Source organism: Myotis nattereri (assembly GCF_964212035.1).
Source record: "Myotis nattereri genome assembly, chromosome: 2".
Lineage (NCBI taxonomy): Eukaryota > Metazoa > Chordata > Mammalia > Chiroptera > Vespertilionidae > Myotis > Myotis nattereri.
Window position 1 is genome coordinate 67,457,444 of NC_138076.1, and position 1,153,433 is coordinate 68,610,876.

The following is a 1,153,433-nucleotide window of genomic DNA, read 5'->3' on the forward strand; positions in this document are numbered from 1 at the left end:
TGATACATTTGCTAGGGGCCAGGACAACTTCAACTATGTTTTAACAGCTTTTCTGAAAGGGTCCCTTGGTCTTTCCAGTGGGTTGACAGGAAGAGACTACTCAGGTTGAAAATAGGGAAATAGAGTTCATTTTCAGATTGAAATGGGAAAGTTAACAGATTGCAGCCCTGCTATTTTGAAGACCTTCAGTTCTGTCAACACTCTTACCATGCTAGGACCTTGTTATTTTATCTTTTTCTAAGGAGTCATGGAAAGAAATATTTGGAATAAGGACAGTGGTTAATTATGGTTTTTGAGGAGAGGTTGGAAATGTTTGAGACTATTAACAAGAGCAGAGGTCAGAAAAATAACATACAAGCATGATCACAGCTCATTTCCCTTAGCTTTGAAAAATTGTTCTATTGGGTCAGAGAAAATGAGAATCATGTATTGATACATATGCATAGAGGGCATTCAGTGAACTAGATGACAGAATGAGAAGAGCACATGACAAAGAAACTGGTGGGGCTAGTGGTACAGGGGAAAAGGGAATCTTACTCAGGGAGGGCTGAAGGCTTTCTGGATAAATAGATACCTTAGTTGAACAAAGGGAGGAGGGGGATCTTAGGGTGGGAGAGAAACAGCACTGATAGAGAGTAGAACTTTGAACTGATTAATTAAATACCTAAAATATACATTCTTAAATAAGAAAATACTGAGATACTTTTAATTAGCAAACTGGAATCCTATCTGTCCTCCAATGATGTTTTTATCCATCACTATTCTGACTATAGAACAGTGGGTACTAGAAGACTAAGGTTGGATCAAGCACAACTAATTTGCTCAATTGAAAGCATTGGGTGAACTGTGCCATCACTTTATGGCACAGGAACACGCGTTGGGCTCTGTACCTTTCACACCTCTCTGTCCTTTCTGGTAGACAGAGTAGTTTTATCAACCTTCTGCATTATTGAAAAGAGAAGGTTTTCTGGATGGGGTAGTTCAGATAAGGTGAGTAAACATTCAAAAGGCATCACTTCCACTCTACTTTTAGGGGAAAATAGTCTAATATGAAAGAAAAACCACTGTAGGCCAGAGGTGAGGAGGACAAACAACATAGTTCTTTGGCCATGTGGTTTTAAGTAGTGTCCATTCACATAACAAAAGAGCCTGTACTCCCAGGCGCTGGCACTGGGGAGAGGCAGGGCTTGACCACTTGAAGGTGGCATAGAATTTTTAATTACAGTTGACATTCAATTTTTTATATTAATTTCAGATGTACAGCATAGTAGTTAGACAATTATATAATTTACAACATGATGCCCCCAATAAACCAAGTGGTCACTTGGGACCATACATAGTTATTACAATACTAGGGGCCCCGTGCACGAATTAGTGCACCTTGAAAGGAACTGTGGGCCACAAGGCTAAGGTGGGCACAGGGGCAGGTCTTGGCCCATCCTCCAACCCCCCTGCCTGGCCCCTTCTGCTGTGGCCCCAGGTCTCCTGTCTGCCAGCAGCCCTGCTCCTGCCACCGCAGCTCCCATGCACTGACGGCGCCGGCCCTGCTCAATTGGGACCGGCATCAGCAGCGGCTACAAGCGGGGCCAGCTCTGTCAGCAGGTGTGAGTGGCAGTTGCTGCCCTGATAGCCCCTCAGGAGCAGAGGGAGGTGGAGAAGCCCTGAGGGGCGATCAGGGCCAGCTGACACTGCTCACACCTGCTGACAGCGCCAAGAGATCGGGGCTTGCACTGGGCGCCAGCAGCAGGTATGAACAGTAGCTCCAGCACCGGCAGTGGGTGTAAGCATCTGGAAGGACCATGTGCAAAGGAGCAAAGAATTTTCAGTAACTACCAGAGGCTTGCCCCAATGACAGTGACCAGCGCCACACCTTGATCTGGTGCCCCCACTCACCTACTCCACCATCCCGCCATGGCCAACGCCCATCATGTTCTGTGCTCTGCCACCTGCCACCGATGCCCACCATGTTCCACACATGCCCCCTGGTGGTCAGTGCGCATCATAGCGACCAGTTGTCCAGTTGTTCGGTTGTTCGATTGTTCTGCCATTCAGTCTATTTGAAAATTAGGATTTTATATATGTAGACTAGAGGCCTGGTGCACGGATGTATAGATATAGCTATATATGTGTTTGTAAGTTTATCTATATATACATATGAATACATACATAGCAAATGTGTTTGTAATATATAGCATTTATATCATAAATAATATGTTATAGCTATTATTTTTTTTTGAAACACCATTTCTAATTGCTTTTCCTTTATAAAAAGTGTTCCATTAAGAAATACATTTGGGAAACAAAGGTGCTTTGTGTTTTTTTTTGTAAGTGATAATATATTACCATATTAAATGTTATTTAGAGCTGTGAAATATATGTTTTTAAAAGTTTATTCATTGATTTAGGGAGAGAGAGAAAGAGAGAGAGAAAGAGAGAGAGAGAGAGAGAGAGAGAGAGAGAGAGAGAGAAACATTGATTTGTTGTTCCACTTATTTATGCATAAATTGGTTGATTCTTGTATGTGCCCTGACTGGGGATGGAACCCACAACCTTGGTTTATTGGGTTGATATCCTAATCAACTGAGCTACTTGGCCAGGGCCTACAGCCCTGAAATATATATATATATTTTTATTTTTTTAAATACATTTTATTGATTTTTTACAGAGAGGAAGGGAGAGAGATAGAGAGTCAGAAACATCGATGAGAGAGAAACATCGATCAGCTGCCTCCTGCACATCTCCCACTGGGGATGTGCCCGCAACCCAGGCACACGCCCTTGACCAGAATCGAACCTGGGACCTTTCAGTCCGCAGGCTGACACTCTATCCACTGAGCCAAACCAGTTTCAGCAACTGAAATATATTTTTTAATAGATTATATTTTTAAATACCAATTTTGCTTAAATTTTCTTCATGAATTAGGGTTTTTTGGGTAAAAAATGTGTCAACAACATTTATTCCTTGCTAAAACATTGTACATGTTTAAAAGTTCTATTTTATTGTTATTGCTATAGTTTTCAATAAAGATGGAGGACAGTTAAATAAAATATGTTTAAATGCCTGTGACTACCTAATTAGTAAACATTTTTTATCATCTTAGGATGAGGAGGACTCGTGTAGCTATAATATAAAAATTAAAACTATAAAAAACATATTTGTAATATTTAGATTTAAAATGTCTTTATTAAAAATATGCCATAAAGTTGAAAGTCAAATGACAAAAATAGTTGCATTATCTGACTATCTTATTTTTCAAAATACATTACTAGCTTCCATATTTCAGTAAGAAATACATAAATTTGTTTAAAAACAAAATGGTATGACCAGGCATCTACCAAAAGAAACACAAACAACAATGCACATCATTTAAAAATCTCAAATTAGCTAATGGCCAAATAAATGAAAAGTTAAAAATAATTTATTATTTTTGCCTATCAGATTGATACAAATTTGAAAGATTGGTCATATTCAATGTTAGAAAGGATTGGAGTATATACTATTGATAAACCAAATTGGTATATCTATCTGGAAGACAATTTGGTAATATACATGTAAACATATCATATGCATTTCCTTTCACCCAACAGTCTTGGTTCTATAAATTTGTCTATATTGATACAAAAGAAACAAACATAGCATAAATCTTTATAAAAAATCAAGCATATGAGAATGGTTAACTTTCTGGAATATGCCCACAAATATTGATAAAGTTGATTACTAAGTATTTCCATACTTATATATAATACATATTTATTGCTGTGCAGAGTGAGGTGGGAATTAGAGTGGTGAGAGAACCTAGTGTCATTGGACACCCATCTATTTGCAGCTGAAGTGAGATAATATGGAAAAGACTGTGAGAGGAGACATTCACTCTATGTTATGCTGTTGTGGGTTTGTTGATTTGTTTGTTTTCCTTTTCCCTAAGGAGTTTGTATAACTTTATAGTTCAAGAAGCAAATGCAACCCTAAAAAACACTTTCATATACAAAAAGCACATTTGGGTGGAGAAAGAAAAGTACAAGCATACCTCATTTTATTGCACTTTGCTGATGTTGTGTTTCTTACAAATGGAAGGTTTATGACAACCCTGTTCAAGCAAGTCTATCAGCACCATATTTTCTAGCTGCATTTACTCAGTTGTGTCTCTGAATTTTCAAGTCACATTTTGGTTTTCTTGCAATATTTCAAACTTTTTCATTATTATATTTGTTACGGTGATCTGTGATTGATCATCTTTGCAGTTACTATTGTAATGCATACTATTTGTAAAAGTTCTATGTGTTCTGACTGCTCCACCAACCAGCCCTTCTTCCATCTCTCCCTCTCCTCAGGACTCCCCATTCCCTGAGACAAAACAGAATTGAATGTAGGCCGATTAATAACTCAACAATGGCCTCTAAGTGTTCATGTGAAAGGATCACAAGTCTCCCACTTTAAATCTAAAGGACACAGACAATAGTGTGGTGAAGGCCTTGGGGAGAGGGATGAAGGTGGGGTAGAGAGGGTCAATGGGGGGAAAAAAGGTACATCTGTGTGTGTGTGTATATATATATATATATATATATATATATCAAAGGAGAAATTCTTGAAGGAAATTCAAAGTGCTACTCTACCAAACACACAACTGACAAAACAAACAACCAACCTCATTGCTGATATGGAGAAAGTTTTCATATGTTTAATTAAGGTATGTACATTGTTGTTTTCAGACAAAATTGTGTTGCACATTTAATAAATTAGAGTTTAGCATAAACATAACTTTTATAAGTACCAGAAAACCAAAATATTGTATGATTCTCTTTATCACAGTATTTACTTTATTGTGGTGGTCTGGAATTGAGCATGCAATGTCTCTGAGGTATTCCTGTATTAAAAGTAAGATTAAATTGAAAGTGGGGTTACTCACTAATGAGAATAGGTAATAATTCATTTTGTATAATACTAAATTAATAATCATATTACTAACCTGGATACGTTAAAATGATTATGATGTACTTGTTTAAGTTATATGAAAAAATACAATTTCTTAGCCATTGAAAGTTGTCTATTAGCGTTTTTTTAAATATATTTTTTATTGATTAAGATATTACATATGTGTACCCTCTACCCCCCCCCCCCCCGCTCATGCCCTCACTCCCCCGTTGTCCGTGTCCATTGGTTAGGCCTATATGCTTGCATATAAGTCCTTTGGTTGATCTTTCCCCCTTGCCCCCACCCTCCCCTACCTTCCCTCCAAGGCCCGACAGTCCAATCAATGCCTCTCCGTCTCTGGATCAGTCCTTGTTCATCAGTTTATGTTGTTCATTATATTTCACAAATGAGTGAGATCCTGTGGTATTTATCCGCTCTCCAGTTCCATCCATGCTGTGGCAAATGGTAAGAGTTCCTTTTTCTTCTTCCTCTTCTTAAAGGATACCTTTCAGCATTTCATATAATGCTGGTTTGGTGGTGATGAACTCCTTTAGCTTTTTCTTATCCGTGAAGCTCTTTATCTGACCTTCCATTCTGAATGATAGCTTTGCTGGATAAAGTAATCTTGGTTGCAGGTTCTTGCTATTCATCTCTTTGAATATTTCTTGCCACTCTCTTCTGGCCTGCATGGTTTCTGTTGAGAAATCAGCTGACAGTTGGATGGGTACTCCCTTGTAGGTAACTGACTGTCTTTCTCTTGCTGCTTTTAAGATTCTCTCTTTATCTTTTGCTCTTGGCATTTTAATTATGATGTGTCTTGGTGTGGTCCTCTTTGGATTCCTTTTTTTGGGGGTTCTCTGCGCTTCCTGGACTTGTAAGTCCATTTCTTTCACCAGGTAGGGGAAGTTTTCTGTCATTATTTCTTCAAAAAGGTTTTCAATATCTTGCCCTCTCTCTCCTTCTGGTACCCCTATAATTCTGATGTTGGTACCCTTGAAGTTGTCCCAGAGGTTCCTTACACTAGCTTCATATTTTTTGAATCTCTTTTCTTTTTTCTTTTTCGGTTGGGTATTTTTTGTTTCTTTGTATTTCAAATCTTTGACTTGATTCTTGGGATCCTCTTGTCTGCTGTTGGATCTCTGTAAATTATTCTTTATTTCAGTCAGTGTATGCTTAATTTCTAGTCGGTCATTTTTCATGTCCTCCATGGTCTCACTATACTCATTGAGGGATTCATTAAATTTATCGGCGGTTTCCATAAAATTCTTGAAAAACCTTATAAACGTGGCCTTGAACTCTATATCCAGTCGTTTGCTTTCCTCCATGTCTGCCATTTGTGACCTGTTTCTTTGTCTCCGCATTTTGGCTGCTTCCCTGTGTTGATAGAGTGGCCCTGCGCGCCAGGTGTCCTGTAGGGCCCAGTGACTCAGCCTCCCCAGTTACCTGGGGTGGACACTCTTGGTGCACTCTTAGTGCCTTGGTTGTTGTAGGATCACTGGGAGGAATTGACCTCCAGGCCAATTGGCTGTGGGAAGCAGCTGTGTCTGAAGCGGGAGAATGGTCCCCCTCTGACCACTGGGTACAGTGGCTCCTGGATCTAAGGAGGTGCTAATTCAGCCTCTGCCTGAGGCCACACAGCAGGAACCACGAAGAGGCTCAGCTGTGAAGCAATGCAAGCCGCTGCGGGGCCTTGGGCCTTCTCTTGGAAGTTCCGGGTCTGGCTGGCCCGGCTGCAGTTAGGTAATTATCAGGTTGCAAAGGGCCGGGGCATTCACATGCAAAAGCCTCTGCCGCAGCCTGGGTGGGGCGGGGTCTCAGGGACTCAAAGGGCGGAGAAAGAAGCAATGGCTGATTCTCTGCCTGGAGTCGAGCGTCTCAGTGTCCCGGTAACGGCTGCAAGCACCTCTGAGGGAACGCCGCCCTCAAGTTCGCCCGCTGCCGCCTGACCGACCAGCTTCTGAGTCCTGGGTCCCCAGCGACTTGCTGGAACCGGAGTTCAGAGCAGTTGGGAGCTTGTGATTCAAAAAGACAGCCGCGTCCTCAGGTGCCACCCCCTTTCCGCGCGCGCGAGCCGCCACCGTACCTCTGCACTCAGCCTCCGCAGCTCCTCTGGCTCTCAGCGTGCTTTTCTTTTCTTCTAGTTGTAGAAATTACACTCAGCCAGCCTTCCTGTTGTTTTGGATGATGTTTGCTCTGTCCTTCGCGGTATTTTTCAATTGTTGTGGGAGGCCACAATTTCCGGGTGTTTATCTATGCTGCCATCTTAGTTTCCTCCCTCTATTAGCGTTTTAATTTAAAAAGGTTACATAAACTAAGATACAAAATAGGAAATGAAGACAGTGCACCCTATCAGATTATCAGAATTGCAAATAGTGAGCACGTTATACTGATAACATTTTAAAATATAAAAGAATTAAAACACTCTTGAAACAAAATCAATAAAAAATGCCCCAAATTGGAAAACAGAAAAACTGTGTAATTAAACACTCAATATATTCATTTTTTTAAAAAAGAATCAATTATTTGAAATTTGGCAATAGCTCTGTGAATCTTATAAAATGTAAAAGTTAGTGATAAAGCATATTTTAAATAAAAATTACATATTTTTTTCAAGTATATGCAATTTCCTGGAATCTTTTTACAAGCCTTTAAAAAGATTTTCAGAGGAAAATAAACCATTTTGATGCTGGGTGATTTAGACCTCATAAAAGGTTAACAGAATGCTAGAAACCTGATCAGTGCATGCATTTGTTTCCCTGTAGGAAGCTGAGCTTTATTAAGTATATGATTCTAAGTTGCTGGAGAAATGCACGGGGCACGCAGACCTGCTGGCTGCTCTATGGCATGTCCCATGTGTTTTGATTTTGTGCTCAATCCTGAAGCCCCAGGAAAATAACAACAGAGCTGATACCAGCTCCTTACATTGTGTGTAATCTGTCTATAATGCACTATGGTCTTTATGGTGTGTTTGTTTAAAGTACAGAAAATTAAGTTTTTTAAGTGATAAAATTAAGGGGAAAATAACTGAATTAAAAAGCAAACATTCTGAGAAGCATTGGTGCAGTACATTTAAAAGTCAAATGAGAAAACCCTCAGATTAATTTGAAAATCACGATAGCCCCAATAGTTTTTATTTTTTAATATTTGTGAAGGGAGGGAGAGAAAAAGTAAAGAGGAAGAAGAATGGGAGGAGGCAGAGGGTGTGCAGGCAAACAGCGGGCCCAGCAAGAAGCTGCCGGAGGGGAGGGGTTTTTAGGGGCCTGCGTGAAAAAGGTGAAGGAATTAAGATGTACAAATTGGTAGTTTCAAAATAGTCGTGGAGCTATAAAGCACAGCATAGAAAATATGATCAATAATATTGTAATACTTATGTATGGTGTCCGATTGGTACTGGAAATATCAGCGGGAGCACTTTGTAAAGTATATGTCTAACCACTACATCTGAAAATTAATACAAAATAATATTGAATGTAAACTGTAACTTAAAAATTAAAAAAAATAAAATTAATTAAAATCTTAAAAAAGAAGCTGATCCTTTCAGTACCCGAGGTGTAATTTGGCTGGAGGAGTATTCCCCAGGAAGAGCAGAAGGGGGCCTGGGGAAGGGGAGGGGAGGGAGAAGGCAAGCACTGCACATGTTAACATCCAAGTTACATTGATAAAGCCAAGCCCAAGTCAAAGGCAAGGACAGAATCCAGCAGGTCTACGGCTGATGCTTGTAGTCCCTGCACCACAATGGGGCTCAGAGTCAGGCCAGTGACAGTGTTTGGCTCCTCTGTTGCCAAATACTGTGGGGCAGGGGCAAGAAGAGACTCCAGCACATCAGAAGGCAGGGGGTTCAGGATGCCTTCCAGGCTGGCTGGGATTCGGCGGGGGTGTCAGAACCTGAAGGACACTGAAGGGGAAGCTGGAAGGATGACAGGATGGGGAGGCAGAAGTGGAAACACTGAGGGCGTCAGTGGCTCCAGCGAGGTCACGCTCAGACCTCACCATCATGGGTCAGTGAGCGCTTCTGGTGATTTCTCAGGGTGGTTGCATGCCCCACCTATCCGTGGACTGGGCTCCCGGTCTACTCCAGATAATGTTATCCGTTGAGGGCTGGGAAGCTGCCTGCAGCAGGCCGGGCTCAGGTAGGAAGGAAACCACAACCGCCCTTCAGGGGAAAACCAGAGAGCGCTCACTTGTACTTCGCAGCCTCGGGTGGTACTTCTGTTTAGTTTGTTTCGTCCTATTTTTGTCGCTCTGTTTTATTTGTATTGTTTTCCCACAGCCATTGCATACAGTCCTTTTAACACCAGACAAAAGCCCTAAAATGGCAGAACAGAAATTCTCTTGCAAGTGGCTGTGCAAACATAGGAAGTTACCGAGCATTGAATTCATTTGTTCAATTACAAGGTGACCGTCTTTCTTTCAATGTTTCATTTCTGATGAACCAATATTGGGACTGAGGACACTTTTCCTCTTCTAAACAGCAGGTGGATGTCACTCTATTCTGGGGAACTGGTATGATAGCTAGGGGGGTGAGCAAGGAGTCACCACAGAGCCATGTGAGGTGACGTTTTGAAAGTGTTTTCTCTGAACCTTGCGTTCTACATGCAAAGTGATAGAGAAAATGAGATGTTTGCTAAGTTTATCCTCGTAAGGCAGAAATAATCAGACGACTGGAGACTGTTCTATGTGCAGCCAGCACAGGTGATGCTATATTATACGATGTAAATTAAACAACTCCTTTCTAGGATATATTTTTAAATCTACTATGTTCAGGTAGTGTATGTGTGTATGTGTATATATTTCCTTTTTTCCAGATAGAATTGCAATTTGTTTTAGTTCCTTCAAAAACCCACCTCACGCACTAGCCCAGCCGTGGGCAAACTACGGCCCGCGGGCCGGATCCAGCACGTTTGAAATGAATAAAACTGAAAAAAAAAAAAAAGACCGTACCCTTTTATGTAATGATGTTTACTTTGAATTTATATTAGTTCACACAAACACTCCATCCATGCTTTTGTTCCGGCCCTCCGGTCCAGTTTAAGAACCCATTGTGGGCCTCGAGTCAAAAAGTTTGCCCCCCCCTGCCTAGCCGGTTTGGCTCAGTGGATATAGTGTCGGCCTGTGGACTGAAGGGTCCTAGGTTCGATTCTGGTCAAGAGTACATGCCCAGGTTGCTAGCTTGATCCCCAGTGGGGGGTGTACAGGAGGTAGCTAATCAATGATTCTCTCTCATCATTGATGTTTCTATCTCTCTCTCCCTCTTCCTTCCTCTCTGAAATCAATAAAAATATTTTTTAAACATAAAAAAACCCCACTTCACATTGGCTATAAAGAAATGGAACAAGAACCATGAGAGTGAAGAGCAGAGAAGAAGCTCATAAACAGATGTGAAGTTTCAATAAACCTATGGAAGGTCAAAAAACAAGGAGGCATATGTTCAGACAAAGAGAAGAAAGCTCTCCTTTAGGATAGAGGAAGTTTAGGGTTGAGTCTAGAACAGTGATGGCGAACCTATGACACGCGTATCAGAGGTGACACGTGAACTCAATTTTTGGTTGATTTTTCTTTGTTAAATGGCATTTAAATATATAAAATAAATATCAAAAATATGAGTCTTTGTTTTACTATGGTTGAAAATATCAAAAAATTTCTATATGTGACATGGCACCAGAGTTAAGTTAGGGTTTTTCAAAATGCTGACACACCAAGCTCAAAAGGTTCGCCATCACTGGTTGAGAAGAGTCCTGGACTCACATCAATTTTAGGAATAAGACAGACCATATGTAACTGAAAGACCATATGTAATTGCTAGCTAATGTGTGAGAGAACCCTGAAATCTCAGTATTACTTTTCAGGTTCATTTGTTATGGGATACTCCTGGTCAGGGTTTGTAACACTAACAGGGTACTATGAAAAAGGAACCCTCGTAGAAAGTGAAAAAGCATTAGAATTTAAAAGTGTGATTGTTTAAGAATGTTTTTTAATGATAGTAAATAAAAAAAGAGAAGGAGGAAGGGAAGTGATTCTCTACTGGAAAATGAGATCTAAAAAAGAAGGATAATAGTGTTAGGAAATCCCTGTTTAGCAGCATATGATATAATTATTGACTCAGGTCAAAGATCATCAATGGCTATCAGAATCCTTTGGTACCATTGTGTCAAGTAACTAAGGATTAAAATAGAGCCAGTGTATCTCCCCACAGATCATTCACTAATTGAAAGGAGGAAATCCCTCTGCAAAGGAAAGGATGACAATTACCTCCCACATAAGATGACTGTAAGTCACACCCCCTTGAATAGTGAAATAATCCGACATTGTGGTTCTCCCAATCAAATTGAGTATGAAAACCACACCTCACCTGTGAGATATTATTGCCCAGAATGTTTAGCTTTAATCAAGGCTCTAGCCCTGTGTTGTACAGTGTTAGATGCTAGACACATGTGACTATTCAACATGAATCGTCACTAGTCCAAATGAAGACATGCTGTAAGTATAAAAACAAGATTTTATTTCCTACTAGAGGCTCCGTGCACGAAAATTTATGCACTCGGGGAGAGGGGGTTCCCTTAGCCCAGCCTGCACCCTCTCACAGTCCAGGACCCCTCAGGGGATGTCCACCTGCTGGCTTAGGCCTGCTCCCCAGGGGATCAGGCCTAAGCTGGCAGTCAGACATACCTCTGGCAGCCTAGGAACCCTTGGGGGATGTCCACCTGCCAGTTTAGTCCCACTCCCTGGGGGATCGGGCCTAGGCTGGCAGTTGGACATCCTTAGCACTGCTGAGGAGGTGGGAGAGGCTCCCACCACCACCGCTGTGCATGCAGCCTTCAGCCCAGCTTGTGGCTGAGTGGAGCGCCCCCTGTGGGAGCGCACTGACCACCAGGGGGCAGCTCCTGCATTGAGCATCTGCCCCCTGGTGGTCAGTGTGCATCATAGCAACCAGTCATTCCTGGTAGTTCTACTATTAGGGTCAATTTGCATATTACCTTTTTATTATATAGGATAGTACTTTAAATTTTAAAAAAAGTAAAATATATTAACACCTTTTAAAATATTGGTTACATGATGAAATTATGTATTTTGGATATATTGGGTTTAATAAAATACCTTATTAGAATAATTTCATCTTATTTTCTACTTTTTTAAAAGTGGCTATTGGAATATTTAAAGTTACATATATGGCCCAAATTATATTTTGGTTGAACAGCACTGTTTTAGATCTCAGTTTACAAAAATACAGGTCACAGAGAAGCAAGATAATGACCCAAAATGAAGCAATTAAGCAAATCCAGAGTGTGGAATAGTCTACCCTACAACTGTCCTAAACTAATCAGAAATAAAACGTCAAGGGGAAAAAATAAGAGAACTCTTTTAAAGTAAGAGAGTGAAGAAACATAATAGGAAAAGCAGTGTGGACATAAATTAGATTGGATTGAGTTTGAAGAGGGGAAAAAAATCCAGACAAATGGCTAGAAACCTTTTCCTGGGTGCGGACAGAAAAACTTGAATGTAAAATAGGCATTACATGATGTACAGAATAATTACTACTTAAGCATGATATTGTGTGGTTATGTAGGAGATTGTCCTTATTCTTAGGGGATGCATACTGAATGATTTTGCAATGACAGGTCTATAACTTACTTTCAAATGGTTGAGCAGAAATGTGAGATAGGGGTCAAGGAAATTGCAAAATATTAAACATTGCTGAATCTAGAATAAAGGATTGTACTATTTTTTTACACATAAATATTTCTCACATTCTTTCCCTTTGGCTTGCCACTGCAGATGCTGGTGTCGCTTGCCTTCACCCTGCCCCGTGTTACCGGTATTGTAAGAACAAGCCATACCCACAGGCTCGCTTCTGCAGGGTGTCCTGGTGCCAAGATCTGCATCTTTGACCTGGGGTGGAAGAAGGCAAAAATGGACAAGCTCTTCACTGTGCCAACAAGTAAATACACGGTCTAAAGCTGTGCCAAAGATGGCTTTCACTGTGGCTCCACCCCTTCTATGCTATCCGCATCAACAAGATGTTGTCCTGAGGGGGCTGACAGGCTCCAGGCAGGTATGCGGGGCGGTGCCTTAGGAAAAACCCCAGGGCACAGCGTCCAGGGTCCACATTGGCCAAGTCATCGTGTCCATGGCACCAAACTGCAGAACAAGGAGCCTGTGACTGAGGCCCTAAGCAGAGCCAAGTTCAATTCCCTGAACACCACAAGAGCCACATCTCCAAGCAATGGGGCCTTAAGTTTAATGCGGAAGAATTTGAAGACCTGGCGCTGAAAAGCGACTCATCCTAGATGGCTGTGAAGTCATATACATCCCTAATCACGGTCCCCTGGGCAAATGGTAGGTCCTGAATTCATGAGTGTCTGAGTGCTGTCCCCACCTTACACTCACCAATAAATTCTACTTCCTGTCAAAAAAGTTTTCTTATTAAAAAGGCAAAGATTTTCACGTAGCATAATATCTCCAGGTCCCTCCATGTTATCTTAAAGAGTAAGAGGCCCTTCTTTTTTACAGCTGCATAGTATTCCATTGTGTAAATGTACCACGGCCTTTTAGTCACTCATCACGCGAGATGTGAGCTTTAAAATGTATAGATGACGCTAAAGCAGAATTCTTTGGAAGGACCAATCAGGAGCTAGAGAAGCATATAGCTACCCCTAGATAAAGAAGCTTCACTGGCCACCCACTTTGGGTCTCCTCTCTGCTACTGGAAGTCCATATCTCTCTCTCAATAAACTTTACTTCTGCTAACCATCTTTGTCCATGAACTCATTCTTCAATTTTGCAAGACAATGAACCCTGATTTGATCACAGCACTTTGATTTCATCAGCATTTCACCAGTATTATTAACCCTGTAATTATTACGCACTTAAATTTTAAAAAAAATAACCAAATAAGATTGTTTCAAATTCTGACACTGATATTCATTATAATTATAACATCAAATTATGAAAATAAAAATTACTTGTATCCCCAGTTATAGATTTCTCCTTCAGCTAGACTTCTCTACAGCATTTTAGCATCTTTGCAGTACTAAGTTTAATGTTACATACTTTTTTTACTTGATTTGAAATTTATACTTTCCTTTGTCTTCATAGTGATAGAATTAAATGAATAATCCAGCACTTTAAGTGCAGATCTAACATTAATGAAGATACTAATATAGAATCCTAGATCTCAGAAAATTGCAAATATGTGTAACATTGGTTACAAGTGATATAAAGTAGACTTTCACAAATTTTATTAGTAATGAAGTTGGAATTCAGGAAGCATATAAAAATAAATTTCAGTAGGCAACATTTGCATAATTTTAACTATATAAGTGAAAATACCAGATAGCCCCTTAACTTTTAAAAATTAGTACTGTTGTTATGTGGAGAAAGTGTTATAGAACATACATGTTTTTCTTGGTTCCTATTCATCAGTTCTGACAATGGAAACGTCATAGGTGTTAAGGTGCTTGTATTTCTATTTAAATAGGCAACATAGTAATCTACCCTTATTTTATCCCTTTTTAGGCTCTGAGTTTCTGCAGTCTTAGTTACCACTGATTAGTGAAGAATTAAAAAAAGCAGAACTTACAAATTAGCACATGGAGTAAACTAATGAAACTGAACTGAAAAATGGTCACCTTAAAACGAACACAAAAGAGGGGAAAAGGCAACAAATAATAAGAATAGTACAGGCAATTTTGTCGTTTTCTAAAAAGAGGCATTTGTTTTAAAGTGTGTGCCTTATATAGTGATATCATTGCATTGCAGGGTTTTCTAGGTATTGATTCTAATATACTTTTTGCAAGAATCTGATTATAATTCTGATATTGTAATTAGTTTGTTAAATACAAAAGTTAAATTACTACCTGACAACTGTGAGGAAACATCTTGACAACATGGTTAATAAAAATGATTTCATTCAAATAACTACTTTGACAATGTATTGATATTTGAAAATCACAGCAATAGTATTAGGTAAGAGCTCAGTTTTACAATTACATTTATTTAATTTGATGTAAAATATTTTTTTCACATTTATGAAATTTATAAAATAAAAATTGTGGCATAAATCCATACATATAACACTTTTAGGCATTTTAGTTTTGATATGCATTACCAGAAAATTCCTCAAGATGGCAGTGTTTACCACAGTTAAAAATTATTTTAGCAATCCTTTAACTTTTAAAATGATTCCCAGATGAGCCAGTGTATAGTTAAAAATTCACTTTCTAGTACTCAATATTTCTTCAGAATTTTTTCTTTGAATATTTATCCTAATTTAGAAAGTTTTTGTTTATTTATTAGATTGCTATTGCATTAGAATTTGTGGATTTCTGGGAATCATTAAGTTGACCCAAAAACTTTAGAATAAACCTATATGCGATTTATACCCTTTGTAGGAAATAAAATGTTATTGAGACTATGGTAACAAGAATGAAAAAAAAAATCTTAGCAACAAACCAAATAAATTATATTACTTCTTTTGTTTGAGTGTGTATGTGATCATAATGGAGTTATAGATGCTTTGTTGATTTATAACCAAGGGAGGTTTACATCTTCTATTGCAAATAATTGTAGTTTTATTTTTATTATTTTCACCTGATTAAAAAAATCCAAATAAGTCACAAATATATAACAGAATCTAGGGAATTCATATTTTATCAGAGAAACTGGAGGTAGGATAGATGTTTTTATAAATATGAAATAAAAGAAATAATAATATAGGAATTATATAAAATCAACTTCTATAATGGATATATTACACATTAGTATAAACCTAATAAAATGCCTCATATATTCATTGGAGAATCTTACAGTTTCTGAAGGATGGACAGAAATGACCACGATTAGGCCCAATGATTGGTTTATAGATTTGCTGTGCCTTCTACAAAAATAGAACATTTGTCACGAAGGGTTAGAAGAGATATTTATTTCTTGATATTTCAGCAGCATAATTTGTAACATATTTTGTCTGTTTTCCTATAGGTCATCAAATGAACTTGAATGATATATTAACTTTTGATTTTGCTATTTACAAACAATAGATATAAATTTGCTTAAATAAATCACACAAAATACAAATGCTGTTCCTCTAAATCAGGGTTTCACAACTTTGGCACTACCGCCACTTTGAGCCATACTGTGTGTGTGTGTGTGTGTACATGTGTGTTTATGTATGTGTTCATGTGTGCTTGTGTGTGTGTGAGTGTGTTGGGGAGAGAGGAGTGGGGAGGGGCAGCACTGCACATTTTGCAATGGTTAGCATCATCCCTGGCCTCCACCCACTACCTGTCAGTAGCAGTAACAGCCTATCCACCCACGTCAGAGTTGTGAAGATCAAAATGTCTCCAGACATTGCCAAGTGTCACCTAAGGGGAAATATTACTCTATGCTTAAAACCACTCGCATAAAAATTTGATTATTTTCACTCTTCTTATTCTCTCCCACAATTATACAATCCCAGTCATGTTATTACAGTCCATATTTTAGCCTTTCAGTGTGTTAATTACTCAGGAATAGATGGGGTCAAGCAAAATTACTAGTTCCTTTGATTACCTCATATTAATTAGGACTCTTTCTTGCAAACTATAGCTATTATAAAGGCTCTTAGATTAGCTCTTAAGAAACAGTGGCTGGTATATAACTGGGCACCAACAATGAACTGGAACCAGATCATTAACTGCCATAAGGGGTTCTCTGTCTCTGATTCTTTATGTGTATCACCTTCATTTTTCTTATTCTCTCTCCCTCTACTTTTCTTTGTTTTCCTGGTTTACGCAATGAAAAACTGCTTCTAATTACTCCTGAGAATACATCACTTCCTGTTTACAGAACAATTAGATGGATCTTGATTACAGAATCTAGGTTCTTTGGTGAAGGGGTTCATTGGTCCACTTGGGTGTAGCAGAATGGGGTGGATCCATTCATTTCTGGCCGAGTGGGAGAATCTATGCCGTGTGAAGATGGCTGCTTTGCTGACCATGGGGATGGAATTTAGGAGAAACATTGCCCAAAAAGGAGGAACTCATGTGAGCCTGGAGAGGACACGGAGGTGTTCAGGCATGTATTCTGTGCCATCCTGGTTGACACCTTCTGTATGCATCAGCACCCTGTACCCTCACATTGCCCAGCAGGTGCCCTGGGTCCTCCTGTTCTGTTCCATGCAGTTCTGTCCTTCCCCGAAAAGGTGCCAGCCTCCAAATGGCTGCCTTCCTCATTTTCAGTCCAAAGTAAAACTAAAATGTAGCTCAAGATATTTAATTTCTGTGAGGAAGAAAACAAGCTAAACCAAGTTAGTAATATATGAGTGGTATGCACATTCCTTGAGTGTCTGATCTGTACTTGCGTCAGAAGAGTGCTTGGCGACAGAATTAATCCATGCATGGGGGAAAGTAGGTATAACCCTTCTCCAGTGTTCACTTTTGCATGTTGTCCTGTGTGTCATGCACTTTGCATCTAAGAGGCCTTTTAGATACCTGCTACTTCCAGTGGGCCCCACAGATCAACAGCATCAGGATCCCCTGAGAACTTGGTAGAAATGCAAGACTTCAGCAAATATATCAACCTGCATTTTAATTTAACAAAGTATCTGGGTAATGTGTGTTCTAATTAAAGTTTGAGGTAGACAGAATCAGTTTAAGTTAATTGTCATGTAAATCACAAAAAGTCAACTTTAGTATATTGTTAGGCTTGCAATAATAAGCGGTAAACATTAACTTGCTATTGAGTATTTGAAATATTACAATGAATGTAATAAGCAACATATTTAAAATCTAAAATATAAAGGAGATATATGATGATGAGAATTAGCAAAGTAGGAAGTACTGTCAGGATCGTATGCCTCTATGTAAAAAATAACAACGAAAGGAAAAAACAGCAAGAGGCCTCAGCTGACTTATGCTTAAGATATACAGGGTGGGGCAAAAGTAGGTTTACAGTTGTTTGTATAGAAAATACAATAATTAATAAATGAGAATAAACTCTTTGTTTAGAGTACTCACAACTACAAACCTACTTTTTCCCTGCCTTGTGGATATTAAATATCTCTGTGCCTGAGAATACAGAAGGCTTTAAAAAATATGGTAGGTATTTTTTACATGGTATGTTTTTTATTAGATTTTTGAGTGAAGTAATAAATACATTTATGACACTAAATCTTTCACTTTTGTGTTTTATAGTCATTTCATATAATTCTCTCTTTCCACTTTTTCCTACTAATCCTGGAGTGTACCTGAAATGTCACCCGGTCTTTAGGATCGCCTTACTGTTCTAATATACCAAAATGTCAGCCTACTTGCACAGTGAGGGACTAATACAGGGAAATAATCCCATTGTTTCAGCATATGGCTTTTAAAGACACCTCCATTGGTATGATTGTTTCTTCTAGAAATTACATAGATCATAGTCATAGACATACTGATTCTGCACTCAAACGGAGATGCTTATTCACTCTCCAAATTAATAGACTGCATGACTGTGTTGGTGACATTAAAAAATGTTTCACATCTTTTGAAATATAAGAAATATTTATTGGGTTATTTCACTTTACAAGTGACATTTTTCCAAGGATAGATTTTTCTAATTAAACTTATGCTTTAAACTCTCAACATATGATGTTCCTTATAACTTCTATTTTTAAAAATGCATTGCTCTGATGATGTGTCCTGGCTTACTGTAAAGCAGACAGACTCCATTCCATCCAGCCAAGAAGGTTCTTTGAGGTGCTTTTAATCCTTTATGAGAATTTCACCAATCCGTGTGTAGCGAGAGCTCAGTAAATTCACAGGGGTAGGACTGAAATGATGATGTGCATTTTTAAAGATTGTACAGTAATACACTACAAAATACGATTTTCATTTAAGAAAAATATATTAAAGGATTATGTGTATACATATATAATTTTTGAAAGTGAAGTGGTATTGACTTAAATCCCAGGCAAAGCATACCAGTGTATTTTAAAGGCTGAGCAATCCCTCTCTCTATTACTTGGGTGTTATCAGTGATCTGGAATTAAGCCAGGGCTGCAGGAGTCAATGGAATATGCATAGTCTCCCTGACTCATCTTAATTCAATTACAGGGGGACTGTGGGTTGAATTTGGTTCCTGAGAGGAGACTATAAGAGAAAAATGAGGCTTATCCATTCTGCCCTATATTAGTAAGTCTATTTATGTGCACATTATGTAACAAGTTGGGCTCTTAGAAGAATGTCACGTGAGTTTATTCTTAAAAAAAGAAAAGAAAAAGGACAGAAAAAATATAGGCATGCAGAAGTGGGAGAGAAGAATAGGAATGGAAGTTATTAGGATCATGTTTCAGGTACTATGAAGTTCTGTTTTCAACAATATACTCTTATTAATGAGAATGTATTCAAGAGAATAAAGAAAAAAAAACTTGTACAATATTTATTTTAAATTGAGGAAGTTCTAATATCTAAGAAAATCACTTTCCCAATTACCTTTGGACAAATGCTATTGTGCATTAAATGAGTTCTTGTCTCAACATTTCTCTATATCTATTTTTAAGAGTAAATAGTGGTGCTTCTGAGTAGTGTGCATGTAATTTCTGAATTTGGGGGCATTTTATTTTATGTAAATATGAATAAAATAGATCATACTTGATATTCTAACAGTTCTTACCTACAGAAAATAAATGTTCTACAGACAAGAAATAGAAAGTTTTCTGTTACATTTCGCATGAAATTATGTGACTTAAAAGTGAAGAAAGAGAGAACAAATATATATATATTCGAAGGAAAGACCTAATAGTGCAGCAGAAGAAATAATCAAGGACCTTACTGCACTTTGCCAGTTTGTACAGTCTTAAAAGGTGTTAATTTTTTGTGCTGTTAACATTCTGCATTGTCATTTTCTAAGTAGTGATAATATAAATAACCCTCAGCATTTTCACACAATTTCCCCCCAGAAGTACACTACAATAGTCTAGACTCTTTTGTGAAATGAGGACAATTATACCTGCTGTGACCCAAGATCCCTGTGATTGATTTATTAATGTTTGTTAGGCACACTGAGACATCTGGATTAAAGGCACTTTAGAAGTACAAGGCTCGCTAGTATTTATTTTATTTTACTTTTCACTTTGATTGGAATGCAGAAATAGTATGTTAAAGTTGAACATTTTAGTCTTGAAATCCTTGAGGAGGTCATTTGATCATCGCAAATACCACAGTCTTTTATACAAACTGTAGCTTAATGCAAAAAGCCTTTACAATCTCTGTGTGAAATAGAATTTTAAAATGCTGACTGGAAACTAAAAAAATCATAGATGAAAATTCAATTAACAAACCAAACTGCTTGATAATTGAAGTTATTAAATGCCATCACATGAAAATTGTTTAAATATATAACTAGAACAACATTAAATGTTGGAATGTAAAATGATGTTATCTCAACATCTGTTTCTATATTCATCTGAAATAGTATTTAAGTCTTTGGGTAACTGGTCTAAGGTGACTCAGCTTCACAATATCCCATGACCTATATAGCAGCAGGAAACACTAAAGCAGTTTTACTATAGTCCAGATGGCATAATTCCTAAATCATATACTAATCAGGTACAACACATGTGAGAATATAACAATTCCTTGCTGTAGAAAGCGTGCAATGACAAAAATGAATAAGGGTAAATTAATGAGATCTAATTGGAAGCCTAATACATATACTGGAAGATCTATATTGGAAGTCATATAATTGGAAATTAGATATTTTATTAAATTCACTGAAGAAAAAAAGTGATTAAAATGCATCAAAACCAATAGATAGCCTCCTGCAAAAACTAAAATTTATGTACAATATAATTTCCTTAATACATAATAATGTAGATATCACTTTAAAAAAATAAGGTAGAAGAGGTGAATTGTGAGCAGCTCTCATTATGGAAATGTTTTATATAGATTTCTGGGCAGAAGCCTCAAGTTATGATAGCAGAGGGTTAGAAATATGACCCTTTAGATTTAATTTTCTTCCTGAATATGAATAAGATCTTTAATAATAGTTCTCATTCTGGAGTTTAGCAGTTTGGAATATAATAGGGCAAACAATAAGCTTCAACCATTCTAGCTTTAAGAGATAAAACTAGTATAATCAGTTAAAGAATTCCAATAATTTAGATATTCCAAATAAACACCTGAATGAGAGAATGCACTGAAGTCAGTAGCTCTGTTTCTATATTATAGTCAACATCCTTTGAAGAGTCGAGAGATGGACCTCATCCGGGGGCTTTGACCTTTGGTTTCTGTAATTGAAGTCTCATGGTCATAAATGTAATCATATGATTTTTTTTCCTCCTTAACCTTCATCTGTGTTCATACTAAGATTTCATTTATGAGCATAAGATAGTAATGAGTCCTGACTACTCACAAAGCTACCCCTCAGCAAACAGAAATAATTCTGCTTAGTAACAATATTAATTATTGCTAAGTTATGTGCTGTGACTGCAACATGAATTTGAAATGGCTATAGTATGATTAGCATAAGAATTGAGATGACTGTGATGTGTAAGAAGTGAACTGGAAAGTGGCTGTGCTGCTGTTTATTGTAAATGTATCAAAATGATGGTTCACTTATTCTTTTAAACAAGTTCAGAGCATAAAATAGGTGACAACGGGAACAATGCACTAGTTCTAATTGTAGATTTTGTGAATGGCAAAATGATCATTCAGAGTTAAAATAAAAGAATCTTCCTTTGATTCACTCGTATTGTTGTATGAGGTAATATTTTTCTTTATAATTTTAAATACTTAAGCAGTCCTTTTTATTCTTAACTTTTGTATACTCTAATCATACAAAATACTATTATGAGAGGACTTTTGGCTATTTAGAAAGCATTATCAATCTACTGCCTTGAGGAATCCCCTTTTATATTTTTCATTAAGAGATTAACTATTTTAGTGCAGATTAGGCACTGAATTTTGGCATGAATATTGACCTCAGAAAAAGTTTATTTTTTTAAAAAAATATTTGTCATTGATGTGGGGACATTGTAATGTTAAAAGAGTTGGTTAAATAGTGAAATTATTTATACAATACCTAATTTTGGTGGGTTTGCTTGGTGATAATATTTTTACATTTTAACTTAAGTATCTAAAAATAAGTGTTCATATTGAAAAAGAAAACCATTCTATTCAAAAACTAAGAGGTATCTTTGTACATGCCATCATAGTGCAGAACTGTGTGAAGAGCATCAATGCATCCATCCACAGCTCAGTACAGAATGGAGAACACGGATGTGTGAAATAAGTGCCCTTTATTCTCCCTGTAAGTTAGAACCAGTTATTCAATTACACATTAAGACCTTCTCAGACAACCTTTATAGGTCATTCAAAAAAAATAAAATTTTTGTTCCAAGTGAACTGTTATTATGAAAGCCTCAAACTTTGCTCATGCAATATATCCTTCTGGTAACAACCCATTACACAAACCTGGTGGCTTACTGATTTTAAAAGATCAGTCATATATAGAGATAGTCTAGTTTTCGGGGCCCATATTTCAGAAACCAGGCTAATCCTTTCGGGAGTCATTCCATCCTGCACTTGCAGGAAAAGGAGAAACGTGTGAGCACACGCTACAAAACCAGTCAGAGAGACATGAATCGCACAGGGAAAGACAAGTATTACGTGTACAGTTGGAATCAGCAGCAAGTGCCAGGGGAAAGGAAATGGCCCACAGCCTGGGGAAACAGCTGGACGGGACTCCTTCCAGCCTCTCGCAGGCAAAGTTTGCAGTTAAGTGAGCTGGGAGCGGGCTGTGCAGCAGCCGCGCGCTGGGCTCGCCGGGCTCGCAGGCTCCCGCGCGGCGGAGCAGAAGCGCAGAGGCAGCCGCCCGTGCGCCGCAGCGCGGGGAGAGGAGACTTCGCGCCGCAGCCGGCTGGCCGGGGCTGACCGGGGACCCCGAGGCTGCCGCTCTCCCCCTCTCTCCCCGCCAGCTCCCGTCACCCAGCAGGCCAGAAAGGCCCTAGTGAATTTTCTTTCCGGTCTTGACTGAGGTTCAAAGATTAAGATTCTCAGCCCGGACCTTGCGCTATCCGCCCCCTCCGCTCCGCCCTTCTTGCCAAGTCCCTGCCAGCATCGCCGGCCGTGCTGTCTGCTTAACGCGCTCCGGGGATCGGCTGGCCCGTCCTCCCGTCCGAGGGGTGACCACACATCTCCGGCCTCGGACTCCGGGTGCCCTCCCATCTCTTTGCATTGGGGTCCCTCCATGTAGTAGAAAAGGCAAGTGCGACACGTGCGCCCAGATAGGAGCGCCCTCGGCGTCCCCCATCTCCGCCCGCCGCGGGGCCCGAGGCTCCCTGGACCGGCGCCCGCTCACCCGCCGGCCCCCCCGGCAGCCGCCCGTACCCGCCAGGCCGCCGGATCCGCGATCGCTGCCCGGTCGCTGCCCGGAGCGCGCGGAGCCGCCGCCAGCACCGCCCGCGACCGCCCCAGGAGCGCCGGCTCTCCCCTCCCGGCGGCCCCCGCTGGGCATGCTCCGTGCGCCTCCGGGAGCCCGGCTCTCTCGGGGCCGGGATCGCTTCTCCGTGTTTTCGCGGCGGCCGAGGGGGCGCCGGGGAGGGGGGGCGGGGAGATAGTCGGCGCCCTGTTCTGCGCCCCCCTCCTTCGCGTGCGGCTGCCGCACCGCAGGATGCGGGCCAATCAGGTGCCGGGGGCGGGTCCGCGGCCGTCACGCCCTCCCTCTGGGCTTATTGAGAGTTATATCAAGAAATTCAGTTCAGAGCGAGGAGAGGGAGAAGCAGAGAGGGGCAGAGGAGAAGCGGGAGAGGAAAGCGAGCCCGACGGGAAGAAGCGCCCCGGGGTCTCTCCAACCAGCAAGAGATGAGCAACCCATTAGGAATTTTTCGGGCCGCTGTCACCCCGGAGAGCAGCCCGAGAAGCACCATCACCCCAACTCTGACGTTTCCTACAAGAAGTTAGAGACTCCAGCGGCGCTGGCATCGGAGGGGAATGGTATGCTGGATGCTGTGGAAAATAGCCCTGAGCTGGAGAAGTGCGACTGGATGCTGTGCGTGCTAAATACCAGAAGAGCCCAGACCCCCTGGGTAATAGAGACGGAATGTGGAGAGAATAAGGACCGATCTGCGAATTTGTTCTCCGGAGTTGCTAATTTGCCAGCCCGAAGCAACACATTTCACCGGGAGGAAACGCTGTGCTGCTCCTGATTTTCTCCCCAAACTGGTGCTACCAGATGCATGGCTTTCTATGTGTGGGAACAAATCGTTCCTAACTGCAGCATACCGGGAAAGGGGAAAGGTTGAGGCAACTCACGTAAGTGTAAAGTTTCGCATGCACCATTGTAAATGCCGTGTTTAGATATGTCCTCGGGTGTAGACGGGGGATGTTTGTAATTGGGTAGACGGTTGGGGCAGAACTCACCTACCAGACTGTATCTGCATCCCTACCTGCATCACCCTGCCGGAACTAATCACGGGCATCAGCTAGCGTGCAGCTAATGCAGATGAGATCAGAGCCTGGGAACTGACCAGTTTTACTCAAGTGGGTGGCTGTCTGGAGCCTTGCACCCGTTTACATTGCAGTTAGGGGGGCATCTAAACAGGAGCCTTTTAACCTGCATGATTGGGTTGCAGTATTTATGTGTGGCAGATGTTACTAATATTATAACAGAGACCAGGGTTAAGAAACTGCATTTCCCCCCTCTTTTAGGCTCTGTAGAAAATATCGTGCTGTTACATGGAAATATTGCTGTGTTTCACATACACCTTGACACTCTCTTTCACCTCTAGGATATGGGAATCTTATATTATTATTTTGTAAAGTTTTAACGTGCTGATTAATGCTGATGGGGTCAATTTGGCAACCTGGAGAAATGAGAGCAAGGTCTGGATAAGACATTTGAAGTCTCGGTGTTGTGCTTTCAGGCAATACGGATCTGTAGTGGCCGGCGACTATCGCTGCTGATGCTGCAGCATGTCCGATGCTTGTTTCCCAGGAAGATTGTGTTAGAAAGCAGTTGAAGAACTGGAGGGAAAGAAAGACATAGTCCTTTTAGAAGAAAAAAAGAAAAAGAGAGAGAGAGATGTGACTCAGTGTGGCAGGGAAGAAAACTCATCACAGTTGACATGTGACAAAGCAGTTAGCAGGAAGCACAGCTAAATACTGTTTTTCACTTCCACCTTAAAAAAAAAAAAAAAAACCTAAGGGAGGTGGGTTAGAAACCAGGAGGCAGGTAAGCCAGGGGGAGGGGAGGAGGAGAACAAGAATGCATGTTGTGAATTAAATGGTGTCCTGAAAAACAGTGTGGGTGAACACAGGTAAAAATAGCAGCTGTCCTGAATTCAAAAGTAGATGATTTTATTTCCTCTGGCCGAATGCAACAAGCAGGGGATGTTGAGTGTTTTTAGCCACAGAGTTAACTTGCAAACAGTGGCAGCGCAAACTGCCATGTTTACTAATATGCAGTGGAAAATGTGCTGTAATGTTTCGTGACTGTGTGTGTCTGTTTACTGAAGAATAATATTGTCTATACAATTGTGTTGACAGTGGCTGTCTCCAAATAAGCGATGAGATGTAATGCATCCTCCCGTCCATGCACGCTTCCTCTTGCAATTCGTGCATCCTTCCTCAGTGGGAACCTTTAAACCCTAAAATTCGGGAAAAGAAAATAAATACATTATCATGGACCTGAGGGATTTTTACCTGTTGGCTGCTCTGATTGCCTGTTTAAGGCTGGATTCCGCAATAGCTCAAGAACTTATTTACACTATTAGAGAGGAATTGCCTGAAAATGTGCCCATAGGAAACATACCAAAGGATCTGAACATTTCTCACATCAATGCTGCCACAGGGACCAGTGCCAGCCTCGTCTACAGACTGGTTTCTAAAGCTGGGGATGCCCCTTTGGTGAAAGTGTCCAGTAGCACTGGGGAGATTTTCACCACCTCCAATAGAATAGACAGAGAGAAACTCTGTGCTGGAGCCTCTTATGCTGAGGAGAACGAGTGTTTCTTTGAACTTGAGGTGGTGATCCTCCCCAATGACTTTTTCAGGCTGATCAAAATAAAGATAATTGTTAAGGATACCAATGACAATGCCCCCATGTTTCCATCTCCTGTCATCAATATTTCAATTCCAGAAAACACTTTGATCAACAGCCGCTTTCCAATCCCATCAGCAACAGATCCTGACACAGGCTTCAATGGTGTTCAGCATTATGAGTTGTTAAATGGCCAGAGTGTGTTTGGACTGGATATTGTGGAAACTCCGGAGGGAGAGAAGTGGCCGCAATTGATTGTTCAGCAAAACTTGGACCGAGAACAGAAAGATACCTATGTGATGAAAATCAAAGTAGAGGATGGAGGCACTCCACAGAAATCCAGCACGGCCATCCTGCAGGTCACAGTAAGTGATGTCAATGACAACAGGCCGGTGTTTAAGGAGGGGCAAGTGGAGGTCCATATCCCGGAGAATGCTCCGGTGGGCACCTCTGTCATTCAGCTCCATGCCACTGACGCAGACATAGGCAGTAATGCTGAGATCCGGTACATTTTTGGTGCCCAGGTTGCCCCTGCTACCAAAAGACTCTTTGCTTTAAATAATACTACTGGGCTGATCACTGTCCAGAGGTCCCTAGATCGAGAGGAGACGGCCATTCACAAAGTGACAGTGCTGGCTAGTGATGGCAGCTCCACTCCGGCTCGAGCCACCGTCACCATCAATGTGACTGATGTGAATGATAACCCTCCTAACATAGACCTCAGGTACATCATAAGTCCCATCAATGGCACGGTGTATTTATCCGAGAAAGATCCCGTCAACACCAAGATTGCCCTAATTACAGTTTCTGATAAGGACACAGATGTGAATGGCAAAGTGATCTGTTTTATTGAAAGAGAGGTCCCATTTCACCTGAAGGCAGTGTACGACAACCAGTATTTGTTAGAGACCTCCTCTTTGTTGGACTACGAGGGCACCAAAGAATTCAGCTTTAAAATTGTTGCCTCTGATTCTGGGAAGCCCAGTTTAAATCAGACTGCCCTGGTAAGGGTTAAGCTTGAGGACGAAAATGACAACCCACCCATTTTCAACCAGCCTGTAATTGAGCTGTCAGTTTCTGAAAACAACCGACGTGGGTTATACTTAACAACTATTAGTGCCACAGATGAGGACAGTGGGAAAAACGCAGACATTGTTTACCAGCTTGGACCGAATGCCTCCTTCTTTGATCTGGACCGAAAGACAGGGGTTTTGACAGCCTCCAGAGTCTTTGACAGAGAGGAACAAGAGCGGTTCATTTTTACAGTAACTGCCAGGGACAATGGGACCCCTCCCCTCCAAAGCCAAGCGGCGGTGATTGTTACTGTTCTGGATGAGAATGACAACAGCCCCAAGTTTACTCATAATCACTTTCAGTTTTTTGTGTCTGAGAATCTGCCAAAGTATAGTACTGTGGGGGTGATCACAGTCACAGATGCAGATGCTGGCGAGAATAAAGCTGTGACTCTTTCCATTCTGAACGACAATGATAATTTTGTGTTGGATCCCTATTCCGGAGTCATCAAGTCGAATGTCTCATTCGACAGAGAGCAGCAGAGTTCCTACACTTTTGATGTCAAAGCCACCGATGGAGGACAGCCACCCCGGTCCTCTACGGCGAAGGTCACCATCAACGTCATGGACGTCAATGACAACAGCCCCGTGGTCATCTCCCCACCGTCTAACACTTCTTTCAAGTTGGTGCCCCTCTCGGCCATCCCTGGCTCGGTGGTAGCAGAAGTGTTTGCCGTGGATATCGACACCGGGATGAACGCTGAACTGAAGTACACGATTGTGAGTGGCAACAGCAAAGGCTTGTTTCGGATTGACCCGGTCACCGGCAACATCACCCTGGAAGAGAAACCGGCGCCCACCGACGTGGGCTTGCACCGTCTGGTGGTCAACATAAGCGACCTGGGCTACCCCAAGTCCTTGCACACACTTGTGCTTGTCTTTCTGTATGTGAACGACACGGCTGGGAATGCCTCCTATATCTACGACTTGATTCGCAGGACTATGGAGACCCCCCTGGACAGGAACATAGGGGACAGCAGCCAGCCCTACCAAAACGAGGACTATCTCACCATCATGATCGCCATCGTGGCCGGTGCCATGGTGGTCATCGTCGTGATCTTCGTCACCGTGCTGGTGCGCTGTCGCCACGCGTCCCGGTTCAAAGCAGCTCAGAGGAGCAAGCAAGGGGCCGAATGGATGTCCCCCAACCAGGAGAACAAGCAAAACAAGAAAAAGAAGAGAAAGAAAAGGAAGTCTCCCAAGAGCTCGCTGTTGAACTTTGTGACCATCGAAGAGTCCAAACCCGATGACGCGGTGCACGAACCCATCAATGGGACCATCAGCCTGCCGGCTGAGCTGGAGGAGCAGAGCATAGGAAGATTTGACTGGGGCCCCGCACCCCCGACCACCTTCAAGCCTAACAGCCCTGACCTGGCCAAGCACTACAAATCCGCTTCTCCACAGCCTGCTTTCCACCTGAAACCAGACACTCCAGTGTCTGTGAAAAAGCATCACGTGATTCAGGAACTCCCTTTGGACAACACCTTTGTCGGGGGTTGTGACACCCTGTCCAAACGCTCCTCCACTAGTTCAGATCACTTCAGTGCCTCAGAGTGCAGTTCCCAAGGAGGCTTCAAGACAAAGGGCCCCTTACACACCAGACAGGTAAACGAGCACTTCTACTGGTCTATAAGTACTGCATACAAGTGCCCAGCCAACCAGTACTAACGTGCCAGTGTGTCTGTTGTTTTGGTCGAACTTTAGCTTAGTTATAAAGAGGGGGGGGGAACCCAAAAAAAACTTGACCCCTTTTTCTCTTCCTCTGAGGCTCAGTCAAGATTTTTTTTTAGAACAGCTTTGAAATTTCTGAGTTCTGAGAATTATTTAACTTCCCAGTTTGCTTCAAAAGGCAAAAGATGAAAAGAGGAAATGATTCCAAAATGTCCCAAGATAATGTTGGCTGAAGAAGAAAACCTGTCTTGATATGCCAAATTCTGCTCCTGGGGTTCCCAAATTCAAGATTTTCATATTACCTTTTCATCTGAAAAGTCACCTTCAAATCTCAAGTGTTAAATGATGTTTGAAGGGCTGACTGTAATTCTATTGGAGCTGTGGTTGCTAAAGGGGTTAACTTTTTTTTTTAAAACAAGATGGTAGAATAGTAAATGTACATCAGCTGTGAAGCACATGGTTGTGGAGAGATTGCAACTAAGCCATATAGGTCCTCTTTTTGTTTTCAGATGATTTTATTGTAATATAGTAAGTTGGGTATTGCATAGAAAGGCTTGCAGATTGTCCACAATGGCCAAAGTACTCTTGCAAAGAAAAAAAAAAAAGAAGGAATGTTGTCTCCCTGATTTAACTCATTTATACAGAAAAGAATGAATCCATTGTAAATATTCTCTCATTTTAGTAATGCATAAGTGATCTGTCATAACTCATTTTAAACTGTGAAATATGGCATATGAAGAGGGATTAAGAGGCTGAGAAACTCATATTTCAACCAAATCCAGAATTAGTTTTTCTTAGGTCTAATAATTCCTTGTTAATAAAGATTTAAGTGCAGCGCTGTCTAATTTATTTCACTGGTGCTTGTCTGTTGCCACGAAATTTGAGTGTCAGTAATAGCCTGTAGATGGCACTAGGGTATCATGTGCTTGCGCTGGCCAGGTGCCAATCCCGCAGTAGCAAGGAAAGGGGGGAGGGAGATATCAAGCTGGTACCACAGCCAAAGATACCTTTTATTTAATGATAGTTGCTCTGGAGCAACTGGCATTTCAGTTCGTTTGCTTGCTCTTTTGTGATTAGCTCTCACCACACCACCTTTCTAGCATTTCGCAATCCACGTTCGATCTTTGTTGGTACTGAGTCCATCTATGGTGCTGGCCCATCTGAATTTGTTAAAAATAAGGAACATATAGATTTCAGAAAGTACAGTAAAGCAAAATAAATGTGCATGTAGTATTTATTGACAGTCATTGGTTAGTGATTGGAAATTCAAGAGTCTTCCCCCCCCAACACACACATACACACTGTGTGTGTGTGTGTGTGTGTGTGTGTATGTGTGTGTGGGAGTGAGGTGGGGTAGAAGGTCTTATTGAAACTCCATTTCCTTCTCATCTTCTAGTGTTTATTGCTCTGGAGGGACTTTAAGATTTTGTGGTTATTTATAAAAATAATTTTGACAATGAATCACATAGATACTCCCAAATCATTAAATGGGTTGACTATAATTATACAACTAAAATCTCCATTTCTTAAAGAAAAAAAAAACATAGAGCAATTTAAAAGTATACTTAGAGCTTAAATACATAGGATGAAAAGAATTAAAGAGTCAGTATAGATGTCCTAGTGAGAATGTGAAGTTGAAAGATAGAACTGGAAGTTGGAATGACTTAGTTTCATGTTAAATTTATCATCTTTTTAAAAGAAGCTGAAGTTTTAAAATTTAGAATATTTCTGAGATTACTAAAGGTTTATAAAAGTTGATAAGTAGTTAATCATGGTAAGAAAAAGTAATTTATGAAACTACATGAGTTTAAGTATAAAATAACTATTTTAATGAAATGAAAGAAAACGGCTTTTTATTATTGACTTTTAATGTGACGGCCACTCACAATATACTGATGATATTATATGATTTGCATAATACATTGAAAAAAACTAACATGATTTAAACTTTAAATATGAAACAGAAATTTGTTTTTCAAAGAAACATATTGATATTCTTCCCACATCACCTTTCTTTCATTTTATTGTAGCATTAATATACAGACCCACTTTTTCTGACTTTACCCCAAAAGTTGAAACTATAGTACAGTGACATAAATGTTAAGTGCATTTTAGCAAAGTATGGCAACGATCTTTTGTCGAGACAAAGTTAGCCATAACAATATGTGTTTGTATGATGTCATCTTTGAAATAGGATGCTGAGTAATTCGCTAACTGGAACTGAAGTGCAATTTAGACATTTCTTGAAACCAAGTGTCACTGTTCAATTCTCATTGTAGGCATTTTGATGTTCATATATAGCTATAATTCACTATTATGATAAAAGCTATTGTAATGGCTGTGCTTATACCTTTCAGAAGTTTTCATGATGAGAAAGAAAAATTGTGACGTTGGAGAAAAGGAATAGTGGGAGAAAGGTGATAGCAACATGTACAATTTTTGTATGAAAAGGCATATTTTCTATGAATGAGAACATAAATCATATACTACTCTTAATTTTTCCCACTGAACTCTATAATTATAATCTGAAGACTCTCTATTTAAAACTAAAAGGTAAACATTCTTTTTTCTTAGTTTGTTTACTTCAACTAGTGGCTTTCATACTAACTGTTCTTCTGAAGCTACACAATTTTGAAAAGTAAGATTTATCACCGCAAATGCTTTCAAAGAAATTTGTAAAGTTACACAAAATCTATGAAGATTTTTAGTTACGTAGGCTCAGATTGCTGTTAACAGGAACACCTTTCACTAATGGCGCTCACTGATGCCTGGGTAAAATGCCAGATTCTTGAGTAAGGGTTACCAAACTCAAATACTATTAATTTGTATTGTATGTACAGTGGAAACATAATGTCTGACTTTTACACCATGAGTTTGCTTGTAGCACTGATTGTTACCCGCCGCCCCCCCCCACCCCCAGGACACACACACCAAACCCCCTTGTTTTCCCTTGTATGACCCTGCAAAGATCGTGTGAAACAACTGTAAGCCACATTCCTCATCCACTCTATTTTACTAAGCTTTTCTTTTCCTTGTGTTTAACTGATCTGTCCCTGAATTATCCACAGATTATTTTTTATGAGTTTTTGGAGGTACCCTTAGCATTCACAGATTGAGTGAAATTTCTTTTTTAGATTGTATCTTGATATGTATTCATAAATAAGCAAAGTTCATTGCTATAGAGTTAAGAGAAGAATTCCAGTAGGGCTTTAAATAATAGCAAGAATTGTTGTATTTTCTCTAAAATAAAAAGATGTTTTTAATGGATATGCCTTTTAAAATATGATAGTATCAAATTTTAGGCTTTCTCAGAATCAACTGTAGGGTTTCTTCAATTGGGTTATTGGGCCCTTCTCCCAGAGGTCCTGCTTTGGTACCTCTGGGGTCCAGCCTGAACATTTACATCGCTGACAAGACCCTAGGTGATGCTGATGCTGCTAGTCCAGGGACCACACTTTGAGAACCACTGCGTCAGCATATTGGAAGGAGAAACGGCAGCCTGTTTCCCTCTCAGATGACCCTTTCCAGAGGACCTGTTTTTCCACAGCCCAACTCTCAGCTCACTATTGACAGCCGTTTATTGTCGCTGGAGGCTTTACAGTAAGCTGTTTCCCAACCCAGTTGACAGCTTTAGGGAATTAATTTTCTTGGCCCCAGTGTGCTTTTTATGGGGGTGTAAATGAAAATGTTAAAGGGAAAAAAAGTGACCTGTTTACATTTGACAACTTCTTCCAGTCATGAAATAATCTGTGATAGTTGCACTAGAGTTTGGTCCTGGGTGAACAGTCATGTTTCATTTTCTAAATGAAATGCTCATTTTAGAGCGTAAACATCCTTATTTTACTTTTCATAATCTAGAGTAAGTATTTGCTAGCATATATTTTTGTGTGCATATTGAAGAAATTATACATTGAAAATGTGTATGCATGCTGTTCTCAAGTGTATACATGTACTTTTGCAGTATAAAGGGAATTGCTTCTATTCCCAATCATTTAGAGATACTATATTACATTTATGATTACTTTTCATTTTTGAGTAATCCCACTACAACTACTGCCGAAATGCTGTTATGTCATGTAAAGTGCGCGCAAGACAGTCATAGAATTGCTATTTAGAAGTGTGAGAAAGAAAAATGCAATTGAAACTGAAGGAGGAAAATGTTAACTAATGTGAGGCTAGCAAAAACTTGAAGGTATTTTAAACTACTAAATTTTGCAATATATTGTGATGGTTGAACACAGGTGGCATTTGGAGAAAAATGACTCCCCAAATTGCAAATTATATTTAAACTGTTGCCAGTTGTTGGTTTTTCTTTCTACTCCTTCCTTTTGGCTAAGTGCTCTTATGATCATGGGATCTGTTTATGAGATAGAGGATACCCAGATCCCTTAGATAATGATTCAGGAATCTGAAACATGGATGGGCCACTATTTCAAACTGGCTACCTTTCCTCTTGGGTTTGTGAGACAAATATTTGATATTTTTCACAGCTTGCTACACCTAAGCTGTAACATTTAAGATAACTTTTAGTATGTCTTGCTAATAACCTTAAGGAGGGTCAAATAAAAAACTGCCACTCTATTAAGCATAACCGTGCCTACAGATTCCTGAACATTTATTCATATAGAGAAAATAAATTTCTGTAGTCAAAATATTCTATTATCTTGTTTTCTAAATTCTGTTGCAATTAATTCTATATATAGAAACACTGTCAATTGATGTTCCCTCAGTTTCAGATGAGTCATCCTTATGGTGTCGCAGAACAGGCTTTGGCATCATTATCATTACCTTGTAAAATATTGTACTTGAAATAATGTTATATTCTTATGGCATATGCATAGTGCTATTAGTTAAATATTCAGCCTCTCATAATAGCACAAATTAAGTTAAAGTATGTGAAATAGTAAAAAAGAGAGAACTACATTTAATGAAAAATGTCACATCTCAAATCAGGTTTCTTCATAACCAATTGGAGATTATTTTGACTCTTGGAGTTTCATTTTCATATTGAATTTCTATAGATTACACTCAAAATATTACAAATGGCATCTTAATTCTTTCACAGTACATTATTTTTCATGGTAGTACTAAGGTATGAAAGTGATACCTTTAAGTCATTTTTTTTCTGATAAGCTCTGTGTCCACTGTTTTTATTTAGACTTTTTGACCTCTAATTTTGTTGTTGTTGTTGTTGGAATGCAGAAATCTACTATGTGCTGGACGTTACAGTGGTTGTATTGGTAGCAGTACCAAACTGGGTGTTTACAGGAAAGGGGCTGTGTCAACTGCATTGTTCTTTTTTAGTAAAATTTCTCAGTTTGACTTTGTCAGAGTTGAACTCTTAGCTTGCGTATAGTTAAAAGGAACAACAACAACAAAAAAACAACAGCGGAGTCATGAATTGTTTACCATTTTTCTTAAAATCTTGGAGTAAGCTTTCTCTGAATTTAGTCTGGTGTTTTCTGGAATGGGATCCTTTATTAAGGCTATAAATTAGTCTTTTGGCAATATTAACAAATAAGTTAATATCTTACAAATTTAACATTGTTGGAAACTAAGTAAGGATTATTTAATGTGGATTTTTAAGGTTTGGATTTCTTGATAGCGGATTTTATGTTTATTATACTTTCCAGAATTTGTTACATATCAGGGTCTCAAAATGTATATCAGGTTTTTTGAAATATGACTCTAATCACAGGCCAGATATACTAGTAGTGAGAATTTGCAAATGTAAGTCAGCAAGGGGCTTACTCTAAAGTTTTCTGTGTCTGGAGGCAAGTGGGAGTCAGCCACTCAATAAGTAGTTGTGCTAATGTGCTATGGCCCTTGTAATAATTAGTGTCCCCAAATCTGCATCAGATCACAGAAGCAAATCCAAATGTAGAAGTATAATCCCTCATGTATATAAGGAGATATACTCTTCTGTTTAATATTTCCTCAGTTGTTTCAGAAAACTATTAACTCTGTCAAACATTTCATTTGGAAAGGAACACATGCTTCTTACCTTTGTTTGATACAAACCTACTGGGCTGTCAGTCATCAGAAACATAGAACATATATTTCCATGATTGACATTTTGGTTTTGATTTCTATTCTTTTTTTCCCTAAACCAAGATTCATTAAAATGTGAAATTCCTAAATTTGTTAAACAGCTACCCTTCCTTAGCAGTAAGGAGTGATCGGAGGAAGAAATTTGGAAAACACCCCATATGCAATCTCTCCCACTCGTGTTTTCCTCTTATAGACAGATGTCTCCTATAGACAAGAATAGTGGCAGAACCTCTGGAATTTTCTGAGCTATAATATAACTTTAGGACATTCACTAGGGATCTGTATTTGCATGCTTATTCATCATTTAAATGGCATTTGGAAATATTTTCCCGCAATTTTTAAAACTTTGATTGATTGCAGTGCTACGAACACATATCGCATTTAATCTGATGGACTTGGCACCACCTGTACAGCTGGGAATGGTGGGATATACAGGGTGTCCCAGAAAGTGTATACATACTTTAAATAATTATAAAGGCAGTGCTTATTAAAATACATTTCGTTTTCAAAATTGAGCTATCAGCAGTTAAACTGTGTATACATTTTTTTGGGGGACACCCTGTGAGCACAGGCAAGATCTTTGAGGCACATTTGAATGATTCTAGTCATATTACATTAATTATTCTTAAGGAAATATCTGAAATTAACCTATCTTTTATTGAAAGTCTTCTACAGCCTTACCACTCATGAATTTATATAGATTTGTAATTATGTAGGCCGCAGGAAAGAACAGAAATATGGTCCGTTTTAGCGTGTTTGCATATCTTATATTTTAACATTCATCCACAGTTTGTCTTCCTATCTGGACCATCTCTGCGTTTCTGTATTACACTGCTTTGTTAACATCCAGTCTGTGGCCTTTTTCAGTCTGTTAGCAGTTGATTAAGAAATACTCTAATCCCTTCCAGGATATTGAGAAACTAATGGATTGCATAGTATTTGGGTCTTTAAGCTTCAATTGTAAATGGTATGAAGAATTGTCATTGAGCTGATATTTGCATATATCTCTCCCAGTGCTAGTTACTTTGCCTCTTTTTTTTGTCCGCCTAATCTTCAGTTTTCATTCTAAGGATATTTTAGTTGGAAATAAGCATGCCTGTGATAGAAATTTGGGATTCACCTCTAAATGAATGCCATCACAGACAGCAAAGTTCTGGCACATTCTGCATAGATCTGTAAGAACACAGTGAACCCTTCATAAGCCCTTAGATTGCAGGAAATTGGTGCTGAAAATTAAGTGAGGTTTTAAAGATTTGCAAAGTAGAGAGCTTTGTATAAAGCTGGTATTGCAGGTGCCTATTAAATATGAAGTAAAAGCTTTGTAATACAACTAGCTAACACATTTCCCTCCACATTAGAGGGATTTATAGCCTGGGGAATTAGTCTTGCCTATTTTCTCCAAATACAGAAACACTGGATATGTCTGAAAGAATAAAAATCTAAATGCCTGTATCATGAACAGATTTGCTCCGTGATGACTAGGCATTCAAGGTAGACAATGCATACTTACCTTCTTACCTGTGGCACCGTGATGCCCATAATCTGGTCTTCACCTCTCCTGAGAAGAGACTCTCAATCACATGTAGACACTCCTCTAAACATAAATCAGATTAAAACCTTTGGTGGCTATAAAACTATAGCATTACCATAATGAAGAGGGCTGGCTACTACGTGAGTGCTTTGATCCTCAAAGGAATTGCTTTGAATCATTTCTCACTGTATTTTTAGAATTCCTCTTTGCTCCGTTTGTAAATAGTGTGTATTTGTAGCACAGCATTTCATTACAGACTTACATGGATTTCAATATATTTACCTTTATGACAGTGTAGTAAAATGCCTCTCATTTCTTAAATGCTTAATGTTTTTGGCCCTGTTAGATATAAATGGGTGGAAATAGCCATGCATATTTTTAAATGACTTTACAATCCATGGATTTTTGCTTATGGAAAAAGTATATAATCCCCATGCAGTCCACAGTGGATACAGTGGGCTTGCTGAGAATCATCAGAGATGATTGATTTTGAAAACAAAACAGTTTTTGTGAAGGACAATGGCTACCACAAGTCGGTAAGTGAGGTTTTTTGTGTTTATTTTTCTCTCTCATTAAACAAACCTCAATGAGGAGAGCAATGGAAACACAGAAGGATATATAAAATGAAGCTGTATCTTTTATATAAAGAAAATGCCTTCTGCTGACAGTAGTTCTACAGCAGATCTTTTCTTGAGAGAAAAAAATGCTGGTGCTTTTTCGGATTCTGAGAATGCAACCAATCTGTGCCTCTGTGTGATAGCAGCTGCATGCTGAGGACTTTCAAATACACAGCTACACAGGATTCTGCAGGAAACTTTTTGTAGAAGGTGCAAGTGACAAATGGAGACAAACTGAAGTGAGTTCTGAGTTGTGAGTTGATGTCCTCCTGTGTCACATATTCATGTCATCGAACCAATTTTCACATTGGAAGCCTAGAAGCACAATAGCCTTTTCTCAGTTTGTCAGCTGTGAACACACCTGGATTGGCAACTTTTCTCAGCTCCATTTCTTGTCATTCACTAGGTGGACTGTATTCACGTGTGTTTCTTAATACACAGCTGCTTTCTCAGTTTATGGATAAATCAAAAACTTTATTGATTTTAGAAAGAGAGAGAGAGAGAGAGAGAGAGAGAGAGAGAGAGAGAGAGAGAGAGATTTGTTGTTCCACTTATTTATGCATTCATTGGTATGGACCCTGACCAGGGATCAAACCTGCAACCTTGGTATATGGAGATGACACTTTAATCAACTGAGCCACCTGACCAGGTGTCTTGATGGATTTTTAAATGACACAAACTTGTTTCTGCATATATTTTCTCAAAATTTTTGCTCAAGAATATCTATAAAGTTTCAAATAAAATGCTAACAATGTGTTCTTTCTTCCTATAAATAGCAAGTCTCTATATTTTTCCTTTGCAACTTTAAAATTTGGTTTTACTTACTGGTATCATTTTCAAAGTTAAGAAATAATGTTAAGTTTAACTATATAGATTGATAATATTTCAATGTATTCCCAATCCATTCAAATTTCCAACATAGACATTAGACTTTTATGAAAATACTTTTTTTTGCTGCAAAATTGAAATGAGTATCAAATTACACTGACCTGTAGTAAAAAAAACAGGCACAGTCTTTAAGGATATTTGAGTTTGACATGAACTCATTTTCATTTTTGGTCTTGACAGAAAAATCTTCTGCCAAGAAGAGACAGCAAAACCCACATTGAATTCACTGATGATTTTTTTCCAAAATGGTAATAATTAAGCAAAATCATTTTGACACCTAAAGTCTCAGTTTTAGACAATTAAATTCTGCTTCCGATAAGGGTTATTGCCTTCTGAAGAAACACTAGAAGCAACATTCCTCAGGGATTGAACTATTCCTGCAGCACCATCCTCTCCAGCCCATGCACTGTCATCCCCTCACCCCCACCCCAGAATATATTCAGGATTTTTCAAAGACTCTGCCCCAGTTCCTCATGATCTTTCAGTTTCAAATGGCAGCCCAGTCCAATCAAATACTGGCATATCATAACATAAAGCTTATAATTCAGGAGAATATTAGAAAGTCCCTCAAAGTAAGAGCCTACGTCTGTCTTACTTATTTTCACATTTCCAAGACCAACCCTACAACACTGCCCAGGGGGCCTCCACTAATCTGAGAGGTCAGCTAACACTGGAACCACACTGTATGTGTGTGTAGTATTTCCGTTTGCTTAACCTCTAAAATAACCATCGAAGACTAAATTACCGTTCTTATCCAACTTATGCAGAAACTGGGAATCAGTTTCTATGGTTTTCCAAGTCACATGACTAAAGCCAGTGGCTTTAATTTTCAGTCTAGAGCCCTATCTCTACACTGGTATTTCTTACCCATAGGTTGCCCCTGTTTTTATTTGTAAGACACTCTTCTTAGACCAGATATAAGTTTGAAACGTGTTCTTTATCAGGTACATTATTTGTGTTGGAAAGGACTGCAGCCCATTTATTAAAAACCCATATTACAAAGTAACTCAGTACACCCAAAACTGTTCTCCACAGGTAACCCCCCAGTAAACTAACTCCGGAGCATTCGATTACATGAAAGTGTGGTGAGCATGTGACACACAACAGCTGTTCTGGATGTGTTTCTGTGACAGAGGCCAAATATATAAAGTATATATGGAGAGAGTTCTGAATGTTTGATTTCAGTTGTTGTCCCTATCATTCTGTACAGCAGCTGAAAACAGGTCTAATTGGATTTAAGTGTGTGTGTGTGTGTGTGTGTGTGTGTGTGTGTGCTCTCCAGTATAAGAAATTATGTTCTCCCTGGCACCCCTCCATTCATATTTCTGGAGGTCCAGTGAAGGCCATCTAATCCTGTTCCTATAGATGAGCAAGTATAGGCATTCTTAGACTTGATATTTTGTCATTTTGATCTTTTAAACAGTAAAGTATAATTAACATTTTTTGTAATTTATCTGTGTCTTGGCCAATCATTCCTGAATATAGGTCAGAGAGAGAGGAGCAAAGAATCAGAGAGAGAGAGAGAGTAGCAGGAGTTAGAAAACTGCTAATTCTAACGTACATAAATACACTCTTCTTTCACTTAATTTGAGATATTTGTGGTTTCCATGTTCTCCCTCATTTTTTGCACACCACTGTGTCTGCTCAGCCTAACATCTTTCTTCATATCAGGATACAATGGGAAGGGAAACGGCGACTAAATAAACAGGATCAGATTCCTTCTCTTCCAAGCCTCCTCATCCAAAAATTTTACTTAAACTTTTGATACTTATATTATGGAGTAATTAATTTTAAACATAATGATCAATGCATTTACTTTGATATCTGCTTAATAAAAATAGTGTTTTGGAGAAAAAAGCCATCACATTAAAGTTCCCTTAATAGACTTTTGAGCCATCCAGACACCCTAGAATCACATATGAATTCTATAAAAAGAAGCAAAATAATAATTGAGTGGTGACTAAAGCAGTGTCTAGCTACTATATTAATTTTAGAAAGATACGTTTGGTGTCTAATGGAACTCATAGTAATAGTTTCTCAAGACTCAAATAGACCTTTGAGATTATTTGGCCTATTTAATTCATTTTCTAGATTAAAAAAAAGACTTCAAAAAATAGTTTGATATTTGCAGTAAAAAATATGACTTAATGGACTGCTCCTTAAAAACCATGTGACATTAGGTGCATCATTTAAATGCACTGGTCCTTGCTCTTTGAAGTGAGCAGGTACTGGGGTACATGTAAATGCCTGGCCCACAGTAGGCAGATCCTAAAAGACAACAACATGTTTTTCCACCTCCTTGCTAAGGATGCCACCTCACCTACTGACAGAGGTGCCCTATTTCACTTAAAGCATGCTCTCTTAGTTTGGTGTTTGGTGGTTTTCTAGAATCTGCGTTTTTTGCTTTTTTAAAATTAATTATTATTATTATTATTATTATTATTATTATTATTATTTTAGTATTATTATTATTTGTGGTTACTCCTCACCCAAGGCTATTTTTCCATTGATTTTTAGGGAGAGTGGAAGAGAGAGGAAAAGACAGAGAGAAATATCCATGTGAGAGAAACACATCAGTTGGTTGCCTCCTGCACGATCCCTGATCAGGGTCTGAGCCAGAGAGGAGCCTACAACCAAGGTACATGCATTGACTGGAATGGAACCCGGGACCCTTTGGTCCATAGGCCGATATTCTATCCACTGAGCAAAACTGGCTAGGGCATATCATGTCTTTTTTTAATAAGCAAGATATCTCTGTTAATATGCTTTAGGTTTAAAATACTGTTTATTGATTATATAGAATTTCTGAAAAGTTGATCTTAGTAACAGCATCAGTATATAGCAGATAGTGTGTGTGTGTGTGTGTGTGTGTGTGTGTGTGTAATCTTAGTCCCTATTCTTTCACTTTTGTATAATTGCCTCATCTTTTATGTTGGGTTTTCACAATATTTATTAGCATATTTAAATTATTCTGCTTCTTTTGGTATTTGTTATTAATTTACTTCCTTATTGGTTCCCATAGGGACGCCACCCGTCTGGGGATTCTCACCTTATACACCACTCCTATTACAAAACAACATATAAAAGAGTGAATCTGTTTCACAGTCATAGTTAACACAGCTGGAGCCATTTGAAACCTGCTGGCTTTTGCTTCCAATTATTCTATAGACTAGAAAGCATCTCAGCTGAAGGAATGGCATCCATGGTGTAATCAAACTAGTTAAAATGTCTCGGGGTATTTGGATCATATTTCTGGGGACTCATCAAATTTTTGCCAGAATCATAATACCCAATGTTTTTATGAACTTTTTTCATATTTTAAACTATGTTCATTTATAAGTTTTAATGTTTGAATATGCAAGTTTATAATGTTTGGGTATGTGGGTCGCATAACATAAATTAGATCCAAAATATAAAAATAAAACACAATATTATAGCACCTGGAAAAATTCTTTTTCTTTAAGTCCTGAGACTAAAATCATTGCCTTATAGCTGAAATCATCAAGATAAAGTTAATGATCTGGATTAGGAGTAAAATATAGTGGGGATTTGTTATTAACTTTATCAACTAAAGAAATAGGTGTAGTCACATTTCAGTTGGTCTCATTGTGACTGAGATGGTAGAAATTAAATTTTAAATTTCTTATTAACCATTGCTACGCTCTCAGTGTGAATCAATTGTTTTTTGGATTGGCCTTTTCGTTTAGTTCTAATATCATATATACACAGTGACTCAATAAGAAGGACTTTAAAATAAAACAAACAATGACAAGAAAACTCTTTGTGCTTGGAAAGACTTAAACAGATAAAACATGGCAGAGTAATGTGATTTCCTTTAGACTACTGCTTGTTTTATGCTAAGTTATGATATTTATTTTACAGCATTAGGATGCTGAGCAGAGTGGAGACATAGTATGGGCGTGCCTTGGGTATCAGACCTCATGGAGTTGTAAGGATTATAGCATGACATATAGTATATGTTCAATAAATTCTGCTTAAGCCCACCACAGGGGCAAGCATGGAGATGGTCAGGCAAAATGAGATTGTTAAACACATTTTAAATGGCAAGAATTAGGTTTTAAGGATTTGGATTTATTGTTTTATTTGAAATACTTTGCATTCTCATGGAATCATATATATATGTATATATGTATATACACATATATACATATATATCTAAATATATATATATATATATATATATATACACATATATACATATATATCTAAATTAAAATGGCCACCATTTTATGTTGTCCATATCAACCATATCTTCTATTAACTCTTAGACTGCAGAGGTAATTACGCATCCTAGGAAGTCTATGTAAATTCCAGTTCACATAATGACCAAACACTTATTATATGAAGAGAATTATATTTCTTGTACTGTACCTTTAAAATCTTGATTTTTCTCATTTAGCAATGTAAAAGACTTTTGCTGTCTGCTGAACTTTTATCTTATTTGGACTCTTATCTTACTTGGGCTGTAGCCTGACATCTAGCTAGACAATATCCATTCAGTCTTATCACTAGACTACTGAACCATATTATATTATCCTTAATGGATACTAAAACTTACTCCAGAATTATATCCTATAGTTTTAAATGCGTATTCTTTTAAAAAATTCTCTGACATATAACTATGAATTTTTTCTGCTGCCAAAGAACTGATCCACTGATATATGCAAATTAGTCTCTTTTCTTATTCTCTTATTCAATAGACATCTATTGAGTAACTGCTATGATCTAGGAATGGTGTTAGAAAATGGAAATTAAAAAAAAAAATGAATACGACATCCTTGCTTTAAAAGATCCCAGTGGATGTTAAACACAATACTTTTTTTCTTCTTGGAATTCATATATATATATATATATATATATATATATATATATATATAATCTTGGTTTTAAATTGATGTCATCATTTTTCTGAAATACATTTTTTAAAGTCTCTCCTTTTTTTAACTAGTACTGGAGACTTGTCTTTTCATTAGGGTAATAAAATTCTAAGATCTATTACTCTAATTATAAGAATGCCAAGTTTAAATTTATCCTTTGGTTAATTTAGAAGGAAATATACTTTTTTCATCCTTAAAATCACACTTCTTCTGCAGGCAAAGGTGTTAATAAAATATAGTTGCAAGTAAAACTTCATTTTTTTTAACTATATGAGATTAGAATATTTGATATCTTAAAAATAATTTTAAAAACATGGCACACATTGATAATGTTGAATAATAATCCAAGGTAAAAGACAGTGTTCTATTAAAATGAAGTTCAACTTATTTAAGGATCCTTTAAAAAGGGCATTCTGAGCCAGGGTAGTCTGCAAAAGAATGTTCAGCCTTCACCCTTTGAAAAGACATAACCTTAACATAGACTTGGAACATGGATGTTAAACTCTGGCTAGAATAAATGTTTGATTTAATTGGCTTTTACCTCCAGATGGTGCTGATTTGGGCAAGTCCATTTTCTTATGAATATTCATCACATTAGTTCAATGACATAAACATTGAAAGTAGAGATCTTTGTCATATATAATTTTTTTTTAAATTGAAAAATTTTCATATCCTGAACATTTTGTTTCTTTTAATTATAACAGGAAAAGTTATAATTGGGCTTTACATTTCAGGCAAGACAATGTTATTTTTAACTTAATAATTTCTAAACACTAATAATTTACATTCGTACGAGTGTTTATATGAGTAGGTCATTTCAAAATTTCAACATAATATTGAAGTGAAAAAAATCTTTGTATTTTTGAAAAATAATGCCTTTAATACTTCACCTGCACATGTTTGTGCAAATTTATTTTTAAGATACATTTTTACTGCCGGAAAATGTAGTACTTTAATTGCATTTAGGCTTCAGTGATAATCATCAAGCCAGTGCCAAAAAATTTTTCCAACTTTTCTGTGGCAACTTAGGCAACTATTTCCCACGTAATTACTATAATGTAAATGAATTACAAAATTGAAACCTGGCAAAGTGTGTAGATCTCCAGAATAAAATGTATAATAGCACTTGCTAAATATATTGATGAAAATATAAGCAGGCCTTTGGAAATAATAAATTTATTTATATGACTAATCATTAACTAAGTATAATCTACTGTCCAATAATGTGAAAATATGGACATTTGGAAAGCTCATATAGACCTAAGCAGCAGGATATATTAAGCATAGTAAAATCAATACATTTAAATAAAAGTTGGTGTAAAAATCACATGAGTGTTACACTTACTAATCAATTGCTACATAAAATTAGAACTGCGGAAGTATCACAATTACCATAGTAACAATTAACTTGATGTTTTTACATAGTTTAAATTCGTTGCTTAATATGATTTCTATAAGTGACTATTGCATTACTTTATTAAAAAATAAACTAGTTGGAGTTATTAAAATAAGAACTTGGATTTTCTTATTTTCAAAACTTTTATACACTTGCTTTCTAATTTGTTTGCAACAATAATATCTATTCAAAACCATACTTTGCTAAAATTTCACTTAGCATCTTGAGATTTAACTTTTCTCATTGGAAATTGGATTTTGGATTTAGCTATTTTTAAATACTTATTATTAGAAATAGAACTACAAGCTTTTGTTAATCACTTAGGGAAACATCAATCTTTGTCAGGATTCCTCTTTCCACATAACATCCCTGGACCTACTTCTTTGTATCAACAGTTGATATATGTTCAAACAGTAGCAATTAATGTTAACATTGGCTCAAGAAAAACAATTACAAAGTGAATCATACAGTTCAGGCTCTCTTGACAATGAGCGATTTGCAATATTTTCATTGTTTGTATGATCTCTGTTATCACACTCTTGCATTAGTGTTGATAACACAGTGTTGCCTTTATCTTCTTTGCGGTCTCGGCCTGATTAATTTTTCCCTTCTGAACTAGAAAATTAATTATTCTTCTTCAAAATCAGAAATCACAAAGCAGAAAAATTACAAAACCTCAAGCAGATTATTGGTGTTTATAGTTTGATTGAAAAACTGTCAACTTAAAATAGTATGTAGTTACCATATTTTTATCAGTAATATTACATTAGTTATATTTGATTTTTTTTTTCATAGTAAGGCATTACAGTGAATTTAGTATTTCAACTTTTCTGAATATTGGAGAATTCCACATAGTATGAGGATGATGTGTAAATATAGTTTTTAAAATGTCAAACAGTGGTAATTTTGATTGATGATTCATTTGTTATCAGGATAAGTCTTAGAAAAGCTAATTAAATCTAATAATGCTCATTGAGTTTATTGGCAGCCTGCTCATTCAAAGACAAAATCAAATTAATTTGAAGAAATAATGTAAATAATCAGAACTGTCAATCTATTGCTGAAGGAAAAATCAAGTTTGTGATTAAAGGGATTGAATTGAAAATTAGCTAAAGTAGCCCCCAAATATACCAACTGAAGGTCAAACAAATGCTAGCTGCTTATTGGAACATAAATAAAGTTAGAACTATGTTCTGCCAAAGCAGAGCCCACCACATTTTCTCCAGAGCGCTGCAGAAACAGGGCCCTGCAGGGTGGTTCTGAGCTGGACAGTAGCCTAGAATACTTACTCCTCTAATATCTTGTGATATCAGAACCTTAAAATTTGTTTGCATTTAGTACTACTTACTGTATTGTGCTATTTCATCTTGTAAAAATCTTTGAAAACCCAACTCTATTGGTCTTTTGGTGGAAGATTACAAAAAGACTATTTTACACTGTAAGTGGATGGGTTTAGGAGTAAGCTTGCAACTTTGGCAAGCTAATATAGATGGAGGAGGTGTAATTTCAAAAATGGCACATGTTGGCCACAAGACACTTTTTTCCCCTGTATTAATCAGCCTCATCTTATGCACTTATCCTAAATGTGCAGCAACAAAGATGCCTTCCTTAACCATATGGTTATGTGCACATGATACATTTTCTAAATATTCATTCCATGGAAATAAGGTCACTTGGAATTTTGTAAGTGAAGAGTATTTCAGGACGAGAGCCTCAGGATCCTTATATCAGAAGCTTTGCTTGTAGTTGCTAAGCAATACTGCCTTTACGATTGAACTTGTATTTAAAAATATAAAATTGTGGCACATCACTGAGCCTCAGTGGTGCCAAAAATAAATTATTTGTTTAAAGTAAGAAAGGATAGCTGAAGTCTAATATAATGTGTGTTTTTTCGATTCCCTTAATGTGCAGTTTTTACCACTGAGCACGTGGCACGATGATAAAACCATACCTGAGGCACGCGTGTTCTTTCCAGTTTACAACGAACCTTCACAGACAGTACATACTAAGGAAAGTTATAGCATTTGTACTTTTATACAATAGTGATTTTAGTAGTGAATTTCAAACATTCTGCTCATCTCCAAATATATCAAACATGTTGTGATAGTCCTTTAAAAAAGAACCCAACACAAAACAAAACAAAAAACTATCCCCTCCTTATATCAGACTAGAGGCCCGGTGCACAAAATTCATGCACTGGGACGGGGGTGGGGGAGGTCTCGCAGCCTGGCCTGTGCCCTCTCACAGTCTGTGACCCCTCGAGTGATGTCCAGCTGCCAGCCTAGGCCTGGTTGGGCCTAAGCCAGCAGTCAAACATCCCTCTCGCAATTCGGGATCCCTCGCTCCTTATCACCTGCTTGCTGCTCCTTAGTGCTGCTGTGGAGGCGGGACAGGCTCCCACCACCACCACTGTGCTCGCCAGCTGTGAGCCTGGCTTCTGGCTGAGTGGCACTCCCCCTGTGGGAGTGCAGTGACCAACAGGGGGTAGCTCCTGCATTGAGCACCTGCCTCCTGGTGGTCAATGCACATCATAGCGACTGGTAATTCTGGTTGTACTGCCATAACAGTCACTTAGGCTTTTATTATATAGATAGGAAGGGATCTAGAAGAGGGGGTGGTCAAACTCTGATAATGAAAAGATCTCTCCTCCCCACTAGAGTACTTTTTCTTTTTATCTTTTTCTTTTTTTCCAAATTTTTACTTCAGCCCCTATTCCTGAGTTGGGAGAAGCAGCAACCACCTCTGCACAAACTTGCCATTTAAGATCAGCATGGGCCTTCCCCCAACCTATTTGTATTGCACTGGGAGAACACATCTTCACATCAAGTTAGATGCATGTATAATAAGTTATTTTATAGTTTTTTTTTGTTTTTTTTTATAATACTTTAGCCCTAGAGCAGGTTTTCCAGGTTTTTTTTTTTTGTTTGTTTGTTTTTGTTTTTTTTGTTTTTTTTTGTTTTTTTTACCTACAGCCACAAAACGTATCCAGTAATTTTATCCAGTTCTATAAATACACCTTATTTTATTATTTCTTAATGCCCCCTTGCTTAATACTCTAATAGGTGGTAAACACTTGTCAACCACATGTTGGACTTTGAATATCTCCCTTAAATCAGTCACATAGTCAAAAATAATTTGTTTATCATGGATTATGTTAATGGATGCACTTTGTTAAAACTTCTAGGTGAGAAAAGTGCAGCTTTAATTTGAGGCTTAAAATGAAATAGATGAGCATTATGGATGCACAGCTTTTCCTATTTCATTTGGAAAAAGAAATTGATTCTTTAAAACGACATGCTAACCTTTTTGTCCATTGTGTGTCATGAATGCTATTTTTATTTAGAACACAAATTCTATCACTGTTCTAGAGAATAATAATAATAAAAAAAAGATCTGCTCTTCTAAAAAAGTTTCTTGATATGAGACAAGCAGATTGACATAATTCCAAAAGCCTATGATTTTGAAGCTTGCATTGCTTATGTTTTGATTGTGTGGACTCAGTTATTATTTAGGAGCAGCAGTTTTTTTGTTTTGTTTTGTTTTGTTTTTTGATGACCCTTAGCTGATAAGCTTTAATAAGCAGAAACATTTCAATTATTCTGATTACAGAGCTGTATTGAACATGCTGACCAAATGTAGATTTTATATTGTTTATTAGACATCAAGAATTTGGTAAGAACATACTTTTATTTAGATCAATGATTGATATAAGAAAGCTAAGTTCACCGGTTAGTTAATGAACTACAGTGACAGGATTTTCTTCATTTAAATTATTAAGGTAAGATCTTAGAAAAGCATAATTTTTAAATATTAATTTATAGATATACAGGCAAGTTTACTTTGAACTCAATAAGTTGCAAGGATATAATAATTTTGCCAGTTTATTTGTTAAGTGTCGTTTTTACAGAAATGTTTTTTAAATGATACTTTTTGATGAAATTCATGTTTAACAAAACCAAGCATAAAAGCTAACACTTTTAGTAATTTCCTTTTATTAGATTCAGGTAGAAAAGTGCCAAACTGTTTTGGTTCCACAGTAGGTTGCAGTCTTGTCATAGAGTTCTCATTTGGTGTTCAGAACCTAAAACCCTGGCATGCAGATGTGAGTGGTCTGACATGTATGATTTAGCTATTTAGCTGACTTCAGATGTAGCTGGAGCTCTCTTCTATCTAGGAAACTAAACAGACTAGGCTTTGTGAAGCACTAAATTAATTTTGTATCGACATTCTGGGTGTTGGTGATAATTTGCTGTGACATTCTGCCGATTGGTTATGATCGTGACAGGCAGGCTCTATCCAAATGGACAACACAAGAGCCAAATGTAATAGTCTTAGCGTTGGAAATCTCTGCCTTGAGGAGAGCAGAAGCCTTCTGCACTTGTTTTCTCCCGCCACAATTATGGATTAATACATATCAATTCTAGGCAGTTGAGAGGATTATTGGAACAGGACAACATTCATTGCACTAGTGAAGTTAAAATGCTGTGATGGTTTTTCTGCTGTGAAGCCGTAGAAAAGGCAAATGGACACCGATTCCTAGCCTTTGCACACTCAGACTTTCAAGAAAGTGGATAAGAAGGGAAGTAGAAAATATGTAATTCAAGTTGGTATAAGATTTTTTTATAAATAATTTTTCAAAAACATCAACAATAGCCCAATATTGTTTATAGTATATTATTTTGTCCATTAAGTCACAAGCACTGTGACCACAGTAAGAAAATTAGACTCCATGACTATACACAACAAATCATATACATATTGCTGTATGAAATGTATTTAAAGTGAAAAGACTTTTCCATACCTTACCAAAGGTTTCAGTAAAAAAATTTAACTACAAAATATTGACGTCTCCCCTACCTCCAGCTTTTTGTTTTTCCTGCTTACAAAACGTATCTATCATAGCAGTGGAATTAGGGCAATATTTTCTAGTACTAAGGCTGTGTATTTATTTTTTCAAGTTATCTGGGAACTTTTAAAACTATCTTTATTGCAATATTTTACCATAGTGGCACTCTAATAAAATTACTATATGTAAATTTTAATTTCACAAACTCTTGAACATATTTTTATATAGGTTTCTGATGGGAGCACTAATCTTTAGATTTTTAAAATGTGATTTGATTTTTTTTAGGTACTTATTCAGTATAATGTGATTTTTTTCCTTAATTGCACATATTTTTTAACCACAAAATCTGCTTGAATGCTGTGCGAGGATTGGCAAAAGCAAACTATAACAATATGAAAATGAGTTACTCAGTGTCACTTTTACAGATCTGCTCACTGAGGTAATGGATTCTGGTAATTCACAGTATTTTTTAAAACTTTTTTCCCCCTTTGAAAATAGTAATATTAAGGCCAAAAAGATCAGTAGTATGCCAAATTTAGGGAGATTATTTGGTAAAGAGAAATTACAAACATATTATTCAAGCTATATAATTGAGGTAAATGTAGATAAGTCTGATATACAGAATGGCATTACAATTATAAAGTCTATTAACCATAATGATGGAATTCTAGATGTAGATGAAATGAGATGAATGTCTTTAAGCTTTCAGTATATTTGTAAATTTAGGAATGTTTGTAGTTTAAGAAACCTTGTTTGTATTCATTTGCCTTCAAAAAATTAAGGATGCTTTAGTTAAAGAATATTTGAAGTCCTACTATTTAGTTTCTAACATTCTGAGAGAGTGATGAAGAGACTGAAAGTGTTTGAACTCGGTGAATGTGTACACACTTTAGAGTTAAACGACTCATTGCTTTGCTCCTGTCAATGTTTTAAAGCACAGATGCTGAAGACATAGCAATTTACTTCATTAACCCCTGCTCCCTTTACAGGGGAAGAAATAAGATTACTCTGGCCATCACATGTTACTTGAATTATATTTAATCTTTTATTACTCTGAACACACACACACACACACACACACAGAGAGAGAGATAAGGACAGCAGACATATCCCCCTTGTGAGTGCATTTCTTCCTAACATAAACCGAAAGTTAATAGCTGTGATGGTATTTCTCTCTAATGGAAAAAAAAAGTGCCGTAGTTAGAAAGGAAGCTTATGCGTTACAGGTTTATGGCCTGCAGTAAAAGTAGATTAAGACTGCATTTGTGAGGGTTCTCTCCATAGCCTTCCTAATATGAGCTGACTAATTGGAGAAAATGTATGTGCTTTCATTCTGACCAATAAAAGGCAACTTGCTGAGTTATAGAGATTGACTGGGTGCTTGACATGTGGTGCTAGTCCGTTAAAACGGTGGGCAACTGGTACTGGGGGGGTTGAGGAGAAGTTAACCTGTCTTGCTTGTTTTCAGATATACTTTTAGATATGTTGATATCCTAATATTCTTAAAATATAAAAATGCAACATCAGTTCACATATAATAGGTTTCCTGCTATTGCTTTTATAGTACCAATGTACAAAAAGAACGATAATGTGCTCCTGGTCATGTTATAATCATGTCCTGATATTAGCCATGCCATTTTTGTAGACATAAACACATTATTCATTATTTAATTGCAAAATGCATCTCTTCACTCATTATTGCCTAAAAATTTTAGAGATTAGTCATTGCATGGTCCCTCCTCACACTTCAACACTCTATCCTAGGTGGATAAAGTTACATTCCTTTTCCGTTCTTCCTTTTATTAAAAGAAGCCTATAGATCATAAAACATTTGTTTTCAGTTAAAAATCAAGAATCTTGCTAATTTATATTTGGTCCTACTTCTGCAAAATAGCCACATTTTTATATACTCCAAACAAATTGTCAAGTGTAGCTATATGCAAAAATGATGAAATGTGGCAGAAAATAATCTCCTTTATTTGTGCTACAGTGTATAAATAATAATAAATGTAAACACTTGACATCACATATCCCCATGTCATTATTCTGTAGATAGCATTTACAGTACAGTATATTATATTGATAATTTATGAAATGAATTCTTGAGATTTCATCATAAGGCACTATACAAAGAATTATTATTAAAGCATTATTGGAAAAATGTTCCCAATTGAAAACTAATAAGTAAAAATATTATTTAAAATAAGTGTATTGCAGAGTAGATAAGTTCAATGTAGCAATATCTTTTTATTCTGATTTTGAATTTTTTACAGAGAAAATATTTGGCTCAAGTATTAGGTGATACATTTTAGAAGATTTAAAATAGCCAAAATAATATTGCAGTGTATTATATTGACAATATATCAATAAAATTTATTACTGTTAATAATTGATAGAATTTTTTCCTTCCCATGTTAGTGATTTAAGAATTTTTTCCTTCCCATGTTAGTGATTTAAGTTGAATGAAATTTTAGTAACATGTATAGGGATGCATCTTAATATCTATATTTGCTGAACAGTGTTAACACAAAATTTGTCCTCATTAAAATGGGCTTTTGTACACTATAATTTGAATTAAGTCATGAATATATAAAGTATTTAAAAAGTTGTATATCAAAATGTATAACGTTCCATTTTGGCTATATTTTGTAAACATTTTGGTGTAATCAGTATGACTCTCACATGTGTCAAATCAAGTATTCTACTATTTATTTAAACAGATATATAACTACTGTATTTCAAAGTTTATTGCACTCATATAATTGTATATATTGTGGCTTCAAAAGTCTGTACTTATCCTTGCTTTAAAGAAGTAGTATGTGCATTTCTTTCCAATTTATTTTAATTAATTATATTAAGGAAAACATCCTTTACTAAATGTACCTTAAAATTCACAATAAAGTTTCAGAAATTGTTTTGTACAGTGTTGAGATTTTGTGTTGAATTTGTTTGTGAATATTTTTTTAAATTTTTCTCTGGCTTTCTAATAAGTATCCCCTGAACTTAATCTTACTGATAGAATGATGAATTGAAACATGTGGTGTGGTGAAGAGCTAGCCCCTGTGTAATTCAGAGGCTGCTCTACGTGATGAATTGCTCACACCTGTGGAACCTTGGCTAAGAGACACCAATGGGCTTCCCCTCAAATCCCTAGTCACTCATTATGTCCACTTTTCAGCACTGGAATGTCAAGCAATTTGCACTTTAACTGAGTGTCCTAGGCTGCAGAGAAGCAGTTTCATGGAGGTAATGTGGAGAAAATATATGCAGGTCTGTTAATGGAATTTTTATGCTGTATTTACAGAAGTTAAATGGACAGTTAAGAGTAAAATTTTGGCTTACTTTACTTCTGACATCCCATTAAAATATAAGGCTAGACTCTCAAATATGGCAAATATAAATATCCACATTTGGTTCAGGTTAGCTTACTAAGGAACAGGCTCATCTATTTTGCTAAGAATCTTCAAATATCTGGGCTGAGGAAAAGCCCTGTATTGTCACGAGTTCATCACAATATTTAATGTCACCCTGGAAGCTTTGGGGTACAATCTCTAGGCTATTTCGTCAGAGAAACAGATGTACTCCGTATCGCTGGACAGAAATAAATAGGCTTTTGCTATGTGCTTAAATTCCCTATGATAATGAATGGGAAGTTGAATTAAATTTTCATAGCAAATAATCTTTTCAATTGCAGATTGATTATTTTATTTATATATTTGTTTAAAACAAACAAAGAAAAAAATATTGATGTCATTAAAAGGTCCAAACATTTTTCATATGAAAAGGTTCTATTTTATAATGATACTTATTTGAAATAGCAGAGATGAAAATTTACTAATTATAAATGTGGAATGAATGTCAGAAAATTGCTGTTGGGCCTTAAAGTCACCTTTATGTTAGCCCAGGGAGATTTAGCCTACTCTGTCCTAGTAGCTAAATTTTGTTTTGTTTGTTTTTGCAGATCTCTCCCCCTCTCCCTACCCCCCCTTAAAAACAGTAAGTTGGTGAGGTCCATTTAACAAATGTAGTTGAATAAAAACATTTTTAGCTTTCACTTACATTTTACTACTGCACACAAAACAGAACACTTTTTTTTTCTTTCTTTTCATTCATGTAATGAAAAGTATTTTGAATATTGAAGTTGTCAAATCTGAGGACTATCAGGAGCTGGTCCAATGGCTTATTGGTATCTTAGTTAAATATTAAACAGCCAGGGCAAGGAGGTACTTTTCCCATAGGAGAAGAGACAATTAATTTCAAATATGTATCTTCTCTTGTGACTATTTCTTGAAATTGTTTCCTATTTTAAAGCTATTTAGCAGTTCTTCTATCCATTCTTTTACTTTTTCATATTTTTTCATGAGATGTAATTCTTCACAGATATTTTTTCCATATTTTTATTCATAAAGAGTGTATATGTTGTTACTATATTAAGACACCTTAACACAATACATTATCTAATAACTGTCACCACTTAATTTAACTTCAAAAATGTATTCTGACATTAACCTGAAGGGTTAAATAAGTAGTACTAGTCACATTTTGAAAAAAGCAAGTGACTTTTGACTGAGTAGGGTCAGGGGGAACAAAGGAATAAATGTTCTGCCTGGCAACAAGATACGTTGGTAGACAAAACCAGCTAATGTAGCTTAGACTTTCAATTTTATTATTTAGTGACAAGAAATAACGTGCTTAGTATCAGAGATGTATATGTATGTCAGTATATGTTCACATCTTTTCATAAAGGTAAAGATATATTTTAATCTTTATGAATGTGTGTATAGAATACATTTATATGAATTATGTTTATATAGATTGAGAATTGTTGAAACATTAATTCTACACTATAAAAACTTAATTTCCTGACTGGGAGTCAAACCATGACCTCCTGATTCATAGGTTGACACTCAACCACTGAACCATACCAGCCAGGCTAGGAGTTTATTCTTTTTTTTTTCTAATATATTTTTATGGATTTCAGAAAGGAAGAGAGCGATATAGAAACATCAATGATAAAAGAGAATCATTGATCAGCTGCCTCTGCACAGCCCCTACTGGGGATCACAACCTGGGCGCATGCCCTTGACCAGAATCGAACCTGGGACCCTTCAGTCCACAGGCCGACAATCTATCCACTGAGCCAAACTTGGCTAGGGTTAGGAGTCTACTGTGTCTTTTGGCAATTACTTATTTTAATTATTTCAAAATGTGCAATAGCCTTAAGCATATAAAGAATTATTAGTATAGTAAATACATTTGTTACTTTAAGTGTGTCATTTTAAAACCAGCAATGCTTAAACTTTTGTATTCTGGACTCCTCTGAGTATCATTTAAAAGCTTTAGGCCCACTATCTAGAAAAATTCATTTGTGTGTATATATATATATATATATATATATATATATATATATATATGAAGATATGTATTTATATCTTTTAAATTACAAATTATTTAAATTTTCCTCAGACCCTAGGAAACCCATCTATGAAATTTTGAAGTGGCCTGTGGCCCTCGGTAATATCCAAATATATTGAAGTTATTAAGCTATTTATTGAACTCTTACTGGCTATTCTTTGAAAATAGTTTGAAATATTTCAAATTAAAAAAGAAGTTAATCTTCTTTTCTCAGAACTAGCTATTTTGTTTTAGAAAATAAATTCTTCGAACCAGTTCCTCCTATAATAATGGCTAAAACCTAGAATCATTTTTGCTTCATTATGTTGAGCAATACAAAAATGAGAAACATTAAAACATACATTTTGCCATAGAATGCATACATTGATCACATGAATGAATTGCTCTCCATTGAATATATAATTGATGCTGTTAGCAGACATGCATACAAGCAGCCAGACAGAGCCAGTCAAACACAATAAGCAGGTTTAAATTAAAACTCTTTGATTTATGCAGTTCTCATATTTTGCTAAATTGGAGTTATTTTTTTAATATTTAGCCCATTGTCCTCTTGCTTCTGTAAGATTCATCAACCATCCCTATGGAGGGACAAAACACAGGTGTATTTTCCTGTTCACTCTCACATTTCCACCTCAGACTTGCTCTTACATTTTCTTCTCTCACAGAGAATAATAAAGATAATATTTTTTGCCTATAACCATATATATATATATATGTATATATATATATATATATATATATCAATTTCACATAAAATAGTGTGTTTGAATCCCACAAATTTTTTTTAAATTTGGTTTCTATCCCCATTTCTGAGAAAATTAAAGCTCAGTATTTATGTCTTTTTCAAGGACATACAGCTCCTAGGTGGCTCATATATTTTCTTAATCTTTTAATACTCATCCCAGGAATCAGGATTGATTTGAAAAAGAGACAAAAGTATTTTAAAGACAATGAAGTGAAACATTACATAAGCATGCATCAAAATATACTTTCCCAGAATTCATTTTTGAAAATGTGTTCAAAATTTTAAATGTTATTTATTTAAAGTATTTTAATAATACTTGCCATGTATGTGAGATATTTTTCACAGTACATTTTAACTATGTGTAGTTATCTTTAACCCAAGATCATTCCAATTTTGATGAATTAGTAAAACTGCCTTCCTTCTTTTTTTCCTTCCTTCTTTCCTTCTTTTTCTGCCAGAATTGAGAGGTGAGGGTAGTTTCTCTCTTCATTGAGGGTTAAGACATCCTGGCAGAATTCTAATAATTACAAACTTTTACTTGTCCTGACTACTGTTTTCTACCAGCCCATTTCTTAAAGACAGGCTTCTTTTTTGCTCCCATAGCTGAAATTCTTTTTTAACTTTGGTGAATTATATCAGTACCCAGGGCTACTGCTAAACTAGTACCTAGTAGTTGTTATGCATTAATAGGTTCCACATATTCTTTTATTTGTGGATTTTTGAACCCTCAGAATAGCCCTATGAAGTATGTTTCCTTATCCTCATGTCATTAATGAGGCAACTGAGTTTCATAGACATTAAGTAACGTACCAAAAAGTTTGTTTCAACTTCACAGCAAACTATTACAGATTAAGTAGTAAAACACTTTGGTTCCACTTCTCCTTACAAATTAATGATCCATTTTTTACAACTTTATTGAGGCATATTTTAGATCTCATATAACTCACTCATTTAGAGTGCAATTCTACAACTTTTAGTGAATTTGGCTTATTGTGCAACCATCACTATAAATCATTCTTGGAACATTTTCCTCACTCTAGTGAGACTCCTTGTGACAGACAGTTCACTGTTGATCTCTATTTCCCTCATCCTCAGGCTTCAGATGACCACTAGTTTATTCTCTGTCTTTATAGATTTGACTTCTCTGGGCATTTCCTATATGTGGAATTATACCACAAGTAGTGTTTTGTATTTTGCTTCTAAGTGGCCATTTTTATGCTATTTTAAATGAATATATATTTACATATTATTATAATTATTAATTCTGTGAAAATATAATAACACCTATTTATAGCCTCACAAGCATGAATCATTTTCCCTACAGCTTTTCTAATTGGTAAAGATCCTTATTTTTCTCAAAAAGTTCTGATAAATCAAATACTCTTGAATTAGTAGGTTAACAAATTACTTTTAAGTATCTCACAAATAAATAAAACCTAACAATATTCAAGACATTATTAATGTACACAATGACACTGTATTTACTGCAATTTGGGTGGGGCTCTGGTAACTTCCTGTTATGGGGATTTCCCAGTTGACACAAATGATTAAGGTTTCCAATCTCAATTAAATCAGAATTTCTTCCTTAATAAATATCACACCCATTGTTATAGTTGGCTTGCTTGGTAGACACTTGCTTCTTTATGATGGTGTCTCTTCATTATGCTTTTAAACATTTTTTTTTTTTACTATATTTCAACATGTACTCTATCCAATGAGAGGTTTCAACTGCGCCACTCTTGTCAAAAATTTACAGAACCATAAAACTTATCAATCTTCCAACAGTATTTTAAATGAGTAGTAACAAATTCCATTTCCTTGCAATTATTTATAAAGATCACCAGAAAACAAACTTAAAGTTTTATAATCCATCTAATAAAATAATACATTTGAATATTATTACTTTGAAAAGAAATGATAATATTATATTGTAAAATAGTAAATGATCCAAATGGTATTTGTTTTTATTGTAAGATGCCATTTCTGGGTTTGAGGTAGCAAATTAAATTCCTTGATTGTAATTTTGAGCAAATGTTTAAATGATTTATTCTCTGAGCAAATATCAAACAGGTAATATGAGGAGATGAGCATATTTTTCTGGTCAATAACAGAGAAATAATTCACTGGAGATACACCATACTTATGAAGAATGAAGTACATAGAGATAAAAGAGATGGAATTGGAGTTTCAAAGCTTATTTTAGTCTTCAGAGGTCATCACTGAATTTTCGTCTTTGTCCCACATGTCTTAATTTGAAGCCAATGATTTTGTGAGTATCTCAACATTTGTGAAAAAGAGAACATTTCAATAGCGCTTATATGAGTGCAATAATCAATAAATTAACATACAAAAAAGCTTAGAATAGTGCTCAAAACATAATGAACATTTATAAAATGTCTTATAAGTAACATTGCTAAGACTCTCCAAAGATTCCTCTCAATTTAACTTTAACAACAAATTTTGTTTTAACATTATTGGGTCCAATCAGCTATTTAAAAAATATCCTGTTTCACATGGGAGAAAAAAACTAAAATAATCTAACTGTACAAAATTTGAAATGGAACTTCCAAATTTTGTTTCTATGTAGGTATGTGTAACAAATATTAGTGGCACTGAAGTTAAATGTTAGCCCTATTTGTGTAATAAAATCTTATTTAATTAAAATATTTAAAACTGGTTTCACTTCCATAGAAATATGGGCAGAATGAGTAAAGGGTTCTTGCCATGGGAATTACAAGAGACAATCAAATTAGAATATCCTATTTTTTTTGAAACTTCTATAAAATTGTAACTGCAGGCTTTCTTTTTAATCATTATTTATAATTGATTTTTCCCCCACTTTTAAGGAAGTGAACTAAAAATGTATATTCAAGGTAATCTACAGTAATAGGGGCTTTGCATGAGAGGTTATTTATTTTTATGATTTTTTTTTTCTTTTGGAAAAACTCATGTTTTAGAGTTTAACTGATAGGTAATATAGTTTGAAGTCATGTCAATTTCTTAACTTCATTCAACATCAGAACAGATCTGAGGTAGCACGCTTAATTTTCTGCATTGATTTTAATGAAACCCGAATAGAGGAAAAGTAGATGTGACCATGCAAAAAGAATTATGTGAATGGAAGGGGTGAAGTTATAAGGGATGTGTGCCAGAGGCTTTCTTTTTGCTTTTCTTTTGTGTGGATGTGTTTTTAAATCTCCTACAGTATACAGCATGCTTTCTTATATGTAGTTGACTAAGGACTAAAGCCTCAAGGAAAGGGAAGATCTTATGATACTAACCAATTCGGTATGGAATTAACTTATTAGATATTTTTATTTCACTAGGCTGAAAAATTTTATCCTACATGTGGTCTGAACCTGGCATGCCGTTGGATGCATTACAGACAAATATGACTTTAGTCAGGCATGTATGGGCACAGTCATAATGCCTGGAACTGTTCTTGGGTTTCCATGTGCACATGTACAGTTTATCTCTCTAGCTTTTACAAAAACAAATTGGTTGTTGATGAATTGAGAAAAGTAGGAGGGCGCTAGCAACAGAATTGGGCAGAGAGGATGGTTCTTTTTAAACAATCTTCCCTTCTAGCTACTTGATGAAAGATATTCGAATCTTACAAAAATGTTCCTCACAAACACATGGAAGTTATGTTTGCTTCTAGCAACAATTCAATGAACAAGGTATTTAAATTGAGTGAATATAAAGTTGCAGTTTTGTACACAAAAATAAGGAAATGAGTTCTGCCATTTTTAATGATATCTGATGAGTCTGCTTCACGGTGGATTTTCCTGAGTTTAGCCACCAATGCTTAGTTATTCAGCTTTCTTTCTGATGCTAAAGTTTCCAGTCACTGAGTTCGTTGTCTCACAAAATCAAAGAATGGTAAGCAGAAGCAAAGTTTATTGAGAGATAGATGGACTCCCTGCAGCAGGGATCATCAGGGAGGGGGCCCAAGAGGGTTGCTGGCTATGATTATTTGTCTAGGGGTACCTATATCTTTTGCTGGCTTTTGATTGGTTCTTTCAAAGAATTCTGCCTTAGCAACATCCATACATTTTTTTTTAATATATTTTATTGATTTTTTACAGAGAGGAAGGGAGAGAGATAGAGAGTTAGAAACATCGATCAGCTGCCTCGAAACCGAGGTACATGCCCTTGACCGGAATCGAACCTGGGACCTTTCAGTCCGCAGGCCGATGCTCTATCCACTGAGCCAAACCGGTTTCGGCCATCCATACATTTTATAGCTCAAGTTCCCACCCGCCAGCAGGCCAGACCTGATTGAGGCCTGCCACTTCAGATTGGAGGTGATGTCACTCTTCCCACCTAGCAACTCTTACCTGGCTGGGTCTAGTCTTCCCCAACCAGCTGGGTTGCCATAGCAACTCCCGCCAAGCTGGGTGCAATTCTAGGTCCTCTTGTTTGTCTCTGTGGTTTTTCTTCGAACAGGACACAGTCAGCAGGCTGCATCCTGTTATTCTTGGACTTCCCTGTTCTACTTCCCTCCCATGGACTTGTTCCTGACTGCCTCACCCTCTTCTATCTCCTTACTTCCATTCCTAAGATAGTGTAGGAAAGTAAGCACCATGATATCTCAGGTCTGGTCTGATGTTGAATGAAGTTAAGAAATGAACATGAATCCCAACTCTATTACCTCTGAGAAATTTGTAACCCCACCTCTTTAGTTTTGAATTCATTTTCATTATGTCAGATGGTATATGTTGTCTTTTGGAATCTAAGAATCCTAAAAATATATATATTTTTTAAATATATTTTATTGATTTTTTTGCAGAGAGGAAGGGAGAGAGATAGAGAGTTAGAAACATCGATGAGAGAGAAACATCGATCAGCTGCCTCCTGCACATCTCCTACTGGAGATGTGCCCGCAACCCAGGTACATGCCCTTGACCGGAATCGAACCTGGGACCTTTCAGTCCGCAGGCCAACGCTCTATCCACTGAGCCAAACCGGTTTCGGCCCTAAAAATATTTTATAAAAGCACAGGTCCTGGGTTTGATTTCAGGTCACGGGCACCCACCTGTGTTGAAGGTTTGCTCCCTGCCTCCATTCCGGGCACATACAGAAGGCAACCAGTAGGCAACAATGTGTCTCTCACACACCGATGTTTCTTCTCTTTGTCTCTCTTTCTTGCTCTCTCTCTCTCTCTCTCTCTCTCTCTCTCTCCATCCTTTTCTACTTTCCACTCTCTCTGAAAAGCAATGGGAAAAAATATCCTCAGGTGAGGATTAAAAAAAATTAAGTATTTTATATTTATAATATATATATATATATATATATATATATATATATATATATATATATATATTACATACACACACACACACACACACACACACACATAGCTAGCAGGTTTTATAGAAAAATAAACTAGTATTTATGACTGGAATGGTCAGAAAAACTTCACAGAAGAGATAAAAACTTAACAATTGTATAAAAATTTAAGTCAAAAGTAACATTTGTTTGTTTTTTAGGTTTTTTTATATCACTTTAAATTTTCTTTCACTTATTCACAAAAACATTATGTTTTTTTTCTCTTTTTAAATTTTAAATTCATCTTTACTGTTGAAGGTATTACAGATGCTCCCGCAGGCCTTTACTACATTATTGTCTGTGTCCATGAGTTATGCAAATATGCACATAAATTTTTTGGTTACTTTCTTCCCACCCCCCACCCACCTTCCCACTGAGATCTGTCAATTCCATGCTTCCATGCCTCTGGACCTATTTTGTTTGTCATTTTATTTTGTTCATTAGATTCCACGTATACGTGAGATCATGTGATACTTATCTTTCTCTGACTGGCTAATTTAGCTTAGCATACACTCTCCAGGTCCATCCATGCTGTCTCAAACATCAAGGTTGAATGATGGAATGCATGGTGGAAGAAGGACATATATTCTCAAATGTGCTAAGAACTGCATTAATCTCTTGTAAGTCTTCTAGCAATTCTTTTAATTATAGATTTATTTGTCCCGATTTTTATAGGAAATCAAAGTAGTAAGCCGACTAGGGTCACATAGGAAGCAGGTCTTTCAATTCCTGTAAGACTCCTTTTTTTTCCTGATTCCTTTCTAATGGTTTCTTGAAGGAGAAGTGGCAGAAAAAGGGAGGGAGAACACAGCTGGAGATGCCAGAGGCAGAGCAGGTAAAAGAAAGATGACAGCATGCCGAAGAAACTATTGGGCAGGACCAAGTACGGATGCTGCCAGTTCGATCAGGCAGAAATTTGTGCAGAAAAGTGGTTAGAGGTTAGAGATGTGTCGAAAGTGGCAGGATGTTGTTAAATTACAGTGAGCACAAAAGAACTGTCTCATTGTGTCCGCTGTTTCCAGTGTTTTCAAACTGGAGTATGGGTATATCTCCCTAACATTTTGTAAGGTTACATATTGTTTTCTTTAAACATCCTGGCAAGAGCTTTGGCCAGTAGGAAACAATTCAAGATGATGAGCAGTAGAGGGCATGAAAAAAGTAGTAGATTGTAGAAATACATTTTTTTTAATTTTATTCAAATACTTATGAAGAATTTTTTTGAGTCTGTGGCATGCTAGCATCTGGAACAACAAAATAATCAAGACATCCTACCTGTTTTCAAGACATTTATATTTTTCAAGGATTATAGATTTTCCAAGAATTTATATTCTAGACAGAGAAATGTAATAGTTAAAAAATGTGTTGAGTATATATATTATTTATGGATTTAGGATTTAGCTTATACTACCGATCAGATTAAAAGCTCAAAAAAATGAATCATTTTTCTAAAAGGGTGTATTTTTCAGAGCATTTACCAAAGTAGCGCTGGGTAGTAAAGTATCAAAAACATATTTTATTGCTTTAAGAGATTTAATCTAAGATACCACATATGAGTGAAATGGAGGCCAAGGCCTTTAGAATTTCCTGGGTAATCATTGCCCAGCATTTTTAAGTAGGATAGAAAATAATAATTATCAGTTTTACTGTTTTCCCCTATTTTCTACCAATCTATAAGAAGGTCAAATAAAAATTTAGCCTTTATTTGACATTTTATATTATTACTGGGAAAGACCAAGAATTTAAGGGACATAGAACACTAATAAAGCAATGTGTATTCCAACTAAAAGACAGAAAAAAAAGTTGTGCTATATTCTATAATATATCACTTAAAATTACAGAAGAGTTGCCCTGGCCAGAGTAGCTCAGTAGGTCAGAGCTTAGTTCCCTGGACCAAAAGGTGGCAGGTTCCATTCCTGGTCAGGGCACATACCGTGTTTTGAGTTCAGTCCCCAGCTGGGGCTGGTGTTGAAGGCAACTGATTGATGTTTCTCTCTCACATGGATGTTTTTCTCTCTCTCATAATAAATTTTAAAAAAATAAATTACAGAAAAGTTTTATATAAAGAAAAATACTTGTTGACATATTTCTATTCTTTAATGCATTTGAGCACTTCTTCTACCTATAAGTTAAGTACTCATTTTATGTTACCAGTTTTTTACTGGATTCTGACCATCCAGTATGCTGGATTCAACATTTTAAAAGTAAAAATCCAAAGTTCTATCTTGGAAACTACGTTGTTCAATTCTATAGTTCATCTTTCAAAAAGGCATCTATTGATTGCTCAATTTGCTCTCTATGTTAAATGCTATTGGCACAATAAAACGTTTCTTCTTAGCTGAAGGTATCAAACTCTAAGTAAATTGACATAAAGAAGTCTGGTAGTTTCAAATTGGGAAATAAAGATCAGTACTACTACCATTCGTTCATTAACTCATTAACTTAACAAACACGGATAGTGTGTTCACACTTAGTGTCTTTACCTGCCTTATTTTCTGTCTACCTAATGTTTTCTGGAGAATTTTAATCTATTAGAGATACCAGGCACAGCACCAACCATCACCATAGTAAGTAGTGGAACTGAATGTCAAAGTACCTAGTCATAGGAATTGAATGGTAAGTCAATGTATGCCTCAGATTACGTATCTGTATAATAAAGAACTTTGAGTAGAATTTCCAAGATTATTTGCGTATTAATATTCAATGAAGATATTCCCAAAACTTTTTGAATATTGTAAGCCTTACAAAATGAGATTGGTAAATAAGCTTTTAGAGGATAAATGCTTCTGACAAGAGTGGCATAAATGTTTGGTGTACCTTTGTGACAGTATCTGAAATTGCATTACTTTTCATTACCTTATTTTAAGAATATTTGTTTTAGTGGATTAGTTGAAAACCACTAATTGTATTTACATAAAAAAATTAAAACATCATGCTTTTCTCTTAAAGCTAAGTTACTTTTCCTTTGAAGTATTAGCTTAGTAACTTCTTTTTCTTTTGCAAAGTTATTTATCTTTACCTGAAATTTTTTTTCTAGATTGTCATGTGACTTTCTCCTTCATTCACATCTCTGTTCAGTACTCATCTGTTGCCATATGTCCTTTTAAATTATTGTCTGACATTACACTTATCACAACCTGACCGTCCATATATTAATAAGTTTGTTTTTTATTTATTTATTATTATTTATGTTTGCATTGTGAAAAGCCAATATACTAAAGCAATTAAAGCATGCACCTTTATTTAAAAAGCGAAGCAAGCAAATCTAAACATCTGGCTTATGAAGCGCAGTCTGAGGTGTTATATACTCTCCTATCTATAGGTCTCAAAATTCCTCCGCTGACTGTCCTCAAGGTCCCTTTTTTGACTGTGTTGTGGCCTTCCCAGAATTCATGAGAAGCACCTGGCAACTTTATCTTGCCAAGCCTTGAGACTGCTGGCTTCTCTGCTTAGGGAGTAAATCTGCCCCTTTTCCTTTCCCTTTCCCCCTTCCCTTACAGCACTTTTTTAAATGGATGTATTTTTAAGGCTAATGAGAAATAATATTTTTGAGACTGGTTTCTTTATTTATAGCAAAACTATATACCAGTTCCTTAGATTTACTATGCTGTCCAATAAAGTAGAGCCTAGATGTGACAATTTAAATTAACTAAAGTAAATAATGTAAAAAAAGTATTTCCTCAGTCACAATAGTCACATTTCAGCTACTCAATGTTCACTTACCAGAGGCCCAGTGCACAAAATTCGTTCATGGGTAGGGTCCCTAGCAGCTGCAGGCTGCCGGCCGGGCCCTTGCTTTGTTACGTGCTGCCCCCGGTGGTCAGCACACATCATAGCGAGCGATCGAACTCCTGGTCAAATTACGGAGGGGACACTTTGCATATTAGGCTTTTATATATAGAGATGGCTAGTAGTTACTCTATTGGACAGTGTAGACATATCCATTATCAGAGGAAATTCTATGGTTAGTACTGTAGTGATTGACAAATAAAAGATGCAAAATAAAAAGTGAGTGATCAAATCCAAAACTTAAACAAAACTTAATATTTTCAATTGAGGCATATTTTTGTTTTTTTGTTTTTTAATGGAATGATATTCATGCAGTGAAAGATACTGTAAAAGTTAAGAAGTAAAACCTGTTTCCCAGACTCTTGTTCACCAATAAAATCAAAGATTTCCAGGGCAAATCACACGTTTTTGTTTTTCTTTCTCTTTCTTTCTTCCTTCCTTTCTTTCTTTCTTTCTTTCTTTCTTTCTTTCTTTCTTTCTTTCTTTCTTTCTTTCTTCTTTCTTTCTTTCTTTTGTTCTTTCTTTGATTTCAAGTATTTTATTGAAAGAAAAATTTTGTTTGTGATAGATAAAAAAACTTACAGCAATTACAAGAAAATTAATTTATGTCAGGAAAGTAGTATTAGTGTTATCATACTCCCTTGCCAATAAAAAAAAAAATCTCCCCCCCCCCCAAGATTGCTATTAAGGGCACTTTTCCCAATCTTCTTTTAAGTAAATCTTCCAGATTTCATTTTACTAAAACTTAACTTTTATCTTTAATATAGCTTTAATTTCAGTGTGCCTTTCACATTTACTCAGTCCCAAATAGGAAAAGTCAGCTTTAAGTAATATCAAACTATTGTATACATTTTCAATTTTCCCTAGGTCAAGTAAGATAGTTAGTTATTTAATGTATATTTCAGATAAGGTTAGATCTAAAATAGTTATAATTTGTGGAAATACAATATAAAACAAACATAAAGTCTAGTGTATAAGTAATCTGCTATTTTGTAATCATATAAGGTGACTTTTTAAGATAAATTGTTTATGCCCATGTTTCAATTTACAGATATTTTCTGTAAAGCCCCAATGTTCATATAAGATGTCTGTTTGTTGTGAATTTTAGTGTATGTGGATTATGAAAATAGATTAAAAGTATATTTCTGTTTTTCTTACTCAATCACTAATATTTGGGTTTATAAACTCTATGATATGTTCAATAGAAGTTTTTAATAAAAATGTTTTGGTTATTATTTTTTAAATCAATAAATCAGTGTTGCAGTAAAAAAATACCTTTAATACATTTTTTAAGATTTCATAGATAACAGCATTATCAAAATAAAAGTCATAAAACCTTTATTTAAAAAAAACCCTATATTTTATTTACATTTGGAGGTTCAAGAAAGATTTAGACAAAATTAAGAACATAGGAATAGAAGGGCTGAGTATTTTTGACAGAAAATGATCTCTTTAATAATAATACCAGTGTAGTTTGATGACATAACAAAGTGATTAAAGTTTATAAATTATTATCAACAAAATTATTATCAGTAAAGTCAGAAATCTTAAATAGATGCATAGGCATTGGTAGGGTAAACATAAGACACAATGTTTTTCCACTTCTGTTTAAAATTAAACTTTATTAGGAAGTCACATATAAATTACCTCATTGGTTTTAATACCATAATTTCTTATGAGATTCTTAAAAGTACATTTTACTCCTGAACCTGACTTATGTGAAGACATAGGCCTTGAAATCATTCTATTGTGGATATAGCTGCATTTTTTTCCCTTAGCCTATATCACTAAAATAAAAATAGATTTTTATTCTAAATTTCATTACAATCAATAAGCATATGCATCGATAACATTTATGACTATATGTACTTAAATATAAAGTTGTCTACAATCTATGCTGAAGTATAATAAAAGCATTTCTTCATCAGTTGCACTTTAGAAAAGCAGAATTTTATAGGTATACCATTTAAAGATGTTAGAATGTCTTCTGCTAGAAACTATACCTTAGAAAACCCATTATCTGTTCTTCACAGGTTACAGCAGATCATACTGTGTAAATCCAATCCGCCCGTGGATGTTTTGGTGCACATTTCTATACTCTGCCTTTCCTCTATCCCCAGAGGTTCAACAAGAGTAGAGGAAAGACAGTTATGATTGTTTTCAGTTACTGAAGAAAGTGTTTTTTCTATGTATTGGGAGGATCAGAGCGGCGCCGTGAAGGCCAGGGGGAGCTCCCTAGGCTCCAGGTTTGAGGTCGTTGGGGTATGTTTGTTCTTTTGTTTGTGTTTCAGAGCTACATGGAACAGCATGGCCATCATGTTCAACCCTGGCGCTCATGGGGGATAGTTATATATAAAACACAGTACAGGGAAGGATGTTAGCTGCATTTGTAGTGAAAAGTTAAGGAAAAATGTTAAAAATGCTTGTTTCCACCTAAATTGAAACAAACAAATGAACAACAAAAATGCTTATAAATTCATAGTGAAATTATTCGTAGTTCTTTTTAAATCTGGGTGAGCTTTTTGTTGTTGTTGTTGGTGGTGTGTGTGTGTGTGGTGGTGGTGGTGGGGGGGGGGGGGCTTTAACACCTGACACTTATAAAGTCCAAGAATTTTCCATGCAGAAACTTAATGGGAATGTTATGTGTATGTTCATTTTGGGTTTGTAGCAAACCCAGATGTTAAAAATAAACATTAATATATCAAACTATTATTACACAGTAGAGCTATTATCCAGTTGATCTTTCAGCAGAAAATAACTTCCCTTTTTCTTTTCCCTTTATTTATTCTAATCTTTTCACCATGTGGTAGATCATTAAAATTTACCTAATTATATTTAAGGTCTTATGACTAAAAATGCAGGCCACCCATGAACCAGAAACATCCAATTTACCTGGGAGCTTGTTAGAAATGCAGAATCTCATACTTACTGAACCTGCATTTCATCAAGATTTCCAGGTGATTTGAATGCATATTAAAGTTCAGAAGCAATATTTGGATGTATGCATTAGGTAGCAGTTGATATTTCCTAATCATAGATAAATTTTTGAACACTGAAATAAATGTATGCTTTTCTATTATATTAACCATTAGGTCATAATAACTTCATTGTCACCATATCCAAAGGAGAGTCAACATAAATTATTTTAACATTACACTTATCTGTCAGAATCCAATGTGTTAACTTGAGTATATACTCTTAGAATTCAGAGAGACTGAAAAGTATAATTCTAACAGCAGAGTGTATCATATTTATTGGTACCTTAATTACATTTCTGTACAACAGAATAAATTTTACCTTTGGAAAGTCTTAAGTGTTTATTAAAAATATTTACAACTAGTTGAAGAATATAAATGGTAGAGTGTCCCCATGAAACTAAGGGCTTTTTTTTTTTTTTACAGCATTTTTGAGATCTATGGTATCAGTATTATGCTGAAAACCCTTAACAATAGTTGATTAAATACCTGAGCAAATTAAATCTTTCAAATGATTGCTCATGGATTATTAACACCAGATTATGTTGGGTTCACATGTAGTGATTTCTTGGTTCATGATGAAGCATGTTGTTTAACGTATATTTATTTTATCTATTGTGATCACTTACACCATGTAATATATTTATATACTAGTGGCCCGGTGCATGAAATTCATGCACATTAAAGGGGAATTAATTAGAGGAAATATTTTAATACTGCTATTTGCCCTTTCTCTATAATATAAGCAACAGAGATGAAAGAAAATTAGTAAAATGTATATGAAAATCTTCCTCCTGTCAGAGTCTGGGGCATGCCCGGGGACCCAGAGTCAAGTCCCTGCTCACCGCGTGCACCTTGAAATTGCGCAAGACCCAGACCTGGCAGGCCCCACCCCCATTTGGCGAGATCCAGACCCGGCAAGCCCAACCCCCGTCAAGCCCCACCAGGCGGGGGCACAGCCTCAGGTCCCCCGGTGCATGCTGGGTGGGGGGCACAGCCTCAGGTCCTGGCAAGCCCTGCTGGGTGAGGGGAATAGCCTCAGGTCCCCCGGTGCATGCTGGGTGAGGGGGCACAGCCTCAGGTCCCCCCGTGCACCTTAGGTCCCCAGGCCCAGTGGTGGGGTTTGAGGTGCGGCCTGATGTCCCCCTTAAGCCCCGCTGAGCAGGGAGCACAGCCTCAGGTCCCCTGGCCCAGCCTGGTTCCACGCAGCCCCAGATCCTTGATGATTGCTCCTTAAGGCTTGTTGCAGGAACTCAGCCAGCACTGGGGTGCAGCCATCTTTGTGATGGTGTGGTGGTCAATTTGCATATTCCCTCTTTATTAGATAGGATTAAAATATTTTCACACAAACAACTATAAGCTGATTCATGATATCAGGTCTCTCACATCACACCCAAGATATTATCTTTAACCTATATTCATTCTCTTCTCCTAGTTCTAATTTTAGCCATCTCATATAATATAATTGATAAATACTCTCTCTGTCATTTTTAGCTATTTTTTTTTTTTTTACTTTGAAACCAGCTATATATCTAACTATTTTTAATTCAGGAAAATAACTTGGAAAGGAATACCATTTCAACTTGTTTATTAGAGGCCTCATTATTAATTATGAGGCCTAATGTGTTTAATAAACATTTTTTCAACATAACCAATTTGCTTCTTTTTGGGCTATACATTTTCAACAACATATCAGAAATGCTTTGGATTCTCAGAATAAAATATAAGGTTGTATAGAAATTTTCAGATTTATAAAGCTTTTCATAAGAATTTATTATATAATACACAAAGTAATACATACCCTATATTTTGAGAACCTTAATTATAAATAGTAACTAACTATGACACTAGCTTAATATTAATGTATTTTTTTCTGTGCAAAAAATTAGAGAATTTAGTTTTTAAATTGTTATTTTATATTGTTCATATAAAGTTGGTGATGAGTTTTCACTATTCCCCATTGAACAAATGAAATAAAGGACTACCCAAATATATATATATCCTATCTGATAAAAGAGAAACATGGTAATTAGCATAAGACCGCTACCCTTCCCATTGGCTAATCAGGGAGATATGCAAATTAACTGCCAGCCAAGATGGCGGCCGGCAGCCAGGCAGCTGATGTGAACAGGGAGGCTTGCTTGCTTCAGTAACGGAGGGAGTCAAGCTTCCCCGCCTGCCTTGCCGGCCTCTCAGCTGCACTCTAAGCAACACTGTAACAAATATAGAAGCTAAACAATACCCCGGGCTTCAGCCAGCAGGACTGCAACATTGTTTCAAATACAGAAGGGTAAACAAAGGCCAGAAACCTGCTTTCAGCAGCAGAGGTCTCATAACTGGAGCCGAGCCTCAGAGCTAAAGCTGGTCCAGAATAAAAAAAAAAAAGGAAAAAAGGACAGGTTGGGAGCTTCAGTCACCTGCCAGCCTGAAAATGGCCCTCAACCCCTCACCCAGGCTGGCCAGGCACCCCAGTGGGGACCCCCACCCTGAACGGTGTGTGACCAGCTGCAAACAGCCATCATCCCCTCACCCAGGCTGGCCAGGCACCCAAGCGGGACCCCGACCCTGATCCAGGACACCCTTCAGGGCAAACCAGCCAGCCCCCACCCGTGCACCAGGCTTCCATCCTATATAGTAAAAGGGTAATATGCCTCCCAGCACCGGGATCACTGGAGCCACGAGGCCTCCCAGAACCGGGATCAGCGTGAAAGGGGACAGCACCCAAACCCCTTGATCGCCCTGTGGCTCTGTGTGTGACAGGGTACGGCGACCCCCCCCCCCCCATTGGCCCTGCCCTGAGTGTGACAGTGGCGGCACCCCAACCTCCTGATCCACCCTGCTCTCTGTGTGACAGGGGGCGGTGCTCCAACTCCCCTATTGGCCCTGCTCTGTTCCTGACAGGGGGGAGCTCCTCAACCCCTTGATCGGCCCTGCTCTGTGTGTGACAGGGGTGAGCTCCCCAACCCCCGATGGGCCCTGCTCTGTGTGTGACAGTGGGGAGCTCCTCAACCCACTGATCGGCCCTGCTCTGTGTGTGACAGGGTATGGAGCCCCAACCCCCCTGATGGGCCCTGCTCTGTGCGTGATAGGGGGCAGCGCCCCAAGCCCCTGATCTGCCCTGCTCTGTGCATGACAGGGGGCGGCGCCCCAACTCCCCAATTGGCCCTGCTCTGAGCCCGACCAGGGGCTGCACCTAGGGATTGGGCCTGCCCTCTGCCACCCAGGAGCAGGCCTAAGCCAACAGGTCGTTATCTCCCGAGGGGTCCCAGACTGCAAGAGGGCACAGGCCGCACTGAGGGACCTCCTCTCTCCCCCTCCCCCGAGTGCACAAATTGTTGTGCACCAGGCCTCTAATATATATATATATATATGTATATATATTTCAGAGAGGAAGGGAGAGGGAGAGAGAGATAGAAACATCAAGAATCACCAAGAATCACCAATTGGCTGTCTCCTGCATGTCCCACACTGGGAATTGAGTCTGCAACCTGGGCATGTTCCCTTAACTGGAATCAAGCCTGGGACCCTTTAGTCCACAGGCCGACGCACTATCCACTGAGCCAGACAAGTCAGGGCAAAGGAATACCCAAATTTAAGCAATGAGAGTAGAATTTATATTGGATAAATATTGTATTGTTTGTGTGTTTTTGAGATCACATAAGTTGTCCTTGGTGGTGGTGTTTCTGTGTGTGTGCGTGTTCATGGTTTGTGGTAAGAACACTTAACGTGATGTCTACTCTCTCACTATGCACTTTTAAGAGTTCGGGATCTTGAGTTGTGTGGGTGTGTTTTTTAAATGAATACAAGCAATAAGTTTATTTTAATTTTCAGTCTCTCTGGATCCAATGCCTCAAGAAATTAATGCAACTTTTATTCACTGTCCTCAGAGACATTGCTAGGTAAAAGAAACAGAGGAGCTGAGTGAACAAGTAATTTTCATAGAAGGTATGACAATGCCATAGGAAAGTCTTGTCTATGTAGTATAGTCAATCTGTGGGAGCAGTTAATACAGTTAGCTGAGAAGATTAAATAGAAATGCATTAGGATGAGGTTTGAGGATGAATCATCTTTTGACAGATCAGAAAAGTTCATACTATATGAATGGAAAATAGTAAAAAATATACTATTTCTAGAACTCAGGGTTTTATTTTCCAAGATAATACCATTACTTTGCCCAATAACATGAGAGGTGAATTTTTCAAGATTGAATTATCATTTGCCACTTATCAACATCCCTCACTCTGACGATGCCTTAGTTTTAAAACCCTGTACCTCCACAAATTCACAGAGACCTAAATGGAGATCAATTAAAATTATCAGATGGACAAACAGCATAATTTGTTCAGAATTAGCATAGAATCCATGGCGGGATAAAGACCTTACCCCCCCCCCCCCTTTTTAAATTATAAACTTCATTTCACAATTTTTACTGTTATAAAAGCTGTGTTATTTTCATTGCCAGTGTGGTCCCTGTGTTGTCTGATAAGATGCTCAGCCATCAACAACCTAAAGGAAGCTTTGTCTTACATTTCCAATTATGGGGTGGTTGTGAAATAACAGCTAAGAGAAGAATCTCTGTTCCCTTTCTTCAGTGGGCATAAGACATAAAAAAAGTAGATAACAACGCAAATTAGTAGATGGTTTAGAAAGAGGCAGATATAGCATTAGGGCACTAGCTTTCTCATGAACACCATGCATTTGAACAAGAAGGGAACTGTCAATGCATCACAGAATGAATTGCAAATATATGTGACACAATACTGTAAATTGATATCCTAAATCTTAATCTTAAATATTTTTATTTTTACTTAAGTTATTGTCTTAAAATATAACTAAGCTTTTATTACAAAAGTTAAAATGTGTCAAACTGCTTAAACCATTTCTTTTTTATCTTAAATTTCAGTCATGTTTTCTTTTTCTTTTCTTTTGAATAAAGTATATAATGCATAGAAAGTTTTGTAATTAAAAGCGATTGCCTTTATCCTCTGAGGCACTCCTCTTTAGCAATATCTCAAAGGCCCAAGAGAGGCATACTAAAAATAGCAACTGAGATATTTGGGATGATATTTGAATTCAGAAGAAAAGGAAGGAAACAGATTGTGGATGCTGGAACTTGTAGTTCATAGCAGGCTTTTTAAAATATATGTTTACCTACACTGCCCAAAGTTCTATCTGACATGCTAACTTTGTGTTGTTTTTTTCTTAATAGTTATGAGTTAAGAATTAGAATCAGCAGAACTTGATTTATTCCTGCTGATTGCTTGCTCTCTGGTTTGGGGCACAGTTTTTGCACCTTGGATCCTTATTTTTCTGAACTATATTGCAATGAGATTCAAGTGTACATGAAGGGCTATGATAATAATTTTATTATAATTTATATAGGTTATATAACAGAAGTAACAGTAGTTGTAGCCATTATTCAAATCTGCAGATAAGTTAATTAAATACAATTAATTTCTCCCATTATCTGGCTAAGAAAGCTGCACTGAGGAAATAGAGACATTCTTTCATGTTCATTTTCCTTTTTCAAGACATTTAAAGGAGATTAATTTTAGAATTTAAATCCTTCCTGCCATGGCACCTTCCAAACACTCTATGAAAGTTAAGGGTATTAGTGAGAAGCTTAGTGACAGAGACAAGTAAAGTGAGAGTGCCCAGAATAAATGTTATTTATTTCCTAACTTCTCCAGGAAAGACTTTATTCAACTTCTTTCAATTTATGGTTCCTTAATCTGGGTGGTAAAAATTTACTCTTGACATACTGAGAGATGTTGATGTGATGCAGAATTGGCATAGATCAGTTTATCTAAATTATAAACAGCAACAATTTGGGTTGTATTCTAAGTGGGAAGCAGAGTGAATCAAAATTTTCAACAGAAGGATAGCATAATCTGACTTATACTATAAAAAAAAATATTCCAATTAGTATATGGTGATCTGACTTTGTAGGTAAATGATGGAAACAAAGATAGTGATAATGGTAGTTTGGACCATAGTATATAGCCAAGGAGGTGCTAAAGAATGATGACTTTGGGATATTTACTACATATAAAGTAGAGCTGAGATGACATGGCCACTCATGAGATGTGGGGTTGTGGAGCAAAGAGACAATTTGTTTCTAACCTCCTTGCATTTTGGCTTGAATGAAAGGGGGAATGGGAAACCTGGGGCTGGAGTTGACTTAGAAGGGAAACTAATAGTTCTGTTTTAGGCAGGAGAAGTTTAAGATGCTCATTTGACATCTAAATAGAAATGTCAGGGAGGTGGTTTAATTTATGAGTCCTGAGAGGCAGGGAAGCTGTATCTGAAGACATATATTTGGGATCCATCTTTGTACAACTCAACGCCCTGAAACTAGATGACGAGGTATCAGTCTAGGTAGCATGTGAGAGAGAGATCCAAGGATCACCCTCTGAGAAAAGCTCACATTCAGTGACAGAGGAGGAGAGCCAGAAAAGTAGTCAATCCAGTGAGGGGCAAATTGGAGCCAGTAGTGTCCTAGAAACCAAGTGAAACAGTTTCTGGAAGAGGAAGTCATTATCTAGTAAAATTCCAATGAGGGTGCATGATGGCATTAAAAGACAGAGAACTGCCCTGGCTGGTTTGGCTTAGTGAATAGGGCAATTGATCGGCCTATGGACTGAAGGGTCTCAGGTTCGATTCCGGTCAGGGGCACATGCCCGGGTTGCGAGTTCGGTCGCCAGTTGAGGTCTGCAGAAGGCAGCCTAACAATGATTCTCTCTTGTCATTGATGTTTCTATCTCTCTTGCCCACTCTCTTTCTGTCAGAAATAATAAAAGTATAAAAAAAAGAAAACTCACTGTGTTTCAACACCAAACTATAATAAATAAATAAATAACAGAGAAATGAACATTGGAATATATGGTTTGTGGCCTGGATGAGAAAAGATCAACCAAAGAATTTATATGCATAGAAGGCCTGGGGAGGGGCAAGAGCAGGTGGAGCAGGTTAATGGGGAAACAAAAGGGACATTTGTCATACTTTCAGTAATCTATACTAATAATAGCCTAGGGCTGTCACGACCAGGACAGATGACTGAACAGTGGGCCCCTGGCCACCGAGGCACGCAGGCTGGAAGGGTCTGTGGGCTCTGGGACTCTGGGGTGTGGCAGCAGGAGCGATCTGTGGGCCTGGGCTGCCAAGGCACAGCAGCAAGAAGGGTCTGTGGGCTTTGGGCCACTGGGGCATGGTGGCAAGAAGGGTGTGTGGTGGCCATCAGGGGAGGGCAGTTGGGGGCAACCAGGCCTGCAGGAGAGGGAGGCCAGTTGCGGGGAGCGGAGGTGGGGGGGACCAAGCCAGCAGGGGAAGGCAGTTAGGGGCAACTGGGCTGGCAGGGGAGGGCAGTTCAGGGGAATTGGGCCAGCAGGAAAACAGTTAGGCGTCAATCAGGCTGGTAGGAGAGTGGTTAGGGGGTGATCAGCCTGGCAGGCAGAAGCGGTTAGGGCAATCAGGCAGGCAGGTGTGCGGTTGGGAGCCAACAGTCCCGGATTGTGAGAGGGATGTCCGACTGCGGATTTGGGCCCAAATCCGCAGTCGGACATCTCCTGAGGTGTCCCAGATTGTAGAGGGTGCAGGCTGGGCTGAGGAACCCCCAGCCCCGCAGTTCACTAATTTTGTGCACTGGACCTCTAGTAATGATAACTAAAAAACAATCCAATTTGTTGTAGTTTTTCATGTCCTGCATTTTCAGTCACTTCTATCTGTGTTCCTTTGGTGACTTTAAAAGATACAGCTCAATTTTAGTGTCCCTTCATCTTTCCAAAATGAACCCACATTTCTCTGATTTTACACCCACTTACAGCGCTGACACCCAGTGTTATTCTCACTCTTTGTAAGATATTTTTATGGAATTTTCACTTTACTTTGCCATGATTATAATATTACTATAGAGTTCCAAATGCTATTCTATCTTAACAACTTAAAAATTACTTTTTTTAAGTTGTTGCAGTTGTCTTCACATTCATTTCACAAACATTTTTTTTAATGACACATCCTTTTTCTACCTGTTTTTCTGTTTTCTCTCTCTCAAACTTCTTTGCAATATGACTTTTCTCTGCAACTCTCCTGAAATTACTCTGCTTAATGACACCAAATGTTTTCCTAAACACTGGAACCAGTGGCTTTTTATGATTATTCTCTCTATGCAGCTACTTTAAGTAGGAAGTTGAAAAAAATTTATTTGCACTATTTGCAAGTTTGATTTACCATGACTTAAATTTCAATAATAAATCCCCAGGAGCTGCTCTTTTGACTTAAGCTTTTCAGAGACGCTAGTTTGAAAGCCACTGATATAGAAAACAAGCATTATGTTAATGTCTTTTACAGAGGACAACACCCAAAGTAAAGGCCAAGCTGACTGTCTCTGGCTTCCGACACATCTCCCACTGTTAAATTCTCCATTAATTTGAAATTGATTTTTAGTAATTAAAATCACAGTTATATTAGCCTCTTGACACAAATTTGAAATGAAGAGCTTTAACTTTATAAACGGTAATGCTTATTTCAATTGATGGTGCTAAAAGGTAACAATACAACTCCATAAACACATTTGAGTTGCTATCCCTGAACATGAGCCAGCATCATAATCTACTTATCAGTGAGAAATGTTCAGGGAGTGTGAAATTCAACAAGACAAGCCAAAGAAAATTAATTCAGACCTGCTTCAGAAATGCCAATTGACCTAATCTTCCCAATCTATTAATTCTGAAGGTAAAAAGAGCAATAGGTAGAAAAGCCTAGGGGTAATCATAATAATACGAGACTTAGGAGCATTTCAGAGTCAGCTCAGCTCCTAAAGACCAACCCGGGAATTTCGAATAGTTATTTTAAATGTGTATAGGCCATGCAGAGCCTTATAGGTCAAAAGCAAAAAATCTAGAAATCAATACCAAAAAGTGAATTAGGGAACTTAAAGACGTAAATGATGTGATGGGTTGATTTAATAGAAGAGACTCTTGAAGTTGGAGGAATCCTGTAATAATAGCAGAACCATGCTTTCAGTCAGTCATACCAGAACCCAACAGTGAGCTTCACCAGCAGATTTGGAGATAATAAAAGCTTTGGATCATAATACTTATAAAACGGTGTAACTGTAAATAATATTCCTGAAAACTAGTGCCAGTTACATAGCATACAGATTGTGTTTGTGAATTAAAGTTTACAGGCAGTAAACCTATCCATTCTTTCATACTCCAATTTAAAAGAATAAAGCAGAAAACATCTGTCAGTAAGAGATGAAGCTGAACCTAGGAAGTATTATAGATTGTGAAAGTGCCTTTCAATATGTCATACTTAAATCAAATATTCATTTAATCTTCCAAATAATCATGTTTATAGAAATAACCTAAGCGATAATATCAACTGGTAGTTTAGAGATTTAAAAGATTTTATTTTTGGAAACTGACCATAAATACATGCAATGTTTAGAGTTTTCTTGGGTATGCAAAATACAGACTAAAATATTTTGATAAACCATACTTTCAAGTAAGCATTGCAATTAATATTTGCTTTTCTATTCTACTTCCCCCCTTCCCCTTAATCTTAACTTTGAAATAGGTTTTTTAAAAGATAAATGATAGAAACAGATTCCCAAGACAAGTAATGGGGACATACCCACGAAACTGGGCAGAAATGTTTTAACCTGGCTTAATTTTTTTTAACAAGTTTCTCTAAAAGATATCAACTGTTGGTTAAAACCTATCAGTGAAATATATACTTTATCTGCAACGACCACAAAATGTCTTCTGATGATTTTAGCTTTAATTCTAATAGAGTATTAAAGGCCAAAAACAAACAAACAACTAGGTTTAATATCAGTAATTATTGCAATTAATGCAAAGTAAAAAACAAACAAACAGCAGTTAGCCCTAGAAATCTGTTTTTGCTTAAACTGGTTTGTTAGGATATAGTTCCTGTAGTCTTTATTTAAGGTACAATCTAGTTACTATTATAACTGACTGCACAGTCATTGAGCAGCTGAATAGTAAACAAGCTTTAGTTGATGGCCCAGGCATAGATTGCTACGGACCAATCATAGACACTGACTCTTGTGGCAAGCACTTTTAGCACTTTTACCTACTTAAACTCCAATAATCCTATTATAAGTACCATGTATGCAGATGCTTAAATAAAGAAAAGAAAGTTTCTACATGGACATGTTTGTTTGACAGTGCTGACAATTAATACTGCCTCTGACAGTGACTATGGGCATCGGAAAAGAGCTGGCTGCTCTCAACCTCCGTTTTCTCGTCTGCAAGATAAGCATTCACTACCTGACTCATAGGAGCTGACGGAGACAGACTCACTACAGTGCCTGGGACAGAGTAACATATTCGCTTAGGACTTCATGGCTCAGAAGTTCATTGTGTGATGACTATGCACCACAGCTGTGTTAAATTGGGTACAAGGGTATAAAGGCGCAATTATGTTTAAAACGTCCTGTATGTCACAGTAGAGGTGGAAATAAAATTAAGCAAGCCTTGAATTGTGTGTTTCTGGTAAGGATAGAATACCAAAATGTTTTATGCCAGGGTATCTATTTTCACTCTATTGAAAAGTTTTTCTCCCTCATGAAGTTGATTTGAGGAATTTAAGAATGAAATTATATCTGTAAATCTTTACTCAGTGTCTGGTACAAAATAATCATATAATAAATGTTGCCTATTATTAACATACTTAAGAGGAGGTTTAAACATCTAAATCCAATAGGATTTAACTGGGAAAGATGGAGGAGAGATGATTCAGGAAACTGTAGCAGTGTGTGCAAAGACCTGGGTGAGTGAGAATGGCACTTAGAGCAGCTAAAAAGATTGGGTATGCTATTGCATCAAGTAATAAGTTAAGCGCAAAAGGGATAGAGTTCAATGCTCAAGCTATATGAAGGCTAAGTTTAAAAGCATAGACATTATTCTAAATTGTAATAGAAACTCACCATAGTTTTTAATGTGAAGAGTTGACATAATCAAATGTAGAAGAAACAGTGGTAAGAAACAGGTACCGTATATTAGAATGAAAAGTATTGGCTTGCAATATCTCATCTAATCCTTCCAACTTAAGATATTAATTGCCCTTATTTTACAACTGAAGAAATTGAGGCATAAATAAATAATTTGCCTAAGATCATACAACCATGCTAATGAAAAAAAAAAATTCTAAGTTAATTTAGCTTGAACTTTAACTTCTATGACACATTTCTTTCCCATCTTAGTGATCTTAGATCTCTCTCAGTGTACAGAGAGAGAAAATTGGAGTTGGCAGCAGTAGGAATTCAAGAAAAATATCATGTGGACTAAGACAGTGGTAGTGAGATAAAAAGAAAAGAGCAGCAGATTTGAGATATTTAGAGTCAATAGTGTTTGCTATCTATACTATATTGTGTTTGAATGGAAAGGATGATTCAGAGATGGCTTCTAGATGTGGTTTGGGAAATTGGGAGGGTATTGCTTCCCTTTATTGAGCTAGGGGACTCCAGAAGAGGATGGATTTTAGGTGTGGAGGTTAGACATCATGGGTTCGATTTTGGACATATTGAGGTAAGACATCTGGGACATATCCAAGTTGAGAGGTTTAGCATAGTAGAGTATGTCTTCCTGTTTGAAAGCAGAGATTTGAAGAGAATCAGTGGTAAATGATAACAAGTGGTAACTTAAGCCTTGCCCTTCCAGAGGTTATAAGAGAAAAGAGAACAAAGCAGGAGAACGCCAAACATAGGGGAATAAACACCAAGATGTAAGGATTACACACAGAGGCAAGATCACAGAGTTTTGTATTAAAAGATGAACAGAGGAATGGGGTGGGTGTGAAACTGACAGAGGTCAACTAAAATAAAGCAGGTCAAGATGTCAAAGGTTGCCAAGATACTAAGGTAAGGGCTGGAAAGTCACCTGGATTTGGTGAAGAGAGAAATTTCACCAAATCCAGGTGAGAGAAATTTGAGTGTAGTGGTGGAATTTATATAGTGTTTGGGCAATTGATCAGCAAGTGGTCATAAAGAAATGAAGAGCGAATGAAGATAATTTTTTCAAGAAGATGGATTCTGACAGGGAAAGATACAGAATCTTAGAGGGATAACAGCTGGCAAAGGATTTCATTTAAAGAAAGTATTACATAATAACTCAAATGATAGGTACTCTTCTCAATTTTAATTTAAAAAACAAGTCTAAGTTCTGAAAGTAGTAGTTCAATAATATGAAGCTTAGTATGACTTATGAGTATTCATAGAAATAATAAAGGCACTTAATTGAATGCTTACTATGGACTGGACACAATATTCCTATTAACAATAGATACTTTAATTATTATAACAACCTGTGAAAAAAGTGTGATTGTTATTACCATTTTTAGAGGTGAAGTAACTGTGACTATGAGAGATTATACAATACTTATGGTAACTCAATTGCCTTTCATCTCTGACAACAAATCAGTGTCACATTTTTTCTTTAATTTTTTTGGTAATAAGATCACAGTAGTATCTTGTGAGGGTTGGCAAAAGTATCTTCACACACTCTTTAGAAAAGGGATTGCTTATACTAGTACGATTGAGAAGTTCCACAAAAGAACCAGGTGTGTAATGGGATAGACAAGAATAGATAAAGGGGGAACTAATCTATTCTTAGATAATGTTGCATTATATATAATTAAAAATATTTCTATTTGCTTGGCCTAGAAATATTAGAATTTCGGGAATAAATGAAGCTAAGTAGTGCTTGCTGTCAGTTGAAGCATGTCTAAATATGTTTTTCAGTCCGAATAGAGATTCTCCTTTATTTTTGCTTTTTGGTTTTATTTCTGGAAAACATTCAAAGGATGCTTTTACAATAATGCTTTGATTTTGATAGTAGAATGATTTTAGTTAAAAACTTTAGCATTGAACTGAAAATACCTTTTGTTGAAGAGAAAATAAATGAAGAGAGTGGGCAAGAGGCATGTGCAGAGATCCGGGCAGATCATCTGGTTAAGCATGGGGGATTGGACCTGAAAAGATTTATGGGACCCTGAGCAATTTGCTTTATGCTGGTAATAATTCCCTACTTCCTTTATTAACTTTCTCTGCATCACCACTCTTTGTGAGTTTATCTGTTTTAATGAAATATCCATCTTCTGTCTTTCTTTCCTCCTTTACATTTTAGACCTTGGAAGGGATTGAAACTAGTTTTCTCAGCTGGACCCACTTACTAGCTAGAGGCCAACTTTGTTTCCAAGTAAGATTCCATGTAATTTCCCCCATTAGGCATTTGTTTCATTGTCTTCATGAGAGCAATAAAACGTATCAGCTAGCTCAATCAAACACATCAGCTGGAAACATCTTCCTGCTGTGCAGGAAAGAAACAAACAAACAAATAAAACAGTTTCCCTGAATTTTGTTGTTAGAACAGTCTAAGTCTGTTGTTTAAACATTAGCCATGGCTTCTAAGTCTGCATAATTGTGTATTTCTAAAATCTAAGATCTAGTGCCGGCATTTTATTGATGTACTACCATAATTATTTTTAATTAGTTTAAGGCATGGGATTGGAGGTGGGAGTTTTAGTAGAGTTTGAGACCTGTAGAAGTAAGTACTTTATCTGTAACTGATTTGAATAAATACTCTCTTTCCAGCAACAGTTAAGTTTCCAATCTTATTCTTAGACTAAGGAAAGTGTTTATGAGATCTTTTTCACTCATTTAGGACACTCCCTGAACCTTGGTTGGGAGGATCATTGGTATCAGTGGTACCCTGACCAATGTGAAGTGAGGGTTTAGGTGGCACCAGATGTGAAAGTAGGAAGCTGATCTCACCCCAAATAACCCAAATAACCATCTAGACACATGCACACACGCACACACACACATGCACATGCACACACACGAACACACACTGGGTACTTATCTGTATGTATGTCAATATATGTAATATATATATATATATATATATATATATAATCGATGTATGTACATATATGGAAATAGCTATCTAGATAGATAGATAAATTTTTTTTTCATTTTATAGCATGTTTGTTTTAGGCTCTGTATTGTGGTGCTCTCATGAGTAGTTAGGGTGATTTATGTGTGAGAGTTCAGATAGCTTGCCATCAGATAGGATGATTTACTTATACTGAATCTTGGTTTGTGGTAGGTAAAAGCCAATCAAGACCCCTTTATTTCTGGTGTTTTGAAAAATACTTTTTAAAAAAATATCTTTATTGATTTCAGAGAGCAAGGGAGAGGGAAAGAGAGATAGAAACATCAATGATGAGAGAGAATCATTGATTGGCTGCCTCCTGCACATCTCCCAATGGGGATCAAGCCCACAACCCAGGCATGTGCCCTTGACCAGAATCGAACCCGGGACCCCTCAGTCCATAGGCTAACCCTCTATCCACTGAGCCACACCAGCTAGAGTAAAAAATTCTTTTTAAATAGTAAGAATTACTTTGAATCATTAAAAGGCTAGTTTCTCTGAACAATATTGTTAATTTCTCAGGCAGAAGCACCATATTGTCTAATCTTAGAGGATCATTAAAGACGTATTGAGTCCAATAGCGGAGGGTGCTGGCGTGCACCCATATCTGGATACAGCATGCAAAATCAAGTTTCCCTGCAACTCTTCAAATGATGGAAAAGCCTCTTTATCAAAAGCACTTAGTTTTGTTTAGATCAAATCAATGAACAAGTAGTTTTTTGACATAAAAGATGCTTAATTTGTTTTCAAAATTACAGTGAGTTTTTAAACATAAATTTTACATTAATAAATAAGTGGACCTTGCCTGGGTCACTCAGTTGGTTAGAGCATAGTCCCCTGTGTCCAGGTTGAGGGCTTGATCCCCCAGTCAAGGCAGACAAAAATCAAGTAATGAAGGCATTAAATGGAACATCGTCTGTCTCTCTCTCTCTCTCTCTCTCTCTCTCTCTCTCTCTCTCTCTCTCTCAGCCCATTCCCCCACCTCTCTAAAATCAATAATAATTTTAAAATAAAATAAAAAATAAATGAAGGACCAGTTTACCAGCTTGGTGTTTAATTATATGGGGCATGCCCCCATACACACACACGCCACTGCATGTGTTTACCCAAAGAATGTAGCTTTAGTTATTGTTTCAATGAACAGTACCTTTATTTTTATTTTTTAAAATATATTTTATTGATTTTTTACAGAGAGGAGGGTGAGGGATAGAGAGTTAGAAACATTGATGAGAGAGAAACATTGATCAGCTGCCTCCTGCACACCCAGCACTGGAAATGTGCCCGCAACCAAGGCACATGCCCTTGACTGGAATCGAACCCGGGACCCTTCAATCCGCAGGCCGACGCTCTAGCCACTGAGCCAACCGGTCAGGGCAACAGTACATTTATTATAAGGAATGTTTATAGTCAGGGCTTTCTGTAGACAGGACCAGTGTAATGAACAAATAAATTTAGTTCCTCCCTCCCTACCCCCTATGTATGTATGTATGTATGTATGTACGAATGTATCTATTATCTAGATATCTGCTTCCAGTAGTATATTTGAAAATTAATATTTTATATACAAGTGTATGGGTATAAAAGAGATTTAATTTTCCCATTAATTATTATTTTTAATATAATCAATGTTTTAATGCAGGCCATATGGTCTGTGGGATGTTAAAGATGTTTTTAATTTGTCTTCCATCTAAAAAATAAAATATTATGAATAAATTAATTATAAAGTATAATATCTATAAATTATGTGGATTGCTCATTTTTTTTGCCTGCTTTAATGGAGCGCTACATTTGACAAGAAAAACCCATCATTTAAGTTGTTGAAAGAGTTAGTTTTTGGTTTTGTACAAAAAAGTTTTTTAAAAAGTACAAAAAATTCATGCATGCAACTCTACAGATATGTCTCTTGGAGGAATTTTATGGCTTGATAGGAGGGTGGTGGGGTAATTTTATTTTTGTCTTATAGCTAGAGGCACAAAACAGCATTTTCTGCCTATAAAGAGTACTTAGAATTCGAAATTCAAAACATATCAGGCACACAGTTCCTGCTGCCTTGCTAACAGATTTTCCAGGGTCATTTTCTTCCAAGTACAGTTAACATTTTTCTCTGTTGAACTGAAGTATGTACCAGAGGCTCTTGGGATTTAAGTTCATCATTCTAGACTTTTATCTAGAGCAGGTAGCTTAAGTGAATTTTCCATCTTGTGAAACTTCAGCAGTGAGGCCCCAGCGGGGAAAATGAGCTAAGTCCTGAGCGATGCTCCAGGAGTCCCTACGTTGTGAATCAGGGTTACATCTGGACAAAATATATATAATTTGCTGATCGTAAAGGATAGATCCTTCAAGGGGCTAAGCTGCTCACCCCTACATTTTCTGCTTTACTCCTTTGCACAGAAAGGTGGATTCAATATCTATACTTGTTAGGTGATATAATTTTCTACCCTGCACACTTGCTCCCAGGTATTTTTATAAAACAAATTGCAAATTCTATTTATTCAAGATCACTATGGAAAGAAAGCCTGAAAGTGGATAGTTTTCAATCCCCCCCTTCCTGCTTCAATTTTTCGGTCTATCTGTATAAGGTAAGCATGATGGTCTAAATTTCCCTCCCTTTGATTTATTCTTAATCAGAGATTTATTATTATTATTATTATTTTGAGTTTCCTGTGCTGTGAGGACCAGAGTTGCAAAGAACTTGAAGGACGTTTTGCTTTTTAGATTTTAGCTGCTTATGGCTGCAAAAGGTATGCATTTCTTCCTGGATCTATTTTATTTGGTCTTTCAGTGTTTTAAATTTTAATTAGCTGCCAATATTTAACAATGAAGAAATGTCTACTTCCCTAGACTATTTGAATGAGCCCGCAACACCACCCCATTTTTTTTTAATATATTTTATTGATTTTTTACAGAGAGGAAGGGAAAGGGATAGAAAGTTAGAAATATCGACGAGAGAGAAACATCCATCAGCTGCCTCCTGCACACCTCCCACCGGGGATGTGCCCACAACCAAGGTACATGCCTTTGACCCAAATCGAACCTGGGACCCTTCAGTCTGCAGGCCAATGCTCTATCCACTGAGGCAAACCGGCTAGGGCGACCCCATTCTTGAAAGTCCAAAAAAATCCTCTAGAATCGAGCCCCAGCTACCACTTTACAGATAGCAGGCTCCCTTCAATTTGATGGTTTTCACCACTGCCTATTATTCCCATCACTTGAGGCCAAGTCTCTATTGCCATTTTTCATCTTACTCCCTATTTAGCTTCACTTATTTACTCTAACTGCCTGTTCATTGTAGTCATTTCAGTTTTCTGCTCATTTTATAGGAAGGGGATAGATGTTACACATTTCCTGTCAAGTCTTATGAATGAGTATGAGCTGCCTGGAGAGATGTATTAAGAATGATGCTAGGGCTCCGTCTGTCCTCAGCAGGAAAGCAGGCCTTCCAGAATTGCACTGTCTGCCGGGGGTGGGGCGTGAGAGCAATCATACAGACATAGTTGACATACACTTGGGATGAAGGACAACCAGGTTGCCAGAAATGGTCCCATTACAGCAATGTTTAAGAGAAGCTGATGTTTACTTAACACCCCCACCTCCCCCCAGACAGATTAACACACTCCGTTCAGGCTGTGTAGTAATCTATTTAGCCTTTCTTTAGAGATAAGAAACTGAGATTCAATGTCTCATCTGATGTGGAAATAAGCAGCAAAGTTGCCTGGAATAGTACTATTACAGCAATTGGAAGCGAAGCTGAGGTTTACGGGACAGTTTTGTTTTTCTCAAACAGATTAACACACACGATTGTGGGTTTTGGCTTTGTAGTTAGCCCTAGTTCACAGATATAAAATTGAGGTTCAAGATCTCATCTAATGTGCTAAAACTACTCAGTAGTGATCTTACATTTTTAATGTTCATCTTTGTCTGTTTATATGGTGCTGCCTTAGTGTTTTGAAAACATTCGTGTTTTCTTAGAGCAGCCAATGAAATCCAGATACCTGTAGCAGATAACCGGGTGCTAAGAGTACAGGCCTGTTACGGAAATCAGTTCTGCTGCTCTCACTTATTGAAGACGGATGATGTGTCCCTCATGCTTCTAGTTACATTATAAAGGTAATCCCACTTACCACTACAATTTCCTCATTTGTAAGGAAGCAATATAATCATCACTTTATAGAAGAGGAAATCCAGGTTCAGTGGCCTCAGGCAATACAGCCAAAGTCACAAAAGTAATAAGTCATTGAGGCAGGATTTAAATCCTGAGGAATAATTACTCCAATGTCTTGTTTCCACATTCTATCTAGACCATTAAAGGTCTTGGTTAAGATATGCAATAAAGCGGGGATGAAACCATATTACCAAAGATAAATCACCGCCATTAGGATTTCTCCTAGGTTTAGGCGCTGAGATTTGGGATGAGATCATAGGCAGCTCAATGATTTGGCTCAGAGCTCTCAGTTTCAGTTCTGACACATATGGGCGAAGTATAACAACTTCAAACAACATTGAATGGATGAGATTGACAGTTTTAATGATTGGTGACAACCTAACACCCACAAAGTCTTCTGCTGCTAATAGGAATAGAACACCAAGATCCACTCTGAGCTAGAAAAATCAACTGTTACCCTCATTTTAGGTTTGACCCCAATTTGTAAATACTTACACTTGCTTTTGCTTAATGTAGATATCCTATTTTCATTTTGTCTTTTACATATGGTTTGGGTTGGAGTGCACACAGCTAATAGAAAGATCATTCCCTAGGAAAATTGACTTGAAAAAATGAAAATAAAAGTGACAAAAATCACTCAGTTAGAATATTGAACCAGTTTATGGTAAGTGGATTTTGGTATGCTATATTTAACATCGGAGAGATAAGTTAGCTATATTTACTATAGGAGAAATAAGTTCCTTGGGACTGGAAATGTCAAACTTCATGCCATCACCCTTAAATAGTTTGAAGACTGTGGGGACGATATTTCTACCTTAGTCATGATTACATGTGGCTTTTACAATATCCCATAGTTCTCATTCCTTCCTTTGATAAATATATTTCAATGTGGACATTATTATTTTTAGAACATTTTGACAATATATTGCAGAAGTTTGATTCTTAAAAGAGGACTTCTCCTAGAGAATCATTTGCTTTTTCATATCAACTGGTATTTCTCACTTTAGACTTCTCTTGTCATTCTTTCCAGACAGTCCCTCTCCATATCTGGCATAGAAATAATCCTTTTACCATGGATTTTACCCAATTTTAAGTAATGTTTAGCAAATATATTTTGAAACCTTATGTGAAATGCAGTTCTTCATGTTAGGAAAACAATCATTATCTCCACTCACAAGCAAACAGTCATGGATTGTCTACAGCAGTGTTATGTGTTACTATTTCTTTATCATGGGCATTGAAATACATGACTATGTAAGTTTTAAACTTTCTTAATAAAGCATTCAATTAAAAAAAAAAAACACTGAAAAGAACTTTGTAAAGGAATGTGAATAAATGTAAACTGGTGTTTTCACAATGCTTTAGCACCAATACCTCTGAAAAACATAAAACAGCTATTCTCCTCAAAGAGTGTATCATCTATATAAACAGGAAGATGCTGATCACATAATAAATAATATAAAAGAGGAACAGAATTATAACAGATACTCTGGGAGTATGTAGGGGTACACTTAATCTAGTCATGAGATTTGGGGAGTTGGGTGTGTTGTCAACATTATCATTCAACAAAGTGAAATACAGCAGAAAAAATAATCAAATTCATATTTTCAGCAATGAGTTAATTGGACAAAAATATATAGAAGAGGAAAATAAGAGCTATGATTAGTTCACTTGTTCAAGATCTCTTAAGTGGTTAGTAAAAGGAGCTTTTATTAATGAATCATAGAAAGTGTCATTTAAAAATAACTTGTTATGAGGACACATAGGTACTTGTTAAATTTTTTTTCAATAGCACAGAGTTGCTAAGATTCTATATAATTTCATAGTTCTTGCTTCATATTTGCATTCTTGGTTTTCATGTCAAATAAAATCATCTGTGTGACAAAATAACTGTCGTTTCCACTCATAAACAATCATTGCTTTTCTGCAATGGCGCTGATGACTGCCAGTGTGTCGATGTGAATAGGATAATCTTCTCTACCTCAAGAGCTTACAATGTTTTGTAAGAGTGTGAGGAGTAGGGAAGAGTGGATAAGACATATATTAATAACTATTTGTTCAGCACACATTTATTAAACATCTATTGGAACTGTTGCTTATCTTTAGGGATGCTAAAATGATCCAGATTTACTCATGAAAGGTGCCCTAAAAGTCATTTTTGAAAGCATTGTAGAAATTCAGAGGAATTTGAGCTCATTCAGGTTAGAGATGACAAAGGTTTCAAGATTAAGATAGAATTTTAAAAGAATCTCGAGCAATGCTTGACAATTTTTAGCTTTTCTTGTGTATTATTCTTGTGCATTCTCAATACCTCCTTTTAGAGTCACTGAAGTCCTTTTTAGTATTCTTGCTATAAACCTATTTCTCTCCCCATTTTTTCCTCTTCTTCCTTGCTTATTTCCCATGGTTATGAACATCCTGTATCAGCCTTTAGAATCAATGTTCTTGAACTATAGTAATATAAGATAGTGATAAGATGCAGAGGCTCAGCAAGGAGATTATATATTGAAATCATTTCCAAATCAGATATTTTACATTAGAAGAAGGCTGCAAGAATAAAGGTTTTGTCACAACTTGTCATCAATGTGAATACAGATTGCCACTTGCGTTGGTAACAAGTGATTTTTCTAGCGAAGTTGTCTGCAACATGGTTGCCTTTATCGGTATTTTCTCTTCTCTCTTGGCATTGTATTTGTCATTTTTAATATGAGCTTTTGTTATCTATTGCGTGAAGCAAGCAATTTATTTCTGCATGAAATAGCAGGGATGTGACCTCAGCTTTTGCAGACAGCTCTGGCTCCTCTTCATTTTTCCGTGGGTATATTGTGTTGCTTTTCAACTATTTCATATGAATCTAAATTCCTCTATACATCTATGTTAATACTTTAGCTAATAAATTGGATTATAAATATAACTCCAGACAGCTGATCTGTTCTAAGCCTGATCTGTTCAGTAGCACAATAATACTGTTATGCCATAATCATGAAGAGAAAAAAAACACACACATTTAGATGAAATGGGGCTGAGAAACTTCAGCCTATTTGAAAGACTGTTGAAAATAAATTGAAAATGGATAGATGTCAAAACTGGGCCTCAGTCTGTTATTTAAAGCAAGTAACTTAAGATGTTGATTTTCCTGCCACAGGGGAATGTCAACACTTGTAAAGAAAAAGATATTGACTTAAAGCAAATGAGTTAGAAGGTACATCAAAAGCTTTTCTATGGTTAAGTGAAAGCTTGATGAAGAGTGGCTTTTCTCCTTATGAAACTGTAAGTTTGACTTTATGTACTAGAGAGTTATAAATGCAGTCCTTATGAAAGTCAGATATTGTTCTTATTGTATTTATCACATCTTAAATCCTCAAAACCACACTAAAGTAACCTAGTTATTACCTTCCTCATTTTAAATAAGGGGAAATAGAACCCCAAAAGTCTTAAGTAATTTGACAACAGCTATGCAGTTATTAAGTAGTAAAAGCAGATTGAAACCTGTATAGTCTGGCTCTATATTCTCTCTGCTCTTAGCCATTTTATTAAACATGTATATCCCCATTTGAGGTCAAATAATGTAATCTAAATATTTTATACTTGGACTGGACAAAGGATTACAAAATTACAATGAATTCTTCTGAATGTATTACTTTAAGATAGAATAAGAAAGAGTAAGTATTGGTCCAAGGCGGTGGTTCTCAACCTTCCTAATGCCGCGACCCTTTAATACAGTTTCTCATGTTGTGGTGACCCCCAACCAAAAAATTTTTGTTGTTGTTACTTCATAACTGTAATTTTGCTACTGTTATGAATCGTAATGCAAATATCTGATATGCAGGATGTATTTTCATTGTTAAAAATTGAACATAATTAAAGCATAGTGATTAATCACAAAATAATATGTAATTATATATCTATTTTCCGATGGTCTTAGGTGACCCCTGTGAAAGGGTCGTTCGACCCCCAAAGGGGTCACGACCCACAGGTTGAGAACCATTGGTCTAAGGCAAGAAACTGGAATTAATTAACTTAATTTCTAATGGCACAGTGTGAAGAAACCTTACTTTTCAGTGATCATTTTTCTAAATTTATGTAAATATTAATGTAATGCAAAGACCTTTTCCAATGTTAATTTACCAAAGAAAAAATATTTTCCAGATTATAGAAATAATAGTAAAGTTGTAGTCTATTAAGCAGAAATGCAATCAGAGTGACATGAACTTTGCCCTCTCATTATAGGTTATTCTATTTCAACATCATACATTGTTTAATCCTGATATAGAAAAGAAACTTTATTTTTACTATTGCCACTATCAAATATAGCTTAGGAAGAGCAAGCAGTACAACAAAACAAACAAAACAAAACAAAAGACAAAAATCCTTAAAAATTCTTATTGATCATGCTGCATAGATGAGTCTAATAAAATAGACATTTACATTTGACAGAAAATATCAATTATGTTGTGTTACCAAACTAAAACAAGTAATTTAGATAAACTCATTACACTCATAGTATAGGCACATACTCAAATATATATATTTTTATAATATGAACCTGAGTTTTCAAAGAGATTAAGTGACTGTTCATGGTTACACAGTGTAGAGAGAGTAGACTCCTGTTCAAAAGGATGCCACAAATTCTGTGACTCTGTCCATTTGTTATGAGTGGGATGCCCTCTGCATCCCCACCAGTGAGAACAGGAATTTCCTAAAGGCCCCACGAGAGGTGTCATGGAAAGTGTTATTGAAGATGTAAAATTAAGGGAGCTTTCTTCCAAGGTCCCATCTCCCTCTGTCCGGCAGAGAAAAAAGTCCAGTTACATCCTCAGCAGGGCTAGGATCAAAGCCACTGCCCAGAGCCTTAGCTCCATAAAAAAGTCCAGTTCAGTCCAGCTTCGGGTTAGCTTAGCTTGTGTTCTCAGCTGCAGTCCATTGCGTGTGGGGTTGCATGACCATGGGCCATGGGGCTGCTAAGGCCACTTGGCTATGGAGGTGCACAGATACATGCAGGTCATGGATAAAACAAGAGATAGGAGCACAAGAGCAAACAAGAGCAAGCAAGAGAGCCCACCAGCATGGCTCAGTGGTTGAGCTTTGACTTATGAACCAGTTCAATTCCCTGTTGGGACACATGCTGGGTTGGGAGCTCGCTCAATCCCCAGTGTGGGGCATCAGGGGGCAGCCGATCAATAATTCTCTCTCATTATTGATGTTTCTATCTCTCTATCCCTCTCCCTTCCTCTCTGAAATCAATAAATTTTATTTTTTAAAGAGCAAGCAAGGGAGAGGGAATTCTTTGTCTGGGTATTATGTATTTCCAAATTTTCACAGACTTGCATTGGGGTCGACCCTTCTAGCCAATGATCTTTGTTCCCAGGTTAGACAGACACTTGTAAAGAAAAAGATATTGACTTAAAGCAAATGACTTAGAAGACTACATCAAAAGCTCCCCTATATCAGCCTGAATTCACTGGGCATGTGTTTATCTTTTCCTTTGTTGGACCCCATTCCCCTCTGATCTGCAGGGAATGGACTAGTAGTTCCCTGGGGAGTGTAAAATTGCAGCTTCCTGTTGAAGCTGCCTAGATGGCCATGCTTATAATGTCTGGCTTCCTTTTGCTCTCTTCTATCCTTAATATTAGCTAGCTAATTATTATAGTAACACATTCACAATTATCTTTGGGATGTCTGATCTACAAGTATCAGAGTTTGGGGATACAGCACTAAGCTAAATCCAGACTCTGCCCTCATGTCACTTATCCATAGCTAATAGAAGAGGAAACATTTGACATCATATTGTATGCAGTTGCTCATGAAGGTATCAAAGAGGAATAAAGAAGAATAAGGAGCCAGGGAGTTACAGTGGATGTGAAAATTATGGTATATGGTGTGGTCAGCAGATGCCAAGCTGATAGGAAAACCCAAAGGAGGCCATTGCAAAGCCCCTGGCCTTAACCATTTAGGCCAACTGACCCCATACTACAGCACTTCCTACTCAAGAAGAAAGAGATTCAGAAAGCCAAATTAATTATACTGGTTTAAATATGGCTAAATCATTACTTGCAACACATATATTGTCTGCAAAGTGGGTACAGTTATGTAGCCTTTAATTAACAGAGCATAATAAACTATTAAGAAGTAATCATAAATCAACAGTCATTCAAATATGATTTATTACTCTAGTGAAAAAATACAAATACTTCTTGAAAAATTACTCAAATTCACAAGGAAACAGTTATATTAAAAAAGATGAGTTGATAATGCCTACCTACCTCTCAAAAATAAATTTAAAAAGTATTCAAAGACAACTTAGGTTCCAAAAAAAAGGCATTCTTGTAAGCAGCCAAAGACAATATAAATTGGAATAACTCTTTCCCCTCCTCCTCACTGTAGGTAAAGGGGATGTGGGGGGTGGGGGTGGAGAGAGAGAAAGAGAGAGAATAGATAAGTGATAGATAGATAGATAGATGATAGATAAATAGATAGATAGGTAGATAGATAGATAGAATTAAAATGTTGTCTTGGATTTATTCTGTCATTTTACCATAAGGTAGCAACAATAGAGTGATTGAGGACATAAATGAGGTAATTAATGTGAAGTTTTTAGCATAGAACATAGTAAAGTGGGCACACACAAAATATTAACTATTGCTATTGTAAAATATATAATGGTACATTCTGCAGTCATAAAATTCAGCTTCAGAATTCTGAAATATTTAAAATATTTATTGTATTATTTCACTTTGTAAAGGCAATCATATATATTTTATCAAGTATAACTATCTATATACTAGAGTCCTGGTGCACAAATTCGTGCATGGGTGGGGTCTGGCTGGCCTGCTCTGATCAGGGTTGGGAGGGCTGATCAGGGGTGGGGCCAACCAGGAGGAGGAGCCTGGAGAAGACCCACTGAGCTGGAGCTGAGAATGGGCACCAGGCTTCCCAGGGAGGACAGCTTCAGCAAAGAAACAGAAACCACCAGAAGGTTCTGCAAGCAGGCCCTGAGCTCCCTTTGGCCAGGCGGACTCAGAGCTGGGGTCTCTGTGTGTACATTAGACACAGCCTGGCACTCTCCTTTGTCTGTTGATCAAATCCATTGCATCAAAAAACTTGTTCCTCTTCGTTTCTTTGGGCCCTTACAACAAATACAGGCCAATTGGAAGACGTGGCCCCAGTGGCAGAGCCAGGCCCCACAATCACCTGGAATTTAGGCCTAAGACAACTGGGTAGCAATCTCCAAGGCACAGAACACACTCTTTCAGAGTCTTAATTCTTCCCTAATATGTGTCCAGCTGCTCCTTTTTAGCTGAGATAGACTGAACTAAGGAACCAAGGACCGAGTTTCCTTTGATGTGGGATCCACTGGGAGCTGGCTGGTGGCAAGGCCCCTCACAGATGGCTGCCTTCCCTCCAAGCTCAGTGTGCTCTGAGCTGGTCCGTTTCTGGTGGTGTTGGGTCATGGGCTGCTGATAGGGTGGATGGTCCACAGGCTTACTCTCTGCTGCCTTCCTGGCCTCCTGAGCAGTACCCTCTGGCCCAGCACACCAGGCGCTGTCACTAGAGCCAGGACTCAGAGAGCCAAGCAGCTGGACCTGCAGGCGGCCAGGCTGCACCCCCCACCCCGCTTCTCAGTCTTGCTCATGTGGATCAGGCCAAAGCCCGCTGCCTGAGACTGGAACCATGAGGGGAGGGTCGCAGCAGGGAGAGGGGCTCCCTGACCTGCCAGCCGTGGTAACGATCATCTCAGTGCCCAGCTGTTTGAATTAGTCCCACAGAGCCTTCATCTCAAGCTGCACACTCACGCTGGCCACCTTCGCATTCTTCTTTACCAGCACCTTAGCAGCAGCCATGCAACTGGCCCCGGGACCTTGGGGCTTGGCAGTGGCCCTGGTGGCGGCCCCTGCAGCTGGTGGGTCATAGTGACCAGTCATTTTGGTCATTCTGCCGTGAAGGTAGCTGGGCTTTTATTATCCATATAAATGAAAAGCCAGGGGCTGTCATGACCAAAACAAACAGACAGACAACCGAACAGGTGGCATGGGGCAACCAGGCCAGTGGAGGGTTAGTGAGGGATGACAAACAACTGAAGAGCAGCCTGTGCGGGGTGACCAGGCCAGCAGAGGGGGCAGTTAGGAATGACGTTGCAGGCAGGTGGGGCAGTGAGGGGTGACCAGGATGGTAAGGGAGGCAATTAGGGGCAATCAGGCCAGCAGGCAGGTGAGTGGTTAGGAGCCAGCAGTCCAGGATTGTGAGAGGGATGTACAACTGCTGGTTTAAGCCAGATCCCCAGGATTGGGCCTAAATTGGCAGTCGGACTTCCCTTGAGGGTTCCTGATTGGAAAGGGTGCAGGCTGGGCTGAGGGGACCTCCACCCATGCCTGAATTTCATGGACTAGGCCTCTAATCCTATCTAATAAAATAGTAATATGCAAATTAACCATCACTCTGTCACTCCGTCACAAAGATGCCACGGCCACAGAGGTGAAGAGAGCAGAAGGCTTCGGTTGCCCCCAGCAATGGAGGAAGCCAAACTTCCCGTGTGCCCTGGCTGGCACTGGCCTCTGCTCAAGGCTACAAAGTTTCAATTATAGAAGATAAATAAATCCCAGATACCTGTTGAAAAAAGAAAAAAAGGAGAGGCTGGGAACTTGGGTCACCGGGGGGGCCATGGCCAGCCTGAAAATGGCCCTGAGTCTCTCACCCAGGCTGGCCAGGCACCCCAGTGGGGACCCCCACCCTGATCCGGGACACCCTTCAGGGCAAACCAGCCGGCTCCCACCTGTGCACCAGGCCTCTATCCTATATAATAAAAGGGTAATATGCAAATTGACCCTAACAGCAGAACCACTGGGAATGACTGGTCACTATGACACACACTGACCACCAGGGGGCAGATGCTCAATGCAGGAGCTCCCCCCTGGTGGTCAGTGTGCTCCCACAGGGGGAGCTCTGCTCAGCCACAAGCCAGGCTGATGGCTACCAGCACAGAGGTTGTGGCGGGAGCTTCTCCTGCCTCCTCAGCAGCGCTAAGGATGTCTAATTGCAGCTTAGGTCTGCTCCCCATTGGCAAGTGGACATCCCCCGAGGGCTCCCGGGCTGACAGAGGGATGTCTGATTGCCAGCTTAGGCCCAATGCCCCGGGGAGCAAGCCTAAGCCAGCAGGTGGACATCCCTTGAGGGGTCCCAGACTGAAAAGGGGCACAGGCAGGGCTGAGAGAGCCCCCCCCACAAGTGCACACATTTTTGTGCACCCAGCCTCTAGTCCTATCTAATAAAAGAGAAACATGGTAATTAGTGTACGACCGCTACCCTTCCCATTTGCTAATCAGGGCAATATGCAAATTAACTGCCAGCCAAGATGGCGGCCAGCAGCCAGGCAGCTTGAAACTAACATGAGGCTTGCTTGCTTCAGTGACGGAGGACTCCAACGTTCCACGCCTGCCGCTGCAGGCCTCTGAGCTGCAACTCTAAGCAACTATGTAACAAACATAGAAGCTAAACAAAAACCCAGAAACCTGCTTTAGTCTGCTGGGCTTCAGCCAGCAGGATCACAACATTATAAGCAAAGGCCAGAAACCTACTTTCAGCAGCAGAGGCCTAAGAGCTGGAGTGAAGCCTCAAAGCTAAAGCTGGCCCAGAATAAAAAAAGAAAAAAGAAAAAAAGGAGCTTCAGTCACCCTCAGCCTGAAAACAGCCCTCAGCCCCTCACCCAGACTGGCCAGGCACCCCAGTGGGGACCCCCACCCTGAAGGGTGTGTGACCAGCTGCAAACACCCATCATCCCCTCACCCAGGCTGGCCAGGCACCCCAGTGGGGACCCCCACCCTGATCCAGGACACCCTTAAGGGCAAACCAGCCGGCACCCACCCATGCACCAGGCCTCTACCCTATATAGTAAAAGGGTAATATGCCTCCCTGCACCGGGATCAGCGTGACAGGGTGCAGCACCCAAGCCCCCTGATCGGCCCTGCCCTGAGTGTGACAATGGCGGCGCCCCACCCCCTGATCAGCCCTGCTCTGTGCATGACACGGTACAGAGCCCCAACCCCCCTGATGGGCCCTGCTCTGTGAATGACAGAGGGAAGTGCCCCAACCCTCCTGATTGGCCCTGCTCTGTGCGTGACAGGGGGTGGCACCGCAACCTCCCCATCGACCCTGCCTTGAGTGTGACAGGGGACGGTGCCCCAACCCCCCAATCGGCCCTACCCTGATCGTGACTGAGGGTGGCATCACAACCTCCCAATCGCCCTGCTCTGTGCATGACAGGGGGCAGAGCCCCAACTCCCCAATCGGCTCTGCTCTGAACCTGACCAGGGGCTGCACCTAGGGATTGGGCCTGCCCTCTGCCACCTGGGAGCAGGCCTAAGCCAGCAGGTTGTTATCTCCCGAGGGGTCCCAGACTGCGAGAGGGCACAGGCTGGGCCGAGGGACCCCCTCCCACCCGAGTGCACAAATTTTTGTGCACCGGGACTCTAGTATAGATATAAAAGCCTAAGCAACCATTACAACTAGTTGATCGAACAACTGGTCAACAGGTTGCAATGATATGCGCTGACCACCAGGGGGCAGACACTCAACACAGGAGCTGCCCCCTGGTGGTCAGTGCACTCCCTCAACCAATCTCCCATGGCCTAACCTCCCTTGGTCCCTTCCCCTGGCTGGCTGGCCCCAATTGGCCCCAATCGTGGCCAGGCCGAGGGACCCCACCTGTGCATGAATTCATGCACTGGACCTCTAGTACTTGTATAATGTTTAGCTTAGTATTTAGCCCAAACTTTTTCTTATTCATTACCACAATTTACTAATGAAAAAATAAAGTGAGCCCTAGCTTCTTTGACCTAGTGGATAGAACGTCGGCCTGGGGACTGAAGGATCCTGAGTTCCATTCTGGTCAAAGGCACATACCTAGGTTGTTAGCTTGATCACCAGTAGGGGTTGTGCAGGAGGCAGCTAATTAAGGATTCTCTCTCATCATTGATGTTTCTATCTCTCTGTCATTCTCCCTTCCTCTCTGAAACCAATAAAATATATATTAGAAAAAAGAAAATGAGAGAAATAAATACCAAAAGAATTAACAGAATTTATTTACTTCTCAGTGATAGGATTATAACTAATTTCATTTTAAAATGCATTTATGGGGGGTATAAAACACAGTGTTACCTTATCAAGTACCTACCTTTTGCTAGGGCCCTCTTTTAGGTTCCATATGGCTGCTATCAACAAGATGGTTAAGGTCTCTGCCTATTGGGGTTTTCAATGAGATATATAGTCAACAGGTAAATACATTCATTTGTAAGATAATTTCCACAGGGATAGTGTCATAGAAACACAAAACAAAATGATGAGTTAGAAAGTGACGGTATAGGGAGAGGGAGGCAAAAGTGCCTATGTGTAAAGTGTGACCAGAGAATATATCTGAGGAGTAAAGAAATAAACAGACCAGAATAACAAGAGGAAGCCAGATACTTACAGAGCAATCTAGTCAAAGGCCTAAGGGAAAGCACAAACCTCACCCATGCAACAATGGAGAAGGGCCAGAGTGGAGGGCAGGCTATCTGCAAGCATCCTGGGAGTTTGAAAGCCAGAGTTCCATATTTTAATAACTTCTGTTGATTATTGAATTTTTCAATACTAAACTTGTTATATATTTTCAAATAATTTAACTGACATATAGATCTACCTTATTTAAAAGGGGCAAAAATAACAAAAGTAAAAATGTTTATGGATGAAATGAGAATAACAGAAAATGAACTTGGAGATGCATTATGACTGCTTTCTGTGCAAACGCACATGCATTTGGACAATGACTAGAAGATATCAAAACACACAATTAAGTTTTAGTTGACTAACTTTTTTTTAAAAAAAACAAAACAAAACTAAGTCCTTTCAACTTTCAGCTTATGAGTTTTATACTAAGGTATGGAAAAAATGTGCCATTTATTTTCTTCACACAATTCAGGAACCCCTTTTAACCTTTTACTTAAAAATCCTGTAAGTTGTCATTATGCTTCTCTTTATTGTAATGGTCTTGTTTCAGATCATAACAAACAAGTCTGGACCTATTTTTTTTTATAGTTTTCCTATTTATAATAAAAATAATAATGTAAATTCCTCATTATGATTTAAAGAATGGAATATTTAAAGTGAAGATATATATTTGCAAAATATTACCCAGTGTTTAAATTCAGCTACTGACACAAGAAGTTTGAGAGTAAAAATAATTTTTTTGGTCTGCTTGGCATATTACTAACTAAAACCAGAAATTATAATTACTATTTGAATGTCTTTCTACAAGATAAAATAAATTGTTACAATGATTTGAAGTTAGGAAGTTTAATGGTTTTGATATGACCTTGTTACAGAAAAGCTGCACTGGAATTTTACATGCTTGGAATATGACACAGAAACAAATTTAATATGGAAAAGTTAGAGTACATAGAAAGGATAATTTTAATAACTGTGTTTGACAAATGAGATTAAAGTATCTCCTGAAAGCACTGTTCAAGGTTCTGTATTATGTACATATTTAAATATGGCTTTTAGTTCCTTTCACTACATATTATACTTTGAGCATAGCTTGATTCCTCTCCCCTGAGGACTGATAAATTAATGAACCAATGCAGTGTAGCTGATCTCTATAAATTTTGCCCAACGATAACAATACTGTATTGTATCCTCAAAAAGCTGTCAAGAGGGTAGATGCGTCCTTACACAATACAATGTTTAAAAAGAATATTTTTATAATACCATGATATTAAATGATAAAATAGATTGATTTCAAAAAAATGATGAACAATTTTCAAAAGTGATAGTCTTGACTTCAACATTTTTATTCTTTATTTTTGGGGGCTGAGTTAGATCTGTGTGAACTTCTTAATATTTGATTCCTTCTGATTCTCATTCAGGCACATTGAGTTGCTGCTGCTTTAATCATATATTTGAAAGCCCAGACAGAGTTGGTTACTTCTCTGATTTTATATGCCAAAGTTAAAAGGGTTACTATTTCAATATGGTAAAAGATTCATTGTCTTGGCTACTCTGCACCATGAGCCTAAGTGAGAAAACTGGAGAGCAATCAAGGATCGCAAAAGTGCATGCACAGTTTTGCCTGTATTTTCTTGTTAACTTTTCTAAACATCACTACTGAAGTTATTGACACACGTAAGGAATCTTTTCCGTTTCAGTGGCCTGGAACCCAGGGCTGTTTCCTCAGTTCAGAATAGTGTGGGTACTTGTATATTCAACAGTTCTCTTTTTCTGAATACATTATTACTTAAACAGTAATCTCTAGGGGGTGCTCCATCAGTTTCCCTTTCTCTCTGATGTGAAGAAAGATGTTAAAGACTCTGAAGCACCCTCTCTTCTCCGCTCACCAGGGAGTTTTAGAAGCGGGCATTGAAGTACAGCCAATTTTATTTCTGATGCAGACTCCTGCAGGCCAGGAACTAGGTCAAACACTGCTGACCTTCTTCTGTGAACATTTCTTCTGGTGATCTGATAGGTAAGGCTTTTGAAGGTTGTTCTGTGAGTTAGAAGTTCAGCAATTGGAAGTCAACACTGCTTGTGGTATTCGTTAGGTGAACTTTAATAAAAATATTTCACACCAAAATTTCTCAGGGAATATACCTAGTCCACTTGAACCAACCAACATTTTGAAACTGAAGTTTTCGAGAGAAGCCTTCAAGAGTTGGATGCCTTCAAATTTAACATGTATTCTGAGATACCTCGATTTTAACTTTTTAAATTTATCTTTATTGTTGAAAGTATTACAGATGTCCCCTTTTCTCCCCATTAAACCCCTCTACCCTGCTCTCACTACTCCCTAGGCCTTCACTGCACTGTGGTCTGTGTCATGGGTTATAAAATTTGAACTGCAATTCAATTCGACAAAGATACTGATATGCGTTTCTATTTTATCAAATGTTATAATCTACAAATGTTAGTTTTGTGCAAATGTGCATCATTTAGGATAGTTATGTAGGCCAGTAAGTATGAATAAATAGAAGGAATAAAGCCAAGGAAAATTTAGCCTGAATATGAAAAATTAATAACACTAAAAATTATTGGCTTTCTAATTGCTTCCCAGAAGATATGGCAAAATCTCTATTTCTAGGGTCATTTAAGTAGGCTGACTTGAACGAAATGCTTAGACTAGGCCAGCTAATAAGTTTTGGCCCTCACCAATTTCCAAGCACTGTTGACTGCACATAAAATACTACAGTTATCACTTTCCCCAGTCCAGAGAAGGGCAGAGCCCTTTGTATTTCTTGGAGAAATTGTGTTGTTGCTATTATTACAAAAGGTCTCTAATTGTGAAACTAATGGAAAGAGTCATAAATTACAGACATTTGGCAAGATGAAAGAGTTTTATTTTCTATTATTCTCCCTTATAAACTACGAATTCCCTCTCCCAACTCACATTAGCCCTGCTTGACAGTCCCTAGAAATTAAAGTGTTTATTATTAGGTCCTGGTCTTCTACACACTGTCGGTGGTACTTTCTATAGCCAACAGTTCCCACCATAAATGATAGCTCTGCGTGTGGGTCTGTGAGCTGCAGAGAGTGACCCACTTCTCGCGTTGTTCAGTGGGTGTCTTTGGAGCTTACTCTCAGATGACCGGCAAGAGTCTTGGGCTCCATAGAGGCATAACGTTTAGAATGAGAAGGAAGAAAGGGATTTAGCTATTGGGAGGAGACTGAAGTAGGTGGGTGTTGAGCCAGGTGTTTCTGTCACTAAAGCGCTTTAAGCCTGGAAGCAGCAGAATGGCAGCAAAGCAGACCTCCTGAATAATTCATCACCGCCCTGCACTCTTCTGAGGCTGTATTCTTATTTATGAACATAGATTACACTGTTATTGATTGCAATCCTCACAGAGGCATTTCATTAACTGGGAGGTTTGTCTGTTTGCTTATGCTTTGTTTCCCTGTTTCCCTGTATTCGGACAGAATTTATAGCTAAAGTAGAATTACAGAGAATTGTCTAACAATTCTGGCTCCCTCTGCAATCAGGAAGGGAATGGGGAATGGTTTCCTCTGGATACCCAGATTATTCAGTCATTTTACTCCATTAACTGCACTGTGATCTGAAGGTGTGATGAAAAACACCCAGGACAAGTACTCGTCCCAAGAATCTCCCTGCCTACCTCGTTTACTGCTGTTGTTCCACTTAGATTATCTGAAATTTCAGATAAATTTCCCCATGGTACCAAGGTTTCAGAGATGCTTAAAGTATATGTGACTAGGAAAAGTGTTCAACTGTTCCACAAACTGGCTCTTAACCATATAACTCGAAGGGTGTGAGGATTCAGTTGAACTTGGAGTTGCATGAATGTTAAGAGGGAATCTAGATTCTGACTCAGGAGGACAAATGGTTTTCTTAGGTGCCTGTGAGCTAATTACCCTTTCTTTACTGAAATCCTGAATGATGTTCATGGCCCATGATATTGCAGTAACAGATTCACATAAAATGCTAGAGGTAGCCCCTTGCTTTTGGAAAATTCCTGTTATACCACTTAGCTTTTATGAAAGGCCTCCATTACTGCCTCTTTTGGCTAAACAAAAGAAATCTAAAGAGGATTTTTGCTTTTAATAACAAAAAGGAAAAAGCAAAAATAGTACTAGGCGTTGGTTTAGCAGCCAGTCATTATAGAGGCAGCACTCAACCTGAGCAGTGAGAGTGGCACTGTTTTCTATATTTTAGGTTTTATTTTAGGGTTTATGTATCATTTGGTTTGATTTGGTAGGTTATCTTGGGGGTCTGGGAGCACTCAAAGATGCCTTTCCACACAAATAAATGGTAATTGCTTCTTTACTTTATGCCGATACGGCTTATGAAAGCTTTCACAAGAATGTTCTACTTTTAGATGGCAAGGGAAACCTGTATTTTTAATTTTATTATTTTAGTTTTGCTCATATTGTTGCTGCTGTGGTGGATGATTTGTTTGTTTGAAGTCTTGAAGGTTGAAGATAAATGAATCTCAAGTCTCAGTGAAGTCAGGATTTTCAAGATGGCAGTGATGTTCCTCCAAGGAAACCCTTCTGAATGTATTGGAGATGGAGTATTTCAACAGGAGAAACAGGAAAAGAAGTTCAAATCGGGAGATGATTCATTTGTACAGTTGCAAAGAAGCCCTTAGAGTTCTAGCAACTGTACAATAATAATAGAAAAAAGGGAAAAAGGAAGCTGACAAAGCATACTTCCTGACAAAAGGAATATATTTTTTGCTACAAAGCTGGCTTATTTATTACAATATGTGTTTTCTTTGCACTAAGTGTTACATTACTTCAATGTAGGTTTATTTTCTTCTTCCTGAATGAACTTTTTTCTAAAGTCAATTGCTTAATGAATCAATTATTGCCTGTGTCCATCGGCTATGCATATCCTATATAATAAAAGGCTAATATGCAAATCAACTGAACTGTGGAGCCACCAGTCCCTATTACACACACTGACTATTAGATGCTCAATGCAGGAGCTGCCCTCTGGTGGTCAGTGCACTCCACAGGGGGAGCGCCGCTCAGCCAGAAGCTGGGCTTACGGCTGGTGAGCTCAGCGGTGGTGGCAGGAGAGCTAAGGATGTCTGACTGATGGATATCCCCTGAGGGCTCCCAGACTGCGAGAGGGTGCAGGGCGGGCTGAGGGACCCCCCCTCCTGAGTGCACAAATTTTGTGCACTGGGCCTCTAGTAAGTATATAAGTTCTTTGGTTTATCTCTCCTCATTCCCCCACCCCACATTGGGTATGTCAGTCTGTTCCATGCTGCCATGCTTCAGTTCTTATTTTGTTGGTCAATTCATTTTGTTCATTAGATCATGTGATATTTGTCTTTCTCAGATTGGCTTACTTTAATTAGCATAATATTTTCCAGGTCCATCTTGCTGTCCCAAAGGGTAAGAGGTCCTTCTTTTTTATAGCTCCAGAGTATCCCATAGTTTAAATGTCCCACAGCTTTTTTATCCAAGTGCCCATCAGTAAAATAATACATTTTTAATTTTTTTAATTTTCAATTCTGTAAGAAATATGTTGTAGAGTCTGTTTTCTCTGACTGTTAGTTCCTATTTGAGGTCCAAGAACTCATCCTCTTACTTTTCCTTTTGTAAAATCCATTTGATTTTTAGAAGCATTGTGAAAAGCCAAGTAAGTCAATAGTATGCCAGATGTAACATACCACACTGGCTTTGAGTCAGGTCATGTCATTCCTGCATCTGCATTAAAACATTTCAACAGCAAACTTTCCTTTAAAATAAATTCTGCATTCTTTGCCATGGTTTATATACCTCTGCATAGGGGATCCCACCCTTACCCTTTGCCAAGATTGACCCGGTAGGGCCAAAAGTCCCATGTCTCAGCCAGTCTGGGCCGTTGATCACTCTACGGAAGCCTTCTTTCTCTCCCTTCCTTCCAATAATTCCCAGATTTGTGATCTTGAAGAAATCTTCTCATTTTGCCCACTTTCAATTTCTTCATTTGTAAGATAGTAATGATAACATTTCCTTTCATGGATCTTTTAAAGATTAAAGATAGTGTCACTGGGCCAGTGTCTGTCCTGCTGTCCATGAATAGAGAGACACCTTTGCTCCTTTGGAATTTGATATTATTTTTTACTCCAGGGAGATGTTGTTGCCTCTTGCTGATAGGAAACACATTAGTGTAATTTCAACGTGGTAGCTTGTGTAACTTTTGGCTAGGCCATTCATTCAGTGTCTCTAAGATTAGATAAATATAGTAAGAACACCATAGAAGGAAAATCCCACTTACCACAGATCATAAAGGGTGAGCCTATAACAAAAAGTATTTATTTTGTATCTGTGCATTAGGGTTTTCGCCCACTGGGATCAAAAACAGTGTAGAAGAATGTCAACACTTCTAATTTCTGCTCTCAGTTTGTGAGCTACATAAACATTCAAGCAAAGATATATGGAAACAAACTGACATTTTATTAGCTTATATTGTATGAAGCAAAATGAAGAAGCAGACATATTTACTTTCTTTGGGCCTAAAATAAGCACTAATACTTATACCCTTACAACATCTCTTGGGAACAGTAAAAGGTCTAATGATAACAATTATGTCAATTATAAGAGTGTGGCCACTGATGTGGCTCAGTGATTGAACCTGGACCTATGAACCAGGAGGTCACGGTTCAATTCCTGGTCAGGGCACAAGCCTGAGTTGCAGGTTAGATCCCCAGTGCGGAGCATGCAGGAGGCAGATGATCAATGATTCTTGCTCATCATTGATGTTTCTCTCTCTCTTCCTCTCCAAAATCAATAAAAATATATTAAAAATTATAAGACTGTGTATATGCTGTGTTAGAGAAAGATCTTGTAATTCTTTTTATTTTAGAAAACAAGATTCTAACATTCAGTTACCTTTGTAATAAGTTTACTTTTAAAATCGCTTCATCTCATTTGGCATGTAAACTCACCACAGATGCTTTATGATTTCATGTTTTTAATTAATGTCAACCCCCAGGTTGTCTGATTTTCCTGCCAGAGCCCAGAGTGAAAGAATTATGCTGGCAATGAAGAAACTTTGATGCCCATTAAGGTTTCAGACTCAAGTTTTCAACTTTCCAAAAATCTGGGTCTGTTTCTGCATTAGTTTTAAGGTTACCTTCTGCTAAAGTCCCTTCTGATCATCAGAGAAATATATTTTAGTAAATATTATGGCTAAAAATTGACCACATTCATAATTATATTACTATTCCATTATCTCACATGGCACGTTTTATTTCCTACCCATTAAAAAATGTTTTATTGATTTCAGAGAGAGGAGAGGGAGAGAGGGATGGAAACATCAATGATGAGAGAGAATCATTGACCAGCTGCCTCCTGCGTAGTCCCTGCTGGGGACCAAGCCCAAATCCGGGCATGTGCCCTGACCGGGAATCGCACCGTGACCTTCTGATTCATGGTTCACGATCAAGCACTGAGCCAATAATGGCCAGGCTACCCAGTTTTTATTGAATAAAATAAGTTATTTGGAATTATTTTTGCAGGTTATTGCATTGGGTTGAGAGTAGTAGAGTTTATCCACAGAGTAGGCCAGGACTATAATCATATAGATGCCATTTCAGAGACTTTTAGAAAACTGAAAATTTTTTAAGCACCTGTGCAAAATAGAGATAATCACTCTTAAGCTTACCATTAATATAATGTACATCTATTCATTCAAATAGTACTATCTGAGCACTTAGTATATGCATGTCTTAAGACATATTTCAAAAATGAATGAAAGAAAACCCAGCTGTCAATAAATTTTTAGTTTCATGGAGAAAATTTTAAATTAAAGAAATACTGAGAGTGATAAGTGGCCTCGGTGAGGTGTATACAAAATGTTGGGTTAAGGACAGATATAAAGACAATAGATATGATGTAGTTAAAATATATTAATAGTCAGAAAGAAGTGTGTTTCTTCATTCATTTAGTCAAATAATATGTATTCAATATATGCCAGGCATTGATCTAAGTACCAAGGATACAGGGGATAGCATGGAAGATAAACAACTTATTTTATAAAGAAAAAAAAAAAAACAGAAATAAACAGAGAAAATAAAACACCATCAGAAAATGTTAAATACTCTGAAGGGGGAAGGGGCATTATTAAATAGGCTAGCTGCATCTCACAGTGTTTGAGGTGAGGCTTGAAGGGTGAAATTGGCCAGCCATATGAAAATCAGGGAGGTGCACATGCCAGGCAGGAAGAAGAGCAAGCCAAACAGCCCTGAAGCAAGTGCAGGCCTACTAGGTGTGCTAGTATTGCAGTGAGGGTTAAGGTGGGGATAGAAATTGGACACCTATGGTAAGCAAAAGCCGGATGAGATTGCTATTGCTATTTTCATTCCCACAAAACGGCCTCCTTGTTGGTTATTTTAGAGTGAGGCCCATGTTTTACTTCTCTTTGTACAGTTCTTATTGTTCTGGATATCTCCTCTAGGGTATCTAGCGTCTGTCAACAGTGAGTAATTCCTTAGTAAATACAGAGGGAAAGAGGAGACTGCCCCTGGGACTGAGAGAGAAAATGACTTAAAAATGAAATGACCTGATGGAACACACCATACATCTAAGATAGCCTCCGCTGTTATAAGAATACAAGGACATCTGTTTTCCATATGTTTGGAAATTACTACTTAGCCTGATGAGCCAATTCAACATAAGCAGATTCTGTCTTCTGCACCCCTCTTTCCCATTTGAAACCTTCCCATGCTCGTGTAGTGTTCTTGCCTCTAATATAGTAACATCAAGTATTTATGAAACCGACGCCTTATAACAGATTTTAAAATATTAGAAAAGCTAGAAGCACTGTTGAACTATCTCTGAAAAACCTGTAAGATTTAGAAATGATACTGGAATTACTTGAGCTTTCTGGCCTATTGCATTCAGTTCCAGGCAGAGTTTGCTCCTGAAAAATAACTGATATGAGTTAAAAAAACAACGTGTGAGAAATTGTGAAATATCTGAAAAGCTGGCATGGGATAACAATATACAAAATTAAAAATCATATATATGTATATATATACATATACATATATATATATATACATATACATATATATATATATATATATTCAAACCCCTTTGTCAAAAGACAAATATTAAAAGAATGTAATGAAAATTAGGCAAAAAGAAATAATTATAGGATAATGGTTCCTTACACAGCATAAGTTGCCCAAACAAGGTAGTAACTCTTTCTGCATATTTTCTAAACAGGTGGTGGATTATTTTAAACATTTATTTTTATGTCTTATGTAAGCAGGACTTTTGTCATTTGAAGTGTCTATTAATATTTGTCCTCTTCTTCCTTAAATTTGTTTCAATTCAATTTTTTTAATTAGTTGCATAAAACAATCTATATCTTGGGCAAGATGCCAAAGTGTATATGTGCATTGTCTTTTAATTCTAAGGTCACAACCAGGCCAAATGAGACTGGTATTACTTTTGTCAGCCATGCAAAATAATTCCCTTTGATGATTCAGTTATCTCAGGATAAAATAACTTTTACAGCAGTGCCTATTATACTGCAAATATATATTTTTTTTTCAGAAAATGGTAAGTCTTCAGTCACTGCAGATAAAAGCATCAGAGAAAAACCCTTTGGGTAAGCAAAAGGAGTAGATATTAAAGGGTTTATATATCTCTCCCCCCAAGTAACCTACTTAATTGTATGACTTCCATCAACATATATGGAATGCCCTAAATGTGCAAGATATTTCAAAGTATGCAAGGATGAAAATGACACAGCTTTTAAAGGCGGAAAGCTCACAATTTTACAAACAGGAAGTGTGTTTAAACAAGTTGTTAAGTGTGTTGTGAGATGTGCCAAAATATATATATATATATATATATATTTTAAAATATGTGGAAGGGGTAACTAATTATGTTAGTGAAGGGAGGTTTAAAAAAGAAGATTGTTTTATGTTGTAGGGCTATGCAGGTCCTTCAGGGGAGAGACAGCATGGCCAACAAGCCAAGAGATGAGACAGCAGGGCAGGTCTGGGTGGCAGTGACTGGGGCCAGTTGGGGAAGTATCTGGAATGCTGCACTGGGGTGTAGACGGTGGAACAGGGCTGACTGAATCACTTACATACACGCATTTACAAAGAAGGCACTGCTTCCTTGAGATCTGAGCCTCTGTCCTCTAATATCCGAGATTTATTCCTCCTAAGTATTTAAAATGTAAAACTTTTTCATCTTTCTCATTCTCATTTTTTTGAGTATTATTTTGAAAGTGGTTCCCCCAAATATAGTGAGCTTGAAAGCAATGTTAATTATTTTTTTTTTCGCATTGATCAATGGAAAGCTTTTTTTTGGGGGGGGGTAAGGGGGAGGTGCTACTTTTGTTTTAAGACTATAAAACAGGACAACATAGCTTTGAACAGAGCTGGTATTCCTTCCTTTCCAAAAGGATGTCAATCATTTTGAGGTGGCAGGTTTTTATTTATTTATTTATTTATTTATTTATTTTTTTTGCTTAACTCTGTCATGTCTAAGGGGATTTCATTTCCTCAGAGTTTTAAAAATATTTGGTTATCTGCCCAAAGAGATGCTGATTTCAGCTGATTTACTGTTGTCATTGCAATACTGAAGAAATGTTCAGAGATTTATGGTGGAAAAAATATGTTGTTCATAATTTCTTCTTCATCGATGAGATAAAACCAGAAGTCCAGCAATGCCATGCTTTTTACTCCGGAAGGAACAGAGAGGCCTTAGGCACAAGTAGATTTCTGGAAGCAGTGGATTTCATAAATTTGAACTAAATTGTATCAGGCATGGAGTGCTGCCAAAGTCTAATTCATTAGTTCACGGCTTGGCAGAGTTCTGTTTCCTATCAACAGTAAAACATAGAGGCTTCTTCTGGGGGTATAGAATGTTCTCACTTCCCAAAGGCAGCTTGTGCTTTTATTCAATGTAAAAACAAGTCTAACACAAAAATGTCTTCTGCGTTCTTTATTTATAAGAAGATGCAATTTTGGGGAATTTGTGGAATATTACAATTTCTCTCATGTCATTTTGGATGAGTGTTTAAGAAATGAGAAATATCCTTAAAAATCTGCTAATTCATTCACATCGCCTTGTAACAAAAGAATTATCGTTTCACGCACAATGATGATACAGAAACCCTTAGAGCATCTGGGGCATGGTGCCTTAAAAATGAGCCTGGTCCCGAATTGAGTGGATCTGGCCCCTGCAGCTTTACCATCGTTTTACTTCCTGAGGCCTTTACAAGACATTAAAAGCCTAAAGTCCCTGAGCTTAACATTATTTTCTTCCTTTTTTATTTATGACATTTTTATCCTCCTTATTTGCCTCACTTTCGGTCGATTGAAAATATAAATGTTTTTCTTCCTCTAAGTATTGAGCAAAAAGCTTTCCCTGCTTCTAGAAGAGACATATTCCCTATTGTTAGTCGCTGTGTGAAATGAGGTCATTGGACCAGATGGGGTCTTCTAGTTCTAACATTATAGGATTTTAGAATGCAGTGCTCCCTCCTACCTCTCCACTTAAGTTCGAATCATGCCCATTTCTTTCAAGCAAGTCATCAAAGAAGTTGCAGTTCTTGGTTCCCCACTAGAACCTGACCCTGCTCCCTTTGTATTGCTCAGCCGCCTACACCCACACCCAACAACCTGCAAAGAGAAATGGCAAGGAGGGGAGGCAATAAGGTCATGTTCTCTTACTACATTAAACATTAATATCTCTAAAGGGGAAGAAATATTATTTTTTTCTTCCAGTCTTTTCTTGGTCATCTGCTATATGCAAAGTATTGCATTAAGCTGCAATGGGGAAACATCCAAGTAAAAAAACTTGCTTATTGGAAGTTTGTCTTTGGTAGCAGAAAAGACACAGCACTAAATGGCCCTATTTCAAGATAACACAAAGGTAAAACCCACAAATGTGATAACAATAAACAGAAAAAAAGAGCTCTGTCTAGCTCTTCATGAAAGGGGTTGTTTTGAGTAGAATGTCCTAAGGGACCCTCATGAAGAAGATGGTTTCTTTACTGAACTTTTCTGAATTAAAATAGGTAAATAGGTGAGGGCAGAAGACTAGGCAGTGCGAGGCAGAAGCCACACATGATCAGTGTCCAACTCAGCTTCTTCATGGATTAGGTGGACAGTGAGGAGCAAATGGAAGGTCTTGGGAAGGGAAAAGTAACACTTAACTTTGGTGAAATAGAAAGGTTAATCTGGTTGTAGCCAGTAGGTCGGATTAAAGGAGATTCACTCCTCTGCTTGCAAATAGTTGTGCAGTGGAAGCAAGCAGTCTTCCAGGGGTGCTACTAGTGAGCAGGCAGCACTGCATGCCTGTGGTTCAAAGGGCATTTTAGTTGCTCTGTTTTCCAGTGTTGTGTGTGTGTGTGTGTGTGTGTGTGTGTGTGTGTGTGTGTGTGTAATTAAAACAGTCCTGCATTAGTCATAGTCCTCTACTTATTTATAAATCATTATTCTCACTCTTTGATATAATTACAGGTACTCATTTAGATGGATTGTGGTTAAGAATCACATGACTTAAATAAATTATACTTATTGATTTAGCAAAACCAAGTGTGGGGGAGCAACATGGGGCCATTGGAATCAATAAGAATCCAACGACTATATTTCTAATGAACATTGTTCAAGATATCTTAGTTATACCTCCTTTTTACTTTCTAATATAGTCAAAATATGGTTAACTACCTGCAACAATCTCTGTTAGTTATAATTTTTTGACTTATTATGGATAGCAATTCATTGGAGATTTGGTTCTGATTAAAATTAAAGTTGCTTTATCATTAAAGTATGGATAAAAATATAATGATAAATTGTTTTATCATTAAAACGTGGACTAAAGATATTCTTGCCTACATATGATCCTTATTAGACATTGAATATCAGATATTCCTGTCACTAAGAAGGTCTGTAACCTTAATTCTTAGTTTCCTCTCTGTACCACAGAGATAAACATTATGCAGGTCCTTTGTACAGATTAATATGTTATTTTGTATGAAAGTATTTAGTTAAAAGCAGAGTTTTTAAAATTCAAGCAATATACCAATGCATTTTTATTACAACTGCCATTACCTAGTTTTAGAGTTAATACTCTTAGATTTCTTTATAGAAGTGAAAGCTTTTAAAGTAATTTTTTCTTCATGGAAGTAGAAATTGCAATTTTTTTGTGATCTTAGGGTAACAACTAATCATAAGAATATCAAAAATGTGTGGCCATTAGTATTTATAATTTGGTTTTCCATTTAGTGTTACTTTGTTTTGTATGAAAGTAGATGTTTGGTCCAGGTTTGTTTCTTTCCTTTCTTGTAAAAAACTATGATGATGATAATTATAATCACACACATTTATCAGGTCCCAACAGTGTGCTGGGCGCTGTGATTAAAATATCTCATTGAATTCTCATCCTACCTGTAGAGTGGCCACTCTTACTCTATACATTTCACGAATATAATGAGTCATAGAAATATTAAAAATAACATGTCAGGTATGACAGCACGATTCCTACTGAGGCAGTCAGCATCAGGAGCCCATATTCTTGCTCAGTCACACCTGCTGTTTTTGCACTGATAGGTACATTTTTAAGGAACGCAAACTCTGGGAGTTCCTTCAAAAGACCTTTAGGTTCCTTCAAAAGACCTAGCAACATGGTTGGCACATAGTCCCTCCATAAATACAGTGGAGAGTTATCAGAGCCGGATTGCATTAGGATGGGGTCCTGGGTGCTCAGGTTCCAGCACCAACTTGAGGGTGAAAACCCCCTAAAGTACCTCAGAAGTAGCTCACTTGCCCTATGCTAGCTGCAGCTTTGTAGTACATGCTCAATAAGAATGTGTTTCATTGGATGACTCTATTCTTGATTAGAACTAACAAGGTTTACAGTAGTTTTACATCACAGGAATAATAATAAAAAAATAAACTTTGTACAATACATTTTTTAAAGATCAGAGGAACTTTTCTATTTATTGCATTCAACCTTGGACAGGTTTCAGTGGCTGTGTTTTTGCAATTTAACACGTAGACCCAGATCTTTAGAACATGAAACCTCCGGACCTTGATCAGTATTTTTTAGGCTTTTAATGGTAAATAAAAGTGTCTTGTGACAGGTGTGAAGAGTGTACAAAAGGACTTCAAAGCACACAGAAGAGCACTGTGACTGAAGCAAGAAATGCTAAGTTTTAAATGCAAATGCCTATGTTGATTGATTCAGAAAAGTGGTTATTTTAAAGAGAATGTTGGCTTATTTTGCCCATAATCTTTTCATTTAAGATTAAAACTCATGGAGGCATTCTAAAGAGAATGCTGGTTATTGCATGTAGCAAGAAGCACCATAATTACTTTTTCCCTGTCTCATTGCCCATGTGCCTGCTGCTGTTTACCTAGGAAAGGAGGGAGTGCAAGTCAGCTTTTAAAATCCAAAGACTATAGGAAATTCCTATAATTGGTCTCTCACTGCCTGGGGAGAGCTGCTTCACACAAAGAAATGGTCTTGAGCAAATCTTATTCTGTATGTTTCTTTCACATCACAAAGGGGTAGAAAAAAATACAAATTCCAATCCATGTAATTTAGAAAAAAAAGTAAAAAGACATGGGCAGTATTTTTAACATCCTAGATATGCTTATAAATTCTCAAAGCCACTGAGACAGACTGACTTCTGAGGACTTCAAGTATGTTAAAAAGATAGACCCGCATTTAAATGCTGATCTCAGCTTTTCACTGGGGACCACTAAAAAGCCTTTCAGAAGAAAAGACCAGGATCAGCAGAACATGAAATCATTGCAGCAGCAGACTTACTAGGTCTGCTTTATATTATATTTTTGAGAAGGACATTTGTTTAAGGATATGATAGTTTTATCCTTTGTGTATTGTGTGCTCATTTCCCGGGGGCGGGGCCGGGGGAGAGGATGAAAGGGTTTGCAGGGGGAGGATGGAGTCTTTTACAAATCAAAAACACAAGAGAACTGGCCCAGGCCCCAGCTATTTCTACGTAATTCATCTGCAAAAGCTTCTTCTGATACCTAATGAGGGCAAAAAAATAAATAGTGGATGCTCTCTGCTTTTAAATGTGTTTCATAAATAGGAGAAAATACTTTTGTCTATTGAAAAGGTGGCATTTGTGAAATAGCCCCAAAATGAATGTCATTGCATTCTTTCAAAAACACTATGTCTTAGTTATTGTTCCTTGAGAGAGAGAGAGAGAGAGAGAGAGAGAGAGAGAGAGAGAAGGAAGGAAGGAAGGAAGGAAGGAAGGAAGGAAGGAAGGAAGGAAGGAAGGAAGGAAGGAAAAAGAAAAGAAGAAAGATGTAGCACTCCTTCAAGTTCATTAACAGATCTGTGAGCATTGGCCAAACAGGTCACTTTAAAATGAGACAGACTCTCCCTCCAGGAGCAGCGCAGACCACGTGGTTGGATGTGGCCAACAGCATGTTATTGTCATTCTAGTACATACACATCGCGGTTTTATATTTATGATGTAGACTTCCTCCCCCTCTTTCCTCTTGCCCGACTCCCATCTCTGCTGTTAGAGAAAATACCATAAGTAGATTTGAATAATTGCAAAGATAAAACCATTTTATTTTCCCAAAAGTGATCATTTCCTGTGCAAAGAATGAAAGACTGATAGAAAGTTTAAGCATCCTATTTTCAAATGTTGAAAAAAAATAAAGAATAATGCTAAGTCTAAAAACGGTTCATTGGAGCATCTTTCTACATTGCTTATCTACTTTGTATGTATACAAATGCTTCCTCTTGCCTCTGGGCATCTATATAACAAATTCAGAGCCATGAAAGGATACACTTAAAAAAGAAAGCCAGCCATAACTGGTTTGGCTCAGTGGATAGAGCGTCGGCCTGTGGACTCAAGGGTCCCAGGTTCGATTCCGGTCAAGGGCATGTACCTTGGTTGTGGGCACATCCCCAGTGGGGGGTGTGCAGGAGGCAGCTGATCCATGTTTCTCTCTCATTGATGTTTCTAACTTTCTAACTCTCTAACTCTCTAACTCTCTAACCTTCTTCCTTCCTCTCTGTAAAAAATCAATAAAATATATTTTAAAAAAAAGAAAGCCAAAATAAGTTTTTTTTTTCCTTGCCAAACTAGACTCTCACTTCCTATCAGAAAAGAGGATGAAACAAACAAACAAGCAAAGCTTTACTATTTACTTTATGAAAATGATTTGGAAAAAAATACCTGCTCTTGAGTGGAAGTTTGTTTTGACTGAAATAGGCTTTTCTGGAAGAGTACTTTTAATAAAAGAGGAAGAAGTTGCCAGTTACCCACAAGCATTGAAAGCTTTTCAGAATTGGAACCCTTTCATAAGCCCTTAATGTAACCACTGCTGTTTCTAAATGTGAGCGGTCTCAGAGATTCCTGGAAGGATCTATTTTGGATAGGGGCCTTTGCCGGTCTCTGATGTTCCATGCTTATTTTTTTTGGCTCTTTACAAAATGTACTGAGCAGCTGATTTTTCAAGATTTCCATTGACATAGACAATGGCAGAAAGCCTGAATCAAGATGCCCATCGGAGCAAATCAATGACAATCATTTTGTTTTGTTTGTTTGTTTCAGGTTGGTTGGTTTTTCTTAGGAATTTGGCTTCAAAATGACACTGAGAAATTTTATTTGGAGGAAAGAACATATGGCATGTGTGATATTCTCTAGTGTATAAATGATCATTTATCCTCGTATTAATTTATATGCATTTTACATGTGCTTCATTTTGTAACATCTTCATTAGCTAAGTGAGTTATCATGAGCATGTAGCTTCATTACATAGAATCTTAGGAAACACTATTAAATACAGGGATTTCTGCCATTATTCAGTATCAAATAAAACAGAGACTGATTTGCATGAATTTCCTGGAAACATTTGAAGACATTTCAATGTCATTTTATGTTGACTGAAATGGAACGTGGACTATTTCCTCAATTACCTGCCTAAAACAGTCAGCAAAAAGAGACCTATTAAATCTGAAGATTAAAGGCAAGCCAGCTTTATAGCAGGCAAAATTAATTCTTAAACTTATTGCCTTGCAAGTTGAGCAAAAGACTTTCTGATTATAGATATTAAGATCCTCTAATGTCATCCTTCAAAAGCACGTGTTAATATAAAATCCTTATAAAATACGATATTGGTGTCATTTTATTGGCAGATATATCATCTCTTCTGAAATTTGAGGAATGTCATTGAAGTGACTTTCCACACACTTTATGAAGACTTTTCATTCATTGTACTAGTATATTTTATATCCTATAAAAATAATATAGTAACCATCAAGTAGTAATTTCACTTGGAACTGCACTAGTTTGCATTAATGCTTCCCTTAGTCTTTATCCATAAAAGATTCCTGTTACTTATTCCTGGATTTTAAAATTATAAGATGCATATCTGAATATATGACTGAAACTTCAAAAGGTTTTCTTTATATAGCCCACTACTTTACATTCTAAAACCGATAGTATAAACTGTAGTGTGGATGATAATTTAATAGAGTAAGGTATCCTTTTTTATTAGGCATAGACAGCCTCCTCTTGTTATTAGAAATCATATTTTTTCTTAATTAAGACTCCTGAGCTTCTGTGATACTAAATGAGGTGCCAAAAACCCCTCAACATCCCAATCATGTATGAGAAAGGAAGAACAAAACATTCTGACAAGGTAGAAATAACTAATTCATAAAACTTGGAGGAACACTAAAAATTTTACTAGAGAAATACTTCATTTATAGCTATCTCATTCAGATCAAATCATAAGTTCCTAAAGAAATCTATTTCTTTGGTGTTTGCTGCTAACATTTAGACAGCCATCCAATGAGAGTTTTGGGCAGTCCATGCAATGCTGGCGTGGAGATATATATATATATATATATATATATATATATATATATATATATGGCCCGGTGCACGAAATTCATGCACTGGGTGTGTGTGGGGGGGTGGGGGTGGGGGGGAGAGTGTCCCTCAGCCCAGCCTGCCCCCTCTCACATACTGAGAGCCCTCAGGCATTGACCCCCACCACCCTCCGATCGCCTGATCGGCCCCTTGCCCAGGCCTGACGCCTCCGCCAGAGGTGTCAGGCCTGGGCAATGGGACCATCATATCCCCCCAATCCCCGGCTCAGCCCCCCACCCAGGCCTGATGCCTCGGCCAGAGGAGTTGACCCTCATCCCTCTCCGATCACCAATCACCAGATCGGCCCCTTGACCCGGCCTGAGGCCTCTGGCAGAGGTGTCAGGCCTGGGCAGGGGACCCCCAGCTCCCCGCGGTTTCAGGCTCCGCCCCTGCCCAGGCCTAACGCCTCTGGCCTAGGCGTCTGGCCCGGGCAGCGGGGACCTGCAGTGGCAGCGGGGGGCGCAGCGATCGTGGGCTTCACTTTAGGCCCAGGCAAGGGACCCCTAGCTCCTGGGACTGCCAGCTTTGACCGTGCCCAGCTCCCATTGCTGGCTCCACCCCTACTTCCTGCTATCACTGGCCAGGGCGGCAAAGGTGCCTGATTCTCCGATCATGGCCCCAGGGCCGCTTTTGCCCTGCCCCCCAGCTCTTAGCTCCCCCCTGGGTTTCAGATCACTGTCAGTGGCAGGGGGCTTCTTCCTGCTTTCCTTTTCGCCTCCCTGCATTGTGCCTACATATGCAAATTAGCTGCCATCTTGTTGGCAGTTAACTGCCAATCTTAGTTGGCAGTTAATTTGCATATAGCCCTGATTAGCCAATGAAAACGGTATCGCCGAACGCCAATTACCATTTTTCTCTTTTATTAGTGTAGATATAACTATCATCATTGCATTTTACTGTGGTGTGCAATAGATTTTCCCCTTAAAACAAGTAAGGGAGACTAATGAATGTCTAATTTAACAAAACTTTAATTTTCCCTGTTGTTTTGTGTCCAACATCAAAGATGATGGGAAATCTGAAATCTGTGAACACTCCTACTATCATTGGTAGAAGTAGACATCCCTTTCTCCACTGGTGCTGGGGATGGTGTTCTTATGGTATCTTGAGAAAAAGAATGTTTTGAGACTTGCATGAGAGAATGAGTGATTTTTATTTGCATGGAATTACCGCCTTGGGGTTCCAGTGTCTCATTTCCCTATAACAGTTCTGGAAGAAGTATAGTTGGGACTTCAGTAGAGCTAGAAGCAAATCCAGTGTCCAGAATTTCTGGTACATGTAACAGTTGGGTCCTGTTCAGCACCAGGCTAATTACTGTCCATTAGTCCATTGTGTGGGGGGTCCACAAGGCCATAGGCCATGTGGGCAAATGCAGGGGAGCAGGAGCCTGAGAGCCCCGGGAGCTAAGTGTCAACCAACAGAGACCAAGAGATCAACCAAGGCAGCAAATACCTTTGTTTAGGGAATTAAATATCTCAAATCTCAGTACCCATTCTGCCCAGAGGCCTGTACCCAGGTGTGACTGATCTGCAAGTAGCCTCTCAAAGTCACCCCAGCTTTCCTGGGCATGATTCTGTCCCCTCACTTCCCAGTCTCTTCCCCCAGCGATCTTCAGGGGAATGGGCCGTGGCTTTCTGGAGAATGTAAAACTTTAGCTTCCTGATGAAGGTGTCCAAATGACATACTTATAATATTTGGTCTTCCCTTTGCTCCTTTCCTCATATATATATATATATATATATATTTTCTTTCCTGATATTAAAATCTAGGTTAATTGCACTACTTCCCGATTCAATCTATGGATCTACTTTACTTGTAAAACAGAAACATGTATGTGATTTAGGGTCTAGAGAGTTGTTTTTTGTGTTTTTTTTTTTTTTTTTTTTTTTTAGAAATTAAGGGGTGAAATTGACAGGTGGGATTTAAATAATTGACACATATGAGAGGCTTTTAATACGAAAGAATGTGACTACTGAGGCAGCATTTCCCATTTCATCCTACTTTGGATAAAGAAAGTGCACAGTGAATTACAGAACATCTCTGTGTGTTCTTGGTGTGCTTGTCTTCCTAACGCATACCTATTCACCTTCTATCAACACTTGAAAAATATGTGAAATGACTCATAAGGAACATTGAATCTGATATGCAAATGTATTCTCTGGATACTGCGTTACCATTCTTTTTTAGTGAATGATTAAAGGTGTTCATACAGGGATTTATGGTCCTTGACATTTTTACTTTTTCAGTGTCAGTTTGGTATATACCAAATGCCTAATGTTTTACACATTTAATATGTGTACTTATTCCCACAACTATAGATATTACCTACTATGAATATTTTATAAAATGCATGAATGTTTTACTAATTAACTAAGGTGGTACAAGACTCATAACCACTGTTTTTCATTTGTACTGTATCTTCTTTAGTTTAGTATTAATAACACAATAATAAGATCTTATATATAGCAAGGCTCTTCTCACATGAATGCTATTAATTAAGATGAAAAACAAGTATGGCCAACAAGACTATTGTTCCTAGGAGACAGTTACTTACAAATTCTATAAAGTTGCAACACCCTCTTTGTCATTCATTTTAAAACATTTTCTTTTTAAAATTGTTTCCTGGCAAATAAGCCCACTTAAAGCAAATTAAAAGTCCCTTTTGGAAATTGTGTGCCAAAACCAGGAATGGGAATTGTTGCTCTAATGAGCTCTACTTGCATTTCTTCTTCACAGATTTTTATGTTAGGAAGCTCCTCAAATGCAGCCTTTCTTACCTTTCCTATGTTAAAGGAGCTCCCCTCTGTTAGTTACTATTGCCCTGTAGGGAGATTTAGGGCCTATTTCCCCATGGGATGAAATGCAAAGTGTGCTCTCTGACAGTGTTTATTCTCCCAAAATATGCAGGCATAATGCTGTGTCTCATCTAATTTTCTGTAGGGATGCACTTTTTCTTCAGTTTCCCTTTCAGAGTCTACCTGAAGCATGTAACAGCCACCTAGTTACATGAGTTTGAATTCAATATGACTTCGGTTGGAAAGGGCTGTCATTGAAAGAGGCTGTATGTACATGATGTGTCTCACCCTTTCCATCACTCCCTCACCTTTGGTTTATTGTACTGTCTGGCCAGCAGGGTCCCCTTTCTTCCTTTCTTACTGGGTCTTTGAAGACTTTCCTAAAACTAATCCAAACAGAGAAGGAACACCTCAGAAGGCTTTCCTCCTTTTCTCCAATTAAAATATTACAGATGTGTTTTATTTTATGCTATAGAAGTTATATTAGATGTATTTCTATTTTACACTAGATGTATTTATACTGTATATTATAAACATCTCCATTATGAAGTCAGTGTGACCAGAACCATTTTTCCAGTAACCAGAATAAAGAATACTATACAAAACCCCAAACCTAGAGCAGACCAAAGATAACTATAAGGTTTCTTAATTCTAGACCTCAGATTCCTTAATATTAAATTATATGTCTATCTCATAGGATTGTTGTAAAGCTCAGTTGGGGATATTCATGGGAAGTAAAAAGTATAAATTGTGTAAAAGTGAGTTATTAAAACAATTATAACCCAGTCCTGATATTGTGAAAGATCATAATGATGTATTTGATGAAACATTTTGTTTTGATATATTATATATTTTATGAAGAATTAGTCCAATTGTTAATGCTTCTGTTTTCTCATTTCACTTGATTTTAGGAAATTTGTCATTTCTTTTAAAATTTTTCAAAACTTTTAATTTCAGAAGCCAAATACAAACATCCTAGTAATTACTTGTATTTATTTTTTAAAATTAATTTTACCTTTTTAAGTATCACTTTGCTCCTTCAAAGCTTACCTTTGTTCATTCTGTAACATTTTCATGAGCATATAGCAATGTGCCAAACACCCTTTGTTGCCAGGTGGAGAGTACTGAACTAGGCCATCACTTTTATTTTCATTTAAAATTCAAACATCATGTATAATGGGACCATTGAAACCATTGCTGGTTTAAAATCACAAAATCAGTATAAATGTGAGCCATAATTTTTAAAATACCAGTATTAGTTTTATTTTAATATAGAATCAGTTTGAAACCTTTTTCTAGGTCTTTGATGCGGAACAATTTTATTTCCATGTTGAATCAATGTAAGGCTTTCACTGAGACTGTTAATGTTGATAAATTGAATCATATGAAAGTTTATTAAAATGTATATATTTACTAGACTACACAAGAATTTAATTCTGTTTGATTTTCCTAAAATCTACAGTAGCAAAACAATGGGATGAAATAGGATGAATTGTCCACATTCTGGATTCAAGGAAACATATTCTGATTATTTACATACTAGTTGCCTGGTGCATGGATTCATGCACATTGAAAGAAAATTAATTAGAAGAAATATTTTAATATCACTATTCTCCCTTTCTCTATAATAGAAGTGTCAGAGATGAAAGAAAATTAGTAAAATGTATACGAAAATAATATATAAATTGATTAATAAATAAACAATAACAACATGATATAACAACAAAGACCTGATATAGCAAAAATGAAGACATGATATAAATAATATTGATAAAAACAATGACTGATAAAGTGATTAAACTTATTCTAATATCTCCCTGTATACCACATTAAGAGTAAAAACACTTGCAGAGTGCTTGACTAATTTCCCTTATGCTGAAGTATTTACAACTTTAACTTTAACGTCACATGCAGTTCGAACTCAAGAGAAAGCAACATATAACTGACCATGCCCGAAAACGGGTTCAGGTAGGAATATTCCTACTCTGTCTAGAGTTTGTCCTTGTGATTTATTAATAGTCATCACAAATGTTGGCATCATGGGAAACTGTCTTTGAATTAATTTAAATGGAAGGCCAGTGTCAGACAGGGACAAATCAATTCTTGGAATCAGAACAACCTCTTCTTCCACAGATCCTGTTAATACTTCAGCTTTGATTATGTTAGGTAGCAATCTTTTGATAATAAATCTAGTACCATTACATAGACCTCATTTACTATTAAGATTTCTCAGTACCATGATGATTGCACCTACTTTCAATTTTAATTTATGACATGGCATTCCCGAAAGGAGTAATACTATTAAGAAATTCAATTCATTCGAAAATTTTCATTTTCGGCATCATCCATTGAATCAATAGAATCATCATTCAGATAGGTGTGAAAATCCCCATTGAGTGTATCCAAAATTTCTTCATTTTAGTTATGAACGTGCTCATTTTTTGGACAAAGAATCACACGTTTAGATATATTTTTAATATTATCTACTAGAGGTGCCCAGTGCATGAAATTCATGCACTCAGGAGGATCCCTCACCCAGGCCTGCACCCTCTCACAGTCTGGGAGCCTTTGGGGGATGTCCAACTGATGTCTTAGGCCTGCTCCCCTTTGGGTTCCTGCCACCACCGCTGCACTCACCAGCCGTAAGCCCTGCTCAGGGTTTCTGGCTGAGCAGCACTCCCTGTGGGAGTGCAGTGACCACCAGGGGGAAGCTCCTGTATTGAGTGTCTGCCCCCGTGGTGGTCAGTGTGTGTCATAGTGACCGGTCGTTCCGCCGTTTGGTCAATTTGAATATTAGCCTTTTATTATATAGGATAGATATACTATTTCCAAAGGGAGCTTCAATAATATCCATTCCAAACCATTTCACAGGGAAGTTCAATAATATCCATTCTAAGAGCTTTATATGTATTGCGCATGCACAAATCAACGTTTATTTTAAAATTGCCAGTGCTCGTCATATGTACCAGCTGGTCGGTCGGATGGTCGATGGACGGTCAGTCACTTAGCCTTTTCTATATATAGATAGATGTTACCAGAGAACAAATTCCCTGTCGCTCGTGCGAGGGAGGTTTTGGGGTACCACTGAAATAAGAATTTTCAGAAGCTCCCGCTGGAGAATGAGGTGTGGAGAAAGGCTGTATTTGCATGGATTTACAATCCTCTGGTTCCACAGTCCCCTGCTCTTTAAGCCAGTCCTGAAAGAGGTGCACCTGGGGTTGCAGCAGAGCCAAAAGCAAGGCAGTGTCCAGAGCTTTCCTTCCATGTTGCAGTCGGGTGTAGTTCGGTATCCAAGCTCAGTAAAGTCCATTAGTCCACGTGGAGTCCCACATGGATGAGAGGCATGTGGGTGCAGGGGAGTGTGCTCCTGCCACGGGAGTCACAGGAGCCCAGGCAAACAGGCAAGAGAAGGAGTCCATTGGGTGGGCGCATGAGAGAGTGCTCTTTTGTTTAGAAGTTTAAATATTGAGATTTCATGCCCCTGTAGTGGCCACACCCATCCTGGCCACTGACTGGCTCCCAGCTGTGATTGACTGACAAGCACCTTTCCAGGTTACTCAGACCTTACTGGACATGTGTCTAAGCTAGTTCCTTCCCTCCTTGATCAGTGGAAACAGACTTGGAGAATGTTAAAGTAACAGAGCTGTATAAAAGGCATGCTATATTATCCAGCCTTCGCTTTACTCCTGATAACCATGTTACTACAATGACATCACGTATATCTCTCCAGATTTTCATATCAGGAACATTGTTCTATTGATGGTAACATAAAATAGCAGTCACCAAAACCAACACAATATTTACTAACCCAAAGTGCATTTAGGCAGTCATCTAAAATTTTCATGTAAAATTTTAAACCCCACAATTATAAATGGTACAGAGACAGGTCTTACAGCCACTGAAAGTACTGGCATTTTGTAGATTAGAATTACTGATGTGGAATGGACTCCATATGAGGTTGCCAGGAAATAAGACAGATCAAGTTGGTGCAATCACTTTGTTGAGATGCAGGATTGTGATTACCTGGAATAATCCAAAACTCACACAACATTCTCTTTTTCTACCTTTCTTCTTGTTGTTACTAAACTTTCATACCTCTGCTTTCTAATTCTTTTTTTTAAAATATGTTTTCTTTTTTATTTAGAGAGAGGAAGCTAGAGAGAGAGAGAAACATCAATGATAAGAGAGAATCATTGATACACTGCCTCCAGGATGCTCCCTCCTTCCCACGTCCCCCCCACCCCCCAACACACACACACACACACACACACATACACACACACACACACTGGGAATGGTGCCAGCAACCCAGGCATGTACCCTGACCAGGAATGGAACTGGGACCTCCTGGTTCATAGGTCAATGCTCAACCACTGGGCCACACCGGCTGGGCTGCTTTCCAATTCTTGTTTCTTCTTTTCCCACTGACTTATAATACTTAGCTCAGCATTCCTATTGCATATGTGCTCTTGTCTCTCTTTTTATTTTTGTCTATTATAGGGCTTGCAGAATTCCAAAAAAAAATCTATAGAGACATTCTAAATGTCTTTCTTATGAACTCTAAACCTTTTACTTCTATGTTTTCTTCTCCATTGTTAGGTATCTATTTCCTGATTTTTTGTGATATCCCAAGTTCTTCAAATTTACCTCCAAAGAAATCATGAAACAGTAAAATAATAAATAATGTAAATGAATGTGAAAAAAGTGTGAAAGGAAGAAAAGGTAGTGCCACATGAATGAATAAGAAGGGATGGATGTCCTGGAGGACCAATGCCGGTACAGTGTAGTCCCCACACACCCGACTTTAAGACCTCTAGCGGCCAAGACGAAAAGAGAAATGTGTTACTCGTGACCCACATGCCCAGAGCATGCATATCTCAAAATAAGAACAAGCTGTTTCTCATCCGAAGAGAAGAGAAACATTTCTCCTGGTGGTACAAATAAAAATACCAGTGGAGAAGCTACCATGGAATTCACTGGGGCCTTTTAAGAAACACCAGGTATAGGCTCCGCCTGAGATAAAAATTAAATCAGAATTTTTGTGGGAATAAAACAAGAATTATTATTTTTAAAAAACACTGAAGGTCACTCTAATGTGCCCCCAGGGCTGAGAACACCTGACCTAGAGTAGAGAGGACTGGTTCCTAGACTTGAGGCTGGAATATGCCAGATGTGTGTGCTTGTTGGTATCACTCCCCTGAGTTTTCTTATTTCAAACCAAAGAGTTTGAAGTAGATACTTTAAAGGGTCATTCAGGTTGGCAGTATTTTTCTTCTTATTCTCCCAACAGTGGACTTCTACCTCTAATAGTTCTCATGTTGCACATTTTTTTCCAGGAAAAGCTAAGATATACATGGATTGCCACCTGTGGTCATCATAATTAATGGCCAATTCTGACAATATGAGCCAGACACTTTGTATGACTGAATGCCGAACCCCAGGGGGTACGTTCAGTCTTTCAGACAATAATTGACTAAAAGTGCTCTGGTCATAAATCAGTAGCCATTAATGCTAGCAAGCATGTTCTTTTATGATTTAACCCTTCCTTAACTCCAAGAGTATTGTTTTTTACAAAGAAGGTGATGGGGAATGAGCAGAAAACGGCATTCCCTGGAACAGAGGGGTAATCAGCTGATGGGATTACCTTAAGATAGGTGTATTTCAGATACAGAAAAATATTCAATCCAGTCACAAAATAGCCCAACACACCAAAACATACTACATGCAAGGAACTCAGATGGCTCACATATTAACTATTTGTTACTTGTGACTGAATATCAGCTGATGGGAACTGTTTTGTAGTTAATGAAAGCAAAATTACTTTATTGCAAGGGTTCCTACCTAGACTCTACTTGGGCACTGCAGAGCAGATGTTGTGTGCTGGTGCAACCTGAACTATTATAATGGTTGCCGCTTTCCTGGGTTGGGTAACCAGATGTATATGTCACACACTTTGAATAGCAAACGTGCTGATTGTCTGGATGCTTTTAATTTTAAAGTAATAGTAACATATTTGGGATATGTTAAAATCCTCGGTGAAACAGGATATGAATAACCACTGCAAGTTGAATAAATAGCAGCTTACACAAATAAGCCCCTTTGTGGTTTTAATTTTATTCACCAAGAATGAGATGGCAGTAAAGGAGATGAAGTTAGAGAATTTTGAATTACCACTCTGTCACTTTCATTGGTAACTTCTGTGCTGGAATCAAATGGGAAATTTGCTCTGATTGCAATATCCAACTGTGCCGAATATCTGAGCGATTAAAACTTGTTAATAGTGGTGAGGAGTCAATAAGATTGCTCACAGGTTCCATGGCAACGTTGAGAAGTCAGAACAAAAACCAAATTATTTTAATGGAGCAGGTTTGATGCACACATAGTGTGACAGCTGATGTCAGAAGAAAGTCTTCTGTTCATGTTTCAGATAGGGATGTCATTACCTGGGTGATTTGACAGAGCCTGCCGTGGTGTATGCAACATTGGACATGGCAGACGTCAAGGCAGAAGAAGGTGCACAGGTGATCACATCCACTAGGATTTCTGCCCTTGAGAACTAGGGGGTTGCATTTCCTTCCTGATACAGGTATCATCTTACTGCTTTGGATTCTCTACTCTGGGAGATCACACAGATACACATATGTTTATTGCTATTGTTCCATATTATTCTACATTTAACGATACTGTTCCATTTTGTTTCCTAGAGGAATTTTGTGTGATTTGATCAAAGTATTCAGTTACTCTGATTAGTACAGGCTACTTTTAGTGATTATATTAACAGACTATTATTAAGTTCAGTACTTCAGATCAACAGATGGCACAGACTGTAAATAAAGCTTCAACATACAAAAACCATCAAAATCATTTTTAAACAGTTTATGCCACTTACATAACTCACATGAATAATGGACAATGTGTTTTGAGTGCCCATGATGTGCCAGGCAATGTGCTAAACAGTCTAAATATTCCAGATCATTTGGTCCTCACCGTAACTCAATGAAAAGGTCCAGTGTGATTTTTGACATTTTAGGGAGGAGGATACGAAGGCTCAATGAAATAGAGTACTTTGCTCAGAATTTCTCACGTAAATAGTAAAGATGAGACTCAAAGACACTTTATATGATGAAGAAGTTCATGCATTTTTCATTGAGCTAAAATGGACTTCTACCCAAAATCTCCCCCCAACTCTCTCTCTCTCAGAAAATTTATTGTCCTTTATTGTATGAAGTGTGCATCGCTACTGAAAATAAGACGGGAGTAAGATTGTTCATGAGCATTCCTTTCAGCTTCAAAAATGTTTAGAAATTTTGACATGGAAGGGAACAGATTTTCTCTCCTTTAAGGGCATTTTTTCAGTTTTCTTTTTTTAGTAAAAGCCAAGTAATCGATTATGGACAAAGAAATCAAGTAACCCTTGTGGTTGATGACATTTTCAGGCCAAGCAGCTTTTTGAGTAGCCTGAAGAGACCACCAGTGAAGAAAGAATTCCCTTTTATTTCTGTATATTAATAGCACATAAGTAGCTTTAGCAGAATCTGTAACAATAGCACTACCTCTCACTGTTGCAGACAGAGCTGAAAAATGTGGATAGGTTCAATGTTCTAAAACGTATTATAAAAGTGTATGTCACAGCAGCTGAAAGCCAATTTCCATTACAACATAGTTTCAATGTGCAGAAGCTGAGTCACCTCTATTTTGGTCACTGTTCTTTTTCACCAAAGATAATTCATGCTATATTTTCATCCTCATGACGGAAGCAAGAGGATCACCCAAAGTTTTGACCTACACAGTTGCATTTGATACAACAGACTTAGGGAATAGTGACAGATAGTCCAATGCTTTCCTTGAGCTTATGATTAGAGATGTCAGTAGACCAAGTTTCATTTCAATAAAATACCAACCAAACTTCATCCTTACATTATTACCTAAGGAAGACTTGATTTACATACATCAGCCCCTGGCTTATCATAGGCTTTATAAAATATTTATTGAATAAAATGAATGAGTGAGATGTTCTTGTGTCTTACATTGATACATGATAACCCTGGGAGGTAAAGCAACAGAAATAATCTCCATAAGTCATTTTATAGAACCGTTTATTCATAAACACATTGCGTAACATTTGGAGATGAAGAAAATAGGTCACAGGTATTGTTCTGTTCTTCCTTATTATTATTATTATTATTATTATTATTATTATTACCTAATTTGTAAAATGTAAGTTAAGGTCCGAGTGATCAGTTTCAGTTGCAACATTAGTCTCCATTTCAAGAGAGTAGGCAGTGCTATCTTTTGAAACTATAGCATTTAGTAGATAGCTTAGCTACCTTCCTTTCTAGTAGGTACAATTCAATACAGCCTATCGAATTCTCAAAGTATATATTCTGCTCCTCCCACAACCTTCTGGACATTAGCTTCATAGAGTGCAGCAAACTCAAAGCACCAACCCCAGGTACAGAATCTGATGTCATCTGGAACACGGGCCCTCCTGAGGAGGCGCTGCAGTGGAGGGCTGACTCATTCTCCACCTTGCGGCTGTCCTGAGAGGTTAAGAGTATCCAGCGTGAGCGGAGAGGAAGTAACAGCAGCTGAGGCACCAGCGCAGACATGTCAGATAAGCCCGCTCTTGCTTTCTAGGAGCAGGAAATGTTATTGTAAATATAACATGTTTACGAATGTTAGAATAGCATAACATCACTGCAGTCACAGCTACCAGATCTCCAAGTCTCCCTCTGCCCAAGGAAGTATTACCCGAGAGAAAAGATGACGGGAAAATATGCCAACAGCTCTCTGCACTTTGCAAATGTACTACAATTTCTCCCACTTGTATTTTTCTACAAGTTTTTTTTTTTTTAACAACTCCTGACAAATTTACTGCATGATTTTTTTTTAATTTTCTTGACTATTCTCATTGTACATTTTCCCCTCAGAACAACACTTTATAAATCATTAATTGTCCATATCTCTTAAATACTGCCCACCACTGTTCTTATTATGAAATTACCTAGGTAGTGAAATAATGGCTTTTGGTCCAATGTTCCATCTTACAACTTTTTATTTTATTTTATTTTTTATTGTCTAAAGTTTTACATAAGTCTCTCTTTTCCCCAATTGACACCGCCCCCAGCCATCCCCACCCCGGGCAAGCCCTCACAGCCCCAGTGTCTGTGTCCATTGGTTATGCTTACATACATGTGTACAAATCCTTTGGTTGCTCTCTAACCCCCCTCTCTCCCCTGCCATTTGTCTCTGGATATATTCTTGTCCATCAAATTATGTTGATCATTATATCCCACATATGAGTGAGATCATGTGATGTGTATCTTTCTTCGGCTGGCTTATTTCATTTAGCATAATGTTCTCCAGTTCCATCCATGCTGTTGCAAATAGTAAAAGTTTCTTTTTTTATGGCGGCATAAAATTCCATTGTGTAGATGTACCAAAGTTTTTAATCCACTTGTCTGCTGATGGGCACTGAGGCTGTTTCCAAATCTTAGCTATGGTGAATTGTGCTGCTATCACCTTATAACTTTAGAAAACCTTAGGCTTTCTGTAAATCAAAGGAAACAGATTTTTAAAAAGAAAAAAAAATGAAGACGGAAAATGCCTTTACAAAATGATATCTGTGGGGAGAAGATGGAGGGAGATGTAGAAAATATAAATTGGATACACACAGCTGGACTTTAGATTATTTTTCCCCAGGCTGAGCTTTGAAACCAAATGTTTAGTTTTAGCTGACTATGATCGCCTCCAACTATCTTCACAACCCCTTGAGCCATAGCATCATAAACCAGTTATCAGAATAAAAACTAGAAAATATTATTCATTTATTGTAACAGTTAAGCATGGACATTTTCATATTTCTGGAATTGTGTGGTATCTTGCAACCAATGGCAATTTAAAACTAATTGATAACATTTTAATGGCACGTGAAATCATAATGCATTGCACAATTGATGGCATCTTAAAACCAATGAAATGCATTATTATTAACAATAATAGTTAGTAGTAATCTTCCCTACCCAGAAATGATTTTCATAAAACTATGCATATTATACAGATGGACTGGAAAAAATCTCATTCCTCACATGACATTACCACCTTGTAACTTCAACTTCTTTCCAGTTTTTATGGAAGAAAAATCAACCAACACAACATTTTTTTTTTCTTTAATCAGTTGTTTGAAAGAGTTTTCGGAAGAAATTTGAATGAAGACTCAAGGAGGTTACATTGTCATCTCACCTGTGTCAGATGCCACTCTTCTGTTGTTTTAGAAGCCCCTGGAGTGTATAATAGATTCTTGTTTGCTCTTATACATGTTAGTAGGTTCATATATGCTGCTGTTCAGAGGTATTTTTAGATGTACTGTAGAAGCAGGCTGCCCTGAAATTCAGCCTTGTATTCTTTAAGAATGTGCTTTTGAAAAAAATTTAAAAAGAAAGGAAAAAAGGGCTTTAAAAGAAGAAGCACACATATATTAGAGGAAAATGCAACAAGAGAGAATTGGGCATGGGACCAAAATTTCAGTGCCTCTGAGTCTCCAGGGTCATCTTAATGCTGCTTGAGCAGCAGGGCTAGTGATCCCAGGTCTGCGTGGGTGGGCATGTGTATGAACCATGGTGAATTAGAGTGCCAGAAAGAATGGCTTATTCTGGACTATTAAAACAGCTAATTCTGTGATAAAGGGTGATTTATATCACTTATTACAAGTTTGTGTTTTTATCTAAATGAAATGACCTATATCTAAGAACCTCAGGGAGTGTTTTGAATTTTAAATTCTCCTGAATACTGATATCTTGGCCATATTAAAAATGGGAAAAGAAGATGATACAACCATTAGGATATATATATATATATATATATATATTGGTTTCGTAGTTATTTTGGAAACATTTGGAGGCTGTCATAGAAAATTTTATGAAAGAGTAACTTTTGCTTGAATTTAAATTGCTCAACAGGAAAATATAATTATTGGATATAAATATGTAAAGTCATCAAAATGCTATTGATGCAAATTTTCAAGAATGAGAGTCTTCTTGACCTACTTTAATAGATTTTAATTTCTATTTTATTTTAAGAGACCTATGCGACTGAATATTCACAGATTTTTTTTGGTGGAAGTCTTTTCCATACAACCTTCATTGTGGACTTTTTAAAAGAACCCATGAGACTTCCATTTTCCAATCCTAAATTAGTCCATGGAACAGTCACTCTTTCTTGCATTGCTTTTGATTAATTTACTGCATGAAGGGTCTAACCTTGACTATCAAGGTATTTTCTTAGGGATGTCTTTTTATAACCTTTCATTTCTAGATGAACAACACAAGAAGAGGTAATGCAGTCATTTAGATGAAACACAAACTGCCTGCCAGAGAATCTGGGTTTGTTCCAATTCTCCTCTTAAGCAAATCTTTTATCTCCCTTTGATACAGGCCAGAGTTCGGTAGAACACTGCACTAATGAAAAGGACTTGTCTTTTTCTCTAATGTTATGACATAGAATTTAGATTTGAAGTTTTAGAATAAGTAGAGTTGAAGAAGACCCAGTCATAAAATCCAACTTTTCAAGCAATATAACAATTTTGAATCAGAATTCCTTAGAGTCACATTCAGCCTCTATGCAAATGTATCCATCATTAGTTTTTTTCTTTATTGATTAAGATATTACATATGTGCAAGAATATATCCCAAGAAACTAGAAACACCAACCAGAAAGGATATATGCATCCATCATTTTTTAAGGGTAGCTTATTTCACTGTGGAGCTTCAGTTACAATTCAAAGTAAAATCTCCCTCTTTGTTATTTTTATCTGTTGTTCCTGTTTCTACCCTCTGAAATAAAAATGGACAGATTCATGTCTTTTTAAAACTTAAGTCCCACCAAAATTTGAAACAGCTTCAAAAGCTCCTTTTGTATTATAGATTGATCCAGAAGTTGTGCTGCAAATTTATTCTTTCCTTGTTAAAAAATCTGATATGTAGATTTTATATGGACAAGGCAGAGCTTATATGCTGATGATGGAGAAATCAGGAAAATTTTCTTGAAAGGTGTAATCTTTTAATTGTGGATTAGATGAGAGGAGAGAGGAATGGGGAGAATATTTCAATTCAGATATATTCCTGGTGATCTGAAGGTACTAGGTAATATAGTTAAATAGGGCATTGGTTGCAATAGGGAAGAAATGAAAATTAAATCTGAAAATATTTATTATTTTGTTGTTTCCCCTGATTAAAAAAAATCAGCTTTAATTTTCTAACTCTCTGGTTCCTTATACTTGCATAAAATTTACCAATTGAAATTTAATTCACATCTATATTTAAATAACAATTTGGTAGATAATTTAATTGAACTTGTGTTTGTCATCCCTGTGAAAATTGAGACCTATGCTAATGGAAGCAGAAATCCCAGGTAGAAATTTGACTGAGTTGGTATGGGATCATAGAGTCAAATGCACAGGTAGATGGGTAGGTAGGGGTTGAGTTCGCATTGAAAGATGTCCTTCTATTGTCAGAACAAGGATCGGTATGCAGGCCATTACAAAGTCTACTGTACTGGAATCATCTGTTTATCATATCAGTAATTTTGTAATCTGTGTCAAAGGTACTTGTCCCAGGCAAAATGCAAAGCTGATGAGAAAACTCCATACTCCTCATTTAAAAATTAGAACATTCATCTACATAGTCACAGTACTATTATATCTTTAAAAATTGACATAAATGTAGTGTCATCTAATATAGAGTCCACAGTTAAATGTTCCCAACGAGGGATTCTCCCAGCACCAGCCTCCAGGGCCCTTTCCTGTTCTGACTGGACTCAACTGGGAGGAAGAGGGCAGTGCAAGGCAAGCGACTGATGGTGTGATGACGCCCCCAGAAACTGGAGCCCATTTTTGCTGATTCTTAAAGTATTCCTTTCCTAATAAGTAATATTATTAAATGGTTAAGAATAATAAAAAAAGAAAGTTGTGTGAAACATAAGATAAAAATATATATATATGGTTTCTTTGAATTTTATTTCTCAAACTTTTTCTAAACTTATTCATTTTCCTATTACATTTCCCCATAAATGTTATTAATGCTTTCTAATGAGTGATATTAAAATAAAATTATGTTGCTGAGATTTTTGTGAATGTAATATTTTCAATCCTGGTTTAATCTTAGAGGCAATAAATTGTAGGGCTAGCAGTCAAAATGTCAACAAGTTCAGAAATGCACACCCAAAATTTGTAAGAATTTGCCGTATTAAATTACACATATTAACCCTTTAAACTCAGGAATGGTGTTTGTAAAGTATGTTTTCTTTTCTTTCAAATAAATAATATTTCCAAGGAATTATAGAGAGCCAAAATATCTCTGATGATCAATAGAGATGAATTCATCACAGGTGGTACACCTATAATGGCCACTTCTTTGACCCTTTCTGCAATCCCTGCTTTGTGGTAAATAATACACTGGAGACCAAAGGTCCAAATGGTAATTTAAAACAGAACTAAAAATTTCATATCTATATTATAAAATGGTTTAAACTATATGCGACGTAAATAGGCACTAATTTGAAATAAACATCTAAATATTTAAATTAAACATCCTTTTTTTCATTTTTTTTCTATTGTTATGTCTGCATTTTAATCTGGTAGCAATTTATTATTTTTAATTAATACCTTCAGTTTTCTCACTGGAGAAAGCATCATTGAATATGAAAACTATTGTAATGTTCTTTAAGCAATATATATCATTTGGAGTGTTAGATCTATAAATATTAGATAATTCATAGATTAGAAATACAATAATACTTTATTTACTATATTTAGAATTGAGGATTTATATTACATACAGTACACGTAGTTTTCATTTTTTTATATTTTAAACCTTTATTCACTGTTGGTGTGTTTTGTTTCTAGTAGCAAGATGGTAAAGGAGATATATTGAAATAATCCTTTCCTAGGGCTAAGTGACTACATATATCTCCTGTTTCTTTCTTTGTGTGTGCAGAAAGTGAAAATGCTCATTCATAATAAGAAAATGTAAGTCTGCTAGGCACCAAGGTTTTAATATTTAATTTTCTACATTATAAAGCAGACTCTTCTCTGCCTTCCCATAAATGCAGAAATGGATAAGATTAATTAAACATTAAACCATTATTCTTTGTAAAAGAAAAGTCCATTGCTAGTCATGTTTGATATACTTTCTTTCCAAGGTGATCTTTGTAAAGTCTAACTCTTATCCCATTTTTAAATTTTAAAATAATTAATAATAAGGGACGTAGCCACTTTACTGTCATTTTTCACTTTTATTTTATTCTCTTATTATAGTGAAAGACTTTAATATGAATTGTGGATTGATTCCAGAATAGATAATTTATTTGATATCATCATTCCTTGCACTTATTTTGTAGCAGAACTGTCTGGAAGCATAAAAAAATCAAATTTTCTTTCTAGATGTTTTTTTTAGTGATAGAGAATATATATGATTCTAGGGAAGAGCAGATATTTAAACACTTAATAGCCAATTGTTGAGGTTTGTGATTATACTATTTTAACCAGTTACTCATTCCCAATAGATTCCTAAGGAAATAAAAAAAGAAAAAAAAATATGGGACCCAAATGTAGAGTTTAAATGAAGCCAGAATACTGGATTGATTCATACACACACACACACACACACACACACACACACACACTTTCATGCATATAATTTCTATCATGCATTGTTACCTCAAACAAGTATAAACATAACTTATAATTGCTTGAGCTTTTAAAACCATGGACATAATTACCATGAACATAATTATAGCATTTGTGATATTCTGTTCATCTCAGAGAGGTTTTTTTTTTTTCCCCTCTCTCTCTTTCTTTTGTTAGGCAAGGTTATTAACTATTTTCACTGTCTGATGGTGATATCCCCTCCTTATTTTACAACAACATTGAAGAACTGAAGAGAAGCATTCAGCATAAAACATAAATATTAAAGAATTGCTGGTAACTATTACTCATGGTTACATTACAAGTGTTCTCAGTTGATTGACTTCTTGTCTGGCATAGCATCTAATTTAAAAAACACACACACAGAGTTGTGTTTGCCACTGGGAAGAGATGAAATAATTAGGTAGACCAAGATCAAACTCACTTCTACTCCTCGACCTTTTCTGACCCTTTTTGAGAGTAGACAGGGTTTCAGTGAATCATTAAACTCACATACTAGTGAAAATTCTTTGAACAGGACTGTAGACTAGCTGCCCCATCCACCTGTCCTAGGAGGTGCCTCATATGGAACATGATTGAAGAAGCTCATGATCTCCTAGGGGAACTCAAACAGTTGATAGAGATGTAACATCAGCATTTATCTTCAGAAGCCTCGTTAAGGTCTTCTTCCTTTCTAAACCACAACCAAAGCAAACGTTTACAACCAATAACACAAACTAGGGGTTAAATGCCAAAGGGAGAGAGGACAGGGCGTGGTGATAAACCCACCGAGTGATATGAATTAAATAAAATAAATAAACCTAAGGAAGACCTCTGTGGTACCCAACTGCCATAACTTTGATTAACACCGCTGTGTTTCAGCACCGGGTCATGCAACCCCTTTGACACTGTTTCTTTGAGGTGTCAGTCACATTTCAATAACTTTTCAGCATAGGCTTGTAAATCCTGTCTCTTCATTGACTTTGAATGAGGCAGGTTGCTTATGAATGCAGCTCGAAGTGTCAGTCAGAGATACTTGCATTATGTTATCTTTGATTGGCATGTCTGGGGGTTGTGGAAAAATTTCAGCATATCCAAATGTGCTTCTCTAAACACTGAATATCTTTACACAAGTGTTTTCTCCAAGAGAATCAGCCCATCCCCTTAAGATGACAATGTGTTACTGCAGTGTTCCCTCTCACTACAGATGAAGCATATCCTAAAGGGGTAGGCTCATGGGACTTGGGAACTCAGATTGCATTTGGAATTCTGATCCCATAAGCCTTTGGGGCTATAATTTACCTAATGTGTCACATTAACTGCCTCATGCAGAGCCTATCTAACAACCTAATTACTTTGATGAGAATACCTGTGTAATGCCCTCCTACTTGGCAAAAATAAGTGGTGCTAAAATATTCCAAAGCATCTACTTCATCTGAAATAAATAAATAAATAAATAAAAGCATTCTCTTAAAAAAAATGCCAGACATATAAACAACTGATTTTCAATAGGCCCTTATGTAAGAAGAAGTGTTCTTTTCCCCAATATTGACTCCCTTACAACAAGATGACACGAGCTATTGGTATACACGCTAGCACCATCAGAAAAATGATGGCTTGATATGTTATATAAATATATACATACTAGTGACCCAGCGTGCAAAATTGTGGGAGACCCATGGGAAATTGCGCAAGACCTGAGACCCCAGACCCCATTGCGCCGTGGGACTCTCCCGAGTCCCGCCATGCCACAAGACCAAGAGTCAAGTCCCCGCCCACCCAAGGGCGCCCCACCATGCACGCAGCCTGCCCACCCCGCACCCCTCACTGCTCACGCAGCCTCCTGGTTACCGGTCTTTGGTCCTTATAGAGTTATGGCATTGTGGCCAAGGGGTTTTTATAATAGAGATATATAAAACAGAAAACAATGCATTGCATAGGACACCTGACCCCAGAGACAGCTGGATTAAGGACATACTCAAAATGCCCTTCCCTACAGCATGAGCCTTTTATCAGTTGTGATATAAAGAAGGTGTACACACACACACACACACACACACACACACACACACACACACCCCACTAGCACCCTGCAGTGCATTGTGTTATCAGAGAAAGAGTCAGTACTAAGATCTCCCAAACATTCATCAACCCACAGAGAAGGATGCTTGGATGCTTACGTTGGGCTTAGCTAGGTTGATCACAGCAGGGAAAAAGCTGTAGGAGGAGTCCCTGCCCCACCAAGCAATGCTTTGCTAAATGTTAGGGCCGATGGGACAGAAACATGTGGACAACTATGTACAGCTAGGATTTCTGGTCAACAAAGTGGCCTTGGAAGACGACTTCCTCAGAGAACATTGTGTCAGCATGCTCTTCTATTGAGCTCCTGGCTCTGCTAGAAACTACCCAAAAAAGGAAGACAATTGGCCTCCAGGGACATCTGGATTTGTCTCTCCCCATTTAGAGACCAAATTCAACTAATTTGCTATTAATCTGGGTAAGGAGTATCTTCTTTATAATGCAAATATCTCTAGGCCCATCATGAAGCAATTGTGATTTATATTACTACTCAAATTCCACGTGCCCCACCTATAGTGTAGCAAAGATCAATGGACTTAGGAAATGAGAATATTGATCGCCATGGAATGAAATATTGTGGCCTAAAATAGTTTAAGAACAGTAGGGATATTGGGGAAGTACCAAAGCCAAACTTCAACTATTTCAAAGTTTTGCCTGGAATCAGCCCTACTGCTCTGAGGCAAGGGAGGAAGCTTGTTTATTCTCTTCTTCGCTGTGCTTTCCTCCCTGCGGCCAGGATGAAGAACATGTATGCCTTAACTAACGATTAGCTAGTTAATAATAGATTAAAAAGGCCTTTGCAACTATCCTGATATCTAAGCACATTTATAAAATTATCTTCACATTTAAGCATCTCATCTACAAATTAAACATTTTAAAAAGTATTTATAAACTGATACCTTGGCTACATCAGTCTAGGGAATGGTGACTTAAAGGAGGTAAAGAGTACAGCAGGATGTCAAATAACGTTGTTTTTTAAAGTCATTTTGTTATAATATCGATGAGATGCTGTAGGAATTTGACTCTCGTTAAATTTATTGCAGTGACTTTGGTTAATAACATTATATAAATTTTAGGTGTACAAACTTTACAATACCTGTATACGCCACTGTTTTCTCATTACCTGGTCTGGTCTCCTTCGGTCATTGTATATTTGACTCCTCTGCAGTCTTTGTCTTCCGGCCCCTCCCTCTGAGAACCACCATTCTGTTGTCTGTAACTGAGCTTGTTTGTTGTGTTTTTTTTTTTGGTTTTGTTTTATGTCTCACATATGAGAAAAATTTTTTTTCTTTTTCATCTGACATTTCACTTAGCATGAAACCCTCAAAACCTACCCATATTGTTGCAAATTTTTATCTTTTTTATGGTTGAGTATTATTCCATTGTGTATTTATGTAATATTTTTTTATCCAATATTCCATCAAAGGAAATTTAGATTGTTTCCATGTCTTGGCTATTGTGAACAATGCTACCAGGAACTTAACTCTGTTTATATCAATTAGCCAATACTAAAATTGATTTCATTTTAAATGTCATTTCATTTAAAATGATAGAATCTATCGACAACATTACATGAGGACTTATTACATGCTAGAGCTTACTAGAGAACCCTTTTATTGGTTGATTAAGATAGTTAAATAAAAATTTAAATAGGTTCAGTAAAGCAATTAATTTACTCCAGTTTAGTGGCTAAGAACGCAGTACTTACCTTCCTTCTTCATGTCTACAATTATGTGTAATGCTTCTGTAGCTTAATATCTCAGTAACAAAGAGGAGAAGAGAGATTTTCTTTACATCGCATATATTTGTTCCCTCCTACTTCTGGCAGGTAAAGTCACAGAGCCCTTCTTTTAAAATGTACCCTCTACACATTATCTAAACACAGGTGTGGGTAAGGGAAGTAATGATTAATAATACAGAATAAATAGAAGCATTTAATTGTTCTCTAACAACGTTCTTCTTCTATGGGTAACACTAGTTCACATGCACTGTGTTCAGGCTACTGAGTCACAAAAGAGCTGCAAAATATGACACCAAAAGGCCAAATCCGTCTCTGTACTAGAACCAGTGGCACACCTTGGGGAGTTACAATCTAGGAGCTAGGAAGAAAAAAATGGGTAAACATTTTATTAGTGTCTGCTCTTTGTCAAACAGACACTTTACATCCATTTTCCACTAAAATTGCATACATCTCTGAACATTCCCAATTTTGCAGACAGACAAGGAAACTAAGGCTCCAAGCTTGCCCCACATCACAAGTTCCATGAGTTGCTGAACCAGGATATACACTGCACTGACTCCAAGCCAGGGCTGTTCTACTTCCACAAGACCTGATTTTTAGTTAAGGCTACGTTGACATAAACAAATCACTTTCCTGATGTGTTAACTTAGGGAGTTGCACCAGGACCCATCTGGATCTTGGGAATATCTAAATTAGTAAAACCCAATGAAGTGAATCTAAATAACTTCATGTCATCAACACAAATGCATCACACAGAAGATACAAAGAAACATCAGGACAATGGTTCTAATCCTACAGAGATAAAACTTCTTGAATAATTTATTACTCTGCCCAATCAGCTAAAATCTACTCTACACAATGATGGCCGTGGGTGTGGGGGTTATAAATTCAAAGAGAATCTAAAATCTGTCTTCTATTTTTACTTCTTATTTACTATGTATTCAAAAGAATATTCCATTTGCTTCTTTCACCCCTTCTCTGTAAGTTTTTCTTTTAAGACAATGTATATAGAGTATATTCATCTAATCAAAACAAGAGAGAATTACTGCAAGTGAGGTCATAATCTACATCAACAAACAAAAAATACTAGAAGAAAGGTAGAGTTGATATGCTAGTAGATGTTAGGTTATTAAATTTAATAAAGAATGATATAGCTTGGCAAATACTTTGGATTAGTCATAAATTAATAAGGGGTAGCCAACAATATATTTATTGTTTTATAGCTGAGAACTGATTAAGAAGCCCTGAAGGATCTTTTACCTTGTTACAACCTTAATTTTAATATCTTTTTCTTCTTCACAAGATTGAAAGATGCTTGAAGAGATCAGGTTCTGATAACCCTTATTTTTCATTACACTTACAATATTCCTGTACATATATTGGGTGTTCAGTAAGTGTATGTTAATGTATATGGCTACTGCATCTTTTACCCTTACTAGTCATTTCTCCAATTGAGTTTAGGGTATACATTTATTGTATTTATTTGTCATGAACATCAAAGACCTGAGCTTACTTACAATTCTGCTTGATCTTCATTGTCTCCAGTGGGTAGCATTATGGCTACTACAGGTGCCATTGCTTTGACAATACTTAGTAGTTATGGACTGTATGAATTTGACTCAGAGGCTAGATTCATCATTTTGTGTTTAAAAAACAACCGAGTTATCATTCAGAATAATTGTGTAAGTTATAATGAAAAAAAGACTTACATTTGGTCATGCTAGGCATAATAACAAGCATTTTTTTTGTTAACTTTTTTCTTTAACTCTTCAGATGAAGCATTTTTTGAGAATTAAGATACTGTTTAGGAAGTTTTTAGTACTATCTGCCTAATTAATCTGAACTAATTTTGAGCACTAGAATATATATGAATAACATTTTATAATCTTCTGTGACTAGGTGTCTTATGAAGGAAAAGTATAAAAATCAACTAAGTTGGGTATTTTTATCACTTCTTAGAAACCTACATTTTTTTCCCTTCATATCAGAACAAGTTGGTTCTTTAATAGCTTTTATTTTCTTTAGACTGAACAAGAATGAGATGACAGATATTAAGTTTAACTGCAGACACAAACTCTCTCCTAATCATACTTTAATAATTTAATCATCATACTAATCCAAGATGGGTGTCATAAAATTGCTTCAGAAAGACATATATCTGAATAAAGAAAATCAATGTAGGGCTTCAGCTAGTGCTAAAAATGAAAGAAATAGAGAATAGATAAAGAAAGCTTTTTCTCTCCTACCAAGTGTGTATTTATAAAGGATGGGGAGTATCCTTGTTGCCTTAAACATATGAATAGACGTGGTATGGTGGAGCACAGCCATGCCTTCATTTGCTTTAGTTTTATTTGGGGACAGTCTAGAAGAGGAAAGGGAGTTTTGGGTAGTTACATCTCATGGCATTTCTTACCAGAAATATGCTGCTATATTTATATATTTGAAAATAGCAAAACATTGTCTTTGCTTTCTGCTCTTGGGAACTTATCTTTTGTGGATAATTAAGAATATAAAGATGGGTAGCAAGAGGTTCTTTATTACAACATGTTTATAAAGGTGAGTAGATTTTGTCCTTCCAAGTTTGAGGGAAGAACTCAAGAAATTTTAAAAGCAGTTATATTACTGCCTAAAGAAATGAATGAATGTAAAAGCCTTAAACAAAATTAGGGAATTTGTATACTAACTTTGTTTAGTTCTGTTTTAATATTTGTGTCACTAACAAAATAGTAACAGAATTGTTTTTAAAGTGGAATAGAATGCATTTCATGGATGAACTAATGTACACATTTTAAATATATATATTTGTCTAATTTCCCTGGAATATGTTCTTGTGTGGTGAAGTTACATTGAGCTGAGTAGGATCTGTGCTTTCTAACCATTAATTTCATGCTGTGCCTCAACTTTCCTATTTGTAAAATGGTAATAATATATTCTTCATAAAATTATTATTAGGAAGAACCAAGTAAGTATGTATAACATGTCAAGGAGGTGAAGTTATTTAAAATATAATGACTCCTTTTCTCTGGCATCTCTACCATGTAAGAAAAGTGCTTGGTGCTTACAGTTATATGCCATATTTATTCATGTAGGTATGAGTTTCTTTTTATTTCAGTTGGAATGATCACATCTGTAATTCAGTTATTTATAAATAAAAAAAATACACTCAAGAATCTGGACCAAATAATAGATGTTGAAAGATGCCTCGTCAATAAATTCAACTTGCCATCTTAAGATAGATGTAACTTATTCTTTAAGACACTGTGCATAGAGTGTACTCATCATGATCAACTATTCATTTTTAAAAAATGAACAATACAAACAAAGGAACTAGAGCTAGGTGAGGAAATTGAGGCCCAGCACAATCACACGGGTTTTGTAACATTACATACATTTATTTAATGGCGGAGACCAGAGAGTGAAAAGTCTCTTGTACTTTCAAGTCCAGACCACTTGCCCATTTATAACAAGAGATTTTCTTACAGACACAGCAATAATCATGTGATCCTGCCTCAAGAAGATCCTATCACTGCCTTTACCCAAGTACTTTTTCTAACTAAAAATTCTGAAAGGGGTTTATGTTTAAGCAGCCTTCTCTTGAGATGGCTGGTAATATGTAAAAAAAGGTTAGAGAGTGCTATACAAAGTAATGTAGAAAGGGGCAGAGAAAAATAATTATTTTATGTGATGAAAGAAAAAAAAGCCTAAGATACCACAATAAAGGCATTAAAAGTTAAAATTGCTCCGGGCAGCAATATGCAGTAATTCACTGGCAGAACATGGAGCAGATTTCCTCATTCCCAATACAGTAACTCATAGGACCTGCAGGTTTAACACATTTTAAAATGACAGCTCGTGCTCATTGTCTGCTTGTGGGATAAATAGAGCTTTTAGGAACAGCAAAGTAAGAGTCTGTATGTTCCAGAATATACTTAAGGTCAAAATAAATTATATTTGCAAATCTTAAAATGCACATTGATTCCTGTGTGTATAACAATTCCCAAATTTTAAAAATAAATCTCTCTATATAAAATCCTAATATGCAAATAGACTGAATGGTGGAACTGTACCGAACAACTGGTCGCTATGACATGCACTGACCATGAGGGGCATGCTCAGAACATGGTGGGCATCAGCAGCAGGCAGCAGAACAGCTGTGGCAGGATGGTGAAGCAGGTGAGCAGGGGCGTCAGACGAAGGCAGGGCACCAGTCACTGTCATTGGGGCAAGCCTCTGGTGGTTAGTGAAAATCCTTTGCTCCCATGCACCACAGTCCCAACCGGCACTCGCACCCACTGCTCATACCCACTGCCAGCGCCCGGTGCCGGCCCTGATCACCCCTGAGGGCTTCTCCACCTCCCCCTGCTCCTGAGGGGCAATCAGGACTGGCAGCTGCTGCTGGCACCCGCTGCTGGCACCGACCCCAATCGCTCCATGCTGTCAGCGGGTGTGAGCGGAGCTGGCACTGTCAGCATGTGGGAGTGGCTGCTGGAGCGTGGCTGCCGGCAGACAGGGGACCAGGGGGCCATGGTGGGAAGAACCGTGCAGGGGTGCGGAGGATGATCCAAGATCCACCCCTGTTCCCAAGGCAGCCTTGCGGCTCACAGTTCCTTTCAAGGTGCAAGAACTCATGCACTGAGCCCCTAGTACTTATATAAAGGAATGCCTAGTAAGAGATGACGATTATTTTATGATAGCTTTGCATGCACATCCGCCCCACCACTCAACTCTGTCTTCAGGAGCTTGCAGAGTATATAGTAGGAAGTCTACTTGCTAAACAGATTAATAAGTAAACATATTTTGTTAACAATAGAATGTTTCTTCTCAATGAAATAGTGCTTCTAAACCCATTTCCTCTGCAGTGGTTCAAGTAATTTCCTCAAACTAAGATGTTTTTCTTCTCCTTAAAAACATGCTGGCTCCTTATTGCAAAATCTATATTTTTTTGTGCCATAATATATGAGAAAGTGACTTGAAAACTGAAAAGTATTACATAAATGGAAAATATAAATTTATTTTAGCCAGTTTTTTACAGAAGGCCTAATATGTGGCACTGTTGATTCAATTATTAATGAGAACCAATTTTTGTTTTATTGGACCAAATATCCCTGTGATTAAACACTAATACAATGTAATTGAACTGTGTGTAAAGTACTATGTGAGCAATAATGAGAAAAAATTTGAGTTTTTTGTGCTGGTAAAGAGTTGATACTATCACAAAAAAGTCATACTTTAAACTAAATCTTTAAGATTGGGTAGTGTAAAGATTAAAGGAGAAAAAGAATGAGAAGGGTTGGGAAGGAAAAGACAAGTGTTTGGGTTGTAGCAATTATTTAAACACTCATTTATAACTCCTAATTCCAGGCATTTGCCACGAATAAGGTCAAGTGAAGATTCATATTCTTAATGGATAGTATCTGCATCCACAGAGGGGTGGCCTGTATTCAAAGAAAACTCTATAGTGCACATTTCATTATGTAGTTGCATGTAGACCCAGACTAATGACAATGCCATAAATATAAATGCCTTTCCTAGGTTTACAATCAGCCTCTTCAGGGCTTTCATACAGACCCACATTATCTCTTAATGCATGGGCATGATATACAGCAGAGTTTAGATTTGCTTTTAATTCACACATTACATACATATAGGCTTGGGGGGGAAAGAAAATCCTAAATTCCTCATTTATTTAAATACATTTTCTGTTGTTAGGGAAACACTATGAAATTATTAAATAATTAGAATAAAAATATATCAAGTTAGAGTAAGATAAATACATAGCTATAGTTGTTTTCTGCATATATTTTTTTATGAAAAAAAATCATAAACAGACAATGGAAGATCTGACTATATAAAACAGAAGTCACTAAGATGCTGGAAACACAGTATTCACAGTCCAACCTACTCATTCCTACCGGGCCCAGTATCTCTGGCCCGACTTGCACCATTTGTGGAGGTTGTGACAACATTTATGTGGCTCACTCCTCCATACCCTATTCTAGCTTTGTAAGAGTCATTGCAAATAAGTAATTGCTTAACCATTTCTAAAGCACGCAGTTTTCCACCTCTCAGGGTAGATTCCATCCTTTGGCCAACCAATGCCTGGGTCTAAGTTCTACTCCTGAATCCTGAGAAAACAAGTGAATTTGTGTCATTTCCCTATGTAAGTTGTCACACTTACAGATTGCAAACATTTTAAAATCAAATTGACTCTAAATTTTGCTCCATGACTCTTTTCTGTGCTAGTTTATTCATGAGTAGCATATTCAGCACTTACCTGTCTTCATTGGACAGCATATTCTAAGAAATGGTGTGAAAGATGTTTTTAGTGGTCATTTAATTTTTTAAAAAGAAATAGTATACAAATGAATAATATGTCCTTATGTACTAAGTAAATAATTTTCCTTACTTATGCAAAGTGTTCAGGAGGAGGTGGAGGGTGATGTGTTGATCCTAATAATTATTAGCTCTCCTGGAGAGCTTATAGAGAGTATAAGGGTTCATCATGCATCTTATTCCAGGTTAAGGTCCATGAGATCCAAGACCAGTTGGTTAAGTGATGATGATCAACAATAATAACAACAACAAAATTAATAAGCAAACCCAAAAGAAAAATAACTTCTAAATCTCCTAAAGCTTAGGTCCTTAATTGATTTTCAGATGTAAGCCTTTTATTTATTTCATCCACGATATCCTTGCCGAAAGGACATTCTGTTCTTACCTGTTATATTCTAAACATGATCTTAACTGTTCGTGCTTTAATTCACTGTTATAAACCACCTGCTTTGGCAAAGAAGATATTTTAAATTCCAAGCACAATTTAATTAATAATAATAGGATTCATGGCAGATCATATAACATTTCTTTCTGACCAAATACACTAAGTTAAATATGTTACCTGTTCTACATTTGGATGCTGGTCCTGGTAAATTGTGGTGACATCAGAAAATTACTTGTTAGGAAAAAGTATTTAGGGTAAATAGTTGTAGTGTGAAGGTGCCTGCAATGCCATCAATATAAATGTTCAGAAGCTTTATTAAATTTTAATCCCAAGTTTAGGACAATCTTCAGTTGAATACTATTGTACTCTATGGCTTCTTCCTTTTCAAAATGCTATAGCCACTAGGAAAGTTAATTTGAGGTGTATGTGAGTTTCACCTTGCTTGGCTTGTAGGAAGTCATGTTTGTAATAGATTTTTCACAGACTAAGGAGAAATGTTGGGAGCTCACTTTAATGAAGCACATATAAACAAACAAAATCCACTGGGCCATATGGCAATTATGCCATACAATTGAATTTATTTCCAAATAAAGCTGTTGGCTTATGCATTTCACAGTTTTTACTATACATATCCAGTGTTCTTTTTTTTTTTCTTTAAAGGTTGTCTGTAGGGTTATTTGCCCAGACGTCTACAAACATAAATAACAATGTGTCCTTGTTGCAGGAAGTGTAAGAAAATGAAATCCAACTAGAACAGAGAAGAAAATTAGACTAATTCCCTCCCAGTTCTGCTCTTGTGCCAAGAAGTAAGATGACATTTAACCTAATGAATATAATATTCAATCTGTTGGTTATGGATGGGTGTGTTCTTGTATCCAACATCTACGCAAAAGTTTCTGCAGCATATAATATTTTGTTCCTATGGAGAAAGTAGATATTACTTACCTTAAAGTTATTTAACATTGCCCCTATGAACTATCACCTGCCAAATATATTGCTAAAGTTATTGAGTTCAGACAAAGTGTTGAAAATTTAATATCATTTTTTATTTATGTAGAGGTGTTATATTTTTCTTAATTTTTTAAAAATATTCCAGCCCTGATCATCCAGTCAATTTACCCACTTTCCTCATGGCAAGTGTACTTGCACGTTCTTCTCTTGGGGAGTCACTATATAGTTATTGCATTTCATGTGGGTAATCTTCAAATCCTCAAATAAGTTATATTTGAGATCTGACATTTTTATGTGTAAAATATCCTTTTTAATTTATACCCTTAATTAGGTCACATTAAGGGAATTGCTTCTTTTAAAAAAAAATCCAATATATCTGTTCATCTGTGAAAGTGGGCATTTATATTATTACTTCAGATAAGATTGTTCTCTGTGCTTCAGAGGCTCTTACACACTTAACAAGTGCAGTTTCATAGCACTCTTTCATAGACAACATTATCAATTCAGTGTAACTTTTATTCAGGCTATAAATTTACGCTTTATTCTTTTTTACTTCTCAATCTTTCTTCTGTGTTTCTCTTTTTATATTAAGCCACTTTCCAAATAAACTTAAAACGTGATACTCAGTGAGGCTAATGTTTACAACCCATCACAACCCCCTTCCCCAAGAGCAAAGCTGGATGTGAACACCCCTTACTTCCACTTGGATATGCAGCTTGACTTTCTCAGCGAAGTTGGCAGTGATCCTTAGGCTGAAAGGATTCTTCAAGGAGGACAATAGTGCTTTTCTTTGGCTGCAGGGAAAGATGCAAGAGAACACAAATAATTTTCTACTCTCGCCTTCAATGGCTCAATTCAGTTGGGCCCCTTCTTCAGAATTGTCAGTGATTGGCATGGAAAGAAATACAGAAAAATTGATCTATAGAATTGCTCCTCAACTGGGACAACTCACTTATCTATAACCCATCAGATTTGCCACCAATTAGTGTCAGTATTGTAAATTCTTTATGAGTTTGTCAAGACACTTTTTTTCCTGTTTGTTTATTGAAGGCTGGTTTTGTTATAGGAGCTGATTCTTAAAGTTTACCCTTCTCCATTCTATAGATTTCTTTTTTTTGAAAGTGGGATAATGCAAAATATGATCATATAAAATTGTGAATAATATTTGGCCCAGTTTATGTGGAAATAGAAATTCTGAGAGGCGACATTAATAATGGGTTGGCGCAGTAAGTTTGCTAGAATGGGTTTGATGCCTTGCCTGCATTTCTGAGGTGCATTTGTTGTTGCTTTGGGGAATAGAGCATAGAATTTTATGTAACCTCTTATTTTCCTTACCTTTAACATAGTAATTTTAATAGTGTATTTTGCCTATTGAAGGTAGGTGGAATAAAGGAGTAATGTGTGTGCTTGTATCAATATTGCTAGCCTTATTTCAGTCAGTTCTGCTGAATGAGAAAATATCAGCTGCTGCTTTGTAGGCCACTTGATTAAGCCTTATTCCCAAAAGGATATTTTATTTTTATCAAGTTGAATCCAACACTAATTTACCCTTTTCATGTCCCAAGAGTGGAAATGATTAGTACTTTATATTTCAACTAATCTCCCTAATCTTTTCTCCTCCTCCACCTCCTCCCCACTGCTGGATAACGTTTTGAAGCAGTTGGATAAATTGGGAGTTGATTTTTTGGAAGTTATATCAGCCTTTATCAGGATATCCTTTTGTGGTAAAGAACACATTTTTAAAATAAAGGAATATGATTAAAAGTAAATTATAAGAATGAAAATAAAGTAAGAATTTCATTTGATTCCCTCTGATTCTGTGTCTCTACTTCCTACATTCTCTGGTTGATGTTGTTATCTATATTAAATTATCCAGGTTTGGGGGGTTCTATCTAGGTTTGGGAAATTTTCACATACCAAAAGAAATAAGACAATGTTTGAGTATCAAATATCTAAAAGAAAGGGGTGAGCAAAAAAAGTTATGTGATTGACAGATTGTTTTATTCCAGGAGGTCATACCTGGGAGGAATGATACAATGATTTTATTATGAGATAAGAGCTGGTGGCATTCTCTGGTAGAAAACACATTTTTAAATGATTTTTAAAAATTATTAAAAAGTTATATAATCCCTTTCTCTTCGCTGAAATAGACACTTGGGGGATTAAACTAACATCCAAATTCACATGGCAGGCAGCATTTGGATGCTAACCCAGACAGTATGACTAGTGCCTTTGATTCTAATGACTATTCTATACTGCCACTCCTTATTTAAATCAATAAAAGATAATATTTAAAATCTCTATATATAAAAAGCCAGCGACCGGAACACCATAACAACTGGAAAAACTGGTCACTATGATGCCCACTGCGGCCAGCGAACCTCCCAGATCTGGGGTGGGGCCGGCTGGCCAATCTCTCTCGGCCCCTCCCCCGAGCCTGCCCCACCCCTAATTGGCCTCTCCCACCCTGATTGAGGGTGGGGCAGTTGGTGAACCCCCACCCTGTAGCCCCTCCCCCTGGTTGGCCCTGCCCTGATTGCCCCCCCACACCAATAGGGGTCGAGTTGGCTGGCCAACCTTCTGAAGCCCCTACACCCTGCTGGCCCCAACTCTGATGGGCCCCCTCACCCCAATCAGCCCATGGCCCCTCCCCCCAGCCAGCGCAGCCCTGATTGGGCCCTGATCGGGGCAGGCTGGCTGGCCAACCTCCCACCATCTCCTCCTCCCAACAGGCCCGGCCCAATCTGCCCCAATAGGGGCCAGGCCAACTGGACCCCACCTGTACATGAATTTGTGCACTGGGCCTCTAGTAGGATATAATTATTACTTTCAACCAGACCAAGTCAGGGCACCAGTCACTGTCATGGGGGTGAGCCTCTGGAGGCTACTGAAAATTCTTTGCTCCTATGAGCCACAGTCCCACCTGGCGCTTGCACCCGCTGCCAGCACTGGAGCCACTGCTCACACCCACTGCCAGTGCCCAGCACCAGCCCCAATCGCCTCTGAGGGCTTCTCCACCTCCCCCTGCTCCTGAGGGGTGATCAGGACAGTAGCCATCGCTCACTCCCGCTGACAGGCCCTGCTCTTACCCACTTCTGGCACCAGCCCCAATCACTCCACGCCATCAGCAGGTGCGACCAGGGTGGGCCCGTGCTGTCAGCTCCTGGGAGCAGCTGTGGCAGGAGCAGGGCTACTGGCAGACAGGGGACCAGAGGAAGTGGCTGGAGGGGCTGGGCTGGGGCATGGAGGATGGGCTGAGATCCGCCCGCGTGCCCACTGCAGACTCATGGCGCCCAATTCATTCCAAGGTGTACAGATTCGAGCATTGGGCCCCTAGTTGCAACATAATTAGTAAATTATTTTGGTCACTTTATATTTTACATTGAACGGACTGGTTGCTTTCACTTTAAGCAGATTGAACTCAGACGTTTTGCTAAGTTATAGTTATGCTATGTATGTTCCCTAATTTTATTCAAAGAGTAAATAAATAAAACTCGGGTTGCCTTGTATAGAGCATTATGCTCTGTGATGTACCAAACTGAACACCTTGACTTTTAATTAGCTCTATCCAGCAAAACAAGTGCCTTTTATTGCCTGGCTCAGTGATTGCATTTCTCAGTGTGATCCAGGTGTTTGATGGGAGAAGTTTGGCAGTTACTGTATCAGAAGGAAACATGATTTGGCAATGCAGACACTAATGTGAGGTGTTCTTCCCGTTACCATATGGAACAAAAGTAATTATTAATGATGGAAAGGAGAGCAATTCAATTTAATCACTTGCAGTTTGTTGAGGATTATTCCTTATAGTTGATAGTGCTTTAGTTGAAGTTATATGACATGGAACATTGGAAGTCACCTGTATTGGGAATGTAAAAAAAGGTTTTCCTTTGTTTTCTTCTAGGGATAAAGGCAGAATAAATATAGTCACAGATATTTGTATAGTTTTTGTTTAGATGAAGTAATATTTACCAAAATAAAATTATAGGCTGATTTGATCTTCAGTATATCTGAATATACTATATGCTTATTTAGCATTATATTGTGAACTTAAAATTAATTTTAATAAAGTTTCCACTTGAAGACAAAATATTAATAAGGGACCAGAATCTAAGAGTAGAAAATAAGATCAAAACAAGGTCAAAAATAAAACTCTAACTGAAAAATTAAATAGTCTAGTGAGATTGGGCAGCCACAAGGCAAAGGAGGCCCAAAGAGATTACAAGACATTATCTTGCAGAAGCCTCAAGCATTTTTTGCATTTTAGTTGAATAATAAGAAAATGCTATTCAGTTGTTCTTTCCCAAAATTTAGAAAATGTGTAGCTTCACTTATTTTTTTTTTATTTCTTTGATAGTATTTTATTGATTTACTAAAGGCCTGGTGCATGAAATTCGTGCACAGGTAGGGCCCCTAGGCCTGGCCGGTGATCAGGGCCAATCAGGGCCTTCTGGCCGGGGCCATCCTTCATTCTGCACTGCCCCCTGGTGGTCGGCACATTTCATAGCGAGTAATTGAGCCCCCAGTCGAACTCTTGAGCGGACACTTTGCACATTAGCCTTTTATATATATAGATATGCTCTGTTAGAAACAGCAGAGTAGGGCAAATGAGAATCCCTTTCCTGGAAGAGTTGTGATGCTGAGGGTGGGAGAGCAATGTTCACCAAGGGTTAGGATGTGTCTGCTGTGGATAGGAGTTCTGTTGCTGAATGCAGCAACACATGATTTAAATATGACTCTTCCACACATTAAAGTGTTGCCTCTCTTATTGAATGACAACCATAATAACTGTGCTATAAACTGGCTTTGAAGATTAAGATATACAATGTCCCAAACATGCTACCAAGCACAAAGTAAGTGTTCAGAGTAAATTTAATATTAGGGATGAAGAAAATAATGATGGGAACAGAATTAATAATTACATAAAATGGAGTACTTAGCAGGGCCACACATGAAAGTTGAAGCCGGGCTCTACTCTAAGTCAGCTTTGCTCTATGATTTCCATGCAGAGAATAACCTGGGAACAATCTAACTAACGTTATTCTGATGTGAGATTTCACTGTTAAAAATGTATACAAAACTAATGCACTTACTGATATGGCGAGAGTGACAGTGGCATGACATAGCTAATGTGTATGGATAGACTAAATGCAACTAAAATGATGTGTGAATTTCCTACAATTTAGTTCCAGGCTAAGGCAATAACACCACTAGCTTTATAAAATTAATAGCTGCATTATAAACAAATAAGAGACAACAGTGGCATGATAGACTTAATTAGCTTAAAGAGGTATATATTACATATAATCCTACATTTTTTTTGCATCTATTGTATTTAGCTTTTATTCCACTGGTCTTACCAAAGCCACTCAAAAATAAGACTTGAGAAACTAATTTCCAGGGACTGATCCCACCTCCATTGGCATAACTAAAAATTATACCATTACAAGAGTTAGTGGCAAAAAGATCATATTAATTTTGCAATGAATAATTAAAAGTAAGTAACATGACAGTAAATTTTAAATTTTTTTCATCTTCCCTAAAAAACAACAACAAAAACTCGACTGTTTGGTAGTGGCAGTAAGAACTTACCATTTTCATGATGGATCATTGTTGGCTGATTTTTATTTAGCTCTTTTGTCTGGGAGCTTACAGTTTATGTAAAACTTTACATAGCCTGTGGGATTGTTTGCCTAAAATCATAATATGGAAATATTGTGATGTGTTTGTATCTCAAAATGATAGCAACTATACCTAAATTTTACATATAACTAGACTCATTCCTTGTCTTATTGGCTATCCCAGGTTTATATAGTTATCTATTATGCCTTTATGCCTGCCTTACAAAAAGGGAAATGAAAACATTTCATATATATATATTCAGAATTAGAATTTTACCTAACTTTGGTTAAAGAAATGAAAAAAATGTATTCCAGAAGCCATCTGAAAAATATTGCAGGACACATAATGAAATAGGAAGTTGATGAGTTTATTTAGACAGCCAGTCAACCAGTATGAGCTGAGTAGTCATCATGTTCTAAATGATAACCATGCAAAAGGTACTGACCTCATGAAATTTGCATCCCAGTGAATAAGACTATAAACCTGTGAATTAATAAATTGTATAATTTTAGATAGTGACCATTACTATTTTTAAAATGAAGCAGGGTAATAGAAAAAAAATGGACTTGGTGGGACAACACAGGTTTGAACCGCATGGGTCCACTTACATTTGGATTGTATTTTTCAATAAATATTGTAAATGTATTTCCTATCACTGGTGAATTTCTTAATAACAATTTATTTCATCTAGATTACTTTATCATAAAAATACAGTATATAATACATATAATATATAAAATATGTGTTGATCAACTTTTCATGCTGTTGGCAAGACTCTCTGTCAACCATAGGTTACTAGTAATTATGTTTTTGGGGAGTCAAAGATATGTGTGGCTTTTTCAGCTGTATGGATTAGTGCCGCTAACCCCCATGTTGTCCAGGAATCAACTGTATATTAATCAAAGATCAAACAGTTCCTCACTGTGTATGCTACTTATGTCCAGTGGATTTCCGTTTCCTTATCTATAAAAGAAGGATTACACCAACCTTGCAAAATTGATGTGAGGTTACAGATATTATCTGTATAATGTCTGCCATATAAGAGGCCTTCAATAATTGTCAGTCATTAAGAACCATACAATAAAAGCTACAGATATGTTGTTTTTTTCCCCTTCTCTACATGTCCCTTTCTCTTAGAATTGCTTTCTCAAAGACTTCATAAGCTAAACACATAGTCTGGTAATTGTATTTAATTTTTAATTCTCACTGTAAGTGGAGTAATAATTTTGTGGTCAGGAGTTGCTGCCTTGCTAAAGGGGTGAAGAGATGATGGTCATATGTTCACTGAATATTTTGGGAAATCACTTACCCCATTGAACCTAGTTCAAACGCATCACTACCAGCTGGCATTTCAGGGGCCACCTGGCTATCATCTGCACAACAACATGCTTTGTGACTTAAAAGGATCATTTCCAAACTTTACTTTTCTGCAAATGAACATTTTTGCATAGTGGTTTTCCATATGAGGAGCCTTAAAAAACCTAGATTACAAAGACTCATAAAATGTGCACATGTTTAGATGTTGCTCTGTCAGTCTACTTATTAAATTACTAGTGGCCCGGTGCACAAAATTCGTGCACATTAAAAGGGAATTAATTAGAGGAAATATTTTAATATTGCTATTTGCCCTTTCTCTATAATAGAAATGTCATAGATAAAAGAAAATTAGTAAAGTGTATATGAAAATCTCCCTCCTGTCAGAGTCTGGGGCATGCTGCAGGACCCAGAGTCAAGTCCCTGCCTACCCACGTGTGCCTTGAAATCCCAAGACCCAGGCACAGCCAGCCCCACCCCCTTTAAGTCCCATGGGGCATGGCCTCAGGTCTCCCGACCACTGCGCGAGGGCGCAAGGGCGTCACGACCATTTGCATATTAGCTCTTCATTATATAGGATTTCATGTGTGTGTAAAACCTCCTCAGCTCAATTGCTAAACCCTTGAGATCAAGGACTCATTTACTTCTTTAAAATATTATGAAGTGTTATGTACATAGTAAGGGTCACTTGATATGGTTGAGTATAATTATGTTAAATGATGCACTTCAAAAGACACATTGTCATTTCACTAGGGAGTCATCGCGAAAGCTTTGATTTTTCATTTTATAAATAAGAAATCAAAGCTCAAGATGATAAATAGCCTGTCTCAATACCAGAGAAATATAATATATATTAGAACTAGCGTTTTTTTTTTTATTAGCCCAAAGAACTATTTTGAGCTAAAATAAAAGATTTCACTATTTCTAAAATAGCATGAAAATCAATTTAGCCTTACTGGAGATGATTTTTGAAACAATTCTATGTCATGATACTAAATATTAGAATTTTCTAGGAACTTTTATTCAAATAAGTAGTATAAGTATTGATTGTGGGTTAGAAAGCATTAGACAAAAATTTTAGAGAAACCCTTTAAAAATCAGTAATGAAGGTTTATGTGTGCTCAAAAAGGGAAGATTCTAGACCTGAGCTGGATTTCAATAAGCATATCAATTGAAGACATATACATTTAAAAAATAAAATATGCTGAACTATGTGATTAGGCTACATTATTGGCTTACTTAGGAAAATGAATTTGATCCTTTTCATAAACATAGAATTACCTAAATCTCATTCGCAAAAAAGAATTTCAAAATAAATCAAGATCATAGCTGGTAAAACACTATTAGGTTATGGATCTGAAGGAGACAGAGTGAGATGTATTGAAGGAGTCAAAGCGGCAGAATCAGAGAAACCTCTTCCTAGAGGTTAAAGATCACTTTTGTTTTGTTCTTGTGAGACATAATTGATCTCCACTACCTCTTCAGAATTTCAGATATGTGGAAGTTTGAAGTGGGTTAGATATTATTGAAATAAAGTTTTACAAAATGTATGTATTTTTAAAATTTGCACAGACGTTTTGCAGACATGGGACTGAGACCATTTATTTAATTTTGAATGGCCCACATGATTTTGATGAAAATTGACTATATATGATGTGGCAATGGTATTGAGCCAAATTATTAAAATTATGCTAAAATAGTTTGGTGGCCTGATTAATAGTTTTGCTTTGTAGGTCCATACTGCAATATTACTCTTTATAACATTATTAACTGGAGGAAAATTGATGTATTCCAATTTATTAAAATATTCACCTTGTCTCCACCCAGTTATTTAATATAATACCCAGTTTAATTAGAATGTGGATTTATTTCGTGAAGGAATAGTAATTTTCATGGTTATATGTGTGAATTTAATCAGTCCCTTTTATGTCCTTGTAGATCAGTCTTCATTTTTATAATAAATGTTGTATCAGAAAATATGCTATACAATGGAAATGGTACAAATGAAGATTAGCTCCTCCTTTAAAAATATATTTTATTTTCATTCTGAAGTGGCATTTCCTACCTTGAAATTGACAAAAACAAATTCTTTATCACTTTGGCACTAGTGTCTTTTTTTATCATATCTGTCTCATTACCATTACCTGTCAAAATTGAAAACATTATATATTGATTATATTATGAACAAGCCTCACTTCCATATAATTATGTTATCAGCTTAGAAATAAGATCTATGTGTATCATTTAATTATTTTAAAAGCCAATACCTTGAATCAGAATTGCATTATCTTTAAGGTACCATATTAAAATTAGAATCGTAGTATGGCCAAATTAACTCTAACCATAAAATACTTATCATGAAATACTTACAACTGATGATTAACCCATTGCTTTTAACTAAAAGGTGATATAATCTTTTGTTAAATTTAATACAGAACAAGTCTAGAAATATAGTTAATGTTTAATAGGAGCTTGATGCTTACATTTATCTTATATTTAAAATACTATTTTAATATAGAACACTTACTATATCTAGCACACAATAGATATTTAACATGTCCATGTTGGATGAATGAGTAAAAACATAAACAGCAATCACAAGTAAAGCAAGGTCCAAAAACTTTTCATAAATTATCCAACTTAATCCTCACAACAACTCTGAAACAAGCTGGGTTTCATTTATTGACTGCCTTCCACGTGTGAGGCACTTCAAGAGGCATATTGTCATTTCACGGGATTCACAAAACATTTTTGTGATGAAATTACAGAAATAAATGTATTTGAACTTTTTTGTTCCTCCTTTCATCTTCCTTAATTCTGACAGCATGATCTTCACTTTACTAATGAAGAAACAGATTTGAAAAGTTTGTAACTTAGTCAATGACATGAGTACTTGAGTGGTCAAGTGAGTATTGATAGAAGTTCTAGCTGACACAGAAGTCACTAAAATTTCTGTCCCTAACCACAAACTATTATATATATTAAATGTATTATATTTGAGATTATTAACTTTAATTATATGAATATTTAAATAGGTATCTGATATATTAAATGCATTTATCTTGGCCTATTATTACAGTCAGTGTACATTTAAGCAATTGTGAAAATGTAAGCTTTGGGACTTAATAAATATTATTTTCAGATACATATAAATTTTATTTTTAATCCTCATCCAAGGATCTGTTTTTATTGATTTGAGAGAGAGAGAGGAAGGAAAGGGAGAGGGAGGGAGAAAAAGAGAGAAACATCAATGTGAGAGAAAAACATTGATTGGTTGCCTTCCTTATGCACCTCTTCCAGGGATCAAATCCACAATCTAGGTATGTCCCTGGCCAGAATCAAACCTGCATTCTTTTGGTGTATGCTTCCAACCAACTGAGCTACCCAGCCAGGACAGATATTTGTAAATTTAATTGTGAGGAAAACATGAACAGCTGCCTTTTTTTTTTTTAAGAAAGTAGAAAATAAAAGACTAATAAATGTATTTTCTTAGTTTTAAAAGATGCTGCATCATTCCTCTTCTCGATCATCATCTAAGAGGCTGCTTTTAATCAATAAAATTAGATCATTTCTGAAATGCATCATCAAAAATTATGATGACTTTCACATTTTAATAAAAAATGCACATATTTAATTCCCAAATAGGCAAGTATTATAGTTAATTCATTTGCTCACTTCATATCTGAGTACACCAAGAATTTGCAGTTAGAATTATTTATTTCAGACTTTCCTATTAATAGTCCATTCTTCTTCAGTAATCTGGAATACAATTCTCAAAACCCTGTAGCAAAGAATGTGGTGTATTATAGTCTAAAATATGATGTTTTGCTTCTTGTGTTTTATTTCCAAAGTTTAGAGTTTCTTTGCCCAATAGTATTATTTTGATTTGCTAAATTACTCACAGATGAAAAAAAAAACACAACTTTCCATTGTTCTAATATTTTTTCTTAGAACAACAACCAAATAGTACAATCTTGTATATTTTTGGTCTTTTGTCCAAAAGTGTAGGCAATTTCACATCATCTTCTTTCCAAATCAGTTTGTGATTCAAATATAGAAGAGACACATGGGCACAGACAACAGTATGGTGATTGCCAGAGGGAATGGGGTGGGGAGGTAGAAGAAAGTAAGGGATAAAAGGTGATAGAAGGAGACTTGATTTGGAAAGGTAAACACACTATACTATATAGAGATGATGTATTGTAGAATTATATAACTGAAGCCGCCATAATTTTGTTTACCGATGTCACCCCAATAAATGTAATACAAATAAATTAAAAAATAAAACTTAAATTAAAAAAGAAAAGAGTCATAAAATAGTGAATGCATGAAATGGGAACTCCAAGGCCAGGAGGTTTCAAATTTGAAAGAGTGTCAGTGGCAAGGCATGTGACTGTAGACACTGCAGTTGAGTCACGGAGAGGGTCTGAGTTCAAGAGAAAGATAATCTTGTAAAGGAAAAGTTTCCAAAGAACATTCTAGGGAGGAGGCGTTGATTTTTATTTCAGTGAAGTTGGACTGATTTAAAAATCATAGAAAGAGAGGGATCCTAAAGGTTAAAACCATTTAATTGTGTAACCAGATATAATTTGTATGTTTAGTAATCCAAAGCCATTACTTGTAAAGTATGAGCAAAATTGCAATCAGTTTAAAACCTATATTGTAACTGGTAAGGACGTGGCTTAAAAGGGGGAGGGGGTGTTACATAATATCCTCTAGCCCCTATCATTAGGAGAACTAGTCTGAGAATATTCTATTGAGGGCCCTTTAAAAATTCTCTGTGAATTTATTATTTTGCCATAGAATTCTGCTATATCTGAGTTTCCAGCAGTTCAATTCATAAACAAGATCGTTAGAAGCAACAGAGATGATGCCTTTCTTTTATCCTCACGGTGAAATCTAGCCTAAATTCAACACGATATGTTGAAAACCCTAGGACCCAGATTTTAGGTGTGGTGCTTGCAGTGGGTTTTCCCCATGAATCACGTGAACTTCATGCCATTCTTTTCAAGTGATAACCTTGAGCGGAACACAAAGCTGCACATGTTGCTGCATCTTACATGGCTGTTGACAGCAAGGCCTTACTTTGAATATCTCAGGTACAAACTATGGATCAGCCAGGTGATCTTATTGTCTTGAAAAATCTGCTGTCACATTCTTAAGATCACTAAACTCCAACCACACCATAACTACTGCAATTTGATCGCAATTGGCCTCTTTGCAGCTAGATTCAAAGCAGTCCGCTTAGCCCCGCACATAACCATCAAATTGACTGTGTGAATTCCCTGTTCAAAGAACTTCAGTGGCTCCCCACTGCCTTCTCAATGGCAGAAATTCCTGAGTCAGGCATTCAAGTCCCTACGCAATCTCACTCTCCTAAGTATTCCATGAGTGCAAGCTAAATCATCCCTTTCCTTGTCCACCAGACATCACTTCCATTTCAACATAATTTAAAATACTTATCTGATTATATAAGTAATACAGATTTATTACAGATTAGGACAATATAGGAAAAGGAAAAGAAAAAGAGAAAATCATTTGTTTTTCTGCCACTTGAAGGAAGTCAATATTAATTGCTAATATTGTTGGCAAGTTTGAAATTTTATTGAATTTAGAGGTTTATCATTTTCTCTCAATTCTGTGTATTTAAGTTGTCACATTTTGTGATACCATATAATATGTACATTTTTGTGGACACCTCTGATAATTACTTGTATTAAATTCTTGATAATGAAATTATTGAAGTACAATGTAGGAAGATTTAAAAGTTTTTCAATTTTATCAATATCTACCCCAGCAGAGGAGCCTTACCAATTTTAACCTCTGAAAAGACAAGTGAGAGGTGTCCATTTCCAAGTCCCTCCTCACGTATGTGCTGGTATTTGATGCTATAAATTTATGAGTAGCCTGACTCATGTTGCTCATTGGTTGACCACTGAGCCAGGAACCAAGAAGTCACGAGTTCAATTTCCCGGCAGGGCACATGCCTGGTTTTGGGCTTGATTCCCAGTAGGGGGTGTGCAAGAGGCAGCTGATCAGTGATGTTTCTCTCTCATGGATGTTTCTATTTCTCTACCTCCTCTCTTCCTCTCTCTGTAAAAAGCAATTAAGACATATTAAAATAAATTTATGAATATTTTAATGAATTTTATTATTTTCCCAGTACTGCTATTACTTCCTAATACCCCAATATATAATATATATAATACTCTGCCATATATGTGATCTTTTCCCCATGCTTTTACTTAAATTTTGCTACATTTTGTAGACATTTACAAATACTTGTGTAGTGGAGCTCTTTTCTTTTATTGTTATTTCCTTGGCCAGATGTTTAGAAAATATTTTAGGTCAATATTTGCCTATATATTTCCAATATATTTTAAGAACTATTAAAGTGTCATTGCCCTACTCTATAGAGACTTTGTTTTTATATGTAAGAGGTAGAAATATATTATTGTCTTTCAAACAAATTTATCAGTTGCCCAGGTGCTATCTATTCCATTTAATAAACTAAGAGGGTTTTGGGTTTTTTTTGTCAATTGAATTGTAAACTAAATTCATGTGTATACTAATTTCTGTTCCTATTCTTTCCATCATTTTTATCTTTCAATTATTTTTTCAGTATTATAGTGAATTTAAATGTTTTATACCCAATCGCTCAGTCTAATAAATATATCTCTTTCCCAGAATACCTGTTATTCTTCATTAATTAGCCTTATAGATTAAATTTAGTACCTTTTTGTTATGTCCCCTCAAACCTGTCTCCTAACTAGGAAAAAAACAGGCTTAGTTGTGTTTTTTGCTTACTTTGTGAGGTATGAAGGATAAACAAAAATGATAATTTGGGCATTCGGTATTATTTTCTACTTCAATTTGTTTCCTTTCATCTTATAGGATTTTTGATTTTTTAAAATATATTTATTGATTTTTTACAGAGAGGAAGGGAGAGGGATAGATAGTTAGAAACATCGATGAGAGAGAAGCATTGATCAGCTGCCTCCTGCATACCCCCTACTGGGGATGTGCCTGCAACCAAGGTACATACCCTTGGCCATAATCAAACCTGGGACCCTTCAGTCTCCCGGCCGATGCTCTATCCAGTGAGCCAAATCAGTGAGGGCTGATTTTGTTGTTTTATATGTACAAACCTATTAGAGAAGGCCAGCCTGTGTAGCTTAGTGTGTTGGGTGACATCCCAGGAACAGAACGGTTGCTGGGCACATGGCTGGGTTGTGGGCTTGATCCCCAGTAGAGGGCGTGTAGGAGGTAGCTGAACTATGTTTCTCATCAGTGTTTTTCTCTCTCTCCCTTCCTCTCTCTCCAAAAAAATCAATAAAAACATATTTTAAAAAAACATTTTCACATTTGATGCAGACACTCAGCAACACTCATGTTTTTAAATGTCAGTGCTTTATACTTGTGTTTTACTCCATGTTCAGAATGCACTGAGTTATAGGTGCAGTTTGCCTACTTTACACATGAGAGCATTGAGGGTCAGAAAGATCTCAAGTTAGCAAAATGCAAAAAACAAACAAACAAAAAAACAAACAAAGGGCCCTTGTTCTGCTTGTTTACACAGTCTATAGTTACTTTGGTTCATAACTGCTAAGAAATGAACGGACCTGAAGTCTAGTTCTAGCAGTTTCACTATTGCACTGTCCCTATGTCCTTCACATTTGCTGCATTTTAACTGAAACTCTGGAAGATGTGTGATTGTTTGATCTTTGAGTGTAGGATAATTAGTTTTGAAAAAGGAAATCTCTGCCCTTTTATGATAAAGAAGGTTTATTAAAATTGACATAAATATTACAGCTACTCTAGAGAGAAATATTCTCACAAAACTCTGTATTGGAACTGAGATATTGTGAATATTTATAAATTTTTCAATTATTTAACAGCATTTGTATTCCATTGATGATTCCATCAAGGCATTCCATTCCGTAACAGCGTTGATAATGCTTTTAACAGTATTGGTATCTATTGTTTGTTTTTATCCTTTTTTGTTACTCCCTTATTTTGCTTCAGTTCCACTCATTGATATTCACATGCTCTGAAAGAAAACTTTTGCCATAACTGAAGATATTATAATATACACCTAGAGTTAAAAATCAATAGATTTTTCACCCTTGGGTTTTTTAAGTGCTCTCTGAGCCTTGGCCAGTGTGGATCAGTTGGTTAGAGGCTGGTCTTGTGCACTGAAGGGACACTGGTTCATTTCCTGGTCAGGGCAGGTTGTGGGTTTGTGCCCCATTGGGCATGTTCCAAAGGCAACTGATCAATGTTTCTCTCCCACATTGATGTTTCTCTCTCTCTCTCTCTCTCTCTCTCTCTCTCTCTCTCTCTCTCTCTCTCTCTCTCTCTCTCTCTCCCTCTTCTTTCCTCTCTCAAATCAATGAAAAACATATCCTTGGGCAAGGATTTTAAAAAATTCTCATTGAGTGATACATACAAAGATATTATCTAGATGTGCACATTAAGATTTTTTTAAAAAGGTTATTAACATATTTCAGAGTTAAATTTCTTTACATTTGTCTACAATTTTAGTTCTGTGAATATATTTATACATATATACACTCACGTATACACACACAGATATACGCACACAAGAGTGTGTGTCTGTGTGTGTGTGTATAAATACACATATATTTAGAGGATCCTAAATAGGTGAAGCAAACATATACCACTTCATTGGCAACCCACTTTTCAATTTTTAAAGGAAAACCTATTTTTAAGACATTGTTATTACTTTGGATCTGAGAAGAAAAACTGAAACATAAAATCTTGATGTATTTGCTATTCACACATGTACTTCTTTAGCTTCCCTTTTCCCAGATGTACAGAAACCGATTCAGTGGATGATGAGTAAGTGGTAGTACACATTACAACTACAGTTTTTTTTAATAGCATTTCCTTGCTTATAATCACATTGAATCTAAAAGTAATTTTTATTTTTCTGAAAGCATGGATAAAAAGGTAAAAGCTGATTTTACCTTTTTTTGCTATTTTGCTTTATATGAAAAAAAAAAATTTCTGGATGGCAGTGGCAAAGGATAGCAGTAAAGAAAAGAGAGCACTGTTGTAGAGGCTCCTTGCTGCCAGGGGTTCTTGCCTCCAATCTGATAACCCTGGTTAGGCTTCTCCTCACACCCTGCAGGGGGAAATGAGGATTTCATTTGGGAGGCACTTTTCACTCGAGAAATGTATCCATAGTTGAGTGACTACATTTCTCTTCTAGCAGTTTTTCCTCTTCTCTTTCTGTACCTCTGATGGTACTATTTCTTTAGTACACTTTTTAAAAATATGTTTATTGATGTTAGAGAGAGAGGAAGGGTGAGGGATAGAGAGATCGAAATAGTGATGAGAGAGAAATATTGATTGGCTGCCTCCTGCACAGCCCTTGTTGGGGATGGTGCCTGCATCCGGGCATGTGGTGTGACTGGGAATTGAACCAGTGACCTCTGGGTTCATGAGTCAACACTCAACCACTGAGCCACACTGAGTGGGCTAGAGCACTTTTTATGTAAATATCCTCTGGGCAGCCCAAGGGACAGATGTTCCACCTCAACTAAAAGGGATGAGAAGGGATGAATAGTTTAGAGCAATATGTAGGCAACCAAGCAAAGAATGCAATTCTCAAAGTATGCGCCAATATTAGAAAATGACAAGCAAAAGTTTGAGAAAGTAAAAAGAATAAAAAATACCTCTGAGGAAGAAAAGGAGATTTGCAGGCTTTTCTGGAGTTTTTGGTAAGGCTGAGTGAGGTAAAAGACAGAAACTGTAGTGATTACCTTTTTGGTACTTATTTCTGCAGTTGCTTAGTATTAATCCTTACATTAAATTAATATTATTATTTAAATACATACATGTAATTCAAGATAGAAATATTTCCTGCATTTTAGCAGACTTTAATTAAGTTATTTTGGTTCAAGATATATTTTCTATGTGTTGGTAGGCTATGCTGTATGTACTAGTATAAATTCAAAGGCAAATTATTTTGTGTTGTTCAAACATTTTTGCATTTCAAGAAAAAATTCTAAATAATTCACATAAAGCAGCCTTTAGCATATACTAATCAGTCAGTAAAGTAGCTCATTATTATTATGATTATCATTATGATACTATGATTTCCTATTCAATATTATAATGAGGATTAAATGAAGCCAATGATGTTATTATTTAATTAATTAATATATGTTAGGTCAGCTGACATAAACTATCCATTAAAGTCTTCAACAATGTCAGGTCCCTTAGGAGCATTAACTAAGATGTCAACCACTTCAGAGGCAAGGGCAAAAAGCCATAGACTTAGTGGCATGTCTACTCTAATGTTTTCTTTTATTTTCTTTTAAATATAGATCAATGATTTAAAATCACTAGGAAGCGTGTGTTTGAACTTCTGGAGAGGTGCAATAGATGTTATACAGTGCCATGGAGCACAGGGACCCATTATTATATTTCATTGTCTCTTTTATTACCTGAGGGTAAGTGCAGGCAATAGAACAAGGTGTCAAACTTACTTTTAACCTCTGCTAGAGGAAGAAGTTAGATGAAGAGTTGAAAGGTATTTCTAAGTTATTATCCTCAGAGACACCTCACTCGCTAGCCCTTTACAGCTACAGAGCATGAATGTTATCCAGTCTGTAGTGTCAGCCCCTCATATCAAGTTCTACTTAGTCCTGTTGAGTTCTCCACGGGGCCCTTCACCTGAGCGCCTCTGCTTTATCTAATGCATTGTAGATGAGTTAGCTTTTCCCACTGTGCAGTCTAGTCAGATGAATTGTGCTAAAAAACACAATAAACTCCATTTCTGAATATGTAGAAGTTATTTCTTTCCATTATTTCATTTACAACATTCCAGTTCAAATGGAAAATTTACTGACTGGAGCACAATCCCTTAAGATATATGTGGTCAGATAAAAAAAAATTGGAAATCATTGATATTTATATCACTTGTTTGAATTTTTCATAAATTTAATGGCAGATTTTTATAAAATCCATTGATTTTTTAAATTTAAATTGAAGGTTTCAAATGTATCATGTTGGTTATTTGACATGTAGTATACCTACAATAGATTATGGTTATGTAGGCCTGTCAGCCATCTCTATTCAGCGAGTTCTCCATTAATCTTTCCTATGACCAAAAGAAGGACAACAGGAGCATCATGCTAATGTCAACTGCAGTGTTCACAGCCTTTCTAGGTTTATGTAAATTGATTCAACCCTTTGATGACTTTGTTGTTGCTTAGTTGACTAGGATGACTGGGATGTGAGAATAATGACAATATGAATCCATGAATTTCAGTGTAAAATTCCAGATTCAAAGTGTCCAACTTCAAATTCTTATTTTTCCCTTTCAACTTCAAATTCTTTACAAAGGATTACCTGACATGACATTTATTTAGTGCATAAGTTTTGTGATTTATTGAATATCTATCTCACTTCCAGAAAGAACTGGAACAACTAATTTATCCACCACCTCTCATTCTCATGAGTTCTTTTGTTGTTCTTATTGCTGTTTATTTTTTTTTCACTTTATCACTTACATTTATTTATTTTATTTTAATGCAATATTTGAGCCTTTTTATTTGCATTTTCTAGCAAAGATGTTTTAACCATCCTTCCCTATTACCTAAAAATAATAAACCGACTTCTTCAGGTAAAAGGAGCAAGTTGTGGGAATACAAATGTTCTCTATCTCATTTTCACTCTTATTTATATTATTCCCTATAAATAGTTTTATTCTAATACTTCTGGCACAAGGTAGTCATACAAACTCTGAAGCTTGAAAAAAAATTACTGTTGGGGGCCAGATGTAAGCTGGCAAGGTCCTTGCACCTGCAAGGGCTAGCAAGGCTGGGACCTTTACCCACACAGTTTTCCCAGACTTGTTTGGATGGCGATTATCAATAGAATGGGAGTAACCTTTGTAGAATGAGAACAGCCTTTCATAGCTTACCAAGAAGTCTGTAACTATTTACTGAGATATGCTGTACTGAGAACTTGTCCTTCTGCTGTGTCTCTCCCTTAGAGATTAAGAGGAACAAAGCATACATTCCTCTTGACAGACCTCCTATTCAGTGTGTTGTGTATAAATAAGATTGTGTGGCTAATAAACTCTCTTCAGTTCATCAAGAGAACTGGGGTCCTCCCGACCCCGCTTTCCTGTCTTTCTTTTCTCAATTCCCACCTCCCTGCCTCAGCCCGGCTCAACCCAGTCAGGCTGGCCCTGACAAATTACTTTAAATTTAATCAGAAACAAGATTTCGATAAAGAACTTAAGATATTTGTGAACAATAAAATTCACTATTTATATTTAGAAGAAGTAAGAAAAAATAATACTACATTTAGAAAACTGTCAAAGATCATCTTTAATAAAATAATACTCTGATTAAAAAATTGATTTGATTTTCAGAGGCATTTTTTCTAAGCATTTAAACATTTTTTTTAAAATATATTTTATTGATTTTTTACAGAGAGGAAGGGAGAGGGATAGATAGTTAGAAACATCGATGAGAAAGAAACATCGATGAGCTGCCTCCTGCAAACCCCGCACTGGGGATGTGCCCACAACCCAGGTAACATGTCCTTGACCGGAATCGAACCCAGAACCTTTCAGTCCGCAGGGTGACGCTCTATCCACTGAGCCAAACCAGTTAGGGCTAAACATTCTTTAAATTATATTATTTAATCCTGAATATAGTGAATTACAGACCCAGACAATGCTTCTAAGATCATTTAGTCCCGATACTTAACAGATATGAATGCTCACACAATGTCATAATTCAGAGATGATGTATTTTGACATTTTTCAGGTTAATATTTATTTATTGAATAATTCTATAGCTTTATTTAATTTTTTAGAATCATTTCTTCCTCCTGTATCTTTTGCTGTTGTTGCTGCTATTTATTTTTAACCTTGGCGATGATACTATTTTTAGCACTTCAGTGATATACTCAGAATCAAAAATTAATTGTTGTATGAGTATTTTGTGTGTATATAATTATGTGTGTGTGTGTGTGTGTGTGTGTGTGCCCTAACCAAATCCACAAGAGTGAAGTACTGCTTTACCTTCTGCAATTTTAAGAAATATTTTTTATTCATAAATGTGGATAACATCAACTTCACCAGGATTTTGATTGGGATTAGCTAATTAAAAAGTACTCAGCACATTTACCTAGTACTCTGAAGTCCTTACCTTACAACGTTTCACCATGAGAGTAAACTTTTAGCTGTTCATTGGCTGCGGTCTTTGTTTTTATCAGTTTTAGCGTGCAGTGTGTGTTTTTTTATATCACAAATTTAAAATGCTTTTTACTCCACAAATTGCTTTAGTGTGGGTTCCAGTGAGTTAAAATTAAAATAAATATAAAATTGCTATTTCCTTTACAGAAAAGAGTAATTATAGAGCAAATGGTTATGAGAGCAGAGACTTCACTTAATGATAGATGGTAACACTTTTCACATAACACCTGTCCTAAAAGGCTGAGCTACTCTTTTAGTCACAATGAGTCCTTCTTTTCTAATATTAAATAGCTTAGAAATTAAAGTAATCTTTCCATTTACAAAATATTCTGTTGTGATCTATTTTCAAATTGCTTGAACCTAAGAATGTAGACAATTTATTTTGTAATTCAGGAAAATGTTTTCAATAAAATTAAATGGAATGAAAAGAGAAATTAACAGGATAACTTTATTTAAACCTGCATTTATATTTTGAAAATATTTTAATATAAAAAAATTATAAAATATTTAAAAATCTGTGTCAGTTACACATTTGATAACAGAAGCAAAGTACATAAACATTTTATTTTAGTTTTAAATAGGTTGAAAATATAGACTATCTTTTTGAGCAGTTTTAGATTCATAGCAAAATTGAGCAGAAAGTACCGAGTTCCCATATACTTCTCATTCCCACACAAATACAACCTCCCTATCACCATCCTGCACTGGATTTTGACATATTTTTTATATTTTCTGTGAAAAAAAAGAAAGCAAAGAGAGACAAGTAATGCGGTAACACAAGATCTATAGCAATACTCTCTCAAATATGGTTCTTCTATTATATACTACTAGAGGCCCGGTGCACAAAAATTTGTGCACTCGGGGGGAAGGGGGGGTCCCTCAGCCCAACCTGTGCCCTCTCTAGTCTGGGACCCCTCGGGAGATAACGACCTGCTGGCTTAGGCCTGCTCCCTCCTGGGTGGAAGAGGGCAGGCCCAATCCCTAGGTGCAGCCCCTGGTCGGGCTCAGAGCAGGGCTGATTGGGGGTTGGGGCACCACCCCCGGTCACACTAAAGGCAGGGTTGATGGGGAGGTTGCGGCGCCACCCCCTGTCACGCACAGAGCAGGGTCAATCAGGGGGTTGGGGCGCTGCCCCCTGTCACGCACAGAGCCACAGGGTGATCAGGAGGTTGGGGAGCTCCCCCATATCAAGCACAGAGCAGGGCTGATAAGGGGGTTGGGGCGTCTTCCCCTGTCAGGAACAGATCAGGGTGGATAGGGAGGTTGTGGCCCTGCCCCCTGTCACACACAGAGCCGCAGGGCGATCAGGGGATTTGGGTGCTGCCCTCTGTCATGCTGATCCTGGTGCTGGGAGGCCTCGCAGCTCCTCTGATCCCGGTGCTGGGAGGCATATTACCCTTTCACTATATAGGGTAGAGGCCTGGTGCATGGGTGGGGGCCAGCTGGTTTGCCCTGAAGGGTGTCCGGATCAGGGTGGGGGTCCCCACTGGGGTGCCTGGCCAGTCTGGGTGAGGGCCTGAGGGCTGTTTTCAGGCTGAGGGTGACTGAAGCTCCTTTTTTTCTTTTTTCTTTTTTTTATTCTGGGCCAGCTTTAGCTTTGAGGCTTCGCTCCAGCTCTTAGGCCTCCGCTGCTGAAAGTAGGTTTCTGGCCTTTGCTTATAATGTTGCGATCCTGCTGGTTGAAGCCCGGCGTCCTAAAGCAGGTTTCTGGGGTTTTGTTTAGCTTCTATATTTGTTACATAGTTGCTTAGAGTTGCAGCTCAGAGGCCGGCAGCAGCAGGCGGGGAACGTTGGAGTCTTCTGTCACTGAAGCAAGCAAGCCTCATGTTCGCTTTAAGCTGCCTGGCTGCCAGCCGCCATCTTGGCTGGCAGTTAATTTGCATATTGCCCTGATTAGCCAATGGGAAGGGTAGCGGTCGTACACCAATTACCATGTTTCTATTTTATTAGATAGGATGGTTATTCTTAACCAGAGAACCTGTGACAAAAGCAGTTCAAGAGATGTGAACAGTATCTAAAAGTTGTCTTTTAGCCAATCTGGTATAATTAATTAGGATCCTAGTTCTTGAATTACTGAGGATTCTTGTGGTGTTGCTATATCCATCTCAGAGGAAAATTATCTACAGAAAAATAAATTTAGTTTTCCATCTCTGAGTGCAATGAGAATATATTCTAAGGAGACAAGATTTAAATAAAATGAATATTTTTAATAAATTCTGAAATATTTTTGGGCCTAGAAAGTATAATGTGTTTCAAACGATTTAGTAGAATTTTACGGGTTGTTGCTTTATTGTGCTGCTATATGATAATCTAAAAACTGTTACAGTAATCTAGTTATAGCAATACTGTAAATTTAAGGAAAATGCAATATCAGAAACACGACTCCCAACACATCCACACATACCTTCCCCTACACACAATTTATTTTGAATTCTTTCAATTTATGGCTACTCTATGTAGATGTTAACTACATGTCTTTCCCAAAATAGGTCAAAATCTAATTTTTAAAGAAAAAAACCCTTGTATATTTTGCCAACGAGGAAACATTGACTATGATGTGCTTGCTTGTTTTTACCAGTACTACAGCATGCATAGTTATGAAAGTTAGCATTCTGTTCTTCACTTGCCTTCAGTAACTACAACTTCAGCTTTGGCACGGGGGAATCAGAGTTTCCTTTTAGTAAAAGGTTTCTAGTTTCTGTTTAGTTATTACATTTTTGTGTAAGTATCATGATTACAAGTGCAATTATTTGGACCATGTGTTATTTTATAGCAAATTGAACAGTTCATGCTAAGCAAGGTACTGTCTGAGACCTTGTTTTAGATTCATTTCGCCAGGAAAAGGGACTGGCCATTTGTTGGTGACAAAGACTCAGGAGGTGACAAGCACTAGGTTGGGCACTTTAGATACATTAACTCATTTAATCTTCCCTTCAAGGAGCCCATTAATGTGAACTGAAGAGCAAAAAGCCAATAATGCTTCTAAAGTCACATAGCTACACATGGTAGAGGAAGAATTTACTAAAATGCATTGGTCTGCTGATTAATTTAATAGTGTCCTATGCTGTTCAAATATGCATCCTATTTTCTGTATTAACAGAGACTGCCATCGTGAACTGTGTTATCTGATGTTGTTCATCTTTTGTCTAATTTACTCTACATATTCATATAGACTGACTCTGAGGATCTTGGATACATAACCTATTTTAAATATAATTCTTAAAATCTTTTCTGAATTTGGTAATAATTTTAAATAATCCATGATTTTGAAGTAATAATAAAAAAAACACCTCGAGTCCAAATCGAAACTATAGCAGTTCACATACAATCCAAGGGAATTCTATACCACAGTAGTTAGAGGTTTTTAAGAATCTCTAAAACACTTCTTGGACACAGCTGTATTCTATGCTGTCTGAGTAATTGGAATGCAAGTAACACTTGGTTGAATCACCCACAAGCAAAAGACTAATGCCTACTTCTGTGCTGTTCATGCTTCAGTGAAGGTGGTAAAAATGAACAAAACAATTTGAAGGAATATTAGTCTTTTGGAAAAAAAAAAAACACTCTTAGCTGTTAAATCAAAATATATATGTCATAAGGAGAACCAAATGTGTCACAATTTTTCCATCAGCTGCAAGAGACAACTTGATTTTCAACTAAGGTTTGCTTTTCAGCACTTAAAAGTATTATTGTTTCCTGATTTTAGTCCAAGACGTGGCCAGACTGTGGGCTAAAAGGACAAATTGCTAAGACACCTGAAAGGAGTGGGCCACGTTTAGTCGGAAGGCAGTGATGGTGACATGGTTGCATTTTCTAAAAAATGGAAAAAGATTTGGAAATTGGCCAGAAGAGATTCACGATTCAAAAAACAACCTTAATGTTATTTTTAAAAAGAAGAGAAGGAAATTTGTGCTAGTTTTATTAATGTACTTACGCAAGAAAAAAGAAAACAACAACAAAAAACAAGCTAAAAATGTCTAAGGTATTTCTTTTTAAGCAACTCAGCAATGCTGGACATAGGTGTGTATCTGGACATTCTTGTGTCACCTCTCTTATCTTGCACAAATTACTTAATCTTATTTCTGTCATGTATAAAGTAAACACACACACACAATTTCTTAGATTAGGATTCATGGTTAAATGCCACAATATACCAACAGTATTAAATGCATTGAATGCCTTCCATAAATGTCAGCTTTATTCCTTTCCTCTCCTAATTAAGCCATGACTATTAGGTTGTTAGCAGAGCCATTTAGATAGTGTTAAGCTACTTCCAGTTTGGGGGTTGGAATGATGACACCAACAAGAATAATTTTGCGGAAAAATTTTCTCAGTTACCAGCTTGGGAAATTAGAATATGAGAAGTAAATCGTGAAATTATTGAAATAGTTTTCACTAAGTGTTCTCACTAATCCATGATTTTAATTCATTCTCATGATTACTGCAGATACTACTTAAGCATGTCCTGTTCTTCTGAATACTCAGGAGAAGTTCTGACTGCTTGCCTTGGAGTATATTTCCTAAAATTTAATATCACAGCCATAGACTGAGAGGATATAAAGATTTTCAATTATATAAGCAAATATATTGTTTGTTGGTGAGAGAAGCCTGTAGAGTCCAAGAACAAAATATTATTATTTCACTTTCTTTTTCTTACCAAACCTACCTATTCCGAATCTGATACCTTTTCTACCACCTGATCTTCCAAATTTCCTAAGTTACAAAGTAAATTTGTCAAGATAAATTCCATAAATAATATTGGAACTAGGTAGTAATGTCACCTAGCTGCTGACAGCCCAACTGTTAAGTCCCGCTGTAATTGTGTAGCACCTTTCAGGCAGGTATTGACTGCAGTGGCTAGATTTTCTACAAATCTGTTTCAACAGGTGCATTTGTTTCCTAATAAGAAAACAGAAGCAGGATACAGCAATTTTCATAGAAAATGATTAGCATACATTTTTTTCCCCTGAAATCTGGTATTCTGGGGTGTTTTTGTGTGGTTCAGAGACAAGATTATAGTTGACAATCTTAATGTTGCTCATTTAAAGACAACTTAAGATAATCAAATTTTATTTTTTATTAACTAATAAAATTAAACTTTTTTTAAGAATTTTTTTGTGGATTTGAGCCAAACTGTCAACAATTGCTAGGAAGCAAAATCTCAATGGATTGAGATAATGATCCAGAGAATGGTAGTTTTGCACCTTACTTTACACATTCCATTCAAAAGAGGTCTCATAAGTGGGTTACATGAAATTCACTGGTGATAGATTAGGGAGGCAGGAGAAAGCAAAGCAAGGAAACCTCTGGAATTGGATAAAAATAAAATGATAGACACATACTTCTTTTACATAGGTGGGCAGAGCATAGTTAACAGTCAACAATTAACTCAATAATAATGAGGGGATTTGTGGTCTCCACAGAGTGGTGCCTGTGCTTTGCGGGGTCCAGAAAAAGCAGAAAAAGGAAAAAAAAAAGATTACTTTGACATTCCAAAGATATGTTATGGTAGGTGCAAAAAGACAATAAAAAGACTCAGTTAAGGTAAAGATTGCCCTTTGTTATGGAAGATGCCGGCCTCAGACATGACAACACACAATAAACTGTGTTTAGTTAAAAATTTTAATTAAAAATAATTTCAATAACTTATAAGCATATGTTCATAGCCCATGGACAGACAATAATGCAGTGAAGGCCTGGGAAGGGGGTGGGAGTGGGTTGGAGGGGGTCAGTGAGGAGAAAAAAAGGGACATCTATAATACTTTCAATAATAAAGATAAAATTAAACTCTCTCTCTCTCTCTCTCTCTCTCTCTCTCTATATATATATATATATATATATATATATATATGAGAGTGTGTGTGTGTGTGTGTGTGTGTGTATTTGGGTTTCAAATGTATAGCAAGTGACATTTTTCTTTTGGGGGTCAAAATATTCTTAGCTCATATCTTATTAGTTTGAAACTGATTTTGTGCAATTACTTAGTTTTGAAGTTACTATGGATCCCCCCCCCCTTTTTATCTGCGTCCTAGTAGTTTGCATCACTAATTGGCTGAAATTTCAGTCATTAAATGAATCTGATGGCTGGTGGGCCTCAGAAATGCTGAAGCCAAGAGTAGAAACTGATTCACTTTCCCCACATTATTATTTTTCTGTGAAAATTCTAACGATGTTGTAAAAGTGAACATTACAGTTGGAGAGTAAAAGCTTTGTCTCCTAGGATATTTCTCATTGTGCTTTTTATGGGAAATAAAATGAAATAACATAGGGAGAAATCATGTGGTTTAGTGCTACTGAGAAGACAACTTTAGCAAACTAGTCATGCTACCATCAAGAAAGGCCTGGGTGGCATTCGGCACTGAAACTGCCTAATTGGTTAGGGGGAATAAACTTCGGAAAAGAGTTATGATGAGAGTGGCAGCAGTTCACATCTCTATGGGCTCTTAAAAATGAGGTTTTTGCTTTTCTCTCAAGTTTTTGCCTGCATAGTAATAGCTATACATATATCCAGGCACATTAATTTTGTCATTTTCTTTATGATTCAATATAGGTTGAATAAAGAAATTAATAAGAAACTATGTTATTGAAGTTTTGACTTTGCCACAAATTGGGTACTATTAATTTGTAGAGTCAAAAACAAAATATTTAAAATCAAAATCTGATCATGATGGCAGACTAGGATCCCTTTCCATATGTGTATTTCAAGCAAATGATATAAAAGACCTTTAATGTGGATATTAAGACACTATAAATCTCATAAAAATAGAGTAATTCAAGTAAATGGACAGAGCGTTTTTGTTGTCTTGAGGGTAAGATTAGAATGACAGTTAGTTTATGTAAAATTGATAATTTCATCATAGACCCTCAAGTCATATCAGTGTGGAAACTATAGATCTGTCCTTCACATATGTCCCAAATCTTAAATCTTTTTTCTGTATTTTAGGTATAAGTAAAACATATTTCCTTTAAAGGATTACATTCTGTGTCAGAAAAAACAAACAAACAAACAAAAAAACCTATTTGAAAAAACAGGGGTTTCATAATTTAAACGTATTACTTAAAACAAAGCCATTTTATTGGGAATGCAAGTACATGATTATATTTATTTCTCCTGAGTCTCTTGAAGATTGACACTACAAATGATATCAGAAAAAAATATAAGGTGTACATGTCATAATTGAGGCAATTTTAACCATAAATTGATACCAATTTGAACCACTCCAGAATGTTAAATACTCTGTTGATTTTGACATGTATGTTGTAAGTTTAAGGCTTATATATATATACTAGTGGCCCAGTGCATGAAATTCATGCACATCAAAAGGGAATTAATTAGAGGAAATATTTTAATATTGCTATTTGCCCTTTCACTATAATAAAAGTGTCAGAGATGAAAGAAACTTAGTAAAATGTATATGAAAATCTTCCTCCTGTTAGAGTCTGGGGCACACCATGGGACCCAGAGTCAAGTCACCGCCCATCCAAGCGCTCCTCGAAATCACACGAGACCCAGACCCAGCCGGCCCCACCCCCATTGGGCAAGATCCAGACCCAGCTGGCCCCACCGGGCAAGGGGCACAGCCTCAGCTCCCCCGTCAAGCCCTGCTGGGTGGGGGATGCAGCTTCAGGACCCCCATCAAACCCTGCTGGGTGAGGGGCACAGCCTCAAGTCCCCTGGCCTGGTGCCAGGTGTGGGGGGGTGAAGTCTCAGGTCCCCCGGCACACCCTCAGTCCCCTGGTCAGGCGCCAGGGTGGGGGCGTGGCCTGAGGTCCCCCGTCAAGCCCTGCTGGGCTGGGGGCATGGCTTCAGGACCCCTGTCAAGCCCCACTGGGCAGGGGGCACAGCCTCAGGTCCCCAGCCCTCGCCCGGCACTATGCAGCCTCAGGTCCCTGCTGATCACTCATTGCGGCTCATTACAGGAACCCCACCTCCACTGTGGACACAGCTATCTTGTGTTACAGGAACCCTGCCTCTATTGTGGGCACAGCCATCTTGTGATGGTGTGATGGAGTGATGGTCAATTTGCATATTACCTTTTTATTATATAGGATTAGTATCTTCAGTTTTCAAATGAGTCAACTAATAAAGGGTAGAGTGTGTGACTTCAAAGGCAATGATCTCACAACAACAATATAGTGTGTACTTGTAGGAGATTCTGAAATCACACATTGTATTGGTTATAAAAGTGAAAAATTGATGCTTGAGTACCTGTTTGTATCTGTATAAGCAGAACATCTGATGTGCAAAAAAAGGTAACCATGGTGCAATAAAGAGGGATGGGATTTTGATTAATTGCTCATGAGTTCATCCTACCATTTGCAACAGCATGGATGGAGCTGGAGAGCATTATGCTAAGCGAAATAAGTCAGTCAGAGAAAGGTAAATAGCACATGATCTCACTCATTTGTGGATTATAATGAACAACATAAACTGATGAACAAAAACAGATCCAGAGCCAGAGAAGCATCGATCAGATGCTCAAACCTCAGAGGGAAGGCAGGGGAGGGTGGGGGTTAGGGGGCGAGATCAACCAAAAAACTTGTATGCATGCATATAAGCCTAACCAATGGACACAGACACCAGGGGGGTGAGGGCATGAACAGGAGTGGGGAAGGGGGGGAAATGAAGTGATAAGGACACATATATAATACCTTAATCAATAAAAAAAAAATAGCTCCTGAATTCAGAATACCAGTATGTCTCTTCAGGCTAGTGAGCCTCAGGTTTTTTGTTTGTTTGTTTGTTTTTGTTTTTTATCTGTAAGGATAAATGTTGTTAATATCACCTTCTGGTTGATAGACAATAGTCATATAAGATGAAGCATATATTTGTCAATTACAGATATTGATATTTGTTTGTTATTATACGTATTAATTGCCCCAGGGAAGCACAAGTCAGGAAGCCATTTTCAAAAGCATTCCAACCGTGCTGCCTAAATTCAGGCCTATAGTCATTCTATTTCTAAAATTATATCTTAGGATGATTGAAGTGAAAGACATTTGTCCCTAATAATCGGGCTAATGCTAGAGAGTTTAAAATATGACAAACTAAAGTGAATATGGAACAAATTAAAAGGTTGTGGCTGCATCATGGATTCTTAGCATGTAAGCTAAAATCTGTATATAACAGTAAAAGAACAACATTGGCAGCAAGTCCTGCAAGTCAAGGCAATCTACACATTCAACAAAATGTGGTAATATTTGTAGTTGGAGTTTTATAAACTTTAGCTTTTGTAATTTCTACCAATGTAGATTTAAATTTGCAAAATCTACACTATATTAGCTTCTTCTCTTGAATTTTTATGAAGATTTTTGTGTAAATGAAACGGATTTTATTTCAATGTCAGAATTTTAGTTTTATGTTCATTTATAATATCTAAGTCATTTAAATAAGGAATGAATGTTATTTTAAATTGTATTGCACTAAAGGAATGTAGAATTTATTTAAATTAATACTGGAGTTCAAACATCTTATGGATTTACAAATTCATTGGCAAAGGAACAAAATGAAACATTTCATGAAGTAGTGGAGAAGAAACTTGAACTTGACCCAGCATCATCAACATCACCTAGAAGCCCTTTAGAATTGAGATAGATGGAAGGAGATTTGACTTGGATGATAAACGCACAATGCAATTTATAGATAATGTATTACAGAATTGAATATTTGAAACATGTAATTTTATCAACCAATGTCACCTCAATAAATTTAATAAAATAAATAAATAAATACATAATTTTTAAAAATGCAATCAGGTCACACCCCAGAAGTAATGAATCAGAATGTGCATGTTCACAAGTTCCCCCAAATGATTCACATGCATATTAAAATTTGAGAAAGATTACCCTAAAATATTTTTGACTAACTGTAGTCTTCATTAGCAATCATTCATTCATTCATTCATTCATTCAACAGATATTTAGTAAATACCTAGTTTGGTTTCTTGAAATTCTTCCATTCTAATGGTTTGGGGTTATGGTCAATACAAAGGGGCAAAAGTTAATTTGAAATGACCAATTAAGATCTCAGCAGATTAATTACCAATTCCCTTTGGCTAGGGAAGGATTACAGATGCCATGAAAAATAAGGAAGAGCAAGTCTATATATGTTTGGGCACTATTAACTGGTTCATGGCTTGTGTGACTCATTGTAGTTGTAGGTACTTCAAAAGCTACAGGAACAGGTAGGGTAAAAAAATGACACCAAATCTGAGCTTTATACATTTTCCTATGCATAGCTCTATGGACATCTGAAAATGGACAAAAAAATAGTATTGAAATGTAGGTAAATGAAGGGGCCAATATTCATGTCCTAGAGGATTTAGTATTTGGCCAAACAGTTTTGTGGTGTGTGTGTGTGTGTGTGTGTGTGTGTGTGTGTGTGTGTGTGTGTGTTCCCTGTTTATTTAGAGTGATTTAATTTATAACTGTGTTAGTAGGGGTTATTTGTCACACTATGATAACTTTTTATAAGAATAAATTGATATATTTCACAAGAGTTTATATTGCTTGAAGACAGAATGCCAATTGTTTAACCTTCTTATATTTGTGCCTAATACAATACATGGGTACAGTATATACTCACAAAAATGGTACATGATTAATAAAATCATATTAAATGGCACTTGACTAAAGCCATTGGGTCTATTCACCTAAGGCATAAAGATTTACAGATAACTCAGAGATGTTATCTCATCACTGATGAAAGAACAGTTGAGGTTATGTGCCTTGGACTTTGGAAATAACTCTCAAGCATATAAAAATACAATCCTATATAAACAGGCAATTATATTTCTGTACTTGTGTATAATTAAAGTGGATAAAAAAGACAAGTGATATTTGAATATCTAATTATACATCCTCCACACACACTACTTCTTTTTGTTATTATAATATTCTGCCTCTGAGTGTGAAATTGGATATTAGGAAATAATGCACACATATTAATGATCTTTACTCTTCCTGCTTTTGGCATATGTAGTCTGAAACAACCTTAAAACTCCACTAAGTGAAAAAAATTTTAATCGAAGAAATGAATACACAAGAAAATTATAAGAGAAAATAGAGTGTGCATGTTTAGATGCCTTTATATAGAGTAAATTCTGTCATTTCTCTAGTTATAGTTTCTAATCTTATAATTGCTAATCTTAGCCTTCTTCCATGTCAGGAATCGAATATGATGCTGTTAACTCAAGTGTCAGACTGCAATCATTGACTTCCTTGCAGTGTTCTTTTCATTGAAATTAAATTGGAATTGTGTTTTTAAACGGCTCAGTACTATTTTTAAAATATACATGATGGGTCCATCTGGTGTTGCTTTGCGGTTGAGTGTCGACCCATGAACCAGGAGGTCATGGTTTGATTCCCACTCAGAGCACATGCCAGGGTTGCGGGCTCCATTACTGGTAGCGGGTGTGCAGGAGGCAGCTGATCAATGGTTCTCTCCCATAACTAGTGTTTCTATCTCTCTCCCCCTCTCCCTTTCTCTCTCTGAAATCAATAAAAACATATATTTTAAAAAAACATACAGGATAAAAATAGGTTTAGAGTTGTGAATATGCAAAACAGCATATATTATTGTATTATTATTTATTAATTATTGTATTATTTTCCATAGGAACAACTGTAAACCTGCGTTTGTCCTACCCAGTATAATTGATTATGTAGCAGATCTCAGTCTCTAGAGCACCTAGTTCTCATCTCAAGCACTCTGAACCCTGATATCCTATATAATAAAACCCTAATATGCAAATTGATCAAATGGTGGAACAACCAGCAAAATGACCAGTCACAAGAAGCCAGGCTCATGACTGGCGAGTGCAGTGGCAGTGGCAGGAGCCTCTCCCACCTCTGCTGTAGGTGGGCAGTAAGGAGCAAGAAGGCCCGGACTGTGAGAGCTCTGGACTGCAAGAGGAATGTCTGACTGCCAGGGAGAATGGGCCCAAGCCGGCAGGCAGACATCCCCTGAGGGGTCCCGGACTGCAAGGGGGTTCAGGCCAGAATCCCCCTGCAGTGCACGGATTTCATACACTGGTCCTCTAATTGTTAATAAACACCTCTTCTGCTAGATACAGTGACAACTACACTATTTGCCCAAGTCTTCTTTTTTTTTTAAATCCTCACCAGAGGATATTTTGTCCATTGATTTTTAGAGAGAGTGAAAGGGAAGAAAGTGGGGAAGGAGAGAGAGAAACATTGATGTGAGAGAGACACGTCAACTGGTTGCCCCCTACATGTGCCCCAACTGGGGCTGAGAATCAAACCTGCAATTGAGGTACATGCCCTTGACTGGGAATCAAACCCCAAAATCCTTCAATCTGTGGGCCAAAGCTCTAACCACTGAGCAACTGCCCAGGGTGCCCAAGTCTTCTTAAGACCTCCTAAGGAATCTAAGGAATAGTGAATGACAGCTCTCCCTCTTTGGGGGAGACCAAGTTGGCCAGCCTATCAAATCTTAAAAATCATTATTTGAAATACTTACCTCATGGTGAGGATTCTCTTATGATGTACCAAAATTCTAAGTTATTTTATATCAACCTTTTAAGAAAAAAATCTGGGAGAAGATATAAGAAAATAAAAAAAAAAAACCCTCTTTGTCTCCATTGAATTCTTCATGTAAGATGTATCACTGGCACAGATTAGATGCTTGATAAAATTTGGTAAATGAATAAGATGGCCTATGGATTCATCTGAATTTATAAAACATTTGAGCTTGTTTGCATACCCACTCCTAGCAACTGGGTAAAACTGAATGGCAGTCTAAAATGATGTGAGATCCAAGAGACATGGGTTAATGTAGTGCATTAAACAACTCTGACCTCATTCACAAAACTAGGGATAAATGTCACATCAAGCCACTCAAGCAGAAATTCTTGTTCTCTAGGAAGTAACTCTGGGAGGAAAGGAACCCGAATGATTAAATGGACCGCGTCCCCTATCTTTCACATTGCAGAGGAGCTATGGTTCCTAATAGTGAGGCTCAGCAGCTTTGGGGCTGATCAGCTATTTTGGTGCTGCATCAAGAGAAAATGTTGACAGTCTTGGCTCACAACTTAACCTCCTTCAGAACTGTTACAATCTGGTGGGGAAATATCCATGGAATACTAAACATCCATCTTGCTTTAAAACCAGCCATTCTCTCATAAATAATAGCTGTATTTCGTGCATGATCCTCTTTTTGTTCTGTTGCTGCAGAAGCAGCCAACTAGGCAACAGAGGAAGCGAAAGTAAACTAACATATTCCCAGTTCTCTTGGCATCACTGATGAAAATGTCTATGATGCTTATTATGATCCAAAAGACATCAGATGAAAAAAAAAAAAAAAAAAAACAAACGTGTTGGCTGTGTTGTATAAGTAAAGTGTGTGTAACAGGAGGACGGAGCGTGGCCTGCCAATGTTTGTCAATTGAGAAGAACAAAGCTTGGAGGGAGACAGGGCTACAGATCTGAAGTGTACAGCAGTTCATGGAGACTGAGAGATGAGCATGTTACATACTTTTAACACTCAGAACCTGCATTTACCACTTACGTTCTAGTAATGGTTGAATTCCTTACTACATTAAAACTTAGTTGTTGTTTTTTTTTATATATCTGTACTAGAGGCCTGGTGCACAAAAATTTGTGCACTCGGGGGGAAGGGGGGGTCCCTCAGCCCGGCCTGTGCCCTCTCACAGTCTGGGACCCCTCGGGAGATAACGACCTGCTGGCTTAGGCCTGCTCCCTCCTGGGTGGCAGAGGGCAGGCCCAATCCCTAGGTGCAGCCCCTGGTCGGGCTCAGAGCAGGGCTGATTGGGGGTTGGGGCACCACCCCCTGTCACGCACAGAGCAGGGCCAATCTGGGGGTTGGGGCACTGCCCCCTGTCACACACAGAGCAGGGCCCATCAGGGGGTTGAGGAGCTCCCCCCTGTCACTCACAGAGTAGGTCTGATAGAGGAGTTGGGGCACCGTCCCCTGTCACACACAGAGCAGGGCGGATCAGTGGGTTGGGGCCCCGCCTTCTATCACCCACAGAGCAGGGCCAATCAGGGGATTGAGGCGCCGCCACTGTCACACTCAGGGCAGGGCCGATGGGGAGGTTATGGCTCTACCCCATCACACACAGAGCAGGGCCCGTGGGGGGGCAGGAGGGGTTGGGGCACCGCCCTCTATCACCCACAGAGCAGGGCCGATCAGGGGGTTGGGGCACCGCCACTGTCACACTCAGGGCAGGGCCGATGGGGAGGTTATGGCTCTACCCCGTCACACACAGAGCAGGGCCCATGGGGGGGTGGGGTGGTTGGGGCACTGCACCCTGTCACACACAGACCAGGGCTGATCAGGGGGTTGGGGCGCCGCACCCTGTCACACACAGAGTCGCAGGGCATTCAGAGGTTGGGGAGCTTCCCCGTATCAGGCACAGAGCAGGGCTGATCAGGAGGTTGGGGCGCCTTCCCCTGTCACACACAGAGCAGGGCCGATCAGGGTGCTTGGGCGCTGCCCCCTGTCATGCTGATCCCGGTGCCAGGAGGCCTTGCGGCTCCACTGATCCCGGTGCTGGGAGGCATATTACCCTTTTACTATATAGGGTAGAGGCCTGGTGCACGGGTGGGGGCCAGCTCATTTGCCCTGAAGGGTGTCCTGGATCAGGTTGGGGGTCCCCACTGGGATGCCTGGCCAGCCTGGATGAGGGGATGATGGCTGTTTACAGCTGGTCACACACCCTTCAGGGTGGGGGTCCCCACTGGGGTGCCTGGCCAGTCTGGGTGAGGGGCTGAGGGCTGTTTTCAGACTGGGGGTGACTGAACTCCCAAACGCTCCTTTTTTCCTTTTTTTTTTTTTTTTTATTCTGGGCCAGCTTTAGCTTGAGGCTTGGCTCCAGCTCTTAGGCCTCCGCTCCTGAAAGTAGGTTTCTGGCCTTTGCATACAATGTTGCGAATCTGCTGGCTGAAGTCCGGGGGTATTTGTTACAGAGTTTCTTAAACTGCCGGCTCAGAGGCCTGCAGCCTCAGGCGGGGAACGTTGGTTTCCTCCGTCACTGAGGCAAGCAAGCCTCATGTTAGTTTCAAGCTGCCTGGCTGCCGGCCACCATCTTGGCTGACAGTTAATTTGCATATCTCGCTGATTAGCCAATGAAAAGGGTAGCGGTCGTACTCCAATTACCATGTTTCTCTTTTATTAGTGTAGATTGTTGAAAGTTTACCTACCCTCTTCTCCCCTATTCACCCCTGCTAGGCCACCACTACTCCCCACCATTTCAGAAGGAAGATTAGAGAGTATAAACTTTTCTTTCTATAAGCTGGAATAAAATAAGGTTTGCCACATATATGTGAAATTGGTACTAAGATTTATTTCTGTGTCCTTTAATCTTTGCTCTTGTGTTGCATATCAAATGCCTTTTTAAGGTCTAAAACTCAGAAGCCTAGCAGAAGGCTTTAGGGACCACTCAAGTCCCTTCTTTCAAATTCACGCAGTTCTGGTGTTGCACAGAAGGGAAGAACCTTAAAAATGATGGTGCCAGCTGAAACCTTGCAAAGAGATGTTAATAATTGATGGGGGAAATGTAATTGTTCTGTCACCTTTTCAACAATTTTCAAAACTTTGAAAACTCTTTCTCTTATGGTTAAACGCATTTAGGCAAATGAACAAGTTGTAAAACTAATATCTATTTAGTATGCTGTAATTTAAATTCTTGGAAACATTAAGGATTAAAGTTTTTATTTCTTTGTAAAAAGTGTATCAAATGTAGTTTAGAAGAGTGCTTGCCTTTTCTTCTGGCCATGTACCAGGATGGCGCAAGCATCTTTCCTATGTCTTGGTGAATTTACATACTCCTCCTTTTGGATCAGCTAGCAACATTTTACCCTTTGCCATGTCAATGTTTTGCAATATCTCTGAGAGTTCCATTATTATGAAGTATTTTGCTGGTGTCACTTCTTCTGAGGCATCCTCATCTTTTCATCACAGCCACTTTGCTCCTGTATGTCAATAACTTTGCCTTCACTAAATTTCTCAGATTCCAGATCCAGAGTCTCTTGAACAGTAGTGGGGACACATTCCCATGCTCAGCTATTTCTTCTATAACATTTATATTCTATGCACATTTTATTTGTGATGCTATCAATTTTTTTTTTTTTTTGCTGCATCTTCATCTTTGTTGGCCAATTACTTTTTTAATTATCCATTTTTGTAAAATGTCACATGGGTTTATCACTGGGAGACAGAAGCAAACAGAACTATATGCTTTGCTGTCTCTGCACTTTGAAAGAAATGCCAAGATCAGTCACTGATAAATGCATAGTAATTTGTGGACTGAACAGCTAGCAGCAAAATTTGTAATGTGCACTTCGACAAAGTGTGTATCAGCCACTATTAATAGACTGTTATTTAACTAAACCATGGCAACTGCAATTCACACATATAGGAAATGTACAAATGAGCCTGCCTATATAAATAACTTGTTAATAAGTGAAATAATTTAAGTGCTTTGTACCTAAAGAATAAAATCTTTGACATTTTAATACAGTTCTTATGTTTAGGTAAAATTTGCAAGAGCTAGAAATTAAAATAGAGTAAAAATCTCTTTTAAATTTTCAAATTTAAACTAATTGTTAAACTAAATTTCTAAATGAGTGTTCCTAAGACATGCTAATAAATGGAGTTATGACACATTGATAGTTATAATCTCATAAAGGCAGGACCCAAAACAGCCCTCTCTTGCCCTGAAAGGTGGCAAGATTCATGAATGCAGCTCTCAGAGTATCTTGAACTGACGTAATGTAGACTCTGACATATTCCATTTAAGGTGTCCTTTGTGCTCTGTGCTCATTTTTCTGCTGACCATTCCCTTATTTGCTTTTTCTTATTAGTAGAATAAAAAAAGAAAAAGAGCATATTGGGCTATGAATTCTCATAAGGATGCTTAGTAATGAAAAGCTGCAGAACTGATTATTTTCCTGTAATTCTTTGTGTATACATTAGTTTAAACGATCATATTTTCTTTTCCCAGCTGCTCACTGATATTTTAAATTAATATATAGACCCCTTTTTCTTAATAATGCTAGTGACACACATTCTGTTGCTCTCTCTAATTACTTATTTAAAGCTAATATAAGAATGCTTCCCACTGGACATCACTAAGTGTATCTAACCCAGTTCTGTTTTCAAACTGACTGTTGTTAGTGTAACATGATTAAAACACCACATTAATTATGCAACACTCTATAAAATAGAATTCAGCAAAGATAATGAATGCATATTAATAATACATAAGTTATTAATCTGTATATTCAGTTGAATAGATGCAGAATATATTTTCAATTCATATAGATGAACTGTACTCTTTATACAGTTGTTTTCTTTAATCTTATCCAGCTAAAAACTGAAAACCTTTTTCAGCGTTAACCACGATTCAAGAAATTTATCATTAATTTTTAGTTTGATAATTTAATTTTGTCAACCGATCATCTCTGGTGCCAATTCAACACCAACAGGAAATCCCGATATAGGGTGTAGTGAAGAAGGAAACTTTATTCAGTGTAAAACAGCTCAACTGTGACACAGCACAGCTGTGAAAACAGTAAGCGTGTAGAGCAGTTCTCAGGCCAGGTGGCCCTGAGGCCAGGCCTTTCTCTGGCTTTTGTTAATCCTCACTGGAGGATATTTTTTACATTGAATTTTAGAGAGAATGGAAGGGACAAAAGGAAGGTGGGGCGGGGGCGGGAGGAGAGACAGACAGAGAGACAGAGATAGAGAAATAGGGATGTGTCCTGCACTTGCCTTGACTACCGAGGCTAAGGATCGAACCTGCAACCCAGGTAGATGGCCTTGACAGGGATCGAACCCGCTACCCTTTGATGCATGGCCCGAAGCTGTAACCACTTAACCACACCTTTCAGGACAAGAGAAATAATTTTTTAACAACTCCAGAACATTTTGCAGAACTGAACGATATGAGTTGTCTGCCTGAAATGATCCACTGAGTACCCAACACAAGGGATAAAACTGACCCTAAGTGAAAATCGTCAAAATTTCAGAACACGGGGCAGATGACCTCACAAACTTTCAGAGAATAAAGTATATCACATGCTAAGGATCAGAAACCTGAATGGCTTCAGATTTCTCAATGATAACAATGGAAGCTATAACAGCTAAATAATCAATCAAAAAAAGAAAAGAAATTCTTGATTCCAAGCCCCTTTAAGCTGATCCTTAGTGTTAGACATATTTTACTACCTACATGTGGACATTGTTAACTATCCATAAGCTTTGAACACGATCCAGTATTGCAAAGTGACATCTTCTGAGTTTCTTATTTGTCGACCAGATCCAGACTAACCAATGCAGAACTGTAATAGAGAATTACTCTCTGATTTACTGGAATGTTATGGAAGATTTAGATATAAATGTGAACATGGGCTGTAGGTCATAAATAGTACTTTATTTTGATATCCCAGCTTATGCTCTTCTAATAAAGGACACTCAGCAATCTAATTCATCAAATGGGTATTGAATTTCTAGAACACCAAAGGTTCTGTGTTTACACTTTAGGAAGATACATAAGACATAGTTTCTGCCATTAAGTGGCTTGAAGTCTAATAGGAGGATGAGATATTGTACAGGAGGAGTTAAAATAAAATACATTTTTATAAAAGTTTACAAGTTGGAAAGATTATGGAAAGATATATACACACTAGAGGCCCAGTGCATGAAATTCATGCATGGGTAGGGTCCCTAGAGGCTGCTGTCTTCCTTAGTTATGTGCCACCCCCTCGTGGTTGGTGCACGTCATAGAAAATGATAGAACTCCTGGTGGGTCAAACTCCTGAGGGGACATTTTGCATATTAGGCTTTTATATATATATATATATATATATATATATATATATATATATATATAGATAGATAGATAGATGGAAAGTTTGAGCTTTCAGTTTGTCTCTTTAGAGTAGAAAGAGGAGGGCATTACAGGAAGAGCAGAGTTGAAAAACACAAAATTTTTTGAGAAGCAGTGTATAGGTTCAAATCCTCTAAGAGATGATGGCAGTAAGATGAAAAAAAAAAAAGATCTATAAGTGATTTATTGAAGGATACAAGAGAGAGAGCTGAAGAAGACAGGGAGACCCTTGAGACCAACACCTGTCTCACACCCGTGAAAGAAAAGGTGGAAAAGGGAGTATTGGGCAAGAGAGGCTCAAGACTCCATGCAGGTGAGAAGAACTTGGCCAGGCTGGTGGGGTAGCTGGGAGCCATGGCACTGGCAGAAGTTTCTGATGCCATGCTTAACTCTGGATGGGAAGCAGCCCAGGGAGTCATGGCTTCAGTATTGGTAGGTCACAGCTGTAGGCTAAACCCACCTATGGTTTCTGCACAAGGTTTGAAAGAGATCTGAGTGGCTGATGTCCACCGACATCACAGCCATCTGCAGGAATGCCTGGCAGCTGCGTTGGTTGGAACATACAGAATGCAATGCAAGAAAGAGCTGAGACTGTATCCAGGAGGGCCTGACAGGCCATGCTTTGGAATGTGTACTTTTCTAATGGAAATACTTTTATAAGCTTTAGACTTTTATATAGAAATATAATTTATAAAGAATTAGAATTGAGAGCTAAATTAATATCCATGCCAGATTGGCCGCACAAACCCACACAGCACCTACTGTAAAGTAGTCCCCTTACCCACAGTTTCGTTTTCTGTGGTTTCAGTTACTCACGGTCAACCACACTCCAAATTTTGTAACAAATTCCAGAAAAAAATCATAAATTTTAAATTGTGCTGTTCTGGATAGCATTACAAAATCTTGCGAGTCCCACTCTTTCGCACTCATTCCTTTATCCAGAGTTTACACCTTGTATATGATCCTCACCTGTTAGTTACTTAGTAGCCAACTTGATTATCAGATCCACTGTCTTGGTATCACAATACTTTGTTCAAGTAACACTTATTTTACTTACAAATGGCTCCAAGCCACCGGAACAGTGATGCTGGCAGCTCAGATATGCCAAGAGAAGCCGTAGATGCTTCCTTTAAGGGAAAAGGTGAAAGTTCTGAGCTTAAGGGGGGAAAAAAGTACCATATGCTGAGCTTGTTAAGATCTACAGTAAGAATGAAACTTCTCTCCATGAAATTGTAAGAAAAAAATAAATTTGTGCTACTTTTGCTGTCGCATCTCAAATTAAGAAGGTAAGTGCTTAGTTAAGATGGAAAAGGCATTAAATACGTGGGTGGAAAACATGGATGGAAAATATTCTGATTTACGGCAACTTGTGGTACCAGAAAGCAGTGAGACTAAGTGAAGTCTTCAGCAAGGGATACCCCAGGAATAAGTGACATGAGCCATTCACAGAGATTCAAGAATAGGTTTGGCATTTTAGCACCTCACATCATGACAAGAAGAAAATTAACGAATATAGTACAAAAATATACTCTGGTGGAGACACACGAATTCACATAACTTTTATTGCAGTATATTACTATAATTCTATTTCATTATTAGCTATCACTGTTAATCTCTCATTGTGCCTCATTTATAAGCGAAAACTTACTATATGTATGTATATATAAGAAAAAAATAGTATAAACTAGTATAGGGCTTGGTACTATTCTCCATTTCAGGCATTCACTATAAGTCTTAGAACGTAGTCCCTGTGTATAAAGGGTGAGTGCTGTGCAGGTTCAACTGAAAAAATGATGCCTTAAATCAGCGGTTCTCAACCTGTGGGTCGCGACCCCTTTGGCGGTCGAACGACACTTTCACAGGGGTCGCCTAAGACCATCCTGCATATCAGATGTTTACATTATGATTCATAACAGTAGCAACATTACAGTTATGAAGTAGCAACGAAAATAATTTTATGGTTGGGTCACAACATGAGGAACTATATTTAAAGGGCCAGAAGGTTGAGAACCACTGCTAAATGTTAATATTAAACTCTAAAAGCAGTGACTGGAATGCAGTATCGGAGAAACATGTTGACAAATGAATAAAAAACTTGGGGGAGGAGAGAACAAGTGGGATGAAAGAAAGGGAGGAAAGTTAGATAATTCTAAGTTGAAAACTGGATTTCTCAAAGAATGTTAATATTGTCTGTTCATTCATTCATTCAAAAGTTATTGAGCATCTACTACATGTGCCAAATACTATTTTAGAGATCAGAGATCGGTCAGAGAACAAAAGGAACAAAAAGTCCTTTCTAAATGGAGTTTGTATTTGAGTAGCATGTGACTGAAAAAAAAGATTGTATCATGTGATGATAAATGTTATGAGAAAATGAAACAGAGAATGCAGAAGATTAAGGAGTTATCAGGGAGGGGAAGTGAGCAGTTGCTTTTTTAAAAAGATTGATCAGAGACGCCTCATCAAAATGATGATTACAACCAGACAAAACACAAATATCCGAGGAAGCAGGCAAATAGGCATAAGGGGGAGAGAGAGTAGGGGTCAGAGAAGAAGCAACAAGGGCAAAGGTGATGAGGTAGGAGGTTTCTTAACAGGCTCAACGAACAGCAGGGAGGCCAAGGAGATTGAAGAAGAGAGAGCCACAGAGCCAGAATGATAATGATTATGGGAAGCTGCAGGTATCTTATAGGTAGGACATTACATAAAATTAAAGGTCAATGGTACTTTTGAGCAGAGGAGTGATGTAATCGCACTGTGTTCTTCATCTGCATATACTTTTGAGACTAGACTGAAGGAAAGCCAGTTCAGAAACAAGATAAGCTCACGAGAGTCTCTTCCAATATCAAGCAAGAGAGGTGAGCAATGACTGTGGTGGGAAGCATTCAGATTCTGGATACATTAATCAGACATAATCAGACACTAAACAGCTACCCTGTCATTACACTGCATATTTACTTCTCAAAGTTTGAAGCAATGATAATAAACATATGTCTTATGTTACTTTGAATAAGAAAATCAAACTCTCTCTTGTACGTAAATCGAATGTAGCTAGCGATCTGTCTTGCATGTACTATCATTCCTTTTCCAGTGTGCAGAAAAACAGCTTTGTTTCACAAAATTTTATGATCGCTTCTATTAATAGTTTTCATAGAAACTAGAGGTTTTGGGTGTGGTTTTTTTTTGCAGATGCTGAGTCATCTGCCAGAAATGCTGTTTCCCTTCCTTGCAGTTTAGCTCCTGGTTCAAATCCCACTTCATCTGTGCAGTGTTCCCTGCAGAGCGGTGGTGCCACAGGTTTCAGGAGAACGCTCCGTGCTCCCGTGGCCCTCTCTGTTTTGCCTGGGTGGCATCTATGCTTCGTAGTGCTCATTTCTCCCCTCTCTCCCTTATGTGATCCAGACGTTAAAAACAACATTTTTCCTTTAAAACAATTAATTGAATTAACTCAATTTTATATTATACAGGAAATGTAGAAATTTAAAAGTATAAAAAGGAGTGTAGAAGGCAATATACTAGAATCCTCTTATACCTTACATAACAAGCAGTAATAAAAACTACATATGTTTGTTTTCTTTAACTTTATGTAAAATCAAAATAATACCAGTTTTTTTCCCCTCTTCTCTCTTTCCCTTTTAGCACTGACTTCAATAACCTTACTTTCGATGCATACATAAGAAGCACAATAGTTTTGTTCCTCGAAGAAAAACAAATGCTCTAAATTTAGGATAGCTGAGAAGTTTTGAGCAAAATGAACTTGTTCAAAAGTGAATATTTAATGTTGAAAATGATACACATAGGTGGATTATACTCCTTGGTGTCATGAAATATTTTTATCATTTGGCTAAGCATTTTATTGGAACACAGAAGTCGCATTGCTTTTTCTTGTCTACATCACACTAACACACTAAGGAATTGAAAATAGAACTATACATGACAACGGATCCATTCCCCATCGGGATGATGCATAGCACCTAAGAGATGTCTACACTTAGGACAAGCAAGTCCTGGCTGCAGCTCAGGTTTACAGAGTGTCTGATCAGGTACCAGGGGATTCTCCTGTTCACAAGTGTCAGAATAAACTAATACATGTGGAGAGCCATAGTCCCCATAAGGTTCCTTTCTTCTTATTTTCTTGTGTTTAAAATGATCCATTGCATATTAATACTAATAACTCTATGCTCTTACTTAATTCCCTTTTACTCAGAGGTTATACATCACACATTAGGTTATATTACATTCCTCAAAGATTGTCTGGGTTTCAAGGCAAAAATATTTTGTATTAAATTTTATCTATAGATAGATAGATGGTAGGTAGATAGATAATACGGAGATAATTTCCCTTCAATGAATGAAGTAAAATATACCAACCAAGTTTTGCATTAGGAAGGCTATAGTGCAAAGCTTTAACTGGTCCCCAGGTTAAAGTCTCAAGCTTTACCACTAGAAATTAAAAACTCATAAAGCAATTCAAGAGGTGTACTTTTAGTAGAAGTACTTTATTATACTGGAAATGAAAACATATTTTTATATTCAAAACCAGGTATCTCATGGGTCTAAAGTAAACAGTATACATATATTAATATTATAGTATTAAAATGGAAGTAATGCACATCTAATTAATGCAAGAAAACTGTGAATCTTAAAGTATACACATTTAGAAAATATTTTATTACATATGAAATAGTTTTGCATAAGATATAGCTGTTGCAGAATAGTTATATTATTATAACTGCTAAATTACAAAGCTATTAAATTACAAAGGTTTAGAATGAGAGCATTACTGGCTGATTTTTTTTAACCAAATTTTCTTACTTTTAAATATCTCTTGCATTTCTTATGTTTCAACTTCATTTGATAACCTTATTTGCATATTATCCCACTTTCCATTAAATAAATTTCTAGTTATATCTAATAGCTTTCATCTTTTCACTCCTATTCTCATAATATGCAATGTCATGTTTTTCTGCAACATATCTTGTCTTTCTTCTTAACCTATAAACCCTTTGGTGGTCATGAGGAGTATTTTAATTAACCATATAGTAATCTCTAGTAAAATAAAATAGAACACTGGTTTAGTTCTTCCTTGCAACTTCTCTGTAGTTAAATTAATTGGATACCTGTGTTTCTGTAATAGCAAATATAGTTACTGACAGCAGGAACCGAAGATAGCTTCTATTGAAATGGGTCTTGATATCTACTGTCAGATCATATTACTCAACATTCATCTGGTAAAAAATAAAATGATCTTTGGCAGATATTTGCCAAAATGCAATTAGTACATTTTAAACAGCCTCATGTACAAAACGAACTATTTTAATTACTTCCAGGGGCATTCTAATGACCATCAATTTCTGCTGGATTTTGGAACACTTTTGCTGCATGATATATGAAGTTTCATCCAAATATAGCTGAAGATTAACTATGTTTAAAGGAGGTCATCAGTAATACCTACTAGGATAAGTTTCCAGACCCATCAGGTTCAACTTTGTTCTGGAGTACCCTTTCTCAAATCGTGATTCCCAGTCAACTTGCATGAGAATAACATTGGATACTTTGAAATCCTTAAGTCTCACCACAGGTCATTTGGGCATGTGTGTACAGGAATCTGCAATTTTAACAAGCTCCTGTGTAATTATTGGGTGCCTAAAGCCTGAGAATGGCTGCTCAATGATGTGAATCTTAGAGAATCAACTGACCATTTTTAAGTGCAGTTGTGTGGCTGCGTTACCGATCATAGCTACCTCTGGGACCTCGGTCCGTCTCGCCAAGGCAGAAAAGGTTTTAAGGTCAAGGAAAATGAAAGTAAAACAAAGTGGGGCTTATTGAAGATACACCCCAAGCGAGCAGCGGGCCAGTTGAGAGAGACAATGGCTCCAAACTCCTGGGTTATATGGTTTAAATGAGGGATCTTCTGGGTGGAGCCTTTCATTTGCTTTCAGGGATGACTGACAGAAAAGGGTTCTGTAACTAGTGGCCTGGTGCATGGATTCGTGCACATTGAAAGGAAATCAGGAGCCCGTGCCCGGGGAGTTTCCATGTCCCTGTGAGCTGCCAGGAAGTTATGTGGAGAGTCTGTCCTCCTCCCCACAGCTTCCTGAAATAGTATTTCCAAATGTCCCTTTTGTGGACAGGGTCACGTCTTGCTGGCCAGGAGGGCCCTGGTGGACACTTTGGGCCATGCTGGACACTTTCCACCACTCAGAGCCAGATAAGAGATGCTTGGAGGTGAACAATACAAAGTTGGGGATCTTGGAGGGTGGGGGTGCTCTCTCACCCACACCCCCACCCTTCAGATCCATCTCTCTGACTTTTACCCTAATTGTCTGTTGCCACCTTGTGGCCATTTTTATTTATTTATTTTTTATTTATTTATTTAAATATATTTCTTTATTGATTTCAGAGAGGAAGGGAGAAGGAGAGAGATAGAAACATCAATGTGAGATAGAATCATTGATTGGCTGCCTCCTGCACACCCCACACTGGGGATGGAGCCCACAACCCAGGCATGTGCCCTTGGCGGCAATCAAACCTGGGACCCTTCAGTCCGCAGGCCAACGTTCCATCCACTGAGCCAAGCCGGCTAGGGCGCCTTGTGGCCATTTTTATATTGCTGCCTTCCTCTGTAGCTCTGGGGCAATTGGTAAGGGATGAGATTTGATCTCGGAGCCCGAGGCAGAATTTCAGGAGCCTGGCGGCCATATCATGCTCATCCTGGTTACTCCGAGTGTCTGTGCTTCATCCATTCCCTGGAGGTTGTACCTGTAGGTTTATGGGGTATGTGCCTCATGGCCAGTTCTGGCTGAGCTGTGGGCGTCCTCGGTCTGGGTACCAGCACTGCTGGGGGTCCATCTGTGGGAGCCATAGTCCATGGGCCTGCCCACCCGCAGGAGCCCCCGGGGAAGCCGCAGGGAACTTGGGAGCCTGGATGCCAGCCAGGCCCACGAAGGGTGCGACGGGCTTGGCCGCAGACACACATGCAAGACCCGCTCCTCGGATTGGGATTTTCTCACTTTTTCTAGGACTCTCTGGAGGTGGGGACCAGTCCGCTTGGAAGTGGCAGCTGGGGTGGTAGGAAGGAAGGAGGGGGAGGCCATCACAGTCCTGGGTAAGGTGCAGTCTTAATATTTCAGTTCCACATCTGAAGGAATGCGGCAATAGCTAAGGGGTGGAACATGGCCCTGATGCCTGAGGGGTGGTTCCAGGGGGCCGGCATCAGTATCAAGGTCGTCCTGGTCAAGTGTGAACATTCCACACTGCATTTGTTCGCAGTAGATTGTACCTGCAGGGTATAGGGGGTGATTTTCCCATGAACTCCTGGCCCAAGTGTGGGGCTGCCTGAACCGAACAGGTCAGGCCAGCATCTGCTGGTGCTCCTCCACCCACTGGAGACAACCAGCGCTCTGCAGGGATCCAGGAGTGGTTATTCAGTGCCAGGATGCTGACCTTTCCGGGATATTGGGTCAGGGCTGGGTGGTAGGTGGAAGTTGTGAAGGGCTTGCCGGCGGACATGCGTGGGTGTTGGTCATTGGGCTGGACTTCACCAAGCCCGCATCCGAAGACCCAGAGGGAAATAGATGAGGTGCGGTGCAGCTGCAGGGTAGGAAGGGAGAGTTCCAGGGGCCAACTGTGGCTGATTTGTGGTCATTCCGGTTACACCCCCACCACCCGGACATAGGGACTGCAGTCTGTGTGCTGGAGATTGCACCTGCCGGAGGCAGTAGGGGCTGGCAAGCCAAAGCTGCACTCACCAGCCATGAGTCCAGCTTCTGTCTAAGAGGTGCTCCCGCTGTGGGAGCACACTGACCACCAGGGGGCAGCTCCTGTATTAAGCGTCGGCCCCCTGGTGGTCAGTGCGCATCATAGCAACCAGTCATTCTAGTCATTCTACACTGGCAATGATGGCGAACCTTTTGAACTCAGCGTGTCAGCATTGTGAAAAACCCTAGCTTAACTCTGGTGCTGTGTCACATAAAGAAATTTTTTGATATTTGCAGCCATAGTAAAACAAAGAATTATATTTTTGATATTTATTTTATATATTTAAATGCCTTTTAACAAAGAAAAATCAACCAAAAAAATGAGTTTGTGTGTCATAGGTTCGCCATCACTGTTCTACAGTAAAGGTCACTGGGGCTTTTATATAGATAGATAGATAGATAGATAGATAGATAGATAGATAGATAGATGACAGATAGATAGATAGATATTGCTTCTGAGCATGCCTTTACCCATAATGCATGTAGAAAAGCCCAAGTGGGAAGGGGGTCAAAGCCGCAATGCAAATTGTATTACAATTAATCCAGAACCCTTGTAAGGTCACATTGAGCTCATGTCATTTTCCTCTGAGCTTGTGCCAAGAACTGCCTGGCTCCGAACCTGCCTGCTGGTGGTCTGTGGCTGCTGGGCCGCCCATGGAGAGGCGATCTGAAAACTATGTTGGGTTGTTCAGAACTCCAGGGCAGGCCCCACCCAGCCACTGATGTCTAACTTCCTTCCTTCCTAAAACAAGTCATTTTCCTCAAAAAAATTTACAATTTATTTTGCAAGTGGTCTACCGTGTTTTCAAAAGTTGTTTTTTTTTTTTTGTTGTTGTTAGAAGAACAAAAATGAACCAAAACTATTGGCTTCTGAGAATTACCTATTATGCATTGCTTCAAACTTTCCAACACTTAACAGATATTTCTATTGCAATGCAATATTTAGATTTATTTTTAATTTTAGTTTTTACTTATTATTACATAACAGAACACATGCCACTTTTGAGAAATTTTGAAGTACTTACCATGATGTCACTACTACTTTTGGAAGTATGTAACATAGTCTTATGACTTCCTTGCTCCTTGGATTTCAACAGGCAGAACCTCACCTACTGTCTACTCTACAACATGGAATTGATATCTTGATGAGGATAAAAACTTACAGGCAGGCAGTCACTCCTCGATTGCTCAGAGGAACTCCCTCAATGGTCTGAAATAAGTTTTATGCAAAACACTACATCTTTCACTAGGAATTCAATTACATAAATCATATCATAACTTTGGCCATTTTATTAAGATTTAGGTGGAAACAGGTCTTTGAACCTATGTTGTTAAGCATTCTCTTACTATTGAATAGTTTGTCTTAATTTTTCTTGATATGTAACTGGACAACCAAGGGGTCCAGACTGCCTGTCCCTACTTCAGTCAATTAAGCAGAGACAGGGTTGAATCATATACGAGCGTTTATTCCAATAATGCCGGCAGTATGGGAGAGCAGCAGGCCAGCCACAGAAATCTGCTCTGCCTCTCCCATAAGCCAGCTGCTTATATTGGCTAGAAGGACAAAGATTATGTGGGAAAGTAGGAATTACAGGCCTGAGAAAGTAGGCATGGGATAATCATTACAGATTACAGGTCTTGTGGGCTGGGAGGGTTGCAGAGGGCGGGCACCCCTGTTCCAGGTTACAAACAAAGAGGCTGGGGTTGTAAAGAGCAGGTGCCTTCAAGACTAGATTTTCTCAGCCATAAGGTTGCATATCTTTCCATAACGACAGGCAGTTCTTGGGACCAGAGGATGGACCGCATTCTGATGGTAGTTCCCATGTCCCAGGGCATACAACTCCCAGCCAGGTTAGACTGTGCTTTCTTTACCAGTGCAAAACAAGCATGGTTAACAGAGCATGATTAATATTCCTTATTTCTTATAACTAATAGCTAGTTCCAAATATTATATTTCTTTTAATAAATTTGTTTTATTTTTGTAGGAATGTTATTAATAGTAAATTTACTGGATAAAATATTATTATGATTTTATATTTGATAGCTATTATCAAATCACTCTTTTGTCATTGTGTGAATTTGAAGCCCTACCAAGGTTTTGCCAAGAGCAGAAATGATGAGTTTTAAATTTTTTATATCTTGACAATCCAAAAGTAAAACATTGTATCACACAGTGATATCCATTGATTTTTTATAATATTTAGTGAGTTTAGCCTTTTATATTTCACATTTTATGATTTGGAAAGTTGTGGTTTTTCATTTTGTTTAAAAAAATTACTGCCAGTGGTTTGGCAGGAGTTAGGAAAATTGGTTTATTAATTAATTAAATCTGATCATTCTATCATTATTAAATAATTTGGTTATTCCTATTTTCTCCATTATGCCCCTATATAGGGCTCTAGGCAGGGAGAGTAGAAAAATCTCTAAAGAGAAAGGGCCTTTTGTTTGAGAAATTAGCAGAAAGAGATATGCAGATCTGAGTGTTCAGATTTTGTCAAAATATATGGCAAACTACCTAGAGTTTAAAAGCTTGATAAAAGTATAGATGGTTGCTCCAGTCCTTTTGAACAAGAATCTCTGGAAAGTAGAGGCAAGAAATCTGCATTTTAACATTGACAATATGCAAAATAGAATTTGAGTACCAAGGTAAAGACAATTTATGTTCAAGTACTTGATTTTGCAGTCAAGAGTTAAATTAAACAAATAATTAGAATTATCTACTTTAGACCACAGTGGGTTTTCGTTTTTTGTTTTTTGGGGTTTTTTTTTTGTAAAATGGAGAGTTATTAAGATGCATAATTTAAAGAGGAAATATACATTAATGCTGAACATAATGAGTTTTTCAAGCCCTCTGCATAATTTAATCAGTGGCAATTGCCATGCTTAGACGAGACAGGAAAGTCTCAACATAAAACAATTGTTTTGCTTGTTCTATGTAATCACTATAAACAAGCACAGCAGGTAGATTGCTGAAACAATTGTGAGTCTGGAGAGAAGTTTAAAAATAGTAAAGGTGTTAATACTTCTCACACTTGACAATAAAAGGCTGTCTGCTTTTCTTTACATTCAGTGTTACTGATTTCAGAAACCCCATATCTGCTGGCAGATTTAATTACACCCCCCCTTTTGTATTTTGAACCTGTGAAGGTAAAATGAGCCTTTCTTTTTTCACAAGTTACTAGGTGTACCAGTTGATAATGCAGATTTTTTTTCAATAGATGGAGTTATACATAACGTTGATATATATGCAATTTGATATGGATGCTATTTTATTGTATTGACAACAAGCTTCAAAACTTTATATGTCAAATTTGCTGAAGGTGTTAACATCATAGATATTTTTACTTAAAATTGTCGAATTTCATGCCAAAAAAGAGCATTTGCAGGAAGTTATAATTCATCACTTTATTTTGAAGAAAAGTGCTGCTGAATACTTCGGGAAGCTAATGGTGAACATGCTCCATCTCAAGATAGTTGTGAATGCTGGTTTAAATGCTTTATAAGTGATGATTTTGACGTGAAGACAAAGAATGTCCAGGTCAACCGAAAAAGTCTGAAGACAAACAATTACAAGCATTATTGGATGGAGATGCTTGTCAAACTCAAAAACAAACTCAAAAACTCAAGTTGCAGAAAGATTAAACATTGTTCAGCAAACAATTTCCGATCATTTACAAGCAATGGGAAAGATGTTAAAGGAAGGAAAATGGGTGCCACATCAACTGAATGAAAGACAATGGAAAACTGAGCAGTCATTAGTAAAATGTTGCTTCAACGCCAGGAAAGAAAGTCTTTTCTGCATTGAATTGTGACTGGCGATGAAATGTGGATTTATTTTGAGAATCACAAATGCACAAAATCATGGTTGAACCAGGTCAACCATCAACATCGACTGCAAGGCCAAATCGCTTCAGAAAGAAGACAATGCTCTGTGTTTGGTGGGATCAGGAAGGTGTGGTGTATTATGAGCTTCTAAAACCAGATGAAACCGTTAATACTGATCGCTACCGACAACAAATAATCAATTTGAACCATGCTTTGATCGTAAAACGACCAGAATGGGCCAGAAGACACAGCAAAGTAATTTTGCTTCATGATGATGCACCATCACACACTTCAAAACCAGTTAAAGACACGTTAAAAGATCTTGCCTGGGAAGGGCTAACCTACCCACCATATTCACCAGACCTTGCTCATTCAGATTCCCACTTGTTCTGATCGATGGCACACGCACTTTCTGAGCAGCACTTCAAACCTATGAAGAAGTGGAAAACTGGGTCTCTGAATGGTTTGCCTCAAAACAAGAAAAGCTCTATTGGGATGTTATTCACAAATTACCTGAAAGATCGGGGAAATGTGTAGCTAGCGATGGACATTACTTTGGATAAATCACTTTTGACGTTTCTCTTGAAATTATCATATTTTCTTTGATTGCAAAATCCACTATTATTAACCAGTACACCTAGTATGCTTGGCAACATTTAGCATCAGATGGAGGTTAAGTATTGTGATTGTTGCCTTTAAACTTATCTTTGTAGATACACAAAATCAAGAGGCAAATGTATCTTAATTTCGTCCATAATAAAGCAAAGTACAAATATATAGCCATTAAAAACCTCTAAATGAAAAACAATAATATTTTATTTAAAATGCACATTTTTGTATTTATAATTCATTCCATCTTTTTTAATCTTCATATAGTGAGAGGCAGGGCTGATAAAAATCAAGAACCTACCAATTACACAGAATTTACTTGAAGCATTCTGGATCTCAGAATGTCAAAGATGGCTCAGCCAGTGTGGCTCAGTGGTTGAGTGTCAACCTATGAACCAGCAGTATACGATTTGATTCCAGGGTCAGGGCACATGCCCAGGTTTAGGACTCAATCCCCTGTAGGAGGCATGCAAGAGGAAGCTGATCAATGATTCTCATCAATGGTGTTTCTATCCCTCTCTCTTCCTCTCTGAATTAAAAATATATATATTTAAAGAAAATAATGTCAAAGATAGAAGGAAGTTTAATGATATCTGTCAGAAGAGGTTCTCAGTCTTTTACTTGATGTAACAATAAGGATAAAAGATATTCACATGCCCAATATATTCTTCTGAATATGCCCTTCTTTTGACAATTCCAGGATTTTTCAGAGCAGCAGACCAGGTAGCATCATGGATTCTCTATCAGTTAATCTGCTTAACTCTGTTCCCCACTGGTACTATTTATACTAGCTTTCATAAGGATAAAAGGGCAACAATTTAATCAGATGAAATTTCCTCAGAGTAAATTATTGTAATGATTTCTTTACCGTAAAAAGTTCTGTGGTCTGAAAAAAGCAAATTCAGAAAGAAAGGAGAAGGTCTATTATAGGGTGTGAAAATCACTAGCATGGGATCAAGCTGCTCACTCTCAGCGTGGACTGACTGGGAAGTGAGAGAGAGCTAAGCAGGCTTGGAACTGGCCTGATCTTCTTAGGAGGAGTGTAATTCTGTTACCCTATGATTTTGATTGAAGTTTGTTTTGAATTAGTAGATCATTAATGATAACATGTTAATATAATTTAATAACAATCGCAAACTGAATGGTATTTGACATTTATTTTCTGTTAGGTTGGTATTTCTCTACCAGCAAACACCAATGCAAAATAAAAGGGTTGCCCCTATATTTAACTCACTTTTGTTTATTGGGGATTTTGGAGTAATTTGGGGGCTGGAGAAAGATACTACTATCATATATGATATTCTTTCCATTAAATGATATCTTTTGAAAGATATTTGCAGTCATTTGAGAAATTTATTAGAAAATGATTACTAATACGATTTAAAGTTTTATAAAAATGTAAGGTAAATGTATTTTGTGGCATGCCTTAAAATGTGAGCATTAAAATGTGAGCATCAAGTGATTTTATTTAGCTTTCATTTTTACAAAAGCATTACTATAAAAATGTCCCCAACTTTCAGGCCCATCCCATCCAGGTCTTCACCACACCATTGTCTGTGTCCATAGGTAATGCATATATGCATATAAAATCTTTTATTTAATCTCTGCCACTCCCCTTCCCCCTTTCCTCTGAAATTCCTGTTTGTTCTGTGTATCCATGCCTCTGGTTCTATTCTATTCATCAATTTATTTTGTTCATTAGATTCCTTGTTCATTTATTTTGATTTTTAGATTCAATTATTGATATATATTTTTTATCATTTTATTGTTCATATTTTTTATCATTTCTTCTTGTTCTTATTTTTGTTCTTCTTCCTCTTCCTTTTCTTAAAGAATACCTTTTAAAAAATCTTTGTTTAAAGCATTACATATGTCCACTTTTTCCCCCATTGACATCTTCTAACTTGCTTCCACCCCCACCCTAGACCTTCACCACCCTATTGTCTGTGTTCATGGTTTATGCATATATGCAAATAACTTCTTTGGTTGATCTCTTCCCACCCATCCAATCCTACCCTGCCTTCCCTCCCCCCAAAAAATTTCATGTAATACTGGTTTGGTGGTAATGAACTCCTTTAGATTTTTTGTCTGTGAAGCTCTTTATCTGACCCTCAATTCTAAATTATAGCTTTGCTGGGTAGAGTAATCTTGGTTTTAGGCTCTTGCTAGTCATCACTTTGAATGTTTCTTGCCACTCCTGTCTGTCATGCAAAGTTTCTGTTGGGAAATCAGCTGTCATATGGACATACCCTTGTAGGTAACTAACTGCTTTCCTCTTGCTGCTGTTAAGATTCTCTCTTTGTCTTTAACCCTTGACATTTTAATTATGATGTGTCTTAAAATAGTCCTCTTTGGGTTTCTCTTGTTTGGGACTCTCAGTGCTTCCTGGTCTTGTATGTCTATTTCTTTCACCAGGTAGGGGCAGTTTTCTGTCATTATTTCTTCAAATAGGGTTTCAATATCTTGCTCTGTCTCTTCTCCTTCTGGAACTCCCATATGTGAATGTTGGTACGCTTGAAGTTGTTCCTGAGGCTCCTTACACTATCTCCATATGTTTGGATTCCTTTTATTTTTCTTTTTGCTCTTTTGATTGGGTATTTTTTGTTCCTTCATATTCCAAATAATTAATTTGATTCTCAGTGTCCTCTACTCTATTGTTGAATCTCTGTGAAATATTCTTTATTTCAGTTAGTGTATGCTTCATTTCTGACTGGTCCTTTTTCATGTCTTTGAAATTCTCACTAAGATCCTTAAAAGTCTCTATAGCCATTGTTTTGCACTCTGTATCTAGTAGTTAGCTTGCTTCCATTTCATTTAGATCTTTTTTCTGTTCTTTCATTTGTGCCATATTTCTTTATCTCCACATTTTGACTGCCTCCCTGTGTTTGTTTCTATGTGTTAGGTAGAGCTGCTATGTCTCCTAGATTTGGTAGGCTCAGCAATTGGGCCTTATAGGACACCTATTACACAAGACTATCCCCAACTTTAAAATGTTAAGAAAAGTTTAGAATTTAAGGAAGGAAGCTTTGTGTAGTTTAAAGATAAACATTATTTTATTTTTGCTTAGTGGAAAAGGCCTTTAAAATTTTCTATCAATCTTTGAATACCAGCTGCTATTTTGGTCGACTTCTGACCATAGAGCTTCTTAAAATAATACTAGTAATACTCTTTTCAAATATTTTGTCAGGTTTCAGCTGAGACAAGCAGTAAATATTTCTAGCAGTATTGAACAGCTATTTGGAAGCCAGAGGCTTTCCCCAAAAGGGTGCATAGAATACTAATCTCCCAATATCCAGAGACACTCTCTGATAAGCAAAAGGAAAAGTTAGAAAAGTTCCCTGAGAGCTGGCAACAATCAGTAGGACCCTAGCTTCAAATGGGATGCAACCCACTTTTATGTCCAGATATATTTTAGAAACTCCCAACCTGACTGTTGCTAAGCCAACTTCTCAGGACACAAAATTATTCAAACAAGAGGCGATAGCGGCTCTGCGAGAAAAGAATCAATAACCAATGGGTACCTGAAAGCAAATTCACAAGTCACAATTCAAATATCTAAATATTTCAGATGTATTTTCTTGCCAATCTGAATTGGGAAAGGAAGGGGCACCACAGATCTGGAAGAGTGGACTTTGATAAGAATCCTCATCCTTTGCTGGTTTCAGCAGTTTTCCCAGGATCCCATCTGTGGGCTCTAAGACAAGTGGTGTGTCCCAGTGGGTCTCATCTTAGTCACCAGACAATACAGAGAAACAAATATAATTTTTCCTACCCTTTATGGTGAGTGCTTGCCTGAGACCCCTTATTCTGTAGGGCACTTAGTAAATGGATAAGCTTATTAAAAGTTCTCTACTGTAGCCACTGTAATTCAAGATACGATAGTTCTTGGGAAAGTTAAACTGATTATTTAGCCTTAAAAAAATAATTTTACTCACCTGAGAACTCACACTGGACCCAACCCAGTTTCTAAGTTGGGACCAGTCTTACCCTGGACCAGTCTTATCTCATCCAGTTCTAAATTGGATTCAGTCCTACTCTAGAGCCTGTTATGCTTATAACTCAGAAGTAAGATCCAGTTTAAAAAAAAAAAAGAAAGAAAGAAAAGAAAAGAAATGCTCAAAGGCTGAAAGCTCATAAGCAAAAGCTGCAGTGCTAGGATCAGAAGGGATGTACTCACAACCTCCAGAGGCATCTAGAAAGCAGCAAGCTGTGGGCTCAACAGGTTCCTATGCCTGTTTGCTCACTGCTCCTGGGGGCTATTGGACTCTCCTTCTCGTCCCTCTTCTGACCAGAAATGTTAAAAGGTAAACAGGTATATTAAAAATTTTTATGCAAGTAAAAATTGATTCAAATTTGGCAGCATCCTGTGTAACAGATAGAAAGAAGTTCTGAAATGCTGTACAAAAGGGAAGACTTTTATAGGTGGAAAGGAGTAAGAGAAAGGGAGTTATATTAGGTAAAAAAAAGAAAACAAAACAAAAAGCAGGTTGGTTATTGCAAAATTAATTTTCTTTAGGGTGTGGGGATGGTCTATCAAGAATTTCCTACCTATTGCTGATCAGGAGATTCCTGCTTATCCCACTTCTGGGAGAGCTGAAACTATAATTGAGTCATGGTTTGGTGACATAGGGCTTAGCATAAGCTACTTCATTTTGGCCCTATTGTTTTGTTTTTGAACCAGCAACTAAATGTTGTTTAGAGACCTTTACATAGAATGAAAGTTTTAAATTCAATGACTTACTATTATGGGTTCAATTATTTTAAGAAGATGACTAGAAAGTAAGATATGAACATATTTCGATAGGATTAGTCCTTCATATGTTTCCAGGTTGGGGTAGTTTAAATTAGTTGTAGTTGGTGTTTTCACATTTATAGTTATTAATGAGTAAAATGTGTCACTTGGACAATATCTGAAAGATCATTTTTCTGCTTTACATTTTTTTGTTAGATGATTCTACACTGTAATCAACATGCTGTTTAGAAATGAGTTTGAGGCTTGGGATCAAACACACCTTTTCTAATGTTGATGTTGCCACTTATCTTTAGACACAGGGACAGGCTATTAATTTTTCTGAATTTCAGTTTCCTCACATGTGGAATGGAGATAATATCAAAAGCTTGTAGGCATTGTGGTTAAATGTAATAAATATGTAGCTCTTAATTTTCTACACAATCAATTTTAGTTCTTTTTTTATATACCTTACTAGAGAACACATATCAGGCATCTTTGTATACCCAGCTTTAGCATAATACATATTCCAGGTGGCATGCTAAGCTAGCTTTTTTGGATATCTGCTTTTTGGAAAAATAAATGTCCAATGAATAAGGCCTACCTAAAAATCATGTTTTAGAATATCCTCTTTCCTAGCACTTGAAGAATTAAAAAAATTAAGCGAGGTAATATTTATTATAATTATAATATATTATAATGTAATATATATTATTACATATATATTTATTTTATTAATACTACTGTTTGCGACAGTGCTGAATAAAACTGGAAAATAATTAGCATTGTTATGTACTCAGTATGCTTGTTTTACACTGCTTTCTTGGGTTACTCTATTGTGCAATTAATATGTGCTGCTTGCAGAGGCATTTGCCTAGGAGCTATCAAAACTGAATGTTAGGTCACCACAACTGGTTCTAACCAAATGAAACCAGGTAATGAGCTATGACCTTTGAGTGAACTAAGGATGCCTGAATTTTACTGGAAGTCACTGATAGCTTTCAGACTATTCTAACCAAGGGATTATTGCATTTAAATAATACAGAGACTTAAGGTACTTAATCCTATCCAAGGACATAGCTTTCCATTTTTATTTAGCATAATTTGCATGAAACTGCTCCTCCCCAGCCTCCCATAGGCCTGTCAGTTAAAACATTGAGCTTCTTTTCCTAAATCAGTGACCTGCACACCAACACTTCTTCACTGCCAGGCATTCTCTTGCCTGAGACATTAAGAAACTCAGATATGTTTTTTTTGTGTGTGTGTGTGTGTGTTATTGCTGTTTAGTTCGGTTTAGCTCCGGTGATCTTTGTTTTATTCTTTAATTTTTTTTTTTTATTTCAGAAAACAAAATAATGTTAAAAGAAAAAAAAAATCACATGACTACTTTGGTAAGAGAGATGACACTTTTTATATTAGTAAAGAATGAAGTCCATAGGGTAGCTATCAACTTCCTCTGGCAACTGAGCACTGGACATGTGGCTAGTCCAAAATGAGATGTGCTCCAAGTGTAAAATACAGTAATGCTAAGACAGTACACATGCACACACAAATTATAAAGATGTCATTAAACATATTTTATATTGATTACTTGTTGAAGTAATAATATTTTAATGCATTGTGTAAAACGGAGTACATCATTTAAATTAATTTTACCTATTCTTTTTAATTTATCATAAGACTGCTAAAATACGTAAAATTACATCTGTGGCTCACATACCTCTACCAGACAGTCCCGGTTTAGAACGGAAGTTGTCAATTTTGCTTCTCTGCTCATTAACAAAGACATATTCCCCCACAATTAAATTGAAGGACAATATAAAATAGAATGGCTAGAAATGTGAATGAAAATATGTTGGTGGGGATCCTTTAAAAAGAAGAAGAGGAAAAGTAGCAGATAAGCCTGGCAGGCACGACAGTTCTACGTGGTTTCCAAGCCTCGGCCATTTATCACTCTCAGAAGCTGAGTCCAGCACCATTAATAGACAACAATGCTATTGAGGGTATAGATTCATGTAGTTAATATGGATATGTTGTGTTTGTTCTGAAAATAATGGTGAAGTTGTAGGGGATGAAAATGTTTTCCTCCCCCCACTCTTAGGGTCTCCGGCTGGATCTGAAAATTAAACTGACAAAGACACATTAGTAGGATAAATGCACACATATTTATTTAATACGTTTCACATGACATGGGAGCTTTCATAAGGAAATGAAGAACTGAAAAAACAGTTAGACCTGAGTGTTTTTACGCTAGGTTAAATAAGAGTGGGCAGTTTGAAGATATAAGCTGGGCCAAGGAGTGTGAGTGTAAATGAGAAACGTAGTAAGGCCTGTCTGTTCTGATTCTTGTTGACATCCATTTCTTCTTGGAGGTAAGGATGCTCCTTTCACAGGGGAGTTTTCTGACCTACTTCAGGGAGAGGGTGGAGGAAGGTCAGAGTAAATTTTCTCCTTCTGCTGTTTTTCTCAAACTTCTTCTGCTTAAAGTATTGTGTGCCAACATGCTATATTTTGGGGATAGTGTGTCCCGAATCCCATCAAGGAACATCATAAGAACACATCGTTATAATCGGATTAGGTAAATGTTGTATGACCTCAAACTGCAGCAAAATCAGACATATTGAAATTGGTCATCTAGGAAAAAAATTACTAGGAGTATACTAATATGGAAAATTAAGAAGTGACCTATTTTATTTCATATTAACTGTATCTGTTATTCCTTCAGCAAGAAAAACACTAATAAAATCTCCAGAATTTTAAAGTAATATGATAAACAGCAATGATTTTTCTGTATGACAGGCTTCATCTATGATTAAGTATTCATCCCACTCAGTTAAGTCTCACTAAAAAGAAAGAGAGAAGAGCCTTCTGCAGACTTGTATGCATGTGTTTCAGCATAACCAATGGACACAGACAATAGGGGGTGAGGACCTGTGTTGGGTGGTGGGAGTGGGCTGGGAGAGGTCAATGGAGGAGAAAGAAGACATATGTAATACTTTCAACAATACAGAGTTAAAACAAAGGAAGCCTTCTGCATATGTGGTTTAAGTTGAAGCATCTTTTCTCTTTGGGTTTTAAAACTGAACCCAATTTATAATAACTGCTTTTTAATGACTGCCAAGTATTCTACTGAATTGATAAGCTAAAAATGCACAAACATATCATTTTGACTTTTTAAATTCTGCAAGGAAAAACCCTTAACCTTCACATCATTGAGCACACATCTTATATTATTAAAAGAAATAAATTTCTTAAGGTAGAGGTGCTCCATGAAGGGAAACGTGCTGCAATAGATCATTCTTAGAGCCATAATGTCCTTCAGAAAGTTTGTGTTCGTTGGTACTTTTACCAGCCACATAGGAGACTGATGCTTTTTTTCTAACCATGACTTCTTATCAGTGGAATTTTAGACTTTCAAAACATGTACTGATTTTTATTTCCCAACTTGATGCCTAAATATTCAAATTAACATAGGCTTTAATAATTATTTTTACTTTTTAAGCATAAAATTAAAGTACCATGAAAGGAATGATAAGAGCAAAATTATTTTTATAGCATGTGAAAGAATATTAGGCATGTGTGTTAAAACCTGTGCTGCCCCTCAAAACCATAGGCTTTATAATTTTCATATCAGTTATTTGAGTCAGGATTTCCTAATTGCTAAAGCAGCAGTGGTGGTTGGTAACATTTGTCAGTGAAATTTTTGATGTTTAAAACTAAAATTTTGTTTTAAAGTTGTGTCGTCTAAACCATGGGTAATTTAGTGGAATTTTTAGCCCTCACAGATAACTATTATATACTTAGGCAGCTTCCAAACTCAATTCTATCTCACTCTGTTATATTGGAGTTGAAGTTCAGTTAATATCTAAAACAAGAGTCTAATTTTAGACAACTAAACATAAGTTGTGAATTATTACTTGTTTTCCAGTATTACTTTAAAATTAGACAAATAAAAAACGTTTTTAGTGAACATAGCTAAACTCTTGTCCTCCTTTGAAAAAGCTTGGTTGTGTGGCAAGAACATGTTCATATTTTTCTTTTCTTTGTATCTGTCATAAGCTAGTGGGCTTGCAATAAAAGAATGATTAATACATGATTAACATCATGTAAGCATGCTCCACTCCAGTTTTCTGACAAGATACCAAATCCTCTGATTTTTATGTGAGAAGTAATCCCATGATCTACTGTCAGCATAATTCCTCCAATACAGCTTAAATATTTATCATTCCCTCTTAAGTTAAGAAACCCCTTACTGATATACATATTAATTATCTATGTGATCTACCTATTAGGTATTTACATAGACATATGCACACATACACACACATATATATATATATTTTTTTCCTTCAAATACCCTAAGAAATTATTGTAATGTGTGCTGTTTGTTTACCTTCAAAATAATGAAACAAAATACAGTGAAAAAGATCAACAAATTATATCTTTGGGAAAGTCTAACCCTGGGAAAAAATATGAGTGGGAGAGACATTTATCGTGATTACTAGACCAGAGTCTCAGTAAGCTAAGATTATTGTAAGTAAAATTGATTTTGCTCATGATTTGATTTTAATCTAGTGTAGCAGAATCACATTCTATAAGGAACAGATATTTAATTTAGTGCATTATGATGAAAAGACTTCACTTCAAAGAAATTTAATGCATTTGATGTGATAAAAGCACTAAGTGATTATTAGGTTTTTAAAAATAGTTATTCCTTGTTATTTTATTACTTGAATAGTTTCCTCTGTTCATAATACTTATATTAAATCTGGAAAATATTTGAGGCTCTTGTAGTGGTACTCAGGCTGATTGTTAAACGCAGCCCTTTAGGAAGGAATACATAGGATTTAAATTTTGCTGCACAGGTTTTGTTTTTCTGATCCAGAGATTTTTTTTTTTTTAGAGAAACCACTTGCCATAGAATGAGTTGGTCTGTTTAGTTACCAGCTACAGTTGTAAACAAGGGTCTATGGAAACCAATCTTCTGTAATTTTCCAGTCTACTGTTTTCCAATACTAAGCACACTTGGTAATTTTGAAGATGCTGCTCAACAGAGGTCTCTAGCACTTTAACAGTTGGGACCAGATGGGACTATTTTCTGAGGTTAACACCAAGGCCTGGAGAACTAGCCAAGCAAAGAAAAGAGACAAAGGAGGAGATTGTAAGGGCGGACTGTTCTGTTTCTTTTTCTGTTGAATAATTTATGCCAAAATGTTTTCCCTCTCCATTTTTCCTATAGACTCTCGATGCTTTATAAACATCATGTCAATCCATCATATTCCCTGTCGTTCTGCCACCTAATTGTAGTGTTGCAATGAGCACAAAGATCATCCATATTTTTCAAAGGCTGCTCTTTGCGTTCCTGTAAATACATGATTAAAACTGTATTTTAGCTCTATACCATTAATTTGCTTCACAAACATGTTGGTATATAAAAGTACCGAGACACCTCAAAGTGGCTGTATGCATGCAGCATGCATTTTGTTGTTGCTTTGAATGTGAGGAATTAAATAGTACCCGAGCCCTTAATGGGACAATCAGCAGTACCCGTACAGCGTAGAGGCAAGGAAGGTGACCATTGTCAGACCGTAATGGCTTTTTGCTTTAAAAAGCGTCTTAAAGTATATGAGCCTCAGATTCATTTAGTAAGCTAAATGGAACCTTAACAACACCTACTGTATGTATTAAAATTATGCAACGAGGGGAAAGCACCTGCCCAGCTTAGCTGGACCTTAATAAATGGTGGCTACTTCTGATATTTACGCTTCCTGACTCCCTTGTGGTGAGAAGGTCTGTTGTGAATAGTACACAATAAATTGTGGGCAGAAGTGAGGTTTCTTCCTGCCGAGTTGGAGATGTAATCGCTTGTGTGAGCTTGTCCAAAACTCTTTATTTGCCTCTACCATGGCAACCAGCACTGTTACAGGTAGTAGTTGCTCCATCAACTAAGATTCCAAAGTAAGTACAGCAGAGAGCAGAGCCTCTAGCTGACCTGTGATCGACTTGTAATATAAGAGAGGAATACACTATAGTTTGCTTTAAATTACTAAGCATTCAAGGCTATTTTCTGCATCCTACTCTAGCCTATCCTGATTTACATAACCTTTAAATAAGGGGAGAGTATAATACCAAAGTTATGCTAATTCTTTGAAACTACTTCCACTTAACAGCAAATTCTGACCTTGATTAGCAAACTTTAATGCATGTTTCATAGATTGCTTCTCTTACCTTTTAAGAGAAAAGTAATGAATGCATCCTCTTGTTCTCCAACACATTAAAAAAGACTGAATCTACATGAATTTAATTAAGCAGAAGCATATTTAGTTAATTTCTCCACAATTGTTTTAGGACACCGATTTCGTCCCAATGCTTCCGATTTCAGAATAATTGCATAATTCACTAGATTGCTGTATGAAATTTATCTGTATACAGTTTTGCAAGTTTTTTTTTTTTTTTAAAAATAGAACAGGTTTTTAAGACCAGAGCTCCAGATGTTGTACAGAACACACAATTGTTTATAGTTCCTGTTGATTATCTTCTTCTTTGTTCTCAACCTATATCAGCCTCTGCAAATGTGAGCTAGCAATACACAATGTGCCATGTGCAGCCATATAGTGAAATGGCAGAAGGTATGCTTGCCTTTTATATTATCCGAGATGGTTAACATTGGGAGAGAAATCTTGCCTCCTCTGCAGTTTCTCCCTTACCATCCTTAGGAACTGCAGAGGAGGCTTTTCTTTTGTCAGATGACTATAGCATGCTTGTATCCACCCTGATAAACACTGGAATTTTTCCTGCAACATGTTGATAGATTTGGAATGCAGGCCACAAGCTTAAATGGGTTATGTTTTTTCTGTGTGTGTGTGTGTGTGTATTTTTTAAATCTATCTATCTAATCGCTCCAATTTCTTGTCTGTGTTTCACTATTTGTTTGGGGCAAATAAGATTGATAGTGGTACCTTGGGCTCCTGTCATTGGGGCCTGGTGAGACAGTGTAAGATGCATCACCCAAGCTGAAGCAAGGGAGCACTTCTCCGGCCTCTGTCTTATCAGTAATCTTTGACTTCCACCAGCTGGCACTGGCGGAGTGCTTCACTCCCTCTCCTTCTGGCTCCCAGAGATTCAGGAGTAATGAGAATTCCCCCTCTGTTCCAGCCTGCCAGTCCCGCGCTGAGATTGCATCAGTTCATTTAGCTGGAGCTTTTCAGGCACTTGTTGGCAGGAATTGATTTCCTTATTTTGGTCCCTTTGCTTTTGGATTCTGCCCAAAAGCCAGATTCCAGGAAGTGGATTCTGCCCTTACAAGGTCTGTTTCAGATAATTACCTGAAAACGTTAGAAAATGTAAGGCAGTAGGGAGCTTGTTTTTCTTCATCTGTAAACCCACTATGATCATGTCTATAAGGCACTTTCAGAAAAGTGGGTTTCTTCTTAGGAGTTTATTGAGAGTTAAGAGGCATGAAGGGAAATGAAAAAAGTTAACTGATTTTCCTTTCAAATTGTGTCATTAGAAATTTTGTAAAAGACAAAGACTCAGAAATAACAAAAATTCAATTGAAAAAATATAGCATTTTTACACCAATCTTTTCTTTATCAGTCACCCTGTCATTTCAAATACCTTCTATGCCAGTTTTCTAACCACAGTTTCTTTGCATAGGAATATAGCAACTACACATACAGAGATAGGACTGATACATCACGCCTGCTCTCAGGCCTTGCAGTTCAACAAACATTAGTTTCTCTGCTCATTTGATTGTCTTTATAGCAGACTGGCAAGGCCTTTGTGGAGGCAGTGGGATGAATAGAAAAACTAACATCTGTTGATAACTGCTGTGAGGAAGGAAGCACCACTGGGTTGCCTGACATTGGGAATGGTAGGAGAAAACAGTTGCTGTCTGAAAGGAGATGTTTAACCTATTGTTTCTGTTTTTACTGCTACTCTACCATACAATAGATACTTTTTTTTTTCATATTTTATCTGACAATCTATTTAACTGCATAGGAGTACAAAAAGAGTAATCACATTTTATAAAGTTATTTGACTTGTCAGCTATGCAAAATGTAGCTTCATTTGGTTTGTTGATGATGATGATGATACTAGTAGTAATAACAACAGGACAAACCAGAACTTACTTGCCAACAAGGTGCTCTAACTTCCTTCCCAAACAATTAATTCAGGAGCATTTTAAAGTAAAGGGCCTTAAAGAAAACCTTTACAGAAGAGACGACAGAGAAAGTTCATATACGGAGGAAAATCCAATCCAACTCATCCGGGAATTGATTTGGGGTGAATGGAATTAGTCTATATTATTTTTGATGTTGTACTTGGTTTTGAGTCAGTGAATATTGCTCTCAAAGTGATGTAGAGAAACTGATTTGGGGATAGAGAAGGAAATGAAAACAAAAGAGGCTTACTTGAATGTCATTCTATTTCTAATATACGGTGATGTCAGAATTGTGATGCTGGTGGGATTGATAAGAGAGCCATTTTAAAGCAAAACAAAAGTAATACCCTGGACTTAGAGTGATTAGGTATGGCAAACAAATGATAAAAAAAAATAATCAAAAGCATTTATTGTTTTTGAAATGATATAGGTAACACAAAACAAACAGAAATGCCGATTGCTTCAAAGTTAATGTCTATAACTTTAAAAAACATGTTGATTAGGAAATCAGTGCAACACTAGAAATAAATGTATTCCCGCATTCAAAATGATTTCCTCTGTTTGATTAGGCAAATGTTGAATAGCTTCATTATTGCCTTGAAAGGACATTTAGACCCACATGTGCTTGGATTCTCTTCCCAAGATAGACCCATGTCTTGCATTCATTCCTGCCATTCCAGTGTCAACTCAGAGGCCTTCCACTTTATCTGTAACTACTCTCCACAACATGTTGCATGCACACCCTGGCTGCATTTTTTTAAATATAACATTTGCCATTACTTGATGGTATATTACAGTTTTGTTTTTACTTTTTTTCCCTATCTCCCCATTGGAATGGAAGATTCAGGAGGTGCTAAACTTAGTTTTACTTGTTCTTCATCTTCAGTACCTAGCAGGAAGCTATCCCACAGTAGGCAGCAGATATTTATTACATAAATGAATGGAAGAGTTTCTAGGTAGCAGGCGGTTACACTTGGACAACAGTACAACCATGCTTGCTGTCTTAGAATAATAAAGGAGGGCAGAACAGAAAGGAGAAAGCAGCCTTGTGCCCGGAAGTCTAGTTCGGGGTGATCCTGTGAGAGCTCAGATTCTCCTGGGGAGGAGTTTGGTGAGAAGAGTTAGAAGAAAACTGTGAAGTTAGTGTACTTGGAATGCCCTCACTTAATCTGTGTTTATCTGCTAAAATGCCCTTTAGACACTTTGTATTCAGTACATGTTGAACGATCCTTACTTAAAAAAAATTACACCTAAAAATGAGTACATGTGTTTACAGTTATTAGAAAGCAGCCATATATTTGTAGGTTAGCTGCATCCAGTTAGTTTCAGGATGTGGGCTTCCCTGTGCTCGATGATGCCTTCACCTCTAGCTAAAAGCTCTTTTCAAAGGTGTGCTAATGTGCAGAGAATGATTAATACAATTATTTATCACTCTCTGAAGGTCAGAGGTTGAGCCAGTTGCACAGTGCTACGATTTGACATCGATCATAGGCATGCTGGCCCTGCTATTTAAGAGTAGCCACTACTTCAAAGCATGGAAGTCTGTTCTCATTTATAGCAACACGCCTGTGGTTGGAGTTAAAGTATATGCAATTATAGGTTCAATTACAGCTCCTGGTTTATCAGTAGCAGTGTCCTAGGCTGGACCATGGCCCTGATGAGGGCAGCGCAGTGAAAAATGAGGATCATGCTGAGTACAAAGGGAACGTAAAGTGAGATTGGGTTTAAATTCACTGCTGGGATTTGCACACTTGGCACAGGAGAACATGGGGTCACTATAATAAGATAAGAAGTGTTCAGTCATATCCTTTTATATCCTCTAGGGAAGCCAAGATACTAGTTTTGTAGCTCTTGTTTAAATGCCTAGAACTTTCTCTCAGATGATATATATGTTTGTATGTGTGTGTGTGTGTGTATGTATCCTATCTAATAAAAGGGCAATATGCTAATTAACCTTCACTGCCACAAAGATGGTGGCGCCCATAGCCACAAGATGGTGGCGCCCAGTCCTCTCAACCCTGCCGGAGTCCCCCAGTCCCGGGGGGGCGGCCACTGAGAATGGGCAGCATGAGCAGCCTGGAAGAATGCTTGCTTCATCACTGTGGCAACAAGGCAAGCATTCCACCCTGGCCAGAGGAGAGCATCCAGGCAGCGGTCATGGAGCAGCCAGGAGAGGGTGCAGAATGCTTGCATCGCCGCCTCAGTGATAAGGCAAGCATTCCACTCTGGGCTGCAGATGGGCCTCTGGCCAGGCTGGGTAGTGGATAGGACTCTGGGCCTCAGAGAGCATCTGGGCAGTGGGTGCGGAGTGGTCAGGCCTTGCAGAGAGCTACTGGCACACGGATTTGTATGCAGGGCTACTAGTATATATATCTACACTAATAAAAGAGAAAGATGCAAATTGACCATACCTTCATGATGCCCACCAGCCAATCGGGAGTGAGTATGAAAATCAACCCAACAAAGATGGTGGATTAATTTGCATACACAGGCACCAAGCATCTAGGGGTGGGATGCTTGCGTCATCACCATGGCAGCGACACAGGTGTTCCGCACTGCCCCAGCTGCTCTGGGCCTCTGGGCAGTGTGGGAAGGCAGAAAGGCGGCTCCGGGCCAGAGCGAAGGTGGTGCCAGCAGCCAGAGGAAGGAAGGCCCATTCTTGGATGAATCTTTGTGCATCAGGCCTCTAGTATATATATACTTAGACACACAAACACATAAATATATGTGTATGTTAAACAAATATATTTTTATATACAGAGAGATAAAAATTGTAAGGTAAAAAGTCCTTTTTCAGTATTATGCTATTCTCTTACAATGTTTTGATAAAAAGAGAATATGCCAGATTATGTAAAATACAAGGATTTCAAGAGAATGTTACATTATTCTTTTAAAAGCTATTGTGTAGGCATGCTACTATTTTAAATCAGATATAAATTGAGACTATGTAAATAAAATTCAACTTTGGATTTTATTTGCACATGCATGATTGCAGAGTGTGAGAGTATAATGCTGAGCCAGAAAACAAAACAAAACAAGAGCATCCATAAAATCATAAGCAAGGAAGAGGAAAGGAAAAGAAGAAAAGCACATTTTATTCCTGGGCATATAATGTGTCAAGTATATTGATTGCCTATTTTTTTTTTTTTTTTGGTGATAATACAATTTATACAATTTATGCTCACATTTAATATAAATGCTAAGTATCATCTCTTTTTTTAAAGGAAAGAAAACAAAATTTCCAAGACATTCAATAATTTGTCCATTGTTAATTGGTCATTGATTTAGATTTAGGTCTTTCTGAATCCATCTTCATTATTGCTTTTTCCTCCTCTTTCTACAAAAATAGTTATCTTGTTTTCTGTTTCTTTATTTTTTCTGTTTTTCTTAAACCATAATTTAAGAAAGGGCATCAAAATGTAAGCATAATTTAGTGCTGGGAATGCATGAAAATCCTTCAAGCTCAGCAAGTTCAAGGTTAATAGGTCTGGATTAAGTACATTTCTGCTTTTGATGACCAACTATGGCGTTGAAGATCTATGGCCCATAAGATGCATGTTTTGATTATTCCCAAGTGTTTTCATGCTGGGAATTTCATATTCACTCAGTCATTTCCTTAGATCAGTTGCCAATAGATAAAACATTTATTTGAATCTAAGAAATAGTGGTTAATTTTTAAAAAACAAACTGTGCTTCCCTAGAGATTTCTGTCATTTATTTACTAATTCATTCAATAAAAACATAGTATATACTTACCTGGGTAGACATTGTGCCAGACCTTGCCTGACTCCTGTAGGACTGAAAGGCTTTTACAAGGGTTGAGAACACAAATTTCTAGGCAGGTAGTATAAAGAGGAGAAGGAGGTCCCCTATAATTACCCGAAAGACGCCTGACACATGTAAAAGAGTGTAGCTGTTACTCAGCACTTGCCAATTGTTGCCATGTGGAGATACAGCTCAGCATTGCCTGAAATATAATTTTTCAGAAAAAAATCTGTTGTTTTTTTTTTATATGAAATCATTTATTTTTAAGTATTGGCACAGTTTTTGTTGTTGTTCAACTATGTGTAGAATAAATCTATTCAGCCCTTAGCCCAACTACTTTAAACTGCGTTGCCCATGAGATCAGATTCTTTAATATGTTGTCTATCCTAGATAGTACGTTCCCAGAGAATTGAGATTATCTTTTCATTTTCAGAGTTTAGGAGACAACATAGGCTAATAATTATTTGTTTAATACGGTAGAGAAACTTGTTCACTTAGGAAGCAACTGGTGACTTAGTAAGTGGGAAGTATACCTCTGACCAAGCTGCAGAGAATATCTAGCCTATAATGGGTACCATGCATTGGTAATGCAATTTAATGATCTAAGTCTATGTGTTATCCATTCTGAAAATTAAGAAAAAAATAGCATACTTAAATAAGGTGCATGAAGTTACATCTTTCAATAAATACATATTCAAAATAACTAGAATCTTTAGTCTAATACATCTGACTTCAAATTATCGCGGTTTCCAATCATATTATTGTAAAATGTTGTGCAAGATATTTAACCTTGCACAATTCTCTGATACAGACATGGAACATAATAATAAAAATGTTATGGAGCTTTTGTGATATTTGAGATAATATAGATGATGTTCTTTGAAGAGTGTGTGACACAAAGTTAGTTTTTAATAAACAATAGATAACATCATGGCTATTGGTTTGTGCTTAAAGCCTGTATTCTGTTTGCTAGACCTCTTGAAAGCATATCAATGTATGGAATTCTAGGAAAACAGGTACAGTGGCTAGCTATACTTCTACACATTTGGTTATTTTTAAGTAGCAAACATGCCAGTGTGCCCAAAGGCTACCACAACTGAAGGCCATGTTTCTCTGTAGATTTAGGGTCAACTTCAGCACCTCTCTCTCAAGCTTCAATCAAGGAAGGATGCCCTGTTAATCCCATTCAGCAATGAAGCAGCCCCTATTCTAAGGAAAATATGTATTGAATCATGGATTGCAACCTGGAGAACACATATCAAAATTTACAGGATAACAGCAATTTTTTCCTAACCTTAAGGTGGCTCATCCGATAAATAGCTGTACCCTGAGTTGAGAAGCACTGGTTTTCAGAGAAGCTGATATTCAACCATAAATGTTAAAAAAAATACTCATTTGCGGTATGATTTATATCTTTTTTAAATTAATTTTCTATATGGCCATGAATCTGAGAATGTATGACCAAGGGTAGTATGGTTACAGGATACAGAGATTCGTTCATCTTTGTGTCCTGAACCCCTTACGTGATGTAAGTTGATCCTTGCACACTGTTGGGGTTAGGTGCGCTGACCCCTGTGCAGTAAAAAACCAGCATATAACTTTTGACTCACCCAAGCTTAACTACATGAATCTTCCTCAGTGTTCATGGGGATCGGTTCTAGGACCCACCCGACCCCCATGGACACCAGAATTCGTAATGCTCAAGTTTCCTCTATGAAATGGTATATTTTAATACCCACAGCCATCCCATTACCTCCAAGGACTCCCAACCTCAGAGAAAACAGTACAGGTTGTTTAAAAAATATATCTGGGTTTAAGTGGACCTGTGTAGTTCAAACCATGTTGTTCAAAGGTCAGCTGTACTAGTATGTAAAATAGTGCGTACATCACCAGTGCTGGCTTAAAAGTTCGGGTGTAATCCATCCTTCCCCTTTTTGTGATAGTGTGGTGGATGATGATGACAAAACATCCTCCAACACTCACGGAGCATCAGGCTCTCCATGAAGTGCTTTACAAATGGTATCCCATGTGATTCTCATAGTACCCCCGTTACTAAGTGCCACTGTCATTCTTGCCGGGGTTCTTGTCCCAGTATCAAGAAGGGTTCAGGAATCTGGAGAAGGGGCTGTGCGTAGATGACACAGGAATCCAGAGACTAATAAAGAGTCTGGAGATGAAATATAATTTTGAAAGGCATTGGGGGTCAGGGGAGCTTAGCTAAAGGAGCTAAATTCTAAGATCTTAAGTCTAAGGCCTTAGGGTCTCCTTGTCCCTAGGACCCCATGCTTTTTATTAACACAACTTGTCCTGAGGCAAGGCAGAGATATACACTTCAAAGGGTCAGGGTTTGGTACAGAGTCCATTGTCAGAATGGGGGAGTTAGCCTACAGCTGTTCAGGTGTTTGACCAGTAGGAGGAAATAACATGTAGATTAAGATGCCCTTTAACTGTCTGGCAGCCACAATCAGTGGCTATTTGGGTTTGGGGAAATGCCTTTAGCCATTCCCAACAGGTGACTGCATGTGTGACTCAACCCTGTTGAGTCCCCAAGTCTCATCAACCTTTTGATGAAACTCTTGAAATTATGACATGCTGGAATTAGTCCCCAGCAATTCTCAGTTCACAGAGGAGGAAGTGAATGGGCACAGAGGTTAACTCCTCAAGGCTTACATTATTTCAGAGCCATGATTTGACTCCAGAACACAGGCTCCTACTTTTACACTTTGCTGTTTCTCGTGAAAAGCAAGGAACTCTAGGGAGGCGAGGCGTCCTCCTTAAATAACTCCTTGAGACACATTTCGATCAAGAAAGCTTCATTATCATTCCACTATTGAACCTTCAGCCCTTTCTTTAGTGAAAATAATTAATAATTGACTGTGTATCCTTTGGAGAGCAGGAAATCAAATAAACACAGAGATACAAAAATAGACATGGAGGGACATAGGTAGATAGTATCTGGTCAGCTGGCAAACTAGAAGAGATGCAGCTATCAGATCCAGAAATAATTACGTTTTTGTTAATTAGGCCCTTAGTGCTGTTTATTAAGTGTCATCCATCCTTCTAAACAAATAAGCACTTGCCTCTTAAATAAGTAAATTGCAGCTCTGGCCTCATTTAGCACGTTAACCACCTTATGAGAACTGATAAGACCACTTTAAATATTCTAATATCCTGTAGCTTCTCCTTTTAAAATAATAGCACTCAATTTTACAGATTCCATAGCTCTGTTTCTATTTAAACCAGCAGTTCTCAACCTGTGGGTCGCGACCCCTTTGGGGGTCGAACGACCATTTCACAGGGGTCGCCTAAGACCATCGGAAAACACATATATAATTGCATATTGTTTTTGTGATTAATCATTATGCTTTAATTATGTTCAATTTGTAACAATGAAATTAGAGAGTCGCCACAACATGAGGAACTGCATTAAAGGGCTGCGGCATTAGGAAGGTGGAGAACCACTGTTTTAGACATTATTATTCTTAGAATATAACCCTTCCTAACCCCCCGCTCCCAGGTCTAGGATACATAATTCCATTTGAATCTAATCAAAATTCCTAGAGGGATTACTGTGCATTTAAGGACATTTAGTGAATGTGGATTGGGTGATTCCTGATTCTGCTCACAGGACCTGTCCACATGCGTATGTATTAATCTTAAAATCTCAACAAATGTACCAGAATTTTCAAAGAAAACTGTTTGACATTTATAAAATGTTTAGTACTTTCTAGAGTACATTTTGAACAATGATTTCTATAGCAACTATTACTCTTATATTTGATGACTCGACAAATATACTGTAATATCAAAAATATCAGAGCAATGAAGAATAATTTTTAGTAAGTGAAATATTTTGCTCAAAGGGGGGAAAAAAACTGAGATAGGATGAAAAGAGTTCAATGGCATTTAAGAGGAAATAATAAAATGTATTTTACCAAAGTGAAATTAAGTTTCATAATAGAACCAATGCAATGGTGACAAATTTTAGCAAAATTCAGCATGTTAAGATTCTTTTGAAATCATATAGTTCGCTGACAGTTTCAAGAATAGAATATGGTAATTCCATAGTTGCCCAAGCCAACAGATTCACTAATTTATCTATGCCAAAAATGTTTATTTTTTTGATAATCTACTGAATACAAGTTCCAATGCTGGATAATATGACATTATCTGGGATGTAAACATTTCTGACATTAAAGAATTGTGATTTGTTTAGAGTAAATTTAGTCCTGTTATTTATATTTTTTAATTCTGCGAGCTCTTTTAATTTTAACAAGTTTTTTTAACATTAAAGAATCAAAATGTTGTATTTCTTTTCTGAGGTGTTGAATGATAACATAATAACTCTGTCAAAAACTTACGTAATATATCATATGTGCATTAGAAAACGATGCTAAAAAACTCTACGTGTTATTAATACTCATCCAACCTTTAAGACTGCTAGTTAGGTCTTTTAGAGTTCTTAGCTGAATTGCTTTCAGATAAAAGCAAGACATGTTGCAGAATCAACAGTAACAAATTCATTATTATTTATTACTAGAGGCCTGGTGCACAAATTTGTGCATGAGTGGGGTCTGATGGGGACCATTGGTGGCAGGGCCAGCCAGGAGGAGGGGCCACCGGAGGTTGAGGGGAGCTCTGATCAGGCCGGTTAGCAGCCGCAGTGAGCGTCATAGCGACCAGTCATTCCGGTTGTTCTGGTCCCTTGGCTTTAATATATATATATATATTATTTTTAAAAATGTATCTTTATTGTTGAAAGTATTGCAAATATTCCTTTTTTTTTCCCAATTGACCACCTCCATCCTGCACCCATCCCTCCCAGGCCTTCACCACACTATTGTCTGTGTCCATGGGCTTTGCATATATGCGTATAAGTACCCCTGTTCTTGTCTTCCCACCCACCATCTACCAACCCTACTTTCCCTCTGATATTTGTCAGTCTGTTCCATGCTTCTGTGTCTCTGGATCTATTTTTTTCATCAATTTATTTTGTTCATTAGATTCCACATATGAGTGAGATCATGTGACAGTTATCTTTCTCTGGATGGCTTATTTGGCTTTGAATACTCTTCATGTCCCTCCATGTTGTCCCAAAGGGTAAGAGATCCTTCTTTTTACAGCTGCATAGTATTCTACGGTGCAAATGTACCATAGCATTTTTAGCCACTGATGGGCACTTGGGCTGTTTCCAGATCTTAGCTGTTATACATTTTACTGCTATGAATATAGGGATGCATCTATTTTTTCAGATTAGTGCCCAATATCTTTTGAACCATTATGTCCAAAAGCTCAAGTACTGGTAAGCTTAAGTGAAGGTCTTTGTCGGCTTCTCTGTGGGTATGTATGTGCATACAACAGGATATATTCTTGTTCTTATTTACAAATTAAAGTATCTGGAAATGGAAATGATATAATTTCAAAATGGCAGACTTTTCTTCTTAATTTATTATTCTATTAACTAAGCTATGTGTCCTTAGTTTAAAGCAAATTATTATTAACATTTTGAAGAGATTTATGGAAGTGATTCTAAATATATGGCCAGAAAGAAAAGAACAACTTTGTTTTTATCTGTTGCCTACATTCTCACCCTTTATTTATCACTTTATCTGTTACAACTAGTTTTTCTTTTTTTTCTTCAAGGTAAGTGGGTGGGTGAGTGGGGGGAATCAACAGTTTACATCTTCAATTGATGATGGTTCAGAGGTATCATAATTTTAGAGTATCTAGTGTAGTTTCTTCCATCGAAAGGAACATAATAATATAGCCCATTGGGTTTTTATGAGGATTCAGTGAGTTAATAATTGTGATCATGGAGCTACCTCTCCCTTTTAAAATGGGGATAAAATTGACATACATTATATTAGTTTCAAGTAGACAACATAATGATTTGATATTTATATTTGTTTTGAAATGATCACAGTAAGTCTTTCCAATGTTTAGTAAATGGTTTTGATAAATGTTAGAATTATGAACTTAAATGTGTCATCTGTATCATCAAGATAGTCATATAAATGACAAATTGGTCTAAAAGGAAAATCATTATTTCAACAGTAAATCACAGAAGTATTTTTTGTTATTTTGTTTGTTTATCTTGGTGGGACATGTATGGAAGGAGAATTCAGCATAAATTCACCTTTTTTCAGGTAGTGTATGGTATATAGGACATAAATAAATGAGAACATATCTATATATGTATATCTCTCTATCAAAAACCTTAATCTTCTTATGTATATTTTAGTCTCTGATCCCTTCCAGTATTTTTATCTTATTTTATGTTGTTAACTGAAGTTTCCTAAAGCAATACACTTTGTTCCCTTCATTCTATACCACTTTGCTATTTCTTGCCCTATGTCCTCTTTCCTCTGTGCTATTTGTGCCTTCATTATCTTTTTATTCTGGGGTTCCTGGAGGATAGAGCAAACTTAAAATTATATACATATATGTGGAACTTATATGACACTTCTTTTTGGACAAAGCTCTACAAAAAATTATCTTTTCCCTCCATTTTTTTTTATAGGATGAGGTGGACCACCTAGGTTAAAAATTAAATTCCCATTTTCTTTCACTTACAAATTGTGCCTTAATGTAAGTTTTATCCTGGCGATCTTTATTTCCTCTAACTTGGGATCTCTCCTGCTCCCACTGGCTTCTTTGAAACAAGGCACTTCTTTGTACCTTCATTTGTGACCATTAATACAATTCAAAAATCAAGTGAAGAATTATGATTTCCAATCCCCCACAGATACATATCTGTTGCTTGTTGGGATTTCAGTTGTATTTTTTATTACTAAGTCTTGACATGTTAGTATATGCTGAAGATTTCAATTAAAATAGACAGCAGGGTGATATTGAATCACGACTTGTTGTTCTGTATCTAGGGAAAAAGAAACGATATGAAATATGGAAATCTGAGAGGATGTAAATGCTCGAGGATCTGCTGTGAGACATAACCTCCAGCTTGTCAGACAGACATGATTTTTTAGAGCAGAGAAGTTTCTGGCTTAAAGAATGACAACTTGCCTGTGTTATGAATTTCGTATTTTACTCTAGACAGAGTCACTGTTCCGATCATTATAGTACCAATCCTAAGCTACCATTAAGTTTGAGCCAAATGACAGCCTATTTTAGAAGTGCTTTGTGCAATAACAACAGGTAGCTGAGCACTGCTTATAGGTGAGTAAGCTTGTGATAACTTCCCTGTGAACTGGGTTCTGCTCCCCTTTCCATTCTTGCTTAGGTTTACCTTTCGTGAGCTTGCCACAAGATAATTATTAACGCTGATTATAAGTACTCAGTGGGGACCACACTGAGATTCTTTCTTAGGAGAATGGAAAATTTGCAAATATAAAGTACCAATGTGGTGGAACTGAGTGCATAGAATCACTGATTCTCTTTATGGCAAAGTTGTGGATTTTTTTGTTTTGTTTTCTCTACATGATTAGAGTTCAAATAGATTACATCTAAAGAACAAGGAATTACTTAAACATACTTAAGTAACCCTTTAAAATGAATGCTATCTCATCATGCGGTATCTCCAGCAACCAAAATTAAGATGGGAAATCTGCCTGCAAAAGGGAAATCTCTAGTGAAGAAAATGATATGTTTTCATTTTTGAAACCGAAGTGTTTCATTATGTTGTGCCATACGGTGCACCCCACACAGGATCAGCTTGGGATTCAGAAGAACCTGCAGGAAATCGTGACAAACATTTAAGGTCAACCAGATAACATTTTCATTCTCTGATTCCCTCTGAATTTACTATTGTTCATTCTGAATTCATTGTTCTCTGAAGGCAAGAAGCAGAGCACACACTAACTGTTGGATATCTTGTCTTGCTGTCTATCTGCAGAATATTTTGGCTACATGCAGTTCTTCAAATCTGGTACAAAATAATATTTATGTTTATACATTTTCTGCTTTTCCTGAACATGTCGTTTTCCTGCAGACACATTGAATTTCTTAAAATGCTAATGTTTGTTTCTCAAATTGGCAGTTATGTCAATAGATTGGCAAGGTGAATACCTCCCTTGTTTGAAAAATTAACCCTGAGGAAAAGATGGGGATATTGAGCTGTCTAATGGTAAGTGCTTAGTCACGTAGTGGTTCTCAACCTTCTGACCCTTTCAATACAGTTCCTCATGTTGTGACCCAACCAGAAAATTATTTTCGTTGCTACTTCATAACTGTAATGTTGCTACTGTTCTGAATCATAATGTAAATATCTGATATGCAGGATGGTCTTAGGCGACCCCTGTGAAAGATCATTCGACCGCCAAAGGGGTCGCGACCCACAGGTTGAGAACCGCTGGCTTAGTGCTTTCCAGGCAGAGAAAGACAAGTATCACGTGATCTCACTCAGATGTGGGATCTAATGAACACAATAAACTAATGAACAAAACAGATCCAGAGACTCAGAAGTATGTAACGGACTGATGAATCTCAGAGGGAAGGTGGGGTGGGTGGGTGGATGGATGGGAAGAGATTAACAGAGGAATTTAAATGCATAATGCGTAGCCCATGGCCACAGAGGGTAGTGTGGTGAAGGCCTGGGGTGGGGGGAGTCGGCAGGCTCGAAGGGGTCACCGGGACAAAAAGGGTACATCTGTATTACTTTCAACAATCAAGATAAGTTTTTTAAAAAGTGCATGGCTTTTTATAGTCATCCACAGGCAAAGCTTCCTACAAAAGGTGTTAATAAGTTCTTGATATATATATATATATATATATATATATATATATATATATATATACACACATATGCCTCTTGGGGTTCTGCTCCAACAGTGAGGAGAGAACTATAATAATCTGCCCCTTGAGAAAACTCTGTTCATTGCTAGGAAGAATAATCTGATTGCTTCTCCATGCTTGCAATATGCTTTATTCCTCTTGTTATTAATTGTCCAAGTATGAAGCATAGTATAGTAGCTGATTTTCCACAATTTATAGATTCCTACTATAACCAACATCATCCCTCAGTACATGTGTATGACAGACAGTTCACCGGGACTATATAAATGATACATTCAAGATCCTTTATAAAGCAATGTGCTGGGCCAATGAAATAATTAGTTCTATATCATTCACATATTATTGTTTTTACATTCACACACATGTTTTAGTAAAGACAGAGTATTTAAGAATGCCCCTTTACATTTAAATAAAAAGTACCATTTAGGGAAAGCTAAAAGTTAAGAGAGCAGACCACCCTTAATTTTAGACTCTTGAAATATCTGGTTACAATGCACTCACATTCAGAAAGCAATTGATCTTTCAAAGGTGACTGGAATTTTTGGCATCCTATGGCTTTAAGCTCCTGCGGCCACTGCAAACCCTGCAGGCATGCTGGCCTTGGAGTGTCTTCCAGTGGCTTTGCTTTTAATTCACGCTGTAACAGACCTCCTCATTTCCCTGGCAGTATAAGACAACGATCCCAGCAGCAGATTCAGTTCTGGCGACATGATATAAATGCCCACTGTGTTCAAAATCTCTGCAATTCCCTGAACAGAACACACCTGTGAGCAAGGCAGAGGCCCTGCCTGTAAACGGCCCACAGTCATTCTAGGGGGAGCGGTACAGGCTTTCCTGAGTTTTAATTGAAGACAAAGAGCTTCAGCATTAGCAGGTCCAGGGAAACTCAGCTCAGCACACATTTTGTTCTCTCCCCCACCCACCCATATACTATCTTTGTTTGAACACGCCACCTGATTTCCTTCATTTGACCCCTTTCCTCTGAGACTGCGAATATACCTCTCTGTGGGAGTAAATGCCCTCAGTCACAGAACAAGCTCATGAAAACAAACAGAAGAGACAGGCAGCGTGCGATGCTCTTAGAAGCATGGCCTTACTCCCCTTCGCAGCCCCTGACGGTGTCACTTCAGGCTCTGAACATATGGGCAAGGGCTTGTCTTCAGAGCCACTTAGGGCACATCTAGAAAATTTACTGTACCTTCCTGGGAATATGCAGTGTTTGTGAACCACTTGGGAGCGGGATGGATTTATGGAAGGGGGAAAATACACCCAGTCAAGCTATTAAACACTGGTTTCCATGGCATTTTCAGTCACTAGGATGTGAATGAGACACTTTCATGTTAGGCTATAAGATGAGCAAGTGCTTAGATCTTTTTTTAAAGAAATTACTTGTCAAGATCTCTTTTAGGGATCAATTTCACTACTTATCTCTTCAGAATCACAGGTTTTTGAGGTCAATGGTCAAGGATAAGGGATGGGCAACACATCAGAAGTAGCATGAAAGTTGTTTTTCTATTACTGAAAAGTAGGCAATATGAAAAACAGCCATTCCTCAAGTAATTGATGCCTCTGAATTGATTTTTTCAAAGAAATATTATTTATAAATTATACTGTACTTTTGTCGATAGAGAAACTGGTAATATATTCTACAGTGCTTTTGGATGAATAATCTTATTAATACATGTAGGTCCTTCAATAAACCTTCTGATTTGGCATTAGCATTTTTATTTCACTATGCATGAAATTTTTAAAATCAAGAGAGTTGACTTTTGCTGTAAGTAGGCATATATTAGAACATGAGCTTGGTGGCATGCTGTTAGGCTTGTTTTACTTGGAATGGCATTGTACATTTTCACTAATATGTTTAATTTTACTTAAAAACATTACAACCTTTCTTTTCTTTGCCTATTTGTGAAGTCATATCAAGAACTTCTTATGGTGAAATTGTGATCCAAATTGATAAGCAGCAAGGGTGGGAAAGAAATAGTATGCCCATAGAGAAGACCTTCTGGATGTTGGTTTCCAATGAACAGAAAGAGGGAGCATCCTTTGTATGTAACTGTATATTTTGCATAATTTAACCTTTAAAGTATTGTGATATATATATATATATATATATATATATATATATATATATTATGCAAAATAAAAAGAAAATGGCATTCTTTTCTATTGCACATGTCATTTTGCTTAGACATAATTAGAAGTACATAACTTGAATATTTAGTAAGTGTTTGTTTTTTTGGGTGTGGTTCAAGGAAGGAAGAGAATGGCAAATGTACTTCAACAGGTGCTGTTGACTATTCAACCCAAAGATTTCATCCCAGTGGAGCCTGTGAGCACCATGGCCTTTTGGAAAAGACATTAGAGTGGGTGTTGAGAAATCTGGCCCCTAGCTGGTTTTAGCACTAGTTATGTAACTAAGAGGACGTCACTCTCCTGGTCCAAGTGCCTCTCTTCCATTTCCTATTCACACTTTATATGCTATATACATACTAGAGGTCTGGTGCACAGGTAGGGTCCCTAGGCCTGGCGGGCGATCAGGGCCAATCCGGGCATTCTGGCTGCTGGCCTGGGCCTTCCTGAATTCCATGCAGCCCCCTGGTGGTCAGTGCATGTCATAGCAAGCAATCAAACTCCCTGTTGAACTCCCGAGGGAACACTTTGTTGTTGTTGTTTCATTTGTTTGTTTGAATATATTTTATTGATTTTTTTACAGAGAGAAAGGGAGACGGAGAGGGATAGAGAGTTAAAAATATCGATGAGAGAGAAATATCGAATCAGATGCTTCTTGCACACCCCCTACTGGGGATGTGCCCGCAACCAAGGTACATGCCCTTGACCAGAATCGAACCTGGGACCCTTCGGTCTGCAGGCTGATGCTCTATCCACTGAGCCAAACTGGTTAGAGCCCAAGGGAACACTTTGCATATTAGGCTTTTATATATATATAGATTATAGCCCACATGTATCATGTGCTTACTATGCAGGAGTGATGGTATGTTCTTTATATGCATTGCTCTGTTTGAAATTTCCTATCAGAGTATTTACTAGATTATATTGAAATGATCTGTTCATGAGTATAACTCAGCTATGTGAGAGACACTGTGTTTTATTGACATATTAGATGCTTAGTAAGGTTTGTTAAGCTAAACTGAACTTTTATGTGTCCCATTTATCAATTGTTTATTTTTTATTCTGTCAAATAAAGATAAGATCACATTTTCTCATGAGAATAAGGAGGGTTTCTTTAGTGTTTTCTCCATTTTTATAACATGTTACGGTAGCAATAACCTTTTTCATCTCATGGCACACATAAACTAATTACTAAAATTCTGTGACACATGAAAAAAATATATTCTTGCAGATTTTCCAAAAAATAAGTATAATTTTGATTCATTCATATCAATGGATAATGTTGTGTTAGCTGTTGTCATTTTTTTATTTGATAATCTAAGGGAAAAGAGGTCAGTGACCCTGACTATGCATGTTTTAAAAATTGCAGCACCAGTGTACCACAGCATGCCAGTTAAAAATCATAGTGTTATGGTATATAATATATATAATATATATAATATATATAATATATATAATATATATATATAGTATACCACTCCTGTGTTATAGTCCATTGCTATTTTAATTTTATGTTTTAACTAAAATAATTCACTCAGACACAGCAAAACATTCCCTCAATAGATTGTCCTTAGTGATAAAATAAGTGAAAACATCATAGAATCTCAGTTTCATGAGACATTAAAAACATATAGTGAATCCACAGTATTTGCCAAAATACTGGTCTTAATATTGATTATTGTAAATTGGACCTTAGGTCTTTTTAAAAAGCTATGTGGTTTTTTTTTTTTATGTTTTTGTGACAACTATTAATATGCTAGAGATCCAGTGCACGAATTCGTGCATGGTTGGGTCTGGCTGGTCTGGCCTGAATTGGGGTGGATCAGGGATGGGCCTGTCAGGAGGAGGAGGTGGTGGGAAATTGGCTCGCTGGCCCAGCCCTGATCGGGGCCTGATCAGGGCTGGGCCAGCTGGGGAGAGGGGCTGCAGGTGATTGCCTGGCCAGCCCTGCCCCCAAATGAGGTGGGGGGTGATCGGGGGCTGGGCCATCCAGGGGGAGGGGCTGCAGGAGGTTGACCAGTCAGCCCCTTCCCCCCCCAATCAGGACAGTTTGCTGGCCGCAGTGGGCATCATAGTGACCAGTCATTCCAGTCATTACGGTGTTCCCGTTGCTATATATATATATTATATAGATTATATAGATCTATATATATATATAGATTATTAAGAAATTTTATCAACCAGACAGTTTATTTGATTGACAAAATTTGTTAGTCTGTCCCTGTTAACCTAAAAACATCTATTGAGTTGTTTCTAAAATGGTCTTAAAGTCTATATTTTAAAGCATTAAGATATTAGCAGCCCACACTGAAGGCTAATTGTTAGAGTGTAATCTTGGCAACTTTTTTTAATAGCTGTGAGTGAAGCCCACATAGCTAAGAGGGTACATTATCTTATAATAATTATATCCTCAGGGGATTTTGTTCTTAACATATTATAATAGCATGACTAATAGGTTGGGCCACTGGCCAAGGATGTAATTGTAATCTGCTGAGATGAAAATTTCCTAATAGTATAAACTATGTTTGAAGTATTTTGAGTCTAAATTTGGGGTAGATGGGATGAGTTACATTCAGTTAAATACTCTTCCTTTTATTCCTCTCTTTGACCATTAACACACTTAAAACCATTCAGGAGAAAAAGAGAGAATAAAAAAAATAATAAAACATAAGAAAAAAAATCAAGTCAAAACAAAAACAAAACACACAACAAAAAGAATTATCAGACAACAATTACCAGAGTTTGATGAAAAGTTTCCACAATGCTCTGGACCAGCCATGGGCAAACTACAGCCCTAGGGCCGGATCTGGCCTGTTTGAAATGAATAAAACTAAAAAAAAATAAAAAAAAAATAAAAAGACCGTACCCTTTTATTTAATGATGTTTACTTTGAATTTATATTAGTTCACACAAACACTCCATCCATTTTTTTTGTTCTGGCCCTCTGGTCCAGTTTAAGAACCCACTGTGGCCCTCGAGTCAAAAAGTTTGCCCACCCCTGCTCTGGACAGTCCAAATGAAGCTAAGAGTTTATTCCTTTAGAAAAGAAACACTACAGCATCTCAATATATTTAATTAAATTTTAGTAGTACTCATGATAAAGACATTAAAACATTTAATTATTGATGCTACAGCATGATGAGTTTTCTAATTCCATGGATAAATAGCATATTTAAAAAAATTAGAGATAAGTGGCCTTTGAGGTCATTTAAAACATTGTTTTTAGTCTCAGTACAGTCTTTTCTGCTAATGTTCTTGCTAGTCAGTGCCATTGCATTATCAAACAAGAACGTAAATGTTGTAAAGCAGAGATGGGAAGTGGAAAGAGACACAAGGTTTTTGAGTGTTTGGAAAGGACCAGGTGTAGTTGGCTAGGAACATTGAGATGGGGAGAGATAAGCATCTAAAGTATTAAAACTGTGAAAGGAAAGGAAAAAAGCTTGGGAAGTAATTGCACAATACACTATCTAGTTTATGACTGAACATAGCATTTCTGTAAGGAGTGGTAAGGAATAAAATAGGAAAGTTTGAGTCACGCAGTGGAACAACCCAAGCTCAGCTGAGAACAGTTACCACATCAGCATCAAAGTTGGCTATTGGACACTGAAATGATAGGGATGCTAGTAAAGGCTCTGTTTCTAAATATTATTTTACCTAATTTCTGCTGAGGCCACCCCGTGCCTCCTGGGGATCTGAATAAAGTTGTCCTGTCTCCCTAGTTCTTTATACCCTGTGAATGTCTCAGTCTTTCCCCACAATTTGTGAATCCCAGATGCTGGTATTTCCATTGTCTGCTTCACTTCTGCTGTCTGTGTATAGATAATTTTTATTTCACCATATACCTGAAAGGCTATCAGTTTCAGCATCCTAATCTTTTCATTAAAAAATTCATCTGCACCATATGCTTCACATTTTTTGAAATTTTGCTGAAGAGTTGATAGCCCATACTTCTAAGTTACTCCTCCCTCACTCCCTCCCATTTCATTAAGAGTAATTTTCCCCCTTCTCTGATGCCCTGGTACAAATTGACATCCACGCCCTTAAGGGACACCCCCACTACCTCCATGAATTTGCTCATTTTCTTGAATTATTAATGTTTACTAAGAATTAGTCACAGCCTTTTCATCCCTCTGAAACTGTAGTGTAGTCAGCAGCAGCCTTGGGAAGAGCTGAAGATGGACTATAACATCTGCCATTCCACTTATGATACTCCATTGAAAGAATAAGATTTGTTTTGAAAGGGATGGCCTGGAGCAAGCTTAAGGCCCAATTCTTTTGGGGTTAAATAAATGAGTGAGTTATTGCACTTTGGACATGTGTGTGCATATATTGTGCACAAACAGAAGCTTCCATTCATGTATATATCACAATGAATACTTTTGAGAAGCACTAAGAATTCCATTTGGAATTGGCATTTTGGGTATCATTTTGGTAGCCATATAAAATGTGATGTGAATTTTGATCTCTTTCTTCTAGCCACACTGATGATGGCATGTTGTTATAAGATTATATTTCTTACTGTTTTCTGAAGCAAATGGTATTTTGAATCTTTCTTTTTGAAATGATCTTGCCATCTTTTATCCCCTTCCCTTTGAGTACAACTTCAGGATAAAGGAATTTCATAAATTAGCTCAATTTCTTTCTTGAAATTTGTGGACATTTTTGGTTGCCTGCCTAATATTTGTGATTCCACCCCTCATTCCCAGTAGAAGCCTGATTGTATTTGGGTCTGTTCCTTGGTGTTAACCTCCACTCCAGAGATGGAACTTTGTTCAAATGAGTTAATTCTATTAATACCCATTTCTCTTTCCCTAGATTAGGGATGGATTAGCCTAAACCAGTTTATTCTAATTTGATGAGGGGTTTTCAGTGTGCTGTTTAATGTTTCCATGCATTTAAAACAAAGCCAGTACTACTCTCTTACAAGATATCACTAAAATATATATATATATTTATATATATAATCATGATTATAACTCGGAGCCATCCATGGCCATGGATGATAATGAACTCATGTTAAAGCAATTCCAGGGCACGGAATTATGTGGAGACTGGTAATTGATGGTCTTTAAAGCACTGTAGCAATCAGCCCTGACAACTTATCTAACTTCATATATTTATTAGACAAGCTAATAATTTTTATGTACACTAAGCCATTTCTTCACTCTTATTAAACCAGCTCAGACATTTTCTATTATTTGAATCTACATTTTCAGCTATTGTATATTTTTATCTGTGTCCCACAGGCTTTGTAATTTTATCACATTATTGTCAATGTTTTACTTCCTATATGTTTTTCCCCTGTATCTGGTACCACCATCCACTTTGTCACAGAAAAGAAATCTTAGATTATTTCCTTCCTCTTCCCCTCACTTCCCATACCCAACTTTTCACTATGTGTTATTTATGTAAACTTCTATAATCTCTTTAATTCATGCAGTCCTCCTGTATCTACTTCATCTGGCTCACTTCAATCCATAATTATTCTTTATGTGGATTGTTGTAAGAGATGCCAACCATTCTCTCAGCCTTCCATCTCTTCCCCCCAACAATTCAATCTCCAAAATTACTTCCAGGAAGAACATTCTAAAATACAAATTGGCATGTCATCTTTCTGCTTAAAATTTGTAAGCAATTTCCTATCCCTTGAGGATAAAGTCCCAAGTCTTTTGCATATTTAAAATGTATTTTTCTTTTCCTTTTTGTATATTTCCTAGCTTATTACTGTATGAATTTCATGTTCCAATTATACTGAATTTCCTAAGTTCTCTAAATATCACTATTTTCTCATAACGTGATGGTTTTTTAAATTTACCTCTTTGCATGTACTCCCTCTAATTCATAATTTTGTATATGATAAGTTCTATGTAACCCTCAAGGATCAACAGAGGTTACATTTATGTAATTTTTACGCTAGCCCTCTTTAGGCAGCATTGGGCTGTTCATTACAGGGCTTCCACACTGTCATTGCGTACCTCTACTAGAAGACAAGGCACTTTCTAGTATTTATTGTCTGGTCTGTTTTTCTACTAAACCCTACACTCTTAGAGCTTAGCACCATTGGTCATTGTACTTCTTGTATTTGCAATGTGCCTGGCACACAGTAGACAACCAATGTTTGTTTTCAAATGAATAGTGACAGAAGACTCGCTAATGTAAAGACTATGCACTATCTGTATATGACATCAGCCCCGCTCCAGAATTTCAGAGAGTTAATGGTTTTGTTTGCAACTATCCTTACAAAAACACATGCCCTGTTTTATATTTGTTTGGGTTATTTTGTTTTGTATTTTACTTAGATACTTGAGATTGCTTTGTTGTTTCCTATTGTTTTTATGCTTGAAATGTGTTTAGTATCTGAAGAGAAAGTGGATCTGTCTTAAGTAGGACTTTAATCAGAAAAACATAATGAAAATCATATTTTAACCAAAATTATGTTATTTTTTTTATATTAAGTGAATGCACATCTGTTTGACTTAAGGGGAGACTGTAGGACTTAGAGTAAACTCAGGTGATGATCTTCTATAGCTTATTTTGGCCAAAAGTGTTGTAATTATTAGGATAGGTTATGTTATGTTATGTTATAGTAAAGCAAAACAAAACAACGCTACCCCTCCCCGAGCCCTAATATCTCTTCTTAGGTTCAACGCCACACATTTTACTTCTCGCTTTTTTTATAAGCCCATGCATGAGAGAATACATCCATCCACACAGTCACTCAAGGATCCAGAGTGATGCCATAAAAATAAGAATAGACAACTGTGTATGAGTCTAGTGTCAGGGGAAACCCAGAAGTGACACCACTTATTTTGAACACAATTCAGTAGCCAAAACTAGTCACATGACCTTGCCTAATGTCAGGGGACTGAAAACATAAGGGAGCAAATGTGATCTTATTGAGCATTTCTTTCTGCCACAGTCGTATGGCACCTGTTTCATAGTTGGGTTATAATGATGCAGTCTTGAAAAAATTAAAATTTGTGAAGAGTCGGGAAAGAGAGCAAATAAATGCTTTTCTTTTCAGTAAGCGACACTGTTTTTTACTTTTTAAAATCAGGACTTTCTCACTCTAAGGTATAGTATTCAACTATGACTTTAAACACAAGGGGATATATTGGCTGATAGTATTGAAAAGTTTAGACATAGCACAGCCTACTTTGAATTCAGGCTCAACTATGCCCTGTTGCTCTACTAGAGTCTAATGTGTTGTCAGGACCTGGGCTCTGCTTTAATTTTCCACCTGTAGATCATCTCTCCTCCATTTGGGTTTTATTTCTAGGAAGGGTCTTGTCACTTAGTGTTTCTTGGCCAGCTCTGCACTCTTCCTGTTCATGAAAAGTAAAGTTATTAGGGGCATGATATTAATGACTATAGGTAGTGTATAGGAGAGGGCTGTGCACGTGATAAACATTGCATAGGCTTTAGTTATTGTATCTTTGCCCACTGCCTCAGGATGTGGGACAAAATAAAATTTTATTACCCTGGCTCATATCAAACGCTTACATCTTAACTAATCACTATGATTAGTAGGTCAAATATTGTGAATGGGTAGACTGTGTCATTTGCCCAAATGTTGATGATCATACCTATCTGACATTCTTGGAATGATTGCTGAGGAGGGAGAATATACTGGAAAGAATGGATGCTGGGAAGGCCAACTAACCAACCAACCAAATATACAAATTGCCTACTGTGCTTGTCCATATGCATATATAAGGTGCAGTGATGAATTCTCATCCTCACTTAAAATATAGTATTTTTCAATGTTTTTATACATTCTTCAAAATGATCAGTTATAATGGAAGAAAATATTCCAGAGTGAATATGGCATTTTTAAATTAAAATTTTAAGTCTTATCCAGCTGGTGTGGCTTAGTGGTTCAGCATCAACCCATGAACCAGGAGATCAGGGTTCAATTCCCTGTCAGGGCACATGCCCACATTGTGGGCTGGATCCCTAATAGGAAGCATGAGGGAGGCAGCAGATGAATGATTTTCTCCCTTCATTGATGTTTCTATCCCTCTCTCCCCCTCCCTTCCTCTTTATGAAATCTTTAAAAACATACTTTTGAAAAATTTAAGTTTTGAGGAGTAGAAGTTTTTCTTCTGATGTAAAATCATTTTTATGACATTACAGTTAATTATTTAATCAAACTCTAACTTGCTTTATTTGTAAAGATGATTTTTTTTTTTAGTTTCCCCAAATATTAACCTTTACCAGCAAAAGTTATCAGGTAGTTCTTACCTCTAACACTCCTCCATGCCCCCATTGTGTGCTGCTGTTTTTCACCTAAAAATTCTATAAGCAATTGGTTTTTGAAAAAAATATTTCTAGTTTTTAAGTATGATCTCAATCTTTATGTTTATAAGTAAGTCATATCAATGTGTTCATTACTGTTTAAGTTGTTTATTATTGATATACTATCATAAAGAAAAGTGGATTTGACTAGTTTTTTTTTTTTTTTAATTCTCACCTGGGGACACGCTTAGAGAGAGAAAGGGGGGAGGGAGAAAAGGAGAGAGAGAGAGAGAGAGAGAGAGAGAGAGAGAGAGAGAGCGCAACATTGGTTGGTGCCCTCTATATGTGCCCCAGCTGGGGATCTGGCCTGCAACCTTATGGTGCACAGGACAACACTCAACCAACTGAGCCACTCTGCCTGGGGCTTGTCTAGGTATTTTTAAGTATTTGTTTTGTAATTCCAGCAGGAAATGGGGTACACTTTGGTTCAAATCTAATTAAATCAATTGGGGCACATGTTTGTTAAGGCAACCTGCTATGTTATTACCTTATGAGCAATTGCATAAAATAATTAATACTTTAAACATCATACCAATTGTATTTTCCTAAAACCCCTAAACATATGTATGTGCATTTAAATTACTACTCTTATTTACACTAATTATGCTTATGATCACTTTATTCTTATACTCTCAGGTCTATGGTGATCTTAATAAAACTCTAAAAACTATTTAAAATATGTGGCTTTTTATAATGCAATCAATTCTATAGTATTTTTACGCTAAAAACATTAATCTTAAATTACAATTTAATTCATTTTTTTATATAAAGCCCAAAACGATTTGTTATTCCTGTAGCTAATACCAAAGATTATTTCCTTAGATTCTAGGTGAGTTTTTGGTTTCAAGTAGAATCCTGTGCAATTTTATTTTAAAACAGTTGTGATTTCTGTTCCTGGTTTAAAAGCTGTTTCATCATTTCCATATGAACTGTTATTTATATCTTAATGTTAAATTTCTATGAATTCTTTTCTTTATAGGAAGATCTCACCAGCATATTCTAATATTTATAAGTTTCTTTTCAACTTCCTCACCACTACCATCTTTCCATTCCATTGCAATGGCTATTTCACTATTTTTATTACAAAAAGAATGTGTTGTATCTCCAATATGTTAAATATTGGCCAAGAGTACAAGTTTAGGGGATAAACTACTCCACATTTCAAGTTCATGTTGTTTATCAGAAGTTCCCATTAATTTCATCTTTCCTAGATACTAAGTATAGCAGTCATATATTTTCATTTATGAAATGGAACAATCCTGAACCCTGACCTATCTCATCATTATGCTTTATGACACTATGCTTGGTGCCAGAGAGGAACTTTCAAATATTTCTATCATGTAAGAGCTACAATGTAGTTCTCACAGAAATAACTCTCCTAGTAGCAGTCAGATTTATACAACATGAGAATAGCATGGTGTATTCAACATAAACCTGAAAATTTCTGTAAGATGGCACTTGTAGATTCAGAATCAAGACCTCTGAATTTTGTGTTTTTACTTTGAATTTTAGAGTTCACAAAAAATGGCCGCATTTATGAAAAACAACAACCACACAAACCCCCGCATTTATGAAAAACAACAACCACACAAATTAGAATTGAAAATTTATAATGGATTTTTATATCTGTTTATAGAATACTTATAGTAAAGCTGCAGAAAGTGTAAATATCCCCAGGCTCAGGGCCAAGGGTTTGTATGTGAGTCAAGAAGGCACGCACAAAAATCATTTCTGTATAAGCCAGGCAAGTAGCATAACTTCATGATTTAATATTGATAGAGGGGGCATTCCCTCGCCCACACTGCCACCCAGTTTCCATGCTACTTAACCTGGAATTGTATGTTAAACAAAAATCCAAAACCTCTCTTGAATTGACTTAGATTTTCCAACGATGAAACTATAACAACCAGGAAACAGGGTAGGATTTTGTGGAAAGTGGTAAGGGATGTAAATCAGAGATTGAAGGTACGCTCCAGCTGCTTTTCGCTAAGTCTGTGGGGTAATCTGAAAAAAAGCTAGATCCTCCAGCCTTGTGTCCGGTATATGTTAAACCCCAGGTTTAATTTACATCCGGTAATATAGTTTCCTTGGCAGTGATTCATAAATCCCCATTTCATCCGACCACTGCTGCACGATAATGGTGCTGTCTCTGGAACAGCTCCTATTCCACTACGCCTGCCTCTCAGGCCACCAAGGCTTCCGTTTAGAGAATACCCCTCAATGCCAGTCTTAACAAATGCATAGTCCTATTGAAAATGTGCTGGTGACTCACATTATTATTCAGGTCTAGGGTCATTAATATTTTATCATATAAGCCCGGCTGCATAGAAGAGGAATTGGAAATGTTGGCAAGGGGTGATCACATGTTTGATCAGAACTTGCTAAAAAGGAAAATCAACCTGTTTAGAGCAGGAAGGAATCAAAATAACATCACTTTTCATTTAAATCCTGGCGCAAAAATAAATACATAAATATAACCAAATGTCAAGAACCCTGAAATTGACATTAATTCTACTGCAATTCATTTTCCCAAATCCCTTGAATGTCTCAGTTTTCCAAAGTTGCCTGACAGTTTGATCCAGCTGCATATGATACGATTTTCATGTTTCTCTTGAAGGCTGATATTAATCAAAGTATATCACTGAGAACTAAAGGCAGCATGCTATTATTGATTGCAGTGTTGACTTATCAAAGAGCTGAGAGATTAGTGGGTTTAGAGCTTTATGTAGGCAGAGAAATTTGAATGGCTGAAAACCAGCTTTGGCAATGACTTCATAAGTGCAAAGAAAATAGGAAACAGTGGAACAAAACCAATTCCAACAGTACCCACCACACTTTTGTCAAATGCCCAGGCCTCGCCCCTAAAACTATTTCTATTATAGCTGTGTCTGTATACAGATTGTTTATAGTTAAAGGTGGCATTTTATGTTTTTCCTTTTTAGATATCTAACAGACTGTGACTCTACTAAAATGCTCATGTGCTATTCCAATGTCCATTAATGGCATGAGTAGTCATTTTGAAAAGAGAAAACCTATCAGAGCTTTGAAAATGTATAGAAGTTGTTCTTTCTTGTCATATTTTAACATTTTATTGTTTGGAACAGTTTTAACAATTTATGTCTATAAGTTTTGAAGGTTAAAATCAGAGTATGGTCAGACAGCCTTTTAGCAGATAAGAAAATCAACCAAACAAAGTTTGGTTATATGCTAAACTTTAAAATATTGTATTAGTCTGTGTATAGGTAAGGCAAGAGTTCTCATAATTGGTAAGAGAGCTGTTCTACAAGTAGGGATGAATTTGTTCTCACTTTCTTTTCCTCTTCAGCCTTTTGAGATTGCTGTGAAATTTGATGGAGAGATTTCTTGATCTCAAGCAATGTTAATTAATCTATGTTTAAGTTGACCTTTGGTGCCTGTTATAATTACCATACATCTTTTCCCTAACAAGTAAAGTTAATATGTAATTGAATTTTAGTAATATATGGTTTTAATTAATGTATAATTATATATTTATTTCTTTGAAGCATTCTGTGGTTTCTTTTTTTTTTTTTTTTTTTTTGAAGTGTAATTTTTGACTTTAGGAGACAAAATCTGCCAACGTGTTACTTGATAACATGCATGAGGCAGGAATCCTGTTATATAGCAAGAACTACCTTCTTAAATTTTGTACCCTTTATATAATACTAGAGACCTGGTGCTTGAAATTCTGCACTCAGGGGGGTCCCTCAGCTCGGCTTGCACCCTCTCGCAGTCTGGAATCTCTCAGGGGATGTCCGCCTGCTAGCTTAGGTCCGATTCCCTCCAGGAATCGGACCTAAGCTGGCAGTCAGACATCCCTCTCACAGTCCAGATCTCTCACAGTCCAGGACCCCTCGCTCTTTACCACCCACCTGCAGTAGAGGCAGGAGAGGCTCCCACTATTACCTCTGCACTAGCCAGCTGTGAGCCCGGCTTCTGGCTGAGTAGCACTCCCCCTGTGTGAGTGCACTGACCACCAGGGAGCAGCTCCTTCTTTGAGTGTCTGCCCCCTGGTGGTCAGTGCGCATCATAGCGACTGGTCATTCCACCGGTTGTTCTACTGTTCTGTCTATTTGCATATTAGGGTTTTATTATATAGAGTAGAGGCCCAGTGCATGAAATTTGTGCATGGGTAGGGCCCCTAGCAGCTGCTGGCTGCCAGCTGGGGCCTCCCGTCATTCCACGCTGCCCCCTGGTGATCAGCGCATGTCATAGCGAGCAATTGAACTCCTGGTTGGTCAAACTCCTGAGGGGACACTTTGCATATTAGGCTTTTATATATAAAGATAGCTGCACAGTTTTAATTCAAACTAAGAAATGATATGGTATTTACCCAAATAGTCTTCTAATAAATCTTATTCAAATTGTGCTAATATTACATAATACCTTCCTGTTTATTCATTTAAATCTTAGGACAGGGAAGACCTATTTTTTTTTTTCTGTATTCAGCTAGATTTTTACACAAATACAAATAATACTATACTTTACTAAATTTAAAATATTTGCTTATTAAGTGTTTCTTATTAAAACTGTAGTTTTAATTCCCAAAGCCATTTAATGTTTGCCTTCACAACTGTAACCTATGACTGGTGGCTTTTCTAGCAACATACACTGGAAACTCTGTGGCTGATTACAGCATTCTTGTTGGTACAAGCACACCCGTGCTCTCTAAAGAACTACCCCTTCAAAAGTCTTTTGAACATTTGTTTTGAAATTATTTTCCCTCTACTTATCATTGGCAAGTTTCTTCAAAATTTTATAATGATTAAGTAAAAGACAGGAGAGCTGCCTCTTTGATAGGCATAATTTCCAAAGGTAGCTTCTCTTAACTCTAGTATTAAACAGAAACAATACAGATTATTTTTTTCTCCAAAAAGTTTACTAGCAAGCCAATGTATCAGGCACAGATAATGGGAAAAGAAATCAAAATTCCTACACATTGAAAAATCCAGTATTTCATAGAATTATACTTTAAACATAGACTAATAGGCATTTTGGAGGGATGCATGTATTAATTCAATTGGATTGTACAAGTAGAAAAGGAGTCAAGAATTCTGAAATAAATTATTACTGTAAATTGTAGAAAATATGGATAATTTTAAACTTTATTATATATACATATACTTTTTTTGAAATAACTTTGTAACAAATCTGTTTGCTCATTACAAAAATTAAGGATGCTTCCAACTTTAGATGAGACTGTGGTTTCATTATTGGTTATTTTCAACACCTGCTTTCAAAATAGTTTATGGTTAGAAGAAAAATGAACCAACATTACAGCTCTCTCAAAGCTTTCTATAAATGGTTTACTGTTGTTTTTTCTCATTTATGCTTTGAATGCAAAGTTAGTTTAAAACAATAGTTCTTTTTTTGTTGTTATTTTACTCTCAAAATGCCATTATAATTATAGGGTTAGTTGTGTTTTTATTAGTAGGAATTTGAATAAATTACTTTGAATGACTTGTTTAAAATACTAAATAAAAAAAAACTTACTTTAGAAGTTGTGGATATTTTAATCTTATAATTGCTACTTTTTAATTTTGTTGTCTGAATTTAAAAATTTTATTTTAAAATTGAAAGGCTGCATCTTTAATCATCAATGGTAGAAGAGTGAAGGCTAACTTTAAATTTGTAGAGTGAGACACCCTCAACTTTCAGGCTAAAGGCTCTAAGAAGGTATGGAGAGTAAACTGTTCTTTCCATTAGAGTATGTTAGGCGAAAGGCATAGGATTCTGGCAGAAGTATGCTCAATCTCAGCTGAAGCTACCTGCTCCAGAAAAGAGTGCTGGGTCTTAAAGACTCTTTGAAGCATTCTGGTTTATTTTAATAATTTATTGTCTTCCACTTTACCCATTTGTGCCCATGGATAATGTTTTACTGTTTATCTAAATTTATAGATTCAGAGCAGAATGCCTGGAACATTTTCTCTTCTACTCATACATGATAAAATGTGCTCTCTTTTTGCAATGGTGTGACTAAGACATCAAGAAAAGTATCTGACTCAAAAATGGCAAATTTGTAAATGTCCTAAGACCTCTGCTAAATTTTACAATGGTTTTGATAGAAAGATAGAGGATTCTGACTTATTTCCATATCTTATTTATTAAGATAAGAGATTTACCTAGAAAGATTGAAAAAATAATAATAGGAAAACCAATGAAAACACTTTGAGTTTGGGAGGTTGGAAAATGAAGAGTAATGAAGGGTTGCATTAGGTGAGTAGCATTATTTATGTTTAAATGTGCTCTCCAGAATTTTGATGTGTTTTCCTGGTTGGAAAACTGATGAATAAGCATAGATCCATAATGCATATTGATCATTCAAAAGCACATTGCAAACTAAAAGGCAAAACATTTTAGTCAAGGCTCTTAAAACACATGCAGGGAGTTATGCCAGTAAAAGAAGCTGCTTTCTAGGGAAGATAGGGATGTATTAGCTCTTGAATGAAGAGGTTAACCACTGAAGAGCCATTATAGGAGGAATGTAAAAACAGCAGGTATTGCAAAAAGATTGATAGTTCTCCAAGATGGGGAGAGAGACTCCATGAGAGTCCAAACAGGATATTTTCAAGAACTAGATAATTAGAAAGAGTGAAAACTTGTGAGATATTACATTAACAATATTTTTAGGAAGCCATTATATTTTTTCCCATGCTTCTTTGTGCAGGCTTTTCACATATAAATCCCATCTAAGGGCATATTGGAGGAAGATGTCATCTTCTCTTTTTGCTCTATCCTTTGATAAAAAAAATTCCAACAGCTTTTTAAGTATTTTATCAAAGTTATTATTTCATCTGTCTTGCCTTGATATTGTGAGTTCCATGACAGAAGACCTTTTCTTTTTCTCATTCAATTTTGTATAATCAGTATTTAAGTCAAAATATTTATTGAATACATTAAGAAATTGATAGGAATATATTAAGAGATTTATTTAAAATTAGAATTCACATAAGGTATTTTTAGAAGCTAATTTGATTTCAGGCCAACATGATTCTGCCAGAATTATCTTGCTGATATAATTGAACTGTAGTAGTCTGCCTTAAGTTAGGAAAGGATAAAGCTCTTTGAAGATGCCAAATATTTCTAACCTTCATTTAAACTTTTAGGTAATCCATAATAATTGTCATTTATTCTAAGGTGTTAGTGTGGGTGTATTGTAAATAGTTATTTAAATAATATTTTTAATGTAGAAAAGTAAAAAATGATAAAATATTTAGAAAAATCATATTTAGAATGAAAGTACTACAAGAAAGGAAAGATTAAAAATTGCAGTTTCATAGGCCTTGGTTTAACTAACTTTTTATAGTTAAATATTTTAATGTTTTTATTTAAATTGTACACTTCAAAAATGAATTCATTCTATGTATATATGATTTTTTCTGCTTTAAATTATAGAATAACTGTTTATCATAATGTTTTACTTTCTTTTTAAAAAGAACATAACACAAAAGATAAAAATGTAGGCACAATATCAGCTAAGCAGCTAAACAGTTATAACCTTAATATTATATGTTATAACACAATATAATATATATTACATTACATTGTATTCAACCATATTATACACTAGACTATTTTATATATACTAGAGGCCTGGTACACAAAAATTTGTGCACTGGGTTGGGGTCCCTCAGCTGAGCCTGTACCCTCTCACAGTCTGGGAGTCCTCAGAGGATGTCCTACAGGGACTAGGCCTAAGCTGCAGTCTGGCCTCCCTCTGCAGGAGGCAACAGGGCTGGCTGATCAGGGGATGGCACACCCCCATTACCCCACTGCCGCCGCCCAGCCTCCCTCTGTAGGAGGCAACCAGACGGGCTTATCAGAGGACAGTGCTGCCCTCAACCCCATTGCCCCTCTGCCGCCACTGGTCACTGCCCCCCCCACCCATCGCCATTCCCTCCCTCTTCCCTCTGGCATGCACCTTGGCTGGCCTGGCACTGCCTGCTTGCCAGGACCACCCCCCACTAACTGGTTGTTCTGCCCTTTGGTCAATTTGCATATTACGCTTTTATTATATAGGATGGATATATATATATATATATATATATATATATATATATATATATATGCCTTAACCTATCTTTTTTTTATTCTGGAAACTTTTAAAATGGATTTATTGTAGTAAAATTGAAGGAAGGAAAATACACATAATTAAAATGCCATGAGTTTTGTGAAATCATCACTACAATCAAAATAGTAGATACCTCCAACAAACCCACAGAAATCCCCTTAAGCCTGTATTCACTCCCTTCCATCTTTCTAGTAACTTAATCTCCTGTTTCAGAAATGAATTTATTTTAATTTAGGACATAGTGGACATTCAAATATGGAAATTAGGTAAATCAACATAAAGTTCATGCTCCAAAGCAGTTCTTTTCAAAGAAGATAATTTATTTAAATTTTGATACCAATATCAAAGTTATATACTTTTGAATGTGCTCCTGAAGTCTGAAAAGAAAGTGATAAAACCCCTTCCCTCAATAGCAATGGAGATTTCTGAATACTTAAGGAAGAGTGAGGAAACATTTATATTATTTTTTCTTGGACATTCTATGAATTATATTTGAACTATCTTGGTATTAATTTTTCATTACATTTGTCCAGTATTAAAATAAGGGCATGATAACAGAGGGCTTGACTTTTCATAGGAGAATTAAGATAAACATACTAAACCCTATTCATCTGTCCATTTAGAAGAAAAAATTAGAATGCAGCACCATGGTAATTGCTAGCTTCTTCTTAGCTGACATATGTGTACATACACACACTCACATAGACACAAACACATCTATTGTACATTTTACTGATATAAAGAATGTGTAGCCTCCAATCCTAATATATAAAAATCCAGGGCCCATAACAATCGACTGAAGGCTCCACTGAACACTGGAAGTCAGTCCTGCAGTCAGTGCTGGGTTGCCAGGGCAACCCAGCACTGACTGCCACAGTTGTGGGTGCAGCAACCCAGCACTGACTGCCAAGGGAGCTGGGATCAGGCCCAGAGAGAGGCCTGGAGAGAGAAGCAGGGTCTGATCTGCAGCCTCCGTGGCATCTGTTGATCAGCCCTTGCCTCTGTCTTTCTCTCTGGGCTTCACCAGCAGCCACATCTCTGTTTCTCTCGGGCCTCCCCAGGGGCTGCTGATCAGCCCCAACTCTCTAATCAGGCCCAGAGATATAGGCCTGGAGATGCTGGCGGGCACAGAAACCAACCAATCAGAACTAAATCTGGGTGAACTGTGAGGAACCAATGGCTGCCTAGGAGGCAGAGCTTTTGACGCTGACTGGCATAGAACCTGACCAATCATTACTAAATCTGGGTAAACTGTGAGGAGCCAATATCTGCCTAGGAGGCGGAGCTTGTGATGCTGATTGGCATTGAAACCTACCAATCAGAACCAAATTGGCTGGCAGGGGCGGGCAGTTGGGTGTGATCAGGCAGGCAGAGGCAGCTAGGGGCAATCAGACTAGCAGGGGAGAGCAGTTGGGGGCGAGATCAAGCCAGCAGGGGAGGGCAGTTAGCATCAATCAGGCAGGCAGGGAGGTGAGCAGTTAGGAACCAGCAGTCCCAGATTGAGAGAGGATTGTCTGACTGCTGGTTTAGGCCCACAGGGATCGAGCCTAAACTGGCAGTCGGATATCCCCCGTGGGGTCCCCGATTGGAGAGGGTGCAGGCTGGGCTGAGGGAACCCCCCCTCCATGCACTAATTTCGTGTACTGGGCCACTAGTATATAAATAATTGCATTAAACTTCATGAATAATTCTATATAATCAACTGATTCTTACAGAATAGTTTCATTAATTTGTGGAAAATAACAAATGAGTTTGCTTTTGATATATTATTGGTGGATATTTTCATTTATATTAGTAGTAAAACAGAGTTAAAACAAACAAATAAGATATTTCAGAACTTCACTTGTTCATCAACAATGTAAGCACTTATTTGTTTAGTCAATAATAGTTTTCAAATATAGTTGGCCCTCCATATTCCAAATTTAACCAACCCTAGATAAGAATATTCAGAAAAAAAGTTATGTTGTTGTATCATGTAGTTAGGCTTATGATGGTGGTTTTGTACTGAACAAGTGCACACATTTTATTCTTGCAATATGACACTATTTGCATACCATTGACATTGTACCAGGTAATCTAGAGATGATTTAAAGTATATAGGAGAATACACGTGGGTTATGTGAAATACTATGTGATTTTATGTCATGGACCTGAGCATATAAGGATCCCGGTATCTATGTGTGTGAGTGTGTATGGGGACAGGGTTACTGAAATCTATCTCCCGAGATACTGATGGATGACTGTGTCAAAGAGTATTTCCTATTTTTTTTTCCTGTTTAAAATGTAACAGCTAAGGATAGGATGAGTTTTTAAGTTTATTCTGTATTAACATTGTTCCGTCACAGTCTTAAGTATAAATAATCAACAGAGCAGTAAGTTAAGCTTGATATGTAATGTTTGTTAATTCCTATGATGTAAGTTCTTCCAATTTCAAGCTGCCAACATGACATTGCTGAACATGAGTTGAGAAGAGATGCACATGGCACACCATTATATACTATTCCCACCATGCAGTTACAGTAGATATAAAACTTCGACTATACATGATAGTTAAAATTAGTAAAATAATTATTTTAATGTGATTTATTAAATTATAAGTTCATATATATTAATTTTAAGAAGTGATTATGTTTAATAACTGACTCAAAAACTTCCTGAAAATTGTACAGGTGTTCACAGCTTCCGTACACCACTGCTTATAGAGTGCTGCATTCCTAAGTATAGGAAGTATGAGCACTGGCCAGTGAATATTGTGGTAGTTAGCCTATTCTGATACAACATTTGCTCTATAATAATTAGTCACCCACTTTTGGTCAATCTTTACTAAAGTGAACTTAAGTTCCCACCAGATTGTAAAGGTCTATGTCCCCTTATCCAAATGACTCAATATTTTCCCATCATGTCTTTACATTAAAACACCCTGACTTAAAGGTAAATACAAAAAAATGAGATTCTGTTGGCTTCCTGATAAAGAATTTAAAGTAATATATAGGCTAACAATTGCATGAAGGCTTCACTTTTCTAAAGTCCCAGGGCCTGGAAAACAATGATGGAGACCAGAGCTACTCCTATTCCTAACACTTCTCTTCCTCCTCATCTTCCTCTTGCTTTTTCTCCTCTAGATAGAATGCCTTATATCATGGAACATCATTTAATGCAATCTGGTTTGTAATTGATATAATTTATTTCCTTTGTTTATATTCTTTCTGATAGACTCTGTCTCTGCCTAAAAATTGCATTTAAATACGCATTCTTTCCAGTTCAACTTGTTTTTCTCTTAAGTGTTTCCCAATTGCTTTTCTTAAGTTAGTTATCCCCCACCCTCACTTTGTTGGCTGCTTGAGGCCATGGCAACAAGTTATGGTTCGCCATTGTGAGGGTCTCCATTGAGGAGCTCTGAAAAGGCTGGCCAAATGCCAGGGATATGTGCTGCTTCAGAATCTTTTTTTTTTTTAATATGTTTTATTGATTTTTTACAGAGAGGAAAGGAGAGGGATAGAGAGTTAGAAACATCGACGAGAGAGAAACATTGATCAGCTGCCTCCTGCACACCCCCTACTGGGGACGTGCCCGCAACCAAGGTACATGCCCCTGACTGGAATTGAACCTGGGACCCTTCAGTCCACAGGCCTACGCTCTATCCACTGAGCCAAACTGGTCAGGGCAGAATCTTGAGAGGATCCACTAAGATGTCCAGTCTTTGATCCAAATTCATACTTCTTTGCTCTGTTTCCTTCCACTCAGGCAAATTGTCTTTTATTTACTTGTTTCAAATTCTTGACTTGGCTATTAAGTGTTGCTTCAAGGAACTGTTTAAATGAAAAGGTTCACCTCAAATATGTCTTTGCTTTGTGTACTTTCCTGTTTCTTGGAAGTTGATTCTGTTGGCATATAGAAGGTGCAGTTTCACTATAGAATCTCTGGTATGCCTTCGGAGTTTTTAAATTGTGTTACAAAGGATGCTAGTGTGTTTTGCTTTTTTATGGGCAAAGAAAGACACATGACAGTTGGTGGAGAAGAGAAAAAGGAGTGAGGGCTGGGGTACTAATTTGGAACTAATGTTGATCATTTTTGCCTAGATTAAGTGTGACTATAAACAAATTATCTTCTAAAATAAAGGCTCAAAGTTATAAAAGGCTAAAGGAAAGACTTTCTACGAGAGCTTCCCCAAGCCTCATCCTGAAACAGAAAAGATAGTAAAACAGAAGTTTGGGTGCTTAAGAGTGGTTGGTTGGAAATAAAAGCCAAAAGAGAAAACTGCATTGCAGTGATTGGTTTGATTTGGTGAAAACATTGCTATTTTCAAATTCAATTTGTGCCAATAGGCAAAGCTCTGCAAACCCCGTGTCAGTCAGCATCAAGGCGCTGAAGTAGCCAACCTTAAACAATCGGTTTCCCTTTCGACAATAATCGCACCCCATTTCTGAAGCCTCAGCCAAGGAAAGGGGCCTTTGATGTCTGATCAGCAAGCCATACTCTCTCTGTCTCTAAGGGAAATAACACTATGGCTTATACACTTAGAGGATATTTCAGAAAACCCTCCTCCTTACGTTTACAAGAGCCGAGGAAGTTGAACTGCTAGAAAAAAAAAAATATCTTTATTAAATGTGCCTGAACACTGGAAGAATAAGGTACTTTTTTTGAAAGAAAATTACAGACTCACGTTTTGGTTACAGGCACACCTTGGAGATAATGTGAATTCAGTTCCAGACCACCCTAATAAAGTGAGTATTGCAATAAAGCGAGTAGTAAATTGTTTTGCTTGTGGAAGTTCTTGCCTTTAGTTTGTAAAAGAGAGGTAACACTTGTGAATTACATCAAAGTGAAATACAATAAAACAGGATATGCTTATGGTTTACAATATGCAGATTGAGTTAAACAGGCATTCATGGATGTCTTGCCTAGTTTCTGATTCAAAAGAAAAGCAGCAAATAATTTTGCACACATGTCACCATTGCATGGTAGGGGTTTGGGTAACGTCTTAGGCTCTGATTCGGGTCCTTAATAAGAGACTATCTCCTTGTTCGTTCTAGCACTTGGTGGCTAGAGTATTTTTTTTATGAAATGAAAATAAATCTTCCCTTTTGAGACTCTAATGTATACAAATTAATTGATTCACAAATATTATTTTCTAACATAAATGCAAGATATATATATATGTATATGTATATATATATACATATATATATACAAAAATAACAAATAACTTACATTTAAAATGATATCATAATTATAATTTAAAAATGTTACCTCCACTCTCATTAGTACACTCACAGTAGTAGATAAACTTTGAAACCCAAAGGTATAAGAGGAAAACTATGTAATTTATTTCAATGATACTTCTCTAGGATCAAAAACTTTGATGGGTACTTGAATAAAATAAAGCATTGCTACTTGTCATGTAAGTGTGCATTCAGGTGTTTAATTATTCTTTTTTCCTGTTATATTCATTTATTAACACTTATTGAGTGTCTGATATTCAGGCACTGAGATGAGAGAGATTCAACTATGCGTGGTGCCTGCAAAATTCCACTTAAACTTGTAGAGAGGGCTTGTAGGTGTGGCGAAATATTCTTCCTAATCTGTCAGGAGTTATATAGTACAGCAAGTCCTCAAATAATGTTTCATTCAATCTTGCTATAACATTGATGGAATGCCAGAGGAACTTAACTCTTGTTCATATCCATTAGCCTGTGGTGAGAATGGTTTTGTTATAAGTCGTTTGCACATAAAGTCACAGAACCTGTTGATGAGTTTAAGTGAGAACTTACTGTATAACAATGTAAGGGAAGAAGTTGTCACTTTGTTTCATAAGTTCGACTTGGTTGTGTTACCACAGGAATGACAAGAAACTAAAAGGAGTCTGAAACTTTGAAATAAGAGCATTTATTTATTTCACATATACAAAGAAAAATAGAGGATAGAAATGCCAAGTCATAATATGTAGATATTTATATAATGAAGACATTTACATTTAATTGTATAATTTGTTTGGACTGTCTTTAATTTTACCTGTTTTCTTATACTTAATTTCACTGGCATTTTAACTACTGATAGGGATCTCATATATTCAGATTTTGTCATCTCAAAGGCATTTTATACAATGAATAAAATATTCATTGTCCCATATGATTTAGGTTAACAGATGACAGATACATAATCTAGTTAAAACTAAACATATTACTGATGTTATTATGATGATTCTATCCCCATAACTGCATCTTATAACAGTCTGGATTGGTGTATGTGATCTCTTGACAGATACTTGTTTTATTGACTGAAATCCACATGGTGTTTTTCCCTGTGGGGATTTGGCTAGTATATAAGAGCAACATGGTAACTACATAGTTTACTGTTTTGATTTTTCCAGCTGCTTTCTTGATGGACAGACTGTTTCTGTTTTTTTCTTTTTCGCTTTGCTGTTTGGGAAGGAGGAAGTATCTGTGTTTCATCTCCTAATGTCGGTATGCTTTTTCAGGGTTTCAACCCTTCTGACAGATATTGTGCCTGCTTGGTAATCCAGACAGATATGGATGTAGCTTGGGTTGCTATGGATTCAATAAAGCTTTAGTTTAGTAGTGAATCCAAAAATAATTTTGCCTGTCAATGTACTTCAGCTTCTATTTCACTGCAGCTCAGTGGCTGGTGGGGGAAGGCAGGAGGTTGGATGCACTGGCTTTAGTTACACATGACATAGCTCAGTCAAACTGGGGTAAGTGAGGGTCGCCCAACCAAAGAAGCTTCTCGTTGTTGTTTTCCTGCGTGCTCTTTCCCACAGGTGCATTCTTCCTGTAAGCAGTACTTGACTCCTAGAAAAAAGAAACATACACCACACACAGACTAAAAAAGGAAAATGTGACAATCCCTGTGCATGCTGAAAAAATAAAATATAACAGAAAAATCAAAGGCTATTTTGCACAAAATTTATAGAGACTTAAGTCACTCAAACATAGACAATTTATTTACAGCGAAAGAATTCTATGAAGTTTGTAAATGATGAATAGTGTGTGTCCAATAAAACAAATCTATAATAATAAAAGGGTGATATGCTAATTAGACCAGACATCTTCCTGACGTCATTCCCGATGTCCTTCCTGACGAAGCTGGGGCCTGAGGGAAGCCAGCAGCCTTGGTCCCAGGTACAAGAGGGAAGCCGGTGCTGGCAGCCGGGGGAAGGAAGACCTACTCTTGCATGAATTTTCATGCATTGGGCCTCTAGTTATTCAATAAAAGGCCACCCTATCCAGCTATGACACCCTATCCAGATTCTTCTCTCCCAATAAACTGTCATATGAGCTCATTGTCCCTGGACTATGCCTGGTGCTCTCCTCTCCTGCCCCTGACACTTTGCAGCATTCCCTCTAGGAATCTCTTGCAGCTTCCTCTCTGCCTTCCAGACAATCCGCATCCCTGGCTTCTCTGACATTCCCCTGTCTACCTAAGTTTTAGCCTGGCTGTTCTACCTCTCTTTCCGCATTTATTGAATATTTACTGTGGCCAGGGTGATGTTCAGGCCCTGGGACCACATGAGTGAAAGAATTAAGTATCTTCCCTCAAGAACTTCTATTCTTGTGGGAGATCTGGAAAAAGTAAATGTTGCAATGGAAATATATAGATAGAAGAAAAAAAGAAAGAAAGAAAGGAAAGAGCTATTGTCTGAAGATGTTGAGGAAGGCCTCACAGGCTACTGTTTGAACTGACATTTTCAAAAGGAGAAGATTCGCATATGAACTTTCTGAGGGAGGGAGTTTCAAAATGAGAAAAATATATGAGAAAAAATATGACATGAATAATGGGGCTGTTCAATGAGCTGTAATTACTACTTAAGGGAAAAGTGAGAAACCAGCAGGGTAGGTGAGGATGGTTGTTATGAGACTAGATATTTATAAAATTACCAGATCAGGAATGTTCTTATTTGCCAAAAAAATTAATTCCAAACTTAATTTATGATTTTGATTTGAGGTGGGGTAACATGGTCATGTTTAAATTTTAAGAAATAAAATTTAATTATCAGTATACATTATTAAGTTTAGAGGCAGAGAGACTAGAATGAATACTTAAGTGAGGGATGAGAGAAAGCTGAGGTATCTAGGAGAGAAGACTTAGTGCATGGAGCTTGACTACATATAGAGAATGAGAAAGAAGGGGGAGGGTCTAGGAGAGGGAAGGCAAAATAGAGCTGAGTGCCATCTCTCCCATCCTTGTATTTGTGGACACAGTACTAACCAAACCGGTAATTATTTGTAGCTAAAGTTGGGTCTGACTCAAGAACACAACACTTCTAAAACCCACCCCAATCAAAGAGAGGGCCACAGAGACATATATTTGCCATTATTGAGATGAGATGACTCCTAGTTTATTTTTTTCTTTTTGGGAATCTTATGGGAGAATATATTCAACTTATTTAGTCACTCATTAATAGGCCATCCCATTCATTGTCATCTTACATCATTTATTTTGTTTATTTATGTTTCTTTTGAAATGCAATATGCATCTCATTTCTAATTAATTTTATCCATTTAGGACTCTTTTTCTAACTAAATTGCAAGTTCATTGAGGACCTGATGATGCTATTTACCTAACATTACTTTTCTTATTCCAGAGATAATTTGCACATAATTAGCAATTAGTCAATATTTGCTGAATGGGTTCGCAAGCCATTTTGGTTACCACAAGGCAATGTTCAAAGAGTGGTAATACACAAGAACACATTGCATATTGGTGATAGATGAATTGCTTAAAATCAAACAAAATTTGTAAAACTAAAAAGAGCAGAGTAACCACATAGAGATGAATTACAAGTAAACAAAGATAGACATATATATCTATCTGTATGCAAATATTGGCTCTTAAATCCATCTGAGTTGTATGTCTATGGGTCTTTAAAGTTGATATTTTCTGTCAAGTATGGCATTAGTTCTAAATTAACATGTGCTTTCTGTAGTATCAATCTGAGATTATTGAATTTGTAATTTTCCTCCGTGCATGGCAAATACCTTTACCATTTTTGTTTTTAACACACAAATAAACATAAGTGCACTATATATTTTATTACTCATAGACTGATCACAGCGATAATTTTCTAAAATTCCTGAATATTTTATAATTTTGGAGAAAGTTGTCAAAAACAATCATTATTTTATATTGGGGATATATTTACATTTTAAAAGTACTAAAATAGTAAAAACTGTTTTAACTATAATTTATCCTATTTTCTCATCATAATTGAAACAAATGTAAAAATAGAACCATCTCCTCAGTAAACCTGGGATCATGGGCACATACACCGTAACAGGTGGGCACCCCTCCTTTTCCCCCTCATGGTGCCCATCTGCTGGTACCCATCTGCCTTATCTTTGTAAACAGGGATATTTTTTAAACTGTAAGGGAATATCAATGTCTGTAAATTGCTTAGAGAGCAAGATTTATTTAGATTCCCAAAAGTGACAGTATAATTCACTTAAAGTAAAACTTCATTTATAGTAAAACCGAATGAACGTTCGTTCAGATATCTAAAATGTATTGTGTTGTTTAAATTGCATTTTTGGTTTATACAGAGTCACTTTTCTTGGAGCGGGGTTTACTTATGAAATCAAATTGAGTCCTATTCTATTTCTGTTCAGCAGATCGCAGTTCTCCCCTAAATGAAATCATTCTATTTTTCTAAACAGTGGAAGACAAGACATGGCCCACTTTGTCTGGCCTGCATATGAGTCATATTTGCCCATGTATCAGCAGCTTCTTCATACACTATGGCTATTTTAATAGTATTCACGTTGTGAAATTCAGACTATTGGAGGTTGCATTGATTGCATTGCCCTTCTGAGAGTGCTAGAAATGCTCTCAGAGGACAAAAAGATGTCTTGTCGAAAATATCATTGAGCGCTTAATGGGTGCCCTTGGGTCCTATGTAGTAGGTGCTATTACTGAAAAAAGACTGCAGTGCGAGAAGTACACTCCTGAAGGCTTAAGTAGTAAATTCTCATGTAGAACCTATAGATAAATGCAATAATATGAAGGAGAAAATGCTTTTATATCAAGTGGATATTGTTATAGGAGGCTATTGTTAAAATATTAGCCATGAAACAAGTCAAATGTGCTTGTATTCTGATTTCGATAAGAAGCAACTTTGGTGATGTAATGGGTCAGTGAACTATTGGAAAGAATATGGGGAAAGTACAAATAAAATTTACTGGGTTGAGACCAAAACTCATTTTCAGGAAGTTCACTTGCTGAGCTCTGTAGAAGACTTGCCTGACTGTAAAGCTTGAGGTAAATTGGCAAGACGATTGGGAAAATGACACAATAACTTCCTCTCTCTAGAGGCTCTGAGCCAATTCAGTTATTTGTGAATTCAATTGATCAAATTCATCTTTTAAATTATATAGCTGCTTTTCCTGAGTAGCTCAAATTGTCTTACAGACATTATCTCATTTGTCCTCATATAAAGATGGGAAGTTACTATTGAACGAATGCTTCATGGAGTGAATATGTTAATGAGTGGAAATTCAAAGTAAGTGTTTTTAATTCCTACTGTCTCACCTACTGGCTTTGTGACAGTGATGAGTAATTTAACTTCCATTAGTCTTATTTTCTTTATCTATATATACCACGAAGAAATATTCATACTTTTAACTTAAGATCATGTGGAGTATTATACAACGAAATCATGATGTTGATCAAGAAAATTTTTGGAGTTCTCCTGAAAACAGAACATGAACTAAATTTTCATAAATTTAAGCTACATAAATGAAAACATGTTTTCTTATAGAATTAACCTAATCTAGCAGCAACTTATTCTTACAGATATCAGAAGGATGTTAGTTACTGAAATTAGTTTTAAAAATATTTATCTAGCCCAAAATATTTGCCAGGAACTGTGCTGGTTTGGGAGTCACGGGGATGAATAAAATGGTTGCTGCCTTTTAGGAACTTATAACTTAACAGGAGGACAGACTTGCTAAGAAGTTAGTAAAACAGAGGAAGTTCAGAGCTCTAACTATTGGCATGAACAGTGAGCCATGGGAGCATAGATGAAATAGAAATTCATGCTGCCTGGGTGGAATAAAGAGAACAATTGATTATACAGGAACAGAGATTAGAAAAGGGGTTTGGGGCCAAAAGGACTTGAATAGTAGATGTAGATGGAATCCTGTTAACAGAAATCATTAAAGTTTTTGAATCTGATCAATGCATTTAACCTGTCCTATGTGTTTAAAAAAGTAATTGTGATGGTGATGAGAAAAAGCAGATTAGAAATGAGTTGTGGAGAAATAGAGCAATAGAAAAGGATAAATCAAATAGGATTTGATGATTTCCAAGTTGAGTAACTGGGTTAGTAATGGGTAGTAATACTATTAACCAAATATCAGAAATAAAGAAATAAAGAAGGGAAGGAAAATTTAAAGAAAAGAGTAACAAAAAATACTTTTTGTAAATTAAGTTTGGTATTTGTCCATATCCCATGTTCTGATCTTCATATAAAATTCAGGCTATGTTTTTAATATTCACTCAAATATCATCAGTTTTGATAGTTACGTGTGTTTAGATGACAGCAGACCAGGGAGGTCAGTGTGCCCGTCTAAGAAGTAAACAGGCAGAGAGAGAATACAAGCAAGTGTGGGCCAAATCTAAGGAACATTGATGGGGTTACTCATAGGAGAGGTGCTGTTGTAGACAGCAGAAAAAAAGTTGTAAAAGAACAACCAGAAGTGAATAATGCCACGGAAGCTGTAAAAGGAAATCTCAACAAATAAGGAATGTCCTATTGTTAAATGCTTTAGTGATATCAAGGAAGCCTGAGATCAAAGCTTGTTTTGTAAGACTAAGAATTTATTTTAATAATTGACAATTGCAAATTCTCTGTGGGGTAGAAGGCAATGGTTATATTATAGTAAAAAGAAGCTAAAGCTAGAAAAGTAATTCAGTAAGTTTGGTAGTTAAGGAAAGGGGATTTGGGGCCGCTTCTTGAAGAGGAAGTAGGCTGGACAGAGATCTTTGAAGATGGAGAATATTTTAACACATTTTCAAGCAAGAAATGTTGGATGAAGGCGATGGAAATTTAGAAGGGGGGATGTATCTTTCTCAGAGTAAAGCTGCAAGAAGTAGAGAGTTATAAGATCAAAAACACAGTTCAAAACTAATTGAGCTTCTTCTTCCCAAGATACTGTAAAGAGTCAGCTAGTAGTGGCACAGAAATAGGTCACCTGCCGAAGGGTTGGCGTGTGAGGGGTGGGGTGAGGGGAGGGAGGTAAGGGTATTTTGAGTAGGGTGGTGATAACTCAGAACTTTGTGAAAGGAAATGGGAAAAGAAATGGAGCAGATGTGATTAAATGTGCCTGGTAGCACCAAGATAAAAGCAGTGTTATTATCAAAGGCAATCCAGACTTGGCGTAAGTGGAGCAATAGAGAGAATGCTCTGGGGGAAAGACTGAGGATATCCACTCTTTGTTAGCAAGTGAATAAAAGTTCTAGAGGACACAGTCAACCTAGAAAGAGCACAGTTTTACAAGGAAAGAGACATGAAAAGGTCCAGCATAGGACCACATGAACTTCCTGTGGCAGTTTTTATGTCTTCTTAATCTTCACCCAAGGATATGCTTATTGGTTTGGCTCCTTTGTCGTAAATTATTTGTCCATATATAAGAAGGTTTATTCCTGTGCCTTCAGTTCTGTTATGTTGATCTGTGTGTCTGATTTTGTAACAATATCTTACTTTTTTAATTACTATAACTTTGTAGTAACATTTGAAGTCAGGGAGCATGATACCTTCAGTTCTACTTTCTCATGATTGCTATGGCCAGTCAGGATGTTTTGTAGTTCCATACACATTTTTGAATCGTTTGTTCTAGTTCTATGAAATAGGCCATTGGAATTTTGATGGAGATTATGTTAAATCTGTAGATTGCTTTAGGTTATATAGCTATTTTAGCAGTATTAATTCTTCCCATTTATAAGCTGCATCACTAGTCTAATCATAGATATGTTATTAATAAAAATGAATAGTTATGTTATCACAGCCATAATTTTGTTATGTCACAATTTTTATCGCGCACATGCACAATCACACATATACTCACACATACACATGCTTTGACATATTGTCTGGGTTTTAAGTGAATTGAGTTACTTCACCTAGTAATTGGGACTAATTATCTCCTTGCAGGAGCGTGTTCTTTTTGCCACAATTTCTAATGCCAACCAATTTACACGTAGGCCCTTTACTATTAATCATCTAGGCCTTTCATGATATAATAACACTTTAGAATTTTCTCAACAGTGTGACTCTTTAATCTTTTTACATAAGAAAGGAAATATTTGTCTATTATTGAGTGTTTCAATGTTAACCATTTGGGTTAGTTGGAGGAAGGGAGTGTAGGACCCATTACAATTATGGGAGTAAGAGCTGGATGAATCAGAGGCTGTCTCTGCTCTGCATGGGATGGAAAACAATGTGATTCACTAACCATTCAGTTTATTTGTAGTCTTCCTGTTCATTAGTCCATGAATAGTACAAGCTAGGTAAAACAATGATTCAGAATTTTCTTATCAGTGCTCATTCAGCAGGAGAAATCTTAAGGTCCCATGATTTGTTTTCCTTTTTCTTTCCTTCTTGCATCAATGATAAATTAGAAAAAGTAATTAAATGCTGTCGGTAATAACTTGCTTGTTGTACCTTGAAAAAGAATGTAACTCATTATGGAGACCTGATTGCTAGCTTTAGTCTCATCCTTTCTCTCCTTTTCTCTCAAATGCACACCTGCACATGCACACAGACATAATACTGCATACTTAACATTGTTTTGCTGATGTGACTACAGACAAAATTTCACAAAATCTCATCGTCATCAATAATGCAATTATTATTGAAAATACTATTAGAGAGATGAGTTATAGAGCTACAAATATGGGCCAGGTGCTGTATGACATGCTATACATAATTACTCCTTGTTGATGACTATAACTATTCACTTGCTAATATTTATACTTAGTAATATTTTATTTCACAACTTTATAAAAGGAGTAGACTTACTTAATTTTTATAGCTTAATACTCTTCAAAAATGAACAACAGAACCTCAATTCAAAAATCTGCTAAATCAGTTGTTTCAAGATTTAGTACATAAACATTTCTAAGCAATAGAGTTATTTTAAAATTGCAAAAGGATTGAGACAGAAAGAGAGAAGAGATGAGAAGAGAAGACAGGAGGGGAGGGGAGGGGGGAGGGAGGAATGTAATTCTCTGCAAAGAATGCTCTATTTAAACCAAGGTCTGGCAATTATTTTTAGTTTCATGCTTTAACTGATAATTGAACTGAAAATTGTTCTCTATATCTACATATATAAAACACTAATATGCAAATAGACCAAATGGCGGAACAACCAAACAACCGAACAACTGGTTGCTATGATGTGCGCTGACCACAAGGGGATATGTACGGAACATGGTGGGCGTCGGCTATAGCAGGATGATAGAGCAGATGAGCATGGGTGCCAGACCAAGGCAGGGCACTGGTCGCTGTCATCAGGGTGTGCCTCTGGTGATTACTGAAAATCTTTTGGTCCCGCATGCCGTGGTCCCACCCAGCATCACACCAGCTGCCAGCGCCCGCCCTGCTTGCACCAGCTGCTGGCGCCCAGCACCAGTCCCAATTGCTCAGCGCTGGCCCAAACACTTGGCACCATCAGCAGGAGTGAGTGGTGGCTGCTGGCCCTGATTTCCCCTCAGGGCTTTTCCACCATCCCCTGCTCCTGATGGGGCAGCAGCTGCCACTCACACCTGATGACAGCGCTGGCCCCGCTCGTACCCGCTGCTGGTGCTGGCCCCAATCTCTTCATGCCATCAGCGGGTGCAAGCGGGGCCAGAGCTGTCAGTGCATGGGAATGATGGTGGCAGGAGCAGGCTGCTGACAGACAGGGGACTGGGCCTGCGACTAGAGGGGCTGGGCAGGGGTGCAGAGAATGGGCTGAGAACTGCCCCTGTGACCACAGCAGCATCACAGCCAAATATTTCCTTTCAAGGTGCACAAATTCGTGCACTGGGCCCCTAGTAAATATATAAAGAAGAGTTGCTATGCTGCTTTTGCTGACTACCAGATACATTTGAAAACAGGTGCATCATTATTGTGGTGTACAGTGTTGCTGATATTAGTAGCAACCATATATATTTTTAAGGAATTTTTAAGGAATCTGAATGTAAATAGCTTTATCAAGAGCAAAGAGCATCTAACATTCAGCTCTCCAATCATTATACATGACTCTAAGTAAGTTTTTTGATCTATTGGCACTGGTGTTTTTCTATATATGTTTAATTTGTAAGTATTAGGTCTATTCTTATTGAAAATGAAATGCCTGAGGTCTTATTGCAAATGTCTAATGATGATTCTTATGGACACAATCTCTTATGTAACTATGATAGGGATGTACACAAGGCATTTAATTATTGGCACACAAAAGATACTCACCACCCTTAAGGTATTGATTTAACAGATATCTAGTGAAAAGCATTTTAGCAAAACTTCCATCTCTTTCATATTCCATCATCTTTGTTTTAAAAACTAGTAATTATTTTAATAACATCATTCTTTGAAGCATTTAATAAGTGATGAACTTCTGGATTAAGTCTTTTAATAATATTCTGGTTTATTTGACTTTTGACTATAAATGTAGGATATGAATGCAGATTTTTCTGTTTCTTCTTAATTATATTGTGTCTATTAAGCATTGTGGATGACAGCTCTGTAAATAAACATTTGATATCATTTCATCATAGAGTTGATGCTAATAACATCATGATTAAAAGAAGCAATAAAGTGATATATGGGCCTAGCTGGTTTAGCTCAGTGGATAGAGCATCAGTCGGCAGAACAAAGGGTCCAGGCTTTGAGTCCAGTCAAGAGCATGTTCCTTGGTTGCAGGCTCTTCCCTGGCCTGGGAACCTAGTCGAGATGCATGCAGGAGCAACCAATTGATGTGTTTTTGTCTTTTCCTCTCTCTTCCACCCTCCCTAAAAATCAATGGGAAAATATCCTTGTGTGAGGATTAACAGCAACAACAAAAATATATATGAAGAAAAAATGTGGCAATGTATTAGAGTCAGAAGTTGCTTTTACCCACCTGTCTTACCTTCCTTTTTTTTTGGTTTTATATTGATACTAGAGGCCCAGTGCATGAAATCCATGCATTTGGAGGGTCCCTCGGGCTGGCTGCACCCTCTCACAGTCCAGGAGCCCTCAGGGGGTGTCTGCCTGATGACTTAGGCCCACTCGGTCCTAAGCTGTCAGGCAGACATCCTCAGTGCTGCCACAGAGGCAGGAGAGGCTCCCGCCACCCCCACTGCGCTCACCAGTCATGAACCTGGCTTCTGGCTGAGCAGTGCTCCCCCTGTGGGAGCTCACTGACTACCAGGGGGCAGCTCCTGCATTGAGTGTCTGCCTGCTGGTGGTCAGTGTGCATCGTAGTGATCGGTCATTCCACTGTTTGGTCGATTTGCATATTAACCTTTTATTATATAAGATAAGGAATTGTATTAGTCACTTTCTCTCTAGGCCATATTAAATTATAGTGGATATCACAATGTGTATTATTTTTTAATACATAAAATAAAGGAAAAGCAGTAAGAACTAGTACTCAATATTTCTGGCTCAGAAAAATGGAAGTCAAATAGCCCCACATTTGAGTTTACATACTAGTTTCTACCTCATGCAAGGGTGACTGACTTGCACTTGAATTGTTTTTCTTTAAATTGTTAAAGTCCAGTAAAAATGTTAATATTCCCTGAGGTGTATCTCTAGGTTAAGAAATCATTGCATGAGTCAAGAGTTGTCACAACTTGAGCAATGGTTACTCAAGTATGTAAGGGAGATAATATTGCAAATAACCAGGATATCCTATATAATAAAAGGGTAATATGCAAATAGACCAAACTGCAGAACAACTGAACAACCAATCAAAGTGTAATATGCTAATGATATGCTAAGGCTGCTCAACTGCTTGCTATGACATGCACTGACCACTAGGGGGCAGATGCTCCAATCGGTAGTTTAGCTTGCTGCTGGGGTCCAGCTGATCGGGACTGAGCGAGATGGGCTGGACATGCCCTGGAGCCCTCCCGCAGTCCCTCCTGGCACAATCGTGCATTGGTGGGGTCCTTCAGCCTGGCCTGCACCCTCTCGCAATCCGAGACCCCTCGGGGGAAGCCAGAGAGCCAGTTTCAGGTCGATCCCATAGGCCACTCCCCTTGGGAGGGTGCCAGATGCAGAGCTCATGGCTGGTGAAGGCTGCTGTGGCAGCATGAGCCTCTCCTGATAGGGACTGATTGGGTGCAAGCCCGTGGCAGGCACAGTAATGCCAGGATGAGTGGGAGTTGCAGGTAGGAGCTACAGGCAGCATTGGACTGCAGGTTTTGCCCCCATCCCTGCAGGCCACCCATAGGGACCCCTCCCGTACAGAAATTCATGCACTGGGACTCTAGTTCTATTAATAACAGAATTATAATAGGTCACTCATCACAATAATAACCATCACAACCTATTTACTAGTATTTTATCAGTCTAGAAGCTATAAAAATGACATCTCTGATATTCTTCTTTTTTTTTTCTTTTTCTTTCACTTTCATGCTCTGTTTGGAGTTGATGCACAGTGCTATCCTAAGTGAGGATAGCATCTTGTCTTGCAGATTTTGTAGTCAATAGAGAGAAGAAAAAAATGATTAAAAGAACCTCAAGATAATGGATTACAGCTTCTGGTTTAGCTGATTATGAGTGAAAGTTTCTGATTCCTATAGTTTGGAGATTGAATTCATACTCTATAATACTAAGGAACTTTGAGGAAGTTATTTAACCTTTCTGTGCCTCAGTTTCACCTTAAAACAACAATCATTGCAACTAAAATGGTAGCTTATTTGGGGGAAAAATCTGACCCTGTATTGAAATAATATGTGTAAAGCTCTCAGTACAATGCCTGTTAATTAGCAAGTCTTCCATTAAAATCCACTGCTATTGCCTGGCTCAGTAGTTGAGTATCGACATATTGAACTAGGAGGTCACGGTTCAATTCCTGGTCAGGGCACATGCCCAGTCGCAGCTCCATCCTCAGTGAGGGCCATGCAGGAGGCAGCCAATCAATGATTCTCTCTTATCATTGATGTTTCTATCTCTTGCTTCTTCTCCCTTCCTCTCTGAAATCAATACAAATATATTTAAAAAAAAAATCCACAGCTATTGTAAGTTACTTTAATTAACCTGATTAAACTTCACATTTTCTTAACATCATTAGTTAATTGATAGATATATAATTTGGCAAAGTAACATCCAAAAAGATTTTACATCCATTCTCTTTAGGGAAAAACACATATAAAGAACTAACAGAAATACAAAGCAGGTGAGAGTTGATAAAATAAAAAAACAAAAAAGAGCTGTATTAGTCTAGTAAATAGAGAAACAGTCTTGAAAGTTAAGGAGGGGAAGAATTTGCTGTGGGAGAGAAGCAAGGGCAGAGTGAGGGGTAAAGGAGCTACTAAGTAGGGGGAACAGATCAGACAGAATATATACATAAAAAGAAGTTTAGCATGTTCATAATTCAATGAGAAACCCTAGATTCCCAGCAGCAGGGTAGGGTCCAGGCTTTGTGTGCCTTAAATATTGTTAGGGTTCTCTTTAATGAAAATAATACAAATTGATTATAAGGCCTTCATGGAGGCCTTTGCAAATGAGGTGCCTTAAAGCTGATGTGTTAACTTCACCATAAACCCGCATCTAACTAGCAAGAGAAGCATTTTCTAAGCTTATTGAAATGAATAAGGTGGTCTCAAATTACGGACAGCTCTGAAATCCCCGGAGAGGAGTTTCAAACTGTATTAGAACTGTGTTTCTCAATGTATAGTTCCAGGATCAGCAGTGTCATCCTCATGTAGGAACTTGTTAGAAAGGCAAATTATAGGACCTAACCCCCAACCTGGTTCAGAAAATCAGAGACCAGCAGCCTGTGTCTTGACAAGCCCTCTTGGTGATTATGATGGGCACTGAAGTTTGAGTCCCTGTGTTGAGAGATGGGCTCTGAGCAGCCTACAATAAAGGTAAAGGCACACTTGAACGAACGTGGTTTAGGTACATTGTAATTATTCAGCATTGGCTGGATTAGAGGCAGAGAGGCAAGACATGACGCTAGCACACTGGGTAGGTAAAGGTTCACATAAGAAGATACAGAAGCATCAGGAAATTGACTGCATCTGATTGCTTCATGTCCAGTGTGAAGGAGGTTTACCTTCAGGATGAGTCCAGGTGGCCAGGTTGCTTTGCCTGGCAACGATGGAAGTAAGGGAGGTGGTTTGATGGAAGGAGAAGATGGGGGTTGATGGATGGGGAAAGGGATAGATTTTGTTTTGAATGTAGTTAGATACTCAGACTAAAACAAGTTCAGTGCACAGGGTAAATTCTTTTCAGTTCTGTCCTGGAGGTGTCCCCTGAAGGCCCAATTTGACTGCAGGACTTGCTCAGGACTGACATCCTCCCCACTTCAGTGTCCCTGGGAGGGGACAGGGAAGGCTCTCAGGTCATGGGCTGCAGTATGTGACATGAAGATGTAAGACTAGATGCATGTGGGGGCTTGGCCTTAAGATGCCTAGGGTGTCCTCAACCTCTCTCACTGGAGGTGAGTGTGGTGTTCTTAAGAAAATGGGGAGGCAGAGGCAAACCTGAAGATGAGCAAGCCATAGAACTGCTTGCAGAGGTTCTCAACCTGTGGGTCGCGACCTCTTTGGCGGTCTAACGACCCTTTCACAGGGGTCGCCTAAGACCATCCTGCATATCAGATATTTACATTACGATTCATAACAGTAGCAACATTACAGTTATGAAGTAGCAACGAAAATAATTTTATGGTTGGATCACAACATGAGGAACTGTATTTAAAGGGCCATAAGGTTGAGAACCACTGACTTAGAGGCATCAGAAATGAAGTTTGAGAATTTACAATAGCACAGGGTTTTTTGTTTGTTTATTTGTTTGTTTTGTATTTTCTTGTTCCCTTTTACCATTTTTAAGCAAAATGCAGAATAAGAGAAGGAGAATGAGAGCTACACTACCCAGAGTTCTGAAACATTTTTATTTTTTCCCCAATTTTCATTTTTAGAAATACATATTTTATTCTTTGGGGCATCCTGTGATACACACAGGGCCAGTTTTACTCTCCTTATTTTTGAAATTAGAAGAGAGAGGCCCAGAAATGGAAAATGACCTCCATTGGGTTAAAATATATATATATATATATATATATATATATATATATATATATATATATATATATATATCTGTTTTGAACATGCTGGTTCTCAGATATCAGTGAGATATCTAAGTAAGAAAGTACCTAGTAGCCAAGGGACTAAAAGGACCACCAGAGTTCATTACAAGCACTGGAAGTATAGAGTTAGCATATTTCCTGGAGAACAGTATAATACAAAACAATATGTAATTACACACCCTCCTCACCCAACAAAAATAAACTAACAATCTTGTAGATTGTGCACTAGCTGATTTTTTTCTTGCTCAGATTGTTTACATAGAAAAGAAATGTGATACAGCTCTTTTCCCAGTGGGTAGGTGGTACTTAAAGAAATCCCACTATTGGTTATAGTACGTTTTACTTTCCAGTAACTTTGAATAGGCTCTAGCAATTTTAACTGCAATGAAGAGTGTAAATAGAAACAAATGATTTGTTGAGAACTTTTCATTATTTTGTTCCATATTATTATGGTCTTGTTTAATTCTCTCATTACAAAATCTACATATTATATCCAATAGCGATTGAGAATTATTCTAACTTTAATAAAATCTGCCTATTTTATTTGTACTTTTGCAGCATATACTTAATGAATATATTAGCATTTTATAATGAGTGCTAATACGAATGGTGAAATAAGCTCCAATTAGAAGCCTTCTTTTAGTGTATAATAACTCAAGATCAGAAGCATTTTTCATATGTATGTTTTCAGAGCTTTAATATAATGGCATTCTATGTCTTTAATTGTTTAAAGTTGACATACTCAAGACTACCCCACCACTCTTAAATTGGCTATTACACATATTAGGAAAGACACCTGAATAAAAATGTTAGCCATAGGCACAAGGACTCAGAGTTGGGTGGATTCTGGGGCATTGATCAGGACTAGCCAAAATGAGGAACAAAAGCAGACATTGCCTGCATGCACACATGAGGATGCTTATTCAAATTCCATGGCATAGCCTGGACATAATATAATTTCTTTTTGCTGAATGAGTGAATGGAAGTTATTTATTCCTGCTTCTTTGTATTCCATGCTCCCAATTGCTCAGAAAAGTCAGAGAGAGAATAGTGAGTGTTTTCAATTATGCCCCAAATGATAATAGACAAAAAATAATTTCTAAGCCAAATAAATATTTCTCTCTATTCATATTTTTTATTATTAATTCTTTTTTATCTTTATTATTGAGATTACTACAGAGCTCCCTCTTTTTCCCCCCCATTGCTTCCCTCACCCGGTTCCCACTCTGCCCCAGGCTTTTACCACCTTATTGTCTATGTCCATAAGTAATGCATATATGCATATAAGATCTTTGTTTAATCTTTTCCCATTCCACCCCCCTTCTCTCTGAGAATTGTCAATCTGTTCCATTTCCATGCCTCTGATTCTATTTAATTCACTTAGATTTCTTATTTGTTTATTTTGATTTTTAGATTCAATTGTTGATAGGTATGTATTTGTTGCAATTTTATTGTTCATATTTTTGATCTTTTTCTTCTTCCTCTTCTTAAAGAATACCCTTCAACATTTCATATAATGCTAGTTTGGTGGTGATGAACTTCTTTAACTTTTTCTTGTCCTTGAAGCTCTGTATCTGACCTTCAATTCTAAATGATAGCTTTGCTGGGTAGAGTAATCTTGATTATAGGTTCTTGCTATTCATCACTTTGATTATTTCTTGCCGTTCCCTTCTGGCCTGCATAGTTTCTGTTGAGAAATCAGTTGTCAGTCATATGGGCATTCCCTTATAGGCAACTAACTGCTTTTCTTATGCTACTTTTAAAAGTCTCTCTTTGTCTTTAGCCCTTGGCATTTAATTATGATGTGTCTTGGTGTGGTCCTCTTTCGGTTCCTCTTCTTTGAGGTTCTCTGTGCTTCCTGGACTTGTAAGTCTATTTCTTTTACCAGGTAGGGAAAGTTTTCTGTCATTATTTATTCAAATAGGTTCTCAATATCATGCTCTCTCACTTCTTCTGGCACCACCATAATGCAAATGTTGGTATGCTTGAAGTCATCCCATAGGTCCTTACACTCTTTTCATATTTTTGGAGTCTTATTTCTTTTTTGCTCTTCTGCTTGGGTGTTTTTTGCTTCCTCATATTTCAAATATTTGATTTGACTCTCAGAATCATCTACTCTACTGTTGAATCCTTGTATATCATTTATATCAGTCAGTGTATGCAGAATTTCTGACTAGTCCTTTTCCATGTGTTTGGCGTTCTCACTAAGATCCTTGCAAGTCTCACTAAGTACCTTGGAGGTCCTGAGAAGATTCTTCATTAACCTTATAACTGTGGTTTTGAATTCTATATCCAGTAGTTTTCTTTCTTCTATTTCTTTCATTTGTGATATGTTTCTTTGACTCTGTATTTTGGCTGCTTCCCTGTGTTTGTTTCTATGTATTGGATAGAGCTGCTATGCCTCCTTGACTTGGTAGAGTGGCCTTATGCAGTAGGTGTCCTATAGGACCCAGTGGCTCAGCCTCCCCAGTCACCTGAGCTGGGAACTCTAATTGCACCCCTCTGTGAGCTGTGAGCACAGTCTTGTTGTAGTTGAGACTTTATTAATGTTGTTGTCACTGGGAGGAATTGACCTCCAGGCCAATTGGCTGTGAGTACCAGTTGCAAGTATAGTGGCAAATCTGCTCTGCAGGAGACACCCTAATGGAGCAGGATTTACTTCAGTGGGGCTTTGTTGCTCACTGAGTCTGCCCCCATGAGTGTGTCACTTATGGATGTGTAGAGTTGTAATCTGGTGTGGTCTAACACTAGCCACTGGATACACTGGCTCTTGCGTCTCCAGGGAGGCGTAGTCAGCCACTGCCTGGGGCCATCCAGCAGGAGCTACAGAGAGATCTGCAGATTCCTCCTCTTTATATCAGGTTTAGAAGTGCCCAGACGAGGCCCAGCTATGAAGCAAGGCAGGCTGGTGCTGGTGCCGGGTCTTGGGCTTTTTATTGATAGGTTTGGGGCTCCCTGACCCAGATGCATCTTGTTTGAGATTTTCAAGGACAGGCCATTCATATGCAAAAGTCACTACAGGCAGCTTGGGTGGATTTGTAAATTGGATGAGGCAGGGTCTTAGGGAATCACCAGGGTGGAGCTAACAGAAATGGCTGCCAGTTAACAATGCAAACAAGGAGGTTCCAGCACAGGAACAATGATACTTGCAAGTACTTTTGTCTCGGAGAAAGCCACCCCCAAGTTCCTGCCTGATGCCAGAGAAATGTGTCTGGGGAGTCTCTTCCTGGAACTGGAGCTCAGAAGAACCAGGACCTTGTAAGTTTAGCCTTTTAGGAGGAAAAGCTGGGTCTCCAGCAGTTTCGGTATCACTAAGCCTCAATCCACATTTGTTTTTATAGCCCGTAGTTATGGGGACTTCTTTCCCAGCTCTTGGACCCTGGGTTGGGATCTGGTATGGGGCTGGGTCCCCTTGGTCCTCTTGGGGGCCTCTGCAGAGACTCTCTCCTTCCCGATTAAAAAAGTAGCCCATGTAGGTGCTGGGCCAGCTCCTTCCACACCTCTGCACTCCTACCAGTCTCAGTGTGCTTTCTTCTTTACTTCTCTAGTTGTAGGACTTCCATTCATCCAGTTTCCTAGTGGTTCTGGATGATGGTTATTCTGTATTTTAATTTTAATTTTGATGTGGTTTTGGGAGGTGGTGAGTTTAGGCATTTACCTACACCACCATCTTAAAACTCTATTTCTATTCATAAATTTAAAAAAAATCTCTTAGTAACGCATGTTTAAGTTGATAAATTAAATACAAATATAGTAAAAATTAAATTTTTAAAAATCCCTCATAATCCCACTATTGTGGTCTTTGTACTCATACATAATGTATTTACAGATTTATTATCTTGATATGTAGAAACTGTTATTTTTAACTCAAAATCATACCTTAAAGATTTTCTAAAGTTTTCACATTTACTATTTTTATATCTGAACATTATTCAAGTAATCACATTGAATTGATATTCTAAAGTATTCTAACTCTTGCCATAGATATTGCTGCTATAACAAGTTTTGTAGAATAGCTCTTTTTACTATTATAATTTTAGAAAAAATTTCCAGTAAAGAGATTTTAGAATAAGGTTTGATGCTCTTTGGCATATTTCAAAGTAATATATTCACCTATTGGCAGTAATTTTGAAGCTTGAATGTATATAAATAGTTTTGCTCTTGACTTTGAGGCCAAACTAAGCTTGGATGGATTTATTCCTTTAAAGAATATTTTTTCCTTGGAAATTAAATAATTTCCTTTTTTATTGAATTATGTATTTACAAAATAATATGTAGTGATTTTCCCTTTAAAGCTACTAATATTGTTATTTATAACTTGTTAAAATGTATAACATATTGCTCTGTTATATTAATCAAATAAATATAATGCAGATGTATTATATATAATCAAATATAATAATATATATAGTAACATTTACCACATAATAGGAGCTAAATAAATAAAAATGATATCCAAATTAATGGTTCCAAAGAGACAATCCTATATAATAAAAACCTAATATGCTAAGTGTCTGGTCATCTGCTGGCCGTTCAACCAATCAAAGAGTTATATGCTAATGATATGCTAAGGCCACTCAACCGCTCATTATGATTTGCACTGACAACCAGGGGACAGGCAGTCAATTGGTTGACCAGTTGTTATGACATGCACTGCCCACCAGGGGGGTAGATGCTCTAACCAGTAGGTTAGCTTGCCGCTGGGGTCTGGCCTATCCGGACTGAGCAAGATGGGCCAGATGCACCCTGGAGCCCTCCCGTGGTCCCTCCCTGACCCCAATCATGCACCAGTAAGGTCCCTAGGCCTGGCTTGTGCCCTCTCGCAGTCCGGGGCCCCTCTGGGGATGTTGGAGAGCTGGTTTCAGCCTGATCCTGCAGGCCAGGCCAAGGGACCCCACTGGTGCACGAATTTGTGCACCGGCCCTCTAGTTTCAGAATAAATTACTTTAATCTAATTTATAAAGCTAAAAGAACAAAAAAATCCTGTTTTTAAATATTTCTCTTCACTGATCTTTCTTCTTCTAAGTTATTGTGTTCCAAATGATGGTCCAAGGACCACTGTGGAAGGAACTGTGTAAATCACCAGGGATATAGATAAAAATACTTATTTCCAGATCTTGTCAACCAAATCTTTAGGGATTGGAACTTGGGAATCAATATTTTTAATATGTTTTTCAGTGAATTTGGATAATTTCAGATAAGATTCAGAATCAATGACCTAGATTACCAGAGATACCCATTCTCTTTCTATTCCTGTTTTATATTTCTCACATCCCTCCTCAGTCCATTCTTCATGCTTCATATAGACTCTACAATTTTAGGGCCTGGACTTAAGGTATTATAGTTCTTATAAGATCCAATTTTAGTCTCATTATGTAATGATGCCTACTGCTTCTTTTTAGAATTATCATCTAACCCTTATCTAAAGTTATTGTGGATATAGGGCAGAACTAAATATTTGTGAAATAAGCAGAAACATATTATTTAAAAGATATTGAAACACCTTGTTCATTCTTCCCTTTCACTGATAACATGAGAGCTATACCTACCTAAATTTATTGTTTGGTTTGAAAATTAGACATGGGAATATTATGTCTGGAAGACATTTTGAAGTGCACATATTGATATTATCATGATTTAATTTGCTATGAGTGCCACTGTAGGAACCACAAGGGTCTAAAAAGGAATTTGATGGCAAGGAAACAGAATGGTCCAATGAATATGGGATGCCAACCACAGGGGGCACACATGGAATGTTTGAGGAAAATGAAAGTGCACTTGAAGTATTAAAGCAGGCAAGTGAGGAAGGTGGATGGAGGGGTCTGATACCTGATAAGTAGTACAGACAGAGTTGCACAGAAAGCTCATCCAGCTTTGTTTTGCCTAGATTCACTGCTACCCGGGCACTTACCCAAACCCTCTAAATGGAAATCAAATGGTTTAAGGTGAACTCAAATTATAAAAGAAAGCCTCCCCACTTCCCAAATTAATTTCCTCTTCTGACTCCTCTTTCTACCAGTTTTTCATAGAGATCTCAGTTTCAAGGACATAAATCTGCGTAATCAGAAGGGAAAGCGAATGGATGTTCCTACAAGCTTAAATGCCTGTGACTGTGCTTGCCTTAGTTTTTCAGATTTCCTCCAATGTCCCTTGTGAAATTTTTAAACAGGAAACATTGGCTGCACAATCTCTTCTTTCTTTGTCACCCTTTCACAAAGAGGACCTTCTTTAATGTCTGCTAAATTACAGAGAAGAGGAAAAAGATCCCACAAATAATTTGGAAAATAATACCTATTGTTAGGTGAACCAGTTCAAAATACACTTATTTTGCCTTCAATGTTGATACAGTGGGGCCTTTACTTATGAGTGTCCCGACTAACGAGTTTTTCGAGATATGAGCTGTCTCTTGGCCGATTTTTTGCTTTGAGTTGTGAGCTAAAATTCGGGTTACGAGCCAGCTTCAGATACCCCACCGCTAGTTGGCGCATCGAACCTCACAGTGAATGTCACAGTGAACGAGTGAGTCAGCCCAGCATCATGTGTCTCACTCGTTCACTTTAAGATTTGACATACTAGTAATTTGAGTTACGAGCTCCATCACGGAACGAATTAAACTCGTAAGTCAAGGCTCCACTGTATTCAGTTAGGGAGAACTGATTTAAATATAGGTTGGACAGCTTAACAGTTAAGTAACAACAGAGCAATAACAAAATCATCAATAATAGTAAAGTATTTATCTATTATTATTTGTCAGGAATAAAATATTTCATTTCATTATTTCTCAAATCCCATAAATCAATAGTATCCTCCCTCCCCCACTTTATGCTAAAGAAATTGAAGCACAAATAATTCAAGAAACATCTCCAAAATCATGCATTTACCAAGTAAGATAACTTAGATTCTAACCTGGACTCCATATTTGTTTTAAAATATTTTCTGTTTAATGAAATGCTTTTAACAAAATGCAAGGTTATAAATTTCTTCTTTAATTTAAGAAACTAAGCCCTGGCCAATGTATCTCAGCTGATTGAATGTTGTCCCAAGCACCAAACGCTCCCAATTCGATACCAATCTGGGCACATGCCTGGGTATCAGGTTCAATCCATGGTAAGGGTGTACTAGTATATGGGAGGCAGCTGATCAATGTTTCTCTCTCATAATCTCTCTCTCTTTCTCTCTCTCTCTCTCTCTCTCTCTCTCTCTCTCTCTCTCTCTCTCTCCCTCTCTTTCTGTCTCCCCCATCTCTCTTCCCCTCTGTCTAAAAATCAATAAAAACAAATTAAAAAAAGAAACTCATAGTTTCTATGAATATTTAAAAATAATCTAATTAAGTAGACTTGCGAAAAGTTTTCAACCTACAGTGATGTTTTTACCAATATATTTATACTCAGCAAATAAATATATTAAAGAACAAAAAGTTAATTTTTACCTCTGTGACCTACTCCCTTCCATGGAATAAATCAGGGCTCTGATAACACTACACTGCAGAATAGGGGCATTTTTCAAAGGCATTTTTCTCTTCTCAGTTTCTGAAAGAACTTCATCAAAACTAATGGGACTATCGAGAAGATTTATCAGAGTCTCGGTCAGGTCTGCTAGATCGCCCCTGCACGTGGGAACAGGAACATCCATCTGCCTTCCCTAGAGACTAGTAGAACTGAGAACTCATGACAGATATTATGCCTTTTAAAGAGACTATTTTTTAAGAAAATAAAGGCTCTTCCTTCCTATGCTATTCTCTAATAATGAGAAGCAATCATTAAAATGGTTCCTGTAAAGTGTTATTTAATTTTGTAGTTATAATGGATAGGCTAGAGAGTGAAATATCTTGAGTGCATCATGACTAATTTTGCAATTGGGACAGACTCTTTGGAAGTATAAGAAGTAATTAATGTTTCTGCTTCATACTATATTGGTTCTCTTTTAATATTTATTTAAATAATTGAATGCGATGTTCCTAAGTATATTCTAAGTCCAGTAATGTTAAGTCTATCTAATAATCTGTGCCTCCATCCAAAGCTGCTTATGGTGAAGAAAAATATCTTATGTAGTTACTGTCACATAGAATAAAAGCTTAAAATGTAAGAATAAATATTTGTCATAATAGTTCCTTAAAATAATGTGGTGATAATAAGTTAATAATAAATATATTATAGAATTAGGAGATGAATAGATTAAATCTGTTTCCCACACCCTCATTTCTTGAACTTAAATTGTTGTTAAAATCCCAGTGTAAGAGCTGCTGTTGGGAATGTAAATTGTTGCAGCCTCTATGGAAAACAGTATAAAGGGTCCTAAAAAAATTAAAATTAGAACTCCCATATGACCAAGCAATCCCTCTTCTGGGTATATACCTGAAAAATCTGAAAAACACTTATTTATAAAACTATATGTACCCCCATGCTTATTGCAGCATTATTCACAAGAGCCAAGACTTGGAAACAACCTGTCTGATGGATGATTGAATAAAGAAGATACGTACATATAGACAATGGACTACTAGTCAGCCATAAGAAAGGATGAAATACTGTCATTTGAGACAACATGGGTGGATCTTGAGAATATATTAAGTGAAATAGGTCAGACAGAATAGGACAAAAAAAGTATGATTTTTCATATGTGGGTTATAAAGCAGAAAGCAGCAAATAAATATGCGAAACAAAGAGCCTCATAGACATAGGCAACAATACGGCGGTTAGCAAAGGAAAGGGGGCTTGGAGGAGAATGAAGAGAATAAAAGGGGGTCAAATATTGGTGACCGAAGAAGACTAGACTCTGGGTGAGGAGCACACAATTCTATCTACAGATGACATATTGTAGAATTGCACACTTAATAACGTTATTAACCAGTGCTACCCCAGTAAATTCAATTAAATAGTTAAAAGGAACAGAAAATGAAGCCCAGTGGAAGGGGCCTGAAATGTATGGAATAAATGACTTTTTGGAAGTCAGATGATATCTTTATTGCAAGAAAGTTATTTGTAAAGTTACTTTAAAATATGACAACGCTTTCAAAACTAGATTTACTTTATATAATGGATTTCTAAATCATGTACACTTACCTTTTATGTGTATATGTATACACTTATAATTGTGAGAAAACTCCATAGATGAATGAGTTTGACAGGAAAATTGTGGAAATCAAGTCTGGTAAAGGCCAATATGATGCAGCATGTAGCTATATAAACTAGAATGCGGCTCCACTAAAAGCATCTTTGTCTAAATTTGGTTGCCATATGTAATTTAAACAATAAACAAAAAATAAAACTAAACAAACAAATGAACAAACAAACAAAAACTGGCTCCTTTTCCACACAGAAACTACAGAAAGGCCCAGATGTAGATGTTTGACAATGAAGGAACTGAATCGACTGATAATTACTGGACTGATCAATAAGTCACTTTCCAACATCATACATAATATTTTCCATTAGATAAAAAAATAGCATAATAAACTTGATAATTAAAAGTATAGTCAGATGGTAAATGAATTAAAAGAGGAAGTTCATAGAAGATTAAACTCTCTCTGTAGAAGGCTAACTTTGTTTCAGTGAAAGTTGTTATGAGTAATTAGATTTAGCACATCATTAGTCCTATTTGGGAACCAAACAGGGATAATCAATGGTCTCTAAAAATTGATAGTTATCCTCTTAAAAAGAGAAAAACATAAGGAATGAAAACATTGGCTATCTTAGACTCCTTACTAATCATTAAATCATTGCAAAAACAGAATCGTCATTTTTATAACTGACTCAATAAATGAAAAGACTCAGTCTTGAACATATTTGATTATTATTCTAATTAAATAAAAAAGATGATTTATGCACATACCTAGGTGATATGCATTTTGACATAAATTTGAGAATTTATTATCTTTTTTCATTTGAGATGAATTAGGAAGATATTGAACAACTTATGACTAGTAAAATCTTTTAGTGTAAGTTTATTGACAGAAAATTAGATTTTTTAATAATAAACATTTTTCTTAATGATTGTGATGTTGTCCATATTTCAGTGATTGATTGAATGTAGCTGTACATAAAACTAAATGTTTTGAATGTTTTTCAAGAATTTACCCCAAGGAATGTTGAAAATGAAGATATTCTATAGGAATTCTAACTTGTTTACTTTTTGTATTAGTTTGATTGTAGCTATTTCTAGGAGCAAGGGGAACAATTTCCTAGAATTATTTCAAATAATAAGCATTTATTTTACAAATGTTATAATATAGGAGAAACCTACATTAATTTTGTACAGGACATTTGAAGCAAAACAAATAAGCTGAAAAGTCTTCCTGACAATAACTAAGTTCTTAAAAGCTTCCTCATGAAGCAGGTCAATAAGCTTGATTGGAAGATTGTGGAAAACAAGTCTAGGTGAAGGCCAATATGATGCAGCAGGTAGTTATATAAACTGGAGTGTGGCTCTCCTAAAAGCATCTTTGTCTAAATTTGGTTGTCATATTTAATTTAAACAACAAGCAAAAAGAAAAAAGTAGTCACTTGTACCAATAGAAATTGAAACAAGGAGAATAAGAAGTAAACTCTTAAATTAAAAGCTTAATATATCAAATTATTCCATTGATTTTGGAATGGCTCTTAGTTGTCCTTGGAAGATTCTCTTTTGAGCCAGAGACTTGGGATTCACTCCTACCACAAGACACTCTCCTGCCTCCTCCATCCCACTAGGAGTACACAGCCTGTATGTTCCTCTTATTTCTTAGATCCCATGTTGATCTCTCTCTGTCTTTCAGTCACAGCCAAACAACTTTGGTCCTAATTAAACCAAGGGGATTGACATTCTCTCCTAGGTACTTAGGATGCTGTACCAAGAGCATTTCAGACCATGACAGCCAGGGAACAAGCCACGGTTTTTCCCATTTTGGGATTTCTTGTTTTGTTAGCAGTAAGCAAATAAAACCAAACACACACACACACACACACAGTACTTGGATTCCCAGCAGCACAGCTAGCTCCTATTCTTGACCCTTTATGTCTTGTGAAATAATTTTCAGGAACATAATTCTTAAAATTTTATGGCACAATTTCTCAACATTTTCAACAGTTTAAACATTATTTTGCTATTTTTATTCTAACCAATGTGATTAATAGGAGCACAATGAGTGTACATTTGAATCATAGTTCAAACATCAAATCTCTTACTTTTAAGTATAATGATTCTAAAACTTATAAATTTTTGATTGAGACAGACTTAGTTGTGTGTGAAACCTATGTGATGTTGGGGAAGTATTTTGCCTTTTTAATTCTTAGTTTAATCTTTTTTAAAATGTGGTATTTGTAAAAGCTATTCTTTTTTAAAATATATTTTTATATTTCATAGAGAAAGGGAGTGGGAAAGAGAGATAGAAACATCAATGATAAGAGGTAATTATTGACTGGCTGCCTCTTGCATGCCCCACACTGGGGATTGAGCCTGCAACTTGGGCTTGTGCCCTGACAGGGAATCAATCTGTGATCTGGTTCATAGGTCAATGCTCAACCACCGAGCCACGCCGACCAGGCCAAAAGCTATTTTTCATTTATCATTTTGTAAATGAGTAAAAAATGTTAAGTATCTAGAAAAATGATAGGGTTTTATAAGTATTCATTAAATGCAAATAATAATAACAATAATGATTATTTTATATACATGTTTTTAACCAATTTAAAAGTACCAGAAAATAATGTTCAGCTTTAAGAAAATTTTTGGTATGTGTTTCCAAGCTTAAAGATATATAAACTTATTTTGAATAAAATCAATTAGTCATGAATTAAATCTAAAATCCACTTTTTAACATGAATAAAAATTAAGAATATTATTAGAATAATTCTTATTCTTAGTTTTCTTCTGTACAAAGATAATTTGATTCTATTCCTTGTGAAATTTATTTTTCCAGAAATATGACTAAATGCTGGAAATAAAGTCAAGTTACTTACTCCTTTATCTGTAAGTTTACTTAGTTTAAAAGTTAAAAGGAACTTTTAAAAGAAACTTGCAAGGATAGAATATACTTTAGAAGTATAAATGAGTTTCCTCAACTTCCTTCAGATCTTTTATATGTTCTTCCTTTGTGTCTTTCCTCCATTATCAGCATTTCTACAATTTGCTGCTGACTCTGAAATAATTTCTACAATTTGCTTGACATCTCAGGCCCTGTTATGAACTGGGCCTAGAAGCATAGGTAGGAGTTTGCCAGACTGAGTACACAAGAATGAACGTACATAGCCTGAGCAGAAAGGTGAAAAAGTATGGTTCATTTGGGAAGTATGACATTCTAAAGGGGAATTGGCTGGAGAAATGGCTCCAGTTAAAGGATGAAGAGGAGGCTGGTCTATAGATTGTAAGGGATTCTGAGTCCTATGAAGGTGTTGGTAGTTTATCTTGGTTCATAATGTAACTAGTAATGATTGTTCAAAGTCTTTTATTTTTGTTTTATTTTGAACTGAGCTTTATTATGACTTTTTTTTGTCTCCAATAAATAAATGGGTTTCTTTTGAATATGGCCCAATTTTCAAGTTCCAATATTGTAATCCAAGATTCAGGCTGTATGACCTCTCGCAAAGAATATTGAAGGGCCTAGTCATCTTCTCCCATATCTCCAGTTCTTCCAAATCTAGTCTAATCCAGTCACCACTGCAAAGCACAGCTCTATTCCTGTTAGGACTCTTTCTTTCCCTTCGCCCCTCCACATCGACTCTAGTTAAAATTAAAAGTGTTGTCCTGACAGGTTTGGCTCAGTGGATAGAGTGTCAGCCTGTGGACTCAAGGGTTCCAGGTTTGATTCCAGTCAAGGGCATGTACCTGGGTTGAGGGCACATCCCCAGTAGGGGGTGTGCAGGAGGCAGCTGATTGATGTTTCTCTCCCATCGATGTTCCTAACTCTTTATCCCTCTCCCTTCCTCTCTGTAAAAAATCAATAAAATATATTTTTAAAAAATTTAAAGTGTTTTTAATTCTATACTGAATTCCCCATACATTTTTTAAACTTTGAATTTAGAATAATGCCTTCACCTAAATTTTTCGCTTTTACTACCATGATTTTACTGCAGTCACACCACTTTCCAGCTAACTGGCACAATCAACATCTGGGCAAGTGTACTGTGATGATACTATAAGTTTGCACATGCATTTATTTATTCAGTATATTTTTGCGTCTATTTTGTGTCAGTTTAGTAGTAGGCTCTGAAGGTAAATATAAAAATAAATTATAATTTTGATGCTATTTCTTTTCTTAAAATTCTCTTTCCCAGAGCAAATGCTTATTAAAATTCTTCAAGTCATTGTTTGCACATGTCACTTTCTCAATGCAGCCTATCTCACCCGCCCTGATCAAAATTGTGGTCACTCATTCCCAGGATGGACACTCTGAGTCCCGACCAACCTCCTCTGCTTTTTTCTTTTTTCTGATATTCTGTGTTCTATATAATGACATGTAACTTCTTTATTATGCCTATTGTAAATCATTTGCCTCCACTCCCTAGAAGGTAAGATCTGCAAGGACTGGGATCCGTATCCCGACTTCCTGGAAGATAGTAATATTCAATAAAATGTCCAATTCAAAAGGCACTCTCTTAATGAAATTTCCTCTGATGACCCAGATTATATAAATATTAAATCTTACCTTGTACTTCTTAGATAAGATTTAATATTCCCTTTGCTGTATCTTCCTATTAAAGAAAAGGCTTATGAGGCTAGTGAGTATTTGAATATTTATATCTTACATAGCATTTAGCCCATTAGCCCAGTAAATAGCAAATAGGTATTTATTGAAAAAAAAAATGAGTGAAGATGACAAGCTGTGAAGAAATACTCTGTGATGTTCTTTCTTTTTTTTTTCAAATATGGGGGCCCAATACTAATCGGCTAAGAGGTCTCAGCAATAGTCATTTTGTTCATTCGAGCACTTTTAATTCAAATTCAGTACACCAGAGCATTTTTAGGTAGCAATAATATGGATAACCTGTTCTCTCTGCTCTGGTTGAATATGTTTGATATGAACTATTTTCCAATCATTTACAGAATGAGATTGTGCTCTGCCTGTAAGGGGAAGAGTTCAGGGAACTGCAGTGTTTGCTTCTGAAACACACAATGTAACGCTCCTTTCTTCTTTATAGTCACAGAAAACCACCTTCATGTTTCAAAATAAAAGGATAGAACTGGTCCACATATTGAACAATTTTCCTAACTTCTTAACCCAACGCTAAAACGTAGAGGTTTGAAAATCGGTTGCAGCTGTTCCTTTCCGTGTTTTAGGTGCTCCCCTAACCCCACCCCAACCTGAGTGGCGGACACATTTCCACATTTCCGCACCAGCACTCAAGCACAGCCTCTGCCTGCGGGCGCATTTCCCTTTTGGAGAACGTGCTGCCCTTGTGTTGTTAGCCTCCGCATTTTCAAACACCTCGCTTCGCCTGTGGTGCTTGTGAATATATCACTGTCCACCTCTTTTGCCTTTTGTATTTACCGTTGTCTTCTGCTTCAGCGTTTCTGATGCCCTTGAGAAGCCGTAGCCATGCTTTGCATTGGACGGAGCGCCAGCTCATTTAATCAGGCGGGGTTTGAGAGGCACGGATGAATTTATCCTGTCTAACATTTAATAAAAAATAAATTAAAAATGTGACTTATGCCATGACACGCTTAGCATCACCCTTCTAGGTTTAAATTTGAGAGTTGTCAGCACCCTCCCTGGTCTGGAAACTGACATGTTATCAATCTAGCGCGTGGGTGACAAGGCCACTGATGTCTTCCCAAGGCTCTGGTTAATAATTAATTTTTCATTGCAGCCGTGTTCAATAAATAGATGACAAAACTTAAGCCTGTAGAAAAGGTTTCAGAAATTCATTATTAGTTTTAAAAGATGAATGTACAAACTAACTGTGCTATGATAGACGAGGCGTACCAAATATAGCCAGGGCCTAGGTGGTTTTCGTCTATTTATATACTATATAGAGTAGGGAATATCGTTTTGTAGACAATGTCACAGCATCACCGAGGAAGTGATCATTTTCAAGGAAAGTTCAAAAGGGAGATCAGAAGACAAAACTGTGCTCTGAAAGTTTTCATGTTTTCTCTTGCTCTCAGAAGTCCTCAGCCATCCAGCCTCTGGACACACTGAGAACTATTTCTGGTGTCAGTCCCTCAGAGTGATATTATGATTTAAATAAAATAAATCTGATCCGTTATTACCTCTTAATTTTCTTGATTAAACTTCAGTGCCAGCTAGGATGCTGTTATTTTTCAGTGCCGCCCACACCCACATTTTGTGATTCTGGGCAGGGGCTCTGGGACCTGCTTTTCCCCTTGACCTTCTGCTTCCTGTTAGGTTCTGCCAGTAGGGTTCTGCCAGTAGGGTGAGCCTGTTAGGTTCGGCCTGCTGGTGAGGGAGGGAACCTGCTTCCTCCTCTGTTGGTTTTATTGTTGCCCCAGCAATGGCACGGTGGCACTTTTTACCTTGGCAGCAGCCATTTCCTGGATTCAGTGGGGCTTTGTTTGTTTTCTCTCTCTCTCTCTCTCTCTCTCTCTCTCTCTCTCTCTCTCTCTCTCTCTCTCTCTCTCTCTCTCTCTCCTTGGAACTAGTTTGATCACAGCCCCTTGAGTTATCAGGAGTAGGTAGGCAGGGTCCTTACTTCAGAATCTCTTCAGAAGCGAGTCCAATTCTGGGGGCCCCTCCGCTCCGCCAGGCTTCTAGATTCTGAGAACCTCCAGCTCTTCTTTTTGTGCCCTAAGGTGTTTAGGTGTTTGAGCCTTCACAGTTATTCATAACCATGTTACCTCAGTGTCCTTTTCCTTTCTTTTTTTTCAGTGTTTTATTTTCAACTTTAGCACTTCAAAACTTGATTAATAATTTCCTTTGTTAAATTCTCTCTGTTAAAATAGCTAGTATGATTTGTGTTTTCTCAACTGGTCCTTGGCTGTAGACCATGAAAAAATATAAAATAGAACTAATTGTCTCTAGCTTCTAAAAGGACTCCATATAATTAAATGATTAGAAATTCTGATTTCTTAACAATGTTCTACGTGTGAATGTGTGTGTGTGTGTGTGTGTATACACACACACACACACACACATAATTTTTTAAAATTATGAAGTCAGAGTTCCAAGCAGGCTATCTCACAACTTATTTACCTATTGTTTTTTTTTTCCTCCAACTCTTCCAAGCTTTCCAACATCTCCCTTTCATTTCAAGTTAAAGTTTGAGGAATAAGAATGGTAGTATGACAGTGGCTACAACTTTGAAAATCTCTTTTCCGGTTAGCTGTTCTACTAGTGAAGAAGCTGGCTATTCAGTCTCTCTGTTCCCTACAACCTCAGAGTAAATGAGAAACTCCAGGTAAGAAATTAGAGCCGAAGCCGGTTTGGCTCAGTGGATAGAGCGTCGGCCTGCGGACTGAAAGGTCCCAGGTTCGATTCCGGTCAAGGGCATGTACCTGCGTTGCGGGCACATCCCCAGTGGGGGGTGTGCAGGAGGCAGCTGATCGATGTTTCTCTCTCATCAATGTTTCTAACTCTCTATCTCTCTCTCCCTTCCTCTCTGTAAAAAATCAATAAAATATATATTTAAAAAAAAGAAATTAGAGAGAAGCTACTCAACTTCTATTAATTTCTTTCATCATTGTACTAACAATTTGACTTTCTGAAATGGTTACTCTTACTTCACAGCCACACTTCAGGCTATACTGAACAAAGGCTATGTCAGGAATTAGTCTAACTTAAACCTTTCCCCAGATGAAATTAACTTAAAGACATTAGCTTCAAATGATTATAGAAATTATAATTATGATGTAGTTTTCCAGTTTCAGCATACAAAGTAAATATCAGTTAAGTCAGGAAAATAAACCATTTCCTCAGTTAATCATTTTTCTTTGTTATATATTCATTCATTTTTAATAGATGTTTCACAAATGTCTATGTATTCAACTAAGAATGTAAGGGGTCTATGAAGTGAAACAGATACTGGCTTTGAAATTAAAATAGTTGATATTCCCACAGGAGTGCGGTGATACTTTAAAGAATAAATGAATTAATATCACACAGAAAAGCACATTGCCTCGATGCCGTTAAGCAGGTTCATTGGAAAGGAACACGAATAGCGTGTCTGATGGGCTGGCATTAAGTTCAAGTTGCCTTACTGCATTAGAATGGGCGGTTTCCCCGATATCCAGCTAGGTCCCTTGCCTATTTGGAGGCAGTGACAGTATCTTTTCCCGCTTCTAGCATAAGATGTAAAACACAGGAGGCATTCAGAAAACTGAGCATTCATTTGTTGAATGAATATATCAGTAGATGACTGAAGCAGTTGTTTCCCTTTGGGGATATTTATGTTTTTTTTGCTCCTAAATCTCAGGTTATAAACTGCTCATTGATACAGCAAGAGTCATAAAGCATTTAAGTAGTGGTCACTTGTCATAATCTTAACATATTTTTCTAAAAATCTAGAGTTCGTGATACTGTTTGGTTGTACTAGTGAAGGAATTGACTATTTACTCTCGTAGGCAAAAACAAAGCTTATTCTATCAAATGGGGAATTATACTTCCCATAAAATGGGAAAGAAATGACATTAAATTAAAGAAAATGTACTTTAAGTTAACCTTTCTATCGTTTCCTCCAGTCTGGAATATTACAGTTTGAGACTTCTCCTCAGAATCAAGCAGTATGCTGCTTGATTTTTTTGCATTTCTCTTGTTTCCATTTATATTTATGTTAGTGAATCTTATGATGATCCTTCATGAAAACGCTTATTTTCCCCTCAGGAAAATATTGTATTTCTTTCATGAAGGTATGCTTAACTTTGCTTCTGACATAAAGACTTTATTTTAATTTTTGTTTTAGGTTTTTTTGTTCTTTTGTTTAAGAGTTAACCTCATTTTTTTAAAATATATTTTTATTGATTAAGATATTACATATGTGTCCTTGTCCCCACATTACCCTCTACCCCGCCCCCCGCTCATGCCCTTAACCCCCCCACCCCCCCACCCCCCGTTGTCCGTGTCCATTGGTTAGGCCTATGTGCCTGCATGTAAGTCCTTTGGTTGGTCTTTCCCCCTTACCCCCACCCTCCCCTACCCTCCCTCCAAAGCCCGACAGTCCAATCAATGCCTCTCTGTCTCTGGATCAGTCCTTGTTCATCAGTTTATGTTGTTCATTATATTCCACAAATGAGTGAGATCATGTGGTATTTATCCGCTCTCCAGTTCCATCCATGCTGTGGCAAATGGTAAGAGTTCCTTTTTCTTCTTCCTCTTCTTAAAGAATACCTTTCAGCATTTCATATAATGCTGGTTTGGTGGTGATGAACTCCTTTAGCTTTTTCTTATCCATGAAGCTCTTTCTCTGACCTTCTATTCTGAATGATAGCTTTGCTGGATAAAGTAATCTTGGTTGCAGGTTCATGCTATTCATCACTTTGAATATTTCTTGCCACTCCCTTCTGGCCTGCATGGTTTCTGTTGAGAAATCAGCTGACAGTCGTATGGGTACTCCCTTGTAGGTAACTGACTGTCTTTCTCTTGTTGCTTTTAAGATTCTCTCTTTGTCTTTGGCTCTTGGCATTTTAATTATGATGTGTCTTGGTGTGGTCCTCTTTGGATTCCTTTTGTTTGGGGTTCTCTGCGCTTCCTGGACTTGGAAGTCTATTTCTTTCACCAGGTAGGTAAGTTTTCTGTCATTATTTCTTCAAATAGGTTTTCAATATCTTGCCCTCTCTCTTCTTCTGGTACCCCTATAATTCTGATGTTGGTACGCTTGAAGTTGTCCCAGAGGCTCCTTACACTATCTTCATATTTTTGGAATCTCCTTTCTTTTTTCTTTTTCAGTTGGGTATTTTTTGTTTCTTTGTATTTCAAATCTTTGACTTGATTCTTGGGATCCTCTTGTCTGCTGTTGGATCTCCGTAGATTATTCTTTATTTCAGTCAGTGTATGCTTAATTTCTAGTTGGTCCTTTTTCATGTCCTCCATGGTCTCACTATACTTATTGAGGGACTCATTAAATTTATCGGCGGTTTCCATAAAATTCTTGAAAAACCTTATAAATGTGGCCTTGAACTCTATATCCAGTCATTTGCTTTCCTCCATTTCTGCCATTTGTGACCTGTTTCTTTGTCTCCGCATTTTGGCTGCTTCCCTGTGTTGATAGAGTGGCTTTGTGTGCTAGGTGTCCTATAGGGCCCAGTGGCTCAGCCTCCCCAGTTACCTGAGGTGGACACTCTTGGTGCACCCCCTCGTGGGCTTTGTGCACAGTCTTGTTGTAGCTATGCCTTGGTTGTTGTATGATCACTGGGAGGAATTGTCCTCCAGGGCAATTGGCAGTGAGAATCAGCTGTGTCTGCAGTGGGAGAACTTCTGTGCTGGAGAAACCCTTCTGGGGCAAGACTTGCTTCAGTGGGGCTTTGGTGCTCACTGAGACTGCACCCTGAGTGTGTCCCTTATGGATCTGAGGAGTTGTGATCTGGATGGCCCCCCTCTGACCACTGGGCACAGTGGGTCTTGGATCTAAGGAGGTGCTAATTTAGCCTCTGCCTGAGGTTACACAGCAGGAGCTATGAAGAGAACTGCAGATTCCCCTTCCTTTTTTTTTGGAGTTTGGAAGTGCCCTGATGATGCTCAGCTGTGTAGCAATGCAAACCGCTGTGGGGCCTTGGGCCTTCTCTTGGAAGTTCTGGGTCTGTCTGGCCTGGCTGCAGTTAGGTAATTACAGGTTGCAAAGGGCCGGGGCATTCATATGCAAAAGCCTCTGCCACAGCCTGGGCAGTGCGGGGTCTCAAGGAATCAAAGGGCGGAGAAAGCAGCTATGGCGGAGCCTCAGCCCTGCCCTAAGGAGTCCCAGTGTCCTGGCAATGGCTGCAAGCACCTCTGAGGGAAAGCCGCTCTCAAGCTCGCCCGCTGCCAGACAGTACAGTTTCTCCCTGTATGAGACCTGGGTCCCCAGAGACTTCCCGGAACCGGATTTCAGAGCCATTGGGAGCTTGTGTCTCCCTCCGGATTCAAAAAGACAGCCGCGTCCTCAGGTGCCAGACCCTTTCCGTGCGCGCGAGCCCCCGTCCTCTGCACTCCACCTCCGCAGCTCCTCCCGCTCTCAGTGTGCTTTTCTTTCCTTCTAGTTGTAGAATTTACACTCAGCCAGCCCTCCTGTAGTTCTGGATGGTGTCCACCTTGTGTTTTTGATGCATTTATTGATTGTTGTGGGAAGCAGCAATTTCCCGGTGTTTATCTATGCCGCCATCTTAGTTTTCTGTTCGAGTTAACCTCATTTTTAATGTTCACTAAAAATTACTTCCCAGGTGAAAATGTTAATAGAATTGAAAAAACAGTGAAATTGCAATGAATAAATTAACTTTAAGCTAAACTTAAATAATAAAGAATGCTAAATTTATTAAAGAAGAGTAAATTAAAATTATGCTTTAAAATTGTGTGTAACAAGAAAAGTAATTTTATTCTGAGGTCTTTCATGATTATTTATATTTAATATTCTTTATATATATGTAATATTTATTTTCCCTTTTAAAAACGTACTATTATACTTTTTTAGTAATATATACTGAAGACTACAAAAGAAAGCATACATTTTGGTAAGACAGCATTAATCACACACTTCTGGTTGTGACATACATGAAATTGCCTTACCTTTGCCCAGTGCAATGGGAAAAAAATGTGCCTCATCTACTCTTCTATATTAATAGTTTTTAGACAGGAATGAATTAGTCTTGATAAACTGAGTTTACACCTTCTCATGTCTTGGAACTTTTTGATTCATTTGTATATACAAATAAGTTATGAATAATAGATTCAAAACATTGTCACAGAAAAAATATATATATGTATTATGAACTGTGGTCCAGATTATTTATAATAATAATAGTGTAATATGCTAATTAGACCAGACAGCCAAAAGTCCTTCTGGAAATCCTTCCAGACGACCTTACGGACAGAGTCGGGGCTGCGAGGGCCAAGGCAAGCCGCCATGGCTGTGAGGGCCGAACTCCTTGCATGAATTTCGTGCATTGGGTTCTAATATATATATAACTGGAGTCAGGGACATGTAATAAGAGAATACTAACATTGAAGATCTTTTTAGGTGGGTATTCTGAAAAGGAAAATTAACAATTAAACAACAAGAAAACCAAACTTGATGGAGAGATAATGCCAGACGACCCCCCCCTTTTTTTTTGTTTTTTGTTTTGGAATAGGGGATATTCTCAGTAGTTAACTTATTATTGATGAGAAAAGGTAGTTCTCTTTTATAAAAAAAGTATAAAAAAATTAAACATTTTGTCATTGACTTTTTTTTAGAGAGAGAGGGAAACATCAATGTGAGAGCGAAACATTGATCATATGCCTCCTGCATGTCCCCTAAAGTGGATTGAGCCTGCAACCAGGGTATGTGCCCTGATGGGGAATCAAACCAGCAACATTTCTATGCACATGATGATGCCCAACCAACTGAGCCACACTGGCCAATGCAAAAATATAAAAAATTTAATCAGAATTAGCATGAGTAGGAGTTGGAAGATGGAACTTATATCAGTTATCCAATGCATAATGAGAAGACCAAATATAAATATACATAAATCTTAGTATTTTATTTGAAATCTAGTGTGGAGACATCTGTACTCTTCAGAAATGTGAATTCCTTTTAATAAAATGAGAAATTATTATCAGTTTTATTTGCTACTGAAATTTTTTTATTAATTTATTTTGGTTTTTGCATTTGCTTAACAGTAACAAATGCTATTTCCTTTGAGGAAATGGAAAAGGAGAGGTTGTTGATGGACCATTAAGTGCTATCATCAGAGCCAGTGCTTGGGGTTTACTGCTTATAATTGAAATCTTTTGGGTGGTGAAACTTTATCCACTTTACCTCTCAGAATATAAGGGTATACATAAATATTTAAAATCTCATTCCGTTTAGTCTTCAAATTAATAGTCTTATTCACTGAATTATTATCAAAGTTTGTTAAGGAGTTAGAAAATGTGAACAATTAAAGAAAAACCAAAACAAAACAAATTAAAATATTACAGCACCTTTTCTTCTATCAAAATAATCAAAATTTTTTTAGATTAAAAAATGTTGCTGATATATTTATTATATTACTATGGCTTGAAAACTTTTTATTTTTTATCAGTCTTTGAAATGTGCTATTACAGAGTGCTTTATTTGTTTCTTCTAAGGAATCAGCGTAGGCATCAAGCAGGATAGTAATTTTGAATTCTTCTATAATACAGGTGAAAATGCTGCCATTCTGAAGAGGTATGCCTCCTTGTTCAATTTTTTATTTCTTCATTGTGCTAATGGCCCATCCTGTTCTTTAATATTCTGTGAAAGTCTGAGGAAGTGAATGTTATACCAAGCGCATAGTCAATTAGACACTCTGTCACATAAAGTGAGAAATGTAAATTTCAACAATAATTTAGATATCTGAAATATTTCACAAGTACACAGGATTTCTAGTTCATATTTAATGAACAAGTGATTTAGAGCTGAAGCTGAAATGAAAGTGTTTCTGGTAAAAAGGTTAAGTAAGAAAAGACAGGAGCATGGAGTAATTTCATAAAGTGCTATTTCTGCCATCAGAAAGTGGCATTCATTACTTGATAAAAGTAGCTGAGAAATAAAATTTAGTTTGTTTATCAAATAATTGTATTTTTAAGATCACAGGGAGCAAAGCATGGGAAAGATGAAATTGAACTGTAGTCCCTTTAATTCAGCTACAATCTCTACATGAAGAAAAGTGTCTATCCCAGCTGGTGTTGCTCAGTGGTTGATCATCAACCCATGCACCAGGCAGTCACTAATTTGAGTCCCAGTCAGGCCACAAGCTTGGTTTGGGGGCTTGATCCCCAATGAGCGGTGCAGGAGGCAGCCAATCGATGCTTCTTTCTCATCAATGTCTCTCTCTCTCTCCCTTCCCCTCTCTCTAAAATCAATAAAAATGTATTTCTTAAAAAGAAGAAAAAAAATGTGTGTATTCCTAATAGCCATGAGATTCAGTCTTATTTCATAAGGTTATCTGGGAGATTAGTGGATAAAATATGGAAAATATTTCTAGCTGATTTTATGTGATATTTATAAACTATTTAGGATGTGATTTTTAAAATATTCCACATTTTAGTTGCTCCATATTGTTTCAGTCAGAATCACAATCAGCTCATGATTTGCAGCTTATAGAATATTTAGACCGATACTTATTCACAATGAGTGGGTAAGCAAGTAGAGATCTTTAATTTCTGTCTCTCAAAAGTCTCTTTTCTAAAACCCCCGCCTCCGGTCAGTAGTTACACTGTTGCCTAATGTATCGATTGTGCTCCGACCAAGTTTGCTGCATGTGAGGATCTCTTTCATATGTCAGCAACTTTGCACACTAGGTATTTGCCCTGAATGTCTCCCCACAGTCTCTGCAATTGCTATCAGGAGCTACCAGACCTCTCAGGTTTAGATCACCATGGATCTCCTACCTGTACTTAGCTGTGGACAAGTCACCTCACAGTTCTGGCATTCATTTCGTCATCTGGAAAAAGAAGGAGGAACAGACAATTGCTCCTATTGCTTCTAGCTCTGAAATTCTAATTCCAGTTCTTTCTCCATTCTTTCATTTGCATTCTTGCCCAGTTCCTTCATTTACATTCCACAAGGGAAATATTTTATGTATTCTAGTTTCTAAACCATTTTAAAAGCACTCAGAGCTCTATATGGAACAGTACTCTCCAATAATGAAAATTCAATAAATATCCCCAAAGTCTGTGTCATTCTTTCTGTCATGGAATGTAATACCTTGCCATATTTTCTTTTAAAACATAAAACTCACAGACATGCTATTTGGTGCCTAGTAAGGGAAACATGTGTGATGACCTTTTTTAAAAGTTTATTTTTATAGTATTTTGAAAGTGGGATGGGAATAGGGATACTAGCAAGAGTGCTTTATGTGAGATTTTTCTTGTGTAAATATCAGACAATATGTTATAAAGGTTGCTTTTAAGGTACAGAATTGTATTTTCATCTTACATCTTAACCAAATTTCCATGACCTCAATATACTTATATGTATTTCCCAATTGGCTTCATTGCATGGGAAACAAAGGATTTGAATCAGGTTTTAGAAATAACAATTACAATTAAAATATTTTTGAATAGATATATGGGGTCCTGGAGCCACTCAAAATCCATTTCACATTGTAAATAAATTCTCTATTTAAAGTTTCAGTTTTAGAGCCTCTTTTCTTGTTTAAACTGAGTATACTGCCTGGCCCACTTATCTGATAATTGTTATTTAAAAGAAAATTGCATTTAAAAAAATGTGGAGCATCTTTTCTAATCATGAGGCTGTAATATCACAGTTTTGTGATTATGCAGTTCTTTGCGATATAAATCCTGCCTACCAATGATTTAGTTGATTAAAAAAATAATGAGTTGCAAATCATCTGATTCTTTTTTTCATTTTGTAAATTTATTGGTATAATAGACATTATATAGGTTGTTGAATGTGGTGATTCACTAGAAAAGTGCAAAACAAGGTCAAATTGGAATGCAAATGAGGTCATAAACTTTTAAAATAGTCAATAAAACAATTAATGTATCACCAGCATGTGCTATTAAGCAGCAATGTAATGATGCCACTGCTCACATCAGGGTCCTGCGAGTGATTATAAACAGGCAAGGAAGCTGGGCTTTATAGACATTTCACATCCATGCTGCAGAAAAATACCAATATGCAGCCTTAGAGTCGTTAGCAGACTCTATTTCAAATGTTTCCAAGTATCTTAAAAATATACATATTACAAAGCACATTTTGAAGAATAAAACAGAAAATAAAAATATAAGTTACAGTCCCCTTTTTAGTTTATTTAACTTTTAAAATTGCAAAACAATACACATTCATTATAATAAATTTTAGTAAAACCAAAGTGTGAAAACTAAAATCAAAATCTCTGCCCTCTCCCATGCCATTTATAGAGGTGGGCTCTGTTAATAGTTTCAATTATCCTCCAATTTTCCTACCTGTGATATATATTTATATGTTGATATATTAATGCAGACATAGACATATACCATGTAATATATATATATATATATATATATATATATATATATATATATATGTGTGTGTGTGTATGTGTGTGTATATATATCTACTATATACCCATGTATATTTTAATAATAGAATCATGCTCTATTTTTCTGCATAACTAATCTTTCTCTTTCATTCTATTATGTGATTATTTTTATGCTTATTTTGAACACATGAGATGTTATTGAGAATGAAGCACATTTTCCATGAAACAGTATATAGGTTAATATTCTGTGCTATTGGAATATCTTGCTACATATTTTTAGGCATTTCAAGCCATCATGGTTTTAGTACCCCTAAAATCTTATTGGAAAATCACTACAAAGATTTACTATAGAAATTTTAATAAGATGTTAGGTAATTTAAATTCCTATAATAAAACAAGTACCTAAAGGTCATTCTTCTATCAACTGTATAAATGGACTATCTAATATTTGTACTTTATTTATTATAATACTACATCTTAAATGTAGAATCAGGTTATCCTGAATTTCTTTTTCCCTGAATAAAATTATTATTTAGTTTTATTTGTTTTGTCATCATCATTAATTCATAAAGTATCAAAAGAAATGAAGGAAACACTTATGTTTTCTGTTTTGGCTGATGTGATAAAGAAACCTCACCAGTGACAAATAGACAGTATGTAAATTTATGAACTTTCAGTTTATATTAATGGCTAAAGGCATGGATACAGTGGCTACTTGAACGGATGAGAATGTATAGGGAGGATTGACTACCATTTTCTACACATTTCCCCCCTCTCACATTGTATAAAATGGGTGCAGCATTGCATTGGAACAGAAATCATAATACACCCAACTCCAACATACAAATATACACACATACATGACTAAACATTTTATTTTACTAATTTAAATGCTTTTGTAGGAGAGAGATGATAAGCAATTATCAGTCACATTACAGTTATTATTACAGAACTTGAACAGCACAGCAGCTAAGTATCATTCAATGAATAAGTCAATTTTATAAGCAGTCATGCAGATAAGCTATGTTGATGCCTGGTAGAACTCAAAAGAGAACTACAGGCTGTGAACTTTATTGCAGTCCATAGATGAAGGAGAAAACAATGCTGATTTATCAGCACTTAAATTTTCAAATAATTCTATAGATAAAAACATATGTATGAGATTTAACTATACAGTGTGTCCCCCCAAAAATGTATACACATTTTCAAAGATGATAAATCAATTTTGAAAATGAAATGTATTTTAAATAAACACTGCCTTTATAATTATTCAAAATGTGTGTTTACATTTTTGGGATACCATATATATAATGTATTTTACTAGGCATAGCTACTTGTTGATAGGCCACATTATTAAAGTAAATTTAATATATAACATGATCATAACAGTAATTGTGAATGAATTAACTTTGTATTATTTTAATAATCAGGTAGCTTTTTGTTATGTAACAAATTTTGATTTTGTTTACTTAGTATGAATATTAATTTACACAGTATAAATAGAAAGGTTATGTAGATTACAGCAAGATATTTGCAAATATGAGCATTTTTATCTTGTTTATTTAGTTGGTTTCTATTAGAATATGATGTTCATGATGAGAACTTTTGCAAAAAGTACCTTTTCAATAGAATGAAATTCTTAATTATATTAGATTACATCAGCGAAAATAAGAATGAGTATATAAAGTAAAATTTTATGATTTTCTGTTGCCAGAGCACATGCTGAACTCATGTTTTAATTTGAGAATATTTTCAAAGCCATCTGCTGCATCTCTAGTAATTCTGAGAATGCAATCAGTTCCCAATTACCTTTGCAAAAGAAGAATAAACTAAAGCAGTGAATAATTCAAAAACTATATTTGGCTAATTACCTTACTAATCTTTTTTTTTTTTCCCAAATCTCAAAAGTTTCTCACACATACACCTAACTTCTCATATACTCATTTTTTTTCCCACAAATTGGAAATGAACTTTTACACTTTTTAAAAAAATTAGTGACCCAACTCTGTTGGATAGTGAAGGAGAACAAAGCATGCTATTAAAACAGAATTTTTGTACTGGAACCCGGATTCTTTGTTCGCCAGAGTTGAAGAATGAATCCATGGACAGAAGGTGGTATAGCAAAGGTGGAGATTTATTGAAGAACAATTACAGACTCCCACGTGGGGAGAGGGAGAGTCCCACAGAATGGACTCCCACATGGGGAGGGGGAAAGGGTTCCACTGAGTTCCTTTTCCCTATGGCTGATAAAGGCTGCAGATCCTGGTGCCTTGATATCCCCTGATTGGTCACTTTTCCCTTGGACTGGCTACCATAGAACTCCTGGGCTCAAAGGTCAAACCTCACATGGGACTCTACACAAGGAAAACTTGTTACCGGTTCTGATTACTCTTATCCGTTTAGAATTGTTTTCTTCCATAGTAAAAATTGGGAAAATTAGGAGCTTTCTAAGTATGAAACAAACTGTGGTTATCTGTAGTTTAATACCACACACTTAAACGTAAATATGTAACTGTGCAATTGTAATCAACATGAAACAATATACTGTATAGCATGTCATTGGGTCTATGCTTAAAACTAGAAATAAGATTCAATTATTTAGAAAAAGGTAATATATTTTTATCTGTATTCACTTAAAGTCTCTAATTCAATTATTATGACTGTGTTATTTAAACCAACTGCCATATTCTATGGTCTAATTCATGTCAGAAAGTATACGGCTTGCATCAGATGTGGGGTGGTTGAGGGAGATGCCATGATGGTCATTTCTGTCCAGCTACCTTTTCAATGAAGTAATATGTACATTTTGTCTTCAGGGCTGTGATTGCAAACATTAAAGTGATGGTGGGAGGGGAGATGATAGATAGAGAGATAGATATATAGATAAACAGATAGATAGATGACAGATAGATAACCTCTTCCATCATTATGTATACCCATTTTGTGTGAATACATATATGTGTATGTATAATATAGACCTGTGGGTATAGTGTAATAGCAAGATGTTAAATGGCTACCCAAAAAAATCTCTAACTGAATATCAATTTATTTTTTAAAAGAGGAAATTTTTGACGTGTATTTTAACTAAAATTGAAGAAGATATGTTCTTACTTTGAAAGATTATCTTTCTAATCTTCAAAAGTGTGTGCATATGTGCTCAGATAACCTATTAGGTAATTTACATGCTAAGTGGTGAGTAAGGCATTTGGTTTTTCTCACTGATTTTGTTGGGTAATCATTTTCTCTTCTGTTGAGTGTCATGAGCAGAGTTTGGGATTGGATGTTTTTAATAGAAATTGTAAATGTTCAGATTAAAACCAATTTTTTCTACAAATAACTTCTCGCTTATTCATATATATATATATATATATATATATATATATATACATATATATATAATGAATATATAATAAGAATATATACATGTGTGCACACACAAAAATAGCAGTTTGTGTCTATATAGTATAATTGGTCATGTACTTCAAAATTGCAAGCACCCACTGTACGAAAATATGTCTGAAAACAAACTTTTTTTGGAATTGCTTTTTAATGCCAGCTGTGGGGAGGGACTCAAACACTGGTCGAACTCCTGGTAGAGGGGACAATTTGCATATTACCCTTTTAGTACTAGTATATAGGATTAATTGATGAACATAAATATTTTTGTCTCCTTTTCCATTAAATTACATTCTGTTCTCTGATAACTTTTTCAATTTTAAAGATTCAATTATTTTTTTCTCTCCAGTAAATAAAACATAAATCAAGTATATAATACATTTAAATGTAAAACTAGACCAGGGGTTTATATTATTATTATTAATTTAAAAAAGCTTTATAAAATAATGTTACATGAAATTTTTGCTGGAAAAAAATGAAGAAAGCAAATTTTTGCTTCAAGCATACAGACTCACTGCTTATTTATAAGGCAGGGTTTTTGGAAGTGGTACTCAGAGCAGACCAGTTTTGACAAAGGTAGTGACATGATCTAAGATGTCTTAGGAGGGGATAGACAAGGGTGTGAACAGCCTAGTGTAGGTAGTGCTGGAAGACCACTTTAATAAATTCTTGTGCTCAACCAAACAGATAAGAAGACTACTCCCAATCCTACATTTATAACTAAATATTGAATAATACTATAGTTTTTACATGCTAATACTTACTCATGTTTACTTTTATATGCCTTTGTAATTTTGGCTTCTTGATACATATTGGGAACACATTCTCTATAAACATATACTACTATATCTTAGGGAACTTATTTTATTTTTACTGGTAAATAAATTAATTGGACTAATTTATTACCTGTCTCATAAATTTTACTTTAATTTCCATGATAATTTTCAAATTTATCACTTCAGTTTATATTAAATACTTAATAGAGTTTGCAATTAGCATGATGACAAATGAAGAAAGTGGGTGGACATATATTGCATTCAATAAGCAGTGAATTTTAATTTATAGAATAACAAGGATTTTATTCGTGAGATAATAAAAAAGATGTGTTTTTCATAGAAATTGTATAATTAACAGGATCTTTAGAAAAATTTAAGAGTTTGATTAGTTTAAGTTAGATCAAGTTATAAATAAGTAATTATAGTAGTAATTAAAAATAAATCTTTCTGAAGTATATATATTTTAGTATAATTTTTCTCTTTTATTTTTTTTTATGTCTTTGTCTTATTTTAACCATTCCTGAAAATTTCATTAAGGTCAGTACTATATATATTCTATGAGTAGATATAATGCACAGCATATAGCATATGCTTAAAATAGACTCTTAGTAGCAAAACACATGGAACTTACTTTAGTAAGCATGTATAAAGGCTGACTATGATGAAACAAATATAGCTTATAAAAACAGCTTGGAACCAGCATGTGTGCTTTTATGAATTTTTTTTTTATTCTGCGTTTTATTTACATTGAATTTCATCCTAATGGTCTTTACTGCTAGAAGAGTTTTACTGGAATCCTTATTTGATAAATGTTTATTAAGTACCTACTAAGTGTCAAATATTAAGCCAAGGGTTAAATATAAGGTTAAAGAAAGCATACATAAACACAACTTTTATGATTTAAAAAGTTAGTGATTGATACACTTTTAATAAGTGAGCATGCAAAGAAATATATGATTGCAAAGTGTGGTAAAGATTGTAATGAAAGACAGAGAAGATGAGAAGGATAATATGACGTTAGATCAAATCAGAAAAAAATCGTTTTAAAGGAAGTAATATAACTGAAATCTGAAGGATGAATGAAAATTTCTAATATACAGGGTAGTGGTGGAAGTGGTTAGAAACTATTAAGATATGTTGGGCAAGATAATTCAGATTTATCTTATTTTAAGTTATTCTACTTAGAGGAACACACGATTGCATTATACTTTCATAAGATTACCTTAGCTACCTTGTAAGAAGTGGTTTTGGGCTTGGTTTGGCTTGGTCTTGGACTGTGGAGGAGAAGAGGGTGTGTAGGTGTGTGTGAGAATATATGGTGTGATCGAAATCGCCTCTTGATGGATTAGATGGGGCTGGTGAGAGGGATGGAGGTTCCCCCCAATTTGGGAATATGAGCAATTAACTAACCAGCATTGCCATTTCTTGAGATGGAAAAATGAGGTAAAAACTTATTGAAAGTATCCCAAGTTAGGATAGATAGATATATGTAAACTTATAAATGTGTGTTTGTTTGTTTAAAGTGGATGTCATTACACAATAAATAGTATTTAAAGCAATGGAAATAGAAAACATCACTTTTCAGGGGGAAAAAAAGTATTGCTGCAAGCTGAGTTAAGAATTAAGTATTCAGTAGTTAAATACTGAATTAAGAAATTCAGTATTCAGTAGTTAAATAGAAGAGAATGAGAAGAGAAAGAAAAATCAAAGAGAAAGACAGAGGGATGAGAGAGAATAATTAGCAGGTGGTAGGTGAGCAAAGCCCAAGGGAGTGTTAGGGAGAGGTACAGAAAAGGTGAGGAGGGAGGGGTAGGGATTCAAGCATAATACGGTCAGTTGTGTAAAACTAGCACTGAAAAATATACCTATGATTTGACAGACATGGATGTTATTGGCGGTCTTAAAAATATAATTTTTAGAGTTCTAAGGGGAGAAATTTGGGTAGAATAAATGACTCAGGAACTCTGAACATGATTAAGAGAAGCTAAAGTAGATGTTATTTTGATGGAAATCTGGAATAAATAAACTTGGTTGGGTGTTTTAAAGAAACTCACTATAGAATATGTGTATGTTGTTAGAATCATAAGTTGTTAGAGAGGGAAGCTGATGTTTCAGAGGAATGGAAGGGTGAATTAGCTCCAGAACAGGTGCTTATATCAGGTTTTAATTGGAAAAATAGATATTTCCATCATTGTTAATGAGCTAGACTATGAAAAAAATAAATTCAGAATCACGTAGATATATAAATTTTTTGGATAAAATATGAGAAAGTTTCTGTCAATTGGCTTTTATTTTCTCAATGAAATGTGAAGCACGGTCTTACTTTTTTCATTAAAAGCCATATAAGGGCATTTTGTTACAAAAAAATAAGGAAAAGACTTAATTACATGACAGTTTGCCTAGAGTTGATTTATGCATGAGTTGCTAGTCTATCCCAGTCAAAGACAGTGAAAACTCCAAGGTTTGTAGTTTTATATTTTTCGGTGGGCTTTTGCCTCATTGTTCTTATGTATAAGGACATTCAATATTAACTCTACACTTACAACACGTAGTTTAAAACATCAAGTCATTCTTTGCTAAAAAAAATATGATATAGATCACAAGACTAAAATATAAATTTATAAAATTATTTATAAATACAAGTATGTTTGTGTTTTTATAAATTTAAATGTGTATGGTGTATGGGACCTTATAATTTATATTTGTATGTGTATTAATAGCTTAATATAAGAGAAACACAATGTATTCATTGTCTCTTATGTATGACTTACTTCTACTCAAGAAAACTGAATATATATGTTTTGCAGATGATGTGGAAAAATTAAAATAGAAACGTATTAATGTCTTATAATCAATTTCACTTATTTTTAAACAAATATATCTGCACAAAAGATACCTTTCAGAAATTTGTAATATTGCATGCTAGGTAATATTACCTATTTTTCATGTACTCATGTATAAACTAGAGGCCCGGTACACAAATTCATGCACAGGTGGGGTCCCTCGACCTGGCCTGTGGGGATCAATCTGAAACTAGCTCTCCAACATCTCTCAAGGGGTCACAGATTGCGAGAGGGTTGTTCTCAGGTGACTTACCCCAGAATTGGGCTCCCTCCTCTCTGGTTCCAAGTCACCACAGCTCGGCAGGTCCTGCATTGAGCATCTGCCCCCTGGTGGTCATTGTGCATCATAGCTACTGGCTGGATGGTCAAATGGTCAGATGGTCACTTAGGCATATATATATATATATATATATATATATATATATATATATATATAATAGTAGCTTTTATTTTGCAGATGGATAATCCTGAGCAAGAAGAAAATCCATGTTGTATTTTTATTCCACATATTTGGTTAGCAGAACAAGTTTACCTTCAATATGTTATAAGCTCTATCTGAAATTAGCATTTAAATGGACTCTTAAATTTCAGCATCTGAAAATAAGTCTGTTGTTTTCTTGTGGTTAATGGCAACAACTATAACATAACCCCAGACTAATCAAACTAATACAAGACAAAAACATAAATACCTGATTGTATATATCTAAGTCATCATTCCCAGATTTGGTAAATTAATCTGTAATAGGATAGTTTAAGGAAACATTTGGATAGCTTAGGCTTTTTTTCCTGTATGTTATTAAAATGTTTTAGCGTATATTAAGGGTACAACAGATATAAACAGAGGTTAATTTAGTATATTTTCATTTCATCATTGACAACTATCTGGATTATGTGCTCCCTGCAAATACTGAAATTTTGCCTTTAAAATTAGGATTCTTTTAAGTGCACCATAGTTGTTTCTATAGGAAATCTGGTGGCGTGGACAATTGCCAGTGAGGACATCAGATTGCACAAGCGGCACTCTCTCCCAGCACTCCCTTCTGATAGAAGCTGGGTTCCTGATGGAAATGCGGCTGCTATTGGGATGATCTGAAGGACTCTGGAGGGAGACCTTCTGCCCAGTTGCCATTCAGACTGGAACCTGCTATGACAGTTGTCAACAGTGCCCTCTCCGATGTTTCCCAGTTGTGTTCCATTTGGAATAAGTACTTAAAGAGACACCTGCTAGGAAAGCCAGAATATTGAAGCTGCATGATTCTGGCAAACATATGTAGACAATAATATCCCTTTCCTACCCTGGGCAATAACTTACTAAAACCTTTAAGACAACAGAATCTTAAAGAGTCGTCTTTTTTGTTGTTGATGAGAAGATGGGAGATGGGTACCAGCATGGAAACTTTCTTTGTGTGCCTACAGCTGTGATCTGGGCATGGCCACACTTCCCTGCTGCTATGACTCTCTAGCCATATGCTGCCGTTTAAAGTACAGCCTATGATTCAGGCTGCAACCTTGTGAAACTGGCACCTAGGCTGTCTGCCATCACTGTACTCCAGATACTCTGCAAGCCAGATTTTTCTTCTTCCTATGAAAATTAGACAAGATCCTCCAAGTGCCAAGCATATAGACAGTATATAGTTTAAAGACAGAGAGAGAGGTATACAATTAAGAGGAGTGAAATATTATTTATTAGTTATGACCTAATGGGAAGTATAAATATCTCAGAAATGTGTTAGTAGAATGAAAAAGAATATGACACATCCCAAACTTATTATAGGTTTCCAGTGAATAAAGAGAAATGATACTCCCAACAAGTTAATTAAACATGATAGGTTAGGTGTTTGTATCACTGGGTTTGGGGTGGGGGAACATGGTCTAACTTTCAGAATTTGAGAAGTGATTAAATGGAAAACAAAAATGAAAACTTGGGTTCAAATTTCCAAAACCAGAAGTTTTGTTTTGCTTTTGTCTTTGTCCTCAAGAAATATAAGACAAAAATGATAGTGCAGATGGATCTATCAATATAAACAATGGTAAAATAAACTCTCTTCACTCCCCCAAATGTCATATTTGTCCTTTTTCTCTTATTTGATTACAGATAAAATGTAACATCCTGGACAGGATATAGGTCATACAAACAACAAATCAAAGTTTGTATTCTGTTTTCTCATTTTCCCTGACTTCCAGCTCAAGGGACTTGCCCCTAACTTAAGCACTGCCTGCCTTGCCTAAATATTGACTCTTCTCTTCCATATTGGTCTTGGGCTTTGTTGGGTTTACTTAATTTCTATTCCCAGTAAAATATAGTATGCATGAGAATATGGTGTGTCACTTGCCTAGGGGAACCTACACTTTATTCATGAAGTCAAAAATCATTTAAAATCTCAAGAAATTTTATTGGTAAAATATCAGGCACTGAAAGACTCCAGAGAGGAAACGAGTTTTAGCCAAAGGGCCTGTACAGTCCTTTGTCAATGTTCACATATAAGGCCTGCCTAATGGGAACTTTCAGTACATTTCTACTTTATATGTTCCTCAGATTGACTTTTATATATGAGTACCTCATATTCTATACATATTTTTGCTGTTAATTCTTATTTTAAATACATTTTTATTGATTTCAGAGAGGAAGGGAGAGGGAGAGAACAACATCAACTATAAGAGAAAATCATCGGCTGCCTCCTTCATGTCCCCCAGTGGGGATTGAGCCCACAACCCAGGCATGTGCTCTGATGGAGAATCAAACCATGACCTCCTGGTTGATAGGTCAATGCTCAACTACTGAGCCATGCCAGCTGGGCTACTAATTCTTTAAGAGAAATAATCAACATATTTTTTCTAGAATGTTTAAAGCAAAACAAAAGTTGGAAGAATAATTATAACTGAAATACAGTTTGTTAAGTGGGGGGATTATAGGATTGAAAGATATTCACTAGATTGATTGAAGTAGACAATGCACAATAGCCACTTTGCATATTTTTCTTCAAAGGACCAATGGGATATCTCCTGTGTCACTTTGTTTATGCCATGTCTTTTACAGGAAATACTTTTCTCAATGCCTTCTTTCTCTCTCCCAATCTTAATTCCTCATCCTTTTTTAATGTAGCAAAAACTCACCTCTTATAGACTTTCATTTGATTAACTATATCACACTGATTGCTAAATTGCTCTTCCATACAGTTTACTTAGAAATATATTACTTTTCATTCACTGTGAAGTTGCTTTTGGAGGGGGATGATATCATAGCACTTTATATATAAATATATTGCTGCTTACCATATCTTATAGCAATTATTTCTATTTCCTCTACTATACTAAGATCTCCACAAGGTCAAGTACATTATTTTTGTATTCCTGGCACCTAGTTATCTAGTTCCTGGCACATAGTGTGCATTTGATAAAGGTTTGCTGAATGAGAACATTCATGAATATAGAAAGGCCTGTTGAGTGATTCTTTAATTTCTTTGGCCCCTCTTCCACCTATTTTTCTTTGTCACTGCTCTAAGCAAAATGTTCAGCATTGCCTAGACTTTTCTGGATTTCTCAGGAACAGCTTTCAACTTCCTCAACAGTACTTATTCCATATCATCAGGGACGTTAAAAATCATGCTCTCCTATCTGGATGTCCTTGGGAAAGATTCTTAATCTATCTGTGCTTTTGTTTCCCTAGAATGAAAATAATGATACCTATCTACTTACTGAGATAATTTTCAATTAAATAATTCCATATAAATAAAACATTTAGGGCAGTGTCTGGAACTTAGTAAGTGTTGGCTAATGTTAGTAATTATTATTAATTCTTACCCTAACCAAAAGTCCATTGAGATAATTTAATGTTAGGATAGATGGTCTGTTCCTCTCCAAAGGATTTATATTCTATTGACAGCTCTTCATTTGAGAAAACTTCATGGTATCAGAAATATTCCTGATTGTTATAATTCAATAATTTGAGGTAATTTATATTTTTGCTTTCTGCAGCACAGTCTATTTGTGTCTATTCTGATTATTATAACCTTTATTGGGCTGGGCAGAGATGCTTTATAGACATTCATCACGCTACTTCATGGCGAAGAAATGGACATTTTAATGGAAATTGTAAACCCACAATTTTCTTTTATTACTTTAGTACAATAATTAACATTGTCAAAATAAACAAAGGAGTAAAAGCCTAAGCATCTTGCATATCTCTAACAAAACAGGCTTTTATTAGTGTCATATCAAAAGTCATTTAACTACTATGTGGTTAAAACTGTCTTATTTAAAACAGGTTGTATCACAACACTGTTGCAGATAAGGTGAATAGTTCACACTGTACTGCATGTTCAGTCTCTCATGATTAAACTTCACAATATAAAATTTCATCTTAGAGCTGCTTTAGACTCTCAACTGCCATAAAACCTGAAAATTTCTATATGTGCAATTTATCACCTATGAATGGGTTTCATTTCCAAAATGTGTGGCTACAGTCAATTGTTTGAAATTAGAAAGCTGTTTTACTATGGAAGCAACATGTTTTAAGAAGCTAGGTGGACAGGTTAGCCAACAATCAATTTGCTGGTAAACTACATCAAGAAAAAGTCCTGTAGACTGTTACTAATACAATACTGATTGATACCTGGAAAAATGTTCTCAGGAGTTCATAATGGGGTGACAACACTGTCGTTCCCTCAACTCTGGACTACATTTTTTCTGCTTCTTAGACAATCCAACGTCTGTGCATACGGATTCCAGCCTATCTCATCGCAAGCCTATAGGTATAGGGAGTTGAACAAAGTAGGCACTTGAATGGCTCTGAAAAAGGGGTTATATCTAGAGAGGAAGGAAGAGAATGGAGTTGGCTTAGAGAAAACAGAAATAAGTTTCTTTCCTATGTTCCATACAGATGTTCCTTTATATCCGTAGCGTCCAGAGTGGGGAGCAAATTCCCCATGAGGTAGTTGAGATGATACACATAGTGTCGCAACAAATAATGGAATCTCAAATGTGTTTTTCATTAAAGAAAATAAAGTTTAACCTTCTAATATTGAATATATGGATTGAAACTCAACCTAATACTAAGGTTATAGTGGCAATTTATACCTTTGTGAGGTATTCTGAGGGAAGAGTAGGAGAATCATAACATGAAAAGATGAAAAGTAGCATCCTTAGTCACACATTTGCTTTTGGTGTAATGCTTGAAGTAACATGGTCACTCCTGATATGTGAAATAACAATCACATTATTTGCTAGGACTAAACTAATTCTCAGCAAGTGTCCATGTGCCCATTTTCAAGTGGACAAAGCACCACACTGTCAATGGAATCTAATACAGTAGATGCAACTAAACATTAAGAATATTACATGTCTACTTCTAGAACAAGCATTGCATCAAATACATTATATTTTCTGAACTAACTGATGATCTTGTGATAGGAAGCCATACACAATCCTATCTGCTAATAGACAAACATGGTAATTGACCATACCTTCGCTACGCCTCCCATGGGCTAATCGGCGTGAAATGCAAATTACCTGCCAACAAACATGGCGGTAATTTGCATATGTAGGCTCCAAGTGGTGGAGTGAAGCCTGACGGCCCGGGACGGATGGTGGAGCAGCGAGGCCTCATGGCGCCGGGGCCAGCAGAGCAGCAAAGCCTGACATTTCTGGGGCTGGCTCCGGCCAGCACTCGGCCAGAGTGAAGGCCTGGAACCCGGGTGCCAGAGGCAAATCGGTGCCAGCAGCCAGGGGAAAGGAAGGCCTATTGCACGAATCTCTTTGTGCAACAGGCCTCTAGTATTGAAAGTATAAAATACATTTGAAATCCAAAGTTACATCATCTTATTCATAATGAATATTATCCTAGGTTTTATTGTGTCTTGATAGATAAACTAACCTGTAAATACATGGATATACTTGAAAATGAATAGATAGTTACCTATAACAGGTTCATATTATATCTTATTTTTTGAAATCATTGGCCTAGACCAGTGGTCAGCAAACTGTGCAGAAAATTCTCGCTTGTGAAGGGGTCGAGAAGCTATAAAATTCACAATTTTTGTTACAACTGATATTAAATTATTCAATTCTGAGAATCCCAATTTGGCACACAACACCTCCTGGTGGATAATGCAATGAAAAGGTACAAGTAGATGTCTAATAGCTTCCATAAACAATTTCAGGACTCCCACATTTTTTCCCACCATATTTGGTGCCCCATCTGTCGTGACTGACACAATTTTAGAGTTATCAATGTTTAGATCACTGAATGTTTTTATAACAACATTACATATTTTGTTTCCTGATGTACTTATTGGCACTGATTCTAACTTTATCAACTCTTCTCTCATTGTGAGACCATCAGAATATCTAGCAATAATGGCCAACCAAGCATTTGATGTGACATCAGTAGTTTCATCAAGAGAAATCAAAAAAATATTTACAACTATTTAATTCTTTTTTTTAATTGATGTTGTACATTTTTGTTAAGATCTATTATTCTGTCTTTGATAGTATTTCTACTGAGTGGCAACTCAGAAATTCTTTTAATAATATCATCTTTATTTTTCATATCCTGAAATAGAGCTGGTGCACATCTTAGAAATGTTTCCTTAATAAATTCTCCGTCACTGAGGGCTTTTCCATGCTGAGCTATGGAGTGAGCAATACAGTAACTTGCTGATGTTAATTTTGTAGAGCATCTTGCAAATTTAATGATGGAATTTGATTGACTTTTATAGAGTGTAGCTGCCTAGAAATGTATTCCTTCCTTTCATCGATACTTTTTTTCAAGAGCTGACGATGATTAGTTTCAAAACGTCTCTTTACATTACAAGTTCTGCTTACTACCATTTCATTACACAGTATGCACAATGATCTGTTGTTTCTGTGGACAATCCCGTACATCTCGGTCCATATGTCTTGAAAGGGTCGGCTACTGCTACTTCCACTTCCTTTATCATTCAATCTTGCTTTTTCATTTTCTTTTTGATTCTCCATCACAAGGCTGCAAATATAAATAAATATAAATCATGGCGTTTTTTATAAAAGGTTGATAGGTTTCTTACCTATTAACTTTTTGCAGTGTTGTTGCACTGACTCCTGGTGCAAAACAATTCAAAGATAGTATATATAACCAACAAATATATGGTGCTGTAATCAATTACCTGACACGCAGAATGTCTCGTCGAGCACTGTTGCACTGTATATCTTTTTCTTCTAACCCTCCCACTCCTGTCTTTTAACAAACATGGCGATCAAGGGCGTCTGTTTGCCCAATGCACCCGAAAGCACGGGAAGCTTACCCAAGGCACATGTTGACAATAAGAAGGCCGTTTCCAGAATTGGGCATTTTGTCACTCGAGTAAAAATAAAATGTCATGTGTAAAGATTAATCTCTTGCCGAAACCGGTTTGGCTCAGTGGATAGAGCGTCGGCCTGCGGACTGAAGGGTCCCGGGTTCAATTCCGGTCAAGGGCATGTACCTGGGTTGAGGGCACATCCCCAGTGGGAGATGTGCAGGAGGCAGCTGATCGATGTTTCTCTCTCATCGATGTTTCTAACTCTCTATCTCTCTCCCTTCCTCTCTGTAAAAAATCAACAAAATATATTAAAAAAAAGATTAATCTCTTTATAGTGCAATTCTTAACCTTTTTATATTAATGTCAATATGGGAACAATGTATCTTGGATGTTTTCACTATGTATCTTTGCTACGCAACACCGATGTACATGTTTACATCTGGTTTTAGAATTGCATTATTGATCATGAGTAACGTGAGTAATAATATTGCTTGAGTGATGCCCAACTCTGGCCGTTGTGAGAGACAAATATTTGAATTATCCAATTTTTTTGTCTCTGTCGATGCTTGTCACCCAAAATGAGTTCGCATGTCACCTCTGACACGCATGTCATAGGTTCCCCATCACTGACATAAGTGGTTGAAATTAGGAAAAGATGCAAGTTCTAATGGGTTGGATGCAAAAAGTATGCCCTGGGAAGCCACAAGGATAAGCAAAACTCAGAGTTATTCAGAGGGCTAGTTTTCCCAATGATACTACAATTCAGTGAACTAGGATTAGAATCCAAAGGAAGTAAAATAGAAGTTTTAGGGTATGGTTATAGTCAGTATTGTGAGATAGAGTTGATTGGGAAGGAAATGAGCATACTATACAATAGGGAAGTAAAGAAAGTTCCTGAGGCCACTTGTCTGTGTACCAAATACCAAATGAATGTTTATATATAAATCAAGGACAAATAAAACACAATTAAGTCTTTTAAGTTCATTTTATTTTTTGGTCTTATTTTAGTATTTTACAGGAAGGGTGGTAGGCCAAGTAAAAGTCATAAAGCTCATTTCTATTGGAACTATAGATGACTTGAGTTGATCTTTTTGTTTGTCAAAAACCAGGCTTGGAATTTATGCATTAATATAATAGAGATTAGAACTCTGTCAAATCATTCTTGTAAAAAAATAAATGAGAGAGTGAACTAGAATTTCAGATGTACATTTGGAAGCAACCATAGATCTCAACAATTGGGCCAAAAATTAGTGATTTCCGGCCTTATTGTAAACAATAGTCTAGTTTGAGAAAAACTAAGTATTGCACATATACTTGGTGAGCAGAGTAGCAGCAGCCATTTCTTAAGGGGTGCAATGGGTGCATGACTTAAACCATGTATGCTTCAGGGGTCAACACTAGGGTGTAGTGCAAGGTAAGCAAAAAAAAATACAAATTATTTTTTTTCTGTATTTTATGGCCATTGTCTCTCATCCTCCTTCTACCACTATTTGTGTCTGTGTTTACTCTTATGTATTTAGCAGGAGAATATGATCAGCCTGTTTAATGTGTAAGATAATCCAAGATTTGAAATCTTTTGGCAACTGTATGTCTAAGAATCAAAACATTACATTGTTTAAATGATTTGATTTCTTTCATTGTGCTGTGTATGTATATGTGTGTATTAGCTATACATTACAATGGAGTTCTCCATAATCATTGTGCAGTCACATAAGATTAGGAAATACATAGTTGTAATAGCGTAACATAGTTTTCTTCTTTGATATTAAGAATGTTTTCACTCAGTTGAAGTTATATACACCAAAAAATTAATATTACATCAATTATATTAATAGCATATTTAATGATCTAATTTTCTCTTGGTAAATCACATATTATTTAAGCGTGGAGTCTTAACTGCAATGTAATTAGAATGATTTCTTATAAAATGTAAAACCAAGGATATGTTTATTTTTACTCTTTTTAACTAAAATATCTTTTGCATTCTAAGGTCTCTTGAATATAATATTTGAATAGGCTTGTCCCATTTTATTATTTGTTTTGTTTCTACTCTTCATCAGCACAAATAGATATTCAAGGACACATCTGAAGGATAGAATTTATGGGCTGCCTATTCCAGTGTGCATTAGATTTGCAGTCATTGAATAGATTAGTTTAAGCAATTAAAAGAGACACCATATAAACCTTACACAAGCATACAATGATGCCAGGAGGCAACGATGGCCTTGGGAGAATATAAATCAAATAATCAGAATAAGATTATATTGTGGTTCCTTTTCAAAAATGCAGGAGAAAAAGCATAAACTTTTCCATGCATCCATCTTTGATTTATTTAATGTTTTTGAGACGACAGGAAAAATGTGGTTTAAGGAAGGGATATTTAAGGACACATCAGTAAACATTATTCTGGAGGTGGTTGTTTGGTTTTGTTTATATTCATTTGCATATTATGGACTGCTGTTTGCATAATAAGACCACTGTTATTTCTAGTCAGTCCATGGATGAGTACACATATGAATAACACAATTGTGTTTCCTTTGTGATATACATTATTGTAATCTATGAAAATATCCTACAATTATCTGCACTGAAGACCAGTGAATCCTGCTACAAAGTGTTAGATAAATATTCTGCAGTACTATACTGCCATTTAAAGCAGGAAGATTCTGAAAAGATGTAGAATTTGTGCAAATGCACTTTAAATCTTCAATACTGTAATTAGAAAGCTGATCTCATGTATGGCCAAAGATCTGAACAACTTGGCCCTTTTGATCAATATCTATGACTGACACAGTTGGGTAGTGATCTGCATAGATAAGTCGGCCAAACAATTAGACTGAGTAGCTGGCAATTCTGACACTGATCATTATAGGCTAGACAGAAGAATTCAATACAGGCTAGCTTTTACTTATTTCTCTTTCTTTTCTTTTCTTTTCTTTTCTTTTCTTTTCTTTTCTTTTCTTTTCTTTTCTTCCTTCTTCTTTTTTTTCTTAATGAAGTGACACCCTCAGAGATTTATAACCATAATGGAGAAAGGGTAGGATGGAGAATAACATAAACCTCCCTCCTGCTACCAATAGGAAATGTTAGGATCAGTGTTGCAATCCAGAAGGGACCCAGGATGAGACCTCAGGAGAAGAAAACTAGACATCTGTTAGAAATGGGGTGACAACATTTTAAATTCAATTTTTCTTAAGTACTGTCAAAGAAATGCCTCCTGCACTTGTTACTCTTAATATATATATATATATATATATATATATATATATATATATATATATATAAAACTTCATATAATACTACCCATTTCAACAAACAATTTTTAACTTCTTCCTCATTGAAAATTGTGTGAGAGTAATAATTATCACACTGTCTCTAGTTGTTATGCATCTAGCTTTTCTGAAATTCTAATCAGAGTTTCAAGAAATGTCAACTTAGAACAACTTTGATAGGTGTCATATAATCTAGTTTTCCTTTGGAAGAATATATAAGGCAGATTTGATTTTCTATTTCCTCTTTTGTCAAAGAGAATGTACTTACAAGTATAGAAAACAAAAGGGAGAATTGGGTCTAGAATGCTATCTTAAAAGCATACATATATACACATACTTTGGACACATAACCCAGAGCTAAAATGTCATTGTTATCAATATAATTATTTTAAGATCTATGATTTTTTCAAGAAACACTTTTGCAATTTAACTTTACTCTCAAAATATGAAGTAGATCTACTTAGGTCTTTAGAGAATGCACATTCCCCATTTCACAATTAACATAAGTACAAAAATCATATAACTGATATTCAGAATGGATTTAGCTTTTATAATTGACTAGAAGCCTGGTGCATGAAATTCATGTACTCTGGAGGGGAGGGTGGTTCCCTCAGCCTGGCCTGCACCCTTTCACAGTCCGGGAGCCCTCAGGGGATGTCTGACTGATGGCTTAGGCCCGCTCCCCAAGGATATCCTTAGCGCTGCCACGGAGGTGGGAGAAGCTCTCACCACCACTGCTGCACTGGCCAGCCATGAGTCTGGCTTCTGGCTGAGCAGTGCTCCCCCAGTGGGATCAGGACAAAACTGGCTCTCCAACATACCCCAAGGGGTCCCGGATTGCGAAAGGGCACAGGCCAGGCTGAGGGACCCGACCGGTGCACGATTGAGGCCAGGGAGAGATGCGGGTGGTTAGCCAGCCAGGGAAGGACCACGGGAGGGCTCTAGACCATGTCCAGCCCACCTCACTCAGTCCCAATCATCCAGACTCCAGCAGCAAGCTAACCTACCAGTCAGAGCATCTGCCCCCTGGTGGTCAGTGCATGGCATAGCAAGTGGTTGAGTGGTCTTAGCATATCATTAGCATATTATGCTTTGATTGGTTGAACAGCCAGCCAGTCAACCAGACACTTAGTATATTAAGCTTTTATTATATAGGATTCTGTGTAAGTCTAGGAAAATAGAATTTTGATAAAATACCAATTTTGGTCAAAGCACCAATATTTTTGAGATTTTGGTAACAATTTTTAGAAAGTGAGTTAATCAATGCTTATTATTGAAATTTTGTTTAAAATAGGGGGTATTTAATTTTTGTGCATGATAGTGTTTAATGCAAAAAGTGCTGGTCAGGAGTAGTAGGCTTTTCAATTACACTATTGAATTTGAAGAGTACATTATTCTTCCATCTGACAGGATTATGCTATAAACATAATTATAAGCACTAGACTAGTGATTTCAATTTAATATTGCTTTATATGCATCTGCATGAAACAGTGAGCAATAAAATATTGAAATAGGAAGTATCTAAATATATCATTTACTTTGTGGGGTCTCAAATTCAAAAAGGGCTAAATGGTGGATTTTTTAAAATAAAGATTGATTGACTTAACAATCCTCCATAGCAAAGTATGGGATAAAAGATTAGTTATGTGGTAAACATTTAGGAAAAGAAATGGAATCACTAACACATTTTTAAAGTAGCAAAAACACCTAACAAAGTTCATTTTAACTTTTAAAGAAATAGATTGACAGCTTACTGGAATGTTATAGAAATAAATTAGCACTGTTAGCATGGCTTTTGACAGTCTTTATTATACTTACACATGTTATAGATAAAAGATGTACGGGAATCCAGCTATACTTGAAAAGAGACATTATGTCATTGGGCTACAGAAGTATCTGGAAATGGAAGACTTTGGAGTGAGGCTGTCCCACATGGATTTCCAGCTCTGCCAATTTCTAGTTAAGCACTCTTGATAAAATCATTTACATTTTTTTTGCTTCTTTCTGGATAAATTGTTGATAGTGTACTAAAGGGATATTTTAAGAATTAAAGATTATATATGTGTGGTTCTTAAAACATAAGTGAATAAAACATAAAGATATGCGAGTATTATCTTAGAAGTTTCTAGTGGTGTGGTATTGACATTTGCCCTCGGACTATTTGTATCAATGACTTTAATGTAGACCTATAGGCTATGCTTATCATATTTGCACTTAATGCAAAGCTGAATTGACAGCTAATGTATTAGATGATTGGCACAATCAAAGTTTAGAAAATTTTGACTGATGGAGCAGCATGCCCAAGCCATCAGCATGATATAAAGTCTTCTAGTCAAATACAAGAAATAACCAAAAGAACCAAGGACGAAGGAGTCATGATTTGACAACATCTCATCTTAAAGACTTAGGAACTCTTAGTTGATTGTAAGTGGACTATGAGTCATCCTGTGATGAGAATGCCAAGAAAAGCTAATGGAATCTTGGGCATCATTAATAGAAGTATACTATACAGAGCTATGGAGGGAATTCCCACAATTCTCTGCACTGATCAGAACAAGTGGCAGATAATGTAATGTTCTGGCCATTGCATTTCAAGAGACTTAAATTAAGAAGAGGACAAAGAAGTATCTGGAAATGATGCCTTATAGGTGAGTTGGTAGGTTAAATGTTATAGTCACCTGTAAGTATTTCAAAGTCTTTTCCATGGAAAAATAAAAATAAACATCTTATTTCAACTTTTGTCTGATAAAATAAGATTAATGGAAGTTCTACAAGCAAGTAAATTTGGATTTTCTATAATAAACTTCTTTTTGACTGAACTGTTAAAAAGAAATGCCTTCCCTTATAAAGTAGTAAATTCTTTGCCAATGCAAGTGTTTAAGCAGATGCTGAATGATTTCCTGTTAGAACTGGATGAAACTCTACCTCATTGCACAAACATACTGAATACATGCTAGTTACCAGGGTTGCAGAGATGATAAACAGAGATTAGTAAATGGTCCAAGTTTTAAAATATATGTGACAGATTGCAATGAAGGAGCACCCATCCGATCCCAAAAACCTCTCATTATCCTGTAATGTGAAATTCTTTATTAAAGTTTAACAGGAAAAAATAAAATCACAAAGGTAAACTCTGATGTCAAAATATCTAGTTTGATTTTTTTTTACTTTAAACTGCATTTATTATGAGAAAAATTGTTACAATTTTTGTATTATGTTTTTATATTGCTTTTAGCATTATTATAGTTATATGTTGGTTTGATTTATGATTTTAGACAGCCTTGTCACACATAAAATGTACATTTGTGCCTCAATATTTGGAGAAATTATATTACATTAAAGCAGTGCTGTCCAAAAGAACTTTCTGTCATGATGAAAATGTTCTTTATCTACACTGACTGATATAAGGAGCTATATTTGGTTCTGTGCACTTTAAATGTGGCTATTGTGATCAAGGAAACACATTTTAAATTTTATTTAATATTTATCAGTTTATTTTAGTATTTTTTTATTTTTTAAAAACTGACAAAACCATAAAGATTTTTTATTCTGAACTCCTCCTTTCACATGAGAAAAACGGAGGCTATTAAGAGAAAAACAAATTATAGGTCCAGGTCCAGTGAGTTGTGCAAGAGCTCAAAGGACTGGAAACCTGGTCTCTTACTCAGTATCCCTTGTAGCACAACACTCCGCTTCTCAGCGCCCACGGACTGCACGGTCTTATTAGTGGGCAGGGAGAAACCCAATGACAGGTCCAGTCCTGGTCTCTTCTCTAAACCATGAATTCCAATGTCAAAGTTAAGAAAAATGTCCAGTGGATACCACTATCTCTAATGTATATTTGTATGAAGAGTTTTAAATGTGCATTTGTGTGCATCTGTGAATGCATATATGTGAGAGAAAACAGCAGTGCGAACCCTGGAGGTGGAGGAGGGAGAAGACACCTACTAAGGAGGGGTCCTGGTGGCTAACTGGACTCAAATAAAAAAGGCAGCGCCTAGCAGCCGTTTCTGCACAGGGCTCTCTCATGCAAACTGCACTTCTTGGAGAAGGCTCTGCACTCTTCTGCCTGCTTCTACACTAAACTGGCTGCCTTGGTCTTGAACTGCTGACCTGTACACTGAACTGCCTACTGGCACACTTATTTATCAGTTTAAATTTAAATAGCCACATGTAGCTAGTAGCAACAATTTTGGACAATATGCTGTAAACAACTGGATTAATCTGATATCACAAGCTAGTATTTCCTATCTTATATAATAAAAGGTTAATATGCAAATCAACCTAACAGCAAAACGACTGGTCACTATGACATGCACTGACCACTAGGGGGAAGAGGCCCAACTCAGGAGCTTCCCCCTGTGGTCAGTGTGCTCCCACAGAGGGAGTGCTACTCAGCCAGAAGCCCTGAGCTGGGCTCATGGCTAGCGAGCGCAGCAGTGGTGGTTGGAGCCCTTCCCACCTCCACAGTAGTGCTAAGGATGTCCGACTGCTGGCTTAGGGTAGTGGGCTTAAGCCATCAGTCAGCCATCTCCCGAGGGTTCCCAGACTGCTAGAGGGTGCAGGCCAGGCTGAGGGACCCTCCAAGTGCACAGATTTTATGCACCAGGCCTCTAGTCCATTAATAAGCATACATGCATAATTAGACCAATGGAACTCATTATTTCCTTTAGAATTATGAGGATTTAAATTTGTGCTACTATTTGTGGTGATGTTTTTCATCCAACATAACTTGGAATCTGTCTCATCTTTGACAAAGTACAGTATGTATACTTGAATCCTTAAATCTCACTTTTCTAATATAAGATCGAGAGCTATATTAGGCTAGTCCTCCTGCTTTTGTTCCTTTTCTTCCACATTAGCCTGTGAGATAGGCATTAAAGTTTGCATGTTGGGCTATGGGCCATTTGTGGTTTATCCATTTGGCTTCATGCCTTTGGATTTTGTTTGCTGACATTTCCTGGTTCTAAGTTATTAACAACTCTGTACAGCAAATGTTTCCAGTTTTCTTCCCTTTTTTATACTGTCATCTCTCACCTCTCACTATAGAGCTCATTTCTGAACATTCCATTAAGTGTGCCACTACATCTATGGACACTGGCATATTCTCGTAGTTCTACAGCAAAAGATGTAGTGCACCAAAATTATTGGGAATAGTTTTTACCTCATTATGAAGGCAGCTTAAAAACCTTTTATCTAAATATCACAGAATCATGGAAATTTAGAGCAAACCTGAATTTAAGAAATATTTGAATCTCTCTCATGCTTTGAGATGAATCTGCTTTTGTTCTTGCTTCTAGTCTTTGTGAGGAAGATATTTTAATATTTCCTAATGAATAGTTCTCTTTTCCAATGGTTCTCTTTTTATAATCCTCACATTCCCGACTGAGTGTTTAACATTGTAACCATGTGCTTCATGAAAAAGCCATGTATGCAAAGTAGGCCCCAAATGCAGAAGGAGCACTCGGAGGGCCAAAGGTGGAAGTGGACAAGTCCAGCTTGTTGATTCAAAGAGTTTTAATAGACATGCCATCTTGGGTGACAGCAGGACAAAATGGATCTCTACACTGGTTACCCCTTAACACCCACCAACCTACCTATTCAATACCTGCCGAAGAAATGGACCAATATACTCTGAAAGGAGTGCAGAGCTGATGGAGGGGAACAAAGAGACCAGCTACCAGGAGCGCGGTGTCGGGCAAGTTAATGGTAGCTCCTCATTAACCCAGCATCTTTGTGCACCTTCTCTAGTCTTCCAGGGGTACAGGAGGGGGTCAAGGGTTTTTTAGGTGGATTGGTTTTAAAATGAAGTCAGCTGTATGTGTACACCACCAGAGAGAATAGCATCCTATATAATAAAAGCCCAGTGACCCAACGGCGGAACGACCAGAATCACCACCAGCCTGGTGGCAGCCACTAACTCCCTCAGTAGTCCTGCAGGTTCAATCTCCAGAAAATGGGCCAGGCACCGATGGACCCGCGCTGCCGGCAGGGCCCCTACAGCGCTGCCAGCCTCCTGGAACTCGGCCCCCAGCACCTCGGCCGCCTCCCCTCCTTGGAAGCTCCACAAGGAGCTGTGGCTGCTCTGCCCTGCTTCCTCCAGGTCACGTGCGCTGGCCTCCGCCCACCCCGCTCCAGATGAAGTGTGATCACTGCACCCACAGAAGGAATGTAGTAAAAAAACAGAAAACGATGACCAAGAGAATGCCGCAGTTGATGTCCGAAGTCCTGCTCAGGGAACGGGGAGAAGGGAGAATTCCATAAGTGGGCCGATGACAAGATATTTCTGAGTGACTGCCTGGCGTGTGACAGTTGTGTGACCTCTGAGGAAGGAGTCCATGTTTCTCAGCAGAACGCCAAGGACTTCTTCCGTGTTCTGAACCTTAATAAGAAATGTGATGCTTCACAGCACAAGGTGCTGGCAGTGTCCGTGTGTCCTCCGGCTCTGCCTTATTTTGCTGCTAATTTCAGCCTGAGTCACTGATGTATCCAGAAGGCTCTATGGCTTCCTCAAAAGCCTTGGGGTGCACTGTCTTTGACATGAAGATAGCTGCGGACTTCAGCATCCTGCAGAGTCAGAAGGAATTTGTGCGTCAGTAACAACAGCACCGTGAGGAAGAGCCCCCGCTACCCATGCTGACCTCCGCCTGCCCCGGCTGGGACCGATATGCAGAGCGTGTGCTGGGTCACCCCATCACCCCCACCTCTGCATGGCCAAGTCTCCCCAGCAGATCATGGGCTCTCTGGTGAAGGATTACTTCACCAGATGGCAGAACCTGTCCCCAGACAAGATTGTCCATGTCACTGTGGCCCCGGGTTATGACAAGAAACTGGAGGCCCTTTGAAAAGATGTTCCCACGGCTTTACATATTTCCCAGGGTGCTGACTGCATGTTAACCTCAGGTGAAATTGTCCAGATAATGGAGCAAAGTGACCTCACCATGAATGCCGCCACCATGGACACTCTGTTTGGAAACATGAAGGAGGAGGAGGTGAGGCTCCACGGGGGTGCCAGCTCCGATGGGTACCTGGTGCACATCTTCAGGCACACGGCCAAGGAGCTGTTCATTGAGGACTTGGGGGCGCCCACCTACCGCACCCTGAAACAAAGACTTCCAGGAGGTCACCCTTGAATATATAGTGATACATCAAAATCAACCAAAGTTCACAGTTTGCACTGGGATGCACTGGGTGGTATACATTCAGTGGTTTGGACAAATGTATATTCACATGTATCTATCATTATAGTATCATACAGCATATTTCCATGGCCCTAAACATCTTGAGTGCTCTGGCTGTTCGTCTCTCCCAAACCCCACCCCCAACAATCACAGGTCTTTATACTTCTTCATAATTTTGCCTACTCCAGAATGTCATATTGTTGGAATCATACAGTATGCTGCTTTTATAGGTGGGCTTCTTTTACTTAGTAAAATGGATTTACATTTCTTCCATGTATTTTATAACTTGAGAGCTCACTTCTTTTTAGCACTGAATAATATTCCACTTTCTGTGTATACCAGTTTCTTTATTCATTTGTCTAAGGAAGGACATTAGTTACTTTCTATGAGTAAAGCTGACATTAGCGTCCGTGTGCAGGTTTTTGTGTAGACATAAGTTTTCACCTCCTTTGGCCAAATACCAAGGAACATGATAGCTGAATTGCCTTAGAAGAATATGTTTAACTTTGTAAGAAACTTCCAAATTGTCTGTCAAAGTGGCCGTGCCATTTTGCAAACCCACCATCAACGAATGAGAATTTCTGTTGCTCCACATCCTAACCAGCATTCAGTGTCGCCAGTGTTCAATATTTGCCTATTCTAATAGGTGTGTTGTGATATCTCATTGTAGTTTTAATTTATATTCATTTTTATTTAAAATTTTATCTCATTTGATACTTGAAACAACTTTAAAAAACAAGTGGGGTAGGCAGGGCAATCATTACCATCCCTGTTGCTAAATGAGAAAATCTCAGAAACATAAGGGACTTGCCCAAGAGTTTCTGTGTGCTGAGTTGCAGAAATGAGATACAAATTAAATGCTTAATGCCCACAATACCCATGTGAAAAAAAAGGTACCAGGTGACTAAATAAATATTTTTAAAATATGGCATACAATTCAGCTATTTTCTTATTCTTAGCATAATTTGGTAATGAGAACATTTTCAAAAGGATTTGGGTGACCTGAATTTAATTCTTAAATCTGTAAGTACTCTTTGACCTTGAATTTCTAACTTCTTAATTTAAAAGTTAACATTATTTGTGTTTTGAGGAAATATATCTAAAATATGTTTTATATAAGAATTTATAATCTCTCTTCACATGTTATCATCTTTTTAATGAAACAACTATGGCTAACATTAAAAATAATCAGAGATTATTCTATTAATATAATAATTAGTGTTATCACCTTCACTAGGTTATTAGGGCATAATGAGTTGCTGTGATTAAAAATAATCATTCATTCATAAGCATTATAATAAATAAATTATAAAGCTTTCTGCAATCAATTAATAATAAATTTTGATCTAAATTATGATGGCCCTGAGGGAGGAAATAGAACAATGTAATATAAATAAGAAAAATAGAAATTTGAAAAAGGTCACGGTTGGAAGGTTTGTCTGAACAGGTTGCTTTTGGGGGATATATGTAGGAGGCTGCAATAGCTGGATGAGTATAATCTGGAAAGGCTTCCTAAGCATATGGAGTGGTGAGAAAGAGTGGCACAGATATGCTAGTGAGGAAAGATGAAAATTGGAAAAGCTTGGAGGAACAGAATTGCCCGAGGGAAGGAGAAAAGAACAGATGTAGAGATGGTCACTGTATTTTGGACATCATGAGATTATTTTGAATATGCTCTTTAAGAGAATAAGCTATAATATTTCATTAAGAGGCTAAAATCCATATATATATATATATATATATATATATATATTGCCCTAATATGCAAATAGAGTGAATGACGGAACAACCGAACAACTGAACAGCTGGTCACTATGACATGCGCTGAACACCAGGGGTAGAGTGTGGAACATGGCGGGTGTCGGCAGGAAGGTGGAACAGGTGAGTGGGGGCGCCAGACCAAGGTGGGGCAGTGGTCTCTGTCATCAAGGTGAGCCTTTGGTGGTTACTGAAAATTCTTTGCTCCCACACACCACGGTCGGGCCCTGGCAGCAGGTGTGAGCTGCAGCTGCCAGCCCCAATCACCCCTCGGGGTTTCTACACCTCCCCCTGCAACTGAGGAGTGGTCAGGGCTGGCAGCCACCTCTCGTACCCGCTGCTGGCGACAGCCCCGCTCACACCTGCAGCCTGCACTGGGGCTGCTGCTTGTACCCACTGCCGGTCTGCAAGGCCAGCCGGGAGAGAGTGTGCTGCCTGCCTGGCTTCTGTGTGGCACCACAGGACAGCCCAGAGGCCCACACTGCGCCCTGGCCCGCGGTATCTGGCCGCACTCACCGCATCTCCACATGGTGACTCGGGCGCTGTGACTCAGGCAGAGGGGGGTATGCGGGGTCCTGGTAGCCCAGGTGCTGCCCAGGGCCCAGATGTCAGCTGGGCCCTGCCCTTCCATTCTAGACACTTAAGCTTCAATCGCCAGCCAGGCCTAGGGACCACACCTGTGTACAAATTTTGTGCACTGGGCCTCTAGTGTCCAATAATGGGTAAGCTGAGGTTTTTAATTTGTATGCTCTGCATATCATCATTGTAAATGCCTTTATGTTCAGAAGAAAATGTTTGCTATTCTCTTCTAAATGTAAACACATTTACAATGTATGAAGGGTTTTATTTATTTATTTTTATTATTATTATTATTTTTATCCTCACTCAAGGAGGATATTTTTTCCATTGATTTTTAGAGAGTGTAAGGGAGCAGTGAGGGGGAGAGAGAGAAAGAAACATTGATGTAAGAGAGACACACTGATTGGTTACCTTGCACTTAAGCCCCCACTGGGGACAGGGATTGAACCTGCGAAATAGGTACATGCCCTTGACTGGGAATCGAACCCGAGACCCTCCAGTGCCCAGGCTGATGCTTTAACCACTGACGCACGCAGGCCAGGGCTGAATGAAGGATTTTTAAATGCTTTATTCTTTCTTTTTTATTTGTTTTTTTTTGTTTTTGTTTTTGTTTTTGTTTTTGTTTTTTTTCAGGTGATCATCATAGCCGGGTTCTCTTGTCAGGGTCTCCAGCCAGGTTCGGTCGCCAGGTTCTGTAGCCGCGTTCTTCAGCCAGGTTCTGTCTAGGTTCTAGTTAGGTTCTCTTGCCATGTTCTATCCAGGTTCTGTAGCCAGGTTCTGTCTCTAGGTTCTGTGGCCAGTTTCTGTCCAGGATCTTTTGCCATGTTCTCTCCAGTGAAGTTCTTCTGTCTCTAGGTTCTGTGTAGGTTCTTTCTTTTTTAAAAATAACTATTTTAAAATGTTGTTTTTAAAAAAATGCAAAATTATTTGCTTTTTCTAATTATTTAATATTTTATCTCTAGTAAATAAAAACTGCATATTTAATAGTTTTTAAGTTGATGATTGTCAGGGAAATATGCAGTGTATAGTTCTATGATGCCCTTGATTTTGTTTGTGCCCAGATCTCTCACTCAAAAAAATTACTATTAATTAACCTTGAGCATGCACTTTTACTTCAAAGGAATGTTTACATTTATATGCTTGTTCCAATATTTTTGGAATGACAACTTGTTCATCATTCTGAAACTGGACATTTTTTTTTTCAAGAGAGGACATAAAAGATTAATAGAAAAATTCCTTACTTGAAGGTCTGTTAGAATCCTGAAAAGCTTTATTTTAGATGATATTTTCCCCTGAGAAGCACCTCATTGCAATAGAGTGAGCCATAAAAAGTACACAATAGGTCCACATTGTTTTAGGACAATAATTCTTTTTATGATATATTTTATTGATTTTTTATAGAGAGGAAGGGAAAAGGATAGAGAGTTAGAAACATTGATGGATAAGAGAGAAACATCAATCAGCTGCCTCCTGCACACCTCATTCTGGGGATGTGCCCACAACCAAGGTACATGCCCTTGATCTGAATTGAACCTGGGACACTTCAATCCGCAGGCTGACACTCTATCCACTGAGCCAAACCAGTTAGGGCAGGACAATAATTTTTAATCTCAGAGTTGAGATAAACTGAAATTGACCCATTGGCCAAAGCTAGGGGCTACATTAGCTCCAGAAGGATGGATAATATTTATTTGCCAAAGTATGCAATCACCAAAATCCGTTTATCTTTTATTTTTGTTGTTTTCTAATATGATTAGATTATTTTTTGTCTGTCTTTATCTGGTATGCATAGTTTTGTCTTAGAGAAAGCAACATATATAAGTGCCTTCAGAGGTATTTCATTTAAGCCTAATTTTTAAATGCACCAGGTAGCATTGTATTCTATAGAAAGTGATAAAGTATATTTCACTACCTGTTTGTTTTGTACTTATCATATTGCCAATAAATACAAACATATTACCTTTGTTTTTCTGAATATAAGCAACAACTAAGTTTGTACTATTTATACATTTTGTGACTTATAAAACTCATAATTTATCACCCCAAGAGATAAAGTATTATTGTTTTCATTATTAAATGTGGAAAATATTAATAGTATTACTAGTAGTTTTAATATTTATATCACTACAATTTTACCATTACTTAACATACAGCATAAGCACAGACTTTCTGTAAAAGAATGTCTTTTATGGTATAACTGTTTTCAAAAAATGTTGCCTTACTCAGAATTATTACCATGCACAAAATCAGGAATATAGATCTTCTGCTTTTAGATTGATAAAACAAATCTATATGTTCATTATATATTGATTCATTAAATTGTATTTTTTTATTGACTCCCCCCAAAATAAATAATGCATATTTGAAGTTTTCACATGTGGATGCTGCACCCATTTTTTTTATTTTTGACTAACAAATGTGTTTGTAAGATTATTTGAATATTTTTTTATCACATCAGCTCTGCATTATTAGAATAAATGCAAATAAGAAAAGTAGTGTAAAAACAAATTTAATGTACTTAGTATGGAAATTATTGAGTATCTAAGGAGTGAAAATTTTACCATTTCTTGGATTCTCACTGGATTTAAATCCATCTACTCAATATTCAATATACAAAGACATTTAACAGAACAGCAAATATAAAATGATGGAGATATAAGATAGTTCTATACTGCGGGAATTCATATGGCATTTTACTTTTCTGAAATTGAGTCTCCTCAGAGTACAAAAATTAAATGATTTATTTTTGCTGAGATTTTTCTTTGATGGTTTCTCTAGTAGTTAAGTAACTATGCTGACTTATATCCAGTTTTGCAGATTTTCTTGAATACCTAAGGACAACTATTTATGATCCCTATCTACTTTAATGTGGACCTAGGAGAATGATACATGTCTTCATTTAGAATATTAGAACTCTAGGTGTACCCATCACCAAACTTTACAGACCAAAGATCCTTTTCATTATCCCTTTTTCTAACAGAACCAATTTTATGTAATGCATAATAAAACTGTGGTTATATTAGATATGTCTTTATTAAGCAAAGACATCCTATCTAATAATAGACAAATATGCAAATCGACTATACTTTCTCTATGCCCACCATTGGCTAATCAGAGCGATATGCAAATTAACCGCCAACAAAGATGGCAGTTAATTTGCATACGTAAGCAGGAAGCGGTGGAGTGAAGACTGAAGGCGGCTCCGGCCAGAGCAGTGAAGGCTTTGAAGGCGGCTCCGGCCAGAGTGGAGGCCTGGGTCCCGGGTGCCGGAGGAAAACTGGTGCTGGAAGCCAGGGGAAGGGAAGGCCTATTGCACGAATCTTTTCATGCAACAGGCCTCTAGTATCTAATATAACCACAATTTTTGAGCAACATAAAAAATCTAGTGACCTAGTGTTATTTTTCTCAATTGATTCAATTCTATCTAAACAAAAAATACTTGATATTTTAAACTGTGAAGATTTACATTGGATAAACATTTAAATTATATTAATTTAATTTCAATATTTCTTAAATTTTGAAAAGCATTGACTTCTGTTACTCCCTTTGATTTTGTCAGTTTACTCAAGTTATTTAGTATCAGACAATTCATCTTTTGGGAACAATAAGGATGCTGCAGTGACTTGTTTCTTGCCATCATTGTGTTTAAAATCTAGTGGACCTTATTTTAAAGACATAACCCCCATGTTACATAAATAATGAGCTCTTTACTTGCTTTTGTAACCATGTTTGAAATTACACACTAGTGGATTATTTCAACATATGCTTTAAAATATATCCCAGTTCTATTTTAAATTGTATAGCTATAGAAAATAAATAGAAATGGAAAAATTTTTTGTACTACAGTCATGCTAAAGTTGGTACAAATCAGTTGAAAAATAATAGGTAGAAAATATATACAAGTTATGCATATTTATGCATAATCTATCTATCATCTTTCCATTCATTTAAATGGATTTTCCATAGCTGCTACTTTTTAGAGAAGACCAACAAATAAATTGTATAATTATCTTACGAATTGATATTTATACAGTTTAACCTTCCACTGAAACTAAGACAGCCATGGTTAAATAATATATAGTTTTTAATAGTTAAAAAACTATAATATTTATAGAACTTGGTAAGTTTATTGAATATTATTATTTAGAATTGATTTAATGATTCCATATCCCTTTGAAAAATATTTTCTTTGGTGCATTAAAACTGTAATGAATGCTACTATTTTCGATATTTTTATTTGCCCCGATATAAATTCTGTTAAAATAATAATTATAACATCAATGACTAGTATATTATAGCTTCTAAAGAAAATAAAAGTATAAAGTTTAATCTTAACTGTTACTTCATGTAATATCCAAACAAGTAAATGACAAAGTGAGAATGACCTTCATTATTTCTTGGGCAAAATTTAATTAACAGGAAACCATTTCCTTCCAGGAACCCGTTGTGGCCCTTTGAAATTTTGGGGAGTGATTGAATTCTTATCATAAATTCTTTAAAGAGCTTTCAAAAGTACTGGAGAAAAGAAAGTAGATAAAAATAAATCTAGTTGTATAACTTTGATGGTAGTCAACAAAGCACTCTGATTCACATGAGGTCTAAAGTAATGTTTGGAAATATTCAATTATATGTCACTTAGAAAAATTAAAACCATTCTTTTGTGATTATTCTTTTAAATTGCCTCTGAAAGATCTTTATAGAACACTGACACCTAATTTTAGATGGTGACCAAAGCTCTTTTGCAATTACATATATTTTTTAAGTGAACATGAAATCAACAAAAGTGTTTTGATTTCAGTTCAGTTGCAAAAATATAAAGACTGATCTTCATTGTTTGTCAGTGAGTTCATAACAAGACTTTCAGACCCTGGGTCTTTTTGCTTTTTGCTTCTTTGTGTCAAAATCACTCCCCAGTAAGTATTCTGGTGTTAGATGGTGTTTCAGAGTGCTGAGTCACTAAGGAAATATATATATATATATATATATATATATATAATCTCCTCACCTAGTAAATGTGCTCAGAAACCATTAGAAAATTTTGACATAGAGTCTCAATCATTTCAAAAACTCTGGTGATTTATATTTTATTGATTGAGACTTGATGACATAAAAAAGGATAACTTTGTTTGTTCTAGCTCTTAGAATGAAATAATCTTTTCTTAAGTAATTTCTTAATTCAAGTGTATATTTATTATAGATAGTTTATAGTTGGCCAAATACATTAAGAATTTCTTTCTTATTGAGAAAGGACCTTGGGTAGTACAATTATCAGACGCTTTTTTGAAAAAAGAGTGATATAGGATGTCATTTTTTATTTTATAAAAAACATGATCCATGGCACATGCTATAGTATTTATTTAAGACTTTGGGAAGTTCTAAGTGCCAGCTCCTATATGTACTACATGTTATATGAAGAATACTATATTCACATAGGTGTTTTTACCATGCTCTTAACATTTCATTCTGTGGGGTGTATTTAAGGATGCAAATCTGTCATTTAAAATTGCATTAACCAATATACACTCTTACTATAAAATATATCTTAACTTGCCACAAATTGGAACATTTGTAAAGGACCATTTAAAACTCACATCCTAAAAGGAAAGGACAATATAAAGGCTGATTTCAGATAGAAACAACACCAAGTTTCCAAAGAAAAACTTGTCAAGCATCATGATAGGAAATGTAAGTGATTTCATTTCTGAAAAAAAGTCTAAGTATAAAATACAGCATGACGCATCTCTGTCAAGAGAACCACCTCCTTGCCAATGTGGGTGGTCCTCTGAGTGACACTTCAATGGGACTGGGGAGAGCTCCTATTTATGTTTAACTTCTCTTAGAAACACCAGCAAGGCTCTGTGCCTAATATAGAAATGCTCTCAGAAAGACTTAGTACATTTCATGAAAAAGTAAAAGAACGAAAACTTAAAAAAAAATCTGAATAGCATGCCCTATTTGCACTTGTAAGAGAGAAGAAATGAATGGAGGTATTTTTATGTTTAATGTACTATATGAGGAAGCAAATATGAGTTCTTAAATATTAATTGCTAGATAGTGCATGTTTATATAATTGGTCACTTAAATCTGTTACTGAGTCTTCATCTCTCATCACTCTGTTTGTCTCCAACCCCATACAACTGAAGACTTGCCATGAAAAAGTAAACATTAACCCGCCTGCTATCTAAGTGCTACTCCTTGACTATTTTGACATTTGGAGCAAGTCCTACTTCTTTTGATCTTTATATTTGTAATCTGTGAAATTCGTCATAGTATCACATGTTTTCATTCAACTCACCTCATAATTGCAACTTTCTCGACACTCCAGTTCCAATACTCCATCTGCAGGATTGTTCTTTCATTATTAGTGCACATTTCAACCAGTTGGTCTCTTTCAATTATACTGATCCTCTCTATCATGTTCTGTTTTAGTGTTTTTATTCCTACTGCTTTCTAATATGGGGAGATCTTTTAAACTTGAACACACCTTCATTTATAACTCTTTCTCTTCTAAAGATTAATCATATTTCTCCTTGATTTTGGTGCCAAAATTCTCCAGTTAGATGACATACTAGTATAACATATTTCCAGTATCTTTTTTTTTTAATACATTTTATTGATTTTTTACAGAGAGGAAGGGAGAGAGATAGAGAGCCAGAAACATCGATGAGAGAGAAACATCGGTCAGCTGCCTCCTGCACATCTCCTACTGGGGATATGCCAGCAACCCAGGCACATGCCCTTGACCGGAATCGAACCTGGGACCTTTCAGTCCGCAGGCCGAAGCTCTATCCACTGAGCCAAACCGGTTTTGGCTATTTCCAGTATCTTATGCTTACAAGTCTTATCATATTAATCCACCCTCAAAAGTGTGATAACTGCCCTGGCCACCAGGTAGCTCATCTGGTTCGAGAGTCACCCCGATGCACCAAAGTTCAATATCAGTGGGGCACATAAACGACTCAACCAATGAATGCATAAATAAGTGGAACAGCACCCCCCCCCTCTCTCTTTAATTTAAAGAGTGCAATAACTCCTTTCAAGTTTACTACTAACTTCTTTTTCCTTTACTCTGTATTGGTTTGCTTGGGCTGCCATAACAAAATACCAACACTGGATGGATTTAAAAACACAGAATTTACTTACAATGCTGGAGGCTGGAAGTCCATAATCGGTACCAGAATACTGTGGTTTCAGTGAGGGCTCCCTTCCTAGCTTGCAGATGGCTTCCTTCTTGCTTCCTCTTCATGTGGCGGAGAGAGGCAGCAAGCTTTGTGGTGTCCCTTCCTATGAGGCACCATTCCCATCACCAGGGTTTTACCCTCATGACCTCAACTAAACATAACTACCTTCCAAAAGTCCCATCTTCAAATACCATTGCACAGGGGATTAGGGCTTCAACATATAAATGTCCAGGAGACACAATTGGGTCCATAGCAACTCTTTTGACATATTTAACATCTCCGACTATTCTTTCTTTAGGAAAGGATCTGCTTTTAACACCAGAGCAATGCATCTCCATTTCCTTTCCCTATCAAAAGCTTCAGTAAGGTCATAGAATCCTAATAGGCATCACATTTGCAGATGATGTGAAACATGGAGTTGGAGTACTCTGTTAGAAGGATATCTTGAAAGCTGGACAAAAGCAAGGGTGAAACTAGAGGTCAGTGGGGCTAAGGGCCCAAGTGTGGGTGGGGGATTACGAGGCTTATCAGCACATGTCAGAAAGATGTTAGGATTTTAGTTGCGGGAAGTCTCAATATTAGTCAATAGTGCGATGTGACTGCCAAAGTGCAAATGCAATTTTAAGCTGCTTTAGTCAGCATACAGCTTCTAAAATAAGGGAGATAACAAAAAAACTCACTCTGTGCTGTGTCTAACTACATAGCGCTGTTACATTAAATTCTGGATGCTCCATATTCAATAATATATTTTAGGGTGAATCAAATCATGCCTTATGAATATCTCCTGAGGAAACATTTAAAGAGACAGCTTTAAAGAGATCAAGGCTCAAATTCTTCATAAGCTGGAATATAATGCTACCCTGTTAAAAATACCCCCCATTTTCCTGGAAAAAACAAACAAAAAAATGACCTAACTAAATGTATAAGTATGTAGGAATGTAAAAAATAGTCAAGTTTTGCTTGTATGTAAGTTACGGCTATTGTTCTTTTCAATATCACATTGCATCAAATCCATTGTTCAACTCAATTTAAGCCACATCCTGGCAGTAATCACTATCACCTTGGGACCCAACTAACATGTTGTCTCTATTTTCAACTTACTAGAAAAATAGTACTTTTTGAAGTTGATGTTCTTACCAGAAATTTTCATTTCAAGCCACAATTAATAATATAGACATTAGTTCCTTAAGTCAGTAAATGCATTTTGAGCATCTTCTAGCCTTCAGGCCCTATTGTAGGTCCCAGGGGTGACAGCATAGTAACAAAGGCCAGCCTTTATGTCCTTATATTTGTATAACAAGAAAACAATTAAGTTTTCATTTATTGTTTTGGCATATATGTCTCATTGCCACCACAGATACATTTCTCCATTGCATATTTGAAGTGATCCTTAAAATACGTCATTATAAAGTTATAGAACACTTCTAAATTTTAGTTTATCCCAGACTAATTATTAAACTATGTTAAAGTACTCTCTCATTTCTTTTAAAGGTTAACCTCTGTAAGCACGCAAAACAGGAATTGATTCATGTTCTCAAAGACTGATATGTCTTCCTCAAACAGGGCTCATGACGTCGGAGAATCCTAATGTTATGTAGCAAACCATACTTTGCTCTTTTGTCCTGAGGGATAGTGTTTTTGGGAAAAATATCACCTCATGTTCAAACATGCATGGTACTTGATAAACCTTAAAATGGGGGCATTTGGCCCTAGCCAGTTTGGCTCAGTGGATAGAGCACTGGCCCTGGGACTGAAGGGTCTTGGGTTCTATCCCAGTCAAGGCCACATACCTCATTTGTGGGCTTAATCCCCAACCCTGGTCAGGGCATGTGTGGGAGGCAACCAATCAATGTGTTTCTCTCACATTGATGTTTCTCTCACATTGATGAAGGGGGGCATTTGATGGTCAAAAGGTACCAACTTCCAGTTAGAAAATAAGTCCTAGAGATGCAATATACCACATGGTGACTATACTTAATAATAATACTGGTTTGTACACTTGAAAGTTACCAAGAGTAGATTCTAAAAGTTCTTATCACACACACACACACACACACACACACACACACACACACACACAAAATTAACTGTGTGCGGCGATAGATGTTTAGTTATTATGGTGATCATTTTGCAATATATGCATATATTAAATTATTATGTTGTACACCTTAAACTGATATAATGTTATATGTCAGTTATCCTTTATAATAAAAGCCCAGCTACCGAACCGAGGAACTACCTAACAACTGCTTGACCAGTCACTATGATGCGTACTGACCACCAGGGGGCAGACGCTCAATGCAGGAGCTGCCCCCTGGCGGTCAGTGCACTACCACAGTGGGGGAGCTGCTCCGCTGACCGGGAGGAGCGGCTGCTCTTGCTGCGAACCTCGGGCCAATGGGCAGGAACCCAGGCTGCGATCGTGGCCTCCTCACCTCAGGCTGCTCCTCCTCACTCTCTGCCACCTTCTCCGGATGCCCGCAGGCCAAGCGCTGCCAGGCTCGCAGAGCTTACCCCAGAGGCTGGGAGGTGAGTTTGTGGCCGCTGAGGGACTGAGGCCTACTCCGCCCCCTCTCAGTGCTATTTTTCTTGGGCCCAGCCCTGACAGGGTTCCCTGGAGAGGTGAGTGCTCCAGTTCCACAGAAGATGCTGGACCAGGGAGCAGCCGCTCAGAGGGTGGGTTCAAAGCCCCTAAGATGACCTGGATGAGCAGTGCTCCCACAGCTGGCCGGTCCCCACAGGCCATGCCCCCCACTAGTGCATGAATCCTTTGCACCGGGCCTCTAGTGTCTCAATAAAAAAAGGCTGGATGATGAGATATCTCCAGCTTCAAACCAGTGTTTGGGTGAGAGTTCAAAGCAGTCTATTTGAATGATATTTGAAGAACTATTTCTAAAGCAAGTGAGATAACTCATTTGTAGAGCAAGTTCACTATCACTAGAAATCCTAACTTAGAGCTGGATAACCAAATTTCACTTATGTATTCATTTATCTCCCTCTCTCTCCACCTTCTCTTTACTTTCACCCCCCTAACCCCATTATTAGTGAATATTTAATTCCCTCTGAATTCTAATTTATTCTATAATTTTTAATCTGGTTAGGAGCTTTGAAATAGTCAGATCATTGACGATCAATGACATGCTGTTGATCAAGGAAGGACAGTCAGCAATCAGAGTTGTGATTTCAGATATTGGATGTGAGGGACTTTTGGAGGAGGGCTCCTAATCTAAGTGTCCTCGGCTTGTGAGACAGGGGGGTTGCTAGAGTGATGTTACACTTGAACATGAGTGGGGTTCATGAGTTGAGATCTCTATAATCTACAGCTCAGAGATTTCAGCAGAGTCAGTGGGGAGGAGTCCCAGTTCCTTTTGCTGATATGCTCCAGCACTCTTGATGTGTCATAGTGATCATTCAAGCCAATGTTACTCTTTTAACAACCCAGAAACTGCTCTTTGCATCGGCTTCAGCCTATCCAACAGTTAGATTAAACATCTGTAGGAAGGCCTGGTCAGGCACATACCTGGGTTGCAGGTTCAATCCCTGAATGAGGCGCATACAGGAGGCAACCAATTGACATTTCTCTCTCATATTGTTGTTTCTCTCTCTCTCTCTCTCTCTCTCTCTCTCTCTCTCTCTCTCTCTCTCTCAAATCAATTAAAAAATGTAGGAGGAGGCCCTGGCTGGGTAGCTCAGTTGGTTAGAGCCTCATCCATATAGGAAGCAACCAAGGAACACATAAATAAGTGAAACAACAAATCTCTCATCTCTCCCTTCCTTCTCTCTAAAAAAATAATTTTTAGGAGGCAGTGCAGTGAGGACAGAGTAGTTGGCCTAGGTTTGAAGAAGTTTCTCCAATCCCTAGCCTTGCGGTTTTGTATAAAGGATTTAATCTCTCTGAATGCCAATTTTATTGATAAAGTGAAGAAGATAGTTTTTATTTAACACGTTTATTGTTACATCATAAATATATATAGAATATATGCAATCATAATTATGTACACATATACATGTTTAAGCATAATATACACACACAAAGTCATACATGACAGTGTTTTAAGGCATAGACTAGCAGCACTCAGAGATATTAAGTAGCTCTTTCAAAGTCGCTATAGCTCCTGATACTTGGCTGCTGTTACTGCCAACACTATTGTTCTAGTTGTCAGCACAGAGGTTGTTCTGCTCAGCCCAAATTGTGCTATCAAGAGACATATTCTAGTTGTCACGTGTCCCTGAAATTTCAGTTGTTTTGCTGAACTGACAAACTACTATATTTCAGTTGGAAGCAAAGGGGAAAGGTGAAGTAAAGATGACTATTATTCCTTCTAGCATCTCTGCAGGAAATGGAATGTGTTTTACTTGACTTTCTATGATTCAGTTCTCTTATCTCCTATTTAATGGAAGGTCACCCAGTAGAATTCTGAACCCAAGAAGAAAATACATATCCTAGATATACTAGATATACTAGATAAAATTACTGTGAGGAAAACTCTTTCAAAGATTAATTGCACTTTGGGTTTGTTGGCAAAGGCAGTGGAAATGGTGAATGAGGAATCACAGAGACTTGGTAACACCCACGCTCATTATTATTAGTAGGTGCAGGCGAGAGTGTTGGCTTGTGACAAGAGCAGGCAAGAGGAAAGGGTGGAGACATAGATTCAGTTGGAAATAATTTGTGTAATGTTTTTGCAATTATTAGTCTGTACTCCAGGAGAGTTGCCAGTAAATTTTGGGAATAAGTATAGGTATAGATATAGGTATAGGTATAGGTATAGACTAGATAAATATAGATAGATATAGATATAGATAGATATAGATATAGATATAGATATAGATATAGATATAGATATAGATATAGATACAGGTATATAGATATTATATAGAAATATACTAGGGTCCTGATGCACAAAAATCCATGCAAGAGTAGGCCTTCCTTTCCCTGGCTGCCGGCACCAGCTTCCCTCCAGCACCTGGACCCGGGCTGCTTCGCTCTGGCCACCGATGCCACCCACACAGTTCCCCCTGGTTTTCCGTTTGCCATGATGCAATTGGAGCCTGCAGGCCAAGGGGGAGGGGCCGAGAGGTGGTCAATGCACCACATAGTGACTGGTCACGTGGTCCTTCTGGTCATTATGGTCACTGGCCTTTTATTATATAAGATACTATGTATAAAATGCATATATTGCAATGACTAACCTTGTGGTTAAGAGATGCAGTGGGATGTTCAGTCATTGAGTCAGCAAGTGTTTTGAGCATGTATTGTGTTCTAGGCATTGTAGACCCTGGGCTTGCAAGGATGAACAACTTCCGTGAGGTCTTTTACTGGAGAGAGCATGTAGGAAATAATTACAATATTGTGGCATATGGCTTCATTATTTATATTTCTAAGTAAATATTTTTATATAACATTTTTGCATTTATTGGTGATTTTTCTTGCAGCAAAACTTAGTAAGGTCTAGTGCCTATAGCATGTGTTTATATGTATATGTTTATGCTCAGTGGCCAAGATATAATAGAAGTTATAGCATATAATTAGTAGCCTTTAAATCTGTGAACTTATATTTAATACTTTACATTTCTTTGGCTTCACATTACTACATCTCCTCTATGTAAACTATTCACTCTCTTATGAAGAGGTTTTTATTTTGAATGAGTAGAATCAGAAAAAATCCTATATAATAAAACCTCAATATACAAACCAACCGAACTGCGGAATGACCAATCCCTGTGATGTGCACTGACCACCAGGAGGCAGACGCTCAATGCAGGAGCTGCACCCTGGTGGTCAGTGCACTCACACAAGGGGAGCACTGCTCATCCAGAAGTCAGAAGCCAGGCTCATGGCTGGCAAGTGCAGCAGTGGTGGCGGGAGCCTCTCCCACCTTGGTTGCAGGCAGGTGGTAAGGAGTGAGGGGCCCCAGACTGTAAGAGGGATGTCTGATTGCCGGCTTAGGCCCAGGGATTGGGCCTAAGCCAGCAGGCAGATATCCCCTGAGGGGCCCCAAACTGTGAGAGGGCACAAGCCTGTCTGAGGGACCTCCCCTCCAGTGCATGAATTTCATGCATCAGGTCTCTAGTAGGACATAAAAACAAGAACCATATTTCTGGAACATCTATGATACCCTAGGTACTTGTATATACTTAGAACAAACCATTAACTTACACTAATTTTTAAACATGTCTGCAAGGCTGTCAAATAACACCGTAGTGGGAAATATCAACTGAATAATTAGGATAGTGCTATAGATACAGGAGGTTGAACATCATTCATTAAAAGCAGGGAAACAGGATTTGTATGGATTCCTGCCCACAGTGCCTCCCACATCCATTGCGTTTTTGCTGGAGAAGTGTCTGTGACTTACAGTGCTATCATCATCTTGCTAGTTCAGGGAGGAAAAGGCAGCCTGTGCATAACTATGTGAGATGTTCACTTGCAGGGATGGGGAACCTTTTCTCTGCCAAGGGCCCTTTGGATATTTATAACATCATTCGAAGGCCATACACAATCACCAACTTAAAAAGTAGCCTGCTCTATGTGGTCAAACATTTAATGAACTCACCCCTAATGACTTGGCAGGGCCAGACTAAATGATTTATCCTGGTTTGTATGGCCTGAGGGACAGATGTTATCCACCCCTGATAGGACTGCAAGTTTAGAAGATGCAACAAAATTCAGAAAAACAACTTACATTTAATAAAGCCACTTTGCTTACCTTAGCACAGATGCTCACCCCTACTTTAGTTAAAATCATCTCTAGCAACAGATGAAAGAAATAATTACAACACATCCCATGTTTATTTTATAGGGAGAGGATTAACATACAAATTTACCTTCTCCTTTGAAAGTTTCTTTTAAACAGCTAGATCCCTGCAGGCACTTAGAAGATAGAAATTGTATCTACATATAGAAAGGGGATGGGGAAATTAAGGTTGTTATCAGAAAAGTGTAACCTTAAATTCCCCTCTGTATAAGCAAATGCTACAGAAAGTTCAACGCAGAAAATACAGATAGCACCATCATTTCTGATTGTTTTGTTGGGAGCTTTAGCTTTGGTGTTTTGGCATCTATGTCATTAGGGATACTGACTCTATTAGGAATGATGACACAGGGAGAACATGTTGCTTAGACACACTCGTCTTTTCTCTCTTCTTTCCTGTGCACTCCCCCTGCATTTAAAATGAGCACCCAGGTTACTCCTGTGAAAACAGGATCTTTGACGGCAGTTTAATTTGTGACTGCTTCTTATTTCTTGTTTGAAGTTACGACTTCAATTATGTTGACATTCACTCTTTCTAATGTGAAAAAGCTCCCTGTGGCTCAGTGAAATACATTCCATTTTCATCCTCTTCCCAAGACACCTTTCAATCCAGGCTGCTTTGGGAGACTTCCACTCCGTGCACACAGGATACATCCCTATATATCTTTACCTCATTTGTAATTCCATTGGTCATTAGCATGAGCAAGTGGTATATACATCTGGTGCACTGAGAAGTGGGAGGGGGAAAGATAGAGGAATAGCTAAATACTTAAACCCAAATCTTTCATTATTATGAAGCATTTGCAAATACTGTGTGTGTGGTGTTGGACTAGACACTGTGTAAGTTAAATGCTCATTGCACTATGCATTAAGGCAGTGGCTCTCAACCTTCCTAATGCCACGACCCTTTAATATAGTTCCTCATGTTGTGGTGACCCCCAACCATAACATTATTTTCCTTGCTACTTCATAACTGTAATTTTGCTACTGTTATGAATCATAATGTAAATATCTGATATGCAGGATGTATTTTCATTGTTACAAATTGAACATAATTAAAGCATAGTGATTAATCACAAAAACAATATGTAATTATATATGTGTTTTCCGAGGGTCTTAGGCGACCCCTGTGAAAGGGTCGTTCGACCCCCAAAGGGGTCGCGACCCACAGGTTTAGAACCGCTGCATTAAGGCTTTCACAGTCATTGAGTCAGTAAATGTTAAGACAAATTAATTAAATGATAAATTCAACATTTTTCTTGCTTACAAGCCAAGGGTTAAATGTATCTGTTAGAAAATTCACATTCAACCAGCTGTCCTTAATAATGAGAAAAAAAAATACACAATGGGAAAACCTGTCCCATGCCATATGACAGATGGATGGATAGATCGCTTGTGGAAGCAGAGCTGTTTGTTGTTAAGTAGACAATTTTAAGCTCTTTACATGGTTTTAATCATTTTAAAAAGTTCACAGGATCACCTGTCTTGAGTGTTTATGTTCCTTGTCAAGGTCCTGGCAGTGCTGAGTAGATATTTTCTGGGAAGGTATTTTCAGTATATACATACTTATAGTTACCGGTTTTAATTTTAAAACTCTATCATGTATGATTATTAAATTTTAAAAGGACAAATTTTTATTAATCCAAACATATACAATGACTTAATATAAAAAATAAAGCAATATTTTTCCAGAACAAAAATGGATGTTTTCATTTTAGTGATAACATTAGGAGTAAAAAATATCAGAGACAAATACCACTTATTGTAAATCTAACATTCTCCCTAATTTTAGATAATTGACATAAATTATCTCAAATTTATAAAAAATAATACTACAGCCCTAGCTGGTTTGGCTCGGTGGATAGAGCGTTGGACTGCGGACTGAAGAGTCCCAGGTTCGATTCCAGTCTAGGGCAAATGCCCCAGTTGTGGGTTCGATCCCCAGTAGGGAGCATGTAGGAGGCAGCCAATCAATGATTCTCTCTCAGCATCGACTAGAGGTCCAGTGCACGAATTCGTGCATGGGTGGGGTCCCTCTGGGTGGCCTGCAGGGATTGGGCTGAAACCCACAGTCCAACGCCACCTGCAGCTCCTACTTGCCGCTCCCATCATCCCAGCCCCACTGTGCCTGCCACAGGCTCACACCCAATCAGTCCTGATCTGGAGAGGCTCATGCTGCTGCAGGGGCACTTGCCAGCCATGAGCCCTGCGTTTGGCGCCCTCCCAAGGGGAGTGGCCTGTGGGATTGGGCTGAAACTGCCTCTTCAACATCCCCGGAGGGGTCCCGGATTGCGAAAGGGTGCGGGCCAGGCTGAGGGACTCCACCGGTGCACAATCAGGTGGGGAGGGACCACGGGAGGGCTCCAGGGTGTGTCTGGCCCATCTCGCTCAGTCCTGATCAGCTGGACCCCAGCAGCAAGCTAACCTGCCAGTTGGAGCATCTGCCCCTAGTGGTTAGTGCACATCATAGCTAGTGGTTGAGCAGCCTTAGCATATCATTAGCATAACATGGTTTTTTTTGTTTTGTTTTGTTTTTTTCTGGCAAATTCCCCCTTTTTTATTTTTTAAATGATAGCGCATGTAAATCAGCGGCCACCTCTCAGATTGGGTTGTTTAAGACTCGGAAGAAGACTGACAAGCAATGATAGCGAGCATAGCTATAAACATAATGGATGGAGTGCACAAGGAGCCTTGTTCCTGTAGAAGGTTGCTGGTCTCTTCAGTCAAGGGATTTCAGCTGTCTTCAAGTCGGGGGGTTGGTTGTCCTTGTTGATCTGGCTAGCGGGCGGCGTCACTGGTGATGGGCTTCCCGAAGCATCAGCGAGTTGAAGGGCTACATCAAAGAGTCCCTCAGGGCCATGCTTGATGGTGGTGTCAGTGTCCGGGGAGGAGTTAGCTGTGCCCTCTGGGTCGGCCGATATGGATCATACCTGGATGATACCGGGGAGGAAGATGAGGCGGAAATGGAGGGTAGTAGAGAGAAAAAGAAGAGAAAGCAAAAGAACTTCAAGGCATGGAAGTGTTTAGAAAAAAGAGGGAGAAGAAAGGGAAGAAGGCAGCATCCTGACACAGCCCTTTCCTTCAGCTGCCCCTTTCCCTGTGGTCCAAGGTAGAAATGGGAAACAAGTCCTGTTGCAGTGAGAGCTGCTGTCAGCCAGTCTCTGTCTTTACCTGGGTCCCGATCTGAGCTGGGCCAAGTCTCTTTCTGTTATGTGGGTCCCGATCTGAGGTGGGTATGGGAAGTGGGAAGCAGCCATGGGGGCAGGAGACCTCCCTCAGAAGGGGCGATTGTTCAAGCCCCTGCATAGTTGGGGGGGGTGAGGATCTGTGCCCCACCTCTGTTGACCCCCAAGTTCTCTCCTGATGGCCCTTCTTCAACTGTGCCTGTCTTAGGTTTTGTTCCTTCCCTGAGGAATCTTACCCGTCTCTGGCTAACCAGCCATCCTCCGGGGCCAAGCAGGGTGATGTGAGGTTCAGTTCTGTCTCCTTGGTAGCCTATGCCCCCGTGGCCTCCACTCCCAGCACCTGCCTTGGGCTCCCCTCGCCTGCTGGCGGGGCCCCGGCTCTGGTCACATCTATTGGGGAACCCAGGTTTCTTCTCTAGGGAGGGCCCAGCTCATGCCATTGGGTGAGAGACAGATCCATGGCACCGGCCACCACAAGGCCTCAACCTCAGCATGAACAGAAAGCCCAGGCAACAGCTGTGGGCAAATGGACTGTGGGAAGGGGGTGCCTCTTGACACAAGGGCAAGAGGAGCCAATGCACAACAAAGGAGGAACGGCCTGTCAGCATGTAGTCCTGGGGCAGGGCCTTCTCAGCCCAGGATGTCAGGCTCTTGGCAAAAGACAACTCCACGTATGGGGCATATACCAGACACCCCCAGTCACGGCAGAAAAGGGAGGTGCCCTTCCTGGAACAGTAGGGTAGGGAGATTCTAGAAAAGGCTGTGTCAGGAGAGAAGGACCAAAGAACCAGCAAACAAATAGTCAGATTAAAAAAAAGAAAGAAAAAAGAAAAGGAAAGGAGACGTGGGGCAAAGCTGGGACATACGGAGAGACAAAAAGGAGGCACATGTGATCCTCCCAATGACAGGTTGTTCCAGCTCAGGGCTGCACATCTGCTGCAGACGGGCACTGGTCAGGTGTGCTAAGGGTCCCTGTTGGGGGGCCAGACGTTAGGGTCCAGTCCCAGCAGGTCCAGGGGTTCCCAAAGGTGTGGACGCAGTTGGCGAAGAAGGAATGACGTGGAGGTAGAGTTCAGATGATCAGCAGCCTAGCCAGGATCTCCAGCCAAGTTCTGTCTAGGTTCTCTTGCCATGTTCTCTTGCTAGATTCTCCAGCCAGGTTCTATCAGCATATTATGCTTTGATTGGTTGTTCAGTTGTTCTGCCATTTGATCTATTTGCATATTACCCTTTTATTATATAGGATGTTTCTATCTCTCTCTCTTCCTTCCTCTCTGAAATCAATAAAAATATATTAAAAAAAGAGAATACTACATAGCATAGCATGGCCATAGTGATTTTATAGATGAGGAAATGAACATTTCCAAAGAATATACACAGTTCCACAAATCTCACAACTATTAAGTGGCAGAATCTATATTCAAATTTGTTTGATTGTACTCCAGTGCTGTATGCTGTTACAGACACAGTCCTGAGAACCATCAACTTCTGAAGGAATTCTGTGGATTAAATTGGCACATAAAATATTGGTTTTTAGTGATGGGAGAATCTCATTTTATTTTGTGTTGCTATATACATAACCTAACCTAATTTCATATTTATAGAAATCCTATGGTAAGCATTATTACTTTCTATTTAATGTGATACTCTTGTTTACTGGGATTAACTAATGTTTCTATAGTCATTTAAAAAAATTAATAGAACCTTTATTTGTTAAGACTCAGAAACTTTCTAACCACTGTATTCTTTGGTAAAATTGTTGGGAGTTGTTTGAATAGCATTTTTTTAAAAAAAATATTTTTTATTGATTTTCAGAGAGAGAGAGAGAGAGAGAGAGAGAGAGAGAGAGAGAGAGAGAGAGAGGTTGGGAGAGGGGACATCAGTGTGAGAGGGAAACATTGATTGGCTGCCTACTAGGGAACGAACCTACAACCCAGGCATGTGCCGGACTGTGAATTGAGCCAGTAACCTTTTGGTGCACAGGATGATGCCCAACCGCCTAGTCATATCAGCCAGGACTAAATAGAATTTTAATTCTGAGTTTAAGAACCTTTCTGTGTTTTTTTCTTTATTTTCTTTTTTTTGCATGTATATGTTCCCAGCTTACTCAAACTGGTGCCAGGCAAAATTGTGAAATATAGTAGTTCCCATTCCCTGGTCTCCTCTCTCCTGCCTGTATCACTTTCCCCTTTATCTTGTTTCTCTATTCATTTCCCCACAGCTCTATTCTATTTCTTGTTTCACTCCAACTAGTCCACTAAGATGATAGTTGATAAAAGATTAGGCTCTGCATCTCCCAGGAGTATTTACATTTTAATGGGGGTCTCTTGCCGATCAAAAAGCCTCCAAGATGCAGAGGAATACATTCTAAAGGTAAAAGGCAAGAGAGGTATTTTTAGATAGGAGCATCTGGCGTGCCCCTCTAATCACATCCCATAAGCCGCCTACTCCATTTATTTGTAAGACCTTGGCTTTGCTGCTTACAGTTCACTGTAATTGCACATGCTTTTTCAGAGGTTTGAATCCTGTCTCAGAGATAGTGTGATATTGGTACCTCAAAGTTTATTCTCTTTCCTAGTTCTGCATTTTTTGATGACTGGAACAAATTCTAAAAGGCTTTTTAAGGATGATGTAAGGCCTTGAACAACAACAAAAAATCTGTTGTTTTAGCAGATTTGGAGGAGAATAATTCAGCTGCCAACAGGATGAAAGACTAGTCTGGAAATGCCATCTTTCCTTTGCTGTGTTATGATACACACCTAAAAAAGGAAATACTGTTTTTGTATAAATGCTAGAGTTCTCTTAGATATGAAGAGAATACATAATAAATACACAGATAGCTTTTGTCACTTCATCTGCAGAACTTTCTCTTTAAGGCACAGTTAGGTAAACTAGCACGCCTACATGTTTTATCAACTGAAATAATTGAAAAGATTAAGATAATGTTTTTGGGTTTTTTTTTGTTTTTTTTTTCGGCATGTAAACATTGATTTAGCAAATACGGTAGATTACATTGGGTGCTTTCATATAGTAATGTTTTGTTTTGCTTTTTTTTAGTCCTCACTCAAGGATATTTTTCCATTGATTTTTTAGAGAGAGTGGAAGAGAGAGGGAAAGACAGAAATATACAAGTGAGATAAACACATTGATTGGTTGCCTCCTGCAGTAGCCAGACCAGGGAGGAGCTTGCAACCAAGTTACGTGCCCTTAACTGGAATTGAACCTGGGACCCTTTGGTCTGCAGGCCGGTGCTCTATCCACTGAGCCAAACCAGCTGGGGCCACATAGTAATTTTTTTTTAATATTTTTTATTGATTTCAGAGAGGAAGGGAGAGGGAGAGAGAGAGATAGAAACATCAATGATGAGAATCATTGATAGGCTGCCTCCTACATACCCCATAGTGGGGATCAAGCCCGCAACCTGGGCATATGCCCTTGACCGGAATCGAACCTGGGACCCTTCAGTCCATAGGCTGACACTCTATCCACTGAGCCAAACCAGGTAGTAATTTTTTATGCAAAAATAGACACCCTACTTGGGTAGTGTCAAGCCTAAAAGGCTGAATAATTTTCAGAAAGGCTTAGTATTTGTGATAACATATTAAAAATGGAAAACAAAGAAGTCTCTCAAACACACTCTCAAAGTGTAGAAAGTTGGGAAAACATTCTGAAAAACTTGGCCCTCATTTAATCAATTCATTAATATCTTCATATTTAATTGCTGAGTACAGCATTCTTTCGTGACAAATGTTAAATATTTGCCACTCATTTTAATATTGGTTAAAATATTTAGGCATTTACCAATTTTTGTTTTATGTTATTAATTTTTCTAAAGATTCTAGGGGTGCTTTTGTATAATGGATCTTACAATTAAAAATAAGCTGTTCATAGTATACTTTATTTTGTTTTCTACATCACTGTAGATACTCAAGAATGAATCAAAAAGGAAGAGGCATATAAATCTGGGTCCTAACTACAAATTCTGCATTCCAATTTCCTTCCCAAAAGCAGGCATAAGTAACTTAGAAAAGTAAAATGGCAAGTCTATGGCCATGGCCCATGTGGCTCATTTGGTTGGGCATCGTCCTATGCACCAAACTGGTCCAATTCCCAGTTAGGGCACTTGCCCAGTGGCTGGCTCAATCCCCAGTAGGGGGTGTGCAGGAGGTAGCAGATTGATATTCTGCTCTCACCTCAATGTTTCTCTTTCTCTCTCCCTCTCCCTTCCTCTCTCTCTAGGAACTAATATTTTTTAAAAGACATAACTATAATAATTCATATAGCAATTGTTTTTTTTTTTTTCAAAAGTCTTAACTGTTATTTTGGTTTAGTGGTCAATCATTAACCGCCAGCAATTCATTCAATTTCTACTGTATGGTAGGAACTGTACCAGTATGAACGGTATCTATTTCTTGCCAAATAAATATTAACATGTATGCAGTTTGAGGTTTCAAGATAACCTGTTAGCATGTCCAAATGAATATGGTAAACCAACCATTTCTCCAGAATTCCCAATTTATGTCAATGTTACTGCTATTCTCTGAGTCATACAACTTCAACTTATGAAAGTATCTTTGAAAAGTCCATTAGCCTTCATACTCCCAAATTTGTTAAACAAGTCTTGTCCATTCTATTTCTGTAGTCTCTCTCAAATCAATTTTCCCCATTATGTATTTATTCCCCACCATATTCTATTCTCTCTCTGTTAGTTCCAGGAACTACTTGACTTTCCTCTTCATTCAGTGCTTCCTATTCAATTCACCCATCTCATTAAAGGCAGATTCAGCTTGTTAAAAAGTACCTTTAATTATACTAGCCCTGTAACCCTGCTGCTTCCCTCCAAAAAGCATAAACACATTAGCCTAGTTGTGTATGGCCATGTACAATTTCACCCCTGCTCTACCTTTCTAAACTTGTCTCAAATGTTTCCCTTAAACATAACCTAATTTCACTGAATTATTTATTCTTCTCTATAAAATGATCCCATACTTTTCCAACTCCAAACATGTGTTTATAATAATTTCAACCCTCTGGGTCCAATCCTTTAATCTTCATTCAAATCTATTTCCATGAAGTTTTTTTTTTTGTTTTGTTTTTTTTTCCTAACCAATACCTTTGTCTACTGTCAACAACAAGATTAAATAAGTTGTGTCAATACTTTGTCCTTTAAACTCTTCATCTTTCTAATGGCAATTATATCTGCCTTATGCCACAATAATTTTTATTATTGTCAAAACACTTATATTGAGAGTCTATTTTTTTTTTTTTTTTTGGAGGGAGAATATCTTTATTTATTTTTACAGTAAGGTTTCTTTTTTTTTTTTACACTGAAGTTTATACTAACAGATCCTGTCTCTGACTCTTGGTTTCCTCATCTGCAAAATGGAGATAACAGTTTGTTATTATCATGGCTGTTTTGATAGATAAATAAGTCGACATTATGTAAAAGTACTTTAGCATAGGTGTGCTGATTGCACCTCTCAGTATGGAGTATCAGAAATTATTATTTACAGGATGACGATTTCAGGGGACTGTCTGACCTTGAATATTGTGGCCATTGCACACTGCCCTTCTGCTTTGTTTACCAGAGAGATGCTTCCTGGTAGGACAGGCTTGCAGATCAGCACAGGTGAATCATACGACCTAAAAGTAATCTAGGCAATATTACTGGATTAACCTTTTATATCCTTATGCTGAAATGTAACTTCTAGACTATTATTTTCTTTGTTTTAAAGTTCAGGAGACTATTTTTATTAAGTTTGAAAAATTCATGGCCAAAACACAGCACACTTATTGAACATATAGCTTGTTTAAGGCATATGGTGGCTTTATTGTGCAGAAACGTGTCATCTTTTGGAACTATTCTGGAAAGATTCATATTAAATACACATAATCCCCTTTAGGATACTAATATTTCATTAGGAATTATTTCTAAAATATGAATTTTTGGTAAGGCCAGAAACAGAAAAAGAGATATGTTTGCCATAAAACCCATGAAGACTTTATAGTTTTAAGAAGGCCGATGACTCCTGGATATTATAGTTTTCACAAGTGGTTAAAATTTATGATTATATATTTATGACCCTTGCAATGTTTCCTTTTTTCCATTGCTATTAAATACTCAGCATAGTGTGTACTCTTTTCACAAGTGTTATATATGACCTTTCCCAAAATAGTCAATGCTGCAAATTAAATACGATATGCTTTATAAATGTAATAGTAAAATATTCTTTGGATGTTCATGTCTTCAATGTGATTTAATTATACCGATGTTTAGTGAGTATCTGTTATGTGTTCAGCCACTCATCGCTCTGATTATTGTTCATGGTAGAACAAGCTTACTTACTTCGCATTTTATAGTTTTGCTTACTTAAATATAAAATATAAAATGTTTTACGCTTAAATGTGATTTCTAAATTTTCCACATATTTTAAAATTAAAGTGGTAGTTGCATTAAAGGAAGATTCATGAGAGCAATGCAAAATATTTTTAATATGTATTTTGTGTAACAAACATAGTGGCCCAATTGTTGAAAAGTATTACGGCTTTGAGCAGTTCTCAAATTATTCATAAAATTACTATTTGAATATTGTGTATTCATTTTCAAAGTAGTTTAATAATCATTATATTATTAGATTCTCGCAATAGTCATAAGATATAAACATAAATTATTATTATTATTATTCAAATCTGCCAATGAGAAGAATGAATTGCTGAGTTTTCAAGAGATAAGTCGAGGTTCCTGAAATATAAAGGTCCCTTGCCTTTATATTCAGGAAGGCAAATACACAAAACTAGTTCATTAGTCTCTGCAACTCACATTTTTAAATGTCTTAAGCAGATTTTCTGCCCACACTGGGACACTCAAAGCAAGACATTCTTACAATCACCTTCTCTTGTTCTCTCTGCCCACACAGTGAGGTCTTCTCATATCCTTATACTGATAATTAGAAAAATGACACCAAGAATCACTGTTCTTTGAATATAAAGCATAATGATAGAAATGGATAAGTATACAGGTCTTTTGAGAATAGAGATCTATGTCAATCTCGAGGAATTTCCAGAGAAAGCTATAATGTGACTAGTATATATTCAATTTTAAAAGAGTCTCAAAACCTTAGAGTAATTATATTTGACTCAAATGGAGTCAATTTTCATGTCATTTGAAAATTTCTAAGTTAAGTAAACTAAAAATTTCAAGTAACAAGAATCGTCACTAGGGAAATTATTTGCAATAGCTGATAGAGGAATGTCAGTTCTCCATGATGTCTACAGCCCTTGAGTATCTATGTAGAACATTCAAGTAACCTTTATTAATCGTCCATTGTCAGTTGCAAATAGACAAGTGTGCCTCTGACAAGGGCAGTGCAGGCAGCTAATGGAGTTCATGACCTGAAGAGGAGCCAAAGCACAGTATTTTGGAATTACAGAACATTTGTAATTGAAAGGTAACAATCTGAATTATCATGATTCATATGGTTCACAAATGCATTAAAGCATGTTGTGATAACTACCTTTAATATGCATCAGTACTAGAAAATTACGTTTAAACTAGAAAAATGCTAAATGTAAAAGTTGTGATAATGTTCTCAAACTATCAAATAGGATTAGTTAAAACCTCTTAGAGTTGTTTGTTTTTTTTTTTTCCTATTAGTAACTTTGATATATTAATGAGATGGATATATCAAATACCACACAAGGAAGGCTGTGAGATTACAAGCACTTCTCTGTTCTTTAAGATTTTCTGTCTGGGCATTAGTACTCCATTACTGCAAAGGCCAGTTTCTTTAGGGGTATTGAGATACTTGGCTCAAGCTATTTAAGAATTAAACCAAAAAACAACTTCATTATTTAAATTATAAAATTCAAGTCCAAAGGCAGGAAAACGGGAGGTGTCCCAGTTTGAAGAAGAGGCAGTAAAAATTCTCTATTTCTTGGGAGAGAGGAAGGTCAGCTCTTTTGTTTTATTTAGGCCTTTAACTGGTTGGATGAATGTTTGCCCAAGTATCCGGGTACCCTGTGAACTAGTGATATTGGCACATAAAATTAACAGTCACAGTCATGATCTATTATCCTGTTAATGCAATATTGGATTCCATTTGCTGTCATTTTGTGTGAAATTTTGGTTCTATTGTTATAGTGGATATTGGTTTTTGGTTGTCTTTTCTTGTAATGTCTTTTTTATGGTTTTTGTATCAGATCAATTCTTATCTAGCAGATCAACTTAAGAAATATTCCTTTCTTTTAAATTTACTGTAAGAGTTTCTATAAAATTCATTATTTATTTTTTTAAGTTTTGTAAAACTGTTAAATCTAATCCCATAATGTATTTCATAATATTTCCTTATTGTCCATTGTCGAGTAAGACTCCCTCCACATTCTGCGTGGAGTAGGGTTCGGTATCTGAAAGAGGAGCCTCATAGCAAATGAGAGAAAAAGACACGAGATAATTTTGCAATATTGGGGGACCAGGCGGCAAGTCCCGAAGGACTTCCTCCTGTGCTCAGGCCTCACCAAGCTTTTCTTGATCTGGGATGCACCCATAGCATAGACCTTAGGCAGGTGACCCCCTAGTAACAAGCAGACTAGCCCATCAGCAAGGATTTACATAATAATAAATGGGGGAGTAGTTTCAGCTACCACTGTCTGGACAAACAGAGGTGGCGCCTAGCTCAGAGCTTTGCTAGGGCTTCAAAGGCACCCAGCCTTCGGGGTGTTTTGGGGAGTTCTCTGTCTATGCTTATCAGATAGTGAAGGCAATAAACAGTTTCCCATAGTCCATTTGAGATATGTAGAATTTGTAGAGCTGTCACCTCTCATTCCTAATAGTGTGAATTATTTCTTCTTTTTATCTGCTTTTCTTCATCAGTCTGGATAGAAGTTTCTCACATTTACTCTTCTAAATGAATAGATAAATTCATCTATGAATCAAAAAAGTGACTGTCACCTTGATTTTGTCTATGATTTCTTTTAAAATTATCTATTTTCATCTATAGAAATGTTTGGTGAATTTTAGGTTTACTTTCTTATTTTGGGGGGTTTATTAAAGAGGAAACTATGATCCTTGGTTTGAGGCTTTTTAAAAATGTCTAATATAGGGATTTAATGATATAAATGTCCCTCAAAGTACTATGTTTGTGGTATTCTACCAAACTACATCTATGTTCAACCTGAAATAATTTCTAATTTTGCATTTGATTTTTTCCCCCAGGGGTTATATTAAAATGTAGAATTTATATAAATATTTGGAGATTTTCCAGATGTTTATTATTTATTTCTAGTTTAATCTTATTACAGTCATAGAACATCCTTTATTGTGAGTTGAATTATTTTAGATTTGAGACGTATTTATGTCCCAAAGTATCATTTATTTTGTGCATGTTCCAGGTGCAATTGAAAAAATGTTTATTATTATGCTATTTTTAGATAAAGTGTTCCTTCATGTCCATTAGATCAAGTTAGCTTATTAGGTTGTACCCATACTGATTTTCTATTTACTTGCATTTCTATTTGCTTTCATTTCATGTATTTTGGGCAGAAATTTTAGGGTTGTTATGTTCTTTTAATCAAGTTATTATTATGAAATAGCCCTCCTTATTTGGGGGAATACTTTTTGTTCTGAAATCTATTTTATTTATTGTTAGTATATTTAACCTAGGTTTCTTTCTCTTTTTTTAATATATTTTTATTGATTTCAGAGAGGTTAGGAGAGGGAGAGAAATATAGAAACCTCAGTGATGAGAGAGAACCATTGATGGGCTGCCTTCTGCATGCACTCACTGGGGACCAAGTCTGCAGCCCAGGCATGTGCCCTGACTGGGAATTGAACCCTGACCTCCTGGTTCACAGGTCATTGCTCAACCACTGAGCCACAAAGTTGGGCCAGATTTATTTTTAATACTACTAATAATATATACCTTTTCCCTTTTCACATTTAAGTTATCTGTGTGTTTATATTTAAAATGCATGTTAGGTATGATTTTTAGCTTTTATGACAATCTTTGACTTTTATTGGGATGTTGAGTTCATTTACACATATTGTAATTGTTCATAATATTATGTTTGCATATATCATCTTATTATTTGTGATTTATTTCTCCCATTTGTTTATTTTCCTCTTTTTTTTTAGCTTTCTTTTGGATTGAGTATTTTTTATGACATAATTTTAGCCATTGTTATATTATTAGCTATAAAAGTTTGTTTTCTTATTTTTCTTTGTTACTTTATAGTTTACAGTAAACATCTGTAAGTTACTACATTTTACCTTACAGTAATATTCTACCTATTCACATAGAGTAGAGGAACATCATAATAGCATATACTTCCATTTCAAAAATATTTAAAATGACAATTTTATAGCCAGGAATTCTCAAAAGTAAAATTCTGTTTTATTTTGAATTTTTAGGTTGTTTATCCACTGCTAGGTAAATTATAGCACCTATAAAATTTTTCTTCACTATATGCCCTATGGATGAGAAGAATATTTTTCCATAATTTGGGCAGTTTATTCCCAAGAGCTTCTGGAATTCTCAGGGATAAAGAAAATCAATGTGTGAAATTATTTCCCCAGTGTTAATGTAAATATTATGTTTTGATTATAACACAGGAAAAATACATATGGGAAAAATTTATAACTAAGAAAAGTACTCTTTTTTTTGCTATTCATTCTCTTTTATGTTCCTTTTTTTTGCTATGAGTACTTTTGCATAATGTACTATGGAACTATTATTCTCTTGGTAATTATGAATACTGTTTCTTGCAGAAAATAAACTTATTTTAGATATGTTTACTTAGCAGTTTAACATACAGATTTTCCTTTTCATTTATTACATTTCTTAGCTCTCTTTATTATTCAAAAGTTGAACATGAGTTATAAACTACAAAAATCCCCTTGAACACTCTAATGATGGTGATTAATAACATAAGAATAATCAGAAATTTCAGAAAACATTCTTTAACATTTGGTTTTATCATCACTTCAAATTGCTACCATAAACATAGAAAATAGTTGTTGGTTTTCTAAATTACTTATGAGCAATATACTTTTGAACAGAACAATATCAAAATATCAAAGCAATAAAAATTGAGTGCCAGGGTGATTAGGGCTAGAAAATTAGATGTATTTATTAATACATATAATAATATAATATATATATATATATTTGATATGTAGAGATAAAGAGAGAGAGAGAGAGAGAGAGAGAGAGAGAGAGAGAGATCTATGTGACAGTGAAATATCGAATGGCTGCCTCCTGCAGGTCCACTACTGGGAATTGAGCCTGCAACCTGAGCATGTGGCCTGACAGGGAATCAAACTAGCAATCTTCCTGTGTATAAGACAATGCCCAACCAACTCAGTCACACCAGCCAAGGTGAAAATAAGATGCGTTTTAAAACTAGATATTGAGAAATTTTGAATGTGTAGTTTTAAATTAGTCCTATTTGTGAGGACTGGTGAATTGAAAATGCACTTAAATGAAAAAAAGAAAGGAATAAAGCTTTAATACAAAACATTTAAGTTTTGCACAGACTAAAATGTAAGTTGGATTGTAATAATTTGCTATCCTTTTTAGCTCTCCTTGCAAGCATATTTATTATCCATTTTTACCAACTATATGTTATGATTAATAAAAAAATAATAATTAGTTAAAATCCAAAGTATATAATGAAAAGTATTTTTAAAGGATACTAAAAATGTTTTTTAAAAAAATTATGAATCAAATTGAAAAAGTATTATGAAACAATACAGTCTTCTCCCCCTCCTCAAAGATATTGATTCACAGAACTAAAAATAGGTATTATTATCTGACTATATACTAAGTGCCACTTCTATATAGAGCCTCTGTGGTCTTTCATTAACTACTAGAGGCCCAGTGCAGGGATTCATGCACTGGTGGGATCCCTTGGCCTGGCGTGCGGGGATCAGGCAGAAGCCAGCTTTCCGACATCCCCCGAGGGGTCCTGGATACAAGAGGGCAGTTCTAGGGTGATGCACCCTGGAATCAGGCTCCCTCCTCTCTGGTTCTGGATGCATCACCAGAGAACCACAGCTGCCAAGTCACCACAGCTCAGCAGCTCCTACATTGAGTGCCTGCCCCCTGGTGGTCAGTGCATGTCACAGCTACCATTTGGATGGTCAGATTGTCTAATGGTCACTTAGGCTTTTATATATAGAGAGAGTTTATTTATAATTTTGATATTAATGTTTCATTTTTAATTTATTTAAATATGAAAATGTATATTGATCTCACTTTCTTTGAGAATTTATTATAAAAAATTAAAATTATCCTGAAATTGTTACTTTTTTAAGCAAACACATGAACAGGACACATGTACAGTTCATAAACCTCTATTTTTTTTAATAATTATTTAAACTTGGTTTGATCCTTTGATTATGATTCAGAACATTTCTTATTAATAAATGAAATATTTATTTATTAAAAACACAATATCTAAGAAGTATATTTTAAATAGTTATCTTGAATAATTTTTTTTACAATTAATTTTTTACATTATTGCTGTCTCTAACTAAACTTTGAATGACTCAAAGTTAAAATATGCTACAATTTGGGGGAAAAATTGTCCCTTATTCCAAGCAAAATCCATGATCTTATAGTAGCTAACTCATCAATAGCCAGTTGAATACATAAATCCACTCATTTAATATAGTTTTTGATATTATATACCAATATAAAATAAATTAAAATAATTTCCACAATTAACTGAAATAATATATTTATAAATGCTGTATCTATTAGAATTATAAGGTCATAGTTTGCAAGTGCAATTCAAATGATAGTCATTTGCATGTATAAAATTTGTATAGATAGATAAATATATAGACTCAAAATAGACACATGTTCCTCAAAAGTAAAGCATAAATAATTATATTAATCTAAGAAAAATAACTTCCTGGCTTTTTGCACTCCTCCTATGATGTTATGGTGATGCAGTTAAAGTGAAAGAGAAAGGGGAAAGAGTTAAGAACAAGAAAAGGAAATATGTTTATTTTTACTTTATTTAAAAGGATGGCATCAAAAACAGAAGTTTCTGCATAAAATTAGGAATTACTGAAGAGAACATAGCAAATATTAAATAACCATCACATGGAAAGATTGTTGTTTGGTTTGTGGCTGCTGCAGTTCATAAAGTGTTTACTACAGTTTATTCCTCTTACCTGAATTTGGTCAAGATCCTCCACTAAAAAGAGTCATAATTCTAAGCTTCACAGAAGTCCATATCTAAAGCACTACAGCTAAACCAATGGATTATTGCATCTTGTAAACTTCATTATATTCTAACTAGAGGCCTGATGCATGAAATTCTTGCAAGAGTAGGCCTTCCTTCTCCCAGCTGCCGCCACCGGCTTCACTCTGGCCCCAGCTGCATCCATATGGATGTCTGGAATGACATCTGGAAGGATATCCGGTCTAATTAGCATATTGCCCTTTTATTGTTATAGATTCTGTTATTTTAAAATATTAATGCTTTATTTATTTTGGTTTATCAATGTAAAAGAAATTACTTCATTTAAATCTCAATTTTGTAACTATGATCATTTTAAAGAAATCCTACTGATACTTTCATCTGTTATTTTTCCCAATGCTAACTAATTATGCCTTTGGTACTTGAGGAACTCTAGTCTATCTATCAATTATCCCTTAGAGGTAAGGCCAGGACTTCCCAAGTTTGGTAAATTGAAATGTCCACCAGTTATAAAGATTGATAAAAATAACTCTGAACCATAAGAGTGAGCCATAATTTTGGAGCACTGAGGGGATAATCCATGCACAATTCTGTTCCATCTGAAAAATTATTCATTTACATATTTATTCAATAAATACTGAGTTCCTACATATACCAGTTTTATACCAGGGGTGAGGCAGAAAGCAGTGAATAAGCAACATATTTCCTGCCTCATGGAGCTTAGAAACAAGTTGAGGAGGCAGGCAGTGACAAGAATAAATGTGTAACTTCAAGTAGTGATAAATACTGTGGGGGGAAAGCAGGTCGACTTTGATTTTCTATTCTACAGGTAAAAACTTCAGATAAGTTAAGAGCATGCTGTTTAGTCTGGCACTCCTCAATGTGAAACCTGATGTTACTACTCTGCAAATGTCTGCCATTTGAATAACTCTACTGAAGTTGAAATTCCTCATTTATATAATAATACAGCCAACGCATAGTGTTTCTATGGTCACCAAATAGGAAAATGTGTGTAAAATGTATAGCCAGATGTATAGCACAGTATATATACTCTAAAATGATTGTGGCGGTGCCCTGTCTGGGTAGTTCATTGTTTAGAGCATTGTCCCTGATATGCTAAGGTTGCTGGTTTGATCCCTGATCAGGGCATATACAGGAATCAACCAATGAATGCATAAAGAAGTAGAGTAACAATTCCTTTCCTCTCTCTATTCCTCATTCTCTCTCTAAAAAAAAAATCAATAAAAATATCAAAGTGATTGTAACAGCAATACTTATTAAATATATCTGGCAAATAAAGGCCAATGATAAATCTGGAAATATTATATTAAGAACCACAATGACTGCAACAAATATTTATATCCTCAATCTTATCTCTTGAGAAAAAAATTTACATGATCTGAGCAGAAATCATTCTTCCTTTCCAAATTGTGCATTCACGGTTTTATAAAATGTTTTATGCAACTTTATTTATAAGACATTCAATCTTTGATATGATATACAATGAGATTAAAATATGTCAAGTAGTTTCTTATAAATATCTCAGATTTACCTTGGGGAGAATAAATATTATCCCCTTTTTCTAGATGACACAATTAAAATTTAAAAAGATGAAGGAATTTCACTGAGCACTTATTGTTTTTAATTTATAATAAAGAATACTGCAGTTCAAACTCATGTGTCTTTAAAATTCCAAAATATTGTTGCTTATTATTATGTTATTGCTATAACATTCTCATCTATTTAGTGATCAGTTAATGAAAAATCCAAATATTAATTTGGTTATCTTCAGTCTACATAAAGAGATTTCTTCTCCAGGCACTACTTTTTTTTTTTTTTTTTTTTTTTTTTTACTTTAGTTTCACCCATCATTTTTATGTGCCTAGATTTCCTCTTAATTTTAATTTTGTCACCTAAGATGATGTCGTGACTTTCCTAAATTACTTCTTCAGAACTATGGTCCAATATGCCTTTAAAAAAACAAAAATTCTTTAAAATACTATTATTCGCTACATACACCTAGGTGTCGGACCCACAACATTAGTTGGAAAACAGAACAAACACTGAAGCTCAGAAAAATACTATGTTATGCTGTCAAATTGAAAAATGGTTAAGATTAGTATTAATTGATCCCTGATGTTAAAGTGTGGCATGCTTACTCTGTAAAAAAATAAATTCATATGAGATTGAGCTTACTAACACCTCAAAGAATAACCTGCATCAGACATTTAGGTATCATTTTAGACAAAAAGGAATGCCTTTCCATTATTAATTTTACAAAGTCGAAGGTTTCTTAATACTTTAAAGAATTGTTCTGTAACTTTGGGAGCAATAAGATATCTTTTTTTAAAAAAAATCACAATTTAACATTGACTTTGTTTTCTTAATTTATTTCTAATTAAATATTCTTTATTTTTCTGCCATTACTTTGTTAAGGCCCACATTGTAATCAAAACAATGCACCTCACAACTTTTACGTAATGTTATATAATGATTATCCACAATAAAGATTTTGCTTTCCATTATTTCACTGGAGTTAATAATATCTATTCACCTTTCCCCCATTTTATTTGTGGTCTGTCACTATGTTTTTAATTGTACAAGGTATGTCTACTTTATTGCAATACAACTATGGAAGCACAGAGGCCACAAAGTTCATCTCAGTACCAACTTTGCAAGCCTTTTGCAAACGTTAAGCACTCAAATAATAACAAAAATAACCAAACAACTCAGTGAAGTGTAAAAATGCAAACACATGAAAATTAAGCACAAATTTCAAGAAGAAATGTTATCATCATAAAACATTCACTAACATCTCAGCATACAACTACTGCGCTTTTTGCTTTATCTGCATTTTTCTCTTATGCCTCACCAAGCTTTTAAATTTTTTTCTACATGGTTTAGATTAGTGAGGACAATTGTATATCAGTCAACATAGTTAAATATATGCAATGCCATATTGTTGTAATTCAGCTGGGTCAAAGTCAAGTTGAATTATTGGGCAACAATAGCAAGGCAGACAGTGGACAGGCAGGCTTTAGATCCTTTGAGTGATTTATTTGTCAACCATGATTGGTAGTTATATAAGTTCTAACATTTTAAAAGTGTTTACTTTTGGTTAGGGACTTTGCATTGTAAGTGGATCTTCATCTTCCTTCCTTCGTTCAATTGAGACCCAATGTCTTTTCTGCCCCAATATTTTCTGCCTAGCTTGGGTTTGTATAAAATTACTAGATCATGAATATTTCATGTAAAAACCACTGTCATGTTTTGAACTGTTTAATTAGAGCTGGTGCAAATTAATACACATTTTCTAACTAATATTTACAGAATCCGAGACACTTCACAGGATTATAAGATTTGATTGATGATACTTTTTTTTCTGCCTTGTTTGCCTGACATTCTATTGCTGAAGACATAAGCAGGAGAACTGAACATTTTGTCTTGACAGGAAAACAACAACTGCAAATATCTCCTGCCCCGGATTGAGTAAAGTACTTTTATAAATCTAATCTATGAATCAACTAGGGCGTTTTTATTCCCAATTTAGATACTGGGGCCTAATAAATCTACTTTACTATTGTAGCAGTACCAAATCTTGAAAGTGTTTTTCTCAGCGGGTGTCACATTTGCTGTATTATTTGGATTATGAACGAACACCACTTGCAACATGATAATATATACTGTTGACTTGTCATCTTAATCTTTCCTGTTGATTTTTATAAGACAGTTATTTACCTTTTTTGACTGAGAAACTGAGAGGCATACTTTCTTTAAACTGATTCTTTAACAAAATATTTGTTGACAATGTTGAAATTATACTGATGTCATAGATAAAAGGCACTTTAAGTCATAGATTATTAAGAAAAAAGTTCTTTGTAGAAAGAGATCATTTGCTTTCTAACAGGAAGAGACTCACATACAACAAGACACATAGCTCAGGGAAAAAAAGGTAGGACCTGAGCAGACAAAAAATATTGTATTAGTTTACTATGAAATTGAGCAGTATTACAGATCTTTGGATGGTAGAATATAAACCACATTCAACATTTTTAATTTAAATATACTTCTTGCATAGCTTAAAGAATAAACTTCCTAGTAATTCAATAAATTTAATTGTTTTAATAATTTATGTGTTAACATATTATAGAAATACTAGAGGCCTGGTGCGCGACATTCGTGCACTGGGAGGGGGTGTTCCTCTCAGTCTGGGGCCCCTCGGGGGATGTCCGTCTGCCGGCTTAGGCCCAATCCCAGCCTGAAGCGGCGGTGGGAGAGGCTCCTGCCTCTGCTGCTGCACTTGCCAGCCATGAGCCCTGCTCCTGACAGAGCAGTACTCCCCCTGTGGTAGCACATTGACCACCAGGGGGCAGCACCTGCATTGACTATCGGTCCCCTGGTGCTCAGTGCACATCATAGCGACTGGTCATTCTGACGTTCAGTCTATTTGCATATTAGGGTTTTATTATATAGGATATTTATACTAGAGTCCTGGTGCACGAATTAGTGCACCAGTGAGGTCCCTTGGCCTGGCCTACTGGATCAGGCCAAAACTAACTCTCTGACATCCCCTGAGGGGTCCCGGATTGCAAGAGGGTGCAGGCCAGGCCGAAGGACCCCACTGGTGCATGATCAGGGTGGGAAGGGACTCAGGAGGTTGGCCAGTTAGGGAGGGCCCACGGAAGGGCTCCAGGGTGTGTCTGGTCCATCTCACTAAATCCTGATCGGCCGGACCTCCACAGCAAGCTAACCTACTGGTTGGAGTGTCTGCCCCCTGGTGATCAGTGCACATCATAGCAAGTGGTTGAGCAGCCTTAGCATATTATTAGCATATTACACTTTGATTAGTTGAACAGATGACTGGATGACTGGACATTTAGCATATTAGACTCTAATTATATAGGATATCAGTGTAAAAACTATACTAACTTTTTCTAACTTTTTCCTAACCAGTTTGGCTCAGTGGATAGAGCATCAGCCTGCGGACTCAAGGGTCCCAGGTTTGATTCCGGTCAAGGGCATGTACCTTGGTTGCGGGCACATACCCAGTAGGGAGAGTGCAGGAGGCAGCTGATCGATGTTTCTCTCTCATCGATGTTTTTGACTCTCTATCCCTCTCCCTTTCTCTCTGTAAAAAATCAATAGAATATATTTTAAAAAATAAAAATAAAAATAGTGTATTTACACATTTAAGATTGGACAAAAATAGAAGGTTCTTTTTTAACTTTCTGAAATCAATGATGTGGTTTCTCTTCTTATAAGTGGGTATAAATAGAGTATTTTATATATATGCCTAAGCGACTTTCCTACTGTTTGGTAGCTATGATGTGCAATGACCACCCAGAACCAGAGAGGAGGGAGCCCGATTCCAGGGTGCATCACCCGAGAACTTCCTTCTAGTAATCCGGGACCCCTTGGGGGATGTCGGAGAGCTGGTTTCTGCCCAATCCCCGCAGGACTGGCTGAAGGATCCCACTCTTGCACAAATCCATGCACCAGGCCTCTATTAGATTAAAATACTCTAGAAATTATTTATATAGATAAGTTTTTTTCCTCTCTTGTTTTGTTTGCTGATTTGGCTTTCAAATATTCATCTGAGTTTACAGTTATAGCAGAAATGCAGAAATATTTTAGAAATTACTCTGGAATCAAAGGTATTGCTTTCTTTGAAAAGATTTATGACTGAAAGAGAGCTTAAGGGATATTCTTAGCTAACTCAGATATTATATGGAGGCAGAAACTGAGACACAGAAAAGCTAAGTAGGTGTTTAATATTAAAGTATATTACTTACTCAAGGCTTCTACATCCTGTGAATCAAGAGTGCTCTGCTAATCTTTCAAAAGAGATTATGACTTATCCTGTGGGGTATCCATAAAGAGAGATTCTACAATTTCTTTCCTGTTAAGATAGCAAGTACTAATATTTGTGTTCAGTTGACTACTGACTTTCCAACTCATTAATCTCCCATATACTCCATTCTTAGTAATATGTTTCATTTACACAAAAGATAGCAGGCAGATGCAACCAGAGACATCCACATACATACATCAACCATAATATGCATCTATTCTTTGTCATTGCAAATATAAATTATCTCAGTCACTCTGTAGTACTTTGCTACATAGTCAAAAATTTGTGGGGAGAGGGATGATGGTCAGCATAGTCTGTCACTCCTGGACACCTCTTTGTAAAAAGTGGGATTACTAATAGCATTAAATCAGAATATATATATTTGGATATAATCATTGGCTATCAGGCATTAAGGACTTGACGGAAGAAACTTCTCCATATCAGGGATATAGCTACAGAGAGAAAACTAACTCCACTTACTTGGTTCTTCCTAGTCTTGAAAGTACTGGAAATACAATGCATTAGAATTCAATGAGTGACATTTTTCTCTTTGATTTCGTGTGTGTGTGTGTGTGTGTGTGTGTGTAGTTTGCTCGTCCCCATGCTCTAAAACTCGTTAATTTCAGGACAACATTAAATAAATTCCATTTTTCTATATCTGATACATCCATTTATACTTTACTGAAGATACAAAAGGATCCCCCAGATTGACCATAAGAATTTTATTTTTTCTGAAGACTCCTCAGAGATATATTTATAAATCCCTGAGTAGGGTGAGATGTTAAGAGGCTGACTCTTAATATTTCTTAATATTTTGTTTGTTATATAGCCTCCACATATTCTGATAATATTTTATACCTTTTCTTTTTTTTACTATAATGTACAACTTACCTTTGAATAATAAATGAACAAAGAAGAATATAAAATGACAAAGTAACAATCATAATTGAAATTAAATCATATAAAGAAAATTTAAATACATAACATTCTATTTATAACTAATGCAATTTTTACAAAGCTCTAAGCTGTTCTCTTTTTTGAAATAAGTAAGGTAGAATGGGAGTTCAGTGAGCTGCAGTCGACAAAACAGAGCTGGCAAACATTAGTTGATGTGGGCAGAAAAGATAGCTTTCCCTTTTGAAAATTTTAAAACCCTGAGCACATTCAATGTGTGCTGCCACTTAATGCATTGTCCAAGAATTTCCTGCACATCCAATTTTTATGAGAACCTTAAAAGGTTTCTAGTAGACAGTTTAATCACATTTCCTCTCACCACTGTATGTGTGCTTCTTCTATGGAGGTCATTGTCATAAAAAGGAAACTTGTTTGGTCTCTCAGTGTGCCTTCTCATTTTCATTTTGGCAGGAGGGGGCAGGGGAAGCCTGATGAATACATCAAAGCAGAGAACATTTACAAATATATGCTATTGCTTGAGTTTTTCAAATATGTGCTATCATTAATATGTGCAAAACACATCTTTGTATGGCTATAGACTTGGCTCTACCTTCTTCCCTTCCCTCAAAAAAATGAATAACTGTGAACATTAATAGAAGAATGACCAAAAAATTGCTCTAATCTCTATAATATATGTGTAGTCAGATGAAGTAATATTTTTAAAATGTCTTCATAAGATTCTCATGCTTATATTTCCTCAATGATTTTACTCTAGCTAAAGTCAATTCACAGAGCAAAGGCTACAAGGAATACAAACAGCTCTGAAAGAAAAGCCAGGCAGTGTCTTTTCCAAGTCTCATTTCCCACCTGTAAATATTCTTTAGTTGAAGGTTTTGCTGTTCCTGCCACTGGTAGGGCATAGGAAAGTACTAGATCAAAATTATTCTTCTTGAGAGATATTTTATAACAGGAACAATGGAGGAAATAAATTTTGGTTATTCTCTAAAAACTACTCAAAATGATCTTTAAAGTTACAAGTGACATTACACGTTTGAATGTCTGTATCCTTGGAATGAAAGGAGAATGCTAAACAATATGACTTTTAGGGAAAAATAAAAGAGTATATACTAATGTTTTGATGTAGTTCTCTCAATGTCTGTGCAGGATGAGATCATATCATAAGAATATAATTCACATTAAAGAGCCAGGCTTATCTATAATAATAAAAGCATAATATGCTAATTAGACTGGACATCCTTGCAGACATCTTTTGGGATGACCTTCCAGAAGAAGCCGGGGCTGCAAGGGAAGCCCAGGTCCCAGGTGTCAGAGGAAATCCAGTGCCAGAAGTTGGGGGAAGGAAGGCCTACTCTTGCATGAATTTTATGCATTGGACCTCTACTTTTTAATAAGATGAAATTGGTCTCTTATTAACATAGACCTCAGAAAGCAGGGACAAATTTTTAATTTAACCAGATAACTGTCAATTGATGGTGTGAGAATATAAGCCAGACTTTGTCACAGGACCAGGTTATTTGTCACTTAGGAATATGATGAAACACAATACCTCTTACAGTTTTCTATTTATTTCACTCTCTGAAATTCTGAAGATTTTTGCATGATACACTGAATGTAAAAATTCTCTCCCTCATTATATTCCTAAGTATGTCCCAATATTTATCCAATTGTGAAGATTAGTTAATCTAAAAAAAATATAAATATAGCTTAATCTGTGTGGCTCATCCCATCCACCAGGAGGTCACTGGTTCCAGTCCTGGTCAAGGCACATGCCCTGGTTGCTAGCTTGATCCCAGGAGGGAGTTTACGGGAGGAAGCTGATAGATGTTTCTCTCTCATTTCTACCTCTCTTTCCCTTTCCCTTCCTCTCTCTGAAATCAATGAAAATATATTAAAAATAAATATATAATAAAGCAACTGACACATTTTAAAAAGCACATTACTATATGTGAGCACATGAATATGTTTGTGGACAAAATCGTTATGGTATAGAACAAAGTTTAAACTATCTTATATCATAAAAGGCTAATATGCAAATAGATCAATTGGCAAAACAACCGAACAGCTGAACAACCAGTCTCTATGATGTGCACTGACCACCAGGAGGTGTGCGCGGAACATGGCGGGCTTTGGCCATGAAGGGATGGTGGAGCAGGTGAGTGGAGGCGCCAGAACAAGGCAGAGTGCTGGTTGCTGTCATTGGGGTGAGCCTCTGGTGGTTACTGAAAATTCTTTGCTCCCACATGCCACGGTCCCACCTGGTGGCCCCACTCACACCCGCTGTTGGCATCTGACACTGGCCCTGATCACTTGGCACTGTCCGAGGGTGCAAGTGGAAGCTGCCGGCCCCGATCACCCCTCAGGGCCTCTCCACCTCCCCCTGCTCCTGAAGGGTGATCAAGGGCCAGCAGCCACCTCTCATACCCACTGCCAGTGCCAGTCCCGCTTGCACCCACAGGCAGCACCAGAGTCACTGCTCACACCCCCTTCTGGTGCCGGGCACCAGTCCCAATTGCTCGGTGTCATCAACAGATGCCAGCAGCAGCTGCCAGCCCCGATTGCCCCTGAGGGCTTCTCCACCACCCCCTGCTCCTGAGGGGCGAACAAGGCAGCAGCTGCCACTTGCACTCGCTGACAACACCAGCCCTGCTCACACCCACTGCTGGCACCAGCCCCAATTGCTCTGAACCGTCAATGGGTACAAGTGGGGCCGGCATCATCAGTGCTTGGGAGTGGCAGCGGCAGGAGCAGGGCTGCTGGCAGACAGGGGACCAGGGTCCATGGTGGGAGGGGTCGGGCAGGGGTGCGGAGGAAGGCCCAAGACCCACCCCTGTGCCCACCGCAGCCTTGTGGCCCACAGTTCCTTTCAAGGTGCATGAATTCATGCACTTGGCCCCTGGTTAAAATATAAAGTTTCTAAAATTTTACATTTTTACATAAAAAGTAAAGATAAAACATCAAATTAATATGAAATATTTAATTCAATAGTGAAGTAAGACTTATTAGGATATAAAGTTACATGAAAAGTATCAATATATTTAGTAAATATTCTCTTAAATATATCAAGATTTATTCTGTGAAGTTTGACCAATTATTTTGTAAATATAATTTTGATAGCATAACTTTTAATTTTGTGTGTATAATATTAAAGAAGAAAAATAAACCAGTATTGTTCTTTTGATAAATAGTAATCTGCTTAAAAGTAAATACATTTAAAATATCAGAGTCATGTTCTATAATTTATGTATTCATTATGGAAATTATTTTCTGTCCCCAAAATATTTTTAAGCATGAAAGATGGCACTAAGATTTTTTTAACTGTAGCTGATTACGTTATTACTAGAAGCCCGTTGCACGAAGATTCACGCAATAACCCTTCCTTACCCTGGCTGCCGGCACCGGATTTCCTCCGGCACCTGGGACCCAGGCCTTTGGTCCGGCCGCAGCAGAGAAGCCAAGTCTTTTCAGTCTTCAGTCTTCAGTCTTCACTCAGGCCTTCAGTCTTCGCTCCCGTGCCTGCAAATGCAAATTAACCACCATCTTTGTTGGGTTACTTTGCATAGTCACTCTGATTGGCTGGTGGGCATAGTGGAGTCACACCAATTTGTATGTTTCTCTTTTATTAGTATAGTTAAGCATACTTCAACCAGCTATGGAAAGATCAAAAACTGTGAAAACAAAGCCATTTCTTTCCATGTGATATGGCTTTATAAGGTTTGTTAGTATCCTGAGATTCCATTTCCATATAAGAAAAGTGGAAATAATACTATTAACCTTGTGTATTGTGAAAACATGAAATTCTGAACACAAGAGCCAGTGTCTGAGCATTGTACTAAATACATAGCATAAGTTATTATCATGTTCATAACCATTATGATGCCACTTGTTAAAATAGAGGCCAATTAAGACATCTTTAATTTGGAAAAGCTCAGAGTCCTTCTGCTCCAAGTTTTGTATTTTAAAAATGAGATAACTAAGAACTTAGTAGCTGACCTCCAAGGCCATGCAGCAAGTACAGCAAACTGAGAAAAAACCCAGGGCTTGTGACTTCCAGTCTAGTGTGCTTTCCATATGATCATAAGTGGGGAGAATAAATATTATATGCTTTTCCCCCTAAAATTGTTCCACCCTACTTCTACGTGGTAGGAGTATAGGGGGGCATAAGTTCAAATAGGACTTCAAATTAAAAGAATTTTATTGATTTGAATTACATTGGCTTTTTAATGTTATTTTCTAGCTAACAAATGTGCATTTACCAGTTGTTATATGCTGACTTGTGTTCCCCCAAAATGTATCGGTTGAAGTCCTTACCCTTAGTACCTCAGAATGTGAGTGTATTTAGAGTTAAGGTTTTTAAAAAGGTAATTTAGTTTAAATGAGGTCATTAGAGTGAGCCTTAATCTAATATGGTTAGTGCTCTTATAAGAACGAGAGGTTAGGACAGGACACAGATGCACAGAGGGAAGACTATGTGAAGATAGAATTATGATGAACAGCTTTAAGCCAAGGAGAGAGGCCTCAGAAGAAACCAACCCTGCTGGCATCTTGATCTTGAACTTCTAGCCTCCAGAAGTGTGACAAAATAAATTTCTATGTAAGGCACCCAGTTTGTGGTACTTTGTGTACAGCAGGCTTGGCAAAGTAGGCACCAGAAACTAGTTACTCTTCTGAAAAACTTACCTACGTTTTCCCATTCCGAGCAGAAATTCAAAATTAGCCATTCCCACCCCTTGTGGAAATGTCCAGATCATTTCCTCAAATGGAGACTTGATTCTCTTAAAATGAAACACCACAATGAAACAAACAAAAAATCTGACATTCAAGGTAGAATAGAGATACCCAGAACTCTCTCACTGAAAACCATCCTAATGTTACTTGAACATACTTTCCTATGTCCCGTGAATCTACTTTAGTGCCTTCATGTGAGCTTCTCTCAGGAAAATCTTTATATTGTGCTTTACCGATTCTTCATCATCCCTACAAGCTAAAATCCTAGCTCAGATAAAAGAGAGGCTCTATCCCCAAGCACTTAGCACAGCAATTGTAGTGTGCGGCGTGTGTGGATAGGTGGTAAAGGCTTGTGGAAATACAGTGAAACCTCTTCACAATGCTGATCTGAGTACCTTTGCTATATGGTCACTATAGAGCTAATTGACTGCTTTGGTGGTGAATCAGTCTCACAACCTGATGTTTTAAGCCCCTAAATAATTAAACATTCTTGGATGGTCTCCAGGAAAGACTATTACATGCCAATGCTATTATAGTGTAATTCCAGAATGGCAATTCTGGTTCTTGGTTATGGGGATCATCCTTGGTACCTAAAGCTAATTAACACGCAATACAAATCTTAATCCATGCAGTTTACAAGGGAAAAACCCAATTAGAGTGATAGGATATTAATTAGAAGAAAATTAAAAGTTTGGATTGAGAGCCCAATGACATTGTCTGAGTTATCAGTACAGGCTATGCGTGAGAATGGTGGGCATCCTGCCCACACAGGGCATTATAGCTTCACACAATCACTGGAGATATTGTGAGGGTTATTTTGAGGGCATTTCAAACATTTGTTTTTAAATTCACATAAAGAAAATGATACAGCAGAAAGAAGTGGTGTTTTATTTATTTAATTGTTTGTTTGTTTGTTTATTCCAGATACCAGATAGTAGTCAAAAAGGGGGATAGGGAAATTGTATTAGAAGAAATCAGTTAAGGAGGACCTGCTCCCCCATTGCTCAGGCAAGGTGGGGAGCCACTTGCAATGCTGGAGCCAAGCGAGAGAACTGGTTTCCTGGAGGAAATTCATTATGTTGGTTAATGGCATTTATCTGGGAAAATATGATTTGGGAAGTAAAACCATCTTTGGCAACATAACAGTGTAATTTAGGTGTTACCATTGCCGTCCTTGTTTTATTCAGATGACTACGTGTAGATAATCAATAAATGAAAGCCTGCAAAGAATGAATGATTAAATTACTATATCTAGAGGTTAAAATTTCTTTTTTTTTATATTTTTTATTGATTAAGATATTACATATGTGTACACTCTACCCCCCCTCTCCCCGCTCACCCCCTCACCCCCCCGTTGTCCGTGTCCATTGGTTAGGCCTATATGCTTGCATATAAGTCCTTTGGTTGATCTTTCCCCCTTGCCCCCACCCTCCCCTACCTTCCCTCCAAGGCCCGAAAGTCCAATCAAAGCCTCTCCGTCTCTGGATCAGTCCTTGTTCATCAGTTTATGTTGTTCATTATATTCCACAAATAAGTGAGATCTTGTGGTATTTATCCGCTCTCCAGTTCCATCCATGCTGTGGCAAATGGTAAGAGTTCCTTTTTCTTCTTCCTCTTCTTAAAGAATACCTTTCAGCATTTCATATAATGCTGGTTTGGTGGTGATGAACTCCTTTAGCTTTTTCTTATCCGTGAAGTTCTTTATCTGACCTTCCATTCTGAATGATAGCTTTGCTGGATAAAGTAATCTTGGTTGCAGGTTCTTGCTATTCATCTCTTTGAATATTTCTTGCCACTCTCTTCTGGCCTGCATGGTTTCTGTTGAGAAATCAGCTGACAGTCGGATGGGTACTCCCTTGTAGGTAACTGACTGTCTTTCTCTTGCTGCTTTTAAGATTCTCTCTTTATCTTTTGCTCTTGGCATTTTAATTATGATGTGTCTTGGTGTGGTCCTCTTTGGATTCCTTTTGTTTGGGGTTCTCTGCGCTTCCTGGACTTGTAAGTCCATTTCTTTCACCAGGTGGGGGAAGTTTTCTGTCATTATTTCTTCAAAAAGGTTTTCAATATCTTGCCCTCTCTCTCCTTCTGGTACCCCTATAATTCTGATGTTGGTACGCTTGAAGTTGTCCCAGAGGTTCCTTACACTATCTTCATATTTTTTGAATCTCTTTTCTTTTTTCTTTTTCGGTTGGGTATTTTTTGTTTCTTTGCATTTCAAATCTTTGACTTGATTCTTGGGATCCTCTTGTCTGCTGTTGGAGCTCTGTAAAGTATTCTTTATTTCAGTCAGTGTATGCATAATTTCTAATTGGTCCTTTTTCATGACCTCCATGGTCTCACCATACTCCTTGAGGGATTCATTAAATTTATCGGCGGTTTCCATAAAATTCTTGACAAACCTTATAAACGTGGCCTTGAACTCTATATCCAGTCGTCTGGCCTCCTCCGTTTCTGCCAATTGTGACCTGTTTCTTTGTCTCCGCATTTTGGCTGCTTCCCTGTGTTGATAGAGTGGCCTGCGCGCCAGGTGTCCTGTAGGGCCCAGTGGCTCAGCCTCCCCAGTTAACTGGGGTGGACACTCTTGGTGCACTCTTGGTGCCTCGCTTGTTGTAGGATCACTGGGAGGAATTGACCTCCAGGCCAATTGGCTGTGGGAAGCAGCTGTGTCTGAAGTGGGAGAATGGTCCCCCTCTGACCACTGGGTACAGTGGCTCCTGGATCTAAGGAGGTGCTAATTCAGCCCCTGCCTGAGGCCACACAGCCGGGCCACGAAGAGGCTCAGCTGTGAAGCAATGCAAGCCGCTGCGGGGCCTTGGGCCTTCTCTTGGAAGTTCCGGGTCTGGCTGGCCGGGCTGCAGTTAGGTAATTATCAGGTTGCAAAGTTCTGGGGCATTCACATGCAAAAGCCTCTGCCGCAGCCTGGGTGGGGCGGGGTCTCAGGGAGTCAAAAGGCCGGAGAAAGAAGCAATGGCTGATTCTCCGCGCCCGGAGTCGCGCGTCTCAGTGTCCCGTAACGGCTGCAAGCACCTCTGAGGGATAGCGGCCCTCAAGTTCGCCCGCTGCCGCCTGAGAGAGCCGCCTCTCCCAGTATGAGTCCTAAGTCCCCAGAGACTTCCCAGAACCGGAGTTCAGAGCAGTAGGGAGCTTGTGATTCAAAAAGACAGCCGCGTCCTCAGGTGCCACCCCCTTTCCGCGCGCGCGAGCCGCTGCGTACCTCTGCACTCAGCCTCCGCAGCTCCTCTGGCTCTCAGCGTGCTTTTCTTTTCTTCTAGTTGTAGAAATTACACTCAGCCAGCCTTCCTGTTGTTTTGGACGATGTTTGCTCCGTCCTTTGGGCTAATTTTCAATTGTTGTGTGGGGCAACTATTTCCCGGTGTTTATCTATGCCGCCATCTTAGTTTCTCCCTAAAATTTCTTAATGAGGGTTAAGAAAAGTGCCTTATATGTGATACGCTTCCTGTGTGAAGAGATGACTACTTGTTCGTGGACTGGTGACCACAATTGAGGTCTTAACCATAAGAATTTCCAGAAAGGCTTAAAATAATACAAGTTGCATATAAGTTCAAAACAGTATTGAATAAGGGAGTCAGTAGACAGTTGTAAAATATTTTAAGAACAAAATAAGCTTTCTGCTTTAATTCTGTGCCAATATGACTGTGAGCTTTTGGAATCTGATCTATGGTTGAAAGTTCATTGCTGGGACTAGATAAAACAGAAGAATCCTATATCTTTAAACTTCTTTTGAACATGAAATTACTAAATTTTATTGACATGTGAAGTATTATAGTTAAACACAAAACAGGCTACAGCTACTAAAATGGAAATATTTGTGTAGATGCATTAATAAATTGTGTTGCTTATTGGAATCCACTTCATCCTCATTAATAAAGCAACAACAGAGCAGTGCAATTATCAGCATTTGGACCCTCTAGCCATGGCAGAGGATTCACATGTGGGCTTTTTAACCAATTAGCTTTGTTTCATTGAGAAAATTATTTATTCTATACCTCAGTTTCCTTATCTATTAAAATGAGTATGTATACTGTGGACATTCTATTGGATGTTTAGAGACAAAAAGAATAATACTTTTGAATTACTGAGAACTAAATCTGTCATATAGTAATCAATATTTCCTATAAGTATGAACTTTTGATTTTAACTTGAATATTAAAATAATCTAGGTCAAATAGAACTAGATATGTTAATTGTTTTAGTTGTGGTAGAGTCTATTCAATTTACAAAGTAATAATATTTGAATACAAAATATTCAGAAATAACTCAGTCATGAAACAGAGTTTATGTATATTTATGTGCACAACTCAAAGATGTTCCTTGTTGTTTTTCTCATTTCTCTTACTCTTTATAGTCAAGATTTGGTACATATAATTGGCTATCAGACATATGCCAAATATACAACTGCTTATATGTATCAGCCAGGTGTAGCATATCTTAAATTTAATTTCATGAATCTGAAGACATTGTATGAATTATGCCATTTTCTGCTTTTCAGGTAATAGACATACAATAATTCATCTTCTCACTAGTGATTAAAATGTTCATATGTGTGCATAATTTTTTTAATTATCTGAATCATGATAGGCTAATTATGGGATAGCCTCTGTTTCCAACTTAAGCATAAATATTCTAATTTTTTGCATACTGGAGTGATGCAGGAAGAATTTTTGAAAAAATATAACTAAAAAGTTATAAATATACACTTGTAGTCCTATTTATATTGTAACATTTAATAATATAATGAAGGTTTCTTAAGTTGAAAAAAAATGTTAGAAAAACATGACCATTAGCATAATAGCTAGTCTTGGTAGTATTATCCTTTCCTGCAGAGAATGGAAAGGAGATGTTTTTTGATTGGCTATATCACCTGTAAAACTGAGAAGGACTGTCAAGTTCCTAAGATCTAATACAAGAGTGGCAAATTAGAGTTATCTGCAGCACTAGCAATAGGAACAGATTGCATTATAAATCATCGTATCATTGACAGACAATTACATTCAGAACTTTTCAAGCATGAGGTGGTGGCAATGTTTGTCCACCAACAAAGTTATTCAAGCCAAAAGCTCAGGAAGGATATGAAAATAAGGAAGTTACTTCTGGGTGAGTTGCTGGAATTAATTTTTCCTATTACCTTTGTTCCCACACATCTCCTGTAGTATCATGAAAATTAAAGATAGAAAATGCCTGTTAGCACTCACTGAGTCTGCTCTCCTGCACATTCAGAAACAATTCAATCTTTCTTTCTTTTTGAGGTTCAGGGATGGGGGACTCTTTTATAAAAGAAGTCAGAGAAGTAGTTCTCCTGAAGCTGAAGAAGAAATAGCCAATTATTTTATAAAATTCCAAATGTGATACTTGGCATTTATGATATATGTATTTTATATATTCTAAATAATTTGCATAAAATATTAAATAACAACTTTGATATATTATATTTGCATCACATTTTATTTCTGCACAATTATTTCACCAGTGCATAGGCAATCACAAGACTGAGTGTAAAAAATTGAAGAGATAGCATGGTTTCTCTATGTGATAGAAAAAGAAGTATGCCATTACATATGCATGAGACAAAGTTAAGCCAAGTAGCAAGTCATTTCAAAGCTTAGTTGAAAAAGTGTACAATATTTCAAAGTTTACATTTTTCTTCTCTCAATAGTGATGTTTATCTGGCAAAATCTAGGCTTTAATTGTTCTATAAATTAATTGGTTTAATGAAATCTGCTACAAATGACATGAAAAAATTCCAGGACTGTTTAAATCATTGTTAGAACTATTACTATTAGGATAGTATTGTTTATTTCCCCAGAAGTTTTGCTAATCACTCAACTTACCTCTATGGCACTCAAAATAGGAAGCATTCACATAACAACCTAACTTGTGCTAAATTACTCTTTGTACATGTGGTCTGAGATTTTAAAAGATAGTTACTATGCTTTATGTAGTCTTGTCAATTATGCCAGTTGGATTGAGTATGTGTTTTGCTTCTGCTTTATGCAAAGCACACTTTCCTATAATATGTATGCTTATAGTTATGTGGCAAATTTTAACCCTGTTAGGTCTTCCACTGAAATTTGCTTTGCATTTATGTAGTGTTGGTAAAAATCAAGATTACTTAATTAATGTAAGAGAACAAGATGCAACAAATATAATGCTTCACCCTAGTCTTGTCAACTGGATAATCCAACAGAAGTTGTTTAAGATGACTGAGCTGTTTGACTTATAGAGCGCTATTCAGATACTAATTCTGACTTTGCTTTAAAAACATCCTTTTTCTTATGTGAATATAATCTCTGCTTTCAGAGTTACTATAATTAAAGGTAGTTAAGACACTTACCCAATATTCTTAATTTATATAGTTTGAAACTAAGCCAAATATTTGAAGCCTTTTAACTAATGGTTTCCCAGAGAATTCTCTGACATAACTCTATTATCATCTCTAAGATCATACTTTTTCTGGTAGAGAACTTTCCAAGCGGAACTAAGAATTTACACCAGTTGTTTGAGTGTATATATTCGGGTTTGTATGCATAGTGAAATTCAGTACCCATGTGCATTTGTCTTACTCAAGGAGGAAGAAGCCCTATTACTGAACACTGGGATGCAACTTTAGGTAGGTTTATAAAAATGGAAGTCTTGCAGATTCCAAAAAAACCCTATAATCTAGCTTCATCATAACTGTTGAGGCATTCATATGAAGAGGCATTTTTTAAAGACTGATTGAAAATACACAAACATTCAGAAGGTTATTGTTTTAGGATGCCTTTCATTTTGAAAAGGAGTTATTTTTGCTCTGAAAATTATGGCTCACTGGAAATAGGAAGTCACTCAATAGAACTGATTTGGAACACAAGATACTACATACTTTTCAATATATCCATGAAGGCTGCATAATTTTACATTATAATGGGTTGAGGATTGGGGATTTGTGTTTTGTTTTTGCTTTGATAATTGCCTGTAAGAAAAGATGATGAATTATGAGGTGGTTACGGGCTTTAATTTTTTGATTGAATGAAGGGATTGTATTTATAGATGGTCATTCAACTCCTGTGGGGAAGGTTATTAATATAAGAAATTATGTGCTGAGGTAAACCACCTCACACAGACAGTGAAATTCATCATTCAAGACTTGTTTAGGAACATGCAAAATACACAGTAAATTTAGTGTCTCCTTTTCAAAGAAATTAATACTACAGCTCAGGAATTTTCAGAAAGGTGTGAGAAGAATTTTAAGGATTAGTAATGATGAGAAGTCAGTTAATTTTCCCTTTATTTACCTGAAAATCAAATCCATTTTAGGATATCTCCTTTATTCTCTTTTTCATATATATATTTTTAAATAAGTTTTTATTGACTTCAGAGAGGGAGGGAGAGAAGGAAAGAGAGAGAGAGAGAGAGAGAGAGAGAGAGAGAGAGAGAGAGAGAGAGATGAAAGAAAAACATCTATGAGAGAAACATCAGTCAGCTACCTCCTGCATGCCACCCACTGGGGATTGAGCCAACAACCTGGGCATGTGTCCTGACTGGAAATTGAACTAGCAACTTCTTGGTGAATGGGTCCTCCCTGAACCACTGAAGAACACCAGTCGGGCTCCTTTGCATATCTTGTTTAAAAACATAGTGAAGAATGATCTATTCTTATCATTCTTGAGTAAAAGATAAAAGTGCACATATTAAAATGTGTGTGTTTATGAAGTAAAGACTCTTATAAGGCAAGAATGTATAAGTAAATGCAAACAGTGTTTAGATAGCATGAATATGTCCTTCAGAACAATAGCATGCTAAAGCTTTTTTCTGGAACAGTATTGTTAGGGTGGCAGACAGCATGCTATTTAGGTTATTCTCAGGGGCTAACATATTATCAGATATATGAGTATGTTTAAGAAGTGAAAGAATGTTAATACATTGCCTTAATCCAATTATTTTCAATGCCAGGACCAGAAAAAAATTTAAAACTTGCAATACTTGACTATTTAGTTAGGAACACTGATCTTTTCCCCCCTTAGATTGTGAAATTAAAAAAAAAAAAAAGACAATAGCCAATGCAACAATAGCCATCCAGTGTGAATGAATCCAAATCATATGTATTTCTTTGTGTCAGATTGGCAAAATATAATAGATTTTTTTTTAGTGTGCTGCATAAGTTTAGGAATTAGTTTATGTGTGCCCTGGGATGAAAAAGGTTGAAAATCACTGCCTTATTCTGTTATTTTGGGAAATGAAAATTATGCTAGTTTTAAAACTTAAAACATAATAAGAATATGTTCTATATAACTTAAAATTTTAATATTAATTAACAGAACCTGAATGTATGGAGCCCCTTATACTTTTCAAATTCTTCCACATCTAATTATCTCATGGAAGTCTCTTAGCCACCTTCTCCGACAGGCAGGAGAGGGGGTATTATCCCCGCAGGGACATAACTACTTGCTTGTGGTTTTACAGAGAATACAGTGCCTTTCCTCGGGAGCACTCTGAGGACTATGCCTGCATGCAACCTGTCTGAACGAAACGATCCCAAATATTCAATACTTCCAATTAGCTGCGGCAAATCTATGGAGCTCTGTGAATGCCAATGAATTGTGTGGCTCCAAAGCAGAATTTGAAATGGAAAACACTGAATGCTATTATTCAAAACCAGTTTTAAGAATTTTCTGTCGCTAGAAACTGTGCATAGCACTGGGACCTCAAAGCAGAGTACAGACATACAAACGCACATTATTATACAGAGAAATGAAGGTTAAAAATGTGATGTTGCACTCTCACATCCATGCTTCTCTATATATCTCCCTCTCCCTTCCATTCTACCTAAAAATTCAACTTAAACAGTCTTTAAAAAATGTTATATTTGCAATGGATGCACAAGGAAAAGAGTAAGGAGAGGAAAAGCTATGACTTGGGCATTGGACAAGTTGGTTTGAAGATGCATGAAGGAATCTTAAATGGGATATTTAGCAAACATTTAAAAATTCAGAATGAAGCATAGAACAGTTGGTTCTGAAGCCATACATTTGGGTGTCATCACTTACAGTTATACAGCATAGGATTAAAGGAATGACATTACCTTAAGTTTTCCAGAGAAATAAAAAACAGTAAGACAATAAGTTAACCAAGAATGTAGACTTGAGAAGCATCAATATAAAGTATGTTTCCAATGGGAAAGGAAGATGAAAGGATACTGAAACACAGAGAATTATTGAGGGGTGGATAGATTAGCATTAGGAAGAAAAGGGAGAAAGAAGCATAATGGCTTTCTAAGAGTAATTGTTGTCATGTTAAGAAAGCTAAGGAAGCCGTAACCGGTTTGGCTCAGTGGATAGAGCATTGGCCTGTGGACTCAAGGGTCCCGGTCAAGGGCATGTACCTTGGTTGTGGGCACATCCCCAGTAGGGAGTGTGCAGGAGACAGCTGATCAATGTTTCTCTCTCATCGATGTTTCTAACTCTCTATCCCTCTTCCTTCCTCTCTATAAAAAAATAAATAAAATATATTTTTTTTTAAAAAAAAAGAAAGCTAAGGCATAACTGAGAGGTAAGGAAGTTGAAAATACTCTTTCCAAAGTGTATGAGAGAAAAACAGAGGATATTTTACTCTGATCAAAAACAATCTTCATAAATCTTTTAAAAAGAGAATTGACAAAGTTATATAATTATTTATATTTAAATGTATTTGGCATGTTGGAAGTGTTCAGTGATCTTATGATAATACAGAAATTGCAGGGCAATCATCTATTTGACATTTGGGCACATTTTCTACGTCTCTGCTCAATTTTTTTTCAAAAGGGGAAATTGTTGAAAATTATTAGTATAGTGATTATAAAAATTGTTAACCTGGTAAGTTAAGACATCCTTTTTTTCTTACCTTTTCCTGCAAAAAAAAAAAAGTAAATAAAATGGTAAACACAGGCCTAGCCAGTTTGGCTCGGTGGATAGAGCATTGGCCTGCAGACTGAAGGGTCCCAGGTTTGATTCCAGTCAAGGGCACATGCCTGGGTGGCAGGCTCGATCCCCAGCGGGGGGCATGCAGGAGGCAGCTGATCACTGATTCTCTCTCATCATTGATGTTTCTATCTCTCTCTCCCTCTTCCTTCCTCTCTGAAATCAATAAAAATATATTTAAAAAATAAAATTTAAAAAATAAAATAAAATGGTACAGACAGTTTAAGAAGATAGTCTTAATAAAATGTGATGTATACAATTGTAAACGTTGATGTTAAAGATGCACTTGGCTATAGGAAACAGAAAATCTCTTACATCAGCTAGATTAATGTAGAGATCTTCTGGAATCCAAGGAGAGAAAATGAAGATCGCTTGAGTTCTTACCTAAAGTGGAACAGGGAATGATAAATGAGTTAGCGTCTCCCTGTGTCTTTATGTCCCTCATTATCTATTTCTGTCTGTCTTTCTTTTCACTTGGTGCCTATGCATTTCTGGAAACATCTGTTTACTTTCTCTATACCATTTTGTCACACGTATATATGCTTACTGCTGGGCCCTTGTATATTCCAACCCTTCGATTTCAACTGAGTCTTTCTTTTCTCCCTCATTTAAACTTACACAAAAGCATTGGGAAGGAAGAACTACTTCATCTTTGCTTGAACATAGCCATATACAGCTGTGTAACACAAAACCTCGGTCGTCTTAGATTTCGCTTGCTGGGTGGCTGAGGCCTACTGTGCCAGGTGTGCAGGTAAGGGAATGAGACAAGTGATTGTGTCCCATAGGTTATTTGTCTCGTTAGGAGATTTGAGTATAGCAGAGTGTGATGTCTTGAATAGTGTGTGATTTGCATAACATCAAAGTGAAAACCTGACATTTTAAATTTGGAGAGGTGTTCATATAAAGAAAGGAAATTATTACTCTGAAGGCATTTTAGTAAGGAAATATTTATTTATTTGTTTTCACCTTTTAACAGAATTAAAAGGAATTTTCTGGTGGATTCTATCTTACATACTTTCTGTTTGTATTGGATTCTCACACCAAATATATTTGTCACTTCTTTTTCGTGAAATTGTTTCACATTGAATCACAGTGAATGACCGTCATAAAAATAAGTAGCATTTCAACACATTTATTTGGCCAGGGCGCTCTCGGGATAATGTCTGAATTTTTATCAAGACTGTAGTGATTAATGTTTCTGATTATGAAAATCAGATAACTCATTAGTGGTTATGTTTCAAAAGGACATAAAAGTTTAAAAATGTTTATAGGATATTATAAAGTATTTGATTCAGACTGTTGAAAATGGGGAAGGATAAAAGGACAATTTTGGCCCTTAATATTATGTACTATTGAAATATATGTGAGACAATTGTGCCCAGAATTTTCATGCAGCACATATCCAAATAGCTGGTTTCATGGCAGTTCATTGTAAAGTGTATTCTTGTTTATTTATGAAGAATAAGTTGAACAAAATTTCCCTTGTCTAACTTTACATTAACATAAAAACCATCAAGTGAGTGGATAAAGGTTTCAACAAGGAAGTGTAAGTGTTATTAATCGATGTTCAATATATAAAGTAGACAATTGAAGTAAGGGAAAGCTATTTGTGACTTTATATATTTTTCAAAGAAATCTTTATTTATAAGTAGTTTCAGTTTAATGAACAGCAGAAAATAAGGTTTTGTTATCTTTCATGTGTACTTTCCACAGCTTGTTTAAAAGTTTGTAAATATTAACCAAGTGTACCTAGGGGTGTGTGTGTGTGTGTGTGTGTGTGTATGGATTTTCCTTATTAGACAAACTTCCCTTATTGCAGTTAGCTATTTATTTTAATAAGATTGTGGATAAATTACTATACTTCATACTTTAGAGAGCTCACTAGGGAGTAAAATTAGGAAGTATGTTCTGTATTTTGAGAAGATATGTTACCATGTCAATTAGTCAAAAGCATAAAGTACAAGTTGGAAAAGTACAGTCAAGTCCTACAATCAACCATGAACACAAAAATGACTAAGTTATATGGATATATTACATACGCTTAGAATGGGCTATTTCCAGTGGAACTGAGAAAGGTGTTTCTTTTTATGAATTAATTTAGGTATTGAATTAAACAGATGGGTTCTTAAGGTGTGGTTTAAAGTCCCTTCCAGGGAGAATTCCCCCCTGCCCTCCAATTAAATTGAATAGCCATCTGGATCAAATGAACTGGAGGCTTTAAATCCAGTTTGTTGATGGGTCTTTGTTACTAGCCTCTTACATGGCGATGATCTGGGCAATTTGTGAGCTAGGTTCAAAGGTCCTTTTAAACACTGAAAGCCTATAATTTAATATATGGGATTAAGAACATGGCTGAATTTCTCTTTGTTTAAATTATATTAAAAGGAAATAAGAAAATGTCTATCTATATCATCAAAATAAAATAAAATTCATCATTCATTGTCTTCTAAATATTGGAGCTTGGGGTGGTTAGTCTCTGTGACATAATTTCCTCATTGATAATAGAGCTTAAAGACAGAACCTACTAGTAATGTCTCATCAACTCTAATATTCAGCAGGTCTATCAAAGGTTGAAGTCACCAAAGGGAAGGAGATTGCTACAAATGCTTGATTGCAAGGACAATTTTCAAGCCTAGATTCCAAACTTTTAAAATATTTTTTCAGCACCACAGAGGGAGATGAGAAGAGACCTAATATAATTTAAAAAGAAGGAAACAATACATGCACACCTATGTTCATTGCAACATTATTTACAATAGACAATATTTGGAAGCAGCCCAAGTGAACATCTGTAGATTAGTGTGTAAAGTTGTACATTTACAAAACGGAATATTATTCAGTCATAAAAAATCTTAATCTTTGAAACAGCATGGATAGATCTAGAGCAGTGGTTCTCAACCTTGTGGCCCTTTGAATACAGTTCCTCATGTTGTGACCCAACCATAAAATTATTTTCGTTGCTACTTCATAGCTGTAATGTTGCTACTGTTATGAATCGTAATGTAAATATCTGATATGCAGGATGGTCTTAGGCGACCCCTGTGAAAGGGTCGTTCAACTGCCAAAGGGGTCGCAACCCACAGGTTGAGAACCACTGACCTAGAGAGTATTATGCTGAGTGAAATAACTCAGTCAGGGAAAGACAAGTACCACAGGATTTCACATATATGCGGGATTTAATGAGCAAAATAAATGAACAAACAAAATAGAAGCACTCACACACACAAAGAACAGAGGGGCATTTATCACAGCAGGGCTGGATGAAAAAGGAAGGGATTAAGCAGATAAAAAACAACCCTCATATACAGACAACAGCATGGTGATTACCAGAGGGAAGGGGGTGGGGGCGGTAGAAAAGAGTAAAGGCAGGATAAATGGTGATGTAAGGTGACTTGACTTGGGATAATGAGCATACAATAAAATATGTGGCTATTATGTTATAGAACTGTGCACCTGAAACCTATATACTTTTATTAATCAATATAACCCTAATAAATTCACTAAAAATAAAATAAAATAAAAAGAACAAAGGCTGAAACACAGGCAAGAGGGATTCAGAGCTACTGAGCTGAATGTCAGGATTATGAATCATGTTTATGCTGATTTATTATTTATTTTTATGTTGAGTCTTGAAAGAATCCAGCTACCTTATCTGGTTGTTTCCTTCTCCTTCTACACACACACACACACACACACACACACACACACACACACGCACACCTAAGCTCCTGTCTAAGTTCCTACCCCTTAAAGGTGGGGAAAAGTTAAATTTTGCTCTTTAAAGTGCTTTATAATTAAATTATTACAGAATATTTCAGATTATAGGATGAATTTAAAATTTTTTTCTATAATGATGTACAAAAATAAACACAAATTAGTGTTGATGGTTTTATTTTCTGTTTATCGTAGGGCTCTGGGTAATCAAAATAGTAAGAAAAAGATACCATAAGAATAGTCTAGCAGAAATTTTTCCAAATTGAAAAACTTCTACTCATTCTTGTTAGATCCCTGTCCTATATTTTGTAAAAGCTTAAAATTGTAATAGAATACTAATGTAAGATCACAAAGATCCATGCTTTGATTTATTGAATTTTAAGAAGCAATAATTATAATGCGAGTGTGTATTTCTCTAAAATTATTTTCTTTAAATCATTTGTTATCTTGACTAGCAAGTGGATTCCTAGTATCAGTCTTGTGGTTTTACAATATATATTTTTATTGATTTCAGAGAGGAAGGGAAAAGGAGAGAGATAGAAGAAAACAATGATGAGAGAGAATCATTGATCGGCTGCCTCCTGCACGTACCCCACTGGGGATGAAGCCCACAACCCAGACTTGTGCCCTGACCAGGAATCAAACCTTGGCCCCTGATTCATATGTCCACTCTTAACCACTGAGCCATGCTCACCGGGCTATTATCAGTATTGTTAATATGAAGAGTATTGTTTTATAAAATGTTTTCTATATATTATTCTATCAATTTGAAATATTGTCCTCCTCCATTTTATAAAACTACCATGAACTTAAATATTAATCCTTATTTAGTTGGAGTAAATATGCCTATTTTGATATCATTGTATAATAAAATTGTTATTATCTGACAAAGAATTATCATTCTGTATTCTTCTAAAGAACAGAGTGTAGAAAACAAACAAACAAAAAACATTTACTGTTTGGAGAGTCCATCACTACACACCTGAACTCCCTTATATCTTAGGCTCATATAACTTTTGTTTGTATTTTGGTACCAGTAAATTGGACATATGTTGAACTAATATGTTGTTCTCTAGGAAGTTACTTTTAGCACTATGTATTTGGCACTCTTTCATAACTCCCTAAAAATTTCTAACCAACTCAAAAAGTACATTGACTTATCTATTCTTAAGTATTAGTTACCTAGAATGAAAATGAAACTCATCATTTTCCTTTCCTGAAGTCTTTCAATTCAATCTGGAAACATAACAAAAGACTCATCTTTAATCCAAGTGAACACATCTAATGAAGGACCTCTTTCATTATGTTTGCAATTTAAAATATTTTTAGACAATCTATGTTTGTGTATTGAGAAAAATTTAGTTTTTGTTTCTCTTCAAAATATAAATACAACTAAGTGAAAAATATATGAAAAGTCTCAGGGATTTTATAACAACAAATAATATAATGAACTGCAAAACAATTTTCTTAAAAACATAGAATGCATAATTCTGATTAACCATGGCACTGAAAATTTCTGTTATTATATGCCTTGAAAATGTTTGGACAGAAGTTACTATCTCTCTTTAAATGTCTAAGGAGTTGCAAAGGCCTGTATTGCCTGCAACCATTTATTTAAAATGCAAAATTAAGTTGCAATGCACAATGCCTACTGGCATTAATAGAGTTTTGTCCAAGCAATATAGCATATAATCCTTTTGTAATTTAAAACCTTTCAATGTATTATTGCTCTGTGAAATGGCTTTACAGTAAGGTAATAATACAAGGAAGGGAACAATGGAGAAATTGTAAAGTATAGAACATTAGTGTTTGAAGTATATTTTCTGAGGGATTTTATTTCTATGCATGCCTATAGCAACTGGGTCAAAAGAGGTGCATAAAACTAGTATACCATCCACAAACCATTTAAAGAAAATGTAATGTGCACAGAGCAGCTAGGATTTGTGGTCCTCATGAAGACGGTTTTGCATTGCTCTTCCTTGGTGAATAATGACCTAAAATTTTATCCAGTTTACCTATATTAAGTTAGAGAACTTAGTAATAATTTCTTATGAAGGAATTTATGTCTGGTTGTGAGCAAATATATGGGCTTACATATGTAGTTATTTATTTAGCAAGATTCTGTTCTTATGCATCCACCACCCCAGAGCCTCTGCCTTGACAACTCTTCAGCACATTCAGTGTTCAATTCACAGAGGGCGGCTCTCTAATTGCACATTTAGAGGGAACCTATGGAGTAACATGATATAGGGTATTATTGTTAAATCCTTAATGGAATTATTCCAAGTCCTGCATGATTACAAACTTACTTTTTTTTTTCCTTTCTCCCCACTCTAATTAAATATTTTATTGAGAAAATGAGGCAAAATTCAGTCTAATATAAGCATTTTCAAAACTGGAATACTTATTTTTGGAATACTGGTATATCTCTACCTCTATTTTTGACTTGTGAATAGTCCCTTAACAAAAGCCTTGAAAGTCATTGCATAGGAGGAAAAGCAACTGAGCAAGCATTCTCAGGAAATGGACACCATACAGAATTGCTACAACTTTGTAGTAACCAAAGATCTTTATGACAATACATTGCTTTCAAATACCACTTAAGCAATGATACACGGAGAGAAAGCAATTTCTTGGTTATGGTATTGGCATCTATACATTTTATTAAATTGTTACAATTGTTTGAAAAATGTCAGCCAGCCTATAATGGAAAACATTAAATTCTGGAGTAACGCATGCAAGAGGAATTCCTAACCAAAGAAAAAGAAGTAAATGTTTCATCTGGTACTTCAGCTTGAACGACTTACTGGATTTCTTCAGACATTAATTTCACATTTTTAGATATTCTCCCAATTCTTTTTTTTTTTTTACTTAGGTGTGTTAATGTTTTTCCTGATTATAAAGAAGTCCTAATATCTGAACTGTTTTAGAACAAATGTGAAATGTATGTCATGAAACAGTGAATTGAGGTAAATGTTATACTGATGTTTTCAACGTGACCTACTTGCAACAACAAAGTGCACAATAAGAAATACAATTTTGACCCTAACTGGTTTGGCTCGCCTGTGCACTGAAGGGTCCCAGGTTCAATTCCAGTCAAGGGCAATGTCCCTTGGTTGTGTGTACATCCCCAGTAGGGGGTGTGCAGGAGGCAGCTGATCTATGTTTCTCTCTCATTGATGTTTCTAACTCTCTATTCCTCTCCCTTCCTCTCTGTAAAATATCAATTAAAAAGTATATAGATTTTATCTTTTCATAAATCCCACATGGCACAGCCAACTTCTCACTTTCACTGAGCAGTAGTGACTACCTTTATCTGGCTAGTCTCTCTGCAAACCTGGGATTAAAAGGAGAAGTCTTACTGATACAGAGGAGAGAGTGCTGTTGTGGAAGGGAGGAAAGGAGGTATATTTGGGACATGAAAAAGGGGGAAGAAAAGTCTCTGGACTGAAAGGATATCGGGAATGGAGATTATGAGAAGGATGAAGGAGAATTTCCACCATGTGAGAAGGGTTAGCAGTCAGTGCAGGGAATTTTGAAGCATATCTGGGGAAACTTATCTACAAAGGTGTCTGCTGCCCTGGGAAAATCACGAGGGTGGACTTGGCAAAGTCTACAGGTAGGGACACGTGGCAGGTCCCAGGAGTTGAACAGGAGCACATTTTTTTTTTCATATATGCAATAGGTCAATGCACATGGATCCACTTAGGCAACATATCACTGTAAGGAAGTTTCTTCCTGACATGAGTTTCTAAGGGTCCAGTTGGAGAAACAAAGTATGATGGCTAAACCCGCTGCTTTCTCTGACGCTGCTACTACAAACACTCAATCTATGGTACGAATGGCTTTTCTTTCTGTGATAGCGCTTGTGATGACAATGTAGGTCTTGGGAATGCTAATTTTGCAATGATTTTATCTGTTGGAGACAAAATGAAACAAAAAAAGAAAACAGATACAAAGAATTTTTCACCCAGAGAATTAGAAACCAAAACCATCTTGGTGAATATGTCATTGTAAAACTTGTGCATTTATTCATGTATTCTTCCATTTCACTTGAAATGTTTAGAAAATACTCAGTAATGCCCCAGGCACTATATTTTATGCTGTAGATAAATTACCAACGGAGGACCCCTTTTCCTCATGAGGTGAAAGAAAGTGGAACTATAGGTACAGGAAGTAGAGAATGACCTTTAACTTTAGTACTACAAAAGAAAAGCAATCATGTTCCTCACCTGGCTTTAGAAAACCATAATCGACTAGAAGAAGAGGACTTACCTAGAGCCAAGTCAGAAAGAACTTCACACCTATGTAGAATATTTATTTCTGAAGATGCACAATTACGGTTTATAAAGCCCTTTCATAACTATTATCAAAAATCTCCTTCTTGTGGATGAAGGAGATTTGTTAAAATATGTTTTTATTGATATTAGAGAGAGAGGAAGGAAGAGAGATAAATAGAAACATCGATGTGAGAGAAATATCAATCGGCTGCCTTCTGCATGCCCGTTTTGGAATCGAGCCTGCAATCAGGATTTGTGCCCTGACCAGGAAATCAAATCAGTGACCTCTTGGTTCATGGGTAGAGGCTCAGCCACTGATCCACACCAGCCAGGAAATGAAGCAGATTTTTAACAAAATCATGCTAATTTTTCTATGTATTTACTTTTTTTCAGGTATTTAAAAAATTCGGAGGCAGTTAAGAGAAATAAGAAAAATACTTGTCTCTGATACCCTAAATTAACATATGCTAATATTTATGTCTCCAATTTTTTAAAAAAAGTGTATTCTTGTTTTTAGAGAAGAGAGGCAAAACGACTAAAGAAACAAAGACTGCCGAAACCGGTTTGGCTCAGTGGATAGAGCATCGGCCTGCGGACTGAAAGGTCCCAGGTTCTATTCTGGTCAAGGGCATGTACCTGGGTTGCGCGCACATCCCCGGTGGGGGATGTGCAGGAGGCGGCTGATCGATGTTTCTCTCTCATCGATGTTTCTGACTTTCTATCTCTCTCCCTTCCTCTCTGTAAAAAATCAATAAAATATATTTTAAAAAAAAGAAACAATGACTTCTATATACTATAGATACAGTTGATATTTCTTTTAAATCCTTTTGCAGTTCTCTTTTTTGCTCATTCTACTTTAATAATCTCTATCTTAAAATTTATATGCATTCTAGTCCTCTATATTTCTGGTATTTGACTAGCTATTTATATGGAATTTGTTTTAAAATTTATATTGCATCTTTATTTTGAGTCAAAATATGTATTACCTATGCTGAATACCTACATGTTCAACAAAATCTGATGAGAATTTTCACTTTGTTTTGCAAATATATTTAATGATGACAGAAAAATAAACCAATGGAGAAGGATATCTATATAATAAAAACCTAAGTGAACACTAATGTGGAAAGACCAGAACAACCGGTTGCTATGATGCTCACTGACCACCAGGGGGCAGACACTCAGCACAGAAACTGTCCCCTGGTGATCAGTGTGCTCCCACAGGGGGAGTGCCACTCAGACAGAAGCCAGGATCATGACTGGCAAGCGCAGCAGCGGTGGTGGGAGCCTCTCCTGCTTCCGCGACAGTGCTAAGGAGCAGCAAGCCAAGCAGTAAGGAGCAACAAGCAGGCAGGCAGTAGGGAGCTTGGGGTCCTGGACTGGAGGGGGATGTCCACCTGCTGGACATGCCCCAAGGGATCCTGGACTGTGAGAGAGCGCAGGCCAGGCTGAGGGACACCTCCCCTCCCTTCCCCCAGTGCAGAATTTCATGCACTGGGCCTCTAGTAGAAGATATTAGTGAGATGGCTGTAGATACAGACTCAAGGCTTCCTGATTTGAGACAGAGTAAGTTTTAGGACACTAAATTATTGAAACCAATTTTTAGAAATGATAAGAACCTACTAAATGAATCCTGTAAATTATGAGCTTTATCAGTTTCTAGAAGCACTAAAATAATATGCGCTTTAAGATAAACATGTTCAGGAATGTTCTAAGAGTTCTACCCTTCTCTGCTTATAAGTGAGATATTGTCCATGCATCTAATTGATAATACATTTTAAAGTCAGGGACCACTGGAGAACATACTTTCTGAGAAAATACTCAGGCCTCATCTGCTTCGGGCTTCTCGATTTTAACAATAACAATGCAAACAGTTAAACTATTCCATAAAGAGAACACGAGAGGTAAGAAAAAACCCATTAGTTTATGTTGCCCAGGAAAGGTAATGACATAAGTGATCCAGAAGGAAGGAGTTGTCGGGGTATAAAGCAAGATTAGGACTGAGAATTGCCCTTTGATATGCTAATGTGGACATCATTGGTGATCAGGATAGAGCAGCATCAGGGGCATAGAGATGGTGAAAATTTGATACATGTGGGCTCTCTAAAGTGATGTACGGAGAGACCTTACAGACAGCAAGTATAGACAGCTCTTTAAAGTAGCTTCTTTCTGTAAATGTGAATTTCTTATCAATCTCCAGGGCTTTTGTATCAAAAGTTTTACAACTCTTTATAAAAAGGACTTCTTAGCTTCTTAAAATGGGTAGGAAAAATTTTTCAGATGGAGTAGTTAGCAACTAGAATTGTTATTTACTAGAAAATATAGAACAAAAAATGCAAGGTTACTGCTTCTATAATGATTGCACACAATTTATAACAGTGCCATTAATTCTTCACAAACAACATTGATTTGTAAGTAGGTAGAAGGAGTAGAATAACGGCATATCGCTGCTATAGACTTGGGTGGAAAATGTAAAGAACAAACCCCTTTTTAGCAAAGAAAACAGCTGTGCCATTTATTTTTGTGATTATTTTCATAAAACTTTTGTTGCTTTTGCTACTGTTGATATTTTTCTCTTAATATCATGGCTGTGAAATGCTTTCTTAGAATCCTGTGTCAAAAATGAAAGAGCTAATATTCCTGGTAATGAGGCAGGTTTGAGCAGGTATTTCTATAGGTAGTTAAGGACAAGCTCCCACGAACTGCATGGATGTAATGGGAGAGAAAAGACATATCCAAGAATTTAGATAATGACTATCAATTGTAGGTAATGAAAAACTTCAAATTGATTTTAAAATAAAAACAAAGGTATTTACAGTGATTTTCTTTTAAAAAAATCCCCACCAAGAATATGTTTTACTGATTATTTTAGAGAAGGAAAGAGAGAGGGAGATAAAAACTATGTATGAGAGAAACATTCATCACTTGCCTCCTGTAGGAGCCCCCAATCTAAGTATGTGTCCTGATTGGTAATCAATTGGACCGGCAAACTTTTGGTGCACAGGACAACATTCCCAGCAACTGAGCCACACAGAGCAGGGCTATAGTGATTTCCATTTAACATGATTGCTGTTATTGAGTTCTGGACCTTTCAAGTTTGATTTACATATGTTTTCTGCAACATTAAATCTGATTAAACAAATCTAACTGAACTATAATTTATTACATAATTATTCATAGCAAATTTGGCAAACAAATAATTTTCAGTTGGCCAAATATTGTTGAGATGCAGGGATTTACCTGAGTTCCACAGTAGTATTTCAGATGCACTCATTCTGCTTATACTGTAATCCCCTAGGTAGGTTAGGAGAGAAGGAGTGATACTAAAACTCATCCTTGGTACCTCCACTGTTTATAAAGCACCTTTATCTGGTAGCCATTAGTTGGTAGTCATTCCTTATATTAAGTCTAATCCTATAACTTTTTGTCATTGGGTCTACTGTCAAATTTAATGCATTAATAATTTCTGTTCCCATTCTCAAATTTATCATCACATACTTTATGGTTAAAGCATTGTCAAACTCACAGGCCAAATCATGAGAATGCATATCTACTAGTCTTTGCATATGCTGTTCCTTCTGGCATGAATTCATGCTGAGCCCATCTTTCAAGACTCTGCTCATGTGTCACACCCAGTAGTCCAGTCATTCTCTTCTCTGCCCCTTAGCTATCTGTGCATACCTTTTTATAGTTTTACATATTGTAGTGTTGTTTGTTTCTATATTTGGTTTCACTGTTAGAGTGAGGGTATTACAAATGGTAAATGCTGTATCTGGGTGAACCAATACAATTTTGAAACATTGAATGTACTCAGCAAATGACTAATAAAAAATGAATAAACAGAGTGGAATATGTAAATAAATGAACAAATTAATGGGCTCATAAGGGGGATATGGCAGAGTAGTGATTGCCTAAGTCTTGTCACTTAGGGTGCAATTCCCTGGGAAATTCTTGCACAAAGGGCATTAGATACATCTGAACCTGTGTCTTTTCTACCTATTAAAGAAGGATTATATTTTCTACTGCTCTTCAGAGTGTTCTTATAGATAATATAGAAAATCTTGTATTTGCAGGTATAAAGTCTTATTCAAAGATAGTGTGTGTTTTTGTGGGTTTTTTTTTTTTTTTTCAGGCTCAGAGGCATAATGATATGTCCAAAAACAAAAACAAAACAAAACAAAACAAAAAAAAAAACACCTAGCCCATGATGGGTTAAATAAGGAAAAGGAGAAAGTGAGGCCAAAATTTACTACTAATGTCCAGAGGGCGAGACAAAGAAATATTAACCTTAACCCAGGGATCTCGTCTCTGACTGCACATTAGAATTGCCTGGATATTTAAAAACTATTTTTGCCTTAGCTATAAATTTCTCTAGTGTGACTTGGGGTTTAGTCATGAACATTTTTTTGGAACTCCCCAGGTGATTCTAATACAGCCAGGGTGCGAGCCACTGCTGGGCCACAGGAATTGAGAAAATGTTTCTAGGGAGAAAAACTGCATAATACATGAGATGTTTTTAAAAGATTAATCAGCATGAATAGATATGAGGAGAGGCTAGGGACAGGAATTGAATGATTAAAATGTCTAGGAACATCACAGATGAAAATAACTGTTTTAAGATCTAAACTTTTTTTTTTTTTTTTTTTTTTTTTTTTTTTTTTTTTTTTTTTTTTTTTTTAGAAAGCTAAGGAAGCCAGTATTGAGAAATATCAGAAAGGCCTTCATAATTAACAGTGAAGTGGTTTAGACAAGCTTAGTGTCATTCTAAGAATTAATACTGGTAGAGCAGCATTTTATAAACTACATCTAAAAGTTGCTTAGGTTGCAAGCAGAGGTTAAAATGGCAATTGCCATTAGTTTAGTTACCCATAAAGCGTTCCTAGGGGAGGTAAGTTTTAAACAGGATTGATGGATATTGTTTGTGGAGAGGACAGGCATAAAATAATGTTTTTCATGCCAAAAGTTTCTTGGGTTTGAAAGTCATGGCTTCATAGTCTTCCATATTGCTATTTCTCTTAATCAAACAAACAAACAAAAATACATGGTAATTGATATATTCAAAATGTAATGAAGAATGTCCTGGAAATATTTTTAATTTTTTTTTGCCCTTTTTCTATGGCTTTAAAATTGTTTCAAAATAATTACAAATCACTTAAAAATGTAATGCATTTTAAAATGTATGTAAATATATAAAATCGTAGTCTTTAAATAAGAATATACTAAACTCAATGTATTAAAGTCTACAACTTATTTTTCTTTATAAAGTGTTTTTGATATGAAAAATTGTTCTTTGGGATGGGGAAAGTTAAATTTCATTAGTGGACAGAAAATGCGACACACTAGTTTAAAAAAAATATTGTTTTTCCTACTTATGCCATAAAATTCTGTGTGCTTGTTGTAGTCTTATGGGAGAGGAATGGTTATATTTCAATGATGAATCCATTGTGGAAGCACTACAGTATCTTTTATTAACAAAATCTTAGAAATACCAATGTGATGTTTAATAAATGATCAAATAGCAATACTTATAAACACTCCTTGTCTTGAATCTAACAAGAGATTTAAGGAAGAAGGAAATAGGATAATAGACAGTATATATCTTATTTTATATAAAAACTCGTGAGGAATATTGAAAAGAGCCATCTTAGTATTTTAACAGAGAAAGGCCAAGTCATAACTTCATAGCTTATGTTTTATAATTCACATTTATTTCCAAATGAATTATTTTAGTTAACCTGTTTTTAAATATATATTTGGTGCAGGAAAAAGTGAAGTAATATTTTAAGACCTTAAAACTTTTTAGTTTTTCATTTTTATTTATTTCAAATGCATCATTTATAAAGGCCATGCATGTGGTAGATAAGGTATGGAACATGGTCCCAGAAAGCTGGGTAGCAGCCCAACCTTGTTAAAATATTTTTATGCTTTATTTTCCTCTTCTGTAAGTGGAAATAATATTTATGTCACAGGTTAACATGTTATATATATATATATATATATATATATATATATATATATATATATATGGTGAGAGAGAATTACACTCACACATAGTAATGTGTGAGTTATTAATGACTTTAACTATTAAATATAAGTTTTAGCTACTAAAATCATAAGCATAATAAATCAATATTGCTTTTAAAATAGTAAAGCTAAAATTTTGTTTTTGTTCATCCTTGGTTTATTTTTTATCTTTTTTACAAAGGCTCAATATCATCGCATGCACTATGAGTGTAGAGTCAACCTTTGTTAATTCAAATTGTATTCCTTAATTAGTTTCTTAGCAAACAACCATGTCTCTCAATAGACACTCTAAATGTGGAGTAGTTTGTCACAATTATTTGGTGATCTCTTTCAGTGTAACTCACACAGCAAAAGTGACAATATTCCTGTCACTCCTCAGAATTGTCCCAGCTCTGCGGGCTTCCACATGCAGGAGAATGAAGAAAGCCGTTGCGAGGTAGGCCGCACCTCCATGGAGACCATGCTGGTACTGAGGAACTCGCATTTGCATAGTGATTTTAAATCCTATAAGTTAACTATTATAAATATGCTCTTTGCTGACCTTTTCATGTTCATATTTTTATGCTAGTACATTTTTAACAACTTTAAGTAAACAATTTTATGGGGGGGGAAAGCGAACAATAATATTTTGCTTCTTTGGTAATGGCCCAACTATTGAATATAGTATAGTGTTCTTGTCATTGGATGCACAGTGTTGATTCTTACCTGTTTTAGAGACAGTAATAGGAAACTTTTTTCTATTGTATTTTTTAATTAATTCATCTTACTACTTATTTTCCACAGCCATAACATCATGTAGACAGATGGATAGATAGATGATAGATAGATAGGTAGATAGATGACAGATATGTATGTGTGTATGCATATATTAATGTATATTCTAGATTCTCATTGAAGCTAGATTTTTTTCTCATTCCCTTAAAGTTATAGAAAATATTTTGATTATTATTAACAGAAAAGCATTTTTTAAATATATTTTATTGATTTTTTCACAGAGAGGAAGGGAGAGAGATAGAGAGTTAGAAACATCAATGAGAGAGGAACACCGATCAGCTGCCTCCTGCATACCTCCTACTGGGGATGTGCCCGCAACCCAGGTACATGCCCTTGACTGGAATCGAACCTGGGACCTTTCAGTCTGCAGGCTGACGCTCTATCCACTGAGCCAAACCGGTTAGGGCAGAAAAGGGTTGTTTTTTTTGTACTTGTTTTTGCCAAGTATAAGGATCTATCATTTTCAGAAGCATTGATAGTAATATGTCTGACAAACTGTTTTGATTAATACAAATTTTATTGATAAGAAACTTCTTTATGTACAATCCATTAATTGAGGTAGAAAAGGGCAAAGTGATAATTTGTACAGTTTTATCTGCTAATTCACATATTTTTCTTTATGTTTATATGGATCTAAATATTAAAAAAAATTATTCTAAGCTACAACATATATTCATTTTCTTATTTTGGTTTTATTTTTGTCTTTATCTTCCTTTTCCCAAAGTCTTACTCACATGACAGTTGAGAGAAGAAGCATAATTTTTTAGCCCTTTAGGATTTTTCATCATCACCATGTATGTTTTAAGTGTCTAGAAGACAGGAGTTTCTTCCATTAATCACCCTTAATTCATCCAATAATAATGCAATAAGCCTTACTCTGTGTAATAATAAATAAGTTTTATTCATAAATAAATCTTTACAAAGTCTACCCCAAATGATCTGAAAGCCACTGAAATCCAAGTAGTTTTCAATTCCTAAGAATTAGATAAATTTTATATCATATTCATGCCTGTGTATTTTGAGTAAAGAAGCTCTACCAGCCAGACGTCTGATTGCTCAAGGTGGGGTGGCTTTGGGAAAACTTTACTAAAGATTACCTTATTTTTTGTAGAGTTTAAAAGGTTTATAATTAAAATAGTTTTCTAATAACCATGTGTTTTTAGCCCTAGATATTATGTAAAAGCACAAAACACAGATTGTACAAGGTTTATTTAACTAAAGTTCTAAGCAATGTGGACAAGAAAAAAAAAAAAACAACGATACTCAGAGCTATGGTATTAATTTACTAGTATATTATCATTCCAATGATCTAAGAACAGTACAATTAAACCTACAGTGATATATTTCTAAATAAAGTAGACAAAATTGTATTAGAAATCTCTTATCCCACAAATTATAATTTAAGCATAATATTTCAGACCCATTCTAGTCTGAATGATTATAGACTAGGTCATCTATAAAATCTTCTCTCTGTTAAGTGTTCTAAATCAAGATGGTGACAACAACCAATACTTTTGTAGCATGTACCTAGTGTCAGGGTCTATTTCAAACATCTAAAAAATTCTTTTATTTTATTATTTATTTATTTATTTATTTACTGATTTTAGAGAAGGGAGAGGGAGAGAGAAATAGAAACATCAATGATGAGAGAGAATCATTTAATGGTTGCCTTATTCCCACCCCACACTGTGGACTGAGCCTGCATCCCAGGCATGTGCCCTGACTGGGAATCAAACAGTGGCCTCCTGGTTCATTGGTTGACTCTCAACTACTGAACCACACCGACTGGGCTATTTCAAACTTTTAATGTGCATATTAGACCATCATTTACATTTTATTCTTGATCAGTTAAAATTGCTTTTAACCATAATATGACTAGTTTCTGAAGTATATGTTTTTTAAATGCAGAGTGATAATCTCTGATGTTTCTTATAAAATAAAACTTGAGGACAGATGTGATCCAGTTTTGGGGTTATACAAAGCAATCTAGGAGACAGAGTTTAATATAAACGTTTACTATCTGCAGGCCAGTAACAAAGTTTTAATAGCCTGTTTCTTAAAAGTTATTAATATAGTATTAATCATTCTTGAAAATTAATAACAAAAGGTAATTATAACCTATAAATTGGTGCCTGCAGTATGCTCTTATTATTTTTATTTTATTGAATAATGTGCTAAGCTTGCTTAATGAATGTATATTACTATTTTTTTTACTTTCTTACAAATTAGTCTTTTTTCCTTAAACAGTTTAATAAATTAAAGAAAGGAGGATGTTTATTGTTTTTACCATAACAATATTTAATTTTATAAAACTATACTGTTCTTTGAGTAGATCACATTTTGGGTCAATTGATACTGGTTAATCTGAATGAAGTTATAAAATTTGTATTATGACGTTAGATACAAAATAAAACCAAGATCTATATGACTAGCAAGGTTTTAATCACTCTTCATTTATTATTCTTAGCATATCACTCTTAACTTAGATATGACAATTATTGCTTATGGATAAATATTAATATCAGGTATTGGGCAAATTTTGCACCAGACACTATTCTAAGCACTTCATATGTATTATCAACCTTCATCTAACCTAAGATATTATTGAATACTTCACTTAGGGCCGTAAACACACCATTCAATATACAGATGATGTATTGCATACTTGAAAATTATATACTTTTATTAACCAATGTCACCCTAATAAACTCAATTTAGAAAACATGCTTTACTTCATGTACAACTAGGAAAAAATTTCTATTAATTAAGCTCTGATAAGTTATTATTTATGGTTCAATATGTATCCTCTGCTTTAAGATATGTTAGAATGTAGACAAAAATGTATGTTACCATTGTTAAAATATAGCTCATTTAATCCTGACAACAACTTCACTAGGTACTATTATTATTTTTTCCATTTTACAAATGGGAAACTGAGACATGTAAAATTTACATAAATTGCCCAAATTCACACAGATAATAATTAGTGGAGCTGAAATATAGACATGACAACATGGCTTCAGAAACTGCAAGGTTAACTACTCTGTGATAGTTTTTTTAAAAAAAATCACAGGCTCTTTATCAAGAACCATAGAGATTCCATATGCATACAGCTGACATGTAACTTAAAGATGAGAACATTGGGGTAGCTTGCCCTCGGTCACAGAGCTAGATAGTGATAGCCTAGAACCAGTTTCAGGTTTTCTGATTCTGGAGTAACTACCTTGGAAGTGCATTCAATTTTTCTAAACAAGTGTCTAAGAAAGTTGTTCACATTTGAGATTTTTCTGAAGTTTGATTTTAAATTTAAGCTATCATGTTTAACTTTTCTCCTTCAGGCAGGCCTTCTGTCATTGGGCACACAGAGCACCACAATGGTTAAAAAAGAAGCAAAGACATGAATAGGTGCACATTGTTTTCATACCACAGATGCAAATTACCTTCACTACGCACCTTTGAGCTATACATTTTATTGCCATTTATTTCTAATAGATTCAAATCGCTTTACCCATGAAACAGCATAGAAAGTAAGCAGACAGAGCTCTCAGTGCCTGTATTCTGCAGTCTGTAGGAAATGTCTCATAGCTATTGGAATTCACACAAGACTGCATTTTAGTATGAGTAGCTGTTCCCTGACACTGTTTTTGATGCTTGAGGCAGAGTGTTTTTACAAAATGGTCTAATGTTCAGTGTATGAATTTTTGAGATAAGAGTTTTTTGTTTTTTTCTTGGAGCAATGAAATCTGAAAATCAATGTCAGATGGAAATCTTAACTCTAAGAGTTAGGGAGATTGGGGGAAGAGCTTTAAAATAAGTGTGAGTTTCAGCAGCCAGACTTGGAAAAGGTGGCAGTTATCGCAAGTGTGAAATTCATGGGTGCAGATGGTGGATGAAGATAGCCGAGGAGGGACTGCTGCTCTAAGTCTCTAGACCCAAATTGGGAAAGTCCTTTCGATAAAGGAAATATTTCTGACCTTTTACAACAATCTTCAACACAGGTTTTGCTGGATTCAGAAATTCTTAAGAAGTTATAGCTGATTGCACAAACATTCCAATTGTGGCACTTGATAAAAATATTTGATATAAAATATATCAAATGGAGAGTGAGAAGAGTGTGTCACAGAGAAAGGAACTAAATGCACAAAACCATTACTACTTCTGTGTCAATTATTTCACATTTAAAACCTTATTTAGGACAATAGTGTTCAGGTGAGCATTATTTCCCTCAGCTAAAAATGAGATTATGCGTGTATGTTGAGCTTGGTCACACTAAGAGGTATGAATACACCGGGCTCAGTGTTTGTAATGTGACGTAGAACACCTCTGTTTTAATTAACATTACCAAATGTAGTCAGAGCAAAATGGTAACATTGTCTTGGGACTTTCACAAAAAAAGGAGAGAGGTAAAACCAAAACTATTTTGCATATATCTTGATTTTTTTTTCTTCTCTTTTCTGCACTTATCACTGATTAAACTTAAATGTAACTAACTAGTCAAGGACCTAATTAAACAGGATTTGACATATTCATTTTACTATACATACTTGAATTTTTTTGTTCATGATGTATTATATAGTGATATTACCCATTAACTTTTAATAAATAAATGTATTCAGTACTTAGAATAGGTATTATAGTTGATATCACCATTTAAATTAAAATAATAGTTTGCCATTTAGTTATAATGCATGTTATATTTGTGAGTAATAAAGGTTATTAATTTAATAACTTTTCACTAATAATACTAAATTGATTTACAAGCCAGTTTATTTTTGTTTTTTACTTGATAAGAACAAATTTTTCTAAACAAATGGGACTACATCAAACTAAAATATGTCTGCCTAGTGAAGGAAACTATCAACAAAACAAATAGACCACCTACTTACTGGATAGCATATTTGCAAATGATACATCTGGTAAAGGATTAATATCCAAAATATATAAGGAACTCAAATAGCACCAAAAAAATCCCCACAAACAATTCAGTTAAAGAAGGGCTAGAGGACTTAGTTATTTTGTCAACAAAAAATGTAGAAGACAAACTGACATATGAAAAGATGCTCCGCATCACTAATCATCACAGAGATGCACATTAAAACCACAATGAGATATCACCTCCCACCTGTCAGAAAGGCTATCTATCTATCTATCTATCTATCTATCTATCTATCTATCTATAAAGAGTCAGGGCCTGTCACATCTGAAACAACTGAACGGTCAACCGAACAGGCTGAGTGGGGTGACAAGGCCGGCAGGGGGGTCAGTGAGGGACGACCAAATGACTGAGCAGCAGGCTGCGTGGAGTGACCAGGCTAGCAGGGGGGTTAGTGAGGGATGGCCAAACGACTGAACAGCAGGCTGCATGGGCCAACCAGGCCAGCAGGGGAGGCAGTTTGGGGAAACTAAGCTGGCAGGGGTGGCATTCAGGGGCAACTAGGCTAGCAGGGGGGCAGTTAGGAGTGACCAGGCCAGCAGAAGGGGACAGTTAGGGGAGGCCAGGCTGGCAGAGGGGGGCTGTTGGGGGGTGACCACGCCTGCAGGGGGGGCAGTAAGGGGCGACCATGTAGGCAAGGGGGGCAGTTAGGGGAGACCAGGGTAGCGGGACTGCCAGTTCAGGCCTAAACTGGCAGTCAGACATTCCCCAAAGTGTTCCGGATTGGAGAGGGTGCAGGCTGGATTGAGCAGACACGCCCCCCACCCCCCAACCCCATGCACAAATTTCATACACCGGGCCTCTAGTCATCAATAAATCAACAAATAACAAGTATTTGTGAGGATGTGGAGAAAAGGAAACCCTTGTGCACTCTTGGTGGGAAAGCGGATCGATGCAGCTACTCTGGAAAGCAATATGGAGTTGCCTCCGAAATTATAAATAGAGCTGCCATATAATCAGCAATTCCATCCTTAGATATTTATTTAAAGAAAACGAAAACATTAATTCAAAAAGTTATATGAACCCCTATGTTTATTGAAAAATTACTAGTGATAGCTAAGATATAGATGGAACCTAAGTATTCATCAATATATGAAGATAAAGAAGAAATATTATTCCACAATAAAAAGATGATTTTTTTCCATTTGCAACAACATAGATGAGCCTAGAGGGTAATATGTTAAATGCAATGCCAGACAGAAACTTCTTTCCTTCCTTCCTTCCTTCCTTCCTTCCTTCCTTCCTTCCTTCCTTCCTTCCTTCCAAAATATCCCACAAATATGTCAGAGACACTGTTATATTATATGCTAAATTCATCAAGCTGAGCATGTAAGCATGTTTCTTTGTGTCTCAGATGGTATAGTCTAAGGGTCGTGCTCTTATATTCAGTACTGTATAGTGTAAGCAGTGCTAAAGTAAGATATGTTTAAGATTCAAGAAGAACACATAACAGCAGCAATTTAACCTAATAGAGGAAAATGATCATAATATTAACGTGAGACTTGAAGGAGTCCCCTAGGTGAATGATCAGGAGTGGTGTGATATGGTGGTAGGTTCCTCAAGTAGACTGCATGTGTGAAGGCCAGGTGTTAGGAGAATACATCACAGAGTTGAGAAATTTTCACTGGCTGTTTTCTCTTTTCAATCAGAATTCTTTCCTGGTTTCATTATCAAGACCTCATCATACTTCAAAATGAAAGACTTCAAACTTTACATTACTTGTTTAATGTGATATCTACATACATTTCTAATTATTGAGAACAATGACAACATAATATTTCTCAAAGTGTGTTTAATATACTTGACTTTAACATTCATAAAATGTAATTTTAAACTTAGATATGCATATTTATAGATATATTGTTTACAGATTTGGATATATATATATATATATATATATATATATATCAGAGAGGAAGGGAGAGGGAGAGAGAGATAGAAACATCAATTATGAGAGAGAATCATTGATCGGCTGCCTCCTGTTTGCCCCCGACTAGGGATCGAGCCCACAACCCAGGCATGTGCCCTTGACCAGAATCAAATCTGGGACCCTTCAGTCCACAGACTGATGCTCTATCCATTCAGCCAAACCAGCTAGGGCATAGATTTGGATTTTAAAATCAAAGTTCATCTATAACAATTGCACATGTACTATATGTGAATATATAATTATTAGAAAAAAACAAATCTGATGTAGGGTTGCACCTTTATATAGATGTGTAAATCTGATTTTATAAATAATAAGAAATAGCCCCTTATTATTAAAGACAATATACGTTACTGTTTTCCAGAAGCTAAATAAATGTATTTGAATAATGAACTCCACTGGAAATTCATGGAGAACTTTTCAGTTGAATTCCCTGTATTCAAGCAACAGATATAAATGAGCTGTCAAATTTTCCAACAGCTCAATATATTTTTTTTTCAATTAGTTAACCCTATATAAAGGATGGCCATCACCTTCTTCTACTTTTTATTAAACATGTTCTGCCATTTCTTCCTCACCACGAAGCTAGTGGACTTGGTTTTATCCGTAGGAAGAGCTGCATTTGACAGATTTGCTGAGGGTGTCAGCAGTGGTCGCAGGCTTGATGGACCTCACTAAAACTTGTTGTGTCTCAGCTCCTGCTAATTAGTTGTTTGAAGCCATGCTGTGTGCCACAGGCATAAGCTTGTCACCAAAGACATCTTTGCCATTCAGAGTGACAGCTGTGGCGCAGCTGTTTGTGGAGGGAACGGAGTATACAGAGAGAAAGGGAGGAAACTTTTAAATAAGTGACAGCCATAGTGTCTTTCACGGAAGGATCCTGAAGATAATAACAGAACGAGCAAAATGTAGAATATAAAGAGGTGTAAATCAATTACCTGGTGAATCAGCATGGAAACCACACATGAAATGACAATAAATAATACCAGACTGGGAGAATGAGAGAAAAATACAGCTACCTCATAGTTTTTTTGTTTGTTTGGTTGGTTTTTTAACTCAACTAAATAGTATTTTCTTGTGGTTAATACAGGCAGGCATTTGCTTATGGAACTAACATAGAAGTGTGGTTTTCAGTGGATTCTGCACATCTTTGGGTAATAATGAGGAAGCCTGACAGAATGTTTCTTATTTCAACTCCTCTAGAGTACATGGTCACAAAATTTATTGGGATGCTATATATCACAGGATACTGAAGAGAATAAAAGTTGGGAGGAATAAAAGTAATACCAATATATGTGAGAGGATTATAGAAATGGAAAATATAGAAATTTAGTATAGGAAGTGATAACTTCTTTAAAAATGTATTTATATTAAAATAATAATGAATGAATTATTTTATACTTATTGATGCTTGAGAACTAAAAGATCATTTTTAAATTACTATTTTAGGATTTGGAAATCTAAAAAAAATCAAAGTATCTATTGTTAGAAGACCATATTGACTAATTCAATTAAATCAGTATTTTTCACAAAAGCATTTCATATCATAAAATACTCATTCTAATTTCCAAATATTCACTAATAATGTTTTATAGAGAATACCTAATATTTCATATAATAAATTGAGTTGTCTGAATATATTGTAGGATTTGTAAATATGTTCTAAATTATGATGTAAGTTACATAAATTCTGATAAAAGATTTAAATTTGAAATGGATTTTTGGATGTTTTGTATATTTATATAATATAAATATCACTATTTATAGACATACCATGATTTAAAGGAGGACTTATTAGATATTGCTTGGTATATCACCAAATTCTGGAAGGAAAGGTGATAGAATTATAGCTACTCTTCTTATCTGTTCTATAGTACATAAAATCGTAGATAGATACAAGAATGTTTTACCTATTTAAAATGTTTTGAGGCACTTTTTTATGCAAAAGAAAAATAATGCAAATAATATAAAGTACATAATCTCATCTTGGACTGCATTTTAGATTTTGTTCTAACTTTATATAATTTTGAGTTTTAAGATATTAAAACTTTTAAAAATAGAAGCATTATAGAATCTCTCTAATTATTGAGGAGGTGTTGTCTGAACTTATATTTTTTCCTCTAGATAGTTCAAACAATGTCTCTATGTTGTGTTGCATGCATTACATATTGATTAAATACAGAATGAATTAAGTAGACCTCTTTCAATGTCATTTTACTTCTTCAATTTTAGAATTATAGGAAACCTAGAGGAGCATTCAGTGACTACCGCATGTCATGAATGGCATAGATGGATTCTGGGCTAGAACCACCAGGGGAGCCATATCCAGCAGGTCAGGAATGGAATCTGAATCTGAATTTTTGAAAAAAAATTATGAATATCTAATGGGTTTTATGTGTAAGGTGAACAGGATGACTGAAGACAGGTTTTAAATATTGATCAGTAAATTAGGTCATTAGTAAATTAGTGTCTTGCAATTTGAGTATCAGTACCAACTTTTTCTTAATAGATAGGAAAAGAGCAGAATAGAAATAATTGTATAGAATTGAATAAATAGGTTATAACAGAATAGATTGAGAAGACAAAGAAAGGAGATCAAGAAGAAAATAGAAGAGAATAGAAATATTGGAGTGGATGGCATATCAAGTCATTAAGTATTATTGTACATATCACTTATTTCAATTGTGTATGTTTCTGTAAGTTTGAGTGTTTATACTGTGTCTCTATGTAAAATGGATGGCTTATTATCGGTCACTGTCAGAGTTTGAAAGCCACTGTTCATAAGTAGCTGACACATACCACTTTTAATTCATTAACGACTTCAAAAATGTTTTGATTATATTAACTGAATGAACAACTCTTCAAGGTAAAATTTCCTATAACTCTGGTTTATAGTTGAATAAAGGAGAGCAGAGAGAGGCAAATGACTTGCACACTGTTACACAGAAAATAAGAGGCTGTGGCAACATTCACCTCCAGAGAATCTAGTATAGGTTGTGCTCTTAGCCACTGTTCTAACCCTTCTGACAAAGATGGTGGCAGATCCAGTATTTGTGACCAGCTTCCGTACTCACAGTATAATATAGCACTCTTTCACTTCATCAGCTACTGCTCCTGTTAGCCTAAATCCCAATCACAGGTCAAAGTTTATTAGCCTCATGGATCATTTGTCCCATAAAATGTTCCTTGCAAAAAAAAAAAAATACATATATATATATATATATATATATATATATATATATGTTTAAAAAGTTCTTTCCTCAGTAATGCATCTTGGTGATTTATAATAGGATTAATGTATAACTGCACTTAACCAATTTTAAGTGAATAAATCTATTAAAATATATTTTAACCCACTCACTGATAAAATAACTTGACTATAAAGTCATATTCAAAGAATACCTATTAATATATCTCATATAACTAAATTTTAATAAATGCTGGCCTATGTCACCTATAGGCCAATATTAATTTTCTGAAGTTTAAATTAATACTCTTAACATTTAAGTAAGACCTCAATTTTTAAAATATGATACATGTCATAAAATAAAACAAAATGAGAAATGAACATGTGATGACAAACTTTATATATGTGTATATTATCCACACACTTGTTATCAAAGTAAACATATTATTTATGTATGTATGTATGTATATATGTATGTATGTATTTATTATTTAGTTAATCCTCACCCAAGAATATTTTTTTCATTGCTTTTTAGAGAGGGTGGAAGAGAGGGAAGGGGGGAGTAAAAGAGAGAGAGAGACATCAATTGGTTGCCTAGTGCACGCACCCTGACTTGAGCCAGTGATCAAACCTGCAACCCAGGTATGTGCCCTTAACTGGGAATCCAACCCTTTAGGGCTAAACATATTTTTTTTAATTGCTAAATCCACCTTGCTTTTTAGACAAAATATTTGATGATATATGACTATATTTACATATGCCTATTTTTCAAATAATGCACTTTAAAGAACAGAAATTCACAAACTTTCATATTGGTGTTAAATTCCTGCTTCTTTTGTCATTGTTTTTCATTCAATGTGTCTGCTTTCTTTTTGTTTTTTTTTATGTTTGATTTTTAAAACAATGAATGTATCTTATTACATGTATGATATCTTCTTTTTTATTTCTGATAAGATGTTTTAAAATAAAAATGAAGCTAATTTTTTAAGTTTCTATGTACTTTACAAAATAATAAAAGCCAAAGTCAGTGATATGTTGAATAAGCACTACAGTACAGTGAAAGATGACAGAATAGAGTTTAATTTTGGGTGGTAGACAACTCTCACTTCTTGTCATTAAGGCACAAATGTTTGAGTTTTATATATAAGGACATTTTCTGAATTTTAACATATAAAAATTGCTAAAATTTTATATTGGTCAAAAGTATATTCTGTAAAATTTAAGTATTGCATATATATATATATATATATATATGAAATATAATTTCAGGTTGACTACTAATACTAAACACTAGCCCGTTAGATTTTAGATTCGTAGGGTAATATGAAAATAGAAGAAAATTTATTAATTTATTACTTTCTCAATATATTTTACTATTTAATATGCCACACTAAATGTCTACATCTTAATATTTAAATAAAGTAGGGGACTGCCATTACATGCAACCTTTCTTTTATAAGTTTGTTCTCTAACTGCAGAAGGTGGCTGGTTCCTGATGCCCAGGAGTTACACTATCCCAAATAATTTCATTCAGGGTCAGCTAAAGATTAAAAAAGCAGCCCAAAACAACAAACAACGCACAATGCATGTAGTTTTGATACTGCTTTCTAAATTAATGAAATTCATACTTTTAAAATAGGTATTATTGTAGCCCTGGCCTGTTTATTTCAGTGGTTAGAGCATCAGCCTGTGGATCAAAGAGTATTCGGTTCAATTCCTGGTCAAATCAATTGAAAACATATCTTCAGCTGAGGATTTTATATATATATATATATGTAAATCTTTTTTTAATATATTTTATTGGTTTTTTACAGAGAGGAAGGGAGAGGGATAGAGAGTTAGAAACATCGATGAGAGAGAAACATCGATCAGCTGCCTCCTGCACACCCCCTACTGGGGATGTGCCCGCAACCAAGGTACATGCCCTTGACCGGAATCGAACCTGGGACCCTTCAGTCCGCAGGCCGACGCTCTATCCACTGAGCCAAACCGATTAGGGCAAATATATGTAAATCTTTAAATAAACTTTTATGTATGTGAGTTTAGCCCACATCAATAAAAATTTTTAAAGCATTATTAAATGAAAAAGGTTTATATTTTTTTCAAATTGATCCCATAGCCTTCTACTATCTAATAGCTCTATTTTATGGATGTACTGGGCCTTATGCACGAAATTTGTGCAAAGGGCTTGTCCCTTGCAGCCCCGCCCCAGTTTCATCCAGAAGGTTGTCCAGAAGGTCGTCCAGACACTCATTCTGCTGTTTGGTCTAAATAGCATATTAGCTCTTTATTATATAGGATATTTATTTCAATATTTTTGACCAATAGGCCAAACTGCTTTTAATTGCACTTTTTAGCTGAATTAACTCTATTTTGACTTGAATGGGCACTTATGACACAATAGCTACTTAAAACAAATGGATAATATTAAATTTCAGCATATCTCATTGACACGTAATTTTAAACAACTTGTAGACATGCATTTTACCAATGTTTTGAAAAAATTTGTATTATTTTCAAAGTGAGATCTGGTTTGCTTACTCATTTAATGGGGTTATTATTATATAAGACATTTACCAGTTGAGTCTGTGGACGTAAGAAACGTCCAAACCTGTGGAGAATTTTTATGAGTTTATTTGAGCCAAACTGACAGCAATTGCTGGGAAGCAACATCTCAAAGGACTGAGAAAATGCTCTGGAATCTGGCAGTTTTGCACCTTATTTTATACATCAGAATCAAAGGGGAAGACATAAAAGGGCTACATGAAATCCGCTGGTGATAGATTAGGGAAGCTGGAGAAAGCAAAGCAGGGAAATCTCTGAGCCTGGATAGAAAGTTAAACAGACACATCCTTCTTTTACATTGGTAGGTATAGGATAGTTAACAATTAGCATGTACAGCATATAGAGGTGATGTGCAAGGGAACAAGAGAATAAAGAGTGTTTCTTTGGTCTTGCTCTGCTGGGAGATGGTGCCCTGAGAAGTCTCGAAAAGGGGATCACACAGACATTCCAAAGGCATAGTATGTAGGCAATAGATATGCTCAGTTAAGGTAAAGGTTGACCTTTGTCAAGGAAGATACTGGCCTAGGGCATGGCTACCTGTCCCGAATTGCCTTGGTTAGGATGTTTTAACTTTAGACCATCCTATGTGGATACCGGAGGTCTCTGAGTTTGCAAGGCCACCATGCAGGCCTCCCCTGAGCTTATTAGTATGTGTTACCCTTTTTATCCACAAGACCATGGAAAACCTCTGCTTAATATGGGAAAGAAAAGCAAGAACATTTTGAGTGAGTCTAACCCTGATTCAGCATGCATCTACAAAACACATATGGGGAGTTTCATCGTAAGTGAGACAAACGCTGAAATAAGGAGAGGGAAATTTAAATTATGAACGGGGATTAAAAAATAGAAAAATTCTGATAGCATACAGTGTAATGCTATGCAGTAGTGAAAAGAAGAAACCATTGATGCATGTAATAACATGAATGAATCTCCACAGTATTATGCTAAGTGAAAAAAAAGACATAAAAGTCTACATAGTGTATGATATAATTTCTATTACATTCTGGAAATGGCAAAGCTATAGAGGCAGAACTCAGATTAGTGGTTGCCAGGAGCTGTGGCCTAAGGGTGACGTAATAACTACCAATGGTCTCAGAGGAAGCTTTTGAAGTGAAAAAGCGATTCTGTAACATGGTTGTAGTTGTAGTTTGTCAAAGAAAAATTGCACTGGATAGAGTTAAACAGGCAAAGGAGAGTTTATTCAAGAATATCAACCAAATAACTTATATGCATATGCACAGACAATAGTGTGGTGAAGGCCTGGGTGGGGAGTTGGAGGGGAGGTGCAGGCTAGAAGTGGTCAATGGGGGAAAAAAGGGGACATCTGTAATACTTTTAACAATAAAGATACATTTTAAAAAAGAATATTGCAATGGGGGAGAGGGATGGAACTCAACTCCTTTGAAACAGGAGCAGGAGAGTTTTTAAGCATTGGGAAATAAATAAGCCAGTAGGAAAACACTGGGAAATGTTAGGTGGTAGGTTAGTGATAGGCCAATGCTACTCATCAAATTTAGGCTCCTCACCTCTCACAGAGACGAGGAGAGATGAACGGTCTCCATCTTGATGAATACATTTCAGAGGTCTTTGAGAAAGACATTTCTGAGTTGTAAAACTGGCAAGAAAGGAGAGTTTCATCTCAAAAGGGCAGATACAGAATTTACAACTGCAAGGAGCTTTTTGTTTGTTTTTAGCAAATGCACTACGGAAAGGGAAGCTAGTGCCTAGACTCAGAAACAAGACTGTAAAGTTTAGTCAAGCTAAGGAGAATGTTATGGCCACTTAGCCAGGTTCCATGACTTTGTCTGTGTGTAGATTTCATAGAACTCTATTCCTCAATGGGTTAATTTCACTGTATGCAAATTATATCATCATAAGCTCAAAAGATCTGACATTTAAAAATGCAACTATGAAAAAATGTCATCACTGGTGTAGAATGAAAGCAGTAGAATCATGATGTCATAGAGAAAGGAAAAAAATGACATTATAACCTCACAGGAAATACTAGTAAGTCCCTCTCTCTTCCATATATGGAACGTCAAACATCTTTTATGAATGCCATGGTAATTCATACATCTAATATATGCACAAGATAGCAGGCATCAACTCAGAAATACAAAATAGAGACCCTAGTTGCTATAGATAAAATGTTTACTTGCATCTCTTTATGTTTACTGAATTGTTAAGAAAAGCAAGAAGCTCTTACCCCAAAAGCATATTTGCTTAAAATCAACACACTGGTATATACATATGCTATACCACACCTACTATTCCAGCTTCAAAGAATTGGAGCCATTGTCCTCTTCTTTCAACAACAGCTGATGTACACAGTTACGATGAAAAGCATCTCAGCAGGAGAGAACTTTGCTTTTTGTCATGTGCCTCTTTCTCAGAAAGCAACAGTATAGTGTCAGGGAAAAGGAGAGTGTTTCTATATGTTGACGGTTATACTGCTGACAGCTTTATTTTAATTCCAGACCCAGAGAATGTCTACTCTCCTTGTAGTGATGATTGGAGGGCAAAGTTCTCATTTCCACCAGGGAGCAAGTGACAAAGGGCAGGCCTAGATCCACAGCCCTGGGATACCCAGGGCACAGCGTGCTTTCTGCATCTTGCTAACAGGATGCACTCGTTCCCTTCTCCCCTCCCTTTAGTCATTTCATTGAAAATACAAAAGGCTCATTTAGCAGCACTCCTCGGCATAAGCACCGCGAACCAATCAATCAAAACAAATACTTCTTTTCTGAGGCGTCCTGGTGACCTTGAGAAGTGTGACAAATGACTTAAAGGATGGAACGGACAGAAGTTTCGGGATAAACCAGAAAATTATGTCCTGCCGCATGATGAAGAGAAATAAAAATGGAGAGAGCTAGACATACGCTTAGTTTAAATAAGACTCGATAAATTCTGTAACTGCTGTGTACAGCCTTGGCCCTAGATCAGAGGTGCGCAGCCTGCACAGCAATCAGGACTTTCTCAATAAACCTCAGCCTGTTATGGTTCTCACCACATTTACTTTCCCAATACGATAGTGCTTTACAGCTATCTACTCGATTACGGCCAGAGTTCCTAGCAGTTATTGATAACCACACCACAGACCTTATATCTCCACCAGCAGAGGCGGGAGGAGGGCAGTCAGCACAGTGAATTTCCTACCCTGGATATATCTCCCCGAAACAGGAAGCTGATGACTCAGTTCTACAATGGAGCTGTGATTCTCACTGTGGTGAAACTACTTAGGTCATTTTTATTTTTAGCTCCCTGGCACAATTATAGAAAAGTATTGTAGGAAAATCACATCTTCCATGAGGAGGAGTCCTCACAGCTTTTAAGAGGTTCTAAATGTCGGGGGAACTCATAAACACCACCCAGTGCTGTTTTGGGTGGGGAAATGGAAGATAAAAATGTGTTTGTTAAAAGAACAAAGTAAGATTGCAAGACTGTTTCAGTTTATCGGTGCCACGCTCCACCCTCTCTTTCTAAACTCTGCCTTGCATTTCCTTTGCTATGGCTGCTACAAAAACCCGCCCTGTTCCCAGGACCGCCTGCCTCTTCAGAATCCACTCTCCGTGATTCAAGTATCTATTTCCTGCACGTGAGCAGAGCTAAGTTAGGCGAGCGTATAGTTTATGAGAATGACAATTTTGAGTAGCTACTTTCCCACTTCCCTCACTGTGACAGAAGTGAATAAAATGAATTAGTTTTATAGCCAGAGGTATTTGCGAGCTGACTTCAGTAAAAACATGTCACAGTGATTTCATATGTCAGAGTGACTTCAATACCACAAAATATGGGCCAAAGTTTCAGAGCGCTCTCTATATAATAAAAATGTATCGTTATTAGCTACTTTGGGCATGCAATTACTCCTTTATGTAAAAGCAGTATTATGACTTTTAGGTATGTAACCATTGAACATTTAGATATTATTGCATAAAGAAAATAACATCTAGATTCTACTATTAATGTTTTTTAGTAGTTTTAGCAATATGGGTATGCTTTTACTTCTAAGCCAGTGACTAGTTTACTTAAAATACCAGAGACGATGTGAAACAATGATGTGAATACAAGATGTAGGTAATATTTTATAATACAACTGTTACATAATAGTCAATTCTGATACAGTTTTAGTCATTAGTATATTAGTAGTAATACAATTAGTACCAAAGTAAAGCAGTAGCTAGTATTAAGAACACTTTCAATAACTTTTTATTTTTATGAATGCATGTTATTTATGATGGCGCTCTACAGTAGCAAGTCATTACAATCCTTATTTAAAAGTTTTAAAAGCCTTTATTAACATCCCTCTACTTATGCTTTCTTCCCTACTTATGTTTGTTAAAAAGTGTCTGCTGTAGAAAATATAAAGTAGCCTTTCTTTTTCCCATGGCAGAATACACTTCTTCGTTTTTGATGCATGAGCAGGCGGTTTGGTTCATTAAGCTCGGTGGCACCAATAGTAAACTAAAGAGGAATGAAAGGAAGAGGAACTGAAATACCATCAGCCCACTAATGATACTGGAGCTGCTCAGCTTTATTGGGAGACTGCCCAGACATCCACTAATAGAAGTCATGGCCCAGGATGTGAACTTGGTGTTGGAGTGCCAAAACTACAAGCCCAGAGAAAAAGCACTGCCTACAAGGATGTCTGGAATAATTTAAGGAATTATCTAGATTGTGTGTGTGTGTGTGTGTGTGTGTGTGTGTGTGTGTGTGTGTGTGTTACTCTGTTTGTTTGTGGGAGAGAGAACAAAACAAAAATAAAATAAAAAATTGAAGGAAGAAATATTTAATTACTCAACACAATATTGAATGAGGATAGCAAGGATAGCAATTCTATCACAGGGGTATATGTATCTCAAGATGCATGAATTAGAGAATATCTCAGTGTCACTTTTGGATTTAAAGAGTGTAGTTCCTGTTTGTTAAACAATTTCGAATGAATGTGTACATTTTTAAGAAGGGACTTGAATTCATGGCTCTTCAGATGACCATACACTTCCATATCGCAGTGCTACTCAGGTATTTACTAACACTCACTTATAATAATTAACACTATGATTTCTTTTATAAATGAATAGCATTCTTCCCAGCGTGCCCCTGTATATAAGGAAGTGTACAGAAATGTGCCCTTTGAAACGGGGAAAAAAGCAGATTCTCTGTTCAAATTGGGCTCATGCCCAGTGTGAACAGGGAACCACTCAGCTGGGGAAGGCAGCTTCCGTGGCCTCTGGTAACACAACCCCCTCAGTGGCTTTGCCCAGACACTTCCAATCCCGCCCAGCTGCAGGCCCCGGGGAACACCTACGTGGTCCTGAGTGCACCCTCACAGCCCCATCTGACTTCAATTCTGCTTACATTTTGTGCAGAAAAAGTAGAAAGTTAATAAATAATGGATCCCCCTTGCACCAATTTTTCCCTTCCTTCTTTCGTAAGTCCTCAGAGAGAGGTAAACCTTTTGAAAATAGCTCAGGTGTGCTCTGAAAAACACAGACCAGAGTTTGGGCTCAATGACATCTTTGCCCTTTAAAAAACAACACACCTAACACAGAAATCCCTTTTATAAGTTTAATGACCCAACATAGGCAAATGAATCAACAGAGCTGGAAGAGTAAGAAGGGGTGGTTTATAATTGGACTGGAGTATGTGCTGACCATTTAAAGTAGGATGAGAATGGCTCCATGGTGGAGAACTCACTGAGAAGAAAATAGTATAAAGTTTTAGGATACCAAAAGGATACTATAGGGGTAGAATTTGAAAAGTAGAGAAGAAATGGAAAAGTCTGGCAAGGTATTCTTAAATAGAAATGACTTTCTGAGAAAGAAAAGACTTTTATGAGAAGGAAATATAAGCTCTTCCTGGGTTTAAGGTGTTCACAGCCCTGCAGAAATCTCCCTGTACTCTCACAGGTTGTAAGGAATTATGTTATACGATTCCTCCAGTTTATTTCAATTATTATTTCTGTGTACTTCAAGGTGACTATACAAGAGAAATAAACGATGCTTACCAACTAAAGGACTAAAAGGCCTTGATACAAACCAAAACATCTCAGAGTTGAGTGGCTTTGGCTAGTGAATTGGAATACTGGCTGGCTGTCAATACCGTATAAATGCATAATCCCTGTTTTTACTTAAATACTCTTTCCCTTTCTTACCTAATAAAATATTATATTTGGGATTCTTTTCTTATGCTATCCTACTTTTCAGTTTCTCCTGCATTAAATGTTGAGCCCAGGAACTTAATATTTTTCAAAGATATTAACAAAAGAAACACCTTGAACCTTAATGTTGATTAAGCACAATCTTTTAATATTCAATTTAATATATTGCTCATAGACAATGCATATATATTTTCTGAGGCAATCTTGAGATAATGATTTTATCCACTTCTTAACTTCTACATCCAAGTTTTCTAGAACTTGAGACATCCTGCACACACATCACTTTTGCAACCTAGTTTGAAATACATCCTGTGATGGGGCCCATAAGGTGGAAGGAGGGTGGAAGGTGAGATAGATTCAGGCTGACATATCAAAGAATGTCTCATGGAAGAAGCAGGATCTGAGTACAGCATTAGAGAATCGTAGGAGAACTACCAGGTGATTGGAGTGCTAATCAGGAAAGAATTCTGTGGGAGCACTGCAGTCTAGACAAATGAGGGAGCGAAGTGAGGGGTGAAGAATGAGAACATTTAGGGAATTAAGGTACAGGGAATACACTGTAAGGAGACAGAAATTTTTACACTTGATTCTAGCCAAAAAGTCTGAGAAGTGAGAGAGATAAATTGTGATCCATTTTATTGCTGATATGAATTTGTAAGCCAGAAATAATCTGACACTAATAACTTATTGAGATAGGCAGCAATAGAGTGCAAGAAATGTTTTTGAGAGAAACAGCATGTAGCCTGTCATTTTTTCTTAATTCACAAAACTTATAATAAATGAATTTCCTCCTTCCAGGCAGTAATGTTTTGGGAGCTGGGAAGAAAGGAGAAATTGAGAAGAGAAAGCATTTTTTCCATTATGGTGATGTGGCATATCCCCTTTACCCCCCCCCCCCACACACACACACACACACACACTTCTCCTAAGGCATCCCTTCTGTTTGATGAGCTGCAACAGTGTAAACTCGATCAATCCACAGAATCATTTATTTTATAGATGCTCTGGTCAACTATCATTATCATGTTACCTAAGAAAAATATTAGAATGAGAGAAAGTCAGTTTAGCTTTGGGATCCTTTACTTATGCTCTCCTTCCTTTAACCTTCTCCTCATAAATGAGCATAACCACAACCAACCTACCCTGCCAACACACACCCAGAACCAAATCAACCAAATTCACTTGATACTTTTGATATTGATTGCAGACATCTTAGCTCACCTAGTGAGTGCAGGATATTACACTTACATAAATTAAGAATCAGAGACAAGCATACAATAAATAACAGTGATGTGATAGCTACTATATTGCAGGTGCTATGAGAACACAAAGAAAGAAGCAACTAGATTCTGATAGAGGTCAGGTGAAAGAACCAGTAGAAGGTGACATATAAGATCTACCTTAAGCCGTAACCGGTTTGGCTCAGTGGATAGAGCTTCGGTCTGCGGACTGAGAGGTCCTGGGTTCGATTCCGGCCAAGGGCATGTACCTTGATGGCAGGCACATCCCCGGTGAGGGGCGTGCGGGAGGCAGTTGATTGATGTTTCTCTCTCGTCGATGTTTCTAACTATCCCTCTCCTTTCCTCTCTGTAAAAGATCAATAAAATATATATATTTTTTTTTAAAAAAAAAAGATCTACCTTAAGTGATGATTCGGAATTCAGTAGGTGAGCAAGTAGAAGCAAAAGCCCTCAAGGTGGAGAGGGCAGCAGATTAGAGGGGAGGGGATCAAGGTTGATCACGCAGTAGGAACTAGTCATCTGCAGAGCCCTGAACATCACTTCCCAAGAGATGGTGTTCTGGGGAAAGCAGCAACAAACAAACAAACAGGCCCAGCAGGTGTGGCTCAGTGATTGAGAGTTAACCTGTGAATCAGGAGATCATGGTTCATTCCCTGTCAGGACACCTGCCCAGGTTTCAGGCTCAATCTCCAGTAGGGATCCTTCAGGTAGCCAATTGACAATTCTCTCTCATCATTGATGTTCCTATCCCTCTTTCCTTTCCTCAAACAAAACCCTGGTATAATAACAGTAAATATTTAAAGCTCCAGAAGTTCTGGAGGACTTCTTTACCCCTTCCATAAGCTAATATGTTTCATTACTCTGCCATAGACACTGTCATCATTTCAGGAGCCATCTAATGTGACTAGTGTTCCATAGAACACAACTTGGGAAAGGCGGAGTTAGAATACCCTCAGTGAATGAGTAGGACGTGCCTATTATTTAAGATTCATCGGATGCTTGAAATCGGCACAAATTCTTTTAAATAAACAAATATACAAACATACAATCTAGCAATACATCTACGGTATCATAAGCATAACAAATGATCAATAAAATTCAATGTAAATATCTGAATAGCTGACAATGTGTTCAAGTTTTACAAGGGAATGGAAGTTTACTTCTAACTGTTAGAATAGCTGAGCACTCCTGAAGCAGGTGCCATTTGACCAGAGTGCTATTGGTGATTTAGATGTACATGCAGGGCTTTTCTAGGCAAAGAGAACAACACAATCTTGGTTCTGGAGAGCTCAGGGGACACCGAGGAACCCTGGATTGACTGAATGTGTGCAGTATGCTCTGACCAAAAAAAGATGAAAAAAGGTTTAAACTTATCTAGAGACTGAAGGACACCAAATGTCACGAAGAGCTTGAAGGTCAGTCTCTACGTAGTAGGAAGCTGTGAATTTGTAAAGTGTGACAACATAAGAAAGAAGGAATTTTGAGAACTTCTTGAGGTCAGAAGTATTTATCTTTAATTAAAATAGTATGGGCAGATAGAACTTATGCACTTAGATATTTTGTTGAAGACAGTTTTATTTTATGGAATTTACATATTTTAAAATTTTGTCCTCCTATATTTGGACATCTTTCCCATTACTTAACGTTATGGTAAAAGAGTAGTTGCTGATACTTAGTCTTTAAACCAGTGGACAAATTGGCATTAAGTATCTGCTTTTTTGAATATGTTTTGAGGGAATAAGAAACTGAGCAAATATTTGTCAGTCTGATTGAGGGAAGCCATGCCTGTATATAGGATATGTTTAGGGCAATTATATTGTATATTATATAGAATTAAAATGTAAATACAGTAGTTTAGAGCACAAAAAGAGGAATGCAGGTTGTCCTTCTCCAGTAAAAGAAATAAAAACAGGGCCAGTCCTTGATGAGTGGGGACAGTTTGGAATGGGAGAGAGGAAGCACTGAGTTATTTTGCTAGGACAGAGCAGCAGCAAAACTGCCCTCTGAAGCTTTGTTCCAGCGTTCACTCAGTGTTTGAGCGGAACAGACAGGACTCCACATGACAAATAATGGCTGCTTGTGGAGTTGAAGTACACTAAGAAATACATGGCTAATTATGACTGCAAAGAGTTTCAATTTAGAGAAGGGTAGAATAGTTTTACATTTAAAAAAATGTTGACCAGAGTTTCTCCATGGCACATGAGGTAAATGTGAGTTTCAGAAATAATTATATTGTCACCAAGGAAATTTCTGAGAAACCAATGTTTCATGGAGACCAAAAATGACACGTTTTTTAATTTGGCAACTTGGCTTTCTAGTTTAAATAGGACATATAACAGCACACTGTGCTTTAGAGAACTGTACGTCTACACTAATAAAAGAGAAAGATGCAAATTGACCATACCTTCGTGGCACCCCACAGCCAATCAGGAGTGAGTATGCAAATCAACCTGACAAAGATGGCAGGTTAATTTGCATATGCAGGCGCCGAGTGGCTGGGGGCTGGGCGGCCACTTATGTGTGCACCAGTGCCAAGTGGTCTGGGTCCCAGGGTCAGGCGTCCTTGGGAGCCAGGCTGTCTGAGCCTGTAGGCCTGCGCATAGGCCCAGAGCAACTGGGGTCCCAGAATGCCCCCAGCCACTCCAGGCCTATGCACACAGGCACCAAATGGCTGGGGGCGGGGCAGGAACATCCTACTGGACCCAGCAGGGCCCCCACAGAGAGCAGACACCAGGGCCTGCGGTGGCATCAAGCAGGCAGGTCTGCAGAGAACAGAGAACCATGGGGAGCAGGCCTAAGTTGTCAGTAAGACATTCCCTGAGGGCTCCCAGATTGGACAGGGTGCAGATCAGGCTGAGGGGACCTCCCTACCCCATCCTATCCCCCTGTACATGAATTTCATGCACTGGGCCCCTATTTTGCTTATAAAAGTGGATTGTCCTACATATAGATTCAATAAATTAGGCATAAAATACTACAGCCAAATTAAGAATAGGCCATGTGTCTTTTAAGCATTGCTTAAGGTTATCTTAGATAAACCCATAAAGTTATCCTGCTTTACACAACCCTAACACTGGTGATATTTCCTTCTGCATATTCTACATAGGTGCTCCTGCCGCCCCCATTTCTGTGTTTATAAATTCAAAATATGCAATACAACTTAAATATTTATAGAAAGTATTTAAAATAATCCTAGAGTTCTAGCGCTAAAAACAAATTATTTCTTATAAATACCTCTATAAGCTTTATAATATATAAACTTTTAACAGTTATATATTACATTAGTTCTGTAAAAGAGCCCATTTTAGATGTCTATTGTTATTTTCTATCATAAAATACATTCAAGTAACATACTTTGGAATGGTATATTGCTATGTATTTCTTACTAATATAAAATGATTCCCTAATATAAATCAAATTGCAAATTATAATATTATACTAATAGTTCAGTTAGTTGCATTAAAGAGATAAATATTACAAAGAAGGCCTAACTACTACTGGCTCACAAGTATTCTTGTCAGGTATGTCTGAAGAACTGTACATTAGTTATTTCATTTCCACTAAAAATATTACTCTCTCCCATTTCTTCCAGGGGATACCATTGAAGTGTAGAAAGACAGCAATTTGTCCAACATCACACACACACCAGTGTTAGTGTTGATATTTGAATTGTAGCTCCAGAACCTATAACTGTTGCCATAACATCAAACTCAATATTATTAGGAATTTATAAGCAGTGAATGGTTCATTGAACTATTTTTTTTTAATTACTGTGAAATGTTAAGGAAAATAACCAAATGTATTCTATAACCCCACCGCCCATTCCCTGTCCTCTACATATTATGTCAATTAAATAAATAACCTGTCAGTTATTTCTTCTCATGTTGCAGACAGGAATCTTCTTTTTATTCTCTTGTATAGAAAATTCAGCCAGACCTTGAGATAGTTTGATAGAATAATTTTATATCAGGGTTATGAAATATTAAGCACAATAGAACCTGGGAAAGATACCTGGATAAAGTCTATTTTTGCTTTAAATGTAACTTTATGTGACTTTCATGCCCAGTAACATAATTACTTGCCTTGATACTATTTTATTTTATTTTTTTGTCCAGTGAAGGTTCAAAATCTTTCTGCTTATGAACGCCCGCTTTCAATTATTGAGAGTGGACTGTATTCCATTTGAAAGGCACATATCTCATCCCTCATCAGTTTTCCTCTTTTGGGGCAGTGTTGCTGTCACAAGTGATGTTGTCTAATGTTTGAACTTCATAGGATGATTGTACCCTGGGGCTTTCTCAGCAGCTGTGTTTGGTGTTTTGTGGACATTAAAAGGAATGCCCCCGCTATAGCTTCCTAACAAAGTGCTAGTCATATAGTAAGTACTATGAATACAGCTAGTGTTTCATCATTGTTAAACTTGCTTTGATTTGTTCTTTAATACTTCAATACCACAATACAACCGATCTCTTGTTTGTTCTATTCACAGCCACTATACATTGAGTTGAGTGCTTTGCAGCTATTTTTTTCTTCAGTAATAACACCTCCTTATGCATCCTGTGTCCTACAGCATTTGTTGGATGTGTCCTTTGGCTCCAGGACTTGTTTGCATTCATTTGTACTAAATTACATCTTTTTTATTTTGTCTTCAAGCCAAGTCACTTAAATTACCTAAATGTGTTAGTAAGTTCTAAAAGATGTCTTGTTTCATTTCCTATTCTGCTTTTTAATTTCCTAGTATTAGTAATTGTGCAACCTTTGTCAATCTAATTTGAATAATTTTTTATTCAATTAGATGCTTGATGTCTTGTTTTACAAATGCATGGTTGAAAATTTCTTTCATGTTTTCTTCCTGTTTCTAGATCTGAGCAAAATGAGTAGAACCACCTTTTGTCTAAGATAACTTTTAGTTGAGGTTATTTTTTTAAAATGAACAAGGTGGGAAAATGGGCTTCTTACATATTTATGGTATTAATCTTAAATTGCCATTCAAAATTATAAGTGCATTAGCTTTTCCTCTCAAAGCTATTATGTCATCTGTAGGGGGATGAATGTGTTTGTTTTACAAGGAAAAAAAAAGATAATCAGTAGCTCACCCTGGGAGCAAGCATGCTTATTCTGTTGGGCTCCCTCATTTCTAGGCATGTTGCTTTTTAGCCATTTATTTTCAATATAAGAATACATTTTAGAATAAAGGCTGGTCTATGACTGTTGCCAAAGCAATTATGTAGCCAGCTGTAAAATTAGCTTAAGGTTTGTACTTGTTTGTTTCTCTACCCCTCTAGAGAATGTCTGCACTGGTGGTTTTTGATAGTGGAAATTCCTACTATTCAACATGAGAAAATTCAAAGTAGGAGAAACATAATTATTAATTGTGCATGAGATATTTTTTCATCTCTACTCTTTTTAAATTAGCTCGCAGCAAATCTGCTCTTTTCTAAAGCGACTGTCTTCTCTGTGAGAGAGGCATAGCTTTCCACAAAGCGCCTTCCTGTTTCTATAGTGATGCCTCCTCCTCGCTACACTGAATGACAACATATCATAGTCTTAGGGTATCCACACTCACACGCATGCCTTGGTTTAATTGTCTGCTATGTACATGGTGCCCTGTCCTACGTGGAAGTGGGCATCCATTGGAAAAGAGAACAGGGTCACACTGAAGCTACCCTTCCCATGCTCTCGCTTGACTTGTATTCTGTTCTTGACCTTCAGATCTCTTGTTTTGTTTTCTCCTTCTGTTTTTATTCTCTTCCTTTGTAAATGTATTTGTTTACAAATAAATTTTCCTTCATATACTTTCTTTAATTTTAGGTCATAAAATGTATAGTTTTCCAACTATTTATCATTCTACTTTCAGGACCACAGATGCTAAAACCTATGTGTTTATTCTGTCTGCCCACCATGGTACCCAACATCACATTACATGAAGATGCAATTAGGCCTTTAAGGCCAAAATATGAAAAATACTTTAATTAGTGCCACTGCTCTTATATTAATCTTTTTGTGTGAATTGCCCTTACTCATCTCCTCTGTTCACTCGCTGCACCTCCTACATTCTCCTTTAGAACACAGTCTTTATTTTTGTATCTTTTATTATTTGTACAGGTATTTCTGAAAAGATTTAAAAATCTCTTGGATTAAAGATTGGTTTCAAATGATAATTAAAGAAAAGAGTATTGAATTAAAAGTTTGTCTTCTCTATTTTTTGATGTGTGATTAACAAGTTAAAAGTTAATTTAGGCACCCATTAAGGTAAAAGTGATTGTGGAAATCATTGATATATGGAAGTGTTTCCTAGTCTTACTGAAGTTAGAAAAGTTCAGTGACAGATTAAGTTTTTTGAGTTAACAGAAGCCACCCACCCACAAAAAAAGAAAAGAAAGAAAGGGAAATGTAAGGTTCTAAGGAATTGAAGAATACTCTTTTTTTCTCTCTGAACATCAAACATCATGTACTTGAAAGGTACAGTCCAATAAAGATGTTTCGTGACTAAGGCATTGGCTTAAAAATAAAACTAACCACAGGATGTCTAGAGAGAGAAATTGGAGTAAAAGTGATCTGAATGCTGTCACAAATATCTGAAGCTTGGAGTGGGCAGAATGGAGGTTCATGTTCCCAGAGGAAATCCCTAAACACCTGTTGACTGAAGCCAAGGACTCCAAGGCTGATAAGCTTCTATTTTCTAGTTTCTGACCACTTCTGATCTGGGATTCCTCTTGAATTTAAATCCTCTCTGGGAAGATTGCAGAGGTTTAGGTGCAAAACAAAAGCTGCTGGGAGATAAAGTAACCCAATGGCATGTAGATTTACATTCCTTTAAATCTTACTCATTATTTTAATGCCATTATTTATTTATAAAATATAGTATTGTTTTAAAAATTCTAATTTTTATGTTCAAAAATATATATATCTAATTTCCTGTCTTTCTTTTAAAATATATATATTTTTTATTTCATTGAATTTATTGGGATGACATTATTTAATACAATTATATAGCTTTCACCTTAGCCAGTTTGGCTCAGTGGATAGAGCATTGTCCTGAGGACTGAAGGGTCCCAGGTTCAATTCCAGTCAAGGGCACATGCCTGGGTTGTGGGCTAGATCCCTGGTGTGGGGCATGCAGGAGGCGCCGATCAATGATTCTCTCTCATAATTGATGTTTCTATCTCTCTCTCCCTCTCCTTTCCTCTATGAAATCAATAAGAATATATTTAAAAAATTAAAATAAAAAATAGAATTATATTGCTTTCAGGTATATAATTCTACAGTACATCATCTGTATATTGTACTGTGTGTTCAGCACCCCAAGTCAAACCTCCTTCCATCACAATTTATTTCCCCTTCACCCTCTTCTCCCTCTCTCCATGTCCTCTTCGCTTTGGTAATCACCATACCATCGTCTGTGTCTGAATCATTTGTTGTTGTTGTTGTTGTTGTTTTTCTCAATCCCTTCACCTTTTTCACACAGCACCCTAACCCCTACCCCTCTGACAGCTGTCAGTCTCTTCTCTATTTATGAGTCCATTTCTATTTTGTTTGTTTTTTAGATTCCACATATAAGGGAACTCATATAATACTTGTCTTTCTCTGACTGGCTTATTTTACTTAGCATAATACTCTCCAGGCACATCATGCTGTCGCAAAAGGCAAGATTTGCTTCCTTTATGTGGCCGAATAGTACTCCATTTTGTAAATGTATCAACTCATGAACCGAGGGGAACTTGAGCTGCTTCCTGATCTTGGCTATTGTAAAAAGTGCTAGATTATAAAACTATAACAGTACCTAAGAAGATCCAATATCAAGTGACAATTTCAGTCTGAATTGTAGGACACTGTTTCAAATATAAATAACAATAGAATGGGAACACATTGTCATATTAAAAATTAGAATATGTGAAACCATCAAATTTTTCTTTTATATTTGCCTGTGATATTTAAAGCATTTTGATCTTTAGAAGTCTCCTTATCTCTACTGATTTCAAAAATAATTTCTCTAACATGGCTAATAATACCTCTTTTATTATTTATTTTAGTGTGACTACTGATTAGGCCACACACACTTTAACTTAAAATCATTGTTAATGTCCAATTCCACAGAACAAAAACAAAGAATCAAGTAGTATCAAACACTAGAGAAACTGAAATGTCTCCGAATTTACTCCCTGAAAAATGAAATTCATTAGTGCCTCTGTTGACATACTAGAGAGCAGAGAAATGCATTTGCCTTTGAGACAAAAAACAAAACAAAACAGAGTAGCATTAACAATATGAAATGACATTTTGTGATTTTTTTTACTTCCCTGTTTCTAAGGCAAAGTTATTTGTTACGCGTTGTGTTGTTCTTCCATCAGCGGTAACGATATCTGATCTGTAGTCACACTCTGTTCTGGTGTTTATACTGAGGACAGATGCCCAACGATTGAGTGATATATTTTTTATCTTCTTAACTTCCCGATTCTTAGTGACAGTGTTCACTTTACTTCATAGTAAAAAGTCTAATCAGTTCTGTTCTTTGGTTTAAGTAAGTCCTGGCACTATTTTAGTGAGTAACTTTTTGGAGGACTGGACACTCTGGTAATTCACACCAGGCATTAATCAATCCGTTATCATATATATAATGGTAAGACAGAATGAACGAATTTACAATGACAATATATAATGCCTTGTTAAATTACTTTTGTGGTCAGCAATATTATATTTAAAAATGCAAACTCAAGCTTTCATAAGAAATTGGCATAATAAGAGGAAGGGAGGACTTTAGGACCTGCCGTGCTGTCTGACACATACATGACTTGTGTTTACAGTACTTAGGGAGAATGAAGGCATATTTCCCAGGTCCCCAAATTGTTCAGTAAGTGAAATAATCTATAAATTCCCGAATAAACAAATAGGAAAGAGCCCTTTGGCCTCCTTAGAGTTTGTAAACATACCTGTAAATTGTTACCAGTGTATTACAAATAAATTGGGGGCAGGCTGCTTTTTTGAATGTAGATAAACATGGTATTATATAGAATAGACAGGGTAACATGTGATTCTTAGGTTAAGTAAAATATTTTCCTGGTTGACCATTAAAAAATACATAATGTGATTCTTTTCGCTGAGATAGATACTGGACTGGAAACTGCCTACGTTCTCTCATGTAGAAAAGTTGGAGAATGTTTCCAGCAGCCACTCACCCCTGCTTTGTATGCTCTGTGTATCCGGTGTCCTGTGCAGTCAGTGAGGATCCAATGTGTTGATGTTTACTGAACAGCAGGGTGCACAGTTTCCTACCACAGTGCATAAGAAGAAAAGCAGAACATATGCTTGAATATTCCAAATCATTTGTTAGAAGATGCGTGTGGATCTATATCTAATATGAAATTAATTTTCCTCACACACAGAGCTCTGTAACCAGATTTTTACACAGTGGGTTGTGATATTGTAATCCCTCATTCATGAGCCATGTGTTTGAATTGTATCGCTTGAATTATCAAAGTTATCTTGCTGTTTGAATGCCTCTGGCATCATATTTGAAAAAATGTTATAATCAAGTCTAGGCTCCTTTAGGGGAGATGTTGATACTGCCCCTGTAGGTGGTACAATAGATGATAGTTAGTGGCTTAAAGCTAATTTTTTCTATTTCATGTATTTATGAAACATTGTTTCTCCAAAAGATCTCAGAGTTCAGATAGTCTCTCTCTCTCTCTCTCTCTCTCTCTCTCTCTCTCTCTCTCTCTCTCTCCCTCTCTCTCGCTTTTGTACACACATCTCAAAATCACTATTGGGAAAAAATAATTCAATTGAGTTTTTAAAAATTTAAAATATAATACTGTTATAGAGGGTCTGATACTTAAGGAAGTCCTCAAACCTCTAGATGCCCAGTTAAATGAATCTTATCTAGATAAATGAGTCTTAATTAATGTTTAGCCTCAAAAGAATTATACCAAGTATATTTTACTGAACACCTATTGTAAGCCAGATATTTCCCTGGGCATCCTCATTTATCTCATTTACTTCTGCAGCTTTATCAAGTTATAACTATTCTTGTATGATCAGCATGTAAAACTGGAGGAGTTTTATATATTGTTAGACAACATAATGTTCCTGATCCTACTTTAGTCTGGCATTGTTTTATTACTGACTTTGATAAAGGTCCAAAAATACCTAGTAATGTATATCATATCTGCATGTTGTACAAAGTAAAATCTATAAGGAAGATGACATAATCAGGAAAAATACATTTTCTGAGTGGAATAATAAAGATAAAAAGTATAGTTTTATGTGTGATGTTTTATATATGTATTTGACCTAAGGGAAATATCATTAGCAAGTGCACTTGAACTAGCTCTGTAGTGAATCAGACGATAAGGTTTAGAGTACTAAATTGATTATAATCCACTGTAATTTAGTAGGTTCAAATGTTACTGAAAAAAATGATAATATTTTCTTAGGTCAGATTGCTGGGGTCCAACCCCAGCAGGTCCAGGGGTCCCCATAGGTGTGGACGGAGTCGGCGAAGAAGGAAGGACACGGAGACAGAGTTCAGTTGATCATCATAGCCAGGTTCTCTAGGTTCTCCAGCCAGGTTCTGTAGCCATGTTCCCTCGCTAGGTTCTCCAGCCAGGTTCTGTCCAGGTTCTCCAGTCAGGTTCAGTCACCAGGTTCTAGTCAGGTTCTCTTGCCAATTTCTGTAGTCAGGTTCAGTCCAGGATCTTTTGCCATGTTCTCTCGCTAGGTTCTGTCTCTAGGTTCTGAGGCCAGTTTCTGTCCAGGATCTTTTGCCATGTTCTCTCCAGCGAAGTTCTTCTGTCTCTAGAGAACGTTCTGTGTAGGTTCTGTGCCTAGGTTCTGTCTCTCTCTCTCTCTCTCTCTCTCTCTCTCTAGCTGTCTTGTTACATCTGTATTTATACCAGTTGATTCAATCCTATCAATCTCTATTATAAAGGTTAGGGCGTTTCTTATCTCCATTCCAGGGAGTAAAGATTATGTAGCTTAAGCATGATTGTTCGTAGTTAAAGTGATTAATTACCCACCTGGCACTTAGTTGAGGGGTTTTATTCCCTCCCTAACTTCAGGGGAAAATCCCTACCTGGGGAAACAACCTTTCTCAGAGACCTTGGTTAAAACACATAGTGCCAAGAAGGTGAGCAAACATATTAAGAACAGTATGCCATATATGCCAGGTCCTTTGAAACAGCAAGGATGGACCAGCTCCCGGCATCAGATGAAGAAACACTTTGAGTCTATTTTAACAGATTTAATGATTTGACTTTATATTAGGTTGATCAACTCATATTTGAGATTGACATTCAATTCTGGGTATCAAACTTTCAAAGATGCACTGGAGTATCCTAAAAGGAGATAAACTTGGACAGGGATGATCTCGACACCATTTCTCATGTCTGGAGACCAAGAAGACTTGGGCAGTTGGGGGACAGCTGTGTATGTTCTATATATCTTCAAATATTAAAAGAGATTATCTTGGGCAAGTAGAGTGAACCAAACCTATGGTGCTCAATAGGACCAGTGCATGGAGATTAGGAGAAAAGCATGCCACATTCAACAGAAAATTATAGCAAGAAAAAATTCCCCACAATAGAACAAATCTTAATGAGCTTTTTGTCCTTGGAAATGCATTTCTCAGATGAAAAGGTAAATTGGACTCTTTGGCATTTACTATTCCTTCATTTTAAATGTTTAAGATATTATACTTAAGATGCAGAATACAGTAGTGAGAGGAAATAGCTTATGCATATTTTAAGTATATAGGAAAGGCATTACTTCTACTTTTTGAAACTGTTTTCATAGATACTATGGTGACATTTCACTGTAGGTCATAATAACATACAATAACAAAAGTAAACTGACCAAGAAAAAGAAATTGTTTTCACACAGCGGCTGATTTGTCTGTAGTTTATTTAAATTTATTTTGTTATTGGTGTGGCTAGGGGCCCGGTGCACGAAATTTGTGCACTGGGGGGTGGGGGGGTGAGTGTCCCTCAGCCCAGACTGCACCCTCTCACATACTGGGAGCCCTCAGGCGTTGACCCCCATCACCCTCCAATCGCAGGATCGGCCCCTTGCCCAGGCCTGACGCTTCTGCCAGAGGCGTCAGGCCTGGGCTGGGGACCCTCATTTCCCCCCATCACTGGTCCTGCCCCAGCCCAGGCCTGATGCCTCTGGCCCAGGAGTCAGGCCTGGGCAGGGGACTGCCCTCTCCCCCCATCACCGGCTATGCCCTTGCCCAGGCCTGATGCCTCGGCCAGAGGCGTCGACCCCCATCACCCTCCGATCACCTGATCGGCCCCTTGCCCAGGCCTGACGCCTCTGCCAGAGGTGTCAGGCTTGGACAGGGGACCCCCATCTCCCCCTGATCACTGGCTCTGACCCCTGCCCAGGCCTAATGCCTCTGGCCCAGGCATCAGGCCTGGGCAGGGGACCCCCAGCCCCCTCCGATTGATGGCTCCACCCCCCGTCTGAGGCGTTAGGCCTGGGCAGGGCACCCCCAGCTCCCTGCGGTTGCAGGCTCCGCCCCTGCCCAGGCCTAACGCCTCTGGCCGAGACGTCCGGCCAGGGCAGCGGGAACCCGCAGCTGCAGCGGCCCGCGATTGCGGGCTCTGCTTTAGGCCCAGGCAAGGGACCACTAGCTAGCTTCTAGCTTCCTGGGACTGCTAGCTTCACCATGCCCAGCTCCCATCGCTGGCTCCACCCCTACTTCCTGCTATCACTGGCCAGGGCGGCAAAGGCGCCTGATTCTCCGATCATGGCTTGGGGGCAGGGCAAAGGCAGCCCCAGGGCCTCCTTTGCCCTGCCCCCTGGCTCTTAGCTCCCCCCTGGGTTTCCGATCACTGTCAGTGGCAGGAGGCTTCTTCCTGCTTTCCCTTTCGCCTCCCTGCATTGTGCCTACATATGCAAATTAACCTCCATCTTTGTTGGCGGTTAACCGCCATCTTAGTTGGCAGTTAATTTGCATATCACCCTGATTAGCCAATGAAAAGGGTAGTGGTTGTACGCCAATTACCATGTTTCTCTTTTATTAGTGTAGATATTGGTTAATAGAATTATATAGTTTTACGTTATACCATTGTGCAATGCATCACCTGCTTATTGTATTGGGTGTTTACCAGCCCAAGTCAAGTCTCCTTCATTGCCATTTATCCCCCTTTACCCTCCTCTACCTCCTCCCACCATCCTTTCTTCTGACAATTACCATTGTCCATGTCCAGGAGTCTTTCTCTTTTTCCTTTCTTAATCCCTTCACCCTTCTCAGACAGTGCTCACCCCAGTCCTCTTTGATAGCTGCCAGTCTATTCTCTGTATCATGGAGTCTGTTTATTTTGTTCTTTAGATTTCACATATAAGTAAAATCATCTGGTACTTGTCTTTCTATGACTGGCTTATTTTATTTTTTTCTTAACTTTTAAGGTGATGATTTAAGAATAAATGGAAAAAGGATATAATGCATTATATCATTATACATATTGAATGGTATCCATGTACACATTAACATATTAGATTTGAAAACTCAAGTTTTTGACTTACAAATTTGAAAGTTAGAAACTATGTCCTTCCTAAAATCATTCATAAAAAATTAAGTAACATATCTCTAGTTTTAACTAATCTGTTAGTTGTCATCATCTCTTCAACCATTCCATACCAAGGTTTGCAGATGTTTTTGTGAGAGATATTTTTGTCATGACAGAACATTATTTAAGTTGGTTTTAACTAGAGGAGAGTGGAAGAAAATATTGACCAATATATTTGAACATATCTAGTTAAAGACGTGAAAGTTGAACTCCACAGAATTTGATCTATAACTGAGCTAAGATATCATATTGGATTTTATATATGCTTTTAGCTTGGCCTTATGAAGAATCTGTTATAAGAAAATAAGAAATAATATTATTAATAAAAGGAATATAGATAAAATCTTTTATTTAAAAATACATTTTATTTTATTAAATTGTCATACTGTGTGGGCTTTTTAATTTGCCACCCCCATCTTTTTCCTTGGACTATGTGATTTTATAAAGAATTACACATACTTAAAGCTTTTCCAAAGCTTGTATCCATTCTAGATGCATGCTGGAGAGATGAGTGCAGCCAGATATGGTGTCACAATTTCAGCTTTAGTCATCCAAACTGGAATTGAAAAGGGCAAGTCAACATTATTGAAAAAAAAATAGATCTTTGGTGCTGTATGAATTGGTTTACTAAAAAGATAAGCATAATAAATTGTTGATCAAATAATAAAACAGTTGTGACACATAGTAAAAGGCATATTTCACCCTCTTGAAATCAAAGATTTATAGGAGATCAGCAACATCTTTAATTTTGACACTTTTTTCAGAGTTGACTAATAATTTTTCATATGTCCTTTATTGAGAATCTTGTGTATCTGGCACTGTTTAACACAGTTCTACAAGAAGTCAAGCTCTCATATTAGACATGTTAAATATACAAATACTAGGGGCCTGGTGTATGAAATCCGTGCACTGGGTGGTGGGGGGGAGTGTCCCTCAGCCCAGCCTGCCCCCTCTCACATACTGGGAGCCCTCAGACGTTGACCCCCATCACCCTCCAATTGCAGGATCGGCCCCTTGCCCAGGCATCACTGGTTCTTCCCCCAGCCCAGGCCTCATGCCTCTGGCCCAGGCATCAGGCCTGGGCAGGGGACCCCCAGACCCCTCCGATTGCTGGCTCTGCCCCTTGCCCAGGCCTGATGCCTCAGCCAGAGGCGTAGACCCCCATCACCCACTGATCACCTGATCGGCCCCTTGCCCAGGCCTGACGCCTCCGCCAGCGGTGTCAGGCTTGGACAGGGGACCCCCATCTCCCCCCGATCATTGGCTCTGGCCCCCGCCCAGGCCTGAGGCCTCTGGCCCAGGAATCATGCCTGGGCAGGGGACCCCCATCTCCCTCTGATCGCTTGCTCCACCCCCCGCCCAAGCCTGACGCCTCTGACCCAGGCTTCAGGCCTGGGCAAGGGGACCATCATATCCCCCCAATCCCTGGCTCTGCCCCCCGCCCAGGCCTGAGGCCTCGGCCAGAGGAGTTGACCCTCATCACCCTCCGATCACCAATCACCGGATCGGCCCCTTGACCAGGCCTGAGGCCTCCGGCCGAGGTGTCAGGCCTGGGCAGGGGACCCCCAGCTCCCTGCGGCTGCAGGCTCCGCCCCTGCCCAGGCCTAATGCCTCTGGCCTAGGCGTCCGGCCCAGGCAGCGGGGACCTGCAGTGCCAGTGGGGGGCGCCGTGATCGTGGGCTTCGCTTTAGGCCCAGGCAAGGGACCCCTAGCTCCCGGGACTGCCAGCTTAGACCGTGCCCAGCTCCCATCGCTGGCTCACCCCTACTTCCTGCTATCACTGGCCAGGGCGGCAAAGGTGCCTGATTCTCCGATCATGGCTGGGGGCCCTGGGGCCACCTTTGCCCTGCCCCCCAGCTCTTAGCTCCCCCCTGGGTTTCAGATCACTGTCAGTGGCAGGGGGCTTCTTCCTGCTTTCCCTTTCGCCTCCCTGCATTGTGCCTACATATGCAAATTAGCCGCCATCTTGTTGGCAGTTAACTGCCAATTTAGTTGGCAGTTAACTGCCAATCATAGTTGGCAGTTAATTTGCATATAGCCCTGATTAGCCAATGAAAAGGGTATCGTCGTACGCCAAGTACCATTTTTCTCTTTTATTAGTGTAGATACTAGAGATATGTGTAGAAAGAATTACCCATTTTGAGCTTGGAGAAGTTATTACCTAAAAATAAACATTGATTTGTGTCTGGAAGGATGAGAAGTTTGCCATGATGGGAAGGTAGGACAGAATACTTCATACATAGTGAATGAGAAATGTAGGGGAGGCAATGAGAGATGAAATCACATTGAATAGAAAAGCAGTTTGATTTTGTATAAGTTCCAGAAAGTAGGTCTCAAAAGTTGTACTAGGGCAGATCAAGAAATGATCAATATCTACGAGCAATATAAGTAATGTCATCAACACAAATAAGGAAAAGCTTAAGCCGACAGTGACATGGGCACACAGAGACCACTCTGGCAGCAGCATGGGCATAAGGATCAAAGTATATCTCATCCCAAGACTATCACCAAAACCCCTGTTCTGGAACAGCGAGGAAGAGAGAGCAAACAGGAGTAGACCAGAACGACCATTTCATTATTCTTATCCTTAATGCTCACAGAGAAATCAGAGAATTGTTTACAGCTTAGCTCCTCTCAAATAAACCCAATCATCCTTCCCATTCTTCTTCTTTCGATTCAAAAATATTTTTTTTTAGTTCATAGCCTATCTTCAATCTTCTAGTTACTAAAGAAATCGTGGTGAACTAAGTACAGAAAGAGTGACAGGAGTGTCTTTAAGTTTGTGTGCACTATAGAGGGCGTTTAAAACAAGCTTTTACAAATGTAATGGAATGAAAAGTACTTGACCAGGAACAAAATGTCTATCAGATATATAATGGGGCTTGTATAGAAAGTAAATGTGAAAATGTGCAGGAAAAAAAAATCTTCAGCTTTCTGTAATAATATTATCACTGCTCAAAATATTTCTATTAGATCACAGCATGTGGGTAAGAAAAAAACAGATGAGAAAGTAAAGAGAATTGAAAAAGAAAATTCCAGCCTTTATAGTCCACAAAATCTGTGTTCAAATCCCATTTCTATTGCTTTCAAGCAGTAACACACTGGGTAATTTAGTTGACTTCTCCATGCTTTTGTTGTTCTTTTTCTTTGAAAGTTTGAAAAAATTGTGGGTGGTTGGGTTCGAAGAGATCAACCAAAGAACTTGTGTGCATGGAGGCATAACCCTGGACACAGACACTAGGAGCTGAAGGCCTGGACAGGGGTCCATGTGTGGGGTCGGCTAAAAGAGGTGAATGCGGGAGAAGGGGACATATGTAATACTCTCAAAAATAACAGCTTTTTTAAAAGTTTGTGAAAATAAAATAAATAATGTATTCAGCATCTGGCCCATTGTAGGCTTTCCGTAAATGTTAGTATGACAATGGCAATGATTAAGGCAATATTAGGGAAAAGATACTATTAAAACTCCTCATTATTGTTACTGTCATTAGTTGTTAAACTCAGCATTAATTTTGTCATTTACAATCACCTTGTGAAGGTTTTGGCTTCTGTAAGAGAGCCAGAACTGTGATGAAGGGCATGTTATGGGGGGCAGCTTTGGACCATGACTGTCATGTATAGGTCAGATCTAGAAAAAGAATAGAATATATGACTTCTTTAAACAAGTAAACTCATCAATGAAAATCTTGTGTGGTTTGATTGAATTTAAATTTTAGCATGTAGTCAGTTGAGCTAGACCTATTTAATCACACAATTTTATCTCCCCAGAGCATAACATTATAAAGTGGGTGTATAGATATATCTTTAATAAAGACTTTATGTGTATATTTACCATGCTAGCTTACAAGTTCTTCCGAGAGAACCAGTTTTTTATTATGTTTTTAAACACTACAGCCCTTGGCATGGTGCCTGACACATGGTATAAATGCAATAAATACCTGTTCACTAAATCCAATATTAGCTTTGTTTTCCAACTTCTACTCACGTGAACAGAATTTACCAACTGGAGTTAATTTACTCCTGCCATACATACCCTTATACCATATGTCACCTAACCACTGTACATGATGGCAAGTTTATTTCACAAATGGATTTCAAATATTTAGTATCCATCTTTGGTTGGGTATTCACTCTGGATTCATGTCTATGATGTTCCTTGTTCCTTGTTTACACCATGACAGAAAAATAGTATCAAAACTCTAGATTCTAGAACATTCAATAGATTTTTGGTTTATTTATTTATTTATTTATTTATTTATTTATTTATTTAGCACATGGTAAGTATTCCTCGAATATTTTGTTAAAAATCAGCAACAGAAAGGCATGTTGTTATATTTGGGTATATTCTTGTATAAGAGAATATGAAAATCACAGCTGATGCTTTTGAGTGATTATAGTATTCCATATAATTGTATATCTTCTATAAAAATTGATGATGACTCAAAAAAAGAGTTCATATTATCAAAATTCACCATGTAAATAAATGTAATTATAAAACTAATTATACTATTTTTGTCATGGTAAGATTGCCTAATTTGCCCAGTTGCACTGTTATCTTCATAGACTAATATTGAATTTAGCCATGCTAAATTTGTACTGCATATTACTTTTAGCAGCAGTTTCAGGAATCCATTATTAACTGTCAGATGTCATATTATATCAGTGAAATTTGAATCACTCATTACATTTTGGCATTTGCATTATGACAGTAAATCAGTCAAGGAAACCTATTCAGAGAATGGTTTTAACTTTAGCTAATTTATTATTTAAATAATATACATTTTAGCAATCTACCAATTATTTATGTGAATATGCACTATAAAGTAAACTTTTAATTAATCAGAATCCATTACAATCCACATCTATTTATTCAACAATTCATAAAAATAACTGAATACTCTCTCTATCTGATTTTAAGGGGGAAAATGAAAGAATAAAAACTAATATTTGGATTTTTGAAAAAGTTGATAATACTTGGCAGAGTCAGAAAATGTTCATCTCAGTGATTGATCTTTACATGACCTGGAAGATTTATTATAGCAAAATCCAGGTCATAGAAGAAAACTGATAACTTGATGTAAATCCCATGATAACACATTTTGCTTACTTTTTTGAATAGCTTAGCTCAATAAATTACTTTCCCTTCAACTTCCAATAATTCAGTAACTTTTAAAGAATATATATTTTATTGATTTCAGAGAGGAAGAGGGAGAGAGAGAGATAGGAACATCAATGGTGAGAGAGAATCATTGATCAGATATATCCTGCACACCACCACCACCACCCCCCCCCCCGCCCCTACTGGTAATTGAGCATATAACCCCGGCATGTGTCCTGACTTGGAATCCATCCTTGACCACCTGGTTCATGCTTGCCAGGTTATATAGCAACTTTTAATCGTTCAGCACATTCCATGTTTCTGAACTTTTTATAATATTGTAGCTTTTCTCGTCACATATCCATACCTCTGATTTGTCTTTTACATTTTGTGATTCATATAAAAATACTAAGTCATATATTATTCAGTAATTCAGCATAGTACTCTAGACTCTTTAACGGGAGGAAATATTACTTAGAGATAAGCAATTATGTATTTTAAATATTTAGATACCCAAATATCATTCTACAGGCTTAGTCTCTCTTATTGAGACAAATTATTCCCTGGTTCTGCATCCATAAACATCACCAGAGAGAACATTAATAATCATTAGATATCTGCCTCAAAAGAAATTGGAAAATAGTTTAATGGGATTTTAACTTAAATGAAGACCAACCGTGAGTAACACTTACTTTGCGATGGATCCTCAGGGTCTGAGACTTAAGCACTAACAAGAACATGATCACTTATCTCTAGGTTTGCTCTTTTTCCCCCTGTGTTTCAAGAATAAAAGTCTCAAAATGTAAAAACTGGGATAGAATTCAGTACTATTAAAAACTGAATACAAAAAGGCAGCAAAATAAACTGATCTGATCATTACCATAAACAGGTTGAAAACCATACAGATCTAGTTTTTGGATTTCTAATATTAATATTAATGAATTATTTAATTTACTTAATCCTTCATCTTTTTCACCCATTCCCGAACCCGTGTCCCCTCTGACAGCTGTCAGTCTGTTTTCTGCATTTATGAGTTTGTTTATTGTAAGAATAATGATTTTCCCTTGGCTTCCTGGTTTTCAAAAATGTCAGAAATTTAGCATATCTCTCTACTGACAAGTGATGGTATCCATATACACATGAGCATGATTTTCCTTCAAAGAGTATATACTTCTCCTCAAAGTGATATCTGTAGAAATGTTTAAATAGAGACAAATTCTTATTTAACAAATACATTTTCTCCCATCATAGCATATCAAGCTACTCTACATCTTCCACCCTCAATATTTTTTTTTTCCAATTAGGAATGGACAGATATAAGGAATGGACCACATTTAAATAAAAGATTATAGTAAATGAATGAACTTGAAAAACCAATGTTTAGAAATAGCCTTTAATTTTGCCTAAGCTGCATACATGTCTGGCTCAAGTAATTTTTTAAAACTGATAAATATTCCAAAGGATATATCTTCTTAATGCTCAATCACTTAGTATTACTGTATATAAGTTCTGAATACAACTGCCATACTCCAGGAGTTTACTGCAGAAGTCACTTGAATAAAGCATAAGGTGACAACAATCCCTGCCACATGCAGGAAGCTTTATTCCTTCCCTTGTGGCAGCAAAATGCTAACATCTAAAAATGGTGGCATTTTGAGGAAAGAAAAAAAAGATGCTCCCACACATTCCTTGTCCTTCTCTGTAATGTTCACCAGGCTAGGGAGGCTATTTTGTGATGTGTCCTAGCAGAACCCCCTGAAAATCTTCTAATCCATATTGCCTGGTGCTTCTGACCTAGGAAAAGTTAAAGAACTGAAACTGCCTGAGTAAAATAAAACGTCATAAAGATCAAAAGATATCATCTTTTCCAAAGGTTCCAATTACACTCAATTATTTTTTTTTTGAAAAACTTCATGACTCTTTTTTTTTAAAATATATTTTATTGATTTTTTACAGAGAGGAAGGGAGAGAGATAGAGAGCTAGAAACATCGATGGGAGAGAAACATCGATCAGCCGCCTCCTGCACATCTCCTACTGGGGATGTGCCCGCAACCCAGGTACATGCCCTTGACCAGAATCGAACCTGGGACCCCTCAGTCCGCAGTCCGACGCTCTATCCACTGAGCCAAAGCGGTTTTGGCTACACTCAATTATTGAGCCATTTTGATAATAAAAAGTCTTGCAACTTGTAATAACTGTATGTAAACAAATATTTTAAATCATAAAGAAAAAAATGACCACACACAAATATGAGAGAACACATTCAATGGGTTCAACACTCTATTAATATATTATTAGTATTCTTTTGTGAGGGAAATACATGCAGATACCTGAAGTGTCCATTAATGAGCACAGAGGATTTTAATGTGCCTATAACCTGCATAAGGGTAAATAATTTCAACTATATATAAAAATTAATTTTAAAGTCCTTTGCCATTTTCCAAAATTATTTAGACATTTTTAAAGAAAAAAAATAATAAATTTAAGGGAATAAAAATATCTGAAGTTCTGTTTTTGTGGAACATACTTTTATTTTAACATATTTGCAAAACTCGATTAATTGGAAGGATTTGCTTTTAAGATCTTGGCTCATTCGTTTCCCTTGTATTTGTTCTTGTTCTGTCACTCCTGTCCTTCCTCCAACTTCCTAAGCTAACCAAGTGATTGAGAACATGTGTTGGGTTTTCTTCCTTAGCACTTTTGTTAGCAACTGTTCTTTTTCAGTACTTTTCAGGCAATTGGTCAGCTTTCAAGTTTATTTGCATTTTTAAAGTGACACACAAAATAAAACATTGTAGGATCTGATTAATGCTCACAGTTTAATTTCTGAAACACAAACAAACAAGCAGAGCAGGCCAGCCACCTGCAAAATGCTAAAGGAACTGCATGGTTATTGGGAAGGAAAGCATTGTGGGAGGAATTTTTGTGGGCAGGAAAAAATAGGTAGAGTTGGCTCTAGAGAAAATGCCTTTGTTCACAAATTTTGGATATAGTTAATATAAATAAAAATGAATCTAAATTTCCAAATAAATCTTGAATGTGCTTTGGTTGTGCTATGATGAGATGTTGAGAGTAAATAATCCATAATCATATTTTTCCAAATCCATACCAGTTTGTTTGTTTTTATGTCAGCTTCCCCCATTTTCTTAAAATTTATCTTTATTGTTAAAAGTATTACAGATGTCCCCTTTATTTTTATTGTTATTTTTTCCCATTGAGACCTTCTTCCCCACACCTGCCCCTCCCAAGTCTTCACCACACTTATATATGCACATAAATTCTCCAGTTAATCTCTCATCCCCACCCTCAACCCCATCTTCACTCTGAAATTTATCAGTCTGTTCCATGGTTCTATGTGTAGCATATTATGTTAAGTGAAATAAGCCAGTCAGAGAAAGACAAGTATCTCATGATCTCACTCATATGTGGAATCTAATGAACAAAATAAACTGATGAGCAAAATAGATCCATAATAATTTTTTATTAAATACTTCAAGTATGACAACAATGAACAAGAAAACTACACAGATGTAAAATCAAGTTGACCTTGTTTCAAATCATCCAATATCTGCTCTTCTGTCTTTCCACTTCCCTTTTTGATGGGAGGGAGGTGCATGGAGTGAGGGAGCCTCAGAAACTGATGGCTCAATGACTGAAGAACCTCAGAAGTGTTCTCATTGTCATCAAGAAAATGAGAAATAGTATTCAGAATGTTCACACAATAATTCCTATAGTTTTATAAAATATTTTGTGTATTATAATTTTTTATAATGACAAAATTTTCCTAGAAATTTTATCTCTAACATAGATTCTACTGTGTCTTATTATTCTTTGTTGTTATTGATGTAGTTTGGTGTTATCCCAATAAGTCAGTTTCAGAATGTGCTTAACCATGCATTTTATTTTAGAAAACTGAAACTTAATAAGTGAATATTCTAGAATTTGTCTCAGTGATCCTGTATAATTTGCTAAGCAGTACTGTATACAAAGTACTTCTCTCCTCCATTATCTCAATTAATCTTATAAGCCATTTTCTGAGGTGGTTATTATTCTCACTGTTTTTTCTTTTTTACTGATGAGCAAAATGGTATGTTAAAAGATTAAACAACTTTCTAAAGGTTATATGAACAGAGAGGACAGAGGCAGAAGAATCTAATTAGTTCTTTTTTGGACCTTGTTTTAATTTTTTTAACCTTACTCCAGCCCTTTGAGAAAAGTAAATTAACCTCCCAGTAGGAATCTTTACATATTTGAATGGTAGCAACTTGTAAAGAAATAGGGTGTTATGATTTTGAAAATGAAACTTTCAAGTTTCCACTGTTAAAACATATAATCTATTGTATAGATAAGAGCTGCTTGCTTCAGTAGGCTACTATAAACAAACCTCTCAAAAAGTTACGTTTTCCCAAATGTCTGAATATAGATAATAAAGTTTCTTTGATACTTTGTTTTTCATTCATAGTTATTTCTTAAAATGTTCTTGCTTGCCACCATTTTTACTACTGGACTGAGCTATAGGAGAGTGCAAATGCGCATTAATTGAAAACCTGGAACAAGGCCATTATGCGAGTCCTAGGAGATAGTTTCTGATGGAGGTGTGCTCATTTCATGAATCTTGATTGCTCATGTCACATGACATAGTAGCACTTTCTGTTGGCAAATTCTTCTGTCTTTTATGCTAAAGATTACTGACTTTAGGGGTGTACGGAGTAGAACTGAAGAAAAAATATGGGAAGAACATTATAATACAGAGTGACAAATACAGTGAAAGCTATAAAGAGGATACCTTGAATACAAATGAATCAACCTAGTCTGGAGCATCTTAAGAAACTTTTTATGGAGGTAAAGCCTCAACTGAAACTTAATAAGTTATGAAAATACAAAGTAGACATCATTTCCTTAACAGTTTACATTTCAGAAAATTTAAAACGGTTAATGAAAAGAGTAAACAACCAGTTTTCTTCACAGTCTCATAATAAGCCAATAAAAGCTAAAGATACCTCAGTATTAACTTTCAGTAAAATAAAAATAAAAAAGAAAAAGAAATCTACCTTTTACAGCCATTTGCTTACAGGCTCCCTAAAGAGAAGAACATGGGAGTTTCATGATAGGCAACGATATAGTGATTATAAGTCTTTTGTTCTATAACAGAAAAATATATGTTCAGTTAACAGCAAAAGTTTTATTTATTATCAAAATCACTAGACATAGTATATTTTTACAACCCTATACCAACTTGCCATGAATATGTGCTACTAAATAGATTCTTTCCTGACTTAAAATTAAAGTTTTTCAGGGGTCATTCTTTTTGTACAGAGTTCATTTCAAACTAATAGGATACCAAGATATGAAAAAAAATGCTTAGGCATGCACTATCCCTTTCTCTAAAAATGGCTATGTATTAGTAATTGAGGTTTGAGAATATATAATTGAAATGGCTAGAAAGCTAATATAAAGGCAGTAGAGCTATGCTGTTGATACTGCTTAGAGCAATACTGCTATGACTAATAATGGTATATTGCTGTAAAGCTGAATGCAAAACAAACAATAGCTGGAAAGATTTGGTTATAGAATTGTGCTTTTAGACTCACTTTTGCATTTCTTCTATAAAATGAGAAACTGCAAGTGCTAAAGAAAAAACAAACTATTCTATGACACTTGTTAAAGATGGCACAGTGAACTTGATTCAGGAACATAGCTATTGGTATAGGAACCACTGTGATGGGATTCTATGGTGGGGGAGTGAGATCAGGTTCAACTCTAAATACAAGATGGGCAAGTGGGGATCTTTATCCAAGGAACTAGGTGGGGGACCAGTGGATGGAAAATCACTAGGAGGACACATCATGTGTAAAAGGGAATTCTGGGTAAATCCACCTAACAGATTCATGCTGAAGGCAGCTAGAGTGATCAGACCTCCCCTGAAAGACCCTGAGGACAAAGAGCTTGATGAGATATGAAGGGTGGAGAGTTCTTACTAAATAGACTTAGAAGAATTCTTCCTAAAACTGGATTTTATAAGGAGGTCTAGGAATGAGCCTAAAAGAAGGTTCAGGAGCCTAACTAAAGTTTCATCAAGCAAAGTATCTTTGTCACAAGAGAGAAAGAGAAAGATTAAAAAAAATGTTGACAATGATTTTTCTCCATTGTGCTTTAAATCCTTCACATCCCATATAGATTTGAATTTCTTTCCTTTTTCTGTGATTTTGTTAATGAAACTGTATAGAGAATAATGTCAGCACTATTTCATTTATTTAAAATCAATGCCATTTTATTTATTTATAGATAAGTAAAGCTCTGGAAATATTAAAATATTTTTTCTAAGAGTTTAAAATAATGGCTGTATGGTCTGTAATGGAAACAACACAGCTCATTGGAGGCATTTCGTGTCCAGAGCCGAATAGCCTTTGACTGATTAAGTGGGCAGACTTTATTGACTCCATTATTAAATATGAAATCTATTAAACTTAAGTACAACCTTTCCCCTCCTTCAAATGTTAACTCCAGTGCCAATGTGAGAGTAAAACTTGTGACATTTAGAAAGAAGAGAGAAGCAGATGAGATTTACCAGAAAGAGGACATATAAATAATTGAATAGGAATGTCTGTAACAATGCCGCCCTTTTAGATAATGTGTGACACTATATTGCTTTGTTTTTCTGATGGAGAAGTTCCTAATAGAGGGCTCAATCAGTTGCTCCTCAGGCACTGTAATCAGGGAAATTTTGGAGGCCTCCTTCCAAGTGCTGATTTATCACCCCAGTATCCCAAGGGCCCTTCATGTGATTGCCTTGGCACTGATGCTTATGCTGGATGAAGTCAAAGTGCCGCACTTAACTCGGTATTATCCTTCTTGAGGTCAGGAGAGTGCTATCTTTCAAGTGCATTCGGGTGATTTTCACACCACCTCCTATCTCACCCACAGGAGAGGCATCTCTCTTTGGAACATACAGGGAGTCTGCTCGGCCTGTAAATAAAACCCAGCAGGTCTCTGTAAACATCTCTTTTCCCAGCTGCGATGCCAGATCACAGAAGAGGAAAGCCAATGCAATGAAGTTGGGTAAATTAGTTCCTTGGCTGCTAATAATACCAGTTGCATAGCTGTGATAGGATTTCCTTGAGGGGTCTAAGAAATTGTAGCTTTTCATGCCTGCTCCGCGTTCTATGATTGGTATCAATCCTCCTCAGAGGTGTAAAGAAATGACCTTTCCCCTAGAAATGCCAAACTGGTTCTTTCAGAGAAACTTGCTATCGCTTCTACAGAGACAGGCCTCGGTTTCGGGCTTTTGAAGAATCTGCCAGAGCCATCGCAGGTAAAGCACTTAGCAGGAAGGAACAGCGCAGCAGTGTTCCAGGGAGGAGGCTCAGTGCCACATCAGGGCCTGGGGTTTGTCACTGCCTCGCTGTGTTCAAACAGCAAGAGAGCTTCCCGCATGCCCGTATCGTTAGATAGCAAGACCTTCACTGTCCTTGTTTACATTCTTAAAGGCTTTTCCTTCTGTGGAAAGTTTGCAAGCTGACAGCTGTGGAATCTGAATTTTTCTGCGTCTTTTCAGTTCAAGTACAGGAGCACTGACAGGAGCTTCCCGCTGCCTCACGACAGTGTTCTGCAAAACTTGAGCCAGAGACTGGTGGCAGCTCTAATCACCAGCTTGCTCCGCCCAAGGCCAAAGGCAGCAGGCCTTCCCCAGCCCAAGAAGGTGCCGAAGTGGCACTGCAGCATGGGCTGTTGCCAACGCCCGTGACGTTTTGATATTGCGAGGTCTTATGACAGTGGGCTCATTGATGTAGCTCAAGGTTAGGAGTGAAAAGAGTCTCCCTTTTGATCCTTCGCTAAAAATAGATGACACTTAGGACTTATATCATTAGATCGGCATTGCTGGGAAATGGAAATTCTTTACTCTGGGAACCTTGACATTATCACTTTTCTGTCACTTGCCTAAGGTTAAGTGGTTGCCTAACTCTTTTGATTTCCATATACATTTCTTTGTAATCCAATCAACCTTGTGCTGAAATAGACTGAATATCTAAAATACTTCAGGAAATATTAATAAAACTAGGCTGTGAATGGTTGTACTTTTTTAAATTAAAAAAGAACATTACATTCAAATGACCTTGAGCATCATCTTTAAGCCATAGTGAAGCCACATGTTTTGTTTGCAGGGTTGTATTTCCTTAAAGCCAAAGGGAGATAGCCCAATCAGCAGTTATAGTAGTCCCCACTTATCTGTAGTTTTACTTTCTGTGGTTTCAGTTACCCACGGTTAACTGTCCAAAAATATTCAAAATACTTTCAACTATAGAGAATCCCCAACCATTAACATCATCTGCTCCTAACATCCAACCATCAACATTGTCATGGCTTCATAATCCTCCTTCTGATGTATCCTCAGAAGGTCAATAGTAGCCAAACACTACATCTCAATGGCTACAACATTCACTTCACTTTATCTCATCATATAGGCATTTATTATATCACATCATTACAAGAAGAAGGGTGAGTCCAGTAGAATCAAATATGTTTAGAGACCACATTCACATCGTTTTTATTACAATATTAGTGGCCTAGTGTACAATTCGTGCACATTGAAAGGACATTAATTAGAAGAAATATTTTAATATCTCTATTCACCCTTTCTCTATAATAGAAATGTTAACAAAGCAACCAAATTGTGAATTGCCAATTCACAATTGACAACAACAGATCAAAACACACACGTGCGATTGGCTGCAGGTGAGCTTTATATGTATCACGCGTGCACAAGTCAATGTTTATTTTTAAATTGCCAGTGCACGTCATATGTACTGGCCAGTTGGATGGTCGGACAGTTGGACAGACGGATGGTTGGTAACTTAGCCTTTTATATATATAGATAATTGTTTTTTTTATTATTGTTGTTAATCCCTTACTGTGTCTTATTTATACATTAAACTTTATCATAGATATGTAGTATGTATGGAAAAAACATAGTATATATATGGTTCAAAACTATCTGCATTTTCAGACATCCACTGGCATATATACTTGGAAAGTACCCCTTAAGGATAAAAGTATTTCCTACTATATCTGATAATGACACCAGAATGTATCTCTCCGTGTAGCTTTTTCTTGGATCACACATACTTATACTGTATTTTCTGAAAATAATTTTGAAATTTTTGTTTTAGAAATGTCTTAACTATAAGGTTAGTACTAAGCAAGAGAAGAAATTGTTATTTGATTGCGTTATATTATCTCACCACAAACAGTATTACATACCAATTTAATAACAAAATTTCTTCTCTAAACGTGCACTCCAATGATTTTTGTTTGTGCCTGAGAACATACACAAATTTTCTGTTCCTGAGAGCATTTAAAGATTGACTGTAGCCCTAGCCAGTTTGGCTCAGTGGATAGAGCGTTGGCCTGTGGACTGAAGGTTCCCAAGTTTGATTCTGGTCAAGGGCATGTACCTGGGTTGCAGGCACAACCCCAGTAAGGGGTATGCAGGAGGCAGCTGATTGATGTTTCTCTCTCATCGATGTTTCTAACTCTCTATCCCTCTCCCTTCCTCTCTGTAAAACATAAATAAAATATATTAATAAAAAAAGAACATAAAAAAGATTGACAGTAAAAGTTAAAGATAGCTTTTATGCGATACTACAGAAAACTGTCTACCTGACATAAGTTTTACCCTTAAACTGTGTTTTAAGCTAAAATGTTGGTGAAGTATTTGTTGACACTTCAGAGGCTCCTTTCATTCAAAAGCAGACATTAACAGAAATTCGTATAAGGAAATGCCAAACAAAGACATAGTGAATCAGAGTGCCTATTTACTACACCAAAAAGGAAATGTTAATAATGGTGAAATAGAGCTGTGAGCATCCTACAAAAGGAAGTTTTTCCATCAATGAAATGTAGTCAAAATGTGGATATCTAATCAATAATTTTTATAGGGAAGAGTTTTATTTGTGTATTTTTTTTCTGCCATTAAATGCACAAACTAGCAAAACAGTCTTTTTCTGATTTTCTTAAAAAATCATGATTTCTCAAGCTCACATATTCAGGAAGGTGATACTGATAAAACCATGCATAATTAACTTTATTTTGAAAATGTTTTTCCAAGTATCAGATAAATAGAACACTGAGCAGTAGACTCCCAAAAGCTCATTTTCACTGATAACTACTATAAAATATTAACTAAAACTATGCAGTAAGTATGTAGACACAATAAACTGATATGGGAGGAAGCAGGAGAGAGAATGGGAAGGGCTTTCAGAGGCATTAAGTGCCTACTCTGATCCAGACATTCTCCTAAGCACTGAAACAAAAATCAATGCAGGTAGGAGAAGTGGTTACCTAATCAGGGAGGCAGACATGTAAACAAATAATTACAGCATGTGAGAATTATTAACATAGAAGGCAACAGAGAGCTCTGGGAACATCCAGAAAGACTTGGCAAGCTCTGGCTTGTGGTGATTGGGAACTTGAAAGTGGAAGGGCACAAGAAACTTCAAAAGTGTGTTGACATTTCAGCTGATGCTTGAAAAACAGGAGTCAGGCAAAAAAGTCAGAATCCCAGGTAGAGGGGAAAGTATGTGCCTGCCACTGTAGGCTAAATATAAATATAAGCAATATAACGTGGATTGTGTTATGTGCGGACATGACAAAAGATGGATTTGGGAAAACAAGAATACAGCTCAGAGGCAATCTTTGTGTCATACTAAAAGTTTGGACATTTCACCTGTAACAAATAAAGACATTGAAATATTTTAAGCACATATTATAAGAAGCAAATTTGATTTCTAGAAAAACAATCACCATGACGAGTTTTTGAAAGTGACTATTCTTTCATTTGTTCAGGTTTATGGAGCTGGTTAATTAAGGGCATAGCCTCCAAAATATAATCTCCTCTAGGAACAAAAAGAAGAAACAAATCAAATGAACAATGAATATGTCTACCATGGTTAAATTTTACGAAGTGGCAAAGGTGACTTTACTATTTAATTTTGTTATTCATCCTAGTAATGATGTTACTTTCAAGGATTGAAAGGAAGATTCCATACTTCCTAGTCACCCCAGGACTTTGAAGGTGTGATGAGTCCTGGGTTATTAGAGATAAGATAGGGCTATGCAGTTCTTTTATTGAGAGTCTGTTTTTCACTTGTTCACCCAGGCTGAGGTTTGGGGATGATGACTTTGTGGACAAGGCTGCTATTATCAGTCTGTCCATGACTTTAGAGGAGGAGTTGCCTGCGGTGTGTGGGTCATACTTCCAAAGATATGACGTCAGGAGAAAATATTTATGAATTAAAAAAATTTTCTATATTTCTTTTCCCTATCAATAATGTAATCTGAAATCACTGAGCTGGTTGGAATTGGATGGTTATAAATAAAGGAGAAGGAGGAGGAAAAGAGGATAAATGAACATAAAACCAAAATGAAAAAGGAATATGTTTACACTTCCCATGTGTATCTATCTTTTTAATTAGGGTATAATAAATAAAGCTATATAAATAAAGTTCTATATTTGTTCCTTAGTTACCTCCAGAAGTTGCTGCTCTTAACAGCACAATTTGCTTCAGTGTACAAGTAGAGCAGCTGTTTTTCACAGACTGACTTCTGGTTACCTAACTTCCTTACATCATCTCTGAGACTCCCAGCCCCATAGACATCTATTAATAATCAATAAAACAACAGCAACAACAACAACAACAACAAAATTACTGCTTATTTATTTTCTAAGGGATTTTAGTAATTGGAGTGGATGGATAGCTCGGTTGGTTAGAGTTTGGTGCTAATAATAAGGGATTTCAGGAAACACATGTACCAATGAAATGATGCTTACTGTCCCCCAAGGCAAAGGAGTCATTTGAACTTCAAAAGTCAAACACAGATTGTGAACTTTTGGTAAAGAAAACGTCTCAATAGGCTCGGACCTCTTCAGAGACTTTGCTGTAAAATAGTGTCATCACTCTGAGATCTCATGGGTTAAGACAGATGTGGATTTTTAAAATTTTTATTATTTTAGCATCTAAGGCTAGATTAATGTAATTGGTACAATTAAATTCTTGAAAAAACAGAAGCTTAAAGAAAATATTAAAAAGACTAAATTACATCACTTTAAAGTGAAGAGGTTGAGGGTGGCGGGGTGGGATGGAGGGGAGTCAATGGGGAAAAAGGGGGACATCTGTAATACTTTCAACAATAAAGATAAATTTTGAAAATAAAGTGAAGAGGTTCAAAGTTTAATAGATTGAATGTTTATACAGGGACTGCTAAACTGCCGGGAGCCGGTCCATCCTTGCTGTTTCAAAGGACCTGGCATATATGGCATACTGTTCTTAATATGTTTGCTCACCTTCTTGGCACTATGTGTTTTAACCAAGGTCTCTGAGAAAGGTTGTTTCCCCAGGTAGGGATTTTCCCCTGAAGTTAGGGAGGGAATAAAACCTCTTAACTAAGTGCCAGGCGGGTAATTAATCACTTTAACTACGAACAATCATGCTTAAGCTACATAATCTTTACTCCCTGGAATGGAGATAAGAAACGCCCTAACCTTTGTAATAGAGATTGATAGGATTGAATCAACTGGTATAAATACAGTTGTAACAAGACAGAACTTAGGAGACAGAAAGAAGACAGCACCTACACAGAACCTACAGACAGAAGAACTTCGCTGAAGAGAACATGGCAAAAGATCCTGGACTGAACCTGACTACAGAAATTGGCAAGAGAACCTGACTAGAACCTGGTGACTGAACCTGGCTGGAGAACCTGGACAGAACCTGGCTGGAGAACCTAGCGAGGGAACATGGCTACAGAACCTGGCTGGAGAATCTGGAGAACCTGGCTGGAGAACCTAGCAAGAGAACATGGACACAGAACCTGGCTGGAGATCCTAGTCAGAACTTCGCTGGAGATCCAGACCAGAACTTGGCAGGAGACCCTGACAAGAGAACCCGGCTATGATGATCAACTGAACGCTGCCTCCGTGTCATTCCTTCTTCGCCGACTCCGTCCACACCTTTGGGGACCCCTGGACCCCGGCACTAAATTATTTATATTCAATTAAGTTTTATATGAAAAAAAATAAATGCATTTTCTAAGGTGTATGCGCCTCCACCCCATTGTAAATCCCTCCCTCACCATGGTAAGAGTGCACACACCTGGTTTTTAGAAGAAGATATAGTTGTGGCAATACCTTTTTGGTGGCAACACAGATGTATAGAGGAGAGCAATGAGATAGTGTGTATATTATCTTGTCCCTAAAGAAGCACAGGGCACAATGATCCTTTAATCATGGTTGCTATAGGTTTTAGAAAATATTTTTAAGGCATACCTTTATTATTTTTAAAAGAATCAATTTGCTGCGGTTGAAAACTTGTCTTCAGGTGATCAGAGACACTAGTTACTGCTCCGTTTCATATTTATCCGCTAAGACTAAATCTCTTCAATGCATTTGAGTTCCCAGTGCTTTCATAAAGTAAAAAGAGATTACCTTCAACTTTCTCACGTTTCCTGTGATGTGTAGTACATTTTACTCTTTTATAGTCTTTAAATTGCTGATGAAATATTTATGTTAAATTAATCTGTCAACTATCAACCTGTTTCAGTGTGCTAGAAAGCAGCAAAATAGTGTCACTTTTTATGCTTCTATTTTTACTTGTTGCTGAAGTTAGTAAATTATTTATTTGTGTAGAAAATCAAAGGACTGAATAAAAAATCCTGTATTCTAGAACTTGAAAGTATGACAGTATTTTTAAGCCAACACTTCATACCTTATTATGGATTCAAATGCTCCACCTTTTCCAATTTACTTCTCTGAAAGAAGAAACTTGTGAGTCATTGTCATCACGGTTTTTGAGACTTATGATTTGATCTCATTTTATTTTTAGAGAAACTTATAGAATCCCTAATGTTTCATACATTCAATAGATCTTACTCATGATAACATTTTTCACTTTTGCCTGTGTAGATAGGTGCATATATGTTTATTTATACCTATATAAATGCACATAAAATTTTATTTTCTGTAAGGAGAACAGAAAACAAGTACATGAATGAAGTGTTTGAATTCCCTGCTCAACTACTCACTCACTTACTTGCCAAGTTACTTAGCTCTTCTAAGTGTGTGTGTGTGTGTGTGTGTGTGTGTGTAAGTACATTAGAATAATAATAATAATAATAATAATAAAACCTAATTTATAGAGGTGCTTTGAATACAGATCCTATTTAACGTAGTGTCTAGAAGAGTCACTCAATAAATGTTAGCTATTATTTTAGTCCTGTCTCGATTGAGAAGTTGTTTATATTTCTTTCAGGAAGTCTAATGAAACCAGGAACTGAGTGAAGGCTACAAAAGCATAATTGTTCTTTTTAATAACAATGGTCCCATCACAGCAGATTGGAAGATCTGCACTTTGTCAGCACTCAGCACATATTAAGGAAGCAATCAGTCAAGACATTGTTACAAGGCAAGCCCTGATCCATTATTCATTTCTGAAATACTAGTTGTAAGACAAAGGTCTGTATGTTAGAGCTGACTTACCATCTTATCACATATTATCATTTTTTGGTGAATGAGAGGAATGACATTTCTCTCAGGGATCAAGTTCATACTACTACTGCTGGTAAAAATACAATCAGAAGGACATGATTGCAGGTCCCAAACTGGTCATCTTTTCATTAGTATTAGTAGCACAAAGCCAAACCCACTCTTAATTCTTCATAATCACCTAATAATCTGTCACATGTGACGTAGAAGAAAGAGGACTTTAGTGTTTCCTAAATTTTAAAATTCCATGTTCATGTTTACATTAAGAAAAAAATTCATTCAGGTTTTCATTATCTGCAGTAACTATGTTCTATAATGTCTCAAACACTGAATTCATGAATACTGACTGAAGAACTGATTTTAGAGAAAATTTAGGTCCTGTGAGCCCCTGCTAACAATTTTTTTTTTATCAATACATAACTGTTTTATGTGTGTTTCTATTTAAAGACCCCTCATTGAATACATAGCATTGGTTCACTAATATTGAACTCTCGGCCAACAACACTGTAACTCATTCTTAAATAAAGCTTACCTAAAACATATTTTCTCTGTAAATATATCACAGCTTTTTTGGGTGTAGAACACTAGACAGCTCTTCAACACTATACTTGGAGTCCATTTTAAACAGCAAAATTACCAATAACACAACTATGCAAAAAAAACATGGCTCTGAATAGACTGGGGAAAAAAAAAGATGCTTGTTTACAACATCTTTGATGCTGAAACAGGAAGACAGAGAGTCACCCTGTTTGACCTCAGCTGGGAACATGTGTATTGGGCAACTCAGATTTTCTAAAACTCTGAGTACATCCACAAATGACCACAAAAGCACTGTGATTATTAACTTAGAGGTCACAAATAAATGTCAGCATGTAGACAACTTAACAAATATGGAACCCATGGATAATGAGGATTGATTGTATCTGTAAAACAATCTGTATTTTTTAAAAGTTTTTATCTTGAACAGCAATGGTACAGGTATGATTTATAATAATAACAATAATTATTTAGTGAATAAATGTGAGATTAGGCTCTGAACTAAGCACTTTGTATTGGTTTTACAACTATTGCTAGACTATTCTTTTACAGACAAGTAAATAAAGGCTAGGAGAAATAAGGACAAGGTCACACAACTAGAAGTGGCTCCGCCAGTATTCAGACCAGTCTACTTAAGTCCAGAGACTGCAAGCTCTTAACCACTATGCTGTATTCCTCATTCTAAGGAATATAATATCCAGTTCTTCACAATAGAGCAACATTAGTGGCTAAAAGCACAGCATGTTCCATTTTAGTGCTTCTTTGATCTTTGAATTTCATGTTCAAGGCTTTAGTTCTTACCTTTGAACTTGCTATTGAAATGTAAAATAATATTGCTTTATTTGTATGTGTTGTGAAGCCACATACTACTCGAGTTTTGACCATCAAAATAATTTAAGATTTTTCTCTCTATAGATGTTCCCATTAAAATGATTCATGTTCACTGTGAGTCATTCAGGAATTTAGTTATTTAAACATAGTGGGGAATGTTCTGAACTAGCCCCTGCAAGCCTATTCATCAATACTGAAATTGGTCTAGCAAAAGAGCATGGGTAGTGCTTTTGCAAACACCTTTTAAAACAATGTTATCTTGGGAAAACAGTTTCTGGGTGGAATGACAAAAATATATATTCCCAGTATATTTAGTCAGAAACTCACAATCACTTGATGCAACTACCTCGCCTCAAACCATTGTTAATAAAGAAACTATAAGCAACTCCAGAATTTTTGGAGCTGGATTGAGTGAGGGGAAGGAAACAGAGGGTGGTTGGAGGTTTGGGGAGAGAAACATCGATGAGAGTCAGGAATGAGTGGACCAGAAGTATTCCTACGCCTCCTAACAACCTTTCTACCAGGAGACCCTCTTAGGCTAAGGCAGTGGTCGGCAAACGCATTAGTCAACAGAGCCAAATATCAACAGTACAACGATTGAAATTTCTTTTGAGAACCAAATTTTTTAAACTTAAGCTCTATAGGTAGGTACATTGTTATTAACTTAATTAGGGTACTCCTAAGGCTTAGGAAGAGCCACACTCAAGGAGCCACAGTTTGCTGACCACTGGCTAAGGCATCTTCCTACCTAAATAGCATTTCTTTTTACTGCTAATGGCCTCATAGTTTGACTGGTGAGCTAGTTTCTTCACACCCACTATTTGTTACTTTTGACCTGCTTTCTCATTAACTTACTACCCTGATGAAAATTCTATAGATTTCCCTTTATATTCTTCTTCATAAAGTTCTAAATTCACAAATAATGAATGTGTTCTTAGAGATTTACTACTATGAATGAAAATAAAAATCTTTTAAAAGCATTCTCTATCCCCCATCCTTTCCCTGCAATTGCTGTCTTTCATATGTTAGTATAAATAAAAACCATCTAAGGGGTTTTTATCTTTGTTTTTATTTGTGGGTTTGTTTGTTTTTTATCATAGATCCATGGATTTTACCTCCAGATTGACTGATCAAACAGGTCTGTAATTGAGTTCAGGAAACTATATTTCTAACAAGTGTCTCTGTTCTAATAGTAGTTATATAGGATCAACTTGAGTCCTGTGACCTAGTGCTTAAAAGTAAATGAATTTCATACATGAAGGTTATTTGAGGATCTTTATATACAAATATGGAAAAGTAAATAGAATCAGCATTTCCGAGGGCCCAGGAACAAGCTCTACACAACATTTGATTACACAATTAGTACCAGGAGGTTGACAGTAATGGGGCAGCCTCTCAGAAAGGAGTGTTGAGAATTTAGCTTGGGAAAACTTACTCTTCTCAGCCACATGATCAAAAGAAGAAAATGAAAACTTATCTGTAGTAATCTTTCCTGGTCACGCCTTTTCCTTGCCTTTCATCACTTCTAATTTGGTCATCAAATGCCTCCCCTTGATTGGAGATAAGCAGAAAATGAAAAGAGAAATTAAGTTTGGAGGAGGGTAATAGGCAGCGACTATATAAAGAGTTTGAGGATTAAAGAAAAAATAACTACTTTTTGTCACATAGCTGTGTGGTATTTTCTGGAAGGATGTCTCTCTATTAGTGGATGAGCAACATTATCATCATTACATTATAATGGCCCTCATCATACATTGCTACCATTTATCCAGGATTAGTTACTACTATGAACTAAATTGCCCCCCTAACTTTATATATTTACCCTAAACCCTTGATGTGATTATATTTGGAGATGAGGCCTTTATGAAAGTAATTAAGCTTGAATGAGGTTATAAGGGTAGGGTCCTGATCCATCAGAATCATGTCTTTTTAAGAAGAAGAGAGACCATAGCTATCTCTCTTTCTCCCTCTTTCTTTCCACGTCCGTGGACCTTGGGAAAGGCCATGTGATAGACACAGAGAGAAAGTGGCCATTTCCAAGGCAGGAGAATAGCTCTCACTAGAAACTGAATCAGCCAGCATGTGATCTTGGACTTCCCAGGCTCCAAAATTATGAGAAATAAATGTCTGTTGTTAGCTGTCTTAGTCAATGATATTTTCTATGGTGGCTCATGTGCACTAAGACAAGGACATTAATATTTTCTCATTTTGTTGTCCTAGGAATTTGAAGATAATTAGTATGATTCATTTGTAGTCAAAGAGCCCAAGTCTAGAAATGTTAGGTAACTTGTCCAAGGTCCCACAGCCAGTAAAAGGTATATTTGTTTTCAGAGTATTAGATAAAACAAAAAAGTCTAACGCCAAAAACTAAATTTCTAATGATGCAACCATAGATAATTCCCTTAGATGTATGTTATTTGACTTTACTTTTTTTAAAAATTTTAAAAATGTCTCCTTTTACCCTCATTAACCTCTCCCTGGCTGCTCCCACCCCCCCAACACATGCCCTCAGCCCCCTACTGTCTGTGTCCATTGGATATGCTTATAGGCATACATACAAGTCCTTTGGTTGATCTCTTACACCACTCCCCACTTCCCCTGCCTTCCCTTTGAGGTTTGATGGTCTGTTCTTAGGTGCAATGGATAGCACATTGAACTTCTAATGACCTACATTTTTATTAGTGATATAATATTTAAAATTTTACTTTTCTTTTATTTTTTTTTATCTAAAGTAAGTTATTTGTTAGAAAATATAGCAATTCATCATATAAACTTACTGTTACATGTTGAGTAGGTTCTTTGTCATAAATTTATTATTATTTCTGTTTTAAAGGTTATGTGATTCTATATCATCAGAATCACAAATTTTGTGATCTATTCAGAAGTGCATTTTTTTTATAATAGGTTGACATATTTCTAGGCGTTAGTACTTTTGTGGCCGATTTCAAAGGAAAGTTGTCTAAGGGTAGCATGTATTTTAGAAGAGTTTCTCAAATGCTTTTCTGTCCTTTGTTACACTTTGTATTTTTAAGTCTTTTGAAAGTAGGTACAGAGCCTTGCATTCAAAAGATGTTAGAAGAACCTAAACTGGATTCCTATTGGTTTAATTTGACATTTCTTTGAAAACATGCAAGTTGGCAGAGGCAGAATTTCCTCAAGGAGGTCCAAAATTCCAGTTGGGAAAAGATTGTTTTGTCTATCAACACACTGTTTCAAATAATTTATCATAGTGATGTAACTTTACAAGAATATAGGGCCCCATATAAGATATCTGAAAGATTAGTTCTGCATATTTTCAAACGGAAGAATTTCCTATTAAGATTGATCCAGGAATTCCTGTTTGAACTAAAAGTTTCTAATGTTTCTAATCCATAAACAATCACATAAGAATTTGCAATAATTGCAAGTGGAAATGTCTGGGCTAATCATTGGAATATAAGTTCACTTAAGAATAAGGAACATATGTGTTATCTTTAAGCTTCAGTAGATTTTAAAGTAATTTATTTTATTTAAATAACTTCCTGAATGTAGGAAATAATAATCATCCTTTGCTGTTTGTGTCTTCTTCCTTTGCTTTGCTATTTTTGCTTATATTCTAATAGCTGTACCTTACCAAAAAATATTTAACTTTCTCTAGTAGTGTCACTCTAACATTCTTGTGCAATAAGGCACAATTTCTGCACCTCCAGCTCTACTACCTTGTTTAGTGGTGCAAGATTATTGCTTTTCCTTAATCGGTGGTAAAGTGGAAAGAATAGCTATTTTGAGGAAGGAGGAGCCCCAGAATATTAAGTGGCCATTAGGAACTGACCTCCTTGTCCCTGAAGAGAGACTCAATGCTGAGGAAGAACCTGTGCTCCCAGGCATCTAACCAGCCTGGCATGATGTGTATGCTAATGTGCCAGTGCTATGATAAGCAGCAGTCCTCAGAATTCTGTTAGCTTTGTCACGGGTCACTCACGCTTCGGAGACTTCGGAGAGCTAAAAGCAGCCCCACTGGGTGGCTCCTTATGTTCCCACATTTCTTCCAATCTCCTTCTTCTCTCATTGATAGTGATTCCTAGTCATAATTACAAGGCTCTGATTTCTGCTTTTTTGCCTCTTCCCAAAGACTCAACCATATGCTCTTCCCTGATTGCAGACTTGGATTCCTGACTCTCTCAGAATCCATTACCTAAGTAACACAACTGCCCCTTTCATTCATGCCTAAAAGTCATTGCCAGATAAGACTTATGAGACTTGCAGCATCTATCATCTATCTATCTATCATCTATCTATCTATCTATCTATCTATCTATCTATCTATCTATCACTCTATCTCTCTATCTATCTATCTTTCTATCTATCATCTATCATCATCTGATCTCATCTCTCTCTGTCAGAATCTGTCTATATGTAATATCATCCCTAAATACCTTATCATATAGGTTCCCTAGAACAGTTACTTATACAGGTGGGGCAAAAGTAGGTTTACAGTTATTCATATGGAAAATAATATAATAATTAATAAGTAATAATACAATAATAAACTCTGTGTTTTGTGAACCCACAACTGTAAACCTACTTTTGCCCTATCCTGTATATTAACTAAGCAAAGTCATTCATCCAATCTGGTGCACCCCAAGAAGCTGTTTTGCAATCTACATTTTAATAAAACCACTATCACTGCCATACATTGCTATTACTCAATATGCTGTCACACTGAACTGAACAGATGAATGTCAGTGTATTCTTATACCTTATTTACTGGTAGTGGTAGTAGTAATATTGGTTAAATCATAATATATTAACAAAATACTACCATGGGAGAAAAATGAGTAACATAAATCCTTGTATATCCAATCATTGTTATTCAGATAATAAAAGTAGTTACAAATGTATAATATACTAAAAATGCTAATGTATTTGACTTCCAACTTAAAGGCAATCACACATGGAAGAATATTTGCTAGTGAAGTTACTGTAAGCTCTGTATAACAACTGAAAGAAAATTTAATTTTCTTTCCTCTCCTATATTCTAGAAACTATGTCCTCAAAATATGTAGAGTTATCCAAACTGCATACTTATGAAAGGATTTGCGCTATAGGGCACTTTTTATATTTAGTAATTAGTGCCAGAGCATGAACATTTATTAATACTCCCACATTAAACTAATTTAAATTATACAGCCCAATATCTGCCATTATTGCTTTTTAAGGGTAAATGTTTGATTAATGTCTTAGCAAAAATATTAAAATGGCATTATTTTTACTTTGGTTGTATAAGACAGCAATAAAATGTGATTGGCCACTTGAAGATCTCTTGCCAGCTACTGGCAAAAGCAGAGCTGAAAAGTTCAATAATAAAATTTTAAAAATGTGCTAGCTCTTTTTAAATTATAAACATTTCATTACTTTAAATACAGTTTATTTTGTTAAACTTAGTAATTTCATATCAACTTACAATATACCCAAATAGAAGGGGAATCATTTTTTAAAATAAAATTGATACACCTTTTTATTCAAATACAACTAGCTTTTTAGATATGCCAAAATGCTTACAGGAAATTTGAGTAGCAGGCAAATCATGGGCAGTAAGATATCAGTACAAGGAAATATCCAAATTATTTTAGGTAATATTACTGTTTTCTATTTTTAGTACTTTAGGTGGATAATAAAAACAGGTCCAATATGGTAGTGAAAAAAAGCATGCATATATTTTATCATTCAGCATGATTAGAATATGCTTGATAATTTAGTAAAATACGTTTAAGCAACAGTTATCCACATTTGAGATTTCCTAGTATATTTAGCAGGCACCATATTAGATTTTTGTTGTTGAAAGTGTATTTATGTGTTTATTGATACTTTTTTTTCAAGTTATTTACAAATAATTTTCTAAATACATATACCCAGTGCCCTGTACTTTGCTTCCTGAAAGCTTTTGTACACTGTGGTATGCAAGCTGATTTCTGCTCCCCTCCTCCCCTTGTTATCTATATGTGTTTATTCTCTCCACTGTAATGGCCCCCAGAAGAAGAATTATGGTCCATCTCATTGATAATCCATGTCTTAAACTCTCTAAATACTTGGATAGCATTATCAGCTACCATTGCACTGATCTGCATTTTAAGAAGTATCTAAGTACTATTTACCAGCTTAATCTTTGTCTGGAAGAATCCCTAAGTGTGTATTGATATGATAAAGTGTACTGATACAATGCAAACTCAACTTTTATGCATTGTTTTAACTGTTCATTTTTCAAACCAAAATAAATACAATGCTATAGGAGACATTGAAGACACATATTGAGTTGCAGAATTAAACATTTTCCTTTTGGGAAAATTGTTCCAAAAGTCATGGCAAAAGGATGTCCATGGCTTTGGACTTATCTTAACTTTTTATTTTATTTTATAAGTGCTTTACAATCAAAACCTTGAACAAGCTACCTTGTTCAGGAACTTACAAAAACATGAGATATGCTTTGTGTATTCTCTTTTTTCCTTTTATTGTAGACTAAATTTGTTTTTCAAATAAATGGATGTTTGAGGCAGAATAAGATATCTGTTCCCCAATAACAGTAGCAGTCATTGACATAAAATACGATATTTAGATATTCTTTATTCCACAAATAATTCCTACGGAGTGGATATTTTTGATTAGCATGTTACTGATGTTATGTAATCCTTTAGGGAATTTTATTTTGCTTTTGGATTATTTTCTTAAGTTTTATTTCTTAAAAAAATTTCCACTTATTCAACCTAGAAACAAAAACTTCAGTATAATGCTAGATATGAGGAATTTGGAAAACATAATTAAATAGAACTATGTATATGTGTTTTTTCTAAATTAATTAGATTAAAGTCTATCATAAAGGAATCACACATTTTTCATTCTGCCTATCACTCTCTTTGCCAACTGTTTCATGTTAAATGCTCTTGAAAACAACTATTTGAAATTGACTACTATATATACTAGAGGTCTGGTGTACAGATTTGTGCACTCGCGGGGTCCCTCGACCTGACTTATGGGGATCAAGCTGAAACCGGTAGCCCAACATCCCCTGAGGCATCCCGGATTGCGAGAGGGCTCAGGCCAGGCTAAGGGACCCCACCAGTGCATGAATCTGTGCACAGGGCCTCTAGTATGCATATAAGATCTTTTGTTAATCTCTTCCCACCCTCCCGCCTCCTGGCTTCCCTTTGAGATTCATCGGTCTGTTCCATGTTTCCATGCCTGTGCGTTGAGCATCTGCTCCCTGGTGGTCAGTGCACATCCATAGCTACCGCTCGACCAGTTGACCAGTCAAATGGTCAGACACTTAGCATATTAGCCATATATATATATACACATACATATACATTTTAGTCAAGTCTGTTAGTGACACCATGTATTGGGCAGCACTGAAGTAAGTTAGGCTATTTAATCCACAGATGTACATATATAATATATCTCCACAAAAGGGCATTTATAAGGGCATTTATTGACTTGTACTTCAGTTATACTTGCATTTAAAAGTCAAGCAGTGATATCAGCTACCATCTCATAATCCCTTTCCTAGGCTGTCCCACTGACAGCTGCCTTCCTCTTTGTGACCTCTGCTGCAGGTGCAGCTCCTGTGAGTTCAGTGCACTGTCTTGTCTGGGAGTTTCCACATTAGGCCAGGTAGTCATCCCATCGGACCTGGGACAACAGGACACTGAAAAACTACCTGTATCTGGGGAACAGAGGTGTTGTTTGAGTAGTCAGTCCCCGGGCTTCAGACTCTGGGAGTGAAAGTGGGAAAGAAGTCTGTGCAAAGCAAATTTGGGACACTCTTTCCACAACAGATGGAATGGATTCCATCCTGAAAGGTATTACAAATATCCAGTACTTGTGGTCTCTGATATTTTAATATATTCAGACTCTAGTATGTTCATCAGAGAATTTTGGTGTGTGTGTGTGTGCGCGAGTGTGTGCGTGTGTGTGCGTGTATGTGTGTGTGCGCGCGCACACACATTTGTGTGCGGACTCCTGTAATAGATCTGGCCTAAAGAAAATCGAACTAGATTAGGTAGATCTTTTGTTGATGATGTTAAGACGTTTTTGGTATTTGAGTTTCTCTACCTGTAACTGTCTACATTTAAAACACAACCACTTAAAATCCCAAAGCAGTGAATGCAGTAGCACTCCTACTAAAGAAGGCTTAGTCAGAATTATCTTTGCTGAGGGCACACACCTGCCTGTAGCTGGCATCTCAAACCTGAGTCAACCTGAAATTCACTGCTGATAGTAACTGATTTCCTTCCTTCAGTCAACTTTAACAGATCAAGAGTGAAGTGGCACTTGGTTACACACCCAATCTCAGCAGCTGTAATTTTGCTGTTGCCTGTCCGTCCTCCTTTTATGGTTTCCATAGAGGCTGTGCATGTTTCCGAATTCAATTTTGAGGCACTGATTTCCCCTCTGTGCATCTGAGTTAGGAAGACATCCCACACCACCAGATCTGGAAGGAAAATGGTCTCCTTTGCCATTATCAAATTTGTACCTTTCTCTCTTTATTAAGTGCTTATGATAGTGTTATAAAATTTCATTTTCCTTACTCAAACATTGAGAGATAATATTTATTCTTATTCCCCAAGTGTTAAGATTAATAAATGAGTAAAATCATTATCAAAACACGTGTACTGGATGTACAAAACTGACCCTACTTTATTGTTTTATGCTCAGATTGGAAGTAGTTTTATGCCACCCCCAGTTTTAAAAAAATATATAATGTTTCCTTATTCCTATAATTGGAAGAAAATAGCAAACAATCTGGGAGGCAGGTCAAAGCTTCCATGTCCTGTACCGATCATCTGGGAAGTGTCATCCAAAGCTTGAACAGGTTATTGAAGGAAAATGTGGGGAGGGGCTTGGAAACACTCTTCCCTCTTCAATGCAGGTGGCTTTAGAGAAGTGGGATTTGAATTACATTAGAATAAATTCACTATACAGACATTGGGAGAGGAGCAAGAGGAATGATCTTTCTTTTCTAGGATCATGTTTAAAATAAGACCCAGGTCATTGCTAAATTATTTTATGGCAGATGCTCCCCTCAGCCATTAGAATAACTATTTCAGGATTTATTGGTTTTCAAAAACTATCATACAGAAGTGATTAAGATAAAACAGGATTTTGAAGGTCAATGAAGCTATATTTGATGCTAAATATATCGCATTATGTACCTAGAGGAGTCCAAGATAACACCCCTATCTAATATTCTTTCAACCCTTTCCACTGCGCTTTCTCAAGCTAGAAATCTCAGTTCTCCAGCTTCTCCTTTACCTCATGCTCACCTTCCATTATTCTCTAATATTTGCAATTCCACCCTTAAACTGTCATGGTTTTCCCACTGTGCTAATTGAGCCTCTAATAATTTTTATCTAAATTAATAAAATGCTTTTATTCTACCCATGTAAATTTCTAGTGAGAAAAATGAAGCAAAATAAAGAAAGTTATTTTGGGGGGGACTCCAGGTAAGACTTCAGATGTATGTTCAACCCTCGAACTTGGATAACGATCACAGGTATGTGTGAGCTACAGGATAAATCTTGGGATGGCTCCATTAATATTTATTAAAATAATATAATAACAATAATAATAATAATTGCTGGTTTTATCATTGTTTTCTTAAACCCATATATGTGAATTCCCCAAAAAATGGATGGGGTGGATTGTAGATAAAACAATTTATATATAGCATTTTTCTAAAGTTTCTATTATTGTATTAATTATTTTTATGGCATCTGTTATTATGAAAACTACAGAGGAAATGTGTTTTTCTATAGATCTCTAACATTATAACCTGTGGCTAATTCTTAACTATATTGCTAGATTCTGACTATGTTAGAAAAAATAATTTTCAATAGCATGTTATGCTATTTTAATTTACACTACTTATAGATCATTTAATAATACATAAGAGAAATGGGCATATCAGGAAAATACATAATTATCATGCAGTGTACATAGTAGAAGCATCTTTGATTTTTTCCTAAGGCTAAGATGTTTGTCAACAAGACTTTTATATGTGCTTATATTTATGCATTTCTTATTTAGGGAGCTACAAGCTATTGCAGACATGATTCTCTTAAATATACACAGTCTTAAAAAATATTTGGATATGATAAAAATGTCTTAATTTAATCACACTGAATTTTAAAATGTTATCTTAAAAATATATATTTTATGCTACTGTTTATATTTAATCTGCTCATGAGGCAACAATGACATGAGAATTTAGCCTGAGACAAGCCAGTAAGGTACTGTTTCCAGTACCCAATGGTCTCTGTGAAACAGAAAATCTAGGGGTATATTTTCTTTTAACTTGACTTCATTTCTCTCTAATTAGTGGTGTGCAATGTACCATTGTGATGCCTGCCTCCCCCCCTTGGTTCTTGCACCTCCCCTTGGGGATTTCCCAGCTGCTTTGCTCTCCTGTTGTAATTGAAATCTTACTTGTTCCAGCCTGTAATTGATAGTGAACCCAACCATTTTATGTGTGTCATGCAACAGATGTACAAGAGAAACACTCAAAGTGGCATATGGAAAAACTGCCCTACCAGAGTGAAATCAGATCCACCCTTATATCACAATTCCATTCTCTCAACATTGTGTGGTTTTCTACTCCAGGCAAGCACTTTGGGGCTGCACAAGTCAATATAAAATTACAATACTCATCAGTTACAGCGATTCTTCTTTATCCTTGTTACATGATTCTACATCTGTATGAGGGCTTCAGCATATAATGTAGTTTAGTTAACAAATATAATAGGGTTCTCTGTACACTGTTGTGAAATCTGGTCACCAATTTTAAATAAAATAATTAACCTTACATGAATATGTCTATGCCCATGAATAAATCAAGAGAAGTTTGAATTCGTTAACTATTTCCTTAAATTAAAAAAATAAACTTCTTACAAATGCAAAATGAACTTCCAAATCAATTAACTCTAATTATAATTACTTATGTAATTCCAGAGTCAGAGCCTTTGCTTCTAAGGAACGATTATCTTCCTAATATAATATAAAGAACCTTTGAGTGATTCATTCCGTATTATAGGGTATATTAGTTTCAAAAGATAGTGCAGAATTCTTTTTAGATTGTTTGATAGGCTTTTGTGTGGATATGTTAGGCCACAGTGTCTTGTCTAGTGAAAGAAAAAGGCATGACCTAGAGTCTAAGCAGGTGAGAGTCTGGGGAAATTTACTGCATCTTCAGATTGAATAAGATGCCTAATTGCAAGTCCATTGCGCTGAGGCTTTTTAGGTAAGTACCTAATGAATCTGATCCAGAAGGGAAAATATGGAAGTAAAATGTTTGGCCATTGGTGAATGAGAATTATAACAAATACAACTTCATATTCCAAGTATTTTTTCAATATTTTTAACAGAACCTCAGCCAATCTCTGAGAATATAAGGACCAAAAATGGGAGGGAACAGTAATTGAAACGTATTTAGGGATGTGCTAGGGTAACAATCAACAGTCTTAGAATCCAAGTTGGAGCTCCAGTGGAGACCTGAAGGGCTAACTAGCTAACTGGGGCAGAAGACTGACAGTATCAGAGAGGTATTTTTGAAAAATGATTGATAGTATTATACCCAGTGGATTTAATGACAGAGAAGCAGAGGCAGGGAGATGAATTAACAGGCTGTTAAAACATATCAGTAACAGTCTGGCTGGTGTGGCTCAGTGGTTGAGCATCGACCCATGAACCAGGAGGTGATGGTTCAATTATTTTTTTAAAAATATATACTTTATTGATTATTTTACAGAGAGGAAGGGAGAGAGATAGAGAGTTAGAAACATCGATGAGAGAGAAACATCGATCAGCTGCCTCCTGCACACCTCCTACTGGGGATGTGCCCGCAACCAAGGTACATGCCCTTGACTGGAATCTAACCTGGGACTCTTCGGTCCCCAGGCTGATGCTCTATCCACTGAGCCAAATCGGTTACGGCATGGTTTGATTCTCTTTTTTTTAATTGTTTTATTGCTTAAAGTATTACAAAGGGTATTACATATGTGTCCTCTCCCTCCCCCCCGCCCTTGACAATCCCCTGGCCTCCCCTATCCCCCAGTGTCTTATGTCCACTGGTTATGCTTATATGCATGCATACAAGTCCTTCGGTTGATCTCTTACCCCCCTCCCTCCTGCTCCCCAACCCTCCCTGGCCTTCCCGCTGCAGTTTGACAATCAGTTTGAGGCAGCTCTGCCTCTGTATCTATTATTGTTCATAAGTTTATAAGTTTGATTCTTGATCATGGCACGTACCTGTGCCCGCATTGCAGGCTTGATCCTCAGTAGGGGGCGTGAAGGAGGCAGCCAACTCTCAGCAATGTTTCTATCTCTTTCTCCTTCTCTCCTTCTCTCTTTGAAATCAATAAAAACATATTAAAAATAAAATATAAAGTAAAAGCAGGAATCTGAATAGAAAGTTGTTTAGACATAAACATTAAAAAGTGATCCTTGCATATTAACCAGTTACATAATAATTTAAATGTTTCAAATCTTCTACAAAAGGTCATTTTTGAATATACATATACTGAGGAATTATGAATATAATATTTTAAATGTTTTAATGCCATCCTTCCTTTGAAATAAATTATGTGTATAAAATGTACTAGATAGGAAAATTATTAAAATGTTATTATTACATTTTGCAGTTTATAATAGCACAGATTAGACAATCATTAGAGGAGGTTAGTTTCCTTGTACCAGTTCATAATTTATTTGCCATACCATTTTTGTGTTCTGAATTATCCGAATAAGTGACGTTATTTTTAAAATGATCACTTCTCTCTTCTGAATAAACGTCTGTTACAAAAGATTAGTGCATCATATATTATAAGCTCAACAGAGAAATGCTTTGTTCTAATACATTATACTTTCCACTTAAGTGAAAAAAACATAAAACATGGCATTTACATTTAGCTATGTTTGTAATAAGACATGGCTCTATGCTCATGCACTTTATTTCAATAGTAATATTAAAATGCAAACATTCATATGGGTTTATGTACTATAATTTTTTATGCTAGCCTGAAAAATTGTGTTAATATTGGTTCAATTTTAATGAAGTAGAACAAAAGCTTGTAAAATACATCAAACACATTTTAGCTATTAATATCAAAGCAACTTTTCTGTATTGAAAGCCTGAGTAAATTTTACATTACTCTTCCAGTGTACATGAATACATACAAATTATTTTATTTATGATAAATTCAGAATTTACTTTTTTTGAGCATATCAATAATGAGCATTTTTTAAATGTGACTATTTTTGAAGAATAAATTAAGTACAATACTTTCATAAATATAACTTTTAAAGTGCATGGCACTGCTGAGTTTATTTTAGTAGCCTATATATCTCAAGTGGTGAACCTAGGGAAGGCCTTTGAAGGAGAAAATGGAAATGGTTTCCTGGTTAGAATCTAGTGAGTTGTCAAGATTTACAGAAGAGTGAAAGATGAGAAAAAGATAATGTGGAATGAAATATATGTTCTGTAACATGAATATATATTTAGAAACCCGAAAGTAATGGTAATGAGTACAAAACTGGAAAATTTGGCATAGTAGATTAATTTCATTTTTAATTTTTTATGCTTTAATTTTAATTTTTGATGCTTAAATTTTCCTTTATGTTTTAGTGAAAATTTAGTATTCAATTTCATTTATACCATCTTCCTATGGTTATCAGGTATTCTGGCAGTGTTTCATTAAAAGGGGAGAGGAAGAAGCTGGTGGTGTTAACTTTTATGGGTGTGTATTTTGCAGTCTTCTAGTGTAACCACATCTATTGCCTAGGGGTTGTCTTTATCTTCTTGAAGCTTATTTGATGAAATATTAACAAACTTCATAGCTACACAAAGATGGTTTGGAAGATTGCTATTATAGAGAAAATCATTTAAGCATGAAGAATTAAAAAATGCAATACTTTATACATGGTTTTAGTAGGCTGTAGAACAGGACAAATTTGAAGCATGGAGCAGAACAGAGGGAAAGTTTTCTGTCCACTGCATGCTTTTGTTCTCCACAGAGGTCCAGAATCCATACTAGGCACCAATGAAGCAAAAGAGGGGGAAATAAATGATGTTCCAATATCAAACAGCTTAGCTTTGCTTGTATACGACAGAGATATAAGCAAAAATATCCCTTTAATGAAATTAGTGCTGATGTAGGTGCACAGAGAATAGAGTTGAAGACAGGTGAAGGCATATTAAAGGGAAACATATGAATAGAATGACTAAGAAGGTCAAGAAGAAATTTCATAGTCAGATAGGACTAAGTACCAGGATGGTCTTGCAAACAATAGGAACAGTATGTGACATTAAAAAAAATCATATAAAATGATACATAGGTATGAAAAGAATGTGATAAAAAAGAGACAATTTGTAAATTTTCAATAACACAAGTTATTGATACTCTAGTCCTCAAATTTAGCTGGACTATTGGCAGAAGATCTCACATTTTCATTCTCTTTTATTCCTAAGGAATGTAGAGCCAAGAAAGAAGAGACAAGGGTATAAGAGAAATGGCTTTTCATTTTGAACTTCATGTTCACTACTGTGGACAATATCAAATTCAAACAAATACACGTTTCTTTCAACTCTGTTTCCCCATGTGACTAAATGTTCTCTCACTTTTATTCTTATCTATTCTGTACACAGCTGCTGTTTTCTTTGTCTCTAGTGTTTCAACTCACTTAACATTGCCTTTATACCCAAACCTCAGTATTTCTCACACCCGGACAAAGAAATGCTAGTTCTTTTATATTTCAAATGCATATTGCTTTTGATGTTCAACTTTTATCTCAAATTAGATGTCTAGGGTCATATTCAAACTCTTCTCTTCTTGCTTTTCATAATTTGAGTGAATATTTTTGCCCTTAAAAATCTTTTTGAATATGTATGTAGTACAGAAATTGGGAGGAAGGAGGATAATCAAATTAAAAGCAATCTTCCCTTTCAAAATTATAATATATGCCTGTTTCCTAACATGTCCTGTGCAAAAGAAAAAATAAAGCCCATTGACTTTTGACTTTAAATTCATTATTCAAGTGTGGTAGGCATTCTAGTATAAAACATATTTATTGTGATAGCCAGGTGGTTAGGAGAACAAATTTTTTAGCAGCATAACAAAACCCCAAAGAAAAGTTAACCCAGCATATAACTCAGATTCAGTGGGGAAAATGGAACTGCAGATCATCCATCACTTTTCGTCGTGACCTCTGCTGAATCCACTAGCAAATTCTGTGTTATTGAATCACAATGACAGACCCAAATACAAATGTCACGACTTTGCTATGTTCCCTGGGTCTTGCCACATCACCGTCACCAATTTTATATTCCCTTCCTGGGGACACTTTGGGAGATTTAGAGGCTTTTAACCTAATCTGAGTGGCTCCACACAAACAGCTGGAGCTTTTCCAAGAGCAGAGGCCTGATTATGTCAACAAGACGGCCCGTCCACAGGGGAGCTCTGGCCGGGTGTGCAGGCGCTCTTGGAAGCGTCATGAATTAGTTTTATATGCTCCAAGAGGCAATTTCCTATAAAAACAAACTTCAAAAGCTGCCGGAGGAAATCGTTTCCCACTGGAACTCGGCCTAACTGGCTACTGTCTTTCGCTACTGTGTCTCTTTGGTAGTCAGTCCTCAGGACACACCATGCTTAGGCCTTTGGGGTCTAGTTTTAAGACAGAATCAAAGGCCAGGTAACTACTCATGTCACATTTCTGTGTTACTTGTGGAGCTGCTGTTTTGCACCCAATTGTTTTTAACCTTGAATTGAGCTAGGTAGACAGGCATCTTTTGACCTCAACTTAAAGAGTGCTGCGCCTATAACTTGAAAGAGGTCACTCTATTAAATGTAGCATCCAGATTAAGGAAAGAAGCACAAAACAACCTGCAGTTCATTAGCCTGTGGCTGACGTGTGAAATGGAACCACAGGAAACCTCACTTACTGGTATAGTTAAACATTAGTGGCATTTAAATAAGAGTTATGCACGTTGACTAACTCTGTTATATTTCTTTCCAAAATGTTAAGCAGATAGATCATCAGGAAGATTAACTCTTAGATGTCCCAATGTGCCAGGAGTTTAACATCTTATAGCAACCAGTTAATGTATAATAGCTGCATATCTGAGCAGCACAATATAATGACTATTTTGTACTTCTTATAAAGCAATCACCTACCAAGTTTGAGAGGATTGTAGTACTTTTCTGGGCTTTTACAAAATTTAAAATTCTTTAAATTGTAATTAGTGCTATGGCTGTATAATATATATGCATCCAAAAGTGAATAAACACTTAGATCATTAGGTATGTAGAAATTATATTCAGGAGAATGACCTGGCAAATGTATATCAAGAGGGCACCAGAGTATAAATGCTATCCTATATAATAAAGATGAAATATGCAAATTGACCCTCACTCCGTCACATCGTCACAAGATGGCTGCACCCACAGCAGAGGCAGGGTTCCCGTAACACAAGATGGCTGAACCCACCACAGAGGAATGATCAGCAGGGATCTGAGGCTGCATGGTGCTGGGCCGGGGATGAGAACCTGAGGCTGCGCCCCCCACCCAGCGGGGCTTGACAGGGGACCTCAGGCTGTGCCCCTTGACCCGGGCTGGGAGACCTGAGGCCGCGCCCCCTCCCTGGCGCCAGGCTGGGGGAATTCAGGCTGTGCCCCACACCTAACAGAGCTTGTTGGGGGCTATGAAGTTGTGACCCCCACCCAACAGGGCTGATGGCAGACCTGAGGCTGTGCTCCCCGCCGGGATGGGCTTGACGGGAGTGGGGCCAGCAGGGTCTGGGTCTCGTGCGATTTCGAGGTGCATGCTCTGGGTGGGGACTTAACTCTGGGACCTGCGGTGTGCTCCAGACTCTGACAGGAGGAAGATTTTCATATATATTTTACTAATTTTCTTTCATCTCTGACACTTCTATTATAGAGAAAGAGCAAATAGCAATATTAAAATATTTCTTCTAATTAATTCCCTTTTAATGTGCATGAATTTCATGCACCGGGCCACTAGTGTGTACATAAAAATGCCATATTTTGCAAAGGACTGAATTTATGAGTTGAGTTTTTTTTTCACTCTACCAAAAGTGTTATTTTCTCCCATAGAAACCGATATTTTGGCAGCAGTATTAAACTGAAGTATTTGTCAGCTGTCGGCTAGTTAAGCACCACAGAGTGAAACAAGTCATGCTCAAGTCATTTTTATGATTAATCATCTTCTATCCATATTTTCCTACATACACCAAAGAAGAATTTGTTCAAATTTCAAATTTACGGAAAGGTTTTATTTTCTTTTCCTATCTGTAGTTTTAATTTGAAAGCTGGTAGTTATATGTTTGTAAAGACCTACTTTGCAAATACTATTTGACACTACTTCACTCATAAAACTGTGACCACTTTTCTATACGAAATTGATAACTTAAACTTAAATTATAGGGAAAAATGCAAAAATCACCATTTATTAAATCATTCATCTATTAAGAATGCTCAAACATGTACCCTGATTAAAACAGTCTTCCAAGTATTTTGAAGAATACAAAGAAACAGGGCCTACCTTTCATGCAGTGATACTCTGTAAATAGAAAGGGCAGGTACACAATCGGTAAGCGACAATTAATTTAGTGCTGGCCACAAGGAGGAACAGAGTGTGTGAGGAAGATAAGATTTTGATTCTCTCTTCTTTGGGAGGAGAGAGGATCAGATAAGAGGTTATGGAGGAGTTGGCACTTCAGACAATGCCAACACACTGCTTTTACACCCATAGAAAAAAGAGTAAAGGAAGGAGAAAATACATGAATAAAACATGATCTGGGCTCCAGTGAAGAGTTTCAGTTCAGTTTCCTTAGAAGGAAAAAGAAAAAAATAAGATGAGACATGTCACTGTGAGAAGAAAAAAGGAAAGATGGTAGAACAGTGTGGTCAGACTATCACAGCTCTCTTTTGGGTACATTTAACTGGTGTTAATGTGCAGGATTATTGGGAGGGGGAAGGTTGATTGACTGAAAATCTACAGAGTAATTCATTTAAAGTGAGGGCAATGAGAATGAAAAGAAAGGAACACTTTGAGACACAAAAAGACTTGATAACTAATTGTTTTATGGTGTGAAGAGGCAGGGTATAAAGATTCCAAAGCACAGTAGATTTGGGCACGTTGGTTCCAGCAACAATTATAGGAAGCAGAGGCCTGAGAAATAACTTAGTGCTGGACATTAATGTAGTATTGCTATAGCATCCCTGAACTCTAATAATTGAATGTCTCTGAGTTGATATTGATAGGTATTTTAGAAAATTCCAATCATGGAAAAAATATGCATCTTTAATTTTGCTTGATTGATCACTTGGGAAAGGCATTTAGGTGCTTTAACCTAAATTTAACCAAATGGGATCATCATATGTATAGATAAATAGAAAGACAAAGATTAAGAAATGTATAACTAATACTCATATCCACATATCCCCATCTATGTATGATGCATATTCAATAGACACATATATCAATATATGTAAAATATTTATATAAAATACCCAGAGTTTGTATAGATTAGGTTTTGCATAAATGCCAATGAGAAATATTAGTAATTATAATTTATCATCACTAAAGATTAAGTTTAGGAAAAATATGATATTATAGTGAATTAAAGTGTTGAAATTTCTGCCTAGTTGACATGGTTCAGGGGTTGAGTTTCGACCTACGAACCAGGAGGCCATGGTTCAATTACTATTCAGAGCACATGTCCAGGTTGCAGGCTCAATTCTGATCCTCAGTGTGGGGCATGCAGGAGGCAACTGATCAATGATTCTCTCTCATCATTGATGTTTCTATTGCTCTCTCCCTCTCCCTTACTATCTGAAATCAATAACAAAATATATTGAAGTATTGAAATGTCTGCAAGATGTTTTAGATACTGTTGAATGCAAAGACATTCTAATTCTGTTTTAGTTATTAATCACCTTTAAATACACTGACTTAAATTTGATATATAATTGCATATCATCAGTTTATTACAAGTGCTAGTTCTAATTAGTATAATCAAACAATACAATTTTATTTATAATTTTTAGAGAAAATGTTTTGTACCTTGGGGTGGATTGTGTTTTTTTATCCAGCTGTGGTCCTAAACCTTTTGTGTACTATTATTATATCAGAGAGATTTTTACTTTTGAGGTAGCTGATGGTTACTATCATCTTTTAGCTTTGGAAATTGTGGTGGTCCCCTTCACTTTAGTCTGAATCCACTAATATATCTATGTAACTGTGTAAAAAATAATGAACATATTTTAAATATTTCCCATAATTTTGAACCCTAGAAAATGAGACATACAGGAATAATGTTGACTTCTTTGAGCTTTTGTTTTCCTACTGATGTTTTCATTATACTACCCAATTGCCAAGCACCTGATTCTTAGCAATGTTGTCATAGATGCTGGGAGTCCTGTTCTTATAGTAAGGTAAAATAAAATTTGTGCTTAAGTTCCCCTCACAAAATGTAATCTCTGTATACTAACACAGTGACTCACACAAGTCTGAGGCTGGAAGCTAAACACTCATCATGACACCAATTAATTTGGACACATCTTAATATACAGGCCCATTTCTCAGTCTCAGATTTAATTTGGAGCTTCAGATGAAATCCATTTGTGAAAATCAAATAGAGGTTAACTGATATTAGGCTGTTCTTCTGTTTAAATGTCCTCAGCTTTGACATGAGGCCAATGTGACATTGAGGTTTTATTTCTGTCTCCATGTCGGTTCTACCTCTCTGTCTCAGAGATCATTTCCTCATGCCAGTTAACAGACACAAGTGGTGCACAAGAATTGGTATGCTTGTCACAGCTGCTGTCATTTTGGAATTCCCTTGCAACAACTCAGAATACAAAGGCAAGGAAAACCATCCCTGCTTAGTGCAGCTTAATTTCTAGGAAAGATTGGTGTCTGGAAGCCACACTTCATGCTTTACCTTGTCAATTAAAAAAAATATTTTAGCTTGAAAGAAGAAGAGGTCTTAGGTATATTTAAAAAATGAAAATGTTGCACACTAGTTAATACGAATAATAGTACAAATTTTGGGTCAACAATCGAGTATGCACCAAAGATCTGTATCACAGAAAGAGACACCATTGCTCAAGAGTTTACAGCCTCATTTGTAGAGCGCACCCATCCGTAGAGAGCTTGATTCTCTATAACTCATATTTCTCTTTAGCCTAGCAGAATCTGTAGCAAGCTCTGGTATAAACTCATATATCTGTGTATTGACCTACCCTAAGGGCTCTTACTTTTTTAATAGCTGCAGCTGTTTCCATTTTATGTGTTTTCTATTAATGCTTCAACTTTGGTACTTATGCCCCAGGCACAACGTTTGTGAAAGGGACAATTTAAAAAGTTGAAATTTAATAAAAAAATATTATCTAGCTGTAATGTATATATATATATATATATATATATATATATATATACACACACACACACACACACACACACACACACACATATGCTAATCACTTTGAATTCATTCTCTCCTCCTAGAAAAAATGTTTTTTGTAAGTTGTTTATGCAATTGTGGAAAGTAATCAAACCTTTATGTACATTATCCTGAGTTGCTTTATACATGCATTGGCCACGGATATGTGAAAAGTTCTAAAATCCATCCATACATTTTGAATTTCATAGGAATGAGCTAACCATTTCCCTGTACTGACATATTCAACCAGGGCATAGGGCCTTAATTTAAATATCTTTGGCTTGCAACTCATTCATCTTTTGATTTTTTTAAATAATATAATTATGTTTAAAATTAAATATTAAGGGTCCACTGCTCCACTGCTAGTCTCTGAGAAGCAAAGTTCTCCTTGCATATGTTTCTTTTAGGTTCCATGGATTTGCCCTGGCTTCATTTAAATTGAGATTCTATCGATGTGCTTGTAATATGTATAACTTGGTTTGGCCAATTTGTCGTTATTTTGTTTTGTTTTTCTCTCAACAAACTCAAAACCAATGATAATATAAAGTTAAAACAATATCCCTTTTTTATATAATTTGTACATGCTTCAGCCTTAGGGTTGAATGTAAATGAGTTATTTTTTAATATAAGCTTCATAATTCTGATTAATGATTTGATAAGTTAAAATGGGCTACAAACTTTGGACTAACAGAACCCAGAATTTGAGAACAAGATCTAGTTTTTCAGCATTGCCATGGGATATATTTTTCTTTCACTTTTTAAAGCCAGGTTAACCAAGATATAACTTCATACAGTGAAATTCACCCTTTTCAGTGTACAGTTGCTGTGTGTTTGACAAACGGATACATTTGTGTAACTACCATCATATTAAGATGTGGACAATTTCCTTCATCTCCAGTAATTTCCTCCTGCACGTATTGTCAAGCACTCCCCCAACCCCAGCTTATGGTAACATCTAATGTTATCTCTTCTCATATTTTTGCCTTTTCCAGAATGCAGAATGTCATATTAATAATATATTTTATTGCATAGACAATTGAGTGTGACTTTTTGTCTTTCTCTTTTTTTTTAAGATGTTTTTACAGAGAGGAAGGGAGAGGGATAGAGAGTTAGAAATATCGATGAGAGAGAAACATCGATCAGCTGCCTCCTGTACACCCCTTGCTGGGGATGTGCCCGCAACCAAGGGGCATGCCCTTGACTGGAATCGAACCTGCGACCCTTGAGTCCACAGGCTCTATCCACTGAGCCAAAAATGTCAGGGCTTGTCTTTCATTTTTTAATAAGGCCATTGTAACATTTGTATATGTCTGTTTGTATCTAATAGAGACAAACTTCCTTATCAAATTTGGGTGTGGGAAGAATTATACTTTTTAACCCAACTTTCATAGGTGATGAAGGAGAATGTTTTGTTTTGCCCAAATTATTACTGATTTTTTTTTATGTGGGGCTTATAATAAAATTTAAGCACAATCACTATGAAACTCTAAGATACATTTAATAAGTTATTCAATTTTCATTAAAAAAAATGCTTTTGTTACTCTGTATCTTCTCCCTGACTGCCTGAACACTTTGTCACTTTAAAAAACATATACTGTATTAGTATTTAACTAAGATAAGTCAGTGATTTACGGACCTTTAAATTATTTTAGCCTTTCTCTGCTCTTCTATTGGGCACTGTCTGATAGACTTTTAAAAAACAATGATTTTTTTTAGATGATTGATTATATGTAGCATTGTTTATAGATGCCTATGGCTTTAACTTAAAAAAAAATTAAATAACATAATGAAGAGTGATATACATATTAGTGGGGAAACTACTTTTGACAACTAAGGGTAAACTTAGTATTTTAATTGTTTTCAGTAATGTCATTAATATTTTAGAGGTTTAATTTTGGCTTTTCTGTATTTACTTCTGGAATGATTACATCAGAAACATTCAGAAATTTATTTAGCTTTTAGGATAAAATTGGCTATGATGTAGAACTTTGAAGTCCGAATGTGTCATGATTAACTTCCTTGTTCTAAAAGGTCACTGATTTTCACTTATGTTTTCATTTATCCTTACATCACTATCATACATTCATTTTTAGTACTTTCATATTTTAAACATAGAATTCTATTTTTTTTCTTTTATTCTGTCTGCCAGTATATTTTATCAGATGTTAGTTCAGATGTCGGCTTGAACTTAATTTCTAAGTGGGTATGTTTGCCATTTTATCTTAAAGAAATGATAAAGAGAAGAAATAAGATATATTTTTATATTCAGTACTAAAGTAAATTACTACATATTGAGAACTATGCGATGCATAGGGAAGTCTTATTGTTTGTCTTTTATGATGTCCTCTCACTATTCCATGGGGTTTGGGAGTATAAGGGAATGTTCCCCTCATTTGTCCCTGCTCATTCTCTTTAGGTGATTGGCTTTGTTACCCTTAGTTCACATTAAAAACAAAACAAAACAAAACAAAACTCCACTGCTTAAAATTGAATATGAATATAAACTCTAGATTCCCTTTGGAACATTCTTTACCATTTTTGTGTAGATTTAGCTATCTCCCCAAAATGCTGCTCAGTCACCCAGTTGTTTCAGATTTTTGGATCACTCTCTACTTCACTCCATGAGTCCTAAGCATCAGCAAATCCTATGAACACCACCTTCAAAATGTAGCCCATATCTGAGCCTTTTCTGTACCTCAATCCACCACTATCCAAGTCCAGTTCACCACCATGTGATGCTTAGAGTATTGGTGGAAGCTTTTGGCAGTCTTGCTTTCACTATTATCTACCCCAGCCATGGGCAAACTACAACCCGTGGGCCGGATCCGGCCCGTTTAAATGAATAAAACTAAAGAAAAAAAGACTGTACCCTTTTATGTAATGATGTTTACTTTGAATTTATATTAGTTCGCACAAACACTCCATCCATGCTTTTGTTCCGGCCCTCCGGTCCAGTTTAAGAACCCATTGTGGCCCTCGAGCCAAAAAGTTTGCCCACCCTTAATCTACCCTAATAAAAGAGAAAGATGAAAATTGGCTGTACCTTCGTGATACCCACCAGCCAATCAGGAGTGAGTATGCAAATTAGACCAACAAAGATGGCGTGTTAATTTGCATATGTGGACACTAAGCGGCTAGGGGCAGGGCAGGATGCTTGCATCATTGCCATGGTGATGATCCAGTTGTTCCACACTGCCCCAGCCACTCTGGGCCTCTGGGAAGTGTGGGAAGGTGGAAAGGTGGCTCTGGCCAGAGTGAAGGCAGTGCTGGCAGCCAGGGGAAGGAAGGCCCATTCTTGCACGAAACTTCATGCATCAGGCCTCTAGTCTTTGTATAGTACCTCAAATGATCCAGTCCCTGCCTCCCTCTCTGAACCTTTTTTTTTTTTTTTGGTCATTTCCCTCTGACTTGGTTTCCTATTACTGCTGCAACAAATGACCACAAACTTAGTAGCTTAAAACAATACAGAGTTATCTTACTGCTCTGCAAGCCAGAACTCCAAAGTCAGTTCCACTGGCCTAATACCCAGGTGGCAGTAGGGCTTATGTTTGGAGGCTCAAGGAGAGAATCTGCTTGATTGCCTTTTTATTTTTTCCCTGCATTCTCAAATGGTAACCCTTGCTTTGCATCACTCAAACCTCTTGCTTTACATCTCCTCCCACCCTTCTGCAGTAAAATCTCCCTCTGCATCCATTTTGTAAAAGCACATGTGATTGCGTGTATGTTCTATCCTGATAATCCAAGATAATTCTCCCATCTCAAGATGCTTTATTTAATTAAGTCAGTAAAGTCTCTTTCATCATATAAGGTAATATTTGCAGTTTCCAGAGATGAAGACCTGGATATCTTCCAAGTCACACCCCTGAAATGCTTTGCTGAAACCAAAGTTGGTTTCTTAAACAAGTGAACTCCTAATAGCTTCTGAGCTGTTATGCATATTCCATTTGCCTAGAATATGGCCTCTTTTCATCATCTAGGTCTCTGTCCAAATGTCATTTCCTCAAAAAAGACCTTCTCTTACTCTATATTTTAAAAATAATCTTTCCATTTACTCTCCAGCTTTGTATTATTATATTCACAATCAGTATACCTCTGGTATTATTGTATTTACTATCTCATTGACTTCACCACCATAAGGTACACTCTTCATTGGGACATTGATGCAGTCCTTGGATTAATTGTATTGCAAGGACAAGGTAATTTCTTAAGTAAAATATGTATCTCAATTATAAAAGTAAATAAACTGACTCACAGGTATTAAGTTGTTTAAGTTCACAGACATAGTAGTATCAGAACTGTGATTCTGTTTCCAATTTGACTAACTTCAAAACCCACATGCTTTATGTACCTCTCCCTTTTTCATGACATTTAATGCTAACCATGACTTTTATAAGTATGCATCTATATTGGCCACAACAAGAAGAACCAAACCCACATCATTTGCATTTTTAAGGGCATCCTGGAGAGTAATATTCTTATAAGTGCTATTGAACACGCTTTGTTTCTTGCTTCACATTGTGCATTTTGGAATCCATTGCATGGCCATGTGCTGAATTCCAGCTCGGGGAATGATTTATATAAGTCTTTGAATATGTTATACAATATGGCCCTTAACAGGCAAGTTATCTTTCTATCATCCTAAAAATGATTCTGGAATGTGAAATGCATTCATTCTTTATGTAATTTTATTAAAAACTTTAAAGAGTCTTTAGATCTTAATTTAATACTAAAAATGTAATTTTATATATGTAATGTTTTCTTTTTATTTCTTTAAATATAAACATTAATGCCTCACCAAATGCGTTTGTGATCAGTATGCAAAAGCTTACTAGAATATTTGGTTTAATGAGAATGTTTTCTTCTATAGTGCATGCACTTTGTGATTTCTTTTGGCATCATTTAGGTTATCAAGCTGTTTGTCTGTGAGCCAAATTCTTAAAGCACTGTATTTATGTGGAGCTGCTTGGGTATGCTAGAAAAGAAGAATTTTATTATGTTGATTTTCTTTTGAAACGCATAGACTTCTATCACTACATTGGCAAGTTTGATTTAGCCAAACACACAACCTAACAAACTTGCAATAAGTTTTTGAAAAGCTTTTGTAACTCTCTTGGCATTTAGTGTTACTTAGGGTTAGTATAATAAGGTTTAAGACCAGTCCTAAATTCTCCCTCAATATTGTAAGAAAAATATATACAATGAGTCTAAAGGAGGGAAGGTCATTTGCATTTGTTCCATGTGTTGTTCAAACACAGGCCAAGTGGAATGAAAGCATTCTGGAACCACTTTTCTCTCAAATGATTAGAGAATGCTAAGTTTATAGCTAATTAAAATTTAAATGAAAGAATGGCATGTCACTGATTTTAACAACATGAACATAAATACCTTAAACTAATGGTAAATTTTATTCTTGAATAATTTAGACTCTATTCTTAATTTTTTGGCTATGCTGATAATAACTGAGTTTTACAGATTGACATACATGGCACAAAGACAGCAACAAAACCCATCTTCCTACCTGGGTATAAACTTTGGGACAGAATTTAGAATTTCATTTCAGATATTTCTGAATGCTCTGTTCTCTCACCTATATCATTTTATTGAATTGGAAAATTGAATATAATAATCCTCTATCCAATTGGACTTAACATTTTAGAAAATTTAACTGTATGTACTTTATTTCAGACAATTTAAGGTGAACTTAAATATTTATCCCAAGCTATATTTGGCAAGTTGAAAGAAGTAAATTTATAAATCTTGTTGAAAATATATTACCATCTTAAGGGAAGTTTTAAAAAAAATATTTAAAATAGTTAACAGATTTAATAGTTTTAAAAGCTATTCCATTGTTTTGTGTCAATAAGTAGAACCTATTTTTAAATGGTCCAAATTTAATTAATTAGTTTTGACAATTTGATAAGTTACAAAATAAAATTTTTAATGCAAAACAACTAGAACCCTCTAAAAAAGTTGTTCAGGCTTCATTCATCTTTGAAGTCCATATAGTTCTTTTCTATGAAGAATGCTTTATAAATATCACATGTGTTATAAATTTAGGTTGAATGAATAAACACATTAGATTCTATAAATACACAGAAATGAGGAAACGACATTTTTGATAACTGATATAGCATAGTGTTCTTGTTCACCAAAGCAAGCACTTTTTTGCACAAAAATAAAATATACCAAAAAAATCTTGAGCAGTTTTATAGATCTGACTTTTGCTGAGTAAACCAAAATGTGCTTTGTGAGTAGAACAAGATTTTAGGCATACCTCAATAACCAGTCTGTGTTGCTAAAAGATCAATACTTTATTATTTTCAATTAAAATTATATTAAGATGTCTTATGGAAAGCCATTAATTTAAGGAATTTATTGCTTACTCTTGAATATAAAGAAGTAACTTGCAAAATTATCAATTTCATAATATAACATCACACCTTGTAATTATGTAGACTCTTTTTGCCTGTATTTTTCATGAGTTATTTATTAAAGACTGTGTTTAAGTAAATATTTTAAATGGATTATCCTATCTAATAATAGACAAAGATGCAAATTGACCATACCTTCACTACAACCACCAGTGGCTAATCAGAGCAATTGCAAATTAACCGCCAACAAAGATGGCGGCTAATTTGCAAACTGCAGGCGGGGCCGGCAGCATGCGACGCTGCCCGCAGGACCCAGGCCCTGGATCCCTGACCCGGCGAGGGAGCCTCAGTGAGCTTCGCTCCCTTCTCTGCTTTGCTCCGGTCTCAGGAAGCCCTATTCTTGCAGGAATCTTCCTGCAATGGGCCTCTAGTCTTCATACACTATACATTTTATATAGATTTAGAATCATGTGTATATGCTGTTTTTCTTTGATAGGATATGTCTTGATATGCTGCCTATATTAGATACATTATATGAAAATCCTATAATCATCAAAATAGCTTATTTGTTACACTTTAATATTTACAAAAAAATTTGCAAACATATATTGAAAGTAGAACAACATTTTTCTGCTTATCTCATAAAAATAACCTCAAATTTTGTAATATCTATAATTTTAGTAGTGTTAATTTATAATCTATTGTAGAATATGATGTAGAATACATATCTATGTCTCAAAAAATTTATATATTTTTAATTCCACTTTATTAAATGTATAGATAATTACGTATTGCAATTTTTACAAAATTATACACTATTTGAAATAAATGCTAAAATTCCACAATACAGATTTATATACAAATATATCAGAAATATCTATAATAATACACATGTGGGAACTCATATTCATCCAAAATTCAGGGAATTCAATTTCCTTTATGAACTATATTATCTTTTAAAGTAATAATAAAACCAATAGTAAGTTAATGATTTATAAAATGTTTGGTATCATAAATTCAGACATATCACTTGCTCTGAATAACTGTAGCATCACATATGGAAAAATAGTGTCTATAATTTTGATTCTGAAGCATGTCAATAATTTAAGGTAAGATATGTTTGATGTAATGCTGGTCCTATAAGTTTGAATATTGGTAATCCATAAACCATGTATATTTTAACTTTCAACTAATTTAATCAGAGATGTCCATTTCCTAACAATTACATATAAATGTGAGATTACTGAGCAAGCTAAACAATCAAGATCTGCATGCTAATACAAAAGTAAATGCTGTGCATAAAATAAGTTAATCTTATACATATGTATGTATATGTATATATAAATTGAAACTCGTATTGTGTGTGTGTGTGTGTGTGTGTGTGTGTGTGTGTGTGTGTTAAGCAAATCTTGTTATATTGTTAGTAAGTGGAGGGCTTTATGCTGAGGGAAATAAGCCAGAAAGAGAAAGACAAATAATGTATGGCATCACTTACATGCGGAATAAAAAAACAACACCAATTTCATAGAAACAGAGAATAGCTTGATGGTTGCCAGGGGCTGGGGAGATGGAGAAATGGAGATGATATAGGTAAAAGGGTACACATTTTCAGGTATAAGAAGTGAAGATTCTGAGGATCCAATGTACAACATGGTGACATAGTTAAAAATATTGAATTGTATACGTATAGTATGCTTGAAAGTTGGTGTGAGTAAACTTTAAGCATTCTCATCCCTCCCAAAAAAGTTCCCAGTCAACTATTTTGGGAGGAAGCAAATGTGTTAATTATTTTGACCTTGGTAATCATTCTACAATGTATATGTATATCATATCATCACATTGTATATTTTAAGTATATACAATTATATTTTTCAATTATTTCTAAACTAGAGGCCCAATGCATGAAATTCATGCAAGGGCCTCTGCCATGGCCGTGGCTGGGGGCCTCTGCCTCAGCCCCCTACTCCCTGTGGCTTTGTCTGGAAGGAAGGATGTCCAGTCTAATTAGCATATTACACTTTAATTATTATAGATAAAGTTAAAAAGGAAAGAATTAAAAGCCAAGGGACAATTGAGCTGAAACAAGTTGCTTTATACTGACATGTTAAAAATACTGAGATGGTTGAGGCATAAAATTCAATAATAAGGAAACAATTCTAAACATTTTATAAAAGCACTGTTCATATAGACTACAATTATAAGAGTTGTCATAAAATCATACAGACAAACTCAGTAAGAAATCTGCAAAAACAAATGTGCACGAACTATCTCCAGGGCAAATTAACATGTTTCTTAGTGAAATCTTCTAGACATGTTGCTAATTATTTCTGGTTATGGTATTAAGGCACACTGGGAATTGAATGCACCACAAAAAGCCTCACATAAGGATAACAATTTCATACAGGAACAATTAACAGATGTTTTTATTTTTAAGTTGGGGATTCCGGTCACAGAGTTTATAGAGCTCCTATGAAATTAGGATGACTTAATAAAAAAGTTCCTGCATCATTTACCACTCCAAATTTATTTCCTTGAGGAAATAAATAGTCTGGCTTACTCTCTTAAGGATGCCATTTAAAATGCTGCCTTTTCCTATGAAAACTGACTAAGTACTTGGTATAAGATATGTTGTGCCTTTGCTAGTGAAGTATGACTCTTATGAGTTTGGCTTCCAGAAAGTCTCAGAGGGATATAAAATGGTCCGTTTAGCTTATGCTTATATAAACCCTATTACTCTATAAGGTTCAAAAAGGAATAGGCACTATATTTCTGTGATTCAATTTTTCTCTGGTTGCCTATTTCCTCTGAAGTATCTTCATTTTTTTTTCCTATTCCAGAGTCTAAGAAAGATTTGAGTAGGAAAATATGATTGTACTTATTTATCTAGTATAAAATACTGCTTTCAGCTAAACATTAAAATAGAGATGGACATGTTGACCTTTAACTTACAATTGTACAACAGAGAATTCAAGGTCATGAGAGAAACCTCTTTAGGAGTAGAACAAATAATAATGTAAATGTGTTTAAAAATGCTTAAAGAAGACAATTTAGGTGATACATTTATTTAATAGTCCATGAAGGGGACAGTCTTTTTTGGAGAATTGCAAAATGGGGCCGTAAGCACAACTTTTTTATAGGGTAAAGAATAAAGAACAAGGAAGAGAAATATAGAAAATATCTGATTGGCTGGGGCCCAGCGCTGGTTTGTTGTTAAGGCATCAGCTGCCTGGATAGAGTGCTTCTCTGGTAAAGGGGAATATTTGCTGGGACGCTAAAGTGATTTAACTTTTGGTTTATTGACAGGGCACCCCAGGCAGGAGTAGATCCATCCTGGACCTAGAAACTTATTTTGAAATTTCTGAGTCTTCCTTTTATCTTACAATAATATCTAATAGCATGCAAGCACATAATGTGGATTGTATTGTAATTTGTATTTTTATGGCTAAAACTTAGTCATTTAAAAAGCAGATAATCATATTAACCTAAATGTTTATAAAATGATTGGCTTTAATAACATAAACATTAACATTTGCTGATAATTCATAATGTTTTTACTTATCCTAAAATTTACTTATTTTGAATTACTATTTGACTAAAGAGTAACAGGTAAGCATTATTTTTGCCTATTTTTAACTACCCATAATTACCTTTTCTGCTGAATCTTATTTTTGTCCATTCCAATCAATTAGACTGAACAGAAATTTCAAAACATATTTTAGCAAGATATAATAGTTACTCTTCCTAATGTAGTTATTCTAAGGGATTCCATAAAAGCCTAACTGGAGGTGTTGTCCCTTAACTGAATAGATTCCAATAATAAAGGAATCACCATATTTCTTTTCATGCTAAAATTCATTAACATTAACCAATCTGGACTACAGAATAGAATAAAAAGACTTTCTCTACAGTCTATTTAAGGTTTTTCATTTTAATAAATACAAGACTCCAGCAAAAAAAACTCCTTTTGAAATGTTCTCTTTTCATACTCAACTATTTTGGGAGGAAGTAAATGGAAAGTTTTATAATGGGGAACATTAAGTAAGTAAATAAATAAATAAATGCTTAAGGAAGCCCTGTTGAGATTTGAAAACCCAGTAGAATTTGGCCAACCAGTGGTTCAGGTAGTTTTCTCTTTCATTTATTTAAAATATGGACTCCACAACCAAACACTGTAACTTTTTGTACTTAGTTGGAGGAAGTGATGAGCTGGAGCACATTTGTTGGTTTTGGCTGCCTTAAGGAACTCCTTCTTTGTAGGGTTCTTTGTTGTAATCATGCATAATTACACCCATTTGAAGTTTTACTTTAAAACATTGGGCTTGCCATTTTAAATAAATGTGCACACCTTTTTGACAGAGAACACTGATTCCTTGTTCCTTCTGCTTATGTTCCTGGCTTTGTTAGCATTTGCAACATGGGAAGAGAGTACTATGAGTCATTAATTGTTCTATTGATATATTCTGTTTAGTTTTGTGTCCATTTCCTTTGCTATTGGCACTGTGCCACAACATGAAAGGTTAACAGATATTTTCTATGCTTAGGTAGTATACATTAAATTAAAAAGAAATAAATACTGATGAAAATTGTAGTTGAAGTAGATCCTCTTCTGATAAACATTATCAAATATTTTTAATTATTAAAAGAAGCAACAACACCCTGGCTGGTTTTGCTCAGTGGATAGAGCGTCAGCCTGCAGACTGAAAGGTCCCAGGTTTGATTTTGGTCAAGGGCATGTGCCTGGGTTGTGGGCTCAATCCCAGGTGGAGGGCTTGCAGGAGGCAGCCAATCAATGATTCTCTCTCACACTGATGTTTCTATCTCTCCCTCCCTCCTTCCGCTTTCCTCTCTGAAATCAGTAAAAAATATATTTAAAAAATAATAAGCAACAATATAACTTTAAACCCCTGTTACAAGCAGCAATACAACTATATAAGGGAATTTAAGTCTTGCTTATTATTTGACATATGTTAATGAAAATATATTTTGTCACTTGTCTAGTAGCTCATGCCTAATGCTAGGAGAAATGGGTATGCTTCATAAACCTGAATTTATGAAGACTCTGGTCTGCACATGAGTAGTATGCTAAACCCAGTCAATATTTCAAACATTGATAATAGAATTTCTGAAACAAAAATGTCAATTAAGAAGTTAACTGGAGAATCTGCCTTTTAGGAAGGAAAGGTTTGCATATTTTATATTATTTGGATATATTTAGTGTGGTTCCCAATAAAATAATTCTCTGGAGTGTTGGAAATAATTTTTGGGATCAGTTTTTTATCTATATAAAATCAAAAATCTAATTAAATGCGTAATTTCATTAGTATGAGATTTTTTAAGTAATTTTACTCAAACATATAAATAGTATAACAATATTACAAAGACAATCTATTAAAATAAGAATTAAACTAGAAAATGCCACAGTATTTAATATACTCATTTAGCTTCTGTTTGTTAGGTAGTTTTATAAAACACAATGTGAATTATTGCAAATACTTCAATAGTTGGCCTATGTTTGGCAATATGTATCAAGCAGATAGATGTGAATGTCCAAAACTTTCTGATCTCAACATGTTAACAATGTAAATGGTAATTACTAAAGATAACTGAGTTACTGAGTTCATAGTCTTTCTATACAATACCACCGGAAACCAACATTTATAAAATCATGACTTGTTTTACAAAAAAAAATATGTTTCTTTAATAATCCATGGGGATTGAAAATATTTGTGAGGTAAACCTAACCTTCTGAAATACCTAGATGGAAATTGTCCTTTCTACTCTCTCTAGGGCAGTGGTTCTCAACCTTCCTAATGCCGCGACCTTTTAATAGAGTTCCTCATGTTGTGATGACCCCCAACCATAACATTATTTTCGTTGCTACTGCATAACTGTAATTTTGCTACTGTTATGAATCATAATGTAAATATCTGATATGCAGGATGTATTTTCATTGTTACAAATTGAACATAATTAAAGCATAGTGATTAATCACAAAAACAATATGTGATTATATATGTGTTTTCCGATGGTCTTAAGCGACCCCTGTGAAAGGGTCATTCCACCCCAAAGGGGTCGCGACCCACAGGTTGAGAACCACTGCTCTAGGTTGTACACAAACCTAGAAAGGAACATTAATATTAACTTAGGTAAGAAAAGACAATCCGGTTTTAAAATATTGTGCTTGTGTGTGTGTGTGTGTGTGTGTGTGTGTGTGAGAGAGAGAGAGAGAGAGAGAGAGAGAGAGAGAGAGAGAGAGAGAGAGAGATTGTACACACCACACTGCTGAACTTGGATTCTATCTCTACATGTATTATCACTTAATCATAAACCTGCTGATCTAGGACTGGTGTAGCTTGAATTTGCTGGTTTTGTTAATACCTCTGTCATTTTATCTTGGGCCAGAACATAGTGTTCTAGAAAGAGTATGTAGTCTGCGCTCAGGTATGTATGCTCCGTTGCAGATACTTAACATTTATATAAATTTAGAGCAGTTACTTAATTTTTACATCATAAGTTTCTAGTTTGCAAGAAGGAATTATATAATCCTTGACTCATGGACTTGTTTTGGAAAATAAGTTATATTAAAGCACCTGCCATAATAAATATAAATACTTGATAAACTTTTTCCAAAATTTTAAAATGATATCATGGAAAATAATGGCATTTATATTAGAGTCATTTTTAGTTATGAGGAAGACAAATCTAATAAAATATTTTATTTTCAATTAATAGAAATAGTATATATAAAGATGATTGTTTCATTGAGGCTCCAATAACATGCATTTGGATATGTGTAACCAAAAATATGTGATTATTTTCTCCTGTGCATCAAAACATTCTTGCTATAGGCATGGGTGACTAAAAGGCTTACATTATTACCTACTTGTGTAACTATTTATTTATATGGAAATATAACACTTTAAAGTAATTACATAAACATTCAATAAATTGCATGTACATTAATATCTAAGGAGACTTTGGAATTAGAAAGTGTGCATCTTTTCTCATAATGGTTTATTTTTTAACAATTTAATAAAATTCTGCTAGTGAAAATTAAAAGTGGAAATATATTAAGCTACAAAGAAGTTCACTTGTTGGTGCTTAAATTTACATGGTGATTATTTATAATTACTCTTATGTAAGTTATTAAATATGTTCTAAAATGCTTATTTAGTTGGAGGGCACTACATTTTTAATATTGCATCTTTAATTTTATTAGCTAAAAGCCTTAAATTCTTTCATAACATGCTATGTGTTGACTTGTGTCCATTTTTTTCTGTGACCAGTGGATAAGCTAAACCTTAGTGGCATTTGTGTGTTGTATTCTGTGCTACATGTATACATCAATGTGACCTTGTTTTACTAATTAGGACTGAACTGCTGGTAACTTGCTTGCCACTTGATCCATTCCTCTCTGCTGGTATTTTAAAAACCTGTGTTTGATAGTAATATTCACTATTTTTTAACCAGGCCTCTGATTTTTTTATTTAGGCCATTTTTTAAAGAGGCTAGAATTTTTGAACCTGAATCTCACTATATTGTATATAATAAGCACCAATCTATGTTCTTTTTAAAAGAACAATTGAAGGACCATTTGTCAGGTGGTACACAGCGTGGTTAATAACAATATCCTGCTATGTTCTATAAAGAATAGAATAGTAGACTCAATATGTTCAGTACTATTTCAAAAGCAGCATGAAATCAATAAGATATCCAATGATATCTTTGTCTTCCAGGTTTAAATTTATATATGATTGGTAAATACTATTTATCTTTGTTATCTGTTCCTTTCCTTCCTTTCATTCTTCCCTTCTATTCTTTCTCTGAGATGTTAACTTATCCATTGTATTTAAATTTAAACAAAGAGATATACCAAAGTATGATGCTTTTTTATTTTTTAAATATATTTCATTGATTTTTTACAGAGAGGAAGGGAGAGGGATAGAGAGTTAGAAACATCCAAGAGAGAGAAACATTGATCAGCTGCCTCCTTCACACCCCCTACTGGGGATGTGCCCGCAACCAAGGTACACGCCCTTGGCTGGAATCGAACCTGGGACTCTTCAGTCCACAGGCTGATGCTCTAGCCACTGAGACAAACCGGTCAGGGCAGTATGATGATTTTTTAATTTTTCAATTTGAACAAAAGACCCAAGGCTTCCTTCCTTCCTCCCTCCCTCCCTTCCTTCCTTCCTCCCTCCCTCCCTCCCTCCCTCCCTTCCTTCCTTCTTTTTTTTCTCTTTCCTTCTGCACCAATTTTCACCTTCAACAAATACTTTTTGAGTATCAAATATTCAACAAATATGCACCAGGAGTTGTTTGGTCCACATTTCTGTTTTTGAGATCCTGATTAAAAAAATAGGACAAATCTACTTTAACGCAAGTCTCCTTTGCTTAAACTCAAATAAGATGCTGTGTTTATTGCTGTAGGGATTGCTTTAGAAATCCTGAGAGTCAGAATGCCTTGAGGCGGTCATCTCTGTTCTGTTGATCCACATGCATCAGTCCCTGGTAGCCATCTTCTCATTCTTTGACAAGTGTTGATGAAAAATCAATCTCCACAACCATCACTGACTCCATCCATCTGCTCCCGCCAGAAAAGGAGAAAGTGAACAGTTGTATGGGAACCATTTGCACTTAGGATGTGAGAGATTACCTTGATTGTGCATTGATTGTCCCTTCCCATTTAGGCCACTCCTCCAGAGAGGTTAGCACGTGTGGACACAATTCACCAGGAGATTAGGACAGTTTTGGAACAAGCTGGTGTCTGTGATGGTTGCCATTGGAACTATAAAATGCTACCAGCCAGTGGTGTTACTGCTTTGCCTTTATAGGCGACAGTAAGGAGGTTTCAGCCAAAGAAAAAAGTAACAAGACTGATAAATCTTCTCTTAATTATGCAAATATTATTTTTGATTCTGTCAACTAGAGTCACCTAGTCATAAGCTTAGTCCTTTAAGTATTGCTGTTCATGGAAGGGAGAGTTCATAGTTAGATGTAGTGCTCTGTACTTTTCTGTTTTCTGGTATTCAGATGCTCTCTGTCTTCCACACACTACTTCAGATCCCCTCAGGCTCCCTCGGCGCCTTAGGCTGTGAAATCAGAATAGAAAATGAGTTGCTCCTAGACAAATCACATTTTATATGCAAATAATTTCTTCCTCAGTATCATCAGAGTACAGTAATTTGAATGTTTGACATAGTGATTTATCAGTGTCTATAATATGTCACTTAAATGTTAGAGTCCTTCTGACCCCACAGGATTTGGTTGGAGTGGCACCTAAACCTTCCAAGTTTTTATTTTCCTTTGTTCTGTGTTTGCTTAGATGCCAAGTTTAGCATTACCCAATTCTATACTATGTGTTGTAAAGGGATAGTAGAATTCTTTTGTTCTCATATTTTGTATTTTGTCCTTCCTCCAAACTCTTTTTTTATTCCTTATAGGCATTATGCTTTTCCTGAAAGTTCTACTCATAAAATATTGAGAGAATAGGCTCAAGCTATAGGCAATTTTATGAAAAGCTACCTTACGCTTTATTATTTTCTTTAGGCTTTGTGAATATATTTTGAGCTGCAAACTTTGTTGAAAAGAAAAATGAAAGATAGAGGAAGAGAGAGGGAGAAAGAGATGGATGAAGGAAGGAAGGAAGGAAGGAAGGAAGGAAGGAAGGAAGGAAGGAAGGAAGGAAGGAAGGGGGGAGGGGGGAAGGAATATGAAGAATATTGAAAATGACTGCCACTGAGTAAAAATATTTTCAAGTATCAGCAATTAGTTTGGTGAAATATTTTAAGCATAGGAAAAATAGCATTACTATGAAATCTGAATGAGAGCATTCCTTAAAATATCTTTATTAATTATCCCCTCATGATTCCAAAATCTTTGACAATCACACACCTGTTACATAAGAAGGTGCTTAATGCAGGACCATAAGGGCCTCATTAGCAGATTCTTTTATACAGTGGTTTTATTCCCTGTGTCAATTAGATTTTTTTTTTTTTGTAAAACAGCCAGAATACCTCTTTTCACTTGCTTTTCCCTCTTATGAACAAAAGACCCAAGAGGCTTTAAACTTGTAATTGAAATTAGTACCCATTATATCTAGAGATTTACTTTTTTGTTTTGTTTTGTTGTTGTTTTTAAATATACTTTTATTGATTTCAGAGAGGAAGGAAGAGGGAGAGAGAGATAGAAACATCAATGATGAGAGAGAATCACTGATCAACTGCTTTCTGCACACCCCCTACTGGGGATCGAGCCTGCAACCTGGGCATGTGCCCTGACTGGGTACGGAGCCATGACCTCCTAATTCATAGGTCGACACTCAACCACTGAGCAACACCAGCTAGGCTAGAGGTTTACTGTTTTAATGTTTTTGTTTCTTTACTGAATGAAAATAAAATATTGTTAACAAATTTGGGACAACATTTTTGACCCAAAAAGCTTATGCTAAAATATCGTTTATTGGAATTGCAGTTTTTGAAAGTTGCTATTGGAAGGGGTTCCAGTCCTTTATCAGTTGTAGTTAAGATAATTACCTATAAATAGAATGATGAAATATAAACACACACACATATTAGCTAAAATTAATTATGCATTTTTCCAGTTTCCTCATCTATAAAAGAAATAGCAATCCATACCAGGTACTGCTATTGACATTACCATAGAAAGTCCTTGCTTAGCTTCCATAGTAATGCTTATTTTTCTTAAGCTTGAAGTATTTCACCAAAATAATAATTGCTAATTAAAGTGTTTTCCTCTTTGTCAGCTAGGATTCTTCAAATCTCTGTTGGTGTCTTTTAGATATAAAGTTGTAGATTAATAGGTTAACTTAAGTGTGTATCATCATACACCTGTATTTTTATTCATGTTTTATAAAGTGGCGTAAATAATTATAACTACCATTGATTGAGCAAGTATGTGCCCAAGTACTTTCCATTTATTATAGCCCAATAACATTAGACACTATATTATTATCAATTTTTAGCAAATAAAGAAATTTGGACACTGAGATGTTAACTTACCCATTGTATTTAAATTTAAACATAGTTAGACCAGAGTATGATGATTTTTTAATTTTTCAATTTGAAGCATTTGAAAAACACTGTTTGGAGTGTTGCCCAAATCCATGTATAGTTGTTTGGTAATCACTGAAACTTTCAACCAATGCAATATATGCAATTATTAGATTTTTATAAGGCTGGAATAGAGTTTTTATGAATAAAGAGAATAATGGGGGAATGAAAAAATATAACTTTCAAACCTATGATATAAAATAATCCTGGCAGTTACTGTATGTTTGCATTTGTATTTCTCATTATAAGAGAAATATAGTTAAAATAGTCTAATTTCATACTGTTAAAAATACTTCATAAATCTAAGATTCAACTTGAAGAACAAGCATGTAAGTGCAGTTTATATTTACATTATTAAGGGAAAAGTAAAGTGCCAGCTATGGTTCTTTTCTGATTTAGTTTGAGTGTATTTGGCGTAGAAAGGAAGAGGTGTGATGAGAAACAGAATCAATACATTTTTTAAAACTATAAATGGATACAAATGACCTTGTTTCCCTTTTGCAAAATGCCTAGTAATTGCTACTACTGATCATGTACTTACTAGATTCCAATATTTAATTTTAAATAGTTTTATTGATGAATGCTTGTGTGTAGACACTGTGCTAAGAACTGTACTCCTCTGTCTCACTGAATGCAGTACAGCAGGGCACATGGTCCCGAGGTCATGTTATTGTCATCCCACATTTATATACAGAATTTAGAGATGGAGTGCTTCACTTTAGGTTGCATATAGCAAGAAATTATAAACAGCAGAGTCATGCTACAAACCCTTCTATTTCTGATTTTGTCATTTAATTATGCTAATGAATATATGTGGGTTGTAGGAATTGTTTGTAGAATAGATGACTAGCTATTTACTTCCATAACAACTATGAGGGAATCAGAATAGTGTTCAGCTGGTGGGCCTGTAGCTAACAGTGTGATTCAGGTTGGATACTGGCTTGGATACAAGTTTTCAGTAAGAAATGGCTATATATACTTCAAACATCTTCTAAGTTTTGAGTTAGTCAACATCAGATCATACCACCTGGAGCTACTTTGCGTTAGCCGAGCTCCAAACTGCTGCTAGTCTGATAACACTGAGCTACCCACCATAGCATACCTCAAAAAGGAAAAACTGAATTGAGTCATATTTGTGGTTCAAAGTAAGCTTTAGTGTAAATATTTTTATCAGGGATGTTTATACATTAAATGTGTGTGTGTGTGTGTGTGTGTGTGTGTGTGTTTATAGATAGATATACATCTAGTCACATAGTCAAACATAACATGATTCCAAAATTTGCTATTTTATCTCCTGGATTTGAATTATTAAGAAATATATCTTGCATACATAAAAGACATGCTGTCAGCAGCTAGAGCCACATTGGCAACCCATTGTAAAAGTCATGTTTTGTTTTTTTTTTCTAGAATTGATTGATGGTTTGCTGAAGAAAAGAACGTTGGGCTTTGGGAAAAAATGTCATGAAACAGAAAATAAATATGAACTACTGTGGTATTTGGCAACCTTTTTCCAACTCTGCTAAGCCAAAAGGGCAGTCTGCCAAACCTCAAATACGATTGTATTGTGTCCAGAGTGGATAAAAATACTATAGCAAAGTAAATAAGAAAAAAACAAAACAAAATGTAGTATCATCTTAATCTGAAGAAGATATGAGGGAATCAGAATATTAACAACCTTTTATGTTAAAAAAAAACTATTATTTTTTTTTCTTTCATTAGATGTACAATGGAGGGAAGATGAGGTCATAGTCCCAATGGACATGTGCCTGGTTGGGTGACTTTGTGCCTGTTATTTAAGCTCAGTGATCTTGATGTCTTCTCCTGTAACATAAGGGGATTAAATCATATCACCACTCACCTCTTTCCAGAAATAAAAACCCATGGTTCCAATTCTATAGATGAACATAACATTTTATTGATTTTATTTTAAAAGTTGCATCTTTTTTGAAATACTTGTGGGTGGAGAGTTGTCACCCTAAGATTCTCTAAAATGTTCTCAAGTCCCAAATTTTATTATCTGGACCAGTGATATGAAATATCATGAATAAGTTTGACTATAGAATTAGTCCCCTTTTTTGCCAATTAGAATTTAAGAATATTCTCCAGAGATCTGCTATATATCCTATAGGATTTATTTAGTATATCTATGTTAGAAAACACTGCAAACTTGAATTTTTAACAGGCCGTGGCTGGTTGTAGTTCAGTTGGTTGGAGTGTTGTCCCATACACCAAAGGGTCACAGGTTTGATTCCCATTCAGGGCACTTGCCCAGGTTGCTGATTGACCCCCAGTGGGGGAGTGTCTTGAAGGCAACAAATCCAGGTTTCTCTTTCACACTGATGATTCTCTTTCTTTCTCCCCCTCTCTCTTTGCCTCTCTGTAAAAGCAATTATATATATATATATATATATATATATATATATATATATATATAAAATTTTGGAGCTATTTACTTTCTGTAACTGAACAAAATTGATGTTGTATGGTACCATCAAATCAAGCATTCAAAACTTTAAGGAACATAAGTAAATAATAGCTTAAAGTATCATATGTCTACTGAGATAAAGGGGACAGTAAAACATGATACATTCTTACCAAGGTACCCACTTACATGGAACCCCTATGTTCCATTAGCTTAGCCAATGTCCTTAGAAGCTCCAAAAACATTGCTTGGAGGTAAGTTGAGCACATATCCCAACTTAGCCAGGACCATGCTGATTATCTTCGTGTAACTATTAACAGCACTCCCTTTCACTCCCAGATGTGTCTGAAAATGAGCAATTAAATATTTTTCATCTTACCTTTAGGAAGCATAATCCTACCAACTTTCTTGAGTTCGAAACTCTTATGTATCAATTATATTCCCTACTTTCCTGAAAGGAAATAATTTTCATTTAGGAAAAGTATGTAAGCTATACTAAGTAAGAATAATTGCAAGAATAATTCTAAATCGTTAACAACAGAACCTGTGATCAGTATTAGGACAAATAAGCTTTTCATTTATTTATTTTGATGCATTACTTTCTTTGTTAATATTGCTTCTCTTGCAAGTCTGATAGGAAGAGGTAAAAAGTAACTGGCACTTTTCCTGCAATATTTGTGAACCAGGCACCCTTTCAAGTCGTCTTTATCCTAATGAGGAAACATTGCTAAAATAATGTCAATTTCATCTTAAAAGTTAAACAATTTTGGAATCATGTAAAATGTTGTGCAACGTGTCTATAAACTTGTTTTTTGCTGAGCCCCAGTCTCCTCTGCTCTCTCTGTGTATGGTGACTGTGGGAAACATCAGTATGATATAGATATGTAGTGATCTTTAGGAAAAGAAAATACTGAAAAGACTCTTAATCAGAGATCAGTTTTACAGCTGAATTATTTGAGTGTGTTTGCCCAAAACACAGTGTAGCAAACCGTGACATCCGACTGTGAGAGCAGAGGAAGGGAGAAGTAGATGCAGAAAAGTCAATGAGATAGCAAAGCTCTTGATTGATGGCAGTGGAGTTACATCCCCAAATGCTGCTATTACAGCAGGTTTCATTGAGAGCAACCCAGAACACAGCTGCCTGCATCCAAATCCTGTTGTGGTCACTCAGCAGTCTCTGTCAAGCCCCAGGCTCAGTTGTTGAGTAGCCCCTGGCGCTCAGTGAGACAGGGACAGCCGCTGATTACACCAGGCTGATCTCACAGATCGCTCAGCAGCACGTCGGCCTCAGTCAGTTGGAAAGCACCGTCCTATTCCCTGGGTGATTCCACAGGCCAGCACAGTTATGCCACACCTGTCCCCAGATACTGTTTAAAATATTTTATTAAGCAAAGAGATACAGATGATAGCTCCTTCGGATGGGTCAAATCATCTATAACATGATCCAACCTGTGTTACACTGAGCAGTCCCAAAACCCGTTTTCCATGTGCATATGAAATGAATCATTATTGTAATGAGATTCAAAACACCCCAGAGTGATGGAGGGGAAAAAAAGAAAACCTTTTTTGCCTTGGTTCTGAAGATAGCTAGAGAAATGAATTGCTTAGTGCCCAGGTGGTCTTGTGGTTTCAGAGCTTTCCTGCATGAGCTCCACTGCAGTGGGTGGTGAGGGGCAGGTGGCACCTACTGGATGCTCAATATTAGACATTATGTGTGCGCTGAGGGTCATTGAGGTTTTGCTGTCTGGAATAGCATGAAATTGTGTTTAAAATTAGAGGGAGTTGAATGCGGACACTTGTTCCATTTAGCTGTTAAATATTACCTTTGACCGAGTCATTACTGCATCGGTTTCAATGCACTGAGTTTCAGTGCACTGAGTAGCAATGCACTCTTCATCTCTGCATTTCATAGCTTTTTATATTCTGGCTGTTTATTGCATTGGGCATCTCATAGCAAGCAAAAAGAAAAAGAATGCATGTTTTATGGCATAGGGCTAAGAACAACACACATTATTTGTGTATCCCCAGGGACAAGATGTCCCCTCTAAATAGGCTAACCTCATAATGAATTCTCATTTTTTCTAGGAATGAAGTTCAGTCTTCATTCTACTGTGTACCCAAAGTTGATCTTGTTTGGAAAACTATATGCAGCACTTAAATAATTCGATCTCTAGAAGTTTATCATGAAACTAGAGGCCCGGTGCATGAAGTTCGTGCATGGGGGTTCCCCTCAGTCCAGCCTGCACCCTCTTCAATCCGGGACCCATCAGGGAATGTCCAACTGCCATCCCAGGGGTTGGACCTAAACTGGCAGTCGGATATCCCTCTCACAATCCTGGACTGCTGTCTCCTAATCGCTCACCTGCCTGCCTGCCTGGTCACCCCTAACTTCCCCCCCTGCTGGCCTGATTGCCCCTCACTGCCTCTGCATGATGGCCTGATCACCCCTAACTGCCCCTCCTGCTGGCCTGGTCCCCCCTAACTGACCCCCGCTGCCTGCCAGGTTGCCCCCAACTGCCCCCTGCTGGCCTAGTCGCCCCTCACTGCCCCCCCTCCCAGCCTAATTGCCCCCAACTGCCCCCCCTGCTGGCCTAGTTGCCCCTCATGCCCGCCCCCACCAGCCTGGTTGCCCCTCACATCCTGCTGTGCAGTTGTTTGGTCATCCCTCACTAACACCCTTGCCAGCCTGGTCGCCCCACGCAGCCTGCTTGTTCAGTTGTTTGGTGGTCCCTCACTAATCCCCCTGCCGGCCTGGTCGTAGGCAGCCATCTTGTGAGGGTTAATTTGAATATTACCTCTTTATTATATAGTATTAATAATATCTTTTATACTTTATGACTTGACTGTTAAGTTAAAGATGACTCACTCTGTTAGTGCCCCACCCCTGACACACCTGGTTATATTTGGAAGAAAAAGGTCCCTTGTAATAATCTATTGATACTGTTAGAGTCTGGTGGTCTCCCTGTCACTATTTAATTAGCAAATCACCTCTTACTTTGAAATAAGTGAAAAATAATGAAATTTAAAAAGAATGGTAAACAATTGATATGTTACCATATTTTAATTTGCATCAATTGTTTTGTAATGCTACAGAAAGAGAAAACAAAGATTATTAATCATATATTAATAGCTTTTTTATTATTTGGGTAGAATTTTTTAAATTTAATGATGGGTGAAAGAAAAATAAAGTGCTTTAAAACATTACAACAGCCTATAGACATAGACTTTTTTTTTAATATATTTTATTGATTTTTTACAGAGAGGAAGGGAGAGAGATAGAGAGTTAGAAACATCGATGAGAGAGAAACATCAATCAGCTGCCTCCTGCACATCTCCTACTGGGGATGTGCCCGCAACCCAGGTACATGCCCTTGACCGGAATCGAACCTGGGACCTTTTAGTCCGCAGGCCGACGCTCTATCCACTGAGCCAAACCGATTTCAGCGACATAGACATTTTTAATAGCCGATTAAAGGGGTAATACCTCCCATAATTTTCAGTTGAAGAAGGTTCCCCATTATCTTTAAGAAGTAAGTGATACAAAATATGTCATTATAATTATAGTGATTATATCTTTAATTTCATATTCCTAAGGTTAATATATGTGAATAATCTCTTATTTTATTTATTAAAGAAAATACGCCTATCATTTATTAATTAACCTTTATTGTTTTAAATATCCTCTATGAATTAATAACATTGTATATGCCAGACTATTCCCAGGATATTATATTGCAGGGCCAATATATTAAAACAACAACAACAACACACACACACACACAAACACACACACACACAACAAAAAACTCACCCTTCTGAGTCTTGACAAACGTTCTTTGCTTGACCAAACTTCAGTCAGGCTCCTGAACATTTTCCTAGGCTTATCTGTGTCTTCCTTAAAATATTCAGTTTTTGCATGTAGTCAGAACCCTCACTTGATTCCCCTGACTATCTGACCAGGTTCCTCATCCTCCACCATCCCCCAAGAGAGGTCTGATAACTCTGGCCTGTCTTCAGCAAGAATCTAGAAAAGTCAGTTTAACCAGAACCTCCCTCCCCAGCTCTGTTCCTTGGCTAAAAATCCCCACTTGCCCAAGTTGTGTTTTGCATTGGGCCCAAACTCTCTCCCTCACTGAAAACTCCCATTGCAGTGTCCCTATGCCTATCCACATCGTCCTGAATAAAATCTACCTTTTCCTCTTTAACAAGTGTAACTGAGTATTCTCTTCTCAGTCTCTGTGATTTCTTAATATTTAAATCAATTATTAGAACTGTACTTCAGAATTGAAAAATACTGACTGAATTATTTTTAAGAACAGACTAAAACAAATAATAACTAGCTCTAAGAGGAGAAAAAACACCTAATTAATGAATTTTGTGCAAAGTTGTCATTTTGTTATATTTCCTCCCAGAAACTTAACTTTTGTTACAACTATATATATAGCACCTTAATAATTTGAACTCTAGAGGTTTATCATTAAATTATTAGTATCTTCTATACTTTAGGACTTGACTATTAAGTTAAAGGCGAGTTTGTTAGAGCCCCACTCCAATATATCTAGATCCCATGTGATGAAAATTAAGGATTCAGTATATATGTACATATTTTTTATATAAAATCATGCTTTGGGATCTGATGAATTCTTTAGAAACATGCTCTGCTTTAATAAACTTTTCTAAAGTTAATATACTCAGTTTTAATAATTTGTAGATAAATAAGCTAGATGGATGTTATTTTTAAAAAAATATTCAAAAGAATTTCCAAAAACCCACTGACTACTCTCCATTTGCTTAATAATATATCTTCAAATTTCTGAAATTTGAAGAACATATGCATTAAATTAATATTTTTTTAAAAAGTAAGCATAACATTGCAATTTTATAGATTTTGGAACTATATAACATTTTTTAGCTTGAACTCATATATTATTAGTTTGTAGGTATTTCTGCATGATTTTTAAAAGCTTTTTCCCCTTAATCCCAAGCTAAATAAAATGATAAATTCTGACACTCTGGTAATTTGCATAACAATTGGCCACAAAGAGTAATTCATTAATATTCAATGAAGTTCTAATTTGCACAATGCCTGCAGCAATATGTAAACTTCATTTTGCTTTAAGATGGAAATTTGTTATAGTGCAAATATCAGTGTGTAATTTTATTAATCAGTCCCAAAGAGCATTTGATTCTGTGACCTTGACAATGCCTCTATACCTTTGTCCTAGAACACACATGAAAAAGAAAATTAAGGTTACTCTGCTACCCATTCCTAGATATTCTAACACACTGTAGTGTAAAAAGCCTTTATTAATCAAAGGAAAGCAAATGTTACTGGTTAATCTTCACTGAAAACATTCAGGCTTATTTTCAATCATGTTCATTAATTTAGTCAAGTAGCATTTGTTTAATGTCTATTGTTTTCCAGGCAATTAGTAAGGTACATGGTAATACATTGAGACTTGCTTCTGCCTCTTAGAACTTTCAAACTGCACATTTTTACTGAAGAAGGATGCGTTAAAAAGAAAAAAAAGAAGGATGCATTTGCTGTGAACAAAGAATGAAAATGCTACAAATGCATTTTGGATTGAGCAGAACTAAATAATAATAGCGATAATAAGTGGTGACATTTATGGAGTTCTTATGATATTCCAGGCACTATTCTAAGTACTTGACATGTATTGACGCATTTAATTTTCACAACAACCCTAGGAAGTAGCTATCATTATTATCCCCATTTTAGGTTTGAAAAAATGAGGAATAGTGAGGTTGTTAAATATACTTATACAAAGAACAATTTGACCTACATTGCAATTTAAAATCAAAGTTTGAGTTCTACCAAGATTTTCTGGCTAGATTTAATGTACTAACACACTTAACCAAAATTAATATGCAGATGATGCACCTTTCTGATCAAAAATTTGCTCTGAAAATTTTTTGATTAGCAAAGTACTTTTCGTTGATCCCTTTGACATATATGTATATGCTTGAGCATCTATAATATGCCCCATCTAGGCACTGAAAGCTTTATTAGTCAGTAAGACAGACAAGCAAAGCCTTGTAAGTTCTTACATGAGAGTGTTGAACACAAATGACAACTAAGTAAACACATAAATGCATAACATATTTCCAGGTAGTGGTAGGAAGCACCAAGCAGTGCAAGGTGATTGACAGTAGGCATAAGGTAAGGTTGAGTTTTATTTCCAGTGATTAGGAATTGTTTAGTTGAACAAAATCTTGAATAAAATGAGATTTTTTTTCTCAACAATATGGAGGGAAGTACTTCAGGAAGGACTAGACTGAGTTACCACTAGAGCCTATGGCAATAAAAAAAAAAAGGAAATTAGTATTATGGAGGAAAACATAGAGTTAAGTGTTAATGAGGACAGAGAGATTGCAATATTTGGACAACACTGTAACTTTGGTTACCATGTAAAATAATTTAGATTTTATTATATGTACTAGAGGCCTGGTGCAGGAAAATTTGTGCACTCGGGGGTAGGGGGTCCCTCAGCCAGGCCTATGCCCTCTTGCAGTCTGGGACCCCTCAGAGGATGTCCACCTGCTGGCTTAGGCCTGCTCCCTGGCGGATTGGGCCCAAGCTGGCAGTCAGACATCCCTCTGGCAGCCCGGCAGCCCTCGGGGGATGTCCACTTACCAGCAGGGAGCACACCTAAGCTGCAGTCAGACATCGTTAGTGCTGCTGAGGAGGCAGGAGAGGCTCCCACCACCACCGCTATGCTGGCAGTCATCAGCCTGGCTTGTGGCTGAGCAGAGCTCCCACTGTGGGAGTGCACTGACCACCAGGGGACAGCTCCTGCATTGAACATCCTCCCCCTAGTGGTCAGTGTAAGTCATAGTGACCAGTCATTCCCAGTCCTTCTGCTGTTAGGGTCAATTTGCATATTACCCTTTTATTATATAGGATAGAGGCCTGGTGCACGGGTGGGGGCCTGCTGGTTTGACCTGAAGGGTGTCCCGGATCAGGGTGGGGGTCCCGCTGGGGTGCCTGGCCAGCCTGGGTGAGGGGCTTATGGCTGTTTGCAGGCTGGTCAAGCCCCCCACAGTGGGGACCCTCACCCCATGGAGGTTTGGCCAGCCTGGGTGAGGGGCTGATGGCTCTTTTCAGGCTGGCCACACCCCCTTTAGGGTAGGGGTCCCCACTGGGGTGCCTGGCCAGTCTGGGTGAGTGGCTGAGGGCTGTTTTCAAGCTGGCCAAGCCCCCTGGCGATGGAAGCTCCAAGCCTCTCCTTTTTTCTTTTTTTCTTTTTTTCTTTTGGGATTTATTTACCTTCTATAATTGAAACTTTATAGCCTTGAGAGAAGCTCAGAGCCAGCCAGCGCAGGAGGGAAGCTTGGCTCCCTCCATCGCCAGGGGCAACCCAAGCCTCCTGCTTGCTCCAGCTCTGTGGCCACAACTGGCTGAAAGCAGGTATCTGGGGTTTATTTATCTTCTATAATTGAAACTTTGTTGCCTTGAGTGGACCTCAGAGCTGGTTGCGGTAGGCAGGAATCTTGGCTTCTTCCATCAATGGGGCAACCAAGCCTCCTGCTCGCTCCAGCTCTGTGGCTGCTGGCCGCCATCTAGGTTGGGTTAATTTGCATATATTGCTCTGATTGGCTGGTGGGCGTGGCTTAAGGTGTAGCAAAGGTACAGTCCATTTGCATGTTTGTCTTTTATTAGTGTAGATGAGTAAATAATGGAGATTTTGAAGAAGAAAGTCAAGTACTAAGGATTAAAATTTTAATAGATGACTTTGGCTTCTATATAGAAACTATTCTGTAAATTAGCCAAAAGGAAAGCAACAAGACAAATGAGAAGTTCCTGTTCCAATCCAGTTGAGTAAGGCCAGGAAGGTGCAGTGGAATTGATGGAACAAAGTCAGATTGAGGACATATGGAAATGCCTGAGCCACCAAAACTTTCTAATGGCTGGAGTTTTAATGCTGTCACTCAGATGGCTAAGTGTCCAAATTTCAAAAAGACTCCAAAATACTTCATTCTTACCTGTTTTCTGATAGTGAGGATTACAATTTTTAAAATGGTAAGTTTTTTAACAAAAGTTATGAGAAGTGATCATTTAAAATTATTTAACACTTCATATCATAAGTCAGTTGTTGTGTTAATGACAAATAGCTGAACATGTACAGGCATTCTTATTCTATGAGAATAAATTTTGAATGAAATAAAAATCTGTCTTTATATTTCTTATCAGATAATTATTGAGTATTGCTATCTATTAGAAAAAAGTAATTTTTTAAATATATTGAATTCCTTGCTACTAAAGTCAGTTATAAGCTCTTAGGTGACTCATTGGGCTGATAAATTAATGGTGATATGCCTCCACTGCGCCACAATTTTTCCTTCCACTTTTATTGAGGTATAATTGACAAATAAAATTGAAATATATTGAAAGTGAGGATTTGACATGCACATACATTGTGTAAGGACTCCCACATTAAGTTAATTAACACATCTAGTTATTGTACTATTTATTATGAGGATGCTTAAGATCTACACTTATAGCAAAATTTCAATTATACAATAAGTATTATAAATTACAGTTACCATGCTATACGTTAGATCTTCAGAATTTATTAATTTTTTAAGCTAAAGTTTATACCCTTTTACCAAAGCATCTCATCTTCTCCACTCCCAGCTCCTAACAACCACCAATTTACACTCTGTTCCTATGATTTCACCATTTTTTATTCCACATGTGAGATCATATAGTATTTGGTTTTCTCTGTCTTATTCCACTTAGTATAATGTTCTCCATTTTCATCCATGTTGTTTCAAATGGCAAGATTTTTTCTCTTTTAAGGCTGAATAATATATATATATATATCACATTTTTACCCATTTCTCTGTTGTTTCATGTATTGGTCATCGTTTATAATGCTGCAATGAACATGAGGAATACAAATATCTCTTCAAGTTCCTCATCTCAATTCCTTTGGATATACCCACAGTGGGAATGCTGGGTAATAAGGAGTCCTATTTATAATTTTCTGAGCAAACTGTTAGTCACAGTGATTACACTAACTTACATTCCCACCACAATATACAAGCATTCCCTTTTATACACATCCTCACCAGCATTTGCTATCGTTTGTTTTATATTTGTATTGGATATGGTAAGAGATGTGACTTGATATCTCATTTTGGCTTTGATTTAAATATTTTTAAGTGACTTCAATAGTGCACAGTCTCCACTTTGCCAACCATCTGTGCTTGGCATGATGAATGTGATGACAGGCTCTTCACAATAGGCTGACTATCTCTCCTTACTCAGTGAACATGTTTACTTTCTTGACCATTTGTTTGTATAAATGATAACCTATACTTTCCAACTTACAAAAGAACAATAGGGGATATAAATCCAGAGTTTCAAGACAAGGTAGGAGTTCAAAGTAGTAAATGTGCTTGTGAAATGTGTAAGAGAAACCGTGGTAAAATATCTTCTTTTAAAAAAAGAATAAAGATCATAAGGTCAAATAATTTTGAAACATTGTTCATATCAGCATCAGTAATTTTTAATGAAAAGCACCTTCCTCGGAAAGAATATATTATGGGTCTAAGATGATTGTGTTTGATTCTGGGAAGGTGATGACATTAAATGAATGAAGCAGTCTAGAGTTCCGAAGTTTGTGCTGAACAGCTCCTCGGGGTAGGTTTCCATTAGGCAAATCTCTCCAGGAAAACTGACTCTGTTACAAAGAGATCATTTCAAATATGCCTACCTTTACACAATGCAGAAGGAGCCCTCTTCCCTTTCTAATTTTGATGGGGGAACTGGACTCTTGCTTTGGGGACATTAGTCTTTTGTCTAGATTCAACGTGAACTCACAGTTAAGCCTGCTAACAGAAAAAAAAACTTACACTCATCTAAAAAAGAACAGCGAGGAAAAGAGAAGATGGGGTTAGAGACATTCCTAAAAGAGAAAGTGGTTCCAGAGAGTCACTGGTCATGAAAAGACAGTAGTATTAATATTTAAATAAAACCTTTTAGGATATTTAATATTCAACTATTAGTAAAATATATGGTTAAGCCAGATTTTGAACAAATATTTTGAAGAGAGGATGAAGCTTTTCACATGATTGCATGTGTGCTAGAAAAGAATGTAGTGATTAATTTACTATTCATGGAAAAACAAGAAAAAGACATTCAGTTTAACTCCCAAGAATGTCTATCCTCCTTTTCTCTGTTCTTTCCTCCTTCTCCTCCTTTATTTTCTCTCTCACTCCCTTTTTCCCTGTCTCTCCCCCTCCTCCATTTTATTCTATTAAAAGAAATACTGAACCCTTTCTCTGTGCGCGGGATGCGAACACAATGTGTGGCCATACGAGACTGATGGATGAGTCTACAGAGAAAGGTTGCAGCTCAATCTGGAAAGAGCCTTAAAGACCCTACTCACAGTTACAGTCTCCTGCTTCTGATTGTACAATGATGGCCCTTTAAAAAAAAAAAAAATCCAGTTTTCATGTTTATTTTAATGTAAATACTCTTTAAATGTAATTATATTTATGTGGAGAATTGTATTATATACATATAAATACATCTCAAAAGGAATAAATTCAATTATCATATGTATTTTTTAATATATTTTATTGATTTTTTTACAGAGAGGAAGGGAGAGAGATAGAGTTAGAAACATCGATGGGAGAGAAACATCGACCAGCCGCCTCCTGCACATCTCCTACTGGGGATGTGCCCGCAACCCAGGGACATGCCCTTGACCGGAATCGAACCTGGGACCCTTCAGTCTGCAGGCCGACGCTCTATTCACTGAGCCAAACCGGTTTCGGCTATCATATGTATTTTATTCACTAGAACATACATACTGACTTGGTAATGTCTTCAGTTACCATTTGTACCAAATTGTCTTGAAAATTAAGACTTACAAAGGTGGTTTACTTAGAAAGTTCATTACCAGGAGATTAATAATTTACATTGTGCAGTAATATTATCTAATAAACTTGAAGCAGCCAAAGATTAACTTACAATTCAGAGAATAAGGTCACTGTGCAAACTGGTAAATTTTATTTTGGAACTTATGTACATTTGGATTATGGGGTAAAATTTAATTTTAAATAAATATACATCATTATCATATTGCATTTTTAATTAGTCTTTACTCCCATTTTTCTAAAAAATCTGAATGTGTTTAGGTTGAATAAGTCTTTAAATCAATACAACACTAATGGCCTAGAAAAATTAAAGAAGTACTTATTTTAAAAGTTAACTCCCAATCAGCAGAGTCCTGTAACTTATTGGATAGGGTCTTCATTACTATACATGACGATGTAGAACTATCTCTGCATCATATTTCTTAGTTTACATCCTGGACTCTACTTCCATGTATGAATTAGCTATACAAAAATTCTGAAGACCGCTCGTATGAGCAATATTATTTCATTACTTTGTCTTTGCACCACTTATATTCTTTCCACAGAATTTTCATCCGCACTGCCCACCTTTAATATATTCCTTTGTCACACAAACAAATTGTTCCTTCCTCTTCATCATTTTGCCTAGTATTTTCCTACTTCTCTGTTCTGATTATTCTCTTCTTGAAATATCAATGTACTTCCATCAACTTATATTATATCAATAATGCAAATATAGTGCAATTATGTCTGTCTCCCCTAAAATGTTCTTGAAGGCAAGAACTATTTCATTCATCAGTTTTACAGTGTGATAGAAACTCAATAAATATGTGTTGAATGAATTAATTCCCTAGACCAAAATCATATTCTGAATAATACTAAAAATCTTTGTGTGCGTTCAGTTTATTATTTATGTACAGTTCATTTGGGGAGCATTGAATTATGTATGCTTGTCCTCAGTATCATCCCCAACTGTAAAATGGTCATACTTGCCCTAGCTGGTTTGGCTCAGTGGGTAAAGTGTAGGACTGTGGACTGGACAGTCCCAGGTTCGAATCCACTCAAGGGCACATGCTCTGGTTGTGGGCGCAATCCCCAGTCGGGGGCATACAGGAGGCAGCTGATCAATGATACTCTCTTATCATTGATGTTTCCATATCCCTCTCTCTCCCTCTCCCTTGCTCTCTGAAATCAATAAAAAGATTAATAAATAAATAAATATATAGATAGATAAATAATAAATAAATAAATAAATAAATAAATAAATAAATAAATAAATAAATAAATAAAATGGCCATGCTTACTTAACTTTCCAAATAAGAGGAGCAGAGTTGTTTGTGGACGCTGCCACTCTCTGCAGGAGATTTGGGTACTGATGGTCCTAAGTGAAGAAAGGACACTAATGGTTCCAAGCAATACCACTTCAATAATGAAAACTTTACATTCACTTGATTTCCATGGTAGAGTCACATATTTTAGAAACAGGGGCTGCAGTATAATTTTATTCCAGCTTCTGTGCACATTACAAATATGCCATAGTGCTATATCAAAGTGGAGCTGGCTGAGGATTAAGCTTACTCTACACATATTCAAATGAATCAAGATTCATCATGACATATAAGTGCTCGCCAACTGCAGATGGAATCCAGAAGTGCCTCATAGGCCAATGGCTAGGAATAACTGGTAGAAAATGCCCACAAAGGACCATGCTAACTTTTCATGGAAAGATCACATTGAAAATCTAAGCTATTGCTTTTGTTGACTAAATCACTGACTAACCTGCTAATAGTGCCTATAAAAAGGAGAAGAAAGCATACAGACAGCATCCTAGAACATTACTGGGCAATAGTTATTGCTTCCCAGAGGAGAGAATACCCGAAACCTTCCAAACGCAATGAGCAGACACACAAACCAATCAGTGGGCAAAGCAAGAGGATGCAGCAGAATTCACTGTTTGTAGTAACAAAGGGATGCTGTTTTATAGCCACAGTAAAAGTTTTGTTGTAGAACAAAATGTGCACAAACACTTCTCCTGGTAATTAGCTGCTTTAAATTGACAGCATTATCAAGTTTTACCATCTTTGCAAAACATTTTTATTAGTTTGATTGGCAATGAATAAATAGAGCCTGCTTCCTTTTCCTGGCCATTTGAATGTGGAAGAATGCCTTATATAGAAATAATGACAGCCATAAAAATAACTTCATATGACCAGTAAAGAAAGAAAGTTAAGAAAGAACCTCCAGTCACTGACTAGAATTATTTGATTGAAGGTATCTATACATCATTTATCAGGGGGTACCTTTCATGAAAGTGTGAGCAATAAGTATTTGTTAAATAATAATACATATTTATAAATAATATTATTTTACATTATAATTGATATCATATTAAATAATATTTTAAGAAACTTGATTACCATGTATTGACTAGCTTTTAACACAATACCCTCCTTCTTTCTTATTTCAATCTATTTATGTTTGTGTGTGTGTGTGTGTGTGCGCGCGCGCATGTGAGTTCATTCCATTTGTCAAATTATTTGACTAGTGACCCTAGAACTGAAATTTAATTAGGTTTCATTCCATTTAAATTTATTTATTAAAAATACTGTAGATGTAGCCTTGAGTGTTTTAGTGAACTGGAAGCAGAAAAATAGGAACAAAAATGCTAATAAGAGTGCAAAGGCTTTTATATGGTTTCATTGCTTAATCAAGAACTTTACAGCGTAACATAAACACAGGATGAAAACGCAAGTTAGCAGGCTGCAGTGCGGTATTGACAGCAGGAGAGGTAAGGTCAAGCAAAGTTGAATGGCAACATTACTGATAGCCATTCTTCCCTGTAGATCTGAACTTTAATCCACAGAGATTGTTAAAGCCTCAGGTGGAGGCTGGGTGATAATGGTGGCTGTTATCCTGAGGAACAGATGGTAGAGTGAGTGACACCTATAAATGTGCAGGCTGTGTTGCTTCAGTGACAAGATGTTAAACCCTTCTGGCACTGAAGTAAAAAGACAGGTGTCTTGACACACAAAGAAGTATTAAAACTATGCCTCTAGCCATGTGTAACAGTGGAGCCAATTCTTCAAGCCTAAGTAGCTGAAAATCTAAATTGGGGTGTATTAATATGGAAAGATTGCTCTTGGATCTTCCCTATCAATGTTATTTCCCTTCCTCCCTCCCTTCTCCCCTCCCTTTCGCCTCAGCCTCCCTCCCCTCTTCCCCCCTTTCTTCCCTACCTTCTTTCATTTCTTTCTGCCTTATGAGTCTGTTACCCTTCACCTAATAGTAGGTGAGCAAGTGATCATTACAGTCTAAATTTCAGATTTTAATAGATTCAAGCATTTATGTAAAAAATCTCTATTTATTTTTATTTGTAAGACACACAGAATAGCAAAGTTTTTCTTTGCTAGAATTAAACATGGCAGCAGAGTTCTTCAATTACCTTTATATCTGCTTTAAGTATAGTGTGAAGTTAATCACGTATACATTTACCATTTATTATAATTGTAATTAGCAATGTCAGGTTTAGAGATTCATGTGGCCAACAGGGAAACCACAATTGTGTAAAAACCAATTTAATGAATGTACTTACTTTAAATTCCATTATCACTTCAACAGATAACTTGTTTTAAAAGGTATTAAAGCTAATAACATTTAATCTACTTGCTTGAATGTAGCAGCAATTTTTTGGAAGCCAATGAAAATAAAGCTTCGCTAATCAAGTACAACAGATGTTAAAAGTTTTCAGCTCAATTTTTTTGAAAGAAATTAGGTTCTAATAGCCAACTCCTCATGCCCTCTTTCTCTTGGATTCTAAATAATACAGTCATATATTTTTCTACAAAGAGATATAAATGTGATGGAACAATAAATCATTTCATAATACTCAAATTAAGTCTTTTGGCACTAGTGATGAATAAATAAAAACATTAAAATCATATTAAATAAGCTTTTTAATATGATTTTTAACACTTAATTAAAAGTTGAAAGACATCATGAGGGTTACTTAAGTATATTTCAGTTCATGGTAATATAAGTTAGTAGCCCAACCGAAGTCAATGTTACAGTGGTATTTAGAATTAATTACATTTTTGGCCTCACTTCTATTCACCTGTAAAGTCTACGACTCATCTGTAGTACTACTAATTGTTTTCTACCTCTATTACTCAAGACTGCATCTTTGTAATGTAAAAGAAATTTTATCTTTCCAACTATCCATAGCAAACTGAATTCAATCCATGCATTTTTTTTTTTTTTTTTTACTCCACACACTCTTTAAATAAATCTAGTATTTGATTAAAAAAAAATCTTCCCCGGGCAGCATGGCTCAATGGTTGAATGGTTGACCTATGAACCAGGATGTCTCAGTTTGATTCCCAGGTCAGGGTGATGGGTTTGATCCCCGATGAGGGGAGTACTGGAGGCAGCCAATCAATGGTTCTCTCTCATCATTGATGTTTCTATCTCTCTCTCTCCTTTCCTTTCTGAAATCAATAAAATATATATTTAAATATAGTTTATATATTGAACAAAATATAGTAAACTATATTAAAGCCATATTAAAATATATTTTAAAAGTTCATAGTTTGACATTCAGCCACTGAGCCATACTGCCTGGGCAATAAATTATCTTTTTAAAAAATCATAGGTAAATGTATACCACAGTAGACTTAAAACATATACAATCAAGGTTAATTAACAATAAATCTACAGATTATGAGTTCTTGAAAGTGGTAGACATTCATACACTAAATGCAGGCCCAGATTCAATATAATATATGAAATTGTCAATATAATATATTTCATCTCAAATTTTGAGCTGTCATATGACAATACAGTATAAGGTATTATTCCTTCCTAATAGGAAATTATTGATTTCCATTATAAAATTCATAACCTAGGTCTTTAACAGTCTTGGAATAAGTATCTATTGACATTGTCTATTCTTTATATATTACATGTACAATAGAGTTAAATTGATAGCAAAAGCCTATTTTAATCTTTTTTTGTTTATATATTTGTGTTATGTCACAAAGATCCCACCATAAGGGAATCTAATGAAATAAAATTATTATTCATCCTTTGATTCACTGCTAAAATTATTTCCAAATTATTTTAGGAATTCTATTTACCATTTTAGATACCAAGACAGTGTTTGTAACTACTTACATTATTCTAATTTAGTGTTTGATTTACTTTGCCATTCTATCCTTAAGTGCAAAGTCTACAAATATATGTAGGAACAAAAATTTTTATTACAAAATGAAGTCTATATATGCATATGCATGTTATATATAACATGTTTATTTTATCTGTAACTTAACATATAAATATATACAACACATATATATGACCAATATATGCACATGTAGGTATACATATGCATATAAATGCATGAATATATATATATATATATATATGTGTGTGTGTGTATATATATATATATATATATATATATATATATATATATATATAATGCACACACATGTATAGAGTCAATTTAGTGATCAGGAGTTTTCAAAGGTAACCTATAGTTATACAACAAATTACAATAAATGTGGATTTTATAATGAGTGCCATGTATATGCCCTTTTTATCCTAACTTCATAGAATTCGTATAATATATTATATATATATATATATATATAATATTTTATACATTTAATAAAAGCTATGTTCACATAATTTTAATTAGTATGCCCTTGTAATAATTTATCCAGTTGTAGATATTAATACAGTCAGCCTCCTACTACTGAGGAATTCTTCATGTGACCCTGCAATAAATCCTGAAGATGATGATAGATTGACCAACAAGAAAAATATTTTTCAGTGGCTGCATTACATAAAACCACATAAATATGCCTTAATAGACCCTCAGAGTTTTGTGAAGTGAAATTTGCAAAGCACTCTGGTGGAACAAAGCAAGCATTCTAAATAGGAAATTATTGATTTCCATTATAAAATTCATAACCTAGGACTTTAACAGTCTCAGAATAAGTATCTATTGACATTGGGTCAGTGGAACAAAGATTTTAGGGGGGGCATAATTCAATATATTAGGGTGTTAATTGATACACTATAATATTATTTATATTGTAGGAAATCCACATAATAGAGCAGGAGTAAAGACAGTGAAGTATATATATGTTCAGAAAAACTATTGCAACAAAATGTTATTATACATGTGCATGTGAATCTCAAAATCTTTACATTCCTGTAGAGTTGATCATGTTAACATTGCCAGTAGACTAAAATTATTTCACTGAAGTGTTTACCAGAGTAGCTTAGTAATGAGCTCTATTTTTAATTTTTATATATACCAGAGGCCTGGTGCAAGAATTCGTGCACTGGTGGGGTCCTTCAGCGTGGCCTGCAGGGATCGGGCGGAAAACCAGCAGTTCAATACCACCTGCCACTCCTGCCTGCCCCTCCTGCTCATTCCAGCCCTGCTGTACCTGCCGCAGGCTGGCGGCCAGTTAGTCCTGATTAGGATAGGCTTATGCTGCCACAGTGGCACTCACTGCTCACCAGCTGTGAGCCCTGCATCTGGCACCCATCCCGAGGGGCCTGGGGGTTTGGGCTGGGATCTATTCAGCCCTCCAGGCAAGTGGTGGGATGCTCTTGCCAGCCTGGAATCCAGGCAGTCCCGCTGACATTCAAGCTGGTTGTTGGGAGCCACCTGGAGGCTGTTTTTATATATTTTCTTCCTTGTGGAGCATCTAGGGAGGGCAAGCGGTCACGGTGCCTTAAGCTGACTTCTAGGAGGCCAGCAGCCAGCAATGGCCCATGGGTGCCTGGCTGGCTCTTAGAGATTGAACCTGCAGGACTACTGAGGGAGAAAGTGGCTGTCACCGGGCGGCCCAGGGCCGGTGAGCCACTGAGACAGGTCAGTCAGCTGAGCGGCACTCCTGCTGTGGGAGTTCACTGAACACCAGGGGGCAGCTCTTGTGTTGAGAGTCTGCCCCCTGGTGGTCAGTACACATCATAGCGACTGGTTGTTTGGTCTCTTGAGCTTTTTTATATAGAGATGGATAATTAGTATTGTAAATCACTGCCCAAGTCATACTATATTGACTATTTCATCACAAATTCAAAATACAGTATCATTGTCAAACAAATCCTGTGTTTTATGACTCACTAACCTTGATTTTTCTCTACTTATTTAAAATGTATTAATATCTCTATGTATTTATGTGTGAAGGTGTGCTCTCATGTTATTGCAGATTAACAGAGCTACAATAGAAAGCAAAGTCTCTCTACCTACTCTTGCAGTAAATCCAGTGCATGGTGAAAGATGATAGCTAACTTCACACAATAGTATCTGCCTTGCTACAAGCTTAGAACTGGAGAATTTGCATAGTAATAATAAATTGCCTGTTTAGAAATTGCCTTACATTTGAGTATTAACTTTCCTACGTTATGTTTGATTGATTATTTATTGAAATTTAACACCCACAGAGATCCTACATTGACTGGCTAAGATAAAATACACTTTTAAAAACAGCTTAAGTAATTAGGTTTCTGAGTGATTTTGATTTCTTCTTTAATCCTGTATAAAGTTTCACATATTAAATATGCCTAAAGTTTTTTGACCATATATATTGTTAAAAATTACATATGAAATTGGCACATGAAAAATAAACAGTAATATCTGATATTTTAGAGATGTGGCATTTGCATATTATTGGGTGAAGAACAGAAATTTCAATAAATTTTGATGGGAGAGCTGGTTATTCATTTGAATAAACACATTGAATAGATCCCTGCCTCACACCAAATGTAAAAATCAACCCCAGATGCATTGAAGAACCACATATATGAGTAAAAACTAGTAAACATTTAAAAGTCAACATAAGGGTATATCTCTGTTATGGGAATCTCTTTTAAAACAGAAAAAAAACATATATTTATATATATATATATATATATATATATATATATATATATATATAGCAGAAAAAGACTAATAAATTCAACTACAATAAATACTTTACGAGGCTACCAAAATTTTATGAAAAATCAAACCATTACTTAATTTATGAATGATTCCTGTGAAAAGTATACAGTGAACTCTTATGAATCAATAAATAATACCCAATAATTCATTGGGTAAAAATTGGCAAAATAATTTTACAGAAGAGAAAGAATAAAGGTTCATGACTATTTTAAATGATGTTCACTAGGGAAATGCCAGTCAAACCATAGTAAAATACCATTTCACACCTATCAGATTGAAAATAAATAAATAAATAAAGATTGACAATTAGAAGAGGTCTGCATGTGGCTTCAATGAAATTCTTCATTTTGGAAACAAAAATCAGTAGAGACACTTTTAAAACAGTTTAGCATTACTTAGTAAATCTCCTACTGTTCTTCTACTATGAGATAGGTGCCCTGGAAATAAGTGTTGTTGATTACAATATTGCAGACTCAAGCATTACTCAAAATGAACAGAATTTTTTTTACTGAGGAATAAGCACATCTGTTCACTGTACACTTTTGATTATTCATTAATTTAGAAAATATTCGTTAAACATCTATTGTATGATATTGCTCCAGATGTGGAGGAAATAGCAGCAGACAACACTGACAAAAATTCTGTCCTCACGGAGCTTGCTTTTTGTGAGATAGACCAGATAATGAACAGAAGAAGCAAGTAAATTATGTGGTATATTAGAAGATAGCAATTGTTAGTAAGACCAGTAAAGCAGAAAAGAGGAATATAGAGTTCTGGGAGGAAGTTGCAATCTTAATCTTAATTTTTGCTTTACTAATGGAAAATATAGAGCTAGAGAAACATATGAAATCCATTTTGGGGTCTGGATGAAGCTTTACTTGCTCAGCAAGTTGAGGCTAGGTTCTAAGCAAAAGACTCTATATGTAAAAAAAAAAAAAAAAAAAATCACTGTGGATAGATTAGTTCCTTACTGTTCAGGGACTGTTTTGATAAGCCAGGGGTGAAAATTTGTTTGCCCTATTGCAAAGGAAATAATCACTTCAATATGCCCTTGAACAGCATGCACTGGTTGAAATAAAAATTCTTGCAATGTTAAATGTCTTTGCTAATGGGAACTGTAAGCCACCTTGGAGATTGCCTTGAGATAGAAAGTCTGGGCTGTGGAGTCAAATAGACATTTACACACATCTCGGCTTTGCCAGATGTCACCCAGCTGAACTTGAGCAAGTTCCTCAGGGTCTGAATTACCCATAATCCACAGGGACTTTGCGAGGATTAGATGGCACAGATCTAAATGTCTTTGTTTAGATCATGACACATGGAGAGCACCCATACATGGGAGATGCTTGTGATAATTGTTGCCTGGGTGTTTGGAATTCGCTGAATCTTCCTGGTGAAGGCCAGGAAACAAAAAAAGGGCAGAAAGATTTTTAAAGTCCAGCAGATTTGTAGAGAGCTAGAATTCTGGATGTGCTAGTCAAAACGGAAGTCTTATCTCTAAGAAACAAGTCTACAGAGGAAAATGGCAGGAATTAACCATTTATTTCACACAGCAAGGCGCTGTAAAGACAGTAGTAGCATGAGTTTAGTTTGCTGGGATATTTTGCTTTATTTTGTTTTGATTTTTCCCATGAGCCTTTAAGATACTGACTTGAATTCCAGGAAGATAAAAAAATTACTGTTTCATTTTGTATCCTGGGAGATGACATACTGAAATTTCAACCTGAAATTAAGAGTGGAAGTCAGTGAGCTGGCAAGCAACTCTAGGACTTACTATTAGAACAATAGGGAGAGGTTGAATGTACCAGGCATTATTAAATGCCACAGCTTAACAGTCACATCTTTATGGCAAGTATATTATCATTACCATATTGCAGATGAGGAAGGTGATAATCATATAAGTACAGGGGTAAAAAAAGTATCTAAAATTGCCAAATAGTAATATGGTGAACAGAGATTTAAACCCAAGTCTGCGTGGCTTGTGTTTATGATACTGAACTGTTTTAAACATGAGCCAAAATGAAAAAAAAAATATTATATGGATCCAAGTTCTGTATCTATATATTTTGAGGAATACATCTTTACAGAAAAAAAAAGGCAGGTTAAATTTTCTTAACCTACCTTATTATCAAAGACTTTATTATGGTGTATTGGTTGTATAGAAGGCATTCATGCCCCCTGACAGTCAGGAGTTCTAGCACTGGGCCCCTGACTGGTTGTCAGGGTGGAGGTGGGTATCCCCAGGTGATTCTGAAGACTAGCTAGGTTTGAAAAGCACTGGATTTCCGTTCAAAAGAATTATTCAATAATAATTAAAATAAAACAGCAAATTCCATCTTAGTATTTTCTTAACATTTAATCAATGGAAAATGTTCTCAGATATAAACAACTTTACTGTTTGTTTACTCTGTCTTTATACTCAGTGTTGCCAATTTAAGCCATTAAGCTATTTGCTGCATTTAAATTATATTTTACCCAAATAAGATTTCCCCAAAATGAAGCTAGTCCTACCGTCTGGAAGGTTAGGGCAGTTGAAAGAGGATAGTTGTTGCCAATGATAGGCTAGAGAAACAAATTGGATGATTTAAGCTGCAAGTAAAAGAAGTCATGACTCAAACATGCTTTAAAAAATGCACTTTACTTAATTATCAATTTATTTAGATCCATGATTCAATAATCTCACTGAGCAATCTAGAACTTCTAAACTCTGTCATTGAGCATTAGTGTCATTCTAGTTCTCCTCATGGTTATAAGATGAATACAAATGTCAATTTGGACATTTTTTTTTTCATATGTGGGATTCCATAAAAGCCATCCTCTTCTCCAACATGGAGCATGGGTCTTCTCCTCTGAGCCTGTTGGACCAGCTAATATAATGGGTCTGATGCTTGATCAGGAGCAGTCTCCAGAGGAATACCACATGGTGGTTTCTCATGGCGATTTACTTCTGGAGCTTGACATTGTGCCCAGCTGTCCTTGATGTATATGGCGGAAGGTAGCAGAGGTAGACACCTCAAAACCAGGGTTCTCTAAGTAAGAGAGGGAGAAATTAATATTGGCCACTCAACCAACTTACCACTGGGTTAATTAGCAGTGTGACAAGGAAAACATTGATTAGCCTCTCAGGACAATATGAAGGTAGACATTAAAACTTTGTTTCATAAAAAGCTAAGAAATTAAATGTGATAGGTTATCATGAAGTAATAATTTAATACTTATGTGATGTTCTATGGTGAAAATTGTTCCTTAGTTTAATTATAACAGTGTTTTCTTTATGTTGTTATTTCTAAACTGTAACATTGATCATTGCTATCTCTGCTGTGTCACTATGAGCTAGATAAATGACAGTCTCAAGTAGTTAGATTTGTCTTTTCCTTTAGTAGAAACTACAAAACCTCAACACTAATCATTTGAGAGAGTCATGATGCAGGATGTTTCAGACATGGCCTGTTCAATGATGCTCCTCAGTTGAGGAAAATGGTGAAATAGGAATTAATAGTCACATTTTGCCAGGGGCTTTCATTTAGATTTTAGAACAACAGGAAGTAGATCAGAATGAAAGATAGGCAGAAATCTCACCATAATGTGGCTGATATCTATCTGGACACTTTTCAATAGAATGAAATTTTCTGAAGCAGGTTAAAAACAATGATACCATTCTTGTGTTGACAGATATATGCTCTCTGAGGTAAGTGTTTCTAGGAAGACTCTGCCTCTCCATATTAAAAATAAAGAACAAATTTATTAATCAAATAAATACAAGTTAAATCAGAATTATTCTTAGGAAAATATAAAAATAATTAAGTGATCTCTTTGGGCAAAAGTTCAGTGAAAGAGACTAAAATAATATACTCTTCCAAGAGATAAGTTTGAAAAGTTTATCACTAGTATTAAAAATACTAATGTTGTCTTACTCAAAAATCTACTCACCAGTTTTCCAAAGGCATAATTTATGATACAGACATAGATTTATTTATTTGTTATCATGGTGTATTACAGTAGAACATTAGACAAACTTGTGATATCCAATTATAGTTAAATGGATATATAAAACATGACTTAACTTGAGAGGGACTGCTATACCTACTGTTGGAGAATATGTAATGTCATGGCTGATAAAGCTGCTTACATGGTAACTGAAAAAAGCAGGTGTAAAAATAAAGAAAGTGTCATTTTCTCTTAAGAGAAAATTTACAACAAACAGTGTTTTAGGCATACATTTTATAATAGTGGAAATACTAAAGAGACGTTTCAATAATTAAAGAAAAGGAAAGGATAATATGCAGCAGACCCCTTTGATAAGTTTTAAAAATTATTAAAATATATTTTTATTACTTAGAGGCTACATATATTTATAAAAGACTAGGCATTATAATAAGTATGACTTTTTTTCTTGGAAATGATATGCATTAGTACCAGAAATATGCTTTAATTGACCTTTTATATAAATACTAGAGGCCTGGTGCATGAAATTTGTGCACAGGGCAGGGGTTGTCCCTCAGTCCAGCCTGCACCCTCTAAAATCTGGGAACCCTCGATGGATGTCTGACTGCACATTTACTAAACAGGCAGTTGGACATCCCTCTCACAACCCAGAATTGCTGGCTCCCAACCGCTTACCTGCCTGCCTACCTGATTGCCCATAACCACTTCTGCCTGCCAGCCTGATCACCCCCTAACCACTCCTCTGCTAGCCTGATCTATGCCTAACTGTTCCCCTGCCAGCCCGGTTGCTCCCAACTGCCCTCCCCTGGTGGCCTGGTTTTCCCCAACTGCCTCCCCCTGCTGGCCTGGTCACCCACAACTGCCCTCTCCTGCTGGCCATCTTGTGGTTGTGGGTGCCACTATTTTTGAGGGTGTGGTGATCAATTAGCATATTCCCTCTTCATTGGCTGTGGGTGCCACCATCTTTGAGGGAATTATGGTCAATTAGCATATTCCCTCCTTATTAGCTGTGGGCTCTGCCATCTTTGCACCCTGGTTCTCAGTAGTTTGGTTATCCCTCACTAATCCCCCTGCCGACTTGGTCACCTCACGCAGCCTGTTCGGTCGTCCGTTCAATTGTGATGATTGCTTAGGCTTTTATATATATAGATGTTATCTGTTGTGTAAATGTTTTGTATTATAAAGCACCTGCTCTCCTGAATGGAAAGTTATTGCTGTTTTGTTTTTTTAATACAGTATTTATGCAGAGATATCTATGGAGGAGTTTTACATTTACAATCTTAGGAGAAATGCCTGTATGAGATAAAGTAGAAACATGACTTCAACATGAGTAATACTCTATCAGTATTAATTAAATTCAAGTGTATATAATAGAAAATGACAAAATAAGAGTCACTTAAAATATATCAAAGTTTACTTACCTGGACATACATTAGGCCTAGTAATGGGTGGTCCAGGGTTTTTAGATTGCTTCTTGATGTGCTCAGAGACGCTACAACATCTTAGCATATGGATTTTGCTCTCAAGCTCACTGCAGGTCATACACAGAAAGTTGTTAGAATGCTAGATTGCTTTTCTTCATTCCAGGTATACAGAAACTCAAAGGAAGCAAAAGGGGTGATTAATCCCTTTACAGAAGACATCCCATTGGCCCAAATTTAGGTACCTAATCTGAACTTTCTTTGAATTTTTTCTCAATTATATAATCCCATTGTAAGAATTTTGAAATTGGAGATTTGTCCTGTTATACAGAGTGGACCGAATGGTTTACAGTTGTGAGTATACAAAACACGGAGTTTAATCTTTTATTATTACTTATTCTTGCATTATTTTTCATATGAACAACTGTAAAACTATTTTTGCCTCAACCTGTTATTTCAGCTCATAGATGAAATTAATGTTCAATGATACAGCAATCATTAAAATTAAATTCGTAGGCATGTGAAAAGATTCTCAACGTCACTAATCATCACAGAGATGCAAAGTAAAACCACAATGAGGTATCACCTCACACCTGTCAGAATGGCTATCATCAATAAATCAACAAATAGCAAGTGTTGGTGAGGATGTGGAGAAAAGTCAACCCTTTTGCACTGTTGGTGAGACTACAGATTGGTGTAGCCATTGTGGAAAACAGTATGGAGTTTCCTCAAAAAAAAAAAATGTAATTGGTTTATGATCCAACAATGCCACTCCTGGGAATATCCAAACACACCCAAAATGTTAATTCAAAAGAATATATGCACCCCTATTTTCATTGCAGCATTATTTTCAATAGCCAAGATTTGGAAGCAGCACAAGTACCTATCAGTAGATAAGTGGGTAAAAAATCTATGGCAAATTTACACACTGGAATACTACTCAGCAGTTAAAAAAAAAAAAAAGAAGTAAATCTTATCTTTTGCAACAGCATGGATGGATCTGGAAAACATTATACTAAGTGAACTAAGCCACTCAGAGGAAGAAGGGTACCCTATGATTTCATTCATATGTGGAATCTAATGAACAAAATAAATTAATAACCAAATAGAAACAGTCTTTTTGATACTGATAACAGACTGACAGCTGGATAAAAAAAGATGAAGGAATTAAGTAAAGAAAATAAAAACAGAAAGACAACAGTATGATGATTACCAAAGGGGAAGGGGGTGGGGAGAGGTAGAAGAGGGTAAATTAGGTACAAATGAATGGTGACAGAAGGAGACTTGACTTTGAGTGATGAATGCATGATGCAATATACAGATGATGTATTATAGAGTTATATACTTGAGACTTGTATAATTTTATTAACAATTGTCACTTCAATAATAATTTCAAAAATAAGTAAATTTAAAAGAAATAAATATGCAATATCCCATACAGTTTGATCCTACTCAAGATATTTCAATACTGTTGTGTTGTACCTGAAGTCAAAAATATATAGGGGTAAAAGGATGATAACTTTTAGGGGGAATTATATATGTCAAATAAAATACTACCATTGTTAATAATTATATTAGTATGATCATCTCCTTCATTTTGTTTCTTCATTCAATAATGTATTTGGAGTTTTGGGTTGTTTGCTTTCTTCTTCTTAAACTTACTTGGATGAGTTAAATAATATCCATTAAATTCTATGCACGTTCTTGGCAAACATCAAAGACCCTGATTTCCGCAGGAGGCAATAATCATTAGTTTCAATTATGTTTATTTCACTTCTTCTATTGTGCATGAAATTCTTTATGATATACCTGCCTTAGCATGTCACTTTTGAGGGGAACGATTCTGCTCAGAGCCTGGGTTAAGGTATGATCTACGTGTCTGATTTTTTGCCAGGTGGCCTTGTCCTTGTGATGTACAGAGGCTACTCAGTCACCTCTGAGCTCTGGCAGAGCATGGCAAGATAAACAAGGGCAATCAGGTTCTCTAGGGAAAGTGAATTATAAAATGAAAAGGGAATTGACAGAGAACACTGAGAACAAAGCAGAAATATATACATGCAGAGAGAGGCTGGAGGACAACCCTTTAGGGTCATAAACTCGCCAAAGCTTCGAGGGACAAGGAATAAAACAGTACTGGGAGTCATGAAAACATGGGCGAGAGGAGAAAGCCGGAGGCTGCATGCAGAGAGAAGGAGAAATCCATGGAGTGGATAAAACACATGTGTATCCCTTCAGAGAATTAAATGGCCTATGGAGCTGCTTTGATTCTGGTCCTGGACCAGCCCTGCTGCTTTAGAAAAAGTTTGCAATGGGAAGAGCGAAACTTAAACACATAAATGTGAAATTGTTTAGATTAATTTACGTTAAATGAGCCATAGCTGTATAGTGGGTCATTAATTTAGAAATATTAATAATATCCATTACCATTTGACAGAAAAGAAAGCTTATTTATCTGTCTGAAGTTATGTGTAATTACCTCTAGCAGGACACACTCTCCTATTTCAGACATTCTCTCTAAATAAATCCTAGACTAGTGTTGTATAATAGAAATATAATGTGAACCATAAGTGCAAGCCACAAATGTAATTTTAAACTTTCCAGTAGCTCTCTTAACAAAAGTAAAAGGAAATGGGGGAAAATAAATGTTAATCTATTTACTATATAATTAATTTTAACAACATATTTCATTAATCTCATATGTTTCAAACATTATCACTTTAACATGAAAAATAAACACAAATATTAATGAGGTATACTAGACTTATTTTTTAAATATAATGTATATTTTACATTTGAGCACATCTCAGTTGGCACTAATCACATTCCAAGTACTCAACAGCCACTTATGGCAACTGGTCTACCATATTGGTAATCTAGAGATTACCATGATTGCTATCATTATCACACCCCCCTCCCAATAAATAAATCAGCCAGCTGACAGCATCTCCCTCAACTCTCCTTGTTTTTCAGTTCTTTCATTAGGCTAGGAAATAATTTATATTAATTGTACCTATGCCATTAAAAATCTTTCTATTATTAATTTGTAGGATTTAGGAATTTTCCATTTCACAAATAGAATTAATACAAATGCTTAATATTTGCAGTTGTTCGAAGGGAGAAAATAGGGGTGGAAAGGAAAAGGGTAAGGTGTAATGTTAAAAATGTAACACATAATGTGATACAAGATAGTTTTGTTAAGAAAATAGGAAAGAAATTAAAGTAGTAAATTCTGAATCCAGGAAGTTAAATATATTGGGATTTACTTGAACAAAAGCATAGAAACCGCTCATTACTAATTCTTTTCCGTGGAGAAAATAAGCTCATAATAAAGATCCACAGGTGTTTACAGCAAATTTTCAGGTAGTGCCTAGAGGCTGTTGATTGTTGAAGCCATTTCATCCTAAGCTGATTATTATGTGATTTATTTTATTGAAATGGCTTAATATTTAACTGAAATATGTTCATATTTTATGTACCACTTTCATGATTTATGTATTATTTTTGCAATTGTATTTCAGATAGGATGTCATTTAAAAAATTCAACCCCTTGAAACACTTTTAAAATATTTACATTTATATATTCTACCAATTTAGTTTACTTGAGCTACCAAGTCCTTACATGGCCAAAAATATTTCATGTAAAACCTGAGATCATGTAAGCCTAACGTGTACTTCAAATTATTTGTTACAAATATGTTTTCTTTTTCTGCCAAGGACAAAATATAAGTGCTAAGCTAATACACTCTTCAGAGACCAAGCCCCTACTAATTATACTTTCCTATGCTGAATTTTAATTCCTTTGTAATATCAGTAGCAGTTTTAACACCTTGTCAGGCATTCGGGAACTTCCATCTGTGCAGTATATTGTATTTGTGAAATAAACCCATCTGTACAGCTGATTAAAAGTTGGATTAAATCCACATTTTGACTTTGCCCTGAAAGAGGTGAATCCTAGTGCAGTTGTCGCCTATAAGGGCAGAATGTGGAGTGATTTGACATGCACAGAGATAATAAAACAAAAGTCATTCTCAGTTCATTATAATTAAAACTAGAGGCATGGTTCATGACATTCGTGCACTGGGGTTAGAGGTCCTTCAGCCTGGCCTGAGCCCTTTAAGTAGTCCAGGAGCCCTCAGGGGATGTCTGACTGACAGCTTAGGCCTGCTCCCCATGGGTTGACATCCTTAGTACTTCAGTAGAGACAGGAGAGACTCCCGCCACTGCCACTGTGCTTGCCAGCTGTCAGCCCAACTTAGGCTGAGCAGTGCTCCCCTTATGGGAGTGCACTGACCACCAGAGGGCAGCTCCTGTGTTGAGAATCTGCCCCCTGGTGGTCAGTGTATGTCATAGTGGCCAGTTCTTCTGCTGTTCAGTCAATTTGCATATTATCCTTTTATTATATAAGATCCAATTTAAATAAAATAAAACCTAAATAAAATCAGTGTGATCACTTGACCCAATTAGAAATAGGAGTTTTCTTTCTATGATTCCTTTAAAATTTAAGACATATCTATCTACAACAGTGATGGCAAACCTATGACATGCGTGTCAGAGGTGACACACGAACTCATTTTTTTGGTTGAATTTTCTTTGTTAAATGGCATTTAAATATATAAAATAAATATCAAAAATATAAATCTTTGTTTTACTATGGTTGCAAATATCAAAAAATTTCTATATGTGACACGGTGCCAGAGTTAATTTAGGGTTTTTCAAAATGCTGACACGCGAGCTCAAAAGGTTCGCCATCACTGATCTACAACAAGCTCTACCCAGTTTTACATTACTTAATATTGGCTGCTTCATACAATGCTACTTGTGGGGAAGTTAGAATCATCTACTGGGGATAAAGCACTGAACTAAACAAAAATCACCTTTTCCCTCTTGACTTACATTATATTGTGTAGACCTAAGAAACAAATAATTTATTTGAATCTCAGCTTCATTGGCATGTTAAGTATGTGTAGTTTAGACTCATGCAAAGTATGATTTCAGAGCATTCATCATAGCCATTGGCACACAGTCCTAGTAGACAATAACTGGAGTTAGTAATATACCTGTAGTTAGTACTAATTCCCATGAAATTACAAACTTCCTCAAGTACCTCTGCAGTAATCTCTTTAGTCAGCTCAGCAGACACCTTAGAAGCACAATGAGACAAGCACCATGGTGAGTCAAACATAGAAAAAAACATCACCTCTGCAATTGTGGAGGAATGATATGTTAACAATTACCAGCAACATGAAGGGACATACTTTAATTAAAATGAGAGGTAAAATATACCGTCTAAACCTGGAAGCCAAAGGAAATATTTTCACATATGTTACTGGGAATGATAATCATGGAAAAAATAATATGCCATTGTCTGCATGGGCTGCTATAGCAAAACTACCATACACTGGGATACAGTGGGTGGCTTATAAACCACAAGCATTTATTTCTTACAATTCTAGAGGGTTCGAAGTCCAAGATCAAGACACCAGCAGATCCAATGTCTGGTGAGATTCAGTGTCTGGTAAGAGCCCAGGAGAGGGTTTTTAAATACACTTTTGTAAAATATTTCAGAGAATAAGGTAAACAGTAAGATCCTGAGCAATGGTCATGTACCAGAAGACTTGAGATAAACATTGGAGGATTATGGAGTCTCCAACATGGTAGACTAATGAACCCCCTTGAAGCAAGGACAGTTCAGTTCTCACTTCAGGAAAGTTTTGGGTTATTATATTTCCAAGAATTAGTTCCCTAATAAGGGGTTGCTCCAATATAGCTAAGCGTTCTTTTTTTTAATTTTTTATTTATTGCCCAGCCAGTGTGCTCAATAGTTGAGTATTGAGTCATGAACCAGGAGGTCATGGTTTGATTCCCAGTCAGAGCATATGTCCAGCTTACTAACTCGGTCCCCAATGGTGGGCCTGTAGGAGGCAGCTGATCCATGATTCTGTCTCATCATTGATGTTTCTATCTCTCCCTCCCTTTCTCTTCCTCTCTCTGAAATATATAAGAACATATTATTTTTTTAGTGTTTATTTATTTATTAGTTTTAGAGAGAGAGAGGAAGGGAGAGAGCAAGAGAGAGAGATACATGGATTTGTTGTTCCACTTATTTATGCATTCATTGGTTTATTCCTGTATGTGCCCTGACCAGTGATTGAAGCCACAACCTTGGCATATTATTACAACACACTAACCAAATGAGCACCGGACCAGGGCCTATCTTAAGCATTCTTAAATTCTTAAATCTAGGGTCACTGGGTTCTGCTTTGTCTGGGGCAGTTCCCATGCATGCCTATTGTCCCAGTTTAATTATTAAAGTAGTCTTATTTTGCCCTCAAGAGTCCCATTTTAGGAAATAATTATACACACTCTACCCAAACCTGAAAGCATCATGAAGCATATTGAAAATGTAAAGTGATTTAATTTTACCACAGCCATACCCTGCTTTCTGAGACACTGATAAATCTCTTTAGTCAATTGCTTATTCTTCAATAGTCATTCCTTTTACAAAGCAAACAAATTTTTTGTCATTTTTTAAAGCAACACTGAGTTAGTTCATAATCCATAAATCAAAACTGCTCAGGTAAACGAAGTTACCTTTTGTAAAGCATTAGCAGTAATCAGCATAAAAAAAGTAATATCTTCATCATGCAGATAGAATCTGATCATTATAAAGGATGTCAACCTCATATACTTAGAAAATAATATCCAAATTCAATCAAGTGAGGAAAGTAACAAGCTAGTTGATGGTAAATGGAATTTTTTCCCAGGGTACCGACGACCCAAAGTTGAGTACATAAAACAAGCTGTCTGATTGAAGGTGAGTGAATATGAACATTGGCTAAAAGTTAGAAGGGTGTGGTTAATTGTAATTATACACAATAGAATTATTGCCCACTGAGCACTGATTTTACTTGATCATAGGCCACTTTAATGCTTAGGTGATAAAAACAATACGTCACTCAGGGTATTCTGAATCACCTCATGGGATCAATATGAAAACTCTAGGGCTGAACAATGCCCAAGTGTTGGTACCCTGATGAAGCACAATAAATACATAAGCCGCTTTTATAGAACAATTTGGACTAAAATATAAACCTAGGTTATTATGTTTGGCAGGACATCCTCAATCTGTCCTCTTTGTATGCTTCGGAAATATGTAAACATATCTTTTAAAATTTGCTGATGAGGTCCCCTCAGAGTAAAAATCTAGTGGATGAGCAGGAAAAAGAAGTGACTCCATCAACTCCCCCCTGTTTTTTCTCACCTTGATAAACCATCGGTTTGGAGCTGCCTCCTTCCTCTCATCGCAGAAGCAGATGGTGATTCACGCAGGGACAGTGCAAGCACGTTTGGTTAGCAAGGAGGCTTTTTATCCCCCAGGTATAGGTGGGTGAGTCAGACTTTGGTTCTCATAATAGCAAGTCAGTCTTCTGTGATCTTCAGTCCCTTATGAATATAACTAAAGAGTCTCAGGAAGAGTCATATTCTGCAATTTGAAGCAGATTATTATGAATATATTTGGACATATTTGTCTTGTTTCTTGAGGAAAATTTTCATTTAAGAAATTGCAGGAATAGGTGCAGGGGCAATATTCAGATCAGTTTCTGCCATTGATTTTGATTGGCACTCACTATATGTGGCCATTATATTTAAAGTAATTAAAATTGAATGCAAAAAAAATATTGGTCACAGGGCACACATTTTGAGTGCTCAATAGTCACGTGTGTCTAGAGGAGACCACAGAATCTTTCCATCACTGAAGAAAGTCCTGTTGGAGGGCACTGGCTAAACGTGCCACTTACTTTTTCTTTGTATTTGATGTGATGGTAACAGTCATGCAGGAATGACAAACCAGCTCCATGTGGTGGAATGGACATTTCATATTACCATAAGAAGTGAAATTCTACAACTTGCACATTTTGTTTAATTTATTCAGCTCATGTCAAAGTCAAGCCAAACTTAAGATGGTTGCTGGCACCCTCTTCTAATCAACTAAATTTAAATGACTGAAATTATTTTTTTTGAGAGTTTTCCTGCCTTACTTTTCAACAAACAATGTGAATTTGTGCATAGATAGTTGAGGAAGGATAATGACTAATACACAAATATAAATATTGGTAGTCCTATGACATTACTGTGCTTTTCAATGTGCTAAAATGGGATATAATTTGATATTTTAGAATGATAAAAATATAGTATTCTAACTTATTAACTTTAATATTCTCATGGTTTTATTTTTTATTCTTTATTTTATTAAAATTTTCTATTATACCTATGTTAACCCCATTCTTTGTGACATTTAGAAATATTCTGTATAATAAATAGCTAATATGCTAATTCGACTGGAAGAAGCGGGGCGAGGCTCATGGCCACCAGGCAGGTGGGGCTGGGAAGCAGGTGGGGCTGCAAGGGCCGGGCAGCCAGTGCTGCAAAGAATGAGGCAGCCAGGGCTGTGAGGGTAGGGCCCCTTGCACAAATTTCGTGCATTGGGCCTCTAATCATTATATAAATAAAGATTGAAAACCATGTTATAAGTTATTTGTTTATATATGTTTACATGGTACAAAATATGGAAAAATTAAAAGATAATATTTCTAATTGATGTAATTTTCTCAGGGACAATTCAAGGAAAAATTTCAGTAATAGACTCTATAGTATAAAAGAATAATACACAGCTTTAATTTGCTTAGAGTTTACCAAGTATAAAAACTTCTCAAAATAATTTTATAAATGAGGCAACAATAAACTAGAAATTAGAAATTTGCATGTAAGCAAAGTCTGCCACTAATAAAGAGGTATGGCTTAACTCTGGATTGCAAAATTAACAGACAGCAGAGGCCAGAGAGGATGGGAGTTTTCAAATGGCATGGAAACATGACTTCTTTACCTACTGCAGGTGTCTTGAGACACACAGGATGACTACTTGAGCAAATCTGATTAGATTTAGGCATGAAGAATACTATATTAATAAAGCTGCTTTATTGCATTTCTCAGGTGGCTTCTTGTACATAAAGCTATATTTCTAAAGCTGATACAATATATTGTTTTAATTACTTATGCCAGAATGTTGGCTATCTTATGCTCAATGCTTAAAATTAATTATTCCATATTTTTGTGAGGTTTTAATTATTGTTAATTTAAATTGTGATCTCCTAAAATAGAAAAGCTATAAACTATTATTGATTTTGTTGTTCTTCCTTTTCTTACAACTTGATATAGATAGTCCAAGATATCTTTGCCTTTCTGAAAATCTATCATAATGCCAGCTCTATGTGTTTATCAGTTTCTCTTCTCAGTGATTTATGTAACTTTATTCTCATTTCATTCCAAAGGGAAGATTTTTGTAAGTGCTATTTATAATTAGTAAACAGAATTAATAACAAATCAATTTGCCTAGTGTCCATAGGTAGCAAAATTTGAATTCAATTAATACTGACAGTACAAACAATGTTCTTTATGAAACTCTACACTGCCTCCTTACCTTATGGCAGGTCCATTATCTGCCAATTTTTATTGTTGGTTCTGATGTTAATGAAGTGAAGGTGGTATATAACCTTGAATCTTGTCCACCTCGTGCTTGTCATGATTTGTATTGCAATTATGGTTTAATGTATGCCTTTCCTGTCAATGTAATGCCCGGGAGGGCAGGGACCTTGGTGAACACTGTAAATATTTGTGAAGAGAACAAACTAAAAGAAAGACTGAATGATAAAGATAAGAAGGGAGGGAGGGAGGGAAGAAGAGAGGGAGGAGAGAATGAAGGGGAAAGGAAGTCGAGAAAGAAGGAAGGAAGGAAGAGAAGGAGGGAGGAATAGAGGGAGGGAGAGAGAGAAGGAGGGAGGGAGGGAGGGAGAGATATAAAGGAGGAAAGAAACAAAACATTCCATGTTCTGTAAATCAAAAGCTAATTAAACAAATCATTAAAATTCAAATGATTGGTATGAAGAAGTACAGGAACTCAAAGGGGTATGAACATAGATAGCATGTGACATTTAGGTTCCGTCTGGAAGACTAAGGAAGGAGGTAATTTAGGTAAAACTGGGATGATAAGGGAGCAGCCGAGGCCTGCTGTGTTCTGTAGCTCAGGTTATGATTTCAGGATGTCTCAATGCTCATATTTGTACTTTTTTAAAAAGTGTCTTTGTCTTTCGTGTTTAAAATAGAAAGGGAGCCAAGTGTGGATTGGATTTATGCTTGAAGGGCCAACAAAGGAAGAATTTGCCAGGAAGTGGAGAGACAATGTTGTTACAGTAGGAGAAGCTCCCAGGCAGAATCTGTGGTCTTTGTTGGAGGAACACAGTGCCTGCAAGGGCAGCCTATTCTATGTGCCAACCTATTTGCTTACTTACAGGATATGAGTCATACTTTTCTGTCTGTAGTAATATCGTTTCTGCCTTTTTACCTAATGAACTGGAATAACTTTTCACTATTCAAAGTACAAGCCATCCCATTTCCCAGTGCAAATGGAGTGATTCTTATTTTACCACCTCCACATTTCCCTTAAATAGAGATTTGTTTTTAAAATATTATAAGATCACAAGGTGTTTAGATGTATGCAAATGACTTTTGGTTTCTCAGTCACGTGTTTTCAAAAGGAAATACTCTACATCTGCCAAATGAGCCCCCACACCTCCTACTCCCAATAAAGACCTAGTTCTGTTCTAGAATTTTCAACCATTGTTTTCAGACAGACCCTTCAAATGTAAAAATAGGGAGTTTGACCAGATAAGATTCCCTGATGCTCCACAATTCTGTAGTTTTGTTTCCTGGAAGATTGTCTAATTGAAAGGCAGTGTTTATTGCAATAAACTTTTAAAGATACCATCTTCAACAAAAGTAGCCCATTTTAACTTCAATTGCAGAATGATATGATCTTGTTGAATTTCTAATTGCAGTGCAGCTACATGTGGTCTGTAGATCAACTTTTAATAGCTTAAATTTATTTTGGTTGATATGATTATAACCACAATGTTATCAAAGTGGCTCCAAGAAACCTAAAGAATTGTATCTGTGGGGGAAAGAAAAAAGGTTATTAATGATGCCAGAGAACTTCTGGAGACTGCATTCCCAAATATGATTTTTTCTATATCATCTCTATTTTTATTGTAGTGCTACACTCAATTAAAGCATCAAGCACTTACCCTATACTTGTGAAAAAAGCAGTTTATGATGGGTGTAATCATACTCCCATAGGTCCAATTATCTCAGTTAGTTCCCAATTAATCCATGGAGTTGTTAGGTCCTCCTTTTAATTAGATCCCTTCCTTTCAAAGAACAATCTTTTTTTCATATTTCACTTTATTATTTCCTTAACTGGAACCCTGCAGGATGGGAATACCACTTTGAAATGTACTTGTTTATTTGATGGCTAGTTGAGATTTAATAAAGGTGATATTTTTAACCAGAGTCTGCTTCTGAGTAGAGATATAAATGCAAGTCCTTCTCTATGAAAATTAAAAACAAATATGTACAAAGGGAGATGAGGCATACCTTGTATATGTAACATTTTTCTCATTAAATCCCATTGATCTTTTGCATTATCTCCCTGAGTATGAAAATCAGCATAGAATTAACTGAGTGTGTGTGTTCTTTTTTATTTTCCCCATCTGATTTACCTGTTAACTTTATTACCTTTAAGGACATTAATTTATGTTTTAAATTAAGATGTAATCAAACAAGCTCTGGAAGGAAGGCATTTGATGTACAGTGACATTTGCCTGTTAAATTTCCTTTAGGCCGCAGATAATGTCTGAAGTATTAAAGCTTGCTATGTCAGCAAGGGGCTTCTTTTATATTTGCTTTCTGGTAGCAGCTACTCTACTGCATTTCTTTTAAAGTTCATTAAGAAAAGTTTTTGAAATTATAGATTAAAATCTATAATTGTGTCATTCTTTCCAACCAACTTTCTAAGCTGTTAAAAATATTGTCTTACGTAAGAATAAGACTTCTCATTATAGCCAGAATTGGTACAATTTTATAGTAGAATGTCTATTGTCACCTCTTGCATACCTTATTCACTAGCAGAGTTTGCACTTCCCTGGAGAGAGGAAAGTCAACCACTCTATCTCTAAATTTATTGACATTACAGGAATACAGAAAATTAGGTTTCATAAGGACTGAATTACTTCAAAAACTTTGTTATATATACTTAGTCTTATATAAATAAGTATAAATTTAAACTTTGGAAAACCTGGCTAACCTCATGAAATACAAATGTAGCTCAATTTCTTTTATTAGTTGTGCTTTTGATTGTATCTGCTATTGCCATCATAGAAAAAAAATACACTTTATATGGAGAACCATATTTTTCCAGGATGCCAACATACAGTAAAAGTTATAAATACCTTTAAAAAAATAACTATGTTTGTAAGTTTAGTACTAAAATTAGATCTTCCTTGACAGGGATCTTTTCAAATCCAAGGTTGCAAATTGAAACCTTGACTCTAAACCTTTCTCAGTCCTAGTGTTCCCTACTGAAGAGTAGACTTGACAGCCCATATATCCCTTTGCCGTAGCAACTACCACACTTTGTTGCTCTGTTTGCTTTTCAAGTCTGTCCACTCACCTAGACTGAGTAGATGTAGGACTCAGACTTCTGAATCTCTGCAGTTTCAGCTCTTTTTGTATCAACCGGTATATTTACAAGACTTTCAATAAACATTTAGAGAAGGAGGAGAGAAGAAAAGGAAGGAACATTTTTTTTATATATCTATTTGGTGGGATTGCTCCATAGACAAGACTGATTCCTACAGACTTAGTACTTCAGAAAAAAAAGAAAAAGGAAAAAAAAAAAAAAAAAACTATCCTGAGCACTAGTCATTAGAATCTACTTTATCCTGAAATGTACTCTCTCGTGGGTATTAGAAAAAAGTTACAGAGATTCTGACTCTTTGCTGTCAAGCTAGTCAACATAACCAACTCCTTCTGAAAGATACCTACTATGTGCCTTTAGTTGAAGTTCAAAAGGCTCAATGCATATATTGGTTATAAATGGAAGCCAGAGTTTCCAGTAATTGAGCTCAAATAAAAAAAAATACCTGAACAAACATTAAATCAAGCATGCTTTAAATTATCTTGACTTATAATTTTTCTCAGATGGAAAACTGAATGGAAGATAAATTGCCAGAATGTTGCTTAGGGATGGAGAAATTCCAAGAGTGGGATTTGTTTAATGGAATTAGTCTAAGATATTATTTTAAATGTAATGCATCTGTACTTTTCCAATAAAACCTTCCCTTTGGTCTTATGTGGGACTATCTCCCCACTAAAGTGCCTGGCAATCACTGCCAATGTGTGTTTCAGGGACTCCTTTTTTCTTGGCTTCTTTGTCAACTGTACCCCATTCAGACTGTCACAATCTTTCTTGAGATAGGTTTCTACCTCAGTTATCTTTTTAGTCTCTACATCAGTCTTGGGAGTCAGTTTATTTAAAGATATTTTAAACATCTTCATTCAAACCATTAAGTATCAATAATATGGTTTACCTCGTTTGAAAGCTGAATTTCTCTTCTTTTGCATACAGACTCCTACTATAGCTTCAGGTGACAACCGCATTGGATGGCCAAAGCTTATTGAACGAAACCACTATGTGGTGCTCTAACATCGTCTTGCAGAAGCCAATATCAGTTGTGAGACATATTTATTGAGGAAACTAAAATGTAAATTTGTGTTTGCTGTTTAAACAGTAAACGTCAGTTCTCCAGCACCACTGATGATTGATCTACCTAAATAATTGAATTCACCAAATACGTGGTAATTAGAATATTTAATGCTGTGAAGACTGAAATTATTTTAGAATTCTTCACCCTTTTCTCCCTCTTCTTTCACCCCTTTCCCTTCTCTCACCAACTCTATTTTTCTCTTCCCCTCCTCATTCTACCCCCTTCTCTTTCTTACTCTTATTTTTCTTTCTTTTTCTTCTTTTTTAATTATTGTTCTCCTCTTTGAAATATAGTTTCCAATCTTATATCTGTAGACTGCTGTTGTTCTGTCCCTCATTAGATTCATCTGCACTACACAATTGTAATCGTGTTTTGATCTATCTATCGAGGTTGGGATCTTGGGTCATGTTGCTTTGCCTTCTAATGCTCTAACGTTTGGAAATGAGTGGGTAGATCCTGCATCTGTGTGCTGAGTCTTTGAGAGAGCTCTTTGGCACCTGTCTTCAGTGAGCAGTAACCTCTTCTCCCTTGGCAGGGCCGTGGCCTGATGGGTCTCTCCTCATTACTGACTATCTCAATAGCTGTCACAGTGACTGAGGCTATCTGTCCCTGTCACCATCTCCAGTGTCCACCCTCAAATTTGCTGCCACTTATAAACCCCTTCCTACTTTTCCTCTGTCCTCTCATCTTCTGTCTTCTTTCTTCCTCGTCTCCCTTTCCCTCCTCTCTCCTCTTTCTCTGGCAATCACCTATACCTATTATCACAACACAACCTGAAAAGGTATGATCAGTTTATGTCAAGAATGCTGGATTCCTGTTAATAGACTATATTGTGAATGAAAGAACCAATATCAGTACACAGGGTATGGTCATTAGTATCTCAACTTAATTCATCATTGCTACTTAGGGGCTAGGCTTTTTCTGGATCTCACATCTGAGGATTCTAGCAGACTGGTTTCTAAGTAACAGAAAATAAATTGCAATTGTTATTAAAAAATGATAAAAGCAAGAAGTCTGAGTTTGATCTCTTTAGCTTTCTCAGTATAGCACCAATTCGGTGCTTTCTGAGCAAAGAAAGAAGTGATCAATACCAAAAAATAATAATACAGCTTTGCATCATTGTTAGTGGTATGTGTATTGATTAAGAAAATCCCGATTTCTTACCTATTATTACCTCATATTTGTGGGTGGAATACTCTGTACCAGGCACGGTTCTAAACAATTTGCAGCCATGATTTCATTGTTTTCCAAAACCCTGAGAGATAAGTTCTGATATTGAGCTAAATTTTACAGATGAGTGTATAGAGGCTTCAAAAGATTAAATGAACCCGAGATGATTTCTGAGCAATTAAATGAAAACAATTTTTAAAAGTACACAAATAATTATACTTTACATAGAAGATATTGTTATTTTTAGGTAGAGGGACCAAAGTACAAACATTGACATTTGTTTTGTTTCCCAGATAGAACACAATTATTCTGACTGAAAATCTCATTGTCTCTCCATGACTCCATTATAGCCAATACTGTAACTTTAGCACTCTATAATTATGAGTGTGCTATCATTTAAATATCTCTTGAGGATAATTTGAAATACTGTTAAATAATAAGATTTGCTTCATTAATAAAGAATAGAATCAAGTACCCCTAGTGTTACTTTTTAGAAAAAATAAATAATATACTGTGTTTGCAAATTAACAAAGTTGTTGGAAGCTGACAAAGATAGTGCTTCCATGCAAGGAATGTTGTTCTTTCTTTAGTTTTATAGTCATAGTATAACCTTGGTCTATTTCTTCCACTGTGATACATCCAAAAGAATGCACTCAACCTGTGCACGATTTTTTTGCGAGACAGCTCTAACTCCACCTATTTCTTCAGGAAAATACATCTGAGTGAAAGTTGAGAATGATTTCAGTGCTGGAGTACCTTTGAACTTACTCCAAAGTACTTTAAAGTAAGTCATACCTAACCTATGGTGCTTTATTATTCATGACGTCATTTTCACACATTTTCAAATGATTTATGTTATTTGGTAACCCAGATTCTGTGAAATATTGGCTTAGAGCTGATTGCTATGAATATCTGCGAACACATTACATATGAATTAAAAACCTCAACCATGTAACTAAAACAGGTACTGTTCACAAGAAAGCAACTTCAACATGAGATATTCCATTCTATAGCCCATTCCAAAAATATTATCAGGCATGAATAAGATCTCATTTAAGAAGAATACTCCAAGGGCTATAATATAGTGAATATATATTAACTAGAGGCCCGTTGCATGAAGAGATTCGTGCAATAGGCCTTCCTTCCCCTGGCTGCTGGCACTGGTTTTCCTCCGGCACCAGGGACCCAGGCCTTTGGTCCAGCTGCAGCAGAGAAGCCAAGTTTTTTCAATCTTCAGTCTTCAGTCTTCAATCTTCACTCCATGCCTGCATATGCAAATTAACCGCCATCTTTGTTGGGTTAATTTGCATAGTTGCTCTGATTGGCTGGTGGGTGTAGCAGAGTGACACCAATTTACATGTTTCTCTTTTATTAGTGTAGATTGGAGATAATGTGGAAAAGTTACATGGAAAAATCCAATTTATTAAATTATAAAGACATAATTGTTTTGAATATATTTTTAATCTGTACCAATTTATCAGTGAATGGATACACTCTGTATATCTACTAGAAAATATCTTTTATTTCATCCTTTTTTGTATTTTTATGCTATTTCAGAGTTTTAGTAACACACACACACATATGGAAAATATCAAGAAATCAGGATTTTCTTAATCAATGTACATTTCACTAACAATAATGCAAAGTTGTATTATTATTTTTGGTATTCATCACTTCCTTGTGTGCTCAGAAATCACTGAATTTGTGCTACACTGAGAAAGCTAAAGAGATCAAAGTCAGCCTTCTTGCTTTTTTATTATTGAACTTGCCTTGCTCTTGACTTTGAACTCCTTTCCATAGATCTGCTTAAAGAATGTATAATAATTGTATTACTTTTTTCTGTCTTTCATTTCCCCCCTTTGTTTCATTTTAGAAACCAGACTTTTTAAAGCAAAATCAAAATGATATTATGTAATGAGAATTCCTGTCACTTTCTTCAAATTATTTAACCTTTAGCTTAATAGAGGTGTAACTTAATGATCTATGATTGTGTCAAAGTCTGGAATTGGAACATCTCATATAATCTGTATAGAAAGTTTTACATGCAAATGTTAATGGCTATAACCCGAAGAAATTAAAGTGAGTTAAGTCCTGTCTGCACGATACGCTCCTTGTTGCCTGGGTCATATATTTTCATTGACATTGACTTTTTTAAAAAACTTAAATAAAATTTGCTCTAGAATAAGGACAGATGCGATTCAAAGTCTTTTTATTTTTTTCACCTATGAAGAGAGAGAGAGAGAGAGAGAGAGAGAGAGAGAGAGAGAGAGAGAGAGATCGGTTAGTATATATTTACTTTCACTATATAGATCTTGTCCATATTTCATCTCTTTAGAAATTTAATATAGAAAGTCCTACATACAATTGTCCAGCTTTAACTATTGACAAGATTAAATTCCTCAGACCTACCTCTAAACAAACTTGAGATCTAGACCAGACAACCTTGGCCCAAGACTACTTGGAAGTAGGTCTCATGGTTATTTTCCACAAGAGATCCTTGTAATCAGCCTTGATGACACCACTCTTACCAAATGCCACGCTTCTAATAAGCATAACCTCTGATCTCTATTCAATGTGACAGCATAATTTCTTCCTATCTTTGGAATTTTCTTTCAGCATCTCTAGAAAAATGGGGTAGGAGAAGTCACAGGTATAAAGTATTTGACCGTATCAGTCATATTTTAAATCTGGAATTAAAGCCCTAACCGGTTTGGCTCAGTGGATAGAGCGTCAGCCTGTGGACTGAAGGGTCCCGGGTTCGATTCCGGTCAAGGGCATGTACCTTGGTTGCGGGCACATCCCCAATAGGGGGTGTGCAGGAGGCAGCTGATCGATGTTTCTCTCTCATCAATGTTTCTAACTCTCTATCTTCCTCCCTTCCTCTCTGTAAAAAATCAATAAAATATATTTTTTTAAAAAAATCTGGAATTAAAATTCTATTTGCTTTAGTGAAATTTTCTCCATCTTAATCCAACCTCATTTGTGTCGCCTTTGTGCCTTCACACTTCACATCCTTGCCACTAAATATTGATTTTTATTTGGCTCTGTTTTTAGCTTTCAATACAATGTCTATTTAGTTAAATATATGTTGTTTTTGTTTGCACGTTGCCTCGTCTGAATTCTGTTTACTTTCTATTTTTATATGTATTTATTATGCCTTTCTATACTCATGCATATAGATTGTAAATACAATATATTTCTATTTTATGAAATTTATATGTTTACACACACAAAATATATGCATACAAATTAAGTAGTCTTATGATTCTAAAAACATATTTACCATACATTTATTTTAAATGCTGAACTCTGAATTTAAATGCAAGTTGATTTATAGTATATATTTATACAATTTATTTTTAGTTCCTTAGAGTTCTATGCTAATGAATCTGGATATTCATATTAAATTACCTGACCCAATGAATTGAAATAATCTCTTTTGTAATATCAAATAAATAAATTTTAAGACATACACCTTAGAAACAACCTATTTATTTACTTTGGATATTTTTTATCTTTAGTATCATGCCAATATGGGTATTAATGTTGGATGTATTTAAGATATAATTATTGACATTTTAATTTCTAATCCATTAAGAATACATGAAGGAACTCAGACTAAAAAGCCTGTGAGCTATTTATGTTTTTAATAACAGGAAATTGGAAGATCTTACTCTATTCAGAGTTTGGCAAAATACTCTTTTCTCTACTTCTTACTTTTTCATCTAAAACAAAAACCTTTTGGTTTAATTTGAATTGAGACACTTGACAACAGCTGTGCATATGGAGGTACTGAAGATGTTTTCTTTTTACAATAGTCAAGCATTTTCCCTTTTCGGGGGGTAGTGAGTTAATATTTTCCCCATATGTGCTATATAAGTTTGACTGTTTTTTTGTGTCATGTCTAAAATCTAATCCTATATCCTGAAAGATAGACTCTAGTCTATTTTTCATTATTTAAACTTCTAGGAACTTTCATTTTATCAAAGAGGACACAGAAATTGAATGAATAAATGAATGAAACAACTCAATGATGATAATGTAAATAAACCTGGGACTCAATTCTTAGAAATATACACTATAATAATTAATTTAAACTAAGCCTTTTGTAAGAGAACAAAAAAATAAATCAATGACTTAAATAATACAATAATATAAGAATAAAATAAAAAATCTCAGACCAATGAATAACTGTGCTTCATGCTGTCATTCAAAGACTAAGGGAAGGGCAGTTCTGCCATCTTCAACTTTAAATTTATAATGTCACTCTAGAAAAAGTAGCAGGACAGAGTGTTGAGGATTTAATTTGCAAGTTGGTCCAGAAATCAATCACATGACCATACTGAGCTATAGGGAGTGCTGGAAAACATGGTCAGATGGGCAGTATTTACCAGGTACAACTCAATTATTATAAAACTAGAGGCCCAGTGCACAAAAATTTGTGCACTCAGGGTGCGGGGGAGGCGGGGGGGGGGGGGGGAGGGTCCCTCAGCCAGGCCTGTGCTCTCTCACAGTCTGGGACACCACAGGAGATAACAACCTGCTGGCTTAGGCCTGCTCCCAGCTGTCAGAGGGCAGGCTCAATCCCTAGGTGCAGCCCCTGGTCAGGCTCAGAGCAGGGCCAATTGGGGAGTTGGGGCGCTGCCCCCTGTCATGCACAGAGTAGGGCAGATTGGGAGGTTGCAATGCCACCCTCAGTCACACTCAGGGTAGGGCCGTTGGGGGTGGGGGGGGTTGGGGCACAATCCCTTGTCACACTGAAGGCAGGGTCGATGGGGAGGTTGCAGTGCCACCCCCTGTCACGCACAGAGCAGGTCCAATCAGGGGGTTGGGGCTCCATACCCTGTCACGCACAGAGCAGGGTCGATGAGGGGGTTGGGGCACTGCCTCCTGTCATGCACAGAGCAGGGCCGATCAGGGGGTTGAGGAGCTCCCCCCTGTCACTCAGATAGTAGGGCCAATAGGGGAGTTGGGGCACAGCCCCCTGTCACACACAGAGCAGGGCAGATCAGGGGGTTAAGGCACTGCACCCTGTCACACTCAGGGCAGGGCTGATGGGGAGGTTATGGCTCTACCCCATCACACACCAAGCAGGGCCCATGGGGGGCAGTTGGGGCGTCGCCCTCTATCACCCACAGAGCAGGGCCGATCAGGGGGTTGGGGCGCTGCCACTGTCACACCCAGGGCAGGGCCGATGGGGAGGTTATGGCTCTACCCTGTCACACACAGAGCAGGGCCCATGGCGGGGAGGGGTGTTGGGGCGCTGCACCCTGTCACACACAGAGCAGGGCCAATCAGGGTGTTGGGGCACCACAGCCTGTCACACACAGAGCCACAGGGCGATCAGGGGGTAGGGAAGCTCCCCCCTATCAGGCACAGAGCAGGGCTGATCAGGGGGTTGGGGCGCCTTCCCCTGTCACACAAAGAGCTGCAGGGCAATTAGGGGGTTTGGGCGCTGCCCCCTGTCACGCTGATCCTGGTGCTGGGAGGCCTCGCGGTTCCACTGATCCAGGTGCTGGGAGGCATATTACCCTTTTACTATATAGGATAGAGGCCTGGTGCACGGGTGGGGGCCAGCTGGTTTGCCCTGAAGGGTGTCCTGGATCAGGGTGGGGGTCCCCACTGGGGTGCCTGGCCAGCCTGGATGAGGGGATGATGGCTGTTTGCAGCTGGTCACACACCCTTCAGGGTGAGGGTCCCTACTGTGGTGCCTGGCCAGTCTGGGTGAGGGGCTGAGGGCTGTTTTCAGGCTGGCGGGTGACTGAAGCTCCCAACCACTCCTTTTTTCTTTTTTTTTTCTTTTTCATTCTGGGCCAGCTTTAGCTCTGAGGCTTGGCTCCAGCTCTTAGGCCTCCGCTTCTGAAAGCAGGTATCTGGTTTGTTTGGGTTCTACAATCGAAACACTGTTTCAACTCCAGCTCTGAGATCCCGGCTGGCTGAAAGCTGGTTTCTGGGGTTTTGTTTAGCTTCTATATTTGTAACAATGTTTCAAACTGTGAGCTCAGAGGCCTGCAGCGGCAGGCGAGGAATGTTGGAGTCCTCCGTCACTGAAGCAAGCAAACCTCATGTTCGCTTCAAGCTGCCTGGCTGCTGGCCCCCATCTTGACTGGCAGTTAACTTGCATATCGCCCTGATTAGCCAATGGGAAGGGTAGCGGACATACAGCTAATTACCATGTTTCTCTTTTATTAGATAGGATACCCAAAGAATAGAATTTGTATACAATTACCAATATCTACCATACCTCCTTGGCACAGACACAAATATGTGTTTTGCAAGAGTATAAGGTTCATACATGAAACTTAGAAACTTGGAAATTGGAATTGGCATTCCAGTGATATGCAGCCTTAGATTCTACCTGGAATTTCAGCAAAGATTATTCACTAAAAGGTCTTGTCAATCTCACTGTGTCAACATCAGAGGATATGGATCATTTTGCCAATATTTCTTATTTATCTTTAATAATGGACAATGGTATATCATCTTATGCAATTTCTAATTTATATATTCAGATTTTATAGCCTGATATGATTATAATTATCAATTCAATATGTCACCTCATAGTTTATGAAGTATTTATCTTAGTTTTAATAAAAACTCTTTCGTTATTTTATTTTTCTGGTATAGTAGGATTTTGTAAACATTCATATTTATCTTACTTAGTACTCATACTTTTTAAAATATACTAATTATAAACTTATAAGCTTTTGTTTTTGTTTTTAAGCACTAAATACTCTGATTTACCCACAATAGACTTTTAATTATGAGTTTATACATATAAATCTAACTTTAGAGTATTTTAACCAGCAGCCGTATCCTACTCCCTTGCGTAATGTAGCTGTTACTCTGGGCCTTCTGCAGGTCCATGGTATTAATCAAGGTATGATTACATTTATCAAGCACTTGTTATTAATAAGGCACCAAGTTGAGAGCTTTAAGGGATGTGAAGGGTTTTGACATGCACAGAAAGCCACTCAAGTGCAGAGGCCTCCTAGTCCATTGTCGTAAGGACACAAGTTTGTGATTCAAAAGCATGTCCTGGAGAATTTCTATCTATGTGTCTATTTCTTACTTATTGGACTTTTTTTCTTATGCTCTTCTATTGTTTTATTCATTGGTGTTTTCCTGGACAACACTTTCAAACCCAGGGGATATGGTTCTTATTTTCTTGACTGATAGATTTATTGGACCTCCATCCCTCAATATCTTAGACCAGTGGTTCTCAATCTTGGCTGCACATTAGAATCACCTGGGAATCTTTTTAAAATCCTGATTTCTGGGCCTCATCCTCCAGAAATTCTGTTTCTTTCTTATGGGGTGGGGCCACAACATTAGTAACAAAGAAACAGAATTTCCAGAGGATGAGGCCCAGAAATCAGGATTTTAAAAAGATTCCCAGGTGATTCTAATGTGCAGCCAAGGTTGAGAACCACTGTCTTAGACCCACAATTTTAGTTAGTTGTGTATGGGTTTTTTGAATATAGTTAATATACATTTCAAAAAAACAAAATTGCTTTTTCTCATTAAAGAAGATTAAGCAAAAGGGATCTGTGATGTGGTAGACACCTATATTTTGTTGCAGAAAATGTATCTCTTTGCTACAGCATGGATGGGACTGGAGAACATTATGCTAAGTGAAAGAAACCAGTCAGAAAAAGAATACCATAGAATTTCACTCATCTGTGAAATCTAATCAACAAATGAAACCATCAAGCAAAATAAAGACAGATTCATATATAAAGATCGGCAGACACTCTGGTGTGGTAGGAGTTAGGGGAGGGTGAAGAACAAAATAGAAAAAATAAAAGAGAGAATTTATTGACATGGACAATAGTGTGGTGATCCTGGAAAGATGGGGAGATCGAAGAGAGCATGTAGGGGATAAATGGCGATGGAAAAAATGAAATAAAATAAAATGTATCTCTTTATTCAACAGTGTTATACAGTGCAGTGGGAAGATGATGAGTTTTAATGCCAAAAATCTCACTTTTCTTCCCAGCCTCAATACTTCATTTCCATTGAGCAGACATATCCAGTGTACCTATGATATGTCAGTCACACTCCTAACTATGTGCTGTAGGTTCAGAAAAGAAAAAGGCAGCCCTAACTCTCAAAGGTATTTATAGCCTGCTCACTGTGATATGAACAATGTCGGTAATATTAATAGGTACCAGTTTCTTCCTCTGTAGAATGGGGATAAAATATAACTGCCTTTAAGTATCTTGTGAGAAATTTAATGATTTTATTTGCCTCTCATGATCATATTGAATTTTTATGTTTCTACTTTGTGATCAGCACATTTTTTATTATATGGATTAAATTAATTTTATTATCTTCAGGAATAAAGTAATTTTATAATCTTTATTACAATTTTAGAGATTATTTAATCTAGGAAGGACTAAACTTTCCATTTTAGTTTCTAAGATAAATGCTTGGTACATTTCCACTTATATCCATTTCACCTGGCTAATGTATTTCTTACATAATTATAAAAATAGGTGAACAGCTATTATGCTTCTTTATGAAATTTTCAAGGAATCTTAATTTCTAAAGCCTGTGTAGATTAAACATAGCATGTTGTATTTTTTAATCTCTTCATAAAATATTTCATAAAGGTCTGTACTACAAAATTTGCTTCAAAAGTGTGATTAATCTTTCCCCACTCCAGCATATCTCTCTCTCTCTCTCTCTCTCTCTCTCTCTCTCTCTCTCTCTCTCACACACACACACACACACACTCTTCGAACAAAAAGAACGAAGAAAAAGTTAAGAAGCTGTTTAATTAAAATTTACTTCTAAGACTCCTTATGTCATGCAGGAAGAAATAGATGACAACAGCATATTAGCAGCAACTAGAAGAAATAACTAATAATTAATTTTACTTATTGGTGATTTAATTTTTAAAACTAACAAAAAATATAAAGATTTTATATTAACACAAGAGTCCTGGTGCATGAAATTTGTGCATGGGGGGGGGGGCAGTGTTCCTCAGCTCAGCTGCACCCTCTCCAATCTGGGACTCCTTGGGGGATATCCGACTGCCGGTTTCCAGCAATTGGACATCCCTCTCACAATCTGGGACTGCTGGCTCCTAACTGCTCGCCTGCCTGTCTGAGCACCCGTAACCACTTCTGCCTGCCAGCCTGATAGCCCCCTAAATGCTCCCCGCCAGCCTGACTGATGCCTAACTGCTCCCCTGCTGGCCTGGTCACCCCCAAATGCTCTCCCCTACCGGCCCAATAGCCCCCAATTGCCCTTCCCTGCCAGTCATCTTGTGGTGGCCATCCTGTGATGACGTGAGGGAGGCCATCTTGTGGCAGCCATCCTGTGACGAGGTCATGCGGGACGCCACCTAGGCGTTTACTATGTAGGGTTAATACAGGAAACATTTTAATCACAATATTAATTTGCACTAATGTGTGTTTTTGAAAGTTTTGATCATCTAGATGCCTTATGTTTAAATAAATTATTGCATATGTTATGCCTTTTGTCATACTGCTTAAAGCAGGAGTATAGTGTTTTTTACCTAGAATGATAAAAATGTAGAAAGAGTAGAAAAACAGCTTGCTTTGCTTACTGTACCCTCCAATCAGGGTCCTCTGAGTCAGTTTTCTTGATTGAATGACACCTTCCTGTTATTTTTTATTTTAAGTGAAAAACTCCTTTAACAAAAATTGTGTTGAAAAATAGAGATATTAATCTGTAACATTAAAAAATTTAGAAACTAATACAAAAAAAATAGAAATAGAGATATTAATCTGTAATATGCTTTTCTTATCAGTTCTTATTTGAAACTTCTTTGTTTATTTCTTTACACATTTAATGTCACCAGTACTGAACTGTAAGCTTAAGACTGGTTACCCTTTTTACCGCACGCCTACCTAGCGGATCACCAATTTCAGGAGTACAATTGGAACTGTGCTGTCCAATATGGTAACCGATACACATATGTGTTTTCTTAAAATTACATTTGAGTTAATTAAAAATTAAGTGAAATTAAAACCTCAGCTTCTCAGTTGTATCTGCCACATTTCAACTGTTAAGTAGGCACGTGAGGCTAGTGGCTACAGGTTTAGACAGTGCAGGGACTATGTCCATGATTGCATTGAGAAGGGAACAGTGCTGCCTTAAAATGAAGAACATTTCAGTTGCTGGCTTTTGGGAAATCACCATATCGTTCTACTTAGAAATATTAACATAACACAGAATTCTACAAATTATACATTATTGGTTTATCAGCTTAGTGAAAGTTTGTCTTTTATAGTGAGGCAAAGATGTTTTAGTAGTAAGAGGTATTTTTGTTTGTTTTTTTACTTGTTTTTATTTTTGTTGGCTTTTCCCATTAGCTAAAAAAAAAAAAAAAAAAAAAAAAAAAAAGCGTTGCCCTGGCTGGGTGGCTAGTTGGTTGGAGCATCATCCTATATACCAAAGGTTGCGAATTCAATTCTAAGTCAAGGCACATACCTAGGTTGTGGGTTAAATCCTTAGTGGGGGTGCCTACAGGAGGCAACCAAACAATGTTTCTCTCTCTCCCTTCCTCTCTCTCTAAAATTTAATAAAAACTTATCCTTGGGTGAGAATTAACAAAAATGAACCATTGTGGGTTTCTGTCTTGACATTTAAGACTTAAGATTTTTACATTACAAACCTTGCTCACATCTCCAAGAGAAAATTTCTCTTTGAAGTCATGGGGAGATCCAAACAGGAATAAAAGATAAAAGAATTGTGCCAGGGGGCAAAATGTATTCCTTTTTATGTACCTATAATATGAAATAAAATATATTTGATGAATTGCCAGTCTATTTGCTCAGCTTTAGATCTTGCAAAATGTCTATGTTATTATGAAATATAGATTAAAACACACACACACACACACACAACCAAACCTGAGTCCCTTAAGAGGGGGGTAGGGATGCTAGAAGGCATAGGGGAGAAGTTAATAAAAATATAGAGTGAAAGGATTAGAATGTCTGGGCCTATCACTAACTGCTTGTTATAAGACAGTCTTTTATCCAGAATTAAGTGTCCCTTGTGTTTCTGATATTCTATGTCTTGGACATTTATTTCATGAATGTATGCTCACTCAGACTTAAACAAATCCTATACATTATACTCATGACGTATCATCTGTCCTCAAAAGTTTAAAATATCAGTTTGATATTAATGTATCCAATCCCATTTTCCTTTTGAAATATTTTATGGGTCTAACTATGCTCATTTTTATTTTATTCTGAAATTTTACTTCTAAGACTCCTAAGTTATTTAGGCAAAACTTATTTAGATTTTAAAAAATCAATCCAAGATACTTTTAAAATTTTTTTTCTCCCCTACCTTCCCTCTGAGGTTTGATGGTCTGATCAATGCTTCTCTGTCTCTGGACCTGTTTTTGTTCATGAGTTTATGTTGTTCATTATATTCCACAAATGAGTGAGACCATGTGATATTTATCTCTCTCTGACTGGCTTATTTCGCTTAGAGAGGGGGGGGGAGAGAAAGAGAAAAAGAGAGAGAGAGAGAGAGAGAGAGAGAGAGAGAGAGAGAGAGAGAGAGATATTAAAAGATTTTAAAAAAACATTCTCACTTGGCCTGCACTGTATTTGTGCTATTCTGATTCTGATTCTGATTCTGATTCTGATTCTTTCTTTCTTCAGGGTATTTTTGTTGTAGAACTTGCATAGAAATGATGAGTCAGTGTTGGTCTCTGTGATTATCAGGTAGATGTTATCTCCGTGTTCATTCTATTTCTGAAATAGAGCTTAAACCAGAAGAATGTGTTAAAACCCAGAGGTATATAGTTGGTATGGAGTAGGTGTCCACTTGTAGTACAGACATTTGTCCTGATTTTAGGCATTGTGTGCTTTCACTTTAAAATATGTTGAAAGCGCTTTCTAAATGCTGGTTTTGAGCTGCTAGTAAGAATGGGAAAGATAATGTCTTACTATGGTTAAAATAACTAATTTTGGAACTAAACTGAATTTCAGTGGTACCAGCCCTTTTTAATGTGATTATGTCCTTGGCCCCTAAATGATGGTTTTTTCTCATGTAAAAAAATCAAATTATAATGCTTATGACAAAGGGTTTTTCTAGGGATGAAAAGAGAGATTTGTCTGACACGTGGTAAGTGCTTTATAAATGACTGTTGGTTATGATGTAGTATTTGTTGTTATTACTCCTGGGGTGGGTACAGGAGGGTGCAGATGGATTTGATAATCCTACCATCATAGGCATTGATTGTCAAAATACTGGCAGAATGAAAAACAGGCACACCTACTGATATATATTGTGGATGCTGATAGAATGCTCTCCACACCCACAGCATATTATTGTTGGATAATGATGTTTAAGAAGATAAAATTATTTGTGCAGCTAGTCAGTTATCTGAGTGATTCATGTATCTGTGTTTGCATGGGTATCCGTTAGCAATATTATGTTTTAATAATGATGATTTTACATGGGGGTTCATAATAATCACACAAATAATTGTACAGTTTTTACTATTGTTTTATTTTCTTGAGCCACCATGAATGAGCAACTTTCCATGAACCGCATATGGAGTCTGCTGGGCTGACACAGCACACCCCTGTGCGATCCAGGAGAGACAGAGTGGCACACATTTTACTGTAAAGTTATGGAGGATAGAGCAAGTGCACACTGCCATTTGCAAATGCATGGCTACTTCGAGAAAATTAGCTTTATCATATTTGAATGGTCTGGAGAGTTTCAGAAAGAGAGAGCCCTGAACCTACCATTGTGCTCTGTTTAATACTGTTCACTCATCCACTTCAGAAATGAATTTGACTTTTGATAACTATGTAAACCAGGCAAGATATATATAACATAAAATCAATCTCAATAAAGTTGTCCAAAAATAAGGAAACATCATAATTCTAGGAGAATCCACTTTATATCTATCCCTTACTATTGGTTTAAGTCTTTATACTTCCTACCAGCTGTTTGAATCATTACGGTAGCCTTTTCAATGTATAATCAGCACCTGAAAGCTATCCTACCTGGAAAATTTAGAATATGCTTTGGGATATGTTATCAATTCAAGTTATTCTGCTTGAATGTGCATGTTTAGTATCGTTGAACCCAAAATATGAAGGTCTAATAAGTTGGCTTCAGTGGTTTCCTTACCTCCTTAAATGTTTTTAATTGGTTATAACACACTATATCCTGAACTACATCAAAAAGTTCACAGCATTGATGCTAATGGTCTTTTTATAATTACTGCGCAATGAACAAGGTCTGACAGTGCAGTTTTAGAGGTTAGACACTACAATTAGTGATTATCTTCATGATTTTATGCAGAAATCCTAAGGCTTCATTAAAATATGGAAATTGTATATGCAAACATTTGCTTCAATGTATATGTATATGTATGTGTGCGTCAGTCAGATAAATGCCTGGCAAATGTACATCTAGGATATGTTAGGTTTACATTATATATAGGGTGGAGCAAAAGTAGGTTTACAGTTGTGAGTACTTGAAATACAGAGTTTATTCTTGTAATATTTATTTGTTAACTATTGCAGTATTATTATTGACCTACTTTTGCCCAGTCCTGTATGTGTGCATGTATATTTGTATATACACTAGAGGCCCGATGCATGAAATTCTGCAAGGGGCTCGGCCCTCATAGCCCTGGCTTCGTCCAGAAGGTCATCCAGAAGGACATCTGGTCTAATTAGCATATTATGCTTTTATTATTATAGATTGTAAGAAAAAAAACTATATAATGACTACATTCTCAATTTATTTTCCAAGAACTGCATTTCCAGTTTAGTATATATTTTCATAAGTATATATAGTTCTTATGGATCATTTTTATCTCTGGTCTGGAGTTTGAACAAAATATTTCCATATTAGTAATAAAGTACTGTAATAAAAAGATTTAAGGTCATGTCATATGTTTATTTAACAGACTTAGACATCCTGTTTTTCATTATAAATATATCCCTTTGCATGAAATATTTATAAAATTGTCTTAGCAATAATATTTTGGGGGGAAAGGAACAAGAAATCTAACAAATCCTGAAAGTTGGGAGGAGAGACAACTGCATTTAGTAATGTGAAGCACTTATTATAAAATATGATTATGCTTACCACTTGATTGTAACATGCTTACATGTTACAGGAACATATGTTTCCTTTTCCCCCCACACTCTGTGACTTTTCTTTATCCTCTGTGAATGTATGCCTTCTGGTGGCTCCAAGCCCTCACCTATGCATCCCTCCCCCATGGATCCTCTTTATTCCTAGGACTCCATAAACCTGCCTATTTTATCCCTAAAATTCCTTTCAGTATGTACTTATCTTGTTCTCAGTTTTTTCAGGATTTCAACTGAATTTGTGTGCTTATTTGCTTTAGAGATATTTTACCTAGTATTGGCATTAAATCCTATTTTGATTCTAGCTTCATTATCCCTTTTTCTCTTTATTCTATTTATTATTATTTACCCTATTCATCAATATTCTTAAAAAAATTAAAGTTAGTTAAAGCACACTTTTATACCTGAAAATTATTTGTATTCCTTTCAATAGCTTTGCAATATTTTTGGGTATTATAAGCAAAGTACACTACAAAGTAACAGTGATATTATATTGTTTGCACTGTGAAGTTAGAAGAACAGATAGGCTTGCCAGTGTGGTCCAGTGGTTGAGTGTCAACCCATGACCCAGGAGGTCACAGTTTGATTCCTGGTTGGGTCGCATACCTGCCTTGTGGCTTGATCTCCAGTGTGTGTGTGTGTGTGTGTGTGTGTGGAGGGGGGTTGGGTGCAGGAGGCAGCCAATCATTGATTCTCATCATTGATGTTTCTATCTCTCTCTTCCTCTTCCTTCATCTCTGAAATCAATAAAAATATATTAAATTTTTTAAAAGAACAAACAAATGAAAGGTATAGGGCAACACAGACTAGGTCAAATGAATGGAGAGGGAATTAAAGAAAAAAGAATGTTTCAATGTGATGGGGAAATGAACAGAAATCCATCAGTTAGTAGCAATATTTCTGAGAGGAGAAAAGCTCAATACAGATGCAAAGAAAACAGTTAAATTTTAAACAGGAGGCAATTGGAAGCCAGTGAAAGGATCTAAGGGCGAGGTAATGTGTTTGAGCAAAGTAAAAATGTTCTCCATGTTGGCAAATCTTAACCATTTCTTGCTGTGATAATTAATCAAACAGCTAAGCACTAGCCACTCACCTGATTCAAAACATAAATCTTACTTTATGTGCACAACAAATTACCCATTCATGCATACATAAATAAATATAAAAATTCTCCATGGGGTGGAGGAGATGTTTGATATCTGCCTTTAGTGAAAATAATTACTATTAATTTAAGATTAGGGTACTCTTGCCGAATGGATAGCACTCCTGTTTTATCTAAACAGAGCCATGTGAGGGGCACAAGGTTGTCAGTGTATTGGTGGAAGCTCCCCCACTGTTCCCAACAGCTGCTGAAATCACAAACATTTCAATCCTATTAATTCAACATGAAAAAATCATTAACGTTGTACTGAGGTGTTGGAACCAGCTCACTCCAGCCTGGTTGATCTCTCAAGACAAATTAGGGAACCTTTTGCTCAGGAGAAATTGACTATTTGTTGAATAAAGCCTGTTATTCTTGTCACATTTTGAGATGGTGCTCCTTTTGCTTGTCTTATAAACAATGATGAATTTAATGAGGAAATTAAGTATTAAGAATTTGAGAGAAAGGTTTTTTTTTTCTGTCTGGTATGAATCTCTGTAAGTATAATGCTTAGAAAAAAATCAACATAATATTTAAATGAATAAGATATTATCAATACTTATTATTTAATCATCATTAAATATGAAACATTGTTCTAATTGCTGATGATGCTTTACCCTCTTGATCCTCACAACATTCTTATAAGTTAGGTATTATTATTCCCATTTTTCATATGAAGAAACTGAGGCATAGAAAGGACAAATAAATCACTTAAGGTTATATAGCTGATTGGTTATGCATCCTGAATTTGAATCTGCATAGTCTGACATGGGAGTACATGCTCTGTGAACTCAGCTGAATGTAAAAACAAAAGAAGAAGAAGAAGAAAAAGCAGGAAGAGGAGGAGGAGGAGGAGGATAAAGAGAAGGAGGAGAGGAAGGAAGGAAGGAAGGAAGGAAGGAAGGAAGGAAGGAAGGAAGGAAGGAAGGAAGGGAGGTTAAAGAGAAAGCAAACATTTTTTTCTCTTTAAGATATTTGCAGGCGATTTTATTTTATCCCTGGAGTTGAGGCAATAGCTAGTAGATGCCAGAACTAATATAAATTTGAGATGTCAGATTTATGAAAGTCAGTATGTCAGTGGTCCAACTGGGACTGGAAGCCATATTTCCTTCCAGTCTAAAACTCTGTCCATATTTACCTTATAAGAATAATTTATTGAACAGAGCATGATTCTTCATATCTGAATTTCTTTCTGGTGTTTGTGTTGGGCATAACAAGGAGTATGGGAGAATAATACAAAAATATTTGTTCTATTATATAGCATTTGTTTACTATACAAAGTAAAATTATGTCACACAACTTTATATGTAACTAAGAAAGTTTGAGGAATGTATTTTCTGTGTGGACATGTATTGGGTACGGTGAATGTTGAAAAGCTAACACTATTTAATTTAAGAGATTGGTTCTATGCCTTTTATGTAGTATTGGGCTTCTCAAAATACAATGATTCACTGATATTTCTGAGTAACCCTTATTCAAAGTCATGCTTTAGAATTCATGCTTACAGTTTTGGGCATTTAATCCAATAATAGATATTGCCTAACTATTATACAAATAGAATAATAATTATTTTTTATTCTGTCAGGAGTATTTAGGCTTCGTAGAGTAATAAAACAGGAAATATGAATATTATGAAAATGACAAATATATTTCCCAGGAATTGATGACTGTTTAATAATTTTTTATATTTAGGAATTTCAGGCACAAGTGTCAGAATTGCATTACCTGGACTTATAGGGTTTTCTGCTTTCATTCATAGTGCAGAGAGAGGATTTAAAATAATCATAAGTAATTGTCTTGACACCTTTGGGTTGGCTATTAGTGCACTTAGTGACTTCACATTTTCTTTCCATTTGCATCTTTGTTTTTTATTTTCAGTGGATATGTCTCTTTTTCAATTGGACTTTAAGCCACATTTAGGCAGGCATTATATCTTACACATGTTTAAGTTGTAGCATATGCCCTCACTTAGATTTTGTTTCCTTACAAAAAATATATTTAAAAAATTTATATCTATATATAAAAGACTAAATGATCATTCGACCCTTTGACCAGTCACTCTGACATGCCCTGACCACCAGGGGACAGGCGTTCAACACACAGGATCACAGGATCACAGGATCAGGCTCCCTCATGTCTGGATTAGAACGGCAGGGATCGGACCAAAACTGGCTCTCTGACATCCCCTGAGGGGCCCCAGATTCTGAGAGGGTGCAGGCCAGGCTGAGGGACCCCGACGGTGCACAAATCCATGCACTGGGCCTCTACTAATTCAATAAAAGAAAAACAAAATACCTACTGGTTAAAACATTAAAATGCAACATGATAGCTCTGACCAGTGTTGCTCAGTTGTTTTAGCATCATCCCATGCACACCAATAGGTCAACAGTTGGATTCCTGGTCAGGACACATGTCCTGGTTTCAGGCTAGATCCCCAGTAGGGGGCATGTAGGAGGCAGTCGTTGGATGCTTCTCTCTCCTTCTCACTTCCTCTGTCTCTCTAAAATAAAAACATATTAAAATAATTAAATAAAATGTAACATGATAGTAGCTATTTAATAGTAAGAGATGTCCTATAATGACTTCTGCCAAATTCTGGGTGCTCTTTCAAGCTATTTCTGCACCATCATGAAGGTTTGACATGCCTGATGTATACATAGATACTTCTCAGGCAGTTAGTGTATTTTCCTCCAATGGAAACTTGATCATTTTCACTTATCTCTCTCTCAGATTCGACCAGTGATCCCCATGACAGTAGCCTATAAAGGTAAGAGTCTCTAAGAAGATATTCACAGATTTGAGTTTTGGGAGTCTGTGAACTTCTGACATTGATTTCAAAGGTGTTTTGGGGCAGAAATCTTATAGCTTTTAATCAGATATTGAAAGAGATTCCTGATAAGGAAAGTTTCAAGAACCACTGCTCTATGGTAAGGACTGGAGAGCTATGTGCAGGCTAAATTTATCTATTTTGAGTCACTGTGCTAATGGCATGGTAGGAAACCGGATAAAACCAAAATGCAAAAAACATAGAAATAAGGAGAGAAGGAACAAGACTATTTGTTAATTTGTTGTTAATGCAGTATCTACAAACTGTTATTTGATGAATAAAAATATTCGTATCTTTTCACTTCTTAATAGTTTATTAAGCATATTCATTCATTTAATACTAGAGGCCTATCGCACGAAAAGATTCATGCAATTGTCTTTCCCTTCCCCTGGCTGCCAGCACCAGCTTTCCTCTGGCACCCCGGAACCAGACCTTCACTCTGGCCACCGCCTTCCATCTGCTCTCTGGACACAGTCTTAGCTGTGGCTGGAGCCTTCAGTCTTTGCTCCTCGCTCCGGTGGGAGTCTTCAGTCTCCGGCCAGAGCTGCCCCTGTAGCTCCTTCCGCCCCCCACCCTCCCCCTCATAGCTTGATTGTTGCTTCCCCTGCAGACCTCCCCTACGGGCTCCTGGGTTCCAGGGGGCCACCTTGCCTCCGGCCAGGCTTTCTGATCAAGATCTCGGCTGCAGGCAAGGCAGCTCCTGGGTGCCGGGGGTGCTGCCTTGCCTGCAGCCTGGCGATCACCGGCTGGGGGGCGGGCAAAGGCGGCCCCAGTTCTCCGATCCAGGGCCTGAGGCAGGGCAAAGGCGGCTCTTGCCTCTTGCCTGCCGCCTGGGTTTCCGATCACTGTTCTTCCATCCTTCCCCTTTCGCCTCCCATTTTGTTGGCGGTTAACCGTCATCTTTCTTGGCAGTTAATTTGCATATCACCCTGATTAGCCAATGGGAAGCGTAGTGAAGGTACGGACAATTACTCTTTTTGTCTTTTATTAGGTAGGATCATTTTGGTGCTTATTTTTTGCAAGGTGCTATCTGAGCCTTGTGTGAGATACTAAAAATATAAGCTTCAGTGCTTTTTAATCCAGGAAATTACATTTTATATTGCTTTTTAAGTCACAAAAATGACCCTAAAAGTTACTAGATAAAGATGGTAGTAATTGTCAGTTCAGGAGAAAAATCTCTGGGGGGACTGAGCTCTTAGTTATGTCTTTACAGAGAAGGCTGGTTTCTGCACGACAGATTGGATTCAGATAGATGTAAAATGAAAGTGTTTAAGTAATGGGAACTCTGTGAGCATACATTGAAGTGAGACACTAGTAAGCATATTTGAAGTAAACAGAATAGACCCACCTACTTTCATTATGGGATTCATGCTTGGTTGCCCTGAAACTTCTGCAGTGGAGACGAGTGTTCAAGGTCTGAGTAAGCATTTGTAATGGCAATTAGTTGTTACCTTGAAAATGTTTTTGCTTTGTTTTGTTTTGTTTTTGTTTTTTTATTAGAAGGCTGTATTAGTTTTCCAGGGATACCATTAGGTAATACCACCATAAAAATACAAAACAAGTCTGTATGGATTAAATAACAGAAATTTATTTTCTCAGAGTTCCGGAAGTTAGAAGTCTAAGATCAAGGTGTTGGCAAGCAAGGTTTTTCTTCAGGCCTCTCTCCTTAGCTTGTAGATGGCGTCTTCTGGATGTGCCATCACATGGCATTTTCCCTGTATGGACAAATGTCCTCTTCTTATAAGGACACCACACAAATTGGATTAGGACCAACCTTAACTGCCTCATTTTAAATTAATCACTCGCCTATTTAAAGACTATTTCTAAATAGTGGCATTGTGAGGTACTATGCAGTAGGGCTTAAACATATAAATTTCAGGGGAGATACAATTTATCCCATAAAAAAGCCAAAAGTTCAGCTGTGAGAAAATTAATGTTATAAAATTTTTAACTATAACAGCATACGTATTATTATATTTAAACTAGAGGCCTGATGCGCAAACTCCATGCAAGGGGCTCGGCCCTGGCAGCTGTGGCAGCTTGCCTGGGCCCTCGCAGCCCTGGCTTCGTACCAAAGCTCATCCGGAAAAATGTCCAGTCTAATTAGCATATTATACTTTTATTATCATAGATATATAAATATAATATTTAATAATAATGTAAGACATAAGAATCAAAAATTTATTTCTGTTATTTAACTTTTATTGAATGTAATGATTCAGCATATATACAGAATATTTTCAAATGTATTACCTCCCATTTAATCTTTTCAATTATTGCATGAAAAAATAAAAGCAAATTCACACAGTGAGGAGCCTCAGATTCAAATTCATGAAATTCAAACACTTAATATATTGTTTTTTTCCAACCACAGCTTTCCTCACGCCTATATATTTCCCATATGTGCCTATACTAGAAGATTTTATTCTACTCAATCTGTTTGCCTAAGCCCCACATGTTTCTATATGTATGTACCATTTTGTAATGTACGTGGTACTGCATAGCCTTGTGTTTGTGCATAAAATATGCTCAATTTTTAGTTCATGAGACATTTTCTGATATCTCATAAACCTCTCCTCATTTTAGTTGTTTGAAACCTCCGCTGTATTAATAGAATGAGCCTCAGTTACACAAGATTTTGCAAGAGCTTGAGAGTTAAATTTTACATTATATTTTGAAGCCTCTTGGCAGCATGTTTTGTCAAATAAAGGTAGTGGAATCTGCTTGAGATTTCACAGCTGCCCTAATTAGCCGATAGTCTTTTGAAACTTTGAGAAGTCAATAGCACAATCTGTTGTAGATGTAATTTTGCTACTAACAAATATATGGTACATGGGGTTCATAGAAATTGTTCAGAGCTGTATTCATGTGACTAAACAAGTTATTTCTTATACTTTAGCTAATCATGTTAATCAAAATTACATACTGTTTTAGCCTTAAAGTATTTCCGTCTTAATCAACTCAGCCTCAGAATAGGTTGTGGGGCTGTGGTAACATGGGGCGGCTGCATTTGATAGTTGTTCTGAGTGTAGCATTTGAAATGGAGCTGGTTTTGAATTCTGGCTTTACCATACATTAATGGAAATAGGCATAATAGTCTGAATTTCACAGACAGATATGATATACCAAGCTTTTACTACATTCGTAGTACCTAGCATATAGTTAGCACTTAATACACGGAGCAGCTGCTATTTATTTTGCTAATACATAGTTTAAATATATATATATATATATATATATATATATATATATATATATATATATTTAATTTGCAATAGAGAAGAGGTGGATATCAATTAGTATTTATGCTTAGTTCAGAATGCTAGCATGCTAAAAGATTGACAAACGGACAAATTGTGAAGTCTGAGGGCATAGTACCCAAGATTGCCTTCATTTCTGACAGCACTTGCAAATTTGGGGAGTTTACGAAACCACTTTCAATCATTCAGTGAAGTTCTTACAGAACCCCATGTGAACTATGATATCCATGCTCAGAATTTATTATAGGGAAAGGATGCACACTCAAATCTGCCAAAGAAAGAGACTCATCGGGCTTAATCCCGGAAAGTTTCAAATACGAAAATACTACCCACAACCTCAGGATGTTTTATCTTCCTGACATCTATGTGTGACAGTATGCAGAGATTATTGCCAACCAGGAACGCTCTCTCCAAGATCTGGTATACAGGGCTTTTACTGCAGTTTCATTACATAGGCCTCATTGATGATTTATTGCCCATGTTGATTCCATGTGACCGAAAGCTCCCACTCTGAATCACATGATTGGTCTTTTCAGTATGGCCAGGGCACTTCCTGCGACTGTTGGGTATGAACAGTATAACTCTAAGATCTGATACGGACAGCTCCTGCGTTAAAGAAAATAATCCTTTTAAGTATGGCATAGATTACATCCCAGAAACTTAGCACAAAAAGCCTCCTTTCTCATTGGGCATGGCCAAATTAGTTACAAAACAGTATACTGTTCTAATTATACAAATAGGTTGGCTTGTTTTTGTTGCATTGTTGTTGTTGTTTTTTATAAGAACCCAGTAAGGTGATTAGTAAAATAATATAAAATATATTTGTGAAAAAATCCTATATAATAAATGGCTAATATGCAAATTGTCCCCACGGGTGGGAGTTCAACTGACTGGGAGTTAGGTGTGCGCTGACCACTAGGGTGCGGCGTGGAACATAACTGGCATCGGTGATGCAGCGCTTGCAGCAGGCAGCAGTGGAGGCACTGCTGGCCCTGATGAGCCTCGACAAGAGCCGGACCAAGGTGGGATGGTGGAGCAGGTGAGCAGGTGGCACCAGGCCAAGGCGGGTGGGAGCAGGGACCTCGATCGTCCAGCTGGTCACCCCGCAGATCGGCCCTGATCACTGGCAAGGCCTGGGGACCCTACCCATGCATGAATTTCATGCATTGGGCCTCTAGTATAAAATAATTTACATGCTGATATCTATAATAATAAAAGCATAATATGCTAATTAGACCAGATATCCTTCTAGACATCCTTCTGTTATGAAGCCGGTGTGCAGCCACAGGATCAAGGCGGCCCCTGTGGCTGCAAGGCAGGTATCCAGCACCCCCCCCACCCCCGTCTGCCAGGGAGGGATCCAGGCAGCTGCCCCCAGCTGTGAAGGAAGGATCAAGGCAGCTGCCCCCAGGTGTGAGAGAGGGATCCAGGCAGCCGCCCCCAGCTGTGAGGGAGGGATCCAGGCAGCTGCCCCCAGCTGTGAGGGAGGGATCCAGGCAGCTGCCCCCAGATGTGAGGGAGGGATCCAGGCAGCTGCCCCCAGATGTGAGGGAGGGATCCAGGCAGCTGCCCCCAGCTGTGAGGGAGGGATCCAGGCAGCTGCCCCCAGCTGTGAAGGGAGGATCAAGGCAGCTGCTGCTGCTGCGAAGGCCTACTCTTGCATGAATTTCGTGCACCGGGCCTCTAGTACAAAATAATACATAACGTTTCTGTTTTGGAGAAAATGTTCAAAGTATAATCTCTAATAGTCAATATTATAATAATGTTTTTAATGTTATAAAGATACCTGCAAGCTGAAGTGACAGCTATATAGCCTTCAGAGTTGTTAATGCTATAAAATATCATTAATATTGAAATCACTATATACATATAAAGATTAGAACACATACCAATTAGAACATATACCTATAAAAATTATTGAGCTCTGAATAGAGAATTAAAATGTATGCTTGATTGTTACTTTGTAGTATATGAGCATGTACACAATAGTTTATACCTGTCAATTTGGGGAATGAATTTTTGGCATCAGGTTTGTAGTTTGTATGTTCTTAGTAGCAAGATTAATAAATATAGCCATCAAAAATGATTAGTGTACAGGAAGGTGATCTCAACAATTAACTAAATGTGATTGAGTAGCACTTTTTAAATTAAAAAAAAAATGTGGAAAGAATAATTTGTGGTCATACTTGACAGAACTATAAGAAAGAGTTTTAAATGTCTATCCTATTGATATCATAAAGGGACATTGTGAGATCTAGAAATATCCTCCGTAGAATAATTATGTAAACAATAATACTCCCTAGTGATTAAGTTGATAAAATTATATGCAGAAGATTTTCAAGGTTAGATTCAAAGCCACAGAGCCAGGCCTTAAATTTGCATAGTGATTGTGGTCTACATCAAGGCCAATCGGCCTTATTGTTTCCTTGGTGGTGTAACCAGCACCTGTTTCTGCTAAAATAATTAATTTAGTAAAATACATACCTATAGGTCTAAGTTATAAGTTCCCATGTTAGTATTAGGGATAGCAATTATCATACATATCCATGGTGAGGTAAGGTGAGCTATGAGAACTAAGTAGGTAAATGCTAATAATTAGTATTTGTCATAAAGGTTCTCTCATATATACATTTCTTGGAAAATTTTGAAGCTGTGGGTCAATTAAAATCTTAAAAAAATAGTTTTCACCTATTAACCTATATGCAAATAAAAATGACAATTTTCAAGTGAGCCTGTTCTAAATTCAGACTCAATTTTTATTATATTAACATAATTTCTAGATATTAGAAACTTATCAGAAATAAAATATCAGTTCTTAATTAGATATGAAAAGAAAACAAAACATGAAGGTATTTTGTAGATATTTAGTTTTGGAAATTTGACTTTTGTGACTTGGAAAAATAATTTTTAAAATATAAAATCAGTTTTGCTTTGAGGTCATGAAAATTTTTTCTCTTACCTTTGGTTAGCTGCTATCAATTAATAACTTTAAATTATTTTCTAAAGTTGGTCCATATAAATACATCTATATATTATTTAAGCCATATCAAAGTAGACAAAAGGAAGGCAGAGGTGGGTGAGTAGGTGGTGAGAGATTAACCAAAGAACTTATATGCATGTATGCATATTGTCTGGCACAGATAGTTGTGTAGTGAAGGCCTGGGGGGCGGGGTGGAGGGAGTCAAAGGGGAAAAAAAGAGACATCTGTCATACTTTAAAAAAAAAATAATTTCAAAAAAAGAATTTTAAAAAATGTATATTACATCACAAAAGATAGTAGCCGGTTGACTTTTAAAAAATATTATTGCCTAAAACCTAAAGTTATATTTTATTTTCAAGTTAAATATATATCTTAAATGTAAGAAAAAAAATAAACAAGGAAAATATTTTTTAAAATATTTTGACTTTCCTAGACTAGTATACTAGCAGTTACAACTTTTCAGATAAGGTGACATTCTTATGGCTCATAAAAAATAATGAAGTGGCATTAAATGTTTTAAGAAATATAGCAAAGTCTACTTATAATGACATAAAATATGTAATTTTTAATACTGATATAAAATGTTTCAATATTTGTTTTCAATATAGGTGTGAAAGAGAAATCTGTTGGTAAATAGGACATATAATTTTATATTATGACTAGAGGCCCGGTGCACAAATTCATGCATGGGGGGGTCCCCTCAGCCCAGCCTGCACCCTCTCCAATCCAGGAACCCTTGGGGGATGTCCGACTGCTGGTTTAGCCTCCCTCTGCTGGTCTGGTCACTCCTAACTGCCTCCCCTCCAGCCTGATCACCCCTCACTGCATCCCCTGCTGGCCTGGTTGCCCCAGGCAGCCTGATGTTCGGTCGTTTGGTCGTCCCTCACTAACCCCCCTGCCGGCCTGGTCGCCCCACACAGCCTGTTCAGTTGTCCATTCAGTTGTTTCGGATGTGAAGGTTGCTTAGGTGTTTGTTATATAGGATAATACTAGTTTGGGTTTTGGCTATGGCATTTATAATAGATATCCTTTGATTTTCTTTGGGCTTTACTGCGTGTGAATTATTGAAACTTGATTGATTTATGAAGATATGTTTATCTCGATTCAGTTCAAAGTGAATTTCCTTTTCTTTCTTGTGCAAGAACTATACTGAATATTCAGTGGGACCGTAATCCATCATGATGTTGCTTGGAAAACACATTTATAAATTTAGTATTGTACAGATAATTTACATTTCTATTAAATAGGAAACACAAGGTTTTATCTTATTAGGCTAATGAAGCAATAGAGTCTTTTCTGAGCATATGATTCAGGAATTCCATAATGATATAATATGGATTCAAATTTTAAGGCTAAAAATAACCTTAAACAGTCATCTTCTCTGTTTTCACTAGAGTCATATTTAAACACACATTAGATACAAACTGTCTGACTTCAATACTAATCCTACAAATAACTATGACGCTTGTACATAAGAAATTCCATTAACTTCCATAGTAAGCTATTTCAATATCTAAACTTTGTCAATGAAAATAAACTAATCCTCTACTAGGGTTTATTCCTCTGATTGCTATTATTTCCTCTTTCATAAACTTGAAAAATTATGAGTCTTTCTCTTGGAAGGTTATTTTCTAAGCCTAAAAATTTGTATAGAATTATGTTTAACTACACACCTACCTATATGGAGTTACATTTATTCATTATTTGAGAGGTAATATACACATATACCCCTGCCCTCATGGAGTGCAGAGATTAGTAATCATATAACCACACAATTGTGACTGTGATCACTGATGTAAAGAAGAGGTTCATAGTGTCCTAAGAATCCAGCTGAAATTGAAGGCGGGTAATCTACATATATAAAATCCCAGTGACCAAATGGTGGAACGACCAGAATAACAGGTTGACTAGTCGCTATGAAGGGCACTGACTACCAAGGGGCAGATGTTCAATGCAAGAGCTGCCCCCTGATGGTCATTGTGCTCCCACAGTGGGCCAATCCCACAGCAGCTCAGAGGGCAGATCCATAGCCGTTCAGCTGACCAGGATGAGCAGCCCTCCCACAGCAGGCAGATCCCCACAGACCACGCCCCCCACCAGAGCATGAATCTGTGCACTGGGCCTCTAGTATTTCTATAAGGAAAGATGTTTGGGCCCTAGCAGGTGTGGCTCCATGGATAGAGTGTCAGCGGTGCACAGAAAGGTCATGGGTTCGATTCCTGGTCAAGGGCATGTATCTGGGTTGCAGGTTTGCTCCGGCTCCTTGCCCCCAACCCAATCAGGGCACTTGTGGGAGGCAACCAGCCATGTGATTCTCTCATCTCTCTCTCTCTCTCTCTGTCTTTCTCTCTCTCCCTCCCTCCCTCCCTTCCACAATCTCCAAAAATATCCTCAGGTGAGGATTAACAAAAAATAAAAAGAAAAGAGATGCTTGGGTTGAGATATGCCAATAGTTAGTTATTAATTAGATTAATAGGAGAAGCAAACATTTCCTTTTCTTAATATATATTTTTATTGATTCCATAGAGAAAGTGAGAGGGAGAGAGAGATAAAAACATCAATGATGAGAAAGGATCATCAACTGGCTGCCTCTTAAAGGACCCACACTGGGCATTGAGCCTGCAGCCCAGGCATATTCCTAACCAGGAATCAAACCATGACCTCCTGGTTAATATGTTGACTCTCAACCACTGAGGAACCTCAGTTGGGAAGAAGCAAACATTTCTAAGAGTGTTGTCCAAGTGTTTTTGCAGACACTTATGCAGTAGAGGTTTAAAATTAAAAAATGATTTTAATTATAAAATTTACAAATGTGTTATGAAAATGTAGGAATATTAAATATTGTAAATGACAAAAAGTGTTCTTAATATATCCAGTTTTAAAAGTAAAGTAAAAACAAAATAAGAAAAACTCCAGGATGTAAAAAGGAATGCATACATAGGATATTGCCAGGAGAATTAAATAGTTAAATGCATTGAATGTTGTAGAACAGTGGTTCTCAACCTTCCTAATGTTGCGACCCTTTAATACAGTTCCTCATGTTGTGGTGACCCCCAATCATAAAATTATTTTTGTTACTACTTTATAACTGTAATTTTGCTACTGTTATAAATCGTAATGTAAATACCTGATATGCAGGATGTATTTTCATTGTTACAAATTGAACATAATTAAAGCATAGTGATTAATCACAAAAACAATATGTAAATATATATGTGTTTTAAGCGACCCCTGTGAAAGGGTCGTTCGACCCCCAAAGGGGTCGAGACCCACAGGTTGAGAACCGCTGTTATAGAAGCTATAGACTATTGAAGCTCTACAGAAAATATACAATGGAAAAACAAGTCCATTGTAGTTTGTGAAATAGGTTAAAAATAAACACAAATCAATTGTTTGACAATCATTCAAAGAGATTTTCTTAAACATATATAATAATATAGCTTTGAGGTCAAAGGAATAAGATTTGAATAGGTACCATGTTTTATGCCCTCAAGCACTGGATAGTCTATTTAGCAAGTCAGACAAGAAACAGGTCTGGCTTACTGTAGCATATTGTGGTGAGTGCTAAAATCTTGGTTAGCACAGAGGACCATCAGTGCATTGAAAGTCAATAAATTTCCGGGGAGGGTTTCAAGACAGTTTTTCAACTTTAAAAAAGAGGAGTTGGCCAAGAAAAATTGGTCTAGTACAGTGACAGAGAACCTATGACACGCGTGTCAGAGGTGAAACGCGAACTCATTTTTTTGGTTGATTTTTCTTTGTTAAATGGCATTTACATATATAAAATAAATATCAAAAATATAAGTCTTTGTTTTACTATGGTTGCAAATATCAAAAAATTTCTATATGTGACACGGCACCAGAGTTAAGTTAGGGTTTTTCAAAATGCTGACACGCTGAGCTCAAAAGGTTCACCATCACTGGTATAGAGGTTGGAGGTAAGGGATAGGCACCTGAAAATAAAGACTGCAACCATCATCAGGTTCTTTGCCTAATATTCTAAGTTCGGATTTCCTACTGAATTCAAGGGGAAAGTTTGAAAATTGTTAAAGAGAGGAGTAGCACAGATTGACTTGTATTTTATCCAAATGTCTCTGGTAGCAGAAAAATAATTGATTTTTTAAAAATGCATATTTAGTTACATGCAAGCACCTGACTAAAAGCAAGGACTGTAGTTGACTGTCTACTGTACTAACACTGGAGTGAAATAATGAGATCCTGAGACAAGGGGAATTTGTGATGAATTTTGAGTCAGAGGGAAAGGTTGGACAGAAGATGTCTAGTAAGGTTTAAAGTTGGGTAGTGCATGACTGGGAAGGGTGTGACACTGTCTTATTTCACTCATCAAAGGAACATAAGAAGAACAATAGGTCTGGAAATAAGATGTTGAGTCCACTTTGGGGCATGCTGAATGTTAAAGATTGCCAGAACCTTAATTTACATAGATGCCCAAGTCTGTGAATTAGTTAAATGTATATATTGAGAGCTCAGAAGAGATTATCTAGATGATACAATATCATCAACAAATAACTGATCATTGAAAATCTTGTGAAAGGGGATATCCTTGACTTGTACCTCATTTAGTGGGAAAGCTACATGAGTCTCACTATTATGTATAATATTAGTTTTTTTGTTGTAATCTTTATCAAGTTAAAGAAGCTTCCCCCCCATGATACCTTCTTAATTATGAAAACTGTCTAAAGATTAATAATGTCTAGGTTGAACAAAGAATCAGCCTTAAAAGATACCTTAGGAGGATGAATACGAATTACCAAATTTTAAACAAGGAATCAATTGTACAAAGTAAGAGTGAGCAAGACTTAGCTCAAAGAGTATTGAAACAGGGAGCATTGAATAAACTATTATCTCCTAAGCAATAACACTATACTATGACAAGAGAGAAAGACACATACACACACAAAGACACACACACACACACAGAGGAGGGGGGAGAGAGAGAATTTTAAAATGAAAAGCTGCCCTAACCGGTTTGGCTCAGTGGATAGAGCGTCAGCCTGTGGACTGAAGGGTCCCAGGTTCAATTCCGTCAATGGCATGTACCTTGGTTGGGGGCACATCCCCAGTGGAGGGTATGCAGGAGGCAGCTGATCGATGTTTCTCTCTCATCGATGTTTCTAGCTCTCTATCCCTCTCCCTTCCTCTCTGTAAAAAATCAATAAAATATATTTTAAAAAATAAATAAATAAAATTAAAAGTTAAGAAAATATTCCTGATAAAGCTTCTAGGTTTCAATAACTGACTTTCCTTCATATATTAAAGTGTTACACAGATAAGAATATCGCTTAGAGTTATGAAAACAGCAGTACAATTAAAATAGTGAATTGTATATACACTATATAATATAAAGTATTAATATTTTCTGTTGTACTAACATGAGTGAAGTAAGAGATGCTTTAGAAAAGATAACAATTCCATTTAAGTTGAAGGACTTATGTAAAATAGAGAATTATGTTCATTTTTTATTATTCTAGATAACCAAGTAAGATTTATAAGGAGGTATATTTTGAATTAATGTGAACAATTATGGAGAGACATATTTTAGAATAACATGTAAAATATATTTCCAAGACTTATAGTTGTCAGTAAATAAAATCTCTGACTTTAAAAAAAAAAATGAGTTCTTTGCCACCACCAAATTTCTGGAAATGTCTAAAAATCCAACTACTTGCAGTATCATAACCTCTAAGATTATTTAGTTCTTATATTTATTTATATTCAATGATAAAGAAATGTTCCCCCCCAATATTAGTAACCCACTGGGTAAAAGGAACCATACGAATGCTTTTTTATTTTGTACCTCGTTTATATTAATTTCAACAACAAGCATCATCATGGGAAGAAAAGGAAAAAGGTAAAATGAGGAAGAGGAGAGAGAAGAAGATAATTCAGCTTTTCTTGTCATGTCTATGTATCTACATATCTATATTAATATCTATATCTATCTATATCATCTATAGACTTAGTGTGTGCATGCATGTGGGCACACACACACATACATAGTACAGTATCACTTACACAATATATTCCATTATTACTAGACTTTTCTTTTTCCATAGTTAAAACTCAGTATTTCTGAGGATATTCTAGTGGCATTCCCCCCAACCCCCATCTGTGTAAGAGTTTTAGCAAATCTCTTCAGTTTTATTTTTTTAGTAATAGAACCTACTGGGAACGATAAAATAAAGAACAATAGAGGTTTAAATTTAATACTTAGACAAACAAACTATGTTTGTTTATTTTTTTACTGTATTTAAAAGAGGTTGTAAGCTCAGTGTGTACATAACTCAAGAATTTTGTATTTTTAAGAACAATAAAAATATCTTAAAATATGCAAGAAATGAAGCGAGCAAGTGGACTGATAGGAAGATAGAAGCTTCTAATGCTATTAGTGAATATATTGAGATTCTCAAATACTAAAAGCCAGATTGGCTAATCAGATATTTGGCAAAATTTGTTCAAATTAGTTTGTTCTCCAAACATTAATTTAACACATACTACATTACAGAAATTGTGCTAGAAATTGGATACCAACATGAATAGTGCTATATTTAGGGTTTTTGGTATGCAGGGTCAGGGGGGTACTACTTCAACCTACCTCAGTGATGCATAATTATTTTAAAATAATTTTGGGGGAATAGCTGGAGCAAAAATTTTAGCCAAGCCTTGGAACAGCTGGGCCTCAAAGAGATGGGAGTATTTTTTCCTAACCATGGGAGACTTAGCAAGTCAAATGTACCTCTAGGGACTAAAGGAGCAAGCATTAGTGGATCATCATCCTTATGCTATACTTTAAAGAAATTCATTTGCTTCTCCATTTTTCTTACGCTTTGTAATTGTATATTTCTTTTATCACCTAATTGCTTTATCTTTTACTTTGCATCATGGAAGTTTTCACTACCTTAAAGATTTTGTCAAGTCTCTGTTGGCTCAATTCTACTTCCTCAGTCTGTTTTCTGGGTTTTCACAATTTATCTTTTCACCTTCAGGTCTGGTTTCAACTTGTGTATTCTTTTTTTTTTATTTAAATTATTTATTGTGAAAAGTATTACATATGTTTCCTTTTTCCCCCATTGACCTCTCCCTGGCCGCTCCCATCCCCAGCACATGCCCTCACCCCCCTACTGTCTGTGACTATTGGTTATGCTTATATGAATGCATACAAGTCCTTTGGTTGATCTCTTACCCCATCCCTTCTTCCCATACTCCCCTGCCTTCCCTCTGAGGTTTGATGGTTTGCTCGATGTTTCTATGTCTCTTGATCTTTTTCATGTTGATTATTTTAAATTTTACAGAAATAAAAACAACCCCTTTCTATCAGCCTTTCTCCTCTCCTCTCTTTCCCGTCCCTTCTCTCTCTCTATCCCTTTTGCCAGAAAAAGTTTCAAAACATTTTTTTTAATTAAAAAAAGAGAGAGAAAAGATTAGAGATGCCTATCTAGCTCCCTCACCTAAATTATTTATTATTTCTGGATTTCATTGTATCGGGCTATTGAAAGCTTTGGCAGTTGTAGAAAAGTAATAGTGATGGAAATGATCATTATATAAAGGAAATTAATTGTTCCAGTGGAATACCATTGATATTGTCCTGTGGACTGTGAATAGTTCTTTTCTACAACTCTTGTAAATTCATTGCAGAATCCCTTTTGCCTCATACTTACCTCCTTCGAACAAGTCATAACATCTTACTGTTTCCCATGTTAATTAAGGAGCTAAATAAAATGTTTGACAGGTTCATTTTATACTGATAAAAGTCTTGAGTTACACTCTTTTAAAATGTATTATTTAACAGGGGTTACTGCTAACCTTTGGCGGGGGCGGGGGGGGGCGTGTAACTATCACATTCAAAACAGCTATAGCTGGGAGGTAACAGGGAAAGCGGGTGTTGGGGACCAAACCCTGTAGGACCTTGTAGAACATTTTGAAACTTTGACATTCATTCTGAGTGAGAAGGAAAGAGGAGAAGTGCCAAATTGATTGGCACTTTAAAAGCATCACCCTGGATGTGGTTTTGATAGGAAACAGGAGGTGAAGGTTAGAGACAGGGAAATCAATTAAAAGGCTATTACAGTTACCTGGATGAGAGGTGATGATAGCTTGGCCAATCAACCAAGTTGGCAATGGTAAAATCATGAATTTTAATCAGATTCCGGATATCTTTTGAAGGTTGAGCCAACAGAATTTACTGTTGATTTAGGTTAGATGCAAGGCATCTGAGAATGAGAGAAATTGGGCATTATGTCAAGATATTGGACTTAAGAAATCAGAATTGTGGTGCTTTAGGGAGTGTGGGGGATTAGAACTTTTGTATATTTTAAGTTTAGCAAACTCATTAAATTTTTGAGTATAGATCTTGTGGAAGAAGCCAGACAATGTGGAGAGTAATCTGGGCAAGAGATATAGCACTGATACTATTAGCAACTATATAATATTTTAATTCTAGGCATTTATAGAAATACACAAAGACCACCCAAATGAGAACAAAGAAAGGCTATTTATTCAGATCTTATAATATCAAGGGATTCAGTCACTCTCACTTGTGTTTGGCAGACTTCAATGCAATCAGGAATGGAAAAGTAGAGGGCAAACAAAAAAGAAGGAAGACTTCAAATATACTCAGATTGAAGGTCACTGGAATTGGAAAGCTGGATGTGGGCTAACTAGAAGTGGGGCCTCTTATATTAGGAAGGCTTTTTGGCTTTCTCTGATGGTGATTTGGAAGGGAAAGGGGGAAGAGGTAAAAGCACACATTTGTTGACAAAGTCTGACCTTTTTGTAACAATTGCTTCAGAAATTGAGGTTTATCTTATGTGGGTCAGAATTCTATTCTCTTATCTGGCCTGGCCATTGTCTGTTTGCATATTCAATCTCTCACACTAGATAAGATGTCTACGGGAGGAAATGTGGATAGAAAAGATAAGAGTGGAAATGTAAAGATTTACAGTCACGTCATTGTGTATTGAATTATTTTGTTGCTACATTAGAGGCGGCAGGGGAATGGTTTTCATGATTCCTAGTGGCAATTTCAAGCCCTGTGCTTTTATATGTTTGCAAAGGTGCTACTGATCCAAGTTTAACTCCTCTCTGCCAGGAAACAGCTGACTTAGATATTGTTGATTTGTTTAAATAATCAGCAGTAAAAATAATACAACACATTGTGTATAAATCTTAAGTATTAAACCATTTTATGGAGATACCTTAGCTGTGAGTCAAGGCCATTTGGAAAGGATTGGGTGGCTTTTTAAAGGGGAAACAATTTGAGCACTGTCAGTATCAACATTGAGTAGCGCTGCCATTACTACAATTTTGCCCACTCTTTCTTTCACTCTTTTCTTCTCTCATTGCCTTCTGTTGTCAGGTTTTCCTTCCCCAAACCTGTGGCCTTCTTTTAAAGAATAAATATCAATTAAGCAAAGCCAAGTGAAGTTTTACAGGACTCTCTATAGGGGGAGGCTCACTACCAGCCTCTGGCACAAGGCTACATTGAAACTGTCCAACTGTGTGTGGCCTTTCCCCGTCTCTCCTTGGCTCGCCAGTGCTGCAGATTTCATTAGAATTCTGGGCATGAGGCGTCACGTTGGCATCCCTATCCTTCCTTTTATTACCATGCCCTTCCTTTTACCCCCTTCTCTTTTGCTTCTGCTTGGATCTTTTGTTATCCGGCTTCTATCACCCTCCTTGTCCTGCTTCTGTGTCCTTTGTCTCCTTCTGTTATGATTTATGATTATGCCCTGCTCCTTCCTTCTTCAGCCCATCTGTTTCCAAGTGAACTACCAACTTGAAACCACGGTCAATGAGTTGCATAACTACTTGACTTTATTTGCAATTGAATTTTTAAGTAGAGCCCTGAGATAGCATTCATTTATATGTAGTTATATTAAATGCATTCAGATCCTTTAGTATAGTATTCTTACACCATTTCCCTGAATTTGTAAAACCAAAAGCTGTTCCCTTATTGGAAATTTTATTAAAAATCGTTAATTAGAAATGATTGTCCATTTTGTCAAGAATGATTTCTTTTCTATAAGATGTTGCATATGGATCCTAAAATTAAAGGGAAGACCTCATAATACAGGGCAGAGAATCAGGCAGACTTAGAATATTATTTAGAAACTATCTGGTTTCATATAATAAAAAAACAAGGCCAAATTACTTAAGCCAATAATAAGATTGTGAGGGGACTCATTATGAGAATGTATGGGTGCACCTTACAACACTAGAACAGAAATTAGAATATCCATTGGCAAGAGCCAGACATAAGAGTCTTTCATTGCTTCTCATCACATTTGTTTTATTCTTCTTCCACGTGTTTTTCTCCACGAGGAAGAGAACATCTGTCCTATGAATCACACATTCAAAAATTCAGCAGACACTGAGATAAAAATCTCTCCCACAGGAGAATTTCAAAGGGAAGGAACTCTGCTTGGCCTACCTAAGCCAACTGAGTCCAGTTAATATTGTTGGAATGGAGTAAAGGGTGGAACACTACAATTAATTATTGCTTCTAAACAAGTCTGTCTCCAACACTTACTAATTGCTTAACTTGGAACAACATGCTCAATCTCTTTAAGATTTAGTTTTAGCATTTGTAAAATAGGGAAAATAGAACCTACCACATTAAAAAATGAACAATAAATGCTATGTATTATTATTGCCAAAAGCAAAACATTAAATGCATCTTATTCTATGTAGGATACTCAAAGAGCTTATATCATTACTAGAGGCCTGGTGCACAAAAATTTGTGCACTCGGGGGGGGTGGGAGGGGGGCGGAGGTAGGGTCCCTCAGCCCGGCCTGTGCCCTCTCACAGTCTGGGACCCCTCAGGAGATAACAACCTGCTGGCTTAGGCCTGCTCCCGGGTGGCAGAGGGCAGGCCCAATCCCTAGGTGCAGCCCCTGGTCAGGCTCAGAGCAGGGCCAATTAGGGAGTTGGGGCACCTTCCCCTGTCATGCACAAAGCAAGGCATATTCGGAGGTTGTGATGCCACCCTCGGTCATGCTCAGGGTAGGGCCAATTGGGGGTGGGGCACCGCCCCCTGTCACACTAAAGGCAAGGTCAATGGGGAGGTTGCGGCGCCACCCCCTGTCATGCACAGAGCAGGGCCAATCAGAGGGTTGGGGCGCTGCCCCTGTCATGCACAGAGCAGGGCAGATAGGGAGGTTGTGGCCCCGCGCCCTGTCACACAGAGAGCCACAGGACGATCAGGGGGTTTGGGCGCTGCCCCCTGTCACGCTGATCCTGATGCTGGGAAGCCTCGCGGCTCCGGTGATCCTGGTGCTGGGAGGCATATTACCCTTTTACTATATAGGATAGAGGCCTGGTGCATGGGTGGGGCTGGCTGGTTTGCCCTGAAGGGTGTCCTGGATCAGGGTGGGGGTCCCCACTGGGGTGCCTGGCCAGCCTGGGTGAGGGGATGATGGCTATTTGCAGCTGGTCACACACCATTCAGGGTGGGGGTCCCCACTGGGGTGCCTGGTCATTCTGGGTGAGGGGCTGAGGGCTGTTTTCAGGCTGGGACTGAAGCTCCCAACTGCTCCTTTTTTTCTTTTTTTCTTTTTTATTCTGGGCCAGCTTTAGCTCTGAGGCTCCAGCTCTTAGGCCTCCGCTGCTGAAAGAAGGTATCTGGTTTGTTTTGGTTCAATAATCGAAACTCTGTATCAACTCCAGCTCTGAGATCCCAGCTCACTGAAAGCAGGTTTCTGGGGTTTTGTTTAGCTTCTATATTTGTTACAATGTTTCTTAAACTGCAAGCTCAGAAGCCGGCAAGGCAGGCGGGGAACGTTGGAGTCCTCTGTCACTGAAGCAAGCAAGCCTCATGTTAGTTTCAAGCTGCCTGGCTACCGGCCGCCATCTTGGCTGGCAGTTAATTTGCATATCTTGCTGATTAGCCAATGGGAAGGGTAGAGGCCGTACGCCAATTACCATGTTTCTCTTTTATTAGATAGGATTGTGGAACACATAATTTGGTATACTCAGATACACCTGAGTATATATGATATATATACTTAGCTTTAACAATATGCAAGCAGCACTCACCCCTTAATATTATGAGGTTTTTCACACATTGATAAAAATACTAGCAAATGTCTATGATTATCTAGGTTAGAGTACTGCAGAAAGTAAGTTGGAATATGAGGCTCTCTTAGAGCAAGTATATTTGGATAATAGCTAAAGTTAAATGGCTTCCAAATAGGAGGAAACAGACTATGATGTCCCTTTGGGGTCTGTGTTCATAATTAGAAACCACAGCAAGCTTATAAATTGAAAGCTAATATAGGATGCTCAGGGGGATATGAGAATTTTCTAGTACTTGAGGTAAATTGAGAGCAGCACTATATGAGAAGTCTACGAAAGGGCATAATTAAAAATAGAGATGCCAACATTTTTATTTTTTTAAACCTTTTTTAAAATTTTTAATATATTTTATTGATTTTTTACAAAGAGGAAGGGAGAGAGATAGAAAGTTAGAAACATCTGAGAGAGAATGAGAGAGAGAAACATCAATCAGCTGCCTCCTGCACACCCCCTACTGGGGATGTGCCCACAACAAAGGTACATGCCCTTGACCGGAATCAAACCTGGGACCTTCAGTCCGCAGGCCGATGTTCTATCCACTGAGCCAAACCAGTTAGGGTGAGATGTCAACATTTTTAGAAAAATATTAGAGGATTTACTTACAAACTAGGTCTAAATAATATTGGGTGTCAGAAATTTAGCCATGGCATTAGGGTTACTAATTTCAGACTGGGTGAAACACATTGTGAATGATCTAAAAATATAAATTGCCTTATAAAATCTAGGAGTTTTTATCTGAATCAGGATATGGTTTTGGGAACACATCACATTGTAATAAGAAAAATACACTAAAAGACATATGATCTAATATAAATATACTCAAAGAATTTATATAATATAGATCAGCATTTCCCAAAGCATATTTTGCATCCCTTAAATGTTAACAGGTCATGCAAAGCACACCAGATTAAATAAACATAGGTATGATTACTGCAGGACTAAATAGAAACTTTAATATACCAATGTACATTATGAAGTCCAGGAGGGGAATATATGCTGAATTTTCAAGATAGATTAGATCTCAGTGCACTTTTCCACAATACACTTAGTGAGATTTGGTATTCTGAGAACCCTACTTCAGGAAACATAATTTAATTTCATTGTTCCTCCATATTGCAGTATACTTATACCCAAATTATAAAATACTAGAGGCCTGGTGCATGAATTTGTGTATGGGTGGGGTCCCTTGGTCTGGCCGGCGATTGGAGCTGATCAGGAGTACTGACATGATGGGGGGAGGGAATGCAGGAGGTGGGATGGCCAGGAGGAGGAATGATTGGGGCCAACAGGGGCCAGACGGCCAGATGGAGGGACCATGGGAGGTTGGCCCCAGCAGCAATCTAACTAACAGCTGATTCCATGAGGAATTTGGTTCCCTCCTACCTCCTGACTGGGTCCGGGGTGTGGGTGAACCAGATTTGGGGCTGTCAGGGCTCCAGAAGCAAGGTCTGGGTCAGTGCATGTCATAGCTACTGGCTGGTCATCCGGTCGTTCCAGTCATTTGGTTATAAAGGCCACTTAGGATTATATATATATATGTTCATCACAGCCCATATAACATCTGGATTATTCATGCATATTTCATCAAAAGCCCTTGAACTTTCTGTGTACTATGTTTTTGTATTAACACTAATGGTGACAAACCCATACGATTCAGAACATTTTGCATAAGTGGATGGTTTATGTGTATAACAGTAACTCTAACTTTCATATGCAGTTGCAGTCAGTGTTGGTCCACAGATGTTATGAACTCATTTATTGGTATTTATCTTACTCCACCATACCAATTTTTTTCCTATGAATACCCACAATACCATTTGTACTTGTTGGCCCAGAACATACAATGATCAAGTTATTATTATATTCATTATTATAATTTCTCTCTTGTGCTTTATTATGTTCCAGAATTCATCACTATCATAATTTTACTCAATGCTTTGAGGTTTTTGTTGCTATGATTGGCATTTGAAAATTAAAAATCATTGCACAGAATGTATTTAATATTTAGGTCTCCTGCCAGATGTGCTCCCTAAACTCCCTAAACTTTGCATTTTGTTGCAGAAATTTGTGTGGTATATATGGCATTTAATTAGAGATCTAGTGGTTCTTGGGGAAAAATGCTGGTGTTCTCAATTTTTAAAAAAAAAATGCTATTGGTAAAAATAACTAACTACTAGTGCTGCATTGCTAAATACATTTTTATTTCTTTTTCTATTGTCTAATGTAAATACTTTTAATGAAATCTAGAGAATGCTCCTAAATTAAAAATATTTAACAGCATTTAATATTGATCCTTACCATTTTTACTTTAGATCTCCTAGGACAAACATGGTGTCCAGATAATCAGGAACTAAGTTGAAACTTGGGGCCAACCAAGGAGAAGGTGGACTTAATTAGAACTTAGGTCTGCAGATGTTCCCTCATTCAGTTGAACTGCATGCCTGTTTTTTCTTTAAACCACTGGTGCTCCCATCAGCCTTTGTCCCTTTATTTGTTTTTAATTATGTTCTTACTGAACGACTTCACTGCAGTTGCTCAGAAAAATATGTAGAATCATCTTTAAGTTATGTTATTTGCATTCTGATGCCAAATAATTTCACTCTAGCTGTTTAGAGAAAGGTGTAGAATCTTCAAAGTATTTATTTAAACAAAAGTGATGCAAATGTTCATGACTATTACCACCTTATATTGAACATTTATCAAGTTTTATGTTCACTTTAATCCATAATATTAGCATTTGAAGTAAAGGAGGGGTATTAAAGACTTGCCTAAGGCCACTTACCTATACCACAGCAGAGCTGGGATTCCATACCCATGTACAGCGATCTCTAGGACCAATTTGCAGCCTATTAATTACCCTTCCAATTTTTATTATACCTGAAGGAATTATTATTGAAATGAGTTTCTCTTTGAAGATATGAAATTAAAAGTTATGTCATATATACAAAGTTTTATAAATTTAGATAAAAAACACAATCTTCAGACAGGAAATAATTCAACAACCTTCTTTATTACCTACCCATAGGCTGGGAGTTTGTCTTAGCTAATATCTGAGCTGGCACCTGTAATAGTCCCATACCTAAGGTCTAGGGAAGCTGCTGCATGCTTCCAGCCAGGTATCAATAAGGCTTTGGGAAGATAAAAACCTTCTCAAGAAAGTATTAAAACTCTCCACTTACAGGCTAAGCATAAACGCAGACCTCTATCCACATAGGATATGCTTACATCTGCTGTTTACTTTGGAGACCAACACTTTTTGGGTACTTTTGTCTCATTGCAAAGTTTAAATCATCAAAACCATTAATGGTGTTCTCTCTATAACTGTTTATAATGCTCATGAGAAATTAATCATAAGCTTGCTAGAAATTATACTCTGATGATGGCTTTTATAAATCCTCTTGCCTTTCAGCACTGAACAATTTTAAGACAAGTAATAATAGAAAAAAAAAGTTAATTATCTTTTATTCTATTACTCATAGTTGAAGATATACATATAAACATGAGTTATTTTTTAAGCAGCATAGTATAATGGGCAATAGAATTAGATTCAACTGTATCTGAAGTCCTAGGTTAAAGTCCAACCTCAGCAGGCTATATAAAATGAGAATTTTTAAATATGATTTAACCCTTTTTAACCTCAATTTGAACAACCACAAAAATTTGACACAGTAAGATTTTTGTTAAGTATAGATAACACAACAGGTATGAAAGCCCTCTATAAAGTGTTACATACACTATGTATAGATTTGATCCTAGTTTGAATAGATCTAAAGGTAAATAAGTTAAAAATTCTAGCTCACATACTTCTTTTAATTTTGCTAATTATATAACCCCAATTTACCTATATATAAAATGCAGTTAAAATGTTTATTTCTAGAGTGTTTTGACCTTAAACATATTTTAAATAAGTACAATGGTGAGAAGATAATTATTTTTCTTCCTTTTTTCCAGCACTTGCACCATCATTCAAATCTAATTAATGTGTCTTTCTTCAACTGGTGTATTTTTTTTGAGGTCTGAACATCACATTTCTTTGATGACCTGATACAGTTCCACTCTGACTCCCTAATCCCTTTTTTCTAAGAGTTTATAGAACATTGTAAGTGCTTCATGTTTACAAGTTAATAAAAAGCAGAACAGATAGATTTTTAAAGTCTATTTTCTTCCATCTAAAGCAGTGGTTCTCAACTTTCTGGCCCTTTAAATACAGTTCCTCATGTCGTGACCCAACCATAAAATCATTTTCGTTGCTACTTCATAACTGTAATGTTGCTACTGTTATGAATCATAATGTAAATATCTGATTTGCAGGATGGTCTTAGGCGACCCCTGTGAAAGGGTCGTTCGACCGCCAAAGGGGTCGCAACCCACAGGTTGAGAACCGCTGATCTAAAGAAACCCATTTGGTATTCTAGCACTCTGGTTCTGAAACCAAACCATGAAGCTCTCCTGGTGATGACACCAACATTCAGTCCAGATCAAGGCCTGGTGTAGGGCAAACAAGTCAGCATGAGAGAGTTACCTGGATTCTTGGCTCAGGAATCTGGATTTGTTTGGCTAGTTCTTTATGGACAGTGATATCAGGATATCAGTCCTTTTCAAAGACCTTGATAAGAACCTTGTGTTGTTTTCTGTTGAACTTGGTCATCTTGTTCCTCTGGCCTCCTCGGGGCCCATAGGCAGATATATCCTGACTTTGCCCATTGACCAGGGATTTGGGTGAAAACTGACTTTCTCTCCGCTGGAATGCTGTAGGGAAGTCAACTGGGGTGTGTGTGTGTGTGTGTGTGTGTGTGTGTGTGTGTGTTCCTTCATTGACTTTATTGGGGAGACACTACTTAATAAAACTATGCAGGTTTCAGGTGCACAAATCTACAACATGTTCACCACCCCAAGTCTCTCCCCATCATCGTTTATCCCCCTGTCTGCCTTTCTCCACTTTCCCCCTTACAATTAACACATTGTTGTCCTTGTCTGTGAATTTCTCTCTTTTTTCCTTTTTGCTTCATCCCTCCTCCACCCATACCCAGCACACCAAGCCCTCCCACAGCTGTCAGCCTGCTGTCTATCTGAGTCTGTCTCTATTTTGCTCGGTAGTTCATTTTATTCATTAGATTTCGCACATGAGTAAAATCATGATACCTGCCTTTATCTTACTGGCTTATTTCACTTAGCATAATGCTCTCCAGGTCCATTTATCTGAAGAGTAAGATTTCTTTCTTTTTATGGCCAAGTAATATTCAATTGTTTAAATGTACCACTGCTGTTTCACCCGCTCATCTACTGATAGATACTTGGGCTGCTTCCAAATCTTGGCTATTGTAAATAACTCTGCTTGAACGTTAGGTGTGCATATATTCTTTCCAATTAGTGTTTCATTTTTTTTCCAGAAAATTTACAGAAGTAGAATCACTGAGTCATAAGTACGTTCTATTTTTTTTTGAGGTAATGCCACAGTGACTGCACCAATCTGCATCCCCACCAACAGTGCACAAGGGTTCCCTTTTCTCAGCATCATAACCAACACTTGTTTTTTTTATTTATTGTTGACAGGTATGAGGTGATATCTCATTGTGGTTTTAAATTTGCATTTCTCTGATTATTACTGACATTGAGCATGTTTTAATATGTCTATTGGCCATCTGTATGTCTTCTTTGAAAAAGTGTCTTTCAGGTTTTTTGTTCATTGTTTAATTGGATGGTTCGTTTTTGGGTGTTAAGTTTTATAAGTTCTTTGTAAGTGTTGGATATTAACTCCTTATCAGATGTATCACTGGCAAATATTTCCTCCAATTCATGAACAGACAACCTGTTCATTTAGTTGATGGTATCTTTTGCATTGCAAAACCTTTTTAGTTTGATGTAGTCCCATTTGTTTATTTATTTATTTCTTTTGTTTCCCTTGCCCAAGAAGGAATCATGCTACTTGATATCAAGCTATATTACAAGGCCATAGTAATCAAAGCAACATGGTACTCGCATAAAAACAAACATATAGATAAGTGGAACAGAGTACAGAGCCCAGAAATAAATGCATTCCTTTATAGTCAATTAATATTCAACTGGTATGTTTTAAGTGAAAAATAACAGAATTATTAAAGTTGTTAAACTATGAAAAGACAATGTCTATATTATAATTATCCTAATAATTTTGATCATTGTGAAAATACCAAAAGGATCTCTACTTGTTCTATTTGAGAAGCATGGGTGTGTAGAAATAAATAGAAAAATTATTTATAAATTATATTTGACACTTCAATATGCTCAGATGAGTCATTTATGAAGTTTTGTTCTGAGCATCCAATTTAGGTAATTTGATGTTAACATTGGTGTATATATATCTACTTAGAAGATATCACAATAAAGAATATTTAAGGGTTTGAGATGAAAGAATGACACAAAAACTAACCACAAGCTGATTATAAAACTTTGCAGGACTGAAATGTGTCCTGTAAATGTTAGAACCATTTAAATAGCCGATACTATTGTAAATTGAGGACAGTAAACCTCTTAAGCAAAGTTGCATTCATATGCCAAACATACCCTGCACTGCTTAAATTTTAGCTTTTTTAAAATATTTTTAAAGTTGCCATATGGTGTAAGTAACTGGAAAACACCCTGAAGAATTCTTAAGAAATAAAAATAAAGAAGATAAGATAATTTTATGAAACTTAAGCTTTAAGAAAAGACGATCCACATAACATGATATGACAAAATGGTTCCCAGGCTGGGACTATCCCATTTAACCATACCCAGGAGCAGACTCAAGTTGGAAGGGCCTGAAGCTTATATAAGAAGACCTTTTTGAAACAAGTATCTTACTTTTGCAGATTCCTTAAAAATGCATAGCTATGTATGTGGACACTTTGTTTTGACTTTTCTCTGACCTTTGGAAGAGACCTGTCCAAGTGAGAAGCTTAAACTTTTTTAGCTTCAGGATTATTATTATTCTACCACTGAATTTAGCCAATTGAATGAATGTGCATATGTGAAAAAAGAACATGCCATTAAAAAAAAAGTGGGTCAGGCATGAAATGTTATAACCAGAAGAATCCCTGAGATAAATATTGGCATTGCCCATTCAAGCGATGCCAGGGAGAAGTATCATGACTGACAGATTTGAGAATTTGAGTTTTTTCAGCAAAACTGCCTTTATTGTGAGTTGGATCCATCTGGCTATTTTATAATTTAACCAGAATCTGATTCCTGATTTTAAAAGCCAAGACTGGATTATTTCTTACCCAAACCTTTCTATGTCCTCCTTCTCTCCACTCCCATATCCCCATCCTCTGCTTACAGGAAAATGATAAAAAGGTAAAATGAATCCACCTTTCTGGTCTCTTTGGCATTTTAATTTTAAAGTAATAAACAGGCCTACAGATTATAAACGTTGATTTGTCCACGCCTGAATACTATTTAATTATCTCTAAGAAGGTATTTAGTAGACAGCCCACATGTTCAGTAAGTACTCAGACTTCTGCTTTCATCAAAGAAACTCAGCTACTTTTTTGTAATATTCGTTATATTAACAAAGAGTTTTCTAATCGTTCAGACAAAACAAATTCTCAAAGGAAGAGCTCATCATTTAAAATTTGAAAAGTGGTAATTTCACTTTTGAGATACAAACCTGTCCTCAATGCTTTGCAGCTGCCTTCTAGACTCCCCCTGATAGCATCAAATATGTTGTTTATTAATCTCATTTTCTACAATACACATCGTCTCCAATTGTATTGGAGCAGTTTCTATAACTATTGAAGATAGGCATAATCCACTATCTCTATTTTGCTTTATGGAATATTTCAAAACTTTCAAATGCTTCTATGTACTGGTATAACAGCAAAGGCTATTGAAAGAAGGAAGAAAACAAGGCGTGCATGTGAAATGGAGCCTTTCTTTAAGTTAAACAGCCTCTGAAATGCAGACACTAATGCATATTTATATTGATCTATTGGTCCTTATATCTGTTTATTGTTTAATGTATTTGTCTGTGCATTATTTATTGACACATTTATACTCAGAGGAATTGGATTAAGAATAAACTATTATGGGGAAGTGCAAAGTGGTGGAAATAGCATATTACACACAAAGATGTGCACAATGATGAATTGGTGATGTATATCATCTGTACTACAATATCTTATAGTGCCATGCAAAGTATTGAGGTAATGTAGTGAGTTGAAACCCAATTAAAAACTATACATGGCTCAAGCATACTGTAAATACAACACGTAAACTATTAAATTATGCATCCTCTTATTTTCAGGTAAATAAATGTCTCATTATTACATGTTCTAGTTAATCATCTTATCTTTAAGTATTATATATTTGAAAGCCAATTAAACCCATAGTTAGCATTAGTAAAACACAAACAAGACCTATCAATATAAGAAGAAAAATATTGATCACTTTGGTGAGGTTTGAAAGAAAAATATATTCATAATAACAAAAAAATAAATAGTTGGTGCTATTTAATAGGAAATAATTTAGAAGTTTGGCTACATACATATAAAAGGTGGAGCCCAAAGAATCTCTGTCAGTCTGGCTAAACTGAAGGATGCTAAGTATCTGATGATTTGGAGCTGAAGGTAAAAGTGTGCTTACAATCACAAAAGCAATTCAAATATGTGCTTGTTGATTTCTGCTCCAAAGAAACGAATATATTTGTTCTTACACACCCAGGTGATCCTATAAGACTATAAATATCTTATTTTTCTTGCTCTCTCCTATAGAAATGGTATGACCACTGCTTTTGGACTAACTCAATATCAGTTGCTAATATTTGACTTAGCTATGCTTAGCTATCTATACTCAGTAAGTTATCATGCTGGATTGAGAAGAGGTGGTAACAATGAGTTACTAAGAAATTAAACAATTTAAAATATTAAAATATATGATATTTTCTTAGTTCTTAAGAAAAAATAATGCTTTTTAAGTTTCAAAGAAAATTTCCTTAGAAGGAAAATTAGAGTATTTTATAATATCTTAATTAACTGCTAGTAATTCAAGCCATGCAAAATGCAAAATCATACTTTTATTAGAATATTCAGTGCATCTACCTTAATATAATCTCGTTAAGTGGTGATGTGATAAAAACAGAAACAGGCTGCATGAACAATGAGGTAAACCAGATTATGTAGGTGTGTAGGTAGGTAGGTAGATAGTAATGGAATCATATCTTAATTATTCATTGATTACATTAGTATTTTCATTTCTATTACCTTTTGCATTGTTGGACTGCCAAATTGCTCTTTACTCTTATAAAGAAATATGTAATGTTTTTAAAACAATATTTATTAGTAATATCCTCTCACTTTTGCAAGTACTTTCTCAATTGCACTGAATTTAATTATTTAGAATTTGTCATTTGTCATTGAGGACTGAATATGACTATTTGCTCTATGCATATCTATACTAATAAAAGGGTAATATGCTAATTAGACTGGGTAGACTAGACAGCTTCCAGACAAAGCCACAGTAGTGGGGACTGAGGCAGAGGCAGTTAGGGGCAATCAGGTTGGCAGGGGAGAACAGTTAGGGACAATCAGGCAGGCAGGCCAGTGAGTGGTTAGGAGACAGCAGTCCCGGATTGCAAGAGGGATCCCAGATTGGAGAGGGTGCAGGCTGGGCTGAGGGAACACCTCCCCCTCCCCCCCGTGCATGAATTTCATGCACTGGGCCTTTAGTCTATAATAATAAAAGCATAATATGCTAATTAGAACTTCCAGACGAAGCCAGGGCTTGGATGGAAGTCCAGGTCCCGGGTGCCAGAGGGAAGCTAGTGCAGGCAGCTGGGGGAAGGAAGGCCTACTCTTGCACAAATTTTGTGCATCAGGCCTCTAGTATTTAATATAATGTATGAGTTTCTGAATTTTGTAGAAATAAAACAATCCAAAGTATATATTTTGTTACAATGTAGTACAAAATATCTGATGTGTATGCAACATCATTAGCTCTGCAATTTTGCATTCGGAAATAATAGCACTAGGAAAAATTTGGTTAGTAATATGAAGGTAAGACTTCCAGAACAGAATATTTGAGAAGGTTATCCAAATGATTCAGTCTTCAAAACTTGGCAGTGTCCATTTTCCTCTCAATAGGAAGTCTTACTTTAAAATTGTAATATGAAATTATTCTGTGTTCAGAAGTATTAGATTTTTATTTTCTGTGCCCATTATAATATTTACTCTTGTACTTAAATGAATGAGAAGCATTTACTTAGGTATGAACTATTTTATGAAAATTCAAACTCTGAATTTAGATGAGTTTTATACAGAATTATTAAAATTACTTTAGTATAATTAAGATGAGTAGTAAATGAATATGTGCTGAGTTTTTTTTTTTGTTGGTTTTTTTAATATAATTGATTGATTTTTTTACAGAGAGGAAGGGAGAGGGATAGAGAGTTAGAAACATTGATGAGAGAGAAACATCAATCAGCTGCCTCCTGCACATCTCCTACTGGGGATATGCCCGCAACCCAGGTACATGCCCTTGACCGGAATCGAACCTGTGACCTTTCAGTCTGCAGGCCGACGCTCTATCCACTGAGCCAAACCGGTTTCGGCAGAGTTTTTGGTTTTTTGATTGAATCCATTTCTCTTTACTATCACTTTTATGAAAATAATACTCTTATTCAATGCAATTTATCAAATAAATTATATCATATAATTTTAACTATGTGATAAAACAAACCCCGCCCCCAAATTACTCCTAGACATTCTAAAATAAGGAAAATAATACCTTGACTTGTTTTAAAATTAGTTAGAATCTCAATAAAAACAAGTGGAATATTTACATTTTCATTTTCTCAATATCCACCTCTACAACTATTAAAAATTCACATCTATAGGTAAGGATTTTAGTAGTGTTTTTTCTATATAAGTGTGAAGGATGAACATAATGAAAAACTTATAACTTCATGATCTGGAAAGGAATAATGTAATGTCATAAACCTGGGAATTGGGAAACAGATATTAAGTAAAAGTGAAGTTGCTGTTTGTGAGTTTGAATAAAATATCAGCAGTATGTTGCTGTAAAGAGCAGAAGTCAACAAGGTCTAAAAAATCAAGTACAACTGCAGTAGATGTTCCTTGAAACACTGAGCATACAGTAGACTTTAAAAAACTCAAGGCTAAGAATATAAATGATTCAGATAATGTGACCATGAATTATACAAACAATAAGTACTTTGTGGTAAAGAATGAACATATTTTAAAAATAATTTTAACTCCAATTTTGTTGATTTTAAAATCATATAGCACCTACTAGTCATATTTTACAATCATGTGTAAACATGAATATTAAATAAAAATTTTTAAAGTGTGATACCACTACATTTCTTCTTTGTTAATATTAATGGAACTTGATGATGTTCAAAGTTAGGCTGGAAAAATACATTCTCAACATCATAGACTTCATGTGACCTTAATTTGAAATTAGCTTTGATACACTGGTAGTTGTATTTCAGGTTAACTTTTTTGCAATTGCAATTTTCTTCTTTCTCAGTTGATATAGTTATCTTTCTATGACAAGTCAATGTACAGTATTGGATAGGAATATGGTGAATCTGAATCTACAGAGTCAAGGGTCTTAACAAACAGATAGGGGAACATCTTGCTTTTTTATATACTAGATGCCCAGTGCATGAAATGTGTGCACTGGGGGCGGGTGTCCTTCAGCCCAGCCTGCATCCTCTCCAATCTGGGACCCCTTGGGGGATGTCCGACTGCCAGTTTAGGCCCAATCCCTGTGGGGACTGCAGGCTCCCAACCGCTCGCCTGCCTACCTGCCTGATTGCCCCTAACCACTCCCCTGCCAGCCTGATCGATGCCTAACTGCTCCCATGCTGGTCCAATCACCCCCAGCTGCCCTTCCTTGTCAGCCTTGCCACCCCCAACTGCCCTCCCCTGCTGGCCTGATCACCCACAACTGCCCTCCCTTGCCAGCCAACTTGTGGCTGTGGGCACTGCCATCTTTGAGGGCATGACAGTCAATTAGCATGTCCCCTCCTTATTGGCTGTGGGTGCCACCAGCTTTGTGACAGCATGAGGGTCAATTAGCATATTCTCTCTTTATTAGATAGGATACATTATTAACATGTCTCTATGCCATTGATATGTGCCAGCTTAATTCTTTGTAGCATTGTGTAATGTTGCATTGCATGTATCAAAATGTTCTTAATTAGCCCTAGCTGGTTTGGCTCAGTGGACAGAGCATCGGCCTGTGGAATAAAGGTTCCAGGTTCAATTCCAGTCAAGAGCACATACCCGGGCTACAGGTTCAGGCCCCAATAGAGGGCATGAAGGTAGCTGCCAATCAATGATTCTCTCTCATCATTGATGTTTCTATCTCTCTCTCCCCCTCGTCTTTCTTCTCTGAAATCAATAAAAATATATTTTAGTGGCAGCAGAGTGGCTCAGCGGAAGCGTGCTGGGCCCATAAAAATATATTTTAAAAAATGTTCTTATTTAATTTGCTATTGATGAATAGTTTCCAATTTTATGGGAATTAAAATAATATTGTTTATTTTTTGCAGTAGACAAATAATGCCCATTCCCTAAAACTCCTAATACCCAGAACCTGTACTTTGCCATCTTACATGGCAAAATGGACTTTGAAATATGAGTATATTAAGTAATTTGGGATGGGAAGATTATTTGGATTATGTGGTGAGTCACATGCAGTCACATGGTCCTTAAAGTGAAAGGGAGAGGCAGAGTAGGAGAGCTATGGGGCCATGTGACCGTGGAAGAATAGGCAGAGAGATTCAACTCTGCTCACTTTGAAGGTGAAGGGAGAGCCATGAGTCAGGGAGTGCAAGCAGCCTTTTGGAACTGTAAAAGCAAGGCCACGCACTCTCCACTAGAGCTTCAGGAGGGATGTAGTCCCTCACGGCCTTGGTATTAGCGTCGTGAGAAGTGTGTCAGACTGCTGACCTACAGAAATGCATGCAATAAATCTGATTTGTTTTAAGCCACTAGATTTGTAGTAATTTGTTACAGCTGCAATAAAATCTGATATATGCTGCTGGTATGTACATTTCTGTAGACACCCATTTTATGAAGTAGAGTTACTGAAATAAAGAAAACAACATGCTTTAAGTTTTCAGAAGGGGTATAAAGCCTGTCCAGTCAGAAAACATATATCTTCTACAATAAAAACAAGTCTCATGCATAGCAAAGAGCATTGCTGTCTTGCCATCTTATACACTCTTCTCTTTTAAAAGTTTAAAGGTTAGGTGTTATTGTTTATGGTGCCAAGATAATAAATGCATCCTGCTTTCTTCTGGGATGCAAAGTAAAATGAAATCTTGTCATTTTCTGCACCATAGCAGTAAATAATAGAAGACATAAGACATTCTAGTAAAATACAGACAGAAAGCTATATATTAATTTTCAGTAAGAAAAAATATTCTAGTTTCAGTTTTACAGGGGTGGACAAAAGCAGGTTAATAGTTGTACAAACAGATAATTCTAGAGTGAATAAATAATAATATAAGAATAAACTCTGTGTATCCCATACTTACTACTGTAAACCTACTTTTGCAGATGCCTATATGTTAAATGGGATATATTTTTTCCCCCATAAGTCTCATTTCAGACTGAGAGTGAATGTGTACAGTACCAAATCAAGTAACAACTGCTTTTATTAAACTTGTTTTAATGCTGATCACTGGATAATTTTTTACACCCAGCTATTTAAAAACACTGAAAAAATCCATTAATAGTTAAATCAAGGTGATAAATGTATTTATTTTAAATGACTAGGTATTTCCTTTCCTAACAGTATTTAAAGGATTTTACTTGTTTATGTATATAGGTATGCATGTATGTATTAAATAATTGTCTCAGTCCATATCCTTGGTCAGAATTAGCCTGAGAAACCACAACAAAATCACTAATACTTTCCTTTGACATCCTGTCGCCTTGTCCATTTCATCCTTCTCCCAAATGCATGTCTTCTTAGATGAAGGCATATCTCAAATTTGCATCTGCCCTGACTCTGTCAAGTATATATTCCCTCTTCCACATTTTCCATCATCTCATCAAACCATGCAATTTTGCATTGAAGCCCTTAAGCTTTTTGCTAAAAGATAAGTTAAATTAATAACTGGCAATGATTTTTAACATAGTACTCCCATGTTGCAAGCATATTCCTTTTAACGTCAATGTTCAAAGGCCAGTGTCTTAGTTCAAGACAATAGTGAAATTTTCAGGTACCACAAGAGGAAATTAACGTTTCTTTCCTTGTCTATTCATTTTGTGAGCAAAGCAGCCTATTGGTAGCTGGTCAAGCAATCTCCATCACCTTCTTTTTTCTTTTCTTTTTTCTTTATTGATTAAGATATTACATATGTGTCCTGATCCCTCCGTTGCCCCCCACCACTCCCACTCATGCCTTCACCCCCCTGGCGTCTATGTCCATTGGTTAGGCTTATCTGCATGCATACAAGCCCTTTGGTTGACCTCCCCCTCTTACCCCCGCCCTCCTCCATCTTCCAATATCTGTTAACTCAAATTCATTCTTAGAAAATGGGACTTGGGAAAAAATTTGACTTTAGGAAAATATCACAAGATGGTGGCAAAGGGCCACGAAGTACCATGCCACCCGTCCTGGATAAATTGAAACTGGAAGCAGAAGCAAATAAATGTTTCTGAATTCTAAATAATCGTTTTCTTTGATACAATTGTGTTGATGTTGAGACTACGAAACATATTTGAAGGGAACAGTGTAAAATATATTCATGAATATAGTTTATTTTTAGGGTGAAATAATCAGCTTAAATGTGCCATCTCTTGCTGTCCTTCACAGCGCCGTGATTCCCTCAGTCTGTAAATGTTTATAACAGCAGTATAGAAAATGTTATGTTATTTTTCCAGTGAATTGGAAAAACCTCCTTTCAGGAAGTTGTGCAGTAAATCAATTGTCAAGTCGTGTTTTCTACCAGCACATCCAGCTGTATCCTATAAATGAAAAGCCCGAGGACTGTCTTATGGCTAAAGCTTTCAATCTCAATTCTGATCTTGTCTCTTAACCAAGGGCTTACTTAGAAATAGTATGTTTCCCAAAGATATATCAGAGAACACCATAACCACTGTGGCACTTTATGGGAGGTATAATCATCGCCCTAAAACCAAACCTCTGAACATTTGGTTGGGGGCAGAATGAGTGATCTCTATCAAAGCCGCAGCTGGATGTCGTGGACTTTGCTTTTGGGTGTGGTTTTTGAAGCCGGGCATTGTTTTACCGACACTCTACAGCTGCAGGATCTGTGGTTTAATTGCAAATTTGATTTCTCCTATCACTGAAAGCAGTGTCTTTTATTTGAGTCACATACTTATACTGAGGCAGCCATATATTTTGAACATCTCTGCAGGTTTCTGATTTAAAAAAAAAGAAAAGAATCCATGATGATGTGCATTCAGAGTCATTTCTTACAGTCTATAACTGGAATATTGGCGACTTATTGTCATTTATAGGCATCTACATATCTATGTATGGTTTTCCAAAGCTTTACATTATTTTTACTAAATACAATACTATGCCTTTGGAAATGGTGTTTAAAGGAACATCCCCCGGAACTCCAACTGTTGCCTGGATGTTTCAAACTAGAATGAACTAAAATAAAAATATCTTGGAACTAATCACCAAGTGCATTTCTAAGTTCAAAAGGACAATTAAAATAGAGGGTTTTCCCTGTCTTAAATTTGAATATTGCTTTGAAAATAAACACAAGCATACAGAATCAAAGAGATAAGAAAATTCTACTGGGAGTTGGTGTCAAGAAATTAGTGCAAAGGTAAATAAGCAGAATCATTTTGTAGGATAAACAAAAAGTTTATCAGGCAAGCATATTAAATCTCATAAATATTTTAATAGTAAACTGTTAGTACATTGCTTGCCAATTCAATACAGAGTGATATATTGATGCAGCATTCAATAAATATTAATTGATGGTGAGTAGATAAAGTCCTGCCAAACCTCCCCCTTTCATACAACAGATAAGCGAGTGACCTGAGCAATGTATCTTTTTCATTGCTACTACTAATTTGTCATCCTTAAAATCTTGATGATCTCTATGGGCTATTTCCATTGATGAGTTAATTAATTAACATTTATTATCTGAGGTTAGTAAGAGAGTCTATGTAATCTCCTTTATCCCTGTGTTTATCAGCACTAACAACTAGAAGTGATGAGCATTTTTTTTTTCTGTAAGTGTGGAGTGAATTAAGTGCTGCCTAAGAGAAGACAAGTTCATTTTAAAGTGCCAGCTCTTGAGGGTTACTGTAGCTTAATAGCTGACTTCACAGGCTGCTTTTTGAATCTGTCACTTGTTTTCCCTAAGTGGCTCATCATCATTGTATCTCCTCATTCAACACTGTGACATAATTCAACAGCGCACCTATTTATGTTAAGATCCGCAGTCAGAGATGTTCTGTAGTGTTTGAAATGGCAAACGAAGTTAAAATCATCCACCTGAGCCGGTCTTCAGTGGCAACTGCTTAGCTTCCTACACCATGTTATTGCTACATATTTACGTCCATGCTGTACTAAAATTTAAACAGATTGTTATTGCTGTTGAAAGAACTACATTTAAAGGAACCATGGCACATATTGATTTTAAAGATTAGTTATTTGGATTTCTCCTTACTGTTGGCTCAGCGTTGACCTTAGCCCTATGATCCCACATCTATTTCTTATAGGCTTAGGAGGCTGAGCCCACTATCTGGGGACTAGAGCCCAAACAGCACTAAACTATGAGGCTCCATGACTGATGTCTCACCAATAAACACTTTTTATTGGTTCGACGGGCAGTACCCATAAGACTTTTGAAACGGTCTCTTTTTAGCGCTGGCCCTAACAACTAAATCATTGGCTTCCTAACTGTTTCTATCTCAAGTCTGTCTTCCAAAGTTTTCACTGGGTAAGAAATGAAAGCAATGACTGGCCTTTTATAGCCTTCCAGTTTAAGCTTGTCAGTAACACTTCTCATCTCTTGCTTTATGTCTTGGAAATATATATATATATATATATATATATATATATATATATATATAATCTTTCTGCCACTACCACTAATGTTTTGATATCTGTCAAGCATTCAATATTTACCAGATATTTTGCCTATTACTTTACATATATCAATTGATACAATCTTAACAAAAATCCTGGGATCTAAGTGTCTTTACTCTGTATTGTTGAAGAAATGAAATTTCAGAAAGTTTTATGAACTTGTCAAATTTGCATGCCTATTTAGTGGTAGAGCATAAATTTGAATCAAGGTTAGACTGAGTCATGTGAACTTTGAAGAAAGAGACTCTGGATCTAACCTGATATTTTCCCATCCCCAACAGCCAGAATAACCCATTATACATAGGGGTGTTCTTTAAACTGACAGTGATAATGTCACTGGGATGCATGGTCTTGCTTTAACTCCCAGGTTTCTAGGCATTTCTAAGGTAAATTATTCGGAATCAGCGGTTCTCAACCTGTGGGTCACGACCATCGGAAAACACATATAGCATATCATATATTTACATTATGATTCATAACAGTAGCAAAATTACAGTTATGAAGTAGCAACAAAAATAATTTTAGAGTTGGGGGTCACCACAAAATGAGGAACTGTATTAAAGGGTCGCGGCATTAGGAAGGTTGAGAACCACAAGGGTATTTCTTCTGTTCAAATACATACTTTAATCCTCACGCTTTGGCTCATCAATAATTAATGACTCCTCATTTGCATAATGTTAGCTCTCTTCGGCCCCAACTGTGCTTTTGCTTCTTCCTCAATCAAAGCTTTTTTTTTTTTTTTTTAATTACATGCACTTGAGTTGTGATCAATAACTGATGAATAACTTCAAAGGAAATTATCTAAAATCAGATGCCTACAGGGCCAAGAAAAAGTAGCCATAACGTGGAGGACTTTTCAGTAATGAATAATCAAATATATTTATTATTTGTAAAATCAAGTTTTCCATAGTCTTCTTATGTTTGTGGTCATTTAATTATTAAATTAAATACTCAGTTATGTTTTAACTTGCCATCCTGTCATATATTATTTTTCCGTCATTAGAATTTATACATTCTTGTAATTCTATATTTCTGTATGTGGGGAGAAAGGAGTGAAAATTTCATCTTTTTTTATCTCTTTGTATATTTTCAAATACAAAAATAAGTTTGTTTACAGTTTTAATACATACAAAATATAAATGCATTTATGAAAAATGCCATTATACCAACTCACAGGCATTTTCAAGTTTCTTTAAAATAGATGAGGTGAATTTTATTCAGGTGTAATGAAGGATTGGGTGATTTGTTGTTTTCCTCTAGCTAGTTATAATTTAGAAGGAAGTCAACATAAGCAACAAGCATGTTGAATGAACATATAGTTAAGCTTGGAGAAATGCACTAGCATCCAGATTTGATTAACATCTGCATGAAGAATAATCTTTTCCATGTCTCCTATAAACATTTTCACAATTGCAGCAATTTATATGCCATATATTTTGCTTTTATTCTTTAAGGAAATGATGTCCTGATATGTTTATATTAAGTGTAATATTTCTATGATACAAAATTATCCTGAGATCTTATTTATTTTCATGAAGAAACTTAGTTACCACTACCTTAAAAGCTTTATTATATAAGCTATCAATCTAAATTTAACACTTTCTAAAATAACTTCCTTTGAATGGAGAAAAAATATACATTGTATAACCCCAGGTTTAATAGGATAATAAAAGTCACAAAGTAGCCAAAAGCGGTTTGGCTCAGTGGATAGAGCGTCGGCCTGCGGACTGAAAGGTCCCAGGTTCGATTCCGGTCAAGGGCATGTACCAGGGTTGCGGGCATATCCCCAGTAGGAGATGTGCAGGAGGCAGCTGATCGATGTTTCTCTCTCATCAATGTTTCTAACTCTCTATCTCTCTCCCTTCCTCTCTGTAAAAAATCAATAAAATATATTTAAAAAAAAAAGTCACAAAGTAAAATTTGTGAATTTAACTAAACTTTTGTATTTAAGATTAATGAACACAAACTACTACAAACTGTAATGGTAAAGTGTTTAGCATCAGAAATCTGTTTCAGTGTATTAATATTTTAATACCACTATAATATTTACTCAAATAAAAAAAAGTATGTTTGAAAACTCTAAGTAGAGCAAAAATGAGCAAATTAGGTGCTTTGTCACATTTTCTTCATTAAAAAAAATCACACTTTATTGAAATATAATTACCATAAAAATCTGCCTCTAATTAATGTGTACAACTTCATGAGCTTGGATATAAGTATACATCCATGAATCTATCACCACAGTCCATGCTATAAACATCTCCATCACCAAAAAATACTAAATGATACCACTAATATGAGGAATCTAATGTAGTCTAACATATAAGCAGAGAGCAGTGTGATCGGTGCCAGAGGCTGGGAGGAGTGGGAAATGCAGAGGGCAAAACGTTTCATTCCTATAAAATGAATACGTCCTAGAGATTTACCGTACAAGTACAAGTAAAGCCACTTGCATTTTCTAAATCAGCATCTAGAGACTTCTTTCTCTGGAACGTGTTTCCATGCAACGTATCTACCATAATGAAATTATGAGTTTATATTTCTTTGCTGAAAGTTACACTGACCAGTCTCCTTTCCTTTCATGATGTCATTTCCATTGTCATCATTCTGTCTTATGGTATTAAAATACTTTTCTATAATCTGTAAATGAATTGCAAATCTTCTTCTCCCCTCTTCCCAACTGCCTTTTTAATTTGCTTCAGTTTTCTCAAGTGCCAGGGGCTTACCTTCTTGTTATTTTTACATTTTACACTTAGGAAAGAACAAATCTAACTAAATTTGCTTTTATTTAGACTCTTAATAAAACATGAATTATCTATGTAAGGCAGAAATGTTGCAGGAAGAAAACAGTCCTCAGAAATGTCTAGTCTTATGGATCATATCAGCTTCGCCTAAGGCAACTAAACTGCCTGTCACATATAAGACATCAGTTCATGCTTCAACTATAGTGAAGGCATGTTAGAAAATTGAAGCTATTTTTTTTCTAAACATAAGTAATTTTATTTCATTCATAATTGAACATATAAAATTTAATTTCACGAACAAGTGTCTTGTTTTAATCAAGGCTAATCATCTATTCAACATTTTGTTTCTGTATGAGTCTTAGAGGCCTGATTGTTCAAAAATAAATCTTCTGAAAAACTGATTTTTAAAGTGTTCACCATGATACTCTAAGTATAATGAAGCGTTTAGTGTCATTATAAGAAAAATAATCAGGGCAGCTACATTGAGTTTCTATTTTTATTTTTTGTGGTATGAGTCAACATCAATGAATGATACTGTATGGCCAAAAAGATATTACCAAATAAAAAAAATCTGTCTTAATTTCAATTAATATACCTGTCCATCAAATCTATATAGACTATCTTGAGACAATGTAATCCCATCTACTCTTCTGAATCTAGAGGTGGCCAACACCAAGAGAGAGTGGAATACGACTAAGGGCTTTAGCACAAAGCTTGAACTATTCTAGCATACAACTTTTTCATTAGGGCAATTATTAAAACCCTGGCACTCTGCTAAATTAATTATAAGTATAAACAAAGCATTCTAATTTATTTTGTCAATTCATAGTCAGAGTGTTATTTGTGAGATTTTTTGTATGAGAAGAGAGAGGGAAAGGTCAATTCCTAGAAGGAAGTAATTGGGCCAAGTGTAAATGTTGAATAAAATTATAAACATTTAACCAAAACATTAATGATGATATAATGTGATGCGTGTAAATTCACTAAACTGAAACTTTGAATAATAAATGATGAATTTAATGATGAATAATAAATTTTAGTAAACTGAAATTTTTAAATTATGGAAATCTCCATTGGTCTATATTTTAGGATATTTTAATAGCAATAATAATTGCATTGCTTTAAATTGTATTTAATAGGTAATTTCATTGTTTTTTCCAAATTTCTCCTGAAAAAAACTACATACACACACTCACATATATACACTAGAGGCCCGGTGCACAAAAATTTGTGCACTCGGGTGGGAGGGGGGGATCCCTCAGCCCAGCCTGTGCCCTCTCGCAGTCTGGGACCCCTCGGGAGATAATGACCTGCTGGCTTAAGCCTGCTCCCGGGTGGCAGAGGGCAGGCCCAATCCCTAGGAGCAGCCCCTGGTCGGGCTCAGAGCAGGGCCTATTGGGGAGTTGGGGTGCAGACCCATCATGCACAGAGCAGGGCGGATCAGGAAGTTGCGATGCCACCCTCAGTCACGCTCAGGGTAGGGCCGATTGGGGGCTTGGGGCATCATCCCGTCACACTCAAGGCAGGGTCGATGGGGAGGTTGTGGTGCCACCCCCTGTCATGCATAGAGCAGGGCCAATCAGGGGTTTGGGGCACTGCCCCCTGTCACTCACAGAGCAGGGCCTATCAGAGGGGTTGGGGCTCTGTACCCTGTCACCCACAGAGCAGGGCCAATCAGGGGGTTGGGGCACTGCCCCCTGTCACACACAGAGCAGGGCCCATCAGGGGGTTGGGGCGCCGCCCTCTATCACCCACAGAGCAGGGCCGATCAGGGGGTTGGGGTGCCGCCACTCTCACACTCAGGGTAGGGCCGATGGGGAGGTTATAGCTCTACCCCGTCACACACAGAGCAGGGCCCGTGGGGGGGAGGGGGGGCACTGCACCCTGTCACCCACAGAGCAGGGCTGATCAGGGTTTGGGGCCCCGGCCCCTCTCACACACAGAGAAGCAGGGCATCAGGGGGTTTGGGCGCTGCCCCCTGTCACACTTATCCCCGTCCCTGTGAAGGGTGTCCTGGATCAGAGTGGGGATCCCCACTGGGGTGCCTGGCCAGCCTGGGTGAGGGGATGATGGCTGTTTGCAGCTGGTCACACATCCGTCAGGGTGGGGGTCCCCACTGGGGTGCCTGGCCAGCCTGGGTGAGGGGCTGAAAACAGCTGAGGGCTGTTTTCAGGCTGGCGGGTGACGGAAGCTCCCAACCGCTCCTTTTTTTTCTTTTTCTTTTTGTATTCTGGGCCAGCTTTAACTTTGAGGCTTGGCTCCAGCTCTTAGGCCTCCGCTGCTGAAAGTGGTTTCTGGCCTTTGTTTACAATGTTGCGATCCTGCTGGCTGAAGCCGGGCGGCATCTGGGGTTTTGTTTAGCTTCTATATTTGTTACATAGTTGCTTAGAGTTGCAGGTCAGAGGCCTGCAATGGCAGGCAGGGAACGTTGGAGTCCTCCGTCACTGAAGCAAGCGAGCCTGATGTTAGTTTCAAGCTGCCTGGCTGCCGGCTTCCATCTTGGCTGGCAGTTAATTTGCATATTGCTCTGATTAGCCAATGGGAAGGGTAGCGGTCATACACCAATTACCATGTTTCTCTTTTATTAGATAGGATACTAGAGGCCCAGTGCATGAAATTTGTGCATGGGGGTTGTATCCCTCAACTTCTCCAATCTGGGACCCTGCACCCTCTCCAATCTGGGACCCCTCAGGGGATGTCCGACTGCCAGGTTCAGGCCTAAACCAGCAGTCAGACATCCCTCTCACAATCCGGGACCACTGGTACCAAAGCACTTGCTTGCTTGCCTGCCTGATTGCCCTCACTGCTTCTGCCTGCCAGCCTGATTGCCCCCTAACTGCTCCCCTGCTGGCCTGATTGGGCCCAACTGCCCTCCCCTGCCACAACCTATCTCCTCCGCCAGGACCCGCCTCCTCTGTGCCGCACAGAGTCACGGGACCCCCAGGCCTCACCATGTGGAGCGACCATCTTGTGGTGGCCATCTTGTGATGACATCACGCAAGGGCATGATGCCACCTAGGCTTTTATTATATAGGATATTTATACATAAATGCATGCATATCTTTATAGGTGTATATGTATATAAAATGCATTTTTATATACACACTAGAGGCCTGATACATGAATATTTGTGCAAGAATGGGCCTTCCTTCCCCTGGCTGCCGGCACCGCCTTCGCTTTGGCCGGAGCCACCTTTCTACTTTTGCTCTAGCCAGAGCTGCCTTTCTGCCTTCCCACGCTGCCCAGAGGCCTAGAGTGGCTGGAGTAGTGCGCAACGCCTGCGTTGTCACCATGGCGATGACACAAGCGTCCTTCCCCGGCCCCAGTCACTCGGCACCTGCGTATGCAAATTAACCCGCCACCTTTGTTGAGCTGATTTGCATACTCACTCCTGATTGGTTGGTGGGTGTCATGAAGGTATGGTCAATTTGCATCTTTTCTCTTTTATTAGTGTAGATATACACATTTATATATACATCTACATGTATGTTATATTTTGACATTTTATTTTTCAAAACTGATTTTTTTATCACTAGAAGTTTCATGCCATTATGATAGTGGTTATATTGAAAATGAAAACATTCAAGTAAAGTTCACATAAATATATTCCAAATTTATGTTTTTTTCCTCAAAAAACTGGGAGCTTTATTAATATCAATTTGAATGCTTTTATTAAGGTTCCCTTTATTCACTGCTCAGTAATTTACCTTTTTTCTATAACTAAAAATCTGTGTTCTCAAAGGCTCATTTTAAAGTTTTCTTTTAAATACTTTTAGTAATATAAATTTTAGTGCTAAGATTTAATTGTAAGTATCTTTAGTGCTTTGTAATGATCACAGTTTCTCTTTTACAAAGTGTTACTCAATGTAAATTCATTTCTTACAGGAAGTACTTTTTCAAGCTATTGTGAAACGTTGTACCATCAGCATTATAGAGTCAGTGTTTGTTGTGTTGCTATTTGAAAATAGGCATCATAAATGTAAGAGAGAGTAAAAAATATAAGGGTTCTGGAGCAGCATGTTTTTCCAGGTATGGACATGTGCTTCAGAATCACTTAGGTTCCAGCTCTCTAACCAAAAATCCTCAGTTTAAGCAAGTGACTCACTTTGTTAGACTTCAGTTTCTTTACCTGTAGAAAGGGAATAACAACATATGCATCACCGGATTGGGCATTATCCGGATTAAATTATCAGATCTTGGGCTTGTAGTTAATCAGCATTAAATGAAAATTTTTGCTGATTTATTTACTCTATTTTTTAACTATAGTTTTATATTATGACTCAACAGCGAGTATCAGAAAAATAAAATTTAGCTTACAAAAGCCTACAAAATTTTATTGGTAAATAAAATAAATAAATCATCAAAGCCAACCAGACAATAATAACAAGTAATAGCAAACTCAGTCATTGATGAAGCCTTCTGAACCTGACCACGAAAGAATGCACTTTTATTCTGTACATAAATAAATAGCCAGATAAACCAAAAGACCACCACAGTAATTAGAAATTTTACAGTTTCTGAACTCCTGCTGGATTAATCTCAAATATTGGGTGGCCTGGGCTTTAACAAAATGTAAAAATATATACATTCACACACATATGTACAGAATGTAGATAAATTTAGATATAGATAGATGTAGTTACATATGCATTATTGTTATTCACAGTAGTCGTCATGTGAAAGTCAGAGCTGAGACAAAGCAGACAGCACAATTCTATCCAGAAAAGTCTCAGTTCTTGAGTCTGATGTTCTTCATTTTAAGGTATCTGAAGTTTTCAAAAGAATGCATCACTCTGGCCCTGGCTTATTTGTCTCAGTGGACAGAGCATCAGCCTGAGGACTGAAAGGTCCCGGGTTAGATTCTGGTCAAGGGCACGTGCCCGGGTTGTGGGCTCGAGCTTTGGTAGTGGGCATGCAGGAGGCAGCCAATCAATGATTCCTTCTCATCATTGGTGTTTATATCTCTCTCTCCCTTTCCCTTCCTCTCTAAAATCAATAAAAATATTTTTTTAAAAAAGCATGTCACACTCTGATGCAAGTGATGGCATAGAAATGTATTGAACTTTTACTTCTCCTTAGGGTGTATGTATCCCAGACAAATCATGACTATAAAAAATTTAATCTATATTAGTAGAGAGAAATGGAGGAGGGGCCTTATTTAATTTTTCATGCCTGTGAAATGGAAAAGAAATATGTATATTGTAGATTTTATAGAAAAAGGGATTTCAAAGCATCAAAAATAATCTATACTAATAAAAGGGTAATATGCTAATTATACCAGATAGGCCTGATGTCTTCCGGATGTTCTTCTGGACAAAGCCATGGTGGCAGGGGCCAAGGAAGAGGCGGTTAGGGACAATCAGGCCAGCAGGTGAGAGTGGTTAGGGGAGCATCAAGCAGGCAGGTAGAGGCAGTTAGGGGTGATCAGGCAGGCAGACAGGTGAGCGGTTAGGAGCCAGCAGTCCCATATTGAGAAAGAGATGTCCAACTCCTGTTATCGAGGGGTCCTGGATTGGAGAGGGTACAGGCTGGGCTGAGGGACCCCCTGCCATGCACGAATTTCGTGCACCTGGCCTCCAGTAGAAAATAATCTGTCAGTGTTTGAGAATAATTTCCATTGATACATGTTTTTATAAAAAGCACTATATAAGGATCCTGCTGTACATACGAAAACAGCTTCATTGTTGGGGTAGGGCAGTACATTTGCCAACTCAGCACTTGTTTGAAAGAACAAATAAGTTTGCTTTTGAAAGTCTCGTCCTGATTTATAAGGAACACTTAATTTGTTTCCTTTTGTTGAATTTCAGATTAATCAACTCAGTATTCGCAAGCTGGCCTTTGAATGTTCTTTCCTGCCCCCCGCCCCTCAACTGTAATTACTTACTGGAGATTCTTGTGTTCTTTGGAGAGCTTGGAGTGAGAAAACTCAGAAATTGTGAATAAAGGGTTCAGAATTCTGCATTGCAGCTCATCTTTTTCATAACTTTGTGAAAAGCTTAGCTCCCATGTTTAATCAGTGGCTTTTATTACTTTTAGCCACAATTATGTCCTAAGAAGCCTTGTAAATTTTAAAAGAGAAGGGAAAGCAGTGGCATTGTTCTTTTCCACAGGACCTCTTGTTAGGCTTCTGTCTCATTATGTTAACAATCTGCCAATAGAATGGAGTAAGACCACGAAAGCAGACAAAATTGATTTACTTCCCAGGCCTTCCCACGCAGTCCAAGTATTGCATTACAAATAGTGATTCCTTCACCCCATGAAGGAGCACTTCGATTAGTGTCTGCAATACAGGTGCTGGGGTCTGCAATGGTACATTAACTAGCTCCTTGTATGACAGTCAAAGGACCCGACAGCACAGACAGCGACAGACTTCTTGTTTTACATATTTCTCAGGTCTTCAAATGAGCTTGTTTAGAGTGGTTAGAGACAATGCCAGAGGACACTGCTCTCCTTAGGTAAAAATAGACACACTGTATGTAGAGCAGCAGTACTGGAAGAGTATCAGCCTCTCATAGGCGTTCACTATCCTCATTATGTTTGAAATATTATTCAATATTTTAAATCTAATTTACAAAAGAGTGGAAATAGTATTTCTGATTGTGAATTGTAGTTGCGTTTTGTACTAATCTTCTGTGGCTGCTGTAACAAATTTCCAAAAGGTAAGTTACAGAAATGTATTTGTTCTCCCACAACTCTGAGGTCAGAAGTCCAAAATTGAGGTGCCTCTAGGGCAGGGGTGGGCAAACTTTTTGACTCGAGGGCCACAGTGGGTTCTTAAACTGGACCGGAGGGCCGGAACAAAAGCATGGACGGAGTGTTTGTGTGAACTAATATAAATTCAAAGTAAACATCATTACAAAAAAGGGTACGGTCTTTTTTTGTTTTTTAGTTTTATTCATTTCAGAAGGGCCGGATCCGGCCCACGGGCCGTAGTTTGCCCACGGCTGCTCTAGGGCCACATTCTCTCGGAAGCCTTTAGGCGGAGTCCTTGCTGTTCCTTGGATTGTGGTGGCATCCACTCCGATCTTGGCCTGTCTTCACGTTGCTTCCCCTCTCTGTGTGTCTCTCCTCTCTGTGTCCCTTCTAAGGGCACTTGCCATGCATTTAGGGCCCACCTGGATAATCCAGGAATATATCATCTAAAGATTCTTAAATTAATTACATCCGCCAAGACCCTTTTTTAATAAATAAGTTGTCATAAGATGTAATTAGGATATCAACATATATTTTGGGGAACCATTCAACTCATTATCCCAACTCATTCAGCCAGTGTGTTTAGTGGTGATTTGTCATATATTTGCTAGTCATCAGACAATTATTTTCTGTTGTGCTATCAAAGACATTTTAAAAGGGAAACTGTTTCTCATAAAAAATGGGCTTGAGAGAGAAGTAGTATTAATAAGCTTAAAAAAGGAGAAAATTATTTTCTATATAAGAATTTGAGATGTGAAACAGCACTAGCACTATGTGAAATATTAATGCAAAGTTATTAATTGTTTAACAAGTAAAGGAAATATAAATACAAACCATGTATTAAAGCAGTGTTTCTCAATCATGGATGATTTTGCCCCACCCCACCCCTGTCCAGGGAAATTTAATAATGTCTAGGACACATTTTTTCATTGTGGCAAAATATACATAATATAAAGTTATCTTTTCTTGCCCGGCCCGCATGGCTCAGTGGTTAAGCATCAACCTCTGTACCAGAAAGTCACCATTCGATTTCCATTCAGGGCACATGCCTGAGTTACAGGCTTGATCCCCAGTGTGGGATGTGCACGAGGCAGCTGATCAATTATTCTCTCTCATCATTGATATTTCTATCTCTTTTCTCTCTCTTCCTCTCTGAAGTCAATAAAAATATTTTTTTAAAAGAAATTTTTACCTTTTTAACCATTTTTAAGTGAGCAATAAGTGACATTAAGCATATTCGCATTGCTGTACAACCATCACCACCATCCATCTCCAGAACTTTTTTATTTTCCTGAGATGAAACTCTGCATTTATTTAACAATGACTCCATTCTTCCCTCCACACAGACCAAGGCAACCATCATTCTACTTTCTGACTCTCTGAATTTGACTAGTTAGGTATCTCATTTAAATGGGATTATACAATAATTGTCCATTAGCCTCTGGCCTATTTCAATTAGCATAATATTTTCAAGGGTCATACAGGTTGTACCATTCCTCAGAATTGCACTTCTTTTTGAAGCTGAATAATATTCTATTGTGTTTACACCACATTTGGACATTTGAGTCGCTTACACCTTTTGGTTATTGTGAATAACATTGCCATCTATATTGGTATATAAATATTTCCTTGAATCTCTGCTTTCAGTTATTTTCGGTACATACCCCAAAGTGGAAATGCATTTTTTTTGTCTGGATTGAGGGTGGTAGTGATACTGGCATCTAATGAACAGAAGCCAGGGATACTTCTAAGCAGCATATAATATAAAGGACAGCACCCTCCTCTATAAGCAAAGTCTTATTTGGTCCAGAATATCAATAATGCCCTTGTTGAAAACCTTGTTTAATGAATTCTTACATTAAAAATTAATCTTGATGCTATTACTTTAAGTATTCTAAATGTTGTCTTCTTTGCCGGTGTGAGAGCTTATCACCAATCTCTCCTACTGTTACAATCTTGGTTTACATGGTGTGCAGTGAAGAGGATTGCTGTTCAACAGCTTTACTTTTCCTCAGGATTTTTTTTTAACTTCAGAAAAAATATAAAATCATGCAGAAGGACTACTATTATTAGTGTCTTAAAAAAACTACTTCATTGAAAAATAAATAATTTTTAAAACTTATGAACAAAACAAATCCAGAGACAGGGAAGCGTGGAACATACTGAGGAATCTCAGCGGGAAAGGGGGAAAGTGGGAAGAGGTTAACCAAATAACTTATATGCATATATGCATAGCCCATGGACACAGGCTCTAGTGAGCAAAGGCCTGAGGGTGGTGGTGGGAGTGAGGTGGATGGAGTCAAGGGGGAGGGGAGGAGGACATCTATAATACTTTCAAAAATAGAGATCAATTTTAAAAAATCTTCCTATGGCAATTCAAATTTGCTATTTGTAAGTGAATTACATTGCCCAACAAGAGTGATGGTTTGTGTAGACATAATGTAAGATATATATTATAGAAGACCCAGTGAATGAACGAGGAGTATGTCTTCTTTACAGGTTAATTAAAAGTTAGAGAATATTTATTTTTCCTGCATTGATATTAATATGGAAATTATTGTGAGATGGGTACCTGATGTCTTTTCTACAATACATGGTTGCACAAAGAAAGCACAGATTAATATTTGAGTTATGTTTTTATAACAAAGATTGCATAATTATCAGACACCAATGTTACTGAAATATTGATTTTTGATATAAAGTAACAGTGATCATTAATTTAGTACAATTGAAAATAATTTCTCCTTTTTCCAGTGTTATAGCCTCAGAAAAATTACTTTTTAAATATCCACTAGATTCACATATCACCTGTAGCATAATTCTAATTATCAGTGAATTTTAATCAGTAAAAAATATTCTGCTTTTTAATTTTCTGCACCACACAAACATAATTCATGACTTTATATAATTTTTAATGTAATAAAGATGTTTAAAATTTGAGATGGATAACAAACTAAATCTATTGCATTTATTCATGTTCATATTTTGTGAGCCATGATAAATACAATGATAATGCATAGGAATGCAAAGGAAATTATGTTCTAATTGTCTTTTAATATTCTCAGATGAAAATTATATTATTGATTATTTAACCACATATTAAAATATCAAAATGGCCATAACAATATAATAACTAGTATAATTACATAGTAATTAAACTAAACTGTGAACTACATTTAATATCATATTTAAACTCAGGGACATTAAAACTCACATATTTTTGTATTTACAATGCGATCAATTCATTAATAAAAGAATTTTATGGAGCTAAATCTTTTAAAAAGCACTTGTGCTAGTCAGGATCCAATTAAGAAAACAGAAACTATGATGGTTATTTTAACAGGGAGCTTTTGATGTAGGCAAGTGATTAAACAGGTATGAAAAGACCAAAATGACAAGTGGGGACATGGCTGTAGTAGCTGCCGGAACCAATCATCATCCTCAGGGCTGGAAAAACAAAGGGAAGAGGGTGTGGGGAACGGAGGAGATACCTGTCTTTCTAGGACAGACCTTTGAGGGAAGGGTCCACCTGGTGTGTGCTGATCGCTCAAATGTTTCTATGTCAAACTCCGTAGAGATAGAATTCAAAACCCAGTAGCTTAGATGAGGGACCCTGTGGAGTTGGGATTCTAAAATAGCACATCTTCTGAGGCAGGATGGGTCTGCAAGTGTAAAAAGCTAGAATCTAGAACAAACTGCAATTGGAACCAATGGCCACAACTTGGATAAGGTACCAATGCTTGGGTATGGCTGTCAGGAACCTACCAGAACCCTCTCTCCTCAAAGGTATGGGTCCTAGGGGCCTTTCTGCATGCGCCAGCCTGCAGCAGGTAACGAGAAAAACTCCCTCTCCTCCGGTGCAGTCAGCTGAGCGTATCATAAGGGCAGAACCCAGTGGGGAGCCAGCTGGCAAAAAAGAAATGCAGTTTGCAGAATAGATTTGGGTTGCAAGACAATCACCAAATAACTAGACGATATTCAAAGCTGGTTTCAAAACCCCTCTTGCAATATGATTATAGAATAATGTATGTTAAATTTATTTCTCACATAGCAAATTGCCATCAACTTACCAGCTAGTGTACCTAGTAATTACTGAAGGAGAAAGCACAATTGTGTTATATGTGCTCAATGGTCGGTCATATCATAGTAAGCATTGTTATAGAGATTTATGTTTTAATATCTCAGTTTTGGGGTTATGGTAGTTTGAAATTAGGCCCAGATTGATTTCATTGAATCAATTGCTGGAAGAATCTACATTAAAAATTGATTATTTTATAAAAGTTAACTCTCAGATTTAGTGACAGAAATCAGAACTCATATATTTTGATTGCCAGTTTTAAACTCATGCCAATAAAACACAATTAGTAAGAGCATGGATGGACCTGGAGAGCATTATGCTAAGTGAAATAAGCCAGTTGGAGAAAGATAAGTATCACAGGATCTCACTCATTTCTGGAATATAATGAACAACATAAACCAATGAACAAAAATAGATCCAGAAACATAGAAGCAAGGAAAAGACCATCCAACCTCAGAAGGAATGCGGGGGCAAGGGGGGGGGGGCCAAGAGATCAACCAAAGGACTTGTATGCATACATATAAGCATAACCAATGGACACAGATAGTAGGGGGGTGAGGGTATGTACTGTGGGATGGGAGTGGCTGGGGAGGGTTCAATGGGGCAAAAAGGAGACATATGTAATACTTTAAACAATAAAGAATTTAAATTAAAAAAAGAACACAATTAGTGATTACAATATTTATATAAGTAATAAATGTGTATCTTTATGAAATTCTCACATATTTAATTCAGCAAATATATATTTACTAAAAGCAGGTCAATATTTTCCAAATTTCTGGATATGCAAACATGAATGAGAAAATAAAAATCCTTTAAAATAAAGAAGTTTCTAATACCTAGGATGTTAAATATATTACATTTGTCTATTTACTTTCATGCAAATATCTTCTATAATATTTATTAAAAAAATTAGTTAACATATGACAATAACAACCTTTTACAATGATGTTTTGCCTTCTATGGACCATATTTTTTAACTTACTAGTGCATTTATGTGAGAGTAGCCACAAATTAATACCTCCCATCACCTGAGGGTGTTCCTGGTGCAATCAATATAAGCCAAAATACTCTCCTGAGTAGTAAATGCAACTTCAATTGTATGCTAATGTCTTTCCCTTACTGACCTTATAAATTAACTTGCCTGAAACCCATACAGTTGTTTCCTGACATTTTGGTTTATGCTGATCATCTGATAGCCCCTTAGGCCTGGGCTGCACACGGCCACTATTAGCAAGGTGTTTATGCTGTGGTAATGCATTTCTTGAAATGACATTATATACAAAGATTTTATTACAGACATCCTTTATAGAAGTTCAGGTGAGATCCTTACAGCTATGACTTGCAATGTCACCCATAGAGGACTTTTTGAATTTTAGAATATTTTTAACTGAGGATATAAAAACATTTTGAGAACAATAGGATATAAACTATATTTCTCATCTGGGATGTCCCTATGGGAGTGTCTTTATACTCTAACCAGAAAATGCCACCTGCAAATCCCATCTTCATTTCTTTTTAACTGCTGTTATATTTCACAATATTTATGAGTTAATGTGTGGCTGGAGACATGTCAATGTGTTCTACTCCTCTAAAACCAGTAACTGGAACAATGACCTTTGTCATGCACAAGTGTCTACAGATGGTAGTTAAATGTCCTATCCACCACTTCTACTTCATGTTACTGATATTAGGACTAGTTAACTAGACCAATCTAATAATATATTTGTTATTTATCAAATGACATTTGTCAAATTTCTCAATTTGATCCTTTTGACATACAATTTGAAAAAATATAGACTGCCAAAGCAATGTTGTTACTGAGAAAATAGCTGAGAAATTCTAGGACATTTGAATATATAAACAATTGACAAATTGTCCATAAAAAAGTAATTTTTGGAGACATCTTCTTGACATTTCTATTTTAAAAAAAAACCTAGTGATATAATAAAATAATGAATATTTAATACTTTCATCACCAAGTATTTACTGATAATAATTATATTCAAGTCTCAATGAAATATAGCATGTTACAAATCCTTTTTACTTTCTATTCTTGTCTGTGGGTTCTGTGAGGCTCTGAGAGAAAAGCGATTTTTTTCTTAGTCTAGTAATGCAAAAAGCTTACTAAAAAAGATAGCAAAATCTAAGAAATGATTTCTAATCAATAGTAGTTGAATAAGATTTAAAAATTTAAAACTATTCAAAGTTTATAAACACAACTATAATACCAGAACTCTGTGTCATAAACAAGAAAATGCTGCTATTCCTATTACAAATGAGGAGATTAATGTTCATAAAGAGTAAAATATTTTGACAAGAAGCCCAGCTCTCCATGGCTTACGACACCCTCGCCAGAGCTTTGGAGGAACGATGGTGGATTTTCTAAAATTTAGTTTCCAGGTGCATCAAATATTGCCCAGGTTTAAGCAAGTGACACAGCATCCGGCCTCCCTCTTTCCCGTCCCTGTCAGTGGAAATGCTTTTATTTTAAGTTGAAAGATGTTATAGTTTCACTGAAACAAAATGTAATGGGCATCTATTTGGAGGTTAGAAATAAAGATACTGACCATTATTTCAAATATTATGACTTTAATATAAAATTTGAAAACATATTGTTATCATATTTTTAGTATTTTGCAGCATTTAACACATTTTCACAAATATAATGCATGGTTTCTTTCTCTTACCCTTATTCTCTTCTAAAGTCTAATTTCAATGAGTGTGGAATATGTGGGTTTATTTTCCCAATGGTGATTATAGTGATTAAGTTTATTTTTCCTCTGAGATATCAAGACATATATTATAGTAATTTTCAAATGCAACACATCTATGTTTAAGTAGTGTCTATCTATTGCTTATCATATAAAAAGTTAAAATAATCAGGAAAAATCAGACTTAGTTTTTATTTCTAATTTTATATCCTACAGCAACAAAATAGAAAAGGACAGATGTTTTGACAATATACTGGACCACGTGTTATTTTTTAGCACACTTTAAGCACTCCATAATGACAGGAATTTAGTATTCTGTTATTCTAGCTATGTAAATAGATGCACACAGCAGTTGGAGTGTATTTGAATTTGAATAAAGATGTTTCTTAATACTTTTAAGTAATTCTTAATTTTTAACACTTCAGTGCAACATATCTCAGGACCAAGGTCATTAGATTCCTGATATAGTTCACGAGGTTCATTGTTGAGGACAAATGCCTGGCCTGTACTCTAGCATCTGGTTAGACTATACTGTAGGACTCTTTAATTTCATCCTGAGCAGATACCAATATATACTTCACTTAGAAATGTGCTTTATTGTGGAAAGATTTTTTGAAATAAAACAAAGAAAACTAATATCTGTCTCTGACTTTGACACCTATCAGCCATGATATTTTGCTAACTTAAGTTTCTACTTCTGTAAAATGATGTAATTTTCCTAAGTAGCCTTAGAAATATTCAGATTAAGTGACTTTTCAAATTGCCTTTTCTGATATTCCACAGAACTTGTGGTTAGTACTTTTTTTCTGTACTACCATGGACCTTTACATTGCCCTAAAGCTTTTCATGTGTCTGTTATGTAACTTAACTATAAACTTGTTGAGAGCAGGAAATGACTTACCTGATTCTCTAATCCTAACACCATGCATATATAAACATTCATGTGAGTTACATTTGTATTTGTGAAAGTCTCTTCTAACTCTATTAAATCTTATTTGGGTTATCACCAAAAAGGTCCTTCCAACTTTAAAATTAGACAGTTCTATATTTGTCTACTCCATACTTAAATTTCCTAAAGTAAATAACTATGTAATCTACCTTATGTGTTGTGTTAATAGACAACTGGATACAAAAAATAGATACTCCATGAGAGAAAGTACTGGTTGAAGACTAAAGTTAAATACTTTAGTTTGCCACATTCTAAGTTCCCATTTAGGAAAGAATGATAAATAAAGGCTATTTTTCAACTATTATTTCTTATATTGCATAGTCAATCTGTGTGCTTGAATCACTTATTACTGACATGTATCTCTATTGTTTTTTACTGTAGGTTTTATGTGGTCCTAACTGAGATAGATAATGCTCATCAAAATTTGAAACTATTTTTAATTTTCAGAAGATAGATTCATTTTAATTGAAAAGAAAATACTTAGGGCATGTCTTGAGGCATAGTCCTTAAAAGAAAAAAATTCAGTACAACTCAGGTTTGTGCCCTGCTTTTTCTCAAGTGGGTGGTACTGATTTGTCAATAGCTCCATCTGCAGGCCAGGGCCAGCTTGTGAATTTTGCTTAATGATCAGGTTAGAAAGAATGAGCTCTCAGCTCACAGTTGTCTATTAAAATTTGATTTGAAAGACAACACCCGAAGACACCTTTTGGAGGCTAATTTTTTTTAGCGATGTCAAGTTTTATATGATTTCTGAGAGGGTAGCTGTAGGCTCTGTCAATGGGAATTCACTGGGAGACAGGGAGAGAAGGAAAGGGAAGCAATAGCTTTTGCTGAAGGTCTGCAATCAAGCATAATAAACTCTTCAGTCAGCTGTTTAAATAAGTGCACAGCAAATTAATTTTTTTTCCTGCAGAAAATTGGTTTATCTGGACATTTCCCCCATGAAGGCGGTTTCTAAGCTGTCATGTCCTCAACTCACTTCCCTAGTGATGTGAGAACAGTGTAGTTCCCACTGCCAGCACTGTAGTGCTTTGTAGTTTAAACAGTGTGTACTCCGAACAGCAGAGTTTCCACATTAAAGGAGGTGAGCAAGGGGATGAGTTTAGGCCAGGCTTGAATGCACTTCCTTTGGGGGACAGAGGGGCTGTAGAATTGGGACACTAGAGAGCTATGTGAGTCTTTTTGTTGTTACCTGTAATGGTGCTGGATTCCCTAAGAAGATGGGGTTTATATTATACATTAAAATCAAACCTTAGTCTTCAAAAATACACAAATACCAGCATAATTCATAATGATGACACATACTGGTGACTAGACACATACACTGTATTTCCCCAAATAAAGAATATTTCAAATCATACTTACTACAGTTGAGAACACCTGTTTATTGAATTTATTGTTTTCAATGCAAACTTGCCTTAATTATAGAATGTCCACAGATTTTTTTTCTGTACAGCCACCAAAGGCAGTACATTTTCTTACATGTTTAATGTGTTTATGATGGACCACATTAACAGTAGGATGCAAAAAAGATGCAGGTAGTTACAAGGAACTTGCTCCTCTGCATGCCATATACATTACAATAGGGTTATGCTGTGGCTAAAATGAGACAATAGCTGAGAAAGTGCCTTGAAAATATGCTAGTGCTATAAAAATGTAAGGTGACTATATTGATTGTTATTAATTATTAAGTTTCCATAGTATAATGACTTTCAGACAGTGGTTTCTGGAACAATAACTGGCTGAATTAGATTAGGCAAAGTTGCATTATTAGGGAAGCAATTGATTCAAAACCATATCACACCAAAAACAAATGCACATACTTTTTTGGCTTTAATGTTTATATATAGATTTATTCTTAGTTTTAAGCTAACATGAGCCTTCTTACTTTTACTTTCATGCTAAACAGATCTCAGCACTCTGCACAAATGTACTTAAATATTTTTTAATATATTTTATTGATTTTTTACAGAGAGGAAGGGAGAGGGATAGAGAGTTAGAAACATTGATGAGAGAGAAACATCGATCGTCTGCCTCCTGCACACCTCCTACTGGGGATGTGCCCGCAACCCAACCAAGGTACATGCCCTTGACCAGAATCGAACCTGGGACCCCTCAGTCTGCAGGCCGATGCTCTATCCACTGAGCCAAACCGGTGCTGGCACTTAAATATTTTTTGAAAAGTAGAAAAGCACTTTTACATGTGACATCTAAGCATATGGTCTCTATTCATCAGTAAAAAATGAAGAAGAGTGGTGAGACAAATCAATCAACATAAACACATTATAGAGGGAGCACATGATAATGTAAAGAGTTTATTTAATTATTAGAAGGCTAAGGTTGTACCAGTGAAATGGAACAAAGGCATGGAGGTGAAGGCAATGAGTTTCAGGTGTTTGTGACAAAAGACTAAGGCAAACCTATTGAGTCAGGCCTATAAAGCACACACATTGTTGTAAGAGAGGGCAGACTCTGATGTATCTTAAAAAAGGAAATCATTCAGAGAAGAGAATACTATATATAGTATATAGATGCAAGTGTAGAAAATCCTTCATAAACAGGGTGGCCTTTAAAAGAGAGGCTTGGGATTTTGGTAACATGATGAGAAATACAGATAAAAAAAGATCATTAAGAAGAAAAACACAGGTTTTCCAGGTAGAAAAGAACAAAACTTAATTCCACAACATAAACTCTGGATTCAAAATAAGGAATTTTGAGTTTCATCCTGTAGGATCTAAAGTATAAGCCATGGTAATTGGAAAAAGTAAAGATCTTACAGCACAAAATGAAAGATCAACAGTTGTACACAGAGTAGATACTAGAAGACATTAGAATACATATTGTGGATGTACAGTGGGTAACTGGACATTCAAGTATAGAACTAATAGGATGTCAAAACTAGTTATATCGAATTGGCAGAAATCTAGATAGAGTGATAATTGAGCTTAGAGTAGATGCAAAGTCTGAGAATGTGTGGACATAATGAAGAAAAACAGGCCCAGAAAATATATATTTATTTCAAAGAAATTCTGGAAGAAAAAAATTACTATGACACAAAATAAACAGAGAAGAGTATGTGAAACAAAATAGTAAAAGTAATGAAGATATAGATATAAGCAGGGTTTTAAAGAATGCTACTTAACATTTTCAAATTTGGGAAAATGGAAAAAATCCCTACTTCATGGGTGTTATTATCTATTACTTCCCTAGTATTTCTGGGCTTGAATCAAGCATAGCCTTTAGTTTGGTCCCTTAAGCAAAGCCCAGCTTATGGGAACACGTGAGTGCCACCTAAGAATGACTCAGAGGTCTCCCTTTATCTCCCTATGTTTCATGGTTTACCTGTAGTTCACGTTGAGTTGCCTAAACTGTATCTGATCCTAGTTTATGTGGGAAAGCTACATGTCTTTCTTGGGGCACACATAGAACCCAGGGCTTTTGTTCTGTCTAGTCTTTTTAAAAAGTTCAATTTCTCTATTTTCTTTTTTTTATTTTAATATATTTTATTGATTTTTTACAGAGAGGAAGAGAGAGGAACAGAGAGTTAGAAACATCGATGAGAGAGAAACATTGATCAGCTGCCTTTTGCACGCCCCCCACTGGGGATGTGCCCGCAACCAAGGTACATGCCCTTGACTGGAATCGAACCTGGGACCCTTGAGTCCGCAGGCTGACGCTCTATCCACTGAGCCAAACCGGTTAGGGCGAATTTCTCTATTTCCAGTCTCTACAGATTTAATTTTAGAAGTTAAAACTAAAATTTTGACAATCTGTGGTTCTGAGAATTGTCCTAAGCTGAGAGATGCCCATTTTGCTAGTCCTGTATCCTGCATGGGTATGTTGATTTTGAAGAAGAAGAAATGAGGCTTATTCAGGTCCTACGTCTGCCACTTATTAGTAAATTACTCACTTATTAGCAAATGTAAAATATAGTAGAAAGTAAAAGGTGGATAAGGGTACAAGTAATTTGAACCCTTATTCACACATAGTGAATAAGAGCAACGGTTATTTTCTAGAAGATAAATAATACTTATTTTTCTATGACATTTTATAGCATATGAAAAAATATAGTAATTTTTTTCTTTAATTGCAAACATTCTATTGAGGGATGGCTTTTTCAAGTAACTTGAAATACTACTAACTTAATGTGCCCTTAAGTAAGCCAGTCATCTAACTGTGATTTAAATGTGGCTTTTGTTTTAAAAGACCATACTGAGTTTTCTAGAAATAAATTTGAGTTAGAATTTTAAAATAAATAAAATAAATTGCTATCAATAAACACAGTATACATTAAGCTTTCTTAATTTGTAATATCAACTGGTACTTGTTTTCTTTTCTTAGCTATGAAATGCAAAACTATTATTTTATATATTCATAATCAATTATATGATTTTAAAATGACTATATTAACATAAGGTGAAAACTATTTGTTATAAAGCATGAGGATACTCCTTTTTCCTTCCCTTTATCTTTCTTTTTAGTAAGAATCATAATTTTTTAAGCTAATCACAAAATATTACACCTACTATATAAACAAAGCAGGAGCTCAAAGAAAAGCTTATAACTAAATCCCTGTTTTAAATTTATTAGGGAAGTTGTAAACTTTCAACTTCAAGAATTTTTATTGCAATATGTAATTTACTTAGAATTTCTTCATTAAAATGCCAATTAATGACAAAAGTAGATAATGGAAAAAATCTACTTTTAAGTGAATGATTTATAGTGTTATTTATTGTTTCTTCATGATAATTCATCAAATGCTCCTTGGCAAAAGTGGAAATATGTAGTCATAATAATGACCGCAATCATGCTAATATTTCTTGCAAAAGTTATTAGGGATATAAAAACTTAAGTGACACATACAGAGGATATATTTTAACTAAATATACAAATGAGAGACCAAGAGTAGATAAAGGTATTTGTCAAAGGTTACAACCACCTTCCAATGTTAAAGCTGTTGCTTCTATTTTGGAATCTAGCTTGCATAAAAGTTTTAAAAGTCCGCTTTCCCATCATTACTATAAGAAGGTCACTATTATTTCTTTCTAGAAAGTCATAAGTTTCACACCACTGTCTTACATAGCATCTTGCTCTACCTCATATATATTTTTTCATATTTGGAAAACAATAGAGAAACCAATAGGTAAATTCCAAGAGATAATTGCAGCAATAATTGTGTGTATCTGGGAGTTAGAGACAACTTACTTTCCCAGGTCAATAACTAGTTGGCTGTTGTGAAGGCTCTGCAGTTGCTTTCTCATATGTGCATGTCTGCCCTTCAGGTTTGACTTACAATAATTAGGATCTTTCTAAGAGATTATTAAACTTATGCAAATAATTTCAAGTGTTTGTACATGTATCAATAAGATTATAGCAATAGATTAGTTAAATCAGAGAAATAACCAATTAAACAGAATAACCAAGGGCAGAATTATAATGAAAATATAAGACTCTTAATTGACTATGTTGCAGAAGTCAAGTAAAAAATTAAACTGCATTTATTTATTTATTTAGTATGGTAATTTCAGATGTTTCCCAAGTATGAATAAATCAAAGAATTTTTTTTTTTTTACAGTTTCATGCTATATATGAGGCTTTGTAGTGGTCATTATATAAAAAAAAGTACTAGAGTATCAGAAAAATTCCCTCCCTCTAAAACCTTTTTGATCTGTTTAGGGGTGATTTATTTAAAGCAAAGAATCTTAAAAAAATAAATAGTAATACATAGGATGATATTGTTAAGTCACTATTTTCATAAATGGATCATATGAGTTGCTACACTTTAAATATCACTGTGAACTACATTCCTTTAGAGACTTTGGGTAGGAAAAGGGTTTGAATTTGAATTTGAAAGGCCACAAAAATTGGGGTACACGTGACTAGGGGGAAAGACAACTGGCTGTGCTGCATAATGTTGAGCAAGATGCTGTTCAGTGAAAGATTATCCTTGCCCTCAGACTTCAACCTTGTGACCTACTTTTTCCCGACTCTTTACTATAACACAAAGTGTGTTTTTTTTTTTCTTCTTGGCCTGTCTCACCTGTAAAAACAGAACGATAATAACACCTATCATTTGTTTGTGTGAGGAAAAATTAAGTGACGCACTTCAACATCGTGCCTACCCACATGATGAGGGCAGTGTTCATGTCAAAATATGGCCTGTGAATGCATCCATTGGTCTGGAGTAAAGGGCTCATGCAGTAGTGATATGAGGAGTGACAAGCTTGGACTCTCATTGCAGGGTGCTTGACCTATGAAGTTTGGCAAGGTGTGGAAGTTTAATGTAAGTGTATACAAACTCCTCCTAGGGAGGGATCCCCAAATGGGGTCCCCAAATCATGAAAAACCTGCTCTCTGTAATGGAAAAAAATCCTAATCCTGTGATTCTCTTTGTTCATGAATTTATAAATGCTGGAAGCTTCTTTGTCTCTTCATGACACTTTCTAATTGGACTCTTCCTCATTTTGGGTCCCCCATGCTTTCCTAATTGGCCACTTTCCCCCTTTTCACTGTATGGTATCTGTTTCAAAGTTTCAAAGCTCGCCCGGTGCCCCCTCTCATATCCCCCCTTACCTTGCAACATTCTTCTGTCCTCTGTGTTTGTAAGATACACAGTCTGGCGGCTTGGAGCTGTCTCTGCCCATCACGCATGCATTCCTCTCCCATGGACTCCCTTCCCTAAAACCGCCTCTCCTGTCTCTAAAATCCTTTCAGTAGCAAAATTAGATATTATAATGCCTGTGGTTTAGTTTGAGGGAGGGAAATTTGGAATGTTAATAAACTTCTCTCAGTTTTGTTACAACTAATACCTGTTTGTTTTTAAAGCCAATGTGATATTGAACAATTGCTTTGAGGGCGGCAACTAATGACGGGTGACAAGCATGAGTTGTTAGCCAAACCATGTAAATTGACATGTGTGTCTGGACTAAACTTGCTGGGCAAATAGTTTGAGTGTCTACTGAGCAAGAGGAATAAAAATGACAAATGGGATGTCTCTTTTAGATCTGCCATCTTCACTGAAGTTCCCTTGACTGTGGGCTTTACAACCCACCCACCTCTGTGTCCTAACAGGTTGTAACATTGTATTTAAATGACAACTGCCACTGCAGGTAGATTTAACAGGGCTGTGGTCCCTGGAGGCATTGTAAAATGTTCCCAGCAAATCCCTGCCATTTGTTTCCAACCACTCTGTGGACTAATAAAAGCCAGAGAAAGCAAGAAATAGGACTGCAATCCCATTCTCTCTGCGGCTGCTCATGTTAAGATTCGCTTTTCCATGCACCTGAGATGTTTGCCCGTAGAGGGTTATTTTTCAAGCTGCCTGTGGAAACTGAATAGATCCTCATGCCACCAATCACTGTCAAAGCTTCAACTCTGATTCAGCTTTAAAAGTAATTACATAAAGGAAACTAATTCCAGTTGAAAATACATAAAACAGTTCATTTGGAAACGGACATGAATAAAATGATAACTGTGGTAAATACAGACTATGAAAATCTAAAATTAGAATACATTCTGAATTTAATATTTCCATACAAATCAATGTTTTGTTAACACTCATTAAAGCACCCGATAGTCAGGAAAGCAACACAACATCATAAATGAGGATGTGTTTTCTGTGCAAAGCCTCTGGTCAGACCCAAACTCTGAGACTGAGCTGGAAACAGAAAAAGATTCTGCAAAGAGCAGCTGAAGCCATACAGCAAAGAATGCCAAGCTGGACATTTCTCTCTCTTTCTATCCTTTTATTCTTTAGATTAAAAGATCATAAATAGATAATAGATAATAGTTAGATGATAGATAGATACATAGATAGATAGATAGATAGATAGATAGATAGATAGATAGATAGATAGATGATAGGTAGATATAGATAGATACTAATATATAGATGATAGATGATAGATAGATATAGATTGATATAGATAGATAGATAGATAGATAGATAGATAGATAGATAGATGATAGATAGATAGAATAAAATATAAATAACTGTATGATACATTTTCCACAAGGTCATTATTTCCCAAGGGGTGGACATTTACTATTGGTGTAAAACATCTCTAAGGTGTTATAATGATTATAAACAGTATATAAACAGTGGTCCAGTATGTTTGTGTTTTTCAAGTTTCACAGGGCAGGGATGATTAGGAAAAATAGCTAAAAAGACTGACCAGTAGTGTAATAATGGAACGAAGACTGGGAAGTATTAATATAGATATATGGACTTTGAGTCAAAGGCAACTTATTTAAGTTATTTTAATCGTGACGAGACAGGAATCCCAGGCAGCAGCATCATGAAAACTAAGACCAAAACAAACAAAACAGAACTCTAACTCTGGTGTGTCCATATATTCATACTATTATGTACAGTATCTGATACACATTTCTTTAACTCCAGCTCAGCTCCACAGATATATGCAGTGCTTATTATGTGCCAGGCATTGCACTTCCTGTGGAATAGAGGAAATATAAGCTAGATGGAAACGGATATCAGACTATTACTAGCAGAGCAAGTGTGGGAAGGAAGGGAGCGTACAGCAGAGAAAACCTTGGAAGGTGACTTTTAGTGACTGACTTGAGTAAAAACTGGAAGGCAGCAAGGCAAAGGGCATGCAAGCATGTTACAAGCAAAGACACGAGCATGTCCGAAGGCCCAGAAGTCAGAGGCAATGTGACATGTTCAAATAAATGAATAGGTCCAGAGGCCGAGATTTAGAGACAAGGAGGAGGCCAGTGAAAGCTGGTAAAATTGAAGAAATAGCTGAGAGGTGGATGGAAGCCACATAAGTCTAGTTAAGCATTTGGGGGTGTAACCCCAAATGAAAGAAAACCATTGTATAATTTTAAGGAGAGTGATTTACCTGATCTATGGGACTAAAAGACTGGATTAAGTGAAGTTAAATTTCCAATGTAAATAAATGTCTAACAACTTAGATTTCCTTATGAGTACTAATGAATACTCTTGCAACCATATAAAGCTCTTTTTAAAAGTGAAAACTCCAAAAGCTGGAATTCTTGCTTGGCAATATGTCATCTAAACATTGGAGAAGAGGAAAAAGAGAATGCAATGATCTAATTAATCAAACCTACACATAGTGTAATTGTAGGAGGCAAAACCATTGTGACAAGTTTTCATAGGGCATGTGGGTTGAATTAAAATGCCTGTGGCATTTGCCATACATTTCAGCAGTGAATGCAATAGTCAATGCCGATGAAATGATTAGGCAGAATTTAAATAATTGGGTTGGTTCTCCAACACCTATATGATTTCTGTTTGCAACAGCCTTCTGGAGTAGTTGGGGCCAGTCTATCTGTGGTCATAGGGAGCTGAAGACACTCTGTGAGCTGCAGTCCAGACATCTTTTTGAACACCTGTCCTTTTATAAAAAAGTTAAGTTTAAAAGGAGTGAAAGATTTTAAGCCATTTCATTAATAGGAATACACAACCCATTAAATGATTCCATTGCCTTATCTATGCTTATTTGTTCAAATTGGAGTGGATGAAAAATAAAACCTTACCTCAAACTATTTTCTGTAGTAGCAGGTGACAAATTGTGAGACTTTAATACCCAGAGCTTTTATAGGATGTAAATAGTTCACATATAAATATAAAAATACACTGCAGTGAAGGCATTAAGAAGAAAGTCTTTTTACTATCTACTAGAGGCCTGGTGCACAAAATTCATGCATGGGGAGGGTCCTTAGGCCTGGTTGGAGATCAGGGCCAATCAAGGCCTTCTGGCTGCTGGCTGGGGCCTTTCTTTGTTCCGTGCCACCCCCTGGTGGTCAGCGCACGTCATAGTTAGTGATTGAACTCCCGAGGGGACACTTTGCATATTAGCCATATATATATATATATATATTAGAGGCCCGATGCATGAAATTCATGCAAGAGTAGCCCTTCCCCCGGCTGCAGGCATGGCTTCCAGACCGGGGACCCAGGCTTCCCTCGGAGCCCCAGCTTCCTCCAGAAGGTCATCCAGAAGGACGTCCGGTCTAATTAGCATATTAAGCTTTTATTATTGTAGATATATATATATATATATATATATATATATATATATATATATGTATATATATATACAGTCTAGAGGCCCGGTGCTGCTCGGAGGGAGGCGAGGTCCCTTAACTCAGCCTGCGCCCTCTCGTAGTCCAGGAGCCTTCACCTTAGTGCTGCTACAGAGGTGGAAGTGGCTCCCACCACCGCTTCGCTTTCCAGCTGGGCCCGGTTCTGGTTGAGCAGCACTTCCCCTGTGGGAGCGCACTGACCACCAGGGGGCAGCTCCTGCATTGAGCACCTGGCCCCTGGTGGTCAGTGTACACCATAGTGACCGGTTGTTCTGCCATTTGGTCTATTTGCATATTAGCCTTTTATTATATAGGATTTTGTCTTATATTAATACATAGTTACCATGCACACATAGTTCACATTTTGGAGTTATATGTGGCTGCAAGAGTATTTATAAAACATGACATTTAAGTTCATCATATTTTCTTGCATTGAGCAACTTGTTTTGTGTTTGGGGGAGTTTATTTTGGTACTGTGTATTGTGTACTAGTTTCCATGGAAGTAGCCCTTGGGTTCATTTAGAAATCTATAGAACTTTCAAAATGCCATTAACCAAAATTGGAAATTATAAATGACAATGGAATTTTATTTTATGGCAGTCATCCATAAATGAAAGTATACCCTGAAAAAGATGTAACCTTGTCCAAAAACATTTTGTGGAGTAGCAATTCCTTAGAAAACAAAGAACCTTAAGGAGCAAATAGATGTAAGAATTGTCTTTAAATTTAAAATATAAAAAATATGTAAAAGATACTAACCCAAGTTCAATGGCTCAGGTTATCTACAGAATAAAAATATAATGAACTACAAAATTAGTTGATTGATTGATTGCCTGCATTCTACATTGCCAAGATCTCATTCATCTCTGTCTCTTATCAATTAAAAGAAACTTTCTAAATCACCTATAAATAGTATGATCATTAATTACTAAGTTAGGAAACACTGAGTCAGCATCTAAGTATACCTGGGTTGTTTCTGTTGCTCTTAAAGCAGGATTCGTTGCAGAGAAGTCTGCGATGGTGCAGTACAAAACTGAAAAGCTCCTTGGTGACAGCACACATATGGCATCCATGCTGATGTCAGTTTCCAAGTGCCTCCATAAATATTTGCCAAAGTAATCAGGAGTTAAAATGGTGAACCTAAACTCTTAAACACATTCTCTGATTTTTACCTAAGTGATATCTACAAAGAAAAAAACATGAAAACCTAGCTTGATAATTAGAATTTCTTAGCAGTATTAAAAAAGATGTAAAAGCATTAATTTAATGGTTTATCCCATGAATTGTCTATTTTTATTTAAGTGGAATTTTCAAAAGATTATCTAATTAAAAATGTGTTCAAGACCTTGCTGTATATCAGTAAGGTAATTTTCAAAAGCATTTGCATATGAAAATTATAGAAACTGTTCTTTAGCATTAGAAATCTTAATATTATATTTCTGAAAGCAATTATGTCTCTATATACTTAGATAACATTTAGATAATCTACTGGGGATTTGCTTTATAAATTAAATTACTGTAACATGAGCATTTCTATATTCATACATAAATGAAGGTTTCAGTTACATTAATTCCAATATAAAGGTTCTTTTCATTTTTCAGAGCAATGCAATAATAATTTAGAACAAAAAATTAAACACACATGAGAAGGTTATGTTGAGTAGGGAGGATATTGTACTCTTCAACTTAAAATCCTCAGAAAACCCATTATGGGATCCAGTGCTTTGGCCTGCGTGAGCTTGTGCCTATGAATGCATTTGTTATTGCAGCATGTAAATGCAATTGGGTTCAACCTTTTCAAGTTTTCAATTCCACTGGCCTGGCATAAAAATAATGTTGGTGCTTGTTTTATGGGTCAACGGATATTATTTCATAATTTTTTACAATTAATAAGGACAGTAAAAACCATGGTGAATTTTTTTATGATTAAAATTGCATTTCAGAATATGAAGTAACTGTACAAAATGTTCAAAAATATGATAATAAATGCATTTAAATGATTTGAGAAATGGTGGAAGAAAACAACTTGCTTAATTTAAAGCTTTGTTTGAACATAAATAATGTATTATGTATATGACATAATAATTTATCAAAAGTGATTATAAGGGATAGATTAAATATATAAATGCATACCTTAAAATATTTGTCTTACCTTGGAACATATAATATGCAAGCTACTGACCTAGTTTGAATGCTAGCTGGAGCTCTGTCCCTTCTCTCGTACAAGAACAACCAAAGAACTGCATTAATTAAAAATTTGTTGATTTTGTTTGCAGGAGTCTTAAAGATTTTTAAAAATATTTCTCTACTTTTTCTATAATTGCTCAAACCAATCTCAACAGTATTTTTAGCCACTTCATGACAGTTTTCCTATGTACTCAACTTCGTCTCCACTGAAAGAATATTTCTTTGTCTTGCACTCATATTTCACTGGAAGTGCATATCGATATATATAAAAGCCTAAGAGACCTTTATGACCAGTCGACCAAACAACCAGTTGCTGTAATGTGCACTGACCACCAGGGGGCAGACGCTCAACACAGAAGCTACCCCCTGGTGGTCAGTGCGCTCCCACAGTTAACTTCCCACGGTCCCTCCCCCTGGCTGGCCAGGTGGTCAGTGCGCTCTCACAGGCAACCTCTCGTAGCTGGCCAACCTCCCACAGTACCTCCCCCTGTCCGGCTGGCCCCGATCAGCCCCGATTGCTGACTATGCCTAAGGGCCCCATCTGTGCATGTATTTGTGCACTGGGCCTCTAGTCAATTAATTTATGTAATATTAGTAAAATTATTAATGAAATAAACTTATTGAGAACAAAAACAATTTAATGTTGGTAAGCACTTCATCCCACCAGTGGAAGAAAGATCCTGTGGACAGAAAAGTGAGCTATACAATGTCCTGTGAGCTCTGAGTCTTCTGATTGCTTGAGTCTTAGTCAATTTGATTAACAAAAGTATTATCAAATATTCAAAGAACATTAATCAATCAATTGGTAGCCAGTCTGGAGAGAGTATTCTACTGTACTCAAATTGTGGCCTGGAAATTTTTAAATTGGTATTCTAACTTCTATACACAAACCACAAAAATTCATATAATGTGCATTTCCTAGAGAAATCTAATCCTCCCCCTCTCTATCTGTCTCACACGCATACAAGTATATGTATATATCTATAGCTACATTTATGTTTATATAGTAGATTCATGAGTAGCCTATGGCCCTCATCTCCTGAGTGGTAAATATCATTAAGGGTTCACATTTTCAGATTATGAATCCAATTTTTATCCTATTTTTTATAGAAAATTTTCTTCCTCTTATTAAATGTTCTTCCCATATAGAGGAAAATTCAGCACTGTTGATATAATGTACATGGCATATGTTTTGTATGTGCCTAGTTCCAATTTTGATTTTGTTGATTAATAACTATTTGGCTTGGCTTAGCACATGAATTATTGATTATATATGTCATGCCTAGAACAGTACCTGGACACAATAAAAATTATGTGTATTTACTATAACTAAGTTACTCAATCACTCTAAAACTGGGTTTCTAAATTTTTAAAATGGTTATTTAATAACATAATGTATATTAAGAACAATAATGATTTCTTTCAATAATACATAAAATGTTTTATTGTAGTTTCAGTTCATGCATTATAAAGTATTACTAAATTCTGAGATTTTCAGGTTTAGAGAAATGGAGATATACTTCTGTGTATTTCTAAAATTCATTTCTTTAATTGTATTTAATTATATGCACATTTAGAAATACATGACAATCAACTGTAATATTTATTACAATTTTAATGAAATTTAAATGTAAACTTTTTGTAGAAAATCAATTAAGGGAAAAGCGAGCCAAGAGAAAAAGCTAAGGCCAAAGTTTGTACAGTTACACCAGGAATAGGTGGGAAGGAAAATTACAACCATGATGTATCAAATTCATAAAAGAATAAATCATAAACTTTCAAGAATTAAGGATGACTTACAATAATAGAATACAGTTCTCTTTAGAAGATTCTGTTTATGATTGTCTAATTGCACTTAAAAAGAAAAATTACTGTTGCTTGTTCTTAAGAAAAATTTTCATTCTTTTTTAAGCAAATATTCTAATGTAAAGGAAGTATTTTAAAAGGAAACCAAACTATCACTGAAGCAGAATATCAATTAATACATTTTTTAATTTCAAACATTGTGCTGCTGCCTATTTACTTTGAAAACCTTGTAAACATGTTTATATCCTTTTAAGCCAGTTTACTTAATATCCTGGGTCTTAAAATAATGGAATTCATATCTATAGAACTCTAAAAAACTAATAAAAACATTGTCGACATGTGGCTTTTTATAAGTTAACCTAGACATGCATTTCTTCTCATTTTAAGGTACTTAAAATGAAATTTCACATTGATTAGATAGCATTTTAAAAAATTCTATTATCTTAAAATCGCTGTCTGGGCATTGTGTTTATGGTTTTCTAAATTGCTTTATAAAGAAGTTAAGATGACAGTTACCCTGATGGCTGTGCACCCTTTAATGATTTTCTAACCATGGTCAATCCATTAACCTTCAAGACACTTATGTATCAGTATCTATATCTTCTTAAGTTTGATCTAAAAGAAGTTTCAATCCACATGCCTAATTTAAGTAGTTGGAAAATGAATCAATATTGACATGTAAATAGATGTTTATATTTTGGTAGTATAAGAAAGGCAAATATATAAATTATGCTTGTATTACTAACTATAATGTATATTTTACAGAAAACTATGATTTTTCTTCCACCTGATGGTTATAGTTTTATGATTCTAATAGTAAGGATATGAATAATCTGCACTCTAAAACATGCATGCTAATGGGTTGTACAATGAGACACACCTGTGCACATTTAATTACAGAATTTTATTTTATTTTGCTATATTTTAGATTCATAAAGAGATAGATGATAGTTACACATGGCTAACCTTAATTTCAGTAGCAGTAGCTTATCGTGAAGAAAATGGCACCATAAATGAAAAGAATCTTATGTTTGGAGTAACAGACCTAGATTACGGTATTAGCTTCAATAATAACTTGTCATGTGTTTTTTAGTAAATGTATAATCTATCTACAGCTTACTTTAAGCACATACAGGGATGGGGTAAAAGTAGATTTATACTTATTTGTATGGAAAATAATACAATAATTAATAATAATAATAAAATGAATAAACTCTGTGGTTTGTGTGCTCACAACTGTAAGCCTACCTTTGCCACACCTTTATTTTAAGTCTCCTGAGGACTATGGATACTATTATTGGGCAGGTGTATTTATTTTTCTTTAATATCTTTGCAGTGCTTCAAATAATTATTTGGTACCTATGAAAAATAACTAATGTATAAACTTGATGTAATGGAATAAGATCCTATTATTAATATAATTTCATATGTTTGATTGGACTGCAATGATTACAAGTATCTCTTTTATAGAAGATGAGCTATTCAGCAAATTATATTTACTTATGAGGCAAATATTTTCTCTATTTTTAAAGTAACAGTGCTAAGTAATAGGCCAATAATTTCTCACTATTTTTAAAAAGTAATAATAAAAGTAAAAGTGCCAATTTCGTTTGAGATGTCAAACTAAACAGCATAAAATGAAGCTTCTGAAACTGATTCATCATGTTGTGAGGATTGAGATAAAATATATACATACTAGAGCAGTGATGGCGAACCTTTTGAGCTCGGCGTGTCAGCATTTTGAAAAACCCTAATTTAACTCTGGTGCCATGTCACATATAGAAATCTTTTTATATTTGCAACCATAGTAAAACAAAGATTTATATTTTTGATATTTATTTTATATATTTAAATGCCATTTAACAAAGAAAAATCAACCAAAAAAATGAGTTCGTGTGTCACCTCTGACACGCGTGTCATAGGTTCACCATCACTGTACTAGAGGCATAGTGCACAACATTCATGCACACTGGAACGGGGGGGAGGGGGGGCGCGGGCAGGGGCACAGCCTAGCCTGTGCCCTTTCACAGTCCCGGAGCCCTTGCAGTGGTTCTCAACCTTCCTAATGCCGCGGCCCTTTAATAGAGTTCCTTATGTTGTGGTGACCCCCAATTTCATTGTTACAAATTGAACATAATTAAAGCATAGTGATTAATCACAAAAACAATATGTAATTATATATGTGTTTTCCGATGGTCTTAAGCGACCCCTGTGAAAGGGTCACGACCCACAGGTTGAGAACCGCTGCAAGTTAGGGGCTGTCCAACTGATGGCTGGGAATGGGCCTAAGCCATAGTCAGACATCCCTAGCGCTGCTCAGAGGAGGGCTGCTGCCCCCGCTGCACCCACTATCCCTCAGCCCAACTTTGGGTGAACGGTGCTCCCTCTGTGGGAGCACACTGACCACCAGGGGGCAGCTCCTGTATTGAGTGTCTGCCCCCTGGTGGTCAGTGAGAGTCATAGTGACTGGTCATTCTGCAGTTTGATAGATTTGCTTATGACCCTTTTATTATATAGAATTATTAAAAAGTAGCACAGAGACTGACAACTGATAAATGCCCCTTAACAAAATCTTAAGCTATAAAATAAGTTCATATTTTTTAATGGTAACTTGTCTAGACACAGTACAACACTGCTACATGAGGTTGAGGGGTGGCGGGGAATTGAGCAATCTGCCTGTTTGAAATGACTTTATATAATGCTTGAATATAGACCACAATAATGAAAGTAGAACTGGCAGATTCAGAATTTATAGGAAAAGATAAAAGAAGTTAAACTTCTCCTCTGTAAATAAGAAAGCCGGCCGAGTGCTTAACCGACTTGCATAGGAGTAAGACCTTCTGGGTGACCGAGCTACAATCAAAAGCCAGTTATCTATGTGGGATCTAAAGACAAAATAAACGAACAAGCAAAATAGAAACAGGCTCATAGATTCAGAGAACAGATTGATGGCTGCCAGATAGAAGAGGGTTTGGGGAATGGTGAAAAAGCGAAGGGATTAAGTATGAATTGGTAGTTACAAAACAGTCACGGGGATGTAAAGCACAGCATAGGGAATACACTCAATAATATTGTAATAGCTATGTATGGTGCCAGGTAGGAGTAGGCTAATTGGGGGGACCAGTTCATGCATTTTATAAACATTTAACCACTATGCTCTACAATTGAAACTAATATAAAATAATATTGAATGTCAATGTAATTGTAAAAAGAAAAATGGCAAAAAAAAAAAAAATCACCTGTTCTTACCATTCTGAAGAATGATAAAAGAAGGGTCAGGAAAGAAAGTAATACTTTGCTAGGTTCCAGTTAGAGACTCTGTACTATGTATTTCAAATACGGCTTAATCATTCCACAATGTGGACATTATTATGACACTTGAGGTTCAATTTGGTAAGTCACTTGATCCTTTAACACATCAGAAACTGCAAATAGATAGATGGAATTTTTAATCCCCTACCTAAATCTAGGTCTTAAATGTAGACCCTGACCTATAGGGAACATTTTTGGCAGCATGTAAAACCAGGAACATGATATAATGGCAAATTAATTACCAGCACAGTCTTCTGCAAATTCTATTAAATGTGCAGCTTCGGAAGCCAGATATATTTACATTTCTTTTGATTATTCAAAACTATTAAATATAGGTGATATTTATGATTTCAATAAAGAGCTCTTGGGTAAAAATCAAAGCATAAGCAAAAACAAGCAACAGGCTTCTGAAAAGGATACACAGCTCTTTGTCTTACGTGTTTATTGAATTTTATTTTTTTAACTTGGATAAATGAAACATAAAAATCTACAAAATGTTGCCCCGCCTGTGTGGGTCAGTGTTTCAGTGCTCACCTTTGAACAGGAGGTCACGGTTCCATCCTTGGCCAGGTTGCCGGCTAGATCCCCGTATAGGAGGCAGCTTATTGCTGACTCTCTCTCATCACTGATGTTTCTGTCTCCCTCTCCCTCTCCCTCTCTGAAATCAATAAAAAACCAAAAACCAAAACAAACAACAACAACAAAAAAACAACAACAAGCAAACAAAAACTTTTTTAAATCTACAAAATGCAAAGTTAGAACTTGATCTTTAAATCTTCAGTGCATTGTTTTTAAATATTTTATCTTTTCCCTTTTTTTAAAAAAAAAATATTGATTTCAGAGAGAGAGAAGGAGAGAGATATAGAAACATCAATGATGGGAGAGAATCATTGATCAGCTGCCTCCTTCACGCCCCCTACTGGGGATCAAGTCGGCAACCCAGGCACGTGCCCCTGACCAGAATCAAACCTGGGCCAAAACCGGTTTGGCTCAGTGGATAGAACGTCGGCCTACAGACTGAAAGGTCCCAGGTTCGATTCCGATCAAGGGCATGTACCTGGGTTGCGGGCACATCCCCAGTAGGAGATGTGCAGGAGGCGGCTGATCGATGTTTCTCTCCCATCGATGTTTCTAACTCTCTATCTCTCTCCCTTCCTCTCTGTAAAAAATCAATAAAATATATTTTTAAAAAAACACACACACACAAAAAAAAAAAAACCTGGGACCCTTCAGTCCGCAGGTCGATGCTCTATTCACTGAACCAAACCAGCTAGGCTAGTGTATTTTTATAAGTAAAAAATCTGAGCCATCAAAAGTGTAAATTTCTTATTCCTACAAAAAATGTATCTAGTTTTCAGTAACATTAAACAAACTCCACAATACTTAAGATTGGAAAAGTAAATGGGGATACAAGTAATGAAAAGAGTTAAATTCAAAGATTATCAAAACTGCTTTAAAATTAAATATCCTGGGAGATGTAATTTATTGGTAGTTCACCATAGTCCATTGAAAGCATCAGTTAACTACATTTTTACATCTAAACTCATTTCTTTATAGTAGAAAAATTTGTTTATTGAGTGTTTTTCTATATAATTTTAGAACATCGTAGAGATGTGAACTAAATATTAATGAAATTTAAGTGAATTATATTAAATGTAATCATTTATTGTAGCAGATAAATGATTTGAACTTTTACATTTAATATTGTGTATTTTTTAAATACAAAAGGAAAATAATTACCACATTGTCCTAATCCTTATTATTATGTTCCTTTGACCGCCCTCATACTTAGTGAACATTTTCTATATTCAAATTTACAGTGTAAAAAATAGAAAATAGCAGTTTTTTGTATAAAAATTTTGAAATTTTTATACAATTTCAGAATATACCAGAAGTTAACATAGTGGTTTTTCCACAGGGTGCATTTTGATTCCCCATCTATATCCAATCATTTTTAAAAAATACGTTTTTTTAAAATTGAATTTTAGAGAGAGAGGAAGGAAGAGGGAGAGAGATTTAGAAACATCAATGAGAGAGAAACATTGATCTGCTGCATCTTGCACTCCCACTGCTGGGACAGAACCTGAAACCTAGGGCATGTGCCCTGACAGAGAATCGAACCAGTGACCTCTTGGTACATGGGTCGAAGCTCAACCATAGAGCAACACTGGCCAGGATATTCAATCATTCTAAAATCAATTAGGTGTAAAATAGAAATTTCTTCTACATACGTAAGTGTTGTCAATATAAATTGTTGACAAGTAGTTATTTTTAGCTTATACTATAGGGAGTCAAACAGGAAGTACATTTTTAAAGTTTAAGCAAAATGACTGTAATAATTCCTTTGATAATCCTATATAATAAAACCCTAATATGCAAATGGACTGAATGGCAGACCGACAGGTCCCTATGACGCGCACTGATCACCAGGGGGCAGGCGCTCAATGCAGGAGCTGCCCTCTGGTGGTCAGTGCGCTTCCAAGGGGGAGTGCCACTCAGCCAGTAGCCAGGTTCATGGCTGGCGAGCACAGTGGCAGTGGCAGGAGACTACCATCTTTTTGGCAGAGCTAAGGACCCCTCGGGGAATGTCCGACTGCAGGCTTAGGTCCGCTCCCATCCCCTGAGAGGTTCTGGACTGCGAGAGGGCGCAGGCCAGGCTTAGGGAACCCCCCCGCCCCCGACAGTGCATGAATGTCATGCACCAGTCCTCCAGTAGTATCAGAAAATGTTTATTTTATGACTATGTGTATAATTAGAGATTTATAAATCACTCTCATAAAATGAGCTGCATATATTCTAAAACTTTTGTAATATCTGTATTCCTTATATTAAACATCTTATTTGATAATGAGAAAAATCTGTTGTCTGACATTTGAAGAGATTTCCGAAGTTATAAATTAAATCTCCATATTTTTATGTAAAAAATGTATTAATATATACTCTATAAATAAAATATACAAAGTTTACTACCTATTCTAATTGCCTATATGTATTGATAGCAACAGAATACTGTAATATCATAAGTTAATTTTATAGTAAGGGAATGATACAAGGAAGACATATTAATTGCAACTATATAACTATTTAAATAAATAATATATTAAAGTAACTGTTACTAAATAATGTAAAATTTTAAATGAATGCCATGTAACATTGTTTTTCTAGATATTTGGCCTCTATAGTGATGTCAACCATTGATGTTAAAAATAGGTGCTGTTTTCCAGGGCTGTTGTAACAAAAATATTAAAATTGGGTGTCAGGCCCTGACTGGTTTGGCTCAGTGGGTAGAGCGTTGGCCTGCGGCCTGAAAGGTCACAGGTTCGATTCCGGTCAAGGGCATGTACCTTGGTGGCTGGCACATCCCCAGTAGGAGGTGTGCAGGAGGCAGCTGATCTATCTTTCTTTCCCATTGATGTTTCTAACTCTCTATCCCTCTCCCTTCCTCTCTGCAAAAAATCAATAAAATATATTTTAAAAATAAAAAATAAATAAAAATCAAATTGGGTGTTGGGAACAACAGAAATTTGTTGTTTCACAGTTCTGCAGGCTAGAGGTCAGAAATCCAGGTATCAGCAGAACTGGTTTCTTCTTTAGCCTCGGTTGTTTCTAAGCTTGTGGATGGCATTCTCCCTGTGACTTCACACAATCTTCCCGTTGTGCGTGTCTCCATGTGTGTGTCTGAATCTGTGTCCAAATTTCTCCTTTTTATAAGGACACAGTCATATTAGATTCGAGCCCACTCTAAGGACCTCACCTGAACTTGGTCATGTGTGAAGAGCCTGTTTCCAAATAAGGTCACGTTCACAAGTACTGCAGATTGAGATTTCAGTATTCCGGAGACACAATTTAACCTGTGAAATATATCATACACATTCATTATATGACAAAGTTTTCCAGAAATAGTGATAAATAGTGTTTGATATATATGAGTGTGTGGGAACAGCCAGTAGCAGGTGGCATGTTTTCTGTTTCAGTTGGTATTGTGTCATTTCCATCTTTCTTCCCGCTTAACTGAGTATCTATGCTCTGCATTGAGATGCATTAAAAAAAAAAATCCATGCAACCAATTTGGTAAAGATTCAATATTTTGAAAGATGCTGCTCTAAACTTTTGGATCCCAACCCATAATTAAGATAATGATGTTCGTGTAGGTTTTCTCTCAAATCTCCACTCTTTCCTTTTTTTTACATACATTTATTAACCACCTCTTAGGTGCCACACTTTTATTAGGGATATCTAGTTACAAAATATTTATATAAAATGAACAGATTATTTAAATTGTTTATTTTATTTCAAATCTCCATTTATTTTAATTTTTCAAAAAGTATTTATTGATACCTCTCATAACTCAGCATTCTATAAGGTATTGGTGAAATAAGACCAGTAAAGCTACTGCCCTCACAGAACTCATATTCTAATACTGTGACAGATTAAAAAGAAAATACCAAATAAATTATTTCCAATAGGGATGAGTTATAGAAGGAAAATAACACAGGGTGGTGGGAGTGTGATGTTAGGGAGAAGTTTGAGGATGGGACTGATTTAGATACAGTCAAAGAAATCCTCACAGAAGAGGTGTACTTTGGCTGTTTGTAAGAAAAATTAAGTAAAAGCTTTTCAAGATATGATAATGTGTAGTGTTCTCATTTATACATTGCAGTATAAAGTACAAATTTCATGAGAGGGGATTTTCCACCCAGTGTAATTAAGAAGAGTGACACTGCCCTAGCCAGTTTGCTCAGTGAGTATAGCATCAGCCTGTGGACTAAAGGGTCCTGGGTTTGATTCCGGTCAAGGGCATGCAGGTTGCAGGCTTGAGTCCTGGTTGGAGCAGGTACAGGGGGCAACCAATCAATGAGTCTTTCTTACATCAATGTTACTCTTTCATGTAAATGTTTCAGCTCAAGCAACTACTAGCTAATTCCAAATAAATATCTTCTCATACCTTCGTTATCTTCCTGCTTTTCTTCTTACTTCACTTTCTTATCCCCTATCATTATTTGGATCTGAGATGTTGGACAGTGGCTCAGGCCACTTGTTAGGAAATACTGCTCTAACACCTCTGAGGACATCGGCTCCGGTTCTGTCAACCTGGCACAATTCACGGGTCTTCAACTGGCTTCATTATTTATTGTTTTGTAGAACAGTGACAGGTTACTTGGCTCTGAAAAAAAAAAAGGGGAAAGAAAAAGATAGAAGGCTATTCTCTGCCCCAAGGACATGCAATTTAAGTTAGACAAATCAGACATAAAACACAATGGCTGAGAAACTGGCTCATTTTCCAGGTGGAAACAGCCTGAGTTTACTTTCTTGTTTGTGGAGGTGGCAAATTTACTGGTACAAAGAGATGGAAATGGAGAAATAGAAAACGATGCTTTAAATTTTATTCTTTTTAGTTTTCAGACCAATGACTAGCTAAATTTTATCATACAAAACAAATTAAATAGATTCAAGAAACTAAAATCAAATCTGAAAACAAATGCAAAATTAGATTAAATAACTCAATCATTACCAAAAATTATAGGTGAAATAGTTCCTTAAAGAGTATGGAAATGTTTTGTCTATCAGTGATTTGAAAGCAATGAGGCAGAAATTATTGAAAACAAATGTGAGAGCATAACATTAGTCTGAAATAGTAAAACTTGTTAAATACACTAGATTAAATATGTGCGCAAATAATTCAAAATGTTTATTTATTAACAACTAGTGGCCCAGTGCACAAATTTGTGCAAAGGTGGGGTCTGGCTGGCCCACCTCCATCAGGGCCAATTGGGCCGGGCCAGCTGGGGGAAGGCAGTTGGTGGGCCAGCCCCACCCCCAATCAGGGTAGGGGGGACGATCAGGGGCAGGGCTGTCCAGGGGAAGGGGCTGTGGGTGGTTGGCAGGCCAGCCCTGCCCCCTGGTGGAACTCCAAGTTCAACTCCCAGTTGAACTCCTGGTTGAGAGGACCTTTTGCATATTAGCCTTTTATTATATAGGATAAGCTAACTTATGTAAATGCTCAGAAATCTTTTTGTACAGAAAAGAGCAAGAGAGAAAGATCCTTCAGAGTAAGAGTGATTTTCAATAATAAGTTGTTTGTACAATGTTGGTTTGTGAACGCCAGTGCTCTGGAAATTCTTAGAGGACTTTTTCTATCATGACTCCACATTACCACTTACATTTCACCAAGGAACTCATTTCTTACTATGAGTTGATTGAATCATGCAAATGGGCTACTTATATCACCTATTTCTAAGAGAATGAATACAATTTGGATGGCAATGATAAGAGGGTTCAGGGTTCAGGACCTGTATTTCAGGTTTCAAGGCTCTTCCATATAAAGCAGTTGTGGGTCGGTGGCTACCATGATTGATAATTGAAAGGAAAACATTTAGGCTTTGGGAACTTGGAGGGTGAGATGAGTAGAAAGGGAAGTTAGACAACATTTTAAGTTTTTTGGTTTTTTAATGTTTTTATTGTTATCAGAGACAGGAAGGGAGAGGGAGAGAGAGATAGAAACATCAATGATTAGAGAGAATCATTGATGGGCTGCCTCCTGCATGCCCCCTATTGGGGATCAAGGATGCAACCTGGGCACGTGCCCTGGCCAGGAATCAAACCATGACCTTCTGGTTCATGGGTAGATGCTCAAACACTGAACCACACCAGCCAGGCTTAGACAACATTTTTTAAAAAATATATAATCACTATGCAACAATTTTGTTAAAGATCAATAAAAATCAATATATGCGACCAAAAATATTGTGCCTTTAGTTATAACATAGTTGTCAATGTTAGTTCTCTAGTTAACATGCACCTTTTCAAACTCTTCTAAAAGAAGAGGTGAAGAAAAATAATCATCCTAACCTGCCTCAGTGAATATAGGCTCCTGGGAATTGTAACTACAAATCTATGCAGACAGGGAAACAATCAATTTAATTCTCAACCTTCTCAAACTCATATCTTTTCAAATCATTCAGTGGATTTTGTCCATTGTGCTTATTCCACTGTAAAATTAGATGCACAAAGAAACACATAGTTCTTGCTTTTGCAATTGGGTATAAATCCCAGGCTACACTATTTACAATTGTGTATCACAACAACATTTGCAATATTTTTCCAAATGCTTAGTTACTAAGATTAGACAGATACTAAGATTAATTTAGTTGTGAAACTAAATGTAGCTTGCTTTCAAACCTGTATTGGTAAAATATAATTTATCTATATAAAACCCTAATATGCAAATAGAATGAACAGCAGAACAACTGATCAACCAGTCATGATGACATGCACTGATCACCAGGGGGCACGTGCGGAACATGGCGAGCATCAGCAGCAGGTAACAGAGTGCAAAACATGGCTGGCATTGGCCGTGGCGGGATGGTGGAGCAGGTGAGTGGGAGCACTGGACCAAGGCAGGGCACAAGTCGCTGTCATCAGGGAGAGCCTCTGGTGGTTACTGAAAATTCTTTGCTCCTGCATGCCACGGTCCCTTCCGGCACTTGGACCTGCTGCCAGCACTGGCCCCGCTCGCACCCATTGCCGGTGCTGGAGCCATTGCTTGTACCCACTTCCGGTGCCCAGCACCAGCCCCAGTCACTCAGTGCGGTCAGCAGGTGCAAGTGGCAGCTGCTGGCTCCAATTGCCCCATGGGGCTTTTCCACCTCTCCCTGCTCCTGAGGGGTAATCGGGGCAGCAGCCACCACTCAACCCACTGAAGGTGCTGGCTCTGCTTGCACCCGCTACTGGCGCCAGCTGCAGTTGCTCCACACTGTCAGTGGGTGCGAGTGGGGCTGGCAACATCAGCGCATGGCGGAGCAGGGCTGGCAGTGAACATGAGAGGGGCTGCGGCAGGAGGGGCTGGGCGGGGGGGGGGGGTGGTGGCAGGGGATGGGCAGAGACCTGCTCCTATGCCCACTGCAGCCTTGTGGCCCACAGTTCCTTTCAAGGTGCACGAATTCGTGCACTTGGCCCCTAGTAATATATAAGATGACATTCTGCATTGTGCTAAATTGTATTTTATTTTTCAGGAACAAAGTAGTCAGGGAAATTTTATGGCGGCCCTTTATAGCAACAAGAACAAATTCAAACATGTCCTTTTCAGGGTTCATCATTCAAATGGATGTATAAAAGCTCTTAAGCAAAAAAATATTATAATTTTGAGTTATCCTATGATCCATACATAACCACTAGATCCATCAGCCTACATTCAAAACTTCAGGGTTCCTGTAAACCTCCGTATATAAGGGTTTGCATTTTACTGGGGATGTTTCATTAGATTTTCAGAAGGAACTGAGACAAAACACACAAGATTTAAGATCAGCATAAATAACCATTTTGTAAGATTTTATTCCAATATGTTTATATTTTCATTACTGTGGATATTTTATAAAACATACAAATGATTGCGAATAACAAGGCTCTTATAAGTAATAAGCCATCACAGTGGTGAGTGCTTGATTGCAAAGACCTTTACGTGATGACACACTCCTGACTTCCTCCCTTCCTCCCCATCCCCCCTCCTCCCACTTTCCTTCTACAGTCCGCAGACTGGGCACTGTCTTACCACAAGCACATTGCATCCACTGTAGATCCATTTTGCTAATTCCTTTTTCTCTCTCTTTCCTCTTTCAGATTAATCTGCTTGCTTTTGTAGATAAAATGTGTCGACAGTCACCCCTACTAGTGCTAAAGCTTGATGTCTCTACATATATTATTTATAGTTTGAGTCTAAGATTGACATTATAGCTTTTTGCTCTATATCCTCTTCTTTTTGGTTAATTCAAACATATTTAATTAAAATTCTTTATTCTTTAAAGTACTATATAAGTCTCCTTTTTCCCCCATTGACCTCTCCCTGCTCACCCCCGCCCCCCAGCACATGCCTTCACCCCCTCCCCCCCCCACCCCATCTGTGTTCATTTCTATATCTTCTTCTTTGGTTCACGATATATCTAAGTTTCAGCTTCCCTAACTAGAAAAGAGGAGGAGAGTAATCATAACTAACCTCATAGGTTTGTAGGAAAAATAAAACTATTTCATATATTTAAATATTTTTTCTAATACCTGGAATATAGCAAGTCAAGACAAGCATCTCTTAATTCCAGCTATGACTGGGAAGTAATTCATGTAATGTGAAAATCTCTGACTCTCACAATACAGCCTATTTTGAATAGGAAACTGATCACTATTAATAATAATAATAATAATAATAATAATAATAATAATAAAGAAATAAGTGTTTTCCTCTGGAGAATCTGGCACATTGTAGACCAATTCTCCTGGAAGCTCATTCTCAAATCTGCATGGCTAGCATGATAAAAATTCTTGAACTCTTTCATTATAGTACAGAAGGATATACTGTATCTTTCTAGGTAGTTTTAAAAATATACCCATTAGCTTACTCCTGGCATTTTTTTTTTTTAAAAAATGGGGTCACCTTATGGAGTTTCAGGCAAAAAAAAGCTTTGTGAGGCTGCTTCAAGTGCATCCAAAAGACAGAAATCCCTAGAACATCAGAAGCCAGTTGGAAGAATCTGTGCCTAAGGAGCGAATGGGGCCCTGAGCCAGCTGGAGCTTGGACCAGACATCCAGCAGAATTCCATCTGGACTCTCCTAGGAACTTCCCTCGCAGCCTGTGCAGCATGGCAGTCTCTGGCCTAGACCTAGTCTGGTTCCCTGGCACTCACTTCCCTTCTCTGACCAACAGCTTGCTCCACATTTGACCTGCTCTGTTCTCCAGCTCTGACTTCTGGATGTGCCCCTGTTGCCATGACTACCAGTCCTTGGGTTTCACACAGCCTGGATTCTGGTCTCAGCTTCTGCACCCACACACAGCCGGGCACTTATTTCCTAGCTTTGGATTCATTTGCAAACTTATTTGTACACTTGCTTCAGGCCTGTAATCAGCTGTGACCTCCTCCTTGGTTTCATTCGCTGGAATTTGAGGTCTATACCCAAGGTCCCCAAAATGGGCCCGAAAGCAAAACCATCAGCTTGATTATTTGATGTTATTTGAATCTCTCTTTAGTGGATGGTTTTGAAACAGCAGTTCATTACTCACCCTTAGTGGGAATACTTCCCTACTCTAATCTAATCTATCTCAGAGCCGTAAGTAAATCAATTCTGCCAGCATGCATTTACTCTTCCATGAATGGTGCAAGTGTTAGCTTAAATGAATTTATATCAATAATTCAATTTAAAATTATATTGAGCAGATGCAAGGGGAATGCAGGTGTAGAGGACAGTCCCAGACATAAAATAACCACGTAAGTAATAGACTATGCTGAGTGCCCCAGAGGTACCTTAAAAAATGCACAACAATAACAACTACAGACCAAAAGGAGGATCATAGGTGGCAGAAATAATGTATATCGTGGGCATCAAGGTCAAATTTGATATGGTTTTTAATGAACTAGCAGGACTTGGGCACTATAAATGGACTTAACAGGATGAGAGAACAATAAGGAGCAAATGGTGGAATTGGTAAAACACAGAACATGATCAGGAAAGTAGTTAGCTTCCTATTTGAGCAAGGATAATTTGGTAAAGGAGAATAATAGACCAAAGTGGACTGCTTGGCTGGGGTTTGTCACTGAGGATTTCAAAGCTTGCATGAGAAGGCTACATGTTATTATGTAGAGACTGCGAACACATTGCCTATTATAGAGAGACCTTAGGAAGATTATTTTTTTATGCTGTAGGGAAGAGAGACTGGGAGCAGAGATAGGAGTAAGTCTTAGAAATATTCCAGGTAAGAGGGTGTGAAGTGCTTAAATGAAGAGAGAGTATAGAGCAAGCATGTCCAACTCGCGGCCTGCGGGCCACAGGCCCCGAGTTTGACATGCTTGGTATAGACGGATCATTGAACAGGAGGTGCATTGCAGAGAGTACACAGGAGAAAGCTAAAATATTTATAATTACAGCAGCCTCTCTAAGCAAATATAGATCATAGTTTAAAGTAAGTCACATTTCCCCTTTTAGAAAATAAACTTGAACTTCATAGTTTTTAGGAGTCATAATATCATGCAGAATAGTGGTTCCTAGCCTTGATGACATTATCAGAATCTCTTGAAGAATTTGTTCATCTCTGTTTAATATTTTAGGCTTAGATGAGATATTTGTATGGTTATTTTGAAAACAAATACAACAAGTAACTATTTGCTTCTGAAATTGCTGACTGCAGGATGTGTCCATGCTCAACCGACAGCTTTCTCAGAAGTCATAACAAGCAGCCACTAAAGCTCTCTTCACCTAATGGCTACAAGTTATTTTAATGACAATGAATTTAAAAAATTTCTTTTTTAAATATGTTTTTATTGATTTTAGGGAGAGAGGAAGGGAGAAATATATAGAGAGAAATATCCATTAGCTACCTCCTGCAGATCCCCTACTGGGAACAAGCCCAAAACCCGGGCATGTGAGCTAACTGGGAATGGCACCGGTGACCTCTTCTTGAAGCACTGGACAACGGTCAACCAACTGAGCCACGCGAGCCAGGGCAAGGAATTTCTTATTTGTCCTTACACCAGAACAGATCAAATTGTACAGATTGTAAATGGCATAATTATGGGTGCATTCAGGCAAAGTAATCAGAAGAGAATTTCAATAAAGTAAATTTTGAACATGATTAGAACCACACTTCTTATATTTTTTAATAAAAATTACTGCTGGCCAGTTAGACTCGGTAGTATTTCTTCCTGTAGCTAAGGGACTAGTGGAACTTACTCCGGGACCCAGTGTGCCCTGCCAGCAGAATTACAGTTGAGAGTCTTTGGTTCTTTCTTTATCTTGCTCCAAGCTCCATGGCTTCAGCCAAGCGAGCAACTCCAATTGCCTGCAAAGATGGCTCTTCACTTGAATAAGCACTGCGGGGTGCAGAGCAGGGAGAGCTGGCCTGGTGTAAGAAGTTTTAACATATGCCTCATTTTATTTTATTTTATTTTTCGATTACAGTTTGCACTCAACCCCCTTTCTTTGGTATTAGCTTCAGGTGTGCAGCATAGCCTATAGACATTCATAGGTTACAAAGTGTTCCCTCTGGCACCATACAAAGGTAAAACATATTCCCTATGTTTTAGCTTACATCCCCAAGGCTATTTTGTAACTACCAATGAGTACTTCTAACCCCATTGCCTTTTTTTCCTGTTCCCCAAAACCCATTCCCTCTGGCCTCATCTGCCTCCTTTTAGATCATTATCTACCTAAGAAGAATTCTGTGGGACCATCAGAGCATGTCCACAACTCTAATTCGCAATAGGAAATTATTAATGACAGAATAAACCAGAATGAGCCTTGGACTTGAAAGAGACAGGATATTAGGATAATAAATTTAAGGATTAATTAATCTTTAGGCCTGCATTCTTTCTATGCATCTACTTCATGTATCAGAAAATATAGTAATAGTTTTAGGTCAGTGGTGGTTGCAGAAAAATGCATATGTATACTCACTCTTTCTGTGAAAATAATTTACATATTTTAAGATATAGGCCCCTTTTCTATGTTAGCAAAGATACTTGCATAGCTATGAAAACTTTCTTATTTATTTCTCAAATCTCTTCTTGTCACTGACTACCAAAGATGATAATACATGTATGCTCTATTCCCCGAGGCCTCACGCAGTGCTAACTCAGCAGCATTTTTCTCTCGTGCTGCCAGGCTCTGCCCAGGTTTTTTCACTGACATTTGGAAGGATCCTGCTGCCTTCAGAGCTATAAACTAACTGTAAGGGTTAAAGGGTTTTCTTGTTTATTTGTTTGGATAAATAGATAATTTAATCTTAAATATCCCAGGACATCAACCTCCTATGTAAAATAAATGATAAATCTAAAGAAAATTTTAATAGACTTTAGAGAGAGGAAGGGAGAGGGAGAGATAGAAACATCAATGTTGAGAGAGGATCATTGATCGGCTGCTTCCTGCATGTCCCCTACTGGGGAGTGAGCCTACAACCCGGGCATGTGCCCTGATCAGGAATCAAACCAGTGACTTATTGGTTCATGGGTTAAAACAGTAACTTCTTGATTTATGGATTGACTCTCAACCACTGAGCCACACTGGCCAGACTAAAAAATTCATTTTTTGAAATATCATAAACCAATAAATATCATTAGGTGCTACAATCTAACCAAGAATAGGCAGTTTTCTTCACAATTAAGCTATGATTGTTAAAATTCTCTTATAGAAATTAGTTTGTCAAAAGATGAAACAATAAATTGGATTGTGTCTCATAACATTAAATATACAGTATCATAACATTTTTAAAACTATAGGTGAACTCTTCATATTTCATAGTTAAATAAACTAATACTACACTTGACATCTAAGCTAGAAGTGTTTCAATTTAAATCAGGCATGTTAGCTACTAATTCTCTCTCTAATAGTTTTTCTTACTAATTTTCCCATACACACCATTCTTCAAAATTGAATTATTTAGGTCCTATTTGTTTGTCTTCTCCTATTTGCCCTTTACTAGTATTGAGCTAGAGACAACAGACAGGAGCCCTATACCAACTCCTTCCTGTAGGCAGGGACCCTTCATCTGCCCATCCATCCTTTCCCACTTATTTTTCACACTTGTCTGCATGCCAGTCCCTTTGCTGAATACAAATATGAAATATTTTGGACAAATGATCTAAATTAGGATAATTATTTGGTTCATTGACATTTAGGTCCTGTTTTCACATTGCCTTTGGATCATTTATTTTACTTGTTCTTTGGGGTCTCATCTTTTATATACTTGATATATTCTCTCAAAAGCTCTATCAGCACTGAAGGAATCAGTTTCTGGAAGCCTTCCTATCCCCATTCCAACACCATATGCACGGGCGCATGCGCACGCGCACGCGCGCGCACACACACACACACACACAAACACACACACACATTCACAAAGCACATACATAAATAATTTTCAGCATGTCACAGTACTAACCTAATGTGGGAAAGTAAGTTTGAACTATTTATTGGCTGGTTTTGCGTGATTATTCCTTAAAGAGTGTATGTTCATTAACACCACAGGGCTATGCCATTAGAACTCTAGAACTATCCTATATAAGAAAGAGGTAATACGCAAGTTGACCATCACTCCAACACACAAGATAACCGTCCCCATCTGGTCAAAGATGGCCACCACAAGACGGCCAGCAGGGGAGGGCAGTTGGGAGCAACTTGGCTTGTAGGGGAGGACAGTTGGGAGGGACCAGGCTGGTAGGGGAGGGCAGTTAAGGGTGACCAAGCTGGCAGGGGAGGGCAGTTAGGGGTGACCAGGTCTGCAGGGGAGGACAGTTAGGAACAACCAGGTTGGCAGGGGAGGGCAGTTAGGGGCAATTGGGCCTGCAGGGAAGCAGTTAGGCATGGATAAGGCTGGCAGGGGAGTGGTTAGGGGGTGATCAGGCTGGCAGGCAGAAGCGATTAAGGGCAATCAGGCAGGCAGCAGGGGAGTGGCTGGGACCCAGCATTCCTGGATTGTGAGAGGGATGTCTGACTGTCCGACTGCCCATTTAGGCCTAATCCGGTGGTGAGGTCAGGCCGAAGCGGGCAGTTGGACATCCCTCAAGGGGTCCCAGATTGGAGAGGGTGCAGGCTGGGCTGAGGGACACCCCCCACCCCTGTGCACAAATTTCATGCACCAGGCCTCAAGTATGGTTATAAGAATAAATCAAATGAAAAACAGCCTGTTCAAACTTCACCCTCCCCTCTTTATACATAGCATATTTGGAAATTAGTTATATAGCTCCATGGTCCATAGATAGGGTTTTCCTTCTTACATCAGTTTGTATATTCACATGCATTTATTTGGTTTATGATGGACCTAATTGCATTTGTCTGTGGATAAAATTGTGAGACAATTTTATTAATTTATTTCCATCTTTTTCATTTGAATCAGCAGCAAATTATGGTCCAAAGGCTTATTTAACCATGACTTCATGGTCTAACCCACATAAACAAGAGTAAACCCCAGGGGACCTATCAGTGGTAAGCCAGTATTAATTAGTGAAATATCCTGAAACTGCACCTTCAAAACAAACTGATACTCAGCAAACGATATGGGTGCGATCAGTCAGAGTTCTCATTCACAACGCACGGAAGGCAGGGAGCTTTGGGGAAGAGCTGGTGAAGGTAATGAAAAGTGTTGCTTAAATTCCTGGAAGTAAGGATCAAAGTGAAGGACACTCATCCTCCTGGCACTGAATCTCATATCAAAGTGTCAGGTTTCAGAGTTATCTCAATTCTTCAATTCCAGCCAGGGAGAGGGAAATGCTAAGTTTAACGTTCTAGAAGAAATAAGATTCTTCATCTTGAAGTTCTTAGTTCTTAGGTTTTATTTCCTATTAAAGGATGTAGGAAATCATGGCATAATTATGGCTATAGCTAAATCAACATGTCACCAAACCCTAGTCTTCAAAAGAAAAAAAAAATGGTAAAGATTCATAGATGGGCTTGGTTTTTCACTATTTTGTTTATATTTTGATTTTTATTTTTTTTTTACTGATGTCCTCACTTCTATTTTGAAGAATTATTTTCATACTTGCTTATGTATTGTTTTACATTTTAGTCATTTGTAATTATTGCTAATATATTATGAAAAATAATTGGCTAGATGTATTTCTAGAAAGTATCACTAAAACACTTGTATTGTGCAAACTTTAAAATCACTGCTGCAGTTAGAAATTGAATATTAATGAAAACACTTCACAACTAAAAAATAATTTTTGGTTCAAAGGGGTTTGACATAGGGATTTATTGGGCATTTGAAATCAGATAAATGAATAGATTGGTCATTGTATCAGTTGGATAGGTCAGTAATCACTATTTGAACACACTTCTTTCATATTTGCAGACCCCTTGTCTATACTCAGACACTGGAATAATTAATTCATAAGGTCAATAATGACAAAAAAAAAAAGAAACTCAAGGTAGAAAGGGGTGGCAGAAAGGGGTGGTAGAAAGAATTCAGCTGTGTACTGCAAGTAGCCAGGGCAGCTCTTGCTTCTCCGCGTGCATGAAAGCTGGTGCTCATGAATAAAATAAGTGGTCTCACTTCTCCAAGGAACCATTACCAAGGAAAGTTTCTCTTCCTCCAATATTCTTCTTCAATATCTCCAGGCCTGACCATTTATGGTTTGCTCAATTGAACGGCAGTGTGATATCATCTTCAACTCAAAGAAAAGCTGGGGAGAGAGAGAGAGAGAGAGAGAGAGAGAGAGAGAGAGAGAGAGAGAGAGAGAGAGAGAGAGAGAGAGAGAGAGAGAGAGAGAAATAATTTTTAGGGATTTATCTGGCTCTGAACATTGGAGCAATTTAAATTCTACCACTTCCCAGGAAGTGCAGTTTATAATCCTCCAGTAGTTAATTGTTTCGTTTTGTTTCCCCACAGGCAAAAGCAAGGGCACCTTAAATACTGCCATCATCTCTGCAATTAATAGTCACATTCCATTCTTATGGGCCACTTGCCCATTTACTAGCCCTCGGTAAAAAGAAACTAAATTAGACACCTCCTCCCAAATCAGCTTATCTTTTGTGGGAAATGTCAGACAACATTTTAATGATCCCAGGGGTGGAGTTAAGTTGAGAGTAGGAGAAGAAATGGGTAAAAAAGAGACCAGGGCAGGGAAGGGGTTGGTGAGGGTGGATACAGAGCAACAAAGGGAAATGAATATTTCAAAAGTCTCTCGGAAAATGCAGTGGGATGCGTGTGCTTTAAAATGAGAGAAGAAAATTAAAACCCGCTGAAGAATAAGCAAACAGCCTTCTCTCTGCTTCTTCTGCCAAACACATGAAATATACTATACCCTAAATGGAGAGAGAAACCACATTAAACTGCATCTGGTTTCAAATGTCCCAAGGTCTGTTTTAGTGCAGTTATTTTTCCATAAGTCATTCTGGAATGACTTGGAACAGTGGTCCTCCCTAAGGGATGTAAACTTAGAGAGACTTATAATTGAGTCTGATGAGTCTGATGGTGTTAGACCACTTTGTGGATGACTAGTGCATGAACAAAATAAGCCTTTGAGACTGAAATTCTATGACTCAGTCAATACTTATTGAACACTGTTCTAAGGCTAAGGGTATATTTGACAGTGAAATAAACATGACCCTGTCTTCATGGCCCTTATAAATGATTTAACTCTTTCTAATTTTTGCCATTTTTAAAATTTTTAGTCACTTTTCCCCATCATTGGGAATAATTTAGAATGTTATATATATATATATATATATATATATATATATATATATATATTCAAAAAGCAAGGGATTTGATCCTTACATTTAATAAGTATGACCAGAGGCTAGGTAGTTACTGAATCTCTTTAAGTCTCTTTCCACCTTTGAAAAAGGAGGATACTAGTTTTTAAGTGTTTGTTGCATTTTATCATTATGCCATAGAATCTGCTTTGGTAGTTAGAAAACAAAAATGCTAAAAATTATTTCTATTATTTTTCCTCTTATCTACTAACATATTATTTCATCATATCTGAGAAGTCATAGATCTCAAAGTACAGAGTATTATTATTTTATGTACTATTAAGAACATAATACTATAAATTAAATTATTATTTAATAATTCCTTAGCATATTGATTACTATTATGGGCACATCATGAATGTATGTATGTGTGTGTGTATATATATATATATATATATATACACACACACACATATATACATATATACATATATATACATATACATATATACATATATACATTTATATAATTTAAAAAATCCTCATCCAAGAATATGCTCATTGACCTTAGAGAGAGAAAGGGAGAGCAAGAGAGACATAGTGATGTGAGAGAGAAACGTCAATCAATGTCCTCCTGCATGCACCCCAACCAGGGATGGAACCTTCAGCCTTGTATGTGCCCTGACCTGGAATAGAACCCATACCCTTATTGGTGCATAAGATGATGTTCCAGCCAACTGCACCACCTGGCCAGGGCAAATGTATGTATACATTTAAAAAATATTATGAATAAAGAGATGGGCATTTAATTTTGTTCATAAGAAATAATGGCTTCAGTGTTTTAAATTATAAAATCTCATGTTAATTGTATAGAAAAAAGTTGAAATTGATAACTATATGTACACACATTCATGGATGTATTTAGAAATGACATGAAAATTAAAGAAAATTAACCAATGAAAGATTGTGATTAAACATGACCCTTAATTGCTTATTCTGTAGTTTAAACAGTGATCTGGAAAAAGTGAATAAATGACCTTTAAAAATTATACATATCTCTTAAAGTAAAATTAATTCATATTTCTACTCGGAAATTACAATAGATATAGGAAATACATGTCAATTAATCAACTTATTCAATGATGTTATTTCCCTAAACAAATTTGAGGCCTGGTGCATGGGATTTGTGCACTGGTGGGGGGGTGACCTGTGGGATTGGCCCACTGTGGGAGCACCACTCATCCTGTTCAGCAGAGAGGCTCTGGACCCTCCCTTTGAGCTGCTGCTCCTGCTGTGGGAGGGTTGCTCATCCCGATTAGCTGGGTGGCTGCTCCTGCTGTGGCAGTGCACTTACCACCAGGAGGCAATTTCTGCATTGAGCATCTGCCTCCTGTTGCTCAGTGCATGTCATAGCGACTGGTTGACCGGTCATTCTGGTCATTCTGCTGTTTGGTCACTGAGCTTTTATTATATAGGACTAGACACCTTTTGTATGATATTTGTGCACTGGGGGGGTGTACCTCAGCCCAGCCTGCACTCTCTCCATTCTGGGACCCCTTTGGGGATGTCCCACTGCTGGTTTAGGCCCGATCCCTGTAGGGACTGCTGGCTCCCAACCATTTTCCTGTCTGCCTGCCTGATTGCCCCTAACTGCTTCTGCCTGCCAGCCTGACCACCCCCTAACCACTCTCCTGCCAGCCTGATCAATGCCTAACTGCTCCCTTGCCAGCCTGGTCACTCCCAATTGTCTTCCCTTGCTTTCCTGGTTGCCCACAACTGCCCTCCGGTTCTGGCATGGTCACCCCTAACTGCCCTCATCTGCCAGCCATCTTGTGGCTACGAGCACCACCATCTTTGAGGGTAGGGAAGTCCCTCCTTATTGGCTGTGGGTGCAGCCATCTTTGCTATGGAGTGAGGATCAATTAGCATATTCCCTCTTTATTAGATAGGATAACTTGAGAAAACTAAAAGTATTCAACACACACACACATACACACACAAATGCAAGCAATCAAAGCCTAGCAACAGCAAGATTTCCTTATAGATTTCTCCCATGTGGAGGCACTGGAAGCAACATTAGGCTTATGAGAAGCATCACAACAGATAGCTCATCCATATAAAGAGTGATACTTCTCGTTCACAAATGTGCCCAGAGGTTTGGAATGCATTTTCCTGTTCCACTGGCTGGAGGAGATATCCTGGCAGGTATTTCCACAAATTCTTAGAATATAATACACACATTTGTACACACACACACACACACACACACACACACACACACACACACACCATTCAGATCTAGTGGATTCCAAAGGATTATTTCAATACCGTGTTCCAAATGACTGTAAATTGCTGCACAGAAAATGGGAATTTGGTTTCAAGTCACATTTGGAGTAGGAAGTGCATAGTTGTTAATTTGGCAACAGCCTTTCCTGTGATGTCATCTGAGCCACCCAGAGGCTCCTGGCCTGCCTGTCTCTTCGCTCTCCTCCTCCTTGGCCTCCTTCCTGAAACTGCTGGGGATCATCGCCATGTGAGAGTCCCGCATGATTAAGGGACTTTATGTGCAGGAGGACAGATGCCAGGTGGCTTCGTTTCGTTTGTGTTAGCCCTTCACATAGAAGCAGCAGGTGCAGTGGTGACTCGGGGAGAGCTGTTTGTAGTCAGAGAGCCTAAGGGAGAGCTCTTGAGGAACTAAAATGATCCACACAAATGAGCTGAGACTTCCACAACTTGTTTGAAGCTGGAGTAGAAACTCATGTAAATGGCCATCACGTTTTAGGTCCATTGATCTCTGTGTACTTTAGTCTGGGCCCTGAGACATCCTCAGGAATTCTAATGTAGGTGCCCAGGCACAGGCACGAGTGTAATTAAAATGCACACAAGGGGCTTTGCTAGCGGAAGCTCCTTTCTGTTGTTTTCTACTTCTTAGTCCTCCTATGCTGACTTGCTCTTCTGGAGCAATAGGGAGTTCTGCTCCATGCTCTCTAAATGTTTAAATGCCCTTGTTTCCTTTTCGGGATTCAAGAAAGCAACAGCAATTGTGTTGAAACTCACCAAGTAAACGTCCAAATCTGTCTTCTTTTTTCCCCTTCTCTCTGTGTAAAGGGAAATCTATGGTGTACCTAACTATCATTAAAAAAAAAAATCAAGCTTGGAATTTTATAAATACGCACCTGCTTTTTATCAGGTGATTCTCCTATTCATGGAAACCACTTTTACAAGATTATTATTTTAGAGGGTCCTCCTTCAAGGGACTGTGAAGGAGGAGACTTTAAAATGCCTCCCTCCTTCACCCAGAGCTCTTAAGCAATGCATACACCTTTAAATGTGAGCAGCATGCTTAGAGGAGTCGCTTTCACAGTAAGATAATGGCACCTATTAAGGAAAAAAAGGAAAAATATCATTAGCTTTGAGAGGAAAAGTGCAGGATTTTTTTTAAGAATGAACAGAGTACCTAACCAAATTTGTTTTTCAAAGAGCAGCCTGAATGCAAAGAAGCAGGAACTCTTCTAATTAGAATGTAATTCCAGAAACCTCTGCTGGTGTCTTAGCTCTACAGAATATGGAAATTTCAAGCCTTCTCTGTTAATTAACTCAATTCACACCCATTGAGATGGACAGGGTTCCTCATGCCTAAGCTTTAATATTGCACTTTGAAAGCAGTAGGTCAGTGGGGGCTCCCACCACTAGGCTTGTGCACACAACAGGCTTTGTTCAGTAACAGGCTGAGCCAAGTAAATGGCCTGCTGACAAGCATTTTGCTTAGGTTTTGCTTTTTCCCCCCATTTTCCTTTTAAAATGTTTTATTTGTTTTATCAACATGCCTGCTTTTCTGGCACACCTGCTTTCCTCCTCAGATAGTGTTAGTTCTCTCAGAATCAATTGTGAGCAGCTTGCAACCAAATGCCTGATTAAAAAGTTAGCAGACCTTGAGTGCAATTACTTCAGCTCTATAGCATTCAGGCATTAAACCCAGTGTTAATTGTTTCCCATTTTTGTAATGATCTTTATAATAGGATAAAAACAGAAGAGATCATTTCTTGTAGTCAAAACAGTAGAAAATAAAGTTATTCATTCAGATTAATCATTGCAATATGAAATTAAACACTATTAAGAGTAAACACATTTTTGGATTTTTTTTTTATTCTGACAAAAGTCATCATTCCTTCTGTGTCAAAGTTTATTTCCAAACTGATATTACAACAAATTATTCATCCAAAGAAGAAGCTTACATAATAAATAATTTTAATGTGATTAAGGATTTTCATATTGTTTCTGAGCGTTACTTACCTTTATTAATGTTTATCATAAATACGTATTCCCTTGACCCATCATTCAATGGCCTGAGTGGCTTATATTTTCAAATCAATTATAATTTTAAAACATTTAAACTAAATAAAGGGCTGACTTGATATATACAGAAGGCATGCTAAGGTGATGTGGATAAATTTTGTTGCCAACATTGCCTTATACCAGCATCTCATAGCATTGAAAAGATTCTTTAAGACTTAGAACTTTATTATTTAAAATTCCTTACCTTTTACATGTTTTCTGCATGTGAAAATGAAGCAATGCTTAGGGATGGTTATCTCTTTTCTAGATTTGATTTTGTACAGCTACGGGGTGCTCTATTTTTTAAACCTATGAACAGTAAACTGAATTTCATCATTTGTCAGGTGTGACTCAGTGGGCTTAATGGCTAGATTTGATTATTTGGACTCCGGCTGTGATTCTGTAGTTTCTTTCATAATGTAAGGTTCACTTATGATAGAGTTCCCTGTAGGTCTCAGAGCAGAAGACCTTATAGGCAGGATACAACTTGTTGAATGGGCTTCAGAATGAAAGTGGTGGGAAAATAGCAGTTGTATAGATCCATTTCACTTGCATTTATATATGCTTTTTAATTATTAAAAATGCAGAGTTTACCTGCTTATGTGTTTGGGTTTTTTGTTTTGTGTTGTCTTGTTTTGTTTTTTACCATTTGTTAGTTCAGGTACATTTTCAGAATTATTTTCTCAACAGATAAATTTATTCTTTTCATGTTTGAAACTCAGTCAAGCTAGTCCTTTTATTTTGAGACTGTCAGTAAAGAAAAGAAAAGCTTTGCCAGGCCTGTGTGGTTCATTTGGTTGACCACCATCCCATTCACCAGGAGGTAGCCAGCTGGATTTTTGGCTAGAGCACATGCCCAGGTTGCAGGCTCCATCCCCAGCAGGAAGCTTGCAGGAGGAAGCAAATTGATGTTTATCTCACATCAATGTTTCTATCTCTTCCTCTCCCTTCCTCTCTCTGAAATCAATATAAAATATATATTTGTAAAAAGCTTTGTGATTATGTGTATTGTTATATATTTTCATTGTATACATATTTTTGAGTTTCTGCCAGTTCCTAGGTCTAATGCTAGGTGTTAGATATATCAAGTCAAGTAAGATGTGGCTCCTGACTTTGAAGAATTTCTACTTCTAATTTTGGTTCATCATAATTTTCTTCATTTATGATTTTGGTTATAATTTCAAATAAGAAGTTAAAAATACAAGCTAGCCAAAAACAAACAAACAAAAAACTTTGTAAAGTATATGGTTGCCTAACCACTATCTGTCCACCTGAAACTAAAACAGAATAATATTGAATGTAAACTATAACTGAAAAATAAAATTAAAAAATAATAAAATAAAATGAAGGAAGCTTTAAAAAAACCGGAGACAAACAAGACACCATTGTAAAAAATCGAGAATTATTGGGACCCAATAATTAAATCCTGAAAAGATAAGCATTACTACATCCATGTTTATATCAATGTATTTAAGTGGAAGCAGTAAAAATCTAGAGATCCTTAAGAGCATAGGGAAATGTGCTTCAATATATTCTAGAATATTTTAAAAATATATTTTTAGATAGAAACATCCATAATGAGAGAGAATCATTGATCGCTGCCTCCTGCATGCCACCTACTGAGGATCGAGCCCACAACCGGAAATGTGCCCTTGACCGGGGCCCTTCCGTTCTCTGGCCAACTCTTTATCCATTGAGCCAAACCAGGCTGGGGAAGATTCTAGAATTTTGCTGTTAAATTTATTTAGTGGACATAGTGTTTGTATTTCACAGAGGCTACTTCTGGGGTGTTGTTTCCTATTTTTGCATGGAATTATAGCTTCCCAGTGTCTTCCAAGTAGCAATGCATGAATTGCCATAACCATTATTGGAAGTCTTCCCTGGATGTGTTGGATCCTTCTGTTATATACTTTATTGCACCCTGACTTTATCTTTCATGATATCTAACACATTTATAATTACTTGTTCCAGCCATTGGACAGATTGCAAGCCTTATGAGTGGAGACACTGCACCATTCTTGATTGACAAATTCCCACCAATATCTAAGCTTACCTGATAGAAAGTATTTAGATAGATGCTAACAGTTTTTGTTAAATAGTTGAGTAAAAGCTCTAGGGAATCTCTTAAAGCTTTTCTATCTTAGCATGTATTCTCCATATTTACAAATGGTATAGTTTTAGAAGCGTCTGTTTTATGGCGATTCATAATTTAGACAGTTTTCCTTTTACTCTATTTTGTTATGTACACCTCTTGCATGCAGTTTAAAGCCTAGTAATGAAATTAGTAAATAAGTTGGAAGGTTTTTAACATGTATATCACTAAAATAGATTTATTCTGAACTTTTAATTTTTTTAAAAAATTTATTTTTATTGATTGTTGACAGTATTATACAAATGCCCCTCACTCCCCTCCACACCCACTTTCCCCACTCCAGTTATTAATTTCCCATTTATTCTTTCAACAGAAATACTGTGATGGTACTATTTTTCCCTCTTGCTCTACAGACATTGAGAGAGATTACATGCATGTGGGAGTCAAACAATCATGCTCTTGCACTGAAAGACCTTTCTTCTATCAGAATTTCCCAGGAACTAAAATTGGTTAGCTGCCATGTTTGAACAGTTATCACCCAAACTGCAGTTCCAATGAAAATCTCCGAGATTTTCAAATCTATGAAAAGTTAGTGATCAAATAAGATAACTGAACTCTGTTCTCTATGTGCTTTGACAGTCTGTGAAACCTACAATAAGATGCCTTCTATAGACATTGAGTTCTAGGATCCATTTCAGGAGAGGTAGTTTTTTGTGTTTTTTTTTGTTTTGTTTTTTAAATTTCCGAAGTATCATTCCCTATGCCGCCCCCCCCTCTGTCAGGCTAGGACATGAACTAAATTAGAATTATTTTCTGATATGGGGAACATTTCATTTCATCTTCATGAAGCTAACTCTTTAAAATATATTCCTAGGAGTGTAAAAATTAATTTGCATAATTGTAAAATACAAACTAAAATGCCTACTTCATAGAGAACTTTTAAAGTTTATATGTTTAAAAATTTTTAAGGATGATTATAGACAAAAATTACAAAATTGTGCATGCAGAAATATTTTTTGAAATAGGTATAATTATATAAATATAGAAACTTTATTTATGATTTTAAAAGGACCAATGTGGGTTAACTAAAAAAATGAGGATTCATGAGTATTTATGTAACACACACACACACACACACACACACACAAACACACTCAATAGAAGTAAAATTCAGCATAATACTGAGCAGTGGTATCATATTTTAAATTCCTTGAAAAGGGCCTGTAGTCACCTTGCCTTTGACTACAAAAGTAATTGCCCATCTCTACTCCCTGTTTAGTCCTCAGATTTTTTTTTTTAATATATTTTATTGATTTTTTACAGAGAGAAGGGAGAGAGATAGAGAGTTAGAAACATCGATGAGAGAGAAACATCGATCAACTGCCTCCTGCACATCCCCCACTGGGGAAGTGCCCGCAAACCAGGTACATGCCCTTGACCGGAATCAAACCTGGGACCCTTCAGTCCGTAGGCCGATGCTCTATCCACTGAGCCAAACCGGTTTCGGCAAGTCCTCAGATTTTTAAAAAATGTGCTTTATTTTAGAGCAGTTTTAGGTTCACAAATATTATGCACAAAGTGTGTATATATATATATATATATATATATATATATATTGCATAATTTGATACATCTGTTGCAATTAATGAACAATATTGAATTATTATTAACTGAAGTTTATAGTTTACATTAGTGTTAGCAGTTGTTCTCACTTCTTTTTATATATTCTAGTTAATGAAAATTTTCTTTCAAATATTTAATTGTACTTTTCTCCCATTTTACTAAGTACACATGTTCAAACAATTGCTTACAATAGTTTTATTGAAAATAATGCATTTCAGACTAACAATTTGTACATTATTTTTAACATTATGTACAGAGGATAATATATTTCTGTTTTGCAAGATTCTAGATATAAACTTTAGAAAATTTAATATATATTGTTTTCTAACTGCAAGCTGTTTACTATTCCTAAATTTTAATGCAGAGGTAACTTGTACCATATAGTAAGTTACCTCTGATATTAAACACTAGAGGTCTGGTGCACAAAAATTTGTGCATTTGTGGGGGTCCCTCAACCCGACCTGTGCCCTTTTGCAGTCTGGGACCCCTTGGGAGATGTCTACCTGCTGGCTTAGGCCAGCTCACTGGGGAATCAGGCCTAAGCTGGTAGTCAGACATCCCTCTGGAAGCCTGGGACCCCTCGGGGGATGTCCACTTGCCAGCGGGGAGCAGGCCTAAGCTGCAGTCGGACATCCTTAGCACTGCTGAGGAGACGGGAGAGGCTCCCGCCACCACCGCTGTTCTGGCAGCCATCAGCCTGGCTTGTGGCTAAGCAGACCTCCCCCTGTGGAAGTACACTGACCACCAGGGGGCAGCTCCTGCATTGAGCGTCTGCTCCCTGGTGGTCAGTGTGTGTCATAGTGACCAGTCATTCCCAGTTGTTCTGCTTTTAGGGTCAATTTGCATATTACCCTTTTATTATATAGGATTTTGTATGTGTTTCATTCTCAATCTATCTTTCCATCTTTGCCCCAGATAAAAATTAGAGGGACTTTCTGGGCACATTATTAAATCCTTAAGTAAAGTGGACTTACAAGTGTTTACTTTCTTATAGTCTACAAAGGATTGGTATGATTTTTAGATCTTTACTTTCTAGATTGCTGTGTCTTTCATTTGGAACATAATGTTTGAAATTGTGTCCCTTCAAAAGTATCCATATTTTTCTAAGTACAGCTCATTATTATACTAGTAGTACCTGAATCTACAGAAACTTTGTCATAAAGAAGTCCTTCACATACACTTGAATTTTATAGTTGTATTCAGGGAAAAGAAATTATCCTCAGTGCACAAATAACTGAGATCGGTGAGTCGGTAATGTTTTCAAAGAAAAGACTAAAGCCACAGGGCAAGCAGGGATTATTACTGAGATGTAGGAGTGATTTTGTTTCAAATATCAGGCTCAAAGTCACACTGACTGTCGGAAGTAATAGGTGGATATTTTTTTGAAATAAACTCTAGCCAATTTGACTGTTCTGAACAAAGGCCAATCTACCCAGGAGAAAAGAGATATAAAATCTTACTCATGTTTACTCCAGCTGCAGAGCTTCTCTGTTTTCTTAACATCATTATAAGGGTTCTGATTCTAACAGAGCAGAGTAGGAAGTTGCATATGACACTTTTAAAGGAAATAGAAGCTTAAAATATTTCCCTCCAGGACACCAGTGTTTTACACTCTTCTGAATAATGCTTACTAATACTTTTAGAAATATTTTGATATGTTTTCCATATCCAGTTGTTACTGTCAATATATATGCAGCAAACTTGTTTTGTAAGCTTTTTCTCAGCTTCTGTAATTCAAAACCGCTTTTGAAATCCATCACCCTTCTGCCCTGGCTGGGTGGCTCAGTTGGTTGGAGTGTCCTCTGTAACCAAAACGTTTCAGGGTCCTTTCCTTGTCAGTGCACATAGTAGGCTTTGTGTTTTATATCTGGGACAGGCACACGTGGGAGGCAACCAATCCATATTTTTCTCTCACATCAATGGTTTCTGCTCTCTCAAAAAAAAAACAAAAAAAAACACCAAAAAACACACACAATAAAACATATCCTTGTTGAGGATTTAAACATCCATCACCATTCCTCTCATTCTTTAATATCATACCACCTTCACTATTTTTTCTAAATTTATGATCCAGTCCTAGCTAGTTTGGCTCAGTGGATAGAGCGACTGAAGTGTCGCAGGTTCCATTCTGGTCTGGAGCACACACCTTGGCCACAGGCTCTGCCCTAGGCCTTGGTCAGGCGCATCCTCAAGGCGACCAATGGATGTGTCTCTCTCACATTGATGTTTCCCTCTCTGTGTATCTCCCCCTCCATCCCACTCTCTCTAAAAATCAATGGGAGTATTATGCTAACTGAAATAAGCCACTCAGAGAAAGACAAATAACATAATTTCACTCATATGTGGAATCTAATGAACAAAATAAAGTAACACAAAAAATAAAAACAGACTCAGATGTCAGAGGGGAGAGGGGAGGGAGGCTGGGTAAGAAAGGTGAAGGGATTAAGCAAAAACAAACAAACAAGCAAACAAACAAACAAAAACCTCATGGACAGACAATAGTATGATTATTAGCATGTATTTGGGGGAGGTCGGGGGAGGGAGGAGATGGTAAAGAGGGGATAAATGGTGAAGGATAGAGACATGCCTTGTGGCAGTGAAAGCATAATGCAATGTGTAGGTGATATATTTTAGTATTACTAGAGGCCCAGTGCATGAAATTCATGCACTTTGGGGATTCCCTCACCCTGGCCCTCTCGCAGTACAGGAGATCTCAGGGGAGTCGGACATTCTTAGCATTGCCGCAGAGGCGGAGAGGCTCCCACCACTGCAGCTGTGCTCGCCAGCCATGAGCCGGGCTCAGGACTTCTGGCTGAGTGGCGCTCCCTCTATAGGAGCGCACTTACCACCAGGGGTCAGCTCCTGCATTGAGCATCTGCTCCCTGGTGGTCAGTGTGTGTCATAGTGACTGGTCTTTCTGTTGTTTGGTTGATTTGCATATTAACCTTTTATTATATAGGATAGAATTGTAGACCTTAAACCTATATAATTTTATTAACCAATGTAACCCCTATAAATTCAATTAAAATGGTCTTTTAAAAAAGGAAAATAAATAAAAAGAAAACTCTTGTCTTTAACAATACATGTGTTTTTCACAATACAATTACTAAGGATCAATAAAGTTCTTAGTAACTTTTTTTTAGTTTGGAATTTAGAAGATGGATAATCATCATATGTCAATCTATCTAGCAATTTATCTTCTGTTGGCTCTTTTAACAATGAGTCCAAGAATTTAGATGAAAGTTCAAGAATGCCCTTTTCCGTGTGCTCTATGTGGACAAAGACAGTTCCTTTCTTACCCACACTGCTTCCCCTTCCCCATTCTTGAAAAGCATTTCTCAAAATGCGTTATGTTTATAGGAAAACCTAGAAAAGAGAATTCAATACTTGGTTAATAGTTATTGTCATGTTTTGTTCCTGTACATACATTTCATATCTTCTCAGTGTAATTTGGATTATCACCAATGTTTTGTAAATTGCATAATAATCTGCCTTGTCCATGCAAATTGCTTATGAAGATCTGGTTCTTTACTATGATTGGCTGTTTTAGTGGCTCCTGTGATTTAGTATTTCTTTTATTAATAGTTAGATGACCATCTTCATCTATAAATTATATGAATTATAGACTAGCAAGTGGCTCTTTCTTCAGGAGTATCAACCTCACTGGCATTTTCCTTATTTTTGATGAAAACGACAAGTGGCTATGATTTCCTTATAATCCATGGGCTGCTGGGGGTAAATATCACTGACATGTCCTAGGACTAGTTCAAAGAGCTCCCTCCTTCACAGCTCCTACAACATATTTTACACTTTGTTCTTTATACTGCAAACATAAAACCAAAAGTTAAATAAAATCAGACTGCAATGTTGAAACAAAATCAATTGAAACAGATTATACTAGATTTTAGGTGCAAATTCATAATCCTTCATGAGGACTTTAAACAGCCTTATTTTATAGTAAGAGTATTTCTAGGTGGATTTATACAGATCACCTCTTCTTCCCCTCTGTGTGTTTCATTCTCTAACTTGGAATAATGTAATCTATCCTCTCTAAAGCCTTGAATTACTAATTTTCATTCTTGCTAGGTAATTACGATCTTGTGCCTATACAGCAATACACAATGAAAAGTTAAAGTGTGTGTGTGTGTGTGTGTGTGTATGTGTGTATATGAATACTGAAACTCTATAAAATCAGCGCTACCTCCTAAAAGATACTGTGAACTTAAAGGAAATTTGGCCTATTTTGGTTTTATAAGTCTTATTTTTGTATTGAGAATTATTAACAGTGAGGAATGCTAGTGAGATGTCCATCATATATATTTTTTTAATACTGTTAATGTTACCGGAGATGCATTCTAGAATCCTAGACATCAAATCAGACTCTATTTCTGTTACCAACACTGACAGATCTGACACATATTATTTGAGTCATTTTTCATTATCCCAAGACTCACTTTTTTTAAAAAAAGACCACATGCTCTGTTTGTATATATTTACTTAATAATGGTGATAATAATAGTGATAATTTGGTGTAATTTCTAATTAAATTGCTGCAACTGACATGTATGCTGATGTTGTAAATATGGTAACTTACTCTGTCACATGAATGTGTTTATACTAGAAAACTATGTTGGAAAGGACTCTTGCTGAGTCATTTCTTCCCTATGTCTGCACGTATAATTTATCGATGCAGAAGTTCTGCTTGCAGATTCAGCAGCAGCTGCTCCCGTTTAATGTAGTCATTTTATATTTTCTATGTTCAGATAAAGTGCTGCATTCCTACTGGGCAACATCTAACTATGAGAAATAAGTCGAGGGTATTTCTGATAGCAGGAACTAAATTAGAATATAAGAAGCAAAATAGCTAACAATGCTGACAATTCGTAATCCTCTCTGCTTGCCTTGGGCCCCAGAGGAACCCTAAGGGTGGGGTGATGGCACTAAACCAAGAGGAAAGTTCTTTCAGAATCTTTTCCCTTTCTCCGATGTCCCTGAGGGGAACATTATGTAGGCAAAGGATTCCTCTTTTATGTCTGTTTCCAATATGCATGTTCAAGCATCAAGGCTACACCCAAAAGGAGGACAATGAATATACTTTCCCCTCAAGTTTCTTAAAGCTATCAACTTGTTTTTGCACATGGAGAGAAATGCTATCTAACTTTCTCTCAGGTCCTACTGAGATCAAAAGGAAATGAAAATAAAATTACATTAAAAATTTCACTATAGGCACTCCATAGGCATGCTTAAGAGGTATTCAATGGGCTTTACAAAGTATAAAAACATAGGTCCTTGCTTTGAGGAAGTCATTTCACAATAAGAAATTTACAAACTGAACAGGCTGTTGACCTTAATATGAGTTTCCCACACACGCTGAAGCAAGATCCCTAAACTAAACACTCAATTGAGTAGTGAAGTTAGAACACAAGGTACAGCTCTCTCCTGAAAGAAAGTAGCTGCTTAGTGGCTGGTAGGGAACTGTTAGGGAACAGAGCAGTAAGTACACTACAGATGAACACTCTCTATCCCCCTGAAAATGCTACGCAACTTCATAGAGCCCAGTATCATCCTCGCCCTCGTCCTTTGTATGTAGCACTAGGAATAAAAAAATAATCTTCCAGTTGCTGACACCTTTACATCCATCACCAATGAGCAGGGAAGTTGTTCCACATCTTTGTCAAACACAAATCGCGCCTCCCCGTTTCTCTCTAAATATCCTGAAATGTAAACATGGAGAGAGGAAAGAAGGAAAGACCGACAGCTAGTGAATTGGTGCCATGTTTCATTTGTCTACTTGTTTAAACCAGGGCTGCACTCACTACAAACTTCTTGCTGGGGAGACAGAGTACTTAGCCCGTGAAAAAGCACTTTGGAGGACGGATAGTGATACTCGTTTCTACTGCATCACCGGTAGATGTTCTAGTTCAATTCTGGATAAATTATCTGCATTCAATAAATATTCACTGCAAGCTCATTAAATGTCCATGTATATATATATATATATCTTTCAGAAAAACTTGCTGGTTTGTATTTCATCAGGTCTTACTGAGGTGTTAACATTTCTGTAACTACAAAGGTAGAAAAAATGCTCAAGGGCATTCAGAGTTAACAATAATTCTGAATTGTAGTCAAGAATAGCCTACTCTCCAGTTTCTGTACTCTTCTATCTTTTCATTTCTTTTTTCACAAATTGGCAATGGATTCCAATCTAAGGATGGCACTGACCTCGGGTTGTTTTGGCATAAATGCAGAAACCGCTCCCTCCCGTCTTTTATCTCCCTGGGTTATTGTTGAATTATACAGCAAAGGCCTCTCATTCATGCACAGACCTTGCCTACATCTGCATAGTGTGCAAGAATTAGAAACGAATCCCATTTGAAAAAGATAGCACAGATGCTGGCCAGAAGCACCCTCAGAACTGAGAGAGTCGTCTAATAGAATCCTACTCTTTAGAAAGTTGTGGGCTATAGATTTTGTCGTGTTCACCATTTTATACTTAGCAGATAGAATGGTGTCTAACATAGAGAAGGTGCTCAATAATTATTTATTAAATGAGTAGATGCACAAATGGTGGTGTTTTATGTTTAAAGTCAGAAAATGTAGGGTTTGTTTACCACTGGAACTGAAACAGGCAAGTCACTTTACCTAATTGCACCTGATAATATGTAATAGATTAAAGTAGAAGATAATATTTCTAAATAATATCCATCAAATAGCAGAACCATTTTAACATAAGTGCTTGATATGAAAATAAAAAAGAATGACTCACTCTATCAGTGAAAAATAATTAAATGACAGAAATAATTATATACTCCAAATATTTCATTTAGCACCAGTCAGAAAGTCCTGGCCTGACTGGTGTTGTTCAGTGGTTGAATGTCCACCTATGAACCAGGAGGTCAAGTTTCAATTCCCAGTCAGGGCACATGACTGGATTGCAGACTGGACCCCTATGGGGGATGTGCAGGAGGCAGTTGATCAATGATTCTCTCTCATCATTGATGTTTCTATCTATTTCTCTCTCTCCCTTCCTCTCTGAAATCAATATAAAATATATTAGAAAAAAACACCTCCCTTATGAGTTCATCCTTTAAAACTATTTCTTATTTTTATACTGAACCTCTTTTACTAATAACTACTAGTATTTTTCCTAAATCATAAGTCCAGTATCTTTGTTTATTTACCGCTTTGGTATTAATCTCGTCAGCATGAATGAAGAAGATGTATGTATTAATATTTGTTCCCGTTCAGTTGAGCCTGTAAGTAATATCAAACTAAACTATTACCATAGACTTCTTTTGGGGTTGCCTTGTCTTCTAAACCACTAGAAGTTTTGTGCAGTTCTGATATTCTTAAGAGAAAGTATTATGTACATTAATTTCAGATAGCAAAAGTCTATTAAGAATCTTAACTATTTAATTGAATTGGTGGTTTTAGCTGAAAATGTGTTGTTTGCCATTTAAAAATTCCTCTTTGCATAACTTGCAACCTAAATAATATTCATAGGTTTTACTGTAAAAATCACAATTGAAATGTGTTTTCTTAAGAAAAATTTTTATGATTTTAATTCATATTCTAAGAAATATTTGTATGAAAATTCAGTTTTCAGTCTCTAGATTTTTTAAACCTCTAGAACAATTGCCTTTGCTAATCTGAGAAGAAGTATATATAAAAATACTATTTCAAAAAGAGCATATCTTCATTGGATTTAATGCAGAGATAAAGCAAAAACAAGTTCACACATGGAGTTTTAACACAATTTTATTTTTTACTTCATCATTAGTAAATCCTGGTTGATACTTGGCATGCTTGTGTGTGTGTGTGTGTGTGTGTGTGTGTAGTATTTCATGATTAGAAATATAGGCGGTATTTTATTTCTTAATATGATTAAAGGAACTAAATCAGAATTAGGAATATTTCTTTTAAAAGATAATTAAAGAATTCTCTACAAATATAACCATATTTAAACAATTCTAAAGCACTTTTTATCTACTTTCATAATATCAATTAATAATTCTCCAGAGAATAATTATTTTAAATGTCAGTCATTAACTGCTAAATTTGTTTATTTGACTTATAATAATTAGCTTAATGTCAGAATCAGATAGTTATTCTGTCATTTGAGGAGAAAGCAAGGATTTTTAATTTCAGTGATTAAACAGGTGTAAAAAACAAGGAAATAATGAAAAATAGAATAACAGAAAAGGATAGAAAGATTATTTTATATGCTTTAGCTCAAGAGTAAACTCACCTTGCATCTAAAAGATCTTTCCATTCTCTTGGACTAAATTCTAATTTGCTATAGTGATAATGAGAAATACTTAAAAATTAGAATGTTTTGCCGAGACCGGTTTGGCTCAGTGGATAGAGCGTGGGCCTGTGGACTGAAAGGTCCCAGGTTCGATTCCGGTCAAGGGCATGTACCTGGGTTGTGGGCATATCCCCAGTGGGGGATGTGCAGGAGGCGGCTGATCGATGTTTCTCTCTCATCGATGTTTCTAGCTCTCTATCTCTCTCCCTTCCTCTCTGTAAAGGATCAATAAAATATATTTAAAAAAAATAAAAATTAGAATGTTTTATTATTACAAAGGTAATGCATAAAATGTTAGTGTAGCCAAAATAATAAGATTATAAAATACTTAATTCCATGATCAAGCAATACCACTTTAAACACTTGGTATATGCTGAAACAGATTTTATTTGATATATACTCACATCTGAAAGTACATTAACAAGAATGCAATACACTAAGCAAAATCTTTACTAACCTGATTTTTACACTTAACAATAGATTATAAATACTTTTCATATCAGTTAATATAATTTTAATTATTGTTATTTATTTAATGTTATCTGTATATATAAAAGCCTAAACCACCAGTTGATCATTCAACTGGCCCACTGGTAGCTATAACGTGCATTGACCACCAGGGAGCAGATGCTCAATGCAGGAGCTGCCAAGCTGCAGTTACTTGCCAGCTGTGGTTCTCAGGTGCCACACCCAGAACCAGAGAGGAGGCAGCCTGATTCCTGGGTGCTTCAACCGAGAACCACCCTCTTGCAATCGGGGACCCATCAGGAGATGTTGGAGAGCCGGTTTCAGCCCAGTTCCTGCAGGCCAGGCCGGGAGACCCCAGCAGTGCACAAATCCGTACACTGGGCCCCTAGTATTACATAATTTATTACTTAATCACTTATTAAACACTTCTTCCTACATTTTGCTATTTTATTCAAATACAGAATGAATTTTAACTTCAAATCTTAGCAGATGAGAATCCCTCTAGATTAATGGGATTGGAATTGTGAGCTTGAGTGTGAGTCATTCATTGGTGAATAATACTCTATAGCAATAAGAAACACACAAGAGAAGTATTCAAGGATTGACTGGAGTATCTTAGGGGACTCATTCTTTCAGTTTTTCTTGAAGAATAGTGCCCAGTGCAGGAACACATATATCTTCCCGAGCCTCTTCAATTTCCCCTCTCTTGCCTTTCTACTAACCTGTAACAAAAAATATTGTGAAGGTGCTTGGTGATGTTTCTTAAATCAAACCAGTGTGGCACCTTTTGACTTGCAGGATCCGGGACTTGCGTACATGTGTATCCTTGGTCTCTTAGGCTTGTGTAGAGTAAGGAGTCTCTCATGAAAGGTTTGCTTGGTCAGAATTCACATTGGCAGCCCTCTGAGAACATAACATGAAACAGTCTTACTAGTTACTTATTCCCATCTTATTCTTTCCTGGGGCAGCCAGGGACCTGGAGCTAACCTGTCAAAGATAAATCAGATAAACAAAGGTAACACTCGAACCATGAACCAGACATAGCCAGTAACAACAATTTATTAATAATAATAACAGTTTCCCATGGGAGAAAACGGGATGGGTAAGAAATAGATTTAGAAAAACAAAAGCTAAGTGGAAAGCCTGAAACAGTCTCATACCATGTGTTGTCCCAATTCAGTCAGGCAGGATTTGACTATATTTATAACCCAGATTGTGCCTTATTTCCATAGGGATTACCCAAAAGCAAAATTCCCAGAGGCAGTAAGTAAAAAATGTCTTCCTCTTTGTCTCTTCGAATATACAAACAACTGTAAGTTTCTTGAAAGAATAATGAGGAAACCTTCAAATTCTTGGAGGAAAAAACATGTATTCTAGACTGTTGGTTTTCCTCATCCCTCCTTCCCCAGAGCAGCTGCCCCTCCGAGGCCCCGAGCTGACATGAGCCAGGGGCACAGGGCAAGCGAGGCACACCATCATTCTGGGTTTCAGCCACTTCCTTTCTGAAAGAACAAATCTTTTCCTTTTCTGGGGTGAAGGAATCACATCTTTAAAACTAGCTAAATATTGATAGAAACAGAGGTTAACAGATAATATGTAGCTATACATTTCAATAATTACAACTGCCTTTTATTGAGTATCTACTATGTGTCAAGTATTATATACAAGAAACACTTCTTATTTCATTTGAGCTTCAGAGTAGTCCTCTGGCAAAGGTACTATTTGGCCATTTTGCAAAGCTGGGAACTTGTTCAAAGATGTAAAGTACCTTGCCCCAAGCCAGTCTCTGTAAAGCAAGCGCTTCCATCCAGGAGGTTGGGTTCTGGATTTTCAGCTGGTCTTATTTGGCAAAACCTGAATAAGTACTGTTGAGTCCTTGATGACACCCACAACTCCTGTTTCTAACCCTTCTGTACCACATTCTTCTGCATTTCAATTTATTCAAATCTTCTCCTTACATCTACCTTGATATGTTGGACATTTGTCTACTTGCATCAATCATTATGATGATAAAAACTAAAGACTGATTTGCTTGCTGAGTTTTCTTAGTACCATGATAGGTGTGTTCCAATTCTTAGTCCATAGGTATCATCACCCCTACCTCCCATTAGACTGATAAGTTGTGCACAAGTTTGCCAGTTAAGACTTAAACATCTTTAAATTAATTAGGAAGTCAAATTAATTACCAAGTATTTTCATAAGCTACTGTGGTATCACCATTGTATCAGTCTAATTTATAGTATCTCAATTAAATTATACTAAAATTATAATTAATTCACATTAATAAAGTGGTAAAGAAATATAGTGGAGTACATGTGAGATGAAATGTGTTGTTATACTTTAAAAAGTTATATTTAAAATATTTTATCTTCTATTCTTAGTGTAATCACAGGACTGAGCACTTTGTAGATGCTCAAGTAAGGGTTTAAATGACTGTCTGTAAGAACTGCCAGATTCAGGCATCACTGGTGCTGTGGATGTAGGTATTATTTTAGGAGGAAAAAAATACTGTATTTCAAGCAACAATAGTGATGTTTGGAAGATATCACAGATACCAATTTCCCCTTTTCCTGCTGTCATGGAACATACTTGTTCATAGCTCGGGAGACTTCTGGGAATGCTTTATCGAAATTGCAGAATCATCTGTTCCATTGCCTTTACCTTTTGTTCAACTTCTTTTCCACTCACCTGATCAAAAACTAAGAGAGATTCCTCCACAGTTAACACCAAAGATATTTTAATCATCAAAATTATGGGCTTTAGATTAGGGCAGCCACTTTAAAAACTGTTTGCTAGTCATGTATAAAGGGCAGCCTGGTCATTGTTCTTAATGCTGTGTTTATGACAAAAGGATGCTGATGAATTAAGAGTGCATTGAAACAGAAACAAAGAATACTTGTATTATTGATTTTCCCTAAAGGGTTAATTTCACAAGAGAGACAAAATACTATAATAGATAAGTGGTAGCACAGTCTTTCTTATAAAAAAGAAATATATTTCAGATATCAATCTTCAGGCTTGGCTTATTGGATAACTCTTACCTAGGCACATTTCAAAACCTACTGAAAGGGGAATGGTAGCACTGAGAGTTGTGCATGAAGATGAAATGTGCTACAATAGACTCAGTTACTACCATTTATGAATATAGTTTATGTGATGTGGCATCAGTTTAGTAAAAATGTAATCAACTATCAAATCATTGTGCACAGGTCATTGAACAGCAGTAAAGTGGTATCAGCTCTGTTCCCTTATGATTGAGCTGGATTTGAACCTGTGACTCTCAGGAAAATGGCTATGTTCGATTGTTAGTCTATAAAGATGAATTTATAGAGTAGCAGCTTATCTATTTATTTATAACATTTTGTTTCTTAACTGCATTTTTAAAAATTGATACAATCTATACATTGTCTCTTGAAAAACACAAATTTTAGGTATTGGAAAATGATTGCATTATACATTATATATTTATTATATGTTACAGATTTTATTTATATATTCATAATGTTATTGAATCTGAGTAAAAGTGGTCACATGTGACATGATATTGAAAGATCTTTGGGCTATTAAAGCATAATTAAAATTAGGTGCAATCAGCCTGGCCGGTTTGGCTCAGTGGATGGAGCGTCGGCCTGCAGGCTGAAGGGTCCCAGGTTCGATTCAGGTCAAGGGCATGCACCTTGGTTGCGGGCACATCCCCACTGGGGGGTGTGCAGGAGGCAGCTGATCAATGTTTCTCTCTCATCAGTGTTTCTAACTCTCTATCCCTCTCCCTTTCTCTGTGTAAAAATCAATAAAATATATTTTAAAAAATTAGGTGCAATCAAAATATAGAACACATTTACTACCATTTATATAATTATATTTAAGTCATACATCTTTATTCCATTCAGCTTTAAATATTCTCAGATCTCATGGATTATATCCGCTAAAAGAATATTTTTGATTTCAGAGGGAGGAAGGGAGAGGAAAAGAGGGATAGAAACATCAATGATGAGGGAGAGTCATTGATGAGCTGCATCCTGCACACGCCCTAATGGGGTTGAGCCCACAACCTGGGGACGTGCCCTGACTAGGAATCCAACCGTGACCTCCTAATTCATTGGTCGACACTCAACTACTGAGCCACACTGGCCAGGCAGCTAAAATAATATTTACCAAGAGAAATAAGCAGCAATATGTGCTGAAATACACAACTTTATTTAATTAAAACAGTAACATGTGTGGAAGTACCCATATACATATTTTAGGTCACTTCTGATAGTCACATTGTGCAAATAGATGCCAAAATAATATTCCAAATATCTCTCACCTGGGCTATTCTAGAGCAGATGACTGAAATGACTGGTAGACTATCTAGGCCAGTGGGGGCTCGTAATTTCATGGCAAAAACGACCTAAAAAATAGTTCAGTGAACACAATTTGTGTTCATTCAAACGAAATGAAATGCCGCATTATATGTTTGCACATTCCCCCTTCTTCAAAAATTTTCTATAACTTTGATCACTAGTCTAGATATTCTTTTTTGCCATTCTTGCTACACTTTCAACAGTTTACCATTAGTTTTTGTTCTTAAGTTACATGGGATTAAAACTCTTCCTCGTATTTAAGTTGGACATTACATAGCAAATAGCAAATAATAAATGTCTATGCCTAGCTTCATTTACTTATGTAAGTTTACGTTGCTTTGTATTGCTAACTGAAAGCTGTTTTGATGTGTGTTCCGCGGCGCGTGTCTTATGGGGAGGAGTGTTAATCGGCGTGTCCTGTGGTCTTCTTTGTAGTCGCAGCGCCGCGTTACGTTTCACCTGCCCGATGGCTCCCAGGAAAGCTGCAGTGACAGTGGTCTAGGGGACCACGAGCCGGTGGGTAGTGGAACCCTGATCTCACACCCTCTTCCTCTGGTTCAGCCACAGGACGAATTCTACGACCAGGCCTCTCCGGACAAGAGGACCGAAGCAGACGGCAACTCTGACCCCAACTCTGGTGAGTCTTTTTCCAGCTTCCGCCGCTTGGCATTGCTCTGATTTCCGACGGTGCGCTTGAGCTTGAGACAATCATTCTGGGGAGCAAGGAAATGAACATTTGGTTGCTTTTTTTCCTTTTCCTGGTTTTGTTGTTGTCTCTCTTGAAGTATATCACGTGTAATGTGCTTGATATATATTGGTGTTTTGTATTGCTCTTAGCCTATCAATAACCAATGTTGTGGCTGCACCGGCAGGGTGGTTCTTATTACGATTGCAAAAAGCCCTTCAGCAATAACCATCAGGAAACTTTGAAAAAATACAGGTTTATTACTTATGAGACCAGCACCCCTGGGGCCACACAAGGAGAGGCTGTGGGGAGGAGAGAGTGAGCAGATGGTCCTGGGGTTGTGTTTTTATTGGGGTGGAAGGTAGGGCCCTAGGGGAAGGGTGAACAAGCAAGTAGCCCAAATGGTCAGTGACTGAAATCAGCCAGGATCTTGAAAACAAAGAAGCCTGGGTTGTTGTTGGGGGAGAGGGGAGGAAGGGGCTTTTTTTTTGGGGGGGGGGTCATGTGGCTGGCAATGTGTTTATTGGAGACAGACATCTTTGAAGTGGGCGCCTCAGCAATCAAAGCTTAATTAAGTCCGCACTCTGATTACAGAAAAAAAAAAGGTCAGGTTAGGGCTTCCACTACAATTGCCTGTTAAGTTGTATGCTTCACTTTTGTTTTGTAAACCACTGAAAAAGAAAAAAAAAAACACTATAATTTCAAAAGTCATTGGTTGGCAGACATTTTGATGTCAAAAATGTTAAATGCCATGTTTAACATTTTAATGATAAAATACAATTAAGTAGGACCTAGTCAATAAAGAATAATAAGAAAAATTGTCCTGAGGAATCCTGTTTTCCAATAAAGACTTACAAAAAATATATAATAGTGATTTGAAACAAGCATGAAGTGTAGTGATAATGATTGGGGGGTTTACTTTTTTCTGCTTGAGTTTTGGATAATTGACTTTTAACCAGTACAATGAACTAGTGGAATGAATGGAATGTACCTGGCAGAACTTTTATTCTCCACAGCCGCACACCCACCTGTGAGATCATGGCCCATTCAAAGTAAGCCCTGTGAGGGCTCCGCTGTGGCCTTTGCAGGAGATTTTGGAGTGTTAGATAATTTTCAGTCATGTTATTATAAAAAAAAATCACTGACTTGTTTGCTTTTATTTAAAAATTAAAAGTACAATTTAATAATTATTAATTCTGTGATTGCAGTAGAAATACTGAGAGGAGGTCAAAACCACAAAAGCACTTTCTTAACTAGTCCTGTCACGGTAATCCAGCAATAGTGTACTCGTGTTCTCGGAGTTCTACGATTTTTAAACGGACTGTTTCCAGGATGGTGGTGGAGGACCTTTTGTGCATATACCCCTTCCCAAGCTCTGACCCATCGCTACCAGTTTCTCTAATACACCTTTCTCTTCTCATTGGTGTGTGGAGTTACATGTGCATCTTTTTTTTTTTTTTTTCTTGAGGTTTCTCTCTACTCTAGCCAATCTTTCAGGAAGATTTAAGTAAAGTCCATACCAGCTCTGGTTCTCAGATCCTATGTCATGGTCTCATGACAAAAACATAAATGCATCTTTTGACTTCGCATAACCAGAAATAACAGGCCATTCTCAGAGGTAACTTTTGATCGCACAGCATTTGACAGAACTGGCCAACTATTCCCCTTAGATTTCTTGGTTTTGATTAGTCTAAGCACCATTAAATCTAAGTGGTTTATTGAATCAACCTTTTCCGGACTTGTGTGATGAGGTCAGATGGGTAGGAGAGCTCTTCCTGAACTGATTTTCTAGTCTCCAACTTCTCCCTTCCCAGTTTTAAGAAATCTCTCATTGCCGTTAAACTAAGGGTCTCAAAACTGGTTTTTGTCTACCTCTTCTGCATGGGGAGTGGTTGGCTCCTCTTATATTTGGGCATCAGCCAAAACAAAGACACCATTTTAAACCTAAGTCTGATTAACCTAAACTGCCCCAAGCTAGAATTTTAGCCAATATGTATAGCCACTCACCCAGTGACTTAGACCTGGGCAATAACACTGGGCAAGCTTCCAAATGAGAGAAGATAGAAGAGATTCTAAAGCCAAAAAATTAATTAATTAATTAATTAATTAATTAAAGTCTGCTTCAGGAATTCTCCAGAGTTTTTACCAATCTAGTCACATGGAATAAGGGACCCAAGGGATGAAACACCCTTGCACACTCCAACATTCATCTCAACACAGTGGTTTCACCCAGGAGAGTCCTGGTCAATAGAATGTACTGAACCAGAGCAGTGCTCCTTGGTGGAGAAAGAGAAAGGAGGAGCCCTTAGGGCCCCTGGAGACCAACAGATTTTTGACATTTAATGGGACTAAAATTTTTAACCTCCTTTGTAAATGTCTAGAACAGAATTAATTAGAATAGCCTAGATATACTAGTATTAAAAGATTCATAACTAAATGGTAATTCATATTAAGATAGTATTATGATACTAGAGGCCTGGTGCACAGATTCGTGTGCCAGGGGGTCCCTCGGCCTGGCCTGCACCCTCTCGCAATCCAGAACCCCTTGAGGAATGTCAGAAAGCCAGTTTTAGTCTGGTCCATGCAAGCCAGGCTGAGGGACCCCACCAGTGCACAAATCCAAGCACCGGGCCTCTAGAATGCATATAAGATCTTTGGTTAATCTATTTCCCACCCTCCTTCCCCCTTCCCTCTGAGATTCATCAGTCTGTTCCATGTTTCCATGTCTGTGCATTGAGTGTCCGCCCCCTGGTGGTCAGTGCATGTCATAGCTACTGGTCGAACATTCGTTTAGGCTGATAGATAGATAGATAGATAGATAGATAGATAGATAGATAGATATTACCTTAAAATTCTTCATTCAGATTTTGTAATTAAGTCTGAGAAATTTGTGAAGTGAGATATGGTATAACTGAAGCAATAATCAACAGTAATAGTCTTGCTATTTAGATTTAAACTGTTTCCTTTGTCTTCAATGGACTTTTCTGCCTGTGATCTGATAATTCTTGCAGAGCCATAATTGTATAGCAATCATACTATATATGTATAAATTACATATATGTATTAGCTGTAGAGTTATTAGGTTTTGCATCTGCATGAATCCTATTTTTTCAAATATGATGTTTCTAAAAAAATGATTATCAAGGTAAATCATATTTCTTTAAGAAGTGCACTCAGTAACATGATCATGTACTACATGAAAAATTCAATAAAACCATTAATTCTGAGAATACAGTAAGGGATTTTAAATTGATAGTTGTTATTTTTAACAAATATAACTAGACTTATGAAAGAGTTTTACTAAGTGGAAAGCAAACAAAAACATCAGATCAGGAACAGCTTATTTCCACTAATTCAGAATTAAGTCTTAATCTTGTCCTATTGGGAATCATGAATAGGGTCATTTTTATACCCGGTGTTTCTTTTAAACGTTTATATTAAAGTATTTTCTCCTGTTTAAGCATGTGTGAAATTTCAGATTGTATTTCCTTTTTTAAAGGCCTGTCTGCCACTTGCTTCTGATTCTACCTGGCCTGTGTGTGAATCACTTGGTAAAGTTCTCAGTAAGGATTGTTTTAAAACCTGATGATATTTATGAGTAGTATTTGAGGTCTACTTATGGGTCAGGAAGGCTACTCAGTGTTTAGATATATTGTTCATGATCTCACACCAATATTGTAAGTTAGTGTTATAAAGAAACTGAATTCCAGAAAATGTATTTATCTCAAACTACTTAACTATCTGAGGCAGAATGTGACTTCCGGAGTGCCTGAATCCACAGCTTTTGCTCTGACTGTTCAGAGAAACTACCTTCAATGTACACATGTTATAACTCAATGCCATCATCCCTGTCATGGATTTTTAAATTCTGTGCTACTAATCACACTTTTAAGAGGAAATTTGAGCAATTGAATATTTAAAAGATGAGTTGGTTGAACATTTGCTAGTAATATTAACTTGTTAGAGAACTAGTTTTGTGGGTTTTTTCTGGTATTGGATTAATGAAAATTTAGACTTTAGTAGAATTATTTTACACAGAAGCATAAAAATGGAAGAGCTTTGCACATAGTTCTATGGTTTGTGGGTCAAGAATAAAGCTCATACCTGCTGATTCTTATTTAGTGCTCTTTTCAGTGGAACCATTGTCCTCATCATGTCCCTTATACCTTTTCCTCAAAGGAAATCTTTATGATTATCTGATTAGTAGTTGTCTCTCTCATTAACCTGAGGACTATTTGCTTACTCCTATTCTCCATGCATGAGGGTACCTAGCATGTGGTCGGCCAGAAATGTGTATTTGTTGACTAAATGAATAAATCAATATTTCACAAACACCAGGAAAGGTAATCAAAGAAACTGAAAGTGTTTTATCAAAATAATGACAAATGAACAAAAACTAGAAAGGAATGCATCATGTTAACTGTGATTATCTTCAGGTTGCAGTATTGATTTCTTTTAAATTGTCTGTACATTCCAATTTTTAATAATGTATTTAAAATTATACTTTTATTTTGTAATGAGGTAACACACTTGACACAGAGCTGAAAAATAGTAAAAATGTATATTGTAAAAAATATATTAAAAATTATTCCTGACAGTCCTAAAGATACAAGATATATGCTGAGCAAAACTGAGAATTTAAAATATTTGGGCATGAGAGATAGGTTGTAATTTTGGACGAAAATATAAAGTTAATGAAATTAAAATCTCCAGGAAAATCCAGAAAAAAATATAATTACTCTATCAAATTTCAATCTTAAGAAATTGTGCTAATCTTAACCTGCAGGGGAAAACAACAATAACACTTCCCATAATATATAGTGGGAACTAAACATGAACTTGATTTTGAGGGCACAGTATTGTAATAAATACTTTTTGTGAACCATGTTTATAATTTTTATAAGTATCCTGGGTTGAGCTAATTATGCATATTGAAATAAAATTGTTCAGAGGTTTCATATTGTCATCTGTTGTGTTCACTGGGAATTTTTACAAATTTTAATGATTTTTGGAGAGGGAGGAAGGGAGAGGAAGAGAGAGAGCAACATTGATGTGAAAGTGAAACATAGATTGGCTGCTTCCTGCACACCACCTACCAGGGATCAAGCCCAAAACTCAGTCATGTTCCCTGACCTGGAATCAAATCAGCAACCCTTAGGTGTACACGGAGGTGCCCAAGCAATAGAGCCATGCCAGCCAGGGCTTCCCTGGGAGCTTTGCAATCAACAGTGGCCCCTGAGTTTAAAAATCTAGAGTTCCTCAGACAAAGGTATAGAGAAGAGGTAATTGGTCCTACTGTGATTTGAGTTAAAGGAAAGAAAAGGTTTCAAAACTCAGCAATTAATAAAACTACTTGATTACCTTCTTATCTGATGAGACATTGTTTGCTCTATTAAAAATACTTTTCCAAAGCTAAATCCAAAACTTATAATTTTTAACTATTTTTACCTCATGATTAGGACACTAATTTTCTAAACCTAGATTATAAAGCAAACATACATCTACCCATACCTTTACCTATCTTCTGTTGCTAATTACCACAATCTTAGCACTTTAAAACAATCACATTCCTAATCTCACAGGGGTCTGAGGCCCTGACCAGTTGCCTCAGTTGGTTGGAGCCTCATCCCATACACCAAAATGTTTTAGGTTCCATTCCAGGTCAGGGCATATACCTAGGTTGTGGGTTACATCGCTAGTCAGATGCATATGGGAAGCAAGGGATTCTCTCTCTCTCTCTCTCTCTCTCTCTCTCTCTCTCTCTCCTTTCTTCCCTCCATTAAAAATCAATTAAAAAATATCCCTGGGTGAGGAATAAAAATAAAAGGAATCTGAGCCTGACCTGGCTGGGTCTTCTGTTCAGGGTCTCAAAGCCTGCAGTCAGGTGTCAGCCAGGTTGCAGTCGCATCTACAGGCTAACCTCTGGGACAATGTACGTCCATGACTTTCCAGATTCTTAGAATTTATTCCCTTGCAGTTACAGGACTGAGAGCCCCGCATCTTTGAGGTTATCAGCTGGAGATTTCTCATAGTGACTAGAGGCCACCCTATAATGCGAGCCACATATGCCTCCCAACATGACCACTTACTTCAAAGCCAGTTAGAGACAGTGAGTTTGTAGCAACATAGAGCTTTATATAATTCAACATGATCATGGGCATGGTATTTCCTCACTACTGGCATGTTCTATTGGGTAGAGGCAAGTCTTGAGTCCCGTCCACACTCAAATGAAAGGGATACATATAGTCATTATAGTCATGAGCACCAGGGAGCGGAGGCCACAATGTGTGTTGCAGTCACTCTGATACATCTTTGTATTTCAGAACTTTTACTTAGGGTCCTTTATTCACTTCATTTTTTCAATAATTCACTCCTCTATTTATTCATTTAGGTAAGTGAATAAATTTTATTCTGTACACTCATGTACTAGTAAGCCTACTATGTATCAGTACTATGCTAGGTTCTGAGGACAGACATTTAATCCAAGACTCCCTAAATTTATAAAAAATCCCCAGTTCCTAATCTGTGAGAGCAAGAGTTCTTAATCAGTTCCTTGGTTCCAGGGATCCATAAGAAGGATTTTAAGAAGTTCAGGAACCTAGGAAGTTCCTGAAATTGTTTTGCAATTTTTTTTTTCTTTCTCTGTGGGCCATGCTATGAGCATTTTATAGACCATGTAAAGAAGGAAAAAAAAATGAATTTTGTAAAGAAAAGATACCAGATATCAATAATGTTAATGATCTAGAATAAATGCTAATGATAAGTGTATAAAAAAGTGGTTGTTAGAATAGAATGTTTTGATTAGTCAATAAACATTCTATAAAGTGATACTTTAAACAAATTACATTACATGGATAGAAACTGTTTAATGGTGTGTGTGTGTGTGTGTGTGTGTGTGTTTGCCTCTTGGTGCTTATAAAACAGTGGTTCTCAACCTTGGCTGCACATTAGAATCACCTGGGAATCTTTTTAAAATCCTGATTTCTGGGCCTCATCCTCCAGAAATTCTGTTTCTTTGTTGTGGGGTTGGGCCCACAACATTAGTAACAAAGAAACAGAATTTCCGGAGGATGAGGCCCAGAAATCAGGATTTTAAAAAGATTCCCAGGTGATTCTAATGTGCAGCCAAGGTTGAGAACCACTGTTATAAAATATCATGGTCAGTTAGGCAAGCAGTTAGTAGTTCAATATCTTTGTAGCACATGCAGGTATAATCAGCTCACCACTTGGTCTCAGGTTCCTAACCTCCAAAATGGGGCCATTATTATCTATGAGAATGTTGTTCTAAAAACTGCAGTTACTTGATATAAGCAATCATCTGGCCCAGTCCCTGAAAAATACTAGATACTGAAAAAAAATGGTTGATATTAAACTGTGCAAGTATCTGGCAATAAAGGAAAAGGTTTTGTGAGATAAGTTGAAACCAGATTTTGAATTCTGGGGAGGATAGGATAAATTCTAATATAGCAGAAAAGGGAAAAGAAGGACTTGATAGTATTTCCAAGATTTTAGTTTGTGAACCTTACTGGAAAAGCACACATTTAAATAAAGTAAATAAGAGAATATAAGAAGAAAAAGCTTAAATTAACATTTTTTATTTTATTCTGAAGTTTGAGCTGCTGCACAAGGTTATCTTGGAACTGAAAATGTGATTCTGAACTGGAATTTGGAAACTGACAACAGAGAAGGTGATGAACTTCTGGGATTAAATGTGATAATTATGAAGAGAGACAAGGAGTCCAAGAAAAAAATTATGACAACATTAACATTTAGTGCAGGAAAAGATGAGGGTAGAGTAGAACGAAAGCAGAGACCTCAAATTAAGGGAGAGTTGAAAAGAGATTTGAAAGCTACAAGGAGTTATAAATTGTGTACATATTTAAGGGTAAAGACAATGTGAAATTGTGATTCAGAACACAGACTATGGATTCAAAATAACCTTTGATCTAACTCATTGACCTTGTGACCACAGGGCTGTGGGCACAGAATACAGACTCAGTTTAGATGTCATTTAAAAAATTATTATTATTATAAATAGATAGTGAGAGTTGCAGAAAAAACAAATCATGTATCAATATTATCTTGTAAAATATTTCAATTGAGTTTTTAAAATTTTCCTAGTAAATTATGAAATGTAAAATAGTTGTTATACATATAAAGAAAGAAAATTCTAATAAGATCTTAGTTTCAAATTCTAAAAGCTTTTATTTTAAATTCTTTTTTGTGACTATTTTTTTCATATTTATCATATTTGATAGGCAGTTTCAAAACATCCCAATTGGTTAAAAGCTAATAAAAAGTAAATAATAAAGCATATTTATTTTCCACTATTTTTATTGTTTTACTTTAAATAAATTTTGTTTACTTTTTGATATTAAAGTAGTTATCATATTAATTAATAACAAAGCACTTTATGTTGTATTATTTTATTTTTGAGAGACTTACAATGAGATGATTTTATATATTATTACTTAAAGTAGTTAAAAATGGCTGTAAAACAGACAGGAACACAAGCTTTCTCTGCTGGAAAGTTTTAAATATCATAAATTTCAAGTATGACTTTAATCCCCAAAAGAATTTGCTTTGAGTACTTGTTTGTGATAAATATTTAAAGTTGTTAGTAATATTCTCTTGCAATTGAACTTAAGAGGTCATGAATAGTGTTTACTATACAGTGGAAGTATCTGTAGGAACAATGCGCCTCCTAGTGTACAGTTAGGGTAATGTCAGCCTTTATTGGTGTGCTGCATGGAATCACATTTCCATAGCTGCATGCTGTCATGTGATTCATTTTTCTAAGGATCCTTAAAGCAGAATAGCATTATGTCATCCTAGATTGGGTAGTCTGCTGTAGAGGAGAAAAAATGATTTGTATGTCTTTCTTAATAATAAATTGAGAGTATTAAAAGTGATGGATAAATACATAAACAAATCAGTAGCCATATCTAAAAATAAGGAACTTACTGATTTCAATAACTCTGAGAAGCATAAAATTAAAGGTTTCTTATTTCCAAAGCCATATCACAAGGAAAACATGGAAATAAATTAAAAATTGTAAAGGACATAAATCATAAAATTACACTAATATCCTTTATTTTATCTAGATATATGAAAATAAATAAATAATCTAGATTTTTAAAACAATTTGAAATATTTGAAGAAATCACAGCTGTTTGTCTAAAATGTCTGAAATTTACCCTAATGCTATATTGACAGACATTTCTGACAGACGATTGAAAATTTTTCAGATTAGTGTGGTTAACATATAAATGGATGCAAATTTTAATAACTTGAAAATAAGGTTGCCAGACAAACTACAGGATGGCAAATTAAATTTAAATTTCATATAAACAGTGAAATTCTTTGGTCTAAGTGTGTCCCAAATGTTACTTGGGACACACTTAGACCCAAGAAATATTCACTATGTGCCTGAAATTCAAATTTTAGCAGCCAACCTGTATTTTATTTTTTCTAAAACTGGCAGCTCTACCCTAAAAATATGGTGTTGAATTAATATTCAATATAAAATTCATGTAAAATTTAAGTATAATGAGGAAATCTACCTATTGCATACATTTAGTTACAATTAAAATTCAGAGCATGACTAGTCTACCTTATAGTTAGTCCTGTGGCACCGTTTCATGTAGAGATATTATTTCTTTGCAAAGGCATCCATTTTTAGTATAGTATTTCCATATTAGAACATAATCACACTTCAACAATACAAGTTCTTTCTGCTTATATTCAACAGGATAAATGCATTGCTCCATTGTGGAATGATGACTTTTAATACTTGTCTTTTTCTGATAGTTGTAAACAGAGAGAAAGTCTGGTTAAAGTTTTGATTCATCATGCTTGGTTTAATGATCCTTTTGATATGTAAATGACTTCTACACACTTTCCTTTTTTCAGGATCTAATCTATGATTTTTATGGTCTAACGCCAAAGAAACTTATGTCAACATGGGAAGAAGGTACTGGGGAGAGGGAGATGAAGAGAGGAAGTGTTTCTATATTTTAAGGCTTGCGTTGCATATCCTAGTAAATATGTCCAACTAGAATACACAGAACACATTTTTAAGACCTTTTAAGTAAGATGCTGAGAGGAAATGTGTGTAGCGCTAGTAGCTGTGGAGCTTGACAGACTGAGCCCAAACCATGCCTCTTCCATTTGCCAGTGTGTGACTGTGGGCCGGTTCCTCTGCCCAATGACCTCATCTGTAACATGGGATGAGCAGAAGACAACTTACCTCATAGATTTGCACAAATTGCAAGTTAACACAAGTTATTAATATAAACTAATAAGATGTTAATATAAAAGTCTAAAATGTATAGTTCTGGGTTCATAGTACATCTTCAGTTATGTTAATATTCCTGTAAGAATTCAGTCAACACACAATTATGTAAGCAAACTCTTGGCTTCAATTCTGTCTTCCTAACAAATATACAAGAATAGAAGCATGTGACCTATTTTCCTTAAATTCCAATTCTTGCTGGCTAGGTAAGGAAAGGCAGGCATTGATTTTTCTAGTGTATCCTAAATCATCCGGATGATTTTGTAGCTCTGCATCTCCCTTTACCTGCATAGACACTCACACTTGGTTTCTAAAAATTGTGTGATTTAGCTCTAATTGTTTAAAATGTTACAAGTTTAGTCTAAAAAGAACATTTGAATAATATCTACAAATAGGTTTAACTGCTGTGAATTTATTTACATGTCAGTAATATTACTGAGACTATTCTAAGTTCTAGACTCCCAGTCTTCACTTGAATGTCAAACCTTTACAGACTTACTCCTACTAATTATCCAGAGAACTCTTTCTTCGTAATTAGAAATAATCTAACTTACAGTCAGATCTGCAAACAAATAGCAATTTACTGTACATTAGACAAATTTGCCAGTTGATCTCTGCAAGTCAATAGCACAGTTAAAAATAACATAATAATGATTTTGATTTAAATGCTTCTTGGAAGGAAAGAATTAAACCATAAACTTCCTAAAGTGCAGGCACTGGTTCATTGATTTTTTTCATGCTTTTGTGTTTTGCCATAAACAGGTGTTTTATCATTCCTGCACATTCAAAAGACAAACCCTTCACATTAGAATAAAATAACACTGGAACAGCATTTAAATTATTCCATGAATGGAAAAAAAGTCGCTTTAGTCAGGGAAGGGAGTACATGATATTTTGTTTTTTAAGAAATAGACTCAATAGAGTATGACAATTGTGAAACTCTATCTGGGGACTGAAACTTGACTGAGGGGCCTCACAAAACAGGCCAAGGCTTAGGAAAGGTCCTGCCCTCTCCTAGGAAGAGCGCTGTCTCATTGGAATATCCTTCCAAGGCTCTTTTTATTAGGGAAATACATTTTCACATGAAGCTAAAGAGGGTCCCTAATTCGGAAGAGGATGTTGAGTTCTGTTTTAAACTCCTTAAGAGCTAGCTACAAAATACCTAACTGCAACACGCCATGATCTCTCCTTATCGTGCAGTAGAGGATCATGATTTAAAATAAGACGCTCAGGTATTTTGAGGCAGAAATGCCAGTACTCTACGTGCAGTAAAATCTTGACATAAGTGACAAGTAGCACAAGGAAGAGGGAAAGGAAATCGGTTTAGAGACTATCAATTTTACATGATGCTAGCACAGTCAGAAGGCTTTTTGGTGTTTTAGTTCATTCATTGTTCAAAACGTATGGACTATGAAGGTATTTTATTATTTGCAGAGCTCTATGTACTTCAAAATAAAGAAAATTGGGGTAGAGACTGGCCTTTTCTTCTCTCTCAATCTCAGTCTATTCTCTCCCTTTCTCAATTTCTCTCTTTCTCTCATCTGCTCTCTTGCTCTCTCTCTCTCTCTCTCTCTCTCTCTCTCTCTCTCTCTCTCTCTCTCTCTCTCATATTAATATAAATGTCTAAAAGAAAGGAAGTATTATAAATAATATAAGGAAAGAACCCTGGATAAGGTCTAGCAGATAGCAACAGTTTAAAAAATACCAGCATTACTATTGAGAAAGGAATGCTATCTGTCCTTACTTCACACCTAGTCCTTCTACATATAATCAAATTTAAGTCACTAAACCGAAGAGACAATCTGAGTATAATGAGAGAAAAAAACAAACCTGTGAGATATTTTCATGACTAATGTACCACTGTGATTTTTATGAACATAGGGAAATGTATTTTTGACTGTTCAGATAACATTTTTATTTACTTTTTAGTTCTCATAAAAATTATGCTTTAGTTATTGTTTTCAGATGTAAAATTAAAGCAATATGCATGACTTTGATAGATGGTATTGAATAAACAGCTTACAAATTCTCAAATGATCAACTATTCAATATAATCTGCCAAGTGCATATAGAAGGTATAAATTTTCATTTATTTATTTATTTAAAATATATTTTTATTGATTTCAGAGAGGAAGGGAGAGGGAGAGAGAGATGGAAACATCAATGATGAAAGAGAATCATTGATTGGCTGCCTCCTGCATGCCCCAACAGGGGATCGAGCCTGCAACCTGGGCATGTGCCCTTGACCAGAATCAAACCTGGGACCCTTTAGTCCACAGGGCCAAGGCTCTATCTACTGAGCCAAACTGGCTAGGGCTTCATGGAGTTTTTAAAATTAAAAACCCACTGATGTCTCCCATTATGTTTATCTCCACATGAGAAAAATTCATAAATTATTGATTTATGTTACACTAGTAGATATTTGAGCTATAGTAATAGCAACCTGCATGAAATAAAATTGTTATGAAGAGAAAATGACTAAATAAAATATAAACTTGTATAATATATTTTAAATGAACAAAAGAGATATATTCTATTTGTAATATAATACTATTGTTACAGAAATCAAATTTCCGAATTCATTTTGAGTGTGTGTGTTTTCTCTTACATGTTTCAATTGCTTATTTATTTGGCCTACAAATGAAATTCTGATTCATTCTGATTCACTGTTAGAAAGCCTGATAGGTGGCATGGGCTTTCTCATTCTCACTGAATTTCATAAGCACCTGGAATAGGGTGATTCTTTTCTCCGTGGCTAAGCATCCCCTTCCTCTTTGACCTTAGCTGCAATGTGCTCACCCTCAACCGTCCATCACCCACTCACAGCACTACTGACACACATTTGAAAATCGGCACACACACACACCAGGTTGGGGTCTCCATGGAATGAAAAGGCAGAGAAGTAAAGGAGACCTTGAAGGTCTGTCAGCTAATTCCTTTGCTACGTACAATTCCAGGTTATATTCCATAGTGATCATCCTCTTTCACCTTTTCTTCGTGCCCAGTAAGTTTTTCCTCCTCTTACAAGTTCAGATGCTGATTTCAATCCAAATATTATTCATCTATTTCCCAAATATTGTAGGGACTGTTGCTTGCATTTTTATCTTATGGGGATGTGGAGGTCAAATGGGGCGGCATGCCTAGAGAGTCCCCTGGTTTGATTCTGGGCCTCCGTGTAGCTCAGGTTATCTCTTGCTTGGGGGACATTTGACAGAACTGTCTTCTATTAGCCTTTAGGGTGAGGTTCAAACGCCGTCTATTCCCTTTGCCTCTTTCTTAGCCTATTAGTTTGGGGAATTGGAGGTTTGCGTGAATGATGTGACTCATCTTATTCCAAGCAGCTGGAACAAAGCGTTAACTGCAATGCTGCCTCTCTCTCTACCAGTAAAGCAAAAGGAAGGATTTTTTTTTTAAATAGTAAATTTGGAGGTTATTTCCCTCTAATATTTATTTAGAAGAAATGTTTGAGATTGGAAATATGTGAGCATTTGTAATTATTTAAAAAAATCAGTATGGTCTCCTTGAAGTTTTAGACTTTAGAATGTTTTCCCCAGGCAATAAGAGCTTATTTAAATAACACAATAAATACGAAAATTTAGAATTTAGTCTTAAACCTAATGATACTATGTAAACTCTTTAAGAAGAATTAACATAGACATCTAACTTACAGTTTTTACTGAAATAGTGTAATCAGATTATATATATATGGAGATATATATATATATATATATATATATATATATATGGAGATATATATATATATATATATATACTTCTAAATCTACCTTGTGTTTTAAAGGACAAATATATCAAAAATTATACAATTATGAAAAAAAAACTTCTGACTGAGATGTTCCCAAAGAAGGTAGTTTCTTTTTCTGCACACTCCATTTATTGATTCATTCTTTCATCCTAACATTTTCATTCATTTCAAAAATTATGTTTGTATTTACTTACAAAATTTCATTTTGTCACATATTTATTCATGTATTTGGAAAATTTTTACTTGAATGCTTACTTCATTGCAGGATTTTTTTAAAAAGCAATTTAAATATGTGTTATATTTCCTTTGCTTTGTCTACTTAGTACTCACTTTATTCATGTTTTCTGTGGAAAAAGATGATTATGTAAAATAAGCAGTAACATAATAAGTAAAATATGAAATAGTCGCACAAATGATCAATACCGTCACTGGAAAACTTCTTTCATAATTTTGATTATGACTTAGTTATACACTAGTTTGAAAATTTTACTACTTTACAGTAGCTAACAATGTGCATAGTATTCCTGTGAGCAGGTAGTTAGGTTTTGGACTGTAATCAGTCCTATCAAGTAAATTTTGAGATTGATTCATTGGTATTACGAGAACACAAATACATAGGTATGAAAGATTCGTTATGTGACATGATTAATTAGAACAGCACAGAAATTTAGAAATAACTTTGGTAAATGCTATACAAGAGTACCCCATTATCTTACTGAATGCCTAAAACCTCAGATAGGACCAAACCCTATACATATATACTATGTTTTTTCCTAAACCATTGTTCCTCTTAATGTGGTTTCACTTTTCTCATTTTTAGTGACCCATGCTCAATTGTAGTCCAAACATATTAAATGGAGAATTCCAGAAACGAACAATTCACACATTTTGAACTGTGTGCCATTCTGCATAGTGTGAGGAAATAGCTTGTCCTCTTGCTCCTTCCCACCCAGGAGGGGACTTACCCCTTTGTCCAGCACATCCAGCTGTGCTCATTACCTCCGTTAGTCACTTAGCAGCCCTCTCACAAAGATGGCGGGTTAATTTGCATACACAGGTGCCAGGGGGAGAGCAGAAGCAGGAGAACAGGCAGCTTGGGGGGACGTGGCTCCCTAGGTCACCGGGCGGAGAGCAGAGCAGGAGAGCTGGAGGCTTGGGGGCGCATGGCTCTCTCAGTGGCTCCCAGCGTGGGGAGCACCAGGAATTCTGGGAATAGTAGTTCTGATGGCAGCCCCAGGACTGGAAGCGGAAGCCCAGAGCATGGGGAGTGCCAGGAATGCTGGGAATCATAGTTCTGGTGGCAGATAGATCTCCGGACCTAGAGTCACTAGAGCAAAGTGAGCCTGGAGCTAGTTATTGTTGTGGTGGGGGATGGAGGGAAGCAAAGGTGAGAGACATAAGTAAAATCGGAATGTCTAGGAAAAATTAAAGGGAAGATATCCTAAAACTTCCAGGAAATCTCCACCAATGAAGCAAAGGAAAAAAAAAAAATGCCTCTATTATTCTGTGAGCAATAAACCAAACTGGGTTGGGGGGTCTCAGACAATTTGCTCATATGATTGCAAAGACAGACAGAAACTCCCGGATTGGAGAGGGCTCCCCTGAGGGCTCCCGGATTGGAGAGGGTGCAGGTCGGGCTGAGGGGCCTTTCCCCCCACCCTGTGCACGAATCTTCCTGTACCGGGCCCCTAGCATGTATATAATGGACAAAGGCATGATTCACGGCCCGGGAGGGACAGAGGGTAATGATAAGATTTTTCATCACATTCCTTACGACAGTGAACAATCTAAAAGTTACAAATTATTTATTTCTGAAATTTTCAATTTAATAATTTCAGAGCAGAGTTGATTGTGGGTAACTGAAATGGAGGAAAATGAAACTGCAAATAAATGGGCACTGCTGTATTTTGTGCCTGAGTAGACAATATTTTGCCTTTATGATGAGCAGTTGAATTCAAAGGGACCTCATAATTTTTTTCTCTAATAACTGTGATGTACCACCACATGTTTAATGAAGTAAATGTACAAGGCACTACATAATTTGTAACCGTTTGGATTTTAATAATAATATTTACTATTTATTAAGTACTTGCAATGTGCGAGGCACTGTGATCAATTATTTCTAGCTGAAATCATTCTCTACTTATTACAACCTTATGAATTAATTATCATCCTCCTTGCCTCCCCCCCCACAAATAAACACACACACAAACAAAAACAAACAAACAAAAAAACACACAAACAAAAAAACACACTGAGGCTTAAATTAACTAATAATTGCCTCAAGGTCACAATGCTGATGAGTGGAGGATAGGACCTTAAATTTAGCTTTCCACCATTAAATTTATTGCTTCTTAAAGACACTCCTCAACTAATGTTTTGTTTTCGATCTTAATATTTTTATATTTAGCAAATAGTTTTATTCTTAGTAGAGATATTTATTATTTTTACAGATCCATTGAAAACCAGCCAATTTTTGACTCTTGAGTATGGGTAGACTCGGTAATCTCAGATTAATCATCAAGAAAATAATTGTGTCTTTGTCTCACACAACACTAAAGGGCCACAACAATTTTTTTTAGAATATTTTTTTTGATGTTTAGAGAGAGAGGGAGAGAGAGATAGAAGCATCAATTATGAGAGAGAATTATTTCTCAGCTGCCTCCTGCACAACCCTGACTGGGGATCTAGCCCACAACCAGGGCATGTGCTCTGACAGGAAATTGAACGGGGCAAACTCCTGTGCACAATACAACATCAAACCAACTGAGTGACATTGGCCAGGGCAGGGCCACACAATTTTAGTATATTAATGGCTTTCACATATATATGTAGGTTGTAGGAAACATTAATTAAATAGCTCTGATTTTTTTTTACACTATTACAGATATCCCCTACTTTCCCTCTCTTTGCCCACCTCCTCCCAGACGCCAAGTCCCTCCCTCTGGCCATCACCACACTGCTGTGTCCGTGGGCCATGCATATATGTTCTTTGGCTAATCCCTTCACCTTCTTTGTTCCAGTCCCTCCTCCCTTCATCCCCTCCTCCCATGGCTCTGATTTTCTGTTTAACATTTCTTTAAGCAATGCTTAGATCATTTGTTATTAATTTTTAAGCTTCAGAGAAAGAGAAGGCCTGATGCTCAGGCTAGGATTGCCTACCTACGGAAATAATTCCACCTAGTTATGGTTGCCAGTTTTAGCAAATAACAATGCAGGATATCTAGTTGAATTTGAATTTAGGATAAACAATGAGTAGTTTTTTATATACTATGAATGATATAGGACATACTTATACTAAAGCTATGCTTATGAGTATCTGATATTCAAATTTGGAATCTAGACCACCATTCCAATAAGAGTAGAAATGATCAACTAATGAATCCTACCTTCCTACAGAAGCAAGCAGATTTTACCCTGTAATTCCAGTACTATTCTCTTAAACACATTTTGCTAAACACTTGTTGTCTTCTAACATATTTATGAGCCTCTCCTATTAGAATCAAGGCTCCATGAGAAGTCTTGTTCAGGGCTATATCTCCAGTACCTAGAATAATGCTTACTACCCAGGAGGCTATCAATAAATATGTCTTGAAAAATGGGATTTATAAGTATGAAAGTATTCACTGCAGTTTCACTCCTATTAGATGTTGATAATATGGACATTTTTCCTACTACTAATAGAAGCACAAAAATGCTGCAGTGAACTAGCTATTTGTTCTCAAGGCCTGTCCTCCTAAGTCTAATTTTGTGTGAGACAAATAAGTAAGTGGGTGAGTCTGGTTCCTTGGCAAGCCCTAATCCTAAGGACCATTGACAGATGAAAAGACTGCCTGCAGCTTGAATAGCTGCATGAACGCTGAAGGCAGCCCTGTGATTTCCATTTCACTCCCCCAACTACGTTTTAGATCTTGCAAATCCTGGCAGACCAGGGAGGAGGTGGATGCCCCTGTTATCCAGAATAATGAATTGTTCTGGAAGATCCAAGTCAGCCAATGCTGCTATTGGGGAGGGGAAAAATGGCCCTAGCACATAAATGAATTCATCTATCCAACATTAGGAATTACAGAGGAAAAACTGTAATCTTTTGAGCCACACATGACATTTTATAATGTTGTCTGTGCATCATCAAGACTATTAAGATAACATATGGAAAACATGCTTATTCATCTGGCAAAACTAATAAATAAGTAAAACTGTTAAATAAATAACCGGAGTGCCAGTTCTGCAGAAGAGTCTGTCACGTGGACACTTCATTTACTGTGTAGCTGAAGGCTGAACGGGGCAGAGCAGGAGCCACATAGACAATGATTTTTAAATATAGATTAGGCTTTATTATTCCATTCAATATTTGTAACAGCTGTTTGTAGATGACATGTGTTGTACTTGAGTATTTTCTTCTTTGTCTTTTTCTCTTGTGTCTTTCCCTCAGAACTTCAATTCCTAACCTTTGTATTCACACTATATGATATCATAGGAATACAAGGAGTTTTCTGTATACACCAAGCGTTACTTGTTGATATTCATTATTGCCAAAATGAATCTTCTTCATAAATTCAGTGAGTTTGTCCTAGGGCAGTATTTCCTGGGTCAATTCCAATACAAACATTATTTTGGTCAAGTAGTTGGTCTAAAACTTAGAAAATATAAAAAAAAACCCTACCAACAACTCCAGTTCCTAAGTGTATATTACTATGTGTGGCAGTTGTGGTAAATTTGAATGGAATATATATTTTATACACCATAAAATTCCAGTAATTAATAGTATTGCATTAATATGATAAAATTCAGGTAATAATAGTATTTTAAAATGTTCTCTAAGTCTCAATGATTCTGATACCTCACTTTCTCCCAACACCAGGAAACCTAGTAAATGTGATAGTTTGCTTAGTATGTGACCACCTCATCTAGTTGGAGCTCTACATCCTTTCTTAAAAGCAAGTGTTAAATCAGAAGATACTATGGAAAGTGATTCAGTAGCTGTCCTACCAGCATAGAAATCATTAGGGAAAAATTGTGCATAGAATACTTGAAAAACATATTGCTAAGAAATGGTTTCCATTAAATGATGGGATTAAGAAGAAATTCATCATATGTTCAATTTTTCTATATATGTAAATTTTATATTTTAAGCCTATGTTTATTCATCATTATGAAAAATAGCCTTTGGTAATAGTTTTTTAAAAATTAAGTTTATACTACCACTGGGTTAAAGGTTTTGGTAATCATGTTAGGATAAGTCAATTTCCCATCTGGTCTTTAACACTTCTTTAGAGTCATATTAATTAGGAGAGATATGATCATTTTGGATGGAGATGCATGCATAATTAATTACTAATGTACAATAATTTACATTAACTCATAAGGATTTCTTTTGCCTTTAGGTAGCATAAATAACATTTTGAATAAAAATATTTTATCCCATTATAATAATGAATTTATTAAAATAAATATGCACATACATAGCTACTTATCTATCTAAATGCACATTTAAATTTTTTAGAATATTCTATTCTGAAAAAAAAAGATCACAGTATGAAAAACTATATGTTCAGTCAGGTGCAATGGAAAAACTTAGATTTCAACCTGAAAAAGAATTTTCCTCTGAAGCATGCAGAACTCTGAGTTGTTGACAGAGTTAAAAAAAATGCATAAAATACAAAGTGCCAGAGACAGAAGCCTTTCTGAAAGTGAGTAAGATCGGGGACAAGGTTGAGTGCTCACGTTGAGGAACTGTGTTTTTGAATATCAATTTGACAACCTAAAATATAGATTATAACATAAAGCTATACTTACATTTATAAGAGGAGTAAAAGTACTTATCAGAAATGGGTAAAAAAGACAGAAACAATCAATTTAATTCGATATAATTTTATCAAAGAAAACCAGTAAAATTAAAAACACACACACACACACCTAAATTTAATTGAACAGGCATATGTTATGATGTTATGTTCTTGTACTTATGGTTTGTTTGGTATTTCATGTACTTTTCCCCTGACTTTGAACTGCATTATTAGATAACATTTTAAATAATGGAAGCAATTTTAAATGCAACTAAAATATAAAAATCTTCAAAAGATAGTTGGGTCACCAGAAACATGCCAGACTTTTTTTAAAACTCTTACAAATAAGTGACACAATCTACACATCTAAATCTAAACATGGGATATGGAAGTGGTGAAAGGTGGTCTGTTCTTAATAATGAAACTACCTTCATTAAAGCTCAAATAGTCAATGTTATGTGCATGAATTTCAATGCACAAGTTGTAAATACATATTCAGTGATATATTTCAATGAAAATTTCTTGAATGTACATTAAATACACTGAACAATTTCTTAAAGACTAAAATATCGCAATGCTTTTTACATGGAATAAGTATCTTAGTGTATGCAAAGATAGTGATAATTTTACAAAAATGATGCTGAGGACGTCGAAGGAATTACACTTTCTTAAATTCATGTTAATTTTAGATGAAAAAAGTTTAAATCATCTTTATGGTTATCACAGCCACATTCTCCAAGTTAAAAGGCAGACAACCTCTCTCTAATTAACTGAGCAATATTGGATTTCTACATGTTTAGTAATCTGTGCACAGTCATGACTAGCACTAAGCTAAGCATTAGTCTTAAGAAAACCTTTAAGTCTATTTTCCTTTTTGAAATTATGTGACTTATTTTCCTGAATGTGCTCTTTGAGTATTTCTATTTGAAAAAAAAAATGTCAATACAAATAACATACTCCATATGCAAAGATATTTGAGTTGGTTTAATTGTTATACTAATGATCTAATGAGACTTGAGAGAGGATCAGGATCACAGTTCCTTCAATTACAGTGCTAATACTTTTGTGGTGTCTTTAACTCTTTTCTCGCCCCCAAAATAAAGAGAAATGAATTTCACAGATCTACAGTTAAAGTAATATATTTTGATAATGCCTTCATTAATTAAAAAAACCCAACAAATTATATGGAAGTAGTTAATGTCATTAGCTAGCAAAAGTTATCCTGAGGGTGTGTGTGTATTTGTGTGTGTGTATCTGTGTTTTAAACAATAACCAAAAACACATTTTAAGATTTGTACAAGGCATTGAGAAAAGTGAAATACCCTTTAAAAAAAAAGACAGAGGCACCAATATCTTTGGCAAAGAATACCGCTCAAAACTTTCCATTGTTGGAAATAAAAGCTAGATATCCATATATCCAGTACAGATTTATCATCTAACAAATATAATCCTCTTGGTGACATACATGCTATTGAAATAAGATATTGTAAGTTGATTTAAATACTTGCTTATAATACTACTTCATAGCATGAATATTAGGTGTGTCCCTGGGAAAGATTTGTTTAATTTGTCTATTTAAAACCAGTGAAAATTGAACTATATAGTCAGTTTCTCTCACACAAATTTGGACTTCATAGTACTTAAAAAAATGAAAAAAAAATCTTAAGGGTGAGTGTTCTCAAGTAAATTAGAGTTCTCCCTGGGACTCATGTGCAATTTCAGTCTTAATGCATAAATCTAGAGAGAGAAAAAATTACAATATTGTGTAAGTAGGCTTCTTTAAAAAAAACACTTTTAATTTGTTTGTCAAAAATGTTATTATACATGTGTATTCTTGAATACTAAGAAAGAGTTGAGACATAAACTCTGATGCCAATGTCTATACCAATATTTATAATTACTGTTCATAAAATGTAAAGCACAAAACAGATATGACAATATAATAATACTCTCTTTGTGTAGAATATGTAACAGGCCCAACTCCTAATTACTAATAGAGGGCAATTAAGTATATTATCATGTACTTAAACAAAATGTTTAAAAAATGTGTACTTACAGAATGGCTTGAAGTGCTTTTAGTTTGTATTTACCTTTTGTCAGATTAGAAACAGAAAACATGAGTTACCAGAAATACTATAAGCAGAATAAAATATGATTGGTTTTGTTTTCTAGAAAATAAACAATTAAAATTGATAATATCTACTGCTAGACAATTTCAAAATAGACTCTGTTGTACTAAAATATTTTGTCTTTGAATTATCTGACAATGAATTGTAAAACTATGATTCTGAACAAGTCTTAATACTTGATTTTGAACATTGCAGAATTCAAATGATTTTAGAAACTTGCGCAGTATACTTATTAGTTCTTTATTGATCTATTGTTCTAATAAACTCATTGAAAGTAATGAGATGCAGGGGAGCTCTTTAATTCTGATTCTGGGATGCATATTCCACTCACTCATTTGTGCTTTTATTGATTTAAAATTTACCAAGGGCTTGTATGTAACTGGGAAAGGAAATATAAATGAGATACGGTCTCATTTTGAAAAGTGCTATAATTGAGGTAATGGGGCATTTTTTTTCAAGCATAACATCATATTAATTAAGAGGCTTATCAGTGTTAAACATTGAAATTGAATCCCAATCCTGAAAAACCTCTTTAATAAAATTTTAAGAAAATTATATTAGAAACAAAATCAAGCACAGAAAAATTGAAGTATTAAAAGTTTGTTTCTGGAATTTATTTTATTTGGCATATATAGAATATTCACATAATTAAATTGCTAGCATTAACATAATTTAAATGAAATTTCATGGTAAAATTGTTAATGATGTTCAATAAACTTAAATATTTTTCAAGAGGCAACAGTAGTTGCAAACATAAGCCAAATATTAATATTTTATTTAATAGCTTTTATTAGTTGGCAAACACTATAAAAGTAACCCACTGAGTGATATACTAAGGATATACTAAGCCTTAGGTGTTCTAAATAGTTCCAAAATGGGATTTTAAATATTTATAGTTTTCCTTAATTCAAAAAAATCTTCAATCTAAACAGAGTCATATTAAATTCCCAGAGCAAAGAAAAAAGTTTTGTTATTAAAGGATGCTCATATAACCATATAAAGTAGCAAAATATAGAGCCCAATTTATGTTGTAGATGGTTAGTGAAAATAGCTATAAATGAAAAAACACATATATTACTACATATTAAAACAACTTTTAAGTTAAAATATTTTCAAATGGATTTTTTTTTTCAAAAGAAAACATCCTAAGTTTTTAGTCAAATGCAAAGAGAAAAACAAATTACATGATTTTAAGTAGTTCACTTGAAGTAATTGTTGCAACAGAGATGCCCTAAGGAAAGCTGTATTCTACTGTAGTTATATGCTACTTTGGTTATCACTGTCTTTTCTTTAGAGCAGTTTTAGGTACACTGTACTAATCAGAGCTTTTTCAATTTAGCAATATAGAGTAAATAAGTACAAGGTCAAATATATGAACTCATTCTCTCAAATCCCTGGTTCTTACGAAGCATTAATGTAAGATCTTTTCCCCTAAAACATATTTTAAATTAGGAATCCATACCCTTAGTTTTTAATCTCCATTAATGCTGCATGTACTAAACAAATTTAAGCAAGCACAAAATTTTGAATGTTTAGATTAATTAAAACATTAAGCCAGTGGCTACTACGCTGCAAATGTCCGCTTGGCCTTGTTGGATTTATGATCTAATATCTGTGGGCACTGATTAGCAGTTTTGCTCATTATTAAATTGAACTTGTTGCATAAATCATGGCCCTAAAACATTTCTTAGCATGGCTGTTCCCTCAGTCATTTTTAACCTTTCTGACTCAAAAACTTAGTTTAGTTTAAAAAAGATAAATAGTAATTTTTGAGCATAATCGAATATAAATTATTATAGTATTTGAAAATTTTTTTTCTCTCAGGTTATGTATTATTTCTATATATCCTCAACTTTTCATTTTTTTTGTTTGATGTAAAAATAAGTAAAGACAGAAAACAGAAAAAAAATAGTACCTTTTTCATATCCATGTTTTGTTATAGTACAATTCAGTAAAATATCTACCCTTACATTTTAAAGTGTTTCTTTTCCTCTTTTACTTTTTTTTTATAAAGTAAGAAATGGTGGAACTTGAAAATGACTTCAGATTTTCTCACTGCACGAATATAATCAAACACTGCTACAGTTAAATATTTTACCCTTTTTTCTTTCTGTGTGATCTACAATAATATTATGCTTTGTGTTGATATTTACTGTTGTGTTGCTGACAATTACCTGAAAGAGAAGTTGGGGTGCTTCACTGGGCTGGAAAAAGTTTAGCTAAATTGGAAAGCAGGTCTAATTAAGCAAGTTTATCTATATCTATAAAAGGCTAAGCTGACTCGCACATACATGATACATATAAGGTGCCAATCGCACGTGTGTGTTTCGATTTGTCATTGTCAATCATGAATTTTGTTGACACTTCTATTATAGAGAAAGGGTGAATAGTGATATTAAAATATTTCTTCTAATTAATATTCTTTCAATGTGCATGAATCTGTGCACCAGGACACTAGTTTTACTATAAAAATGAATAAATCCTCGGTATTAATACATTGTATTTTTTTTAAAATATATTTTATTGATTTTTTACAGAGAGGAAGGGAGAGAGATAGAGAGTTAGAAACATCGATGAGAGAGAAACATCGATCAGCTGCCTCCTGCACATCTCCTACTGGGGATGTGCCCGCAACCCAGGTACATGCCCTTGACCGGAATCGAACCTGGGACCTTTCAGTCCGCAAGCCGACGCTCTATCCACTGAGCCAAACCGGTTTTGGCAATACATTGTATTTAGAAATGTGATTATCAATGGCTCTACATAAATTTACTCTAATTATTGCTACTAATACTAAAAAAGTTGACATATATTTTCTCTCTGGTGCACATATCCTAAATTATTTGTTTCTAACTAATTTTGCCATTGTTGGGAAATATACTTAAAAAAATCTCTCCCAACCCAGAAATCCTCTCCAAAAATACGGGAGAGAAAGAAAACACTTTCATTATTGAACATGCATTATACCAAAATGTGATGAGGGGCTTAGGAAATCTCCTGAGAGATCCCAGAGACAGTTGTGGATCTCACCTCTTTATATAGCCAAGTAGATTCAATCCAGTTCAGACACATTTTCAAGATAAACAATAATCAGTCCTCAAGAAGACTTGATAGCACCTTTTGTCAGACATAGTTCAATATGGCTTTGTGTGGTCACAGGGTGGACTCTCTGTGTTAGCTTATTGGCTTTACCAAGAGGAAAAACACACCTCTCATATCTGGATGACAGGAGGTACTAGTACTTTAGCACTTGTCATAAGGCACCCACTGAAGTTAGGCTCCTACCCTCCCACAGAAACTGGGAGACAGGGTTGCTATCTCCCTTGGCATTTACATTTCAAACAGATGGAACCCAAGTCCTAGAGAAAGACATCCCAGGGTCTTTTAGCTGACAAAAGGTCTTCCTGGTTTTCAAAAGGCTTTACATATATTTCACACAGATGAGAAAGTACTTACAGTTTTAAGTTTTATACAGTCACTGTTCTAAGAAAGCAAGGGAAAGGGAATGAATCTCTTCCCTTACTTTCAACAGATAATTAAGTCCCTTATTTTTAATTTTCTGCATTTATCAATATCATCTCTCCCAAAATTTACTTTTTCCCTAAATTAAAAAAATGAAGTGATATTTGCACCTTGCTTTCATATAAATTTCCAACTCAATTATATATATATATATATATATATATATATATATATATATATATATATATACATTTCCCCCCCAGAAGACAAGGGTCAGAGCTTTTTTCACTCCCAGTCTTTGATTCAGAAGATTATGTTCAAATGTTGTGACTTGCCCAGTAGAATATTATTCTCCTGAGAATGTTATGGGCATATTGTTTCTCTCCTCCCACATATCACACATCTCAAAGTCATATTATTCTGATTTCAAAAAAAAATTCTCTCTCGATGCAACACTTCTAAATTAGCTTAAATTTAGCCAAGCCCTATTTTCAAGTAAATATTTTTGTAGTTAGTTCCATGATATGTTACCTTACTAAAACATAATTGCTTCAGTTATGACATCCATCTGTTGCCCCAAACACCATTTTCCTTGAAAAAATTATGATTAAAAACTGTATAAAATACTTTATATATAATAATAATATGAATTCCTTCATGGTCCAATCCTTGATAAGTCATATGCTAACATATAGAACGATTTGGTGTCATTTAGATGAAAATTACTTAAAGTCGCCCTGACCGGTTTGGCTCAGTGGAGTGACTGTCGGCCTGCGGACTGAAGGGTCCCGGGTTCCATTCCGGTCAAGGGCATGTACCTTGGTTGCAGGCATATTCCCAGCGGGGGTGTGCAGGAGGCAGCTGATGGATGTTTCTCTCTCATCGATGCTTCTAACTCTCTATCCTTTCCCTTCTTCTCTGAAAAATAAAATCAATAAAATATATTAAAAAAATAAAATTACTTAAAGAGTATAGGGGAGGAAAAATAACTTTCTCCCCACCCTTCTGAGTTCTTGGCTGAGACCCTTGTAATAAAAGATATTATCAAGAGAAAGCAAACAGAGGTTTATTAATATGTGTACCTCCTGTATACATGGAACCTACCCAGGGGAAAATGAGTAACTCCCTATTTTTTTTCCCCTAGCTTTGATAGTTTAATAAATTACAAGTCTATTTCATGTTTGGAAAAAATATTCTTTATTTTTTATTGTCAAATGAAAACTTAGAATTAAAACCAAAAACAAAAATATTTTCCCTTCTTGTCTCAAAAAGAATGCCAGCCATAGTTATTTAAATTAAACTGTTGACTGGTGCTTTGGGTGTTTGAAAAATACTTTATCTGGGTCTATAATCATTGTTAAAGAATTTTCTCTTGTTAGAGAACCACCAGGTAATTTAATGTTTTCCCCCACTGTTATAAATTATTTTTATATGTACAGAATAATATAGACTTGATCATAAAGTACTATCTCTAACAAATATAGTATCATCTTTATGCATTGTTTTAGACCACTGGGCCTACATAAAAGCCACTTCTTGGGGAGGAATATATATTCTAAGAATTCTGTCCCAAATCCTCTTTTCCTAAATTTATTTTTTAAAATTATATTTGATTTATCGCTTTCTGTGTCTTCCAGGGGTATCATTATAATTTCTTTCTGCTCCACCACATAAAAATCTAGCCCTGGTTAATAAACACCATTAAAATTACCTTTCACAGTGACAAGAAGAAATGCTGTTAGAATGATCTTTAGTCACAAGTTTACATGTGCATATGTATTTAAGCACTGTGCCATGCGATTTTAATAGCAGTTGATAAATACTTCTCAATTTAGAGAAGTTTTTACAACCAATGATGTGGGCTTGAGAATTTGTTGCCCACTGTATTCCTGCAATAGAATTTTCCTTGGACTTTTGTTGCTGCCATCACCTTTAACTTTAAGGTACAGTGGAAAGTAAATATCTGAACAATTCTCATTTTGTAAGTAAAATAATTGAAAGCCAACTATATTGAGATTTTATTTCTCTATCTTCATTTTTATTTTTCTCTTTCTTACATTAATTATTTTTTTCTATCCATCCATTTCATTTTCTAAGCAAACCTGTTTATATAGTCTTAATCCTTCAGTGATCATCTTTAGTACATATTTTTTTAATATTGTTTTCTTTTCACTTTTTTTTTCTTAATCCTCACTTGAGGATATGTTTTTATCGATTTTTGAAAGAGAGGAAGAAATAGAGAGAGAAAAAAATCTGTGTGAGAGAGAAACATTGGTCTGTTGCCTCCTGTATGCACCCCCACCTGGGATTGAACCTGAAACCTAGGTATGTGCTCTGAACAGGAATCCAACTTACAAGTTTTTTGATGTCTGGGACAATGCTTCAACCAGCTGAGTCCCACACCATCAAGGCTCTTATTAAATCTTTTATTCCTGACTCCTTGCTCTATTTCTTTTGAAGTTTTTCTTATTTAATTCCCTTAAATAATATTAGAAAAAGGGCTGTATTTGTCTCACAACAAACAAAATAAATAAAATGAGAAAAAATGTAAACAAACTAGTTACAGTCAGAATATATGTAAGTGGAAAAAGACAATATAAAATTGTCAATTCATTGTATTTTTTTTTATTTGACTTTTGAGAGAAAGGAAAAATCACAGAAACAGGGAAATTATAAGCTTTCAAAAGCACTATATGTTTTTGACATCAGTTCACTTTAATATCCTGAATCACTGATATAGCATGTTTTCATAGAACTGCATTCTGGAAAGTTCTGGACTATTGATAATTAAATACTAGAGGTCTGGTGCACAAAATTCGTGCATGGGTAAGGTCCCTAGGCCGGGCCAGTGATCAGAGCCAATTGGGGCCTTCCGGCTGCTGGCCGGGGCCTCCCTTCATTCTGTGACGTCCCCTGGTGGTCAGCGCACGTAATAGCCAGCGATAGAACTCCTGGTCTCCTGGTCAAACTCCCGTGGGGACACTTTGCATATTAGCCTTTTATATATATAGATAAGTCAGGAAGGCATGAAATTTAAACCCTCCCATCATTCTCTCTCTTCTCACTCCCTGTCTCTTTCATCTTTCTTCCCAATTAAAGGATGAACACTGAACCCTGAATCAACAAGTACATTACATCCTATAACTACACTCAGATAGCTAAGTGCAAGTGAACTGAAATTGTGTTCTATTTTTGTATGTGTGTGTGTCTTGAGCATAAAACACTGTTGGGTTGATAGAATCTTGCCTTTTCCCTAAAGGTGAGCTTAGTCCAATCCCATTCAGGATTTAAATAAAGCCTCTGTCTTGTGCTTATTTGTACTCCATGTATTGAGAGATACTACAAGTAAGAGACTCACAATGAATTTATAGCCTCTGCAAGTCTCTTTGGATTATATAATTCATTAAATAGCTGACCTCACATAAGCAACAGATGTTTTCAATTTCCACTTTTCATTGTCATATTTTCAGTAATAATTTTCTATTAAGATTGTCATGAGAATACACTTTATAATGTAACTATTTAACATTGAAATGCTACAGCTATATTTTAATATCTTAAATAATTTTAACATCTTGTTTTCTTTTTACTGTGTGCCCCCCCCCCCCTTTACGTTGACATAACTATATCACCAGAATTTTATACTGTTAAAGCCTATAACAATTGCAGATCTTTTTTTTTCTGGCTTACTCAAAATTCATTGTTGTTAGATAATTGCAAATTAAAATATGTTCTAGGCCTATTGTAATTCTGTCTGAGTCAACACTTCTTCCCTTGAAGCTTAAATCATAGATGATCATTACTTGTTCCATGCTAATTGATTTCTGTTTAATTTGGCTTCTTTCTATATTGCCATAAATCAAACTACTTGACAAGACTCTAAAAGTGAGATTCTGCTTTTAGTTTTTCTTTTAAGATAGTTACTATCTGTGGGTAAAAAAAAAAAAGGATTATATTGGATTAGTTTACAAACTACAATTTCTTTTAACGAGATTCATCTTTAGGTAAATACAGTTGTAGAAAAGTCTTGATTGAAATGATAAATATATTTTAGGCCAAATATTTTATTACAAATATTGACATGGAAAGAACTCCATAAAATATATAGTTTGGAAAAACCCTATAATCACAGTTGCTGTATTTTAAGAACTAAAAAGCAAATGAAGTCTATTATAAAAATAATTAGGAAACAGAAAAAGGGATAATGGATTCTGGACCATGTCTCCTGTGTGGGACATTAATACAACATTCCTATAGAATTGTTTTTAGGTGAAATAAATATAGAACCCATAATTTTTACAATTATGGTTTAACAAAACCCAATACATATGGGGCAGGAGGGGGGGGGGGGGGGTTGGATACCTGTATTAAAAAATACCCTTAAAAGGAGGTGAAAAGATTAGCTAAAGAATATACTTGCATTGTCCATGGACACAGACAACAGTGTGGTGAGGGCCAGGGAGAAGGGGCAGGGACAGGTGGAGGTGGGCAAAGATCAGGAAAATGGGGAACATCTGTAATAATGTCAATAAAATTGAAATAAAAGTTTATAAAAGTATGCTTATGTTAGACTATATATTATATTATCTATATAATTAAAAGAGAATAAATGTAAGAAAACAAATCAAAATATAGAGCTATATATAAGGAAATATAATATTTTGATCTAGATCATGAAAGAGGAATACTTCTATTTTTAAATTTAGTTTTGGCATTTCTGAGTATGAGTGGGAAAGTGAATTTTAAGAGTGTTTTCAACTGAAAATACAGCTGTGCAACAAATAACAAAAGCAAACACTGGGGACTGCTTTCACTGAACAGTTATATATTTCAATTGACAGCTTTCAGTCATTTTCTGGAATTGGTAGATGCAGATTAGATTTTGGTTTTCACAAATGGCTCTCATTCTTTGCTAAAGAGTGGATGTCTTTGTTGTCCTCAGTACTTTTATTATTTCGTACTCTGAATCTAATTGTCACCTTGATTGAATAGTCAACCATTTCAAAAATTTGATATGAATTTAGATTATCTTGAAAAAGACTGCCTCATGTTTATTATACTAACTTTTTAAAAAGATCAAATAAAAATACTCTTTCCTGCTGCTCGCTGCATAGATTTTTTAATAGTTCTGAAGGCTGGATTAGTCATATGCATCACCACACTCTGATGTCCAGAACAAGGATAATAAGGGGCTTAAATATCTGTAGGATTATTGTTAATTTTAAAACATGTAAAAGTTTTATGGTTCTAAAAATAATCATGCTGGGGGAGAACCAAGATGGCGGCATAGGTTAACGCCGGAGTTTGCTGCTTTGAACAACTACTTCAAAAGTGAAACTAAAAGACGGAACGGACATCACCCAAAACCACTGGAAAGCTGGCTGAGTGGAAGTCCTACAACTAGGAGGAAAGAGAAACTCATACGGACACTCAGAGGAGGCGCAGTGCTGAAGTCAAATTCTGAGGTGTGGAGTGCGCGGAGCGGGCTGGCGGCGGAGGGCGCGGTTGGCGTTTTCAATCGGGAGGGAGTCGCAGACTCTGAGCTCCAGATCCGGGCGAGTCTTTAGGGACCCAGACTCAAACGGGAGAAGCGCGACTGTCTGGTTTCAGTCAGAGCGAGTGCAGCTTTCTCTCCGAGCTTTGCAGCCATTGCTGGGACTCAGAGAGGCAGAGCCCCTGGGGACAGGACTGAGAGCCACCATAACTGCTCTCTCAGGACCACCCTGTTGATCCAGTGTGACCCGCCCCGCCCAAGCCCTGCACACAGGCATTTGCCGGATAGCCTCAGGCAAACGCCAGATTAGCACCTCCCTAGAGGACAGAAGTTCTCTCACTGCTGACACAGCTGATTCTCATAGCCACTTGGCCTGGAGGTCAAACCCTCCCTGGAATTAGCTACAACAATCAAGATTTATAAGACTGCGAACAAAGACCACTAGGGGGTGCACCAAGGAAGAATAACAAAATGCGGAGACAAAGAAACAGGACAAAATTGTCAATGGAAGATCTAGAGTTCAGAACCACACTTTTAAGGTCTCTCAAGAACTGTTTAGAAGCCGCCGATAAACTTAATGAGATCTACAAGAAAACTAATGAGACCCTCGATGTTATATTGGGGAACCAACTAGAAATTAAGCATACACTGACTGAAATAAAGAATATTATACAGACTCCTGACAGCAGAACAGAGGAGCGCAAGAATCAAGTCAATGATTTGAAATGCGAGGAAGCAAAAAACACCCAACCGGAAAAGCAAAATGAAAAAAGAATCCAAATATGCGAGGATAGTGTAAGGAGCCTCTGGGACAGCTTCAGGCGTACCAACATCAGAATTATAGGGGTGCCAGAAGATGAGAGAGAGCAAGATATTGAAAACCTATTTGAAGAAATAATGACAGAAAACTTCCCTCACCTGGTGAAAGAAATGGACTTACAGGTCCAAGAAGCGCGGAGAACCCCAAACAAAAGGAATCCAAAGAGGACCACACCAAGACACATCATAATTAAAATGCCAAGAGCAAAAGATAAAGAGAGAATCTTTAAAACAGCAAGAGAAAGAAACTCAGTTACCTACAAGGGAATACCCATACGACTGTCAGCTGATTTCTCAACAGAAACTTTGCAGGCCAGAAGGGAGTGGCAAGAAATATTCAAAGTGATGCATACCAAGAACCTACAACCAAGATTACTTTATCCAGCAAAGCTATCATTCAGAATTGAAGGTCAGATAAAGAGCTTCACAGATAAGGAAAAGCTAAAGGAGTTCATCACCACCAAACCAGGATTATATGAAATGCTGAAAGGTATCCTTTAAGAAGAGGAAGAGGAAAAAAAAGGTAAAGATACAAATTATGAACAACAAATATGCATCTATCAACAAGTGAATCTAAGAATCAAGTGAATAAATAATCCGATGAACAGAATGAACTGTTGATTATAATAGAATCAGGGACATAGAAAGGGAATGGACTGACTATTCTTGGGGGGGAAAGGGGTGTGGGAGATGCGGAAAGAGACTGAACAAAAATCGTGCACCTATGGATGAGGACAGTGGGTGGGGAGTGAGGGCGGATGGTGGGGCGGGAACTGGGAGGAGGGGAGTTATGGGGGGAAAAAAGAGGAACAAATGTAATAATCTGAACAATAAAGATTTAATTAAAAAAAAAAATAAAAATAATCATGCTTAGGAGTTTTGGGGGCCAGTGGTCTCTAGGAGTTGTAATCAATTTTGTTGGTTGGTTTGAACAATATAAACCCATACAAAAACAGAAACATAAAACATGCCATCTGTATCAAATGACTGAGAAAGTTTTTTAGAGTTATCAATAATTTTTCCCACTCGATTAGCACTTTTAGATGGACAAAATCAATAAACTTTGCTTTTACCTGGCCTGGAAGGCATGCCAATTATTTTCTGACAGGACATAATACATATGAGTCTGTTTTCTTAAAGAGCTGTGTGGAATTACTGCAGTCACATAATCTTCCTAGATGTAAGATTATTCCATTTGACTATAATATGTATTCTCAAACTTATTAATTTCTTCAATTATAAAACTTTTCAATCATGTGCAGTATTATTTTAATATAAAACAGCTGCTACAGTTGAAGATAGGATTAAAGCCACAGAACCTAACCTATGGCCCAGAAACCAACCCAGTCTCCACTTCACAAGGAGGACCACCTTCCTAAGGGACCCCCAGGGACTTCTGAGTTCTAGGATCCATAGGGCACTAGCTCTCAAAGCATGTCATACTACATGACTGTCTCACACTGCTTCCTTATAATTAACCCTTTAATACATTTGTAATTTCCCCCTACAATTTTGTTGTAATTGGCAGAACTTGTCAGAGTTTATTGCTGTATTTCAAGCACACTGGCTTTACCTAAGCTGTAAATATCAGTGAGATTACAACGACAGCTGGGCATAGATATACTTTATCTATAAGGATTTTTCAGTAATTCTTCAACTAATTGGTTTTAAAGATTAGGTCATATTCAAACCTTTTTTTGGAACTGGTGAGCAATAACCAACCACTAAAGCAGTATTTTTTGGTTTAATTAAAAGTGAACATTTAATATAACATCATGTTAAAAAAGAATGAAAGCAAAAAGGAAGTATGGGAAACCTTTCGGAATTATTATTAAGTAACTTAAAAGTCAACCTTCATTCCTATTGTTTTCTTTGTGAAACAATGGAAATTAAAAAAAAATGTTCTCATAACAATAGCTTTGAAATTTTCCTGGAACAATGGATTTGTGTCTGTTACTTCTCCATTTCAAGGCACTGTTTGCATTAGAACCCCAAATCATACAATAATATAAAATACATTATGTTGTCAGCTCTATTGAGTTTCAATGAATTATGTTCAAGAAAAGAACTTGTTTAATCAGCTTTAAATGTGTTAAATCCTTAGGAATTTTATCCTGTATGTCATTGGTTCTCAACCTTCCTAATGCCGCGACCCTTTAATACAGTTCCTAATGTTGTGGTGACCCCCAACCAAAAATTCATTTTCGTTGCTACTTCATAACTGTAATTTTGCTACTGTTATGAATCGTAATGTAAATATCTGATATGCAAGATGTATTTAGGCGACCCCTGTGAAAGGGTCATTCGACCCCCAAAGGGTCGCGACCCACAGGTTGAGAACCGCTGCTATATATCTTTTGCCACTAAACGTATAAATGAAGGACCAAGTCTGAGAGATTTTTAGGGTGAGGAATTTATTTAGAAGTTTTTGTGTGGCTAGACTTTCATTTTCTTTAAATTTTCAACATTTTAATAAACATATTAAACATGTGAATATATATGTATATGCATATGTTTATATATTACACACACACACACACACACACACACACGTACACATGTAATAGAGGTTATCTCCTTTGAGTACAAAATAAAATGAAAAGTAATAACAGTAAAAAGCCGATGGGCAAAAATTGATTCATAAATGATATGGTGGCATTCATCTCAACGCCCTTATTGGAAACCTAAATCTCAGTAAATTTGTAGCCTGAGGATACAATGGGCTTAAAGGATTTCTGTCTCTGAAGAAAAATTAGAAAGCCTTTGAGGTAAGGTAAATGGAAAAGGTTGTTTGGGCAAATGTGGCGCTCCAGCACTATTAAATGTTAAGCACCATCAGGGGGTATCTCAGTCATTAACAAGAGTGGCATGTGGGAGATTGTTTCAAGCAGGAGAAAAATTATGGATGGCGATGCGAAGGTGGACTAATGCCCTAGGGAAATTCTGTCAACCAAGAAATGATTTTTTTACAAAGTTATTTTTTTAAAAAGTGAAGAGGCTCTGACCATTTCTTCCCTTTTTTTGTACAGTCTTTCAGAATATGAAAGAATAAGATAGTTGTGTTAGAGAGACAAAGACAGAGAGAGAAAGAGAAAACACAGGTGAGCAAATCACTGAATGGCCTTCAAATAAAAATCACAAAGATGTAAAAAAATCATAAAAGGTGTAAAATTCAAGAATTGCTGTACTTAGCATTCTTGTTTGTGTGGACAGTGTTTGAATGCAGTGATTTCGACTGCTGTGTCCCGGCAGGCACACTCGCGTGCCACAAGAATTCTTAAGGAGCGGCACTGACCCCTTTTCCAAGTGTCAAATAAAAAATGACAACAGTCAGCACAAAATAGCCATCCTGTGTGAATGAATCAAAAGTATACCTATTATTTTTTGGCAGATCAACAAAAAACATACCTGTGGTTGCTGCAGAATTTTAATAATTAGTTTATGTATACCATGAGATGAAAAAGGTTGAAGATGGATTAATGGGTTTATAAGTTAGTTTTATGCATGATTTTTCCATCTCCAAGACTTCATGATATCCCAAGTAAACTTCCGCTGTATTGCTGCAACATGCTTTCTATTGATAAGGCTTCGTTTAAGAACTAATTCAGTAATTCTGTCTCTGACCACATGAGAAACCTGAGCACCATATATGCCAAATATACCAAGTCCTGTATTTTCGTGCAGCTACCTTCAGCACTGGGCCATCCGTCTGCTGATTCTGAGAAATACCCTGAGATTCAGAGCTCTGAAAGAAGACATCCATATTCTCCCAGCTAGAAGCATGGAGTGATGACAGTGGTTACATAAGTGCCATGGATACTGAGCTGGGTGTACCTTTATTGTGCTAACTCAACATTACTCTTAAATTTTTCCTTAAAGAATAGCTCAGAAGTTGGTAGCCAATAAAGGTGATATCTGAAATCATTTTTTAAAAAGAAGTATGATGCTCTCTTTCTTTCTTGTTTGTTTGTATTTTATTTGTATGTTTATAATGCCTCTTGACTTATACCATATACTAAACAAGAATACATTAACTTCATTTTTAATTTTACTTTAAATAAGTTATGTTTATCTGGTCAGGGAATTAATAATGCAATAGTTCAGTCAACAAAATTAGTTGACATTAAAACCTATAATAAATGTTGATACAATGATGAAATAAGGATTTTTGGATTCTATTTTTAGAATTAACAGATTTTATTGACCAAGAACTTTGAATTTATTTCAAAATTTGCCACTTAAATGTCTGAAAATTAGAATGTTATGCAATATCTTTTGGTGGCTTTGATTTTTAAAGCTATGCTATTATTCCCATAAAGAAGTGCCAAAGTGTAGACATATTGGGGTTTGCTCTGTTCTACTGCTGGGAGCCCTGAGACTTCCACACTGTTGGAGAGAAGGAGAAATCCTCTCTTCTACCCTTCTTTAGTTCTTATGGCTGGGCTAATCTATATCTACACTAATAAAAGAGAAAACTGGTAATTGGCGTATGGCGATACCGTTTTCATTGGCTAATCAGGGCTATATGCAAATTAACTGCCAACTAAGATTGGCGGTTAACTGCTAACAAGATGGCGGCTAATTTGCATATGTAGGCACAATGCAGGGAGGCGAAAGGGAAAGCAGGAAGAAGCCCCCTGCCACTGACAGTGATCTGAAACCCAGGGGGGAGCTAAGAGCTGGGGGGCAGGGCAAAGGCGGCCCTGGGGCCATGATTGGAGAATCAGGCACCTTTGCCGCCCTGGCCAGTGATAGCAGGAAGTAGGGGTGGAGCCAGCGATGGGAGCTGGGCACGGTCGAAGCTGGCAGTCCCAGGAGCTAGGGGTCCCTTGCCTGGGCCTAAAGCGAAGCCCACGATCGCGGCGCCCCCCGCTGCCACTGCAGGTCCCCGCTGCCTGGGCTGGATGCCTAGGCCAGAGGCGTTAGGCCTGGGCAGGGGCGGAGCCTGCAACCGCGGGGAGCTGGGGGTCCCCTGCCCAGGCCTAACACCTCTGCTGGAGGCCTCAGGCCTGGTCAAGGGGCCGATCCGGTGATTGGTGATCGGAGGGTGGTGAGGGTCAACTCCTCTGGCTGAGGCATCAGGCCTGGGTGGGGGGCGGAGCCGGGGACTGGGGGGATATGATGGTCCCCTTGCCCAGGCCTGAAGCCTGGGTCAGTGGCGTCAGGCTTGGGCGGGGGGTGGAGCAAGCGATCAGAGGGAGATGGGGGTCCCCTGCCCAGGCATGATTCCTGGGCCAGAGGCCTCAGACCTGGGCGGGGGCCAGAGCCAGTGATTGGGGGGAGATGGGAGTCCCCTGTCCAAGCCTGACACCTCTGGCGGAGGCGTCAGGCCTGGGCAAGGGGCCGATCAGGCGATCGGAGGGTGATGGGGGTCAACGCCTGAGGGCTCCCAGTATGTGAGAGGGGGCAGGCTGGGCTGAGGGACACTCTCCCCACACACACACACACACACCCAGTGCACGAATTTCGTGCACCGGGCCCCTAGTATATATATAAAAGCCTAAGCAACCATGTGAATATGTGACCGTTCGACCAGTAGCTATGACATGCACTGATCACCAGGGGGCAGATGCTCAATGCACAGGCATGGAAACATGGAACAGACTGATGATTCTCAGAGGGAAGGGGGGAGGCGGAAGGGTGGGAAGAGATTAACCGAAGATCTTATATGCATACTAGAGGCCTCGTGGATGGATTCGTGAACTGGTGGGGTACCTCAGCCTGGCCTGTGGGGACTGGGCCGAAACTGGCAGTCCGACATCCCCTGAGGAGTCCCAGATTGCAAGAGGGTGCAGGCCAGGCCGAGGGCCCCCACCGATGCATGAATCCATGCACCAGGCCTCTAGTCATAAAATAATAAAATGGGCTAATTAACAGGAGAAAGACCACTTTAATTGTGCACCTGGGAGGTCATAATATGATGCTCAGGTAATAAAATGAAGCTCAAAGAAATGATCAAATCAGGCATCTTTTTATACTTCTTGACAAAGAAACATTAAATGTGTGAAGAGATTGACAGGGCAAAGTGGTGGAAAAGTTAATGTCCATCAGAAAGTAATGTAAGGTTCGAATAGTCATTAATAAGGAATTTACACAAGGTAATAAATAATATAAGAGGCAACAAGGCTTACTTATACAGATTCTTGGATAAAGTTGTTTAAGTCTAGCAATAGGGGTGTCTACTGGTGCTGGAAGGACACATTTCATGTCAGAAATGTATTTCCTACTTTTGAGGGGACAGAGCAGTCAGAGTGTTCTTGCACTGGAAGTTTCTCAATATGCTATTATGAGATATCTAAGGCAGCCCATCCTGGTCACAGATAATACAAAGGAGCTTAGGCTGGCCTCCTGGAGGATGAGAGAACCAACCTTTCCAGGCATCTCAGCTGAGTCCAGATCCCAGCCGATATGCCCAAGGACTTGAAGCAAAGTCTAACAGCTGAACATTTAGGTCCGCTTTCCTGGAAATGTATGCAATGCTATAGTGATTATTGTCTTCCAAAAGGCATTACTTGAAATGTTGAATCTCAGAGGGAAGGCAGGGGTGGGTGGGTGGATGGGAAGAGATCAACCCAAGAACTTGTATGCATTTATGCATGACCCACAGATACAGACAATAGGGTGGTGAAGGCCTGAGGGGGCAGGGGCAGGCTAGATGGGGTCAATGGGAACAAAAAGGGGACATATGTAATACTTTCCACAATAAAGTTTTTTTTTAAAAAAGAAAAGAAACTTAGAGTCAGTTAAAAAAAAAAAGGCGTAATTTAATTCCTGGATTTTAGCTAATGTATTTTTTGTGTCTATTATACATTACTAGGGGCCCAATGCACGAAATTCGTGCACTGGGTGTGTGTGGGGGGGAGAGTGTCCCTCAGCCCAGCCTGCCCCCTCTCACATACTGGGAGCCCTCAGGCGTTGACCCCCATCACCCTCCGATCGCCTGATCGGCCCCTTGCCCAGGCCTGACGCCTCCGCCAGAGGTGTCAGGCTTGGACAGGGGACCCCCATCTCCCCCCGATCACTGGCTCTGGCCCCCGCCCAGGCCTGAGGCCTCTGGCCCAGGAATCATGCCTGGGCAGGGGACCCCCATCTCCCTCTGATCGCTTGCTCCACCCCCCGCCCAAGCCTGACGCCACTGACCCAGGCTTCAGGCCTGGGCAAGGGGACCATCATATCCCCCCAATCCCCGGCTCCGCCCCCCACCCAGGCCTGATGCCTCGGCCAGAGGAGTTGACCCTCACCACCCTCCGATCACCAATCACCGGATCGGCCCCTTGACCAGGCCTGAGGCCTCCAGCAGAGGTGTTAGGCCTGGGCAGGGGACCCCCAGCTCCCCGCGGTTGCAGGCTCTGCCCCTGCCCAGGCCTAACGCCTCTGGCCTAGGCATCCAGCCCAGGCAGCGGGGACCTGCAGTGGCAGCGGGGGGCGCCGCGATCGTGGGCTTCGCTTTAGGCCCAGGCAAGGGACCCCTAGCTCCTGGGACTGCCAGCTTCAACCGTGCCCAGCTCCCATCGCTGGCTCCACCCCTACTTCCTGCTATCCCTGGCCAGGGCGGCAAAGGTGCCTGATTCTCCGATCATGGCCCCAGGGCCGCCTTTGCCCTGCCCCCCAGCCCTTAGCTCCCCCCTGGGTTTCAGGTCACTGTCAGTGGCGGGGGGCTTCTTCCTGCTTTCCCTTTCGCCTCCCTGCATTGTGCCTACATATGCAAATTAGCCGCCATCTTGTTGGCAGTTAACTGCCAATCTTAGTTGGCAGTTAATTTGCATATAGCCCTGATTAGCCAATGAAAAAGGTATCGCTGTACGCCAATTACCATTTTTGTCTTTTATTAGTGTAGATTAGTCTGACTCTCTGATAGTTTTTATTTTTGCAAATATATTGTTATTAATCTGCATGAGGTCTAAACTGTCATTATGCTTTTCCAACTTTTAGTTTATTTATGTTTATTTCTCTCTGAATCTATTTAGTCTGAGTCTAAAAAAGTCATCCATGTGTTATCTCCAATATACTTATTAGCTGACACTCATATATGAATGCTTTCTCTTGCCCCTATCCTGTTGATAGAATTTTGTAGTAAGATGTCTATGTTTGATGTGGTTTGAAATAGAGCAAGTCTATATCGCAAGGGTGTAATGTGCTAACCCAATAGAGTCAGCCCAAGATAAATCATTCATTTAATGGTCTCAGCTTGAAGCATAGGATGTTGGCCACAAAGGAGACAGAAGACCACCTCTTTTACTCTCTTTGCCTTAGGTCAAAATTGAAATTGAATTTCTTGGTCATATATTCATGTTCTAAGGTCATTTGTTCACCTCTGTGCACCTTAATACAGTTGAAGGTAATTGTTAATCCTATAAAAGAAAAGAAAAAAAGGCCGGAGGCATGACAGGCCACTTCTGAGATCCTCTGATGGAATGTGTGAGGTCACCTTCATTCAAGCCCCCTGTCTAGTGTCAGCATTACTAGCTCTTTATTTGTATGACAATGCAATTATTATTTTAAGATAAAACAATGAACAATAGATAATATTTTAAAGGATTCAATCTCCGCAATATCTTTTTAAGTCCTTAAATGAATAAATAAAATGCTCTTTAAAGTTACTTATTTTATTTTAATAATTGACAAAAGAAGATGAACCTTGCTGAATCTTAATTATTCAGGAAATTCTGACAGGAATATGGAGATAGAACCTGTTAAGAATAAAAAAGGAGATATTCACATTTAAATTAATTTCAATTGTTCTCACTGGATATTTATATAAGAGATAGTAAAAGTACTGGTTTTACTAGAAATCTACCAAACTAATTCAACTTCTCACTGATAAATAAAATTTACACAGTGCAAAGACACGTTATTTTTTGTTTGTGCTTCATATTATGCACTTTCCCAACATGCACACCTATATCCCAGACCCTAAAAACTACTAGTTCTGCAATTCATGTGCTTTCTTAATTATATGCCTTTGTATGAACTATTTCTTCTAACTGGAATGACCTTACCCTTTCCTTACATAATAGAGTTTTATTTCTCTTTAATTTAAATACCACCTTTTCATTGAAATGTTCTTAGCTTATGTCTAGTTGGATTAAACTGTGTTCCCTACTCTTAGTATAGGTGTTACCACTTTTAGCATTTATAAAACTGCTTCCTATTTCAATTATGAGCCTCTAGATGTCAAAGACAATATTTCTTTCCTGCCTCTATAAACTACCATTCCTTATATGTACTGTGAAATAATAAAAACTGTTTAAATTGAATTTAATGGTATTTTCTTAACAGAATAAAGATAGTTCTGATAAATATTCAGGGTTTTTTTGTGGAGTTAGGGATGATCTAGAGATATATTAAATATGAATATTGTTATTATGGCACAATGAATAATATAATGGAATAGTGAAACTTTTGAGACTGAGCAACTGAAACTGCTAAATGAATCATTCATTTAAAGCTTGAATGGTAATAGTATCTAATAATTCTCTACTTTGGTTAATAATTTGGTAACTGTTTAATATCCTAATAATCAAAATGGAAATGCCTAGGTTGTTGGGACTAGTAATATTTAGTTGCCTAGGATTTCTGGGCTTTCATGAGAGTCTAGAAACTTAATTAATTCCATACTAAGAGCAACCCTGTTGAGTGTATATTTTATTAGGATACTTTGAGAAAAAGCTTTTCTGGATTTTCCATGAAGTATTTTCTGCCTAAATGGTATAGTTTCTTTCTAGACAAATAAAATGAATAGAGCATGGGATGATTATATCTTTCAAAAAGCTTAAATCCTTAATGTTGAGTAGGTAATCAAGTGGTAGGAAATAAAAAAAATCAAAATGTCATAGCAGATACATATAAGAATTTGATTTTTTGAAGAGGTTATCCACTTCTTTAATCAGATTGTCAAAATGTTCGTGACAACAAAATGAAACACTACTAGAAAAATTCACATGCACATACTCACAATTTCTGCATACACTATCAAGAATGTTCTTAAGCCCAAGACGTAGGCATCTTGTTTAGGGGAAGACAACGAGACTGCGGGAGGGAAAGTCAGATTTACAACAAATAAGGTAGTCCAACATATCGTAAATGAGAGCTATGTGGTGTTGGTGCCCACATAAAAATAGGTATCTAAACTTGGTCATAGGTGTTTGGGTGGAGTGTAAATAGAGAATTTACATGCACTTATATGTGGAATCTAAAAACCAAAAGAAATGAATAAACAAAATAGAAACAAACTCATAGGTACAGAGAACAAATTAATGGTCACCAGCCTAGCTGTTGTGTCTCAGTGATTGAGATTCGACTCATAAACCAGGAAGTCTTAGTTCAAATCCTGGTCAAGGTACATGTCCAGGTTTCAGGTTCGATCCCAGCAGGGGGCGTGCAGGAGAAAGCCCATCAATAATTCTCTCTCATCATTGATGTTTCTAACTCTCCCTTTCCCTTCCTCTCTCTGAAGTCAATAAAAAATATTTTAAAAATTAATGGTTACCAGATGGGAAGGTGTTTGGGAGATAGGTGAAAAAGTTGAAAGGGATTAAGAAATACAAATTGCCAGTAATAAAAATAGTCACACCCTTGTAAAATACAGCATAGGAAGGTAATCAATAATATTGTAATAACTATGTTTGGTGTCAGATGATCACTTCTTATGTTATATAAATGTCTAATCACTATGTTGTGTACCTGAAGCTAATATATATATATAAAAGCCTAAGTGACCTTTAGGGCAGAATGACCAGAATGATCGGTCACTATGATGTGCACTGACCACCAGGGGCAGACACTCAATGTAGGAGCTGCCTGCTGGTGGTCAGTGCACCACTCAGCCAGAGGCAGGCTCACGGCTGACAAGCGCAGCGGTGGTGGTGGTGGTGGGAGCCTCTTCTGCCTCCGTGGCAGTGGTAAGGAGCAAGTGGCAAGCAGCTAGGAGTGAGCAGTGAGTGGTTAGGAGTACCGAGCACTGAGTGCTGAGCCCAGCTCAGGCTCCTTCATGGCCACCTGCCACTTCGTGCACTGCTACATCCCCTAACGGGTCCCGGATTGCAAGAGGGCACAGTCCAGCCTGAGGGACTCCAACTGGTGCACGAATCCATGCACTAGGCCTCTAGTATATTATATCATTGTATATACTATATAAAATTCATTTTTTGCTGTGCATCTTCACATAGCAAAACATGGCCTGGTTTAATAACCAAGCTATCTAGATGGCATATGAAGAACCCTGTCCTCAGATGTGTATTAAGATGGAACTAAGATCTTGATTCAGCCTTTGTAGATGTCTACTGCTGAGAAATAGATTGTATAATAGATTCCATTAATGGTGAATGAGGCCTTAGAAATGAAAATCAACTTATAGCTCCAAATCAGGTTATCTGGTTATGCCTCTGTACTACTGAGGTAGTTTTGACCACAGAGTAGTAATGTTGCAGGTTGCTGGACTTAATATCCCAGCATTAGAAATTTTTATGAAATACAATTTTAAATAATTGCACTAAATGTTGGAGGTCATAAAGGGATGCCTGCTAGTTTTTATTAGGAAATGTTAAAAGAACAAGATGCTCTAGAACTAGAAATTATCAGTCAACTTAATATTTTATCCTTAATATGAAATGGATAGCTTCTTGAGATATGTGAATTATCAGGGTAATTATTAAAATTCCTTCATGATGTTTAATTTATCCAGATTGTTCTTAGAATAGAAGCCATCCAGATAAAGAAATAACCACATCACCTAAAATGGATATAACAGTGTAAGCCAAGATATTATTTTTTTAAGAGAGCATAATACAATTTTTTTTCTTTCTCTTAAAAAATAAGAGTACTTTTCTATCTCATTATGATAGGTTAGGTGTGTAATGATATACACTTTGGTCTCAACACATTACCCAGAATGACATGAAAGGGCAGAGGATTCTCACTGGCTTTCAAGAGGAAGATTTAAGTTGGGGACTGACTGAAAGAGGGCTGGCAGAGGACTGCCTTAGCTGATCCTGTGTGGGGTCTTGCATATCCATATGAATAGTTTCTTGTTGATGAGATAAGGCACAGTTTTCAATATCTAAATAGGATCACTGGACAGTGTACATTTGGATTATTTTGAAGAACGCTGAGGCAGAGCTTCGAATGGTAGGCATGTGAAACCACAAAGAGACTGAAGGGAAAATGTTGGATTGCCTTTGAGTTGCTGGCTTTCATAGCAGCACCTGGCACACTTTGCTTCTTGGGCACACCTGGACTATAACTCAGTTTCCGTGGATGAAATCTAAATTTTTGAGGAAATCAAGTAATTAAATGAGTTTGCTTCATAAAGAAAACTTTTTGTTTTTGAGTTTGAAATGATGTATTTCTTTTTTTCCAGTCTTTTATTTGCATGTCTCCTTCTAAAGTAAGTTTGTTGTCATGAGGAGTAGGAATAAATGCTATAATTAAAAGCATCCCTGATAACATTGTACCTCAGGGAATTCATTTTTTGCTGTGCATCTTCTTTGAGACAGAAAACCTACAGCAGATGGTGTGTTTAATGTTAATTTTCTTATTATTCACCACTCAGTATTACAGGAACCTTCACATAGCAAAACATGGCCTGGTTTATAACCAGGCTATCTTGATGCTGATTTTATCCCATCCACGGAATTGTGCTAACTTGCCAGTGGCAATAAAAAGTCTTAAGACTTAGATTTGCTTTTTGAAATTTGTTCTAGAAAGCTAAACCTTTTTCCAGACATAATCTATTTACAAATTTTCACTGCCTGGCATTCAAAAATTACAACTTCATGGTTTCTATTTGCAGCAAATGTAATCCATTACTCACTTTATGGTAAAGCTTAGTAGCTCTCATAGCATTTTTAACAAATGGGAATAAAGGGATTTCATGTAAAAATTAGAGCTTCATATATGTAGGAATATTTATGGAAATGATGGTTGAAAAGGCTGTAGGCAGGAGGTCACACTCACCAACCACCTCTATGGTCTGAACTCAAACCATGTTAAGCATTAACTGAGAAAACTCCCACCCACTGTAACCTTCCTCCATGTCCACCTAAATCCTGTTCTGATTCATCTCAATTATTTTTAGCATCAGCTTGAATATATAGGAGAAAAGTTGTCAAAATTAGCATGGCAATTATGGTGTTTATTGTATTTTTAACGGTTTGATTGAGATATTCACATAATATAAAATGTACTCATTTGAAGTATACATTTTTGTGGTATATTCACAAAGTGGTGCAGTCATTAACAACCCTTTCAGAATATATTTGTCACCCCAAAATGAAACTTGTACCCATTACCCAGTCACTTCCCACCACTACCACCCTGCACACCTTAGTATTTGACAATGTTTAGCACTTCATGCAATGTTTAATGAACTTTTCCACACATGCTGTGTGGTGATATCAGATATATACTTGTTTAACAAGCATTTTATTGAACATCTCCTGGGTGCCAGACAAAATGGTAGATACAGAGGAAAGAAACATGACCATCACACTGCCTCAAGCAGCATAGGTAGAAAGTAATCTAGTCAGAAATAAATTCATATGCCAATAATTCTAGAAAAATGGGAGGCCTATTTCATCAAGCAAGCTTTAAATTTATATGTAATCTCAAAGAAAGATTTTGTTAAATTTACCAGGGATAGGAAAATATAAAGTTTATACACACATACTATAGGAAATGATTACCTTTTATTTAAAACATTTATCTCATATAATACTGACCAACACAGTTTATGTCAGGCTTGAATCTATAGTCTTTCAAGATCTATAGATCTATTGATCCCGGAAACTTGAGAGTTCAAAGATCCATTTTAAAGAGATATTTTTGAACATCTTCAAAATTCTTTTTATGATTTAGATCTAAATTTGACTCTGGAAATATTACCTGGGTTTTTTAAATTATCTTTAGGATCAAATCACTTAATGTGCTCAAATTCGGGCTCTTTGAGGATTAAATTTTTTTAAAATATATTTTATTGATTTTTTACAGAGAAGAAGAGAGAGGAATAGACAGTTAGAAACATCGATCAAATGCCTCTTGCACATCTCCTACTGGGGATGTGCCCACAACCAAGGTACATGCCCTTGGCCAGAATCGAACCTGGGACCTTTCAGTCCGCAGGCTGATGCTCTATCCACTGAGCCAAACCGGATAGGGTGTGAGGATTAAATGTTTAAGTTAGTAGATAAGAACACTAGTTTTGTCAGATAGATCTAAAATAAATCCTACTTTTGTCACATTTCTTTCTTCCTTCTTTTTTTCTCTCTTCAAATATTTGAAGTATTGTAATATTTATATGACAGGTACTATTTTAGTTTTCTTGCTGTCAATTTATTTCAAGGCATTTGAAATAATATAAGCATCAGCAAATAAGCCCAATCTAACTGATGAATATGCCTATTTTTTACCATGTTTTTGTGTTTGTTTGTTGTGTTTTGTTTTTACTGTAGCAACACTGTTGATTGGCAACTTTCTGTTACCTCCTCTCTCCACATCATACCATAATATCAAATGTCCAGGTTCACAACACAATTTTCTACAGAGAATCATGTTTATACCACTGGTAAATATTTCTGTTTTCTCATTTATGTTTTTGACCTTCACTAAATAAATGTGGCAGATGTGTGTGTGTATGTGTGTGTGTGTGTGTGTGTGTGTGTGTGTGTTATGATTTAACATTGCTTTTCCAGTTCAAACTTTAGCATTTTGGTGGCTCGTATACTTGAGTATGTTTATATGAAAACATTTTATGTAGTAAATTTTATGTTCACCATAATGGCAGAGTTATGAGTAACATATTTATATTTTAGTTGTGGTTAATGGCTACTGCAGAATGAAACTAATAGAAGTATCAATTTTGGAAGAAAGAGCTTGCTATTTATTATGCAAGCCAAAACAATTAAGAGACCATGTGCCTGTAGAATGGAGGGACTTTCATTAAATATGCAGTTTCTGTGGTCATAAATTTAAAATATATATATATATATATATATATATATATATATATATATATATATATGGGAGGAAATGTATTCTAGCAGCCCCAGCTCCTACTGGTTTATCACTAAGTATCCTTGGCCTACATTGGCAGGAAAACAGCCATAAATGAATGTCTCAAATACAGATTGAGACAGAATTACAAGTTACCTTGCCTCTGCAAAGAGAGTTAGGCAGCAATTTTCCACAAAGGTTGCAGAACCAGTATTACATGAAGTGTTGAAGGGCATTTTTTAAGAAGAGAAAAAAGAAGGAGAAGGAGAAAGAAGGAGAAGGAGAAGGAGGAGGAGGAGGAGGAGGAGGAGGAGGAGGAGGAGGAGGAGGAGGAATAAAAAAATATGAACAATATTAGCATAAAGAATGGACACAGACACTGGGGCGGTGGGGGCTTGCCTGGGGTGGGAATGGCTGGGAGGGTGGGGTCAATTGGGGAAAAAGGAGACATATGTAAAACGTTAGACAATAAATTTAAAAAATCATAATAACCCCCAAAAATATGAACAATAAAGTGGCAATAAATACATAACTATCAACAATTGAATCTAAAAAAGAATGAACCAGAAAACATGGAACAGAGTGACAAATCTCAGAGGGAAAAGGTAAGGTGAGTGTAGGAAGAGATTAACTAAAGATTTTACATGCATATTTGCAGACAATAAGGTGGTGAGGCCTGGAGGGAACTGAGTGGGGGGATAATGGGGAGGAAAAAAAGGGGTATATCTGTAATACTTTCAACAATAAAGATTTAAATAATAATAATAATAATAATAATAATAATAATAATAATAAAGAAGCTTACAAACTGATGGAAATTAAAAGAAGAAAGCCATGTGGCTTGTTGGCAGAGAACCACATGAATTTAATTGGTTCCCAGTGCTTACTGAATTTGTTACCACATGTTATGTGCCATTATGTTTTTATCGCTGTTGTGTTTAGTATTGTTTTCTTCACAGAAGACTATATGCAGGAAATGGGATGTTCCATGGATCATTCGAAGCTTGACTTCCCCTTTATTCTACTTATTTCATGGACTATTGGTGATTTAATATAGTTCCTAGTTCTCTACATTCGTCTCTTTCTGGTAAAATATGTTCCTTTGAGATTGAAGCATTTGAGATCCCTGTTTTAGAAATTGCTATTGTAAGCAAACTTGCTAGTCGTGTCCCCATGAGTCAATCCTATAGCCACTAAAAGACACATTGAGCACTTATCCCAGCACTATAGCAGGCCAGCTACAAGCACTGTGTCCACTCACCACCCTTCAGAGTAGTTATTATCCTCTTTTTAAACATGAAAAATCTGTAGCTCATTAAACTTAACCAAGTTATCCAAAGTCAGACAACTAAAAACCTGCACTTCAAAGCCAGCCAGCCTAGATGAAAAGCCTCACTGAGGGAGGCTCCGCCCTGGGTGGATAAGCACCCCATGCAGATAAGATAATGTGAACCCAGGTAGTAGGATGTCTTGCTTGAAGTTGCAGAACATTTTACAAATTATCTGAAAGAGTATATGTTTCTAATTTACATTGCTTTTGGTAATATTTGTTTCTATACTCACTTCAAGTGTCTTTGTGGAGGTACTGGATACATTGGAAAATATTAAACCATTAAACTTTCAGACGATTTGTATTATCTCTTGAGAGATATGTAGTATACCTTCTACAGAGAGACACATACTAAGTTTGATCTCAATCTAAGGGCTGGCTGTGATAAGAGGAAAGCACCAGAAATTAGCATGTAATCGCAGTTTTCCCACCTTTCCTTCTGCATCAGCACTTTAAGGAATAGTAAATCTCCGGCTGCAGTTTATCAGCTGAGCTTACAGTTGTGTGTCCTATTTTTTAACTTTTCATGCATCTGTCACCTTCTAGGTTTTAGCCAAGTTTGCTGAGCATCAGAGTACTCAGTCAACAAAGTGCTAAACCCCGTAACTCTGAAAACCCTCTCTGAGCCCATAACTAATGCTCTTCAACTCAGATGGAATTGCAGAACTTAAAATAGGAAAGCAGTCCCCTATCAGTGAACCTGGCTTCTTTGATTTCACTTTCTTTAAGGATACAAAAGTAATAAAACTAAGGGTATGAACTCTACATCCTATGCAGTGTGTTTCATGGCTACCAATCAGGGAAAAGGACAACACTCTGAAATAGGTTGTCCATGTTTTCTGGCAGTATTTTGCACTCCAAATGTAGAATTCATAAAATATTGATAATTTAAATATTATTTTAAAATGCCATTAGTAAAACAAAACTTAAAATAAAAGTATATCCATTATATACTTCTGTTTCTATTATTTAGTTGATTATCCCTATTTCTGAAGTATAGGGTAGTTTGGTTACTATTAACATTTATAATTCTGCCCTTAAGATGAATAAATTCTGAACAGAAAACTTTTTTTAAATAGTATAAAGATTCATTTTGATTTGTATACTATTGGTAAAAAGATAATATTTTTGATTGACTATATATTTATTTGTTAGTAGACTGGTTTACTGAAGAAATCAATATAAATAATTCTGATTTCTTATAACACTGACAAAACTGTGAAATTAATTTAAATTACATAAGATCATTTATAAGACATAATTTATCAATGACTTGTTCTATAAAGTTATGTGATGTTTCTTATTCAAGCAGCTCTAATGTTTCCATAATTTATATATATACAATATATATATATATTATTGCTCTTAAATATAAATTTACATGGGGAAAAACAGAAGAAATACACTGAAACGATAGAAATTTTTTCCTCATTGAGTTATACCTGTTTTTATTTTACTTACCCATAGAAGCTATATCTAAATCCCAAGGCAAAGTACTGCAGTCAGTTTTTCTATGGCTTCTTTTCTCCTAGAATTTATTCCACACAAAAATAAAATTGGAAAGGAGTGAGATTGTGGCAAAATAATTGATGTCCCTTTCCGTTTCCCCCATGAGATTGTTTCCATAATAGCTAAGATTCCCCTGATATAGGTCTCACGGTTTAACTTGTCAATACGTAATTATGATTCCAAAACGAAACAGCTTACTTTGCAGTTATAGTGTGAATGCTGTCATGCTGAATAAAAAGGTACATTGACTAGAAGAAGGGAATGTCTCATTAGTAGTTTCTTACTAAATGATCCACCAAGGTTGGGACTCTCCCTGTGAATACTATCTTTAACAACCTTCCGTAAGACTCTTCCTGAGTCTCTATAATAGCTCTAAAGGTTTGAGTCTACAACCTTAAACTTGACTGCTATGATTAAGGACATTCTAAAAGGAAATACATGTACATACCTATCTATATAATAAAAGCCTAAGCAACCATTATAGCAGAACAACCAGAACAACTGGTCACTATGATGCACACTGGCCACCAGGGGGCAGACGCTCAATGCAGGACCTGCCCCCTGGTGGTCAGTGCGCTCACACAGGGGAAGCGCTGCTCAGCCAAAAGCCGGGCTCACAGCTGGCGAGCACAGCAGCGGTGGCGGGAGCTTCTCCTGCCTCTGTGGCAGTGCTAAGGAGCAATGAGCCAAGCGGTAAGGAGCAGCAAGCAGGCGGGCAGTAAGGAGTGAGGGGTCTGCAAGAGGGGTGTCCGACTGCCAGGTTAAACCATCAGTCGGACATCCCCTGAGGGGTCCTGGACTGTGAGAGGGCACAGTGCATGAATTTTGTTCACCGGGCCTCTAGTAGCAATATATGTGTATCTCTGTGTGTAAAAAAATCTGTGTATTAATCTCTAACCCCTAATCACATAGAGCTACATACTTTCTTTATAATGAACATTTTGGATTATATATTAACTGCCATTCTTAAGTAATGAAACTTTCAAAGCAATAAAATGTTTGCATTTTAATAGCTAATTGGATTTACAAAATGATTTCTAACCTCATGCTGATTATAAAATTAAAGGCTACCTGTTTTGAACTGTTGAAGAATTTTTCTTTGTTTTTTTCCCTCACTGTTGTAATGTTTTATTGCAATTGCTCTTTTTGTTTAGCTTAAAAATAATTCAATGTATTTAGCTTACACACTCTAATCTGATGACTTTTTTTGTACTATACCCATGTGTTAATTGCAGTACAAAAGCATATAATTAAAAGAATTAATGTATTCATTGAGCAGCTACTCAACAAGACCATGCTAAAAATTGGGTATAGAATATGTATATGATATTATATGATCTATCTATCTATTTATCTATCTATTGATATAGATGCCAATATAGATATATACGGTTTCCTCTATTACTGGACTTGTCTAGTGAGAAAGCCTTATATAATTTATTAATTTATAAATACTATAATAAGTTAAATAAAGAAACATTGCAATGTGTTTTGAGTGTGAAGAGAAATGACGCAGTCCGATGGAAATGATGGTCAAGAACTGCCTTTGAGGAAATAGTGTTTTAGATAAAACCTAGAGAATGAACAGGTGTGGATGGATGAGGAGGAAACAACAGAGTGAGAACAAAGAACGCTAAGGCCTGGAAAGAATTAAGAGCAAGATGTATTAAAGCAACCAAATGAAGGCACTGTGTTTGGAGCATACTCATTGTTAAAGAGGAGAGGGTAGGCAGGGGGAAATCATCAGGGCTTTTGGATTCTCTAAGACTTTTCAACATTACACCAAAAGCAGTGAAGAACCTGTGCCAAATTGTAAGTAAATGCTGATGGACTGACCTGAAGAAGATTCGGGGGAGATATAAAGACACTCAGAGTTTTGAGTGTCTTTATTTATATCACAATGGGGTGGATTATGGTGACATTCCCTGAGGTCGGAACCGCTGGTGGAATGACAGACAGTTGTGAGAAATACAATTGAATATTTCTGTGTTAGGAACCGGGAGAGAGTTGGGGCTAAACATGTAAACACACCTATTTTCAGACATAAATATCCCTGTTGTTGCCAGGGTACTCCTTGTTTCCTCTTCTGAGGAATTTAGTCGTAATGGAATCATTGGGTGCTAGAGCTAGGCCAACCTGTATGGGTAAGGCACAAGCCACAGGCATTAGAAAAATGAAGATTGACAGGATGGAAGCTGTGAAGGATGTGACTTTCTCAAGAACCATGGGTAGACTGAAAGAAAAGCAAAGTGGTTGCTAAACACCTTGGCTTGAGAAAATTAGTTCTGAAAATGAATGTGATTGAATCCATAGGGAGTGGGAAATTTAAGATAAAAAGTATTTAATAGCAGTAAGAAATACCTTCTTATCTTCTCAATGGAGAATATAGAACCCAGAAGGAAAGGTTAAATAACAGACACTCAATTAAAAATGAATAGAGAATATGTTTGTAGGTTATATATTATCAGTTTAAGGTTATTCTCATCAGAAGACTTTTGTTTTTCTCTGTATAAAGTAGTTTAGATCATTTGGTTGGGGGATGAGGATGGTTCAGAAAAGGAGAGAGAGAGAGGAGAGGAGAGGAGAGGAGAGGAGAGGAGAGGAGAGGAGAGGAGAGGAGAGGAGAGGAGAGGAGAGAGAGAGAGAGAGAGAGAGAGAGAGAGAGAGAGAGAGAGAGAGAAATATTAGATTGTGGAAGTAGGGAAACAGAAGACGGGTTTGAGAAGACTACAACTGATTGGGAAAAGTGACCATGGAGAGGGTACTACAAATTGACCAGAGAATCAAGGGAGTTGTTTCCAAGCAGTGTCCGGCTTCCACATGAGGCTGATGACCACAAACATGTAGTTGAACAATCTTGATTAGGTGATGAGATATTTTTCTAGTAGCGATTAACAGCTTAGTTATTAGCATATTGAAACCAGAAAACTGAATTTATTAGGAAGTGGTTGTTTTCTGGGGATGCTTTGCTCAGAATGACAAGGGCAGCTCTGCTATTGACTAGAGGAATTTTATGGACGGACTATAAAACTGTAAAATTAAAAGCAGGGGAGAAACATAAAGCTGGAGAAGACTGATGGATAAAAACAAAGCAAAGAAAATTAACTGGAGAATCAATAGGTGAAAGAACACTGCAGTGAAATTAATCAGCTCGCCTATGTCCATATGCAAGCAATGTTGACTGATTACTAGCATTGCATTGCAGTTGATTTTGTATCAAAAAAAAAAAAAGAATCATCAGCACTCAACTGAATACCCTTAATTATGTGACTGCCACTTGATAGTAATAATTATAAATCTTTATGTATGCAAATCACTTTGCAGTTCATAAAGCACTGCATGTGCATAATCTCAACCTAGTTACCTCACGTTTTTATCTAGCAGATACTGTACTAGATTCAAGTTACACAAGGTGAACAAGGTATGATTCTTGCCTTCAAGGCAGTCACATGAGGAAATGGGTAAGTCTACCTAGGAGAGCCAGGTAGAATTACATATGGAAGGTGATAGCTGAATTGGATCCTAATGGAGAACAAGGAAACTCAGAGAGTTTAGGTGTTTTGTTCAAGTTTATAAGGTCCAGAAGAATCAGATGTTGAAGTAGAATCCATCTTCTGACTCTACATTATAGTACTTTGTTTTCCCCATTTTGACATGTCTACAAAAGCATATATATTTAAAAGTTAATGTCACTACCAATTTGCTGCAAGAGCAACTAGAACAAATTGTAGATTTTTAGACATACTCAGATATTAATTTTAATTCAGGCATACACAGTGGCATATTTGTTTCCAAGACCCAGCCAAGATAGCAAGAAACAAAGTGTCAAATTGAGAAACTAGAAAAGAAGAAAAAAAAAAAAGATGTTACTTTTATGCTCAAATATCTATTTTCTGACCTCAGTAGGATTACCTGCTCATTTACTGTTGAGATTTCTCATTTGTAATTGTGTATGCATTAGACTTATCAGCCTATCTCAAAGCTTTTTATGAAAAATGGCTAATAAGTAAGAATAATTACATTAAAAACAGCAATATTTTAACAGTTGAACTGTCAAGTGATAATGAGGATGGTAGCTGGGAGTACAACTAATAATGTAGGGCAGAAGAGGACAATTATTTCTCATAACTACAACGCAGAACAGGAAATCAGTGCCACTTAATTGCTATTTTTAGGCTAAGTAGAGCTTGCTATGTCTTTGATAATGTCTTTCTATTCTGCCATAACATTCAATCTCTGGCTATTATAATTTTTCACATATAGTTAGGTGAGCAAATCATTCTGATAGGTCTACAAATACCAAGTGAAAGGTCAATGTTTTTAAAGTACATGTATTTGTTGCATATAAAGAGGAATTCAAATGTATTGGACAATTGTTTGAGATCAGCCATAACAAGTCATAATACCTGGGAAGACAGGCATTATAACAGAGTATCAGAGTATTTGACATAATATGAGTGTGCTTTTTGGGTAGAATAACTTACCATATGAAACTGAATATTCTCTCATAGGAAATAGTCACATTTTATTAGACTTCATATAATATATTTTGACAAAGCAAAAATCCTTGAAAAGTTACTTTGAACCAGTGATAAGATTTTGATTCTATTATGCCTGATAACGTTTAAAAATATTACTTCTACTATAAGAAATGATATGTTTCCATTATTGAATAGTATGTTAATATAGATGTTATACATTCTGGTCAATTTTCCTTCCTTTATTTGGATGCACAATATCAATCACATAAGTACTGAAATTATTATTAAATATACATTCTAGACTTACTAATTTTCCTCTATTTTGAGAGCTATTTATTTAAATATGTCCTCTTATTCACAAATGAAGTAAATACATTCTTATTATAAGTCTTTTAACTGTCATATATAGATACTGTAATTCTTAATCTCTATAATTGTGTGTTCAAATCTTTTGCTGAAAGCCCCAATAGTAGGAAATAAAAACTATCATAGCCATAAAAAACACACAGAAAACAAACAAAAAGTAGCTAACCATTTATCTTTTCTAAGCTCTCACATGATCTTACATTGTTTTTACTATAAATCTTTGTATGTGATTAATTTTTAAATTGAAATGTTTATTGAGGTAATTGAAGGTTCACATAAAGTTTAAGAAGTAATACAGAAAGATCCCTAATCTACTTTGCCCAGTTTACCAAATGACCATTTTGCAATCAGGATATTGACATTGATACAATCCACTTATCTTATTCATATTTCACCAGTTTTACTGGTGTGTGTTTGTGTGTGTGTGCGTGTGTGTGTGTATTCAGTTCTATAAAATTTTACCTCTTGGACAGGTTCATGTTTTCACAGCATCAGTCAAAATACTGAAACGCTCCCACAGCACAAATATGCCCTTTTCTAACCATATACTCCTCATTCCCATCGCTCTCTCCTCTGCCCAACCCATTTCTAACATTTGTTAACCAATAATCTGTCCTCCAGTTCTTAAATTTTGTGTTTTAGAATTGTTATATTGATGGAATCATACAGTGTTTAACCTTTGGGTGTCAGCTTTTCTCATTCAGTATAATTCCCTGGAAATTTGTCTAAGGAGCAGCATGTATTAGTAGTTTGTTTGTTTTTTTCCTTTTTATTGCTGAATAGTATTCCCCAGTAAAATTAATTTGTTGAATCATTCACTCACTGGAAAATAGCTGGACTATTTCCATATTTACCTATTAAGACTAAAGCTTCGACCTAGCTGGTTTGGCTCAGAGGATAGAGCGTCAGCGTGTGGACTGAAGGGTCCCAGGTTCAATTCTACTCAAGGGCATATGCCCAGGTTGCAGGCTCGATCCCCAGTAGGGAACATGCAGGAGGAAGCTAATCAATGATTCTCTCTCATCATTGATGTTTCTATCTCTCTCTCCCTCTCCCTTCTTCTCTGAAATCAATAAAAATATGTTAAACAAAGAGTAAAGCTTCTACTAAACATTTATGTACAGGTGGTTTTTGTGTGAACATGAATTTCTATTTCTAAAGATAAATGACCAAGGGTCTGATTGCTGGGTCATATAGTAATTTTAGGTTTAATTTTATAAGACTTATAAAATATTAGTTTCCAGAAAAGCTGTGCCCTATTACATTCCCAGGACAATGTGAACAATGTAGGGATCTAATTGTGAATCTAATGTGTCCCCACGTATCTGCATCCTCACCAAATTTATGATGCTGTGTCAGTTAAGTTTTGATCATCTCATCTCTAGTCTAAGAAATATACAAATTATCTGAATGTTTTTCATAAATAGAAACATCTCACAACCAATAAACAACCACAAAGGTCACATATGGTGACTTGACTACATAAAGTTTCAAGAATGGAGACAACTATATGGTAACCTTAAAAATTATATAGAGTAACAATGGCATATACACTGAGTGGCCAGATTATTATGACCATCCCATCAGTACTTCATTGGGCCACCTTTTGCCTTCAATACTGTGGCGATTCCTCTTGGCATTGAATCCACGAGATGTTGAAAGGTGATGCGAGGAATCTGACACCATGCCTGATGAATAGCACTGTCCAGTTCTGTGAGATTTGATGGTTGTGGAACCAGATGCCTAATTTCTCTTTTAACTTCGTCCCACAAATGCTCAATTGGATTGAGATCTGGTGATTGTGGGGGCCACCTAAGCAAGGTAAAGTCTCCCTCATGTTCTTGAAACCACTCCTGCACAATACGAGCACCGTGGCATGGCGCATTGTCTTGTTGGAAGAAGCCATCTCCATTGGGATACGCCATCAACATGATAGGATGAACCTGATCAGCAACGATACTTAGGTATGTTGTGCTATTCAGATATTTATAATGATCTGGCACTCTAGCAACTTCAGCACGAAATTATAGTTAATTTGCCTACAAACGTCAGGTGGTCATAGTAATCTGGCCACTCAGTGTAATGACATTGAGAAATATTTATGATATGATTTTCAGTGGAAAAAGCTGACATTATCATAAGTAGCATGCATTATATATATAGAAAAATGCCAAATTTTTAATGTTATTTTTGAGTAGTAGCATTATAAATGACTTTATAATTTATTTTTGTTTACCTATATGTTCTAAATTTTCTAAAATGACAATTTAATTAATTAAAAAACAAATAGTTAATAAAAACTTCAAATACACCAATATTTCATGACACATATTGCTTAGTATTTGCATTTTAAGACCCATCTCTTTTATGTCCAAGTAGTGTGAGAAAACCCTATACTTTTAAAAACTTGCATTAATTTTTACTTTTCATTCACAGACTTATATTCTTCCTTCCCTTAAGAATGTTGCTCAGCTGTACCTATATAGTTTTATGAATATATTTTGATGTTTTTCTTTTTTGACTGCCATTAAATATTAAAGGGACATTTGGATTTCCCCTGTTCCCTCTCTAATATACTTTACATGCTCCTTACAAAACACTTTGTGTGTGTGTGTGTGTGTGTGTGTGTGTGTGTGTGTGTGTGTGTGTGGTGGGTGCATGTGTGTTTCTGTGTGTAAAACTCTTCAGGTCTTAATCATACAGTGTCTGAATCTGTTTGGTCTGCCATCCTAAAATAACAGACTGGGAAGCTTAAGCAACTGAAATTCATTGTATCATGGTTCTGAGAAGTCCAAGAACTAGGTGTCAGCCAATCCCACTCCTGGTGAGCATTTCCTCCTGGCTTGTAGATGGTTGTCTTCTCACTGTGTCCTCTGAAGGCAGAGAGCTCCTATATCTCTGCCACTTCATCAAAGGGCACAAGCCCTGTCAGATTACTGTCCGGTACTTATGACCTCCTTTAACTTGTATCGCTTTCTCACAGGCGTGTTGTCTCCAAATTTTGGGATTAGAGCTTCAAAATATGAATTTTCTGTGAGGGAGATCATATTCAGTTCTTAACATGCAGGGTAACACACAGTAGGCTTGCTTAAGAAGCAATTCTTTAGGCCTTGGCTGCAAACCGATAGAAATGGAATATAAATCAGCAAAACATATTTTTTCTACTCAAATACAGTTCTAAATTAGGCTGGCATGGGTATGACTGTATGCAATTTATATAATAAGAATTAATATTTCAGGGTTTGCAAGGATAATTTCTTACTTGTTATATAATTTGACAGTAAAAGAAAAGTCACTGACTAGCAAGTCAATTCAACTTGATTCTGTATTTTAAAATGCCGCATTTGAGTTTTAAAGAAAATTTTCTGTTGAGCTGTTGATATTGGTGGTAAATTGTGTTTCACTAAATATTGCTCTAAACATGTTCTCTTTGCCCATAATGAAAAAGAAAGGTGTATTAGAGCTTAGGAGGTCTGTGAATTTTTGTTAGAATCATCATTTGTGTTATATCATTTGTTGAAGTCAAGACTATTGATTTATTAGATGAAAGATGGATTTATTCAGTGTTGCAAAAATGAAAGAAATTGAAATGATAATTGAAGGTTAGTCAGTGATTGACATTTTCATGTAATGAATGGGAAAGGAAGGAGAAAAAAGACAAGTGTCAGGGGAAAGGGGAGATAATTAAAAAAACAATTTAAACAATTGTTAAAACTACAATTTTTTTATTCAGATCTAGTTTAGTACCCTTATACATGTAAACTCTTTCTCCCAAAGTAGAATGTGAGCTCATTGGGGAAAAAAACAGTGGTGTAGATTCCTACATATTTTCACATAATTCTGGTGGATTTACTGTGATCCTATCATACCCTTTCACAGCTAACTTGTTGAAGTTTGCTTATGTAACTGTGAGATGTCAAAATAGTCTTCATTCACATTTAAAGCACTATGTTTTACTCTTAAACAAACACATCAAAAATTTGAGCATGATTTTTTAAATAAGGTGCTGTCTAACTAGATATTAAAATTATGACCTAATTGGCCATTAATTTGGTTTCTAAAACATGAAAGACAATTCCACTGCAGAATGAGTAATAGGTCAGATCACTTCAACCATTGAGTTCCTGACAGACAATGTCACTGTTAGTACAAGAAATATAACAGGTGAAGGAAAATATAGTCAACAAAGGGCCCAGTACACAAAATTCGTGCATAGGTAGGGTCCCTAGGCCTGACCAGTTTTCAGGGCCAATTAGGTTCCCTGCCTCCATTCCTCCTCACCTCCTCCTTTCCTCTCTCCCTCAGCACCCTGCCACCACCACTGGTCTCCCACCGTGATCTGAGCTGCCCCCTGGTGGTCAGCGCACATCATAGTGAGCGATCAAACTCCCATTCTCCTGGTCGAACTCCCAAGGGGACACTTTTAATATTAGCCATATATATATATATATATATATATATATATATATATATATATATTATTGTGATAAATTTGTGCATCCTTATTATCCTAAGTTATGTAAATGTTGATTCATTATATTGTAAAATAAAAACTAATACAATTTTATATTCAAACTATACTAAAAATTTCAATATAGTAGACACTGTAGGGTGCCCAATCTGATCAGGAGAAAAACAATAGACTAATCTTGATGGGAGAACATTTTACAGGATACTGGACAAGGACCCTCTCAAGAGAGTCAAGGTCAAGAGAAACAAGAAAAGACTGAGGAAGTGTTACATACCACAGGAGACTAGAGAGACATGATAACCAAATGCAGTGTGGTACCAGGAATTGGAAAAACTAATGAAATCCAAATAAAATCTGTAGTTTAGTTATTAGTAATAGACAGTTTCAGTTTCCTGGTTTTGACAAATGAATCATGATAATTTAAGATGTTAACATTAGGGGGTCCTGTGTAAAAGATATACAGTAACTCCCTTGACTATCTTTTTATGAAAAAAATCTTAAAAATTTTCCTAAATAAAAGTTGATTTTAAAAACTCAAAAAATGCATGTAAAATATATAGTGATTTTGGTGTAGTTGTTTTACTTTCTTTGAATTGCATACTATATACTCTTACCCTTTCACTGCCTAGTTGTTGGGTGTGAAGAAAGGGAGAGCAATATACTCAGACCTTATTGATACTTCTCTATTAGATAAGGCACAGGTATATATAGAAAACAGAAATAATCTAAAGTCTCCTTGCTTCTTCATACAGTTATAAAAGTGAATCAACACTCCTTGTTACCTGTGGAAATCTGAAGCTCTCCCTACATTTTATTAATTTTTAAAGTGGGTTTGAATTCTTATGCTGGTCTACTTCCACAAGTTTGCTTTTTTAGGGGCATTCTACTGACCCAAGAGTGAAATACCTCCTCCTCCTCCTCCTCCTCTTCTTCCTCCCCCTCTTCCTTCTTCATCTTCTTCTTCTCCTTCTTCTTCTTCTTTCTCTCTCTCTCTCTCTCTCTCTCTCTCTCTCTCTCTCTCTCTCTCTCTCTAACACACAATGCCAGAAAGTATTTCTTAGTGTAACAGGTTTTAGGGTGGAGAGAAATCTCAGGAGTGCATCAGAGATCAAATAACTTCAAATTGAAAATTAATATTTCATGGTTTTAAAAGGTCTTTCAGGAACTCTGCCACCTTGAATTCCTCCCAAGCCCAGCCCCATCCTGAAGCTTGATTCTCACACTCTCTTCTTGTCTCTTCTCCACATACCTCCCTTCTCTGCTATCCTTACTCCCACCTCCTTCCTAGAGCAAAATAATGAAAACATGAACCAGTCATTTCCTCTCCTAGGCAGAGCAGAGGAGGGCTTGTTCATTTTTGCTTAGGCTTTTACCACCATTTTCTAACTTTTGAGTGTATCTCCCAAGCAAGGGAAATATGTGGCCAGATTTTAGAACAATGAACAGATTTCCACTTTATACTTACATTCGAATAGAACAATGTTTTAGAGGGAATGTGTATAAATATACAAGAATATGTGTGTGGGTGTCTGTACATTTTCTTAAGGAAGCTGGGCCTGGCCATAGGTTTTATAAAGACATGTATGCTCCCATAAAATAACATTTTTCACACAAAAAGAAACCTTATAATTGTTATGGAAATGTTGAATGATAGAAGGGCCTGAAGATGAGATCACTAACTACATGAGGATGTAAAGCAGAGCTTTCTCTGTACTGGCATTAATAGCTGTTCTGTCAAAATCTGTGAACCTGGGAAAGTTCATTCCAGGAATCGGTTTCACTGCACTTTCTTATAAAGATTCCCTGTGAATCCTGAGGGTGCATCCATTACAAAAACATATAAAAAACAAAACAAAACAAAACAAAAAACCCAAAGAACAATATTTATGACAAAACTAGATAATTATTCTTCTGCATTTAAGTTGTTATCACTTTTTTTTAAAAAAATATGCAAACTGTTATGTTCTCAGTACAAGGGTGAACACTTTGTACATCAGCATTAGGATCAATGTGGGGTTCCAATTTCAATACAGCAATATACCAACAACAACAACAAAAAAGGTCTATATAGCATTTTAGCACCAAGCATGAATGACTATATGGTATTAGGAATGTACACTTATTGATATGAAACAGTTAAAATATGCAACAATTTTATGATATGGTATATTTGTATGGCTTCATAAGGGAAGAATATAGTATTCTGTACATGACATCTATCAGAGAGAAAATAAGTCATATCTGTGTAGATGAGGAAAACTTTTCCATTGATTTATGGACACACACACAAAGATCCTTCGTTTATCAAAATAAAAAACAAACACATGCCCTAACCGGTTTGGCTCAGTGGATAGAGCATCAGCCTGCAGACTCAAGGGTCCCAGGTTCGATTCCGGTCAAGGGCATGTACCTTGGCTGCGGGCATATCCCAGTGGGGGGCGTGCAGGAGGCAGCTGATCAATGTTTCTCGCTCATCGATGTTTCTAACTCTCTATCTCTCTCCCTTCCTCTCTGTAAAAAATCAATAAAAATATAAAAAAAAAAACACCTTCATTATGTCCATGTGTCTGAGTGAGTTTAAATGTTTATTTGCATTTTTCTAGATCAATGAAAGATGTAGAAAAAATTCACTTGTGAGAGAAAATCCCTATTGATTGTGCATCAAGAAAAACCTAAAATGGGTTGGTATTTTAGCAACCAAATGGAATATTTTTTTTTCACAAATATTAATTTCAGAGAGGAGAACGGAAGTTACTAGAAGATACCTTGCATTTTCAGCAACATTGCATGTAGTAATCCTCCCCTTTCTCCTTTATCATTCTTTATTTTTTTGCCATATTTAAAACCATGTTTAAAATCTTTGCCAGGGCATTGATAAGAGCATGTCAAAATTTCTCATAAAATTATTGAAACAGGATGTCAATTCCATTGTTCCATTAAGAACTGCCAACTCTATTTAAGGTTCTGTCTGGCTTATTGTCAGCAGCAAAGCACTTTGATTCATCCCACAATTGTTTCCCTAATCATGGACTGAGTACCAGCACATCTAGCCCCTGGGGATGCAATGGGCAGTGACAGACAACAAATGGCTTTAACAAAGGGCTAAAGTAAGGGGGGATAGAACTAATCATTAAAAAAAAAAATGATGTAAATAATATTTCACTTGCGAAAGGGCTTTGATGAAAAGAAAACTGGATAATATAATTCAAAAAAGGGATGGGTGGGTACTCAGGCTGCTAATCTAGAATAGCCAAATAAGGAATCACTCTCTAAGACAGTGGTTCTCAACCTTCTGGCCCTTTAAATACAGTTCCTCATGTTGTGACCCAACCATAAAGTTATTTTCGTTGCTACTTCATCACTGTAATGCTGCTACTGTTATAAATCGTAATGTAAATATCTGATATGCAGGATGGTCTTAGGCGACCCCTGTGAAAGGGTCGTTCGACCGCCAAAGGGGTCCCGACCCACAGGTTGAGAACCGCTGCTCTAAGAGTTAATAACCAAGCTTGAACACAGAAAGATGCCAAGGATGTGACAATGGTTCTGGCAAAGAACATTTTCAAAATAGGACCATGTGAATGTCTGGAGGACTGAATGGGCTTTTTCTCTTGAAGAAGAGAAGGAAGACCACGGAAGGTGGAGCATGGTGGGAGATGCTAGCAATGGACAGCTGCCAGAGCAAGCAGCACCTTGCTCTGAAAATGAGTTCAGCTTTTATTTTAAGCACAAGGAGAAGACAGCATGAAGTTTAAAGCTCTTTTTTTTGTATCATTTTGATAGGTCACTTGGCTCAGTGTAGATGGATTTTCAGGAGTAGTCTCCACTCTACAGAAGCAGCCACCCACACAGGAGATGCTGGTTTTGGCTAAAGTAAAAGGAGTGAGGAGGCAGAGACTCAGCGGTTGTGCAGAATCTATTTTGGAGTCAGAGCCAATAGGACTTGCCAATAAATTGAATTTGTCTATGGGGAAGGAGATGGAAGAGAAAGGGAGGTTGACTCTTAGGTCTTGGCCTCGCAATTGGGTAGATAGTGATGATATTAAGAGAATTAGGAAATGGAAACAGGGTAGGAACAGGTTTGCACAGGAGCTGGTGGTATAAGTAAAGGTAGAGGAACATATAAGAAATCAGTCGAGATGTCAATCTCTGATATCTAATTCTACAAGTCTGACTGGTGTCCAGTAAGACCCGCGCATGTTAAATAAACTTAGCAGAAGTCAATGAAATTAACTAGAATAGAAAGTTTCTATAGAACAAGTTAAACTGAATTTTGATTAGGGCATTACTATATACAAAATATAGACAAGAATATGTGTGTGCAGAAGATGCACAAATATACATAGACATATACCCCCAATTTTAATCTCTATGAGGAATATAACCATGGACTGCTAGTTGTGTTTTATTCTCTGTCATCTGGGATGGCCCCAGGAGTCCTTGTGACTCAGTTTTGCAACTCTCCATCTACCTACCCAAGGGAGACAGCTTGGCTCTCTGACCATTCATGCGTTTAGTGCATCTGCTTTACTGAGGTCTATCTGAGTCTAAAATGAGGAACTCTTTAAAGGTTTAATGATTTGGAAAACACAGCATACTGCCTGCTGGGCTCAAAAATATATATCAAAGATGATGATATCATCATTGATAATAGATTCACATTTATTGTGATTTAGATTTTTTCTTTGCCTTTTAAATATGTTTTATGCTTAACTAGTATTTATATGATTCATGAATTCCTATGCTGCACAATGCTTGACTTCTGGACTTATGTTGGATTGGATTTCTATAGGCAGAGTGGAGAGGTGAGCAGTAGCCGAACTGTGGCAATGGTTGGGGCAGTATTTAATCAAAGAAGTTAGATAAGGTGGCCTTAAAACAAAAATATAATTTGAGTTACGTGCCAAAGACAAAGATGTCTTCTGTTAAATCTTCCCTTTCAACGCGGTGGTGATACAAGTAGCTTGCAGACAATTTTATTAATTGTCCATTTATTTGACTTCATATAACTGCTTACTATGACAGAGTTATGTGTTTCACTATTTATTGGGTAGCAAGGCTGTGAGGCAAAAATTAAAAGGCAGATAATGCCACCAGGGAGGAGACCAGTGCATAATTCAATGTTGCTGAGAGCAGAAAACACACAACCAGCCGTGAGCTGGTCCCTTGTGGCCAGCAGATCCGCTCCACAGCCCAGACAGGCAACGTAGCTGCACACCCTCCACTTCATGCTGCAGTGGACAGACCCTAACCCTTCCGCATTGTGTCTGAAGTACAGAGAGCTCAGCATCTGCCTGGGGACCATTGACACAGGCCTCTTTATTATTAAAGAGAATAAAGGGATACACGTCGAGGAAAAGATATTTCCGAATGGGGTGATCAGGCCAGCACGGCTGTGAGGGCTCTTTCTGACCTAGTAAGGATATGTTTCAGGCTCAAAGCTCATTCTTAGATGGTGTTGCTGGCGTCAAAAGACTGAAGGCATGAGACTGCCTTTCCCAACACTGAGGAAGTGCAATTATTTCAGACCACATATGCTTGATACTGCTACATTTTAATTTGTGTTGTTCTCCTGCGTATGAAAGTATGGTCCCTGAGTTGTGTATGAAAAAGTACCCAAAGATGTAGCCTGACGAAATGAGAAAAGAATGCACTTTGCCTCAGATTGACCTCCATTTCGATTAATATATCAAATAGTTACTTAACTTCCACGGAGTCCAGTTTCAGGACATTAGAGATCATGTCTGCTGCAAGAGATTTGTAAGATTAAATGAGACAACATGTAATGAAATATTGGGCGTATAACCAGCACACTGTGTCCTCCAATACAATGTCAAAAAGTGAATTTTCCTAATTTGTGGGCATAGGAAAGAGGGATTAAAAATATGAGTTCATGGTAGCGTTTTCCCTAGATTTACACAGTTTTCCCCTAGATTACCAAGATTACCAGATACCAGGAAAGTGAACGTGTCAACAGTTCTCACAGGATGTAAGTTCGTCAGTAGAGGAGTTAGATGTTTCATTCGTTACTCTCCTGACACATGCCTTCTGGCTGTGATCAAAGTAAATCTTGCTAATGAAACAGGTTTCAGATTCACTGCGCCAGAGAAACTAAGTGTAAAGTTTGCACTCCAGGCCTTTAAAAGATTTCTTCTGACCCCACCTCTCCAGTCCTCAAAACCCGGTGCTTGTCAGCTTTGTCACTGGCGCACAAATGAAGAACTCTCAACTACCACCGGGTAATTATGTCTCACTTCATTGACAGTCTTTCATTTGACTTACAAACTTTAGTTCCCTTAATTACAACTAAAAACAATCCGAGGAGCAACTTATAGAATAAGCCCTTTGAACCTTTGCCCTGAGGAGTCTTGAGAACCAAATTTTAGCTTCTGGCTGACTGCCTCTGGAGTGGCCTGAAGGGAATCCGGTGTTTTCCAGACGAAGCCCATACTTTGCTTCACTGAGTTCCCCGGCTGGTAGCGCCTGCCCTCTCTGCTTGAGGCGCTGACTTTGGCAATGGCTCCAGAGGAACTGACTGTGGAGGAGGCCCTTGCTGAAAGTTTCAGGGAGAGAGGAAACTTTTTTTGTGTATTTCTGTCTGTGCCAGAAAGGGCTTTGGGGGCATTTCCTTCCTCAGCAACTCTTTAACTCCCCCCTGGTGAAACATCTTTCTGGGTACTTTGCAGAGAATGGAATCTCACCAGAAGCACTCTGACATGACTTCAGAGAAGCAGAGATGGGAACCCAGAGGGGCCTTGCCTTCCCGCTCCACTCTGCACAGGGCAGCTTCAGGACAGAACTTCTGGCCCCTTTTAAACTATGCAAAAATGTCCACGTCATAAAGGGCTGTTTTAAAAGTAAAAAATTTGTGTAATAGCATGGAAAGTGATTTTCAAAAGCAAAGATTTTTTTTTTTTTTTACTTAAATGTACTTTCATGTAACAATGGGGCTGTTTAGAAATACAAGTGAAATAAATAGTGGTATGGCTGGCTTACTATTATTTTCTTTGGTTCTTTTTTCTATAATTTGATCATACTTTTAAAGTTCTATACAATTTTATCATATCTGGATATGCACTCTTATACGATCCTTTTTCTTAGAATATGTTCTTCATATATTGATCATATTTTTTGCTAGAAATGTAATAGAACTCCATAAACTTATAAACATTTTTCATATTAAACTAGATTAATTTTGCTTTGATTTTTTTTCTTTGTTTTTAAGAATGTTTACCCAATTTATTGGTTAATTCTAGTATAACTAGTGCAGAGGGAAAATGATGGTTCCAGTATAAGAAAACAACAGAAATCATATGTAATCAGGCATAGAGTGATTTCTGTATTTGTGAGATGAGAAGATTATGTTTCTCTGAAATGTTTGAATAGTCTGTGAAAGGAATATCCTTAATAACAAAATAATCCTAAAATATAAATAAACTACACTTAGTATTACTTATTAAAAGTCTCTATACTAGTAAATATATTGTTTAGTGATAATTTTATATATTTAAGAAATTTGCTATGTCACCTTTTTGGATTAACCCAGGAAATTTCTTCTAAACTTCTCACCAAATATTTCTGATACATAATTACCAGCTTCTATTACAGTGTGATTATGTCAGGATGAGTTTTGCATGGCTTATGCACAAACAAAAAATATATTCCTTTGCATTGTCTGCTGGCAAATTCCACCCCCCCCCCTTTATATTTTTCTCTAATCTATTTGAACTTGAAAGGGTGAACTACTTTCTCAGCAGTGTTTGGGTGTTTCTCTGTCCATAATCTTATTGATGGGCTCCTTTGTAATTTGTAAAGCAAAATTAAAATCGACCTGTAATCTGTTAAAACAGTGCTAAGCATTCACCTCAGCCATTAGCTCTGATAACTCCTTTATCTTTGTGAAGAAGGAAGGCTCTTAAGTATTGATTTTAAATAACAAAACAGAGCTGCCATTCTAGTTTTACCTGTCACTTGCAGAGGTTCATGGGTTTTGTCCTTCCTACTTCAATGGTTGCCCTTTTTGTTACGGGGAGAAAAAAACAAAACAAAAAAAAAACTCTATTATCTCAGAGAAGCATTGTAGAAATGCTTTTTCCTACCAAACAATTATAATTTGAGTGTTTGCCACGATAGAGACCTAAATATAATAACATAAAACCATAATTTAGGATTCATTCTGTTATTCTTTGAAATTTTCATGACTACATTATTCACTTCAGGCAAGCATCATAAAAAAGCATTTACCAGTTCAACTTAATCAGCATGGTACAGTTCAATTTACAACATATAAACTATTGATTATTGCTATGGAAAGAGTAAGCCTGAATGTTGAGGGAGAATGGCACCAGTTGTTCGACCTCTGACCTTGAGTTCTGGCTAAGAAAGAATTAAGAATTAAGACTTACATACAAGTGGAGGCTTATTTAGAAAGTCACAGGGGTAGAAGAAGTGAACTGTAGAAGCACTGAGCTAGCTGGGCTGTGCTGACTCAGGAAACAATTTACTGAGGCAAAAGAAGGGTCCTTGGAGCTTAGGAGAAAGAAAGACAAAGAAAATGTGCCTGAGGGAGGGAGAGGAGAAAAGGCTTGGGTGTGCTCTAGAGGTGGGGGAGAAAGAGGGACAGAGAGAGACAGAAAGAGAGATCCCTGGTCCTTCATCTTAGGAATTTTAGGCAGGAATTTTAGGGAGGTCTCAGAGGAGACCTAAATAGAATATTCATTAACTTTCCAGGTGTGCCCTTTCAGGGTCATGGTCTGTAGTGATTGGTTGGCACCAGAGCAGTGGATCATTAGTCATCACAGCTGGTGCTGATGTCAACCATGCCATTTTACCACCTGGCCTGGTGCTTCTTTTCTGGGCCTGGAGCTGAAACACAACTGAGGCCGAGATGTTATATCTAGTTTGACCAAAACTCTGTTTCTGTGGTCAACAAATTTGAGGGGTTCTTCCTAAGATTATTTGATGTGGGTCAGAACCTCATTGACTTGAGTGCTTAATACTTAAGCGAGTGGTCCTGCAAGGACTTATATGGGAGTCATATGATGCTTTTCTCTGGCCCCCTTGTTTCTCCTTTAAGGGTGTCTATTGCATGACTATCCACATGCTGGGCGGGGGAGGGGGGGTGTCAGGGGAGGTCTGAATCCCATGACCAGGGTTATGAAAAGTCAGGAGTCTAATCAGCATGATCGGAGATATGCTAGGGGAGGAAAGGTCACCCTGGGGTGAGGTCACACTATACAGTATTTGTCCTCCCAGTTCTGCCAGATACAAGGGGCTTTCCTCCCTGGTTACTTTCCATACCTGGCTTGTCTTGTCTGCTCTGCTCATGTCTGTCTAACCTCCTACTATATCATCACCAAAAAAATTCCATCTGCTTCTCCATCTATATTTCCAAATCCCCTTGAAGTTAAGCAGGGTCATCTGACTTGCTCTGTTCAGTGGAATAGGATATAACATTTCTAGGCTAATGAAAAGCCCAGTTCTCCTGTCTCTCTTCGTGAGCTGAGATGACTGATAAGGCGACACGTTCCAGATGGAACATCTACATGAGGACGGAGTGTCAGCCTGGTCCCATAGTGACTTTGTAAAGAAACACTTAACCTCACAGGTCATGTAAAATTAGCAAGATATGAACTATTAATTTTGTTATAAAAATATTTTCGGGGTTAATTTGTTATTGCATCATAACCTAGCCTATTTTAGGTAATATAATTTTACGCTAACTCATAAGTAGGAATTATAATGTCATCATATAGCACTGGTATGTCCCAGGACAATTCACTCTAAAACTTTCAAAAATTACATAATTGTTACAGTCTCTGTGTTCAATTGGGGAGTTTAATATTCTATTCAGTCCCTTATGTGTCAAGGATAGGAGTGAGTGAAAAACGGGAAGAGAGTAAAATCTTTCTTAGCAGAAAGAATCATCCTTACTATAATTTATCTTACCAGACAGGATTCAAGGTCTAAAAACCTCTACACTTTGTAAGGAAATTAGAGGTCAGTTGCTCTAAGAAGACAGTTTTTAACTTACTAAAACATCATACTAGATTATTTTTGTTACTTTTTCATGTTCTGTTGTCAAATATCTTCAAAATAAGTTCAAAATATGATTTGTTTTCATTCAATTATATGTAATTTTATCTAGTTACCTCAGTCTCAGGTTTAATTTTTCAAACCAATTTAAAATCTACTAAGAACTGTTTACATTTTACTGTTTTAATATAAATTTTTATATAACATGCTAAAACTTTTGATATTATCCATTAAGTTATCTAATTCTGATTTTGCTTTTAAAATTCTGAAATATTTAACTGTAGAAAAAGAGTTCCTGCTATTTTTTGAATTTTGTAACCTATTCAATATATGGAAATGAAAACTACCTATGTTTGTTTCTTTGAAGACCTCTCCTCATGCTTTAGGAGAAACAAGCAAATTAAAAAAATAATAATAGATATATAATATTTGTATAAATTAAAGTCACATATACCTACAATTTAAAAAATGTTATATATTTAAGAACTATATCTCTTATTAATTAAACTATTTTAGCCCTCATTAAACCAATTTAGAATAGGTTTTACTGTGCAATCAAAGCTCAGTATTTGTTGCCTATGCTCAGAATGAAGACAAAGCTAATTTCATGCAACTCGTATGTTTTAGCTGACAGAGGCTAAAGAAATAAATATGTCACAGGTCTTGACCTCTAGCTCTACCAGTGTATTGAAGAACACTGATGTGTAAATGAAAAACTTTAATACAATTATATAATTATAACTGTTATAAATGTACCATTAATTGGTTATTTTAATATGTAAAAAAAATACTCATTCCCCCGTGTTGCTCAGTGGGCGAGCATATACCTCCGAACCAGGAGGTCACGGTTTGTTTCCAGGTCGGGACACATGATAGGTTGTGGGCTCCATCTCCAATGTGGGGCTTGCAAGAGGCAGCCAGTCAATAATAGTCTCTCATCATTGCTGTTTCTATCTCTCTCTCTCCCTCTCCCTTCCTCTCTGAAATCAATAAAAGTATATTTTTAAAAAAGAAAACTTCAGTTTCAGCTGAAGATTAAAATAAATAATGCAAATCTGGAGTAGGCAAGTTACAATTATGAAAAAACCTAAAAAAATATATTTTGTAAAATTTCTTTTTCTGAATTTGGCCAGAATTGATATAATAAAAAGAACAAAGAAGTTTAAAATTGCTATATAGTTTTTTAGCATAAATTACCCAGTCATTTTGTTAATTATATTAGAGAATATATAAAAAGTAATAAAAGAACACTTGAGAGAAAATGCCTTTTGTTTCTATAAAATAACTCTTGTATCTTTAATGTGAGAATATTGCCTAACAGAGTTTAAATAGAAGAATCATTTTTTAAATGGACACACAAAACTACTTTATGTTATATATTATATTCTTCATGTTTCTCCAATGACATCATTTAACTTAAGTCTGATAGTCACCATTAATTTGCTAATATGTTTGATTTTCCTACAAATTTATTGTTAATCTTTAGTAACTATTCTTTTTTTGAAGTTCTAGATTTTTTTCATGCTATTAACCTACTAATGATGATTTCCTATACATTTCAATAAAACCCCACACCTTATCCTTTTTCTGTAAGACAAGAAAAATTTCCAACAGCAATTTTTATTAGGCTTTATGTTTTGAAATAAACTACATGGATTTTAACTATTTATTCACTTGACTTCAGAAAAAAATATTTCATAGTATATTTATATATCTAGCCATCCATTTAATATCCTTGTGCCCTTATTCAATACAATTTTGAAGCTGATTGGAAATGTTTTCTTGCCTTAATCTTTCAAAAATTATGATATTTACAACTACCTTCTTGAAAATGACCTTTTTCACTTTCATTTGATGAAAATGTTCCTACTTAAAGCTGCAACAGAGAATACATTATAAGTATCAAAACTTGACTATAACTACATATTTAATGTCTAGAAAATAAAAGTGTGACTTTCTAAAAACTTACTTTTAGGGTTTAAATAATACTTTGTAGGTGGTTAGAAAAAAAGTAATTACTATTGATTAGCAAGTGGCTCAGCTTCTCTAGAAAGGTTATTAAGGTCCTAAAATATAGAACAGAGTGTTATAAACAATATTGTGTTCTCCCAAGTCTGACTAGAACTAAGCACTTCTTTGTCTGAAATGTCCTTTTGACATAGATTATTCATCTCAGGAGCTTTGATATAAGCAGCAATTTAGAATGAAAGACTATGTCAGCAATTGAAAAAGATAATTTCAGAGACCCCCACAGAAGCCATATAAACTCTATGAGAATGGAAGAGAATCATTATAGCACTTAGTGATAATCACTCATTGTATATAAAATTACTTTATAAAACTAAAAGTACATTTTTCTTCTGTATTGATATTGTTATAAATGGAAATAGAAATGGCTCCAAAATGTATAAAAATGGAGATATTATCAAATTGCAGAAAAAATAAAATGTCATATATATTATACAGGATAAACTTGATATTTTGTTTAGTAATAGATACCTCTTAATAGCTTCATAAATTTATAAATAGTTGAACACATAATTGTTTGTGTAGTTCTCTGGCAATCACCAAAATCACATTTCTATTGGGGGGTCAGGTTTTGTATATTTGTGTGTGTATGTGTGTGTGTGTGTGTGTGTGTGTGTGTTTTATTTCCCCAGGTGCACCATCCTATATAATAAAAGGCTAATATGCAAATTGTCCCCACGGGTGGGAGTTGGACCAACCTGGAGTTAGATGTACGCTTACCACCAGGGGGTGGCACGGAAGGCCCTGGCCAGCGGCAGCTACAGGCAGCCAGGTGAAGGGAGGCCCTGGCAGGCATCCAGCAGCTGCTAGGGACCCTACCCATGCACGAATTTCATGCACCGGGCCTCTAGTTTCAATATAAATAACCAACTCTTCAATTTTCCATAGAAGTGTTCTCTCTCTTTTGGGGCATTTTTGTTCTAATTGAAGTAGTGTATAAAGACACCTTATAGATCAACATTACATGCTACAATTTAATACATAAAGTGTGGAAATTTGAATCACAGATCTACATCAGTGAAAATTTTACATTAATATATTTAACTTAATTTTCTGTAAGAATACATTTATTTATTTACTTAGTAATTCATTCAAAAAATATTTAGTGCATGTCAACTATGTACTGGGCTATATATTAGGTATTGGAGAAACCAGGGTACACAAGGGACCTTCTGCTGTTAGGTTGGTTCTTTATTCAGACTTCTTGCAAATCAGTTAACTGATTTTGTTTTAGAACTATACTTCTGACCAGTACAAGTGTCCATTTTTTCTCTTTTGCTATTTTAAATTATTAAATTTCTGGACCATTCATTAACATATTGAATAGATATATTGATTTTCCTGTGTATTTTTCCTCACAAAGATGCAACCAATAATTTATTAACTTTAATCTATCAAGTGCCTGGCACACAGTAGATTCTCAGCGTATGTTTGTGGAACTGAATTAAACTTATGGCTGACTATATCAAGGACACAAGGGAAGTTGGGATAGGCATCAAGCTCTGGCACTAGACTCGGTAAATAAGTAGGAGTTATTGGAATTATGCCCAGCTGATACCTGAGAGCAAATGACACCATCCAAATTTTGGTCTACTATTATGCAGATCTGTGCTGAAAGTCCAAGGTGAAAGTTAATGGTGCCCAAAGAATGAGGTACCCTAGCAATAGAGAATGGAGGTAGGAAAGTTCACAGAAATATTTAACCTAGGTACCATAGGAAAATATCTCAGAAGTCTCGCTGGCTGTGAAACTCTTCACGTATCTAGACACCAAGGTAATATACACAGAGGTGGGGAATGATCTAGAATCCAGTATCAATATCAGAAAGTTTCAAATAAGATCAGATGTTTAGAGTGATAGGACAATACTTCAACCAGCCTTAACTGTATTACCATGGACTGTGTAAGGGCAGACATTAGGGCAAAATCTGCCTCAAAAACTAGACTGGGATAAAGATTGGATAGGGTCAAACTGGCATAACAAACACGCACCTATGGGCTCATCTTTGGTGGGCTGAAAAGTGAATTTCACTGGGGACTGACAATTATAAAACAACCAGTAATAATAGTCTTTGTGTTGAGCCTGTTTAGATATGGGTTCATTTTACTTTTAATATTCATATGTAAGTGAAAATCAAGCACTTGACTCATTAGGATAAAATCCCCACATAGAATACATTTATTTCTTCATTCACAAAACTGAGTAAAGCAAATATAGGCAATTTGGCCTCTGAAATACATCCAATATTGTATGATATATAATTTTCTTTCACTTTTTGATGTGAAGAGCTGTTCCACATTATTTGCAATGCAAACCATGAAGAATTTACAATCTAAAAATGTACATTGGTAGTAGATCATAGCCTTGGAGTGTAAATTAACCAAGTTTTGCTTTTACTTGATAATGAGCCCTACCAAACCACTGCATTCTCCTATATCATTAGGACATCAATGTTTATGCTTGCACTCACAGGTAAATCATAGAGTGCAAGAGAATTTTTTAAAAAATTGATTAGCTGTCAATACATGTCTTGCCTTAAATTTGACATGACTTCTAGAACTCATTTTCTGCTCCCTCCTCCCTCCCAATTTTCCCCGTGTTGCCATCCTCTTTATAATTCTCTCTAATTTAATTTTTTCCCTTGAAGAGAAAGTAAAGGAACAAAAGAAGGGCATATGATTTCAGGTGTCTTTCCCTCAACGGTGAGCTACAGATGCTCTGAATCATTTGAATGCTGTGATGCTATGAATCATATTCTCTTATCTCTTCTTCAGTGAGATGCATTTGTGCCTCAAGTTTTAACTGTAAAAACAACCATCTAGTTTCCCTTTGGCAAGAGGGCTTACATTGGAGATGGTCCTTTGGGATTTAAGTTCCTAGGTCATTTTAGGAAGGTTACACATCAAGTTAAGGAAAAGACACTGTTGGCCAACATAATGGGAGAGATTTGTTACTAAAAAAAAACTAAGCTTCCCTTAGAATATAATGCGTTAAAAACAACAACACTGCAGTCACCCTGAGCTTGAAACCCCAGCTGACAAGCTTGTGAAAGTAGATTAGCCACATTTCTGAAAATGTCATGAATTGCTTTTTCCTTTCCTCAATTGAGAAGAGTGTCAAGGGACTAATCAAACAAGTTGTAGTAGAGAAAACAGGGACATTAGTCTAGAGTATCATTTGTAATATCACAAACAGTCAGCAGACAATGTTTCTCTAGTGTGTTCGGGAATCACTTAAAAGGTAAAGAATGACTGTTCTTTGATAAAAATGCCAGGCTATTTAGTCAGCATCATTCCTCTTTCCTCCAACAATTCTGTATTAGTTAGGATGAGGTTTAGCTGCAAATTACCCAAACCCGAAAATAGCATGTGCCATTAACAAAATAATCTATTTTTGCTCACACAAAAGCTTAGGGCTGGTTTGGATTTTTGTGCTATCAGAGACCCAGGATCTTTTTACTTGTTGCTCCATCAGGTATTGTCTCTAACTTAAAGTCCAAGACAGCAGCTCTAAAACATAGGCAGGAGGATCGTGGAGGGGATGAAAAAGAGGTCAAAAATACCCTCTAGATATTTGACTTTACAATCCATTGCCTAGTATTTAGCTTCAAAGCAGGCTAGAAAATATATTGGGGGTCACATGCCCAAACTCAATGTATATGTCTGAGGCACCAGGGAGGACAAGATGTTGACGAAAAAGCAGGTCTCTGCACACTGTTTGATTCTCAGAAGTCATGAAATACTAATAGTCTTGTACTATAATTTGTGATATGGAAACATAAACAGGTTTTTAGATTCCATTACTTACTAAGCATTTTTAAACTTTACATGATCTTCTAGTATTTGAATTCACCCTTTACACCTAAGTAATTCAACAGTTATTATAAAATACAAATACAAAAACAAATTGGCCAACAGTATGTAGATGAGAATATCAGTTATTTGTATCAGTGCCTTTCAACCTTTTTCACCTCATGCTACACATAAGCTAAGTACTAAAATTTGGAAGCACACCAAAAATTATATATTTGCCTAGCTGACAAAAAAATAGGTATAAGTTTGATTAATTCACACTGGAAGGCTATTGTTGTGTTGACATTAGTCATTTTTTTTTATTTGACAATCTAAGGGAAAATTGGTTAGTTCACCTGACTAAATAGTCAGGTACTGCATGTTTTAAAAATTATTGTGGCATACCAGTGTGCTGTAGCACATTGGTTGAAAATCACCAGTATATATCATTTACTCACAATTAAAGACCTAAAGTCTCCTCTATTTAATTTATTATCAATTCAATACAGGAGACTTCCTCTATTATCAATTGCTTTTTGCTAAAGATAGAAAGCACATTTTAAAAAAATATTTTTTTATTGATTTCAGAGAGGAATGGAGAGGGAGAGACACATTGAAGCCATTTGAGGCTTGTCTGCACCTCGGGCCGGCCCTGGGCGGCTTAGGGGCTGATAGGACTGGGGGACTCCAGAGGCAGGTGTGTGGCAAGGCCAGGCCCTCCTGAGGGCTTTGCCGCATTCCTGCCACCCCGATGGGACTGAGGGGACTGGGAGCTACCATCTTGTGGCTGTGGGCACCGCTATCTTTGAGGGTGGGGCAGTCAATTAGCATATTCCCTCCTTACTGGCTGTGGGTGCTGCCATCTTTGCGACGGCATGAGGATCAATTAGCATATTCCCTCTTTATTAGATAGGATAAACAGAATTATGGTAAGTATTTATTATCCTTCTGTAAAATTAGTGGAAATATGCATAGGCACCTTTATTTTTTTATCAGAATTGAGGATAAAGATTACATCCCAAACAAATTAAGGCAGGATGTGGGGAGGTTCTTGATAATAATGGAAGTAATGCAGAAAGCAGTCATCTTTATTCCCATAAGAAAATCCACTGTACAGTTCGTAGAAAGTATGGCAATTGTTACTATAAAGTCAATTTCATTAACATTAATCTCCCATCAGTAGTCATGTATGCTCTATAGATTTGAACAAAGAAAAAAAAGACATTTATCAAATGGAGGATATAAAAATATTGTGTCTTTTTTCCTCACTAGGACAGATAATGCTCTCATATTAAGAATAATGCTAATAAGGCACTTTTGGTCTGCAAAATCCCACACAGTGCATACAAGTCATAGCTTCAATTAAATAGTGGATCAAGTGTGATTTAGCAACTGCTGTTTACACAGCAAATACTAACTGATTAGTTTAAAAGTTACTGATTGAATTTAATTTCTATAAAGTTGGTGCTGTGAGTAACTGGGTTAAAGGCTTAAATAATTATAGGATAATAAAGCTACAAGATTTATCAAATTGTAAAAACTCAATGTTATCAGATATAGAAGTAAAACTTATGTACCATCATTTAATTAAAACAAGTCCAGCCCTAGCATATTTGGCTCAATGGATAGAGCATTATTCAGTGGACTATAGGGTCCAGTGTTCAATTCCAGTCAAGTGCATGTTCCTCAGTTTCAGGTTTGATCCCTGGCCCGTGTAGGGGAATGTGTGGGAAGCAACCAACCGATGTGTCTTCTTCACATCGATGTTTCTCTCTTTCTGTCTCTCCCCCTCCCTTCCTTCTACTCTATCTAAATATCAATAGAAAAATATCCTTAGGAGAGGATTAACAACAATAAAAAATAAGTCAAATTTATTATATTTCTTAAAATATTTAATTAACTAATTTAGTGTGTTTTAACTTTGCTTATTTAACCCAGATATTGAAAACCTGGGGTAGGTTAATCAATATCAGAATGTTCCATTCTGGTTCACTAAGGGAAAAACAAATCTCAAGATTCCTCAATGAAAAAAACTTTTGGTATATCTGTCTTTATTCTAAGTGACAATTAAAAAAATAATAAGAATCAGCATATGAATCAAGTAAAGGAAACTAGATATACATTATATTTATCTTTTTCTATACAAAAAAAAATGCCTAATATGCAAATCACTTAATGGTGGAACGACCAGAGGAACTACCGGTTGCTATGATGCACACTGACCACCAGGGGGAAGATGCTCAATACAGGAGCTGCCCCCAGCCTGCAGGCCCTAGGTCTGCCAAGGCACATGCCAATGGGGGCCCCTGATTGCCCCGCTGGTTGCCCCATAGAGGGAGGCAACAGGCGGCAGCAGGAGGGGGTGTGGCCGGCGAGCAGATGGTGCCAGGTCAGCCAAGGTAGGGCCAGTGGGGCCCCCCCCATCACTCCACCAGTCACTCAACAGATCAGCCCTGATCGCCAGCCAAGCCTAGGGACCCTACCTGAGCAAGAATTTTGTGCACCAGGCCTCTAGTCTTAGGGTGACAAATGATGTAAAGAATAGCTAGGCTTGCTGAAATCATACTCAAATTCAATCTGCATTTAATCTAAAATGCCTATTATTCAAGTTGATCAGGGAATATTGGATCTGCCTAAATAAAAATGAATTGCCCTTTTATACTATATATGTATGTGAATGTTTGTGTGTATGTGTGTGTGTGTATAAAACCACCTTAATCTAGTTGATTGAACAAGTTTGATTAATTTGGAAGCTTATGTGAGACTTGGCATAACCCTTAGTCAGTATTACAAGTGTGAATTATTATTCATTATTAATTTCCTGGTGATGGAATTCTGGATCCAAGGTTGTGGTAGGAGTTAGGGAAATATTGGTGCAAGATCCTATCCCTGTATTCATGGGAGCTTGCTGCTATTTAAAACAAAGCATTAATACCCTGTATAACACAAGTAAAAAGTTTATCTGTATCTGAAAAATTATTCAGTAGACATTCATTTCTAATTCTGTGTCTAAACAACAAAATAAAGGCATTATCATATTGAATATATATATATATATATATTGAATATATATATATATTGAATATATATATATATATATATATATATATATATATATATATATATATATATTTTAAAATGGGGGGAGCTGTTCAGACTGTGTAGCCTGCCTCACCAGACAAGAACACCAGGTGAGGGTCTGAAAGGAGAGAAGAGCTGGCTATGTCCCCATTCTGTCTCATTCCCTGAACCCCTAGAGGGGGTAAATGATGGGTCTAGATGATTTTTGCTTAGAGATAATGTTCTTACACTACAACACTACTTTGTTTCATTTCTATATTTTATTTGTATTATTTGTTTATACCACATGTTGTCTGAAAGAAAATACTTTTAAGAGGTGTCTCTTTTTCAAAAATATTGATTTTAGAGAGAAAGGAAGGGATAGAGAGATAGAAACATCTCCTTTAGGCCCCTAACTGGGGACCACATCCACAACCCAGGCATGTGCACTGATGGGGAATCAAACCAGGGACCTCTTGGTTCATGGGTCAGCTCTCAACTACTGAACTACACTGTCCAGGCAGAGGTGCCTCTCTTTAATACGTTTAATTAAACTGACTTTTCTTTTTTTCTTCTTTACTATCTTACAGTACACTTAATTAGTCTGTGGGATAAACAAATATTCATTTCTCAAACTGACCAGATTACACATACAAGTTTTAGGTACAGATTACATATACTGCTAATTATTTTATTCTACATTCTAGTAGTATGAAAGGACAATGTATCAGTAATTGTTGAAGTCTAATGTGCAATTGATTTAAAATTATTTAATCCTCTTCCTCTAGAACACCATTATGATAACTGGAATGTACAAATAAAAATATCAGAATATATACAGTTATTGGAAAGTAAAAATATCCTGGTCAACATTCACTTATAGTGATCTTTATACATGTTTCTCTTGAATTGAGGTTACATTTTATGACCATATGAATTTTCACACACATGCATCAATCTGAAAATTATATATATTGTAGATTTACTTTATAATGATGAGTGTGTAACTCACTTTATTAGTAAGGGTTCTCAGAGAAACAGAAACAATAGAATTAGTATATAAAATTTTGAATGCAAATGGAAAATACATGCCTAATAGATTTATTTTAAGAAATTTGCTCATGTTGGTGGGGCTGGCAAGTCTGTAACTCACAGGGTAGGACAGGAGGCGGAGACTCAGCCAGGGGTCATGGCGGCAGTCCGAGGCAGTTTCCTCTTCCCCTGGACACTTTAATTTTTGCTCTTAAGGTCCTCAACTAATTGAATATGGCCCATTCACATTATCTAAGGTAACTTCTTTTACTTAAAGTCAATTGATTATAGATATTAAGCACATCTATAAAATACTTTCACAACAACTCCTAGATTAGAATTTGATTACATAACTGGGTGTTACAGCCAGGTTAACACATAATACCAACCATTACACCCTTCACCGGTAAAATCTGATGACCAGACCTAATTTAATTTTATGGTCGGGTTTCATTAATGGGAGTATTCTGTTTGATACTTCACAAATTACCTCACGAAAGGAGGTATAAATGATACCATGTATGGTGAAGACAGTCTAAAGCCAGCAAAAACTTTCATATCACCTCACTTAAAGACATTTCATCTCCTAATTCCTACAGGAAATTTCTCAGCACTTCTTCTTAACTAACTTCATCTATTGTGCAAGCCTTTAAAATGCAAACAAACCTTACAGGGGCTAAGAACCAAAAGGGCATATATATTCCTAGCCTGTCAATTTACAGAGAAGGAAAACTCCAGTGAGCTTCTCTGGCGACATGGTTCAAATAGATGCGTGAGCGCCTTTTCCCCACTTCTTTCTGTGTTTTGTCTGTAATTGAGTTCTTACTCTGTATTATGTTGAAGAGTGTCCCACACATTTATATACACTAGGAACCTCAGAATGCGACATTATTTAGAATTTCTTTGCTGATGTAATTTGTTATGATGAAATCATACTAGAATAAGGTGGGTCCAAAGGCAATGACTTGGGTTTTTATAAAAGCGGATATAGAGATACAGAGAGAAAAATATGTGAAGACACAGAAGCACACAGGGAAGACGGCCGCATAAAGATCAAGGCAATGATTGGAATTATGCTGCCCAAAACCAGAGGACACCAGAAACCTGAAATGGCAAGGACAAATTCTTCCCCATTGCATTCAGAGGGAGTATGGTCCTATTGACACCTATTGATTTTGTAATTCTGGCCTCCATACCTGTGAAAGAATAACTTTCTGTTAAAAGCCATAAAGTTTGTGATAATTTAGTAGTCTTGAGACACTAATACAATCTCATCACAATGAACCATTAGAGCTTTCTCCATCTTCCACGGAAAAAACTTAAATGACTTGTATTAAATCTTAGATTCTTATGACTATTTATGGACAGAGTCCCCATTTTGGTGGTTCTCTTCAAAATCTTACATGGCGGAAAAAATAGTGGATGGAGGAAGGAAATCCTCTTTAATGGGATATGTTTAAAATACCGAGTTAGTTGAGTTGAATTGAATTGTATTGCATCAGTCAAAACTCCTTTCTCATCCAATTCATATTTTCCTGAGAGAATTAACTGACCTTGTCTGTTGTGTGCAGAGGACACTACGGTACTTCCATTCGAGGAAGAATGAGCAGCCAAGGCTGTCAAAGCCACCGTCAAGGTGTGCTGCTCAATTTAGAACCATGCTGCAACCAAAGACTCATTAAACTCATCTAATTAAATCAAAACAATAACCCAAATAATTAAGGCCAAAGTCGCGACCTTTAATGATCCCTTAGCTTTTCACTGATACAAAGTGAATTTTAATTACCATTAATGGCCGACGTACATCTGAGGTATGATGCCATTATTATCTACCCAAAGGGAGTCCTGAGTTCCACTGTACATTAACTATCCTTTTGGGAATGGGTACTAATTACTCTTACACAGAAACAAATGTACGCTAAGTTCTCAAGGCGTTTTCTGACAACTGTCAGTGTAAGTGTACATAAAAATTTAATTGTGTCCTGGGTGGCTTCTAATATAAAATTATCCTTGAGAGCTTTTAGGACTTTAAACTTTAGTTGCCATATAAAGAAAGCTTAATAACTAATTTTCTGATTATGTTCAGGCAGCACAAGTTACATTGAATTTACAAGAAAGGAACTGACAGTTTGATATGTGGTTCAGATGAAATTTAATTTCCTACTAAAATTACTAAATTTGCAAAACCAGCACTACAGTGTGCTGTGTTTATTTGAACTACAATTTGTTTTTCAATAGATCCTTCATAAATACATGTGTATAATGTTTTCAAAATTTTAATGTATTATTGTTCAGTCATATTTATTTATTTTTATTATTTTTTAATCCTCGCCTGAGGATATGTTTTTACTGATTTTTAGAGAGAGAGAGGGAGAGAGAGAGAGAATCATGGATTGGCTGGCTGCCTCCTGCACATACCCGAGCCAGGGATAGAACCTGTTAACCTGGGTGTGTGCCCCACCCAGGAATTGAACTCACAATCTTTTGATGTATGGGACATTGCTACAACCAATGGAGCAACATGGGTCAGGGCTGCTCAGTTATATTTAGAATGCTATATAGAAATTCATTTTTCATATTCAAAACTTTAGGTCCCCTTTTGGGTTTCTCTTAAAAATGAATTTTGGAGCGACAGCAAAGCAAAAGACTAGTAAATGTTAAACTTTTATTGCTTACAGAAATTAACCAGTGTGTCAGATTTCTATTATTGTGTAAAAACAAAACAAAACAAACAAACCCTAACACTGCTTCATTTAATAAAATAACCATTTGCTTAGCTTAAGATTCTGTGGCTCAGCACCTGGAGCTGAGCCCAGTAGGGTGATTCTTCTATGTATGGCTGAGCTCTGTCATTATATTCAGCTGCCAATCTTAAGTGGTGGATTGGCTAGGCCCTTGCCTAGGGGATGAACAGTCTAAGATGGTACATTTTTGTTGGCTGAGGTGAAAGGGCAACTAGGCCACATGTCTTCCCCCATTCCACAGGCCAGGTTAGGCTTTTCTCATCCAGCTCTGCAGATTCCGGCGGTGAGAGTGGCAGTGGGAAGGGCAGGCAGCCTGAGTCCTTAGCTCAGAACTGGCACAACTCTCTTTATTCCACATGCTGTTGCTCAAAGCAGGTCACAAAGTCCATCAAAATACAAGGCCTAAATAAATGCATTCTATGGTATGGTGGGAGAAGCTGCCAAGTCACAATGTAAAAAAAAAAAAAAAAAAAAAAAAAAAATGTGATTTCAGAGGATTGTGCACACGCGCGCGCACACACACACACACTGAAAGGATTAAAGCTCTGTACAATGATTCTGATTTAGTTGGTCTGGAAACCACTTCAGTAATATTTATAGAGCAGAAATAAACTATAATGACACTCAGAGTACCTATGTTCTCATAAAGTCATGGCTTTGTTAAGTCTTATTTTTCCCACCAATTAAATGATGGGGTATAGCTGATAATTCTAAGTGCCCAACAATTCTGTGATTCTTGTCATCTAACTTCAGCTCTCTGGGAAAGTATTTCACATTTAAGCCAATATTATTAAATATTACATTACCACATATTTAAAAAATAATTTCCTTATTTATATAAATAATTTATATTTATCATTTTTTTAAATTTTTAAGTCAGAGTCAATTATTTTATATTTATAAATCAAGAGACCAATTACCCCAAAATGGTATTCTTGTCTATAATATCCAAAGCAGTGGGTCTTTTAATTGTAAATCTCTTAACTTGTCTAGATTATTATTTTTTTTTATATTTAGGAAACATTTGTTTATGCTTCTGTTTTTAAACAAAACCTCTATGTCATTGATATCATATGAAGTGTCTTAAAATAAAAAAGGCACAATTGCATAGTTGTGATATGTCAGAGTTTTTACTTCTTTATTTCATTCAACAAGGAGCAGAAAAGAGAGAGAGCATGCCTGGGAGTGTGGTTCTTACAGGGAGTCCCTAAGAAGTTCCCTTTGAATTAAGTCTCACTGATGAGGACAGGATGGCAGGTCGATGGTTAGGGAGTGTGAAGCAAGTAGTGAGACAGAAAAGAGGGAAGTAGCCCAGTTTCTACAAAGATGTCATGTGGCCTTCAGAGTGCTGTGAAAAGCATAAGAGAGGTGAGGTCGTCTCTGTGCCAGGGTCCTGGGCCACCATGCCAAGTGCCTGCATGGGACCCTGTAAAATATCTGGGGTTATTCAGGAGGTGAAAAGTAAATTTTTCCAGGTCATTAGATGTTTCAAATCTTTCCAAGTATATGATACTGACGTTGGAGTTTGTATAGATGAAGAAGAGACAATGCAAAATTCTGAGGTGATCAGAAGATGAAGAGCTATGAAGGAGATGAAGGAGATCCGGGACTTTGAGAGGGTAATGTTGACTGTCAAGAAGAAGGAAGCAGTAAATTCATAAGGCTGAAAATGCTCATTAGCAGTGAAGAGGTCCATGGTGATGTCAGTGAAGGTGGCTGCAGAAGACTGTAATAAGGTTCTGAGTGCTGCTGTTAAAGAAATGGAGGCAGCAAATTAAACTCTTCCTTTGTGAAGTTTGGATGAAAAGGAAGGAAACATTGTTTTAAAAAATCTTACTATGAACATACTATTAGACATACAATTTTAAAATATACCTACATATATATAACGAACTCTTTAAAGTTTTGCTTCCATTATATTTATTGTTGTTAGAACCATGAAATCCTGCATTGAATATTACACTTCTTGCAGAAGAAGAATTTTGGGGAAATATTTGGCTGAGATGAACTGCTCTCACACTCCCTAGAGAGAAACATATTTCACTTCAAACCCATATAGTGGACTTCATCCCATATGTGATGGTTGATTTTATATACCCCAATAGCCATATAGTTGATTAAATATTGTTGTAGATGTTATTGTAAAGGTACTTTTAGATGAGAGTAACATTTAAATCAGCAGACTTCCAGGAAAGCAGATTATCCTCCATAATGTGGCGGGCCTCATCCAATCACTTGAAGGCCTTCATAGAAAAAGACGAACTTTCCCCAGTGAGGAGGTAATTCTTCCAGCAAAGTGACTTAGATTCAAACAGGAGCTCTTCCTTGGTTCTCCAGCTTGTCAACCTACTCTGCAGATTTTGCACCTAAAAGCTTTAACAATTTAACAATTGTGTGAGTTAATTCCATAAATTAAATCTCTCTATATATGTATTTACACACAAGCACACACACACATCCTATTAGTTCTTATTTCTCTGAAGAATCCTGAATGATATCCCATAAGATGTAAATCTTAAAAGATCAGGAAGTGTAATTTGGTAAAAAGCTTCATTCTTCAAAAATAATTCCTCTGAACTTTCCAGGTTATATAAATGCTGAACATCTATATATATAAAAGCTAAGTGACCAAAGGACTGGACAACCAATTGATTGGTCGCTATCATTGCACACTGACCACCAGGTGGCAGACACTTAATGCAGGAGCTGCCCCCTTGTGGCCAGTGCGTCCCACAGCAGGAGTGCTGCTCAGCTGACCAATGGATGCCAGATGCTGGGCTCACAGACTCTCCCGCCTCCAGGGCAGCGCTACCGAGCAGCAGCGGCAGCATGCACAGTGGTGCTGGGATGAGTGGGAGCAGCACAGTGCCTGGCCCGGGCTCTGGCTCCTCCCTGGCCGCCTGCCACTTCATGAACTCCTACATCCCTTGAGAGGGCACAGGCCAGGCTGAGGGACCCCAGCAGTGCACAAATCCATGCACTGGGCCTCTAGTTTACATATAGAAAAGTAGGTATTGAAAAGTATTAAATCATTATTTTCCAATGATATGTGCTTTTGTGTAGATGTTTCTCCCACTCCTAGTTCTTGCTTCCAATATACATGTTTTAATTGTTATTCCATCACCTTTCATTCCATCTCTCTGAATAATATTCAGAAACCAAGAGTACAAAGGGCTAATTAATGAAAATGTAAGTGAAGCATTTGTATTGTCTGAACTTCATTAACCAGAAAGACTTTTTAAGAGTATCCTTATCACTGTACTAGACAACCAAGGTAAATAAAACAATATTTAACCCTTTTTATTCCCATATTACATATTTGATTTTCAAATGACCTTTACAAACAACACATAATGTTCCCCCAAAAAATGCATTCATTCTTGCAGATGAACAACTCATAATGAATAACTTGGTGGTTCATTTTAGTGTTTAATGAAAATTTTACTGGACAGCTTTTCAGAAGCAGCCTTAAAAATGTGTATCTCACTTAGGTCACTGAATACCCAAAGCCTAGAAAGTTCCTTCTCAGTGACTAAGTTATTCAGTGACCAAATGTGCCCTGGATAAAATATTTATTTTAACTAGAAAAACTGTTTGAATGAGTCTATGTTAATCTTTACAGAGTAAACACTAAGGACTTTTCAATACCCTACAAGGCTCTACATAATCTGGCCCCTGGCTCTCTCCTTGACCTCATCTCCGCACCCACCCTGACTTCTTTGTGTGTCAGCACTGTGGGCCTTTTTTTATTCTTCAAACATGCAAAGCAAATCTGCTTGGGATGCTCTTTACCCAGGTAGCTTCAAACTTCTTCATTTCTTTGAGGTTTTCTGTTCAAATGTCATCTTCTCGGTAGGCCTTTTTGTCATATAAAATGTCAGCTGAGTCTATGTGTGTTACCTATTTATTATGTGTATCAAACTATGTCTGCTAATTATATAAACTTTGCACTAGTTGAATAGTTAATGTGGACAATAAAGATAGGTGCACTCTGATCCAGACCCTACAGATCTACCGAGAGTGATGCCAGTGCTCAGGACTCGCTGGGCATAATGCATCATTAGCGGACTAATAAGCCCTGAAGACTCAAGGGTGCTCATACCAGGGTGCTCATGATGACTGTGTGCAATGGGGCTAGAGGCTCCCATCTAGGCAGGTAATTAGAAATACCTGAGCATGCTCCCAGCACTCCCGTGAAACTCAGGCTTGAGAGCTGGGCATTAACTCCATACTTTCTAAAATTGAGGTCTAATTTTCAAAACAATAGTGTTGAGAGATAAATATGCTAATTAATTTACAGTTGCAATTTTGATAATTCCATCTTGTACTCCCAAAATACTTCAAAGAGATTTGTGAGAATCTTTAGCTCCTAAAATTCATTGACTCAGTACCATGCAATTCTGTATCATGTTTTTGTATTTTAACTTCTCTGTTTCTCCATTGATAAAATTTGTTTTTTATCTGCTTTTAAGGCCCACTGATTTTTAACTTCAATTCATAATTATTTTTTGCACATTTTTGTGAAAATAGAAAGCATGGCCCTGTAAGTCAAAATAATTAGTGTTTATTTAATGTGTCCTATTCAAAATATCACACCTGTGCATTACACCATTTTTTTAGAAGTTATATCTATTTATTTAAAACTATGTTTGCACAGTTCATTAGTATTTTAATGCCCAAATTATTTTTTTAAGTTTATTTTTATTACATTTTTGGGGGTGACATTAGTTAATAAAATTATATAGGTTTCAGGTATACGATTCTACAATACATCATCTATATATTGTATTGTGTACTCACCACCCAAAGTCAAGTCTTATTCTTTATTAATTATTCTGTTATTGTCTAAAATACAATAAAATATCAAGGCTTTCTTAATTTGTACCCAGCAGCAGAAGTCACACTGATAATTAAAAACAAGGCTTCCTTTTTGAGTCTTATTTTTTCAGACAGGTGAGGATTGGATGTGCTAACATATGGGAAGCATCTAGAAGGCAGTGCCTGTCATAAAATGAGTACAACACATTTTTCAAAAAAAACAAACAAATAAGTTTATTTTTATATTGCAAGAAATTACGCTAAATGATCAAACTAATTCATGGTATGTATTCATGTGGGCATATGCATATATGTATGTATGTATGTATGTATGTATGTATGCATTAATTTATGGATTGATTGGTTTTGTTACATCCTTCCTTACATGGTATAAAGGAAGGGGCACTACGTGAGGAGTCAGAAGACCTTGTTTTGGACTCAGCTGCCTTACTCCCTGGGGTGCGTGACCTTGAATAATTTACCTAACAGACTCAAAGAGCTTATTACGTATAAAGAAAATCTGTGGCTATAATGGGGGCTGCCAACAAGGGCATCATGTGGCTCCGGGATAATTGAGTATAGGTTACCCAAGTAGTGTTAATTATACCTCCTCCTGAGCCTTATTTTAATTAGATGAGACTAAGAGAGGGGAGTTTTCTGAGCTTTGAGTCTAGGATCCACCAGCAACCATAACACCTGTTTTCTAGATAGGCAAGGATAGCTTTTTACTTGTTACAATATGAATCAATCAAGTTTGGTATGAAATTCTGGCACATCGTAATTTTAATTTCAATGATACTTCATTTTTAAAAGATGGTATAAATTGTTGTATTTTGATTATTCTGGCTATTAATCTTCTTGATCTGGGTTACTTAGTAGGGCACTGGAAGGACTAGTAAAATGAAGTATTTGTCATTTTAAGGGAATTTCAACAAAATTTTTGTGATTATAGTATGTTACTTTGGACTTAAATAGGTTGCAAAAATATTCCTTTTTAAATTTTGTATTGAATTTTGTTAGTTAAAAGGAAACATCTTATCCTATGTATGTCTCAGAGCCTAGTGGTGAGCTGCTGCAAGGGAAACCAGGCATACCAATAAATGTTTTCCATCTGGATAACACTTTTTAATATGCACTATATGCAGTTTGTTATTTCCAACATTATGAAATATTGTAATGGCTATAGTCCAGTTTTTCAATGTTGCATGTTCTGAAGAATATAATTTAAATATTACTCTGTTACTTTTTGTTTTGTTTTTTATTAATCAGAATGCCAAAATATTAGTGGTTCAGTGGTTTGGTATCTAGTCATACCATGTACACATAAACAAACAGATTTGAATCAAAAAACTCAATAATACTTCTTTATTACAGAGCCATTTCATACTTTGGGTGGCAGGTGTATTTTTATATAATAAATTTAGGGAGAAAAGGAAAGCTACTATTTTATAATAAAATATGCCTGCCCTCTCATAACCAGGTTTTGTCATACTTGACGAGAGCTATTTTTTGAATTTGTTACCTATTTCAGGATCTCTAACAACAGATTATGCTGCCAATATTCATAAGGGTACTAAAAAGACTGTCGACCTTCTGTATGTTGCCTTCATTAGACAGTTACGCAGAGTTTAGATCACCATTATCATAACTCTTACAGGAACGCATGCAACTAAGGCCATTATAAGAGAAAGTGTACAGGAGAGAGAAAAGAAAATAAACATAATAAAATTTAATTAGGGCATTCTTAAAAACACAACAACACCTTATTCATCTTTATTTAACTAGAGTTTTCAGATCCTCCTGACTTTTATCCAAAAATTTCCCCAAATCTTCAAAATTATATAGTATATCAAAATGACATCATAGAGTTTGGACTGGCTGAATTTTCAATTTTAATTCATCTGGTTCATTCTTTGAAGTAGAAATATCCATATGCATTAATAAAAACATCATTTTTAAAAGTGAGAGTAATAAACATAATTGAATCAAAACAAAGTGTATAGTCTGCTCTGAGGATCATTCCATACAGTTATTGTCTATTATATTTTCAAATTAGCTGATCCAGACATACTTCCACCCTCCATAAACATGTGGCCCACACAGAGCTCCAGAAGCCAAGTAATCACACTAAAATTGGATTTGATTAAGTGAGTTTTTGTGGTTCTTTATGTGACTTTATATTTGATTGCATTTTAATAAAAACCTGTTGTTATATTATACAGTCAATCAACGAAGTACTTGAATAGCCATTCAAATACTAACTTCTAAGTCTCTTAAAACTAACAGCATAAACAAATTAAAATAATTTTGTGATTAAATAAGTACATCTTACAATGAATAAGCAATAACATTAGTCTATTTAAATTAGTGACTTGAGGAACAAATGCTTAAAAGCAGATGTGTTCATCAGTGAGTGCAAGATTGGGATAGAATAGTTTTAAAGTGAAATAATTTTAGAAATACTTTGTTAAAGTTGCAGAAAACTGAAAGATAAATGCTTAAATTTTAAATAATTTCCTGATTTCTAATGTTAATAGATTTATACTGGTTATATGTAGGAAATATATAAAATAAGCTTTTGAAGAATTTTCAGGAAAAGTCTTTTTCTTTTGATATATTTTAACTTTAATATGGTATATTCTACTTGGTTTTATAAAGATGCCTTTGTTTATTACAATTAATTTTGTGTTTCTAGGCTAGGATAATACTTTTAAGGTTTGTTTCTAATGTCATTGAACAGTTAAATACTTCTAAACAAATTTTTATAATCTTAGCGTTTTCATAAATTCACTACATAGAAGTGTTAAAACTGATTTTAAAAGCATATGGGTCCTTTCCCTATAGTGTGTTTTTCTTTATAATTTCTTAACCATCTTTATGGGCTATTGATAAAAAATAGTGCCACACATACAAAAACTGAAAGAAATGTACTTATACTCTCTTTCAGGAGATAAAATGTTGCCTGATAATGGTAAATTAAAACTAAATGTTGTATAAACTTAATCTACAAATTCAATATTTTTACTGTTCTCTTAATTGTAATATTTCTTTCAGTTTGTAAGCCCATGCTCTTTACATTGCTTACTTTTTAATTTATTTCTAGCTGCTTAACAACCTGAAATCTACATAGAACTTCGAAGTCTATATGGAATTTAAACACCTGTCTATAGAAACATTTTAAAGCATAATATATTTAATCACAACTTAGAAAATAAATAGTTTATAACTGAATTCAACTCGTTGGCTACCTTATATTTCATATTCAACTAAATCTTCAAACCATGGTAGGTACTCATTTTATTCAGTTTTCTTATACTCTTTAAAAACTCTTTTATTACAAAAAATTCAGTATTTTGAAAGAAATAAAAGAAGAAAATACCAAGTATTATAGATATATAAGTATAAAAAATTAAATGTTTAAAATATATTTTTATTGATTTCAGAGAGGAAGGAAGAGGGAGAGATAGAAGCATCAATGATGAGAGAGAATCATTGATTGTCTGCCTCTTGCACATGCCCCACACTTGGGACCCAGCTCACAACCTGGGCATATGGGAACCAAACCGTGACCTCCTGGTCCATAGGTCAATGCTCAACCACTGAGCCATACCAGCCAGGTGAAAGCAATTTTTTTTATAATTTTCTTAGGCTTTAGCCTTCTGTATATTTCCAACATATATAAATAAATGTAGATATAGATATAAAAGAAATCTAGTTCAACTATGTTGTTGACAAGTCTTTTTTTTTAATTTTCTTTGAACAATACATTTCAGGCAGTTTCCACAGCCTATTATTCTGCTGATTTCAATACTACATTGAGAACCAATTCCTGAAATTAACTGACTAGCTAAGGATCTAAAAGTGAATCTGAGCATCCAGGGACCAATGATTTATTCTTGTTTAAAAAACTTCCATTCTCAAAGTAATTATTATACTTAAAGCAAAGGGAATTTGATCATTCATTTGTGATTAAGCATCCCAATAGTCTTGGACTTTCTATTTATGTTTACATATCTCCAATATTTGATTTAAAAGAAAAGTATAAGCCATGAGATATAGAAAGGGGTTTGTTTACTGGTTCATTATGAGAAAATAAGAAGTGAGTTAAAATTCTAAAAAGGAATAGTTAACGGTCTGGAGCGTATCCACGGTTATCAGGAAACAGCTGGTGTCCTTTCACCATGGCTTCAAGCGAAGGCCTTGGTTTTATGCCGCTGCCAGAAATAACATCAGTCCAGAAGCCCTGGATCCCAGCACAGGACTGCCAGAGCTCCAGAGCCTGAGCGCTCAAGTGGCTTCCTGAGCACCAAGCTGCGCTGCTCCGACCATAATAAGTTAACCCTTAAGTTCCTCGAGTTATGCATATCTTGAAGCCACTACGCTTTTTAAAATTATAACTACTTCTCATCTTGTCACTTAGCTTCACGTAGTACCAGTATATTACTCTGCCAAAAATGCTCGGATAGCCAAGCACTGATAACAGGTTGAAAGAAAAGTGAAAATCGAGGAGGAAGGCTCTTATGATATGAAAGGGAGCAACCAGAAAGCAAAAGCAATCAAATATTCATGTACTTAGGATATAAAATAGCATTACAATCACTTGTTAAGAATTAAAACGAAAAATTTATGTTTGCGTCTCCATTTTCAACTCATTTTTAATTTCTTAAATATTAAAATTCACTGGTTTATTGGTAAACCTTTTCAAATCCTATTTTGGCAACTTCCGTGCTAAGTGACTTAGAGAGTATGTTTAAACGTGGAAATTTGATTTAAGGATTTCCAGCTAATAAAGTAAACACAGATAAAATATCTTAGAATGGGAAAAAACAAACAAACAGCAGTTAGAGAGGCACAGGCATTTTCCTTGAGGAGGGAAGAAACTGTAGCTCCAATCTAAATTAATGAGAGCCTGTAGCCTACGTCTCTAAGTTCCTTTTGTTATCTTTCAATAAACAATCAAATGGTGAAAAGTTAACTTAACATTCTATGACTTACATGTTTTTTTAATGTTTCATTAATTAGAAATTATAAACGGTATTTTACAACAAATATTATTTGAAGCCTCAAATGTTCCCTTCTTTGTCCAGGAATGGTTTTGTATTACAGATGTAGGGAATGGATCCCTCCCCCCCCCCCGCCCCCCAAACAAATCTCAAGGCATAATCAATGTTTCTCAGAAGAGCCATTAAAATTTAAATGAGGCTTTTCTTCCCCATCAAGTACAGATTCTGGATAGCAAAGAATCTCAAGTGAATGAAAAGATTTATACCATAACAAGAAGATTGCTTCTAGAGACGATAATAATATACTACCATTTTATTTTAACATTATGTCTTGTTGTTGGTAACTGCCTTTCGCTGACAGATTGAAAACAATGATTTTTAATCAGTTTTTCATATATAACTTTTCATGTGTACATCACAGCAACCCATTGCGATTAAATGGAGGTAAAGACTGTTGTTTTCTTGTAATTGATAGAAATAAAGTACAGCAATCCTCCTAGCCTCAAAACAAATGCAGAAGTGTAGCTATCTGTTATCAGCATATTCTCATTTGTCTTTTGTTCTTTAGAGCAGAGTTCTTATTACCACCTGAGCCTGATAGAATCAATATTGCCAAGAAAGCAGAGAACAAAAGGGATCAAAGACAGGGGACAAAAGGAAACAAAGACCCCTCCCCCCCAAAAAATGTTTATAACAAAACAGGGATTTTGTTTTTAACCTCTGACACATTTTTTACTCAGTTTACATATATATATATTTTAAAAAACCCTTTTTCTTAAGGCATTACAGTATTTATCATGATTGTTAGCATGAGGGAAAACAACGGAGGCTTTTTTTTTTTTTAATCCAAAAAATCACAGGCTCTTTTTAACATCAAGCATCTTGGCTGGCCTGAGGAAAAAGGAGAAAGTGGTGGTAGAAGTCAGTGAGTTTCACATAAAGGTATGCAAACACTTCAAAAGAGAAAGAGAATAGTAAAGTATTTCAGAAGACAGAGTTCTCCCCAGAGTAAGTTTTCAGAATGATAATGCAACTAACACCAGCGAAGGATTTAGTTGTGCCATTTAACTGGGTAAGACATCTTCTTTCCCTGACTATCCACTTATTTGCTGGTGCAAGAGAAAGGAAACGTGTGTTGGTGGTCTTAACTTTATTGTTATGTTTTCATTGGATCAGCAGACACATGGAGAAAAAGCATTACTGCCCTAACTGGTTTGGCTCAGTGGATAGAACATCGGCCTGCAGACTGAAGGGTCCCAGGTTTGATTCTGATCAAAGTCATGTACCTTTGTTGTGGGCACATCCCCAGTGGGGGGTGTGCAGGAGGCAGCTGATTGATGTTTCTCTCTCATCAGTGTTTCTAACTCTCTATCCCTCTGCCTTCCTCTCTGTAAAAAATCAATAAAAGTATATTTAAAAAAAGAAAAAAAAACATTAGTAATGTATACTATATTAACGATTGACCTAATTTCTAGATAGCATTTATACCCTCTGTTCCTAGATTGATAAAGAATAGGATACTTTTTAATTTTTCTTGTTAATGTCATAGTTTACATTATTAAAAAAAAATGCCACAAGACACTTAAAAGTTGGCACGGAGATGAGAATCTCCCAAATAAAGATATGGCTATGTAAATAATTTTACTTCAATTAATAGGTACCTCATACTCAAAGCCCTGCAGTGAGAGAGAAGTGAACTGCTGCTAAGTCAGCATCATTACATTTTTATCTTACTTGAGATGATTTCAGGATATATGCCACACACTGTCTAAAAGTAATGAAGTCTGAAAGGTTGGCCACTGGGAATCCTTGTCACAAACACATATCTTATTATGCTCTGGCGGTATTAATATTTTCTTTCCATAGACAAAAGACCTTTAAAACCCTAGACCATCTGAGGCTTGAAACTAAATTAAAATTGAAACCTGCACTTACATTTAAAAAGGTAAGGAGAAAGTTATTGCTTATTAAACACCACTAATAGTGATTAACAATACAAAATATCAGCATAACTCAACTACATATTCTGAGAGATATGTGTGTGCCTGTGTATGTGCTTATGATGAATTGTACGGATGCATTATGCTTAGAGTTATGATTGTTAGTCATCATAAAGTTTGTGAATCATTAAGTTCCTGGAAAAGCAGATATTTTTTCCCTGAAACAAGTATAGCCCCCGCCCCACTATGGTGATATAATTTATTCTGGTATGCAAAACTATCTTGTGTTTATGTGGTATTGATCTATATGAGGAGCTTTATATATTTTTCTCTGTAACTGTAGTATATATCATATTTTTTATGTCACAGATATGTGTGAGCTACCTTATAAAAGAGATATAAGAAGAAATAAAACAGATCAGATTGATCTATCCGATACTTTTGCAAACAGAAAATAAATACTTTAAAACAGACTTTTTGTAATAAAAAAGAGATTGCATAATATTCAGTTCCAATATGATTTTATTCAATATTCTAGAGACAATCAGATTTCATTACATCTCAACAAACTGTAGTTATTAGTTTTTGGAACAAATATGACTCTACTGATGTGCAAACAAAAAGAAAAAGAGGTACAAACCTTTTTGTTGCTCAACATTTTTTATACAAATAGTAATAAAAAATATTTCTTTCTCCCCAAATACTTCATTTTAGTACAATGGGTTCTATTTTCTCAGCTGTTTGTACTATTATTGGCATAAAGACGGAGTGTATCGCTAGAATTTTCCAGCTCCCTTAAGTGGAGAATCAGGTTGTGTCTGAAGAAATGGTGCATTTCAGGCCCTTTTTATCCTGTCCATATCTGAGAGTTTTTACCTTCAACTTCTTTTCTGTTTTTCAAAATCTGACACTGATTTGCCCTATATTTCCCAGAAGCCTCTATGTGCAATTAGCCATTGGATTCACTCAGTAATTACTTCATTTTTTCATGTAAAATGCACTTGATTTATTATATATGTGGGGAGCAATGCAGAGCTAGGTCAACAGCAGTTAGAGGCGATTAAAGGAGATATTCTATTTAACCATGGATGCAATCAGTCCCCATAAGACTGCCTGGGAGAGTAAGGAAGATGCCACTCAATGTTTAACAGTGGTTTTCTAGATGAATTTGCCACCTCCTGGACAATTAAGTGAATAATGGAAGGTCAAGTTTAAAATCCAACCTTACAAGTTTATTCAAGTGAGCAGACGAATGACACATCAGTCAAGATAAATTCAAGAAAAAATGTTTTAATTCTCAGTAAGAGTTTTCACAAGTCTTATAAACTGTAAATCAGTTAGTTTTTCCTGTTTAAAACAGCGATTCTCAACCTGTGGGTCGCGACCCCTTTGGGGGTCAAATGACCCTTTCACAGGGGTCGCCTAAGACCATCGGAAAACACATATATAATTACATATCGTTTTTGTGATGAATCACTATGCTTTAATTATGTTCAATTTGTAACAATGAAATTGGGGGTCACCACAACATGAGGAACTGTATTAAAGGGTCACGGCATTAGGAAGGTTGAGAACCACTGGCTTAAAAGGAGAACATTGAGATACTTCTTCTGCCCATCCTTTTAGGAGAATTTTGCTAGCAATGGCTGTGATAATGTAGTCTGTTTCTAAGTGGATTTTCCCTGCCTATGGCGAGCTTACTCTGACTTAAATAAATGATACTGTGTAGTGTAATACAAAAGGTAGGAACATTGTTTCCTTTGACTAGGTACTCACATTTTACGTGCAGTTGAGTAGTCGATACTGTGCAGCTGACAATGACATTTTGGTTGCGTGCTAGAACATATTTTAGCCAGAATCTACTATTAGTTTCTCTTTGTACAGTTGCACTATCACTAGGAGCTCCCCCAGAAGAGTAGTTTCCTTCCCTGGGGCTGGCATCTACAGAGAGGGTAACAGAGTGACCTTGTGTCGCCTAGGAGGAATGCCAAGTCAGAAATGGAAGGCGCCCCTGTGAAGGAAACTGCTGAGAGTTTTTATGGCCCAGGATAACAAAGCGGGGATAGATTTTTCAGAAATTATAAAGCTTGCTCCAAAGGGACCAGACTTTCTCTTCCTCTGCCATTTCTGTTTTTGTTTTTCCAATTCTAGACATCTGAGAAGATGGTGAAATTGCAGGAAGGGAACAAAAGTTATCCTTTCAGCATCATCTCTCTTTACTTTAACAACATTTTATTTATTTATTTATTTATTTATTTATTTATTTATTTATTCATTCATTTATTTATTTATTTATTTTTATTTTCGTATAATTTAGGCTTTTTTTCTGGAATGATATCTTCACCTTTTTTTCTTTTTTTCTTTATTTTTTAAAATATTTTTTTAGCCCTAACTGGTTTGGCTCAGTGGATAAAGCGTCAGCCTGTGGATCAGTCCCAGGTTTGATTCCGGTCAGGGGCATGTGCCTTGGTTGCGGGCACATCCCCAGGAGGGGGTGTGTAGGAGGCAGCTGATCGATGTTTCTCTCTTATCGGTTTGGCTCAGTGGATAGAGCGTCAGCCTGCGGACTCAAGAGTCCCAGGTTCGAGTCCGGTCAAGGGCATGTACCTTGGTTGCGGGCACATCCCTAGTGGGGAGTGTGCAGGAGGCAGCTGATCAATGTTTCTCTCTCATTGATGTTTCTAACTCTCTATCCCTCTCCCTTCCTCTCTGTAAAAATATCAATAAAATATATAAAAATATTTTTTATTAATTTCAGAGAGGAACGGAGAGGGAGAGATAGAAACATCAATGATGAGAGAGAATCATTGATTGGCTGCCTCCTGCACACCCCTTACTGAGAATCAAGCCCACAGCCCAGGCATGTGCCCTGACCTAGAATCCAACTGTGACCTTCTGGTTCATATGTGGACATTGAGCCATGCCAGCTGGGCACCCCCTTTGCTTTAGAAATTATGGCATAGTAACTCACCAACAGAACGACCGTAGTTTAATTCCTTTTAGTGTTTACTAGGGACACTTATAGATGTCTTGGTACAGTTGATTGATCTATGCAAAATTAGTGTCTTTGACAGTTAATCTCTAACAAATGATTAATTATTTTATTTTTTCTTTTATCTTTAACTCCCTTACACATTTTGGACCATTATGTCAAGGGGCATTTAACCATGTAAAAAGGCGAGCGGTTTTCCTCACGTTGTTTCCACCGTAAGGAACCTCATCAGCACAAACATATTATCCAGGCCATGAAATGAAAAGTCCGCAGATGGAGCCTCCCACTTCGGAGTATCAGCTGTCTTCATGCAGCACCTGAATATTATCACCTGTTTGATATAAATTAAAAGAGAGAGGCAGAGATGAATACAGAAAAACAGAAACCAATCATCTGTAGACCAGAGTAGCAGGGAAGATTTATATCTAACATACTAGTACAATGTGATGAATTCAAAGAGAGTACTTTATCTCTTAATTTAAAAAAGTGACATGACAATATTGCTGGTCTGAAATTATTTTTGTATCAGCTTGAATAAAACGAGATGGCCAGCTATATTTCACCCTGACACTCACAATATTTGGGAGTGATTAAACAGTAGAAAATGAACAAAGGTAAAAAAATATAGGTTTTACATAATCAGATATTTCCCCCAAGGAGTGTCCTGTAAGACTGATACTGTGTTTTGAAAAGCTTTTGTGGAGGATCAGTATTGCCTAGTTTTAGTGGCCCCCAAACAAAGTTGGCTTAGGAATGAGGAAACCCAATAGCATTCATATTCCAATCGCATAGCCACTCCTTGGCTTACCTGCTCATATTTAGCTCAACCAGCCATGCAATGGTTTTCTCTGACACTTCAGCAGTTGTGTGAATTCAATAACATGCTCATGGTACTTTTATGCAATTTTGCTTTGCACCAAAGATAATCATGTAAATTTATCATTTGTAAGCAATCCAAAAGACAGATTCTCCTTTTAAATATTTATTTGTCAATTGCAGTTGAGATCCAATATTGTATTAGTTTCAGGTGTACAACATAGTGATTAGACATTTCTATGATTAGGAAGTGATCACTCCAATAAGCCTAGCACCCATCTTACAAATTCTCTTATTTACAGAGATTTAAAAGAAAACAAAAAGCCTAACATTTCAAATTTAGGTCACTTTGAGGCACTCTTGCTGGGGCAATGTGGTTGGTCTGTTTTGAACTTTCATTCATGTGAAATTTGACTATATATATATATATATATATATATATATATATATATATATATATATAATACTAGAGGCCTGGTGCACAAATATTTGTGCACTCGGGAGGGAGAGGTGATCCCTCAGCACGGCCTGTGCCCTCTCGCAGTCTGGGACCGCTCAGGAGATAACGACCTGCTGGCTTAGGCCTGCTCCCGGGTGGCAGAGGGCAGGCCCAATCCCTAGGTGCAGCCCCTGGTCGGTCTCAGAGCAGGGCTGATTGGGGATTTGGGGCGCCGCCCTCTGTCATGCACAGAGCAGGGCGGATCAGGAGGTTGCGATGCCACCCCTAGTCACGCTTAGGGTAGGGCTGATTGGGGTGTTGGGGCGCCTCGCCCTGTCACACTCAAGGCAGGGTCGATGGTGAGGTTGCAGCACCGCCCCCTGTCATGCACAGAGCAGGGTGGATCAGGGGGTTGGGGCGCCGCCCCCTGTCACGCACAGAGCAGGGTCCATCAGGGGGGTTGGGGCTCCGTACCCTATCACACACAGAGCAGGGCCGATCAGGGGGTTGAGGAGCTCCCCCCTGTCACTCACAGAGTAGGGCCGATAGGGGTGTTGGGGCACCGTCCCCTGTCACACACAGAGCAGAGCAGATCAGGGGTTTGGGGCGCCGCCACTGTCACTCTCAGGGCAGGGCCGATGGGGAGGTTATGGCTCTACCCCATCACACACGGAGCAGGGCCCGTGGAAGGGGAGTTGGGGCGCCGCACCCTGTCACACACAGAGCCGCAGGGCAATCAGGGGGTTGGGGAGCTCCCCCTATCAGGCACAGAGCAGGGCTGATCAGGGGTTTTGGGCGCTGCCCCCTGTCACGCTGATCCTGGTGCCGGGAGACCTCGCAGCTCCGCTGATCCTGGTGCTCGGAGGCATATTACCCTTTTACTATATAGGATAGAGGCCTGGTGCATGTGTGGGGGCCAGCTGGTTTGCCCTGAAGGGTGTCCTGGATTAGGGTGGGAGTCCCCACTGGGGTGCCTGGCCAGCCTGGATGAGAGGATGATGACTGTTTGCAGCTGGTCACACACCCTTCAGGATAGGGGTCCCCACTGGGGTTCCTGGACAGTCTGGGTGAAGGGCTGAGGGCCGTTTTCAGGCTGGAGGGTGACTGAAGCTTCCAACCTGTCCTTTTTTTCATTTTTTTAAATTCTGGGCCAGCTCTAGCTCTGAGGCTTTGCTCCAGCTCTGAGGCCTTGACTGCTGAAAGCAGGTATCTGGTTTGTTTGGATTCTATAATTGTAACACTGTTGTGGTCCTGCTCACTCCAGCTCTGAGATCCTGGCTGGCTGCAAGCAGGGATCTGCGTTTGTTCTATAATTGAAACAATGTTGAGGTCCTGCTGGCTGAAGCCCGGCTGGCTGAAAGCAGGTTTCTGGGGTTTTGTTTAGCTTCTATATTTGTAACAATGTTTCTTAAACTGCAAGCTCAGAGGCCGGCAAGGCAGGTGGCGAACGTTAGCTTCCTCCGTCACTGAAGCAAGCAAGCCTCCTGTTCGCTTCAAGCTGCCTGGCTTCCGGCCGCCATCTTGGTTGGCAGTTAATTTGCATATCCTGCTGATTAGCCAATGGGAAGGGTAGTGGAGGTACAGCTAATTACCATGTTTATTATTAGATAGGATATATATATATATATATATATATATATATATATATATATCACGTTCAAAGGCTGTTAAATCGCATTGTTTACCCATATCTTCAGAAAAAAATTACCTCTACTGTTGTAAACAACCTGCTTCCCTATTTATAATGGTCTGGCCGTCTAGCAACTTCAGCACGAAATTATAGCTAATTTGCCTACAAACGTCAGGTAGTCACAATAATCTGGCCACTCAGTGTATGTTTCAGATATTCAGAGTAAAATCAGGGTATCAAAACATCTTGTATGTTAACTCCCAATGCAGTGAGAATCAATCTCTTCCTAAGTACTCGTAAAAAGAAAGAACACATTATGGCAAATTAACAAATATTGGTGAATTAGGAGGAACTGTGAAGCACTATACACTGTGGGTCGGGGAGGGGGTGAGAGAGGGAGAGAAATTTAAAAGTGTTGCATAAGTTAAAAAAAAAATATGTGGAATTTGAGACTCATGATTTTGGGGCATTTAGCTCAATAACATTTCTAAACTTGAGAGACTTCCCTCTTTGAGGAATCTTCATTTTGACAAAATTGTTAATCAAAATATTTGTACAAGACACGGTACTCTTATTTTTATCTCTTATTAGCACCACAGGATCAGAGTCACGTTACACTGCATTTGTAACTCAAACCTCAGATGTTCTTTCTTTGTACTCACTTGGTTCATAATTAAAATAAATAGCATTATTTATTCTCTAGAGCACTCATAACAGGGAGACTCTGGTTAGTAGAAGCTCTCTCCCCCTTCTTAAAAGAAAAAGAGAGGTGGCTTTCCACCCACAACTATTATTTGTTTTTATTGAGCACCAATTATGTCTATGCCTGTTTCTCAGCACTAAGAATATACAAGGAATGATATTGTCATAGCCCTGCTACTGGGGGAATCAGACTGATGTCCAATTAAATAGTACAAATAAGTTCTTCAAGGGAAAGATCTGTGCAGTGGAGATTGAAATAAATGGAATGATTTAAACACTATTTAGGAGCTAACACCTAAGAGTTAAATTGTGGGGTTGAGGGAAATGGCTCAGGCAGGAAGAGCATGCATGGTCTTAGCTTTTGCCATGGCTGGAAGCTGTTGTTTGAGAGAGAAGACGGAAACTGTTTTGGACATGCTGATTTTGAAGTGCCTTTGGAGAGTGCAAATGCAGATGTCTCTGATGCAGTTGAATGTATGTTGTGGGCAGAGGCCAAGTTACAGCAGTCTAAAGGGTAAGTGGGTGGTACAGTCAGACATTCAATGTAGACAAATGTGTTTAAAGAAATTTAGCTTAAAATAGCAAGATTGAGTGAGTCAACTAGCTAGAGCAATTTTTGTTGTTATTTGTTCTAAGATGGAAAAAATTTGGATGTATGTGATTGCTGATTGGGGGGTGGGAGGAGGCACTGAAAAGAAAAAGCATTGAAAACTAAATAAAAGCTTCCTGAATTGATAGTATTTAGTTCCAGAGAAAAGAAGAGTGAATTGGGTGCAGAACAGACCTGGAGGTACTAGGATGTGGCAGGAGACTGGCTAATGTGAATGTTAAACGCATTAGAGCAGAAAAGAATCGCAAGGATTTAGGAGGATTGTAAAGGGTGAAAAGTAGGAGGAATTTTTTACTGATGAGATGTCTATTTCCAAGAATTGTTATGGCCTTTTTAGAGGTGGAGGGAAATGGGTGGAGGTGAGGGGTTAAAGAGAGCCAAGAATAGGGTGGTGAAGGCCTGGGTTGGGGTTGGGGGTGACTATAAGAGGTCAATGGGGAAACAGGAGGACATATACTTTCAACAGTAAAGATGAGAGAGAGAGAGAGAGAGAGAGAGAGAGAGAGAGAGAGAGAGAGAGAGAGAGAGATCCAGGAAGATTGAAAATGCCATTGTAGACAAGGGGACTGAGAGAGAGAGAACTAGAAGCAGTGCCTAGCAATGCTAAGTACACAGCTGAGGTTAGAACTGCAAATGAAGAGTGACATAGCCTGTGAAATTTTTGACTTTTTCCCCCCTGATACATGCAAGTACACACACATACACACACACACACACAGAAAGAGAGAGAGAAAAAGACTCACTCAGTATTTTTAATAGTTTTCCTCCAAAAGTTGACAGCTACATTAAAACAGGACCAAAATAAGACAATTTTTTCAAGACGCTGGAGGTATCTCCATACGTTGGTTTAAGAGTGAATATTCTCTACTTATTTTATTTCTCAACATATATCCTCATAAACAGCAACATATTGGCTTGGTTTGCTTTACTAGAAAGCTTATATGACCATTTTAGTCATTTTGCAACTCTCAAAAAAATCGGAGTTAACATTTAGAAGGACATGATAGAATAATCAAACATTCTCACTTATAGTTTTGTTCCTCTCCCTTTAGGTTGCTCTTTTTTAAAAAAAAGTCTTAAAATTTCTTTTTTATTTTATTTTCCATCACCATGTATCCCCCTGTACACTCTTCCACCTCCACCCACCCCCTCCCCTTCCCTAATCACCACACTATTTTTTGTGTCCATGAGTATCTTTCTTTTCCCCCCATTTTTGCTCAACCCCACCACACTCCCCTTAGCGTCCCCCCGACACACACACACACAAGACCTGTTTGCCTTCTTGCTACCTATGAGTCTGTCTCTATTTTGCTTGTTAGTTCAGTTTGTTCATTAAATTCCACATATGAGTGAAATCATATGGTACTTGTCTTTCTCTGACTGACTTATTTCACTCAGCATAATGTTCCTTTTAATAGCTCTTTGTTTCCAGATTTCTCCATGTCATTTTGCAAGTCCAAATTATAACGTTACTATTAATACTCTCCTTTAGCTGAAAAGGGAGTTCTTAACAGGTCTTGATGTTTGTCAGATTTACTTGTATCCCCTTCACAAATTCTTGAAAAGAAAGAATACTGATTACATCTTCTGGAATTATTTATAAAAGTTCAAGACACACAAGATTCACAAATCTGAAATGCTAGGCTGCCTTGGCAGAATCAAGATAGACACAAAAGGAAGAGTAATAAGAAAAAAATATCTGGTAGATACAAATGCAATTCATATTTCAAAAGCAAAAAGCAATTTATAACCATTGTATGTGCTTATATAACTATGAAGATTTATCATACATAAAATACTTTCAAAATGTATTTATTATTTCCAATTTATGCTATTTTAATGGAATCATCCCTATAATGAGATTGTGATAAAAGATTTTGAAAGCTCATCTTGGCAAAAACAACATAAACTCATTAAAGCCATTCCCACTAGTTTTTCATTTTCTTTACCTCACTTCTCTACCTGAGGCCTGAATGACCAAGCACACTAATTGGCATTTAGCATCAGTTCATAATGGTCCATCCCGACCTCCATTATCTTCATATCAATGGAGGGTTCATTGGTATAATCTGAACTTAAAATATATAGTCAAATATAAAACTTTCTTTTTATTCAGCTAGGCAAAATATATTCTGCTTAAGTATTTTTTAAAAGTTGAAATGTCTCTTCTTATCCCACCCTCTCCTCTGAACTTAACCAAAGAATTTATATGCATATATGCATAACCAATGGACACAGATAATAGTGTGGTGAAACCCTGGTGGGGCAGGGGCTGGAAGGAGGGGGGAAGAGGAAAATTGTGGGACAACTATAACACTGTCAACAAAATAAATAAATAAATAAATAAATAAATAAATAAATAAATAAATATTGGCATTTCTAAAAACCAAAAGGAAGTTTTTTGTTTGTGTGTTTTTCCCCATGGTGCATTTTCCCCCCAGTGACAACAGAGAAGTCTAAGTTCTGATAGTCTTTCTATAGATGCTCTCACTTGTTCCAGTCATCTTCTTAGTGGTAATATAATAATAACCAGAGGAGCACTGCACAGATTTGTGCACCAGTGGGGTCCTTTGACCTGGCCTGTGGGGATCAGGCTGAAACAGGCTCTCCAACAACCCCTGAGGGGTCCCGGATTGCAAGAGGGCAGTTCTCAGGTAACACACCCCGGAATCAGGCTCTCTCCTCTCTGGTTCCAGGGCATCACCAGAGAAACACAGCTGCCAAGTCACGGCAATTCGGCAGCTCCTGCATTGAGCATCTGCCCCCTGGTGGTCATTGTGAGTCATAGATACTGGTCGGCCAGTCACTTAAGCATTTATATATATAGACTAGAGGCCCTGTGCACGAAATTCATGCACAGTGGTGGGTCCCTTCAGGCCAGCCTGCACCCTCTTCAATCTGGGACCCCTTGGGGAATGTCCGACTGCTGATTTAGGCAGTCGGACATCCCTCTCACAATCCTGGACCACTGGCTCCACTAATCGCTCACCTGCCTGCCTGCCTGGTCACCCATAACTGCCCCCCATCACCAGCCTCATTGCCCCTCACTGCCTCTGGGTGCCAGTCTGATCGCCCCTAATTACCCCCCTGCCGGCCTGGTCTCCCTTAACTGCCCCTCGCTGCCAGCGAGGCTGCCCCCAGCTGCACACCCCGCCAGCCTGATCGCCCCTAACTGCACCCCCTGCCGGCCTGGTTGTCTCTTACTGCCCCCCTGCCAGCCTGATCACCCCCAACTGCCCCTCTCTGCTGACCTGGTCGCCCCCAACTGCCCCCCTGCCAGCCTGGTTGCCCCCCATGGCCCCCTGCCAACCTGGTCACCCCATGAAGCCTGCTGTTCAGTTGTTTGCTCATCCCTCACTAAACCCCCTGCCGGCCTGGTTGTAGGCAGCCATCTTGTGAGGATGTGATGGTTAATTTGCATATTACTGCTTTATTATATAGGACTAGAGGCTTGGTGCACGGATTTGTGCACCAGTGCAGTCCCACGGCCTGGCCTGTGGGGATCAAGCTGAAACCGGCTCTCTGACATCCCCTGAGGGGTCCTGGATTGAGAGAGGGCACAGGCCAGGCCCAGGGACCCCACTGGTACACAGTTGAGGCTGAGGAGGGACCGCGGGAGGGCTTCAGGGCATATCGGGTCTATATATATCATTCAGTCCCAATCGGCTGGACCCCAGCAGCAAGCTAACCGACTGGTCGGAGTATCTGCCTACTGGTGATCAGTGCACATTACAGTGACTAGTCGAACAGTTGAACAATAGGACACTTAGCATATTAGGCTTTTATTATATAGGATAATAACAATCTTTATTTTGTCTTTTCTCACCCCTTTACCTATTCCCTGAATCTAATGCCATACACTCTTATAGAGCAGTTTGTATGTGCATCCTTGTATTGAGGACTGTACATATAGTATTATAATTACATACAAGTTAAGCTCATCAGTATCACCAGCAGGCTTTTTCTTTTTCTCATATCAACTTCCTTTTTTTGGCTTCACCTTTGGACAAGTACTCAAATTCTGTTATTCCAATCTTATTTGTAAAATATTCATGATAATAGTGCTTATATTATAAGGTTGCTCTTAGGATTAAATAAATCTTCTTATATGCTGGCATATAGAAAGCCCTAGTTCATTGTAAGTTCTTTAACTTGAGCTTAACTTGTATATAATAACGACACTACATGCACAGTCTTCAATACAAGGATGCACATACAAACTGCTCTATAAGAGTATATGGCATTAGATTCAGGGAAGAGGCAAAGCAAGGGGTGAGAAAAGACAAATGCAATGAAGATGGAGGAGGAGGCGGAGGATGCAGGAAAGGCAAATGAGAGTGAGTTAATTTTCAAGAATGCTGATTTCTTCCTTGAAACATTGCTATAACCTCACCTAAAACCACTCTTGCCTTAAAGACACACCCTCCAAGTAAGAGGAACATGGTCCACTATCTTCTGAGACTACAACTTCAACCCAGGGAACTAAGTTGAGGTGGTTGTTATGTTATCTACTAAAAGCTAAGTAAGAATAAGATAGATTATTAGTGTCCTGTAGCCGCTGGGCCTAAGCTTGGTGATCTGAAAAACAGAAACGCCTCCCTCCGACCTTTGACCTTTGCAAAGCCGGAAGTTCAAAAACAAGGTGCTGTGGGCTGCACTGCCTCCATGGGTTTTAGCGGGGATCCTCTTCCTTGAATCATCTAGTTTTTGTGCCATCACATGCCCCCTGGCTTTTGTCTGCCTTGCTGTAATCTCCACCTCCATAGACACTCGGCCTCCTCTTCCTTCTGTGTGGCCTTTGTGTGTTCTTTCTAAGGACAACTGTCACTGGAGGTGGGGCCCACCTGAAAAATCTAGGATAACCTCATTTCCAGATCCTTGACTTAATTACATTTTCAAAGACTTTTCTTTTCCCGAAATGTTATTTCATTTATTATTCCAGGGATTTGGACTGGAACATATCTATTTGGGGACCATGTAATCTCCTACATATTTACTTAGGTAATGTGATGGCTATGCTTCTAAATAATTGTGAAATTGTCATTCTTCATCAATCTTCCTTCATTCTGAAAGCTACATGATTCTCAATTTGGTGTCTCAGGCAAACCTCTTTCAGGAAATCTTCTCTGGCCACTTGAGTTTACATCAGATTTCTATTTTTCATATGTCATATTTTTCATATGTCAGTATTGTCTGTGTCACTTACTTTGGTTCTTGGTCTTGCTATCTTAAGATTTGAGGTGTTTAAGGAAAAATTCCATGCCTTTACCCACCCTTGGTATTCTGGTCCAATTCAGCTTTGGGAGGGTTTCTGGTATTGGTATTTTTAAACTCTTCTAAGTAATTTTAAAAGTATAATCGAGATATAGCAACACTGCCTTATGTGATAATTTTTAAAAGTTTGGTATCAAAGTTATATCTTAGAATCTAATGCAAAACTATAGAATCTGTCCCAGAAAAATGTATTCTAGTATATGCGCACACAAACAAAATAATGCATTAAATATGTATGTGTTCACACACATCCGTGCACGTTCTTTTCACAGATGTTCTAACTTTAGAGAGACCTGGATAATGAGTTTATTTTGTGAATTGTAGCTTATATCAAAACATTTTAAGGTAAGCCTCACCAATTAAGTTAATTTTTCTTGGAGCAATTTTGTATTTTTAGGATTCAGTTACGTGTGGGTTAAATCATGCCTCTCTATATGTAAGACTGTCTGACCATAACACACACCACTCGTGTTATCAGTGTCCCGAGGCCTTAGCCATACACTGGGCTCTACCATATTTTCACTCCCGATAACAATATCAATGCTCCTACTGAAAGGTAGTTTCTTTTGACAGTTTTTATAAAATTGGAATTCTGTGTTAGCTGCCTATGATAGGATCTCTGATGCTCATAAAAACAATTTTCTTATTTCATCTTCAAAGAGGTGACTGTTTTTTGAGTGACTGACAGAGAGCAAGATTCTACATCATGTGGCAGAAACTACCGACCTCATCATGGCCCATTTCCTTTCAAATTGTCCAGGAAAATAAATGATGAAAATATGTGAAGGAAATGTTTCAGAAACAATCTTTCATGTTTCTAACCACATTACAGAACACATGGAAAGGCTAATACTGTGTTTTATCTCAGTTAGTGTAACTCATAGCCATGCTATCAACAGAGGGAAAAAAAGAAAAACCACAACGATTTCAATGCAGGTCTTGGTTTAATTTGGAACTGATTGCTCATTAATCTTTGGAATAGGTATGCAAGCTGTCTTCCAAATGAAGGGGAGGCTGTTGGCTGCTTACCCTAAACCCCACTGTGCTGTTTTCAATTTGTTTTTTCGTATGATATTTAGTCTTTCATTCAGTGTTTAATACTAAACATTAATGGGGAAAACATTGCTTAATGAGCTGTTGTGCTGGGCAGAATGCAGTCAAACACGCCTCCTTTGCAAGAGCTTGCCAGCTTGTGCCAGTATTTAGATAGTGTCATTAATCATGAAACATTCCATTCTCCTCTGCCCTGGAAGACGAGAGTTTCCTGATGTCATGGAAACAGGCCCTTTTAAAACTAGGTATGAATGAAGGCATCGGATGCCTACGTACAAGACATCAGACAGTTCAATTTCTGTGAGGCAGATCCCCCAGTTATGGTTCGTAGTTCTGCTGTGGATTTTATGAGCTCCAAAGAGTAAAATCCAGGGTTAAGAATTTATCCTGCAAATGCATAGGGTTTGAAGGTTCTGCCACGGGACAAGATCAGCTAAATAATCAGATACCTGATAGATCAATGCTAAAGGCAACGAGCATTAAAGTAAGCTTGACTGGTCCCAGGCAGACTGTTTTGCATCACAGGCTTTTATGTGCCTTTGTACCTACAAGGTGATCCGTGGGACCTCTGCAGACAGAGTGTGCGCTGCCCAGTACCTGGTGGTATCTGAGCTGACATTATCTCCCATGTAGTATTCTGCAAAAAATTAAATGTATTTAGTTCATGTTCAGGTTACTGATTTTTTTCCTATTAACAGAAACAACGATCTAAGGAATTTCAGGACCATTATAAATACCACATTAAATGTGAGAGAGGGGAAAAAATCATTATGTATGTATTTAATGCGAATTCAAGGAAGTCTTTGGTCAATGGCATTTTATTACCTAGTGCTTATCAGTTTAAGGTGTTAAAGGGAAAAAATGCTAAAAATAAATAATAGTAGTGAGCATAAGGAAAGGACATAAAGAGGGCTCGAGCCACAAACACCCCTGAAGCACACAGACTGTTCAGGGTCACAGTGCTCCCTCCATCATCCCTAGCAGTCAGAAGGGGACAAGACCTTCTTGCTTTTTTGTTGTGAACCTATTTGGATTGCTGCTTTGGCATCAAAGGACAATCTGAGCAATAGGAATTATGTGTCAATCATCAAAGTTTTATTTAGCGTAACCCCTTGTCAGTAAAACATGGAAGTGTGGATCCTGCTTTCACAGGGCTGCCACTGAGCCCTCAAAAGAGAAGCTCAGAGTCTGTAAATGCTAGTCATCCTGGCCTTGCGGGAGATTTTTCCAGTGGCCGGCAAAGCCAGAGAAATATTTAGCACAACTTATATAACTGAGGGTGTCATTGTGCTGTGCAAATGTGGCTTCAAAGGCTCTTTAGTCATATCCAGATCATAACTTGTTGTGGGGAAGGGAACCGGTTTGCATTTTGTCCATTTCTCTCATAGTGTCTAGCAAATGTCTGAAGATATGATATTCTCACATTAAGGGGATTCATAGACTCATAAAACCTAGGGCCAAAAAGACCTTAGGGATTCTCTGGACTGACTCAATCTTATTTTTCAGATATGGAAATTAAGACTCAGAAGCTCAAGTGGTTTAGCAAAGGACATATTGCTAATTAGAAACAAGCCTAAGATTTTCATGTGGTCCCCTGACTTTTTCCCTGTAGATGGTCAGTTTGATCATCATTTTTACCAAAATTATCACCAGTAATGTGCATAACCCAATTAATGGCGAATCCACCTTGATAGATACAATCAAATGTACTGATTGGCTGTAATAATGTGCAATCTCTCATATAAGACTCACTAAGTACCAGATTTGGTTTTAGGGATTTGCATATATTAACTTATCTAATCCTTATAGGCCATAAGGGGAATGCAGTATTGTGACACCTTTTTTCAGAAGAGGATACCAAGCACTGACAAGAGAAATAACTCATCCAAGTTCCCAGAGCTCACAAGCCCAGTCGGCTTTCCCAACACAGTGTTGCTCCCCAGTGCCTGGGTCCTCAGAGGTTCCATCAGCAAACTACTCCCAGAAACAGATCATTCTCCATGAACCCTTGTTTGTTGTTATGTCTGGGTCACCAGACAAGATTTTCTTTATTTAAAGTAGTTTCACTTCAGAGATTTTGTTGCCCTGTGTGCCCTTGGGCCTTTGTTAGCACCATTTTATTGTTCTGATAAGGCAATTTGCCTTAGTTTCACATTATGGGTTAGAGTTTTGGTCCTACCCATCCTAAAAGTTTTAAAATCCCTTCTAAAGATAGATTAACCTCCCTGAATGCCCTTGCCCCTCCTACCAACAGCAGTGCAAACCAAGAATTTTGGAGTATGGCAAAACAAAAATATTTCCTCCCACCTAACTCACTTACATTCACAGTAAATTCAAATCCCCCTTAAGTTTATATAATTTATAACCCTCAAGCGTTTCCTCACAGAGCAAATACCTACTTTGAGGTGACTATCTTCTCACCCAAGGACGATAAATAGACTAACATAGGTTTGGAATTACCTACAGTGTACCACTTTAATTCTGCTTAAATCCCCAGTCTTATGCATATAAAAATACACTTTTATAATATTTATTTTTAATATTAGACTAGATTACTTTAGTTAGATCAGATAATATCCCATTAGTTTATGTTTAAATATAGTGTTTATTTTGGGTAGGATATTTCCAACTTAAGGTCAAGCATCAGCTATTGTTTCTAAATTTTATTATTCAAAGTTTTTAAAGTATTGCTCTATTGTGCCTTGTTTTTATTATATAGAAAATAGGATTGGATAGAATATGACAATTTGTCTTATTAGGAATAACCGATTCCGTAATGTAGAACATATCTATTCATTTGTTCCTTCACTTATTATTCATGCATTCATTCTTCATTTTTTCACATGCCTACATCTAAACAATATTGTTGTGGAGAAAATTTTTAAAAATTGTAAAATTATTAAAAGGAAGAAAAACAAGAATTATGCATTAAAAGTGTGGAGTGCATGGCAGGAAGGGAAATTTATGATCAGCTGCTCATATTGAGCTTGAATATTAGCTCCAGGTTTTCTGAAGGCCAGTTTTTAAAAAGAAAGGGCAATGGATTGGGTGGCTGTCATTGTCTAATAAAGGGAAACATAGCAGTTCATTAGAAAGCACACACTTCTCTTTAATGTTGAATTCTGGGAGGAATTTCACATGAGCTTTTAAGAGAATCTTTAAAGAACACAGTAGATGTTGTCCTTAATGGAATCTTTTAAAAAAAAACTACAGAGACTTCTAAGAATGACTGTTTTTTTCCAAAAGCTAAAAGCATAATTACTGTCAAAGGTCCTCAAAGCTATCTTTAATGCCACAGCCATGCAGCCCGGATATGTAGTGCTCTGGTGATCTCACTAGATAAAGAGATCAAGCTTAGAGAAAATGTAGTTTATATCATAATTGGATTTCTTGCTCTGCAATGATTTAATAAATCAATTAGGTATCAAGTGTTCAATGTGTCCCCTGAGTCAGCTGAGGTACTTTGAGGTCATGCTCAAAGTATAAGTTTTTAAAAATTATTCTTAATCTTGAGTATATAGCATTTTAGTTGGAAAAATACACTTACTAAAATTGAAGGGCACTGGAAATATACAGCTAAATTATATCTTCTGTGTCCTATTCTGTGTTATATATAGTTTGCCAGGGGTTGGCAAACTTTTTCTGTAAAGGCCTAGATGACAAATGTTTTAGGCTTCGCTGGACATATTAGGCTTCTGTGGCAGCTACTTATTCCTGCCAATGTAGCAAGAAAGCAGCCATAGACAATACTAAACAAATAGTCATGGCTGGATCTGGTTTGCTGGCAGGAGTTTGTACACGTCTGCTATTGAGCACACGATTCAACTGCATTCTGAACCATGGGGCACTGACTACAGATGCCTTAAGAGTTTAAGGGAAGAAATATCCTTAAGTAAGGAGATAGTTGCTAAAGGCTTTGAAGAAGAAAACAAATTTGAACATGTCCTGAATACATAAAATGATAAACACACACAGAGCTTGTGTGTGTGTGTGTGTGTGTGTGTGTGTGTGTGTGTAGTTTGATGAGTGTAGCTGTAGCAGCTTTTTTTTTTTTTTTTTTTTTTACACATTTTTAGGTGTGTAGCCAAATGGCTAAAGACAAGGTATTGGATAGTCTCCAAATAATAATGGGATCCTTATTCAAAATTCTTAATTACTCACAATGAATATGGAAAAATGATTAGCCATACTATAATGTCTCAGGACTTTTATAAGTATTTTTAATAGCTTTTCTAATTTTTCACATATGTTAAAATATTTCTTCATTAATACATATTTGAGTGAAAAATATCAAAGGCTTATTATACCATTCTGGATTTTTTGCCTTTACAGAGCACTGAAGGATTAAAAAAAAAAAAGAGAGAGAGAGAAGCACTTCTAGGGTTTTCATTGATAGTATTAGTGGCATTCAGTAGTTCCCTTGAAGAACTAGTAACATTAATCCATCTTAAAATAGTTTATACATGCCTTTGTTTTAATAATTTTGCCAGTTGTATCCACTGTATTCTCTAAACTTTTGTTTTATAAAGTTAGCGCATGTTTTGTCTATTGAACTGTTTTGAGAAAAATAAAATTACATTCAATTATTACACAATTTTTAGGTTGATGAGAGTTAATCAGGAAAGTAATGTTATATGGGCCAATATTTTTTAAAAACCTAAGTATTTCAAATTATGTTTAGAAGAAATTCTGAAAAAATATTTCAACAAGAGCAAAACAAGTGGGTATGGAAAGAAAATGTTCTATTGTAAACTTGTAAATGTAGAAATCATAGTCCTTTGAATGAAAACATAAAAATAATTTTCTCAAAAGTGTAACTGATTTTAAGGCTAAATCAATTATAAGACACTCTATATGTTTAATTTATATTAATTATTTCCTATATACACAGAGAGGTAATCTCTTTTTAAATCCTGATTTTGTATTCTGAAATAAACTACCTGGCAGCAAATATACATTTGTGCAAAAGTTGTATAGAATGGTTCTACATGATGCATAATTTTCTATCAGTTTTATTCATCATGTGTGTTTTTGTTAAATAATCATTCATTTTTAATTTTGAAAGGTTTATAATAGAGAGAAAAAATGAAATGCTTATGTATTCACTACCTGGACTTAGCAGACATTAACATTTTTCTGTTTACTTCTGGTTGCTTAATTTTTATGAAAGAAATAAAACATTACAGATACAATATGCTCTCTCTTCCCGCTCAGGGCTATCATTTGCATGCATGATTTTAAAATGTTTCTACATAGCTATATAGCCCCCAAACAACAAAGATAACTTTTCTTATTCTAAATTTACCTAGATAATAGCATGCATTTATTATTTTGCAACTTTTATTTAAATATAAGATGATTTTAGGAATGCTTTAACAAGAAATTTGATTAGCTGCAGTTATTAAAATAGCTACTAAACATAATAGTAACTCTTTCTAATTGGCTGAATAATTATATTAAACTTGTTTAAACATCAATGATATATTTTCTTATTCAAATATGACATATTATGTCCATATGATCAAAGCAAAGTTCATATAAGTACCTTGGTAACACATATAAATAAATTCATTTATATAAAAACTGGCCATATTGCAGTATCTAGAGGGAATGCCTTCCCAAATCCCTCCTGAATTTTCTGTCCTTTATTCAGTAACTGTGCTTTTTATTTTAAAGTGAGGTTACTAAAGAACCAGGAATGAGTCTGGTAGCTCTCTCACAACACTTGCAGAATTTCAGGTATAATCAGGGAGCTAATATAGTTTTATGATGATGAAAACACTGTGCTTGTAAAACAGAATAGAAATAAGTAGATATTTGGGCCCTGGATTTAAACTGAGACAAATGTCTCTGTATGAAATGGACTATTATGGGTTTATCTTCAATTCATTTCAGAAATACACTACAGTAGACCAGTGGACCAGATAATCACATATAGTTGGAAGTGTGAATGATGCAGTGTAGCCATTCATTGCTTTTACATTATGTAGCAGGAAGAAAATTGGTAAGAATTCAAAATGCCTGTAAATAGCAACCTTTTCTGAATAGAGGTTTCTGGAATGCTTACTAAATAAGACAATGGAAGCTTGCTACATCAACTGGCTTTCTCATGTCAGCAATAAAAACATACCTGAAGAATAAATTCTGTCTGCATTGAATTTCTGAATTCTATATAATATGCTTTAAATTGTTTAATGCAAATGTTGCCTAGGGCATTTACTACCTGTACTCAGCAACCCATTTTGCATGTTTCTCTTTTTTCTATATCTACTTTATTTTCCCATTCATTAATTTCTAAACTCAAAAGATTTATTCCTTAGGCACACTGCCATTATCTGTCTTCTTATGAGGACGTATCTCTGTACCATGTCTCAATCCCCCTACTAAATAAGTTCTATATATTGTAGAAACCAGGTCGAGGTCTTTCAACAAGGTGGATGTCCCAATGAGTGTGGCTAATTAAAGTCCAAAAAATAAATTTTATTGAATCACATTAGGGACTTGGGATATGCCAGAGAGCAATGTCATAGCAAAATAAATTTGAGAACTTTAATTAAGTATACAGTATTTTGTTGGCCTAATCAAACTTTATTTCACTCAGAGCTATTTAACCAGGTTTGCAAATATAAAGTCCATATTTTCAAAGAGATAAATCTCCATTGGTCTAAATCTACCTAGTGATTTCCAGCTGCTTATTTTACTTCCTGATATGTGGATGTGGTCACAGGGTCATGGAACAAAATTTACCCAAGAGTTGTTGATTCAGCTGAAACAAAAATGCCATGTCAAACCTTCTTTTGCAGTTACTACTTGTCACTGCCAGGAAATCGCTTTTTGAAAGTTCTTAAATTTAATCTCCATTTAATTGAATTAAACACACATATCTGAAAAGAAAGTAAGAGGGGGAAAAAAAAAAGTCACCTCATTGCCAAACTGTTAAAAAAAAAAAAAAAGAGGATGGATGGACCTTTTAAGGGAAAAATATCTCGACTTCAACATATTTCAAGGACACAGGGCATATTTTTAAGTTAAGAAAGGTTAGACATTTTTATTCTGTCAGCCATTCTATTGTTTTCATTACAGACTGAAGAATGAAAGACCATGAGAATATTCAGCTGCACCTGATAAGATTTTTTTTTTCTTTAGAGATGACCCCAACCTGTGGGAGATGATTTATGAAATCATGATTTTCATTATTGGGCTTGGTGCTGACTGTGTTGTTTTTGATTGATGGGCCTATAGTTTTTGTCTTCTTTTGTCTCCAGTAGAGAACAAGGGCATAAGAACACTGCTAGTGGATGAAGGAAATTATGTTAAAGGTGGCAGTATTTAGGGAGAAATGGTTAGAAGGATATGTAAAGCACTCAGATAATTTAGACACTTGATAAATCATGGACTTTATTTTATGTTTTAAAATAGACTATTATTTTAAAGAAGATTATATAAACTATGGCAGACAATTTGTAAAAGTTTTCATTTGCTGTTGATGAAAACAGTTTTGAAATGCAAGAAAAGGGGCATTTCATTCACCCAGGCATTTAAACTGTTCTGACATAGAAGGCTATTTATTATTTTAAAAACAAACAGATAATACATTATTTCTGTTTTTACAGTAAATATAAGAAATAAGAAGTTGTATTTTGTGCTAGAGTTAATAGCCCTCAGCTCAAATTTCAGGAAATTTCTCATTACATAAACAATATCCACTCTAAAATAATATATTTCTTATCCTATCTAATAAAGAGGGAATATGCTAGTTGGCCTTCATGCTGTCACAAAGATGGTAGCACCCACAGCCAATAAGGAGAGAATATGCTAATTGACTGACCCACCCTAAAAGATGGTAACATCCACAGCCAATAAGGAGGGAATATGCTAATTGACTGCCATGCCCTCAAGATGGCGGCACCCACAGCCACAAGATGGTGATGCCCTGCCCAGTCCCCTCAGTCTTGCCACGTGCCTGCCTCCAGAGTCCCCCAAAAACCCTCAGCCCCCCAGCTGCACAGGGCCTGCCCAAAGCACAGGTAACCAGGGCCGGCCGAGGCTTGCGTTGCCAGCAGTGGCAGCAGTAGAGGTGTGATGGGGACATTACCTTCCCCTGATCACTGGGTCGCCTCCCGCCCCTGAAGGCTCTCGGTCTGTGAGAGGGGGCAGGCCGGGCTGAGGGACCCCTCCTCCATTGCATGAATTTTCATGCACTGGACCTCTAGTTATTTTTATAAATCTAAAGCCTGTATGTGTGTCTGTGTAACTGTGTTCTCTTTAAAAAGTCTCAAAATAACATACGTGAGCCTACAGATGAAAGAGAATAAGCTTCCACAACAAAGTTTGGGCATAAAGTATCTGTAAATATTGAGGAAGTCCAGCCAGGACTACAGAGAGTGAGAAGCATCTGCATTCTCCTTTGAAATATGTCCTAATTACTCTCAGAGCCTATTCTTATTTAATGTTTTGTCCATTCCAAACAAAACAACTTTTAGAAAAAGTTACTAAAAGCCACATATATTTTTTAAAGTACAAATCTTTGTTCATAATTCATGCAACACATTTATTAATGATTAATAGCTGTTTTCTATTAAACATATATATTGTATGAATATATATATTTTTATTTTTAATATTTTTATTTCTTGATTTTTTAAAGAGAGAGAGAGAAAGAGACAAAGATTGATTTGTTGATCCACCAATCTATCTATTCATTGGTTGATTCTTATATGTGCCCTAACCTTGATCAAACCCATAACCTTGATCTATGGCGACAAGATGACACTCTAACTAACTGAGGGACCCAGCCAAGACTGCATGCATACAATTTTTAAGGTTAGATTAATAAAACATACTATTTGTTAGATAAATTAAATTGTTTTATATGTTTTTCTGAAAGTTTGTTCAAAAAGTAGGCAGGCACAAATCCAGGCATAAACATAAAAGTTGTGGTGCTCACTCTAGGAAAGGAATATAAAATTATAAAGCCATTGCTTAGGGAAGTACATATTAATTAGAAAGAGGCCTATACAAGTGAGAATCTCTAAAAGTTAAGCTTCATTAAGTTCATGGTAAAACTGTCTGCATTACTTTTCAAAATGGAGTGAAGAAAAAAATCATTAAGCATAAGTAAAACACATCAATTATGATAACCTGGCTAATCTGTACAACCTCGACCTCATCAGCAGCATCATCATCATCATCACCATCATCATTTATTGAGCACTTATAACATTCCAGACACTATGCAAAGGATATGCATCATCATCTCATTTAATTCTCATAACAATTCTATGAGGCATTTGTTGACCTTCTGATCTGCATTTTAAAGATGAGGTAATTAATAGTCAAGGAAGTTTAACAATATGCCTCAGAGCATGCAGCTAGTAAGTGGAGAAATACAAATTTCAGTTCTAATTTATAGGGATTTCAAGTCAATGAAACTAAACAGAATGCTATAATATATACAATGAAAAACAACTACAATGCAAACTAATGTATACATTTCCATTTTTATCCAGAAAAATCTTAAATGTATGATGATTGTGTGTTTCATAAATACTTAGGAATCTTAGTGTTACAGATTTAATATCAGAAGGTTTTGGATATTAACCCCGAGGAATACTGGAACGTTCACCGCTCATGACAATTTTAGGCCTCGTTGACATCATTTATCCTGAATGCTTATTGAAAGAGTGGCTTTCTTTAATGAGCAAAGGAAGCATTGCTGCAACAAGTTTTTGGTTTCCAAATTTTACCTAGATGTTTACGTGGATAAAATATTTAACAGCGTTTCAATGAGAAATTTCAGGGATCATTGAAAAGGTCTTGTTTTGCATATATTTTATCCTTTTAAAAACATAACTATTCTATAAGTAGAGGATATATTATAAGATTTTAATAAAATGTTTACCCAATCAAAATATTCAATTCAAGCCCAGCAGACATGGCTCAGTGGTTGAGCACCACTGAGCACTGACCTATGAATGAGGAGTTTACAGTGTAATTCCTGGTCAAGGTACATGCCTGAGCTGTGGGTTTGATCCCCAGTGTGGGGCATACAGGAAACAGCCGATCAATGAAACTCTCTCATTGTTGATGTTTCTATCTCTCTCTCCCTGTCCCTTCCTCTCTGAAATCAATACAAAAATATACAGTTCAAGACTTGACTGCTTTAAAACAGAAACATACATTATTAGATTCTTGAGCAATAGGTAATGCATTTATTTTTAAAATGGGGCACATGGGAATGCAAAATACTCAATAGTTGGATTAACTAAGCATTTTATCAGTCTTTATTTGGAAATACATTTGTAATTCCTTTGCCTTATAAGTCTGTTTGAAAATTAAATTTTAGCCCATAATATATCCATGATTACTTTTAGAGAGAAATGTAAGTGTGCAGCTCAGTTGCATATTTTTTCTTCATGTAAAATGTAAGTGCCAGGAAGATATCACTGGGCTCTGTGTGAATTACCAGATCAAAATTTACACTGGCCAAAATTAACCAGGCAAATACTACTTTATTCAAGACTATTACAACAGAGGAGAGAAACTGAACTGCTAAAACAAAGGTGAGAACATTTTAAGCATCGAGGTAAGCTGGTGGAAAAGTCCTGGAGGACATTGTAGGAAGAAGCTGATCAATGAGGTGAGTCAAGCTCATTCAGTTATTCCAGAATTTGCAAATATTTGTTTGTTTGTTTTTCTTTGATTAGGCCATCTGTGTTTGCTAATTGTTGCCCATCTAAGGAGTTAGGCTCCTAAGGCTCCCACAGAAACTGGGAGTTAGGGAGGCTAGTTCCTTCTAAGTTTCCATTTCAAGAGAGGGTTCTTAGGTTCTTGAGAAAGACATTTCCTGAGTTCTAAAACTGGCAAGAGGCCGGAAGAAGATTCAAAAACATTTCAGAGAGGCAGAAAGAGAATTCATAATTTCAAATTTGCTAAAGTTAAGTGCTCTAAGAAAAGGGAGTAAAGAGATCTAAAGTGCAAAGAAATGTCTAACATTTAGTCAACTGAGAACTTTACACTGTAAAGTTCAGTCACATTACATATATAATATACTTAAGAGAATCTACTGGCTTCTTTGTGGCTACTATAATATACTCAACCTATTTTGCACCTAATATTATGTAAGTGATCTTTTTCAACACATACATATACAAATACTTATTGTAGGCTAAGCATAATTCAAACTCCATTAATATTCATTATCTCATTTAGTCCTCACATTCTAAAAAGTATTTCTCATCACCACCATTTACCTATAAGGGAAAGGAATATAAGTTTATAGGGCTAATAAGTAAAGGATCTGGGATTTGAACCAAAGTATTTCTGACTCCAAAAAGCAGTTATACTGTATTACGTACCCAATAATTTCTCCAAAGAAAGTAACTTGGCAGTTTCTTTATTGCAGACATAAACATGTTTTCATGAAACAGATTGGCTGGCATGACATCTATTATTCAGTCTTGCCATACTGTGTGGGATAGTGGGAATAAATAAGACAATAACCCATTAGGCTAATATGATGGAGGTACTGAGTAATGGTATTTAGTGTGGGCTTTTTGTGAATATCCATAGGGTGCCAAGACTCCTTGTTTAATGAAAGTCATAGTGTTTTGAAACGTTGGTTAATTGACTCCAAAGTTCTTGGTGTTATTGTACTTGACATCTGTATTTCAAAGTATGTGTCCACTCTTGCATACTATGATTACCAGTGAGCAACATAATAGTGAATTCAATGTCTGTTATCTGACTAGCACAGTTTTTAATAAAATGTTTCGCTAGAGAAAGGCTCATGGAAAAGAGAGAAAGCTAATGTGTTTTTGACAGGCATGCAAAATCAGCAGTTATGACATGGGGACATCCAGGCCCAGAGCTCACAGGTGCTGTACAGAGCAATATATTTCTCCTTTGAGCATGTGGCCCAGAGACCAGGACGATGTCAGGCAACCTATTTAGTCTCCTGAAAGTGACAGGTGAGATCCTTTGCTGCTCTATGAATCGAAACCTTAATTTTTGAGGATGATGGCCTTTGTTAACAGAAAGAAGAGTAAAGAAGCCCTTTCTGGATATGCCTACACTCAGATGGCAATAGATTCTCACTCTGTACTAAAGGCGCATGACTCTTTACCTGGGGGCCTTTTTAGAATACAGCTACCTAAATACCTCTCTAGAAATTCTTACTCAATTGAGTTGGGTGGAGTTTGGGCTTCAGTAGTCTTTGAAATCTTTCTGGGTGATTCTAATATCCAAGCAGAGCTGAGATACACTGCTCTATATCTTCATAGTTTATGGTAAAACAAACCAACAAACCAAACATTAACCTATCTATATCAGGTCAAGGATATAAGGATGCGGCTAGCAATTCATCATTTCTATGTGAAAACTCATAGTCTTAGAGATATATTCAGGTATTGTCAAAAGCAAACCATCTCATCAAATATTATGTTCCTTCCTAGAAGCAGATACAGTACTACTTACTCCTTCTGAGAAGCAGCATTTATAATTAAAGAGGATTTAACTAGTTTTCCATAGAAGAGTATCTCCTCCCAAACCTATCACACAATAGCCTTGAAGACTTATATCAGCCAGGTAACACACCAAGCCTAAAAATTTCCTCCCTAAATACTATCTCCCCATTTTTTATCTTTTACATTTAGTCTTTATTTCTCAACAATTCAAGTTAGATATTATTGATCCCATTTAAAATTAACTAAATTACAGTAAAAATCATGTTGGTAATTTGTCCACGATCCCACCTTAAGAAGCACAAACAAAAATTTCAAGTCCCTTTATTTGGCCTCAATGTGAAATAAATTAAGGTTCATTTGCAAACAAAACTCCTTTAACTTATATAAACAGAAAGGTGGCTTACACATTCATTGAATGAACTGGAGGGGCAGGCTGTAGGCTCTGCCTCCTGAGTGACTCCCAGGCCCCCGAGGCCCTGGCCTGCCCTGGTCTGGAAAAGCTCCCTCTGCCTTTGGGAGGAGCCGTTGAATCACAAAGCTGCCAACAGAGACATGCTGTCAGAAGCCACACAGCTAGCTAACCTGATTCATGGCTCTTCGCCTGTCCTTCACTTAACTTGACTCTAAATCTAAATCTAAGGAAAGTACATCTGATTGGTGAAAAACCTAAATTTAATCCAGACCGTGGTTGCAAAGCCATGTGGGAAACGCCATTTTACTTTTCCAGATTCTGCAGTATAGAAAGGTACACAAGAAACAGGTTGTGCACAAGAATGGATATTGAACTGCCAAGGTACAACATCCACCACAAACATATATGCTGTTTTTACTGTTTGTGACCATAATATGTGCGTGTTCTGATCATGAAATGAGATAATGTGAGGGGTTCCTAGAATAGTAGCTCATTTTCAAATGCAAATTATAATTATTAAACGATCCAAATGATAGGTAACACTCACTTATAGCAGCATTTATTTAGAACAGCAGTTCTCAACCTGTGGTTGCGACCCCTTTGGTGGTCGCACGACCCTTTCACAGGGGTCGCCTAAGACCATCCTGCATGTGAGATATTTGCATTATGATTCACAACAGTAGCAACATTACAGTTATGAAGTAGCAATGAAAATAATTTTATGGTTGGGTCACAACATGAGAAACTCTATTTAAAGGGCCAGAAGGTTAAGAACCACTGATTTAGAAGCTACCATGTCCCAAGCACTACTGTAAATGTTTTATATCAAATAATTTAGTTGATCTTTATGGAAACCTTATAGACAAACTAAGGCATAGAGGTTAAACAGCTATCACAGGTAACATGACGAGAGCCAGGTCTAAGCCCATGTAGTCTGCACACCCACCTCTGTGTAACCCTGTCTCCGTGGCAGACATAGACACAATTAAGCTTTCATCAAATACTGTGATGTTTTACAAGGTGATTAATGCTTGAACATGACACATTCAAATATGAAGCAATAAACAACACCCACGAACCCACACATTCAGGGTTCCTGACAAAGGAGATAAATGGGGTAGGCTAGTAACAATAGAGGGTTGTGGAGGAAGAAGGAAAATCCAACTCTCCCCGCATGTAAAGTTCAAAATAAATCATTATTTGGGGATTTGTGCACCCATGATACCCATTCTGAATTTTTGCTGCATAAAAATGAAGAAAAAAATGTGTTTCAAATTAAATACATTTTGCCTTAAGGAGCTTCAGACAGTTTGAACTTGCAATGCAGCCTGTGAATGAATATTTAATTTCACTTTCCTTATAAGTGAAGTTGAATCACTTTTGCAAGTCTGAGGGTGACAGTTTCAAATTTCAGCTCAGGCAGGCAATCAACAGAGAATAATATTACAGCAGGAGAAAAAGTTGGTGATTCAGTAATGACATTTTAATGTTACAGAACAGAGTATTGGTATAGAAATCTGCAATCCCTTGTGATAGCTTTTTGTTGACTTAACAATCAATACCATCACAACAATAAAAATATGCAAGTCCCTAGCTGTAGGCAATGCCTAAGAATGAGAACTTGTCCATCATTTGTTACAACCTTCCAGGTTTCTCTGCACAACACAGAATTTCCCCTGCCTTTAATCTCGTGTTATAAAGCAAGGCATAGACCTTTAAAGATATTGAAAAAGCATTTCTTCCTTTTGGCTATTATTTACTAAAGCAAAGAACACCTTTTTCAGTTAGCTTCTAAAAGGAATTTGCATTTTTATTTTAAATCGAAACAGTTTCAAGTGCAGTAGATGGTATCTTATTATCATCAACCATTTATTAAGTTTTCTTGCCGCATGGCGCCATAATCAGGATCTAAAACAGATGTGGTCTCTGTCCATTAGAACAAAGTGGCCTGTCACCTGCTGCCTAACCACAGAATGGACTCCAGCTCACTCCCTGTCTTTACTTATTGACTTAAAGAATAATGACTGTAACAGACATCTTTTTGAGTAATGATGTTTATGAACCGATCTTTTTTCTTATTGTGATCCAGAAGCATTTTCTTATTTCTGACATTTTTCTGTTTCCAGGGAATCTTGAAATAGACTGCCATCATGCTCATCTTCCAGGGTAGGAAGAAAGAAAGAGGATCAGCAGGAGTTCAGAGTTTTTTCAACTTTCAGTTAGGGAAATATGATCATAGGCATTTTTCCAGGCTTGTTTTGTGGGGTTATTCAACTGTGATTATTTTTTAAAATGTGGAAAAATACAGGTCCACAAAAATGAGAGTATTAGATCCTTCTTCCCATCAAACATTTCTATGTATATGTTCACTTCACAACTGTTTACAGTGACTATCTGGCCATGACAGGGAAGACATGAGCTATGATGTCTACCCTTAAGGAACATATAATCTCCAAACGGAGAAAAGTAAGGAGTCTTAGAATCTTACTATAAAACCATGGTTAGGAGATATACTCTACGCATGTGCAAGAGCTGTATAGGGGTGCAGATTGCTATCTTGCCCTAGTAAATGCATCTCATGAGGAATGAAAATAGAAATAGGCTTTGAATGCTGAGCAGGGTTATCCCAAACTGAGGGGGTAGGAAAGGCACTCTAGAGAGATGAAAAACATTAGGAGAGGTATGTCAACCTCAAGGCTCACAGTACGTCTGGAAATGATACATAATCCGGTATGAAAAAAAAATAAACATAGGATATGTAGTGATGGAATTTCTGAATAGAAACCTGGGACAGAATACAGATGGCAGTTTTTGAAGGGTCATGTGCTCTGCTAAGGAGTTTGAATTTATCCTGATGAAATTCGTAGCTATGGAAAGGGAGTGTTAAAACTACTTGGGGGATGATAAAAATAGGAATAGATGGTTTTCTCAGTGTTTTACCTCAGAGGCGTTATTTATCTGGTCTTAGATCCTGTGTGAAGTGTCCCCGATACCTCTCCTACCAAGTAGTTTGACAGTCTACTCCTTTATCCAGTCACCTCTGTCCACATATGTTCATTGAACATCCATTATGCTCACCATAGTCCATGGCTCTGCATACACAGTGATAACCAATGTTGACAGTCTCTGCGCTCATAGAAGTATCCTATCACAGTGCATTAATTAACTATCTACAAACACACCATCCAAACCTTAGAGGGTTAAGGTCATTAACCATCGTCTTTCTCATAATTCTATGGGTTGACTAGGTCATGTTCTACTGAGCTAACCAGGACTTGCTCTTGGTGCTGCATTGAGTGGAAGCCAGCTAGACTGGCTGGTCTACCGTGCACTCTCTCATATGGCCAGCCCAGATGCAAGTGATAGAGAAATAGACTCCATCCTTTCAAGGGAGAAGCTGAAGAGAAGTATGGGCTTATGACTATAGGAGAAGTCAATATTGAATAAGGCAATTACAAATATCAACAAGTGCTTTGAAGGAAATAGGCCTAATAAGGAGATAGATGTGGGCCCAGACAACCATTTTAGGAAGAAGGATCAGCCAATGCCTTCCTAAGAAGGAGATATAAATTTGCAACCTCAAAGGAAACAAGCAGCCAGCCACCTCATCTTGGAGAGACAGGGAAAAAAGGGTGTATAAGAAGCAGAGATGAGAGGACCGTGTGTCTGAGGAATACTGAGCTGAAGGGCAAGTGGCTTGAAATCAAGTTAGATTTCCATGAGGAATCATTCTGACTAGTGGGCTTTGTGGACTGTGTTTACAAGTTTTAAACTTTTTTTTTTTTTTTTTTTTTTTTACAATTCTCATCCATTATCTGTCTTTTTTGTTGATTTTTTATAGTTTGTTTTTAGGGACATCCCTTTATTTAACAAGGTCCTACCAATTTTTAAACATAAAGGGTGATCAAGAAATGCTATCTGATTGAATCAGTTAGGGGAACAGATAACAGCACACATTTGGAAATATTAGATTTAAATCAGTCATTGAAAGTTTTACATACTTTAAAGAGGGCTTTTGCTTTATGATTTTGGAACTTCAAATACGATGTGATTGATATGATAATTATCTCTTTTGCAAAGATAAGATAAGGAAAATGAAGCTTAAATGAATCAAATTATTTGCTCAAATTCACCCAAAAATTATTAGTGAATCTAATTTCCTTATCTAACACACTACATCTTCTTTCATGCTTTCTTTTCGTAAGATAATAACGAAGAGAGACTACATCAGTTAAAAAGAGAAAATTACACATTAGTATTTTAGAAAATAATTTGAAAAGTATCATTTAGGTCTAACTTGGAAGAGAATAATTCTATATGTTTGGTAAAATGCAGATTCTTATTAATTAAAATGTTCTGAAGGGGAATCTCAAAATACATATTTTTAATCTCTCCCCCAATACACTGATACTTTGGAAAAACACTATACTTTGGGGAAAAAAAGTATATCCATTATTCTTCACAAGATAAAGACATTTGTTATGAAAACTTGATAAATTAATTATTTCATTGCTTAAGAATTAAATAATATTGGGGATCAAGCATGCATTTATGAACATAAATTAACAGCAAAATTTAGTGCAATTCCAAATTGTAGATAATATGTTTGCTTTGTGTTTTTGTTTTTTTTTTGGAGGGGATAATTGACTAGTTTTTTTGTTTGTTTGTTTGTTTGTTTGTTTTAAATATATTTTATTGATTTTTTACAGAGAGGAAGGGAGAGAGATAGAGAGTTAGAAACATCGATGAGAGAGAAACATCGATCAGCTGCCTCCTGCACATCTCCCACTGGGAATGTGCCCGCAACCCAGGTACATGCCCTTGACCGGAATCGAACCCGGGACCCTTGAGTCCGCAGGCCGACGCTCTATCCACTGAGCCAAACCGGTTTTGGCATAATTGACTAGTTTTTAAAGGAATATTTTGCAGTGGGATTTTCATCTTGCCAATAGTTTAATAAATTGCCTTGAATGTTTAATTGTATTTTATTAATAGTTTCATTCTTCACTAAGTTAACTCCCATTTAGATATCTAGCTTGTACCTCCAGATTCTTCACATCCTCTTACAACACAGGGCAGAAATGGTTTAAAAGTTTTGGGAGACAAAATTTCTAACCTTGGGAGATCATTATTTTTTGTTAACATGTTTTATATAGTTTACATTTTATAAAAATAAATCACTCATGTGATTTGAAAATCTAATAAAACAAACTTTAAAAAAATACATAGGTTATAAGAAATAACTATAATTTTTATAAGTAGTTTATTAATAGAGCAGCCTTTTCCAATAGACGCATGTGAGCCAAATATAAAAATTTAAACTTTCTAGTAGCTATGTTTTAAAAAGATAAAAAGCATGTGTGTGCCACAATAAAAATAGCGTACTCAATGTGACAGCTAACAAAACAAAACACTATTGTTACTAAAACAATAGTCTGTTTAACAGAGCAATATTTTACTCTGCTTCTTTTTATTAACTTAAAATTTAACTAATTAAATTAGTTGAATTTAATTTAATAGTTCAAACACTGAATAGCCACATGTGCGTGGGAGCTACCATATTGGATAGCACAGAGAGAGGATATCTAAACTGGCCACTGGCAAAATTGCAGGGAAGCTCCTGTCTGATCTGAACCCTAAGTAAGCCTTATAGCACCTCTGAATGCCTAACACTCAGCTCCAGCCAGAAAGCACTGAAGGGTTTTCAGACTTTGTCAATTCTCTTATACCTTTACTTTCTTTTCTGTTAGATGACAGCTCTTGGTCAGGAAAAAGTCGTTTTGTTCTACTTTATTCGTCCCAGAAAGTGTAATGATTCCATTTTAGCAAAATGCACCTACCTCATTAAAAGATCTTTAAAAACTAGTGCGCTGTTGCTGTGGTGGGGAGATGTTTCAGTTCTTTAGGATGCGCATGTCTCCTTGAGACTCTCATTTATCTTAATTGTTTTACATGCCTGCATATTTGAGCCTATTAGACTTTACTGGGATCATTATTGTTGCTGATTATTGAGAAAGTAAGTTTTTAATTCCAGAAAATAATTTGCTTAAAAATGTAAACCTGCAATTGGGTTAGCTGCACTTGGATGAGGACCAGATCATTCATAGTTGCTGGGAAGAAACAGGCAGGGAGAAAAATAAGCTTATAATGAATGGAAAGGAAAATTTCCTAGAGTCACTCTGTTCATTTCCCTTATGCTGTTTAATGAAATTCTTTATGATACACTAGAATATAGTTGACATTTAAGAGCAAACTGTTTAATGCTGATTCACCACATGATAAAGTACTTTGGAGCGTAAGGCTTCTTTACCCTTGATGGGAAATGGTGTGTAAAACACTCAAGTCTTTGTGCCTCCCAGTCAGGAAGGAGAGGTCGCTCTTAGAGGAGAGCTGAGCACAGACTGTGCAACTAACACGGGTACTAATTTCAACCTTTCAGCAAAGAATACTCTTTAGAATGTGCATTTTTAATTTTTAATTAAATGAGATTTTATTTTAGCAGTTCTTAAGTTTGGACCTCATTTTTTGAGACTTCTTCCCTCATATTTATTGAGATATAATTTATCTATAAAATTGTGTAAGTTTAAGTGATTTTATATAAATAAATATAATTATGTTTTCTTACATAGGTGTGTGTGTGAATATATATATGTGTGTGTATACATAGATATGTATATATGTATGTATATGTTATATATGTATATATAGATATATATGTGCATATATATCTATATATGTAAAGAGCCAGGGGCCATTGCATCCGAAACAACTGAACGGACGACTGAACAGGCTGAGTGGGGCAACAAGGCCGGCAGTGGGGTTAGTGAGGGACGACCAAATGACTGAACAGCAGGCTTTGTGGGGCAACCAGGCTGGCGAGGGGTGCGGTGAAGAGCAACCAAATGACCAAAGAGCAGGCTGCATGGGGCAACCAAGCTGGCAGAGGGGGGCAGTTGGTGGCAACCAGGCCAGCCGGTGGGGCAGTTGGGAGTGACCAGGTTGGCAGGGGAGGCAGTTGGGGGTGACCAGGCCAGCAGTGGGAGGCAGTTAGGGGCAATCAGGTTGGCAGGCAGAGTTGGTTATGGGTGATTAGTCTGGCAGGGGGGTGCAATAGGGGTGATCAGACAGGAAGGCAGGTGAGTATTTAGGAGCCAGCGGTCCTGGATTTTGAGAGGGTGCAGGCTGGACTTAGGAGACCCCCCTCCCCCATGCATGAATTTCATGCACCAGGCATATATATATATATATATATATATATATATATATATAACCTCATAATGTTAACAAATCTACCACCTAACATCTTTTCAATTACATATTTTTTGGGTGAGAACTTTTAAAATCTGCTCTTAGCAACTCATTCTTGAAGTTTGTCCCCTTTGACCACCTTCACCATTTTTCTCACACCCAGCTTAAACCACTGGCAATGACCAATCTGTTCTCTGTTTCTGTGAGTTTATTTATTTTAGATTTGACATCTAAGTGAGATTATGAAGTGTCTTTCTCTGCCTAACTTATGTCATTTAGCATAGTGCCCTCAAGTTTCATCCATGTTGTCACAAATGGCAGGATTTCCTACTTCTTTTTTAATGACTGAGTAATATATTTTTTAAAATATATTTTATTGATTTTTTACAGAGAGGAAGGGAGAGGAATAGAGAGTTAGAAACATCGATCAGCTGCGGCACATGCCTTGGTTGCATGTACCGCAACCAAGGTACATGCCCTTGACCGGAATCGAATATGGGACTCTTCAGTCCACAGGCCGACTCTCTAGCCACTGAGCCAAACTGGTCAGGGCTATATGTATATTTGTGTGCGTGTGTGTGTGTGTGTATGTGTGTGTGTAAAATCTCACGTGTTTTCTTTAGCCATTAATCCATAAATGGACACTTAGATTGTTTTCATGCCTTAGCTGTTGTGAATAATTCTGCGATGTATTTCTTCAGGATTTTTGTCCCTTTGATATATACCGAGAAGGAGACATTATTTGCATTACTATGGATAACATTACATCCATGTGGTAGTTCTATTTTAACTTTAAGGGGAACTTTCATACTATTTTTGTAGTAGCTACACTAATTTACATTTCCACCAACAATGTATAAGTGATTTCTTATGTTTTGTATAGAATTTTAAAAGTCCTGGTGACACTACAAATGGAAATCATTACAACTAACATGTTAATTCAGCTATTGGAAGTGTAGTTAAACCTGAAATAATTCTTGAAATTTGAATTATTTTAGGTATGCTTTTTGTTAAGTATTTTTTTATTGTTAATCTCAACCAAATAAAACATGCTATGTAAAAAGAGGAAAAAAGCACAAGTAATTGTCTTGTCAAACAAGTAGTATATCTCATTTATAATGAACATTCTAATATTTTATAATATTAGATATTAATAAAATATAGACCACATAAATTTAAAAAAAGAAAAAAGAGTAAAAAAACATACAGGAAAACCTAGAAATCAGTAGTATAATGGAGTTTTTCTTGTATTACACAAAATCTAGCGCATTAATCTTTGCATGGAAACTGATAAGCAATAAGCTATGTTAACATCACAATGTTCATAATATAAAATTCTTGACATTTCTGATTTTGAATAACACTAATATAAACAACAGTCATGAAAATTATTGAGATCTTCCCTAAATATTTCATGTGCATTATCTAATTAAAAACTTAATCTGTTAGGGAATTTATTTTCCTGTTGTATATGTTTTTAAAAAATGAGGGAAAGGAATGAAATTCCAGAGACATTCACAGAAATTACAAATCAGAATAACAATTGTTGTAACAATGGATTATTCTCTTTTATGCTATACATTCCATAACTTATTAATTCTACATGATAGAATTCGAAGAAGATATTCTTATAGTGGTTTGCCTACTGTTTTTGTGGCATTATGTTTTTCACATATTTAGTATCCTTCTATATTGCTATTGCCTTTAATAAGTTCAAAAAACATGATTCGTAAGTGTTCTGACTCACCACTCACCCCCGGTGTACGTGGCTTAAACTAGTCTACTCCATAGTTCTTTACACACCACTGACAACACTCCTTCACCACTGTCCTGAGAATCACGACTTTTAGCGGATGTTCAGATCTCATAGCTAATTAATTGGAACAACAGTGGGTTTTTTTTGTTTGTTTGTTTCTATACAATATCATAGAAATTACTTTTTTACATATGGCCATTTTTTAAATAAAAATATATTTTAAATATTTAGTATGAAGAAAATAAATCATTTCAACATTACTTGTTCTTATTTTTCCCACTCAAAAATTGCCTTTTTTAAATTTCAAGTGTTAAACATAACACTAGGATAAAATATATATGGTATGAAGATTTTTCTAGCCCCAACCGAAAAGCTTCTGTTTTGTCTCCTTTACATTTTCCGTTAGGCATTTAGGTCTGACATATCAATCAGAAAATAAGTAAACAATGATGAAAAGTAAAATGTTCCTTTAACACATCATTCTGTTCATTGCGCTTTAAGTGAACTATTGCCATGCGACATTTGAGAATGATATCCTACATGTTTAAATCAAAAAATAGCTCTGGTCTTGTGTTTTGACTCTGTTGATAGAAGGCAAATTTTAGTGTAGTTGCCAACCAACTTAAGGGCCAAACTCTAGACTCAACTATAAGAACTAATTTATCAAAGGCAAAATGAAAATCACTTCTCTATTTTGTTGTGTGTGTGTCAAATACTCTTTGTGTTATGTTTCTTTTTTAAATTTCTTTATTAAGTTATTACATATGTGTCCTTATCCTCACATTACCCCTCACCTCTCCCACTCATGCCCTCACCTTCCTGTTGTCTGTGTCCATTGGTTAGGCCTATATGCTTGCATATAAGTCCTTTGGTTGATCCATCTTTTCTCACAACATATGGGATAAGATACCAGCATTTCATATTATTCTTTCTTCTTGCTGTTTTCAAGGCCTTAATGCTAGCACATCCATTAAATACTGTGAATATATTTTTTTGATTTTACTATCACATGCTTTATTTGAAATTTTTAATATTTATGCAGTAGGGAATAAGACATGGCATTATACTGTTATAGATAGAGGACAAGTTCCAAAAAGTTATAAGTTCCTTTTCAGACAATAGGGATGTTGAAGTGAGTGGGTTAGTAGTCAATGCAAAGAGTCATCCCCAACAACACTTCCTGCTTATAATCTTTCAACTTGAGAAAAAGGACATTATTCTGGAATACTAGGTTGTAATTCAGAATTCAGGGAGAGCAGAGTCACGAAAGCAATGAGTGCATATTGCAGTTTTTCTTCATATCTCTACTTTCTTAGCTATTGGTCTCTCCTAGCGGGTAAATTGGTGCTATGTAAGGAATAGCTGCCTAAAATTCTAAGAACCTGTATTTTTAATCCCACTTACTACCACTTAGTAATGCTAACAGTATCTTCTGACTTTTTTGGTATCAAATTTCTAACTGTTAATATGTGGCTTTTGAAACATGGTCTCTAACATCCCTCTGGCTATAAATATGACAGCTTGAGAAAGAAAGGAGGAGATGTGGCTGATTATTTAATATAAATTCTGATTTTTATTGACTATTGGACTTTTGGGAAAATAGGGCTATGCGACTGAAATTATATCAAAGTTAGCATAGTAAGTAAGATTAGGCATAATGTAAAACAATGTATAACTTTACTGAATAGATGGTCTATGAGTAGCGCTCATTTCTTGATATGCTTCCAGTATATTTATTTAAAACAAGCAGAAAACTTAAAAAAAATCCTTTGCAAACATAAAAGTGTTGAAACCCAGCACCTTGTGAAACCAAATAACTAATCACAATCAGTAATGAACAGATATATCAATCTTAAAAGAGTATAATACTTCTTTCTCTGACTGGCTTATTTCGCTAAGCAGAACACTTTCCAGGTCCCTTCCTGCTGTCTCAAAGGGTAAGAGATGCTTCTTTTTTACAGATGCATAGCATTCCCTGGTGTAAATGTACCACAGCTTTATTTTCCTCTCATATTCTGATGGGCACTTGGGCTATTTCCAGATCTTAGCTATTGTAAATTGTGCTGTTATGAACATAAGGGTGCACACATTCTTCTTGATTGGTGTTTCAGGATTCTTAAGATGTACTCTTAGAAGTGGGATCACTGGGTCAAAAGGCAGTTATATTTTTAATTTTTTAAAGAAATTCCACACTATTTTCCATAGTAGCTGCATCAGTCTGCATTCTCAGCAGCAGCGTACTAGGGTTCCCTTTGATCCACATTCTCACCAGCACTTGTTGTTTGTTGATGGTAGCCATTTTTACAGGTGTGAGGTGATATCTCATTGTCATTTTAATTTGCATCTCTCTGATGATTAGTGACTTTGAGCATTTTTCATATGTCTCTTGGCCCTCTTTAAGTCCTCTTTGGAGAAGTATCTATTTAGGTCCTTTGCCCATTTTTAAATTGGCTTGTTTGTCTACCTTTTAAGTTGTATGGGTTCTTTATATATTTTGTAAACTAACCCCTTATTAGATGTATCATTTGCATATATGTTCTCTCATACAGTGGGCTCCCTTTTCATTTTGTTGAGGGTTTCTTTTGTTAAGCAAAATAAGTCAGAGAAAGACAAGTATCACAAGATCCTCACTTATATGTGGAACCTAATGAACAAAATAAAATGACGAACAAAATAGATCCAGAGGCATGGAGCCATGGAACAGACTGATCAATCTCAGAGGGAAGGTGGGTGGGAAGAGATTAACCAAATGATTTATATGCATATATTCATAACCCATGGACACAGACAATAGTGTGGTAAGACTGGGTGGGGAGTGAGGTGGAGGGGACAATGGGGGAAGAAAAAGGGACATCTATAATACTTTCACCAATAAATTTAAAAAAATTATCACAGTTAAATCATCTCACACTGACTTGAGATTTATTTATTTTTATTTTTTGTAAAGAAAACTTTTTTTTTTTTAACTTTCATTTGATCTTGCCATTGATTGCATTGGTAAGGACTTAACTGCTTGTGATATGAGGCCTTGTTCACTATTAAATAAGGGACAAGGAGCTAATTGTTGGTACAAGTATTCTATTGTACCTCACTGAAAAATGTTTAACACTACGTTCCACATTGTTTCAAAATTACTAACCTGTAAATAGGCCATCTCAAGATAGATGTTTGCATGGAAACAGTTATTAATTGTGTATATGTAATGAATATTGGTTGAATATATATATATATATATATATATATATATATATATATATATAGTCCCCTAGACCAGGAGTTCAACCATGGGGTGGAACCAGCCAGCTAACTGCCTGAGGTCCCTCCCCTGGCCGGCCCTGCCCCTGATTGCCCCCACCTCCCAACAGGGGCAGGGTGGCTGGCCAACCTCCCATGTCCCCTCCCCTTGGCTGGCCCTGCCCGATCACCTCAATCCAGTCTGGCCGGACCCCCACCCATGCACAAATTCATGCACCGGGTCTCTAATCTACACTAATAAAAGATAAAAATGGTAATTGACGTACGATGCTATCCTTTTCATTGGCTAATCAGGGCTATATGCAAATTAACTGCCAACTAAGATTGGCAGTTAACTGCCAACAAGATGGCGGTTAATTTGCATATGTAGGCATAATGCAGGGAGGTGAAAGAGAAAGCAGGAAGAAGCCCCCTGCCACTGACAGTGATCGGAAACCCAGGGGGGAGCTAAGAGGTGGGGATCAGGGCAAAGGTGGCCCTGGGGCCGCCTTTGCCCTGCCCCCCAGCCATGATCAGAGAATCAGGCACCTTTGCTGCCCTGGCCAGTGATAGCAGGAAGTAGGGGTGGAGCCAGCGATGGGAGCTGGGCACGGTCGAAGCTGGCAGTCCCAGGAGCTAGGGGTCCCTTGTCTGGGCCTAAAGCGAAGCCCACGATCACGGCGCCCCCCGCTGCCACTGCAGGTCCCCGCTGCCCGGGCCGGATGCCTAGGCCAGAGGGGTTAGGCCTGGGCAGGGGCGGAGCCTGCAACCGTGGGGAGCTGGGGGTCCCCTGCCCAGGCCTGACACCTCTGCCAGAGGCCTCAGGCCTGGTCAAGGGGCCGATCCGGTGATTGGTGATCGGAGGGTGATGAGGGTCAACTCCTCTGGCAGAGGCATCAGGCTTGGGCGGGGGGTGGAGCAAGCGATCAGAGGGAGATGGGGGTCCCCTGCCCAGGCATGATTCCTGGGCCAGAGGCATCAGGCCTGGGCTGGAGGCAGAACCAGTGATGGGGGGAAATGAGGGTCCCCTGCCCAGGCTTGACACCTCTGTCAGAGGCGTCAGGCCTGGGCAAGGGGCCAATCCTGCGATTGGAGGGTGATGGGGGTCAACGCCTGAGGGCTCCCAGTATGTGAGAGGGGACAGGCTGGGCTGAGGGACACTCCCCCCCCACACACACACCCAGTGCACGAATTTCGTACACCGGGCCCCTAGTGTGTGTGTGTGTGTATATATATATATATATATATATATATATATATATATATATAATCACACTGAAAGGGTTATATAACACATGTCACATTTGAATTAATAATTTGTATTGAGGGCTTAGTGTCAGCAATGAAAAGAGGAATTAAATATTCCAGAGCCAGAAACATTTAAAGAATGGGAGAGGGAATGTGAGGGCAATTATTGTCTCAACATAATATGTTTGGGGATCTGTGAAATAGAAAATGAAAAAATCTTGGCATGCATAATATAGAAGACATGAAGGTAGTTTGAATATAGTGGACAAAGATTGAAATGCGTTAAATGAGTTAATGAGTTCCCTTAGTTTACTAAACAAATGTTAATTTAAAAAAAATGTGATCTGGTTTGAGTAGCAGAAGAAGGGTACTATTTTGAATACAGGCCAGCCAACATGGGCTAACCAAGGTGAGTTGTTTTTTGTTTTTGTTTTTTCTAGTTAGGGAAATGAATACAAACAGTACTGGAGATAGATATTTGAGTGTTAATACCATGAGAAATAAGAACAGTAATAAATATAACCTTTCATTACTGTGGGTCAGGCCTAGTAATCCCTTGGCAAGGCAACAGGAGTAAGTACAATTATGAGTTCTGCTTTTCAGAGGAGAAACCTGAGTCACAGAGAAGATGAGTAAAGTGATTTACCCAAGAACTCTCAGCAAGTGGTAGAGCCAGAATTTTGATCTAGGCAGTCTGATTGCAAAGTCTGTGCTCTTAATTACTAGCAGGACTAATGCTTAGTGGCTCCTGCAGAGATCAAGGGCTAAACCTTCAGTGGTGTACACAGTTTGGGATTGGAGGTAGAAATGCAGCCAGTAGAGGAGAAAAAAATAGTCATCATGATACTTTCTAGCCATTGCTAAATTAAACAACTCTTTTTGTCTTATAATGTTCTATTTGAAGAAGTAAGGTTTTAGACTTATTACCTGTGGATCCAGAGTTTTTCTCAGCATTAATCAATTGTCAACTCTTTCTAAAGCATAGGCTACATTGGTAGTGTCACCTTAGAATAGAAGCTGCAAGTATTTAGTAGTGTCCATCTGGTGACCACCTGTGGTAAAAGTACCTGAAGTGTTTTTAAAATACAGGTTGCTGGACTCAAAAATTAGAAATCAGGCTTTGACAGGGAAGATACAAGAATTTCTAGTTGTTTGCCAGAAACTTTTCCTTTTTTTGATTCTTTTAAAAATTATGAAAATTTTCAGTTCCAAGCATAAAGAAACTTGTATAATGAACATTTATTTACCCAGCTATTTAGTGCAATTATAAAACAACTAGAGGCCCGGTGCACAAAAATTTGTGCACTTGGGGAGAGGTCCCTCAGCCCTGCCTGTGCCCTCTCACAGTCTGGGACCCCTCTGGGGATGACCATCTGCTGGCTGAGGCCTGCTCCACAGGGGATTGGGCCTAAGCTGGCAATAAGACATTCCTCTGGCAGCCTGGCAGCCCTCGGGGGATGTCCACTTGCCAGCGGGGAGCAGACCTAAGCTGCAGTCGGACATCCTTAGAACTGCTGAGGAGGCAGGAGAGGTTCCCACCACCACCGCTGTACTGGCAGCTATCAGCCTGGCTTGTGGCTGAGCAGAGCTCCTCCATGTGGGAGCGCACTGACCACCAGAGGGCAGCTCCTGCATTGAGCATCTGCCCCTGGTGGACAGTGTGTGTCATAGTGACCAGTCATTCCCAGTCTTTCTGCTATTAGGGTCAGTTTGCATATTACCCTTTTACTATATAGGATAGAGGCCTGGTGCACGGGTGGGGACCAACTGGTTTGCCCTGAATGGTGTCCCGTATCAGGGTGGGGGTCCTGCTTGGGTGCCTGGCCAGCCTGGGTGAGGGGCTGATGGCTGTTTTCAGACTGCCTGCACCCCATTCAGGGTGGGGGTCCCCACTGGGGTACCTGGCCAGCCTGGATGAGGGGCTGAGGGCTGTTTTCAGGTGGGGCAAGCCTGCAACTGAAGCTCCCAGTCTCTCTTTTTTTCTTTCTTTTTTTTCTTTTTTAATTCTGGGATTTATTTACCTTCTGTAATTGAAACTTTGTTGCGGCTCCAGCTCCAAAGCCAGCTGGCTGAAAGCAGGTACCTGGGGTTTGTTTAGCTTCTATAATTGCAACGTTGTTGCATCTGGAGGTCAGAGCTGGGCCATGGCCAGCGGGGAACCTTGGCTTCCTCCATCACTGGTGCAAGCAAGCCTCCTGTTCACTTCAGCTGCGTGGCTTCCAGCCGCCATCTTTGTTGGTAGTTAATTTGCATATCACCCTGATTAGCCAATGGGAAGCGTAGCAGAGGTATGGTTAATGACCATGTTTGTTTATTATTAGATAGGATGGAATTTTGCCATATTTTCACTCCTCTCTCCCTTATCTTCCTTTTTAATTTATTCTCTTCCTTTCCTACTTTCTTTCACTGAAGTACTTTAAAACAAATCTTACATCATTTAATCTTATATAGTTCAATATGAATAGTGAAAAACTGAAAATTTTCTCATTTAAACAAATCACATTATCACACCTATTAAAATGTACAATAATCAATAACTATCATCCATATTCAAATGTACACAATTGCCTGAAGAAGAGCATGTGTATAGTTGCTTAACAATTCTCTAAACCTGTTTTATTTATTTTTTTCATTTAATAAATATGTTGAAGAAACCAAGTCAGTTTTATGAAATCTGGGTATGTTTCCATTCTTCATTTTTTAGGTTATATAAATATATTACTATGCATGTGTTTTAAAGCCTGCTAACCCCAGAGTTTTTGTTTCCTGGTTGAAATGTTGACAGAGATAGAGACTGATGGGAACTGAGGATAGAGGATAGATAGATAGATAGATAGATAGATAGATAGATAGATAGATGCATCATACATACATAGGTACATAAATACATAGACAAACACACACATATATTTAATTTATTTACGTAGTTCTATGTACAGTCAGTATATATTTATCTTCTTAACTTCATTACAAATTCAAGACAGCTATTTAAATCATTTAATGGCTTATTTGCAATATCAAAAATTACCTTCACTAGTTTTGCATGTCTATGTTTGTCAGGCTCCTTGGATTGTTGTTGATGTCAGCATCAACTTTTCCTAATATTTTGTGCTATGTTGGAATGCCTCAGTTTCTTGACAATCATTATCAGTACAATTTCATGCCCTAAAAGTTGAGAGCTCACTGTTTTTTAAAGGCCTGCCACTCAAAAAGGATTCACATCTCTAAATAGAAGATGTACTGGATAAGTAGCTTTGTTAATGTCGTTCTTTAGCCAAACAGACTCATCTTCAACTAATGCTTCACATCTCTGCATTCTCATTTACAGGTTGCTTACATTCCATTTTCTTTTATTTTTGCAATTTCTTTTCTCATTAATAAATTAAAATAACATTATTTTTAACTCATGGGTCTTACAAGTGAAATTCAAACAGTTATTCAGTGATTATGGCCATCATTGTCATTATTATTTATTAGTGGCACATCATAAAGATAACACTATAAACATTTTACTGTTATGTTAAAACATGTTATAAAACATTTTAAGTATTGCAACTATCATGAATAATTATGTTTGATTTATACCATAATGTGATTATATATGAAAAGAAAATATATTCACAAATAAGCTGTTTTTTATAAATCAGCCACTTTGGCAAACTGCCTATATTAGTGGCTACTACACAGGAAGAAATTAATAAATATTTGTTGAATGAATGAGTGCATTGTTTTGATAATAAAACATATTTTAAATACATGTATTACATTCATCCATTATGGCAATTACTTGGTAAGTGCAAATATTCATGTGTTAGGTTATTTGCATTTGAGAAATATGGAAAGAAATTACTTTTTGTGTGTTTTTTTAGCATTGACACTTAAAAGGTTTATTATACAAATCAATTAAAATAACAAGGTTGTAATACATTAATCAATAAAGAAATTTAAAAAAAAATATTACTACAATTAAAATAAGACAAAGGTGTTAAAACATAAACAATATTTTTGAATGTGATTGCTCATTAATGAATAAATTATTTCTTTTTTCAAAAAAGTATAAAATAAATTAAATTAAAAAAATAAAAGAACCAAGGTTGTATGAAACACAAGTGGACAATTTTGCTAAGTTAAAAGTTAAACCATTTGGATTTTTATTATTTGCTAAAGCATGTCAAATAATGTATAGATGTGTGCAAAATTTACTAACACAAATGTTGCTGCAATAGAATATTTGGTTATTAGAAGGGGGACAAAGAGAACAGTCTTCAGTAGCTCTGGAAGTTGAAGTTAGGAACATAATCTGTAGCTTTGTCTCACAAAGGGAGACTTGGTAGCTAATTTTCAAACCCCACGACAATATATTTGGCAGACTAATATAAACTACAATTGAACTTTTCCTCCAAATACCAAACATGAGATTTACTACAAACCGGAAAAAAAAAAGATATATTAAGAATTCCTATATGTGATTTTCCTCTAAATATTTTGCTAGCCTCTGAAATATGCTCTAATAAGTTTATAATTACTTAGGAAACATATCTATTATTTAACTTATTAATTCTGTAGTATTCTAGTTTAGAGTACATTTTAGGGTTACTCCATAGGTGGTGAGAACTCAAGCTTAGGATATTTTTAATGAGGCAGGATTTTCACTTCATTATTAATACATTCCAGGATCGCACTTAGCTCCAGCCTGCTCACCTTTTCTTTGCAATGATGTCTCTAATTTGTTGTATTAATTTGTATATATTTCATGTATTCACCAGAGAAATTCATTTAATTTGATCATGACCTTATTATTCAAAGCTTAAATGTGAAACATAACCTTTTCTCCTCAAGTGGTGTCACAAAAGGTTGCATTTCGTTGTACAGCAGATCAATGACTGTCATGCAGAATGAGGCTTCCACCAGCCCTGAGTGGTGCGTGATGGTTATTTATAGCATCACTACCAAAGCCATCTATCTTTTCTGACAGCTTGCCGTGTTACTAACCCAACATCATGTTTTCCTCTAATGCTACTTGCAAAACATCCACCCATGTATCCACCATTCATTTTTTTCAACACAGCTTTAAACAAATATATATTGAGGTCCTATTTAATGCCAAGGATAGAATGGTCAAAAAGATACATTCCCACCTTCAGGTAACTTTAATATGTTTTCTTTATTGATTGGATAAAATTATGAATGGCAAAGAGATGTCATAGAGACTCAAGGACCTTACTGTATTGTAAGAAAGTATAACCATGAAGGCAAATAACTGCAGATCAAGGAAGCTAGTAATAACAGCATGAAGAAGTAGTATCACAACAGAGAGGACAGAGAGTCTCTCTTATGCTATGTCGCTCCCTAGGATATTTCCTTTAAGGGAGGGAGCTTCTTTTTCAGAAGCTCTGGGATGAGTCTTCTCGCTCATTTCATTGATCTAAATTGGGTCATACATGTGCCTTTGAAAACCAGACTTGTGTCTAGGAGAATGCCATGCATGGGTGGCTTAGGTCTGGGTTATCTGCATCAATCACTTTGACACATGGTGTATCTAGGAGATAGGCTGTATTAATGTACACCCCCATGATGTGAAATCATCTTAATTCAAAGAACATGAGCTACAGAGGGAATGTGTGGATAATAGACCATATGTATATAGAAAATGAGGAGAAGAAATGGGTGGATGCTGGTTAGGAATCAACAGTTATAAAAAAGTCACCATACTAAAATTTAACTTTCTTTATACAGCAAACAGATATATTCTGTTAACATTAACTCAGAAAACTTTATTGCAACAAAAGTAATTCTATTTATATGATACACTATAAAAGTTAAGCCTTAAAATGTCTAGGCAGTAAGCTGAACAAGTTAAAACAATGTCAGTCCCTCATGAGGAAACCATTTCCTTATGCTACCGTCCTCCCTTACAAGGGTAGCAACAGAAAAAGAAACAATCAGCTTCCCAAGTATTGAACTTGGAAACCATCATGCCACTTAACTCACTAATATGGCACATTTGGGAGACCAGATAAAAAATGATGAACAAAAACAGATCCAGAGACAGAGAAGCATCGATCTGACCATCAAACCTCAGAGGGAAGGTAGGGGAGGGTGGAGGTAATGAGGAGAGATCAACTAAAGGACTTGCATGCATGCATATAAGCCTAACCAATGGACACAGACAACAGGGGGGTGAAGGCATGAGTGAGATTGGGGGGGGGGGGGCAATGGGGCGATGAGGATACATATATAATACCTTAATCAATAAAGAAATTTTTTAAAAAAATGTTTGTATTTTCTATTGGGTCATAGTAGGCCCTCACTAAATATTCACTGACTACACACACACACACGCACACACACACACACACACACACACACAAACACCACACCATTACTTTGGCCAAAATATGCTAGTTACAGGCAGCAATATTTGTCAGAGAATTTCAATATAAGTCAGCTTCTCATTAAATTTATCATCTTTAGACCAAATGACCCTTAACCATTATCTAGAAAGAAGAACTATGGTTTGATCAAGCTCAGTTCCTATACTATAGCTGGCTCTCTTACAAATTTGCTTTCACTAAGAAAAGGAACAAAAAAGCAAAGAATGCTCCATTTTGTTAGGGGCAGTAAACGTGTTTAGTACAGTTTAGTTTCATTTTAAAATAGATGTTGAGAAGAAGCCTGTAAAACCAATACTCCAAAAGGTGAGGATGTTTCATTCTATATATTGCAGGCTTAATTAGCTAAAAGAAAGGGTAGCTCCCTGTCAGACAAGCTGTGGTTCTCTACAGGGTAGCCCGAAGCAGGACAGACATGCTGGGCAGAGAAAAGCCACAGAAAATCCTGACCAAAGAAATAAATATTAGGCATATTTAACTCTTATCTTAGAAAGAAAGCTTCTTTGGATCAGGTACCAGGAAGATGATTGCTCTAGTTTGCTCAGAGGTTTTTATACCATTAATTTTTTTTCCTGATTTTTGTGTGCTTTGGTTTATCCATTAAGAAGTGCTAAAAAGTTATAGATTTACACAGTCAACAACTCTCTCTCAACAGTCTATTGCCCACCACCTCATCCTTTAAAAAGTTTAATATCAGGGGCTGATGAATAATGCCCCCCAAAAAATCATCATCAACAACAACAGTAACACATAAACCACAGAAATGGAGGTGAAATCTCATTAACTATATTCACAAAAGATCCTCTCATATTCTTACCAGCTTGGTTAACTGGTCACGCTTAATTGCCCTATTCAGGGCCTTTGCCCAAAAGTGCAAAACACTGGAAAACTCAGGAGACCTTTGACAACATTCATATTCTTCATCAAAGGATAGGCGTTTCTATCCTTGATGATGACCCTGGGTTAATCATTCTATTCAACCTCATCTTCTTAAGAAGTCAGGAAAGAGGATACGAGATTTAGAAATATCTCCACCCAGTGATGGAGTTTTTGTGTTTATACAGGAATTAGGAAATCACCAGCTTAATCAGTGGCTAAGAGTTCTGTAACTGGAATGGTTTTCCTGGTGGGGGACAATAAAGACAACATTTTAAGTCTGTAGCTCTCTGAGTTCCGATCATAACAGAAACTGGTCACACTTTAAGCTAGCAAGAATGTGTGCTATTGCTGAGGATCCGTTGCTGATTTTTCTCCCTAGGTATGTGTTCAGTGGGACCAACAAAATTAAACCCAGCAGTCGGTATACTAAGATGAACTTTTCTTCAAGGGGGTTTATGGTGGACGAAATGGCTATATAAGGAGTGGATGTATAATTGTATATTAATAAAAATATGCTGTGGGAGTTTTGGAGTAAGAAGAAGGGGCCAGAGCCCCAGTCTGGTATGAACTCATTTGGGGAACAGACAGATTAAAATAGATTTTTGCGATCGCACAGGAATGTGTAATTTACAGGATCAGCCATCATTCATGCAACAATTAAGAAGAATAGTGATTACTAATAACTTAAAAGAGCAAAACATAAAGTTAAAGAACATTTTAAATTACTTTTAAAGTATCTATATGATGATTCTATAGATTCAAATCTTTGCAAGTGTTTAAGTAATAAAACTGCTAACAAATATCAAATTATTTACAATGTAATTAAAATGCAACTATGTGCATGTATAACCAAATGCATATTTTATTTTTATGTTTTATATTTGATATAGTCTGTTACACTCACCTATATGGCAACTAATTAATAAACAAGTGCTCTTATTGGTTGGTTTGTCTTATGGAAGTGTTTAATCCATCTGAAATACATTTTTATGTTGTGTAATATAGCTATTCAATTTTATTTTTCTCAGATGGATTACCAGTACTTTTTATGCCAGCAATTTTATTAAATAATTGATACTTAATACACAGAATTAAACTATTACCAATATTATACATTCAATCCTCACAAATACATAAATTCTCATACATATGTATATATGCTCTATTTTATTTCTGTAAATTATTCCTCTACCAATACAATATTAATTTCATTACAGCGAGTCTATAGAATTTGCTACCTGTTAAACAAATCCATTATTCTTTTCCTGTTCTTGACAATTCTTGGGTATTATTTTCCATATAAACTGTTAGAGTTTTATATTTGTGCCACATGACTACTTCTAAAAGATTCTTATCTTTTCCTTATGCTTTAACAATTTAAAAGCCATTTTTATCAGTGCTTTATGGTGTCTGTTTGATTTGATCTTTGAGTGTGCTTATTTGGTCCTCATCAGTGGCCACCCCTTTATCAACTCGCACATTGTTAATTGGGAAAATAGGTGTGTTAGTACCAGAATTACCCTTGATATTATATTTGAATCTATATAGGCCATCTCTCCCCTTGAGCAGTTGTATCTCATTAGATCTCTTTTGTGTTTCTTTGAATATACCTCCCTCCAGATCAGCTGGATTTTTATTACTCAATGGTGGTTTCCTTAGCTTAGAGTTGGTTGTTGGAGTTTCCTAGTGTCAGAGTAGTTGCAGTCTAAAGCACCTTTATGGTTTGAAAGCAAATGTCAGTTTCAGTCCTGAGACCTGTTGGATGCTGGGGTTCCCTGTGGCTCTGTTCCATGCGCCTCTTCTGTCTGAGGACTTAGCTCTGATGTTGAACTTTCTGTAACACAGAATTCTGCCAGCCAAGATCTTCCCAGGATGTAACATTTTTTTTATTCTCACCAAGCGATACTCAGTCAAGTTCTCTCCATTGATCCATACTCCTCATTGCATCTGGCTGGCCCGTCTCTCAGTTTGACTCAGGAGAGCAAAACTGGGAGTTTTTAGTAGAAGGAAAAAGAAACTTTATGTTTCTAGAATTTACCCAAAATAACTCTCCTTGATATAAATTTGAAATGGTAGCTCCTTTTTCCATAAAGATATAATATTTTTTATTATTAATGCATTTCATTTCACTATCTTTATATACATTCCTACACAATTTATGATATGGACACTAACAAAGTAATTTTTGGCAAATGATGGAAAAGCCTGTTACTACTTTAACACTATAAATATGCAGGCTATATTGAATTTAAAGACACAACTTCTATAGAAAAAAAACACCTATAAGGAGGAAATTTAGTAGAGGTAAGCATGAATTTTTAGTAATTCAATAACTATGTAGTAAACATTAATATTTAAATGGGAATTGTTCATTTCCCCCTAAATAATATAAAAATAAATGTATACAGAATAGACAATGGTTTGAAGAATTATTGGATGTCCCCAACATATCTTTGTACCTGTAGTTTATACAGGGACATCAATCATTTACTTAGTTCATATATTGAGAGCCTAAAATTATGCTCTAAACATTCAATGTACAACTTGATTCACAAAGGAAATCTCGGATGCTACATCCTGGAAAAACAAGATAATAAGTGTCAAAATTTTTGCAAATGTGTATATTTAGTGCTAACTTGATGTATTCCTATTAAAATATGGTAATATGTTCAATGTTCCTTTTAAAAATATATAATAAAGACTAATTAAGCCTAATGAATTGTTAAATCCACTAGTCTTGTGAAAAATTTTTATGTATGTGCACATTATTAATGGTTCCACAGAATTTTTTTTTAATGAGGTGCTGTTAATGGCATGAATGCACTTTCTAGATCACTTCTGAAATTGCATTACCACATAACGATCTAGTGTTTATTATAAGCTTTGGTCACACCTGTCGCCAGTGCCAACCTGATCTGATTGATATAAACCGCCAGCCAGGTTGTCAGGTTAAGATACAAATGTATGCAGTAGTTCCTTGTTTCTTTTTTTAAAATATGTTTTTTATTGATTTGAGAGAGAGGAAGGGAGAGAGTGAGATAGGTAGAAACATCAGTGATGAGAGAGAATCATTGATTGGCTGCCTCCTAAAAGCCCCTCCAAAGGATGAAGCCTGCAACCAGGGCATGTGCCCTGATCAGGAATCGAACCATGACCTCCTGGTTCATGGGTTGATGTTCAACCACTGAGCAACACTGGCCAGGCCCTTGTTCCTTTCTTATTTGTCCCTTGGATAGATATATGAGCTGCTGAGTGTGGGGACCAAGTCATTATGTTGTTAAATCTAAATTCAGACCTCACTGGTTGATATCTGCATATGGTAGATATACAGGGAATGTTTGCTCAATTAAAAAACTTTTTAATTTACTTTCAACTGTGCAACATTATTTTATAAATTCAATGGTTTAATATATCAAAATAAGTGATTATTAAGAATAAATATAAATTTCAAGAAATAACACATAAACCATTAAAAATAAATTTTGAAGTGACTAGTAAATGAATAAATTTAAAGAGCAATAGCCTTGATGAGGTTATTTTTATCAATTTCAGACACATTTCCATGGCATAATATTGAGAAGCTTCGATCATACCATCAAACCTCAGAGGGAAGGTAGGGAAGGGTGGGGGTAAGGGGGAAAGATCAACCAAAGGACTTGTATGCATACATATAAGCCTAATCAATGGACACAGACATCAGGGGAGTGAGAGCATGAGTGGAGATGAGGGTGGGGGGGAAATGGGAGGATAAAGACACATATGTAATACCTTAATCAATAAAGGAAAAAAAAAAAAACCCAGATGCTCTGGCTCGGTGGGTGGCTCAGTTGGTTGGAGTGGTATCCCATATACCAAAAGGTTGCAGGCTCAATTCCCAGTCAGGCACATACCTAGGTTATGGTTTCAATTCCTGTTCATTTCCATGTCTTGACTGTTGTGAATAATGGTGTAATGAACATGGGAGTTCAGATATCTCTTCAACGTAATGATTTCAATTTTTTTCAGATATATGCCCAGAAGTGGGATTGCTAAATCATAGTTCCATTTTTAAATGGAATTATTTCTAAATAAAATGATTTTTTTTCTTGCTTTTGTGTGTGGGCAACAACATATGAATGTGTTGGTTATAACAGCTTTCCCATGTTGGTGGTGGCATAACAGAAACTTTTTCACCCCACTTTTTATGAGACTGTTATATGGCAAAGCTAAGGTAATATTAATTTGACTGCCTGGCCTGCCTACTTCACTTGTTCCTTTAAACAAAGGTACTGACACAACTATCACCCTGCTCTGGCCATAATATTGTGTGAACCTATCATTTCTGTGGGGCATATACTTGTTTTCTATAAGACAGAAGTACTGATAAGACAGCAGGACAATACAATATTGTTTTGAGAAAGTTTTCAAATCAGAGAAGTTTATCACCACTTTGGAGAAAACATTCAAAAATTTCTTGAAGGCAAACATTCAGATATATAACCGCACATCTCTTCTCTGCATTTCAGATGAATTAACAATTTCCAAAATAAATTGTAGGCTCTTTAGAACATGAGTCAGAAAGAACAATTTTTCTATCATCAATCATCCAGTTGACATTTTTCCTCATAGCAAAAACTCTCTACACTGTCTGTGAATAACAGAATGAAACACAGCAGGGCTTAGTCTGAGCAGAAGGACATGGGCACCAATGTTCTGAGTACCAGAGAGTCCTTACAATGTTATTAGAGAAGCATTAATTCTTATATCATGAAAACGTTTCAAAATTAATTCATTGTTTGCCTCAATGATGCTGAATAGATATTTAGTTTGACCTCATCATAACTAAGAATAATTTTTACCCAAAGCTATTGGAAAGTTCTCAGAATTAATCTAATATGTGGAGTGATTAAAAGTAGAAGAAAAAGAAAAATTATATCATGCCATAGTAATGAAAATGCTTCTGCTGCTTCTAGAAACTAGTTGTTGTTAATCCTTGTTGTTGCCCAACCAATATCCATCCCGCCATGTAACTCTCTTGCTTTCAGGACATGATTCTATTTGGGGAGGCAATATGCCCAGCATCGTGTGCTAAAGCATGATTTATATAAGCCTACCATGAGCATTTGCTTTCATTTTGTCAGGCACTCAATTTCTCAGCCCTCCTGGACCTAGAGGTGTAGAGTGCCCAGCTTCTGCTGAATTAGAAATGAGGGGAAGTCTGCTGGAGAAGGGGACTGTGCGTCTGAGAAAGCACACGATGGACAGCAGTGGCTGGGGCTGCTTTCAAATGTTATTCCTGGAGCTGCAGTTGCCACACTGGGAGTCTGAAATGACAAACATTAGGTCAAAAGAACAACTGCCAAAAATAACAGGAAAAAGTAGAAAGGGGCTGGCCCTTGAAGATATTGTTGAGTGGCAGCTTCAGAATTTGTCTTCCTATCACCAGCCATCTTGTTCTCCTATGGCATACTCAGGCCTTGCTTCAGTCACAGTTAGAACTATTGCTACTGTGTTTGTTTTTGTTTTGTTTTAGCTGAGAACATTCCAAACTAAGAATCTCTCCTGACACTCTACAGGTAGATGAAAGTTTCATATCAGTAGGGTTTGTAGATTTTGATTCACACACTGGGTTAACTCATTTATAAACTTTGTATTTGTATCTTATTCATCGTGTGTGTGTGTGTGTGTGTGTGTGTGTTCCTCTGAATGACTTGCAATTTTTTTTTATTCACTATTTCCTGAAGTGTCTATTTTAATTACTTTTGCTTTTGATATCTTTCAAATCTCTTAAATAAGTGGAGATTTTAGATTTTGCCTTTTTTAAGAAATTGGGTAGAAAGAGGTAGATTATGATTGTCAATTACTTTCTCAGAGACAGAACATGTAATTAGATCTACAATTAACTTTGAGTAATTCAGCGTTGTGCCATGCTGTTTAAACTGGTTTAACAAAACAGATGGTTTAAATGACAATATATAGTTTCTCATAATAATCCCCTAGTAGTTTCATGGTCCTGCTAAAAAGAATTATGAGATTATGCAAAATAAACCAAGTTTTTGCAACTTACAAGGATGGATACAGCATGATTTTTGTCACTATATTGTTTCATGACACAAACTATATATTTTTCTTGAGTAGCATAATGTAGATTTAAGTGTGAATCACATATGACATATTAATAATAAAATAACCAATTTTGGGGGAAAACTTATGTGCTAGATGCTACAAGAAGTGTTTTATGTAGTAATCTTCACAAATAGCCTTAGAAATAGATGCTATTTTTGTCCCTGCTTTTTAAAATAGGGAACCAAGGCACAAAGAAAGAAAGCAATTAGCCCAATGTCATGCAGCCAGAAGCAGTAGAGACAATCCAATCCCAAGATGCCCATCGGATAGCTATCCTTGGATATCTATAGGCTGCTGACAACCCATCTGAAGTCTCATATAATTTAGATAAGCATCAAATATTGTATTATTTAGGTAAGCATAAATCCCCATACATCAGATCATAATTATAGCTAATCAAGAGGTTGGCATTTATTAAGAGCATGCTGTTAAATGCATCAATATATTCGATCCTGTTTAATCCTCACAGTGATTCCATTAATTATTATTATTTAGTTTTATAGATGCACAAACTGAATTTCAGAGAATAAGTTTCTTGAGCTATGTAGCTTATAACTAAGAGACATCCAGACCTCTTAGGTGTGTCTAACTACAGAGTATAAACTCTTAGCCAAACCTTTCCTAATAAAATGTGTGGTCTCATCATATCATCTTATTTCTCAAACACACACACACACACACACACACACACACACACACACACATTGCATCACTCTCTCTGCTCATCCAATATTCATACTTTGTATTTTTCCTAATGACTAAAATCAGTAAAACACAGTTAATAGTTAAAGGCTATTAAAATATTGGTGCTATAATTCTTATCACTGAATAATAAACAACTCTTAGGAAAGTTAACAAAACTTAATTATCCATAATTATACTTCACCTGCTTATTTAAATGAGTATGGCCTAATATCTTTACATCCTAACATGTACTGTTTTAATAAGAACTATTTATTTGTCAAGCTGAGGGTTGAAGTACCATTATCATCATCAAGTTAATACTAAACTTTCCTCCCTGACAATATTTTCGGGTATGTGCCTTCAAAGGACACTCCTAATTTGTGATAATAAAATAATGTCATTAACTGTTAAGAAGATATTTACCTTCTTACATGATATGGAAGAATAAACATCCCTTTTCCTGGTCTTTAAAACATTGACATAGCACAAGTATCCATTAAATCCACTCTGAATCAGAGATATTGTTATTAAATTATTTAAATATTGGAAACATAATCCATCTTTATATTTATGATGATGTTTTTACTTAATCTGATAATAGTTAATATCTGTAGATTGCATTGGGATTACATATTATCAAATGCATATAACAGCAATTCTATTCACAATTCTCTTTATAAGAAAATAGTGTTTTCTCTATGTCTGTGTAACAAATCATTATAATAATCTGTGTAATATTAATGTTATATGGTATTTTAGTGATTTTTAAAAAATTCAACACTCCTTCAGGGTGATGAACTTTCCAGGTTTGTAGTGATAATATTTTGAATCTTTACCTGAGAGTGGACAGACACAAAACAAATTCCAGACTGCTTACATCAGGAAATATTGAGCAATGAACCATTTTTGTTGTTGTTGTTTTATAAAGGTACATGGGTGTTCATAAGTGATGTCAGGATAAAATTCTGGGAATTCTGGGTAGGTTTTTATTTTATTCTTTGTCATTTTCTGCATTGATCTTTATAACATGGATGTATTCTTTTACTATAAGGACTAAAGTCATCATTGGTTGCCCTATAATGAAATAGATTCTAGGGCAATTGTCTTAGGAAAATGTTTTCAGATCTTTTTTAAAAAACCAAGAGAACCCAGTTCTGAGCAAATAAGAAGTGAAGAATCCTGAAAAACAAAATGGAGAAAACACATACCATAAAAATCTAAGAGGGCACAAATTTCTAAGAGTTAACTCAAATAACAATAAAAGACAAAGGGCATGGGAAGGGTCAGGAGACAGGGGCTCAATGAAGGAAGGAACTTGGAGGTAAAGTAAGGAGCTTAAATTGAGAGAGAAAGAGAGAGAAGAGATAGTGAAAGAGCATCCTGGATAATGGATAATGCTTTGTGGAAATATTCAAGTTGAACAAATGTTTTCAATTTATTGTGACAAAGTTTAAGTCTTAAATCTCCATTTCTGGGCATTTGGCTCTATGATGTCACTTGTGATCTGTGTATTATTCTTTCCTGACAAGAGACCATTTTGAGGTTCATTATTAAGTAGGATGCATATCAAATATATGTTTATTCATTCACTTTTATTTACTTTAGCTATACATAGGAAGAATTGAGATAAGAAAATATAGTAGGAAGGTGGAGGGGGAAACAAGTGAGAAATAATATATTCATGCAGGAATATTTGGAAAGCTGCAAAAACTACTATGCACATTCCAAACACTTAATCTCACTAGGATGAAATTAGGCACCTTACATATGAGAATAGAGATGTTTTAAAAGTTATTGTCTTTGAATTGAATAGTATGTAGTAAAATATCATGATAAAAAGCCTTATAGGGAAACACATTTCTGCAAAGCTATTTTCAAGTCCCAGTGACAGCAGGGGTGTAAGAAGGTGATTAGCATATTTTGTGCATCTCCTATGTGCCAACAAGTGTGCTTTACACATATGGTCTCTTTTAGCAAAACTGGCAGATATTTGCTAATTTTGCATCTAGATAGTCTCTACAACCAACAACAAATGCTTTTCTGTATGCTATAAGTTGTAACACTTGTATAATGAAAAAAAGCATCTTGGTACATTCAGCAATCTCTTTTCCTTACAAATTTTATAGAATTCATCAGGGAGACTCCTGGGAACTTCCTCTACTCCACCTCAGAATTCATTAGTACTAAGAACAGAAAAGGAAAAAGAGGGACAAAATGTTAAGAACTCTGGAATTCTAACCTTGGATTACACAGTTGCTTGTGGTGACTCTTAGTCTAAGAACCACATGTTGATTCAGTGATAAGAGCCAAGAAATATTAGCTCCATTTACCTTTCAATTCCAGTCTTAAAAAGTGTATTAGTGTTTTTACATATTAAACAATATACTTATATAGGAACTCAGTAACTATCATTATGTTTGCATATTGGTGTACTTTATACCATAATTTTAATTAATTTTTATTTTACTGAATATTTTCTTCTGTGAACAGTAAAGTTCCTTATAACCAAATATTGGCTGCATGTACCTTTCAAAATGTCAATTCAGCAAATATTTATTGGGTGCTAACTATATATACCTTTTACTATCAGTCACAATTAAGCCTATTGTATACAACTTCAGATTAATAGCTTAGATGATAGAAGTGAATCTCTCAGTTTTTCTGTAGTTTTCTCACTTTATCAATTGAAATCATGATGTCAAAATTGCTGGCATCTGTATGAACTCATAATAAGAGCCATTTCATTCATTGGGGGACCATCTTTATGTTCTATGTGCCATGGAGTTGCATTTCCATATTTATTTTTTATTCTTTTTTTATTGTTTTATTGCTTAAAGTATTACAAAGGGTATTACATATGTGCCCTTTCCCCCCCTCAAGAACAATAATAGATACAGAGGCAGAGCTGCCTCAAATTGATTGTCAAACTGCAGCAGGAAGGCTAGGGAGGGTTGGGGGGCATTTCCATACTTACAGGGTGGTTTGCCCATGCAGATAGGTGAACAGTAATGATAAATGGATTTAAACTTGTGGCTTGATTAAATTTGGACATGATCATAAAAAATATCTGTAGGTTATTTATGCCCAGGTTTATACTACAATATTGAATACACTTGTTGTCACATGCAATTTCTGTAAAATGAAATAAATGGTAATTTTATTTTGACCTTTGAAGTTTTTGGTGGCCATTAAATTTTGTGATTGGCATGTGTGGATCAAGATTAAAGAGTCAACAGTTTTATATCTGTTATTAAGAAAACTATTAGTGGCAATGTTTTTTTATAATGGCAAATTTATGCAAACATATAAAGTTCTACCTATACATAGCAGATGAAGAATTAGATATGGATATTTTTGGAATGAAAATTTGCTTTTCTCTATGCAGCATTATGGAAGAAGCTTTAGTAGTCCCCAAGGAAAAGTCAAGATCTGCATTTAAATAAAGGTATCAATAATTTGAGCTAGGACTCTTTAGAAAGCTGTTAAGTGGCTTAAGATATTTTGTATATAAAAAAGAAGAAGATATTTTGTATAGGTTAGAATATGAAGTGAGTTGCAAATGACACATATAGAATGATTGTGGAGGGCTCATCTTTTGTCTGTTATCACATTGTATCATTATGGGAACCCCGCCTCCACTGTGGGCGCAGCCATCTTGTGTTATGGGAACCCTGCCTCCACTGTGGGCACAGCCATCTTGTGTTATGGGAACCCCGCCTCCACTGTGGGCGCAGCCATCTTGTGTTATGGGAACCCCGCCTCCACTGTGGGCGCAGCCATCTTGTGTTATGGGAACCCTGCCTCCACTGTGGGCGCAGCCATCTTGTGTTATGGGAACCCCGCCTCCACTGTGGGCGCAGCCATCTTGTGTTACGGGAACTCTGCCTCCACTGTGGGCGCAGCCATCTTGTGATGACATAATGGAGTGAGGGTCAATTTGCATATTTCCTTTTTATTATATAGGATTAGACTACCGAAAGTAAGACTGGCCAATGTTAATGCTTCAATTCCCATTGCGTGCTATTTTTTTTTTCAATTTTTGCTATGCATCTGCTTTTTCCCAATTTAAAATTTCTACCAACATAACCTTCACAAATTTCCATGTAGATAACAATCATTAAATGTATAACTTTTTCTGAAAGACCTAGGACACTGTAAAGTTCAAAGAAAGTTTAACTAACCTGTCATGGATTGATATCTTAGATTATATATGAAACTGCAATTGTCAATGGGAAGTGCCTCAGTTACTTACTGCAAATAAATTGAACAAAACCCAAAACTTTATTAAGTATACTGAGATTTTATAGCATCATCGCTACATGTTAGCATTTAAGTTGAATAAATATAACTAGAAGTTATAAAGATTCCAATATAATAATAAAAAAACAATGCAATGTTTCTGTTATACTTTAGGAAATGACAGTATTTCATTGAATTATCACTCTTAGGATAATATCCTTTTCTTTTGTTTTAATCTAGAGTACATAAATGTTGGGATTTCAGATTCTTTTCTACCATCCTGGCATTCTAAGTTTGAGAAGATGCTAAAAGTAAGACAAGCGTAGATGCTTAAACCATAAAACTTTCATTAGAAAGTTATTAACTAAAAAGAAAGATGTTTAAAGATGAGAGTTTGGAATCATTTTCCATATTGAGCCTTGGCCATGATGTCCATAGTCAGTAGCCTAGGGTTCAAATTACAACTTTGTCACTTAGTTGCTATGTACATTTGGGCAAGCTACCTTTTTAACCTCTGTTTTCTCAGTTTCCTAACCAGTGAAAGGGGACCCTCAACATAGGATTGTTACAAAGATTAAATGTGTTCATCATAAGTAAAGCTTTTTGCATAGTGTCTGGCCAATAGGATGTGACATATGTCAGTATAATAATGTTAACTTAGAAACATGGCAATGTTTCAGTCATGTCAAAGAATTACAAATGCACAAGTTGATCAAATTGGGATCCATTGTGCTGGAATTAAAATTATTGCCAACTTCTGTTTTTGCAGATTCCTTTAGTAAATCTCTGTAGCAGTAATCTTTTTTAACCAGCGACTCCATAAGATCAATTAAATGGTATTGACTGTTTTAGCTGAACTTGTAGGAGCCCAATAACTGCTAAGAGTGTCTTTTTGCTTATTTCACAACTGGTTCTTTGTTGTCACAATAACAATTTTACAGTCACCTTTTCTCAATACCTCCCTCCTCCCTGAAAAAAATGCATCTACACACGTATCAGTCATTTTTAAACAATAGCTAAAAATATCAAGTAGAAAACATTAATTGATTTTACGTTCAAGTAACAATTTTTTAAACTCAGACAGGGTCTATGGTGGTCTCGTTTACAAGATAAGGAATCTTTCCCCTCAGGTGCTCAGTACAAATATTTTCTTCATATATAACAGGTGAGCAACATTAATAAAGGTTGCCTTTTAGTAAGCATTTACTATTTATTATCCAGTGTATTTGATGCACTTCATATGCCTTTATTTAAAAAGAATAAAAAGAATAATCCTGCTAAATCAGCTCTCAGATATGACTCCCTTTGATAGCTCTGAAGAGTTAGACTCAGAGACAAAATACCTGTCTGACTTTGCACAATAAGAAGTGGAAATAGTAGACATTGAATCCAGTCATGTGCCTGCACAATCTTTCATGTTAATTCCTCTATGAGCTTCCACAGGTTGTTTTGGATTTCAAGGCTCGTGTCTGTAGAAAGCCACACATGTCCCCCTTGGCTCTCTCCTCTTGATACTTATGAAATTTCATGTTTTGGCATTTTGTACCTCATCATATATAATAGAGATGTGTTTGCATAAGCTATGGAGGGAGGCTCTGGATAGGTGTGCCTTCCTTCACCGTTAAACTGACCCAGATTCCTATAAATCACCAAATACTCTTCAGGAATATTGCACTTTTCAAAGATGCATTAACACTTTCAGATGTTCAGAGTATTTTAGTGCCTAGTGGTATGTACTTAGGGAATTGAGTTAGTATATCTTATATAAATGCCTACATTTTAGAAACTCGCACTGGATAAATATGGCAAGCCATGTGTTGGGAATGCATGCGTACTAAATCGACAGAAGGATATATATATATATATCCTAAGTATATAAAAATGCCTTAATTCTTTTCTGGATTTCATTTTCTTGTTATCTTTTCTTTCTCATCTATATGAATATATACATACTTACAGATGTCACAATTCAAACTAGCAAGTGAGGGTCTGTCATATTCTTTTAACTATGGGAGCAATTATACTAGTATAGAAGTGGCATTAATCAGTACTTTGCCAGTCACTTATAGAGAAAAGTAATATTCATATGAAACAAACAAACAAAAAGAGGAGAGGGGGAGGGAGAGAAAGGTAGGGCTGGTATATTTCAGGAATTCACCAGAGACTGTAGAAAGTGGACATAGTCTAGAGAGACAGGCAGCCAGTGCAATTCAGTATCACCCCTCTGCTATTAGCTTTGAAGGACAATTAAAGTGCCCCTGACCATGAACTGCTTTGGCTTTCTTTATCAGTGACAGACATAGCAGATAAAATGTCCATGATAAATTTAAAAAAGAGAAGTGATGAAATGAGAGAGGAGAGAGAGGCAGAGACAGGGAGAGATGGAGGGAGAAACAGCTAGCACAAACCTTTAGAGAATGAGAAGCCTGCAGAAAGTAGTAATGCCAGGTCCGTGTAAAAATGCGAAGTGGTCTGAGATAATCATTTTCATTATTTTCCTTGCACTGTCGCCATGCCTTGAAGGAGTATTTTATAATTTTAAAAGTATAATAAAAACCATCAGTGGCATAGAAAGAATTATATCAATATCTACTTGGCACAGATAGCTTATAAGGTAAGAGAAAATGGTTTCAGTTTGAAGTGTTTGGTTACAATTTGAGCAGATCTTTCCTTCTTTACTTCTCTCCTTCCTTTAGTTTCTCTTCTTCTCTTCTTCCTCTTTCCCTCCCTCCCTTCCTCTCCCCCCACTCTTTTCTCCTGCCCTTTCCTCCATATTCCCTCCTCTCCTCCCTCCCTCCCTGTCTTTCTTCCTCTTTTCTCCCTGCTTCCCTCCCTCTTTACCTATTTTTATCCCTTCCTGCCTCTTTTCTTCTTAGCTTTCTAAAAGTGAGGCCTTTCATAAATAACTATTAATGTCTTCTACACTTGTGAAGGTTCCAGAGAAGACAACATATTGTGGTTTTGTCATAGAAAATGTTTCTTTGTATGCAAACAGGCATGTTACTATTCTCATTAAAGTAAATGAAACTGTCAATTGTAACAGCACATCTAATTATTAAATTTATAAGCAGTTTTGAAGCAATATGAAAAAAATTATAACTGAATTAAAAAAATAGATACAATGTAGTTTCAAGATGATAAGGGGCATGAGGGAGACATTAATTAGCCTACTAAAGGAATATTTTTGACCCAGTTTCTATTTAGGTGCTATAAACATACACACAACACACACAAACACACACACATATATAAATGAGTCCTTCAGAAAGCATCTCTACTGAACATTATATTTTCAGAATATTGGTTTTACATATATTTTTGCAGAAGTTTATCCTTCAACCCTGTCTCTTTGGGTGCTGAATGACCACATCTGGTAGGCATACTTGTATCTTCAGATATGTAAGCCTCTTTAGAAAGTACATAGGCAAATGTTTAGAAAATTTATCTATAGAAGGGGCACACTCACACCTTTGCTGAACTCATCACCAATGTGAATACCTGTAGATATGTCAACAATATGTGTATATTAATTGTTAATAAAGAAACTGTAGGTACACAGTCCATTGAATGAAGGGTTATTTCATCATCCATACTTTATCCATGAATAAATTAGGAAAGTACTCAAAAATAGGCATTTACTAGATATGTGCCTTGCATTTGAGAAACAATTTAATGGATAGTGTTACCATTATTATTGTACTGCAAGCAGAATATGTATTGTCATAAAGTATAAGGGATGATTAATATTCTTTTTAAGAAATTAGAGTCTGAGAGTGGTTAATAAAAATTGGACAGTACTTAGAGATTAAGTACTAGGTGAGTCATATCAATGACAGTCATGCTGCCTTATATTTTTAAAGGCTTATTATGGATACTATGTTGAAAATAGACCAGGTCATTAGGGAAGTGTCAGAGACGGTGATTTGGATCCAGATGGTGGCAATGGAGATTCTGAGAAGTAGACTGATTCTCTCTCTCCTTTTTTTAAAAAAAAATTTCTTAATTGATTCAGTTATTACATATGTGTCCTTATCCCCACATTACCCCTCATCCCCCTTTCTCATGCCCTCACCCCCCTGTTGTCTGTGTCCATTGGTTAGGCCTAAATGCTTGCATATAAATCCTTTGGTTGATCTCAACTGATTTTTAAGGAGGTAGAAAATTTGCTGGCAGGTTGGATGGTGTGATAGATTTTTGGACTTCACTTCTGAAAGAGCATAGTGATGCCATTTTGGGGGATAAGAACAAGTGTAGAGTGGACAGGTTGATACTTGAAGAAGAATATAATAGATCCATTTTGTAAAAGTTAAGTTTAAGATGCCTATTAGACATCCAATTGCAGACAAGGAGGAGTGGATAAGCAAATCAGGAAAGGACAATGAGCGATACAACATATGTAGATTTCAGAGGAGGGAGGCGGCAGGAAAAGTGTGAGTAGAACTGAGCATTGACTATAGGATTTATAGGTCACTGTTGACATAGAGAAGAGAGGTTGCCATTAAAAAAACAGTAAGCACGAAACCTGTTGGAAAGGGTTCATGAGATAATAGAAAGAATTTTGAGGAACAAGTATGATCACCTTTTGGGATTTTTTGCTATAAATAAGCATAAAAATGTAGTAGCTAGACTTGAATGAGGGGCCAAGATATATTTTTGCTTTACTTTTGTTTGTTTTCTTTTTTCTGATTGATATAATCCATTAAACAATGGAGATGGTACTGGCTGAAGGGATAATTTCTGGAACAATTTTCTTGAGTTAACAACATGATTTTTATCTAGAGCACAGGGGATGGCATTGAGAGCATGTCCTTATGCAGGGGTATGGGCAAGTCTATCATCGAAATAAGAGGAGAAATTGAGAATATCGATACAGCGATAAGTAGGCTGGTTCTTCTGCTTTCTCAGTGAAATAGATAGCAAAGTCATCATCACAGAAAGAGACTGAAAATAAAATTATTGGGAGTGTGAGAAGAGAGAAGATATATAGTGCCTAGTCAGTAGACTTGGGTAACTTACTATGAATGGAAGATCTCTACAAAAGTCCACAAGAAAACAAGAGCAGAGGTTGTCTTTATAGAGGAGACATAGAGAGACCCAGGTTTGAGGCTGAAGAAATAGCAACTTTCCATCCTGTTAAAGTTAGTATTTTCATGCTGTTTGAATTATTTTTCCATGTATACATATTAAAATATATGTACAACTTAAAACATATTTTCTTATCATCCTAGGTAATTCATTATCCCCTTGAACACAAGTTTCAGAACCACACTTTTATTTAATAGGAAGCGTTAAAGGAAAAGTAATGGTGATCAGACATCTTTTCAGAAAGATGACACTTGAGGTAGCATGGAGAACACACTCGCCCTATGGAAGTGGGACTTTTCAGAAGTCACATTACATGTCTTAGAGTTGGGTCCTGAAACAAGGCAATGGGAATAGAAAGTGCACGTATGTACTGAGAAATTCTTAGGAGGGCTTAGACCAGCGGTTCTCAACCTGTGGGTCGAGACCCCTTTGGGGGGTCAAACGATCCTTTCACAGGGGTCGCCTAAGACCACCGGAAAACGCATTTATAATTACATATTGTTTTCGTGATTAATCACTATGCTTTAATTATGTTCAATTTGTAACAATGAAAATACATCCTGCATATCAGATATTTACATGACAATTCATAGCACTAGCAAAATTACAGTTATGAAGTAGCAACGAAAATAATTTTATAGTTGAGGGTCACCACAACATGAGGAACTGTATTAAAGGTTCACGGCATTAGGAAGGTTGAGAACCACTGTCTTAGACTCTGTAGGACATGAGATTTAACAGGTATTTAGTGGGTGAGGGAAAAGAAGACTTAAAAGAATGTCCTTAATCACTGTCTTGAGAAAATGTTAATACTATAAACCAAGATAAAGTATTCATGACAAAATAGCAGAGTTACTGGTGTGATGGAGGAAGTGGGAGGTGTAAAGGACATTAAAACTCAACAACAGATTTGTCAGACTAGAAGTAGTAGTACATTAGTGAACAAGATAGATATTTTTAATATGAATACTTCTTTTACTCTTGTCCATGAAAGAGAAGAAAAGGTATAGGAAGAAGGAAGATAGGTGGGAAGGAAAGAGGGAGAAAAATAAATTTTATAGAATTGAACTGAATTAAAAATTATGAAAAGAGATATAGTTACATATCTGTGACAAGAAAACAAGAACTTGCCAATATTTGAAAAATTTTCACAATCTAGGTCCTATATTGTCAATTATGAGGATTTTTTACTTCTTCTTTTGAACTTGGTGCTTCTTGGAAAAACGTTGAAAGCATTAACCTTTGATTTAAGGCAAACTTTTCTTTAAAATTGTAAGGACTTAGTATGTGAGTCTAATACTATTTTTTTTCCTTTTGCTTAAATGAGAGCTTATTGAATTTACCATATTAATACATTTTAATAAAACATTTTATTGGATAATATGGAAGACCTTTCACTTAAAAAAAACATTAATCTATTCTATTAAAACAAATGTAGATATCTAGTTTCTGTGGGATTTAATCAATAAAAAATTCAATACTTTTAATAATACTTTCACAAATAAGCAAATTGAGGCACGAGACTGAACATTTCCAATTTACTGTTAGTGGAAAAGCCTCGTTCAGTGTGCATTCCTCTACGATGCTTTGGTTAGCTTAACCAAAGCATGAGAAAGATAAGGTAGTGTGCTGCCTACCTTAATAGCATAATTATTTTGAAGTACATAAGTCATGTGAATTGAGCTGTCATGTACACGTACATTTTACTAAAATTAATTTTATATGTGTTTAACTGGCAATTTGGTTGTAATCCACAGCTCAACTGCTTAGTCTGAGTCATTACAAATACTATTATATGCAGGATATGACAAGATTTAAATGATCGCTAATGCATTTTTTGTCATCAGCATTTCTCTGTTTAAATTTCTGGATTTACTAAAACACATTTTGATTCTTATAAAAGCATTTTTTTTAATCATTTGAATTCTGGTAGCATAGAGATTATATTAAGATCATGCAAGGCTATAATCCAACACTTTAGCTTTCACAGGCTGGTGTTCTGTTGATGCTGCAGTGTGAATCAGTACTCCTCCTTGCTACTAAATCACTCAAGTCACATTCCCCCAATATGCTACAGATGTATAAATTGCTACTGCTGAAACTTCACTTTCTACCAGATGTTCAAGAGAGGCGAATATGTTTTTACTCTAAATATGGCTTAGTAGTTGCCTTTCTATAGAAAATACATGTTAGATATAGTAAGATGGTATCCTTAAGGGAGGTTGGCATGGCCAACTAGAAGGTGAAAAATGAACTGCAATAAATTCGAAATATTTTTATAACTGTTTCACATGAGATAAAAGTTATAACCTTGGAACACAAAAATCCATTTTCCAGAAGACACACTAACATGGTGCATGCCTCCCTTTCTAAAGCCTCCCTTTCCTCAGAGTGTCACCCAACATTAGGAAGCTCTTCCCACCTCTTTCCTGCAGATACTAGTAGTCCTTGCAGTCTCCTATCCAGAGTAAACAGAAAAGCAACAGTGTCTTGTTCCTTAAAGCATGCCCAGGCCTTTGATTACTTCTATTACCGCACAGTCCCTATATCTGGCTATTAAATTGTGCAATTTTCCTTCATCATAGAGTCGGGCTGCTGCAGGTTGAGCACACTGTACTGTCTTCTAATGCCAGTAAAGTCAATTAAATAAACTCTTTTGCTTTTACAAAATGCTCTTCAGCACACTGCTTCTCTCATAGCAGGCAGACCCAAGTGAAAGAGAATTGTGGAACCTTTTCAGGTATAACTGTGTTCTGCTCAGCAGGTACATTTATTACTAATGGGTAAAATAGTCTCCTTTTTTAGCTACATAATGCTTCTGAAGGCTTCCGTTTTCTGGTTTTGATAGACTTTCCGCTTACACTGAAAGAGGAAGGTGAATGCCATTGATCACACTGTGAAGCAGCCTCAGGAGCACTTTTTTTTTTTTTTGAAAGCATTTGCTTTGCTTCATAAGTCAGTGACTGCACTTGTCTTAATGGGCTGATTTGCATTGTCTACCAGCATCCTTTCTGCCTTCAACGCTTGAATCTACCCCCTGGTCTGTGCAAATCCTTATAAGGAAAGGAGACTCCAATATTTGGTTTCAAATTTACAAAGCAAATGGATAAGCAGAAAGGATGTTGTCAATTACTTTTAGTGTATATAGTATAAAACAGAAATGCTCTGTAATTTTGGCATCAGAATTAAATTCTTAATTCTGATGGATTGTTTTGTTTCCCCTTCTCATCAGACACCTGCTTATATAGGAATAAATAATGCAGAATCATATATAGATTTGTAATCATATGTAGATTTGTGGCTAGCCTAAAACCACATCTGGTACAATGTTCTTTGCTAACAATGACTAATTGAGCCTTTGAGAAGAAGGTGAGATTGTGGGTGGAGGACAGGAGAAGACAGTCTCTCCTGCTGTGTATATGAACCTTCTACATATGAAAGTGTTATTTCCATGAACCACATGAGGATGTAAAGGGAGTGAATCCAATGGATCCAAAAAATGTTTAGTCCTGGCATTTACCATCTTGCTATTTAAAGTGTGGTGCATGAACAATATACTGTAATATAATCAGCTTCCCCTGGGGACTTGGCAAAAATGCAGAATTCCAGCTCCAAAGCTCCTGAGTCATAATCTGTGTTTGAAATGCACATTAAATGCTGGAAATCCTGGTTGGCAGTCCTGTCTCTGCATTCTCTCTCTCTCTCTCTCTCTCTCTCTCTCTCTCTCTCTCTCTCTCTCTCTCTCATACGCACACAGACACATACACACACAGACACACACACACACACACACACACACACACACCTGTACAAATTGCATTCTGGTATGCCACACAGGTGCATATCGCAGAGCATGATTAGGGCAGAGTAGGGCATCTTTCAATTTTCTATAACATGTTTTAAGTATTCTGCCTTATTATACAATCTAGAATTCTATCTGCCATTCAGAAAAAAAAGAAGGAATGCTCTTTGACTCCTGAGAGGGAGCATTCTGGTACTCTCTTGAATTCACTGGGTAGAATCAAGCTGATTGTTTATAATCTTAATGACTTCTCTTTTTGGGCAAGCATATGACTAAATGAGTAGTTCTCTTCTTTACAAAGTATCCCTTAGGAGGTGATTGAACCAGTTCTTCCACCATAATTATATATATATTTTTTTTATTTGGAGAGCTAAACGTACATCATTCAGTGTATAAGGCATTTTATTTTGGATAGCTTGTGCAAGTGGTGACCTCACATCTCAGTTGGTGCCAAGAACAACTAACTTCTTTCTCACAATTCCCTGACTACCAATTGTTAAAATATGGGGATAGTGGAAAGCCACTGAATTCCTTTTATTGAACTCCTCTTGTATAGTAGAAAATAGGACTGTCTTTCTCCCTCAGCTCTGAGTAATGACAGTAGCTAGCACAGTTTGAGGGACTGTCCCACAAGGCCCCAAAGCTTGTGATGTCTTTATTTCTCTCTGTGTTTTAGGCATTTAAGACCTTCAGAGATTTTAAAATGTTTGAATCATAGGCCAGTATTTCCAAACTTGTCTGCAACTAGAATCACTTGGTGTCTTTAAAATATTCCAGAGGTCACACCACATTCTAGGCCAATTAAGCTAGTCCCTGGAAAGGCACACAGATATCAATTTTTTAGGCCCCCCAGCTGAATCTAATGTCCAATTTGGGAAACTATCGTCATAGACAAAGATGTAATTGTGGATTATTTGGACTTTAATGTTTAGCTCCCCTGATCATTCTGCTGAATTTTATCCTTTGCTGAATAACTCATGCCCAAATCAAACTTCCCAAATGAATGTCCTTCCTGAAGTCTGTATTTCTGATAATGGCAACTTCATTCTTCAAAACCATAAAGATTTAAACTGTCAAGATAATTTTTGACTCTTCTTCTTTTAAGATTTTAAGCTTCTTCTCTCCAACTCAGTTCCTTCATATAAGTATATTGAGCACTAGTCTGGGTTTAATTATTATTTTTTGCCCCTTTGACTCTGCATAGATTTTCCTGGACAATTATAGTAGTGAATGAGCAAAGATGCTAGGGAGAGGCATGATTTACACCACTTGCTAATTCCCATGGTGTAAATTCTCCCAGCAGGACAATGATGGCTTGCAAAATTTATAATATTTAACAATCAGCTGTTATAAACTGGTATGAGCTGGTTCCAACAGCACTGCATCATGTCCTCAAAAACTGCGGGTGTGGAATCAGATCACACTGGAGAAGAAATAGGAGTAGTAGGGGAAGGGCTCTGCTTACACATGGTTTTTGAGGTAAACACCTGCTCACTTGTATTTTAAGTTGTTTTACTTTGTATTCCAACTAGAGGCCCAATGCACGAAGATTCGAGCAAGAATAGTCCTTCCTTCCCCTCGCTGCCGGCACCAGCTTCCCTCAGGCACCTGGGACCCGGGCTTTAGCTCTGGCCACCGCCTTCTGCCTATGCTCCGAGCCGGAGGTACCTTCTACCTTCGCTCTGGCCCTGCCACCCTCCTGTAGCTCCCTCCACCCCCCGCCCTCCCCCACTTCATAACAGGTGTCCTGCCCCACCCCAGCCACTCCATGCATGCGTGCACATGCACATGCAATGCCCAGAGGCCAGGAGCAGCCTGGCCAGGGCAGACACCGCCATCTTTGTCACATCAATCTGCATATTCCTTCCTTATTGGCTGTGGGTGCTGCCATCTTTGTCACAAAGTGATGGTCAATTTGCATATTCCATCTTTATTAGATAGGATTAGTAATTTAGTAATAACTAAATAAAATAGCATTTAATATTGTTATAGTTTTCTTCACAATTTACCTGGCAATCACATATTGCTTGATGCAATTGATGATGTCTCTAAAGTACCTATTTATTGATCCTCACCAGTACTATATAACATATCTCTGTAAAGCTAAAGGGCTATACTTAGTCAAAAAACTATTAACTTATACAATTGTAAGCCTCACATTTTTTGCATGTTGCATTAATGTCACAATGTCTCCTGCAAGTAAAGCAAAATTACAATCTGTGTTAAGCATATTTTTGTGTATAGCTGATTATAAGGACACTTAAGTTTTTATTTCCTGGATTATAATGACATAAAAATGCATTAAAATGTATTCATGAAAATATAAGTTATTTAAACCATATGTTGCTCTGACCTATTTTTCAAGATCAATATTAAGTCTAAACATTTTTCTGAATTCAACAAAAACCACTAATTTCCATTCAGTGAAATCTGAAAAGAATAGAAATGTACAGGATCCCAGAGGAACTTGAAGATTAAGAAGTATTTTTGGCAAAAGAGGATTTATTTAGTGTTGATAGAACTGAAACTATGAAATGGGAATTTCCTAAAACATAACAAATTTGATTTATAGTCTTAAATTCCACATGAATGAATAATCAAAGGAATGTATGAGCCAGGCATAATCTTTTAAGAAGGTTTAATGTGGTAGCGATATCTGAGGGACTGACTCCTGATTAATTTAGGTTTACATTTGAAGACACTTTCTTGGGGCTTTCCTTAGAGAGGGTCTGGCTGAGGACAATAGTCTAAATTGTTGACCAGTATCAACCTTCCTTGTTTTAGCATCTAATCATTTGTCTGGACAGATATGAAAAACCTTGGGCCAATTTCTTTTGTAGCATTCATTCCACAAATGCCAATAATCTAATCAGTATTTTTTTTAAAATGAAGAAACCATCTGAGTGTAGGTGGAAGTTTCCAGAATTGTCATCTCTGCCAAGAGCCTCTAATGATTAGATGGTGTCACCGGTGAAGGGCTTACATGCCCGAGGAGTTTAGGCAATTCTGCAGGTGTTGAGTGAGAGCAGAGACTACAGCTCCTGCCGTCTGTGTCAGTCAGTCGCTGTGCCTGTCTCTCCCACTTCATCTATGTGACCTTGGAAAAAGTCACTTAAAACCCCGGGTAGTTTCATTCCCATAACTCTAAAACAGGAATATGGTTTAAATTTAACCATCGCATAGTTACATCAGGGCAGCCTCCGTTCAATGCTTTGCAGTCCCATGAGAAAAGGCCAAGGCTTTTTGTATTTTTTTTTATTACCTGTTAGGTATATTCCTACTTTTGAAACTTGAATTTTCCCTCACTTGGCAGTTTCCTGAATACCCACCATTTCCCTCCACAATTATTGTCATCCTACTGTCACCATGTAGAAAATTCTTGTTAAATAAGCCTCATTGGGCAGGCTTAGAGTTCATTCCAACATGGTTTTGTATTTCTTGATAAAGTAGCTTCAGGCTGATAAAGCTCTTCAAATTAGAAAATGTAACAGTTCTGCATTTAGTATTTGTATTATATTTCTAAACTATGAAAGTAATTTCTTCTGTCTTATCGCTTTCCTGTTGTTGCAGTCTATAATTCTATATATTTTACTTGATAGGGCTAATTTTAATTGTAAATTTAAAAAGTATAAGCAAGACTTACATTGTGTAGCTCTAGCTGTAAGTCATTACCAGTCACAAAACATCTGAAACCATTAAATAGTATATGATAAAGATATTAAAATGGCACTATTGATCGGACAAATAGAACAGCATAACATTTGTTATTTATTTAGAGTTGTTCTTCACTTCTGTAGAGAGAATAAGGCGCTTTCTGAGTCAACAGATTGTGGTTACAAACTGGAGTTGGGGTTTAGAGAATGATGTTGTGCACGGGAGGAGAGCTGATACTTCCTCACCGTAGTCTTCATTGCTATATGTAATTTACATACTCTGTATAAATGTTAAAGAATGTGAAAGCCAGCCCAGAGCTAACTTTGAATCTAGAATCCAATTTGATATGCAGATATTTAATAGATGCTATAACATTAAATATTAATGCACAGCTCTAAGCACGATCATACATTTTGTCTTCAAGTTCATTAGGAATATGCGGAAAGCTAACACCACAGCAGGCCTATGCTGAAGTGGCAAACTTCTAATTGCCTTTCTTGCTCTTCTCTAAGAACAAACTACTTTCTTAGTGTTATTTTTGAGGTTGTCATTTATTTTATGGTTTCCTATTTTTAAGCCTTCCAGAAATTTACATCAATGAATGCATCTTCAATATATTAACTCAAACTCAAAAGTTATGAAACTCCAAATGATACTTTAAGGAAACCTCAGAAGTAAATCCTCATGTCGTTTCCATCAATAGCTTCCACTGGGAGGGCAGAAATAAAAATATTTCTATTTTTCACCCAGTAATAACACCCAGTGTCACAAATGCTGTCAATTTTTCCTTCCCCTGCGCTGTTGCACGAGGTGACAGCCATGGTTAAGAACTGGCCCCTCCAGCACTTGGAGCAGAGCCCATGAATATACATGCTTCTGTGACTCAGCTGTTTGCATTCTTTCCTCTGGGTCAACTTCTCTACAGGCCGCAACTCACCACAGGATTAATGCCTTCCACCTGAAAGTGGTTTTGCCTGCAATTTGAATTGAAAACAGACAACATGGAATTAAAAGTAAATGATTTTCAAAAGCCAGAATCAGCACGTTTTGGTCCTTTGGAGTTCAAATATCCTCCCCACCGCACACTGCTTTGATTTTATTTAATGCTCATGATATATTTGTCACTAGCTTTGAATTTGTCAACCACATAAACATTTCCACCTCCTGGAGAATGTCATCTTACTAGAGAGCAATGCACGGTTGACATAATTTGAATTAGCGTTACTTAATTTTAAAACTAAATGACTAGGTCTTCTTCATTATGATAAATTTACACTACATTTTCTTATGAGAAAATTTGGGAATGTCACTCTTGTAGAGCACGGTACATTTGTACTCTTTGAGTGTTGCCATTTGTCTTTTCACTAGTAATGCGACTGCCTTAAGTAACGTTTTGGATAGAATCAAGTTGCTTTCTCTATTGTACTGGTGATATGTGTAACCTGATTACACACACCACGCTTCTAATTAAATTAAATATAGGTAAGTTAAACAGCTTTTGTTACCTTGGGAACGGGTGGAGAAAGTCAGAGATAGAGAGTGACAACGTGAAGAGAGCAGTAGAACTCAGCCAAATGTGCACAATGAAAACCAACCTGTTCTCTTTGTACTTTCACTTCATCTGGACACTTTGGGTGACTTTCTAAGTTTAAGTTAAATTCAATATATGGATTTCTTTGTACTGAAGACAAAGCTCTGTTCAAAATACAATATCTTTTGGAGCATAGAATATTGGTTCTCAATTTAAATACTATGTAGTTTTCATTTAATTTAGATGTGATTAAGGTTAAGTAAACATGAATAAATTATGATCTGAAATAAGTTAAGCAGTAAACAACTTAAATAATTGCATGTAATGTGTAAGATTTTATAAAATCAAAGTCAGGAAGAAAACAGCTAACTTATTATGTGTGACGTAAGAGACTTGGTACCATATTTTAGAGAGTTATAGCTTTTATTTCTTACAAAATATTATCCGAAAAGCATGATTTGCCTCAGCATGTAGCAGTTTGTTAGGTACTGTATAGAGCTCATTAACTGACCTGTCATCAAATCCTTAGGACCTTGAAATGTACAATGATAACAATATAGATATATAGGTAAAGGACTTAAAATCCATCAGAGAGAAGAATAACCTAAATAATTTAAGTAGATCATTTAAGGAATAGAGCTGGTAGTTTTAGGAGCAACATGTAAAATAATTGAGAAAAAAATAATTCAAAACTTTCTCAGGGAAAACATTTAGAGTAGACGAAGGTGATGGGAATGAGTCAGTGTGCTTACGGCTATAAAGGAGGCGCTGAAATCTCAGTATATTTTAAATAAAAATGGCTCAGTGGTTGCCAACTTTGCTCTACTTTGCAATTACCTGGGGATCTTTTAAAACTATAAATGCCTGGCTCTCACTTTCAGACATTCTGATTTGATTATTATAGGGTATGAGTTAGGCATTGGGATTTTCAAAAGCTCCCTAGGCAATGTTAATGTACAGCAATGTTTGGGGATACTGACAGGAATATGATGCCTTTTAAAAAAATGAAATATATCAGGAAAGCTATTTTTAATAAGCAATAATTTTGTGTTTTAAAAATTGTATTAATTGTGTAGAAATCTAAATATACTGTTTATGTTAAAATTGGAAATACTCTATTTAAAAGGAGATTTATAAAGTAATGCTGGTTATTTGGGCTGTCAAAAGCTGGGAGAGGCATTCAATGGAATTCTATATAGCATTAAAAACAAACATATTGAAGCCTTTAAATATTAATGGGTCTAAATATCAAAATAGTAAACTGTATTGGAAAAGGATAACTCAAGAAGCATTCATATAACATTCATATAAAGTACAAAAAGCTCTAAAATAATTGCTTTTGTTTATGAGTATGTAATAAAGATAAAACATATGAACAGACATAACATTCACTAAATTCAGGATAGTGATTACTGCTGGGTAATGTGGAAAGAAATGTGATTAGGAACTGGTACAAATTATTATTTTTAATTTAAAAAAATAATATCCCAATTTAATACAGCCAAAGGTTCATGTTTGAAAAAGTTAAATACACATGTGTCTATTACATTATTCTTTATAATTTCTCTATATTAACATATTCTGTATCATCAATAAATGCTGTTGAGAAAACTGGATATCCACATGCAAAAAAAAAAAAAAAAAAAAAAGGAAATTGTACCCTTATCTTGCACTAGATTAAAAAAAAAAATCACTCAAAATGGATTAAAGACTTAAACATGAGACCTGAAACCTGTGGAAGAGGGGAAAGTCTCCTTGACATTGCTCTTGACATTGATTTTTCAGAATTGACACTGAAAGCATAGGCACCAAAAGCAAAGGTAAGGAAGTGGGACTACTTCAAACTGAAAGGGTTCTGCACAGCAAAGGAAACAACTGACAAAGTGAAAAACGCAACCATGAAGCTGCTAAAAAAGTATTTGCAAATCGTCTATCTGATAAGAGGTTATTACTCACAATATATAAGGAACTCATACAACTCGATAACCAAAAACTTAAATACCCCTATTAAAAAATGGGTAAAAAGATCTGAATAAAGATTTTTTTCAAAGGAAACATTTAAATGGCAAACAGGGATATACAAATGTGTTCAACATTATTATTTATCAGGTAAATGCAAATCTAAACCACAATGAGATATTGTTTTATACCTGTTAAAATTAGTATTATCAAAACCTCAGAAGATAATTTTTCACAAGGAGGAAGAGAAAAGGGAGCCCTTGTGCTCTGTTGGTGGGAACGCTAATTGGTACATCTATTGTGGACAACAGTGTGGAGATTCCTCAAAAACTTAAAAATGGGACTACCATATGATCCAGCAATCCACTTTTGAGTATAGATCCACTATCTCAAAGAGATATCTGCACTTCCATCTTCATTGCAGCAGTATTCACAGTGGCCAAGATATGGAAACAATCTAAGAATCTTTCCATAAAAGAATGGATAAAGAAAATGCGGTATATACATAGAATATTATTCAACCTCACAAAGGAAGGAAATTTTGCCATTTGTGACAGCATGGATAAATCTGGAGAACATTGTGCTAAGTGAAACAAGCCAGACACAGAAATACAAATATCACACATGACTTCAATTATATGGGGAATCTTAAAACAAAAAAAACACAAAACCCCAAACCTCAAATCCCTGGTAAGAGAAGGTAAAATTAAACTGTGGTTACCAGAGGTTGTTTGGGGAAAAGGGGGAGATATGAATAAAGGCTACACACTTTCAGTTAGAAGATGAGTAAGTGATAGAGACCTAATGGACAACATAGTGACTATATTTGGTGAGGATATATACTTGAAATTTGATGTGAGAGCAGATCTGAAGTGTTCTCATAACACACACACACACACACACACACACACACACAGTGTCTATCAGTGTCTATGGGAGGTAATACATTAGCTAATTAATTAGATTATAATTATTTTACAATATATACATAAAATGTCACATAGTACACCTTAAGTATATGCAATTTGTTGGTTAAAATTAATTTAAAAACACATTCATAGCAAAAATGAAAGATTATTTCTAATTTTATTGTTATTCAAACTATACAAAAAAGAATCAGGTTGTGATAGTAGGAAGAAAAAAAAAGAAAAATCTAAACTAAATAAGTTATGGCTATTTTTCACAATTTAGCAAGTTGAAAAACTGCAATGATTGGGATGCTGCAGTCTTATCATAGGGGAAATAAACTCAGAGCTGGGTTTTAATACAGTCAAACCAACCCACGGGAAACTCAAGAAAGGCACAATTTGAGCTCTAGATAGAATTTTCCAGATTATTTCATTATTTTTTACATTAAAAATAATTAGATGAAAATAATTTTATTTTTAATGTTTTCAGATCCTATATGTTTAATTTAAATATGTTCATTTAGAAGCTTTTTATTGTATCTCTATTAGTTCTAAACTCTCTTTGAGAGATCTCTATGAGACATTTAAGATTAGTGGACCCTTAATGTAGAAAATTGATGCAGTATTGTTCATATAATTTCATAGCCTGTGTAGAGCTCTCTGAAGTTTATAAAGGTGCTCTAGGCTGAGTGTATTATCTTTATACTAAAGTAGCATTAAAATACTAGTCGCCCAGTTCACGGATTCATGCACATGGAAAGGAAATTAATTAGAAGAAATATTTTAATGTCATTATTCACTCTTTCTCTATAATAGAAGTGTCAACCAAATTCACAATTGACAATGACAGATAGAAATACATGCATGTGATTGGCGCCAGTGAGAGCGTTATATGTATCATGCATGTACAAATAAATGTTTATTTTTAAATTGCCAGTGCATGCCATATGTGCTGGCTGGTCAGTTGATCAGATGGTTGGATGGATGGACAGTCAATCGCTTAGCCTTTTATATAGAGAGATTTTTTTCTTTTCTTAGCATATAAAAATTTAATATAAGGCAGCATTTTGACTGGATATTTTTACTTAAAATGGATAATGGCAAATAAGTTCAAATATAACTTTCTAAATTTGTGATACTCTATCTTCATAGTGAACATAATAAATTAAATTTTACAAGTACAGTTTTGCTCTAAAAATATAGATCTGAAAAATATGAAAGAACATACTAAGCAATTTAAAATGGAATAAGTATAATTTGGAAGAATTATTCAACTGAAATTAACCAGAATTTATTTAATTTTTATTTTCTTATACTCTCATTCTTAAATCATTTATTGGGAGTCAAATAACTGCCTCATGTTATTCCAAGACTGAAGCATAAATAGTTCACCTCTGGAATCTAGTATATTATGGGAACAACAAAGAGTATTTTCAATTTGTTGTTTTTATTCTAAACTAGAGGCTTGGTGCATGAAATCCGTGCACTGGGGGGGTGGGGTCCCTCAGCTCAGGCTGCCCCCTCTCACAGTTTGGGAGCCCTCAGGGGATGTCCTACTGATGGGGAGTGGGCCTAAGCCGCAGTCTGGCCTCCCTCTGCGGGAGGTGACTGGGCTGATCAAGGGAAGGCACCACCCCCATCACCCTGCTGCTGCTGCCACTTCCAGCCACCGCAGCCGCCAAAGTGTTTTCATCAACACAGACTCCAGTCCCTTCACCACGAAAAAATAACTTTCTCTAGGCATTTTCAAGATGTCTCTTTCATAGGATATGACCTTTCTTTCTTTCTTTCTTTCTTTCTTTCTTCTTCTTTCTTTCTTCCTTTCTCTCTCTCTCTCTCTCTCTCTCTCTCTCTCTCTCTCTCTCCCCCTTTCTTTCTCTCTTTCTTTCTTTCTTCTTTTTTATTTTTTTATTGATTTCTAGAGAGCATGGAAGAGAGAGGGAAAGACAGAGAGAAACATCAGTGTGAGAGGGACACTTTGATTGTTTGCCTCCTGCATGAGCCCTGACCTGGGCCCTGGCCAGGGAGGAGCCTGCAACCTAGTTACATGCCCTTGACCAGAATTGAACCTGGACCCTGCAGTCCACAGGCTGAAGCTCTATCCACTGAGCAAAAGCAGCTAGGGCAGGATATGACATTTCTTAGCCCCTCCAGTAGTGGACCTTTGCTTTTTCCTCCAGGATTGAGGTGGAAAAACCCTAGATCACCTTCTTGGATTCTTATTACCCAAGTTACCAAGAATATTGCAAGTGGCATACCGGGAGTTTAGCCAATGAGGGTTCAGAAAAGGTGTTTCTTCTGTAGCTCACACACAGAGGCAGGATTGCTGGCATGCTGTGGCTGGCAGGCCCTCTTCTCTCTGGGCATGCGCCATCTGTGGCTTGCCTCATTGCACACGCAGTCCCCTCCAGCCCACCTGCTGCATGCAGCCTCCTGCTGAGCGGTCATGACGTTACAGTGTCCCAGACAATTTGCATATTATCTCTTTTTATATATATCTTCATATATATATATATACACACACATACATACACACTAGAGGCCCGGTGCATGAAATTCGTGCACTGGGGATGGGTGGGGGGTCCCTCAGCCCGGCCTGTGCCCTCTCGCAGTCCTGGACCCCCTCCCTCCTTACCGCCCACCTGCTTGCTGCTTCCTACCGCTCAGCTTGCTGCTCCTTAGTGCTGCCGGGAAGGCTACCGCCACCACCGCTGCACTCGCCAGTTGCCCTGGCCCCTGCTGTGGGTCTGAGCTCCTCTGTCACAGCAAAGGTTTGGGTTCCATTCTGCCAGGGCATCTACTTAGGTTTTGGGTTGATCCCCAGTCAGGGCTGACTGCTGCTCAGGAAGTGACTGAGGACCGTGTGCTCTAGTCATTCGGTGGGGAGCTGGGGTTCCATTGCCAACCTGGCCCACTCTGATCCCCGCTACCTCCGCTCCTACATCAAGGACAACTTCAACTATGGCAGCTGCGTGGCCTCTGCCAGTGTACACATCCGCATGGGTAGGTCAGCCTCTCCATGGCTCACCAGGCGTGGCTGCTGCACAGTCGCTCCAGAGGCGGATTTCCGGGTTCCCAAGGAGAGCGCCCGCTGGACTCCTAGGGAGAGCAGGGTCGGAGGGAAAGCTCTTCTCCTGGAGGGGAGCACCCGTCTTTGCAGGGCTCACAGGGTTTGTGTCTCTGATCCTGCCCCCAGCAGCCCCAGCACCACGGTAGTGGGCCTTGGGGCTGCTGGGTGCCGGGCCTGCTGGTTTGAGTCTCCGAACAAGCCCCCAGCAGCCCCAACACCACCTCAGCAGGGCTTGGGGCTGCTGGGTGCCGGGGGCCCCTGCATTTTTGTGTCTCTAATCCGGCCCCCAGCAGCCCCAGCAGCCCCAGCACCACCTAAATAACTTAAGGGAAACTTTATTTAGTCTTCTTTTAAAAGCAATCTAGTTTAAAAAGGAGTTGCAGTTAAGAGAGAACAAAGAACATGGTACCTAAGAGTGAGGTAGACAGAGGAGAGGCTGGGCACTGGTCAGGGGCTTACATGCCAACTGTTCTCCACCTGGGGAATGGTGTAAAATCGGTTTCTTTAGTTTTCTGCTCAATGGTCTTCTCCAGCGAGTGGAGTGGCATCTGCTCGCCTCTCCCTGGGGCCTGGCTTGGGGGTCACCTTGGGGTCTGGCTGCGCTCCAGCGGGCTCCGCACGGGCCTGCCTGCTCCGCCTGGCCCTGCCCACACGTTGCTTCCTCCGAGTCTTCCTTGGGCGCAGCCCCGGTCCATCACCTCCTCCTGTGTCTGCACCGCTTCCACAGGCCGGGAAAGAGGCCCACACGGAGCTCAGGTCTGCAAGGAGCTGGTCCTCTGCTTTCAGAACCTTCGGGATCTCCGCTTGCAATTGTTCCCTTCCATGACCTTCCTTCCCTACCTCCAGCATCTTCCCGGAGCACCGCATGCCTGCCCTCCAGCAGCAGGTTGTCTTTGTGTGGCTTTCAGGGCAGCCTTCAGGGCCTGGTGGCCGCACTGCAGCCCTTCCGCATTGGGTACCGGGCCTGAGGCCTGCCCAGAAAGGCGGGTGGCTCCCCAGCAAGTCCTGCTGCACCAGGCTCACATGCGCCTGCCCCCGCCCGCACCCTCCGGGCATGCACGGCTCCACGCTGTGCTCAGGGCCTGGGCAGCGTTCCAGGAGCTGGGCATGGAGGTGTTGGGACTCCTCCCCAGGGTGACCCTTCACCCAGGAGTCCCTGCCGCTCCATTCACCCACTCAGCCAGTGGGGAGCGCCCTTGGTGGGTCTGCTGCTCTGGGAGGAGGAGGCCGTGGAGGGCAAGGCCCTGAAGCAGGAGGAGGCCATGGAAGGCAGGTGAGGAGCCCAGGACTCATGGCGCCCCCGCCACCACCCCGCGTCCCACTGGGGACGGCACCCAGGAGTGCCATGGCTGTAGCAGGGCTTGGAGGTGAGTCCTCCACACACAGGCCCAGCAGCCTGCCTGGTGTGGGTGGGGGTTTCGCATCACCTTGAGGGAGGCTCTGGCCTTTCTCTGCTCCTCTCCTGGTGGAGCAGTGGGACTCTGGTGCTGTGGTTAGAGGAGCCGCCTCCCAGCCCCCAGGCCACTTCTCAGAGCCGCCCACCCCACCCCTCACACTGCAGGCCTGGATCCCGCACTGGGGCCAGAGGTGGCTCAGAATTGCACTGCCACCAGCCCCAGGAGGGGTGGCCTGCAGTATGCAAATTAGCCGCCATCTTTGTTGGTGGTTAATTTGCATATCACACTGATTAGCCAATGGGAGGCGTAGCAAAGGTACGATCATTTACCCTGTTTGTCTATTATTAGAATATATATATATATATATATATATATATATATATATATATATATACTAGAGGCCCAGTGCACAAAAATTTGTGCACTCGGGGGGGGAGGGGGCATCCCTCAGCCCAGCCTGTGCCCTCTCACAGTCTGGGACCCCTCGGGAGATAACAACCTGCTGGCTTAGGCCTGCTCCCGGGTGGCAGAGGGCAGGCCCAATCCCTAGGTGCAGCCCCTGGTCGGGCTCAGAGCAGGGCCGATTGGGGAGTTGGGGCGCCGCACCCTGTCAGGCAAGAGCAGGGCGGATCGGGAGGTGGCAATGCCACCCTCAGTCTTGCTAAGGGTAGGGCCAATTGGGGGGTTGGGGCACCGCGCCTTGTCACACTCAAGGCAGGGTCGATGGGGAGGTTGTAGCGCCACCCCTTGTCACGCACAGAGCAGGGCCGATCAGGGGGTTGGGGCGCCGCCACTCTCACACTCAGGGCAGGGCCGATGGGGAAGTTATGGCTCTACCCCGTCACACACAGAGCAGGGCCGATCAGGGGGTTGGGGCGCCGCCACTGTCACACACAGAGCCACAGGGCTGATCAGGGGGTTGGGGCGCCTTCCCCTGTCATGAACAGAGCAGGGTGGATAGGGAGGTTGTGGCCCTACCCCCTGTCACACACAGAGCCGCAGCGCGATCAGGGTGTTTGGGTGCTGCCCTCTGTCACACTGATCCCGGTGCCGGGAGGCCTCTCAGCTCTGCTGATCCTGGTGCTGGGAGGCATATTACCCTTTTACTATATAGAATAGAGGCCTGGTGCATGGGTGGGGGCCGGCTGGTTTGCCCTGAAGGGTGTCCTGGATCAGGGTGAGGTTACCACTCGGGTTCCTGGCCATCCTGGGTGAGGGGATGATGGCTGTTTGAAGCTGGTCACACACCCTTCAGGGTGGGGGTCCCCTCTGGGGTGCCTTGCCAGTTTGGGTGAGGGGTTGAGGGCTGTTTTCAGGCTGGTGGGTGACTGAAGCTCCCAACTGCTCCTTTTTCTCTTTGTTTTTTATTCTGGGCCAGCTTTAGCTCTGGCTCCAGCTCTGAGGCCTCTGTTTCTGAAAGCAGGTATCTGGTTTGTTTGGGTTCTATACTTGAAACACTGTATCAACTCCAACTCTGAGATCCCGGTGGGCTGAAAGCAGGGTTCTAGGGTTTTGTTTAGCTTCTATATTTGTAACAATGTTTCAAAATGCAAGCTCAGAGGCCGGCAAGGCAGGCGGGGAATGTTGGAGTCCTCCATCACTGAAGCAAGCAATCCTCATGTTCGCTTCAAGCTGCCTGGCTGCCGGCCGCCATCTTGGCTGGCAGTTAATTTGCATATTTCGCTGATTAGCCAATGGGAAGGGTAGCGGACATATGCTAATTACCATGTTTCTCTTTTATTAGATAGGATATATATATATATATATATATATATATATATATATATATATATTTATATATGTATATAAAGAGAGAGAGAGAGAGAGAGATTGAGAGAGATTAAAATTATTGTAGGAGTGCTGTTATAAATGGTAAAAAATAAACATTTTTATGGAGGGAGAAAAAGTTTGTACAATTCTATTTTATATAACTTTTTAGATTTTAATTATAGAAATATGAATGAACAGGCAAATAATATATGATCAGTGTCAAAACAAGAATGATAATTTAGGCTGGGATTAGAAAAATTGAAATGAATGAGTACAAACAAAAATAATATGTTTATTTTATGATTAGATTATTAGACATAATTAAATTAGCTAGGTGATGATCTTTTTGCTTCTTTTGGTATGATTGCAGAAATATGTAAAAAGAAAATTGGCAAACATTTCTGAGAGATATAAAAATATCAAAGAAAATTAATACAGATAATTGCTATACTAAAATACTTACCTAATTAGAAAATAAGTCTCATTGTTCCTCAAAAGGATTCCCTCATATGTAGATAAAAACCTGGTAATTTTTGCAACCACAGGAGGATAAACTAAAAATCTCTTAGGACTAATGCATAAAATTGCACTCCCCATCCCCACCCCCATACACACACATACCCACACGTCTTGCCAAAAATATGATATGAAAAGGTCACGCTCTCCTGGAAGAAAGAAAACTTTACCAGTAATTCCCTGACCTTTTATCCTTTCCTTCTTTCACAGAAGTGATAGTCTGGGTCTTTTTCCTTCAAGTTCTCTATGACTTTAGGTAATGCATCTTTAAGAGATAAAGAACACAACCTTGCTGTCTTGAGTACACATTCCCATTGACTAGGAAGGAGGGAATGGTGCCTTCCATAGCACTGCTTTTTTCTTTTCCCATCATACATCACTGGGGAGGTCACATTTTATTTGTGTTTTGGGTAGATTGAGAAGAAAGATTCCCAGGACTTTCTTCATTACTGTTCTATGATTTGTATGTCAGTGAATCTATAAATATTCTTAACTATTATAGGTGCTACTTAAAAATATGATAGTGATGAAATTCAAGTTTGTTATTTTCTCTTCATTCTAGCTCATTATATTTTACTGGAGGCCCAGTGCACAAAATTCGTGCACTTGGGGGCATGGGTTCCTCAGACCAGCCTGCACCCTCTTGCAGCCTGGGAGCCCTCAGGGGATGACTGATAGTTGGACCTCCTTAGTGCTGCTGCAGAGGCGGGCGAGGCTCCTGTCAACACCGCTGTGCTCACCAGGCATGAGTCCGGCTCAGGGCTTCTGGCTGAGTGCCGCTCCCCATATGGAGCACACTGACCACCCGGGAGCAGCTCCTGCATTGAGCATCTGCCCCCTGGTGGTCAGTGCACATCATAGCAACCGGTCATTCCACCATGTGGTCGATTTGCATATTAGACTTTTATTATATAGAATTTTCTCAGATATAAAACTTATGTAGCTATAAGAATAATATTTTTTAAAACCACCCCATAAATATCATATTATTTTAGGAAGAAAATGTATTACTTTTAAAAAAAAAAAGTCTTTATTTTTAGAATAGTGTTATCCCAGAGTAGTGGGTATTTTTCAGTTTGGACTGAAATTATGGTACTAACCTTATCAGACAAAAAAAAAAAAAATGAGGGTCTTGAAAAGTTTCAAAGACCTACATTTAAATGTAAAAATGTTATTGATTATGCTATAAGAAATCATAATTATTATTCTAAAGGCAAATATATTTTCCTCTTATGTCAAAAAATTTTATGAGTACTATTTGGATTGATGCTTGACAATAAGGTGAATTTCAATGGAAATATTTATTTTATTTTTATTACTGGATTATTTTTAATGAGTTATATGTGTATATTAGTAATAATTTAGAAATAAATAATTCAGTCATATTCATAATAATTCAAGAATCTTAAAAAGCCAAATTTGACTAAAGTAGACTTCACTGATGCTCTAATTTCAAATTCTTAGAGGGAATCTGATTTAACTCAGCTTGGACTTTATACCACAGCAGAAACAGGACTGCTGGTGCCTCCAAAATGACATTTCCCCAGATGTCACCACGGGTGTCCACAATGGCTGGGAGATTTAATTAACTTCAAGAGTGTTTATGTTAACACAATTAAAAGTAGTTTATCATTATAATAGTCACTGTGAGAATAAAAAAGAAGAATCAGAGTTGGCCTTTGAAAAAGCTAGTAATTTCCTGAGGATAGATTATAGTTCTGGGGACTTGAAAAGGGAGATATTAGAGAACTGTAGGACATAGATTATCACTATGTTGAAAATGCATCGACAGCTAGTAAGAAGAATAGGTCTCTAGGTCAGCTCACTTTGTTGAGAACAGCTTTATGTAGGAAGTTAGACTTGAGATTTTCTTTGAAAGAAGTACTGTAGTCAGAATCTTTAAAGACATGATTTTAGATAGAAAGAGATAATAGGAAAGAAAATTTTAATATTTAGCCTAGGTGTCACCTCCTTCTTATCCTGCCTCTTGTAGGCTGAGTTAAAAAGCCCTTTCAAATTCTACTGGTAACACATCTATCTGTTGCATTTAGTGTGGCATAATTAGGTAATTTCTGCCTCCCAACTTGACTAGGAGCATCCTGAGAAAAGAACAGTGTTTTAGTCTGTGTTTTTAATTACTGGCACAGTGCCAGGCTGGATATTACTTTCCAAATTTTCAATATCTAGCATAGTGCCAGGCACCCTTAAATGTAGGCTCTCGGGCTGGATAGATGGATAGATGGATAGATGGACAGACAGACAAATGACATGGATAGGTGGATGTATAGATGTACAGATGTATTCTAACTTAAAAGATTAGCTTGGTCAAAGTCATATAAGGAGGAATATCAAGGGAATGGTAATGATTGTGAGGGAAATGTCTTGTCTGAAACAACGTAAGTTTAAGTAAAGTGATATCTTTGTTTGTATAGGCAAGGTGAAAACTATTTATAGAGGTTTATAGATGCTAGAAATATGAGTCCTACCTGACCTAACAAGCTTTGGGGAAGTCATTGAGGACTTTTGGTCAAGACAGTAGTATTATCTTATATAATAAAACCTTAATATGCATATCAACCTAACAGCAGAATCATCAGACGGAACGACTGGTTGCTATGATGTGCACTGACCAACAGGGGGCAGATGCTCAACATAGAAGCTGCCCCCTGGTGGTCAGTGCGCTCCCACAGGGGGAGCATTGCTCAGCCAGAAGCTGGTCTCCTGGATGGCGAGTGCAGCAGCAGTGGCAGGAGCCTCTCCTGCCTCCATTGTAGGCAGGCGGTAAGGAGAGAGGAGTCCCGGACTACAAGGGATGTCTGCCTGACAGCTTAGGCCTGATCCCCCGAGGGGTCCCAGACTACGAGAGGGCACAGGCTGGGCTGAGGGACTCCTCTAGTGCACGAATTATGTGCACTGAGCCTCTAGTTGAAGTAAAAATCTAAATAGACTGAAAAGGCTAGAGACCAGTAGGCTGTTGCAGTAATCAGGGCATAGAGCAATGAGGTCATGGACCAAAGAAGTGACTGAGAGAATACAGCAATTCAGACAAGTCCTAACACACTCAAATGAAAGGATCTCAAAGAAATGCACAGACATTGTAAATGGGGATGAAAAAGAGACATCAGTCAGAAATCCATGCAAAATTTTGAGTTTTGACTGTTGGGAACATTCTAAAATATTAGTAGCATTGAAAATTTGGCAAGATAGTTTGCTTAAGGGAGGTGTAATAATCTATGCTTACGACCTATGGGGAATTATATATAATGCATTTTAAATAAGATAATTAATAATAGTGACAAAGGCCAATGTGGGCCAGATTAATTAGAATAATTCAGATGCCCTTTTCCCCTTCCCAGAAAGCATCCTTTTCTCCCCATGCCCTTCAGTGCCACTCTTTGCAGTCTTACTGTCACCTACAATACCATGTAATTTTCTCTTGGATATTAGCTGATAGAGTTGTTATCCATCACAGTGATGTGTTCATACCCTTTGAAGGATTATTGAAGACACAAGAGTCATCAAGCCTCAAAAGAATATTTTCAAATTTAGGGGCCCATGACAGGCTAGTAAGCATGTACTCAAGCTGAAATACAAACAAACAAAAATGCTAAAGGAAATACTGTCATACTGTCAGCATTATCAATATTATTGCAAAAGATTGTTACTGTCATGATTATCTTTGAACTCTAATAGTATGTAGATTCATTCTAAGTTCCTAAATACTCTAGTGAAAAGAGAATACTTCAGGATCTACAATTCATAAATCTAAAGAAATTTTGCACGTGTTAATACAATTTAGTTTTTATGTATTTTCTATTTTTTTTAAACATTGATTTCAGAGAGGAAGGGAGAGGGATAGAGAGATAGAAATATCAATGATGACAGAGAATCATTGATCGGCTGCCTCTTGTGCTCCACACTGGGGATTGAGCCCACAACCCGGGCATGTGCCCTGACCTGGAATAGATCTGTCACCTCCTTGTTCATAGGTCAACACTCAACCACTGAGCCATGCCAGGGAGGCAGTTTTTATGTATTTTTAAAATAAAATTCTTGTGAAATAGCTCGGTATAAAAAATATTTGTTTTACGTCTTGCATGTATAACTTGTTAGCTTTGTGATGACTGGGAATTGATTTAATTTTTCTGAACCTTAGATTCCTCATTTGCAAACAATTTTTTGAATGTGTATGTCTATTGAAAACAAATTGCTCCCACTTACTGTTTTCCACTACCCAAATTAGGGTAATTATATCAAAAGACAGTCTGTAAAGCAAATTCTGCACATATAAAAATAGACTGTTGTCTAAATTAGATTTGCATGTTTTCTAAATTTTATCCTGTAAAAGTAATTTATTTATTTTTAATTTATCTGTCTTGAAAGTATTACAAATGTCCCCCTTTTTTTCCCATTGACCCCCTCCATCCCCACCCCTACCTCCAAGGCCCTCTCCACACTATTGTCTATGTCCATGGGCTATGTATATTATATATAACCAGAGGCCCGGTGCACAAAAATTTGTGCACTCGGGGGGTCCCTCAGCCTGGCCTGTGCCCTCTTGCAGTGTGGGACCTCTCGGAGGATGTCCACCCCAGTGGGGACCCTTACCCCATGGAGGTTTGGCCAGCCTGGGTGAGGGGCTGAGGGCTGTTTTCAGGCTGGCCAAGCCCCCTGGCAACATAAGCTCCAAGCCTCTCCTTTTTTTTTTTTTTAATTCTGGGATTTATTTACCTGCTATAATTGAAACTTTGTTGCCTTTAGCGGAGGCCTGCAGAAAGCTTGGCTTCCTCCATCGCCAGGGGCAACCCACTCCTGCTCACTCCAGCTCTGTGGCCAGACTGGCTGAAAGCAGGTATCTGGGGTTTGTTTACCTTCTATAATTGAAACTTTGTTGCTTTCAGTGGAGCTCAGAGCCAGCTCCTGCTCGCTCCAGCTCCGTGGCCATGGCTGGCTGAAAGCAGGTATCTGGGGTTTATTTACCTTCTATAATTGAAACTTTGTTGCTTTGACTTGAGCTCAGAGCCAGCTGCGGCAGGCGGGGAACCTTGGCTTCTTCCATCACTGGAGCACGCAAGCCTCCTGCTCACTCTAGCTCCGTGGCTGCCGGCCGCCACCTTGGTTGGGTTAATTTGCATATAGCCGCTCTGATTGGCTGGTGGGCATGGCTTAAGGCATAGTGGAAGTATGGTCAATTTGCATGTTTGTCTTTTATTAGTATAGGATGAAGATGTAATATGCAAATTCACTGTTATACCCTCACAAGATGGCTGCTTACGACCAGGCCAGCAGGGGCATTAGTGAGAGATGACTGAACAAGCAGGCTGCGTGGGGCAACCAGGATGGCAGGGGGGTTAGTGAGGGACGACCAAACTACTGAACAAGCAGGTTGTGTGGGGTGACCAGGCCATCAGGGGGGTTAGTGAGGGATGACCAAACGACTGAATAGTAAGCTGTGTGGGGTGACCAGGCCAGTGGGGGACAGTGAGGGGCAACCAGGCTGGCAGAGAGGGCAGTTGGGGGTGACCAGGCCAGCGGAGGGGGCAGCTAGTGGCAACCAGGTTGGCAGAGGAGGGCACTGGGGGGTGACCACTTTGTCAGGGGGGCAGTAAGAGGCAACCAGGCCAGCAGGGGGTGAGTTGGGAGCAACCAGGCCAGCAGGTGGGGGCAGTTCAGGGTTACCAGGCCTGCAGGGGGGGGCAGTTAGGGACAATCAGTCCGGCACAAAGTGGCAGTGAGAGGTGATCAGACTGACAGGGGAAGGCCAGTTAGGGGAAACCAGGCCAGCAGAGGGGCAGTTAGGGGTGATCAGGCAGGCAGGCAGGTGAGTGATTAAGAGCCAGTGGTCCAGGATTGTGAGAGGGATGTTGGGGATCTGGCCTAAACTGGCAGTCAGACATCCCCCAAGGGGTCCCAGATTAGAGAGGGTGCAGGCTGGGCTGAGGCATCCCCGTGCATGAATTTTGTGCTCTGAGCCTCTAGTATGCATATAGATCCCCAATTAATCTCTCCCCCAATCTCCACCTTCCCTCTGAAATTTGTCAATCTGTTCCGTGCTTCTATGTCTATGGATTTATTTTGTTCATCAGTTTATTTTGTTCATTAGATTCCACATATGAGTGAGATCATGTGATACTTATTTTTCTCTGACTGGCTTATTTCATTTAGCATAAGGGAGGAATCACAACACCAGATATCAAGTTATACTACAAAGCTACTGTAGAAGTAGTTTTTATCATTACATTTGTGTACCATAGACCTTATCATTAAACATTAAACATAGTTTTTATTCATGGATTTGATTATTATTTTTTCTCTACTACTCCCCAATGTCTTCCAATAGAAATATTATAGATCTTTTTATATCCATCTCAATCAACTTTTAAAATCTCTGCAGAGTCCTCTAGCCAATAGATAAAATGATTTCCCTTCTCTGACTCATCATTGCTCTTTAGTCATAGTTCTCTAGAAAATATTCTACCATTCATTATCATTGTTCACTGGCTTGTTTTCTCAAGTTCATATGCATGAGTTTTCTGAAGGCAAGCACTCTTCCATAATGATCTATAAACCTTATAGCACATTTTAATAGTATATGTATCATTGGCATTCATTATATATGTTATGTTAAATTGTTGCAAAAGGGCAATTAGTTTATGGTGGTATTAGAAAGTTTTACACAAACTAGATTTTGTACAGTATTGAAATATGAATTAAAATGATGGCTACTGACATTTTCTTGGATTTAATTTGATTGCCTATATTTTTCATTGTTTCTTTATTCTTTGAAAAAATAAATTTATTTGAACTGAATGAGTGGAAGTATCAGAGTCTAAATGCCTGCCTCCTTCATATGTTATGATGGCAATGTCCAAAGCAATATTCCTCTCTATTGCATAAAAGAATGAAGGTACATAAAGTATAGTTGATAGAATATTCAACTATTTTATGTTTAGAAAGTCATGAATGTTACTTATGTACAATTAATATAATTAGTACATATACGAAAATGTTTTTAACGCCTAAAAAGAATCATATATGAATGCATGATTATCATATTTGTTAAAGCAATATTGTAAGTAGTATGCCTCCACTAATGCAAAATTAGAGAATAGAAATTTGATAAAACTTTAGAAAGGCAACATGCATAAATTTAAATGCATGTTTTGATTATTTCATTCATTTGGAAAACCCTTCAAGATATGACTTTCTTAACACTCATATGAACTGTTCATGGCAGTATTGAAGCTCCCATTATACTCCTAAAACATTGGATGTTGATAAAGGTCGGAGACAAGGCCATAATCTTAAAGCTAAGAGTGGCAAACAGAACATCAAGTCCAGATCATCACTTTTGCTAAAAAAATATTGCATGTTAACAGATTATGGAAGAAGAAACAAGAGGGAAGAAGGCAGGCGGAACACATATTAGTGAGAAATAAAAGAAAGAGGAAATAATCACTTTGAAGTTATAGTTTGTCATTGGAGGGCAAATTTAAGCATGGAATGATATTCATTTCTATTCTAGTTAATTTTGCTCTTTCTCTGAAACATTCTGAAAGCCTTTTCCTGGTTACATGTTCAGATACTAGCGGCTAATTGGTTGTTCCATATAAAAGTACCTTAAGATAAAGAAGATTGTATAAGCTCACTCGGACGAGCAGCTGATTGTATCCCCTAGTTTCTTGCTGAGCTGCGTTAACAGAACTGTCTGGACTATTAAATTTCTTTATATCAAAGGCTTCTCACCTCAGCTAGGGGCTGAAGGGTTGATTGAAACCAAGAAAGATTTGAACAGCTACTAGTAAAAGGACCAAAAGCAGCAAAACGGGGCTGATAAGGTTCCATGATAGATATATTTTTAACTAGAATTATTTCATCTTTCAAAAGATCTTGCAGCTTTAACTTAATTTTCTGAAACAAATCTACTAACCTGATTGTATGGCTATAAAAATTACTTGAAACTCAAAAATAGTAGGTAGCAGATGTCTTAGTTCTTTCTGTGATAAACCAATATATTTTCCTCTTAGTTATATTTCCAAGTGTGTTTTTTTTCATTGATATATGGTAATTTTAATATATTATCTAATTTACCCTTGTTAGCCCACAATTAAATCTCTGTTCCAGTTTCTTTGATGTAGTATTATCAAAACTGCATGTGCTTTTGAAAATACATATCACCGGGATAGGTTAGTATATGAAATTTGAACGATTTTACTTTTACACTAGGATTTTTAACCTGTCCTCATAACTCAGTCTCTTTAATCCTAGGATTAGCCTAGCTACAATTCCAGGGATCTTTTCTTTAAAGTGTTTCAATGTCTTTTTGCGATGTAGTGAAAAGAACTAACGCGGGATTCCAATTAGGGCCTGACCCTTCCCATGTGAAATGCAGCATTCACTCAGTTTGTCTGACACCTGCATATGGGCTGTGCATACACATTCACTGCACACAATGCATGGCTGTGTCTCTGGGGACGTAATTGGAGCTCTGTGGGTCTGAGCCATCAAAAACATACTCCTATAGCCATAGCCATTTCTCACAAAACTATGTGAATTTCTGGCATTAGGTCATCCATAAATACTACCTGATACAGATTTTTCACATCTCAAATCCACCTTTTTCTTGGAGTTGAATTAGTGTCTATTTTTGCCTGAGAAATTCTTTTATAAAAAGCCAATAACTAAATTTCCCACTACCTTATTTATTTTCTTTTTTTAACTGGTGAATAAGAGAAAAGAAAGGAACGTATTCAGCCAAATATTACCCAATTAGGACCTAATTACAGTGTGGTAACTAAATGATTAAGGCATAAATGACTACGATGAGGTTCATAAAATGAGAAAGAGGTAGGATTTTTGCAGTTGTCTAAACTGATAGAAATGACTCAGAGTGTCAGTACATTTTAATTTTTTTTCAGTACTTGAAAATATCTTGACCTAAATTAGGGATTAAGTATAGATCTATGCAAGAACAGGATATAATTATGTTTTACTTTTTCCTTGCAACATTAAATTTAAATTTTTAAATACTTTACAAATTCTAAGACAACTTTTAATCACTTTCTTTCAATTACTATTTTTTCATGTAATTATAATAATAGATTAGCTTTCCTGTAGATAGCCATACTTTCTGTTTTTAAGTTTGTTTTTAACCTTTAGGTACCTGGCATTTTAAAAGAACTACCATAAGAGACTGATAAAAAGGAACTCAGTCTTGATCACCTCATAGATATTTCATTGGACACAAAATATTAAAACATTAAGTAGAAGGGAATGTAAAAAAAAATTGTTGTTTTTGCAAACAGAAAAAAACAACAACAACCCACAGTACATTTCTTGGTAACAGCTGCATTAGTATGGGAAGATTCCTTTGACATAGACTCATAATATGTGGTAATTATTCCCAGTTACATTTCTCAAAGCACAAGCAATGAATACAGTGCAATTTATAAGCTTAATATTAAGCCCAAATCTCCCAGGCTATTAGTAAAATTAACTGTGAATATACAGGCTCAAGCAGAGTTGTGTTGCAAAGATAAAATGAAGTCTCAAATGATTGAGGAAATCTGTATTTCCCCTTCAAAAACCACATTAGAGCACTTTAACAATTTTTATGGTACTCAGAAAAGTAACACTTTATAAAATTTACTTAATGTGTGTGGCTGTAAATAGATAAACATAAATTTTATATTATTTATTTTTATTAAAATATTTCTATCAGAGTGAAGAAAAATGCTTCTATTAATTGCATAATCACTGTCATGTCCATAAACTATGAACAAACTAAATATTTAGAAATAAAGTGTTAATTTTATAATTTAAGAGTCCAAATACCTAGTTATATTTTTATGAATTCTTTTGTTTTGTTCACCTCACCCTGTTTATTTGGGTTGTTAATTGATAAATGCATTTTGTTTATTTATTTTTAAAAATAATTATGTGGCAGAAAGTTAGAATAAAAGTTAAAGAATTCTATTCTCAAGAGTCCAAAGTTTTTCTACACAAAAAGTTTCCAACACTTAACTAATTCTATGATTTTAAGATTCTTTTAACTTTATCATTGCCCAAGGAACCAAATGCAATTTCCGTGCACCTGCTTCACCTTAAGCATAGAATGTGCTTTAACCTACAGAACAGAAAACTAGCAACATTCTTTTTATATGTAACATGTATCTTTTAATATTCCTGTAAGTTCTTATAAGGACTTTCAATAATTCTAGTTTCTTCCAGGTGAACCTCATTTTGGATTCTTTTTTCTACCTATCATTCAAAAATTCCAATAACAATTTTTTTTACTGAACCAAGATATATTGAAATAAACTTAAAAATCCATAGTGCTTATTTTGTATCATAACTAGAGGCCCAAAATTTGTGCATGGGGGTGGGGGTTGGGGGGCCCTCAGCCTAGCCTGCACCCTCTCCAATCCGAGACTCCTTGGGGGATGTCTGACTGCTAGTTTAGGCCCAATCCTGAGGCAGTCGGACATCTCTCTCACAATCCAGGACCACTGGCTCCTAACTGCTCACCTGCCTGCCTGGCTGATTGCCCCTACTGGCCCCCCTGCCAGCCTGATCACCCCTAACCACCTCTGCCTGCTCACTTGGTCACCCCCAACTGCCCCCTCTGCCAGCTTGGTCGCCCCTCATGGCCCCCCTGCTGGCCTGGTTACCACCAACTATGCCCCCTGCTGGCCTGGTCACCTCTCACTCTCCCCCTCCCCCCCCACTGGCCTGGTTGCCCCACACAGCCTGCTGTTCAGTTGTTTGGCTGTACTTACCTAACACCCCTGCCAGCCTTGTCGCCCCATTCAGCCTGTTTGGTCATCCATCCAGTTGTCCGTTTGGTTGTCTGTTCGCTTGCGATGGCCCCTGGCTCTTTATATTTATACTAGAGGCCCAGTGCACAAAATTTTGCGCACTTGGGAGGGTCCCTCAGCCCGGCCTGTGCCCTCTCACAGTCTGGGACCCCTCAGGGAATGACCACCTGCTGGCTTAGGCCCGCTTCCCGTAGGATTGGGTCAAAGTTGGCAGTCAGACATCCCTCTGGCAGCCCCGGAGCCCTCGGGGGATGTCCACTTGCCAGCGGGGAGCAGGCCTAGCTGCAGTCGGACATCCTTAGCGCTGCTGAGGAGGTGGAAGAGGCTCCCACCACCACCGCTGTACTGAAAGCTGTCAGCCTTGCTTGTGGCTGAGCAGAGTGCCCCCTGTGGGAACACACTGACCACCAGGGGGCAGCACCTGCATTTGAGCGTCTGCCCCCTGGTGGACAGTGTGTGTCATAGTGACCAGTCATTCCCAGTTGTTCTGCTGTTAGGGCCAGTTTGTATATTACCCTTTTATTATATAGGATTGAGGTCTGGTACATTGGTTGGGCTCTGGCTGGTTTGCCCTAAAGGGTGTCTCGGATCAGGGGCTGATGGCTGTTTGCAGGCTGGCCAAGCACCCCAGCGAGGACCGTCACCCCATGAGGGTGTGGCCAGCCTGGGTGAGGGGCTGATGGCTGCTTGCAGGCTGGCCACAGCCCCTTTACTGTGGGGGGTCCCCATGGGGTACCTAGCCAGCCTGAATGAGGGACTGATGGCCATTTTCAAGCTGGCCACACTCACTTCAGGGTGGAGCGTCCTGCTGAGGTCCCTGGCCAGTCTGGGTGAGGGGCTGATGGCTGTTTGCAGGCTGGCCCTGGCCCCCAGCCACCCAAGCTCCCAGTGGAGGCTGGCTGGAAGCAAGTATCTGGGATTTATTTAGCTTCTATAATTGATACTTTGTTGCCTTTTGCAGAGGCCACAGCAGGCCAGAGCAGGAGGGAAGCTTGGCTTCCTCCATCGCCAGGGCAACCAAGCCTCTTGCTTGCTCCAGCTCCATGGCTGCTGGCCGCCATCTTGGTTGGGTTAATTTGCATATAATCGCTCTGATTGGCTGGTGGGCGTGGCTTGGGCATAGCAAAGGTATGGTAAATTAGCATATTTGTCTTTTATTAGTGTAGATATATAGATTCCCAGATGTTTTTTTTCTTATTATTAATTTCCAAGGTTGGTTTTTGCCTTTAATATAAGTATTAAGTGCTCAGCTGGCAAGCTTATTGACTATTCTTTTTCTGGGGTTACTAGCTGAACAGTGGAATAAAACCCTGTTAATGGACTTACCATTTTAAAAATAAAATGATGCAGATGTTTTCACCTGCAGCCAACATAGAAACATATACTTACATAATACAACCATACACACAGAGAAACTCTGAATATTTCTCTTCTAATACCTATTAGTTTTGAGTGTTACAATTCTAATATGCTAATATTCTATAATATTTAAACTCTCTAGGATTACAAATAATTTTTCTTTTAGTACAATAAAATTTCAGTGAAATTCTCATTATAAGTATACCACTTTTGGCTCCAATTATTATAAAACTTATTTTTCAAAATATCTTCTTTCTAAATATTATTGGCAAGGAAAAAAATATCTTATTAAGAGAGAGCAAAATCATTTCTTTCCTTGTGGAATCTTCCTAACAGTTAAAAATCATAACTTCATATCCTGTGCCTCTGAGCTACATGATGTAGCAGTCAGTCTTAGTAAGTTATAATTAGACATGTAGGATAATTCCAATAATGTCTTACAACTGATGAAATCATTCTCATCCTGTCTACCATCTGATTACCATGGAAACCATTGCTGGCCAACCAAGTAATTCTGATCAAAAGGATTATTAATTCTCCCAGTATCTGTTGGATAGGGATTTGCACAGATTTTGTTTAAGTTTCTTGTGGAAGCTGCAAGGTCCAGGAATGGTAAATATTAATTCTTAATGTACAGGAGAGCAACAATGGCTTAGTCTCTGTGGGGCACAACTGTCTCTGGGAAAATCAGATATTAATAGATTATAGGATCAGCCTTGCACTACTGAGGGATTAGAGGAAATAAATCCTTTCTAAAGATGACATAACCAAGTCATTGCTTTGTCAAATTGGAGTTTAAACAAGAAATAATGTGTAAGAAATTTGTTATGTAACTTTCATAATCCTCAAGAAATTGAATCATTGAAGAGTTATTTTCCTCCGTTATATACAGTCAAGTATGAGATGTGGAAGGTGTCAAATGTCTGTGATGTCATAGTCTTGCTTACTATCTTTTATACATATGTTTAGATAGTTACCTTACTGTATTGTTTACTTAAAAATTGTTAATTGGATATATCTGATGCTAAGTATTCTTAACCCATTAAAATCGCAAACCTCTAAAAAATGAAATAAAGTTAAAAAATTGTGAAATCAAACTTGACAGAATAAATAGTAAGACTGAAGACAAGTTTCTAATTAAAGTAATCAACATGCAAATTCATGTAATGTGACAAAACCATAAGTGTTTTTCAAACTTTCCTTTCATATTCCAAAGAGAAAAAAAAAAACAAAAAAAAAACAAAAACAAAAAAAACACACATGAAAATCAGCACTATTACATTAGCATTTTGTCACTATTAATTATGAACCTTTTTCAAACTCCTTTGTCTTATTAATTTGTTGGTATTATGAGTATGTAGAAGTTCAAGATTAAAGGGAACATAGAAACTAATTCATCAGACCAATGTTAACTGAAAAATGCCACACTTAAAACTGAAAAATGCCACACTTTTTAAAAGATATGTCCCCACTTTGATAAATTAAAACCTATTATCAATGCCAGCTATAAAATGTTTTAGTCTCTTGGCCAAGGATTGTTTTGAAGTGCTTATTGAATATACAGTTTTATCTTAAACTAGAGGCCTGGTGCACAAAATTCATGCCTGGGTAGGATCCCTAGGCCTGGTCAGTGATCAGGGCTGATCAGGTTCCCCGTCTCCCCATCTCCTCCTTCCCTAGCTCCCTCAGTACCCCACCACCGCCACTGGTCACCTGCCATGTTCCGTGCCTCCCCCTGGTGGTCAGCACACGTCATAGCGAGCGATCGAACTCCCAGTTGAACTCCCGAGGGGACACTTTCCATATTAGTCTTTTATTATATAGGATCTGTTTATTTTATGAAAGATAAAAACAAGCCAATGTTTTTTAAATTGTACCTTAACCTACTCAATATATTTCTGTCCATTTTAGTTTTCTGATGTGTGTAGTTAGTCTGTTGCTTTGTTGTTATTCTCACATTCAGAAAGAGTAAGAGGGTTGAATTAGCCCTTATGTCATGTATTTTTGGTTTGCTCTGATGAAATGAGTTCATTTCTACAATGGAAAAAAGAAATATAATGCGTAAATGGAAAAAAGAAGTATAATGTAGGTATATCTAGAATTAGGAACTACCATTTATACAGTTTTGCTAACTTAATAAAGTTAATCATAAAGGTGCATTATGTATATTTCATATTTTTTTAATATATTTTTTATTGATTAAGATATTACATATGTGTCCTTGTCCCCACGGTACCCTCTACCCCCCCACCCCCGCTCATGCCCTCACCCCCCGTTGTCCGTGTCCATTGGTTAGGCCTATATGCTTGCATATAAGCCCTTTGGTTGATCTTTCCCCCTTACCCCCACCCTCCCCTACCTTCCCTCCAAGGCCCGACAGTCCAATCAATGCCTCTCCGTCTCTGGATCAGTCCTTGTTCATCAGTTTATGTTGTTCATTATATTCCACAAATGAGTGAGATCCTGTGGTATTTATCCGCTCTCCAGTTCCATCCATGCTGTGGCAAATGGTAAGAGTTCCTTTTTCTTCTTCCTCTTCTTAAAGAATACCTTTCAGCATTTCATATAATGCTAGTTTGGTGGTAATGAACTCCTTTAGCTTTTTCTTATCCGTGAAGCTCTTTATCTGACCTTCTATTCTGAATGATAGCTTTGCTGGATAAAGTAATCATGGTTGTAGGTTCTTGCTATTCATCACTTTGATATTTCTTGCCACTCTCTTCTGGCCTGCATGGTTTCTGTTGAGAAATCAGCTGACAGTCGGATGGGTACTCCCTTGTAGGTAACTGACTGTCTTTCTCTTGATGCTTTTAAGATTCTCTCTTTATCTTTTGCTCTTGGCATTTTAATTATGATGTGTCTTGGTGTGGTCCTCTTTGGATTCCTTTTGTTTGGGGTTCTCTGCACTTCCTAGACTTGTAAGTCCATTTCTTTCACCAGGTAGGGGAAGTTTTCTGTCATTATTTCTTCAAAAAGGTTTTCAATATCTTGCCCTCTCTCTCCTTCTGGTACCCCTATAATTCTGATGTTGTTACGCTTGAAGTTGTCCCAGAGGTTCCTTACACTATCTTCATATTTTTGGAATCTCTTTTCTTTTTTCTTTTTCGGTTGGGTATTTTTTGTTTCTTTGTATTTCAAATCTTTGACTTGATTCTTGGGATCCTCTTGTCTGCTGTTGGATCTCTTTAAATTATTCTTTATTTCAGTCAGTGTATGCTTAATTTCTAGTTGGTCCTTTTTCATGTCCTCCATGGTCTCACTATACTTATTGAGGGATTCATTAAATTTATCGGCGGTTTCCATAAAATTCTTGAAAAACCTTATAAACGTGGCCTTGAACTCTATATCCAGTCGTTTTCTTTCCTCCATTTCTGCCATTTGTGACCTGTTTCTTTGTCTTCGCATTTTGGCTGCTTCCCTGTGTTGATAGAGTGGCCCTGCGTGCCAGGTGTCCTCTAGGGCCCAGTGGCTCAGCCTCCCCAGTTACCTGGGGTGGACACTCTTGGTGCACTCTTGGTGCCTTGGTTGTTGTAGGATCACTGGGAGGAATTGACCTCCAGGCCAATTGGCTGTGAGAATCAGCTGTGTCTGAAGTGGGAGAACTTCTGTGCTGAAGACACCCTTCTGGGGCAAGTCTTGCTTCAGTGGGGCTTTGGTGCTCACTGAGTCTGCTCCCTGAGTGTGTCCCTTATGGATCTGAGGAATTGCAATCTGGATGGTCCCCCTCTGACCACTGGGTACAGTGGCTCCTGGATCTAAGGAGGTGCTAATTCAGCCTCTGCCTGAGGCCACACAGCAGGAGCCACAAAGAGGCTCAGCTGTGAAGCAATGCAAGCCGCTGCGGGGCCTTGGGCCTTCTCTTGGAAGTTCCGGGTCTGCCTGGCTCGGCTGCAGTTAGGTACATTCACATGCAAAAGCCTCTGCTGCAGCCTGGGTGGGGCGGGGTCTCAGGGAATCAAAGGGCGGAGAAAGCAGCTATGGCTGATTCTCCGCCCAGAGTCGCGCGTCTCAGTGTCCCGGTAACGGCTGCAAGCACCTCTGAGGGAAAGCCGTCCTCAAGTTCGCCCGCTGCCCGACAGACCAGTTTCTCCCCGTATGAGTCCTGGGTCCCCAGATACTTGCCGGAACCGGAGTTCAGAGCAGTTGGGAGCTTGTGATTCAAAAAGACAGCCTCATCCTCAGGTGCCAGCCCCTTTCTGCACGCGCGAGCCGCCGTACCTCTGCACTTCACCTCCGCAGCTCCTCTGGCTCTCAGCGTGCTTTTCTTTCCTTCTAGTTGTAGAATTTACACTCAGCCAGCCTTCCTGTTGTTCTGGATGATGTCTGCTCTGTCCTTTGCGGTATTTTTCAATTGTTGTGGGAGGCGACAATTTCCCGGTGTTTATCTATGCCACCATCTTAGTTTCTCTCCATGTATATTTCATATTTATTTTCTTTGTTAATGGCTAAATCTCAAAATCTGCGAAGAAATATCAAGATGATCAAACAGATACCACTATGTGATATGAGAGTCCAAACAATTTTAAAACAAAAGTAATCATTTATTACTAAACTTATGATGTGGCTACAACCAGATAAAATTGTCTAACATTCAGTTTATATTTAGAATCCAACTAGATTATTCTTATGTGATAACATATTCAAATTCACTATTTTCTCACATAACCCTGCCTCTAGGTCTACTCTTAGTACATTTAAAGAAATGGTTTTAAGATTTATAATGTAGAAACCCAGCAACTCTACAGTAGAGCATACATGTAGCACTGAGAAGTCATAAAACATGCACTGCTTTACTCCATTTTTAAGACATTTTTAGTGTATCTTATTCACTAACAATTATCATTTTCCTTTCTTAAGTCATTAAAATAAAGCCTTAATTAACTTGATAAAATATAAATTAATAAAATATAAGTATATAAAGAACCAGATAAATGATAGGTTTTGTTCTGAAGATAATTATTATAAGGATAGTTCATTAGCTTTGGAATCTCTGTCCTTGTATTTAGGAATTTTGAAATAAACCACTGAGCTTAAAATGCTCTATACATACCTGTTTTTTTGAAATATCTTTGAAAAATTACTTAAGAAAAAGCAATTTTGTTTGAATAGAAGATTTATTTAATACTTACCTTGCTTTGCAAACATATTCTAAAAATAAATAAATAAATGTTTCACTTCAATGTATTTTTAGGTAGTTGACCTAATAATTTTTCTTCCCTCCTTTAAGACATAGAAAAATTAAAAACAAAAAGCTTTTAAATTTTTACTGCTTTGAGAATATAAAATTTGTTTCCATCTTTGGTGGATAAATTATGAAAACACTGGCAAAATTTAGACTTATTAACGCAGCTTGTCTGGCCATGCCCATAGGAAAGCTCTTCACCCACCAGAGTTCTCACAGACAACACACGTCACATGCTGGTGAACTCACAACCAAACAGTGGTTTTAATGTTCTAGAGATGTAAATGGAGTGTATGGTAGAATGGCAATAAAAAAGCAATTTAGTTTAGGAAAACTAATTTCTTAGTGTATATCCTGAGAAGGGATATTGTTTGATTAAAATAAAAGACATTAAAATTCAATAAAGACAGAACTATCATGGTTGAAGGAAGTCGAATCATTTTAAAGTTAATTATGCTTGTGGTTGATCTTGTGGCTGATAATTGTGATGCAAAATCTCTGTTTGCCTGAAATCATAACTTGAAAACAAGGTGAGTAAAGTCTCTATGTTGGATGCATGGAGGTATATGCTGGCAAGGAGGAAAAAAAAAAAGAAGAAAAGAGGAATTAAAAATGAGAATATGAGGGCTTCCTTACAAAAAAAAAGAGTTCTGTGAGACGCATTTTCCAAACATTTACATTAATGAAAGAGGAAATTGAACAGGGCTTTTTACCCAGGTTGTAGAAGATAGCATTTATGGACTGTTCTCTGCATGAGACACAACATATTTTACATGTATTTACTTTTTTAAATCAGCTGAAATATGCTATTATATTATTAACTACATTTCATAAAAGAGATAAGTAATGCCTAAGCACATTAAGTTTCATTCCAAGTTCACACAGATAATCAGTGGCTATTTCAGATAAAACTCAGGTGAGCTATTGGAAATTAATTAATGCAATTCCCACACTGAAGACACATAGTGGGGCTATTAATGAGCAACAGCAATGCTCCTAAGTACAATGTCAAGCTACATACTCAAAATCCAGGAGGGAGTGGCGGTTTCATCCTATGCCTAGTCACACACTCATTGCACAGAATTTTCTGTATAAATGTTTCTCCATATTCTGGGTTTCAGCCAGACCCAGTTGTTTTTGTTTAGGATCAGACTGTCCAGATTATAAGCACAACGGTGTACATTGGACCAAATGTTTCAGCATTGGGAAGAACTCCTATTTTTTCACATCTTCCTTGACTATTCATGAATACATTTGCTTACTGTGTTGGCTTTAAGGCTAGCATTAGGATATGCTTGCTGCTGTAATTATCCAAAATCTCAATAACTAAACACAATACCATTTATTTCTTCTTGTATCACTATGGAGAGTGGGTCAGAGATGAGGTTGTTGTTACCTGATTTGATAGGGGTTTTTTTTGTTTGTTTTGTTTTGTTTTGTTTTGAATCTGCCAGACAGGAAGAGAGAGATAGAAGAGGTTTCTGTGGGGATTTTATGGGTTGGGCCTTCAGGTGGTAAATACTCATGCGCACATTTTATTGTTCATATCAGTCACATAACTGCTATCCATCAGTGAGAGAGAATGGCAAATATTTTTTGATGCATGCCCAGGAGAAACAGAGAAATTGTTTTGTATTTTCAAATAATAAACGATCTCTTTACCATTCTTCCCTAGAACTGTTTACTGATTCAAATAAGCTCTCAACTGTTATTCAGCACTGTTTCCTTTACTAGTGCCTAAAATCTATATGATGTGAGGTGGGAATGCCCAACTTGTTCAGATAAAATGATATGTCTTTGATGACAAATAGTGGCCAAGATACAATTTTTTAGTAAATAAACTTTTTATTGAAGTAAATAAAAGTACACATACCCTACTATACTTTCACAAATTGAAGACTGCCATATAAGGAGCACCAAGATCAATAAACAGAACATTACCTAAACCCAGGAATCTGTATAGGGCTCCCTTCCAGTTTCCTTTTAGGGCATGCCTTTTGGTGAACATATGTATGGACTTATTTTAGGTACAAGCATAGGAGTGGAATTGTGGGGTATATGACATGTATTTATTCAGGTTTACTAATTTACACTCCCACTCACAGTGCATGAGGCTTCTGGGTGTGCCACATGCTCCCCAGTAGTTGGTATTTTCTATCTTTTTAAAAAAGTCATCCTGTTGGCATGTAAACTATTTCATTGTGGTTTTATCTATATGACCTTGATGGCTAATATTATTAGGTGTCTTTTCAGCCACAAAGTTTTCTGAATTGTGTGAAATAATGTTAATCCTATTTAATTTTCTCTGTTTATTTTCAAAGTGTAACTTGAAGTTTCAGAGGTCCTTCTGTTCTTTTATTTAAATGTATTTTTATTGATTTCATAGAGGAAAGGAGAGGGAGAGAGAGGTGGAAACAAGAAACAGAGCATTAGCTAAACCTATGATCAGAGAGAATCATTAATTGAATTCCTTCTGCACACCCCACACTGGGGATTGAGCCCCCAATTGGGCATGTACCCTAACCAGGACCTCCTGGTTCATAGGTTGATGTGCAACCACTGAGTCATGCCAGCTGGGCCCTCTGTTCATTATTCCCCTTGTTTTCAACAAGATGAGAATGCAAAAATTACCATTGAGTGAGATCTGCACCTTAGTCCCCAGCTTTCTCAAGGAGTAATGTGAAAATAGGAACTCGATTTATTTCATCATTTTTTTTTTTTTTACTGTACACAGAGAGAATCACCTAACTCTACTCTCACCTGAACTTGGCAGGAAAATATTTTTATTATGATTTTTTAATTCAGAAAATTTGTAGTTTCTGAAAAATGTTCATTTTGAGCATATTAGTAAGAAATATCTAGCACACTATGGAATGCAAGCTGATCATGAAATACTATCATAATTTTAACTTCAAAAAAGATTGTAATCATATGTTAAGTATAAATCTAAACAATTTAAAAGGTTGAAGCATAGGCCTGTATTATCTTTATGTCAACACTTATCACAATTTAATGAAAATCTAGGCACAGTCTAGATTTCCAAAGTCAACTCAATATGGGAAAAATGACCTCAGTGTTAAAACTAGTCTGTGATGCAGTGTTCAGGAAGAGAGTTCAGGACAGAGAGAGAAGTAGAATTGAAAAATCTGGATTTAAAATTGGGAAAATAAGTTATTTTTAGAACTAAATCTAGACTAAAACCTTTAGCAATATCCAACATAACATCTCCATATAAATTTAAGTTAAAATAATACTAAACCAGAAAGCAAGCATGAAGTCCAGCAAAATGAGATTTATTCTCATGGTTACTAGGCAATGATTTTTTAATGTATCAAATTAGTTTAAAAAGTAATGCTTTTGCTTTGCTGACATCCTAACACTGCCAAGTATGTGAACCAGCAGAATGAAGACTGAGAGAGAATCACTGGTAACTAGGGTCCCAAGATAACACTACAAAGAGCCCTAGAGAAAACCATCTCCTTTCTAGAGACTGTCTCCCATTATAAACTCCAAGCATGGATCTGACTTCAACCATGAGATCTGACTACAGGATTTCTTTGCTTAGCTGTTCAGCTTCTTGTATCTACAGAATCTATAGGTGATTAAAACAGAGGCATTTTGGACTTGTATGCATGCATATAAGCCTAACCAATGGGGTGAGGGCATGAGTGAGGGGGTGGGGGATACTGGGGGAATAAGGACACATATATAATACCTTAACCAATAAAGAAAAATAATTTAAAAAATAGAGGCATTTTTGTAGTTTACCATTAAAGATAACATTTTACTATTTTCAGGCAATATCTACTATCTCTAGTTTCCTCTTTTTCTTAATGAATTAAATTTTAATGAATATTATGTGAAAGTACTTTGTTATTTATAATATTAAAGCCCTAATGTGTGAATGAATATGAAATGAGTTAATTTAGGGAAGTTAATTAATATATCTTAAAGTATTAGCAGTGTTTTAACATATTAGTGACTTTCATACACCAAGTTGCCTCATATGATAAGAAAGCAATTACCATGCTACCAATGCAAGTATTATGATAAGAGCTTTATATTGAATTACATGCTTTGATAAGACCCTGGTAGTTTTCATTTAATAACTGATTTATATGCTCTAGATAATGTAGTACTAATACTCACTATGAACATGACATTTAGGGAGTCATATATTCTGTTTTTCTTTTTCCAAGTGGATTTCCACTTAAAAGGAATTAGATGTAGACAGAGTTGCTTGTCACAGACACCATAACTTATAGTTTTATTTAATAATGATTAATTATACTAGCTACTTAATTGCTGTCATTTCCCCCAACATATCCTGCAGTACAGCTTACTGAAAAAATGAGCAGTTTCCCAAGCCACATAAGGAATTCCTTTGCGCTTTTGTCATTTCCCTGGATCAGTATTCTCCATTTGTGATCTCTACAATCTGATTGATCCTTCTAGTCTTAAGTCAAACCTTACTTCCAATGCAGCCTGTACTGATTTCTAGGCAGTTAGACACCTCCTTCTTTGTGTTCTCCCAGTACATTTTTCTTACACATCACTATAGTATATTTACATTATTATTGAATCATTTTTATACATCATTCTCCTTTTTATTAACTCAGAATGTGACTCATTGCCTTCTAGCATTATGGCTGGCCTATCATAGAAACTTCTACAAATGATTTTATGAATGAAAGAATGTGTTATGGTCTGGCATTGGAAAATAGCTCACAAATGACGTTAGAATGTGTGAACATTATTTTCAGGTTATATGCAAGCTATTTTTAAACCTTCATACATTCTAAGTACATGAGAATTTGTTGTAAAATAATGATAATTCCTACTACTATAGTTCAATTGTATTGGCCTTATTTGTACTTTTATCTAGTCTACAAGCATTGATCACTGATTATGTGCAACACACTGAATTCCACTAATTATGAAATGGTGAACAAAGCAGAAATTCTCCAGTTGAATGCACCTTACTGTAGAGTCAGGGAAGGCAGAATATAAATGAGGATGTGATACATAATGTTAACCCAAGAAATTCACAGTCCTTTGATTAAGTTTAAAAGACCGTTCATTTGAATTTACGTTTAAATACTGAAATTCAGCTGAGAATAAGAAGAAAAATTATTTGAGATGTATTTTCTGTGTAAAATTTAGAATGCTCATAGATGTTCAAATGTCCCAAATATTTGTCAGTTTAAAGATATTTGGAGAGATCTATGTGAAGACCATATCATAAAAGAGAACCAGTGTCATCTATGATCAAATTAGCTTTCTTACAGATTTGTTAGAGTCCTTAAAATTCCAACCTTTTCCACATTGTGTCTTAATAATTTTACATATTTTTATTTTTATGTCCACTTTAAATTGGCGTTGGATCCAATTCTCTCAACATTGCTGTATTTAACTGGTAAGTCTTGAAAATTAATTACTGCCTCTTGACCATGGATAATATCTCTGATTACTCTATTGATATCAAGCAACATTATCCAAATGAAAAGTAAATTAGCATCATTGAATAAAGATTCAATTGTGGAAATCTATTTAACACTTCAATTTTTACTGGGAAAAATGTTTATTTGTCTAATATAGCAGTTTAATATGACATAAAATGAAACACATAATTTCAGTGTATATAAAAATGACAAAGTATATTTTATCTAACTTGAATATGGGAAAATTTTTTTGGGACCAGTGTTTAAACTGTATTTTTAATACCTGGCATATTAATGCATCAAGTGAAATGCTTAATATCAGGTTTTCAACTGCTGTAAACCAAGTGAGACACACACTTAATATGAAGGGATAAATGTGCTAAAATGGATGTTAAGAATCCATTTCTGTAGCATTTGAATTACTTATATTGGCATGCAGGCATTTTTCTCTGATCTTTATGTTTGTTTATGAAATAGATAAATAGTTTGAAAAATAAGGAAGGTTTTCATTATTTCTCAAGCACATGTTAATTAAGACAATTTTCATGAGACCGTTTTTGCACGTTAAGGTTAGTTAGATTTGAAAAACTGATGAAAATGAAAGAAGATTAATTACTTAGTAATCATAAATATAAATTTTGGAAACTCCAAAGGCACAAAAATGAAACTGTTAACATTTATTCTTTTAATTAACATTTGGCAAGCTTGCTATTGCAAGTTAGTGTGATATAATTTAGTTGATGAAAATTCTAATTGACATTTAATAAGTGTGTTGATTAAAATATATGTTGTTTTGTCTTCCATTTCAAATGACAATTACCTACTTAAGCATCCTTTTAATTTCACAGATTAATAAGAACTATAGAATTTTAATATTACTTTGGCCCCAAGACTATTATTTATATAATTTATGGTGTATGGGATTTTCCCAACACAGAATTTACTTCCTTGTAATAAAATAGGCATTTGCTTAAGGGCCTTAAGCCATATTTTCCTGGTGTGCACAAATCTATGTTTCAGGAGTAATTGAAGACATTGGGAGCTCTGTAAATTTGTACAGGCCAGTGGGATGCTACTTAGTAGATAACTGTTTAGACTCAGTGGTATTTGCCTCTCTTCCTCATTCTAAATGTATCCTTCCCACTGTCTAACCACCCTCTATGATTCAGCCTTTGTGCTTCCCTTCATGTCTTCAGTCTATGTTCGCCTGTGATAAGAACATGTTGTGAACCAGAGACGAACAGTGAGAGGGTCCCAACAGGTGAGAAGGACGGGATCCAGTCTAGGAATTTATCCTCTACCTTTTCATCTCCAATTTTACATTCCTCTGTCTAACATCTTTCCCTCTTCTCTGGTTTTCTGTAAAGATCAATGAAAGTTATAGTTTTCCTGCTTCACTCATTGTCTTTCTGCTACACCTACTATTGAAAGAGGTCTCTGTTCAACTTGCCTTTCGTAACAACACATCGATTCATCCAATTTTGCTAAGAATTACATATTGAAAAATTTCTAAATAATCTAATTGGTTTCATGAAAAGAAATATTATTTAAGGACATCAAACATGTTATCACAATGTTACTGTAAAATTGTGAATATTTATTGCTTTGAAAATATAGTAAACCCTCAGTTTTGCATATCTCGATTTAACAGACTTCAGATTTAACATCCTGTTAATTTAAAATTCTTTTAACCAAGATCCTATCTAATAAAAGACAAAAAGGGTAATGGACCATACCTTCGCTATGCTTCCCATTGGCTAAATCAGGGAGATATGCAAATTAACTTCCAAGAAAGATGGCGGTTAATTTGCATATGTAGGCTTAATGATGGGAGAGGAAAGGGGAAGAACGGTGGAAACCCAGGAGGCAGGCAAGAGCAGGTGGCAGGGAAAAAGGGGCTCTGGGGGCCGCCTTTGCCCTGCCCCCGGCGCTGGATCGGAGAACCAGGGCCCCCTTTGCCTGCCCTCCAGCCAGTGATCGCAATCGGAAAGCCGGGCCGCAGGCAAGGCAGCACCCCCGGGACCAGGAGCCCATCGGCGAGGTCTGCAGGCAAAGCAGCGATCAAGCTATGAGGGGGAGGGTGGGGGGCGGAAGGAGCTACAGGAGCAGCTCTGGCCGGAGACTGAAGACTCCCACTGGAGGGAGGAGCGAAGACTGAAGGCTCCAGCCGCAGCGAAGACTGTGCCCAGAGCGCAGATGGAAGGCGGTGGCCAGAGTGAAGGTCTGGGTCCTGGATGCCAGAGGAAAGCTGGTGCTGGCAGCCAGGGGAAGGGAAAGCCTATTGCACGAATCTTTTCCTGCAACAGGCCTCTAGTTTGCTTATAATTAAATTAACAGGTTATTTTTTTGTTTTGTTATTAATTCCTGTTATTTTTTAACAAATTTTAGCAAATAGGCCATGTGTAGTAATTTTGCCGACATAAATAAATACTAACTATCTACAACTATAGTCTTACATACTTAAATCCAAGAGTCACAGCTCATAAACAATGTTCACCAAATGATTAGCATGTACTGGTAATCACACGCATCACACTTGGCAAGTGGTTCTGTTGTCTCGTGGTGTGACTTTCTGCAACAGTTTTTTGTTGTTTTTTTTTTAAGTTTACCTTTATTGTATAAAGTCTTACAGGTGTCTCTCTCTTTTCCCCCTTACAGATGTCCCTCTCTTCCCCCCCTTGACCTCCCCCTCCACACTCCTGTCCCATCTCCAGGCCTTCACCACACTATTGTCTGTGTGACCATGGGTTATGCATCTATGGATACAAGTTCTTTGGTTGATCTCTTCCCTCCCCCCACCTCTTCCCTCTGAGGATCTTCAATTTGTTCCATGCTTCCATGACTCTGGATCTATTTTGTTTATCAGTTTATTTTGTTCATTAGATTCCACGTACAAGTGAGATCATATGATACTTGTCTTTCTCTGACTGGCTTATTTCACTTAGCATAATACACACTCCAGGTTCCCCCCATGCTGTCTCAAAGGACAAGAGATCCTTCCTTTTTGAAGCTGCATGGTATTCTATTGTGCAAATGTACCACAGTTTTTCTATGGCCATACCACCCTGAACATGCCCAATCTCATCTGCAGCAGATTTAAGTGTGCTGGCTGATGTTCCCAAGTGCCGTAAGCCATGTCTCAGACGTAGGCATTTGACTCTGGGAGACAGGTGAATGGGCACATTCACTAGACCTTTTCAGTGTAAATTTACAGTAATACATATAGAAAACTTTTCTATGAAATTAAACGTTTCGTACATCCTTAAGTATAATTACACAAATCAGTCTACAAAAGTAAAGACAGGTAAACTATTTATCAATTTTTTAACCTACCTGCTTGGAAAACCCATTTTATTATATAAAGGGCTTTCAGCTTTAAGGGACCCTCTTGCCAGAATGAGTTCGTTATATTGAAGTTTTACTGTACCCATGCTTTACTTCCCTCAGGTAAGTCATCTCAAGTCTCAACATCATGCCGTCACGAATTCCCAGAGGTAGATATAAGCAGCCTTGTTTTCTTATATTCTATTAAGCCTGTTCAGTTGCTGTATTCATTGGATAGTTTAGACCTGGAAATGCTATAATATTCCACTTTATTCAAGGGTTCTATGAAGATAAATTTACTTATATATAAATATTCTGATAATAAATATTATCTGCTTTATTTGCTACTATTTTTCTATACTATAATAAATATACAGAAGGAACTTTTTTAAGCAAACCAATATTTACCTAAATCTAAAAGAAAAAAAAAAACACTGAAGAATAATTTTGTAGCTTTATCATGTCATTAAAAACACAACTAACATAAATCATTACTATTTGAGGCATCTTCTTGGAAACTATTTGAAAATACTAAATTGAATATAATAAGTGGTTGTGTTAATAAAGAGAACCAACAAAGTTAGAAATTTGCTCATTGAAAAAACTGGCTTGGCATTCCACTTGTCTAATTTTAGTAGTCTATGAAATTATATCAGAGAGAATGAAGAGATACAGACCCTAATGAATCTCAGAAGGCATAAGTGCAATTGTCATGTTCTTGCAAAGCCTCCTTCCACCTTGGCAATACTTTTGTAAAATAATCAATGTGTTTATGAGTGTCTTAGTTTTGAAATACAACACATTGAAATGAAAGCCTTTTAGGTCTACTTTGATATTGATGAAGATTGAGTTAACACATCTTGACAAACCATTGTAGAAACTTGTGTTTGAATAGCAATATAACAAGAGCCTTAAATTATATGCTAATATTAGATATAATACATATCCTTTGTGGACTTATAATTCTAACAAGCTATATTGTTTATAATTCAACATAAATCCTGAATAGTTGGAGTAGGACTATGAAGAATAGTGGAATAAAAAAAGATTCTTTGATTTTCCATCTCACCTCTGTCATTTAGTAGCTTTGTGATCTTGATCTGTTTATTCAACCTGCTTTGTCAATTTTTGATGTAAAATTGAGATATTGATACTTACCTCATACAACCAATGTACTATTTAATTAAGCTTACATATATAGAAGTTGTTAAATACATATTAATGTCTTATCAATTAAATCAAAAATATACTCAAATTTAGCTCCTTTGAATAAGAATGTGGAATAATTTTTAAACTATTATAGAAAGACCTGAACTGAATGAAAAATTACACTTCCTATTTCCTCGAACCTGTATGCATACATTACCATCAAATTTCTTGAGAAGAGATCATTGTTAGGATGTGCCAATTCCTGTTTTTATTGAAACAGTGTTCAAAGATTTCTAATGAACTGACATTAAGAAGATAGGCCTCATACCTACACTGCAGATCTTCAGGTTTATTTGGGAGTGATGAATTGCCACAACATATATCTCCTTATGATTTAGAAATTAACAGTTCAAATTTCTCTCTAGCTTTGAGAGAAGACTATTTTATGTCCATGCCCCAGACGGTTTGTGCCTCTGGGATACTTTGAGTTGGCTCCCATTGCAGTACTTATCTCGCTACATTTCAAATGACTGTGTACATGGATGGTATGGCTCCTTTCAATTCAGTTCATTCAGCAACCAAGACTGCCATGTGTCAGCAATAAACGGAATTAAGATATTATTGTCTGCTATCCCAGTGTGATAGCAGGATGAGGAATCAAGGAGAGACCCTTCATGTCAAGATCCTGTCACCATTTTGGTGTCCCTTGTACACTAAAACAGGGCCAACACTTGGTAACATTTGCTGAATGAACAAATGAATATACTATATTATTGTATATTTGCTAAATCATTGGAAGGATTTAGCAACATTTTGAAAAATGCATCCTTCACTCTCCCTCATAGACTCCTCAGAGTCAGAGTTTGCAGCTGTGAGGCAAATAGAGAAGCTAGTGTCTCATTCTCTCTCTGCTTATAATCTTGCCTCTTCTTATTCTGACCCAAATTTATATTTATTGATGTTGAATTACGCCCTTGATGTATATTAAGTGAAAGAGTTAAAAAAAAATGTGTAGCATGACCCAATTTAAAAAAAAGTGTGTGAGTATGTCATTTATTAGTAACGATATAAGTATATATAAACCAGAATGCTAATTATAGCTATCATTGTGTTGTTGAAGTGAGTAATCTTTATTTCTCTGAATGTTTGTAAAAGCATATATTAATGTTATAAATTGAAAAAAAAATAAGCTACTTTAAAACGGAGACTTAACTTTGACTAGAAACAATGTAAATTAACCAGAGTGTCTGGACTTACATCCATCTACATACAAGAGTGCCCCTTTGGCTATCTAGAGTATGGTAGGGGCCTTAGCCCCTTATGTACTTGCCTCATGGGGGGGAGGGGAGAAGTTTTTGAAGTCTATTTGCTTTGTCCCACTAGCATTTGAATTCCCTCACTCAGCTCTGTAATGCTGAGGAAAATCTGATCCTCACTTGCCAACCTCACTGTTGGTGTCAACTTTAAGGCGGTGTCCTTGATGATCAACAGCAAGCCTTGCTGTGCGCTTGTCTGCTAGTGATTCAAAACAGTTGACCTCAGTTTTTAGAACTTTTAAAATAACCAGCCAAACTTTTTTTCTACTTTTTCATTTAGCTTTAGGCCATTGTTCTGTGTCCTATCTTCTGACATTATGAATGGTGTCCTTCCCTTATTCACACGCTTACCTTGGACATATTTATGGACCAAGTTCAGATCCCTCTGAGGGAGTTCTTCAATGTGTACTCTCCAGGCTCAGTGTTTTGTATCCTCCAAACCTCCTTTTCCAACAGATTTATTCTAGCAAAAGTGTTCTGTATTAGGAAACTCTGTGTAGTCGTCTTACCCACTGCGGGTGCAAAACATAAAACTTATAAAAGGAAATTAAAAAATGAAAAAGAAAAAAAAAACCCACAACGAAACATCAAGCCACACCAGGAGATTTTTGTTGTTCACCTAGTCATCATTACGTATTACATATTTTTTTTTCTTTTATTTTTTTGTTTTGCTTGTTCTTTAAGAAATGACATTGCCTTATTTCTTCTACTACACTTAATTCTTTTGTGTATCTTCTTATTAATCTCTCTTGCTCTTCTCAGACATGCTATTCTTTAAATGCTTTATTTACAGGCTTAGGTTTAATCTTACTTTCTGCTAAATTGAAGTCACATTAGAACTGATTTTATTATATAAACACTAGAGGCCCAGTGCATGAAAATTCATGCACTGGAGGGGGGCATCCCTCAGCCTGGCCTTCCCCTTCCCATAGTCCAAGAGCCCTCAGGCATGGGAGGTGACCTGGCGATCAGGGGAAGGTGACACCCCCATCACACCTGTGCTGCTGCCACTGCCGGCAGCGCAAGCCTCAGATGGCCCTGGTTACCTGAGCTTTGGGCGGCCCTGGACTGCTGGGCAGCTGCCATCTGAGGCTTGCCTGTACCTTGGGCCGGCCCTGGGTGGCTGGGGGGCTGAGGGGCCTGGGTGCTGCCATCTTGTGACTGTGGGTGCCATCATCTTTGAGGCAGTCAATTAGCATATTCCCTCCTTATTGTCTGTGGGTGCCACCATCTTTGAGGGCTGGGCAGTCAATTAGCATATTCCCTCCTTATTGGCTGTGGGTGCCGCCATCTTTGTGACAGCGTGAGAGTCAATTAACATATTCCCTCTTTATTAGACAGGGTAGTTTTGCTAGAATAGAACACAGTTTGTGTACTTTCTTATTTCAGGCCACAATTGTTAAACTGTTTGTGCTAGGACATATAATCATATGCATGATGCAATGAAACTAATATTCTCTTTCCCCATTTCAACTCTTTCTTTTAGACTAAGATTCTATTTTATCATGAAAATATGGCTGTTCACTCACTAAATATTTATATTATTTTTAGAAAATGTAACTGTAATGTTGGGGCATATTATTTTAAAAGGTTGAACATGTTCTCTTCTGTCAGGTTTGAGTTAATACTCCATATTTATTGATTAAAATGATTGATAAACAATAAAGAGATGAAAGTTCCAATGCCTGCCTCCAGGGAGTTCATAGTGCTACACTTTTACATGCATTCTATGTAATCTCTTGCCTTCATCTAGTCCTAACAGGCTGTAAATAAAGCTAATGATACAAATTTTAGCAATCTTTTATACAAAATTTCTGCAAGGATAGATATAGGTTCTTAATATACTTAATATATTAGTTACAGTTTTTACTTATCTAACAGAAGTTTTCCTAACATTTTTGGATTCATTGATTGTGAGTTTTCCTATCCTGTATGTACCAGTTATACAGAACAAAATCGGATATTTAAAAAATTGTTATATAGAAACATGATTCACCATTTAATCCTATCTAATAAAGAGGGAATATGCTAATTGACCCTCATGCTGTCCCCAAGATGGTGGTGCCCACAGCCAATAAGGAGGGAATATGCTAATTGACTCCCCCCCCCCCAAAGATGGTGGTGCCCACAGCCATAAGATGGCCACATCCAGTCCCCTTAGACCCCCAGCCACCCAGGGCCGCCTGAAGTGCAGGTAACCAGGGCTGGTCGAGACTCAGGTAACCAGGGCCGGCCAAGGCTTGTGCTGCCAGCAGTGGCAGCAGCAAAGGTGTGATAGGGGCATCACCTTCCCCTGATCGTTAGGTCGCCTCCTGCCCCTGAGGGCTCCCGGACTGTGAGAGGAGGCAGGCTGGGTTGAGGGACCCCCCTCCAGTGCATGAATTTTCATGCACCAGGCCTCTAGTATGATATATAAAATTTCCATTCAACTTCTTCAAAAAAGTAGCAGAAACAATACAGACTGTTCCCAAAACACTATGATTTATAACCAAATATGGTTTCTTTAAATAAGATATATTTTGTAATCATGAAGAGAGAAAAAATATCAAGGCTTTAGTTTGCAAGCTTAGTTAAATATATTTGATTACCTCATATAGATAATGCTAACTTTCATACTACTTGTACCTATTAACATTTTATTTATTTAGCTTGGTTCTTTTATCAACAAGAAACATTTTCTGGACATGATTGCCCTTTTTGATGGCTGAGCTCACTCTGAATAAGACCCATGAGGTGGAATACCTGATGCCAAGGACACCCAAAGTTGGTTGGATCTAACTATGAGGGGCCTCTTCACAACATTTCCTTCACTTCATCCTTGATGAAGCGCACTTAAAAGGAAAGAAAAAAGGAAAAGATGGGCACAGGGGTTTCCTGAAAATGTTCAGTAAATGGAGACATCCTGTGAGGATGAAGCTCAAATATAAATGGGGCAGTTGCCCAGATTTTATTCTTGGGGTCCTGACTTCCAATTTACAACTATGACAAAAAAAGAGCAAAATTTCCCATATATGAAACTAATAAAAAACATGAGTCTAAGTAAACTGGTGAGCTACTTTGTTTTCCACACATGAGATTAAACGGATTTCAAAGGACATTTATTTATAGAAAAATAAATGCAAACAGTGAAATAAAATGGAAAGATACCATATCAATCAGTTAATAAGTAAACAGGCTTGTGTTTATTGTGTGAATGAATGTGCACGCAAGATGAACTGTAGGTTACCGAGGATCATATAATTAAGGCTTAACTGTATGGTAGCAATTGACCTTTGAAATCTGAAGTATTTACCAAATACATTAAGCAAGTCTTTACAGGATCATGTCATACATTAATAATTTAAAAACTGTCCTAGCCGGTTTTGCTCAGTGGCTATAGCGTCAGCCCAGAGACTGAAGTGTCCCAGGTTTGATTCTGATAAAGGGTAGGTACCTTGGTTGCAGGCTCCTTGGCCATGTTCAGGGTGCATGCAGGGGGCAGCCAATCGATGTGTCTTTCTCATATTTCTGTTTCTCTCTGTCTCTCTCCCTTCTGCTCTGTCTAAAAATCAGTGGAAAATTATTCTTGCTGATAATAATTCATAGCTCATTAATTTCAAATTCTATAAAACCAAAATGTGTAAAATAGATAAACTATGTAAGAATTATTTTAATATAAGGTGCTGTGACAAAATGACCTAATTATAAGTCATATTCAATAATTTTTTAAAATATAGTTTTATTGATTTCAGAGGGGGAGAGAGAGATAGAAACATCAATGATGAGAGAGAATCATTGATCAGCTGCCCCTGCATGCCCCACCCTAGGGATCAAGCCCACAACCCAGGCATGTGCCCTGACCAGAAATTGAACAGTGACTTCTTGGTTCATAGGCCAGGGCTCAACCACTGAGCAACACTGGCCTGGCAAGAATTATTTTTAATGTGGAACTCCACTAGTAGTACATCTATTATACAATGAAGAATATCCATTTAAGCAAATATTAAGTGCTAGCCAAACATACATGGTTTCTTTAAGTGTGGCAAATTTTTATTAAGATATTAAGAGAAAATGCAGTGAATTACTTAGTGAAGTATTGGCCTTTAATAAATACCAGATCATTTTCAATTCAAAAATTTCAAAATCTTAATTAAAGTGTGGTTTTTTTTTAAGTTGGTACCTTGAATTTCAGATGAATTAGGAATTCATTGTTTGATTTACACATATTTTATCTTAATAATAATAATAAATAAATAACCTCTTTGAAAGAGCTTTTAAAATAACATAGTATAATTTTTTCCTGTGTATATAAATAGGATCCAAGGACAATTAACTTGCACTATTCAAAGGTCAAGGAGTAGTTTGAGAAATAAAATTTATTAACATAGGTGCTCCAACAAATGAAAGAACTATTTAAAATATTAACCTAGCCCAGCCAGCGTAGCTCAGTGGTTGAGCATTGACCTATGAACCACCAGGTAAGGGTTCAGTTATTGTCAGGGCACATGCCTGGGTCGCAGGCTCAATCCCCAGTAGAAGGCGTGCAGGAGGCAGCAGATCAATGATTATCTCTCATCATTGATGTATCTATCTCTCCCTCTCCCTTCCACTCTGAAATCTATAAAAATATATTTTAAAAATATTTATGGTTTATATATGCTACTGACTACTCAATGGTTGAAAAAACATAAATAGAATTATGGGTTCTACTACTCTCCTGATTCTCTGGTTATGGGAGGGAATGGTTTTTCATTTATGTTATGAGTCCAACAGAAAGAATTATTTTCCTACTACCTGTTGAATAAATGAAAGTATCCATGTGGCAAATTTGATCACTTTTTTCATAATCTTATTTAATAAAAACAAGAAACTTTCCTCCTAACGCTCTTTTTCCTGTCATGGATAGTAGTCCTCATCAGCTTCTATTATTACAACATTATGTCATGATGGACATGTTTATAATTAATTAGACTATAACTTATCATTCATTAATTACATTTAGGTGGATGTCTTCATTTCTTCTTGCTGATGAGTTTTGATGGACATTAAAATTTTTAACAAGCTTCAAAAATCATCCTTGTCTCTTCCACAAAGAGCGAATTTAGCAGACTTTTTAAAAGATACTTTTTTTCTTTGGTATACCACCCACATATGCCCAAAGTCTCCCAATTTATGATAAACACTAGTTATTCTAACCAGAATGATTCTGTGTAAAAAAACAAACAACTATTTCCCCAGAAGTTTTCTCTGTACACATACAATATAAAATGCTATAGTAGATAATCCTGGTGACCTGAATATATACTGACCTAGTTCCTTCCTCTATTCCTAAGATGTAATTTATGAATTTGGAGAAAATTTTAAGAGGACTCTTGTAGAACAGAGGCACATCCACAAGCATTTTTTTTTTTTCATTTTCTGGAAATAGAATAAACCCTGCAGCCATTTGGATCGATTTCTTTCCCAAAAAAAGATAAACATAAAGGTATTTGATGATATTAAAAATAAACATGTAGCCCTAGCCAGTTTTGTTAGTGGATAGAGTGTTGGCCTGCAGATTGAATGGTCCGGGGTTTGATTCCTGGCAAGGGCAACTGCCCAGGTTGCAGGCTTGATCTCCAGTACGGGGTGTGCAGGAGGCAGCTAATCAATGATTGTCTTTCATCATTGATGTTTCTATCTCCCTCTCCGTTCCTCTCTGAAATTAATAAAAATATATTAAAAATAAATAAAAATAAACATATAATTTGTTAGCTCTATGTTGATTGCATTCTGGCTTTTATTATTGGGAAAGTGAGTTACACACTCAGTGCGATAGGAAGTCACTGAGTCAGTCTAAATTATACATCTGCTGAACCATTCAATATTATAACTTCAGAAGGCAAAAAAAAAAAAAAAAATTGGCTGTAAACAAAGTGTCAAACCATAATGCTCTTTATCTGAATGTCTTTCACAAAGCTCTTTAGGCAGGAAGGAAGATCAAGTGTTGTTTGAAAATATTCAAACAAAATTTATAATGCAATATTCATCTTTTTTTGTGTCTGAAAGCAACTACCATAAAATGATGAACATAATAAAACTTCAGGTTTTTTATTTCTCATTCAAATAATGCAAACTAGCCAATGTGCACTAAAAGATTATCATTCTATTTGTTATCATATGACCATTCTGGTGTAAAAATATTATTTCTTTAGTAAATGAACTGTGATTATGTGTGTTGCTTTTAGGCATAATTGCAAGTAATATTGATGAAGTTTCCAGGTAACTATTTATTTACTTTTCAGTACAAGCTTTTGTTATACTACTCAAATAATGATTGACTTAGGTATTGCTAAAATCTTGAAGGAGATTAGGCATAGATTTAGCCTCGGGCCTCTTATCTGCAAACACTAGGGAAGCTACTGAAAAGAAAATTAAATAAATTGATGAATCTGATCATGTAATGACCTCCTCCTCCTCCTCCTCCTCCTCCTCCTCCTCCTCCTCCTCCTCCTCCTCCTCTTCCTTCTTCTTCTTCTTCTTCTTCTTCTTCTTCTTCTTCTTCTTCTTCTTCTTCTTCTTCTTCTTCTTCTTCTTCTTCGTATGTGTGCATCTGTATTGGTTTTGGTAATATAAACGTTTTGGCTAATGTACAAGGACTACAAATACTTCTAGGCAAGCAGAAATAAGCAGTGTTATTCTGTGAAATACTCTCACTTAATCCAGTTTAGGTTTACATTTCATGCTCTGTTACCTTTATGGATGACAAAGTCTCAGGGTTAGAGGAGAGACCATGTGTGCAGGTCGTCCGAAGGTTAGTTTCTTCCTGTACTACTCTCAAATGGTCTTCTATGCCGTGTTTGGGTAACTCCAGGGAAAGAAACTAATTCTTCCTCTAAAAAACTTGGTGTTCTTAGGCTTGCTTGCATTAAAGATTTGTTTTTTGTGTTTTGTTTTTTTTAGGAAAATGGAACAAAAATTCATCTTATCATCATCACACACTTATCCCATTCAGAATTCTATGCAAAAAGTGTGCTATTGCATCTACATTACATCACTTGTAATACTAGATGGCACTGTTTTTCTCATAATGCTTATCTCCTCCTCTGATGTTAGTCTAAGTCCCTACACCATTCAGACTCTTTTCTCAGATGTGTCTCCTGATACTTTCTCTTTGTCTTCCCTTTCTCACTCAGAGCTGCACACAGTAATCACAATGGTTCAAAAGAGAAGACAAGCTAGACTATTAACTTCAGTGCTGCGACAAAATTCTCTGGGTGGAGCCTACAGCTTTGTTAATGCATGCTGCCTCTGCCATCCAGGCCACATTCCTGTTGGGCTTCCTATAAGCCTGGACCTTACCAAGTACACACCCATGAGAACTCCCTGCTGCTAAGTGCTGTTTGCTCCATTTAGTAAACTAATAGCGATTCAGGTCAACGTGCATTGTAACTGTAATTTCTGAAAACGATGTCCAATCCAAGGACATTAGTTAATTTTAGAAAACGATGAAATGTAAATTCAATATTTGGAAGAAGGAAGGGATAATATTACAGCTTGAGATCTACTGCACAAATGGTAGACTTTTGGAGTCCTGGGTATGATCTAAAAAAGAATTTGCAGAAATTCTTATGATTAAAAAAACCCCTCCACCCCAACAAACTAGCAGTAGCTATTAAAGCAGCTTGCGATTCACTGAAGCAACAGCACTTAGAACTTGGCGAATGAGGCATTCCTCTGGCTTCACATCTGTTAACATTTTTTGCTGTAGTCTACATTTCGAAGAGAAGCCAATAAAAATTTCCGACAGTAGTCAGGAAATATTCTGAAGAGCTTACACATTACAAGTCCTTTGTATAATATGTCATTTCTTTTTTTAAAAAGTACTATGTAATTTCATTTGAATTAATTTACAACCTCCCAATATACTAAGACAACAATCTTATATTTGCACTTTTACATTATTTATCTTTTAGTATCAAAACCTGAGATATGAGTTATGCTTCTTTCACTTTCCTTAGTTTCTCTTATGATTGTATAATCTCTTATTTTTCATGTTTCTATTTTATTTCCTTGGCATTCTTATCTATCTGTCTTTGGGATGGGATGGCCTCATTCTTCAAAGTTGATGAGGGTGGGAGGGAAATAGAAAGTGGTTTCTGAAGAGAGACAGCAAAGGATAAGGGAACGTAAGATAGCAGGAGTCGGCAAACGATAGAGTTTTCTGTAGCTAAACAATTTGACAGTTGTTATACACTGGGTACTACCTAACCAATTATGGTGAAATTTATTTGCGGGTGGTGGGAAATTACATGCTGTGGACTGTACACATGGAGAGACGGCATTTATCATAATGTGGACAGAATTGCAAGTGTGGCAATGTAGAGTGTGTGGTCAATGAATCTGAAGTGTTTTCTGGAACAGTTGGATTTTGGAGAGGCATTTTGGCAGATGCTGTTTCCATTGTAAACACTCTCTTGAGCTTATAGTTCGTAGCACAGCTATTTTCATTTAAACAAGAAAAGCATAGTTGGGAGAGAAGGAGGATAAGAGGTGGAAGGTGAAAATCATGGAGGGGGAACGGAGTTTTGTTTGGTATTGAGTATCTTCAATCAGAATGCTAGTTCTTTTTAAAAATTTAATTTCCAAAATGTATTCAGCTTTCCTGTTTCAAATGTATAATCCCTGATATTGCATTTGGCTTTACCCAGTGTCATCAGTTTCTCTCATTCACATTTTTAGCATCAAAATTTTCCATCTATTAATAATATAGAGATAGCTAAGAAGTTATGAGCATCTTCTTCTGACCAATGCAAGTTCTTTAAACAGTGTATTATTTTTATACTTTCAGATGTCATATTTGCCCTATTTTCATAAATCTACTCATTCACAAAGGAAAGTGAATCTGCATTTGGCTTTGTTTATGCATCCATAACATCCATACTATTTTGAAATTTAAATCTGTTTATTTTCTAGGGGCAAAATTAAAAAGTATGACATAGTAGTTTTTATGTAGAATATTACACTTCCAAAGCTGACAACAAAATTATAGTGAGAAGAATTGTACTAGTAATTTGATCACATGGGCAAGTCTTATATTTCAGAAATAACATACGTCCCACATTTTCAGCAACATTTAGTGGTTTCTTATAGCTCCTGGACTGCATTAACCACTTTCATAGGCCATACAGAGCTCAAGTGCACAAAGCAAATTTTTTTTATATTTTCATAAAATTAAAATAAGAAGATATTCCTCAAGATAATAAGGTAATTCCTAACCCCTGGTGAATTTTGTCATACTAAATGTTCTCTAACAAAAAAGGGAAGAGTTTCAAAAAGCTACCTACTCTCCTTTCTACTCAAATCACAGTGAACCTGAGACTGGCTCCAGAGTTTCATGTAAACTTTGGATACCCAGACACTATGCTACAGGGGAGACAAGGCGACCTGGGTTCTTGTCTTCTTGAAGGAAATATTTCAGCCAAGAGACAAAGTGTAGCAAAGTAAGTAAAAATTTATTGGCCAGAGCAAAATTATACTTAGAACAGTGAAACAAGGAATCACATAGAAGAAGTAACAGAGAGCCCAGGCTGGGCTGCTTTGGCTCACCGACAGGTCAGAGAAAAGGAGGCCTTTGGAGAAAAGTTCAGGGGGTTAGCCTGGGATGAGCTGCAGCTATCCATTGCTCCCCTGGTTGCAAGTCTTGTGGAGTCCCTTAGAAGAAAGCAAGGAGAAGGGAATTACAAGGGCCCGTTTCCCTGGGGGAGAGTTTGCACTAAGTCCTTCATCCTAAGCATGTTTCTCTCTATCATTTAGGTGGAAATTTTAGGGGAGGGAGCAGGGGAGGATCTCAATAGAATATTCATCAGATTTCCAGGTGCGCTCTTTCAGGGTCCTGCTCTCCACTGATTGGTCAGCCTGAGCAGGGGGTCATTAGTCAAGGTAGCTGGTCCTGAGGCAGGCACACCATCACCTTTCTGGTTTTGCTGATTTTCTGAGCCTGGAGCTGAAATACACCTGAGGCCTCCCTGTCGTCTTTAGGGAGGAAAAGATCAGGGAGGTCTAAACTGCATGACTAGTGATATGAAAATTCGGGGTCCAACCGCATGACCAGTGATAAGCTACGGGAGGATAGGTTACCCGGTGGGTGAGGTTCTGGTTTCCTAGTTTTGCCTCTTGCTAAGCATCCAGGGCTTTCTGCCCTGGTGAGTTTCTGTACCTGGTCCATCATCCTTGCTCTTCTCATGTCTGTCCGACTGCCTGAAACACTACTTTATTCTATAAGAGCTGTACAATGTGGCATATGCCAAAGTAAATAGCTATCGTAGTTAAGTCGGCATCTCCACAATTTTGTGGAAAACCAAACCCATTTGTTTATTTTCATTGCAGCTGAAAAACACTGACACATGAAAGCAAGTTGATCAAATCTGTTCCAAATTGCAGAGTGAAATTTAAAGTGTTAGGAAAGAGATGAAAATAAATGAACTGAAATACATGTCTTTGATTTTTTTTCAATGTAGTCTTCTTTTTAGTCTTTTAAGGTAGACATGTATTTTTCCTTTTAATGTTCGTAGAATGAAGAAAAGCCCCCTTTCTCTATATGAGTCTAGACAATAATTTTATGTAGAAAAGAAAAACATACATTTCAAGACTAGATACCAAAGGGACCAGTTTAAAATCTGAAACCGAGCATGTGAAGATGCAATAGGAGTTGCCTTGGTAATACTTTTTACAGGTTTGCCCCATGTTATAAATCAGTAATTAGTTTACATACACAGTTACATTTTTTAAATTAAATCTTTATTGTCAAAAATATTACATATGTCCCCTTCTTTCCCCCATTGACCCCTACTAACCAGCCCCCAGCCCCTACCCAGGGCCTTCACCATAATTACAATTTTTTTTTTCTAAACTTATTACAACGCAAGGATTTTTCAAATAAAAAATAGTTAAATCTTTGATAATTTTTGGAATAGGTAATTGAATCTAAAAGAAATATATATGGATCAGTTACTAAATACTAAATTTGATGCATATAAGTTCATGGACATTAATTGAAAAAGACATGAATAAACAATTATGAACCTACTAGAGTTTTAATGATTTCACATTATAGTGTATTTAAGTACAATTATGAGCACTTGCATTTTTTCCTCGTAAGTTTCCTTATGTTGTGACAGTTTAAGTCAATTAAGATGAACATGTAGGTGTCAACTTGCAAAATAATGTACTTGGAACTAGGCACACGATGCTTGTTAAAAGTAACGAGGTTTGTTAATCCAAGTCTTGGCAGACTCCGCTGAAAATATTCTTCCATGCATAGGTGCAGCAAATAATGAATTGTAGTCACTCCGTGTGTGCATCTTAAACATTTTCTTCAACTTTCCCTATAAAATGTTTTAGATTTCCAAAGCAGCAATTTTCAATCTATGTGCAGCAAAAATTTTTGAAACATGCAATACCTGACCATTTAGTCAGGGGCACTAGTTTCCTTTCCTTTAGAGTATTAAAAAAAAAAAAAAATTACAAAAGCCAACACAACAATAGCCATCCAGTGTGAATGAATCAAAAGTATACTACAGTATTTTTTTTTGTCAGATCAGCAAAAAAAAAAAAAAAATTTTGGTGCCCTGAAGAATTTTAGTAATTAGTTTATGTGTGCCATGAAATGAAAAAGGTTGAAAAATCACTGGTCAAGCCCTGGCCAGTTTTGCTCAGTGGACAGAGCACCAGCCTGCAGATTGGAGGGTCCAGGTTCGATTCTGGTCAAGGGCACATGCCCGGTTCGTGGGCTTGATCCCCCAAAAAATCACCGGTAAAGAACAATTTACCATATCCAGGCTGCAGTTCACTCAGCATCATGCCAGATCATTTTCTTAAAATATATTTTTATTGATTTCAGAGAGGAAAGGAGAAGGAAAGAGAGAGACAGAAACATCAATGACAAGAGAAAATCATTGATCAGCTGCCTCCTGCACACCCCTTACTGGGGATCCAGCCTGCAACCCTGGAATGTGCCCTTGACTGGAATCAAAACCTGGACCCTTCAGTCAGCAGGCCAAACCAAACCTATCCACTGAACCAAACCAGCTAGGGCATGCCAGACCATTTTTATTCAATTAACAGGACCAAAATTGGGAAGAGCCAAAGGCAAGCAACTAAAAAACTAGAAGTGAATGCAAACTTGGACACCAGGCTTGGTATGGAAAGGAAGAAAAGAATGTAGCTTAATAGCATTCATTATTCAATTATCTGATTGTATCTTGTATTTAGGACACCCATTATCTATCTCTACTGATGGAAAAGAATGTTTAAAATTAAATAAGAGACTATTTAATTTATACACAACAAGAAATGGCTGTAAGAGTTCTATGATAAACGTAGTAACAAAATAAACAAAATGTTCCTTCCAAAGAATGGTGCATTGCAAAAAAATCCATCTGTCTTTCCTGGCTTACATTTATGCTAATAAAGAAAGGACTGTTAGTGATGTCCCTCCTAATACACCATAACTCTGATTTTTTAATGTAATTTGAACAGATTTACAACCCTTCATATGTGCTATCAGATTGAACTTGACAGTTCTGTATAGGCCTGCTCCCAGGAAAAGCTCAACAAGCAGGAAATTATTTGTTTTGGGTTCATATGTCCCTACATACATAATGGAATTTGCTTTTTTTTTTTTTTTTTTTTAAGGGAGAGGTAACTACTTGCAAATACTCTGCAGGGTGATATTTTTGTTTCAATGGGAGCAGCCCACATTCTAGAGAATAATATTGGAATTCGATATGCATTGCCACAATATAAATAGCTATCTGGATCAATATTGAAATAAAACCATTCAGAGAATGTTGACCTTAAGTGAATAAAAGTTGTACACATTTCAGAAGGGAAATCCATTTCTTATATATACACATATTGAATTTCTCTTCCACTCTGCCTCCAATGTGTTTATTTTAGGATATCTATCACCTACCCGTCTATCTATCTATCTATTTATATATCTATATCTATATCTACCTATCTTTATCTGTTTATCTTCAGTGATCAAAGTCAGGTATGGTATCCAGGTCCTCAAAATTAGAATAGCCATCATTCCAGGTATTTTTCTGTAACATTTTAAGCAAAGGTAAATGATATTTTTTAAATCACTGCACCAAGAAGCCATTATTTAATCCATCTTATTTAAGGAAAGATTTCCACAGACATGGATTTTAGCCTTCATGTAGAACTCTCTAGTGAAAATATTTTTTCCCAATGATATTATTAAAGGATATCAATTATAAGTAATAATCTAAGTTTTGGACATTTAAGCATCAAAATAAAAAGTAAAATATATTATTGATGAATATGTATAAATTTTACTTATTACCATGTAGGAATAAACAGAAAAACTTGTTGAATTTGTTTGAAAAACTGTTAGCATTTAGGTATTCTATTGTTTTCTGGAACCTGTAGATTTTAGCTAGATCATCTTCATATATATATATATATATATATATATATATATATATATATATATATAATTGATTTCAGAGAGGAAGAGAGAGGGGGAGAGAGATAGAAACATTAATGGTAAGAGGGAATCATTGGTTGGCTGCCTCCTGCACGCCCCCTACTGGGGATCAAGCCTGAAGACCAGGCATGTGCCCGGGATAGGAATCTAACCTGGGACCCTTCAGTCCCAGGCTGATGCTCTATCTACTGAGCAAAACCAGCCAGGGCTTCATTTAACCATCTTACTATTCATATAGCCTATTTATTACCAGAAGTTTTTCCAGATCTTTGGCAACAGAAGCAGGAAAAAAGATTACTAAAAACCTTTCATCTTCTTTAAGAAAAAAAATTAAAAAGAAGGCATTTTATCTTCCATTAAGGTCGCTGATGCTAAAATTAAGCCAAAATAATTGTATGATCCCAACTCATAATTTATTCAGAAGGCCCCAAGTCAGTGAATGCTATTCACCTGTTCACTATCAGCGGTTCTCTACCTGTGGGTCGCGACCTCTTTGGCGGTCGAACTACCCTTTCACAGGGGTCGCCTAAGACCATCCTGCATATCAGATATTTACATTACAATTCATAACAGGAGCAACATTACAGTTATGAAGTAGCAACAAAAATAATTTTATGGTTGGGTCACAACATGAGGAACTGTATTTAAAGGGCTAGAAGGCCAAGAACCACTGACTCAGATGCTTAGGTCCCAATTCTTTGCAACATTTCTGTCCTGCAGGAGTTAAGCTGCTCGGCAAAAGGTTTAGGTAAGACCGCAGTGGCTGGCGAGTTTCCAGATCTCTGGTCTTCCACTTTTCTGGAACACCGAAAATCATTCATTTTGAATAGGAACATCTGGCCCTGAAAGTGGCCATAATAAGTAAGCAAGATAATCAGAAAGGGATATTGACACAAGCTGTAGTTTCCCCTGGCCACTCAGAAGTATTCAGCATTACTTGTGGGATTATAGCTAGTCATTAGCTGCGTGTGATTATAATTTCCTATTCTACACTGTTCCAAAAAAATTTGAATACGGCCACAGTTCTGGGCATTGTAAAACTATGTTAGAATGCTAATCCTTATGTGGAGTACCGCATTTGTAGATTGCAGACTTCCTTCAAATGTCATTCATCTAATGCCTTGGGGCTTCTTTAAAAAAAATGAATTCAGAAATACAATTTTACTTTTCATATTTCCATTATTATCATTACAGATGAAAATCAATGCAGAGGCTACTTTTCTCATACTTGGCAGATATAGTTTATTACTTGATATCTGAGTTGAAAACGTAACGATGATTTCCCGTGTGAAGCAAGTTTTAGCCAACCATCTGCTTAGGAGAGGGAAAGGCAGACAAAGCTCATTCTTTCCTGCTGCTGCCTCTCACTGCTGTTAGGCGGCTACTGGGAACCTTAAAATAGTATTTCCAGGTTTAACTTTCTAGATAATGGAGGAGGCATATGCGTCTACCAGAGACTTGGGGCAGGACGGCTTGTACTTAGGCCAGTGGGACTGACTGATTTATCAGGTGCTGACGCTGGTGAATGCCATAGATGGGAGCACAGATGTCACCACCCTGTCCTGTTTTCCATCCCACATTCAGGATTCAGCAATGAAACACGAGGTGATATTGACTAGAGGGATCACCTGGGAATGTAGGTCTAGACTTAAGTGTTATTATACCTGGATTGCTTAATCTAGTGGATTACACCTTTTAGGATGGATATGTTGGAAACTAGTTTGGTGCTGGCTACAAATTAAAGGAATGTCTAAGGAAAAGATAAATTCTGGAGCTGAAGGATTTGCAATGATGTCCAGATGTGGACAATGTTGGAAACGTTAAAGTTTAGATGAGCCCAATTGTGGAAACGTAGTTCTGGCATTCCAGAGTCTGCCTTTGCAACATATACTTTAAAAGGAAGAAAAAAAAAAGTGAAAACAATACTTAAAGCCAGTGCAATACTAACTGAAAACATAACTATGATATATAAATCTAGGTTTTGAAATGTAGCAAATGCTTAAATCATGTTTTAAAAAGCCATAGAATTCGTAGGAAAGGAACATAACGTTGAAAATGTTTTCCATTGAAATATAAAAATATGATAAGCCCTATATTTACCTTCTGATATTTTCTTGCTTCCTGTCTCCTTTTCATCATTTATCAAAGTCTTTGTGGTATTCAAGAAGTAAATCTCTCTGCTCCTACCCTATCTGGTCACACATGTACTCATCCTCATTTTAATCTCTTCCTCTCTCTCCCTGACCTCCCATCCTCTTCCTTTCTGTCTTCCTTCCATTATATTCCCTAATCCTTACATATAAAGGATTTCTATACCATCTGCTTTACTCCACAGAATCTCTTTAATATGTTTCTATATTTTGAAGTAGGAAGGTTTATTTTTTTTCCATTATATGTCGGTATGGTATTTTCTTTTCCGCAGAGAAACTCAAAGGCTAAAATTTCTCAAGTGAAACAGAAATAGTCACGTTGAAATAGGAAAATGTTTGCTCTTCAATGCCGTTTAACTTAAACCTGCTCAACGATTTAGTGTGCATGATCTCCATAATTACAATTTAAAAAAAAAAAAAAGAAAAGAAGGGGGAGAAGAAAAGTATATGCCTTTCTATGTTGTCACCCAAAACTCAAAGCAGTAAGACATTCACAAGGATGTATCCAAATGTTGAAAGTAGGTTCTACTATTTAGCTAAAGTAGAACAAATCAAAACCACGAATAGCAATTATGTTTTAGTCTCTCCAGGGTGTTAAAAGAATATAAGCCAAACACATACCTTTGTGTTTCCTTTGGTATACTTTATTCTATCTTATATATCCTCTGTGTTTGTTAATGCACATGTAGAAAGACAGTGATTTTTGTCATGTTTACAGCATTTTAAATTTTATATTCCCTGTCAAGAAAATGATAAATGTGGGCAGTTTGCAACTAGCCATGCCCTGCTTCTTGCTGCTCTTCTGTCCTTCAGAAGTGACCCCTGACAAGAAAGGATCTGTTGCAATTCTGAATATATTCACTTGAACTTTGCGAATTGTGTGTCTCAATTATGCAATTCGCTGCATTCTAGTGACCCTGACTTTATTTTCTGTAACAATGTTTAAAATGTTGAAATATGATAGACTACTTAGATAAAATTTTATTAAATAAGAACATGTAATTTAAGCATGTTAAGGGAGTCATCCGAGGGACTTTTTGTTTCTGTTTTATCAGAAATTGTCATGAACCTCAGGAATACCAAACCTGATGGGTTGCAGTTTCTCATGTTACATTAACTTATTAAAGCTTTAAAGTTAAAAATTAGCTATGGCCCTAGGTCATATTTCTAATACTTTGGAATGAGATAAAAAAAAAAAAAAAGAAAGCAAGTTTCCCATAGGTGTTGTAAATCCTACAGTGAATATTTTTCATGTGACTGGTTGAACTGTTCTAAATTATATTTTACCTACACAGAAATTACACTTACAGCAGTAGCATTGGAACACCAAAGTTCCCGCATGGCTGTGAGTCTATGAACGCTGCCCGAGGGCAGGCCACAATTGGCTCCCCTCCATGGCAGTGTTAGAGAAAAAAACTTAGAATGACAAAACAGGTCTCTCAATTAGTAGTAAGTCCAAAGCCGTGTCCTCGATTGAACAAGGCATTCAGCATGCAAGAGTGAGCATCAATTAAAAAGGAAGGGAGCGTCCTAAGCCTATTCTTGGATTTTTTTTTTCTCTCAGATGTATTTATGCTCAAGCATATTTACTGCTGCTTTTTTCATTGCTCTGTTAGTATTACTAGCACTTTAAACACTGAGAAGTTCGCCATCTGAGGAGACATGACTAAAGCCATTTCACAGAACCTTGCTCCAGTGGGAAGGTTTCCCTCCAATGCTTTGGAGGTGCGTGTCTTAGGGCTCAAGTGAGGCCTGTACCTTGAGATGAGCATACAAACGCTGTTTTGTAAGGCATTTTCCTTTAGTCACCTCTTGGGCGCTTCTTTCTAAACCACTCTATATGGTTTTGCCGAACATGGGAAAAAGAAGTTTTCCTGTAGCTAAGAGTTTCATATATATATATATATATATATATATATATATATATATATATGTATGTATTTAAATTGATAGTATTAGGTGAAAAGTATAAGAATCCACAACTTCATGGCATTTGTAGATTTTATATATACGTACGTATTTTACTGTCAATGCTTAAGGGGTTATTTTTGTGGTTTGTTTTTGTTTTGTGCACTGTCCCGGGCACTGGTGATATAGTGGTGAATAAAACCACACAATTCCCCTTAGCCAGTGGTTCTCAACCTTCCTAATGCTGCGACCCTTTAATACAGTTCCTCATGTTGTGGTGACCCCCAATTTCATTGTTACAAATTGAACATAATTAAAGCATTGTGATTAATCACAAAAACAATATATAATTATATATGTGTTTTCCAATGGTCTTAGGCAACCCCTGTGAAAGGGTTGTTTGACCCCCAAAGGGGACATGACCCACAGGTTGAGAACCGCTGCCTTAGATGGTGTACATTCTGAATAAACCAGAGATTGCAGGTATCACTTGGATTTAGATGGATCTAAACTATGATTCTAACGTGACTGATTTTTACCCTGCGGAGATGGACATATATTGTAAATTCCCTGAATCACTGTATTCCATAGCTGAATAACAGATAATAATCACACTTTTGAAACTAATGTTACATAATTAAAGTGAGGAACCTAAGGTGGGACGCAACTTCTAGAGAGGGTACAGTATATATTAATTATTAGTCACGTGTGGTGTGTGCTGAGATTCTAATAGTAATAGGAACAGTCTGTGCATTGACTGTTGTGTCATAAATATCATCTGCAAACGTCACCGCAACCCCATAAAGTGTACAGTCATCCTGTTTTGCAGCTGAAGAATCCGGGGCCCAGGGCAGGAGTCTAATTAAAACTCGCCTGAGTCTCCCATCTGCTGCTTGTCAGAACAAAGACTTGAACCACGTTCATCTGATGCCAGAGCCCATGTGTTTCTACAGCATTAATCTTATACTTAACCCAAGGATTGCTTGGCTTGGAGCAGCCATTCTTCTCTTTTCCTACTTGAGAGAGAAACAAATTATACCTTTCCCTGTCCGGGAGCCTGCATTCAGAAAGTAACAAGACAGTCAGCTGACTTCCTCATAAAACAGCATTCTGGTGACATAACCTTGGAGCGGATTTTGTCCTTCCACTATTAAAATACTCTCTCTCTCTGAGGTCACCTCCTCCTTAACTCATTCCATTCCAAACCTGTCCCCTCTGTGTACGGTCTCCATGGAATTTACCTTCCAAACCAGGACATTTTCAGGAGTAAAGAGAGCACTAATGGTCATTACTCTGGGTTAAGAGTTGTAAACCCGCTCTATTCTGGAGAAACCAAGGTGTGTGCCCACCCTGTTTTTAAGAGTCCAAGGTTGAGAATTTCTGTGAGATTAGGAAGGAACTGAGCACAAACAAAGAAACATTCTTTGCCCTTGTATGTGGATACATACACATTCCCCCCTTAAGGCAAGAGTAAAGTCAATACATTATTAATGTGGCCTTCAGGCCACACTCAGTCACCTGCTATAGCTGTATAATAACTTCCGCCTTTCTTTTCTCCTTCTGACCAAGGGGAGAGGAATGACTGTCACCTTCTCCTTATAACATTTCAATAATCTGTTTTCTGTTCAGGGGAATCTATGGATAAAAAAAAACAAAAACATTGTACTTGTTCCTGCAAATTCTTTGGTCAGTGCCAAATACACAACCTATATATTTTGGAGGAAAAGTGCTGTGTAAAATGGTTTGTTCAATCAGAGCTAAGTATCTCTGCAAAGAAAGAGGCAATTTTAAATTGTAATGCAAATTTTGCTATCATGGCAACCAGCAGTTATTTGTAGCAGTTTTTTATTGTAGCCAACAACTTGGAAACTGACTGCTATGTTAAATCTTTTTTAAAGAAATAGCAGGAAGAAGTGAAGAAATGATAAGCAGAGTGTTTAGTAGTGATTGAACCTGGGGTAGTGATGGAGAGGAACAGGAGTAATAAAAAGAAAGAAAAGCAAAAGCAAATAGAAAGTAGACACAAAATAGCTATCATGGGCTATTGTGATTTTTCTCAGATTTTACTGAATTTTTAAGGCCTGTTCAGGATCATTGAATGTGCTGAAATCAGCTGTCCATTTTTAACAGGTGTCTGTAATGAAAGCAAATATAGTTGATTTCTTTTAAACATTCTTTTGTATAGACATAATATTTGAACAGCATGCAAGCTACAGACAAATGGGAGGGGTATGGACTATAAATCTGGTTTTACAGTATTGTAGTTATAAGTAGGAATGTTCCAACAATTTACCTTAAAATCACACAACACTCATAATTGACAGAAATATATCTCAATTTGATAGAAGCTTAAATCAACTCAAAATAAAAAGACGGAAAGGCTGCCGAAACCGGTTTGGCTCAGTGGATAGAGCGTCGGCCTGTGGACTGAAAGGTCCCAGGTTCGATTCCGGTCAAGGGCATGTACCTGGGTTGCGAGCACATCCCCAGTGGGAGATGTGCAGGAGGCAGCTGATCGATGTTTCTCTCTCATCGATGTTTCTAACTCTCTAACTCTCTCCCTTCCTCTCTGTAAAAAATCAATAAAATATATTTTAAAAAAGATGGAAAGGCTATTAAGAGAGAGATGCAAGCAAGTAAGAAATATTAAGATTCTTCAGTTTCCAAAAATAGCCTTATTGAAACAGCATGAGCCAATTATAAAATCTATAATGGCATTTTGAATTTCAGTGATGTATGTAAACGGAATGATTTGTGCCCTGACCCATGATTTCATTGACTTTTGTTTTCCTTCCCCTACCCTTGTATTCTTGCTTGCTTTATTTTCATTTTATTGTATTTACTCATCGCTCTGACATCATTAATTTCTTTCTGAACCTAATGTCTTTACAATATTATCTTCCCTTCTTCTTTATTGGCTGTCTATATTATTATACCACTGCTTTTCCATTATTAGGATCCCTTCTCTTTTAGTGCTATTTTCAGAAAGTCTGACAATAAACCAAAATTTATATTCTTAGAAATGTTGGACTCTGTTCATTTAGATACCCACCTGACTATAAATTATTTTATTACTTAACATATGAGCAGCTTATATGTCCACAAGCACTGCCAGCTACAAACTGAAGTAGGAAAAGCCTTTTCCATGTTGCAGACTTTGCATTAGTATATCTGCCTTTACCTTTCTTTCTTCAATCAGTTATTCTCTTTGAACACTTGCCTGAAAAACAATGTACCTCCCCAAAAGGTTCATCTAGCAGTTTGCTCCAAGTTTGCCTTCTATCACTGTAGTCTAAGGGTTATCAAAGTAAGGGCTGGGGATTCCTGGGCATCTGGAAGATCAATACTATTGTCACAATTATACTAAGACATTCTTTGCTTTCCTACTATTATTCCCTCAAGTGTCGAGATGTGTTTGCCAAAGACTATATCACGTGTGATGGCTTTATTGCTCTGATTACTAATCAGATGTATCCTTGGCATTCTTATGTTATAAATATTTCTATTTAATTTATAATATGGTAAATATTGATAGATGTAACCCACATAAACAAAAGTTCTCTTGGGTCCTCACTATTTCTGAAGAGTGTCAAGGGCTCCTGAGACAAAAAATATTTGGAAACTGCTGCTACAGTTCAGTAACGGGTAATGTTTTACTAAATCGCAATGATAATTGTATATATATATATATATATATATATATATGTGCAAGGTTATAAGTATAATTTGCTTCTTCCTTCCTCGTACTCGGTGAAATTATAATTGTGCATCTTACATTGGCGTGGTTTTACCAGCCATTTCTAAATTTCTCAATATTCCCCCCGTTTTTCTTCATCCTGTTCTACCTCCAGAAGCCTTTTTGCTTGAGGACAGTGTGCTTTGTTAGACAATGTTTAGAGAAGAGATATTCATGCATATTTCATTAAAGGATATTAATAGCCATATGATTTTAGTCTCTTGTTATCACCTTTTGATAAAATAAATAACTGACTTTAGGAAAATTGATTTAAAACACATAGGGACATAATATAGATTAACTTTGGCTTATTATAACTGTCATTACTGTATCTGGGTGATAATTACTTTTGTTTTTCATTGTTTGCTATTATGTTAAGTACATTTTGCATGTCTAAATTGAGTCTACATTATATCAGTTTAAAATGCTGAGAAACAGAAGTTTTCAACAGAGATAAATTTAATGTATTACACCCTTATATGGCATGTCAGCATTCATGAGGATTTGAATTTATAACACAATTAATGGTGACATCTCTGCTGCATCCATTAAGATGATTTAATAAATGCAGCATCCAGGTCACTCAACAATCACATTGTGATCATTATGGTTTTAAAGTCTTAAGAGGATGAATATAAATCTTTATGTTATATTGACATTTGTTTTATGTAACTAGTATTAATATATCATCATAATAATAACAGATAATAGGTGTGTTGATAATCATATTCTATGTAAGCTTTTAAATTCAGTATTTCTCTTATTAAATAAATATATGTAAATAAAAGAAATAAGATTTTTCTGAACCCTAAAGGCATTTCCAGTTTACTTAACAAGAACTCTGCTCATGCCCAGTTTCAGAATTAGTTCACCATCAGTTTAATAACATCAATAAGGGCTGAGTGTTTTCTGTTCTCCTACTGTGTCACTTTTTTTCCTCTTCTTGATTTCAATATAACTGCCCTAAATTCAAATTTCCTATATAAACTCCGTCTCCTAAGACTGCAGTATATAAGAGAGAAAAATTATTATTTTTTAAAAGAAGGGTAGATTTCCTCAGAAACCCTCTGACAGACTTCTCCTGCTATCTTCCTGCCCAGACATGTGTTACATGGCCATCTGCTAGGGCAACAAAGCTTGAGATGTGAACATCAGTTGGAAAAAAACTAAGATTCAAATAATTGAATTATTTCTCCCAGTGAACTACTGGGCTGGGCACATGGACATTCTGAAAAATAGGCTAGTTCTGTTAGGAAGAGAGGGGATCACCCATGCTGAATAGTAAACTAACTTGCTTTTGCCACAATGAATATGGGATAAAAGCAGGGATATGCAAAAGATGTTCAGAAGCTCAGAGGCCAGAAGCCCAGTCTGAGGAGCCGGGGAAAGGCACGCTGGAAGGGAGGACAAGTGCAATAGTTAAATGGGAAAGACATGCGCAAAGGGCCAATGGAAAAATACCATCCAGGGCCTCAGTGGTATCAAAAGTCTGACGTTATTTCAGTCATAAAGGCTAATGTTCATTTTATAATTTTTGTTAGAAGTCAATTACTCTGCATTTCTCCTCTCCTTTGCATGAGTATATTTCAAGACTCAAGCAATGCTAATATGCAAGCAGTAGAACATGTGTCCACAGAGTTATATTGCATTAGGCCAGTGAAGTGCTTTCACACACCTCTCATTCTCCTACACATTTAAAGCGGTGTGAGGAAGCCTTGCCATTTGTTGTTGTTAGTTCTCCAGGGAGGCTGGATGCCTTATTGCATTCTGTTAGATTACATTATCACTCCCTAGTAGGGTTTTCTTAACTCCCAAAGGAAAACATAATTGAAATCAATGAGCAAAGAGTTTTGAGATCACTGCCCCCCCAACCCCCCCCACACACCCAACTGCACACTCAAGTTGAGCAGTTGAAATCAAACACCTTTCTTTTTATTAGATTTGATGTATAATCATGGTTAAGACTATGCATTTTCCACACAAATTTACTTGAGATTTAATCGATGATCTCCCAAATCCTTCCGCAAAGTTATGGTCCCATTAGATTAGCCCACTCAAATTTACCTGGAGAATACATATTCCATGAGTTTGCTTCTGGTGGATGTTGAAACCCAATTATATTGACTGGGCTGTGCCTGTCATTTATGCTATTCATTACTGCAAATGCAAGTTTATAACCTTATCTGGATATAATATAACTCTTTTTTAGGAAAAGCCATGATTAGAGAGCAACTGCTAACTATGGATAAATGGTGATCACCCATTTTTGCCCTTAGGAATTTATTGTATAACAATCATCTATTACTTATACATTACCTTTAAATAAGACTTACTTGTAAAGATTTTTTTTCTACTCTTTGACTAATTGCCTTTTTGCTAGGACTAATACTCCTTGCATGTATCAATAGGTTTCATCCTGGCCTTGATAAGCGGAACTATATCTTAAGAGACCTGTATAGTTAACTGATTATTAGAAATAAAGCTGATAGACTTTCATGCCAAACAGGAATATAAAATAGTATTTTCTCTAAATGCCATATTTGTTTAGATGACCTTACAAGAGCGGGTACTTCTTGTAGTGATAGGATAGTAACAGGCTTCAGTGACTGGAAGTGATAGCACTGAGTAGGCGAGTCTGGACACCTTTGAGCTGCTACATGGTTCAGGGTGATGTTGCTCTGTCCTGGGAATAACTTTGCTTGACGAGCCCAGCTTTCTTTTCTTAAATTACACTAAAAAGTCAGAAAATAAAAAAATAAGACAATAATTTATAACCCAGGGTCTATTGCTCACATTTTTTTTTATTTAACTAAACATATTAATTTAAATATATTTGTGTGTACGACCAGATATCTCTTTTTAATTTGCTGTGGTTGATGTTTTACTTCAGAATCCAGTTTGGTTTGAAACTTTGTTTCTTTTTTGCTTTCTTCTCTCTTTGTATTTTTAAACAAATAGCCATTTCTAAAAGTAGATATATAAGGGAAATTGCAATTCTGTTTTGTTTTAAACTTAAGTGGTTTTATTGATATGCCTCAGAAAAAAACAGACAAATGACTATTTGGCTTAGGTACACATCTTATCTTAGGGGAATAATCAAATGTGTTTTTATATTTACTTACTCTGACTCTCCCATTCTAATTCCAAACAAGTTATCAGTAACTTCACCAACTCTTTCCTAGCTTCCTATTTTAAGCATCACCAAAAGAAAAGGGGGACAGAAATTTTAACACCTGTCTAAAACCACTTGAATATCAAAGATAAGCTGCTGGCAGGAGATAGAAAGATGCAGGCCAACCTCCAGCGTAATACACATCTTTCAGAAGTTTTTTTTTTGTTGTTTTGTTTTGTTTTTTCAAGCACAAAAATTGACACGGTCTCACCTTAGGTAAGCTTACGGATGTGTCCAGTTCAGATCAGTGGAAAACCATAGAAAGAGACCCAGGCTGATTATTCGGGAGGAAAAAATAATTGAACGTGTACGGTGCCCAGCTTTATTCTGGGAGCCTTCAAATGCATGCTCATTTCTACCCTACTGTAGCTCCACAGGATGGATGGTATCATTACTCCCAATTTAAAAAAATGAGGCTCTAAGAAGCATAATAACTTGTCCAGGGTCCTCTACTTGTAAATGGTAGTACTGGGACTCAATTACAGGTGTGGCTAATTCCAAGCTTTCCCCCTGCATAGCTCAGTAAAAAGCTGCTGTTGTAATGAGGGAGGGATTCAATACTGCCTTGTCCCTTGGCAGCATAATCAACAAATCTCACAGCATGCAGTTAAAAATTATTTTGTTCAGGTGTATGCTACCAATGAACTACGCATCACTTTTGCTATTTGTTTTGTTTTCTTTCTATAAATTTTTTTGTGTTTAGTGGATGAAACTTACATTTTAAATTATAACAAAATTGCTATCACACAAGTCAATAAATGTTAGCTATCGTCTGGTGATTGACAGTGATAATGCATTGATCTTAGTTTTTAAAATTTCTCAGTGGGTACTAAAATGTTATTTTCTTATGTATTTAAATTTTTATGATTTAACTCTAGAACCCAATTTAAAATTCAAATATTATCTAAAAATAAGCCTTCTCTGTTTTTCTCTTTCACATTTAATAAGGATACCACAACTATACATATTTGTGAGAATCACAAAAGAGATAGTATGGAAAATCTAATGAGGATGTAGATTTTTTAAATAGACAAATCAAGTCTTAAATTAATTAAAATTTCTCTAAACCTTCAAGGTGTTTTGCACTCTTAGCTTATATAAATCTAAACCCAAGAGCCTATTATTTATAAAGCGAAGTCATAATCATTACAACAAGATTATTTTACATATATTTATTGAGTTACAATAGCTCAAATTATAATTCAAGAAATAATCAGTAAAAGAAACAGCAAACAAAAAGAAGCCGCACTCTACTGAAAATGTATCCTTAATTTACACATATCATCTAATCTTCCAAAAACTATTTTTTGTCTGCTACACTCCCCACTGCAGATTTCTATTTAAAACATGGCTCCCTACTTTCAGTAATATTTACCTTTTAAGCACAAATGGTAATACTTATCATAGAATAATACCAAAATATATTCCCCATTACTTATCTATCTCCTTTTTCTGATCCCATTGTATGAATGCTTCCTTCTCTCTTATTTTTCTCATGTTTGGTCCTAATCACTTACACATGGTTGTTCACTTCCAAATTTAGAATCGATGATCCTATACTCACCTGCATTATCCATATTAGGCCTCTGATGAGCATCTTCACATACATTATTTTATTTATCACTAACGACAATTATATCAATAAAGATGCCACCTATGGATTTTGTATGTGGCTAGACAAGGAACTTAGTTACCTGAGACGCTTCACTCCAAGTCTAGTGCTTCTTCCCTTACAACAAAGCTACCCCCAGACCCACAGATCGTTCATGTTTTGATCCATTTATTTGTCTATGATTACAGATAGGAATCAGAAATTTACTGTTGCTGATGAGTATTTGTGCCATTGGGGATCATTGCTGGAGTCACAATGAAAGGTATTCAACAGTTTGTATAAAGTAATTCTCAAGTCAGGTCTTCAGCATTGATTCCTCACATATTCCAAAGAAACTACAATGCCTTTGGGAAGTGTTAGGTTCCTGTGAATAAAACTGTGAATAAGACAAAGTTCTTGTCTTTGAAGAAATTACATATTAATAATATGGTTACACATGCATGAAGGGAGTTGAGACAAAGTTGTATGACACTGTAAGTACTGCCCATCTCCTCTGGATGGCTCTTCTAATATTCTGATATTTCATGAGTTACATGGGATGAAGCCTAACCACTGAGCCACATTGATCAGGGCAGCTTTAAACTTTTAACTAGATAAACACTGAATATAAGCTTAGCCCACCTACCCATACTTCCTTTAAATATTTTTGTTTACCATACATATGACTACATCAATATGTTTAAACTTTCTTCAAGAAAATAAAACTTATTTTTTTGTTCTTATTCCACAATCTACAGTTGTGTCACAATATATTAGAAAAATTCTTTTCACTTGATAGGACATATTAAAATGTTTGATAAATAACTAATAGTGTAACAAGACTTTCGAGTTAATACAAATACATTATAGGAAAGATAACATAAGAGGATTTTGTTTATATTTTTGAGTGTACACATTTTTACCACATATTTCATACCATAATTATTTAAGTGCTGAGCAACTTTTTGGTTTAAGAAGAGAGGATTTTGCTGATAAAAATATTTTTCTCATTATATAAATATGTTCTTTCAGAAGAGTCATCCAATTTAATTTGAAACCTTCTATATTTATTTGTCACTGAGTTATTCTTTAGGGGAGCACAAGACTCTTGAATACATCGATAGTGCACAAGAAATCTATGAATTGATATTGAATGGAAAGACTGAAGAAGTATCCTTCACCTTTCCCTATTCTTTGAGGTCCAACACTAAATTAGTTCTATTGAATGTTTTATTGGCATTTGAAGTTATTTTCATATATAAAGAATAGTAAGTTTTTCTTTCCCAAGATGCAGAACTATACAAACATCTAAACAAAAAGAGACCATGTATATGACTAATACTGCTTTTTGAGGGTATTCCCTTGAACCCTGCTGCTTTTGAAAGTTTTCTTTTATTGAGACAGTGGAATTACTTAAATCCATATGCTCATGGTCTGATCATTGACACACATTGCAATAATTGGTTTTATTCAGTAAATTTCCTGGTTGTTAGACAGTTACAGTTATTTAAAATTAACTCTTCTGTATTGTTCACTGTGCATAATTGTACTTTTTATTCATTTTAAAATCAGCACTTTTAGCCCTGGCCAGTTTATCTCAATGAATAGAGCGCCAGCCTGTGGGATGAAGTGTCCCAGGTTCAATTCTGGTTAAGGGCACGGACCTTGGTTGCAGGCTCCTCCCGGCTCAGGCCCTGATCAGGGCTCGTGCGGGAGGCAACCGACTGATGTGTTTCTCTCACATCGATGTTTCTCTCTGTCTTTCCCTCTCTCTTCCACTCTCTCTAAAAATCAATGGAAACATATCCTAGGGTGAGGACTTAAACAAAGAAAAGCAGCACTTTTAAAGAAACAACATCATCTCTTCCACTTCTTTTTCTGGCCAATTTCTCAAAGTTGTATAATTAGAAAGTTTTGTACTTAAATAAAATATCAAATTAGAAAGAGGGCAGTTGACACTTTAAAGATGATGGCTCTTTGCCCTAACCGGTTTGGCTCAGCAGATAGAGCGTCGGCCTGCGGACTCAAGGGTCCCAGGTTCAATTCCAGTCACGGGCATGTACCTTGGTTGCGGGCACATCCCCAGTAGGGGGCGTGCAAGAGGCAGCTGATCCATGTTTCTCTCTCATTGATGTTTCTAACTCTCTATCCCTCTCTCCTCCTCTCTGTAAAAAATCAATAACATATATTTAAAATAAATAAATAAATAAAGATGATGGCTCCTTACTATATTGGAAAATTCTCAGTCCCTTTCCATAGTTTGTAAAGAAAACGTGAATGAAAATATGCCCAGGGTACCCATAAATAAACATATTTGATTATGCTATAGGCACATGGGTATGTTGTAGGTTTTTATGTAATTGACTATGTTTGACTATAAAAAAGGCCACAAAAACATGGAAATATTTACTAGTCCCAACCTTTAAGTCAGTCTTTCTTTTCCTTCCAACCCCCAAGCAAATGAGTAGACTTGTGTGTAAGTACCATAAAATAAGTACTAACTTCTTTCTGGAAATAATAGGAGGTGATGCATTTTAGTAGATAGAAATCTTGGTGCTGATATTTCTTTTGTAAAAATTTAATTTAATTTTTTAACAAATCTTTATTGTTGAAAGTATTACGTATGTCCCTTTTTTCCCCTCCATTGCCCTCTCCCTGCCTCCTCCCCCACAAGTGTTCACCACCCCACTGTCTGTGTCTATGGGTTATGCATGTGAGTTAATTGGTTGATCTCTTCTTCCCTCCACCCTCGCTTACCTTCCCTCTGAGGTTTGACAGTCTGTTCGATGTTTCTATGTCTCTGGGTCTATTTTTGTTCATCAGTTTATGTTGTTCATTATATTCCACAAATGAGTGAGATCATGTGATATTTATCTTTCTCTGACTGATTTATTTCACTTAGCATAATGCTCTCCAGGTTCATCCCTGCTGTTGCAAATGGTAAGAGTTCCTTCCTCCCTTCCTTCCTTCCTTCCTTCCTTCCTTCCTTCCTTCCTTCCTTCCTTCCTTCCTTTCTCTCTCTCTCTCTCTCTCTCTCTCTCTCTCTCTCTCTCTCTCTCTCTCTCTTTCTTTCTTTCTTGTGCTGATATTTCTTAAACCAAGGTAACTTTCTTTATAATTCACCAAAGAGATCTATCTATTTCATTGAAACGCTATGGAAAGTAAAGATTGCAGTTTGTTATTTAGGTCAGTTACCCATGAAAATCTGAGAGGATTCTCCACTGCTGCTCAGTGAGAACCCTCATCATTCTATTTAGATAATCACAGCAATCTTCCAACTGGACTTCCTGCCATCAGATTCCAGCCCTGGACTCCCTGCTATCAAATCTCAGCCTTCTGAGTCACCTCCACATTTCCACCAGATGAAAAGTGAAATAGTGTTTTATTCCCCAACTTCATACCCACTTATTTCTCCTATCAGCAATGGTATAATGTTAAACGCCTTAACATTGTACCAGTTAGTTCCCAGCAAACTCTACAGATTCATTGCTTGCTTCATCCTTTCTCTTCTCTCTTATTCAGTATATATTTTCCAACTGCCTAGCAGGCACCAGGGATAAATAAACCTGAGTCCTGCTACCGATAACTTACAGTGTATTCTATTTAAAAGACAACTTAAGAGTAACATCTGGAAACATGTCCTTCCCTCCAGCTAACCTAGATTCTCCCCCACTATACTTACACATAATTTTGTAATTCTGAAATAATATATGCTTAGCTTTTCTTTTAATTTATGTGATGTGCATTTTATATCTTTAAAGTTACTCGCATTCCGATGAATATTTATTCAGTATTAACTTGGCAATAACTGGTCATTATCAAAAGCTACTTTGGATTCCTACTGGCCTTCCGCAGTGGCAGGAATCTCCCATGCCTGTCAACATGTCCGTATTTGCATTACTTTCAGTGTTGTTGCATTTCTGTTCTCCAGCCAGACAGTCACTCCCTCTACCTCTCTTCCCCTGAAGAGCTTTGAAAACATAGTGCCAACTCAGCTCCTTACATGAAAGGAGTCAACAGCCCAGCTGGCATGGCTCAGTGGTTGTGTGTTGACCTATGAACCAGGAGGTCACAGTTGATTCCCAGTCGGGGCACATGCCCAGGTTTCAGGCTCCATCCCCAGTAGGGGGCATGCAGGAGGCAGCCAATCGATGACTCTCTCTCATCATTGATGTTTTTCTCTCTCTTCCTCTCTGAAATCAATAAAAATATATTTTAATGAAAAGGAGTCAACAGTGGTACAGTATCTGTGGGTATGTTTACAGGTAGTTAACAGTGGAGATGTGTCCCTGGATATGTTTACAGGTCTTTTTTTCCTCCTGTTCTTACAATATAAATTATTGCTTGTCTTGTCTGAGTGGACAAGTGAATGTCTGCAAACATGAACAGCCATCAACATTCTTACAAGAAAAAAAAAAAACTTTTGAGCTGGGATTTTAAACATAAAAATACCCCACAAAACCCCCAACAAACATATAACTTTAATTCTGGAAGGAAATTTACACCTGAAATAATCAAGGTCAAACCTTCCAAAGCTCAACTCAAATACACAAGTCAGATAAAATATACAGAAAATGAAAGTGTGGGGCAGTGTTTTAATCTGTATCTAAAAACCATCCAAAGTTTAGAGAGCTATCGATGTAATAAATGTTGTTTGCATAGGGAATTAATTAATTATCCCTCTTCTAGTAGGCTTTTATGAGTCCTACCTTAGGAAAGAGGCAATGCCCCTATTTGTACCCTACTCTGCTCATTTGAAAAGAAGAGCAGTGTGCTACTTACACAGATGGGGAGGCTCCTCCTGGCTGCGTCATTGTGCTGCAATTCAGAAACAAAGGTGCAACCTCCATAGCATTGTTACGTCGCTTAACCGGAAGTAGTGTCTGTCAGGGCCAGCCTGACAGGGTTGAGCCGGGCTGAGGCAGGGAGGTGGGAATTGAGAAAAGAAAGAAAGACAGGAAAGCGGGGTCGGGAGGACCCCAGTTCTCTCGATGAACTGAAGCGAGTTTATTAGCTATACAATCCTATTTATACACAACACACTGAATCGGAGGTCTGTCAAGAGGAATGTATTCTTTGTTCCTCTTAATCTCTAAGGGAGAGACACAGCAGAAGGACAAGTTCTCAGTACAGCATATCTCAGTAAATAGTTACAGACTTCTTGGTAAGCTATGAAAAGCTGTTCTCATTCTACAAAGGTTGCTCTCATTCTACTGATAATCGCCATCCACACAAGTCTGGGAAAACTGTGGGTAAGGGTCTTAGCCTTGCTAGCCCCTTCAGGTGCAAGGACCTTGCCAGCTTACATCTGGCCCCCAACAAATGTCGGCTAATTTTATTTTCATAAGATATGGAAGTGTGCAGTTCAAACCCAAAGGTGTTAAAGTTTCCAGTTCTAGAGGCAGACAACCCTGCTTTAAATTTCAAGAATAACATATCAATGTTTTCCGACATTAATTTAATAAAAACTTTGGATATTATAAGAAAGCTAAGTAATTTTTGAAAATGTCTTAAATAATGATTATTTTGTGTTGTTGTAACCTTTTCATTTATTTCTGACTATTGAATGCTCTCATCTAAGATGTATATATGAATTGGCTTAACAAATTATTTTTTTTCAAATTATTAGCTGAATTAATTTTGTTTGCATTGGAAAAACATATGTAAACAAAACATATGTGTTTTCTCTAGTGACTTTCTATTCTTAACATTTCACTTCAGTCTCAGTTGACAAATTTATATTTGATACTTAATATATGTCACATAACAATCAGGTTATAAAAACTAGCAAGACAAAATTCCCTTTTCTCAATGTTTCTCTAATTCCTGGCTTGATACAGCAGCAGGTTTTGAGAAGGTTGCAGCTGTATCAGTTAATATTTTGTTTTCTCCTACCAGGAGTTAACATGTAACCTATAAAAACCGTGTGTGTGTATGTGTGTGTGTGTGTATGTGTATCTGTATTGACATGAAGAGAGTAAAGTGTGTACCTACTATAAATTGTACATTGGATTTATTTTGAGCAACCTGAACATATATCACTTCCATGGCTGCTATAAATGAGCCCTTTACACTGAATACATGATAAATGTCTTCTCTAAGACTTGTACAGTATAAGCTACCTTTGAGTTGTTCACTCATTTATGAAGGTTTAGGTTTGGTTCTTTGAATTGGGGGAAAACTTGCAATTCATGATACCAAGAAATGAGCATAGACTTCTTGCCATGCAACAATGAATTTGTGAATCTAACCTGAATATATAATGTGAGTTTCCTGAATCCATTGGCAAGTTCCTCTTTTATGAAATCACTGAAGCTCAAGGCTCTATTAGATACATTTGTTGACACATGGTTGCCTTAAAAATGTACCTGTTCGCTGGAGAAAATGATAAAACAGAGAATTCATAGAATTTAACAGTATTTGGAGTCTTCTTGTAATATTGTACAACTTTCATTAGGAACATGCAAGACATTGGTATGAATAATATATTTATAATTACATTGCTTGTCAGCAGACAGTACATATATATGCAGGACCTAAAATCTTAAATAGGTTCTGATCACTTACTCTAGCACAATTCTCACTCATAAAATTGTGGACTGCTAATGGGTGTTATTACTTTATGTCATTTTACTGGTGACAGTTTATTTTATATTACAACATTTGACTGAAATAGATATAGAAGGATTAATGCATTACAGATCATTGTTAAAGTAAGCATAATATAATCTGTCGCATGCAACTTTACAGAGACCGCATTAGTAAAACATAGAGCTGTCCTTTGGACTTGTTTTCTCGAAGGGCTGCAAAGCAAAAACTGCCGGCGTTTACCCTTTTGATCTTTTCCTCATGGTAGTGTGCTGGGTTGAGAAAAGGACACAGAGCTAGGAAAAATTCCTCGGTGTTCTCCACTCTCCACGTTTAAGAGATGAATACTAGTTTAAGTAAAAGTATGGGAAGGCTTGAAAGGAAAAACAAAGACAGCTCAAGTTACAAGATAAATGGAAGTGTGGACAGCTTCATGACCTTGGAAGCTAGCTCGAATTCTCCATGATAACAGTCTTGATGCTCATCATACAGATTCCATCCATTTCCCAGTGTATGACAAGGGACACTATAAGTCATGGTCTGTGACTCATAGGTTGTGGGTGACATGGTCTTGCACAGAGTTTCAGACACGCACTAGGTGTCCCATTTGTTTCTGATCATTCTCTCCCCAGGAATTATTATTTACTCACATAGCATGTGATATGATCTAGTTGTAAGGTCACAGGGTGACTTCAATTGTTGTGTCAGAGTGAAAAAAAAAAAAAGATGGAGGTCCATAAGGCAGACCAATAGCCCAAATTGATTTCTCCTATCAAAGCTAATTCAGATTCAGTCTATCATATTTGCCACTTGTTCACTGAGTTTTAGAGGATAGGTAATTAATTCATGTCATTGCAGAAATATATTTTCTTTTGGATCAGCATTTCAAACATAGATTTGTGCATTTTAGACATTGGTTGAGTATGAACCAAGTTTTTTATCAAAGGAAAATTATCTAAACAAATATATTTACATGTGGTTGTATCCCTGGAAGCTCTCTCTCTCTCTCTCTCTCTCTCTCTCTCTCTCTCTCTCTCTCTCAAAAAAAAAAAAAATCTGTGACTATGAAAAAGAAATGTTATATGCATGTGTGTGTGGAGGGGGCAAAGTTTTCTTTGGGGAAAGCAATGTTAAGGAGTAGTATTTTAATTATGTCTATATAAAATACTAATGAAAGCCTTATAAAATACTATTTTAGTTGAGGTAAAGATTACTATCTGCAAAAGAACTTTCATGACTAGAGTCATTGACTAGTTTTTTTGAGCCTGCATGAAACAGCAAGTTTAGCTTCTAGGAAGCAAAAGCAGATCAATGTGTCTCTGCTTATCTCATATTATATTTAGCCCCTGCTAACTAGGCAAGGGAATTGAAATCTCTTCACCAGCTAGGTCTGAGCCACCCAAGAAAGAGCACACGTAAAGATCAAGTTTTTAAGTCTCTTTTTAGACTCTGTTTTCACACACAAGGGAGATGTGGTTGAAATGAATTTAGTTTAAGTATCAAAACCATTTGGTTAAAATTCTCTTTGAAAGTCCTAAAAAATTAAACTTTTTAAAAGATTAGTTATACTTTTAAGTAGTCACCCTTAATCCTTGACTCAGCACTTGACTTATGAATAATGGCAGAACATACTTGTTCATGTGTCTTTAGAAATCACTTTCCAGGAACGAATTCCTATGTGCATCCAATATAAAGAAAAATACCACATTTCTTCAAAGATATTTCACATTGGGTTCAGGCATTTTGAAAGAGATTTTGGGAAAGGGAGGAAGCTGAATGTTAGGGAATACAAGATGGTAAATGGGCTCCAAGATGTTACTTTAAAACACATGATAAAACTTCAGATTAGATGCTAAAAATTGAAATGAGTACTTTCTTAATCTAATACTCTCATTCATAAGATAAGGAGAATTTATTTCTTGCATGATTTTCCATCACTATAATTTTACAAATGCAAGTGTTAAAAGTGTGAAGAGTGGGATAAAGAAAACATCTGGGGAGAACAAACAAGATGGTTTGTACTCACATTTTAAATAAAAATTGTGCATCATACTCTGTTTTGGAATAATTTAAAACATTAGAAAATATGGTTAACTCAATACAGAACATTTATATTGGTAGTTACTAACTCTATTTCTTGGAAATGTGATCTGAGTGTATATGTAGGCTTTCCTCTTTGAGATGCTACATCTTTACATGTTCATAAAGAATGGTTTTATTTCCAAGAAAATTTCATGATCACCTGTTTGTGAAAATATATGTTAACAGGATTTTTAAATGAGAATTCATGAAATTCAATAGTATAAATAAGAGTTTTGTATAAAATGTAAATATTTGCCTTCAGAGGACAATGAACATTGCAAACCTTTCCTTATTGTGTGAATATTAAATCACAACACTTGGGTATAAGACATGAACATTTTTCTTTGAATTCTTAAAAATAATTCGTTAGCAGAAAAGTATAAAAAACACCCACAGTCCAAAATAAAACCTTTGGATCTTCAAAGTCACCACATATACCCATTAAATATTACTGAAAATTTTATTAAGTGGTTGCGGTGGGGAGTAGAAAGAAAAAAAACTTGATAAAATCATAAATATCACATTGGCTATCATTGAACCTTGGTAACAGTCACTATGAAATCTATATTAATCCAATAAATAAAAAAGCTAAAATAAGTTCACTGAAGGTAAAATCATTATCCAATATAAACTAATTCTAATTCCAGTGAGTAAGGAGTATAATTCTTATGACTGTGAACATAGTCATACATCTCCCAGTTTCATAAATATAAATTATATATCCCCCATTCCTTTTAGTCTAGAAGAGTTCATTCCGTTGGCAAGCACAATTATTTAAGGGAAATATATCTTTACTTTGAATGGTCATGGATAAAAATGGAGACAACTATAAATTAAAGAAATCCTTTGATAGAAAGCTCTTTGAAATTATATTTGCAATAATCACCCTTTCCTTAGATTTGTATTCCAGGGGATTTGACTGACATCCAGATAATAGCAGGCTGACTTTTACAAACTGCCCAATATCAGCTTGAGGGAAAGAGCCATATTTATATCTATTTAATCATTCAATTATTTATTCATTAAATAACTGGTGCAACCACACACCAGGCACATAGTAGGCTCTGGAGACAGAGATATAAATGGAACAGAGGGCTGCATTTGAGAAGCTCCTGCCAAAATCACAAAAGTGATCATTACAGAAATAGAGATTTTGTCCCTAAACCTACCCAGGAAGTTCAGGAGAGGGAGCAGTAAGCTCTCTGTAATTTATGGGAAATCTTACACTGATAATAACTTTTGAGATACATTTGAAGTATGCATATCAGTCAATCAGAAGGTGGAGACTTTTGTTGCTTAATTCATTAGTTGGAGGAGAAAGTCTTAGAATTGATAATAGTGTACAGACAGGAGGAAAAGGGGGATGAAATAAAGCTTTTTATTTATTTTTTCTGAGGACTTTTTATTTTTCTATTTCTTCTTTTTTTCATTTTCTCTCTCTTTTTTTCTTTTTGTTAATCCTCACCTGAGGATTTTTTTTCATTGACTTTTAAGGAAAGTAGAAAGGAAGCAGGGAGAGAGGGAAGGGGAGAGAGAGAGAGAGAGAGAGAGAGAGAGAGAGAGACGTTGATTGGTTCCCACATACAATCTGACTGGAGATAGAGATTTAACCTGCAACCCAGGTACCTGCTGTTGTCCAGAAATTGAATCCCTGACTCTTAGGTATATAGGCCAATGCTCTAACCACTGAGCAACATCAGCTAGGGCTAATTTCCATTTCTTAAAGTATATTCAAAAAGATAATTTGCCCTATATTGCGTATTACCTGTAGAGTGTAGACAATCAATTAGACTTGATTTTTGTGTCTTAGAGATCATTAAATTGACAAGTTATTATTTTTTCTTGATGGAAAGTAAAATGCTTAATAATTATTAAAAGTACAAGTATAATTATCTTCCCATTACCATGTGAGTTGAAGAATAGAGGAACTGTGACATCATGTAGCCAGGCTGATGTTTAATGATATAGCTTACTCTCATACCTTATTTGACAAGCCTGTTGTGGTATTCCCAATAAATTAATATCGATATAAACAGGCTATGTTGTCTTGCAGCATAATGGTATTGGAAACCACTCAGTTTTGTCATTAGCTCAAAATTATGTAGCCCTCCACTTCTGCCAATTAATACTTGCATATTTCTATGACATCAAAATTTTGGAACCCACTTGCAAAGTAGATATTATAGTATATTTAATCTATAACAAATTAATCTCATTATAAATAATTGCAAATAACTGTGTTACTGTTAGTAAAGCCATTTTTGTGGGAACAATGAAATAAATCATTATGTTTCCCAGTTACATTTAGTAAGCACTTACTTTTTTCTTTAGTGATATAAAACAGTCATTCAACTAAAACTTAATTAATCATTTCACCTCAAAAAACTAAAAGAAATCTGAGGCACATTCATTATATGTTAGTCATGGATTTAATGGGGTTGAGTGGAGTGGGAATACAAAGAAGTTAGATACAATATCTGACTTTCAAAACTAAAACAAAAACCAACAGTTTGTAATGAAGTGGAGAATACATTTTACAATATATTCTATTGAGATGGAAGATTTACTATCAGTTTTATAAAATAGCAGTAAGTTATAATGTTCAGAGAAAAATGTGCAATGGCATAGTCCTCATTCTTGAACATGCCCATGGTGCTGTTTTGAACTAGTGAATAAGGTGCAATGTATTTGCTAAAATGTGTAGTTTGTATATGTGTAAGAGAAGAATCCTATGGACCATTACACTGATTTATAACCAATGTTTTTTAACTTTAGTTAAAATATACCTCTTCTTCTTTTCTTTATCAGACATGCTTCTTAGAACAAAATAGAAGATAGAGTTGTAATAGTTTTTCATTTGCTCCATTAAACACATTTAAGTGCCTGTCCACCAAAGATTTTCACATTCCTTGCTTTCAAGTTTGACATATTATTCCCCAGAGTTCTAAACCTGACTTTGTTTTCTATTAAATCCTACAGGTTATACTGGAAATCGCTCTTAGAATTAAAATGTAACTGAACCCATTTAATTCTTATTACAATGATATGACTTCCCTTTTGTAATCGCACTGTTAGAATCCATTAAAAGTCCATAACCATTTTATTACAAGCTAAACATTTAAATTATAAATAAAGATAATGAAAAAGAAGACAAAAGCTCTAAGAAGCTGTTGATCATACCATCTTAAGTCTGAGTAATTATTTTCATGATATCATAAATAGCACATTTAGATAACTTGAAACACCTTCTGGTTAATTGGTTGGACTGCAATAGAGGGAAGGGAGTGTTTCTATGGTGAGTCAATGGTTAGATTAGTGATTCTGAATTCCTGTAATTTTTTTGTTTTGGTTTGTTTTTTTTAATTTATCTTTATTGTTGAAAGTACTACAGATGTCCTTTTTATCTTCCCCATTGACCCCTTCCACCTGGCTTCTACTCTTCCGAGGCCTTCACCACATTATTGTCTGTGCTCATGGATTATGCTTATCTATAATAAAAAAAAAGGTAATATGCTAATTAGACTGGACATCCATCCAGACGTCTTTCCAGACAAAGCCATGGTGGCAGAGGCTGAGGCAGAGGTGGTTAGGGGTGATCAGGTAGGCAGGGGAGCAGTTAGGAGCCAGTGGTCCCAGATTGTGAGAGGGATGTCCGACTGTCAGTTTAGGCCCACAGGGATTGGGCCTAAACTGGCAGTCGGACATCCCTCAAAGGGGTCCAGATTGGAGAGGGTGCAGGCCGGATTGAGGGACCAACCTCCTTCCCATCACAAATTTCATGCACCGGGCCTCTAGTATGCATATAAATTCCCTGGTTAATCAATCCCCACCCCATCCAATTCTGCCTTCTTTCTGAGATTCCTCAGTTTGGTCCATGCTTCTATGACTCGGGATTTATTTTGTTCATCATTTTATTTTGTTCATTAGATTCCACATATGAGTGACATCCTATGATACTTATCTTTATCTGACTGACTTATTTTGCTTAGTATAATACTCTCTAGGTCCCTTCATGCTGTCTCAAATGGTAGAGATCCTTCATTTTTACTGTTGCATAGTGTTCCATGGTGTACATGCACTACAGATTATTTTTTATACACTCATCAACTGATGGGCACTTGGGCTGTTTCTAAATCTTGGCTATTGTAACTTGCGCTGCTTTGAACATAGGGTAGCATATATTTTCTGATTGGTGTTTCAGGTCTCTTAGGGTATATTCCTAGAAGTGGGATCACTGGATCTAATGGCAATTCCATATTTAATATTTTGAGGAAACGCCATACTATTTTCCACAGTGGATGCACTAGTCTGCATTCCCACCAGCAGTGCACTAGGGTTTCCTTTCCTCTACATCCTTGCCAGCACATGTGATTTGTGAATTTGCTGATGATAGCCATTCTGACAGGTGTGAGGTGACACCTCATTGTTATTTTAATTTGCATCTCTCTGATGATTAGTAAATTTGAGCATTTTCATATGTCCCTTGGCCATCTGTATGTCCACTTTGGAGAAGTGTCTATTTAAATCCTTTGCCCATTTTTTAATTGTACTGTTTGTCTGCCTTTTGTTAAGTTGTATGAGTTCCTTATTTATTTTGGATATTAATCCTTTATCAGACGTATTACTAGCAAATGTGTTCTCCCATACAGTGGGCTCACTTTTCATTTTATTGGTATTTGTTTGTTTTTTGCTGTGCAGAAGGTTTTTATTTTGATGTGATCCCATTTATTTTCTTCTTAGTTTCCTTTGCTTTAGGAAATGTATCATTAAACATATTTCTATGAGAAATGGCTGTGAATTTGCTGCCTATAGTTTATTCTAAGATTTTTATGATGTCATGACTTATATTTAAGTATTTAATACATTTTGATTTTATTCTTGTGTATGGTGTGAGTTGGCAGTCTCCATTTTTTTTTTTTTTGCATGTACCTGTTCAATTTTCCCAACACCCTTTATTGAAGAGAGTGTCTTGACTCTACTGTATGCTCTTGCCTCCTTTGTCAAATATTAATTGAGTGTAATGGTTGGGTCAATTTCTGGGTTCTTCGTTCTGTTCCATTGGTTTATATGTTTCTTCTTGTACCAGTACCAGGTTGTTTTGTGTACAGTGGCTTTGTAGTATAACTTGATATCTGGTATTGTGATTCCTACATCTTTGTTCTTCTTTCTCAAGATCGCTGCAGCTACTCGAGTTCTTTTTTGGTTCCATATACATTTTTGGATTGTTTTTCCTAGATCTGTGAAATATGCCATTGGTATTTAAATAGGGATTGTATTGAATCTATAGATTGAAACACTGTTATTTTGATGGGGATTGGGCAGGGGTAGACATGAGAAAAAAATTACATAGTGAATTCCATTTATTTGTTTGCATTTTCTGCAAAATTCTTCATGTTTTCTTACCCCAATATTAGAATAATATTAGATTTTATGAATTTTTTTAAAGAAATTTGAATTTATTTAAGGAAAGGGGCTGGAGGATGTGATATCCAAAGGGAAATATTGCATAGCACCGAGCCAAGGAGATATTGGGTTGATGATGACAGAAAAAATGTACTTAGGTCTGTGAAACAAGAAAGGACATAGAAGAAGCAACAGAAATGCCTAGGCTTAGCTGCTTTCGCTCACTGAGAAGTCAGAGAAAAGGGAGCCTTGGAGACAGGTTCATGGAGTAAGCCCTGGATGAGCTGCTGCTGCCCATTGCTCCCCTGGTTGCAAGTCTCACGGGGTCCCTTAGCGGTTAGGGGGTTCATGCTGTGGGGGAAGGAGAGGGAGTGGAATGGCACGGGCATGCTCCGTGGAGGGAGCGCCTGCACTGGGCCCTTTATTCTGAGCATACTTATCTCTCTTGCAGATGGACATCTTAGGGGAGGTCTTAGGGGAAGATTATAATAAAATACTCATCATCTTTCCAGGGTGCTCTTTCAGGGTCATTGTCTGCACTGATTGGTCAGTGCTAGGACAGGGGGTCATTAGTCAGTGTAGCTGGTCCTGAGGCAGCCACAGTGCAGCTTGTCTGGTTCTGCTGATTTCTGGGCCTGGAGCTAAAGTACAACTGAGGCCTAGATGTTATCTTTAGGCAGAGAACGATCCAGAAGTCTAAACTGCCTGACCAGGGATGTGACCCTGATGCCTAATGGGAGGCAAAACTGGGGAAGCAAGAGCCCCGCCCCAGGATAACCTATCCTCCCCTAGCATATCACTGGTCATGTGGTCTGGACCCCTGGTTTTAGATTTTACAAATTTTAAAACAGGATGCTTAATTAGTCATCAAAGTAAGTATATAAATATGTTAAAACCAAAGGTCAAATATCCATAATATCCATTGAAAAGTTTTTATTTATATGTTAATCATTTCTATAATTTTCATGTTTTCAAAATTACCATTTATACTCTGATCAGAGGATTTTTTATTTGATTATAGTGATTGGGTTTAGATTCTGCAGGTGAAATCAAAGCCCTGCAAATTATCAGCACAATTAAGGAGAAAAAAACACACACAAGGAAGCAGGTATATTTCACAATGGTTACCAATTACTTATAAACAATGAATATGAATAAATAATCAATACATTTCAGTAGAAATATCTTATTCTTGAAATGTTATTGCTTCTTTGTTCAAACATCATCTTGCTGAGGAAATTTTGTTTTTAATGATTTTTATTTAGAAACATTATACAGTGTCTGTAGTGTTCTTTCTAGAGTGTTGCATATCTATCCATATAAAAGCCTAAGCGACTGTCCCAACTGAAACAACCAAATGGACGACTGACAGGCTGTATGGAGTGACCAGGCTGGCAGGGGCATTAGTGAAGGATGACCAAATGACTGAGCAGCGGGCTGCATGGGGCGACCAGGCTGGCAGGGGGGTTAGTGAGGGATGACCAAATGACTGAACATCAGGCTGCATGGAGTGATCAGGCAGAAAGGGAGAGCAGTGGGGGGGCAACCAAATGACCAAACAGCAGGCTGCATGGGGTGACCAGACTGGCAGAGGGGTCAGTGAGGGGTGACCAGGCTGACAGGGGGACAATAAGAGCTGACCAGGCTGATGGGGGAGGCAGTTAGGGGTGGCCAGGATGGCAGGGAGGGAGCAGTTGGGGGCGGCCTGGCTGGCAGGGGGGTAGTTGGGGGTGACCAGGCCAGCAGTGGGGTCAGTTAGGGGTGATCAGGCAGGCAGATGAGCATAGGAGCCAGTGGTCCTGGATTGTGAGCGGGATGTCCAACTGCCGGTTTAGGCCCGATCTCCAGGATAGGACCTAAACCAGCAGTCAGACATCCCCTGAGGGGTCCTGGATTGGAGAGGGTGCAGGCTGGGCTGAGGGGACCCCCCACCCATGCATGAATTTTGTGCACCGAGCCTCTAGTGGGAAAATAAAAATTTGAAAAATATGAATGATTGTTAAAAATGTGGGGAAGTGAATAGATTGATATTAGGTCATAAATGAAACACTGCTACTCTCAAGATATATGTATTAAATATCTTCATGTTGAGAGCTGCGATGCTGCTGCACTTTTCTTATTTTTGTTGATGCCTAGATGTCAAATGATCAGACATCCCCAGAATTGCTGCTGGAGTAACCAGGTAGCAGTAGCATTCATAGTTCTTAGAAAACAACTAAAACTAATTAGCAAATTGACTTTGATGTGCACCATCCTTGCAAATGATATTGCACTTCCCCTGAGGAGGGATGGCATTTCTGAGGATTTTGAATGCAAACATGAACACCAAGGAGTCACATTTTCTTAGAAGACAATGGAATACAGTGCTTTCAAACCAAACTGATGGGGGGTGGAAAATGCAATGAACTAACAGTCAAAAGATCCTTCTACTTATATTTTGGTGAAGTGCTCAAATAAAAACATGCCATTTTTTTCTGCTTATTACATCTTAATTTCCTCATCAGGTAAATGTTCATAATGTAATTGTTGTGCCCAGATTTCAAGGTTCCCAAGACCCCCAGGGAGCCAGTCAGTCCGATGCAAAAGCAAAGAGTCCTTTTAATGCAAGCCAGTTTGCGCTCCCCGTTCACCAGAACCACCGACACAACGGAAAGTCCAGTGGCCGAGAGAGGGAGGCCTGATGGGACAGGGGGTTTTATAGGGGGTGGAGTGAGGGCAGGAGAGGGGACTGTGGGCCCCACCGATTGGCCAGGTGCGAGTCAGTACAGGATGTGGTCATAGTGATAGCGTGCACTTCCCTTGATTATTATTGGTTAGTCCAGAGAAATCCTGGGTGTGGCTAGCAGCGGCATCTTCTGGGAAGAAGCACATGGCTCTGTCCCAAAATGGCGGACCCAAGGCAAGATGGAGAGCGCAGTCCTTGACTGGCTCCCGCTGCTGCCGCTCGAACACACCACAAGGCAGGATGGCCCTCCCGCACAGCACCTGCAGCTAGCCTGCCGGCGGACCGGGACTCCCGCAGCGGCGCATCTGGGTGGCACAGGCCCAGCACATGGGGTGCAGCCGGTGGAGCGGCCCAGCTTCGGAAGAGCAGCATCCGCTCGGAGTAGGCCCGGCCCACGGGGCCGGTGCACCGCAGCACGGTGGCCTCCCCAGGCCAGGGCATGCACCCCACTCCGCTGCCGCCGCTGCCGCACTGGAGCCGGGGGTCCACGTGGCCCGCGTGGGCCCGGACCGGGGGGACAGCGGGCGGGTGGCAGCCCACGCTGCGCTCCCGCTGTGGGCCGGGGAGCCGATGCCCGAGGCCGCCAGCAGCATGGCTGGGCCGTGCCTCATGGGGCCTGGCGGCCAGCCCACGCAGGCCCCGGCCCACGTGACCGGCCCGAGGGCCGGATGGACCCCCGGCCCCAGCGCGGGCAAGCGGGGAGCCGACCAAGGGGGAAGGGAGGAAAGAGCCAGGCGGTGAGGCCTTCTGCTCCCACAACCTCCCCCGTGGTCAGTCGCCGCCTGGCCCCACCTTTCGGCCCGCCGCCAGCCACGCAGCCGGTCGGAACACTCGGACCCGCTCCGGGGAGCCCAGGCCCTACCGCGGGCGCGGAGGGATTCCAGAGCCCAGCGGCCAGACTCCTCCTCCCGCACCGCCCGGAGAGGCCGGCAGTGCGCCTTTCATAATTTTACTTCTTTTATGAAAGCCGTGTTGATCAGCAGAGATTAAGACTTGATAGCATGTATTTAATGTGAACTATATTATGCTTTAAAGTTACTGTACATTTTCCCTCATAGAGGAGATAAGATGATTTCATTATTTTTAGATCACAATTGAAGACTGCCTTTTAGTGAGAAAAAAAATCACAAATCCTCATTGTTAGACAGCAGCTTTTTGATATATCTTTAGTTCTTCCCTGAGAACAGTTTTGTTCCTTTAAAAAATGTAGTTTTATTAAATGATCAAGGGAGTGAGTTCATAAAAATCATCCTCTTAATTGAAATAGCAGAAATGTAATATGTATTTGTTTCTATTTAAGTTTTCAATAGCTTAGGAAAGAGCAATAGATAATTCCCTTCTTGTCTCAGAGAGTACACTGTTTTTAGGTTGATTTGTGTGTTGTTGTTTTTTCATTCAATTTGGCAACTATATTGCAGCAATAGCCACCAATTCTGTTATTTCTCACATTAACATCATCTCTATTTCTAGATCTCATCAGATAGCTTTCTGCACCCCTGAGCAAGGTGGTGTATTCTTGCTAATTAGATTCACTTCAAAGAATTTGACCTATGAGTACATATTGAATTTGAATTAGGGTCATTTTCAAAACGAACATTTGTTTTCACAGTGTATTTAGAAGATGGAAGTTTAACAATTAATAGATTTCCTGGGTAAGAGTTCACTTTTAAGCCTCGCTTTAAAAGGAAAGGTTATAATATTTTCCTCTATTCACCTAGCCTTTCTGATCTTCATATAATAACTTATTTTTAGAAGAAATTATAGGAGTGTCTAACCTGCACCCTTTGTGCAGGAATTTATGCCAAGTTACAGGTTTTCTTTCTTCATAATAACTTTAATCTGATGCACCCCTTATTACATTGAATTTGTCCTTGGTATGGATGGTAAAGCTTTAAGTGAGGGTTTAATTATAGCCATTTAGAGAGAACTTAAAAACTCCTGTCCAATTTACTGCAGTTCTAAAGTAGAGTTTTTAGTCTAAAGGATGAGAGTTTGAAAGTTTTAAAACTACTAATACTTTGTACAGTTCAGAATATTTTTCAAGGACAAATGGGTGAATCAATGGCCCCTTCATAAATAAAGTCACATGACCAGGGCTAGTTTAGGACTTCAAATCATGTACTGGTACCTTAGAATTTGATGGCTTAATTATCTTTTCTATGATGGTTTTCTAAGAACTTTTGTTCTGATTAGAATCTCTTTTGGTGATGTTTTGCTTTTTTGGAGAAAACCGCTTTAAATCATAAAAATTCAATGTTATTTAATTTTAGTACTGAAATGAAACCTTACAAAGTCTGACAAGGAAAAAAAAACATGTTGCGTTATTTTTAACTCTTATAAAAGTTATTACAAATACACTTTGTAGGTTTTATATACCTGTTTTCTCTTATTATTTAAGAGCACATATTTTAAGCAAATGCTGTATATCACTGTAAAGCAAAAAATACTTATCCTGTGTGTTGGCTTTACTGTCAAATGCCAAAGTTCTATTTTTCCATAATGAGTTCTAATCCTTTTTAAAGTACAGATGTCAGTTTGACAGCTGCAGAGTAGAAAGTTCAGGACCTGAGTGCGTTAAGGAAGGAAAACACTACCCTTAAGAGAGAGGCTATTGCCAGGACAGTGGTCTTCAGAACTAGAAATATGTTAACTGCTACGTTAAAAATATAATTTCAAATTCTATTCCTCCAATAAATAATACCATCATTTCTTTTCAGGTGTAGAGACGGGTACCTAGGCAGTTTTGTATGCATTATGTACACTGACAAAACACTACCTTGGATTTCTCTTACTGAAGGTTGGCATGAATATATCTTCCTCAATTTGAGTCAGGGTGTTATTTCTGGGTCCCGAAAAGAAAAAACAGATAATATCATATTTCATAAACCATGGCGGAAAATGTTTTTCTCCCTGAAAACAACCACAATCCCATCTCTTTCTTCCCCCCCTTCAGTATGTGTCTTCTACTATACTTTTTACAATGTCAATTTACTATGGAGGTTTGTATTGCTTAGTCTGATCACATCCCAAGTCCCTATGATTGTTTACAGTTGTTTCAGTGTAATGAAATCCCTGAAATAGGAAAAGAATATGTAATAACTTTAGGCTGCATTGGAATGGACAAATGTTTTGAAATTTTTGTCCTGATTTCCAAGCATAGAACTATCATTTTATCTAGTTGGATTGTCTTATTATTCCAGTACTAGAAAGCTACTTATCACAGGTCTATTAATTAATGAAATCAAACATATTTCTCAGGGTTAAAATCTTTATGGCTGCTTCTAAATAATGTATGACTAAAAAGCCAGTTTGTTAAAAAATGAAAGTATGTATACTCATCTATATTCTACATATGAATCTCTGATCTCAAGTGTATGTTGGGATGACTTTTATATATTCTAGTGTAATCCTTTCTAACTGATCTTTTTCTCTACCTGGAAGACAACAACCTCATTTTTGTATTTTGTTTATTATTTATTTCAGGCCATTTTCCCCAACCATTCTGAACCTTTTTCTTACCAAACAGCCAAAAGAAATTTCTCCTTTTTCAGAAGTAACCCTGGAAAGCTGATTTCCTGTATCAGCTTTATATAAACATGTGCAAATATAATACAGACATTTTATTTTAACCTTTTTATTTGTCTGTGTTCTATTTCTCCAAGTAGATTTCTCTCTCCATCTCCCTTTCTCTCTGTTTCCTCGCTTTCCTCTCCCTCTTCCTCTTCTTGCTCTTCTTTTTCCTCCTCCTCCTCTTTCTCATCTTCTTCAGCAAGGTCACTATGGCACACAGCAAGGTGAGTTGTACCCTGCACCTATGTATAGGCCCACCCATACCATGGACAAATCTCAGTTCCACCAAGGCCTGCACTCCCTAGTCAAACCAACCGCCTAAATCCTGCTCTCCATGCCACCTCCCGTACATCAACAGCATCATTCTATCATTTTTATCATTCAACTAAGATTTATTCATCCAATTATGTGTGTGTGTGTCAGGGGCAGATTTATTTTCATTCTACATTTCATCTTTGAGAGTAAAAATTAGTGAATATCACACCTAAACTACGTTAAAATATGCTGAGTTCTGACCCAGTGTCGACACTAATATTGGGGTAATCCAGTGGTATATGGCTCAGGGATTAGTAAGCATTAACATGGTCTGTGCTAGCCTGGATCAGCCCGTCAAGCTTTTGTTTTGTCCATGGACCCATCATGGGTGTCATACACAAGAAACTGCCATGTGCAACTCTTGCATCCCAGCCATAACTGCACATATTTCCCTGCCACTCATAAAAGAGCATCAGGCTGCAGTGAGAGGGAGAAAAGGATAATGTAACACTAATGTATTTTTTATATATAAAACTTAAAACACTTAGTGCTTTAAGTAACATTAGTCACGCACTCCTCACAATCCTAATAAAAGCTCTTATTCTCTAGTGACACACTGCTGTTGAAAGACGTCATACCTCCACTCTGGGGAGCTTATAGGTTGTACTCAGCTGTCCACCCCTCTCCCATCCTCCTGTGATGTGCAGCACACCTGGTGGGACAGATGGCCGGAGAGGTGTGTTATCTGTGCTCATGCAGCAGTTTCTCTGTGCACGTTTCCCATTAGCATATGACCCTTCTGCCCTTATTTCCTTCACATGATAGTGTTAAGCGAGGTAGTCACATCTGCTGTCCAGATTGCTGGGAGCCTTGCTGCAAACAATTGGTTAGGGATTGCCCATACAGTGGAAAAAGTCTAAGTGTCTGTTTCTGCATGGTTTCCCTTGAGAGGCAAAGGCCATATATTGACAGCTTGAAGGTGACCTGCCGGGTGAACTTGTGTCATCTTCCTAATTCAGCAGCAAACTGCAGGTTCACAGAAGTGAATGACCTACAATATTTTGTTAAACCTCTAAAATTCCTAACCGTACATATTCGTCTTGGCGGTGAATGAGAAAATAAAACCCAAGCATAGTCCTTTTATGTGTAAGCATTCAACTGGTTAACACGCAGAGAGCAAGTTCCAAAAGCTATAAAATAGCAGTCTCCCTCAATCATTTCTCTTTAATATTTAATAAATACTTGTTTAGGAACAATGAATAAGATAAGAATAGAAAGTATCATTTTGTAACCTCAAGAGGTCTCAAGTCTAATTGAGGAAATGAGAAACCATAGCTTATTTTAAGTGTATACTATGCTTGTGGGTGGGGTATGTAGGAATGGATATGTTTTTACTTATCTCGGAAATACAGAGCCATATATTACTCTTGTCAAATATGGTGCTTTGGGACAGTGATGACGGACCTATGATACGCGCGTCAGAGGTGACACACGAACTCAGTTTTTGGTTGATTTTTCTTTGTCAAATGGCATTTAAATATATAAAATACATATCAAAAATATAAGTCTTTGTTTTACTATGGTTTCAAATATCAAAACATTTCTATATGTGACACGGCACCAGAGTTAAGTTAGGGTCTTTCAAAATGCTGACACGCCGAGCTCAAAAGGTTCGCCATCGCTGCTTTAGGGTAACACTATACATAGTGATATTTTTCTCTGTTGATACCATGGAATTCAAAATGAATCAGGCTCTAATATTATACTGTAATTGCATTCAGTGATCAAATTTAAATCCAGAATACACAGCATTTACCTAATAATCTATTGAAAACTTATCTTAATAAGTACTATTTGTGCTTAATAAAAATAATATGACATTTTAAACTGCATCTGTTTACAAGACTAAAGCTGTGATCGTTGATTTACTTTCTGCATATACACAGGAGCAGTTTTCATATGCTCATCTTGTAACTGTGATACCACTGTAATTAACCTAGTTATTAATAACGGAAAAGGAGCAAAGGGAAGGCTAACTATTGTAAGCATGTCATTTGGGAAGCATCATCAGGAAGGTACAACTCTACACTCCCCAGGGGTGCAACAAAAGGAAGATAGATGCTTGCCCAGTAAAGTTAGGGGGACTAGCAAAGGTGCTTGCTGTCTGTCAGTGACTCCTGGGAAGAGGTCTTTGGCTAGAAGGAGCGTGGGCCATAAGCATGGGAAGATTTGGGAGACTTAATTCCCTGAGCAAGGGAATTCACTCTCTTTTGCTGTTGGTCACTTTCGGTTGCTCTTGGCCTATTGCACGTGACTCGTGGCCTGTGGGGCTCTCTGGCCCCTGCTTCCGGGCACCCAGCCGCAGTGGCTCACGGCCACCTGGACCCCCACATAACAATGGACAAATGGACTGCAACTAGCCTGATGCTGAGCTAGCCTGGATGGCCTCTCTGGACACCGGCTTTGCTTCTAGCTTTACTGAAAACCCAGCTACACTTATTCTATGTCTAGCGTGGAACTTTGGAAACTCAGGGATGTAATTCCACATACAAAAAAAATCACTCATTGTCCAGTATGAGTCTCAGAAAACTCTTTTTCTCCAGATAACGAAAGGACCCTATACCTAGTTCCCACTGGGGAAGAGAATACCCCAATTACCCCGATAGCACCTGGAGTGTACAAAAAGTTACATGTGAAAAGTGCACATCTATCCTTTATATAGCAAGGCCTAGTTACTTTCTAGAATCTTAGTTCTTTAGTGCAGCCTCTAAAAACAGAGCCTCATGTTGTTTTCAGGTTTTTGCTTTGAGAAAAATCCCCTCCCCCTCATAGCTTAATGACACTTTCTGTTGGAGTCAGTATGAAAATGTAAAGTTTAACACACACACACATTACTGATGGTTCCAATCTCAAAGTTACTATTTTACAGAGAGCATCACTTCAGATACAAGGCAAGCACTTTTATCTCCAGTTAAAGCGCTAACAACTGTAACATGAACTCAGGATGGATTACTTCCCACAAAAATCAGGGCTCAGGCAAGACGCTATAAAAATTATTACATCTTTGAAATGTTGAACGAAAATAATTCCAGTGCAGTTCCCGTGATTAAATCTATTTTCATTTAAGCACACAGTTTGCACTTCTCTTCGTCCTCCGGGCTTTTCAGCAAAATGATTTCTATAATCAATCCTTTAAAGAGAAATAGAAAATGTAACCTAGAGTCTCTCTTTGAATGAATTTTTCATTCCCCCTGCAATTTAATTTTCTTTGAAAAATGTTTCCCAAACAGATTTTAATCTATTACACTAATGAACAGAATTGTACCTTAAGGACCAGCTTATGACACAATTAGAGCTTTTACTGAAATATTGACTTAGAAACCTCATTTGTGATTTTGACTACACCTAAAACTACAGAGAGAAAGAAATATTAGGAGAGAAAAAGGGCATCAGGCAAAAACGGTCAGGTGAAGGAATGATATATAGATATAAGAGGGTAGAAACTAAGTATCTTTTCATTTCTCTCTAAACATGTAGTCAAAATATAAGAAATGAGATATACTTTTATCTCTCTTAGCACATATATGATTACTATGATTATTTATTTCTACAAGCCCTCAGTCACCTTGCTATATTCTTGGGAAGAAGAAGATTTCCTGGCTAATTCCTTCAAAATCCATTATATCGCTCTAGCCAACACTGGCATGCATCCCAAGACAATCAATTGGTTAATTTATATATTGAATTAAGGTTTATGCCTTGCTTTATGCATGTAATTTCAGGCTATCTGAGCTTCTTTAGATTACAAAATTTTTAAGAGTAAAATTCTTGCTCTAGCTGGTTTGGCTCAGTGGATAGTGTGTCAGACTACAGACTGAAGGGCCCCAGCTTCAATTCTGGTCAAGGGCATGTACCTCGGCTGCAGGCTCTATTCCCGGCCCTGGTCAGGGCATGTGTGGGAGGCAACCAACCGATGTGTCTCTCTCACATCGATATCTCTTTCTCTCCCTTCCTCTCTCTCTAAAAATCAATGAAAAAGTATCCTCTGTGAGGATTAACAAAAAGAAGAGTGAAACTCTCGTTTTGTTTTTTAATATTCTGAAATAGTAGTTCCTGAAATGTGAGCTCGGAACCAGCAGGAGCAGCTTCACCTGGGAACTCTTTTGAAATGCAGTCCTGGAGCCCCAGCCCAGACCTCTTGGGGGGGGGGGAGGGAGGGGGGTGGTCCAGCAGTGGGGGGTGTAAAAACCCCTCCAAGTCATTTTGACCTTTTTAATTTGAGAACCACGGGCCGAAAGCATGCTTATTTCTCAGTGAGCTGGACAGAGCAGGTGTCCACTAATGTGACTGTCACACTTCACTCTCTGTGCATGGAAAACTAACAATTCAGGCTTATTCAATCAGAGTGACTGCTTACAGATGACGAGATAACCTTAGCAAAGCACAATGTCATATTCGCCTAGTACATTCTGGGAGGGCATTTTGATAAACTGGTGTCAAGTGTTGTTTTCAACACAGCTATTTTTTCATTATTTTGCTACTGTTTATTATTATCTATAACAAAGGACCATATAGCTGATATTAGGCACATGGTTGATTACTAAATACGTTAAAGTAGGAATGATAGCCCTGGCCAGTGTGGCTCAGTTGGAGCGTCATTTGGTACACCAAATGGTGGTGGCTTAATTCCTGGTCAGGGTACATAACCAATCAATATTTCTCACCTCTCTCTCTCTCTCTCTCTCTCTCTCTCTCTCTCTCTCTCTCTCTCCTTTCCTCTCTCTAAAATAATATATATATATATATATATATATATATTATGTATATAATCACCATTTAGTTATTTCATCACCATTTTCTCCTCTATGCCCTCTTCCACTTCCATCCACCCTCTTCCTCCCCGCCCGCCCACAATCTTAAAAAAAGTAAGTAGAAATAATACAAACATTTTACTTTAAAATCTGTAAATGTATAACTATTTGTCAGTTGTTTTTATGGAATTCCAGAGCCATTTTTTGTTAGTTTATTTTTGTGATTAACCTACAATACATCCATTTTTTTGTAATCTTTTCAGTACAAAAATTCTCTAGAATTTAAAGATACTTAAGAACTTTAGATACAGTACTTTTCTGAATTTTTATAACATGTCTCCCCCAACTTCAATACATTTTACCCACACATAATTAAAAAATACCTGTTTTTGTTTTTCGTTTGGGTAACTTGCTTTTATTTTACCTTTCAAGAGAAATCACTGTAGTTTTCATGAAAAAAAAAATACTTTGTTTCATGCTTACATGTTAATGATGTTTAAGCTAATTAAATCAAAAAATTATATTACTTAAATTAATAATTAAAAACAATTACAATATTAATATCAAGTTTTAGAAAAATCAAAAGGGACTTGGTAAGCAAGGAGTCCAGGCCTAAGAGACAGAGGACAGGGACTCGTGAGCGAGAGCAGGCTTCTGGGCTTTGCCATTGAGCACCGGAGGGAGTTCCCTCCTTGGGCTTTAGACAAGGGGCATCCTTTTAGCTGGCAAGCTGCTTTGAGGTGGTTGATAAGTGACCTCTACTGGGTTAGGATATGGGCAAATGTGCCGGGTTCTCTGTCTCAATTACCCTTGTTTATTTCTTCTGCTTTAAGTGATAGTAAATTTGCGAGCATGAAGTAACTCAATGGGAATTCAGTTAAGAGGATGCTCTGCCTTTATTTATGTTTGTGTTTGGGTTGTAAGTTAAACATCTGTTTCTCATTAGATGCACAGCACTCGCAGAAAGCTAGAGCACTCCTTTTTTAAGTATCCCATGGGGGGCTTTCACCCTAATGGAGGCTCAGATTCTGCTATGGTGCTATGGAGTAAGCCATATTAGAAATGGAGGTTTTAAACTCTAAAAACTATATTTATTTAAATCATATTTTATCTTAAATAATGGTGAACTTCATTATTTAAACTATACTCAGTTTGTTGCCACTTTCTTAATATTGCATGAAGCTTAATGAGTATTTCTAGCATGGCTAAATTCACCTTATAAGTCAACAGGAATTTTTTGCAAATGAACTTTAAGGTCCTATAAATCACCCTCACTAAGTGTTAAATAAACAGTTCTGTACTTGTCCTGTTGTTTTATTTATTAAAATTCAAATAATAAAACATGTAATCATTACATATAATGAAAGAGACAGGAAGGGCAAATATGTTTTTTGTCATGTTGATCAAAATAATACAATAGCCTAAGTTTTAGGGACTAGTTAAAAGCAGACAAAATTAGTGGGGAACAATAATATCAGGGACACATATGATTAACTACAAGGATGGGAATTAAAAAAAATATCAGGGTTGCTAGGCAAACCTACCTTTTACTAATACAGGTAATAGCATAGGTTACTTCCAAGAATGTTGGTGATAAAGTTAAGAATATCAGTTATCAGTAGGCATCTGAGTAATATAATGGAATTACAAAAAAAAGCTGTCTATCTCCCCCTGCCAAATACTGAGCAGTTTTGATAAAGTACTAATGAATTAAATTGGCAATGACATCTGTTTTATTTTAGTGACAAGTTAGATAGTTTCATAGAGTTAATTACGTATCCAGGGGTGGGCAAACTTTTTGACTCGAGGGCCACAATGGGCTCTTAAACTGGACCGGAGGGCCGGAACAAAAGCATGGATGGAGTGTTTGTGTGAACTAATATAAATTCAAAGTAAACATCATTACATAAAAGGGTATGGTCTTTTTTTTTTTTTTTTCAGTTTTATTCATTTCAAACGGGCCGGATTCAGCCCGCGGGCCGTAGTTTGCCCACGGCTGTATTAGACAGTACTCTCTTAATCCCCGAATGGCATTAGAATATTCTGAAGTAGTATTTAGCACCTTCAAAATGTTTACCTAAAACTGGCAACATTTTGTGAGGTAGCAGCATAGTGTACAGGAAGAGTATCAACTGGTTGAGTGTGTTTGGATGAACTCATTTCTCTACTCTAATTGCCCTGAGTGAGAGCAATAACTGGGGTGATCTCTGAGCATTCTTTCCTTCTAAACTATTCTGACCTTTCTGTCCCATTGGAAGAAATATATTTTGTTGTTCAGCACAGGAATAGACTCTGTGTTATAGACATATGCCCTCCAGTTAGAAACAGTTTAGATTCAGAAGATGAAATACCACTGAGGTGTGATCTTTCTGGTAAACCACCTGAGTGCGTTTTGAGACATGGAAGTCTGGTTAAATGGTATTACAGAAAATATGTGGGCACAGGAGCTATCGAGAATTGACTGAAAACCCACCCACCATTTACAACTTGTGTGCTTTGGGGCAAATTACTTAGTGTCATCATCTAAAAAATGAGAATAAAAGTCTATCTTCTAGAATGGTTGTAAAAATTGAATAAAATGTGTAAAGTGCTGAGCTCAGTGATGAACACTACTGTTCCTACTCTCCCCAGCTCCCTGTCAGCTGCAATCTAAATGAAGGAGAATTCCCTAATCAAATTTCTAAAAGTGGTATTATTCCATCATTTTTAGTTCCTCCTCGATGCTCTCTTTTGCCCGTCTGCTTTTCATATTCTGTCAGATTCACGTTGGCCCCTTATTCCCTTTCCATTTCTTTTTCTCTGCGCTATGTAGAAAAATGATTAGCAAGATCAACACATTAACAATAAGTGGAAAAGAGGAAATAGGGGCTGGATTTTTAAAGCAAATTATATTAATATAAACACACGGATCTGGTAAATGAGCCCAAGCTTTTGCGTCTATATTGTCTAGTTTGTTCTCAGCACTGATCACAGTGCCCTGTGTGATGTTGGTGACTAATGGCCTCTGCCTGCCTTTGACAGTCCCGGTGATCCTCTCTGCAGCAATTAACCTAGAAACTGCAGTCATTGTTTACACAAAAGCCATCAAGGAGGTCAGCAGATGATAATAGCATTTGCCTTTCTTGTATACCAAGCACTAATAAATGCATTATTTAAATCACATAGAAATCCTATGAGATAAGCAGGTATTATTATTTATGAATTGTTTTAATAGCATCATTAAGTGACTTCTGCAAGATCTTATAAATCTCATAAATAGAAAGTGTCAGAAACAGGACTGGAAGTTATTCTCATACTCACAAAGTATGTGTGTGTGTGTGTGGGGGGGGGGGGGGGGCTCTGAACACCTTTCTTAGACAGGTTCTAATAATTAATTTCATTCATCTTTTACAATGGTATCGCCTACCCTTATATAGACCAAGCTGTTTCTGCTTTGTTCATATTGCTCTTAAGTAAATACTGCTAATTTTTTAAAAAAACATATTTTATTGACTTTTTACAGAGAGGAAGGGAGAAGGATAGAGAGTTAGAAACATCGATCAGCTGCCTCCTGCACACTCCCTACTGGGGATGTGCCCTCAACCAAGGTATATGCCCTTGACCGGAATTGAACCTGGGGCCTTTCAGTCCGCAGGCTGACGCTCTATCCACTGAGCCAAACCGGTTAGGGCTATATACTGTTAATTTTTAAAAGCTATTTCTGTTTGATATTCTCTTTCCAGTATGCACAGTAGTGAAGAAATAATTCTGGTTAAGTATATGTTTATATGGGCTTGTGTTTCTTTCCTGTCTTTGTCTTTTCTCTTCTTATTTTTCCTTTACTTTCCATTTTTCTTTCAATTTTTAAACTTAAAAAAATGAATGTACATAAAATTTACCACTATAGACATTTGATGTGTACATTTTAGTAATATTAAGTATGATCATACTATTGCACAACCAGTTTCCAGACCCTGTTCATCTTGCAAAACTGAAATTCTATCCCCATTTAACAACAGCTCCCCACTTCCTCCCCCAAGCACCTGGCAACCACCATTGTACTCGCTGCTTCTATAAGTTTTATTACTCTTAATATCTCATAAAGTGATGTACGTTTGTCTTTTTTTAACTGGCTTATTTCACTAAGCCTAATGTCATCAGAGGTCATCCATGCTGTACCAGGTATCAAAATTTCTTTCCCTTTTTTGTCTGAATAATACTATATTTTGCTTATTCACTCACCCATCAATGGATATTTGAGTTGTTTCCACCTATTGGCTATCGAAATAATACTGCTATGAACATGGATGTACAACTATCTCTCTGAGACACTACTTGTAACTCTTTTGCTCAGAAGTGATATTGCTAGAGTATATGGCTTTTCTGTTTTAAATTTTTTTGAAGAATCACCACATTGCCTTTCATAGCAAGACATCCTAGGAACCAGGCAAAATTAGAGTCATCCAGGGCTGTCTGTCTGCTTTTTGCCTTATCCTTCACATCCGATCATTGATCATGTTTTACATAGTCTATCTCTTCAACATGACCCCATGCTGCCATGCTTATAGACCAAATTACCTACTACCCAGATCATTATAATGACATGCTTAAGGACTTTTCTTGTTAATGGTCATTTCCTCCCTCCCATATGCTTTTGAACTCCTGCCAGATAATATTTTTATGGCATAGCTCAGATGCTTTTGTTTCTTTGCTTGATTTAAATGCCTCCCCATCATTGGCTGCTATATAAAATCAAAGCTGCTTACTCTGGTGATGAAGATTTGCTATAATTTTAACCTCTATTGAAATCTAGTTTCCACTATTTCTCTTTACTAAATCTGGATTCTAGATAGTTTGAATTACTTATAGACATGTTTTCTACACTTTTCATTTTCTGATCTTCTTGCCTGTTTATATGCTGTTCACCATCTGGAATGTTTTTAAGAATTCTTTCTTTCTCTCACATCCTAATCTTTCATGTCCTTGAAGCCCCAGCTAAAATTCTGAAACCACACCTGATTTCATGATTTTGTACATCCTCTCCAATTAGCTGATGGCACTTCATTGATTGTACTTTATGGCATTTATCACTTTCTATGGTGAACAGTAGTTATTTATGTACCTTGAATTTCATACAAGATTTAGCTTCTAAACTACAGCTTGAGGGCAGATTGTGTTTGTGTGTGTGAGTCTTCATCTTTTTATCTTCTCTAGTACATAGCAGAGTACTTTGTACACAATTAGCAATCAATACATTTGTTTTGAGGGAATGAGTCAACAAGTAAATTAACATAAGTATTGTGAAGTGGGACAGACACAATTCCTTCAGATTCTTAAACAGCAGGAAAGCTTTATATTTGCTGAGCAGTGAGAAAACAGGGAGAGAGGTATGGCTGGTATTTAAGCCTAAAACCACTTACAACTTTTTTTGTGCATTGAGGAAATCTTTGAGGAAATAAACATGTTGGCTTCTGAAATATATCTCTGAGGAAAAGTTGTAAGTAATGGCAGTAGGATTTTGCTTATTAATGAGAAATAGGGGGCAGCAAGTCAACTGGTCAACCAGTCGCTATGATGTGCATTTGTTGGTTAGTGTGATCCTACTATTGTATTAATTACTAGAGACCAGTGCACCAGTGGGGTCCCTTGGCCTGGCCTGTGGGATCGGACCAAAATAGGCAGCTCTCTGACATCCCCTGAGGGGTCCCGGATTGTAAGAGGGCACAGGCCAGGCTGTCAGGACTGACCCCACTGGTGCACAATCAGGGCTGGGGAGGGACAAAGAAGATTTGCCAATCTGGGAGAAACTGCGGGAGGGCTCTGGGGCATGTCTGGCCCATCTTACTCAGTCCCAATCGGCCAGACCTCAGCAGCAAGCTAACCTACTGGTCGGAGCATCTGCCCCCAGATGGTCAGTGCACATCATAGTGACTGATCGACTGGTAGACTTGCTGCCCCCTGGTGGTCAGTGCATGTCATAGTAAGTGGTTGACTAGACACTTAGCATAATAGGCTTTTATTATATAGGATTACTTTTCAGTATATTAGCCTGAAAACTAAAAATTAGCTTAAATTAAAATTAATTTCAGAGCTTCTTTAATCTATTAGGTGCTTAAAATTGTATATCCATTTTTATTACGGCAGTATTAAAATGTTGAAAAATATTTTTAAAAGTTTAATTGTGGGCAAGTAAGTATATAAAGGGTACATCGTTTTGAACACACTTATGTTTTGCCTTAAAGATATCACAAAATACATCTTGTTACCCATCCTTCCTATAAAGGGCAAATCTTTAATTAATAGAAACAAAATATATCCTTTGAAATATAGACACCGCCTTTTCCCCCCTATAAGGCAGAGTGTACAGCAAGTCAAGTAGGCATTCTAGAAAATTGTAGGTGTTTCATCACAAGAATGTATGATCCCAAAGCATTCAGAAAGAATATAGGGAAATTGTTTAGTCATAGGATATGAATTTCAACACTTAGAAGTAACACTGGTTCTTTCTGAATTAGCAACTAAATGAGCACAGTCTATGGAAAGGTGGGCTGGGAAGGATCCAGCAAGTTGTGCTTTTGATAGAAAGACTGGTATGTGGAAATTGTTGACAGAAAGGCCTAAAAATTTTCTATTTTTAATCCTCTGGGTGTGACATTTTATTTGCAAACATATTGAAAATAATCTTTGAAAAGAATCCCTGTCACATATTGGGTCAGAGTCACTCCAGTGAAAAGTATAGCAAAGAACAAATCTGAAACTTTTACTAAGTACCTAACATCTATGTGTCAAAAAGGACTTAACATTTCCTCAGCTTTAGGAAAATTTAGTTGGGCCTCTTCATGACTCTAGGCCCCTTTCATCTATATTAGAATCATTTATACAATCAGACATATAAAATAAAATAACTTTCTTTTTCAAAGAGTAAGTGATATTATATTTTCTTAGGAAACATGTTATTTTAAAGCCAAAGTGATTATTAGAGAAAGTAGGGACTTCTGCTCTCTACCTCAAGAAATTGTAATTTTACTAAAGAAAATATAAATAGAGGAGATTGTAAGTTTACTTCTAACCAATTCAAAATCGCAATTAAAAAAATACTAATTTGATTCTAATCCTATCTTGTAAACTAATTATAGAAAACAAAATTGTGTTAAGTGTACAATGGTATGTCAAAATGATAAAGATAAACATATATATATATATATATATATATGATTTATACTAAATAAAGTGAACTAGCAAGTAAGGAAAGAGTACAAATTTAACCACATAGTCTTCTGAGATAACCGTCAAAGTATCTATATAGCTACGGAAAAGGGCACAGATGTTCACCCTAAAAAAACCTGTAATTAAGACACATTTATCTCTGCAGATGCAACCATTTCTAAAGACTATCAAGTATTCTTGTAAAGAAAGCTTTTGTAAACCCAAACCAATGAAAAACCTTTCTGAACTTTTTTAGTTTTATTTTAACAAGAAAATCAAAATAAGAACCCTAATCATACAAATGTAACAATTTCATTAATCTAACATTTGTTCTCTAGTCATATATACTAGTATTTTACAGGAAGTGTTGAACTTAAATTCATAAGGGTTAGTTAGTCTTTTTCCCCAGACACTGTTTCTGAAATTTATGTCATTATTATGTAATATAACATTAGAGGTGTCACTAATCTTTTTTTTTAAATATATTTTATTGATTTTTTACAGAGAGGAAGGGAGAGAGATAGAGAGTTAGAAACATCGATGAGAGAGAAACATCGATCAGCTGCCTCCTTCACATCTCCTACTGGGGATGTGCCCGCAACCCAGGTACATGCCCTTGACCGGAATCGAACCTGGGACCCTTCAGTCCGCAAGCCGACACTATCCACTGAGCCAAACCGGTTTTGGCAGAGGTGTCACTAATCTTAGTAAACTCCATGTAAATCAATAACTGAACACTAAAATAAATCAATAACCACCTACTGAAGGATATAGGGAGATTATGTTAAAATTTTACTGTAATGACATATTCAATAATTGGGCATACATATTTATTTTATCTTGAAAAATCCTGGGAAATAATTCTAGATATATCATTTTCTGAAGGAAAGACAAACTCACATACTTTCAAATTAGTCTTTGCATTAAAATTTCAACTCATCTAGTATGTTAACAGAGACATCCAGAAAAATTTCACTCTTTTATAAATTTGTTCTTTTTCAAAAGTCCATTGTTTTTTTACTTTTTCTTTTTTTGTTGTTGTTTTTATTTTTAAACTGAAAAAAAGCTTATTCTATTTTTGCTTCAAATATTTAATTTGCCATTTAAATTTCTCAGTTTAAGCATTCAATATGTGTTTCAAAATACATTTACATCTTAACATCTTGAATACACTTTAAGATATGTAGAGTTTTAATATAATTTCTAAGAATGAAACTATATATTTCATTTCATTGGTTACATCCTGAAGATATCTCTTCCACCCTTTATAGGCTTTATAGAGTTTCCAGGATTATCTAAAACAAAAAGTATTACATTTTTTCAGAAGTGTTTCAATGGCTTCTTCGTATTATCATAATAAAATCTAACCACCTAAGCAATATAAAAAAGCCGTTTACCAATGACCCTTTGTTGCACTTCCCCAGGGTTTTTACCATCAGCTGCCTTTAAACATATGGGACTCTGTCATCTGTGAAATTCCCTATTCTTGCTTTTTTTTCTACTGGGAGGTGTGAAACCTCTTTCTTTCACCGGTCACCTTTGACACCTTTGAACCCAGAATTTTCAGTCTTGATGCTATACTGTAATTAACCTGTCAAGAATTTTTTTTTAAAAAAAAAGCTTCCTTGGAAAGTGACATTACACTTTTAAGAGTCAGCCTTTACTGGCATTTCCAGCATAGTATTTAGAATTGAAGCCATATTTTTGTTGACAAGGAAAGATATTAAATGTGTGCTTATTTTAGATAATTATTTCTTGACTTTTACATATTGTAGCCTCTATTCTATACTTGTTTAGATGGAGGCTCTGTTTCATTTACCATAGTAAATGTGTTTGTTTTTTTGTTCTTCTCTGCATATAGTTTTTCATAAAATGAATCAATTTATTGGTTAATTCTGAATTTTTAAATAAATATACAAGAAAAAATAAAGCATTGTAAAGGGGAAAACAAACCAAATGGATGTTTGCCCTCCATAATATTTTTTGCCATATACTTTAAAAATAACTTAGGGTTGACTGGGCTTATTTAATTATAATTATGTTCATTATCCAGGTTCATTATATCATAACTAGGGGCCCGGTGGACGAAATTCGTGCACTGGGTGTGTGTGTGTGGGGGGGGGGAGAGTGTCCCTCAGCCCAGCCTGCCCCCTCTCACATACCGGGAGCCCTCAGGCGTTGACCCCCATCACCCTCCGATCGCCTGATCGGCCCCTTGCCCAGGCCTGACGCCTCCGTCAGAGGTGTCAGGCTTGGACAGGGGACCCCCATCTCCCCCCGATCACTGGCTCTGGCCCACGCCCAGGCCTGAGGCCTCTGGCCCAGGAATCATGCCTGGGCAGGGGACCCCCATCTCCCTCTGATCGCTTGCTCCACCCCCCGCCCAAGCCTGACGCCTCTGACCCAGGCTTCAGGCCTGGGCAAGGGGACCCTCATATCCCCCCAATCCCCGGCTCCGCCCCCCACCCAGGCCTGATGCCTCGGCCAGAGGAGTTGACCCTCATCACCCTCCGATCACCAATCACCGGATCGGCCCCTTGACCAGGCCTGAGGCCTCCGGCAGAGGTGTCAGGCCTGGGCAGGGGACCCCCAGCTCCCCGCGGTTGCAGGCTCCGCCCCTGCCCAGGCCTAACGCCTCTGGCCTAGGCGTCCGGCCCGGGCAGCGGGGACCCGCAGTGGCAGCGGGGGGCGCCGCGATCGTGGGCTTCGCTTTAGGCCCAGGCAAGGGACCCCTAGCTCCTGGGACTGCCAGCTTCGACCGTGCCCAGCTCCCATCGCTGGCTCCACCCCTACTTCCTGCTATCACTGGCCAGGGCGGAAAAGGCGCCTGATTCTCCGATCATGGCTGGGGGGCAGGGCAAAGGCGGCTCCAACCCCCAGCTCTTAGCTCCCCCCCTGGGTTTCAGATCACTGTCAGTGGCAGGGGGCTTCTTCCTGCTTTCCCTTTCGCCTCCCTGCATTGTGCCTACATATGCAAATTAGCCGCCATCTTGTTGGCAGTTAACTGCCAATCTTAGTTGGCAGTTAACTGCCAATCTTAGTTGGCAGTTAACTGCCAATCTTAGTTGGCAGTTAACTGCCAATCTTAGTTGGCAGTTAATTTGCATATAGCCCTGATTAGCCAATGAAAAAGGTATCACCGTACGCCAATTACCATTTTTCTCTTTTATTAGTGTAGATGAAATCATTTTTTCTTGAGCTTCTGCTATATTTATCAGCTAATGTTTTTCGATGCTTACTATGTGTCTAGGAGCTTTATCCACATTTAATCCAATAACTATAAATGTTCTATGAGAAATTATTGAAAATATGACACCTCTCTTCCTTCTTAAGAACATGAAATTTAATTAGGTAAATAATATACCTGCACAAACTATGCTTAAAAATACTGAAGACAATAATAGGAATCTCATAGCTTATGACTAATTTTAAAAACAATAAATGCTATTAGGAGGTTTTAGAAGAGAGCAAATCAATTTTGATTTTGAACAAAACATGGAGTCAGAGTTATGGTGAATTGAAAGAAATTGTACTGGAAGAGAAAAATACCAAAAATTCTTGAGGAAAGTCGGTAAGTTTAGGTACATGCTTATTTTGTTGAAATAACCCATTGGCATAGGTGATACATAAGTATAATTAAAAATGATTATAATCAGTAAATAAACTTTCTACTTCTGCAAATGTCAATTTTGTGATAATAAATATTGTATTTTTGGTAGGTAAAACTTTTCTTTTTAACAGGAGATTATGGAATTGAAGGAACCTTGTGTATCATCCAGTTTTAATCTGAAATCCAAAAGAGAAATGATAGGTTTTCTTTATTATTGTTTTATCTCCTCATTTTGAATTGGTGAATCCTAATAGTAATGCATCTTTATAAAATATTTACTACAGCCCCAACCAGTTTGGCTCAGTGGATAGAGCATCGGCCTGTAGACTGAAAGGTCCCAGGTCTGATTCCGGTCAAGGGCATGTACCTTGGTTGTGGGCACATCCCCAGTAGGAGGTGTGCAGGAGACAGCTGATCGATGTTTCTCTCTCATTCATGTTTCTAACTCTCTGTCCCTTTTCCCTTCCTCTATGTAAAAAAATCAATAAAATATATTTTTAAAAAAACATTTACTACATGTACATTTTAAGTTTTAAAATTTTATAATAAATCACAAAGTGACACTTGTAAAATTTGCTAAAATAATTTTATGGCAACCTCCTATGATTCTTATATAGTTATGTGGGTTCTATATATCGATTGTATTAATTTGTTTTATAATGAGTAATAAATCATGTATTATAAAAAAGACACGTTTATTGGGCCCCTTGGTATATATCATGTATTAGACACTGTTGATTCAAAGATTAACAGAATCTGTCACTGCAAAGAGAAAAGTCATAGGCTAATTGACATGGAATTCAAATGATTTTTACTTGCCACACAAATACTTAAAAAAAATAACATTGACCACTTTTAAGCCCATTTCTCTCAATAATCTGCACCAGGGTGCAAGAAAGACAAAGGGAATAAAAAACATAACATTATCAATTAGCACAATTGCCACACATTAAAGGAATAAAAATAACACCTGCTATGAAGGAGTCTGTTTCTGCCTCTAGAACTCTAAATCTTCCTTGAGTTGGACGTCACAGTTTTCACAACTACTCAGCTTTTCCTGATTGAATGTAGCTGGTGACAATGTGCCAGTTAAAACATCATCTGCACATGTTGACAAGTGTCTAAGGGAGAGAACCAACTGTTTCAAACACACGGAGATGACTCAGGGATAACTGTCAGAGGACTGTGTTCTCCAGCGGTGGCACATCCCTTGGACTACAAAGCGCCATTAGATGACATTTCTCCAACAGGGAACCTTGTCATTCTGCTTCCTGTCTGTTGTGTCTGTTGTAGGGGCTTCTCTCTTGCAATGTGAGAAGCCAGAAAATAGGTGAAGGAATTTACTGAACAAGCATAGAAGAGAGGTGTATTTTTAATCCAGCTATGTGCAGTATAAAATTTTAAAAAAAATCATGTTCGTTTGTATTCCTCCCTTTTATGACAAAGGAAGGGCCAGTGCTTCGAAAAGGGCAGTCATGATAAAAGCCGCATGTGAGCATGCACCCGTCCTTTCTGAAATGCAGAGCTCAGAACGAAAGGGGTAGAAGAGTTTGTAAGAAATACCTCCCGAGCCTTTCCCTGTTAACATCAGAGCCTCTATTAGACTCGCGTCCTCAGTTCACACCGACAGTTGTACAATTATGTTTTCCCCTGTTTTCAGCATAATCTTTGCATCTACTTTGTGAAATGTAAGAAAATCAATGTTTGATTCATATTTGAAGGATGCAGAGGATCTAGCTATTTCCTCTCTCCAAGGTTTTCTTTCTTATATAAAGATCATTTTTTTTCTTATCTGCAGTGGGGTTTCACTCTCTCTTTCGTTCCATTTTCTATGTACACTGGTAATGTATTTCTAGCTGTCAGAAAATTAGGGTATTTAATGCAGTGGGTACAGCTGAGCTATTGCTAATCATTTCCCCATATATCCTAAGTATATTAGTTCTGCAAAGAGGGCTTTTTAAAAATAAACGTACTGCTGGGTAAGATCATGCTTCAGATAGCAGTTGGAATAAATCCTTTGCCTTTCAGTATAGACATCTTTAGTGTTTACCAATTACCGTCAATATTAAATTTCCAAAGATGGAGGACTTGCTGAAGATTTAGACTGACCACATCATGAGCTGTGATGGCATGTTTAGGCCCTCCTCCTCTCCAGCTCCATGGCTCATCAAGGGATCTTCATATTTGTAGGCAATAAAATAAAGAATAGTTTAGCCCTAGCTAGTTTGGCTCAGTGACTAGAGCATCTGCCTGCAGACTGAAGGGTCCTAGGTTCCATTCTGGTCAAGGGCATGTGTCTGGGTTGCAGGCTCCATCCCCAGTGTGGGGCATGCAGGAGGCAGCTGATCAATGATTCTCTCTCATCATTGATGTTTCTATCTCTCTTTCCCTCTCCGTTCTTCTCTGAAATCAATACAAATGTATAAGAAGAAAAAAAGAATAGTTTATCAAGTCTGCTCCACTGTACGAAAATGTGTTTAAGTAAAATAAACACAAAATTAAAAAAGAAATAAGAAAATATATGTTGTTTCTTTAGAAACTGTAAAAGCAATAGGCTCAACATCATTATGCAGAGCCTCACGGTGTGCTGGTGGAGATGTGTACACACTGACATGGGGATAAGGGTGATTATGCATGAAGGGAATATGTTCATGAGAACAAATATAGTCGCTCATGTCTCAGTACATTTTCTCACGTAAAATTCAGTAAAAGTTGAACCCTGCCATCTGGGTTTTGCACATTTTGGTTATAGAATTTAGTATGGAGTCTGTCTTAAATCTATCACATATGCAAGGAAGACTTGAAAAAATCTTCACAACTTTCCCTTAAATTTTAAGGTTATACATTTTGTGGTGAAACCCTCCCCGCCCCCATACACCAAAGTGATATTTCAATACCACACTTCTATGTTATAATTTTATTTATACTAATTTCATGGTTTTTCTTTTTAATTTTAGTGTATTTGACATGTATATTTCTGAATTGATTTCTGGCTAATGTTTAGGCTGGATAATGTAGTGGACAAGCTTAATCTTAATTCTTTTCTGCAGAAGGGCTTAAAAGAAACATGAAAATATATTGTGTTTTTTAAACTTTGCCAATGGGAGAAAAATCAAAAGATCTGATAAAATGATGATAAAAAAATAAAGCTAAAAGGTGTTTGAATTTTCATTCACACTGAGAATCACAAAAAACAAGGACCTTTACCTAATCATTTATCTTTATAGATGAAGGTAGATACAAGCTAGATAAAATATGTGACATACAAATGTTCATAGCACAAGAGCTACAATTAGATGTGAAATTATTGTCCTTTAATTACACTTTGTGCCTCAATTGGTTAGTCTTGACCAGTTTCCAAGATCACACAACACACACACACACACACACACACACACACACACACACACACACCTCAACCGCATCCATGACCAAACCTTCAAAAAGAAGAAGTGAGGACAAGGAGGGGTAGAGGGATGGGGAAGAGGAGAAAGGAGACATACAACAGAGGGAGCAGAGCAGAGAGAGGAAAAGGAGAGAAAAAGAGAAAAAAGAAGCACACAGACATACATTTCTCAGCTCTGGGAACTTTTAAGATGGTAATCATTTCATTTCATATATGAAAATTCCAGAAGAACACATCTATGGTAGAGGCTTCTTACAGAGGATAGTGATATTCATTATTATATAGAGGCCCGGTGCATGAAATTTGTGCACTGGGTGTGGGGGTGTGTCCCTCAGCCCAGCCTGCCCCCTCTCCAATCTGGGATCCCCTCAGAGGATGTCCAGCTGCCGGTTTAAGCCTGATCCCTGTGGGACATCCCTCTCACAATCCGGGACTGCTGGCTCCTAACCGCTCACCTGCCTGCATACCTGATTGCTCCTAACTGCTTCTGCTAGCCAGCCTGATCACCCCTTAACTGCTCCCCTGCCAACCTGATTGACACCTAACTGCTCCCCTGCCAGCCCAATCACCCCCAACTGCCGTCCCCTGCAGGCCTGCTCCCCCCGCCCCAATTCCCTCCCCTGCTGGCCATCTTGTGACAATGTCGGGGCAGCCATCTTGTGATGACTTGGGGGAGGCCATCTGGTGGTGGCCATCTGTGACAACATGGGGGCGGCCATCTTGTGATGCAAGGGCATGAGGGTCAATTTGAGTATTTCCTCTTTATTTTATAGGACTGATGCCCCATGCACGAAATACATGCATTTGTGGAGCGGGGGGGTCTCTCAGCCTAGCCTGTGCCCTCTTGTAGTTCAGGAGCCCTTGGGGGATGTCCAACTGATGGCTTAGGCCCACTCGCTCTTGGGAGAGTGGGCCTAGGCTGGCAGTTTGACATCCTTAGTGCTACCCCAGAGGCAAGAGAGGCTCCTGCCACTGCCTCTGCTCTCACCAGCCATGAGCCCGGCTTCTGGCTGAACAGCACTCCCCTTGTGGGTACACAATGACCACCAAGGGATAGCTCCTGTGTTGAGCATCTGCCCCCTGATGATCAGTGCATGTCATAGTGACTGGTCATTCTGCCATTTGGGTGATTTGCATATTAGCATTTTATTATATAGGATTCTCATCCCTGACTTTTACCAGTCGCATCCATACAATGTTGGGGTCATCCCATGATAATGACTTTGGGAATAGCTCCCTGAAGGAACGGCACAAATTTTGATGAATACTTAACTGAGATATTCTCAAAATGTATCTCTCACACCAGAATACTATGTGAAATAGTTTTGACTAAAGGACAGATTTTCATTACATTTACATGTCATTGGAAAAAAAATTCTTTTACTTTGGTAGACTGAATTGAAACTTCTCAGAAAATATTTCAAATTATTGTTAAAACACATAGGTGTTTGAAAACGGTATTGATTTTATTGAAATCTAACAGAGGAAATGAAGATCGCATTTAAAATGCATTTTAATGACATTTAGTACTCGACAGCACTTCTAATACAAATCACTTAAGATTTCCAAAATGATGGCAGAGTAAAAAGATAAAGATGAAATCTTGACCATGGATTTAAAATAAAACTGCCCAATCTAATGAAAACCATGTCGTTTTAAACATCTGACATTGCTAAATTCAGAAATGCTTTTCTCCTAAGTTTAAAAATGTTAATGTGAACATCAGCCAAGGGATAGTATCACATTAGGTAATCGAGTAAGGAATTTTGGATAGCTGCTAAAGTGCTGGTGGAGGCAGTGGTGGTCCCTGCACACAAAGTTACACATTTTTATGGAACTTAGTCATTTATAGATTGCTCTCTTGATTACTAAACATTTGCACTTACTTCTAGCTGCATCTGAATACTACTCTAATGTTTTAGATACATTTGCTTTAAAATTCTTTAAGTTGAATTAATAACTATTTACACACCTTCCGTCCACATAGTTTACTTACACAAATAATTGGAGCAGCGCAGTTTTACTCATGTAATTGGGATTATACTTCAGATGATGCTTATTTTACCGCCAACACACACAAGTTGAACTGAGTGTTGGAGGAATGGGGTATAATTATGAGATTAGTGCACAGGGCTTCCTCTCGGTTGAGTAAAGTCATTGTGGTCCGTAGATCCCGTCCGCTTAATAGGTGCCAGTGGCGCTTTTGTGTATAGTTAATGCCTCATTGACTTAATAGAAACCCACTAGGGCCGCATTATTATGCAGCTTTCCTCATCAGCCATCCAAGGCTGAGTAGCTGAGAGCACTTGAGGTAGCACAGTGGTAGCCCCACTTCATTTGCTCTCAGTGACCTATTGTTCTCAATGGTGTTCCATCAAAAATTAGCTCAGCTGGTGAAAGCAAAGGTTTAAGAGATTATTAGGTACTCAGGCAGATACCTATCTCGTGCAGCATAATTGCTTGAGATTTGGTTACTATTAGTTGTCCTTCCAACTCAAAAGACAAAACAAAACAAACAAAAAGAAACAAAACCCCCAAACTTGATATATCAGGAAGGTATTGATGAGGTTAGAAAGAACCTTCATTTAACATTTTTTTCAGTTCACCTTGAATTCCACTACTGCCTTCATGCAATCAATCATTGAGATTCTGGAACATGAATGATGGCAATTTTCTGTGATTTTCAGAGAACCTCATATTCCTTTCAATTTTTAATGTACAATTGACTCAAGCCACATTCATTACTCATAGGTACAAAATCCGAAACCGGCATAAAAGGAAAGCATCTTTCAAATATTGTAAAAAAAAAAGACTCTAAGTAGTTGCTCAAATGATCTGATGTCTCTTTTAATTAACATTCATAAACACATAAAAAAAGAAAACCTCTGAGTTTTCAATTTAAATTAAAAGTCAAGCTGTTTTAGTAGAGTGCAGGCATGTTGCACACCGAAACATCCTTTGAGACTCACAGTTAAGGTTTAATAAACACTCTCCCCGTTTCTGCTGGGATGTGACTTTCATTTGCAAATGTTGACCTTGGTTTAGGATATGGAAAGTTTGTTATTAAATTTCCAACCTGCCAACAGGGTGGGCATCAGCTTTTTCAAAACAACCTTTATCCACATATTTCTCATTTTAGCAGCATGTCTTTTCAGCTACCACACTAATATTTAGGGCATCAAACAAGGACATACGCAAGACAGGACTGTCCCTTCCTGTGCTGATGAGTCTCTATGTAGTAGGTGGCCCTGCAAGGCCTGTGGCATCCTCCCCAACATTTCCTACCCGCTGCCCACATCTCCTGAGTAGACAAAATGTCCTTTCCCCTGAAACAAAAGCATCTCTGCTTAGAGCTAGTCAAACAAACCTCATACTTTCATATATATGTGTGTGTGTGTGTGTGTGTGTGTGTGTGTGTGTGTGTGTATTTCAGAGAGGAAGGAAGAGGAACAGAGAGAGAGAAACATCAATGATGAGAGAAAATCACTGATCGGCTGCCTCTTGCACACCCACTATAGGGGATCGAGCCCACAACCCAGGCATGTGTCCTTGACCAGACTGGAACTCAGGACCCTTCAGTCCACAGGCCCATCCATGTTCTATGCACTGAGCCAAGCCAGCTAGGGCCAGACTTGTTTTTTTGTCCACCTCACCTAAAGATGTTTACAAGTCATGTAAATAACTTCTATCACATCACCTTAACTCATATCCCTTTATATTATGTATTGAAAGTACTATATGTATATGTGTACCTTTCACACATTGGATTACAGACCAGTCTTTATGAGCTGAGAGGTAATACAGAGATTCTGAAAACTGAAGTTCAAACAATGGCCAAATGAGTGAATTGAATGGTTACGGAGATAATTTCTAAAGATGGTCCGCTGTTTCCATTTAATTCACACCTTCCTGTTCTGATACCTTCAATTTAAGAGAGAAGAAATAGTTGTGCTTTGTCCTCACTCTAGTAGATTTGCCACTATGTTACCAGACAGCCTCAGTGTTTCTCCTGGAATGTAATTCATCTTCATTGTTTCTGGGCCGACAGGATGGAACCTGCTTACAAATTTTACAGCTAGCAATACTTTTTATTGTTGTTCTGAAAGGACTCCTGAGGGCTTTCTATTTTATTTTTAGGAACATTCTGAATTTTCTCCCCCTTTATGCTGTACTTTTCACTATTATGAGTGATGACCCTAGAATACCGGGGAAGAAAAACAACCGGCACCCACCAAACTCTGTAACTGTCATAAGTTTTAATGCGATTTCCCAATGCTTTGATTGATCGCAGGTGCTCCATTTTAACTAAGTTACAGCTAATGAGGAATATCAACAGCCATTGTGGAACGCTGACGTTCCTTCAAACTAAGAAACCTGCAGGTTGGCTTTCAGAGGAAAAATGATATAAAGGAATGCAACGTTTTTCTTTGGCTTTTGGGTATTGAATTAAAACTTCAGGCATTTGAAATGTAGTCAATTGTAGGATGAAATTTTGAAATGATATCATTCAATGCCAACTGTGTTCCTTGAATTTTTTTTTTTATTTTACTCCTGACCTATCTCTTCAGGTTTGATTACACTTAAAAGTAACCAAAAAGAAGGCCAAGAAGCCAGTATAGTATTAAATCATCATTAACAAGTCTTTACCTGAAATTAAAGACTAATTTATATAACTTAAGAAAAAATAAAATATTATTTACTGAACAGTAGTGGGGAGGAGAGCTTTGTGAACACACACACACACACACACACACAGAGAGAGTTCATAGCATTTAAAATAAAACTGACAATGAATGTGGCATTTTGCATGTTAATATTTTAGGGACTTCTGAATAGAAATCACCTTGGGAAAGGTCATTTGTCCTCATATGAAAAACAGGACAGGCAAAGAAACCAATGGTTAGGTTGAAGATGGAGGTAGTCCGTAAGGCACCAACACATTTATTTTGTGTAGGAGACAGATTTGCTCTCTTATTTTCTAGCATTATCAAGTTTTGTGCTAATGTTGAAACTCAGGTGCCAAGTAACTGTTTTGTAATAGTTTATAAAAAAATAAATTCAATGTTCCTTAATGTAAATCCTGAAAAGAAGTTATCCATGTATATTAATTGCTATTTTTAAAATAAAAGTTTGTAATTTCCCAGTATAGAAAGTGAATTTAACTACTTTTAAAATAATTTTTGAACTTATGAAGGACCTTTTCCACCATGTAAGCTGTGATAAGTATACATATATAAACTGTGTGTGTGTGTATATATAAACTATATATGGTGTGGATACACCTATGTAGACAACACAATACAATATGATTTTCGCCTATATGAAATCTAGAAATTCTGTTCTAATATTTTAAATACTATATTTCTGGAGACAGGGTAATAAAAATTCAGAAAATAATTAACATGCTACTAAAGGTACCATACTGTTATAAAAATGACCATGCTATTAACATTTGATAAAGCTTATATATTTTTTAATTAGTAGTTTTGTTTAAATTAAATAATAATTTACTACATGCTGAATTATGGAACTGATAAAATTATATCAAAAAATTATCATGATATAATCATCACCCTAAACTCAATTTTGTTAAGCAATTTAATTATATTGATTACATTGTATCAATTTTAAAATTATAATTAAAATTTGTGTTGCATTGCTTAGAGTATATTTACTGATAAGTATTTTTATGATAGTTGTAGAAGAAGTACATTTATTCCATAAGAATAAAATTTAAAATTTTTATGAGCTTTCTGTATTGATAAACTTATTGAATGATATCAAGACATAACCTAGCCCTAGCCAGTTTTGCCCAGTGGATAAAGCATTGGCCTGTGGACTGAAGGGTCCCGGGTTCAATTCTAGTCAAGGGCACATGCCTGGGCTGTGGGCTTAAACCCCAGTAGGGGGCATGCAGGAGGCAGCTGATCTATGATTCTCTCTCATAATTGATGTTTCTGTTTCTCTCTCCTTCTCCCTTCCTCTCTAAGTCAATAAAATATATTTAAAAATGGACATAACCTAAATATATATGATCTAGATTATCTTTGAAGGACAATGGTGCTAATATCCCAAGGTGTATGTTAATGCAGAAGTTATTTATAGTTATCTGAAATTTTGTTTTCTTGTTTGTAGAGAAATTATTGTGAAAGCATACAAATGAGTTCTAATTCAATTATACCTCAGTTATTTAATCAGTATTGATCACATTTCTCTTCTTCATAGTTGTAAATTATAAGGAATAAATATCTAGAAGACATAATCATGTGAGGTTGAATCTCTGCATGCAATTTAACAACTGGGAGTTTTAACATGTGCTATCAAAGATGCACCTATGTTTATAATCTGCCTTCTTCCATGCAGAGTCTGAGGGTGGCTGTAGGAATTGAGAGCCTCGGGGTTTAAATTACTCAAATAATTAATTGATAAATTGTTTCATTTATTTTGGCATCTATCACTAATATCTATTAGACGATCTCACCCCTACCTTCACTCTAAAAACATATTCAGTTTTCCTAGCAATTCACTCTTCAAGGCTTATCTCCCCACCATTTCCCTGAAGAAATCCTGTGATTCAGAAAGTCTGATTTCACCAATATCCTCATTCAGATTGTTTTTCTTGTTTATATGCTGACATTCTCTCTGCTTTTGATAGAAATCATATCCACATTTCTCTTTACCCATCAGAGTCTTGCCCACTCACCAAAGACATCTTGATACAATATTCTTTATGACAGTTTGGACGAATCGTCTGAATTTATTTCTCTTAAATCATCTGAAATCTTGATCATGTTTTGCCTTGTCATAGTGTGTGCTCCATTTCTCTCTTCTGCACACTGGAGCACGGGAGTGGAAAGGTGGGCCTAGGAGTACATCACCAGGCTTGGTTTCCAACTCTGCCTCGTACTAACTCTGTGACTTAAGCAAATAGCCCAAGGACTATGTACGTTTCCTCCTGTGCCAGCCTGACATCATAAGAATATTGTAATGATCAAATAAGATAATTCATTCAAAAAGCTGTATCTCACTTAGTATATATTTAGCAAATATTTATTTGATGGTAAGTGATTTGGCTTACTAATCTATAGGACCATTGCTCTTAATAAACAGTCCTTAATTTTCTCTAATTGGGCCTGATACAATCACAATTATAGTCCAAATACCAGTACATCATCATTGCTTCTGCAGTTTGTCTCACTTGCTTTTTGTGAAGTTACAATACTGTCATTGATACAATGATTACTTTTAAATTCTTCATTATTTTTTTAGTAAAAGAACTGACAAAAATATTATGAGAGCTTTGTAGAAGAGAATTGAATAGAACAGATTTTGGGTTATCAGATACAAAAGGTGGAAGAGGAAGTATATTGTAGAAATCAATGACCTTGTCAAATGCTTAAGGAGGAAAATTCATTTAAAAGAATGGTTTTGAGATAACCTTTAAAATAGAAGGCTTCTGTGAAGGTAACTCAGGAATTCTGTAAAAGTTTAATTGTCATTTCAGTTTTAAATGCTTTATATGGTTTTAAGACTCTAATTTCAAAAGGACCCATTTAAACATATTGCATTTTCAAATCATTAATACATTGGAGCCCTCTAATACCTTTTCATTATGATGAAATGTTTTTTATTTGTAAATGTTGTCATTTTTAATGAATAGTATCCATTTACTCTAAAAATACTTCTATATTATGCCTATATTATATAGATTTCAACAATATTTCATTTAATGCTTAAAAATAGTTTGAAAATATTGGGTTTGGGAATCGGTTAGGGTGGACAGCCATGAGGAAATATTATTAGTCAGTGGGGACATCAATTTGGAGTCCAGATTTCCATAGAAGTTTTTTGCTGAAAAGAGCCCAGAAGGCTCTTTGTGTTATTTGCAGGTGTTTTGTTATTATTGTTGTTGTTTTCTGTAAACTCACCATGAACACTGAATTAGCCAACACTGAATCACTGCTCCTTGGGTTAGGTTCCCATGAGCATCTGCTCACAATGTTTTCATCAAACCATTAATATGTAACCTTGTTTTTTGTGTGTTCCTGTTTAAAGATACCATATTTACTATACAGAGGGTTCATTAACATTAAACTCATGGTCAACAGCACCATCACTCATTCCAGAACAAAGCGTATCTAACACACTCACCTTTTCCTTAGAGCACATCACAGCTTCTGCTCTTAGGAACACTAGACTGCACTTCAGCCTCATGCTTGCAGTCATTTTAAACTGAAATCACCAACAAAAAGCACAAAAATACAAAGCATGCGGGTGGGGTAAATTGACCTCGAAAAGGACACTTGTTTACAATTTACGAGCTGAAACGAGGAGGCAGAAAGCCACCTTGCTGCACCTTAGCTGTGAACACGGACATCCGGCGACTCCCATTGTCCTCTGCTCTGTGCATAAGCATGTACAGCGACTGACTGGACAAGCGCAGCCATTGATTTGTTATGACTACAAAGACATTTCAACCAGCTGGAGAATTTGCAAATATAGAATCTGTGAGTGAGGAAAATTGACTGCATTCACTTTCTATTCAAACTGGGGGGTGAAAAAGCAGTGTTCGTTGAGTTCAGGTTATAAATAATGCGAGAAAGCGCTAAGCACAGTGAGGCAACGGCGCTGACCTGTGTAGATGTGCCTTCAGCTTGTACCTTAGCCTTGTCACTCCAGGGTGGCCCCTGGACCAGCATCACTGACATCACCTGAGAGCTTATTCACAACGCAGGCCCTCAGGCCCCACTCCAGACTTACTGCATCAGAATATACATTATAGCACCTTGTATGCATGTTACAGTTTGAATAGTATTACTTGTGGCATGTTGTGAATTAATTTCTGATTAGTAAAATGGTGATAAAGCATTTGCCTTGTCTGTCCAAGCAAATATTGAGTGAGGCAAGTTTATATGAAAATTCTAGGTAAGCTCTTAAATACTGTAAAAATGTAGAGTTGGAAGCATTGAGTCCTAATAGTGGTTGAAATGGGGGGGAGGGGAGAATTTTCTTACATAGCTAAATCATCTTTTTGATCTAGTTGTAAAAGTATAATTTCCTTTAAATCCATTTTTTTCAGCAGCTCCAGCTATTTTCCATTATTTTCTTACTTTGATGTCTATTTTAAAGTGTTTGTTGCTTTCTACTATTATTTACATTTTTAAAAAGCCATATGTTGGTCTTCTTGTTCCTAAGGGAAAAAAATGCAACTGGTAGAGGAAATTGTTTTTAAAAAATAACACTCTAGCTCTAGCTGGTTTGGCTCAGTGGATAGAGCGGCCTGCAACCTGAAGGATCCCAGGTTCAATTCCAGCCAAGAACACATGCTTGGGTTGCAAGCTCGATCCCCAGTAGGGGGCGTGCAGGAGGCAGCCAATCAATGATTTTCTGTCATCACTGATGTTTCTATCTCTCTCTCCCTCTCCTTTACTCTCTGAAGTCAATAAAATATATATTTTAAAAAATAACACTCTAAAGATCTTTTGGACATATAATTTTTCTCATTAAAAACAAAGTACAACAAACAGAAAATAACTCACATTTATCTTAAAAGCAAGAGATAGCCACATTAGTTTCTTTCATTGTTTGCTGTGGTGTTAAATACCTTCATATTTTATTTCTGCTTTTTTGAGATGATTAAAAGAATGCCTGTCTATTTTAAAACATCTCAAAGAGACTTCCAACTACAGAATAAATCTGGAACATCAGAGAGAATTTAATACTTAATCTTATGGTTTTCTTGGGTAAAGTTTAAAAAAATAAAAAAAAAAAACAAAAAATAACCAAACCAATAACCCTTTCAAACCAAGTTCAGGATGCATGTGGTTATGAAGAAAGCAAAAGAGAAGAGTCAAAAGGGAAAGGAGGTTTGTTTTTATTAAAATTTTATCAAAGCTGCTCAAAAGCACTTTTTTGTGTCTGTGTTAAGGAGGATTGCTTAATGTGCTGCTGTCTTCTAACAAGAGGCTTTTCCTTTTTAGCATTTGTTTCTATTCACAATATCTAGTCACCTACTGACGGATATGTGCCAGGTGGACTTTTTCCAAGCATGAGATGTTTACAGTTCTCCGTTTATTAGTTTCTGGAGACAGTTAAATAAAAACACAGCAGCAAAGAGTTTTTTGCAGACAGAAGAATGTACTTAAGTATCTGAGAATCAAACACAGAGAGAGACCTGACATGCATTGTTTCATATACTATATATATATATATATATAATATATATATATATATACATATATATATATATAATGCTTTTACAAAGATGAAAAAATCACTATATTAAATAAGCATACAAAACTTGGCTTTACATTGAGATAAAAATCTGAAAAGGTTACCAGCTGTATTGATTAAAAGGTGTCAAAAAAACCCCAAAAGTGGTACAGAATCAATATATATGTCTTATGAGCCCTGAGAACACTTTCAGAAAATAATCTTAAATTGTGTCAAAATCATAGTTGAATTAAGAGTGGCATTTAAAGACATCATTAACAGTATTCTTATTTTATTTTAAAGACAGATACACTCTAGGAAGGTGTTTATCTAAATTGATGTATGAACTATCTCCTGCTAGCAATGGGCATTTCTTAAATATTTCTTTTTAAGTATGCTCTTGAAGTTTAGGCATTAATATTTTTATTTTTCAACCTTTTCATGCCTTCAAGGTTTTATAGCACTATTGATTTCAGTGCTAGTGAATCATTATTTTTTTTGAGGACCACTCACTTTTCTACCAGTATGTAAGTTCAGCTGCTGTAAAAATATATTTTAAAAACCCTACTTAGATCACAGGAAAAATCAAAAGAGGGGAAGGTAAAGGAAGGGATTTCATTGAATCTTGAGTCAATAGTATTTGACCTTATCCAGCATTTAATTGATTAGTTCTTCAAATCTGTAAAATGGAGGATTACCCTCTCTGGTTAGAGAGGCTGTTTTATAGCCACTATGTACATTTGTATTGATCAAGCCTGCATTAGGCCATGCTTATCATTTAATGGATAGATCACAATGGAAGAATCCATTTAAGTGTTTCACAGCACTGTGTTCTATTTGTGACAATCGGTGTCAACTAGCACTTTTTATTTTGAGATTATAACCTCCTGGAAACACTTTCAGCTATTATTTTAAAAAATGTGCATAGGACAAGTGCCAAGTGAATGTGCTCCATCTCCCTCCAAAAATAATTCATATGTGAAGTCCTAAGCCACTAGTGTGGCTGTACTTGGCTATGGGTCATGTGGGCTAGAAGGGGTCAATGGGGGAAAATGGGGACATCTATAAAACTTTCAAAACAATAATAATACATTTAAAAAGAAGTAACAGCCCAAGCTGGTTTGACTCAGTGGATAGAGTGTCAGCCTGAAGTTTGAATGGTCCCTGGTTTGATTCCAGTGAAGGGCACATACTCAGGTTGTGGGCTTAATCCCTAGTAGGGGACGTGCAGAGGGCAGTCAGTCAATGATTCCTTCTCATCATTGATGTTTCTATCTCTCTCTCCCTCTCCCTTCCTCTCTGAAATCAATACAAATATATTAAAATAACTAAATAAAAAGAAATAACAAAGGTTAAATGAGGGTATCAGCATGAAGCATTGATGGGTGGGATTCGTGTTCTTAGGGGAAGAAACACACTTGTGGGGAGAAGAGCTTGCTCTCTGGCTCTTCTCTCCACAAGAGCACAAAGAAGAGGTGTCGTGAGCACAGGGAGAGCAGGTGGCCGCCCTTAAGCCATGAGAAGAATCCTCAGAATGAACCCTGCCCTGTTGGCACCTTGATCTTGGAATTCCCAGCCGCCATAACGGAGAAAGAATTTTCTGTTGTTGAGACCACCTGGCCTGTGGTATCTTTAAAAAGCAGTGGAGCAAACCAATACTGTTATACAGGCTATAAAAAAGAATAGGCGCATGGATGGGCATAGACAATGTCAAAGAAATCTCTTAATTAGATGATTTACAAACAAAGGGATAAAGGAGATACCTTTGGTTTATGTCTGTTAATTTGTGATTCAAGGTAAGAAGCTCTCTTGAGGCTTTCCTTGTATATCATCAATTGCAACTTTGAGGAAAAGGATGCAACATAAGACACGTAAAAGGTGAAGGTCGTTTGTTTTTTATTTCGTTTTAGTGAGAAATTACACTGGACCAAAACTGAGAAGATATAGCTTGAAATATTGGTTCAGTCAACTTTGTGTTTTGTGATTCTGAACATGTCAATTAATCTCTTTAAAAAGCAGTTTCTTCTGATCTAGCTGGTTTGGCTTAGTGGATAGAGCATTGGCCTATGGACTGAAGGGTCTCGGGTTTGATTCTGGTCAAGGGCAAGGGCACATGCCCGGGTTGTGGGCTCAATGCCAGGACCCGCAGTGGGGGAGGGGCTGGCAAGCGGGGAGGCAGGGGACGGACAACCTCTAGGTCCCTCCCCCCGGCCATCAGGCTCTGATTGCCTAATAGTGAATGGGGAACCAGGGATGGTTGGTGGCAGGGGGTGGGGCCAGCTTCGAGCAGCAAGGGAAGATGGCCCTGATGGCAGGCCAGGCCTAGGGACCGTACCTGAGCACAAATTTTGTGCACCAGGCCTCTAGTAATGGTAATAATGATATAAATGAATAGCATTAACTGTATCAGCAATAATCATTCATGAAGAACTTACTCCAGGCCAGCCACAATACTAAACACTTCACATATATTCTTTCATTTTATCTTCTCTGCAACCTCATAATTACTTATTAAAATTATACTTTTTTGGAAGGGTAACCAAGTTTTGTCAGGCGAGTCCAACTTGGCTAGGTACATCTTCAACAAGTGTATTTAAAGAGTTCTAGAAGTTAATGGGATTATAATAGGAGTTATATCTTCATGCCAGGAGTCTCCCACCTCTAACAACATTGAAAGCTATCAGTCATGAAATTGCTTCTTTCTTTTCTAACAAATTGGTTGTTTATTATATATCTACAGTAGGGAATGGGTAAAAGAAGAAAATTGAATGTTTGATTTTTAGTAATCTTAAAGGAAAAGAGTATTTTATTTAATCATGTCAATATTTAAAATAATGAAAAATAGGAACAGCATCCTAAATCCTCAAATGTTTATGAGTGCTATTAGGTACCAAGCACCATACTAAGTTAGTTCATATTACCTTATTTAATCCTCACAATAACCACATAGGGTATTTTCTAGATTTTACACATGAATAAACTGCCTTTTTAAAAATCTTTTTAAATAAATATTTTTATTAATTTCAGAGAGGAAGGGAAAGGAAGAGAGAGATAGAAACATCAATGATGAAAGAGAATCATTGATCGGCTGTCTCCTGCATGTGTGTCGGATGACTGGCAGGGTGGAAGCCTTGGCCTGGTGCCACCTACATCCCCCACCACCCACCCCAGTACCCTGTTCACCATCGGGCGATTGGGGCCTGCTGGCCCGGAAAAGAGACCAGGAGGTGGTCAATGTGCCTCATAGTGACTGGTTGAGCGGTCGTTCTGGTTGTTCGGCCATTAGGGTCAATTTGCATATTACCCTTTTATTATATAGGATAGAGGCCTGGTGCATGAGTCAGGGCTGGCTGGCCTTCCTTGGTGGGGGCCCTGGATCAGGGTGGGGGTCCCTGCTGGGGGATGGGGCAGGCTGGGATGAGAGGCCGTGGGGAGTTTGACAGCCAGCCACGCTCTTGATTGAGGTGGGGGTGTCCCTGCTAGGGGGTAGGGCCATCCGGGGCAAGGGGTTGTGGTAATTCTGGTCTCAGGTCGTTCTGGTCGTTTCACTATTTCAGTTGCTAGGCTTTTATTATATAGGATAATATTTATCCTAATGTGTAAACAGTCCTCCTTCTTGGTTCTGTACAATTGGTCCTATATTCTTTGAAACAATGAGAAAAGATTAGTCATGACATGTGATAAAAATGCAAATAGGTTTTGGTCTAGAATATTATTTCTAAGTCTATTAAGTAACATAGACATTCTCAATGATTTAGTGATTAAAGTGATATGGAAGTTATAGGAAAGCTGTAAGAAAGGAATGACATAATCTGACATAAAAATTAGGAAATTCACTCTGATACTGTTTGAAAAGTAGATGTGGAATACAGGAAGTAGGGGGACCAGTTAGAAGGTTAGTGCAATAATCTAAGCAGGCAGTGATGGCAATTTGGATAAGGATGCTGGGAGTGGTGAGAAGTGTTAGATTTTGTTTTCTTTTGAAGATCCACAGAATATGTTTTTGCACTGAATCAGGTAAAATAAAGATATTCATATAAAATAGCTACAATATTTTTGTCCTGAGAAACTAGAAGTGATTTTTCATTGACTGAAAGCCAGACAAGAGAAAACAGACCAGATGAGATTCCATCTGCAATGACTGGGTTAGGGAATAGAAGAGGTCAGAGGACTGAGGACTGAGCCCTGTAATGCTCCAACACTGAGTAGTCATAGCAAAGATGTTGGAGCAGGAGTGAGCAGTGATGTAAGAATTCCAAGAGAGAATGTTTTCAAAGCCAAATGAAGAAAACACAGTACTTCAGAAAAGAATCAGCAATCAATTGTGTACAATGCTATGAGGTAGAGGTTGAGAGTTAGTTGAAGACTTCACGTTTATGTGATTGGGCAAATAACGTGTGTGTGTGTGTTTCCTCATTTCTTTGTTGTTATTGTTTTTAATCCTCACCCAATGATATTGTTCCATTGATTTTTAGAGAGAGTGGAAGGAATGGGGAGAGACAGAGAGAGAAACATCAATGTAAAAGAGACATATTGATTGGCTGCCTCTTGTATGTGTCTCTACAAGGCCAGGGATCCAGTCTACAACCTAGGTATGTTCCCTTGACCACAATAGAACCCACAACCCTTCATCTGAAGGCTGATGCTCTAACCACTTATTAAAACTAGCCAGGGCCAAATAATGTTATTTTTTTAATATTATGGGAGTCAGAAAGAAGAGGTTTGAAGCAGGAGCTAATGAATTTGCTATAGCACAAGTTAAATACATGGTATGAGTGAAACATCAAGTTAGATATATGTACTTGACTTGAAATATGATTCTGGAAGTCAGAGCCAGGTCAGGACTGAGTTATAGGTTTAGTATCATATGACTGGAGATTCTGTTGAGGTTGTGGGATAACATCAGTGAGCAGGTAGAGTGTGAAATGACCAATGGACATGTCTTGGGAATGTCTTACATTTAAAGGTAGGATAGAAAATGATTTAAAAGTGATGGGGGCAGTGAAAGAAACATTAATAGAACCAGGGCTGTATACTATTTTTAAAGTCAAGGATTTCCTTTGACTATATGAACCAGTAGCTAAAAAGGTAATCAGGTTAATAGTAAGAACCAGTAGTTCCCTAGCACTAACTATTTCAACCATAGAAAACATGCAGCTTCCATGAGCTCCATTCTCTCAGATTGTAACTGGTGTTTAATATCTTCCTTCTTCAGGCCTTTTCTGTTTATGCACTTGGCAAAGCATCAGCCACCCACTAAGTCAGGTAACAGTAGCACAGTTGCTGTTGGGGACAACTCTTAGTAATGCTCTCTCCTATTGCTCTAAAGCCATTGCTGTTCCCGTCAGCTGCTGTTGAAGGTGCTGGCAGTGGTATCCCTAGCACATCGGATGCCGGGAGCCCTGCCAGGGCTGCGGGCACTGCTGCTGTGCAAGGCGTTCTAGATGTGCCAAAGCTAGGCCACAAACTCTGTCGCCTCGGCAATACAGTGCCACACTCTGACACCTGGAAGGAGGAAACCTCTTCCCACCTTCTCTATGTTGGTCACAATCACTTTCGTTTTAGGTCTCAAATATCTAAGACAATACCTTGTTATTCTTGAGATTCCGGAAACTGAGCAGAAGACAGAGAAAGCGAGAAACACAGGGTTGTACTGTAAAGCATCCCTTCTTTCCAACAACAAAGGCACACATTCATCAGTTCATTGCTGCCGCAAAGATGTATTGAGAACCTAGTATGTGCCAGCATTCTTCCTCCAGCAGAGCTGCCTGCTGGTTATGGTAGGATGAGCTGTCTTCCTCATTTGGCTCAGCTCATTCCAGTAGGTCCCTGGATCTACCTGATGAACTCTCAGTACTTCAGCATCATACCACCGCGGTTCTGATTTCCTCGGTCTGGAGTTCATTTTCCCAGTGATACGTCTGATGTGTGGATACGTTTGGCCACAACTGCTTTTGCATCCCATTTATATCTGGATCATACAAGTACACGAGGCTTAAATCCCAGCCTGGAGCACCTAATGCACAGGAAAGAGTGGGCTAAGAGTGTGGTGAGCTGTGTGCATGCTGTGAGGAGGAAAAAGACTAAGGCTGTCTTGGACACAAAATGTAATTGGTTGACATGCAAGTCAAATGTGACCTTGAACATATAATTTGCATCAGGAGGAGGGCACTGATTGCCAGGACTTAACGGATGATGTGGAAGTGGAATCTATTAGGCACCAGGCTCTTATTAATCATTAGAGAAACTTGGTAACAAAAAGAAAGGTGAACTGCAGCCATAGAAGCACTTTGGGAGATACAGCAGTACGGTTCGAGGAAAGTGGTTTATGTTGTTGGATTTTGTTTCTTGGGTTTTGACAGGGGGCCAGTTACTGCACATTTTGAAAGTGGAAGGAGGCCGCAGGCGGGGAAAATGAACAGACTGTGTCTGTATGGTCCTGGAGGGTGCTGATGATTTACCGACCACAATGCAGGGGTAAGCTAGTGAGCCGCCCAGGCCCCAGAAATTGGACAGGAAAAGAAGTAAAAGAAAACCAGCCAGAGATTAGGGTCAAGGCAGGAGACAGGTTCTTTCTCTGAGAGACTGAGGAATTCTCGGAATGAATGTAAAGGAGAAGAGATAAAGAAAATTAGAGCTTCAGTCGTCTCAGTTAAATAACAGATGGTGTCATTTGCCAAGAATGAGATGCTTAAGCCTGAACTGAGGCCTGAGGAAAACCTACCATGTTGAATTCTCCTGTGAGTCAATAAGTGATGATTAAAGGAATTGTTGAACACCAGTGAGGGTCAAGTTGAGGTTGAACAGCACAGATTTGTAGAAAAGCCTGTCAACACCAGTTCCGGAGTCGCTTCAGCAATAGCTGGCAGCTCGGGAGAGAAGCAAAGAAAGCAGGCGGGGGAGGCTTTTGCAGGGCAAAGAATTAGCCAAGTGGGCACAGCTGAAGGTCATCAGAGCCAGGCTTGATAAAGTCCTTGCAGTAGCCTCTGAAATGGCTGGCCAAGGGCTAAAGGCTGGGCCCGGAGGGCGGGTGGGGCCAGATGGGAGTTAATAAACTAGGGAGTAGGAAATGCCTAAAGTACCATAGGTCTCAATTAGGGTAAAGAAAGTAAACAAGGTAAATTTTGTTTGTAAATAATTTCAGATGTCAAGTTTTGGGGAATGGCACAATACTGAATGGCACCATTGTTTTGCTGATTTTGACATTTGTTTTGGTTTCTAATCTGCAGTCTCAATCATAGCCTAAGGCCTGAAACATTTAGACATTTTAAGTACACTGAATGGCAAGGGAATTGTAACTGTTAAAGATATTTTCTTTTTCCATCTAAACAGAGCGACACACTAAAACTATTAAAATTCAAGACGTAAATGCAAAATACGATGGCATTCTATTTGTGTATTACATATGTTCAGAAACAGGAATACATTAAAATGTACTTGGTATGCAATTGAGCGGGAGCTTTAATATATTTTTCTTGGGAGACATTCTTAAATTTTCTGTGCTAGGTACATTTTATATCCTTGTGTAAAATTTATATAGCTAGCTGTAACTTATAATTTTAACGCATAGTATATTTTTAGTTGTAAAGATATGTTTGTTTTGACACAAAACCCCTCAAGGCCTCAAAGAGTTAATGCCCCCCCATAATCCTAAATTTGATGCAAGGAAATGACTTTATTTGGGGGAATTTAGCACTTTTTCTTTTCACTATTGTTTGCATTTGTTATAAACTTCCGACTCCTATGCATTATTTTAGAATTAATAAAACATTTTTATGGTGATTGTGATTCATATATGCCTAGAGCTGGGAGGTGCCATTTGCATTCCTCTGGGTTAATTCCTCATTTTAAGTACAGGTGAAGCTGTGCCAACACAGGTTCCCGACACAGCCAGCTAGGGGCAGAGCTCGGATGGAAGCGAGGGCCCCCAGGCAGTATTTTCTGGACTCTATAGCTCATGCATTCCATCTTAGGGAGAAGGGATTTTAGAAATAAAACTCCCTTTCTTACATTCCCATTCACACCCTTCCAGAAGCTCAGGCTGCCCCCCAACCCCATGGGCCGTCCTGTGAGGCATCGCTGTAATTGCTGCTTCGTGATGGATGGGTTTATATAGGAGTGCCAACCCCTGGTATTGATCAGAAGGTTTCACCACACAAGATAAGCCTCTTTACCTTGCCTTCAACACAGAGTGGGGGGGAATGCCAAAATGCATCGTAAAAAGTTATTTCTACAACCATGGCTCCTAGGTTTTGGGAACGTATACACACAGTGCCTATAGTAGGTATGCTTCTACGCGTGGACATGTCTCCACTCAAGAATGACCCTGTAGCGCTCATGTGCTCATCATAGAAGATCACCTACGGGAATGAGGACAAGAGGCTCATAATTGTTGCTGTTTCGGGGTTTGGGGAACAATCAAAAAATGCTGGCGGTTTTGTTCTTAATGTAAGAAAAGGAAAATACTCCACATTAATGAAATGCATTTGGCGTGATGGTGGAAGCGTGACAAATTGAGATGTGCCAAACTGCCTGCAAATAACGTGGGTCATCAGCAAATCGCCGCGCCCGCCAGTCTGCAGGCCGTTCCCAGTCTCCGTGGCCTGTCACATTCCGTTGCCATTAGCTATTTACCATCTGACGAGTGAAAGGATGCTCTCATTCATTTCTTGAGAAAAGATCTTCTGTTGTGTTGATGTTTCCCCGAGAAGCTTATTGTCCTGTGATGTACACTCCAGTACCTTTCCCGATGCTCACCAGGACCTTTCTCCAAAGAGGGAGTATTGTACTAAAAGACGTGGGGAATACTTTTTAAAGTCTGTTTGGCCTGCTCTGTCCGATGAAACGTTTTCAGATGAGCTCATACTCTGGATATGCTTCAAGACACCTGAAGGGGGTTGTCGGACCGCGGACACAGCCCATCCCTGTGCCTCGGAGCGCAGGCGGCTTTCTCGCTCTGTGACTGGAGTCCAAAGCAGCCTCATGCTCCCGCGTTTACAGGAAATTCGGGATAAACCTTTTATTTACAAACAGGGGATCCTTGCCAAGACGGCATAGAAAAGCGGCTGATTAATCAGCATGCAGCCTTCATCGTGAAGGGCCTCCCTGCCCGGCCCTTTTCAGCGCTCAGGAGATTGGCCTTGTGTGAGAGGGATGTCGTGTGGAAATGCCTTTGATAGCTCAGTGATTGAGTCTACTGGGCTTTGGAAAGGGACAGGACGAGGTTTGGGCACCCCCGCCTGATAGAACAGAGTGTGCACGGCTGGAAAAAAATCACCTCATTATAGTTCGGTACTGTTGCCCTTTGGAGTAAAATGAGAGAAAAGCTTGCTCTGGTACTTCTGCTGATAAAATTCGCTTTCTGGAACTCAACCAAATCCGAGCATATATCATCTGAGAGGAATAAAGCAGTCAAAAAGCTGTATTCCTAAATAGGTTTGGAACATCTTGGCAACTGCTAAAGCAACACAAATAAGGAACAGTGCCCTACTAGCGCGACCCTTAAATTATGCAGCTGTTCATTACCCGAATTATACATCTCAGGCTGCCCTTTGGAAAAAGGCACGGAGCACAGAGCTGGAACAATCCCTGAATTATAGTACAATAAGAAAGACCGACTAAAGTGTCACACGCATGTAGTGGGAGATAAGAAAGGCCAGCTTAAGTCCTTGGCATTTTAAAGAAGGCAATCAAGAGAGCCTTTGCATCCCTTGGTTTTCTTTCTCAGCAATTTATTTTCATTTTTTTGTGTTAGGTAGACAGCATCCCATTCATGTGTCAGCAGTCCTGTGTCAGTCTTCTGCTCGGGAGACATGCACGTGTGTTTTGGTTTGAGCCCCACGGTATTTACAGATGGGGACGGGTAAAAGACAGGAATAACGGCAGCGGCAGGCCTGGCATATTTAGAGAATTGCAATGACAATATTTTCTTATCTCAAAGAATAAAGACATCATAAAAATAAAGCCATTATAGAGGTTAAGGGTAGGGCTCTAAAATTCATTTTGCCCCCTGTAATGGATTTTACATTTGCAAAAGTGAAACATGTTAGACTAGTGAGCTAAGAATTTCACAAGCAGAGTTTGTTTATCTTGTTGTGATGAGATCCACATTTCTCTTCATTGTACTATACTAGCAATACATATATTTGCAGGCATTTGGTTGTGTTAGTAATATGGGGGCACAATTTTGATCCACCATCAGTCTAAGAGTTAAAATATTTAATTTTCTCACCCATGGTATAATTTTTTGAACAAAAAGGTAGTGAGGATACTGACACTTTGTATCATCTTTTAAACTTAATTTACCTGGCCAAATTAATCTCTTAAATTTCCTTTTCAATGAATATTTGGTAATTTAAGACATTCTCTTGCATGAAGCAAATACTGATTATGTGTGAGAGGTGAGCATTATACTAGACAAAATTAAGTGATCACAAAGTTTATTTTGGTCCCCCTTTGCAGATGTAATTTTGATGATGTCGGTGGGCCCAGTCTAATCACCCAAACCCTTAAAAGCCGATAACCTTCCCTGGCTGAAGCCAGAAGATACTATAGAGAGTTTTAAAGTGGGAGAAGGACTCAGGTTTAGTCCCTGGTTTAATGAGAGGGGGAGCAAGGGGCGAGGAATGCAGGCAACTTTAAGATGCTGAGGGTGGCTTCCAGCTCACAGGCATCAAGGAAACAGGGACCCCCTGCCCAACCTTCGCAAGAAACCAAAGTTGGCCAACAACTTGAATGAGCTTGGAAGCGGATTCATCCCCAGAATGTCCAAAGAGGAACACAATGCTGCCTGTAACTCAATGTTGGCTTTGCGAGGCTCTGAGCGAGGACCAAGGTCAGTCACTCTGTACCCAGGCAAGTTTGAGATAATAAGTGGATTTTCAACCCATTAATGTGGGGTATTTTATTATATTCGCAATATGAAAGTAATACACCGTCCTCTGGCATTTCAGATGTTTGCCCTTCTGAGGAATATCTGCAGTGTAACCATTATTTTTATTCATAGAATTAAATGCTTATTGGCCGGCAGTAGCAATTACAGATACGGGTGAAGTTGTCATGGGTTGTTGGCTTGTTTGTTCTTTGTTCGCTTGCTTATTGGGGGAATGAGAATTAAGAGTGGTTTCTAATCACCGAAAACATAACAAGTCAGAAGGTAGAGCATGTGATACTTGAATAAATGGACTCTGGAGACTGGAAGGATTTGGATCTTGACTCAATCACTTACTAGCTCTGTGGCCTCATGCAAGTTACTTAACCTCTCTGTTCCTCAGTTTCTTTATCTGAAGAGGAAAGGCTAGCATCCATCTTGTTATGCAGAGTAAATAAATAAGTTAATACTTGTAACATACAGCATAAATTAAGTATAAATTATTTCAATGATCAGTACATTTATCCATCTTTATAGTGGCAAAAAGTTAATTTAGCTATTTCAATAAGAACCCCCTGGAGAATTTAAATGTTTTATTCATTTTCTAGTTTGTTTAAAAATATAATAGTAACAGTCCTTGAGCTTAAAATTTTGAAACAGTATTGATATTTCTCTTAAAATTGAAACATGCCGTTAAGTGGTATAGCTTCAACTTTGAAGTGAGAACTGCTCCATAGTATGGATATCTAAAAATCTGTATGTTCAGATTAATTTTAATTCCACTGAGCTATAAATTAGAGGTTTTTAATAAAGATATTTCTTTTTTCAGAAGTAATGATGCCAAGTTTCTCCCTTTGAATTTATGAAGACATTAGTAATGAGCCTCCTGTCCCAGCCAGCCCAGAGCCACCTTTTTATCTGTTTCATTTTTACTGATACTTTGATCTATCCAAGGTGGACACGTACAGCCCGTGTAGCTGCTGGCACAGTGTGTGTAAACCCACACTTCGGGTGTGCATGTTTATGCCTCCCTGGAGCGCTGTGGGGCCACCAGCTCTGCTCCATCCTGCCTCTGTTCTGCTCTGACCATGCCCTCATTCCGGAGATTTATGACATTGCTACACAAAGGTCCCGTGCCTGTTAGTGCCAGAGCCCTAGTAAACCAGCTCAGTGCCAGGGTACACCTTGTACCCCAGAACACACATAGATGTAAGATGTTTGTTTTCTCTTGGGGTCACTTGTGCAACCAAAAATCAACAGCCATTAATTAGATTGGTGCTTCTCAGGCTCCAATGTGCATAGAATTATGGCTGGTTTAGTTTAGTTAAAATGCAGATAGGAGATCCAAGGTGCGGCTGAGTGTCAACATCGCTGACAACCTCCCCCAGTGACGCCACAACTACAGCTCTTTGTCACCTATGAATAAGCAGCAGTGTGTTTGAATATGCACTCTAATTCTTAATCATTTCAAAATAGTTACATTTTTACTATGAGAATATAGATATGGCATCGTCTGTAACTCAATTCTGTAACTCAATCTAGGAGAAAGGTAAGGACAACTATACTCAAGGTAAAATAAATCAGTTGCCTTAAAATGAAAGTAACTCCCACAAGAATTTGGTATTGGGATTTTAGTATCCATGCATGCAGAAAATCTAAAAATAAAACAATCTCTAGTAATTTAGATTTGGGAAAAAAATAAATGTCAGTCTACTGATGAGCTCCTTGTAGCATGTTGCTAATTATACAAGTGGTCTTGAGCAGGTCTCCTAACCTCATTGTATAACCAGGCATACAGTTGTACCTGCCACTAGAGTTTGAATGAAAGAGTTAAGGAATTAACTATGTGAATAACTTAGGGAAAAGCTTATATAAACAAATCTTTTCAAAAAATTCAGCAGGTATTAAATGGTCTATGTCTGGCATATCCTTGAACCATGTGCTTAAGAGAAAGCTTAGCAGTCACGGTGGAGTTGGGAGTCTGAGGGCAGGGGAACCTTAAAAGAAGCTGTTATTTGTGATTAAAACTCTAGATCTAGCCTTGCCAATGTTCCATGTCATTTAGATTTACTCTAAGTCCACTGGTTTGGAGCAGGAAAAACAAGCCGCATAATGGAAAAGTCATCAAGAAGACTATTCCCTCAAGAAAAAATGCATGCTGTTTCCTGTCTCCCAATTCTTACTTTCTCCTAGCTGAGATAATTTGCTAGAATCAAACTCGTTGAGAACAAAATAGAAAAGGTCCTCAGGACTTTTAAAACATTAAAACATTACCAGATGAATTTTTGTTTAATTTGAAATATTTGAAAGAAATACGGCATCATCACATTATTTTTTTACATGGCTGACTATGTATTTGTAACTAGAGGCCCGATGCACGAAAATTCATGAAAGAGTAGGCTTTCCTCACCCCCCAGCTGCTGGCACTGGCTTCCCTCTGGCACGTAGGACCCAGGCTGGCTTCCCTCCAGCCCTGGCTTCATCAGGAAGAACGTCAGGAGTGATGTCCGGAAGACGTTGGTCTAATTAGCGTATTACCTTTTATTATTATAGATTTCCCTGGGGTTTTGAATTAAGGAAAATAATGGGTACATTTTGGTTTAAATAAGTTTCTGTCCCCTCATCTTTCCCCTCAAGCAGAGTTACATAGGGACTGTGAAGGAGAAAGCTTATGCCAATAGGTTACTAAACCTAAAGGACAGTAGATTTTTAAGAGATGGTGAGGGTGTCAGCTTTAAAGAGAATGAAAAGTATGTGCTGACAAAAACAAAAAATGAATAACTGATATGATGGAAAGGTTTGTGGGGACAGTAGAGACTTTACCCTTTAAGGTTCTTTCGGTTGCTCTAATTAAGTCTGCATGAGCCAGATGAACAAGAGAAATTAACCAAATTTAATTATATACATAAGTATGAGAACCCCCACAATCATGAGAGAGTCAGAGATTACTACATACATGAGAGGTTCTGGGGCAGAACCTTAAAATGAGGTCTCTATGGCATTCTAAGCTAAGGATGAGGTAAGGCACAGTGAGGCTTCAGAGGGTTGGAAGGTCATTGCTGGACTATAAGAAGGGCAGATGTTCAGCAATTAGCAGTTGGCCCTGCCATATGGATAGGTCAAAGAGCTTATCTCTGATAGTCTTTTATTATGGGCAAGGCTCCTAATTTAAATTCCAAGAAGTTAAGGGGGAAGGAGAGGCAGAAGTTTCTCTTGAGCCCACAGGCTCTCAGTTGCCTTTAGCTCAAATCAATGTGCATAACACAGAGGCACTTCTTGTTTTTTGTTTGTTTGTCTGAACTGCTACAGGTTAAAGTGAACTAGAAAAAGCCACAGGTTCTATTTTTCTTTTCAAAAAGTGCCTACAAAGTACGGGTAAGATTCTCTTTTCCATTTGCTTTGTGATTTGAGCACAATCGCATGTTCAAAAAGATTAAAATTAGAGGAAAAATGAATTTTCTTTGCTCTCAAATGTTTGAACATGAAGCAATGCATGCACTTAACAGCAAAAAATACAGTGATAGTGTGTTATATTCACTTAGCATCTTTATTCTGAAGATCTCATTGGACTGTCGATGTATTATGTCAATAATTTTTAACAAGATATTTGTGATGTAAAGAGGCAGGTAAAAATAGATCTTGTATTAACACACACACACACACACACACACACACACACACACACACACACAATCAAGTACTAATGAAGCTTGGGAGCCAGAGGACTGAGGTCATCTCGGAGACTTAGGATAAGCAGAGGTGTAGAAAAGGTCTCTTCAGATCACCATGCTTCCCTTGGTTGTCATTACGCTACACTGTAGGAAACTGAAATGAATCCAGAGTCTGTTTCAGCTCACCGTGATCACACAGGCTGTGACCACAGGCACAGTAGGAGGGTAAGTGGTTTGCTCTCTTCGGTTCTAGTACACTTTCAGATAACTGCCTATGTGGAAAGCTCAAGTCTCCAAACTAAAGGATGTGCATGTTTGCGGTGAAAGTTTTCATTAATAATTTCAAATCATACGCTGCCAAAGATCTGCCACTGTTTCAAGTTATGGCTATTTGGAGTTCTCATGTTTTTCTGCCAATGTGAAAATTGGTTTTGCGGGATTGTTTATTGCTGCTTCTTTACTACTTTTTTCCCCTCTACCAAGAGAATATTTCTGTTCTGCAGAAACAATGGAAGCCTAAAAAGATATAATGTTTTCATGTCAGAAAAATTAAAGTTATAAAGGAGATAGATTTCCAGAATTAAATTAGAATTGAACAAGTCAGTTATGTGTACATCCATCAGTCCAGTGGTCAGGATCTCATTTCCACTGAAGCAAACTTAGCCAGAGGGCTGAGAGAATTCCTAAACAGAGACCCCCACCACCACATCTTTTGCAGCAAATTATGCTGAGAAGAGAAAACAGTCACCTGCCAGCAAGTATAATGTCTTCATTTATTATATTTACAAAATATTCTAAATAAGTATGAAACCCAATATTACCGATTCTGTCATACCCGGAATATAATTGGATGCTTGTGTATCCATTTCTTTACATATTAAAGTTAGTAAAACCCCTCAGTTTGATTATTAGTTATCAAAAATGCTAATTAATACCCCCTAGTGATACTAAATGTTTTTAATATGTCAGGCATGTATTCACATATAGATGATTCAGGAAGGACAGTTATTATTTTGCCCTTCAACCTAGTGACACAGGAAGATACATTTCATGGAGGCAGAAAATAAAGTAGAAAGAAAGGGTAACAACATTAATTGGATACCTACTGTGTTTTGTGTACTATGCTACATGATTTTGTTTATGTGCTTTAATAATCTTCACAGTAATTTTCAGAGGTAAGCATTAGTATCCCAAGCAAAACAGAACTGAAAACAGAAGACTGGCTACCTAATCAATTTTTCCCAAAGTCCCAAGGCTTACAGGTAGAATAGAGAGTATGTCTGGAGCCAGGTCCATCCGAATCCAATGCAGAAGAGAAAATTGTTCATCGATTGTGGGTGTTCCCTTTATCCACCCTCATTATGTATGTTATCAACTCTTTTGCCATATTCTTAATTGTACATTGATTTTCTAAAATCAGAAGCATAGATTTCCCTCCCCAAGGTCATTCTAAAGATTTATTTAACTAAATTCCTTTTCTATTGAATAAATGTTTCTCAAATGAATCAAAAAATTCACTGCCCTCTTATTTATTTTGTGCAATTATACATAATGTAATGCCTACTATTATATCATGTAATATCATATTATATTAATATGCCTATAATGTCTTGGCCCATAGTTAAGGATTTTATTAACCTTAAGGAAGGTTAAAGAAAGACTTTGAGATTGGAAACAACCTCAAAAGCTCCTTGTAAATATTTAAAATGTCCTTACGTAATTTGAGTAGTCTTTCACTTAGATTCAGAAATTAAAATTATTAGCAGACATTTATGGTCAATAATCTCTATTTTTGTTAGTTTTCTTTTTTTACAAGCCCCCCAGGTGAGTTCATATCCAATGAGGATAGTTAGAAATACTGAGTGGCAGAATTCCAATCCAATAGCATAGGTCTTCAGCTGAACCAAAGTGTTAGGAGCAATGTGACTTTTCTAAAAACCAGTTAGGCTGCTTCATACTTCCATCACCAAGGGCCTTCCAAGATGAAAGCCCATTACTGTAAACCAATCGATGCTAAGCCATTTAGTGACATCCTCTAGGTTTTTCAAGAATAGTAACAGATCAAATCAAATAACAACTAATTTTCAGAGAAAACTTGTTTCTAAATACATGTAAATTGGATGAAAAGTCATGCTTATTACTGTGCCTAATTTTCACCTCATGTCATTAACAGCATTTTTTATAAAGTACTTTTATATTTGGTATTAGAAAGCAACCAAATTTTACCTAATTGTCATTACATTCCTATGATGATTTAGTGTACACAGTCATTAATCCCTCAATTTAGAGTTTAATGTTGATTTATATTCAAATAATCTTCAAGCTTTATTTTAGGGAAAAGAATGTTTCCTAGGAGGGAAAAAAAACAACTTATAATAAGAAAATTGTCTAATAATGCCTTAGTATCATTTATAGCTATAAATTAGAATTTTATTATTTCTGTTCATTATATTTTATATTTTATTTCTAATTTTATATAATTTGCATATAATGTAATTTATTTAATAAAAACATTTATATATCGTTTCTAAGAGATCTGAATGAGTTTGAAAATAAGAGAAAACTGAATCTTACTAGATACAAGAGGCAATATCTGGGTTGAGGTTGACAAAACAATTTAAAAATAGAATCTTTACCAACTTGCTTTATTTAAATTTAAAAGATGATGTTAAACTGAAAAGCCACAAAAACCAATATGCATTTTAACATTTACAACTTACAAAATACATACATATTCAAATTTAACTTTAGCCTACTTGCATCCAAATAACAAAGTTCATTTATTTTCTTCTGATATTAAGCTACAAAATCATTAAACCATGTTTTTTTGTTTTGTTTTGTTTTGTTTTGTGTTTTCTTTTTTTGTTTTATTGTTGTTGTTTTTTTTGTTGTTGTTTTTTTTTCTATTCCGTGTCCACCAAAGATTATTGGGCATTTTAGAAAGTATCTGTTAGACAATTCTATATGGATATATTTGTCATATTTTATTAATGTACTAGAGGCCCGTTGCAAGAAGATTCCTGCAACAATAGGGCTTCCTGCAGCTGGAGCAAAGCAGAGAAGGGAGCGAAATCCGCCGAGGTGGGCTTCGCTCCTGCCTCCGCAGCCCCACTTGCTTTTCTGAAGCTTTGCTCCTACGTTGTCTTCAGTCTTTGCTTCATGCCTGTGTATGCAAATTAACCGCCATCTTTGTTGGGTTAATTTGCATATTCATCTGATTGGCTGGTGGGTGTAGCAGAGTGACACCAATTTGCATGTTTCTCTCTTATTAGTGTAGACTAGAGGCCCAGTGCACAAAAATTTGTGCACTTGGGGGGAACGGGGGGGGGGGGGTCCCTCAGCCTGGCCTGTGCCCTCTCGCAGTCTGGGACCCCTCGGGAGATAACGACCTGCTGGCTTAAGCCTGCTCCCGGGTGGCAGAGGGCAGGCCCAATCCCTAGGTGCAGCCCGTGGTCGGGCTCAGAGCAGGGCTGATTGGGGAGTTGGGGTGCCGCCCCCTGTCACACACAGAGCAGGGCGAATCAGGGGGTTGGAGCGCCGCATCCTGTCACACTCAGGGCAGGGCCGATGGGGAGGTTATGGCTCTACCCCATCGCACACAGAGCAGGGCCGATCAGGGTGCTGGGGTGCCTTCTGCTTTCATGAGCAGAGCAGGGTGGATAGGGAGGTTGTGCCCACCCACCCCATCACACACAGAGCCGCAGGGCGATCAGGGGGTTGGGGCGCTGCCCCCTGTCACTCTGATCCTGGTGCCGGGAGGCCTCACAGCTCTGCTGATCCTGGTGCAGGGAGGCATATTACCCTTTTACTATATAGGATAGAGGCCTGGTGCATGGGTGGGAGCCAGCTGGTTTGCCCTGAAGGGTGTCCTGGATCAGGGTGGGGGTCCCGCTTGGGTGCCTGGCCAGCCTGGGTGAGGGGCTGAGGGCTGTTTTCAGGCTGGCAGGTGATTGAAGCTCCCAACTGCTCCTTTTTTTTCTTTTCTTTTTTTATTCTGGGCCAGCTTTAGCTCTGAGGCTTGGCTCCAGATCTGCTGAAAGCAGGTATCTGGTTTGTTTGGGTTCTATAATCGAAACACTGTTTCACCTCCAGCTCTGAGATCCCAGCTGGCTGAAAGCAGGTTTCTGGGGTTTTGTTTAGCTTCTATATTTGTAACAATGTTTCAAACTGCAAGCTCAGAGGCCGGCAGTGGCAGGCGGGGAACGTTGGAGTCCTCCGTCACTGAAGCAAGCAAGCCTCATATTCGCTTCAAGCTGCCTGGCTGCCGGCTGCCATCTTGGCTGGCAGTTAATTTGCATATCGCCCTGATTAGCCAATGGCCAGGGTAGCAGATGTATGGCTAATTACCATGTTTCTCTTTTATTAGATAGAATATTAAGCTATTTGTATTTATGATCTCTCTTATTAAAATAATTAAGAAAAAACTTTGCTTTTTCCAGAGTGTTATATCAGTCTGACCAGCCCTGAGAGCAAATAACAGGCCCTATCAGGACTAGATTGTGATTTTTTTTCTTTTGCACATCAAATCCTGCCACACTGCTGGTAATCCAAACATGTTCTCAGTTAGTACAGTTTTTTTGGATTTTGTAAAAATAAACATCCTGCAACTTAAAGCCCTTAGATGGTGCTAGAATATAGGAGACGTTGTTTCAAGTATACATCTTTTTAAATGGAACTTTAGATTTGATGATGTTAATGAGAGCTCAAGTACTCCTACTCCTGTGAGTAGAGTGGATTCCTACAGACTGCTTAGCTGGGGCCTCTCACATCTCTGTGTGTTTGCAAGGGATCCTCTTTCTGTCATGTGCCCATTACCACACAGGATCTTTTATCTTTTGAAGGAGGGGCCACAGTCCCAAAGGATGCTGAGGGATATAGTTGAACAGTCGATTCTTATAGGATTTTCAGTGTGTGCTTTGCTAAAGCCAGGTCATTGCTGCATTGCTCATTTGCAGCAAATCTTACTTGACTGTGACAATATAGGCATCCAGAAGCCATGCTTTCCAATTAGGCAGAAGACCCTTGAAATTTTTACTAATATTTTACTAGCTTATGAAGAGAAGAGTCAATTTTCTCTTGTTTATTGTTAAAGATTAAAAACTACCAAGAAAAGAGGTTGTAGGGTCAAACCACATTTCACAGAAAGGGAATTTTTTATCCTGCTTACCACTGTGGAAAAAATACATTTTTAATCAGATAGAACAGGGTTTAAATCCTGGGTTCAACCCTTAGTAGCTCAGCTATTTTGTGAAAACTAACATCTCTGACTTTCTATTTCTTTGCTAAAATAAGAAAAAAAAAGGCCCACCTTGCAAGGTTATTAAAAATCTAAACAGATAAGGCATATCAGATACTTGGCATGGTGCCTGGTACATAAGTATGTACTCAAAATGTTAATGCTTTTTTAGTGTATATTGGTGTTAATTATCATTCTTGTTAATGTTATTACCTAGCAAGCTAGGAAATACATAAATATTAAGTTGATCGAGCATAAATATCAAGGGTCCAAACAGGTTCTGTATTGAAAAGAGATAAGAAAATGTTCAAATTATCTAGTGAGGAGGAAAGATTAAGATCCAGAAATTTAATACTTTAAAGTAAGCAGGAGTGGAATGTCCACCTAATTCATTCTTTTTTATTTCCTGCTGGGCTACCATGTAACCCTGACACAAGTTTTATGCTCTGAAATAAGTTTGGATATACTGCCTGGTTTGAATCCAAGCTCCAATTCTTAGGTTGGGTTCAGGACACACGCTCAGGAAATTTTTTTTCCTCTTTCCTTTCTTCATTTACAGTGTGAAGGTTTGGTCAAGACTCTTATTCTCATTTATCATCTACTAGAGGCACGGTGCATGAAAATTCATGCACTGGAGGGGGGTCCTTCAGCTCGGCCTGCCCCCTCTCACAGTCCTGGAGCCCTCAGGGGTGGGAGGTGACCCAGCGATCAGGGGAAGGTGACACCTCCATCATACCTCTGCTGCTGCCACTGCTGGCAGCACAAGCCTCGGCTGGCCCTGGTTACCTGAGCCTCAAGACAGCGCTGGGTGGCTGGGGGGCTGAGGGGACTGGGTGCCGCCATCTTGTGGCTGTGAGTGCCACCATCTTTGAGGGTGGAACAATCAATTAGCATATTCTATCTTTATTATATAGGATTATGGGTAAAAATACCTACATCTTAAGGATGTGTGTGTGTGTGTGTGTGTGTGTGTGTGTGTGAAGCTTGATAATATGAAATCAGTAAATAGAAATGTACTATAAAACATTAAAGTGCTATTCAAGGAAGTTTCTAAGATTACAAGGACATCCTTAGAGTTTATAAATACAGGTTCAAGTATGCAGGGTCATGTCAGTGTCTGTTCTTTATAAAATATTGATCAAAAGATAAATGTTTGTTATAAGAATGGGAGTTTGTTCCCTAATCACATTCATTCCACCAAGTGAATATCAAAAGTAAGGCATGAATAATTAGCTGTATAGTATAATCAAAGAACTGTTTCATTTTTAGTTTTCCTTTTTTTAACAAAAAAAAACTTACTCTGAGGATGTGTATTAGTCAGTGTTCTCCAGAGAAATAGAATAATGATAGATAGATGATAGGTAGATAGATGATAGATAGATAGATTTTAAGGAGTTAACTCACATGATTATGGAGGCTGATAGTTCCAAAATCAAAGGGCAAATGGCAAGCTAGAGAGACTCAGCGTGAAGATGAGTTGGTGCTGCAGTTGGAGGTAGAATTCCTTCCTCCTTGGGAGACTTCTGTCTTTTTTGTCTTAAGGCCTTCAACTGATTGTATGAGGCCCACTCATATTGTGGTGATAATCTCCTTTACTCAAAGTTAGTATTTAGCCTTATCTTTAAAATATTTACATAGTGATATGTGGACTGATGTCTGACCAAATATCTGAATACCTTCACCTAACTAAATCATCACATAAAATTCACCACCACAGGGCTGTACCCATTATTTTTCAGAATTGAACTTAAATCATTTTGTTAACTAATCATTCTATTACTAATAAATACTCCAAGCACCAGAGGCCACCATGCAACAAAATAACCCTTCAAAATGTATTTCTGAAGGAAACTCTTTTTAAGTTCTTTCCTCCCATTTTTAAACCTGCAATTTTTATAACACCAACAAAAAAGAAACAAAATCAGAAATAAAGATCTTTGTTCTTAGGTCATTCCATTTTAAAATTTCCTTCCAAAGTAATTTTTCTGGTTCACAGAAGTTATCTGGTCCTCAGGGACCCCACTGTTTACTTAAGAAGGAGGAGAAAGAGCATTGCAAAGGGACAAGCCGCTGTGGCTGTGTTGTGAAGAATATGGCACCCCTGCTGGCCCGGCCTTCGCGGGGGGTGCCTTATCCATCATTTTTACCTCTGTGCTATATTGGTGTACAAAGAGCTTTGCAGATTTCTGATATCTCCTGCAGTTAATGTCTGGGACCCAGTTAAAAATAAAATCTTCATCTTATCCTTGGACAAACATTCTGAGGCTATTACACTGTTCTGGTGCCTAAAAAAATCTACACACACTACATGCTTATTTCTCTTGCCTAAGATAATAGTTCATGGGTCTTTTCTTTGTTCCTTTCCCCTGTATTTTGTGTTTCACGTGGAAAGATGTACTGGTAGGAAAGTCTTCCTTGTAATGGGAATCCTGTACATTTTAATTTCATCATAATTAAGAGTCTTTGCAGTTGTAAATGCCAAACCTTTAGGTTAAATATAAACCAAGCATCTGTCAGAATCAATGTAAGAGAGCAAATAATGCCATAGATGCTAGGAGAGTATCACTCGAACTGCATTGAAATGAGCTTGTCATCACATTGAGCAGTGACAAATATCCCTGTTTAATTCTGTGAAAGAGCAGACTTAATAAGTACATGTAGTCTCACAGATAATAATATATATGTAAACCTTTCCTTAGAGTTGTCCTAAACAACATGTGATTTTGCAATGCATGCTACCCTTCTCCTCTGACTCGTCTTCCCAAAAATGCATTTCCCACAAAACTGATCCCAGGAGCCACCTCTGCCAGGAAGCTTTCCCTGACTACTCCTGCCCTGAGGGCCCAGACCTCAGTGATTTTATGCCATGTGGGTATATATCTCTCATCACATTTGCCTTCTTACCTATTGACTAGTCACTTTACCTATGAGACTATGAGTCCCTTGAAGTTCTTTGCTTCCCTTCGCATCCAGCTCTGGGGCCTGCAACAGTCAGTGACTATGTTAGCATAAATCAATAAACAGCTGGTGAGTTCTACTGATTCAAGAATTATGAAAGTACTCTGCAGGCTGTGTTAATGAAAGGGCTTGGCAACATTCTCTTTTGACAAAGCAGAGGTCAGTTGGACAGCCACTATGTCCATATGTAACACAACACACATTTATTCCCAACAGACTACCTAACCTTCAGAGGTGAGCCTAGTTTTTGTTCTAGAATGGTATCCTCTGTGCGTAAAATACGGTAGTCAGTTCAGGAACTCTCTTATGCCGAGGCTGCATGTGATGAATAGAGGTCATTTGTACTTGGACATATAACATACAGCAGGGATTTGGTGTTTAGAGAATTGTATGAGAATGTACATTTTTTCCCCTCACATGAAAAAATAAGGTTTGAAAGCCTTTGAGATCTATACTCTCTAACTGGACTATACCAGGACAGTCCTAAAGAACTTTTTCTGGAAGTTATTTCGTCCTTGATCTTTTAAGGGACAGTTTTGTTGATCACATTTCCCTTCTTTCCCCTTCGCGGGGAGGAGGGTGGGGAAACAAATGGATCACTGGCAACAAGTCCACCCAGTGGGCCGTAGTGGCATCACAGTAGGTGTTGGCAGAAAGGATGGGTGTCTGAAACATGGTAAATATGCAGCACGGGCAAGTGCTTCTGCTGCTGAATTTGCTGCAGGACATGCTGAGGCAGACACTTGTACAGACAACTGCTTCTAAATATGTCACCGTATCAGCAGGAAGCAAGGTCTCCCCACTTCTATTTTTCAAGCCTGAAAATGGGTCCCTGCGAGCAATTATGCGGTAAATAAGCAGACATCCCGAATAAGCAGCCAGTGCCAAGCTATTGAACAAGAGGATTTTAAAGAGCAAAGAAAAACAGGAAGGAACTATCCACATACGCAGCGAACAGACTTCTATGATCCATGCCATGTGCAAGTGGCGTGGCGGGGGAAGAAGTGACGGAGTGCGATGTTTCTCCGGCAGTCCTGCTATCGAGCACTTACAAAGTGTTTTTCCTCCTCTAATTGGGTTATGTTTATTTAATTAACACCGAAAAGATGCAGTTCAAGTGTTTAATAAAACGTTTACAGTCAGAACAGCTACCAGATGTTTTTCATCGGAGATGTTGTGAAGTTACACCTTTTCTTTCCTCTAGAAATTCAATCCTTTCCTATAATAAGCAATACCTGTTTCGCTTCAGTAGATGGTGGCTAAGATGAGAAAAGAAAATTCATATTTATGGCTCAGTCTCTATCATTTACGAAAGATCTTCATTTTTACACTCTCAGCCCACCTACCTGTGTATCCTTATATCCACACATCCTCCACAGCACACATGCACACACACAGGCGCGCACTAGTCTATGAAGAGCTCAGCAGTAGCAAGGCTTCCTTTGGCGGACAAGGGTTAAAAGGGGATCCCTCAGCATTTTATTAAAAGCCCATTCCATGTCTTAGCCACAGGGAGAGACGTGAGAGAGCATCATGAATCATGGAGTCCTTCCTCAGCTGGAGACATTCTCCTTAGCGTGCTACACTCTGTCCAGGGAAAGGGAGCGGCAAAATCATTGAACGCAGATTCCTCTGGGCAGCAGTGCTGAGAGATGGGGGTGGCGAGTGGAAGGGGGATAATAAGTTGAAATCTTATACTTGAATCTGTATGGGAAGCTTCCAGAATCAGTAGATAATAACCTTTCTTTCCCCCCCGCCCCCACACACACCATTTTATCTAGCTTTTCTGCATTCCTGTACAAATCAGAATAGTTGTTAAGCATTCAGAACCTACCAATCACAGTTAGTCGCATAGCGACCATGGCTGTGATCTTTGACTCAAAGTCACAGTTAGGAAATTACTAGAATTACACAGGATTAGTTTGTGGAAAACTGATCTTGATTAAATGATCTATGTTTTATGCTTTATGAACTATTGTCTATCTTCTTCCATTATTACTTTACACATTCCTAAGTGCCTGCAGTTAACGTAAAGAAAAAATATAGAATTTTCTCTGAAAATGAACTATTGTTAAACTTACTTTCTTGAAAATGAGAAAAGAAATTAGTAAGAGGGGGTGTTGCTAGAAAATGGCATGTGAATGATTAACAAATCTGACAAATTACAATATTAATTAATCTTTTAAAGTGAGGTTTACGATTTCCTTCAAGGCATGTTCCAGTTTAAAAATGAACATTAAACTGTTAGGCCCAGTCTCTGAGAAAATACACTTTGATATTTCTTTGAAGTTCAATTCAATGCCTTTGTCTAAGGGGGAAAAAAATCACATCTTGACTGTAGAAATCATATTAAAAAACTAAAGTGCTTACTTGTGCTGCTGCTGTCAGTCATCCTCGTCACACTCGGTGACTGTCCTCAATCCAGGCAAAACCCCATTCTCAGTTAACACGGATCAATTGGAAGAAATATAAAACACTCCACTGCCCTGAAGACACAGACGTCACCTCTCACCCAGGTTATCTGAGTGCTCAATAGGAATGGAGAACAGCCCAGGAGAGTTCTTGATACAGAGGAGGTTTGATTGTAAATCTTCTGTATTTTGATGAAAAATGAATAAAATATGTAATTAAAAGTGGCATATCCATGCCTTACCTTAACCATTGCCTTATTTACTATAAATGACAGCATCCTACTTCTAAGTCACTTATTTTTTTAAAATTTATTTTTTATTGATTTCAAAGAGGAAGGGAGAAAGAAAGGGAGATAGAAACATCAATGATGAGAGAGAATCACTGATTGGCTGCATCCCACACTCTGGGCACGTGCCCTTGACTGGAATCAAACCTGGGAGTCATTTGCAACAGCATGGATGGAACTGGAGAGCATTATGCTAAGTGAAATAAGCCAGTCAATGAAGAAAAAAAAAATCCACATGATCTCACTCATTCATGGATAATAGAGACCATTATAAACTGATGAACAAAAATAGATACAGAGGCAGAGCAGCATCGAACAGACTGTCAAACTACAGCAGGAAGGCCGGGGAGGGTTGAGGGAGGTGAGGGGGTAAGAGATCAACCGAAGGACTTGTATGCATGCATATGAGCATAACTAATGGACACAAGACACTGGGGAGTAGGGGAGGCAGGGGAAGGTCAAGGGAGAAAAAAAAGGGGGGGGAGACATATGTAATACTCTTTGCAATACTTTAAGCAATAAAACAATTTTAAAAAAAAACAAAACAAAAAAACCTGGGACCCTTCAGACCACAGGCTGATGCTCTATCCATTGAGCAAAACCGCTAGGGCCTAAGTCACTTCATACTTTCATAATTATTTTCTTCTGATGCTATCGAAGTGCTCATGAGTTTAAATGGTGTGAGCCCACTTATAGGAACTGATCTGAGTCAACATTATTTATGTCTGAAAAATGTCTTTAGTGTGGTTTCTGTAATTATACAACCAGAGGATAAAAGTAATAAAAAATGATAGTAACTTGGTAAAGCATTTTGTTCAATGCTTCAAAAATATTTTGGAGGGATAATATATTTCTGGCTTTGATGTGAGTAAATCTAAGAAGATTAAAAACTGACTGATGAATTTCATGCAACAACTAATTATAAAGTATCCTACATGCATTTTTGATACCTGATGAGCTCTTTGAAGGGTCAGACATGTTTTATTAATATTTTCAACATTGATCTTTAATAAGTAACTAAAGGCTTATTAATTATATGTCAGATGATGCTGAATCATTTCCAAGTATTGTGGAAAAATACAGATAGTTTTAGAGAGATGAAAGACACAAGCAGGAATAAACAAAATTAAGTTCATTTTAAGGTTCTCAGTTGGGGATGACATGGTACAAGAATTTGGATCTATGGGCATTATATCTTTCATTTTATGTTTATAGTAATTATGCACCACTGTTACCTAATAACACTACCAACCAACTATGACCCTCATGATAACTTGATAGTGATCAGGTTTTATAGTTCATAACTTTAGAAATGCACGTAAGGTACAGAGAAATTAGATAAGACCCCAATATCCACTCCATAAGGTGCTCAGAAGCAAGTCCAGAGCTCTTACATTAACCTGTCTCTTATAAGAATATATTTTGCATACATACATTGTTTGTTTACTTTATTACTCCTGGGTCAATATATTTACAGGAATGACTAACATGGGACATTTATAAAAAATAGAATTACTTGTGAAGGACATACTTTAGGACAAAATAATATTACTTGTTTTTCAATGTTCTGTACCATGTGGTCTAACATTCTCCTGTTCATAGAAGCAAGCTCCCCCAAACTAAAGTAAAAGCAAATGTATAAAGAATAGTAGTCTGTTACTCTCCTCTCCACCAAATAAACAATAAGACCTTGTGGCTTTCTCCTAGAGGACAAGGCATTTAGGGTAGCCAAAACACCAGCAGCACCCCTGATGTCAGAATTCATATTGGTCAGGTTATGGGGTTACCTGGAGGTTTTTCCTTAGCAGCCAAAGCAGAGGATACACACTCCATTTCGAGAACTGTGACTCGACTCGATTTGACTGTTTCAGAGTTTGGTAAGGCAATTCTTCAGGCTATTTCTAGGGCTTTGCATACAGAAGAGTCTCTCAATTGTTTGAACAACAATTATATCAAGAAAGATTATTTTTATTGTTATGGAGATAAAAACTAAAGGAAAGAATTTTTACAGAGACGGGAAGCTCAGTCTAATGGTCCTGCACTTGTCGAGTAAAAAATGGCAGGTTTTCGACTAAGTCGGTATGATGAGGTGGGGTGGACAAGGGGAGGCATTTTTAAAATGATTTTAATGAAGTATTTTAACTTAAAATCATTACATTTATTTTATCTACAAAGTTTAAAAACTAAATATAATTTCAAGATGCCTTTCTTATTAATTTTACCCACAGCAGTATAATTATCAAGAATTAAAGATGTATTATGCATCTATGGAATTGCCCTGGTATCAATGGGTGTTAATAAGATAATATAGATGACATGGCTTTTAACCACAAAGGTTTTATAATTGGGAAAAATGAAAGACTGGAGAATACACCGTCAGGTGGTTACATACCTGTAAGTGGGAAAGGATTGATAATTATGTGTTTAAGTTTTATCCATCCATGCCCTGGCTTAAACTGTATGAAGATGTAATCAAGGTAATATAGGAGGAATATAATTTTCTTGTCATGGTATTTAGAGCAGACTAGCTGAAAATGTGAGAAGCATGGGGCTGGTGAAAAACAAGGCTATTAGAGTTTTCTGGATATGAAACAACCGGAAACTGGACAGAGGTTTGACAGAGTAATGAGAGGAATAATGTACCGGAGACATATTACAAGGAAAAAATAAGGCTCAGTTTCTGTCATATTTCTGAATAAGAGGTGGGAATGATCTGCCAATTTTGCTTCATTACAGCTGTAATGAACCTCTGATTCAAAGCTATTTCATTCTAATGCAGTCCAACTCCATGGACACAAGATCACATAGTTAATCTAATTCTCTAACTTTTTTTTCATCAGTGACTAGCAAAAACACTTGTATACATTAATAGCAACCAAAAGCCTAATTTAGCTTAACATTTGTAAATGGGTGACTTCTCACTAATATATTCTTGGATCAATATATGGAACAGAATAGTGACTCCGTAGAAAATACATACAGGTGCACAATGACCATTTTTAAGTACCATTTTTTTTAAGTAAAATTTCCAATAAGAAAAAGAAACATCCTTGTATTTCTCTAAATGCAATAAAGGGTAATCATAAATTTAACCTTGTCAACTTCACTTATGGAATAACATCACAGAGTTTAAGTCAACATGAATGTTATGTCTGTCCTTAACAATTTTTGGCTTCTGGTAACTTTTTCTTCCCCTGTATTATTGGATAAAAGCCACTCCTCGTCACATGTCCTGAGACACCATAAGTACATTTCCACCTTACCATATGGAAAAAGAAAGAAATCTTCATTAACCTGAGATCAGGGCTTATCCTTTGAGTACTTATATATCAGTTTTCTGAATAACAATTATCCCTTAGAAAAGACCACAAAATACAAACACAGAATGGAACAGCGAATATTCCTTACATAGAACTAAAAGTCAGTAGGGAACACATTGCAAAAATACACATGAAGTTTGCACTACAGATACCCTCCCTGGTTTTTTGTTGTTGTTGTCGTCCAAAATTTGACTACTGTAGTAGATTTCCAGTGAAAGTTATTATTTCTATCAATTCAATAAATGACATGTTTAGGAGCTATACCAAAAGCACAATATTTGTAACTTAGTCAAAGTGGAGATATCGATGTCTAGTTTCCCAGAGTGGTACTGAGATATAATAGATGCTCTAAGTTTGTATATCTGTTCAGATTTTCTCATTTTCAGCATGAGGAAATTTTCCAGATCCTAATGACCAACCCAGAGATATTGGTGGCTGGTAGAGCACTATAGTGGTAAACCTGTTACCTCCGGTCTTGGTGAATTACATCCAATTGGATGTTCTGAATAATCCCAATTTATAGACAGCATATTTCTGCACTTAAAGCTACTTTGTTCTGTTTGCTTAGGGGATTTAACTTTCTGTAGTATTTCACCTTGTAATCAGTTTTTCTGTGCCATCCTTGCACCATTATGCCGGTCATGCTTGTTTAAATTACCATTATTAATCTAAAATTAATGTCCTCTGTCAGCAACAGAGAAGCAGCAGCATGCAGCACTGATTTTAGAATTTAGAAGCTTTAAATCACGGCCTAGCCCTCAGGCGCTGTGTGACCATTGCCAAGTCACTTTACCTCTCTGAACCCATCTCACCTAATGCAAACGATGGGACTGAGGGAAGGCTCTCTCCTGTCTCTCTTGGACAATTCTAAAACATCTCGTTCTATCTACAGCATTCACAAGTATATTTTCCATCTCGTGAAGGGGAGGACACAGTAGGATAGTGGAGGGAGATGGTATCTCTCACAGCCTAGTGGTATTCTCTCAGATGCCGAAAGAAAAGCCCAGCCGCGCATGTTTTATGTGGTCTTTCAAGGTTTGCTGTTCTATTGTGTTAGTCCTCTGCTCAAATATCTCTTTTCTTCTACTTTATTATCCTTCTTAAGGAAAAAATACAAAGAAAGCAGAGAGGAGCTCAGTCAGAGTTGTGTCCTAAAAGTAATCATAACCACAATTTAAGAGCAAAATGCCATCATATGTATGCATGTGCCATTCAGTGATACAACTTCCACTGCACTTGCTGGACCAAGATAGTGAAACCCAGAGGGGAGAGACCCAGGTCAAAGAGCGATTCTGCCAGTCATTCCTCCCGAGAGTGTGAGCTGATGCCCCTGAGTAAACTGCTGCGGGTGACGTGAATGCCTGTTCTCTCCACTCCCTCATGCTTCCTATAATATGAGCAACTTGACATGCTGAGTGCACTTCAAGGGTTGTTCTGACTATACCTGAATGTTGCCTTAAACATTCACTTACATGTAGTTAAGACATGATGCCACCATGGGTTTCAAAAATATAAGTTCCAAATCAAAACAAAACCAATTAAAGAAAGGCAAAATAAAAATTAGAATCTCCACACTTCCCATAAAATCTGTACTTTAGAAGCAATAATTCAAGTTATAAGAGTGAAATCAAAGAAATAAAACTCTGTAATTTCTTAAAATGAAACCAAGCAACTCTTTGCTTCTTCAGTGACTCAATGATTTTTATTTTATTACTAGATGCCTGGTGCACAAAATTCATGCATGGGTGTGGGGGGGGAAGGGGGAGGAGTCCCTCAGCCCGGCCTTCACCCTCTCCAATCCACAGGGATTGGGCCTAAACCAACAGTCAGACATCTCTCTCACAATCTGGGACTGCTGGCTCCTAACCACTGGCCTGCCTGCCTGCCTAATCACTCCTAACCCCTCTGCCTGCCTGCCTGATTGCACCTAACCACCTCTGCCTGCCTGATCGCCCCTAACCATCTCTGCCTGCATGCCTGATCTCCCCTAACTGCTCCCCTGCTGGCCTGATCACTCCTAACCACCTCTGCCCTGGCCCCCACACCCAGGACCCAGGCTTCCCTCCCTCTGGCCGGCTACAGGCACTCGGGACCATGAGTGGCTATACCCAGGCCTGGCTTTGTCAGGAAGGACATCCAGAAGGTTGTCCGGAAGACATCTGGTCTAATTAGCATTTTACTCTTTTATTAGTATTTTATTTGTATTAAAATCCCCTATACAAATCTATTAGTATAGATTTGTGTTATATTATTATTATTACTATTTATAATCACTCTGTTTACACACACACACACACACACACACACACACACTTCAATTGTCTGCTATTGCCCGTAATTCCCTCACTATTCTGGAATTGTTTCTTATAATAATTTAGTAACAAGTACAAGTGTATGCAGCTAGTTAAAGTGCAACTGTGGACTCCCTCTCAGAGAATATTTTATTATAGTTCTTTTGCCAAAGTTAATTTTTGAAGTAAAGCTAAATGTTCTACAAAGGTATTGGTGTGTGTGAAGACTCTCATTTAAAATGTTCATTAGAGTTCACTTTCTTTATTCTCCTACCTAAGCCAGGCATGAAACCCCGGAGGACCGGTGGGCAGGGACTGGGGTTTTAGATGTCTTAACAATCATTCTATCTATAATAATAAAAGCATAATATGCTAATTAGACCAGATGTCCTTCCAGATGACCTTCCTGATGAAACTGTGGCTTCAAGGGAAAGCCTGGTGCCAGCAGCTGTGGGAAGGAAGGCCTACTCTTGCATGAATTTCATGCATCGGGCCTCTAGTATATCATAATATCACCTGTACTGCGATTCCAGTCAAGAAAGGGAAACACTAAATATTTAACATTTGGAAACGCATTAATAATTCTTTCTCTCTTAATAGTTTTGTGAAAATTATATATTTGCTTTTCAAGGAAACTCATAATGTTTCATAGTTCACAGTAGTGGAACGTTTCTATTAAGTGTCACTGGAAGAATTAAAAAGAGAAAAGTGCAAGAGAAGCTGAGAGCTCTACCGGCCCATCTTTTTTGGAATCCTTCTGGACATAAAGTATATAGGGCTTTTTCATTCCTCTAGTTTTGTTATCAGTGCTTATAATGAACATATGTGCATATGCAAATGAAACTAAAATGTCCACTAAATACTAATTATGAAATCATTGGACGTCCTTCAGGAAACTCATGTTATTCGTCGCTAGAGCCTAGAATATTCAATGTCCACATAGCACACTTTCCTATCTAAAAATACAAGTTCTTGAATTAATAAGGACTGTCTGCATGTAGTCAGTAACAAGTATGCTGTTAAATGAACAGAGGAAATGTGCCCTGTGCCTTGTTCTCTAATGATATGAAGGAAGCAGATGGCTCGAAAAAAGATGTGTCAGAACAAGGTGGTAAATCATAAACAGGGACAGATTGCCGCTTACCTCAAATCCAGTCTCTAAAACTCACTAAGTGCTGCCACTCAAGTTGAACTCAAATGTGTCAGGTTTTTTATTCATGCCTTTAAATCCGGAGACAGTGTCCATATATGACAAACTGAGTTGGGGCCATTTTAACAATCAATACTGATCACCTCAGCCAAAATGAGCACAGGTTAATTCACACCTGCCATTGAGATAAGCAGAAGTAATGGAATTGGCTTGGCCGCCTCCATTCCGTGGGTGCATTTTGATTGGTACTCGAATATTATGATCCAGGAATGTATTCTCCTGGAAAGAATTTTTGTTTTTATAAATCCAGCATATCCTTCAGAAAAACAGCAAAAATAATGTGACACTAATTTAAAATCCATTCCAAATAACAATGATAACCACACAATTGATGCTCCCCAAACTATAATATATGGATCTGTTAATGCAATTTGGGTCATTATATCAGTCTCACTTATGATTCGGATCCATTAATAGTTGGTGAGGCCGTTACTTTACAGTCCTGGAATATAGCTAGGTACAAAAGACACTGAGATGTTAAATTAGAGCATAAATGCATGAAAGATAACAAGAAAGAAAACACCCCATAGTGAGCTACAGTGAAGAGACTTTGAGCAGCCTGGAAGGAGAAAACACTAAATAGTTACTTTTAATCTTATAAGGGTTCAGACAACACACACAGAGATTGCTTACCTTGTCGTGTAGCAATTAGAGAAAACAAGTTTTTTTTTTAAATTAATGTTCTTTATATTTACAAACACAATATGCTCATCTGTAATGAGCATTTTAATTAAACAAATTAAAACGGCTTTGAATTTCATGCATTGACCTGACCATCTTAGGGATTCAAAGGGTTCTTGGATAGGCAGCCAGCCAACAGCACACTTTCAAACAGCATTAGCTCTTGAAATAGCAGTGCTGACCACTAACCACAAATATTTTATAGAAATACAAAAATATTGTCAGTATCCCGTCAACCTTCATCTATGCTCAGTCACCTAGATACCAACTTCAAAAAACTGATTTTTATATTAAAAAAACTATATTTCACAGTTGTACTTTCCAGTTCATGTTTTAAAATTAATTGGAATATCAGGCCTTCACCTCCTATAAAAAGCAGATTTTTTAAAAAAATCTTTGAATATTTTATCACAAGCAGGAAAAGCTAATGGCAAATTAGTGCCCTGTATCTGAGGAAAACCTTCGGTAGGTCTCCTGGTTCATGACTTTGACTTTCTTCAACTTTATACCATAGAATTTGAAGAGCAGTTTGTAATCACTAGTATATATTTATTATAGTTCATTTCAGGAGCCAAATCAGACATGACCATGTAGCAAGCACAGCAACATCAGGTATGTGTCTTTAGGTCTGCATAAGGTGGTTGTAGCATCTATACATATAAAAAGGCAGCTACTGCAATGGCCATAACAACCAGTCGCTATGATGCCCACTGTGGCCAGTGAACTGGCCCAATCAGGGGGTGGGGCCAGCTGCCAACCTTGCGGCCCCTCCCCCTGCCAGCCTGCCTCTGATCGGACTCTCCCACACTGATCAAGAGCAAGGCCTGCTGACCAAATGCCACCCCTTCCCCCCCCGTTGGCCCCTGATAAGCTCGCCTGACCACAGTAGGCCAGCAGCCCCTTCCCTTGGCCAGCCTGCCCCTGATCACAACCCCCACCCCAATAGGGGGCAGGGCTGGCTGGCCAACCTCCTGGGGTCCCTCCTTCTGGCCGCCCTACCACTGATTACACCCCCACCCAATAGATGGCAGGGCTTGTCAGCCAACTTGCAGCCCCTCCCCCCATCTGGTCATGCCTCTGATGGGCCCCCACCACCCTGATCACCCCACAGCCCCTCCCCATGGTCAGCCCCGACCCTTATCAGGCCCCCAACCCCAATCAGGGGTGGGGCCCTCAGGCCAATTGCCCATGGCCCCTTCCCCCAGCCAGCTGGGCCCTGATCGGGGGCCCTGATTGGGCCCCAATACAGGCAAGACAGCCAGCCAACCTTCCGCCATCTCCTCCTCCCGACAGGTCTAGCCCCGATCCGCCCTGATTGGGGCCCTGCTGGCCATACCCCACCTGTGCACGAATTCGTGCACTGGGCAACTAGTATTCAACTAAACCAGTGCTTCTCAACCTGTGGGTTTCGACCCCTTTGGGGGTTGAACGACCCTTTCACAGGGATCGCCTAAGACCATCGGAAAACACATATATAATTACATATTGTTTACAGTAGCAAAATTACAGTTATGAAGTAGTAACGAAAATAATTTTATGGTTGGGGGTCACCACAACGTGAGGAACTTTATTAAAGGGTCGCGGCATTAGGAAGGTTGAGAACCACTGAACTAAACAGAAAATACATATTAGTGGTTGTAAGAATAATTACCAGAAAGCAATGCTTTTGACTTAATGAAAAACATTCTGAAGGAGGAAGAAATTGGTTTTGGTCACATTGCTTCAAGGGAGAATGCTCAAGCAATATGTGATCTTAAATCATCTATTTAATCCTATAACACCATTTCATCTTCTCTCATCTATGTCATATTTTTGTAAAATGAGGCTTGAAGAATGTAATTAATACCAACATAATATAGTTATATTGACTAAAATAATGCTACTGTCAACTTGGTAATTCTAAGACAAAGAAATTATGGGTAGATGGACTAATATACATACATATTTCCCAAGTACTGACACCAACTAATTTATTAGTTACACTTGATAGTAAAATATGCTATTTGTTGGAGTTCTATTACAGTTCATTCTGACAGGAAAGAACATTTGGGCATATTTCAGACAGATAAAAAATACTCTTGCCCTAACCGGTTTGGCTCAGTGGATAGAGTGTCAGCTTGCAGACTCAAGGGTCCCAGGTTCGATTCCTGTCAAGGGCATGTACCTTGGTTGTGGGCACATCCCCAGTGGGGAGTGTGCAGGAGGCAGCTGATCAATGTTTCTTTCTTTCTCATCGATGTTTCTAACTCTCTATCCCTTTCCCTTCCTCTCTGTAAAAAATCAATAAAATATATTTTTTAAAAAATACTCTTAGTGATAGATTTTGGATAAAAGCCATATCAATTGTTCTAGATGACAAGTTAACTTACAAATCTTGCCAAGGGTTCACAGATCTTGAAACCTTTGACTGCCATCTAGATTAAAAAGCAAAGGTTCACTGTGCAGTTCACATCTATTAGAGAGAAATAAACTGGCATCCTTAGCAGTATTGATAAGATTTAGCAAGGGCCAGCTGTCTTGTACTTTTATTGATCTGGTAGACTGAGGCACAGAGTTCAACACAAGATCTGTAACAGGAATTTGGTATTTTAACCATACTGTCCCATATGAAGTAAAAAACAACAACAACACAGAAATTGAATTTATAAATTTACTAATAATATTTTACTTCCAGTGAAGATAAATTATGTTAGTTAATCCATAATACTCTATGTATACAAAGAGCATGGTGTTTGGTGAGTTTATAAAATTCAGCATTTCAAAATATTTTACTAAAATATTAAAAATGACACTGAAATAATTTCACTCATTCTCACTAGTTCTCTTAACATCAACTCATAAGGCTGTTCTGAATTTTTATTATATTTATTCTGAGTCAATATTCAAATAATTGGCTTACATATGGCTTATGTTAAGAGTATTATTTCCAAACCAATCACACTCTCTGGGTTAGCAGGAGGTGACCTTGAAAATTTAGATTCCAATTGCAAGGTTACAGCAGAGGATATTTATTGGTTTTATATATGTTGATTTCCAGAAAAACAAAAACAATTTTTTTTCACATTTGCTCTTATATTTCATATTACAAGTTATCTTCCCTACTCATTCTTTGGTTCCTTGCATATAATCTTTTGATTCTTCATAGTTCTTTCTAGATTCCAGGCACATAATCCCTCCCCTTTCCTTATCCTTTAGGCCTAGGAGTGGACATATTTTTTTCTACTTTTTTAGTTCATTTCCTCCCTCTCCACTCCTTACTTGTTCACTTTCCTCAGTTGATGTTCCTTAAAGAATCCCCTCATTAAACTCTTTTCAATTAATCCTTTTGAGTGTCATCTCTTACATGCCAGGACATTGAAAGATACCCAAGCTATGCCAACTCATGGGGAGGCATATTTTCACATTGTGATCTGATGGATGCCTCAAAGTTTTCACTACTTCAAAGTCACATTCAGCTGCCATCATGCCTCAGGCATTCATGTATTTGTATTGAAGCAGCTCTATAAAGCTCTTCCTGAATGTAGACATCCTTCCAAAGGATAACACTTAGCATTTTGGTCACTAACATGTAAGATTAATGAGCTTATCACAGTAGACTACCACCAATTATACCCAAGAGATAGGTCATTTTGATGAGACAGATTGGAAGATAATAAAAATATATTAATTGCAAAAGGACAGCAGACTAGATGGGAAGCAAACGTCATTAGCAGTAACTCCTCCAAGGAAATTATTAAAATAACCCAGAGGAAGAAAAATGACAACACTCTGAAGATAAGGTCAGATTTTGCTTACCAAGAATTTATTTATTTTTTTTTAGGTATATAAAAAATGGCACTGCATCTTCCCTGTTTTATATTCTTACATTCACTAAGCAATTTTATTCTGAGAGTAATACTAGTTTGCCTAAGACTTTGAATGTAAACAAAGCTTAATCTTGAGAAAATGTAAGCCTTTGGTTAAATGTTAAGAGTATATTGATGATACAATACAATATTTCTATCTTAGAAAAATAATAAATTAGTCATGTTTCATAATACAAATTTATAATGATGATTAATAATTTTTAATGGCAAATGTGACAATATTTATTGAATAGTTGGGACTTATGGTCAACTACCAATAAAATAGTGAAATACTACAGTGAAAAACTATATTCTCTGGCAATGGATAGCACAGGAGATACTGCAGAAAATCTCAACAAAATTTATATAGATATAAAATTCACATGTAATATTTATTATTTTAAGAGACAAATTTATCTTCAAAAACTTATATTAATTAATTCCTCTGGATTTACAAGGTGTGTTCTTAGATAAACATACATTTTAGGCTGGAATGGGTAATCCTTTGCATCACCCTGAAAGGGCAAGATTTCTCTGCACAATGTTCTATTACACAGGCTATTTTCAATATTAAAGTACTGGCATTTTCAACAGTTCCCTTAGGAGATTCTTTCAAAATATAACATTATAACCTTGCTTTTTTAGAGTAGTTTTTCTTTATATACAACTGAGTTAAAGGAATTAATTTCACTGTGGCATTCTATATGTAATCTAATGTGGCATATTAGCCTCTTTAAAATCACCTTTTCCCCTTAAATTTGTGAAAAGTACTTTATCTCTTATAATTGCAAGCCACTATATCTAAAGAGAGTCTAAATGACTTTAAGTTTTTAATACATTTCCTAATCAACTTGATTTTTTTTTCTCTAAATATTTTCCCATTACCTGAGCACACCTGTACCAGAAAAGGCTAAATCCTGCACAGTTATCTGTATCTCATTAGAACTCTGCTTCAGAATAATTGCTAAAAATTACTTTGATGTCTTCAGGATTTAAATATTTTGTTATATACCCTATGAATCTGAACTTTTGAAGACATCTAAAGAGCTCTGTTGGTTACCCTGGCTGGTGTGCTCAGTTGGTTGAGTATCATTTCAAGCATCAAAAGGTTTCTAGTAAGATTCCCAGTCAGGCCACATGCCTGAGTTGTGGGCTCAATCTCCAATATGGGGCATGTAGGAGGCGGCCAATGGATGCTTCTCTCTTATTGATGTTTCTCTCTTCCTCTCACTTCCTCTCTCTCTCTCTAAAATCAATAAAAATATTTTTAAAAATAAACTAAGAGCCGAAACCGGTTTGGTTCAGTGGATAGAGCGTCGGCCTGAGGACTGAAAGGTCCCAGGTTCGATTCCGGTCAAGGGCATGTACCTATGTTGCGGGCAAGTCCCCAGTAGGATGTGCAGGAGGCGGCTGATTGATGTTTCTCTCTCATCGATGTTTCTAACTCTCTATCTTTCCCCCTTCCTCTCTGTAAAAAAAAAAAATCAATAAAATATATATTTTTTTTTAAAAAAAAAGAATACCGCATTCCTTAACACCTTAGATTTGCTCCTTAAAACTTGTGCATCATTTTTTTATTTTTTTGAGAAATAATACAAATTTCAAGAAATGGAGAATAATTCAGGAAATGACAGTCTATAAAACAGTTTTAAATGGAAGATCTCAATTATGATTAAAAGAAATGGTAATCCATAAAAGAAAGTACATATGATGTACAAAAATGCAAATAAGGAGTTCACATCAAGCAATTTGGTCCAAATCTGGAAGTTAATTTAAATAATCAATGAAAGCCTATCTCCTTAGACCACTGCCATTCAATTGATTGCAAGGTCAAATACTAATGCTGAATAAATACAGTTATAAAAAATCATTTTCTTTTCGGCAGTTAACTTTAGCATATGAGAAAAACTCAGCTGATGCTCATGTCATGCAGAATAAAGGGAAAGATTTATATGGAAGTGTTCTTCATTTCTTGTGAGCTATCACGTCTGTCCAAACAGCAATATCCTGCCCAGCAGAGAATCTGCTGCTTGGCCTGGCCACGTGTTATTGTGTTTGGACTGTGTCCATCTGCAAATGTTGACTTTTCATCCGTGACCAAGGACAGAAATCTGTATGAGGAACGTGCAAAACATTTAATCCTCGTTTACTTGTTAACCAAGGTTTTGTCAAATCCTGCTGGTGTTGTTTTTTTTGCATTCATTTCTCAAGGTGACTGCAGATGCATTCACAATGTTGTATTTAGATATGAGCTGGAATGTAAAGTCCTGATTAAACTAGTAGGTGTTTACTTAGATTTAGAAATATAAATCTTAGTCTAAATATAGTTTCTCATTCCAAACCTAATCATGACCTAAGTAATAGTATAATCTACAGGAACAATTGCTTTATAATTTCTTTTTCCTGTCTTAATAAAACAAATATAACATTGAAAAGTTATAGTATCTCTGACAAACCACAGTGATGTTTAGTTAAAAAATAAGAGGATGGTAGGGGTCATGCATCAAAATCTAGTCTTTTACTCTTATTTTCTAGATGGGAGTCTAAGAGCCAGGGCATCTAAAATTATTTTCACAAAGTCCATGCTAATTGGTTTGAATCTACTTTCCTATTTGAGGTAGCTATGATGATTATATGACTCGAGATTTCCGGGTTGGTTCTGATTTTAAATATATTATGCAAAAATCTCTTGAACCTAACATATGATCAAATTAAAATTATGGAATGATAAACAGAAAACATTTTTTGTAAGGATACTAAATTTGCCAGATCTATTTTTAAATTTAGACTGTTCACGTAATTGCACTTTATTATTTTATGTAAAAATCTGAGTGACAATAGCACTACAATTTACATACTTTTCAGTATATATAATAAGAGCAGAATGATAACTAATATTTATGCCCATGTAACATTGATTTAAAAGTGTGAATTGGGCATAGTATAATGTGATCTTAATAGAAATGAAATATCAAAAGCAAATGTGGGCAATGCTTACCAATATCTTCTGTTTATCATGCCAACTCATATTTGAAATTAAATTTTACATATTCAGACTGGAAACAAATGAATTGATTTGATATGTAATAGCAACTGTTCAATAAATATAGAAAATGATGATGGAATAGTGGAAAGTATGGGTGCCTACCAAGTGAATTTTCTTGACATTTTTTTCAGGCCCTTCTAGATTTACATAAATATTTAGCATTAGCTTCCCATTCAAGATAATCCACAGAAATTTTAAGAAATTGTTATGCAGTTACACCTTATCTTAAAAAAAATAAAAATAAACTAAGAATGAAAACGAGCTTGTAAAAATACTAAATATATATTTTGTATTTATCTCCTAGAGACACTAAAATAAGCTTAAAATGTAGTGCTTGGAATATTTGTTTCCCTGAAATCTTATTATAGGAAGGTTGATTAAAGCATGGAACAAATATGAATTTTTTTGTATATTAAGAACAGCAATTGCAAAGCAACATTATAGAATAAGGCCTACATTTTAAAAGACATTTTATCACTGTGCCTAAATAGCAGGGAAACTGCTTCAGTGAATCTAAATCAATGAATGTATCTTTCAATTTAAAGTGTTTAGTGATGCACTTCTTTGCACACTGTACTTATGCTAAGGTAATATCTTGGGAAAATACAGCAAAATTGGAACTTAAGAACAAATTTTGCATAAAAATAGTTCTATAGGTTATCACAAAAAGGCCATTATAATATGACAATCAGTTATGTTTCACATGCAAGAGGTATATTTTTATAATAAAAATTGAACAAAATGAAAAATTGAGATGTGATAAGTTTGATCTGACATGATATAAAAATGACATATATCATAATTCAATTTTGGCAGCCTGTTTAGTCTTATTTTACCCAAAAATAAAAATTCTAAGGAAAATTCATTCACATGAAAGGCCAACCCTTTATATAGTATGAAACCTAACCATGCATCGGAAGGTCTCATAATTTTTTCTTTTAAAGTATCAGATTCTAGCTTTGGAATTAAAGGGTCTCAAGTCATCAGATTGAAAAGTAGGTGGACAACAGGCCAGAAGCTACTTGTAGTTATGGTAGTGAGTTAGTCAATGAAGTAACAGATCTCCTTGCGGGTGTAATAAAATGAGATCAAGGCTCACTCAAGTGTCCTACCATTTAAGTATAGCTGGAAATCCATTAACTTGGATTGTTTCACATTTTAAACCGCATCTTTAAAAGTTAGCAGTTCAAGCAGCTCTCTGACAGCTGTTGCCCAAACTATAGGAAAAGTATTCTCTTAGGTTTTGAGTGAGAAGGTGAGTTGTGCAAAGATGGAGAGGGAACTACATTAAAACTTGATACAAATATTAACTGAGACAACTCTCAAGAAGCTTTTTATAATGTGCTTTTGTTTTTGCTGTCAACATTTTAATGCAGAAACAGATGGCTTGTACAATTTTATCAGTACTTGTGTCTTTATACATTCAGAAATCAGCAATGATAACCAAACTCACGGACTGCAGATTGTGAAAGGGAACAAATAATTTAGGTTTAGAAAAAAAATCATTAAATGTTTTAGTGTTAAAAAGAAAACATGATGGGGTATTAATTACTTTTAAGAGAAAGAAAACAAATTGATGTAATGCTAAAATTATTAAAAAGCAGTTTGGAATCCTGATCTGGATTCTAAATAGATATTGTATGATGTAGAACAAATAGGACACTGCAAAATATATGAAAAAAAATTGGAGCAATAGGAAAAACACACACATGAGCATTCTCACATGCTTAAGGTCTCAAGATAATTATTAAGAATCTAGCACAGTCTCTGATACATGTGATGCATGTTAGATATTCAATAAATGTTTATTGAGAAAATGTACAAATGGAAAATAAATATACTTATTTATCAATATCATTACTTATAGTGAGAACATTAAAAGTAATTATATACTAAAGATAAAAATAGTGTATTGCATATACATTTTGTAGTATTAGTTAAAATTTCCAGATATTTTTTTTTTCTTTTTTCTTTTTAAATATATTTTATTGATTTTTTACAGAGAGGAAGGGAGAGAGATAGAGAGTTAGAAACATCGATGAGAGAGAAACATTGATCAGCTGCCTCCTGCACATCTCCCACTGGGGATGTGCCCGCAACCCAGGTACATGCCCTTGACCGGAATCGAACCTGGGACCTTTCAGTCCGCAGGCCGATGCTCTATCCACTGAGCCAAACCGGTTCTGGCAAAATTTCCAGATATTTTAAATGCTATGTATTTTATGGGAAATCATAGATTATTTTAATCATATTTTGGAAATTGACAATATTCAATATCAATGCTTTTCTTTTTTAATTCTCACCCAAGGATATTTTTCCATTTATTTTCAGATAGAGCAAAGGGAGGAAGGAGAGGGAAAGAGAGAGAGAGAAACATTGATGTGAGAGAAACACATGGATTGGTTGCCTCCACACATGCCACCACTGGGGCTGGGGATTGAACCTGCAACCCTTTGGCCAGCGGGCTGATGCTCTAACCATTTAGCACACCAGCCACACATCAATACCAATGCTTTTTAAAGAATATTTTTCTTTAAAAAAAGCCTAGAAATTTCATTTATTGGTTCTAATAATGAGAGAAACAAATTGGAAACTATTCAGTGTTTAGCGTGTTTTAGATTATAAACTTTTAAAGGACAGGGACTATTTTAGGGAACCAGTGGAATGACTATGCTCTTTTTAACAATTCATCACCAAAAAATATTTTTTTTCTTTTTATCAATTCACAAACAGACGTTATAGAAGGCAACTTGCAAGTATTATTATTTCCCTAAATAAAACTCATTATTTTAAATTTTAATATCAGGCAACTACTAGGAGTGATATGTAGGCCCAAGTTAATTTTTTTTTTAAAAAATGAAACTTTTGTCTGTTTAATGTTATGTCCTAAAATAAAAATTAACCAAAGCATAATGCAGAATATATTTTTCAACAATACAACTCACATTTTCAAGGACATAACCAATTAGCTTATTGATTTTTTTTTATTATTTTTTTTAAAAAAAATAAAAAGTTACACTGTTGTCCCAGGTCTGAGGCCTGGCAAGAGGTTGGTCAGTTTCCCTACTTGAGTAAGTCCATACCTCACCAACTTCTGTCCATAGCTCTCAGACTCCTAGGTCGCTATGCACCCACCATGATTGTCCAGAGGTCAGGTATCAGATGACTTGGGACAGCCCTTATGCCCTGTAGTCTGAGAAATTACTAAAATTAGTCAATTCACAGAGAGCCCTAGGAGCCTAGTTAACCCAACTCTACTTGTCACACAGAAGCTGCCCCTACAATTCCACCTTGCTGTTATGCTCTTCCTGGTACAACCCCCTGTGTAGCACGGCCTGTGGTCCTTTCCTCTTCTGAAACTCTAAAGACTTCTGGCTGTCATCTGAGTGTCATTGTGTCGTTTCCTGCCTTTTGACGGACCTTTAAATCTTCAACAATCGGGTACGGGTACCTAAAAGACTTACCTAAGAATCTACCAAACTTTTAGAAACTTATTGATAGACTTTATCAAAAGTACCTAAATTTATTTGCATGAATGAATCATAGTAAGTTCATTTTTCACAAAGCAATTAATATTATTTAATGGATAGAAGCTCAAATTTTGCAAGTTGATTTTGAGTAGTACACAGAAATTTTAACCATACATGTTTTAAATTGTCAATTATCTATAAGAACTTTTAGAAAACAGTAGACATGAAATAGCTTGGAACAAACAAAGACCATCTGTTACCTGGCATAGGGACATGCCTCCCTAAATCTGTTAATTGCTTCCCATTCTTTCCCAATGACACCCTTTTCTCCCCTTTCAGTTCACTACTTTTAAAGCAATTATTTGTTTCCCAGGATAGCCCAAAAGCTCCATGAGGACAGTGTTGACATCTGTTTTATTTACTGTTATATATTTGATGCTTGTCACAGTGTCAGATATAGTACATGCTCAGTAAATATTCATAGAATAAATAAAAGTTACCAGTTCTAAAAAGAAAAACATATACACTTTGTTAAATTGTGTACTCAGTGCTGAAGACTGAGGGTCCACATATACTTATAAGGGTACAAACATTATTCTCAATCCTTGGGTCTTATTTCTTAATTTAATAAGAGGGCAATGCATGTTGGATAAGGCTATATTAAAAACAACTTTGCATATTCTCTATCCTCTCTCTTTTTTATGAACTCAGTTAAAACCTGATTCTATCAGCTGAAAAGTTATTTTTTCCTCCCTTTGGCGATATTAACAAGAAAATAAATACTTAATAGGGTTCTAGAAAAGTAAAGATTAAGATTTGGCCTCAATATATATTGCATATCAAATTGGCAATTAACTACATTATCTCCATTGATGTCTAGAAAGGAGCAAATATATCTAAGAGAAGTTAAATAATTATTTTATTAATTGTCACAAAGTATTGTTAGGCAGAGATTTGTTGTTAAGGAAGCTTTTGGTTTGATGTTGTGAAATCAGCATCTTCTATTATAATTATATAAGGTCTGCTTTTATAGGGACGATGTCTGTAATAATTTTTCAGTACATTCTCAATCTCATAAGATTTTAATTGACAACATTATTCATAGACCATCATTATTGCTTAGGACTATGAGGAATCAGAAGACTGATAAGTCATCTTTTTCCATTAATGGATTTTAAGTCCAGTCAGGAGAGAAAAAAATAAAAAATAAAAAGAGGTATTCGTAAATGTACAGAGCCTCTCATCCCCAAAAGAGGAAATGTCATTAAGCTAAGAGCTGAGGAAGCTCAAATAGGAAATTTGTTATTCATCAATGAGGGAAGGTCTGTGGAAATCTTCCAGATACAGATGAGACACGAATTGGTAGAGTTTGGAAGCTTGTGTGGTATGTGGGAAACAAGCTGACCCTTGAAAGAGTAAGTAATGAAATGAAAACAGGCCAGGTGAAAAGCATTTTCTAAGCCTGTGATCCTAATGTGAGGAGGGTGGATTGGTTGGGGCAACTTTGTTAGCTCTGTTGGATAGAGTCACTGAACACACAAAAGCAAACCCAAAAGGGAGAAACTGGATCAAACTTTTAAAATGTGGGCAGAATTCAGAGGTCAAAGAAAGGCTCATAGAGAAGTTTTCAATTAAATATCTAGGAAACAAGTAATCATTGGAGATTTATGAGAGAAATAGTTTTAAGTAATAAACATGTATTTAAATAAAATAAAACTGCTTGCTTTTGAGGGAATGGGAATACCAGTCAGATGGGAAAGAATTTTAAGATAGTTCTGCAGAGCATATTTTAGATTTGAAAAATGACTAAAATTTGAGTGTGCAGGCAAGTACATTTTAGCCACTTTTTTTTTTTTCACATCCAGTATCCATTCTGATGTCCCGTGTTTTTTGATCTCAGGTATTTGCTATGAACTATTGCCTAATCCAGTAGGTGTCGTTTAACATGCAAGAAAGAACTAAATATTATTAAAACAAGTAGATGATAACATAATAAAACCCCTACAATTATAGTGCACTTAAAAACAGTAGTAGTGTTAACATGGGTTTTTGCAAAGATCTACATTTCAATTCTTCAGTTATTTTAATTGTTCATTAGGCAACCTTGCTAGTATGTAGTCTACTTTTTCTTCTACACTTTTATTCTGATGACTCTGCTTTTCAAATTGCTTCATGCCTCAGGCCTTCTTACCTATCCACTTAACCTCATTCGTAAAATCAATTCCTAATTTCCAAGCTATCACTTATCACTTGACTGTTTAATCAAGGGAGGAAAAAAAAAAACAACAACAAAAAACAGTGTTTTCCTTAACTATTTGGCTGTTGTTATTCGGTAAATAGGCTCATATCTTTTTGCACAATCACAAAAGAGTTTACTTTTGAAATCACGGTCAAAATGTTTGTTCTAAATTGCCTGCTAGAAAACAAAAAATAAAAGAGAAATATCTATGATAACTTTTGCCCCCTGAATATTAGACTCCATGTGATACAATTTGCAACTTAGCTATAGTTTTGTACATTACAAATCTTGAAAATAGGTTAAACTCAGAAGGAAGCAAATGCTGGCTTCAGAATCAAATGGCTTCTTATTTGAATTTCAGAATGCTTTCATTGACCAGGTGCCTTTAGTAATAACTACAGTGAAAGTATTCTTTAAAATAATCATTTAAATTTTTTAAATGTTGCAAAATTATTTTCATGTGATTTCATTTATAAAAACAAATATTCACATGGAAAAGCACTATATATTGCCATTTAGAGTATTTATTTATTTATTTATTTATTTAGAGTATTTATTTTTAATAATACATTTTAAGTAGTGCTTTTTAATTTTGTTTTCATGGAGTTGTAGTACTTACATATTCTTCAACATTGCACATAAAATTTCTATTTTTCATAATCTATCATAACTATGAGCCTTATGTTAAGAATTAGGAGATAAATCTGTATATAATACATATGCCACATAAAGACTTGATCAGAAATCATATATCAAGGTGTTATGCAAAGTGCTGAGGTTCCAGCAAACCTCAGAGTATTGTTTGTGGATTCCAAAGAAATAACCCAGAGACTGGTTGTGAAAGGCATGGTGATATTAGGACTTACGTGTGCACCTGCTGCCACCAATGAAGTTGTCCTGCTAAGTCCCATCTGGGCAGCCCACTGTTGCTATTGTTTTGCTGCCATCAGACCCAGACTTTCCCAAGACAAAGTTTTATAGCCAAAGTTTTACAGAAAACAGAGAAACACAGGGAATGCGGGGGGTGGGGGGGGGGGAGTAGGTGCAGGTGTGCAAATTGTGTAAGTTCAAAACATTAGCTGTTTACAATCCAGCCTCACAGTTTCTCTGTGGCCTTTCTTAGACCAAGTTGCTGACCAGGTTCCCAGGGTCTCACAGTCCACCTAAATGGCCTTCCCTATATTCCCACAGAGTGGGAGGGAGAATTGGAGCATGATAAGGGGCCCATGTTCCCATCTACTGTACACATGGGTATATCTGTTTGCCCATATCTGTCTGCGCACCTACGTGTCTGTTAACTATGTTTCTGGTTTTTTGTTTTGTTTTGTTTTTTTCTGGATATAAACAAAGGCTTAATGAAGAAAAGATAATTCTTGCCTCAGTAACAAGAAACTTGATTCCTTCTATGTTATTCTTAAATCAATAGAGACAGAAAAACCTTTGAATTGTTTAACTTAATGTACTTTTCATGAGAAATGAGATCGCTAATGCACTTTTTCTCTAGTGGATTATTTTAAATGAAAAATTCTAACCCTTTTCTTCTCTTATTTTCTCTGTCTCTTGTCCTCTGCAGATGGGCCTCTGGGCCCCCGAGGATTAGCTGAAGCTACAGAGATGTGCACTCAAGAGTGCTTGGTTTTGGGCCACTCTGATAATTGCTGGATGCCTCCTGGCTTAGGTCCATATCAACACCCCAAATCTCCTCTCTCAACTTTTGCACCTCAGAAAGAATGGGTCAAGAAGGACAAGCTTGTGAATGGGCACACCCTCACCAGAGCCTGGAAAGAAGACAGCAACAGGAACCAGTTCAACGACCGGAAGCAGTATGGCTCCAATGAAGGCCACTTCAACAATGGCAGCCACATGACAGACATTCCTCTGGCCAATCTGAAGTCTTATAAGCAACCAGGAGGTGCTATGGAGAGTCCGAAGGAACACCAACTCTAAAAATACAAAATTTAAAAAAAGGCTGTATGGGACCTAATAACTTTAATCTAAATAGACATGCTAATACTGTGTGTGTCAGAGCTTTATGTATTCAATAGATCTCTACAACTATGCCCCTTATAGCAGGGATATTCATAACTTTGTGTTAGCACCATGGAGGATACAATGTTTTACAGCATAAGAGAGGATAGTCTATGAGCCATGTGATCTTGTTTACTAGAATTGGTTAAACTCTCCAGAGATCTCTCCATTGTGCAAATGTTCTGTTTTTCTTTCATTGCATTTTATTTTGACCCTGGACTGCTGCTATGAACAATAGAATGTGCATTTGGAGAGTAAGAAAGTTCCATGGATTAGAATGACTGACAAATATATCCAGGTAGAGAATTGTGCTCTTTTTGTCATTGATTTGTGCTGGGACTGCTATACTTGACATTATACTTCAAATAAAACTTAAAAAAGATAAGCATTAAACCTATTGTGCTGTTAACAACGTTAGTGGACACTTGTAAGTCAGTGTTAAAGTATTTGTAAATAGAAGCAAGTTATTATTAACAATTTTTGTGTACTTATAATGTTCACCTAAAAAAATGTGTAGCATAATTCTGTGTTTTATGGTTGCTTCTTTCCTTTTTTTTTTTTTTCATTTGCCTCTGTCATTATTTTGTTGTTTCTTTTAGTGAGAAGTTTCTGCATTAGTAGTCTGTCTTGACACACATTGTTCCAAGGATCTCAAACACTTGCTTTTCGAAAAAGGTTCTGGAATCTTGCTTCTTTTATGATAGCTTATAATGCCGAGATTCTGTATAACATAAAGCTCAAAAGTAAAAAACTTTATATAAAAAATGATTTCTGTAAAAGCTTGGAAATTCAGAACCTATTTTCTTTACATTCTTATTTTCAAAGTAGGCAAAAGCAAATCACTTAATTAGTAGTATTAAGTGAAAGAATTATTGTTCAGAAAGTGATATAATATCCTGTACTTGTCACTCATGAAAAACTAATGTATCAAAATTAGCATATATTAAAGAAAAATTACTATTTGAAAATAGTTTAAATTGGGCAAATGTGTGTCTACAAGTTTGTTGAAATGGCAGAGTTTGTGTTGATCCTCATATACAATAATGTTGTTGTAACACAAGTGTTAGACCATAGCCACAAAATATTTAATGTGTTGTGCCTTCATGATGTAACAGAACATTCTCCAGGTAGGCTAGTTGGGGGAAATAAAGGGATAAATCTCTAATTATTGCTGTTTAACTGTTTGTTATCATAATTGGTCAATGCCTGGCAGGTACCAGCATCTTGTCACTTAGGTCAAACCAACAGAGTGACAACTAATGTTAATAAGATCTCAGTTGCACGTGCAAACAAATCCAAATTTGAACATTCTTAGGAGGTTTTTGTTAAGGCATGACAGATGATTTAAACAAATAAATAGCATGCAACAAATTGTCTTTATTGAAAGAAGTGAAAGTTATCTTAATGCCACGGTTCAACATCAGTTTAAAAGCGAAAAAATAAAATAAAAAAAAGGTTTGCTAATCTGATAGTTAATTTGTTACCAAAAATAAAATTACTTTGTAAATAGCAATTCACATTTTTCCACAGTATAATGGAAAATAATGGGTAGGGGTGCATTGCTTATTGCAGTACATTTTTGTGGGTTTGTGAGGGGTGTTTGATGACTTTGACAGAATAAATATCTAAACAATTATCCTTGTTACTGCTTTGCCAGTTCTACGTTATTTACAATTATTCAGCTCTTGCAATAAACGTTCTGAATTCCTGATTGGAGTGTGTTAATTCTTGGTCAACAGCCAAAGTGACGATTCCTACACTAATTGTTGGATAAAGAGATGTTGATAAAACTTAGCTTTTAATTAGACATCAAGAAAGATATGTTAGAGGCTTCATGCCGTTATTCTGAAAATATGGTTCCAAGTGATAGTAAAATTCCCCTAATAATCTATGAAATCATTATCTAGGGAAATTCGTGGAGAAAACTGGTTCACTTTCTAGTCAAGATTCATACAAATTTCATCAAAATGAAATCTCAAGTCAGAAACTGGGAAGGGAGCATTGGTTAGTTAGTGAGCTTATCTTCTTGACTCAGTCTTTTAAATAAGATTTTATGAAACAAGCTCTCACATATTTTATTGTAGACCATGGCAGAAGAGAACCACTCTGGGATTAAGGCCTTAAAACAAAGGCCAAAAGTTCATCTATATTTCTTTCAGGTTAGGAAAGTAAGCATAGAAAGCTTTCAAGAATAATAAGACACACTAACACATATACTCTGCGTTTCTATCAACCACAGTGCAACTGGATCAGCGTTCACTCATGTTAGAGCTTTAGGGTAAATAGGCAGGCCTGACTCTTCCTCTGGACCTTTTTTAAAAAGTATATTTTTTTATTTAGTTAATAGAGGAAGGGAGAGGGAGAGAGAGATAAAATCATCAATGATGAGAGAGAATCATTGATCATCTGCCTCTTGCACTCCCTATACTGGATATCGAGCCTGCAACCTGGGCATGTTACCCTGATCGGGAATTGAACCATGGCCGCCTGGTTCATAAGTCAAAGCTCAACCACTGAGCTACACTGGGCCTCTAGAGCTTGGAGGAGAGTGGGAAATAAGAGACAAGAGATGCAGGCATAGAGGTAAAGGTATTTGCTTGGACCAGTGGCTATAAGTGAAACCTTAACCCTTCTAAGTCAGACTTGTTCATTATTCTGAGGCACACCTATGGCAACAACGTCCTTTCCTTCACAGAGGCAGAGCCTACCCCAGGACACAGAGAATGAATGTATCCTGAAAACAGAACTCACTCTGGGGGAAAACAGAAAAAAAAGAGTCTATGCCTGCACAGTTCTTTCATTTTTTTACCAATGAGACAAGTTACTCCCCTTTGCCTTGAAGAATAAAAGATGAAACTAAAATAATTTCTCTCATACATTTTCCTTCCCATAGAGAGTGCAATAACAATGCCCTCCTTTTTATGAAACAAACAAAAACACACAGAATTGTAGAAAAGAAACTCCAATCTCCACCACATTTCTTCTAATAAATACAATATTTAGTCTTATCAAGACATTCAGTTGTATGTTCTGTGAAATTTTAAGATTGATAACAGCGCAAACTAAATAATTTACTCATTAAGTGCATAAAATAAGGCATTCATAGTGACTATTTCTTAAAAATCACCAACATTGTTTTATTGTGCAGACATTGGATATTATGAAACGTTTTCCTGGAAATCAAAACCATGTACATTTCCTGGTAAAGCACACCTATATGAAGTGTATAAAAATAATGATTTTTAGAGTGATTATCGAATATTACAATGCTATATACTAACACATTTCCTAAGGCAAGAATAGAAATAAACTTTATAAAGCTGAATATGACCAATTTGAGTGAGCATTTCTATATATAGGCTAATATAAAATATACATTAAAATAATGGTCATTCATTGATAGACTGAATAGTCATTTTGCTGCTGCACTGATGCTATTCAGAATAGAGTAGTGTTCCCAAACTCCCATCATTCTTTATCTAAAGCTACAAATGCAGCTGAGGCCCAGAAGCCATTCAAGTATTTATTAAACTCTCTTGGCTGGAAGCCAGGAATGGCTAATTATTAGTAGTGAGGAGTTTTGGCAGCTAGGGATGAAAGGGATGCCTTGTCAGTTTTAATCCTAATGTGAATGCCAGGGTGTTAGTTTGTGAGAGAGCAAACCAAACTCTGAAAAGGAGGAGTGGTGTGGCCAGCCTGAAAATGCTTCATTGTTCTGCTTTGTTTTAAATAAAGCTGATCTTCTCTTCCTAAAGGATGCTCCTTCATTGGTTCTTTTGAAAGAGATTACTTTCAAATTCTCCCAGTGTCCTTAAAGGCACAGTGATCACATAATGAATTCTCTATCTACTGTCCTTCCTCTTTCACAACCACAAATCTGGATTTTAGTAGATACCAACCAGGCTTTTCACTGTTGAAAAAAATAAAATCATTCTCTTAGAACTAAAATATCTTTATAAAGTATACACTGTTAAACATGACTGTCATAATGTTAATTCGCACTAGTTCACACAAGGTATAAATTACAAACTGTGATATGTGGTCACTGCTTTCATAGGCGATTGTTTCTTCTTTGACACTCATGATGAGGTTAGCACACAGCCCCCCTCACAGTCTGCTGCAGCCACCCCAGTTCTATGCACCCCCACCGGAGACACTACTGTGGCCATCAGCCTATGGGAAATGCTAACGTTATAGCAGCTCTCATTTTAAACCTCATCTTATTTCTACCACAAACTAGTTTTAGATTGCTTTTCTTCCCCCACAAAAATATCTTATATCACAGAAAAATAAAATGGACAGAAAAATTACCAAAAAAAGAACAACAACAAAAAACAGAACATCGAGACAAAAGGAATGTGCGTCCATATTTTATATATTTCCATAAATTCATGTCACCAATCCTGTTTTCTTTCCAGAAATAGGCCATATAATTGTCTATGAGATTACTGGGAACATAAGCAAAAACAAAGAACAACACTTCATTTATCAGTAAATTTAGTAAATTGGTTTTTATATTTCAGTGGATCATATTCTACCATTATGATTTTCTCTCAAGTCTGATAACAAATGAACTATTTGAAACAATATGATTGCATATGCTGATTTTTCTACACTTAACATTGTTTTAAGTAATAGTTTGTGTAAATCATGAATCACACTATATAAAATATATAAAATTCAATATAAAATTATGTTTTCTTGACTTATATTAGTTTTAATTGTTAAATTATACGTCACTTAAGTAACCTTGCATACAAGTTCCACTCTTTGGAAAACATCATAATAATGGTATCTAGGCTGGTCCTCATACCACTCATCACCGAGATCCCTGTAATAAACTACTTCTCCTCTCTGCACTATAGAAAATACTGTTTTTCTTATGAAAGTCTAAAGTTTTAAGAGGAGGAAATAATTTCCTCAGCTGCCATAGCCAAGGGCACCATAATCCCTATACAACATATCTCACCTCAGTGACATGTTCTCATTCCCTAGCCTCATCTCCTTGTTTAAAGCATCCCTAATAAAACCCTATTCAGAATTTAAAAGACCCATGTAGCTGGATATAGCAGAGGTTACAAAAGATTGTTAAAATCTTTACTGCCCAGAGCATGTGGGTTAGATAGCCTTTAGTTAAGTTTCATAATATGACAATGGATGCACAGTATTTTAGAAATATTTACCTTTGTTTGGGATTGTCCCAAACACCAGTAGTAGTAGTGGCTTTAATCAGGGCCCAGAAATCTTTGGAGTAGCTGAGAGAGAGGTCTGACACATTATGAGACAGAATATAATTTCTTAAAAAAGTCTATCCAGCTGCACAATTGTCAGACTAAAACTTAAATATGTGGGAAATTTATTTGTGGTTCTTTATTTTTTCTACAGACTATAAATAACCTTCATGAGGCTTTGTCTTATTTATCCTATATATATAAAAAGGCAGCTACCACAACAGCCATAAGGACCTAATGACTGGTCTCTATGATGCCCATTGTGGCCAGCAAACGAACCGATCAGGGGGTGGGGCTGACGGCTAACCTTGTGGCCCCTCACCCCTGCCGGCCTGCCCCTGATCGGACTCTCCCACCCCAATCAAGAGAAGGTCAAACGCCCCCCTCTCCCTCCCCCCCGCCCCGGCCAGCCACGCCCCAGATCAGCCCACCCCATCATGATAGGCCCACAGCCCCTCTCCCTGGCCGGACCATCCCTGATCGTACTCCCCCACCCCAATAGAGGGCGGAGCTGGGTGGCCAACCCCCTTTAGCCCTTTGCCCCGGCCAGCCATGTCCCCAATGGCCCCCACCATCCTGATTGGTCTGCAGCCCCTCCCCCAAGTCAACCCCACCTCTGATTGCCCCCCACCAAAATAGAGGGTGGGGCTGGCTGGCCAATCTCATAAAGCCCCTCCCCCTTTCAGGCCCCACCCCAGATTAGCCCCCTCACCCCAATCAGAGGCAGGACCAGCCAGCCAACCACCCATGGCCCCTCCCCCAGGCCAGCACTCCCCACCAACCCCATTCGGGGGCAGGGCTGGCCGGCCCACCTCTCTCAGCTGGCGAGCCCCGCTCCTGGGGAGCATGGCCGACCCTGCCCCAATCGACCCCCTAATCCCAATGGGGGACAGGGCCCACTGGGGAATGGATCATGGACCCTTTCCCCAGCCATCTGGCCCTGATTGGGCCCTGATCCGAGTGAGCTGGTGGGCCAACCTCCCGCCATCCCCTCCTCCTGACAGGCCCAGCCCTGATCTGCCCTGATTGGGACCAGGCCTGCTGGACCCTGCCCATGCACAAATCTGTGCACTGGGCCTCTAGTTCATTAATAATTGTAATTGTACTAGAGGCCTGGTGCACTAATTTGTGCACCGGTGGGGTTCCTTGGCCTGGCCTCTGGGATCAGGCCAAAAACTGGCTCTCCAACATCCCCCAAGAGGTCCAGGACTACAAGGGCACAGGCCAGGCTGAGGGACCTCACCAGTGCATCATCAGGGCAGGTAGAGATGCGGGAGGTTGGCCAGCTGGGAAGCAACCGCGGGAGAGCTCCAATGAGTGTCTGGCCTGTCTCACCCAGTCCTGATTGGCTGTACCTCAGCAGCAAGCTAACTTAGCAGTCTGAGTGTCTGCCCCCTGGTGGTCAGTGAACATCACAGTAAGCAGTTGAGCGGCCTTAGCATATCATTAGCATATTATGCTTTGATTGGTTCAACGGACTACTGCTTGACTGGACACTTAGCATCTTAGGCTTTTATTATATTGGATTTATATGGCACTTATTCTGCTCAACATAGTTTAAGGATTTACATACATGAACATTAATTTTTCTCATACACTTTTTTTGCTTAGTATATGCTGTTTGTATCACCATATTACAGATGAGAGAACTGAGATACAGGGACCTTAATTAAATCTACTCTAGGTCCTAGAGCAAGCAGGCAGCAGTGCCGATATGTTGATCTGACTGTAGACTCTGGGCTTTTAACCACTGTGCAACATGACCCCCTTATGAAAGATTCCAGCACTTTTTGATTCTGAGAATGAATCATAAATTGCCTTTAAAACACACACACAAAAGCAATAAAATGATATACTAACTTGTTCTGATATAAATATACCCCTTTCCACTTAGAGTTTGTTTTACCTAATGGATGACATATTTATATGTTGGTTTAAATATTTTATTTATTAAATGTGTAACAATTGTGCTATTTAACCGTGTGACAAAATACTTACAGTCTTAAGTGACACAAAGGTTTAGAGTGAATACAGCCTAAACTGCATCACTGGGAAATCTAGCCAAGGTCCCGGCGGCTACATAAAACTGCTGAAATCCTCTTAGGTTCCCTGCGTGTATTTATTCACAGCTTACACCTTTTTACATTGCACTTGCCTTCTGTTTCCTACCTTGGAAAATCAGGTGAGGAACAAAGTGAGCTACATATCAGGCTTCCATTGCCAATAAAGAGGGCATTAAAATGAGACCGAAAACAGCCTGATAATTAACTTTAGCTAGCTGCTAGCCTATTTTCTTCCCGTCACGGAAAGGCAGCTCCCATTGACATCCAGGGAGCTACATGCTCACGTGGAGAGGAGAATGGAATCTCTGAACATCATGGAGAAAGCTACACGTTAAGCTTCAAAGCATAAATGCCCTCACTTACCGCATCACTAATTTTAATCAACTGTCCTTAGGCCTGAAGTTGGGCTTATGTTTCTAATGGAGAAATACTTCTTAATTTGACAAACAAGAATCCCAAACTACAGATATAAAATAAATTACTGTCCTTATAAAGCTAAGTTTATAGCATGTGGTAGTAATTCATTAGTCTATCCCTTCACCCAGGAATAGCTGACCAGAGAATTTAAATGTCAGCTTCCTATAGTTCCCAATCTTACAGTGCACTTTTTCTACAGTGCAATAACAAGTGACAAAGTATTCAATATAAATATTTGGTTAATAATAGTATAATAATATCATGATCTCATTTAATAAGCTGTTGTTCTATTAAGCCATTCTTATAGGGGAATTGTTTATTTTCTCTGTTATAGTTTGATATTTAATTATTTGCTGTAACTTAATAGCTCATGTAAATGATTGAGTATTGAGTTCACAGGAAATAGCTGTCTCTTTATGTGCAGACAATAATCAGTATGAAAACACTGGAAATGTTAATCTTCTTGAGAAAGAAAATACATACAGGCATTTTATTTAAAAATGTCAACCTGGGGATCTTGGCATAATTTTATTATAGATAGATATAGATAGACAGACAGATATAAGAATACATAGTTATATAGATGGCTGCATATTATTTTTAGTATTTAGTACTAATAACTTATATGGTTATTTTTTTGTTAATTTGGTATTGCTTATACAATTCCAGAATTCTAAGCAAAAAGTTAACCTATTATAAACACCAATTTTCCTGTGGGATGTCATTTAAACTACCTAGGGCCAACAAAATAGCTCTAGAGAAGAGATTGCCTTGGTTTTGCATTCTAGGGGTTCATGAATTAATTTAAACTTTGATGGTACAAAGTGAAATACTTAACTATTTAGTTCATAGTTGATGTCTTCAGCAATATTTAGTGGAAGTGAAGTTCCTTGTAATATTTAAATATTTATGAAAATTAATAATGAAATGAGGATTAGGAGATTTAGCTTATAAATCCTACTTAAGTAAAAAAAAAAATTAAAGGAGATAATGGTCCTGAATCTCATCAAATTGAGAAATTTAATTTTGCACTATAAAACCTGGCATTTTATATAATTGACACAATCATCTTTTAATGAAGTAAAATAGGGAGAATAAAATTCACTTCATAGGCCTACTATGAAGATTAAATGGAGTGATTCATTTATAGAGCTTAGAATAGTGCCTAGAATACCATATGCACTCCATAAATAAATTTATTATTATTATAATCATTATTATTCATAGTAGCAATAGTTCATTTAAAACATTTTCCAATCACAAAAGCAACTAAATATGTTAATAATATAGAATATCATAAATGCATTTTTTAGTCCTGCTCCTACAGGCTGTTATAGATTTTCACTAATAAACTGTCCTCTACTCTCAAAGATCTTGCCCCTGACTCCCTCAACTTTTTACCAAAACAGGCAGAAACTTAGCTGTATCTCCTTATATCTTGTCTTTCGTCCCTTCTGTTAAAATTCTTTAACTTTTTTGAGCCCATATATTTCAGTTCTTTCAGGCTTATTTTATAATCATCCATTGTTACTCTCTAGTTCAGCCTGTACAAGTTGAAACACAGAAGCCAGTTCAGTAGAGATAAATGAATGGAGCAAGAAACCATATGTACTTCCTATGGCAACTATTTGGCCACTATAGCTACTTCCACAAAAAAATACTGAGCTCAACATTTGGCAAATCTTCCAAATTTTCTAAATAAACCTAAATGTCATAATTTGTGGAAAAAATTATCTCTAGAATAGGTTATGGGCTTAAAACAAATAAAACTATGGGCCAAATAGATGGTCTATTAACTTATCAGAAGTTCTCTCCTATTTTCTGTAAGTTTAACCTCTTTTTCCTCTCTCATAGGCTTATACCTCTTCATACGCATTTAAAATGCCCAAGCCTCTCTAATTTAAAACAAACCAGAAAGAATAAATAAATAGAAAACCTTGCTTCCACTAATTTTTCTGCTACCTCACCTGTTTTGTGCACTTTAAGATCTTCTTGAAAGTACACCAATCCATCAACACAACACAATCTTTTTTTTTTTTCACCTCTAACCACTCCAACAAAATTTCTCTAAATTCTCTTGCCCAAGTTTATTTCTAAATCTAAAGGCACCTCTGAGGTTTTACTTCACTCAGTCTCCAAGCACCATTTCACACGTTCTTAGAGCATTCTATTCCTTTATGTCTGAAATAATGAACTCTGCTGGGTTCTTTCCTGTGCACCTAGGGTATATTTTAAATCCTATGCAAAACTCCATGTTTTCCATGTTATTTTCCCCCAAGGTTTTGCCTTCTCTTGTCCTTCATACCCCAGGTGATCATAATCACGTTAATGGTTTAGTTCCCAGTGTCCCCCAAATCTATACATATACTCTGGCTTTCTCTCCTACACACCAGATCCAGGCAAACAACTGGCCAATAAAATATCCCAGAAATGCCTCAAACTCAGCACCACTCAGCATCTCCATGCAGCTTTGAGGGAAGTTGGAGCTCATGACTCCAGACTGGGTCTGAACCTGGCCATGGAGAAAGAACCAGAGCCTCTGCGTGCCTGGGCACCAGAGCTGCTCCGGGTCCTGCTGGAGTTGGCAGGGCGGAGGTGTGCGAGGACAACCCTCCTGGGGGAAGTCAGGAGGGCGGATCACGTTAGGCCATTATCTGTAGTGTGACAACCCTTTGCATTCAACCATGAAAAGCCACTAAAGCCATTAAACCATTAAACCACTAGTGCCACCAAGGACCTGGGAGTTAATTGGTGCTGAGCAAATCTGGGGCATTGCTTAAATTGGATCTGATACAGGCACATGGTGGGGGTAGTGAGCTTTAACATATACTTGTCTGCTTCTTGACTTGAAGTCTTGAAAAATCTATTCTCCTCAAGGAGCCAGTGTTTTTTGTCCAAAGTGAACTCTGATCATATCACTCCGGTTAAAACTGTTCAGTGTTTCCATATCATACTCCATCCAAAAGTCCATCCATCTTAAAACTAGGCTGCCCACTCCAGCGTGCGCAGCCCTCTGATTACTTGAGCAGCCTCTTCTCAAGCTGCCCCAAAACACGGATCACTCCATCATCCAGCTAAACCAAACTCCCAATTTCTTGAAAACACCCTGCTCTTTTTGCTTCTCAGCCTCTGTGAGTGTTCTTTGCTCTGCTGGTTCATTCTTTTCTTTATGTTCTCTCCCTTAGCATAGGTAACATCTCACTCTTCAGATCAGAGATCAAAATATTACTTCCTTTAGAAAGTCTTCTTTTGACTGCTCTTAAGAAGCCAGATACCACTGCCTTATCACAGCACTCACAGTGTATTTGTCTATTTACTCTCCAGTGTCCCCCATTAGGCTCTAAACTCCTGGAGAACAAGTACCCTGTCTCTGTCATTCACCACTGTATTCACTGAGCCTTTGACATAGGAGGGGCTCTATAAATGTTTGTGGAATCAGCAAATGTTTGCTAAATCAATGCATGGCTGCAGTCTAATTGAAAGGCCCTGTACAAAGTGGGGCGTTCTGAGTTCTTGCAAGTGCACATTGGTGCTATTAAGAGAAGTTGGAAGATACTCCAAGTGCTCGTTATAGAGGTGTTACAAGGTATTATACGAGTATTAAAGGTATTAAACCAACTTAGGGGGACTGTCCTTTTTTCTCTTCTGATATACTATGTGTTGCAAGGTGTGCGTTTTTCTGTCTGGGGAAAGGAAACATAACTTTGGTAGAAGCTGATTTAAACTTTATTTCCTTTGCCAGGGTTTACCTAACACACAAAAACGGCAGAAATATAAGTGATCAGTCCTTAGCAGGGAGGTGCTATACTAGTAGAGAAACTGATTGGTTTTTCCCTTGTCCAGGTACCCCTCCTCTGCATTACTTTAATGCCTCATGAAAGTATTATCGCATTAAATTGTAACTATCAATTTATTTGTGGGCCACTGGGAACTATTTGAAGGCAGAGACTGACCCTTAGCTCTGTGGAATAAACGTCTCCTATAGGACTTATAATATGATGGGATGGGCATTTAATGACTGCGTAGTGTGAAGGATGAGTGAATTTCTTCTGTTTCTAAAAGTAACAAGCTATACTTGCTATAAATATGGCAGTTGTTCGTCAGAACTTTTAAAAGCATATATATCAGCTGCAGTTTCACCAAATGGTCTTTAAGCATCATTTCTCTCAACTTGATGTTACATAACACATTGTAAAATGATATGCAGCATGTATTTATGAAGAGGTATATAGAATAATGTAGGGTTGTAGAATAAACATGTATAAACCAAAGCAGAAAACTGAAGTCCAAAGCTAAGTGCAATTATTTCATTGGAAGTTATTTTAACTTTGATATTAGAGCTAGTATTAGGCTAGTTCAGGGGTGGGCAACCTTGTTGTGAGTGCGTGCCAAAACCAGCAAAATCTCTGACTCAAAATTCTTCTGCGTGCCAACCCTAATTTTTTGAGAACATGTTACGCCTACTTGATATCTCTTAAGGTGTGTGTATGTGAAGAACCTTGAAGAAATAATAAAATTCATTCGAGCGACAAAAACACAGTATATGATGATTAAAAATACATTTGTTTTTTTAATGTATACATGTTATGTAAAATTATTTATTTATCTAAGATGCATCTACACTGAATTTATCTGAAAAATAAAAAAGTCGATATTAAGAAAAAAATTGTAACTTATAAGAGAGGGTTTTGTGTGCCAGCAAAAGTTACTGGAGAGCCATGTTTGGCACGCGTGCCAGGGGTTGCCCATCCTGGATTACTTTATTCTAACTGGAAGTTTAAACACTCTTGCTCAAAGTTCTTTATTGATTTCTCCTTTTGCAACTTTGCGTTATAACATAAATAATTCAAACACATTTCAAATTTTCAAATTTTGTATGAACTATTTAAAAATTATACTACAACTGCTAAACAGCACTATAAAATAAAATGGTAGGATGTGAATATGAAAAAATATATACTCAAATACAGTTGTTTAAGTTTTTGCATTAAATACTGAATTATAACTTATCTGTCATTATTTAATGGTGCATTTTATTTAATATATTAAAAAGATATTCCATAAGGACAGTAATTTACATTTGATCAATGCTCTGATATATAGAAACAGTTATGTTATACAGTGAAGATAAACTGCTATCTTAAATTTCCAAGAGTTTCTTCTATTGCTCAGGCTGGAATCTGGATTTTTAAATTATTGAGGCTGACAAAATGGCAAATACAGGATTTGTAAGCATTCTGTAGTGAGGTGGACATTGAAAGTGTGCTCGGGAATTTCTCTTTATTCTTGTCAGCAACATTGGCCCTAGCACATGTAAGGCAATCTTAAACCAGCATGAAGTCTAAATGAAGACAATCAGATAGAGTTGTTAGGATGTCACGAGGGCTCAGTTAGAACTGAAGAGGATTACTACAATGTTTATTTATACTCTCCCCAACCCCCAAACACACACACACACACACACACACACACACACACACACACACACAAGATAGTGGGAATTTGACCTTAGGCAAACATGATTCATAAAAACAGATGGTCCTGGAAGTGAAAAGGCTGCTAGATTCTAAGACCATACAGGGTTGGATAAAAGGAAGTTTACAGTTTTAAGTCCTAGAAACTGAGTTTATTCTTGTATTGTTATTTATTATTGCATTATTTATTTGTATTACAACTATAAACCTACCCTTTCCCACCCCTGTATTATCGGATACCCATATTTAAAGTGTCTCTTCCTCCATTTAGTTCTTGATGTCACAATCAGACTTTAGCAAAGTTGTATTACATACTAGAAACTGGTTTTAACGGTGCTGTTAAAGAATGATATAGAATCAGTCTCTGGTCTGGGGAGTGGCTGCATTTGGAGAATTAACTGAGAGACAAGAGGTAACGCACATTACTGTCTTTCCACAGCCACGATCTCTGGCTTCAAAGCTATTGACACATCATGGGTCAAAACGGTCTTGATTGAAAACCCACTGCTCTTTCAAATTAAAAAGAAAATATTTATTGACAGAATAAGAGGAAGCTTTGACTTACTTTCATCATAACATAGGTCTTCCCTCCCCCCCTCCTTTCTTAAACCTCAACTTTGTAGAACAATATAAAATTACAGTGAGTCCTCACTGGTTGGATTTTGTACATTGAGAGTGGCAGCTGTGGCGACCCTGCTTTTCCTTGACAATTAGAAATGCCATGGAGTTCGGAATGTCAGGATGGGGCTGAATGGTCAAGACAGCTCCACCAGTGAGGAAAGCGAAGGCTCCTCTCAGGACTCGCTCCCTGGGTCATGATGAGAAGTAGAGACAGGGTGGGCAGAAGGGCAATGGTGGGCTGCAGCAGTGGAAGGGAATTAATGGAAACGCACAAAAGAGAGCAAGTTCCAAGCATTAGCTCTGATGCTAGAAAATCTATAAAACTGTTCCTGGGCGCCTGACTTGACATAGTTATCCACTTATATCACAGGCTTAGCTTTTCTCTTTCAGTAATAAATATTTATTAGAACACCGCTCTTATTGCTGTTTTATACATGCTGGGGTGGAAAATCTTTCCCTAACAATTTTAATTAACTAATCACATTTTTGTTCAAGTACAATTCCCATTTGTTTAATTAGAGAATTTATTTTGGTTTAGCAAAATAAAGTTACTAACTTCAGTTTGTGCTATTTATTATCTTTGGAAAGTTAATACTACATCTTATCTCTGAGTAGTTAAATGCTCATTGCCGTTCACATCTGTAGAAACCTATACACATCAACTCCTTTAAAATTTAATTTTATCTTTTGTGTGCAATTGCATATGAAATATTGAAAATATCATTTATAATGACTGACCATGTTGTAGCTTTAAATATCTAAAAACAAATTAAGAAGAATAGGAGAAAATCCAGTCAAGATTATTTCATTTAAAAGAAACTTTTCAGTAATACAAAGTTATTAAAGCACCACTGCTTACTTAATTGTATAACTATGCAAGCCTTTGAGAGTAATTCTGCTGTATAATAGTTATCTTGGATTTCATATATCATATTCATTTAATTAAAATCAATACATCCTGCATGAGTAAAATACGCTTTGATATTTAAATACTGACATTTTAAATCATTTTACTAAATAGATACACCAACAAAATGGGACAACAATTTTGAGTCTATTTTTGTTTGAGTGCTATTTCTAGCCATAAGATGTTGCTAAAAATAGCAGGTAGTTATAAATTTTCAAAATCTAGACCAAACTTGATATTAGTTTTTCTGTGTGTGATATGCTTCAGAGTTGTCATATATTTAATTTTCTAAAGATAGGCTTTCTACCTCTCAACAAACTTGTCTTATTGTTATATGTTCAAACAAGCTAAGTGTCTTCTTGACAATTTTAGGTATAAAAATTTCTCTCTTGTTACAAAAATATGTTCTCATAGTATTTTTGTTGAATCGACTGCACATATGGTTCTTTTAATTACTGAGGCTGAACTAAGTCAATACATTTTGAAAATTTTGCTGCACAGTGGAATCAAGCCACAAGTCTATGACATATGAATTAAATTAGAATACATATAAATTATGGTTTAATAAGAAGTACTTTCTTTTGGTTATAGAATATGGGTCTAATGTATAGTATTTGTAATAAGCTTACATATTCAAATGTGTATTCAATCAGATTTAATCGTAATGAATTTAGGTTTTCTTCTGCTGCTTTTAAAGTGATTTAAGAACTAATTAGATTAAATCAATACTTGTATGCATGCATCTTAGCATAACCAATGGACACAGACACTGGGGCAGTAGGGGCTTGCTCGGGGTGGGAATGGCTGTGGGGGGTCAATTGGAAAAAAAGGAGACATATGTAAAAGTTTAGACAATAAAATAAATAGATAAATAAATAGTTTTAAAAAACAACAACATTCAACCAAGACGGAGGAAATTAAAATAAATAAGTAAGTAAATAAATAAATAAATAATAAAATGTACATGCCCTTTGATTATTTTATCCAAAGTACAAAATTACTGTCAAAATAAATAAAAACGATTAAATGTATCAAAAATTATTTCTAATAAAATTAAAAACAACTAAGAAAAGAAAACTTTTTTTTCTTCATATATTCTTGGGTTTTTATAACAAACTTATTTCCTAACCTTTTCTTTGTTTCTATAGGCCTGATTTAATTCAGCAATAGAAAAGGTTGCAGGTGAGACTAGTCTTTGGTGCAAAGTTCTGGCCAATGACACAGAAGGGAAAACTTCCAGGGAACCTCTGGGATTGCTTTTTATTTTTTCTTTAATAGAAGAGAAGATGTCTTGATTGGATGTTCCTGCCTTCTGAGGATGAGTAGGCCATGGGAATCATCAAAATGCTAACCCAGAGCCCTGAGCATATTGAGTCTATGTGCCAACCCAGCAACCACCAAACTTGAGACTTCCTAATAAGTGAACAATTGGCATCCTAAGGTTTAAGCCACTGTCACATAAGTCTTTGATTAGTTATAATAGCAACTCTCACAAATAGCTTCAGGGATGTAGGTTAGGTGTAGCTAGATCTCATCATGGATGTAGCTTCAACTCTGACAGTCTCATATAGTTTAAAAACAAACAGGTAAAAAACAGTGGAATTGAATAAAATAGGTGATTTTTCAAACCAAAAAAGAAGCTCTATGAAAAATGAATATGCCATATGGGTTTAATGAATATCAGGTTCCTTTATCATTGCATCTGACTTTCCTACTGTGATAATCCTAGCCTGGGGCAATTTCACTTGCTGTCCAGGGAGTGGTTTTTAGCCAGTATAATTTGGATAAAAAAGAAAAGATGGAATGAAAGCCAAGACACCAGAAATGTGATATTAGTTTCAATCTGATTTTTAAAGAGTAACTAATAGCTTTTTAGAAACATTACAAATACAAAACAGCTTACATTAGCAAACACAATAGTCATATCCTGAAAGTGTATTAAAAGAAACTTTCTATTCACATTAGCAATTCTTTGTTCATATGAATTATGGATATTAAATCTACATATAGTGAAGATTAACACTGTAAAAACCATTCTGTGCTCTTAAACTGGGGTCTACATAAAATTTTAAGTCATCAAGTATGACAGAGGGAAAAGCTGAGGATAAATACATATACAAAGAGAAAAATCATGGTTAATTTTATTAGGCCAGCATCTTGGTGAAAATAGAATAGCAAGAATCCAAAATCACCTTTGTCCTCCTTATTATTGAGATTCACCAACTGTAACTCTGTGACCAAATGGATGACTTTAGTCCATGAAAAAATAAAATGTGTTTCTCTTTACTTGTGATGCTTATAAAGTTTATTTTTCTTTTAATCTTCTAACTAAAAAAAAACTTTTGTAGTTTTGCCCTCTATGCCACATATAATACTTGATTAATATAGATGCATAATAAATCCTTCCTAATATACCAACAAATTTCCAACCTCATTAGAAATCAAAATACAGTGAAAATAATTAGATACAATCATTTAACCTATCAAATTAGTTTGGTTGTTATTGGTTGTATGTGTGTTTTTTTTAATAAAACTGCTCAATATAGGAGAAGATATGATGAAGTTGGCCACTGCTATCCATTGCTGGAAGGGGAATAAATTGGCACAAAGTGTTACTATTTATGCATGTTTTCTCATTTATAAAAGAGGGGGAAAAACTTAATTCACAGATAGAAACTGAATAAAATAATATATAGAAGTATCCAGCTATAATTAGTACATAGTAAAACAAATCCTGGTAACATACAAAAAATAATAATTGAACACAATTTTATATTTTTTATAAATTTTGTGTATCCATCTTGACTATAAATTTTATAAGGTTGGGTATCATATTTATCATGTTTACTATTCTTCCCTGATACATCATTCAGTGTCTGCCATAGTGTCATATCAGAACATACATGAATAATTATTTTTTAGGATTATGAGTAAATATTGTTTTGTCCTTAATATTGTTTCATCCTTAATATTGTTCAATAGTCTATCTATAAGAGTGTTTATAGATGTAGTAAGATGTGTTCAGTAAATATTTATTAAATTAATAGAGTTTGTTTAGTTCCCCTAATTACTAAAGAGAAATGCCACATGCAAAACTGTTTTGGTTATCAGCGAAGAAATATAATATATTTTACATTTAGTGAAAGAACATATATACAAAGTAATGTGACATAGGAGGACAGAACAAACTCTGAATTTTGAAGAAACACTTTCAAACTCTAACTTGCTATACCATTAATAAGTTATTTAACCTTTCTGAGCCTGAATTTATATTTATGGGTCTCTAGTGTGAAGATTACCCATGTTACTGAGTTTCTGTTATATTAAATGAGAATATATTCATTTAAAAGTATTATAAACTTGACACAATCATTGTGACACAGGAGGTTAGGATTCAGATCTATTGTTATCACGCCTAAATATAAAATTTCAGATTATAGAGGAGACTTTAGAGAGCCTCTTTAAACATTCGAGATGAGGCCTTTATCCAAGCTCAAAACTAGTAAAATTTTAAGATTCCTGTCACATAGTTTGTGATCTTTTCACTCTACCACAGTCTCTTTTGGGGGGTTCTCTTTTGCTTTAATGATTACAACGCCTGACCATTTCCACAGGAACCCTAAGGTCTATGCCAGGTAGTGAGTAGGAAGAACGGAGTGAGACAAAGCCAAAAAGAGAGACTAGTGTATCCGGGCAAGAGTCTGGTTGGCATTGTAGAGTAGAAGAGTTCCCTCTTCTCAATATAGTGAATAGCCAGATACTGTACATTTAATGGTTGTCTCCTCTGTCAGAAAAAAAAAGCGTGTGTTTTTAGAAAAGCCTTTGTGTTGTTGGGTTTGTGATTTTTAAAGTAAAGTTCAAAAGGAATAAAGAGGAAATAAATATAGGGAAAACATTTTTTTATTTGTAGATTTCCCCTCAAAGTTCCTACATATCAGAACATACATGAATAATTAATTTTTCAGAATTCTGAGTAAATATTGTTTTTTCATTAATATTGTTCTATAGACTTTCTATAAGAGTTTATAGATGTAGCAAAATGTGTTCAATGCTCTTGTGGATTTTAATATTTACATAACACCTTTTACCTAATGAGACTGTGTTTAAATGTGTTACCTCATTAATTCTCACAATTTCACACTGGGAAGTCAGGATGTGAAGATAAAAATAATTAAACAAATAATAATAATCACAATAATAATAATAGCAAACCGTTATTAACATTTCCAATATGACAGACTCTTTATTATGTGGTTTACATCTACCAATTTGTTGAATTCTCATGGCAATCTTCCCATTTTACAAATGAGTAAACTGAGGTTGAGAGAATTTAATTGTCCAACATCACACAACGATCAGGTTATAAATCCAACAAACTTGCTCAAAAATATAAAATAGGAGCTCAAAGATGGTGACAGAATAGGTAAAAGCAACACACACCACCTCCTGGTGCCAAACCAGACTTACAAGTAAAATTTAGAGCTATTAGCCTGAATTAACAAGAGAAGGACACCTGCCCTGGACTTTTATATCCAAGATTGAAAAAAGGAAGCTACACAGAGACTGGTAAGAGGGGCAGAAAAGTGAGAAAGGGCTGGTTCTGCACCCCGGGGCAGTGGCTGTGAAGCTGGAGAACTATTGCTGATGCAAACCATCCCCCCAAAGGAAAGTGGGGTCTCAATCCAGTGCTGGGGCCCCCAACCCAGAACACCAGGGCCTGGAAGAAGAGCTTGCATAGTATTTGGCAGCAAAAATAAGCGGGGACTTAGTCCATTGGAAAGGGGAGGGAGTCTGATTGAATCCCAGGCATTCTCTGCAAAGGCTAATGAACAGAGACTAGCCCTTGGGCACTTACCCCAGGGCTCTGGTAAAGGGAAGGAGACCCAGGGAATCTGGAAGCTATAAGGAGAAGATTTGGGAGGCATAGTGCTGAAGATCAGGAAGGTGGGCTTCTGAGGTCCCAGTCCCAAGCCAACATCCCACAACACCCTCAGATGCTATCTCCCAGGGTCCAGCACTTCTTTCGTACAGAAACAACTAGAGAACGTGCATTAACCCTGTCCTTCAAACAATGGCAACACCACTCTGCCAAGCTCAAATCCAGCATAAAGGACTCAGCTATACCAAAAGGGACCTGTGCTGGGCTTTTTTTTCTGGAGAAACTATTATTGACAGTCTTAGATAAACATTGAACAGAGTGGCTTGGGAACAAGAGCCAATCTCCCTGCCCATCAGGTTAGGCTGGTGCCATCCCCAATGGAAGGCTCCCATTCAGAACCTAGGCAGCAGGTAGCTACAGAGCTAGGGGGAGGCGTGCACTTGCAAACCTCCCTTCAGGATGTCTGGCAGGGTGCCACCAAGCTAGAAAGTCGGTGACTAACTATCCTGCTGAGACCCTGCAGCACCCACAAAGGTCTGCCTGAATCTGCACTCCAAAAATCCTACTGACACCACCAGTCAAGCTCAGACCATAGCAGAAAGGAAGTGAAATCCAGATCTGGGACATTTGGAGCCTCTCTCCTGCAGGTGAAGCCTTGCAGGGTAAAGGAGTCACAACTCAGAGCTATGAACTCTGGTGCGACACCCTTGGAGCCTCTCTTCCAGAGCTCTGGTGAGGCACCACTGAGCTAGAAGGCAAGGACTAGCTCCTTTCCTGAGGGCCAAGGGCCTGTGCCACATCTAACAAAAAGCTGACTGGATTTGCAATTCCAAAACCTGTTGTCAACATCAGCCAGGTGCAGACCAAAGGGGAGAGGAATTGTAAGTCAGAACTGGGTCATCTGGAGCCCACCTCTTGTAGACCTCCACTAGGGCCTCTGGCAGCTAGCTGCAGAGATGGAAGGAGGGGATCAACTCTCTCTCCCCTCCCAAGGGCAAGTCCCACCCCAAGTGCAGGGTCAGTCTTGTTCTCTTCCTCAAGGCCCCACTGGCACTTCCCTGCTGGTGCAGCCTCACAGGGTAAAGTGGTCACATCTCAAAGCCACTGCTGGGACCCCCTCAGGGCCTCCTCTCAGAGTCCCTGAGGGGGTACTGCTGAGCTCGAAGGCAAGCAGCTAGTGCCACTCTTGAGATCTGAGACCTGTGTCACTCCAATCAAAGGGAAGGTTGGATTTGCACTCCCATTTCCATCTGGCCCCATCCTGCTAAGGTCATTTCTGTGGGGTGAAGGTGGATCCCACCCATGAATGGATCAACAATAATCAGTTCCAAATTATAACAGGAAGGTCCAAATAACCCACAAAAGGAATATTCCTAGAGAATTCAGTTCAGGAGATTAAGGAAACTTTACCACCATGTTCTATAGGACGATTACTACATAGGGCTACCCCACAAAGACTAGCGGTCATCGTAGTTCTATTTAACACATAGAAACAAACACAAAGATACAGCTAAAATGAGGTGACAAAGAGAGAACTCCCAAATGAAAGACCAGGAAAATTCACTAGAAAAAGAACTAAATAAAATGGAAGCAAGAAATTTTTCAGACACAGAGTTCAAAATAATGGTTAAAAGGATGCTCAAACAACTTAGTGATAATTATAATGAACTTAATGAGAACTACATCAACATGAAAAAAAGAAGATAAAAATTCTGAATAAGAGCCAGTTGGAAATAAAGAGTATCACATCCAACATCAAGAATACACTGGAAGGAATTAAAAGAAGGACATTTGTAACACTCTCAATAAGCAGAGGATAGAATCAGTGATTTGGAAAACAAGTTAGAAAAAAAAAAAACACCCAAACAGAGCAACAAAAAGAATGAGGATAGTTTAAGGGAACTCTGGAACAAAGTGAAAAGTAAAAACATTCATATCATAGGTGTACCAGAAGGAGAAGAAAGCAAGCAAGAGACAGAAAACTTATTTGAAGTACTAATCACAGAAAACTTCCCTAACCTGGTAAAAGAAAAATCTACACAATTTCAGGGATCACAGAGAAGCCCAATCAATATGAAAACGCATATAATTCAACAAGAGGAAGATAAACAATCAAATTTAAAAATAGGCAAAAGACCTGAATAGACACTTTTCCCAAGAGGACATACAGATGGCCAAAAGACATATGAAAAAATGCTCAATATCACTAATCATCAGAGAGTTTAAAAGTAAAACAACAGTGAGGTATCACCTCACACCTGTCAGAATGGCTACCATCAACAAATCAACAAAAGACAAGTGCTGGTGAGGATGTGGAGAAAAGGGAACCCTAGTACACTGCTGGTGGAGATGCAGATCTGTGCAGCCACTGTGGAAAGCATTATGGAGGTTCCTCAAAAAATTAAAAATGGAACTGAGATTTGACTCAGTGCTTTCACTTCTAGGAATATATTTTAAGAATCCTGAAATACCAATCAGAAAGAATATATGCAACATTATGTTCATAGTAGCACAATTTATAGTAGGTAAGATCTGGAAACAGCCCAAGTGCCCATCCATCAGTAAATAAGTTGATAAAAAGATGTGGTTCATTTACACATGGAACACTGTGCAGCTGTAAAAAAAAAAAAAAAAAAAAAAAAAAAAAAAAAAAAAAAAAAGGATCTCTTACCATTTAAGACTGCATGGAGGGACCTGGAGAATATTATGCTAAGCAAAATAAGCCAGTCAGAGAAAGACATATATCACATGATCTCACTTATATGTAGAATCTAAGGAACAAAATTAATTCACTAATAAGATAGGACCACAGACATGGAAGCATGAAACAGATTGACAGATCTCAGAGGGAAGGTGGGAAGGAGGGCAGGAAGAGATTAACCAAATAATTTATAAGCATGTGTTCATAGGCCTTCTGAATTCTGAATAAGAGCCAGTTGGAAATAAAGAGTATCACATCCAACATCAAGAATACACTGGAAGGAATTAAAAGAAGGACATTTGTAACACTCTCAATAAGCAGAGGATAGAATCAGTGATTTGGAAAACAAGTTAGAAAAAAAAAAAACACCCAAACAGAGCAACAAAAAGAATGAGGATAGACACAGACTATAAGCAGGTGAATGCCTGGGGTGGGGTGATGGGTGGAGGTTGGGCAAAGAGGAGAAAATGAAGGACATCTGTAACACTCTCAACAATGAAATATTTTTTTAAAAAATAATATAAATAATTTAATAAATGTAAGCTAATGATAATATTTAGTCTATAAATAAGATTTTAAAAAGATTAGTTTTTATTCAGTAGATCCCTTTATGGAGATTGCAAATAGAGATTACATGAGTTTTCAAAATTAATTTTTCTAAGCAGGAAAGCTGGACCCCAAACTAATAAAATATGTGCAATAATCCTTTCATTCCCTGAAATGTAAAACAGATGCCAGAATTGTCAATGTCTCCTCTATTATTCTAACTGTTTTTCTCATTGCCAGTTTTAGTCCGTGGTTCTGTGGGCTACATTATTAACTATGAGTTGTCTCCTGACTTTATGTCTCTTTGGAGTCTTTAATATTCTTTATAATCTGACAACTCTTATAAATAGGGTAATTTGAAATCAGTATTGTGGTGATTGTTTATGAGTTTGGTTTAGCTGTAGATAATGGGAATGTCTTTCATAAAAGGTATCATTTTATTAAGCTGAAGGTGGGCTTTGTTCCCTTGATAACTTTCTGACATTGACACTGCCAAAAGAAGATGGATTTATAGTTTCAATTCTTTGAAGTTTGGACAATTTAAATGAGGGAAATTTTAAATGTCAAATGGAGACACAGCAGATTCCTTCATTGCCTGAAGCAGATAAAGAAAAAAGTAAGTCTGACTCATTTGAGTTCTTCTTTTAAAGCTGTTTTAAAATTGTAATGATGGAATGTTTATATGTGTGAGGAGTTTTAAGACTCAGAGGCATGAGTAACAAAACCAATGACATTAATGCTGGTTGATAAAATTTTCATTAGGTTTTAACTCTTTGAACAACATCTTTAAGTTGGAGTTTTAAAGGTAAGTATTGGAAGGATATTTTATTCAGCAGAATCATCCCTAGGGAGGTGCACATTAAAAAAAAATATTTTGTTTCCCATATTTCTTTCTCCATGTCTTATACTAGTACAGGTTAGATTTTGCTATGGCTTGATTAAGTTTACTATCCCTTCCTTTTACTAACACTTTTCATATGCATTTAAGTCAACATTCAAAAAACACTTCAATAAAGAAAGATGTAAGTATACCTGAAGGAGTACATATAGAAAAGGATAGGGTCCCTTCTTCCCCACTTCCATTCCTAGAGCAATTAATATCCAACTGTTTTGATTCCAACCCAGGAGAAATGTATATTACCCAAATGCACAACTGGAATGGAATTTCATGATAAACTAAATGTAATGCTATCCATCTGCTATATTTACTACATGTTATTTTGTTAAAGACAAAATACTGGCCATTACCAGTAATTGAACTTCATGATTTAGAATTTAAGCCTTTTCTTTAGTTTTGAAGAGGAAGTTGACCTTTCTGTGTTATACCCATCCTAGGTCATTGCTAATTGTCTTTGTTACTGCGAAGCATACTTACTACAATTTTGGGTCATTCAATAGTTGTATTCTCAAATGGCCTGCTTTATAAAACATGCAAAGTTCATGCACAGTTCAAAACATAAATTTTGCTATGGCTTAAGTTTACTATGCCTTCCTTTTACTAACACCTTTCATATGCATTTCAACGTGTACATTTTGAAAACTTAAAATAATTAGTTGATTCAGGTGTTCTATCCTGATAAACATAACTATTTCCAGGTAGTCAAACTGTGTTTGTTGAAGGCAAAGTTTTGGTGATTTTTCCCCCCAGAGGCAGAAAATTTTAATTTTTCTGAAAACACATTAAACAGTTGCTTATAAACACAGCACTTGTTATATTTATAAAGAATGGGATCAAACTATTTGTTATCTCTTACCACTTCCTTCTCATTTCTTGCAAAATTATTTCACCCCTGGAGAGATCAGCCATAATCTTAAATTAGCTGAAGCTACTAAAGTCCAGATACTATAAACATTCATAGAACAGCTGCAGATCTGCATATTTGTAACCTGCAACCAAATGCAGCCTGATGCTGATCTATTGCTTTCCTGAATTCTCTAGTGACTTAGACCTGCCTTTGGCCCTTCCCACAACACGTACACACACACACACACACACACACACACACACATGCACACGCACATGCACGCACACACATACGCACATGCACACACAAACGCACACACACGCACACTCACACACACTTCCTTTCCAGGATGCTATGGTGACCTGCAGTTAGCTTAGTTCAACTTTACTTGGTCTCTCAATGATTAGATAGTTTGATGATAGATAGATAGATAGGTTGATAGATAGATAGATAGATTATATCTGTCTGTCTATATATCTTCATGAAACTACATTTATTTATAGACTCTTACATCTGACTTCATTCTCTCTGTAGCAGTTATATTTCAATGGATGGCTCTAGATCTGAGTTTTTGTCTTTTGTTTCTTTCTTATGGACAGAGCTTGGTTGAGTTACAAGGTTTGCTTCTTACTGCAGCAATTTTTTCTTACCTGTTTATGCACTTCTGTATGGTTCTAAAAGCTACAAGACAAGTATTGACATGGCTTATGTTCCCTTATGTCTTCTCCCATTTGCAGTTCCTCTCTATGGATCGTCCATGACACATCTTACTCTTTAGTAATAGGCCATGAAGTTGATTTCTGGAACTTGGATCATAATTTTTCTTTGAGTTACATTTAAGGTTATATATATATTCCTTTTGAGAAAAGTCTAATCTGAAAAACTTGGTTCATCATCCTCTCCATCATATACTGAAAAATAGTTTGCAATTAGGTTTTGCCAGTCAAATATTTGTTTTTCTAAATCTGTACTCTGATCTCTCAGACTCTGTCCTCTTGGTTGACATTTTCAGTGTTTTAGATGATGATATCAAATTTTTCCTTGAGATGATACATTCTAACACAATTTTTTTTAAATATATATTTATTGATTTCAGAGAAGAAGGAAGAGGGAGAGAGAGATAGAAGCATCCATGATGAGAGAGAACCATGGATTGGCTGCTCCCTGCAAGTCCCCCACTGGGGATCGAGTCCACAACCAGGGTATGTGCCCTTGACCAGAATCGAACCTGGGACCTATCAGTTCACAGGCTGATGCTCTTCACTAAGCCAAACCGACTAGGGCACAAATTTTTATTGATACTGGACAAGCCTCTTAATATCAAATATTCAATTAATACAAAATAAACCAGTGCCAAATTGATCAGTTTTACAGTTCTATCAAAATACAGAGTATATTTCAAATGAATACCAATAACTTTCAATGTATGTCAACTTAGTTCATTACTAGATTTCTAGCATAGAGCCCAAGGGCAGTTTATTAATATATTTATAAAATGTATTAAATGAATGTTTATGTCCTCAATTCATATGTCAAAAATAAAAAAAGGAGAAGAGAATTTATTTGTCAGTGTAGATAGAGAAACACATAATCCTTGACACAGTAAACCATGATGCTCTTAAAAATATAATTCAGTAGAATAATGTAATACATGCTAAGTAATGCTCAAGCTTCCTTATTGTCAGTTTATTTTTCCTTAGAGTATTAAGTGTTAGAAATGATACTTATATCAATTGTTCCAAAGAAAAAGCTTCATTTTTCTTTCAGATATACAGAATGTGTCCATGAACACAAATTAGAACCCTTGAAAAATATTTGCGGTAATCAGTCCTACTTTAGCACTCATTTAACCCTGTTGGCCTCTTTGATTTAGGAGTGTGCTCGTAAGGGGTAAATGAGCCTGTGTGCTTCATCCCAACCCTCCCTCTCCACATCACTGTGAACACTGAGTGCTACATAGTCTCTACATCCTTGGGGAAGCTTCCAGACATCCCTCCTCCCCACTTTTGAGGAAAGGATGATGTCAGCCATTCCTGACCAAGTTGGCCTCCTTCTCCCAGGGGTCACTGGTGGAATAGCAATCACAGTGTGAGAGTGAACACAGGGACAACAGTTTGTGAGAACGTGCAACAATGAGCTAACAGCTCTTAGGATGGGCTTGATCTTCCATGTAAATCTTCCTCCACCTCCCTTGAGAACCTTTGAACAGCTTCCCTCTCAGACTCCTTGCCATCCAGTCAGACACTGAGTCAGGTAGCATCTCTGCAGGTTAAAGGAAACAGTTCTTTGGAAATAGCACTGGGGTTGAATGTATTTTCAGTGTCAACCTGCCAGTGGCCTGAGTTTGCCCTCATGATAGAGAGTTTCATGGAAATGCTTGTGAGGAAAGGAAATTGTAAGGCTGCTTCCACTGAGAGGCTCTGCGGGCGAACTTCTGGACTAAGTCCAGTCATCACACATTTGGAAAGGGTTTCACACAAAGGTATTTTGTGCATGAATGGTCTAGAGGAATAGGTTTCTGGACCAACTGGTGTGTAGCTAATTTTAAAAAGTCAGTTTACCATAACAATTATTTTATGGGCTGCAGAGCAGATCTCATTAAAGAAGGAAGGGAATTGTGAATTAGAGGAGAAGCAAACACATTAATATGCCTAATGTTGCCTCTCTTAGCATGAACATTCCAAACAGGATTAACAATTTAATACAACTTTATTTTCTCTTTATTTAAAAACTGGCTTTTCAGTGAAGATTTTCAAATGTGGTATCTCTTATTTTCTTCATTTGGTTTATTACAAACATTTACAGAAAATACTACATTGCTCAAACACTTCTCTGAAGGTGTCCTAATTATTTCATTAGCTTACTCAAATATCATCGCCTCTTTTTCTTTCGAGGAATACTTAGAAATCCCTTGTATTAATATTTTACTTATCCAGTGGCCACCCACTTTCTCCTATAATCTGTTATGGAATTGGAATGAGTTGCTTAAGGCTATTTGTTCTTGATAGCTATTAGGGAAAATAAAATATGTATTCCCCATCACATTTCTCGCTGAAAAAAGCTTAATATTTTTAGTCTCATTTATTTGATTTTTTAAAAATGTTCTGGCTTTTGTGCATATTTTTCTGAAATTCATTGTTTAATACATTTTTTTCCCATTTTTTTGTTTCTCTCTCCTCTTCCAACTGTTACCAAATGCTAATATACATTTCTATTTGGGTTTTTTGTTTGTTTGTTTTTTTGTTTAGGAAAAGATCATAAGTGTCTTGGCAATATATTCAAGGTGCTGAACAGTTTCAAGATACTTTCTCAGATCTAGCAGCTTTGGCTCAGTGGATACAGCGGTAGCCAGCAGACAGAAGGTCCCAGGTTCAATTCTGGTTAAGGGCATGTACCTCGGGTTCAGGCTCCATCCCAGCCCTGAATGGAGCATGTGCAGGAGGCAACCAATCAATGTGTCTCTCTGACATCTTCTCTCTCTGTCCCTTCTTACAAATCTTGCCATTAAATCTAATTTTTTACATTCATTAATCCCATAAATATTAATTGAATCTTTAGTCAGTGATGGATTCAGGTAGTAGCTTAAGCTTATTTAATTTTGGAGTCTATCTTTGATGAGAGATAATAGAATGAAACATTTACAAGACAACGTATGTTTAACAAAAACATATGAATTTGTGAACACACTGTGTGGGGCCCTTTCAGGGTCTTGGAAGTCACCCATATAAGGAAGAAACCCTGCAGCCTAAGAATTTTATTGTATGAGAAATCTGCCTCTAATTTCAAACACTGAATACCTAGTGCTGGGAATACAGAAATGAAGAAGATACATTAGGACCACATTATTGAAGTTCAGAGTCTAGAAGGAAATACTGTTTGAAAAAAACCTCATATTTAATCAACAGTTCTCTATGTATTCTGCTCTGGGCAATCTACTTATTCAGTTTTCCCATCTGATTTTCTTTCCAGTGCTATGTACCCTGGCTTCTGATACCAGCTCATTGTGTGCAAATTTCTCTATTTTTTTTCCCCATCACATCACACTCCATTTTTAGCCTCAGTTAGTTTCTAGCTTAAACTAGTATTATTGCTTTGCTTGTGGGTAACATTATTTCACTGCCTACTATAAATTCTTGAAGAATAGGACTGTGAGTGTTTCTCCAACTCCACAACTATTTTAATAATTCTACATAATAAAAGGCTAATATGCAAATAGACCAAACTGTGGAACAATCGAACAACCAAACAACCAGCGCTATAACGTGTGCTGACCATCATGAGGCACACGCGGAACATGGTGGGTGTGGGCAGTAGGCGGCAGAGTGGAAAATGATGAGCGTTGGCCATGGTGGGATGGTGGAGCAGGTAAGCAAGGGTGCCAGACCAAGGCAGGGTGCTGGTCGCTGTCATCGGGGCAAGCATCTGGTGGTTACTGAAAATTCTTTGCTCCCATGAGCCGCAGTCCGACCCTGCATTCGCACTAGCTGCAGGTGCTGGCCCTGCTCACACCTGCTCCTGGCACAGGGCCGCTGCTTGCACCCGCTGCCAGTGCCCAGCACTAGCCCTGATCGCTTGGCACCATCAGCAGTGCAAATGGCGGCTGCTGGCCCCAATTGCCCCTCAGGGCTTCTCCACCACCCTCTGCTCCTGAGGGGCAATCGGAGTCAGCAACTGACTCTGGCACCTGCTGCTGGAGCTGCAGCTCGCACACACTGCTGGCACTGTCCCAATCGCTCTGCGCTGTCAACGGGTGCCAGTGGCCCAGGGCCATCAGCGTGTGAGAACTGTGTCAGCAGGAGCTGGGCTGCCGGCAGACAGGGGACCAGGGGCCGTGGTGGGAGGGTCTGAGTGGGGGTGCAAAGGATGGGCTGAGACCGGCCCCTGTGCCCACCGCAGCCTTGAGGCCCCCAGTTCCTTTCAAGGTGTATGAATTTGTGCACTGGGCCCCTAGTTATTTATAAACAGTGATTTCTTAGTTGCACCGGGTAATTTTTAAAATTATAAATCAGTGTTTTATAACTCTTCCCTCAACTCCTCTGGAATTCTGGGTACTTTCAGATTCCTCCAGAGATATGAGTGTCTTCAAGGGCATGTAACAAAAGGGCTCTCCGGACTAACCTCTTGGCTCCTGTGATAGCTCCTCTCAGACTCAAATTTGCTGGAGTGTAGCTATAGCCATTGTCATTGTCAAAGGCCATGGCTTCTCTCCAAGATGCCATAATAGTTATGAAAGGAGTTTTTAGGGTATAATAGGCATGTTTAGGACCTTTTAGGAATTAGGGGGCTCATGGAGGAATATACAGGGCTGCAAAGCTGGGAGCTGCAGAAGGTATACATTCACAGAATAAGGTGGCTGCCAGAGGTATTCATAGAAAAAGGTAGCTGGGAGCTGCAGAAGGTATACATGTACAGAATAAAGGAAAGAAATCCACTCATTCAGAGAGGGAATAGGAAGGCCAAGGGAGATAGAAAAACAATAAGGGAGAAAAAAGAGGGAACCTCACGTGAGGTTTGAGCTCTGAAGCCACTATAGTGACCAGTCAGAGGGGATATCAGGACACAAAGAACTACAGCCTTTATAAACCTTAAGAAAGTGGGACTTGGTGGGTCTCTCTCCCCAACCCCGTGTGAGAGTCTGTGCTTGTTTCTCAATAAATTTCCACCTTTTCCTATACCACCTTTTGTCCGTGGCTTCATTCTTCCAACCCACCTGCACAAGAACCCGGGAGGCCACCTTTGCATCCTGCCCAGGGGAACACCACGTGTTCCAGTCCCATTTCCATGTTCCAGTTATGATACCCGATAAAGTCTACAATGAGGCTAAAATGCTCAATGCCAAAGACACTAACATCTGAACCAAAGAAAAAGTTCAGTTTCGACAAAACAACTGGAGCTTCTTCCAGTGTTACAGAGGTGTATAGCCTTATGTACTAAAGTCCCAGATGTTCAGTAGAGACAGCAAAAAATAAGTATCCCCACCATCACGTGATCATTCCCCTGCCTTCCAACATTTTAAAGACAGTTTTCAAACATACAGAATAGATAAAATGATGTTCAGTGAATGCCTGTATAACCACTACCTTTATGCTACAACTAAGAATTGCTATATTTGCTTAACAGTATCTCTATGCAGCACCATTTTGGTTCTTTTGGGTTTTTTGACACATTTCAAGATATACTTTTACCTAAATACTCAGTATGTGTAGTACTAAAACTAGAGGTAATGTGTGTTTTTGGAGATGAAAACTGTTAAAATAGCCATTCTTCTCATTTATTTCTTATGCAATAAACATCTTGTTGTATGCTTATTGCATTCTCTTCTTTTCCCCCTAGGTAAATTTTGCTGTACCTTTCTGTTCTGAGCTTTCATCATTTATCTTCGAATTCAGATTTTTCTCTGTAACTCATTAAAGGATTAATGACATATCCATACCCTACCTCTTTATGTCAACTTCTGCTGTTATTATAGGTTACTATTATCAACCCATTTCCATGGATACAACTCAGAATTTGTTATCACCTGGAAATACCTATTTGTGAGATTATTGGGAGGCAATACTCCATGGCATTCCAACACATCATTTTAGCTTATCATGTCAAAGATATTTGAATAGCAAACTGTCTTGACAGTAGAGATAGTATATTCCTCTGTATTTGTTTCCTGACTAACATATCATAAATAGAGAACATTGCCCTCCCCCAAACATTATATTGTAGTAAAGTCTTCTTCCTATACCCAAAGAATATTTGCTCACATTGCCAGTAATAAGACAATGATTCCCTGAGGACAAAAGTTTGACAGGACTGTTAGAAACTCCTTTAACGTTTGGTGTTTCCTAAGTCAGTGTTCCTCAGCATCACTCACACCAGGTCTCTTCACCTCATCTGGACCTACCGCCCTTACTAAATTACATTTCAGTGTGCTATCCACTCCTACCTTCTCTTTTCTTCCTCTTATGCACTTGACTCACATCTTTACTTTTTCTACTGTTGTTATCTTGAAATTCCTTGAGTACCTTGTTCAACTTTATGTATGTCCTATCTAATTCCACAAGTTAATGTCTCTACACTTGAACTTTTGAACCCTGTTAGTGGAAAAAAAAATAAGAAAAAGAAAAAGACTATTAACAACTTTAAATATTTGAAGAATATGATGACTTTAGCTGGGTCATTTATCCTACTACCAATTTTTTCTTTTAACTCCCCTTTTCCCCACTCCCCACATAATGTATAGAATCTATCAATGTTTCCCATGACTTTTCACATATGATGAAATACAGATTTCTGAGAATGATTTACTTTCTGAGTGATCTGGTTCCAGAATGCAAGGCTAATCATACTCCACTCAGTCATACCAAACAATTTGCAGACCCCTGAGTAGGGGATGATCTCTCCTGTCTTGAGGCTTTGCAGATGCTTTCTATCTGAGTTGAATTTTTCATCTCTTTTCTCTTAGCAGAATTACACTAATGTTCCCAAACTTTGTTCAGATATCAACTATTTTCACTTTCCAGAAGAAAAAAATTATTAGAAAGAACATGCCTTTGGAGATAGACTTAACTGAATACAAATTTTTAATAAGCTTGTATATGTTACTTAACATCTATCAACCTTGTATAAAATAGGCAAAATCATGCTTTTTAAGCTTGTGGGGTTAAATAAGTAAGGTAAACTATACAAGTAATGGATATGTGATACAAAATGTTGCTACATAATTTAAACTTAGCCTTGTGACAAATCACATCACACAGAGTTTTATTTTGCCCTTTCACTTAATATATTCTTTAAAATTGGTTAAGAGGTAACAGCTGGCTATGAACCCTGCTTCTCTATACACAATACTTTTTAAAGGGAAAATAAAAGATAATTATTTTGTGATGCAATATTCATGAAATAGTTGTCATATGACAAATTTATTTTGGAATTTAATACATTGAAACTATTTTTATCCTTTTAAAAATGGTTATACTTTTTCCCATCATATAAAATGAACTATAACTTTAGAGTGTCAGAAAGCAAAGCTCAGAATGTACAATCAAAATTAGTATTATAATAATAGTAACAATAGTGCTTTCACAGACATAGTCTTTTCCTTTTTTGCATTGCTTTGATCTTTCTCTTTCTATTTTAAAAACCTTTTATTTCAAGCCTCAACATTTTTAGAAGTAGATATTCACAGGAAAATAAAAAGGAAATAACTAACTCTATTTTAAAGTACGGTACATACCTTCAAGCAAATTGTTATTCAAAATGTTCAAAATCAGCTCACATTAAAAATGAGTAGAATAAAAGCACTAAACTTAAAAATTTTAAAAAATAAAAAATGACTTTTATGGGAGATCCATTATTTAAAATTTTATTAATTAAAGCAAAATATGTGCTTCATTATTAAAATACTAGTAGCCCAGTGCACGAAATTCATGCACATTAAAAGGGAATTAATTGTCCTAACTGGTTTGGCTCAGTGGATAGAGCATCGGCCTGCAGACTCAAGGGTCCCGGGTGCGATTCCAGTCAAGGGCATGTACCTTGGTTGCCAGCACATCCACAGTGGGGAGTGTGCAGGAGGCAGCTGATCAATGTTTTTCTCTCATCGATGTTTCTAACTCTCTATCCCTTTCCCTTACTCTCTGTAAAAAAATAAATAAAATATATTTTTTTTAAAAAGGGAATTAATTGGGAGAGATATTTTAACATTGCTATTTGCCCTTTCCCTATAATAGAAATGTGAGAGATGAAAGGAAATTAGTAAAATGTATATAAAAATAATATATAAATGTATTAATAAACAGTAACAAAAGGATATAACAACAACAGAGACATGATATAAAAATAACAAAAACATGATATGAAAACAACAAAAATATGATATAAAAACAACAGTGATGCAAACAATGACTGATAAAATGATTAAACTTATTCTTATATCTCCCTGTACACCACATTAAGAGTGAAAACACTTTCAGAGTGCTTGACTAATTTCCCTTGAGATGAAGTACTTAGAACTTTAACTGGAACATCACATGCTCTTCAAACTTGAGAGAAAGCAACATATAACTGACCATGTGCAAAAACGGGTTCAGGTAGGAACATGCCTACTCTGTCTAGAGTTTGTCCTTGTGATTTATTAATAGTCATCACAAATGCTGGCATCACAGGAAACTGTCATCAAATCAATTTAAATGGGAGGCCAGTGTCAGATGGGGACAAATTAATTATTGGAATCAGAATAGCCTCTCCCTCTGCAGATCCTGTTAATAGTTCAGCTTCGATAATGTTAGGTCGTAATCTTTTGATAATAAATCTGGTACCTTTACAAAGACCCCATTTACTGTTGAGATTTCTCAATAGCATGATGATTGCACCCACTTTCAATTTTAATTTATGACATGGCATTCCCAAAAGAGTAATACTATTCAGAAATTCGATGGGGAAATTTTCCTTTGTTTCTTTGTTAAGGGGGGGTGGGGGGGGCACAACATTAGTAACAAAGAAACAGAATTAAAACTTTATTGTGGGGCTGCCGAAACCGGTTTGGCTCAGTGGATAGAGCGTCGGCCTGCGGACTGAAGGGTCCCGGGTTCGATACTGGTCAAGGGCATGTACCTGGGTTGCGGGCACTTCCCCAGTGGGGGATGTGCAGGAGGCAGCTGATCGATGTTTCTCTCTCATCGATGTTTCTGGCTCTCTGTCTCTCTCCCTTCCTCTCTGTAAAAAGTCAATAAAATATATTTAAAAAATAAAATAAAATAAAATAAAACTTTATTGTGGGGAGCCGCTACAGTGTTTTGGACAGGTTCAAGCCTTGGACTGATGAGAGGGCACAGTCCTCCCATTGCCACGTGCAAGTCACAATTATAGCCAACAGCTGTAGTTGTAAGCTTGAACCTATGGTCCGAACACGTGGCCCCATGTGCCTGAGTGATGTGGGCTTGATAGAGTTCAGGTGCATGTAGTTAAGTAGGATTGAAACCCAGGAGAATGTTTGTAAACATCTTGGTCACTCCCTTACTTTGCATTTGCTATAAAAAAAAAAAAGGCATGGCTGTGGGTGTGGTCTCCCAGAGAAGCAGCGTCCTATGGAGACCGGCTCTCATTCTCTTGTCTGTCTTTTCTAAGCCTTTCAGCCGCCCCACTCAGTTTCACCCCATGCTGAGGAGGCACACTTTAGAAAGATCTGCCTCCACACTCCCAGGGCAGGTTGCTGCCTCAAACTCCGCCCTTACAGAAAACAGCTCTGAGAAACAGCTTGGGAGAGGGTGCAGCCATTGCCAAGACAACCTCTGTAGGACTGACTTCCTTCCGCTGGTCGATAGCTGTTCCTCTGTATGTGATGAACACCACCCATGGTTTTCATATAAATAGATGCTTTCAAATAAATCATTTTAGCTAAGCCTCAAAACACCTGTCTAAAGTCTGTTTTGGCTGTGGTAACAAAAATACCATGGATTGGGTAACTTACACAACTAACATTTATTTCTCACAGTTCTAGAGATTGGGAAGGCCAATATCAAGGTGCCGGTTGATCTGGTGCCTGGGTAGAACCTTCTTTCTTATTTATAGACAAATGTCTTCTCACTGTGTCCTCACAAAGTGGAAAAGGCAAAGGATCTGTCTGACGTTGCTTTTATCAAAGCACTAAACCCATTCATGAGGATTCTGCCCTCATAACCTAATCACCTATCAAATGCTCTACCTTCAGATAGCATCACATTGGGGATTGGTTTCAATATATAAATTTGGGGGGACACAAACGTTTAGTCTACAACAACACCGTTGTGAGGCAAGTAATAACAGGACCCCACCCAAAGACCCCCACAAATTTTACCAGAAAATAAAAACCCCGAAGTTCTTTATTTGACCACTGCACATTGGAGGAAACAGAAAATAGTAGTTAATTACTTGGTCACTAGATTGGCTTGAAATTCTTACTTATCACTTTATTTACTTAGGGGCTTTTGGGAAGTTACTTAGCCCTACGTGCCTTTTACTCCATCTGTAAGATAACAGAATACCTACTGAATAGTGCTGTCATAATAATTCAATTAGATAACGGGTTGAAAAAGTGTAGAATGCCTGGCATGTAATAGCTATTCAACAATATCATTTTTACTCTACTTTCTGAAATAAAACTGTCCTCAGTTACCAATGTCTGCTAAGACCATAAAAAGGGACACGTTATTTGTGGCACCTACTCTAGAATAATATTGGAGGCAGAGAGGCAGATAGGGAGGATGCCATTGTAAGGCAATATGCAGTACAGAGAGTATTAAAAAACATGTGTTTTGACAAGTAGTTAAATAAAGATGTGATTTTTTTGAAGTAGTAAAATAATGGCAACTTTTGGGGCTTTTAACAAAAATCTCTAAAAAATAAGAAATATCTAAAAAATAAGAAATGCTCATTTTTGTGAGAGCTCAGAAAGGGGAAAACAGCTTTGTTTATCAAAAATTCAATATTTTCTATTTTTAAATTAAATTTATCGGGGTGGCATTGGTCAACATGATCATATAGGTTTCAAGTATGGGTTTCTATGTTACAAGATCTGTATATCGTGCTGTGTGCCCACCACCCAAAGTCAAATCTTCTCCTGTCATCATAGGTATATTAGGATCCCCTTTCACCCCCACCCCCTTCCCTCTAGCAACCACCACTACTGTTTGTTTTCATGAATTTCAGTTTTATATCCCACATATGAGTGGAATCATATGGTTCTTATCTTTTTCTGACTGACTTATTTCACTTAGCATAATATTCTAAAGCTCCATCCATGTTGTTGCAAATGGCAATATTTTATTCTTTCTTATAGCTGAGTAGTATGCCATTGTGTATATGTACCACATCTTCTTTATCCAGTTCTCCATCTATCACAGGACCCCTTGCTTGTTCCCATGTACCAGTATTGGCTACCATGAATAATGCTGCAATGAACATAGGGGTATATATATATTTGTGAAGACATGATTTTGAGTTTTTTGGTTATAACCCAAGAGAGGGATTGATGGGTCATATGGTAACTCTATTCTTATTTATTTATTTTTTTTAGGAATCACCAGACTGCTTTCCATAGTGGAGGTACTAGTCTACATTCCCACCAGCAGTGAATGATGGTTCCCTTTTTTCCACAACCTCTCCAACACTTGGCATTGCTTGTCTTGTTGATAATAGCCACTCTAACAGGTGTGAGGTGATATCCCATGTAGTTCTGATGTGAATTTCCTCAATTACTAGTACGGTTGAACATGTTTTATACCTATTGGATCTTCATATGTCTCCTGGGGAGAGGTGTATTTTCAGGTCCTCTGCCCACTTTTTGATTGGCATTTTTGTTTGTTTGGTGTTGAGTTTTGTGAGTTCTTTATATATTTTGGAAATTAAAAATATCCTGTGTTCATGGATTGGTAGAATCAACATAGCTAAAATCGTCATGTTACCCAAAGCAATGTACAGATTTAATGCAATCCCCATCAAAATCCCAATGTCATTTTATAAAAAAATAGAATGAAAAATTATCAGATTTGTATGGAACCACAAAAGACCTTGAATATCCAAAGCAATCCTGAGAAAAAAAAAAAAAAAGAATGAAGCCGGAGATATCACATTACCTGACTTCAGATTATACCACAGAGCTATGGTAATCAAAACAATATGTTATTGGCAGAGAAACAAACAGATGAATAGAACAAAATAGAGAGCCCAGCTATAAAGCCACATGCATATGAACAGATCATTTTTGACAAAGGAACCAGAAACATACAATGGAGTAAAGATAGTCTCCTCAATAAATAGTGCTGGGAAAACTGGAAAGGCACATACAAATGAATGCAACTAGATTACGGTTTATCCCCATGTAAAAAAAAATTAATTCAAAATAGATCAATATAAGACCTGAAACAAGTTAAATAGGAGAAAATATAGGAACTTGGCTATAGAGAACATTTTATGAACTTGACCCCAAAGGCAAGAGATGTAAAGGCAAAAAATAAATTAATGGGACCTGTGGGAACCCTATTCAGAGTATGCCAGATGCTCAAGGCCACTCTGAGTGTGGGAATTTTAATCAAATTGTTCAAGGTGCAAAGCAAGGATGCAGCAAGCTATACACTGCACAAGAATGCCCTTCAAGAACCCAAACTATTGATGTTACTATTTAGAAAGAAGCCTCTTTTGTTTGAGCTTGTTTGAGCTTGTATATAGTTGCCATTGACCAGCCAGTACCAGAGGGCTGTATTATGGGGAAGATGTGTTACTGACCAGCAGGCTACTGCTGTGGGTACAGAGGCTGCTGCATTATGGGAAAGATGTATTGTTAACCAGCCTGTGTGCAGCTACTGTATGGGACTTTGCTTTGAAGAATTGTTTTATCTAGTGGCTCCTTGTTAGCAATGACTACTTGGAAACTGACTCCTACACTAAAGACTCTCTTCTATACCCACAACTTCTCATGGCTTCTCCATTGAATACCCAGCATTCAGAAGGTCCAGTCCCTGGCAGCGGGGTTTGGACCCAATAGTCGGTATAGTGGAGCAAGATGAAGGAACCGAATGCCAGCAGGACTATATCCAACTAGAAAGTATCTGCATAGCAAAAGAAACTGACAATAAAACAGAGACAGCCAACCAGATGGGAGATGATACTTTCAAAGATTTAATCTTTGTTATTTTGAAACACTTTTAGTTTAAGATATCTTCTATGTGGAATAAAATCTGAATCTGGATTGTAGGAGTAAGAAGGTAAGAGTGGACATGATTAAAAACGATGTAAAAATATATGTGATTAGTGAAAACTTTGGTATAATAAGATATACAGTACAAGGGCAAATGACCCCTGAACGACTTACATTGATTCAAAAATATTGTTCATTGAAATGAATCTCTGGAATGGTCCAGTGACTAATTCCATAACATCACAAGTACAGGAGATAAGATATTATCTATATGGTACAAAAGTCAAGGAAAAGGATAATTTAAAATGGATTAGTTATTTTTTTCCAATAATATGCAATTGGATCATATTTTAAATAGTTAGAAGTCAAATAAAAAAATGAGTGGGTTGGAACTTTAGGCTATTATGGGCTAATATCATTTAAAGTTAGGGGGTAGGGGGCAACGGGAGGATAAGGACATGTATGTAATACCTTAATCAATAAAAAAAATTAAAAAAAATAAAGTTAGCCACCAGAATAGACATTTTCAATGTAAATTTTATTCTTCCCAATTTGGGCATTGTAATGTCTTATTTTATGTGGTTGCAATAATACCAATGTTATAAGTCCAAATATGTTCTTGAACCTTTCTTCAGCACTTCAATTCCCAGCATTACCAAGGCCAAGCCCTCTACTGTGAAGCTTGCTGGTAAAATAGGAAAAAAATCTGTCTGCAACCAGAAAACCTGAGATCAAAAAAGATTTCAAACCCTTTAAATAAGATAGCCTTAGACAAATATAATAATCTCTCATGGCCTGTGTCTCCCTATTTGTATAGTGGGGATTATGATCCATGTCTTACTGGTCTGCTATAATTGAAGGTCATTGTAAATTCTAGGAGCTTAATAGATGTTTAAAGATATGTATTATACAATTGAGCCATTTGTGTGTGCGTGTGCAATAGAAAGTGTTAATTAAACCTGTGGTTTCAGGAAATTAATAAAATACTCTAAACTTAATACTCAAGTTTCTCATCTGTGAAAGTAGAGATATTCATTCTTATATAGAAAATATATTGTGAGTATTAAACAAGATGGAAACTGCCTAAAACAGCTCTCCACATAGAGTGGGCTCTCAATGGTTGAGAACTATACTTGTTTTTAAATTACGGGGTAGAGACTCTCCCAAGAGCTTGTTCATATATGGTTTTAAAAGTGAATTTAAACAAAAATTTAAGCATTTGGCTTAAAAATTATAGGTATCCATGCAATTGTGCACAGCAGAGCATAAAAATTCTGGTTGTGTTAGCTGGGATTTGTTTTTCCTACTTCAGAACAGAATGTTTTTCTTTACTAAAGGAAGAATAAGGTGATATTTGTTATTGTGTTCCTAAAATGAGACCTCTTTTCTCCTGTAGATAGGATAAACAAGTGTTTGGAATACTCCAAGTAGTAATAACAACAAAAATAATGAAAATCATAAAATAATAAAAAGCAAACAACATATAGGTGCAGTCCTAAGCATTTCACATGTATTATCTACTTTAATCTTCTCAACAACCTTATATTAGCAATTTTTATTGCCCTCATTTTAAAAATGAGGACTTTTAGAACAAAGAGGTTAAGTATCTTATTTGAGGTCACACAGTAAGGCATGCATAGAGAATCCCCAGTGAACCATTTATTCTTTCTTGACATGCAAGCAAAGGAATCTACAGAGATTAAATATTTAGTTTATTGTCATAGGTCCTTCTTTTGATGTGGAAAATTTACTTTTCCTTTTAAAGTCTTATATAAGAGATGGTCATCCAAAGAATGTTTTAAAAAAACCTGATAGGGATCTGGGAAAACTAACATGCACACTAAAGAGAAATGATAAAATAAGCCTGCTATTTAATACAGGCTTTTCAAGATGGATAGATAAATACTGTCTGAGATGTTTACGACATGGCTGTAATGAAATCCTGCCATAATAATTGAACTGGCAGTTTAGCTGAGGTTTGCAACTATTCATTAGAGATGAGGGACTGTGAGTTGATTAAGAAAAGATTTCAAGGAACTCTCTTAGTCATTCACACCAAGTTTTAAAAAGGAGATTGAAAGCCCTGGATGGCCTGACTCAATAGTTAGAGCATCAGCCTACACACCGGAGGGTCCTGGGTTTGATTATGCGTCAAGAATACTACCTGGGTTGTAGGTGGGATTCCCCAACCCCTGGGTGCGTGTGGGAAGCCATCAATCAATGTGTCTCTATTACAGCAATGTTTGATGTTTCTCTCCCTCTCTTTCTCCCTCTCCTCTCTTTTTCCCACCCTCCCCCCGCTTCCACTCTCTCTAGAATCAATAGGGGGAAAAATCCTAATTCCTTGAATGAGGATTTTTAAAAAAGGGAGATTGAAAGCCTAGAAATGGCTGTGGTAGGCAGAATAATGGCTCCACAAAAATGTCCACATTCTAATCTCCAGAATCTGTGTCTACTTTGTAGATGTGTTTAAGCCAGCCATGGGCAAACTACAGCCCGTGGGCCAGATCCGGCCCGTTTGAAATGAATAAAACTAAAAAAAAAAAAAAGACCGTACCCTTTTATGTAATGATGTTTACTTTGAATTTATATTAGTTCACACAAACACTCCATCCATGCTTTTGTTCCGGCCCTCCGGTCCAGTTTAAGAACCCATTGTGGCCCTCGAGTCAAAAAGTTTGCCCACTACTGGTTAAGCTAAGGACCTGGAGAGGGGAGATTAGTCTGAATTATCTAGGTGGGCCCAATCTAACCACATGGGCCTTTAAAGAGAAAATTTGCCAGCTATAGTCAGAGAAAGATGTGGCTATGGAAAAATGATCTGAAAGAAGCAATATGGCTGGCTCTGAAGATACAGGAGGAGGGCCATGAACCAAGAATATGTGTGGCCTCTAGAAGCTGGAAAAAGCAAGCAGATTTTTCCCCAGAGCCTCAAAAAAAGGAACAAAGCTCTTCCAACACTAAGACATTAGCCCAGTCTGATCCATGTTAGACTTCCACAGAACTCTAAAGTATACAACGTATGCTGTTTTAAACCACTACATTTGTGTAATTTATTTAAAAAAACAACAACAACACACACGCACAGTAGAAAGTTAATACAATGAGGGGAAAGGTGGAATTATAATGTTGACTTTTCTCTATCACAAATAAGATTATAAGCACAGGAATTTTATTTCTGACTTCATTTGTAGTCTTTGACCAACATTTCTCCTATTTCTCCTACCCGCAGCCCCTGGTAAGAACCATTGTACTCTGCTTCTATGAGTTCAATTTATTTAGATTTCTCATTTAAGTGAGATCATTTGTCTTTTCCTGTCTGGCTTATTTCACTTAACATAATGTCCTCTAGGTTCATCCATGTTGTTACAAATACCAGAATTTCCTTTTTATTTTAAAGCTAAATAATTCAGGCATGCCTCAGTGATATTGAGGATTAGGCTCCAGACCACTGCAATACAGCCAGTATTGTAATAAAGAGAGTCATAATATTTTTGCTGAGAGATGGCCTTGCCTTCAATTTGTAAAAAATGCAGCACCTCTGAGGCAAAATCAAGTGAAGTGCAATAAAATGATGTATGCCTGTATGTGTGTGTATGTGTTTCTATATGATATTTTGTTTATCCATTGATGGACATTTAGGTTGCTTTCCTATCTTGATTATTGTAAACTAGAGGCCCAGTGCATGAAAATTTATGCACTTGGGGGGGGGGGGGAGAGGGGGAGCAGGAGGAGGGTCTCACAACCCAGTCTGCATGCTCTCACAATCCGGGACTCCTCAAGTAGGGTCCAGTGCCATCGCAGCATGACTCTGGTTCCCTGGGCCTGAGGTCCGGGGGGAAGGGACCAAGAGGCCATTCCAATCGCAGCATGGCTCTGGCTCCCTAGAGCCTGTGGGCAGGGGGCGGGACCCAGAGGCCAGTTCGATGGCAGCATGGCTCCATTCCCACAACTCCTTCCCGCCGCCACACCATGGATGGCAGGGACACAGGACTGACTTCCGCCTCAACACCTGGTATCCTAGCCTGGTGTTTTCATCCGTCCAGATGTTTAGGTCATGATGGACTCTGGCTTTTTGTATATTAGGATAATGTTGCAATGAACATGGAAGTGCAGATATTTCTTCAAGATAGTGATTTTATTTCCTTTGGGTATATATATACCCAGAAGTGACATTGCTGAATCATGAAATAATTCTATTCTTAATATTTTGAGAACCCTCCATGCTGTTTTTCATACTGGGTGCATCAATCTACATTCTCACCAGTAATGTGTGTCCCCTTTCTCCACATTCTCACTAACACTTATCTTTTGCCTTTTTTTTCCTTTTTATTGAATTTATTTGGGTTGAAACTGAGCAAGAGGTTCAGCTGCTTTCTTCAACAAAAGTCAAACTCATGAGACAGATTATGGTACAAAAAGAAAGAGGTTTATTCAGGTGCTGTCCTGGGAGAATGGTGGACACCTGTCCCAAAGACCATCTTGCCTTCCTGCTCAACCCCTTGGTTCTTATAGGGATAAGATAGCTCTTTCTCTATCCAATTATCTGTCTAGCCTTTAGCTGTCCAGTGTAAAAACCTCCCTCTGTGCTATCTTGGCCAATGGAGAAGACTCCCTGGTGCTCCCTGACTGCCTATTATATCAGATTCGGGAGTGGGGGCTGCTGCAGGACCTACCACCAGAAAGTCTGGAGATGGTGCAGCCATCAGCTGACCTCCCAACTCTGAACACAGCTCGAGCACATCCAAAGGAGCTGGTTGAAGTTTGTGGAGGATCCTTGTACCCTTGGCACACTTGCATCCTCTGTGAAGCCCCTTGTGGCCTGCCCCTCTACTGACTATGGTAACATGGTGCCACCAGTTAACAAAATTATATAGGTTTCTTGTGTACAATTCTATAATACAGCATCTGTATGCTGTAATGTTGTTTACCACCCCAAGTCAAGTCTCTGTCCATCACCTACCCAGACCTTCCTCCACCTATCCCAACCTCCTTCCTCCAGCAATCAACACACTGTTGTTTGCATACATGAGTTTTTTTTTTCTTTATCCCTCCCCCCTCTCCACCACAACCCCCCTCCCCCAATAGCTGTCAGTCTGCTTTCTATAAGTCTGTCTCTATTTTGCTTGTTAGTTAATTAGATTCCACACAGGAGTGAAATCATATGGTACTTATCTTTCTCTGACTGGCCTATTTCACAAGCATAGTGCTCTCCAGGTCCATCATGCTGTTAGTAGCCATCATTATCAGGTGTGAAGTGGTATCTCATTGTGGTTTTGATTTGCCTTTCCTGATGATTAGTGATATTGAGCACCTTTTCACATATACTTGTCTATTTGTGTGTCTTCTTTAGAAAAGTGTATGTTGAGGTCTTTTGTCTATTTTCAAATCTGATTATTTGCTTTATTGCTGTTGAGTTGTATGAGTTACAGATTTTGGATATTGACTCCTTATTAGATATATGTTTTGGATATATTCTCTCCCATTCCCTGGTTGCCTTTTCATTTTGTTGATTATTTCTTTTGCTATGCAAATCTTTTTAGTTCGAGGTAATCCCACTTGTCTATTTTTATTTTTGTTGCCCATGCTTTTGGTGTCATATCTCAGAATCATTGCCAAGACCAATATCAAGGAGCTTTTCCCTGTCTTTTCCATGAACACAACAAATTTAAGCTCCATGAGGGCAGTGACTATTTCACCTACAGTTTTATCCCTAGACCTTAAAATATGTCCCTGCTCATGGCTGGATCAGTGTGTCTGAAGTGTAGATGCCTGCACTCCATCTGTGAGTGAGTTTCCATTGGTAGCCCATTATCAGAAAAAAATGTCACTGACAACTTAGAGATGTGGGACTCACCCAGGAGGCCTGGAACTGTGCTTGGACAAAGACTTGATCTCAGTACTGGCCTCCAATGCTGTCTGTGAAAGAGTGATGCTGCCTAAGACTCATGACCTTACCCCTGACCATCTAGGCATTGGATCTTTAAGACAATGCCTGCCATTCATCTGGGATCTCATGACTGGTTCATTGCTACTGGCACTATGAACTCTCCATACCAAACTCTTTATCCACTCCACTGAGTTAAGTCCTTATAACACTCGGACACACTTACAAGCCTTAAAAGGCCAACTGTACAACCACAACAATCTCAAGTATCTACCTATATTTGGGGGCCATGTGTAGGCATTTTAAAACACCCTGAGGTGGGGACAAAAAGAGGAGACACTCCAGATATGCGAACATACCAAAAAATCAAGCAATTAAATGACTCACATTTCTTCTTCAATCTTCTCTTGGATTTTTTTTTAGTGATTCCAAGTGGAGATACATATTTTATCTGTATCTGCTATTCTTTATGAATCCTTGCAAATCTGTCTTTGCTGCTTCAGCCTTTTTGAATGATGAAATTTATAATTTTATTTTTGCCTGAAAAATAATTGCTAATAATTTTTAGTAGAAATTGATATTTCAATATAATGTTTCCAAGTTTCACAGACATTTTACCCAATAACTAAAGAAAATATTGAATCAGATTTATAAATTTAATTTCTTCCAAGAGTTGATTTTTAAAAGTGTCTAGAAATATACCAAGATGCTCAGATTATTTTTAATGAGAAGTAGGCATTAGTGGTCTTTTCTTACTTCTGTCACATGGCCATAACTTAACAGGAAAATCATTTTTGTCAGCGCGTAATGCCTATCTCAGTTCTGTCTTTCTTGAATTACCAGTTAATTAACTTAATGGAGTATGGCTTTTCTTGGTAATTTTCAACTTTATACGTATCACTTTCTCCCCATCCCAAAATTCAGCACTTCTTCAAGTTGGATAAGTATAATTTAACCATATTATTTTTAACACTCTTCCTAGATTTAAGAGTTATCAACAGAGAACAGATATAACAAATTTTAAGGCAATAAATTATGAATTTTTTAAAACTCCCTAAATCTCATTCTTTTGTTTTTCACTGAGCCCTAGTGGGTAAGGTGTGAGTGGTTTTTGTTTAGACTTCTTATTGTTTTGTGTTGTTGTTGTTGCATTTAGTGTTGATTAGATTAATGTGAATTTAAAAAAGACAGCACCTGGAAGCTTGCTAGAAAATCAGAAAGTCTGGCATCACCCAAACCTACGGAATCAGAACCTTTGTTTTAATAAGAAATTCATGGGACACACACAAGTCACATTTTGAGAAACACTGGTCTAGAATATAATCCACTCAAACCAGTGCATAGGACTAATTCTTTGGAAACACTGAGACCATACTACTTTCCAGCCATCAAAACATAGATAAGTACCTACAGAAAACATTTTCTCCATACTCTCATCACTTCACTGCATTGCCCTTCTCTGAATCACCCAGCCCTGTTCCCTCACTCTGTCTTTTCGACTAGGTCTTGGTCATCCTTATAATGATGAAAGTAGTAATATCAACAACAATAATGATGATGATGATGATAGAATTTTTCTTCCAGCATTTGTGACGTAAGCGAAACCCACTAATTTAGCAAACAAAGAATTTTGAGAATACACTCAACTATTTTTTGTTCTGAAAGACAGTTTTTGGAAAACTCTTCTTTTACCCTCATAGAAAACCTCCTGGTTTGTTAAGCTATGACATCCACTTAGCCAACCAGCCTATCCCTTCATTATTACCCTTATCGTCTTCCTTCGCTGTCACGCTTTTGTACCTTCTAAGGCTTTGAAATGGAACCTCTGTTTTCACGGATAGAATTCTGTCATCCACAAGATTCACGAGCAGCATTGCTAGGCCTCAACATTAATGGCTTTTATCGCCACACTTTTTAATCTCTCTTTTAGAACCTTAGCATTATCCAAAATTATTATACCTCTTCAGTCAATATAATTTTTAAATAAATGACTCTATTGTATGAGAAAAATTATACAGACTTCCTTCCCAATTTTGCTCAATTTCCAAATTACATTATCATTTTCTTGCAAAAACTTTTAACTTCCCTTAATCCTCTCCCACTGTCATGCATGCCTTTCAAGATCCAAATTCTGCTTGATCCAATTTAGTGCCATCTGAGAAACTGCATCTAAACAAGTGACTATTGCTATAGAAAAACTGCTTTACACTGCCTAGTTTCACTTTAAATTCATGACCACAGACTTCAAAGGGCACTCAATTGCTCTGAAATTCTGCACATTTTTTCACTCTCTGAGAAAACAGTTTTACAGTTTCACCACTTTGCTCAATATTTCTAGGTTTTTCTTCTACCCCACTTTTAGCTAATGGCTTTACCTTGGTAAGAATGAGACAATAAATGTCTTCAGAGAAGAACTGTCTTATCATCCTACCCCAAATTGTGAAAGCAATGCATGAGGGCTCTTGAATGATTTGTGCCTAACACTTCATATACCATCTCATTTTATCCTTACCACAAACCTATAAGGATGCTTTCTCATTATTGTAGATGAGGAAACTGAGGAAAAGAGAGGTTGAGTAACTGTGGTCATGCAGGAGCCTGGAGTTAAACCAGGTAGTCTCACTCCACAGCACAGATATCGATCTACTTCCAAGCCATAAACTGATATGCACAGACTTGTTTTATTGATGCAAAATACTCAGCAACTGCTGTGTCCGACATTGTGTTTTGTGGCATTGTGGATAATAATTACACCTGAAGACATCTACCAGAAAATAGTAACTATTATTTATGTGTTTCTGTTCAAAGGGTACTGCACTTTGTCAGAAGCTCAGAGTTCTAGTCTCTGTTCTGTAACTGATCAACTCTTTCATCTTAAGCAATCCCCTTATTACCGCGGGAGCTTAGTTATACCATTTCTTAAAGTGAGGAGGATTGATTGGACGAGTAATAAGGACCCTGCCATCTCTAACACATTCATATTTTTAATGGCCATATGCACCAATCCATTTCCTGTTATTTGGTAAATTAAAGAAAACCAGGAAACCTTTGATGATCCATCTACTGAAATGTTGGGTCCAGGTCCTTGCTTCTTGAATCTGCGAGGCTCTGTGAGTACTCTGGTAGAATAAGAATAAGACAGAAGTGACATTGCGCCACCTTCTATCTCTTTAGAAGTTTGACTATTCTGCTAGAAAGACCAAATGAAGAAACCCTCCCCCAATACGTCCCGTCGCCAATGAGGAAGGCAACTTTCGCTTGTTCCTGCCTTAGGATGGGGCTCCTGGGGGAGATGACAGCCCTGGCTTCCCAGCACCCTAATGTGTCCTCTGCCCTCATGCCAGAGACCAACCACCTGGCCTTACCTGCAAACTTTAAACCATAACCACTAGCTCTGCACCATCTGTATTATAGTGTGCAGAGGCCTTCCCAGCCAAGGCCCCTCCCCAAACCTCTCCCTTCTTATGCAGAAGCCAAGGTACCCTTCTGCCCCCACGGCCTGGGCCCCAGCCTTCTCTGCTGACCAGGAGCTGCTTGGCCCAGGGGGTGGTCAGGCCCTCCCTTCTCCCCTCCCCCCCCTCCTTTTTTAAATTGGGGATTTTAAAGGGGACGTCTGATACTGGTATACTACGTATGGGTGTGCCAGAGGCACCTGGGCTTGGGTAGGGGTTGGGGGGGCTTATATTTCCATGCAGAGAAACCACAAATAATAAAGAAAAAAGGCTCCGTAAAAAAACAAAACAAACAAAAAACTTATAGTTCAAAAGAATAGCCCTTATGAGGCCACTATTTCTGCCAAGGCACCTGAAATGTGAGCGAAGCCATCTTGGGTACTTCAGCCATCTTGGGTACTCAGCTGCCAAATATATACCTCACAATAACCACATTTGGTGCCATGTAGAACAGAAAAAGTATCCAGATAATTGGGGCCTGAATTTCTGGCCAAAGGCCATGGACACAATATAATGATGGTTGTTTTAAACTACCAAGTTTGGTGTGGTTTGTAATGCAATAGGTAACTAGCATGGCTTTTAGTTCTACTCATGGGCTTAGACTGCCTAGTATTTTTTTTTTTTTTTTAGTGTCCAAAACAATTGCAGAAAGAATAAAACAATAGCTATACACAACATGAGTGATTGCATTTTCTACAAATTTGAGGGGGTAAAAGTTTGCAACTGAACATGGAATATCAGATCTTCAATGTCTGTACATGCCTTAGCCCAATTAAAAGTACCCTAAAATTATAGCAGGCAGGAAAACCAAAAGGTATTGAGAGAAAGTGCTGACAGAGCCAAAAGAAGGCCTCATAATTAGGGACTTCTGTCAGGAGTCTGGTCTGGGAGAATAACATTTCTCACACCAGGTTTAGCATATGCTGAAACAATATAATCAACACAATTTATTCTTCCGTCCCTTCCTTACTCATTGAATGTTTCTGTTTCTCTAACCTTGAAAGAATAAACTCTACCCTAATGGTGGTGGCCTAACCCTGACGCTATGTCTAGAATTCACTCAGGGACTGTATGGCAATTAATTGCTGTAACCAATAAAACTAGCTAATAGAACATTAAGCCTGGTTAATGGAATGTTTCATATGGAATGAGTTTATTAATTAAGAGACTAACTCTTTTTACCTATTCTACAATTTTCCAGTGAGTGGATGCCAAAGAGACAGAGAAATAATAACACCGACGAGAATCAATAAAAGCTGATGTGTGTGGACCACTGGTACTTGCGGGGGACTGAAAGCCATACACATCTGAGAACTAAAGTTAGACCATGGAGAAAGCACTTACAGAACACGTTATGGGAACTTCCGGGCTCCAGAGAAGCTGTTTCCGCTGTGTAGCTGCTCTAAAGTGGTCTCACCACAGCCAAGTGCCTGGTAGTAAACTTGGGGCTACTTTGATCAGTGTGACCAGTGCTTGAGAAGAGAAACAGAGACGAGCTGGGACCCGCTGGCACCTTTCAGCTGGTCTGTCACTATGTCTGATTGTGATGACATTTTGAAAAAATGACTTTTTGGTTAGTAGTAACTTAAAATCTTACAGATTTTGAGATTCCAGGAAAATCTTTGCTACGTTAGCCCAATGAACCTCACAGAATTCAGGAACTTGTACCATATGCAGTTTAGGCTGGTTGAAGATAACCAGTCATTTTCTGACTGAAACAGTTAATTCTTCAGGGCCTTCTCCCCATCCCCATTCAATACAGAATGTCACAAACACGAATTAGAAAAAGAAGAGATCATTCATATTTACATGTTAAAGCTAAAGGACACATTTACATGTTTATGATAACTGTTAGCATTGTGAAAGTAATTGGTATAGTATACCACATCTGAAGTAAAGGCATAAATCTTCATTAATGTTTGAGCAGACTGTAACTTCCTTAAGAATAAAAAAATTTCCTCCCATATCTGCGCTCCTCTTAGTTTAAAACAATAGTCTCTAAAACTCAGAGGCATTTTATACAGAGAAAAGAGACTTAAAAGGGTTTCAAGCTTGAGAACTTCCCTTTAAATTGGAGGTGTCGGTACTCAGGCTCATCCAATCTTTACTTTCATTTGGTGATCTGATCTAAATCTCTTGGGTTCTTGCTTAGGATAGCACCTGTTTCTAGCCTGGAAAAAAATTTCTAGCCTAGATGAATCTTGGCTCCAAAATGTTACCTTCCCATTGTCTAGGATCGGATAATTAAAAGATTGTGTATATTCTAAGATCTCAGTTCTATCTAATTCTTCAGTTACGAAATAATGAGCATTCAGAATGTCAAAGGACCACCAACGTTTCTCAAGGAACCGAGGAGAAGGCGAGCAAGGGCTAGTCGGGCCGGACTAAAGAATTTGCTGCTGGGTGTTTGGTAGGGCTCATTTTACATCTTTTTTTTTTTTAAACAGTTGAATGTGGCGGAGAGCACTATCAACTCCAGTCATAGAGGCAAGCTCTACTGGTGTCAGCGAAGGTCCGGCCATTGATATAGCACACTTCCGACACTCAGAAGTTCATCGGCCAAGACTTATATCTTTTTTTATTGGTCCTCCATATCCTGCTTAAGTCAAACCCAACCAAAAGAAAACGTGTAATTTTATGGGGGAAAAAAGTGACACTGATTATAAAGATTGCTGAGAGAGAGAGAGAGAGAGAGAGAGAGAGAGAGAGAGAGAGAGAGAGAGAGAGAGAGTGTCCTGGGGGACACTTAGAATTTTGCAAGTAAAATATGATCATGCCATTTCAGACAGGCATAAATACATTTAATTTAGATAAGTGGAATGCTAACCGCTCTAAAGTATTCTGAACTCCATTGGTCTGTTCGGATGCACGGGAAACTCTTTGGAACTCACTCTACTTCTAGGTGAGAATGTCTGTTGTACTGACTAGGACGATGGGTGATCTGCTCCCTTCCGGCTCCATGGAATGAGGCAGTTCCTTGTCTTCGATTTCTGCAAACAGGCTGCAGGGTTTTCATGGCATCTATTCTACGCTCTCTTTAGAGAGGATGTAAATCTTCCTGAAGGAAGAAGAATCATCTTTTAAAGCCTTGCACTTAACTACAGACTGATTCAAGCAGAGACAGTAACTCCCTTACCAGTGATCCTTAATTTTGACTTAGAGATTCTGGCTTTACAGGAGACATTTCTGTGTCTGTGTGCAGCCAGTTCCAGGCTTCCCTGATGAGACTGATAGAAAAGGCATTGACTTGCATCAATTGTGATGATAGGTTTTATGACTGGACTGAGATCAGAAATTCATTTTACAGACCACTGAACAATTTCTAAATGCCTGCTCACCTCAGTTTCTTAGTATTCATTAATAATTTTAGTCCTGGGGTGGATTTTATGAATATACTGGTCAAATGCCACAAGATTGAAAATATTAATTATTGGGGGAAAAAGAATGATTTTGCTTTAATATATGATCTCATTGTCCCCTAAATTTTATTTTCAATTTGTTGTGGAATCTCTTCTAAATCCATAAAAGCAACTAATTTAATATATTAACACTCTCACTACCATTTTAAATTAAGGACCTTATAATGGATTAAATAGAATAAAAATTAATGTTCCATATATTTTATCTTCTCTTCAGTATTCTCGCTTTTATGTTTAGACTGTTAAGAAGAAAATGGCTCACCACAGCCAATAGTCAATTGAGACCTTAAATGCAATATCTGTGTTAAGTAATCATAGATACTATCAAAATTATTAGAGTACTATGAATTTTGACCATGTAAATCATAATGGTCATCTGCTACATTTGGATTATAAAACTATATGGATGAGCTAATGATGGTAGGCTAAATTGTCCTCTAGATTTCAGTGGTCTAGAAAGCAAGGAAGGTGTGTGTGTGTGTGTGTGTGTGTGTGTGTGTGTGTGTGTGTGTGTGTAGTAGTAGTAGTAGTAGTAATAGTAGTAGTAGTAGTAGTAGTCCAGAATGGGAGTTTTATGTTGGCTCCATGTTCAAGATGGAGCCACATCTTGGGATGCCACATACAAAAAACTTGTGAGATAATATATTAACTTTTTAATGTAAAATTTTTCTTATAATTGAGCTTTGATTGTTTTTTTGCAGTCAAATAATTTTTAAATCCTGAATTCACTTGCCACTAATTATGATTAACAGTCTTTTTGTGTTTCAAGACCAATCTACATTGAGATGAAAATACCTAATACTCAAAGCATGGCCCAGGCCCTAGGCTCTGCCAATACATTTCTGTGAGTTGATTTTTTGCCTTGTAGGCTACTATTTTGTGGCCTCTAGTCTAAGTTTATCAATGAAAGATGTTGGAAATTTCCACTAAAATAGGAGATGTTGAAGGCTGCTAATTCCTGAACAGGAGAAGTGAAGATTTTTCAAATTGGAGAAAAAAGAATGCCAGTTCCTCAAAGTTTTAGAGTGACACCAGACTCACCATCACAACATTAAGGGCTGAGGAGCTTGGATGAGAGTAAATGGGGGAATATCTGTGATGATTTACACCCCAAAAACTTGAATCGTGGAGGTTATAGAAGTCTCTGTGGCAGAGCGTTGTGCATTGATTGTGGGGACTTCTCTCTACCAAGGCAGAGCCAACTGCACCTGTTTATGATGACCTTACCAAGGAGCATTAGCAACATTGACAGCTTTAAGTGAGAGACAATGGAGTCCATTTTTCCTGGAATATGGCAGCTACTGATTTCCAGTGAAACTCAAGAGAAGGAAAGTGAGCCATGAAAAACTATTAATATTGGACCTCATGCCAATATTGGTGAGTAACGATTTGAACCACATTAAGAAATGTGACTCATACTAGGGATGTCATGGAACATTCATACCTGCTACATTAGTGTAGCTCAGAGACCTCAGCATCGCACACTCATAGATCAAATAATGTTCTAGTGATCAGTATTCATAACACCTGGTAAGGACACTCACACACACACACACACACACACACACACACACACACAAGCTCACACACTATTGAGAAAGATGGAAGAGATAAAAGAGGGAAATAAAGTGTAAATCATTGGATTGATAAAATAGCCAATATTTTTAGTAATTCTAAACAAACTGAATAAATGACAGTTGAGGAAGGAGAAACTATTGCAATGTTAATAATTGAAGAAAGTTTACAAAGTGAAAAAGTGAGATGAGTATCCATTATATGGTTTTAAAATGAGCCATTTTAAAGTAGACAGTATCTGAGATGAGTGACATCCCCAAGAGACATACTGGCCTCTTCTACTAACAAGGAGCTTGATTCTACTTTGTTTTGAAAGGCATGCTCTTTCATCTCCTGGAATTACCCAGGGCAAAGGTGCTATAAACACACTCAAATCACCATTGCACCTGGTTAATGATACTTCTGACTGACACAGGCCTGTGTCTCTGACATTATCCAGCTTCCATATTAGGAGAAAATGAAGATCATTATGATTATTTTTTTCCACTTGCTATAATCCCTCATGGAGTGATAGAGGCTATATTCACAGGTGGAAAAAGTTGGGGTGGGTGTGAGGGTGGGGAGTCTGTTGCCTTAAGCTATTCACAAAGAACATGTGTATAGCTTCACTCTTTTTCTCTGTTATTTCTCTTGCCTTTTCTCTGTCAAAAACAAAGAAATTTATGTAGACTTTATTGCTTTCTGCTTATAGGTAAAACAATGAAACAGAATATTGATTATATAGTTGGAAAGGCATTCTTATGATTTCATAAAAGGAGATACAGTGAAAAGAAATACTATTATAAAGACAATTCTTGAATGATAAAAATATACATATCGGAAAATTTAAAAATCTGTGTGTCTCTTTGAAATATTCTTTTTATTTTGCAAAACTGGGATAATATGCCTAACCGGTTTGGCTCAGTGGATAGAGCATTGGCCTGCGGACTCAAGGGTCCCAGGTTCGATTCTGGTCAAGGGCATGTACCTTGGTTGCAGGTGCATCCCCAGTAGGGGGTGTGCAGGAGGCAGCTGATCGATGTTTCTCTCTCATCGATGTTTCTGGCTCTCTATCCCTCTCCCTTCCTCTCTGTAAAAAATCAATAAAATATATTTTAAAAAAAGCTGGGATAAGAAATATATATAACATTTAAATGAAAGTGTATTATGTAGGAATTAAATTACATTAAAAGTACCATATTAAAGTTTACCTTTAGTTTTTAACCATAAATCAACTCAAATAATGATTTTTATGATTAAATCACTTGCAGTTTAGGCAATTTAATTCTATGCTTTCTGGAATGAAGATTCATTGAGTTATAAATAAGGAAATAAACTGGTTAAGGCAAAAATCCATTTTCAGTGTATGTGGTTTTATACTCATGAAGAAACACATGTTTCTCACAAAACCCAAAAAACAATAAGTATGCTGACACATAACGTTTTATTTTTGAAAATTATAATCAGATAATGACATCTTCTACCTTCAGATGCATTATCATCTTATTAATTGAAAAATAAAGTTTGTCTTTCATTTACCTCTTCTCCGGGGCAGAGAGCAAGGTTGTTGACCTTGCCAGCTGTAGCAGTCCCTCTGTGTGATAAACTCTCTCCCACTCCTGGCAAACAGCCATTGTCCCACAGCAGGAGTTGCTGGCATTGGCAAAAGAACTTAGGACACCACTAATGTCTAGGATATTTAGGAAAAAAGATTTAGGCAGAGCTTCAATTTTGAATCTTGATTCAAAAATGAATCTGATGTGAAGTTGCAGGTCAGGTTGATTTATTAAATTTAGAATGTTTTTCTTACTTATTAGAGCAAATAATCAGATTTTTGTTTATTAAAACAATTCTCACTTTAGCCAGTTTGGTTCAGTGGATAGAGCGTCGGTCTGTGGACCAGAGGGTCCCAGGTTCCATTCTGGTAAAGGGCACATTCCTCAGTTGCAGGCTCCTCCCTGGCCCCAGGCCCTGGTCAGGGCACTTGCAGGAGGCAACCAATCAATGTGTTTCTCTCACACTGATATTTCTCTCTGTCTTTCCTTTTCTCTTCCACTGTCTCTAAAACTCAATAGGAAAATATCTTCAGGTGAGGATAAATTATAAATAAATACAATTTATTAAAAAATAGTCTCAATATCATTCACCCTGGGTTTCCTTTTCTTTCTTTCTTTTTTTTTTTAACTTTTTTGTTGTCAAGCTGAGTATGCCAATAAAGCTTTCTAGCCAATTATAATATGCAAAACTTCATAGGTTTTAACTGCTAGTTGACTATCCTTTTACTACATCCAACCTAAATGCTGCATCCTGAGGAAGGAAAATCAGCCAAGTTGCTAAACTTCTCCTTGGCTAAGTGCTCTGTGAAGAACGTGGCTATGAGCAGCCAAGGGCTAATATGACTTAAATGCACACAAAGGTATATTTTCCCCATTTTCGATGGTCTGTTTAATAAGCACTACCAATGGCATTCATACTTTCTTCCACCTTTTCTGGGGCTTGGTATGATCTCACCAAAACGGAGAAGGCCCATTGCCATGTAGCTGGCAAGAACTCCTATCTGTCTAGGATTAACTAGTTTAGCCACACATTAAAGAGTGATTAGTTTAAGAAAAATAAAAGAAATAAAGAAGTAATAATCTCTGGCTGACAGCAATCTAAGAATGCTAAGGAGTTGATTTTGATGAGCTTCTGAAGAGAACTACAGCAAACTTTTAAATTATTTATTAATCTACTACAGAAGTTCTGTAAAATCTTATACACTGAGTGGCAAGATTATTATGACCATCTGACGTTTGTAGGCAAATTAGCTATAATTTCGAGCTGAAGTTGCTAGAGGGCCAGACCATTATAAATAGGGAAGCAGGTTGATTATCATGACAGTAGAAGTGATTTTTTTTCTGAAGATATGGGTAAGCAATGCAATTTAACAGCTTTTGAATGTGGGATTTTATATATATACTAGAGGCCCGGTGCACAAAAATTTGTGCACTCGGGGGGAGGGGGGACCCTCAGCCTGGCCTGTGCCCTCTCGCAGTCTGGGACTCCTCGGGAGATAACAACCTGCTGGCTTAGGCCTGCTCCTGGGTGGCAGAGGGCAGGCCCAATCCCTAGGTGCAGCCCCTGGTCGGGCTCAGAGCAGGGCCGATTGGGGAGTTGGGGCACCGCCCCCTGTCATGCACAGAGCAGGGTGATTGGGAGGTTGTGATTCCATCCTCAGTCACACTCAGGGTAGGGCCAATTGGGGGGTTGGGGCACCATCCCCTGTCACACTCAAGGCAGGGTCGATGGGGAGGTTGCGGTGCCACTCAGGGGGTTGGGGCACTGCACCCTGCCACACACAGAGCAGGGCCCGTCAGGGGGTTGGGGCACCACCCTCTATCACCCACAGAGCAGGGCCGATCAGGGGGTTGGGGTGCCACCACTCTCACACTCAGGGCAGGGCTGATGGGGAGGTTATGGCTCTACCCCGTCACACACAGAGCAGGGCCTGTGGGGAGGGGTGAGGGTTGGGGCGCCGCACCCTGTCATGCTGATCCCGGTGCCGGGAGGCATATTACCCTTTTACTATATAGAGTAGAAGCCTGGTGCATGGGTGGGTGCCAGCTGGTTTGCCCTGAAGGGTGTCGCAGATCAGGGTGGGGTCACCACTGGGGTGCCTGGCCAGCCTGGATGAGGGGATGATGGCTGTTTGCAACTGGTCACACACCCTTCAGGGTGGGGGTCCCCACTGGGATGCCTGGCCAGTCTGGGTGAGGAGCTGAGGGCTGTTTTCAGGCTGGGGGTGACTGAAGCTCCCAACTGCTCCTTTTTTTCTTTTTTCTTTTTTTTATTCTGGGCCAGCTTTAGCTTTGAGGCTTGGCTCCAGCTCTTAGGCCTCCGCTGCTGAAAGTAGGTTTCTGGCCTTTGTTTACAATGTTGCAATCCTGCTGGCTGAAGCCCGGCAGGTTTTTGGGATTTTGTTTAGCTTCTAGGTTTGTTACACAGTTGCTTGCAGCTCAGAGGCCTGCAGTGGCAGGCAGGGAACATTGGAGTCCTCCGTCACTGAAGCAAGCAAGCCTCATGTTAGTTTCAAGCTGCCTGACTGCCGGCCGCCATCTTGGCTGACAGTTAATTTGCATATCGACCTGATTAGCCCATGGGAAGGTAGCGGTCGTACGCCAATTACCATGTTTCTCTTTTATTAGATAGGATATATATATATATATATATATATATATATATATATATATATATATATATATAATTTTCCCCCCCTGGCACTTTTGAATAAATTTTAGTTTATTTTTTCATTTTGCCAAGATAACAATATATATCTGGGCTTAATAAGGAGATACTTTATCAGAGTGGGGGTTTTTTTGTGGAGGGGTCAGGGGGTGAGTGTAGGGCATTTCAATAGGAAATAATCTCTGACCATAGATCTGTAAGAGCCTGAAGGTTAGGCAATGCAGGGTTTTCTTTTTAGGGAGGAGTAAACAGAATTATGAAGGACAGGGTGTGGGTAAGTGAGAGGAAAGGGTGACATTATAGGATACTAGATCAGAGAATGTTTTATAGTAAGGCCAGTGTATTCGCTTATCTCTCAGCTGTGCACTGGCTCTGGCAAAAGGTGACTCGGTGCTCCTTCTTGGGAAGGAGAGAAGCTCAGCAGACATTGATGCAACAGCATTTACTAGCATTTCTGATTGATTAGTGGGGACAGTGAAAGGACTAATTTATATTACTCAATTTCTCAACCCAAGCTCTAAATAAAAGCCCTATAAGAAATAATTGTCAAAATCAGACAGAAGAAATATGCCTACATATTTATGAGACAGAATTGTTCCATCACAACTAGGTTGTGAGTACAATTATATCAGTTGTATACAATTATATCAATCTTAATACAATCTAGAATTGACCAGGTTTAAAAAGATTTTCAGCTGTTTCAAATGGGACTTACTAGCAGTATGTGTATAAAAAGATCATATCACGTGATCCCTTGCTTGCTTAATAAGTTGTAAAATGATGGCTTGGGAAAACAGGCTATAGTCTAACCATGGTGCTACTTTAGGGTGGCTTGTTACAGAGGTCTAAGCTGAATATGCCAATAAAGCAAATATTTAACTGTTTCATTTCTAAAATTTAAAAAAAAGTCTGTGATCAGCATGGCTGTTAGTGGCATGCTCTATATAATGATCTTGATAATATTCTGAAACAAACACAAAACAATCTTTTCTAAATTTAAAAGTGAGCTGCATCCCTGGATGATGCATTTCTATTGAAACCATGTGAAAATATTTGTGTCCTTATATAAAATGAAGTGGGTTTCCAGGCTCACATAATTATAAATAGTTGTTTCCTTTATATAAAAGCAGGAGACAGGTACCTTTTTCCTCATGTGGGACCTGAACAAGATGGCCCTAATTTCCCCCTCAGTTCGACTAAACTTCAGGAAAGCTTCTTCCTGGCTGTTTATCCCCAACTTTCCTTTTTCAGAAAGCATTTACTTAAAAAAAAAAAATTAAAAACTTACAATTTTAAATTCTTACTCTCCCTATTTGAGATGTAAATCTTCCAGCCACTTGCCAGGATTAAAATCCAGAAATATCTTTCTTAGGGAAGTGCAAGCCATCTCTTTGAAATGTAATCTTCAAGGAAGATAGACCTGAACTTCCGTAAGCAACAATTAGCAAACACAGGGGGACAAACCTCATGGACCAACCAGCTTTTAACACCATCCAGTACGTCCTACCCTGTGCTTAAAAACACTCTTAGTTTGTGTTTCAGGGGAGATTGTTTGACCTCTCTTTTTTTTTGCAGCCCCATTGCAAAATTTGTGACTAAAGCCTCTTTAACTGGTCCAGTGCGTTTTTATCTTGGACAGACTCTCCTGAACATTGTAATAGATTCCACGCCAGGACCCTGCCCACTAAATGTCAGAGACATATCTCCCAGTAACAGTGTAAAACAAAAAACAAAACAAACAGCCCTAACCGGTTTGGCTCAGTGGATAGAGCCTTGGCCTGCGGACTGAATGGTCCAGGTTTGATTCCAGCCAAGGGCATGTACCTTGGTTGCAGGCACATCCCCAGTAGGTGTGCAGGAGGCAGCTGATCGATGTTTCTCTCTCATCGGTGTTTCTGGCTCTCTATCCCTCTCCTTTACTTTCTGTGAAAAATCAATAAAATATATTTAAAAAACAAACAAAAAACACCTCCCATTTTTTTCAGGATTATTTTACAGCAAATATATGCCTCCCTGGAGATCCACTCATTTAAAATTTGTGTACCTGAGATTTGAATACCAGAGTTTTTAACCTGCTTCCTTCCATACTACCTATCTGTACTAATCCTGAGCAAGTCATGTAAACTCTTTAAGATGTAGTTTTCCACTCTTTATAAATAGATAGTGAAGATGCTCACCCTTTGTATGACTAATCCACACATGGCTGAAATCCCACTTTATACAAAAAATTACACAGGATTATCACAGCACACTTGTTTTCAAGTAATCTCACTTCAACTCTATTTGAGAGAGAGCATGAGGCTGAGGATATTCACAGTGACTGGTTGGAAGCAGGTTTCCTGGACCTCCTGTAGAAAGCTATTGACGAACTAATTAAGGGCCAAAGAAAACATTGCCTAACAAAAAGTTAGAGGTGGCTGGGAGACAAAGCCAAAACAAACAGAAAAAGGGTGAAAGCTTGGTAATGTTATTAGAGAATTTTAAGCATTAAAAAAGCTTGAATACATTAATTTCTAGATATGATCCTTCCAGGGAACTTTATAGAAAATATATTCATGAATACATTATGTATCTATCATACTTAGATATATTTAGAATTGTATGGTCAAAAGTTCACTGTACTTTATGGATGAGTTAAGAGATTCTCCTGAGTAGTTTTGGAAATTACTCACAGAAATTTTACAAGATTTTCTGCATGCACTGACTTTAGACTCTAAACTCTAAACCCTTCAGGTAGTACATGACTTCTCTGTATAACAGACTGGTTAACAGCCAAGCATTGCTGGGCACTTGGTGTGTGACCCCTCTTCACTAAGCCCTTTACATTCATGAATTCATTTAAATTCCACAACTGTTTTTAGCTGAGTACTAGTTCCAGGCTATTAAAAAATTCTACCCCTTTCATGAATTTTCAAAACATATTAACTGATTGGCTAATATAAGATGTACACAACACAAGGGGTAAATTTGAAAAATTTGCCTTCAGAGAGTATTCTGTGTAGAAAAGGAGAGAAGACAGTAGAAAGTCAACTTCACAAGAAGTTCAATAGAGATAAAATCTTACGTAGCACGTTAGAAACCACAGCGGCTAATTAGGGAGGTCACAGATGTGGCCATGGAGCATGCCATATGTCACATTTGGTAACAAGGGATAGATGGAAGTGAAATGTACCAACTGCACTAGTTTCAGAATCTGAAAATTCAGCTTCTAGTACAAAGTCACTTAACCTTCCATGAACTTTATTTTATAAAATATATAAATGGGTATAAAATAAAATAAAGTCTGGCTCAGAATCAAGGACTTCTCCATAGCCAGCATGTGCAGATTCTTTATACTGATTGCTTGTGACAGCATTTGTTCTGATATGTGGGACATTGATTCTGATTGGTCAGTGCCCACACTGTACTGGTTGTTAGCTATTCTGAATATCACCTCTGCTTACATTATAAGAATTTTATGAATAGGCAATTATTTTAGGTTAAAGTACTTTATAAAGCATCCTATAAATGATCATATTTATCATCATAATTAGCTAGTCATTAATATTAATAATAGGAAGAGAACAAAGGGGGGGAAAGACATTATAAACATGGTCACCTGAGCAGCTTCACAGGGAAGCTGCAATTTCACACTACCTAGGAAACAACTAGTCTGTTTTCTGCACATCACTGGGGGAAGGGATTAAACAAAGGGGGAGATGGGTGCCTGAGCAGTGAAGACGTGGTGAAGTAGGGAAGGGGCTTGCCTGTCAGTCTAACCTGGGAAAAAGATAATTGGCTGGGTGGTGGAAGCCACTGCAAGTGTGTGAAACCTTTTATTTATTTATTTTTAGTCCTCACCCGAGGATATTTTTCCATTGGTTTTTAGAGAGAGTGGAAGGGAGGGCAGAGGCAGAAAGAAAAACATTAATGTGAGAGACACCCCAGCCAGGGGAGGGATCTAGCCTGCAACCAAAGTGTGTGCTCTTGACCAGAACTGAACCTGGGACCCTTCAGTCCACAAGCCGATGATGCTCTATCCCCTGAGCCAAACCGGCTAAGGCTGAGTGTGTGAAATCTTGAAGGGTTAATTGGTTAAACTCCTGGTCATAATCCCCAAAGAGTTTCTCTCTTGCTTTCTCTTGCCCCTGTCCCTTCTCTCTTGCTCCATGACCTGCACTCAAACACCATGTGGCCTTAAGCAGCTACATGGCCCAAGGCCATGTGGATTCCACATACAGGATACTGGACTGGGCTGTGCTTTAATATGTAACAGAGATTCTGGGCAGTGACCTTATTCTAGCCCTGCTGAAGACAAGATTGGACTTTTTCCATTGCAGGATGGAGGGAAATGGGACACCAGAAACCCAGGAGTTCAATTCCATGGAAACAAATAAAGATCACTCATCCTCCTATGTCAGTCTCAGGAGATCCCTTTCCTTGTGACATGGCAAGAAGTGTACTTCCACTGGTGAAAGATGGGGACACAGAAGGCACCCCACTGATAAAAGTTACATTTGCTCAGTACGTACTTTGTCCATTTATAACTTAAAACAGCTGGAAAGTAGAATTTGTGGAATAAAAAACCCTGCCTTACTCATCTTTGATTCCCTAATGCCCATCTGCCCTAAATAAAGAGATTTTATTCTGCATGACCACATCTACCTTGGCCCAGTTGATTACAAAAGGGTGGCTGGACAATTTAAACTAAGAATATAAGAAATAATTTGACAATAGATAGAGAAACGAAAGAGAAAAAAGCAAATAATAACTAAAAAAAATCATCCCATGTGCACACATATTGGTAACTTTCCTTGAGTCTAGAAACCTTCCTCAGATTGATCTTGAATAAGCCCGGCCTTGTGAACATTTCGTACTTAAAGTATGGACTGCTCCTTACTACCTCTAAAACTTATTTTCTTAATTTGACCTATTTTTTAACGAATCTTATTATTCTTATAGCAAAATTATCCTAGTTAAAATTAATGGCCGATTTTCCCCATGTCTGGCAATGCGCCCTGCACGCAATAGGTAATATCTAAAAAGCAAATGTGTATACCTAAATAAAAAACATCTATGAACCTTTGTTTGAATTGTCAATACTGCCATTTTATATGTATAAAATAAATATATGGAATAGATTCTTAAAAACCATTAAAATGAAAGTTTTCTCTTTTCAAAATGCCTTTGTGACATAATTTTCCCTAAAGACATATAAATTGATCTAAAAACTTCTCCTTTTCTTACCCTTTTAAAATACACACCATAAATTGCCCTTAGACAGCATTTGTATTCCTGTTTGAGTTGATAAACACCTTTGTAGTTCACTGCCATCTTCATTATGCATGAAATGTGACTATATGGAATATGCTGTGACTCTAGGAGCAGTAATGTATTACCTTGAGGCTCACATAGATCAAAATCTGATGGCTAGATTGAAAGATAGGATGAAATGCAGGTTGAGCAAACTTATTTTCATTTGAGGTTTTTTGACTTGACAGAATAAAGGTTTTATGACTTCTTTAAAGTGAGTATCATGCATCCATCAAGAAGGCTGATGATCAACCTATTCCACTGTTGACTCTAACAATATGTTTACCTCTTTCCATTTCTCATAATGAGATATTGCCATTTTAGAATTCCATTTTTATTATAGTGCTCCTAAGCATTTTTTATCATCATGATACTTGATGATAACATAAGATATCCACAATATCTTGTTCCTGACTTATCTCTAATATACACTTGTTAATTAAATAATTAATATTCTGACCCTGGTAATTTAATAATTTAAGAATGTATATAATTTTAAAAGAAAGCCATAGCACTAATTATGCACTAACAATTAGAACTATGCTTATATAGATTTACTATTTATTCCTGACTGGGCCTAGTTTTTCCCAATGTCAATCATTTATTTTCTAATAGAACTCCTGAGTTCTATGTAAGCACAAGAGTATCCAGAAGTTATTACTATTTCGAGTCTCATTGGAAGCTCACTGTGAGAGGAGGTGATTCGAGCCACTTCTTTGTTGTCCCTTTAACAGGTATTTTGTCCTTTCTTCCCTGCCCTGAGATATAGGCATGATAGCAGGAGCTGGAGCAGCTTCCTCAGATCCAGAAGTTAGAAGCTGTGTATTGAGATGGCAGTGCTGCCAGAGTAGCCATAGCCTTCTAAAGCATAATATGAAAGAGGGAGATGTGGCATTTTCAAGCTTCTATGATTTTGGTCTCCTTGTTATAGCAGCTCAGACCATACCCTGATAGTATGGCCAACGTGTTAAAATGGAAATTTCATTCATTTCTCCTGTTCTTTTCTCTTGGACAGGTTTTTCCTCAGTGTCCAGCCTACAGAGCCTCAGTTATTCTCCTATTCCCATGTCATTACAGCCTTCTGTCATCTCCTCTGAACTCTTTCCTCTGTCCCTTATGCACTATGGTCATCTCACTTTCTGCAGACATTTCTAGGCATTTTAAAATCAGCCCATAACTCTTATTAACTTGCATATTTCTGGAAGTCAGGAATGTAACTAATATTTATGTCTTCATCCTCAGCCCTTAGCACATTTCTTGGCATACACTATGATTCAAGAAATGTGGCTTCAAATGAATGAACACAGGAAAACTACAAAAAGGAAATCAAAACCTGGAGAAGAATAGCATGGGGGTGAGCATTGGGATGGGGAGGGAGGAGCTGCCTCACTTTGAGACTTCCCTCAGGACTCAAGAAGGGAGAACACCAGGACTCAAGGCTTGATTTTTATGCATGTGCGCCTCAGGTTGTTTTTTCCCCCTTAATTTTAATTTCAATTCTTTAGCACCAGCTGGCAGAGCGCACTCCTCCCCTGCCAACTGCCTGCCTGCCATGCTGGCCAGCTGCCAGCAGCTGTGCTTGTGGAAAGAAGGCTCCCCTGGATTCCCAAAGCAGGCCACTGAATATCACTCCTTTAAGCTTTCTTGATAATCCCTATTTTTTAACATCTAATCATTACGCTACTTATCCTTTGAATGGTCACCTTTCTTCAAGAATTAAAGTGGTTGTGGGTCTCTAAAGAAATATTTGATTCACGTTACATTTTTTTTCATGAATTCGTTTACATATTCTAGTCACACTTTAGGTTTTTGTTTGTAATTCTCAAGTACACAAAGGTGTTCCAAAACCTAAATATCAAAAACAAAAATAGGTACTTCAATTGAGTTATGAGTGTTTATTTCTCTCTTATTTCTTATTGCTTTCCTTGGCAAGTGAGGTGGTTTCAGTTTTCCTTTTTATATTTTTTGCTCAGGTTTGTATTCATGATCCTATCCGTAGTAGTGACCGTAGTTGTCACCTAATGGAATTAGTTCAGTGACCTGTACAAACTAAATTAACAATCTCTATCTAGTTTCTGCTGGATATGTGACTAAATCACGGATGGTTATCTTGTTAGCAGCCTCAGTTAAAAGTTCAGCGAGAGAATGAAACAACCTAGCCTTTCATTTCTAGGGGATGTCTCTTAGCATATTAGGGGCTTATTAACTGAGCTTTTGCATTGAGATTGACCAGAGTATATTTGTTCTAACAGGTTTTCTTACTTTGAAACATGGTAAATGTCTCCTGCAAACCCAATTGACATTTAATTTTTAAATCATCTTCTGTATTTGTTTGTAATTTACTCAGGAAGTATGCATAGTTCCCATCTGTTGAAATATTGATTCTGATTTATGATTTAGTAAATTAAGGAATGGTTGGTTTGCATATTAAACTTCACAAGTGACTCACAATATATTACATTTATATTGCCCTTTAGAGTTCTACAGAATTCTTCCATGAATGCTATTTGTGAGCATATTGGGGGGGGGGGATCATGTTTAATTCATCTTTATATCCTTAGCATCTAATTCAATGCTAGTACATAAAAGCTACATAATACAGGGTTTTTAATGAACTCATCTGAATCTTTCAACAAGTCAAAAAACAAGATGAATATGATAGTTTTGAAACATGTCCACAAAATATTTGAGGCTAATATAAATTAGTTTTCTGTTGTTGCTATGTAACAAATTACCACAAAGTTAATGGCCTAAAACAACACAAAGTTATTTTCTCGCAGTTCTGCAGGTCAGGATTTTAGAATAGGCAGAAAATCAAGGCAGGACCCATTTTTCTGGAGCCTCAATGCAAGAATCTACTTCCTAGCCTTTTCTAGCTGTTAGAGGCTGCCTTGCCTTGACTTGTGGTCGCATCTGACTCTCACCTCTGATTTTATTATCATATCTCCTTCTCGGATTCTGACTCTCCAGCTCCCTCCTATAAGGACTTTGTGATTACTTTAAGACCACCTGGATAATCCAGAATAACCTTCCCTTCTCACAATCCTTAATTATATCTGAAAAGTCCCCTTCACCATGTAAAATAACATATATATATATATATATATATATATATATATATATATATATATATATATATGTTCTGGGATTAGGAAGTTGACATTTTTGCCAGGGGTGGGGACAATTTTAGCCTATCACATTCCTCAAAAAGAAGAGTTTAATTCCACCTCAGGCTGGCCCTAGGAATCTGTCTACAGAATAAGATGCAATGGAAGTGACATTACTTGGTTTTCCATGTGAGGGCATATCAATCAATATAGCTATATAGCTTCTACCTGGCTTTCTTTTTTGGGAAATTGTTTTTGGAACTCTCAGATGTTATAAAGAGCATGTCACAAACAATGTATACACACTTTGAATAATTATTAATTGCAATGGGTTAAATCTGAAAAGAAAAACAAACAAACAATTAAGGTATCAGAAAAAAAGTGTGTGTACATTTTTGGGACACCCTGTATAGACATATATAAATATAGGCATAAAAAATAAAAGGTCTGGTTACAAAGAAGTTATATGTTACAGAGATGACCTGGCATTTTACAAGATGTATGAGTTGTAGATAACTGCTTTACAACATTATACCTAATATTGTGCTGTACACTTAAATTTGTTAAAAGAGTGGGTTTTATATTAAATATTCTTAAACATACACAGAATCATTTGGAGCTAAATTTGGAAGAAAATATAAACACTAAGCCCAGCCAGTGTGGCTCAGTGGTCAAGTGTTGACCAATGAACCAGGAGTTCAAGATTCAATTCCCAGTCAGGGCACATGCCCAGGTTGCAGGCTCAATCCCCAGTAGGAGGCATGCAGGAGGTTCTTTCTCATCATTGATCTTTCTGTCTCTTCCTCTTCCTTCCTCTCTGAAATCAACCACAGCAAATTGTGAAGTTTTTGACTTTTATAATTACACTAGAGGCCCAGTGCACAAAAATTTGAGCACTGGCGGGGGGGAGGGGGGGGGACGGGGACGGGGTATCCCTCAGCCCCACTTGTGCCCTCTCACAGTCTGGGACCCCTCAGGAGATAATGACCTGCTGGCTTAGGCCCGCTCCCAGGTGACAGAGGGCAGGCCCAATCTCTAGGTGCCTGCCCCGCAGCCCCTGGTTGGGCTCAGAGCAGGGCTGATTGGGGAGTTGGGGCGCTGCCCCCTGTCATGCACAGAGCAGGGCGGATCAGGAGGTTGCGATGCCACCCTCAGTCACGCTCAGGGAAGGGCCGATTGGGGGGTTGGGGTGCCGCCCCCTGTCACACTCAAGGCAGGGTCGATGGGGAGGTTGTGGCACCAGCCCCTGTCACACACAGAGCAGGACCCATCAGGGGCATTGGGGAGCTCCCCCGTATCAGGCACAGAGCAGGGCCGATCAAGGGGTTGTTGCACCTTCCCCTGTCACAAACAGAGCAGGGCGGATAGGAAGGTTGTGGCCCGCCCCCTGTGACACACAGAGCCACAGGGCGATCAGGGGGTTTGGGCGCTGCCCCCTGTCATGCTGCTCAAGGGGCCAGGAGGTCTCACGGCTCCGCTGATCCCGGTGCCTGGAGGCCTCCCTGCTTCTCTGACCTCAGTGCGGAGAGGCCTAGCTGGTCTGCTGATCCCGGTGCTGGGAGGCATATTATGCTTTTACTATATAGGATAGAAGCCTGGTGCACGGGTGGGGGACGGCTGGTTTGCCCTGAAGGGTGTCGCGGATCAGGGTGGGGGCCCCACTTGGGTGCCTGGCCAGCCTGGGTAAGGGGATGATGGCTGTTTGCAGCTGGTCACACACCCTTCAGGGTTGGGGTCCCCACTGGGGTGCCTGGCCAATCTGGGTGAAGGGCTGTGGGCCGTTTTCAGGCTGGCGGGTGACTGAAGCTCCCAACCTCTCCTTTTTTTCTGTTTTTTTTTTTTTTTTTTTTTTTTTTTTTTTTTTTTTTTATTCTGGGATTTATTTACCTTCTATGGCTGTCACTGGAGCTGAGAGCCAGCTTTAGCTATGAGGCTCGGCTCCAGCTCTGAGACCTCTGCTGTTGAAAGCAGTTTTCTGAGCTTTGGTTACCTTCTGTATTTGAAATTTTGTTGTGACTCCAGTTCTGAGATCCCGGCTGACTAAAAGCAGGTTTCTGGGTTTTGTTTAGCTTCTGTATTTGCAACATAGTTGCTTATAGAGAGCAGCTCAGAGCTGGGCAGCAGCAGGCGGGGAACCTTGGCTTCCTCCGTCACTGGAGCAAGCAAGCCTCCGGCTCGCTTCAGTTGCCTGGCTGCAGGCTGCCATCTTGGCTGGCAGTTAATTTGCATATCTCGTTGATTAGCCAATGGGAAGGGTAGTGAAGTTATGGTTAATTACCTTGCTTCTCTATTATTAGATAGGATGATATGGACCTCTATCCATTTCTCTGGCTAATAAAGGAAATGTTCATTCAAGAAGTCTGAAATAGGCAGTAATCCCAAATTTTTATCCCAGTTTAAATATTGGTCTAATTGTCAATATCTCAAAACAAAAGTTCAAAAACTGGGTGTAATATTTTCTGCCATGATCACAACTGTCCTCCAATACTCTACAGCACCTGTACATGCATGAAAGTCATCTCGCATTTTACCTTTCTATGTCTTATATGTAACTGGTCATCAGATTTCACAGGTTCTACATCTTACTAGATTTTACATCTCTCTTCCACTCATTGCCCCTTCCCATATTTCTGTCCATAGCTTTATTTCTCACCTTGGTTATATCTGCAGTCGCTAGGTGTTTTTGCCACATCTTGTCTCTTTCTGAATCATTCTCCATCTTCCTTTTAGTTAGCTTTTGTAGAGCAAATTGTATTGTGCTGTCTTTGGTACTGATTCAATTTATTGAGTACTTACTATGTGCCAGTCCCAGTTCTGTAATATATATATGATGATCATATATATATCATTGATCATATGATCATTATATGTCATATGATCATTATAACCAAATAACTGGAACAACCAGAATGACCAGTCAACCAGTTACTATGATGTGCACTAACCACCAAAGGGCAGACCCTCAATGCAGGAGCTGCCCCTGGTGGTCAGTGTGCTCCCACAGCCAACCTCCTGTGGCCGGCCAACGTCCCCCAGCCCCTACTCCTGGCTGGCCAGCCCCTATTGCCCCAGATCACTGGCCAGGCCAAGGGACCCTACTCATGCACAAATTCTTGCACCAGGCCACTAGTCCTATATAATAAAAGAAAAGCATGCAAATTAGCCACCCCTCCCCTAAGCTCAAGTCACACCCACCAGCCAATCAGGAGCAAGTATGCAAATTAACCCAACTAAGATGCCAGTGGCCACAGAGTTGGAGCGAGCAGGAGGCTTGGGTTGCCTCCGGCGATGGAGGAAGCCAAGCTTCCCACCTGCCCTGGCTGGCCCTGGGCTCTGCTCAAGGCTACAAAGTTTCAATTACAGAAGATAAATAAATCCCAGAAAAAATAAAAAGAAACAAAGGAGAGACTGAGAGCTTGTGTTGCTGGGGGGGCATGGCCAGCCTGAAAATGGCCATCAACCCCTCATCCAGGCTGGCCAGGCACCCCAGTGGGACCCCCCCAACCTTGAAGGGGCTGTGGGCAGCATGGAAACGGCCCTCAGCCCCTCACCCAGGCTGACCACATCCCCAAGGGGTGAGGGTCCCCGCTGGGGGGCTTGGCCAGCCTGCACACAGCCATCAGCTCCTCACCCAGGCTAGCCAGGCATTCCCGGGGGGACCCTCACCCTGAAGGGGGTGTGACCAGCTGCAAACAGCCATCAGTCCCTCACCCAGGCTGGCAAGGCACCGCAGCGGGACCCCCACCCTCATCCGGGACACCCTTCAGTGCAAACCAGCCAGCCCCCACCCATGCACCAGGACTCTATCCTATATAATAAAAGGGTAATATGCAAATTGACCCTAACAGCAGAACAACTGGGAATGACTGGTCACTATGACACACACTGACCACCAGGAGGCAGATGCTCAATGCAGGAGCTGTCCCCTGGTGGTCAGTGTGCTCCCACAGGGGGAGCTCTGCTCAGCCACAAGCCAGGCTGATGGCTGCCAGCACAGTGGTGGTGGTGGGAGCCTCTCCTGCCTCCTCAGCAGCACTAAGGATGTCCGACTGCAGCTTAGGCCTGCTCCCCGCTGGCAAGTGGACATCCCTCGAGGGCTCTGGGGCTGCCAGAGGGATGTCTGATTGCCAGCTTAGGCCTGTTTCCCCGGGTAGAGGGCCTAAGCCATCCCCCGAGGGGTCCCAGACTGCGAGAGGGCACAGGCCAGGCTGAGGGAACCCCCGAGTGCACAAATTTTTGTGCACTGGGCCTCTAGTAACAATATAACATAGACTGGGCTTAAACAACTGAAATGTATTTTCTCACATTTCTCAGCGCTAGAAATCCAATATCAAGGTTCAGATGACTCCATTTCTGGTGAGGGCTCTCTTAATGGATTGTAGACAGCTGCCTTCTCTCTATGTCCTCAGATGGTCTTTCCTTGGTACAAGCAAATGGAGAGAAAGAGAGAGCTCTCTGGTGCCCCTTCTGATAAGGACACCAATGCTATCAGATAGGGTCTCACTCTAAAATCCCATCTCCAAATTTAGCCTCACTGTAGGTTAGGGCTTCAAAGTACAAATTTTGTGGGAATACAAACATTCAGTACATTACATCTACATAAATTAATTTAACATTTTCACTACAACTAAGCTATGATGTATATCTTACTATTATCATTTTCAAGGAAAGCATACTGGAACAAAAGAAGCAACTTTCCCAATTAGTGTCATAATGCTGAGTTTTATGATAATAGGGCCTGCTTGCACCCCAAGCAATAACACCCAACTATTAAGCACATTACCATTTGTTGGATTCCCATAGATTTTACAAATAAATCCCTTAAAAATGTCTCCCATTTACTATTTGCCTCTTTTCCTTTGCCATTCTAATGATTAGTTTATAGGTCATGACATAAGCTTTTGTGCCTTTATACGTGATTCTGTGTCTAGCCAACTTCTTACTCACTTCTCAAAGCTCATTATGTGTCACCTCCTGCAAGGATCCAGCACTTACTCATTCTCAGCTATATTCCTTGTTAGAAGTAATTCTTTTCCAATGACCTGTCATAATACCCTTGCCTATCACTTAGCACACTAATTTGTCATTGTTTTCTCTGCTACCTTCCCAATTATTTATGAACTCTTCAATTTTAGTGACTGGGTCTTGGCATTCTCTAGCAGATAGCATAGTACTTGACACATAGGTAAATTTCTAGAAATGTTTGTTAAATTGATTACCAAAGTTCTATACACTAAGTAGAGATCATGTTTTCCTAGCAGCAGAAGCTGTAATTTTGTTATTCAACCTGTTCCTAGTTACCCTAATGGCAGGGAGGGTCACTGTTCTAATTTTTGTTTCTTACTTAAAATGGGTAATAACTATATATAGATTTGGAAGTGATTTTTCACATTTTAAGTAACAGTGCCCATTCTTTTGGAACAAACTTTACCTAGACATCAACATTTGAGAATGTAGAACTAACAGGAAAATGTTTCCTACTATTAACTTTGTAAAGTAATTTTTAAAATGTAAACAGACCCAAGAGGCATACTTAGTTTCTAAACTGGCATTTAGTCAGAGTATAGTATTGAAAGTTGTCTTGGTTTTCCGTTGGCTTGTCAGCCAGTATATTTTCAATGGCTTCAAGATGTGATATTTGCCACCTCAGTAGCCCAAGTACCTTAAAAGTGATCTGTGACAGGCAAGGATGTGGAGAAAAGGAAACCATAATACACTGCTGGTGGGAATGCAGACTGGTGCAGCCACTGTGGAGAATAGTATGGAGTTTCCTCAAAAAATAAAAAAAAAATGGAACTGCCATTTATCCCAGTGATCCCAATTCTGGGAATATATCATGAGAAAATCGAAACACAATCATATGTAACCCTATTTTCTTAACAGTGCTATTTACATTAGTAAAGATCTGGAAACAGTCCAAATGCCCATCAGTAGATAAGTGGAAAAAAAAAAAAAAACAACCTGTGGTACATTTACACAATGGAATATTATGTGGCTGTAAAAATGAAGGAGTTCTTACCCTTTGCAGCAGCAGGGATGGACTTAGAGATCATTATGCTAAATGAAATAAACCAATTAATGAACAACAAATATCACATGATCTCACACATATGCGGAATCTAATGAACAAAATAAACTGACAAACAAAATAGGCCCAGAGGCATGGATGCATGGAACAGACTGACAGATCTCAGAGAGGAGAGGGATGGAGGGGATTGGAAGAGATTAAAGTATATATGTGCATATATGCATAATCCATGGACACAGACGATACTGTGGAGAAGGCCTGGGGTGCAATGGGGGCTAGGTGGAGAGGAGCAAAGGGAGGGAAAATGGCAGACACCTCTAATACTGTCAACAACAAATAAATTTTTAAAAATGATCTGTAACTAGTGGAATTAAATTTTGTATGGAACAGGTGTCCTCTTATATAATAATTATCATAAAATACTGTTCCTTTATATCAAGAAGTAGTAAGATAAAAATCATGATTTTTACATGTATAAAGGAAAAAAGTTTAATAAAAGGCTTTAACCTTACAATATATTAAATAGATAGCAATAAGTTTATTTTGTTTATCTGAATAATAATTACATATTTTATGAGTTCAATCATCAACCTAGGAAAAGTCATTCAGTAGCAATACCTAGAATCATGTATTTTTCATTTTGCATTAATTAAATAATGGCAGTCATAATACAGGTTGCAAAGATAAAGAAATTTCTCTGCTGGTAAATTTCATACTTGTTTATAAGACAGAAGCTACTTCAGAGTTCCTTAGCATGGAACTTATCATTTTAATTATAAAGACCAAATGTCAAGTTGTCTTTACAATGATATTTAACAAAGCAATTTTAACACTCTTGCAACTTATACCGTCTTTTTGTGTTTCAATATTCTGACATAGGTTTTAAGAAGAAAGCCTCTCCTTCCCTCATTGTTATGTTCAATTGCTAAGGTAAACATGTTAGGAATATATTAAACGTGATTATTTTTTTTCATTTCTAATTTTAGTGTAATACACCCAGATTAGTTTTCCTGTGATACACAGGACAAAGCATTTTTATGTCAAGGTATAAAAATGAAAGAGAGAGAGGGAGAAACAGAGAGAGAGAAAGCATAAACATTAATAAGGATATATCAAATTTTTGCATCATTTAAAAACCTGCTTCTGAGAAATATTTATAGCATCAGCAGTTATTTTTCTTTAATTTTTCAAAGGGTGAGAAATGAGGTAAGTTTTTTTTTTTTTTCTATTTTAACATTGACATTACACCATTGGTAGCACTGAGCAAGCAGTGTATTAGTTTGCTAGGGGGGCCATAATGAAATACAACAGATTGGATGGCTACAACAACAGCAATTTCCTTTTTCACAGTTCTGGATACTGGAAGTCCAAGATCAGTATGCTGGAGGGTTTGGTTTCTCCTGAGGCCTCTTTCCTGGGCTTGCAGACAGTCACCTCCTGCCTGTCCCCACATGGCCTGTAGTCTGTGTGTGTGCATCGTGCATCACTATTCCTTTTCTGTATGTCCTAATCATTTATTCTGATGAGGGCACTACTCAGATTAGATTAAAGCATGCCTTAATGTCCTTATTTTAACTGAATTACTTTATTTATAGGCTCATCCCCCAATATAGTCACTATTGGAGGTATTGTGTGTTAGGGCTTCCATATATGAACTTTGGGAGAACAGGTAGTGTCACTAGATTAACAGAAGCTGTGAGATCTCTGTTCTTTTGTGTTTTGTGATATAAATTATTTTTATAAGAAAGAAGGTTTGAGAGTTCTGTAGATATCTATATTTAAAAGATTATTTTGGTTTTCTAATTCAAAGGAAACATCAGTTGACTTGCTAAGGATAAAAAATCCTATATAATAAAAGCCTAATATGCAAATCAACTGAATGGCAGATTGACTGGTTGCTATGACATGCACTGACCACAGGGGGCAGATGCTCAACACAGGAGCTGCCCCCAGCCCGCAGGCCCCAAGCCAGCCAAGGCAGGTGCCAGCAGGGGCCCCCGATCACCCTGCCAGTCGCCTGGCAGAGGGAGGTGACCAGTGGTTGGGGGCTGGGGCTGACAAGTGGGCGGCACCAAGCCAGCCAAGGCAGGTGCCAGCGGGAGCCCCTCCCCCTGATCAGCCTGCAGGTCGCCCCACAGATCAACCCTGATCACTGGCCAGGCCTAGGAACCTACCTGTGCACCAGGCCTCTAATTCTACTAAATAATTATTGTGCCCTAGCTAGTTTGGCTCACTGGATAGTGTTGGCCTGCAGACTGAAGGGTTCCGGGTTCTATTCCAGTCAAAAGGACATGCCTGGGTTGCGAGCTCGATCCCCAGTAGGGGGCTTGCAGAAGGCATTAGATCAATGATTCTCTCTCATCATTGATGTTTCTATCTCTCTCTCTCACTTTCTCTCTGAAATCAATACTTTAAAAAATAAATAATAGTTTTATTATCATAGTACCAAAATTTATAAAAATGTACCTATTTATTATAATTACTATATATTTGTTTATGTATTATAAGTTCTATTTATTAAGGCTGTCATATGAGATTAAATTTCACTCTTGTCTATCATAGTATAAGTAAGAAGAAGAAAGAATTTAATGTGATAATGTGATGATTACATTGAATGTACCTTTAAGGAGAATATACATCTCAATGAGTATTGCAGTAGAACTATAACTGAAACACTGTTCTCATATGAGGTCTTTAAATATAAATCTTCATACAATAAAGAATTTTTATACTAAATTCCAAGAAAAGTGAAAAGAAAAAAAACCTGTAAGAGAATTCAATTTATTTTTAATGAAATAAAGACTTTGCACTTCCAGGGGGGACCCCAGAGCCAGTGCACCAGTGGACAACTTCAGCACAAACCAGATTACAACTCTACACATTTGTAAGCATCACACTCAAGGGGCAGACTCAGTGAGTACCAAAGCCCCATGAAGCAAGTCCTGCTCCATAAAGGTGTTTCCTATACAGCAGCTCTTCTGTTGTAATCACAGCTGGTTCTCACAGCCAATTGGCCTGGAAGTCAATTCCTTCCAGTGACATCAACAGCAATCAAGGCTCAACTACCACAAGACTATACACACAGCCCACACACAGGTGCACCTTGAGTGCCCACCTTAGGTGACTGGAGAGGCTGAACAACTAGGCCCTACAGGATACCTACTATATATGGCCACTCTACCAATTTCAGGAGACACATCAGCTCTACCCAATACATAGAAACAAACCCATAGAAAATGTGGAGACAAAGAAACATGTCACAAATGAAAGAACAGAAGAAATCTCCAGAAGAACAAAAGAAATGGAAGCAAACAAACTAATAGGTTACAGAGTTCAAAACAATGGTGATAAGGATGCTCAAGGATCTTAATGAGAGCTTCAAGGGACTTAATGAGAATTTCAAGGAAATTAGTAAGAAAATCAAAGACATGAAAAAGGACCAGTCAGAAATGAAAGAAATAAAAAATATAGGGAATCAACAGTAGAATAGAAGATTCCAGAAATCAAATTAACTATTTGGAATATGAGGAAGCAAAAAAACATGCAATCAGAAGAACAACAGGAATAAAGAATTAAAAAATATGAAGATAGTATAAGAATATTCTGGGACAACTTCAAGATGCCAAAAAGAAAAATATATATACATATATATATATTTTCTATTTGAAGAAATAAAATAACAGGAAACCTCCCTTACCTGGTGAAAGGAACAGCCTTATAAGCTGAGGAAGTGCAGAGAGTCCCAAACAATATGAACCCAAAAAGACATAAACCAAGACACATCATAATTAAAATGCCAAAGGTTAAAGGCAAGGAGAGACCCTTAAAAGCAACAAGAAAAAAGCAGTTAGTTACCTACAAGGGAGTGTCCATACAACTGTCAGTTGATTTGTAAACAGAAATTTTGCAGGCCAGAAGGGAGTGGCAAGAAATATTCAAAGTGATGAAAAGCAAGGACCTACAACCATGATTATTCTAGCCAGCAAAGCTATCATTTACAATTGAAGGTCAGATAAGAAAAAGTTAAAGAGGTTCATCACCGCCAAACCAGTATTATATGAAATGTTGAAGGGTATTCTTTAAGAAGATGAAGAAAAAGAAGGGGGGAAATGATAAAAATATGAACAATAAAATGGCAATAAATGCATAGCTATTAATAATTGAATCTAAAAAATCAAAATAAAGGAACAAGGAATCTAATGAACAAAAATAAACTGATGAATAAAATAGAATCAGAGGCATAGAAACATGGAACAGACTGGTGAATCTCAGAGGGAAGTGGAGGGGTTAGGAAGAACTTAACTAAAGAACATATGCAGCCGAAATCGGTTTGGCTCAGTGGATAGAGCATTGGCCTGCGGACTGAAAGGTCCCAGGTTCGATTCCGGTCAAGGGCATGTACCTGGGTTGCAGGCATATCCCCAGTAGGAGATGTGCAGGAGGCAGCTGACCGATGTTTCTCTCTCATCAATGTTTCTAACTCTCTATCTCTCTCCCTTCCTCTCTGTAAAAAATCAATAAAATATATTTAAAAAAAAAGAACATATGCATATATGCATTACCTATGGACACAGACAATAGGATATTGAATTCCTGGGGTGGAAACTGGGCAGTGGAGGATATTGGGGGGTGGGGGGGAGGGATTGTAATACTATCAACAATAAAGATTTATTTTAAAAAATAAAATATAATAGACCACTGTTTTTGTTTGGTTTTGTTTTATAATCCTATAATATGTTCACTAAGTAACACATTTAAAATTGGGTTATCATAAGGTATATTATTATCTATTGGCCCAGTAATTAAATTAAGTATCTCCCATCAAAAGTGATGACAATAGTTGATTCATTCAAAGAATATATCAAGATAGGAGTATATAAAGCTCAAATTTATGGCATTAGCTCAGTGTGAAACAGCATCATAAAGAGTGGCAACATGGAGTGCTTAGAAAATACAGATGTAACTCAGTGTTAGATCTCATGCTGTGACTAGACAAAGACTTCTTGTTCTTTATTTCCCATCCTTGTTAAGGGATTGCACAGCTGGATTTCCGATGCTATTTAGTCTGTTACATTTTTTTTCTACCAAGAATTCTGTTTTTTTGCATTAATGGTATCTTAATAAATAATTTTCTTTTTAAAGTACACATGATTATCTTACAAATTACTGTTCTTGGTTGAACCATTGAATGGATACCACTCAATAGTCATTGGGATACAGGTAAGCTAAAGGTAAAGCAAACTAACTTTGAAAATTATTTATAGCATCACTTTGATGTGATAATTGATGAATTAGAGGTAAACACATGATGCTTAAAGACACAGACTATAAATAATTAATTAAGCTTAGAAGCTGGCTTGATGGTTGACACCACAGAAGGTTCACAAAAGGTGACCTCATCAGAAATGAATTTTGAAAATGATAGAAAAAAATGAAAAATGAAGAGTTCTCAGTAAAAAGTTGTTCAAAGTTTCTGATGTATAGCTATTAGAGTATATTCCAGATTTAAAGAGGAGAGTTAAAATAGCTTGGTACTACTCAGGAAGAACAAAATTTTGAGGCTACAGAAAGAAGCAAGACACCTTTCATAAAAAGCCTTATATGTTCTACTATGGTCTTTACAAAACTCCTAGGAAATAGGAGTTTTGGAGAGGTTAATGCTGGGGGAAATATTTTTAGAATATATTATATTCAATATAAATTATCACAAACTTAGCGGCTTCAAACAGCACACATTTATTATCTCACAGCTTCTATGGGTCAGGAGTGCAGCCATGGCTTATTTAGGTTCCCTGCTCACAAGGATTCAAAGAAGGTGACAGGTGGATTATGTTTTCATCTGGTTACTCAACTGGGGAAAACTCCACTTTCAAGTTTATTTAGATTGTTGACAGAAGTTATTTTCTTGTGGTTATATGACTGTGTTTCTCAGCTTCTTACTGGATGCCTGTCAGCTGGAGGCTGCCCTCAGGTCTTAGTGGCCACCCATATGTCTATATCTATATCCCTATAGATGGTTCACAATCATAGCATGGCTTCTTGTTTCTTTAAGACCAGCAGGAGAATTTGTCTGTCTCCTGTCTGCTAAAACAGAGTCTACATATCATAATACAGTTATTGCAGAAGCATCATGTTTCTTTGGCTACATTCTATTGGTTAGAAAAAAGATTCAAGCTCCTACCACACTTGAAAAAATGACATAGCCTGACTGGTGTGGCTCAGTGGTTGAGCAGTGATCCGTGAACCAGGAGGTCATGGTTCATTTCCCGGTCAGGGCATATGCCCAGGCTGTGGACTTGACCCCTGGTGTGGGGAGTGCAGGAGGCAGCTGATCAATGATTCTCTTTCATCATTGGTGCTTCTATCCCTCTCTCCTTTTCCCTTCCTCTCTCTGAAATCAATAAAAACATATTTTAAAAAGGAGCACATAATCCAAAAATTTACAATAATAAAAACAATAAACAGAATATGGACTAGATCAGAATCATTGTCTTGACCTTCATCATCAATAGCAGCATTTCCTGTGATCTTGTCAGAAATTCAAATTTTCAGGTCCCACCCCAGACCTATTGAATCAAAGACCCTGGGAGTGGGGTCCAGCATTCCATGTGTTAACAAGTTCTCCAAGTGATTCTGATGCCTGCTCAATTTTAAGAACCACTGATCTTCATGGTAAATCTTCCTACCCTCTATGGCAGCGGTTCTCAACCTGTGGGTCGTGACCCTTTTGGGGGTCGAATGACCCTTTCACAGGGGTCACCTAAGACCATCGGAAAACACATATATAATTACATATTGTTTTTGTGATTGATCACTATGCTTTAATTATGTTCAATTTGTAACAATGAAACTGGGGGTCACCACAATATGAGGAACTGTATTAAAGGGTCACGGCATTAGGAAGGTTGAGAACCACTGCTCTATGGAGTAAGATTTGCTATATCACCTGATGATACTACGAAATGAGCTAGAGAATGTTTTCAAAATCAGATTACTTCCTCCAGGATTAACAGAAACTGTAGTTTTAAAAGACAGCAAAGAAGAGAAACTAAAAAGCAAGAGTCAGGGTGGGAAGCTAGATTAACACCGTTAAATCACATATAGCAGTATAGGATGAAATGATGGGGATCTGAAGAAGTGGGTGGTGAAAGCAATTCCAGAACTAAAGCACAAAAAGATACAGTGAATTTTTATCTGTTTTCTATACTTAAGGGCCTGGCTTGAGCATTACTTATATGAAAGGGGAGTAGACAATAAATGTTGGTGTTTCTATTCAGAGAGAGTGTATTGAATGAAATGACAAAAGCTGAAATATATCCACATTCAAGAAGCATATGAAGGGAGAAATCAATACACACAGCATTAAAAAATGCAGAAGGGAAAACTGGAGAGCGGTCTTGGACACTGAGAAAAGGGGGAGTTGAAAAGCAGAGGGAGTGTACAAGAGTGTCATGTACCACAGCACTGTTATTGATACTTTCCGTTATGAATGACACAAAGCTAATTGAAACAATTTGAAGCAATAAATATCTGGATAAATTAAGTTACATTTTTTTATATATTCATGGAAAGCTCAGTTTAATGGCCGACTGGATCAGTCATGGCTGGATCCAGGGATTTAAGACATTATCAGGAGCTTCTCTCTCTCTCTCTTTCCTCCCCTGCCCCAGCAGTTCCAATCTCATCTTTCATTCCAGAAGGGGTGGAAGGGGCAACATGACTCTCTCTTCCCCGGTATCCATAAAAGTTCTGAAGAAATATCCTGATTAGCTTTGCTTGCTTAGATTACACAACTACTGCAAGAAGATAAAATTTGTCCACTGGCCAGCCTGTTTCATGTCCCCAATCTTGCGAAGATAGCTGAGTGAACCGATTGATAACCCATCAGAAACATTGTTATTACCAGCGAGATAAGTTCTGAGAAATGCGCATTGCTTGTGACAGTCAAAATAGCATTGATGCCAGAGCTATTTTGGAAGTTAGGCTGTTGCAAAAGCAAGCTTGCAGTGGTCTAAGAAGTATAAAGAAAAGGTGTCAGCGGTGAATAGCTCATATCCTGTCCATGGTGTCACAGAAAGTCATCAGTAAATCTCTAGCCATAGTTGTCTTTCTTTAGGTTCAGTTTTTACCACAGTAAATGAGAATTTAGTTATTCCTATATTCTCACCAGAAATAACCACCATTATACTGAAACAAGGTATTCTCTACCCTGTCCCTGTGTCCTACAGCTGTACCTTTACCCAAGAAACATGAGGTCTGCATTGGTCAAGGGCCATGCCCCAATTTCTAGACTGTGTCTGGGATTATAAAATCCCTGTCCAAATGGCCCCAAGTACACTTACACAGCTTGTAAAGTTATCTTTTCCATGTTGCTCCTGCAGAGAAAAGATCATACCATTGTTGGATACAACCTTAGGCCCAATAAATAACATTCTTCTGTCTGGAGCCAAATAGAGTTGGAAATATGATTAGCAAATGCACAGGTATGAAGCATCTTAGAGTGCTAGACCTAGAACAAGAAACACTGAAGGGTATGCTGTGGACCAGCTTTCCTTGGCCTCCACTTTTCAGCAAGAAATTTCAAGAGGTCTAAGAGATTTGAACTTGCTATTTCAGGTTATTATGAACATATATTTGTCAAAGTAGGAGACTGGTCTAGATTTTAATACCTGTTAGTTTGGTTTGTGACTTTTAAATATTTAGACATATCTATATATATAAAATCCTAAGCGACCATTCGACCATTCAACTGTTTGACCATTTGACTGGTAGCTATGACACGCACTGACCACCAGGGGGCAGATTCTCAATGCACAGGCGTGGAAACATGGAACAGACTGATGAATCTCAGAGGGTAGGGAGCAGGGTGGTAAGAGATTAAGCAATGATCTTATATGCATACTAAAGGCCCTGTGCAGGAATTTGTGTAACAGTGGGGTCCCTTGGCCTGGCCTGCAGGGATTGAGCCAAAACTAGCTCTCTGATATCCACTGAGGGGTCCTGGATTGTGAGAGGGCACAGGCCAGGATGAGGGACCCCACCAGTGCACAAATCTGTGCACTGGGCCTCTATTTTATAAGCCTTCATTTATATTCTGGCCTCATGATTCACAATAGTTAAGGGCAAATTATATGCATGCCTGGGACAAGGGATAGCATATATTGTTATCCTGGTCAATGGATAAGTTATAAATTATTTATAATTAATACATGATATTCTATGTTATAAATCTCTGGGTCAAGGGTTGTTTTCAGTAAATTGCTATGATTATGCCTATACTTGTATCCATGAGCTTGGGTAATTCCTTCCCATAATGATGATGATGGGGCTTGTCATCTCTTCCTACTCAAAGATTTCAATCATGGGATAAAACTTGAGTTAGAATGTTGGATGGTAAGAGACCAATTTATTGTATTACCACAGTGTACTATCAAACATGTGAGTGAGGCCACCTTAGGCCATCCAACCCCAGCTGAACTGCTAGCTGACCTCACTGATCAGTTGAATTAGACCAGATCAGAACAGCCCAACAAAACCTAAGAAATGATAGCCATTTGCTGTTGTAAAGCCACTAAATATTGGGGTGGTTTGTTATACACCAAAATTTACTAAACTATACCTAGGATTTTTACTTTTAAATCATTCCAATTTTCTTTTAGTGTATTTTAAACTCAACATGAACAAGATTTTCTAAGATATAATCTATGCTTGCCTCTTTAGATTTATTTTTTATACCTCTCCCCATCTCTCATCCTACTTACCATCTTAAAGCCATTTATAGCTGCTTGTAAGCCTCCAAACACCTGGAGCTTTTACACAAATCATTAACTCTGTTTTTACCTTTTATACTGTCTATATTACCCTTCTGCTTCATGTGTTGGTCCCCATCAAGAGATAAATATGTACTCATTTTTTCAAGGCCCATTTTCTATCTTTGACTTGTTTTTGATCCACTAACATAAAATAGTGCATTCTCATCTTCCCCCATTGAACTACAAAATTTCATTGAACCCATTTATTTACGTTTTTTGCTCTCTTTCTATTACATTATAAGTGAGCCAGCCCCTTAAAGCATGAACTATTACGTAGCTCTTTCTTCATCCTCAACCTTTAATAGAGTTGACAATATACACTTAATGCAGGTTTATTGAATGACAGATGAAGGAAGGAAGAAGGGAAGGAAAATGAACAAAAAAGGGGGCAGGGAACTAGACAATGAATGCAGATTTCTAAGTTTGTTCCCAAGACTGAGATGGAAGACAATCACATAAGCCAAGAAAAGAAAATACATTCAGCTTAGTTATCTTTTCATAGGTGTAAATTGTTGTTTGTAGATTGTAGCTGTATTTTTTTTTTCTTTTTAAAAAGCTTCCTTGACAGGCTTCCCAGAGCATGATTTTGTTATGAGGTTAAAGATTCAAAATAGAAGCAGGAAGGTTATATTAGACCCCTTGGCAGTCCATATGGAAGGATACTTATTATTTCTGCTATAGGATGTGAAGATATTGGTGTGTTTTCATGTTGAAAATTGAGCATGTTCTCTACTACCTGGTCTCTACTTACTCCATGAAGTTTTAGGCAAGCAGGGAAGATCTTCTGCTGGATGTGAAAGGGAAGGAGGGTGATGGGGGAATGGAGGAGTCCAGTAAAGGTCTAGAATAGCCAGTTATTTGTCCTTGAGAGAGAGTGAATCTATATTTAAGGACTACCTAATTTTTCTATTCACTTTTTTGTCGGCAAACCTATTTATTATGCTCTTCATTTATTCTTGTTTTTTTGTTGTTGTTGTTTGTTTCCTCTTTATCAATCATACTTTCTCATCTTCTTTCAGAACTTTTCTTTGTTTATGTTTGTAGACGATAGAATAGTGTCTGTTATATATAATATAATTATTTTTATATCTAGAAATTTGTTTGCAGTTATAATTATTTCACGATCAATGGTTTCTCTGTTTGTAAACCTTTTGATTTTAATATTATACCAAAACTTTCCATAATCATGTCATGTTTAATACCATTACCCATTTTGTGAGAAATTCAACAGTGAAGGAGATGTACTCAGTCTGAGTTATTTAGCATATGTAAGGATTAAGTTGACAGAGTTATTGCAATAAAATTAATTAGTCTGACCTTTACCATTGCCTTCAATGGAAGCATGATGTAGCTTCCCAAGAAAGGATGTACTTGTTTCAGGACTAGCATATAAATATCTCATTAGAGTATAACTGTACTAATACATAGCTCAGGATCAATACTATAGTAAAAACATTTTGAGAAGAATCACAATGAAATGAAAAACATTCAGATGTTGGAATTAGAAAAAAAGCCTGAGTTTAAATCTTGACTTTGCTTCTTATTAACTTTGTGGCCATGATCATGTTTCACACTCCCTCTTGTAGTTTCTGGATTTAATATAATAGGATTAAAGTTAATATTAACTGAAACAGCACTTTTGAAGTGGCAAGTGAAATGTATGGCATGTAATTGGTACTAGACAAATGGTTTGCCCCCCTTCCTTTTCTACTTATAACAGCAGAAAATTAGAAATTTACAAATATATGGTCACTTATTTGGGAATAGGTATTTCTTTATGAGGCTACAGAGGCTTGCATGAGTTGTGTCACATGCTGTATGTGTTTAACTTTATATATCATATACAAATGCAGTATATAATTTACATTAAACATGTTAAATGTTTTGAATCTTCCTTCGAGTTATTTGCCTTTACAGGGTCTCCTTTACTTTTTTGTCCTATGTCTTAGTAAACTCATAACCAGTATTAGAATCTAGTTGAGGAGGCAAAATATCCAAAAGCTATTCAAGTATGTGAACACTCTTCAAATATATTTTGTCCAAAAAGGAACAAGTAGTGAAAAATGTGTGCAGAACAATTTTAATGGCAAAATGTACTATATAACACATATGTTTTAACCTGGAAGACGTTTGGAATGAAGTTTCTGGATACCAAAAAGAGAAAAGAGGGAGAGAGAGATGGGGGGGGATGTAGGGGAGAGGGGGGAGAGAGAGAGGGAGAGGGAGGGAGAGAGAGAGAGAGAGAGAGAGAGAGAGAGAGAGAGAGAGAGAGAGAAGGCGCTAAACTTAATCATCAAGCTTTATTGGTACTCCTAAGGTCATCTATCAACTCCCCACTTCCTTTGAGCCATAGACAGCACACTGCCTTTTAGATCTCCTCTTTTCCCGAGGACATAGACAAGGGAAGTGTCATATCAGTACGAAGAGGGAACTCTTTAAGAACAGAAAGTCTGACCAGGCCTGGCAGGTATGTTGGGAAGGTGTCTGCATGAAAGAGAATGGAGGGCCTTTGGGAACTGCCTTAGCCCTGATCTGTGGTCTCATGAAAGCAGCTGTTTTTTTAAATTCTGTATTCCCTTTTCAGTCTTTGATTCAGGATCTCTGAGCCACTGCAAAGTGTGGCCTGTGCTTAAATTCTAGAGCTAGAAACTGTTCTTAAGTGCCTATCATGGACCAGTGACAATAGGAAGGAAGGCAGAGAAGATCTTATACCAAGGAATTTTGAACTTAGTGGGTGAGACAGACTAAAAACTAAATATACTAGAAAGATAAAAGTAAGAGCTGTTCAAGAAACAGGATCTTAAACTATAAAATAATAATGTTCTTAATTCCATTATCTACATTTTCTACGAAAATGACTATCATAATTTACAATTATAATCATAGTCCTTACATACGTAACCTTGTGAATACATATGATGTTTTTCCCGGAAGAACCTGATTTTGATGACCAGGGAGGAAAATAGATCCAGGCATTTGTACAAAGACCAGTAGTGAGGATGAAGCCTTCTTTCCTTATAATAATAACTGACTCTCTATGCATTTGGAGAACGTAGAAAGCAGCAGGTCCTATGCTTTTCTAGCAATTGATTTAGCCTGGAAGAGTTGAGAAAGCTGACTGTTGTATTACCAAAGATTTAACAAATATCAAAGCCTGCCCTAGCTGTTTTGGCTCAGTGGATAGGGCGTCGGCCTTTGGACTGAAGGGTCACAGGTTCAATTCCGGTCAAGAGCACATGCCCGGGTTGTGGATTCAGTCCCCAGTTGGGGGTGTGCAGGAGGCAGCCAATCAATGTTGCTCTCTCATCATTGATGTTTCTATCTCTCTATCCCTCTCCCTTTCTCTCTGAAATCAATCTATATCTATATATATATATATATATATATATATATATATATATATATATGAAATATTGACACCTGAGTTTGAATTTTATTGTTGTCTCTTACAGTCTGATGATTTTTAGCAAGTTACTAAACTTTACTAATCTCTTGTGTCTTCATCTGTTAGAATGAATATTATAATAGTACCTGCTCCATAAGATTAAGAGTTAAAAAGGATGGTCCATATAAAGCACCTAGCATATAAAGTATTATTCCCAGATATTAGCTATTTTTACTAATGTCACATGTATTAATAATTGTAGTTGTAAGAATATGTTTTCATTTATTTCATCTATAAATATCTCTATATGTATATGCCTGAACATAACTGCATAGTATTTTATTGTGTAAATGTATCTCATATTTTTTATCTACTTATCTAATGATGGGCACTTGGGCTGTGTCCAAATCTTAGCCATTGTAAATAATGCTGCCATGAACAGAGGGGTGCATATATTCTTTCTGATTGGCGTTTTGGGTCTCGTAGGATATATTCCTAGGAGTGAGATCACTGGGTCAAATGGCAGTTTCATTCTTTATTATTTGAGGAAAATCCTTACTGTTTTCCATACTGGCTGCACCAGTCTGCATTCCCACCAAGAGTGCACTAGGACTCCCTTTTCTCCACATCCCCATCAGCACTTGTCATTTGTTGATTTGTTGATGGTAGCCATTCTGGCAGATGTGAGGTGATACCGCATTGTCATTTTAATTTCCATCTCTCTGATGATTAGTGACTTTGAGCGTCTTTTTATGTATCTTGGCCATCTGTATATCCTCCTTGGAGAATTGTCTATTTAAGTCCTTTGCCCATTTTTTTAAATTGTATTGTCTGTCTTCCTTTTGTTAAGTTGTATGATTTCTTTATATATTTTGAAAATTAACACTTTATCTGATCTATCATTGGCTAATATGTTCTCCTGTACAGTGGGATCCCTTTTCAATTTTTTTGATAGTTTGTTTTGTTGTGCAGAAGCTTTTTATTTTGACATATCTTTAAGCATTTTACTCACTACTTAAAAGACTGTATCTAATAATTCTATTATATAAAAATCTTGCTTGTGTCTGCAATTTCTTGTTCTAGTTTTTGGTTGTGATTTCACATTCATTGAGATTTTATCTGTGGGAATCTCTTCTAATCTCAATTAAAAGTTTTCCTTCTAAAACACTTTTCTTTTCTATGTTGCTATCACTTTAGTCCCACTTGAGAACATTTTATATCAATTTTTGGCTTGGTTATTTCTAGTTCACACAGAGGTAAAATATTCACACTCCTATGAGGTCACACTCATATTTATTAATTCTCAGGAAAGACTATTTTTATATCCACATTAATACCAAGCAAAGACAAATAAGTTTCTTTGTTTTCTAGTTATCAAAGATTGATTTTTTTTTTCTAACCTACCTGTCCAATGATAGTAAAATCTTTTGGATGTCAAAGTAATTGGTTATGCAATCATTTAAATGTTCTGAGTTTTCGTTATCCACATATGAGGGCCCAAGACTTAACTACTCTATGGCTATTAAAATAAAAACTGCTGTTTCTGAGACTAAAGTACCCAATCCCAACCCATTTCCTTTAAGATAGCTGCAGTCTCTTTTCTTACCCCTCTTGCTTTTAGATTCTACTTTATGTTTTACTCATAAAGATAATTCATTCCTATATACTCAGCTATAGTTACTTGTAAGATATTTTTTATTGATTTAAGAGAGAAGGGTGGGGGTGAGAAAGATAGAAACATCAATGATGAGAGAGAATCACTGATTGGCTGCCTCCTGCAGGCCCCACACCTGGGCATGTTCCCTGACTGGGAGTCAAACTGTGATTTCCTGGTTCCTAGGTTGATGCTCAAACACTGAGCCATGCTGGTGTAGCCTCAGCTATCGAAAGGCTTTTAGTAACCCCCTCTTAGCATCGAAGGGCATTCAGGACATTTAGGTCCTAAATGTTAAAAAATAAAATCCAAATTCAATCATTTCTTAAATTTATTTCAAAGTTCAATGAAATGAAACTCTCAAATGCTTCACTTTTATCTTGATGTGGGGGAAATATATCTTAATCATATCTCTATACATAGTAGAACTACACAATGGATTGGACACATGACTCCCTAAAATATCAGGCTACTATAATCCATTGTACAATATGGAAATGTTTAATAGCTTTGCTGGTAGAAGAGAACATAATTGTAGGCCTTTCTACTCAACCAAAATTAGCACTTGCTATTTTCCTACTCCAGAAAAATGCATCTAATAGCAGTTTACTGAAACTTCATCATTGCAAAATGTCACCAGTATAGGAAAAATCTCCACTCATATAATCAGGGAAACACTATGTTTAGCTCATTTCTCCAGCCTCTCAACCTCTAATTTTGATAGTTTTTAAGTATAACTACAGCAGAGAATTATGAGATTATGAAGAAATGATTCTTTACACAGGTCTTTGATTCACTCATTTCCACTGATGACCATAGCCAACATCGGAAAGTGTCACTTTGAAATAAATTTTAGACAAATATTATAAATGTGTAATACTATAATGTGTAAAAATCCTCAAATAGAAAATGAATGCTCACTTGATTCAGAATTAAATATACAAATATAGAATTGGCGCTTTAAGCAGCTTTAAAAATAGTTGCTTGTATAATTTTGTTCAAATGAGGTATCACATCATATTTTTAAAAGATTTCTGCAGTGAATATTTATAAGACAGTTACTGATCTATTGTCTTTCCACTTCAAAACCATTCTTTCTTGCCTTGTTCTGGGTAATTGGAGTTGTTCCACCCCCAGGCATTTTTCCTTTGATCTCGGGTACAATGTTTATTAGGAGATGGCATCAAAAAGGGTCTAGAAGGAAATGGAGAAGGAGCTTCTCCTTTGGGTCCTGATGTTTTTTTTGTTCTCCCTGCCTCTGATGACCGGTGGGTTGAGAGACACCTGTTGGGACCAAACCTTCAGCAAGACTCACCAGTATCCCAGCGGGCAGCTTCCTGGCTACTGATCCCTGGGAGACCCAGTGGCTCATGCCTTCTAGTAAGTTTCATATCACTGCTGAGGAAAATTGTTGGATTTAGCAAATAAAGATGCAAGACACCCAGTTAAATTTGAATTTCAGATTAGCATATTATTTTGTAATATTTGAAATATACTTATACCAACCTTTTATTATGTATCTGATATTCAAGTTTTGTTCTGCATGCTCTATTTATTCTGGCAACCCTTTGTCCAGTGGGAGTTTTCTGCTGGCCAGCCTCAGACAGAAGGTATGCTGGTTGGCAACTCCCTGCTCAGCAGCTGTGGTCATCACTACCTCTGTAAACTGTGTTATTTAATGGGCTACCACCTCACCTTCTCCAACCAAGTTTGACTTTCACCGAGTTTGGATATGGGTGGGGTGGGGTGAGTGGGTTGTTCTTCCAATTTTCTTTCTTTTTTCCATACTCTCCCTTAGTCTTAGATATAATACCTGTTCCCTACCTTTATTATTCCTGCATTGTTTAAGAGTTGTCTTCTGTTTAATAGTTAATCACCATTAAGTAGTTAATAATTCTTTATATTAAAATTTCCCTGTAATAGATCTATTTCCTAACTGGATTCTGATTGATGCAGAATTAGGACTGGAAGTGGCCCTAGGTGATAAAGATGAGATTTAAGGATCAGTTTGGTCATGCCGAAGGGCTTCAGCACAGTGCTGGTATCCTGACCATTAGGGCACAGGATGCTAATAATTCAAGGCATGCAGTGGTCCACAATTAATTAAACAACCACCTGTTGTTGATTCCGAGGAAGCGCCAACCGAAGCACGTGCTTTGGGAGCCTAAGTGGCTACAGCACTTAACCGTTAAGTAATCATGATACAGACAAGCACTGTGATGAGAGGGATCTGCTGAGTGCAATGGGGCACTTACTAAAAAATAAATGACAAACTCAAGTCCTTTAACCCTCAGTTCAAATCATCATCTGAAAATCAGAGCGTTTTCATGACAGCCCTTGTAGAATCTCTTTTTTTAAGCTACAGAGCTGATATTGTTCAAAAATCAAACAATCATGTACCTTGCTAAATAACAATATTAATTGAATTCACAATGTTATCATCTGACAGTTTCTCATGTGAGTGTTGCTTTGATTGGGAAAAAATGGAACCAATCTTTGACTTGAAAACATTTGTTTGGACTCAGATAAAGTGACACGTCAAACTCACAAGTCAGTCTGAGGTTCCCTTGCAAGTGGAAGAAGCTTTTCCTCTTGTGTCACAGGAGCCTGGGCCCGCTTTGTTTGAAAACAACGGTCAGGTGCTAACCTGACCTTCAGAAGATGCCTTGAAAGAGGATGTCTTTTCTCCTCAAGACCCATCCCAACCACTCTCTCATGACACTGGACACACAACTAGAGTCGAATATCAGAATGCTGCCGGTGGTATGGAGGAGACGCAGTGGCTCTCACCCTCCAGCATAGTCTGAGCATCTGAATGAACAGTTTCTTTGCTAGAATTATGTAAAAGTCTCAATGGCAGTCATCCTCCAGCAACTTTCACTGTCATTTTTCGGAAAGGCTTCTTAGTGTGTTTGCTGGCACCCCTACAAGTGGCTTTCTTGGGAGAAATATGCTGGAAATCTAATGGTTTTCACCCTCGAGAGCAGTGGTTCTCAACCTTCCTAATGCCACGACCCTTTAATACAGTTCCTCATGTTGTGGTGACCCCCAACCATAAAATTATTTTCATTGCTACTTCATAACTGTAATTTTGCTACTGTTATGAATCGTAATGTAAATATCTGATATGCAAGATGTATTTTCATTGTTACAAATTGAACATAATTAAAGCATAGTGATGAATCACAAAAACAATATGTAATTATATATGTGTTTTCCGATGGTCATAGGTGACCCCTGTGAAAGGGTCATTCGACTCCCCCAAAGGGGTCGCGACCCACAGGTTGAGAACCGCTGCTCTAGAGAGTTTGGCCAAACAGCCCAGCACGTGGCTTCCTTGTTCTTTGTGTTCAGGAGAGCCAGGGCTGCACACCTTTCAGTTGCATCGTTAGGAGCCTCGTAGGCATGTTCTTACCCCTGGCTGAAGCAAACTGCTGTCAATAGGCTTGCCGTAATGTGGTGGGGAGGTGGATGTGTGATGAGTAGACCTCTGTCTCTCAGTGAATCTCTGCCTCTGCCCTGTGGCCCACACAGGAGTGTCTCGGTGCCCCCTCCTCCTAGGCAGGTGAATCGGGATGCCCGGAGTGGGGCAGAGCTGGCATTTCCTTTCTTCCCAGTGAAAGGGGAGAGCCAGCTAGAGTTGGTGAAGACATACCTTTCTTGCACTTCGCAGATACTGTATTTTCCACAAACTGAAGGTTTGTGGCAACCCTGCCTTGAGCGAGTCTATTGGTGCCGTTTTCCAACAGCTTTTGCTCACTTCATGTCTCTGTGTCACAATTTGATAATTCCTGCAATATTTCAAACTTTTTTTTATTCTTATAATATTCTCTATGGTGATCTTTGATCAATGATATTTGAGGTACTGTGCAAGGAGGAGTCACACGATGTGACAAAATTTGTCTTATTTTAAGAAATTGCCACAGCCACCCCAAACGTCAGCAGCTGCCACCCTGATCACTCGACAGCCATCAACACTGAGGCAAGGCCCTACACCAGGAGAAAAGATTTCCGCTCTCTGAAGGCTCAGAAGACGCTTAGCATATTTAGTGATAAAGTATTTTTATTTTATTTGTATATTTTAATTGATTTAGAGAGAAGGAGGGTGAGAGAGTAACATCAATCGGTTTCCTCCTACACGTGCCTCCACCCAGGATTGAATCTGCAACCTGGGTATGTGCTCTGAGGGGGAATTAAACCCACTGCTTTTGGGTATACATGCTCCAACCAACTGAGCCACCCAGCCAGGGCAGTAATACAGTATTTTTAAATCAAGGTATGTACACAATGCTATTGTACACTTGGTAGACTATAGCATAGTCTACTGACTTTTATATGAACTGGGGAGCCAAAAAATTTGTGTTACTGACTTTATTGTGATATCCACTTTATTGCGGTGGTCTGGAACCAAGTAGAAATGTCCAAGGTATGCCTATATTCCCCTTTCTCCAGGTGAGTTAGGCTCTGATAATACCCCAGCAGGTTGGGCTATGGTTAACTAGTTTCTCCAGAGGGCAGGCCTTGTTAAGAAGAATGGAGTGTCGGAAGTATTTTTAAACGTTTGCTTTTCCCCTACCCCTGCCAGAAGCAAGAAGGGATTTTCCTATGATATTTACTATAGGAATCTGCTCAAGTTCCTGAAGGCAAACCTTGCAATATTGTGGAGGCCTGCCTGTGATTAGGTTCCCCTGGAGTTTTTAACTCTCAAGCTTGTCTACATGGAGCTCTAGAAATCCATCAATTACAGTTCAGGTTTTCTTGCCAGCACTGGTTCCAGAGGAGGTTTTTCTATCCTGAACGTAAGCTCCAGTAGCTGTGACTTCCTGTGTTCCCCGGTCCATCTCCACAGTCTTGACAAGGCAGTTTTTCGCATGCCCTCCACGTAGGCTCTCTTACAGATCTAAGAAGAGGTGTTGGTTTTTCAGTCTGTTTAGTTTCTTAATTATTGTTAAGATAAAGGAGCTCCTTCCAAGCTGTGGATCTGGAAACCACAGTCCACATGTAGTTATATAAATATAGTTCTATTTATATCTATAGTCCTTAGCGTTCTAATGAACTACTTTTAGTAATCTCCTTTTGCTGTTAAGTTCTTTAGGTATGTTTTATGTCTCTTGACTAGACCCTAATGTGTTTATACAATAGCCTCTCCTTCTTTGAGGACTTGCTTTCTGTGGTGTTAGTCAACCAAAGTCTGGAGATGTTAAGTGGAAGATTCCAGAAATAATTCATAAGTATTAAATTGACACCATTAATATATAGTAACTATGTATGGTACCAGTTTGGTACTGGAAATATCAGGGGGGACACTTTGCTAAGTATATAATTAGCTAATCACTATGCTGTACATATGAAACTAATGCAAAATAACCTAGAATGTAAACCGTAATTTAAAAATAGAAAAAAATTCCCACATCATGCTCCATCTCTCCTGGCTCCCGACTCAGCCCTTTGATCAGCGTCTCCACGCTGTAATAACTCCAGCCCCTTTGGTCACCTAGTAGCATCTGGGTTATCACAGCGTCACAGGCTTCTGTTCAAGTAACCCTTACAGGAACCTCATGCTCTGTCGCAATACCTGTGTTATTCACCTTGCCGCATCTCATAACATAAGCATTGTTCCATCTCACAGCATCGTCAGAAGGGTGCATAAGTAGGTACAATAAAATATTTTGAGAGCAAGGGAGATCATATTCACAGAACGTTTATTACAGTATATTGTTATAACTGTTCTATTTTATTATTAGTGATTGTCATTCATCTCTTACTGTGTCTAATTTATAAAGCTAACTTTATCATAGGTTTGTATGTGTAGAAAAAAGCATAGTATGGAGCAAAAGGAGGTTTATAGTTTTGAGTTTGAGAAACAGAGTTTATTCTTACACTGGTGGCCCGGTGCACGAAATTCGTGCATGGGGGAGGGAGTGTTCCTCAGCCCAGTCTGCACCCTCTCCAATCTGGGACCCCTCAAAGGATGTCCTACTGCCAGTTTACAGGGATTGGGCCTAAACCAGCAGTCGGACATCCCTCTTGCAATCTGGGACTGCTGGCTCTTAACTGCTCACCTGACTGCCTGCCTTCCTGATTGCCCCTAACCACTCTGCCTGCTGGCCTGCTCACCCCCAACTGCCCCCCGCCACCAGCCTGCTTGTCCCCAAATGCCCCCCCGCCAGCCTTAACACCCCAACTTCCCCCCCTGCTGGCCTGATTGCTCCAAACTTCTCCACCCCCGCTGTCCTGATCACTTCCAACTGACCCCCACTGATGGCCTGCTTGCCCCCAACTGGCCCCCCTGCTGGTCTGCTTACCCCCAACGGCCCTGCCCCCCACCAGCCTGATCACCCACAACTGCCCTCCCCTCTTGGCCTCTAACCACCTCTACCTCAGTCCTGCCACCATGGCTTTGTCCAGAAGAACCTCCAGAAGGTTTTCTGGAAGGTCTCCCAATCTAATTAGCATATTACCCTTTTATTAGTATAGATAGAGGCCTGGTGCATGGGTGGGGGCTGGCTGGTTGGCCCTGAAGGGTGTCCCGGATCAGTGTGGGGGTTCCCTTGGGGCCTGGGGTGGCCTGGGCGAGGGGCCTGTGGTGGTTTGCAGGCTGGCCATGCCCCCTTCAGGGTGGGGGTCCTGGCTGGGGTGGCGTAGCCAACCTGGGTGAGGGGCTGAGGGCTGTTTTCAGGCTGGCCACACCCCCTTTGGGGTAGGGGTTCTCACTGGGGTGCCTGGCCAGCCTGGGTGAGGGGCTGATGGCTGTTTGCCATCTGGCCACCGCCCCAGGCAACCCAGGTTCCCAGATCCTCCTTGAGTGGAGGCCACAACATCTGGAAGCAGGTATCTGGGATTTATTTATCTTCTATAATTGAAACTTTGTAGCCTTGAGTGGAGGCCACAGCCAGCCAGGGCAGGTGGGAAGCTTGGCTTCCTCCATCACGAGGGGCAGCCCAAGCCTCCTGTTCACTCCAGCTCTGTGGCTGCCGCCATCTTGGTTGGGTTTATTTGCATACTCGCTCCTGATTGGCTGGTGGGCGTGGCTTGTGGGTGTAGCAGAGGTACAGTAAATTTGCATGTTTTTCTTTTATTAAATAAGATGATTAATTATTATATTATTTACAATACGAACAACTGTAAATCTACTTTTGCCCCATTCTGTATGGTGTTTGGTACTACCTGTGGTTTCAGGCATCCAATAGGGAGGTGCATGTGTAGGAATCTTATCTTCTGTGAGTGGGGAGAAAGTGCCATAATTATAATCTGTCGAGATTTAAACACCCTTGATATCTGGAAAGCAATGTGATGACTCTATATTTCACCACAGATATACAATGTGCAGTTTCAGTCAGAGAGTATATTTGGTAGTTACAGAGCCTTAAAGCGTTTTGTACTACCACAGTACAAAAGCTGTAAATTCACAATAGCTGCTGTGGAGTTCATCTTATAGGGGCATGGAGTTAGGTATTCACAGATCTCAGAGACAATTCCTGAGGTAAGTCTGTAACTCATCATGGTTTTGCATCCACTCACTGTGTATGACTTTTTTTGACATCAACTTAATTCTCTTTCCTTTTACATTAACTTAAGTTGGCTTTCATTGTTTACAACCAAAACCCTAACTAGTACAGCACCAAATATTGAGGTAAACTACCTGAGAAATTCTTTAATAATTACTTAAGAAACTTCTGCTGGACCTATGATTTAAATCCATCATTGATTTGGCATACTATCAAAATGTTGACTTATGTTACCAATTAATTTTATTATTGAAACTAGCTGTATAAAAAAGAACAACAACTAAAATATGGATAGGATCCTACATGGAGAGTTTGGTTTTAAAGTTTTAGACATATGCCATATTTTGTATTAGGGAGAAGAGAGAGAGAGAGTGAGAAAGAGAGAGAGAGAGGAGCTGATCTGTTTAGGAAGTTATAAATGTGATAGCTGAGTGTCTGGGTATGTATGTGTGGAGGTCAGTTAGATGTGATAGGTGGATGGTGAGAAGGACAGCTACAATGGAGAGAAACTAAGAGAGGACAGGGAGGAAGAGACTGAGCAACATAGAGGCAGAGGGGTCTGTAGAATAAATATCGGGTGTAAAAACTTTCTGATGGCAGGGAAGCTTGAAGGAGTTTAAGAATAGAGGCATTGGATATCAAATTGTAAGGTGTTTTTTTTTATTATTATTCAAATAGAATCTTATAACTTCTAGTATTTATTTGAGTTAATTATTTCTAGTACATTTTATAGTGTTGCTTATAATATTTTAAATTAAAAAATATCACCATTTATCAGTTTTAAATTTTGATGTAGTAATATTCTAGGCCACTCTGACGCATGTAGTTATTAAAATGATCTGGGCCCCTAGTCAATGATGAAAGAGAATCATTGATTGGCTGCGTCCTGTATGCCCATTCTCCATGGCCCCGGTCCCCTGTCTGCTGGCAGCTCTGCTCCCACCCCCGCTGCTCCCACATGCTGACAGTGCCGGCCCTGCTCTCACCCACTGAGCAATTGGGGCTGGCTCCGGGCGCTGGCAGTGGGTATGAGCAGCGGCTCTAGTGCCAGCAGTGAGTGTGAGTGGGGCCGGCGCCAGCAGCAGTTGTGAACGCTAGGCAGGACTACAGCGCACTGGAGCGAAGAATTTTCAGTAACCACCAGAGGCTCACCCCGATGACAGCGACTGGTGCTCCACCTTGGTCTGGTGTCCCTGCTCACTGCTCCACCATCCTGCCACGCACAACACCTGCCATGTTCCGCACATGCCCCCTGGTGGTCAGCACATGCAATAGTGACTGATTGTTCCGTTGTTCTGGTTGTTCTGGTTGTTCTGGTTGTTCCGCTGTTCAATCTATTTGCCTATTAGCCTTTCATTATATAGGATGTTTCTATCTCTCTCGCATCTTCCTTCCTCTCTGAAATCAATAAAAGTACATTAAAAAAAGATATGAACAATGTATATTTTATACTTTCTAATTTGAAGTCCTAACTTTTATAAACAATAGTAAAATCATCTTGTGTTTTATACTTAAGGAGTTCTTTTGAGAATCTATTTTTTATTTCACAAACAACCTGTATATTCTTCACCGTTAACTGGGAAAAACTCCATTAAATTCTCTGCATATATGCATGGCCCACGGACACAGACAATGGGATGGTAAGGGTCTGGGATTGGGGGTGGGGGTACACTAGAGGGGGTCAATGGGGGGGGGAAGGAGCATATGTAATAGAATCTTATAATTTCTAGTATTTATTTGAGTTAATTATTTCTAATACATTTTATAGTGTTGCTTATAATATTTTAAATTTAAAAATATCACCATTTATTGGTTTAAATTTTGATGTAGTAATATTCTGTTCTTCTTTCCTGCAACCCAGAGTTCTATTTTGCTCTGCTCTGCTCTGTTTTCTCTCACAGAGGCCAGTTTCATTTTCCTCATGAACACATTTAATAGGCTACCATTTACTTTCCAAATGGTTTCTTCAGTGTAATTTCAAAAGTTTGTCTCACCATTTCCAGAATAGTTAAAAGAAACCCTTAGATAAGGAAATACTTTTAATAAATTTAGGCATTCATGATTTATGTAATTATGTTCCAAACTTGGGCAAATTAACATGTTGATAGATTTGGCACTGAGAAATTTTACAATTGCCAAGAAAATGACTCCTAAATTCAAGTCAAATTAACCTCTATATCTTTATTGCATAATCAGAATTTATAGTTCACAAACAATTTTTAGATGACCAGTACAGATAATTTTTTAAAATAATTCTTTATTGTTGAAAGTGCCGGGGGGTAGGGGAGGCTGTGGGGGAGGTCAATGGGGAAAAAATGGAGACATATGTACTACTATTTGTAATATTTTAAACAATAAAAAAACCACAATCTCCTGGTTCACAGGTCAACACTCCACCACTGAAGCATCCTGACCTGGCTCTATTGACCATATCTTAACATTTGGTGTGTGTTCTGAAAGAACTATGCTTATCTAGTGATACTAAAATTTTTTAAGTGACATTAATGATCAGTTGTACCCATCACAGGGGCAGGATTTTAGGAAACGATTGACATATATCATGCATAGAGATAAGAATTCTAAATGCAAATTTAAAAATATGAAATTGAGAACCAAGATGGCGGCATAGGTTAACGCCGGAGTTTGCTGCCTTGAACAACTACTTCAAAAGTGAAACTAAAAGACGGAACGGACATCACCCAGAACCACAGGAACGCTGGCTGAGTGGAAGTCCTACAACTAGGAGGAAAGAGAAATGCATACGGACACTCAGAGGAGGTGCAGTGCTGAAGTCAAATTCTGAGGTGCGGAGTGCGCGGAGCAGGCTGGCGGCGGAGGGCGCGGTTGGCGTTTTCAATCCGGAGGGAGTCGCAGACTCTGAGCTCCAGATGCGGGCGAGTCTTTAGGGACCCAGACTCAAACAGGAGAAGCGGGACTGTCTGGCTTTGGTCAGAGCGAGTGCAGCTTTCTCTCCGAGGTTTGCAGTGGTTGCTGGGACTCAGAGAGGCAGAGCCCCTGGGGACAGGACTGAGAGCCGCCATAACTGCTCTCTCCGGCCCACCCTGTTGATCCTATGCGACCCGCCCCGCCCAAGCCCTGCACAGAGGCATTTGCCGGATAGCCTCAGGCAAAGGCTAAATTAGCACCTCCCTAGAGGACAGAAGTTCTCTCACTGCAGACACAGCTGATTCTCACAGCCACTTGGCCTGGAGGTCAAACCCTCCCTGGTATTAGCTACAACAATCAAGGCTTAACTACAAGACTGCGAACAAAGACCACTAGGGGGTGCACCAAGGAAGCATAACAAAATGCGGAGACAAAGAAACAGGACAAAATTGTCAATGGAAGATACAGAGTTCAGAACCACATTTTTAAGGTCTCTCAAGAACTGTTTAGAAGCCGCCGATAAACTTAATGAGATCTACAAGAAAACTAATGAGACCCTCGATGTTATGATGGGGAACCAACTAGAAATTAAGCATACACGGACTGAAATAACAAATATTATACAGACTCCTGACAGCAGACCAGAGGAGCACAAGAATCAAGTCAATGATTTGAAATGCGAGGAAGCAAAAAACACCCAACCGGAGGGGCGGAATGAAAAAAGAATCCAAAAATGCGAGGATAGTGTAAGGAGCCTCTGGGACAGCTTCAAGCATACCAACATCAGAATTATAGGGGTGCCAGAAGAAGAGAGAGGGCAAGATATTGAAAACCTATTTGAAATAATGACAGAAAACTTCCCCCACCTGGTGAAAGAAATGGACTTACAGGTCCAAGAAGCACGGAGAACCCCAAACAAAAGGAATCCAAAGAGGACCACACCAAGACACATCATAATTAAAATGCCAAGAGCAAAAGACAAAGAGAGAATCTTAAAAGCAGCAAGAGAAAGAAACTCAGTTACCTACAAGGGAATACCCATACGACTGTCAGATGATTTCTCAACAGAAACTTTGCAGTCCAGAAGGGAGTGGCAAGAAATATTCAAAGTGATGAATACCAAGAACCTACAACCAAGATTACTTTATCCAGCAAAGCTATCATTCAGAATTGAAGGTCAGATAAAGAGCTTCACAGATAAGGAAAAGCTAAAGGAGTTCATCACCACCAAACCAGGATTATATGAAATGCTGAAAGGTATCCTTTAAGAAGAGGAAGAGGAAGAAAAAGGTAAAGATACAAATTATGAACAACAAATATGCACCTATCAACACGTGAATCTAAGAATCAAGTGAATAAATAATCTGATGAACAGAATGAACTGGTGATTATAATAGAATCAGGGACATAGAAAGGGAATGGACTGACTATTCTTGGTGGGGAAAGGGGTGTGGGAGATGCGGGAAGAGACTGGACAAAAATCGTGCACCTATGGATGAGGACAGTGGGTGGGGAGTGAGGGCGGAGGGTGGGGCGGGAACTGGGAGGAGGGGAGTTATGGGGGGAAAAAAGAGGAACAAATGTAATAATCTGAACAATAAAGATTTAATTAAAAAAAAAATATATATATATATATATATATGGACATTAAGTTAACAACTATGTGATTGTCAAAATATGGATTGAAGACCAGTAAAAATTTACATTTTTAGAAATAAACCTAAAAGAAACTTAACTCTGTTAAGAGATGGACAACAAAAAACAAGAGTCAATAAAATAATGTCCATTTATTAAAATAGGAAGAAAATTTGTCACCTATAAATTAGCCTACAAAATCCATACGTAATAAATGCATTAAGGCAGTGGTTCTCAACCTTCTGGCCCTTTAAATACAGTTCCTCATGTTGTGACCCAACCATAAAATTATTTTTGTTGATACTTCATAACCGTAATGCGACCGCCAAACGGGTCGTGACCCACAGGTTGAGAACCGCTGCAGGTTACACAAAATCACCTCCAAGAGCCTGATAGTAAATGAATGCATGAGTTAATTTATCTGTCAAAGGTTTAAACTGCAGTGGATGTTTGTTTAGAAGAAAGAGAAGAAAAGTGAACCAGAGATTAAGGTCAGCAGTGTCAATTCAAGCCCTTTTGCTTAAGTCAATTCTTTGAACTAGGGTGCATTTTTTTTTTCCAATATAGATGTCAAATTCCAACATATATACTACACTCAGTCAGAATTCAGTTTGGAAAAGTGAGATTTAGACATGGGCTTTGAAACACTCCCAAGTAATTCTGATGCCAACTTCTTGAAAAAAATTATTGACTTAAAAATTTGAGTACTTAGGGAGTGGGGTCGAATATGTTGTAGATGTATTCATTCAGTTAATTGACTAAAGTTGCTAATAATTTTTAAATCATGTCTTCACTTTTATTTATAAATTTAATTCAATACAAAAAAAAAATGTTTACTAAGTATCTGCTATGTGAAAACTGAAAACCCACATTGGTAAAACACATTTAGAATTTTTCACTTAATATTTGACTGTGAACCTATTTTCTTTTTTCAAAGAGAAGAAGTACAAAAGGAAGTCCAAGGCTTTCAAACAACCATGTTCTAACCAACAAAATTGTCTAGGTTTAGATTACAGATGATAAACGTTTTGTAAAAAAAAAAAAAAAAAAAAAAAAGCATGAGTGTACTTTTTCCAGAAGAAGAAAATTAATAATTATCTTACTAGCATTATTAAATCAATAGTGGGATGATAAGAAATATAATCCCAGCATAGCGCTAGGGATTATATATTTAAAAATACACTCAGTGTTATCCTAAAACTCAATTCTCCCCTGAGTTCCAGCTCCATATTTCCTAAGTTTAAGTGACAATTCTGTTTGAATAGGGTTCTCAGTAGTATTCAGCCAAAAAATAAATAAATAAATAATCATTTTTTTCTTCAATAACTCTTCCCCATTCCAGTTAATTATACCACCTTTATGCATGTGCTTAAGCCAACAATCCAGTTGCCAATATTGATTTCTCTTCTTTCCTCAAACCCACACCAAATCCATCCAAAATTTACTTTTTATTTAAAATACACCTGTATTGTAACCACTAGCCATGCTAGCCTAGAACACCTTTATATCTCTCTGAATTCTTGCAATAGCCCCCAGTGGTGTCTTCCAGCTTCTACCCTTCCACATCCCTTAAGGTAAACTCTTCAATCAGTTTCCAGGGTGACTTATAAATCTTAAAATTAATTTTTATTTTACTGTCCTAAACCTTGCAAATAGCCTCCAAAAAATATGTAGAAGAAAGCCAAACTCCGTATCATGGTCTCCTGGTCGACTTGACCTTACCTAATCTAGTCTGGAGGTCTCTCACCTGAACACCACTCTTTCCTTCCCTCCTACTATTCCCTTTATAGCCCACCTTTGACTTAGGGTCCTCTCTGCCTGGAAAACTATTCCTTCAGCTATTGTGGGCTCACTTGTGCTTATCTTTTGTATCTCTGTTCAACTGTGCTTCCTCAGAGAAGCTTTCGACAACGCTAAGTAAAATAGTCCTCCCTGAAGTCATTATCTGTTCCTTAATTTTGCTCATATGACTATATTACTCTTTTCATTACATAAAATTCCATGTTTCTTTGGTTATTTGTTTTAAATCAGTTTCCCTCATGAGAGTATGAAACATGAATCAATTTTAAAAATCAAATTAATATTAATTTTGAATTAAATTGCATTAAATTTCAAATTATTATTGAAATATCAGCATTTAGAACAATACCTATATACTAAACAAACAATAAATATATTTTTAAATGAATGAATTAGAAATGGAGAATATTATATGGTGTCTCTTTTCCCAAAATATTAGTCACCTCTTTCACAAATCTGAATTGCCTAAATCTTTTGAAACCCTTTGTATGTTCTGCATTAATTTTCCTTATTGACAATTTCCTTATTGGCAATGAGAGGGCAGATGTTCAAAGTGCTTATTCTTTAACATTCTCTCTTGTCAGACCCTGCCACCACTTACCTTTTCAAATTTGTCAAACCTGAATTTCTAGTCTTTTTCACTGTAATTGATGACAGATACATTTTTAAAAGACTTTCAATTTTCATACATATTGAGTAATTTTCATATATGTATAACTAAATAAAAATCCAGTACCCCTTTTCGCCCTGTGTCCCCTCAACACAAATGTAATGTTGGCAACTAGGAGTCGGGAAAGAAAAAGATAGAGGATGAATAATAAGAGGAATTAAAAACAAGCAAACATGTTTTTATAATCTACCAGTTTGTGAGAAAAATTGTGGGGACACATATGAAACTTTGGTCATGAAATGTTCATTTCTGAAGTTGAGTGATTTTATATATATATTACTACAGGCCCGGTGCACAAAACTTTTTGCACTGGCGGGGGGGGGGGGGGGGGCGGTGTCCTTAAGCCCCACTTATGTCCTCTCACAGTCTGGGACCCTTCGGGAGATAACGACCTGCTGGCTTAGGCCCACTCTCTGGTGGCAGAGGGCAGGCCCAATCCTTAGGTGCAGCCCCTGGTCGGGCTCAGATCAGGGCCGATTGGGGAGTTGGGGCACCGCCCCCTGTGATGCACAGAGCAGGGTGGATTGAGAGGTTGCGATGCCACCCCCAGTCACGCTCAGGGTAGGGCCGATTGGGAGGTTGGGGCACCACCCCCTGTCACACACAGAGCAGGGCTGAACAGGGGGGTTGGGGAGCTCCCCCTTGTCATGAACAGAGTAGGGTCGATCAGGGGGTTGGGGAGCTCCCTCCTGTCACGCACAGAGTAGGACCAATAGGGGAGTTGGGGCACCGCCCCCTGTCACACACAGAGGAGGGCTGATCAGAGGGTTGGGGTACTCCCCTCTGTCACACTCAGGGCAGGGTCGATGGGGAGGTTGCGGCTCCACCTCGTCACACACAGAGCAGGGCCCATGGGGGGGTTGGGGCGAAGCACCCTGTCACACACAGAGCAGGGCCGATCAGGGGGTTGGAGAGCTCCCCCCTATCAGGCACAGAGCAGGGCTGATCAGGGGGTTGGGGCGCCTTCCCCTGTCACAAACAGAGCAGTGAGGATAGGGAGGTTCTGGCCCTGCTCCCTGTCACACACAGAGCCGCAGGGCGATCAGGGGGTTTGGGCGCTGCCCCCCGTCACGCTGCTCCAGGGGCCAGGAAGCCTCATGGCTCTGCTGATCCCAGTGCTGGGAGGCCTCGTTGCTCCACTGATCCCGGTGCTGGGAGGCCTTGCGGTTCTGCTTGACACCAGGGCAGTGAGGCCTCGCTGCCCAGCTGATCCCAGTGCTAGGAGGCCTCACTGCTCCATTAATCCCGGTGCTGGGAGGCTCCACTGATCCTGGTGCCAGGAGGTATATTACACTTTTACTATATAGGATAGAGGCCTGGTACACGGGTGGGGGCTGGCTGGTTTGCCCTGAGAGGTGGCCTGGATCAGGGTGGTGGTCCCGCTTGGGTGCCTGGCCAGCCTGAATGAGGGGATGATGCCTATTTGCAGCTGGTCACACTCCCTTCAGGGTGGGTGTCCCCACTGGGGTGCCTGGTAGTCTGGGTGAGGGGCTGAAGGGCCGTTTTTAGGCCGGAGGGCGACTGAAGCTCCCAAACTCTCTTTTTTTTTCTTTTCTTTTTTTTTTATTCTTTGATTTATTTACCTTCTATTGCTGTCACTGGAACTGAGAGCTGGCTTTAGCTCTGAGGCTCAGCTCCAGCTCTGAGACCTCAGCTGCTGAAATCAGGTATCTGGGTTCATTTGGGTTTTATAATTGAAACACTGTTGCAACTCCAGCTCAGCAGGCTGGCTGAAAGCATGGGGTTTGTTTAGCTTCTATAGTTGCAACATTGTTTCTTAGAGTGCAAGCTCAGAGCCCAGCAGCGGCAGGCAGGGAACCTTGGCTTCCTCCTTCACTGGAATAACCAAGCCTCTTGTTTGCTTCAGCTGCCTGGCTGCCGGCCGCCATCTTGGTTGGCAGTTAATTTGCATATCGCCCTGATTAGCCACTGGGAAACGTGTCAGAGGTACAGTTAATTACCATGTTTGTCTATTATTAGATAGGAGATATATTCTAAGCCTATATAATAGACGTGTAGTATGCAAATTGTCCCCTCACAGGAGTTGTCTGGGAGTTCAACCAGGGAAAGAGAGGGAGTACCTGACCGGCAGCTGGCAGCCACTAGGGACCCTACTAGTGCATGGATTTCATGCACTGAGCCTCTAGTTTGTATATATACTTGCAATTATTTGATTCTTAGTTCTCTACTTGCTCCAATTACTCACACATTCTTAAAGTTAAAATAGAATGTCCTTTATTGTTTTAAAAAATATTTTTATAGGATGAAAGGAGAAGGAGAGAGAGAAATATCAATATGAGAACAAAACATTTATCTGCTCCCTCCTGCATGCACACCGCCCCCCCCACCCCCATACACACACACACACACACACACACATACACACAAACTGGGGATCTGGCCTGCAATCCAGGCATATGCACTGACCAGGAATCAACTGGAAACTTTTTGTTTTAAATAAAATAATGTTTTCATTAATGTTAGAGAGAGATAAAGGGAGAGAGAGAGAGAGAGAGAGAGAGAGAGAGAGAGAAACATCAATGAGGGAGAAAAATATTAATCAACTGTCTCCTGTATACCCTCTATTGGCCTCTCATTGAATGGGATGATGCCCAATCAGCTGAGACTCACTAGCCAGGGCAGAATGTCCTTTAAAATCACCATAGGTGTAGTTATTTCTGTACAATTTACTGAATGTTCACTTTGCATGTGCATGTTTTTAAGTTGAATAGTCCTTGAAACTCACTATTTATCAGGAGGCATATACTTTGGTATGCAGGATGCTTTGTAGAAGAAATTTAAGAAATCAGGATCATTTTGTAAATATTTTTAGGTGTTTGCCTGAAGCATTTCAATTCAATTAAAAGGAGAGTTAAGTCATAATTTTGTCTCAGAAGTTTTAACTTACTTTTTATTAGTCAACAATTACTGTTAAGTCACTCAAGAGGTTTCAGAAACGATTAAGACATTTAAAGGTAAAATATAATCATTGCTTTTACATTGTTTATGATGAGAGATGGGCAAAGTTTATATTAGTGTGTTGAAACAGGAGGATAAGCAGAAAAGGAGAAATAGGGAAATTTTATCTTTGACTACCTATATTAACAGGGACAGTTTTGAGTAAGTGTATTGGTTTCCTAAAGCATCCTTAACAAAGTGGCACACAGTGGCTTAAAAGAACAGAATTTTGCAGTCTTCAATTCTAAAGGCTGAAAGTCTGAAAGCAGGTGTTAGCAGGTTTGTACTGCCTTTGAAATCCATAGGCGCATCCTTCCTTGCCTCTTCTGGTGACTCGCTTGCAATCTTTTGTGTTCCTTTGCTGTTGCTGCACAACTCCAATCTCTGCCCTTGTTCTCACTTGGAGTTCTCTCCAAGTATCTCTCTTCTTTTATAAGGATAGCTCTCATTTGGGTATAGAAGCCTACCCTACTTTATATCTACTAGAGGCCCAGTGCATGAAATTCGTGCACTAGGGGGAGTATCCCTCAGCCCAGCCTGCACCCTTTCCATTCTGAGACCCTTTGGGGGATGTCTGACTGCTGGGTTAGGCCCGATCCCACAGGGGTAGTCAGACATCCCCCTCACAATCCAGGACTACTGACTCCCAACCACTCTCCTGCCTGTCTGCCTGATTGACCCTAATCACATCTGCCTGCCAGCCTAACCACTCCCCTGCCAGCCTGGTCTCCCCCAACTGCCCTCCCCTGCTGGTCTGATCACCCAGAACTATCCTCCCCTGTTGGCCAACTTGTGGTGGCCATCTTTGACCACATAGGGGCGGCCATCTTGTGTGAGGGCATGAGGGTCAATTTGCATATTACCTCTTTATTATATAGGATCTTAATTTAGTTACACCTGTAAATGAGGTCACATTCTTAGGTACTGGGAGCAAGAATTTCAGCATATCATTTTTTAAAAAAACAGGGAACACTATTCAATAGTAACTGTGCTTAGAAGAAATATTAATAAAAGTGTATTAATTAGATAGAAATTTTCATGCCAGGTGAGACATAGTTAAATGCTTCCCAAAATAAGTAAACTAGTTTAGAGAAGACAGACAGCTTGAGGAAGAAGAAATTGTATGTGGGAAACTGTGTATATACAATTAGCCTAGAGAGTAAGTTGCTTATGAATATCAAAAAGAAAAAGAGTTGAAAAACTGGGTTGGGTCTGTTTTAGAAAGAGGCTTGATAACCAGACCAATGAGCTTATATTCAGTTCTCTTGACATGTATAGTCAGTACATGCCACATCAGAAGTTGATGGGACTGAATGTGAGTGTTAAAGGTCAATGTAGTGGAATTTTATTGGTTTGAATAAATGTATACAGCTGGGGTAAGAGTCTAGGTTAGTGAAATGACATCATGAAATATAGTAGTAGAAATGAGAATGCAAAGAATGTGCTGGATTTTTTTCCATCCATGTTTGAATTTCATTGTACTAGGATAAACATAATGTATCAAATTCACTTTTATTCTGGGCTCATTTTTGGGTTTTTTTGTTTAATGACAAATGACAGAACTCAATAGTCATTCCTCAACATTTGATTTTTGTTATTTTAGGAAAGTTTTGCACTAAATTGTGTAAAGATTATTTAAGATCATTGCAGATTTACTTTACTTAAAGAACACATTATTACAATTAACCAATTTCCATCTCTGTTCATTTTGTTATAATTCATGTGTAGAAGTTAAACTTTAAAATCATCTGTATGGTTTTTAAAAGAAGAAGCAAATTACATTTGTACTTCCTTTCCTGCACCTAAAAGGTTTTCTTTTCAGGAACATATAATTCAAAACACATTTTGTCAAGTCAAGAAAAGCAAATCTATTTAGACACAGCTAAGAATAAACTTGTGCAAATATAAACCACGTGCCAGACAAACAAAACCTTATAAATTTATTCATTCATTCAAAAAAGTTTTATTGATTACCTATGATAATTTCACCACTACATTGAGCAAAGTGTGAAATAAAATTACTGTCCAATGTGATCTCTGGAGGGACCTGGAGATTATTGCACTAAGCAAAATAAGTCAATCAGAGAAAGAAAAATACCACATGATCTTACTTAAATGTGGAATCTAATGAACAAAATAAACTGACAAACAAAGCAGTTCCAGAGACATGAAAGTATGCAACAGATTGAGGAATCTCAGAGGGAAGGGGGTAGAGGGTAAGAGAGAATAACCAAATAATTTATACGCAGCCTGAACAGCATGCCTCACTGGTTGAGCATCAACCTATGAGCCAGGAGTTCATGGTTCGATTTCCAGTCAGGTCACATGCCCAGGCTGTGGGTTTTATTCCCAGTAGGGGATGTGCAGGAGGCAGTTGATCAATGATTCTCTCTCATCATTGATGTTTCTATCTCTCTTTCCCTCTCCCTTCCTCTCTAAAATAAGTAATAAAAATATATTTAAAAAAGAATTTATGTGCATATATGCATAGCCAATGGACACAGACAATAGTGTGTTGAAGATCTGGGGAGGGAGTGGGAGATGAGAGGAGGGAGGGGGTCAGTGGGGAAAATGGGGACATATGTAGTACTTTCAACAATAAAGATTATTTTTTAAAAAGTTACATGTAATTTTAAATGAATACAAGACACTTACAAACTAAGTACAGTTCAAGAAGAGTGATCATTACAATAGATGTGGGATAAATAAAGTGTGTATATTAGACACCATGGTGCTAATCCAATAGCACTACCAACATCCTTTTTGTCTTTGCCATTAGAACTCCTATATTGTTTAGGTAGCAGAAAGCTATATGCTAGTTAGTCTTGACTGATCTAGGGCTAAGCAATCATGGTGATTCTATTCTGTCTTTCCAGAGGTAGCTATGTGAATGGCCATGTGATATGATTCTAGCCAATAAGATATGACTGGGCTAAACACACCTGGGAAAATTGTCTACACTCTTAACAAGGAATATTTTTAAAAATGCATGCCTTTTTATCATTCTTCTGGCTTTTCAAAGATGTCGTTTTTCTTTTACACCTGGAACAGTGGCAGCCATCTTTGAGTTATGAGGTTTGCTAACCGCATAAGGATGGCAGACTAGAAAAATGAATTCATAGAAACTATTTTTTAAATTATTTGAGCTAATGCTTTTATTAACTGTAGAAGCATCCTTCCTTGAGATTTCTAATTCTGTTCAGTAACATTTTTTTTAAATTTAGCTTTATTGTTGAAAGTATTACAGATATCCTCCTTTTACCCCCCACTCACGCCCCCATCCTATCCCAACCCCCAGGCCCTCACCACAGTACTGTCTGTGTCCATGGAATAACATATTTTATTATACAAAAACTAATTCTGTTTTGTGGAGGATCAGTGATGTGAAGCCAAAGGCAGCCTAACTAAAAGAGAATTCAAAGTAGATGGCATTGGGATTAGTTCTTAAAGAATTATTATGGTGCCCAGACAGTGTTGCTCAGTGATTGAGCATTGACCTATGAATCAGGAGGTCATGGTTTGATTCCAGGTCAAGGGCACATGCCTGGGTTGTGGGCTGAGATAGAAAATCTTTAAATGTCAAACAATTTGTCATTCATTTTATTGCTATTGTTTATCTCAATGAAAGGAAGTTGCTGTCTTTCATTTTTATTTACTGTTGTATTTTTAATCTACAACTTTTAAATTTATTTACACTTAAAGACCAAGCAGAATCTCATAACTGCTCTTTGGATGGTAATTAATGTGTAAGCTTTTATAAAAATATATTTTACATTGTGCTTTCTTATTTATTTTACTACAGTTTAAGGCCCATTATGTAGTGCTTTACTGAATGTATGTAAAATTGCACAAGAAGGTATCACATACAGAGACATGATGCATCAATTTTATTGTGGAAGAGGATAAAATGAGCAATAATAAAGAAAAATTAAACTGTTTCTGATGTTAATTCTTATTGTCTCTAAAATAGTCATTACTGTCAGTACAACTGCTTTTTCTATGCTTCACAAAATCTTCATTCATGTATTCTGAACACTAATATTCTTTCTATGTTGATCTCTTAGATGCCTAAAAATCCAATTAAATTCCAGGAATTTGAAATTGAATATTAATCTAAGCTTTAAAAGACAGGAGAAGCAAGCTACACTTTTCTGACAATGCTTCCCAGCCACGCTTAGCTCTGTAAGCAGTGTGCATACCCTGCAATACCAAGTATGAGGGTGCATGAACGGGATTCGGGAAGCCTGAGGGGTAGCACACACGAAGGGCTGACATCCCGGATGACAGCAGATCAGCGCTGCTGGTTATTTCTGGGAGTCTTTCAGAGTCTCTCTTGTTTTTCGTAAAGCCATGTGTGCCTGCAAACGATGTATAATATGTGTTATTTCTGGATGAATGCACTTAATTATCTCTAAAAATCATTTCACCAACAGATGTCTCCTCCTCCTTTCCTTGTACTAATCATTCTCTGCAGTAGCAAACTTTTTTCTGAGTCCTTGTGTTCCCTCTCTTCTTCTTTCTGAAGGATTTCTCCTCCAGGGCAAGTCTCCCTCTCAAAACCAGAATGTGTAGCAGCATAAAAAGACACTATAAAAGCTTTGAAACTGTTCCCTAGTGCAAATTTTAATGTAGCTACCAGATTTGTACAAACAAAGAAAATGAATTTCATCATTTTAGCATTTTTTTCAATGGCACCATAACCCAAATTTAGCAATTTGTCTGTCTCTTATTTATTTATACATATAAATGCAGGCACACTCTATTGTTTAGAAAAATGAAAAGAACTGTACACAATTTTTATTCACTTCTATTTCTATATCTCCTTCTGTGAATCATACCAGTTAAATTGTTTAGGTATTAAGATCACACAGGGCTTATTTGGGGGCTATATCCATTTCTTTTCCAAGTTTCACATCTCTAGAAAAACAAACACATCACCTGAGTTTAGAAATACAAAAAGGACTAATTGTGATTGCTCATATATTAAAGTTTTATTAGGCCCTAAGCCAATATTACTAGCACATTTTAGATTTCATAAAATCTTGGCTCATTTAAAATGATTATGGTAGACATATTTGCTTTCTAATTTCTTATTCAACTAAGGATTTGATATGGTACAATCAAATCAAAGCCACTTAGTGTTAAAAAATGACTGAATGAGAATAGAGGGCTCTTTATGTGTGAAGACCATGCACCTAAGACTGTTTATTTTTCATAGTTGTTTTAATGAAGGATGAGGTCTTAAATATATAAAATTTACATTTTATCTATTTTGTTATTACATCAGTTCTTTGTATTCAATTGGTTCTTAAGTAGAAATGTCAACACTTTGCTCTGAGAACATTTCTTTTGCTTCCTTTTGCTTTTCACATATCAAGAGCCTGCAATTGATTCTCATTTTGAAACTGGCCCTGGGATTTTGAGTTTGAAAATCTCTTGAGATGATGGCTCTGAATATATAACCCTGATGAAGAACCACTAAATTGCATGACTATAATAGAGTGCAACCTGGCCTGGAAATTTGGCTAGGGTAGATTTATATTTCTTCAATGAAATGCTTTATAAAAATTCCATTAGATTTTGGAAGAGATACAGTCTTTTCAAATTTGAATCCATTGAAAAAAGTACTTCTAAATTACCAGCCAATTTGAAGAATAAAGATTCAATTGGAAACTCTAGAGGAATTAAAATGTACTATGTTTGATGTGACATACATAGAAAGGAATGTGACCTTGAGAGCAATTTAAACTTCATAAGCCTTATTTTACTTCTCTGTACAATTACAGTGTTTATCTAAATAGTTCTTTGATCTCCTATGTTCTATGTTATGTTCGTACTCTACCCAGTTGATTAAATTACTATTTCATAGTTCTTTACTTAAAAAAAAAGCATATTAAAAGACATACACAATAGAACATTTGATAACCTTAAAAATAAGGCTTGAGAAAACAAAGATTAAGGCAAAGACCAACATTGCCAATGTCAAGTTAATAGTTTCTTTTACTGGGTGTCATCACTACCTCTGAGCTTCTCACCAGCTGTTATGTATAGAAATGAAATGATAATATCTAGAATAATGATCTTCATAATATAATGCTGTAAAAATTTTATCATTTATAATTTTAATTTATTCATATTTTAATGCTTATTTTCTGCATGCTTTATTATATACATAATATATTAATACAGTCAAAGTATTATGTATGTCTAAACATGATTGGTCAAAAAATGTAACGATAATGTAAACATTTGCAAGACACTGTTGTTGGTGGGGGAGTTCCTTAGCAAAGACAGAGTTTTAGTAGTCCCAAGTGCTGAGAGAAATTCAATGGGAGAAGTAACACTTAGAAAAGTGATAGACAAGGGAAAGAAAACTAAATGCCCTCAGGAGCCAGTAGCTAATACAAATGCTTCAATCAGCTGCTTAAGGTACCTGGGTTGCTTTAAGATAGCTAGTTTCATGGCTCATGCAAATATGGACAATATCCTGCCTATAAGGATTCAATTGTTCAAATACACTTTTAATTTTTTAGTGTTTAATTAATAGCACATATTTTTCTCTCAAGCTATACATTTCGTATTTTAGTTACAAAAAATATTTAGGGCCCTAACTGGTTTGGCTCAGTGGATAGAGTGTCAGCCTGCAGACCGAAGAGTCCCAGGTTTAATTCTGGTCAAGGGCATGTACCTTGGTTACTGATCGATGTTTCTCTTTCATCAACGTTTCTAACTCTCTTTCCCTCTCCCTTCCTCTCTGTAAAAAATCAATAAAATATATATTTTAAAAAATATTTAGGTTATATAACATTACTTCTGGTAGATTTTTATATTGCTGTTCTAGAGAACACTCATTTATAAACCAATACCTTTTGTTTACCCAGCTTTTCACATTCAGTGACATATTTATTCTTTTTCTTTTGGTCATCAATTGACAAGAGTAACAGTGTGTTCTTTTTTTTTTCTTTAATATGTCACTGGGAATCAAGCCCACAACCTGGGCATGTGCCCTGACCAGGAATTGAACTATGACCTCCTGGTTCATAGGTCGATGCTCAACCATTCAACCACACCAGCGGGGCAAAAATACATTCTTATTTATTAAGCTAATGTGTATAACATCAAAATGAGTGAATAAAAATGAACATCACGATATAAATTTATTGAATACTTTTTTTCTGAAATTTGACACATTTGTGTGATATAATTATAAAAATTGTAGTCCTCAAAGACAACCCTTGATGAAGTAGTTTATTCTTTAATTATGGCATTTTCATACAAGCTAAAAATGTCAAGTATGAGAAGAAAAATAAAAGGATGTTTATATGATATTGAGTCTCAAAAAAGACTTCCTAGAAATGTTTTTAACCCAAGGAAATTGAAGTTAGAAGGTTTGATCAAAGCCATATTACTCTTTATTGGAAAAATGAAGATTCGTTGCAATGTCACCAGAGAGAAGCCTAGAGGTAGTCACCCAGAGCTGATTGTGTGTGCTGTGTTTAATAAGGTTGCTGCCTAATGGACTTCATCACAGGGAAGTCTTTATTGCCCAAGAGACCTTGACATTAGGAACATTATTGGAAGGGTTTCTGTCTACACATGTATCTAGCTATTTACTGGCCCAGAGTTAACATACAATTTTTTCTAAAGGTTGATTGGTTCAGCCATCACTTTCATTTCCTGTCTCCTGTCACTTTTTGCAGTAATCACATAAGTAGTTTCTGTTGTGTTTTTTAAGCAACTTGGATTAAGGAAATAGTTTTTCACTTGGACTAAGAGGCATTTTTCATTAAACAACCTGATCAACATTGCTATTTTCAATTTATATGCTAATAAAGTGTACTTTAGAACTTATAAACATGTGCTGCCCAGTAGGATTTTATTCCTGGATCCAACATAATCTATGGCCTCAGAGGATCTCTTCAGGTTATAAGAGCAAAAGAAAAGTGGTTGTCGATTGAAAAGTATGAGGCTATATTCATAGTGAGGTAGAGGGTTGGAGTAATAAATGATAAATTTAAGAAAGTTTAGAAAGAAATGTAGATATAACAAACATAATTTTTTTCTGCCATTAATTATTTAGAATAATTTTTCTAAGAATATTATGTCATATGAATAGTATAAATGCATGTTTATTTTTTGAAAATATTTTACAATCCTTTGTTTACAACATAATGTAATTTACTGTAACATCTAATAGATATTACCTTGCTCATATTGTCTTCCAACAACAGCTATAACTGCAATGACTGCAATATTCTTAGATGATTCCTGATTATTATATTTGCTCTCAGTACTGGACCTAAAGAATTCCTTAAGTATAGAAGATTATGTTTATTTTTACATGACTTTTTTTCCCCCAGAAAAGTTTGATGGGCCAAATGTGAGAAAATGATTCAAGGGAAACCAATACAAATAGTCCTAACTTATGATGGTTTGACTTAAAATTATTTTGACTTTATAATGGTGAGAAAGCAATACACACATTGAGATATTCAACAATCCTATATTATAAAAAGCCTGTGGTCATGACATCATCACGCCATAACAACCGATCAGCAGGAGGCTGCATGTGTGGCAGGCGCCTGTGGGTGGGCAGGGCTGCGTATGCTGCCAGGCGCACACAGGTGAGTGGGGACTTGACGCTGTGCCCCTGCAGGCACTGGTGGCGACTTGACTAGGAGGTGCATTGGGGGAGTCCCATGATGCCGGCCCCAGCAGAGTGGGACTCTGGGACTTGGAGGCGTCCTTTTGGCGCCAGCTCTCCAGGGGCCAGGCAGCGAAGACGATGCAGGAGATAGGCGCCCGGCAGGCGGGGGTGGGGAGCACAGTGCAGGTCCGCAGATGGCGAGTGGAGGTGCTCCTGCAGCAGGGGGAGGGGGTAGCATGTGGCCTGTGGTGGGGGGAGATGGCATGCTGGGGAAGGTTGCGAGCTGGGAGAGGAATTGAGGCAGAAGGTAAAAGCTGTTACTAAGTGAAAGAGCTAAATGGTTGAGAGCAGCCAATGTCTCAGACACCCAACACTGGGGAAAGAAAATTGGGGACCAGCCAGGCACAAATGAGATCGCTCGTGAGGCCCACTGTGGTGGTGGCAGCCCTGCAGCAAAACAAACCAGAGTGGTAGCGTCTTGGGGAGGTGATGGGTGGGGCCGCACGATTTCACGCACTGGGCTTCTAGTATATTATAAAATAGGCTTTGTGTTAGAAAACTTTGCCCAACTGCAGGCTAATGTAAGTGTTCTGAGCATGTATAAGGTAGTTTAGGCTAGGCTTTGATGGTTGGTATGTTAGGTATTAAGTGCATTTTCAATTTACAGTATTTCTAACATTTAAGGGTTTATCAGGACATAACCCACAAGTTGAGAAGCATCTGTAAGTTTTGTATGAAGAAGATTAAAATCAAGGTTCTCACCTAACAGGCATAATGTAATTAGCTGGTTGAATCAGATCTTTTATGAGAAATTTAACAGTACAACCCAGAAAAAAAAATCACCATTTGGTTATGATAATACCACCTGAGGAGATACACAGGGACCTTGAGACAGTACAGGCAGTGAATTAGCATAAGCCATGAGTAAAGGTATGAGTCAGATAATTCATCAGTAAACAAAAATCAGAATCCAAAGCTCAAGTTGATGGAGTGTGTTCAGCTCAAGGGCTAGATAAAGAGAGCAAGTTGAGCTTCCAAATAAAGTTCTCCAAACACCTGCTGCTGTTAGAATATGTCTGACATAGTTCTGGGATTGGGAGTAGATAAGAGAAAGATGTTGTATCAGAATCTGGTGGTTGGAAACAACTCTTGAAACTTTTCTACATGTGGATGCCTTATATAGAGATTCTTCTTTTCCATTTGATGCCTGAGTGGTTTTGGAAATGAATATGAGAAGCCGGTGCTTCCCTATGTCAGTGAAAGACCCATTACTCTGGGCAGATAAGCTACTTTGATTTTATTTTGGGCCCCCCCTTTTTAGATGATTTTTATTAAACTGAATATTTATTCTATGCATTATTAAGTTGCTGCATTCTGTTGCTTTCTAGTTTGCGCTTAAGTAGTTTAGTTAACTAAGGCTCTATGTTGCCATATTCTTGAGTATTTGCATAATTTGGACATGGAGTGGGTGAGTATATGAATATGTATATATGAATTAGTAAGTATATGTTTAGATATGGTATGTTGAATGTTATAATCATCAATATTAATGCTTTTCTATTAGATATTTCTTATCTTTCCTACTATGGAAGATGTTCCTATTATTCAGTGATATCTGATTTTCTTCTTCTGGGCAAACAGATAAATTGCACATACACATCTCCTTGAAGAGAGATGAAGCCATATGACTTCCTACAGCCAATGACATTTGACCTGGGATTGCGTATATCATTGGTTCTAGGTGGAAATACTTAATTATCAAATATCAACTGTTCAACTTGATTTTTCTTCTGCTGCATGGACATAAAGGTGCAGTTTAACATGTAGGTAACATATCCAGCATTTATAGGACAGCTGCACTGGTCAGTTTTAAAGAACAGTAGCAGGCTGCACAAATACAAAAGAAAACGTTGACGTTTGCAACCACTGAGATTTACAGGTTGTTTCCTATCGTAACATAATCTACTCTATACTGAACTAGCCATAAAGGAGAACCATTAAAAAAAATTGTAGGTATTAAAGATGAAGATTTTTAAGAGGTAAGAGCTATTCCCCAAATATTTCCATAATAAGAAAAAGAATTCAAGTGATGCTGACTCATGTTCTCTTAATCATGTAAAAATCTTTAATGACACATCTATAATAATAAAAGTGTAATATGCTAATTAACCTGGACATTTTCCAGGCGTCATTCTGGACGTCCTTCCTGATGAAGCTGGAGCAGAAGGGAAGCCATCCCCAGTCCCGGGTACCTGCCAGCAGCCAGAGGAGGGAAGCCCAGGTCCCAGGTGCCAGAGGGGAGCTGGTGCCAGCAGCTGGGGGAAGGAAGGCCTACTCTTGTATGATTTTTTGTGCATTGGGCCACTAGTTATTTTATAAGTAATGATAATCACTTGTGAACTAACCCTTTATAGCAATCTGTTAATAATAATCTCATTTGTAAACAAGTGAGATATTTTTATATTTAATATTTATGATTTTATAAATAGATTGAATACTATTTCTTAAGGAATATTGAAGAATTAATTTACAAAATTCAAGTTTAACAAATTGGTTATATAAAAATTTTCCACACTGTATCTTGTCACTTAACCTTTTATTCCACATGAACTTCTCATATTTGCTGGAAAAGTTTTGTAACTAATTTGTTTAGTTAAGTTAATATTAAATTATTTTTATGTAAATTATATTTTATTTACTGGCCTCCTGTATCTACTTTTGTAATTAGGTTGATCAAAATAAAAGGAAAAAATAAAAATGCTTTTATCATTTTTTCTGAAATTGACTTGATTTTGATCAAAGCATAATATGCTAATTAGACTGGACCTTCCAGACATCATTCCAGACGTCCTTCTGGATGAAGCCGTGGCAGTGGGGGCCAAGGCAGAGGCAGTTATGGGAGATCAGGCAGGCAGGAGAGTGGTTAGGGGCGACCAGGCACGCAGGCAAGCAGTTAGGAACCAGCAGTCCCGGATTGCGAGAGGGATGTCCGATTGCTGGTTTAGGCCCAATCTTGCAGGGATCAGGCCTAAATTGGCAGTCAGACATTCCCCGAGGGGTCCTGGATTATGAGAGGCTGCAGGCCAGGCTGAGGGACCCTCTCCCCTGTGCACAAATTTCTTGCACTGGGCCTCTAGTCTTATATAATAAAAGGCTAATATGCAAATCGACCGAACAGTGAAATGACCAGTCACTATGAAACACACTGAACAACAGGGGGTAGACATCAATGCAGGAGCTGCCCCCTGGTGGTCAGTGCACTCCCACAGGGGGAGTGCCGCTCAGCCAGAAGCACTGAGCTGGGCTCACAGCTGACAAGTGCAGCAGTGGTGGCGGGAGCCTCTCCCACTTTAATGGCAGTGCTAAGGATGTCTGACTGCAGGCATAGGCCCACTCCCTCCACTCCCTTCGGGAGCAGGCCTAAGCCAGCAGTTGGACATCCCCTGAGGACTCCCAGACTGCGAGAGGGTGCAGGTCGGGCTGAGGGACCCCACAGAGTGCGTGAATTTCAAGCACTGGGCCTCTAGACTGATTATAAAGAAAATGAGGAGCAGTGCCCAAACTAAGAACTGGCTTATAAAAAATCATCCTATATAATAAAAGCCTAATGTGCTAAGTGTCTGCTCGACTGGTCAGTTGTTCAACCAATCAAAGTGTAATATGCTAATAATATAATAAGGCTGCTCAACTGTTCACTACTGTGTGCACTGATCACCAGGGGACAGATGCTCTGACTAGGAGGTTAGCTTGCTGCTGGGGTCCAGCCAATCGGGACTGAGTGAGATGGGGCCGACACACCCTGGAGCCCTCCCACAGTCCCTCCCTGGCTGGCCAACCTCCTACCTTTCTTCCTGGCCTTCATCATACACTGGTGGGATCCCTCAGCCTGGTCTGTGTCCTTTCACAATCCCTCAGGGGATGTCAGAGAGCTGGTTTCAGCTCGATCCCGCAGGCTAGGCCAAGGGACCCCACTGGTGCATGAATTTGTTGTAATTTCATTGACTAAAGTGAGTCACATGGCTTCTTGCACTGATAATATTCAAAATAATAATAAATAATAGTGACAAAGGTGCATGTTATTGTTCTTGAATTTATGGAAACAGTTCATAGGTTTCCCTGTTTTATATGATGTTGGCTGTTGACATGAGAAAATATTGCTGTAATCATGATGATTTTTCTTAATTTACTAAATATTTTTATTGGAAATAGATATTGATTTTACCAAAGGTTCAGGAATTTTATTAAGAAAATCAGATAGCACTTAAAATTTTTATTGTGATTAATTCTATAAATAAATATATTTTTATTTACCCATCCTAGTTCTCCTTCAACACAATTTATATTTGGTTATAGTTTCTTTTTTTTCTCTTCCTTTACTGCTCATCCCCCTCTACTTCTTCCCTACTTCATTTTTTCCCCTCTTTTTTAAAATATATTTTTTTTTTTCCAAGAGGGGAAAGGAGGAGAGAGAAATGAAAACATCAATGATGAGAGACTCATTGATGGGCTGCCTCCTGCACATCCCCAACTGAGGATCGAGCCAGCAACCCGGGCACATACTCTGACTGGGAACTAAACTGAGACCTCCTGGTTCCCAGGTCAACACTCAACCACGGAGCCACACCAGCTGGACTGTCCCCTCTTTTTATATCCCACTGTACAAGTTCAATCTGCTAGCATTTCATTTAGGTTGTTGTGTCAGTTTTTATACAAGTGAATCAAGACCATTCTTGTATGGAGGACAGAACCATGCCAGATATTTTCAAAATAATTTTATATAAGAAATCCATAATGCAGGAGAGGGAGAGAGAGATAGAGAGAGAGATAAAGATAGAGAGAGAAAGAGAGAGAGAGAGAGCTTAACAGGGAGGTAAAACAGAGATAGTAACTAAGAAAGCAGCTATAACCCTTAGGACAGGAGGAACAAATGGAAGATATGGGTGTTATCAGAACATACATTACAGTAAGAGGGCCCCTACAGAGCCAGGACTCTGAAGAGGGGGCACTGGCTATCTAGTCTTGGTATCTCTGAAGGAGCGCAATTGAAAATGTTCTGTAATACTAAAAATAAAATAAGTCTCGAGGCATATGAAAAATGCTCAATGTCACTAATTATCAGAGAAATGCAAATTAAAATGACCTCACATCTGTTAGAATGGTTATCATTAATAAATTAACAAACAAGTGCTGGTGAGGATGTGGAGAAAAGGGAACCCAAGTATACTTTTGGTGGGAATGCAGACTGATGCAGCCACTGTGGAAAACAGTGTTTCGTCAAAAAATTAAAAATGGAACTGCCATTTGACCCAGTCATCCCACTTCTAGGAATATATCCTAAGAAGCTGGAAACACGAATCAGAAAGAATATTTGTTCATAGCAGCATTACTTATAATAGCTAAGATATGGAAACAAACCAAGTGCCCATCAGTAGATGAATGGATTAAAAAACCATGGTACATTTACACAATGTAATACTATGCAGCTGCTGTAAAGAAGGATGTCTTGCTGTTTGAGACAGTATAGAGGAACCTGGCAGTATTATGCTATGCAAAATAAGCCAGTCCGGGAAAGAAAAGTATCACATGATCTCACTCATATGTGGAATCTAGTGAACAAAATAAACTGATGAACAAAAAAGATGCAGAGACATTGAAGCATATATGTATTTCAGAGGAAGGTGGGGGCACTGGGGAGGGAGGAAGGAAATTAACCAATGAAATTACATGTATAATAGAGGCCCATTGCAGGAAGATTCCTGCAAGAATAGAGCTTCCTCAGGCCTATTCCTGCAAGAATAGGGGTTCCTGAGACCACAGGGAAACAGAGAAGGGAGCGAAGGCCACCGAGGCAGTTTTGCTCCCTTCTCCGCTGCCTCACTCCCTCCCTTCGCAGCTTAGCCCTCGGTTCCCTCCCTTCTTTGCTACCTGGGCTCGCTCCCTTCTCCAACGCTTTGCTCCCTCGCCAGGTCACAGATCCAAGGCCCGGATCCCCTGGGCAGCGTTGGGCACTGCGCGCCCTGCCTCGCCGGGTCAGGGATCTGGGTCCCGGGTCCCACGGGCAGCATCACATGCTGCCATCCCTGCCTGCAGTATGCACATTAGCCACCGTCTTTGTTGGCAGTTAATTTGCATATCATGCTGATTAGCCAATGGGAGGTGTAGCGAAGGTACGGTCAATTACCACGTTTGTCTATTATAGGCTATGCATAGTCCATGGACAGACAATAGTGTGGGGAAGACCTGGGGCAGGGGCGGGGGTGGAGTGGAGGGAGCCAAAGGGTGGGAGGGAAAGGGAACATCTAATACAGGGGTGGGCAAACTTTTTGACTCAAGGGCCACAATGGGTTCTTAAACTGGACCGGAGGGCCGGAACAAAAGCATGGATGGAGTGTTTGTGTGAACTAATATAAATTCAAAGTAAACATCATTACATAAAAGGGTACGCTCTTTTTTTTTTTTTTTGGTTTTATTCATTCCAAATGATCGGATCCGGCCCACGGGCCGTAGTTTGCCCACGGCTGATCTAATACTTTCAACAATAAAGAAAAATTAAAAAAATAAAATAAAAACATGAAAGTTGAGGTATCTGTTTCTGCCAAAGTGAAAAACTGTTGATGAGACGATGCTGACAGGAACAGCAAGCAAAACAGAATGAGACATGCTCATTCTCTCACCTGTCTGCCAGGTTCCCTTTGCCACCACTGATGGCTGAAAACTGATGGGGAGCCAGCTGACAAAGGAGAGACATCGTTTGCAGAGGCCCAGCTCCAGCTACATTAGGGAGGGTATTCAGTACAGTGCACTACATTTTAGCCGTGGTTACCCAGTGTAACCGGTTTCCAATTTCTATTTTAAGTATTAGTATTATAGATACACTATGTTTGTAAAGTGAAAAAGTAAAGTTTTTATATTTTCTTTGCTCTGGAATGGTTTACATAGCATGTGAATTTTCTATCCATTGAAAATGTAAATGCAATTTGAATCAACTCTTGAGAACCAAGGGCATTATGGAGGGTATTCAGTACAATGTACTACATTTCAGCCATGGTTACCAGCATGCATATGCTTTCTGCCTTTGATTAATTCTTGGCTGCTTCCTGACACAATCTGGAAAAGCTGTTTGTTGCTGTTCTCACTTACATTCCTTTTACTTTGGCAAAACATTATCACATATCTAGTGTGGTATTGATATTTGAAATTATGAAATAAAGCAATAATTTTGAACATAGGCATGTTTTATGATGCGGTAACATACATCTATAGACAGAGACTTCATCACATATGCTGACACACTTTTAAATTTACGCAAATAATCACATTTTGAATAACAATACTTTTTTTCAAATATGTATCTATTTATAGTACACTTGATTGATCACTACATTATAAAGAACAGTTTGAATATGATTGCCCTATGTGGGTTGCTAAAGTTGGATGCCTTAATATTTAAGGATCAATATTAACTTACCTGAGGTAAACAAAGTCTGGTTATATTTTGTTTAGTCAGTGTCATTTTTTTTTTTGCTAGACTATATGTTATTTATTTTTTAAAATATTTTTATTGATTTCAGAGAGGAAGGGAGAGGGAAAGAGAGAAACATCAATGATGGAAGAGAATCATTGATCAGCTGTCTCCTGCACGCCCCTTACTGGGAATCAAGCCCGCAACCCAGCATGTGCCCTTGATTGGAATCCAACCAGGTACCCTTCAGTCTGCAGGCTGACACTCTATCCATTGAGCCAAACCAGCTAGGGCTAGATTTGAATAGAGACTGTTATTGAGGAACATGAAAAAAAAAAAAAACCCTTCTGGAAATAATTAGTTTTAATTCTTTATTGCATAGGTCATTATAGTGTCTCCGCTGGGGCACTTTCTTTCACTTATCTTTTGGGCTATCCTTTCTAGAAATTTCAGGTCACACTGTCTTAGAAATAAAAAAATATATATTATTATTATTATGTTTAGTTTACAGACTCCTTTTTCAAGTTTTGAGATCTTTGTTTAATTTGTATTAATTTTACAGTCTCTAATATAATGTCTATAATAGTGGAGTTAAACTTTCTAGTGCTTTGAGGTAGACACATTTAATTCCTCAGTTTCATGTGCATTTTTAGAGTATATGAGGAAGGAAAACATTGCTTATATGTCTTTGAAGAAAGTAGTGTAAAAATGTATTCATGCATTATTATCCTTTTCCAAACACTTTCTGGTTTATAACAGAAAAGTATTGTTTAAAAGATGTTTTATCATGATAAATAATAACCTAAAATTAAATATCAAATTTGTTTATACACATAAAACATGTTCTTTAGGGAGATATAGAAATTTGAAAGTAAGAAATCCTTATACATTTGATTTTACTAATCTTTACAAAAACATAAAAACATTTTCTTTTAAGCAGTTAAATGTCAAAAGAGGAAATTTGTTTTTACCGAGAGTGTTTTAGAAGAAAATTTTGCCCTTGATCCTGTCTTTTAGAGTCATTTTGGATTTAAGATCATTTTGCCTGCTCTTCCAATGGAATTATTCTTTTCTTGCCTTGACTAGAAGTGTTCCAAAATCATGACTAACTACAAAGCAAATCCCCCAATGCCTGTGTCAAAACAATGTGATACATGCCTGAGTAGAATACCAGAAACAAAGCTCTGGTGATGTTTCTAAAGCAACACTTAATTAAGTTGCTGTTCCCGCAGTAAATACAACATCAGACTCTTGGGTCCAGCATTCTGAACCAAGGGACCACACAGCTTCACAGTCTCTGATAACAGGACATGCTTTGAGTAGAAAAAATATATATACTCGTCCAAAAGGAAAAGCAGACATTTTAGTAGATTATCTGATTAACAACTACTTTATAAGCCCATTTTATTTTAGAGGCAGGGTAGCAAATTGGAAAATTATTGTGATACTTGATAGAGGTGTCAAACTTATCAAAGTAATAATATGAGGAGCAATCTCACTTTCAGCTTAAAAGATTAAGGGAAAGTTGTTTTAGAATTATAATTAGAATGGGCATACTCTTATTTCTTACTTTGGAAACCAAGTTTAACCCTTTACACTAAGAAATTATAATATCAACCTACGTACAGTTAAAGCATATACATGGGAAATAAAATTCTAGTAGAAACCATTATAAGAATGAAATATGTATATTGATTTTATAAAGCAAAATGTTTCTTGTTTGCTGTTTTTATCATTTTTCTAGCTTGTCTAAAACAAACACAAACTTAAGATTTATGACGTTGAGTATATGAAAAAAAATTGCCTGAGTAATAGATGTTTTATCTCAATTCAGAAAATCAATCTAGGATCAAGTTAAAACTCAAAACACTTTTCTTTCTTGTTGACCTTAGATTATATTAACCATTCAATAATTGTACATTTTGATTACACACATGAATTATATTATAGAAGTAACACTTGTTCAAAGAAATAGTCTGATGAAATAATATGATAGTTATGTCTCAGCCCATAGTTAATGAGTAACTTTTTATTTATATAAGTCCTGATTTTAACCATATAGTGTATTTCTTATCCAAAGTATAGAAAAGTGTTCCAGATTTTGCGTTAATGATACAGCAAATATGCCAGGTAACAGCAATGTAATAGAAACACAAAATTGTCTAATTTACTTATATAAAAGGACAGAAATGAGATTTGGTAGGGTCAGGGGAGAATTAAGTAGAACATAAGACATAGATTTAATAAAAAACTATTAATAGGTTCAAGTCAGATAAGAGCAGGAGCATATTTTATGCAACAGGCATCTTTTTCTTTTCAAAATGCATACACTCAGACACAGCCAGAATTAGTAAAACATCATTAGAAGCACATAAAACTTGGAAAATGACTCCCTTCTTCATGCATAATTTAAAAATTAGAGTATAATTTAATGTAGTTGCTAATAATCCAAAAATATTCTTATTTTCCCCATCATAAATATTTTCAGACTTTTCTGAATGGTGAAATATTAAACATTTCTTCCACCAACATTTCACTCCATCTCACTCCAATATAGTGGGGCCCACTTCTTCATCTTGATGTCAAATATAGTTGGAATTCATTCTTTTTTTTTTTTAATATATATATTTTATTGATTTTTTACAGAGAGGAAGGGAGAGAGATAGAGAGTCAGAAACATCGATGGGAGAGAAACATCGATCAGCCGCCTCCTGCACATTCCCCACCAGGGATGTGCCCGCAACCCAGGTACATGCCCTTGACCGGAATCGAACCTGGGACCTTTCAGTCCGCAGTCCGACGCTCTATCCACTGAGCCAAACCGGTTTCGGCGGGAATTCATTCTTTCAGAAGTAAGTCACTCTCCCTACTGAGCCCTCTGGGTTGCCTCTTCTTGGTTCCCTGTGTCAATTTTTATTCAAGAACTAGAGTACTAACCTATGTATCTAAGACTTTATTTACCTGTCCAACCTTAGTCAGTTCTGTTTCCTTTGGAACTGACTGGAATCTCCAACATCTGTAGATACTGATCAGAATGCTACTGCTTCCCATCAGCCTTTTATATTCATTCTTCTCATGGATTTTCCAGTGCCACACTCTGAATAGACATTCTGAAAACCACCCCTGATCCCTGCTATTAGGTGCCAACCTGGCACCTGGAAATCACTTTTTACAGCCCTAGCTAGGAATGACTCCTTTCTCTGTACTCTAATATGAAATCCTCAGCTTCCTCTCTGTAAAAAGCTTTTGTCTACATTTGTCCCTCCCAGTCTCACCTACAACTCCATCTTTTTCTATTCTAATAAGTGGATATATATTTTGTTCTCAAATAAAATATTTTATATCAAAATGTAAGTAACTAAGCTATAAAATATAACATCTAAATGTTTCCAGTTATTTTATTTCACTTTTTTTTTCATTTCTATTTTTGTAATTTCCACAGTCCCAGATCTCAATATAAACTTTCATAAAAATTAGCACACACTTAATAGTTTTCATATGGATAAACAAAAAAGAACTAAAAAATAATTATTATTTACAGTGTATGTTGAATATGATTTACTCTTTATTCACCCTTGAATGTTACTGGTTGTAGGCACATATTTTCCATAAAAATATAATTTTTATTTAATGTTGAATATATATTGTGCATTCAACTAATTGCTACCATTAAGCATTTTAAATATTCTTAATTCAAGCAAAAATAATACAGAAAATAGTGAATTAACTAAATGTCTGTGAAAAAAATCTGGATAAAAATTAAGGAAATAAAGCCCAGCCAGTGTGGCTTAATAGTGGAGAGCGACCCATGAATGAGAAGGTCACATTTTGACTCCCGGGGTTTCAGGTTCGATCCCTAGTAGGTGGTGTGCAGGAGGCAGCCGATAAACGATTCTCTCTCATCATTGATATTTCTAGCTTCCCTCCTCTCTCTCCTTTCCCCTCTCTGAAGTCAATAAAAACATATTTTAAAAATTTAAAAAAATAGGAATGCATCTAATAAAATGAGGTAATAACTGTGTTGTGACATAGCTATTACCTGTGAATTAGTTTATTCTTTCTCCCAAAGCCCAACATATGTCTCACCAATTTACCATAGAGTTCAGCATAGTAAACAATTTCCTATGAACACAGGCAATATAAACTAATTTAAGTGTTTTGCTTAAGTAACACACAGTTAATAATGGGGTCTGATACCTCCCAAAATACATTCCCAAATTGGACACAATTGCCTTCTGGATTATTCATAGTTTTGGATAATCCATGTTGCTGCTCTCTGATAGTTGAGAATTATTTGTAAAAGCATTCCAAAATTGTGCTAATTACTTAAAATAAAAATAGATATTTTCTATACTTGTATGCATGGTTTTGACATTTATACTCTGGATATTTATGATATAACATCTGCCTAAATTCCATGTGCTATTTGAATTAATTATGATAAATTGCATAGATTAGAAAGACTTTTATTAAGCTAGAATCACAAAAATAAGGAAGTTTTTAAACAAACAACATGTCTATATTTGCTAATATACCTTAGAAAATGGCATTACATAAATACAGATATATTTCTTACTTTTCTCAAACCCAACCCATTGAGAGATTCTTTGACCTCTTGAATAGTTTAATTCAATACTTTAATCTATTTTTACTAAAAAAACCCCACAAACTAATATTTGCTCACCTCATTGGAAGAAATAGTCACTCTGATATCTGATATATAGTTAATTTTTTAAAAAACACTGACTCATTTCTTAGAGTTTCTACCTTCTTCAAATAGCTGACTCTTTTCCATGAAGAACACAGTGGGATGTTAAAAAAGTTTTCCAGAAAAATATAAAGTATTTTTATAGATAAAATAAAGCAATTTCAGTACAATTTATCATCATATGAAAGGTAAATATGTAAACCATATCAATCACTGTTAGGAATCTTCACAGCTCTGTCACAGACTGATTGACTTGTTATCTCACTCACTCACTGAATCCAGAATTCATCAAGTCTACTGCATAGCCAGAATTGTGCTAGAAACTACCTACTTATAAACATATGAGCTTGGCACTTCATAGTGAGTTCTATGATGGAGTTGAATACAGGGCACTGAGGAAGCAAATGAAAGGAGCTTTCCACTTGGGAAACATCTGAGTGGAATTCTGCGTGATTAGTAAGATTAATCCTGTCCTCTTGATTCTCTTGGTCTTCTAATATGTTCTCAAATCTGCCAAATTTATTTTTTGTAAAAATTAATCTCAGGTTACTTTTCAATTTAAAATTATTCCCACTAATTTATTGGCAAAATTCAAACTTACTTTATGGCTCATAAGACCCTTCATGATTTTCCTATGCCCCAACTACAGATTCATACCTAAATAGACCTTAAAATATTCTACACCATAAGACCAAACAACATGAGTTCTAATTTTCCAGTTATATGAGGTTATCCTTTGATTATTCTTCTTATTGAAATGATCTTATCCAACTGGTTTAATCTTACTCATATTTCTAGACTGATGTCAGATTTTAGCAAATGAGGAAAATTTTCCAGACCCATCTGGCTGCTTAGATGGTCTTGTGTGGTGCTTCCATATTCTCTGGCACTTCCCTTTAAATATGTTTATCACAAGAGGCCTGATGCACGAAACTCATGCAAGAGTAGGCTTTTGCTGCTGCCGTGGCTGCCTGGATCCCTCACACCCAGGGTGGCTACCTAGATCCCGCAACTGCTTCATCCGGAAGGTCTTCCAGAAGGAAGTCTGGATGGCCGTTTGGTCAATTTGCATATTATGCTTTTATTACTATAGTGTATCATAAAAGCCTTTCTGCTAAGCTGAACTTCAATATAAAGACAAAGACAGTTTTATTTATTTCTATAATTCCAGGTTAGCACACTGTCTGGCACATAGTAGGCAGTCAATGAAAATCTAAATGAATTAAATAATAATTCATTGTGGAGCAGTACTGAATTGTTTTTTTTGTTTATTTGTTTTATCTTTTTCCCTCACACCAACTTATTCCAGGAAGATAAGAATGAAAATTTGTAAGTTTTGGAGATGACAAGGCCTCTCCACTTTCTAAGTGGCATCGCTACCTCCAGGCTTTCTCCATTAAATTCATCCTCAGATGATGTTAGGAGATCCTCTTTTGGGCATTTGCAGTCATCTTAGCTTAACTTGGCTGGCCTTGAACTATCACATTATAATATGTTCAAACATATGTATGTTAACTGTGCCCACAGTTTCCATATCATTTTTTGTATATCTAATATGTAGCACAGTGTCTAGGACATCATATTTTCTCAATACTTTTTTTCTATTTATCTATCTATTTATGTAGCCTGTATGTATTTAGCAGCTTCTACTGAGTTAAACAGTTGTCAACATAGTGTTTGTTATAGTACAAATTGATTTAAGTCAAAATATCTATATAAGACAGAACCTGACCAAAAAGCTAAGGCACCAAGTAAGGTTTCCGAGAGTATTTCAGTGGAAGAAAATATTAATATTGAGTTGGAGTTAACTGGGTAAAAAGGACAGAGGTGAGGGAGTTCAATCAGAACAGGAGCATGCAAACAATCAGTGGTGAGAAGCATAACATGATCAAAGGAGGAGAAGAACGACAGTCTGTTTGAATTTTAAAGATCAAGCTGATTGTGTGGTGTGAGGTTAGATGGAAGAAGTAGAGAGGTAGGGAAAAGGCCACTGAGGCCTTTTGGCCACAGCAAAGACTTGAAAAAAATTTTATAAACTATAAAAGCAATTAATAGGTCTTAAGCAAGAGATGACATCGTAACATTTTATTTAAAAAACAACATATGTGTGAGGAGCAGAATATAATGAGACAAAAATAAATATGGGAAGACCAGGAGTCCAAACAAGAGATGAAGTACCCAAGCCAGGGTTGAAATAATGCATATGAAGTCAATAAAATGAATATTAGGAATTAAAAGTAAAAAAAATAGATTTAATGAGACATGGGACTTTGAAGGTTAAGGGAAAACCTGTGTCAGGTCAATAGGATGAATATTGGGCCAATTTCTAATAAGACTTAAAAAAGAATTAAACAAATGTATGAATAAATGAATAATATATGGCGATGGGAGAAGATTTTACTTTGGGTGGTGGACATACAGTGCGATATACAAGAATAGACTGTTTCATCTGTTCACAGCTATAACCCTACTTTTTCCAATCCTATATTTCTTCTTCTCTACAATATTTCTCAATCAATTACCCCTTCATTATTTTTTTCTGTTGCTCAAGCCTATCACCTGGGAGTCTTCCATAACCCTTTTTTTTTTCAAACAGGAAATTTAATTTCTATTTAAGAAAATTAATTTACATAAAAAGATTTAAGAGAAAATATTTAGGTGTCATTAAGCTTTCTGATATAAACAAGGTAGAATTTTGAAGTATTTGAATACTGTCATGATATTAATGATTTTTTTACATTTAGGGATCAATGAATCCCATAACATATATTACTATGATGGTTCTTTAATGAATTCATTTCCATATAATGTCTAAAATGATAGGATATTAAGTAAACAAACAAGTCTGGATTTCACTGTATTCTGTCTGACATTGAGCACTTTATTTAATCAGTAAATTGGAGACTATATTATAAAACCTTAGAGATATAGTGTGAAAATAAAATGACATAATGTATATAATTTTCTATTATTTGTTCTACCAGAGGCCCGATGCATGAAATTCGTGCAAGAGTAGGCCTTTGCAGTCCCAGCAGCTGCAACTCTGGCTTTGTCCGGAAGGTTGTCCAGAAGGTCATCCAGACAATCATTCTGCTGTTTGGCCATTTGGTCAATTTACATATTATGCTTGGTGTCTGGTTCATGGCAAATCTTTAATAAGTGTTAAATATTATTCTGTTATTATCAGAAATTGCCTCTGCTTTGGGATTTGGACTTTTGTTACAATTTTAAAATGTGTAATTTGCTGTCATTCTTGTTTTCTGTTTGCTTGTTTTTTTTAAAGAATGGCTTATGTTTCTGTGTAAATGGCCTGGTAGTTTCAAGTTTAGTGTTTAATAGCTCTAGCTAAACTTTAGATGAGTGAATATAGACATCTAAACAATGGACAATGAAAAGCCTCATAGCATCTGACTGCACACTAAAAACTTCAGGGCATTATCCAATCTTGAGGTTCACAGAAGGAAAGAGGAAAAGGGAAAACTAACATGTTTCAGAATATAAAAATAGCAAGAGTCAGAAAATAGAAGAAAGGAGTAAATTTAGAGTCATCTTTCGGACTCTGTCTTTTGTGTTGCTCCAGCAACCTGAACTTCAGTTTTTGTAGTGATTCAAATGTCTCTGCTTATCTGTTCTCCTTTCTGCCTCATCCTGTTTACATTTAATAGTAGGACTAATTCAGTGCTTCTGGCACATTGTAGTAACTAGTCAAATCCAATTTAAATTGTTTAATCAATAAAGCAAACAAGCCTTCTGCAAACTATATTAGTTTTGCTTTTTTTCTTCCATCCAAGGCAAGTCTATATATGCACTTTATTAGAGCTTAAAAAGATAGCATAAGTAAAAGTACTTGTTGCAATTGGTTACTCTTTTTGTGTGATAGTCCTAACTACAAAAATAATAATCATTATCCTTCAGAAAGTGAATTGAACAAATGTATGGTACAAAGTCAAATCATCTTCATTTTCATGGGCCCATGCTATGAGAAGCATTTTTTAAAATGTGAACAAATCACATTATGGAATAAGTGTAAAGAATGGAAATCGCCTTTCTCCTTCCTGTTTGTTTGTTTTTCATTGTTGAGGGAATGTAATTAGTGTGACACAGCCTTGGTCCTTTTAGCTTCTTCAGTTAATCCTCACAGGGCAAGAGGAGTAACTTATCAGATTGATAACTTTTAAAGCAGGAACTGGGTAAATGTAGTCAGGATCAACTGTCTTCCTTCTCTTAAGAATCTGCTTCCTTCAAGAGAAAACACATTCTACACTATGCTGGTCACTTTCTTAAGCTTAAGTTGGGTTTTTTTCAACCATAGCACCACTGACATTTTGAATCAGATCATTTTTTTGGTTTGTTTATAGAATCTTTTGTACCTTATAGATGTGTATCGGAATTCCTGGCTTATCCCCATTTGTTGCCAGTAGCACTACCCAAATTGTGACAATGAAAACTTTCTCCAGATATTGCCAAATGCTGATTGAGAGGGATCACATTCAGTGGAGAACTACTGCTTTAAGTCTTGCTTTCCCAGGAAGCTCCATTGGAGTTTGAATAGGTGACTCAGTCTAATTCTAATTAACCTGAACCAAATTTTGCAATAACTCTTTCAGTAACAAAATCGGTGCTTTAATTTCCACTTATGTAACCCCTTTGTTTCCCTTATACAGTCTAAACCAGCAGTGGGCAAACTACGGCCTGCGGGCCGGTTCCGGCCCGTTTGAAATGAATAAAACTAAAAAAAAAAAAAAAGACCGTACCCTTTTATGTAATGATGTTTACTTTGAATTTATCTTAGTTCACACAAACACTCCATCCATGCTTTTGTTCCGGCCCGGTCCAGTTTAAGAACCCACTGTGGCCCTTGAGTCAAAAAGTTTGCCCACCCCTGGAACACTGAAAGGAGTGTTGGTTTTGGGTCTTCCACAATTTTAATTATGGAGAATGGAATTAGATTTTGTTGTTTGTTTGCAACAATTAACTATAAGTGCAGGGTAAACACACTGATGGGGGAAAATGAAAATATTTTAAAATATAATCTTAACTTGCAGGTCAATTTTAATTCTCTTCAAGAGCCACATTTTTGTTATTAAGCAGACCATTATTTCTTTAGATGTGGAAATAGGATGGCAAGCTTTAGAAAGACATTGGAACATGGTCAGAGAAAGGCATATATTTTCCTTGTCTCACTTTGCCTACAAACTATGTCTCACACTGTTGAGATTAGTGGGAAATTGTGTATACTCTGACGTCAAACAAGCTTGGGTCATTTATTGCCTCTGGAACTATACTTAATATAAAAATTTTCTCTGATTTTGTTTTCTGACCTCTAAAAGTGGCTAATTTTAGTACCTTTGTCTCATATTTTTATGTTTGATGATAACATTAGATAGTGTGTGTCAAGTATTTATCACAATATCTGGCGTATAAAAAGCACTACAAAATTACAGCCATTTTTCTAATTCATACTCAAAATGATGCCAGCAGGACAAGTATCTATTCATGATGTTCTCAGGGAAAAAAGGAAAGAGATCATTGAAACACTGGGATCAGCAGAGATAAGAGAGACTATTTAGCCCATCAAACCCACAAAGTACAATCTGGTTGCTCAGCGGGCTTAGAAGGATGATTCAATAAAAGAGACCATGAGACTGTAGGTTCAGTTCATAGCACTGCACAATGACAACATGCAAAATGAAAGAGTGGTAAAGGGACACAGCCAATAAATTAAAGAAAAAAAGTCACAGAAAACATGAACATCATTAGTTACCTCATTAGAGAAAAAATCTTGGTTGTTAGAAAGTACATTTCAGATTTAAATGAATGCCAAAGGAGCCCAAGCTCAGCAGGCAGCCCACTTCTGAAAGTCTTTTTATTTCATCAAAAGATATCTGAAGAGGACAAGATAATAGGATGACAAAAAAAAAAAAAAAAAAAAAGACAACCAGTGTCAGTATTAGCATATTTTCTCTAGCCACAAAAGATTTACAGCACTCTTGATGTGGTTATTAGATAAAAATCACTATTACTGTGCATATTGAAATCGTCAACATATAAAAGACATAACTACTTAAATTTTCTAGTAACTGTTTTGGTGATTCTCAACTAATTTTTGAAAGGACCTTGTTCAAGTGTTGATAAAATGGAAACAGATGACACAACTAACCATGTGAATACAGGAGTGTCCTCAAGAAACAACTTCTCTCAATTTGGTCTGATAGCTGTAGTGATTTTTGATGCATAGGTGCTGCCTGAGCAGGGACTGTTACCAGATAACCCCTTCTTGCGGTAGCAGCTTAGAGAGACATTTTGACTTTGTGCTGAATGGGACCAATAACTCTTTCTCTGAAAGGTAAATGACAAGCAAAGACTCAGGTAGGTGATATGAAGTAGAGAGCTGGCATTCTTCTTTCTTCTTTCTGTCTACTAAGAGTTTCACCTGGTCACACTAACTCATTTTGAAAGTCCTATTGTGAGCACAGTAGAGAGTTGTCATGGAGAAAATGTAAAAGAAGAGGAAATCACAGAACAAAACAAACATTTCCTATGCGTTCTACCCTTTGGAGCATTTTTCAGGAAGAAAGAAAGTGACATCTTTGATTGTCTAATTTTCCCTATTCTCTCTTAATTTACCTTTGGTTACTATGCAATTCAACACTTAAGCGCAAAGATGAAACTGTTACAACTCTGTGATGAATAGAAGGAGTTCTTCACTCTGGAAACGGAAAGACAACGTGATTCCACTTCTCTTTTATCTTAAGGCTCCTCTCACAATTTGAAGAAATCACGGCACTCTAGTTCAAGTTTAACAAAGTCATTTCCTCACCTTCATTTCCACATGGGAAGAATGTCAAATACAAATCTAGCAAGAAGCTAAAATTTAGTCAGAGGTAATTGTTTTTTACTTTAAAAGAAATCCTTCAAAATTAAGGCAATATATCAGTAAAATATATTGTGCATATATTGATTTCATCATAGTTTTTGTAAATTCATTATTTTGAAGAAAACCATCAGGTAAAACAGCTGCTTTACTATTAGATGTCTTGTTATGATGCGCAACTGTTCAAATGCAAACAATTATTTAAATGCTATATTAAAAAAAAAAAAAACTCTAATCTTAAACTGCTCTGAATTTTGATAGTAAAGTTTCTCAAAGAACTTTGGGAAAGTGAAACTTCTATGTAATATTAGGATATTAGTTACATACATTTACAAACTGGAGAAATGAAGCCAGCACTCAAATTTAAAGCATGGCTTATCTTCTTTTTACCTTTGGATGGTCAATACCTTGAGTTGATTTTCTTAAATGTCAATATTTCTTAGATTAATTACTAGACAAAATACACTATGTCTTGAAACATAGCTGAACATAACTCTTTGCTTGCAAAGGATGAATAAGTGGGGAAGGCTGGAACCTGGAACTTTTCCTTAATGTAAGATACTTTCTGGTCTCCATGGCCTTGCATAGGGAAGGTTTCTTTAGTTGGATTGTTCAATATTCAATTCAGTACTGCTTGTTCTTCACCACTTAGTTCACATGGCACTTCTTTTTGTGAATCCATTCTCTGAATTCCAAGGCTAGATTATAAATGTGTCCAGAGTACTTTGCAAATATATAGTGTCTCAATTTATCTGGTTTAAAACACTATGTGTGTGCCTGGTTGGTGTGACTTAGTGGTTGAGCATCGACTCAGAAACCAGGAAGTCATGGTTTGATTCCCAGTCAGGGCACATCCCCGGGTTACAGGCTCAATCCCCAGTAGGGGGCGTGCAGGAGGCAGCCAAGAGATTATTATCTCTCATCATTGATGTTTCTATCTCCCCCTCTACCTTCATCTCTGAAATCAGTAAAAACTATTAAAAAAATAAAATACTTAGTCACAACTTAGTGTATGACTAAGTTGCCAGGTCTTATGAATTTTTGTGGTTATTTGGCTTTTCCTATTGTTAATCAAGTAAATAGTTGCTAAATAAATACAAAGTGAAGTATTTATTCATTTTAGATAGTGAAGTTGACAAGGAATAAGACTTAGCTACCAATTCTGAAAGAAAAGTTTTGTCTATTTGTTTAAAACATTGGATATATCCAAAACAAATCTTGATTCATAATATATGATATAACATTTGTTTAGTCATCCATTCCTAAACCTAAATGTTATCTTATGAAAGCTTCTCTTTATCTCTTGTGTTCAATTAGTTATGATTCTGACAATTCTACTCTGACTTTAATTCTGTCCCTTTATTTAGCATACCAAATGGTCCTAGTTCAGGACCTAACTTGCAATTTCACCAAGAAATTTGTTCCTGATTTTACATATAGAGATACAATATACCAAATAATATACCCATTGCATATTGAATTTAAATTGTAGTACTTATTTCAATTATATCTGCTTATAATTCTACCTTATCATTTTCTTTATTTCTTTATTAAAATGTCTTTATTAAATTCTCACTCTTCATTCTAGATGCTATAGGATATAGGGTGGCAATTTTCAACAGATGTGCCACAAAAAAATTCAAAACATTCAATACCTGACTATTTAGTCAGGGACACTGACCTCTTATACCTTAGATTATCAAATAAATAAAAAGTGATAACAGCCAACACAATAGAAGTCAGGTGTGAATAGCCTGTCTTGAAGCATAAATATACAGGTCATATAATAGAGTTGCATCTTTTTGATCACCTTGCATAATAAGGCTGTGTCTGATTAGTTAATTCTTGGTTCCAGAAAGCCTTATACAAGTATAGGCATCTGATTTTTTAAAAAGTCTCTTTGAACAATAGGTGTAGGTAATTATTACTATTGTTGTTATTATCATTACTAGAGGCCTGGTGCACAAAATTCATGCACTCCAGGGGTGGGAGGGTCCCTCAGCTTGGCCTGTGCCCTCTCACAGTCCAGGAGCCCTCGGGGTAAGTCCAACTGATGGCTTAGGCCAGGGGTGGGCAAACTTTTTGACTCGAGGGCCACAATGGGTTCTTAAACTGGACTCAGAAGGAGCTGCGGCCATGTTTCCCGATGTTGCCATGTTAACACTGCTGCTGGTGAAGGAGCGGAGGGGAGAGCAAGAGAACCCTCTGCTCTTTCGGCTCCGCGGGCCAGATAGAACAGCCGAACGGGCCGGGTCTGGCCCGTGGGCCGTAGTTTCCCCACGGCTGGCTTAGGCCCACACCCTGTCAGTCGGACATCCTTAGCACTGCCACAGAAGCAGGAGAGGCTCCCGCACACCACTGCTGCACTTGCCAGCAGTGAGCCTGGCTCTGGCTGAGCGGCGCTCCCCCTGTGGGAGTGTACTGACCACCAGGGGACAGCTCCTGTGTTAATAGTCTGCACCCTGGTGGTCAGTGTGCATCATAGGAACCAGTAGTGCCTCTGTCAGGCTGAAACCAGCTCTCCAACCTCCCCTGGAGGGGTCCTGGATTGTGAGAGAATTAAGGCCAGGCCACGGGACCCCACTGGTGTAACATCGGGCAGGGGAGGGACTTAGGAAGTTGGCCAGCCAGGGAGGGACTGCAGGGGGGCTTTAGGGCATGTCCAACCTATCTCACTCAGTCCTGTTTGGCCCCAGTAGCAAGCTAAACTACCAGTTGGAGCATCTGCCTCCTGGTGGTCAGTGCATGTAATAGTGACTGGTCGAGAGGTCAACTGTCTGCCCCCTGGTGGTCAGTGCATATCACAGTGAGTGGTTGAGCAGCCTTAGCATATCATTAGCATATTACACTTCGATTGGTTGAATGGCCGACCAGATGACCAGACACTTAGCATATTAGGCTTTTATTATATAAGATTATTATTTGGTAAATCATTCACATTTATACTTATTTTTGTCACATCAGCAAAAAATATATGATTTTGGGTGTTGCAGAATTTTACTAATTAGTTTATGAGAGCAATGAGATGAAAAAAGTTAAAAATCGCTAAGATAGAGGATATAAAAACAAGTTTACATCACCAAACCTAAGGTTCTTATATCTAAGTAGAAAGAAAACAAATATAAGTTAAGGCAAACTTTATAAATATTTGTGAAATTAGTACATAAAGTTTACCTTTGTAAGATAAAGCGCACAAGAAAAAGGATAATCTAATCTAATAATAGACAAACATGATAATTGACCTTACCTTCGCTATGCTTCCCATTGGCTAATCAGGGCGATATGCAAATTAACTGCCAAAAAAGATGGTGGTTAACCACCAACAAATATGGTGGTTAACCGCCAACAAATATGGCAGTTAATTTGCATATGTAGGCACAATGATGGGAGGTGAAAGAGGAAGGATGGTGATAGAAAACCCAGGCGGTAGGCAAGAGCCGGGTGGCAGGGCAAAGGTGTCCCTGGGGGCCGCCTTTGCCCTTCCCCCCAGCCCTGTATCGGAGAACCGGGGCCACCTTTGCCCACCCCCCAGCCAGTGATTGGAGAAGCTGGAAGGGGGCAGGGAAGAGGTGGATGCCAGCAGCCATCTCTTCCCTGCCCCCGCCCCCCCCCCCCCAGCCGCTGTTCAGAGAAGTGCCTGTATTTTTTTTTCAAAGTACCTGTATTTTTAATAATTTCTTGACATGGTAAAAGAATTTTACATTATGATTCAAGGGTGGTGGAGTGAGGAGAAGGAGCAGCAGAACAATCCAACAAACAAAAAGGGAAACAGAAATGCATGGTGGAAGGGATTTGAAGGGTGGGTAGGGGCATTGCCCAACTAAAATGCAATTGGTTTGTTACTGAGTACTATTCATGGGAAGACAGCATCCTGACTCCTTCTCTATACAGCATATTGGGAGTAAAAATGATGCATCCAGGTGGAAATATGATTAGGGGTTGGAAGACAGACAGGGGAAGAAGAAGTCAGAAATAGACACTGAGTCACTGGCTGGCTGGCTGCAAATACTGACTCTCCAGTAGTGATAGAATAAAAAAGTGGGGGATATCTCTGGAAGATTCAAAAGATAGGGGGCAGTTCTTCTATGGTTTTGACTTGCCCAGCAGATTTCCACATACACACATGTACATGCCTATGTTTGCATGCACACACATATACACATAACTGACTGCCCTCCCTGGAAGCACAGAAGAAGAAGAAGCCTCCCACCTTTGGTCCAGGTGCCAGCGCCTGTGGCCAGGGAAATAGGTTCCCTCTTCTCCTACTGCAGTCATTACTTCAATATTCCCCTTCTGAATTTCTCTCCTGTGCTGCAACCCAACTCGACTTTTCATCAGAAGGATACGGAACAGAGAGAGCAGTGTTAAAAGCTTACATTTTTAAGCCGGTAAGGTTGGTACTTAAACATATAAATGGAAAACTAGAGTCCTTAAGGTAACAAAGGCTACAAAGGACAGGAACAGTGCATGACCTATTATATCCAGCAATCCATATGGGGACTGAAAACTTTGCAATGATGACAATTACTGAAGATATGAATCAACTAAAATAGTTGACAGGGACAATTCTTCCATCTTTGAAAATACCTACATCAAATCTGTTTAAATAGATTTTCATCTGCATAATATAACACATTCTGGCAAGACCACCACCACCACCAATGTGGTCAGTGTTGTGCCGATAAATATTTAATAACTGAGGGACCCCCCCCCCCACCGAGTGCACAAATTTTTGTGCACCGGGCTACTAGTGTAGAAATAAAGGAAATCAATGCATACTGAAGTGCAAGATGAAGATGCTTATAATAAGATGGCTACCAGTCAAAGAAAACAGTATAGATAACAGAAATAGTGGCCTCAGATGGTAAGAAAATTAACAAGGAGACATAAACACAGGAGCAAAATCTGGAATTTTTGCAGAAACATTCCAGAAATAACCATTACTGTATAAAAATAGTTTCAGTATCTTCCAACTTCATGTATTTTCTTCATCATGCCCTTGGATTTGCCTAGAGACCTTGACTCCTGAATGCTTTTTTAGAACTGAGTGCTGCTTGCTTTGATTTCTTTGTATCTGACTTCATCACGTTTCTCACTCATCATTTTTTATGGATTCGATTTTGACAAGCACTATATGTCATGAACTGGTGTGCCACAGGTGTACTGTAAATACATTTTCTAATTTTGATGCGGATTGTAAGCTGGAACACAGGCTACAGGCTGGTGGCTCAGTTTGAAAGGCACTAACCTTGTATAATTCAAGAAGAAATATTTCCAGTTAAAAACAAAGCAATGGACCTTTTATGGGCTAGGTCAGGAAACGGCATCTGTTAAGCTCACCTGGCAGAATTGTTGCTTTTGGTCCACCAGGGAGCTGATGAAAAGGAAAGTGCAAAACACACACAGAGAACACAAGCCTGCATAGAGAGATGTCAGTAATTAGGGGAATTTGCTTGTGCTCTGCAGATGGCTGACGCCAAATCATATAATGTGGATGAATCTGTTTGTGTACTTGGTTTCTTAGGAGAAAAACTATCACTATTTTCATTTGATAAGTGTGGCTGTGGCTCCAAGCTTATTCAATGGAAAGGGACTGCATTTAGCTATGGGCAAGAATAGACATCTGCATTCATGAGTACTATAGGATTCTTTTTTAAAGAGTAGAACTGAACTGCCTTTGGCAACACATTACTAGATGTTCCTTTACAACAAGGGGGAGTTGACACACGATTACTTTGCCGATATATTCACTTAGCACTTGTGGGTGGACACGAGTGGGAAAATTGCCCAATTTTAGTTTTCTGTTAAAAACGGAATCTGCTGGCTACGCTCATTTACAACAGCTAGATTCAGTCTTCTGAAATAGTTAAGAGCGAACAGAAGGGTGAAGATACATCAGTGAACAGTGACCAAACCTCCCCAACAGTGATGGAAAGTGGGGAAAATGTCACCCATATCAGTCCATCCTTCTGTTTTCTTATCTATTTTTTTTCAAGCTGAAACTTTGTGAAAGCTTTCTTCTCTACTCAAGAACTATGCTCTATCTTGTGTCTTTATTCTCCTTGTTACTCCCATTGTAGTTTAAGCTACTGATTGAACATTGGGTGTAGAAGAACCTTGGCCAATAGCTTCATTCTAACAATAAACTGATGTTTGCTGTTTTTCTCTGCTTCATTATGTTATTTTAATAATTAGAGAATAAACAAAGATGTCTTGGGACCGTAATACATATAAGGATTTGAGGTAATCATCAGATTCACTGTATCTAAATTATACAGTGAATAAGATATAGGAGATATAGATCAGTAGAAAGGGAGGAGATATAGATCAGTAGAAAGATAATATATCTTAATATTTTCAGAATACATATTATGGAAGAATTAAAAACCAGGCAGAGCCAACAGCTGCATGCAGAATTTAGCAGACTGTTCAAATGGAGAAGATGGATTTGTACATCTGTATCTACTCTGGCCACAGTCCGACTCTAGTGCTTATGACTGATATTCCTCAGCCTCTAGGGCCACATTCAAAGTCATGGGCAGAAACAAAACAGAAATGGCTGAGCTCAGAAATGAGCACTTATGAGAGCATTGCAAAGAGTTCATTTAAAAGGCTTTCAAAATATGGTTGTAATATTGCTCGGTGACTTCATTCTGAAGCCTCTTAAAGGCACTTGTCTTAAAAGTGTAAGCTCATAAACACCTAAAAGTGTTCTTCCTATTGCTTTTTGTTTGTTTTGTTCTACACTGTTAGTTTCAACAGTGAAAAATGGAAGTGAATAAGATTGGCCTATGTTGATTGTGATCAACATAGACCTCAAACATACTTTGGTATCCAGGAACCAAAATCATTAAATGCTAACATGTTTGTCTTTTTAAAAATAGATATTACTGTACGTAAATACATGTCACATTTTTCTGTTGATGCTATGGAGATTAGTGCATTTGTCACCATGATTTTCCAGTAAATTTTCCTAATTGCTAATATCCCTTGGGTTCTGTGTCTGTTTTGCACTTTTCTTCAGCTTTATTGTGAACCAACACAAAAAAATGTGGAAGTTTAAAATAGTTTTACCTGTCAGAATATTTAAAATATATTATCTTTTTAATACCTGCTTTTTCTAATTCTTTAGCTAGTAATTTCTATTTGATATAGATGGTTCTCAGCTTTAATACTTTGTGATATTGTTTAGATTTTGTGGTTATTTTTAATGATATTTATGAGATTTTTTTAATCTTTATTTTTTTTAAAATATATTTTATTGATTTTTTACAGAGAGGAAGGGAGAGAGATAGAGAGAGTTAGAAACATTGATGAGAGAGAAACATCAATCAGCTGCCTCCTCACACCCCCCTCTGGGGATGTGTGCAACCCAGGTACATGCCCTTGACCGGAATCGAACCTGGGACCTTTCAGTCCGCAGGCCGACGCTCTATCCACTGAGCCAAACCGGTTTCGGTGAGATTTTTTAATTTTTAAATCAAATTATTGAATAGGTAATTATTAATATGAATCAAATATAAATTAAATAAAAATTTGCTCAGTTAACTTCCACATAGAAAACTGCTGATATATTATTTCCATGGATGATCTTATAATTAAAGTTACTTTGTGAATTCATAGGCATATAAAAAGAAATATGTAAATGATAAATAAGATCAACTATTTTTTAGATAAATGACACTACTATATAAAGCATGTTCTGAATTTTGATATTATATTCATACTGTAGTTTGATAATATAGTGAAAACTCATATGAGAATAAATATATATCTTCTGGCATATTTTGAAAAATGCTGCAAAGTCATTACCCTGAACTATGTTGTGTCAATGGCATTATTGTGATGGATGGACATAAGGTGGCTCATGAGGTGGCCCATATTTTCTATTTCTTAATATTTATACCTATGTAATCCCTTCTCCTTGAGTGGTGGGAGTGAACTGGGATTTGCTGATAAGCAATGGTATATGGAAAAGGTGATGGAATGTCACTTCTGGATTATTTTTTCTTTGTAAGAGCCCATCTTGTTAGCTGACTTGCAATAGAGACATCATTTAATGTGTTGATGAGAAAAGTAGCTATATTAGGAAAGCTCATATGGGAACAATCTGTGGGCAACCTCCAGGAACTGTAGGTAGCTTCTTAGAATTGAGACTTCTTCTAACAAGAGCCATCAAGAAATCAGGCCTCAGGTTACAGTCTCAATAGTATAAGAAACTAGTGGCCCAGTGCACAAAATTTATGCAAGGGGAGCGGGGGGGGGGGGGGGGGGAGTGTTCCTCAGCCCAGCCTGCACCCTCTCCAATTTGGGACCCCTTGTGGGATGTCTGACGGCTGGTTTAGGCCAGTTTAGGCCTGCTGATTTAGGCAGTCAGACATCCCTCTCACAATCCAGGACCACTGGCTCCTAACTGCTCACCTGCCTGCCTGCCTGATCACCCCTAACCACTCTGCCTGCCCGTCTGCTCACCCCCAACTGCTCCCCTTGCCAGCCTGCTCACCCCCAACTGCCCTCCCCTCCTGGCCTGATCACCCTAACTGCCTCTGCCTCGGCCCTGCCACCATGGCTTTGTCTGGAAGGACATCCAGAAGGTCTCCTGGAAGGTCTCCCAGTCTAATTAGCATATTACCCTTTTATTAGTATAGATTCTACCAATAATCGAAGGGAAATCTGGAAAAATCTGGAAGTGAAATCTTCCTCAGTCAGAACACCAGATGAGAACATAGCCTGTCAAACACCTAGATTACAGCCTAGTGAGACCCTAATCAGAGGATCTAGCCAAGCCATGACTGAATTTCTGACCCATACAAACTATGAGATAATAAATATATGTTGTTTTAAGTCTCTAAATTTGTTCCAAATTAGAAAATTATACACCTATAAGTTCATATTTAAAGACTTCTCAATGTAAAAAAAAAAAACAAAAACACGAGACTAGATGAAAGTGAAAAATGAAGAAGAGTATGGATTAACATGAGAGGGAAAAATCATTTAAAGGAGACATTAATTTGTATTAAGTAATATAATAAAACATGTCATATTGTCACATATACCTCCTAAATATAAATTAGTATAATACAGACATTCTAATTACATAAATGGAAACATATGAGGACAATGAAGTTAGAAACAGGAGCAATATAGTTCATATGGCTTTCACTATAATTTTATTTAGAGTTAAAAATAAGAGCTATTACTAAAGATTATACCATATGTAGAATGTCCAATACTCATGACCACACTCTGTTGGCACTTTAAAATTTTATTATTTTTAATATCTATTGTATTTAGAATTTCTTTATTTGTTGTTTTAGTGGTACACAATAAATATTGCATTGGTATTTCAGTATTTTCTTTTCTCTATTCTAACAGAGAGAAAAGTGATAATGTAAGTAAAGGACACCAATGGTTCTACAGTGCTTGGAGCTGGATAGGGGGAAATGTGGGAAAAGAAATAAATGGACTATAAATAGAGAGTCACTTGGCTGAGTATTCTTTAGGCCTTGACTTCTACTCTCTGAATTTCATATACCTGGGGAGCTCACACTGATACAGCTCTCTGACTTTTGTTAAATCCACCCAGTTGAGAGTTGAATCTAAAGCCTGAGAGTAGGGCTTCTTTTTTATTGTTTCTCTTTCCCATTTTTTGTAATTTTTTTTTCTCTATCTAAATGTAAGAACTCAATAGTATGGACATAGGAAAAACGGCCCAGGACAATTTTTTTAACTTGCCTTTAGTTTAGACCTTAGGTTAGTAGGTCAAAAGTAGAAACACGTAAACTAGGTCAACTCAAGGATCTCAAATATAGTTTAATATTTTTTAAATAACCTTATTCCTTTAGAATACTTTTTGATTTACAGAAAAGTTTAGATATAGAACAGAGAGTTCCCATGTACTCCCTCTAAGTTTCCCATATTATTAATCTTATATTAGTATATTGTCACAATCATGAACCAGTTTTGATGCATTATTACTAACTAAAGTTCATACATTTTTTTTCAGATTTCTTTAGTTTTTACTTATTTTTTTTCTATTCAAGAAGCCCATCCAAAATATTACATTGCAATTAGTCATCACGTCTCCTTAAGCTCATTTTGGCCATAGAATCTCTCAGATTTCTCTTGTTTTTTGATGACCTTGACAATTTTGAAAAGCACAGCCCAAGTAATTTTGTAGAATTTCCTTCAACTGAGATTTGTCTGATGTGTTTTGTTCTTGTTATTTTTTTATGATTGCCCTGGGGTTACGGGATTTTTGTTGGAAGAATATAGAGATAAATTCTTCTCTCATACATCATATCAAGGGTAGATAAATCAACGTGACTTATTTCATTGTTAATGTTAATCTTAATCACCTGGCTGAGGTAGTCTTTACCAGATCTCTGTGATATGAAGTTTTTGCTTTATTTTTCCTTTTCTCTTTCCAAAGTGTATTCTTTTGAAATAAGCCACTGTGCATACTATGTTTAAGGTATGGGGAGTTCTATACAGAGTGTTAACACTGACAGGTATCAGAGTAGAATATGTATATTGGATTCAATAAAATGACACAATTAGAATATAGACATAGGCATAGACATATAATCTGAATTCTCAACCATCTATCTAATTTATATATGTATTTTAGCTACCTACATTTCTATAGAGAAACTCTAATTATTTATCTAGTTGTATACACTTCAGTGGTAGGGATAAACTTAGAAACCCAGAAATAAATAGAAAGGCTTTACAGAGCTATGAATTTTTAAACTATTTTATAAAACTTTGTGAAGTCAATAATATTGCAGAAGCAGCCTGACTGGTATGGCTCAGTGATTGAACATAGTCCCATACATCAAGAGGTCCCTGGTTCGATTCCCGGAGACATGCAGGAGCAGCCAATGGTGTTTCTCTCATCAGTGTTTCTATTTCTCTCTTCTTCTCCTTTCCTCTCTCTCTAAAATCAATAAAATATATTTTTTAAAAATAATACTGCAGAAGCAGTGGGATAGACTAAGCACCAAGAAAAAGAAAAGGAAGAAAACTGAGAAGGAACAATAGAAGCAGAAAATTTTCTCTGGATTGGAAAGGTCTACATCAAAAGAGCTATAAAGAAAATTATCTTAGAAGCTGTATAAAATTAATAATATTAGGCAAATTAACAAAAGAAACTTGAGGGTCATTAAGACACAATCATAAAAGAAAAATAAAGTAAGAAAAATGTCATTAATTTGTTATAACCAAAACATACATGGTATTTGAAATATATATATATATATATATATACACACACTAGAGGCTCGAGTGCACAAAACTCATGCATGGGGTGGTGGTCCCCTGAGCCCAGCCTGCACCCTCTGCAATCCAGGACCCCTCGGGATCCAATCCTGGGGATCGGGCCTAAACTAGCAGTCAGACATCCTTCTCACAATCTGGGACCACGAGCTCCTAACTGCTCACCTGCCTGCCTGCCTGATCGCCCCTAACTGACCCCCCATGCTGACCTGGTCACCCCTCACTGCTCCCCTACCAGCCTGGTCGCACCCAACTGCCCCCCTGCTGCCTGGCCACCCCCAACTTCCCCTGTCTGCTAGCCTGATCACTCCTAACTGCTCCCCCACTGTCCTGGTCACCCCCAACTGTCCCCCCACCATCCTGGTCACCCTCAACTGCACCCCCCCCCCGCCAGCCTGGTTGCCCCTTATTGGCCACCCTGCCAGCCTGATTTCCCCCAACTACCCACTCTGCCATCCTCTTGCCCCTAACTGCCCCCCCCCCCATTGGCCTGGTTGTTCCTTAGTGCCCGCCCCCCTGCTGACCTGGTCACCCCACACAGCCTGTTGTTCGGTCATCTGTCTGGTTGTTTCAGTTGTGACGGTCCCTGGATTTTTATATATTAGGGTACTATGACATATGTATGTATGTATGCTAGATACTATAGTGTATATTCATGAATTCATACCATTGTGGAACAGATGTCCAATTAATATGGCAAGTGATAATTATAAAATTTTATTTGTAAATTAGTGAAATTGATACAATATACCCAATATGAAATCCATCTTAAATCCATTTTAGAGGATATAAACTGGCATATGCATCTGAATAGTTTAGAGGTAAGGAGGGCTTGAGTCCTAGTTTTATCAGGGATTAATCTCTGTTTACATAAGATTTCTTCTTCTTTTTTTCTCTTTTTTTGTCCTTTGGCTGACTTCCTCATAGCTAATGATAATTTGGAATAACAGCTTCTTCATTTTCCTCTGCGTGAGAAAAAACATTTCTAACCTAGCAAGTCAAAGGATAATCCTGTAATTTTTTTCATTTGAGCTGATCATTTTGGCTAGGGCAATAGAATTTGTTGGTTGGTTTAATAGAACTTTCTATCAAACTGCTCTTACTCTCAGCATTTACCTGCTAAATACAATAGCTATAGGGTTTGTTATTGAAGCAGAAAAGCTCAATGCAGACCTATGCATACTCAAATAAAAACATGGAGAGAGGAAGAAGGAAATATAGCAGTCTACTATAGTGAATGTTCTATGTGCTGACATATTAGGGAGTGCATTTTTCTGTCTATATTATTATCCTGTTACTTATGAAAGAGCTACTACTGGAAATATTTTCTTTTTTATTAAATTTATTGAGAAAACAGTGGTTACTAACATTATACAAATTTCACTTGCACAATTTTACAATACATCAACTATGTATTCCGTTGTATGCTCACCACCAAAATCTAGTGTTCCATCACCATATATTTGACTCCCTTTACCCTCCTCATCCTTCCCCCTTCCCCTCTGCTAACCATCATATTGTCTGTGTCTATGAGTTAGTTTGTTTTATTTCTTCATTTGTTGACTTCTGTTTCATATCAGCATATGAGTAAAATAATATTTTTGTCATTTTCTGTTCATTTAGCATGATGCTCTGAAGATTCATTCAGGTTGTTTCAAATGGTCTTTCTTATGGCTGGATAGTATTCTGTATTATATATGTATCACATCTTCTTTATTTAAGCATTGGTTGAAGGACACTTAGATTCTTTCCATGTCTTGGCAGTGTGAATAATGGTGCAATGAACATAGAGGTACATATATCTTTATATATAAGTGTTTTCAAATTTGGGGGTAAATACCCAGGAGAGGGATTTCTGGGTCATATAGTAGCTCTGTTCTTAATTTTTGAGAAACTTCCATACTGTTTTTCATAGAGACCACACCAATTTACATTTCCACCATGTTTGAATACAAAAATAACATTTTGGTGTTTAGTTTCCTAATAGTTCAATTTGTTTCCTAGTGTATAAGTTCCAAGATAAAACTAGAATAAATAATTAATTTAATACTGTCTTTACATGAATAAAATATAAATATAAATTGTTTCAATTTTAAACAAATAATGGTTCTGGCCAAGAGATAATTATAGGTTTATTTAATTTATCATTTGTAAGCGTTCATTGATATACTATCTTGCATTACTGTTATCATTATTACTCAGCATTGCTATAATATATTGAATTTTAAAAATGCTATAATCATTTATTCACCATACTTTATAACTCTCTGGTGAGGTAATGTAGTATTTATAGAGAATTAAGCTCCAAATAATTCAGATTTCTGCCCTAAAAGAATTATCTAAGTGAATACATTCAATGAGAGGTCAGTAATCTGTGAAATTTGTGAACATATTGAATTGATATGTTCATATATTTGGATACATATATATCCATGCATATCTATATTTATTTAGAGATAGGTAGATAGATAGATAGATAGATAGATAGATAGAGAATATCCAGATAGATCTTTTTTATCATTTATATGTAGCTACCTATCTTTATATATATATTTATATATTTAAACATATGGCTTTGCTGACATTTGACTTTTTTTTACTTACACAAAAGAATATTTCAATGCCCAATCAAATAATAGTTAGTAGAAAAATTTGGTTAGAGGTATAGTGTCATCACCTGGGTGTCATAAAATAAATACTGTCTTGACAATTTGGGTTCTTGTTTTAATTCTAATTCATACTTTATGGATTTAATTAATAAATTCACCAGATTTATGATTTTGAGAAGGGAACCTTTCCAGTATACATTTCATCATTTGTAATATAGGGAAAGTTATCTAGGTCCTGTGTCTTTTCTCCTTAGCTTAAAAAAATTTTATACTCACTAATTAATTCACTCAACTAATATTTTGTGATTTGTTTTGATACTTAATATATTATAGCCAATTATCTAGGCTTTGAGAGTATAACAGTGACTAAAAAAGGCAAAATTCCCTTATAAGTTATAAATAATACCGGGTTTTCCTTAATTTTCCTAAAATTACAAAAATATTCTTCTAAGAGAATACACTATCAAGGACCTTATAATTATTCTGACTAGAAATGTTATCCTCTAAATCTGAAGTTACTTGCTGATTACTGGATGTAGGGCATTGTCTACCCATTGTGTATGTTGTACACCAGGAAAGTTAGAGAATGCACTCAGCACTGCACTTTGGAAAATCTGCATCTCAAGATAATTCTAAAGTTGGTCTGAAAATTTTATCAATATCTATAGAAATGCAATGAGTAGAAGCAGCAGATGTGAGAAAAAGTAGAAGCGTCATTACTAGGTTTTCATTTGTTTGCAGTGGTCTGTAAGGGTTTGGATATAAAATGTCCTGGTTTTACATACTTTACCCTCTTGTGAATATTTGGTAAAACCAAGGTATTTTTTTATAACAACTAAACTTTGTGTTCTATGGGCCTCCTCTTCCCATTGACCTTTTTTGCCTAGCAGCTGCATTCATTGCTGGGAGCATCCAGAGAACTAGCAGAAAACACATTCTCTTCAAAGACTATATTAAACATATTGACCTGATTTTTTTTTTTTTTCCCCACACCGCTTCTGACATCAAATGAGATGGTTTTCTGTTGTTGTTGTTGTTTTTCTCTCCTGACACCAAATACATTGTATGTTTTACATCTTCACTTCTCCAAGTCTTTGAGAACAACTGGCTGTCCACGAATTCAATTCAATTCAGACACTGTCAAACTAGAGTTAGCCTCAGATCTCACAAGTTAAAGGGCCTAGTCCCACAAGACTGTCTCCACTTCAGACAGCATTTGCAAGTCCTGGTCCACTGACATTTCTAGCCAAGTGCCTACTAATAAATCAGGAGTTCTGAGAATCTCTACTTAGGTTTATAATTCACTAGAGACTCACAGAACTCAGGAAAGCGCTTTACTTACTATTACTAGTTTTCTATTACTGGTTTGCTATAAACTATACAACCCAAGAACAGCAAATTCATAAGGCAAGGTTTGAAGCTGCCTAACCCTTTCCTGCTATACCACCTTCACAGTACCTTCATGGATTACTGACCCAAAAGCTCTCTGGGGTGTTTTCTGTGTTGTTGTTTTTTAGGTGTCATTATGTAGGCATGTTTAATTAAATCAATGGCTACTGGTAATTAACTGAATTTTCAGTCCCTCTCTCTCCTTGGAGCTTGTGGGGGTGGGGTTAAAAGTTTCAAGCTTCTAATCAATGTTTGGTATTTCTAGCAACTAGCCCCCATCCTGAAGGTGTCTAAGAGACCCCCTCCACTACCACCACCACTAATAGTTGCCTCATTAGAACAAAAAGCAAGCTTCTGTCACCCTTATCACTCAGTGAATTCCAAGAGTTTTTGAGAGCTCTGTTCCAGGAACTAGAAACAAAGACCAAATATCTTCCTATGATACCACAACCATATACAGAAAGAAGACTTTTTAAGACTGCCTATTTGATGTAGTTATAGACTACTAAAGGATTGTTTTGCGGATACCTGAAATTCATATTTTTCACCATTAAGTTCAGGTACAGATGAAGTATAACACTAATAATTATTCAAAATGGAAAACCAATTAAGATATCTACAGACTAATTAGTAATCCTTGTATAATAAAAAGTAGTATGAATATATTTAGGTTTCTATGATTCTTTAAAGGGTACATAGTAGACATTATAACTTGATAAACTGCAAAATTAATTCTCCTATTATTCTCTGATATCATCCTGTGGGCTTTTTTTTTCTCTATTTATCTTATCATGTCAACTTATTTTATCTGAAAGAATATTGAGCAACTCATATTTTAATAAGAAGAGCTAGTAGTTTTTAAACTAATTAAGAATTTTTAAATTTTTAAATATTTGTTGTATACCTACTCTTTTATAAAATTTATATATTTAAAATGTATTAATTATAACTATTATACATTTGCTTTTTAAAATTGCCTAAACTTGCTCCAAAAAAATAAATAAATTGGTATAATTTTGTGGAAGTAAGACTTAATGGGTCAAGATTTCCATGACATATTAGGTGTATAAATAAATCCTGCCTAACAAAGGTATTTGTGCCTTCTTTCTAAAATAGAAAGAACAGTGAAGCCATATTATTAAGGGTTGAGTTTAATGAAAATGGGTCTCAACTCAGGGCCTGTTAATGTTCCTACATTGTTTCTGCTGTGATGACCAAATAATTTGGTTTTAGCCTTATTAACAGTACTATTTCAAAAAGATATGACCATAGTCCCAACTGATTGTTTTTAGTATAATAATGATCCATCAATTAAGTTGTTTATTGAAGCTTTAGCACACTCTGCCAAAAATTATTTAATTTTGTATGTGTTTGGTGTTTTCTTTTTCTTTTTTTTTCTGCTTCATCGAGGACTCCATAAAAATAGATACTTTAAAGATACTTTTATCACCCATAAAAGAATAAATATTCTTTGGGTTACTCAAAGTAGCTTTGCTCCTGGGTGAAGGGTGATGTAAAGGATCACTTAAAATACTAAGAGAAGAAGATCTTAGAATGACGAATGAGCTCTTTTACTATCTGAGAACTTTTGTGTTGTGAGAGTGCAAAATGATAAGCTTTCAGACCTGGCAAGAGACTGGGGAATATTGGGATATGTGGGATTAACTGAGACTTTATATACAATAAAAGGGGGTCACTTGAACAAATCATAATTCAGACTTTTAGGGCCATCTGGTAGCCCTAAGTGGGTAGTTTTGAGGAAGTGGATAGGTTTTACAACTTGGCCCTGTGCGAGTATTCATTTCAGTATCCATTCTAGATGTTCTAGATTTATATCATTCTGTTAGCCCAATAACCAGCTTGTTTTATTATAGTCAGTGACACTCATTGTGGTTACTGTGGGATATAATGCAGCCTTAATTGTTTGTTCATCTGTGAATCAGGAATTTTGTGCTTCTAATCTTTTTAACATAGAATTTAGCTTAACCAGCTACCCTCTCCTCACTTCCTCATGATAAGTACTTTAAGAGACTATAAACTACAATTGTCTTGGTTACATTAAATTGGCAACTTTTGTACCTTCACAATGCCCACCAGCAAATCAGGCGTGAGTATGCAAATTAACCCAACAACGATGGCAGGTTAATTTGCACACACAGGTGCTAAGTGGTTGGGGGCGGGGCGGGGCACTGCATAGTTGCCTTGGCGATGACGCAAGCATCCCATCCTGCCCAACCGCTCTGGGCCTCTGGGCAGCGTGGGAAGGCAGAAAGGCAGCTCCGGGCCAGAGCGAAGGCAGTGCCGACAGCCAGGGGAAGGAAGGTCCATTCTTGCACAAATCTTCATGCATTGGGCCCCTAGTATTTATATAATGAGAAAGATGAGACAATCTCGGCCTGTCTGAAATTTACATTATGGTAAAAAAAAAAAAAATGTTCTATTAGGCTCTGGTGGTTAAAAGGAAGAGTCATTCAAATTACTTTTAGTAATAAAGAATATGTTTTAAGAGTAACTGTTCAACCAAAGAAAAAAACTGCATAATTAGGCCATAAGCATATAGAAATCATCATATTGCAGACCATTGAGAAAATTTAGAAACCTAAGTTTCTTTGGGGATCTAAGGCAGTACTGAGCATATTAGCTATAGGAGATTGGACAGAATCATTAATGATTATGTGCTCTATTATAATATGACCAATGACCTTTTTAAATTTCTATTATTTTCCCTTTTTGCTGCAAGTTTATTTTGTCTTATTCTCCACTGTAGATACTTAATTTGCCGTAAATGTTTACTTGTAACTTTTGCTTCCTCAGAAGATTGGCATGCCATGAACATTTATGAACCTAACTCTTCCTTGTCTGTCATAAACTACCTTAGGATTTCCTTGGACAGACATGTTCAGCTTTAGTCTCTGCTAAAAATTACCTTATTGCCTCCATATTGTCCTACTCAAATTCCTGAAAAATAAAATATAGTCACCTAGTCACCTGGTATTATGTTCGGTCTATTGAACAGGTAACCTTGGACTTGGTGCTCATCTATCATCTGATTTTCTATGAATTAGGGAGTGAGAAGTCAAGTGATTAAAAATAGGGCTGTTTAGAATTTTTTGGGAGTTAACAATAGAAAAACTTGAAATAAATGATGGTTCTCTAGAAAGGAATACTTCAGACCAGTGTAACTAGTAAGACTGATAAGATCATGTAAAACATAATGGGAACACAAGGAGATAATAACAACCAAAACTAGGAAAGCAGAGACATTTAATACAAACAATATACTTGAGTTAGAGTTGAGTAAGCATGTTCCAGGTCATCAAGTAGGTGGAAGAGCTTTTCAAAATGAAAGAATATATGTCAATGTACAGAGAAAACTCTGCTATTATTTGGAAAACTATAAATAAAATGTCTGGTGGAGGAGAAGATAAAGGCAGAAAATCTGTCAGCAATCATTTTCAGTAATAGGTAAGGGTAAGATAATGGAATTCTATATTAATGAAAATGATTATAGGTATTATTCATTAGGTGATATAGAAACATGGAAGTATTTTAAGAATCAGTGTGTGCTATAATTAGATATGCATTTTAGAAAGAGCATTCTGGCTTCACATAAGACAGGATTGAGGATGGGCTAGATGGTGATAAATTAAGAATCATTTACAATGGTGCTGTGATGAGGCAACTAGGGAATGACGTTAATGGTTGGGGTGAAGATGTAAGGATAAGTGCTAAAGCTGTTAAAGTAGAATCAGTGGCTCCTTCCTCTCTGAAATCACCATGATGGCTGGGACCTTGAAAACATGTCCTAAAAACTGGAGGGACTAGAGGACCTCATTGCTGCTTAGTACAGTGGGGCTCTGGTTGGCGTGCTCCCTGCCCCACCTTACTTCCAATTTGGCCAAACCAACCTCACACCTGAATGTCCCCATAAATTTCCTGCCAACAAATTTCCAGAATTTTAGTGTGACCATGGATTCTGTGTTTGTGAGCAGTACTGTTGCTTATTGTGTGAGCAATAAGGAGCTTCTGGGAAGTACATCAGAGTTAGCAGCCCCTGAGGTGAATGGGTGACCTCTGCTGATAACGTTCCTCACCTTGGGCATCCTGCATCAGAAGCAGGCCACAGAGAATGTGAAGGAGGTGAGTTGAATTCTGGGACTGCTGGATACTCACTTGAAGATGAAGACTTTTCTGGTGGTCAAATGTGTGACACTCGCAGATATCACCGTTGTCTGCACCCTGTTGTGTCTCTATAAACAGGTCCAAGAGCCTCCTAACTGCCAGGCCTTACCCAATACCAATTGCTGGTTCCTCACCTGCATTAAAAGTACCACTTCCCATCTGTCTTGGGGAAGGTGGAACTCTGTGAGAAGATGGCCCAGTTTTATGCTGAAAAGCTTGCAGACAGCCATCCTAAAAAGAAAACTACATAGAAGCACACCACAGGGGAAGAGAAAAGTTTTGGTAGGAGGAGCAGAAACCCAGGCTAAGTAGAAAGAGGAAAGAGAAGCAGAGGCTGCCCCCACTCCTGAGGAGTAGGGGGGTGAATGTGAGTGAGCAGGTGCTGGCTGCCCAGTCAAAGACCAACAACACCTTTGCTCACCGGCCCAAAAGGAACTTTGTGTTGAATAACTTTTGGCACACACGTGCTAACAAGGACACACTCTCTGTGGCTCTGCCATATTTTGGGAGCACTTTGATGAGAATAGCTGGAACCTGTGGTACTTCTTCCCTAAGGAGCTTACCCAGACCTTCATAAGTTGTACCTTCATCACTGGAATATTCTAGCATTTGGACTTTCTGAGAAAGAATGTCTTTTGAAACCAACAACAACAACTCCATTTTGGGAGTCCAGGTCTTCTGAGGCAGAGATTGCCTTTCTTCTCAATTGGCAGCTGAGCTAGGAGTCACATGCATGGCACATACATGCAGAGACTGAATCCTGGTAGTAAGGACATTCAGATGCTGATTCCAGAGTAACTTTTCTGGGCATTAATTTTTTCCTGAATAAAAATTATAATAAAAATATAATCAGTTTGACATCTACAATTTATATTCTGATGTGATAGGATGTGGTGGAGTTCAGGAAGATGCCTTTTGCATGGTACCCCTAGAGATTCTTATTCAAAAGGTCTGCAGAACACAATTTCACAAATGGCAGTATAGTTATTCTCATTTCCAAAACAATAAATTAGAGTGAAGTCAAGTGATTGCCCTGAAGTGAGCTGGGAGGACAGGTATCAGAAACAGATGCCAGTGTGTTTCTCATATACAAACTGACTTCAGCTGACAGGTGTAATAAAATGTCCTGAAAGCTGGTCAGAAGACTTCCAGTATTTCAAAGAATGGAGTGGGCATGGGAAAATATTTTTGTCAAACATTTGCCATGTCCGGAGCCTATCTTTAATATAACTCCCTGGAAGGTACCCTTGGTGGGCATGGCTGCTTAGGAATCATAACTCTGGAGTTAACCAACCTGTAGTAGAGAGGGGTTTTTATCAAGAAATATACATTAGTCTTGTTATTATATTTTTTAAATATATTTTTATTGATTTCAGAGAGGAGAGAGAGAGAGAGAGAGAGAGAGAGAGAGAGAGAGAGAGAGATCAAAGATGAGAGAGAATATTGATGGGTTGTCTCCTGCATGCCCGCCCCCCATCCCCCGGTCCGACACACACACATTGGGGATGGAGCCTGCACCCCAGCCATGTGCCCTGACTGGAATCAAACCATGACTTCCTGGTTCATATGTCGACACTAAACCACTGAGCAACACAAGCTGGGTCTTGTTTTTATATTTAAACACAAGTCCAAATTGAATTTTAGACGTTTCTACTGTCTGTGTTTACAAAATGGAAAATAAAGGACAAAGCATAATTCTTCAAAATTCAATAATATACAATGTCAACTTAGTTTTGTGGTATTTTACATATTTTCTTTAAATATATGCATTTGTATTCATGCTATGAAGCAATATGTTCACTCTGAAGTAGTAATGAATGCCAACTGTGTCTGCCACATTCTTTCTGTCTTTAAGGTGATTAAGCTACAGTTTAAATATTTATATTTTGGACATTAGGAATTAGTTTCTTCCTTATGGCAAGAAACTTGTTACTATTTTTATTCTCAATAGGGAAAAGGAATTGCAATTTTTATATTTAACAATATTTGAATAACTAAAAGCTATATATGTATGGTATAACAGTAATTTATTATAAATGAAAAGGCAGCTGGCTAGTTTCAACAATAATTTTTATTATGAGATTTTTTTTATGCCTTCAAGCGTTTATTTCAAATGTGTGCTTGGGGATGTACATGGTATTATTGGAGATCAAAGAATTTTACAGTGTGTAGAGGCTTCTTTTCCTCCTAATTAAGCTTAGAAAATTCACTGATTCTTTATATTCTTTGACTTTCCATTTGCCTGAAGATGGAAGCACTGATAATAAGCTTAGATTAATTGGAGTAATGAGCTAAGACTGAGTTACTATAACAGCTGGTAGGATATGGACTTTGCTACTGAAAATTCAATAAATATAAACACAAAACAAGGGGTCATATGTACCTAGCATATATCAAATGATCTTTATTTGTACTGATTCCTAGCCTTTCCATCAGTATTCTAAAATATATTTGTTCCACATTAAGATGCATATATCAAAGGACATTTTACTTTATTTTTTTATAAAGGGGACATTTGAGGTAAAGACAATAATTTTGGATAGTCCTCTGAGCTAATTATTAAATGATTAAAAGTTTAACTGAATTTGAAAATAATGTATATCTTTAGTTTAACTGATTTAATTAATTAAATTCAGTTTATGTTGACATAAAAAGTATAGGACTAGATGATTTTAAAAAGTAGACTAAAGAATTTCAAGAAAGTTTAAAACATAAAATGAATCTGTAAATGAGGTAATTATAAAAATAGATCCCATAAATCCAATGCTTTGCCAGGAGTGGGCCAGAATGTTGACATTAATCAGTGAACATGAGAAAAGAAACCTATTTATTTACAAAATCTACAAAATTCTTAAAATAAAAACAGAAAAGTTGTTTCAGAAACACACAAATATCTGTTTTGTGTATGTTTTTTTAAAAAAACAAAAAGTGATGCAATAGAGTTAATGTTCTTAACACTGTGGAAGTATTTTGTATGGAAAATTCACAAATTTAGTATAAAAAGTATAAAAATTCAATATAAAAATATAACACAATTCTTTGTATTGTAATAAATAACTTGTCAGGGCCCAATGCCAAATGTAGTGGTATTGTTTATTATAACGTCCTTCAAAGGCCAAGCTTGATATTTTACCTGAATAATTCTTCTAACCGATTTTAGTCTAAGAATTTAAACTCCTACACTTGTGATGAAACCAAAGGACATAAGTATGATTCTATTATATGAAGGTTTATAACAGGCAGAATGAGTCAATAGTGATTTAAATCAGAACCATGGTTTGGAGAATATTGTCTGAGAAAAGGCATGAGAAAACCTTGGGTGTGATAGAAATATAGTGCTTGGAATGGTGGTTGCCTGGCAGTATGTAGTGGTCAAACATCAAACTTTATATTAAAAAATGTGTGCATTTTAATATATGTAAATTAAAACCTAACAAAATGATATAAAATACAATTCCATATAAATTAATTTGTACTTGAATTTTCTACTATGATGCTATTTTTCCATATCAAAACATATTATACTAGAGGCCCGGTGCACAAAAATTTGTGCACTGGCGGGGGGAGGGGGGGTGCCCCTCAGCCCCACTTGTGCCCTCTCACAGTCTGGGACCCCTCGGGGGATAACGACCTGCTGGCTTAGGCCCGTGCCCCAGGTGGCAGAGGGCAGGCCCAGTCCCTAGGTGCAGCCCCTGGTCGGGCTCAGAGCAGGACCGATTGGGGAGTTGGGGCGCCACCCCCTGTCATGCACAGAGCAGGCTGGATCAGGAGGTTGTGATGCCACCCTCAGTCACGCTCAGGGTAAGGCTGATTGGGGGGTTGGGGCACCACACCCTATCACACTCAAGGCAGGGCCGATGGGGAGGTTGGGGCCCTGCCCCCTGTCACGCACAAAGCAGGGCTGTTGGGGGTGGGGGGTTGGGGTGCTGCCCCCTGTCAGGAACAGTGCAGGGCTGATTGGGGGTTGGGGCGCTACCCCCTGACATGCTCAGGGCAGGGCCGATCTGGGGGTTACAGCACCGCCCCCTGTCATGCTGCTCCAGGGGCCGGGAGGCCTCGCGGCTCCACTGATCCCAGTGCTGGGAGGCCTCGCTGCTCAGCGGCTTCAGGGCTGTTTGGCTTGATGCCTGCGTATGCAAGGCATCTTTGTTGGCAGTTAATTTGCATATCGCCCAGATTAGCCAATGGGAAGCGTAGCGTAAGTATGGTTAATTACCCTTTTTGTCTTTTATTAGATAGGAGGATTGTAAATATTTTCTCTTTTTTATTTTTTAGAGAATAGAGACTGTGTTTACCTTGTTTACCATCATATTCACAGTTACTGACCCATTATTAATATTCAAATACATATTTAAATGAACACTGATTATAAGATCTTCAGAATTCTATTTTCATTGATAAATTTGAAATATTTGAGCTATCAAATTTTTTTTATTTAAAAATTAGGACACTATAAACATCCTACAACTTAACGTCAAAGGTCTCTGATTCCCAGAATGCAACATTTATAGTATTGTGACTACACAGCTAAATATATAACTACTTATAGTGCATGAATGTGTATTAGTTTATGGTTATGGTTAACCAAATAGGTAGGCTTTATGACAATGTAATTTCATATACGTATAAGCTAATTGGAGTATATTGACAATAGTGTCAAAATTGCAAATAAACATTTTTTTAGTTTTAAAAATATAGTTTTCATGACTGTGTTATCATAACTTTTCTGTCAATTTTTATTTGATAATGAAATGAGAATAATTTATAGCTGAACTCAATGGCAACGTAAATATTTAAGTGCCCCCTTCCCTGGCCAATGCTGCTCAGTTGGTTGGTTATCATCCGGAGCACCAAAATGCTGCCGGCTCTATCCCTGGTCGGGGGCATGCAGGAGGCAGCCAATCATTGTTTTACTCTCACATTGATCTTTCTCTTTCTCTCTCCCTCTTCTTTCCTAAAAATCAATTTTAAAAAATTAAACTAAAAAATTTACATTTGTTCCACTTTCCTACCTTAAAGGAACAATGTTTGATACTATTCCAATACAATATAGGGAGTGGTACATTTCTAGATGACCATCTTAGAACAGAGAACTATTCCATCACACGAGTAACTTCAAAACAAAGGCTACACCTAAAGAGACAGAATGGAATGTCACAGACCTAGAGAGAATTCTTGAGTACTTTAACCTATCTAAACTCCAGTTTATTTTTAAAGAAGGAAATTTAGCTAAATTTTCTTAAAGATCTTATTCAAATCTGATCTCTATAATTCTGTTACCACCAAAGGTTCTTTTTTATTTTTAAAGACATTAACCTGAAAATTAAGATATGAGATAAAATATAAAAATGAAATTATCTTTAAAACATTTAGGATGACATGGCAATGACTTTTATTTTTTATTTTTTAGAATATTGAAATATGGTTTATTCTGTAAAGAAATGAGAATTCAAATTGATGCCTAAAATTATTCCAACTTTGGATATGAAATCCACTTGACCCTCAAATTCTTCCTTTTGCTATTTAGGAAACGTTTTTTTTTTTCCTTTATTTATTAAGGTATTACATATGTGACCTTATCTCCCCATTACCCGCCCCCCACACACACACTCATGCTCTCAACACCCTGGTGTCTGTGTCCATTGGTTAGGCTTATATGCATGCATACAAGTCCTTTGGTTGATCTCTCCTCCTTACCCCCATCCTCTCCTACCTTTCCTCTGAGGTTTGATGGTCTAATTGATGCTTCTTTTTCTCTGAATCTGTTTTTGTGCATCAGTTTATGTTGTTCATTATATTCCACAAATGAGTGAGATCATGTGATGTTTATCTTTCTCTGACTGGCTTATTTTGCTTAGCATAATGCTCTTCAGTTCTATCCATGCTGTTGCAAATGGTAAGAATGCCTTCTTTTTTACCGCAGCATAGTATTCCATTGTGTAGCTGTACCACAGTTTTTTAATCCACTCATCTGCTGATCGGCACTTAGGTAATGAATTTTAGATTAACACTTATTTTCTCATTTTATATCTTAGAAATTTTTGTATTTCCATTGAACACATAAGTAATGCCTTAAAAATGTTGATTTGAAATAATTTTCTCTCAACCTAACACACACTTAGCAATATGAAGAATTATGAGAATCATTTTTAAAAATGTGAACAAGTCACATTATGGAAATAAGTGTATGTAAAGAGTGGGTAATCGTTCTTCTTCCTGTTTGTTTCTTTGTTGAGGGACTGTAATTAGAGTAACACATATCTTTACTTCATATTATTCTTAAAATTTAGCACAATATCTACAGTTTATTAGTCCCTCAATAGCTATTCATTACTCCATAGAAGGCATAATTGAAAAAAATTTATCATTTTCATTTATGCTATTAGGTCACAATTACCTCCTTTATGACCAGTTTATAAGCATTTTGATATTAAAAACAAAAAACAATAAACATGTAGAGATGTTATTAGATAGTATTAAATGAATCTAAAAGGATTTTTCTCATTTTTTTCAATATTAACATCTTGCATATTCACAAAAAAAAATTCTTAGCAGATGGATATCCTATGTAGTATTGATTAGATCATTAATTATTCAAGAATTTGTAGATCTTGTCATAGGATCAAAAATGTTTTTAATAATTAATACTGTTTGCTTAAATGAATTAGAAAAATAATTTAGTTCTTACAACAGAAACACCAAAAGTATAGATTGCACCTATTTATAAATTGCTTTCTTATTTAGTCTACTTAAAAATCAATTCATGTTTAGTCCTCAAAACTGTATTCTACCAAGGGAATATTGCCTTTATTCTGTCCTTTAAATGAATCAATTTAAATGATTATTTAAATATATATATTAGAGGCCCAGTGCACAAAAATTTGTGCACTCAAGGGGGTCCCTCAGCCCGGCCTGTGCCCTCTCACAGTGTGGGACCCCTCAGGGGATGTCCATCTGGTATCCATCCCTGGGAGTTTGGGCCTAAGCTGGAAGTCAGACAACCCTCTGGCAGCCTGGTAGCCCTCGGGGGATGTATACTTGCCAGCGGGGAGCAGGCCTAAGCTGCAGTCGGACATCCTTAGCACTGCTGAGGAGGCGGGAGAGGCTCCCACCACCACCGCTGTACTGGCAGCCGTTGACCTGGCTCGTGGCTGAGCAGAATGCCCTCTGTGGTCAGTGTGTGTCATAATGACCAGTCATTTCCAGTTGTTCTGCTATTAGGGTCAATTTGCATATTACCCTTTTATTATATAGGATAGATGCCTGGTGCACAGGTAGGGGCCGGCAGGTTTGCCCTGAAGGGTGTCCTGGATCAGGGTGGGAGTCCCCACTGTGGTGCCTGGCCAGCCTGGGTGAGGGGCTTATGGTTGTTTTCAGGCTGGCCAAGCTCCCCAGCAGGGACCCTCACCCCATGGGGGTGTGGCAAGCTTGGGTGAGGGGCTGAGGGCTGTTTTCAGGCTGGCCACACCCGCTTCAGGATGGGAGTTCCCACTGGGGTGCCTGGCCAGCCTGGGTGAGGAACTGATGGCTGTTTTCAGGCTGGCCAAGCCCTCCAGTGTGGACGCTCACCCCATGGGGGTGTGGCAAGCTTGGGTGAGGGACTGAGGGCTGTTTTCAGGCTGGCCACACCCCCTTCAGGGTGGAGGTCCCTACTGGGATGCCTGGCCAGCCTGGGTGAGGGGCTGAAGGCTGTTTTCAGACTGGCCACATCCCCTTCAGAGTGTGGGTCCCCACTGGGCTGCCTGGCCAGCCTAGGTAAGGGGCTGATGGCCGTTTTCAGGCTGGCCATGCACCCCCGGCGAACCAAGCTCCCAGCCTCTCCTTTTTTCTTTTTCTTTTTTTTTCCTGGGATTTATTTATTTTCTATAATTGAAACTTTGTAGTCTTGAGTGGAGCCCAGGTCTGGCCAGAGCAGGTGGGAAGCTTGGCTTTTCCATCGCTGGGGGCAACCCAAGTCTTTTGCTTGCTCCAGCTCCGTGGCCACCGCCATCTTAGTTGGGTTAATTTGCATACTCGTTTCTGATTGGCTGGTGGGTGTGGCTGGTGGTCATGGCTTGGGCATAATGGAGGGATGGTTAATTTGCATGTTTCTCTTTTATTATATAGTATATGGATATATTTATATATACTTTAAATTGGAAATTTTGCCAAAAGATAATGTCTTTAAATTATATATATTTTACAAAGTAGCTTTGGTAAGCCTCCTAGTGTCCTGTAAATCTGTAAACATTTTCAAATAGAATAAAATGGTCAGAAATTTGAAAGCTATGTTCTGGGGCCTAAAAGGAAGTAGGAAATGAGATAACGTATTAGAAGAAAGAAACATTAGTGTAATTTAGTCTCAGTGCTTCATTTTCTAGATGAGAAAACTGAGACCACATAAAAAATATGACTAGTTCAAGTTCGCACATGTAATTAAGATCTAAATGCAAAAAATAAAATTCTAGACCCCTAGGCAGTGATCTGCTCAAACATTACGTGATTAAACAATCTGTATAATGTAACTTCAAGCCCATTCTGCTTGAATTGTGTAATTATCTAAAATTACTTTGTTTATAAAAACATGACCTTAGGGTGAATTGTTTTGCCCTTTTCTAAAAGTATAATCTGTGCTTCTTAAATGCCAAGCCAATCACAATGAAAGCACAAAATTCTTGTGGCCACCAGAAATTTTGTGCAGTTTGCACAAAACTTTGGTTTAGTAATTTTATTTTCATTTTCATGGCAATAAGAAAATACAACAAATTAAGTTTGAAAATATCTGTTAAAACATGCTATTTAAAAAATTCTCATTAGCTCAATGGTAGTAATGACAAAGACTATATGCTTTATGAGCTTTTGATCAATTTAATTCCCTGGAAAATCATGAGTCTGGATAATTCTGAGAAAAAAAACAACAAGGTTATTATTTTCTCCAGTATCTCTTCTCCACACATTCTGACTTATTCATATTGCTGCTGGGTTTCTCAATGGCATTATTTGTGTTGCTAATCACATCCACGTCTTTAATCTCCACCATGTATTAAAGATCCTGAAGTGCTTCCTTGGGTCATTACTGATCCCCTGTAAGACAAGTCAATAAAGGGAAAGCAAACAATGAAGCAAGCTCATTAGACCCCCAGATTATTATAGGAATGTGGTAAGTTGAAATAAATACCAATGGACAGAACCTATGCACATATAGATAGAAGATGATATATTGGATAGATAAATGTAAAACAAAAAAAATCATGTAACTCAGAAGCTTTAAGAAGAAACAAAAAGTAAATTTGTCAGAATACTGGTATATCATAAACGGGGTTTGGAAAGATTCCTCTGAGGAAAGATTTCCTCTGAAATGCTTTTGAAAGAGAAACTTGATTTGTAAAGAGTTAAGGATACACTCTAGGAAGGCCTAAGGTATCTTTTTTACTGGAAGCTATGTATATTAGGGTGGCCAAAAGTAGGTTCACAGTTGTTCATATGGAAAATAATACAATCTATATATATGACAGCCTAAGCGACCTAACAACCGAATGATCAAACAACCGGATGACCATTTGACCAGTTGCTGTGACACACACTGACCACCAGGGGGCATATGCTCAATGCAGGAGCTACCCCCTGGTGGTCAGTGCGCTCCCACAGCTGGAGTGCTGCTCAGTGACTATATGGGCACCAGATGCCAGGCTCACAGCTGGTGCACGCAGCTGGGGTGGTGCAATTTCTCTCGCCTCCACAGCAGCAAGCTACTACATCCCTCAGAGGATGTTGGACTGCCAGTTTTGACCCAATCCCCTGAGGGGTCCCAGATTGAGAGAGGGCACAAAACAGGCTGAGGGACCTTAGTAATTAATAAATGACAATACAAGAATAAACTGTGTTTCATGTACTCGCAACTGTAAACCTACTTTTGCTCCATCCAGTTTATGTTATCTCTGAACATGTCTTATTTCAGCTAATGAAAAATATTTAAAATTGGAAATATCCTTATTCAAATTCTGCTGAAAAGAGACCAATATATTAAACCCAGAAGATAAAAACACATATTAAAATGTTCAAAATTCTTGAATTAATCAAACATGGAACTTCATCAGATTTCAAAATACTTAACAAATTTCTCAGCAAATTATTCACATACTAACATAAAATTAGTCACATGAGTTGGTTTGAATCATTTGTATACCTATTGTGATATAGCTGTGTTTTAGTATGGGAATTTAAAAAGCACCCTCTAAATAAATCTTTACTACTTATTGCCTGTATATAATTTTTGGACAAGTCATTAAGTCAGAGTAAAGGTACCATCTCTTTTTTTTATAATTCTGAAATTCACATCAGGCATAGCAAAGATATTGAAAACTAGTTCTTTGGCTAATTAAAAATTATGTGGGTCTTTCAAGCTTTACCAGCCAAATAAACCTAGTTAGTTACTATTTATTTACTAGTGGTGAGTAAGTAGCTTGGATTCAGGTTTCTGTCTTTCCTGCTATCAGAATCATCCCACTGCCATGTGTTCTCTCTTTGTATGTGGTCAAGTTCTAACATAATCTGTTAAATATAAACCCTCAATTAATGAGTTCAAAACATTTGAATTAGTTCAAGTTTACATATGCTTAGGTATCAGAAATCATGTTTCTTTATATGAGTGCTTCCTATTTCAGAGAAGAACTTGTAATTGTTTGGATTGTTCAATGGAATTTTTCAGTTATTATTTGACATTTCTCAAATAATAGCTTCAGCTGTATGCTTTATTATAATATAAAATGGCATTGCTGCTGAATTCTAATAGCATGTCTGGAATTTGAGACTAACCAACTGCAGTGACAATGAATAACTAAAGATAATGCCCACTGGATAAGGAGATCCTCTGAGTTTTTGCTAAGCACACCCAGTATGCAAAAGCTCAACTTGCTGAGCTTCTGTCTGCCAGCTTCACCGGACACTGGGGCTGGATAATTGACATTACCAGTATTGGTTACCTTAAGAACCATTACCTGTCAATTCCAAGGTCTCAACGTAGCAGGCAATAGTGTTCATTGTACACAGGTGTTATCAAACTAGTAAGTAACGCCGAAACTGGTTTGGCTCAGTGGATAGAGCATTGGCCTGCGGACTGAAAGGTCCCAGGTTCGATTCCGGTCAAGGGCATGTACCTGGGTTGCGGGCACATCCCCAATAGGAGATGTGCAGGAGGCAGCTGATCGATGTTTCTCTCTGATCGACATTTCTAACTCTCTCTATCTCTCTCCCTTCCTCTCTGTAAAAAATCAATAAAGTATATTTTTTAAAAACAAACAAACAAAAAAAACTAGTAAGTAACATCTGGTAGTAAAGATTTTCTCCAAATTAAAACTCACACTCATAGTAAAGGGAAGTTAAATGCCATGGCTTTTCTTTATTTATTTTGAATTGAGGAGGAAGAAGAGATTTGCTTACATAGCAAGCCCCTCTGAAAACTTTCCTTTTATGTGCTCCAGAGAGTTAACAGTATACTTACATTCTGCAAAGAAGTAATGTTACTCAAACTTTTAAAATACCTCTATCAGGGCTTCCTTTAAGTAGATAATGGAACAAGGTTTTATTTTGTAATCAATATTCTCGTTCAAAGACACTATGGCTTCATGGAACTCAGTTAAAAGAACTCCTCAGAAAAGTAACTGAATAAGAGCTGATACCTGATTCTTTCCTTTCTCTTAATTTAAGGCAGAAACATCAAAGTTACTGGCTCTCAAGTAGTAACAGAAGTCAAGTGCTGCCATTACACTACAAAGTAGTCTGTGTAAATTATTAACTTTCCAACCGCAACACCAAGCTGGCTTCTGTGAAAATCATAAATATTAATCAGGCAAAGGATTATTTTAAATATACAAAAATATTTAAAATATTATTTTAAGGAACTGCAAAGCATGCCTTTTAAGCCTTTCTAATTTAGGATCATTAATCATGACAAGCATCTGCTAAAGGTACCTGTGGCATCTGTAATGTCACTGGAATAAGTTTCAGCTTTATTCCTTTTTTTGAGTTGGCAAAATCAAGGAAGCATTCGCACCCAGGAGAGGTAAACATTTCATCCTCAAAGATTTCTAAACTACCAGGTCATAAGCATATGTCACTTGGGTGGTAGCATGTGACATGTGGCTGATGTGAATACTTATCCAGACTTAAAGAGGGAAGAGATCTGTGTTAGTCTTCCACTCCTTGGATGCTTAAGAAGTCCTTAAGGATTTGAAGTCCTTAAGAATTTTACTTATCTTGTCAACCTGTTTTGTGGCACTAGACTTAATCCAATATCAGCCTTCTTTTTAGACTGCATGAAATGGCCCAATTGGGAAGAATATAGAGTTCCTCATTATATGAGGCATTAGATTCTCTTCCAGGCTCACTCCCCTCTTTACTTGATTAGCATAGATTTAGAGGGTGGCAGAGAATTACTTTACCTCCAGGGATTTAAACTTTTGTAGGAGCCGCTCTACTTATGATTTTCTAAAGTATGGTCCCAGAAGTAAAGATCACTGAACTTCAGTCCCTCACTTAGATTTTTGGGGGTCTTTTTCTTTTTTTCATGACAAACTTTGAGCAATCCAAGAAACAGCAAAGAGGCATCTTCTTATCTATGATTGTCCTATTGCACTTCTTGCTCTTTTCTTCAGGTGGAGGTGAATATTGACTGTAAGTTCAATATCACTCGACTTTGGTTGACAGCTGAGGTGATATACACAGGCCTTTGGGAATGAAGGTTCTGTGCAAGAATTAAATACTCTTTCTCTAAGTTTAACTTCCCTAGTGCTATATAACTGGATCCTCCTAAGGCTGTAATTGCCAACTTCATGTACCCTTCAATGTAGTACAATTTAGATATTTATTTTATGAAATTAAATATTTATATTTTAAGGAATACTTTTTACAATTTTAACTAGCTAGAAAATTTAGAAATATTATCAATCTGGATGTCTTGTACAAATAATGTAAAACATCTCTTTCTTTCCTTATTTACTTACTTCTACAATGTATTTTTATTGATTTCAGAGAGGGGGAGAGAGATAGAAACATCTATGATGAGAGAAAATCATTGATCAGTTGCATACTGCACGCCTCCTACTGGGGATCAAGCCGGCAACCTGGGCACCTTCCCTAACAGGGAATTGAACCCTGACCTCCTGGTTCCATAGGTCGATGCCCATCCACTGAGCAACACTGGCCAGGTGAAACATCACATTATTTATAGAGGAGTTAGAGCGGGATTTGGATAATATAAGCAGAATTCAGAAAAGGCTGGCTTATATTTCTAAAGACATTTATTTGCCAACTGTGTGACCTTAGATAAATCATTTATTCTCTGAGCTTTTGTCTATCATATTAGACAGAAATATCTACATTACCTCACAGAGCCAATGAGTGAACAAAAGAGGTTACTATTTTAGTAATATAAAAAGGTAAATGCTTTCAAAATTGAAAGGAAGTACAGATAAATGGGTTACTATGCTAAATAATAATGAGATCTAATATATATTATGAAATGTATTTATATCTTTAAAATTTGAAAGTGTGTTTATATTTTTTACACTTTAAAATGAAAGCAGTTACTAGTTTCTTTATGGTTAGGAGTGTATGACAGGATTAGCAACAATGGTTTCTATGTAATTTGACAGAAGTGACACTTTGTGAATTAGACTGAATATGAAAACCTAAGGGTCTACAGTGTTTTCCTCTCCTCAGCTAAAGCTCCCCAAGGAACCACTATTGGAGAATGTATTGGATATGCAAATTTTAGGTGACTTAAGACACAAAAATATATGTATTTGTATCACTCAAGATAAATGTATCAACTCCTAGACAAAGCAAGAGAAAACATTATTGCTGCTGACTTCATACAGAAAGATAAATAGTTCTGCTAGTTTTCAAAGTATGTGTAAGATACCAAATTATTATCTATGAAAATCCTATACAATAAAGAGGGACTATGCTAATTGATCCTCACACCGTCACAAAGACAGTGGTGCCCACAGCCAATAAGGAAGGAATATGCACAGCCACAAGATGGCAGCACTCAGTCCCCTCAACCCCCAGCTGTCCAGGGCCAGTCCAAGGCACAGGCAAGCCTCAGATAGCAGCTGCCCAGCTGACGCCCAAGGTGCAGGCAAGCCTTGGATGTTGGCTGCCTAGCCTCCCAGGGCCGCCCAAGTCTCAGGTAACGAGGGCTTGCCAAGGCTTGTGTTGCCAACAGTGGCAGTAGCAGAGGTGTGATGGGGTGGCACCTTCCCCTGGTCGCTGGGTCATCTCCTGCCCCTGAGGGTTCCCAGACTGTGAGAGGGGGCAGGCCTGGCTGAGGGACCCCCCCCCCAACTCCAGTGCATAAATTTTCATGCACTGTGCTCTAGTTTACTATAAGGTTGTGGGTGCTTGGGGCTCCATTGATTTTACCAACTTAAGTATAAAAATAAATATATAAACCCAAGCTTTGCACGCCTTATATATGCCCATAAAGGCAATTTGGATTTCATTTTCAGAGTCTTATTATTTTTGTGTCAAGAAAAAGTAAAGTGTAGGAAAGAGTTTTAAATCATTTAGCTATCTCCTTCAAAGGCTAAGCACAGGAGAATCACTCCAAGGTTCACGTTGCTTGATAGCATAGTTGCCACCATCACTCTTCCTAATTATTCTTGATGTTTTATTATTATAATATGAGGCTCCTTGGAGGAAAAAAATAATCAGCTGGAAGTGAGAACTAGCTAATTACCTACATGACATAAAAAAGTTGTGGTATTGTAGATGAAACATCAATTATGAAAATCGGTGAAAAACCCTGATAGTGGAAATATATCTTGGCAATGACTCAGTCACAAGTTTAGAAATATTATCTTCTTTTTCTTCTCTTCTATAAACCAGTAAAGTCTCCTTTTCAACAAGAAATATGTGCAAGCCGAACCGGTTCGGCTCAGTGGATAGAGCGTCGGCCTGCAGACTCAGGGGTCCCAGGTTCAATTCCGGTCAAGGGCATGTACCTTGGTTGCGGGCACATCCCCAGTGGGGGGTGTGCAGGAGGCAGCTGATCGATCTCGCTCATCGATGTTTCTAACTCTCTTTCCCTCTCGCTTCTTCTCTGTGAAAAATCAATAAAATATATTAAAAAAAAAAAAAAGAAATACATGCAAGAGTAGTTTAAGTGTGTTACACCATAGGGAACTACATTATAAAGTATATTCACCTTTTAAACATGCAAATATAATGGCTTTTTTAATTATTAATTTAGGGTAAATATATGTATATATTTTAAATGTTTACACACTTTTAACCCATTATTAATGCCAGTGGGTTAAATCTAAAAAGAAACATTAGTTGAGCAATCAGCTATTAAAGTGTGTGTATATACTTTTTGTCTACATTGAAAAACAATTATAATTGTTACTTAAACTTTATAAACATAACTTTATAAACACATTTGTAAATTTTATATGTTATTAAGCCAGAATTTGGACCATATTATGCTTTTGGATTTGCATGTGTGTTGCTACAACATCATGTGCATTGGAATTCCACTAAACCACCATTAGGTGGAGGTTAGCTTACCTATAACACTGGACATGAAGTTGGTGGTTCTACATAACCCTATAACAACAAATAGGAAAATGAAGATTATTATTGTGTGATTTTTTTTCTTCATTGATTAAGGTATTACATATGTGTCCTTATTCTCCCATTGCCCCCCAGCCCCCTGCTCATGCTCTCACCCCCCTAGTGTCTGTGTCCATTGGTTATGCTTATATGCATGCATACAAGTCCTTTTTGTTTTGCTGGGAATTTTATCTATATTTTTCAACCTTTACTATCAACATTTTGTGTTTCTTGCTTAAAATCCCTCTTCAGCTCCTTTTTGAACTCACAGATTATGTTCATGAATGCAACAAAGTGACTGGTTTTTGGAGAATGCAGTACATGAAGGCGAATGTAAATTTTATCACCTGGAACATTCCCTTTAACTGACTATACCTACAGGTGGGAAGATAACAACAAGCTAAGTGAGGTCAGACCGCCAGGCTCCAGCCGGTTCTCTGGATCTCTTGTCAGTGATAGCATCTCAACTTGATGGAGAACTGCTCACCTAGGGAGCATACACATGCTGGGGTGTTTGGGGCCATTTCAATGACTAACTGGGAGAACTACTAGGATTTAGTGGGGACATGGGTTCTAATTTACAGGACAGAATGTACAATGGTAATTTATTTCAGCTAAATAACTGCATACCAGTGCTAGTGTGTGCTCAAGATGAAAATTTTTATATAGTTGATCCCTCCTTATCTAACGTTTTACTTTCCACGGTTTTACTTGCCCACATTAACCAGGGTCCAAAAATATTAAATGGAAAACTCTGGAAATAAACAATTCATGAATTTTTAAGTGTGCACTGTTCTGAGAAGTGTGATAAGACCTTGCACCCTCCCAACCCATTCTGCTCTGGAATCATACCTTTGTCCGGCCTTTCCACACTAGATATACCACCCACCCTTTGTCACTCAGTAGCCATCGTGGTTTTCAGATCAACTGTCACACTATCATGGTGCTTCTTTGTGTTCAAGTCACCCTAAATTTATTCAACAGTGACCCCAATGCTCAAGAGTAGCGATGTCGGCAACTTGGACATGTCAAAAAGAAACTGTAAAGTTCTTCATTTTAGTGAATAGGTGAAAAATTCTCAATAAGAAAATTTTAAAAAAGAGTCATATGCTGAGGTTACTAAGCTATCCAGAAAGAACAAATCTTCTATCTATGAAATAGTAAAGGAAAAGTATATTCGTCCTAGTTTTGTTGTTCCATGTCAAACTGTAAAAGCTACAGCCACAGTGCACAATAAGTGCTTAGTTGAGATAGAAACGGCATTAAATTTGCTATTGGAAGTTGAGATAGAAACGGCATTAAATTTGCTGGTGGAAGGCAAAATGTATTCTGACTGAGCAACATCTTATGCCAGAGAGCATTGAACCTATCCGAAGAATTCCGCCAGGGATCCCTGAAAGGAGTGACACAAAGCCATTTACTGAAAGTAAGGAACGCTTACACAAATTCAGAAATATTTTTGGACTAAAAGTATAAAAAATGCTGGGCAGCCTGCATCTGCCAGTGAAGAAGCTGCTGCCACAGAGCAGCGGTGTTGGACAAGTTGATTAAGGAGAAAGGTCTGCATGGGTAGGGAATGTATGTAAATGTATAGGGGTGTGTAGGAAAAACAATGTATATAGTATCTGTTTCTATCTGTGGTGCCAGGCATCCAGTGGGACTCTTGAAATATAACCTCCTTGATTAGGTGGTCTATTGTACTGAGAAAATTCTGACTCTCAAGTTCTATTTACTTGTATCTAAAAATGAAAAAAAAAATATTTACAATATTTATATACAGATTAATATAATTACATATGAATGATTCATAAAGTGTATGAATATGCATATATTTGCATGTATCCTCAAATTTACTGATAGGGCTTTGCAATAAAATAAAATAATGCAAGAAAATAATGTTTGAAGATCGTGCTTTAGAAAAGCAAATATCTATTAAATTATACATGGTAATGAACACACTCTCAGGATTATCAGCAGAGCTTAATGATGGCTTATCAAGACATTTTTCTATTAGCTTCAGAAGGAATAGATAGTAAAGGTTTTTTGGTTTGTTTATTTTTGGGGGGTGTTGTGTGTGTGTGTGTGTGTGTGCTGTTCTTTTTGAATTTATGTTTTCCTAGAGCCAAAATTTATTTTGGCTTATTTAGGATAGTTGTAGCAATGAATCTTTAGACAGAAAAACATATTGTATAGGTATGCCTATAACACACAAAGAGAAGCGAACTTAGTAAGGGGTTTGACCTTATGCAATTGTGTGATCTGTTAACCTGTCTCTTTAAGGTTGTTGTCTGAACATCTAATGCTAGAGTTTAAAGTCTGCAGAGCAGGTGAACACATTGCAAAGCCACTCCACGAGTTGTTGGCAAGATGAACTGTGTCTTCCCTTTGAGGCTTCGATGATATATGGAATCTATTCTTATAAAGTAAGGATATATTCTGAATAAAAGTGAGTGGCATGATTTGTAATAGGCCAGTCTCAGGACTATAAATATGATCTGAGTTGCAAATGGTTATACAGCTCTGAGGCAAATATATTTTCAATGCTCAAATATGCAATTAATATCTATAGAATTGATTTCTTAGAGAGTAAATTAATTTAATGCAATATGTTATTTAGATTCATTTAAAATTTAGTGGCTAAAGTAATATGAGGAATACTTAAGTGATAGAACATGACAAGCAATGCAGTATTTCTGATTAATTATATCTTTGGTGTTTCCAATCTGCATCAGAAGGTCATTAATCAACTTTACTTCATGACTTGCTATGCCTTGTTGCAATTATAAAATTATTTATTATTATTAATATTTTAGAAATATTAACAATATGTTTGTATTTTCATTGCTAAAAACATATCTAACACCTAAAATGTGCAGTTAATATATTATTAAATAGTTGTGCATATATATATATGGTATTAGGTATATCTTACCTAATAATAGACAAACATGTAAATTGACCGTCCCTCCTATATGCTCACTAGCCAATCAAGAGAGCATGCAAATTAACCCAACAAAGATGGCTGTTAATTTGCATATGTAGGCCGAAGCGGCAGAGCGACGACTGAAGGCTCCAGCTGGAGCAAAGCCTGGGTCCCGGGTGCCGGAGGAAAACTGATGCCGGCAGCCAGGGGAATGGAAGGCCTATTGCACAAATATCTTCATGTAATGGGCCTCTAGTGTATATATATAATGGTAGAGAGCTCTATTATCAGTTATGAAATTTAATAATTTTCATTGGTGGTATGTGTTCCATACAGTCAAGGCTAAAACTCAAACTTGAAATAATAAAATTAGCAGGATTTTAAGATAAAATACTTTACACACACAAACATATCCATGTGTACATACACACACACACAGACACACACACACACACTATAAAGGCACACTTGAACTTACTTGTCATATAGAACTTACCAAACTGCTATGAAATTGTTTACTTATTTTTATTTGCTCCCACTAAACTGTAGATTATAATAATTGAGGGCAGTTTGTAAAATATATGGATTTTTTAAAGATTTTTTTGTTGGTTTTTTTTCAGAGAGAGAGGGAGGAAGGGAGGGGAGAGAGAAACATCAATATCAGTACAAGAGTGAAACATCTATTGGCTATCTCCTGCATGCCCCCTACTGGGGATTGGTGGATGGAGCAATGCCCAACCAACTGAGCAGCACCAGCCAGGTCCAAATATACATGTTTTCTGGATCAAAACGTTGGTAAAAATGTAGCATGATGTTTTTTTTAAAAGACACCAACTTCTAGGACCTGCCTTAAAACTTAATTCTACAAAGTTACCAAGACTTTTATCTTTAAAATAGGAAACCTGAAGGGACAAAAAGTACCTTCCTTTCTAAATATTTGTGAGCTATGACTGTACTTGGCTCTAACTTTCCTTCTCTTTATTAACGTATATAGAAGAGACACCTAAAATGAATTCCGTATTTGTAAAGCAGAGAAAAAAGAAGCATGGGCAATATGGTAGCTGTGCCCAGTGCAACACAGCACCACTCTGTGCATCTGCAGTGATCCTATTATAGGCACCTGGATTCTATTAATCTTTTCTAGGAGGCCATTCCCTTGAATGTTTGTCATTTTTCTTCTAAATTGTCATTTCAGGCTAAAGCTGCTGGATAAAATCTTCTTGCATTGTTTAAGTAAAACCTGTAAGGGGAGAGAAAAACTAACTTCCTTTGCATGCTTAAGCAAATATTGAATTTTGAGGAATTTTTGGCAGAGAATGGTGCTTGTTTCCTCACCAAGATATTTAATCACCAATAAACTGGATTTTTTTCTAGGTATGACAGAAGTTAATTGATCCTGTTTAAAGTTTGCTGGACAAGCCTTTTCTGAACATTTCCCTATAAATTGACTCTGAAAAGGAGATTAGCAAGCAGGAAGAATTTTTGGATGCAATCTAGAGATTAACAGTAGAAGAATGAAAGGGAGGGAAGCAGGATAAAATAGCAAATGAAACTGAGCTGTGATGCAGTCACAATGACAACCTCAGATTATCCACAGGGCAATCTGAAGGAGGGATAGACCTTAAGAGCTGTTCTGAGTCAGAGCAAAGCGGGTAGGTGGCTATACCTGCATATGCATCAGTCATTGGCTTCAGGTTGAACCCGGAAGGCACCTCTTAAGGTTGAGGCAGATGGTTCAGGCAATGCAGTTCTGAAGAGGATGTTGTCTAAGAGTTGTCTGCCAGTAGCATTCTCAGCAGCTGCCAGACATGTTCTTCAGTCCTAAAGGGGCGGGGCATTAGAGAATGCTACAGAACATTGTCACCTCCGAATCATGCGTTTCCACACCTCCTTTAGAATACCTAGTTTCATTCCTTTATTTTGAATCTGAATAAACTGAGCTAATACATTAAGAAAACTGAATTTTGAATTCTGTTTTTAAGTTAATAAATAATGTTTGATCCATAAAAATATCAAATTAAGAATGTGACTTTTTATAATATATTTTTTATTGATTTCAGAGAAGAAGGGAAAGGGAGAGAGGGATAGAAACATCAATAACGTGGGAGAATCATTGATCGGCTGCCTCCTGCACACCCCCCATTGGGGATTGAGTCCGCAACCCGGGCATGTGCCCTCACTGAGCATTGAACCATGACCTCCTGGTCCATACTTTGATGCTCAGACACTGAGCCATGCTGGCTGGGCAAGAATGTGATTGTTTTAATGGCAATAAAGAATATAGAGAAAGCGTCCAAAATCTAATCAATTCAAACCAAAATATCTAGAAATAATATATCAATATTTGAATATTATGAGAATATTATCTAATATTTAAGATAAGTAATTTAAAGAATATTTTTTCTCCTTATTGGTTTTTATTGAACATTTTAGAAAAATTAGGATTTGATAGAGCTACATGCAGGAATGCAATTTGACCAGAATACTTCTGCTTAGCATACCCTAGAGGTACCAGGATTCATGCCAGAATGAACAGATTTCATTAGGCAGTCTAAAAACACTTGAAAATAATTGGACATAGTATTACAATGAGGCCAGGCATGTCATATTCTGAATTACAAGTTAACATTCCATTTTATCTCAATATAGCTTTAAATAAAGATGTCCTACTCCTGGGGGGGAGGGGGGATGATTGTTATGGGGAGGATTAAAAACAAAGTATTTCTATAAAAAAATTTTTAAATATATGGAATAGCCTGCAAAAAAGTCAATAAAGGTTAAACTTAGTAGAAATAAAATTTGGGTGATGTTTTTACAGTAAATGTTGCATTAAAATTAATCTATATTTACTAGTATAAAAGTCATATAAGAACTTAGCTCCATTACAGAATTTATCAAATCATAGCAAAATTAGTTGCTTGTCAATACCTCCTCACAAAGTTATAAAGAAATAATGCCTTTATAAATGTGAGACAAAATTAACCTTGTAGAAAATGTTTGGTATTATTTAAAGGGCTGATACTTAAATAATTCCTGATAACGTGGCCTTGAATTTTTAAAAATTTTGTTTTTGTAGAAGAAGTTGATCCAGGAATTTTTTTATTTTTTTTTTTATCTTACTAGATCTTGAACTCCTTGCATATTTTACCTATGCAAGCTTGATAGATGGAAATAATGTTTCAATCCTAAGAAAATAATTGTTTTTCCTTTGGTTATACCCTCTCCAGTAAGAATGTGAAATTTGGGAGAAACTAAGATGGCGGCATAGATAAACACCGGGAAATAGTCGCCTCCCACAGCAATTGAAAATTATCCCAAAGGACGGAGCAAACATCGTCCAGAACAACAGGAAGGCTGGCTGAGTGTAATTTCTACAACTAGAAGAAAAGAAAAGCACGCTGAGAGCCAGAGGAGCTGCGGAGGCTGAGTGTAGAGGTATGGCGGAGGCTCGTGCGCGGAAAGGGGGTGGCACCTGAGGACGCGGCTGTCTTTTTGAATCACAAGCTCCCGACTGCTCTGATCTCCGGTTCTGGGAAGTCTCTGGGGACCCAGGACACATACGGGGAGAGGCTGCTCTCTCAGGCGGCAGCGGGCGAACTTGAGGGCGGATTTTCCTCAGAGGTGCTTGCAGCCATTACCGGGACACCGAGACGCGCGACTCCGGGCGCGGAGAATCAGCCATAGCTTCTTTCTCCGCCCTTTGACTCCCTGAGACCCTGCCCCACCCAGGCTGCAGCAGAGGCTTTTGCATGTGAATGTACCTAACTACAGCCCAGCCAAGCAGACCCGGAACTTCCAAGAGAAGGCCCAAGGCCCCGCAGCAGCTTGCATTGCTTCACAGCTGACCCTCTTCGTGGCCTGGCTGTGTGGCCTCAGGCAGGGGCTGAATTAGCACCTCCTTAGATCCAGGAGCCACTGTACCCAGTGGTCAGAGGGGGACCATTCTCCCACTTTAGACACAGCTGCTTCCCACAGCCAATTGGCCTGGAGGTCAATTCCTCCCAGTGATCCTACATCAACCAATGCACGAAGAGTACACCAAGAGTGTCCACCCCAGGTAACTGGGGAGGCTGAGCTACTGGGCCCTACAGGACACCTGGCGCGCAGGGCCACTCTATCAACACAGGGAAGCAGCCAAAATGCGGAGACAGAGAAACGGGTCACAATTGTCAGAAACGGAGGAGGACAGACGACTGGATATAGAGTTCAAGGCCACGTTTATAAGGTTTGTCAAGAATTTTATGGAAACCGCCGATAAATTTAATGAATCCCTCAAGGAGTATAGTGAGACCATGGAGGACATGAAAAAGGACCAACTAGAAATTAAGCATACACTGACTGAAATAAAGAATATTTTACAGAGATCCAACAGCAGACAAGAGGATCCCAAGAATCAAGTCAAAGATTTGAAATACAAAGAAACAAAAAATACCCAACCGAAAAAGAAAAAAGAAAAGAGATTCAAAAAGTATGAAGATAGTGTAAGGAACCTCTGGGACAACTTCAAGCGTACCAACATCAGAATTATAGGGGTACCAGAAGGAGAGAGAGGGCAAGATATTGAAAACCTTTTTGAAGAAATAATGACAGAAAACTTCCCCCACCTGGTGAAAGAAATGGACCTACAAGTCCAAGAAGCGCAGAGAACCCCAAACAAAAGGAATCCAAAGAGGACCACACCAAGACACATCATAATTAAAATGCCAAGAGCAAAAGATAAGGAGAGAATCTTAAAAGCAGCAAGAGAAAGACAGTCAGTTACCTACAAGGGAGTACCCATCCGACTGTCAGCTGATTTCTCAACAGAAACCATGCAGGCCAGAAGAGAGTGGCAAGAAATATTCAAAGTGATGAATACCAAGAACCTACAACCAAGATTACTTTATCCAGCTAAGTTATCATTCAGAATTGAAGGTCAGATAAAGAGCTTCACAGATAAGGAAAAGCTAAAGGAGTTCATCACCACCAAACCAGTATTATATGAAATGCTGAAAGGTATTCTTTAAGAAGAGGAAGAAGAAAAAGGAACTCTTACCATTTGCCACAGCATGGATGGAACTGGAGAGCGGATAAATACCACAAGATCTCACTTATTTGTGGAATATAATGAACAACATAAACTGATGAACAAGGACTGATCCAGAGACGGAGAGGCTTTGATTGGACTGTCGGGCCTTGGAGGGAAGGTAGGGGAGGGTGGGGGCAAGGGGGAAGGATCAACCAAAGGACTTATATGCAAGCATATAGGACTAACCAATGGACACGGACAACGGGGGGGTGAGGGGATGAGCGGGGGGGGGGGGTAGAGGGTACACATATGTAATATCTTAATCAATAAAAAAAAAAGAATGTAAAATTTGTCTTTTATGTTCTTTTAAAATAATTAGCAAAGATAAATTTATTGTTTATGTTAATAGTATAAGTCACTTCAGACTAGGTAATATGGAATTAGTAAAAACAATGCTAAAACCACATTTTATAAAGAAAGCCTATTTCAGTGAGAATTGAAAAAAATACAACATGATAACAAAAGTAAATTAAGTTGAAAAAAAATATGTTTTTGGATGACTAAGAACCAATCAAGATATACCACCTATTCTTGACTTCAAATATTTCTTTATATTTTATTTGAATCAATCTTCATGCCCCATAGTTGAACACTAATGTACTTTCTCTTCTTTTTTTAATCCTCACTGGAGAATGTTTTTATTGATTTTTGAAATAAAGAAAGGGGGCGGGGGGAGAGAGAGAGAGAAAGAGAAAGAGTGAGAGACATTGATAAAAGAGCGAAACATTGACCAGTTACCTCCCATATGCATCCTGATCAGGTATGGAAACAAAAGGAAATTGTAGGGCATGGTAGATTCCATCTATATAGGAGTATATGTGTGCAAAAAAAAAAAAAAATCAATGCTATTTTTGTAAATTTTAAGTAAATTATTAGGACAATTTCATTCAATGATTAGATTTAATTTTTCAATCATTTTATATTCCATGGTTTTATAAAGTAAATGCAAAGCTTTTAGAAGCAAACTTGGATACATTAATTTATTAAAATAACTCAAGGTAGGACGGTTCATAAATTAAAACTCTATAGTGGTGAACTAGGCATATATAAATAGAATAATACCAGAGTATATAATGGAACTTGTTTATATCACAACCACAATGCATTAATAAATTCAGTACAGGGTGGGTAAGAGGATAGCAGTGGAGAGTTCCTTATAAAGAACCATTTATTCTGGTAGTTCTTAGGGGATTATTTTCAGATGTTTTGCTATTTATGCCACTGGCTAAAGCATTTTATTAGCTCTTATATCCATCATGTAAGTTGTTGCTTTTAGTATTTTTTCTAAATGGCAAGAGCTGGAATCAGAAGGCCTAAGTTTTTATCTTCACACTACCGTTTGCTAAATGTGTAATCGCTTTTTTTCCATGTCCTTATTTTAAGCAAGGGTTGTAATTATACCCACCTCAAAGGAACGTTTTGAGCATTAAATGAGTTAAATAATGGATGTTAAGCTATTAGCACTGTACCTAGCACTAGACAGGCCCTCAATAAATGTCTGTCGTTTTTGTTGCTGTTGTCATTGCTACAAGGCAGGCAATAAAAAAAATAAAATAAATATTTTACATGGGGGAATTTATCTTAATGCCTAATCAATAAAAATATTTTTTTCATTCAAAGAACATTGTTGAGAACACACTGTAGGAAGCACTGTGCTGATGGGGTGCCAGAACGATGCTCTACTGCAGTGATGGCGAACCTTTTGAGCTCGGCGTGTCAGTATTTTGCAAAACCATAACTTAACTCTGGTGCAGTGTCACATATAGAAATTTTTTGATATTTGCAACCATAGTAAAACAAAGACTTATATTTTTGATATTTATTTTATATATTTAAATGCCATTTAACAAAGAAAAATCAACCAAAAAAATAAGTTCGCGTGTCACCTCTGACACGCGTGTCATAGGTTCGGCATCACTGCTCTATTGTCTCTATTCTGGAGAAGTGCTTGGGCTTGTGGGAGAAGCCGGCATATAAACTGTTATTAAAATGTGATAAGATAAATGCTATAACAATAACATATACCAAGTTCTATATATGCAGCACAGTAGATATTGGCCTCAACTTATGAGAAAAGACACAAAGAGAAGTTTATTTGATTTATATCTTAAAAGCTGGCAAAGAGATTTCCAAACTTAAGGATAGAAAGAAAGAGGCCAGGAGGAGGATATTCTTGCCACGGGATTTAGAATAGACACAAACAAGGAGATATGAGTGGGTCTGGACCATCTAAAGAATGGCAAGTACCATGTGGGGAAGCGGGCAGGAAATTAAAGGGAGCTGGAGAAATAATTCTGGATCATAGAGGGTCTTGGGTATAAAATTCATCCTGTCATCTCCTTTATTGCTCTCAATACAGTAAACACAATTCTCTCTCCTTATATCCTGACTTTAGGGAAAAGTGTTGTAAAAGTAATGTATACCTCTTTAATTTATAAGAATCTATGATTTTGTTTACTCAAACAGAAGAATGGACATTTAATAGAAAAAAATGAGAAATTCATTTAATATTTGACAACTTTCGATTGTGCTTCTCAAACTGATTAATTTTGGCACAATTAACATTTGACAATTTTAACAATCAATTAAGGACAACAAATCATATCCTGAAAGCAACGGAGACTTTGCCAGCCCTTTTTTAAATCTATTTTCACCTGCATGATTAAACCATTATTCATTGCATTTTGAAAAACACCCATCTATGGCAAAAGTGATTTGTTCAATGCAGTTGTTTAATGTTTTTAAAAAAGTTCCTAGTAGAGTCTACTGTCTCAGATAGAACAGCCTGCCTCTTCTCAGTGCCAAGGCAAATGTGAGCCATTCTCACACGTCATTTATGATGTTCTATCACTGTAACCATTTCTTGTACTTGAGAGGGGCCCATGAAACGCCATGCATTATCACCACATTTACAAAACCTGTTACTTACCAAGCAGCCAGAGGTATTACCTTGGCAATCCTTTGGCATACTTTGTCTCATTTGAGCCTGAAACACAAGTCATAGTAGATTACACCAGAGAAAATTGACACTTAACTCTAATGATTAAGCAGATTTGAATAAGTCCTAGATTCTACATTTTTAACAAGCTCTGGTGTGGTGCATCATACTGGTCCCCAAATCATACTTTATGAAGATTTAAAGAGACTAAAATTCAGCCAGTTGTGAGGTTTATTTTCAAATATAAGGTTGGGAAGGGAAATGTGGATGGTGCTAAGTTTTACAGCAATTCATACCCACCCTTTGTGAGAGTAACTCCTATAAGTGAAGAATACCACAGATAGGGGTATGTAAATGTAATTCTTATAAATAATGTGTAAGAGAAAAAACAATTAGAGAGTTCCTAGCATAAAGTGTAAAGCCAAGTTCTTGTGTTAGTTTCACAATGCACTTAGAATAAGGCATCAAGGAACCCCGATGAATAAAAACAACTCCATGGTTACTTGCACTAGAAAAACCACTATGACAATTATTTTTTAAAATGAACATTTTATTTATCTAAGAATCTAGTACTTTTTTCTTTATTGATTAAGTTATTATACATGTGTCCTTATCCCCTCATTGCCCCCCAAGCTCCTCACTCATGCCCTCACCCGTCACGTGTCTGTGTCCATTGGTTAGGCTTATCTGCATGCATACAAGTCCTTCGGTTGATCTCTTCCTCTTACCCCCACGCTCCCCTACCTTCCCTCTGAGATTTGACAGTCTGATTGATGCTTCTCTGTCTCTGGATCTGTTTTTGTTCATCAGTTTATGTTTTTCATTATATACCACAAATGAGTGAGATCATGTGATATTTATCTTTCTCTCACTGACTTATTTTGCCTACCATAATGCTTTCTAGTTCCATCCATGCTGTTGCAAATGGTAAGAATTCCTTCTTTTTTACTGCAATGTAGTATTCCTTTGTGTAGATGTACCACTATTTTTTAATCCACTCATCTGCTGATGGGCACATAGGCTGTTTCCAAATCTTAGCTATGGTAAATTGTGCTGCTATGAACATAGGGGTATATATATCCTTTCTGATTGGTGTTTCTAGTTTCTTGGGATATATTCCTAGGTTTGGGATCACTGGGTCAAATGGGAGTTCCATTTTTAGTTTTTTGAGGAAACTCCATACTGTTCTTCACAGTGGCTGCACCAGTCTGCATTCCCACCAGCAGTGCATGAGGGTTCCTATTTCTCTGCACCCTAGCCAGCACTTGTCATTTAAAAAACAATCCCATTTACCATTGCACAAAAAAAAAAATTAAAATACCTAGGAATAAACTTAACTAAGGAGATAAAAGACCTGTAGTCAGAAAACTACAGGACATTGGGAAAAGAGATAGAGGAAGACATAAACAGATACCATGTTCGTGGACTGGTAGAATCAACATCATTAAAATGCCCATACGACCCAAAGCAATCTATAGATTCAGTGCACTCTCCATTAAAATATCAGCAGCATATTTTACAGACCTAGAATGAACTCTTCAAAAATTCATTTGGAATAAAAAAAGACCCTAAATAGCTGCATCAATCCTGAGAAAGAAGAACAAATAGGTGGGATCTCAATATCAGATATCAAGCTGTATTATAAAGCCACTGTTCTCAAAACTGCCTGGTACTGGCACAAGAACAGACATATAGACCAATGCAATAGAATAGAGAACCCAGAAATCAACCTAAGCCATTATGCTCAATTAATAGTTGAAAAAGGAAGCAAGAGCTTACAATGGAGTCAAGACAGTCTCTTCAATAAATGGTGCTGGGAAAAGTGGACAGATAAATGCAAAAAAATGAAACTAGACCACCAACTCACACCACACACAAAAACAAACTCAAAATGGATAAAAGACTTAAACATAAGATGGGGAACCATAAAATTATTAGAGGAATCCACATGGAGCAAAATCTCAGACATATGCCGAAGCAATATCTTCACTGATATTGCTCTTAGGGCAATGGAAACTAAAGAGAAAATAAACAAATGGGACTACATCAAAATAAAAAGCTTCTGTACAGCCAAAGAAACTATCAACAAAACAACAAGAAACCCCACTGCATGGGAGAAGAATCTAGTATTTTGAAAAACTTTATATTCTGTTTTTTATCACTTTTTCTTCTGCAATGTCAATTTAATTAACTACGAAAATCTTTAAAAAGTTTGGATACGGCTGTAACCGGTTTGGCTCAGTGGATAGAGTGTCGCCCTGCAGACTGAAAGGTCCCGGGTTCGGTTCCAGTCAAGAGCATGTACCTTAGTTGCAGGCACATCCCCTGTAGGGGGTGTACAGGAGGCAGCTGATCGATGTTTCTCTCTCCTAGATGTTTCTAACTCTCTATCCCTCTCCCTTCCTCACTATAAAAAATCAATAAATATATTTTTTTAAAAAAAGTTTGGATACTTGAAGACCAAAATGGCTATCATTCTATATGATTTCTAGAAAGGGAAATCAATTTGAAAAGAAGCAGCATACATATTTAAGAATATGCAACAATTCTTCAGAGTTTTTTTCTTTTGAAATTTTAATGTTACCAATTAATTTGTCAATTCAATTTCAAATGTTACTAAATTATGTTTTTGTTTTACATGTAACAAGATAATAGTGAAAAATATATTAAAAACATAGGTAAGTGATACAATGATAAGTATCATGTAAAATCAATTTTAATGCATACTCAAAAAATATTCTGGATTTGTTAGTAATAAAGTGTCTATGTTGCACCAGAATGGTTAATAAAAGTATTATGAAGCTCAGACCTTTAAAATATCCTCATAGCCAATATATGTATATAAGAAGGCTAAAGTCTAATTCTTTCTATAACATCTGGTTCCCTCTAAGGCAGTGGTTCTCAACCTTCTGGCCCTTTAAATACAGTTCCTCATGTTGTGACCCAACCATAAAATTATTTTCATTACTACTTCATAACTGTAATGTTGCTACTGTTATGAATCATAATGTAAATATCTGATATGCAGGATGGTCTTAGGCAACCCCTGTGGAAGGGTCTTTCTACCGCCAAAGCGGTCGCAACCCATAGGTTGAGAACCACTGTTCTAAGGGAACTTTCCTCAAGCAGAACAATGTAACCCAGATGGGAAAATATAACCTATTGCCCCTTTTCCTGCAGTCTGGGTTAGCAAGATTTGTTGCATGTTTGCTCACATGTTACGTAGGCCATAAATCGTAAAACAATACACAACACCCCAGAGAGAGCTATCAGTGCTGGCACCAGACCAGGCCCTAAGGTATGGTCCCACAACCCCCATGCCCACACAGAGGGCTTTTTGCAATGCCCCTGAAAGGTCCAGAAGTCCCATCCATATTTAGGGGACAAAGAAGCCAAAAAGATATAAAGGAAAATCTCCCACCAGATTGCTTTGCTCAGACTTTGAGACACACTCCTCTGAGTCCACCAGTGTAATAAAACTGTGTAAGTCCACTTATTTCTCTAAGCATTACTTGGTTTTTCTATGGTCCTCTATAACATATATACTTTGGAAAATTTAGTTCCATATATATTCATAAAACAAAGACTTAAAATATATATTACATATTTGTTTCTCAAACACTTGCAAATCTATTCAAACTTCTTTTTCCCCTATATGAACAACATGCCTGAAATGTAAATAGCTTGTAAGGTGTATGTTAATATCTGAGTCCCTTTTCTTCTAATGGAAGAAGAATGTCACTGAATCTCTTTTTTATACTCAAAATAAGGGAAAAAACAATGTCAATGTACTATACTTCCTTAGTAGATGCTGATATTTGGAAAGAGCAGCAAAACTTTTATTAACTATAGAAATATATTGATTCATCATTTAAGTAGTTCTTTTACTTTAGTTTATTATAAGACTAAAAGTAAAATCATGTAGTTTAGCTGTTAGAAAAGTGTCGTTGTAGGTGAATTATCAATACATATACATTATGAAAAGTTCAAGCTGGTCTAGAGATGGCATTTAACATTTTGACAAAGTTCAATCAATCTTTTTCTTACAAACTCAATATGGTCTAATTAGTTTCATTTTAAGTTTTTTATTGCCTTCTAGCAATGGTTTTGTACTTTTGCAGGTGTTTTTTACTAAGACCCTTCCTTCATTCAAATATTGAACATATGAATTAAACATATATATCCACCAATATCCATGACATATGGCATTTGCAGCATTAAAATTAATAATTAATTATATTCCTGGTTTTTTGTACTTACCTGAATCTATCGACAGGGCTCTGTTTTAAGTGTGCATGTCATAATTATTTAAAGGTCTGTACATTTGGCATTCATTCTATGAGCACATGCTCTTTACAGCATGGAAGTTTCCTGTGAGTGGTGTGTGGATGGTTGTCGATCATGCATGGGAGGCACTTAAGCAACAAATAAAGGTTTGGGGTACAGAGACTGTGAAGTGTTTTAATGAATCATGAGATTTTTAAAAGTAGCATTGATGCAGGGCTTTATAACTGTAGAGTGATTTGCATTCTCATTTTCAGATAAGAGAACTTGAACCCTAGAGTGGTCAAATCAATCAAGAATGTCTACTGCAGAGAGCGAATATAGAGTAAAGTACATTTCCCAGCACACCATTTCCATGGAGATGTTTCTAAAATAAATAAATAAATAAATAAATAAATAAATAAATAAATAAATAAATAAAAATGATAAGGTAGTAAACACCAAAATGCCCCTGTATTCAGTGAAGCTTTATCAAAAAGAGATCATCTAAATAAAGATAAATGCTTTCTTGGTCATAGATACAATTAAGTGACATTAGTTCTGGCCTGGTCAGGTCCATTTCCTATTTGTTGAATTACCTAATAGATACAGAACATTACTCTTCTGGTAATTATGTGTTGTTTGTGTCATCCATCTACACACTGAGTTCCTTGAGGGAAGGGGCAATGGTTTATTAATATTTGTATTCATAAAAAATGCCTCCACATAGTAAGTAATTAATAATTATTTGTTGAATATATTTCTTTTCTTTTTTTTTAAAATATATTTTATTGATTTTTCACAGAGAGGAAGGGAGAGAGATAGAGAGTTAGAAACATCGATGAGAGAGAAACATCGATCAGCTGCCTCCTGCCCATCCCCCACCGGGGATGTGCCCGCAACCCAGGTACATGCCCTTGACCGGAATCGAACCCGGGACCTCTCAGTCCGCAGGCTGACGCTCTATCCACTGAGCCAAACCGGTTTCGGCTGAATATATTTCTTGATGTAATTTGACATTTCTGAAACTAATTCATCTATGGTGAAAAAATTAATGAATTTGAAACATGGATAATAACTATCACATTAAAGATTTCTTAAGTAGTCACTAGAAAGTATTAATGGCTCCTAGATAATGGCCCCTAGAACTCTGAGCACACTTCACGTTCCCTATGGCAAATCTCTCTGTACCCTTTGACAATGAGTATCATTGATAGGGGTAGAAGAATAAATTTAATCTTTTCCTCACAAAGACAAAGCATGTTCTTAGCTGACCACCAAGTCAAGAAGCCACAGGTGCTAAAATGCATTTCTTCTTCACATAACTTAGCTATTGGATGTACCCAGTGCATAAATGCAGTTCGATGCAGGTGAACACCAGTACACTTGTTGTTGTTGAACTCTAGTAGCTGCCAAGTCATGTCCTTTGGGTGAGAAATATAAGGGAATGCTGACAAGAATCTTAGAGTAATAACTTTATTAAATTTTCATTTTTAATGTACTGGATAACATGTATTAAGGACCAACGTTATTTGTTCAGTTAAATCAAAGCATAACCTGGTGTTATTGTGAAATTGTTTAGATAATGCATTTAGTATTGTTTTCCTAACCTTTTCTTTCTAAAGGAAAGTATGGGGTGTGTGTGTGTGTGTGTGTGTGTGTGTGTGTGTGTGTGTGTGTGTGGCATACTAAGGCTTGCCATTAAGTGAGAAGTCCCCTCTCTAAATTTTGAAGTTCCAGAGTTTTGTGATGCATATTCCCCCCAAAATTTTATATTTTTGGATTCCTGTTTAAATAGCATCCATCTGCAAATAATTTATTCTATTAGACAACTAATTTATATTTATAGAATATACTTTTTTAGAGGCTGAGCATTTTTACTAAGAGGAATTTAGTGTTTACTTGGTGTCAGATAATGTGCTTAAATGTAGACACCGGAATAATCCCTCCCCTTCTTTAAAAAAAATCCTTCAGCAGCAATATTTTCTTTGCAAGTATAATAATAATAATAATAATAATAATAATAATAATAATATGATTTTATGTTGAGTCACAGAATATGAGGATATTCTGAAAATGTATAATATCTATATCTTGATGGATACTTTTAATCTATTTTAGAATGAATATTTATATAAATAGATTTCCAAAACTACAGATATGAATTTGACTCAGAACAGGTAGAATAAACAAGAACAGAATTTCCCCAATTTATTTTAGTTGTGCTCAAATAAATGTACTATTACAACTCTGGTTAAACCATCACCGTTCTTTATTACTATTTCACTTTACAATACTTTTTAAGTATAAAAGTTAATATTTTATTGCTTAAAGGTTTAAATTATAGCTTCTAATGTCACCTAGTTTCTAAAATCAGTAACACATTATATGTCACTAGGAATAGAAAACCTGTGTCATATGTACAATTTGCCTCAATTATTGCTTGTGTTTACCATAGTGATCCATTTTATCTTTAAGCTTTAAAGCTTTGTTGATTTACTGAAGTACAAATTAAATTATTTGAGTGACCTGTATGATTGCTATTATGGTTATCCAACCAATTTTAGATTTACTATCTAAAAAAAAATGCCCCTAAAATATGCTTTTTTTCTGAGGTATATTGGTTTTCCTACTTTTCTTTATGAATGCATCCATACACATGCCAAATTACAATCAAAGTTAAAAGGCTTAAAATTGCTATTATTGTCATGGCCTCAGTTAATTGACAATTAACTATTTATGTTAAGGATATCATCATATATGCCACAAAGATTAATATTCACCTTAGAGTTAAATAGCAAAAGATAAGTTTAATAATTTATAGTTTAATTCATTTTAAATATTTATTTAATGGACCTTTATACATAGAAGATATTTGTGACAGAATGTTAATTGAGATGATCTGTTTACACAAAGACATACATATACAAGTATATATACATATGTCTACAACACATGTATATGTATATCTCATTTACAATGTGTGTATGTGTTTAAACATGGAAAAATATTCCAATTATAAAACAGCTGTTGTCTATAGATGGTGAGATAATAGGACTATCATTCTGTGTATGGCACATAACTGCTGCTGCCAAGACCTTAAATATTTAGTGAATTCACACTCAGGAAGAAGAATTATCTTTATATTGTTTCACTGTCCCCATCTGCTCCACTTTTCTATAGAGAAAATCAAATAGACAGATGTATGGGCAGGAAGCTTTCCAGAAACATTAAATATTTAGTAAAAATTGGATGCCATCTAACTTATATAGAGATTTGTTGTTTACACTCTTTATTTCTCAGCTATAATTTTTTTTTTGCCTTGTATGGATCGGCCTTTAATTATACCTATGTGAATAAATTTATTTTACATTAAACTGTGTTCTTAAATGGCATACTAAAATGATTTCAATTACCCTTGATACCAGCAATTTTTAATCATTATATATGCTGCTACAAGGCATATTTTCAAGATAAGATGGTTTTATTAAAAAATACATTAACATTTTAAAATTGTTTGAAAATATAAAATCACAATTGAACATTATTTTAAAATTTGCATATCATAATTTTCATGTTTCAGATTTTTTCCACTTTATATATTCATTTAGATATGTATTGAGATAAATTATTACTTATTCTACACACATTTTACACAGATAACTTTATTACATGACTAAAAATCCACTTGTAAGAAAAATTGTAAGGAATAGAAATCAGACAATGAGGTTAAAAAGGAACACAAATGTGCAGACTTTTACAATCACTTTTTCTCAAATAAAAAAAATTTGGTATTAAAATTTTGGATATTCAAATGAACAGCAATGTATTTTCTTATTATATAATTACTTTTTTCAGAATTAAACTCCATCTAAATTTTTTTTTCCATGAAATAATCAACCTTAAACAAATAGACAGATATTTCTCTAGCAAAATGGTTTTATTATGAAACAACAAAAATTTGTCATTCAGGACATGTGGTCTAATAGTGAATCACACCAAAGTTCAGAGACATAAATGAGAGAAAAACTCTTTTATGGACTTGTAAATGGAGAGTCCATTTGAAACTGAAAGTTCCTGATATAGTGACTTTCATTGGCTGAGCAGTGGCAGTCCCCCATTGGATGAGCTGTTGCTGGGCAGGGAGGAATCTTTCCTTCCTTCCTCTGAGGTAGTAAACAGTATCGCTGCCTGTTGGAGGTGCAAGGTACCTCTATTCCTGCTGTGGTCAGTGGGGTGCATTGATTGACATGTGCATGAGAGTTCTCTAGCCTCCCAAATCTTTAAGTGGCATTTATTTTTATTGATTTTCAAAAAACAGATTTTAGTAGTGGAAATTTATACACACTGAAGATAATAAATAATATGTTGGATAGCATTCTTATGTAAACTTTAAACTCAGAGACAGATTTCATGTAGCAATTTTTATAGCTATCTATAATAAGAGTGGGCAGCCCCTTGGGGGCACAGGGGTCCCAGTGACTGCTTTGCGCAACCTCTGCCGGAGTTTCCATGGCCCCACATACATGCTCTGGGGACATGGCCCAATGACTGCTCCTTGCGGCCCGGAGTTGAGGCATTGGGGCATCACACCAGCCATGCAGGGTGGGACTCTGGGACTCGGGACCGTCCCATGGTGCGGGGGGGGGGGGGAGTGGGGGGAGATAAGGGTCCTGGGTCTCCCACGATTTTGTACAAACGGTCACTAGTATATTATATAAGTCTTGCATTATATATAAGAGGTTCAATCTCAGTAACTCATTTTACTTAACCCATTCTTAAGATGGTGCAAATTCTGCTTAACATATGAATATTCATTATAACATCCCAAGTCAATATTGATCAACATGTCCATTCTGTATAGCTTAATTATTTACATATTTTAGCCAAGAAGAAATTAATAGTCAAGAAGGATCGATACATGCTCTTTAGGGGGTTTGAGGGTTAAGGGTGGCAAGGTAAAATAATAGTCATCAAAGAAGTTAAAAGAAATGAGTGACAGACTAAATATTAAATATCCTAATCTTAGTTACAATGACATTTTCATAAAAATCAAAATTGTTCATAAGTCTAAAAAGTGTATTAGAATGCCAGGTAGAGTACTGAGTTAATTTTCTGGGGTGTTTTCTGATCTTTAAACACAGTTTTGATAAACACTTGCTGGGGATGGTATATAGGAAACAAGTATAATTCAATGGCAGAACTAGATGATCTTAAAAGCATCTACATTCTTATATGCAGTCCTGCACCTGACTGCATGCAACTCCATCCTCCAGCCCTCATATGAATTACCTCTAAAGCAGGAAAACATATCTCTCAATGGCAGCATTGTCCTTGCTTCAGTCCATTCTTTATGTTGCTGTCAGAATAATCTTTCCAAATCATTAACTTCATTACGTCAGGACCCTCCCCCTATCCTCCACATGTTCACATTCTACTCTGTTCGCCTGCTTATAGCACAAATGCACATTTTGAAGCATGCTTGACAAAGATTCACCATTCAGGATTCATCTTAAGGATTCACCATTTTTTCAATATACCATATGCCCTTATTCCATCCATGCTAAGCTACTTGCTATTTGCCAAACTTGTCACATTCTCTAAACATCAGTGCCTTTGCTAGAATATTTTCATTTTGCCTATTAGGCAAATTCCGAAGGATTCCTCGGTGCATTCACAAAATGTCACCTCTCTGGGAACCTTCTATAATCACAGGCAGAGTTAGTCTCTTCCTTGGTGAGCTCATTAATACTCAGTACATGTCTTGCTCTTAGTATTCATTGCACTGTAATTGTTGTGTCTGTGTTATTACTCCAGTTACATATGAACTTTTGGAAGGTAGGGACTAAAAAAATTTCTTCAATGCATTTCTTCAGCAAAATGTCATGCATATGTACAAAAACCTATTAATGAGTATTTGGTAAAGGACCAAGTTAATTTATCATCTAAATTCTTACTAACT

General features: G+C 37.1%; 1 protein-coding gene across 5 annotated transcripts; it reads left to right on the plus strand.

Moving 5' to 3' along the window:
* The first annotated feature begins 23,619 nt into the window (after positions 1–23,619).
* PCDH9 (protocadherin 9) lies at positions 23,620–967,727 on the plus strand. 5 transcript variants are annotated; one of them, XR_013995530.1, is made up of 6 exons: positions 23,620–24,176; positions 25,410–28,580; positions 243,425–243,472; positions 377,298–377,399; positions 386,830–386,929; positions 394,740–395,094. XR_013995530.1 is itself a non-coding variant. In XM_081083302.1 (5 exons), exons 2-5 carry the CDS (start codon positions 25,545–25,547, stop codon positions 965,933–965,935), a joined length of 3,714 nt encoding a protein of 1,237 aa, XP_080939428.1. In that variant the 5' UTR covers positions 23,620–24,176; positions 25,410–25,544; the 3' UTR covers positions 965,936–967,727. The 5 variants fall into 5 exon arrangements, 4 of the variants coding, with proteins under 4 accessions (XP_080939428.1, XP_080939429.1, XP_080939430.1 ...); XM_081083302.1 differs by lacking the exons at positions 243,425–243,472; positions 386,830–386,929; positions 394,740–395,094 and adding exons at positions 638,526–638,727; positions 965,562–967,727; XM_081083303.1 differs by lacking the exons at positions 243,425–243,472; positions 386,830–386,929; positions 394,740–395,094 and adding exons at positions 638,652–638,727; positions 965,562–967,727 and having other exon boundaries at positions 377,343–377,399.
* The last annotated feature ends 185,706 nt before the right edge of the window (positions 967,728–1,153,433 follow it).

What these genes read in the sequence shown, in the direction of transcription:
- PCDH9 (XM_081083302.1), top strand. Translation starts at nt 25,545, where the DNA reads ATGGACCTGAGGGATTTTTACCTGTTGGCTGCTCTGATTGCCTGTTTA. An exon ending in ATGAAGAAAGCCGTTGCGAG is followed by an intron (nt 377,400 to 638,525) that starts GTAGGCCGCACC and finishes TCTTCTTTGTAG; the next exon opens with TCGCAGCGCCGCGTTACGTT. An exon ending in CAACTCTGACCCCAACTCTG is followed by an intron (nt 638,728 to 965,561) that starts GTGAGTCTTTTT and finishes TGTCCTCTGCAG; the next exon opens with ATGGGCCTCTGGGCCCCCGA.